The following is a 1,153,433-nucleotide window of genomic DNA, read 5'->3' as shown; positions in this document are numbered from 1 at the left end:
CTCTGGTTCCTCTGCCTTTTCTAAAACCAGCTTGAACATCTGGAAGTTCACGGTTCACATATTGCTGAAGCCTGGCTTGGAGAATTTTGAGCATTACTTTACTAGCATGTGAGATTAGTGCAATTGTGTGATAGTTTGAGCATTCTTTGGCATTGCCTTTCTTTGGGATCGGAATGAAAACTGACCTTTTCCAGTCCTGCGGCCACTGCTGAGTTTTCCAAATTTGCTGGCATGTTGAGTGCAGCACTTTCACAGCATCATCTTTCAGGATTTTGAAATAGCTCAACTGGAATCCCATCACCTCCACTAGCTTTGTTCGTAGTGATGCTCCCCAAGACCCACTTGACTTTGCATTCATCCCTATATCCTTACTACCTAAGGGAATACCTGGCATGAGCTATGCATGTATGACATTTTTAAAATAATTGCCTTGATCTTATGAACTTAAAAAAAAAAAAACAAGCTAGCAAAGTATGTCACATAGAACACCATAATATTCATTAATTAGAATAATTTAAATGCTTTGATTATAATTACTGACTGACAAACACAAAAGACAATACAGAAATACTCAGGTTATGAATTTAAAAAGAATACTGGACAAGAAATGCTGATAACTCTCTAAATACTACTGAGTTGGATTATAAGACCCCAAAATGTGTTTTATTACCAAAGAAACCAATTATAAAAATAGATTGTTACAGTATCTTTTAAATAGTTGTTTTCCTTGATAATAGAAGTCATTCACACTATTTGCCAAAATTTGGAAAATGCAATAATATATGTAGAAGAAAATAAAAGCAAAACATATAACCCCACATTTCCTACCTAATAACCACTATGATGTATTTTATTCCAGCCTTTTTTTATTAGCACAATATATGAAGAATTAGTGACAAAAATCAATGAAAGTGTTTACTATTCTACTTTTTTCATTTATTATATTTTGAGTCATTTTTCCACACCATTAAATGTTATTTGAAAACATGATTGCTGTGACAATGCTATCTGCTCACATTGGTTTAGCTGTTCTCCTCTTGTTATACATTTAGATTAATCCCTTGTTCTTTTGCTTCGATAAACAACATTGTGATGCACATGCTGTAGCAGAACGTTTTCTTCAATACTAGTTTGCATGACATAGCAGGATAATGGTTTAAGGTTCTAACTCTCATACCCAGAGACTGCGTGGGTGCAAATTAATGGACAGTATTTATTGTCCAGACTACTTTGGAAGAGCCAGGACCTAGAAACAAGGATGAGCCTGGTCCCCCTGACCATTCACAGACCTGTCTGACAAAGCTCTCAGGTGATGGGATTGTATAAGGGGTCTTTGGTCCTTAGAGGAGGGGCACTAGTCCCAGAAGGATATCACATGATGTCCCTAAAGAGAATATGCCATCTGGTCACATGGGAGCTTTTACCTTCTCCCAATCTGTGGGGCCTCAACTGTGGTCCTCCCTGACTGCTCCCACTCAGGAGAAAGGAGATGCTGGGGACAAACCCAAACATTCTTGGAAAAGAAATATGGAAATCACCTGTGAAGCAGCAAAAGCACCTCAAAACTCCATATCCAAAGGAATGCCAATTCAAGCCCAAGCAAAGATGAAGTACACATCCCAAAGGGAAGATTCGAGGGCAAGGTGGTCAATTCAATGCAATAAACAGAGTGCCTCTGGCTCTGAACTCTCCAATGCACTCAGGGTCTTATCCTGGCTTTGCCTCTTGGAGCATTTTGAGTTGGTAGGTCACCACTCAATGTCTTGGCTTCCTGATTATAAGACAATAAATAATATCTACCTTGCATTATAGCTGTAAGGATTAGAAGGGCTTTAAGATGATTAAGAACAGTGTTGCAGCATATAGAGCACAGTTAGCAAATAGCAAGAAGAGGAAGAAAAGGGGGGAAAGAGAAGTGTATTATGTCAGGTTTGTTGAAAACCAAACTCTGAGACAGATGTGTGAGCAGAAGCTTTCTTGGGGAATCATCTCGGGATCACCACCTCTGAGAGAGTGAGGGACGCAGATGGGGCGGGGTGGGGTGGGGTGGGGAAGATACGCTGCTGGGACATTGCAACAAAGACTGTGACCAATTCCAATGGAGCTGTGAATCTGGGATGGCCCTTAAGAGTTGTCCTGAATCATGCAAGGGAGCTAGGCCCAGCTGCCCAGGAATGATCAGTCATTGGATACAGGCTGGCCCCAGAGACATGTGACCTTGGGTAAGGTAGCTCTCCTCAGCCAGCAATCCCAGTATCTGGGGAATGAGTGTGTTAGTCCTAAAGAAGGGATCTTAGATGGCAAAACACTGCATCTCCTGGAAGGAGAAAACTTATTTTTAATTTAGGCTGCACTCAGCCTTTGCTGCTATGGGCACTTTTCTCTAGCTGCAGACAGTGGGGCTCCTCTCAGGTTGCGGTGCACTGGCTTCTCCTTTCGGCGGCTTCTCCTGTTGCGGAGCACAGGCTCCAGGGCCCGAGGGCTTAGTAGGCGCAGCCTGTGGGCTCTAGAGCACAGGTTCCGTAGTTGTGGCGAATGAGCTTAGTTGCTTCATGGCATGTGGGATCTTTCTGGATCAGGGATTGAACCTGTGTCTCCTGCATTGGCAGGCAGGTTCTTTACCACTGAACCACCAGGGAAGCCCTGAGAAAACCTATTATTCATCTAATCCTTCTACCATGTCCCAGACACATCTTCACAATAAAATCGAATACTTTTAGCATTTGCTTTCTTTCAGGCACAGTTCCAAGTTACCAATATTGACTCATGTACTCTTTAAGACAGCCCTTAGAAGGCAATGGCAACCCACTCCAGTATTCTTTTTTTTTTTTTCCCACTCCAATATTCTTGCCTGGAGAATTCCATGGACAGAGGAGTCTGGCGGGCTACAGTCCACGGGGTTGTAAAGAATCGGACATGACTGAGTGACTAACACATAGGAATTTTTACCACACTCAGAGTGATTAAAAAATTGACCCACTGTTACCCAGCAGTACATGTCAGTGGCAGAGTTTGAACCCCAGTGGTCTAACTCCAGAGTCTATGTTCTTAACCTCAAGGATAATGAAATATATCCTCTGCTCTGGAGTAGCTCACTATTTCAATAGCTGTGGAACAAATTCTTGTTAAAGGCAGTGATTAGTTATTTATTGCTTCCCTAACAGATTACATATTACCACAGATATAACAGCCTGTAACAAAACTCTTATCATCTCACATTTCTGTAGATCAAAGCCTGGTGCAACATGGCTCCACTGGGTCTTCTGCTGAATTGCCAGTGGGGCTGAAATCAACGTGTCAAGGAGGCTGGTTCCTTTTTGGAGGTTCAGGACATCCATCTACCTCCACACTCATTCAGTTCCTTAAGGTTGTAAGAACGAAGTCTCTATTTCCTGGCTGGTGTCACCTGGAAAAAATATTTGCTCTGAGAGGCTGCCGGCACTTTTCCTGTTTTCCAATTGTCCCTCCTCCAGTAACACTAGGTTGAGTCCTTCTGCTGCAAACATTACTGACTTCTCCATGTGTCTCACATTTCTTACTCCAGCCCTTTCCTTGCTTTTAAGGGCTCAAGTGTCCCCTTGATAATCTGAGATAACCTCCCTATCTTAATTATAACTGCAAAGTCCATTTTGTCATGTGACATAAGATATTTATTTGCAAGATCTAAGGATTAGGAAGAAGACATCTTGGGATGGGGGTGCATTCTGACTTCTACCAGCATTTAGGGCAACAGTCACACCAGGCTCATCATCACAGTGAATGTTCACTCTGATCTTTGTTTTTATATCAGGCAGTGCTGCCACTTATCCATGCAGCCAGCATCCAATAATGATGAGGGTGGGGCACTACCATTCAACTGATGATATTATTTTGGGTCTTTTCCTGATTAATAGTTTACTCCTCCTTTTGCTCTTTAATTTGTCTGCTTTTTGATTTTGTTTTTATCTCCATCTTCAAACCCTATTCATGTCCTTAGGCTTAATAAAGAAGGGGCTTCCCTGGTTTCCACTTGAGTCACCTACAAAAACAAGGCTCCTTGGGTTGGCAGGTCTAGGAAACCTCTCCACCTGACTGATCCTCCTTGCACTTCTTCAAGCCCTTCACTGCCCAGTCTCTGCCTACCTCTCAAACTCCACTTCCTTCTGCTAGGAATCTCCTCTCATAGAAGCACAAGGACAGTGTCTTATTCATATCTTTAGCCACAACTTCAAGAATAGTGTCTGGTGTAGGGTAAGCAATCAATACAAGCTTGTCCAATTTTGAATGGAGGAAAAGTGGATGGATGTGTGGGTGAATTAAATGAACAAAAGAGCTCAATTAGTTATGAGATAAGAAGCCTTGCCTTTCCTAAGTGTGATGATTCATGAGTTAGGCTAGCAGGGTGAAACCAAATGTATTTTCCTTTATAGTTTACTTATTAAACAAATATTTACTGAGTGCCCTTATAAATGAGATTCTATAATAAGTTCTGGTGGTGATGAATGAGACATGCTTCTTGGCCTGAGAGAGGTTTACTTTCCATCAGGGAGAGAAGCTATGTACACATTTGTTTCTTTTCTCTCCCTCATGCCTTCTGACCCATCCCTTCCCCATCTGTATTTCTTGACATTCTGCCGCTCCTTCCTAAATCAATCCCAAGACCCTGACCTGTGCCAGCAATTCCTCAAACAAAGAAATTGCTCATCTTAGGCTCAACTTCTAAAACTAAGTATTAGAAAGGGTTTGAGAGCTGGTTAAATGCCTTTGTTGGCAAGAAAGAGAATTAGAAAAGAACTTAAAAGAATTTTGTTATTTTTGACTGTTTCATGGTTACTTTTGAGGTTATTTATACTTAACTTCCATCCTTTCTGGCACAGATAAACCTGTCTTTCTACTGGTTCTATGATCAAACCAAATGAGAGAAACACCATGACTGCTGAAAGCAAGAAGATGGAAACTTTGGGGCCAGAGACACTGGGATATTTCATTATTTTTGTAGTTGTTGCTGAGGTGAAATTCACATAACATAAAACCACCAATTTAAAAGTGACAACAACAGTTTATTCAGTGATATTTAGTATAGTCACAGTGTTGTGCAACCATCATCTCTCTCTAATTCCACAACATTTTCATCACTCCAAAACGGAATCCCATATCCATTAAATCATTATTCCCTCTCCCCCCTCCCCAAAGCCCCTGGCATCCACCAATCTGCTTTCTGTCACTATGGATCTTCCTATTCTGGATATTTCATATAAATGGAACATATAATATGTCACCTTTTGGTTTTTGGCTGCTTTCCCTTAGCATAATGTTTCTGAGGATCATATATACACATTGCTGTGTATATCAGTAGTTCGTTCCTTTTTATGGATAAATAATGTTCTATTGTATGTATATACCATAATACTTCAGTTGTTTTCAACTTTTGGAATTATATTGCTATGAAAGTGCAGTTATGTGTATTTGTTTGCATACTCGTTATCATTTGGGGGCGTTTATACCTAAGAGAGGAATTCCTGGGTCACTCATATATATATTATATATATATATATATATATATATATATATATATATATATATATATGCCACTAGTGATAAAGAATCTGCCTGCTAATGGAGGAGATGCAGGAGATGCAAGTTGGATTCCTCAGTTGGGAATATCCCCTGGAGTAGGAAATGGCAACATGCTCCAGTATTCTTGCCTAGAAAATTCCAGGGACAGACTATCCTCATGGGCTATAGTCCATGGAGTCACAAAGAATCAAACATGACTAAACACACACACACACACACACACACACACACACCTCCCAGGTAGCTCAGCTGGTAAAGAATCCACCAGCAGTGCAGGAGATCCTGGTTTGATTCCTGGGTCAGGAAGTTCCCTTAGTGAATGAATAGGCTACCCACTCCAGTATTCTTGGGCTTCCCTGGTGACTCAGATGGTAAAGAACCCACCTGCAATGCGGGAGACCTGGGTTTGATCCCTGGGTTAGGAAGATCCCCTGGAGAAGGGCATGGCAACCCACTCCAGTATTCTGGCCTGGAGAAACCCCATGGATAGAGGAGCCTGGCGGGCTACAGTCCATGGGGTTACAAAGAGTCAGACACAACTGAGCACTCATGCACACACACACACACGCATATATATATATATATACACACACACATATATACATATATATATATTTCTATGTTTAACTTTTTGAAGACTCACCAAACTATTTTCCAAAGTGCCTACACCATTTTATTTTCATACCAGAAATATATGGGTGGGAGGTATTCCTTGCCAGCGCTAGTTATTTTCCTTTTTTTCCCCTTACATTATATCTATGCTGAAGTGAAAGAAAGAAAAGTGAAAGTGAAAGTCGCTCAGTCATGTCCGACTCTTTCGGACCCCACAGATTATATAGTTCATGGGATTCTCCAGGCCAGAACACTGGAGTGGGTAGCCTTTCCTTTCTCCAGGGGATCTTCCCTACCCAGGTATCAAACCCAGGTCTCCCACATTGCAGGTGGATTGTTTACCAGATGAGCCACAAGGGAAGCCCAATAGCTATGTTAGTGGGTATGAAAAAGCATCTCACTCCTGACCCACCAGTTTCCCTCTACTCCATTTCCCACTTTCCTTCCTGTTGGAAAGGGTTTATTCTTCAGAACTTTGGCCTCTTTCATGCCAATGTGGACGTTGCTATCTCTAGGAAACCCTGTAGTCCTCATCTACCCCAGACTAAGTCCTTTATTTTGCAGAGATAACCTTCTGGGTTCTTAAAAATTACCAGAAAATCCAAGTTCACAGCATACTAAATAGGTGGTTTGGAGGAGACAACTTGACCTGAGGGACACTTAGGCTCTTTATTTGTTAAATGCATGGGAATTAACATCCCTTACAGGGTTGATATAAGAATCAAAGATGTTATGAATTGCAAATGCTTTGCTGTGTTATTGCTATTACTTGCCAGAAGGACTGGATGTATTATGACTGCATTTCTCCAGCATCGATCTGGCCAACAATAAAAGATCTATGATGAATGAATGACTATTATATCATTATTATTTCACTGTGGAAATGGCAGAGAGATGGAAAAGATATTCCAGTTCTTCTTTCATCAAAGAAGTGTGTAACAGACTAAAGTATGTGCAAACTGGAGAGTGCATAAATCTAGTCCTACAAAAGGACTCCCTCTCTTCCTGTACTGGGCAGTCCTGGGTCCACTTGAACAACAAGGTAGCAGGCTCAGAAGGCAACCCACTGCCCACCAGCCACATTTTGCTGGCATAGTCTTGGCTACCATATGCTGTAGGAAGGCAGAGATAACATGGTCTCAGTTTATGGGCCTCTAGGCTTCACATCAGAGAAGGCAATGGCACCCCACTCCAGTCCTCTTGCCTGGAAAATCCCATGGATGGAGGAGCCTGGTGGGCTGCAGTCCATGGGGTCGCTAAGAGTTGGACTCAGCTGAGCGACTTCACTTTCACTTTTCACTTTCATGCATTGGAGAAGGAAATAGCAACCCACTCCAGTGTTCTTGCCTGGAGAATCCCAGGGACGGGGGAGCCTGGTGGGCTGCCATCTCTGGGGCTGCAAAGAGTCGGACATGACTGAAGCAACTTAGCAGCAGCAGCAGCAGGCTTCACATACAGAACAGAAGAATAGTCCTTTCCATGCATGAGATATACTTGGTCCTAATCCCCATTTGGGAAAGGGGACTCCAACCCCAACTACCTGTATCTGGTTCAAATCCCTACAATTCATAATCATTTAGCTTCAGGCTTGCAACTCTGGGCTCTCTGTTATCTTTGAATGTAGCTGTGTTCTTTTTATTATATAAAATATTTTACCTACAATATCTATGCAACTGGATCAGAGAGAGAGAAGTTTCAGAGTATGCTCACTTCTCCAAATTACCCTGGAGAGATCTTCATTGCTTTTTCTACCATTCCATTAACCAGGGTTATCTGGTTCATCCTACACTCTCTCCACTTACAATCAAATAAATAACTCTCAGAGAATAACTTATAGAAGGTGTGCTATGTTTGGTCTTCATAACAACTCTATGTGGTAGATGGTTTTATTATCTTCCTATTGCATCAGAAGCATTAATTTGCTATGTCCAGGATGCCCATGTGAAATTGGATTCTTGTTTTACTCTGACTCTCACTACTGTTAAAGTTGATGTCTGTACACACTATATGGGTGTGATAAAGAGAGGACACACACACACACACACATGTGTATGTGCACACACATGCCCAGATACCCATATACACACACAATAGATACATTTTTTGGTCCATGCTGCTAATCAAATGTTGAAAGGATCTTTGCTTAGGGCTTGTCAACAGACTCACTTGCTTTAGATGTCGAAATAGAGCATAGTACAGTTGCTCACTTGTCTTTCCCACTTGGATTGATTGGACAAATCAAGGCCTTTTCAGTGAGCCCAGCCCTATTAGCAGCCTACAGAAGTGGGTGCCCTTTGCCCTTTCCCACCCCCTTTCTCCAGAAGCCAGAGTGTATGGAGAGACAGGGAGCACCAAATCCGACAGTAATGGGCTGTAATTGAGTTCTCAGTTTGTTTTAACTGCCCGAGTGTGATTGCCTGTGAAAACGGTTTGATTTTATGCTCTTTGTGAAGCTGCGTCAAGCCCCATTTGAAATAACAAGGGCCTTTCTTTCCTTTGCTTCTGTTCAAAGTGGGGATGAGTGGAATCGGGGAAAGAAGGGAGGGTGAGTTTCCAAGACAGCTGGCAGGGCAGGACTGTGAGCGATCATGGGTAGGAGTGAGTGGGCAGAGGGGGGAAGCAGTGCCATACAGGCACTGCCCACAGGCAACCTGCAGCCTCGGCAGATGCAGGCAATGGCATCTGGCACCTTCCAAACATCCCCTCCATTCGGCAGCTGTTCCGTGAGGACTGACCAGGCAGGCATTTGGTAGGACCTTCTCTATGTCTGTGTATAATGATAAAGCATAAGGGAAAAGTAGGAGGGTCGGAGGTTAGACATAGTAACTTGAGCACCATAGAATCCATACTGTTCATACTAGCTAGTCCCGGCTATTTCTTACAGAAACAGACCCCATAGCTGTGATGTCCGGGTCAGTAGACACATGTAGCTACAGAGCACTTAAAAGGGAACTGAATTGAGGTGGGCTGTGACTGTAGCATACACAGCAGAGTTCAAGGGCTCAATGTGATAAAAATAACTTAAAAATATCTCATTAATAATATTTTATGCTTTGCAAATATTCAGAAATATAGACAAAGAGGTAGAGAACAAATATATGGATACCAAGGGGGAAAGAGGTGGGGTGAGAGGAATTGGAAGAGTGGGGCTGACACACACTTGGAACTATGTATAAAATAGGGCTTCCCAGGCGGGACAGTGATAAAGAATTCACCTGCCAATTCAGAAGATGTGGATTCCATCCCTGGGTCGGGAAGATCCCCTGGAGAAGGAAGTGGAAATCCACTCATATTCTTGCCTGGGAAATCCCAAGGACAGAGGAGCCTGGTGGGCTAAAGTTCATGGGGTCTTAAAGAGTTGGAGATGACTTAGCAACTAAACAGTAAACAGCAACCAAACAATAAGACAGAAAACTGATGAGAAAGTACTCTATAGCACAGAGAACTCTACTCAAAGCTGTGTGGTGTCCTAAATGGGAGGGAAATCCAAAAGGGAGGAGATATATGTATATGTCTGGCTGATTCATTTTGCTATGCAGTAGAAGCTAACACAGCATTGTAAAGCAACTATATTATAGTAAAAATTAATAAAAATCAACCAAACAAAAATATTTTATGCTGATTCAATGTTGAAATGATAATGCTTTGGATACATTGGTCTAACTAACATATATTATTAAAATTAATTTCTCCTTTTTGTGCTTTGTTAATGTGGTTACTGGAAAATGTGAAATTAAACGCATGGCTCCCATTACATTTCTACTGGACCGTGCTGATCCAAAAACCAAATCCAGCATGCTCCCATAGGTTCCTGTAGGCTGCAGTAGTTAACATCGAGTTCCCCACACAGAAACCTCACTTTGGCAACCCCAAATGTAGCTCAGTTTATTATACACTCATAAAAATGGCTTTATGAGCCCTTAATTGCTGCAGTAAAAGCTCAAAAATGCTTGATGTTCCAACTCCAAATGCAGTCAGTTGCAGAAAATCTTGTGGGCAGAATGGGGAAAAATACTTAAGACAGCACAGAGGTCACAATCCCCAGGAAGACACTTGCCACATTTTTCATCCACTTTGACCCCTGTTCTTCTTCTCTCCTTTTGTATCACCACCTTCCCTTACTTGCTTTTCCTTCTCCCTCCTAATGTTGGAGAAGCAAAGCTAGCATTTACCGCATAGCTACCAAGAGCTAGGTTTATGCCTGAAATAATCACACAACATTCATATGAACTAGGTATCATTGTCCCCATTTGAAAGATGAGAAAACTAAGGCTCAGGGAACTGAGGGCATTTGTCTGAGGTCACATCAGTCAGTTCAGTTGAGTCGCTCAGTCGTGTCCAACTCTTTGCGACCCCATGAATTGCAGCATGCCAGGCCTCCCTGTCCATCACCAACTCCTGGAGTTCACTCAAACTCACGTCCGTCGAGTCAGTGATGCCATCCAGCCATTTCATCCTCTGTCGTCCCCTTCACCTCCTGCCCCCAATCCTTCCCAGCATCAGAGTCTTTTCCAATGAGTCAACTCTTCACATGAGGTGGCCAAGGTATTGGAGTTTAAGCTTCATCATCAGTCCTTTCAAAGAACACCCAGGACTGATGTCCTTTAGAATGGACTGGTTAGATCTCCTTGCAGTCCAAGGGACTCTCAAGAGTCTTCTCCAACACCACAGTTCAAAAGCACCAATTCTTCGGTGCTCAGCTTTCTTCACAGTCCAACTCTCACATCCATACATAACCACTGGATAGTAAGCAGCAAAACTGGGATTCTAAATACAAGAAGTCTGAATCCAGTGCTAATGCTAATTCTATTCCTTAACTCCACCACTCTCTTTCCCATTTTGCTAAAGCCATCTCTGGCTGTTAATTGTAATACCCTTGCCTTCACATAGTCCAAGAAGCCCAGGGCTTCAAGCTTCATAGAAAGGAAAGGATAGAACCAACAGGGAAGCATCCTTGTTTTGCCCTTTGTAATAGATACATTGTCTTGCCTTTTTTTCTGTTTGAGTGGTTGACCTCCTGTTTCCATGTTCAGGACTTTTGTCTGTGGTGCAGAATGATGGGATGTGTATAAGCAGAAGCAAGAGGGCTGCTGCATCCTGGATATCTGCTTCCAACCTAACCGGCTTGCTCACCCTCCTTGTCCTGTATGTTTCACTCTTGCTGGTGTGATACTTCATCTTATGTCCCAAAGTCTGGTAGGCTCAGTGCCACCTCCTCTCATATATCCTAGTCTATTTCATCTCCAAGTCTCAACTTAATTGCCTCCTCCTGTTGGAAGTATTTCCTAATCCTGTTTAGCGAGACATGATCTCTTCCTGTGTCTGTCTTATGTTGCTCAGTTAGTCCTTTTCAGCCGTGTATTACAATGATGACTCATGCTTCTCATCTCCCCTACAATGTTTTGAAGGAAAAACAGGCATTGTGATGACTACATTGACCTGGAGGCAAAGGAACTTGGGTTCATATTCTGGTTCTGCCACTTAGTAGCTCTGTAACCTCAGGTAAGTGATGTAAACTCTCCAACTCTCATTTTCTTCATGTCTAACAAGGAGGGGCAAATGAATTTCAATTTATGATGATTTAACCTACGTTTTTTTCGACTTTGTGATGGTGTGAAAGATATACACATTCAAACTTTGAATTTTGATCTTCTCCCAGGCTAGTGATACACAGTATGATAATTCTTCCTGATGCTGGGCAGCAGTGAGCCACAGCTCTTAGTCAGCCACAGGACCACTAGGGTAAACAACCTTCATACTCACAACCATTCTGTACCACACAATCATTCTGTGTTTCATTTTCAGTACAGTATTCAAAAAATATTTTAAAATTCATATGATTTTCAGCACTTTATTATAAAATAGGTTTTAAGTTAGGTGACTTTGCCCAATTGTAAGCCACTGTAAGTGTTCTGAGTGTATTTATGTAGGCTAGGCTAAACTGTGATGTTTAGTAGCTTAAGTGCTAAGATGCAGTTTTGACTAATAATATTTTCAATTTACCATGGATTTATTTGGATGTAATCACATTGATAGATGGGGAAACAGTGGAAGCAGTGTCAGACTTTATTTTTTTGGCTCCAAAATCACTGCAGATGGTGATTTCAGCCATGAAATTAAAAGATGCTTACTCCTTGGAAGGAAAGTTATGACCAACCTAGATAGCATATTGAAAAGCAGATACATTACTTTGCCAACAAAGGTCCATCTAGTCAAGGCTATGGTTTTTCCAGTGGTCATGTATGGATGTGAGAGTTGGACTGTGAAGAAAGCTGAGCACTGAAGAATTGATGCTTTTGAACTGTGGTGCTGGAGAAGACTCTTGAGAGTCCCTTGGACTGCAAGGAGATCCAACCAGTCCATTCTAAGGGAGATCAGTCCTGGGTATTCACTGGAAGGACTGATGATGAAACTGAAACTCCAATACTTTGGCTACCTCATGCTAAGAGTTGACTCATTGGAAAAGACCCCTTTGCTGGGAGGGATTGGAGGCAGGAGGAGAAGGGGACGACAGAGGATGAGATGGCTAGATGGCATCACCGACTTAAGGGACATGAGTTTGAGTGAACTCCGGGAGTTAGTAATGGACAGGGAGGCCTGGAGTGCTGCAGTTCATGGGGTCGCAAAGAGTCGGACACGACTAAGTGACTGAACTGAACTGAACAACATTGAAATTCGAGGTGGATCTGTACTAATATCTACATCATATATGTTAAAACCTAGCTCTGGAGTGAGGTGAAAGTGTTAGTCACTCAGTTGTGTCTGACACTTTGCCCCAGGGACTAGGGAAGGCTTCTCTGTCCATGGACTTCTCCAGGCAATAATATTGGAATAGGCAGCCATTTCCTTCTCCAGGAGATCTTCCCAACCCAGGGACTGAACCTGGGTCTCCTGCACTGCAGGTGGATTCTTTACTGTTTGAGCCACCAATGAAGCCTAGAACACCACTCTACCTCTTACTAATCATTTGACTTTAGATATCTCCTTGAGTTTCAATTTCTTTACCCTTAGAATAGGAATAATACTTTTCTGATAGATTTTGAGATTAAAAGATACTGTATGTAAAAGGCACAGCACAGAAAACTATGACAAAGTTGGTATTCATAAAATGCTTACTTAATGAATTAATAAATTAACAAATGGGGATGACAGGACCAGGGATATACAACAGATGGAGTTGGAGTCTATTCTGGTTTATTTAAAGACTACATGACCACTTACTGAAGATCTTACATAAAAATTAAACAGTAATAATCAAAACCATTTAGTGAGCACCTCCAATATGCAAATATTTAAAAACAGCATCTGATAACCTTATCAGACAGTAACCATTAGCCCTGACAAAGCTCTGCCCCATTTAGACTCCAAGCTTCTCACCACTCCATGATGCTGACATTCATCAAATGGGGGAATCCAAGTTTTTTGAGAGTCAAGACACTGTTAGTCTAAATGATAGAAAGGCAGCTTCAAATAGCACAAGCCAAAGAGAAACTTGTGATTCAAATAGTTGGGAAGACTATAAGCCTCTGAGATTTGAAAGAACTCCTGGAATCTTATGTTCTCCAGGACCCCTAACTATACTCACGCCATATCCAGATATTATAATAAAAATTGCATACTATTTAGGTGCATTTCTCTTCATTACTTTTCTCCTTCTCTTCACCTTGAAACACTAATTGCTCTATTCTCAGATTTCCCTGAATACTTTGTATGAAAGTACTTGCCATGTTTTACCTTATATTGTGGTGGTAGTCTTCTTTGCATTCATACATAGACCAGTTAGCAGATTGGCTGCTTAAATATATTTGACTAGATTGATGGGTAGATCAAGAGGTGGCTGGAGAGCTACATAGATAAACGGGTAGAGGTAAGATGAACATGTAGATGAACAGATGGATGGATAAATAAATGAGAGATGGAAATATATTGATGGATAGAATTGTGGTCGGATGAATGGACTGAAGGATGGATGGGTGCAAATGGATGGAGGGGGATATTTTGTGGGTGTTAGATTGATGTATGAATAGTTTATTGTATTAGTAGACATATTGGAGTATGTCAAGGCTGTATATTATCACCCTGTTTATTTAACTTATATGCAGAGTACATCATGAGAAATGCTGGACTGGAAGAAACACAAGCTGGAATCAAGATTGCTGGGAGAAATATCAATAACCTCAGATATGCAGATGACACCACCCTTATGGCAGAAAGTGAAGAGGAACCAAAAAGCCTCTTGATGAAAGTGAAAGTGCAGAGTGAAAAAGTTGGCTTAAAGCTCAACATTCAGAAAACGAAGATCATGGTATCCAGTCCCACCACTTCATGGGAAATAGATGGGGAAACAGTGGAAACAGTGTCAGACTTTATTTTTTGGGGCTCCAAAATCACTGCAGATGGTGACTGCAGCCATGAAATTAAAAGATGCTTACTCTTTGGAAGGAAAGTTATGACCAACCTAGATAGCATATTCAAAAGCAGAGACATTACTTTGCCAACAAAGGTTCGTCTAGTCAAGGCTATGGTTTTTCCAGTGGTCATGTATGGATGTGAGAGTTGGACTGTGAAGAAGGCTGAGCACCGAAGAACTGATGCTTTTGAGCTGTGGTGTTGGAGAAGACTCTTGAGAGTCCCTTGGACGGCAAGGAGATCCAACCAGTCCATTCTGAAGGAGATCAGCCCTGGGATTTCTTTGGAAGGAATGATGCTAAAGCTGAAACTCCGGTACTTTGGCCACCTCACGCAAAGAGTTGACTCATTGGAAAAGACTCTGATGCTGGGAAGGATTGGGGGCAGGAGGAGAAGGGGACGACAGAGGATGAGATGGCTGGATGGCATCACTGACTTGATGGACGTGAGTCTGAGTGAACTCCAGGAGTTGGTGATGGACAGGGAGGCCTGGCATGCTGCAATTCATGGGGTTGCAAAGAGTCGGACACTACTGAGCCACTGAACTGAACTGAACTGAGACATATTGGAGAATGGATAAATGGACAATGAGAGAGGTAGCTGAAATGACAACATAAGCATCTGAAGGACACCTGTTCCTTTCAAGTATGCATAGAATTTTAGTTCTGTCTTGTATAAAATAATAAAATATGCAGCTGGCACAATTTTCATTTTTCCATGGTTAATATCTTAGAAGTCATCAGGGAAAGTTGATGCCTTCTTTCGATGGAGTCTGCAGAAATGTAAGTAAAATGTTTACCTGTGTTGTGGTTTACATATTACACATCATAAGGTGTCTGAGTATCTTAGGGAAGAAGAAATGGAGAAAGATACTTTCTGTAAACATATGACAGTCCATTAATCTTGAACTCTGAGAGTAATACTGTCCACTTTTACAGGGAGAGAGAAAGGGGTTGGAGGCACATGGAGCAGGAAGAGGAACAAGTTAATCACTTAGTATCACTCATGGGGTAAAACAGCACTCAGACAAGCAAGTCCTACTTTCTTCCTTTAGCCTGCTCTTTGCTGTGCTCCTGCCACCAGGGTTAGCTGCTTTCTCTGCTTTGGAATGAGCAGAAACAAGTTGTATTCTGGAGCTCAGTCATAAGGAAAAGACATATAAGTTCTTAGCAATAAAGCTAGCATCCTTATTCTGATCTGACTCAACTGGAATAGAGAGGAACCATCACTATTCTGGTATTAGATGTAATATGTTTCAGGAGCTCTACCAAAGATGGGTTCTTAGAGGGAGGCAAATTTGGGTTTGTGTCCAAATTCTTTCTCTTACTGAGTGAGAGACTTCTGTTTCTAGCGTCATGGTCTACCAGGTGTCTCCTATCAGCTCCCCGCTACCAGTTCTCCTGCTGAAAACAACCATCAATGCTAGATAAAACATTTTTATGCCTTTTTGAATGTTTCTCTGAGCTGGCAAGAAGTTAAATGGTGCTCATTATAAGGACCTAGAGATGTAAACATAACACTGAAGCTGCCTTGTGCCTAGAGGGCATTTTCTGATCTCTGTGAAACAAGTTTGTGCAGCCTTATGGAGCTTAGAGACAGAATACAAAACTCAGTCCACCCAACACAAGAGGATGGGACCCGACAGAGCTTTAGTACACTTTAGTGTACAGGAGAATTAGGAACACACACCCTGGACGATTTCAGAGAAATTTACAATGAAAGAAGTTTGCTCAAGAAATTTTAGCAATGAATGGAGAGAAAACACATCCCATGAGAAGTCATAAACGCAAACCAGCCATCATACAAAGTTGTAGTCGGAAGTCACTCTGTTGAATATCTAGCTATGAAAAATTTAAAATGGTTTTATCCTTATTGTCCCTGAGAGACAGCAGAAACCTAGGCCAATCTTCTTTGGAATAACCATCTCAAATTATGTCTATAGGTAAAGTTTCAGGGAAATATGTCTATCTCAATAAATTCTTGACTGTATACATCATTTTATAGGCTAGACATAGCTTTCTCCCTCAACCTTATAGTTACCATCTTTCAAAATGGAAGGCTTTCATTTGGGTCCTGGATGATACTGCTTTATTTAAAAGAAGAAAATAGAACAGAAGATAAGAATAAAAATTAGAATGAGAGGGAGGAGGAGGAGAAGAAAGGTGCAAATATACAGAAAGAAATGAGTGTTACCATATTGCTAGACATACAGACTTTGACCAGTTTCAACTAATATAATTAATGCTCAAAAGAGTATATTTATACTCAGAAGTTTGACTGTATTCTTTTTATGTACTTGATAATTCCCTAAAAGTACAATTACTGGATTGAAGTGACTGAACATTTTTATATCTTCTAATTCCTGATGGAATAATTTACACAAAAGATCCTTATAAACCTCAATGCAATAAAATATAAGGGACTTAATGTTATTTTTATGAAAAGGTAGAGAAATATGAAGAGTAAGAAAAGCACTGAATTTCAGTTTGATTAATTCACTTAATGTGTCTTTGAGCTCATGCTTTTTCATCGAGGGAATTCTAGGTGCTGAGGATATCATCATAATAAGTAGTCACAACAGCCTAGAGGGGTAGAATGGGGTGGGAGGTGGGAGGGAGGTTTAAGAGAGAGGGGAGATATGTACACCTATGGTTAATTTATGTTGATGTATGGCAGCAGCTGCTGCTGCTGCTAAGTCGCTTCAGTCATGTCCAACTCTGTGCGACCCCATAGATGGCAGCCCACCAGGCTCCCCCATCCCTGGGATTCTCCAGGCAAGAACACTGGAGTGGGTTGCCATTGCCTTCTCCGATGTATGGCAGAAACCAATACAGTATTGTAAAGCAATTATCCTCCAATTAAAAATAAATATGAAACAGAGAAGTAGTCACAAGCTTTGCCCTCAAGGAACCAACTACAAGTAAAAGGAGATGGATAAACAGTTGTATATCCATGCTTGGAACTGTGCCAGCACATAGCAGATGGTCAGTAAATAGTTGTTGAATCAAATAAATGAATAATTTGAATACAATGATGCCATGATAAGGATGTAGAAGGGATTTTTCAGCTGAGCCTAAGCAGAGGCAGATGTAGGTTTGAAGGAGAATTTACAGAATCAGTTTCATGGTAAAAAGGCAGTGCCCTGGAAGGAGATGTGAAGGGTGAAATTACAATTGGCTTGGCCAAAAAGTTCATTCTGGTTTTTCCATACCAGGAAAAACCAAACGAACTTTTTGGCCAACCCAGTACCTTCTGCTGGGAGACTTGGGAAGTGAGTGCTAACAAACTTGGGGCAGTGGTGGAGAGTGGAAGCACAGGATACCTTGTGGAACCTTGAGTTTGAGCCTTACTGAAAATACCCAAGATAGAAGCCAGAATTTTGAGTTGCTAAATTCCAAGATAACCTATGCTTCAAGGTGGCACTAGTGGTGAAGACCTCACGTGCCAGTGCAGGAGACCTAAAAGACTCAGGTTCGATCCCTGGGTCAGGAAGATTTCCTGGAGGAGGGCACGGCAGCCCACTCCAGTATTCTTGCCTGGAGAATGCCAGGGACAGAGAAGCATGGAGGGCTACAGTCCATAGGGTCACAAAGAGTCAGACACTGACTGAAGTGACTCAGCATGCATGCAAGATAGCCTACGGGAAAGAGTGGTCCAGACATGGAAAATATTTCATGTGGATCAAATATCACTTCATTGGAGAGAATTTGCATGTCTCTCTTGAACTCCTTACACCCCTTATCCTATTTATCTCCATTTTACTACTAGCTGACTACTATTCTTATTTGTTGTCAACCTCCTACATGAAAAGAAAGAAGAAAAGGATATATGTCTTTTTCATTCACAATTATAACCCTAGTGTTCAGAACAAGCATGTAGTATGTAGCAGAAGTTCTGTATAGTCTACAGTTAATAATATTCATTGTTGTGTTTATTTCACAAAAGGGTGGAGAAACTCAAGAAAATTTTGAGGTGATGGCTGTCTATTACCTTATTGTGATGGTTTCACAGGTCTATACATATGTCCATACTCATCAAATGGTACATATTAAACATGTGCAGTTTTTGCAAATCAGTTATACCTCAATGAAGCTATTCAGAAAGGAAACTCAAAAAATATTTGCTGAATGAGTAAGTAAATAAAGGCAATTTTGCCTAAAGACCCCTCTTATTTAGCTACTTATTCTTGTAGTAACTGCCATTCAGTCAGTGACCACTATTTTCAGGCACCATGTTGATTTTTGTTTGTACATTACTTCATTTAATCACCCAAAAAACATATGCAATGAGCCCTGTTTATTTTTCATTTTATAGAGACAAATTTTACAAGACAGAGAGGTTTTAAAATGTTCTTGGCCTAGTAGCTTTTATTTATTGTTGTTGTTTTGCTTTATTTAACATAAAGAGGGCTTTGTATGTCATCTTATTTATACCATGTAACAGCTAACAGAGTGAGGTCGTGGGGCGGAGGGGGGGGGAACATGGGATTTGAAATTAGGTCACCTGAATTCTAGCTCAAACTCTGGGACTATGTGGGGCTTCACTTTCCCCTTCCTAAAATTGAAAGCTTCTCCCTATCTTTCCTACTTCATAGGAATATTGTGAGCATAAGGCAAATTAATAAATGTGAAGGTTCTTAGCAAGCTATAATTTGCTGTACAAATCTGACTATACTTTTATAGCTATCCCCTCAGGGGAACTAAGTCTGAAAGACCTAAAGCTTCTGAGCTTCCAAGTATATCTTCCTTTGCATATTTCATTTGCCTAACTTTGGTGGACAGGATCATTAATATTAATGTTCAGGCTTCATGAATTATACACCTGAACCAAGAAAATTTTCTTCTACCTTTCCCATCTTATACTTCATCTCACAAGCCCAATGAGCTCCAGCCACTAACAAAGACCTCGTAGAGGATGAAGGCAAGATGTGTCCTTGGGATGGCAGGGCATGGGCCATTCCCACACTAGGCATCACTCACTGCCAGCAGGAAGTCTAGACTTATCAGTATGCCAGGATGCATCTACATTTCCAAGTATTGATCTCCATTTTCACAGAGGTCCAATTGGGCCATTTGCCACCTATTGACTCAGATGGAGACAAGGTTGGAAGTGCCTCTAGTGGAACCTGTTTACATACTCGGTCAATGGCCTGTCCACAAAATAACGGACCCTGAGGAGGCACATTAAAGATGTAACTTTAAAGGAAAAGACGGAAGAACATACATATGTGGTAAATAATGGTGTTCCTACCACATTCCACAACCAATAGGTGCCAAGGGAAGTAGGAAGAAAATGCCCCCATCCCAAATGTCCACATCCAAGGACCCAGAACGCATGAAGTTGTTACCTACAGGACCTTTTTTTTTTTTTTATGTTATTTTTTAACTTTACAATATTGTATTGGTTTTGCCATATATCAAAATGAATCCGCCACAGGTATACATGTGTTCCCCATCCTGAACCCTCCTCCCTCCTCCCTCCTCCTTCCCCATACCATCCCTCTGGGTCCGGCTGCAGAACATACAGGACCTTTTTAAAGTTTGCAAATAGAATTAAGGTTGCCGGTCATCTGACTTAGAGATGGGTTGATTGTCCTAGACTGTCCAGGTGGACCCAGTGTAATCACAAGAGTTTTTAAATGGAGAAGATACAGGCAGGTGAAAATGCATGTTGGAGTTAAAAAGACTCAATTTGCCATTGTTGGCTTTGGAGATGAAAGGATATGGGCAGCCTTTAGAAACTGGCAAAGACAAGTAAATACATTTCTCCTAGAGCTTCCAGAAATGAATTCAGGCCTACCACATCTTGATTTTAGCCCAGTGACTCTCATTTCAGACATCTGACCTACAGAACTGTAATATAATAAATCTGTGCTGTTTTAAACTACTAAATTTGTGGTTAGTTGTTATAGAAGCAATAGGAGAATAGAACAGTGCCAACAGTTTGTGTATCGTCTACAAGTTTCTGATCAGAGATTCTGGCTCATTGCCATGAAGGCTAGAACTACAGAGATGCTATATCAATCTGGAAATTATAAGATCATGGGCATTATTCCTGAACAATATAGTGAGTTGAAAGATCTGCCTCCTCTTTGTTCATCTGGCTCCTCTTTATTCATCTCTGAGAGGACTGGACATTGGTCTCTAGGGTTCCTCTAGGTCTGTGACCAAAGTCTCCAGGAAGGTTTTTCCTTGTGCTGATCACTACTGTCCTAATGGGAATGGACCCACTAATGTGGCTCTAGATGATAGGGTTACAAATACCAAGGTTATTTTAAAGACAATTCATAAGTACATGAGACATTTTATAATGCATTAAGTACTCATTGCTGTATAAAAGGACTCCCCAGGTGGTGCTAGTGGTAGAGGACCAGCCTACCAAGGCAGGAGACATAAGAGATGTGGGTTTGTTCCCTGGGATGGGAAGGTCCCCTGGAGGAAGGCATGGCAATCCACTACAATATTCTTGCCTGGAGAATCCCATGGACAGGGGAGCCTGGCAGGCTACAGTCCATAGCGTTGCAAAGAGTCGAACACAACTGAAGTGACATAGCATGACACAGCATGGCTGTATAAAAAACTTGCAATTTAGGATAAGGAATATTTTCTATCTCACAGTTCCCATGGGTGAGGACTCTGAGCTCACCTTAGCTGGGTACCAATGGCTCAGAGTCTCTCTTTCACCAGGTTGTAATTAAGGTGTTAGAGCCACAGTCAACACTTGACTGGGGGAGAATCTGTTTACAAGCTCATTGTTATGGTTTCTGGCCAACTTCATGTCCTCACAGGCTGCTGGGTAGACAGATTATTTCCTTGCCGTGTGGTCTTTTCATAGAGCAACTCACGACAGGGCAGCTGGCTTCCTAAGAAGGAGTGAGTCATAGTCTTAATGGGATCTAACATCTACAGTGACATCTGATCCTTCTGTATTCTATTCATTAGAAGACAATTAATAAGTCCAGTTCATAGTCATTCGATAGGGGCAGAGGATGACACAGGGCATGAACACCAAGAGACATTGCTCATTATAGGGGCCAACTTAGAGGCAGAACACCTTGGATGCATTCTATAATATGTGGAATGATAAATCAGTGAATATCCCCCAACATTACAAAGGATAATGAGTTTGATTCTCAGATAAGGGGGAAACAGTCGTATTTTAATAAGGCTGACCTATATGCAGGTCAGGAAGCAACAGTTAGAACTGGACACGGAACAACAGATTGGTTCCAAATAGGAAAAGGAGTATGTCAAGGCTATATATTGTCACCCTGCTTATTTAACTTCTATGCAGAGTACATCATGAGAAACACTGGGCTGGAAGAAGCACAAGCTGGAATCAAGATTGTCAGGAGAAATATCAATAATCTCAGATATGCAGATGACACCACCCTTATGGCAGAAAGTGAAGAGGAACTAAAAAGCCTCTTGATGAAAGTGAAAGAGGAGAGTGAAAAAGTTGGCTTAAAACTCAACATTCAGAAAACGAAGATCTTGGCATCTGGTCCCATCACTTCATGGGAAATAGATGGGGAAACAGTGTCAGACTTTATTTTTTGGGCTCCAAAATCACTACAGATGGTGACTGCAGCCATGAAATTAAAAGACACTTACTGCTTGGAAGAAAAGTTATGACCAACCTAGATAGCATATTGAAAAACAGAGACATTACTTTGCCAGCAAAGGTCCATCTTGTCAAGGCTATGGTTTTTCCAGTGGTCATGTATGGATGTGAGAGTTGGACTGTGAAGAAGGCTGAGCACCGAAGAACTGATGCTTTTGAGCTGTGGTGTTGGAGAAGACTCTTGAGAGTCCCTTGGACTGCCAGAAGGTCCAACCAGTCCATTCTGAAGGAGATCAGCCCTGGGTGTTCTTTGGAAGGAATGATGCTAAGGCTGAAACTCCAGTACTTTGGCCACCTCATGCGAAGAGTTGACTCATTGGAAAAAACCCTGATGCTGGGAGGGATTGGGGGCAGGAGGAGAAGGGGACGACAGATGATGAGATGGCTGGATGGCATCACTGACTCGATGGACGTGAATCTGAGCGAACTCTGGGAGTTGGTGATGGACAGGGAGGCCTGGCGTGCTGCGATTCATGGGGTCACAAAGAGTCAGACACAACTGAATGACTGAACTGAACTGAACTGATGTTGAAGTTATGTCTTTAAAGTCCTCATGGGCTTACCACCTGAGCCCTGCCTGGGTCTGCTAAGGTTGAACGATGGGAGTCTTTCTGCTGCACTCTTGGTATAAGCTCCCATCATTTAACACCTAGATAACTGCAATAGCTCCTTAATGGCCTATTGCCTTTTAATCTTGCTCCTTTTCAACTCATTTTCTACAAAATAGCTAGAATTATGCTACTCTTTAAAATAAATTATGCTACTCTTCTGCTTAAGGTCTTTCAGTGGTTCTTACATAAAATTAGGATAAAGCCTGAAATTTTTACCAGCTTAAAAGACCAGCGTGAGCCAGCAGATGCCTGTCTCTCTAGTTCTGTTTCAGGCTTTTATTCCCCCTCATCCTCTGTCCTCAAGTCACCATATCCTTATTTTAGCTCCTTGAATCTATCAAATTATTTCTGGCCCAGGGCCCTTGTACAATGCAGTTGCTTCTTGCCTGAATCAAGTTTCTTTGAAGTCTACCTGGTTAATTTCTGGTTAAGTAAGTGCCATATATTCATGTGATGTTCTTTTTAATTTTACTAGTGGTTTCCCTGTTGAAGGTCTATATATTTCATTTGACTCCAAGTTTCAGAGGAGAAAAATCATATTTCATATGCTCACTGCTATATACCAGCATCCTTAAAAAGTGCCTAGCATGTAGGATAAACAATTACTGAGTGAGTGAAGAAAACACAAAAATATCCAAACTTTAGCTTGGTCAAGCCACATCTCCTTCCTGTAGGTCTTAGAAGAACTATATACACAAAGAAATAAGAACAAGACAGGGAATTTACATTAGAGTTGAACTCTAATAATCATGTAAGTGCTTTTCCCCCTATACTTATTATCTCTAAATACAGCTTAAATCAATCCAGCCAAAGATATATGTCTATTTCCTCCCATTGTTAAAATATGTATCCTAATTACTTTAATGAACATAGAGGCACTGCAGAAAAAGGATATATAGAGAAAAAGAATGTTTGCTCCATGGTATAGAGCCAACCTCGCTTAGGCTGCCCACTGACCTCTCAGCCTGGGTCAGAATCTATAGGAAGAAAAGAGGAAAAATAAAGGAAGAGAAAGAGAAAAGTAAGGCTGTACAATCATTGACTTCAAAAGAATGAAAGAGAAGGGCATGTGTACCCTACTCATTTCCTTGAAAGTTCTACCCATCAGGATCATGGTCCTAATAAAATAGCCTGGAATAAAGTGATCCAAGAGAGCCTCCCCCTTCCAACTCTTCCTCCCTGATGGGGGAATGCTGTGACCTTGATCCTGCTGCTTCTTTAGGGACGATTAAAGATAAGAGTGGAAGAAAGATGGATTGGGGCCCTGGACTCTTTTCCCTAGAGAACAGTAACAACAGTTACTGGGGGAAATGGTTCCTGTGTATATGGAAAATTGAGATACTAGCTTGAGGCTTTTATTCTTTCCCCTTAGATAACACTAACGTTTAAAGAGCAACTTCACATTTATTATCTTATTTGATCTTTACAGCACCTCTGCAACATTGGTTGGGATAAGATTTTGATCCTATTTGAAAGATGAAGTATTAGACTTGGGTCAATTTTAGGTCAGTTTTACGTATTTGAAAATATCAATATTTCTGCATTAAAATATGTGTATATACACACATATGTTCCCTGGCTCTGTCTGTCAAGAAAATTTGGGAGCAGCAACATCCTGATAGCAATGAACACACCTAGAGTGAATATCTTGGTTTCTTAATACCACTATCCACTAAAAGAAATCTGAACTCCTAGGGAAACAGCTAATTTCATGAGTGGGCAAAGAAAGTACAAGATCAGACTGAAATATCTTGTAACAGAGAGAGATAATAAGAAAATTTTAAAGGGGTATAAAACTCAGCTTTAATGGAATCCCACTGGCCAAATTGGGAACAATTGAGTAACCAAATAAGTAATGATAGTCATAGATTATAATAACTGAATAAAATAGAAAATCATGAATTTATACTGATAAAAATAACTTAAAAGTATAATGATGGTGGCATATTTACATAATGTGAAAATACTTTTCCATAAAACACTTGTTAGTTACAAAATGAAGAGTAGTGACTTTACAGCTAGGAAGACTGGCAGATGCACCTTAATCAAGAGATCAAGGAAACACATGGAATCACTCACCACCTGATGAGAATAAATGAGAAGAATGCAACATCACTTTGGCAGTATTTCTGCCAAGAATTCAGAACCTGAATTTAATCATAAAGAAATATAAAATAAAATTGAGAGACATCCTACAAAGTGAGTGACCTGTTCCCTTCAAAAGTGTCAAGGTCAGGAAAGACAAAGATTGACAACAGACTGAAAAAGACCCAAGTCGCACAAAACCAGACACAAACCAAGAATTATAACTCAGTTTTTTAGCAATAAGGGAAATTATTTGGGACAATTGGAAAAACTTGAATGGACCTGTGGGGCAGATGACATATTTAAGCTACCTTCCTGATTTGAGTGATATGCTGTGGTTATTTAGGAGAATACCATTGTTTATAGGAGAAATACACCAACGTATTCTGGGGTAATCGGACATCATGTTGCCAACTCACTCTCAACTGATTTAGGGAAGTGTTTATAATCTTTTGCATAATTTTAGTGCTGTTTCAAAAAATTTTAAAGGCAGTTGGAGGGATAACTCTGCATTGGTTAAGAAAAATGCCCAAAGTCTTTGATTGGAATTAGTTTCTGATTAACACTGGTGGGATTTCTGTTCCTCTCAATCAGAAATCCTGATTTGTAGTCATGAATATCTTCTTTTTAATTAATGATTTTATTCTTGGCTGCACCGGATCTTCTCTGCTGCGAGCAGGGGCTACTCGTAATTGTGGGGCATAGGCTTCTCATTGCAGTGCTTTGTCTTGTCGCGGAGCGTGAGGCTCTAGAGCACAGTCTCAGTACTTGTGGTGCACAGGCTTAGTTGCTCTGTGGCATGTGGGGTCCTTCCAGACAAGGGATTGGACCAGTGGCCCCTGCATTGACAGGCAGATTCTTAACCACTGGACTACCAGAGAAGTCATTCATGAATATTTTTGATCCATTTTTAATGAAAAAATTAAGCAATCCTTACATGACGGAACAGACTATATTTTCCAATTTTTGCAATTCCTAGAATAAAAGACTACAAAAAGGATCTCAGTAACAATTTGTTGTTGTTTTTAGTCTCAAAGTAATGTTCAACTCTTTTTTACGACCCCATAGACTGTAGCCCTCCATGTTCTCCTGTCCATGGGATTTCCCCGGCAATACTGTAGTGGGTTGCCGTTTCCTTCTCCAGGGGATCTTCCTGACAAGGGATAGAACTCATGTCTCCTGCAGTGACAGATAGATTCTTTACCACTGAGCCACTGGGAAACCCCATAATTAAGGATAGATTTCATTAATACCACATTTTATGGACAAGCCCACAAATCTGGTAAGTAACACAGCTGAGATTCAAGCCTGTGTATGTTGACTCTTGGGGCCAAAATTGCTATGTTGGTAATAACAACTATTAACATTTTGGCGGTAAGTATTTAACATGTCTAAGGCACAACACTAGTAACTTGCGTTGTTCAATAGTCACATGAACCCTACAAATCAGAGTTTTCAGATAAGGAAAATGTGACCAATGATACCCAGTTAGTAAGTTTGGGTAGTAAAAATTCAAACCTGGCTCTATTTGACCCCAGAATCTGGACTCTAAGCAACTATACTACATCATCTATCTGCTGCTAAAAAGTCAGGAATCCTAGAATTTTACTTTGCTTTTCACTGTTCCCCAGAAGGTTTAGATTCTTTGTACAATGTCATTTTTTAAAAAGATAGAAATGAGGTTTGATATCTGTCAAACCCTGTTAGCAGCTGCCATGTTTAACTGATCTGGTCCTGTGAATGGTTGATCAGTTAGTCAATATACTTTCAAATAACCTTGTCTAGCAGAAAACTGACTTTGAAAGTCTCCCTCACAGTAGTGATCATGCACACATTGCTCTTATCATCCATCTTTTTCAAAGGCCAAGCTGATCAAAATCTTCTAACAGTCAGCCAAGTTGTTTCCTGAAACTTCACCTAATGGGTTCAGAAGCAGCTGTACTTTGCAAAATTGCCTCTTCTCTACTGTCATGTCTGAAATGGGATGAGTGGGAAAGCTGGATTGTATATAAGTGAAACCAACTGTCAAAGGTAGCTCTTTCTGTTGTCTCAGTGTTTTAACAGAGATCTCAAAAGTTTAGAATGTATAACAGATGATATGCACCCCTATACCCTAAAACGAGATACCATATCCCTCATATGGGACTTGGAAAGGATGTGATAAAAGCTGGCTCTTTCAGCAAAATCCCAGCCTGTAAAAATGTTAAGTTGCAAGTATTTGGAGAGTGGAGCCTTTTGGAAAATGCTGTTGGAATGCTGTAGGGTCTTTTTTCCTTTTTCCCCTCAAGATGGAGGGAAGGAGCTATACCTCTTGACTTTAAACTAGATAATAAAAGATTACTGGGGTCACAGAGACAACTTGGCCTGTGTCCCTGGGGATTAAAAGAGTATTAGAATGGCATGAGCAGCTGAGTTGAACATGAGTAGAGTTCCACTGAGTAAAAGCTATTCTCTCAAAGGTGTGTATTTTCTTGGACCAGACAGATATCAGCCACAAATGAGAGACTGCCCGGAATGTCTCTGAAGAATCTTGTCCATGAGGATGCCTAGAAGCACTCAGTCAGAGGATGAACTACCAGAAGACCAAGGGCTGATGGGGAAACAAAAGATTGTCCCCCAGAGAACACATTAGTTTCAGTAGAGGAATTGCCCTGATGGAAAATCCCAAGGAAAACACACAAAAATGATCCAAGAAAGAAAAGTCAGTTTTAACTGTTCACCAAGCCTAGATGTCAACATTAGCTTCCAACAATGTCAGCCACGTGCAATTACTCCCCTCTTCATTTGGGCTAGCCCTAAAGGTGACAGAAGCAGCACATTCCTAGTGGAGTAGAAGGTGATCAAAAGAAAGACCAGAGTCAACCATATTCTTTGTCCCCACTGAGGGCCAATTTCCAAGCTGAGGGAGGTCAGAAGTTTAAATTTGAATTTTGTATGGCTTTACATGCATTATGGGCTTCACTGGTGGCTCAGATAGTAAACAATGCCTGTAATGCAGGAGGCCCAGGTTTGATCCCTGGGTTGGGAAGATCCTCTGGAGAAGGGAATGGATACCTACTCCAGTATTCTTGCCTGGAGAATTCCATGGAGAGGAGCCTGGCAGGCTACAGTCCATGGGGTTGCAAAGAGTCAGACACAACTGAGTGACTAATGCTTACATGCATTATAAATCTGAACCACATGAAATTTCTTTTACATAGATCAAAAATTATCAAACATTGGCAATTTCTCATGGCTCAGCCTAAGACCCTAGATTGTATTAAATGGTTTTATTGCCTAGATGAAATTACTCTTGAGAATGAAAGGAACTCAAAAAGTTGTGGTACCTACATGAGATTTCTTCCAAGGTCAGGTTAAGAACTGACCCTAGTACAGCTCCATGTGCTCAATATTTGACTTGGAACAGCCCAGGGAGACTTCTCTTAGCATAAAAATGCTTCCATGAAATCTGAAGGTGTCACCCTTGGGGGCTATCAGCCACCTCCATCCCTCACAGCAGGTTCCCTCTTGAAGGGAGGTTTTAGTGGGACACTCCCACATCTGCACAGATGCCTACTTAACAAATGGGGCATCTGAGGTCCAGGGAAGTTGGGTGCCCTGCCCAAAGTCATTCAGGAACTGACAGTTGTTATTCTAACCCAAGTCTACCCAAAATCAAAATGCTTTCCACCACAACAAAAGACAGGAGAGAAAGGTCAATGAAAAGGTATGGTACCTCTGACGTCTTCTCACTGTTATCCACCCCTCCACTGTGTTTTAATTTCATCCTGATTTTTATCTTTACTGCTCCTCCCATCTTATCTTTAATAAGTCAAGACCCAAGTTGTTGAGGCAGGAACAGCGATTTTATTTGGAAAGCCAGGTGACTGAGAAGATGGTGGACAAGTATCCCAAAGAACAATTTACCTAAGCTGGAATTCAGGCTTACTTTATACTAAAAGGGGGGAGAGTATGGTTGATTATTTCAAACTTCTTGGTGTAAGAATCATTTGTTCTTGAGCTGTCCATGTAGGTTAGGTCACGATGTTCCTATAAACCTCCAACAAGACAAATGTTGTTCTGTTATGAAACTTTTTATCTATATATGAATGGAAAATGTGAGAATTCTTGAGAATGTGCTCTTCTGTATATTTCAGGCTGTAGGTAACATTCTTAACTTGCAGCACAAACAATAGAATGCAAGGGTTAAAGTAAAAGAAACAGCTAACATGGAGTCAGATTCACTCTTCCTTACTACACCCTGAATCTAGGTTCCACTGAGATCCACTATACAGTCTTGGACAAGTCACTCCACCTCTCTGAGCCTGCTTCTTTGAATATAAAATGGACAATAATGCCTTCCCTCCTGGGTTGTTAGATGAATTAGATTGGACCTGAATTGAATTCTTTAAAGACATTCGATAAACAGTTCTTACTATCAGGAAGAGACTTCCTATCAGGAAGTGCAGAGGACCATGTGAACTTGACCGAGATCACACAGCAAGTTTGTGAATAAGGAACAGGACACGGGATTGCTTCTGCCTCAGTAACTGCACATCTGTGTAACTGAACCAGGAGGAGGACCTTCAGGTAAGAAAAGGACCTGGGCAGGGTTAAGGAGAGCAGCAAGCCAGCTCTGCTCTGTGGGGCACTGGGGCATGGCTGGCTGCCTGCCTGGCACATCAGATCCCAGATACCTGGTACTATGTGAAAGCCTGCAGCCAGGCAGCAGGAGTGCAATCTCTCTGCAATTAAGAAACTAATAGCATTTAAATGGAGCTGCTTCTTAAGCCAGCAAAAGCCAACTTGCCTCCAGGTTGTAATAGAAGATGGAGAGAGAGGAAGATGGAGCTTTTAAATCCAATCCAAGAGCATTAATTTTAAACTACCCGTCTCTTCCTTTCATCCAGGCCACAGGCAATGTCTTCTCTGAAGGGTGGGCTAGGTGTTCTAGGTTTGGGCAGAGAGCTCAGACCCCTGGGATTTGGATGACTCCAGTACTCTAGCCTGGAAAATCCCATGGACAGAGAAGTCTGGTGGGCTGCAGTCCATGGGGTCGCTAAGAGTTGGATACAACTGAGCAACTTCACTTTCACTTTTCACTTTCATGCATTGGAGAAGGAAATGGCAACCCACTCCAGTGTTCTTGCCTGGAGAATCCCATGGACAAGGTAGCCTGGTAGCTTCCATCTGTGGGGTCACACAGAGTCAGACACGACTGAAGTGACTTAGAGGCAACAGCAGCAGCAGCAGCAGCAGCAATTCTCTTCATACCCAGCCACTTCTGGGGCCTTTTGGGTTCTGGGTTTGTGGTCTGTCACTCACTTGACAAACCCAAGGAACTGGAGCTGTTGGTTAAGGGTTGAGCTAGGACCATGGGAAGACCAGGAAGTGGCGTGATGTTGCCAAAAGAACCCTGGCTGGGAGTTATGACACTTACGTTCTGTTTCCAGCTCTGATACTCACTAATTGTATGACCTTATAAAGATCACTTCTCTTCTTGTCCCTCCTCATCTAGGAAATAGCAGAGAGGCTGGTTAAATCAGATGATGGTGACAGTGATGATGCTGATGGTGATCATGATGATAGGCAGCATTTAATTTAGTGTTTACCACTTCCTAAGCACTGTTCTTTTCACAGCTATTTGTAAGGCCTCCTCAGACAGCCATTTTGCTTTTTTGCATTTCTTTTCCATGGGGATGGTCTTGATCCCTGTCTCTTGTACAATGTCATGAACCTCCTTCCATAATTCATCAGGCACTCTATCTATCAGACCTAGGCCCTTAAATCTATTTCTCATTTCCACTGTATAATCATAAAGGATTTGATTTAGGTCATACCTGAATGGTCTAGTGGTTTTCCCTACTTTCTTCAATTTCAGTCTGAATTTGGCAATAAGGAGTTCACGATCTGAGCCACAGTCAGCTCCTGGTGTTATTTTTGCTGACTGTATAGAGCTTCTCCATCTTTGGCTGCAAAGAATATAATCAATCTGATTTCAGTGTTGACCATCTGGTGATGTCCATGTGTAGAGTCTTCTCTTGTGTTGTTGGAAGAGGGTGTTTGCTATGACCAGTGCATTTTCTTGGCAAAACTCTATTAGTCTTTGCCCTGCTTCATTCCATATTCCAAGGCCAAATTTTCCTGTTACTCCAGGTGTTTCTTGACTTCCTACTTTTGCATTCCAGTCCCCTATGAAAAGGACATCTTTTTGGGGTGTTAGTTCTAAAAGATCTTGTAGGTCTTCATAGAACCGTTCAACTTCAGCTTCTTCAGCATTACTGGTTGGGGCATAGACTTGGATTACTTGGATATTGAATGGTCTGCCTTGGAAAAGAACAGAGATCACTCTGTCGTTTTTGAGATTGTATCCAAGTACTGCATTTCAGACTCTTTTGTTGACCATGATGGCTACTCCATTTCTTCTAAGGGATTCCTGCCTGCAGTAGTAGATATAAGGGTCATCGGAGTTAAATTCACCCATTCTAGTCCATTTTAGTTCGCTGATTCCTAGAATGTCGACATTCACTCTTGCCATCTCCTGTTTGACCACTTCCAATTTGCCTTGATTCATGGACCTGACATTCCAGATTCCTATGTAATATTGCTCTTTACAGCATCGGATCTTGCTTCTATCACCAGTCACATCCACAGCTGGGTATTGTTTTTGCTTTGGCTCCATCCCTTCATTCTTTCTGGAGTTATTTCTCCACTGATCTTCAGTAGCATATTGGGTACCTACTACCTGGGGAGTTCCTCTTATAGTATCCTATCATTTTGCCTTTTCATACTGTTCATGGGGTTCTCAAGGCAAGAATACTGAAGTGATTTGCCATTCCCTTCTCGAGAGTTCCAGAAGAACATTTATTTCTGCTTTATTGACTATGCCAAAACCTTTGACTGTGTGGATCACAATAAACTGTGGAAAATTCTGAAAGAGATGGGAATACCAGACCACCTGACCTGCCTCTTGAGAAACCTATATGCAGGTCAGGAAGCAACAGTTAGAACTGGACACGGAACAACAGACTGGTTCCAAATAGGAAAAGGAGTATGTCAAGGCTGTATATTGTCACCCTGCTTATTTAACTTCTATGCAGAGTACATCATGAGAAACGCTGGGCTAGAAGAAGCACAAGCTGGAATCAAGACTGCCGGGAGAAATATCAATAACCTCAGATATGCAGATGACACCACTCTTATGGCAGAAAGTGAAGAGGAACTCAAAAGCCTCTTGATGAAAGTGAAAGAGGAGAGTGCAAAAGTTGGCTTAAAGCTCAACATTCAGAAAATGAAGATCATGGCATCTGGTCCCATCACTTCATGGGAAATAGATGGGGAAACAGTGAAAACAGTGTCAGACTTTGTTTTTTGGGGGCTCCAAAATCATTGCAGATGGTGACTGCAGCCATGAAATTAAAAAACACTTACTCCTTGGAAGAAAAGTTATGACCAACCTAGATAGCATATCGAAAAGCAGAGACATTACTTTGCCAACAAAGGTCCATCTAGTCAAGGCTATGTTTTTTCCAGTGGTCATTTGGCAAAACTAACACAATATTGTAAAGTTTAAAAATAAAATAAAATTTAAAAAATTAAAAATAAAAACAAAACAAACAAACAAAAAACTTTCTGCAAGTAACACTTTTGGTAAGCATCAGTTCAGTTCAGTTCAGTCGCTCAGTTGTGTCCGACTCTTGTTGACCCCATGAATTGCAGCACGCCAGGCCTCCCTGTCCATCACCAACTCCCAGAGTTCACTCAAACTCATGTCCATCGAGTCGGTGATGCCATCCAGCCATCTCATCCTCTGTCGTCCCCTTCTCCTCCTGCCCCCAATCCCTCCCAGCATCAGCATCTTTTCCAATGAGTCAACTCTTCTCATGAGGTGGCCAAAATATTGGAGTTTCAGCCTCACCCCAGAACCCTCCTTCAGGGCTCAGCTCCAGCATCATCACTTTTTCCAGCTTCTTCATGACCACTCTTCACCCAAGATAAATTTGGGTGACTACTTCATCTCTGCTACACCTTGCCTCTTCTGCTACACTGTGAGCTCTTTGATGTCATAGATGGGGCTTTATACTCTTTCCCATCTCTGTACCCTCAGTTTACATAGCCTGGTGGATACATATGCAGAGGATTTACCCCAAATTAGGTGAGGTCATGGTGAGCTCTGACTAGCTATCAGGAAGGTTTAGATTTGATCTGAATTTGGGCTGGGGAATCAAATGACCCTGGGCAGATGAGTGATCCCATAAAATTTGTGTTCTATGAAACCCAAGCCAAAACGTGGGGTGGGTAGGACAATAATCTTTTTCCCTTTTCATATGGACTTAAGACAGATGAAGAGGAGATATTTATCATTCACCCTCTATAAACTTTATGAGGCTATTGGTAAGGATGAGTATAATGGTCATGGTGCTTTTGATGGTGGTGATGGTCAAGTTTGTCTTTTGGGTTTTGTTCTTCCAAGAATTCTTTTCCTAAGCGAGAAATATTTTTTACTTATTTTCCCTTAGAATTTCTCTCTGACAGCTCCCATGTCGCTTTTAGGTTCTAAGACAATGACTTCACATAGTAGGTTTAAAAAGTGAGGCAGGAGAAGGAGTTTTTCACAGCTTTTAGCACTTAGTAGATTTTAGGTCAAACAATCTAACTGAAGAGTTCCAGGGAAAATATTTCTTTGTTACCCAGATAGGCTATTTTCCCATTATACTACACTTGAAACTCGGTAGTTCTTTGTAGCTGATCAACTACTCTCCAGTTACAGGAGACACAGGAGAAGGGGTTAGGGTGGGCAGAGGAATCCTAAAGCTAGAAGCTCAGATGTACCCAGAGGAATTTTTTTTTTCCAAAAAGTGAAAGTAGATGGAATTCAAGATAAATTGGGATGAATGGCTTTGAGGTAATTCAGATAAGAGGAAGGTGCCCCAAACTGCTTTAATCCCAGAGCACGGCAAGAGAATTAGCCAGCACTTAGAGCTCTTGTCAGCAAAACTAGAGATGACAAGCAAAAGAATAATTCTTTAGAAATAACTAGAAAAGAAATGAGCCTCCCTAGTTGAAGAAAGAGGGAGCTGAAATGGCAGGGGTATTTAAACTTTCAGAGTATATTCATTCAAATCTTAGAGAGTGTCTCTAGAACCTGAGAGGTAAAGGCTTGACTCTTGGAAAGAACACACACACACACACACACACACACACACACACACACAGCCACAATAAATGTCTGCTACAAACTAAAGAAGCTACCTGGACTTTAGATCCTCATGTTTTATAGGCATATCTTACAGGTATCCAGGAGGACCTGCTGCTCATTTGAGAGACCACTTAAGAAGAAAGAATTCTAGCTTCCCTTTAACCCCATCTGTACTTTATTAGGTAATTATGGCTCCTGAGACCCAGCTGTCGAGACAGGACTCCTCATTAGGAAGACACAATACAGCTTCAGGTCCCTGGAACCTGGGGGAAGTCAACACCTGACAAGACATACCCCAGTGAGATTGCAAATGACATTCACTCAAACATGAACACACCCCACCTTCTCCCTCTACCATCAACACCAACCACATATCCTTCAAGCACACATTCAAACTTTCATTACCTATTTATGTGCACACAGTACGCAACCACACACAAAGCCTGTCACCTCTACACAACCTCACTCTACTTCTTCACTAACTCACAGATAATGAGCTACCCAATCTCATTTCTACTCTCACAGTAAATTCTCTACCACCATTTTACATATACTCATATGCACATACACCCCACTGTCACATCACCTCCTAGATCCTTTTATTTTTTTATATGTCATGCACTGTTCTAAAAATAATTGATGCTATATCAGTAAACAAGATACAGGTGAATCCTACTCATACAGTTTACATTCCAGTGGATAAACAAATATGCAATTATGTAAATAAGATAGACAGTTATGAGTGGAAAGAAGACATTTAAACAAGATGATGTCATAGAGACAGAATAATTGAGCAGGATCCACAAACTCACACCCCTATCACTCACATGCATTACACCTCAGACTCTACTGCAAATGGCCCCATGTGTATACCCTACACACGAGTTCATTTTACTCTGCCATCCCAAGTCATCACCCACATCATCACATGTCCTATAGACAACTATACACATGACTCCTTCCCTACCATGTAGTATCACAACCTGTTTACATACAAATATTTTACAGTTTTACAAGCACATTCTCCCCATCACAACTACCTTACTTTACCACCCATGACAAACTCTTACAGATGGATAGACCCACACATAATTCTCCCCAACCACACTTCAGCTTCACCAACATGCCACAGGACTCCACAGGGACTCCACATCACAGCACTCTGGTATCTGTAGATTGCACCTTCTGTTTACACAAAGTTCACACCCACTTGATTCCCACACAAACACACACAGCTGATCTGGCATTTTGCTTCAGAAGGGAGTGCATCTGGTCTTGTTCACCAATTTACTTCAAGAAATACAGTGCCTATTATTCCTGCCACAGCCCCAAGGATCATTCAGTCTGTAGTTCTGTTAAGAAAAGACAGAGCTTACTCTGACCTCAAGCTAAATGATATCTGTAAACAGTGATAGGAAGAAAAAAGAAACGAATTTATTTGGTTGAGATCCACATCAAGAACATTTTGTCATTCCCCTTGAAGGCAAAGCCATAGGGAACTTGCCTCTTCCTTTCCCTCACCTCAGTTTCTCCACTGGCCATTCATTTTTAGAAACAAAGATTGTTCCAGAGGTCTGATGGAGACAACAGCATGGTGACTTGGCCAACTCTACAGAGAGTGAAGCAGCCGCATGTCTGCCCACGAAGCTAGAGGAGTGGGGGTGCTTTAGAGGAGTCAATGGCCCAGAGATCATTATGGAATATCAGTTTTATAGCTTAGTGACTTGAAACAACACCCATTTACCGTCCCAAAGATTTGTAGGTAAGGGACCTGAACATGGGTCTCTGCTTAGAATCTCAAAGGCTGAAATCAATGTACCAGCCAAATTCTCATGTGAAGGCTCTGTAGAGGGGATTTATTCCCAGCTCATTCATGCTTGTAATCTGGTTCCTTGCAGTTATAGGACTTAAGCCCTGTTTCTTTGTTGACTATCGGCCAGGAGTTGCTCTCTGCTCCTGGAAGGCATACACCATCTAGGTTCTGACGTCAAAGCTCTTTCATGCTTTGTAACTCTGACCTTGATTTCTGACATCTAGACCCAGATCTAAAGGGCTGTGTGATTAGGTCAGTCTCACCAGGATTATCTATCTGAAGGTCAGCTGATTTAGGACCTTAATTACATTTGCAAAATATCTTCCCAGAGGTGCTTAGTGGGTAATATATAAACATATATATATATATATAATAAAATGTATATTTATTAATTTGTTAATAAAATGTGTGTATATACATATATATACATATCATTATAGCACTCAGGCTCTTCCTTGCGGTAAAGGGGCTATTCTAGTTGCCATGCACAGGCTCTCTAGTTCTGGTGTGCAGGCTTAGTTGCCCCTTGGCATGTGGGATCTTAGTTCCTTGACCAGGGATTGAACTCACAACCCCTGCATTGAAAGGTGGATTCTTTTTTTTTTTTTTTAATTTTATTTTATTTTTTAACTTTACAATATTGTATTGGTTTTGCCATATATCGAAATGAATCCGCCACAGGTATACGTGTGTTCCCCATCCTGAACCCTCCTCCCTTCCCATACCATCCCTCTGGGTCGTCCCAGTGCACCAGCCCCAAGCATCCTGTATCGTGCATCGAACCTGGACTGGCGACTCGTTCCATATATGATATTATACATATTTCAATGCCATTCTCCCAAATCATCCCACCCTCTCCCTCTCCCACAGAGTCCAAAATACTGTTCTATACATCAGTGTCTCTTTTGCTGTCTCATATACAGGGTTATTGTTACCATCTTTCTAAATTCCATATATATGCATTAGTATACTGTATTTGAAAGGTGGATTCCACCAATACTAGACTAGTATTTTAATAACTGGGAAAAGGTGTGTGTAACCATGGACTGGGCACCTTAGGCTCATCATAGAATTCTGCCAACCACACCCAAGCAGTTGGTATCTGACTCACTTCTGTTAAGATTTCCTTTGGCCCTTACTTAGCCAGGTATCTCTATTTCCACTTTCATTTAATCTCCTGGCTTTAATCCATTCTTAACTAATCACTGTGCTGAGACCTAAGAGTATACTTTCTTTTTGACATCTAGCCTTCAAATATTTGGCATTGATTAGCAAACCCCCCTCCAACATCATTTTGCTTTATCTCACAAAGCCAGGACTTTGCATTTTTCCTCATAAAGTACTCTTGACAGCCTTCCTTCTTCCAATCCTGGCCTGTATCCTCTAAGGACCAGGAAGTGTCATCCCAGAAAGGGCATTTAAGTCACCAAGTCCAAGTCTTTCATTTTTCTGTTGAGGAAGCTCAGGTTACCCGAGAGATTGCTCAAGGTCATAACATCAAAGGGTTGTTAGAACTACATTGTCCCTGGATATTTCTGATCCATGAGCCCCAGTGGGGAAGACAAGAATCTTCCCACCCAATGAACCAGAGCAGAAGAAGGAACCAGAGACCAGAGACAGGAAGAAAGAACCCAATACTTGCTGAGTCCACTCCATGTTCCAGACACTGGATTGGGCATTGAACACACCACATTCTAAATTCTCATGATAATCTTTTGAATCGGTGGTTTTCAATGGGGCAGTTTTGCCCCCAGAGGACACCTGGCAGTGTCTGGACATATTTTTGGTGGTCACAACTAGGGGCAGGGGTGGGTGCTACTGGCATCTAGTGGGCAGAGGCCAGGGATGCTTCAAATATCCTACATTGTGTATGATAGCCCCTAAAGTAAAGAATTCCCTAGCCTAAGATGCCAATAGTGCCAAGGTGGAGAAACTGTGCTTTGAGTTAAAGCCTACAGCTCATATGCTCCCAAGATTCTCATAGTGCACCAGACTTTTAGGCAAATTGGATATAACAATAGTAATTATCTTGGTTGTGTAGGCTGTTACCTTCCCCCTCTTCCAACCTGAAAAGACTCAGCTTCCCTCTGTTATCTCACACATCTCATGAACAGTTTTCTCTGCATCAAAAGGCACTCACCAGGCTCCTATTCAACTTCAGATATTTCTGATGTCTCCTGGCCTGGGTGGTGAACACCTGTGCTGCTGTGGGAAGGCACTTGTCCCTGCTTCTGAGGCTCACTTCCCTGAGTCCTTCTTCTGGGTGCTGTTGTAGCCTCTATTTTCCATGATGCATTGCAACCCTTGGAGTTCCAAGATGGCACTCCTTTCCCAGGAGCTTACAAAGGGCCCCATATAGAAAACTTTCCCACTCCCTAGATTGGACATCTCACTTGGTCCTCTCAGCCCCCAAACAGGGCTGCCTGAGCCCCAAAATATCAAGGATTTTTTAAAATTTTATTTTATTTTTAAACTTTACAATATTGTATTGGTTCTGCCATATATCGAAATGAATCCGCCACAGACATACATGTGTTCCCCATCCTGAACCCTCCTCCCTCCCCATACCATCCCTCTGGGTCTTCCCAGTGCACCAGCCCCAAGCATTTAAATGACAGCAGTAGAAAGCTTTTCTTCAGTTTCTGCCTTGATTGTCTCTTTTTCTAGGATCTGGATACAAGTTAGAAATCGAGGCTGAAAGGACAATTTGTGAGAGAAATAATGTTTGCTTCTCCCCATCCTTCTCCACTCTGCTCAAGCATTCATTGCATTCCTTCTACCAAACCCCATTGAGCAAGTAAATTTATGAAAAATGCGTCCTCAGGTATCTCCCCTACAGTCCTTTATAGCTGCCTCTAGACATTTGTCAGGCCAAGTCTGGGATGCTTGCTACTTACCAACGGGGAAAGTAAGACTCAGAAAGGTTAAGAAATGTGCCTACAAGTACACGATGTTGGAGCCAAGATTCTTTCAGGCTCCAAAGCCTGTTCTGATATATCCACAGATAGAATCAACTACCTACCTGCTGCCCAACTATGAGACAAAAGCATATCCGTAACCCCCTGAATCTATTGTTAGCCAAAATGTTCATTCATTTTGGTCAACTCAATATTGTCAACCATAAAACTCAGTCAACCTAAGGCCATATTATATAAAATACATAGCTAAGCCAATTCTAGCTTCTCCCTCTATCTCTTATTTAATTTAAATTAGCAACTCATTTCTTTGTATTATTTATCCTAAAATGTGAGTTACATTAAAAAGTCATTTGGTACAGCAGAAATTAATGCAACATTGCAAATCAACTATACTTCAATAAAATTTTTTTAAAAAGTCATTTGGCTTAAACTTGCTCAGCAACAAGGCAAGCCTCTTTCTGTACACGTATTAGGCCAAGGTGTCCCAACTGACTTTTCCAAAGTGCATTCATTTCAGTCTTTTCTCCAAAATTTGGGGTCATTCTCCTCCCTCAGGAAAGCAATATTTTCATGTAGTTGGAGTCAATTCACCCTTTCCCTCCTTCACTAGAGGTTTAAACTGCTGCTTCATTGTTTTCCTGGCTTCCTGGTTGAACAAAGCCTGAGTCTTTCTCCTCCCAAGCTTCTCTGCCTACTCCTCTCAGTTCAAAGAGACCTTTCTGACCCAGTTCCCATGGGAACAGAGGTTCACATTGCTGAGGCCTTGTGCGACCAGAGCCTCAAGATTTCTTTGTGAAAACTCATTGTGATGCACAATAGGCTCAGTTGCAGCCCTCTGGCCTCCTCCACCTGTTCTAACCGGATGCCTGCCAAACCGCCGGTGGCTGAGATTCACTTGAAGGATGTCAGATTCAGTGGGTCTGGAGTAGGACCTAGGAATTGTCATTCGTATCGATTTAAATTATCCAGGTGAGCCAAGTTCAGGAACCACTTTTCTAACCAATTAGCAATCCTGCCAAGACATCCCAGGGCCCAAGGCCTCCTACTAATGGAGATTAGGGCCAGGGGGAATGGTCCCAGGGCCAAATCCAATTTCTTGCTTCTTTGAGTCATTCATTCACTCACAGATGATTATTAAAGACCTATTGAGAGTCATGCACTGCTTTCAGGTAACACAATCCATGGAGGGACAGTAGTCTTCATCAAGAAAGCATTGCCAGAGCTCTTTGTCCCTGGTCCTGCTTACCCTGAGCAATGTCATCCTGGCTCAAGTTCAGATTTACCCATCAGGCATTGAAAAGTAAACATACCCAGAGAATATGTTTATACCATGACGAGGCCAGTTTGCATGGAGTAGACCCTGAGGGAGCTGCTCACTTCACCATAAGAATTTAGCTGCAAAAACTGTCCCTGGGCAACCTCACCAGGTTTTACACTTTGACTGTTTCCATAAAACATTTGAGGCCAATGCACGATGTTAAGAAAAATAGATAAGGCATGTGAATTGAGGTCTAGGGGAGGAAGAGAGGGCAATAGTTACCACCCCTCCTTCTTTGGTGAAATTTCCTTCTTCTCCAATTCTTTCTCCATTCTGTGTCACTTAAAAAGAGAGCTAGGAGTTTTATGAGGCTGCAGAAGCCCTTACAGTCCAATAAATCACAAATCTCAAGTCATCTGAGCTGCCAAAGAGCTCTGTTTGGGGTCTACTACAGGGTATATTTGTGCTCACACATCAGCCACTGTCTGAGATATATTTTCAGTCCTGTTCCCCAGAAAGTCTTCCTCTTGTGATCCTAGGACCAACAGCTCACTGAATGCTCTGGCAGAAAGAGATGCTGTGGGTCTGAAGGGTCTCACATAGAAGAATTCTTGCAGTCAAATGATTGGAAGAGATCTCTGAGGACAGCTATTCCAAGCCCTCCATTTACAGATGTGAAACTAAGGCTCAGTGAGATTTTCCTATGACCTTTCAGCCTATGGAGGGAGTGATTTGCTCAAGTGAAAGTGAAAGTGGCTCAACTGTGTCCAACTCTTTGCAACCCAATGGACTATACAGTCCAGGCCAGAATACTGGAGTGGGTAGCCTTTCCCTTCTCCAAGGCATCTTCCCAACTCAGGGATCGAACCCAGGTCTCCCACATTGCAGGTGGATTCTTTACCAACTGAGCCACAAGTGGAGCCCAAGAATACTGGAGTGGTCACCTAGTTAAGGCCAGCCAGTGTGAAAGCCAAAGTCTACATCCCAACCAGATTCCTTTCACTTCTACCAGAGAGTATCTATATGTAAAGTTGTGGTGCTTAATCTATATTGCAGAATTACAAATTATATAATTATCTCCCTGTTAGGATGAGAATTTCTGGTGGCCACATATTTCATTTTAATTTACCAATATTTTAATATTTGGCACATAATAGGAAAAGAGTGAAGGATAAATGAGAGGATGCATGAATGGCTGACTGGACAAATGGATGAATTTAGGCAGAAGCTTTCTCCATCCTATCTCTTTCTCAAAATGTGGCTTGCCTTTGGCACTACTCTGGCATTTTCAAAGGTGCTAAACAGTGCCATCATGAGAAACGCTGGGCTGGAAGAAGCACAAGCTAGAATCAAGATTGCCGGGAGAAATATCAATAACCTCAGATACGCAGATGACACCACCCTTACGGCAGAAAGTGAAGAGGAACTAAAAAGCCTCTTGATGAAAGTGAAAGAAGAGAGTGAAAAAGTTGGCTTAAAGCTCAACATTCAGAAAACTGAAGATCATGGCATCTGGTCCCATCACTTCATGGGAAATAGATAGGGAAACAGTGGAAACAGTGTCAGACTATTTTGGGGGGCTCCAAAATCACTGCAGATGGTGATTGCAGCCATGAAATTAAAAGACGCTTACTCCTTGGAAGAAAAGTTATGACCAACCTAGACAGCATACTGAAAAGCAGAGACATTACTTTGCCAACAAAGGTCCGTCTAGTCAAGGCTACGGTTTTTCCTGTGGTCATGTATGGATGTGAGAGTTGGACTGTGAAGAAAGCTGAGTGCCGAAGAATTGATGCTTTTGAACTGTGGTGTTGGAGAAGACTCTTGCGAGTCCCTTGGACCGCAAGGAGAACCAACCAGTCCATTCTAAAGGACATCAACCCTGGGTGTTCTTTGGAAGGAATGATGCTAAAGCTGAAACTCCAGTACTTTGGCCACCTCATGTGAAGAGTTGACTCATTGGAAAAGACTCTGATGCTGGGAGGGGTTAGGGGCAGGAGGAGAAGGGGACGACAGAGGATGAGATGGCTGGATGGCATCACTGACTCGATGGACGTGAGTTTGAGTGAACTCTGGGAGATGGTGATGGACAGGGAGGCCTGGCGTGCTGCAATTCATGGGGTCTCAAAGAGTCGGACACGACTGAGTAACTGAACTGAATTGAACTGAAATAGTGCCTAGGGTTGAACTAGAGAAAATTGTAAAGTTGAATGAATTTCTTTCTGACACCTTCCTTTATCCTGGTCAGTTGGTGTCTCTCAAAGGACTAATATTCTCCTATGTCTACAGATGTTAGGAAACTTCCTACTATACCACACTGCCTGGGCCTGTTTCCTTCACCTGTTGCCCATATGCTGGAGCTTTGATGAGAAACTGTTTTTCATCAGAACTGATCTGTCATGTTTCCCATTCACTCATCTATTTATTAATTCTTCCTCTACAAAGAGAAACCTGGTAATTGACAGTGCTTTTCTCCTTGCCATTGTCTACATGTGAAATCCTAGTGTCACCTTTGAATCTTATATCTTAAGTTCCACAGCCAAGTTGTCATTCAATCCACTTGCTTCTCCCTCCACGGCATCTTTATATTCATTTGCTCTTTCCTGCCTCTGATACTATTAACTTACTTCATGTCCTCACTCACTTTCTCCTTGTCCATTACAATGACAACCTAATTAGTATCATTCTCTTGCATCCATTCTCTGATTTGATTAGTCTAGCACTAAAGTGGTTCTTTTTCTGGTCATATCACTTACTCTCTGCTATATTCACACATACATATTCACAAACACATAAATACATATTCACACACGCTCACACATATGTTCACATATATTCACATTTTCTCGTCTTGACTTCACAATTTGTAAAACAGGGCCAGGGACTATTCCTCAGGTGCCATGTAAATGCAAAAATATTAACAAGCCCTGTCATCTATTATGGAGAAGGCAATGGCACCCCACTCCAGTACTCTTGCCTGGAAAATCCCATGGATGGAGGAGCCTGGTAGGCTGCAGTCCATGGGGGTCGCGAAGAGTCAGACACAACTGAGTGACTTCACTTTCACTTTTCACTTTCATGCATTGGAGAAGGAAATGGCAACCCACTCCAGTGTACTTGCCTGGAGAATACCAGGGACGGGGGAGCCTGGCGGGCTGCCGTCTATGGGGTCACACAGAGTCGGACACGACTGAAGTGACTTAGCAGCAGTCATCTATTAGGTATTTAGCAGAAGTGAAGCACAGCACCATGATAGTAATAGTTACGGCATGATGCCATGTATCTCCCCTGATAGTCCCAGAAGACAGGTATCTTTCACCTTCACTTTATAAATGAGGACCCTGAGGCAAAGGGCTGTTAAAGTAATAGATTCTGAATTTAAACCCAGGCAGCCTCCCTTGAGAACCACTGTACTCAATTGCTGAAGAATACCACTTACATTTTATATGAAGCACCCAGTAAAATGCCCGGCAACACTAGGTGCTCATTTAATATTTTCACTTATGTCCCCTACAGAAATGTTTCTGGCACTCAAGTGGACATTTAAAATGTTGTTGGATTGACTGCAATTGACATTGCAACTCCAGGTTTTATCCAAGTTGGAGTAGCTTGTATCAGACCCACCCTCTTGCCAAGAACAACTATAAAAGCTGAGTCAACAATAACAATGATAATATCTACAAAAGCAGCTGTTTGAGGGCTTTGGAGAGAAATCAAGTCAGCTACAATGTGAGAGAAGACATGGGTTGATTTGTTTACCATGGGGGGCGGGGTGAGGTAAATCTGCAAGGCTGAGGGGACTGGGGAGACAAATGTTGAACTTCATGGTTTCTAAATCAGCCAGGAATTAGGGACTGATACTCTCTAGCTATTCTTTTTCAAAGACTTCTTTTATCAAGGAGTTAGTTGAATTTGAAACCAGAGGTCTCAGCACTGTACTCTGATACTTCCAGTTCAGAGCTGATTTATCTTCCAGTTTATTTGCTGGGAGCAACTTGGGGGAGAGTTTCCTCCCCTCAGCTCTCAAGTATTAGTCACGCAGTTGTGTCCACCTCTTTGCAACCCCCAGGACTGTAGCCCACCAGGCTTCTCTGTCCATGGGATTCTCCAGGAAAGAATACTGGAGTGGGTTGCCATTTCCTTCTCTAGAGGATCTTCCCAACTCAGGGATCAAACCTGGGTGTCCTGCATTGCAGGCAGATTTTTTACCATCTGAGCAACCAGGGAAGCCCTCACCTCCCATATCCCATACCACATCCTATTAATCTCCAATTCCTGTTGCTTCTGCCTCCTTAATATCTCTCTAAGCTGCCCTGCTTTTCCATCCCCAATGACTAACATGCGGTGCTGTGCTAAGTCACTTCAGTCATGTCCAACTCTTTGTGACCCTGCGTACTGTAGCCCGCCAGGCTCCTTTGTCCATGGGGTTCTCCAGGCAAGCATGCCCTCCTCCAGGGGATCTTCCAGACTCAGAGATTGAACCCATGTCTCTTATGTCTCCTGCACTGGTAGGTTCTTTACCATTAGTGCCACCTGGGAACCCCAGAGCCTAAAGTGTGCTAAGTTGCTTTCAGTCTTTTCTGACTCTTTGCAACTTCATGGACTGTAGCCCACTAGGCTCCTCTGTCCGTGGGATTCTCCAGGCAAGCATACTGGAGTGGGTTGCCATTTCCTTCTCCAGGGGATCTTCCCAACCCAAGGATCAATACATATCTTACAACACATCAATCAATACATCAATACAATCTCTTACATCTCCTGCATTGGAAGGTGGGTTCTTTACCTCTAGCATCACCTGGGAAGTTAAGGTAACTGCCTTGAATTGCTCAGATTTTCCTCCTGGATTCCTAACCCATCTCCTTGTCCCAGGCTCTTGCTGTGGTAATCTGTTCTTTGCACAGATGCTAAACCTATCTCCCAAAAACTAGAATCAGATCAAAAGATTTCTTGATTAAAAACTTTCCATGACTTCCCACTGCTTTCAGAAAAAGAAAAAGAAAGGTCCAATCTTTTTAGCATAATTCAAAAGTCTATTTATGCCCTGCCCCCTGCAAATATTTCATTTCTTTTTTAATCCTCTTACCCTCTGATCTGTCATCGCTGCCCACTTCAGTTCTCCAAACTCCCTTCATGTGCTTCTATATAATATACCCTGTTCAGAGAGAGTATCACCTTGTTCCCTCTGCCTTTACCCTGTTAGTTACTATTAATTGTCATACCCAGCACACACAATTCTGCCAGAACCTTCTCTAAGTGTTCCCTCTCTCCCACTCTTATGGCTGAACCACATGACCTTTCCTGTGTTATCACAGCACTTTGTATATTCATCTCTCTCAGCATTTACTATGATATAGGAAGCAGGTAGGGCACAAACCTATGAAGGAATGACATGGCCCAAAGACACAGCATAGACTGGTTGGAACAACTGGGTCCAAGATAGTGGACAAATCAACCTCCACTGGTTGTTGAGCCTTAGTATATGCTTATTGTAATACATCAGCAAGCTAAGCGACACATCCACAGGTGACATCAGAGCTCTGAGGCCAGCCATGAAAGGCCAAAATGTTGACCCAACACCCCTTCCCTCAAATAGTTGGAATGATCCTCCCACTCATTAGCCTATAAAATCACCCAGCCCTATAAAAATTGACAACTCCATACCCTTGCTCTCTCTCTCACCTCTCCTGCCTTTTGAATTGGCTCACTCTCTGTCTATGTTGTGTGTTGTTGTTTAGTCACTAAATTGTGTCCAATTATTTTGTGACCCCAAAGACTACAGCCCTTCAGGCTCCTCTGTCCATTCAATTTCCTAGGCAAGAATACTGAAGTGGATTGCCATTTCTGAATAAGCTTTCTTTGACTTTATTATGACTAGCTCTTGAATTCTTCCCTGCATGAAACCAAGAACCCACACTTGGCCATGGTCCTAGGGATTCTAATGTGACCTAGGACATGACCATCCTCCAATGACCCACTTTCTTTCCTGCAACAACTGTGTCAGAGAGAACTGACTGGCTTCTTGCCCTACTCAGCCATGACCTTGCCAAGGGTAGAGCCCCGTGACTTGTCTGCACATCTCTAATGTATAGTGTGGTTCTTGCCCAGCACAACCAGTATGTTTTGAATAAATACAAAAGGGTCATGGAAAGAAATGTATATGATGATAAGAGCTTCATTCAAACTAAGGTACACTCGGCTAAGCACAGAAGCAACTCAGCAGGCAAGACATTTTTTTTTTTCCTCCCTCAGGTTTTATAAAGGAAGATTGTTTACCATAGAGTAAGGCTTCACTTAGAACTCTTTGGTCGCAACTCACAGAGGCCAAGTCAAACTAGCTTGAGAAAATAGGGGATATGATTGATTCACACACTGAGTCCAGAACAAGGTCAGGGAAGGTTGACACCAGGGAGTCTTAAGGTCACCTGCTGAGTTACCTATTCATAATTCAACTTCTATCTTCCAGCTCCCTGCTCCTAGATCAGATTCTCCATTTGACAGGGATTTGAGCAATGGTAGCTTCAGGTTCATATCTTTACTGTCCCCTTTCTAGTTTGGATGAAACGTTTTTCTTACCTTGCATCAATTTTCCAGTTGAGAAGTTCCAGGAATGACTCTGATGGCCCTGGCATGGTCATGTGCCCTCCTCCCATTGGACTAATCACTGCTGTTGGGAGTAAAGCACTCAAATTTTGTCCATATAGGACCATGTGCTCATCTGTAGGCAGGAAAGAAGGTGGAGTCAATGTAAGAATGGAGGCTCTCCCTTTGGACCCTGTGGCTAAAGAAGGAATAAGAGGAAAAGTTCTCCTGGCTGACACATCATTGATGGCTGGGACATCACGGAGCTAGAAAGCCATTCCAATTTGTGTCAGTGAAAAATAGTTCTAGAGGAGCATTTGGAAAAGTGTGAAAGGGAGGTGTATCAGTTTGGTTGTATTAAAAAAATTAGTAGCTTAAATAACACTCTTTGGTTAGCTCACAATTCTGTAGGTTGACAATTGGTATTGGCTCAATTGATTGGGTACATTCCTGAATTTATAGTCAGCTTCTAGTCAATGAGTGGCTCTGATTTAGGGTGCTGACTGGCTTTGTTATGATGGCAGAGGTGATGGGCCTGTGTATCCCTCATTGTACAGCTGGATAGCCTGGTTGTTAACATGGTGGCTCAGCATGATTCCAAGAGAATGAATAGAAATACCAGGCATGTTTTCAGTCTGAGGCTCAGAATTGGCACAAGGTCAATTTTTTTTTTTTTTGGCCATATTTTATTCATCAAAGAATCCTCCTGCCAAGCAGGAAATATGAGCTTGATCCCTGGGTTGGGAATATCCCCTAGAAAAGGAAATGGCAATCTCCCTCCAGTATTCTTACCTGGGAAATCCCATGGACACAGGAGCCTGGTGGGTTAAGTCCATGGGGTCACAAAGAGTCAGACACAACTTAGCAACTAAGTAGCAGCAGAGCAGTATTCATCAAAGAAACTCACAGAACAGCCAGATTCAAGGGGAGTGAGAAATGGATCCTACCTCTCAATGGGAAACCTGGAAAGTGCAAGGAAGAGTGAGGAATTGTGGCCACTTTTGCAAATAACTTGCCATTGGAGGAGAGAAGTGAGAAATAAGAAGAAATAGAAGAAAGAGAAGGGTTGATAAGGGGAGGATAAAGGAAACAGAGGGACTAAGAGAATGAACAGTGTCCTGGGATATCAAGGGAGTGTAGCCTGGTGGGATTTGAGGACCACAGAGTCAAGTTCAGGAGTGTTCACCTGTCTGGGGAGCTTGATGGTAGACTCTGGAGGACAAACATACCATAGTCTTAACTTCATGGCACCTAGTTCCAACACTGCCTCTTCGATTTTTCATCAAGAGTGTCTTTTCATTGGCTATCTCTAGGAAGACATTGAGACTCTGTCTTGGCCCAGAATTGCCAGGGACAAGAACAAGCCAAAGAAGAGAGGCATTTCTGAAGCAGATCTAAGTTTGGTTCTCTTCTTTGGCTTATGCATTTTGTTTTATAAAAATTAAAAAGATAAAAGGAAGGCAGCTCCTGAGTTCCACTAAACGGGCTGTTAGGAGACTCCAGAGGCAAATTAGCAATTGTGTGTTATGATGATAGCATCTAGTTAAGCTAGCAAAATGGCTCCTCTGACTCCATCAGCAGAAAGAGTGGGTGGGAATTCGCACAGCATCTGAGAAAGCCAAGCATTTGCTCCTAACAGGCATTGTAGAAGCTGCAGCAGAGAGAAACTTCCTACTCAGGAATTTCTGTCTGGGCTGAACACATGAGGATGTGCCAAAAGAATTGGGCAGATAGGTGGAAAACTGAGGAGCAAGCCCTAGGAAGAGCTCATGGTTTGGCATCAGAAAGCCTATTATTTGTGAAAAGTCCTTTCTGCCACTTTCAAACTGGGTAACCTGGGGCAAGTCAGTCTCTGAACCGCAGGCCCCACATCTGCAAAATAAAGATACCTGCTTCGATGGAAGATGTTAAGTATTCAATGAGATACACTGGTAGAGATGTGAAAAGGTTAAACACAAGACATAGTTCTTGCTATCTTGAGGAAGGTGAGTTCCACAAGTCAAAAGCAAGATACAGAAGAAATGATAAAATTTCTTCCCTGAGCCATAAAACTCCCTGCTCCCATTCCATAGTTCCAAATAAATGAAACTTCTCTAACCAGAATCTAAAGGAAAAGAACTCACTTATAAATGCCACTCTGCCTCAAAAATTCCAGAGAACCTGCCCCCACCCCACCCCCCCACCTCCACACACATAATTATTCAACGTGGTTGGCAACATGAGGCCTGGGCTGAATCAGGACCACTGGACCCACTCTCCCAGGCTTGGGTCTCCAGGCTTTCCTTTGCGTTTCACTGAAATCCTGGGAAAGACATCTTGATTGGAGGGATCACATGCTAAGGATGAGCAAACATATCTACAAGTAAGCGAATATAATAAAAATAAAAATCCTTGGTGTGTATGCCCAGGAGTGGGATTGCTGGGTCATAAGGCAGTTCTATTTCCAGTTTTTTAAGGAATCTCCACACTGGTCTCCATAGTGGCTGTACTAGTTTGCATTCCCACCAACAGTGTAAGAGGGTTCCCTTTTCTCCACACCCTCTCCAGCATTTATTGCTTGTAGACTTTTGGATTGCAGCCATTCTGACTGGCATGAAATGATACCTCATTGTGGTTTTGATTTGCATTTCTCTGATAATGAGTAATGTTGAGCATCTTTTCATGTGTTTGTTAGCCATCCGTATGTCTTCTTTGGAGAAATGTCTATCAGCAGATGAATGGATAAGAAAGCTGTGGTACATATACACAATGGAATATTACACAGCCATTAAAAAGAATACATTTGAATCAGTTCTAATGAGGTGGATAAAACTGGAGCCCATTATACAGAATGAAGTAAGCCAAAAAGAAAAACACCAATACAGTATACTAACACATATATATGGAATTTAGAAAGATGGTAACGATAACCCTGTATGTGAGACAGCAAAAGAGACACAGAGGTATAGAACAGTCTTTTGGACTCTGTGGGAGAGGGAGAGGGTGGGATGATTTGGGAGAATGGCATTGAAACATGTATAATATCATATATGAAATGAATTGCCAGTCCAGGTTTGATGCATGATATAGGATGCTTGGGGCTGGTGCACTGGGATGACCGAGAGGGATGGTACGGGGAGGGAGGGGGGAGGGGGGTTCGGGATGGGGAACACATGTATACCTGTGGCAGATTCATGTTGATGTATGGCAAAACCAATACAAGACTGTAAAGTAATTAACCTCCAATCAAAATAAATAAATTTATATTTTAAAAAAATAAGAAAAAAAATAAAAAAATAAAAATCCACATTTAAAAAATGATATCTCTTTCTAAACTACAAAATCAGGAAATAGAACAGGTAAAATTGCACTAAAAGATTATTCACTCTCTCTTTGTCAGTGAAGCCAGGGAGTTTGTGTGTGACTAAGACACATCAATAATTATGCCATTAGCGACACTGCAGCGTCTGGCGGTACTGTACATGCACTCAGGAGCAAATTCTGTATGGAGTGAATCTTGTAGGTGCAAGGTAGGGAGGCGTCACACATTGGGGATGGGGAAGCAATAAGATGGTACCAAACAGTTTGGACACAGAGGTGGGTGAGAGGGCGAAAAGGAGTGAGAAAGACAAGAGAATGTGACGTGGACTGAAGGAGTGTAAGTTCCAAGGAGCACTGGGTATTTTCTTTTTTTTCTTTTTCCTTTTCCTTTTTTTCTTTCTTCTCATCATTTCCTGAATGTAAAATGCTGGCACATAATATGTTCTTGATAAATTTTTGCTGAACAAATGAATAAAAAGTAAATGAAGAGCAGGCCACAAATCAGGTGGGATCTCAGCCAGGGTGGAATATACGTTTAACACCATCCACTCTGAGAAAGAAGGAATTCCCAACAGATGATAGCAGTTCATTGAAGTGGAATGTCCAGATTAAGCAAATCTGTAGAGACCAAGCAAAAGTATGTTAGTGGTTGCCTAAGGCTGCGGTCTTGAGGAGAAATGGGAAGTGAATGCTGTTGGGTTAGGGTTTCTTTGAAATTCATTATGGTGATAGTTGCACAACTTTGCAAATATACTAAAAACCACTGAATTTTTTCCTTTAAATGGGTAAATTGTATGGTCTGTGCATTACATCTCAATAAAGCCATTGTACTTAAAAAAAAAAAATGCACTTTGAATACTATTTCCCTTTGGTCCTAATTTGTAAACCCCCCAAGAAGCAAATACTCTGGCAGCAACACTTCCTGGAAGGAAGGAGAAACAAGCCCCTCTACTCTTCTTCCTGGGGCCATCTCTCTCTCTCTCTCTCTCACTCATCAGGGCCTCTGTCTTTTGCCCTGTTTACACAGTTCTGAATGCCACCTCCTACCAGTGTCCCTGCCAGTGTGTGTGTGTGACTGTGGCGGCAGCTTCTTCCTTGGCTTAGTTCAGAAGCATCAGACTGCTCAACCTGGGGAAGACTGCAGCTTGGAGTAGCAGAGAACACTGATGCACCGGACTGGGTATCTACCTCCTTTCAGTAAGAAGAGAAAGAGAAAGAAAGGATTAAGTTACTCCTGAACAGGTCCTCCTTCCCAATTCACCAAGGGAAAAAATGCAACTTTCGTAGAGGCAAAAAATGGAGGTGGAAGACGAGGGTCCAGGAGTGTTAACCTCATTTATGTTCCAACACATGGAAGGGAACAGCAGGAGCGAGAAGGAGATGTTCTGTCTTCACAAATAATTAAGCAAAAGGGCCTCTATAAAACACACAGCAGAGTATTTGACCCATAGCCTGCATTCAGTGATAATAATACCAACAAAGATGAAAATAACAACAATCATAAACATTGCTGAGTGTGCTACAGGGGCCAGAGACAATGCTAGGACTTCCAATATGTATTTTCATTTACTCTTTACAACAATTCTTGGAGGCAGGCATGAGTAGTAAGTTGAGGCAAGTGAATTTACCAATATTTTACTGTTGAATCTACAGTAGTAACGTATTTTCCTACTTTAGAGGGAAGAGGAAAAGTTAAAATTTTACATAATCTCCTGCTCCTTCTGCGTCTGTAACTCAGCTTGCTCCTTGCAAAGTCTGGATCACGTAGGTCACTTAGTCTCAGAAAGTGGGGACTTACAATACTAGGAACTGGAGCTTATCTCACTCACCCTTGTCCTGCTCTTTGCAACTGCCCAGCCCTTGCAAACTAGCTTAATCATGCCTGTCCATGTAAAGGTCAGGCATCCCCCTCCCCATCTTGACTGCTATTTTGCTGCATGCAAAACCCCTTAGTTTAAACCAGCCTATTAGCAGCTAGTGTCCATAAAAACTCTGTAACTCCTTTGTTTGGGGCTCAGAGCTTGGAGTGTTAACTCCTCTGGGCCCACCGGTGTAATAAACCTGAGTTCTTCAGCTCTCTGAGTGTGGTGCTTGGTTTCTCTAGTACTGGTTTCCGCAACAATAGGTTGGAAAACAATTTTGATTAATATTATTGTTGTTGCTGCTGTCAATGTACACTGTCAGTTTTTGAACTCACAGAAGCCCCTCCAGTGAAATGCAATGTAAGACAGATATGGTGATTTCTACTTCCCTTAATAGGGCTGAATTTGCATGGGGCCATCCTCTTTACCATACAGCAGTCCTTGTGCTCTGGAGCATAGTCCAAAATGCCAGGGGGAGGGGTCTTTCGAGGCTTGGTCTGTGCTCAACCTGAAACTACCCTCATCAATAGTTTTATCAGTTGGAGGGAGATTTAGCACATTGAGAAAATGTGCAAATGACATAGTGCCAAGAGAGCTAAATGAGCAAGTATAATTTAAAAAATCTAATTAAGAGCTTTCATCAAAGGGATTAAATTCAATTAGATTACATACAACAGAAATAAACTCATCCATGCATTCTTTCACTCAAAAGATATTCATTGCTTGGGGGGGTGGGTGCGGGGGGCGGGGGGTGGCGGTCCCTATATACACCAGGCACTGTGCTAGATGCACGAACTTCCTTAATGATCGAATTCAGAGACCAACAAGGAAGACAAGGTATCTACAGGTGCTCTGTTGAGCTTATATTCCAGTTTCAGAGATCAACGGTAAACCAGTAAACCAATAAGATCATTACCAACTGTGACAAGAGCTATAAAATAGGGTGAAATGGAGTGTAGTCAGTGGAAAGGGGCTCTTTAGAGGTTTGTGGTTTGGAATTTGGGAAGGACCTGCGTCATAAGAAGGAGGCAATCATGAGAAATTATGGAGCGGGACGAGCTTTCCTGTCCTCAGCAATGCTTTGTACCAGGTTCCTGAGCTAGGAATGGCCTTGGTGAGTTCCAAGAATTAGACCAGAGGGACTGGAGTGGAAGAAGTGAGGAGGAGGAGGAGAGTAGCAGGAAATGAGATGTGAGCAGGGGCCAGATTGCACAGGGCCTTGGTAAGGAAAATGAGCTGTACTTCTTGTGACTAAATATGTGCTAATTCCCACAGGCTCAAAAATTACCTGCTCAAATACTGGATGAGGGAGAACTGGGAGAGACCATGAACTCCCTTAATGATCGAATTGTGCCGTGAGTCAGCATAGCAACAGCAGGCTATGTCTATGGAAAGCTATTCATAGAGCTATGTTGTTCCTTATCAAGGAGGCGAGCATCTGGTCTCTCCGGAATGCTCAGTGCACAGCTGTGGTCCTCTGTTCAGACCTGAGCACCACACATTCAAAACAGTGTCAACAAACCGAAGCACATCTAGAAGATGGAAAACAAAGTCCAGAGTGTCTGTAAACAATGTGAACAGCCAGCATTGAGGAAAGTGTGGCTTCATGGGCTGAAGGAAAGGAGATTCATTATGATCAAAGAAACCTTAAAAGTCATTATCTCAGGACTCCCCTAGTGGGCCAGTTAAGACTTCATGATCCCAATGCAGACAGCATGGGTTCAATCCTTGCTTGGGGAACTAAGATGCTATATGGTACAAATGAATAATAATAATGAAGTGCTTATGTCACTGAATCTGTCCAACAAGCTTTATGAAGTATGGAGCATCACTCCCACTTTTTTCTATGTGAGGAAACTAGCACTTAAGAATCCTAGATTCCTTGTCTCAAATTTCGTAACTGGTCAGTGACAAAGCGGGATTTGAACTCAGGACCAAGCTGGTGTTCTTTTCATTATGTCTCACTACCCTCAAAAGAAAGACAGTCACTTACTCATCATAAGTCCAAAGGACAAAGAGAGGCAGCCGTTATATCAAGGCAGATGTGGTTTCCAGAGGAGGAGGAACGTCTTAGGAACATCCGTGCTGTATGTACAACAGTGGGTTATACAGCATCATCACAGAAGGCGTTTGGCCCTAAGACTGGGGGGAACTTTTATATAGGAAGCTGTGGAGGGATTCCACCTGTAGTGGAGAGTGGACTGGGGCTTCAGCACCCACAAGATTCTCTGGTCGTGTCTCGGGAGCAGTTTCCATCCAGCAGAACTAGCATGCTCAAAGCACTATAGGAGGCACATTAAACAATGGAACAGAGTTGACTGTCCAGAAAGAAACCTATGCATTTATGGCCTCTTGATTTTTGACCAGAAAGCTAAAGAAAGAGAATGTCTGGTAAATCCCCTCCTCCCTGGGCAGTTCTAGGGGATGCGCCTCCTATTCATCTCATCTCCTTAACTCCATCCAAGGTCATCCAAGGCAAAGTGAAACAAGTCCAAGAGCTCTGATTTGACTTCTGGCTCTCTTCCCCTCTTGGATAGAGTTCTATCTCAAGATGCTGACATGGGGATACTGCACAAACTCTTTTTCAGAACATACTTAAATTCATTTCACAGATCCATCTGACCCAGAGGCTGATGTCCCTCTAGACCCAAGTTCCACAGACAAAGAGAGATCAAGAGAGTGGAATTTTCCTCTTTTCTTCACTTTTTGAAGAATTAATCGCTTAAAATTGACTAGTGCTCATGTGCTATGCTTAGTCAGTCAGTCGTGTCCAACTCTTTGTGACTATAGCCTGCCAGGCTCCTCTGTCCATGGGGATTCTCCAGGTAAGAGTGCTGGAGTGGGATGCCATGCCCTCCTCCAGGGGATCTTTCCATCCCAGGGATCGAAGCCAGGTCTGCCACATTGCAGGAAGATTCTTTATCATCTGAGCCACCAGGGAATATACTACTCATGTTCACTGTACATGTTAAATTAGCAAATACATCCTGGCAACTTACATTCCACAAAATGAGCAAACACACAAAGTCTCCATACAGGACACAGTCATTCTAGGCATCATACACACCTTTCTACACACACCAAAGCCTCTGTCTCCTGCACAACACAAATATTCAGTGCAGATGCATTTTCAAGTTCCCTCCAATACAAGGGCATGCACATGTGTGGTACAGGCATATTCATAAGTGTGTGCATACACCTACTACTAACTAGAACCATCAGTAAACTAATCCCAGTGTGCCTGATTTTCCTGCAGATTCATGGTCAGAAAGGGACTCATCCTTTCTCCCTGCATCCCCTACACACAGAAGCCGATGGAAAATCTGCCTGTGTCTGTCAGCAGAAATATGTGCTCCCTTTCTGCACGCAGTCCCATCTATAAATAAATGTAACATCACATTCTCTGGTCCCCTGGGGCTGGGGATTAGTTAGGAGCATAGGTTGGTAATCTCTAGATAAACAATTACTCACATCTCCCAAATTGGAAACCAGGTGTTCTGAGCCAGCTGGAAAAGTATGAAAATGCTCCCTTCTTTGTCTTGAACAAATGAACTCTCTCTTCAAATACCCTTTAGCAGAAAAGTAGGAGATAAGAAGCAAATGGAAGGCTACTAATCTCTCTTTTATTTCATAAGAACAATATCTTTTTTTTCCCCCTTTTTCTATTCCGCAGAAAATGCTAGTGAAAATCTAAATCAGTCTAGAAATTCATGGAAGGGGAGAAAAAGTAGTCACAGACATTCTAGCTTTAGACATGGTTTTCCTCTTCCCTCAAGGCTAAGTTTCCCCATCAGTGTAATGAAATTAACTCACACAAGAAATTTCTTGGCTCCATCCCATGTTAAATGTGCTACTCAAGCTAGTATTTATTGTAAAATAAATGTCAGACTGACTTGGGTTCAAACTGTAGCTTTGCTGCTTACTGGGCATATTCAAGTAAAATAATTCATGTCACTAAACTCCCCAGTTCTCTTCTGCAAAATGGGGAACTAGTACCCATCTCACACGATTATTGGAAGTGGTCAATTAATAATATAATAATTGTAAAACACTCTGTAAAACATAATGAGTCTAAAATCATTAGTTGTTTGTTGACCTGGGGGAATAGCAACTAATTTCCCACATTTGTAAAAGTTCAAAATTGTAGAGAATAAATGTAGGTAAACTGTTGTGTGTGGCACAGAAAATAAAAAGTGCTTCTATTCAGTCTTAGTCGCTCAGTCATGTCTGACTCTTTATAACCTCACGGACAGCAGCATGGCAGGCTTCCCTGTCCTTCACTATCTCCCGGAGTTTGCTCAAACTTATGTCCACTTTCAGATAGTACACCTGGAAAGAAAATAGTTGAACTAAAGAAGTGGTGTCAAGGTACCTGTTAGAATCCTAATCCTGTTACTCATCTTTAAGTCTCAGTATAAATATTATCTTCCTTTTATAAGACCCAGGAATGAGGTGTGATGCCTTCAGTTATTTCTCCAATAGTACCATGTTTTTTTTTTTTCCTACTGAAGCAATTAATCACATTTTCTCCTACACTTGATGATTTGTCTGTGCTTCCTGCAGTCTATGAGCTTGATGAGATATGAATCTGAGTTTTTGTTGCTTATTGCTTTAAGCCTAGCACCTGGCTTAGAGTAGATGCTCGGTAAATAATGGCTTCGTGAATGAAAGGATGATCTCTGTCTAGTGATCTGTCGCTTGCTGTTGTTCAGTCACCCAGTCACGTCTGACTCTTTGCATCCCCATGGACTGCAGCATACCAGGCCTCCCTGTCTCTCACCCTCTCCTGGAGTTTGCCCAAGTTCATGTCCATTGCATCAATGATGCCATGCAGCCATCACATCCTCTGATGCCCTCTTCTCTTTCTGCCCTCAATTTTTTCCAGCATCTGGGATTTTTTCCAGTGAATCAGCTGCTTGCATCAGATGACCAAAATGCTGGAGATTCAGCTTCAGCATCAGTCCTTCCAGCAAGTATTTAGGGTTGATTTCCCTTAAGATTGACTTGTTTTATCTCCTTGTGTCCAAGGGACTTTCAGGAGTCTTCTCCAGCACCACAGTTCAAAGGCATCAATTCTTTGGCACTCTGCCTTCTTTATGGTCCAGCTCTCACAAATTTAACGTGACCAATGAGGAGACCATAGCCCTGACTGTATGGACTTCTGTCAGCAGAGTAATGTCTTTGCTTTTCAACAAACTGTCTATGTTTGTCATAGCTTTCCTGCCAAGAAGCAATCATCTTTTGATTTCAAGGCTGCAGTTACCATCTACAGTGACTTTAGAGCCCAAGAGAAGGAAATTTGTCACTACTTCCACCACTTCCCCTTCTATTTGCTGTGAAGTAATAGGGCCAGATGCCATGATCTTAGTTTTCTTAATATTTACTTTTAAGCTGGCTCTTTTACTCTCCTCCTTCATCTTCATCAAGAGGCTCTTTAGTTCCTCTTCGCTTTCTGCCATTAGAGTGGTATCATCTACATATCTGAGGTCGTGATGTTTCTCCCGCCTGTCTTTATTCCAGTGTGTAACTCATCCAACCTGGCATTTCTCATGATGTGCTCCACGTATAGGTTAAACAAACAGGATAACAGCAGACAGCCCTGTCACACTCCTTTCTCTATCTCAAAGGAATTGATTGTTCCATAGTGTTTTAACTGTTGCTTCTTGACCAGCATACAGATTTCTCAGGAGACAGGTAGGGTGTTCTGATATTCCCATCTTTTTAAGAGCTTTCCACAGTGTGTTAAGATCCATACAGTCAAAGGCTTTAGTGTAGTCAGTGAAACAGAGGTAGATGTTTTACTGGAATTCCCTTGTTTTCTCTATGATCCAGTGAATGTTGGCAATTTCACCTCTGGTTGCTCTGCCTTTTCTAAACTGAGCTTGGACATCTGGAAGTTCTTGGTTCACATAATGCTGAAGCCTAGCATGCAAGATTTTAAGCATGACCATGATGATCTCTGTCTAGAGATCTGTCTCTTAGTACATAAATAATCTCTCTTCTCTGCTTCTTATGCTGGATATACAGCTTTACCATCTTAACATAATTTCTCAGTAATGGGATATGCTACTTCCAAACCAAATGGTTGGACCGTATGTACTTCCCTAACTTGGGAATGTCTTTGCTGCCCCAGGGGTGAAGAGGTGACAAACATGACCAATCTGCTTTGGCAGAACTTGGATGAGACATCACTGTACTTGCTGAGCCTACAATACACACAATTCCAATGGGCTTTAGGACTTGTTTACATTAATTATAGAACATGCTTCTGTATAGGGAACAGGAGAGTTTGCACTGAGTGCAACGGATCCCAAGAGTTGAAGCAGCTTTGAAAGATGTGATGTTATCATCGGTGCTATGCAAATTGAGTTTGGGTTGAAATACGAGTTCTGCTTGCCTGACTTAAAAGCACCTGGTGAAAACATCAGTGCTACTGTAAAATATGGCGACATGCTGGAGTTCATACATTATGCCGAGAGGCCTCCAATAAGACAGTGCAGCACAAACAGTTCTCCTTTATTCTTTTATTCAGTGTTTGAAGGAGTTGCTGATCTAATAATAAATTCTTCTTCTTGGGAAAAGGGCACCAGATGAGCACAAAACAACATTTTTGATGAAGAAAAATGTATATATGTTGGAGGAGAAAATTACTTGGCATTTTTTCAGCTCTTCCACAGAAGGAATGAGTGTGGAAAAACACACACTCGTTTATTGTCACAGCAGCAGAACAGCAGGGACTCCACACTGTCTGTTTTTCTAAGAAAGGAGAATGGAGCCACAGGAGAGTTTCTGAGAACTAATAGCGACATGGAATCAGGGGCCAGAATGTTGAGCTGGGTCATCACTCTTAAGACTAGTAAGGTTCTAGGGGACTGCACCATCTGCAAGGACATAAGTGTGTCCAGTGTGATTGCCAAGACTTATGCTGGGTTTGTATAGAGTGGAATGAACTTGATTGTGATACTTAGAAAGCTTAGATAAACAGTTTCTAAATTTTGCAAAATTAATTACTTCATAAATTTAAAAAAAATTTGAGTATGCATCACTAATACAGTAACTCCCCTGCATATGAATGAGTTCCGTTCTGAGAGTGCATTTGTAAGTCCAACAAAGTTAGCCTGGTTACCCAACTAATATAAACCACTGCTTTTACGCATACTTCTGGACATTCCAGGTTTGACATAAAGATACCGTGCTATTGTACTGTGTTCAGTACTGTACAGTAAGATGCACAGCAACACAACCGCTTTCGAGGATGCATGCATGTGACAATGTACGCCAGACACATGAACTAAATTATGTGGTTGGACATGCTAACATACGTGTGCATCTTTGAAAATTCACAACTTGAAGTTTCTCTGTCTCTCCCTCACCTTCCATGAGGAAAATATAAACTCCATAAGGACAAAGACTCTGCCTTATTCTATACTGTATCTGAAGAGCCTAGAATAGTGCCTGGAGCATAGTGTGTGCCCAATAAATAATTGAAGAGTGAAATAATAAACATGAATAAATACATGTATATTTATTTATGAATTATATTCATGTTCTTAAACAAACCAATGTATATTCATGTAGTGAAATATTATGCAAATTTTGATACATATTGGAAAAGGGGGAGACTTTAAAGAAAGAGATATGAATATGAATAGTAGTTCCAGTGACAACTTCCACTCCCCAAATATTTCTATCTATGCCACTTTTCATTGGATATAAAAATATTTTTATACCTCAAAGTGAATATGAATCACCAGGGAAACATTGTTTAAATGAATATTTTTATCCAGATCTCCCTTCTCTTTTCTGTCCAATCTTTGCCTTCAGTTCAGTTCAGTCACTCAGTCGTGTCCAACTCTTTGCAACCCCATGGACTACCGCATGCCAGGCCTCCCTGTCCATTGCCAATACCAAGAGTTTACTTAAACTCATGTCCACTGAGTCGGTGATGCCATCCAGCCATGTCATCCTCTGTCATCCCCTTCTCATCTTGCCTTCAATCTTTCACAGCATCAGGGTCTTTTCAAGTGAGTCAGCTCTTTGCATCAGGTGGCTAAAGTATTGGAGTTTCAGCTTCAGCATCAGTCCTTCCAGTGAATATACAAGACTGATTTCCTTTACGATTGACTGATTTGATCTCCTTGCAACCCAAGGGACTCTCAAGAGTCTTCTCCAACACCACAGTTCAAAAGCATCAATTCTTCGGCACTCAGCTTTCTTCATAGTCCAAGTCTCACATCCATGCATGACTACTGGAAAAACCACAGCTTTGACTAGATGGACGTTTGTTGGCAAAGTAATGTCCCTGCTTTTTAATATGCTGTCTAGGTTGGTCATAGCTTTTCTTCCAAGGAGCAAGCATCTTTTAATTTCATGGCTGCAGTCACCATCTGTAGTGATTTTGGAGCCCCCCAAAATAGTCTGGCACTATTTCCACTGTTTCCCCATCTATTTGCCATGAAGTGATGGGACCAGATGCCATGATCTCAGTTTTCTGAACGTTGAGCTTTAAGCCAACTTTTTCACTCTCCACTTTCACTTTCATCAAGAGGCTTTTGAGTTCCTCTTCACTTTCTGCCATAAGGGTGGTGTCATCTGCATATCTGAGGTTATTGATATTTTTCCCAGCAATCTTGATTCTAGCTTATATTTCTTCCAGCCCAGTATTTCTCATGATGTACTCTGCATATAAGTTAAATAAGCAGGGTGACAATATACAGCCTTGACGTACTCCTTTTCCTATTTGGAACCAGTCTGTTGTTCCATGTCCAGTTCTAGCTTTTGCTTCCTGACATGTATATAGGTTTCTCAAGAGGCAGGTCAGGTGGTCTGGTGTTCCCATCTCTTGAAGAATTTTCCACAGTTGATTGTGATCCACACAGTCAAAGGCTTTGGCATGGTCAATAAAGCAGAAATAGATGTTTTTCTGGAACTCTCTTGCTTTTCCCATGATCCAGCAGATGTTGGCAATTTGATTTCTGGTTCCTCTGCCTTTTCTAAAAACAGCTTGAACATCTGGAAGTTCATGGTTCACGTACTGCTGATGCCTGGCTTGGAGGATTTTGAGCATTACTTTACTAGCGTATGAGATGAGTGCAATTGTGTGGTAGTTTGAGCATTCTTTGGCATTGCCTTTCTTTGGGATTGGAATGAAAACTGCCCTTTTCTAGTCCTGTGGCCACTGCTGAGTTTTCCAAATTTGCTGGCTTATTGAGTGCAGCAGTATCACAGCATCGTCTTTTAGGATTTAAAAAAGCTCAACTGCAATTTCATCACCTCCACTAGCTTTGTTCATAGTGATGCTTCCTAAGGCCCACTTGAGTTCATATTCCTGGATGTCTGGCTCTAGGTGAGTGATCACACCATCATGTTTATCTGGGTAATGAAGATCATTTTTGTATAGTTCTTCTGTATATTTTTCCATCTCTTCTTAATATATGCTTCTGTTAGATCCACACCATTTCTGTCCTTTATTATGCCCATCTTTGCATGAAATGTTCCCTTGGTATCTCTAATTTTCTTGCAGAGATCTCTAGTGTTTCCCATTCTATTGTTTTCCTCTATTTCTTTGCATTGATCACTGAGGAAGGCTTTCTTATTTCTTCTTGCTATTCTTTGGAACTCTGCCTTAAACTCTAACTCTAACTTTGCCTTTGATTCTGACTTAATAAGCAAGTCTTGGAAATTGCATTTTTACAAGTCCAGGGAAATTATGTTCTAGGTGTAATACTTGGAATTGCACTTTATGAAGCATGTTATAGGGAAAGCATTGACTACAGGGGGCTCAATTCCCTCCAGGTCCAAGCATCTGGAATGAGCCAGCTCAAGCTTCCACAGTGATGAAGTTCTTTGGAGCCTAGCTTAACAAATAGGAAAATACACACACACACACACACACACACCCCATAATTCCCACAGTGCTTGGAACTCTAAAGTTCATATTTAATTACAGTTGCCACATGCAAAATCTAAGATCCCCGCCGGTCCAGGTTTGATGCATGAGACAGGGTGCCCAGGGCTGTTGCACTGGGATGACCCTGGGGATGGGATGGGGAGCGAGGTGGGAGGGGGCTTTTGGATGGGGAACATATGTACGCCCATGGCTGATTCATGTCGATGTATGGCAAAACCACTACAATATTGTAAAGTAATTAGCCTCCAATTAAAATAAATTAGTTAATTTTTTCAAAAATTAAAAAAAGAAAAAAATCTAAAATCCCATGCCTGGGCCAGGTTAGGTCCTGGACATCTATCTCAGGACCATGGACAGCTCCCGGGAGCTTCTCAGCTGGCCAACTGCAGAGCCTCCTAAGCATCATTCTCAGTTGTCTGCTGCCCCCTATGTGGGAGTGCAGAGCAGTACAGATGACTATAAGATGCTGGAGCTGGGCTTCTGCTCTCCAAGGCCTCAACAGCACTGTGCACTGCGGTGCCTCTCAGTTTCCATGCCTATCTTTGTTTCTTCTCTAGTTCTCTCTTCTCCAGAATGTTTGTGAAACTGATCAGCAGCTCACATCAACATCAAATAATTCATGGCCACATATAATGTCATAAAGTGAAAGTTGCTCAGTTGTGTCCAGCTCTTTGCAACTCATGGACTATACAATCCATGGAATTCTCCAGGCTGGAATACTGGAGTGGGTAGCTGTTCCCTTCTCCAGGGGAATCTTCCAACCCAGGGATTGAACCCAGGTCTCCCACATTACAGGTGGATTCTTTACCAGCTGAGCCACCAGTGAAGCTCAATAATACTGGAGTGGGTAACCTATCACTTCTCCAGCAGATATTCCCGACCCAGGAATTGAGCTGGGGACCCCTTATTCCAGGTGGATTCTTTACCAGGTGAGCTACTAGGGAAGCCTATTGTCATAAAATGAATCAAGAAATGTGGGATTGAGAGAATAACACCTCAGATGGGGGAAACTGGCAGATCAAGTATATGGTGCAAAAAAATTGCATGTGCATTCTCAGTTGTGTCCAGTTCTTTGCAACCCCATGGACTATAGACCACCAGGCTCCTCTGTCCATAAGATTATCCTGGCAAGAACACTGGAGTGGGTTGCCATTTCCTTGTGCAAGGGATCTTCCCAACCCAGGGATCAAACCTGTGTCTCCTGTGGCTCTTGCATTGACAGGCAGATTTTTTACCACTTAAGCCACCCGGGGAACCCAAAACTATTCTACTAGCATATATTAAATTTCTACTGTATGCCTGACACTGTGAAGGATCAACCAAATTAAGTATCTTTTTCATCTTTAAAATTTTTTATATCATTTTAGATTTACAGAAAAGTTACAAAAGTAGCATTAAGTGCTTACATTACTAATGCTAACAACTTAACCATAGATCAATTATCAAGGTCAAGAAATGAACATTAAACACTATTCAAATCTGACTAGCTTTCCCTGAATGTCCCTTATCTGTTCTAGAGTCTAATCTAGAGTCCCACATTCCATGTATTAGTTATCAGTCATATTTCATTACCTTTGAATTGGTCACAGTTCCTCATTCTCTCCTTGTTTTTCATGACTTTGATACTTTTGATGGGTTTTGATTAGTTATCTTATAGATTGTCTCTCAGTTTAGGCTTGTCTGGAATTTTCTCATGATTAGTCTGAGGTCATTCACACTCAACATTCAAAAAAACTAAGATCATGGCACCTGGTCCCATCCTTTCATGGCAAATAGTTAAGGAAACAATAGAAATAGTGAGAGACTTTATTTTCTTGGGCTCCAAAATCACTGCAGATTCTGACTGCAGCCATGAAATTAGAAGACACTTTCTCCTTGGAAGAAAAGCTATGACCAACCTAGACAGCATATTAAAAATCAAAGACATTACTTTGCCAAGAAAGGTCCATATAGACAAAGCTGTTTTTTCCACTAATCATCTGTGGATGTGAGAGTTGGACTATAAAGAAAGCTAGGTGCCAAAGAATTGATGCTTTTGAACTGTGGTGTTGGAGATGACTCTTGAGAGTCCCGTGGACTGCAAGGAGGTCCAACCAGTCATTTGTAAAGGAAATCAGTCCTGTATATTCATTGGAAGGACGGATGCTGAAGCTGAAGCTGAAGCTCCAATATTTTGGCCACCTGATGTGAAGAACTGACTCCTTTAAAAAGACCCTGATGCTGGGAAAGACTGAAGGCAGGAGGACAAAGGGATGACAGGGGACGATGTTGTTAGATAGCATCAGCAACTCTATGGACATGAGTTTGAAAAAGCTCTGGGAGACGGTGAAGGAAAGGGAAGCCTGGCATTCTGTACTCTGTGGGGTTGCAAAGAGTCTGACATGACTGAACTGAACTGAATTTGAGGTCAGTGGCTTTGCTTAAATTCTGTAAGTGGCCAGATTTGGGAAATACAATCATGCACGTGTATCGATACACATCTCATTCATTTGTCTTTATATATTCTAGAACCATAAATTCATACAGATATCTCTGATTTTAATCAATGGCACTAAGCTCATTCTAGCTTTTCTCCATCCCTTATTCTTAACTTCTTTCTCTGCAAAGATAACTAGCTCTCATTATCTACAATTTATTCACATGTTTGTGCAACAAGAATATATATACAGTAAGAAAATACAATGCATATCCTATAAGAATACAGTATTTATGCACAGTTCTCTTTGTCGTTAACCTTAAAGCCTTCTGATTAAAAAAAAAAAAAAACAACTGCTTTCCAAATGTAAAGTATCTTTGTTGCCAATTTATGGGGAAGGTGTGTATGTTTGTGAGTGTATTTTACTCAGTTCAGTTCAGTTCAGCTCAATCATTCAGTCGTGTCTGACTCTCTGCAACCGCATGGACTGCAGCACACCAGGCCTCCCCATCCATCACCAACTCCCGGAGTTTACCCAAACTCATGTCCATTGAGTCGGTGATGCCATCCAACCATCTCATCTTCTGTCATCCCCTACTTCTCCCACATTCAATCTTTCTCAGCATCAGGGTCTTTTCTAACGAGTCAGCTCTTCACATCAGGTGGCCAAAGTATTGGAGTTTCAGCTTCAACACCAGTCCTTCCAATGAACACTCAAGATTTATCTCCTTTAGGATGGACTGGTTGGATCTCCTTGCAGTCCAAGGGACTCTCAAGAGTTTTCTCCAACACCACAGTTCAAAAGCATCAATTCTTTGACACTCAGCTTTCTTTATAATCCAACTCTCATATCCATACATGACTACTAGAAAAACCATAGCCTTGACTAGACAGACCTTTGTTGGCAAAGTAATGTCTCTGCTTTTTAATATGCTATCTAGATTGGTCATAACTTTTCTTCCAAGGAGTAAGTGTCTTTAATTTCATGGCTGCAGTCACCATCTGTAGTGATTTTGGAGACCAAAAAGATAAAGTCTGACACTGTTTCCACTGTTTCCCCATCTATTTCCCAATAAAGTGATGGGACTGGATGCCATGATCTTAGTTTCCTGAATGTTGAGTTTTAAATCAACTTTTTCACTCTCTTCTTTCACTTTCATCAAGAGGCACTTTAGTTCTTCTTTGATTCCTGCCTTAAGGGTAGTGTAATCTGCATATCTGAGGTTATTGATATTTCTCCTGGCAATCTTGATTCCAGCTTGTGTTTCATCCAACTCAGTGTTTCTCATGATGTACTCTGCATATAAGCTAAATAAGCCGGGTGACAATTTACAGCCTTGATGTACTCTTTTCCTGATTTGGAACCAGTCTGTTGTTCTATGTCCAGTTCTAACTGTTGCTTCCTGACCTGTATACAGATTTTTCAAGAAGCAGGTCAGGTGGTCTGGAATTCCCATCTCTTGAAGAATTTTCCACAGTTTGTTGGGATCCACACAGTCAAAGGCTTTGGCAGGTCAATAAAGCAGAAATAGATGTTTTTCTGGAACTCTCTTGCTTTTTCAGTGATCCAGCAGATGTTGGCAATTTGATCTCTGGTTCCTCTGCCTTTTCTAAAACCAGCTTGAACATCTGGAAGTTCATGGTTCACGTATTGCTGAAGCCTGGCTTGGAGAATTTTGAGCATTACTTTACTAGCATGTTGCAATTGTGTTGTAGTTTGAGCATTTTTTGGCATTGCCTTTCATGGGATTGAAATGAAAACTGGCCTTTTCTAGTCCTGTGGCCACTGCTGAGTTTTCCAAATTTGCTGGCATATTGAGTGCAGCACTTTCACAGCATCATCTTTTAGGATTTGAAATAGCTTAACTGGAACTTAATCACCTCCACTAGTTTTGTTCATAGTGATGCTTCCTAAGGCCCACTTGACTTAGAATTCCAGGATGTCTGGCTTTAGGTGAGTGATCACACCATCATGATTTTCTGGGTCGTGAAGATCTTTTTTGTACAGTTCTTCTGTGTATTCTTGCCACCTCTTCTTAATATCTTCTGCTTATTAGGTCCATACCATTTCTGTCCTTTTTTGAGCCCAACTTTGCATGAAATATTCCCTTGGTATCTCTAATTTTCTTGAAGAGATCTCTTGTCTTTCCCATTCTATTGTTTTCCTCTATTTCTTTGCACTGATCACTGAGGAAGGCTTTCTTATCTCTCCTTGCTATTCTTTGGAACTCTGCATTCAAATGGGTATATCTTTCCTTTTCTCCTTTGCTTTTTGCTTCTCTTCTTTTCACAGCTATTTGTAAGGCCTCCTCAGACAGCCATTTTGCTTTTTTGCATTTCTTTTTCTTGGGGATGGTCTTGATCCCTGTATCCTGTACAATGTCATGAACCTTCATCTATAGTTCAGCAGATCTAGTTCATCATATGGTATCTAGTCCCTTATATCTATTTCTCACTTCCACTGTATAATCATAAGGGATTTGATTTAGGTCATACCTGAATGGCCCAGTGCTTTTTGCTACTTTCTTCAATTTAAGTATGAATTTGGCAATAAGAAGTTCATGATCTGAACCACAGTCAGCTCCCAGTCTTGTTTTTGCTGACTGTATAGAGCTTCTCCATCTTTGGCTGCAAAGAATATAAACAGTCTGATTTAGGTATTGACCACCTGGTGATGTCCATGTGTAGAGTCTTCTCTTGTGTTGTTGGAAGAGGGTGTTTACTATGACCAGTGCGTTCTCTTGCAAAACTCTATTAGCATTTACCCTGCTTCATTCTGTACTCAAAGGCCAAATTTGCCTGTTACTCCAGGTGTTTCTTGACTTCTTACTTTTGCATTCCAGTCCCCTATAATAAAAAGGACATCTATTTTGGGTGTTAGTTCTAAAAGGTCTTGTAGGTCTTTATAGAACCATTCAACTTCAGCTTCTTCAGCATTACTGGTTGGGGCATAGACTTGGATTACTGTGATATTGAATGGTTTGCCTTGGAAACGAACAGAGATCATTCTGTCATTTTTGAGATTGCATCCAAGTACTGCATTTAGGACTCTTTTGTTGACTATGATGGCTACTCCATTTCTTCTAAGGGATTCTTGCCCACAATAGTAGATATAATGGTCATCTGAGTTAAATTCACCCATTTTAGTCCATTTTAGTTCGCTGATTCCTAAAATGTCAACGTTCACTCCTGCCATCTCCCGTTTGACCACTTCCAATTTGCCTTGATTGATGGACCTAATATTCCAGGTTCCTATACAATATTGCTCTTTACAGTGTCAGACCTTGCTTCTATCACCAGTTTTACTCAGTACCTTCCATGATTTAAATGTTCCTGCTAGTGCCATTTCCCTAATGTAAACTGAAAATAAGCCAGTATAAATAGTTATTAATATGCAAGATGACTATAGTAGGTGTAGGAAAAGTATGAATGTCACAGAAGGCATTCTGTCTCAGATATCAGTTCCTTTCGGCTCTAACCCTTTTCATCTGTACTCAGACCTGCTCTACAAAGCTCAGGATTAATTGCTTGTCACTTTTGCATAAGCAAGAGCCAAACCTTCTCTGACCACTGTTTTCCAAAGTGTGTGCTTCCACAGACATCTGTGATTGCCTCTGTCATAACATTTACTAGAAACTATCTTTTTACTATTCTGTCTCTATCTCTCTCCTCCCAAGACCCTAAGTCTTTGAAAACAAGAGATTTTACCTTACTTGTATCTCTCTCTCTACTGAGACTGAACAACGACAACAAGAAGAAGTCCAGGTGCAGAATCCATAGCTTTGACCATCACAGGAGAAGGCAATGGCACCCCACTCCAGTACTCTTGCCTGGAAAATCCCATGGATGGAGGAGCCTGGTAGACTGTGGTCCATGAGGTCGCTAAGAGTCAGGCACGACTGAGCGACTTCCCTTTCACTTTCATGCATTGGAGAAGGAAATGGCAACCCACTCCAGTGTTCTTGCCTGGAGAATCCCAGGGACAGAGGAGCCTAGTGGGCTGCCGCCTATGGGGTCGCACAGAGTCGGAAACGACTGAAGTGACTTAGCAGTAGCAGCAGTGTGGTGTGAAAATCCTGTGTTTTACATAGCTACAGTTATTAATAATAGATATGGACTTCCTGATGGCTCAGCAGGAAAGAATCCTCCTGCAATGCAGGAGACACAGGTTCAGTCCCTGAGTCAGGAAGATCCCCTGGAGAAGGAAATGGCAACCCACTCCAGTATCCTTACCTGGAAAATCCCATAGAGAGAGAACCTTGATGGGCTACAGTCTATGGGGTTGCAAAAGAGGCGGACATGACTCAGCAACTAAACAACCAAAGTTAACAGATATAAGTATATGAGTAAGTGTGTGTGTGTGTGTGTGTGTGTGTGTGTGTGTGTGTGTGTGTTTCTTTTTGGCAGTGATGTGGCGGGGTCCCTAAAACTTAATCAGAAGCACTGTGAATTTATAATCTTTGTTCACTCTGAGGAAGATGAATGGGGAAGAGGCGACTGTGCTAGAGCACTGCATCTTGAAGCCAGCTTGATGAAGCTGAAGCCATAAATCTTCCTTCTGGTAGCAAAGCCTTCTTCCTAGGGAGACTGAAAGTGATGAGCAGAGGAGAGGGGTGCTGTCATCCAGATTATGGACATAACGGGACCTTCTCTGGGAGCCTGGGCAGATGAGAGGCATAGTAATGTATGATAGGAATAGTCCTCTGTTCTCTTCTCAGGCATAACAGGAGGGGACAACCAGGGACTAACCCCAAAAGCTCCAAAGAATATGCTTTGGAAACAGGGAAACTGAGGTCTCAATCAGGGCTCTTCCTCTTATCAACTTTGTGACCATGGGGGAGTCATTTAATGTCTCCAGCCTAACCCACTAATGTGGGTGATCCCCCATGTGAAAACTGGATGATAATAATATCTCCCTCAGAAAGTTGTCAGGGTGATTTAGTACAATAGTATTTCATAAAATACTAGCTTGGAGGCTGGCATCTGGTAATGTCCAGTGTTTGTTGGAGACAAACTCTTTTTCTCCTTAACTAATGGTAATGAGACTAATGTTAGTCAGTGTTTTTCCTATAATCAGACCCCAAGCACATTCTGCAAGAAACAAAGTCAAAAGTAAATCCCTCCCCAGGTTTCAGATGTGGTAGAGCCAATGGGCTATGTACATGGACTTTGGCCAAAGCTACCTGTCTTCTAAGTCCAGCCCCACTGCTCACCCGTTTTCTGGCTTGCAACAAGCTTATTAAGGTCCTGAAGCCTTAGTTGCTTCATCTGTGAAGTGGGTGATAATATCAGTGTGCCACTGTGGGGTAGTTATGAGAGCTTGCCAGGCTAGTGTGGTTTATGGACTTGACAGAGTCCATGGCACATAGTAAACTCTTGATGCTCATTACCTCTGGTCATCATGGTACATGATATGAGATACATTGATTGAGAATGTGGGCTCTAGAACCAAACTTAGTAAACTCAAAACCTTCTGTGAGTTCCCAGAGCACAGTAGGCAACCTTGAGCAGCAGCTCAGTCTTCCTGGTCTCAGCCTGCCTACCTGTAATATGGTGATAACAGTGTAATCCTCACGGATGTTGCTGTTAAGATGAACTGAGTTGGTACATGAAAAACACTCAGAATAATGTCTGGCTAAAATAAGGACTCAGGAACCATTACATTGTCTTAATTTCTTTTAAAAAAAGTATCTACTTTGGGGCACAAAGGGACCCAAAATGTCTGCTATTTTGTGTCCCCATGGACTGTAGCCTGCCAGGCTCCTCTGTCCTTGGGGTTTCTCAGGTCACAAGATGACAGTATATATACACAAAATTCATTCTATCAGGAACATGAGCAGAAACAACCAAATAAAACTCCAGTAAAATATCTAGGAGAAAGGAATTAAAAAACAAGCAGAGGTTACTGATTGGGCAGGAAATGAAGTCAGACCATGGTTTCTAAGCTCTATTAAATGAAGAAAAATACAAACAGTTGTGTCTGTAATAGAAGAGGTTCTCAAAAATTTAAATAGATATGATTTATGTATTTAAAATTATATATTTTATAGAAGTGAGCACATTTATATTTTGACTATATAAAATATGGAAATGTAGCAAAATGTTAAAGAATTCTCAATGCATGATATCCAGGAAACTGAACCTGGTCTATAGTTAAGGGAAGCAATGTGGTATATAACAGATGTTCACTAATGATTTATTGAATGAATGAATGCATATTGGGGATATAACTCAAAATTATGAATTAATTTAATACCTGACCAAAAAAGCATGGAAACCACTGGTTTACAGAATTATTCTCTAGTTCCTAGTTTAAGAATCCAAACTCTCCCCATTTCAATCCCATCACCCTTCCCTTTCTTTGTTCCTCCATCCATCCTCCATCTACTTGTGATTTCATCTCATTTTCCAAACATAAATTGCCCTGCTTCTCTCTTTGTTTGAGATATTCTTCCTTCTGTCCTCATTCATCCCCAATTCTTCCTTTCAAGCCCTATTTAAATGACTCATCCTCTATGAAGTCTTTCCTAACTCCCCCAATGGCCTCTTTCTTCCTTGCCTCTATATCGTCTTGTACAAAGTTTTATTACAGCTTTGATCACAGTGTATTGTAATAATCCATTTTGAGTCTGTCTTCCCATTCTCTGTTCAACTGTGATACGACAGTGCTAGGCAAAAAGTGAACCCTTAATTTCTTTTTGTGAAAAAATGAACAAAATAATGAATGGAGGGATCTATGAGTGAATATTTTCAACTACTGGATGGACTCCTGTCCTCCTCTTCACTTCCCTTCTAGCAGAGACCTCTTTTTCCTCTGACTGTCCCTGAGGGACTTACTGAGTTATTTTTTCACCCTTATTTTTAAAGTTTTTGTCAATGTGGACCACTTTTTAAAAATCTTTATTGCATTTGTTACAATATTGCTTCTGTTTTATGGTTTGGCTTTGGGGCCACAAGGTATGTGGGATCTTAGCTCCCAACCACGGATCAAACTCACATCCCCTGCATTAGAAGGCAAAGTCTTAATTATTGGATCACCAAGGAAGTCCCTCTCTCACCTTTCTTAATCTTCCATCTTTGCATACCTTGCTTTTTTCTTTTCTTTTTACACTTTCTTCTATCTTTCTCAGCAATTCTAACATCTTCCATTCTCTATCCATACCTGGTCTTCTGACCTACCAGCTATTTCCCAAATGCCTTTTTTTTTTTTTTTTGGATCCAGGTCTCTGATAGACACTGATCTCAAAAGTCTTCTAAATCACCCATTTGGCTCTTTCCTACTCAGCGTTCAAAATTCTTGGTGGTGAATTCATCACCACCTCCAGCAAGTTTTGTACAACCAACTCAGAGCCTTTCAAAGAGCCTTCCAGGATTCAAGTCAAGCTGCACCAGGGCACCCTCATCCTCCACATCCTTGCTGTACATTAATTTCCACTTTATGCACTTGCATTGTGCCTGGAAATCTTCCTCCTTCTCTGGCTCCACTTCCAGTCTGCCTGCTGTAACACAGGGAGTTTTGTGTCAAACGCACAATTAACAAACTACTGTATTTAAGCTAAAGTATGAAGTAAAAGTGTTGGTTGTTCAGTCAAGTCCGACTCTTTATGACCCCATGGACTGTAGCCCCCCAGGCAACTCTGCTCATGGGATTCTCCAGGCAAAAATGTTGGAGTGGGTAGCCATTCTCTTCTCCAAGGGATCATCTGGACCCAGGGATTGAACTTGGGTCTTTCGTATTGCAGACAGATTCTTTACTGGCTGAGCCACCAGGGAAGCCCTGTACTGAAGCTAATCTCAGCCTAATTAATGGCTGCTTGAGCCATCAGTGCTGATAAAGCAGGGACTCAGGCAGCTCTGCTGCTTCTAGACTCAATTGTGTCAGAACAAGGAGGTGGCATGCATCCTGCCTCCATCAGAGCCCAGGGATTTCTTAGTTCAGTTGCAGGGGATTGAACACAGAGATGAATTTGCATTTTCCAGCCTTCTAGAACTCTTGGGAAGGCTGTCCTGTGGACTCAGTTCCAACATCCCCCTCCCCAGCTCACTCAGAGATGCTTTCAGGAGCCTCCAGTATGCAGTGAATATTTGCCAGGCAAATCTGCTTGTTGATGTTCAGTCACCAAGTCATGTCCGACTCTTCAGGATTCCATGGACTGCAACACTCCAGTTTTCCCTGTCCCTCACCATCTCCTGGAGTTTGCCCAAGTTCATGTCCATTGAATCGGTGATGCCATCCAACCATCTCATCCTCTGTCACCCTCTTCTCCTTCTGCCTTCAATCTTTCCCAGCATCAGGTCTTTTTCCAATGAGTCAGCTTTTTGCATTAGATGGCCTTCAGCTTCAGCATCAGTCCTTCCAAAGAGTATTCAGGGTTGATTTCCTTTAGGATTGATTGGTTGATCTCCTTGCTTTCCAAAGAACTCTCAAGAGTCTTATTCATCACCACAGTTTAAAAACATCAATTCTTTGGTGCTCAGCCTTCTTTATGGTCCAACTGTCACATCAGTACATGACTGCTGGAAAGACTAGCCTTGACTGCTTGCACTTAGTCAAACTCACATTTTTCTGGTGAAAACATTTCAAAACTTTTCTGCTCATTTCCTTTGATGATTAAGGTAACATTAGCATAAAATATTTAAAATTATATAGAATTAAATTTCCCTTTAATAAAATGCAGCATATTCTGATCACAGAAGTTTAAAAATATGGAAGTTTAATAAAAGGAAATACTGCCCATGCTTCTAAAGGCAACCTCTTGAATACTTTTGATACATTTCTCTGCAGTCTTTTTCTATTTTCATTCTCAATGTTTGCATAGTTTCAATGGTTTTATGAGTGCAATTTTGAATCTCAATTTAAAAATTAATATATTTAATACTTCCTAAGACTTTCTTTCCCCTGGAGTGGAGCATGGCAACCCACTCCAGTATTTTTGCCTGGAGAACCCCATGGACAGAGGATCCTGGAGGGCTACAGTCCATGGGGTAGCAAAGAGTCAGATATGACTAAAGAGACAGCACAGCACACATGCAAGTTTCTCTTGCTTGCATGGGTATAAGTAAGTGTCTGGAATACAACAAAATAATAATAGCTCATTTTGAATATTTACCTTTGTCCATAGTACAAGGCAATGGCACCCCACTCCAGTACTCTTGCCTGGAAAATCCCATGGACAGAGGAGCCTGGTAGGCTGCAGTCCATGGGGTCGCTGCCAGTCGGACACGACTGAGTGACTTCACTTTCACTTTTCACTTTCATGCATTGGAGAAGGAAATGGCAACCCACTCCAGTATTCTTGCCTGGAGAATCCCAGGGATGGGGGAGCCTGGTGGGCCTCCATCTATGGGGTCGCAGAGAGTCGGACACAACTGAAGCGACTTAGCAGTAGCAGCAGCAGCAGCATAGTACATATTTCTATGTTATATGTATTTTCCAAACTAGAATCTGTGCACTAATCTTACAAGGTTGATGCGATTATAAACACTTACCCACTCAGGACAATGGGCCTCAGAGAAATGAAAGAACCCATCCAAATTCACAGGGTTAGGAAGTAGCAGAGATATTGTTTGAATTCTGGTCTCCTACATCCCAAAACCTGCTCTCTTAACCATTAAGCACACTGCAGCTCCAAAACACATTGACCAGTTTTCTCTACACTAGCGGTCTTTGTACATATTCATGGGAGGGAGAAATCTATTTAGATTTTAATAGATAAAAATCTAGTTAGAGTTCACGCATTTTGGGGATTCATTTTTCTTCTTAGCAGGTTGTTGTTCAGTCGATAAGATATGTCTGACTCTTTGCGACTTCATGGATTGCAGCATGCCAGGCTTCCCTGTCCTTCACTATCTCCCGGCACTTGCTCAAACTCATAGCCATTGAGTCAATGATACCCTCCAACCATCTCATCCAGTGTCGTCCCCTTCTCCTGCTCTCATCCTTTCCAGCATCAGGGTCTTAGTAGGTGGTTTATAGTAAACCATGTGATAGATAAGGCAGAAACAAAACAGAATAGGAGCTGTAGAGATTTCTCTTTGTCATCAACTTAAACCTCACCCGCAAGTTCACATTATCCTTTCCCTGATTTTCTTATCATGATAACATGATCCTATGGCTATTGATATAACAAGGGCTTGGAGCATGCCAATTTAATTTGAATGCTAACTGTGCCACTTGCTGCATCTGTAGCTTTGAATCAGTTCCATACACTTTTAGTTTTCTCATCCACAAAACAGAAATAATAATGCCTATCCTACAAAGATAATTGCTTTGAGTCTTAAATGAGGATTAAAAAGTCAACAAATATAAAGCCTCTCAGAGTGTCCCTGATAATTAGTAGAGTACTGTTAATGGTAGATACTTCTTTACGTAGGATTCAACACATTTAGGGTTTTTTAGCTTTTCTGATAGTATGTATTATCATCCATTTTGTTGTAAATTTTGTTTTTACTAAGAACGAGCCCTTGAGCTAAATTAGAAAGATGCCAAGATTAAAATTTTACTTATCTTTGGATTTTTCTCTATCTCTTCTGAGCAGTCCAGATACTCCTGCCTAAAAGGAGGAGGATGAGAGAGAAAATAAGACACAGGCTACTGCCAAATGCTCCAGCTCCAAGCAGCTTAACGGACCAGGAGAAGCAGGAGCTTGGCCAGGCCAATGTCCCTCCACACAGTAGTGATTCTGGGTTGTGGCATGAGGATTCCCATTTATTTCATTATTTGTATTAACCACAAATATACTCAGTGGCTTACTGAAACAGAGTCTGAAAAGGTTGGCCCCTTATAAATCCCCTTTGTGTGTGTGTGCGTGTGCACACTCAGTGCACACTCATGTCCAACTCTTGGGACCCCATGGACAGTAGCACGCCAGACTCCTTTGTCCTTGAAATTTTCCAGGCAAGAATACTGGAGTGGGTTGCCATTTCCTTTTCCAGGGGATCTTCCTGATCCAAGGATCAAACCTGTGTCTTTAGAATCTCCTGCATTGGCAGGCAGATCCTTTACCACTGAGCACACAGGAAGCCTATAACTCCCTTTACACAAGGTTCAAATTCTTCTCCTCCCAAGTTCCTTCTTTGCTGAGCAAATTTTCAAATTTGTTCAAATACTTGCCAAATACTTCAAAAATTTGCCAAATACTTCTCTCGGCCTGCTTCCAAAATGGAGCTGTGTAGAACTTTGGTTGCTTGTCTGTAGTTATGATTTATTTCATTAGCATATGGGATTGGTTCCTTATTTCAAGATCATCACCACAGGGTGGCTTTATCACCAGGATACAACTTTATTATACTTGCACCTTCAGCTCTAGTCAGACAAATTTTTTATGTGCATACAGCAGATCTCATTTTTATGATCACAAGGGTGTAAAGATATAGCAGTTTATTTATTTTCTGAGGTTCCATTTGCCTATATACTCTTTTTTGCATTTTATCCCTGTATCTTATTCTACTTCCATTAACTAATATTGGTAATTTTTCTTCATCTGATATAAAATATTCCCTTGTGATCAATGCTGCTTAATTAGCAGAGTTCACCATGTAATCCAGTAGACACACATAAAATCAAATATGGAAAACATCGGGGAAAACAATCTTACATCTGAACAGTGTGCACACTGTGGAGTGGTGACTGGAAGGAGAGTAGTGAATTCTGCTTCGAGCAATCAGGAAAACCTTTCAGGGAGGTAAAAGTTAAATTGTGTCTTTAAGACTCAGTACAAGACTTCCAGACATCTCCCTGAACAAATCAACAAAAAAGAACTGAGAGGTTAGTATGAGGCCAGACATGTGCAAAGACATTGGAGGCCTGAACCACGATAGACCAAGTAAATATTAGGTTCTTCAGCATGGCTAGAGTGTAGGGAGTATAGGGTTAAAAGTGGAAGACAATGATGGAAAATAGGTTTGAAGCCTGAGCACAGAAGGCTGTAGGTCTCTATAGGGTTTCAAACTGTAGGTGACTGGGAGCCATTAAATAATAAGCAAGCAAATTAAAAAATCTGTAATTAAAATAGCAATCATTTAGTGAGCCCAAAATAAAGTGACAGACTCTGTGCTAATTTCATGTAATTTCACTGTTAGAGATGAAAGGGAATTAAATGAGATTAAATAACAATATCATATGGTATTACAGTTAGTGACCCAGGAGGGCCTGGATGCTGCCTAGGAAGTCATACTGACCCTACCAAGAAGCTCTAATGTAGATAGTAAAATATGCAAACTTTAAATCCAGCCCTGTCACACTAAGCCTGCACTTCTAGTCACATTTTAGAGTGATTGGTAGTGACTGGGTGGGGAAAACCTTGGAGGAAGTAAAAAAGCAAGCAGAGTTTTATTTCATGAGTCAAGGTAAGGAGAAACTAAATTAAAGAAGTGCCCCTGGGGATGAAGAGAGAGAAACAGATTGGAGCGGTATTTAGGAGATAGAATAAACAAGACTTATTCACTGAAAGCAAAAAGTGAGCAAGAGAGAAAACATGACTGGGCTGCAGACTCTGAGATTTCAGGGATAAAGTACAGTTTGGAGAGCACTGCAGCCCTCTTCCAGCTGTCCTCCCATCCAGAACCTCAGCATACCACATCTTGAAACCGTCTGAAACTGCCCCCGAATGCCAGTACTCCCACTGCCTCCTCAGTTTTCCTTCTGTAACTACTGCAAACACAGAGGTGATTTAACTGTACCCTCTCAAGCTTTTCATCACCTTTGTTTGCAGTTAGCTCTTCATTGTTCTGCACTAATTGTTCTTCTGGACACAGCTCATGCTCAGCCAGCTCCAGCTCTACACAGAGCCAATTTCTCCTGAACTCTTGTGTCCCTGGTTGTAGAGTGATGGTGAATTGATCTTTACTTTTGAATCTCCAGTGCCTGGCACAGTATCTGGCACATAGAAGGCAAATGAATAAATAAATACTTGACTTTTCTAAGCTTAAGTTTCCTTGTACAAGAAAAGAGGATAGGAAGTCCTATCTTAGTGCATGGTTCTTTTTTCTTTTTTTTTTTTTTTAAGGTTTTTAAAATGTGGACCATTTTTAAAGTCTCTATTGAATTTGTTACAATATTGCTTCTGCTGTTTATGTTTTGGTGTTTTTTGACCATGAGACATGTAAGATCTTAGCTCCCCGACCAGGGATTGAACCTGCACCCCTGGATTCAAAGGTTAAGAGTTAACCACTGGACCACCAGGGAAGTCCCTCAATGCATGGTTTTGATGATAAAATGTGATTTTATTTATTTTATTTTTAGAGTCACTTTCTTCTTCTTCTTATTTTTTTACTTTACAATATTGTATTGGTTTTGCCATACATCAACATGCTTTTAAAAAGGTAAAAATGTCTTGCAGGTTGCATTGTACAATGTCCGTGAGAGGAAATATTACTGTCTTCATTACCATGAACACTGGTTAACTTTGTGGGTCAACTTGACTGAGTCAATAAGTATCCAGATATTTGATCAAACATTATTCTGGGTGTGTCTGTGATGGTGTTTCTGGATGAGATTAACATTTGAATTGGTAGACTGAGGAAAGTATATTGCCCTTCCCAATGTAGGTGGATCCTGAAAAATCAATGGAAGGCTTGAATAGAATGAAAAGGCTGACCCTTGCCTGAATCAGAGGGAACCTCTCCTGCTTGGCTATCTGTGAACCGGGACATCAGTTCTTTTCTTGGATTCATGACTGAACTGAAAACTCAACCCTTCTTGGGTCTTGAGGCTTCAGCTTTCAAATTAGAACTTCAGTCTCAGATTGGAACTGCACTGTCAGCTCTCCTGGGTCTCCAGCTTGCCAACTTCAGATCTTGGGATTTGTTAGTCTCCCTAGTCACATGAGTCAATTCCTTATAATACATCTCTTTCTCCTATGGACTGATCGATCAATAGATAGATTGATTGATAGATAAAACATAGATATAAGTAAACAGAGAGATGAATGGCATGTAGATAGCTAGCTAGATGGATAGATAGATGACTTTGCTGTTACTGTTCAGTTGTCTGTTGTGTCTGACTCTCTGGGACCCCATGGACTGCAGCACACCAGGCTTCCCTGTCCTTCACCATCTACCAGAGTTTGCTCAAGCTCATGTCCATTGAGTCAGTGATGCCATCCAACCATCTCATCCTCTGTCACCCCCTTCTCCTCCTGCTTTCAATCTTTCCCAGCATCAGGGTCTTTTCCAATGAGTCAGCTCTTGGCATCAGGTGACCAAAGTATTAGAGCTTCAGCATCAGTCCTTCCTGTGAATATTCAGGGTTGATTTCCTTTAAGACTGATTCATTTGATCTCCTTACTGTCGAAGGGAGTCTCAAAAGTCTTCTCCAGGACCACAGTTCAAAGGCAGCAATTCTTTGGCACTCAGCCTTTTTTATTATCCAGCTCTCATATCTGTACATGACTACTGGAAACACCATAGCTTTGGCTAGACAGACCTTTGTAGGCAAAGTAATGTCTCTGCTTTTTAATATACTGTCTAGGTTTGTCATTGCTTCTCTCCCAAGGAGCAAGCGTCTTTTAATTTCATGGCTGCAGTCACAGTCCACAGTGATGTTGGAGCCCAAGAAAATAAAGTATGTCACTATTTCCATTGTTCCCCATCTATTCACCATGAAGTGACAGGACTAGAAGCCATGATCTTCATTTTTTTGAATGTTGAGTTTTAAGCCAGCCTTTTCACCTTCATCAAGAGGCTCTTTAATTCCTCTTCATTTTCTGCCACAAGGATTGTATCATTTGTGTATCTGAGGTTATAGATGATAGATAGATATAGATAGAGATTCTATTGGCTCTATTTCTCTGGAGAACACTCACTAATAAGACATGGTTATTGCCAAGGCCAACATTCCAGAATTCTTCCCTTCTAAGAAGCTCCCACTGAAATCCAACCCATGATGAACAGAGTAAGAAATTTTACTGTGGAGAACTTGGGCAAACTCAAGGGACTGGAGTGGACTGTATATGTGGGAGCTGGGCAGGAGAGACCCACAAGGTCAGCAGCATAATCCACACCTTCTATTAAGCAAAAAAACCTCAGAAGTGTCCTCAAAACCACAGCAGGAGCAACGGCTGGACAGTCAACTACTGGAAGGAGACATAACCAATCGTATCAAGATAAACCCCAGGGCTACACTCTGAGACTTCCAGCTTGTTACTTTTTGTTGTGATGTATCCGGATACACTCAGGATTATTTCAGGAAACAGAATGAGAAGTGAACAGACAAAATATGTGGCAAATGGCCAGGGTATGGGCATCTTTAATATGTGAAAAAAAATCATTGAAAGATTCAAAGATGCAGGGTGAGTTCTAACAAGTGGTTCAACACATACACACACACACACAAAGTCATGGAGTCAGAGGCCTGTGTGTAAGTCGTAGCTCCAACTTGGTGTGATAACAGGAGGGAGGTGGGAGGAGGGTTCAGGATTGGGAACATGTGTACACCTGTGGTGGATTCATATTGCTGTATGGCAAAACCAGTACAATATTGTGAAGTAATTAGCCTCTAATTAAAATAAATAAATTTAAATTAAAAAAAAAGAAATTAGGTAAATTAAAGGCTCTGGAGGAAATTCTTTTCATTTCTTTCTTCATTTTTTAAAATATTTGAACCTAAGCATTCATTTTCCAAAAGAAATTCTCTTTAGAAACATGTGCAGCCTGAATAGCTCTGGACTTGAGTTGGAAATGAGTTCTTCCAACAGACCTTTAAACTCATCTGTCAGGCCAGAAACAAATTAACTCTAATATTGTGAAATCACCATCCCCAGCTCTACAAGGTCCCCAGGAAACATGTCCTTGGACAGCAGAGATGCATAAGAAATATGAGTGGACTGCCCTACCTGAAGGGAGACTCTGATCAATGTGTTCTTGAATGTCCAGGAAGGATCCGATATAAACTACATCAGCCTTGCTATAAAAGAGTGTGCAAAGACCTTGATGGAAGAGCTGCCCAGTTTTGAACCAATCATAAAAGGCACAGACATGATAAAGGACAAACTGGAGGATCAATGCTGGGTCTGGGCCAAGTCAGGTGGTGGACCAGATGAGCTCTACTCAGTTTCAAGGTCACCTGCTTGAATCAAGAAAGCTTACGAATAATTCAGTAGGCCAAGTGTGTGGCTCAGGGGCCTGGGTTGATCTCTGTGAATGCATATATACTTATAGAGGTACCAGTGCATTAGTAGAAAGATATTTTCCTCTGAAAGAATTCTTTTTCAGTATCATTTATAGCACTATAAGTTATGAGATATTTAAAGATTTACATACCTCTCTGATCTACCTTTCACTTTCATGCATTGGAGAAGGAAATGGCAACCCACTCCAGTGTTCTTTCCTGGAGAATCCCAGGGACAGAGGAGCCTGGTGGGCTGCCATCTATGGGGTCCCACAGAGTTGGACATGACTAACACAACTTAGCAGTAGCAGCTGATCTATCTGGGCTTTTCTGGTGACTCAGTGGTAAAGAATCTGTCTGCCAATACAGGAGACATGAGTTTGATCCCTGATCTGGGATGATCCCTTGGAGAAAGAAATGGCAGCACACTCTAGTATTCTTGCCTGGAGAATTCCACGGACAGAGGAGCCTGGCAGGCTACAGTCCATGGCGTCACAAAAAGTCGGACACGACTGAGGAACTGAACATTGCAATGCATTGCTGATTTATCTATCTGCTAAAAAGAAATTAAGATTCTTTGGGGAGACTTCCTTGGTTAAAACTTTGTGCTGTCATTGCAGGGGGCATGGGTTCGATCCCTGGTTGGGGAACTAAGATCCCACATACTGCATGTCACAGCCAAAAATAAATGAATAAAAATAAAACAAAATCTCTTGGGTACAAATGAGAGGAAACCAATTTAATCAAGCTTAAGGAAAAAGGAATTTGCTGATTCATTGACTTACATGGTTTAAAATTTACTTTTTGATGTGGACCATTTTTTTTTTTAAGTCTTCACTGAATTTGTTACAATATTGCTTCTGTTTTATATTTTGGCTTTTTAGCTCTTTGATCAGGGATTGAACCCATGCCCCCTGAATTGGAAGGAGAAGTCTTAACCACCAGGCCAATTTTTTTTTTCTTTAATGTGGACCATTTTTTAAAAGTCATTATAGAATTTACTGACTTGTATCAAGGAAAAGTTCAGAAAAATGCAAAAGTCAGGCAAGGCAAGGATTCAGTCAAAATAGTCAAGATTCTGTTACTCTCCCCAGTTCTCAGATACAGTCTATCCGTATGAAGGAAAATATGGGAGCTGGCAACTCCAGACCCAGAGTTTATTTCCAATGGAAACAAATCCTTCCAAAAATTCCAGCAGAAGGCATCATGGAAGATTCTAATTGGTCCAACTTGGATCATATTTCCATATCCCTAAGCAAATCACTTTGGCAAGGAGAATAGGATATTCTTATGAAAACAGAGATGCAAGAAACGGTAGTGCAGTGGTGAAATGGGTGGTATATAGATAAAAGGAACAGATGTCTATACTTGTTTCCTTTTCTATGTTTTTAGGACCAGATGAGATAACTACTTGAAAATTATGTTTTAAAGTGAAAATTCTTATAAAAATTCAGATATGTCTAGCACTTCACAGAGGGATTGTCAATGTTAATGCTTTATTCATCCACAAATAGCTGAGAGATAAATGTGGGATCTTTTCTGGCATGGCAACCCACTCCAGTATTCTTGCCTGGAGAATACCATGGACAGAGGAGCCTGGCGGGCTACAATCCATGGGGTCGCAAAGATTCGTACACAACTGAGCAACTTCACTTCTCTTTTCCACATTGAGTAATACAAAGATAGAGTTTCTGGAACAATGAGACCTGAATTCAAGTTTAGACACCCCTGTGTTACCAGATGCATGATCCAAGGCATGATCTGCTAGTTCACAGGACTGCTAGGGGGAGTAAATGAAACTTACTATGTGGAATTACTTTGTTACCCAGAGAGCTGTATGCAAACATAAGAGGAAACAGTGAGAGTTATGAAGCCATGTTCCAGAACAAAGAGAGATGGGAAAAATGCAAACAGCCAGGAGCTTAAATGCCCCCCAAAAGCCTGCAAGGCAGCTTCAAGGTCTGAGGTGGAAAGGTCAGTTAGATTCAACTCTCTGGAGTGGTCAGTTACAAAAGCAGGGTCAGCCTGGGGCAGTCACTGATGTCAGGGTCTTTTCGTAAATACTTTTAGTGGAGAGAAGACCAGGTTCAAGACTTCTCAGCCATGCCAGCTTCTCTCCATCATCCCACATCACTCTGGTCCTACAGCCTACACTTCAGCCTCCTTGGGAAAGGTCCAAAGAAAGGATTCTTAACAAAAGAAAGGCTATGCAGAAAGCAGAGCTTAGTGTTAATATCTCATCATCCAAGATTCAAGAATAACATCTACATTTGCATTTACATGAGCTGGGAAAGGCAGGGAGAGGGAGACTGGTGGATGGGGGTTGAATAATTTGGCTAGAGTACATAGATGTTTTCTACACCAGACTCTTGGACTTAACCTTGCCTGATGAGCCCTGTAAGACAGAGCAAAAAAAAAAAAAAAAAAAATAGCCCTTTTTGGGGGGTCATCCTCTGCCTAATTCATTGATTTAACTAAACTATTTCATTCTTATTCTCTAAACATCCCATCGAGTTGCTCAGTGCTTTTCTATTAAAATTCATTGAGTCCTTACTGTGTGCCAGGTCTCATGCTGGAATCTGAAATGTGAGAATGAACCCATGTTCCCTGTCATATCAAGAAGCCCAAGAGGTAAGGATAGTGCAGCATGATAGGGATCACAGGGGAATTAGAAAACAGAAAAGTGGTATTAAATACAGTCCAAGGAGGCATTCCAAGAATGCTTCCCGAAGGAGGAGAGTTGACATTATCCAGGCAAAGGAATGTGGGAAGACCATTTTGAGTTAAAGAAATATGAGAAGCCTTATAATATGTACAGAGATTATGAAAAAGTGTATTTTACAAAGGACAAAGTGTGTGATAGAAATGACGTTGTTGAGGGGGTAATTTGGGTGTATAAGGAGCATGGACCTTATCCTGAGGTTGTTACAGAGCCAGTGAAGGGCCTAACATGGACTGCCTGGTCTTATTTTTGTTTCAGAAATATCTTTATGGTGTCTGCATGGATGATCTATTAGTGGTAAAGCTGGGTGTAGGAAATAGAGAGCTAGAGCAATAACTCAGTTGGAAGATAATGAGGTTTTGAATGAAAACAGAGCTCTAGTAGGGATGAGAGAAGAGAATTAATTTTAAAATATATATGGAAGGTAAACTTGGCCAGATAGGCTACAAACTGATTGAATATAGAGCTGAGGGAGAGGGCAAAATCCAGTCTAACTCCAGGCTTCTGACTATGGGAACTGGTGTGTGTGTGGGTGTGGGTGTGTGTCTGTAATGTTTGACTCTTTGTGAATCCATGGACTATAGCCCACCAGGCTCCTCTGTCCATGGGGTTTCCCAGGCAAGAATACTGGAGTGGGTTGCCATTTCCTTCTACAGGGGATCTTCTTAACACAGGAATTGAACCCACGTCTCTTCCATCTCCTACACTGGCAAGAGGAATCTTTACCACTAGCGCCACCTGGGAACAAGTAGTACCATTAAATGAGTTACTGAAAGCAAGAGGGATAGGCTTAGTGGAGCCATGATAAATTTGCTTTGCTGCTGCTGCTAAGCCGCTTCAGTCATGTCTGACTCTGTGCCATCCCATAGACGGCAACCCGGTCCCTGGGATTCTCCAGCCAAGAACATTGGAGTGGGTTGCCATTTCCTTCTCCAATGCATGAAAATGAAAAGTGAAAGTGAAGTCGCTCAGTCATGTCCGAATCCTAGCGACCCCGTGAACTGCAGCCTACCAGGCTCCTCCATCCATGGGATTTTCCAGGTAAGAGTGCTGGAGTGGGGTGCCATTGCCTTCTCCAAAATTTGTTTTAGGATGTATTTAAAACTGTGATGTTCATGGAACATCTAAATGAAGAGGTCTGTTAAGTAACTGCATCCACAATTCTCTGTGTCAGGGTGAGTCACACCAGACTAGGGGCTTCCCAGGTGACTCAGTGTTAAACAATCCTCTTGCCAATGCAAAAGATGTTGGTTCAATCCCTGGGATGAGAAGATCTCCTGGAGGAAGAAATGTCAACACACTCTAGTGTTCTTGCCTGGAGAATCCCATGGACAGAAGAGCCTGGTGGGCTACAGTCCATGGGGTCACAAAAGGAGCTGGACACAACTTAGCAACTAAATAACAGCAATCACCAGACTAGAGACAGTAGTTAAATCCACAGAACCATGTGCTATTGCTCAAGGATAACAAAGACTGATGAAAGGTGTCAGCTGTGTATGCCAAGAATCCAAGGTGTAAGGGAAGAAAGGAGGAAGTAGAACAGATAAACAAAGCCAAGAAAAGAATGGCCAGAAAAGGAAAGACAAAGAAGAGGGAAGTCTCAAGACAGAACGCAAGTGGTCATTGTTATCAAAGGCTACTTAGCTGTCAGGTGAGTGACAGGCTGAAGAGTCCTTTGGAGGTGGCAATTAGTAAGTCATAGGTGAGAAGAGTAATTGTGATTGAGAGAGATCAGTTCTGGGGGAGCCAATTAATAGCATCCCTACCTCCTCAGTCTGTGGGCAGAACCAACTGAGAAATTAAGACAGAAAAATCAGATGGAAAGCAAAATGTGGCTTAGAAGTGTAATGAGAGAGGCTTGCTTCTTCTCCCTCTTCCCTGAATTGACCTCCTCCCTTGCTAGTTGAGTTCCATTGGTTGCAGTGTAGAATGTGTCAGAGTGAGCTCACTGCATGGATGAACAGATAAACCTGAAAGAAGGCAGGAAAGGGTTGAGGAAGCAGGCTTCATCTTGTTTCCAGTATCATCCATCAGATGAGTCTATCCATCCACAGAAAATCAGAGGAAATAGTGAAGCTGCCTTTTTGGCAAAGTTTCATTCTGGGAGGGAAGGAAAAGTTGCCTTCCCTGCTTGAAACAAAAGTGAGAGGAGAAGCTAATGTTCTCTTCTAACAGTGGTGGGGATAAAATCCAAATTTTAAGACACTGAGGATGTGAAGAACTGACTCATTGGAAGAGACCCTGATGCTGGGAAATATTGAAGGCAAGAGGAGAAGGGATGACAGGGGAAAAGATGGTTGGATAGCATCACTGACTCAATGGACATGAGTTTGAGCAAGCTCCAGGAGTTGGTGATAGGACACCATGACAGGGAAGCCTGGCATGCTGCAGTCCATGGGGTCACAAAGAGTCAGACACTACTGAGAGACTGAACTGACTGACTGACTGAGGAATGAATGGGAATGAGGAAGTAGAGACTGTCCATGTAGATAACTCATTCTGGGGGCCCAGCCAGGAAGGGCAGGAGAGAGAGACTGGGAGAGGAGTGTTGAATGTTTGGGTTGGAGCACATGGATGTCTTCGACACCAGACTCAGATTTTGTCTTACTTGCCACAAGGCCATGACTCCTCAATTTCAATTAGCATTACACCCAGAGGCAAGAGAGAAACTTCCTTATCTTAACCAAGCTGAATCAGCTGGTCTTTCCCTCAGTTTGCTCTTTGATGATAGAAAGAGCACTGGGTTTGGAATCAGAACATCTGGACTCCAATGCCAGCTCTTTGATTCACTTCTCTCATCTGGAGTAAATCTTTTTCTATTCTGAGCCTCAGATTTCCCATCTCTGAAATGGAAGTAATTGGCCATATCTCATTGGGTTGCTGTTAAAATTGACTCAAGTGGGATCACGTCAGTTTAGGCGATATCAGTAGGAGAATGCACATGATCTGGCCTCAGTAACATTGCTCAGGTACTTGATACACCTTCATTGATTCTAAATCCGTTTACTGGCAACAGCACTTTCTATAAAAGCATCTAAGAACTATAATTTAGGACTATTACACGTGACAGTTAGTACACAGTTGTCCCTCTGGGAAGACTCTCTTTTTGTTTACATAGAAGAAACATTGGGCCAAGAGTTTGGCTGACTGCTCAGAGCACAGCACTGTCTTGTCAAAATCACACATTTCTAGAGTTTAGTCACCCCCTTTGCCAATTTGGATTCTCAACTTTGTCTGAATACCTAGAGGCAGTATAATTCAAGGGAATAGATTAACAGTGGCCAAATTTACAAGAGACCTGGTATGTGATATAAGAGGTGCCAGTATATTTTTAACAAATCTGTCTATTGGTGTTATATTTAATGTGTTACTTTTCTATACTCAATCATTCATTCAAAGCTTAGTTTGTTCTGTGCCAGATATTGTGAATACAAAGATGACAATAATGATCCCTTTAGGAGCTAACAGTCTGTTAGCAGAGAGATTTGGGCAAACAGATGCCTGTGAAGCAAGAGATGAGTGCAAAATATCAAGTCTAGGGACTTCAGTATCACTGAAGAAAGGTGATCTCTTCTTGTAGGAAATCAGGGGAGATTCGAGAGTAGCAACTGCTTGAGCCCAGTCTTGAAGAGTAAGTAGGAGATGGAGATGGTAAGAAAGAATCCTGCAGACAGAGGGAACTGTGATCTGGAGGCGTGAAAGAAACTGCTCATTCTAGAAAATGTTCATCTTGGGAACAAGTTCCATGGGAATGGAGTATTGGATGTAAGTGATGTAAGCTGCAGTGGAAAGTGGAAAAGCAGATGTTATATCAGGGAAGACCATGAATATGAGGATTTAGGGCTCATCCCATGGGCAGAGGTAGTAAGGGAGAGAGACTAGGATGAGGCAGTCTCTGCATGCGTGAAACCAGACTCCCAGGAAATGACTTGCTGATCCTGATGTCAGAACAAACATATATTGATGACATTCTTCATTAAGATCATACAACCCACCTCATTAGTTCATTACTCAGTTGGCTTGCCATCATTAGTTTGGCAGAGCATCTGCCTTCCTCTTCTATGAACGAGGAGACTATTCTATGTCCCATATGGATAACTTGTTTCCATTTTAAAATATCTTGTTTCTAACCTATTACAATGTAGCTCAGCCATCAAGAACGTGGAGCCAGACTGCTTGGGTATGAATCCTGGCTTCTTCATAGTCGTGGGACCTAAAATGTGAGCTAAAGGCTGTTGTATCTCAGTTTCCTTATCTATAAAATGGGGGGTAATATAACTGTCTACCTTTAAATGTTGTTGGATTAAATGGGTCAGTATACACATGAAGTGCTTAGAAATGTTAGTTGTTGTTATTATATCTTAGCAATTAGATTATAGCTTTAAAAGTTCTATTCTAGACTTTTAACAACACCAGGCCCCAAATGGAGTCATTTATGTTAAGCCCCATGTCACCAAACTGAGACTTAATTAACAGTTTCAGCTCTCCCAGAAATGGAATCTTAAAACAGTCAGTAAGGAATTGCTTGATCAGCCCTACTTAGGTAATCTGCCTGATATACTCTTATTATCCCCTAAAGAAAAGTCAGCTTTCAATAACAATCCTTTCTTTTTTTCTCTTTGCCTAGTATAACTTCATTATTCTTGCTTCCTTCTGCCTATAAGTCTTTCATTTTGTTCAACTCCTCAGATTTCCTTTCTATCTGTTAGATTGTATTCTACATGAATGTGCTCAGTCACTTCAGTCATGACCGACTCTATTCAACCCCATGGACTGTAGCCAGCCAGGCTTCTCTGTCCATGGGATTCTCCAGGCAAGAACCCTAGAGTGGGTTTCCATTCCCTCCTCCAGGGGATCTTCCTGACCCAGGGATGCATCATCTGCATTTCCTGTATTGCAGGCTGAATCTTTACTACTGAGCCACCAAGAAAGCCCAGATTGGATGCTACCTGATTCAGATTGATTTTTGTTCAAATAAACTCTTAAAATTCTTAATATTTCTCAGTTTGTCTTTCAACAAGACCCATGAGATTTCCCTAGACTCCGGAGGATTCTGTCTGGTGTTAATCAAAGAAGTTCAAACTGTCTAGGTTCAAATCCCAGTTTTGACCCTCAGAGTCCAGATAATCTTTGGCAAGTTATAAAATTCTGTTAACCCCAATTTCCTCATTTATAATATAAAAGTGATAATGTGCACCTCAAAGGATTAGCGTGAGGGTTTAACACAATAATGGCTGTAAATATTTTCATCACACAGAAGAGATACAATAATTTCCTATTTTTTCCGTTAGGAATCAGTGAACACTGATTCTTCCCTGTAACCCAAATAAGAAAATCAACCCAACAAGAAAGAGCACATAGGGAATTTTGTCAACTAGGTTTCAGAGATGAAAAACTGAATAAGAATGGACTTTGGATTTGTCTTTAAAGCCCAGTGAATAGATTAATCATGTTTTATCCAGACACTAATTAACCTAAGTAGATTTGAAAATTGTGGAAAATGTCTTTTTTCTCTTTGACCATAAACTTGAGTCTTGGGCACATCCATCACAGATTTCTTTCATGTAGATAAATGGTGCTGAAATTGCACTATGAATAGTCACCTTGGTTATAGCCTCTGGATTCCTATACAAGTTGTTTCTGAAGTCCCAAAGCATACATCTATCTGACCTGAAGAGGTGCCAGTTGGAAGATGATTTTGAGTTAATCTAGCTGCCTTTCAGAGACACTCAAATGTATCCCTGGTTTAGGCACACCTAAGTGAATAAACTGGAAAATTCTGAAAGAGATGGGAATACCAGTCCACCTGACCTACCTCTTGAGAAATCTGTATGCAGGTCAGGAAGCAACAGTTAGAACTGGACATGGAACAACAGACTGGTTCCAAATAGGAAAAAGAGTACATCAAGGCTGTATATTGTCACCCTGCTTATTTAACTTATATGCAGAGTACATCATGAGAAACTCTGGGCTGGAAGAAACACAAGCTGGAATCAAGGTTGCTGGAAGAAATATCAATAACCTCAGATATGCAGATGACACCACCCTTATGGCAGAAAGTGAAGAGGAACTCAAAAGCCTCTTGATGAAGGTGAAAGTGGAGAGTGAAAAAGTTGGCTTAAAGCTCAACATTCAGAAAACGAAGGTCATGGCACCTGGTCCCATCACTTCATGAGAAATAGATGGGGGAACAGTGGAAACAGTGTCAGACTTTATTTTTGGGGGCTCCAAAATCACTGAAGATGGTGATTGCAGCCATGAAATTAAAAGACGCTTACTCCTTGGAAGGAAAGTTATGACCAACCTAGATAGAATATTCAAAAGCAGAGATATTACTTTGCCAACAAAGGTCCACCTAGTCAAGGCTATGTTTTTTCCTGTGGTCGTGTATGGATATGAGAGTTGGACTGTGAAGAAGGCTGAGCACCGAAGAACTGATGCTTTTGAACTGTGATGTTGGAGAAGACTCTTGAGAGTCCCTTGGACTGCAAGGAGATCCAACCAGTCCATTCTGAAGGAGATCAGCCCTGGGATTTCTTTGGAAGGAATGATGCTGAAGCTGAAATTCCAGTACTTTGGCCACCTCATGCGAAGAGTTGACTTATTCGAAAAGACTCTGATGCTGGGAGGGATTGGGGGCCAGAGGAGAAGGGGACGACAGAGGATGAGATGGCTGGATGGCATCACTGACTCGATGGACGTGAGTCTGAGTGAACTCTGGGTGTTTGTGATGGACAGGGAGGCCTGGGGTGCTGCGATTCATGGGGTTGCAAAGAGTCGGACACGACTGAGCGACTGAACTGAACTGAACTGAAAGTGAATATACATTTACAAACATTTCTTCTGAAATATACTCATCTTGGCAGCCAGTTTCTCATTAGTAAAATGGGGAGTTTTGATTACCTGGGATCTTTTTTCAATTTTTTATTTTTTGTTAAGATATAACATTGTGTTAGTTTCAGGTTGTACAGCATAATAATTTGATATGTATATATACTGTGAAATGAATACTACAACAAGTCTAGTTAACATCTAGTTTGTAACTAGTTAGTTACAAAATATTTTTCTTGTGTTGAGAACTTTTAGGATTTATTCTGTTTAACAACTTTCAAATATGCAACGCACTATTATTAACTATAGTTACTATGCTTTAAATTATATCCCCAAGATTTATTTGTTTTATAACTGGCAGTCTGTACCTTTTGACCACCTTCACACGTTTCACCCACAGCCAGTCTGCATCTCTTACAATTACCAGTCTGTTCTCTGTAACTATGAGCTCACCTGTGGTCATTGTTGTGTTTTATTTTTAGATTCCACACATATATGGTATAGAAGAGAAATTTGGGAGTTGTCAATATTTTCAGGGTAGATATGCTTTCTTTAAATGGTGCAGGCCTCCTGGGTATTCTGACAGTTGCTTTCCTGGAAAAAGGAAAGAGGAAAATGCTTCCCTGCTCCCATAATGGAGAAGTCCAAAATCATGTAATAAAAGCTCTTTATTTATTTTTTGGGTAGGAATATGAAGAAGAAATGTTAAGAACTATTGGATTATAGTATTTCTGAGAGCTTAGTAAACTCTCAGAAGTGAGGTAGTTGAAAGGGAACAAGTTTAGATGCTGGAGAGGTGATATTCAAATTCCAAATGCATCTTTTATTAGTGAGAGTGAAAAGTTGTTCAAGTCCTAGCCTTGATTTCTCCATCTTCAAAATGGGGATGATCATAACTATCTCACAGAAGAGTGAGAGATTGTAAAATCATACTAAATGCTCAAAAACATTAGCTACTTTATCCCATGCAGGACACTATGGGACCTCCCCAGAACAGACACCACTCCCTCCCAACCACCATCCCTTGTCCTCAGCCTGCCTCTTGCCTGTAAAAAATTTTATCCAAAGAATAAATTTAATCAGAGAAGACAGAAAATGATGAAACAAAAGAAAACAAGACTAAATAATAATAGTTTAGCCCCATCAAGCAAAGTCAATGACCTTTAGTTCCTTCTCAAGGGCTATAGATAATATTCTGAGCCATATAGCCTTTGATTTGTTTTTCAGGTACTGAAACTCCCATCAGGTGGGAGAAGTTAACTACATGGTAACCAGATTATAGCCATGACATAAGATGCTCCATTTGGCCAAATTCCAAGGAAATGGGAACAAACCTACCCTGGAGTTGAAGGTAAATTGTACTTAAAGCAATCAAGATGATACTGATCAGACCATCACATGACCAATTTCAAGATGATTGCAGGAGCCACCTGTGCTGTTATACATGTAACCCCCCTACCTGTGAACTCCTGAATCCCCCCTTTAAAAACTGTTGCCCCTTGATTGCAGTGAGGACTTGAGTCTTTGGGACATGAGTCTACCTTCTCCCTAGGATTGCCAGCTTTCTCAATAAAGCTATCTTTCCTTTTACCCAGTATCTGTCTCTCTGTATTGGATTCTTGAGCGATGAGCAGCCCAACCTAAGTTAGGTAACAATACCATTTTTTTCCCTAACATCCTGAATCTATGATTCAGAGTAGAGGTCATAGTCATCCATCGTTTTACTCTGTATTTGAAATAAATTACTAATATTGGGTGTCTCCCAGTAATTAAATATACTGATTCATACAATTCAACTCCTGTTGCCATTGCTGGAAATACTTAAATATAGTAACAATAATCTGCTTTTTTAATTACTTTAAAAGATGATGGGATGGGAAGTTGTATTAAATGCAATTTAAACTCAAAGTCTTTAAGATTCTTTGTAAGTCACTTCTAACTTTTAAAATGTCCTAATAGATAAACTAGATGTTCTAAAGACTATTCACAAGAGTTCAAAGTGACAATACCTCAGTGACCCAGAGAAAGAAAATCTTTAAACATGAGCTTGATCATGGGAAGAAAGTTCTATTAACATTATTTAACTTCAAAGGCATCAATATCCTCGAGATACCATAGAATTAATTGATTACTTTGTAAAAATATAGATTACACAGAGTCACACCTGTCAACTGCAAAAAAAAAAAAAAAGGACAGGAAAAACTATGCAAAAAAAAGGTTGCTCATTTATGTGTCCCCCAAAACAAACAGTTTTACCTCTTGTCCTTTGTGAATTGACTTGAATTAACTTCAGCATTTATCAGAGGGAAGGAGAATAATACAGCCTTACAGATTGCTATGGCCTCTTTTATTTAGAAAGAAAGCAAGGTTTCATGATGCAATCCTAAGCTTCAGCCCCATCTCCGCCCCTTACAGCAATATGTCTTTGAGCTAGTCATAAAATGCCCTGGAATTTCAATTTCCTCATCTGTAAATAGGAATAAGTTTTAAACACCTTGAAGAGTGGTTGTAAGAATAGTTGAGATTTGCTTTCCAAAATGTGTATTTTCTTTTTTTTTGCAAAATAGTACAGCCACTTTGGAAGACAGTTTGGTGATTTCCTACAAAATTAAATGTGCTCTTAAAATTATTGACTCAAAAGGCACAGAAAATTTATGTCCACACAAAAATCTGGACAAGGATGTTTATAGAAGTTTTATTCATAGTTCCCCAAACCTGGGAGTAGCCAAGCTGTCCTTCAGTAGATGAATGAATTGTGGTATATCCAGGCAATGGAATATTACTTAGTGCTAAAAATAAATAAGCTATAAAGACATGAACAGATATAGAGGAAACTTAAAACTTAAATGCATATTACTAAGTAAAAGAAGCCAATCTGAAAAGGCTACATACTATATGATTCCAATTATATAGCATTCTGGAAAAGAAAAATCTATGAAGACAATCTGATAGAGTGCCTGATGAACTATGGATGGAGGTTCGTGACATTGTACAGGAGACAGGGAGCAAGACCATCCCCAAGAAAAAGATGTGCAAAAAGCAAAATGGCTGTCTGAGGAGGTCTTACAAATTGCTGTGAAAGAAGAGAAGTGAAAAAGCAAAGGAGAAAGGGAAAGATATACCCACTTGAATGCAGAGTTCCAAAGAATAGCAAGGAGAGATAAGAAAGCCGTCCTCAGTGATCAGTGCAAAGAAATAGAGGAAAACAAGAGAATGGGAAAGACTAGAGATCTCTTCAAGAAAATTAGAGATACCAAGGGAACATTTCATACAAAGATGGGCTCAATAAAGGACAGAAATGGTTTGGACCTAACAGAAGCAGAAGACATTAAGAAGAGGTGGCAAGAATACACAGAAGAACTGTACAAAAAAGATCTTCACTACCCAGATAATCATGAAGGTGTGATCACTCCCACTTACCTAGAGCCGGACATCCTGGAATGTGAAATCAAGTGGACCTTAGGAAACATCACTACGAACAAAGCTAGTGGAGGTGATGGAATTCCAGTTGAGCTATTTCAAATTCTAAAAGATGATGCTGTGAAAGTGCTGCACTCAATATGCCAGCAAATCTGGAAAACTCAGCAGCGGCCACGGGACAGGAAAGGGTCAGTTTTCATTCCAATCCCAAAGAAAGGTATGCCAAAGAATGCTCAAACTACTGCACAATTGCACTCATCTCACACGCTAGTAAAGTAATGCTCAAAATTCTCCAAGCCAGGCTTCAGCAATACATGAACCGCGAACTTCCAGATGTTGAAGCTGGTTTTAGAGAAGGTGGAGGAACCAGAGATCAAATTGCCAACATCCAATGGATCATCAAAAAAGCAAGAGAGTTCCAGAAAACATCTATTTCTGCTTTAGTGACTATGCCAAAGCCTTTGACTGTGTGGATCACAATAAACTGTGGAAAATTCTGAAAGAGATAGGAATACCAGACCACCTGACCTGCCTCTTGAGAAACCTATGTGTAGGTCAGGAAGCAACAGTTAGAACTGAAATGGAACAACAGACTCGTTCCAAATAGGGAAAGGAGTACGTCAAGGCTGTATATTGTCACCCTGCTTATTCAACTAATATGCAGAGTACATCATGAGAAACGCTGGGCTGGAAGAAGCACAAGCTGGAATCAAGATTGCCGGGAGAAATATTAATAACCTCAGATATGCAGATGACACCACTCATATGGCAGAAAGTGAAAAAGAACTAAAGAGCCTCTTGATGAAAGTGATAGAAGAGAGTGAAAAAGTTGGCTTAAAGCTCAACATTCAGAAAACTAAGATCATGGCCTCTAGTCCCATCACTTCATGGCAAATAGATGGAGAAACAGTGGAAACAGTGTCAGACTTTATTTTTCTGGGCTCCAAAATCACTGCAGATGGTGACTGCAGCCATGAAATTAAAAGACGCTTACTACTTGGAAGGAAAGTTATGACCAACCTAGACAAACCTAGACAGCATATTTGGAGAAGGCAATGGCACCCCACTCCAGTACTCTTGTCTGGAAAATCCCATGGACGGAGGAGCCTGGTAGGCTGCAGTCCATGGGGCCACTAAAAGTCGGACACGACTGAGCGACTTCACTTTCAATGTTCACTTTCATGGATTGGAGAAGGAAATGGCAACCCACTTCAGTGTTCTTGCCTGGAGAATCCCAGGGACAGGGCAGTCTGGTGGGCTGCTGTCTATGGGGTCACACAGAGTCAGACACGACTGAGGTGACTTAGCAGTAGCAGCAGACAGCATATTAAAAAGCAGAGACACTACTTTGCCAACAAAGGTCCATCTAGTCAAGGCTATGGTTTTTCCAGTAGTCATGTATGGATGTGAGAGTTGGACTATAAAGGAAGCTGAGCACCGAAGAATTGATGCTTTTGAACTGTGGTGTTCGAGAAGACTCTTGAGAGTCCTTTGGACTGCAAGGAGATCCAACCAGTCCATCCTAAAGGAGATCAGTCCTGGGTGTTCATTGGAAGGACTGATGTTGAAGCTGAAACTCCAATACTTTGGCCACCTGATGAGGAGAGTTGACTCATTTGAAAAGACCCTGATGCTGGGAGATTGAGGGCAGGAGGAGAAGGGGATGACAGAGGATGAAATGGTTGGATGGAATCACTGACACAATGGACATGGGTTTGGGTGGACTCTGGGAGTTGGTGATAGACAGGGAGGCCTGGTGTGCTGCAGTTCATGGGATTGCAAAGAATTGGACATGACTGAGAGACTGAACTGAACTGAACTTATGAAGACAATAAAAGATGGGTGTTTGCCAGGAATTGGTTGGGGCAGGTGGAGGAATGAAGAGGTAAAACATAGAAGATTGTTAAAGCAGTGAAAATACTCTGTCATTAATGATGGATCCATGTCATTATACATTGGTCTAAATCCATAGAATTCACAACAGGAGTGAACCCCAAGGTAGACGATGGACTTTGGTAGGTTAATCAACTATAACAAGTGTACCACTCAGGTGGGGGATGTTAATAACCTGAGTGGGGGGTGGTGGGGGATGCTATGTGTGGGAGCAGGGAGTATGTGAAAAATGTCTTTACATGCTGTGAACCTAAAACTGCTCTTATTTGCTGTATGTCTCAGGAAACCCAAACAGAGGCTTTGTATCAACCTAGAGGGGTGGGATGGGGAGGGAGATGGGAGGGAGGTTTAAAAGGAGGGGATATACATATACCTATGGTTGATTCATGTTGAGGTTTGACAGAAAACAACACAATTCTGTAAAGCAATTATCCTTTGATTAAAAAATAAATAATTTAATTGTTTAAAAGTCTTTTAAAAATGTGATTCTTGTGTCACTACTGTTCTGCCTATACAGAAGGTATAAAGAAACCAAACAGATAAAGTCTGGGTCTTCTCACTCCACAAAGTCAAGAGTAGCTCTATATTGGCTCCAAGATTTTAAGTATTTGAAAACTCTTAAACATTTTCATTTAGTTATTCAGGTATTCACACATGTATACTTTATTTTGCTATGATCCAGACACTGTTGTAACTCCTGGGGATACAAGAGTGATCAAGATAGACAAAGTCCTGGACTTCATATTCTAATAGGGTAATGTCCATAGGACTGAGGGGAAAGTGATTATTATTTTATTAGAGGATTGGCTTTAAGAAAACCAACAAGTCTGGCTGTCACTTGGAGAATATGTGAAATCTGAGTTTGGAAGCCAAATCTCTATGTCATATTTTTCAAGAAGTTGTGCCAGTCTGGCCAAAATGCTTCTACTTTGGGGAAACGGAGTTGCCAAATGGCAAGACAGGTTCCAGTGAGATGGTACAGGCATCCTTCCCCAAGGTGGGGCAAGTAACCTACTGCTCAGAGTAACTTGCCAAGTATCCTCTTTATGACATAAAAAATTCACCACTCTCCACTCTTTAATCATACTGCTGCTTAACCAGCAATCAAATGCTGTCTATGGATTGCCTTGAACTAGTCTTTACTAAGCATGGGTCATTTTCATATCACTTTCAAGGTATTTCTCCTCTTTTTTGCCATACACATGTACTTTCATTATCATGTATAGATGTGAGAGTTGGACCATAAAAAAGGCTGAGCACTGAAGAATTGATGCTTTTAAATTGTGGTGCTGGAGAAGACTCTTGAGAGTACCTTGGACTGAACAGAGATCAAATTATTCATTCATAAAGGAAATCAACCCTGAATATTCACTGAAAGAACTGATACTGAAGCTCCAATAATTTGACCACCAAAGAGCTGACTCATTAGAAAAGGCCCTGGTGCTGGAAAAGATTGAAGGCAAAAGGAGAAGGAGGCAACAGAGGATGAGATGGTTAGACAACATCACCGACTCAGTGGACATGAATTTGAGCAAACTCCAGGAAATAGTGGAGGACAGAGGAGCCTGGTGTGCTACAGTCCACGGGGTTGCAAAGAGTTGGACACAACTTAGTGACTGAAAAACAACAACAACTCACTACATAGGTTTAAATCTACTCACATTTTACCAAAATTTACTTATAAAAATTTCTAGTACATAAAAACCTGGGATCACTTTCCAGAAACCAGAAGGTGTGCATAGGGAATAAATGCTACACACACACACACACACACAATAATGTTACTAAACTCTAACGTGCTGTCTGCTAAAGATTTTTAGCCTGAGACCTGCTTTCTCTTTTTAAAATATACTAAAGAAAGGGTTCAGTCAGTCAGTCAGTAGCTCAGTTCAGTTCAGTTCAGTTACTCAGTCGTGTCTAACTCTTTGCGACCCCATGAATCGCAGCACGCCAGGCCTCCCTGTCCATCACAAACACCCGGAGTTCACTCAGACTCACGTCCATCGAGTCAGTGATACCATCCAGCCATCTCATCCTCTGTCTTCCCCTTCTCCTCCTGTCCCCAATCCCTCCCAGCATCAGAGTCTTTTCCAATGAGTCAGCTCTTAGCATGAGGTGGCCAAAGTGCTGGAGTTTCCGCTTTAGCATTGTTCGCTCCAAGAAATCCCAGGGCTGATCTCCTTCAGAATGGACTGGTTGGATCTCCTGGCAGTCCAAGGGACTCAAGAGTCTTCTCCAACACCGCAGTTCAAAAGCATCAATTCTTCGGTGCTCAGCCTTCTTCACAGTTCAACTCTCACATCCATACACGACCACAGGAAAAACCATAGCCTTGACTAGGTGGACCTTTGTTGGCAAAGTAATGTCTCTGCTTTTCAAAATGTTATCTAGGTTGGTCTTAACTTTCCTTCCAAGGAGTAAGCGTTTTTTAATTTCATGGCTGCAGTCACCATCTGCAGTGATTTTGGAGCCCGCAAAAATAAAGTCTGACACTGTTTCCACTGTTTCCCCATCTATTTCCCATGAAGTGGTGGGACTGGATGCCATGATCTCAGTTTTCTGAATGTTGAGCTTTAAGCCAACTTTTTCACTCTCCACTTTCACTTTCATCAAGAGGCTTTTGAGTTCCTCTTCACTTTCTGCCATAAGGGTGGTGTCATCTGCATATCTGAGGTTATTGATATTTCTCCCGGCAATCTTGATTCCAGCTTGTGCTTCTTCCAGTCCAGCGTTTCTCATGAAGTACTCTGCATGTAAGTTAAATAAGCAGGGTGACAATATACAGCCTTGACGTACTCCTTTTCCTATTTGGAACCAGTCTGTAGCCCGCCAGGCTCCTGTCCATGGGATTTTCCAGGCAAGAATGCTGGGTTGCCATTTCCTGCTGCCAGGGATCACCCCAACCCAGGAATAGAACCTGTGTCTCTTGCATCTCTGGCCCTGGCAGGTGGATTCTTTACCCCTAGCATCACCTGGGAAGCCCGTAACAAGTGTTAGAGTGCTGCTAAAGATATGCTGACAGTAAACTGGACTTCCTGCTTGCCTTAATCAGAAACATGGAAATTGAAAAAGGGCTGTCTCAGTATGTGACTCAATGATATTTAATTCCGTGGCTGCATACCACCTAAATTCTTCTCACAGCACACACTGATCTAAAATAAAAAGACTGCCATATATTTCTCCAGCAAAAATGGGTTATTTAGAATCAGCAGACAATTGCAATTTGGGGTCTACAACCATGGTGAGCCACATGCAAGACCCCACATGGCAAGGGAAGGAGAATCTTTTTATAGAGGGAGAAGAAAAAGAAGAAGGGAGGGCTGTAGTAAATGAGGAATCTGTGGCTTTTCACTGGCTGAATCCTTGTCAGGAAAAAAGAGGAGTCTCTCTTCCTCCTGTTGGGCTCAGCTACCATCGCAGGGTATGAGAGCTCCCCCTGCAGGTCTCCTGACTATTCAACTGTGGTTTCTGTTCATTTGGGCTTGCCTGGTGGTTCAGGCAGTAAAGAATCAGCCCTCAATGCAGGATACGCGGGTTCGATCCCTGGGTCGGAAAGATCCCCTTGATTTGGGAATGGCTACCCCACCCCAGTACTCTTGCCTGGAGAATCCCATGAACAGAGTTGTCTGGTGAGCTACAGTCCATGAGGTCGCAAGAGTCGGACACGACTGAGCAACTAACACTCTGTTTATTAAATGTTTATCATTTCTGGCCTTACATTTAGGTCTTTAATCCATTTTGAGCTTATTATTGTGTATGGTGTTAGGAAGTGTTCTAATTACATTCTTTTACATGTAGCTGTGCAGTTTTCCCAGCTGCACTTACTGAAGAGGCTGTCTTTTCTTCATTGTATACTCTTGCCTCATTTGTACCCAGAGGTGCCCAGAGGTGCATCGGTTTATCTTTGGGCTTTCTGTTTTATTCCATTGATCTATATTTCTGTGTTTGTACTAGTACCATACTTTCTTGCTTACGGTAGCTTTGTAGTATAAGTCTCAAGTCAGAGAGCCTGGTTCCCCCAGCTCCATTTTTCTTTCTCAAGATTTCTTTGACTATTCAGGGTCTTTTGTGTTTCCATACAAATTGTAAAAGTTTTTATTTGAATTCTGTGAAAAATATCCTAACCTTAAGATTTTGATTCAAAGGAAAAGGGAAATCTCACTTGGACCTCCAGGGTTAAACTCAATGATAGCTCAAAACAAATTTTTATCATACTTAGTCAGCCATCTGTATCTATGGGCTCAGAATCTGCAGATTCAACCAACCACAAATTAAAAGTATTTGGGAAAAAAAGTCCAGAAATTTCCAAAAAGCAAAACTTGAATTTGTTGTATGTCAGAAACTATAACATTTTCACTGTATTAGGTATTATAAATCATTTAGACGTGATTTTAAGTCAGTGGGAGGACGTATGTATATCACAAACAAATATTACACCATTTTATATGAGGAACTTGATCACCTGTGGATTTTGGTATCTGCAGGGGGTCCTGGAGCAAATTCCCCATAGATACCAAGGAATGGCTGTACATTGAGCTTTTGGGGAACTGGATCTGCTAATGATAAAGTGGGACTTTGATGTATCCTCCTATTGGTTTTCCTGTGTTTTGCTTCCTTAGGAACTTGGTGGAAATGAGAGTTGTATTATTTTCTATTACTGCTCATCAAACCACCCCAAAACCAAATGGATTAAAACAATGACCATTGATTTGTTCATCATTCTCCGGGTTGGCAATTTGGACAGGGTTCATCTGGGATGGCTCATTTCCGCTGCACCTGTGTCAGCTGGGCTCATTCATGTGTTTCCAGTTGGTGGATCAGCCAAGTGCTGGCTGTCCCTGGATGCCTGACGATTGCCGAGGGTGATGGGGGAGCTGGGCCACATGTCTCTCACCACCCCCCTTGTTAGTCTGAATGACTTCCTGTGGTGACTAAGTCCCAAAGGCAGCAAGAGCAACTTTCATTCCTTTGTTACCATTCTACTGGCCCAAACAGACCCAGTCACATGACAAAGTCCAGAGACATTGTGGGAAAAGATAGGTATAAAGCCTTGTATGAACTGGGGCCACATTCACCTCTCTGGCTTTGTCTTTAGCTAGATTCCCCTCATCCTCAGCCTCACCAGTCTCCTTCCTTCTCTATCTGCCTCACTCCCACCGTATCTTATGATCTAGACTCATGGAAACTAATTGCATTCCCTACCTTCTCCATGTTTATTTTTCATCTCTGGCCCTTTGCTCATGCTATTTACCCAGTTTTGGACTTTTTTTAACCTACCACCATCCCTCTTCTGCTTCTTGTGACCAGTGCTGGCCATTCTTCAGCGTTAAATGCAACTTCCTACTTGAAGCTTTCTGCCAATCCTCTGAGACTGTAAACTTTTCTTAAAACACGTTTTCATGGCACCCATCTCCTGTGCTATTACATAACATATGGAACTTGTCTGTTTGTTCATCTGTACCCCCACCAAACTATGGGCTTTATAAGGCTGGAAACCATGCACATTTCTGTGAATATAGCCCATCAAACTTGTTTCCTCTAACTTTCCCAAGGAAAGAGTTCTCTAGAATATAAGAAACTCACTTTCGCATTACAATGGTGTGAGAACAGGGCAAACTCAGGACATGGAGATGTGGCATTTTTCCATTCTTTTCTGGATTTATGTTTGGCTAATGTGCTCTGTAATCGGCCTTCTGAATCTGAAATGTTCTCCTCTGAAAGAAGTTTACCTATTATATATAGTTACTCTAACGTGCTCCCTGGGGGTGTTATTGGAAAGGAGAAGATTTAACTGCTACAATGTTAGGATTTTTTTTTCCTTTTTTTTTTTCTTATAAAGAGCTTGTATTTGTAGACATAAATGGGGGGAAATGGACCCACATGGTACAACAATAGAGAGATGAATCAGACAGCTAGACTAGAATTTAAGGGCTAATAACCAGATCTCAACACAATCATCAGTGTTTCTGCTTACAGGACACATGTTGTGGGGCAAATGCCAGGAACACCTTAGTGAATAACCCTTGTCTGACCTTCAGGATTGGGAGGCATCTTGCTTTGGGGAAGGAACCCTTCACATACATACCATCCCACCACCCTAGACGTCAGTGTGGAAACCAGAGAAACTTTCACAAAGTAATTAGTCATCTAAAAGGAGACATCTAGAAACCCATCCCCCGCACCCCCCCCGCCCTCCCCCCGCCCCCGCCACATCCAATGGTCATGAGGGTTGGATGCATGTCTTGTTCACAAAGCACAAACACAGCTTTATGCATCAGAGATACTTAATAATATGATGATGAATAAATTGATGATCTTGACGAACAGGAATATAAAGTCCACATTCAAGCCTATGTTCCAAGTGTGTAAAATTATGAACGAAGCACACCTTCTAGAAGGTGCTGAAAAAGTCTTTGTTGAATGAAGGAAGGAAGCTGATGCCCTGGAGAATGTCATCATTGCTATTCAATCTCAGGAGTTAGCCTCCTCTCTTTGACGTTTCTTCCAAAGTGAAAGTCCATTATCCTTGAAATCTGCTCCAACACTTTGCCTCTGATTATTCTTGAATATGTAAACAAAAGGAAAAACAAAAACAACAACAAAAAAACCAAGGCAATCACCTGGGGAAGTAAAACTTATGATGGTAGGCTTTGAGAGGGAGATTTGATTCATTCTGGAACATCCAAGATGGAAACTTAATATGTAGCAATGGTAGAATAGTGGCAATGTCTCTGGGAGTGACGAGTCCGGCCTACTGCTTCTCATTCCAAACTCCTACCTTGGGAAGCTGCAAGGTCATTAGAATATCAATCAGATCAGATCAGTCACTCAGTCGTGTCCGACTCTTTGCGACCCCGTGAATCGCAGCACGCCAGGCCTCCCTGTCCATCACCATCTCCCAGAGTTAACTCAGACTCACATCTATCGAGTCAGTGATGCCATCCAGCCATCTCATCCTCTGCCGTCCCCTTCTCCTCCTGCCCCCAATCCCTCCCAGCATCAGAGTCTTTTCCAATGAGTCAACTCTTCACATGAGGTGGCCAAAGTCCTGCAGTTTCAGCTTTAGCATCATTCCTTCCAAAGAAATCCCAGGGCTGATCTCCTTCAGAATGGACTGGTTGGATCTCCTTGCAGTCCAAGGGACTCTCAAGAGTCTTCTCCAACACCACAGTTCAAAAGCATCAATTCTTTGGCGCTCAGCCTTCTTCACAGAATATCAATGCTGGGTCTGAAATAGAAGCTACCTTGTCTCTGCAGCTTCTTTGACTATATAAAGCTACAAATTCATCTCAAGACAAACAGGAGGGCAGCACATGGCATAAAGACAGAGTTCCATGTTGCAAGTTGATAAACCTGGGTTCAAATTCAGGCTCACCAAAGTGAGCTCAGGCTCAACAAAGTCTAGATACTGCATAAATTATTTCTGCCTTTCAGGCTTTAATTTTCTCATCAGTAAATAACTACAATGATGTTTCAGGTTGTGGTAGGCAGTAAAAGAGAAAATTATTTTATAATGAGCCGCAAGCTGTCATTACTATAAAGACAGAGCTCTCAACTAGAGGAACTTAAAATCTAATCAGAGATAGAATCTGTGTTTGAAGCTGGAATTCATGGAAATCCATAATCCTAATCCATCTGTTCCTTGAGTGATTTTCAATCATTATGTGTTCATTTAACAAATATTTATTGGTCAGATAATGCCTAGGCACTGCGAGGATATCATGGCAGAAAGAAGAGAGACCATCACTCTTCTCATGGACCTTCTAACTAGGAGGGTGATCTGCAGACACATTCAAACTGGATGTTGAGAGCTTTAAAGGCAAATCTCATTTGATTGCCTCCTATCTTTTTTTTCCATGGACTATACAGTCCATGGTCAACAAAAAGTCGGATACGACTAAGCAACTTTCACTTATTCACTATCTTTTTTTAAAGGCTTTTTACAATGATACAACAATTTATTTACTTGTTTGTTTGTTCATAATTTTAGGCCACATGCCACAGCATGTAGGACTTTAGTTCCCTGGCCAGAGATTGACCCTTGCCCCCTGCATTGGAAGGTGGAGTCTTAACCACTGAATCGCTGTGCCAGTCCCTCTCATCTCTCTTCTTTGACTACTGTGATCACTCTAGTTATTTCAACTGCCTAATCTTTGAAGGCAAATGAGTTGGCAACAACTGGGCCTACTATCTGGCTTTTTGATGAAGGGACTTTATGAGCCAAGTTGTTGTTGTTTAGTCTCTAAGTTGTGCTCAACTATTCTTGCAAACTGCTTGGACTGTAGCCTGCCAGGCTCCTCTGTCATTGGGATTTCCCAGCAAGAATGCTGGAGTGGGTTGCCATTTCCTTCTCCAGGGGATCTTCCTGACCCAGGGAGTAAACCCACATCTCCTGTATTGCAAGTGGATCCTTTACCACTGAGCCACCTGGGAAGCCCTTATGAGCCAAAAGGAATGTTAAGATACACCTGACCATGGAAGGGATATGAAAAAAGTCTGGGAATGGAAAGATAAAAATTCTTAGGGATTAAAAAGATTCCCAGTCTGAACATTTTCACTGACATAAAGAATTCAGTTTAGGTACTTCTCTAGTGGGCCAGTGGCTAAGACTCTGTGCTTTCAGTGCAGAGGACCTGGGTTCAATCTCTGGTCAGGGAACTAGATCCCACATGCTGCAACTAAGACCTGGTACAGTCAACTAAGTAAATAATTAACTTTTCAAAGAATCCAGTTTAGATGAAGAAGTTCTTATGGTTTCCCTGGACTGGTTCTTCAAAGTTTTAGGAAAGTGGCCTTTGTAGAGGTAGGTCCAGGTCCACGTGGCCCTTGTTTCTAAAGTCAAGGAAAGAAAATTGGTGACTCCTTCAGGGATGTAGACAAAGCTGAAGTCACCATCTTAGTAAAAGGGACTCTGAGGAGTAGAAACATGGAAAATTTGTGAAATTCCCATTCTTGTTTATTTGCTTTTTCATACAGATCAACAGTGAAAACCCTTATAAAAGACAAGAAGGGACCATTTCTTCAGTAGAAGCTGAGAAAAGAATGTGGATAATTTCTATCTCCTTTTGCAGCTAGAGTGGATCCTGAGCAAAAGCCTGGATGGGGTGTGCTGCAAAGACAACATGCTTCAAGGGCTCTGCTGGTTGGTAAGAGAGGGAGGGGGAATTAGCTGTTTGGATGCTGATCTGGACCAAAGAGGGCATCTGGGGCTGAGCCAGGAAGACCAGGGAGGATTCCCTGAAGAAGGGATTTAGCTATGAAGCCAGAGAAAGTCACCTAGGCAACTATGTCATTACCCAGATGGAAAGGCTGAAATCCAAGAAAGGGCTCATTTTTCACTGACAAGGACTCCTCTCCTCAACTGAACTCTAGTCAGGCCCCTCTGAGCCATCTTTTTGAGTAAGTATCAACCTTTGCCCCCATTCTGTCCTAAGACAGCCCTACAATAGCCCAGTTTTAGCAAGAATCCTGCTAAGTCAGTTCCTCAACAATCCTCTAACCTTGATGACCTCATCACCATAGATAATCTGATCAAGTTCATCATCCCTCACCTTTGATGTGTAAATCATGTCTGCCTTCAGCAAGAATCCTGTTAAGTCAGTTTAGCAAAAATCTCCCTCCCCTTAGTGTCTCCTCTTAGCAATTTTCCATCCACTGATCCCTCACTCTGTTGATTGGCTATAAATCCTGCTGCCTCTGCTCTGTTTACTATTGAGCTGAATTCTTCTCCCCAGTTGCAATAGCCTTGACTCCTAATGTGATAGTCCTGAATAAAAGTCTTCTCAACCCACTCCAGTATTCTGGCCTGGAGAATTCCATGGACAGAGGAGCCTGGCAGGCTACAGTCCATAGGGTCACAAAGAGCCAGACACGACTGAAGCAACACAGCAGCAGCAGCTACCAATTTAAGTGCCAGAATAACTTTATTTTCAACATGAACTCTAGTGACTCTGCAGAATAAGAACCAGATCCCGTGGTTCCAACTCCTGGGCTCTTTCTCCCAGTCATTCAGACTTACAGGTTCATACTACTCTACCCGCAGCTTGACACAGGTCCTCTGTCTTGAAGATCACAGGGAAGCCTCATGGCAGGTCTTACTACTTATCATGATCTCTGCTGCCATCCTCTCCACAATGTGGCCCATGCAGTATTTCTGGAGAATGCATGACAGAATACATTTACACCTAGAGCAGGCTCTGTGAAGAAGAGAGAGGATGAGTTGTCTCTCAGTTTGCATATGGAGGACTGGAAGTTAGATGCAGTCCTCATATATGTTTATTTTACCCACAGTCTTTTAAATTTTTTCCCCCATTTGTAATTAACAAAATATATTGTGTGTGTGTGTGTGTGTGTGTTCTCAGTCGCTTCAGTCGTGTCTGACTCTTTGCGACCCTATGGACTGTAGCCCACCAGGCTCCTCTGTCCATAGGATTCTCCAGGCAAGAATACTGGAATGGGTTGCCACGCACCCCTCCAGGGATCTTTCTGACCCAGGGATTGAACCCATGTCTCCTGCATCTCCTGCACTGCAGGCAGATTCTTTACCCACTGGACCACCTGGGAAGCCCAAAATATATTTTAAATGGGCTAAATATATTTACATATTCACAGTAGTCTACTGGACTCTTTTTAACTCTAACTCCTTATAGTCAATTGATCAAGAAGCACTGTGAAGGCTTTCATAACACTGTGGATGGTGTTATTTCCACTGACACTTTAAATATGGTCTGACTTGATTAGCAAGAAGTCTGCTTTGTGTCTAGTTGAGATGGAGTTGGTGGTTGGTGACCTCAGAGTTTTTTTTTTTTTTAAGAATCAGTTAACAACTAGAATTAAGAATGAAAATCAACCTGAAGAATCAGCTAAGAGCCTAAATTTCTTCCCTTGAAAAAAATGGAGCATCTAGCCCTACTGGGCCAGCATTTCTAAAAGGCAACAATCTATTCATCAGTTGATGGACTTTTAGGATGCTTCTTGTCCTATTGTAAATAGTGCAGCAATGAACATTGGGGTGCGTGTATCTTTTTTGAATTATGGTTTTCTCAGTGTAGGGTGCTCAACTCAATGTTCTGTGGTGACCTAGATGGGTGGGATGGCGGTGGGGTGGGAGGAAGGACCAAAAGAGAGGGGATATAAGTATATATATAGCTAATTCACTTTGTTATACAATACTATAAAACAACTACGCCCTTATTTTGTAAATGTAATTAAAAGGCAACACTCCAGTGGGGGAGTAGTTGATGTTGTTCTCCTAGGTGAAGTGTGTGCCCCCAGTTTGCTCCCGTCCTCACCGTTCCCTGTTGCTCTACCCCCATCCCCCTCCATTGAGTGATTTAACTGCCTGATCTTTGATAACATGTATGTTTATAACAACTGGGGGACCTACTTGGGCTTTTCTGTGCTGTGTGATATTTGCAAGTTAAAGGGAAGAGTGGACATGTACCTAACAAAGGAAGAGAGATAAAAAGATTGGGTGGGCGGGGGGAAGAAGTTGGAGAGACGTATCAGAAATGGCTAATGGAAAAGTCTGATGAAGCAACCCACACCTTCCATGAAATCTCTACTTTTGAATGCTTTTTGTCATTGGCTTTGAGAGTTACAGAAAAGCATTCAGAATCAGCCACAGGTAGACACAGTCCCAGAGCAGAGACTGCCTAGGGGGTCGCCCAGCAAACATGGCTTGTGGCTCTTCCTGGTCACATTGCTCTCCTGTGATGAATCTGTGTCCCTCTTTCCTGCTCAGCTGTGGGCTTCTCATGAGTAGGGACCATGCTTTTTATCTGTGTCTCCCATATCTTTCTATCACTTTCCTGATTAAATCCAAGTTGCTGAGACTAAAACATAAGGCCTTCAAGATCTGATTTACTTCCCAATTCTTTTTTTCTCACTTCTTCCTCCAAAGCACTGTAAACTCCTTCATTACCAAAATGTTTACAGTTCTCCAAATGCACCTTATTCTTCTACTTCCTCCTGCCTCCACATTTGATGCTTCCACTGTCTGCAATATCAAACGTCACTAAGTAAACAGAAAATTTTCTTCAAGCCTCAGCTTAAGTTTCTCCTTGTTTTTGAATTAATCCCAAAGTCTCATTTTTCCAAGGGCCAAATGAATCATTCAGCTGTTTTTGTGCATACCTGCATTACAGGCATTTCATTCATCATATTGTCATGTGAGCCCCTCTTTACAGGATTATCATCCCAAAAGTTTTCAGAGCAAAAGGTAATAGTAAAAGCATCATTCCACAGCTCAACCCCCACCTGTTAATATTCTGCAAATGGAATGCTGGCCCATCTATGAGCATTTCTCTGCCCTCTAACCAGTATGCGCTCTGCTGAGTAGATGAGTATGTGGATGGATAAACATATACATGGCTTAAGAAATGGAAAAATGATTCCTGATGTATCCTAAGAAAGACTGCTCGCCCCCTCCATGCCCATGTTGTCTTGGCTCACACCCAAACTATCTTACCTCCTGGCCATTGCCGGATGCAGCCCTACACTTGAGTCCTCTTAGACTAGAAAATGCCACTGAAGATGCTCCTGCTTGGCATCCATAGCACCTAGGGCTCTGTCTCTGGGTCACAGAATCTTTCATGTAAGGGGCCAAATAAAGCCTCTGGCATGATTCTTCAGAGTATGCTCTGTAATTGGATCAGCAGATGTTCTTTCTGTCTTACTTGTCATTTTTCTTATCATGCAGTGAAAGCCTTCCAAAAGGGATACATCTCACACTGGGAATGTTCTCATTTCTCAGACACTTGCACCATTATCTGGGTGTTTTTTTTTTTTCCCAAGTTCCATGGAGCGATTCAGTTCCCTCCATAGGGGAAGGTGCCCTTTCAGAGAGCTTGCCCCACCTTCCAAGCAGCTCTTTCAGCTTTCTGCTTCCTCTTCCCATTTCATAATATCTCAGTCAGCAGGCTTGACTTAATTCTTGTGATTTTCTTGAATGCTTTTGCTATACATAGAGGTCTATCTCTCTCACTAGACAAGGCTTCTGAAGAGTAGGAACCATCTTTTCTCATCTTTATGGGCCCTAGCCCAGCACTGACCAAAAGCTGTTGCTTAATATTAATAACTACTTGTTTAATTAATAATGATCTTAAATCCTGGCCTATAGTTGTAATAATAGCTATAATATTAATGACACAGTTTATTGAGCATGGGCATACATAAATTATGTCATTTAATTTTGCCCTGAATCCTGAATGGTCATATAATTTTTCCATTTACCAAACCAAGGTTCAGAAAAAGTATAGGAGTTGCCCAAAGTTACACAGTTTAAATAGTACCTGCGTTTTAGATTCGAACAAAGATTGGACTTCAAAACACATCCACAGAATGAATGCAAGAGCAACTATGTGTACGTTTGCATTTGACAGTGAATGAACAATTAAGTGGAGCCTAAATATTTCAGTGTAGGCATGATCCTATCACCTCCGCACGTGCTGTAATGCTGCACAGCTCTTATGATCTGCAGGTGCCTGGGGTCTTAGAAGCAAGAAGCTTGGGTACCCTTCAGTCTCCCAAATGTTGCTTGGTGATGAAGAAGACTCAGGGGTTAGGGCAGAGTAGGAGGCAGAAGGAAATAGGGGAGGAAGTTAACAGAATTTTGCTCTGATCTATTCATCCATTCTCTGGCTTGAAACATATTTTTATCCAATTCAAAAAGAAAAGAAAAACCAGAGATCTCTTTTGCCTGCCCCTGCTTTTCCTAAAGTCTCAAGCTCTTTCCCACAGGTCCACAGAACTATCAAATATCCACTGAAGTGGAAAAAAGGAGATTTTCTATACTTCAAGTTCTGATCTTAGGAACACCTCTGGAATGGATCTTTCAAGGAAAAGGCTGTTACCTCAGTAACTACATCACCCGCCACAAATTTCCTTGATGCCTCCAGCACACCTTGCTCTCCCTGGAATAGGTGACCTGAGACTGGAAGAGCTTCATTTTGTTGACATAGGTGAGGGGGACTCAGAGCCCTTTTCTGTAAGTGGGTTTTCCTCGTATTCTCAGGACTAGGACTGAGAGGAGTGTTGAGCCTTCTTGCTAAGGACACTGTGTCATTCCTCCAAAGAGTTGGCACCAGGGACATGGAGGTAGCTAGGCATCGTGAGGTAGGTAGCAGGCCTTCAGGACTTCTGGGCTTCCCTCAGAAGCCCAAACATGAAACACTCTCTGATCTTAGCAGCTTTTCCACTTGCTATTTTCTCTCATCCTCAAAATATGTGTCTTTGGTCTCTTCATCAAAGCTATTGGAATCCAGACTTGTGATCTCAGCCAAAAGATCACCTCCTCCAAGAAGTATCTCTTGACCATCAGATTATGTCACAGTGGTAGAGTGGTTAAGAGTGTAGGAGCTGGAATCCCTTGGCTTGGAGTTGTACCCAAGCTACCACTTGGAGTTGTACCCATAGCTGTGATCTTTGGGCAAATTGAGCATATTGCCCTGAGCTTCAATGTTCCCATTTCATATTAAATTGGGAGAATAATGCTGTAAGCATGAACTAAGTTACAGCATATAAATCACATAGAACAGCCCCTGCCATGTAGTAAAAATTCTATAACTGTCAGTTATTGTCATTATTATTATGATTTTCCTTGATTACACTTTGGCACTTGGAGTTATTTGTTCAATATCAGCATTTGCCCCTAGACTTCAAGATCCAAGGGCTGCAGCAAGTGTGTTTGTCTTGTTTACTGCTGAATTATGACTGCTGCTCATGACACATCAATGAATAGTTTTGAATAATGAGTGACTCAATCAATGAATTGAAAATCTTTAACAAACGTTGAAAGTAACACCAGATACCTCTAAGAACATCTATCATGTTTTCTTTTAAATCCCGAAGACCCACCACAGTTTCAGGCTTCTAATAGACATGAAAGAAGTATTTTGGGGGTGAGCAAATGACACTTCTATGGGGAGGAGGAAGAGTAGTAGAAATAAGAAATGCAGTTGCCATGCATGTGGCAAAATGCCAGAAAGTGTTTGTTTTTGCAACTGTTTAACATCCAACAAAAGTCATCTAGGATAAAGGGGCTTGCCCTATAGCAACCTATGAGAACACAGGAAGGAAGCACAGTGTGGCTGCCAAGTGAATATGTTTCAGGCAGGTGAGGCCAGGTTGTGTGGTGAAGGGTGAAAGCGAAAATAAATTCCTCACCACTGAAATCAATGAAGTTTGATTTCTGGTCCTGCTATTGGCGCAGGGCTGATCTACAGGGAGCCTGCTCCTTGGACTCCCCCAGGCACCAGGCTAATAGTGGCTCTGTGTGTGTGCTAAGTCCTGTCTGACTTTTTGAGACCCCATGGACTGTAGCCTGCCAGGATCCTCGGTCCATGGGATTCTGCGAGCAAGAATATTGGAGTGGGTTGCCATGCCCTCCTCCATGGGACCTTCCTGACCCAGGAATTAAACTGGGGTCTCCTGCATTTCAGGAGAGCTACCAGCTGAGCTACCAGGGAAGCCTCAACAGAGGCTCTGAGTTCAGTTCAGTTCAGTCACTCAGTCATGTCTGACTCTTTGCGACCCCATGGATTGCAGCACACCAGGCCTTCCTGTCCATCACTAACTCCCAGAGTTTACTCAAACTCAAGTGCATTGAGTCAGTGATGCCATCCAACTATCTCATTGTCTGTGGTCCCCTTCTCCTCCCACCTTCAATCTTTCCCAGCAACAGGGTCTTTTCAAAGAGTCAGTTCTTTGCATTAGGTGGCCACAGTATTGGAGTTTCAGCTTCAGTCCTTCCAATGAATATTCAGGACTGATTTCCTTTAGGATGGATTGGTTGGATCTCCTTGCAGTCCAAGGAACTCTCAAGAGTCTTCCCCAACACCACAGTTCAAAAATTCTTCGGTGCTCAGCTTTCTTTATACTCCAAATCTCACATCCATACAGGACTACTTGAAAAATCATAACCTGGACTAGATGGACCTTTGTTGGCAAAGTAATGTCTTTTAATGTTTTTGAATACGCTATCTAGGTTGGTCATAACTTTTCTTCCAAGGAGTAAGCGTCTTTTAATTTCATGGCTGCAGTCACCATCTGCAGTGATTTTGGAGCCCGCAAAAATAGTCTGTCACTGTTTCGACTGTTTCCCCATCTATTTGCCAAGAAGTGATGGGACCGGATGCCATGATCTTAGTTTTCTGAATGTTGAGCTTTAAGCCAACTTTTTTCACTCTCCACTTTCACTTTCATCAAGAGGCTTTTGAGTTCCTCTTCACTTTCTGCCATAAGGGTGGTGTCATCTGCATATCTGAGGTTATTGATATTTCTCCCAGCAATCTTGATTCCAGCTTGTGCTTCATCCAGTCCAGCATTTCTTAAGATGTACTCTGCGTAGTAGTTATATAAGCAAGGTGAAAAATATAGCCTTGACGTACTCCTTTTCCTATTTGGAACCAGTCTGTTGTTTCATGTCCAGTTCTAACTGTTGTTTCCTGACCTGCATACAGATGTCTCAAGAGGCAGATCGGGTGGTCTGGTATTCCCATCTCTTTAAGAATTTTCCAGTTTGTTGTGATCCACACAATTAAAGGCTTTGGCATAGTCAATAAAGTAGAAGCAGATGTTTTTCTGGAACTCTCTCACTTTTTCGATGATCCATCAGATGTTGGCAATTTGATCTCTGGTTCCTCTGCCTTTTCTAAATCCAGCTTGAACATCTGGAAGTTCACCATTCATGTACTGTTGAAGCCTGGCTTGGAGAACTTTGAGCATTACTTTACTAGCGTGTGAGATGAATGCAATTGTCTGGTAGTTTGAACATTCTTTGGCATCGCCTTTCTTTGGGATTGGAATGAAAACTGACCTTTTCCAGTCCTGTGGCCACTGCTGAGTTTTCCAAATTTGCTGGTATATTGACTGCAGCACTTTCACAGCATCATCTTTTAGGATGTGAAATAGCTCAACTGGAATTCCATCCCCTCCAGCTTTCCATCAATACCAGCTTTGTTCATAGTGATGTTTCCTAAGGCCCACTTAACTTCGCATTCCAGGATGTCTGGCTCTAGGTGAATGATCCACCATCGTGATTATCTGGGTCGTGAAGATCTTTTTTGTATAGTTCTTCTGTGTATTCTTGCCACCTCTTCTTAATATCTTCTGCTTCTGTTAGGTCTCTACAATTTCTGTCCTTTATTGAGCTCATCTTTGCATGAAATGTTCCCTTGGTATCTCTAATTTTCTTGAAGAGATCTCTAGTCTTTCCCATTCTATTTTTTCCCTCTATTTCTTTGCATTGATCTTTGAGGAAGGCTTTCTTATCTCTCCTTGCTATTCTTTGGAACTCTACATTCAAATGGGTATATCTTTCCTTTTCTCCTCTGTCTTTCACTTCTCTTTTTTCAGAGCTATTTGTAAGGTCTCCTCAGACAACCATTTTGCCTTTTTGCACATCTTTTTCTTGGGGATGGTCTTGCTCCCTGCCTCCTGTACAATGTCATGAACCTCCATCCATAGTTCATTAGGCACTCCGTCTATCAGATCTAATCCCTTGAATCTATTTCTCACTCCCACTGTATAATAGTAAAGGATTTGATTTAGGTCATACCTGAATGGTCTAGTGGTTTTTCCCTACTTTCTTCAATTTAAGTCTGAATTTGGCTATGAGGAGTTCATGATCTGAGCCACGGTCAGTTCCTGGTTGTGTTTTTGCTGACCTGTATAGAGTTTCTCCATCTTTGCCTGTAAAGAGTATAATCAATCTGATTTTGGTATTGATCATCTCATGATGGCCACATGTAGTGTCTTCTCTTGTGTTGGAAGAGGGTGTTTGCTATGACCAGTGCATTCTCTTGGCAGAACTCTATTAGACTTTGCCCTGTTTCATTCTGTACTCCAAGGCCAAATTTGCCTGTTACCCCAGGTATTTCTTGACTTCCTATTTTTGCATTTCAGTCCCCTATAGTGAAAAGGACATCTTCATTACCTCCACCATAGTTTGGGAACACTGCTCCACCCATCAACAGAAAATTGGATTAAAGATTTACTGAGCATGGCCCCGTCCATCAGAAGAAGACCCAGTTTCCCCCTCAGTCAGTCTCTCCCATCAGGAAATTTCCATAAGCCTCTTATCCTTCTCCATCAGAGGGCAGATAGACTGAAAACCACAATCACAGAAAACTAAATAATCTGATCACAGGGACCACAGCCTTGTCTAACTCAACGAAACTATGAGCTATGCTGTGTAGGACCACCCAAGACGGAAGGGTTATGGTGGAGAGTTCTGACAAAATGTGGTCCACTGGAGAAGGGAAGGGCAAACCACTTCAGTATTCTTGCCTTGAGAACCCCATGAACAGTATGAACAGGCAAAAATATAGGACAGTGAAAGATGAACTCCCCAGGTCAGCAGGTGCCCATGCTACTGAAGATTAGTGGAGAAATAACTCCAGAAAGAAGAGACAGAGCCAAACTAAAAAAAAAAAACCCAGTTGTGGGTGTAACTGGTGATATAAGCAAAGTCCGATGCTGTAAAGAGCAATATTGCATAGGAACCTGGAATGAAAGGTCCATGAATCAAGCCAAATTGGAAGTGGTCAAACAGGAGATGGCAAGAGTGAATGTCAACATTTTAGGAATCAGCGAACTAAAATGGACTGGAATGGGTGAATTTAACTCAGATAACCATTATATCTACTACTGTGGGCAAGAATCCCTTAGAAGAAATGGAGTAGAGCTCATAGTCAACAGAGGCTCTACCATCTTATAATTCACCATCTGAACACAAAACTTCAGGGTTTGCATCAGCATTGTGAAGAGCACACAGAAACATATGTCCCACAGTTCAGGGAAAGAAATTGAGCCTTGGATCATTTGGCAGTTCAGTTCAGTTCAGTCACTCAGTCACATCCGACTCTTTGCAACCTCATGGACTGCAGCATGCCAGGTTTCCCTGTTCATCACCATCTCCTGGAGCTTGTTCAAACTTGTGTCCGTTGAGTCGGTGATTCCATCCAACCGTCTCATCCTCTGTTGTCCCCTTCTCCTCCTGCCTTCAATCTTTCCCAGCATCAGAGTCTCTTCCAGTGAGTCAGTTCTTCACATCAAGTGGCCAAAGTATTGGAGTTTCAGCTTAGCATCAGTCCTTCCAATGAATATTCAGGACTGATTTCCTTTAGAATTGACTGGTTTGATCTCTTTGCAGTCCAAGAGACTCTCAGTAGCCTTTTCGAACACCGCAGTTCAAAGGGATCAGTTCTTCGGTGCTCAGGTTTCTTTATGGTCCAACACTCACATCCATACATGACTACTGGAAAAACCGTAGTTTTGACTAGACAGACTTTTGTCAGCAAAGTAATGTCTCTTCTTTTTAATATGCTGTCTACTTGCATCTAAGTTGGCACCACTCCAGTATTCTTGCCTGGAGAATCCCCATGGACAGAGGAGTCTGGCAGGCTACAGTTCATCGTGTCACAAAGAGTCGGACAGCACTGAGCGACTAGGCAAACATGCACGCACTGAGTTGGTGCCACTGGATCTGAGTCTGTTGTACAACTCCTAGAAAGCAAAAGTCTTTGAAAGTAGAGTGGGAGTGAAAATGCATTATCTTAGGAGCCGGTAGCAGCATTTTTCTTGAGGATGAAACTGTCTTTTTTAAGGGAAATGCTTTAGGAAGTTTCTTGGGGTAGGAGGTGGGACTCTGAAAGCAGTGATGCTGGCAGGAACTCTAAGCGGAAATAAGCCATTCTGCAGGAGATAAAAGAAACAAATGTAAAGGAGAGGAAATCTCATTTGTTCCTAAGAAGGGAAAGATGGTTAAGTGAATGAAATGATGCTCTTGAGATCTAAATCATGCCTCAGCTTTCCTCTTCACACACATCTTCAGTAATATCAACCAACACAAAGACAGCTTAATATAAGCGTATGGTGCATGAGTGTGTGGGTGGCTGAGTTCCTATATAGGCCGACCATGTATGGAGCCAAGACTGTACACTGGTGGGTGAGATATCCTGCACAACAAGGAAGCCAAAAATTCTGCCAAAGGCAGCTATGAGGAATGTACAGGCCCTGGGAATTGTCAAAAATATGGGACAGTACTTTGAATTTCCGGAGACTAGGATGGAAGCCAAAGAGATAGGAAGAGTCTGGCTAGAATCTGGGACATCTATAAATTAAGCGATCATGAAAGCATTTCTTCTCTAGTGCCCTGCAGTTGTAAAAATTGCACACTAAAAATAAAAGAGTTCATGGGAAGAATGAATTGGGGAAGATCATTCAAAGCTATTGGTTGGCCAAAAAGTTTGTTTGGTATTTTTCTGTAGGATCTTACAGAAAAACCTAAATGAACTTTTTGGCCAACCCAGTATTTGTAACCAGAGCACTCATAGAAAATCGCAACCCTAGTACAAAGGTCCATGTAGTCAAAGCTATGGTTTTTCCAGTAGTCATGCATGGATCTGAGAGTTGGGTCATAAAGAAGACTGAGCACTGAAGACCTGATGCGTTCGAACTGTGGTGCTGAAGAAGACTCTTACGAGAGTCCCTTTGACAGCAAGGAGATCAAACCTAAAGGAAATCCTAAAGGAAATCAACCCTGACTATTCATTGGAAAGACTGATGCTGAAGCTGAAGCTCCAATACTTTGGCCACCTGATGTGAAGAGAAGACTCATTGGAAAAGACCCTGATGCTGGGAAAGATTGAGGAAAGGTGGAGAAGGGGGCAACAGAGGGTGAGATGGTTGGATGGCATCATCGACTCAATTGACATGGGTTTGAGTGAACTCCAGGGTATAGTGAAGGACAGGGAAGTCAGGTGTGCTGCAGTCCATGGGGTCACAAATAGTTGGACACCACTGAGTGACTGAACAACAACAACAAAGTACAAATAATAACAGGATAAAGTTTGCAGCAGCAAATACATGCAGAGCAGAGTGAGATCTCAGGACCTTTACGCCTAGGCCTTATGTCTCCTTTAACTAATAATTTCATCAAAATTAAAAATATGACCTAGGGTACAACTTTCTTCCTGAACCCATCTGTTTAATATAGGAGGAATGTCTTCCCAGATCCTCTAGAAGCTTAATATGTGGAAAGCACAGTAGTTCTTGTGGAGAAAGAAATGACACCCACTCCAGTATTCTTGCCTGGAGAATCCCATAGACAGAGAAGCTTGGCAGGCTACAGTCCACGGGGTCGCAAGAGTCAGACATGACTTAGCAACTAAACCACCACCACAATAGTTCTTGAGATGATCAAACTAGGCATGACATGTACAAACATTGCTGGGTCACTATCTTCTGTTATAAGCTCTTCTTTAATTACAGGAAAACTTGCTCCTAATCATGTCAAAGCATTAAAATGCTGGTGAAAAACTGTGAATGAGCTAATGTGACTTCTGCCTTACACAGACATCATGTCTTTCTTAACTGATCACATAGGAGATAATTCATGTCAATGAAATATGTTGGTAGAACAGACACTACTGGCTACTTGCTTCTCTCTATCCCTTCTTTGTTATTTTTTCTTTAAGATGATAGAGACTTTAGGGCATCTTGGATCCCTCTGAATCACCCATTCGAAGCCCTGCTTGCCCCAGACAGCATCCCTGGCAATAGAGTAGCAGTGATCATTGAGACCTGGACAGGACCAAATGTTAGTCTCTCAGTCGTGTCTGACAGTTTGTGACCCCATGGACTGTAGCCCATCAGGCGCCTCTGTCCACAGAATTCTCCAGGCAAGAATGCTGGAGTGGGGTGCCATTTCCTTCTCCAGGGGATCTTCCCAACCCAGGGATCAAACCTGGGTCTCTTGTACTGCAAGAGCAAGAGCTCTTTGGAGCTCTATTGGGACCTGGACAGGACTAAATATCTGCTAATTAATTTTCAAACATTTTCATCTCCTCCAAAAGAAACCTGCACCTCTCAGCCATCACTCCTAATCCCCTCAATAACTCGTCTCAAAACTCTATTGAAAAATGTGTCATAGATGCAAAGGAATAATTTAATATATATGTAAAGTTTAAAAAAAAAAATAAGCTTTCATTGAATGAAGAACTAATAAGTAAAACAATGTTAAAAAGTGAAAATGAAACAAATCTCAAATATTCATTTCCTAGATAAAAATACAAAACATTGCAAATACTATTAATGCTCCCCATGCTTTTCTCTGATTCCATGCACTTACTTTCCACCTAGAGGTACCCAGAGTCCTGAATATTTAAACACTAGTTTGATTGCTTTTGCTAATAATTTTAGAAGAAATGCATATGTTCTTTTGTTGTTGTTGCTGCTGTTGTTCAGTCGCTCAGTTGTGTCTGATTGCAGCATGCCAGGCTTCCCTATCCTTCATCATTTCCCAGAGCTTGTTCAAACTCATTTTCATTGAGTTGGTGATGCCATCCAATCATCTCATCCTCTGTCTTCCCCTTCTCCTCCTGCCTTCAAGCTTTCCCAATGTCTGGGTCTTTTCTGGTGAATCGGCTCTTAGTATCAGGTGGCCAAAGTATTGGAGTTGCAGCTTCAGTATCAGTCCTTCCAATGAATATTCAGGACTGATTTCCTTTAGGATTGACTGGTTTGATCTCCTTGCAGTCTAAGGAGCTCTCAAGAGTCTTCTCCAACACCACAGCTCAAAAGTGTCAATTCTTCAGCGTTCAGCCTTCTTTATGGTTCAATTTTCACATCCATACATGATACTTGGAAAAACCATAGCTTTGACTGTATGGACTTTGTAGGCAAAGTAATGTCTCTGCTTTTTAATACGTTGTCTAGGTTTGTCATTGCTTTTCTTCCAAGAAGCAAGCATCTTTTAATTTCATGGCTGCAGTCACCATCTGCAGTGATTTTGGAGCCCCCAAAATAAAGTCTGTCACTGTGTCCATTGTTTGCCCATCTATTTGCCATGAAGTGTTGGGACTGGATGCCATAATATTCATTTTTTGAATGTTGAGTTTTAAGCCAGCTTTTTCACTCTCCTCTTTCACTTTCATCAAGAAGCTCTTTTGTTCCTCTTCACTTTCTGCCATAAGGGTGGTGTCATCTGCATATCTGAAGTTATTGATATTTCTCCCAGTAATCTTGATTTCAACCTGTGCTTCATCCAGTCCAGAATTTGGCATGATGTACTCTTAATATAAGTTAAATAAGCAAGGTGACAATATACAGCCTTGATGTACTCCTTTTCTTGTTTGGAACCAGTCTGTTGTTCCATGTCTAGTTCTAACTGTTGCTTCTTGACCTGCACACAGGTTTCTCAGGAGGCAGGTCAGGCGGTCTGGTATTCCCATCTCTTTAAGAATTTCCCACAGTTCTTTAACTATGTATTATTTAGTTTTATCTGTTATCGACTAGGTTTCCCTGGTGGCTCAGTGGCAAAGAATCTGCCTAACAATGCAGGAGCCATGCTTCGTTCCCTGGGTTGGGACCATCCCCTGGAGGAGGGCATGGCAAACTACTCCAGTATTCTTGTCTGGAAAAGTCCCATGGACGGAGGAGCCTGGTGGGCTACAGTCCATAAGGTTTCAGAGTTGGACATGACTCAACGTGCAGGCATGCATCTGTTCTTGAAAGTTGAATAAATGATATCAAACTTAATATACTTTTCTGCAACTTGTTCTTTTCCCCTTCAATGTTATGGTTCTTGAGCTGTATCCATGTTGATGCTTGTAGCTATAGTTAATTTCACTGCTTATTCATTTCTGTTGTATGAGTGGAACACAATTTATTTATACATTTCATTTATAGACAATTTAGTCAGACATTTTAGTCATTATTTTTGCAATTCTGAAAAAAATGCTGCAATAAACATTCTTTACATGCCTTTTAATATTCATAAGTATGCATGTATAAGGAGTATAGTTTCAGTTGTAGAAAGCTGGATAATAAGGCAAGTCCCTCTTCAACTTTATGAGCTAGTGCCAAGATGTTTATCAAGGTAGTTGTTCTATTTTCCACTCCTTTTGTAAATAAATGATATTCCTAGTGTTTCACATCTTTGGTATTTTTAGACTTAAATTTTTTTTCAATTTAATATATTTATTTGGCTTTATCCCAATTAATACTGAGGTAACAAACTTTTTGTCACATACATATTAGCCAATCATGTTTCCTATTCTGAGAAATGCCTAATTTTGTCTTTTGCTTATTTTTCGTTTTGATTTGTCTTTTCATATTGTTTCACAGGCACTCACTATACATTCTGGATAATAACTCTTCCTTGGTTATGCATATTGCAAATACCTACTTCAAATTTATGGCATATGTTTGTGGTGTCTTTTGATGAGAAGGAATTCTTAGTCAAAATTACCAAACTTTTCTTTACGGGTTGCATATTTTTGAATCTTGTTTAAAAAATTCTATCCTTTTTGCTGTCAGAAAGACTTTCTTTTACACTGTTTCATTCTTTATTTTTTAAGGTTTTTTTGATGTAGACCATTTTTTAAAAGTTTTTATTACATTTGTTACAATATTGCTTCTGTTTTATGTGTTAGTTTTTTGCCTCCAAGGCACAGAGGGATCTTAGCTCCCTGACCAGGGATTGACCTTGCATCCCCTGTATTGTAGAGCAAAGTCTTAACCACTGTTCTGCCAGGAAAGTCCCTTCACTGTTGTCTAGTAATTTTAAAAGTTTTCTTTCATATTTAAATCTTAGATCCATCTGGGTGTGATTTTTATGTATACTGTGCAGAAAAGATCCATCCTACTTTTCCTTATGAATAAGCACTTAATATATAATGAAAAGGACTTCCCTGTAGCTCAAATGGTAAAGAATCTGCCTGTGATGCAGGAGACCAGCCTTTGATCCCTGGGTCAGGAAGATCCTGTGAAGGGAATGCAATCCACTCCAGTATTCTTGCCTGGAGAATTCCATGGACAGAGGAGCCTGGTGGGCTATGGTTCATGGGGTCACAAAGAGTCAGACATGACTGAACTACTAACACACACACATAAATAATGAAAAATAAGTAATAATACTGTTCATCTGAAACATCAGCTCCATCATGTATCATGACTCCAAGTAGACAAGGGTATGTTTATGGTACAAAATTGTGATCATATGGATTAATTACAACAATACCATCAATTACTAACTATTATAGCTTAATTGGACTTCCTCAGTGGCTCAGTGGTAAAGAGCCTGCCCACCAATGTAGGAGACACAGGAAACTCAGGTTTGATCCCCAGGTCAAGAAGATCCCCTGGAGAAGGAAATGGCAACTCATTTCAGTATTCTTGCCTGGGAAATCCCATGGACTGAGGAGCCTGGCAGGCTACAGTCCATGGTGTCGCAAAGAGTTGGACACAACTGAGTGACTAAACCACAACAGCAACAACTCTTCATTCTTTCTTCTTCATAATTATTAGTCTATCAAGTTCCATGAATACTCTTCTTGGGATGTTGATTGGGATTTTGGTGAATTTTCAAATGAATTTGGAACGAATCGACATATTCATGACATTGAGTTTTCCTGTTCATTAGCACAGTTATCTCTTCCTGGTATTTGAATTTTCTCTAGTGACTTTCATATAATATTTTGTACCTTTTGCAGTAAAAGTCCTAGACAACTTCTCATATATTTGGTAATTTAAATATTGTTGGTTCATTCATTTTCAAGAAGGCGATAGCACCCCACTCCAGTACTCTTGCCTAGAAAATCCCATGGAGGGAGGAAACTGGTAAGCTGCAGTCCATGGGGTCGCGAAGAGTCGGACACGACTGAGCGACTTCACTTTCAATGTCCACTTTCATGCGTTGGAGAAGGAAATGGCAACCCACTCCAGTGTTCTTGCCTGGAGAATCCCAGGGACGGGGAGCCTGGTGGGCTGCCGGCTATGGGGTTGCACAGAGTCGGACACGACTGAAGTGACTTAGCAGCAGCAGCAGCAGCAGCAATGTATAGAAATGCAATTGACTTTTGCATGTAGATCTTTTATCTAGAAATTTTGCTAAATTCTTTTACACATTACAAAAATCTTCAATAGATTCTTTGAAATTTTTGATATAGAAGATCTCATCCTCAAAAATGACAGTTTTATTCTTGGTTTTCAGTGCATTTATCTTTTACTTCCTTTCCTTGTTTTATTTTGTTGACTAGAAATTTCCAATAAAATACTGGAAATAATTTATGATACCTATCATTTTCATCTTTTTTCTGATTGTACAGAAAATACATTATCTATTCTACCAGAGGTATAATATTTGCTGCAGGGTTTGTGTATATATGTTAAAAGCAATTTTTATTTTATTTTGTTTTTTTGGGGGGGTTGTTGTGTTTTCATTTTCATTTGTTTCTATGCAAATTTTGATTTCTTTTTTGATTTCTTCTGTGATTTGTTGGTTATTCAGCAGGGTGTTGTTCAGCCTCCATATGTTGGAATTTTTAATAGTTTTTCTCCTGTAATTGAGATCTAATCTTACTGCATTGTGGTCAGAAAAGATGCTTGGAATGATTTCTATTTTTTTGAATTTACCAAGGCTAGCTTTATGGCCCAGGATGTGATCTATCCTGGAGAAGGTTCCATGTGCGCTTGAGAAAAAGGTGAAATTCATTGTTTTGGGATGAAATGTCCTATAGATATCAATTAGGTCTAACTGGTCTATTGTATCGTTTAAAGTTTGTGTTTCCTTGTTAATTTTCTGTTTAGTTGATCTATCCATAGGTGTGAGTGGGGTATTAAAGTCTCCCACTATTATTGTGTTATTGTTAATTTCTCCTTTCATACTTGTTAGCATTTGTCTTACATACCGCGGTGCTCCCGTGTTGGGTGCATATGTATTTATAATTGTTATATCTTCTTCTTGGATTGATCCTTTGATCATTATGTAGTGACCTTCTTTGTCTCTTTTCACAGCCTTTGTTTTAAAGTCTATTTTATCTGATATGAGTATTGCTACTCCTGCTTTCTTTTGGTCCCTATTTGCATGGAAAATCTTTTTCCAGCCCTTCACTTTCAGTCTGTATGTGTCCCCTGTTTTGAGGTGGGTCTCCTGTAGACAACATATGTAGGGGTCTTGTTTTTGTATCCATTCAGCCAGTCTTTGTCTTTTGGTTGGGGCATTCAACCCATTTACGTTTAAGGTAATTACTGATAAGTATGATCCCGTTGCCATTTACTTTATTGTTTGGGGTTCGAATTTATACACCATTTTTGTGTTTCCTGTCTAGAGAATATCCTTTAGTATTTGTTGGAGAGCTGGTTTGGTGGTGCAGAATTCTCTCAGCTTTTGCTTGTCTGAGAAGCTTTTGATTTCTCCTTCATACTTGAATGAAATCCTTGCTGGGTACAATAATCTGGGCTGTAGGTTATTTTCTTTCATCATTTTAAGTATGTCTTGCCATTCCCTCCTGGCTTGAAGAGTTTCTATTGAAAGATCAGCTGTTATTCTTATGGGAATTCCCTTGTGTGTTATTTGTTGTTTTTCCCTTGCTGCTTTTAATATTTGTTCTTTGTGTTTGATCTTTGTTAATTTGATTAATATGTGTCTTGGGGTGTTTCGCCTTGGGTTTATCCTGTTTGGGATTCTCTGGGTTTCTTGGACTTGGGTGATTATTTCCTTCCCCAGTTTAGGGAAGTTTTCAACTATTATCTCCTCAAGTATTTTCTCATGGTCTTTCTTTTTGTCTTCTTCTTCTGGAACCCCTATGATTCGAATGTTGTAGCATTTAATATTGTCCTGGAGGTCTCTGAGATTGTCCTCATTTCTTTTAATTCGTTTTTCTTTTATTCTCTCTGATTCATTTATTTCTACCATTCTATCTTCTAATTCACTAATCCTATCTTCTGCCTCTGTTATTCTACTATTTGTTGCCTCCAGAGTGTTTTTAATTTCATTTATTGCATTATTCATTATATATTGACTCTTTTTTATTTCTTCTAGGTCCTTGTTAAACCTTTCTTGCATCTTCTCAATCCTTGTGTCCAAGCTATTTATCTGTGATTCCATTTTAATTTCAAGATTTTGGATCAATTTCACTATCATTATTCGGAATTCTTTATCAGGTAGATTCCCTATCTTTTCCTCTTTTGTTTGGTTTGGTGGGCATTTATCCTGTTCCTTTATCTGCTGGCTATTCCTCTGTCTCTTCATCTTGTTAACGAGATGCCAGTCCAGGTCCAATGCATGACGCTGGATGCCCGGGGCTGGTGCACCGGGACGACCCAGAGGGATGGCATGAGGAGGGAGGAGGGAGGAGGGCCCAGGACGGGAAAAAAAAAAAAACAAGATGTGGCCTATTTCAAGGAATCATTGAAAACAAAAATGAGTGTCATTTGAAGACTTTATGTAATAAATTTGAAATTACCAAATTAAAAAAAAAAAAAAGAAAGAAAATTGACTTCCAGAAAATACAACTAATAAGGAAGCAAATGTTCAGAAATTACTAAAGGATTTTCTCCTCCCTCCTATTCCAGATAATCTTTTCTCCTACCTCTCAATCCAGGTAATATTTTCTCTGACATTCCATGCAACTGTCATACAGGGTAGATGGTTCCATTTCAAATTTTATTTGTCCAACATCTTTGAAAGTTTATTTTCCACTAATTTCACAATGCTTATTCGGTTGTTCAGACATCTTTGAAGATTCTCAGTTTCTAGCGGCTCAGTGGTCCAGGGAAAAGTAGAACTATGCCAACTGCTCAGGGCCTCATAAGGCTGAAATTAAGTTTGCTAGTCAGGCCATGTTCTTTTCTGGAATTTAAGATCCTTCTCTAAGCTCACACGATGGTAGACAAAACTGAGTTTTTTGCAGTTACAAGAATAAAGTCCCAGCTTTCTTGCCTGTGGTTCTTAATTTCTAGAGGCCAAGGAGCCCTCAAAACATGGCTGCTTTGAACTTCAAGGCCTGTAGAAGAAACTAAAAGCAATTTTTAAACTCCAAATCTGAGAATTATAATGTTATTAATTGGCATGGAATTTTGATAAATTCATTTTTGTATCCATTGAGGTGATCATTTATTAATAATTTCCCTCTAACTTGAAACACAATGGTTATAATAACAAAATTTTCTAATTTGAAATAACCAGGCATCCTTGGAAGAAACTTGGTCATGCTATATTATATATTTTTATACCTATGGATTATTAGATTTAGAGTACAAGTATATTCAGGAGTGAGATTGATCTATAATTTTTTGTCATTATGATTGCATGGTATAGTTTTGATGTCTAAGTTATGGAAGGCAAAGAGTTGGGAAATTTTTCATCATTTATTTTTAAAATTTATTTTAAATTTATATATAGTAAAATTCATTATTTTTTATGCATATTTGGCAAGGTTTATTTTTTTCTATTTCAGCCTCCAAATGCACTGATAGATGTGCACTGATATCTCAAGCAGTGACTAATGGTGTTGAATATCTTTCCACTGAGCCACCCATATATCTTCCTTGTTAAAGTATCTGTTCAGATTACCTGCTCATTTTTTAAACTGGATTATCTGTTTTATTATTGTGGCACTTTAAAAATTCTTTATTACTCATATGTATATACATATACATATATATATATATATATATGTGCTTCCCTAGTGGCTCAGATGGTAAAGAATCTGCCTGCAAAGCAGGAGACCCAGGTTCAGTCCCTGGGTTGGGAAGATCCCCTGAAGAAGGAAATGGCTACCTACTCCAGTATTTTTACCTGGAGAATTCCATGGATAGAGGAGCCTGGTGGGCTACAGTCCATGGAGTCATAAAGGGTCAGAAATGACTGAACAACTAATACTACACATATATATGCATATATATATGATTTAAAATATTTTCTCACCCTTACAGTTATGGTCATTCTTCAAGTTTTGATTTCCTGCTCCAGTTGGCCTGTTATTATTTTTTAGAATTCTCGGGTAGTTACTTTTGGGGGGAGTGAAGCAGGAGTCTAGAGCTTTGTTATAATCAATGGGAAAGACATGCTATAAAAAACTAATTTCATCTCGACCTGCATGAAAATTCAGTCATTCTTTTATCCTCAAAAACTTTTTTATGAAAGATTGGAATGATTAGTTCTTTATGTTCCACAGATTTCACATATAAGACCATTTGAGCCTCTTTGGGTAGATTTTAATTATCTCCAGGTTTTGAAATGATCATAACATCATTCAGTTTTTCTATTTCTCCTTTAGCAGGTTCAGTAATATACATTTTGGAGGGAATTTGTGATATTACTTAAGTTTTAAAATTTATAAGCATAAAGTTATTCATAATATTCTCTTTTCAATTATTGTTTATTTCTAGTTATGGCTTTCTTTTGTTACAGTATTGTTTATCTTTGGCTTCTCTTTTGTGGAAGAGGGATGTGTCAACTGTGACAGAGGTTGACAAATACATTACCTTTTATAGAAAAGGACTTTCTATTTTTTTATACATTTGCATTCTATTTAATCTCTTCCTATTATCTTCTTTATAATTTCCTTCCATCTCTCTTCTTTGAATTCTATTTTATCCATAACTTTTCTAGTTGGCTGTGTATTTCATTTATCTCCATCTCTTCAGGATTGTGAGCATTAAAAGTTATACTTCTCCTCTATGTAGTTTTAGTCCACATGAGTATAGGTTTGTGGTTAAGAATTCTTACAATAGAGTCTTGCATTTCTTGGTTATGCATTTCTAATAGTCTATCCCACGGGGAAAATACAGGCTTTTGTTTGAGGTTTCTGCAGTTTCCAGTCAATTTTACTAGCCTCGCATGAATAGCCCATGCCCTGTTGGTCTCCCCCCAAGAAGAGTCCATCTGGGTATGACATGTCTGATTCTCATGCCTGATTTTCAGTATCTATTGTGGCAGAACCAACGGGGAATAAGTGACTGGCAATCAGCAGCTCACCCAGAAAAGTCTGATCTCTCTCTGGGGTTTTCATTCTTCTATTTTTCTTTGCTCTCATAGCCCTCAGTTATCTTTCAAAATATGAACTTGCAGTTTACTAATTTTTTCCGGTTAATACAAAGGGAAAGTGAGTCTGCCTCAACCTACAACATATCACTTAGAAATAAAAGTCCTCTTTGTACATTTTAAAACCATTTCTCATTTTCTTATGATGCATAAATTTATATCTCTAGTCCTGACCTCTTTCCTGATTCTTGAATTCACATGTTCACCTGCCCTCAGACCCATCAACAAGAACGCTCTGCTTAGAGTTTCAACAGGGTATCCTGAGTGGAACTCCTTAGGCACAGCTTCCCACACAGCTCAGTCCTCTCATGTTCCCTGCCTCAGTTGATGGTTCCCCCATCTCTCCAGTCATCCCAGGTGTTTCCATACCACGCAGCCCTAATGTGAATTGCTATCTACTTATATCTGTAAGCATAATGATTGGTTAATGAATGAAACCTTGACTCACGATGGGTCAATGAGAATGCTTCCCTGGAAATTTCATGCCTAAGCCTGAAATAAGAGGCCTTTTTTTCCCATCTAGAAAGACATGTGCCTGAAGCTATTTGAGACCATGGTCCCAGTCTCACGGATAAAGCAGGGTGAGAGGGTGAGACAGTAATGATAGCTCCCGTTACTTGAGCACTTACCATATGCCTGGCACTGTTCTTAACGCCTTGCATGTATTAACTGTTCAAATCCTTCTAATAACCCTATGAAGAGGAACTAAAAAGCCTCTTGATGAAAGTGAAAGTGGACAGTGAAAAAGTTGGCTTAAAGCTCAACATTCAGAAGATGAAGATCATGGCATCTGGTCCCATCACTTCATGGGAAATAGATGGGGAAACAGTGGAAACAGTGTCAGACTTTAATTTTTGGGCTCCAAAATCACTGCAGATGGTGACTGCAGCCATGAAATTAAAAGATGCTTACTCCTTGGAAGAAAAGTTATGACCAACCTAGATAGCATATTCAAAAGCAGAGACATTACTTTGCCAACAAAGGCCGTCTAGTCAAGGCTATGGTTTTTCCTGTGGTCATGTATGGATGTGAGAGTTGGACTGTGAAGAAAGCTGAGCGCCAAAGAGTTGATGCTTTTGAACTGTGGTGTTGGAGAAGACTCTTGAGAGTCCCTTGGACTGCAAGGAGATCCAACCAGTCCATTCTGAAGGAGATCAGCCCTGGGATTTCTTTGGAAGGAATGATGCTAAGGCTGAAACTCCAGTACTTTGGCCACCTCATGCGAAGAGTTGACTCATTGGAAAAGACTCTGATGCTGGGAGGGATTGGGGGCAGGAGGAGAAGGGGACGATAGAGGATGAGATGGCTGGATGGCATCACTGACTCGATGGATGTGAGTCTGAGTGAACGCCGGGAGTTGGTGATGGACAGGGAGGCCTGGCATGCTGTGATTCATGGGGTCGCAAAGAGTCGGACACGACTGAGTGACTGAACTGAACTGAACTGAATAACCCTATGAGGTAAGTCGTATTATTCTCCCCATTATACAGATGAGAAACTGAAGCACAAAAGCATAAACTAATGGCCCAGACAGTCCGGTGCGGAGGCCAGACTAGGAACACAGGCAGCGTGACTCTGCTTTTAGTCGCTATGCTATACTGCCCCCTAATGGTTAGTCAGGCATTGCAGCTGAAGCACATCACATGCAAAAGCATGATCACGTGCAAGTTCCTGGGAACAAGTATTCCCATTTGTATGGAGTAAATGTTCCTACAGAAAAGAAGTAGGAGAAAAGACTGAGTTCTGTCACTTGCTCAAGGTAGCAGATCCAGCACTCAAATTCAGATCTCACTGCTAGCAGCAGTGATATTTTAGTCCATTCGGCCTGCCTCTTTATCATCAAGGTTACACAAGATTTCCGCCATGGACACCGCGCTATTGATGAGCCAGTGCCAGGGGAAAGCTGACCAGCTGGTTCCTGATCAATCACACCTGGGATCAACTGTTGTCATTCAGTTGCTAAGTCCTGTCTGACTCTTTGTGACCACATGGAATGCAACACAACAGGCTTCCCTGTCCTTCACTATCTCCCTGAGTTTGCTCAGACTCATACCCATTGAGTCAGTGATGCCATCCAACCATCTCATCCTCTGATCAAAGACCCTGCTGAACTTCCCATCAGCCCAAGAAGGCTTAAAGAAAATTAGCTTCCGGGTTGGAAAGGTAATAGTCCACGGAGTGGACTGCTGTTTGCTCTGAATACCACCAGGAAATAAAGCACAGAAGACAGGTGAGCAGTGTTCCTGGCAGCCGACGAAAGTGAAAATGAAATCTATTCTAAGCTGCCAACTCGCACCTCTCCTTCAGTTTAACAAGTATATTATTGTCGACTTTGCAGCTACGGACATGCCAGTTATGGTTCAAAACCATTTCTGTTTTAGCCCCAACTCAGTCAGATTTGGCAGGGAAGGATTTAAAAAAAAAAAGAATACTTTTCAGTCATTGTTCTCCAATGTGAATCTTAAGTTACTGTGACTGTGTGTGAGTAGCAGTTGGAGAAGTCCCCGGAGGTTCTTCTCAGGTCATTGAAGAGGGCATTTGGCCCCGATTCCATTCCCTTATCTTTAACTGGTAACTTCTTCAAACAGATTTTTTTTTTTTCCCCTGGAATTGTTTAAAATTTCAAACATCAAACACAGCCTCCAGGGAATCCTGGTTGAGGGCATAGAATCCTTGCTGAGCCAAAGGAAAAAAGAGATGATTTTGAATTAAGGAACTTACTCCCTTGAAGAGATGCTACATTAAGACCTGAAGATGGATGAGGAGTCAAAGAACCAAGAGATCCGTTGTAAGAAACAAGAAAAGGAAGAGAATCCTGCCACTCCTGCTAGGTGTCGGGGTGCTGTTCTAAAAATTTACACTTATTAATTCATTTAAACATCACAACACCTTGACTGGTCAAATGCCATATTAGTCATCTGCTTTTACAGATAAGGAAACCGAGTCACTGAGAAGTTAGATAAATCACTCAAAGTCAAAAACATTGGTAGAGGTCTGGTTGAATGCAAGCTGTTGGATGCTTGTTTGGATATTGACCATCATGCCACATGCCTCTGAGTGCTTGCTTTGTTTCAAGGGACTTTCATGAAGACAATTCTCATGCAGCTGAACAGAGGAAGAGCTTAATCAGGGTACAAGCAATGTGCAATGGGTGCATACAAGAAGAAGCTAGAGGGGATGGAAAATAAGCACCCACCTTAGAGTATGGGTAGATTTGGGCAGGATCATGGGAAGTAGGTAGGATTTTAAAGGATTATAAACAAGAGGTTTGTGGATGGTTCCTTGCTCTTGAGTTCAGGCATGCAACTTCTTTTTGGACCTTCTAAACTTGGCCATTCACTGTGATTTCAACTCAGCATATCTGAAACTGAACTCAAAAGTTTTCCTTTCCCTCCAAACCTGTTTCTCTTGCACTCTGCTTCAAATAATGGTCCCTTCATTCCTTCAACCACCCAACTCAATAATCAACCTTTATTCACTTCCTCAATATCTCATCAACAATTATCCTGACTCTCAAAATTTCTTATTTTGACAGGAAACCCAATTTATCAGGAAGGCTTGGCCTAAGGGACACACAGGGGAGTCTTTGGGAAACTCCAAATGGGAAATACCCTCAAGAAGCTTGATTTGTTAAACTTAAACTGCTGCAAAATGAACACATATCCTTGGGGCTCAAATTCCTCTTCTGTAAAATGGCAGAAGAAACAATAAAGAATAAAAGTTGATGGACTAAATTATTTCTAAATTTCTTTTTAGTTTTAGCATTCTCTTGTTCTTTGCTTTCTGTCTTTGCTTGCAGTTACTTAAGAATTTATGATAGATTTTGTTTGGTCTTCATCAAGTTATAATTAATCCTTTTCCCATCCTTCATAAGTTCTGAAGGCAGAAAGAGCTTGATGGACCTGTAAATTCTGATTCCTACAAAATCAGAGGCCCTAGGGATCCTCAGGAGGCTCAGTGGTAAATAACCTGCCTAACAATGTGGATGATGGAGGAGATATGGTTTTGATCCCTGGGTGAGGAAGATACCCTGGAGAAGGAAATGGCAACCTGCTCCAGTATTCTTGCCTGGGAAATCCCATGGACGGAGAAGCCTGGCTGGCTACAGTCTATGGGGTCTCAAAAGAATCAGACACGACTGAGTGACTAACCACACACACACACGGAAGCCCCAGTGAATCACCTTGCTGTCTTCTTGTTCTCATCTTAGTTATCAAGGTTAGTCCGTTGGTTTCTCTATCCTAGATCAGAGAGCAGATCTATGGCCTCAACAAAGCTTCTTTCTCTATAAACCACACTCTGATTCCTGCCAGGTCCCTCAGGATGAAGTTTTCTCTTGAGAAGAGGCATTCCTTGATCTGCCTTATCGAGCCAGTTCCATGGGATGGAAAAAAGAAAAAAAGAATCAGATGAGAGAGAGAGGAGTCTAAGAAAGAACAAAGGAAAGGGTATCATAAATTCCCCAAATTTGAAACAAGAAATCTCAAAATACAAAGGTACCCAAATGCAATAAGAAGTTGATTTTTCCGTCCCAAAATTCCACTCCTTCCCCCTTCCCCCAAGGTCACGGCTCAAAACTGAGTCTTTGACAAAGAAACTCTCCTTTGGAGTAAAATGAGGCAGAAGAGACCTTGAGCTCCTCTTAGAACTCAAATCCTGCCACTGCTGTACAACCTGCCAAATAAAGGGTAGATGTTCAATCAATATCTGTCAAGTGAAGGATGAATACATTAACATTGTTATGTTCTTCTCAACACTATATTTAATAAAAAATCTGATTCAAGCCACCATAAGTATTTGACCAGATAAAGCTGAGTTTCCTTTTCTCTGTTTTCCAATCATTTGGGCTTTGGATCTCTACTAATGTTGCTTTTATTTTTGTTTTATATATTTGTCAATTGAAAACATACTTATTATTCCATTCTTTTCATCGACGAGGAAACTGAATTTCAGAGAGTCTAGGTGCTGACTGACAAGTAATAGAGCTGTGAGGGTAGCCAAGATTCAAATCCATTTCTACCAATTTTCAACTGGATAGCTTTTCCATCTCACTGTGTACTGATAGGAACAGATGTGAGCAAAATTCAGGACAGATAGACTCAAGTTTTATCATCCTCATACCCTCTAGCTTGCTGAGAAAGTAGAAATTTAATTTCCACTTTGCCTGTTCAAATATGTCTCTTAGGAGCTACATCAAGAGGAAGATAGTGTTTCTTGAAGGAGTATCCCATTTCCATGTCTACATATGATGGCAATACTGCAAGGCTGACAATACATTGCTATAGACTTTTTTTTTACTTAATTGAAATTAATGAGCATTTCAGCTGGGACTCTCCTCCTAAGAATCCATCCTAAGATGCTGAAAGTACAGTCAGGTATATCTTTGTTACTCTCTTCCATTTCAAAAAAGAATAGGGACAAAATAGCCTTCTTACCAGGTGTGCAGGATGAGTGTGAGAGGCTGACAATTTTTTTTCCTTTTGCCCTTTCCCATCTCTGTCACAGCAATCCAGTCTATTCCACTTGCAGTTTAAAGAAATTATTAGACCCTTGTTGATAATAGTTCAGTTGGTAAAGAGTCTGCCTGCAATGAAGGAGACCCCAGTTCTATTCCTGGGTCAGGAAGATCTGCTGGAGAAGGGATAGGCTACCCACTCCAGTATTCTTGGGCTTCCCTGGTGGCTCAGCTGGTAAAGAATCCACCTGCAATGTGGGCGACCTGAGTTTGAAATCTGGGTTGGGAAGATCCCCTGCAGAAGGGAAAGGCTACCCACTCCACTATTCTGGCCTGGAGAATTCCATGGACTGTATAGTCCTGCTGCTGCTGCTAAGTCGCCTCCGTCGTGTCCAACTCTGTGCGACCCCACAGACGGAAGCCCACCAGGCTCCCCTGTCCCTGGGATTCTCCAGGCAAGAACACTGAAGTGGGTTGCCATTTCCTTCTCCAATGCATGAAAGTGAAAAGTGAAAGTGAAGTCACTCAGTCGTGTCCAACTCTTTGCAACCCCATGGACTGCAGCCTACCAGGCTCCTCCATCCATGGGATTTTCCAGGCAAGAGTACTGGAGTGGGGTGCCATTGCCTTCTCCAACTGTATAGTCCATAGGGTAGCAAAGAGTCAGACACGACTGAGCAACTTTCACTTTCACTTATACTCTTGTTGGTTCTTATGGAGCCCACTGTTCTTTTCAAAAGACCTGTGCCCAAAATACAAAGACCTAAGTCAAACTCTTAGAGGTATCAGCATGAGCTGCAGGGCTTATCTAGATATTAGCTCAGCTGAATGTAGATGCTAAATCTTAAGGAAAAAAGAGACAATGTATATACATTGCAAAGGTTTTGGTCTTCCAAATGAATCATACACTTATAACTTTAAAGAGTTTCTGTTCTTTAAAGATAATTTTTTGTGATGATATTTCAATTTCTGTATCTTGTCAAGGTAAAATACTAGTAAAATGACTGGTTGGATAGTGCCAGTATTCATCAATTCATATTGATCCATATTCACCTGTGCCCATGTATAAGTACCCACACACAGCAGCTCCCTTTTCACCCCTTTCCACTTTAGAATTGGTAGACAGGAAGTCTTATTCCTGTAATTTGATGTTTACTTGCAAATGAATTAATATCCACTAGAAAGATTCCCCTGTGTCTTGCTGACACCTCATCCCCTCCTCCTCTGAGTGTGAGGGGCTTGCTCTGGTAACATTTATATGTTATATGACTTTGAGAAGATGAACCAGGTACGAATAGAGATCTACCTCTTCCATTCTTATTATCTCTTTAAGAGCACCCTTCTGTCAACCACAAGGTAAGTTTACCTGTAAAGTCCTGCCTCTTGTTAGTGAGACTTTTCCCAACCCTGCTTGTGTCTCATTCTGAAGCTTGGTATCAGGAAGCCCACAGTGGCAACTCATCCAAGCCATGAATCTAGCTTTAATAATGCTAATACCTTCTCTCTCAGTGCTGAACACAGGCAGGAGGAAGGGAAATTATGTATTACAACAACAACCCTCAACAATGGCAACTACAATTGCCCCTTACTATGAGAGAGTCAATTCCTAGGCAGGTTGATAAGAAGTTCAGGGGTCCCCAAGGAGAGAGGGGTCTGGAATTCTCAAGGAGGAGGAAAGGGCAAACTTTTTTTGGCTACATTCCTTATCCTTAGTCAATTACACAACTCAGTTTAAACTCTGTACTAGGGATTATGCAACAACAATGTATCCTGCTTGAGGACAGTTTCACCTTCCTGAAAACCTTCTGGCTAATCCTGTTATCTTAAAATGTAAATTATGGGAGTGGGTCTAGTGAGGTCTTTATAACCTCCAGACATTCTTTTGATTCACTGTAATAAGTAATTAAAAAGTATATAACTCCCTTGCTAACACTAGAGGGGGGGGGGTGGTACTCTTTCTGTCCCCTTCTGATGTCTATGTCAGAAACTTTCTCTATCTCCTTTATACTTTAATGAAACTTTATTACACAAAAGCTCTGAGCGATCAAGCCTCATCTCTGGCCCCGAATTGAATTCTTCTGGAGGCCAAGAATCCTGGCGTCTTTCATGGTTCAGCAACAGCCTTTCATCTATCTGTGGAGAGCTGGTTCTAGGACCCATGGCGTACCCCAAACATTATAGATGCTCTAGAAACATAGTTGACCCTCTGTATATACAGTTCTCAGGGAAGGCAATGGCACCCCACTCCAGTACTCTTGCCTGGAAAATCCCATGGACGGAGGAGCCTGGTCGCTAGGAGTCAGACACGACTGTATAACTTTCAAGTAGACAACCTGAGCGACTTCACTTTCACTTTTCACTTTCATGCATTGGAGAAGGAAATGGCAAGCCACTCCAGTGTTCTTGCCTGGAGAATCCCAGGGATGGGGGAGCCTGGTGGGCTTCCATCTGTGGGGTCGCACAGAGTTGGACACGACTGAAGCGACTTAGCAGCAGCAGCAGCATACACAGTTCCACATCTGAGGACCAATAGACAAGTCTGAATGGTGCAATGCTGTATATATTTACTGAAAAAACTTGCATGTAAGTGGACCTGGGCAGTTCAAACCCATGTTACTCAAGGGTCAACCTTATTTCCATTTTCTAACCTGTAAGTGGACACTGGCTAAAGGAAGGGAACAAACACATGCTATATTGATGGAACACAAAAGTCCTCCCCAGACAACAGCTCTCAAATATCCCTTCCATTAAATGGTGGGGGTGGGAAGGGAATTCTGGCTTCCTTTTTGGGCTCAGCCATGAAACCAGCACCATCACAGTACCACCAAACAAGTTACACACACTCTTATGTTCATAGCAGCACTATTCATAATAGCCAAGACATGGAAACAGCCTAAATGTCCATCAAGAAATGAATGGATAAAGCAAATGTGGTGCATATATACAATGGAATGCTACTCAGCCATAAAAAACAACAAAATAACATTACTTTGTCAACAAAGGTCTGTCTAGTCAAGGCTATGGTTTTTCCAGCGGTCATGTATGGATGTGAGAGTTGGACATAAAGAAAGCTGAGCACCGAAGAATTCATGCTTTTGAACTAGGGTGTTGGAGAAGACTCTTGAGAGTCCCTTGGACTGCAAAGAGATCCAACCAGTCCATCCTAAAGGAGATCAGTCCCGGGTGTTCATTGGAAGGACTGATGCTGAAGCTGAAACTCCAATATTTGGCCACCTGATGTGAAGAGCTGACTCATTTAAAAAGACCTTGATGCTGGGAATGATTGAGGGCAGGAGGAGAAGGGGACGACAGAGGATGAGATGGTTGGATGGCATCACTGACTCAATGGACATGAGTTTGGGTAAATTCTGGGAGTTGGTGATGGACAGAGAGGCCTGGTGTGCTGCAGTTCATGGGGTCACAAAGAGTCAGACATGACTGAGTGACTGAACTGAACTGAACTGAATGCCATTTGCAACAACATAGATGCAAATAGAGATTATCATACTAAGTGAAGTAAAGATATCTTCACACTGTGAAGTGAAGATAGACAAATACCGTATGATATCACTTATATGTGGAGTCTAAAATATGATACAAATGAACTTATCTATGAAACAGAGACAGAATCACAGACGTAGAGAACAGACTTGTGGTTGCCAAGGGGGAGGAGAGTCAGAAAGGGTGGGAGTGGGAGTTTTGGGATTAGCAGATGCAAACTGGCATATATAGAATGGATGAACAGAAAGGTCCTACTGTACAGCACAGGGAACGATATTCAATATCCTGTGATAAACCATTGTGGAAAAGAATATGAAAAAGAATATATATAACTGAGTCACTTTGCTGTACTGCAGTAATGAACACAACATTGGAATTCAACTACACTTCAATAAAATGTAAATTAAAAAAAAAAAAAAAGATACTTCCCCCACACCCCTTGTGAGCATAGAGATCCTCTACTGACCCATTTTATAGATGAGGCACCTCTCTGGGCTGTACCTCTTTCACCTTCTGGGGATAATATGTAAATAATAGTGTTATCCACCTTATAGGGTTACTGGCGAATAAAATGAAGACACCAGACAGAAAATAGTTTTGGACACTCTAGAGGTCTCAGTAATAGAGACTTTATCCAGATTTGTTATTTCTTTGCTTTGTTTTTACTTCGCGTTGTTAGTTTTGACAATGAGGCCCAGGGAGGTTATGCATCTTCATGCAAACATTCATTTCACAATTTGGCATCTGTTTGCTTTGACATCTCACCCGTCTCTCATCTCAGCTCGTTGTTAGCATAATGCCAAATTAGCCTAAGTGGGCAGGTCTCCTTTTCATGAAGATTGAGTTAGAATCCTAATCATTTTTTCTAAGTGATCACCTTTAGTCAAGAGAGACAGGACCTCTGTGTACACAAGAGTCCTCACTCAGTCCTGCATTGATTGGTAAAGGTGTTCATGGCACCAAGTCTATAATTAATTACACAACCCTCATAGGTCAGCTTTTCCACTATCTCCAATTTTATTACAGATGCATCCAAAGTGAGGGAGGAAGGCACAGGGGAAGAGTCTAGTAGGCTCTTCAAGACAGTTACAACCCTGTGAGGACTCTGGGAGCCATAGCTGCAGAAGAAGCAGATCAGGTCAAGAGGAAGTGATGATTTCAGATGCGTGCATGCATGCTAAGTCGCTTCAGTTGTGTTCAACTCTTTGCAACCCTATGGACTGTAGCCTACCAGGCTCCTCTGCCCTTGGAATTTTCCAAGTAAGGATTCTAGAGTGGGTTGCCATGCCCTCCTCCAGGGGATCTTTCTCCATCCAGGGATTGACCCTGTGTCTCTTATGTCTACTGCACTGACAGGCAGGTTCTTTACCACTGGTGCCATCTGGGAAGTCTGATAGTTCAGAAAGCTGGGCCCCTGAGCAGAAAGGGTATGGCTTTGAAGTTTGGAGTTCTGGGTTCAGGTCACCTGTCTGCCTCTAAGTGGCTGCCTGAACGCTGACAATAGAAGGAAACTGGCATCACTGAATGCTTACTCTGCCAGACTGCTCATGAATTTTATTTCACTTCTTTAAAATCGCCATGAGAGAGACATTATTTCCCCTTCCCCCAATCTACAAAGAGTAAAAATTAAGCTCAGACCAACAAAAACTGACTCAAGAGCACACAGTGAGTAGATTGCAAATATGGGATCCAAACCCTAGAGACAGGCTTGTTGCCTGGCATCCTTCTGTCTCCAAGATACCAAGCTTCTAAACTGCAAGATGAAGGATGCCTCTACATCACAAACTGTTCACATGTTGCCCACCAGCCAGCGGAAGCTCTGTGCTATTTCATCCATCACATTGCCTCTGACTCCATCCAGGTACTATTATCTTTTTGTCCTTTAGATGCCAAGGTTATGGTCATTTAGAGGAATCTTCTCCATTACCTCTGCCTTAAATATACTAGTCCTTTAAAAAGCATTTTGCTTGTGCCTATAATGGACATAAATTATTAAGACTTCCCAGAATTTCTCCCTTCCAACGGGAATAGAAATTTCTTTTCCTGGAGCTTCTCTTCCTGCAATTTCAGCCGTGGTGTTCAAGTGGCTACCACTCTCTTCTTACAAGCCCTATCTTCCTGACTACATTGAGTTCAAACCAGTCTATCATAATAGCACATCTCCCAGTCTTTCTCCACTCTTGCTATGAAACAAGCAAAGGAAAGACTCTGAAAGTGGAAGCAGCAGGATTAAGAATGGGTGGCCCATGGAACTCATGGGTGGCTATATCCCATGCCAAGCAGAGAAAGCAGTGTGTGTTGGAACTGATTGAAACAGATGATTAAGACCAAGGCAAAGGGGGCCCTGTTATTGTTATGGCTCAGTTGCTAAGTCGTGTCCAACTCTTTTCGACCGCATGGACTGTAGCCTGCCAGGATCCTCTGCCCATGGGATTTCCCGGGCAAGAATACTAGAGTGGGTTGCCATTTCCTTCTCCAGGGGATCTTCCTGACCCAGGGAACCTTCACCTCCTGCACTGGCAGGATTCTTTACAACTGAGCCACCTGGGAAGCCCAAAGGGCATCAGCTCAGTTCAGTAGCTCAGTCGTGTCCAACTCTTTGTGACCTCATGGACTGCAGCACACCAGGCTTCCCTGTCCATCACCAACTCCTGGATCCTACTCAAACTCATGTCCATCAAGTCGGTGATGCCATCCAACCATCTCATCCTCTGTTGTCTCCTTCTCCTCCTGCCTTCAATCTTTCCCAGCATCAGGGTCTTTTTCAATGAGTCAGTTCTTCACATCAAGTGGCCAAAGTATTGGAGCTTCAGCTACAGCATCAAGGGCATCCAGCGATGTTCAAATCCTCCAGGTTTAGCTGCATCTGTACACTGCCTGCCACATTGTAGTTCAGCTAATACCAGGATACCTTCACAACAACTTCTAGTTTTTGCCTTCTTAAATTGAGTATACTGATAACAAAAATATCCTAATTTAATATCTATTCACTCCTCTTTTAGAGAAAGAGAAGGAAAATCAATCCTCATTATTCAGATTCCTAGTCACAAATTTTTATACTTGCTGAAATTATTTATAAAAATTGCTCATGGCACTTTTGCAGTCACTTGTAGATATGTAGGGATACAAAAATACTTGTTGCTGACATGCATGTTTTCAGATGAGGTTGAACGAGGCATTGGTCTGCTTTCTTGTTTCATGTCATACTGTAAACAAATGTCCTTTTCACAGTTATTTAGTTCTACTTTTTTTTGGTGATGCTATCCAACCATCTCATCCCCTGTGCCCTCTTCTCCTCCTGCCCTCAGTCTTTCCCAGAATCAGGGTCTTTTCCAATGAGTCAGCTGTTCACATCAAATGGCCAAAGTGTTGGAGCTTCAGCTTCAGCATGAGTCCTTCCAATGAATATTCAGGATTGATTTCCTTTAGGATTGACTGGTTTGATCTCCTTGCTCTTAGAGGGACTCTCAAAGAGTTTTCTCCAGCACTGCAGTTCAAAAGCATCAGTTTTTTGGCTCTCAGCCTTCTTTATGGTCCAACTCTCACATCCATACATAACTACTCAAAAAACAATAGCTTTGACTATACAAACCTTTGTTAGTGAATTCATGTTTCTTCTTTTTTATACATTATCTAGGTTTGTCATAGCTTTTCTTCCAAGGAACAAGTGTCTTTTAATTTCATGGCTGCAGTCACCATCCACAATGATTTTGTAGCCCAAGAAACTAAAATTGGCCACTGTCTGCATTTTTTCATGATCAATTTGTCTTGACTGCATGCCATGATCTTAGTTTTTTGAATGTTGAATTTTAAGTCAGCTTTTTCATTTTCTTCTTTCACCTTCAAGAGGCTCTTTAGTTCCTCTTCACTTTCTGCCATTAGGGAGGTATCATATGCATATCTTAGGTTGTTGATATTTATCACAGCAATCTTGATTCCAGTTTGTGATTTATCCAGCTCAGCATTTTGCATGGTGTACTCTGCATTTAAGTTAAATAAGCAGGGGGACAATATGCAGCCAATTTTTATTATTCACACACACACATATATATGCCTGTAAAGAGAATATTACATATATATGTATGTATATAAAGAGAACATAACTGCCATATATATTTATGTGTGTGTGTGTGTGTATCTTCCCTGGTGACTCAGTGATAAGGAATCCAGCTGCCAAGCAGGTGGGTTTTATCCCTGGGTGGGGAAGAGCCCCTGGAGAAGGACATGGCAACCCACTCCAGTATTCTTGCCTGGGAAATCCCATGGACAGAGGAGCCTGGTGGGCTACAGTCCATGGGGTTACAAAGAGTTGGACATGAAGGGGCAACTAACACTTTTACATACACACACACACACACGTATCCATATATGTGTGTGTGTGAGAGAGATAGAGAGAGGAAAAGAGAGTGAGAGAGATTTACTAGAAGTATTTTCCAAAATCTTCCGATGGATAGGGACAATTTTACACATATTCTTAAACCCTTTCTTCACCACTACCCTACTTTCCTCTTATTATTGAGTAAATAAATGCCTACTCAATGAAATGATGGTTTTCTCACCTATCTAATCAGAGGCTGATTATCAAGCACCTACTATATCACCATAGACTGTATATTATGACTCATCTGCACAGAAATCCTGCAGAAGCAATCATAGCCACTCCCAATGAAAGGAGAGCAGCTTATCCTGGGTTTGCCCATTGTCAGGGGCATTGGAGAGTAACTTCAAGGGGAAACAGAAACATGAACTTGGGTAGTCTAATACCTGAGTTCGATTTTTAGCACTCATTAGCCCTGAGACTTTGGGCAGTCACTTAATATTTGTCCCATAAAATATTCCTCTCGCCATGAGAAGGTGCTCTAGAGAAACCCTTGACCAGCAACCCTCTGAGATGTGTGATGGGCAAATGTCCCTGCAATCAAGCAGAGGAAGGGGTTCTAGAGAATAATACACTCTCAACACCTCCCCTGATAGTGACTCATATGACAGGTAAGACGAGAGAGAGAGTTCGCATAAGACAACACAGAGAAAGCTTGAGCCCACAGCTTCATTCTGAAACCACCAGAAATAACCTGCCAGAGTCAAAGCTGAAGATGTCAGCAGGGATAAAAGGAGGTTGAGTAATTAAAAGCCCCAGCGAGGGTTCTGTAATAAGGGGAAAGGTGAATTGTGGCATGGTGGGCAGAAGCTATCCTGGAGCTATTTGCAAGTTAGGAGAACAAAAAGACAAATCTCTGAGGAACCTTTAGTGATCTGGGGAGCCAGGTCTCTATGGCCGAGCCTCCTGTGCATGCTTGGAAGCTGCTGACTAGCTAAATTTGTTGCATAAAAGAAAATAACTGCTTACACATGGCCTAAGCACTTTTTAGTCAGCAAAGCACTTTCCCTATGTTGTCTCACATTTGATTCTTGCAAATACTCTAGAAAGTAGGCACATTTACAATAAGGAAATAGAGACACAAAAGTTAGGTGAAATGCATGAGGTTACACTGGCAGCGAGGGCAGAGCTGGGGCCAGAACTCAGGTCATCTGATTCCAAACCCAGAGCTCTTTCTGCCCACCATCACTGTGTCCACTAGACATAGGGACCCTAGGGACATTAGGAGTACATTCTGGACTTCTTCATAGAAGACAGCAGTGATAAACCTAATTTCCTATACAGAAATCAAGGAAATGTGATATCAACAAAGGAACAAACACCAGGGTGGACCCAAACATCTTCGCATGGAAAAGGAGAAAGTGTTTAAAAATATTCCTCAGGTGATTCCAATGTGCAAACAGGAATGAGAACCACTGGACTAAGATAGTGTTTTTCAAACTTTGATATGCATCAAAATCACCTGTATGATTTATTAAAACACCTGTTACTGGGCCTTTATGTGCCAAGTTTCTGATTCATTCGGGGGGTCATTCATTTTCACTTTTAATAAGTTGTCAGGTGGTTCTAATTGATAGAGCTGGTCCAGGGACCACACTCTGAGAACCACTGGGTTACAGCATGACAGGCTCAGGTGTGCCTCTCTCCCCTCTTCAGCCCTACCGGTTTGCAGAGGGATTTCTTTCTAGGCAGCTTCCCTGCCTAGGTGGTAAACTGCATGGGAGAGACTCTTACTCCATCAGAGTGAGACGTGCAATTTTTTTAAGGGAAACCAAATAAATCTCAGACTGAAGCTGTATTTCCCAATCCAGCTGTGCTTGAAGTGAAGTTAATGTTTCTGATTCCTTGTACAATTTTCAATTGATTCCATACCCAGAAGATGAAGACAAAGTTATAGTTCATTGGTACTCTTCAAGCTCCAATAATAGAGAACATAATTTTCAGAACTTTGAGCTTGATGCTGCTGCTGCTGCTAAGTCACTTCAGTCGTGTCCAACTCTGTGTGACCCCATAGACAGCAGCCCACCAGGCTTCCCCATCCCTGGGATTCTCCAGGCAAGAACACTGGAGCGGGTTGCCATTTCCTTCTCCATGAGCTTGATGCTAGATGGGATGAAACTTTGGGGGCCTTGGGTGAAGGTGAATATATTTTGCATATGTGACCAAGAAGGTTGCTGTGATAGATGGAATCATTAGCCCAGATGCCTCATTCCCCCACTGTGATGTTATGTATCCACAAGCATGCCATGTCATTGATGATGTTTCCCTATCTATGCTTTGACTTGACTTCACTCAATGGGATTTTAGCAAATGTAACATTGACAAGACTTAAAATATGCCTTCCTATTTGGATTTTCCCTCTTGTGCTTCTGAACATGTCACTGTAGGAAGAATGTGTCTAAAGAAGCCATGTTCCTCTGACCTCTGCTCCCCTAAAGATATATGGAACAGTGTTAATCTGACCAACACTCAAAACTGAAGCTCCAAACAGAGTCATCTGTGAAAACCTGAGTGAGAAGTATCTGCTTATTACTAAATGTCATTGCATTTTATAGCGAACTTATGTAGCACTATTATAATGATGACTGACTAATACAGGAAGAATGATAGAAATTTCAGAATGAGATTAAATAAGAAATAGAGGAATGAAAATATCTGGAGAAATTATACGTGTATCAGTCAGAGTTGTCTATTAAAAAGAGACAGTGGCATACATATATATTAAGAAATTGGTTCATATGATGTTGGAGGCTGACAGGTCCTAAGATCTGCAAGCTGGGGACCCAGGAGATTTGGTGGTATAGTTCTAGCCTGACCTGTAGTCAGCAGACCTAAGACTCAAAAGAGTCAATGTTTCTGCTAAAGACTGAAGGCAAATAAAGAAAAAAAAAATCCCAGCTCAAAGGCAGTCAGGCAGGAGGAGATTCCCCTTATTCAAGAAAGACTCCACATTTCTGTTCCATTCAGGCCTCCAACTGATTGGATGAGGCCCACCTACATTAGGGAGGGCAATCTGTTTTATTCACTTTATTACATGGCTCAGTAAAGTTGACACATAACATTAACTATTATTATCTGCAAGAATGTTCCCAAAGTAAAGAAACAATAAGACCGCATATTGAAAAACCTCATGCAATACCAAGCAAGATAGAAAAAAGAAGCCCTCAACTCAACATACATAGTGATACTGAGCACAAAATGACAAAGAGAAAAATATAAGTGCTTATGAGAAAAACGTCTTTTTGTAGTGATCACACCAGTCAATCTTAAAGGAAATCAACCCTGAATATTCATTGGAAGGACTGGTGCTGAAGCTGAAGCTCCAATACTTTGGCTACCTGATGGGAAGAGCTGACTCATTGGAAAAGACCCTGATGCTGGGAAAGATTAAGGGCAGAAGGAGAAGAGGGTGTCAGAGGATGAGATGGCTGGATGGCACCATTGATGCAATGGATATGAACTTGGACAAACTTTGGGAGATGGTGAGCAACAGGGGGGCCCAGTGTGCTGCAGTCCACAGGGTCACAAAGAGCTGTACACGACTGGGTGACTGAACAGCAACGAGAGAAATGGAAGGCCAAGTAAAGAGAGAGAATATTTGGTTTGGGGAGTTTGGGGTTGACATAAATGCATTACTAAATTTAAAACAGATAATGGAATTTAGAAAGATGATAACAATAACCCTGTATTCGAGACAGCAAAAGAGACACTGATGTATAGAACAGTCTATTGGACTCTGTGGGATTGGGAGAGGGTGGGATGATTTGGGAGAATGGCATTGAAACATGTATAATATCATATATGAAACGAGTCGCCAGTCTAGGTTTGATGCACGATACTGGATGCTTGGGGCTGGTGCACTGGGACGACCCAGACGGATGGTACGGGGAGGGAGGAGGGAGGGGGTTCAGGATGGGGAACATATGTATACCTGTGGGGGATTCATTTTGATATATGGCAAAACCAATACAATATTGTAAAGTTAAAAAAAAAAAAAAAACAAACAGATAACCAACAGGAACCTGCTATATAGCATAGGGAGCTCTGTTCAATGTTGTATAATAACCTAAGAAAAAATTTAGGTTTTTAGGGAATATTATTTTTAGGGAAAAATATTTAAAATAATAGATACGTGTATACGTACAACTAGATCACTTGGCTGTACACCTGAAACTAACACAACATTGTTAATCAACTCTACTTCAATATAAAACAAAAGTTAAAAAACAAAGATCTTATTTAAGAGAAAAAAGCAATATTGCATAGTCAAATTCAGCTGGACCGATGGCTAGCAACATATCATTAGTCAAGTGATGTAACTTCACTGTGCCTCATTTCCTTATCTGTAAAAAGGGTTAATAATGGTCATACCCACATTTATGAAGTCTTTATGAATAGTAAATGGACTACTACACATCAAGTGCCTAAAATAAGACATGGCACATCAGGACTGATGTTTAAGTGTTTATTTCTGTTATCTGGCTAAAACTTGTAAAAAGCACCAGATGCTAGAATATGATGTAATATTTTAAAGTGTTGTATGATGGGGATTTTGGATTTATATTTTATGCTTCACTAAACTAAAAGTTAAAATTAATATAAAATATATTCTTGGATGTTTAAGCCCTCTAATGTTTATGTTTAAAAAGACCTTTATGAAAATGTTCATGAAGAAGAAATATGGCAGGGAGGAACCAGAGAAATATGGTGCCAAGAGGGGGGATTAATGGGACTCAATAAGAGTTGATGTTGATTAAATAAACAGTAACCAAACACACAAGGAAAGGAAAAGCATACTTGTGACAGCACAGACCAAAACTTTTTGATTAAATCAAATTGCTGGGGTACACACCATGACAAATGAAATCAAATGTTCATGCAAAAATTTGTGCACAAATGAAAGAACTTGCCAGCCAATGCAAGAGATGTAGTTTTAATCCTTGGATTGGAAAGATCCCCTGGAGAAGGAAATGGCAACCCACTCCAGAAATCTTGCCTGGCAAGTTTCATGGACAGAAGAGCCTGGTGGCCTATAGTCCGTGGGGATGCAAAGAGTCAGAGACAATTAAGCAACTGAGCACGCACATTCATAGCAGCGCTGTTCGTAATGGCCAGAAAGCAGAAACAACTCAAATTTCCATCAACCAATGAATGGGTAACTAATATGTGGTATCCACAGCAGATTATTATTTAATAATAAAAAGTAATGAAGTGCTGGTACATTTCACAATGTGGATGAACCTTGAAAACACTGTGCTAAGAGAAAGGAGCCAGTCACAGAAGACCACATATTTTACAATTCAGTTTATATGAAATGTTCAAAATAGGCAAATCTACAGAGTCAGAGAGTAGATAAGTGGAGTCTAGGGCTCAGAATTGGAGGCAGGGGAGGAACACAGAGGGTAACTTAGTGGGTAAAAGTCTTCTTTTTTAGGTTACTAAACATAACCTGATAGATCATGACAATGGTTGCACAACTGTGAATATACTGAAACTATTGTACTGTGCACTTTAAATAGGTAAATTGTATAATACATAAATTACATCTCAACAAAGAAAAATGAAAGTTTAAGCAAATTTAAACAAAAATTCTTCAAGAATTCATAAAAATAATTCTAGGCAATAATCATTTCAAAAAGGTCATTAAAATGAATAAAATATTAATTTCATAGTGATTATAAAAGAATCACTCATCTTAAAGGTCAAGAATAAGATCAAAATTTTTATATATTAGATGAGATATTCATAAAAACAATCTTTGAGAATGACTTTAATACCCCTTTCTTGCTTTGGACAGAACAGAATGTGAAAAGAGAATGACAAAGAAGGTTTAATCATTTAAACAGTATGAAAAAATTAATAAACTATATATACAAATATACTGACATTAAACAGAAGACGCACCTTTGTAAGTATTCCTGTGATGTTTCCAGAATTAAATTATATTGTAGAAATCATACAGGCCATATTATATTCTCTGGCAACATTGTATGAAAGCTAGAAATTAATCACAAAGTGTAATCTAAACAATGTGAAAAAACCACTTGGAAATTAAACAACATTCTATTAAATAAGGATTGGTTCAAAGAAGAAATAAAAAGTATAATTACATGCTATTTAGAAAACAGAAAAAATGAGAACAATATTTATCAAAACTGATGGGAAAAGTTACCCTTTACGTAAAGTCACAGTCAACAAAAAAGTCTGAAATGCAGTACTTGGATGCAATCTCAAAAATGACAGAAGGATCTCTGTTCGTTTCCAAGGCAAACCATTCAATACCATAGTAATCCAAGTCTTTGCCCCGACCAGTAATGCTGAAGAAGCTGAAGTTGAACTGTTCTATGAAGACCTACAAGACCTTCTATAACTAACACCCCCAAAAGATGTCTTTCATTATAGGGGACTGGAATGCAAAAGTGGAAGTCAAGAAATACCTTGAATAACAAGCAAATTTGGCCTTGGAGTACAGAATGAAGCAGGGCAAGGCTAATAGAGTTTTGCCAAGAGAACACACTGGTCATAGCAAACACCTTCTTTCAACAACACAAGAGAAGACGCTACATGTGAACATCACCAGGTGACCAACACCGAAATCAGATTGATTATATCCTTTGCAGCCAGAGAGGGAGAAGCTCTATACAGTCAGCAAAAACAGAACCAGGAGCTGACTGTATCTCAGATCATGAACTCCTTATTGCCAAATTCAGACTTAAATTGAAGAAAGTAGGGAAAACCACTAGACCATTCTGTTATGACCTAAATCAAATCCCTTACAATGATATAGTAGAAGTGAGAAATAGATACAAGGGATTAGATCTAATAGACAGAGTACCTGAAAAACTATGGACGGAGGTTCGTGACATTGTACAGGAGGCAGGGATAAAGACCGTCCCCAAGAAAAAGATGTGCAAAAAGGAAAAATGGTTGCCTGAGGAGGCCTTACAAATAGCTATGAAAAAAGAGAAGTGAAAGGCAAAGGAGAAAAGGAAAGATATACCCATTTGAATACACAGTTTCAAAGGATAGCAAAGAGAGATAAGAAACCTTCCTCAGTGATCAGTGCAAAGAAATAGAGGGAATGGGAAAGACTAGAGATCTCTTCAAAAAAATTAGAAATATCAAGGGAACATTTCATGCAAAGATGGGCTCAATAAAGGAAAGAAATGGTATGGACCTAACAGAAGCAGAAGATATTAAGAAGAGGTGGCAAGAATACACAGAAGAACTATACAAAAAAGATCTTCATGACTCAGATAATCACCGTGGTGTGATCATTCACCTAGAGCCAGACATCCTGAAATTCGAAGTCAAGTGGGCCTTAGGAAGCATCACTATGAACAAAGCTAATGGAGGTGATGGATTTCCAGTTGAGCTATTTCAAAACCTAAAAGATGATGCTGTGAAAGTGCTGCACTCAATATGTCAACAAATTTGGAAAACTCAGCAGTGGCCACTGGACTGGAAAAGGTCAGTTTTCATTCCAATCCTTAAGAAAGGCAATGCCAAAGAATGCCCAAACTACCACACAATTGCACTTATCTCACACGCTAGCAAAGTAATACTCAAAATTCTTCAAGCCAAGCTTTAATGGTATGTGAAAAGTGAACTTCCAGATGTTCAAGCTGGATTTAGAAAAGGCAGGGGAGCCAGAGATCATATTGCCAATATCTGTTTGATCATTGAAAAAGGAAGATTTCCAGAAAAACATCTTTGACTATGCCAAAGCCTTTGACTGTGTGGATCACAACAAACTGAAAAATTCTTCAAGAGATGGGACTAGCAGACCACCTGACCTGCCACCTGAGAAATCTGTATGCAGGTCAAGAAGCAACAGTGAGAACTGGACACAGAACAACAGACTGGTTCCAAATAGGGAAAGGAGTATGTCAATACTGTATATTGTCACCCTATTTATCTAACTTATATGCAGAGTACATCATACGAAATGCTGGGCTGGATGAAGCATAAGCTGGAATCAAGATTGCCAAGAGAAATATCAATAACTTCAGATATGCAGATGACACCACCCTTATGGCAGAAAGTGAAGAAGAACTAAAGAGCCTCTTGATGAAAGTGAAAGAGGAGAGTGAAAAAGTTGGCTTAAAGCTCAACATTCAGAAAACTGAGATCATGGCATCTGGTCTCATCACTTCATGGCAAATAGATGAGGAAATAGTGTCAGACTTTATTTTGGGGGCTCCAAAATCACTGCAGATAGTGATTGCAGCCATGAAATTAAAAGACGCTTACTCCTTGGAAGGAAAGTTGTGACCAACCTAGATAACATATTAAAAAGCAGAGATATTACTTTGCCAACAAAGGTCCATCTAGTCAAGGCTATGGTTTTTCCTGTGGTCATGTATGGGTGTAAGAGTTGGACTGTGAAGAAAGCTGAGCGCTGAGGAATTGATGCTTTTGAACTGTGGTGTTGGAGAAGACTCTTGAGAGTCCCTTGGCCTGCAAGGAGATCCAACCAGTTCATCCTAAAGGAGACCAGTCCTGGGTGTTCATTGGAAGGTCTGATGCTGAGGCTGAAACTCCAATACTTTGGCCACCTCATGCGAAGAGTTGACCCATTGGAAAAGACCTTGATGCTGGGAGGGATTGGGGACGGGAGGAGAAGGGGATGACAGAGGATGAGATGGCTGGATGGCATCACTGACTCAATGCACATGAGTTTGGGTGAACTCCGGGAGTTGGTGATGGACAGGGAGACCTGGCATGCTGTGATTCATGGGGTCACAAAGAGTCAGACATGACTGAGTGACTGAACTGAACTGAATGGGAGGCAGCAGAAAGAAGTAATCATGCTCACGATGACTATAGATGTGGGAATTATCAGATAGATGGCATAAAACTGAATATACAATTTACTTAAAAACAAAAGAGGTCAAGGAATTTAGAGTTCAATATGCAGTTATTGTTTAGTTGCTAAGTCATGTCCAACTCTTTTGCAACCCCATGGACTGTAGCCCACCAGGCTCCTCTGTCCATGGAGTTTCCCAGGCAAGAATATTGGAGTGGGTTGCCATTTCCCTCTCCAGAGGATCTTCCCTACTCAGGGACCAAACCCTCATCTCCTACATTGCAGGTGGATTCTTTACCTCTGAGCCACCAGGACAGCCATAGCTCAATAGAATGTCTATCAAAATCCCAATGACTTTTTTTTTTTTTTTTGCAAAAGTAGAAAAATCCACCCTAAAATTCATATGTAATCTTGAGGGACCCTGAATAGCCAAACAAAATGTTGAAAAGGAAGAATAAATTTGGAGGACTTATACCTTCTGTTTCACTTACTGCAAAGCTACCACATACAGCAGCAAAATTAAAAGAATTATTCACAATGACCAAATAAGAGTTACCTAAGAAATGCAAAATCACTTATTATAAGGAGATCTATCAGTGTAACATTTCATATGAATATACTTAAGGAGAAAACAGGAGTAACAATTTTAATAGAGGAAGAAAAAAAAAGTCAGTAACATGCAAAGTACAGGATACAATCCCCAAATTTGCTTTTTTGGGGGAAATATAAATAGAAGATTTTTTTAAAACATATTAAGGCTTTGAGTCTGAAACTAACTACTAACATTATCTTTAAGAGTGAAAACTAAAAAAGAATTCCTATTAAAACCATAGGCAAAAGCAAGCAAACAAGATATCATTGTCATCATTATCATTTGCCATTGTTCTGAAAATTCCCAGCAATGCAATCAGCATGAAACAAGAAGAAGAGATATGATTATGAAAAAGATGGCAAAACTATCTCTTTGTACAATAATGCAATTATATTCTTTAAAACTTCAGAGAATCAATCTTTAAAATTTATCTTTTTAGTTTTGTAAAATAGCTTCATAGAAGGTATTGTTAAAATCTGTATTTTTATATCAGTTCAGTTCAGTTCAGTCACTCATCGTGTCAAGACTCTTTGCGACCCCATGAATCGCAGCATGCCAGGCCTCCCTGTCCATCACCAACTCCCGAAGTTTACCCAAACTCATGTACATCGAGTCAGTGATGCCATCCAGCCATGTCATCCTCTGTCATCCCCTTCTCTTCCTGCCCCCAATCCCTCCCAGTATCAGAGTCTTTTCCAATGAGTCAACTTTTCGTAAGAGGTGGCCAAAGTATTGGAGTTTCAGCCTCAGCATCAGTCTTTCCAGAGAACACCCAGGACTGGTCTCCTTTAGGATGGACTGGTTGGATCTTCTTGCAAGTCAAGGTACTCTCAAGAGTCTTCTCCAGCACCACAGTTCAAAAGCATCAATTCTTCACCACTCAGCTTTCTTCATAGTCCAGCTCTCACATCCATACATGACCACTGGAAAAACCATAGCCTTGACTAGACTGACCTTTTTTGGCAAAATAATACCTCTGCTTTTTAATATGCTATCTAGGTTGGTCATAACTTTCCTCCAAGGAGTAAGTGTCTTTTAATTTCATGGCTGCAATCACTATCTGCAGTGATTTTGGAGCCCCCAAAATAAAGTCTGACACTCTTTCCACTCTTTCCCCATCTATTTCCCATGAAGTGATGGGACCGGATGCCATGATCTCAGTTTTCTGAATGTTGAGCTTTAAGCCAACTTTTTCACTCTCCTCTTTCACTTTCATCAAGAGGCTCTTTAGTTCTTCTTCACTTTCTGCCATAAGGGTGGTGTCATCTGCATGTCTGAGGTTATTGATATTTCTCCTGGAAATCTTGATTCCAGCTTGTGCTTCTTCCAGCCCAGCATTTCTCATGATGTACTCTGCATAGAAGTTAAATAAGCAGGGTGACAATACACAGCCTTGACGTACTCCTTTTCCTATTTGGAACCAGTCTGTTGTTCCATGTCCAGTTCTAACTGTTGCTTCCTGACCTGCATATAGGTTTCTCAAGAGGCAGGTCAGGTGGTCTGGTATTCCCATCTCTTTCAGAATTTTCCACAGTTTATTGTGATCCACACAGACAAAGGCTTTGGCAGAGTCAATAAAGCAGAAGTAGATGTTTTTCTGGAACTCTCTTGCTTTTTCGATGATCCAGCAGATGTTGACAATTTGATCTCTGGTTCCTCTGCCTTTTCTAAAACCAGCTTGAACATCTGGAATTTCACGGTTCATGTATTGCTGAAGCCTGGCTTGGAGAATTTTGAGCATTACTTTACTAGTGTGTGAGATGAGTGAAATTGTGTGGTAGTTTGAGCACTCTTTGGCATTGCCTTTCTTTGGGAATGGAATGAAAACTGGCCTTTTGCAGTCCTGTGGCCACTGCTGAGTTTTCCAAAGATGCTGGCATATTAAGTGCAGCACTTTCACAGCATCATCTTTCAGAATTTGAAGTAGCTCAACTGGAATTCTTTCACCTCCACTAGCTTTGCTCGTAGTGATGCTTTCTAAGGCCCGCTTGACTTCACATTCCAGGATGTCTGGCTCTAGGTGAGTAATCACACCGTCGTGATTATCTTGGTCATGAAGATCTTTTTTTGCACAGTTCTTCTGTGTATTCTTGCGACTTCTTCTTAATATCTTCTGCTTCTGTTAGGTCCATACCATTTCTGTCCTTTATCAAGCCCATTTTGCATGAAATGTTCCCTTGCTCTCTCTAATTTTCTCGAAAAGATCTCTAGTCTTTCCCATTCTGTTGTTTTCCTCTATTTCTTTGCATTTATCATTGAAGAAGGCTTTCTTATCTCTTCTTGCTATTCTTTGGAACTGTGCATTCAGATGCTTATATCTTTCCTTTTCTCCTTTGCTTTTCACTTCTCTTCTTTTCACAGCTATATGTAAGGCCTCCTCAGACAGCCATTTTGCTTTTATGCATTTCTTTTCCATGGGTATGGTCTTGATCCCTGTCTCCTGTACAATGTCACGAACCTCCATACATAGTTCATCAGGCACTCTATCTATCAGATCTAGTCCCTTAAATCTCTTTCTCACTTCCACTGTATAATCATAAGGGATTTTATTTAGGTCAAAGCTGAATGGTTTAGTGGATTTCCCTTTCTTCAATTTAAGTCTGAATTTGGCAATAAGGAGTTCATGATCTGAGCCACAGTCAGCTCCTGATGTTATTTTTGCTGACTGTATAGAGCTTCTCCATCTTTGTCTGTAAAGAATATAATCAATCTCATTTCAGTGTTGACCGTCTAGTGATGTCCATGTGTAGAGTCTTCTCTTGTGTTGTTTGAAGGGGGTGTTTGCTATGACCAGTGCATTCTCTTGGCAAAACCCTATTAGCCTTTCCCTGCTTCAAGGCCAAATTTGCTTGTTACTCCAGGTGTTTCTTGACTTCCTGCTTTTGCATTCCAGTCCCCTATAATGAAAAGGACATCTTTTTTGGGGTGTTAGTTCTAAAAGGTCTTGTAAGTCTTCATAGAACAGTTAAACTTCAGCTTCTTCAGCGTTACTGGTTGGGGCATAGGCTTGGATGATCATGATATTGAATGGTTTGCCTTGGAAACGAACAGAGATCATTCTGTCGTTTTTGAGATTGCATCCAAGTACTGCATTCCAGACTCTTCTGTTGACCATGATGGCGACTCCATTTCTTCTAAAATATTCCTGCCTACAGTAGTAAATATAATGGTCATCTGAGTTAAATTCACCCATTCCAGTGCATTTTAGATCGCTGATTCCTAGAATGTCAATGTTCACTCTTGCTGTCTCCTGTTTGACCACTTCCAATTTGCCTTGATTCATGGACCTAACTTTCCAGGTTCCTATGCAATATTTCCCTTTACAGCATCGGACCTTGCTTCTATCACCAGTCACATCCACAACTGGGTATTGTTTTTGCTTTGGCTCCATCCCTTCATTCTTTCTGGAGTTATTTCTCCACTGATCTCCAGTAGCATATTGGGCACCTACCGACCTGGGGAGTTCTTCTTTCAGTATCCTATCATTTTGCCTTTTCATACTCTTCATGGGGTTCTCAAGGCAAGAATACTGAAGTGGTTTGCCATTCCCTTCTCCAGTGGACCACATTCTGTCAGACCTCTCCACCATGACCCGTCCGTCTTGGGTGGCCCCAAATGGCATGGCTTAGTTTCATTGAGTTAGGCAAGGCTGTGGGCCGTGTGATCAGATTGACTAGTTTTCTGTGATTATGGTTTCAGTGTGTCTGCCCTCTGATGTCCTCTTGCAACACTTACCTTGTGTCTCACTTGGGTTTCTCTTACCTTGGACGTGGGGTATCTCTTCACAGCTACTCCAGCAAAGTGTAGCCGCTGCTCCTTACCTTGGACGAGGTCGCCCCTCCTGACCTTGGACGTGGGGTAGCTCCTCTCACCTGCTCCTGCGCCATTGCTGCCTGGCGCTCTCAGTTGCCACCCCTGACCTTGGGCGTGGGGTAGTGCCTCTCATTTTTTTTTTTTTTAATAATCCATGAGACTGCCAAAAAAGACATTTTACCATGGTAATCAGAATATAAAACTCTGAGAAAAAAAAGACTTTTGGAAGAATAGGTAGAATTTATGGGGTACCCTAAAAAATTTACTGAAAATAACAAGAACAATTTTTAACTTACAGGCAAAAATATTCATGCGTGAGAGATTTGTATAATAATTCTTCTGGAATTAATTTATGGGCTTAATGAAATCCCCATTACAATTCTAATGGAATTTGTTTGGAACTTAATTATTGGATTCTTAAGTTCTCCTGGGGGAAAAAGCAATAATAAGACAAACAAAGCAGATTAATAAAAAGAAAAACTACAGAGAATTTTTTTTTAAGAGTGATTAGGAGAGAATTTTCTTACAAAAAATAAAAAAATCAAAGCATACAACCATCAAAATCATGTGATAAAAGCAAAAGGAGAAAGCTCATTTGAGGAGGGTGGTTGAGAAATAGGACTGTTTCCTAACTGAGTAGGAAACCTCTACTCAGGAAGTGAGAGAATATTCACAATATTTTAATGGAAAAATTCACTCTAGGTTTAGGGGAATAAACTGTAACTTCAACCAAACCACTACACACAAACTTTGTTAAGAAAAAAGTTGAAACAAACAAACAAATATACAAACTCAGAAATCAGAAATAAGGGGAAAATATGGGTAAGTGTTTTAACTTCTGTAGCTCATCAGAGTTTCTTCATCAAGCCCTGCCTTCCTCCTCACACCCCACCACTACCCCGATCTCACCCCTCATCAAGTCCTTTGGAGCTAAGTTCTACAGCCTGTCTCGAATGCTTGCCCATTTCTCCATCTTCTCTGCTACCTCACCTGCCCAGGTCACTCTCCCCTGGACCACTGCTGCTATCTCCAGAGGTCTTCTGGTCTTTCATCCTTCCAATCCATTCCCCACCTAGCAACCAAAGTGACCTTCATCACACACGAATTTATTTGCATTATTGGTATCCTTACTTCCCTTCCAGGATTCCCAGGTGGCATTGGTGGTAAAGAATCTGCCTACCAATGCAGGAGACACAAGACACACCGATTTGATTCCTGGGTCGGGAAGATCCCCTAGAGGAGAAAATGGCAACCCACTCCAGTATTCTTGCCTGGAAAGTTCCATGAACAGAGGAATCTGTGTGAGTCACAAAGAGTCAGACACGACTGAGCATGCACGCCAGTGCACTTCCCTTCCTGGCAATCTGTTGCACTTAAATACATCCCACAATCTAAAGAATTTTCTTAGCTGTCTCCTCTTTGCCTCTCCAATCCCAAATTTGCACATCTCCCTCTCTCTCATCTTCTGCTCCAGCTACATTGCATTGATCAGTTTTCAAAAATAAGAAGCTTGGGAAGAAAATAGAAACAGGCAATGAAAGAATAGCTAAGAGTAAAGATTGATAGACCTGATAACATAAAATTTTAAACCTTCTTTCCATAAAAATCATCACTGAAGAAAATCATCATTAATAAGAGGATGAGAGATGATGAACTGGAGAAGGATTTGCCACAGATAACTAGACCTGGATTCAGATGCACTGCTACTTAACAAGGCTTTTCAAATTAGTGCGATAAGACCCCAAAATTCTGATTGGAATCTGGGTCTGGAATACACCCGGGAAATTCACCAACTAAATGCTTAAGACAGATTAACATGTGAAAGATTTTCTTTCTTACTGAGTCAAAGAAATGAAAGTTTGAACTACAAGATAGCATTTTTCACCTATTGCTTTGGTAAATACATTTTTTCTTTAAAAATATGTTTCTATTGAGTTTTAATGTATACACTAAAATATTCATATATGAAACATACATAGTTTTTGTATCCATGTAACCACACCCATTGGAGAAGGCAATGCAACCCCCTCTAGTACTCTTGCCTGGAAAATCCCATGGACAGAGGAACCTGGTAGGCTGCAGTCCATGGGGTCGCTAAGGGTTGGACACGACTGAGCGACTTCACTTTCACTTTTCACTTTCATGCATTGGAGAAGGAAATGGCAACCCAGTCCAGTGTTCTTGCCTGGAGAATCCCAGGGACGGGGGAGCCTGGAGGGCTGCCGTCTATGGGGTCGCACAGAGTCGGACACGACTGAAGTGACTTAGCAGCAGCAGAAAACACTTCAATGTATCTCTTCATTCTCTTTTTGATGGACATTAAGGTTGTTGTTTGGAGAAGGCAATGGAACCCCACTCCAGTACTCTTGTTTGGAAAATCCCATGGATGGAGGAGCCTGTTAGGCTGCAATCCATGGGGTCGCTAAGAGTCGGACACGACTGAGTGACTTCACTTTCACTTTTCATTTTCATGCATTGGAGGAAGAAATGGCAACCCACTCCAGTGTTCTTGCCTGGAGAATCCCAGGGACGGGGTTGCCATCTATGGGATCGCACAGAGTCGGACACTACTGAAGTGACTTGGCAAGGTTGTTGTTTAGAACAAATTTGAAGAGATTTGCTCTGATACAGGCATGTGTGCTAAATCACTCTGTTGTGCCCAACTCTTTGTGACCCTATAGACTGTAGCCCGCCAAGCTCCTCTGTCCATGAGAATTTCCAGGAATGAATACTGGAGTGGGTTTTCATGCCCTCCTCCAGGGGATCTTTGTGACCCAGGGATTGAACCCGTGTCTCTTAAGTCTCCTGCATTGGCAGGTGGGTTCTTTACCACTAGCACCACCTGGGAAGTCCTTGCTCTGATATTCTTGTATATATATTTTGGGGGACATATATATTCATTTCTCCTAGATATAAATCTTGGAGCTGGACCAGATTGCCTGGGTCATACATATTTCATACGTTCGGCTTTGGTTCAGCTCAGTTCAGTTCAGTCGTGTCCGACTCTTTGCAACCCCATGAATCACAGCATGGCAGGCCTCCCTGTCCATCACCAACTCTTGGAGTTCACTCAAACTTATGTCCATCAAGTCGGTGATGCCATCCAGTAAATAATACCAAAAGTTGTTCAAAGTTATTACATCAGTGATTGGTGCTCAAGCCTTCTACAATGGAGTTTGGTTCTCTTTCCTAGAATGTGAAGATAGAATATTGTTTCCTTCTTTTCTTCCTCCACCACTCCTTCCTCCCATCCTTCCTTCCTTTTCCAATCTCTCTCTCCCTCCTTTAATCTCACACTCTTTTTTCTTTAATCTCTTTCCCTCTCTTTCCTTCCTTTACTCTCCCTACTCAACTTGTCCTCTCCCCATTCTCTCTCTTGCCCTCCTACAGGCACCATTTCAGACCACTTACAGCTGGAGATGCTTCTGGCCTGAGCAAGACTGTAAACTAGATTTTGTGCTCCTTGGATCAGCAACTGCCTAATTAGAGACACAATTTGCGGTCCAGTGAAGTCTCCACCAGCCTAATGTGCCTCACAGAGCTGCATCCTGCCTGTAATTACCTCCAACTTCCAGTTAACAGAAGGGCAAGAGCAAATGTATCAAGAGTGATGAGAAAGCCCTTGCCCAGGGTCTTCTGCAACAAGAATGTAAAGCAGGGAGCCAGCATGAATGGTCCTTCTGTGGGCCATCCTTTACTCCTTCTGACAGCTCCTCGGCACTTCCTGTCCTCTGTCTCTCTTGCTCAAAGGAGAGGACTCAGTTTCTGCTTTTGGAGCCAGTATTTATCATTTAAATGGGAGAAGAAGGACAGAATGAGGCTTGTGTGCAGCATATATTCTTATTTTTAAAAATTAATTTTTTAATTTTATTTTTGGCTGTGCTGGGCCGTCGTTGCTGTGCAGGCTCTTCTCTAGTCACAGTGAGCACGGCTACTCTCTAGCTGTTGTGCACGGCTTCTCTTGCTGCAGTGGCTTCTCTTGTTGCAGAGCATCGTCTCTAGGGTACGTGGGCTTCGGTAGTTGCAGCTTTTGGATTCTAGAGAACAGGCTCAGTAGATGTGGTGCATGGGCTTAGTTCCCCTGCTGTGTGTGGGATCTTCCCAGATCAGGGATCAAACCTGTGTTTCCTGCATTGGCAGGTGGATTCTTTACTACTAAGCCACCAGGGAAGTCCTGGAGCCTGGATTTTTAAACATAAGAACACTGAGGCATGTTGCAAAGTTAGTCTGTTCCTAATAATTAAAGCACCAAAATCTCCAAGTGATTCTCTTTTCCTATAGATAGAAGATGTACATCTTTCCTTGCAATAGCAATTCAATACCATGCGTTTGACTCTCTTCAGTACCTACCATGTGCCAGGCAGTGGAGATTCAGTATAAGAAAAATAGAAGCTGTTCCTATTGTGGTACTTTTACAGTCTAGTTGTATATTAACCAAATCATCTCTCAGTTATTTACTTAGTAACTGTTTCATGTTAGGAAGTAAAGGAGAGGTTACGGAGATCTAAGGGCAAATTTCAAGGGTCTTAAAGAAGGGTGAGGAGGTCAGGAAAGGCATCACTGAGGAAATGACAGTTGTGGGCTACAGGATGGATGGTTGTTAGGAGGTTGGAGGGCCATGGATCAAATAGTCCAGAGTGAAAGGGTGCTGTGTTGGTGGGAAAGAAGGGGCCAGAATGACAATTAGATACTGGAATTACCAACTTCCCTGGTCATTCCCATTAGAACATCACAGGCATGCAAAATTTACTGTAGCTTAATTGGCTGGAACAGATAAAAGCAGAAACTTGGTCTGGCAGATATCATTTCTTGAGCACTTACTATGTCCCATGCATCAAACCAGTCAATCCAAAAGGAAATCAGTCCTGAATATTCACTAGAAGGACTGATGCTGAAGCTGAAACTCCAATTCTTTGGCCACTTGATGCAAAGAACTGACTCATTGGAAAAGACCCTGATGCTGGGAAAGATTGAAGACAGGAGGAGAAGGGGACGACAGAGGATGAGATGATTGGATGGATGGCATAACTGTCTCGGTGGACATGAGTTTGAGCAAACTCTGGGAGACAGTGAAGGTCAAGGAAGCCTGGCGTGCTGCAGTTCATTGGGTCACAAAGAGTCGGACACAACTTAGAAACTGAACAACATCAACAATGATTTAAAAGTATTTTCTCATTTAATCTTTACACTCATTTTTTGAGCTTGGCCCTCTTGTCATCCCCAATGTACAGAAGTGGAAACGGAGGCACAGAGTAGTTAAGCAAACTTCACAAAGTTGCCTTACTAGTAATTTCAGAGCCAAGTACACAAAAATTCCTATGTTCGGTGGAAGCAGCAGCAGGCCACCATCCGTCCTGGGCCTTCTCTTTAGTTGCAAACCTATTGTCAGCCCAGGGAGTTCCCAGACTCAGTGAAGCCAAAGGCTTCTCAGGGGCCTCTTCTTTCATGCAGACACAGCTGCTGGTCCTGACCTTGCCCAACTGAACTTCTGAGATATATCCACCCAAGGAATCTGGAGAAGCCTAGGAATGGCATGAGGCAGCTGGTAGAACAAACCCTGTACTTTCAACATGATATTACCCAGTGTCGCAAGCATGACTTTACTCCACAAATTTCAGGTTGAAAAATATTTCAGAATGTGTTCTCTGAACCAAAAGAAATCTGGCTTCTAGGGTCATTAACAGGCAGACCATTCCACTTTCTAAGTTCACTCAAGGGCTCAGAGGGACAGAATCGGTACAAAAAATGTTGTGAGTACCACTGTTTTCTTCTTCCCTCCAGGCTTAGTCTTCTCAGCTCCCTCTGATGAAATTTGGACTTCTCCCCATCATGGGAGTTCCAGCCCTAAAGCCCAGCTTTGGGGGTGGGGGGGCGGGAATGTTCATTCATACCCTGTTGGGGCAAGTGGAATCCAGCCCTCCATTTGCTACATGGCAGAGCAAAATAATATATCACTTAGTACTTTCTAATGAGCTTAGGGGAGAATCAAGTTATCTTGGGGAGTCTGTGTGAGAGAGAGGAGACAGGAGAAAAAGACAAAAATCTAACTAGAAGAAAATACTCCAAATATAAATACTAATTATCTCAGCATATCAGGATTTGGGATGATTTTTGCTTCTTAACATGTTTTGCTATTTTCTAAATTTTCTAAGACTGACTCTTGTTACCATCATAATCAGAAAGGAAACAGTAGAAGTCCTCCCTCTCTCCTGCTTTTTTCCTTCCTTCCTCTGTTTCTTTCTCTCTCTCCATCCCTCTCTCTCTCTCTCTTTCTTTTTCTCATTGGCTCTTGTGTTTATTCAACTCTGTATAATTGCAGGGTGCCTTCACAGAATGTGAGCTCCTAGAATTCCACGGCACTTTCAGCTGCATTTTTGTTTCCTTCTGTCTAACTGGCATCAGCAAGCACTGTTATTATCACCAGCCTTCCCCCTGCCTCACGGTCCAGGGAAATGGGAGCTCAGACACCCAGCCTCCGCGTCTCACAGCTGCAAATTAGGTCTAAGTTTGCGGTGACCGTGGCCCGCGCCAGGAGTCCAGAACTGAGAGGGAATTTGTTGAGGCCACTTGGGCCTCCATTAGGCTAGGAGGAGAGAGGGGGAGGCACTCGGGACAAAGGGACCTGAGATGCTGTCGTGCTGGCTCTGCAATTTTGTGTGTTTTGACAAGAGTGATTTAGCTCTAATTACCGACAATAATTATTTTCCAGCCACAGTGGGAAGCTGTCAGGCTTGTAGCTATGTGGATTCCAAGGACCTCTACTTGGGCAATGCCTCTGCTGAGAAGCAGTTTGGACCCTAAGGGCTCTCTGGTATGAAGGACTGAGCCTAGAGATGAAGGGGAGTGGGGAGGAGGAATTCCAGGAGGGTGAGAGCTGCTGGAGACCAGGCTGATGGCCAGAGCGCCTGCATCAGAGCATCTGCCTGTGGCAAGAACACTAGCCTCAGCACCAGGAGCCCAACTCTGATGCTAACTTGCTGTGTGAATGCAGACCTCTTTAAGCCTCAGATTTCTCATCTGTAAAATGGTGATATAATGCCAACCTCACAGGCTTGTTGTGAAGATTGAATGGAAAGCTCTGGAAGAGAGAGCCTTTGTTGGGTTTTGGCCTCCCAGCCCTCATCCTACCTTCCCTGAGTTAATGACACTTCAACTTCTATCTGAGGAATTTCCCCCCCCCCCCAATCTTGGTTCACATGTTTCAGAGGCTTCCCTCTCTTGGCTCAAGTGGCCCTAAGTCAATCAGTGCACACAGATCCAAGACCCTAGGGGCTCACACGAAGAATGTGTGTGCGCATGTTGAGTTACAAAAGCCGAATGGAAATTGTACATGTACTCAAAGCGAGGTCACTCAAGCAAACTAAAACGTCAAATTTTCTTCCCTTTTTTTTTTTTTTCCAAACTTAGGACTCAAACTATATTCATTCAATATTAAAAAAAAACAAACAAAAAAAACTGATTAATTCGTGCCCATCAGTAGGTCTCTTTGTGGAATATCTTTGGTTTTCAAAAAAGCATAAGTACAAATTAATTATTACTTAACAGATGCACTCTTTTAGATATAGCCTTCTGAAACATTCGGTCCCAGGGGAAAATAGCTACAAGGCTGCTTGGGTGTTAAAAATGATGAGATCCTAACGAATTCCCTTCTGGCTCTAACCATCTAGGAGCATCCTGTGGAAATTGTAAGCCTCCTGACAGACAGAAGGGAGTGTTTGAGGACTCGGAATGTAGGTCAACAAACCTGAGACCGCGCTGGACTGCCAGGTGAAGGAATGGCCGAACGAATGGCTCTGCTGGGCTCCTCCCATGAGTGTTCTCACTGAAGTCTCACAAAACCCTGAGACGTAGGAAGATTATCCACATTTTATAGGTGGGAAAATTGAGGCTTGGTGAAGTGAAGTAACTTTCACAAGGTCCCTGTAAGAGAGCAGTGCAGTGAAGGCTAGAAGGCAGAATTCAGAACTTTAAAGGGATGTTATGTCCAGCCTCAGGCCCAGCTCCCCCAAGCCGGCTCAGAGGCAAGAGCTGCAGCCAGTTTCCTGACTCCTGAATCATAGCTCAGCTGTTTTGCACCTGAAGCCAAAATTTCTAGTGTTGGAACTTCTTAATCCCCCAAATTCTTGAGAGTGACCAAGGAAGCAGCTCCATGGGTGGGCTAGTTCTGTAGTGTCATTCTGGGATGTTCTATGAGCCCAGACTTCTGGCCACTCCTCTATCCTTTCCAAAGATTCTGAGATATCCTAATCTTCTGTTTGGGCTTCCTAGGTGGCTCAGTGGTAAAGAATCTGCCTGCCAAGGCAGGAGATGCAGGAGTGTGGGTTCGGTCCTTGGGTCAGGAAGATCCCTTGCAATTGTTGTTTTTCAGTTACTAAGTCATGTTTGACTCTTTGTGACTCCATGGACTGAAACACACCAGGCTTCCCTGCCCTTCACTATATCCTGGAGCTCGCTCAAATTCACATCCATTGAGTTGGTGATGCCATCCAACCATCTCATTCTCTGTGGCCCCCCTACTCCTCCTGCCTTCAATCTTTCCCAGCATCAGGGTCTTTTCCAATGAGTTGGCTCTTTGCATCAGGTGGCCAAAGTATTGGAGCTTCAGCTTCACTGTCGGTGCTTCCAGGTAATATTCAGGGTTGATTTCCTTTAGGATTGACTGGTTTGATCTCCTTGCTGTTTAAGAGACTCTTAGGAGTTTTCTCCAGCACCACACTTCAAAAGCATTGATTCTTCCATGCTCAGTAACCCACTTCAGTATTCTTGCCTGGAAAATTCCATAGACAGAGGAGCCTAGCGGGCTACAATCTATGGAGTCGCACAGAGTCACACATGACTGAGCAACTAAGCACAGCAGACAGCAATCCTCTGTTTAAAATACTACCTGATGAAAATACCTACCATAGTCTCTATGCCTGCAACTGATTCCTGATTGAGTCAACTCTCAACCTCTCGCACCATAAACATGCTTCTCTTATCTGGGAACAGGAGGAAAGGAAACAGCCAGCATGTCTGAACACAAAGCAGAATGCCTCCATGGGGCTTATTTTCATTTCTTTACCCAGTGGGTTCTGTCCTCTTACCTTGGGATATCTGTGACTATACTGGTTTTGGGGCTATTAAATCCACTCCTTTTTTTTCTACTCTGCAGCAGAATGTCTCCCAGAACACATTTGCTTATGGAGCAGTGTGAGCCTTCTTTCTGAGATGTCCTCCAAGGGTAAACTGGCATTTAGGAAGTCCTTGCACATTGATAAAGGGTTTAGCAAAACTATTTATCTAGATATTCCTTCCGCTGATATACCAAACTAGGCTCTGGAATAGGGCCTCAGAACGCATGTCAGCAGGAAGCTAAAAATTCCTGCGAGCAGAGTACAAATAAGCACATTCTAGGAACCCAAAGGTACCTCTAGGATCTCCCCCATCTCCCAATCCTTGCTGGAAGGCAGCATGGTTCTCTGGAGCCTCCCAGGTCTAGAGTAAGTATTTTGTATTTATACCAGTTTTCCATAATACTATATAACCATGGAAAAATTTTTAACCACTTGTGTTATTGTTGCATTGACTGGAAAACTATGATTAAATGGTACCTATGTACTCCGTAAAGTGGTTGTCAGAATTAAATGAAACGATGTGTATATTTCACTTAGGACAAACAGGTCCAAGTAAAATTAAGTTCTGTACAAACACTCACTATTATTATTGTTCACTTAGTGTACAAGGCAGACAATATTTCTCCATGTTACATTTGAGGAATCTGAAGCTCAGAGAAGTAACTCACCTAAAATCTCTGCTGCCACTTCCTGTCTGTCAAACAAAATGTCACCCCACTTCCTGGCCCAGTACGAATGCTCTTCTCTGTGAAGCTCTTTCTAGTACATGTACACTTATGGATGGGCAAACACACACACACACAAAGAAACAGCCTCCATGTTAGGTGTAATGTTTCCTTTTACTATATCCTTCCCATAAGATTTAACACATTTTGACATATACAATTGGCAAGGGCACTAACGTTATCCACTTTCACAAATTGCAAGTGAAATTTCTAAGATACAAAGACACTGTATTTCAATGTTTGAATTTGCCCCAGTGCCTAGCATTTTTCCTTTCACATAATAATTATAATGATCACAACACGGGTATGTGGCCTTTCAGTTTATATCAAGCTTTCATTTGGTCCCTTAGTTCTCACCGTCCCCCTAAGGATTGGGTATTGATCTCCACATTTTACAATAAAGAAACAGAGCTGGGAGGCGTGGTGGTAGAGTGAGGGTTTGAACTTCAGTCCGACATCAGAACTCGTGGCTTTTGTAATACACTACTATTACTTCAGTAAGAATCTTTGAGACAGAATGGAGTGAAGGGGGATGGACTGGGGAGATGAGACAGATGAGAGGCAAGGCGAGGACCATGTGTACAGGAAAAACAGGATGCCTTATCAGAGTCAGACGGAAGAGGTGAGCAGCACAGCTTGATCACTGGATCACACTTTCACAATAAAACCACTGGTACCTTCCTTTTCTTCAAGGCTGTTGTGAGAGTGAAATGAGGGAAAAAGCTGAAACTGTTGAGGAGAAAACAGTGCTTTCTGAAAACATAAAGGATGGTTAATGTCATCCCACGTCATCTCAGTGACGACCAGAAGATGACAAAATTCCTGGGCACTCTCTGGGCACTCTCTCAGTCAGAAAGCCCTGGTCAGACAATACTGACACTGAAACTATTGAGGGCAAATCATGCTTTCCTCTCCTCTCACAAATGCAGTGCCCATTTCTCCTCTCCATGGAGCTGGGATGCCAGAACAGAAGGTAAAGGCTAGACCTACTAGGCTCAGGGCAGCTCAGAGGAACTGAGGCCCTGGGTCATGTTTCTAGCTGGTCAGTCAAAGGCAGGAATTCCTGTGGGGATAGTACTGTAAATCTGAGGGGGAACCATGCAGAAGCTCAAGACCTTAGTTTTAGGTCAGCATCTGGACACCCTGATCTAAGGCAGCAAGGACTCACTTCACCAGAACAGACTTCATGCTCAAAACTCCATTTTTTAAATGAATTTTGTACAGAAGCAATATCTTTCTGTCTCACTTATTTCACTTAGCATAATGCTTTCCCAGTACATCCACCTTGCTGCAAATGGCAAAATTTCATTTTTTATGGCTGAGTAGCATTCCATTGTGTTTGCGTGTGTATCTCACATCCTCTTTGTCCATTCATCTTCTGATGGACACGATTCCATATCTTGGCAATTGTCAATAATGCTGCTATGAACGTTTAGGTAAATGAAATAAGTCGGACTGAGAAAGACAAATATGGCGTCTTTGACAAATGTGGAATCTAAAAAATACAAAAAAAACCACTAGTAAATATAACAAAAAAGAAGTAGACTCACAGACATGGAGAATAAACTAGTAGTTACCAGTGAGAAGCAAGATAGGAATGGGGGAATGGGAGATACAAACAAACTACTGGGTATAATATAGGCTCAAGAATGTATATTGTACAACACAGGGAATATAGCCAACATTTTGTAATAACTGTTAATGGAAAGTAACCTTTCAAAATTATTAAAAACATAAATTTAAAATTGTAAATATTTGACACTCTTTCCACAGGCAACGCACCTTGCAATGGATAGGAACTGGACTACAAGGACGTTCAAAGCCACGTTGACTCAAATGGAGGCACAGTGGCCAGAGCAAGTCTAGGAACAAAAGTTCTGTGATTCTGAGTCCCAGGAACTCCCCAGCAGCCATAGTCTAAGCATCAGAATTGACCAGGCTGCTCTTCTAAGCAGAGGTCAAGAGTTTCCATCTTCAGGAGTTTCCATTTTCCAGGTCATGGGTCTGCTCCTATTCATGCAAAATAAAGATATCTACTGCCGATTGTATTCAAAGCAAGTCATGCCCTTGCTTTAATATTATGGGATGTATATAAGATATGGGATGAAATCTTGGAATCACAACCTGAGCTATGGACACTCTCCCTCCTACATTTTTAGATATTTCCAGATTTCAAGAGTCCATTTATATGAGAATTCAAGAAGCACATAGCAGGGCCAATAAGATTAAACACGTGTGATCAGGGACCAAGGTCACACATTCATTCATTCTTTTTATTTTTTACTTATCAAACATGACAAATGGAAGATTGTCCCTGACTTTAAGGATCTTGCATGAGATAAACATGTAAATAAATGATTGTGTTCTTTGAGCAAAACGCCATGCCACTGGCAAGCATGTTAGCATTGAGAAAAACATCTTAATCACACTTGGGATGGAGAGAAGGCTTCTAGGAAGAGATGAGGCTTAGCTTGAATCAGTTCAGATCAGTTCAGTTGCTCAGTCGTGTCTGACTCTTTGTGACCCCATGAACTGCAGCACACCAGGCCTCCCTGCTGCTGCCCCTAAGTTGCTTCAGTCGTGTCTGACTCTGTGCGACCCCAGAGACGGCAGCCCACCAGGCTCCCCCATCCCTGGGATTCTCCAGGCAAGAACACTGGAGTGGGTTGTCGTTTCCTTCTCCAATGCATGAAAGTGAAAACTGAAAGTGAAATCGCTCAGTCGTGTCCAACTCCTAGCGATCCCATGGACTGCAGCCTATCAGGCTCCTCCATCCATGGGATTTTCCAGGCAAGAGTACTGGAGTGGGGTGCCATTGCCTTCTCTGCCAGGCCTCCCTATCCATCACCAACACCAGGAGTGTACTCAAACTTATGTCCATTGAGTCGGTGATGCCATCCAGCCATCTCATCCTCTGTCTTCTCCTTTTCATCTTGCCTTCAATCTTTCACAACATCAGGGTCTTTTCAAGTAAGTCAGCTCTTTGCATCAGGTGGCCAAAGTATTGGAGTTTCAACTTCAACATCAGTCCCTCCAATGAACATCCAGGACTGATCTCCTTTAGGATGGACTGGTTGGATCTCCTTGCAGTCCAAGGGATTCTCAAGAGTCGTCTCCAACACCACAGTTCAAAAACATCAATTCTTCTGCACTCAGCTTTCTTTATGTCCAACTCTCACATCCAAACATGACCACTGGAAAAACCATAGCCTTGACTAGACAGACCTTTGTTGACAAAGTAATGTCTCTGATTTTTAGTATGCTGTCTAGGTTGGTCATAACTTTCCTTCCAAGGAGTAAGCGTCTTTTAATTTCATGGCTGAAATCACCATCTGCAGTGATTTTGGAGCCCAGAAAAATAAAGTCTGACACTGTTTCCATGTTTTCTGATCTATTTCCCATGAAGTGATGGGACCAGATGTCATGATCTTAGTTTTCTGAATGTTGAACTTTAAGACAACTTTTTCACTCTCTTCTTTCATGTACATCAAGAGGCTCTTTAGTTCTTCTTCACTTTCTGCCATAAGGGTGGTGTCATCTGCATATCTGAGGTTATTGATATTTCTCCCAGCAATCTTGATTCCAGCTTGTGCTTCTTCCAGCCCAGCATTTCTCATGATGTACTCTGCACATAAGTTAAATAAGCAGGGTGACAATACACGGCCTTGACATACTCCTTTTCCTATTTGGAACCAGTCTGTTCCATGTCCAGTTCTAACTGTTGCTACCTGACCTGCATACAGATTTATCAAGAAGCAGGTCAGGTGGTCTGGTATTCCCATCTCTTTCAGAATTTTCCACAGTTTATTGTGATCCACACAGTCAAAGGTTTTGGCATAGTCAATAAAGCAGAAATAGATGTTTTTCTGGAACTCTCTTGCTTTTTCGATGATCCAGCGGATGTTGGCCATTTGATCTCTGGTTCCTCTGCCTTTTCTAAAACCAGCTTGAACATCTGGAAGTTCATGTATTACTGACACCTGGCTTGGAGAATTTTAAGCATTACTTTATTAGTGTGTGAGATGAGTGCAATTGAATACTGGGGGATAAGAAGGTGTCCAGTGGATGATTAAGAAGGAGAAGAACATCTGGGGAAATATTTAGTTTACTGAACATGTATTTGCTGAGACTATATTATGTGCCACATCCTCTACTAGTAACTAGGCATATACAGTGAATGAAACAAGCATGGTCCCTGGCTTCATGGAAATTGCCTCTAAGTACTTAACTGTAGATACCAAATAAATTTACTTTCAGCTGGCATCCCTAATAGAAAAATAAATTGCAGAGAGACTTATTTTATATAAAGTTGTGGGAAAGAATGGTAACAGTTAATGAAAAGCTGGATCAAGTTTCCCATGGACATAAGCAATGGCTTTTATCTAGGAACTTGAACCAATGTCCTAGGAAGCAGAATCCACTCATGCTGAAGCTGAAGATCCAATACTTTGGCCACCTGATACCAAGAGCTGACTCACTGGAAAAGATCCTGATGCTGGGAAAGATTGAAGGCAAAAGGAGAAGGGGGCGGCAGAGGATGAGATAGTGAGACAGTATTACCAACTAAATGGACATGAATTTGAGCAAACTCTGGGAGAGATGGTGAAGGACAGGGGAGCTTGGCATGCTGCAGTTCATGGGGTCAAAGAAAGTCGGACACAACTTAGAGCCTCTGAACAACAAAAATAAAAAGGGAACAGAATCGCGATATAGGGTGGCAACTTGATGCTAAAATAAGACTGCATTCAAGGAAATGGCTATATCTCTGCATCTTTTGGTGGAAACCAAAGCTTTATAACCCAGTGAGAGAAGGCAGTGTGGGTAAAATAGAAAATGAATTCACAGGGATTCACTTAACAATTTTTGGAACAGAAGAAATCTGTTAAGTTGTTAGGGAGAAGTGTTATCTCACCTCAGTAGCTTTTAAGTAGAGAAAGGACTACCCTTCAGCTAAAGGGTCATTTAGTGGTCTGTATCAAGGGAGGAGGAGCTAGAAGTTGCCACGGATGGAAGGAAATGGTGGGTGCAGCCAGTGGTGATCCCTACAAGGCACCCTCATGGACCCCTGCAGGGAAGGGCAGAAGGATTTGCATTGGCGGGGTCCTAAGGACTCATTGTAGGGACTGAACTAGGGTATTAATTTTGGTGTCATCCAGAGAAGTCATGGTACCCCAACTCAAAGACCACCACCTCTCGCTCATCAAGTCCCCCCTCTTTGAGATCAGAACGGCAGACCACACTGCTGGGGACTGGGTAAATTGGTACACACTTTCTTTAAAATACTTGTAAAATTTCTATCATGAATGTTTTTTGAAAAAAAAAATCAGGCAACATGATATTTTGATATCTATACACATTGTGAAACTATTAGCATAGCCAAGCTAATTAACATATCCATCATTTCAACAGTGGGAGAATGCCACTGAAAGAACTTCTAATTGACACCAACTCAGTACCCCCAGATCTGCCAGGATAGCCAGTAAGGAAAGGTCACATCCTTCCCCACCACTGGCTGCCAAGCCATCCGCATCCCCTTGTGCTGCTGCCAAATTCCACAGCTCTCAGTGGGGACACTTCAGACGAGCAGGAGCAAGTGGCCCACGGGAAAGACAGACACTGGGGACTGGCAGAACACTTGAGACATAAAGTCAAAACCCAAGATTCTGGGAACAATGCAGCCCGCAAAGCGTACACTGTCAGCAAGTTCCAGGACTCTTCTTCCTAGAAAGTTTTTGAAAAGAGAGAAATAGGGAGTGAGAGAAAGCATTATTTTACTGACTTTAAAAGCCCTGACCTTTCAATCCAGCCAAAGAGAGAACAGTTTGTGTTTCACAATGTCTTTGGAGTCAATGAGCCTGAATACGTTCCTTGAAATAGGCGCTCATAAATCTATATATATACAAGTTAAAAAGTAACGAAGTGCTCTGATTCTGAGAAGCAGCAGTCCTTAACAATTAAAAAACTGAAAATGCATTCATCTCAAACTCTTCTCTTCTTAGACCCAAAGACCTTCCTTCCTATTCTCACTCATTCTCATAATAATTCAATCAAAGCAACACCCGGCGCATATTTTCTTGTCCAGCTTGAAGAAAGCCTTGCAGAGAATACAAAATAAATAAGAGAATGTGGACCCTAGACTCAAAGAACTTAGACCTGGGGCAAGGAAAATACAATTATTTACCCCACACGTATTGTCAGGTGCTAGAGCTATAATAGGGACCTATAGAGACACAGTCTTTCACCATATGGAGGTTAAAATCTATTGAAAATAGGTAATGGGCAACCCAAAGTGAAACCCCAAGGCTCAGATAAGTGGCAAGGACAGGAAGAAGCTGAAAGTGTAACTGGGTGAGGCTGGTACTGAACCCAAGTTCGGCTGCTCGCCACTCAAAAGGCCAATGCTTTTGAGACAAGTGTTAATGGAAAAGGAAGAGTTGCTTTATTCACTAGGTCAGCAACCTGGAAAGATGGTAGACTAATGTCCTAAGACCATGTCTAAGTTGAAAATTAGGAGACAAAGGTTTTAAAGACAGTGTGAGGGAGGGGTCTGTAGGGTGTGTGGTCAGCTTGTGCTCAGTTCTTGGATTGATTGGCATCAAGGTGAAGTTTTGAGCATCAGTCTTCTGGTTTCAGTGGTTCTGAGATCTACATGCTCACAGTCAGCAGTTCTTACCTGGTGGGGTCTGTTTCCTGTTAAAACAACTTAGTAGTGTGTGTCAGACCTTTATATCTTTCAAGGAACTGGGAGTTCGTTTGGTAACTCTGCTAAGTGGTTGGTTTATAGTCTAAATTGTTACCAGTTTCCAGGCCAAACAAGTAATTCTTTGTTTCTACATCTTCACATTTCCTAAGAGAAACCTGGTGGGCTACACTCCATGGTGCTGCAAGAGTCAGACATGACTTAGCAACTGAACAACAACTCTTGAGCCATCCTTTTGACACTCAAGGGAGACCCTGGGAGTGTCAGGGCCAAAAATCCTTTTACTTTAAAGGACAGAGACACAGGAGCTTGTATGCAGTTTCAATTCCTCCTTTTCTGTGATGTCCCTCAACCTTGAGGGGAGCACATGTTGGATAAGAAAGGGAATAAGGTTTTGGATAGAGAGGTTAATCATACACTCCTCAGAGGAGTGCTTGTTTTGTGCCAACACCATGAAGGATGCTTGGCATGCACTGTATCATTTAATTCTAGAAGGAAGGAGTAGGGATTGTACTCCTTGGTGGGAAATCGATTGCCTCCAGATTTCATGAAGAGTATGATGACATAAGCCAGGTCTCACTCCAAGTGTGTGTTCTTCCAGCAATAATAGAAGTGCTACAGGGACTTCCCTGGTGGTCCAGTGGCTAAGACTCTGTGGTCCCAATTCAGGGAGCACAGGTTCAATCCCTGGTCAGGGAACTAGATCCCACAGGCTACAATGAAAAGATCCTTCATGCTGCAACTAAGACCCAGCACAGCCAATATGTATTTTTTTTACAAATACAAATTGTAAAAAAAAAAAAAAAAAAGAAGAAGAAGAAGAAGAAGTGTCACAGCTTAAGATGCTGGATCCAGGGACCAAAGGATTGATTGGCTCCCCAATAAGTGATACTAGTAAAGCAAATTCCTCATTGGATACTGAGGGTCACTGAAATAGACAAGATTCCTCACAGAAGGAACAGGCATACTGTCATTTCCCTGCCTCAGATAAAATCCTGCTTTGGAAAGTCTCTGTTTCCAGCTCCCCTTGGAGTGAAATTGAAAATTCCCCTGTTTGTTCCTGGGAAGCATCAGTATTGATTTTCTAGGGCTGCCATAGCAAGTTTCCATATACTTGGGGTGATAAGTTTAAATAAAAGAGATGTATTGCCTCCCAGGTCTGAAAGCTAGAAGTCCCAAATCAAGTTACTGGAAAGGCCACACTCCCTCTGAACTTGCTAGGGCAAGATCTTTCCTTGCCTTCAACTTATGGTGGTTCTGGGTGTTCCTTGGGCTTCTCTGATGGCTCAGATGGTAAAGAATCCACCAATGCGAGAGATCTGGGTTTGATCCCTGAGTAGGGAAGATCCCATGGAGAAGGGAATGGCAATCCACTCCAGTATTCCTGACTGGAGAATTCCACGGACAGAGGAGCCTAGTGGGCTGCAGTACATGGGGTCGCAAAGAGTCAGACATAACTGAGCAACTGATACTTTGGATGTTCTTCGACTACAACAGTGTAACTCCAGTCTCTGCCTTATCTTCACATGGCTTTCTTCCCTGGGTGTCTGTGGCCTCTCTTCTTTTTATAAGGATACAAGTCATTGGATGTGGGAACTACCTTACATCAAGGAGGATATCTTGATATCCTACTATATTTCAGAGACTCTATTTCCAAATAAGATTATATTCTGAGGTTCTGAATGGATATTTTTGGGTGGTACTATACAACCTATTGCTGGACCCCATCACCCATTTCTTTGTTCTATAAAAACACCTAAATGTTGATCAGTTTAAAATAATTCTTTCCTAAGCTTCAAATAGGGTATAAGGAAAAAGTGGAAGGGAAATGGTCTTCACTGACCTGAAACATTTTTATGATTTTGAGAGATGTTGTAGTGACAGTATAGAATATGAACTGGGAGATATTGCTTTCAGTATTAACCCCATTGTTTGCCAATAATGAGACTTCAGATAATTTATTTGACATCTCTTGGAACTCCATTTTTCAGGTCAAGAACTGGAGGCTTAGAGAGGTTTAGTAGGTTGCCATTTCCTTCTCCAGGAATAGCTCACCAACCACCAAAGAGTGTTGTTATCTCTTCAATAGTATAGGTTATTGCTTTGAAGTAGTTGACCAACCAAAGATTACATTTCAAGTTCACCTTTCATCTTACTGAGTCTTTTGAAAAGATCTTGCCAATGGGATTGTGTCACCTTCAGGCTGAGTTGGCCAAGAATTGGTAACGAGATGCCAGTCCAGGTTCGATGCACGATACTGGATGCATGGGGCTAGTGCACTGGGACGACCCAGAGGGATGGTATGGGGAGGGAGGAGGGAGGAGGGTTCAGGATGGGGAACACATGTATACCTGTGGTGGATTCATTTTGATATTTGGCAAAACTAATACAATTATGTAAAGTTTAAAAAAAAAAAAAAGAATTGGTTACACCTCTTCTATCCCCTACTTCCCTGTATGGAGATTGGATGAAGAGGATTCTGAGGGCCTCTGAGAGGGTGGAGAATGGGCAGAGCCTAAGTTCCTGAATCACCATATGGAAGGCTGCCCAATAACAAGGAGCACAAAGGTCAAGTTCTTAAGTGAACAAGAAATATGGAGGACAGTGTGGAGATTCCTTAAAAAACTGGACATATAACTGCCTTATGACCCAGAAATCCCACTGCTGAGCATACACACTGAGGAAACCAGAATTGAAAGAGACACGTGTACCCCAATGCTCATCGCAGCACTGTTTATAATAGCCAGGACATGGAAGCAACCTAGATGTCCATCAGCAGATGAATGGATAAGAAAGCTGTGGTACATATACACAATGGAGTATTACTCAGCCATTAAAAAGAATACATTTGAATCAGTTCTAATGAGGTGGATGAAACTGGAGCCTATTATGCAGAGTGAAGTAAGCCAAAAAGAAAAACACCAATACAGTATACTAACGCATATATATGGAATTTAGAAAGATGGTAACAATAACCCTGTATACGAGACAGCAAAAGAGACACTGATATATAGAACAGTCTCTTGGATTCTGTGGGAGAGGGAGAGGGTGGGATGATTTGGTAGAATGGCATTGAAATATGTATAATATCATATATGAAACAAGTTGCCAGTCCAGGTTCGATGCACGATACTGGATGCTTGGGGCTGGTACACTGGGACGACCCAGAGGGAGGAGGGATCAGGATGGGAAACACATGTATACCTGTGGCAGATTCATTTTGATATATGGCAAAACCAAAACAATATTGTAAAGTTACATAAAATTAAATTTAAAAAAAAAAGAGAGAGAAAAAAAACATCAATTACATATCTCTTACATCTGGGGCTTTGTCATTCATCATAGCACATAGTATCACCCTAGATAATAATCCTAGGGTGAGCTGACATGTGATTAAAGCCCTTTCCCTTAAGACCCATATTCTTCACCATACTTTCCTGTTGCAAGATGTGAAAGGAGTGGACCTGGACTCAGGCCAGTATCTCCATCCCACAATCTAGATGAGCATTTGGCTGGAATACAGCTCATCCTAAAGCCTTAGGGAACTGAGCTTGTTGGAAGCAAGTACTAAAAGGGGTCACAGAGCGAACTGGAAAGGTGAGTGAGTGAGTGAAAGTTGCTCAGTCATGTCTGACTCTTTGCGACCCCATGGACTATACAGTCCACGGAATTCTCCAGGCCAGTAGATTGACTGAATCAGCATGAAGGTTGTTGAGGATGAGTTCAGGACCAATACTGGAGGGAATATTGTACAAGCTTCCCTTGTCGTTCAGTTGGTAAAGAATCTACCTTCAATGTAGGAGACCCAGGGTTTGATTCCTGGGTTGGGAAGATCCCCTGGAGAAGGAAATGGCAACCCATTACAGTATTCTTGCCTGGAAAATCCCATGGACAAAGAAGCCTGGCAGGCTACAGTCCATGGGTTGCAAGAGTCAGACACAACTCAGCGACTAAGCCACCATTGGAGGGAAATCTCCACACCAATGAGCAAGTCCTCAGTTTCGCAAAGGGTGCTATCTTTGAGATGCAGGGTAACCTCTTTCAGACCTGCCTCTTCCTCATCTTCCAGACGACCAACCCAACAACTTCTCAAAGATGTATAATTGTTCTTTTAATAAACCCAAGTTTCTCTTCTCTTTCCTGTCACAGAAATGTATGGGCCTATGGTAAAAAAAAAAAAAAAAAAAAAAACCCTAACGACAAAGTCAAACATCAGATATTAAAAGTCAACTGTTGGAGTTTAAAAAAAAATAATAAAATAAAAAGAACACTTCTTGTACAGCACATTCCTTTGAAAAGCCTTTGTATTTCCCATTATTGAAGTGATGGTATTTTATTCAGCCCAGCATAAGAAATTTGAAGCCATTGTAGAATATCCAGAGGAAGTTTGCAGATGGAATTTTCTGTCTGAGATTAAAGGCGTGTTAGAGCAAATGCTTAGCATTTTATTATACAGAGGAGATCCCATCAGAGCTCATGCTTTGTTAGGTGGTGGAAAGGCCTTTATTGCTACATTTAATGCCTTGTGTTATACCAAGTTTTGTACATTCAGAGCACTGGATTTGAAGCCTGACAGGCGTGATTTCAGGAATTCATTGTAAGAAGGTTTTGGTCTTTGGAACCCAAAAGAGTACTCAGATCCAGCCACCCTGGCTTCATCCCAAGGGAGAGACACTCACAAAGGACAATGACAAGTGGGAAAACTCGGTAAAATGTTATTATTAGTTGGGCTTGTGCCTAAAGCCACATGCAGAGCTTTCTGGTGAATATAACTGGAGAATGAAGAGGTTCACGTGAAGCTTGGGGCAGAGGGATCTACTCCAACCCCAAGGGACCAAACCCTATGTTTACCTGATGACAACATTCAAGTCCAAGGAACAAAGACAGAAGAACAGAGAGAGAGAAGACAGATAGATAGAGAAGCTATTATCATCCCAGTGCTGCCTTCGTATGGATAATCAACCCCACCCTCTAGGACAGAGGTCCCCAGCCTCCAGGATCTAATGGCTGATGGTCTGAGGTGGAACTTATGATGTAAGAAAAACAGAAATAAAGTGCACAATAAATGTAATGCACTTGAATCATCTGAAAACCATCCCCCTCCCTGGTCCATGGAAAATTGTTTTTCATTAAACTGATCCTCAGTGCCAAAAAGGTTGGGGACCACTGTTCTGGGATACTGAGCCAAATCAGACTTTTCAAATGTACCTATCGGATGAACAACTCCTGAGTGAAGGGTTAAAGGACAGTAAAATTGCAGGGGGAAGGAAGACACATGATTTGGGTGCATCTCACATCCTAAAATCCTACCCTCCCTCAAAACCCATCCCTCCCGCTCACTATTTGTGTGCCCTTGGGACAGTCATTGGTCCTTCTGCCTCGACCTTCTTCAGATGATTGACAGAGGCAGTAAAAGGAGTAAAATACATAAAGTTTCTACAGCAATACCTGGATTCTATAGAGGTGGTGCTATTCCCAGGTCAGATCAAAATAGACCCTACAGATTAGGTGGAAGGATGAGCTGAAGGTAGAGGTTAGGTTTGTCAGATGGCAACTAAGAAGGATGCAAGCCTGATGAGGTTTCAAAAGTAGGGTGACAAGCCAAGAATGAAGACAAAAACTGAAATTCCTTGCTTGGAAGCAACAAGAGCCAGGGTCACCCTGGGTTTGGAGCACAGGTCACCATGAGATCCTCAGATAGGCTAGGTAGCCAAAGATTTCTGCCCCCCACCCCTACCTCTGATTAAGAGGCTGATTAGTTTCAGAGCCTGAGGCAAGTCAGACCTGCTTTGAGGACTAAATCGCTAGTGCTGCAGAGGATTGGAGAAATATGGGGGCAGGGAGCCAGGCAGGTTTATTACGAATTCCAGGTGCCAAGCTACAAAGGAAGTAGGGTCTGGCAGTCACAGGCCAAAGAACTGCCAAGACTTTTGACAATTGTCATTTAAGATTTAATTGTTCTGAGGCAGCATTGCTCAGAAGTAAATACACTTAGGAGGCTTGCAGAGAACTGGGATATTCTCGTGGCCGTTGTGGCATGATAAACAACTGAATAACTCTGTCAAAGAGGAGGCAGGCCAGGGGAGGAAAGGAGACCCCTGTGAAGGGAACTGTGCTGCCCCATTGTTTTGGCAGAAAAATGTCCAGGACTCAGAGCTCAACAGTCCCTCTTCTGGGCCCTGATCCCTGGTCTAGAAGTTTATTTAAGGTAATTTTTGTTCAGAACTCTCTGCCCTACCAGGGAAGCCAGGGATAGTTGGGCTTTTCTAGGTCTCCCAAAGCTGGGCGTGTGCAAAGGATTTTCCTTAACCAAAGCCGTTAAGTGAAGATTATAGAAAGTAAATTGTATTTCCTTATATTTGTTAAACATTTCTAATTTTCAAAGCACTACAGAAGTGCTTTCTAAGGATTATTTCATTTAACCCTCTAAATAGCCCTATGGATTCAGAACAATTATATACCCCTTGTTTAGATGAAGAAACTGAGGCCTATGTATGTTAAATAACTTACCCAAGAATGCCCAACTGGTCAGCGGTCAGTCAGAAACTCATACCAATGCCCACATCCCTAGCTATTATACATCGCCATTTGCTAGGAACCCAAGAGCCTGAAGAAAATATGTATTTGGCACCATTTCCACTAGAATACATTTGAATGCAAGTAATAGATTGTTTCAGAGCAGCTTAGAGCCTAAAAACAGTTGCTAGTAAAGTCAGCACTTCATCAACGTAAACACTGGTCAAAGCTTTTGAAGTCTTCTTGGACTTTCCCTGGTGGTCGAAAGGTCTTGCCTCAGCTGTAAGGGTTACTTCCCACCTAAGTGTCACCACCTCATTTCTCTGACCCCCTTTACAGGGCAGCTCTTCAAAATCATTTTCCATGCCCTCTCTTTCTCCTTCATCTCCAGCCATTCTCTCTAGAAACAAATCCAATCTGGCAATTTTTTCACCCCAAGCCCACCGAAACTGCCTCTTTGCAGGTCACCAATGACCTCATGTTGTCCAATCCAAGAGTCAGTTCCCAGTCCTGATCTTACGTAGCCCACTTACAGCATTTGATACACAGGACAACTCTCTCCTTTGTGAAACACTGCCTTGTTTTGCTTCTGGACATCACTCGCTCTTTGTCCCCCTTTCTGGTCACTATATTTCAGTCCCTCTGCTGGTTTCTCCCCATCTTTTCCAACTTCCAAATGCTGGTGTGCCTCCAGGCTCAGGAGTTAGACCTCATTGTCCTATATTCCATACACAATCCCTAGGTAACATAACCCAGCAAGGTTTTAAACACCATATGTAAACTCATCATTCAAAATGTATCTTTCCAGCACTAACTTCCAGATCTAAATATAAAACTGACTTTTTAATAGCTCCACTTAGGTACATCCAAAGTTAACATACCCCAAACAGAATTTCTGATCTCCCTTTCTCTCCCAAACTTAATTCTTGTTCAGTTTGACCCTTCTCAGTAAATGACAACTCTATTTCTCCAGTCACTCAAGTCTTAGGATTGTCTTTATCTTTCACCTTTATTTATCACCCCATGTCCAACTTATCAGAAAATGTGCTGGGTCTTTCTCTGAAATAAATCTATAATCAGACCACTTCTCACCACTTCTAGTTTTCGGTTCCAACCACCACCACCTCTTATGTAGACTGTCACAGTAGCCTCTGTCTGTTCTCTGTGCCTCCACCCTTGGCCAATTACATTGCATTCTCCAAAGAGCGACCAGAGTTATGTTTTTATTGTATTTATGTATTTTTGGCTGGGCTGGGTCTTCTTTGCTTCATTTGCTTTTCTCTAGATGCAGCAAGTGGGGGCCACTCTCTAGTTGTGGTGAGTGGGTTTCTCATTGTGGTGGCTTCTCTTGTTGAGGAGCACAGGCTCTAGGGTTTGCTGGCTTCAGGAGTTGCAGCTCCTGGGCTCTAGAGCGCAGGCTCCGTAGCTGTGGTGCAGGGGCTTAATTGCTCTTCGGCATGTGGGATCTTCCCAGATCAGGGTTTGAACCCATGTCCCCTGCATTGGCAGATGGATTCTTTACCACTGAACCACCAGGGAAACCCCAGAGTCAAGTTTCAAACATATAAATCACTCTTTAACTCCAAATGTTTTAATAGCTTTCTTACCCAGTCCCCTTTCAGAACCTGAAAAGCACATTCTCTGCCCCTCATTACCTCTCTGATCTGAATTCCTACCACTCTCAACCTATCTCAGTGTAACTGTGGGATCTGATCTACTAATAGGTAATATAATCTATACAGATAATCATGACCAGACTTTTTTTTTTTTTTAATTGGGATATAGTTGATTCACAGTGTGTGTTAGTTTCAGGTGTACAGTAAAGTGAATCTGTTACACATATTCATATAGCCATTCTTTTTTAGATTCTTTTCCCGTATAGGCCATGACAGAGTATTGAGTAGAGTTCCCAATGCTATACAGTAGGTCCTTATTAGGTAACAAAATAGAATAAAATAGAATAGACAACATCAGGGTGCACTGCACAGGATAAAGGCAAGCATTCCTTTGTGAAATTTTGAGTTCAGTGTGTGTATGTGTGTGCAAGTGAGTGAGTGTGTGTGTATCTTGGTTCCAGCAGAAAATTTATGTCTCACTGTGGGTCATGGTCCAAAAGTTTGAGCCCCAGCTCACTCTGCTCCAATCATTCAGATTCCTGTTTAATTTCTCCAACATGCCAATCAAACCATTGCCTGAAGGACTGTGCCCTCTGCCTGAAATTCTCTTGCACCAGATATCTGCTTTCTCACTTCTTTTCAATCATTTCTCAAGGTTCCCCTGATGAGAGAGGTCTTCTCTGGTCACATTATATAAAATAGCACCTCATCTCTTTCTGCTCTACCCTGCTTAATTTTTTTTTTTCATATGACTTCTCACCACTTGACATGCTGTGGATTAATTTTTAAACTAATTCCTATCTTCCTTCTTCCAGTATAAGTTCCATTAGAGTAAAGATTTTTCTGTCCTGTTCCTTACTGTTTCCTGGCAAATATTGGCAACTCGACAAATATTTTTCAAATGAATGGATTACATAACTCAAATAATATCCTTCCTAGAGATGGGAATAAGGTATTCTCCCAGTATATTTGATTTCTCTCACTAAGAAGAGGTAGAAGAAGCCTCCTTCCAAATGCTGCTAAGTCACTTCAGTTGTGTCCGACTCTGTGAGACCCCAGAGACGGCAGCCCACCAGGCTCCCCCGTCCCCGGGACTCTCCAGGCAAGAACACTGGAGTGGGTTGCCATTTCATTCTCCAATGCATGAAAGTGAAAAGTGAAAGTGAAGTTGCTCAGTCGTGTCTGACTCTTAGCGACCCCATGGACTGCAGCCCACCAGGCTCCTCGGTCCATGGAATTTTCCAGGCAAGAGTACTGGAGTAGGGTGCCATTGCCTTCTCCATTCCAAATGCTGGGTATACTCAAAATTGGGAAGGAAGAACCTAGACTCCAGGGTAGAATTATAAACTGAAGGCTTACGGCTTCTCTAAATGAGTTCCTCACCCAGCAGACCCAAATCCATATTGGGCTCTGTGTCTGGACATCAGATTGGAGGGCTTCTTATCTGCCATCCCCAGCTCCTGGCTCACACTCAGGAGTGGCCCCAGCCCCATTTTGAAACAGCAGTGAGAATTTAGCTAGCCCATCTCAGGGGATAGTAACTCATTCATATCCCAAAATGTTGAATGAACATTTTTATATGAGGCTCTGCTCTAAATTCTTGGGATAGAGCTGTGAATAATACAGACAGAGTCCCTGTTCTGATGAAGCTCGTGTTGTAGTCAATTTTAGAATAATTAAACTAATGAATAGCTTCAGCTTGATGTAAATGCTATGAAAAAATTAAATAGGATAATGTGACAGAGTGACAGAGTGACAGAGGGAGGAGGAACAGGACCATCTGAAATAAGGCAAGTTAGGGAAACCTTCTCTGAGAAGGTACATTTGAGTAGAGACAGGAAAAGGCACATGGTAGGATACATCACTGCTCTTCCAAATACATGCAGACATTGTTGTGCACAGGAGTGTGGGATCAGAAAAATGGCCATGCAAGTAGAACAAAGCAATCTTAGCAACAGGAACAATTATGATCATTCCACGGCCTTGAAAATGTTTGTCAAAGCATCACACTGCCTACCATTTGTAAATCCATACAGAAATGAGAAAATTTAAAAATAGATACAATAGTTCTGCTTCTCTTCCAAGGTATCCCCTCTCTGTGACAGGATTATGTTTCTGCCTCATTCCTGGGAGATTTGATGAGGACAATGGAATGTAAATTCAGAGCAAAATTGTTTTTCTTTTTAATATATATATATATATTTTTAATTTAGCTGCATCAGGTCTTAGTTGCAATGTACGGAGCCCTGCAGCGTGTGGGATCCAACTTCTCCCACAAGGAGTCAAACCTGTGGCCTCTGCATTGGAAGGTAGATTCTCAACCACTGAACCACCAGGGAAATTCCCTGAAGTGAAGTTTTAAGAGCTAACTCTTGGTTTGTGTCTCTCTTTTCGGTCTCAGTAGGGTGTGCTCCATATGCTAGCAAAGTAAGATGTAGAACAAAGCTACAGACAATCCCCAGTGCTTTGGTAAGTTTAATCAAAAGCAAACCTTTCTTATTTAAGTTTTTAAAATTTTAGTGTACACCAAAAGCAACCAGAGGTCTCGGTAAAACAAGAGAAATGGGCCCCATCCCAAGTTTTTCGTTCAGGAGGTCTGGATCTGCATTTTTACCAAGTCCCCACATGAATTGATGCTGCCTGTCTAGGGATCACACCTTGAGAATCATTGTTCTAAATCACTCTAATTTGGGGGTTCAGTTGTTACGTGGGATAAGTTAGCCTACACTGACTAGTACGAGAAGAATAAACAAGTTCTGTACAGATAGAGGTAAAGAAGGATGCAAGTAGAAGTTACTTTAGGGCTTTGAAATTAGACAGATTGGAATTAAAATCTTTGTTGTTGTTCAGTCTCTAAGTCGCATCTGACTCTTCAATCTCATGGACTGCAGCACACCAGATTTCTCTGTTCTTCACTATCTCCCAGAGTTTGCTCCGATTATGTCCATTGAGTTGGTGATGCTATCTAACCATCTCATTCTCTGCCACTCTCCTCTCATTGTGCCTTCAATCTTTCCCAGCATCAGGGTCTTTTCTAATGGGTCATCTCTTCACATCAGGTGGCCAAAGTACTGGAGCTTCAGCTTCAACATCAGTCTTTCCAATTAATATTTAGGGTTGATTTCCTTTAGGATTGAAAATCCTTACAACTGCTTATCATATATCAGGCATTGTGTCAAGATTCATGAAGAGGAGAGTTGCTACTTTCAAAAGTTTATACCCTTGGAATGTTTGTCTGGATTTTTTTTTTAATGGTTCTCTAATTACTTCTATTACTCAACAAAATAACACTTATTATTCCTCTAGGTAATTTTACACTGAATCAAAAATGGGCCAATCTGAATATTTCTCCAAGAAAGTTAAAATTTGATTATAGATATTCTAGTTAAGGCTGACCTATACTTGCAAAAAGATGGTAACTCAAGATTCTACTGTGTGGCCAAGGATAGCTTGGCATGTGTAATGTGGAATATAAAAGAAAGCTTTAGAAGAATATGACGTAATTGTTCAAAGAAAAGTGAACATGTGAGTTAAAAAGATTGTCCTGATGTGTTTCCAGATCCTGGTTCCAATTTTTTTTCCTGAGACTCAGCTACTTTCTTCCCCTTGGGTGATGTAAGACACTTAAGTATTTTTATAATGAAGTCCTCTAATCCCTCATGATTTTTTTTTTTGGTTTAGCAATCTCCAGTGGATATCTACAATTTATACTTTAATAAAGTTTATAAGAATGGAGTTTTTAAATAAAGAAATACACTATACTGTGAGAAGTATAATGGCATTAATCCATTGGATATATTCTGAATGGTTTTGATGAGTTTAATCATCCTAACAACTCTGGCAAACACATTATCCTTATGCTCTAAAACTGCAAGACAGATGTAATGAAATGTTTCTTTGGCAGCATTTAAATATATAATGACTCGCTAAATTCTCATCTGACTAGACACTGCTTTTAGACAGGATGCCATATAGGCGATGGTAGGAGGTGGAATGTTTGTTTTCAGAGTCAAGGACGGAGTAGTCTTAGAAGAATGAGACTTTATGTCAAGGATTTATCAGTTCCACCCTAATCTCAACCCCACGTTTTAGAAAGGCTCACTGCTTGGTTTTAGTAACCAACTTCAGGCATGCTCCCTACACAGAAGACCTTGAAGTCTTACCTTGGTCATCAATGTATGTCATTGTCTGCTGCTGGAAAAGTTTGTTGTCATTTTCAAACTGAGGTCTGTTCAGGGCACAGTCTATCAGTGGGTTGGTGAGGCATTGTTGCATCTCCAGATATATTCATTTCTTCATCCAGCCAGCCAGCCAATCATCCATTCATTATTCATTATGGTGGAAGGGAGGCTCTGTATGGGGGTAAAACATATCAGTTCAGTTCAGTTCAGTCACTCAGTCATGTCCGATTCTTTACGGCCCCATGAACTGCAGCATGCCAGGCCTCCCTGTCCATCACCAACTCCCAGAGTTCACCCAAACTCACGTTCATTGAGTCGGTGATGCCATCTAACCCTCTCATCCTCTGTTGTCTACTTCTCCTCCTGCCTTCAATCTTTCCCAAACCAGGGTCTTTTCAAATGAGTTAGCTCTTCACATCAGGTAGCCAAAATACTGGAGTTTCAGCTTTAACATCAGTCCTTCCGATGAACACCCAGGACCGATTTCCCTTAGGATGGACTGGTTGTATCTCTCTCTCCTTGAGAGTCCAAGAGTCTTCTCCAACACAACAGTTCAAAAGCATCAATTCTGCACTCAGCTTTCTTTATAGTCCAACTCTCACATCCATACATGACTATTGGAAAAACCATAGCCTTGACTAGACAGACCTTTGTTGGCAAAGTAATGTCTCTGCTTTATAATATGCTGTCTAGGTTGGTCATAACTTTCCTTCCAAGGAGTAAGCGTCTTTTAATTTCATGGCTGCAATCACCATCTGCAGTGATTTTGGAGTCCCCCCAAAAAAGTCAGCGACTGTTTCTGCTGTTTCCCCATCTATTTCCCATGAAGTGATGGGATCAGATGCCATGATCTTAGTTATCTGAACGTTGAGCTTTAAGACAACTTTTTCTCTCCTCTTTCACTTTCATCAAGAGGCTCTTTAGTTCTTCTTCACTTTCTGCCATAAGGGTGGTATCATATGCATATCTGAGGTTATTGACATTTCTCCTGGAAATCTTGATTCCAGCTTGTGTTTCTTCCAGCCCAGTGTTTCTCATGATGTACTCTGCATATAAGTTAAATAAGCAGGGTGACAATATACAGCCTTGACGGACTCCTTTTCCTATTTGGAACCAGTCTGTTGTTCCATGACCAGTTCTAACTGTTGCTTCCTGACCTGCATACAGGTTTCTCAAGAGGTAGGTCAGGTGGTCTGGTATTCCCATCTCTTTCAGAATTTTCCACAGTTTATTGTGATCCACTCAGTCAAAGGCTTTGGCATAGTCAATAAAGCAGAAATAGATGTTTTTCTGGAACTCTCTTGCATTTTCAATGATCCAGAGGATGTTGGCAATTTGATCTCTGGTTCCTCTGCCTTTTCTAAAATCAGCTTGAACATCTGGAAGTTTATGGTTCACATTTTGCTGAAGCCATGTATACCTATGGCTGATTCATGTTGATGTATAGCAAAAGCCATCACAATATTGTAAAGTATTTATCCTCCAATTAAAATAAATAAACATCAAAACAAAGCAAAAAGTCTAATTACCAATCATCTTTCATGAGTCAGATCTCATGTTGTAGATATACAGACACTATAGATATAAACATTGTTGTTCAGTTGCTAAGTTGTGTTCAACTCTTTGTGACCCCATGGACAGCAGCATGCAGTCTTCTCTGTCCTCACTATCTCTAGGAGTTTGCTCAAACTGATGTCCACTGATCTGGTGATGCTATCTAACCATCTTATCCTCCATTGGCCCCCAGTCTTTCCCAGCATTAGGGTCTTTTCCAATGAGTTGGCTCTTTGCATCAGGTGACCAAAGTATTGGAGCTTCACCTTTAGCATCAGCCCTTCCAGTGAATATTCCAGGTTGATTTCCTTTAAGATTGACTGATTTGACCCCATGGACTATAGCCTGCCAGGCTCCTTTGTCCATGAATTACCCTGGCAAGAATACTGGAGTGGGTTGACATTTTTTCCTCCAGGGGATCTTCCTGACCCAGGGATTTAAGCTGCATCTCCTGTGTCTCCTGCATTGCAGGTGGATTATGCACTACTGAGCCATCAGGGAAGCCCAGATAAAAACATAAATACAGTTTTACTCCTACCTTCCAGAAGTCTAAAATCTTTTGGTAGTCAAGAGCAATAGACTTTGTGGTTTCTTTATCTTCAAAATGATGACTTATTCATCATAAATTGTTTTAAATATTCTTTGAGGTTGGGACTTTCCTGGTGGTCCAGTGGTTAAGACTTCATTTTCCAATGCAGGGGGTGTGGGTTCTCAATGCCTGTACAGGGAACTAAGGCCTACATGCCTCGAGGCCAAAAAACATAAGGACTTTTTAAAATGGTCCACGTAAAAAATTTTTTTTTAATTTATTGAGGTAATGCATGTAAATAAAACACTAAAACAGCCTAGAATTTTGATAAGTCTTTGCATGATGTGTGTGTGTCTGTGTGTACACTCTCCCTTTTACTTATGACCTATGTTTTTATATTTAAAGTGGTTTATTGTAAGTAACATATAGCTTGGTGTTTATTTTTTATCCAATATGAGCATCTCTGGAGCATCATACCATTTTGATTTAATGCAATCATCAGTGTGATTGTGTTTTAAACTACCATATTGCACATTTGTTTTCTTTTTATTCCATCTGTTCTTTGTTCCCTTTTCCCTATTTTCCTGCCTTCTTTTGAATTAATTCAGTATATTTTAGCATTTCATTTTGTGTCTATGATTGGCTTCTTGACTATGCCTCTTCATTTATTTTCTTAGTGGTTGCTCTTGAGTTTACATTATATAACTTTAATTAATCATAGTCTACCTTCAAACAATATTATAATACTTCATGGATAGCATAAGAATATTATAGTCTTGCGCTTCCTTGTCTCCTCCTTATTTCTTGTGTTATTCTTATATTTTTTCCTATAGGTTATAAACCTCAAAACATATTGCTAAAATTTTTGCTTTAAACAGTCAATTAACTTTTAAAGTGATTAAAAATGAGAAAAAGGAAATTCCCTAGCTGTCCAATGGTTAAGATTCAGTGCTTTCACAGCTGTGGCCCTGGGTTCAATCTCTGGTTGGGGAGCTAAGATCCCGCAAGCTGTGTAGCCAAAAGACAAAATGAGAAAAAGCACTTTATATTTATTTCAACACTAGTCACTTCTGGTTGTGTTTATTTCTTTACATATACTGAAATTTGTGTCTGATATCATTCTCCTTCTGCTTACATAGCTTAACAATTTTCATAATGTGGTTTGTTCATAAACTGACCCAGCTTTTAGTTTTCAATTACTTTTGAATAATATTTTCACTGAATGAACAATTTTTCTGATCCTGTCAAATTCGTCACTCTGATGTCTTCTTGCTTGTATAAATTTTGATGACAGGTCTGCTGTGTTTACTAAATTTGCTCCTCTACATGCTATGTGATTTTCTTTTGCTCTGACTTTTCTAATTTTCTAATTACTACTAGCTTTTGGCAATTTAATTATGATATATATTTGTGCAATTTTCTTAATTTTTTGTCAATTTTTATTGGAGTATAATTGATTTACAATGTTGTGTTTCTTACTGCTCTACAGCAAAGTCAATCAGTTATACACATACCAATATCCACCCTTTTTAAGGTTTTTCCCATATAGATCATGGCAAAGTATTGAATAGAGTCCCCTGTGCTATACAGTAGGTCTTATTAGATGTCTATTTTTATATGGTTATGTGTATATGTCAATCCCAATCTCCCAATTTATCCCTTCCTTGTTACCCCCAGTGAAACTATAAGACTGTTTTCTACATCTGTGACTCTGTTTCTGTTTTATTGACTTTCTTACTAGTTTACTTAGGGTTCACTGAGCTTTTTGTTTCTGTGAGTATATACTTTTCATCAAATATGGGCTTTCTTTAGCTATTATTTCTTTAAATACTTTTTCTGTTTCCCACCTGCTTCTGAAATTTTAAACACATGTGCTACATTGTTTGACATTCATGCACAGAACGTAACAGATTTCTCTGCAGCCTATTATGAAATATTTGAGTTCTCTAAGCTTGGGTTTCCTGAGTGGTGATGCAAACTCTCTTGGGCCCTTCTGTGTTGCTCCTGTGGGATTTGGGAGGCAAAGAAAACCAAGGAAAATCTGAAGCTTAGGCTTCTTGCTGTGCTGTGAGTGATCTGTGTCCTTTGACTCTAACTCAGGAATTTCATGTCTCCTACCAGCACCCAGGAAGCTGAAGCAGTCGTCACAGTTCTTGACAGTTGACTCCACATCAGGCCCTATACCACACAGTCTAGGCTAACTGTGATAATTCTATCCCCTTTTACAGACCTACTAAGGTGTGGACATGAGCTCTGATTTTAACCAATGAGATACAAGAGGAAGCTAGCTTCATAGTGCCTCTGGGCAAATTTTCTTGTTTTCCAAGAGAATGAAAAACAGGAGGAGGAGGAGGGCAGGGGAGAGGAGAGAAGGAGGAGAAAGAGAAGGAGGAGATTTCTTCTGTTTCTCTCTTTGTATAGGATGATAATTTCTGAAATTAATAGAATCATATTTAAACTAGTATAAAAATAAAGAAGTTTATCTCAAGAAAGCAAGGTCTATTTAATGGCTGAGTAATACTCCATTGTGTATATGTATAATATCATATATGAAACGAGTCGCCAGTCCAGGTTCGATGCACGATACTGGATGCTTGGGGCTGGTGCACTGGGACGACCCAGAGGGATGGTATGGGGAGGGAGGAGGGAGGAGGGTTCAGGATGGGGAACACATGTATACCTGTGGTGGATTCATTTTGATATTTGGCAAAACCAATACAATATTGTAAAGTTTAAAAATAAAATTTAAAAAAAAGAAAGCAAGGTCTAAATGTAGGAAGCTTCCAGGGTTAGGAATCAAGAACTCAGATTTTTTTTCCTGTTTCTTCACTCCTATTTTTAGTGTTTTTTTTAAACTGATCTTTGGAATGATAACCAATGGCTACTCATTCAAATATATTTCGGGGAAAAGCAGGGTCAGAGGCTGTGCTGTCACCACTTTCTTCTCCACTCTGCTCCATTACCCTGCCTTTTTTCCTTCTCTGCTTCTTCCCCCTTCCCTTCATCTTCCAACCAGAGATGTCTAAGTGTGCACTAAAACCACAATGGAGGGCTGCCATAGTAAGCACTAACAGGGACCATCCTGATGATACTATGATCACCAAGAAGGAGGCTGCTGTGGCTAAAGCTAGGATCATCCCAAAAGGGTAAAACTTTTTCTGGAGACAGTGCCAAGAGCAGAAAAAGAGAAAGCAAATATAAGGCTTTTCCCCCTCCGACAGTATCTTTTTATTGGCAAAACTGAACAAAAAGCCAGATGGTAAGTGAGTTCAGGAAATGTAATTTACACAGGCTCCTGGCCTCAGCATTACAGACAGAGGTACAGGTGTATCACTTCTACTGGAGAAAGGAAAACGGACTGGAAGGGAAGAGATGATGATGACGATGATGGCATTGATGATGATGGTGGTGGTGATGATGCTGGTGATGAAGAAGATGGTGGTGATGATGACGAAGATGATGACTGTAATGATGAAGATGGTGGTGGTGGTAACAGTGATGATGAAGATGATGATGATGGTGGTGATGATGATGATGGTGGTGATGAAGATGGTGGTGATGATGATGAAGATGGTGATAAGATGATGATGACAGTGATGATGAAGATGGCGGTGGTAATGATGATGAAGAAGAAGATGATAGTGGTGGCCGTGGTAACAGTGACGATGAAGATGATGACAGTTACAACAGAAAGACTAACAACAACAGAAAAATTAGGATTTGTGGCCAGGCCCTGTTCTAAGCACTTTGAATGTATTTGCTCAGGAGAGAGAAGGAAAGAAAAGAGGAGAAATCAGGGGGAAAGGATGGACAAGAAGAAAACTCACTGCTCTGATATATAGCTTATCATCCCTGAGAAACTTCAGTTTGCCCTTGTTCTTGCTCACTGCCGTGCTCTAAAACACAGAGGAGAAAAAATTAGTATATGTTGAATGAGAAGCCAGGGACTAGATATGGTGCTGAGGACTCCTTACCATTTATCTCGTCCAATGTTTGCAATAATTGTATGTTAAAAAGGGCACAAGGGGACTTCTCTGGCAGTCCAGTGGTTAAGACTCTGAGCTTCCAATGCAGGGGATGTAGGTTCTATCCCTGATCAGGGAACTATGATCCCACAGGCCCATGGTATGGCAAAAATAAAAAAATAAATAATAAATAAATAAATAACCAGATAAATAGTTCCACATCATTTTTAAAAAGGAAAAGAAAGAAAGAAAAAGGAGTACCAGGACAAGTTAAATAACTTGCTAACCATCAGTAAATAGCTTACAGAAATAATCAGAATTATTTCTGATTTTAGAGCTCCTGCTCATTCAATCTAAGTGAAAAAAATAAAAGCTATTCTCACCTGGATATCCAAACCCCGTGCTCATACCTGCACCCTCTCAGAAGGCTGCTTCCACCCACGAGAGGCACAGGGGATATGGTGCTGTCTTTTAACTGGGAATCTGAGTGAGTCTAGAGCCTCTGGCCTGGGGCAACCCACTCGGGCCTAAAGAGGATTTGCTTTGAGAAAGGGGTTTTGAAATTGACAATGAAAGTAATTTTCTCCCCAATAGAGCAAAAATAGCAGATCATGAAAATCTGTCAAGCAAAGAATAGTTTAAAAGAGAGAAAAATTCAAAGTGCTACCACTATCCACCTTCCTTCCCCCAAAGTGGGGACATAATTCAAGACATAGTGAATTATCTAAATTAAATAGTCACAAACAACCAATAAACCTTTTTTTCCCCAGCTTTATTAGAACATTATTAACATATAATATGTGTCAGTTTAAGGTGTTCATTGCAGTAATTTGATATGTATGTATATTTGTGAAATGATTATCACAAGAAGATTATTTAGCACTTCCATCCTCTCACATAATTACCATTTTTTGTGTGTGTAGGTGATGATAACAGTTAAAAATCTATGTTCTTAACAATTCTCAAGTATGTTGTATGATGTTGTCAATTATAGTCACCATGCTGTATATTAGATCCCCAGAACTTATTCATCTTATACCTGGAAGTTTGCCCCCTTTGACCAAAATTCCCCCTTTCCCCCATCCCCCACCCCTTCATAGCCACTATTTTACTGTTTATTTCTATGATTTAGACTTTTTTAGACACCACATATAAATTAGATCATATTTGTCTTTCTCTGAATTTTTCATTTAGCATAATGCCCTCAAGTTTCATCCATGTCACAACGGCAAGATTTTCTTTCCTTTTTATGGATGAATAAAACATATAAGGGAGAAGGCAATGGCACACCACTCCAGTACTCTTGCCTGGAAAATCCCATGGACAGAGGAGCCTGGAAGGCTGCAGTCCATGGGGTCGCTGAGGGTTGGACACAACTGAGCAACTTCACTTTCACTTTTCACTTTCATGCATTGGAGAAGGAAATGGCAATCCATTCCAGTGTTCTTGCCTGGAGAATCCCAGGGATGGGGGGACAGATGGGCTGCCATCTATGGGGTCGCACAGAGTCAGACACAACTGAAGTGATTTAGCAGCAGCAAAACATATAAGACCATATATTTGGCTTCCCAGCTGGTACTAGTGGTAAAGAACCCTCCTGTCAATGCAGGAGATGTAAGAGACAGACGTTTGATGGATTTGATTCCTGGGTTGGGAAGATCCCCTGGAGGAGGGCATGGCAACCCACTCCTGTATTCTTGCCTGGAGAATCCCATGGACAAAGGAGCCTGGCAGGCTACAGGCTATATGGTCACAGAGTCAGACAATCTGAGGTGACTTAGCACACATGTGTGCGCGCACACACACGCACATAGATAGATATACATCACAACTTCTTTATCCATTCATCCATAAGTGGACACAGGTTGTTTCCATGTCTTAGTTATTATAAACAAAGCAGCAGTGAACACAGGAATGCAGGTATCTCTGCAAGATAGTCATTTCATTTTGAATATATACCCCAAGTGAGACTGTTGGATCATATGGTGGTTCTATTTTTAATTTCTGGAGGAATATTCATGATGTTTTTTATCCTGGCTGCATCAGTTTACATTCCCACCAACAATGCATAAAGGTTTCCTTTCCTCTCCATCTTTATCAGCATTTGTGGTCTCATGTCTTTTTGATAATAGCCATCATAAAAGGTATGAGGTGATATCTTATTGTGGTTCTGATTTGCATTTCCCAAACAATTAGTGATAGTAAGCATCTTTTAATGTACCTGTTGGACATCTGTATGTCTTCTTTGGGAAAATGTCTATTCACATTCTTTCAGTTCAGTTAAATTCAGTTCAGTCGCTCAGTCGTGTCCAACTCTTTGCGACCCCATGAATCGCAGCACGCCAAGCCTCCCTGTCCATCACCAACTCCCGGAGTTCACTCAGACTCACGTCCATCGAGTCAGTGATGCCATCCAGCCATCTCATCCTCTGTTGTCCCCTTCTCCTCTTGCTCCCAATCCCTCCCAGCATCAGAGTCTTTTCCAATGAGTCAACTCTTCACATGAGGTGGCCAAAGTACTGGAGTTTCAGCTGTAGCATCATTCCTTCCAAAGAAATCCCAGGGCTGATCTCCTTCAGAATGGACTGGTTGGATTTCCTTGCAGTCCAAGGGAGTCTCAAGAGTCTTCTCCAACACCACAGTTCAAAAGCATCAATTCTTCAGTGCTCAGCCTCCTTCACAGTCCAACTCTCACATCCATCCATGACCACAGGAAAAACCATAGCCTTGACTAGACGGACCTTTGTTGGCAAAGTAATGTCTCTGTTTTTGAATATGCTATCTAGGTTGGTCATAACTTTTCTTCCAAGGAGTAAGTGTCTTTTAATTTCATGGCTGCAGTCACCATCTGCCATGATTTTGGAGCCCAAATAAATAAAGTCTGTCAAGTTCTTTAATCATTTTTAAATCAGATTTTTTTTTCTTGCTACTGAGTTGTATGAATTCCTAATATATTTGATAAAGGGTTAATATGCAACAGTTTCATTTACAAGTAACCACAGCTTTTAAGGCTCCCTGTGTATGACAGCTTCTGTTGGCAGAGTAGCTAGTTAAGTTCATGTAAGTGTGAATGGATTTACTGTCCTTTTCCAAGAGGCATTTGTGATGATGGAAGAAATAACATCCAGGCCCTAGTGCTCAAGGCAGGAAGGAAAAGGGGCCACTCCATTCATTTTTTATCACTGTTGGTTTCTGCCACTGCAGACATTACATGTTTATTATAGATATTACACATTTATTATCTCACAGTCTCTGTACGTCAGGAGTTCCAGCATGGCTTATAGTTCTCTGTTCATGGGTTACAAGCTTGCAGGCAAGGTGTCGACCAGACCTGGACTTCATCTGAGACTGGAGGTCCTTTTCCAAGCTCATTTAGTTTGCTTGCAGCAGTCAGTTTCAATCTTAGTTGTAAGATTCCTAGTGGCTCACTTCTTCAAGTCAGACACACAGAGAGAAAGATTGTCTAGAGTGAAGTGAAAGTTACTCAGTCATGTTTGACTCTTTGTGACCCTGTGGACTATACAGTGCATGGAATTCTCCAGGCCAGAATACTGGAATGGGTAGCCTTTCCCTTCTCCAGGGGATCTTCCCAACCCAGAGATCACACTCAGGTCTCCCACATTGCAGGTGGATTCTTTACCAGCTGAGCCACAAGGAAAGCCCAAGTGAACTGGTCAGCAAAATGAGCCTTACATATCCCGCTCACAGGATGTCTTATCACCCTTGACATGTCCATTGGTTAGAAGTGAGTGGCAGGGTCCATCCACACTGTGGGGAAAGAACTTACACAGGGGTGTGAACACCTGGAGTCGAGGATCATTGGAACCACCCTAGAGTCTGTCTGCCACAACCACTGGGGCTGCAGAGCAGAGTAGTGACAAGATGCTGATGGGGGCCTTCTCAGCTTCCTCACTTTCTCTCTATCTTGTGCCCTTCACCCACTCTTTTCCTACTTTGCCCTGCCACCATCCTCTAGACCACGCAGCAGCCTCTGATCACACCTCACATCTGCCTAGAAGCAACACTGGAAGTCTTTGCCACTCAGGGCTCTCCTAACAGGTCCAGGAGCAGGAAAGGAGGCCTTCAAGGGCTCTGTGTGCCTCGGCAGATCCACGCCTAAGGCCCCTGCACCAGGGCCTATGGTGGGAATGAAGAGCAGGGGATTAGCAGGTGATGAGAACAGGCAGGACTGTGCTTAAACCTTCTCCCCTATCTAAGCTCTTATTGACCGAGAAACATCACAAGGAGGTGTCTGGGAGGAATTAACACTAATCCCTTTCCAACTCCGCAGTGCCTTCATTCACCAACCTTCTCCTCTGCCTGGATGCTCCACTGGGGATCTGTCAGTCACAGAGGATCCTGGGTAATCAGTTAAGATGCTCACACACCACCTTCAGAAATGCATTAGCTATGGTCCCACCAATACATTTTTAAGTAAATCACAATAGAAGTGAGATCTGGAGCATCACAAATGAATTAAAAGGGGAAAATGAAAGTGGGAGAGACAGGCATGGCACAGGTTTTCACTTAAATAGGAAAAGAGAGATAAGAAAAGGAAAGGAAGACAAAGGGAAAGGAGAGAAGAAAAAAGAGAAAGGAGCTAATTTTTCTTTTAAAGCTTAATTCTGCTGCTATAAACTGGGTCTGACAAAGTCCCCAAGAACCTACTTGAAATACATAGTTAGGCCTGCCAAAAGGTGAAATTCACAGTCGTGAAAGTGTAACAAGAGTTGAATGGTCCAAAATGAGGGACTTGTGCATTAGAAAGAAGTCTGATCCTTATGTCTTGGGTCATTTTGTCCAGCACATGGCCTGATACAGAGGAGACATTTTGGAAATGTTTTGTTAAATGAATGTTTCCTATACCAATGTTTAATCACGTTATCTTCCTCCAAGTTTCTGCTTACCCTATTTTCATTCACTCATCTATCAGTTCATCTATTTATCAGGCATTTATTGAGTTTAACCCCATCTGTGCCTGTCCCTATGATAATAAGTGGTGACATAACAGTGACTGAGATGACATTACTTTTCCAGCATACCCCTTTAATTGGGCAGATATTCATAAGAGCTAGAAGATGTTAATAAGTGATTAAGTATTAAGTTAGGACCCATAGGAAAGGCACTTAACCTCTGTTTTATGGGATATAGAGAACATTCAGGAGCTAGTTACATCTAAGTTAAGACCTAACAAGCGAAAGCAGGCAAGGGAGCTTGGGACAAGAGTCTTCCATTCAGAGAGAAGAGCATACTTGAAGACTTGATGTCAAAGCAGCACATCAGAGGAGATCAGCATGGTTCAGAATGACAAGAGCAGGGGCCAGGTACAAGTTACCAAGTATAATAAGTACAGGGGTGTCTGAGACATAAGCCTGGAGAAATAAGCAGCATCAGATTATGTTTCATGTTTTGTTCTCAGGGCAACAGAAGCCTCCTGGAGAGTTTCAGGGAAGAAAAATGGCATAAATCGATTTGTGTTTAAAAAGTGTTACCCCAAGTCTAGAGAAGTCTCAAGGAAGTAAAACTAGAGGTAGTCAAACTAGTCAGGAGGCAGACTGAGACAGCACTCTTGGTAATAGATAAAGGTGACTTGAATGTGGGTAGCAGTGGAGGTGATGGGGAAACGAAGAGATTTGGGTGGGGGGAGGGTGGGAAATTGGCAGAACTTAATGGCCGATTGTGCCTGGGTGGAAAGTCAGGAATGGCTTTTCTCCTGGTATCTCTCTTGCTCAACTGGGTGATTGGTGGTTCTGTTTACTGGTAGAGTGGTAGGATTGGGGAGGGAGAGAGGTGCTGAGTTTAAGTATAGGGACTCTCGTTTATCCACAGCACATCCAAGCAGAGATTTCTAGTAGGCTTTAAGGGAGAAATCCTGGCTAGAGGCATCATCATATGGATGGTGATCAAGATCATGGAACTAGATGAGATTACTCAGGGAGATGTGGGTCCCACAGGCATGTCTTGCTTTACTCATTCTTCCTTCCCCCATCAGATCTTGACTCCCAGCCCATGTCAGAAGTATAGGTGTGGCTGAGCTCCACTAAAATGGACTTTATAGCAGCTTTTGGTGGGGAGTGAGAGTTGGGGAGGGACCACTTCCTTAGCATTAGGTTTGGACCACAGAAAAGCTTTCTGCTGTTCTCACTGTGATTCTTAGAGCCAGAAATATGTATTTGGAACGCTAGCTATTTTTATACTGCCTGTATTCACTGCAATTATTTCCTTTCAGTTTCTCTTAGTGTTTAGTAAAACTCTTTCTTAAAATACCAGCCTGTCTCAGTTGTGTTAAAGAAATAGAAGAAAAAGGAGTTTTGTCAAGCTTGGGTTGCACTGTTGAAAGGGTAACTGTGGCCCTTGGGGCCCTGGCATGGTGTCACAGCAGGGACCAGCCAGGAAGAGACCCGAATGGAGGGTAAAACCCTGGGGAATGGAGTTGGGGGCCATGTACACATCTGTCCCCTCTTACATGAAGGGGGACATATCTGTCCCCATGTACACATCTGTCCCCATGTACACATCTGTCCCCTCTACATGAAGATGGTCTTCCAACCTGATTCTCTGCTCTCACTTGTTCTGTGAGATGTGGAATATTGTGAAAAGCAGAAGGAGATTGGAGGTAGACAGAAAGGACTTTGATCCTCAAGACTGACATTTAGTAAACTGAGAGATTTGGGGCGAGTGATTTAACCATTCTGAGCATCTGTTGTCTCACAGGTAAAATGGAAATAATGATAAACAACCTTGCAATATTGTTAGAAAATGTCTATAAAACTCAAGGCACAGAGTAGGAACTCAATAGATGGTGATTATTGTCATGATTATCCCTGTGAGTAGCTGTAAGGAATGAAAACGGCTGAAGTCTAAAATTAAAAAATTAAAGATGAGCCTAAAGGAGTTGAATCTAGGGAACTAAAGGAAAAAAAAAAAAAAGGTCAACATTAGGGTCAAAAATCAAGATTCAGACCTGCTGGTGAGAAACAGGAGACCTGTCAGAAACAGAAGCACAGAACAGAGAGAAGATAAGAGGCCCCACCTTCAGAAGATACCAACTTGAGATCAAGTCATGCCTCAGCCCTTGCATTCTTGTACTTTTCCTTCTGGGGCAGAAGTCTACCCATCAGCTCAGTTCCCCTGTGATCTGAGGCTGGCCCAATGGCCAGAGGGAGCAGGTGTCTGGAACATAGATGGAAGATTCTGGTGTTCTTTCTGGGATGTTGAAGTTATTGACCTATTCACACTGAGCCCCTACTACCTACCAGTGACTCTGGGTGTAGCCTGTATGCTCTATTTACCTTCTCTACTTCTTCTCTCATCCCTAAGAAATGGATTGGGATGAGACTTCAGTTACCTTTCAAAGACTGGGTGGGTGACTACAGAGAACAACTGGTGGCCTCCAGCTCATTTCCTCCCCCTTGCCAGTTGTCTGCATTCCTCTTCCCATCTCCAGTGGTGGGAGGTGGTTGGATTATAGTTATTTCCTAGGAATTACAGCTGTGGAGATGACAAGATGGCTAAGAAGTAGGTCTACCTGGCACAATTCACCCTTTTTGGGTAGATATTTATGATGCCAGGGATGAAAGAAAGAGCTCATGAACTCACAAAATACAGAAGTTGCAAACTAAACTGCCTCACCTCAATCCTATGTGCCCTTGTCCCTGGGAGACAAGGTACCCAAGCCAGAGGGATGCACTCTCCCAGGTGTCCACCAACCAGTACATGCATTCTTCTGTGGGTACAGGACTGATGTTGTCACAAGGGAATGAGCTTCAAGACATTCATTCAGTGGTTGGCAGGTAAAAAGTCATCTCTCTGCTTCTAGATGTGAGTGAGGGACCAGGTAGCCCCAGGAGCTGTCAGCATCTATAGTGTTGACCTGAGAACTGAGCCTGAGATCAAAGCCAAACTACAAAGAAGTAGAACCAAGACACCTGGGGGGAAATGGAATGGCAGCCCCATATCCCTGGTATGTCCCTAAATGCAACAAACTCTGAAACCTGCTCTCCTGGTTTCGTGGATCACTGCCTGTAAGCCACCTTGAGTCAACTTCTCATAATTTGAAATATCAGAGCTTTCTCTTGACTTACTACATGGAGAGTCTTACTGTTCTGCTCCCCTTTGGATCAACATGGGCCCCAGAAAGTACATGCACATTCCCACACTCTTCTGTACTCCATATGGAGTGCTGACTACCCTTTTGACCTTTGGAAAATTATGTAACCTCAGAACCTCAGGTTTTATTATCAGCAAAATGGGATAATAATAGATGAACTGCAAAGAATGTGCTCAGACCAGCACATGAGTGCTCACTGTACACTGACAGCTGTTGTTGCAAACTGTAGTAATAGCACTGATGGTCATTTTACCATGTTGGTATTATTACCCACAACTCTAATTCTGGGACAATTCTTCATTTTTTTTCCCCTTGCTCTGTGGTCTGGAGTTAAGTCACTGGGGATAAGTATTAACTTTGTATTTAATAATCCCCAAGTCTGGGAAAGAGCCTGGGTCTAAGAGGGAGCTAGGTGGGGAGATCTGGCCAGGTATCAGTCATGTGGAGTGTGCTGTGATCTTAGTGACAAGGGGTGACAGCCAGACAGCCAGACTGAGAGGTGCTTATCAGAGGAGAGAGGAAACACATGAACAGGCAAATTCAAAGCAAACCCAAACAAACTGAAGTTAACCAAGTCTAAAAGTGATTAACCAGGTCAAAATTCAGGCACAAATAAGAACAGAACTAGGGTAGGGGAGGAAGGAAGAAAGCTTCTAGGGAGATTGCTCTCAGGCCATGTGGTCTTTGGTGAACTGGACTGCCTCCTCTAGACACTGTTGTCACTGAGGGAGTTAGCATGTTCTCAGCTCCACCTTACTGGTCATTGCTTGTGTGGGTCATGGGGATGGGGGCAGGGAGAGCTGCATTAAAGAATCAGGGTCAGGGTGGACAAGAGCTACTGAGGATTCAATGTCAGTTACTGCAAAGCCCCTATGGGTCCTGTGATTCTGTGAACCCTAAAAAACAGGAGCAATCTTTCCTGTTGTTTTTTGTGGAATTGTCAACTTCCAATGGCATCCTGAATTTTTCTTACTGCAAAGTAGTCATCAACCTGCCTGATGCCTTCTGATCAGTGCTTCTTCCTGATACCAAGTCATTCCAGGTGGACAGAACAATTTTCCAGGGGAACCAAGAGGTATCATTTTGCTTTCTTCATAATACAATTTGTCTCTGATAATCAGCTCGTCATTTCTAACTTTCCCCCTTCCTATCGGCAGCAACAAGGGCCCTTCTCATTACATGGCTGCCAGGCTGTCTCCAGCCCAGCCTGCTGCAGAATTAACTTGTCATGTCCACCTCACTATGGGGACCGGCAGGGTGTCAGAGACACCAGCAGATGAAATGCCTGAGGGAAAGAGGACCGGCTTCCTGTGTCAGTTCCCATCTTCAGCACCACGGCCAGCTCATTAAGGAGTGCGTTGGAAAGTGCTGTGGATGGATAGTGTACAAGGAGTATGGGGACTTGTTTTCGAACTTAAAGCCAGGAGGACACGTGTTTGTAGGACATTTTACACCTTCCAAAACACTTTCTCACATTCTCACGTGTGAGGCAGGCCGTTGGGAGGTGATTATTTCTCTTTTCACAGAGTTAGCTGCCATGCTGCAGGAAAAGAATCCCTGAACTCTGAGTCAGGAGCACTCGTCTAAGTAATGTCTCTGCTACCAACCAATTTGTGAATTTGTGCAAAGTCACTTAACTTTTTCAATCTTTGGTCTTCTCAGCTTCAAAATCGAGGCCATAAAACCAATGTTAAGAGGATTTGATTAGGTGAACATGATTTTAAAATGTTTTATAAATTCTAAAGTGTTGCAAACATTAATCCATTATAATGATTCAATTATGAAGCTGCAGTTCATGCTGAAGTTATGAAGTGTCAGCAAAGGCAGGAGGGCAGCATGTGCCCTGGGGCCAAACTCCCCAGGTTCCAATTTTTTTTCCTCCTCTTCCTCACTCTGTGGCCTGGGGTAAGATACTTAACTTCTTTGTGGACTGATTGTTGCATCTGTAAAATGAAAAATAATAAAAGCTACTTTGAGGTTTATTTCTTATCCCTCTGTGCTATCCTTTGGAACTCTGCACTCAAATGGGTATATCTTTCCTTTTCTCCTTTTCCTCTCACTTCTCTTCTTTTCTCAGCTTTCTAAGGCCTCCTCAGGCAGCCATTTTGCCTTTTTGCATTTCTTTTTCTTGGAGATGATCTTGATCACTGCCTCCTATACAATGTCACAAACCTCCATTCATAGTTCTTCAGGTACTCTGTCTATCAGATTTAATCCTGTGAATCTATTTGTCACTTCCACTGTATAATCATAAGGGATTTGATTTAGGTCATACCTGAATGGTCTAGGGGTTTTCCCTACTTTCTTCAATTTAAATCTAAATTTTGCACTAAGGATCTCATGATCTGAGTGACAGCCAGCTCCCAGTCTTGTTTCTGCTGACTGTATAGAGCTTCTCCATCTTTGGCTGCAAAGAATATAATCAATCTGATTTCAGTATTGACCATCTGGTGATGCCCATGTGTAGAGTCTTCTCTTGTGTTGTTGGAAGAGGGTGTTTGCTATGACCAGTGAGTTCTCTAACAGGGTAAAACTCTGTTAGACTTTGCCCTCCTTCATTTTGCACTCCAAAGCCAAATTTGCCTGTTACTCCAGGTATTTCTTGACTTCCTACTTTTGCATTCCTGTCTCCTATAATGAAAATGACATCTTTTTTGGGTGTTAGTTCTAGAAGGTCTTGTAGTTCTTCATACATCTGGGCCCATAACCTCATGGCAAATAGATGGGGAAACAATGGAAACAGTGAGAGACTTTATTTTGGGGGGCTCCAAAATCACTGCAGATGGTGACTGCAGCCATGAAATTAAAAGACGCTTGCTCCTTGGAAGAAAAGTTATGGTCAACATAGACAGAATATTAAAAAGCAGAGACATTATTTTGCCAACAAAGTTCCATCTTGTCAAAGCTATGGTTTTTACCGTAGTCACGTGTGGATGTGAGAGTTGGACTATAAAGAAAGCTGAGCACCGAAGAATTGATGCTTTTGAACTGTGGTGTTGGAGAAGACTCTTGAGAGTCCCTTGGACTGCAAGGAGATCCAACCAGTCAATCCTAAAGGAAGTCAGTCCTGAATATTCATTGGAAGGACTGATGCTGAAGCTGAAACTCCAACTCCAATACTTTGGCCACCTGATGTGAAGAACTGACTCACTGGAAAAGACCCTGATGCTGGGAAAGATTGAAGGTGGGAGGAGAAGGGGATGACAGAGGATGAGATTGCATCACCAACTCAATGAACATGAGTTTGAGCAAGCTTCCAGAGTTGATGATGGACAGCGAAGCCTGGTGTGCTGCAGTCCATGGGGTCTCAAAGAGTCAGACATGACTGAATGACTGAACTCAACTGTGATTTATTTTGAGGATTAAGTAAGATAGTGCAGGCAAAGTACACAACACAGAGACTAGAACATCATTACATGTTCAGTGAATACTTAGTATTGTCATCATCATCATTATTCACTTCTAGTTACTAAACTATAGAATTAGAAGCCAGAATCCATGATTCCTTGTCCAGTGCCGTAGAAGTCTCCCATCAATTTGATGACTCTAAAGGGGTACTGGCAACCACAGGCCGCCTTTCTACTATTATAGACAAGACAACTGGTGTTCAGAGAGGGAACTGAGCTACTCAAAGTGATAGGAGGTAAGGAAAGGGCTCAGACTTCAACTCAAGTTCCTGGGCTCTCAGTCCAGTTCTGGCACCATCCTGCTGAGCCAGAGACACATAGATCTTGGAACTGTGAAGAGTGTGAAGGGCCATCTATGCCTCATCCCATTACTCATGATGGGAAATGGGAGGCAGGTCCTATTAGTCATGATGGGAGATGGGAGGCAGTCATGACACAGCAGACAAGGAAACAACGTTGCTACTCCAGGGTCCTCCTGATTCACCTCAAGTCTCCTAAGAAACTTTGCTCTGAGCACCAATGTCAAAATGAAAATCTAAAAATTCCAAACCAAAAGGAGAAACTGCCTTCAGAGAAACAAAAGAAACAAAGATAACACACTTATCAACAGATACCAGCAATGCCAGAAAACAAAAGGAATGGCCTCATAAAGCTCTGAAAAAAGCAATTGCCAGTATACAATTCTACTCAGAAAAACCATCCCTAAGAAATGAAGGCAAAACAAAGACATTTTCAGAAAAACACAAAAGGAGAGAATTTGTGGTCCACAGATTCACATTGCAAGAAATGAAACCTTTTGGAATGAAGAAAATTTACTCCAGATGATTGTACAACAGTTCAGGAAGGAATGACCAGCACTGAAGGGCCTAGATCTGATAGACAGAGTGCCTGATGAGCTATGGAATGAGGTTCATGACACTGTACAGGAGACAGGGATCAAGACCATCCCTGTGGAAAAGAAATGCAAAAAGCAAAATGGCTGTCTGAGGAGGCCTTACAAATAGCCGTGAAAAGAAGAGAAGCAAAAAGCAAAGGAGAAGAGGAAAGATATAAGCATCTGAATGCAGAGTTCCAAAGAATAGCAAGAAGAGATAGGAAAGCCTTCTTCAGCAATCAATGCAAAGAAATAGAGGAAAACAACAGAATGGGAAAGACTAGAGATCTCTTCAAGAAAATTAGAGATACCAAAGGAACATTTCATGCAAAGATGGGCTTGATAAAGGACAGAAATGGTATGGACCTAACAGAAGCAGAAGATATCAAGAAGAGATGGCAAGAATACACAGAAGAACTGTACAAGAAAGATCTTCACGACCCAGATAATCACGATGGTGTGATCACTGACCTAGAGCCAGACATCCTGGAATGTGAAGTCAAGTGGGCCTTATTAGAAAGCATCACTATGAACAAAGCTAGTGGAGGTGATAGAATTCCAGTTGAGCTATTCCAAATCCTGAAAGATGATGTTGTGAAAGTGCTGTACTCAATATGCCAACAAATTTGGAAAACTCAGCAGTGGCCACAGGACTGGAAAAGGTCAGTTTTCATTCCAATCTCAAAGAAAGGCAATGCCAAAGAATGCTCAAACTACCGCACAATTGCACTCATCTCAAAATTCTCCAAGCCAGGCTTCAGCAATATGTGAACCATGAACTTCCAGATGTTCAAGCTGGTTTTAGAAAAGACGGAGGAACTAGAGATCAAATTGCCAACATCTGCTGGATCATGGAAAAAGCAAGAGAGTTCCAGAAAAACATCTATTTCTGCTTTATTGACTATGCCAAAGCCTTTGACTGTGTGGATCACAATAAACTGTGGAAAATTCTGAAAGAGATGGGAATACCAGACCACCTGATCTGCCTCTTGAGAAATCTATATGCAGGTCAGGAAGCAACAGTTAAAACTGGACATGGAACAACAGACTGGTTCCAAATAGGAAAAGGAGTACATCAAGGCTGTATATTGTCACCCTGTTTATTTAACTTATATGCAGAGTACATCATGAGAAACGCTGGACTGGAAGAAACACAAGCTGGAATCAAGATTGCCGGGAGAAATATCAATAACCTCAGATATGCAGATGACACCACCCTTATGGCAGAAAGTGAAGAGGAACTAAAAAGCCTCTTGATGAAAGTGAAAGTGGAGAGGGGAAAAGTTGGCTTAAAGCTCAACATTCAGAAAACGAAGATCGTGGCATCCGGTCCCATCACTTCATGGGAAATAGATGGGGAAACAATGGAAACAGTGTCAGACTTTATTTTTCTGGGCTCCAAAATCACTGCAGATGGTGACTGCAGCCATGAAATTAAAAGACGCTTACTCCTTGGAAGGAAAGTTATGACCAACCTAGATAGAATATTCAAAAGCAGAGACATTACTTTGCCAACAAAGGTTCGTCTAGTCAAGGCTATGGTTTTTCCAGTGGTCATATATGGATGTGAGAGTTGGACTGTGAAGAAGGCTGAGTGCCGAAGAATTGATGCTTTTGAATTGTGGTATTGGAGAAGACTCTTGAGAGTCCCTTGGACTTCAAGGAGATCCAACCAGTCCATTCTGAAGGAGATCAGCCCTGGGATTTCTTTGGAAGGAATGATGCTACAGCTGAAACTCCAGTACTTTGGCCACCTCATGCGAAGAGTTGACTCATTGGAAAAGACTCTGATGCTGGGAGGGATTGGGGGCAAGAGGAGAAGGGGACGACAGAGGATAAGATGGCTGGATGGCATCACTGACTCGATGGACGTGAGTCTGAGTGAACTCCGGGAGTTGGTGATGGACAGGGAGGCCTGGCGTGCTGCAATTCATGGGGTCGCAAAGAGTCGGACACGACTGAGCGACTGATCTGATCTGATCTGAAGAGGGTAAATATATGGGTTCACTTTAAGAAATATATGGATAGTTTAAAGCAACATTAAAAGCAATGCCTTGTGAAAAGTACAACATATTTTGAGAGAAATATATAATAAAAAAAAGAAAAAACTGAAAAGAGATAAGTGGAGTTAAACTACAGTAAAGATGAAGCAGTGTTCTGAGTGTGATAAAATATTAACTGTAGGTAGATTATAATAAGTTCAGAATGCATTTCATAATTTCTGGGATAATCACAAAAATATGATATTGAAAGGAAAAAAATGGAGGAGATAAAATGGACTAGTGAAAATACATAATAAATACCTCATACATAGTAAACAGGGAGTAATAGAGCAAAGAACAGGATGGGCATACAAAAAATACCAACATGGTAAATTTGATAATCTTAACCTCAATTTTATAAGTAGCTGCCTTGAATTACAATAAATACTTCAATTAAAAGATTTCCAATGAAGCAAGAAAAAACAAGACCAGCATGTGTGTTAATTATAAGAAATACATTTCAAATATAAGGGATAGGTTGAAAGTAAAAGGATGAAAAATATATATCAGTTCAGTTCAGTTCAGTCGCTCAGTCGTGTCCGACTCTTTGCGACCCCATGAATCGCCACATGCCAGGCCTCCCTATAACATTTATCAAAACAGACTGCAGTGCAGGCTACAAATCAAGTCTTAAAAGAATTCCAGGGCTTCCCTGGTGGCTCAGTGGTAAAGAATCTGCCTGCCAATCGATGCAGGAGACACGAGTTTGATCCCTGATCCAGGAGGATCCCACATGCCAAGGAGCAACTAAGCCCATGTGCCACAATTACTGAGCCTGTGCTCTAGAGCCTGGGAGCGGCAGCTACTGAGCCCATGAGGCAACTGCTGAAGCTCATGCTCCCTAGAGCCCGTGCTCCACAAGAGAAGCCACCCCAATGAGAAGCCTGTGCACCACAGCTAGAGAGTAGCCCCTGCTATCTGCAACTAGAGAAAAGCCCAAGCACCAATGAAGACCCAGCACAGCCAAAAATAAATAAAATTATTAAAAAGGAAGAAATAGAAACAATTATTTTAAAAGAACTGCAAAGAAGAAAATAATTCAATGCGTACTCTGATGAATGTGAAATTAAATTAAAATTCAATAACAGAAAGATAACTAGAAAATTTCCAAGTGATTGAAACTTAGTTAACATAGCTCTAAATAACCCACATGTAAAATGGAAATCTAAATGGAATTTAGAAGATATTTTTATCTGAATACTGAATATCTCAAATACTAATATCTAAATTTGTGAAATGAAGCTAAAGTAGGACCTGGGAGGAAAGTATATATTTATATGCATATATTAGGAAAAAAGAAAAGTTGAAAATCAATTATCTAAGCTTCTAACTCAATAAACTTGAAAAATATCACCAAATTAAGCCCCTCAAATGTTAACAAAAACAAAAAGAGAAGCAGAAAAAATTATGAGAATATAGACTGTGGACAGGATAAATTTATACAGCTAAAAGTTGATTCTTGAAAAGATCAATAAAATAAAACAATAGTGAGACAAAGAAATAAAACAAAAAGCAAACACAAATTATGAGTATCAGGAATTAAAAGTTACATTATTATAGAGTTTGTTGACATTTATGTTGACATGTTGACATTTCATGATAAGAGATCATGAAAAATTTTATTCCAGTAAATTTACTAAATACACGCAATGAACAAATTTCTTGAAACACACAATTACCAAAACTTTTACTGGGAGAAATTGAAAGTGAGGACAATCCTGTAACTACAAGGCTTCACTGTCAGATAGCAGAGGATCAAATAATACAAATCTTTTTGAAAGTCTTCCAGAAAACAGAAGAATAATGAACACTTGCTAACTTCTATCATAGTTCAGTGTACTCTTGTTCTAAAACCTGACAAGAACATTGTAAGAAACAAAACTTGAGATTAATATCCTTCCTGAATAGAGAAGAAATCAGTCACATCAAAATATTAGCAAATCTAACTCAGTGGCTGTTTTTATTTGTTCCACTAATGCACTGAAGAATAAACATTACAGGAGACATTTTAAAAAGTTGCATGTCAACCTCTCTTGTGAACATAGTAGTAAAAATTGCAAAGAGCACTCCTATGTATGTGTACAGGAGAAATGAGTGCATATGTACAGAGGCATGTACAGAAATTTATATTCATTTATTCATCACAGTCAAATCCTAGAAATGGTCAAAATGTCCAACAACAGAAAAAGGGATAAAATTTTCTACATTAGGTATGAAATACCGCACAGCAACAAATAAGAACAAAGCACTCAAACACAGAGCAACATGAATAAATTTCACAGGTATTAGCACGAGTGAAGCCAGCTTCCATCTTCTGATTGGACTCTGATTATTGCAAACACATACTGTATGATCCTGTTAGACATGCCTGAACAGACCCAATTTATCTATGGTGCTAGAAATCAGAACAGAAGTTACCTCTGGGGTGGTAATATTGACCAGGAGAGGACAGGAAGAAATCTTTTGAAGTGTTGGTGGTATTCTATATTTTGACTAGTATGGCAGCTACACAGTTGTATACACATTGCAAACACTTATTGAGTTTTCACTGTATGTAAAAAAGAAAAATACTGAACTGCCCTTTCAAATCATTTTACTGTTACAGTATCTTTTTCTTGTCAAGCTGTAAGCACATTTTTAGTTTACAGATACCATGTCTTGATCTTTCAGCAATATTAAATTTTTTCAGATCTATTATTTATTGATTCTGTCCATTGCTTTTGTTTATGGCATCTTTCATCACACAGAGTTTAAGTTTTTTTTTTTTTTATATAGACAAATATTCTGCTTTTAAATCTTCTGGGTCTCTAATTATGGTTAGCCAGTTCTCAAGGTCCCAGATTGTATATGTTATTCCCTGGATACATTGTAAGATATTTATTCATTTTCCTTACATACATATTTCAATCTATATAGAATTTTTTGTACATCGTGTGTTCTATGGGTTGAGTTCTGTCCACTCAAAATTTATACACTGAAGCCCTAACCCCTAATGACTATATTTGAATATACGGCTTAAAAGGAGGTTAGATGAGGTCATTAGGGTGGGACTCTTGACACTATAGAATTAATACCTTTGTAAGAAGAGACATGAGAGACAGATCACTCTCTCTTCATTATGTGAAGACACAGTGAGAAAATGACTGTCTTCAAGTCAGAAAGAGAATCCCCACCAGAAACCAAACACTACCAAGAACTTGATATTGGACTTTGTAGCCTCCAGAACTGTGAGAAAATATATTTCTGTTGTTTAAGCCACCAGTCAATGATATTTTGTGATGACAGCCACAGGAGACTAAAACCATCTGTTATGTTAATCTATTTTTTATTTTCTTCGAGGTATATAATCAAACTCAAAAGATTTTAAATAATATTTCTTTATCACAAATATTTTGGGATCAATATCTGGATTCTCCATTCTATTACATTAATAAGTTTGCCATTTCTATATACATTTCAATACCATATGAAAGAATAAATGCCCAGGAATAGTCACAAAAAAAGAACACTATACTACAAAGCTCCTAAAATCAAATTAACATAGTGTTGCCAAGGGGGATACACTTAGAAGTGCTTTCACATATTGCTGGTGGAAATGTGCAGGCCACAGCACTCGTAGAAAGCGAATTTTCCAACATCTATTAAAATTAATAATACATAGTCCCTTCAATGAACCATTTCAATTCAGAGTATATACCTATGGAAATGAAAGAATAAGTACACAAAGGCATGAATTCTGGGGTGTTTATTTCAGTATTTTTCTAAGTAGAATGCACTGGAAATCAAGTGAATACCCATTAATAGATAAAAGACTGAGTAAACTATGGAATATTTACATGCAATAGTATGTAGTCCATTTACAGAAAATTAATTAAAACTATCTGAGGACTTGGAAACATTTCTAAAAGGAACTGTTGAGTGAGAAAAGTAAGATGCCTGAAAGATCATAAACTATGACTCCATCTGTGTAGGTTGAACAATACTATCAAACGTTTGATATGTATGTGTATTATGTGTGCTCAGTCACTCGGCCATATCTGACTCTTTGCTATCCTGTGGACTGTAGCCTGCCAGACTCCTCTATCCATGGGATTTTCCCAGCATGCATATGGGAATGGGTTGCCAAAATATCTATATAGAATCTTATGGGCTTTCCAGGTAGCTCAGTGGTAAAGAATCTGCCTGCCAATGCAGGAGATGTAGGTTCCATCTTGGGTCAGGAAGATCTCCTGGGGAAGAAAACAGCAACCCACTCCAGTATTCTTGCCTGGGAAATCCCATGGACAAAGGGGCCTGGTGAGTTACAGTCCTTGGGGTCCCAAAAGACTCAGACATGATTGAGAGACAAAACAACAACTCAGAACTATATGGATACCAATAGAAACATGGAAGAATTCATCATAGTCTATTAATACAAGTACACAGGGAGAGCAAGAAGATAAAAAGATTAAGGATGTGCATGTATACCTGTGGCGGATTCATTTTGATATTTGGCAAAACTAATACAATTATGTAAAGTTTAAAAATAAAATAAAATTAGGAAAAAAAAAAGATTAAGGATGTGGGGGGAAAAGTCACACTAAGGAAAAGCAGGTTTATGACTACATTTATGTATTACTGTAAAACTCTGTGTGTGTGTGTGTGTGTGTGTGTGTGTGTGTAGGGGACAATGCACAAAATCTTTTAAAGAATTTTTACATAAAAGGAAAAACATTGAAAATTTAAAAACTGAGGTTAAGCTCAAGAAATTACAGTAAAAAACTGAGAAATAGAGGATGAAACAACATAGAAAATATCAGAAAGTAAATAAATAGAAAAAAACAACTATAAAGGTGAGTAATAAAAAAAACTTGCTATTTTAAAAGGCTAATAAATACATCAAACGTCTGACAAAATAAATCAAGGGAAAAGGAAGAGGGAGTGCTACTGCATACAGCAGCACACAGAAACCAGAAGAAATCTGCTAAATGATGTAACAGATTGTCCTAAGAATCTAGGTTTGGAAGAGGAGTTAAACATCACTCCAACAATTTAAACAGTGATGGAATTCTCATTCACCTTAAGAGTATCTATAATCATTTGTGCAGCTACATAGCTATTTCAGCACTACAATGGGCTTACAATGGGAAGATCTGGATCAAATTAAATGTCTACAACAACAGGACAATGAGAAACCAAATCAATTTTCTAAATATTCTTTGAAGCTTAATTCAGTGGCAAGCCTTGTGTTAAAAGCTTTAGTTGCTTTCTAATTTACTCTTCACAGCAATCTTGTAAGATAAGAACTATTATTATTTTGCCCATTTTTTGTTTTCAGGTGAGCAAGTTTCAACATGAGGAATTAAATTGTCCAGAGTCAACTCACTTGTAAATGATAGAGCTAGAACCCACTCCAGTGTTCTTGCCTGGAGAATTCCAGGGATGGGGGAGCCTGGTGGGCTGCCGTCTATGGGGTTGCACAGAGTCGGACACGACTGAAGCGACTTAGCAGCAGAATCATCCCACGTACTCAGAACCTCAGTTTCTCATTTATAGAAGGTGGCTAGTGACCTCTATCTCAGAGGGTGGATCTCAGAACAAAGAGATCAGGAGATGGAATGCTGGACATCTACTAAATCTGGATGAATGATTACCGGGTTTCCAGAGACAAACAGATCTAGGTTCAAGTCAATCTCCGTTAACTGAGAAGTGGTCTTGAGAATGCTGACTCTCTAAACCTCCACTGAGAGCTGCTAGATTTAACAGGTAAAATGCAGAAGTGGAATTAAATTTGATTTCAGATACACAGTGAATAATTAGAGCATAAGTATGTCCTAGGCAACATCAGAGACATAATTGTACTAAGAAAATGTTGTTCATTTGAAATTCAAATTTACCTGGGCAGCCTCTATTTTATCTAGCAACTCTACCTCAGTTTTCTTGTCTGAAAAGATGAAAATAAGGTGGAAGTAACTACCAAGAACATTAGTGTCACTGAGTGTGTTAGTTGTGGCCAAGTACCCATCCTCTTCTTTTCCCTAATAGAACCCTGATTTGTAGCTTAGCATTTAGGTACCCACCTAAATAACTGCATTTTCTAACCTTCCTCATAGGAAGTTGTGGTCATGTGACTTCGTTCTGTCCGATGAAGAGATAGAGGAGTATAGAATGGATTTCCAGGAACTTGCCTTGAAAGTAAAAAGATATGCCCATCCTTAATCTCATTTTCCTCCATCTTACTTTTCAAAACATGGATGTGATGGCTGAAATTCAAATAGCCATCTAGACCATGAGGTTAGCCATAAAGCTCATGTCTGTCCTAAGGTTTGCAGTGCCAAGAGTTGGAAAAATTGGGGAGTAATGACCATTATCAGTGGTCTGTAACTTGCCTGCCTATTAGAATTACCTGAGCAGCATTTAAAACTCTTAATATCTCAAATGTTTAAATTAGAACCTCTGTGGGCATCTGTATTTCTTAAATACCCCTTAGGTTACATTATTTGGCCAAAGTTGAGAAGTTCTCTTCTTTTTATTTTATTTATTATTGAAGTATAGTTGATTTACAATGTTGTTAGTTTCAGGTGTACAGCAAAGTGATTCATATATACATATATATGTATATATATATATTCTTTACCAGATTCTTTTCTCTTATATGTTATTAAAAATAGTGAGTATAGTTCCCTGTGCTGTACAGTAGGTCCTTCTTGTTTATCTGTTTTATACATTGGTGTTGTTTAGTTGTTAAGTCAATGTCTGACTCTTGTGAACCCGTGCACTGTAGCCTTGCATGGGATTTCCCAGGCAAGAATACTGGAGTGGGTTGCCATTTCCTTCTCCAGGGGATCATCCTGACCCAGGGACGGAACCTGTGTCTACTGCTTGGCAGACAGAGTCTTTACCCCACTGACCTACCTTATATATATATATATATATTTATTTATTTATTTATTTATACTGTGTATATGTTAATCCCAAACTCCTAATCTATCCCTCTTTCCTCTTTCTACTTTGGTAGCCATAAATTTGATTTCTATGCTCGTGGGTCTATTTCTGCTTTATATATAAGTTCATTTGTATCATTTTTAAAAGCTTCCACACATAAGTGATATCATATGATATTTCTCTCTTTCTGACTTATTTCACTTAGTATAATGATCCTAGGTCCATCCAGGTTGCTGCACATGGCATTGTTTCATTCTTCTTCCTGGCTGAATAATATTCCTTTTTATATATATATATATATATATATATATATATATATATGTATGTATACACCCCATCTTATTTATCCATTCATCTGTCAATGGACATTTAGGTTGCTTCCATGTCTTGGCTATTGTAAACAGTGCTGCAGTGAACACTGGGGTGATCCCATATACCTTTTCAAATTACAGTTTTCTCTGGACAGAAGTCCAGGAGTGGGATTGCTATATCATATGGTAAGTCTATGTTTCACTTTTTAAGGAACCTCCATACTGCTCTCTATAGTGTCTGTACCAATTTACATTCCCACAACAGTATAGGAGGGTTCCTTTTTCTCTATACCCTCTCTATCTTTTATTACTTGTAGAATTTTTGATTATGGCCATTCTGACTCTTGTGAGGTGATACCTCATTGCAGTTTTGATGTACATTTCTCTAAATTCACGATTTCTCTAATAATTAAGTTCTCTTCTGTGTTTCCCAAACAATATCCAATGAACAGCAAGAGTTACTGTGCCCTTCCATACCCACCCAGTGGAGACTATAATTCAGTAAATTTACATGGGGGCCCAGGAATCTGTTTTGTTTCTGTTTTCACTCGGCACTCTGAGAGATGCTTATCTTTAGTCAGGTTTGGGAAATACTAGGTCAGTGTGTCTGAGTCTGCACATCTAAAATTATAATGAGCATCAAAATCACCTGGAAAGCTTGCTTTTTTAGAACAACTTTATTGAGATATATTTTACATATCATAAAATTCACCTATTTCACATGTACAATTCAGTGATTTTTAGTAACTTTACTGAATGGCACCATAAATCAGTTTTAGAACATTTTCATTCTCCCAGTAAGATCTCTCAAGCCTGCCAACAATTAATTCCCGTTACCACCCCCAAGCCCGGACAACCACTAATCTACTTTCTGTCTTTATAAATTTTGCCTTTTCTGGACATTGCCTATAAATGGAATCATAAAATGAGTGGTCCTCGGTGTCCGGCTTTTTTCACCAAGCATCATGTTTTTGAAGTTTATCCATGATACAGCATTTATCAGAGTGCAGTCATTTATTTTTGCTGAGTGGTGTTTGGACAGTTTGTTAAAACTCAGAACTATCAGTGGGATCCACCCCTCAGAGATTCTCATTCAGTATAATTTGCATTTCTAACATGCTCTCAGGTGGTACACCACACTTGAGCAGTGGTCCAGAAAATGCCAAACCACAACTGCCTATACTAACACACCTGTCTACTAAATAGCACTCCCACTTTCCTTTAAGTGCCAGGATGTCATTATGAAGGTGTCCCCAGCATAAGGGCTCATCCTGAGGAGGCTTGTCGCTGGAAGTTACCTTTTATTTTTACTTTATCATTTACTGACACAGATGTCACTGCATGCATGTCCCTGCAAAAATCTCAGAAGTCATTTAGAAAAATAGGGAAATCAGGTCATTGACATGTGGGAGCATTGCATTTGTCCAATAACTGGGAAGAAAATGTTAAATTTCACTAATAATTTAAAAGATAAAAATTAAAATCATCTTATCAAATTGCCAATGATGCATTTAAATATCAAATGCTCAGAGTTGTGGGGGTCATCATTAACTAAGTGTCCCCAGCTGATGGAAGATTAATTGGTAAAACCATTTTTGAGGATAATGTAGCAATATTGTCTGTATCAAGATCCTTAAAAAGGTTTGTGCTTCTTTCTCTTCTGAATTCTATTTTTAACTTAATCCTAACAAAATAAAGATGTACACACATAAACAATGTTATTTGAAGCAGTGATGTTTTTCATGTTGAAAGCTAACTGCAACTTAAGTCCTCAGCATGATAAGGAGAGGGGTTACACATATTTTAAGGCATTATATGGTAGAGGCCAAGAGCAGGAATTTTTGCTCTAATTTAGAAGAGTTCAAATCCCAGCTGTGTCAATTGTTGGCTCCATAACTGTGGGAAAATAACTTAATACCTCTCTGCCTTAGTTTCCCCATCTGTAAAATAGATACAGTAATATTACCTATAGGCTTCCCCAGTGGCTCAGTGGTAAAGAATCCACCTGCAATGCAGGAGATGTAGGTTAGATCCTTGGTTGGGAAGATCCCCAGAGAAGGAAATGGCAAACCACTCCAGTTTTCTTGCCTGGGAAATCCCATGGATAGAGAAGCCTGGTGGGCTACAGTCCATGAGGCCACAGAAGAGCTGGAAATGACTTAGTGACTAGACAACAACAGTCTACCTCCAAATGTATGATGGTTAATTCTATGTGTTAATTTGACTGGGCCACAAAGTACACAGCTATCTGGTCAAACATTATTCTAGGTGTTTGTATGAGGGTGTTTTGGGGAGGAATTTAGACTGACTTAAGTAAATTGTCACTGGAAAAGACTCTGATACTGGGAGGGATTGGGGGCAAGAGGAGAAGGGGATGACAGAGGATGAGATGGCTAGATGGCATCACCGACTCGATGGACGTGAGTCTGAGTGAACTCCGGGAGCTGGTGATGGACAGGGAGGCCTGGCGTGCTGTGATTCATGGGGTTGCAAAGAGTCGGACACAACTGAGCAACTGAACTGACCTGAACTGAAGTAAATTGTCCTCAGTAAGTAAGTAAATGGGCCTCATCCAATCAATTGAAGACATGAATAAACAAAAAAGGCTGACACTTCTCCAGATAAAACCTCCCGAGATAAAACCTCCTACCTGACTGCCTGTGATGTGAGACAATGGGTTTTCCCTGCCTTGAGAGTCAACTGAAACATTAGTTCTCATGGTTCTCCAGCTTGTTGACTGCCGATCTTGGGACCTGTCAATCTCCATCCTCATGGGGGCTGACTTTACATAGATCTATTGCCATAGATGACAGATAGAAAAATAGAGAAAATATATGTAATGTACATATATCCTCTCGGTTGCATTTCTCTGGAGAACTCTGGATAACATAAAATGGCACTATGGTGATTTCTCAAAACCTTAAAAATAGAATTACTGTTTGACCCAGGAATCTCACTTCCAGGTTTATTCCAAAATAATTGAAGGCAGAGACTGAAAAAGATATTTGTGCCTCCATGCTCATAGCAATGTTACAATAGCCAAAGGGTTGAAGCACCTCAAGTGCCCATTTGGCCTATGACTTGATAAACAAAATGTGGTCTATATACATTAAAAATAATCCTATTCAGGCTCAATTAGGAAGAAAGTTTTTGACATATGCTACATGGTGGATTAACCTTGAAGATATTGTGCTAAGTGAAATAAACCAATCAAAAAAGGACAAATGTTGTATAATTCCACTTGAATGAGGCACCTAGAATAGTTGAATTCATAAAAACAGAAAGCAAAATGTTGGTAAGCAAGGGCAGCAAGTAAAGGAAATGGAGAGTTAGTATTTACCAGGTCCAGATTCACTTTGGGAAGATGAAAAAGTCTAGAGATGGATGGTGGGGATGGCTCCACAGCCCTGTGAATATACTTTACGCTACAAAATGATACACTTAAATGGTTAAAGTGGTAAATGTTATGTGTCAGTTCAGTTCAGCCACTGAGTCATGTCCGACTCTTTGCGACCCCATGAATCACAGCATGCCAGGCCACCCTGTCCATTACCAACTCCCGAGGTTCACTCAGACTCACGTCCATCGAGTCAGTGATGCCATCCAGCCATCTCATCCTCTGTCAGCCCCTTCTCCTCCTGCCCCCAATCCCTCCCAGCATCAGAGTCTTTTCCAATGAGTCAACTCTTCACATGAGGTGGCCAAAGTACTCGAGTTTCAGCTTTAGCATCATTCCTTCCAAAGAAATCCCAGGGCTGATCTCCTTCAGAATGGACTGGTTGGAACTCCTTGCAGTCCACGGGACTCTCAAGAGTCTTCTCCAACACCACAGTTCAAAAGCATCAATTCTTCAGCACTCAGCCTTCTTCACAGTCCAACTTTCACATCCATACATGACCACTGGAAAAACCATAGCCTTGACTAGATGGACCTTTGTTGGCAAAGTAATGTCTCTGCTTTTGAATATGCTATCTAGGTTGGTCATAACTTTCCTTCCAAGGAGTAAGCGTCTTTTAATTTCATGGCTGCAATCACTATCTGCAGTGATTTTGGAGCCCACAAAAATAAAGTCTGACACTGTTTCCACTGGTTCCCCATCTATTTACCATGAAGTGATGGAACCAGATGCCATGATCTTCGTTTTCTGAATGTTGAGCTTTAAGACAACTTTTTCACTCTCCACTTTCACTTGCATCAAGAGGCTTTTCAGTTCCTCTTCACTTTCTGCCATACGGGTGGTGTCATCTGCATATCTGAGGTTATTGATATTTCTCCCAGCAATCTTGACCCAGCTTGTGCTTCTTCCAGTCCAGTGTTTCTCATGACGTACTCTGCATAGAAGTTAAATAAGCAGGATGACAATATACAGCCTTGACGGACTCCTTTCCTATTTGGAACCTGTCTGTTGTTCCAGGTCCAGTTCTAACTGTTGCTTCCTAACCTGCATATGGGTTTCTCAAGAGGCACATCAGGTGGTCTGGTATTCCCATCTCTTTCAGAACTTTCCACAGTTTATTGTGATCCACACAGTCAAAGGCTTTGGCATAGTCAATAAAGCAGAAATAGATGTTTTTCTGGAACTCTCTTCCTTTTTCGATGATCCAGCGGATGTTGGCAATTTGATCTCTGGTTCCTCTGTCTTTTCTAAAACCAGCTTGAACGTCTGGAAGTTCACAGTTCACATATTGCTAAAGCCTGGCTTGGAGAATTTTGAGCATTACTTTACTAGCATATGAGATGAGTGCAATTGTGCAGTAGTTTGAATATTCTTTGGCATTGCCTTTCTTTGAGATTGGAATGAAAACTGATCTTTTCCAGTCCTGTGGCCACTGCTGAGTTTTCCAAATTTGCTGGCATATTGAGTGCAGCACTTCACAGCATCATCTTTCAGGATTTGATATAGCTTAACTGGAATTCCATCACCTCCACTAGTTTTGTTCATAGTGATGCTTTCTAAGGCCCACTTGACTTCACATTCCAGGATATCTGGCTCTAGGTCAGTGATCACACTATTGTAATTATCTTGGTCATGAAGATCTTTTTGTATAGTTCTGTGTATTCCCACCACCTCTTCTTAATATCTTCTGCTTATTAGGTCCATACCATTTCTGTCCTTTATCGAGCCCATCTTTGCATGAAATGTTCCCTTGGTGTTTCTAATTTTCTTGAAGAGATCTCTAGTTTTTCCCACTCTGTTGTTTTCCTCTATTTCTTTGCATTGATCGCTGAAGAAGGCTTTCTTATCTCTCCTTGCTATTCTTTGGAACTTTGCATTCAGATGCTTATATCTTTCCTTTTCGCCTTTGCTTTTCGCTTCTCTTCTTTTCACAGCTATTTGTAAGGCCTCCTCAGACAGCAAAATGTTATGAACCTCCGTCCATAGTTCATCAGGTACTCTATCTATCAGATCTAGTCCCTTAAATCTATTTCTCACTTCCACTATATAATCATAAGGGATTTGATTTAGGTCATACCTGAATGGTCTAGTGGTTTTCCCTACTTTCTTCAATTTAAGTCTGAATTTGGAAATAAGGAGTTCATGATCTGAGCCACAGTCCGCTCCCGGTCTTGTTTTTGTTGACTGTATAGAGCTTCTCCATCTTTGGCTGCAAAGATTATAATCAATCTGATTTCAGTGTTGACCATCTGGTGATGTCCATGTGTAGAGTCTTCTCTTGTGTTGTTGGAAGAGGGTGTTTGCTATGACCAGTGCGTTCTCCTGGAAAAACTCTATTAGCTTTTGCCCTGCTTCATTCCGTATTCCAAGGCCAAATTTGCCTGTTACTCCAGGTGTTTCTTGACTTCCTACTTTTGCATTCCATCCCCTATAATAAAAAGGACATATTTTGGGGGGTGTTAGTTCTAAAAGGTCTTGTAGGTCTTCATAGAACAGTTCAATTTCAGCTTCTTCAGCATTACTGGTTGGGGCATAGACTTGGATTACTGTGATATTGAATGGTTTGCCTTGGAAACGAACAGAGATCATTCTGTCGTTTTTGAGATTGCATCCAAGTACTGCATTTCAGACTCTTTTGTTGACCATGATGGCTACTCCATTTCTTCTAAGGGATTCCTGCCCACAGTAGTAGATATAATGGTCATCTGAGTTAAATTCAACCATTCCAGTTCATTTTAGTTTGCTGATTCCTAGAATGTCGATGTTCACTCTTGCCATCTCCTGTTTGACCACTTCCAATTTGCCTTGATTCATGGACCTGACATTCCAGGTTCCTATGCAATATTGCTCTTTACAGCATCAGACCTTGCTTCTATCACCAGTCACATCCACAACTGGGTGTTGTTTTTGCTTTGGCCCCATCCCTTCATTCTTTCTGGAGTTATTTCTCCACTGATCTCCAGTAGCATATTGGGCACCTACTGACCTGGCAAGTTCCTCTTTCAGTATCCTATCATTTTGCCTTTTCATACTGTTCATGGGGTTCTCAAGGCAAGAATACTGAAGTTATTATGTTATGTGTACTTTACCATAATAAAAAAAATGAAGGAAAGTTACTTACCTCATAGAGTCTCTGTGAGAAATAAAAGCATTAATATATATAAAATGACAGACACACTGAGCATGATATAAATATATTTGTTTCACAAATACAGATCTCACATATTTTCCAAGTACATTAACACATAAAAATACTCATGAGAGAAGGTAAAATTAAAATGCAGAATACAAAACTATGCATTACCAGTATAATTCCAGCTTTACTTGAAATATTTTTTAAGATCTACATATATCTCTGCTTGGCCATCTGATGCAAAAAGTTGACTCATTGGAAAAGACCCTGATGCTGGGGAAGATTGAAGGCAAAAGGAGAAGGGTATGGAAGAGGATGAGCTAGTTAGATAGCATCACCAACTCAATGGACACGAATTTGAGCAAACTCCAGGAGATAGTGGACAGAGAAGCCTGGCACGCTGAAGTCCATGGGGTCACAAAGAGTCAGATATGACTTAGCAACTGAACAGAAACAACAACAAATATCTATGCATGGAAATGTGATCAAGAGTCTTGACATGTTTCTTATTTTCCCAGTTTTGACAAAGGATGTGTATTATTTTATTAGCTTCCCCCCTAAATGATGATTGTACGTGTTTAAGGGGAGCTTATCTGTATCCTCTGTTCTAACACTTCCTCATTTACAGGGGAAGACTGTCTGTGCACTGTTTATATCCCCCAGACACTTCACCTGTATGTCCAAGACAAAGCAAGGGTCTAAGTACTAAGGACATTTCTTGGCCCATTTGTTTCACATCTTGTCTTCAGAAGAATTTTGAGAATCCACAGAGACATGGAGACTATAAATTAGAAACAGGAGTCAGATAAGAAAGTTGGCTCCTGTCAGATATGGGCAAAGTTGGCATTTCTGTGTATGTTCCACTTTTTTTCAGTTAAAGAGACATCAGGGAACTCGCCCCACATCCCATGTAATCAGGGCTTAGTTGGACATCTCTGAGACTGTTCTTATCTCTGGGCTCTCTGTTGTCAACCACATCTTCTCTTGCCTTCTGTGTAGTTGGAGGGTTTCAGAAGCAAAACTTCATAGAATGTCACTTACGTCCTTCCAAATTTGGCCTCAAGTCTCATCACCTTACTCCAGGAGTTCTAAATCTAAAACATACCAGCTACAGCTTTCCACCATCCTCTGCCGGGCACATGCACAATATGCTTGTGCTCTTCTCCCTGCCTAGATGTATTCTTCCTGTCTTCTGCCTTTCTACTTCCCATTCTTCAAGGCCCACATGAATTGTCACCTCTGGACAGCCATTCCCAACTCTCTAGGCAGAGTGGAGTTCCCCATCCTCTGAGTTGCCAGGGCAGTTGGCAACCACCCAGATGATTCTCTCTTGATGTATGTCTAGGGAGACAAATCAAGAAAGAATCTGAGAATGTGAGCTTCCTGAGGGCAAGGATGGTAGTCACTCAGCTTTGTAGCCAGAACTCATTGACCATACATCAGATATTAAAGTATTCCGTTCAGCTTCCTCTCAGCTGTGACATATCCAGGTGGCGCTAGTGATAAAGAGCCTCCTGCCAATGCAGGAGACATAAGAGATGCAGGTTTAATCCCTGGGTCAGGAAGATCCCCTGGAGGAAAGCATGGCAACCCACTCCAGTATTCTTGCCTGGAGAATCCCAAAGAAGAGGAGCCTGGTGGGTTACAGTCCATAGGGTCCCAAAGAGTTGGACACAACTGAAGGAACTTAGCATGCATGCACGAACTTGATCAATAACGGTATCCACAATGGGAAGACCATTCTTGTCTACTTTGCTTGGTTGGCAGAAGGTGAAAATCCAAAAAGTTATTGAAAATCTCTTATTCAGAAAGTTTCAAAATTATCCCAAAGGATCATGATAACAACCATGAACTTGCCTGACTCCAACAAAGCAAGCCTGAGCCAAACCATTGCTCTGGTCACAGCATTGCTTAATACTGCTAGAAGTGGAAGCTTTTCAACTGCATTCACCTGAATAATTGAATGGTTCCATGCTTGGGAGAGGAACAATTGAGTATTCAACTGTTGGGAGAGGAACAATTGAGGATGCTCCATTGTTTGGGAGAGGACTGATTGAATGTTCCATTGCTTGAGAGAGGAACAATTGAGCATGGAACTATTTGGAAGAGAAATAATTAGGCATTCCATTGTTTAGGAGAGGAACAATTTAATATCCCATTCCTTGGGAGAACATTTAAGGACACACATACACCAAATTAGGCTGCTGTTCCACCTAAAAAGTTAGTTTCCAAGTCATTTATTTGTTTGGAACAGAGAACATTTTTATCCAGAAAAACAATGTTTATAATGATTTATAGATTTGTAGATTTCCAGAGTAGCAGTTTCACCCCCTGCAACATCTATTAACTTTCCATTATATTTGAAGGAGAGTGCTGGCTTCGATTTTCCCTTTCAACGTATCACCACTTCTGATTGTGCATCAGTAAGAAAGTGTGTCTTGGCAATACAGTCCATGGAATTCTCCAGGCCAGAATACTGGAGTGGGTAGCCTTTCCCTTCTCCAGGGGATCTTCTCAACCCAGGGATCAAACCCAGGTCTCCCGCATTGCAGGCAGATTCTTTACCAGCTGAGCCACAAGGGAAGCCCAAGAATACTGGAGTGGGTAGCCTATCCCTTCACCAGAGGATCTCCCCAATCCAGGAATTGAACCGGGTTCTCCTGCATTGCAGGCAGATTCTTCACCAACTGAGCTATCAGGGAAGCCTGCTCAGTCACTCAGTCATGTCCAACTCTTTGGGACCCTATGGACTGTAGCCTACCAGGCTCCTCTGTCCATGGGGTTTTCCAGGCAAGAATACTGGAGTGGGTTGCCATGTCTCCTCCCAGGAGACCTTCCCAACCCAGGAATCGAACCTGTGTATCCTGTGTCTCCTGCATTGGCAGGCAGATTATTTACTACTGAGCCACCTGTAAGCCCTTCAGTAAGGAAATGCAACCCTAAATTCAGCCCTGGATGGCAAGAGTTTGCATTCCCTGCCTTCTCTGCAAACATGTGAACTCTTTTTTGTTTTTTACTGTCCCTGTTGTTTTGGTCCTTCACAAGTAGAACGTGCTGGATAGCCCAGACTGGTCACTCTCTCAATCACTCTATGTACATTGAAATCAGTTCTGTGTATATGCAATTAAAGAAAGTAACTCTCTAGGCCATTCACTCCTCAGTGTGTCCCAAATGTCCAAAGGTCAGTGTTATACATCAGGTTACCATAGTTTCATTGCTTTATATTTCTTATCTTCTAAGAGCAAGTTACAGTGAATTGTACCAACTGCTAAGCCACTGGTACAAGATTTCTTTTTTTCTCTATTTTTTAAATTAAAGTATAGTTGACTTAAAATGTTGTACTAATTTCTTCTGTACAGCAAAGTGTGTACAGCTATAAACATATGCACATTCTTTTTTAATATTCTTTTCCACTATGGATTATCTCAGGAAATTGTATATAGTTCCCTGTGCTGTACAGCAGGACTTTGCTGTTTATGCATTCTAAATGTAACAGTTTACATCAACTAACCCCAAACTCCCAGTCCATTCCTCTCCCCACACTTCCCTCTTAGCCACCACAACTCTGTTCTGTAGTCGGCTTCTGTTATGTAGATAGGTTTCAGTTCAGTTCAGTCATTCAGTCATGTCCGACTCTTTGCGACCCCATGAATCACAGCATGCCAGGCCTCCCTGTCCATCACCAACTCCCGGAGTTCACTCAGACTCAAGTTCATCGAGCCAGTGATGCTATCCAGCCATCTCATCTTCTGTCTTCCCCTTCTCCTCCTGCCCCCAATCCCTCCCAGCATCAGAGTCTTTTCCAATGAGTCAACTCTTCGCATGAGGTGGCCAAAGTACTGGAGTTTCAGCTTCAGCATCATTCCCTCCAAAGAAATCCCAGGGCTGATCTCCTTCAGAATGGACTGGTTGGATCTCCTTGCAGTCCAACGGAGTCTCAAGAGTCTTCTCCAACACCACAGTTCAGAAGCATCAATTCTTCGGCACTCAGCCTTCTTCACAGTCCAACTCTTACATCCATACATGACCACAGGAAAAACCATAGCCTTGACTAGACGGACTTTTGTTGGCAAAGTAATGTCTCTGCTTTTTAATAGGCTATCTAGGTTGGTCATAACTTTCCTTCCAAGAAGTAAGCGTCTTTTAATTTCATGGCTGCAATCACCATCTGCAGTGATTTTGGGGCCCACAAAAATAAAGTCTGACACTGTTTCCACTGTTTCCCCATCTATTTGCCATGAAGTGATGGGACCAGATGCCATGATCTTCGTTTTCTGAATGTTGAGCTTTAAGACAACTTTTTCACTCTCCACTTTCACTTGCATCAAGAGGCTTTTGAGTTCCTCTTCACTTTCTGCCATACGGGTGGTGTCATCTGCATATCTGAGGTTATTGATATTTCTCCTGGTAATCTTGATTTCAGCTTGTGCTGTTTCCAGCCCAGCGTTTCTCATGACATACTCTGCATATAAGTTAAATAAGCAGGTTGACAATATACAGCCTTGACGGACTCCTTTTCCTATTTGGAACCAGTCTGTTGTTCCATGTCCAGTTCTAACTGTTGCTTCCTGACCTGCATATAGGTTTCTCAAGAGGCAGGTCAGGTGGTCTGGTATTCCCATCTCTTTCAGAACTTTCCACAGTTTATTGTGATCCACACAGTCAAAGGCTTTGGCATAGTCAATAAAACAGAAATAGATGTTTTTCTGGAACTCTCTTGCTTCTTTGATGATCCAGTGGATGTTGGCAATTTGATCTCTGGTTCCTCTGTCTTTTCTAAAACCAGCTTGAACATTAGGAAGTTCACGGTTCATGTATTGCTGAAGCCTGGCTTGGAGAATTTTGAGCATTACTTTACTAGCGTGTGAGATGAGTGCAATTGTGAGGTAGTTTGAGCATTCTTTGGCATTGCCTTTCTTTGAGATTGGAATGAAAACTGACCTTTTCCAGTCCTGTGGCCACTACTGAGTTTTCTAAAGTTGCTGGCAAATTGAGTGCAGCACTTTCACAGCATCATCTTTCAGGATTTGAAATGGTTCAACTGGAATTCCATTATCTCCACTAGCTTTGTTAGTAGTGATGCTTTCTAAGGCCCACTTGACTTCCTATTCCAGAATGTTTGGCTCTAGGTTAGTGATCACACCATTGTGATTACCTTGGTTGTGAAGATCTTTTTGTACAGTTCTTCTGTGTATTCTTGCCACCTCTTCTTAATATCTTCTGCTTCTGTTAGGTCCATACCATTTCTGTCCTTTATTGAGCCTATCTTTGCATGAAATGTTCTCTTGGTATCTCTAATTTTCTTGAAGAGATCTCTAGTCTTTCCCATTCTGTTGTTTTCCTCTATTTCTTTGCATTGATAGCTGAGGAAGGCTTTCCTATCTCTTCTTGCTATTCTTTGGAACTTTGCATTCAGATGCTTATATCTTTCCTCTTATCCTTTGCTTTTTGTTTCTCTTCTTTTCTCAGCTGTTTGTAAGGCCTCCTCAGGCAGCCATTTTGCTTTTTTGCATTTATTTTTCATGGGGATGGTCTTGATCCCTGTCTCCTGGACTACATCACGAACCTCCGTTCGTAGTTCATCAGGCACTCTATCTATCAGATCTAGTCCCTTAAATCTATTTCTCACTTCCACTGTATAATCATAAGGGATTTGATTTAGGTCATACCTGAATGGTCTAGTGGTTTTCCCTACTTTCTTCAATTTAAGTCTGAATTTGGAAATAAGGAGTTCATGATCTGAGCCACAGTCCGCTCCCAGTCTTGTTTTTGTTGACTGTATAGAGCGTCTCCATCTTTGGCTGCAAAGATTATAATCAATCTGATTTCGGTGTTTACCATCTGGTGATGTCCATGTGTAGAGTCTTCTCTTGTGTTGTTGGAAGACAGTGTTTGCTATGATCAGTGTGTTCTCTTGGCAAAATTCTATTAGCCTTTGCCCTGCTTCATTCTGTATTCCAAGGCCAAATTTGCCTGTTACTCCAGGTGTTTCTTGACTTCCTACTTTTGCATTCCAGTCCCCTATAATGAAAATGACATCTTTTTTCGGTGTTAGTTCTAAAAGGTCTTGTAGGTCTTCATAGAACAGTTCAGCTTCTTCAGCATTACTGGTCGGGGCATAGACTTAGATTACTGTGATATTGAATGGTTTGCCTTGGAAACGAACAGAGATCATTCTGTCGTTTTTGAGATTGCATCCAAGTACTGCATTTCAGACTCTTTTGTTGACCATGATGGCTACTCCATTTCTTCTAAGGGATTCCTGCCCACAGTAGTAGATATAATGGTCATCTGAGTTAAATTCACCCATTCCAGTCCATTTTAGTTCGCTGATTCCTAGAATGTCGATGTTCACTCTTGCCATCTCCTGTTTGACCACTTCCAATTTGCCTTGATTCATGGACCTGACATTCCAGGTTCCTATGCAATATTGCTCTTTACAGCATCGGACCTTGCTTCTTTCACCAGTCACATCCACAACTGGGTATTGTTTTTGCTTTGGTTCCATCCCTTCATTCTGGAGTTATTTCTCTTCTGATCTCCAGTAGCATATTGGGCACCTACTGACCTGGGGAGTTCCTCTTTCAGTATCCTATCATTTTGCCTTTTCATACTGTTCATGGGGTTCTCAAGGCAAGCATACTGAAGTGGTTTGCCATTCCCTTCTCCAGTGGACCACATCCTGTCAGACCTCTCCACCATGCCTGCCCATCTTGGGTTGCCCCAAACAGCATGGTTTAGTTTCATTGATTTAGACAAGGTTGTCGTCCTAGTGTGATTAGATTGACTAGTTTTCTGTGATTATGGTTTCAGTGTGTCTGCCCTCTGATACCCTCTTGCAACACCTACCATCTTACTTGGGTTTCTCTTACCTTGGGCATGGGTTATCTATTCACAGCTGCTCCAGCAAGGCGCAGCCGCTGCTCCTTACCTTGGATGAGGGGTATCTCTTCACTGCTGTCCCTCCCCACCGTGAACGTGGAATAGCTCCTCTAGGCCCTCCGGTGCCCGCGCAGCCACCGCTCCTTGAACGTGGGGTTGCTCTTCCCAGCAGCCGCCCCTGGCCTTGGGCATGGGGTAGCTCCTCCCGGCCGCTGCTGCGACCTAGATAGGTTTATTTGTGCCAAATTTTATATTCCACATGCAAGTGGTGTCATACAGTATTTCTCTTTCTCTTTCTGTTCTATTTCACTTAGTATGGGACGAGACGTCAAAGCATTCACTCTTTTGGAGCTGGTTGCTTCTTCTAAGAGAGAAATCTCTGACAGTGACAGTTTTCTTCAGATAGGATTTTGAACACGTCCTTCCCTCTTTCCTTCTCTTCATTTTATACCTGTGATAACTGTTTGCCAAACTGGCTGCCATAGTTACCATCCTTGTGACCATACCCCTGGGTAACCTCTTCCCATGCTGACTCTGGGCTTGACCGTATAACTTGATTGAGCAACGGAACAACAGAGAATGCAAAGCAGGCAGAGACTTGAAAAGTGTTTATGTGTTGGGGCTTTATCTGTTCTTAAAGCTCAGCTATCATGTGGGCAGGCCTGACCTAGCTTGTTTGATGATGAGAAACACATAGCCAGTTACCCCTGCTGCCTCAACTTTCAATTGGTTTTCAACTTCCAGGTGTATGAGTGTGGTTACAGATGACTCACTCAGTCACTGGTCATTCTGCCAGGTGACAAGAGGCTCATGAGCGAACCCAGCAAACATCAGCCAAGTTTGGCTGGCCCAAACCAAAAGTAAGAGTCGGTCCATGGAATCAGAAGCTGAAAAAAAAGTGGTTAGTGTATTACTCCAGTGAGTTCTAGAGTAGTTCTGTATACAAAGGCTTCCCAGGTAGCGCAGTGGTAAAGACTCTGTATGCCAATGCAGGAGATGCAAGAGATTTGGGTTCAATTCTGGGTCAGGAATATCCCCAGGAGTAGGAAACAGCAAACCATTCCAATATTCTTGCCTGGGAAATCCCATGCATAGAGGAGCCTGGCAGGCTACAGTCCATGGGGTCGCAAAAAGTCGGACCAAACTTAGCAACTGAACTCACGTGAGCACACACACACACACACACACACACACACACACACAAATTATATAACAAAAGCTAACTGCTACAGGAATTGACACCTAAAAGTTGGAAGCTGCTGTAACTAAAATCTAAGGTCTCTAGATCAAAGAGACCCACATTCAAAGAACCACAGCCACAGAGCCTCATCATATCTGGGCTTGAAGAAGTTTAGGAGATCCCAGACTTTCATTCTACTGTTGTAACTGGATGATATTTCAGAGGATTCAGAGATGGAACAAGTATGTTTTGCATGTGGGTGGAACGTAATTGATTTTTCAGAGGGAAGACTGTGGTAGATTGTATAGGGAGCCAAAGACTCTTCTTAGAAAGGCTTGTACACTACGTTTTCACTTTCTTGCTTCTCTTGAAATGTGTGCCTAGTTACTCAGTTATGACCAAATTTTTGCAACCCTAAGTACTGGAGTCTGCCAGGCTTCTCTGTCCATGGGATTTCTCAGGCAAGAATACTAGAGTGATTAGCCATTTCCTTCTTCAGGGGATCTTCTTGACCCAGGGATCAAACTTGGGTCTCCTGCATTGCTGGCGGATTCTTTACCATCTGAGCCACCAATAAGCCTCGGTAATTCTGACATGTGGAAAAGTCTTAGCTAGCCGTGAGTCTGAGTGAACTCCCAGAGTTGGGGATGGACAGGGAGGCCTGGTGTGCTGCGATTCATGAGGTCGCAAAGAGTCAGACATGACTGAGTGACTGAACTGAACTGACTGAACTGAGCCTGTTGGATGATGAGAGACCTGTGGCAGACATGCTCCTTGCCAGTAACCCACCAGAAGTTTGAGTGATGCCATCTATGACCAGCCAACCTGCTGAGGCCAAACGATACAAAGTGAATGCAAACCTATGAGCAAGCTCTGCTGAGATTCACAGAGTTCCACCTGTTAGAAGAGTCATACATCAGAAATGTGAGCAAAAACTGACACACCTTTAAACACCTATGATTTACTATTAACTGGAGCTTCCCAGGTGGAGCTAGAGGTAAAGAACACACTTGCCAATGCAGGCAATGTAAAAGACACCGGTCCAATCCCCTGAGTAGAGAAGATACCCTGGAGAAGGGTGTGGCAACCCACTCCAGTATTCTTGCCTGGAGAATTCCATGGACAGAGGAGCCTGCAGGGGTACAGTCCATGGGTGCACCATGATCCAGACATGACTGAAGTGACTTAGCATGCACAATTAACCACTTTATCAAAATGATACCATAAAACCACTGGAATAAATTATACATATTCTAATTTTTTGTTTAAGATTTCTTTTTTTTTGACATGGAGCATTTTTTAAAGTCTTTATTGAAGTTGTTAAAATATTGCTTCTGTGTTTTGTTTCAGTTATATGGCCATGAGGCACGTGGAATCTTAGCTCCAGAACCAGGGATTGAACCCACAACCCCTGCACTGGAACTTGCAATCTTAACCACTGGACCACCAGGGAAGTCCCTACATATTCTAATTTGGAAACTTTAAAGATGCTCCAACTATACCATGTACTTACCGCTCCCTTTTATCCATTCAAAACAAGGCTTCCTCCTTTATTTATTAAGGAGAAAAGTCTCACCTCTTCCCTATCTATACTGTAAACTCTACCCACCTCTCCCCCCAAAAAATGTGGCATAATGGTTAACTTCACAGACTTTGGAGTCACACTATGTGAGTTCAGGTCTCAACTTCATGACTACAAGTTCTGTGACTTTGAGTAAGCCATGTGACCTCACTGTATTCAATTTTCTTAGCCCTAAAATAAGTATAGTAACAGTATTCACCTCTAGGGCTGTGGGAGAATTACATGAATCAATATGTGTTACCTGCTGACAATAATGCCTGGCATTCACCAATAGTGAGTTTTATGTGTTTCCATTATTTGAGGTTCAAGATGAGTCTTAGACAATGCCAGATCCCCCTCAATTCCTCATGCTTTGATTGGTAGTACATATCTATAAATTGTTTGCTGTTTCATCACTAAGTCAAAGTCCAACTCTTTTGAGATGCCATGGACTGGAACCCACCAGGCTCCTCTATCCATGAGATTTTCCCAGACAAGAACACTGGAGTGGGCTGCTCTTCTCCAGTGGATCTTCCAGACCCAGGGATCGAACCCATATCTCCTTCACTGGCAGGTGGATTCTTTACCACTAAGCCACTAGGGAAGCCCGCATCTATAAATAAAGTAATGGTTAATCAAAGATGTGGGAAATTCCAGGGATTAATTAGACTAGGAAGGAGTGAAATAGATGTAATATATTCATAAAGTTGTCAGTATATGGTATTTGCGCAGCACTTTGCTTTTAAGAATCTGGGAGTATTCCTCAACCATTATCACAACCAGCTCTGCCACATGCCCTGCTATGTTCTAAGCCTAAAAATGGGTAGATGACTTTTTACACATTAAAGCTGTGTTTTATTATTAGAATCTCCCTTCCTGTGCAGTGAAAACAAGAAAACACCTGTGGTACTTCCTCCAAGTCTGGCCGAGGCTGACAAGGGCAGATGTTCACATCTCACCTTCTTGATGGGATCTACTGTGTGTTCTGTGAGTTCTGCTTTTCACAAGGCCTTTGTCAGGTCTCTGGACAATCAAGCAGCACAATGTCTTTGAAGGCAAAGTCACACTTTGTTGCACGAGACAAAATCTGGAAAGGAGTCCTCTGTGAGTCAGCACAGGTGAATTCTCCATAGACGGAGGAAGGGTGAATAGGTAATTCCATGAAAAGAGGAAGCTGCCTCAACGCAAGGAATCTTCATCTCAGGCGTGAGGCTTGTCATCCCTCAGTCCACTGTGGTCTTGGTAAGAATGTCCACTGGACAAGTCAGGCATAGCTGGTTGCTATCAATCAACACCTGCATTGATTTAATCTGTCCTTGCATTATGGATATTTGTAAAATATGATCCTTGACTCTACATCTGAATCTCCATGAGCCAACTCAAAATTCTGATGCTGAGCTCAACCCAGGCATATCAGGTACATGCCTCTAGGGTGGGTGGGGCCTGGGAAACTCCTCCTAATGATCTCCCAGATGCCCCTTGCGCCCACTCACGTGTAGGTCAGGTGCTGACTTGTGTTATAATGACGAGAAGCACGATGAAGAGATTGCAATAGAGAGGAAACAGAGTGCATCAAATATCCATCCTTAACACATTTCTCCTTTCATTAAAGACAGAATGAATGCCTGTGCAGAACATTTTTTACGTCAAGAGCTGACAGACATACCCAGAAACACACACACTTAACCAAAACAAAAGTTTCTGAAAATAATACTTACAAAAACTTCCAGACACAACTTGGATTTCTTCTATCTTTTCAGTATACTTTTTTAAGAAACCAGTCACATTCAAGTAAATTGGTTTTTTCCACCCACTAATGGTTTGTAAAAAGCATTGGTGTGGATGAATTGGTTGGTGGTAACAGTGGAAATTGAGACTCTCTCCAAGTGAGAGTTCCTTGGACTGCAAGGAGATCAAACCAGTCAATCCTAAAGGAAACCAACTCTGAACATTCTGTGGAAGGACTGATGATGAAGCTGAAGTTCCAATACTCTGGCCACCTGATAGGAAGAGCTGACTCATTGGAAAATACCCTGATGCTGGGAAAGATTGAAGGCAAAAGGGAAAGAGGGTAGCTGAGGCTGAGATGGTAGATAACATCACTGACTCAATGGACATGAGTTTAAGCAAACTTCAGGAGACAGTGGAGGACAGAGAAGCCTGGTATGCTATAGTCCACGGAGTCTGCAAAGACTTAGTGATTGAACAAAACAACAATGGAAATCAAGGTAGATGAGAATCAGAGATTGGGCTTTTTCTTCTTGCAGGGAGAGGTGATAACTAATATTGCTCAGAAAGAAAAAGAAATCCCTTTCTTCCCCTTGCCTCAGTCACTTTCATGACATGGATCTTATGGATTCCCTATGATAAATAAAAATCTTGGGAAAGATGAATTCAGAATAAAAATGGTAGCTAGCCAGGAAGCAAACACACTGAGTTGGAGGAAGAGAATAGAATAAGATGACTTTCTGGGGACAATGAGGTTTATACCAAAGCTGTTTCTCATGGAGGAACAGTTGTCCTTAGGTCAACATGAATCTCCAGAAGTCTGGAGACATTCAGCTCTGGTTTGTGCCAAAATACCTAACTTCCCACAACATTCTTTTGCTCGTCCAACAGAGATTTATTGAATGCCTAGTGAAATGAGGGATAGAGCACTGAACTAAAAGAGAGGAAATCCCCTGCCTTCATGGAGCTCATATTCCAGTGGAAGAAGGCAGAATTTTTTTAAACTTTTTTATTTTGTATTGAATTATAACTGGTTAACAATGTTGCAATAATTTCAGGTGAACAGCAAAGGGACTCAGCCATACATCTACATGTATCACATTCTCCCTCAGAAGTCTTCTTTAAAGTGAGCAACATATGTGATATGTTTAATAACAGTGGGTGTTAAGGAAACAAGGAAGACAAGAGTAACAGAGGATGTTGGGGAAAGGGTTGCAGTTTTAGATAGAGATAGCCAGAGAAGGTTTCACTTCAAAGTGCCTGTAGTGGTAGAATTGTGCCACATCCCCACTTTTCCCACTTTGGGGGTAGGGATATGGTTGCTTTACGATATTGTGTTAGTTTCTGCCATACAATGAAGTGAATCAACTATATATGATTACCTCTTGGACCTCTACAGATACCTGCAACCTTCCTTCAAAGAGTGTTAAACTTTGCTTTAGCAAGTACTTAAGTTACTGGATGATCACCTATTCATTTTGAGATTTCTTTTGAAACTTTGCTAGACTGTGTTTACAGCAGACTTTAATCCAGGCTAGTTTCTCCTTGGGCTTCCCTGTGGCTCAGATGGAAAGAATCCACCTGCATTCCGGGACACCTGGGTTTGATCCTTGGGTTGGGAATATCTCCTGGAGCAGGGCATGGCAACCAGTTAATCCTTAGTACTAAAGTGTGACTCCACTGGGGTCTCTACTGAATGCCTATTGTTCATCAAAGACTCTCTACTGAAGCTGATTGGAGCTCTAATGCCTTCAGCCCTGTATGGGGTCTGGAAACGATTTAACTTACAGCTTCCTGGCTATCCTTTGCCCAACCTTGCAGTTACACCCTATACATCTATGTAATGTATTAGTGATTTAGAGTCCTCCCAGGTGGCGCTAGTGGTAAAGAATCTGCCTGCCAACATAGGAGAAGGTAAGAGACGCAGGTTTGATCCCTGGGTCAGGAAGATCCCCTGGCGTAGGGACTGGCAATCCACTTCAGTATTCTTGCCTGGAAAATTTCATGGACAGAGGAACCTCACGGGCTACAGTCCAGGGAGTCACAAAGAGCTGGACACAACGGAGTGACTGAGCACATGCATTAGTGACTTAGTAGTCATCAGCAGACTCAAGAAAACTCGTGTTCAGATGTCTGAAGCTTTCTTTTTATTGCATTGATTCTCTGCTGCTAAGTCACTTCAGTCGTGTCTGACTCTGTGTGACTCCATAGACAGCAGCCCACCAGGCTCCCCTGTCCCTGGGATTCTCCAGGAAAGAACACTGGAGTGGGTTGCCATTTTGATTGTCTAGGTTAGACTAATCTCAGTTATTCTATCATAGCCAGAAATAAAAATCTTGTACTTAAGTACTTAAGTACTTAAGTACTATTATAAAACACTGAAGAACTGTACAAAAAAAGATCTTCACAACCAAGATAATCACGATGGTGTGATCACTCACCTAGAGCTAGACATCCTGGAATGGGAAGTCAAGTGGGCCTTAGAAAGCATCACTACGAACAAAGCTAGTGGAGAGATGAAATTCCAGTTGAGCTATTTCAAATCCTGAAAGATGATGCTGTGAAAGTGCTGCACTCAATTTGCCAGCAAATTTGGAAAACTCAGCAGTGGCCACAGGACTGGGAAAGCTCAGTTTTCATTCCAATTCCAAAGAAAGGCAATGCCAAAGAATGCTCAAACTACCGCACAATTGCACTCATCTTACATGCTAGTAAAGTAATGCTCAAAATTCTCCAAGCCAGGCTTCAGCAATATGTGAACCGTGAACTTCCTGATGTTCAAGCTGGTTTTAGAAAAGGCAGAGCAACCAGAGATCAAACTGCCAGCATCCGCTGGATCATGAAAAAAGCAAGACAGTTCCAGAAAAACATCTACTTCTGTTTTATTGACTATGCCAAACCTTTGACTGTGTGGATCACAATAAACTGTGGAAAATTCTGAAAGAGATGGGAATACCAGACCACCTGACCTGCCTCTTGAGAAACCTATATGCAGATCAGGAAGCAACAGTTAGAACTGGACATGGAACAACAGACTGGTTCCAAATAGGAAAAGCAGTATGTCAAGGCTGTATATTGTCACTCTGGTTATTTAACTTATATGCAGAGTACCTCATGAGAAACTCTGGGCTGGAAGAAGCACAAGCTGGAATCAAGATTGCCAGGAGAAATATCAGTAACCTCAGATATGCAGATGATATCACCCTTATAGCAGAAAGTGAAGAGGAACTAAAAAGCCTCTTGATGAAAGTGAAAGAGGAGACTGAAAAAGTTGTCTTAAAGCTCAACATTCAGAAAACTAAGATCATGGCATCTGGTCTCATCACTTCATGGGAAGTAGATGGGGAAACAGTGGAAACAGTGTCAGACTTTATTTTTGGGGGCTCCAAAATCACTGCAGATAGTGATTGCAGCCATGAAATTAAAGGACACTTACTCCTTGGAAGGAAAGTTAAGACCAACCTGGATAGCATATTCAAAAGCAGAGACATTACTTTGCCAACAAAGGTCCGTCTAGTCAAGGCTACAGTTTTTCCAGTGGTCATGTATGGATGTGAGATTTGGACTGTGAAGAAAGCTGAGTGCCGAAGAATTGATGCTTTTGAACTGTGGTGTTGGAGAAGACTCTTGAGAGTCCCTTGGACTACAGGGAGATCCAACCAGTCCATTCTAAAGGAGATCAGTCCTGGGTGTTCTTTGGAAGGACTGATGCTAAAGCTGAAACTCCAATATTTTGGCCACCTCATGTGAAGATTTGACTCATTGGAAAAGATTCTGATGCTGGGAGGGATTGGGAGCAGGAGGGAAAGGGGACGACAGAGAATGAGATGGCTGGATGGCATCACCGACTCGATGGACATGAGTTTGAGTGAACTCCGGGAGTTGGTGATAGACAGGGAGGCCTGGCGTGCTGCAATTCATGGGGTCACAAAGAGTTGGACACGACTGAACAACTGAACCAAACTGAACTATTATAAACACAGATTTAAGTATGTTTTGTAGTTATTATTCTCTTTTCACCAATAGATGTCTCATAAAGGTAAGTTTCAGGTCTTCTGTACACATTCTCATTAATTACAATAGCTTTCTGGGTTCTACGAAGATGGTTCAGGCTTGTCTTATTATTTTGTCTGTCCAAGATCTGGAGTCAAACATTTCTACAGATGCCCTGGTTTCTTCCATTTGGAAGTGGGGTTGGGGACCACTCTGCTTCCTTTGCAGCTCAGTCTGTAAAGAATCTGCCTGCAGTGCAGGAGACCCACGTTCGATCCCTGGGTTGGGAAGATCCCCTGGAGAAGGAAATGGCAACTCACTCCAGAATCCTTGCCTGGAAAATCTCACGGGCAGAGAAGCCTGGTGGGCTGCAGTCCATGAGGTCACAGTCGGGTACGAATGAGCGACTAACACTAACTTACTTACTGTGATACTAGGGACACTCATTGCTACAGGACTGGTCATCGAATCCCGTACTTCTCAGTATGCTAAGCTAGGAAATAAGATTTTTATTTTCTTTTTCATTTGAGGGGATTCATTATGAGTCATATGCAAACTTCCAAATCAAATTCAAGACTAAGGAGTTTTTATTCTCTTCAATCTGACACCTTTATATCTACTACCCCCCACCACACACACACGCTAATAATTTTAGTTCTCAAGATACCAATATAAGCACTCATTTAATTTATCCCACAATGTACACACAGAAGTCTCAGAATAACCATAGCAACACTACACCAACATTATTACTGCAGATGTTTAAGTGTATTTTATAGCTATTTTTATCCATGGAATGTATGCCACTAGAGATGTAGTCAAATTATTGTGTTTGGAAGTCACTCAAAATAATTCTTCTCTATTTGATTATTGAACACACGGCTAAATTCATTTCTTTCACTTTGCTTTCAATCTTTAGAGATTGCTATCTTCTAAATTTGATTTTGCTTTGTAATTATGTAAAATGCCTTTCTGGTTCCAGAGTTGAGTCTATAAAGCCAGGTATATTCAGAGATATTTCACTTCACCCTCTATGTCCTTCATCTTGTTTCCTCACTGTCCTTAGAGGTATGCGTAACCTTTTTATTTGTGTTATCCTTCCAGCATTATTCTAAATATCCATATATATATGTGTGTGTGTGTATATGCGTGGGCTTCCTTGGTGGCTCATATAACTTATAAACTTACTCCTGTTTTCTCAAATTACACATGTTTCTTTCCACTTTTTTTGATTTACTTGCTTTATCCCAGAATATACTCTGAGATCACTCCATTGCCGTTTATAAACATACTCCTTGTTATAGCCCTGTGGACATTCCAAAGTTTATCCAGTTAGTGCCCTGTTGATGAACTGCATTTAGGTTTTCCCACTCTGTCATATGCCTTTCTTTTTGCCCAAGAGTATTTTTAGGCTCTCCTGTGGATTTTTATGGAATCTTTGACTCTATAGACAATAGGGTCTTTAATCAATGGCGAGAAATATACTCTTTATGCCTTATTTCAACTTCAAGGATATTATTGATCCTGTGCTATGTCCAAAGCACTGTGCTAAATAAGTGTACAGGCAACACTAAGATAATGAGAATCATCTTGCCCTAAAGAGCCCCAAAAGAGTCACAAAAGCATGAGACAATTAGTCATTAATAAAAGGCACAATAAGATCAGTGTTAAAGAGAATTACAGATGAGAAGATGAAGAAAAAATATGGGATGACATAGCTGGGAAGAATCAGATATAATATCATGATGGAAGAATATTGGATCTTTTAAACAATTATAAATTTTTGACCAACAAAGGTAAAGGAGGATGGGCATGCCAGGAAGAATTACGGGCATAAGCACAGCTGTGCTCAAGGGACATGTGGCTTGAAGCTTGGGGGATTCAAAGGGAAGCATTCAGAGATAACATAAGGATAGCATAAAATTACAACTCGGGAGTCAGACACCAGAGTTCAAGTCTTGGATGTTCACTTAGGCTCTGATCTTCAGCAAGTTCACGCAACATGTATGTTTGTTTATACTGGACCTGTTGTGACATATAATTTGCTTATATTGGACTTATTAGTTTTCCCTTGTCCAGCCGAGTCCTAAAATAGAGTTCCACAGTGCCTGACATTGTTGATGACCTCCTTAAAACTCTTCATCATGGACTTCTGAGATGACCTCCTCATTTTCTGAGACTAACTCCCCATTCTTCTCTCCTCTGACTGGCTGCCTTTCTCCTAAGCTCACAGGGAGGAGCTCTAGCTGCAGAGGAAGCTGGACCTTTGTTCTTAGCACAGATTTCATCTTCCCCAGGTTCCTGCCTTCATGGTGTGGTGATGTGATGGCTTCTATGGCAACCATCTCCTTCATGTGCACATCTCTACTTGCATGGCCCTTTCTTCAGACATCTCAAGACATCTTCAGACATCTATTCCATGCCTGAGATGCTGGTTTGCACCAGCAATATCTCAGCCATCCTACGACTATATAAGTCAGAGAAGTTTCTCCAAACCATCTTTCCCAGCACACCTTACTCTTTGTTTCCATACAAAACTCCTTCAGGCATGTGATGTAAAATTACCCTTCATCTCTCCTCAATTACAATAATAATGATCAATTGATAGCTGACATTTTAATATATATTCAACAAATATTGATTGATTGCCTCTTTTGTACCTGGCAAAGTTCTAGACATTGAGGATAAAGTCATGAACAAAATACCCTGATGAAGCTGTTAAGGAGCATGCAATATATCAACTGTTTAGTCACTAAATTATGTAGGACTCTTGCAACCCCATGGAATTTAACCCAACAGGCTCCCCTATCCATGGGATTTCCCAGGCAAGAATACTGGAGTGGGTTGCTATTTCCTTCTCCAGGGGATCTTTCGGACCCAAGGATTGAACCTGTGTCTTCTGCACTGGCAGGCGGATTCATTACCACCAAGCCACCAGGGAAGCCCTAAAGAGAGCTGGGACACTCAGCTGAGGCACCACTGGGGTATATGCCAGTCAGTCTGCTAAATATTTTATGTCTATCAAATGACTGAATCCTTGCAAAAAGTCTGTGGGATCAGTATTTTTCTTGAGTTTGTTATAGGTAAATAAAATGAGTGTTGGTTAGAGGAACTAATGTGACACCTGAGCTTGTTTGTATTTTGCTCTTCCTCTGACGAGTTGTCTAATTTTGACACAAGTTTCTTTTGACAGCTCTGTGCCTCACTTTCCCTACCTGAGAAATGGGGATTATAGTCACTCCCTCGTAAGCCTTGTGAGAAATAAATGAGCTCTTTCCTGGAAAGAAGTAGTAGCAGTAGTGACAGGGTATTTCATAAATGTTAAAATTATTGTTGTATGTTTCCAGACTTATCATGCTTCCCTGGTGCCGTAGAGGCAAAGAATCCGTTTACAATGCAGGAGACGTGGGTTCGATCCCTGGGTGGGATCTCCAGGGGAAATCCCCTGGAGAAGGCAATGGCAACCCATTCCAGTATTCTTGCTTGGGAAATCCCATGGACCGAGGAGCCTGGCGGGCTGCAGTTCACATTGTCAGAAAAGAGTCGGACACGACTTAGCAACGAAACAAGAACAACAAAGAGTGTCCTACTCATGGGACAGGACAGTGTTGGCAATTTATACTCTTGCTACTTTCTAAGTCTTATATGATATGACATTCATTTGTTTAAGCATTTGTTCCCTTAGATTGTGAGAGTCAAAGGATCTCAATTTTGCTTTATTTCAGTTTCAAAATCCTCATGTATAAATGAGGTTGCTAATACTTTGCAGCTGAGTTGCAGGATTAGTGTGAGTATTTTGTTCTTGTTAAAAGCACAGTTCCTAATCTATAGTAGATGCTTAATAAATTTCTATTTTTATAATTATTATTGTTATTACTATCATCACTATCAATTCTTTAAAGATTAGCACAGTTCTAGTAATGAGAGAGTGTTCAAAAAACATTTTGTGACTCAAATGGAAATAAGTGGGAAAGAATTGATTTGGAAGCACCCCTGCCGTCCATGAGACCTGACGGCATACCATTGCCCTCTTCTGCTTCCTAAATGGCAACTCATCACTTGCTTTGGTTGACACTGAGCAGGAAGGGCTTACCCTTGCTAACTACTTAAAAACTAATATTGAGTTTGCAAAAACTGCTTTTTAATGATCTTCAACAGCCCTCCAGAAAACCTCATTAGCAGGCATCAAATCACTTGGGGCTGTGCAGAGTGGGGTTTGCATGCATGGCCAGAGGTCATTAGCACCCATTTGTCTCTGATTAAAGGCAGAGCATGTGCTCTGTACGAGCTCCACAGACACTTCCCCCAGGTTCCTGAGAATCACTTCTTCTTGTCCATCTTATCTGGGGCCTCAGGGCTCAGCCACCAGCCACCTGACCCACTAGATTCCAGATTTTTCCTGCATGGATCCTCCCTGGTCCTAACAGATAGGCACCATTCCTCTGCTCAAATGTCCAGCATGGATCCCTATTTCCTCTGCCACCAACTCTGAGCTCTTTACAGGGGCCCCTTCCCACCTCCATCACTTGCTTCTCATGACTCCCCCACCCTGAGACTGTCTGAATCAAGTAAATCAGGATGCTGTGTCCCAGACCCACAACTTCCCTGCTTCTAAGCTTTTGCCCATGAAGTTACCACCATGTGGATTGCCACTACTCACTCCCCAGTTGCCCCTGTGGCAACGTGGGGGAAGAAAAAGAACTCAGGAAGTGGACTCCATAGATAGGGGTTCTGATTCTATCTTTGTCCCTAAACAATTCTTTGTGAGAGAAAATTCCATGGTCCACCTGTTCTTTATGATTCAAAATATTTCTACAGTACTAACATGTAGGGCCAGGTAATTCTTTGTTGTTGGGGTGGGTTGGAGGCTGTCCTGTACATTGTAGAATGTTTAGGAGCATTCTGGACCTCTATCCACTAGATGCTGGTACTTGTTCCCTTTCCCCAAGCATGACAATTCAAAATGGATCCAGACATTTTCCAATGTCCCCTGGGGAGCAAAACTGCTGGCAGTTAAGTAGTATTGCATCATACTGATCATAAGAACCTTTCTCATATTCTACCTAGGATACTGTAATTTTCCTCTTCATATATCTAGTATCCCTTTTAACAAAAACAGCAACAGCAAATACTTCTGTAACCCTCATTAAATGCCTAGCATTGTCCTTAAGAGAGCTACTTACATTAGTTTATCATCACCTCCCCAATGAAGTAAGTACTTTTATTGTCTGTTTTACAGAGATGAACATAAGAGTCACAGGGAAGTTAGATAACTTGCCCACAGTCACACAGGCAGAATTTACTCCCAGGCACTGTGTCTCCAGGATTTCCCCTCTGAATCCATAACAGCTCTTGAATTAAGCAAATATTTTGAAATAAGAAAGATCTAGGTTTACATTCCAGCTCTGGCAACTGTGAGCTCCAGAGTTTTGGGCAAGTTGGATCTCTGATTTCCTTAGTCATCAAAATGGAGATGAAAATATTGATGTTGCAGGACTGTTTGAAGTTTAAAACTAATATGTGTGTGTGCATGCACTCAGTCATGTCCAGCTCTTTGCAACCCCATGGACTGTAGCCCACCATGCTCCTCTGTCCACTGGATTTCCCAGGCCAGAATACTGGAGTGGGTTACCACTTCCTTCTCCAGGGGATCTTCCTGACCAGGGGTCGAATCCATGTCTCCTGCTGCATAGCAGGTGGATTCTTTACCACTGAGCCACATATATGTATGTGTGTGTGTGTGTGTGTGTGTGTGTGTGTATATATCTATATATCTATATCTATAGGAAAGGTCCCGGTGGGAGAGAGAGGGAAAAAGAGCTCCTAGAATAGGTCTGGCCCAGAGAAGATGCACCATTAAGAGGGCCAATGGTGGTGGTGGTGACTGAGATAAAAGAGAAGTCAAAAAAAGAGAGAAGAAACTGTAAAATCCTAGGGAAAAAAAAAAAGGTCAGTGCCCTTTTTCTTCTATATATTCCCACAGTGCAGACGGTTCCTGACATAGAGGAGATGTCGTAACTCTGTCTTCCTGGGCCCCCAGAGCATGGGCTGGCAAACCACAGTCCACAAGCCAACACGGCCCACCACCTATTGTTGTTAATGAAGTTTTACTGGAATCCAGTTCCACCTGTTCACTATTCATTGTCTATGACCACTTTGATACCGCAGTGGCAGAGTTCAGTAGTTTCAACAGAGACTGATGGCCCACAAAGTCAAAAATATTTGTTATTAGGTTTTTTTTTACAGAAGAGGTTTGCTTACCTCTTGTATATAATGCGAATTATAAAACTCTGAATGTTAAGATCTCCAATGTTCTTTCCTGATTCAAATGCATCCTGTGATTTTCTGAATTCCCAGCTCCAGACACTTCTTCCACATTACCTTCTGTAATCGACTTCACCCAGTTCAGGCTTTGCTTATTGTTTTTTTCTCGTTGTCCCTCTTGCACCCTCAGATGAAGGCACTGTGCTGTTAATTTTCACCATCTCTCATGTTGTCAATCTGCAGGTGTCTCACGATTGCTTCCAGCATAAGCTTCTGCAGACAAACTCCCTGGGGCTAGCTCAATGTTGTTGCCAAGGGCTGCCCTCTGAAGCTTTCTGACAGCACAGCTGCTGGCTTCCAGACTGGAGAAACAACACTAGTCTTGCATTCAAAGGGAGCAGACTGAGACAGGCCCACAGCTGACCCAACCCTTTGCATCCTGGTTTCCCCTCCATCCCTCCTAGGGTCTCCAGATCTGGTTGATTTCCTGTAGATATTGCCATGACACTCAACAGCTATCAAAACTCCTCTCTATCTTTATCAGTTACAATAGAACAAAGTTCTCTCTTAAGAAGAATTCAGAAACTTGAAGGGAAGAATAAAACAAGCACAAAAGTATAAAGAAAAAGAAGTTCTGGGTCCATTTCGCTTTCTAGAGACAGGTGCTTAATTTTTAAGGTAGCTTCCAACTCTGTAACTCCATTTTCCACAGGTTGATGCTGTGATATTAACAGACAGGGTGTTCAGCAAATGTAGATCAGGGCCACTTAACAGCTGTGACACTGAGGTATCTCTCTTTATTGGGGAAGAAAACTCTTAAAATAGGTTCATATGCTCTTGCCATAGCTGCATGAGAGTTTGAGGTAGTGAGCACCTGTCATTCTCAACATCTGTTGTGAGAAGTGGTCTCTTCCCAAAGGAGGAAGAGAGAGGGAAATGGCTGTTGAGCAGAAGTAATCTGTGTTTGTCATCCCGAGTTACTACTATCCACGAACATATAATAAAATGCCCTATGTCTATACACAACAATGTATATTATTGTTTACAAATGTCAGCTACCCAGAGGGCCCACACTGTGAGTCTCTTTTCATTTTTGCTCACAGAAAGACAAGGCTCTATTCATTCTAGCAAGATGCTTTTCTCCCTTTCAAAAGGCTTGAAATTTTTAACAAATTCCTTGAGTCACCTTTTCACAGCCTGTTGAGATTGGCACATTGGAGACGGGAGCTCAGTATGTGAATATTCACTGTCCCCATGTACCCAACATCCCTCTAATTACTTTCCGTGCATCACTTTATTTAGACTCAGGCAGGCCTATATCTCTATCTCATATCAATCCTATGAGAAAGAGATATGATCATCATCAGGGCCAGGGGACTAGGGTGAAGGATTGGGTACCTAAGGCTAAAATTTTAAGGAGATTATTCTCAGGGCTGAGCCGGTGGCTTCCCTGTACTGACAAGACCTAGAGAGTGGGTGCCTCCTTAAATTTTGCACTCTAAGCTCCTCACTCAACTTAGCCTCAATCTGGCCTGATCATCACCCCTGTATAGAGGAGACCATCCTAGAGGCTGTAACTTCTCCAAAAAGTTCTCCTGGAATTCTCCTGGAATTTGACTGTCTGCCTGACTCCAGAGAACTCACCCTTAAACACTGGATTCTGCTGCTTTAAGTGATGCAGGCAGGTTCCATGGAAATAGGGTGGAGGTCTGTTAGAAGAGCTGGGACCTACTGGTAAGCCAGACATCTTAAAGAAACAAGGCTCCACTTTGCTGAGTAGCTCAGCCATTAAGGGTATGTGTTGACCACAGGTGGTAGAAGGCAGCTGCTTCCCTCCCCTCCTTGACTTGCTGTTAAGTCCCACCCACAGCTCCAGCCCCTTTTGTTCTGTTCCTCTCTGTGGCATTTGCCTTCCCTCCTGGTAGAATACACCTGCAAGTCCCTAGAGCACTCCCCAATCCCTCTTCTGAGTAATTAATTAAAAATCTGAAATACAGCATTACCCCATGCCTCCCTGGTGCCATTCAACAAGAGATAGCTTGTTGTTTACCACTTCTTAGCTTAGATTTCCTGTGTGCTAAGTATTGAGGCAACTTAGTAACAGCGTTCTTTTCCACCTCCAGGTGAATGTCACAAGACAATTTGTCTAACTGTCTATGCCCTTCCAGTTAATCACAAGAATCTGAGTATAGAAAAAAAAAAAAAAATCCATCTGGTGTCCAGAAAAGAGGACAATGTTCAAATGGTGTTTAATTTGATTGGCAAGTACTTGGTGAGTTGTTATGATGTGTGAGACACTGTATAAGTCTTTGCCAAGGACACAAGGACACATGTGCTGAGCTGCTGAGGTTCTGCGCTCCCTGTAGCCTAAATTTATGGGCCAATTAACACCTACCCATAGATCCATCCTGCCACAAATGTGGTGACAGATTTTTATTACTCAAGTAAGGGGTACATTACAAAACGACATCCAAATCTACCCAGCCCCATGCTTTAGCTTTTATTTCCTTAACTAGATGAAGTGTCATTTTACTTTATAATTTAACAGCTAAGCTTCTACTGTATATCCCACATTTAGGAAGCAGGTTTCTCTTACCTCACCAGGCTTATGCAGCACCTTTTCTATCCCTGGGTAGACTTCATGGTGTAATGGAAAGAACATGGACTTTGGAAGGAGTTAGATCTGCTTAGGAAAACCTGAGCTGAAGCAGGAAGGTTCCCTCCCAGTCTAAATATTACCTATGGATACTAGCTAACACTTAACAGAGATCATTTGCCAGGGACTGTTCTGGGTAGTTTTATATAGGTGGACTCATTGACTCCCCATAGAAACTCTTAAGCGCAGTTGTTATGTCTGTGAGGAGGTCGAAGGCACAGAGGGTTTAAATATCTTGTCCAAGTTTGCATAGCAGAGTGGTGGGGCCTCATCAGCCCCAGCAGTCACATGTGAGAGACTGTGATCATAAATACTATGCTTTACTGCTTCTCTTATGAAATTATTGGACAAAAGTAAGGACAACAAAAATTAAAATTATTTTTCACTTTTAGAGATGATTCTCAGATGCCACAAAGAGAGAATTTAAAGCAAAGAAGTAAGCAGGGGTAGAAGTAAATATCCAAATTGGTACTGGAATAAAATGTGGAATTTAGGAGCTATGACTAGGGTTCTAATATCCATTGAGGAACAGGGACTGATATCTCATAACATATTTAAAGAAATAAAATAGGGTAGTTAAAGTATGACAAAAGATCATCTCTTCTCCTCCTATCAAAATTGATGGGGAAATTTTGAAAAAGAATTTCAAAATGGGAACTTTAATAACTGAATAAATAATACTAATTAAACACTATGAATAGATTACATAGTAGATTAGGTAGAGATGAAGAATCTTGGTGAACTGGAATATAGGTTTAATTAATTACCAATATTGCAATCAAGAAAGACAAAAAGACAGGAAATATGAAAAGGAATCATAGAAGATACAGCAAAAGATCTAACCCAACAGTTGGTGTCCACAGGAGACAAGAGAAAGACTAGAGAGACAAAGGTCATATTTAGATTGTTACTGAAAAATTTTCAGAATCACTGAAAGGCATAATTCTATAGTTTTAGGAAATCTAATAAGTCCCAGAAGACAAAAATGAATGTTACTGTCAAAAGGGTTACAGACTAAAATATGATTTCTCATTCACAAAACTGAAAGCCAGAAGATGATTGAATAATATCAAAAATAGTGAAAGAAAATCATTGTCAATCTAGAATATATATAGTCAGAGAAACCATCTTTTCATAGAAATAAAGACATTTTCAGACACACAAAAACATAGTATTTACTACCAAGAAACTTTCATTAAGTATGTATTTAAAAAGGAAAAAAAGTGAGCCTCAAAAAAGGAGTTACATACAAGGAGGAATGGTAAGGGAAGAAAGTAAATGTGGGAAAAGTAAATGTGGGTGAACCTAAATAATTTAGAAATGTACACAGCAATAAAATGAAGTCTTAAAAAAAATGAAGTCTTGTTTGTCAGGCTAAAAAGGAACTAAAAAAATGCATCAATTTTTATTACTGGAGGGTAAGAAGTGAACAGCAACTAAAGAGCCTCTTGATGAGGTGAAAGATGAGAGTGAAAAGCTGACTTGAAACACAACATTCAAAAGCTAAGATCATGGTATCTAGTCCCATCACTTCATGGCAAATAGAAAACATTGACAGATTTTATTTTCTTGTGTTCCAAAATCAGCGTGGACGGTGACTGCAGCTAGGAAATTAAAAGACTCTTGCTCCTTAGAAGGAAAGCTGTAACAAACCTTGACAGTATTAAAAAGCAAAGACATCACTTTGCTGACCAAGATCTGTATGGTTAAAGCTATGGTTTTTCTGGTAGTCATGTATAGATGTGAGAGTTGGTCCATAAAGAAGGCTGAGCACCAAAAAATTGATACTTTTGAATTGTGGTGCTAGAGAAGACTCTTGAGAGTCCCTTGGACTGCAAGATCAAACCAGTCAGTTTTAAAGGAAATCAACCCTGAATATTCATTGGAAGGACTGATGCTGAAGCTGAAACTCCAATATTTTGGCCACCTGATGTGAAGAGCTGACACATTGGAAAAGACCCTGATGCTGGGAAAGATTGAGGGCAGGAGAAGAAGAGGGAGGCAGAGGAAGAGATGGACAGATAGCAACCAACTCAATGGACATGAATTTGAGCAAACCTCAGGCGAGAGTGGAGGACAGAAGAGCCTGGTGTGCTACAGTCCACAGGGTCACAGAGTTGGACACGATTTAGCAACTAAATAACAACAAGACGTATAAAAGCATTCTCTGATCCTTTTATTGGTCTATGCTATGCTTAGTTGCTCAGTCGTGTCTGACTCTTTGCAATCCCATCCCATGGACTGCAGTCTGCCAGGCTCCTCTGTTCATAGGGATTCTCAAGGCAAGAATATTGGAATGGGTTTCCATGCCCTCCTCCAGGGGATCTTCCCAACCCAGGGATTAAACACAGGTCTCCTGCATTGCAGGCAGATTCTTTACTGTCTGAGCCACCAGGGAAGTCTTATATTTATTCATCAGGAAAATAATAATTGGTCCTTTTATTTGTCAGGAAGACAATTGGGCTTCCCTGGTGGCTCAAATGGTCTAGAATCTGCCTGCAATGCAGGAGAACCAGGTTCAATCCCTGAGTCAGAAAGATCCCCGGAGAAGGGAATGGCAACCCACTCTAGCTTTCTTGCTTGGACAGAGGAGCCCTGCAGGCTACAGTCTGGGGTTGAAAAGAGTAGGACATAACTGAGCAACTAACACTTTCACTTAGATTATTTTAAGTTAAATATACATTTTAAAGGGCTTCCTTGGTGGCTCAGTGGTAAAGAACCCGCCTGGCAATGCAGGAGATATGGCTTTGATCCCTGGGCCAGGAAGATCCTCTGGAGGAGGGCATGGCAACCCACTCCAGTATTCTTGCCTGGGAAATCCCCATGGATGGAGGAGAGTGGAGGGCTACAGTCCACAGGGTCACAAAGAGTCGTACACAACTGAGTAACTAAATGACAACAACAACATACATATTAAAACATCTAACTACTAAAAGAACAGAAATAGCTAACTTTAAGACTAACAGTAAGAAAACTATAAAATGAAAGATCTCAATTCACAAGATGAAGCAAAAGGAGATGAAATCAAAACATAGAAATTAAAAACAAACAAAAGTAAACCATATTATCTTTATTCCCTTCCTTCCTTTATTCCATATTATCTTTATTTCCTTCTTTGGAGGAGCAATGAACTTTCCTGACCACCTGAGCTGGAGGAAGTTGTCTTCACTGGATATCTCCATAAGTCGGGACATATGGGCTCCACAAAAGTTGCAACTAAAAATGAGCTTGTAGTAAAAAAAAAAAAAAAATTAGTAACTACATGAGGAATAAATGTCAGTGAGAGTCAGTACAAGTGTTAGAGTCACATGTTAAGAACCGTGTATGATAATAACAACAACAAAGACAATAATAATATAACAGCACTATTTTATAAACATAGAACTCAGTTTTAGAGAAGTTAACCTGTTTTTCTAGTATTCAGTATGTTACTTTCTACTCAACATTCTGACATTTTGGAGCCAAGGCCAGGTAGAGGATGAGGCTTCCAACTTAAGTATGTTTAAAAATATTCAAAGAGATAAAAGAAGGAAGAGATTCACTAATACAATAACTACAAAAAATTACCACCAGATTTGAAAAAGAACAAAAAGAAACTCAAGAAGTGAAAAATATAGCAATAGAAAACAAATAAAACTTCAGTAAATAGATTGAATGGAAAATCTTTCATTGAATTTCAATTCTATAACCTACTGATTAATCACAGTTAGGCAAATTATTTTATTTCTCTAAACCTTTGTTTCTATATTTATAAAATGGTCTATTAATAGCTATCGCATAAGACTATTATGGTATTTAAATGAATAATATACGTAGACTGGCATGTGGTTATGCTCAACCTTGTTCATTTTCCACATGCTTGCCTGTTGTTATTATTTTTTTTTTTTTGGTCCTGTATTATAGTTATTTTTATACTTGAATTTTCCACTATCTAAGTTCTTCACAAGAAAGATCTACCACAAAGTTTGCTCAGAGAGGATTTTGAATAAATAAAATTATGTATGTATAATTAATATGAGAAAACTAAAATATATTGAAAATGAAGTAGAAAATGAAGGATCTCTGTCCAAACACACTCAAAAAAAGAACCTGAACAGTGCCCCAAATTTGAACTGATGGTTCCTGGCATTCAGCCACACTCATTAAAATAGCTTAGAAATCAACAACCTTTTTCTGTTAAAGACTGGGAAGTAAATATTTTAGGTTTTGTAGATCATATGGTTTCTGCTGTAACTACTGAACTTGGCCACTGCTGTGCAAAAGTAAGCTCTATTTAAATAATTGAGTGTGGCTGTGTTCCAATAAGATTTTACTTATACAAACAGGTAGCAGGCTGGATTTGGCACATAGGGCATAGTTTGCTAACCTCTGAAGCAAGCTGCTTTTCTCTATGCTCTTTCTTCTTTTCGTTCCTTCCTTTTCTAGTCACTATCATAATATATGCACATTAGGGGTATGCACATCTGCCTCTATTACTGGACCATAAGCTTCTCCAGGTTAGGTATATGAATAATTCTCTTTCATAACCCCCAGTAGTACTTAGCCATGCCTTGACACAGGAGAGGAGCTCTGTAAATACTGACTGTGGAAATGAAAGCTTGAGAGGTGGGGTTTAATACCCCTCTGCTTGAATCTGCACTGGTCCTAGGACTTACTTAACTAATAGAATGTGACAGAAATGATGAGGTGGGGGGGGGGTTGTTTCTGAAACTTTGACATAAGAAATCTTACTGCTTCTGCTTGGGTTTCATGAAACACTGTCTTGTAGCCCTGAGTACCTATGTGAGAAGTCAGACTATTCTGCAGGAGAGAATGTTTGGAGTGGCAGATGCTGAGACTACATGCAGTGACCTGAGACTGGTCTTCTAGTCACTCCTGACAAGGAAACAGTGTAAACAAGTTATTTTGGACCCTACAGCCCAGCCCAGCCCAGCCATCTCTTGAATACCATGGTTCTAGGTGCAACATGGAACAGAAGAATCATCCAACTGAGCCCTGTCTGAATTCCTGACCAACCAAGTTATAAAATTAAAAAGTGGTTGTTTTGGGCTGCTACAATTTGGGGTGGTTTGCTATACAGCATCAGATTATTGGAACCCTTGAAGATGTATTTACATCAAGGAGGTAAGCTCCTTCCATGTCTCTGGGTAGCACTTGTTTGAGAAGCTGTCTTCTCCAGCAGTCTTAGAATTTTTCTGTTCCATTCATCATTTTTCCAGAGGGCTCTCCTGGCTTATGCTGACCTTTGAAAATCTTGCCTTCAGGATCTAGACCAAGCCTTGTAGACCCCAAAGAAAGGCCTTTCTGGGTTCCTGCAGCCCATGGTCAACACTTCCTTCTCTACAGATCAATACTACTTATTTTCTGGTCCACCCTCTGGAAATTCTTACACTGCTATTATCTAAAATTGTTGTTTAAGTCTTACTTAGGTTTTTATTAACATATTTTATGTTCCAACATTTGTGGGAGATTGGGCTGTATGACTTCTGAATTCTCTTCCAGCTCAGCAATTCCTAGGTCACATCTAGGATAGCTGAGCACTTATTCTAGCTGGGCCTAAACTTCTCTTTAACAATATAAATAGCAAGGATAAAGCCTGGAGCAAACCCTCAGGATCACTGAATGCACAGGAAGAAGGGCAACACGTTTGTGGGTCCCCTGTAATCTCTTCACCTGCAGTGATGGATACTTGGGTCTGGGCACAGCTGGACAACCTGTCAGTCTGAACTCAAGAGAAGGGACCCCACCTGTTGCTCTCGCTTTGTAACAGGTGATCATGAATATGACCTTGCAAAGGGAAATACACATTCTGGACTTGTACACAGGCAGACTGAGGCTGGGTGCCAGATACTGAGAGGCACCTTGGGGATGACCAGATGCCCAACACCTGGAGACCTGGGGAAGCAGGTGTCAAGCATAGCCCCTCCCACTAGGGGCAGGGCTAAGACCCCTCTCACTGGTTGCCAGGCAACGTGAAGAGAGCTGGAGAGGTTATTCAGCCGTTCTAGGCTGCCCTGGAAGCCTTGTCCCCCGCCCCTTTTATGCTGTCCTATGGGCTAAAACAATCCTAAACTTTTGCATTGCTGGGCCCCTTCCCCCACCAGCTCTGCCTGATGGGGAACAAACAAACATGCCCTGTGCTCTTTAGGGCTGTCAAGAATTTCTTTTTCTCACACTCTGTATCCTTGAGCAGTCCTTCATGAATCCACAGCAGATGTTTCTTAGTCCTTTCATTTTCCTTTTTCAGAGGAATTGTAATCGGCTGTGCTTTAATTAGGATCTCCCTCAGGATACTCCTGCTTTCTTCCACACCCGCGAGTTTGCAGCTTCCTTCTTAGTGCACCAGGCTGATTAGATTTCTTAATTCTCTAAAATTTCCTGTCTCAAAGCCTAATACCCTTGTAGTGATGAGGTCTGCTCCTCTCCCTCTCTTCTCCCTGTGCTCACTCCAGGCACCTGTCCCTGGTTAAGAGGCTGATTCTCTGACTTGGGATCCCTTTCTCCAGCAGGTAAGCTGGCCTTGCAGATGGAGCCTCTCCTGGGCGAACAGCTTTGCTGTGCCCTCTGCATTGGGATTCCCAGGTGGAGCCAGAATTAAAGAAACCACCTGCCAATGCAGGAGATATGAGATGATGGTTCAATCCCTGGGTGGGGAAGATCCCCTGGGGGAGGGCATGGCAACCCACTCCAGTATTCTTACCTGGAGAATCCCATGGACAGAGGAGCCTGGCAGGCTACAGCCCATAGGGTCGCAAAGAGTTGGACACCACTAAAGCGACTTAGCATGCACACACTGCACTGATTTGGACAGTCCTCCTCCTCAGCAGATTGCTCTGGCCCCAACGGGTTGAGGGCTTCCCAGGTGGCTCAGTGGTAAAGAATCGTCCTGCCAACCTGGAGACTCTGGTTCCATCTCTGGGTTGGGAAGATCCCCTGGAGAAGGGAATGGCTACCCACTCTAGTATTCTTGCCTGGAAAATTCCAGGGACAGAGGGAGCCTGGCAGGTTACAGTCCATGGAGTCACAAGAGTCTGACACGACTGAGCATGCATGCACACCACCGGGTTGAGTCTAATTTGGAGGCACCAGAATCAGCCTAGCATGGGCTATAGCTTCTTATTCATTCACCATCACGCCTTCCATGAATTTTTATGGGGTACCTACAATTTGCAGTGGAGATATCATGATAAACATGGCCATTAATTTCTTAGAAATTATTAAGAGGGAGAGACCAGTAAGTGGAAAGACAATTAAATACTCGGTGGTGAAAATGCCTTTGAGCAAAGCAGGACACCTAGGTGGGCATCTCATCAGTCTTTGTGGAATAGAGAGGAATTTCTGGAAAGAGAGAGGAGTTTCTGGGAAGAGAAATATTTAAATTGAGACTTGACGTGTAAATAGATGTTTCAGGCCAGGAAAGCATGACAGAAAAGAAGGTCTTCTAAGCAAAAGGAAGACACAGTGAGGCTTGTGGTAGGACTTGCAAGCAATTCATTGTTTCTGGAGGGTAATCCAGTGGACAAGGAAGAGAGGTGGGATGTATTTGTGTAAGGAGTGTTGAGAGCGAAAGCTGGCAGAGCAGGCAGAGGCCACAGCAAGAGTCAGTGAAGCAATGGGAACCATTGATCACGTGCAATGCATCTGATAGAAGTGCTGCTCTCATTGCTTTCAATCCCTTATAATGTGGGGTTTACGACCTGGCACATCTGTGTTCAGTTTACACGTGGCACACCTGTGCCAGTTTACACCTGGCACCTAGTGTTCATGGGAATTGGGAGAGTCCATCACTACTCACATCCTAGTTCAGGCTGGTCCTGGCTGCAGTGTTGCCATCAAAATCTAAAATACACACCATCTCTGCTCTTTGAAACCTGTAAACCACTCTAATGGCAGAAACTGAGGGGCAACTAAAGAGCCTCTTGATGAGCGTGAAAGAGGAAAGTGAAAAAGCTGGCTTGAAACTCAACATTCAAAAAACTAAGATTATGATATTCGGTCCCATTACTTCATGGCAAATAGAAGGAGAAAAAGTAGAAGCAGTGACAGATTTTATTATCTTGGGCTCCAAAATTACTGCAGATGGTGACTGCAGCCAGAAAATTAAAAGACACTTGCTCCTTGGAAGGAAAGCTCTGACAAACCTAGACAGTGTATTCAAAAGCAGAGACAGCACTTTGTCGATGAAAGTCCATATAGTCAAAGCTACAGTTTTTCCAGTAGTCATGCATGGATGTAAGAGTTGGACCATAAAGAAGGCTAAGAGTTGAAGAACTGATGCTTTTGAATTGTGCTACTGAAAAGACTCTTGAGAGTCCCTTGGACTGCAAGGAAATCAACCAGTCAATCCTAAAAGAAATCAACCCTGAATATTCATTGGAAGGCTGATGCAGAAGCTGAAGCTGCAATGCTCTGGTCACCTGATGCAAAGAGTCAACTCATCGGAAAAGACCGTGATGCTGGGAAAGATTGAAGGCAAAAGGAGAAAAGGGTGGCAGAACATATGGTTAAATAGCATCACTGACTCAGTGGACATGAATTAGAGCAAACTCAGAGAGATGGTAGAGGACAGAGGAGCCCGGCATGCTGTAGTCCATGGGGTCTCAAAGAGTCGGACACAACTTAGCAACTGCACCACCGCAACAAACCTTCTGACCAAGGAAGCAGTTTGGAAAAGGCAAAATGGGTCCAGCAAAGAAGCAGACAGAAAATGCTCACAGCCTCTGTGAACCAGAAGCTGGGAGTCCTGGGCTCTTAAAGAAGAAGCCAGAGTGATGGGGCAAAGCTGCCTTCAATTTTCTACTGTCAGAAATACCCTCACTACATCCAAACATGGCCAATAGCCTCTCCAGGTGGACCCTGTCATTGATACTTGACACAGATGTATGGGTTGTCTTTTTTTTTTTTTATCTTTTTGAAGTTTTGAAACTTTAGTTTGTCTCAAAAGCTTCTTACTAAAGGGTAGAACAATGGAGGAATGGGGCAGACACGGCAGTTGTGTTTGTTATTTTTTTAATCCAGATTCAGGGAAAAACAGAGAAATAGAGCTTTCTCAGAGGATCCAAGATCAGGATAAATAGGAATTCACGGAGACCGGAGAATGACTGGAGTTAGAGACTAGGATAGGAAAAGAGTAAAAGGCAAGAAGACATCAGAAACTGAAGCCAGCCAGAAAACAAAACCCACAAAATCCCAGTAGCAGATTGGGCAAAAGTATCAGGTATGAGGGCTTTTCTGATGGCTCAAATGGTAAAGAATCTGCCTACAATGCAGGAGACCTGGGTTTGACCCCAGGTTAGGAAGATCCTATAGAGAAGGAAATGGCAAACTAATCCAGTATTCTTGCCTCAGAAATCTCATGGACAGAGGAGCCTGGCAAAGAGTCAGATATAACTGAGCAACTGAGCACACACACACAAACATCACTCTTTCCTCAAGCCATGGGGTCACAAAGAACTGGACAAGACTGAGTGACTCACACACACACACACACATCAGGTGTGAACGTTAATAAATATCAACCAGTTGATAACACTGTTATCAACATTAGTTACAATGATTGTTATTGTTAACATGATAATCTGTTATCAATCAATTAACACTATCAATGATCATTAACAATCAGTGTGCCATTATCAGGCATTTACTTTGTGCCAGGCACAATGTTTTCTAGAAGATTGGTAGACAAATACACACACATACATACATTTAGATATCTAGGTAAGTAGGTAGACACATAGCAGGACTGTCTGTCTCCTGTTCCCCCTTATTAGTAGCTAAAATCCAATTACTTCAAAGCCATAATTGGGCAAAATAGTGGTCATGTATAGATGTGAAAGTTGGACTGTGAAGAAAGCTGAATGTCGAAGAATTGATGCTTATGAACTGTGGTGTTGGAGAAGACTCTTGAGAGTCCCTTGGACTGCAAGGAGATCCAACCAGTCCATTCTAAAGGAGATCAGTCCTGGGTGTTTTTGGAAGGACTGATGCTACAGCTAAAACTCCAATACTTTGGCTACCTCATGCAAAGAGTTGACTCATTGGAAAAGACTCTGATGCTGGGAGGGATTGGGGGCAGGAGGAGAAGGGGATGACAGAGAATGAGATGGCTGGATGGCATCACCGACTCGATGGACATGAGTCTAAGTGAACTCTGGGAGTTGGTGATGGACAGGGAAGCCTGGCGTGCTGCAGTTCATGGGGTCACAAAGAGTTGGACACGACTGAGTGACTGAACTGAACTGACATCCGAAATTAATTCAGTTCAGTTCAATTGCTCAGTAGTGTCCGACTCTTTGCAACCCTATGAACTGCAGCATGTCAGTCCTCCCTGTCCATCACCAACTCCCGGAGTCTACCCAAACCCATTCCACTGAGTCGGTGATGCCATCCAACCATCTAATCCTCTGTTGTCCCCTTCTCCTCCCACCTTCAATCTTTCCCAGCATCAGGGTCTTTTCAAATGAGTCAGCTCTTCACATGAGGTGGCCAAAGTATTGGAGTTTCAGCTTCAACATCAGTCCTTCCAATGAACACCCAGGACTGATCTCCTTTAGGATGGACTGGTTGGATCTCCTTGCAGTCCAAGGGACTCTCAAGAGTCTTCTCCAACACCACAGTTCAAAAGCATCAATTCTTTGGAGCTCAGCTTTCTTTATAATCCAACTCTCACATCCATACATGACCACTGGAAAAACCATAGCCTTGACTAGATGGACCTTTGTTGGCAAAGTAATGTCTCTGCTTTTTAATATGCTATCTAGGTTGGTCATAACTTTCCTTCCAAGGAGTAAGCGTCTTTTAATTTCATGGCTGCAATCACCATCTGCAGTGATTTTGGACCCAGAAAAATAAAGTCAGCCACTGTTTCCCCATCTATTTGCCATGAAGTGATGGGACTGGATGCCATGATCTTAATTTTCTGAATGTTGAGCTTTAAGCCAACTTTTTCACTCTCCTCTTTCACTTTCATCAAGAGGCTCTTTAGTTCTTCTTCACTTTCTGCCATAAGGGTGGTGTCATCTGCATATCTGAGGTTATTGATATTTCTCCTGGCAATCTTGATTCCAGTTTGTGCTTCCTCTAGCCCAGCGTTTCTCATGATGTACTCTGCATATAAGTTAAATTAGCAGGGTGACAATATACAGCCTTGACATACAAAGTTAATAAAAAAGGTTTATATTGGGCAAGAAAGACATACAAGCACTGTGAAAAACTGAATCTTATATATAGCCCTCAGGGAGGACTTTTGGCAGAATATTAACCCTTGAGGGACAAGGTATCTGATTAAAAAAAAAAAAAAAGAAAAGAAAACTACTCCAGACTACTGAAGGGAAAGAGGGGGATAAAAGAATCAAGAAGGGACCCACGGCAAATGGTTCTCAAGTCTTTCCCTAACCCCACTTCACCTCCATGGTTTTCTGTCTGCCCTCACCCAGCAATAGAAATACACACAAGAATCCTGAGATGCAGAATGAGGCTGGAAACTTGATCATTGCTAGAGAAGGATGATGGTCTGGGAAAGGAGTGGAGGGGCCTTTCTGAGAAAGGTAGGAAGCTGCTTGACATTCTTCACAGACTAGAAGATTGTCTGCAAGGGCTCCTGGAGACAGGCAGCTGGGGAACTGCTGCAAAAGCCCTAATCCAGAGCAATTAAAACCAGCTAGTTGAAAAGATGGTTAAGGAAGAGAAATCTTTAAAAATGAAAGATGCATATCTTAAAAATTTTGTTTCCACCTAAAACATATTCATGAACATGTGTTTGCCTTTTTCCAGAGGGCCCATATCTTTTTTCCACATCATCCTGCAGATTGGATACCCCCAGTCTTCTTCACTGGGAAAGACCCTGATGCTGGGAAAGATTGAAGGTAGAAGGAGAAGGGAGCGACAGAGGATAAAACGGTTGGATGGCATCACCGATTCAATTCACATGAACTTGGGCAAACTCCGGGAGATGGTGAGGGACAGGGAGGCCTGGCATGCTGCAGCACATAGGGTCTCAAAGAGCAGGATGACTTGGCGACTGAAAAACAACAACACAACAATCTTCTTGTGGCTTCCCCAATGGCTCATTGGGGAAAGAATCCACCTGCAATGCAAGAGTCACAGGAGATGTGGGTTTGATCCCTGGGTCAGGAAGATCCCCTGGAGAGGGAAGTGGCAACCCACTCTAGCATTCTTGCCTGAAAAAGTCCCATGGACAGAGAAGACTGGTGGGCTACAATCCATGGACTCACAAAGGGTAGGATACAACTGAATAACCAAGCACACACACAGTCTTCTTTTAGAAACCACCTTTATGTTTCAATTTTTAGTTTCAAATCCTTTAAAATGGAATGAGAGTACAGAGACCCACGTGAAGCAATCAGACTGAAGAGTCATTTTCCGTTTTTACTACTATTTTCCAACCACTTACTATTGCCTCACGTACACCTGATGGAACAGCATTTTTTAAATGACTTGCCTTTTCCAATTTTTCCAATTAATTTAACTTTATTTTTATGGGCACGCTGCTCTATTTCCTTTTACATGCACATTTTATCAACTTATATAATTTCTAATTAGGTTAAAGTAACAAGAGTAGCAGGATCTCAAATGCAATTTTTACTGTTGACCCAGAATTAGCAAATGACAAGGTGGTGTTGAGTAGCCCATATGCTAAAGAGAACTGAGAAGACCCTCCCTCAGGGTGTCTAGGGGAGGCTGAACCTGCAAACCTCTCCTGTGTATGAGCAGATTGCTAGGGGAAGGATGAGATTTCAGATACCAGCAGAGTCCTCATAGGCGTCAGTATGGTTTTGTCCCTCTCTTCTCGCAGGGGAAAGAGAAGATGGCCCCTTCTTCCAAGACACGAAAGGAAGATGATGAGGGCACCCCCAGTAAAGGCTGGGGACACTTCAACCTTTAGTGAGTTGTTGGGTATACAGCATATTTCTGATTTCCCTTTGCTCCATGCCTGTTTGAGCAGAAGGAGAAGACAGCGGGGAAGAAATGCCAGGGCTAAGAGGAAGAAGCAGCAGAGAAGACTGTACTTTCACAGCTGTGGCAAGGAGGGAGGGCCTCCTGTGGGTTAGTGGATACTGCAGAATGTAGCCATGAGCTGGGAGCAGAGAGTTGGTCACTAGTGAGAAGACTTTCTTAGCCAAAGTATGAGAGTTGTAATATAGGAAATGAGCAGAAGACAGGCGTTACATCCTAGTACACACAGTAGAGAGTCCCCCGCCCCCCCACCACAAAGGCCCACACGTGTGTCTGAAGAGTCAATCTATCACCACACAAAGGGCATTGCTGGCAATCAATGATGGACACAGCTGGCTTGCTGCTGCTACTGCTGCTAAGTCGCTTCAGTTGTGTCCGACTCTGTGTGACCGCATAGACGGCAGCCCACCAGGTTTCCCCGTCCCTGGGATTCTCCAGGTAAGAACACTGGAGTGGGTTGCCATTTCCTTCTCCAATGCATGAAAGTGAAAAGTGAAAGTGAAGTCGCTCAGTCATGTCCGACTCTTAGCGACCCCATGGACTGCAGCCCACCAGGCTCCTCCATCCATGGGATTTTCTAGGCAAGAGTACTGGAGTGGGGTGCCCTCGCCTTCTCCGACAGCTGGCTTATAGCATGGTTTATTTCTCCCTGTTGCCCATTTGTATCCCAGAAGTTAAAGAGATGCTGGTAATTACTGAAGGCAGTAGAGAGTACTTCTAGAAACTGTCTGAATATACATATAAACCTATAGATACCTAAATGACAAAAAAGATACCAAATCTTTATATGGTACCTATTAGTAGGCACTACTTTAAATGCTTCACCTCTGTGCTAATTAATTTCTAAATATTTATTTGCATATTTATATATAAGAAGATAAAAGAATACATATAACATATGCATTTTATCCAATAAAAGTGGAACTTATTTATTCAGGAATAGAGACCTGTGGCAGATACTGCTAGTTGCTTACCCACCAGCCATCCTTCTTTCTTCTTCCTTTCTAACAGAACCTGACTTTATTTCAGGCAAAATCATGCCCATCTCCAACTGATGAATTGTGATTGCTCTTAGCCTTTTTTTCCTTGCTACCCGTCTGTTTCTTCCCAAGGGGTAAAAAGGAAAGTGTACCAGGAACTTTTCAGAAAGGTTTTGCTTTTCTGATTAAAGAGGCCACTGAAGCTGCTCCTTCTCTCCTTCTTTCTCCTTGGATATGGATGTGGTATCTGGCACAGCAGCAATCATCTTGCATTTATTAGGTAATAACAATTATTATCATTGTATTATAATTATATATTGTTATAATTATATTATATAATTATGATTAGGAAAAGCCAATGTACTAAGGATAGTGAAGCAGAAGGACAGAAAAATGCATAGTCGTTGACAACATTTTTCAGCAGCTGAATCAGTAACAACAACAAACTCCTTAATGGGGTAAAGGTGGGTGTTATTTAACCATCACTTAGGTTTTATGCTATTAATTATAGCCACCCTCAAATAGTCTTATTCCTAAACTACTACATATCTAGATTTAAAATCCTTTTTGATAAAATTGTATCGGTTATATATTAAGATACAAAATAAAGTTTGGAAGATGATATGAGTTCATAAGAATAACATATAAATAGTACTGTAACTGAAAAGTAACTTCTACATAACTAGTCAACCTCATATAAGGGACTGAATGACTCTGAAACATGGTTCTGATTAGAAATATACATATCATCACAGGGTTTTATCAGAACAAGCAAAGTTACATTCTCATTATTTTTCTGAGCATGTCTGCTCTAATTATAAAAGGATAAGTTTTTAAAATGAAACAGAAGAGATGTGCACCAGTCACTGGATTTCTTGAGCAAGACAGAATAAAAACAAGGGGGGGTGCTATTCAATAAATAAAAGGATTGCTTCTGTATTAATTAGGAATAACTAAGAATAAGATGTCACACTCCACAGTGATCTTCATTAACTTCTGCTACCCCTAGCCGTCAGAAGTTAACTCGCACTGTGGTTTATCAAGCATTCTGTATGTTTGTTCCCCATTTGCTGAAGTTGTGCGTTCAGACCCAGGCTGAAAGGTGCCCCGTGAGAATAGTAACCATCTGACCTTAGGAGTCTTCTGAATGGACCACTCCTGATACACAAGTAAACTTGATCTAAGGAAAGCAGTAGCAGGACCTTCACTTTTTGAAAAGCAGAGGCTAGAAGCATATCTTGGTCAAATCTCTTTCGACTGCAAATGACGGAACTCAACTCTGCTTTGAAAGAATGGAGGGGTAGCTGTTGGTGGCTCATTCAAAGGCAGAGTTGGGTATTCTAGCTTTAAGCAAGACTGGATCCAGTTAGTCAGACAATATCAACAGAAATCAATCTCTCTGTCTTTTAACTGTTCTTTCCATTGTATTGGCTTCATTTTCAGCCAATGCTTCTCCATACTGGTTGGAGGAGTGGGGATAAATGGCAGAAGCTCTTGCAAGCTTCATGTTTGCATGATCCCAGCCTCAAGGCAAGAGGAAAGAAAGGTTCTTCTTTCCAGGAGTCCCAACAAAACTCTGTAATTGCATCTTATTGATGCCTGGACTGGGTCACATGCCCCCTGATTTGGTCTACTCAGACTGCTCTAACAAAGTACCATAGATTGGGAAGCTTTAAACAACAGTCACTTACTTCTCATGATTCTGGAGGCTGGGAGTTCAAGGTCAAGATGCTGGTATGGCCATGTTCTGGTAAGAGCCCTCTTCGTGGCTTGCAGATGGCCATTGTCTCATTGTGTCCTCATATGGCAAAGAGAGAGGGCTTCACTTTCTGTTTCTCTTCTTATAAGGACACTAATCTTATTATGGGGATCCCATTAGCATGACCTCATCTAACCCTAATGATCTCTCAAAGTCCCCACCTACAAATTCCAATACATTGGAGGTTAGAGCTCCAGCATATGAATTTGAGATGGGGCTGGGGGACACATACCTTCAATTCTTAATACCCATTGTGAACCAACTGCTGTGCTGAAAGGGAAGAAGCTATGCTGTGAATAGCCCAGCTCACAAGGGCTAGGTACCCTTCCCTGGGGTGAGGGGTGAAGTCAGCTCTACCTGAACCACATAGACTAAGCTAGGAGAGCTTTCCCAGAGGAGTATCAGGACACTGTCAAAAGGAGAAGGGGGATGGATCCCTGGTAGGAAAAAAATCAGATTTCTTCAACAGATAAGGAAGGTTATTGCACTGCCACTAACAGAGAGCATACTATGTGCTAAAAGAGCTACATGCCTTGTGTCTGTTCATCCCCACAACCACTTTGAGAGACAGACAGCATTATCCCTATTTCACAATAAAATAAACTGAGACTCAGTACCTTGAGAAAACTTTCCCCCAGCATCACAGAACTAGTAAATAAAGTTGCAGGGACTCTTATCTAGAATACATCTCATCTCTAAGTGCCTAATCCCTGGAATTCTGCCTTCTGTTGTGTCATTTACAAATCAACCAACATAGCAAGCAAGTCCCTGCTCCATTTGATGTGGGGGTAAGGTTGGTGTTTATCTTCCATAGTCTTGGGATCAGCAGGTAATTTCAATGGTGGGCAGAGAACTGAACGGGATTTTGAAGGCGAGGCATAATTAGCTAATTGTGGGGGGGAAAAAACATTCAAAATTATAAATACTGAATAGTTTATTAGAAATGTAGAAAAAGAAAAAAAGAAAAACACACAAACTGGAATCATATAACCCAAAGGTTGAGAATAAATGCTTCAGGGAATTAAAATGTAAGGAATTCTTTTTTCCTCTTTATATTTTTCTGATCTTTCCAAATTTTCTGCCATGAGAATGATTTCTTCTTAATCAAGGGAAATTTTCTTTTTTTTAACAATCCTGGAAATACAGGATGAGAAAAGCTAAAATAACCACTAAAATATTTGAATCAGGTTGATAAGCTGGAAAAGCTAAAAATCTCATCAGGTTTCTGTGAATGAATTTTTTAAAAAATGAACCATTGGAGTTAATAGGAAATTCTCTGCATGAACAGAAGCTGATATTTTCATGCCCTCCGGCTCTCGGAGGCCAGAAGCACAGAGGGCAGGTATATATATTAACAACCCAGACATGAGTGCAAGTAGCAAGGTTGAAAATTTTGCTGATTCAGCCAAGCTCCCAGGGTTGGAGGAGATGAAGCAAAGGCAAAATTCTGAGAACTCTTCCTGGAAGAACTAGAGCTTCCAGGATCACAGACAAGGGAAAGGTGAGCGATGAACCTGGAAAAGGAAAATGAAATGGAATTTTCCCCTGGGATGCAAAGCTCCAGGCAATACTTGGTGGTGGCTCCCTCCTGGTCACCCCCTAAAATGCCTCTCAGATCTTTCTATTCATTACAGTTTACAAACCACTTTCTCATTTACAACCTCATTGTATTCTGGTTGTATCAAAGAATGATTTTGTTTTTAACGAAACACACACTGAAGTATTTGGGGGTAAAAAGGCATCAAGCTCTCAAATGAAATTATTCAGAGAGAGCGAGAGAGCAAAGAAGCAATGGAGAGGGAAAGAGAGAGGTCTACACATACACACACACACACACACACACACATATGCACATACAGAAAGATAAAACCAATGGTATATAAAAGTAGACATAGAGATATAGGCATAGGTATAAAATAATAAAGCCTGCTGACAGTTGGGCAATCTGAGTAGAGGTTATAAAACATTTTTTTTTACTCTTCCTGCAGCTTTTATGTCAGTGTGAAACTCTTTCAAAATAAGAAGTTTAAAATAAAGAAAATAAATAAATGAAGTACCTCTGAGTGTATAGATTTGGGGTAGATGGGCACCTGAGAAGCAAGTTCCCACTGCATTCAACAGAGGCAGGAAGAGGACAGGTGGTTGAATATGGTCACGGATGGGACTCATGAGGTATACATTACTTGTTTCCAAAATGAGGTGTACCTGGCTTGACTCTTATTTTTTCTACACAAGTCACTGTCTGGAGAAAACTCACTACAGTCACATGAGAGCTGCAATCATACCTGGACAGACATCCTAATGCATGTGAATATCATGCCTTGGATCCAAGAATTGGAGATGAGGGGAAATTAGCTATTTGTGACTCCTCTAATAAATACACTTCAGTCTTGAGTATGAGTGTTAAAAGCATTTATTTCAACTGGTCCATTTGGACAAGAAGTTGAGGAGCGTAATAAGTTGTTCTTATTACGCTGAAATAATGGAGCTTATCCATGAGCTGGACAACTCTCTCATGTTAGCTATAATAAGATGGTCCAGCAGAGCCAAAAGCATCTATCTTCAGCGCAAATGAAATGGATCGACCACAGAAACCCTGCCCACAGCAAGATGCCAGTGACGTACATGAGATTAAGTGCCCAGACTAGGACAGCATCTGAGGAAACAGCAGAGAGATGTCTTAAATAACCTGTGTGACTAAAGACTGTCAATATCACTCAGTCATGGATTAAATTTCAAATCCTCCACATCGGTCTGGGGGCCCTCTGCTTATCATCCTAGCTAACCCAACGTCTCCTGGGAAAGACAAGTCCCTTTTCCATTTTGAAGGTGAGAAAAGCCCAGAGATTAAATGACTGGCTCAAAGACACACAGAACAAGACTATAGACCCGAAAATTGCACATCTTACATCCTCTTAATTGCACATCTTAGAAGAATCACTTTTAGAACTTGTGATTTTCCACACAGTATTTCCATCTTTGTCCACTAGACAAAAAAAATTTGTGAACAAGATCTTTGTAGATTTCGTTTTGAATTTACCCCAATTCTAGGATAATACCAGTTATGAGGTTAGTGTATAAAAAGTGTTTGTTGAGTAGATAGTAATGAAACCTTAGTGGTCATCTCAACCAGTGGTTCTCAATCATGGCTATAGATTAGATTTATCTTGGAAGGCTTATTTAAAAATCTCAGTCCCCCCAAAAATGTGGATACACGTGTTATATGTATAACTGATTCATTTTGCTATATAGCCGAAACCAATACAACATTGTAAATCAATTGTACTCCAATAAAATTTTAAAAAGAAAAAGAAAACTTGCAACTTCACGCTAATCATGAAAAATCCTCAGTCATACACGAAATGAAGGACACTCTACAGACTACCTGACAAGTACTCCCCAGAGTGTTGCTGCTGCTGCTGCTAAGTCGCTTCAGTCGTGTCTGACTCTGTGCGACCCCGTAGACAGCAGCCCACCAGGCTCCTGCGTCCATGGGATTCTCCAGGCAAGAGTACTGGAGTGGGTTGCCATTGCCTTCTCCAACGCATTAAAGTGAAAAGTGAAAGTGAAATCGCTCAGTCGTGCTGACTCTTAGCGACCCCACGGACTGCACCCTACCAGGCTCCTCCGCCCATGGGATTCTCCAGGCAAGAGTACTGGAGTGGGTTGCCATTGCCTTCTCCCCCAGAGTGTTAAGGTCATAAAATGTGAGCAACTGTCACAACCAAGAGGAATCTGAGGGGACATGACAACTAAATGTCACACGGAATCCTGGCTGGGATCTTGGAATAGAAAAAGGACATTAGGGAAAAACCAAGGATGTCTGGATTAAAAAAAAAAAAAAAAAAAAAGACTTGAATTAATAAGAAAAAAAATTTAAGTTAAAAATTAAAAACTGAAAACAATCACTGACCTACCTTGGATTATTGTTTTTATTCAGTCTGTCTTTGATTTATTTGTTTATTTGTTTTATTTATTGTTTTTATTTAGTCATGTCTGACTCTTTGTGACCCAAGGGACTGCAGCACACCAGGCTCCGCTGTCCTCCACCAATTCCTGGAGCTTGCTCAAACTCATATTCATCGAGTCAGTGATGCCATCCAACCATCTCATCCTTTGTCATCCATTTTCCTCCTGCCTTCAGTCTTTCCCAGTGTTGGGGTTTTTTCCAATGAGTCGGCTCTTCGCATCAGGTGGCCAAAGTATTGGAGCTTCAGCTTCAGCATCAGTCCTTCCAATGAATATCAGGGTTGATTTCCTTTAGGATAGACTGGTTTGATCTCCTTGCAGTTCAAGGGACTGACTAAATTCAAATACATGGGATTAGGGGGAAAGTTGAGGAAGGCAGAGGTTCTATAGTTCTTTAAAGTTCTTCAAGTGATTCTAAAATGCTGCCAGGATTGAAACCACAGATTAAACCAAAATCTCTCACATTTCAGAGGCAGAATTGAGAAATGTGGAGAAGAGAAGTGAACTTGTTAAGGTCTTACATAATTAAATGGGATGACAGAGACTGGAAGGCTCTTTCCTGGCTATCAGCCCTATAATCTTTCCATTCATCATGATGCTTCCTAATTCAGTCGCATTGTCTGGAATGGAATGAGGTGAGAATAAATGGGGAGGTACAGGGTGGAAATGGATGCAAGAAAGAGGAATAAGATGGGATGGGAAGGAATGGGATTGGATGAGAGGATAGGATGAGATGGGTTATAATGGTCTGGAATGGAACGAAACTGAATGCAATGGGATGGGCAGAGATGATATGTTATAGAAAGGAATGAAATAGAAAGAGCTGTGATGCAGTGTGGTACCCTGCAATGTGTGCGATAGGATTATAAAATGGGAAAGACACCATCAGGCAGAAAACAGAATGTGGATGACAGATCCTAACATTCATGGCAGGAAACAACATTGCACCTGGATAACACACTCCATACTCAAAATTCTGCATGATTTAGTTCCATGTTCTTATATATTTAGATCCATGTTCCTCTCAGACAGAAGTTCGTAATATGAGCATCTGACTTGCCAACCAGGAAGATCAAGATATTTGTATCCACTGGCCAGCCAGGCAACTTTGGAAAAGTCCTTAATCTCTAAATCCCCCAAGCCTTACCTCTGTAAAGTTTCCAGAAACATCTGATACAATCCACTGCCAAATGCACAGAGCACAGAACAGCTCCCTGGAATAAATGCATTATGTTCCACTGCCTAAATTCAGGGTTGACTCCATTCACCCCATTACAGGCTCCTGAAAAGACCAACTTGAAACTCATATCAACATATAAATTGTCAGGGTGTGATTAAGCCTTAGAGAAGATTAATTACTGACTTATGTATTAACCCTCCTCCTCTGCTCACATTCCCTACCCCCGACTAAGCCTCTGAAAGAATCTAACATTATAAACAAGGATCTAATTAGCAACTTGAATTCAGACTTAAGATCTTTTGTGAAGGTTTGGTCACAGGTGCTGCTTTAATCTCTGAGGATTATTCCTCAGCATCCAGAGATACATCAGTTATTTTCCAGGGCCTTTGAGGAATTTTATCCCATTTGAATACTGCTGCCAGCTTCTGAAGACCTGCTGAGAAGTGGACCCAAGATTAGCCCTGAGAGTGCTTAAAAGAGCTCTCTCTCTAGCATTAGACTTCCTTCCCATTCTGTTTTCATCTTCAGAGGAAGCTAACTCCCCTAACTCAAGTTATTGGTTGGGATGACAAGGAGAATGTAAGTCTTCAAACGCTGGCTTCATGTTGGGGAAGATACAAGAGAGCACTGGTTTGCTTGCCAACTCTAAAGAGCTTTGATGGTCAAGACCCCCAGTGTGGTCTCTGGAGCTGACATTCCTTCCCTCCCCTCATTCCCACTGTTCCATCCTCACAGGAGTTATGAAATGAAATGTTTTCTGCTCTATGTTTACAAGTAAACAAGCCTTTTCCAAATGCAGGCTTCCAGTCCCAGGTGAAACAAAGTCAGCTATTTGGAAGCCATCAGCTATTTCTTCCCCGGCTACTTTCTTCCCAGCTACACACTCTCCACTGGAGAAGAGAATGGCAACCACTTCAGTATTCTTGCCTTGAGAACCCCAAGAACAGTATGAAAAGGCAAATTCCTCAGGTCGGTAGGTACCCAATATACTACTGGAGATCACTGGAGAAATAACTCCAGAAAGAATGAAGAGACGGAGCCAAAGCAAGAACAACACCCAGTTGTGGATGTGACTGGTGATGGAAGTAAAGCCCGATGCTGTAAAGAGCAATAATTTATAGGAACCTGGAATGTCAGGTCCATGAATCAAGGCAAATTGGGAGTGGTCAAACAGGAGATGACAAGACTGAACATCAACACTTTAGGAATCAGCAAACTAAAATGGACTGGAATCAGTGAATTTAACTCAGATGACCATTATATCTACTACTGTGGGCAAGAATCCCTTAGAAGAAATGGAGTAACCATCAAAGTCAACAAAAGAGTCCAAAATGCAGTACTCGGATACAATCTCAAAAATGACAGAATGATCTCTGTTCGTTTCCAGGGCAAACCATTCAATATCACAATAATCCAAGTCTATGCCCCGACCAGTAATTCTGAAGAAGTTGAAGTTGAACACTTCTATGAAGACCTACAAGACTTTCTAGAACTAACACACAAAAAAGATGTCATTTTCATTATAGGGGGCTAGAATGCAAAAGTAGGAAGTCAAGAAATACCTGGAGTAACAGGCAAATTTGGCCTTGGATAAAAGAATGAAGCAGGGCAAAGGCTAATATAGTTTTGCCAAGAGAAGGCACTGGTCATAGCAAACACCCTCTTCCAACAACACAAGAGAAGACTCTACACGCAGACATCACCAGATGGTCAACACCGAAATCAGACTGATTATATTCTTTGCAGCCAAAGGTGGAGAAGCTCCATACAGTCAGCAAAAACAAGACCAGGAGCTGACTGTGGCTCAGATCATGAACTCCTCATTGCCAGATTCAGACTTAAATCAAAGAAAGTAGGGAAAACCACTAGACCATTCAGGTATGAACTAAGTCAAATCCCTTATGATTATACAGTGGAAGTGACAAATAGATTCAAGGGATTAGATCTGATAGACTGTCTGAAGAACTATGGACAGAGGTTCATGACATTGTACAGGAGGCAGGGATCAAGACTATCCCCAAGAAAAAGAAATGCAAAATGGTTGTCTGAGGAGGCCTTACAAACAGCTGTGAAAAGTAGAGAAGTGAAAGGCAAAGGAGAAAAGGAAGGATATGCCCATTTGAATGCAGAGTTCCAAAGAATAGCAAGGAGAGATAAGAAAGTCTTCCTCAGTGATCAGTTCAAAGAAACAGAGGAAAACAATAGAATGGGAAAGACTAGAGATTTCTTCAAGAAAACTAGAGATACCAAGGGAACATTTCATGCAAAGATGGGGTCAATAAAGGAGAGAAATGGTATGGACATAACAGAAGCAGAAGATATCAAGAAGAGGTGGCAAGAATACACAGAAGCACTATACAAAAAAGATCTTCATGACCCAGATAATCACAATGGTGTCACGATTACTCACCTAGAGCCAGACATCAACATCCTGGAATGTGAAGTCAAGTGGGCCTTAGGAAGCATCGCTATGAACAAAGCTAGTGGAGGTGATGCAATTACGCTTGAGCTATTTTGGATCCTAAAAGATGATGCCTTGAAAGTGCTGTGCTCAATATACCAGCAAATTTGGAAAACTCAGCAGTGGCCACAGGACTGGAAAAGGTCAGTTTTCATTCCAATCCCAAAGAAAGGCAATGCCAAAGAATGCTCAAACTACCACACAATTGCACTCATCTTACATGCTAGCAAAGTAATGCTCAAAATTCTTCAAGCCAGGCTTCAACAGTATGTGAACCATGAACCTCCAGATGTTCAAGGTGGATTTAGAAAAGGCAGAGGAACCAGAGATCAATTTGCCAACATGTTGGATCATCGAAAAAATGAGAGAGTTCCAGATAAACATCTATTTCTATTTTATTGACTATGTCAGAGCCTTTGACTGTGTGGATCACAATAAACTGTGGAAAATTCTTCAAGAGATGGGACTACCAGACCACCTGACCTGCTTCCTGCTTCTCCATACAGAGAAATCTGTATACAGGTCATTAAGCAGCAGTTACAACTGGACATAGAACAACAGACTGGTTCCAAATTGGGAAAGGAGTATGTCGAGGCTGCTTATTTAACTTATATGCAGAGTGTATCATGAGAAATGCCAGACTGGATGAAGCACAAGCTGGAATCAAGATTTTGCAGTGAAATATCAATGACCTCAGATATGCAGATGACATCACATGTATGGCAGAAGGCAAAGAAGAACTAAAGAGCCTCTTGATGAAAGTGAAAAAGGAGAGTGAAAAAGTTGGCTTAAAACTCAACATTCAGAAAACTAAGGTCATGGCATCTGGTCCTCTCACTTCATGGCAAATAGATGAGGAAACAATAGAAACAGTGACAAACTTTATTTTCAGGGGCTCCAAAATCACTGCAGATGGTGACTGCAGCAATGAAATTAAAAGATGATTGCTCCTTGGAAGAAAAGTTATGACCAACTTACAAAGCATATTATAAAGCAAAGACATTACTTTCCTAACAAAGGTCTGTCTAGTCAAAGCTATGGTTTTCCAGTTGTCATGTATGGATGTGAGAGTTGGACTATAGAAAGCTGAGTGCAGAAGAACTGATGCTTTTGAACTGTGGTGTTGGAGAAGATTCTTGAGAGTCCCTTTGACTGCAAGGAGATCCAACCAGTCCATTCTAAAGGAAATCAGTCCTGAATATTCATTAGAAGGACTGATGCCAAAGCTGAAACTCCAAGACTTTGGCTACCTGAGGCGAAGAATGGACTCGTTGGAAAAGACCTAAAAGACCCTGATGCTGGGAAAGATTGAAGGCAGGAGGAAAAGGGGACGATAGAAGATAAGATGGTTGGATGGCATCACTGACTCAATGGACATGAGTTTGAGCAAGGTCTGGAGTTGGTGATGGACAGGGAAGCCTGGCGTGCTGCAATCCATGGAGCCACAAAGAGTTGGACACGACTGAGTGACTGAACTGTACTGAACTTCCTCCCCAGTAAGGGCTGAGGAGCTGGGCGAATGTGATAGGTGGTGACCTGCCACATTCACCATCTCTTACAGTAAACAAGGAATTAGTATGTGAAAAAATAAAGAAAGCAAGATTGGCCCCAGATAGCTAGATGCATATGAAAGAAATTATTTCAGCAAGCCCAGACACTTGCATCTTCCTACACATAGAAGATCACTAAATCTCTTCATGTGAGAGATTTAGTTTTCTCTTAACGAACAGTAATCTTTTAGTATTCGGATTACCTGCCCCTTGTTGCAAACTTCTATATAGCCTGGTTCTTTCACTGGCTCCTTCTCCACCTTCTCAGAGTCTGCTTTCTCAGGGTCACCTGAGATGGTATATCCCAGGCTTGAGTCCTAATATTCACACTGAATAAAACCTAACTCTCAACTTGTAGGTTGTGTGTATTTTTTTTAATCAACAGGTTCCATATGCCTCATGCCTGGACCACATCTATCTTCATTCCACTCCCATCTGTCTTCACTCCTACATAACTTTTCTGCTACAGCCAGCTTCATGGTCTTCGAAACAGCTTTCATCATATTACTGCGTTCAAACAAACCTTTAGTGGCTCCTGGTTGTTCAGTGACCAAAATCCAGAGTCCCTGCTATGGATCCAAACCACCATGTCTACCCTTCTGCCTTACCCTCACTGACACACTTTTATACCAGGTTCTTCAAGCTGCTGGCAATGGCTTATTAAGAAGGCTCTACAGGATGTCCCTGGTGGTCCAGTGGCTAACCCTTTGAACTCCCAATGCAGGGGGCCTGGGTTCAATCCTTGGTCAGGGAACTAGATCCCACATGTCACAATTAAGGCTCAGCATAGCCAAGAAAATAAATATTTTAAGAAGGGGGGGTATCAACATTTAAAAAAAGGAGGTCCTGAAAATCAATTAAGTGTATTGTGATCAGTATTTTTAATGAGGTGTACAGCAAAATGGCAAATATGCATTAATATTTGGCTTCATCCCCTGGAAAAGGGAATGGCTACCCACTCCAGTATTCTTGCCTGAGACATCCCACGGACAGAGCAACCTGGCAGGCTACAGTCCATGGGGTCATAGAGTCAGACACAACAGAGCGACTAACACTTTCACTTTTTCCTTAAAGCAGGCTCTGTGCTAAATCCTTTACATTAGACTCACAGATGAGGACACTAGGACCCCATGCGTTTAAATAAGTTGCCTAAGGTGGTTAAGCCAGCCGCCTGAGGGCAGAGGCCATATCCCTAACCACCATGCAGTATGGCCTCCTATGCTATAGAACTATATGGAATAGAAGAGAAAATCCAGGTGCACTGCTTCCATAAGGGTAACCGTTTTATGAAGGTGTGTTGCAGATGAATGTAAATATATATACACAAGAATGACAGAAAATGTGTGTCACCTTCAGTGCACAGTGTAAGAATGTCTTATTGGCACTTGAGGTCAAAATGTGTGAAACCCTCTCTTCCAGCCAAACTGAAGGACCCTCCAGTGGTTCCCTCACACTTCTCTGCCTCCATGCCTTTACACACTCTGAGCCCAGCACTTGAAATGTCTTTCCTTATCTTCTTCTACCTATGCATCTTCAATCCAAATACTATCTCCTCCACAAAGCCCTTCTTAGTTCTTCTCTCCATTCTGTCTTCTAAAGTAGAACATTCTCAAGGACTTGTGTATATTAATTTCATGCTTTCTGATTGAGCCTCATCCTCCCAGAAGTTTTCACACTTACTCTTTTACTTACACTTTTACTCTTACCCATCAATTTGATAGTTTTCTTGGTCTTCAACTTCTTTCTGTGTCAGTTCAGGGCAGTGGGAAGTGTGGTCCCCAGACCTACAGCTTCAGCACCACCTGGGAACTTGTTAGAGATGCACATTCTCAGGTACCGACCATCACCTACTGAATCACAGATTCTGAGGGTGAACAACAGGAATGTGTGCTACAACAAGCCCTCCAGACAACTCTGCTCTTTGCTCAAATGTGAGAATCATTGGCTTAAGAAAAGACCATTCTTATTCAATATCAGAGAAGAGTTTCCTCCATGAATCTGGGCCAGTTGATGCAATGTGATGTTGATAAGGACAAGGTCACGGGATCAACCTCATGGATGCAGGTCGGAGATATTTCTCACTTATATGCTTATCTCTAGTTTTAGCCTTTGTGCAATTGTAGGCTATTTAGTCCTAAGACAAACAATGGATGCTTCAGTGCTCATCTGTCCCCTATTCAAGGCTAACTTGCAGCTCTAAATGATTACTGCATAGCCCTGGCTCATTTGAGGAGCCAGGCCTGGGCCATGTGCTATCAGCACTCAGAAGCAGGCAGTAAAAGCAAATCTAGGAATGGACAAGGATATGGTCAGAGGCCAAGAGAACCTGGGCAGAATAGCAGTCTATAAGGCAAAAGCATTTCCAGAAGTATAGCCAAGACAGATTGAAAATGATTCCAAAAGACAACACAAGTCCATGTGGGTTTAGAATGGGAATAAAATTTCACAGGACATCCAGTGAAAGTCACTCAGTCATGTCCGATTCTTTGTGACCCCATGGACTGTAGCCCGCCAGGCTCCTCTGTCCATGGGATTCTCCAGTCAAGAATACTGGTGTGGATTGCCATGCCCTTCTCAGAACATCCAAGGTCATAAGAATAACAAAGAAGGCTTGGGAACTAGCTCTTGGATACCAAAGCATTTCTGTGGACATTTTATATTTGGAAACTCAAATGCATATTCTAAGAAGTAAAGAAACAAGATCACACAATGAGGAAGTGGTAGAGCTAGAATGCAAAACCAGCTTTTGCTGCCTCCAGCCTCCCTGCCCTCAGGGAGCTGTCTGGTCTTCTGAGTGCACCCCTCCAATTCTCAATTCCTTTTCCTCTGTGCTCCAGCCATTGTTGTTGTTTAATTGTTAAGTCTTGTCCAACTCTAGCCACTAGCCCACCAGGCTCCTTTGTCCATGGGATTCTCCAGGCAAGAATACTGGAATGGCTTGCCATTTCTTCTCCAGGGGATCTTCCTGACCCAGGGATCAAACCTGAGTTTCCTGAATTGGCAGGCATATTCTTTATCACTGAGTCACCAGGGAAGCACACAACCCCAAATGCCACCATGTCTGATCCCAGGGCTCTTCCCCTTCTGTTTGTTCTCCTTTAAGTATTCTGCCCCAGAGGTTCCCACAGCTGCCTCCTCCTCATCCTCTCAGTCTCAAATGCTGCTTCCTCATAAAGGTCTTCTCTGACCACTCAGCCTACCCTATATCCCTGAATTTGTTTCCTGAGGCTGCCAAAATCAATGGCCACAACTGGATAGCTGAACACAACAGGAATCTATTCTCTCATGGCTCTGGAGGCCAAAGGTCTGAAATCAAAGTGTCAGCAGGACCCTGTCTCTCTAGGGGAGAACCTGCTCCATACCTCTCTCTTGGTTTCTGGTGGTTACCAGCAACCGTTGGCATTCCTTGGCTTGTCAATGCTTCACTCCAGGCTCTGCCTCCATCATCCCATGGCATTGTCCTCTCTGTGTCTGCGTCCATGTTTTCAGAAGGACACCACTCACTGGATTAGGGACCACCTTGACACACATGAGCTCACCTCAATTTGAGTACATCTACAAATATCCTATTTCCAAATAACGTCACATTCATAAGTACTGGGGATTAGGACTTCAATATATCTGTTTGTGGGAGACACATATCAACCCACAACAGCCCCAGACACTTCCACCACAGTATCTTGTTTTATTACCTTCATAGCACTTATCAGTACATGGTACTATCCTATTGACTGATAAGCATATTCATTGTTGCCTACTCCTACAGTCAACTAGAAAATTGAGAATCCTTCCAGCCAAGGTGTCTCTCTATCTTCTTCACAGCTAAATCTCCAGCACCTAGAATGGGGCCTGGCACAAAGTGATGTTTATCACATATTGATGACTGAAATCCCTCTCTCCACTGGGATCTTTAATCACCTGGACCCACCTCTGCAACCACAGGGATGAGTGTATGACCTGGGCTGGCCAATCAGAACCATTTTAAGGAGATAAGATTGTGTAAAAGGGGGAAACCATGATCTTTCTTTGAAGTTACTGGCTGTGCAGATGATGAATGATACTGTGGGGTTGCCAGATAAAGATCAGAATAACTAATACATGTTTTAGTATAAGTGTCAACCAACTGGGCTTCCCAGGTGGCACTAGTGGTAAGTACCTGCCTGCCAATGCAGAAGACATAAGAGATGCAGGTTCAGTCCCTGGGTTGGGAAGATCCCCTGGAGAAGGGTATGGCAACCCAGTCCAATATTCTTCTTTGGAGAGTCCCATGGACAGAGGAGCCTGGTGGGCTACAGTCCACAGAGTCACAAAGAGTTAGATACCACTGAAGTGACTGAGTATGCATGGAAGCATATCTCAAATATTGCATGGGAAATACTTATACTAAAATATGTACTAGCTGTCTGAGATTCAAGTCTAACTGAGCCTTCTATATTTTTATTGGTAAATCTGGCAATTCTATGATGTCAGCCTCAAACCACCAGCAGCCAGGTTGTCCACCCCATGGAGAAAGCATGCCTCAGAATGAAACTTTCGAAAAGAAGACAGAGCCAAGATAAAATGACTGATTCCTGGTGATATTTTCCAAATGTCTGCATCCTGTCATGTCTAAATTCTTTCTTTGCCACAGGGACTTTCTGGTAATCTGGCTCAATAAAATCATCTTTTTTTCTTTCCTTAATTTTTTTGAATTAGGTTTTGCCACCTGCCAATGAAGGCATTCTGGTGAATACAAGCTGTCTTCCAATCAGCACCAATTCATAGCTCCATGAACAGCAGAAAGTCCATGATCTCTCCATTTCCCTCCTTGCTTTTCTACCACTTTCTTCATGTATCCCTATTTCATTCTGATGTGGTCCTTTGTATTCAGGCCAGACATCTCATCTGCACACCCTGGATCTGTATTATCAAGTCCCACCAAGATGCAGAGCAAGAATCAACAAGATACAAAGCCTTGCATGTTGATGTTGATCACCTTTCAGAGCATAAATTCAATGTGTCATTTGATGCAATTTAGTAGTGATGAATGAGAGGGACAAAAAAGGTGAAGAAGACAGAAAACCCCATCCTGTTGCAGCAAAAACGTCAACAGAACCTCAGGAGAGACAGGCCCTAGTGCTTGAGCTGGATGCTGTAGATTTCCTGAGCAACAGGACCCCAGCCTTTCATTCCCTTCTCCAGCTTCACAGCAGAAGCCCTAGAGAAGACCTAGTTGACCATACAAGAGAGACAGCAAAGGGAAAGGCCCCCAGAGGGAAGAGAACACCCCAGAAGGCATTACCTGGAGAAGATTTGTGCATTATTTTCACTGTAAAATGTTCTCCTTTGCTTCTGCATAATAGATCTTCTCTTGTTGAAGTGGCAGATAGCTGGGATTGCTACATTTAGTGTTGACAGATCTTGATTTAATAAAGCTTGACTCTTTCATTTCAGGAGAAGAGAAAAAAGAGGCCAAATACCAATGTGCCAGTCTCTGACCATCTGAGCAGGAGAGAAGAAAGAAAACTCATGGCCTTATCAAGAGATCATTCAAATGGCCATAGGCAAGGTCATTGACCTCCATTCAAATGAAACAGTCAGGCTTCTGAGTCCCGTATTTGCCAAGCATATACTTCATAAAGACACTGCTTATTTATCCACCAAATATTTATTAAGCATAAAGAACATACAGATATTGTGCTCTGCATTTGGGAAACAATAGTGAGCAAATGTGAATGTGATCTCTTCACCCTGGCTTCTCTAGTTGGGAAGATGAACATTGATCGAATGAACACTCAAGTAAATGAAAACATTATTGTGCTAAATGCTTCCAAAAAGAGAAATATGTAATATGAGAACAAATAAGAGAGATTCAACAGACTTTATTCAATATTCAACAAATATTTGTTGAACCCCTGCTGTGTGCCAGGCACTTGTGGGTAAGTGACAACCACACTCTATTCATCCAGGGACTGGATGTGTTTATTAACTGGAGTTATTTACCACCCCACCCCACCACCAAACACCCAGTGTAGAATCTCCTCTTGGTCCCAACTTATATAATGAATATTCCTTCCATCCTGTTGCCCATTTCCTGGTTATCTTTAGCCCAGAATAGACACTTGTCATACCTGTTAGTTTAAACCTGCAGAAGTCCAGGGTCTGCAATCAGTCAGACTCTGGGCTCTCAGGGAAGCAGGGCACAGGCAAATGAGGTCCTGAATCTGAACAGAGCAGGCTGTTATTTTGTTTTTGGCCTCCACCTGAGAAGGAGTAGAATTGAGAGAATTACAGAGTGGTGTTAATGCAGTACCCAACTGGTTAGCATTCAGAGCGCTACACTTTGTTGATGACTCATGAGGTGGGAAGTCTGGAATTTTAACTGTTACATATGGACCTTTGCAGTGTTTTTTTTTGTTTAATATTCCTGACTGCCCATGGCCTCTCTCCAAGTGATGGGCCCTGTGATAGCCTGACTTCAGACCCACCCACCACAGCCAGCTGAGGAAAATCCAGTGGTGGTTTCCTTGCCATGAAATTGCCCTTGCTCTTCCTATAGTTTGGCTATTTGCCCAGATTCAAAATTCTCAAAAATTTTGCAAACTTAGAAAGCATCTTCCAGCAGTTCTGGATCACAGCAGTTCATGTGTTCATCAAGTCTTTTGAGGGTAAAAGCAATCCACTCCAAATGAACTTAAGCAGCAAAAACAAAAAGTGGAGAGGGACATGCCTGGTGGTCCAGGGGTGAAGACTCTGCTCCCAATGCAGCTGGCTCAGGTTCGATCCCTGGCTGGGGAACCAGATTCAACAGGCCACAGCTAAGATCTGGGACAGCTAATAAATAAATAAAAATAAATATTAAAAAAAAAAGAAAAGGGGGAGAGGTAGGAGGATGTATTTGGAGGACACACATGTGACTTACAGAACCCAAGGGAGCAGAATGTCACCGGCCCCTACAAGGGTCTGGAACCAGGAATTGGGAAGCCCACAGGGAACAAGACAATCACAAGTTAATTTCCTCAGTGTCCCCAAGGTCTCTCCTCTTCACTGGCCTCTATGTTACCAGAGTCATTCATCTTGTGCAGAATAGCTGTCTCTTCACTCTGTACCCAGATGGAAGGATGACTACAGTTTCGGCATTTCTACGTCCTTACTTTCTGCCACACCAGAGGTTAACTAGCTGTTGTTTTCCTCTGAAGTTGTAAAATTCAGCCACATACTCACTTAACTGCACCTATGACAGGTGACTCAGTGGTAAAGAGTCCACCTGCTAATGCAGGAGAGGCAGGAGATGCAGGTTCAATTCCTGGGTTGGGAAGATCCCCTGGAGGAAGAACTGGCAACTCACTCCAGTATCCTTGCTTGGAAAAGCCTATTGGCAGAGGAGCCTAGTGGGCTACGGTCCATGGAGTCGCAAAGAGTCAGACACAACTAGCAAGCATGCACGTATTATGAAGCACCTGCCAGAACCCTGTTCTAAGCACTCTACAAATATTCACAGGTTGAGGTGAGCCCTTCAGAGTTATTATTGTGAGGGTTTTTTGTGAGGGTCTGATAAATGCCATCCCCTCCCATATGGTGTATGGAATAATTTGAGAGACAAGAATATCAAGCCAAGTGCAACTGAAAGTCACTCAGTTGGGTCCGACTCTTCGCAACCCCATGGACTATACAGTCCATGGAATTCCCCAGGCCAGAATACTGGAGTGGGTAGCCTTTCCCTTCTCCAGGCTATCTTCCCAACCTAAGGATCAAACCCAGGTGTCCCACATTACAAGTGGATTCTTTACCAGCTCACGTAGGAGGGAAGCCCAAGAATACTGGAGTGGGTAGCCTATCCCTTCTTCAGCAGATCTTTCTGACCCAGGAATCAAACTAGGGTCTCCTGCATTGCAGGCGGATTCTTTACCAACTGAGCTATGACAGAAGCCCCATAGCAGTAGTATGTTTTTATTATTTTCAAACCAAGTAGTATTGTTTTTATTATTAAGACTAGGTTGGATTACGTGAGTTCTATTTGTACATTTTCAAAAACTGAACCCCAGAGTTTAAGACATACCCTCAATGGCAACCCACTCCAGTACTCTTGCCTAGAGAATCCTATGGACAGAGAAGGCTAGTGGGCTACAGTTCATGGGGTAGCAAGGAGTTGGACATGACTGAGTGACTAACACTCTCAGACATAGGCGAACCTGCCAGGCTAAGCCTAAAGCCCTAAGCAGAGATGAGAGCCACTGCCTGCAGGAACAGCTTAGAACTCATATACCCTAAGGGCAGCTTATCCCACAGAAGAACCAGGAAGAGTTTAGATGAATGTGACCCGTTTACTTTTTCTAAATATACCAAATAGATAAATCATTTTTCCTCCCCTCCGGCAGAGCATCTGAAGAGGCAGAGAGAGCTCAGTAGTAGCAGAACTATCTTGCTACATGGGAAAAAAACAATAAGAATAGAAAAAGCACCGTTCATCCTGAAATAATCATGTATACTACTATTCTTTGTCATTATCATTTTTTTAAATCTTTCATTAAAAAGCCTGATTTTCTTTATTTTTAAACTGTGTGGGCATGTTTTGCTGCTGCTATTTTGGAAATTTGGGGGCTTGGTTTGTTCCAAGTGGCTGTCTTTATAACTATGTGTGATACTTAATTCTCTATTCTTCAGCTGATGTCTGTCAACTCTCTAATATGAACTATGACAACAATATATTTTCTCTTCCTCACATATCTTCTTTCTTTTTGTTAGTACTCAATTTTCATTGAAGTATGTTGACTTAACAATGTTTTGTTAGCTTCAGGTACATAGCAAAGTGATTTAGTTATACACATTTTTAGATTTTTTTTGATTATTTTTCATTATAGGTTAAAAGCTATGATAAACCTAGACAGCATGTTAAAAAGCAGAGACATCACTTTACTGACAAAGATCTGTATAGTCAAAGCTATGGTTTTTCCAGCAGTCATTTACAGATGTGAGAGCTGGACCATAAAGAAGGCTAAGTGGTGAAGAACAGATGCTTTCAAACTATGGTGGTAGAGAAGACTCTTGAGAGTAGCTTGGAGCTCAAATCAGTCAATCCTGAAGGAAATCAACCCTGAATATTCTTTGGAAGGACTGATGCTGAAACTGAAGTTTCAACATTTTGGCCACCTAATGCGAAGAGCTGACTCACTGGAAAAGACTGGGAAAGGTTGAGGGCAGGAGGAGAAGGGGGCACCAGAGGATGAGATACTTGGATGGTATTACTGACTCAATGGACATGAGTTTGAGCAAACTCTGGGAGATAGTTAAGGACAGGGAAGCCTGGCACACTGCAGTCTGTAGGTCTGCAAAGAGTCAGACACGATTTAGCAACTGCACAACAACAACACAGTATTGACTATAGTTCCCTGTGCTATACAGTAGGGTCTTTTATCTATTTTATATATATTTGTATGTGCGTCTCAGTCACTTCAGCCGTGTCCCACCAGGCTCCTCTGTCCATGGGATTCTCTAGGCCAGAACACCGAAGTGGGTTGCCATTTCCTTCTCCAGTGATAAAGTATGAAATGAGTGAAGTGAGTGAAGTCAAGTCGCTCAGTTGTGTCTGACTCCTTGCAACCCCATGGACGGTAGCCTACCAGGCTCCTCCATCCATGGGATTTTCCAGGCAAGAGTACTGGAGTGGGTTACCACTTCCTTCTCCTATATTTGTATGTATCTGGTATCTACTAATCCCAAACTCCCAATTTATCCCTCACCCTGCTTACCCTTTAGTCACTGTAAATTTGTTTTCTATGTCTGTGAGTCTGTTTCTATTTCATAAACAAGTTTATTTGTATCATTTTTTTGAACTCACATATAAATGATATCATATGGTGTTTGTCTTTCTCTGTCTTACTTCACTTAGTGTGATAATCTCTAGGTCCATCCATGTTGCTACAAATGGCATTATTTACTTCTTTTTTATGGCTGAATAATACTCCATTGTATACATGTACTACATTTTCTTTATCCATTAATCTGTTGATGGACATTTAGGTTGCTCTAGTTGATTCTTATATTTTTAAATATACTTCTACTACTTGATTTATCAGCTTTGTGTTGTTGTGTTGTTAGTCACTCAGCCATGACCAACTCTTGCAACCCCATGGACTGTAGCCCACCAGACTCCTCTGTCCATGGAATTCTCCAGGCAAGAATACTGAAGTGGGTTGCCATTCCCTTCTCTAGAGGGTCTTCCTGACCCAGGGATTGAATCCAGGTCTCCTGCATTACAGGCAGATTCTTTACCAACTGAGCTATCAGAGTAGCCCCTTCGCCCTTACACATCCTGATAAACGTCTCTCTATCCTTCAAAACACAGTGGACTATTTTGCCTACCCTGCCCCACCTGCAGACTGCTTCTTGGGTTTGTGGTTTGTCTGTGTGAATTTCCCATTCAGTCCTCCCTTCTCTGCTTCTCCATCAGGTCAAACTGGGTCCAGGGAAACTACTGCCATGAATTTATATACCAGTCCCTGGTGTTCTAATAAGGGCTCACTGGGTTTGCCTTCTGGGTGTACCATGGACTTTGGAGAATGTGTTTGACCATTTTCTCCTGAGGATCTGTAGTGTGAACATACTCTCTCTGTACTTTCCCTCCCTTCATTTGATCGTCACTCTATCAGCAGCTCCTCTCTATAAACTGTGGTTCAGGGTTGCCGATGTCTCCTGGCATCGCTAGAGATGGAGATTTCATTTCTTTCCACACAATCTTTGTTGCTTTGAGGGTGAACTCCAAGAAGAGAAAGAAGGAATAATCTCTCTCTCTACCGTATGAAGTGGAAATCACAAGATATGCGATTAGTAATTTGCTTTTAAGAAGATAAATCTTGACTATAGTAGTTAGGTTGGACTGGGAGTAGAAAACAAAAGGCAGGTTTATACCACTTGGTAATAGCAGATGGTCCAAAGAGAGGTGTCCAGGAGGCTGTTGGAAGTTAGAGTCCAAAGAGGTTACCAAAGGATTCAGCAAAACAAAACCTTAAACAATGTATTCACTCCAGTGAGCCAGTCAGGGCTCAGTTGTAAATAACAAAACTATGCTTTTTAAATTTTTTAAAAGATATTTAAGGGAATCAAATCAATACAAGACCTATAGAAGCAAGATCTAAGTAGGGAACTGACCAGGCATGACTCTGAAAGAGCACCCCAGAACTGACTCATCAAGGGAACTCTGCAACAAAAAGGCTATTAAGGAATCAGAAAGCCAGTGTTCTAGCTACTGCTTCCACAATCCAGGCCCAGTGCCACAAATGTTGGATCCAGGAACAATGCACCTTAAGAGTCATGTAAGTATACATTACCATATGTAAAATAGATAGCCAGTGGGAATTTGCTGTACGACACAAGGAACCCAAACCCAGTGCTCTGTGACAACCTAGAGGGGTGGGATGGGGAGGGAGGTTCAAGAGTGAGGAGACATATGTATACCTATGGCTGATTCATGTTGATACATGGCAGAAACCATCACAATACTGTAAAGCAATTATCCTCCAATTAATAAAACAAAATTAAAAAAAGAATCATGTGGGGTCTGGGAAGCCACCATCAGCATGATAACCCCTCTTGAGCCAGAGTGGTCCAGACACTGGCAACATAACACTTCATGTGTTGTCCCCTTCCACTCACCTCAGTTCTGAATCCGAGTCTCACATGTGTCTGATTGGCAGGATTTTTACATCAAAAACTACACTTTCAATGGAGCATGTTATTTTTAGATTCCCAACCTGTCTAGTTTAGAAAAGCATATAAGAAGAACACTGGAGCAGATGATGAGCAAAAATACCCAACTTTGGTCCAACTTTCTCTTGCCTCCTCTTGAGCTCAGTTTATTGATGCATTGGCTGTTATTAATGTGGATTCGCTCAAACTCCAGTCCTCTCCCACAAATACCTCTCTTACTGAATATCACATGCTATCATATTTTCTTTTTTTAATTTTTTATGTTTTAAATTTTTATTTATTTTTTAAATTTTATTTTATTTTTAAACTTTACAATATTGTATTAGTTTTGCCAAATATCGAAATGAATCCACCACAGGTATACCTGTGTTCCCTATCCTGAACCCTCCTCTCTCCTCCCTCCCCATACCCTCCCTCTTATCAAAACAGCCCTAGATATTATTAAACTTCATTTTATAGAGAAAGACACTGAGACCCATAAACGGTGAAGTGATGTGCCTAAAGTCACCCAGACGACAAATGATGGATTTGGGACTTAGCCTCACAATCTAACTGCAGCAGGAAATGGCTACCCACTCCAGTATTCCTGCCTGGAAAATTCTACAGGATCACAAAGAGTCAAACATGACTGAGCGACTGAGCACATACATACCTCACGATCTAAGGGCTTCCCAGATGTCACAATGGTAAAGAATATACCTGCAATGCAGGAGACACTTGTTTGATCCCTGGGTAGGGAAGATTCCCTGGAGGAGGAAACAGCAACCTGCTCCAGGATTCTTGCCTGGAGAATCACCATGGACAGAGGAGCCTGGAGGGCTACACTCCATGGGGTTGCAAAGAGTCAGACACGACAGCATGCGCACTCACGGCCTAACTCTGAATCCCATTGTGTTTCTTCTGCCTTTTAAATTTATTGTTCTTCAACTACATTTCCTTTTAAACTGAGAAGGGCTTTGGCCTCTTCTGAGCAAGTAAAGTTGGTTTCTTAATCCCTATTTTTTTTTTTTTTTTCAGAAGCCTGGTTACTCTGTACCCCTCACCACTGCATGTCCAGACGGTTAATGTTGTTGCCAGCCTGGCTGAGGATACACATAACATTCCCCTATTCTTAAGGGGCTGCCACCTTATTGGCTGCTTCATTTTGCCTGTGCAAATCATGAATCAAGTTTCCCCACACTGGCCAAAGTTACTGATGGTCACTTGCTCCTGAATATCTAAAAGGAAAACTCTGGGCTCTCTGATCCACAGTACTGTTCAGTCTATAAACTGACTGGAGCCCTCATTGTCCCAATTTCCCCTGATAACCATCACTTGCCTCCACAAATCTGGCTGAGTTATTCTTGGGCATGCCCCTGCTTTCATGCCTTTGTTGATAACTATCCTCTTTGCCTGAATTTTCCTTCTTTTTCCCAATGCCTGGGAAGCCATAACTTCACTCATCTTACATGATTTATCTCCATCAACCCCTTGTCCACAATTCTAGACTCCTGCATAGATTTCCCCAAAATCTCCACTCCCAAATTTGAGTTCTTGCCACTGCAGACAGTTCTCTGCACCGGACATAGAAATGTGGTAACCTATAAGCACAGTTATCTTCAAAGTAGATCTAGAGGTTCAGTCGAAAGGATGACCTACTTCTCTTTTCTTCAGCACCTCAGGCCCCCTCTTAGTTCAGGGACTGTTGGCTCTGGCAGTAGCCTCACCCCTCAGCAGCTGGGAACAGTGGGAGTTCATGTTTGCGGAGAGCCAGCCTGACTTTGAACACAGCAGGGGAAAGTCAGAGTCACCCTCTCCTACTGGTTGTGATTTCAACAGCATGCAGGCTGTCTGTGCTGTCACAGAAAGCTTGGGGCCATAGAAAGGGGCCTATGATCTGGAGGCGCTGGTTCTAATACCTGATCGCTGGTTAGTGGTCAATGACCTTGGATAGGGCACACAGTCTCTAAGACAACTCAATATTCTAATCTGTAAAACAGGAGCAACAAGAGCTAAATTCCAGGGGTGAAGTAGGCGTTTAAATGAGATAATGCACATGTTCACCTATAGTGGTTGCTCTGCATTCGTTGGTCTCCTCGGCACTGACCCCTTCATTCTTCCTCTTCATGCATCAGTCAGGATAGATACATGGAGGACACAACACTAAGACAGAAGGACAGACTGCAGTAATGCATCCGCAAGCCAAGGAATGTCAAAGAGTGTTGGCAAAGGGCAGAAGCTAGAAAGAGACAAGGAAGGAGCCTCCCTTAGAGCCTACATAAAAAAAGAGGATGGCCCTACCAATACCTGGATTTTGGAAACACGAGACAATACATTTTGTTTTCTAAGCCACTCCATCTGTGGTACCTTGTTACGGCAACTAGAAGAAAATACAGTTGGTTATCGTTATTATGTGGCTATAAGGCTTCTTGAAGACAAGAAGGATTTCATGCCTTTCAGACATCCTCTTTGGGTTTCTGGAGCCCTTTGGGAGCCTAGAGAGAGGGCAGTCTGGTTTGCAGAATCACAGGAGATTTTATGAATTCATCCTTTTTATGACATCATGGAAACAAAACCACGAATTATCTCCAGCCTCGTTTACTAGGTGAATTTTAACTGAGGCTTATATAAGGCACACACACAACCAAGCACTCTGCTCCTTTTTGAATGCCTCCTAGCTCTCTTACAGTTTCAACCTAACTTCCATCACCATAATAAGACATATCCCAGGACAAGCAGCAGGAATGTCATCTAGAGAGACAAGGAGAACCAGCCAGGCAGTGTAGCCTCTGTCTTCATCTCAGAAGACTTGTCATTACCAGTTAGGTCACAGCCTAACTGGTTCACTTTCTGCATTTGATGTTCTTCCCTATGAGCTCTGAAAGGGCTCCATATGGAATCAGACTTCAGACAAAATCTTGACTCCAGGTATATGACTTAAAAACTTCCTCCATGTATTTTTCCACCCAACTTCTATTTGCTGATCACGTCAACTGGAAGGCATGTATCTTAGTGGATGGATGCGTATCCATAGTAGCCATAGTTGGTTGCCCACTCAGCATCCATTTATCCATTTCTCCCTCTTCCTCTTCCACAAGCCATGGGTCTCAGGAAACCCATCCCTACTCCCTGAGTTCAGGAATAGATCCTGATTGGTCTAAACATAGTTTTATTTCCCTGGCCAGGGGTTGGTGCAAGACTGAATGGTACCCAATTCAGAACCATAATATGAGCGGGATTCTGCAGGTGGGCTAGTGAGAAAAACGTCCTCACCCAACCAAAGAATGGCAGAAGGAGGCAGGAAAGGGCAAAGAAGACAAAGAGGAGAGAGAAATGCAATCTTTTTTCTTTTATGGACATTACTGGGTCTGGATATAACACTTCGACCCTAAGGATGAAGACATCATGCAGAATAGCAGAGGAGAGATTTAGAAACTGGATTGTTGATAAAAAAAAAAATGCTGAGCTGCTAAACCAACCAATTTGGAAGCCTCACATGTTCTGGGTTTTTTTTTTTTTTCCTATTATATGAACTTACTATATTTACTTTATTATTTAAGCCAGTTTGAGTCTGTGTCTGATACCAGCAAAATAAACGCATTTCAACAAATAAAAAATATATTTTAAAGCAAAATTACCATATTGAAAATAAAATTTACCTTGCTTTTTCACTTACCAAGAGAATTTTCTTATGTTGGTAGATAAACTTTATAAATTTAATTCTATAGAAAGATTATTTTTACATCATAATTTACTTAACTATTTTGGGCTAATTAGGTTTAATTTCATTTTCACTATTATAAACAACATTGAAAGCAACATCTACAAACAACTCTTTTTAGTTTCCTCAACTAGATCAGAGAGGTAACATTTCTGGTTCAAAAAAAACTTTTTGAAGGTTTTTGATATTGCCAAATTGCTTTCTAGAAAGACTAAATCTATTTAAACTTCCATTAGCATGATATAAGAGAACCTCTCTCACCACAATGTAAATCAAAGGTATTTTATTAAGATAAAAGAATAGCATTCTCATCTTAATTGAAATGTTTGATTACTAGTGATGCAATATTTTCCTCTGTTTACTGGCCACATATATTTTTCTTCAATAAATTGCTTGTTCATGTTCTTACTAATTTTTAAATTTAGGTTTAATATTTCCCTGCATAATTATAAAAGCTCTAGGACTAATATGTGCAATAAACTTTCAATTCATAATTTACTTTAATCCTCAAAATAATTTTGTTAGGTTGTTGTTGTTTAGTCGCTCAGTCGTATCTGACTCTTCCATGACCCCATGGACTATATAGCCTGCCGGGCTCCTCTGTCCATGGGATTTTCCAAGCAAGAATACTGGAGTGGGTTGCCATTTCCTACTCCAGGGGAATCGTCCCAACCCAGGGAATGAACCCATGTCTCCTGCATTGCAAGCAGATTCTTAATGGCTGAGTCACCAGGGAAGACCAATTTTGTTAGGCAGGTTTGATTAAACCCATCTTGGGATAGGATGTAGGATCAGAGAAGTTAAGTAAATTTGTAGCAGTCGTCAGGGTGTGATTCAAGGCTGAGTACAGGTGCACACACAATACCAGCTTGACATCTGCCATCTGAAGTGACTCAGCTGTCACCCAGGCTCTGTTCTTTTTCTAGCAGGTGAGCTTTATATCTGGGTAATAATCTAGTTCTCCATGAAAAAGAGATATTGGTAAATATATGGATGTATTTTTTCCACTTGGTATGTTTCCTGTTCTTTTGATATAACCTCAGCTCCCTGAGAGTGACATATTTCCTACCATTGGAATGCCCCCCAATGCAGCAACTGTAGCGATAAACACAAACGTTTCTAATGCATGAAATATGACCAGTAATTGCCTTCACCACCTGCTTCTTGCTTGTTAGCAATTGCAGGGACAATTGCATCCCATGCTCACACTGACAGATGACACAGTGGTCGTGGGACACTTTGAGCTCCCACTTTGGCAGAAATCATAAAAAGTAATCCAAAGAAACTGGTGGGAAGGGGGTGGGTAACATATCTGGGTTAGGAACCATAGAGCACCAGTTTTGAAACCACATATAAGAATCACCAGAGAGATTTTTAAAACCATCTTGCTTCAGGTCACACTCAATACCAAGTAAATCAAAAGCTCAGGTGGGTGGGATCGAGACATCGGTGTTTTTTATACAACCTCTCAGGTGACTCTAACATGCAGTCAAGTTTGAGCACTAGTGCTGTAGAATCACACCTCTGATTTTCTGTCTTGCAAAGGAAACCTTGCACTCAGAGATGCAGGAAGGCTCCAGGAGACAGAGAAGAAAGGTAGGGCTCAGGAAGAGCTTGGAGACCTGGCAGGAGCAGTCAGACCATGCTGAGATGGCTTCTACACTGCCTGCCTCAACTCCAGGACGTTCTTTGATTTAAAAGTAAGGTACCTCCACTGGCTTAGGTGACTGATGTTGAGATAGTTCTATCTTTGAGTAAACTCATACACTGAAAAAGTCAGCTCATTGGAGAAAAGGGCACGGGTAAAATACTGAGGCGGGTCCTAGGCTTAGAAACCAAGTCGCTGTTAGGAGATGGAGCTTATGTTCTTTTAAAAAGGAAATTTCTCTTGAGCTCAAGAAAGATACAAGCATGAGGTGAAAGGATCCAGGGACCTTCTTAATGAGCATGATGATGCTATAAGCACTTCCCAAACTCTGAACTCTTGTTACATCCTTCTGATTTTCTAAAGACTGGGGACTCATAAAACAATATCCCCCACTACTGCCAGGAAACAAACCAGAATAAAAAGAGCAGATATGCTGAAGGATCTCTTCCTGCCTCTAAGCACAGAAAACTCCCATTTCATCCTTTTCTCCTTTGGTTTTTCTTTCCACCACCTTCACAATGGTAGAACTAAATTAGGTTTCTCCTGAACCTAATTAAATGGTGATTATTTATGCACAAGCATTCTTCAACATTTCTACTGTCCTGAAATGTCTTTCTCCCCCATGATCACACTTTGAACTACAGCTTTATCTCCCCTTATGATATGTGTTTTCTACTCTCCCTCACCATTTTTAGTAAAAATCCTCAGATGTGGAACAAGAGCTACAATTCCTAATTTACAGATGAAGAGATCAAGAGAATTCCTAGGGTCCAAATCTACTCAGTGGAGAAGCTGAGAGACAGTAAGACACAGGTGTGGCCAGTGAGAAAGACTAGCCCAAAGACAACCAGAAAGGAGGCAGATGTTCACAGATTCAAAGGAAAAGAAAGACACAGATTCTGGTGGATGCAAAGACGTAGAAACATGAGAGAGATCCAAAGTCAGGAACAGACGAGCTTTTCTTCCACTGCAGACAGGTCTTAGCAGAAAAACCTATTCGTAGGTTCTGCTGCAGGTGTTGGGTCATTTCCCCCGCTCAGGTTCCCCCCTGTGCGACTGGGAGTAGAACAGTGGTGACAAATGAGTATCATTTAGTGTGCCAACTCCAGTCAATCAGCAGTCACTTACACACTGTACTGACAAGGCTTTGAGGCTACACCTGGGTTCATAGAAAAAGACCGCAGTGATGGATTAGCAATGTCTGCCATGGATGCGGGTGACGAGAACTGCAGCACACATGCCAAGTGTTCTCCAGCTCTGAAGTGGATTGTTTTTAAATTCTAACTTTGGCGCTAACATTCTATGATTCGATGCAACCATGGCAAAAATGCAGAGTCTTTTCACTAGATCACTGTTTTCTTCTAAAATTGTAACTATTAACTGCCATCATTGAGTCTAAGGAAAAAAAATAGGATTGAAGGAATATTTAAAGAGGGAACATTTGTGGGTTTTCGTTTCTCCCAGAGCTTCTAGAAATACGAACATTTTAGAGTGCTAGAGGCTGCTTTTTTGCATCCCTTGGAGAGATGGAAAAAGGGAGACAGCTGGAAAAATTTAGGACACTTCTAAATTATTTAAGACCCTTTGCTTTACTTGTACTTTCCAAAAGAACACAGGCGCCAAGGCTTCAACCCATGCACCCTGCTCACTCAATAAGAAATATGGAAGCTTAAGCTGTGAAAATAAAATAACCACAGCATGTGCTCAGAAACATCTGAAAGCTGGAGTTTAGTGATTTGTGTTTTACAGTACAGGTGATCGGTCCTCCAGGAACTGAAATCTGTGAAGGGATGGGGTGGTTGGCAAGGAGTTCAGACCCATGGTGTTCAGAGGGTGGTGATCTTGGGAAACAGAACTGTCTAGCTTAGGGTCTAAATACAAGAATGCCAATGGGTGGTCTTGCCCTCCTAATGACCTTACAGCACAGGCAGTCTGTTATGAGATGCTCTGGACTTGGGAGTCTAGAGATCGATTTTAGATTCTGAATATTTCAGAAATCTGTTTCTTTCTTTCTGACTCTCCCACTAATTCTCTAGGTATGTCCTTATCCAGTTTCACCCAGATTCCTCCTAAGGTCTTTTATCTCTTCTCTTGACCTGTTGGTCCATCCTCAACATTGTAGCCAGACTGATCTCTTCAAAATTTATACTTGACCACACTACTCCTACTTAAAACCCCTTAATGACTCATGTGTGTATAAGTTTATTTTTATTTTAAATGAATTTTTATTGGAGTATAGTTGCTTTACAACATTGTATTACTTTCTGCTGTACAGCAAAGTGAATCACTCATACATATACACATATCCCATATTTTTTGGATTTCCTTCCCATTTAGGTCACCATAGAGCACTGAGTAGGGTTTCCTGAGCTGTACAATAGGTTCTCATTAGTTATCTATTTTATACATAGTAAATTCAAATTCCTGAAAGTGTTCTAAGAGACTTTGATCCCTACTTCATATGTACTAACACCAACACAGCTGAGTTTCCCCTGCATGGTGTGCTCTGTTCTACCTTTAATCCTTCATTGGGAGTGGCTGATCCATAGCTGTCTGCCTGGCTAATTCTTTAGCCTCCCCACCCCTGCCCCTGCCCCAACTCTGCATATCATGACATTTATCATATTTTGCTATAATAAATATACTGTTTCTCTACTCTTCCAGACAAGAGCACCTTGAGGATAAGAACAACATCCTGCTCATCTCTAAACTTTTGCCATCTGAAAATGTACCAGGACCATATAAATTTGTGTTGAAAACAATGAATGGAAAATATAAAGTATCTACCTTTTACAAGAATCACTCCTGTTCTTTAGCAAATTTACCCAAAGAAAGTTACAGTGTATCTTTAAAAGGATGAAATAAAAATCAGCTTGAAGTTCAAAATGGGTTTGTATGAATAGTCTACTATCCCTTTTCTTCCCATTTGACCATCTTCTCAGTGAAACCATACTCGGCTACCTACCTCTTCCTGATCATGTGGAATTATTGTTTCTTTTCATGGTTTCCTTAACATCTAATTTCAGATCTTCAATACAAAGTAAATTTTATATATCAATAGAAATATCAGTCTCCCTAGAAAGAATATGAGCTCCTTGAAGGCAGGAATTGTGGTTGATTTGTGTTTGGAGTAAAAATTCACAGTACAGATAGTAATGATTTAATAATTTTTAAAGCAAAAAAGTAAATAATTTATTATTATAATACCTTGTATTTATTGAGTACTTATCTAACTTAACTCTCATAGCAACTCAATGAGCTAGATACTATTATTATATCTATTTTGCAGATGAATCAACTGAGTCTTCTAAATGGTAGGTGATTTGTCCAAGGTTACATTACCCCCAAGTAGCTGAGCCAAAACTTGAAGTTCGATCTGGCACACAATGAAGTGCTTCAGTGAATGGATAGGTTGATGGATGGATGAATGGATGGGTGGGTGGGTGGATGGATGGATAGGTGGATGTGTGGATGGATGACGAGCAAACTACTTGGATTCTAAAATCAAAGGGAAACATTAGACATTCTTCACCACCACTACTATCACCACCACCCCCTGCTCCAATGTCTTGAGAAGACTAATAGCTCCAGCACTCACTGAAAATGATGATTTTGTAACTAGCAGAACCCACTGGGCCCTTCCCAGCACAGATTCCCCTCCCCACATCCTCTGCATGCCTCTTGTCTTGAGAAAAACTTTAGCTTCCTAAGTGAAAGAAAGAAAGTGAAGTTGCTCAGTCGTGTCCAACTCTTTGCGACCCCATGGACTGTAGCGTATCAGGCTCCTCCATCCATGGGATTTTCCAGGCAAGAGTGCTGGAGTGGATTGCCATTTCCTCCTCCAGGGGATCTTCCCGACCCAGGAATCGAACCTGGGTCTCCCGCATTGCAGGCAGATGTCTTACCATCTGAGCCACCAGGGAAGCCCCCAGGCCTCCCCCAAGTCCTGAAGAATAAATTTAACCAGATAAGTAAGAAAATGCAGAAAGGAAAAGTCAAGCAAGATAAAATAATAATGACAATAAGATACTAAATAATAAATTAAATAATAATAGTTTAGCCATTATACAAAGTCAAGGACCTGTAGTTCCTCAAGTGCTTATGCTCAGTTGCTAAGTTGTGTCTCTTTGAGACCCCATGGGCTGAAGCCCACCAGGTTCCTCTGTTCATGGGGTTCTCCAGGCAAGAATACTGGAGTGGGTTGCCATTTCTTTCTCCAGGGAATCTTCCCAAACCCAGGGATCAAATCTGCATCTCCTGCACTGGCAGGCAGATTCTTTATCACTGAGCCACCAGGGAAGCCCCTCCTCCTCCAGGGCTGTAGATAATATTCTTAGCCATATCCTCTGAACTGTTTTGCAGATACTTAAATCCCTACGAAGTGGAAGAAGTTAACTGTATGCTGTCCACAAGCACATAGACCTCAAATCAGCTAGAATCAGAAGGTTGATGGTGTTGACTCCTGATTACCTCACCACCAACCAATCAGAAGACTGTACACAAACTGATCACACACCCCAAACATCCCTCCGTCACCCTATCTTTAAAAGATGGTAACAATAACCCTGTGTACGAGACTGCAAAAGAGACACCGATGTATAGATCAGTCTTATGGACTCTGTGGGAGAGGGAGAGGGTGGGGAGATTTGGGAGAATAGCATTGAAACATGTATAATAACATGTATGAAACGAGTCGCCAGTCCAGGTTCGATGCATGGTACTGGATGCTTGGGGCTGGTGCACCCGGATGACCCAGAGGGAGGGTAGGGGAGGGAGGAGGGAGGAGGGTTCAGGATGGGGAACGCGGGTATACCTGTGGCGGATTCATTTCGATATTTGGCAAAACTAATACAATATTGTAAAGTTTAAAAATAAAATTAAAAAAATAATAATAATAAATAAAAGCCTTTCCCTGAAAGCCATTCCTGAGTTTGGGTCTTATAAACACTAGCTGCCTAGACTTGCTAGGTGCTCTGAAGTAAACACTTTCCTTCACCACAACCCAATGATAAAAGCTTGACTTTACTGCATGCAGGCAAGTGGGCCCAAGTTTGGTTTAGTAGAATTCTTTGTGGGGAGCAGGGAGAAAATCTTGGAAGAGAAGCCTAGTTCGATTCATCAAGAAATGATAATTTCTTAGTACCTGCATTGTATCTGAAAGCTTGTTTTAAGTTATAGGATCTCAGCCTTTGTCTGTATTCGTTCTTCTTACTCCTTGAATATTGCTAAACTATTATATGTGTCTCTGTGTTAGAGATGAGTCTCTTCCCTTTTTACAAAAGAAATACTGACTTTTTTTTTAAGTGATTCTTGACATTTTCCCATGCCAGAAGGAATTCCCACTTAGTCTAATTAGGCTCTCTCCTTCCTTAGGTCCCCATCACTCATTTGTTTCCAGCTGAGTGATGCATTACAGGGAGCTTTCTAATTACTTTTGTTTTGTAGGCAGCCTCACCTGCAGGTAGCCAGTGAATGCTTACCTAAGCCAGACTACTGATCTCTACTGACTACTGACCTAATAATACCTACAATCTGCTCCCCCCATCTCCTCTCACCCTATTAAGAAATCAAGAACAAAGACCCACACCATACAGTAAAAGAATATCACCAAATAAAAATTTCTTAGAGGAGCATCATACTCCAGATGAAGAAGCAGAGTTTCACTTTTGAACCTACCTTTCTTAAAGCCTCAAGTTTATCTACCGCATGATTTCTCAATCAGAGCACACTGGTCCTGCAGTGGCTCTCCATGCTCTACCAGATAAAACCTTTAGCTGCTTCCTACCAACTGCCATTCTCTTGAATGCAGCAGCAGCTCACAGAAATTTTCAATAACTTGAGTGACTTTATAATTTATTATCCCAAATTAGTGCATTTTTGGGAGTCAAAGTGGGCATTATCCTGATGACACCAAGGAAATAAGTGCAAACTAGGATCATCCCAGTCAACAGCCCTATCAATAACTACTTAAGCATCTTTGTATTCCACCCCTTAACCTCTGTTCATGTTTTCCAAGCCTCGTGAGGCTTTAGGATGAAGCTGCCTGAGCTACGACTCAGTTCTTACTATGGCTCTCGCCACATGCTTCCACCAAACTTCTCACAGAACACAGGTTTACTCTGTCACGGTTGCTTGTGTCATTGTGTTCCCTTCTAGACGATAAGCTAGATGATGGCAGGAATCGGGCCTGTGTCCCTAGCACTTGGCACAGTTCCTAGTATAGAATCAGTGCCTAATAAATACTTGTTTTGCACATGGACAGTAACTACCATGTAACCTGCTTCACTGATGACCCAATAAAGACCTTTCGTAGGTGCTCAATTGTGTCCAACTCTTTGTGACCCCATCGACTGTAGCCCACCAGGCTCCTCTGTCCATGGAATTTTCCAGGCAAGAATACTGGCGTGGGCTGTCATTTCCCACTCCAGGGGATCTTCCCGACCCAGGGATTGAGTCTGCGTCTCTTACTTCTCCTGCATTGGCAGGCAGATTCTTTACCAACCGCACCACCTGGAAAGCCCAATAAAGACCTTAGGCTCATGGTAATAAAGATGACGCAATTCACCCATTCATTCCTTTTCCCATCTACTGAGCACATATTAACATGAGCCGCCAGATCTTCATTTGAGAGCAAACTAACTCAGGACTATGGGTCATCTCTGTAAATCGATTTCACATTTTCTCCTAAAGTGAATCAGCTGATACCATGTGGGTCCTGTGCCTTATAACTCTTAAATTTTCCTTTTCCTTTTGCTGTCCAAAACACTACGCCTATTTTCTAACAACCGGGTCAGAAGATTTTGATCCTGACAGACCGCAATGGCATAATATGATAGATTAAGCCTAGACAGTCACAATTAATTCCTAAACAGACTTAATTTAATTTCCCTTCTCCAATAAACCCAATTTACCTCAGCGGAGGTGTGACACGTCTGATTAGACACAGCGATGCTGAGAGCAACCGGCCTTACAGAGGAAGGGTTGTGTGCACAGGGCGATAAGAAATCAAAGCGAAGTGGGATTCCTCCGCTGCGTGATTAGCAGTAATTCACCAGAACCTCCAGTTCTGCCGTCCCTCTGCTGCTCTTTAATTGGAGGGATAATTAAGCTGGAAGAGGGTGGGGAAGGGTAGGCGGGGTCAGCCCTCGCTTAGCGTTGGAATTACAGGGCGAGGAGAGACTTGTTCAAGGAAACAATTTTATAATTTTTGAATGCTAACTCAGAGTTCTGCTCCCATGCAGTCCTACTGAGGAAGAAATGGGGTCAAGCCCAGTGCTTCAGAGATACTCAGTTTTCTCAAGAGCAGCTAGAGAAACTGATTTTTAAGTCAATGTGCAAAGTATGTTTTTAAATTGAACAAGCATGATAACTGTCGATGCTTAGGGCACAGAACTTTTAGACCTCTCTGTTCGATGTACTCTGGGTGTTGAGGGTAGTGAAATTAATAAGACACACCAGTTTTTTTTCATTGGTTCCGCAAAACTCAAGAGGTTGAGTATCACAGATTTGGGGTTTCCCCCATCCAGTTGTTATTGTTAATTCCCCTGATGAACTGATAATCAAAAGCATTTACTGAAGCATTAATAATTGCTTCAGACATTTGAGGTCTCCTCCTTTATAAGGGCAATTTCATCATCCTACCTCTCACTCCTTTAGTATCCTTCTCAAGACATGGCAAAGACAACCTACTGGGGACTCCCCTGGTGGTCCAGTGGTTAAGATTCTGCCTTGTAGTGCAGAGGACACAGGTTTGATCCCTGGTTGGGGAACTAAGATTTCCTAAGCTCTGGGGCTACAGCTACTGAGCCAGCAGCCTCTGGAGCCCACCCTACCCCATATAATGCAATGAAGACCCCACATGCTGCAACTAAGACACAATGCAGCCAAATAAAAATAAATGTGTTTTTAAAAGACAGCTGAGGGTTTTCCTGGTGGGTCAGTGGTAAAGAGTCTCCCAGCCAATACAGGAGACACAGTTTCGATACCTGATCCGGGAGCATCCCACATGCCTTAGAGCAACTAACCCTGTGTGCCACAATTATTGAGTCTGTGCTCTAGAGCCTGGGAGCCACAGTTACTGAAGCCCATGCGCCCTAGAGCCTGTGCTCCACAAGAGAAGCTGCTGCAAGGAGAAGCCTGCACACTGCAACTAGAGAGCAGCTCCCACTCACTGCAACTAGAGAGAAGCCTGCACAGCAATGAACACCCAGCACAGCAAAAAATAAATAAATAAAATTATAGGTATATAAAACAGACAACTGATTCTGTTTTTAATTCTTGTTCATGCCCTGACAAGCTGTGCAATCTTAGGCAAGCTACCTAACCTCTCTGAGCCTCAGTTTCTTCTCAGCATTAATGGGGATAATATGACCCGCCAAATGGAAATCAAACCAAGTAACTAACAGAAAGCAGCACTTAGTATGTTCTCCATAGAACATGGTACCTTTCTTCCCTAGGAATCACTACAATGACACACTGCCCATGGGAATAGTTCAATTTCCAGATGAAGCAAGGAAGCCTCACAATCAGGGGTCTTCAAATGATAGTAGGAAAAAGAAAGACAAAAGCACCTCTGAACTGTGACTCTGTAGAACAGAACTGACACGACTGAGCGACTTCACTTTCACTTTTCATTTTCATGCACTGGAGAAGGAAATGGCAACCCACTCCAGTGTTCTTGCCTGGAGAATCCCAGGGACGGGGGAGCCTGGTGGGCTGCCGTCTATGGGGTCGCACAGAGTCGGACACGACTGACTTAGCAGCAGCAGCAGCAGAACAGAACTGAATTTTAATTAAGCAACAAGATAGGAGACACCATGCATTTCCAGGCAATTATGGAGCACCACAGGGGGTGTTGTAAAGTAAAAGGCTGCAGGCTGAGCGACTTCAGAAGCTCACCAATTCCACTGAAACATGGACCCCAGGATATCTTGTTGCGAATGGGGAGCAGTATCCGTCAATGAGAAGAGGAGGGAACTCTGGTGGCGAGTCATCGGACAGAAAAGCTGGATTCTCATGTCTGAACAGAATGATCCTGAGCTCTTTCTGTGTAGTGGTGCTGAGCACATACCAGGCTTTCCCGGTGGCTCAGTGGTAAAGAATCTGCTTGTTAATGCAGGGGACACGGGTTCGATCCCTGGGCCAGGAAGATCCCACATGCCACAGAGCAACCAAGTTCATGTGCTACAACAAGAGAAGCCACCGCAATGAGAAGCCCACGCACCACAACTAGAGTAGCCCTGCTTGCTGCAACTAGGAAAAGCCCACGCAGCAACAAAGACCCAGCGCAGACAAAAGTAAGTAATACATTAATAGTTTTTTTAATTAAAATAAAGATTAGACATTTTGTTAAAAAAAAAAGTTCTTGATGGACAGATGTTAATATCTTACCATGGTTGGCTCTACTCATGTCAGTTTGAGGCAGGACTCAAATTTAAGTTTTCAGAATAGAATTGTTGATACTCTACCCCAAGCCTACCTTTCTCCTAATCTTCTGCATTTCATTAAAGGTTACCACCATCCACAACATCCTTGCTGCTGCTACTGCTGCTAAGTCGCTTCAGTCGTGTCCGACTCTGTGTGACTCCATAGACGGCAGCCCACCAGGCTCCCCCATCCCTGGGATTCTCCAGGCAAGAATACTGGAGTGGGTTGCCATTTCCTTCTCCAATGCATGAAAGTGATAAGTCAAAGTGAAGTCACTCAGTCGTGTCTGACTCTTAGCGACATCATGGACTGCAGCCTACCAGGCTCCTCCGTCCATGGGATTTTCCAGGCAAGAGTACTGGAGTGGGGTGCCATTGCCTTCTCTTCATGATCATCCTTAATTTCTGGCTATTTACACACTCTGTGTCCACCAGCAAGTCTTTTAGCTCTTATTTCAAAAAATACATCCCACATCTAACTACTTCTCATATTTGTAGTGTCCTTCCAACCATACTCTCCACTTCCTCTTTTGCTTTGTATATTTTATTCTCTACATAGCAGCTTGAATCACCTTTAAAAGACATAAATCTCTCCCCTATACAAAACCCTCCAGTGGCCCATATTCACTCAGAATAAGATCCAAATTCTTTCCTGTGACCCACAAGGTCCTACTTGATACAAGCCATACCTTCACCTCTCACTCTTGTCTCATTCCACTCTCCTTTCTCACTCTATTTCAGCCACATTGATCTTGCTATTTCTGTAAAATGCCAAGCTAGTCACCACCACAGGGACTTTTAATCTGCTTTTCTCTCTGCCTGAACGATTTGCCTCAGAGAACTATCATATAACAATCAATAACATGAGGCTTGTTTCCTCATGTTACTCAGTTTCTACCACAGTGAACTTCCTTCAAGAATATTTCCCTGTCACTCATATATCCAGACAAAACTATAATTCAAAAAGATACCTGCACCCAATGTTCACAGCAGCACTATTTACAACAGCACAAACATGGAAACAACCCACATGCCCATCAACAGATGAATGAAGGTGTGCTGCATGTATGCAATGGAATATTACTTGGCCATAAAAAGAATTGTGTTGCCATTTGAAGCAACACGGGAGAACCTAGAGCTTATCATACTAAGTGAAGTAAATCAAAAACAGAAAGGAAAATACCATATGGTATCATTTATGTGTGGAACCTAAAATATTACATAAATGAACTCATCTACAGAACAGACTCACAGCCATAGAGAACAGACTCACCATGGTGGGGTGGGGAAGGGATGGATTGAAGTTTGGGATCAGCAGATGCAAATTAGTGTATACAGAATGATAAACAACAAGATCTTACTATATATAGCACAGGGAACTATATCCAATATCCTGTGATAAACTGTAACAGAAAAGAATACAAAAAAGAATGTATCTGTGTGTGTGAGTGTGTATAATTGAAACAAAAAGAAAAAAATATTTCCCCATCACATATTCTTCTTTTCCAATTTCCCCCAAAGTTTACATTCTACCTACTTTATTTTTCCTGATAATATTTCTCTCTGCCATAAATTATACATTTATTTGTTTATTTCCCATTTTCCCTGCTAGCATACAGATTCTACCAGGGCAGGAAACTCATCCATCGGACTCACCTCTATGCCCCTCATACCTATTACAGAATCTGGCATGTGGTAGGAGCCAGAAATATTTGTTGAAGAAAAGAATAAACTGATAGTGGAAGATGAGTAACCATTTAAGATTTAACTGAAATAAGGGGAAAAGAATGGTGGGCAAGTACTGGCCACAATGTATCCCTATATAGAAGTATCTGGTTAGCAGATCAACCCATTTTCTGAATTTCCAGTAACTAAGAGGAACCACATGTAGTTGTAATAATAACAACACACATAAGAGACCAGCCTTTTCCTGGCTCATCCAAAATACTGGGTTTATTAAATATGTTCAAGAAAGACCCTGATGCTGGGAAAGATTGAAGGCAAAAGGAGAAGAGGGTGGCAGAGGATGAGATGCTTAGTTGGCATCACTGACTCAATGGACATGAGTTTGAGCAAATTCCAGGAGATAGTGAAGGACAGGGAAGCGTGGCATGCTGCAGTCCATGGGGTCCAGGGAAGCGTGGCATGCTGCAGTCCATGGGGTCCAGGGAAGCCTGGCATGCTGCAGTCCATGGGGTCCAGGGAAGCCTGGCATGCTGCAGTCCGCAAAGAGTCAGACATGACTTAGCGACTGAACAACAAAAAGAAGAAAAACTACTGAGATGTGGGACTCGCGTTCTGGGCTATTTAGACTTTTGGTTCAGAAGTTCAAAAGTAAACAAGAAGTTTGTGAAGGAGCTGCTTGCTGTAAGTGAGGTTGCAAGGTACCAGTGAAATACACCATTTCATATTTCAATTTAGCATCAGAACACGTTGACTGAATATTTCCACCTTCCTTTTTTACACAAGAAGAACTATAAGGATGGGTATTTAAGAAAGTAAAGGTAAAGATTTCATCATCCTAAACTGGTCTGATTTGATTTCAGACATAAAAGCTGAACTACTTTGAATGCATGAACTAGATCATTCTCTTCCTATAAATACAGCAGAGCAGCCTAACCTATTTTCAGGTGATGTGGCGCCTTTTTTTTTTTTTTCCTTCATAAAGCTTGTATTAAGAGTCTGATTTTAAGAGCAGATGATCAACACTATGGCCTCATTTGCAATGATGAAAGGCTGAAAATTTTTTCCACTTGTATTCTTCACTCTCTTTCAATCAATTGCCTTAAGATTTTAGAGATAGCTTCATTGATTCCCCAAATCTCCCCATCCACCCTTCTATCAATACTGAGTTCAAGGTTACAGGAGGTACCATTTGTCTTATTGATGTAATTCTTCCTTCTAGTTCCACTGGCCTAGCTTGAATCAATTTTATTAATAATACAATTGGTATCTTTCCACCCTTTCCCCCTTCCTCAATCCCCAAATACACTTCAACTTCAACCTTTCCATTAAAAGTATTCCCTCTTTCTCAGAACATTCTGAAAAACTGTGCTGTCAAGAAATAACCCTCCCTCGGCTGTCTCTGAACTGAGGATGTTTGACCTCCAATGAATGTTTGAAAAACTCCAAGCTTAGGGAGTCTTTGTCTCCAATGTTTGCATGTTCTTTTCATCGCAAAAGGTTCAAAAGTCCAATCTCATTTTATTTATCTTTCTACTATGAATGATCTTTCTTTTTGTATGTTTCAAATTTACTTTTTTTTTATCATAAGCTTCTTGGAGGTAGATATTGTATTTTAGTCACCTTTAAGCCTCCCCTATGGCTTAGCAAGGAGCTTGACACATAGGAGGCATTCAATAAGTATTTGGAGAATGCATAAGTAAATGGATTGTTAAGGTTTCCATAGGGACATTTATGTTATCCTCCTACAGATTTTCTAGAAGGTAGATTCAAACTGAGTGAACTGACTCCACCGGACTGAGCTTCCAGGAGCCTGGGTGTCCCTTATCTCTGTATCCCCAGGAGTGAACAAACAGCTGGTGACACAGAGGAGTAAAAGGAAATGAAATATTGTTGAAAGAAAGAATAACAGCAATACTTTCAATTTTTTGTTTACTAGGGTGAAAAGTTGCATACAAAGCTCCTGGAATTCCACAGGATGCTAGACTTTTTCTGCTGGAAAGAGAAACTTGATGAAAGGTACTGCATGGGTTGAATGGTAACCCTGACTTACCTAAAAGATGAGTCCAAGTGCAAACCCATAGAACCTGTGCATGTGTCTCTATTTGGAAGAAAGAGTCTCTGAAGATATAATTAAGGATCTTGAGATGAGATAGATCATCCTGGATTTCCTGCTGCTGCTAAGTTGCTTCAGTCTTGTCCGACTCTGTGTTACCCCACAGACGGCAGCCCATCAGGCTCCCCCGTCCCTGGGATTCTCCAGGCAAGAACACTGGAGTGGGTTGCCATTTCCTTCTCCAATGCATGAAAGTGAAAAGTCAAAGTGAAGTCATGTCTGACTCTTTGCGACCCCATGGACTGCAGCCTACCAGGCTCCTCCATCCATGGGATTTTCCAGGCAAGAGTACTGGAGTGGGGTGCCATTGCCTTCTCTGCCTGGATTTCCTAGTAGGCTTGAAATCCAATGACAGATGTCCTTAAAAGAGACAAAAGAGGAAAATACACAAAAAAGACGAGAATGTGGTGTGAAGATGGAAGCAGAGACTGGAGTGATGTGGTCACAAAGAAAAGGATGCCAGCAGACACCAGAAGCTATAAGAGGCAAAGAAAGAGTCTCCCTTAGAACCTCCGAAGGAAATGCAGCACTTCTGGTCTCCAGAACTGTGAGAGAGTATGTTTCTGTTGTTTTAAGCCACAAAGTGTGTGACAATTTTTACAGCAGCCTCAGGACTCTGATACAGATGCTTACATTGAATCCTTATCCTGTTGAATCCTTTCAGCTTTCACTATTTTCATTTTGTCACGAGGGGAAAGTTGAAGCACATAGAAGTGAAGTGATGGTAGTCTCATAGCTGGTCAGTAAGAGAGCTGAGATTTCAAACAATGTGCATCTTGAATAACAGCTCAACAGATTTTCAATGAGACCAGGCTTTTGCTCCCAGCCCAGGTGAGACTCCCGGGGTTATAGACCCAAATAAGGTGTGAGATCTACCTTTGAGGAGCTTTCAGGAAACCTATTGCCTTATACCAAAGCCCATGTTCTTTCTTCTGTATGTGTTGCAAAAAGAGAATGAGAGGTTCGACTTACACACGTGCCAATTTTTCCTTCTATACTTGGCTTTCCAATCTAGATATCCTGTGTACCAGAAGACCGTGTAAACTGTCTATCACAGATGCAGGGAGGAAAGGAAGAAGAAGAAAGAGAAAGCCAGTCTCCAAGAAAGTGGTAACAAGGAAGTATTTCTGTGATGAAGGACACTGGCTATCTGATACACAACTGGAGGCTAGTTTTGCCCTCTGGAGTGACAAGAAGTTTAAAAAAAAAAAAATCTTTCTCGGGAATTCTTTCCGATATTGAAAGCCAGCTATTATATTCTACCTATGTGTACTCTTTTTCAAGTACATCTTGTATTGCTTTAAGGTTTGAAAAACTCTTTCATCACATATTAAGATGTTTAACCCTTCTCATGATTGAATGAGGTAGGAATAAATTTTTAACTTAGTAGGAAAGGAAATAGTTTCATGGATAGTACATGATTTTCCAGATTAGAGATAGAATTCACATCCAAGAACTCTGAATACACATTTCCTTACATCTGCACATGAAAAATTAGGGACAGGGAGACTTTGTATCAGGGGAAGCTAGTCCTCTAAAATTCACTCTGCCTGTCAAATTTTAGCTAGGCGTGTGGGTCACTCAAATAAAAGCAACATTTCTTAGGCACCTCAGCCACTAATTGTGGCATGTGACTAAGTTCCAGCAAAAAAAGAAACATACAGAAAGTTATTTCCAATTCTTAGAATAAAGTCATACACAGAAAAACTATGTTCTTCTTTTCTCCCTGTCTTCCTGATTCCTAACTGGAATGTTGATGTGTTGGCAAGACATGGGCAGTTATGGACTATGAGGTGAAGCTGTTTTGAAATGGTGGATTAGATGCTAGAAAAGAACTAAGTTCCAGTGATCATGGTAATGTCTTGTCCACCATGGATTATTTATATTTACCCACATGTACTGGGGGGGCTTCCCTGATAGCTCAGTTGGTAAAGAATCCACCTGCAGTGCAGGAGACCCCTGGGTTACCCAGATGACACCATCCTTATGGAAGAAAGCAAAGAAGAACTAAAGAGCCTCTTGATGAAAATAAAAGGGGAGAGTGAAAAAGTTGGCCTAAAATTCAACATTCAGAAAACTAAGATCATGGCATTCAGTCCCATCATTTCATGACAAATAGATGGGGAAACAATAGATACAGTGACAGACTTCATTTTGGGGGGCTCCAATATCACTGCAGATGGTAACTATAGCCATGAAATTAAAAAAACACTTGCTCCTTGGAAGAAAAGCTATGACTAACCTAGACAGCATATTAAAAAGCAGAGACATTACTCTGCCAACAAAGGTCCATCTAGTCAAAGCTATGGTTTTTCCAGTAGTCATGTATGGATGTGAAAGTCCGACTATAAAGAAAGCTGAGTACCAAAGAATTAATGCTTTTGAACTGTGGTGTTGGAGAAAACTCTTGAGAGTCCCTTGGACTGCAAGGAGATCAAACTAGTCAGTCCTAAAGGAAAACAGTCCTGAATATTCATTGGAAGGACTGATGCTAAAGCTGAAACTCCAATCCTTTGGCCACCTGATGCAAAGAACTGACTCATCAGAAAAGACTCTGATGCTGGGAAAGATTGAAGGTAGGAGAAGAAGGGGATGACAGAAGATGAGATGTTTGTATAGCATCACAGACTGGATGGACATGAGTTTGAACAAGCTCTGGGGGTTGGTGGTGGACAGGGAAGCCTGGCATGCGGCAGTCCACGGGGTCGCAAAGAGTAGGACACAACTGAGTGACTGAACTGAACATTTACTGGGAAAGAATTAATTTCAATAAAGTTTGTTTAATTTCAGTTCAGTTCAGTTGCTCAGTCATGTCCGACTCTTTGCAACCCCATGAATGTTTAATTTATTATTACCTTAATGTTTCTGTTATTTTCTCTGAAATCTAATTTTAACTGATACCGTTTCTAAATCTTCAAGGAGACCTACTGGTTCAAAATCTCTTGGGTTTAAGGTTCAGATGACTTGCCAATGTTAAATTTCTTAAAATTGCTTTTGTTGTCTGTAAAAACTGTAAAAATGGAAGGACATTAAAAAATCAGAATTGCACTAAACTGTGGCCTACTCATGAGCAGCTGGGATTTTGTTAAGAAAGAATTATTGACATGGATATCGAGTCACTCTATTTCTCTTGGGCCTTGCTACAGGTTGAACTATTGCCTGTTAGAGAGATTGGTTAAATAATTAGGTTTGGTGTAGTCAGCTTATTTCATCCTATTTTGGCATCAGCTTTACTGTGACATAATTTATTACCATTCAATTCATCCATTTGAAGTATACAATCCAGTGGTTTTTATATTTGCAGAGCTGCTGGCAACCACTGCTGTAGTCACTTATGGCACCTTTTCATTATCTCCCCAAAAGAAACCCCATGCCCTTGAGTAGTCACTTCCCATTGCACCCTATCCCTCCAGTCCTAAGCAATCAGTAATCTACTTTCTATCTCTATGGGTTTGCCTATTCTAGACATTTTTATATAAATGGCATCATGTCATGTGAGCTTTTTGCCTGGTTTCTTTCATTTAGCACAAAGTTTCAAAGGTTCAACTGTGTTGCAGCATGCATCAGTACTTTCTTTTATTGCCATAATAGTATTCCGCTGGGGGGATATACCACATTTTATTATCCAATCATCAACTGGTAGACATTTAGGTTGACCCCAATTTGGGGCTTTGATGAACATGGCTGCTGTGAACACTCCTGTCTTATCTCAACTTTGAAGAGTTCTGACCATTACAAAGTTTTTATTCACAGTAAACCACATTCTAGGACTAAGTTACTATGGGTCTTGATTTACTTTCTTGATAATTATTTTAGAAGACAAAATATGTTCCCATTGGTCAACTGGAGTCCTGTCATAGCATCAAGGGAAAAAACAACTTGTTTCTAGGGTCAGAGTTTAACAACAGCAAAGATATTAATAACAATAACAGTACTATTAATTGTTGAGATTCTCTTATGTGTTTATCACTTCCCATTAATGCTGTTGATGCATCTTAATTTGGTGAATAATTCCCCTATCACTCCCATTTTGTAACATGAAGGTTAATACTTCAAAAACCATTTTCATGCAGAAAAGTTTTTCTTCTTTCCCGTAAGAGTATCTTCTCAGGATAAATTCCCAGGTGGCGCTCATGGTAAAGAATCAGTCTGCCAGTTCAGCACACGCAAGAGACCTGGGTTTGATCCCTGGGTGGGGAAGATCCCCTGGAGAAGGGAATGGCAACCCACTTCAGTATTCTTGCCTGGAGAATCCCATGGACAGAGGAGCCTGGCAGGCTACAGTCCCCTGGGGTCACAAAGAGACAGACATGACTGAGCACTTGTCAGCAGCAGCAATAGAAGACTCTTCTGAGGATAAATTCACAGTGCTGTTGGTGAAAAGGATAAACCCTCCTAATGCCTAAATGCCATATTGATTTATAAAAGCATTTAGAAATACTAATTTCAGCACACTTCACCGTCCCTGGGTTCTAACCTTTAAAACTTTTACAAATTTAATCAGTGAAAAACACAAACTTCTCAATAATGACTTAATTTGCATATCTTTGATTACTTCTTTATTGTTTTGTTGAGAACTGGGGCTGGGTTACCCCATGGAGTCTTTGTGAAAAATTGGATTTAAATGAACACAAACTTTAACCCATATCCTTATGAGCAACTGACCAAAGGAGTGATGACATATTCGAATTAAAGGTGATTTCCTGGAACAAGAAGGAGCCTCAGGGGAATTTCCCAGAAATGCCTGCAAAATTCAATTTCATTGAATGTGTTATCTTCATTAATGATTTGGGAGAAAAGAGTAAACAGCACTGAAATTAACTTCACAGATGGCTCTAAATAGAGAGGATTGTAAATAGCAATGAATAATGAGAAATTACACAGGGATCAGAAAGGTGAGAGCCAGCAATACATAAACACCAATCCATCCTGGGAAACAAGACTGCCATGGCAGGAAAGCAGAGGCTTATGACCACTACAAAAGTGGGAAAAAAAAGAGAAGTCCAACACACCCACACCCATGGACACCCACCCTGCATCAAGCAAGTGCCAGGGCCTCTCAGATTGCCACATGCAACCTATTATTTCATCCATGACCACTCACACACAATGTTCCCTTTACCTGAATGTCTTATTCTCCAGTATTTACCCAATGGAACACATTCCTCTGGGACTTTGTTCAGACAGCAGTTCCCTCCTCAAACTGACCCCCAACTCTTGCCCCAGTCTTCCTCCATACTTCAGGAGTATCCCCTGTCTACAGCTAATTTAGCACTTAAAAAAAAAAAAAAAATTGGGCCACACCACGCAGCATGTGGGATTGAACTTGTGCCTCCTGCATTGTTAAGGCAGAGTTTTAATCACTGGATCGCCAGGGAAGTCCCTATTTTAGCACTTTTAGAGCTACATTTTGGAATCGTGGAAAGATGGCTACAATGGTCCGGTAGTTTTTGGATCCCTTCCCATGAGACCATACAGAGCAATTAGGATAGCAAACTAAAATCCCACAGACAATGAATATTTCCAACACAACCGGGTGATAAGATATTCTCAAGAGCAGCATAACAAGTCCCAGTGAAGACAACCCATGGCTGTCTGTGCTGCACAGTATCAGCATGTGTGTGTCAGGTAGGAGAGGGAAATAGTTAGGAATCTGGCAGCCTGAGGCCAGAAGAGCTTCTAAAAGAAGCTCATATGTTCATTAGGAAGTGCAGTGAGTCAACCTAAGAGAGACCTGACACACGGTGAAGCTTCCTCTGTTGTTCGTGAGTGAATGCCAAGGGTTCTCACAAAACTGAAGCAGTCCATGCCCTATAAACAGTCAAAACTAACTGGTCGACCTACCACACCTTTTCAAGACCAAGATTCACACTGAGGAAAACCTCTGGAAAGAGAGCTGATATTGATCAGGATAGAGACAATAGAAGCAAAGGTCAGAGAAATTTAGATAAATGTGGAAGGAGGAAAAGCAATCATGAGCTCTCAGAATTCATAGGGCCTTGACTTCTTAAAACTGCAAAAACAGCAGAAAAGAGAACTCCAGAGTTCTAAAGCTAGAAAATCTATCCTGACTCATCCCTCCCTCCACAGACTACAGGAAAAGAAATTTCATGTAAAACTGAGCATGAGAAAAAGACTATACTTAAATACCACACAAAATGATTATGAAAACAGCAAGGCAAGAGCAGGAGGAGAAGGGGACGACAGAGGATGAGATGGTTGGATGGCATCACCAACTCAATGGACACGAGTTTGAGTAAACTCTGGGAGTTGGTGATGGACAGGGAAGCCTGGTGTGCTACAGTCCATGGGGTCGCAAAGAGTCGGACACAAATGAGCAGCTGAACTGAACTGAAGAGGAGAATAACGTTTTTACATATGATAAAATAATGACCCTTCCAAACTGTACAGACAAGAGGCTGTCATATAGAGGGAAGTAAGTCAAAAGAGAAACAAAAATATCATATATTAATGCATATATGTAGAATCTAGAAGAACAGTACAGATGAACCTATTTGCAAAGCAGAAATATAGACACAGACACAGAGAACAAATGTCTGGACACCGGGGTGGGGGGTGGGGGGAGTGGGATGGACTGGAGGATTGGGATTCACATATATACACTACTGTGTATAAAGCACCAGCTTCCCTGGTGGCACTAGAGGTAAAGAACTCGCATGCCAGCACAGGAGAAAAAAGAGACATGGGTTCGATCCCTGGGTCAGAAAGATCCCCTGGTGAAGGAAATGGTAACCCACTCCAGTATCAGTATTTTTGCCTGGAGAAGCCCATGGATAGACGAACCTGGTGGGCTATAGCCCATGGGGTCGCAAAGAGTTCAACACAACTGAAGCAACTTAGCACATGTATAAAATAGAGAACTAATAAGAACCTATTGTATAGCACAGAGAACTCTACTCAGTGCTCTGTGGTGACAAAGAGAAGATATATGTTTATAGCTGATTCACTTTTCTGTACAGTGGAAACTAGCACAAATTGTAAAGCAACTAAACTCCAATAACAAAATAAGAAATAAATTCAAAAATAAATAAAATTTTAAAAAGCGGTGACTCTTGAAGTTTTCTTGTTTTCTAGGGGCAGAAAAATGTATTGCATTATGAATGATAAGTCCTGAGCCTGTTCTGTTAATTAAAGTCATGAGAAAAAAAAATATTACTTCTTAGTGGGGAATGAGAGGAGGAAGAATCTGTTTATTAATTGCAATTGCTTATAGCAGAAAATCAACAGACCATAACTAAAAACAAGGAGATTGAAGGTGTTAGTATACAGATGAAAAAAAAAAGAAAGAAATATCTATACACTGCTATGCAGTTAAGTCCCAAATTACATGTTTAAGGGAAAATAAGAAAATATATCAATACAATATTGTAAAGTTAAAAAATGAAAAAATATATATATAAACATGCATTTGATATGCTCCTATTTATTGAGAAAGATTATGTATATACTTCAGTTCTTAAAAAACAATAAAAGATAAACCATGAGTATTTTTAATGGTTATCTATAAGTGAAGGATTAGGTTAGAGTTAGCTTCCCTGGTGGCTTAGTGGTAAATACCCTGCCTGCCAATGAAGGAGAGGTGAGCGCGATCCCTGGGTTGGGAAGATCCATTGGAGGAGGAAATGGTAACCAACTCCAGTATTCTTACCTGGGAAATCCCACAGATAGAGAATCCTGGTGGGCTATAGTCCAAGGGGTCACGAAAGAGTCAGACATGACTTAGAGACTAAACAGCAACAACACAGGGGAAAGAAAAAGTAGGGTGAAAGGCACAGAGATCGAAGGTGGTCTTATTTGAATACAATTTGTCTTACAAGTTTGATTTAGAATTATAAACTATTTTATGTAATTGTAAACTAAACTAAAAGTACTGAAAATGAAAAATAAATCAAGTTAATAACAACAAAAATCCCTAAAAATGCATCTGATTTGTGGTACAGCCACACAGACAGGAATTATTCCAAATTATTTATTTATTTTTGGTTTTATGATTTCTTTTTTTTAATTTTATTTTATATATATATATAACTTTACAATATTGTTGGTTTTGCCATACATCAACATGCATCTGCAACGGGTGTACACATGTTCCCCATCCTGAACCCCCCTCCCTCCTCCCTCCCCATACCATCCCTCTGGGTCATCCCAGTGCACCAGCCCCAAGCTTCCTGTATCCTGCATCGAACCTGGACTGGCAATTCGTTTCTTATATGATATTATACATGTTTCAATGCCATTCTCCCAAATCACCCCCCCTCCCTCTCCCACAGAGTCCAAAAGACTGTTCTATACATCTATATATGGAATTTAGAAAGATGGTAATGACAACCCTGTATGCGAGACAGCAAAAGAGACACAGATGTATTTCAAATAACTTTAAAGGACAGTAATTTTACCTGTACATCCCTAGTGGACTACAGACCAAGGATTTTTTTTAAGATACAATATCAAAATACTGTTTTCCATAATTATAGTGCAAGAGATGGTGTTGGTATTCTTCTCCCACTGTGTGTTCAATAATTAGGCAACTTTCTATAATACTCTAATTCTATTATTCCCAATTTTCATGAGATCAAGCATCTCCCAAGAAAGGAGATAAATATGTAACACAGAAAAGATTAAGGAAAACCCCTATAATCCTGGCATTAAATTGGAAATATCAGTATAAATTCACGATATAGATTCTCTTAGAAAATATTTCGTGTACCCCAATGTTCATTGCAGCACTGTTTATAATAGCCAGGACATGGAAGCAACCTAGATGCCCATCAGCAGATGAATGGATAAGAAAGCTGTGGTACATATACACAATGGAGTATTACTCAGCCATTAAAAAGAATACATTTGAATCAGTTCTAATGAGATGGATGAAACTGGAACCTATTATACAGAGTGAAGTAAGCCAGAAAGAAAAACACCAATACAGTATACTAACGCATATATATGGAATTTAGAAGGATGGTAACAATAACCCTGTGTATGAGACTTCAAAAGAGACACCGATGTATAGATCAGTCTTATGGACTCGGTGGGAGAGGGAGAGGGTGGGGAGATTTGGGAGAATAGCATTGAAACATGTATATTATCATGTATGAAACGAGTTGCCAGTCCAGGTTCGATACACGGTACTGGATGCTTGGGCCTGGTACACTGGGACGACCCAGAGGGAGGGGAGGGGAGGGAGGAGGGAGGAGGGTTCAGGATGGGGAACGCGGGTATACCTGTGGCGGATTCATTTCGATATTTGGCAAAACTAATACAATATTGTAAAGTTTAAAAATAAAATAAAATTTAAAAAAAAAAAAGAAAGAAAACATTTCTTAGCTTTGTTGACTGAAAAGACTTAAAACATTGAAAACCTGATAGCAATGAACATTCCCAAAGCACAGACTGCAATCTTGAAATTTCATTTCCTAGTAGAAGAAATCAGGTTCCTAGCAGAAAAGACTGATTCTCTACCTGAAGCAGGAAATGCACAAGGTGAGCCTAGAACATTATTAATATAAATTAATAAATTAATATTAATATTGCCACACTGGATTCCTACAAAACTTTCCAAGATGACCGCTAGCATAGTGTCAGAATCAGGAACCAAATCAAAGAGACTTTCACTGGCCAAAACAGGACATTTTGAGCATCAGGCGGAAATAACTTCAATTGGTTAAAACACAACAAATTTCTTTGCACTCATGAGAACATAATGATGATTTCAAAATGTAAAGTAATTGGTCACTATTGAAAGATAATAGAGAACTCAGTTTACTATTTTTGAAACCTTGACTTCCTTACTCTAGGTAACGAGAGTAGAGGGGAAAAGTTTTTTTATTCCTAAATCAATAATTCTATACTGAATCAATAATTCAATGAGTCAAAAAGAAGCAATAAAATTAGAATGTTGCCATTTTGTAACCCCTGCTTAATAAACAAATGCAAGTATTGACAATTGTCACCAACATCACAAAAAGAGACTTCATGTGCCTCCTGGTGGAAAGTCTTGTCAAAGAAAAAATAATCAACCTGAATACTTTAGATCCAATTGCCAGTTTATAAGAAATAGAGGACAGAGAAAATGTCTTAAATGTAACATGTGGATGCAATCACTCAAATCCAGAATTAGGGAAGCTATGGGGTCGCTAAGAGTCAGACACGACCGCGCGACTTCACTTTCACTTTTCACTTTCACGCATTGGAGAAGGAAATGGCAACCCACTCCAGTGTTCTTGCCTGGAGAATCCCGGGGACGGGGGAGCCTAGTGGGCTGCCATCTGTGGGGTCGCACAGAGTTGGACACGACTGAAGTGACTTAGCAGCAGCAGCAAAGACAAAAGACATAGTTGCAAAGGGGAAAAAAGAGATGGAGTGAATGTTAGATTTAGGATCTTAAAATACATGTCAAACAAGGTATGGACTTATTCAAACAAAGTTATTAAAAAGTGACGCATGAAAAATGGAAATTTGACTACCACCTTAATATAGTGTTGAAGAACTCAAGTATTATGGTTACTGAAGAATTATTGTTAACTTTTGAAGGTATAATAATGATATTCTGTGTTGTTTATAGATTCCTTGATTTGTAAAAATATATAACTAGTAATTCTGGGAGCAATTATATAATGTCTGAGATTTGCTTCAATGTATAATATTATGGACAAAACACACATATGAGTACAAATACACAGGTGAAACAGGGAGAAATCTGAATAAGATCGGCAGATTGTAGCACTGTTAATATCCTAGTTGTGATATTGTATGGCAGTTTTTGTTTCGTTTGTTTGTTTTTATTTTCTGTACAGCATGTGGGATCTTAGTTCCCTGACCAGGGATCAAACTTGCACCCCTTGCATTAGAAATAAGAGTCTTAACCACTGGACTGCCAGGGAATTTCCTGTATTACAGTTTTTGCAGGATGTTACTTTTAGGGGGAAAACTGGGTGAAAGGTATACAGATCTGTTTCATTTCTTACAGCTTCATGTGATCTACAATGATCTCAACAAAAATTCAAATTAAAAAATAATAATAATTTTGAGGATATTGGTGGAAGCATAGACAAAATAAGAATGGCAATGTTGGTGATTAATTTATAATTGTTGAAGCTGAATTTTAAGTTCAAGGGAGTTTATTATACTATCTTAAAGCTCAACATTCAGAAAACGAAGATCATGGCATCCGGTCCCATCACTTCATGGGAAATAGATGGGGAAACAGTGGAAACAATGTCAGACTTTATTTTGGGGGGCTCCAAAATCACTGCAGATGGTGACTGCAGCCATGAAATTAAAAGACACTCCTTGGAAGGAAAGTTATGACCAACCTAGATAGCATATTCAAAAGCAGAGACATTACTTTGCCAACAAAGGTTTGTCTAGTCAAGGCTATGGTTTTTCCAGTGGTCGTGTATGGATGTGAGAGTTGGACTCTGAAGAAGGCTGAGTACCGAAGAATTGATGCTTTTGAACTGTGGTGTTGGAGAAGACTTGAGAGTCCCTTGGACTGCAAGGACATCCAACCAGTCCATTCTGAAGATCAGCCCTGGAATTTCTTTGGAAGGAATGATGCTAAAGCTGAAACTCCAGTACTTTGGCCACCTCATGCGAAGAGTTGACTCATTGGAAAAGACTCTGATGCTGGGAGGGATTGGGGGCAGGAGGAGAAGGGGACGACAGAGGATGAGATGGCTGGATGGCATCATTGACTCAATGGACGTGAGTCTTGGTGAACTCCGGGAGTTAGTAATGGACAGGGAGGCCTGGCATGCTGTGATTCATGGGGTCACAAAGAGTTGGACATGACTGAGCGACTGAACTGAACTGAATTCAAATTTGTATATGTTTGTAATTTTCTATGACACAGTTTTTAGTAAATTTATTTTTCATATCTCTCCATCTGTGAAACTTTTGAAGACAGTATTTGTATCTCATATATCCCTAGTTGTTTGCATAGGACTTGGTTGAAAATATGTCAACCAGTCAAGCTCCTGGTTCAATGAACTAATAGAAAAATGGAATAATGAATGAAAGCATATATAAATAGAAAAATACATCATACTGGTGAAGGTTTTAATCTGGGAACAGATGCCAATGTCCAATTGTTATCAACTGTGCCAAAATAAAGACTTGGGATAACAGAGCTACAGTAGACGATGAAAGTGTGTGTACCCAGTAGTGTCTGACTCTTTGCAACCCCACGGACTGTAGCCCTTTGGGCTCCTCTGTCCATGGAATTTTCCGGGCAAGAATACTGGAGCGGGTTGCCATTTTCTGCTCCAGGGGATCTTCCTGACCTAGGGATCAAGCCCACATCTCTTGTGTCTCCTGAATTAACAGGTAGATTTTTTAATACTGTGCTACCTGGGAGGCCCAGTAGACTATGAAACTACTTGCCAACATTTGATTACCCACCTTGGTGGTGGATAATTTTATTGAAACTTTGTTTGTCATATGACTTGCTTCAGTTCAGTTCAGTTCAGTCCCTCAGTCGTGCCCGACCGTTTGCGACCCCACGAATCACAGCACGCCAGGCCTCCCTGTCCATCACTAACTCCCGGAGTTCACCAAGACTCACGTCCATTGAGTCAGTGATGCCATCCAGCCATCTCATCCTCTGTCTTCCCCTTTTCCTCCTGCCCCCAATCCCTCCCAGCATCAGAGTCTTTTCCAGTGAGTCAACTCTTCGCATGAGGTGGCCAAAGTACTGGAGTTTCAGCTGTAGCATCATTCCTTCCAAAGAAATCCCAGGGCTGATCTCCTTCAGAATGGACTGGTTGGATCTCCTTGCAGTTCAAGGGACTCTCAAGAGTCTTCTCCAACACCACAGTTCAAAAGCATCAATTCTTCGGTGCTCAGCCTTCTTCACAGTCCAACTCTCACATCCATACATGACCACAGGAAAAACCATAGCCTTGACTAGACGGACCTTTGTTGGCAAAGTAATGTCTCTGCTTTTGAATATGCTATCTAGGTTGGTCATAACTTTCCTTCCAAGGAGTAAGCGTCTTTTAATTTCATGGCTGAAGTCACCATCAGCAGTGATTTTGGAGCCCCCAAAAATAAAGTCTGACACTGTTTCCACTGTTTCCCCATTTATTTGCCATGAAGTGATGGGACCAGATGCCATGATCTTCATTTCTGAATGTTGAGCTTTAAGACAACTTTTTCACTCTCCACTTTCACTTTCATCAAGAGGCTTTTGAGTTCCTCTTCACTTTCTGCCATAAGGGTGGTGTCATCTGCATATCTGAGGTTATTGATATTTCTCCCAGCAATCTTGATTCCAGCTTGTGCTTCTTCCAGCCCAGCATTTCTCATGATGTACTCTGCATAGAAGTTAAATAAACAGGGTGACAATATACAGCCTTGCCGTACTCCTTTTCCTATTTGGAACCAGTCTGTTGTTCCATGTCCAGTTGTAACTGCTGCTTCCTGACCTGCATATAGATTTCTTAAGAGGCAAGTCAGGTGGTCTGGTATTCCCATCTCTTGAAGAATTTTCCACAGTTTACTGTGATCCACACAGTCAAAGGCTTTGGCATAGTCAATAAAGCAGAAATAGATGTTTTTCTGGAACTCTCTTGCTTTTTCGATGATCCAGTGGATGTTGGCAATTTGATCTCTGGTTCCTCTGCCTTTTCTAAAACCAGCTTGAACATTAGGAAGTTCACGGTTCACATATTGCTGAAGCCTGGCTTGGAGAATTTTGAGCATGACTTTACTAGCGTGTGAGATGAGTGCAATTGTGCAGGAGTTTGAGCATTCTTTGGCATTGCCTTTCTTTGAGATTGGAATGAAAACTGACCTTTTCCAGTTCTGTGGCCACTGCTGAGTTTTCCAAATTTGCTGGCATATTGAGTGCAGCACTTTCACAGCATCATCTTTCAGGATTTGAAATAGCTCAACTGAAATTCCATCACCTCCACTAGCTTTGTTTGTAGTGATGCTTTCTAAGGCCCACTTGACTTCACATTCCAGGATGTCTGGCTCTAGGTCAGTGATCACACCATCGTGATTATCTGGGTCGTGAAGATCTTTTTTGTACAGTTCTTCTGTGTATTCTTGCCATCTCTTCTTAATATGTTCTGCTTCTGTTAGGCCCATACCATTTCTGTCCTTTATCGAGCCCATCTTTGCATGAAATGTTCCCTTGGTATCTCTAATTTTCTTGAAGAGATCTCTAGTCTTTCCCATTCTGTTGTTTTCCTCTATTTCTTTGCATTGATCACTGAAGAAGGCTTTCTTATCTCTTCTTGCTATTCTTTGGGACTCTGCATTCAGATGCTTATATCTTTCCTTTTCTCCTTTGCTTTTTGCTTCTCTTCTTTTCACAGCTATTTGTAAGGCCTCCCCAGATAGCCATTTTGCTTTTTTGCATTTCTTTTCCACAGGGATGGTCTTGATCCCTGTCTCCTGTACAGTGTCACGAACCTCATTCCATAGTTCATCAGGCACTCTATCTATCAGATCTAGGCCCTTAAATCTATTTTATTTTTAATAATTTTATTGAAACTTGGTTTGTCATATGACTTGCTTAGCCAATTACATATGATGAGAAGTCATTAGTGTCACTTGTAGGAAAATCGTTAGGCAATAAATCACCAGGGGTAAAAAAAACAAGAAAGAGAGAAAGAGAATTCACCATGTTCTCTCTCTTTCTCTGGGACAGGAAGACAAACATTAATTATTTCAGAAAGTGTTTGCTGCATTTCAATGTATGGATCCCGAGTAATGTAAAACAGAGATGCAGACAGCCAGTGATGAGTATGTAAAGTATGCAAGAAAGAAACCTCTGTGTTGAACACCACCAAGATTTTAGAGTTGTTTTTTACTATATGATAAGAATAGCATCACCTGATAGAGAGTTACTGGGGTTTTGCTTTATTTTAGCAGGAGCAAGAATAGTAAAAGCCAAGCTCACAACACCCCAGAGAGGGGTTGATGAAAACATAAACTAATGGCAGTAGAAAGTGATGGAGCTGAGAGACATCATAAAAGTAACATCCACAGGACCAGAAAAATGAATAGAAGGCATCAGGGAGAGAAAGATTCGAGAAGTTGTCCAGGAATGTCTGGGTACATGGTGCTACTATTACTGAGAAAGCACTGGGAGACAAAGAGAAGGCTGTTATGGAAGGGGAAGATAATGACTTTGGTCAAGCAAGACTAAAACTATACTCTATTTGTGTTAAAAGTTCTGCTTGCCACCCAACAGACCAATAAAAGATGCTGGGATAGGGAATAATGACTTGGAAAGCTGAAAGTCCAAGAAGATGGCAGACTAATGTCCTAGGAAATCATCTTACCCAAGTCAGAATTCAGGCTTCTTTTATACTAAAAGAGGAGGGAGTATGACTGGCTTTTGCAAACTTCTTGAGATTGGAATCCTTTGTTCTTGCAGCTGTCCACAGAGGCCAGGTCATGATGTTCCTGTAAGCCTCCATCAGGACAAATGTTACTCTGTTCTGCAACTTCCTATCTCCTTATGAATGCTGCTAAGTCGCTTCAGTCGTGTGCGACTCTGTGTGACCCCATAGATGGCAGCCCACCAAACTCCCCACCCCTGGGATTCTCCAGGCAAGATCACTGGAGTGGGTTGCCATTTCCTTCTCCTTATGAATAGGAACGTGTTAAACTCTTAAACGGAGAAGGCAATGGCACCCCACTCCAGAACTCTTGCCTGGAAAATCCCATGGATGGAGGAGCCTGGTAGGCTGCAGTCCATGGGGTCTCAAAGAGTCGGACACAACTGAAAGACTTCGCTTTCACTTCTCACTTTCATGCTTTGGAGAAGGAAATGGCAACCCACTCCAGTGTTCTTGCCTGGAGAATCCCAAGGACGGGGGAGCTGGTGGGCTGCCGTCTCTGGGGTCGCACAGAGTCGGACACGACTGAAGCGACTTAGCAGCAGCAGCAGCAGCAGCAGCAAACTCTTAAAAGTCACAACCTTGACAATGGATGATCTTGTATATTTCCGGCTACAGGTAAAATTCTTAACTGGAAGAAAAAACAGTAGAATACAAAGATTAAAGAAATAAATCTAATATGGAGTCAGATTTGTTTTTTCCCTGTTAATTTGTACAGTCTATCTGTTCAGTAAGCAAAGCAGAATCTCAACACAGACTGCAGGTATCAAAAGGGTAGTGATATGAGAGGGGGCTCCTCCCAGGGTTGTGTACGTGTCCAGCCAGGCTAAGCCTGCAAAATCCCTGACAGATGGGGGTGTTCCTGCTTCTCCACCTTTGCCAAGGAAGGCAAATTCCCTGACTTCTCCAGGACCCCAGCAGTGTCTGACAAGGCCAGTCGTCAGCAGGTTTTCCTCTTAGTAGGCAGGCAGCATCCACCCCTGGGGTGGGCAGACCGCAGAGCATCAATCAATAATCACTTTTATCAGAGCTTTCAAGATTTGGCATTGGAGGTAGTGTTCCTGGATTCCTGGAGTCTGTCTGAGCTTCAACCTTGAAAAGGCCTCTTTCCAGAAGTCTCTTTCCTTGCCAAAAATAAAACAAGCTATGAGAGATCTAAACCATATATCTTTATTTGGGAGCTTTCTGTGGGCAGTCTCTTACTAGCAGTGGTAATAATAAAATAAAAATTATAAAAATTATAATTTATTTAGCACTTCATTATATTCCAGATATTGTGCAAATGGCTATTGTGCAAATGGCTATTGAGCCTGGCAGGAATGGGGGAACCTGGGTCTTTCCAGTCTCAGCTGGCCTTTTCCAAACAGTGAATCCAGCCTCAGTGAAGCAAGATGCTACCCACTCAACCCCATAACAGATCAGGAGCTTCCTTCTGCCTATCCCCACTACTGACCCCAATCACCCTACCAGAGAAGCAGGTGGATCTAGCCTGAAATGCCAAGGACTGGATCCCTTGAGTGACGTAATTTATCAGATTCCCCAGTTCCCCGACAAAATGAGGACAATGGGCAAGACCTACCTAACAATGAGCTAGTCAGGCTCAAATGGACTTACGTATATGAAAGAACTAACGACCAGGCTTGGTAGCCATTCAGCCAAAACACAGACATAGCATCTTCCATCTCCACTACTGGGAGACTCAGGACTTTTCTCTTTGAGGCATGACTTAGAGACAGGAGCTGGAAACCAGATATACCAGGGCACACATCTCTAGCTCATCGCAAGTTCTCCAAACTCTGCTCATTTGTAAAATGGGAACAATGACAGGGGCTCCTTCCCAAGACTCTTCTCAGGTCCCATTGAGATCTTACACGTAAAGCTCTCAGGATGGAGGCTGGCTTGTCATCGTGTTCACCAACCAGGCTGTTAGAACGCTTGGTTTGGTTTCGTTTTCAAACGCCTCTTCTCCCATTTCCCTGTCATGTGCTACCACGTGCAGTGCCCACCTGCACTCATTTGAGAGGACCGCGTTTTAATCACCACTCAGGCTGGTCTGCAAACGGGCAAACTCAGAGCCTCAGTCACGTCCTAACGCTTCACAGGGTACATGAAGCAGCCCCGGACTGTACTTTGAAAACATCCTGTTACTGGCTTCTGGGGAATGAATAACTCCTTCCAGATCTTTATTTTAGAGATGTCTCTGCCTAAGAGGGCAAAAGTGTTCAAGGGAAGAGGATTATATTCTTGTTCTCAGACGTTGTTCTGGAAAAGGAACACAAAGTGCTCCCAGTAGGTCGGCATCGATACAATTCTATATTTAATGGTGTGGTTTTGCTTTTGTGAATTCATTATTAGCTGGTCATTAAGAGTATAATCACTGATTGGAATTGGTGCAGAGGGAGGAATTTTCTTGCTGTCTGCTTCTGAATCTTAATTGTAAGGCAGATGGAATGAGTTTGTGAACTGACCTGGGAACGTGTCTGAAGACATCTTTCTGGTGAAGATGAAAACAAACAAATCAGCCCACAGGCAGCCTGGTTCCCAACTCAGTCTGAACGGTGGGAGGGAGGGAAAAGCAGGCAGACCTTTCTTGGGCTGAACTCTGGCACCAGTGGCAAAGGAATTTGAAATCCACCAAAGGAATTTGAATTGACCACCAGGGAGACAAAAGCTAAAGGGATACTCAAATAGATTCATCAAACTTGTTCATTACCCCTAGGAATAAGCATACCCACCTAGATGCTTATTACGTACCAACCACATGCCCCTGGGAAAGTGCCTTTTTCTCCCTGAGCCTATTTACCTGCCTGTAAAATGGGAATAACAATGTTTTCTCAAGATAATTTCTGTAAGATTTAGTGAACCTATGCTTGGTATATGGTAACTGTTCAGTATGAATTACAATATTATATTATATTATTATTGTATATATTATGCTATAATATAATAATTGCAGGTTTTACTTGTTAAGTAGTTTATACAGGTTTACACACGTTACACAGACTAGTTCATGTAATACACACAATCCTATAAATAATCATTCTTATTCTTTAAAAAGAAAAAAGAGGAAAACAGAGGCAGAACACTCGACACAAATCAAAGCAAGATCCTCTATGACCCACCTCCTAGAGTAATGGAAATAAAAACAAAAGTAAACAAGTGGGACCTGATTAAACTTAAAGGCTTTTGCACAGCAAAGGAAATGATAAGCAAGGTGAAAAGACAACCCTCAGAATGGGAGAAAATAATACCAAATGAAACAACTGACAAAGGATTAATTTCCAAAATATACAAGCAGTTCATCCAACTCAATACCAGTAAAACAAACAACCCAATCCAAAAGTGGGAAAAAGACCTAAACAGACAATTCCCCAAAGAAGACGTACAGATGGCTAACAAATACATGAAAAGATGTCAACATTGCTCATTATTAGAGAAAGGCAAATCAAAACTAGAATGAGATACCACCTCACACTCATCAGAATGGCCATCGTAAAAAGTCTATAGACAATAAATGCTGGAGAAGGTGTGAAGAAAAGGGAACCCTCTTGCACTGTTGGTGGGAATGTAAACTGGTACAGCCACTATGGAAGACAGTACGGAAAGTCCTTAAAAAAAAACTAGGAATAAAACCACCACATGACCCAGCAATCCCACTCCTAGGCATATACCTTGAGGAAACCAAAATTGAAAGAGACACATGTAACCCATTATTCACTGCAGCACTATTACAACAGCTAGAAGATGAAAGCAACCTAGATGTCCACTGACAGATGAATGGATAAGGAAGTTGTGGTACATATACACAATGGAATATTACTCAGCCATAAAAAGGAACACATTTGAGTCATTTCTAATGAGGTGGATGAACCCAGAGCCTATTATACAGAGCGAAGTAAGTCAGAAAGAGAAAGATAAATATTGTACACTAACATATATATATGGAATCTAGAAAGATGGTACCAAAGAATTTATTTGCAGGGCAGCAATGGAGAAGCAGACACAGAGGACAGACCTATGGATATGGGTAGAGGGGAGGAGAGGGTGAGGTGTATGGAGAGAGTAGCCTGGAAACTTCCATTACCATATGTAGAACAGATAGCCAATGGGAAATTGCTGTATGTCTCAGGGGACTCAAACAGGGGCTCTGTATCAACCTAGAGGGGTGGGGTGGGGAGGGAGATGGGAGTGAGGCTGAGAGGGAGGGGACATATGTATACCTATGATTGATTCATGTTTAGGTTTGACAGAAAACAACAAAATTCTGCAAAGCAATTATCTTTCAATTAAAAAAATAAATAAATTTTTTAAAAAGCATTTACAACTCAAAACAAACAACCAAAAACCCCAGAAAATTTAGACTTAAAGAAGGTAACTTACTTTCCTGGTCTCAAAGCCAGCAAGTACAGGGTAGAACAGGTTTTAAATTCAGATGATAATCTGATTTCAAATCTTAAGTCTTAATTCCTACAATATCATGGTCAGCAGCAGAAGCAGGAACATCTGGATTCATCAATAAATAACCCACCATCCTAGCCCCCAAACAGCTTGCAGACTGATGGGGGAGTCAGACATGGAAACACATAAATGACTCAACGATGTGTTAAGCACTGGAATAGAGTCACAGACAAATGCTGTGAATATATCAAGGAGAGACAAACTTGTCTGTCTGGTCAAGTGAGAACAGAATCACAGAGGAGACAATATCAAAGCTCAGGAGCCCACCAGGCTGAGAAAAGGGAGCTGAGGTCAAACCAAGGAAATGGGAAAACAGGCACAAGGTCATAAAATCACATGGGCATGCTTTGCCCAGGCTGATGGAAAGTCCAGTGTGCCTTTAGTGGATAGAGCATGGATTGAGAGGGCAGAAAAAGCTCAGCATGGAGAGGTTTACTGGGCCAGATTATGAAAACTCTTATGTATGACAAGTTTCAGCATTTGTCCTGTAAAAACCATGGAGTGAATGGCAGGGAAGTAGACCCATAAGGTTATCAAACTGCATTTTTTTAAAGAAAACTCTCCCATGGCAGTTTAGGGTAGTGGAGGCAGAACTTGAAACGGTGGAAGAGACTTTGAGAATCAAAGAACTGGTGAAGGACAGACAAATAGAACACAGTGTCAGCAAACTGTAGCCTGCAAATAAGGCAGAGTAAATTCTCTGGTCCAAGAACGAAATTCATGTTCTAAGATGGGGAATCATGTCTGCATAGAGGTCAGACACAGAGATGGGGAGGCTTTAAAATGAGAAATGAAGGAGGCAGAAAATGCCCAGAAAAGGCCTTTTGCTTGAAGAAGACAAGCGTTTACTCAGACATTCAATAAATTCATATTAAGTGCTTATTTGTAGGCACTGGGAACACAAAGATGAACACATCGCTGTAGTTATGTCATTCTCTCCCCTGAGCAGAGTCAGTACATGAGAAGAACACAGAGGACAGGAGGGCTCAAGGGTCACGTGGGAAAGGCCTTACAAAACATGCTCAAGTATCTCTTCACCTTCCAGCAGAGCAAGCGTGGATGATGAACAACTTGACCTGGGGGTCATCACCCAGGGAGGCAGTGCGCTCCCAGAGCACCACAGGGATCTGGTGAAACAGGATTTGAAATAGGATGACCAGGATGGAGAAAGGTATTTTTTTTCTCCTCAAGAAGGATGTAGAGTCCACAGACCCAACACTGGTAATCTGAGTGACAATGGAGAATAACTTTCTGTGACAACATTAGGACAAGATAGAGCAGCCTGGCGCCACTTTAGGAACATGACATCTGGAGTTTGGCCAACCGAGATTCTCTCCTATTGAGTCTCTGAGTGATCTTGATTGGCAACTTCATCTTTCTCCTGTTTCTCCAGCCTCTTCATCTGAAGAATGTGAACAATAATATCTTCCACCTAGGTTTGTGGAGAGGAATACATGGGACATTATGAAATGCCTGTTGAAGGGACTGCAATATAGCAGTCGAATGCTGGGAGTCTCTGAGGAAGACTAAAATGTTTATCTCTTCTCCTTGCCCACATTTCTAAGCAAGGGGAGAAATAAAATATAAGAATGTTCTGTAATAACCTAAATGGGGAAAGAATCTGAAAAAGAATGGATCCATGTATATGCATAACTGAATCATTTTCCTGTATATCTGAAACTAATATAATATTGTAAATCAACTATACTCCAATATAAAATAAAAATTAAGATTAAAAAACACAAGAGTAAAGATGGAGGTCCAATATTAACTTTATTACTCATGTGCAACTCTTTGCAACCCTTTGGACTGTAGCCCACCAGGCTCCTCGGTCCGTGGGATTTTTCAGGCAAGAATACTGGAGTAGGTTGCCATTTCCTCCTCCAGGGATCTTCCTGACCCAGGAATTAAGCCCATGTCTCCTGTATCTCCTGCACTGCAGGCAAATTCTTTACTTGCTGAGCCATCTGGGAAAACCATTACTAATTATCTGCATAACAAAGCACCTTAAAATTTAGTGACTGAAAAACAATCTTCATTTTGCCTCTAAAGCTGCCATTTGGACACAACTAAATGGGGACGCCTTGTCTCTGCTCTACTGAGAATCAGGTGGGGCAACTCGAAGGTCAAGGGCTAGAATCATGTGATGATTCAGTCACACAACTGGCAATTGAGGCTGCCATCAGCTGGGCCCCACGGCTGGGACACTGATAAGAGTCCCCTCAATATACCAGTTGGATTCTGTGAGCAAGCCTCCCCAGAGGACCAGGCGGAAGTTGTATTGCCTTTTATGACTTAGCCGTGGCATTCACCTGGCATCGCTTCTGCCATTTCCATGGTCCCACCCAGAAGTAGGGGTGGGGACACAGATTCCCGACTCTTGATGGAGGAGCATCAACATCACATTTTAATAAGAACACATGTGAAACAGGATATGTATTGACACAATCATCTTTGGAAAATACAATCTGTCCCATCGATAGGTGTAACCAGTCAGGCTAAGCTGTGGAGGAGGGTTTAGTATACACACAGATGTGGGAAAAGTTTAGGAAAGGACCTGGACCTAATTATGGTGGAAGTTGTTACCACATCTTAGCTTGAGGGATAAGGGAGAGGAGTGGTTGCCTGGCAGACTGCAGTAAAGAAAGTGGCCAACCAAAAACAGTCAGTGCAGAGAGAGCCAAGGAAATAAATACCCCACCCTCACTCTCCTTTTGATCTCCCTCCAGACCCCTCATTCCAAGTCTTCAACCAGAGGGCAAGATAGTGTGTCGATGCAGGAGGCAGTTCAAGATGCAGCAGAGAAGAGAGAAAGCAGAATATGGATCTGGAGGGGCAAATAAAAGTCACACAATACAAAATCCACATTGGGATATCTGGGTTTAGGTAGGATGGCTAAATGGTTTAACTGTCTTAAAGCCTCTCAATCTCCAAGTAGGGCCAGCCCATCCATAGGAAGCTGGCATCCTCAGAGTAGAAACTTTTACCCTGGCCATTGCCCGCCACATGTTGTGTAGAAAAAGAAGGAGGAAGGGACCATATCAGTCCCCTTTGCTTCATTAACCCAAACAGAAATGCAGATGGGTCACCAACTGGAAAATTCACTCCACCACTCCAGAGGTGGGAGGTGTAAAGAGGATGGGGGAAGGGAAGTCCCAACTAAGGAACTGGGCAGGGGTCAGAGGGGGGTTCCCTCCAACAGGGTTCAGTCCTCCTCTCCCTCTTGTCTACCAGCCCCTTGCCTCCTGCTAAAAAGGAAACCGTGACACTAAGTTATGTGAGTGGAGTGTAGAGAAGGAGATTCTGTCTACATTAAGCCAGCAGCACAATCCATCAATTTCAGGCACATCAAACAGACCAACTGAAAACAAAAGACTTTGCACTGGATTTCTGCATTTCCCATGTACGCAAATAATACGAGAGGAGACAAGCAATGCCCGAGCATCTCAATCTTCCTCCTTCCAGATCCTAACAGAAGCTGACACTCTGCAGGGCAACTTCTCAAATAAACAGCCAGGGATGGACAAGAAGCAAATGCTTTGTGCAAACACCAATAATTCTCATTCTATCCTCTTATGTATTGACATGTTCTAGCTGTAATCTTTTTTTTTTTTAAAAAAAAGCTTTCTCCTTTGGGAGAAGGTAAAGTGGCTCAGAAGGCAACTCCAGTGACAGAGCAGAGGAGAAAGAAGGGTGACATGGGAGGTGGTAGCCTGGTGGTGGCCTCATCTGGGAACCCATCCCAGATCTCCCATGCATGACCAATAACCTCTCCTTTTTACTCCTTCCACACGCTGAATTATACATGGTGTCTCTCTGTTCACATGGTCCACCCTCCTTAAGGGTAGAGGCAGCTTCCTACAGGTAGAGGCTGCATTTTTCTCACCTGTACCTGGCTCATTAAACATGAGGCATTTAATAGCATGAAGTAGGATTGGATGGGGCTTCCCAGGTGGCACTAGTGGTAAAGAACCCTGCCAATGCAGGAGACGTAAAGAGATGCGAATTCGATCCCTGGGTCAAGAAGATCCCTTGAGGAGGGCATGGCAATCCACTCCAGTATTCTTGCCCAGAGAATCCCATGAACAGAGAAGCCTGGGAGTCTACAGTACCTAGGGTCACAAAGAGTCAGACATGACTGAAGCAACTTAGCACACATGCAGGGTAGGCCGGAGTGCACACACCTGCTATGGAGAAAACTGTAACATTCTTCCTCTTCCCCACTTGTAATGTTCTGTATATGATACATGGGAAATTGCAGTACAAGCCATAATGACTACAGTGTACTACACTCTCTGAGTGCTGAGAGGCGCAGCAGTCAAGACCCAGGGGCTCCATGGTCAGAATAGTACAGACTATTTCAAATCAGAAATACAGTACAGTTGTTAAAAGCAAGATGGCCTTGGTTCAAATCCCAGTTCAACGTATTACTAACTGTGTGATTTTTCTCAAGTCACTTACCCTCTCTGTGCCTTGGTTTAAACATTTGTAAATTTGGGACTATCATGCCATTACCTCATGGAGTGGCTTGAGAGTCAAATGAGCCAATATAGAAAAACTCTTGGGGGACATCCCTGGCAGTCCAGTGGTTAGGACTTCATCTTCCAATACAGGGGGCTATGGGTCCTATCCCTGGGCAGGGAGCTAAGAACCCACATGCTTTGAGGCCAAAAAAAATAAAACAGAAACAATATTGTAATAAACTCAATAAAGATTTTTTAAATGGTCTACATCAAAAAAAAAGAAAAGAAAGAAAAACTCTTGAAACAGAACCTGGCATAGAACATGCACTATATTATTAGCTGCCATTGATAAACATTTTTATTTTCATTATAAATATTAATAACCTATATATAGCTAGTGCCTCAATCTCCTGCAAATCTTAGAGGTATAATATTCCATCCTCTTGCCACCGCACTTCTGGTGGACAGGTGCACATTGTCACACTTTTGTCTCCATAAAATTCACTGAGGTAGATATCATTATTCCCCCATTTAGTAGATGAGGAAATTGACGTTCAACAGGAAAGCTACTCCTGGTCACACAGCCAGGAAAGGGTAGAATCGGAATCCCAACAGAGCTCGCCATACTGTCAAGCCCTAATCAGCCCTTTCTTAGCCGGAGGATCACTTTGGGCTCCAGTCACTATGTGTGAGCTAACCTTCCCTCTCCCACCTGCTATCTCCTCCTGCTCCATCCCTTCCACCCACTTTCATTTAGTAAGTGTAAAAATACTTCTACTGATTTATTTATTCATAATTTTCTGAACACCCACATGTGCCAGTCACTAGCATGTGTGCTGTGGGTTAAAAGAAAAAAAGAGTACTCCACAGTCCCTGACCACAGAGTCTAGGGAACTCTGAGTTTTTAGTGCCAGGCAAATATTCATTAGGTCATTTCATGATGGAGCTGGAGGGAGAGATGGATGAACACAGTAAATGGCTTAGGCTGAGGTCCTCCTGGAAAGCAGAGCCTGAGTCAAGGCCTTATATGCAGGTATTTTGTTTTGGACAATGAGCCAGGGAACAGGAGTGGGAGACTGGATAGTGAATCATAGAAGTGGAACCCATGTAAGGCACGATGCATGATATTGTGCAAGTATTAAGTTGGCCCACACAGTGAACACTTGGGACATGGCCCCCTGAGACCTTCAGAGGAACCCTCTAGAATGCATCTCAGAACTGTCTACCAATATTTGTCTACTATCTCAGTAAAATATATAAATGGAAAATAAAATCATATAAAACCTAGAAGAAAATCTCAGCAAAAAAAAAAAACAAACAAATTGTGACCTTTGGCAAAAACTTCTTAGACATGAAAGCAAAGGCATGATCCACAAAATAACAAATTTATAAACTATACTTCATTAAAAAAAAAAAACAACAAACTTCTACTTTGCAGAAAGAAATGTTAAGAGAATGAAAGGGAGAGCCAGATACTGAAAGAAAATATTTGCAAATCCCCCAAATTTTGTATTCAGTATATATAAAGAAAGTAAAAACTAAGCAATAAGAAAACAATCTGATTTTTAAAATAGGTAAAAGATTTGAACAGATACTTCAAAGAAGATATCTGTATGGCAGATAAGAAAATGAAAAGATATTCAACATCATAAGTCGTTAGGAAAATGAAATTAAAATCATGGATATCCCGAATGTAGAATGGCTACAATCAGATCAGATCAGATCAGTCGCTCAGTCATGTCCAACTCTTTGTGACCCCATGAATCGCAGCACACCAGGCCTCCCTGTCCATCACCAACTCCCGGAGTTCACTCAGACTCACATCCATCGAGTCAGTGATGCCATCCAGCCATCTCATCCTCTGTCGTCCCCTTCTCCTCCTGCCCCCAATCCCTCCCAGCATCAGAGTCTTTTCCAATGAGTCAACTCTTCGCATGAGGTGGCCAAAGTACTGGAGTTTCAGCTTTAGCGTCATTCCTTCCAAAGAAATCCCAGGGCTGATCTTCAGAATGGACTGGTTGGATCTCCTTGCAGTCCAAGGGACTCTCAAGAGTCTTCTCTAACAACAGTTCAAAAGCATCAATTCTTAGGCGCTCAGCCTTCTTCACAGTCCAACTCTCACATCCATACATGACCACAGGAAAAACCATAGCCTTGACTAGACGGACCTTTGTTGGCAAAGTAATGTCTCTGCTTTTGAATATGCTGTCTAGGTTGGTCATAACTTTCCTTCCAAGGAGTAAGAGTCTTTTAATTTCATGGCTACAATCACCATCTGCAGTGATTTTGGAGCCCCAAAAATAAAGTCTGACACTGTTTCCACTGTTTCCCCATCTATTTCCCATGAAGTGGTGGGACTGGATGCCATGATCTTCATTTTGAAAAGCCAACTTTTTCACTCTCCACTTTCACTTTCATCAAGAGGCTTTAAGGGTGGTGTCATCTGCATATCCGAGGTTATTGATATTTCTCCTGGCAATCTTGATTCCAGCTTGTGTTTCTTCCAGTCCAGCATTTCTCATGATGTACTCTGCATATAAGTTAAATAAACAGGGTGACAATATACAGCCTTGACGAACTCCTTTTCCTATTTGGAACCAGTCTGTTGTTCCATGTCCAGTTCTAACTGTTGCTTCCTGACCTACATACAAATTTCTCAAGAGGCAGATCAGTAAAAAATTGTTAAAAATCCAACATTACCAAGTCCTGGTAAGTTCAGAGAGCACTGGATCTTTTGTGCTTTGCTGTTGAGAATGTAAAATGATACAGGAAAATATTTTGGCAATTTCTTATAAAATTGTAAACATACACTTATTACATAGCTAAGAAATCACAATCCTTACATGTACACTAAAGGAATGAAGTGAAAGTGAAAGTCACTCAGTCGTGTCCGACTCTTTGCAGACCCCATGGGCTGTAGCCTCCCAGGCTCCTCCATCCATGGGATTTTCCAGGCAAGAATACTGGAGCGGGTTGCCATTTCCTTCTCCCAAAGGAATGAAGAGATATATTTACTCAAAAATCTATATGTAAATGTTTATAGCAGCTCTATTCAAAATCATTCCAAAAAAATTGTAAATAACCGATATGTCCTTTAGAAGGTGAGTAGATAAACAAACGATGGTACATCCACACAATGGAATACTACTCATCAATTCAAGAAACAAATTACGGATACTCACAGCAGCTTGGCTGAATCTCAAAGGCACTGTGCTAAGTGAAGGAAGTCAAATTTAAAAGATTATACAGCGTGTGTGTGTGTGTGTGTGCGCGTGTGTGGGTGTGTGTATCTTCCCAACCCTGGGATCAAACCCACATCTCCTTCGTCCCCTGAATTGGCAGGTGGATTCTTTACCGCTGTACCACCTGGGAAGCCTATGCACAGTATACGGCATGAGATTTTAGAAAAGACCAAACAGTTGCAAAGGCTAGAGATGGGGAATGGTGAGACTACAGAGGAACAGCACAAGGGAGGTTTTCTAAATCTTGGGGCTGTCGTGACTGTGAAGGTGGTCACAGAAACATATATGTAATAAAACTCCCAGAACTGTAACAACAAAATCAAATGAGTTTTACTGTATATAAATTAAGAGCAAACAACCCAAAATAAAACCCAGAAGGTAGGCTCTAGGATCATTTTATCTATTTGGTTCTCAGCTGCAACTCTGGCTGTGTGACCTTCAGTGAGTCACTTAACCTCTCTTTGCCTCAGTGTTGTAAAATGAAGACATTTTCTGCCTCATAAAATTTTGGGGAGGACTGAGAAAATCATACATATTCAGAATGTGGTGTATAAAATAAATGTCATTATAAAAAAATGCTTACTCTCATCATTAAGTTTAGTCCAGTTGTACACTGATTTTACTTTGTTATTCAAAGACTGATCTCTTCAGGGGGTTTGTACAGGAATTCTCACTTAATTCAGAATATCCTTATTTCTCAATGAAATTTTTTCATCTGTACCAGATTCAGAAGGAGTTTAAGAATTTTGTAATTTACCCTTATAAGACCCTGAGATCATCCTTCTGTATTAAGCTGTCTGCCAGGTTTTGAAGATTTTTCAAGTTTGCCAGTTTAAACTAGTTTTGGGGAGGAAGTCGGGACCAAAAATTGGAGTCCAGAAATGGAGGGGTGTCATCTGCTTAACACTGCATGGCTCAAATTCTTCCTAGCCTGTCTTGAATACCATCACTTTGATAGAGTGAATTGTGATTCTTGACACAGAACAACAAATGACTCACACACTCTTCCTCAACCGTGGAATTTCCTGTTATTCTTTTCTTTCGTGTCCTGTGGTTCTTGAAATAATCTCTCTTTTATATTCCTTCCATCTCCCAGTCCCCAGCTTCCCACCGACTCTAACACGCTCAAATAAGGAGATGATGGCCTTTGATATGCCATTTTCGTCTTCAAAGGACTAAGTGTCTCCGCTCTCCTTCTTGAGTCATCATTAGCCTCCTTTAGCACATTTTCCACTGGAGATAATTGTTGTGACATGTCCTCAATTCCTTTCTAATGAAAGTGGAGCATAACCCAAGGCTTTTCAAAATTTGAACAAAAGGATTTCATCTCAGGCACACAAAACGCAGTCATAGCCAGTTGCCAGTTCCACACCTTAACAAATGTATATTGAACACTGTTTGTGCAACGCACGAAAGGAACAAACACGACTATGAACGGCCCCATGAAGCCACAGGGATTCTCATATATTGCTGCGGAGAGTGTAAGTGGGACTAACACTGGAGAAAACAGTTTGCCATTATTATTAATGCTGAAGATATACCCTGTGACCCAGCCATTTCACTCATGGGTCTCTATCTTAAAGAACCCACGCACGTGTGCACCAAGAGAAGTGTCTAAAAATGTTACACAGCATTGTTCCTGACAACACCCAAACCTGAATAGCCCAAAGGCTCATCAACATCTGAATGGATAACATACTGCTGTCTGTTTATACAACGGTACACAGAAATGAAAATTAATTAACAACAGCTATGCACAACGACATGGATGAGTCTCACAAACACTGTCAAGCAAAAGAAAGTCAGACATAAAAGAGTGCATTTGATTTAAATAAAGTTCGAAAAACGTATAATTAAGTCATACTGTGGTACAGATGGTAAATAAAAGATAAGTATGGAAATAGTTCCTATAAAGTCAGTAGTTAACAGTCACTTCTAGCAAGGAGGGGAATGAGTCATCAGTGATATCAATAATGTTTTATTTCTTAACCTGAGTGGTTGTGTCAATTCATACTCATTTAACTATATATATGTGTATATATATGCATATATTGTTATATATGTATTTATGCTCTTTTCTTATGTCAATTTATACTCATTCAGCTATATGGATATAACTATATATGTGCATATAGTTATATATATATATATATCTCTTATGCTCTTTTCTTATGCAAATTTGTTATGTAAATTGATACTCATTTAACTATATATATATGTGTATATAGAGTTATATATATATATCCCTTATGCTCTTTTCTTATGCATATTATGTTTCATAATAAAAACTTTTTTAAAAAGGTAAAGTTAAAAGAGAAAAGTAAAGAAACAGGCTTACCATCTTTCTCCCACTGGATGCAGACTGCTAAAAAATAAACAGCAGGGGACGTCATTGGTGGTCCAGGGCTGGGGATGTGGGTTCCAACCCTAATCAGAGAACTAAGGTCCCTATGGCGCTGAGTGCTGCTAAAAATTTTCAAAAATAAATAGCATCAGGTAAACTAGCGAAGATGAGAATTTGAACCACCAAATGGGAGGGGGGTTTGGGGATTGTTTTGTGGTTTTTTTTACTAATTTTATTTTCTTTTTTATTGGAATGTAATTGTTTTACAATGTTGTATTCGTTTCCGCTATACAACAAAGTGAATCAGCAATCTGTATGTATGGACCCCTTCCCTCTTGAACCTCCCTCCCACCTCACACCCATCCCGCCCCTCTAGGTCATTACAGAGCAAGGCGCTGTGCTCCAAGCTTCTAGCTGGGGCTCCAGACTCAGAAAGAGTATGAAAACACTCACCTTTTCCTTCTCTCTGTTCACACGTATCCATGATCTCAAGGGGCAGAGGGTTCTATGGGAAGCCACAAGGGCCAAATTGTGAGCTAGGCGATCTGGCTCTGATCCGTGCAACTGTGATCCCAAGAAGGTGGGAGAAGGTGGGACTTTTAAAAACATGCATTTTTATTTTAAAATAGTTTTAGATTTATAGAGAAGTTGGGAAGGGAGCACAGAGAATTTCCATTTATCCCACAGGCAATTTCTCCTATAGTTAACATCTTACAGTCTGAGCTGGGCCCTGAATACACGCACAGTTTAAGTGGTTGGTGCAGAAATGTACTTAACACCCTACCTTTCTACCCAAAGGAGAGGAAAGGGGACCCCAAACAAATGTAAGGTGCCAGAGGCATGAGGGAGACATGAGAGCTCAGGAAAGTGATTGCATAAAGTGGTTGATGAATTCCTATGCTCACATCCAAGCTGTGCTCGAACAGGTCTGATCTGAATCTCTCTTAACCCTGAGACCTGGATCAGCAGCTACACCACTACTCACATACTTAGAATAACCACTGGAGGGTGCAGACATGGGCAGACATATAGCATTATGAAGTCTTGGAAACAATTGATATTAAAATCAGAGGCCACACAAGGAAAGTTGGAACTTTCCACCGGAGTCTAAGCAGATTGATTTCCTACCTGAACAAAAATGTTCCACCAGGTCCCAGAGTTACATAGCAGGCAATTCAAAATGTCCACAGTCTAATCCAAAATTATTTAACATACCAATAATCAGAAAACTTTTAACTCCTATCGGGAAAAACAGTTAAAAGATAACATAGATGTTGGAATTATCTAACAAAGGCAGTCAACATACAAAAATTTTATTAAAAAAAAGAATAAAAGTATAGTCTAACTATAATAATACTTATGTTAGATACCAAAAAAATAAAAATAAAAAATAAAACTCAATATACAAATGCTCCAATAAGCAATCATCAACAATCTTGAAACAGGCAGAAACATAAAAAGTCTTATTAAAGAAATAAAAGATCCATCAAAGAATCAAATAGAAACTTTTAAAAAAAACTGAAATTAAAAAAAAAAATCTCCCTGGATGAATTCAGTTGCAGATTGGATATGACAGAGAAAATATTTAGTGAACTTGAAGGTTTATTAGTAAAAATTATCCAATTTTAAGAACAGAGAAAAAAGATTGAAAAAAAACAAGCAATCCATTACAGGCCTGTGGCATTATAACAAAAGGTCTAATATTATTGTCATCTGAGTCTAAAGGGGGCAGTTAAAGAGTGTGACAGTGAAAAACTATTTGAAGAAATAAAGGCTGAAAACTTCCCCAATCTGGCACTTTGGGATTATTAAAAGGAATATAGTCAAAGTCTAAATAGAAACATTAAAACAAAATAATAAAAAACATTCAAAATAATCCATAAGAAAGCAGGATAGAGAAAATAGAGAAACAAAACCAAAGGGAACAGAGAACAAAAAACAAAAGAATAAATCTAAATCAAAACATATGCCACCTAACAAGTTTCAAAACACCCCAAGCCAAAAAAAAAAAAAAAATCTACATAAATCCACAATTATGGTATGAAATGTTTAACCCTCGTCTTTCAGTAATAGATAGAACTAATAGTCAAGAAATTAGCAAAGATATGGAAGAAATAACAAAAACATCAACTGACCAGACCTCATTAGTTTTATAGAACATTCTACCCAACAACATCAAAATACATATTCTATCCGTGTGCATATGGAATACTTACCAGGTAGACCATATTCTTAGCCATAAGACACACCTTAACAAGCTTAAAAGAATCAAAATTCTCCAGAATATGTTCTTTGACTACAACTGAATTATATATTAACAAAGTCTGGAAAATCCCAACACAGCTGTTTATTAAAAACATCCTTCTAATTAATCAATGAGCCGAAGAGAAAATCTCAAGAGAATCATGTTGAACTGAATAAAAATATAACACCAAATTTGTCAGGTGCAGGTAAAGCCGTGCATAAGGGAAATTTCATAACATTAAATGCTCATGTTAGAAAAGAAGAAAGGTCTCAAGTCAACAATCTAACTTTACACCTTAAGAAACTAGAAAAAAATGAGCAAAATAACCCAAAATTAAGCAGAAGGAAGAAAATAAAAAAGAGCAGAAAGAAAAATGGAGTATTACTCAGCCATTAAAAAGAATACATTTGAATCAGTTCTAATGAGATGGATGAAACTGGAACCTATTATACAGAGTGAAGTAAGCCAGAAAGAAAAACACCAATACAGTATACTAACGCATATATATGGAATTTAGAAGGATGGTAACAATAACCCTGTGTATGAGACAGCAAAAGAGACACCGATGTATGGGTCAGTCTTATGGACTCTGTGGGAGAGGGAGAGGGTGGGGACATTCGGGAGAATAGCATTGAAACATGTATAATATCATGTATGAAACAAGTCGCCAGTCCAGGTTCGATGCACGGTACTGGATGCTTGGGGCTGGTGCACTGGGACGACCCAGAGGGAGGGTAGGGGAGGAGGAGGGAGGAGGGTTCAGGATGGGGAATGCGGGTATACCTGTGGTGGATTCATTTCAATATTTGGCAAAACTAATACAATATTGTAAAGTTTAAAAATAAAATAAAATTAAAAAAATAAATAAATAAAAATGTAGAGTGAGATATATATTTTGAAAAGAGATAAATATCACCTAAATAGCCATAAACAAAGAATATTAACTTTTAATTATAATTGTTTTCTAAGTTGTCTGCTCTAAAGATCAAAATGTATTCTGTATTATTCCTATTATTACTTGTTACAAAGTTTAAGTTATTTAGTATAACAAATCTGGAAACATTTTTATTGAAAATATTTTTAGCATAATATTATTTAAATATGTACAAATGTAAATTAAGGAAAAAATAAAATCCTCATTTGTATGGCCCTTATTCACCAATGCAACCAAAATAAGCACATTAATTAATAATGAACATAATAAAAGTTAGCAAAATTTAAATTAAAAAAAATGAAAAGAGAAAATCAATGAACTGCTATTTTAAAAGACAAAAAAAAAAGATAAATCTCTGAGACTGACTGTAAAAGACACCAATTACCAACATCAGAAATAAAAGAGGAGAGAGAAAAAAAAGAAAGAAAGAAAAAAAGAAAGAAAGAAAGAAAAGAGGAACTAGTAATAGAACCTACAGACATTAAAAGGATTGAAAAAATGTTATGAACAAATTGACAAGGTAAGGTAAGGTAATTGACAAGGTAAGGTAAACTTCACTAATTGGAAGAAATGGACCAATTCCTGAAAAATACACAAACTTCTCGATTTCATCCAAGTGAAACAGATACACTGAATGGACTTATACCTATTAAACAAGTTGAATCCAGAGTTTTAAAGTCTTCCAAAAGAGAAATTTCCTTACCCAAACTGTATCAGTGCAAATTCTCCCAAACATTTAAGGAATGAATAACGTCAATTCTAAACAATCTCTTAAAGAAAATATAAGTAGAGGAAACACTTCCCAACTCATTTTGAGACCAGCATTACCGTGATACCAAGGACAGTTCAGAGCTGGCAGTACAGAAGTGCGAGTCATAGTGTAACAAGGCTTTCCGGGTAGCTCACCTGGTAAAGAGTCCACCTGCACTGCAAGAGACCCCAGTTCGATTTCTGGGCCGGAAAGTTCCCCTGGAGAAGGGATAGGCTACCCACTCCAGTATTCTTGGGCCTCTCTGGTGGCTCAGATAGTAAAGAATCTGCCTGCAATGCAGGAGACCTGGGCTCTATCCCTGGGTTGGGAAGATCCCCTGGAGAAGGCACGGCAACCCACTCCAGGATTCTTGCCTGGAGAATCCCCTCCAAAGGAGCCTGGCAGGTACAATCCATGGGGTCACAGAGTCATGGGGTCACATGACTGAGAGACTAAGCACAGCACAACAGCACAGTGTAGTAGGAAATAGCAGTGCACATGCAAAATCCGTGCAATTAGCTGAGATTATCCAAGAAGAACACATCTAATAGGAAGAACCCGGAACCCATGGGAGAACACTGGGAAACCACAAAGGACTGGCAGCTGAGAAGTGATCAGAACTGAGAGCAAGGGAAGCAACAGCTTCACACACACACACACACACACACACACAAAACGAGAGGTCAATAGCATCAAGAGAAGCAGTGTGATGCTAAATGAGAAGAAAGGTGCCTATAATTATTGTCCACTTACGAGTACAGGCTCCCTAAAAGGGAACCATTGTGCACTCACTGTTGGGATTGTAAAGTGGTTCGACCACCATCAAGAAGAGTATGAAAGTTCCTCAAAAAATTGAAAATAGAACTATAAGTACAACCCATCAATCCCACTTCTGGGTATATAGCCAAAGGAAATGAAAACAGGTCATTGAAGAGCCATCTGCCCTCCCATGTTTATTATAGCATGATTCCCTGGTGGATCAGACAATAACAAATCTGCCTGCAATGCAGAGGACCCAGGTTCAATTCCTGGGATGGGATGATCCCCTGGAGAAGGGGATGACTACCCCCTCCAGTATCCTTGCCTGGAGAATCTCATGGACACAGGAGCCTGGCAAGCTACAGTCTATGGGGTTACAAAGAGTCGGGCACAACTGAGCGACTAAGCACACACACACATTCACAATAGCAGCTATGGAAACAACCTATGTGACCGCCAGTGGACAAACGGATAAAGCCGTAGAATGCATACATAATAGAATACTGTTCAGCCATGAGAAAAGAAAGAAAATCCGGTCATTTGTGACAACACGGATGGACTTTGAGGACATGATGCTAAGTGGGATAAATGAGAGAAAGACAAATACTGTATAATAGCCCTTTTACCTGGAGTCTAAAAAGAACTGAACTCACAGAAACAAAGGGTGGAACTCTGAGTTGGGGAAATAGGAGAGATACTGTTTAAGGTGCTTGTGTGTGTGCTAGGTCACTTCAGTTGTGTCTGACTCTTTGTGATACTCTAGACTGTAGCCTGCCAGGCTCTTCTGTCCATGGGATTCTCCTGGCAAGAATACTGGAGTGTTTGCTAACACCTCCATCACATAACTGCAATATAAATGCATCATCTTATACAATAAATAAATGCAAAACTTATGCAATGAAAAGTGAAAGTGTTAGTGGCTCAGTCATGTCTGACTCTTTACAACTTCATGGACAGCCCACTAGGCTCCTATGTCCATGGGATTTCCCAGGCAAGAATACTGGGACAAGTTGTCCTTCCTTTCTCCAGGGGATCTTCCTGAGCCAGGAATGAAACCCAGGTCTCTTGGATTGCAGGCAGATTCTTTACCATCTGAGCCTCCAGGAAAGCCCCATATTGCAATATAAATGCATCAAATCAATATGATGCACCCCTTATACAATATTATATGTCAGTTATTCTTTAATTTTTTTTAAGGGAATATAGGCTGTCAAGTTCATCTCACTGGGCTCAAATCCTGGCTTCAGTAACTTGGTGCTGAAGTTACTTGGTGCCTTATCTATAAAATGGGCTGATAATGGTTCCTGTTTCAAAGATTGCTGTCAAAGAAAAGAATGAGCTAACAGGAGTAAACACTTGGAATAGTTGCTGGGCACAAAGAAAATACTTGATAAATATTGTGTATGTATGTGTGTGCTCAGTCGTGTCTGACTGCTTGTGACCCCATGGACTGTAGCCCTCCAGGCTCCTCTGTCCATGGATAAATATTAGCTACTAATATTTGAGTGTTCTTCCTGCTGACTTTCCTGGCAGGAACTATACATAACATGCTGCTGCTGCTGTTAAGTCGCTTTAGTCGTGTCCAACTCTGTGTAACCCCATAGACAGCAGCCCACCAGGCTCCCCTGTCCCTGAGATTCTCCAGGCAAGAACACTGGAGTGGGTTGCCATTTCCTTCTCCAATGCATGAAAGGGAAAAGTGAAAGTGAAGTCGCTCAGTTGTGTCCGACTCTTAGCGACCCCATGGACTGCAGCTTTCCAGGCTCCTCTGTCCGTGGGATTTTCCAGGCAAGAGTACTGGAGTGGGGTGCCATTGCCTTCTCCCATGTGGAGGCAAAATGAAGTGAACAACCAACCCCCACCCCCCACCTTAGCTGGTCTTAATGTAAACACATGATGGCCCTTGCAGCAAACTCTGACATCAATAGAGCTTCAGTCCTTCTCTGAAAATGCTCAGAGAGCACAGTGAAAACCCAGGTATGGGTGTGACCTTGTTTTCTGACTGTGCCATGTAAATGAGCCTATCTTCCACATACATTTAAAAGACAACATGATATTTATATAGGATCTGTAGGCCAGTTCGCCAAAAATAATGGTTATAGCCCTGGATTCTGCCTCCAACTGGCTGTGTGCCTGAATGCTCAGTTGCCTCTGAGTCTGACTCTTTTCAACCCTACGGACTGTAGCTCACCAGGCTCCTCTGTTCACGGGATTTTCCAGGCCAGAATACTTGAGTAGGTTGTAGTTTCCTCCTCTTTCGGACTGCGAGATCAAACCTGCATCTCCTGCATTGGCGAGTGAATTATTTACCACTGAACCACCTGGAAAACTCTGAAGTGGCCACAGGACTAGAAAAGGTCAGTTTACATTCCAATCCCAAAGAAGGGCAATGCCAAAGAATGTTCCAACTACTGCACAATGTACTCATCTCACACACTAGCAAAGTAATGCACAAAATTCTCCAAGCCGGGCTTCAACAGTACATGAACCATGAACTTCCAGATGTTCAAGCTGTATTGAAAAAAGACAGAGGAACTGAAGATCAAATTGCCAACATCCACTGGATCATAGAAAAAGCAAGAGAGTTCCAGTAAAACATCTACTTTTGCTTTATTGACTATGCCAAAGCCTTTGACTGTGTGGATCACACAAACTGTGGAAAATTCTTCAAGAGATCGGAATACCAGACCACCTTACCTGCCTCCTGAGAAATCTGTATGCAGGTCAAGAAGCAACAGTTAAACTGGACATGGTACAACAGACTGGTTTCAAATTGGGAAAGGAGTACATCAAGGCTGTATATTGTCACCCTGCTTATTTAGCTTATATGCAGAGTATATCATGTGAAATGCTGGGCTGGATGAAGCACAAGCTGGAATCAAGATTTCCGGGAGAAATATCAATAACCTCAGATATGCAGATGACACCACCCTTATGGCAGAAAGTGAAGAAGAACTAAAGAGCCTCTTGATATAAATGAAAGAGGAAAGTGAAAAAGTTGGCTTAAAGCTCAACATTCAGAAAACTAAGATCGTGGCACCCGGTCCCATCACTTTATGGCAAATAGATGGGGAAACAATGGAAACAGTGATAGACTTTATTTTCTTGGGCTCCAAAATCACAGGAGATGGTGACTGCAGCCATGAAATTAAAGATGCTTGCTCCTTGGAAGAAAAGCTATGACCAACCTAGACAGCATAATAAAAAGCAGAGACATTACTTTGCCAACAAAGGTCCATCTAGTCAAAGCTATGGCTTTTCCAGTAGTCATGGATGGATGTGATTTGGACCATAAAGAAAGCTGAGTGTCAAAGAATTGATGCTTTTGAACTGTGGGGTTGGAGGAGACTCTTGAGAGTCCCTTGGACTGCAAGGAGATCCAACCAGTCCATCCTAAAGGAAATCAGTCCTGAATATTCACTGGAAGGACTGATGCTGAAGCTGAAACTCCAATCCTTTGGCCACCTGATGCGAAGAACTGACTCATTTGAAAAGGCCCTGATTCTGGGAAAGATTGAAGGTAGGAGAAGAAGGGGATGACAGAGGATGAGATGGCTGGATGTCATCCCGACTCAATGGACATGAATTGAGTAAACTCTGGGAGTTTGTGATGGACAGTGAGGCCTGGTATGCTACAGTCCATGGGGTCTCAAAGAGTCAGACACAACTCAGCGACTGAACTGAACACCAGGAGTTCCCAATGGGCTGTGTGAACCTGGGCAGTTCCATTGACTTCTCTGAGCCTCAGTCCCTCCTCAGTTTTGACTCTTATCTTCCCGTCTCATATCACAGCTGTAGGGCTTGAGCAATCACTGAAAGCAGACTCCTCTCTCACCTCAGTATTCCTGAAGATCTTCAAGGTGCAGCTGTGTCTGAAGTTGCCAGCCTGAGACTTAGATGGGAGGGTTTGAGGATCAACAGGCCAGTGTGGATGGTTTAGAAATGACACAATCACTCCTTTTAATCCTGGGGTTAGAAAGAGTCCTTGGAGAAGGGAATGGCTACATATTCCAGTATATTTGCCTGGAGAATTCCATGGACAGAGGAGCCTGGCTATGGTCCATGGGGTCACAAAGAGTTGGACATGACTAAGCTACTAACACTTTCACTTTCCCATCACTCCCTAGAATTTCAAATCCCCTTCTAAGAGGTCAAGAGGTTACCCAAACTTTCTGCCATAATGTTGGTGATGGAGATCTCACTATATACCAAAGCCAGACCCCAAAAGCCTATTCTGCATTTGAACAGTTCTCACCATTCAAGAGTCCCTGAGGATGTGGGTATAGCAGAATCACTCATACAACAGTCATGGGAGCTGGGTGCCAGGCCAACTCCTGACCCCAGTTAACTGTGAGATCTTGAACAAAATACTTCTCCTCTGTGGACCAGTTTCCTCTGTGGAACTACCCAAGGAGATAAACAAAAACAAGTAAATTTCCAACCAGAATACTTTACTGCTATTCAATAAGAAGGTTTTCTTCCCTCCTCCTTCTCTTTGTCTTTGGGTGGCATTTAACGTCCATGGAAAGTGTAGGTTTTAAAGCCACCATGGCAAAAATGCTAGCTGACAGTGATGCCAAATGGGATGAGGGCAACGTCACCTCAAAACTGCTTATCATTTGGGGACACAGGAGGAAATCAACTCCCTGTTATTTCCCAATTATTTCTCCTTCTGAAGCTCATTAAGGCATTCTTAATTCATAATCAATACATTAAAGTCCCTCTGTTTTATAAAATAGTTCATCAATATTTTATGGTTTTAAAAATTTATGTTTTATTACAGAAGCAGATGGAACCCTACAGCACACATGTTCTCGAGAGAGTCAACAGAGGAGAAAGAAAACCTGAGTTGCAGATTCTGGGCTTCAGTAATCAGCCTTTCTGGGCCCCTGACTCCAATTTGGAGCTTTGGGAGGCAGAATGGAGGCTGGAAGATGAACCACCTGACCAGACACTTCAAGAGGGAGGATCTGGATCCGATTATTTCCTGACCATCTCCCCCATGTCAGTCATTACACTGAGTACTCTGTCATGGCAGTCCAAATGCAGGTTAGAAAAGAATTTCCAGACACAGAGTATAGCAGAAAGGAGTGAGTTTATTAAGAACAAAGAGCAGAGACAGTGCAGACAATGGGAGCATGGCAGGCCGACGCCTTCTGATATGCCAGGGAGAGTCGACCCTCTTCATGGGTTAGTGGCCAATTTTTCTAGCCTCAAGACAAATAAAATTCCTGCTGGAAGGGTGGCATTATGTGGTTATTTGGGGGCATTTTTGCCTAATGCCCCAAATTTAGGGGTCAGGAGGCTGGCTGGGAAGGATCATGGGGACTTCCGGCAATGGTTCCAATGGGGCTCAGTCAGTTTCGGAGATGACCTTATTTCTCCATGTCCGCGGCCTTGGTGCAAAGCCTTATGTGTGTGGGCTAGGACTCCACTCCACAAACTTAATGGGTGTTATATCATCAGCTCTCCCTAGTAACCTGACGAAAAATCTTAGTTCAGGCATATAAACCAGAGTCAGGCAGTCACTGAGAATCTGATCCCAGACACATGCCTGTAGCACTTGAGAACCTGAACTTTCTGGACTGTACCAGAGCTAAAGACACCACCAGTCATTTTTTAGAATATCTGCTAGCTGCCACCTTGTAGTTTCAAGGATCTCTCCTTGCAACTAGGCAACCAATTCAGACTCCAGCCAATCCTTGCTTAACAAGTACCCTTCTTACCAGTTCCAATCATAATACTTGAAAAACAATGTAAGTGTCTAACTGTGGCCTTGTGAGTTTTGCCTTTATAAGCCTCCTTCATTTTATGGTCCAGCAGAAAAAACAGAGGGGCTTCCCAGGTGGCTCAGTGGTTAAGAATCCTCCTGCAATGCAAGAGAAGAGGGTTCCATCCCTGGGTGGGGAAGATCCCCTGGAGAAGGAAATTCTAGTATTCTTGCCTGGAGAATTCCATGGACAGAGGAGCCTGGCGAGCTACAGTCCATGGGGTTGCAAGGAGTCAGACACGACTTAGTGACATACAGCAGCAGCCACAGAACAAACACAATTCAAGTGCTTCTTGAATCTGTGCTTCCCAGCCTGCAGTCCTAAAATAACCCCAAATAAATGCCTCTTGACTTCAATCAGGTCTTCATTTCTAAAGTTTTGGTTAACAAACCATAGGACATATGTATCCTTGTCCCCACTGCCCACATGGAAATTGGGGCTCGCAGTTAGCGTGTAACTTAGCCAAGACAGCACAGTCAGGAAACAGCAAAGCTGGGATTGAAATAAAGTCATCTGACTCCAGCATCTATGCAGTTAACAGCTTGCCATACAAGCTGTTACATTACAGTCAACAATTTCTTCCTTTGGAAATATTTGTTTACTGATCACAGGCTTTTCTAAGCATCCAGGATGCTAAGATGAGCCACACAGGCAGGAACCTGAACTCATGGAGCTAACATATTGGTGGAGTTAGACCACATACAAGTAAAGGTTTTTAAAAATCAAGAGAACACAGAACTCCCACCAGCATCCATTCAATTTTGTCTTTGCAACAAAGCTCCTGAAGCAGCCCATTTTGCATCACTAGCCAGGTCATGGCATGACATGATCATCTCAGCCAGGCTCATGTGGTTGAGAGCAAAGACCTGGACTGGACAAAGGAGAGGTCAGACTAGGTTCCAAACAAGTACCCCCAGAAGTACATGATTTGATTGACTTTCCCGCTGGGAGTGTGTTTTCCCTATGTACCTATGAGTATTCTCCTGGGTGTTAATGTTTTCCCCGCAGCTGTTATTCTCAAGGGAGCTGTGGTTTACTGCAAGGCCAGGAGAGTACCTTCTTTCATAAGCTCACAAAGGAACTTCAGGCTTGGAGAAATACATACTTTGATTTCCAAGACGAATACAAATGTATAAAGGCTTGTTCCACTATAATTTCACTGTCTGCTTATGAATCTATCTCCCATATTAACTTCTTAAAATGGAGGTCTGTTTCATTACGTGCTAGACTCCATTGCCTAACACAATGCTGCTGCTGCTGCTGCTGCTAAGTCACTTCAGTCGCGTCCGACTCTGTGTGACCCCGTAGACAGCAGCCCACGAGGCTCCCCCGTCCCTGGGATTCTCCAGGCAAGAACACTGGAGTGGGTTGCCATTTCCTTCTCCAATACATAGGGGTGAAAAGTGAAAGTGAAGTCGCTCAGTCGTGTCCGACTCTTGACAACCCCATGGACTGCAGCCCACCAGGCTTCTCCGTCCATGGGATTTTCCAGGCAAGAGTACAGGAGAGGGATGCCATTGCCTAGGTGCTCAATAAATGAATCAAGGGATCACTCCTATGCGACTTTGTGCTAGGCACTTCACGCTCTGTGCCTCCATGTCCTCATAGATAAAATAAGGCATAGAATAGTACCCACCTCAAAGAGCTTTCAGGCTTTCCTGGTGACTCAGTGGTAAAGAACCCATCTGCCAATGCAGGAAGCTCGGATTCAATCCCTGGGTCGGGAAGATCCCCTGGAGAAGGAAATGGCAACCCGCTCCAAAATTCTTGCCTGGAAAATCCCATGGACAGAGGACCCTGGTAGGCTACAGCCCATGAGGTTGCAAAAGAGTTGGAAGTGACTTAGCAACTAAACAACAACAAGGTAGAACTTTCATGAGAATTAAGTGAGCAAACAGACATGAAGCTGTTAGAGGAATGCATGGTCCATAACGTACACAAAATAAACAGTAGTTTCCTGTTTGTCACAGTGGGTATGTTTAGTCATGACCATTTTCCTGATGAATATAATTTTCTCATGCATATTTTGTGCATAAGTATTTGTTCCATCCAGGATACGTTTTTGTAGGTATTTTAAATATTAAGTGTGGTTTTTTTTTCCAGAATATATTTTTATCTGTGCCTATTTCTGGAGCACTTTTTTCTCCTAGTGAAAATTTTTCTTGTAGGCATTTTTTCCAGAAAGACTATTTCTCCAGAGGTTATCCCCACCTCACCCCTATTTTTTGCAATGATTTTTTTCCAGTGTATATTTTTCCTAATGAATATGTTCCTGGTGACCATTTTCATAATTACCATTTTTCTTAGGGAGCATTTTTAGTTAGAATTCTTCTTGATGTGTATTTTTCACAGTAGGTACTTTGATTAGACAGTATATGTTTCCATGGAAAAGGAAGTTTGTATCCAGTGGTTGTTTTTCCAAATAGGCATGTTTTCCCAGAAGTTATGTGTTTCTCCTTGAGTATTTCCACCAAGAAGCATGATCTTCATTATGGACTGAATTTTGCACCCCCCTCCCCCCCAACTCAAATGTTGAGAGTACAAATGTGAGAGTTGGACCATAAAGAAGGCTGAATGCCAAAGAACTGATGTTTTCAAATTGTGCTGGAGGACTCTTGAGAGTCCCTTGGACAGCAAGGAAATGAAATCGGTTAATCATAAAGGAAATCAACCCTGAACATTCTTTGGAAAGACTGATGCTGAAGCTCCAATATTTTGGCCACCTGATGCAAAGAGCCAACTCATTCAAAAAGACCCTGATGCTGGGAAAGATTGAAGGCAGAAGAAGGGGACAACACAGGATGAGATGGTTGGATGGCATCATCAACTCAATTGACGTGAGTCTGAGCAAACTCAAGGAGATGGTAAAGGATGGGGAAGCCTAGTATGCTGCAGTCCCTCGGGTGACAAAGAGTCAGGCGTGACTGAGAAACTGAACAACAACAACTCATATATTGAATAAGAATCCCTATGTATTTGGAGGTGGGGGGGCCTTTAAGGAGGTAATAATTAAGGTTAAATGAATTCATAAGGATGGGGCTCTGATCCAATAGGATGAGTGTCCTTATAAGAAGAGAGAGAAACACCAGGAGTGTGTGCACTGAGAAAAGGCCATGTGAGGACATGGCAAGAAGGTAGCCATCTACACACTGTGAAGAGAGGTCTCAGGAGAAACTCATCCTGCTGACACCTTGATCTTGGACTTCTCACCTCCACAACTGTGGGAAAATATGTTTCTGATTTTTTAAACCACCCAGGCTGGTGTTCTGTTATAGCAGCCCAAGAAAACTAACATAGCCCCCAGTATTTCATATTTTTCTCAATGAAGCCAAAATAGCTGTAACCTTTGGCCACTTTCTGCTGATCACTCAAGAGCATCTCTTGCTCACTCCACATTGAACATTAAGGCCTAACACAGTAGAAGCAGAAAACCTACACTGGTCTATGGCTCCCTTGTGTGCTGATAAAAGGAGATACTGTCTTTAATCCAATTTATTTCCCAGCCAGCAGCCCTCCATAACTCTAGCCCTGCAAAATCAGCTCAATAATGAGTGCCTCCTTCCCATCCGTGCAGCCTGGAGGTCATATCACAAAGTGCTGCAGACACATAAAAGATTGTGAGGAGTGCAGAGAAATGGCTTAGGTCCCTTTGCCTGGGTAATCACATCAGGGGGGCACCCCAAGAGTCCTCTCCTCAAAGGTCCATCCCTTCCATTCTCAGTATGGTTCCAGAGACCTGGATTTGGATTTGGAGACTTCAGACTCTCTCCACTAGAGGTCTTTCAATGGAGACTGGTTTAGCATTTGGGAAGATGCACCTTATATTGCATCTTCCCAAATGATATATATCTGATATAATGATATATATCTCCTTTTATCTCCTGAGACCTCTCTCCACAGCATGAGGGCTTCCCTCACAGCTCAGGTGGTAAAGAATCCACCTGCAATGCAGGAGATCTGGGTTCGATCCCTGGGTTGGGAAGAGTCACTGCAGAAGGGAAAGGCTACCCACTCCAGTATTCTGGCCTGGAGAATTCCAAGGACTTTGCTGTCCATGGGGTCACAAAGAGTCAGACACAACTGAGCTACTTTCACCTTCTATTGAGGGCTTCCCTGGTGGCTCAGACATTAAAAAATCAACCTGCAATACAGGAGACTGGGGTTCAATCCCTGAGTCAGGAAGATCCCCTGAAAAGGGGAATGGCTATCCACTCCAGTATTCTTGTCTGGAAAATTCCATGGACAGAGGAGCTTGGCAGGCTACAGACCATGGTGTTGCAAAGAGTCAGACACTTTTCACCTTATATTAATACATTTACATGTTAGACTTTGAATAATCATATATTAACTCTGTGAGCATAAGGAGAAGTGCTGGGCAAAATAGACCAGAAAACGATGTCCTTGGCAGTCCAATGGTTAAGACTCCACATTTCCAATGAAGAGGGTGTGGGTTTGATCCCTGGTCAGGGAACTAAGGTCCCACATGCCTTGTGGCCAAAATAAAATATGTATTTCTTAAAAAAAAAAAAAGAAGAAGAAGAAGAACTGAGTTCTGGCCAATGAAATCTGAACAAAAATGATGTGTGTCACTTCTATGTCCAACTGATAAAAGCCTCTTGGCTTGATCCTCACATTCTTTCTCCAGCTAAACAGAGATGTCTCTGATGACTTGTAGCAGAGCCACAAGGTAAAAAGAATATGGGTTCCTGAGGGACTGTGTGGAAGAGAGCCCTGCCCGCCCACGCTGGATGTGATGTGAGTGAGAATTACAACTTGAATGCATTAAGCCACTAAAATCTTTGGAGTCTTCACTACAGCAGTTAGCCTACCTTTGGCCATTTACTGCCCCTAGTTGAGCCTCAGTTTCTGGATTAACTAAAATAAGGCAACCATGCAATTTCTAAGATCACTTGCCTTAAAAAAAAATCTACAAAACTCTTACCTTACTTTAACCCTCATGTAACAGAAAACATTTGGAAGCAAAAAATAAGGCAGATTTTCAATTTTCATTAAACACTTCTTAATTACCTACAAAAAAAAAAAAAAAATCTGCATGTCTCTGACTTTCTCCAGAATTTGGTTCCAAGTCTTCAGGGATAAAAAAAAAGTCAAGCGTGTCCATCCACCAAGTGAGCTCTTAATGTTATGTATGTTATGCTCTGAACAGATCCATTTGTTTTAATAATAGAACACCAGTTCCATCCATAACTGGCTCATTCTGAAACCAGGTTTCAATTGACTGAGCCTCAGAGCGTTTGAATTCCATAACAGAAAATCAGTCAGCGATTGACTGAATTTAACTAATTTCAATTTGTGGGATGGCTCCTGATTTAAACACCATTTCTTTTTCTTTTTTCCTATCACTCAGCTCTTTGCCAGCTGTACACTTCCAGATGGATGATTCTTCTAGATTTTCCAGCTAAGAGAGCTCTCTGGGGGTACCGTCCGTCTTAATGGAGCAAACACGTATCTTGATCGCCTCTGTTTGGGAAATTTGGGGCACAGCTAGAGGGAAGGACCTCTCTCTCCCCAGGCAAACTGTATTCACTGACAATAGTGAAGTCTTTCCCAGTTCCCATGATACTATCTGCTGGTGAAATCCACCAGGGCAAGTGAGAGAAAGAAAAGGTGTGTTTTGTTTGTTATATGATGATGACTGATCTTCCTAATGGTCCCACTCTTTCCCTGCTTGACCCTAGAGTTTACGCTCAACCCAGCAGCCAGTATGATCCTATTAAAACACAAGTTGGACCAGGTCACACCTCTGCCTACAGAATTTAAAAGAGTTCTATCTTGTTCAAAGTCAAAGCCATAGTCCTTCCAAAGGTTCATGGGGCCCTACATTTTCTGGTCTGATGACATTTCCTTCTCATCTATTGTTCTTCCAACCCTGTGACTCGAACACTCTAACCAAACTCCTGCCTCAGGGCCTTGGCACTTCCTGTTTTTGCTTTCTGGAACAGACTTCCCGAGATCTCTTTGTATCCACCCCCACTTCCTTCAACTCTGTTCTGATAGAGAGCTCTTCCCTGCAAATCCTATTTATAACTCCTGTCACCAGTGTACTGCCTGTGCTTCTTCCCTGATATTATTTCCTCTGATATTATTTCCTTTTCACCTTCTATATAGTCTTACTAGCACACCTAGGTTTTATTTTATTGTCTACCTAGCCCTTCTGTGAGAGCTTTTGGTGTTCTTTTGCTGCCATTCCCCTAGCACCTGGACTACTGACTGGGACATAGTGAATACTCACTAAATATGTTTAACCAAACTGAAATTTCTCTCTGCCCTCGTATTTATCAAATGATATTTGAGGCACATTGTATTCAACATATTCCATTCCGTGCTCTGGGCGGGTGTCAATTGTTTTTACCATAACTTTCCAGTAATTGCAAGTTTCTCACCCAAAGGTAGAAAATGCAGTGGCATTGCCCCACTCTGAAAAGCCAAACTTGAGAAAGATGGTGGTGGGCACTGCTGGATCATGGAGATCCCTTTCACTGATTTTTGACTGCATGGAAGGTTGGCTCCCGTAACTCCAGCATTGTTCAGGGTCAACTGTATATGTATATATAAAGTCATATAGGCCATGATATGATATTTTATATAATTGTTTCTTTTTTTAATTTTATTTTATTTTTAAACTTTACATAATTGTATTAGTTTTGCCAAATATCAAAATGAATCCACCACCGGTATACATGTGTTCCCCATCCTGAACCCTCCTCCCTCCTGCCTCCCTATACCATCCCTCTGAGTCGTCCCAGTGCACTAGCCCCAAGCATCCAGTATCGTACATCGAACCTGGACTGGTATCTCGTTTCATACATGATATTTTACATGTTTCATTGCCATTCTCCCAAATCTTCCCACCCACCTTTATATAAATATAAAATTATATATTTTATATAATTGATTGCATATTGTGTTATGCTATGTTGTGCTATAGTCAGAGCTTCTGTTATCAACCAAATAACCTTAGCTGTAATCAGATCTCAAAAGGATCTAGGATCTCCAAAGTTTAAGAATAGTGTTCTGGAATCTCAGCCATAGAGAATGGACTAGTGATTGCCCAGAGGGAGGGGGTTGGGAGACGGATGGAGTGAGGGGCTGGATTAGCAGATGTAAGCTTTTTTACAGAGAATGGATAAACAATAAGGTCCTACTGTATAGCACAGAGAACTATATTCAATATGTATAGGATATTCAATGTCCTATGATAAATAATATTGGAAAAGAAAATTTAAAAAATAATACATATATATGTATAACTGAATCACTTTACAGTAAAGCAGTAATTAACACAGCATTGTAATTCAGTTATACTTCAATACAAAATAAAATAGTGTTTTGGAGTTTTATTAATCAAATTATGGCCTGACCAGCATCAGCTTCACCCAGGCAATGGTTACAAATGCAGTCTTTTGGATCCCACCCCAGACCTATTCGATAAGCACCTGCACTTTCACACAATCCCCAGGGGACTGTTATGGAAACTTGAGGAGCCCTGTGTGAGCATCAGCATGATGTGGGAGGAAGCTGTCAGAATGGAATTCAGGAAACCCGGGTCCTAGATTTGATCAGTCCAGATCTATACTAGTGTTCAGGAAATGTTTTTGAACAAATGATTTAATTAAAAGAGTCCTTTAGAAACGCACACTGAATGCAGAGAGCAAGGTAGTTTTTAATTATTACCATTATTATGAGGATTATCTCTTTAGAGATCCCTCCCCAGTTCCAACAGCCTATGAATTACGGAATGAGTCACTTATCACTTGAAGGGCTAGCAAGGATGGGTGTTTTGGAAATCGCAGACCCTCAGCTGATGCTTTTCTTAAGAAGATGTCATCAGCAGGTTATGTCGACCCACTCATAGAAACCTTCTTAGAAAACAAGGATTAACAAATAATTCACCTGCCTAGAAAAAAAAAAAAACAGGTGCTAACTTCAACTTTATGGCTAAGCCTTGGGGAGGGGGAGTTGATAAAAGGGACTGTTTCCATAGCAACAGAAATGCACACATTAAAGAACATAGTGTCTTGCTTAAATCTATTTATAAAAGAATGTGTAGGAAATACAATTAAGGAAACTAACAGCAGATGAAGTGCTTGGGCTCTGGCTTAATTGTCTGTCTTCCATCCTTTAGCACTCGAGAAAAATGGGCTGCAAGAGGGTTGAGGGGTCAGCGCCTGAGTGGGGGTGGGGGCACCAAGAGGAGCAGTGACTTTCCTGCATGGCTGCAGAGAGCTGAGCGGCCCCCTCCCCCCAGCACCCTGGTATTCCCCCGCCCCCAAAGCAGTAGCTCCTTCTGCCAGAACCAGAACTGACCCTGTTCAGTTTTTCAGAGCTGACCAGAGTTGTAGGTTAGTAAGCCATCACCTCAGGGGCTTGATTTAACTGTCCTCTGAAGCTGCAAAAGTCTTTATTGTTGACCTGAAATTCCCACCATGATATCCCCAAAGCTTCATCTATATTCCTTGACTCTTTCCCCAAACTCATAATGCTACCTGGTGCTTCAATAGTGCTGATAACTCAGCCTTTTTAAAAGCAGTTGCCCTTCCTGACTGGTTTCCTTCTGTCCCATCACCCTCTCTAGCTTCTAGAACTGATACCTCCCACATCCCTAAATCTTGCTCACTTTTTATCCTCAACTGTCTCTTGCAAACCTTTCCATTGTTGTATGCCAAGATTGCACAAAACACAGCTGAGCCCGGCTGAACGCAGGTCTTCTGAGGACAGTTCTGGGCTGTTTCCTGAGCCACGTCATCACTCCCATCACACACCCTGGTCCCAGGTTCCCAACCCAGGGTGTACTCAGCTGTCTAAATCCAGTATGCTAAGCAAAAACTCGACCACACAGTTCCTGAACTTCCTAGCCCAACGCTCGAGGATTTGATGCTGGAGCAAACACAGGATGGCTTTATTCCCTGTACAGTATTGCCAGGTGTTTTCGGCCTTCCCCTGGTTTTGTGGAAGCTGGGGTTCTGAGCCTTCCCCCACCACTTCCACCTTCATGCTGCGTGAGGCACTCAGGACATGGCCAACTGTCAGTGGTGACTGCTAACCTCCCTCCCCCATCCTCTCAAGCTCCACAGCATTCACAGGCTCTTATTCAACCTGGAAAAAGGAAAACACCAAGAATATACCTATGTCTCTCTTACTAATGAGACGAAGCCAATTGGGCCACCTGAGACCAGCGCAAGCGTGCCTGTCCTCATCTCCTCATCACGTGGGTTGATAATGACCCAACACTGCAGCTGATAGAGAAAAATCCTAAACACAAGAACACACAGCCCCTTGCTGGTTCAACGAGCTCTCCTGATTCGTTTTTTCAGCACCCTCCTCCCTTCCACCAAACTGTAAATCTTCCATCTTTTCTCTGTAGTAACTAAAGGTCAGGATGCTGCTGGAGGAACTTCACCCTTAGGTCATCGTCCTCGAGCAAAGTTCAGGTTCTCTTCAAACAATCCAGGTGCATTCCCTTGGGACAGGCTGCTCCCTCTCCCTGAATCTCTTTCCTCCAAATCCTTCTCTGTTTGGCTCCTTCTTCCCATTCTGTTCTCAGCTCAGAGTAGCCTTCCTGGACCATCCTGTCTAAAGAACCTCCCCTTCCCAAAAATGCCATCTTCTGTTTGCTGTTTCCTTCATGGGATTTGTCCCTGCTTGCGATTATTTTGTTCATTAATAGTTTCACTTACTTTCTATTTCCTCAGCTTGGATATCCATTTGTTGAAACAAATACCTTGTCTATGTTGTTCACCATGATATCCCCAGAATAATGCCTGAAATGAAGTAAGAGTTCATCAAGTATGCACTGCATGGATGAATGGTTTGTTCATACAGCCTAACGCTTAGAACCATAGGCTTCAAAGTCTGTCATCCTCCATGTAAATCCTGGATTGAACCATCAGTAGTTACCTGACTGCAAACTGTCCAAGGTCTTTCTCTCTCTCTCTCTTTTTTTTTTTTTTTCATCTGTAAAGTAGAGTAAAAGAAAGCCATTTATCTCATAAGGTGATTGTGAGAACTGAGAGAGAAATCAGGTCAAACACTAAATACAGTGTCTGGCACATAACCTCAACAAATGGAAATGATCATTATCTTCCTATTTACCTTTATTCTACTTTAAAATGCTCTTCCTATTATTGCCAATTAATAAAAATTAAAATTCATATTCTATCTCACCTATAGTCTTAAGGAGGCTCTGGTCTAATCCAATTCTTCCCTATAGCCATATGGAATTCCTATCTCTTCACAAGTTACTGTAAAACAAGAACAGACTGCTTATTTATCAAGCATCTACTGTACTAAGGCATTTGACATATATTCTCTCTCACCCTTGGGGAACCCTGCCAGGAAGAGGGCAGACACTGACAACTGTCACACAATATCCTTTCTACCTTCCTTCTTCAGTGACATGGCCCTGATTATTGGGGAAGAGGGAGCAAAGAGAAGATTTCTCAGCCTCTTTTCCTTAATTGTATTCAAGTCAGTGGTACCTGGGTTTTTTCTCCCTAAGTAGGAAAACTTAATCCCAATCTTTACCATAGGCATTAAAGGTCCATGTTCTTGAAAAGCAACCAGAACTCAGAAAGAATGAATAATGTGCTTAAGATCGCACAGCTAAAAAGTCACCACCTCGTATTTGAAAGCAGATGAACTTCATTCCAATATACTAGTCTTCACAAGACATTAATCTGCAAGCTGTTTTTCAACGCAGAACAGAAACATCAGAGCAGCAGCCTAGTGATGGAGCAAAGCTACCACAGAAGCAAATAACCAATAACATATCAACACAAAAACAGAAGGCACCAAAAACATGACAACAACAGCAACAACAACAAAGCCCACTATAATGAATAAGTCAAATAAAAACAGGAGCCGCTGAAAGAGCTCCCAATTGCAAAAGCTGGAAGAACGTGAGCAACAAAATAAATTACTATTGGGTTATAACCCAAACCAGAAAATATTCATGAGTTTGTGCAAATCACTGAGTCAGTAAATAAATGGGAGGAAAGAGAAAAATCTCCCACGCAGAAAAATTTCAAACAATATTTGGAAAAACTCCACCCTCAAGCAGGTGGAGCTTCATTTCATACTCCTTAAGTGCCAGCTGTGCAGAGGGACTTCCTTCCGAAGAAAACAATGTGGCAAGTGGGCAGGATAACTTTGCAGTGGAGAAGCCGGGCATACGTGACTTTGAAAAGTGACCAAGATCAACACCAACAGTGACAAATCATGCTGATGGTGTGTACCCTTTACCTCTGTGATCTTCCTCCCCGAAACCCTTAGGTCTCCTTAAGACTATAGGTGAGATAGTCGATAAGGTGTGTCCAACTCTTTTGGCCTCATGGACTACAGCCTGCACAGGCTCCTCTGTCTATGGGATTTCCCAGGCAAGAATACTGGAGTGGGTTGCCCTTTCCTTCTCCAGGGGAGCTTCCTGACCCAGGGATCAAACCTCACTGCAGGTGGATGCTTTACCTCTGAACCACCAGGGAATCCCTCCAAAACCCATAGCCCCTGTCTAATCACAAAAAAACACTGGACAAATTTCTACTGAGGGACAGCCTTCAAAATACCTACCCAATACTTCTCCAAATTGTCAAGGCCATCAAAAGCAAGGCAAGTCTGAGAAAATGTCACAACCTAGAGATGCCTAAGGAGCCACGATGCCTAAATGCAACATGGTGTCCTGGTTGGGGTCTCGGAATAGAAAGAGGATGCTAGGGGAAACTGAGGAAATCTGAATAAAGTACAGACTTTAGTTAATAATAATGTATCAATATTGACTTCTTAACTGTGACAAATATGCCATACTAATGTAAGATGTTAAACACAGAGGAAACTGGATGCGCAGTCTATGGGAACTTCCTGTACTATCTTTGCAATGATTCTGTAAATCAAAAACTATTTAATACACTAACATTAAAAGTGTATTAAAAACACAAAACAGATGGCATCAGACAATGTGTGTTTCAGGGCTCTGAACGTCTGTGGAGAGAACCCTGACCAGCCTCTCTAGAGCAATGACCAGTAAGGGTCTCAAAGATTTGATCTGAATTCAAAGGCCCTATTTCTCTCCTCTTTAAGATCATCTAAGATATGCTCTCCCTTTTTACTCAGATTCTAACTTACAGAGACACAGGGGAGGAAAGGCACTCTAAAAATCAATGAATTATCACAGATAAAAAGGGAGCTTAAAACACTGGACTTTGATTACTGCTTGGACCCATCCAGTGGGGCAGAGATACTTGAATGATAAGAATGATCTTGGGGAAAAAAAGAAGCTCCATTTATGCTGCACAATTAAAAAAAATTTTTATTGAAATATAGTTGATTTACAATGTTGTGTTAATTTCTGCTTTATAACAAAGTGACTCAGTTATATATATCATTTTTCATATTCTTTTTTTTTTCACTTTCTTTTCATATGGTTTATCACAGAATAGTGAATATAGTTCCCTGTGTTATACTGTAGGACATTTTTGTTTACCCATTCTATATATGATAGTCTGCATCTGTTAATCCCAAACTCCCAGTCCTTTCCTCCCCCACTCCCCACTTCCTCCCTGGCAACCACAAATCTGTTCTCTGTGTCTGTGAGTCTGTTTCTGGTTTGTAGATAAGTTCATTTGTGTCGTTATGCTGCATAATTAAATGTTATGTGCCTGAAGAGCTAAGATTGCCAGAGAAAGAATGAAAAGAACAAAAAGTTGTGAGCTGTAGATTTGTGAATAAAAGTTTCTCCCATTCTGCTGGATATACTTTTTTTGAGGCTCTTGCCCCCAGGATCTGCCTTCCCAAGTTCAAAAATAAACTTTGACTTAAATTGGTGAGTTGTAAAGAACAAGTGATTAAACAAGGACTCCATGGGCTGAAAAGTCAAGGCCCTATTAAACAGAGGAGAGTTAGTTTCCTATCCTGCCCTTGATAAAAGGTTGGTTAGCAAGCCTGTTTTAATAAAGGCTGCTCTCAGGGTGTCTGGAGTTAAACTGACATTCATAACACCCATCCAAGGAATGGACAATAATCTCATCTATTGTGCATTTATTTTAAAAGTAATTGCTTGTATTGTACTCTTGCTAAATCATTCATTGAACACTTACTACATATTATGGTCCCTGGGAATAGAAATGAAGGACCAGACCCTACTCTTCAAATGGTTCACAATCTAAAGAGGAAGAAGGACAAATAAAGGGTCTGTGATAATGCAATTTAATGGGTACTGTGATGAGATGTATTTGCAGAGAGGGAAGAGGAATTGACATCTGAACCAAGAGTTGAAGGATGAAAAAAAACTTGGCCTACGTCATGAACTTAACTGTATGTTGTTTGCTGTTGTGGGATTACCCTGGGGGCTTGACAATAAGGAACCCACCTGCCAATGCAGGAGACAAGGTTTCGATCCCTGGGCTGGGAAGATGCCCTGGAGAAGGAAATAGCAACCCACTCCAGTACTCTTGCCTGGGAAATCCTATGGACAGAGGAGCCTGACAGTCTACAGTCATGGGGTAACAAAAGAGTTGGACATGACTTAGCGACTAAACAACGTCATGATTGTTGTTTAGTTGTATCCCTCCCCCAGTTTTGAAGTCTTAACCCCTAACATGATGTAATTTGTAAGTGGGCCTTTAGGAGGTAATTAGGGTTAGATGGGGTCATGAAGAAGGGTCCCATCACGATGGTGGGATGAGTGGCTTTTTAAAAGGAGGGAGAAAGAGCACTCTCTCACCCAGAGAGGACACAGAGAGAAGGTGCTGTGGATGAAAAATGTTGCCTGTCATTATCAGCAAACAAAGGACGCTTCAGACATCATGCCATCAAGCCGCTATAGCTGCTCTCAACAGTGAGCCTGAGGGAACTGGGAGACAGATGGGCTGCATGCCAAGCCCTCAACCACTGCAGCTGCCTGCAAGGGTATATCCTGAGGGGCTCAGGGTAGGAAAGCATAGGACCCCGAAAGAAAGAAAGTGAAAGTCACTCAGTCATGTCCAGTCTTTAAGACTCATGGACTGTAGCCTGCCAGGCTCCTCTGTCCATGGAATTCTCCAGGCCAGAATACTGGAGCGGGTAGCCATTCCTTTCTTCAGGGGATCTTCCCAACTCAGGGATCTAACCCAGGTCTCCCACATTGCAGGCAAATTCTTTACAGACTGGGCCACCCCTAGATATCAAAGGGATGATTTCAAGATGTCTGGATTCTTGCATCTTCCATACACAGAAAAGCACTAAATTCATTAACTGAAAATGTCTGGTTTTCTTTAACAGTAACATTTGATGTTCTGACTACCTGGTCTTTGTCGCAAAACCTCCTATACACCCTGGCTCCTCCCTTTCCTCTTCAGAGCTGTCCCTCAGAGCTATCTGAGAGTCTGCCTTCCGGGCTTCCAAATAAAATGTAATTCTCAACTTTTCGGTTGTGCTTTTTTTTTTTTTTTTTTCAGTCAACAGTTTCCATCTGAAAACCAGGAAGATGGTTTTCACCTGGTACCTTAATCTTAGATTTTCAGCCTCCAGAATTGTGAGAAGTAAATGCCTTTTGTTTGAGCCTCCCAGTCTGTGGTAATTTTTTTTTTTTTTTAATGCCAGTCCAGGCAGACTCAAACAGACTTAAAGGGAGAGACGGTATTCTAAGCAGCAGGAGCAGCACAAGTAGACTCCAAAAAGATGTGCTGAGTTTAGTCACTCAGTTGCGTCCGACTCTTTTGTGACTCCATGGGCTGTAGCCCACCAGGCTCCTCTGTCCATGGGGATTCTCAAGGCAAGAATACAGAGTGGGTTGCCATGCCCTCCTCCAGGGGATCTTCCCAACTCAGGGATCAAACCCGGGTCTCCAGCATTGCAGGAGGATTCTTTATTGTCTGAGCCACCAGGGAAGCCCCCCAAAGAGAGGAACTCCTGCCATTTTGGGGGAGCTATAAACAATTCCAGAGTCCACAGTTCCTGTATTACTGGTGCTACAAGAGAGGTAACAATGACAATGAGAATTAGAAATGAAAGGCAACAGATACCCAAGTCAACCTAATTTGTATATGCCCTTCCAAGGAAGGGCAAGTTCAGTAAATGGTGAGCAGGGGCCACGGGGCAGGAAAGATGCTTGGAGGGGATGTGGCCACAGAGGGGGCAGGCGCGGGCCCCAAGCCCAAAATAGAATCCAGTACATCCCTATTCTACATCCAATTGTAATATGAGCAAGGCCTCCTTTCTCCTCTCAGCCCCTTTGCAGATTTTTTTTTTTTTTCCCCACCCGGAAGTTGTTGAGGGGCTTGTTTTTTTATTTGATTAAGGCAGATTAGAGAGGCGAGGCTTTGGTAAATGTACATGGAGTTCTTTCAAATTGGATAAATTAAAGTACCTTTTGGCCAAAGGATTCCCAAAAGTCTTTGCCAGGCAGGTTACACAGAGACAGTGCTATGTATCGTATCCTCTGATACAATTTCATGGGCTGGGTTGTACATCCACTGTGGACCCCTATACCAAGGTCACAGGTAGGGAGCCCTGTACCAGGGTCACAGGATAAAAACCTCAGGAACTGACCAAGTCTCATAGCAACTGTTGCCTTGAGCCTTCGGATCTAAACAGGCCGGTTTCCTGACCCCATATTAGGTACCCCCCCCCATCACCCACCCTATAGTTTCCTAATCAATCACTTAATTCCACTATTCCAGTAGGAATTTTCTCTGTCTTGAGGCTATAAAAATTGGCTACTAGCCTAAGAAAGGTTCAGCTCCCCCTTGAGCCAGCCCACTGTTCTAACAGCATCTCCCACTCTAATAAACTTTATTCTTCTTTCATTCCGTCTCGTGTCTCGAAGAGACACGCACAGCTCTATTAAACCATTTAGCACTACCATCCTCAGGCACTTGGGGCCAGAAAAGATGGTGTGTTTGAAGGGTGGTATTTAAAAAGACTCATTCCAAGCATGTACAGAAATCATTTTTTCTAACAATTAAGAAACATTCTCAGATACTTTACTTTTATGGGGTATTTCAGAAACATTTGTGTCTTTAAATGCCAGTTTCTTCAGACTGGTTATTGTAGAAGTATGGAAAAAATTCTATTTGAAGACATTTGTTTCAGAATGCACTCAGTGGTTCAGCATGGGGAACTTTTTAATTCTTTCTCAAACTTTGAAGCCTATCCAGGAGTGGTTGGGACCTTTGAGGACCTTAAGACCAGCTCCCTACCTCTATAGTTCAGTTCAGTTCAGCTCAGTCATCGCTAAAGTCGTGTCCAGCTCTTTGTGACTCCATGGACTGCAGCACACCAGGCCTCCCTGTCCATCATCAATTCCCGAGGTTTACTCAAACTCATGTCCATTGAGTCGGGATTCCATCCAACCATCTCATCCTCTGTCGTCCCCTTCTCCTCCTGCCTTCAATCTTTCCCAGCATCAGGACTTTTTCAAATGAGTCAGTTCTTCACATCAGGTGGCCAAAGGATTGGAGTTTCAGCTTCAACATCAGTCCTTCTGATGAATATTCAGGATTCATTTCCTTTAGGATGGACTGGTTGGATCTTCTCGAAGTCCAAAGGACTTTCAAGAGTCTTCTCCAATACCACAGTTCAAAGTATCAATTCTTTGGCACTCAGCTTTCTTTTTTTTTTTTTTTTTTAATTTTCAATTGAAGCAATACTGCTTTACAATATTGTGTTGGTTTCTACCATACACTAACACACATCAATAGTAAATGTACATATGTCCCCTTCCCTCTTGAACCTCCCTCCCACCTCACACCCCATCCCACCCCTCTTGTCTTGGCTAACTAGTAATTCTAAGAGTCAAGTACTTTTAGCTGGGAAAGGAACCTTATGAGGTACATTGCCCAAATGTTCATGTCATTTAGGAATTACTTATACCCAACGAATGGTTATTATTAGGTCAGTGTTAATGAGTGCTTGACTATGCATGATTTTTCTTCTTAGCTCTTATAGTGGCTGGGTTTTGGTAATTAAATATAGGGACGTTTGAGGGTGTAAAAATTAAAATATTAGCAAGTAAGGGAAGAGAGGGGACTGAAAAATATAGAGAACACACACACACACAAGATTACACATAGAAAGTGCAATAGATTAGCATTTGTCATTTTTCCTAATTCTCAAGAACTGCATTTGAAACTTCACAAAATATTTTTTTAACATTTATCCTGTTGCATAGGCAATTTCCCCAATTTACTTTCTTAGCAAATAGGATGTAGAGAGATCCCCTGAAGGAGCGTATGGCAGAGTCCCATGGACAGAGGAGCCTGGTGGTGTCCATAGGGTCACAAAGAGTCAGACATGACTGAAGTGACTTGGCACCCAGGAAAGCATAGCATAAAGCTATTAATTCCTTCATGAAAGATTTGAACCCAGGTCTGATTGGCTCCATAATCCATGCCCTTTCTATCATTCCAAGCTGAGTCCTAAAGGAAAGGCACCACAGTGTTAGTCTCTGACACCACAGAGAAGTTTTCTTCACTGGCGCATATTCTTTTCTTTATCCTCTTTATTTTTGGTTAATTTTAGTTTCAATTCCTTTTATTTATTTATTTATTTTTTTTTTGTTAATTTCTCCTTTCATACTTGTTAGGATTTATCTTACATACTGCGGTGCTCCCATGTTGGGTGGATATATATTTATAATTGTTATATCTTCTTCTTGGATTGATCCTTTGATCATTATGTAGTGACCTTCTTTGTCTCTTTTCACAGCCTTTGTTTTAAAGTCTAATTTATCTGATATGAGTATTGTGACTCCTGTTTTCTTTTGGTCCCAATTTGCATGGAAAATCTTTTTCCAGCCCTTCACTTTCAGTCTGTATGTGTCCCCTGTTTTGAGGTGGGTCTCTTGTAGACAACATATGTAGGGGTCTTGTTTTTGTATCCATTCAGCCAGTCTTTGTCTTTTGGTTGGGGCATTCAACCCATTTACGTTTAAGGTAATTACTAATAAGTATGATCCCGTTGCCATTTACTTTATTGTTTTGGGTTTGAGTTTATACACCATTTTTGTGTTTCCTGTCTAGAGAATATCCTTTAGTATTTGTTGGAGAGCTGGTTTGGTGGTGCAGAATTCTCTCAGCTTTTGCTTGTCTAAAAAGCTTTTGATTTCTCCTTCATACTTGAATGAGATCCTTGCTGGGTACAATAATCTGGGCTGTAGGTTATTTTCTTTCATCATTTTAAGTATGTCTTGCCATTCCCTCCTGGCTTGAAGAGTTTCTATTGAAAGATCAGCTGTTATCCTTATGGGAATTCCCTTGTGTGTTATTTGTTGTTTTTCCCTTGCTGCTTTTAATATTTGTTCTTTGTGTTTGATCTTTGTTAATTTGATTAATATGTGTCTTGGGGTGTTTCTCCTTGGGTTTATCCTGTTTGGGACTCTCTGGGTTTCTTGGACTTGGGTGATTATTTCCTTCCCCATTTTAGGGAAGTTTTCAACTATTATCTCCTCAAGTATTTTCTCATGGTCTTTCTTTTTGTCTTCTTCTTCTGGAACCCCTATGATTCGAATGTTGTAGCGTTTAATATTATCCTGGAGGTCTCTGAGATTGTCCTCATTTCTTTTAATTCGTTTTTCTTTTATCCTCTCTGATTCATTTATTTCTACCATTCTATCTTCTAATTCACTAATCCTATCTTCTGCCTCTGTTATTCTACTATTTGTTGGCTCCAGAGTGTTTTTAATTTCATTTATTGCATTATTCATTATATATTGACTCTTTTTTATTTCTTCTAGGTCCTTGTTAAACCTTTCTTGCATCTTCTCAATCCTTGTCTCCAGGCTATTTATCTGTGATTCCATTTTAATTTCAAGATTTTGGATCAATTTCACTATCATTATTTGGAATTCTTTATCAGGTAGATTCCCTATCTCTTCCTCTTTTGTTTGGTTTGGTGGGCATTTATCCTGTTCCTTTATCTGCTGGGTATTCCTCTGTCTCTTCATCTTGTTTAAATTGCTGAGTTTGGGAGTCCTTTCTGTATTCTGGCAGTTTGTGGAGTTCTCTTTATTGTGGCGTTTCCTCACTGTGTGTGGGTATGTAGAGGTGGCTTGTCAAGGTTTCCTGGTTAGGGAAGCTTGTGTCGGTGTTCTGGTGGGTGGAGCTGTATTTCTTCTCTTTGTTCAGTCACGCTATGGGGAGGGAGGGAGGGATGCTGCAAACAAACGACACTGGCGTGCGCTCGCAGTGCCTCAGCCACACTGGGTCTGCCCCCGCTCACGGCGCGTGTAGCCTCCCTGCCCACACTGCTCAGGCTCTAGGTTGTTCCGCCGGGAACAATCCGAGGCTGGCCCTGGGTTGCATGCACCTCCCAGGTCCAAGCCGCTCAGGTTCAGGCACTCAGGTAGTCCTCAGAGGCGCAGACTCAGTTGGGGCTGCGTTTTGTGCTCTTCCCAGGTCCAAGCAGCTCAGGTGATGAGGTGTTTGGCGAGCGCCAATGCTGCGACTTATCGCCTCCCCACCACTTGGTTATCTGGGTGTAAAACCGGCGCACCTTCTCAGGCAGATGTTGACCGTCCAGACCCCCAATAAGTTTTAGTTAGCAAAGAAGCCAGTTTTATAGATAATGTCTCTCTGGGGCTGCAATTGCCCCCTTCCGGCTCTGGCTGCCTGTCACCAGAGGGGGAAGGTTTGCAGCCGGCTACCTCTGTTTAGTCCTTTGTTCCGTGCGCGGGCTGGCGGTGTCTTAGGTTAGGGCTGGCTTTTCGCATGGTAGATATCCCACAGTCTGGTTTGCTAGCCCAAATTATTTCGCTCAGATAGCGCTCAGGGTATTCAGGCCAGATTCTTACTCTCAGCGATGCAGCCCGCGCCGAGCCTCCCTGCCCAGCCCCCGCTTGCTAATGGCGGATGCAGGCGTCTGCACTGCTTCTCCGCTGGAGGAGTTACCGTAGGGCTCGCAATCTGCGAGTTTTAATTGTTTATTTATTTTTTCTCCCTGTTATGTTGTCCTCTGTGCTTCCAAAGCTCGGCACGGATTCGGCAGTGAGAAGGTTTCCTGGTGTTTGGAAACTTCTCTCTTTTTAAGACTCCCTTCCCGGGACGGAACTCCGTCCCTCCCTCTTTTGTCTCTTTTATTGTCTTTAATATTTTTTCCTACCTCCTTTCGAGGAGTTGGGTTGCTTTTCTGGGTGCCTGATGTCCTCTGCCGGCATTCAGAAGTTGTTTTGTGGAATTTACTCGACGTTTAAATGCTCTTTTGATGAATTTGTGGGGGAGAAAGTGTTTTCCCCGTCTTACTCCTCCGCCATCTTGGCGCCTTCCCCGGCACTCAGCTTTCTTTATGGTCCAACTCCCACATCTATCCATGACCACTAGAAACATCATAGCTTTGACTAGTTGAAACTTTGTTAGCAAAGTAATGTCTCTGCTTTTTAATATGCTGTCTAGGTTGGTCATAGCCTTTCTTCCAAGGAACAAGTGTCTTTTAATTTCATGGCTGCAGTCACCATCTGCAGTGATTTTGGAGCCTAAGAAAATAAAGTCTGTCATTGTTTCCCCATCTATTTGCCATGAAGTGATGGGACTGAATGCCATGATCGTAGTTTTCTGAATATTGAGTTTTAGGCCAACTTTTTCACTCTCCTCTTTTACTTTCATCAAGAGGCTCTTCAGTTCTTCGATTTCTGCCATAAGGGTGGTGTCATCTGTATGTCTGAGGTTATTGGTTTCTCCCGGCAATCTTGATTCCAGATTGCGTTTCATCCAACCCAGCATTTCACATGATGTACTCTGTGTATAAGTTAAATAAGCAGGGTGACAAGATACAGCCTTGACGTACTCCTTTCCCAATTTGAAACCAGTCTGTTGTACCATGTCCAGTTCTAACTCTTGCTTCCTGACCTGCATACAGATTTCTCAGGAGGCAGGTCAGGTGGTCTGGTATTCCCATCTCTTGAAGAATTTTCCAGAGTTTGTGTGATCCACACAGTCAAAGGCTTTGACATAGTCAATAAAGCAGAAATAGATGTTTTTCTGGAACTCTCTTGCTTTTTCGATGATCCAACAGATGTTGGCAATTTGATCTCTGGTTTCTCTGCCTTTTTTAAATCCAGCTTGAACATCTGGAAGTTCACAGTTCACATATTGTTGAAGCCTGTCTTGGAGAATTTTGAGCATTACTTTACTAGCGTGTGAGATATGTGCAATTGTGTGGTAGTTTGAGCATTCTTTGGCATTACCTTTCTTAGGGATTGGAATGAAAACTGACCTTTTCCAGTCCTGTGGCCACTGATGAGTTTTCCAAATTTTGTGGCATAGTGAGTGCAGCACTTTTAGGATTTGAAATAGCTCCACTGGAATTTTATCACCTCCACTAGCTTTGTTCATAGTGATGCTTCCTAAGGCCCACTTGAATTCGCATTCTAGGATATCTGACTCTAGGTGAGTGATCACACCATTGTGATTGTCTGGGTCATGAAGATCTTTTTTGTACAGTTCTTCTGTGTACTCTTGCCATCTCTTCTTAATATCTTCTGCTTCTGTTAGGTCCATACCATTTCTGTCCTTTATTGAGCCCATCTTTGCATGAAATGTTTCCTTGGTATCTCTAATTTTCTTGAAGGGATCTCTAGTCTTTCTCCTTCTATTGTTTTCCTCTATTTCTTTGAATTGATCACGGAGGAAGGCTTTCTAATCTTTCCTTGCTACTTAGAACTCTGTGTTCAAATGGATATATCTTTCCTTTTCTCCTTTGCCTTTCGCTTCTTTTTATTCACAGCTATTTGTAAAGCCTCCTCAGACAATCATTTTGCCTTTTTGCACATCTTTTTCTTGGGGATGGTCTCGATACCTGCCTTTGGTACAATGTAACAAACTCCATCCTTAGTTCTTCAAGCACTCTGTCTATCAGATCTAATCCCTTGAATCTATTTCTCACTTCCACTGTATAATTGTAAGGGATTTGATTTAGGTCATACCTGAATGGTCTAGTGCTTTTTCCCTACTTTCTTCAATTTAAGTCTGAATTTGGCAATAAGGAGTTCATGATCTGAGCCACAGTCAGCTCCTGGTTCTGTTTTTGCTGACTGTATAGAGCTTCCCCATCTTTGGCTGCAAAGAATACAATCAATCTGATTTTGGTGTTGGCCATCAGGTGATGTTCACGTGTAGAGTCTTCTCTTGTGTTGTTGGAAGAGGGTGTTTGCTATGACCAGCGCATTCCTTGGCAAAACTCTATTAGCCTTGCCCTGCTTGATTCTGTACTCCAAGACCAAATTTGCTTGTTACTCCAGGCATTTCTTGACTTCTTACTTTTGCATTCTAGTCTCCTATAATGAAAAGGACATCTTTTAGGGGGTGTTAGCTCTAGAAGGTCTTTTAGGTCTTCATAGAACCATTCAACTTCAGCTTCTTAAGCATTACTTGTTGGGGCATAGACTTGGATTACTGTGATATTGAATGGTTTGCCTTGGAAATAAACAGAGATCATTCTGTTGTTTTGAGATTGCATCCAAGTACTGCATTTCAACCTCTTTCATTGACTATGGTGGCTAGTCCATTTCTTCCAAGGAATTCTTGCCCACAGTAGTAGATATAACCTCTATTGGTTCATTTCTTTTTTGGAAAGTCTTCCATTTATCTACTATACTCAAATACTGCCAAAATGTCAGTAATCAACCAAACATTTCATGCTATTGGGTGTCTTTGTTTTTGTGCTGTTTCCTTGGCCTAGAGAGAACTTTCACATCCATCTGCCTGGTGAACACTTTCTTTTATTTTTTTAATTTTTTAAATATAAATTTATTTATTTTCATTGGAGGTTAATTTCTTTACAATATTGTATTGGTTTTGCCACACATCAACATGAATCCGCCACGGGCATACACGTGTTCCCCATCCTGAACCCCCTTCCACCTCCCTCCCCATACCATCCCTCTGAGTCATCCCAGTGCACCAGCCCCAAGCATTCCGTATCAAACCTGGATTGGCAATTTGTTTCTTATATGATATTATACATGTTTCAGTGCCATTCCCCCAGATTGTCCACCCTCTCCCTCTCCCATAGAGTCCAAAAGACTGTTCTATACATCTGTATCTCTTTTGCTGTCTCGCATACAGGGTTATCATTACCATCTTAAAAGCCTCTTGATGAAGGTGAAAGAGGAGAGTGAAAAAGTTGGCTTAAAACTCAACATTCAGAAAACAAAGATCATGGCATCTGGTCCCATCACTTCTTGGGAAATAGATGGGGAAACAGTGGAAACAGTGTCAGACTTTATTTTGCGGGGCTCCAAAATCACTGCAGATGGTGACTGCAGCCATGAAATTAAAAGACTCTTACTCCTTAGAAGGAAAGTTATGACCAACCTAGGTAGCATATTCAAGAGCAGAGACATTACTCTGCCAACAAAGGTCCATCTAGTCAAGGCTATGGTTTTTCCAGTGGTCATGTATGGATGTGAGAGTTGGACTGTGAAGAAGGCTGAGTGCCGAAGAATTGATGCTTTTGAACTGTGGTGTTGGAGAAGACTCTTGAGAGTCCCTTGGACTGCAAGGAGATCCAACCAGTCCATTCTGAAGGAGATCAGCCCTGGGATTTCTTTGGAAGGAATGATGCTGATGCTGAAACTCCAGTACTTTGGCCACCTCATGTGAAGAGTTGACTCATTGGAAAAGATTCTGATGCTGGGAGGGATTGGGGGCAGGAGGAGAAGGGGACGACAGAGGATGAGATGGCTGGATGGCATCACTGACTCAATGGACGTGAGTCTGAGTGAACTCTGGGAGTTGGTGATGGACAGGGAGACCTGGTATGCTGTGATTCATGGGGCCGCAAAGAGTCAGACATGACTGAGCAACTGAACTGAACTGAACTGAACTGATACTGTATTGGTGTTTTTCTTTCTGGCTTACTTCACTCTGTATAATAGGCTCCAGTTTCATCCACCTCATTAGAACTGTATCAAATGTATTCTTTTTAATGGCTGAGTAGTACTCCGTTGTGTATATGTACCACAGCTTTCTTATCCATTCATCTGCTGATGGACATCTAGGCTGCTTCCATGTCCTGGCTATTATTAACAGTGCTGCGATGAACATTGGGGTACACATGTCTCTTTCAATTCTGGTTTCCTCAGTATGTATGCCCAGCAGTGGGATTGCTGGGTCATAAGGCAGTTCTAGTTCCAGTTTTTTAAGGAATCTCCACACTGTTCTCCATAGTGGCTGTAGCAGTTCACATCCCCACCAACAGTATAAGAGGGTTCCCTTTTCTCCACACCCTCTCTGGCATTTATTGCTTGTAGACTTTTGGATCGCAGCCATTCTGACTGGCATGAAATGGTACCTCATAGTGGTTTTGATTTGCATTTCTCTGATAATGAGTGATGTTGAGCATCTTTTCATGTGTTTGTTAGCCATCTGTATGTCTTCTTTGGAGAAATGTCTATTTAGTTCTTTGGCCCATTTTTTGATTTGGTTGTATATTTTTCTGGAATTGAGCTGCAGGAGTTGCTTGTATATTTTTGAGATTAGTTGTTTGTCAGTATACATCCTTTGAAATAGTAGAGACATGACTTCCTCCAGAATCCACAGGATAAATTTACTCACTTCTTCTCTGCTGCAGCAACACCTACAAGTTCAGTTCCTACTCTTGGCTACTCGGAGAGTAGAAGTGAGCTTCTGACCCTCTCCTCCCTGCCTTATAAAAATAGAGAATCATGGCAGTTAAAAAAAAAAAAAAGAATGAAATAATGCCACTTGCAGTACCATGGATGGACCAGAGATTATCATGCTAAGTGAAGTAACTCAGACAGAGACAAATACCATATATCACTTATATGTGGGATCTAAAAAAACTGATATGAATTAATTTATTTACAACACAGAAATAGACTCACAGACATAGAAAACAAACATGATTACTGGAAGGGATGGGAGGATAAATTAGGAGATTGGGATTAATATATATACACTGCTGGGGACTTCCCTAGTGGTCCAGTGGTTAAGAATTCACCTGCCAATGCAGGGGATACAGGTTCGATCCCTGATTCAGGAAGATCACATATGCTGAGGAGCAACTAAGCCCAGGCTTTAGAGCCCAGAAACCACAACTACTGAAACCTGTGTGCCTAGAGCTTGTGCTCTGCAACAAGAGAAGCCACCACAGTGGGAAGCTCAAGCACTGCAACTAGAAAGTAACTCCCACTTGTCACGACTAGAGAAAGCCCACACGCAGCAACAAAGATGCAGCACAGCCAAAATCAAATAAATAAATACACGCTGCTGCTGCTGCTAAGTCGCTTCCATTGTGTATAAAATACATATACAACAGGGCCAACTGTATAGTACAAGGAACTATATTTAATGATTGAATGTCTTATAACTTGTAATGGAGAAAGAATCTGAAAATTTTAGTATATAAATGTATGACCAATGTCTTATAATAACTTACAATGGAAAAGACCCGGCAAAGTTTATATATATATATGAATCACTGCTGTGTATCTGTAGCTAACACAACATTGTAAATTATACTTCAATTATTAAAAATTAAAAAAAAATGGAGAGTCAGAACCAGCTTCAGAACATGACCCTTTGCTCCTTGTCCATCCCAGACACTCATCTTCCCTGGCTCTGGCCCAGGCTTATTCCAAAGCTCTCTCAAAGCTCAAGTGGGCACATTCCTTTCCTGGTGAGTGTTAGAACTGTGTCCATCCTCTTGATGAACTTATAGGTACCTGGATGCACACATAATGATATCTGACAGTCTGTGCTGTGAGCTTTCCTAAGTATGTCTGGCGTCTTAACAAGTAGATTATGTTTTACTCTCAGTCTTTGTAGGCCTGGGCTTTTGAGGCAGTGCAAACCAAAGCTCAGCCTCATATTGGCCAGCCAGCCAGGAATGAGGATTGAATTTTAGGCATTCTGATGAGCACTTAATAGAATTTTTGGCACAGAGTGCTGTGGGAGCACAGAGGATGGACCTGCTGATTTTGCCCAGGGAACAAAGATAGTTTCACAAAGGAGATGATCTGTACAATCATTACATCTATGCCAGCGCATCCCAGACAACAATGTGGGCTTATTTGGGCTATTCGGTAGTTCATGGATGAACATTTAAGTTTAAAATATGTGTCAGTTTAAAGATAAAAAATAGTAGAGGTAGAATACGGGTTTGGCAAATATTCAAACAACCCAAGTTTATCATCTGCAATTCTATTTGCTTAATTGATGAATGCCATTTTGTCCTTACTATGAGAGGGTCACTCATTTATTGTTTTCAAATATTAATTCATTTGATAAAAAATTCATTTGAGAACAATTCTTTTTTTTTTTTCATTTGAGAGCAATTCTATGAAGTAGATACTCTACTATGTTTAAATCCAAAGGATAGAGGAACTAAGGCACAGAAATGCTACAGAATTTCCCAAGGTCATGAACTAGCAAGTGGAAGCATTTGATCCCAGGCAGTATGGGGCTAGAACTCGTGCACTTAGATACTGTAGTATGTTGCCTGCTATGCAAATACATTTGGAAAAACCATAAGCTCTAGGAAGCTAAGATTCATATCTCTTTTTTTCCCCTCAACTGTATATCCATCCCTGAGCTTACAACATGGCTCATAATAGGAGCTAAATACTAAATACTTTTGAATAAACGGACAACAGAAACAATCCAAAAAAATCTTTTGGTTGCATTGCTCACACTAGTGTTTATGTCTGTTTACATATTTGTCTTCTCTTTAGACCTTGAAATTCTTAAACATAAGAACTAGATTTTTTTATTCATCTCAGAATCTTCCCAGGCCCAGCCCACTCCTGTCACATAGTATTTACTCGGTGAATTCATTAATTTAAAAGCCATGTATTTAGTCCTTTAAAACTAAGTATCACATAATAGAAGATCTGTAAATGCCGCTATAATGGTGCTCTAAGAACTTGGTGGGGGAATTTTTTCAATCAAAAATTATTAACACATCAATCATAGGCCTATATTTGTGTACAGTCATCACCACAGCAAGGGTAACCCCTTTAAGAAAGTCTGATTTCACAAAAGAGAAGTTGACAGAACACCATGCTACTTGTGTTACAAAGAACACAGTAGGGTTCCTCCTTATATTGTGTTCTAAGCCACTTCAGTCATGTCTGATTCTTTGTGACAGGATGGACTGTAGTCCGCTAGGCTCTTCTGTCCATGGGATTCTCCAGGCAAGAATACTGGAGTAGGTTGCCATTTCCTTCTCCATCCCTTGTATTGGTTCCCCTGAAACAGATTTCAAAGTTATCATTTTCAAAACTTTAACTTACACTTGTTCGAGGGCAGTTCTGTGATGTAAAATGAGTGTACCCATAAATCAGTCAACTTACATTACACACATATATTTCACAGTGATGCCCACAGGAAAGGGCACAGAGCTTTCTCATCAGATAGTTCATAATTCTTCCAGCAAAATGATGTGATGGTTCCCCTTTCAGTTGTAATTAGTGATGTTATCTGGTAGAACATGTTGCAGAATAGTGAGTAACAATCAGCTTTAAAGTTGGACTTACATGGGTCAGATTTCAGTCCAACACCTCTAGTTGTATGCCCTGGAACAAGTGAATCCTGGAAAAAAAAAAAGGAAATAATAATTGTTCGTCTACATGGACATTGTGAAACACCATATGTCAAGTACCAGATGTATAAGAGTTCCCAAATAAAAATTGCTTCCTTTTCTTTTTTCTCATGATCCTCTATATTCATAAAAAGTTATCAATTGAATATTATTAATAAGAAGCACCTAAGCTAGAAAATATATGCCTTGCCAATGTCTTGACCCCTCCAGTGTTACTCAAGGAGTCTGGTTATCCAGGATGACTAATAAGGGCTAGAAATTGAAATAGGGTAATAGAATTGACTTCCCCCAATACTTTCAGGGTCATTTTAGTGAGTTCTTTGAAAACTCAATAAAGGGAATTCCCATTGTATTGTTTCCTGATGTGAGTGATACAAGCTCCAGCAAGCTATTTATAAAATATGTATGCATGCACATGGGCTTCCCCATTGGCTCAGCAGTAAAGAATCTGCCTGCAATGCAGGAGCCACAGGAGACCCTGGTTCAATCCCTGGGTCAGAAAGATCCCCTGGAACAGGTCATAGCAACCCACTCCAGTATTCTTGCCTGGAGAATCCCATGGACAGAGGAGCCTGGCAGGCTGTAGTCCATGGGGAGTCAAAGAGTCAGACACGACTGAAGCAACTTAGTACTTACATACTTAATAGTATGATATAGTTTTCAAGAATGTGGATCCCAGAGAGGGACTACCTAAATTAAAATTTGAGATTTCACATGTACTAGTTGTGTGTTCTTAGGAGACGTATGCAGCTTCTATATGCCTCAAGTATGTCCTTTGTAAAAGGGAGTTGAGAATAGTATCTATCTTTTAGGGTTGTTTGGAGGATTGAATGAAATAAGGCATGTAGAACACTTAGATCAGTGCCCACCATGTTGGAAGTGCCCAAACAACCATGAACATCCAAATATTTAACAGGATTATGTGGGTGGTGGGATGATAGTTGACTCTCAGTACTTTATATTACTTATTTCTTGAATCCTTTACAATGTGAGCATATTCATTCATCCTCTTACACACACACTGAAAACCTTAATTTTGTTTTGACATGAGAGACTTTTTAAAAGTGAGCAACCTTTAATTCAAAGAGGTGAGAGTTGGAGACTTGCATAGAGTCAATGCGTAGAATCCAGGAAGAACCAACAGCTAAAGATGGGGTGATACAGTCCAGAGCAATTTCTAGGGGGAAAGTAGCTGCAAAAGCTTTTCACACAGGCCTCAGGGATGAAAAATCTTTAAAAAAAACTTTATGGAGTATAGTTGTTTTACAATGGTGTGTTATTTTCTGCTGTACAGCAAAGGGAATCAGCTATATGTAAACACATATCTCCTCTTTTTTGAATTTCCTTCACCACAGAGGATTGAGTAGAGTTTCCTGTGCTAAACACCTAGATTCTCATTAGTTATCTATCTTATACCTAGTAAGGTATATACGTCGATCCCAATCTCTCAATTCATCCTATCCCTCCTTTCCCTGTTGGTGTCTGTCCATAATTTTGTTCTCTACATCTGTGTCTCCATTTCTCTTTTGCAAATAATTCATCTGTACCATTTTTTTTTCTAGATTATGCATATACAGAGGTGAAAAATTGTGAAGTAAGATCCAAAATCAAATACCAGCAGATGATACAAATGAGTGAGGGTGAGAGGTTGCAATGAGTAGGGAGTGGCGGGAACGCTGGAGAAACGACAATACACACAGGTTATCTAGAGAGGGCACTTCTTGCTTGCTGTGGCCATGCAAAGTTTCTAGAGCTTGTCTTTTTTAAAGACAACTAAAAAATCTGGAACTTTATGTAAAATATACTAAAATTTAAATGTTGGAAACTAAATTTAAAAATATATATATATTGAAAGCTAAATAAACTTGTCATGAAGCCATCAATTTACAACCAACCAATGCATTAAAAGCTCATCTCTATCCCCAAAAGAAGTCTGTAGAAGAACTCCATCTACTGTGCACTTTATTTCTGTTATTATAACATCACCTCCGTTTCAGATCATCAGGCATTAGATCCTGGAGGTTGGGGACCCCTGATCTAGAGAACAATTTCATGTCAGGCAAGATGAAGAAATAAAACTGTAGACTTGCCTTTGGCTGGCTGCCAAGAACATGGAGCCTGAGTACAAAAATCAAGGACAGAGTGTTTAGTTGGAGGCCTCAATGCCTTATTCATAACTATGCTCATCTGGCTGGTATCTGGGAAGGTCCTGGCTCTCATCCACTTGTCACTTTCTTGTACTGTCCAATTTGACAGCATATTTTCCAGTTTTCCCTTCGCAGATACTCCCAAGGCCTGGAAATGAGTAGATAAGTAGAGGAGAAAACTCTGGGAGAAGTTAGGGAGACTGGGTGTCTGGGAGGAAGAAACTGGCTGGAAATCATTGCCTTAGGAAGATGAGCAGGAAGTTGTTATTCTCAGGGTCTCTGTTTGTAGCTCCTCCCTCTTATCTGCCCACCATACTCTTCCTAACCCTGGTATAGACACTAATGCCAGCTCTGGAGAAAAGCTGAAGCTGGTTCAACTGTCTCAGAAATTTGAGTAAATCAAAAGATGAGAGCCAGGTGTGTCCAACAGGAAAGAACCTCTTTTGTTTCCACATCCTTGTGCTCAAAAGTGGAACCTGAGTGCGTGCCACAAAGGGCAGGAAAGAGAATTTCTTCCCCAAAGAGCCCTATTTCCTTCTCCAAAGCCCACTTCAACTAGGAGACATGTTTTTCACCTTTCTTCCTCAAACCAGAATTAGCCCTTTGTGACTAAGGCCAGGCACATTTAAGTACTTAAAGCAGCAGCCCCCAGCCTTTTTGTTGAGTGACTAACTGAAAGAAAAATAGCATCGCAGAACATGTCACTTGGAGGAAGAGAATGAAGGTGAGGGATGGCTGTTCAATCTGCTCCTCCTCCTTCCATCCCTGTGGCTTCTCTTTCTCTTTCCCTCCCGTCTTTTCATTACCAGGAAGATCACAGAACTTGAAAACCATCTCTCATCCTCAACTTTCCTATGCTAGTTCTACTTCTGGAAGATTGACTTTTGACTAAGTGTCTTAAATCTTTCATGCTCCCTCTACAGCTAACAAGCTTCTAGTCGTCACTCAGAACCCAACTGAAGTGGTACCTCCTCAGCAGAGTCGTCTCACCTCCATCAGGGAATATAAGCACCCACTCCCCAGATTCTAAAGAACTTTGGTTGTTGTTTACAGTCCTGCTCTTACAACAGCCAGGCTGAAATCTTTGCCGTGTATGTCCTCCTCCTCATAAGAAGAGTTACCTGGGGGCAAAGACTGAGTCTTCCTGTCTCTACCTCTGGCATCCAGCAGAGAGGCTGGCAGCTAGCTCAGGAAATGTATTGAATAAATGAATGAGCGAATGAATGACCAGCATGTGTCCAGTTTTTTTAATAGAAGATTTCTCAGAAGGCAATAGCATTCAGACATTCCATAGCTATTTCTTAAGTGCCTATTCTGTGCTGGGGACAGTTCAAGGCCCTGGAGCTAAAGTGTTGTACAAGGTAAGAGAGATAAGAAGCAAGTAGAGAATTAAACAAGATTAAGTTGTATAACCATGATGTTATGAGGGAAATCATGTGGGAGGATGTAAGAGAGAGTCACTGGGATTTCTTATAAACAAGAGGTCGGGATGGCCTCTCTGAGGAGCTGAGGCCTGAATAACCAGCAGGAGCTGGTGGGAAAGATGAGTGAGCAAAGCTGTAACAGACAAAGTGAGCATTGAGGGAACAGCCCTCAGGAAAAATAGGTTTATCATGTTGGAGGCAGAGTGAGGGGATCTGGGTATCTGGTGAGGTGGGAATGAAAAGGGTGGAGGAGATGAGCTTGGAGACCAGATGTAAGGATCGGATCATCCAGGCTAGTGGATCATGGTAAGGACGTCAAAGGGTATGCAAAAGGACGGTGACTTGATCTCCCTTTTGTCGTTGGGAAATTCCTCTGGTTCAGGAGAATGGGTTTGATGCTATAGCAGGAGGAAACACAGGAAAACAAGTTAGGAGACCACTGCATGAGTCCATTGTCAGCTGATGGCAGCTGGTCCAGGATGTATAGTAGGGATGTAGAGGAGAGGTGCGATTCGGGAGATGTTTCAGAGGTGGGACCTACAGACCTTGCTGGTGTAGTCAGTGCAAAGAGTGAGAAAAAGACGAGAGTGGAAGGGAGTGGTTGTTTGCACAAATGCATTTATAAACTAATACATTTCCATTATTCCTTGCTTCCAGAGAGGATCGCTCTCAGTTTCGCCCCTCCACGGATCTGGCAGAAGGTGCTGGAGCATGAAATCTACCAGCACACCGGGCTGCCTTCTTCCTATTTTCCAACCCTTCTCTGCTTGCCTCCTGCATCTTTTCCTCTCAAAAGCACGGCCTAAGCCTGCAAGTCATTGCTATTGATTTCTCCAGCAAAATGTAATTTGGGAGGCTGGTTTACTTTTTTTAAAACATCATTTGTACACAGGAAAGCGTTATGTGGGGGCTGATGGCTTCTATGGAAAGCCATGCCATCTCCGGCATGGTAAGGCACTAGATGAGTCAACGGTGTGGGGATGGGATGGGGGGGCTGTAACATTTCATGAAGTGCTGATTCCTTGTGGGGTTTCCTGTCATGGAGGGAAGTGACCTGAGCCGATCTCAGGCTTCTTTGGCTCATGGTTGCCAGAGCTCTTTAAGGAGGTTTAGAGGTTCATTGAGAAAAGAGCCTGTCATAGATCAGACCCCATTGAATCCTAGGCCAGGCTATTAAATTGATTTCTTGTACTTTATTTTCATGGTTTAAATAGCAAATGGGGGTGTCGGTGGTTGGTCTACAAAAATCCAGAAATTGAAAAGGCACCCTACTTCCAGATGGCCCATTCTCTCCTCCCCTCATTGATGTACATTGGTCAGGCTGAGCTCTTCCCCAGGTTTTCAGAGCATTTAGTCAGTCAGACAATATACAAGCATTGAATGCCTCTGAATACTCTGGAGTTAAAGCCAAAATCAAGGCAGAGGTCCCCACTCTCATGGAATTCACATCCCAGTGGGGAAGGGGAGACTGAAATAACAAAGGAGATGATTTCATAGAACAGTATAACAAGGAAAATAGAACTTATTGCTATAGAGTGACTCCAGAGCTGGGCCTGGCAACTGTTTTCTGTCAAGAGCCAGAGAGTAGATATTTTTGGCTTAGTGGGCTGTAAGGTCTCTGTCACAACTACTCAGCTCACCTGTTGCAGGATGCAAGCAGTCATGGGCCATATATAAAGAAATGAGGAATGAAACTTTATTCTGAGAAACAGGTGGCAGGCCCAGGGACTATATTTTACCCACCCCTTCTTTAAGGGAAGGTGGGAGGAGTATTGAATAGAGTGGACTGAAATAGTGTGACATTTAAGCTGAGGTCTGAATAAAGAGACAGAACCAGCCCATAAAGATGAAAAGGGAAGACATTCCAGACAAGGAGACAGAAGTGCAAAGCCCTGAGTCATGTCTATTTCAGGAGCAGAAACACCCACCCATGTGTTAGGGCAACAGGAAGTTGGAGGGAGAGAGATGATAGGTTGACAGTGATCAGGCTGTGATTGGCCTCATAGTCCACGTTGAGACCTGGCACATAGTAGGTCTTCAATAAATTAATTATGGCTCTAGCAAAGGAAATTTAAGGAGCTATAGGTTATTACTCAAGTCTTCCCCAGTAGCTCAGATGGTAAAGAATCCACCTACAATACAGGAGACCCAGGTTCAATCCCTAGGTCAAGAAGATCCCCTGGAGAAGGGAATGGCAACCCACTCCACTATTCTTGCCTGGAAAGTCCCATGGACAGATGAGCCTGGTGGGTGAGAGTCCATAGGGTCTCAAAGAGTCAGACGTGACCTGAACACGAGTCCAAGGTTACTACTCAAATAATTAGATGACATTCCATAATCTTTGAAATACTGAGGGTAGGAGGAGAAGGGAGTGACAGGATGAGATAGTTGGATGGCATCACCAACTCAGTAGACATGAGTTTGAGCAAACTCTGGGAGATTTGAAGGACAGGGAAGCCTGACCTGCTGCAGTTGATGCAGTCATAAAGATTTGGACATGACTTAGCAACTGAACAACAGCAATCTTTGTTAGCTTTATGTGCATCATTTGTGCCAATTCTAGAATCTTACTTTGCTCCTGTGATCAAACTCCCACCTAGAACCTAGAACCTCAGTTCCCTGAATTATGTTTAGCCTTGACTCCTATAAGGGGCCCACCTGTGCCTAAACCCTGCCTCCATAACCTAACTTGAGATCCCAGATCTTTCCAAACCAAGCCCTCATTAACTTGAACCTAAGAAATTCTTGCCTCTGACCCCTTAGAAGGAAGGGTATTCCTATGTGCCAACTGCTTACAGGTGAAGACTTGTTAAGACAGTTATTGGGAATATTCACGAGTATTCTAGTCATAATTTTTCCAGGTTCTTCCTCATTCCCTGAAAGTTTTATGCAATCAGTGACTTGCTTTAGCCAATGAACTGTAAACAGACAGGGCATGTGTCACTTCCAAGTACAAGCTTTAAGAGTCCAGGTACAAATTGCCACCTCTCTCTCTGTCACCACAACTATGGGAGCATCTGCCAAGAGGGAAATATGGTATCAGCAGAAATAAACTTGTGTCAAAGCACAAAGACTTTGTGGTTATGATTCCAGCATGGTGAGCTCCTCCATCCTGACTAACACGGAAATGAATACTTAGAAGTAAGAGACTGTCATAGCAAAAATCTAAAATGTGTTGCATTGACCTAGAAGTTGGACAGTGGGTGAGTCAGGATATCCAAAATTAAGTCAAGAGAGAATAAGCCATGGGACGGTAGGAACACAGTAAATCTAAGAAATATGGCTCCTCAAGAGTTGTGGGCATAACCATGGGCTCACAGGAACCACTAGAGATGAATTCTGGCTCTAGATGCTCACACTCTATGAAGAGCACATCCGAGTAAGCAAGGAAACACAATGCACTGTGTAACAAATTCCATGGTAGGGTCATGAACAGAGTCACTGGGGATCAGAGAAAGTGATGTGTCATGAATACTATCTTTAACTGTACAGTGATAGTAAGATTAATGGGCCAGGCTAACTTTCATAGATTATGTAGGCTGGATGAAAGTTGGGATTTGTCTGGCTAATCCTCTGTTATATTCCTGGAACCCTCCTATGGGACTGGTGAGTAGGTGTTTAATAGATTTTTGTTGAATAAATGAGTTTTGAATTTCAGAAATTTAGTGGTGAAAGAGTATTTCAGACAGAGGCAAGAGCATACGCTGAGGCATGGGGCTTATCTCTGTAGTCTAAAGATTTCCACTTACCTGATAATGTGATGTGCCAAGGATGAGGCTGAGGAGACTTAAGAGAAGGGGTTGGAATGGTCCTGGAGAAGTAATGTGGGAATCTGTTTTGCAGGCACCCTTGCATGCTTCACTGTGGCTGACTATTAACTACTATGAATGTGTGAGGTCATAAGTTGTCAAGACAATATGTGCCGGTGAAAACCAGGACAACTTGATGAACTATTGGTGCATGTTCTCCTGAAAGCTGTAAGTAAGTGATGTTTAAAAATATGATGGGGCTTCCCAGGTGGCACAGTGGGAAAGAATCTGCCTGTCAAGGCTGAAGACACAAGAGAGTCCCGTTAGATCCCTGGGCTGGGAAGATACTCTGGAGTAGGAAATGGCAACCCACACCCAATATTATTGTCTGGGAAATTCCATGGACAGAGAAGCCTTGTGGGCTACAGTCCAAGGGGTCACAAAGAGTCAGACATGACTGAGCATGAATGCATGCCCCAAAATATGATGATGGCCAAATACAACATGTCTGTAGGTCATAAACCAGTTGCAAGGCACCAGTTTTCAAATGCTGCTAAAAGAGACAGTCAGAAGCTGACAGAAGTTTCTAGAAAAAGATTTCAACTCCACAATCCATTAACCCTTATCTTAAAATTCTAAAAGCCAACAATCGAAGACTTTTTCATGAGTTTGGCACAAACTCACTTGTCAGTGAACACTAAACTTACATGAACGCTATTTGTAATCTTTATTTGTCCCTCTTCATGTAAGTGCTCTTTTGCATTTCAGGATAGAGTGATGGCTCAGAGTACACTACAAGGCCTACACAGTGTCCTGCATCTTGATTTTCTTTCATCCGAAAGATTCTGAACTTTTGCAACACTCCAAGTTTTAGATAAAGGATTATGGATCTCTAGCACCATCAGATTCATAGTCTTTTGGTGGAAAACTTTGGCAGCAGCATTAATGATAAACCGGAGGAAGGAGAGAAGGAAGCTGGTGAAAGAGCTGTGGGCAAACCAGTGGTGATAAACACTGACGGCTGCAGCAAGATGGAAATTCTGGAAATGGAAAGCTCTGGGGGCTATTTCCCAGTCATATCAACACAGCTTGGAGCCTGATTGGAGGTGGGAGGTAAGAGAGGAAGGAATCTAAGATGAGCCTCATGCTTCTAGCTTGTAAGACTGGACAGATGGTGAGCCTTCCACCACAAGAGAAAATTGAGAATGATTAGAAGTAAGAAAAAATGATAAATGTCAGTTTGGACCTGTGTCTATGAGATTCTTCTGCACCCTGTGGTTGGAGACGTGTGGTAGGGAGTTGGCAATGTGGATCTGGACCCCAGAGAGCAGCTGGTGATGGAGGTACCAATTTGGATGGGTGAGGGGGGGTAGTGCTTTGAATAGAGTCCCTCCCTGAAAAGGTATGTCCAAGTCTTAATCCCTGGTAAAGTGAATGTGAACTTATCTGTAGGTAGGGTCTTGGTGGATGTAATTAATTTAAGGATCTTGAAATGAGATAATCCTGGAGTTATAGTGGGCCTAAATACAAAGAACTGGACAGGACTTCATGACTGAACAACAACAACAATGAAACACAGTAACTGTTGTCCAAATAAGAGAAAGGAAAAGGAGATTTGAGACATGGAGGGAAAGACATATGATGATGGGGGTAGAGATTACATGGATACATCTGCAAGCCAAAGATTGCTAGCGCCTCCAAAACCTAGGAGAAAGGCATGAAACAGAGGCTCCCTCAGTCCTTCCTGGAAAAACCAAACCTATGACACCTTGATTTTGGACTTTTGGCCTTCAGAACTCTGAGAGGATAAATTTCTATTACTTTGCATGCATGCTAAGTTGCTTCAGTTGTGTCCAACTCTTTGAGACCAAATGGACCATAGCCTGCCACGCTTCTCTGTCCATGGGATTCTCCAGGCAAGAATACTGCAGTGAGGTGCTGTGCCCTCTTCCAGGGGCTTTTTCCTGACCCAGGGATAGAACCTGGGTGATAGATAAGAACTGGGAGAGTGGAGGATCAGAAAGGCATGAGCTCCAGGCAGGAAGCTATGTTCCATGGTGTCAAATTTTGCAAAGAAGACATCTAGGATTAAGGTTTAGAAGAGAATATCAGATTTAGAAATAAGGTCATTGATGACATCAAGATGGAGCAGTTTCAGTAACTAAGAAAGAAATGTCAAATCAGTAGAGAATTCTTCCAAGATGTTTAGCAGTAGTGAAGGGGACAAAGAGGCCATGTCAGTAGCTTGAGAGAGTTTAGAGTAAAGAGAAATCATAGGTAGGATGGGAAGCAAGAATATATCTAAGACTTCTGTGGAAACTGTGCCAAGCAAGGCTGTCAGTGAAGGAAACAACAAAGAAAATGAAAAAACCAGGATCATATGACAGCAATAGTTAAATGTCCACCAACATTTGGTGTATAGAGTACAGAGGATTTCTTAATACAGAGTTGTTTTTGGAAAGCAGGTACCATTGAGAGGCAACCTTTCCCAGCCTCCTTTGCATCCAGATGAGGACATCAATCAGTTCTAGCCAACAGAGTAGAGTGGAAATGGTAAGTCGCCTTCAAGCCATGGTGGGTGTGCTTTCCCTACTCTTTCCCCCATCTTCAACTGGAAGTAGAGGATTTCATAGTCCTCAGAGATTGCAGAACCACAAAAGTGAAGTGTCTCAAGTTCCTGAATCACCATTTCCCATTAATAGGAAAACCCACAATGGATTGTTATACAAGCAAGAATAAAGATTGTCTTAAGTCACTGAAATATGGAAGTTCATTTGCTACAGCAGCTAGTGTGACTCTAATACAGACTGCATTTTATATGTGTCCAGATCTTACAATGTTAGGTTCCCACCACCTGTCAAAGAGTCAACTCCCACCAGCCTAGCCCACTAAAGACCATCTACCTGGCAGAACCTGGGACCTGTCCCATTCTGACTGAAGGTCTTTCATTCATTCAACACAGAGTTATTAATCTCCTACTATGTGTAGTATACTGGACTGGAGTCAGGGATGTGGTCATAGATGTGATCAAGACCTGCCTTCAGGTAGATTATATTCTAATGGAGCAGATAGAAACTAAACAGATAGACACATAAAGAAACATAATAACATCAGGTAGGAAAATATGATGTGCTATTTAAAGAATAAATAAGATAGCTTTGGCTATTCGAGGTTTTTTGTATTTCCATACAAATTGTGAAATTATTTGTTCTAGCTCTGTGAAGAATACCGTTGGTAGCTTGATAGGGATTGCATTGAATCTATAAATTGCTTTGGGTAGTATACTCATTTTCACTATATTGATTCTTCCAATCCATGACAATGGAGTATTACTCAGCCATTAAAAAGAATACATTTGAATCAGTTCTAATGAGGTGGATGAAACTGGAACCTATTATACAGAGTGAAGTAAGCCAGAAAGAAAAACACCAATAAGTATACTAATGCATATATATGGAATTGAGAAAGATGGTAACAATAACCCTGTGTACGAGACAGCAAAAGAGACACTGATGTATAGATCAGTCTTACCGACTCTGTGGGAGAGGGAGAGGGTGGGGAGATTTGGGAGAATGGCATTGAAACATGTATAATATCATATATGAAATGAGTCACCAGTCCAGGTTCGATGCACGATACTGGATGCTTAGGGCTGGTGCACTGGGACGACCCAGAGGGAGGGTATGGGGAGGGAGGAGGGGGAGGGTTCAGGATGGGGAGCACGGGTATACCTGTGGTGGATTCATTTTGATATTTGGCAAAACTAATACAATATTGTAAAGTTTAAAAATAAAATTAATTGAAAAGGCTAAAAAAAAAAAGAATAAATAAGGCAGAATAAAGGGATAGAAAGTGATGAGCAGGATATGGTGCAATTTTATTTTTATTTATTTTTTTAATTGAAGGATTGCTTCAGAATTGCTTTACAGAATTTTATTGTTTTCTATCAGTGCAATTTTAAATAGATTGGTCTGAAAGGCTGCTTTGAGGATGTGGTATGGATGCAGAGACCTATGTGAAGGGATCAAGTCAACAAAGAAAGAGCTGGAGGAAGGATAGCCTGGACAGAGGGAGCAGCTCATGCAAAAGTCCAGAGCAGAGCACAAGCTGGGTGTTTTGGAGATGATCAAGAAGGCCAGTGTGGCCAGAGCAAAGCAAACAAGGTGAGGAGAAATGACCAAAGTGAGGCAGAAAGATAGCAAGGGGTCAAATTACAACGGGTCCTGGTGAGGACATCAAGTTCTATTCTAAGAAATAGAGTGACACTGACCCTGCCTAGCCTCCCAGGCAGGCAGAATTTCTCCCACCACTCCCCATGAGTCAGCTTCTTCCTCGCAGACCTGTCCAGCTGCCAGGACCCAGATCCAGTCCATCTGTTAACTTGCTCTGAGCTCCCCTGGGCACTGAGTCGGCAGACTGCAAGGTGCATTTGCCAAGGGTGAGCAAAGCAGAGGAAGTCTTTTTTTTTCACGGAGAGGTAACTCCTCTGCAAAGAAAATAAAGTTCATAGGTTTCCTAGGGGAGAAGCAGCACCCACGAGGCACTGAGCACTAAGTCTATATTTGAGCTGAAAACATGCAGACGGGCGGGCGGGAGCCCAAACACAACTGCTTCTGCCTTCTGCGATGGCAAATGAGTAATTTTGCCTCCTGGAGTTTCAGGAAGCTCCTCTAAGCTCTGAAATGGAGCCATTCCTCATACTAGAAGGCTGCAAAGATACGTGTGAGGGCTTTGGGGCCGCCACAGATGGAAACAATCCTAAGAGCCACAGCAACTCTCATTTGCAATCTACACTTCCCTCCTCCCATCCAAGCTGTTCCATCTTCACAGCAGTATAGGATGGAGCCTGGACAACTTCATCCTACAAAGGACATTCTGGCCATGAGAGGTGAAGTGTTAGGACTATATGATCACAAAGCCAGTGACTTGGCTATTCTCATGAACCACATTTAAAAGTAATCATGATTCCCCTGCTTGAAATTGTCCATGTGTACTTAAAATTCAAACCTCTCCCAAGGTCCTACAACATCTTGTACCAGGGACCAGTTAACTGCAGCCCATGACCCGACTCTGTAAATATAGTTTTACTGGGACGCAGCCATGCCCTCTCATTTGCATATTGTCTATGACTGCTTTTGTACTATGACGCGAGAATTGAGTAGTTGTTTCAGAAAGTATTAGAGCCACAAAGCTGAAATATTAGCTGTTGAACCCTTTACAGAAAAACATGTCTCCCTGGCTCTTTGAGATTAGTCCAGCGCCCATTCTCTCACGTGTTCTGTCTTCCATCTGCTCAGTCTTTTCCAGGCACCTTATTCTTTCTTCTCTCCCCAAACAAGCCTGGATTTCCTGCCCAGGATCTGTGCACTTGCCACTGTCTCTGTCTGAAACTCCTTCCTTCATGATTTGACTCTCTGACTTTCTTTCACTTTTCAGGCCTCAGATCCAATGCTGATTCCACAATCTCCATATCTAACAGCCTCCCCACCCCCACAGTACTGTCTCAAATTCATTCCTTTATTTATGGCATATATAACCTTCTAAATTATCTTATTTGTTTATGTACTAACAGCTCCACGGGAACAAGTACCCAGACAGTCTCAATCATAATGAAATCCTTGATGTATAGAATAATGTCTGACACATTCTGGGTGCTTCACTGTCAACAGCTAAATGAATAAATCAAATGACTATTGAATAAATCCTAACTGTTCTTACTCTACATCAGAGTTTCTCATCACTCAATGATCTCATCAATCTCAAATGTCCAGCATCATTGACAGTTGGGGCTGGATAATCCTTTGTTGTATGGGGCTGTCTTGTGTATTGTAGAATGCTGAGTAGCATCCCTGGTCTCTACACACCAGATACCTGTAGCAACAACCCACTACCAAACTTTGACAATTAAAAATGTCTCTGTGTGTATGTGCTCTGCTGCTGCTGCTGCTAAGTCACTTCAGTCATGTCCGACTCTGTGCGACCCCATAGACGGCAGCCCAGCAGGGTCCCCCATCCCTGGGATTCTCCAGGCAAGAACACTAGAGTGGGTTGCCATTTCCTTCTCCAATGCATGAAAGTGAAAAGTGAAAGTGAAGTTGCTCAGTCGTGTCCGACTCTTAGCGACCCCATGGACTGAAGCCTACCAGGCTCCTCCATCCATGGGATTTGTATGTGCTCAATCGTGTCTAATACTTTGTGACCCATGAACTCCCGTGTCCACCAAGCTCCTCTGTCCATGGAAATTTCCAAGCAAGAATACTGGAGTGGGTTGATATTTTCTCCTCCAGGGGATCTTTCTCATACAGGGATCGAACCCGCATTTCTTGTGTCTCCTGCACTGGCAGGTGGATTCTTCACCACTATGCCACCTGGGAAGCCAAAAATGTGTCTCCAGATATTGCCAAATGTCCTCCTGGGGGAGAACCACTGGGCCACATGGTTTGAATTTACCCTTGAAGCTTAAAATATAACAGTAAGTTTGTGCACAAGACCACAATCACTCTGGACTTCTGATTAATTGTAGTTGTACCTAAGGATGACCTTGGCATTGGGGCCAGCTCGATAATAAGTTGATGAGATGGCTCCTGAAAGGAAGTATCAGCATGTTTTGGAAACAGAAGTCCCAAGTTAGAAATCATTTTCGAGTTTTCAGTAGGGAACAATTAATAACAAGAAAGCCAGAAGGTATAGCGCTACAAGTTATTACCACAGTCCAGACTGACATCACCGCAAAAAGATGCTGTTGTGTGACAATGAGAGTGGCAGGAGGAGGAGGCAATGAGCATGGTGAGGCCAAGGGGCTCTCTTGGGGATTTGGCCATTTACGGGGCAATAGAATTATTGATGTGAGTGTTTTGTTAACTCTCCCTCCATGACAACAAGAAAAATGAATGAGAACAGAGATGGAGCAAATGCACCTACTGGCAAGGCCTGCCGGTGATCTCTGGGGTCCGTGGATGAAGGAAGGATATGGAAAGTCATTTAGTGATCTTGTTTTCTACAAGGAAAATGCTGAGTGCAGGAAGGCTGTTACTGCTGCAATCTGGCCACTGCTGCTGCCTTTGATGTAAAGGTTGGTCAATGTATTTTGCTCAGTTCCCGGGGATGGAGTCTATTTTAATAGCTCTGGCCCCCATGGGGCACAGCTTAATGTGCTATCCAATGGCTATAGTTCTGCTCACCAGAAGGAGGCTTGCCCTCCAGCAGATGACCCATGGGGCACCGTGGTATTAGCCAAGAGGAAGGACTCAGGTCACACAGGCTTCCATGACCTTTAAGCTGCATTTTCTGATGAAAGTGGGGTTTGGAGTGGAGATATGGGGCATCACAGCCAGCACCCAGGCACCATGCCTATTGAAGTAAGTAAGTTTCTCCCAGACCAACTCCCCATGGGTCCCTCTTCCCTCCTGAAAGCCTCCAGGGATGAATTCTGCTTCCTATCCCTCCTCCCTACCATCTCTATTTCTCAGATTTGTCTCCCACCAAAGACTAGTTTCAAATCAGGATGTAGTCCTGGCTCCCATATTTCACTGTGGAAAACAAGCCTCCAGTCTTTTCTTCCTTGGATGTCAAGACTAGGAAATAGAGGGATGCATATAAATAGAAAAAGGAGAGAAACAAATATAGCATAATCTGTTGTTTTAAAATTTTTCTAGCATCTATTTCCCCTTCCTATTTTAACACTTACATATTGGGGAAGATCCATTGTACCCTAACTCTCAGTCCTTGGAATTTGTGTTATGGCTAGACTTAGCCATACCAGACTCAGGGGCAGGCACATGGCCCAGTCCTGGGGCCAATCAGGATGTTCCATCTTCTATTCATGAAAATGGGTGTCCAGATGGACAAATGACCCAGGTCAATTCAATCATCATTAATTCAAATTTATATGCTCAAGAGTTTAGAGAAAAGGAATGTTTCTTCTGCCTGGATTGAGGAGAGAACAGGAGAAAGGCTAGGAACTGCTAGAAATCATTTTGTCATCACTGGTAGGGAGTCTGCCAACAGTGAAAGATAGCAGATAGAAACAGGAGATGGGACAGTGTGACTGCATCCTGGTGGCCACTTGATACAGCCATGCCTGAAGATGGTCCTACTATGAATTTAGCAATTACACAGATGTTCACTATATAGAATACTCTTTGTTGATTTTTTTTTTTTTCTCAAGCATGTTTCAGTTCAGTTTGGTATCACTTGCAACAAAAGAATCTTGTGTTTTAACTGACAAAGTTCCAAAACTCTCTGAATTTCACAGGGACATGCTATTTGGTCAGTATTAGTTTTCCTTAGTCCCTTAAACAGTGGGTGGGTACTTTCTTAAGTTTAAGAGTATTCACTCTTTAATCCCAGCTATTAAGTATTTGTTGAGCACCAAATATATTCAAGGCATCATGTTTGGTTTTTAGCTAGGCTTTTTCATTTACCTTAGGTTATAAGAACATGTGATACACAGTCTTACTCTCGATTTAAAGGTAAACAAACTGGAATTCAGAAAATAGAGAAAGTGCTAAGTCATACAGCTAATAAAGGGTAAAGTGAACCTTTAAATCCAAGACACATTTCCTGGGTCACAGAAACTCTCCCATTGAAGCCTGAAGTCATAATTATGTACTGCTTGACAGTTCAATGTAAGTAATACAATTCACCATTTGAGTACCCACTAGAAGCCCGTGCTCTAGGCTAAATACATTGCCTATGTTTCTAATAATGATACAGTAGGATAAGGATTCTTTTCTTTTCGTCATCATCTCTTTTTTTTTTTTTTTTTTTTTTTTTTCATCATCTCTTTTTTAATAAAGGAAGATACTAAGGCTTAGAAAATGTGAAACAACTTGCCTAAGATTATATATACAGTTAGTTCAGGAAAAGATTGGGTACAAAATCAAACAGACTCTAAGCCCGTTGCTCTCTCCAGTAGTTAAATTTTCTCCCAAGTCTCAAGTGAGAAATTAGCATCTTAAGAGTTTTGTCTTCTCCACCCCCAGGTATCCCTAATATGTAAGAGAAAGCTGTCTTAGAAAATTTCATCATATACCATCCACTTAAATACTTCACACAGGAAAAGCATGAATCCCCAGTTAAAATAAGGTACTTGGAGGCTGGGTTCATGAATTACACATCCACCCAGAGGCATAGCAAGTGTGCGGTAAATACTTACTGAAGCCTACACTCTTTCCATACCTTTAAAGCCTCCATTTACACCTTTTCCCCAAGTGTGGTCTATGGAGATTTCCCCAGGAATTCTGCTAAAATTAAAAGTGGCCAGATCTCAGCCCAGGCCTATGAAATCAGACTATATGGGATGAATGGATAAAGAAAATGCAGTATATTGAAATAGTGTATACATATAACATATATAAATGATATAATTTATGTAAGCTATAAATTAAATATGCAGCATATATAATATGATTTATATATTACAAATTATGCCACATAAAATTGTATATTATATACAAGGTTCCAATAATGAGTATATTATTTATTTATGTATCAATATAAATAAATGTATTATAAAAGTATTTTTATATTTATGAATACATCTACATATAAATAAATTTACATGTAAACTATATAATTGTATATAAATAATATATAAGTTATATGACATTTAATTATATTGTATATAATTATATATAATATTATTTATCATTACACATATAATAATTACTATATATCAATGACATGATTTATATAAATCACTATTATATAACAACCCAGTGAACCACATAGTCCTTATATATTTATATGTAACACTCATACTGAGCTCTGAAGGTTGGGTAGGAAATTATCAAGTATACCGGCAAACTGTTGCAAGCATGAAGGTCAATATGTGCAAAGGTCCTGAGATGGAAAGGTGAAAAGAGGATTCTAGAAACTGAAGGAAAGGGAAAGAGTCTATGTCCTGGAGACAGAGAGTGAGAGAGAGCTCTGCATCCTCAGGCTGGAGAATCACAGCACACAGGAGTCCCTACCCCACAGTCAGGGTCACATTTTTGAGCTCTCAGTCCAGCTGCTTTGTTGAGACGAGAAGGGAAGAGGACCAGGGTGAAAGCAGAAAAAGCAACAGGACTGCGATCGTTCTCCAAACTGGAAAGGAAGGTGACATGGACTGTATGACTGTAGACAACGGACACAACAGTGTTTTGGGGAAATAGAAACAAGTCTCAGTGATTGAGCTGATACCATGGTTAGGAGAAGAAAGAGTTGCATGACTAGGTGGAAACTCCGGAAGAGAACCAGCATGTGTCAAAGGATGGGATGAACTTGGTCTTAAAAACGTTGAATTTATGTATATATCAGTCAAGGCTCAGTTGCAGACAACAAAACCCCCTCTAGCTATTTTAAGCAATAGTGGATTTATTTCCCAGATAGGTATTCTCTCTGCTATCTCTGGCTGTGTAACAAACCACTCCAAACTTTGTGGCTTCTAACAAAAGCCATGTACTTAGCTCATGATCCTGTGGGTTCTTTGGGTTGAGCTTAACTGGGTTATTCTTCTGGTCTTGGCTGGGTCACTCTTTCCTGTGTTCAGTTGCAAATTAGCTAAGCCTCACTGCATCTGTTGCTTGAGCATGATGAAGACAATGGGGCCACGTATTTATGATCATTCAGCAGGCTAGCTTGAGCTTTTCACAGAGCTGCCGAGAGAGTTGCAAAAGGGAAACTGCCTCATAAGGCACAGGCTGAGAATGGGCACAATGTTACTTTGCCTCATTCTGTTGGTTAAAGCAAGTTACAAGCAGCCCAAATTCTAGGAGTGGGGAAACAGACTCTCTCCAAGGGATGGGTTGCAAAGTTTCATTGCAGAGTCATGAATTTTAGAAGGAAGAGGGGAAATTGTGGCCATTTTTTGTGACCGATCTACTATACGTACTTAACAAATAGTTCAAATGATAGCAGAACATGCTCAGCCTCTAAGAATGAGTCTGCTCACCAGGGGAGCTTATGCCTCTGCCACCATCAGGAAGTCTATCCCAGGACCATTGATTCCAAGAATATACCACTGTCTTATGATCTTACAATCAAGAAGCCTCTTGAGCTATCCCTTCAGCAGAACTGCCTTTCCACATTCAGGAAAGCAGTGAGTGGAGCCTGGAACTCTGCTGCAGAAAAATCCAACATCCCAGCTACTGCAACAAAACAATGACCTCACCTTCCAAATCTCACACAAGTACATATAACTGATGGAGTTGATGGTTTTGATCCAAAACTTCAAGAGAGTCTAAGAAGTGTAACTGCTAGCTTTCCAACTTCAATAATATAGGAAGTCACTCTGGAAGGAGTTTGGAATGAATTCTGCATGACAAATCACTATATACATTCCATATATTATGAAAAAGCCAAAGAGAAATCATAATGAAGCAGTAGAATGGATGCAACTGCAACTCAGAGGATTCTGGGCTGATCTGGGATTTGAACAAAGACCTGAGCAGGGTCCAGAAATTCATCACTGTGTGCCTAAGACTCATGCCAAGATCAAACATCCTAACCATTTCTGGAATGTAGTTAATGTCCAATCCTATTCCCACTGACTTGGTGATTCATGCTTCAAGAGCGGAAGAGTAAAAACATTTTTCAATTACACCAAGGAGACCAGAGTCTAAGCTTGTTATTCAACAGCTCTGTGAGCTTGACCACCCTCTTTCCTCCCATAGCCTGGTGTTTTCCCTATCCAACAAGTTGAGTGGGATTTGTCTACATGGGTGAATGGCAAAAGCCTCTTTCAGCAACAGAATCTATGAAAGTTCCTTGCTCCCATGCCCAGGTAGGACTCACCTACATGACAGAGTCTCTTTGTCAAATGTATACTTCCCAACTGGTGCGTGTATGCTCAGTCGCTTCAGTCGGATCCAACTCTTTGCAACCCCATGGACCATAGCCTGCCAGGCTCCTCTGTCCATGGAATTCTCCAGGCAAGAACACTGGAGTGGGTTGCCATGTCCTCCAGGGGATCTTCCCAACCCAGGGATCAAACCTGTGTCTCTTCCACTGCAGGCAGATTCTTTACTGCTGAGCCAGTGGGGAAGCCCAGCTGGTAGAAGGGCTTATTCACTCGACACTTGGGCAATTAAAGCGAGGGAGGTGCCCTGGATGCTTGCCAGGCTGTCCTGTTCCCCACTCCTGATGGAAGCAGCTGTGCCCCCTGCACTGGGATCCCTTCTTTTTCTTTCCCACTTCACCCTTCCTTCTGATAACATTCCTACCCCATCCTGCCCTGGACCTGGTCTCTGCTGGGGGCCAATTATAGGACATAATCCATCTGTCCTACAAGAGCAGCTTAATGGCTGGGATCTCAGTAAACTCCTAATCCATCCATTACAAATCCAATAGTTACTCAGGGACCAGCCAGATGGTTGGTAAATTTGCATTCAACTCACAAATGGTATAAATAACACTCCTGTGCATCCTGGCCAGAGAAGATGCCACACCAACCCTGATCCTCAGTTACTAGGAGTATCCAGAGAATGGTACCAATGCAGTAACCCATCCATTTCTCCAGACTGGTCGAGAAAAATTTATTGGACAATTACTTGGAGCCAGGCGTGGTTCTCAGTGGTAGAGTTTCAAAGGTTAACATATTTGACAAAAGCTGTGCTGTTGTTGAGTTTGCCTTCTAGAGAGGACACAGTGAATAGAGAACTGAGCCCATAAATGAACAACAAACACTAGTGAGTGTTAAGTGCTATGAAGAAATCAAAACAGGACAAGGGAAGGTTGAGGGACTAAAACAATATGCTTGATTCCAGTGACTAAGAAGGCTGCTCGCAGGCCACAGAGGGCATCACCAAGCAAGTGGCCCATGAACTTGAACTGTGCCCGATGGTGAGAAGCATCAGGAGACAAAATTATGAGAGTATCAGGTTCCAGAAAGATGGGGGAACAAGTGCAAAAACTCTGAGAGGGGATCAAACTTGAGACATTCAGGTACAGAGAGGCAGTCTGTGTGGCTGGAACTCAATGAGTGAACTGTGGGATGTGTCAGGGCCCAAGATGTCTGCAGGAATTGATGAAGTAGAATTGAACAGGTCACTCAAGGAGGGGATTTTATTCTAAGAGCAATAGGGAGGAGTCAGAGGGTTTTAAGCATGGGCATGTGTAATCCAGCTTGAAAGATCACTCTGAGTGCTACAGAAAGAGGAGATAAAGGGGTGAGAGAAGGAGGCGAATTGATCAGGAAGCTATTGCTGAGACCTAGGTAGGAGGAGACGTGAAAGATGATGGAGCCTCTGCAGAGGTAATGGCAGGAGAGATGGTTGAGCTGTGGTCAGATTGGGGAGGGGGAGAGTTAGCCAACAGGACTTGCCATTGCAAGGGGTTAAGGGAAACAAAGAAACAGAATGACTTCTAGTTGGTTTCCTTGAGCTTGCGGGTGGGTCATGCCAACATCACTGAGATGGAAAGTTCTAGAAGAAAAAGTTGAAGAATAAAAGTGTCAAACTTGGCCCAAGTCACAGTTGAGATGTGCATACAGTGCTGAATTAGATGTGTGAAATAATAGATAATGGATATGGGGATGTGGAGACAAGGAAAGTCACGTCCAGAGATGACAATTTTAGCATTATCACAAAATACATGGTTTATAAAGGTTTGCACTGTTTATATGTGGAATCTAAAAAGAAATAATACAAATGAACTTAGTCACAAAACAGAAACAGACTCACAGACTTAGAAAATGAATTTATGGGTTGCCAGGAGGAAGGACAAGAGTAAGGGATAGTTAGGGAGTTTGGAATGTACAGGACACATTGCTATATTTAGAATGGATAACCCGCAAGGACCTATTGTATAGTACAGGGAACTCTGCTCAATGTTACGGGGCAGCCTGGATGGGAGGGAAGTTTAGAGGAGAATGGATACCTATATATGTATTGCTGACTCCCTTTGCTGTCCACCTGAAACTATTACAACATTGTTAATCGGCTATACTCCAGTATAAAATAAAAAGTTAAAAAATAAACAAAACAAAACCAAGTGGAAAAATATTTTTAAAGATCATAAAGGCTTAGGCTGGATGCACACACAAGTAAAGGATCCTGGACTGAGCCCAGGGGCACTTATTTTTTTGCAATTCAGTTCAGTCGCTGAATTGCAAGTCGTGTCTGACTCTTTGCAACCCCATGAATCACAGCACATCAGGCCTTAGAGGATAACAAATCATCAGGGCAGAATGACCAAGCTAGTGAGGTAGAAGTGAAAGCAGGAGATGGTGGTATCCTGAAGCCAAGAGAAGCCCAGCACCTGAGTAGAGGAGGTTTGCTCTTGCTCAGTCACTTCAGTTGTGTCTGACTCTCTGTGACCCCATGGACTATGGCCCGCCAGGCTCCCCTGTCCATGGGATTCTCCAGGCAAGAACACTGGAGTGGGTTGCCATTTCCTACTTCAGTGATAAAGTATGAAGTGAGTGAAATGAAGTCGCTCAGTCCTGTCCAACTCTTTGCGACCCCATGGACTGTAGCCTACCAGGCTCCTCCATCCATGGAATTTTCCAGGCAAGAGTACTGGAGTGGGTTGCCATTTCCTTCTCCAGTAGATGAGGTTAGGAAAGTCCAAATCAATCACCCCTTCTGGAAGTACATTCAATCAGGGCTATTATCTCCATAGAGAAAGGGGAGGCACTTACTGAGGAAATGATGTTGGGTAAATAACTACATGATAATCAATAACCATCACCAGGGAGAAGAACTATTTGGTTCAAACAGTAATTACAAGCCCAAATCACAGATCATGGTTTGAATTAATTTTGAGAGCTTAATCTGATAAACCCCAGTCCCAAGAATATGTTGAGACCAACTAGACAGGAAATATCATGAGAAACTCTACTCCATCCTTTAGATGATGTCTCCACAGCGGCCATTAATTTTTTAGAAAGGTCTTAATATTTAACTTGCTTAACTTACAATTGCTTTGCAGTGTTTTTAATTGTAGATAATCACTTGCAGCTTCAAAGTGAAATGAGATGCATCAGTTGCAGGAGACAGAAGAGCACCAGGGAAAAAAAAGAGGATTGATTTCAAATTATTCTAGAAGCAGGGATCCCTTGAGGAGCTGTGGACAGAACTCATGGGTCTGTAAAACTGGGGGGCAAAATTTTTCATCTTTATTTTTACTAACTGCTGATACTTGGCACTTCTTTCAGTGCCTTTGTCACCCAAATCAGTCCCTTATGACTATACTGTGGAAGTGAGAAATAGATTTAAGGGACTAGATCTGATAGAGTGCCTGATGAACCATGGACGGAGGTTCATGCCATTGTACAGGAGACAAGAATCAAGACCATCCCCAAGAAAAAGAAATGCAAAAAAGCAAAATGGCCGTCTGAGGAGGCCTTACAAATAGCTGTGAAAAGAAGGGAAGTGAACAGCAAAGGAGAAAAGGAAAGATATACCCATTTGAATGCTGAGTTCCAAAGAATAGCAAAGAGAGATAAGAAAGCCTTCCTCAGTGACCAATGCAAAGAAATAGAGGAAAACAATAGAATGGGAAGGACTAGAGATCTCTTCAAGAAAATTAGAGATACCAAGAGAACATTTCATGCAAAGATGGGCTCAATAAAGGACAGAAATGGTAGGAATCTAACAGAAGCAGAAGATATTAAAAAGAGGTGACAAGAATACACAGAAGAACTGTACAAAAAAGATATTCATGACCCAGATAATCGTGATGGTGTGATCACTCACCTAGAGCCAGATATCCTGGAATGTGAAGTCAAGTGGGCTTAAGAAAGCATCACTACAAACAAAGCTAGTGGAGGTGATAGAATTCCAGTTGAGCTATTTCAAATCCTGAAAGATGATGCTGTGAAAGTGCTGCACTCAATATGCCAGCACATTTGGAAAACTCAGCAGTGGCCACAGGACTGGAAAAGATCAGCTTTCATTCCAATCCCAAAGAAAGGCAATACCAAAGAATGCTCAAACTACTGCACAATTGCACTCATCTCACACGCTAGTAAAGTGGTGCTCAAAATTCTCCAAGCCAGGCTTCAGCAATACGTGAACCGTGAACTTTCTGATGTTCAAGCTGGTTTTAGAAAAGGCAGAGGAACCAGAGATCAAATGGCCAACATCCACTGGATCATGGAAAAAGCAAGAGAGTTCCAGAAAAACATCTATTTCTGCTTTATTGACTATGCCAAAGCCTTTGACTGTGTGGATCACAATAAACTGTGGAAAATTCTTCAAGAGATGGGAATACCAGACCACCTGACCTGCCTCTTGAGAAATCTATATGCAGGTCAGGAAGCAGCAGTTACAACTGGACATGGAACAACAGACTGGTTCCAAATAGGAAAATAAGTACATCAAGGCTGCATGTTGTCACCCTGCTTATTTAACTTATATGCAGAGTACATCGTGCGAAATGCTGGGCTGGAAGTAGCACAAACTGGAATCAAGATTGCTGGGAGAAATATCAATAACTGCAGATACGCAGATGACACCACCCTTATGGCAGAAAGTGAAGAGGAACTAAAGAACCTCTTGATAAAAGTAAAAGAGGAGAGTGAAAAAGTTGGCTTAAAGCTCAACATTCAGAAAACTAAGATCATGGCACCTGGTCCCATCACTTCATGGGAATTATATGGGGAAACAGTAGCTGACTTTGTTTTTCTGGGCCCCAGAATCACTGCAAATGGTGATTGCAGCCATGAAATTAAAAGACACTTACTCCTTGGAGGGAAAGTTATGATCAACATAGCATATTCAAAAGCAGAGACATTACTTTGTCAACAAAGGTCTGTCTAGTCAAGGTTATGATTTTTCCAGTGGTCATGTGTGGATGTGAGAGTTGGACAATAAAGACAGCTGAGCACCAAAGAATTGATGCTTTTGAAATGTGGTGTTGGAGAAGACTCTTGAGAGTCCCTTGGACTGCAAGGAGATCCAACCAGTCCATCCTAAAGGAGATCAGTCCTGGATGTTCATTGGAAAGAGTAATGTTGAAGGTGAAACTCCAATACTTTGGCCACCTCATGCGAAGAGCTGACTCATTTGAAAAGACCCTGATGCTGGGAAAGATTGAGGGCAGGAGGAGAAGGGGACAACAGAGGATAAGATGGTTGGATGGCATCACCGACACAATGGACATGGGTTTGGGTGGACTCCAGGAATTGATGGACAGGGAGGCCTGGCATGCTGCAGTTCATGGGGTTGCAAAGAGTCAGACATGACTGAGCAACTGGACTGACCTGTCACCCAAAGAATCAAGGAATTTCTCTATCATATTAGAGTTGTTACAGGTATCTTGAAATATTATTGATGCTCACCTACTACATTGGAGGAAACTGACATCTAGGTCTTAAAATTTAATGTGTTAATAAAGAAGTGCATAACATCATTAAATTATGATGCTTATTTGTTTCATCAATATTTTGATAGCTGAATTTCAATGTAACTCCTTAGTACTCCCTTGTGTTTTACTTTCTGCATTTAAAAGCATTACTCTGAGGGGGGCCCATCAGCCTCACCAGACTACCAAGGAATCCACAATGCAAAAAAGATGAAGAGCCTGTGTCTAGAAGGAAGCCTGGGCCCAGCAGGGGAAAATTGTTTCAGGAAAAATGGAGAAGATGGGTGACTCCAGAAACAAACCTGATCCAGAAGAGAAGGTATTCAACAGGGAAGATTCCACACATGAGAAGAACAGAGCTAAGTGGAAACGGCTCCTCAGAAAATCCAAAAAACATCAAGCAGCTCTGACTACCTGGGAACAGCAAAGAAATAAACCCCCACTTTTGGAAGTATCTGAGGCAGAAAAACCCAAAGCAGCAATTTTATCGTAAAAGTTAAAAAAGACCATCAGATTAGATCAGTCGCTCAGTCGTGTCCAACTGTTTGTGACTCCATGAATCGCAGCACGCCAGGCCTCCCTGTCCATCACCAACTCCCAGAGTTCACTCAGACTCACGTCCATCGAGTCAGTGATGCCATCCAGCCATCTCATCCTCTGTCGTCCCCTTCTCCTCCTGCCCCCAATCCCTCCCAGCATGAGTCTTTTCCAATGAGTCAACTCTTCGCATGAGGTGGCCAAAGTACTGGAGTTTCAGCTTTAGCATCATTCCTTCCAAAGAAATCCCAGGGCTGATCTCCTTCAGAATGGACTGGGTGGATCTCCTTGCAGTCCAAGGGACTCTCAAGAGTCTTCTCCAACACCACAGTTCAAAAGCATCAATTCTTCAGCACTCAGCCTTCTTCACAGTCCAACTCTCACATCCATACATGACCACAGGAAAAACCATAGCCTTGACTAGACGAACCTTTGTTGGCAAAGTAATGTCTCTGCTCTTGAATATGCTGTCTAGGTTGGTCATAACTTTCCTTCCAAGGAGTAAGCGTCTTTTAATTTCATGGCTGCAGTCACCATCTGTAGTGATTTTGGAGCTCATAAAAATAAAGTCTGACACTGATTCCACTGTTTCCCCATCTATTTGCCATGAAGTGATGGGACCAGATGCCATGATCTTCGTTTTCTGAATGTTGAGCTTTAAGCCATAGCCCAGGTGATATATTCTTACATTAATGGTTTTCAATATAGAGATGCCAGATTTGGCCAATAAAAATATTGGGTGACTGGTTACACTTTAATTTTAGGTAAACAAAAAATAACATTTAATATAAGTATGTCCCAAATAGTGTATAGGACATGTGCTCAGTCACTCAATCATGTCCGACTCTCTGATCCCATGGACTATATAGCCCATCAGGCTCCTCTGTCCGTGGAATTTTCCAGTCAAGAATACTGGAGTAGGTTGCCATCTCAAAGAAAAAATTTTAGTGTGTTCCCCAAATATTGCATGTAATCCACTTATACTATGTATATATGTAATATATATATGTATACTATATATATATATATATATATATATATATAATTTCTTTATCTAACTGAAATCCAAATACAACTGATTGTCCTGTATTTCATTTGGCAACCCTACCAATAAACTGTAGCTCCCAGCAGCCGTAGCTTTGCATGCCCTTCCCACATTGACTCTGGTCATGTGACTTGCTTTGGCCAATAATATGTCAGCAAATGTAACACAGACAGAGACTTGATAAATGCTTCTGCAGTGAGGCTGATTCTTTTGAAATGCTGCTGCCACCATGTGAGGAAGCTTGGTTTAGCCTCTTTGAGGATGGAAAGCACCATGGAGAAAGAGGCCCAGCTGGCCAGTTGGCTTAATCCCAGCTGATGCTCCAGCTGAACGCAGCCTCATGAGGGACCCAGGTGGGCCCAGCAGCACAATCCAGAGTGCCAACCCACAGGATTTAAAAAATAACAAATCATTGCTGTTTAGTGGTGGTTTGTTATGTAGCAACAGATAATTAATATGGTGCATCTTCATCAAATTCACTTAATGATTCTGGAGCACCTACTACCTGGCAAACACTATAATAGGTTGATGAGCTGTAATTCCCAGAGCACTGTGATCCACCTGCATTAGAATGACATGGGTTATTTGTTAAAACTCCGTATTCATGGACCAGTCGGATTGAAACCAAACCTTTGGAGGCTGGACTGCATAATTTGCATTTTTGACAAGCCTCCCTGGTGATGTGTGATCCTCCCTCTTTAGAATTTGAAGATCACTGAACTAAAGAGACAAAAATACGTTAGACACCGCTCTGCCCTTATGCTATGCAACCTAGGAGAGGAGATAGAGAGGTACACAGATACCTATAACACAAGACTGAAGGAAAGGACTGCCCCAAATAGGTCTAAAGGAAAACTCCATGAGCCACAAAGAAAGGTTAGATTAACTCCAAAAGGGAGGTACAAGAAGGATGGGTCAGCCCTGGATAATAGAAAAGGGCTGGACTAAGAACTGGGGTTCCTGGGTTTGGGTCTCAGCTAATAATAGCCATCATTCATTGAGTGACTACTATTTGTAAATGAATGAGCTAGACTCTTCATACGTACTGTTTTGAATCTTCACAAAAACTCTTCAAGGTAAGTACTGTAATGCCATTTCTAAATAAGAAAAGAGGCTCAGAGAGAAGACATCACTTGCCCAAGGACACACAGTTAGGAATTGGCAGAATGAAGATTTAACGCTACTGCTAAGTCACATCAGTCGTGTCCGACTCTGTGCGACCCCATAGACGGCAGCCTACCAGGGTCCCCCGTCCCTGGGATTCTCCAGGCAAGAACACTGGAGTGGGTTGCCATTTCCTTCTCCAATGCATGAAAGTGAAAAGTGAAAGTGAAGTCACTCAGTCATGTCCGACTCAGGGACCCCATGGACTGATGCCTACCAGGCTCCTCCATCCATGGGATTTTCCAGGCAAGAGTACTGGAGTGGGTTGCCATTGCCTTCTCTGGAAGATTTAATACCTGTATACCTGACCCCATGAATTAGGTACCTTTCACTGGCTCACACTGCCAGCTCACCCTTCTGGGCTGCCCTCCACCTTCTCATCTATGAGATGAGACAGGGTGTACAAGATGATTTCTGAGGCCCTATTATTGGGGCCTAATCAACTCTACTCCACATAATGATTGTACTTGTTGGGTGGGGGGAGGAGGGAGTGAAGTCACTGAAGGAGTGAACCTCAGCCCTTGGGGATTTGTTGCTATGTCAGCTTGTGCTGCTACAGCAAAGATCATCAACTGGGTGGTAAGTAAAATGTTTACTTCTCACAGCTCTGAAAGTTGAAAGTCCAAGATCAGGGTGGCAGGATGAGTGACTTCTGGTGAAAACCCTCTTACAGGTTGCAGACTGCCAACTTATTGCTGTAGCCTGTACAGCTGAGAGCAGAAACAAACTCTCTTGTGATTCTTATAAGGGCACCAATTGTATTCATGAGGACTCCACCCTCATGACCTCAACCTCATGTAATCCTATTTACCTTTCAAAGTCTCTACCTCCTAATACTATCCCACTGTGGAGACAGAGTTTTAACATACAATTTTTGAGGGGACACAAACATTCAGTCCATGACAGAACTCAACCCAGAATGCCAGTTACAAACAGTAACTCTAAAGACTCTGCTGGTCTCCTTCTCAAGGAAGAGAATGAGCAGGAAAAAAGGATGAAGGGAGTGATGCAAGTTAATGAATACCTGGATGATTATTTGAGAATAAGTGAATGACCAGATGAATGATTGAATGGATAATAAGTCAATAAATAAATAATGGGGAAACAGGTGGTTGAGGAAACTCTCATAGATTGGCTTCCAGTTACTCAAATTAAGAGGAAAATTGGGGCTTCCTTGGTGGCCCAGTGGTTAAGAATCTGCCTTCCAATGCAAGGGACACGGGTTTCATCCCTGGTCAGGGAACTAAGATCCCACACGCCATAGAGCAAATAAGCCCATGCTCCACAAATAGAGAGAAGCCCCCACACATCATAACTAAGACCCAGCACAGCCAAATAAATAAATAATTTTTTAAGAAGTAAAAATCGAGTGACTGAGAAGGAGACAAAGAGGGTAATCTGTTTTTGGAGCAAGAAGAGTTTAGCAAGCATGGACTAAGGAGTAAGACAAGGTGTGAATGAATGGATGATGAGACCAACAACTTTAGCCATGATGGTTCAGGAGGAAGGGCAGAGAGGATCCAGCAGAGGGTGAAATAGAGCCAGAGTCTTGGGGTGGTGACAGCAGCCAGCTTGCCATGAAATGCAGGCTGAGTGAGGAGCATGTTGACACCCTCTGCACAAGTTCTACCCACAGTGGGATCAGTCACTAATTAATGATGATGTAAACAGGGAGATTTCACTGCAAAAGGTCAGAAAGGCCATTCAGATGCCTGGGTGGTGAAGTATTGGAATCATCAGATTCTGAGACAGTGAAGGCTAATGTGATGGTCAAGAATATCAGCCCATGCTGAGAGACCTTAATTCTGTACTAAATGAAATCAATTCAGATCATTTAATTAACTGTGTTTCTCAAGTCTTCTTACTTTGAAGAGAAAAAAATGCTTTCATTTTATTCTGATTTCTGAGAAAATTAGACTAGGCTCTAAGACTGTGCATGTAAGCACTTTGAAAATATGAAGTGCTTTTAAGTACAAGAGATTGCTTTGTTAAACAAAGCAATCTGCCCAGAATGGGGAAAAGGAACCAGCATTTATATGCCAAGCTGTGTACTTGATGAACATCAAATCCTGTAATCCATATCACAACCCTCAATGGTGTCTTGTCTCAACTATACAGGTAAGGAAACCCAACCCAGCAGTATCCAGCCAACAAGAAACCAAGCCCCCAGTTTGGAGCTTGGCCAAGGGCTTTCCTGTAGGACTGTGATGTGTGTGTCATTGTTTTATTTCCTTTCTCAGAGCACAACCCAGAGAGTACATCTCTTCCAATATTTGCCATACTAAAGTACCTTTTCCATTCCAAAACCCATTCTATTAATTGAATTTGGGAATCCTGACTAGGGTCTAATAATTTGATATTATTTAATACAATCGCTTTCTCCTAGTTAAAAGGGTAAATGTAAGAGATGGAAAGAAATTTTCAATCCAGTGTGCCTCTAATCAAGACTCTGTTCCTGGGAGAATAATGATAAATTATATTTACATGCAATGTCATAAAACTGCAGGCATTTCATGCCTGACACATTCAGAACTGAAGCCTGGATTTTCCCTGAAGTTCTCCATCCTTTCACTATCTTTCCTCATCTCAGTCAGTGTCCCTGGCACCCATCATATTGCTCAGGCTGTGTTTTGCAGGGATTGTAGGATTTCCATTCCCCAACTAGGGATAGAACCTGTGCTCCCTGCAGTGGAAGTGTGGAGCCCTAACTACTGGACCCTCGGGGAGGTCCCAGGAGACATTTAATTTTTTTCCCTTTACCCCCAATTTGTTCCTCATAAAAACCTTGAGTCCCAAACCCTTTGATTTTCTCCATCCTCATTGTCAGCCTCATATCCCACCATCTCTCACTCAGTTCCCCACTGTGGCTTTCTAACTAATCCTCCACTTCCAGCCTTATCCCACTCTGATTCATTCCCAGCCAGGCCATTTTCTACAAAGACTGTCCCTCTATTATGTTTATCTTAAAGATTAGGAGACTATGTTAATTGGTTATACCCCAATACAAAATAAAAAGTTTAAAAAAGATTACTTGAACTAAAATTCAAACTCCTTCCTACAGCCCACCTGCCTCCCATAAAGAGTTATTGTTACCCTCCCACGCTCCTTCTTCTCCATTCACTGCAGCTTCTTCTCGTAGAAAATGCCAGTCATGAAAAGCCCCTCCTCACCCGTGGATCTTGCACCTATCATCTTCTCTTCTGGTAACTCCTTCCTCTGCTTTTCATATTGCTTTTTTTGGGTCCTTAGGTATCAGATGAAAACTGCTCAGTGTCTTTCCTGATTCCCCAGCCAGCATGGTTTCCTCTCTGAGGTACTAATTCTCCCAGTTGCATACATATAGTAAGTAGCAGAGTCAGACTTTAAACCCAGGTAGTCTGGTTTTTGGAGAAAGCAATGGCACCCCACTCCAGTACTCTTGCCTGGAAAATCCCATGGATGGAGGAGCCTGGTGGGCTGCCGTCTATGGGGTTGCAGAGTCAAACACAACTGAAGCGACTTAGCAGCAGCAGCAGCAGCCTGGTTTTTTATTCTGTGCACTTAAATCTAAAAGTATTACCTATCTTTAATGAGCAAAGAGAAATTTGCTCACTAAAAAAAAAAAAAAGTATTCTTATTTGAGGGAAATGAGAATGTACAGAATGTTAAACTTTTGGTCTACTTCCTTTTAGGCTTTCTTGTTTTTTTTTCTAACTTTGTTTAAGCAGACTATAACCACAGTTTACATATCAATTTAAAGCCTGCTTTTGAAGGAAATGGCTACATAATTAACTTTGTTACAAATATCTTTGTCAAAAAGTTTTGCAAAGTGAAAATAATAAACATGCTTATTGCTTGCAAGTAATGGTACCCAGCCCACAAGTTGGAATTCCTCTCCACCAAGGGTTGTAGGGACTCTGACAGAGCCTCCATCTCAGAATTTCAATCTGAAATGTAGAAGCTGACGATATTTAGTTGGTGCCTTGACTTTATATACTCAAGAACATTCCATTGCTTTCCATCTAGTGTTACTGTTTCCTCCACACACTACTCATACCTTCTTTCCTTTGCTCCCCTTCACATCTCCCAGCTAGGGTTCTATTTGGACCACTGCTATTGAACAAAGCAGGGGACAGTAAGTCCTTGTTTTTCATTTGAGTCCTTGTTTATCTTCTGGGGCCTGTGAGTTACACTTTGCAGAAAACAGAGTCTATGCCTTTCAAAAGCAGTTAATAAAGTGTTACAGCTAAACCTTGTACACCCTTCGCCCATTGTTTATATCCAAACACAGCATTTATTAAGCCTTCCTATGTGTTGAAAAGAATATATCAAGTGAGAGATTTGGAAGTCTTTATTTTCCCCTGATATTGACCTGAAATATCTAAGTAGTCTCCTTATTTCTCAACATTACTTCTCCCAAGAATACATAAACCAATATTTATGTATTTTATATGATTTAAATTTGGCTGATTAGTAGTATCTCATGCATAGTTTGATTTAAATACAAATTCTAAAAATTTCCTTATCCCTCCTCGATTAGAATTTCCAAAGATAAGACGCAAAATGTTCTGATTTTGAAATATACCCCAGTGTATCTGATGGTCAGTCATACTAGGAACCACAAAACTAATTCAAGGTATACTGAAAGATACTGGGTAATTGAATTTCAACTGAAATTTTATCTTTTCACTTGGAAAACATTAATTAAGATGTAACTTGATAGTAAAAAGACCAACACAAGTGAAAGTGGGCAAAGGATCTGAATAGACATCTCTCCAGAGTACGTATTCAAACAGATACAATAAACACACGGAAAGGTCTCAACACCATTAGCAATTAGGGAATTGCAAATTAAAACCACAATAAGATATCACTTCATACCCGTTAGGATGGCTATAATAAGAAGGTAGATAATAACAAGTATTGACAACATGCGGAGAAATTTGAGCCCTCATACACTACTGTTGGGAGAAGGCAGTGGCACCCCACTCCAGTACTTTTGCCTGGAAAATCCCATGGATGGAGGAGCCTGGTAGGCTACAGTCCATGGGGTCGCTAAGAGTCAGACACAACTGAGCGACTTCACTTTCACTTTTCACTTTCATGCATTGGAGAAGGAAATGGCAACCCACTCCAGTGTTCTTGCCTGGAGAATCTCAGGGACAGGGGAGCCTAGTGGGCTGCTGTCTACGGGGTCGCACAGAGTTGGACACGACTGAAGCGACTTAGCAGCAGCAGCAGCACACTACTGGTGGGGATGGAAAATGGCACGGCTACTGTGGAAAACAGTCAGGCAGTTCTTCAAAAGATTAAACATCAGGTCACAAGGTGACCAAACAACTCCACTCCTAGTTACATACATAAAAGAAATGAAAGCATATATCCAGGGAATTCTCTGGTGGTCCAGTGGCTAAGATTCCAAACTCCCAATGCAGGGGGCTGGGTTCAATCCCTGGTTAGGAAACTAGATCCCACATACCACAACTAAAAATTCGCATGCCACAGCTAAAGATCCCACATGCTACAGTGAAGATTGAAGACCCCATGCACTGCAACTAGGACCCAGAGCAGCTAAATAAATAAATACTAAAGAAAGAAAGAAAGAAAGAAAGCATATGTCCATACAGAATTCATATGCAAATGGTTATAGCAGCACTAATTATGATAGCAGAAACAATCCAAATATCCATCAACTGATGAATGGATAAATAAAATGTAGTATATTCATATAATGAAATATTATTTGATAATAAAAAGAAATGAAGTCCTGACAGATGCTACAGCACAGAAAGGTCTTTCCATGTTTTCCTTGAAAACACACTAAGTGAAAGAATCCAAAGGTCACATAATGCATGTTTCATTTGTATGATATTTCCATTATAGGCAAATTTATGCAAATAGAAGTAGATTAATGGTTGCTTAGGGATCAAGGGAAGGAATGATGGGAATTTGAGAATGACTGCTAGTAGGTACAAGATTTCTTTAAGGGGCTATACAAATATCCTAAAATTGATTTGGTGATGATTACACAACTTTGAGGGCTTCCCTGGTAGCTCAGGTGGTAAAGAATCCTCCTGCAATATAGGAGACTCCAGTTCAATTCCTGGGTCAGGAAGATCCCCTGGAGAGGGGATAGGCTACCCGCTCCAGTATTCTTGGGCTTCCCTGGTGGCTCATACAGTAAAGAATCTGCCTGCAATGTGGGAGACCTGAGATCGATCCCTAGGTTGGGAAGATCCCCTGGAGGAGGGCATAGCAACCTGCTCCAATATTCTTAACTGGGGAATCCCCATGGACAAAGGAGCCTGGTGGGCCACAGTCCATGGGGTGGCAAAGAGTCGCTCAGACACAACTGAGTGACTAAGCACAGCACAGAACACAACTCTGAATATGCTAAAAAAAATTAAATTATACATTTACATGAGTTAGATGGAATATAAATTACATCTCAATAAAGCTATTTTTAAAAAATCGATTAAGATAAACAATTAGCTTAGTCAGATAGCAGTCATTGCATCATTAAGATAGTCGGACACACCAGTCAGATGGGAGGGAGGAGGAAGGAGGGTTCAGGATGGGGAACACGTGTATACCTGTGGCGGATTCATGTTGATATATTGCAAAACCAATACAATATTGTAAAGTTAAAAAATTAAAAAAATAAAAAATAAATCAGACATTTTGACTCAGTCTTTTCCTTTGTCTGGACATGCAAACCATCCCAAAATACAGTATCTTACAATGGCAATCACTTATTCAGCTCATAGACCTGTGGATCCCTTGTGGTGATGCTGGACTGGGTTGAGCCTAACTTGGCTGATCTTGGCTAGGCTGACTCATGTCTGTAGTCAGCTGGCCAGTCATTGGGGAGTGGTGAGTTAAAGTGATGTCCACTGCAGTGATTCATGTCTGTCTTGCATGCTCTCTCCTTCAACGGAGTATCCCAGTTTTGTTCACGTGGAGATAGTAGAGTTCTAAGAGGAGAACTGGAAACCTGCCAGACCTCTTGAGCCCTAGCCTGAAATTGGAAATTGCAGTATAGTCACTGCCACCACATTGAATTGGATAAAGATGGTCATAAATCCAGTCCAGATTTAAGGGGGTGAGGGGGTGTCCCTGAAAAATCATACTGCAAAGGGCAAGCATATAGGAGGAAATAAAGAATTGAGGCAGTTTTTATAATCAATCAATTTCATAGTCTTGGAGCCATAAGTCTAGCTTTTAATTTCATATTAACCACTCATCTTACAGGTAGTGTTGGCCACATTTATTGCTTCTTCTTGCAAAGAGATCAGGCACATTTGACCTTCCATTAGATTTCTTGGTTGAAATTAGATTTAAAACTTCTTTATGCTACCTATTAAAAAAAATTTTAAAGGTTAAATACAAAGAGAGTATTCCATACTTATTAACAGTAAATGTCTTATGATCCATGGATATAAATAAGGCAGAGTTTAAGCTATCACATACTGGAGAGATCTGAGATTTCTGAGAATTAAAAACCTATTTAGGTAATGCCTTCCTTGGAATAAAAACAGAGTACAGAAAATCCTTACATACATAGTATGATTCACCCACTCTAGCCTGTTCAGTTCACTATGACACTGTGTAAGACACTGGGATACAAGAATGAACAACACCTGACCATTCCTTCCAGGAGCAGGTTTAGGTGAGACTAGGAAAAGAAAAGATGCATTCTAGAATCCAAGGTATGAGAGCATTTCAAGAAGGATGACCAGTCAGCAACATCAAAGGCATCCGAGAAGACTCTTAGAGTGACAGTGGAAACGGTCCATTGGGTTGAGCTGAGCTCATTCACTCTAGACAAGTTAGTTGACCACTTCTCTGTCTTTTGGCTAAGACCAAGTGTAGTCTTTCTTCTTATCAGTTTACTATAAATGTTAGCTAAGAAGTTACAATGTACTAGGCCTTCTGTTGGATGCTGCTGCTGCTAAGTCCAGTAAACTTTAGAAATAGCTGGAAATGGCAATATATTTGAATCCAAAGTAAATCTCCCTCGACCGTCTCTCTTTGATCTCAAGTGACCCAAATTGCTCTGTGTTCAGATATTTGGTTAAAAAATATGAGCCCTTCTCTTTAATGGAAGAGTTTGAGTAGGATAGGTGTTGCTAATTCACTTTAGTTGTGTCCGACTCTGTGTGATCACACAGATGGCAGTCCACCAGGCTCTGCCGTCCCTGGGAATCTCCAGGCAAGAACACTGGAGTGGGTTGCCATTTCCTTCTCCACTGTTGGATGCTAGAGTACAGTATTTTTTTAATCTTTTTTTATTTTTTGGCCTTGACACACGACTTATGGGATCTTAGTTTTCTAACCAGAGATCCAACCTGGGCACCCTACCGTGGAAGTGGGGAGTCCTAACCACTGGACAGCCAGGGAATTCTTTAGAGCACAGTATTGATAAGGCTCTTAGATTTCAAAGAACAGGCCAGTGGGAGAAGAGAGACATAGAAAAATAACAGTAAGTGTTTTGATGGAGTTTTTTACAAAGTGTGCTTTCAACGGAAAGAGAGTCAGAGCAAGAACAAGACCGCTGCAGGATGGATAATGAGGGAAAGATAAAGATAATACTAGTAATTGAAGAGAAAAATAAATCAGGGAACACCTTGAGGAGAAGGCTGAATTCTGGGAAATGTTTAGTGTGTTTTGTCTTGGCTTTTATTTTGGTTTGAATTTTGTATGTATTTTGCACAAACCTCAAAGTACATTTGAAGGTTACCAGAAGAAGCCAGTGGAAAAGAAGAGCTTGGAAGTCAAGAGCCGGGGAAAGCAATAGCATTGCCTCCTAGAAGGGAACTGGATCCAAGACACATGACAAAGATTTATTTGGAAAGGAAAAAGGAGCACTTTTTTCTGTATGTAGGAAGGATAGGAGTAAACTTGGGCAAGGGCTCATATTTTGTGTGTGTGTGTGTATGTGTGGCAAGCTACTGTCTTTTTTTATTTTTTTTAATTTATTTTATTTTTTAACTTTACAATATTGTGTTGGTTTTGCCATATATCAACATGAATCTGCCACCGGTATGCACGTGTTCCCCATCCTGAACCCTCCTCCCTCCTCCGTCCTTGTACCATCCCTCTGGGTCATCCCAGTGTACCAAGCCCAGGTCCAGATGGCTTCACAGCTGAATTCTAACAAAAATTTAGAGAAGAGCTAACACCTATCTTCGGAGAAGGCAATGGCACCCCACTCCAGTACTTTTGCCTAGAAAATCCCATGGACAGAGGAGCCTGGTAGGCTGCAGTCCATGGGGTCTCTAGAGTTGGACGCAACTAAGCGACTTCACTTTCATTTTTCACTTTCATGCATTGGAGAAGGAAATGGCATCCCACTCCAGTGTTCTTGCCTGGAGAATCCCAGGGATGGGCTGCCATCTATGGGGTCGCACAGAGTCGGACACGACTGAAGTGACTTAGCAACACCTATCCTACTCAAACTCTTCCATTAAAGAGAAGGGCTCATATTTTTTAACCAAATATCTGAACACAGAGCAATTTGGGTCACTTGAGATCAAAGAGAGACGGTCGAGGGAAATTTACTTTGGATTCAAATATATTGCCATTTCCAGGTATTTCTAAAGTTTCCTAGAAACAAACAAAACAGAATAATTGAAATGGGGAGCTTCCAGGAAAACTCTGACATGAGTTTGCTCAGTTATTCTTTTTTAGAGATGAGTGTGAGAGAAGCTGAGAAACATCAGGGCAACACATCTCCATTTTTCTTGGTGGGGTTGAAATAAGGTCATCTGCTGAGAGTAGCACTGAAGCAGGGGGCTTTCAGGAGGCAATGAATTGGACCAACTGACATGAAGGTGGGAAAGGGTGCCAACCAGCAGTCATCTCCCCAATTTATTGGATATAACTGAAAATGAGTTTATATAGTCTGGGATAGATGCTAAAGATCATAGGTGCTAAAGACCAGCTAAACCGTGCTGGTTTGTGGAAAGACTAATTAGGAAAGTTAATCAGATGCAAAATTATCCCAGTGAATTCCATGCATTCCCAAGCTCAAGCATTATTATTTGAGAATTGCCTGCTGTTTTGGACCTTGCACACTGCCAACTCTCCTCTACTATTGGAGATAACTGTATTCATGGTATAGGGTGTCTCTATATACAAATGTGCAGAGCAAGCCACACTTTTCCTGGGAGCCGCTTGTCTCTATGCCAGCTTGTTGCCTTGAAAACAGAAGTACCTGTGGCTGTGCTTGGACAAACAATACAGCCAGATACCGCTACCGCTTGATAAAGCTACAAAGCCTTTGATGGTGTGTGAGTGTTAAGTGTACCGTCCTGATTCCTAAAACTACATATTCTCTATCCCCAAAATGTCAGCTCCAATACCTCTTATTGAAATCTGCTTTCTTATTTGCTAGGAGCACAGATTGTGGAGGGAGATAGTTGACACTTTTGTATTTTTCCTTTCTTCACAGGAAAATTTTAAATGACTGTACTGAAAAAGACTTGCTGGCTACTTTATTCATAATCTTAATTAGTTTTTAAAAAAACAGCACAAGTTTTGGAGTCAGGTAGTTTATATTAGAAAGTCAGCTCTGTCATCTGGGGTCTGCTAAGTTTTCTGAGCCTTTTGTTTTCTTCTCTGTATTACTGGGCTAACTATATGTACACAAATATGTGTATAGAGTATGTAAACAGTAGAAAGATGATTGATAGAGAATGGTAGACAGATAAATAATGGATATGATGATGGTGGTGATGAAGATAGATAAATAGATGATAGATAGATAGCTAGATAATAGACAGTGAAGGAGAGAGAGAAGAATAAAAATGCACATGTAATTTGAAGTATACTAGTTAAAAGCACAGGCTATAGAGTTAAACTGCCTAAATTAAGTCCAAAATGTTTTAGTTACTAGCTATGGTAACTTGGGAAAGTTCTGACTCATCGGATGGTTATGGGGATTTAAACTCAATAATCCTCTAAAATCCCTGGCACATAGCCATATTAATAACCAATTGTTATTGCATGCCTATTTTGTGTCAGCTTCCAAGCTAAGCAATTTATGCACAGTAACCTACTTAACTCTCCCAAGATCCCCAGGAGGAAAGTATTGTCCCCGTTTTCAGATGAGAGGATGAAAAGTCCAGGCAACGTGTACAGCCAGGAGGTCTATGCTTTGCCTGCCCCATGGCTGCCGTCCACGAGGACTAGATGGGGTTGAGCCGTCATGGAAATTAAGTAACTTGCCTGAGGTTATACGGAAAGCAAATAGTGAATCAATTACTTAAATCCAGGTACATATAATATTTAAATAAATTTGTATTTTTAACCCCTAAATCCCTTCTACCATAAACACTGTTTATTTTGTTACCCAAATCAGGCTGGTTGAAAACTCAGTTTAGTGTTCAGAAAGGTAAAGAAGGTAGGGGGATTAAAAAAAAAAAACAAAAACTGTTGAAAAAATTATCTTGACATGTCTCCTTTTCTTCACTGACCCTCTGTCTCGGGCATTGCACAAGTTCTATTAGCAAGCTTACAAAGCCAGCTTACATAGGATTTAAAATTTTTTGCACTTAAGCTCTGGTTGCTCCCTACTCTCAACTAATTGGGTGTGGCCTATCCCTTGCAAATCCGTTCCTTATTTCCGAACCAGTAACTATTGGCCACTCTTGCCTCTCTGTCCTTCAGAGTTTGCTGAGGGAACAAAAGCCAATTTAAATCATAGCCCTAGGAAATCTCCATTAGGACGTCTGTATGCTGTTCCCTTTCTCTTTCCTCTGACAAATTCCATGCCCGAAGGTCCAAGTCTTGGCAGGATCAGAGTGGAGACACTTATCAATGTTTAGATAATCTGGCCAGGAATAGATGCTGAAGGTGCTAGCATGCAGGTTCCAGCTCACTCAGGAGTTGTCAGCATCTCACCCCAATCTGCTCTTCCAACAGTGACTTCAGCCCATTTTCTTCCTCCTTCTTAGAGTCCTCTCTAGATGACATATATATGTCCACCAAAAGATTTAAAGTAGGGGAATAATATAGCCAGATTTGCATTTCAGGGAAAATCATCTGACGGAAGAATGGATTGAAGTGGGGGCAAGACTAGAAAAAAGAAAATAAATCAGAAACCTATTGCAACTTGTTCAGAATTCAGATGGAAGGACAGATATGACTGAAGAGATACTGGAGGAATTTCTCTATGTGACTTCCCCCAATTCTCCCATTCTGCTCCAACCTCAGACTAGAATTTGCCTCTTTCTTCTCAGAATGCCATTTTTATTGATAATTTTCTTATAGTCTTGGCAATTTTCACCATTCATTATAGGCTTACCTACTCAACTGGATTGTTGCCTTTGGTGACTAAACTTTGATTTATTTCTCCTCATTGACTGGAGTCAGAGTTAGCCGTTAATAAATAAATTCACAAAATGGATTAATCCTTACAAGTTAGAAAAGAAACACCTGGGCAAAATCAACAAAGGGTAAACCTGAAAAGGGAGCTGTAGCAGTTACCTGTTGCTATATAACACACCATTCTGAAAACATACTAACTTAACCACAATGATGATTTCCTGCTCACAAATTTACAGGTGAGATGGGTGGTTCTGCTGACCCGAGCCAGGCATCACCTCATTCATGTGTCTGTGGTCATCTGGCAAGCTGCTGAGGACTGATCAAGAGAGGACAATTGTCAGCTGGGTAATGAGGACTCCTGGACCATGTGTCCTCATCTAGCATGCTAGGTTTGGTTCTCATGGTAACAAGGCAAATTTCCAAAAGAGTAAACAGAAGCATGGGAGGCCACTTGAGGTCTGAGTTCAAAAGTGGAACAATATCATTTCTTCTGTATCCAGTTAGCCAAAGCAAGTTGTACAACCAGTCCAAATTCATGAGGTAAGGAAAGAGAGATGGGAGGAGCTGACAAGTCACACTGTTAGGGACACAGAATAGGGAAGGGTAGAAAACTGGGGGCATTTCTGCAATGAATCTACCATGGGAAATTTCCACACACAGCTTTGGCTGAGGCAAAATCCCCTCTTACCAGCAGTGACCAAGAGAGAGATTTGTTTAATGATTACAGATGATGATAATGATGATGCTGATGATAATGAAGATGTTGATAATGATGATGTTTATAAAGATCACACATCACAAGGGTTCTCCTCCATAAATATCTTAGGTAAATGCTGCTGTGATCCCCATTTTACAGATAAGGAAAGGTAGTTTTCAAGCAAGGAAGTGCCTTACTCAAAATTTTCTATCTACTAAGATGATAAATAACAGAACTAGTAAAATACATCTTGTTTGTGCTTTACATGAAGTATTTTCTTAAAAAGCTTTGTGTACAATTAAAATGTGTATATTTTCCTGCAGATCTCCATTGTGACTTTCAGAGATATAGCCTTAAAAAAAAAATTGGTCCTGAGAAATTTCTTCAGTGTTTTTCCAGGCGACTTCTATACATTGAGGTTATTAGGTCTCCACTAGACCCAATGGCACCCCATTCCAGTACTCTTGCCTGGAAAATCCCATGGACGGATGAACCTGGTAGGCTGCAGTCCATGGGGTTGCTAAGAGTTGGACACGACCAAGCGACTTCACTTTCCCTTTTCACTTTCATGCATTGGAGAAGGAAATGGCAACCCACTCCAGTGTTCTTGCCTGGAGAATCCCAGGGACTGGGGAGCCTGGTGGTCTGCCGTCTCTGGGGTCTCACAGAGTCGGACACCACTGAAGTGACTTAGCAGCAGCAGTAGCAGTAGAAGCAACAAACATAATCACCTTATGGAATGCTGGACAGTTGACTTGGGATCCAGCTGCAGGGGAAATTTGACACAGGCTGCCCTGCTTGGTTTGGAACTACAGAAGATTTTTCATTGAGGTCTTTTCTTCCTATTGCATCTTCTTTGTTTTCTCATCCCTCTTGACTATTCCTATTCCTGTACGTATATTTTTAAGATCTAGTTCATAATGTTTTATAATAAAAAAACTTTTTTCATTGCTTTATAGAGACATGGAGAGGATTAACACTTCATTTAATATTTGCAAATGCCTTAAGCACCTTGGAATTAAACATGTCATGTGCAAATAAATAAATAAAGGCTTTAGAGTAGAGCCATAGGTCTTCCTGAATTATATACTCAAAGCATCTAAATGCATGCATGCACACAGTTGAAAAATCCCTAGACAGGGACCAAGTGACCCTAAAATTTGCTCTTTTTCATGAGGTATTAGAAGGAAGAGATGTAAGACAAGATTCCATCATCCACCACATTTTCTATCTGTACATGGAGGAGATAAAAATAAATTAAAAATTCTAGGTTGCTTCCATGTCCTGGCTATTATAAACAGTGCTATGATGAACATTGGGGTACACGTGTCTCTTTCAATTCTGGTTTCTCCAGTGTGTATGCCCAGCAGTGGGTTTGCTAGATCATAAGGCAGTTCTATTTCCAGTTTTTTAAGGAATCTCCACACTGTTCTCCATAGTGACTGTACTAGTTTGCATTCCCACCAACAGTGTAAGAGGGTTCCCTTTTCTCCACACCCTCTCCAGCATTTATTGCTTGTAGACTTTTGGATCGTAGCCATTCTGACTGGCGTGAAATGGTACCTCATAGTGGTTTTGATTTGCATTTCTCTGATAATGAGTGATATTGAGCATCTTTTCATGTGTTTGTTAGACATCTGTATGTCTTCTCTGGAGAAATGTCTATTTAGTTCTTTGGCCCATTTTTTGATTGGGTCATTTATTTTTCTGAAATTGAGCTGCAGGTGTTGCTTGTATATTTTTGAGATTAGTTGTTTGTCAGTTGCTTCATTTGCTATTATTTTCTCCCATTCTGAAGGCTTTTTTTTCACCTTGCTTATAGTTTCCTTTGTTGTGCAGAAGCTTTTAAGTCAGCAGATGAATGGATAAGAAAGCTGTGGTACATATACACAATGGAATATTACTTAGCCATTAAAAAGAATACATTTGAATCAGTTCTAATGAGGTGGATGAAACTGGAGCCTATTATACAGAATGAAGTAATCCAGAAAGAAAAACACCAGTACAGTATACTAATGCATATATATGGAATTTAGAAAGATGGTAAACAATAACCCTGTATACGAGACAGCAAAAGAGACACTGATGTATAGAACAGTCTTTTGGACTCTGTGGAAGAGGGAGAGGGTGGGATGATTTGGGAGAATGGCATTGAAACATGTATAATATCATATATGAAACGAGTCACCAGTCCAAGTTTGATGCACAATACTGGATTCTTGGGGCTGGTGCACTGGGATGACCCAGAGGATTGATACGGGGAGAGAGGAGGGAGGAGGGTTCAGGATGGGGAACACATGTATACCTATGGCGGATTCATTTTGATATATGGGAAATCCAATACAATATTGTAAAGTAATAAAATAAATACAAAAAAAAACCACACACAAAAATTAAAAATTCTTTCCTTAATGTTTGACAATCCAAGTACACACACACATACACACATCTTTCATATGTTTTTATATTCCCTCCTTTCTCTATTCCATCTCTCCAAAACTCCTTTACTTCTCCAGGATCCAATCACCTGGTGGGTGACTGAACAAAGAGGGGGAATTGGAGGGTCTGCTTTAAAGTAGACCCAGAAAGAAGTTTGATGCTTACATGAAGGCAATGCCTAGTTTATTAGCATGCTTTTATAGCAATAACCAGTTTATTGATAACCTCTCTGGCTACTGCAGTTAGGGTTTTCACCCATGTTATCCAATCCTAGCTTCATGACTCAGCTAAGTACTACCCTGAGAACTCAGCATGCACAGAAACCTGTGATTGGAGAGAACCTCTGGAACTTGTAATTTAGCTGAAATTACACATAAACTTAATATGTCTTTGTGGGTTTCCCTAAAACCACTTAAAACATCTTCTAAACAACCAATGTATGGATGGAGTTTTAGAATAAAAATCTATGGTTGTCGAGTATGTGGCATGCATGCTAAGTCACTTCAGTCGTGTACGACACTTTGCAACCCTATAGACAGTAACTCACCAGCCTCCTCTGTGCATGGGGCTTCTCCAGGCAAGAATACTGGAGTAGGTTACTGTGCCCTCCTCTAGGGGGTCTTCCCAACCCAGGGATCGAACCTGCATCTCTTTGTATCCACTTGCATTGGCAGGCGTGTTCTTTACCATGAGCACCACCTGGGAAGCCCTAAACCATCGCACCGCTTCCTAACTCCCTAAACCCTATACATTCTCAGAGAAATGTGGGAAACAGATGGAAAAGCAATCTTTACTTCCTCATCCAGAGCAGAAGTGGCCTAAGACACATGTGGGAGGCTTCCAGCCCAGGACCCTAGTCTGGTTTCTGAGGTATCCAGATGTAAGGGAAGAAGAGCCCCCCAAAAGGAAGCAATTGGGTTACAGGAGAGACGAAGAAAACAGCAGCTTGCCATGAGAAAGCAGGTCTTGCATGAAACTCTTTGTTTCTTCCATGGAAAACTCCACTCCATCCTCATAGACAATTGGCAACTTTATAAGAGCTCCTCCTTCCAAGTAGGGAGGTGAGGTTAGAGCTGGGGAGAGACCTGGAGAAACTCCGAAGGGCAGAGTTTGTCCAAGTGCGGTTGTTCTACCACCTGCATCGGAGCCTCCCGAGATGCCTGTTAACATTTCCATCTCCGTTGCATCACCCTCCACACATGTGCTAATCAAACTCAGAAACTGGGGTTTTTCCAATGGGCAAAAGTGATTCTTAGTCTTGATTAAATGAATCAGACTCACTTAGGAAGGTCACTTAAAATGTACATGTTGAGAACTTCCCTTTCTATCCAATGGTTAAGACAGTGCTCTTCCAATGCGGGGGCATGGGTTCAATCTCTGGTCGGGGAACTAAGATCCCACATGCTGCACTGCACAGCCAAAAAATAAATATAAAATGTACATGTCTGGGCCTCATAAGAGGAGATACTGACTCAGTAGATCCAGGAGAGGGCCCTAAAATCTACAGGTTGATGAAGATTTACAGGTGATTTTGATGCTAGTTCAAGTTAGACTTTGCAAAAAGCACAGATTTTCTTTTTCTTTTTTATTCTCACAGGATAAGCTTTTTTGAATTTCTTTGCCAGAAAAATCTAGGAATTGTCATCAAACACTGCTAACCACATAGTGGAGACTTAATATGAGCAGGCACTGTGCTGAGCTTTTTAGCATGGATTACTTCATTTAATCCTCAAAGCAAACCTGTGAGGTAGAAATGTCTATTGCAGGTACAGAATATATTATTATTCCCATTTTATAGATGAGGAAATTGAGGCTTGGAGAAGTAAAGTCATTTCTGTGAGGCCAAAAATCTAATGAGGCAAAGCCAGAATTTACACCCAGGCAGTTTAATGCTGGGACCTTTACCCTTAATTATTAAGCCTATTGCCTTCCAAAGATGTTCAGACTAAAACGATCAAAAAATTTAATTTAAAAACCTGGCCAACTGAGCAAAAGTTGTTGGTTTTCTTTTTTTTAATCTTAAACATTTCTCCAAAATGTCAAATTCCATTTTTCTGGATTTTCCTCATATAGAAGTTTGAACTAGTTAAAATGGATGTATATGGGTGGAAAGCAATCAGAATAATTGGTTTGAGTCGAGCAAAGTAAGCAATAAATTAACTTGAACAAGACCTTTCTGAGGTGGCCTTCTATTTTGTTCCTATTCTCTGGCCTGGCTTTGTCCCTCATTAATTGGTAATTTGTTCTCTAGTCGGGCTGCCTTTTTCTGACACTGCGTAATGTATTATGAGATAATCTACTTTCTGTGACTTCACACAGTTCCCATGGCAACTGTCAATGCCATTTCCCCGCAGAACGGCTGCTTCATTTGTTCCCAATGTGTTGCAGGAATGTAAACATCTTCGATAAAAATGTCCACTAAAATGACAGTCCAAGAAAAGGATGAGATCTATATAATTACAAAAGGGAAACAATCTATAAATATACCAACTTCTTTCCCCAAATTAAAAAAGCAAGGGGAGGATCTTGTTACTGTTGTGTTTTATTTTAACTTGTTTCAGGGGGGCGGGGGGAATCCAGAAAAGGTTTGCTTAACAAAACTAAATTGAAGAGACACAACACTTCTGTGAAAAGATCTTGTTCATTAAAGCTTTAGTTCATTGAAGTTGAGGTGGCAGAATTTCTAGAAGGAACATATCTATCAGCCCAACCACCCCAAATGCAAGGCAAGTGCTCACCGGGAGCATTGCCTCAGGTGATCTAGACATCTGGACATTCGAAACCAATAATTCAAGATTTTCCTGGTCACTAGAAAGAGTTCTTTATTTTTTGTTCTTGCTAGCTAGCCACTTGTGTCCTCAGAGTGAGTTCCTGAGAAAATCTCTCCAATCAAAACTCTAAGATGCTATCCCAAAGTGAAGGAAATCAGAGTCTAGGTTTTTATAAGCTTTGTGTGTGTTAGTTGCTCATTTATGTCCGACCCTTTGGAAAATCCCATAGACTGTAGCCCTCCAGGCTCCTCTGTCCATGGAATTCTCCAGGCAAGAACACTGGAATGGGTAGCCATTCCCTTCTCCAGAGGAACTTGTGACCCAGGGATTGAACCCAGGGCTCCTGCATTACAAGCAGACTGTTTACCATCTGAGCTCCCAGAGAAGCCCATTTTTAAAGCTTTATTAAGGTATAATTCATACACAAAAATATGCACATATTTAATGTATACAACTTAATCAGTTTGGACTAGCATTTGGATCTTGAGATCCAAGAGCATCTGCTCCTTTTCTCTACCTTCTTTGCTCTCTCCTCTTTGTACATGATGTTCCTCCTGCCTTGCCTGCTCATCCCACCTTTTAGGTCAGTTCACTTCACTGTCTTTTGGAACTAAATTCAAGTGTCACCCACTCTGGCAAGCTAGAGCAGGCAGGATTTTAAGATTATCCCCAAGACGCCCATCCCCTGGTATACACATACTGTGTAATCTCCCCTTGGACGTGGGTGGCATGTATGAATATGATGGAATTTATCTCCTGGCATTACAGTAATCAAGAAATTTATCCACAGTGGGCCTGACTTAATCAGGTATCAAAAGAAGTTACTATGGGGCTATCTATTTCAACTTGGATATATGAAGAGCTTAAAAATTATCACTCGTATCCTCACACCAACAAAAAATTAAACAATCTGAAAAATCAATAAATTTTTTGGACCCTTGAGATAATTGAAGATGAAGAAGAAGTCTTGTCCAGAGAGAAATAGCTAAGATCACCTTACCTGGAGCAGAAACATCTGGGGTCATAAACTGATAGGAAAAATCAAAGGGCAATTTTGATGAATTTCTAGGGGCTCAGCATGTTCTAGCATGTGAGTGAGAAACCCCTGGGGACAGCAGGCTTAGGAAGACTCCCACACTTATGAACTTTACCTCCAGGAATTCTACTAGGTTTATGTGGTGAAGGTTCAAGAAATATGCTTTTCTGGCTCAGAAGCATGAGGGGAAGAGTTCAGTTCAGTTCAGTCGCTCAGTCGTGTCTGACTCTTTGTGATCCCATGAATTGCAGCACACCAGGCCTCCCTGTCCATCACCAACTCCCGGAGTTTACCCAAACTCATGTCCATCGAGTCGGTGATGCCATCCAGCCGTCTCTTCCTCTGTTGTCCCCTTCTCCTCCTGCCCCCAATCCCTCCCAGCATCAGGATCTTTTCCAATGAGTCAGCTCTTCCCATGAGGTGGCCAGAGTATTGGAGTTTCAGCTTCAACATCAGTCCTTCCAATGAATACCCAGGACTGATCTCCTTTAGGATGGACTGGTTGGATCTCCTTGCAGTCCAAGGGACTCTCAAGAGTCTTCTCCAACACCACGGTTCAAAAGCATCAATTCTTTGGTGCTCAGCTTTCTTCACAGTCCAACTCTTGCATCCATACATGACCACTGGAAAAACCATAGCCTTGACTAGACGGAACTTTGTTGGCAAAGTAATGTCTCTGCTTTTCAATATGCTATCTAGGTTGGTCAGAACTTTCCTTCCAAGGAGTAAGGGGAAGAGTAATCACTTGGAAATATACCAGTGCTTTCTCCAATACAAAGGGCTAGTCTACAGAACAACTTTGCCAGAGCCATCCAGCTTGAGGGAAGCAATTCTTCCACTCTAACCCCCTTCAATATTTCTATCTCACCAAAGGGGAGGAAACAGATAGTCAAGAAGGGAGTCAAGGAAATAGATAGGAAACACCATAGCCAGAGAAAAGAGGATACAACAAACAAAAAACTCTATTCCTGGAGAAATATTTGCGAGGATCACAGCCTCAAAACACAAGCACAACAAAAGACTGAGATTTAATGGGAAGCTTATAGAATGCTCCCCCTCCTTCATACCTTACCACTGCATCAACAGGATTGTTGATATATGGCAAAATCAATACAATACTGTAAAGTAATTAGCCTCCAATTAAAATAAATAATTTTTTTAAATTAAAAATAAATAAAAATAAAAAAGCAAAAACTAAAAATAAAATAAAAGGTAAAAAAAAAAAAAATAACTTAGCAGGTCACAGTTGAAAGAGCTGCAAGACACAGACTCTGAGAAGGAGCATTAAGGATGATCCAAGTCAAGAAGAGAGGCACAAATAAGGACAGTAATGAATTTGAAGCCACTGGCACCCATAGCTAAGTAACCATTAAACAGAATCCAACTTCTTCCCAGATTAACATAAACCCTTACACTAAAGGCCTACTTACCCTGGGGAGCTGGCTCCTATTGCCTAATACAACACATCTGGCTTTCAATAATAATTATAAAGTAGGTCAAAAGGCAAGGAAAAAAAAATGTCTAAGGAGACAAAGCAATCATCAGAACTAGACTCAGATATGACACAAATGTCAGAATTATCTGTCAGAGAATTTCAAATAGCTATGGTTAATATATTAAGAGATCTAATGGGAAAAGTAGACAACATTAAAAAAATAGAAGGCTGACATAAACAGGTAGAAACTCTAAGAAACAATCAAATCATGCTAAAAATCAAACACAGAAATAGGAATTAAAAATTTCTTCCAAGGGTTCATCAGTAGACTCAGCACAACCAAGGAAAGAATCAGTGAGCTTGAAAACAATTAAAAGAAACATCTCAAAATAAAATGCATACAAAGGTAAAAAAAGAAAGAAAAATAATAGAACATTCAAGAATTGTGGAACAACATCAAAAGGTGTAATATACACATGACAGAAATACTGTAAGAAGAAAGAGAGAGTGAAACAAAGAAACATGTGAAGCAATAATGTTTGATAACTTTTCAAAATTAATAACAACACCAAACCACATGTCCAGAGAAAACCAGTGAGGATAAATGAAAAGAAAAACATTAAGGCATTCATATTCAAACCTCAAAAAGACAAAGAAAAAAATCTTAAAAGAAGCCAAAAGAAAAGTATACCTTACCTATAGGAGAACAATAATGAATCACAAGGGACATTGCATCAGAAACCACACAAGATAGAAGATAGTGTAGTGAAATCTTTGAATGTTGAAATAAAAAAATACCATCAGCCTAGAAATTTATATCCAGCAAAATTATTCTCCAAAAGTGAAGAAGAAATAAAGACTTCTTGCACAAAATTGGAGGGATTTCATTGCCCAAAAGACCTGCCCTACAATAAATATTAAAAGAAGTTGTTTAGGCAGAAGGAAAATTATATGGATCAAAAACTTGGATGTGCATTTTAAAAATGAAGAATATTGGAGGAGGAACAAATGAAAGTAAAATAAAATCTTTTACTTTTCTAATTTTTAATCAATTTAAAATATAACATTGTAAGGCAGCAATGGTAACAAAATATTGCATAATTATATCATATGGATAGTTGAAATAAATAACAGTAATATCACAATGGATGAGAATGAGAAATTGGGAATACTCTATTATGAGATACCTGCAGGACCTGTGAAGTGGTGTAGCATTATTTGAAACCAGACTTAGATTATATGTTAAGGTGTGTTGCAGATAATAAATGGAATGTGGTATCCTGAATGGGAACCCAGAACAAAAGAGGATATTAGAAGAAAACATGAGGAAATTTGAATAAAATATGGATTTCAGTTCATGATAATGTATCAATATTAGTTCATCAATGATGCTAAAAGTAAGATGTTAATGACAGGAGAAAAGAGGCATGGGATAGATGGGGAATTATCTGTGTTATCTTCTGACTTTTTCATAAATCTGAATCTGTTCTAAATGGAAAGGGAAAAGAAAATGAAGCTCAGAGAGATGATCCTGCTAGTGCCAAGGAAGAAAGCAAACACAGCTGCCTCTGGAGAAGGGCTGCTGCTGCTGCTGCTGCTGCTGCATCGCTTCAGTCGTGTCCGACTCTGTGCGACCCCATAGACGGCAGCCCATCAGGCTCCCCCGTCCCTGGGATTCTCCAGGCACTGGAGAAGGGCAGTATTTAGTAACTGAGGGACTCAGTCCCACAACCACAAGTAACTGAATTCTGCCAAAATCCAAAAGGAGCTTGGAAGAAGATCCCAGGCTGCAACTGAGAACCACAGTATGGTCAACATTTGATTGCAGCTTGATGGAGCCTGAGCAGAGGTTTCATCTGAGCTGTGCCTGAATTCCTGACCCACAAAACTGTGAGATAATAGGTTTATGTTTTTTTAAGGTGCTATATGTGTATCCATTTGTTATACATCAAAAAAAAAAAAAAAAAGCACAAGTCTTCCCTGACTATTCTAACCCAGATATATGTGTTTCCCCTGGGGGTGCCCATCCCCTTTATCCATTCATCCAACCTACACATATTAAGACTTACTACCTGCTACACATTGTGATAGACAATGAATGCATTCATGCATGCTCAGTTGTGTATGACTCTTTGTGACCCCATGGACTATAGCCCACCAGGCTTCTCTGTCCATAAAATTTTTCAGGCAAGAATACTGTATTGGGTTGCCATTTCCTTTGATAAACAATGAGTAGATAGTGGTAAATGAAATATACTCCTTACCTTCTTGAAGCCTTGAGTGTGGTGAAAGGCACAAACAAACACCATGTAGATGCTTAATTTATAAACTATGGTATCTTCAAAACAAGGAAAAAACAGGATTTCACAAAAAGAAGAAATTTTTAAATACTGGAGAATCTGAAGAATCTTCTTTGAGGAAATTGAAATTAAAGCTAAGACCCAAAAGATACATGTGAATAGGCCAGATAGCAAATGAGAGCAGAGAAAATAGTATTTGCTAAGGCCCCAAGAAAAGAAGGAGCTGGAAGGTTTTGAGGACCTGGAAACCACCACATGATAGGAAACCGAAGATCAAGAGAAAATCTTGAAAAGAGCCAGAGAAAATAGCCAGTGTGGCTGCTGTGAGTGATCAAGGGGAGAGACACAGGAGGTACATGTAGAAGGGTAGAGAGAGGTTGACTGTGTAAGGTCTCATAGGCCAGAGTACGACTCTAGGAAGCCCTTGAAGGGTTTAAGCAGGATGGTGCTCAGATTTGCTGTTTTAGAAAGTTCAATCTGGCTGATGGAAAACAGATCCTCTGAGGGCAAGAATGGGCTTGAACACAACAGTGAGGAGAGGATTCCAAAAGCCCAGGTAGGAGACCAGTCAGGGAAGAATGGTTGCCATAGATATGAAAAGAAGAAGACCTGAGAGCAACTCGGATGCTGGAGTAACTGGACTTGAAGTGAGTTGATGAGAGCATGAAAGAAACATCCGTGCCAAGAAGGACCTTGAGGTCTTCCACATCCTGGATGAAAGCATTAAATGATGCTAAGGTGAGGAAGGATAAGCAAGAAGCCCACCTGTTCTCTTTCAGGACTACACCTTTCTATTACTATTTCTTCTGCCTCAAATACTCTTCCCAGCCATCCTTACCGAGCCAGTTCCTATTCTACCTTCAGAACCCAGCTCAATGCCACCTCTTCTGAGAAGCAACCCTTGACTACTCATTCTTATTCTTGAACTTCCTCTTGTCCCTGAGCATTTGGGCACCACTCTTACAGCACAGTGTTCTATGACATGTATGTATACTCCCTTGCCCCACAAAAAAAAAAGAAGAAAAAAAAATGTACTTCAAAACTCTCTATTTCCAACTGGAATATATTTGGCATACAATAAAGGTTTACTGCATGAGCAAATAGAGTAAAAATGTAAGAATGATTCAACATAGGGAGCTACTGTTCCTCAGCGCACAGCCCAAATGTGAGGAATAAAGAAAAGTCCTTTGAAACATGGAAGGAAATACCTTTAAAGGCAAGCAGTAAAGTTCATGCACTCTACTCCAATGCGAGACACCTTGACAGAATAGAGAAGCAGTTCACAACTTTAAGAAATACGACTTCTCAGGTCTCCTCATCCAGAACAGATTAGTTGGAATTTATGGAAGTTGCCACCCTGACAATGAGCACAGAGCAGGAAAATAAAGTGCACTTGACTGTTGAAACCGGGGCATCTTGTAGCCAAAAAGCAGCCAGTGGGTGTCTGATCTCCAGTCCGTAGCCACATACTGATTGCAGATTTTAAAACAAGGTAATTGTAATAATGAGTATTTACATCGCACCGTCCACAAACAAGATTAATTCAATCTTCTTAACAAATGTATGAGAAATTTAAAAATCTGTTTCAAGAAATGATCCATCGAAAATTCTGGAGGGGGCTTTTCCTGGCCATCCAGTGGTTAAGACTCAGTGCTTCCACTGTGAGCAGCTCAGACTCTATCCCTGGTCAAGGAATTAAGATCCCACAAGCTGCGGAGCATGGCCAAAAACTAAAATAAAAAGCAAAATAAAAAATATAAATCACCAAAAAATAAATAAAATAAAATTCTGGAGGTAAGGGGATGGCGTGGCACAGAATACAGAGAAAGAGGACTATGAGATGAAAGATGAACTCCCCAGGGCCTCCATGGGTGTTGGTGATGATCTGGGTGATAGTATTAAGATGTTTATTTATAAGCTTTTACTTGAGAATTACATTCAATGTTTTTATTTGCATGTAGGAATTATAAGACATAGCTTGCTTGCTCAGGGTTACGCGGCAGAGCTGGTTGAAACTTCAACTCAGACTTTGCAATTCTAAGTCTAGTGCCACTGCCAGCACTCTTTAATGACATTGTTGCATAGCAAGTGTCACCATGTGCTACATCATGGCAAAACACAACTAGTATCTGTATGTGACAGGGGTATCCAGGGAGATGTGCGCATCTTCTTTGGTTAATATCATAAAGTTTGATAATAATCATGCCCATGTTATGGTTACTCTTATGGTTTTTTCACTGCATGGGTGTACATTGCTTCACTCTATAACTGAGTTTATATATAGAAAAATCACTCAATCACATCACAATTGCCCCTCAGGACAAGTCATATGACTCCCATTAAACAGAAAAGGAGATTAGGGCTAAGTAACTCAAAGACTAGGTGGAGTTTAACTCCTTTCTTCCTGATTCCAAAATGTCATTCTAGCTCTAGTCTCTTCTGGTAGTGTAGGTCTCTACTCAACCTGTTCATCATACTTCTCAGCAGTAAAACATGGTGCACACAAGATTGCTCAGGTCCTCACTTGGCCACCATGGCACCTGCTTACACAAGGGACAATTACAGAATGGTTGTCAAGACTTCGCTTCAGCCAGTTTCCCATTAGCTGAACTCATCATTGTGGAGTTCAGGTACAATGCTGAGCTTGTGGCTCAGATCTCGGGTCTAAGCATCCCTCCACCTTCTGACACTGAGGGTGAACATGCTCAAACAGACATGCAGCAAGACAGACAGAAAGACAGAGAGAACTCTTGACTCCAAGGCCCTCTGATTCCTCAAGAGGGCCCTGAGCCCAGCTACCCAGAAAGCCATGTGGATAAGAGGGAGGAGGTGTTGAGATTCATGTCTTGGTAGTCACAGTGACCTGGAACCCAGGTAATTTGAAGAGTAATTTGATATCATTTTCCTTCCTTATAGCGGTTCAGTGCCTGAAATGTGCATTGGGAGTAGACAGAGTACTTTCTCCAGACCCAGATGATGCTTTCCATATTGCTTCCAATACCAGCCTTAATGAGCCTAGGCACTGCACAGGCGCTCCTGTCTTCTGAAGCACATCAACCTTATCTCTACATGCAAGAGTTCAAGGTCCAGCTCTAAGTCATAAGTAAAAGTGAGGAACCCATTCTCCCTTTTGTTGCATGCTGCATGGGTTGGTTTCCTCCTAGAATCAAACAAGACAGTCTCATGTGAGCATCACACTTAATGCTCTCTCAGCTGGATGCCCATGACTGCCCTGCAGATACCCTTTGTCCTGACACATTATTAACTTGAAAAGCTTGAGGTTATTTGCATCCTTGAAGATGCTATTGTGAAGAGCAATTGTGAAAGTACTTAAAGTCTAAGACCTCACAAATCCTGCTCTTTGAGTGTCTCCCTCAAGAGAAAGGTAATAGTCATTAGATTCTAAACATTAAGCTGGTCTATTCTGTAGTCCTCTTCCATGAGTAATTTTTTCCCAATAGGTACACTTCCACATAGAATAAATGTCTATTTTGTTTTCATATTTGAATGATAGTTTCACCAAGTTCGGAATTCTATATTGACAGATTTGAGTTTTGGTCAGTATGTTAATCTACTTGGGATCCCATTTAAACAAATCATAGACTGAGAAGCCTAAACAAAAGAAATTTCTTTTCCCACTGTCCTGGAGGCCAGAAGTTCCAGATCAAGGTCTAGCAAGGTCAGTCTCTGATGAGGGCTCTCTTCTTGGTTTGCACCAAGGCTCTCTTCTTGTTGCACCAACACACTCGTTGCTGTGTTCTCACAAAGGGGAGAGAGAGAGAGAGTCTAGTGTCTTTTCTTATAAGGACACTAATTCTGTTGGATCAGAACCCCACCCTTATGACACATTTAATCTTAACTACTTCCTTACTCAAAATACTGCCGTACTAAGGGTTAGGGCTTCAACATACAGATTTGGGGGTTGAAGGGGGACGCATTCATTCAGTGCATAACAGTGGTGATTTTAATTTTAGTTTATTGTCTTCTAGTTTGCTCTATTTCTGTCATGAAGACTATAGTCATTCTTGTCTTGACTCCCCAGTACATCCTATGTCCTTTTTCCTGGCTGGTTCAGGTTTGTTGAGTTTTTTAGACCTGTGAATTTATAGTGTTCAGCAAATTGGAAAGTTTTCAATTATTTCTTCAAATATCTTCTCTGTCCCTGCTCCTGTCTACCTAGAACTCCAATTACACCCATATTATATCACTTGATATTATCTTACAACGTCAAAAGTGACACGTTACCAAAACTTTGTTCATTTCTTCTTTTATTTTAAAATTTCTTTTGATTCAGCTTAGATGATTAGATTTCTATTGCTACATCTTCAACTTCATTTGATTTTTGAAGTCCCTAGTCATCCAGCGAATTTTTCATTTCAGATGTTACATTTTTGATTTCCAAAAGTTTTATTTGGTTCATTTTTAATATCTTACTCTCCTTAATATGTTCATATTTTCTTTTAAATCCTGGTATCTTCCCAAGTGATACGAGTGGTAAAGAATCTGCCTGCCTGTCTGCAGGAGACTCAGCAGACAAGGGTTTGGTTCCTGGGTCAAGAAGATCCCCTGGAGGAGGAAATAACAACCTGATCCAATATTCTTGCTTGGGAGAATCCCACGGACAAAGGAGCCTGGAGGGCTACAAACCATAGGATCACAAAGAGTCAGAGACTACTGAATAACTGAACATGCACACATATACACATATTTAAAATAGCTTTTTTCATGTCCTTGGCTGATTATACCATTGTTCCTGCTATTCCTGTATCTGTTTAGATTGCCTGGTCACATTTGTTTCTTTGTATGTGAAATTTTTTATTAGATTAAATTTTTGTCTTCCCTTCAAAAAATGTTGGGTATTTTCAGGCAAGCAATGTGTTACTCGGAGTTCATTCTTTTTAGTGTTACTTTTAGACCCAGGCCTTCCCTCTGGGTCTAGTCTAGCCTCACTACTAAGGCATGATCCTTCTGGGTCTCCACAAATTGCCCTCGGTATTCAAAGAGCCCTTCCACCCTGGATAGTCACAACTCAGATGTCTTCAGCCCTGTGTGAACTCTGGGAATTCCTCAGCTTATAGCTTACCAGTCACTTTGCCCAGCCTCATGGAGTTTCACCCTACACACACGGCTTAGCACTCAGCAAGACTTGGATGAATTCCTATGGAGATTTCTGGAGTTTTCTCTTTCAACTTCCCTCTCTCTCTCTGTATCCTCTCTTACTCTCTGTGTGTGTATGCTCAGTTGCTTCAGTCGTGTCTGAGTCTTTGGGACCCTATGGGCTGTAGCCCACCAGGCACCTCTTTCCATGGGATTCTCCAGGCAAGAATACCGGAGCAGGCTGGCATGACCTCCTCCAGGGGATCTTCCTGACCCAGGGAATGAACCTGTGCCCTTTGCATCTTCTGCGTTGCGGTAGATTCTTTATCCACCGAGCCACCTGGGAAACCCATCCTCCCTTACTCTATGCCCCATAAGTGCCAGCCACCACAGCCTCCCTGACCTCCAAGCCCTATGTCTTCATCTCAGCCAGACCACCATGCAACATGGTTAGGACAGTGCCTCGAAGCCAAAAGCCAGGACACTGGCAGGAATTACACTCTCGTTCCACTTCTCCCAGCAGTCATTGTCCTACACCGCCTGCTATCCAATGACTGAAGACAGTTCCATATACTTTATCCTGTTTTTAGCAGTTTATAGTGGAGAGTGCAATTCTGGTCCCAGTTATTCCATCCTGACTAGGAACAGGAATCTTGTCCCTTTTCAAGCTATTTTTAGTCACAAAATTCTCTTTTTGAATGAAACCTGTCATAGGATCACAATAGAGCAGAGGGGTAAGTGTGAAAAATTTGGAATGCCTCTGAATTTAAATCATATTCTTAGACATAATTCTTTCATTATTTATGGAACCCCTTATTGCTCCTCTGTATGCATGAAGTTTGAAAGTCATCCTCTAGATCAGTCTTCAAATCTCTAGAACAAAGAAGGCTCAAAATGAGCCTTTGGGGTTTTGGAAATAATACCTGAATTGATCTTTATTTTCAACTCATTTTTAAATGTCCATTTTGCATAAATGCTTTATGGTTAAAAAACATATTAATGGCATGGTAGGACATTTAAATACTACTTCATAAGTAAACAAATATACATATGTAGGTCAAAAGATGTGGGTTTTTTAAGAGGAGTCCATGATCAAAATAGCTTGAAGGCCTCTGGACTTGATGTGGTCAGTAAACTTTTCCTGTAGAAAACCAAATAGTTAAGTATTTTTGGGCTTTGGAGACCATATGGTCTTTGTCAAAACTACTCAGCTCTGCTCTTATAGCATGAAAGCTGTATGCACATAAATGAGCATGGCTGTGTTCCAACAAAATTTTATTTGCAAAAACAGGTGGTAGGCTAGATTTGGCCTGCAAGCTATAGTTTGTCAACCCTTGGTGTAGGTGATTTCTGAAGACCCTTTCAGCAGATTGATCCTTTCAGCTCAATCTCAATCTACAAACTAGACCGGGACAGAGTGGAATCTCTTTGATATGTCCAGCTCCTATACTTTCTTAAAGGGCCAACATGATTTATATCACTTAATCCTAACATTCCCACAAACAAAACCCTCTTCTTTCACAGCATTGAAATATATCATTAAAAACTCTTCCAAAATCACTGAGTAGTTAAAACTCAAGCACTGGAATAAAAGAGAAGTCAAAATCCTTATGCCATTGTGTAGAACTAAGCTCAGCTTTATCATTACTTCTGTGGACTTCCATCCCCATCATGTGTAACACAGGGACTCCAAGCTAGCTAGCAGGTCTGCTCCACTGCTTGAAAGAGATAATGTATTTGAATTTGGCAGCACGGGTTTACAATAAATGCTTCTCCAATCTTCACTCAAGGACCTTTTCGCCCTCCAAAGAAAAAAATGGAAAGAGAAAAACAGGGAGAGAGCAAATGGAAAGATGGAGAGAGAGAGAAAAAGAGAGAAAGAGTTTTGTTACGCCTTTGTCCTTCTCCCAAAGGTTTTGCTTCCTGTATAGGGAAAGATGAAGCTCTTTAATGCTTTAGTAACCACACCAAAGGTACCTCCCTAAGGCAAGAAAAGTAGGTGATGGCTAGCAAACCTGGTAAGATATCCCTTAAGATGTGTGCATTTGAACTGCTCAGTTTGTCTGAATCTTTGCAGCTACATGGACTGCAGCACACCCGGCTTCTCTGTCCTTCAGTATTTCCTAGTTTGCCCAAATTAATGTCCACTGAGTCAGTGATGCTATCCAGCCACCTCATCTTCTACTGCCTCCTTCTCCTTTTGCCTTCGATCTTTCCCAGCATCAGGGTCTTTTCCAATGAGTCGGCTCTTTGCATCAGGAGGCCAAAGTGTTGGAGCTTCAGCTTCAGCATCAGTCCTTCCAATGAATATTCAGGACTGACTTCCTTTAGGATTGACTGGTTTGATCTTCTTGCTTTCCAAGGGACTCTCAAGAGTCTTCTCCAACACAATTCAGAAGAATCAACTCTTTGGCACTCAGCCTTCTTTATGGTTCAACTTTCATATCAATACATGACTACTGGAAAAACCATAACTTTGACTATACAGACCTTTGTTGGCAAAGTGATGTCTCTGCTTTTTAATATGCTCTGTAGGTTGGTCATACCAAGCATCTTTTAATTTCATGGCTGCAGTTACCATCTGCAGTGATTTTGGAGCCCAAGAAAATAAAGTCTGTCACTGTTTCCACATTTTCCCCTTCAATTTGCCTTGAAATAATGAGACTAAATGCCATGATCTTTGTTTTTTTAATGTTGAGTTTTAAGCCAGCTTTTCATTCTTCCTGTTTCACCCTCATCAAGAGGTTTTTTAGTCCCTCTTCACTTTCTGCCATTAGAGTGGTATCATCTGCATATCTAAGGTTGTTGATATTTCCCCAGGCAATCTTGATTCCAGCTCATGCCTCATCCAGCCCAGTATTTCGCATGATTTACTCTGCATATAAGTTAAATAAGCAAGGTGACAAAATACATTTAATTACTGCTTAATAATAATAAAATGTATTCTCTCTCTTCTCCAGGTAAATGACTAGGGGGAAAGCATCTGTGATTTGGCTGTTGGTGCAAATGCTCAGTGCCGGGCATGCACCAGGATGCCCAACTCGTCTGCTTTGCAGAAAAACCTCATAAAGAGGCACAGTGCCCTTCCTAAGACATTATCAGCTCTTTCCCATTTAAGTTGACAGAGAAATATTTATCCAGGGTTGCAAAAATCCTCCAGGAGGGCATTACATGGAAAAAAAATAGAGAAAAGAAAAAAGAAAGAAAGAAATTTCTTGCCGTCTTGGAAAAGCAGCGCTTCCCTTTTGACATTTCATAAGGCATAAATTTGATAGCAATAGACGCCCCAGAGACATGCTGTTAGCTGAACTGCAGGTGAAGGCATATTGCTGGGCAGCCTGGGAAGCACTGTGTCCTTGCCTCTGTTATCCTGAGCAGAGCCTTGTCTACAGCATCTCTGCCACACATCTTCCTTCCCAATATTAACTCATAGGGGACTCCAGCTTCCAGTTTACCCTCTTAGAGATGCATGCTTTAATCCCCATCCCTGGCTCCCTCCCAGAAGCCGTCCTGATGGCAAATAACTCCGGGGTCTGAGTTTAAAAAATTTGGCAGAGCTCTCTGGGCCCTGGCAAGAGCTGATTATTATTATTTCTGCTGCCTTTTAAAAGTCACCCCCCTGCTCTTGAGTAAGAGGGAGAAGAAAGCCGGACTGCCATCCAGATGGTGACATTTGGACCAAGGGGAGGCTTTAGACAAGAGTGCATTTCCTGAGCTACCAGCAACTCCTGGTGGGTTTCAATGAGGCATGTGCTGCCACCAGCTTTAAAAAGAAAAAAAAAAATTTATGGTTGCCAGGTCCATGGATGTCATGTACACATTGCTATATTTAAAATGGATAACCGGCAAGTTCTATGACACATGGAACTCTGCTCAATGTTAGGTAACAACCTGGATGGGAGAGGTGTTTGGGGGAGATTGGATATATGTATATGTATGGCTGAGCTCCTTCGTTGTTCTCCTGAAACTATCACAACACTGTTAATCAGCTATACCCCAATAGAAAATTAAAAGTTAAAAAAAAAAAAGGAAAACAATTTTAAATAACAAATGGGTGGGGTTCAGAATCTGACCCTTACTGAGATGAACTTCAGTTCAGTTCAGTTCAGTTCAGTCGCTCAGTCGTGTCCGACTCTTTGTGACCCCATGAATCGCAGCACGCCAGGTCTCCCTGTCCATCACCATCTCCCAGAGTTCACTCAGACTCACGTCCATCGAGTCAGTGATGCCATCCAGCCATCTCATCCTCTGTTGTCCCCTTTTCCTCCTGCCCCCAGTCCCTCCCAGCATAGGGATCCTCTAAGTTAATTAGAGAAGGTTGACTTGCTGTGGCTCTTGACCTTTCATGTATTTGATTTGCCTGCTTGCTTTACTGAAAATACAGAATCCTAGCCCCCATTCCAGGAAAGTCTGATTCAATAGGGTGGTATCTTTGACTCTGCATTTTGCAAGTCATAGGTATAATTTTGATGCAGATGGCTAGGAAGTCAACTTCAGGAAATTCTGATTAAATGAAAAGAAAAATAACTGCAGAATCAGAAAGCAATATCTACTCTGATTCAAACCCTCACTAGGTCATTGATTTGCTGAGTGACTTTGGGCATGGAGCTTAACCTCTCTGGGCCTTGGTTTCCTCATCTGTCAAGAAACCTCTGTCTCAGGGAGACCGCCACCACTTGGATTCCTGATCTACTGAATCTTTGAGTGGAAGAGAAAAAAAACAGGAACCAGCATTTGATCGAGCCCCTGTGGTGTAAGCACTGAGCTCTTCCCCTCCTGTGCCCTCTCAGCTGAGTATGCCTCCTTGCCAAGTCAAAAAGCCTATACTAATGTCTTTGGGCTTCTGGAAAATATAGGGCAGTGGTTTCTGACCCATATTCTAACACAAAATATGGGTGGTGGGTTAATTTTGTTCAACACACTTTAGTTGTTTTATGAAAAGAAAGTCGTTTCGCATGGGTTATTTAATGCAGTTCAATTTCTTTTATTCAGCAATCATTTAATGAGTTTCCACTGTGTTCCCAGCCATGTGTGAGATGCTAGGGATCCCACCTGGAAAAAGCGCTAGGCTGACCTCTCTGAGCTGGGCGCACTGGCCTTCCTGGCTGGCCCACAGGGCAAGTTTATTAGAAGCAGCAGGAGCAGACATTTCCCTGCTCATTCTGGGCAAGGAGAGGCTGAAGAGGAGCTGGGAGGGATTGGCTCCAGCGGCCAGGCTGAGCTGTCAGAGTTTGGCTGCTCTACACTGCAAGAGGCTCAGGCCAGGTTCAGAACACCTGCATAAGACAAATAGCAAGATAAGAATAATGTGACATTTAAACCCTGGGATCTAGACCTTTGGGGCTTCCCTGCGGCTCAGATAGTAAAGAATCTGCCTGAAATGCAAGAGACCCCAGGTTTGATCTTTGGTTCAGGAAGGTCCCCTTGGAGAAGGGAATGCCAACCCACTCCAGGATTCTTGCCTGGAGAATCCCATGGATAGAGGAGCCTGGAGGGCTACAGACCATGCGGTCGCAAAGAGTCAGACACGACTAAGTGACTAACACACATCGAGACCTCTTATCAGCTGTGCAGGTGTGTAGGGAGAAGGTTAAAACAATGGAAAGGCCACACATATCCCCTTAGATGGAAACACTGTGACTCAAACAAGCAGGATTTCTTTAAATGTGGTTCCCAGGCCACTGGCCACAAAACTACATGGGGAGCTTATTTAAAATGCAGATTCTTCCCTCTTACTCTGTTGGCGGGAATGTAAATCGATGCAGCCACTGTGGAAAGCACTATGGAGGCTTGTTAGAAAAACTAAAAATAGATGCACCATATGACCCAGTAATTCCATTCCTGGGTATTTTGGTATCAGTCGCTCAGTTGTGTCCAACTCTTTGAGACCCCAAGGACTGCAGCATGCCAGGCTTCCCTGTCCTTCACCATCTCCCAGAACTTGCTCAAACTCATGTCCATTGAGTCAATGTTGCCATTCTACCATATCATTTTCTGTCATCCCCTTCTCCTCCTGCCTTCAATGTTTTCCAGCATCAGGGTCTTTTCAGATGAGTCAGCTCTTTGCATCAGATGGCCAAAATATTGGAGCTTCAGCTTCAGCGTCCATCCTTCCAATGGATATTCAGTGTTGATTTCCTTTAGGTTTGACTGATTTGATCTAAAAACAAAAACACTAATTTGAAAAGACACATGCACCCCAGTGTTCATCAGTTCAGTTCAGTCACTCAGTCATGTCCGACTTTTTGCAACCCCATGGACTGCAGCACGCCAGGCTTCCCTGTCCATCACCATCTCCCCGAGCTAGCTCAAAATCATGTCCATCGAGTCAGTGATGCCATCCAACCATTTCATCCTCTGTCATCCCCTTCTCCTCCTCCCTTCAGTCTTTCCCAGCATCAGAGTCTTTCCCAATGAGTCAGTTCTTCGCATCAGGTGGCCAAAGTATTGGAGTTTCAGCTTCCAATGTTCATAGCAGCACTATTTACAACAGCCAAGGCATGGAAACAACATAAGGGTCCTTTGACAGATGAACGGATAAAGAAGAGGTGGAATGCATATACACTGGAATACCGCTCAACCATAAAAAAGAACAAACTTCTGCCATCTGCAGCAACTTGGATGGACTTGGAGGGTATCGTGCTAAAAGTGAAATAAGCCAGACAGAGAATGACAAATACCATCACTTATATGTGGAATCTAAAACATACTACAAACTAGTGAATTAAATGAAAAAGAAGGAGACTCACAGATACAGAGACCAAAATAATGGTTACCAGTGGAGTGAGAGCGAGAGAACGGGTTAGGGCAACATAGGGGTAGGGGAAAAAGGGGTTATTATGGGATTATATGAAATCATGTGTGTGGAACTTCTGAAAATTGTAAAACACTACAGAATTAAGACTTTCACTCAATAAAAAAATGGAAAAATGAAAATAAAATAATGTAAAAATGAAGATTCCTGACATCCCTCCACCACCACCACTCCCACCTCCACCAAAATTTGCTGCGAAGAACTCAGATTGGGGGGGTGGTGGGGGGTGGTGGTAGGGAAGCTTGAAAGCTGCATATATAACAAGCTCCACCCCCTCCCCTCTCCCACAGTGAATTGCTACAGCTAATCTGAGAATTGCTGGAATCTTTCTGTATCTAACCTGTATGGGTTTTGCAGTAGATGTGTCTTCCTCCTTTGTGTTATTAGTGCCAAAAAAAATAATAATTGATAATGTTTCCTGAGCACTTTCTATCTGCCAGGGAGTGATCTAGGCACCTCACCTGAACTTGTTTTATTGCTACCAAAAAACTCTATCTGGGTCCTAGTGTTGTTCTCCATTTTATAGGTGGGGAAACTGAGGCACCAACCTTTCCAGAAAGATTGGTGATCTTCAGGGATGCAGCCAAGATTCATTCTCAGACCTATAGGCCACCCAAGAAAAAAAATCCAACATTTTGTAAAAACGAAATAAAATAAAAGCAAGATATTGGTGGCCGATCTTAGGGTAGTGGGAATACAAAGAAGTTTAATTGTTGCCTATATACCTTTCTAAATTTTCTACAATGTTTGTGTGCCTGTGTGTGTGCTCCATCATGTCTGATTCCTTGGAACACTATGGACTGTAGCCTCCCAGGCTCCTCTGTTCATGGAATTTTCCAGGCAAGAATAGTGGAGTGGGTTGCCATTTCCTTCTCCAGAGGATCTTTCAGACCCAGGGATCAAACCCACATCTCTTGCATTTCCTACATCGGCAGGCAGATTCTTTACCACTGCAGCACCTGGGAAGCCTTTTTCTACAGTAAACATGCGTTTTTTTGTGTTTTGTTTGTTTGTTTGTTTGTTTGTTTTTAGTGTGAAAACAGACCTTGGTTCATATTTGTTATTTTGCATTTATCTGCCATATTAATTCAGGTAAATGCCTTAAACTCATTGAAGTTCAAGGTTTACATCTGTAAAATGGGTATAATAATTATTATCATCAGATTGAACTAAGATATTTTATGTTAAACAGATGGGTCAGGGCAGTTATATAGCTATTGGTGCCAAAACAGGGTCCTTTTCCCTGCTTCTTTTTCATTGCTAGTCTCTGCCCTCAAAAAGGCATCCTTGTTTCACCTATCACAAGTGATGAACTGGAGTCTTTCTGCCCTAAGGATGGTCCTGGACCATAAGCACTCGTATCCCTGGGAAGCTTGTTGGATGCTTGTGTTCCTACCTCCAAGATCTACTGAATCAGAATTATGCATTTGGGGACTTCCCTGGTAGTCCAGGGGCTTCCTTGGTGACTCAGTGGTAAAGAATCCGCCTGCCAATGTAGATGATTTGGGTTTTGAGCCCTGGGTCAAGAAGATCCTCTGGAGGAGAAAACAGCAACCCACTCCAGTATTCTTGCCTGGAAAATCCCACAGAGGAGTCTAGAAGGCTCCTCAATGGGGTCACAAAGAGTCAGACATGACTGAGCAATTGAGCAGGCATACATGCTGGTGGTCCAGTGGTTAAGGATCTGCCTTCCAGTGTAGAGGATACCCATTCGATCCCTGGTGCAGGATCTAAGATCCCACATGCTGTGACCCAGCTAAGGCCACATGCCACAACTACTGAGCCTGCACACCACAACTAGAGAGAAGCCCGTGAGCCACGACAAAGATCCCATGTGCAGCAACTAAGACCCAACGCACACACACACACACACACACACACAATATGCAATTTAAGATCCACAAGTGATTCTCATGGAAACTTGGGCTGGAAGATTAGTTTCCACATGAAGTGGTATTACACAGGAATTAGAACAATGATCTCCTGGGGTACAAGAAGAAATTATTAGAGCTTCTATTTATATTTAAGCTCCCATTTTAATGCCTGATATTTGTGTATATTCTGTGATGCCTTTGGTTGATGAGTACCAGGTACAGACATATATACAGTTTATAAGCAAACATGGTTATGGTCCTGAATGAAGGGTGCACTCAGATTTTCACAAACGCAGATGACATCATCCCCTTGGCCCTGGATCACTGCCTTCCAGGGGCTCTGTTGATTTTAATGGGGATACCCCTTCCCCACAACCTTACTTTGAGTAAAGGACTCTCTATTTTGGTAATATGTCCAACCTCTATCCTTCCTGGGAAAGGGAGAGTGAATTAATCACTTCATAAGTTGGTGACCTAGCCCCTTTCTCTTCCACCTCCTTGGGGAAAAGACATTTCACTCTGTTTTCCTATGACGTGTGCTATAAAGGGGCTAGTCTTTCCCTATAGGGTACCCCATGGTCACCCCCATGCCTAGCCTGTCAAGTCTCTTGCCTGTCCTTTCTCCATTGAACTTGCCTGGCAAAACTCAAATCCTGGTCTACTCCAACACTCAGCCTGTCGGCTCCTCTCCCAGAAAGTTGGATGTAATCTGCAAAAACACACATCCAGCTGACAGCACTCTCCTGGAATTTATGTCCATGAAGGTCGAATGGACCTTTAATTTTGCGTGACCTTCCTACTGTGTTTTCCCTGTCAGTTACTCTCACTTTCTCCTTTCCCTCCTTCCTCAAACCTCCAAAATCTTCTTTCCCTCCCCACCCTGAGCTTGGGACCTCTGTCCCGTGCTTCAAGTTTTGGGAAGATGCCTGTTCCTCGCCAGGGCTGTTCCCACCTGGATTCTATATTCAGACATTTCAGCCCTCTGGGATCAAATCAGATCATCTCTAGTTCTGTGTTCTTTCCAGCACACACAGCACTGCAGGCTCCCTATCAGTGCTGAATCCAAACACCACAGCTTCAGAAACTGCCCCTTTTCTGAGCACCTTGTGTTGTGTTAGTAACTCAGTCGTATCCAACTCTTTGCGACCCATGGTCTGTCCATGGGACTCTCTAGAGTGGGTTGCCATTCCCTTCTCCAGGGGATCTTACTGACCCAGAGATCGAACTGAGGTCTCCTGGATTGCAGACAGATTCTTTACCATCTGAGCCACCAGGGAAGCCCCTACTAACCTGGTAAGAGGGTCTAATTATGTTTTAACTCTGTGTGCTCAGTAGCTCAATCGTGTCTGACACTTTACAGCTCCATGGACTGTAGCCTGCCAGGCTTCTCTGTCCATGGAAGTTTCCAGGCAAGAATACTGAAGTGGGTTGCCATTTTCTACTCCAGGGGCTCTTCCCCACCCAGAGATTGAACCCATGTCTCTTGTATCTCTTATACTGGCAGGCAGACTCTTTACTACCTGGAAGGACCCATGTTCTAACTCTAAGGGAATCAGAAAATACAAAATGCAAGGATTTCTCCCTGGCTCCCCAAATGAGTTTATATAACTAGTCTGGAAGATTTCTACAGATGTGGGCTAGTTTCAAGACCCAAAATCCAAGAGGGGTGTGAGGGGTGCCAGGGAGAGATCAACGCTCTCCAATGAGAACTTTTTAAAAAAACAAGAATGACCCGATCCAAGCTGGCTGCAAAGGGCCCTCAAGATCTTTAAGTAGTTCTCAAGCACTAGGCAGGCTGATGATGGGCTTTGCAGAATCCCCTAAGTCTATTGCAAATACATATTTCTAGGCCCTAACTTATACCAACAGTATCAGAATCTCCAGAGTAGGATCAGAAAATCTGTATTTGTAACAAACTCCTCAGCTGGTCATGATACACAGCCAGGTTCGGGAAACCTTGAGTGCCCCTCATTATGAATCTATTTCAGTCCTAAAATGACAAAGCTGGCAGGGGCATAGAGATCCTTTAGACCAACTCTTCATTTTATAGATAAGAAAATGAACTCTCAGAGAGCTGTTGCCTGTCCAAGTTCCTAGACCCAGGGTGAGTTAGCTGTGGCCTGTTTGACTTTGAGTTACAGTCTCAGATCTAATTTCAGGATCAAATCAGTACCACTGAAATACACTTGAATGTTCATCCATGATGTTGCAAATGGCAGGATTTCCTTCTTTGTTAAGACTAAATAATATCCAACTGTGGTGTGTGTGTGTGTGTGTGTGTGTGTGTGTGTGCATGTGCGCCATGTGCTACATCTTTTTTTATCCATTCAGCTGTCCAAGGAAACTTGGGAAGTTTTCATGTCTTGGTTATCATGAGTGATACTGCAACAAACATTTGAGTGCATACAACCCCAACCCACTCCAGGGTGTTTACTGTCTGTGGATCCCTCTTCAGACAGTAAACACCTCAAGGGTAGGGATCTTTGTTTCTGTTTGCTAATCTTGCCAAACATCTGAAACAGTGGCTGGAACATGGTAGGTGATTCACAAATATTTCTGAATGACTTTGATTCCGATGGAGTCTGGATTCCAGTCTCCTTTCTGCTTATTGTTATCTCTGGATCCTAGGACAATGCTGTTTTTTCGTTAGCTTCATTTTCCTTACTGGTGAATCAGGAACAGAGACTCATTCCCTAGTTTAGGGTTAGAGGCATTTAGGATCATTGGTACCAAAATCCTGGGCTTTGGAAAAGCCAGATAGACTTTCTGCCTCAATTACATACTTGTTATGACCTTGAGCAAGCCACTTATCTTCTCTGGTCTCAGAAGTCCCTGCCCTGATGGAGCTTTCAATCTAGTTCATGTTATTTCATTTATATTCAACAGCCCCATCGGATGGATAGCTACTGTAATTATACCTATTTTATAGGTGGAGAAACAGAGGCCCTTAAAAAGCAGCTGGACAGCACAGTACACAATGTTGAGGAATCTATCAGTCTCATAGGGTGATTAAAGCAACTTCAGTAGCTGAGAAGGCCCAGTCCAGTGAGTGAGGGATGGCAGTTCAAAATCAATGCTGTGATTATGTGATCATATGAGTACATGATTATGTGATCATATCATATGATCATAGAAAGTCCTTTATCAGCAGAGGACAGGCAAGACTCACCTCCGACCCCAGGGGATGGATGAACAAGAAATAAATGGCAAGAACCCATGTGTACCAGGGGCACAGCTTCTGGGTAGTCATGAACATCTGTGCTTGTAATCCCTCAGTTTGTGAGCTCACCTCTGGTCGGCATACATCCTAGGCAAGTCTGTGGGAGATTTCCTAAGTTGTTTTCTGTGACTCTTATACCCTCCTCACAAAAAAATTTACCACATCTGCAAAAATCACGATACAGCTGAATCCAATATAGGAATCGGTGAAGGGTCCACTTTATGGGAAGACTGACTCAAAGCCAGAGCAAAGCCAACCTATACAGTCAAAGGGACCACTGATGGTTGGCCAAACTGTACAAGGTAATGTTCCAGTTGAGCAAATACTTAACTGTGTGCATGAGAGAGTTGCACAGATGATCTCATTCAACATTTACAGTATTATGAGAAGCAAGCACTCTTACTCTCTGCATTTTGAAATTTAAAATATAAAATAAGGGCCAGAGAGTTTCAGTAAGTTGCTCAAGGTCGTTAAGGAGTAGAACTTGGGTTTGAACTCCATTCCATTTGACTCCATGTTCTTGTTCTTAATTACTATACTCTCCAGCTCCTCAAATTAAAGGACTGGGTGTAGCCTGCAGAGAGGAGAGTCTGGGGAAGAGACTGACAAGGAAGCTGTTACTCTTTTTTGACTCCCCATTACCCTTTCTGCCTACCTACCAGGCACTTTGCTTTTACATTTCGGTGGTGTTTTAAAAAATTGGAACAAGAGCAAAGATCAACTACACGGCCCTGCATCCAGCTCTCATCCCCAAATCCTGTAACTAGTAGAACATATTTGAAAGACTACATCTACAGCAAGGATGAAAATCAATAAAGGACAAGTGGATCAGAGGAATATCTGAGAGACTGAAGGCAAATTGGATCAGACCACTGATGGAGGGAAAACATGACCTAAAACACCTGCAGGGGCTTCCCAGGTTCTGGGGATGCTCGAAGATGAGAGACAATGCCTGCCTTGCATCGCAGGAGAGGGCTCTGAAGCAGACATCAAGGTGATTGGTCAGGGAGCCTATACTTTAAGCATCAAGGCACTGAGCCCCTTCTGTGTCTTACATCTTCTTATGCCAAGCAATGGGCAGGGAGGTTCCTGTCCCACTCCCCCGTCCAGAACAGAGTTATGAGTGTAGGTGTTTGGGCTAAAGAACCTAAGTGGTGCCCAAATAGTACCACCGAGAAAGAATGTTCAGTCGCTAAGTCATGCTCAACTCTTTGCGACCCCATGGACTGCAGCACGCCAGGCTCCTCTGTCCTTCACTATCTCTCAAAGTTTGCTCAAATTCATGTCCATTGAGGCAGTGATGCAGTGCCTCAAGATCAAGGCAGTGATCTTGAGGAGTCCCCATATATTAAGGGAAAAATTACTGAGACACCATCCTTGGATTATGTCCTATTGTATCTTCATAGCTATTAGAGATAGAAGGTAATAAAAAGAGAAGCCACAGAAGGAAGGTGGGGCATCTCCAAAACAAGTGAGTGAAAGTCACTCAGTCGTGTCCAACTCTTTGCGACCCCACAGACTATACAGTCTACGGAATTCTCCAGGCCAGAATACTGGAGTGGATAGCCTTTCCCTTCTCCAGGAGATCTTCACAACCCAGGTATTGAACCCAGGTCTCCCACATTGCGGGCAGATTCTTTACCAGCTGAGCCACATGGGAAGCCCAATAATACTGGATTGGGTATCTTATCCCTTCTCTAGCGGATCTTTCCCACCCAGGAATCGAACCAGGGTCTCCTGCATTGCAGGTGGATTCTTTACCAACTGAACTATGAGGGAAGCCTCTCTCCAAAACAAAGAGGGGCATAAAACCTAAAATCACTGATAACCTGAGGAAAAGCAACATCCAGAGAGATGTATGTACCACCAGCCTTAGAAGAGAAGGAAATGTTGTCATATGCTACAACACGGATGAAACTGGAGGATGTTATTATCATAAGTAAAATAAGCCAATCACATATAGGAGGTATCTAAAACAGTCAAACCTGTAGAAGCAGAAAGTAGAATGATGGTTTACAGGAGCTGGGGGAAAGGAAAATGGTTCAATGCATATAGTTTCCATCATGCAAGGTGAAAAAGTTCTCAAGATCTGCTGTAGCTTAATGCACATATAGTTAATGATACTGTGCTGTACACCTAAAATTTTGTTTAGAGGGTAGATTTCAAGTTATGTTTGTATTTTTTGTTTGTTTGTTTGTTTGTTTCACCACAATGGAAAGAGAGGGAGAGAGGAGCAGAGAGGGAGAGAGAGACAAAGAAGAAAGGAGGGAGGGAGAGAGGGAAGGGAGGGAGACAGAAAAAAAAGGATTTATTCTTCTCTAGAGCCTTCAGAGGGAGAATGGTCCTGCCAAAGCCTTGATTACAGCTACCCAACTTGAAAAAGACCCTGATGCTGGAAGAGATTGAGGGCAGGAGGAGAAGGAAGTGACAGAATGAGATGGTTGAATGACATTATTGACTCAATGGACATGAGTTTGAGCAAACTCCAGGAGATAGTGAAGGACAGGGAAACCTGGCGTGCTGCAGTTCATGGGGTCACAAAGAGCTGGACACGACTGAATAACAATAACAATCTCCAGAAATGTGGAAGAGCACATCACTGTTGTTTTGTGGCCATTTGTTACAGGAGCCCTAGGAAACCAATGCAAGACAGAAACAGCAAGCTCAAAAAATGAAAGAACTGATGCCCAAGGAAATATGAGGACAAAAAAAAAAAGGAAAAATATTTTCAAAGAATAAGAAGTAAACATTTTCAATGACAAGGGAAGATATCCATAAAATAGAAATAGGCTCTTAAGAGATAAGACCAATTAGCTACCATGGATAACATCCTAAAACAAAACAGATTTGATAGTGTAAGGCACAGGGTATACACACATGGCAGAGGGCAGGGGGGGCCGACCATGTGGTAGATGGAGCATGGGAATTCTCCCAAAATGCTGTGCAAAAGAATAAAAAGGTAGAAAATAAGAAAGAAGGTTCAGATATAGAAAATAATTTTAAAAGACTCAACATCTTCAAACAGGTATTCTAGAAAAAGAGGACAGAGGAAACATAGGGAGTTGAAAAATGAATGAAGGACTTTTCTCATGGTCCAGTGGTTCATGTTTCCAAGGCAGCGTGAGGATGAGGAGTGGGGCATGTGTTGGATCCTTGGTTGGGGAACTAAGATCCCACATGCCTGGTGGCAAATAAATAAATAAAAGTAAAAATGAATGAGAAGACATTTCCAGAGTTCATGAACGACACAAGACTTCAGACTCCATGGGCATTAAAATGCTGAGTGTTTGATGGGAAAGACAATATTTTGATGTTATAAATTTGGCTCCTTTGCTCATGAGATTGCTCAGAGGCAATCGGTTCCTCACCCTCAGCCCTGACATTTATATTAGGCACATGCCTATCTGGAGGTGTTCTCCTTTCTCTCTCATCTTCAATGCAACTTCTCCTCTATTATCTGAAATGCAATAAAAACATCGGCTCAGACTTCATCCTTGATTCGGGGCCAATATTTGTGGTGTATGGAATTGGAAGTGTCCATTTCAGAAGAGGCCTGTGGTGTAATTAAGTTTATTAGTCTCAGTAGTGTATATTCATTAGAAGTTCACCGCATTTGACACAGTCTTGGCCTGTGACAGGCTAAAGCTTTCATCCTTGCCAAATTAGAAGGGAAATCAAAATAAGGAATCATCTCTGGGATCCTTTATTGCATATAAAGCGTGCAAAATGCTAAAAACAACAACAACCTCATGTAACAATCTGTTTGGATAATATTGGAATGTATTTATTGGAGATGTTAACATGTTTAAGTGAGACAACTATTGTTCATAAAGTGAAATGGACTGGGGATTATAAGAATCTCTGACCAGATAACAAAAATAAAGAGCTCCATAAACCAATCAATTCTTTAAATTAAAAGAGCATTAATCTGGGCTGTGAGATATCAATTTTGTAAACATGGTTCAGGAATTGTCCTGGGTGACCTCCAGTGTCTCTTGAGAAGTCAACAATTCACAGGATTATTTTGTTAATCAGCTCTTAAGAGACAGAATCAGACAAAAAAAAAAAAAAAACATTTTACTTAGTAAATGAAACATATTTAATTTGCTATCTCCTTCTGTGTTAGGCCGTCTTTAGAGGAACCCATATCAAGACATATAACAACAGCTTCCCATCAATAATTATTTGACAGTTACTATGCTACTGGGTGTACCTTTCAAATTTATAATTAGGAAGACTTAGGCAGATGGGACACATTGATCAATAACATAGTCAATTTTCCATCATGGAAATAAATTGATATTTCCATTGTAAAAACATTTCTTTCAGTACCTGAGAATACCACCATTTATTTCTAGCAAGAAAGTAACTAAGGGGAAGTATAAATGTTAGACAAATAAGTGGTGCAGTGGTAAAGAATCTGCCTGCCAATGAAGGAGATACAAGAGAAACAGGTTTGATCCCTGAGCTGGAAAGATCCCCTGAAGGAGGGCATGGCAACCCCCTCCAGTATTCTTGCCTGTAAAATCCCACAGACAGAGGAGCCTAGCTGGCTACTGTCCGTGGGGTCACATAGAGTCGGACAGGACTGAGCAGCAAGCATGGACCAGTCCTTTCAAATACACTGCATTTTCAGCATCCCTAGGAGATGTCAGTTGGAGAAGGAAATGGCAACCCACTCCAGTGTTCTTGCCTGGAGAATCCCAGGGATGGGGGAGCCTGGTGGGCTGCTGCCTATGGGGTCGCACAGAGTCGGACACGACTGAAGTGACTTGGTAGGAGGAGGAGGAGGAGGAGAAGATGTCAGATTTGCTCAGCAACTTCCTTGCAAGAGTTTTATTCCTAGATGGCTGCCTCAGGTCAGGACAGCTGGACCCAAAACTTATCTTACTGTTCATCCAAAGTGAGTGTTATTGGAAATGGAGTTGGCATCAGTGGCAGGTGGGAGGCAGAGGAATACAGAGCACAAATGTAGAAATCAAACAGATCTGGACATAGATCTTGGCCTTGAACTTGAACACATTACTGACTCTCTCTGAACCCTAGATTCCTTGTCTATAAAATGGACCTGAAGGAATCGAAAGAGGGAGTGAGTGGCCTTGGGAATGGAAAGAAAGGTATTTTAAAGGTTTGGTGGAGGAGCTGCAAATTGCTGCTCTCCTCCCCAGGGTGAGACTGTGCTTGCCAAAAATGGCTGCAACGACCTCTCCCATCTCACACACCCATCTGCAGTGTGACCTTGACTCTCCTCCATTGACACATGGTATCTAATTTCCTTCCCTTGAAATTTGAACTCATCTCCTGACTTGCTTGTAACCAGTAAAATGTATCAAAAAAGGCATAGATACATGTATGTGTATAACTGAATCACTCCACTGTACACATGAAACTAACACAACATTGTTAATCAACTATAAGTAATTTGTGTGCCAAGTCGCTTCAGTCATGTCCGATGCTCGCAACCCTATGAACTGTAGCCCACCAGGCTCCTCTGTCCATGGGATTTTCCAGGCAAGAATACTGGAGTGGGTTGGCATTGCCTCTTCCAGGGGATTTTCCTGACCCAGGGACTGAACATGCATCTCTTACGTTTCATGCATTGGCAGATGGGTTCTTTACCACTAGCACCACCTGGGAAGCTCCAATATAATTTTTCTTTAAATTTTTTAATTAATTAATTAAAAAAAAAGAAGTGACTCTGACATTTCTAGGACTAGGTCAGGGAGTCCAGGCAGCTCCCACCTGGTTTTTGTGAAACCAGGCACTACGCAGTGAGAGGGCTGTGCACACCTGTGTGCTCCGGATGAGTCACCCCAGCCCGGGTACCAGACCAGCCCAGACCTCCAGATGATTGTAGCTCCCGGGTGTCTAAGTCCCCACCAGTCATTTGAGTCTCCCCAAGGGAAGCTCCACGAATTGTGGAGCAGAGACAAGCCGTCCTCTTTGCTCCCTGCATTCCTGATCCGCACAATCTGTGAGCTGGACAACACGCCACCATCTCACCCTGCTGAGTTCGGACTGTTTTGTCATGTGGCATCAATGACTGGGACACTTCCCAACGCAGATAACAAGTAAGCACAAGCACACACACACTTGTGCATGCTCGCCCATAGTGGGAAGTAGAGCAAATGTTACAAAAGAGAGACCGACTCACTAACTCTCCATGGCCCAGTTTCCCCACCTGCAGGTGATGGGGAGGTGAGATGGGGCTCCCAAAGGCTCTCTCAGTTCTGAAGTTCTGCTCCTGTGATCTTCTCTCCCTCCTCTTCCATTAAAGCCCAGTCTGAAATCCTTCAGGTTCTCTGAGGTACACATGACTGACAACTCCCCAGCAGTGGTTGTATTTTAGGCAGCATCAAAGCCTAAAGGAAAAGGAATAAAGCTTTGATGGTGGAATTTTAGAGCCCGTGGTTATTTATTTATTTATTTATTTTTAGAAGATGACAGAGATGGGTTATCCTAAGTCTTGAAGATGTAACTGCATCTGCATATCCTTATGATATAAATGAGTTCTATGATACAAATTAGACACAGTGATTATTTCACATGGAGTGTTACCACCTGTTGATTTGAATTTTGTGCTGAACGTAATTCCAGGCACTGTGCATGCATTATGCTCCCACCTCATCATGAGTGGTACCTTCCCTGACACCATATTTGAGAACATAAAGGAATCTGTCCCCTGGGGAGATGAGTCTGCCTGAGAATGCTACACTAAATGAGAGCCCATCTAGCCCAGGGGTTTTCAAATCTCATTACACTGAAACACTTATATTCTGTATTCTGAATCAAGGTGTTCTGCTGGTAAAAATTGAATAATGGTCATTTCTTCATTTGCAAGAGGAATATGTTAATGAAGAAGGTTTTCAATTTTCCTCCCATAATTTTTTAAACCTCGACATTCGGCACCACTTGCTGGTTAGGAAAACCAATTCTAGCTCGAAGGAGAGGAAAATATTAAAGCAGTTATTCAAATGGGCTCTAGAGTTAGACCAAAGTTTGAAAAATGAACAAAAATTAGCTATTTACTGCTGTGTAACCTTGGGTGAGTCACTGTTCTAATGCTTAATTGTATTATTTGTAAAGTAGAATGGCTATAGTTTCTTCCACATAGGATTGAGTTGGGACTGAAGGAGACAAGGCATTAGGTATAGTGCCTAGCACACATAAATAGTTAATCCAAGTTTGCTACTTTTATCAATAAACCATTCCTGTATCACTGTAGCCAGACACAAGGCAGAAGGCAGTTTTGTTTTCAAAGTGATTTGGACCTGCCAGAGAAAGTCTTAGGAAAAAGGGAACTTGCCTGTGAGCATGCATTCACATCTGAGTTTTGCAAAGTAGATAACGTCTTACAATATAACTTCCAGATGGGTTGCTTAATTTTCACTCGTTTCTGATATATAAATACCCTAGAGAAAAAGAATACAGTGAAGCAGGAATAGCATGGGCTTTGGAGTAGGACAAAAATGGATTCTAATCCCAGATTAGTTACTTGTCTTCTCTGAACCTTGGTGCAAACATGTATTAAGTGTTCAATAAATATTTGCAAAGCAGAATTCTAAACTTTTAATACTATTTACCTGTTTCTTTTTTAGGATTAAATGAGATATAGAGTGAAAGTATCTAGCTCACAGATGCTAGCTGGCAAATGATCGTTTTCTTTATCCACACATGATTTTTTTAAATGCCTGGCATTTTTTATTAAGAAACTCCAAATTTGATCAGTTCTTTTCATCCTGATACATGTCAGTTCCTCTGTTTATCATGCAGGTAACTGTTTTAGCCACAAACCTGGTTTTGTGTACTCACTCTATTCTATCCCAGAGATTCTCTAAAACTATACCCTGTGTGGATAAAGCAATGGTGCTTCTTGAAGGAACTCAGAAACTGCACAGATATTAATCCTCATCTTGATGAAAATAGAAAACACATCATTTTTCATTAAGAGCTAGCTGAGTTTCCTTTTATCATGGAGACACACACACACACACACTCTTACCCCTTGAGTATGCTGTCTCCTTATAACCATGAAGTTCTATACAGTCATGGAGTCATTAGACTTTTCTTCCTCTGGGGATAAATTTAGATCTCTATGATTTCCTGAAAGAAGATAATTTGTTTCATCTTTAAAATGAAGGAGTAGAAGGGGAAAGTTCCAGTGATTCTTTTTTTAATGTTCAGCAACTTTTTCACTTAGAAGCAACTAAATTCACATCATGTGACTTACCTTCCTGTCATAAATCTGGTGATCAATCTATAAGCCCCAGCCAGCCAGGCATTTCCTACATAACCAACCCCAAGTGGCTTTAATGGACAGCCCAAAGCAGTCAAAAACCAGCAAGAGAAAGAAAACACTTGCCCTTCTGTACTTTTCTCAATATGTTTAAATAATTTAAAACACCATCAAGAAGCTAATCCATAGATAAAATGACATGTAAAATATGATTGCAGAGTTCTCCTCTCCCTTCATTGATTCACTCAGGAGGGGAAAGAGCCACTTACTCAAGGCTTTACTCGTCCCCAAAGAAACTTCTTCCAACCTTTGAAATGAAGTTAGAGTTATCAGGCTCAGTCTTGTCCATTGGATGAGTTACAAATGGGCATGAGCTTTAAAAGTAACAAAACTGGGTCATTTGCAGAGACGAGGATGGACTAGAGACTGTCACAAACAGTAAAGTAAGTCAGAAAGAGAAAGACAAATACCATATATTAACACACATATGTGGAATCTAGAAAAATGGTATGGATGATCCTATTTGCAAAGCAGAACTAGAGACACAAACATAGAGAACGTATGGACACCAAGGGGGAAAGAGGGTTGGGGGGTGGTTGGGATGAATTACAAGATTGGGATTGACATATGTACAGTACTATGTATAAAATGAATAGCTAATGAGAACCTACTGTACAGCACAGGGAACTCTGCTCAATGTTCTGTGGTGACTTAATGGGAAGGAAATCCAAAAAGGGAGGAGGAAGAATATATGTAAGCATACAGCTGATTCATTTTGCTGTACAGTAGAAACTAACATCGGAGAAGGCAGTGGCACCCCACTCCAGTACTCTTGCCTAGAGAATCGCATGGACGGAGGAGCCTGGTAGGCTGCAGTCCATTGGGTTGCTAAGAGTTGGACATGACTGAGCGACTTCACCTTCCCTTTTCACTTTCATGCATTGGAGAAGGAAATGGCAACCCACTCCAGTGTTCTTGCCTGGAGAATCCCAGGGACAGGGGAGCCTGGTGGGCTGCTGTCTCTGGGGTGTCACAGAGTCGGACACGACTGAAGCGACTTAGCAGTAGCAGCTTAGAAACTAACATATAGCAACTGTACTCCAATAAAAATTAAAAAAACAAATGAGCATGAGCTAAATGTTTGCAACAGTCATGACTTCTAAGTTTCCTTTTAATTTGGAAATATCATAAACTGACTCTTTTTGGAATGTTCACTGGATTAAATTTAGTAATTCAAGAAAGTATAAAGGTTAAAGCATCCATCAGGGAGTTAGTCCACAGCTGAATCCTGACTCCAACGTGTAACAGTGCATGACCTTTGGAAAGGATACATAATCTTTTGAGACTCTATGCATTGCTTCGTTAGGTGGGAGGAATGAAAATAGATTGTATTTCATCGGATTGTTGGGGATGCCTAAATCAGGTAATACAGGTCAAACGCCTAGCACAATGCGGGTCACAGGATAAGCATTTAACAAAGGTTAGAAATAAATGAAAAAAAGAAGGAGGGGGGAATCACTTTCTTATATGTAAGTACCTCTGAGTGTCAGGGACCAGATTAAAGCATTTATACACTTGAAAATACAAGAGCCATAAAGAGTTAAATGGCTCTAATTGGAAGAAAAAAACCCTTTAACTCTGGAATATCATGGTTGACATCATAGACAGCAAACATATACTGAGCATCCTTTTTGTGCAAAACAGAGGAGCAGATGGAGAGACCATGGGTTTAGAATCAGATAGATTTAGGTTCATATTCTGTTTTTCCATATTAGTTGTATGACCAGGGATAAACAACAGATCTCATCTTCAAAACAGGTACAGTTGTCAGGGCTTATGGTTGCAATCTACATAAACGGACTCAGCAAATTTAACCAAACATGCAATTCATGAAAAGTACTTGGAACACTTACAGAGTCAACGAGAGACTGGAAGACCAATTTGGAAAACTGGTTAAGGTTTGGGAAGTTCTCAGACAACTAGGTGGAGAGAACCACAGAAAGGCTACACAGTAGTCTGTTAGAGGCCATCAATATTACCAGCATAAACGCGACCTCCAATTGACTCCCTGCCCTTAGGTCACTGGCTTAAGATTCAAAGTCCTTGCTTGTGACTGCCACATGACTCACATGCTGCTGCTGGCTCTGCAGGATCCAAGAGACCTCTTTAACCTCCATCACAGGACTGTGATGGTCCCTCCGCCAGCCCATGCATGATGAGCTATTCCAGAAAAGGACAACTGGGCACCAGACCAGCAAACACCCTCATGAGAATAATGGTGTTTATAACAGAATATCAGAAACTTGTGAGGATGAAAGTGCATATCACAATGCCTGGCATGTAGTTGACACTCAAGCTATTATTACTAAATGTTCTGAGCATAGGCTCTGGAAGAGAGAAAACTTTAAATTTTTATTTTATTTATTTTTAATTAATTAAATTTTTTTTTTTTTTTTTTTTTTGGCTGTGCCACATGGCATGTGGGATCTCAGTTCCTCGACCAGGGATTGAGCCCATATCTGCTACATCAGAAACTTAGAGCCTTAATCCCTGGACCAGCAAGAAGTCCCAGAAAAGTTTAACTGACCACCTATTCTGCGCCTGGTCCCACGCTAGACTGAAGATGGACTGGTGAAAATATAGCTTAATATAGTATGACATCTGCTCATAATGAGATTACAGTGGATTGAAGAAGACTGAGAAGTCAAAAATAATAATAGCAATTTTAAATAGCCATGATGAGGACCATATGCTCTGGGTAGAAGTGAAGTGCTCTAAATTCTAAAAGGAAAAAAACTTTTTATTCTGTCTTGGATGGCTAGAGAAAGTGAGGGGGAAAAAGGAATTTCCCACTGGAATAGTGGCAGTTAAGCCTGGAAAGTATTCTTCTGTCTTCTCTGCTGATTTCGTACATTTTTCAAGGTGCTGCCTTGAATGAAACAGTCTTGCTACTTAATCCAAAATGCTCATTGAGGACTTGAATAGATAAAAGTTCTGGGACAAAACCTTCCAAGTGAGCAAGAGGTTGCCAGTCAAAGACATTCTTACATTCTGGGTTTTGTTTTGTTTTTTTCATTATTAGTCATTGTCATCTTGACATTATTCCCAGAGAAATATTTTTCATCCTTAATTAATGGTCTGGTGCAAATAAAAGGTTTTTCTCTTATTTACTCATTTATGATTCCAATAGATGGCCAACATTCACTGAAGTGACACAGACAGTAATTTTTAGTGGTTAAGCCCTGGGATGATGGAATCAAGCAGATCAGGATCTAGACCCTACCTTTACCCTTACTCACCAAAAAATATTGGGCAACTCACTGAAACTGTTTGTTGTTTATTCACTGAGTTGTGTCCAAATCTTTTTCAACCCCAGGCTGTAGCCCACAAGGCTCTTCTGTCCATGAAATTTCCCAGGCAAGAACACTGGAGTGGGTTGCCATTTCCTTCTCCAGGGATCTTCCTGACCCAGGGATCAAACCCACATCTCCTGCATTGGCAGGCAGGTTCTTTACCACTGAGCCACCAGCAAAACCTTAAAAATGTTTCAGTTCAGTTCAGTTCAGTTCAGTCGCTCAGTCATGTCCAACTCTTTGCGACCCCATGAATCGCAGCATGCCAGGCCTCCCTGTCCATCGCCAGCTCCCGGAGTTCACTCAAATTCACTTCCATCAAGTCGGTGATGCCATCCAGCCATCTCATCCTCTGTCGTCCCCTTCTCCTCCTGCCCCCAATCCCTCCCAGCATCAGAGTCTTTTCCAATGAGTCAGCTCTTCGCATGAGGTGGCCAAAGTTAACTACGTGCAAACCAGGAATACACACAATATACATGATTCTCAGAGTTGTGACCCCACACACATATATCCTTACAGGATGACAGGTGTTCAAGAAATGTTAGCTGTAATAATGAAATATGAGAGAAGTGCTTTCCATTAGCAAAAGACAGCCTAGAATTTTCAACATGTATATAAATACAAGCAGAGGCAGGAAAGAAATAAAGAAAGTTCAAGAAGTACAAAAGTTTGACCTAATCAAGAAGAGATTTCTGATTCTTTCATCACCATTGCTGAGAGAGGAAAATGGGCAGGTCTGCCTATGGTAATAATATATGGTGGTAAAAGAGTAGAGAAATGAGGTCAGGTTCCCACGTGGCTCAGTGGGTAAAGAATCCACCTGCAAAGCAGGAGATGCAGGAGACATGTGTTCAATCCCTGGGTCAGGAAGATCTCCTGGAAGAGGGCAAACCACTCCAGTTCATGCCTGGAGAATCCAATGGACAGAGGAGCCTGGCGGGCTACCATTCATGGACTCACAAAGAGTCAGACACGACTGAATCTACCGAGCACACAGCACACACAGACCTGGATTTAAGCTTTTTACTAAATTGTGTGATGTTGGGCAATTTACATTGGGAATCTCAAAATTCAATGAACTGCGATTCATAGAGTGCCAGGCGGAAGGGTCAACCCTGAATAAAAAGTAGTTATAACTAAAGCTTCCCTGATTGTTCCACAGTGATCGATTCTTCTGCAACCCTCTCTCACATTCAGTCTAAACAGAGTTAGCAAAGCACAACCAGTGGATCAAAAACAGCAGGCTATCTGTGCTTGTAAATAAAGTTTTATTGAAATGCAGCCAAGCTCATTCACTTACTTTATCATCTATGGCTGCTTTCACACTACAATGACCAAGTTGAGTTGCTACAACAGAGACCAGATGTCCCACAAAGCCTAAAATATTTTCTATCTCACACTTTGCAGAAAAAAGTTGGCCCATCCCTGTTCTAATCACCAACTGAATACATTTTCTGTGCTGTTTATGATGATGAAGATCTATTGTTACATGCAAACATCCTCTTCCACATTAAGATTTTAAGTTCTTTGAAGTTGGACCACTGCATGTAGTTTTCCTCTAATAATACTACTTCACATTCACTTCTTGCTTGCCAAAGAACTTTGATGTGTGAGCTGTCATGTCCCACAGAGTCGAGTATAGTGTTGAGCAAACAGAAGACACTTGAAAAATATTTGACTGATTGATTGCCTTTCTCTGATATATTTCAAGTTCTAAGCAATTGGGCCAATGGTTATTTTTATCACTGACATGATAGGTCATGAAGACCATACAAATCCCTGTATCAAATGGAGACAGAATATTTCAAACCACTGTATGAAATGGCTTTTTTTTTTTTTTTTTTGGTAACATTTCTGGTTGTCACTCCTTTCCATCTGAATCCTTTATAAGCATTATGTGATTTTTTTCCCCCATAAGAGACAGTACTGTTTCTGTAGAAAAGAACAATGTTTAGAGTCAGACTTGAGCTAAAAATCCCAGTTTGACCACTTCCTGTCTTTGAGGCCTCAGCCATATGGCTCATGTTTCAGGATCATTTAGAATCTAGACAAGTCAGAAATATGTTCCTCTTTCAGTCATCTGTCTTAGTCTCACTTTTCTACCTAGCAGCTCCCCAGAAACAATGGTTTAGAATTTACCAGTTCCTGGGAAATCATATTGGTAAACTGTCTTTTTTAATTCTAGGCAAAGGCACAGACTGACCTAAAGTCAGAAAAGTTCACTAAGAAAAAATAATGATAACAGGCAATGTTCAAGGCAGGAGCTAAAGAGATGCTGAGAAATACACATGCCTGTTTGAGAAGCTCTGAACTGATGTGACGTTTCTTGTCATTGGCTTGACCTACTTATTGCTCCTCCATGTAACAAATGGCAAAGCACTCAACACTACTAAATATTCTAATTCTGCACAATGTGCAGTTAATTTTAATAATGGCCTCCAGTTATTTTGTGCTTTTTTCTTTTGTTTGTTTTAACTTTTTATTTTATATTGATGTAGAGCCGATTAACAGTGCTATGATAGTTTCAGGTGGACAGCAAAGGGACTCAGTCATACGTATACATGTATCCATTCTCCCATGGACAGAGGAGCCTGGCAGACTACAGTCCATGGGGCTGCAAAGGGTCAGACATGGCTGAGCAGCTAACACTTTGACTTTCACACTTGTCTCCCCCATGGGCAGGAAACAGGTGGTGCTAGTGCTTAAGAAACTGCCTGACAATGCGGGAGATATAAGAGACATGGGTTCGATTGCAAGGTCAGGAAGATCCACTGGTGGAAGGCAAGTCAACTCCAGTATTCTTGCCTGGAGAAGCCCATAGACAGAGGAGCCTGGTAGGCTACAGTCTATGGGACTGCAAAGAGTTGGACTCCACTGGAGCAACTTTGCATGCACGCATTCTCCCCCAAACTCCCCTCCCATCCAGGTGGCCACATAACACTAAGCAGAGTTCCCTGTGCTATACACCAAGTCCTTGTTGGTTATCCATTTTGAATATATTTGTGCTTTGTATCATGTGAACAAGGAGGACCTCTTAGAAAAAATTGAATTTACCAAGGAGATTTCACTACAAAAACAAGTTGAACATGGTCCAACTACTTAATATTGTGGCTAAATGTAAACCTGATGCTGAAGATTTTAAATGGGAGATTTATGCAATTATTCTGAATTAATTCTGTCTTTATTCCAGGTATTAGATTCTTCTTTGTTGGAATCTTGTATTTACTAGATGCATTTTTTTGCTGGGTAATTTATTTTTAAAAGCCTCTGAAAGGGATTATGTAGCCAAAAAACAAGGCCGAGTGTGGAAGAGATGTTTTTCAACTAAAGGAGAATATGACATAGTCACTAGCAATTCTGCACACCATTGAAGGTAACCAAAGGCATGAATTGCCTTCCATATCATCATATATTTGACAGCAAAATGGATTTCATATTTATATTTGAATATGGAGAGAGCTTATATTATGGGAATTCACTTCAAATTAAATAATGAACCATGAAGACTTAAACATGGTTGAACGAGCTTGAACTCATCCTTCAGAACTTTAATAGTGATAAGTCTTGACTAATAAGTAATAATATTCTCCCCATGTCACTTATCTTATCTCATTTGATCACCATAGTGATCCCATAAGGTAGGCATCAGTTCAGTTCAGTTCAGTTGCTCAGTCATGTCCGACTCTTTACGACCCCATGAACCGCAACACGCCAGGCCTCCCTGTCTATCACCAACTCCCGGAGTCCACCCAAACCCATGTCCATTGAGTTGGTGATGCCATCCAACCATCTCATCCTCTGTCCTCCCCTTCTCCTCCTGCCCTCAACCTTTCCCAGCATCAGGGTCTTTTCAAATGAGTCAGCTCCTTGCATCAAGGGCCAAAATATTGGAGTTTCAGCTTCAACATCAGTCCTTCCAATGAACACCCAGGACTGATCTCTTTCAGGATGGACTGGTTGGATCTCCTTGCAGTCCAAGGGACTCTCAAGAGTCTTCTCCAACACCACAGCTCAAAAGCATCAATTCTTCTGCACTCAGCTTTCTTTATGGTCCAACTCTCACATCCATACATGACAACTGGAAAAATAATAGCCTTGACTAGACAGACCTTTGTTGGCAAAGTAATGTCTCTGCTTTTTAATATGCTGTCTAGGTTGGTCATAACTTTCCTTCCAAGGAGTAAGCGTCTTTAATTTCATGGCTGCAATCACCATCTGCGGTGATTTTGGAGCCCAGAAAAATAAAGTCAGCCACTGTTTCCACTATTTCCCATGAAGTGATGGGACCAGATGCCATCTTAGTTTTCTGAATGTTGAGCTTTAAGCCAACTTTTTCACTCTCCTCTTTCACTTTCATCAAGAGGCTCTTTAGTTCTTTTTCTTCACTTTCTGCCATAAGGGTGGTGTCATCTGCATATCTGAGGTTATTGATATTTCTCCTGGCAATCTTGATTCCAGCTTGTGCTTCTTCCAGCCCAGCGTTTCTCATGATGTACTCTGCATGTAAGTTAAATAAGCAGGGTGACAATAGGCAGCCTTGACGTACACCTTTTCCTATTTGGAACCAGTCTGTTGTTCCATGACCAGTTCTAACTGTTGCTTCCTGACCTGCATACAGGTTTCTCAAGAGGCAGGTCAGGTGGTCTGGTATTTCCATCTCTTTCAGAATTTTCCAGTTTATTGTGATCCACGCAGTCAAAGGCTTTGGCACAGTCAATAAAGCAGAAGTAGATATTTTTCTGGAACTCTCTTGCTTTTTCGATGATCCATCAGATGTTGGCAATTTGATCTCTGGTTCCTCTGCCTTTTCTAAAACCAGCTTGAACATCTGGAAGTTCATGGTTCACGTATTGCTGAAGCCTGGCTTGGAGAATTTTGAGCATTACTTTACTAGCATGGCAGGTATTAAAATTTCTATTTTATAGGGAAAGAAAGTAAGCCTCAGGGAAAGCAAGAGATTTCTCCATGCATACTAGTGGGTTTTAAACCTGTGTGTGTGTCTTAGTCGCTCTGTTGTGTTCGACTCTTTGCAACCTCATGGACTATAGCCCACCAGGCTTATCTGTCCATGGAATTCTATGGGCAGAATACTGGAGCGGGTTTCCATTTCCTTCTCCAGGGTATCTTCCCAACCCAGGGATTGAACCCAGTCTCCTGCATTGCAGGCAGATGCTTTACCATCTGAGATACCTGACTTTAAATTGGTTAAGATGTCTAATCTTTTATCAATGTGCCATCCTCTGCTCTTCAGAAAAGGAGCAAGCATGATCTTAACAATTGTCCTATGTTCTCCTTCCCTACAGAGTCTGTCTGGCTTCTGACTTTTTCTTTGGTCTTGTCTCTCAACTCTAATCTACACCATCCCCTTGGGAGCCAATAAAGAATTCACCTTCTCTTTGGGGGCCATATTTCTGGCTCCATGTTGTTTCAAGGTAAATAGTTCTACCCAATGCACCTGCAAGGCCTGGATCTATTCCTCTCCACTTTTGGAAGACAGTTCCTGCTCTAGTAAGTTATTGTGGCCGCCAAAGAATCTCTGTACTCCATTTACTCTGGGAGCATATGTTCAGATCTAATAGCAGAGACTAGAGTTCTGGTTGAGGGCTGAGGATTGAAGAGAAGACAAAGACTATGAGGAAAATATTCCCCATCTGGCAGGCTGCTAGAATCAGTTTTAGTCCCTATTGCTAAAAGAGAAAGACAGGATTGTTTTATTGAGAAACTTTATGAGACTCTGAGCCAAGTCCAAACTTCTTTGGTGCCTGGCGCCTTATATAGGCATTCATTCAGCAAATATTTAATGAGAAACTACTGTGTGCCATATGCTGTTAATAGACATGAAAGAAACATCAGGGAATGAAACAGGGGAAGATTCCTGCTCTCAAAGAGCTTACATTCTGGTGGAAGATGCAGACAATAAACATAAACAAAAATAAAAACATTTTAGCTTTCCAATCCTTGAACATATGTTCCAATTTACTTATTTATTTCACTTCTCTCAACAATGTTTAATAATTTTTAGTGTACAGATCTTGGCCTTTGGTATATTTAGTTATAAGTATTTCATGTTTTCAATTTGACTGTAAATAGGATTTTTAAAAATTTCACTTTCCAATTTTTTCCTAGCAACATGTACAACACAGTTCATAGGTTTATAACAACCAAGAATTGTGTGACCTTGCTAAATTCACTTACTATTTCTTGTAGTTGTTTTATAGATTCCTTAGACTTTTCTATGTAAATAATCATGACATCTGCAAATAGAGACAGTTTTACCTCTTTCTTTCTGATTTATAAATTTTTTAGTAAATATCTTTTGACAGATTAAGGAAGTTCCCGTCTATTCCTAGTGTGCAGAGGTGTTTTATTATGACTCAGTATTGACTTTTGTCAATGTGTCTTTACATCTACTGAAATATTTATATGGTTTTTCTTAATTATTCTGTTAATATTATCAACTATATCAAATTTTTAAACACAGATATATAAGAAAGTTGTAGAATAAATGCTATAAAGAAAAATGGACAAGTTAAAAGGAATAATACTAATAGGAAGTACTGTTTCAAACAGAGTGGACAAGGAAGTCTTTTTTAAAGATAAAATATTTGAATAAAGGTATAGATGAAGGGAAGGAGCAAACTATGCAAAAGCATGAGGAAATATTCCAGGCACCAGATCGTAGAAGAAGGGTTTAAAGAGATATCCAGGGGCTGACTATAAAGCCCTGGAGGATATTTTAAAAAGTTTGAAATTTTGTTCTGAGACCATGGGGAATCATTAGTAGGTTTTCAGCAAAAGAGCACCATGAAGTGATCTATTATCTTAAAAGATAATTCCAGCTGTTAAGTGGAGAAGTGAATGTAAGTGGCAAGAGTGGAATGGGGAAATTAATCAGGAAACAGTTTTATTATGCCACCAGGGATTCTAGCATCCTGGATTAGAATGGTAACAGGAGGTGGTAAAACATGATCTCTTTTGGAATTCCTGTTGGGATGGATCTGGACCCAAGGGAAAATGAGAATTCAAGGAGAAATCCTAGAGTTTGGAGCCTGAGAAACTGGATGCATGATGTGCCATTAACTGATGGAGGAGAAGAGGATTGGGAGATTGAATCAAGAGAGCAGTTTTTGCAATTTGGATATTCACCTCTTTAGGTGAATTCAACGTACATGGCTGGATATAGAGTGCTGAAGCTCAGGGAAGAAGGGAGAGAAAAAAGGTCTCAAGAATACAGGTGGTATTTAACTCCACGGCACCAGGTGAGTTCACAAAGGATATGAGAATAAATAGAACCATGTACTGAGAATTTCTAAAACAGGTAGAATCAAAAAGAAGAGGGAAGGCCAGCAAAGGAGGTTGAGAAGGAGCAGCCAGCAGGGTAAGAGGAAAACAGGAGGAGTAGGGTGACTCAAAAGCCAAGAGAAAAAAGGTTTTGAGAAAGAGGGAATGATCTACTGTGTCCAATGCTTCCAGGAGGCCAAGTGAAACAAAAATAAAAAGTTGAGAGGTTTGGGAATATGGTGGTGACTGAGGTAACAAGGGATGGGAGGCATAATGGGAGCAGGGTCTTGTAAGGGGAGTTAAGTTCCCAATTTTCATTACGGACTCTTCTTAGGGATTGACCAAGTGGATAGTCAGTTGTGGGGACCAACTGTAATGGTCTATCAAGTGTGTATAGATTTCCAGGGGCCTATGATGGTTACACCATGAGATGTCTCTCCTCACATCTGCACAGAAGCCCATACTCCAAGTCCTGGCAGTTTGGGAAGGACTGGGTCACTCTGCCCTTCGTAGACCAAGGAAGCATTGTGATGAGCATGCAGAACAGTGACTGCCCCAGACATGCTTTAAGCAGATTTCAGAGTGGTCAAGATGAATGATGGGAGCTGGAGCAGGAGAAGAAGGTCATCCTTTTAAGAATTCCCCCCAATTATCCTACATCCTTGCATGGGAGAATAGGGGTGGAGAGCTTCCTAGTCACTGTGACTTGAACGTAAGTGTGAAGTGACTCCATTCTGTAATCATGGGTGGATGAGGCCAGAGGCCATAGAAGTTACAGGCAACTGTTCTAAAATCAAGTCTCCTTGCAAAACTTTTCCCAAATAACTCACTTCTTGCTCCCTCTCTTTCAAAAAAAAAAAAAATTGAAATTTGTGTTTTTTGAAAGCATTCCCTGGAGCCTGCTCCTTGGAAGGCAAATCTAGACAGTGTATTAAAAAGCAAAGACATCACTTTGCCGACAAAGGTCCATATAGTCAAAACTACAGTTTTTCCAGTAGTCATGTATGAATGTAAGAGTTGGACTATAAAGAAGGCTGAGTGTCGAAGAACTGATGCTTCTGAACTATGGTGTTGGAGAAGACTCTTGAGAGTCCTTTGGACAGCAAGGAGATCAAACCAGTCAATCCTAAAGGAAATCAACCCTGAATATTCATTGGAAGGACTGAAGCTCCAATACTTCGGCCACCTGATGTGAAGAGCCAACTCATTGGAAAAAACCCTCATGCTGGGCAAGACTGAGGGCAAATGGAGAAGAGGGTGACAGAGGATGAGATGGTTGGATGGCATCACTGACTCAATGGCCATGAGTTTGAGCAAACTCTGGTAGATGGTGAAGGACAGGGAAGCTGGGTGTGCTGAAGTCCATGGGGTCACAAAGAGTTGGACACAACTTAGCAACTGAACAGCAGGAGCAGCCATGGCTCTTCACCAGATAGACTTCAAAGAATGTCTTCATTGGCAGAGCTATCCAGAGTTGAGGTGTCAACAAACTAACTGAGAAAGTAGAGCAGTCTAGCGTCTCACATACAGCCGTGCAAGTTCTACACGGGGCACCCAGAACAAGGAGCGCTATTTTCTAATCTGAATGAAGGCAACATATGGGCTAATGGCAGTCCTGAGTGGATAAACCTGAAAACAAAGCCAGAGCATGTGTCCAAGAGGCAGCAGAGTACTCTTCATCTGTATAAAGTGGGAGGACATGGACTTCATTTATGGAAAGATTCTGGTGAAAGATGGAGAAAAAGACCTGGCTATTTAAATACTTCTCAGTGTTCAATATTTTTTTAGCAAATCTTTTCAAAACAAGCAATTCATGATATTTTGTCTTCCATTCTACATGGCGTGAAGGATCTCTCAACATCTGTTCTAGCTCTATTAAGATATTCACTTCTATGTTTCCCTTCCCTTTCTGAGGGTTAGGATCATAGTCTAATTCCTCTTATATTCCCAGGATTTGACCAAACATGGATACTCAGAATATGCTTGTTGAATGGAACTGAGCATCACATTGTCTGTAACGTGAAGCTTCAGTTCTAAGACAATTCTGAATTCAGAATTTTAATCTTACAAAATCAGAATGGAACTAAGAATAACTAATTTTTATTGAGTTCTATATGAATTATATTATTTAGTCCTCACAGTATAGTCTGTAAGGTAGATATTGTTATTACTTCTTTTATAAATAATAATAACAATAATAAATAACATATAGTACCTAATATGTTCCATTCAGTGTTCTAAGCACTCTTGCTTATGTTAGCTAATTTAATCATCTGAACAAACCTTTCAGGTAAGTACTATTATTCTCCCCCTGTTAATAGCATGATAGGAAAACTGAGTTGTAATTAATGCACTTAGTAAATAGTAGAGCTTGGAATATCTCTGGCTTCAAGGTCCAAGTGATTTCATTGCCTCTCTCCAAATTCCCCAGCCCAAATAACAAACATTCCAAGATTTTCCTAAACATCTATATTGACCTCCATCTAAAAAACAATGTCATTCTTAACACTAAATCCAAAAGATTCTGTGTTCTTAGGAGAGGAGGGAGTAACTAGAAATGGGAGAGTGTGTCTTTGAATGTATTTCATCCCAACGTAATCTTCATGGGAGAAAAAAAAATATAAAGAGTTTAGAAATGTTATTGCAAAGCTTGACTGCACCCTTTCAATGACCTGTGTGCCCCCCTCACGGTAAGTGGCTCAAGTACAGATTTCCCATTTGGTCATTAACACCCATTATCTCACTTCCCCCCCACCCCCACACACACAGACTTGCCAAATTTACTTTTAACTGCTCTCAGCACTGAGACAGAAGGGGGGCCAAGATAATGAGCCTCCACAATGTATAATTATTATAAATGAGCAGAGATAAACTACACCTGTCAAAATAAATGATCAGCATCCTAAATCGCTGGTTTCTCCACGTACTGTTTTGTAAACTCGAGTTATTCATTCCTGCTAATTTCTCCCACAGCCATTCCCACGGCTTTTTTCCCCCTGATTTGAGCTCCTAGAGTTCGCTCAGAAAGTGCTTGTCACCCCTAGATTCTTCAGAGGATAAGAGACAAGCTCGAAGTAAATTGTTCCTGCAGGAAATGAATTACTACATCGCGAGAGTTCCCTTGAAAGGATGTCAGACATAGGCTGGTTCATTGTGGCTCTGTCTATCAATGTTCAGCCCTTCAATAATATCCCCTTTTTGTTCTTTTCCTAAGATTCTGCCAAAGTGACAAAAAGACAATGGTGGCACGGCATAGAAGTCAGGCTAATTCTAAGTGTAACTGTATTTAAGGAATGTTCAGCTGACAGTATTTTGGATGCAGAAAAAACACTTTATAGTCTACAAAGTTCAAATCCAACTAAGAAAACTATTGCTGGTTTCAGGTCTATGAATCTACACTCATGTAAAATAACTATCTATGTGGTTTTTAATGAGAGTACACACACCTCTTTTTGCTGTGATTTTCTTTTACCTTACTACCTGGGTCTATTGGTCAGGATCCCCAGGACGCAAGCAACCAAAAAAAAGAAAGGAAGAAAGGGAGCTTTGTTTAGAAAGACAATGAGTTCATTCAGCAATTCAGAAATAGAACAGGACAAACAGACAGCGTGTTGGCAATAAGGACACAGTTCCTCCTAGGGGGACTGAATGGGATTGATTTGAACACCCCCATTCTTTTGAGAAAAGATCTGATTGACCTTGAGAGACCCATGTGGCCAACCACAGGGTTGAGTGAGTCTATAACCAAAGGAAGGGAAAATAAGAACAAAAGCAAAAAATACATAGCTTACACCCTCTGATTGATTTGTTACTCCACACAAGGAACTCTCAGGCTTCCAGAGTTTAGTTCCTGTTCCAACACATGCTCTGGCCCAAGACACAGATCTGTTTTCCTTTGAGTTCTTGGGCGACAAGCAGATCTGTGGAAAGAAAGGCAGGTGGGAGTCAGCACACGAAGTTGTTCAGATCGTGCTGTGTCCACTGCCTGCTCCTTGCTGCACTGGTCTGGATATTCAGAGTTTAGGAAGAAAAACGATTGTGTAGCTTCATCTCTATATATTAAATGCCCTCAAAAGTCGCTCTCACACTCTCAATCGACCGGTGATCCTGTGGTTAACTTCACCTTGAGGGTAAATACATCCAAGGATGCTATTCAAAGCCTGCAGTAAACTGCATTGCTCAGACTACTGGCTCCCCTGCCCCCCACGCGCCCAGCTCAGTTCAGTTCTGTTGCTCAGTCGTGTCTCACTCTTTGCGACCCAATGAACCGCAGCACGCCAGGTCTCCCTGTCCATCACCAACTTCCAGAGTTTACTCAAACTTATGTCCATTGTGTTGGTGATGCCATCTAACCATCTCATCCATTGTCATTCCCTTCTCCTCCTGCCTTCAATCTTTCCCAATATCAGGGTCTTTTCAAAAGAGTCAGCTCTTCGCATCAGGTGGCCAAAGTATTGGAGTTTAAGCTTCAACATCAGTCCTTCCAATGAACACCCAGGACTGATTTCCTTTAGGATGGACTGGCTGGATCTCCTTGCAGTCCAAGGGACTCTCAAGAACCTTCTCCAACACCACAGTTCAAAAGCATCAATTCTTCGGCACTCAGCTTTCTTTGTAGTCCAACTCTCACAACCATACATGACTACTGGAAAAACCATAGCTTTAATTAACTAGACGGACCTTTGTTGGCAAAGTAATGTCTCTTCTTTTTAATGTGCTGTCTAGTTTGGTCATAACTTTTCTTCCAAGGAGTAAGCGTCTTTTAATTTCATGGCTGCAATCACCATCTGCAGTGATTTTGGAGCCCTCAAAAATAAAGTCTGACACTGTTTCCACTGTTTCCCCATCTATCTCCCATGAAGTGATGGGACTGGATGCCATGATCTTAGTTTTCTGAATGTTGAGCTTTAAGCCAACTTTCTCACTCTCCTCTCCAGCTCAGGACAGATCCAATTCCTGCTATGCCAAGAATTATCCCTTTAGTTGCTGGATCATGGGAGGTCCAAAAGCTAGTGGGGTGCAGAATATTTGCAGGAACACTCATGGGTCTCAGCACAACAGCTGTTTACCAACCAGCAGAGAACATTTCAGTAGGTGAACAATCTGCATGGCTGTGCTGATGTGTTTCTGATACCAACCCTACATATAGACTCTGAAAGACTTAAGCCCATGGGCCTTTGGGGTTTTTTAAACCCAAATAAAACCCAGATGAAATCTAAGGGCAGTCTTAATGATGAGAAATTTTGATTGAGTAGAGAGAAATAGAGGGGACTAAAAAAAAAAAAAAAAAGTAAAAAAGGCAGATACATCCCAGCACAGACCAAATGCTTACTCCTCAGCCCAGGTGATGCTTCCTCCAGCCGGCCAGTCTCCGAGACCCTTCCCTCTTGCTGCTGCCTCTGGAGGCCCCCCTGCCAGTCATTAGGAGCGTGCTGGGAGCTCTAGTCTGGGTCTTGGCATCAAGTCCTTTGTGACACAACTGAATCAGGTGTGATGAACCTGTTGTATATCTGGATTCCAGTTCTATTTTTGAGCAAGAGTCCCCATGGAGTGACCCATTATTTAGATACTACAGACACTCTTCGTCCCCTGGAACCAGCTTCCATTCCAGTACTACGCCTAGGACCTCATTCCCAACCGAGGACATGGACATGGACTGCTGGGCACCATTTCCCCTGCCATTCATCCACTGGTCCATTCACAAATATTCCCTGGGGACTCTGAGATTAATTGAAACATAATACTTGGGACTTACCTGGTGGTCCAGTGGTTAAGAATCCAGCTGTCAATGCAGGAGACATCTCTGGTCCTGGAAGATCCCATGTGCTTCAAGGCAACTACGCCCATGTGCTACAACTATTGAACCCGAGCTCTAGAGACTCATGAACTGCAGTTACTGAAGCCCTCAAGCCAAGAGCCCATGCTCTGCAACAATAGAAGCTACCCATAACCCTGTGTGCGAGACAGCAAAAGAGACACAGATGTATAGAACAGTCTTTTGGACTCTATGGGAGAGGGAGAGGGTGGGATGATTTGGGGGAATGGCACCAAGACATGTATATTATCATATAAGAAATGAATCGCCAGTCCAGGTTCGATACAGGATGCTTGGGGCTGGTGCACTGGAGTGACTTGGAGGGATGGTACGGGGAGGGAGGTGGGAGGGGGGTTCATGATGGGGAACACGCATATGCCTGTGGCGGATTCATGTTGATGTGTGGCAGAACCAATACAATATTGTAAAGTAAAAAAAAATTTAAAATTTAAAATAAATAAAACCACCAGGAACTTCAAAATAAAAATAAAAATGTTTAAAAAGCAAAAAAAAAAAAGAAGCTACCCCAGTGAGAAGCCCAAGCATTCCAACTAGAGAAGAGCCTCTGCTTGCCTTGACTAGAGAAAGCCCACATGCAGCAAGACCCACAACAGCCAAAATAAAACAAGACCCACAATCCTTGTCGAGAGCAAAAAATCCTATTCTTTGAGCAAAGGGCTGGCTACCTGCTTGTGGAACTCTTAGAAAGCAATAACCTACTTGACTTTTTGGTTTATTGCCAAGTCTAAAATTGAAGAAACTGTCCTCTACTCATTTCTTGGGAAGGCTGAATACTGAGATGGACACTACCGACTGGAGAGCTTGGATATTAGGATTCCCTGGTAGCTCAGATGGTAAAGAATTTGCCTTCAATGCAGGAGACTTAGGTTCATCCCTGGATGGAAAGACGCCCTGGAAAAAGTAATGGCTACCCACTCCAGTATTCTTGCCTGGAGAATCCCGTGGACAGAGGAGCCTGGAGGGCTACAGTCCATGGGGTCGCAAAGAGTTGGACGGGACTGAGCAACTAACATTTTCACTTTCACTTTTCCTTCAACACTAGGAGCTGCTCCATTCCCTGCCCCTCCCCACCCCCCGCCCACAAATGGTATTAATTTAGCTCTCTTTACCCTCCTCTTGGTTTCACAGATGGCACTAGTGGTAAAGAACCTGCCTGCCAATGCAGGAGACATAAAGATACATGGGTTCGATCCCTGAGTCAGGAAGATCCCCTGGAGGAGGGCATGGCAATGCACTCCAGCTTTCCTGCCTGGAGGATCCCATGGACAGAGGAGCCTGGCGGGCTACAGTCCATAGGATTGCGAAGAGTCGGACGTGACTGAAGTGACTTAGCACACAGGTACCCTCCTCTCACATTTCCGGTCTTACTAAGTTACAAGACACACCTAGCTACATCCCCACATAGTACCCTTAAACTCACCATAAATTTCTGATTCATTGTTATCATGGGGTCTCTTGTGTTTACCCTAGGACAAGAGTAACTCTAAGGCAAAGGCTGTCCTAGTCTGTATAAAATGTGAATGTTCAGCTTTCCCCAAAGCCTCTGCTTTAATATAAAAAGTATATTAGCTTAGAGAGGTCACCCTAAAAAAAAAATCACCAAAAATAGGTTATTAATTCAGAAGATGCCTGATTTTGAGATGTCCTACTTTATTACCCTAAATTTCAGACTGCTATATCCATATCCATGACTAGATATTATATAGCTATTGTAGTGTTCACAAAATATAGGAAATTGGAAGCATTGGCTGAAATGTGTTTGAGGATATATTTGTCCTTCAGAACAGAAAATAAACTCCCAAAGACAAAATGTCACTGTGGCTATCAGACAAAATTTTTTATTCAAAGGCAAGCAGGACACATAGCTGGTGAAAACTGAGAAAGTACCAGATTGTCTTCCTCTACTGGTTCTGTAGTTAAGTGAAACCTGCAAAGGTTCATGGGTAATAATGGGTTGGCTTTATCTTGTCATTGCATCTTGTCAGTGTTGTAAGATGTAAAGAGGGAACATTTTTAGTAGTAAACAGCCACTGGCCTTCAGCCCTGCAAGAGCCTGTCTCCCTGATTCATCAACCTGGATCTGGAATGCCCAGAGTTACCTGGCTCTGACCCTCTTCCAAGGCCCACTCAGTGCATGCACTGCATTGCAACCTGGCTCCAATCCCCGTTTCCATCATTCTTTCCTGTTGATGGTCATGGTCCATTTTTAAGGTCTGGTGTTCAGTCCCTCTTTCTCTCCTTTCTTAGTATGACCTTCAATGATATTTAAAAGCCATTTCCAGCTACTTTGCCTCTGGATGCTCTGGGTAAATACCTATCCCAATTCTTTTGGATCACTGGGCACTAGAAAGGGGCTCTAGAAAAAGGAATGTTAGACAAACAATCCTTCTCTACAATAAGCTAACATTTATCTTTCCCATAAAGACTGGCCATGGCAGGAGGCCATTCCCTTCTAAAGAAGCTGTGAAGTCTATTGCCCTTGTTTCTATCTGAGCATCCTGAGGATGCAGGATTGCAAGCATCTGAAGATGGCTTCAGAACTGATTAAATCAAGGTTCAGAGAGTGACATATATTAAAGATCCATCTCTCTTCTCTTTTTTGACAGTGCCATTTAAAAAAAAATTATTTATTTGGCTTCACCAGGTCTTAGTTTTGGCACACGTGATCCTTAGTTGCTGCATATGGGATCTAGTTCCCTGAAAGTGAAAAAGTGAAAGTCACTCAGTTGTGTCTGACTCTTTGCAATCCCATGGACTATACAGTCCACAGAATTCTCCAGGCCAGAATACTGGAGTGGGTAGCCATTCCCTTCTCCAGGGGATCTTCCCAACCCAGGGATCAAACCCAGTTCTCCCTGTCCAGGGATCAAATCTGGGCCCCCTGAATCTCAGCCACTGTACTATCAGGGAAGTTCCCCATGGTATTAGCTTCATGCTTGGTGAAATCATGGTCATAGGACAGCTGCTGTCATTTCAAGCATGATATGAACACACTAAAGTGTCCAAAGGAAGGAGGGGCTATCTCTTCTATCGTGTCCCTTTACATCGGTAATGACACCTGTGCCGAAAGCTGCAGAATATTTATCACATCTCTTTGGCCAGAACTCCCTTAAGTCACAACTCTAAACCAATTTCAGGCAAGGAGTACCTCAATGGTGGATTCAGACTAACAAGCATTTCTTCCTGGAGCTGGTGGTGGTTTAGTCGCTAAGTCATATCCGACTCTTTTGATCCCATGGACTATAGCCCACCATGCTCCTCTGTCCATGGGATTTTCCAGGCAGGTATACTGGAATGGTTTGCCATATTCTTCTCCAGGGGATCTTCCCAACCCAGGGTTTGAACCTGAGTAGGTCAGCTGGTAAAGAATTTGCCTACAGTGCAGACCTGGGTTCAATTCCCAGGTCGGGAAGATTCTCCTGGAGAGGGAAATGGCAACCCACTTCAGTATTCTTGCCTGGAGAATCCCATGGACAGAGGAACCTGGCAGGCTACAGTCCACGGGGTCGCAAGAGTTGGAGACGACTTAGCAACCAAACCACTCAGGCCTGGAGCTGGGGACTTTGCCAATAAGGATGAAGGAAGAATGGCCTTGGCAGTGGGCGGGGCACTCCATCTGGATGGCAGAATTACTGTGGACAGTTTGCATACTGGTTGCTTTTCAGAAAATAATCAGGCCTCCCAGGATTGCTTTCAGTGGAAGGGTACACAGTGAGTGGCCTAGGAGTGTTTTATAAACAAATATTTAACAATGAGCTGCTCTTCTGAGCTCTGGGTGATAAGGGAACAGACTTGGAAATATCGCCTCAGGCTATTTCCTGCTAGATGTGCATTTCTGGCAATGGACCAAAATTTTTCTGTGCACAATGGATACTCCAAACTTCCCTTAAGATTCCCTAGCAGAAAGAGTCAGTTACACTACAAAGTTAGTGTGAGATTGTGATTTATAAAAAGCAATCTGTATTTAGTCTTTGTCCTTTAGAGCACAAAGTTCCAAAAACCCTCAGAATTTCCTGAAAGATTTGAAGTATCTTTTGTTATGTTAATGAGATGCCTTTGGACTGCACCTAAGGTTGGAGGCTGATTACCAGGAAACCAACTGGGTTATTAGAGGGTTGGAACTCTCAGTAGCCCCCTGACGTCCAGGAAGGGGAGATGGGTTAGAGGTTGAATCTGTAGCCAAAGACTAGTGCCTTATTCAACTGTGCTTGTGTAAAAAAAAGCCTCCATAAAACCCCAAAGTGTGGGGTTCAGAGAGCTTCCAGGTTGGTGGGCACCTGGAGGTGCTGGGAGAGCCTGGATGCTCTGTTACCTGCCTCCCAACCTGTCCTATGTATCTATTCCATCTGGCTGTTCTGGAGTTGTATCCTTTTACAAGAAACCATTGATTTAGTTTTCTTTAAAGCTATGACAAACCTAGATAAATGTATTACAAAGCAGAGACATCACTTTGCCAGCAAAAGTCTGTATAGTGAAAGCTATGGTTTTTCCAGTAGTCATGTATGGATGTGAGAGTTGGATAGTAAAGAAGGCAGAGTGCTAAAGAATTGATGCTTTTGAGTCGTGGTGCTGGAGAAGACTCTTGAGAGCCCCTTGGAGAGCAAGGAGATCAAACCAGTCCATCCTAAGGGAAATTAACTCTGGATATTCATTGGAAGGACTGATACTGAAGCTGAAGCTCCAACACTTTGGCCACCTGACATGAAGAGCCAACTCATTGGAAAAGACCCTGATGCTGGAAAGATTGAGGGCAGGAGGAGAAGTAGGCAACAGAAGATGAGATGGTTGGCTGTCATCATTGACTCAATGGACATGAGTTTGAGCAAGCTTCAGGAGTTGGTGATGGACAGGAAAGCCTGGTGTGCAGCAGTCCATGGGGTCCCAAAGAGTCAGACACGACTTACCAACTGAACAACAACAAAATGGTACAACCATTATCAAGGCCATGCCTCAGAAAGAGTGTGATTAGGAGACCACTCTGGGTCCTGTCATTCTAACGTGTTAGGTTTCTTTAATTTCTGAGCCTACACTGCTGCCATACCAGCTTTTCAGTGGTCACTGGAACCATCTCCAACTGACCTGGGTGTCTGCTTTACTCTCTCAGATGTCAAAGTCTTTGATGGGGACATTTGATCGGCTCAGCCTAATTCACCTGCTCATGCCTTAGTTCCCAGAGAGTGCCGGGAGGGAATATCTGCCCTGTGATATGTATTTGGATATTTGTCCTGGTTTTGGCTGCCCAGTTCCTTTTGATCACTTTGTAATCTCTGAGTAATCCACGCCTTTCCCAACAGGTCTCATCTTCTCAAGGTAGAAATCTGAAAAATAATTTTTCTGGATTCCTTCCAAGTCTTGGCCTAGATCTGTGACCTCAGCTCCACCCACTGACAGAGGACAACACAAGGAAATGGGTTCTATGTGAAGCTTCCATTTTATGGAAGGTTAAGAACCATGCAGAAGTGGCATCTGAACTGTAGCAACAAGTCTAGTTCCTAACAGGGGCATAAGCTCTAGAATCTAAGACTCAACGGCAGCTCCAAAGTTTCCTTACTGGACCAGCTCTCCAGAAGTTTGGTGCATGGTCATCTGCCTATTTCTTTCACCCTCCCAATGATCTATAAATGATCCCACTTTGTGTTGATCATGATCAAGATCCCTGCCTGATGATGTATCCCTCTCCAGTTTCTTCAGCTGAAGTCTGGAACTTGCCTCCTACCAAGACCAAAATAACAGGGATTTCCCCCAAAGAGGAGTGGGATTCTGATCCTGAGAAGCCAAAGATAAAAAAATACGTATTATTTCTAGGACTGCACTCTCACATACATTATCTCAAACTCTCTCAGTGGTCTCTAAATTTTCTATTTCTTGTTGCTGTTGTTGTTTAGCTGCTTAATCATGTCCTACTCTTTTGCAACCACATGGACTGTAGCCCGCCAGGCGCCTCTGACCACGGGATTTCCCCGTCAAGAGTACTGGACTGGGTTCCTATTTCCTTCTCCAGGGTATCTTCCCAACCCAGGGATCAACCTGTGTCTCCTGCATTGGCAGGAGGATTCCTTACCACTGAACCACCTGGGAAGCCAAAGTTTGCTATTAGTATAATCATTTCAGAAATTAAACCAAGGCTCAAAGAGATAAAGCAACTCCAGAGAAGTCACATAAGTCAGCAGAGCTGTACCTAAGCCCGTCAAGTTCTGATTCCCAGAGAGCATTCAAAGCCAGTTCTTTCTAATTCTTGTGTGGTGTAGTGCATGCGTGCTCAGTCGTGTCTGACCCTGCCACCCCATGGACAGGGCCCACCAAGCTCCTCTGTCCATGGAATTTTCCAGGCAAGGATACTTCCCTGGAAATAGGAATGGGTTGCCATTTCCTATTCCAGGGGATCTTCCCAACCCAGGGATTGAACCCACGTCTCTTGTGTCTCCTGCATTGGTAAGTGGATTCTTTACCACTGGCACCACCTGGGAAACCCATTACTATTTTTTCATGATAACACATAAAACACATTTCTTTTTGTTAACAGAAAGCAAAAACACAAAATGGCACCAAACACAAAAGTCAACATCCATAAAAACCCCTTCCCTTCAGGGAAATTTTACTACTAGAGTTTTCCAGAGTCCTTAGCTAGGAAGATTTCATAGGGTGACAATGTCCTTGGAGAAGGAAACGGCAACCCACTCCAGTATTCTTGCCTGGAGAATCCTGTGGACAGAGGAGCCTGGTGGGCTGCTGTCCACAGGGTCGCACAGAGTTGGACACGACTGAAATGACTTAGCAGCAGCAGCATTGTCCTTACCAAGACGTTCACAGCAAACACGAGGGGTTCTGTGGGTTCCTGAGGCAGCACTGCATCATATCTAGCATTAAAAAAAAAAAAAAAAAAAAAACACAGTAATTAACCTTCAATTAAAATAAATAAATTTATGTTTAAAAAATTATTTATTAGTTTATTTTGGCTGTGCTGAGCCTTTGTTGCTGTGTGCATGCTTTTCTCAGCTGCAGTGAGGAGGGGCACTCTCTAACTCCAGTGCTTGGGCTTCTCATTGCGGTGTCTTCTTCTGTGGAGCATGGGCTCAGGGCACACGGGCTTCAGTAGTGGTGGCACAAGGGCTTTGTTTCCCCAAGCCAGGTGGAATCTTCCCAGACCAGGAATCAAATCTGTGTCCACTGCTTTGGCAGGCAGATTCTTAACCACTGGACCACAGGGAAGTCCCAGCATACCGTTCCTAAGAGTGCAGGGTGGGGAGCCACACACACCGGACTTTGAACCCTGCCTGTGTCACTGAAGCTGCGGCATCCCGGTTGCATTCCTTAACCTCTCTGAGCTTCATATTAGTCTTCTGAGCAACAGGGATAATAATAGAACCATCCCCTTTGTCATGAGAGTTGAAAGATAATGCTTTTAAAGCACTTAGGGAGCACAATATCTGACATAATATTAAAGTCTCAACAAAGGTTGGCTATTCTTATCCTTGGGTGACCTTTGCTAAAAGGCGAAGGCATTGCACAAGGAGCAAGTCAGGCTCAGAGGGAGACTGTAGTGATATGGCTGAAGCCTCACGTTGGTCCAGCTTGATCCTGAATCTCTCTCTACAGGAGCAAATTAAGGCTGAGTTTTGTTTTATTTTTTCCCCAGGGAGATAATAACATCCACCCTCCCTGATTCACAGAGTCATTAAGCAGACAAAATAAGATAATGTATGTGCAAAAAAAGCACTAGGCGAAGAGTTAAGCGCCATCAAGTTGCAAGGTATTGCTGTCCTTGCGGCTGTTATCACTTTTGGAAAGCTTTTACCATGGTAAGAAGACTTGCCCTTGAAAGCCCTTAAATACATAAGGTCCAAGTGTGTGACCAAAGAAGGGAAAAAAAAAAGTTTAAGGGATTTAAATTAGTCTAGCCAAAGGAAGGTTGAACGGGGTGATTTAATTATTTTTTTGTAACACGAATATTGACTCCACAGGGAAGGTTGTGACCAAATCATCTGGTTTCTACCAAGGTCTGAACAATAGGAAATTAGTTGCAAGTGCAAGTGGAAGAGATTAGGTTAACTCTAACAGATTTTATTGGAAGGATTAAAACTGTCATACGAGAATGCTCTCTGTATAACCGTAGGGGCCTTCTAGTACCAGGAGCCCAGGTGAATGATTGGACAAAATTTAAAGGTTTGTAAAAATAAGATCGTGGTTTTTATTTTAAAGGTAAGCAGAGATGGGACATGAGTTTCTCAAAATGGAAACTCAGAGTTGAGCAATATATTGGAGGTGGTCCCGGTAAAGCCAGATTACTGAAAGGTCATCCCATTCCCACAGGGAAGGAGATGACTGAGGATGGGATGAGGGACACTTTTAGAAATTATAATAGGGAAGAATAAATCTGACTCCATACCAGATCTGTTACTTTAACCTGGGTATTCTATTGCTTTTGCTACAAGTTAATCACTAAAGATGGACTTCCCAGGTGGCACTAGTGGTAAAGAACTCACCTGACAATGCTGGAGACATAAGAGATGCATGTTCAATCCCTGGGTCAGGAAGGCCCTCTGGAGTAGAGCATGGCAACCCACTCCAGTATAATCCCATGGACAGAGGAGCCTGGTGGGTTGCAGTCTGTAGGGTCGCAAAGAGTCAGACACAGCTGAAGCAATTTAGCATGCATGCATGCATACAATCACTAAAGATAGGTTGCCTATAAGTATAAATTACATATCATATGGCCCATCTCTGGGAACCCTGCCTCCCAGGTAATGAGCATTAAGCTGAAATACCTGTGTTTAGCTCACAGGAAACATCCTGACCAGGTCCACCTGTGAATGACTGAAGATAAGAAGAAATGAATACATCCCCTCCAGATGCAGACTAGAACCAAGAAATGTTTGACTTTACTCCTTCCTCTTTCAATATAAAAGAAGCCTGGATTCTAATCAGGCAAGAGGGTTCTTTGGGACATTAGTCCACCATCTTCTCAGCCTGCTGGCTTTCCGAATAAAGTTGCTGTTCCCTGCCCCCACAATGCTTCTCTTGATTTTTTGGTCTGTTGTATGGTGAGTGGTACAAGCTGGGATTCAGTATCAAAGCCAGCTCAGTTCAGAGTCAAAGACATATTGACAGCTTTCCAATAATCTCTCTGCTTAGGATAGTGTGTTCCCAGCATATGATTTAAGGGGGTTAAGTAGGTCTTCCAGCACAAATGAGAGAAATGCAGAGGGAAGGGAGCAGGGAGACCATCACCAAGAGTAAAGCTGGGTTTCCCCACGTCTCCTTAATAGGCAAAACTGAAAGACAGACAGAGTGATAGGATTTTGCTGGAGAAAATTCCAAAACTGTGCTGACTTGGATCAGCATTAATTTGTGTGAAGTTCAAGGGACCACACTGCTCCTTGGCAATGCACTTATTCATCTTTTGTTGATTCCCCCAAATGCTCTCAACAGCTGTTTATATCCTATTCCTTTCTGTAAGACTCTGCCTTCTACTCACTAACCTCCAACTGCCCTGGCCTTCTTTCAGTCCCTCAAACCTGCCATGTTCTCCTGCCTCATTGCTTTGTACATGCTCTTCCTTCAACGTGGAATAGCTTGTCTTCATTCATTGCCTGAATTACTTCTACTGCAACCTAAATCACCCTTCCTTGGAGAGATCATCCTGAACTCTAACTTTGGTCCTTTTCCCATTGTACCGATTTGGTTTCCTTTTTAGTATTTCCCTAATTAACAATTATGTATGTTTTTTGTTTTGTTTTGTTTTTTTTACTTAATGTTTGTCTCTCCAACCTGATCATACTCTTCATGAGGCCCACGGGAAGTCCTGGTTGAACACATGTTAAATATCTTCAGCAGAGATAACTTCCACCAGCAATCAGCACATAATAGGTTGGGCAGGAAAGAGTTAATTCATTGCCACATTTGTCTCAATGGAAGGGCGAATCCAAAGCAACAACCAGGCTAATTGTTAGACTAATCTAACTGGCTTTGCTGTGATAATTGAGCACTAAATAGGCCTTTTTGTATTCTTCTTATGTTCCCTTGAAGTGGATGATTGTTCTGAGAGAAGATGCAATATTTGAATTCTCACAACCTGTTTCCATTGGGAAGCTGGAATATATACTTTTCACTAAATCGTAGCATCAAACAAATCCTTCAGCAGGTGATGTTCATAAACAAAGTGCCTCATAACCCAGTACCAGAAAATAATAAGCTGTGGTCCTCTCCCTTGTGAGCGTGGAATAGCTTTGATTGGTCACACATTGCCTTTTGTGACTTCTTACCACAAAATAACATGGAAAAGTGGGCCTCACAGTTGAGTTTTTATTTCTACCAACTACACAGCTGTTGGTGAGATGGAGAGGCAAACAGTCATGGGTCAGCTTTATTGAGGCAATTGAAGCATCAGGAGCTTGAATTCATAGGTAGACCCTTCCTCTGTTTGAGAAAGTCTAAGTCTCAACTCATGAGAATCTGAAAGATATAGTCCCTGCAGGTACATCAGTATAGGGATGAGCAGTGAAGGGAACAGCTAAGAACCTTTGCCTGCTTCTCTTGTTCAGAATGTGGCTTCCCTGGTGGCTCAGTGGTAAAGAATCCACCTGCAATGCAATGCAATGCAATGCAGGAGATGGGTTTCATCCCTGGATCAGGAAGATCCCCTGGAGGAGGAAATGGCAACCCACTTCAATATTCTTGCTTGGGAAATCCCATGGACAGAGAAGCCTGGTGGGCTACAGTCCAAGGGGTCACAAAAGAGTCAAACATGACTTAGCAACTAAACAACAAAAGGAACTAGTTCAGAGTTTTGGAGAGCCAGGTGGCAGGGAAAGAGAAGATTCATTCTCAATCCTCGGCAAGCCACATGTGACCCAGGTTGGCCAAGGAGGGGACATTGGGCGAGGAGCTAAGTATGCCTACCAATCTCTGCCCAGCTGTAGATCTGGAAAACAATTCCAAGCTACCACTCTTGAGGCTTGAGCTAAGGGAAATCCATCATCAGTGTACTGGTGAACACTGCGTGTAGGTGGATGTGTTCTTATTTGAGGATAAATAAGCAGAAAACCACAACTACTCGAAGCCCTCAAAAAGCACCACAGAATAAGGGAAAGGGAAGAACACCTTAAAGATTCAAGGAAAGAGGAGTTCTCTCAAAACGATTTACTGTTGGAAATAAAGTAATACTTTAGAACCTGACTGACATCCATAAAACTGGAGCAGAAAGGCCAAGATGTCAAGGCAAAGAAAATGAAGTTAAAGGAGAGACAGATGACATAAATAAGAATTGTAAGGAGAACAACAACAGCAAAAAGAAAATACAAACAAAAAAATTAAAATTTACAATGAAACAGTAAAAAACAGAAGTGAACATATGGAAATGTGGATCAGTGCAAGGGAGGACAAACCAGGGTAGCCCTCTCTGAAGGTATATGTCAATGATAGGGTGCTAAAGATAATGAGATGGTGAATGGCATCTATATGAGATGACACACGTGGACAAAAACATAGGGAACTAGCCTGCATCTTTATCCACCTCTTCCCCAGCCATTATTCAAGTTGTGAATAACCTTTCAAAAGCTCCTGCAGCTCTGTTTTGGTGGCTCAGAGATGTGCCTCCAAATTCATACCTTAGTCTTGTTATGATCTTAATTTGTTTTTGATTGCATTTTACAGAAGCAATATGGCAGAGTGGTTAAGAGCAGATGTGTTTGTGCTCACTCAGTCATGTCCAACTCTTTTCCACCCTGTGGACTGGGGCCTACCAGGCTCTTCTGTCCATGGGATTTTCCAGGCAAGAATACTAGAGCAGGTTGCCATTTCCTACTCCAGGGGATCTTCCCAACCCTGGGATCGAACCTGTGTCTCTTGTGTCTCCTGCATTGCAAATGGATTCTTTACCACTAGTGCCACCTGGGAAGCCCAGACTAGAAATAAATCATGTGTGTTTGAATTCCAGTTCATTATTACTAATTGTGTAAACTTTGGTAAGTTATATGACTTCTTTATGTCCTATTTATCTAATCTGTAAACTGGTCATGATGATGATAGTAGAGATGTGCCCTGCTGTATGAAAGAAGAGCATTCCTATGTCACCTTTCGTAAACTGACCTTAAGACACATCCTGCTAACAGATGCACATATAGATGGAGACGAAGCCTAGATGCTCACAGACATGGTTCAAAGCTATGGGGGCTTGAAGCAGAGATGTTTAATATATCTCCCTGGGAAGGAGCTCACAGGGCTGCTCTCACAGCTTGGGGTCCAGTCTCCCTGCAAAATAAATGCGGAACACTGTTTTCATTTTTTGCCCTTTTTCATAGAAACAAAAATCCTCTTTAGATTTCTTTATGTTAGCAAAAACAGGTACTAATGTAGGGCTTCCATAAAAGAGAGGTGGTGTAAAGTGAACTTTGAAAATGTGTTATAATATACTATTCTCATAAGATGTAGTAGGATTAAATGATCCAATGTATGAAAGTGTTTTGAACATTGCCTAGTGGATTGCAAAATCCATACCAAGTCACTGTTCGTACCTTTTGGTTTGTCCCTGGTTTCTTGTTTTTACATTAATTTTTAATTTTATATTGGAGTATAGTTGATTTACAATGTTGTGTTAGTTTCAGGTGTACAGCAAAATGATTCAGTTATACATACACATATATCCATTCTCTTTCAGATTATTTTCCCATATAGCTTATTATAGAATACTGAGTAGTGTTCCCTGTGCTATGCAATACGTTCTTGTTGATTATCTATTGATAGTTTATATATAGTAGTCTGGGCTTCCCTTGTGGCTCACTGGTAAAGAATTTGCCTTAATGTGGGAGAACTGGTTTTGATCCCTAGGTTGGGAAGATCCCCTGGAGAAGGGAAAGGGTACCCACTCCAGTATTCTGGCCTGAAGAATTTCATGGACTGTATAGTCCATGGGGTCACAAAGAGTTGGACACGATTGAGCAACTTTCACTATATACGAGTTTGTATATGTTCTGGAGAAGAAAACAGCAATGCACCCCAGTATTCTGCGTAGAGAATCCTATGGACAGAGGAGCCTGGTGGGCTGCTGTCTATGGGGGCACACAGAGTCGGACGTGACTGAAGCTATTTAGCAGCAACAACAGCAATTTGTATATGTTAGTCTCAAACCCTTAATTTATCCCTACTCACCACCATGGTCTGTTCAGTTCAGTTCAGTCACTCAGTCATGTCCGACTCTTTGTGCCCCCATGAGTCACAGCATGCCAGGCCTCTCTGTCCATCACCAACTCCCGGAGTTCACTCAAACTCACATTGATCAAGTCAGTGATGCCATCCAGCCATCTCATCCTCTGTCGTCCCCTTCTCCTCCTGCCCCCAATCCCTCCTAGCATCAGAGTCTTTTCCAATGAGTCAACTTTCTGCATGAGGTGGCCAAAGTACTGGAGTTTCAGCACAACATTCCTTCCAAAGAAATCCGAGGGCTGATCTCCTTCAGAATGGACTGGTTGGATCTCCTTGCAGTCCAAGGGACTCTCAGAGTCTTCTCCAACACCACAGTTCAAAAGCATCAATTCTTCGGCACTCAGCCTTCTTCACAGTCCAACTCTCACATCCATACATGATCACAGGAAAAACCATAGCCTTGACTAGACGAACCTTTGTTGGCAAAGTAATGTCTCTGCATTTGAATATGCTATCTAGGTTGATCATAGCTTTCCTTCCAAGGAGTAAGCGTCTTTAATTTCATGGCTGCAATCACCATCTGCAGTGATTTTGGAGCCTAAAAAAGTAAAGTCTGACACTGTTTCCACTGTTTCCCCATCTATTTCCCATGAAGTGATGGGACCAGATGCCATGATCTTCGTTTTCTCAATGTTGAGTTTTAAGCCAACTTTTTCACTCTCCTCTTTCACTTTCAGCAAGAGGCTTTTTAGCTCCTCTTCACTTTCTGCCATAAGGGTGGTGTCATCTGCATATCTGAGGTTATTGAGATTTCTCCAGGCAATCTTGATTCCAGCTTGTGTTTCTTCCAATCCAGCGTTTCTCGTGATGTACTCTGCATAGAAGTTAAATAAACAGGGTGACAATATACAGCCTTGACGTACTCCTTTTCCTATTTGGAACCAGTCTGTTGTTCCATGTCCAGTTCTAACTGTTGCTTCCTGACCTGCATATAGGTTTCTCAAGAGGCAGGTCAGGTGGTCTGGTATTCCCATCTCTTTCAGAGTTTTCCACAGTTTATTGTGATCCACACAGTCAAAGCTTTGGCATAGTCAATAAAGCAGAAATAGATGTTTTTCTGGAGTTCTCTTGCTTTTTCGATGATCCAGCGGATGTTGGCCATTTGATCTCTGGTTCCTCTGCTTTTTCTAAAATGAGCTTGAACATCAGGAAGTTCATGGTTCACATATTGCTGAAGCCTGGCTTGGAGAATTTTGAGCATTACTTTACTAGTGTGTGAGATGAGTGCAATTGTGTGGTAGTTTGAGATTCTAGATCTGATAGACAGAGTGCCTGATGAATTATGGACTGAGGTTCGTGACATTGTACAGGAGACAGGGATCAAGACCATCCCCATGGATAAGAAATGCAAAAAGCAAAATGGCCATCTGGGGAGGCCTTACAAATAGCTGTGAAAAGAAGAGAAGCAAAAAGCAAAGGAGAAAAGGAAAGATATAAGCATTTGAATGCAGAGTTCCAAAGAATAGCAAGAAGAGATAAGAAAGCCTTCTTCAGCGATCAGTGCAAAGAAATAGAGGAAAACAAGAGAATGGGAACGACTAGAGATCTCTTCAAGAAAATTAGAGATACCAAGGGAACATTTCATGCAAAGATGGGGTCAATAAAGGACAGAAATGGTATGGACCTAACAGAAGCAGAAGATATTAAGAAGAGGTGACAAGAACACCCAGAAGAGCTGTACAAAAAAGATCTTCATGACCCAGATAATCATGATGGTGTGATCACTGACCTAGAGCCAGACATCCTGGAATGTGAAGTCAAGTGGGCCTTAGAAAGCATCACTACAAACAAAGCTAGTGGAGGTGATGGAATTCCAGTTGAGCTATTCCAAATCCTGAAAGATGATGCTGTGAAACTGCTGCACTCAATATGCCAGCAAATTCGGAAAACTCAGCAGTGGCCACAGGACTGGAAAAGGTCAGTTTTCATTCCAATCCCAAAGAAAGGCAATGCCAAAGAGTGCTCAAACTACCGCACAATTGCACTCATCTCACACACTAGTAAAGTAATGCTCAAAATTCTCCAAGCCAGGCTTCAGCAATACGTGAACCATGAACTTCCTGATGTTCAAGCTCATTTTAGAAAAAGCAGAGGAACCAGAGATCAATGGCCAACATCCGCTGGATCATCGAAAAAGCAAGAGAACTCCAGAAAAACATCTATTTCTGCTTTATTGACTATGCCAAAGCTTTGACTGTGTGGATCACAATAAACTGTGGAAAACTCTGAAAGAGATGGGAATACCAGACCACCTGACCTGCCTCTTGAGAAACCTATATGCAGGTCAGGAAGCAACAGTTAGAACTGGACATGGAACAACAGACTGGTTCCAAATAGGAAAAGGAGTACGTCAAGGCTGTATATTGTCACCCTGTTTATTTAACTTCTATGCAGAGTACATCACGAGAAACGCTGGATTGGAAGAAACACAAGCTGGAATCAAGATTGCCTGGAGAAATCTCAATAACCTCAGATACGCAGATGACACCACCCTTATGGCAGAAAGTGAAGAGGAGCTAAAAAGCCTCTTGCTGAAAGTGAAAGAGGAGAGTGAAAAAGTTGGCTTAAAACTCAACATTGAGAAAACGAAGATCATGGCATCTGGTCCCATCACTTCATGGGAAATAGATGGGGAAACAGTGGAAACAGTGTCAGACTTTACTTTTTTAGGCTCCAAAATCACTGCAGATGGTGACTGCAGCCATGAAATTAAAAGACACTTACTCCTTGGAAGGAAAGTTATGATCAACCTAGATAGCATATTCAAATGCAGAGACATTACTTTGCCAACAAAGGTTCGTCTAGTCAAGGCTATGGTTTTTCCTGTGATCATGTATGGATGTGAGAGTTGGACTGTGAAGAAGGCTGAGTGCCGAAGAATTGATGCTTTTGAACTGTGGTGTTGGAGAAGACTCTTGAGAGTCCCTTGGACTGCAAGGAGATCCAACCAGTCCATTCTGAAGGAGATCAGCCCTGGGATTTCTTTGGAACAATGATGCTAAAGCTGAAACTCCAGTACTTTGGCCACCTCATGCGGAGAGTTGACTCATTGGAAAATACTCTGATGCTGGGAGGGATTGGGGGCAGGATGAAAAGGGGACGACAGAGGATGAGATGGCTGGATGGCATCACTGACTTGATGGATGTGAGTCTGAGTGAACTCCGGGTGTTTGTGATGGACAGAGAGGCCTGTCGTGCTGCGATTCATGGGGTCGCAAAGAGTCGGATACGACTGAGCGACTGAACTGAATTGAGCATTTTTTGGCATTGCCTTTCTTTAGGATTGGAATGAAAACTGACCTTTTCCAGTCCTGTGGCCACTGCTGAGTTTTCCAGATTTGCTGGCATATTGAATGCAGCACTTTCACAATATCATCTTTCAGGATTTGAAAGAGCTCAACTGGAATTCCATCACCTCCACTAGCTTTGTTTGTAGTGATGCTTTCTAAGGCCTACTGGATTTCACATTCTAGGATATCTGGCTCTAGGTGAGTGATCATACCATCGTGATTACCTTGGTCATGAAGATCTTTTTTGTACAGTTCTGTGTATTCTTGCCACCTCTTCTTCATATCTTCTGCTTCTTTTAGGTCCATACCATTTCTGTCCTTTATTGACCCCATCTTTGCATGAAATGTTCCCTTGGTATCTCTAATTTTCTTGAAGAGATCTCTAGTCGTTCCCATTCTCTTGTTTTCCTCTATTTCTTTGCACTGATCGCTGAAGAAGGCTTTCTTATCTCTTCTTGCTATTCTTTGGAACTCTGCATTCAAATGCTTATATCTTTCCTTTTCTCCTTTGCTTTTCACTTCTCTTCTTTTCACAGTTATTTGTAAGGCCTCCCCAGACAGCCATTTTGCTTTTTTGCATTTCTTATCCATGGGGATGGTCTTGATCCCTGTCTCCTGTACAATGCCACGAACCTCAGCCAGGCACTCTATCTATCAGATCTAGTCATCAGGCACTCTATCTATCAGGTCTAGTCCCTTAAATCTATTTCTCACTTCCACTGTATAATCATAAGGGATTTGATTTAGGTCATACCTGAATGGTCTAGTGGTTTTCCCTACTTTCTTCAATTTAAGTCTGAATTTGGCAATAAGGAGCTCATGATCTGAGCCACAGTCAGCTCCCGGTCTTGTTTCTGCTGACTGTATAGAACTTCTCCACCTTTGGCTACAAAGAATATAATCAATCTGATTTTGGTGTTGACCATCTGGTGATGTCCATGTGTAGAGTCTTCTCTTGTGTTGTTGGAAGAGGGTGTTTGCTATGACCAGTGCATTCTCTTGGCAAAATTCTATTAGCCTTTGCCCTGCTTCATTCTGTATTCCAAGGCCAAATTTGCCTGTTACTCCAGGTGTTTCTTGACTTCCTACTTTTGCATTCCAGTCCCCTATAATGAAAAGGACATGTTTTTTGGGTGTTAGTTCTAAAAGGTCTTGTAGGTCTTCATAGAACCGTTCAACTTCAGTTTCTTCAGCATTACTGAAGGTTGGGGCATAGACTTGGATTACTGTGATATTGAATGGTCTGCCTTGGAAATGAACAGAGATCATTCTGTCATTTTTGAGATTGCATCCAAGTACTGCATTTCAGACTCTTTTGTTGACCATGATGGCTACTCCATTTCTTCTAAGAAATTCCTGCCCACAGTAGTAGATATAATGGTCATCTGAGTTAAATTCACTCATTCCAGTCCATTTCAGTTCACTGATTCCTAGAATGTTGACATTCAGTCTTGCCATCTCCTGTTTGACCACTTCCAATTTGCCTTGATTTATGGACCTGACATTCCAGATTCCTATGCAATATTGCTCTTTACAGCATTGGACCTTGCTTCTATCACCCATCACATCCACAACTGGGCATTGTTTTTGCTTTGTCTCCATCCCTTCATTCTTTCTGGAGTTATTTCTCCACTGATCTCCAGTAGCATATTGGGCACCTACTGACCTGGGGAGCTCCTCTTTCTGTATCCTATCATTTTGTCTTTTCGTACTGTTCATGGGGTTCTCAAGGCAAGAATACTGAAGTGATTTGCCATTCCCTTCTCCAGTGGACCACATTCTGTCAGACCTCTCCACCATGACCCGCCTGTCTTTGGTGGCCCCACAGGGCATGGCTTAGTTTCATTGAGTTAGACAAGGCTGTGGTCCTAGTGTGATTAAATTGACTAGTTTTCTGTGAGTATGGTTTCAGTGTGTCTGCCCTATGATGCCCACTTCCAGTCATGTTGCTGCAAATGGCATTATTTCATTCTTTTTTTCCCCCCACAATTGGGTAATATTCCAGTTTGCTTCCCAGGTAGCTCAATGGTAAAGAATCCACTTGCAAGACAGAAGACACAGTTTTCATCCCTGCATCAGGAAGATTCCCTGGAGAAGGAAAAGGCAACCCAGTCCATTGTTCTTGCCTGGGAAATCCCATGGATAGAGGAGTCTGGTGAGCTACAATCCATGGGGTCACAAAAGAGTTGGACATGACTAGATGACTAAACAACAGCAACAACAATTGCAGTTTAAGTAAATGAATGACTGCATGAAAGTGTTTTGAACAGTGCCTGTGGGCATGTTAAGTCATTTTAGTCATGTCTAGCTCTGCATCCCTATGGACTATAGCCCGTAAGGCCCCTCGGTCCATGGGATTCTCCAGGCAAGAATACTGGAGTGGATTGCTATGCCCTCCTCCAGGGGACCTTCTCTACCCAGGGATAGAACCTGCATCTCTTATGTCTCTTGCATTGGCAGACAGATTCTTTATCACTAGAAAAGCTTTATGACTGGAAATCCCCTCTGAATAGTGCCTATTGGTTTGGAAATCCATGGTAAATCATTATTCACATCTTTTGCATTGTCCCTGATTTCTTCTGTTGTACTCAAACCTGACTGGTATTTCAGGGTTGACACTTCACTTGAGGGTTTCAAATTAAGTTCTGAACTTTAGGCTTTCCCTTGGCTCTACACTCTGCAGCCCTTGGAGCTCTGGGATCACCCCAAACCTGTCTGGGGTTGGTACCCAGACCCCCACACAGGGAAGTCAGACTAAAATTATAAACATTTTTTTTTTTTTGCAAAGTAAATGGAATAAATAAGACATAGGAACCATGAGTTTCGAGAAGGCAATGGCAACCCACTCCAGTACTCTTGCCTGGAAAATCCCATGGAAGGAGGAGCCTGGTAGGCTACAGTCCATGGGGTCCCAAAGAGTCAGACACGACTGAGCGATTTCACTTTCACTCTTCACTTTCATGCATTGGAGAAGGAAATGGCAACCCACTCCAGTACTCTTGCCTGGAGAATCCCAGCGATGGGGAAGCCTGATGGGCTGTCATCTATGGGGTCACACAGAGTCGGACACTACTGAAGCGACTTAGCAGCAGCAGCAGGAACCATGAGTTAATAAAAAATACACTTAGATATACTCGGTGGAAGTAAATTGGTTAATATGTAGGTATGGGGAAAGGCCAGTGTTAGGAAGCTGAAACTAGTAAGTGGGTTTTGCAGTATTTCAGGTGACAGATAAAAATCTGAGATAAGACAGTAACAGTTTGGATGAAGAAGTGGGAATGGATTTGAAGGATATTTTGAGGGTAGGATGGACAAGAATTGGGGACTGAGGAAAAACAGTGGATGAGTCGAAGAAAAGTTAAAAATTTAACCCTTCGTCTTTTATTAGTAATATTTCCTCTCTGTAACTTGGCATATGCTATAAAAGAAGAAGAATTGTTTATTTTTATTAAAATCCTCAATGGTCAACATAATAACTGACACACAGTAGGGATTCAGATACTCTTTGTCAAATAATTCTAGACCCAACTTACATTTCCGGTTTCTGATCCCTTAAATAAATGTGTCACGTTAGCCAATCACACCTTCTGCTTAACATCTTTGCTGCTTCTCAAAGATTGAAACTTCTTCCTTTTACATATGGTCCACTCTTGCCAGATCTTCAGCCCAACAAGAACCTCCTGCTTTTAGACGGTTTCCAAAGACTAGATGAACCGTGTTTCTCTCTCTTCCAGATTCACAACACTGCTTATCTTCACTGCATCTTTTGATAACACTCAATGACACCCCTTTATATTGACTTAATGTTTGCAAAGTCATTTAACTCTTCAAAGTAAATGCTTGACTCCTGAATTGAGAATTGGAGGTTCTCAGTTGCAGGACTCACATCCACCTTCCCCACCACTCCCAATCCCATAGAATGCATAGAATGGTAGTAATATATGAATAGTAACTACTTATAAGCCATAGGCTACACCATTCTAAACACTCAAGTTACATGTTTTGATTTCTTAAGTTAGCAATTGAAAAAATCATTTAAGATGAGAAATCTTTGACTTTCTAGAAATCTTTGTCAGTGGGTAAAACACTGTCAGAAATGGCCCTTCCGTAGCTTCTGTGCATACCCTAATCTCCCATGAGAGAGGAGACTAATTTGAGGCTTGGGTTTGGAGTTTAACTGGGACAGCAATGACTTGACCCATCTATACATAGGTCATCAATCTAAATTCCTTAGTTCTGTGACCGTAGCATCCTCAAGTCCAAACATACAGAAATAAAAGCCAAAGGTCAATTGACATGGTAGAGAAAAGAGTTGTTACGGGCACTTTGAGTCATCAGCAGTTCTCAAGTCAGATTCTTGCCAGAATGTAGATCTGCAAAGGTCAAAGCAAAGGTTCTGGAGGCAGCATCCAGCCCCCATGACAGAAATACTGGAAGGAACTATGGGGCAGGGGTGAGATGGCTAAAGGATCAACCAAGCAGGCTGGGTCTCAGGATTAGCTTCAGACTCAGTGGGGGGTTGGTGTGTTAAATAGATCCTCAGGCAAAGCGGAGTTGTGGTTCAGGAGACCAAGCATGGATGACCGGCATTAGGTTGAGAATTGCAGGTTAATGCTCATGAGGCATGTAGGTCTCTGTTCATGCCAAGCATAAAATAGCAAATGATTTCCAAACCAAATTTCACTCTTGGGAAGAGGGGGAGCACCTTGAACCCTTTGAGGATCAGCCGTCATTGCATCCAGGAATAAGAAGGATGAGATCTGCTGTATCTGAGTCTTTGGACAGGAAATCTTTTTATCTATATTGGTTAGGATGTTCTTGGATCCAAGTGAGAGAAACAATTAAAATTTACACAGTAGGTGGATTTATTGACTCATGTAAATGAGGAATTCAGAGTGAGGGTGAGTTTCAGGGTTGGTCCTATTCAGTGGCTCAGTGGTGTCAACAAGTGTGAGACACTATTAGTATGTACCCAAGAGCCACGTCCTCTCTTTCTTTGCTAATGAAACTCCACAGTGTTCTATTTCTAGAAGGTGGGTCATGATTAGCATAAGTCAATCCTAAGACGGAAATATAGCAAAAGAGGAAATACTTTCTGCCTGTCTTTTTCTTTCTGCTTTGGATGTTGGTTTGAGAAGATGATGTTTGGAGCTACTGCAGCCATCTAGTGACCATGAGGCAACCCGTAAAGCCAATGTGGCTGATAGCAGAGCAGCAGACTGGATATAAAAATCTTGGGTCCATGGGGCTTCCCTGTTGGTCCAGTGGTTGGGAGTCTGCCTGCCAATGCAGAGGACATGGCTCAATCCCTGGTGTGGGGAAAATCCCACATGCCTCAGTGCCACACCTACTGAGCCTAAGAGCCCATACTCCACAACAAGAGAAGCACTGTGATGAGAAGTCTGTGCACGATAACGAAGAGTAGCCCCTGCCTGCTACAACTAGAGGAAACCTGCACATCGCAACAAAAACCCAGTACCGATAAATGAATCAATCTTAAAAAAAATTCTTATGTCCTTGAGCTGTCACGCCAAATCTGGACTTGCCTACCTTGAGACTTCTCATTATGTGATATCATTACTTAAGGTCCTGCTGCTGCTGCTAAGTCACGTCAATCGTGTCCAACTCTGTGCGACCCCATAGACGGCAGCCCACAAGGCTCCCCTGTCCCTGGGATTCTCCAGGCAAGAACACTGGAGTGGGTTGCCATTTCCTTCTCCAATGGATGAAAGTGAAAAGTGAAAGCGAAGTCAGTCAGTCGTGTCCAACTCTTCACGACCCCATGGACTGTAGCCTACCAGGCTCCTCCTTCCATGGGATTTTCCAGGCAAGCGTACTGGAGTGGGTTGCCGTTGCCTTCTCTGACTTAAGGTCCTGCGAGCTGGGTATTCTGTCACTGGCAGCTCAAAGCAATCCTAACCGATACAAACTGGGTTTTCTGTCTCTGAGTGCTCTGCTGTTCTCCATGTCAGTCACATCCTTTGTGGCAGCAAAATCACTGCAATTTTGTATCTGTGGATCACGTGGTCCAGAGGTGACAGAATCTTTTCAGTAGTCCAGCATCCCAAAGTCCCAAGAGTCACCTTGATTGAGCCAGCCTAGATAATCTACTAGGCTTTGCACCAAGATGGTCATCAGGAGTATGGAATGCATGGAAGAGCTTATGCTATTCAGGGTCTACTCCTGGAATGAAGGAGAGGTCAGGTCAGGTGCAGACAAAAATCTGGATTCTTTTAGCAAAGGCTGTTAGTACCTTGCTCATCTCTCCTAGACCCATCTCCTTGGGGATCACCTCCATCTGTGATGGACAATTTCCATATACACTAAAGGTTTCCTACTTAGGCACCTGTGACTCTCTGCTGTGGGTATGCTCTGACCAGGGGAGCATGGTAGAACTACTAGGAACTGACCAATTTCCAGGAATAACCCTCAAGAAGGAAGAGATTTGGAGGGTAAATACCCCTCTAGATTTCTTGGTCCTTAATGGGACAATTCCAAGTTATTTTCTATACCTATTCTGTCCAACACAGTAGGCAGTAACCTCATGTGGCTATTTAAATGCAAACTGATGAATATTAAAATAAAAGATTTAGTGTCTAAGTCACACTAGTCTCAATTCAAGTGCATAGTACTCACAGATGGCTAGTGGCTGCCATATTGGACAGGGCAAACATATAACATTTTCATCACAGGTAAGTTTTTTTTCTTTTTTTCTTTTATTTATTTAATTTTTTTTTTAATTTTTAAAATTAAAAAAAAAAATGTCAGGTATACAATGGCGTTGTATACAGGGGCTTCTCAGGTGCCTCAGGGGTAAAGAATCTTCCAGCCAAGCAGGAGACATGGGTTCCATCCCTGCGTAGGGAAGATCCCCTGGAGAAGGAAACAGTAACCCACCCCAGTATTCTTGCCTGGGAAATCCCTCTGTCCATGGGGTGCTGGTGTGCTACACGAGGTCAAAAAGAGTCAGACACAACTTAGCGACTAAACAACAACAGCAACATTCTACACAATCTCTTAGGGGGTCCTTACCAGAAGAGCACCATTGACAGTTTATTGATTCACCCCTTATTGGTCTTCCTCCCTTTCCTATTTCATTTCCTCATTCTCATTGAAGCTTCCAAATAAGTTTCTTGCCCCTAAACCCTTGTCTCAGTGTTTACTTTGTGGGGAGCACTGCTAACATAATACCCTTGGGATAAGAAAGGGGACATAGGATGTGGTTGACTACAAACAAAAGTCCTCTACAGTCTTTCTACTTAAAGTTTGGTCCGTGGACAGGAACTAGATGCCAAAGCAGAATGCTGGGCCCTACTCTAGGCCTGCTGAATCAGTGTTAACCTTTTAACAAAATTCCCTAGTGATCTGTACACACGTCGAGGTTTGAGATGTCCTGATCTATGAGTCCTTTAGACAGAGAGAGGGAAAAAAAGCAAGACCTGATAAAATATACCCACACAACTATGACAGCTTTTTAAACAGAGGTTTTTCTGCTTAAAAGTCCCCAAAGGCATGTGCCATCATCTTTTATTTCAGAACTTCAATTTCTTTACCAACGTTTGATTTTTTGCTTCTTTTGAGGGTCTTGTGATCCATTAGCTTGAGGTCCCCTTATCTTTATGGGGGCCATGATCTCAGGAGAAAAACACACTCTGTGCCTTATTTTTTTTTTTTAAACCCAAGTGCATTTTATTAAGATGCAAATTGTACAAAAATATCTGGTATTTTATTTCACTTTGTCATCATCTGTATTACAAGCAATAATAAAATTTCCTATACTTCTCCCTTCCAAAAATTAAAAAAAATTCCTTCTTTTAAAAAGTTAGTTATTTATCTCAAAAAACCTATCATTAAGGCCAGAAAGGAGATTCAGTCAGAACCTCCCTAGAGTCTAAAACTCAGGAAACACTTTAATACTGAGGAAGGTCTTGTTTATAACTGCCTCTAGATTTAATCTAAACTCAGTGGATAAAGGAGCATATTAAGATTTTCCACGAAATTTATTCTTTTATTCTCTTATTTCAAGTGCACATTTGTAATGACCCACAGTAATAGTGTGGGGTGTTTTCCGTTCCATCTTAAAACAATTCAAGGATAATGAATTAGTACCTAAGTAAAGGACCATCTGTTACTCTTGTACTTTAAATTCATCTCTTTAGCACTGATGTTTCCTTCCTGTCTTCAGAGGGGCTTTGAGTTCCCAGTTGAGCATTTTGTCATAAGGTGATCAGGGTGCTATATACCTGGCAAGGTTTTCCTCTAATGGATTTTCACAGTCAGTAAATGAATAAACTTTCTCTCCTAAAGACAATAGGATTCTCCATCTAGAACCAAATTTGTTCTCATTAGCTGGCTCTGAGGCTTTCAGTGGCAAGTTTTCTGGATGTTAATAATGCTATTTTGAGAATACCTGTACCTTACCTGCTTAATGAACATGATGATGGAAAAGCAAACTATTTTTCATTCCACTAAGAAAGACTTCATGCCCATTCCCTGTCTCATGTTTCAGTTCTAGACTTGCTTTGCTTTTTGTGAAATTATGTTCAAATCACACTTCCATTAGTGTTAATTTGGTGGCTTTTGCAATGGTCTTTAATTCTTCAGCTAGCAAGTAGCTTGTTCCCTGCTTATCCCTGATGGAGGCATTTTGTTTGGCTCAGGAATGTCTTTTGAATACTGGCTTCAGTGACAGAAGAGTGTCACAAACGGTGCTTAAATTTACACCTTAAACGTATCTGGAAAGGACATCTGTTGTATCAGCAGATTATTTATACAGTACTGGTTAATTAAAGAATAATCAGGCTTCTCCATATATGTGCAATCTGAGTGCTGTTTGATTCTTGATCCTCATAAAAGACATCTTAATCTTATTTACTGGGAAGATGTGGGAAATACATTATGTGACAGCTAAGGATTTGGAAGCCCTGAAAATGTGATTGCTAGATATTAAAGTCTAGGAAAAATTTGGGGCAACTTTATGTATGGTCAGGCTGATATTCAGTTGTTTTGAAAAATAAAACATTATTTGTTAAAATATTAAAATATTTCCACATTGGCTGTTAAGTGTTTCCAGAGGTAAGCTCCCCCGCCACACACACACGATTCCTGCTATACCCTGCCTCACCACCCCAGCAGCCACTGTTTTCCCCCCAAGGAATCTCCACCTTCCTCCTACCTCTAAAATTTTACCATTAAATCCACTAAAGATTTAACACCTGGCCTTCTGGGTTCTTCTGATCTCAAGGAGATAGCAGTGAGCAATGGCTTGGACGGAGAAGGCAATGGCATCCCACTCCAGTACTCTTGCCTGGAGAATCCCATGGACGGAGGAGCCTGGAAGGCTGCAGTCCATGGGGTTGCTAAGAGTCGGGCACGACAGAGCGACTTCACTTTCACTTTTCACTTTCATGCATTGGAGAAAGAAATAGCAACCCACTCCAGTGTTCTTGCCTGGAGAATCCCAGGGACGGGGGAGCCTGGTGGGCTGCCGTCTATGGGGTCGCACAGAGTCGGACACGACTGAAGCGACTTAGCAGCAGCAATGGCTTGGAGTGAGATCTTAGTTCCCTGCCCAGGCAATGAACTTGGGTAGCCTGGTGAAAAAATCAGAAATCCTAGCCACTAGACCAGGAAGGGTTAGAGGCTAGAGGCAAAGTTTCCCTGGCTTTTGTTCCATTTGAAAGTAAAAATGTTTCAAGGAGGCAAAAACTGTAAAAACAAGTAAAAAGTTTATTATTAGAGATATAGCCTAACAAGTTGGAGAGGGCACAAAGAAACAGTTTATTGAAGACAGAAGCAAGGCAGAGATGCACACCTGGAGAGAAAAGGGTGTGGGTTTCGTCCCTAATGGGGAGGAGTGCCCCAGAGAGGTGACCATTACTTACATAGAGCACTTCTTCTGGGCCTGTGTTTCCCTTTGGCCAATCATCTCATTGCTTTCACATCTGACTTGTCCTAGGTGCCTCCTTGGCATGCATGCACATCTTTTAATCAAGAAGGATTCCAACACAGAGGCCTATGGGAAGGTTGACAATCCCTTATGGGGTGGCACCTCTCCCTTTTGACCCCTAAGGAGACTTTCTGCGCATGAATAGTCAAGGAAGTCTCCTTGACCTGGAGAATGAGAAATACATGGTTTCTTTATCTTTTATTCAAGCAGGACGCAGCTCTTCCTCACTCCTGTCATCACCTTTATCTTGGAGTGTCTGCCCACAGGGGGCAGTTTTCAGCTGCTCAGCCTGGGGACCTTCTATCTCAAGCCTCACTTCTAGGACTTTGGTTATTGCTAGTGCCCCTGTGGCTAGCTGGCTTTCCATAAGTTGGCTGGTGGATGTTCTGCTGTACAGGTTGCTTAAAGTTTTTTCATGTCACCCCTGTGATTTATTACTGTGAGGATTCATTCATCTTGCTACCTATCACTTGAACATTCAAAGCATTCAGAAAACAGCCCTACAATCTTAGAAGGAAGGTTCTATTTGGAATAGTAAAAATAACTGAGTCGACTTAAAGTGGGTAAGACTGGCCACTTTCATCTCAATGAATCCAATATTCCTTTTACTGTTGTATTTTTTGGAGGCAAGCCGAGTGGGGCAAATATTCTTCACTCGTCAGTCAAAATGAGACTCTGGTCTTTTAAGACGTAACGCTCAACTTTCCTCCAAACTTTGCACCATGCTCCTAACTTGTTTTTAGATTCCAGTTTCATTAGTACCCAGAAAATAAGACCTGGAAAAACAGAGGTGAGAGCAGGTTTTTCTCCTTCCTCTTTGAGATGCTTTTAGGGCCCCCTAGTGGCTGTTTTGAAATAGGTTTCTTATGATTAGATCTCCTTGACCCTGATTTTTTTTTTTTTTTTTTGAAGAGACCTTTTTGAATCTCTCCTATGACAGGTGCAATAACAGTATGGAGATAAATAGATAACAGTCGGTTTAGAGGGCTCAATATTTTTTTCAGTTCTCAGCTCTTAACAAAAGCAGTGTAGATTCCTTAGAAATAACAGATATATCACCTTACCTATTCTGTTCTGCATTCCTCATACTATATCATAGCTGAAATCCTTTGAAGACATTTATATCTGGTTTGTGTCAAAGGGCTATAATTCATAGGCAAGTACATCCTACTTTTGGAGATAAAGATATAGATACAGGTATAGATAAAATCTCCCACTGGTGGGGGAAGAAATTCTTCAAATGTGGGGTTTGACGTGATATTAACTAACAGAAGGGTTCAGTTTGTGGAATAATTCAGTCTGGCAACATTCCTATCATTTACAGTATTAGATATTCCACTGACTTTAAAACACTGCAAAACTGAACTGACAGAGGAAAGCTTTTACATGTTTAAGGTGCTTACTGACTGATGCAAGTAATTTTTGTGAAACCCCTGAATAATGAATGTACCTTACTGATCAAGGTGACTATTATTCCCTTCCCTACCATGGTCATATTTTTCTTTCTAAAATCAAATCTCAAGAATACACTACATTGGGGTAATCATAATGGAGATGTTTATTTCCCACATGCTTATCTTTTAGTTTCTGATGTTATTCTATTGTTTTCCCCTTTGCTTGTAAATTTCAGGTCTCTCCTTTGTCAGTCACATTACTCTTATTCATATGCTAATATAATAATGTATTTTACACCACTAATGAATTGAAGCAAAGCCATGAATAAAAAGAAAGCCCAAATTCTTGCCATAACTTTACCCGGATCTGAGGCGAGGGTTGGACTAGCGGGGAGTAGGAGGAAGCAAGGACAGTCGGCCGCAAAAAATAAAAATGATCCCCTTGTTTTCAGCGAGTTCTAGAACAGAGCTGCACGTCACAGGAAGAGAGGAGCAGCTTTCGAGCTAAAAGGGTTGGCATTCAACTTTGACACCTAAATGGCCTCTAAGGATATTAGATAGTATTTAATCATTTAATATTCTCCGACACAGTAATGGCATCAAAACCAGAGATCTCCTATCCCTGCAAATGTGCAGGGTCAGACTCGTCCCCGCCGAGATAAGACAGCAGGACCCCAGCTTCATAGTTAACTTATCCCAAAGCTCCAATGCAAACGTTTTTTACTCCTTCGCCGGGGCCGCTGCTGTGGAACCACTACCTTCTTTTCGCTTTCTCCTCGGCTCGGTGTGCCACAGAGATTAGGTAAACTGCGCTCCGAAGCTGGACAAGAGCGGGTGGTGGTGTTGCTCGCGGTGTAAGTTGGGGTGGGTGGGTTGGGGAGTCGTTGCTAAAAGAGGCTGGAAAGAAGGGAGCGGGTGGGGGGAAGGGTCCTGGCGATGACTCGGTTATTGAGGCAGGAGTCAGCTCCCGAGCGGAGCGAGGGACAAACGTCCGGAGCCCTTGGGTCCCCAGCCTGACCTCTGGGGAATGTGGTTAGCGCAGCACCCCGAGCTCGGCGTCCTTTCCTTACGTACCCACTCCCTTCCCCACCCTTGTACTTTCTCTTTTTGCCTCCTTTCCTTGCCTCTTCCAAGAACTAGGGTGGGCTTTCCGCTGCCTCCTCTGAAACCCAGGCTGAGAGCCCCGCGCGGAGGCGAGGCGGAGACCCGGCTGCCCACCCGGCTGGGGAGAGGTGGGGACCCTGGGGGGAAGGGGACCCCAGAAGCTCTGGGACCGAGCTGAGGAAAAACCCAGGAGCTGGATCGCGCGCCGGAGCTCCGGGCTCCCAGAGTTGTCCATCCTTCTCCCTGTCTCTCTGCTTTCTCCGTCTCTGGGTTTTCTCTTCGGGCCTCCACGTTCCAGCCACCCTCACCGCCCCCCTCCCCCCAACCCCCGGCCCAACCGATTTCACCCTTTCCTTCCTATAGAGAAGTCTCGGCGACCCACGCTGGTCTTTAGGATTGGGAGGCTGGAAGTCCATTCAATGGGATCCTGCGCTTGGGATTCTTATGCCGAGAGGGAAAGAGCAAGAATGAAATCAGAACAGGGAGGGGGCGTGTTGTGCTTGCATGGGGGTGTGTGTGTAGCGTGGGGGGTGGGGGGGGGGCGCAAAGAAATGCAGTTTCCCCGAAAGAATACGGAGCCTTGGACCGGATTCTTGAATACGTAGCTCCAAATGATGCTGTCAAAGCCCTTCAACGTGGCTTCTCGCAGCCTCAGCCTGTCCCATATCCTGCCCACCTTCGAGAGGAGCGGCGACCCGAGTAAAAGTGGAGGCGGGGAAACTTCCTACTTTCCACGACGGCTGCTTTGTACAAGCAGGCGTGGACAGGCTGCACGGCCTTGCGAGCTTGCAACAAGAGTGTCTACGGCAGCAGCTGCGGACCCGTCCCGCTTCCCTTCCCCCTCTTTCCGCGAGGCTCGCCAAGCCCGAGGCGGCCGGGAGCGGCCCGGCTGGGGAGGGAGAAGGGCGGGGAGCTCCCAGCTTGCACCCTTTCATCTCGGCCCGGGCCAGAATCCCGGCTCCGGGTGTTGCTTCCGCCTGCGTGCGAGAGAGCAGAAGAAGTAGAAAGGAGGAGCCTCGCCCGGGGGCGGAGCCTAGGCGGGGGGCGGCCGCTAGGTCCGTGAGGCTGAGGCGCCTGCAATTGGCCGGTCCCGCCGTCACGGGGTGGAGGCGGGCGCCGAGGCGGGCACTGGCCCCGCCCCCGCTCGGAGCCCGGCCGGGGCTCGCGGTCCCCCCCAGCTGCACAGACATGACACAGACACACAGTCACTGCAGCTGCTGAGCGAGCCCGGCGCCCTGGGCACGCGGCGGCGGGGCCAGCCCGGACCCCGGACCCCAACGCTCGCCCGTCCGCACCCCCGCAGGGCCCCGCGCGGCGGCCCCCGCCTGGTCCGGCGCGCGAGGCGGGGATCGCGCGCCGGCTCCGGCCAGCGGCGCCCGGCTGCCTGCGGCGGCTGCAGCGACCGCCCAGCTCCGAGTGCCGGGCGCTCGGGGAAGCCGGCGCGTTTCGGAGGCGGCGGCGGCGGCCGAGGCCGGCGAGCGCTCCCGGAGGCAGCGGGGCCGCCCGCCTTGGCTCCCCGCACCCACTGCTCTGCGCCCCGCCTCCGCTCCGGTGACCTTCCCGGGGCGCCTCCCCCGGCCCCGCGCCCCCGGCCCCGCGCCCCAGGCCGGGGCGAGGCCCTCTCCAGCGTCTCCTTACCGCGGAGCCGCGGGCGGGCGGCGCAGGCCCGGGGGGAGGGGGCGCCGCGGCCGGTTGCAGCCCCCTAGCCGCTGCGCTCTCGGTGCCCGGCCCGGCCGGACTGCCGCCGCTCCGCCGCCGCGCGGGAGCCCGGGCGCCCGAAGCTGGGGGCGCGGTTGCCGGGCTGGGAGCGGGCAGGCCCTGCCCTGAAGGGGCGAAGCGGCTCCGGGGAGCGCGGGAGGTGGAGCCGGCCCCGGCGGCCGCCCCGCGTCTCTCCCCAGCGCCACCTCCCCGGACCCCAGTCCGAGGCAGACCCAGGCCCCATCCCATGCGGGGCGCCCCCGGCTCGGAAGAGTCCGGGGGGCAGGGAGCAGCTCCAGGCAGCAGTGCCCAAGGGAGAGGAAGAAGAAACGGTGCTCAGCTCGAGCGGCCCGGACCCTCCCCGCCGCCTTCCGAGGCGGGGGCTGCCCCGAAGTCTGCGCTTGGCACCGACGCTCGGACTCGGGCAGCGCCTGCTGGGACCCCGACCCGGAACCCCTGCGCCTTGTAGGCGGCGGCGCCGCCGCGCCACCCGGCTCTTCCGCGGTCTCCCTCTGCCCAGCGGCAGTCACGGCCAAGGTAGGAACCCCGGGAGTGCGAGAGAGCCAGCGCGGGGCTCCCTGGTGAGCGGCGCCGGACAAGTTCTCCCGACCTGTGGCTGGTACTCCCTGTACTCAGGATGCCGGGGAAGAGGGAGGGAGTGAGGGAACACCCTCTGCCGCCTGGGCCCAGAGCCCTGGAGAGGCTGGAGTGAGAAGTCGCCGAGTTTCTGGAGTCCTGCTGGACTCGTCCCCGGGCCTGCCCTCCTCCTAGGCTCTCGGGCTGCTAACTGGAAGCAAGGAGGAATTTCCCGTTAACACCAGGAGGTGTTATCCACTCACCCTTTCCCATGCTGCTTGTTAGCTGTGAGCATCTGTGCTTTAGGGGAACCTGCTGTATTTGAAGCTGTCCCTTTGGGCGATCCCCACCAGCCTTTCCAGGCGTGATGCTGTGAAGAACTTTCTTTGCTCCATGTTGCAGAGTCGAGGCCAATTTGGGGTGAGAGCCACAGATTGCGAGTCCCTCGATTGGACAGTGCGATTTCGGTGACAGTGGTAGCTGGAGGCAGGAAACCCCATTAGTATCACCCCTATTAGACAAACCTGCTTGTGAGGGGTAGTCTCTAGGTAGCGATCCAGTCTTGTGAAAGTCATTGTTTCTGAAGGGTGGAATGACTCCAAAGTTTGTGCATTCTTGTTTTGCTTACTGCCTTAGCACCTTCTTTGAAATTTTCCTCTTAAGGAACCTCAGTCCCCGCAAGCCTACCCTTGCCTGTTTGAAATTTACTGAACCCTTGAGCTTTCCTTGGAACGATCTGATTTTAAATGGGTCACCTACGAGGGAGCAGATTGTCTCTCCTGCCCTGAATATGTCCCCCCGGGTGACCCTGTTAATGGGGATGGATTTTTTTTTTTTTTTTTTTTTTTTGTCCCTGAGCTGATGTACCTCAGTTGAGCAGGTTTTTGCCCATTTCTGAATCTGTGAATTTTGTCACTCAGTCATTAAAATGAACCCCCGAGGGAGCAGGATAGCAGCTTACACTCTGCTTGAATGTCACAGGAAGTTTTCCAGGGTCTTATGTAAGTGCCCCCAGAGTGGGCTCTGGTGCCAGCTTCCTTCCTGGGTGGGAGTGGGACTGGGGAAGGGGCACCAGGTGGGCATTCGTCTTCCCTAAAAGCAAGTGCCAGCCCTCTTCTACACAGGTGAAAACCCAAAGTGCTTATTCACTCCCTGCCGGCAGTCACTTCAGGTTAATTTTCCTCCTCACCTCTCTTGCCTCCTTCCTACCTCAGGAGTCAGCTTTGATAGACTTAAGATAAAGGAAGATTCTAAATTGGGAAAGGAACACGTGGAGGTTTCTTCTCTCATCCCTCACAAATGGGTGACATGAATGAATTACTCACGGGCATGGAGAGTCCTTGCTGAGGACTAAAAAAAAAACAAAACTGGCTTGAAGGTTTCACACGTCTTTTAGTGTACCTTTATTTTTCAAGAGTACTTTACACTTTAGTGAAAATTGCTTGCGGAGAACACACATTTATCGAGCCTGGCCCTATTAATTCCATCCCGGGAAGAAGACTAAATGGAACAGAGAGGCAAAATCGTCAAGGTTTAGCTCTTAGTGGGTTTTTGAGAATGGTAGGGAAAGGAAATAAATCTCCCTAGTGGGATAGAGAGGTTTTAAAAGAAAACACGGTATCGCTCTGGGATAAGTGGATGTTGCTAGCAAGTATGGCTAACACTGAATGAAGTGTGCTGGGTTGGGGGTTAACTTTTTGGCGTGGGATAATGCAGATTCCTTTGCCTTTTTAAAACATAACTTAAAAGGGCCTCCATAATGAAATGCAAGGTTTTTCCATATCATTGCAGGTCCCAGGAGTGCTTCCACCTCTTGGGAAGGAAGCGAAGGTTTCCTGTGGTTCTGGGATCCTGAGTCCTGCTTGAAAGTTGATGCAGGAGTGCCTCCATCCTTCCGCTTTGTACAGTGGCAGGACACTAGGGGGGACTAGTTTTCTATTCCATCACCGATGAAGAAAACACCAGGACCTGTGTTACAAAAGGCTGTGGTTTATCTTGAAAGCTCAGGAATCCAAGTTTTTGGTACCCAGTACATGCTTGCACTAATGAGTGGATTCTGAATGCTTAAGCAGTAGGCCTGCTTACATCTAAAGTGTCATTTGGGCAATGACAGGTGATCTACAAAGTACTGTGTGAGACTCTGAAAAGACTCGGTGATAATCTAAGTACATGAGGGCTATAAGTTTTGGGGAGACAGAACCTCCTGCAAACTCTCTCCTTGGGCATTAGATGATGGTCTCATTTCCCTGGGGGTTTGTAATCTTAACACCCCCTTTTGGTTTTTTGAGCTGTACATCTCCTGCTGTCTTCATAAAAACATGCCACCTCCATTCTAGTTGGTGCCTAAATTGACTCCATTAAGCTTAAAGTTTCTCACTGCCATTCCCTTAAAAGTACATGCCTGTATTTATACAGATGTAACAACTATTGGCAGTGTGGCTGTGCGCTCATCTCAGGTGCTCTCTGTGCACTTTTAACAGTATTAAATCATTAGTGTCTAGGTGTTATGCAGCAAAAATGGAAGATAATTCTATTTCAGCTGAAGAACAAAGCTGCCTGGCCCAGGCTTACCCACCGTGGCCAAGTCTTATCAAAACTGACTCCAGAGATGGGCAGACAGGAAAGGTTGGAGAAAGAGTCCAAGAAGAGACTGCCCAGCTTGGAATACTGGCACAAAGAGAGGCAGATGTTGCCAAGATTTAGGAGTTACTGGAGTCTTAAAGACCCAGCACAGCATCAAGAATCAGACTCAGCCTTTGGGTCTGTGAAGCTGCTGGAGTCATTACATTTCCCAGAATTTTGGAGTCTAGTAGGCTGTATTTGTGATCCTTTACCCATATGTATAGTGCATATTTAAGTAGTTTGAGGAGAGCTACTGATGGGACCTAGGGGAAATGGTCAGCATAAAACTATTTCTGCTATCAAAGGCTTTGTAGATTGATTCTCCTAAGCACAGTATAGCCAGAGGGTAAGAGATTAGAACAGGAAAATAGAAAACTGGTCTTGGGGAAGGTGTGTCCTGTAATCTTAAAATATGAATTAAGTCTTGTGACTTTCAAGGAAGCCACGTGGCAGAGGTTGAGTAAGAAATTGACGCATGATTTGGGCCTCCTTTAGGGTCCAAGAATAAGGTGAAGGTGTGTTTGCAGCCAGGGATTCTCAGAGTGGGTGCACACAGGGTCATGGATGTAAGACTTAGGGGACTAAGAACTCCAGGTCACCCCCTCACCCCCAGCCCTTGACACCCTTGGTGATTCAGCCACCTCACAAGATCTGCTAGTGTTGATGAGGCTTTGAACCTCTGCTCCAGAGCATTTGACAGTGAGAGGCACTCAGGTCCTCTGTTCCTTCCTGACCCTACTGACATTTGGCGAGCAGGAGGCAGCAGCCAGTAAAGCTAAGGCTCGGAAGTGAAAGTCACTAAGTTGTGTCCAACTCCTTGCAACCCCATGGGCTGTAGCCTGCCAGGCTCCTCTATCCATGGAATTCTCCAGGCAAGAATACTGGAGTGGGTAGCCATTCCTTTCCCCAGGGGATCTTCTTGAGTGTATTCCAGGAGGCTTTTCTTCTTTTAACTTAGCAGATGATAACGGAACATCTGTCATGTGACAGATGCCATGCTCTGTGTGGAGGCTCCTGAGGGCCCATGATTAGTTTATAGTCTTCTGGGGGCAGGCAGACATTGAACCACTACAATGAGGTATTCTAGAGTACAGGTTTGTTTGAAGAATGAGCTTGAGTTTGCCAAGATAGTAGAATGGGAGGGAATGCCAGGCAGAAAGAACAGCATGGAAACCTTAAAATATGTAGTGTGAATGGAGAACAGTCAGTAGTGTGGCTGGAAGATAGGATGTTCTGGAAGAGGAAAGCTTGGTGTTACTTAGCAGGGAAATAATTTAACAGGATTCCTAGTTTCATGCTCTGTGTATTCAAGCTGTGGCAAGAATGATTGCTGGATAAGGTCCAAGAGTACCAGTTGATTATCCCACATTGTTATTAAAAGCAGAAAAGGACATTTTCTTTTTTTGTTCTTTATCCTACATGTAGCATTTTGCCTGTTTGTTGTTTTTTTTTTTAAATAAACTATTAGCAATACAAATAAAGAAAAGGTCCCTTATCAACCATAAGTCTGTCCTCCTGTGTACATGAATTACATCTGCGCCTTTCATTAGGTGATTATGCAGCAGTGGGAGAAATGACAGTGTTACTTGACAAATGATACAGTGAGGGGGAAAATTCTTCCCTATGAGAGCAAATTCCATTTTGTCAGATTTGCTTCTGGGTAGAGTTATGGCTGCATTTAACCCTCAAAAAGGGTCTTGTGTTTGGATTGTCTCAGTTGTGGCCTCAACTTTCTTTGCTGTTGGAAAAGGAAGAGTTTTGTAGTATTGAGGATGGGCGTGTGTGTGCCCATGACTGTTTTGTGGGATGAAAACTTGAAGTGAGGAACAGAGGCATCCGTCTTCCTTGATGGCACTAGTGGTCAAGAACCCTCCTGCCAATGCAGGAGATGTAAGAAATGTGGGTTTGATCCCTGGGTTGGGAAGATCCCCTGGAGAAGGACATGGCAACCCACTCCTGGATTCTTGCCTGGAGAATCCCATGGACAAAGGAGCCTGGTCAGCTACAGTCCATGGGGTTGCAAAGAGTTGGACGTGACTGAAGCGACTTGGCACACACATACACACTGGCCAGAGGATATTAGAGAGAATGGAAAACCACAGTTGCAGTAGTGATCCCCAGGGTCAAATATATTTAGTTTTCCCAAAACAGTAGTCAGGATGAAAGTGAAAGTAGATGTCTCTCTCTCTCTCTCTGTGTATATGTTGTCTCTGTCATCCTTCCCTGAGTTCAATTGAGTTGACTGGGAGGCAGCAGAGTTTAGGTAAAATCTGGAGATCTGGGTTCACATCTTGCTTCAACTTATGCTGATTTGCACTTCCTGGCAAATAGATGGGAAAACAATGGAAACAGTGAGAGACTTTATTTTCATGGGCTCTAAAATCACTGCAGATGGTGACAGCAGTCTGAAATTAAAGGATGCTTGCTCCTTGGAAGAAAGGCTGTGCCCAACCTAGACAGCGTATCAAAAAGCAGAGACATTGCTTTGCTGACAAAGGTCTGTCTAGTCAAAGCTATGGTTTTTCCAGTGGTCATGTATAGATGTGAGAGTTAGACTATAAACAAAGCTGAGCGCTGAAGAATTGATGCTTCTAAACTGTGGTGTTGGAGAGGACTCTTGAGAGTCCCTTGGACTGCAAGGAGATCCAACCAGTCCATCCTAAAGGAGATCAGTCCTGAATATTCATTGGAAGGACTGATGCTGAAGTTGAAACTTCAGTACTTTGGTCACGTGATGTGAAGAACTGACTCATTGGAAAAGATCCTGATGCTGGGAAAGATTGACGGCAGGAGGAGAGGGGGTCGACAAAGGATAAGATGGTTGGATGGTATCACTGACTCGATGGACTTGAATTTGAGCAAGCTCTGGGAGCTGGTTGTGGACCAGGGAAGCCTGGTGTGCTGCAGTCCATGGGGTTGCAAAGAGTCAGACACGACTGAGTGACTGAACTGAACTGATGCTGACTTACTGTGTGACCTTAGACTGTGTATTGACATCTCCGGGTGGCTTCGGGTGCTGTCTCCATACTTCATTGAGTTTTTTGTCTTGTAACTAGGAATGCAGAGGCCAGAGGAAGGGTTTGTCTAAGTTAGTGGCAAAGCCCAGAGTACTTAGGTTTTCTAGTTTTCTAGCTCTAAAATGGGAAGAGACCTGACCAGTTCAAAGGTGTACTCTACCTTGAATTATCAAACCACTGCAAGCATCCGGTGATGAAGAAAAGAACCACAAAACCTTTGCTGTGTTGATTTTAGATTCCATAGAATTGTAGATTGCAATAGAATTTCTCTGATATGTTAGGCCATTGATATGCATCTGGGCTTGCTTGCTATGTTCTGTATTATGGAAACCAGTGGGTTTGGAAGTATTATCTATTCTTTGAGAACTACATGATGATGATGCACTTTGTGATAAAAGCGATGCTGAAAATTGTAATTGTTTCCAAATTAAGTAGATAAAAGCTGAGTTGACCCTGTGGCATTTTGCAAAGCCTGGACTCTAACAGGGAAAGGGGAACCTTCTCATTTCGCCTGGGAGATTACCTTGTAGGGGAGATGTGGGGTGAGTGTGAAGGGAGGAATTTTGGGAAGAAAAACAGATGCAGAAAAGCAATTGTGTCGAAGTAGAAGTCAGGAAAATTGCAAACCAACTTAACTTTAAGCCTTCAAATTTGTGTTGCTAGAAAGAAGTTTCCTCACCACTCTGGCTCTGATGCTCTCCTGGGTAGAAAGGGCTGTGCTTATTGGAAAGAGGAGATTAGAAATAAGTGCAATTGTAAATATAAGGTTTGTGGCATTATTATTTCAATATTGAAGCTAAGTGGCCTATTTTAGGAGAATTGGGAGAATTTTTTTTCAATCTTTAACTGTTTATTTTGTAATTGTAGCTAAGCATAGGAATGCCCTGTTTTAGGAGAATTTGGCTTATAAATCTGATTTTTAGAAGCAAATAATTCAAAGGAAGTAATTAGGGTACAAAAGTATTTTTATTTTACAAAAATGATTCATAGCAAAGCTTTTTGTAATAGTTCCTTTATTGTATTTCAAGTTATTTGAGTAACACAATCATGATGGACAATTTTGAGAGCCTTGCCTATTATAGGAAAACCAAGGATTTTTCAAATATAAACTTTTCAAGGAATAGAACTATCATAACCCCCAGCAATCCCACTACTGGGCATATACCTTGAGAAAACCATAGTTGAAAGAGATACATGTATCTCAGTGTTCATTGTAGCACTTTTTACAATAGCTAGGACATGGAAGCAACCTAGATGTCCATCAGCAGATGAATGGGTACAGAAATTGTGGTACACATTTACAATGAAATATTACTCAGCTATAAAAAACATATTCAAGTCAGTCCTAATGAGATACATGAACCTAGAGCCTATTATACAAGTAAAGTAAAACAGAAAGACAAATATTGTATATTAATGCATGCATATGGAATCTAGAAAGATGGCGCTGATGAACCCACTTGCAGGGCAGTAATGGAGATGCAGACATAGAGAACAGACTTGTGGGCACAGTGGGGGAAGAAGAGAATGGGACGAATTGAGAGAATAGCATGGTAACATATACATTACCATATGTAAAATAGATAGCAAATGGGAATTTGCTGTATAACACAGGGAGCTCAGGGCTTCCCTGGTGGCTCAGATGGTAAAGAAGCCACCTGCAGTGTGGGAGGCCTGGGTTCAATTCCTGGGTTGGGAAGATACCCTGGAGGAGGGCATGTCATCCCACTCCACTATTCTTGCCTGAAAAATCCCCATGTTCAGAGAAGCCTGACCCGTGACAGTCCATGGGGTTGCAAAGAGTTTGACATTACTGAGTGCCTAAGCACAGCGCAGGGAGCTCAACTCATATCTATAACAACCTAGAGGGGTGGAATGGGGTGGGGGATGGGGAGGGGGGTTCAGGAGGGAGGGGATATACGTATACCTGTGGCTGATTCGTGTTGATGTGTGGCAGAGGCCAACACAATATTGTAGAGCAAGTGTCCTCCAATAATTGTATTTTGTTCCCTACTTCTCAGTATTGTACAGGTATAACCTTTGGTGATTATAGTTAACTCAAAACAAAACACCTACTTCAGTATTCTAACAAATAATACCAGCTTCTCCTGCCAAGGAGCCTAATATTGAACTGTGTTACGGAAAAGAAGTAGTTGCATAAACTTTGTAACCACTGACTGCATAGTGTTACTTTGCTTGCTTACCTACTGGGGCCAGTTTGTCAGTTTAACCACCATTCCTCCTGGCGATTTCAGTCATAACTTCCTAACTATCCATCTGCATGAGTTCCTCAACCACCCTCATGTTCTATGTCTTAGGACATACCAGGAACAGAAGTGGTTTAAAAAGTAAATTGAGTTCGAGTTTCCAGGCTTCTGAGTTTTCCTAGTTGGAGAGACATGGAATTAATTTTGTTCCACCAAAGTATACAGTTGAGGCGATATGCATGAGACATTTACAAAAAAATCGAAATCGTGCTCACTTGCTGGCTCCTTTTTCCCTGCCCTGAAATATCTAGGGCTTTTGGGTTTTGGTTTTTTTTTTTTTCCTTTATCTCTTGTGAAAGTTTCCAAAAAAGAATTGGTTCTAGGAATGAAAGAAAATGGAAGGCGTTTAAGGCTCCAGAGGTAATTTTGGGCAACCTGGAGTGGTAGATAATCACAGGCTGGGGTGAGAATGGGATGTGCAGTCTCACCCATAATTTTAGCTTCTCGTGTCACATTATGGGGCCATGCTTTGGATGGGCAGCAAATGCAGATGGAGATGGAACCTGGGCTACTGGATGGAGCCTGCCCTTAACAGAGCCCTTTATTTTGACATCCCCAGGCCAGTTGGAAAGAAAGGACTTTCGCTGATCTTTCTCATGCTAAATGGTAGCCTGAGAATTTAGGGGGATTTCATTCTTACTCTTCTTTTTTTTTTTTTTTTAATTCAGTAGCCAATCATGGACTCTTTAGTGTTACTCTGTGGTTAGGGACTGCCTTGATGCATTAGACACATGTTTGTTATTATTGAGGTTAACATTTTTGTGGCTAACTGGGAACCATCCCCTCCTGCTTTTGTTTCCAGAACAGTTGCATAGATCTTTAATCTGCCAACACTATTTGTGTACCAGCCTCCTTGACTGATGCCAGCTCTCCTCCGGGAAGGGAATGGTATTTCGTGGCTGCTTGAGGAGCCAAAACAGGCGCAGGCTGAGTGATTCACAGGGTGGGGCTTCTCTCGCCTACAAGCATAGCGCCTGTCACTTAGTGGGTCTGCAGTGAATAAACAGTTGTGTCCACACAGCGTGATTTGCTGGCTGAGTTGTGTTTCCAGCTTCAGAGTCGGGTGATGGGGAGAGACAGCTGAGTGGATACTGGTGGATTCACAGACATGGGCTTCTTGAGGTCTCTGCCGAATGCTGTTATCTTAAAAATGTGAGGGACATTTCAGATCAGCGAAATGAATTCTCTTAGGGGTTCATTGTTGTGGTTCAGACATTGATGACTTTGTAAAAAGGCAGGAGAAATAGGATCCTGGAATGCAGCGTGTGTCTCCTTTCCTCTGGGTTTCTAAGGACTGTGACTTCTCTGGCCTGGGAGGAGTGGACAGGCTCTGATGCTGATTCACATGTGCATGTCAGGTTGCCTTGAAAAGCGTCTTAAATACAGCACACCTTTGGATGGATGGTGGATGATGACCTTTCTGTTGATGAATGTGGAGGGACTTAGATGTGGATGTGGCCAGGGCTCCCGTATTTGGAGGATGAAATGGACCTGAGTAAACAGAGGGGGGACTCAGGTGCTCGACATCCAGTAGGAAGGACTTTCTTTGCCATCTTGGCATCTTCTCCCCCTTCTCTGTTGGCATAATTCCTTCCTGCCCAGGCTTGGCAGTACCTTATAAGTACTCACGGATTCCTTCTTGGTGGACATCTGAGCTGCGATGTTGAGACACCGCTGGGGCTGCAGCTGACCCTTGAGCCCACTTGACCTTCATTTCACGGTCGGGAAACTAAGGCTGGGGAGGTCAAGAGAATGGTCCAGAGGGGAGGCAGGAGAGGACCCTGGCTTCCTGACCATCTCGTGCAACCTGAGGCTCTCCCTCTTCATATCCCCTACCTTCTGGGTGTCTGCCCTCTGCCCTTTCCTCCAGCACACTCAGCTCCAGTTTTTTCCACGCCCACGTTTCTTGTGTGCTGCTTTTGTGCCAGCCACTCTTCCATTTGTTCATTTTATGTCACTTCATCCTTAACGATCACCCTATGAGGTAAGTGGTCTTACTGTCCCATTTTCCGGTTGTGGAAGCTGAGGTTTGCCCAGATCACACAGTCACAGAGCATGGAGCCAGGATCCAACTCACAGCTGTCCCAACTCCTCTGTCTGCTGTCTCTGTACTGACCTGGCTTCTAATCAGAATTTCTCCTTCCTGCCCACAGGCCCTCTACACTTTCTGTCTCCTTGAGGTCATCAGTCAACATCTACTTAGCCCGTGTTCATTCATCAGCCACCATTCAGGAAACTCCTGCTTTGTGAGGTCTCTGTTTGACGTTAGGAAATGAGATCAGGCCTTGCATCCTCTAGTAGCCTTGTCTTGGTGAGGGAGGTCGATGGGATGAAGGCATGGATGGAGGGCAGTGGGCGTGGGGTCTTGGGTAGCATTTTGCTGGAGGGAGTCAGAGAAGGAGAGAGTTTCGATCTGGGTCTTAGTGACTAGGAGCTGGAAGGACAGAGTGAGAGGGGGCGTCCCCTAAAACACCCCAAAATGTGCTTGTCCTCTTCTCCTTGGCATTGTCAATATCTGTCTGCTTTTCTTATTTTCTTCCTTCTGCGTCATGCCTTGAAGCACTGAGACTGGCTTATACTCCTCCCGCTCCTCTCCTAGCACTTAGGAATCCTTCAAGAAACATTTATTAAATTACATTGAAAGCCTTCTGTCCTTGCCCTCAGGCAACATAGTTGGAGTGATTGGGGGAAAAAAATGTGTGAGAAGTTAACAACAGAAGATTCAAATGAATGGTTCAGAGCAGCAGCAGCAACAGTGTGGCAGTGCAGTGAAACGCAGTGGATTATTGGAGCCGAAAGTTGATGGGAAATCAGAAGTGGGAGTTTACTTTAGCTGTTTCAACTCAACTGAGGTAGGATTTGACTTGGGTCCTTGGACACAGGATAATTAAAATTTGAATGGAAGGATTAAACGGAGGTAGAGGGGCCGGCTTAGGCTGATGAGTGCACACATAGACATTTTGGGGTTGTGAAGTCAGTCAGCTTGGGTTTCCATTAGTGAGGAACTGGAGATGAAATTGGCAAGCTAGACGGAGGCTATGGGCTTTTGGAAGGCTTTTGATCGGGAAAATGGTGTATGTACGCAAAGCTCTGTTTTAGGAAGCTGAACCTAGTGGCAATATTGAGGCCAGACTGGAGTGGGGAGAGATGGCAGCTGGGAGGTCACCGAGTAGGCTTTTGTACTATCGGATATGAAGTTCTAAAGGCCACTGGTTAGAACCAGTCCAGGTGGATGGAAACAGAGGGATGCGTCAGAATTTTCCCCAGGTCCCACTCACTGAAGTCCGAGATGATTTTCACTGCCCAATGGAAAGTAGTCTCATTGGAATGAAGTCTGTTTGTGGCAGTAGCAGCAGTTCTTAGTGGTATTTTCTCCCTTGTCTAGGCTGGGCATGAGGATGGGTTTGGGGTAAAAATGAACCCTTGGACCCTGTCTTATTGGGGGCTTGTTCAAATGAGCTCTTGATGATAGAATAACCCTTTTCCTAGTCTTGGAAAATTTTCTTTTCCTTGTGAGCGGTTCCTAAAGCAGCTCTGGAGGGATGAGTGTGAAATAATTGGAACTCTGACATCTGGGCTCCACATCCACCTTGAAAGTGAAGCTGGGTCGTGCTCCGTGTGACTGGTGGTGTGTCTGCCTGAGGAGGGCCCTGCTGTGAGAGATCACAGTACACACTTTTCAGAATTGTGCAATTGGCCATTATGGTTAACAGAATTTTTCAAATAGGATAGTCCAGTTCCTTATAGAGAGTCTTTATTTTGAATCTTTAAAAAGAATGAGGGCTTTTCTAGAATGTCCTATGTATTTATCCTCACTGACTCACTCTCAGCCACTGGAAAACATCCAACTTTCTTATCAGGAAGCACAAAGCTTGCTGTGAACTGGCCCCTGCCTTTCTCTGCAGTCTCATCTACCCCCACCACCACCCCCCCCCAGTCCCTAGCTTATTATTTTTCTTCCTTACTGTTTGGTGTGTGTGTGTGTGTGTTAGTTGCTTCAGTCTTGTCCGACTCTGTGACCCTATGGGCTGTAGCCCGCCAGGCTCCACTGTCCATGGGATTCTCTAGGCATGAATACTAGAGTGGCTTGCCATGTCCTTCTCCAGGGGATCTTCCTGACTCAGGAATCAAACCTGCATCTCTTTATGTCTCCTGCATTGGCAGATGGGTTCTTAACCCTTAGTGCCACCTGCGAAGCCCTCAATGTCTTATTTGCCCTCAAACCTACCCAACTGGGCATCTCCCTCTCCTTCTGCCTGATAAGCTCTTTCCCTCTTTATCTGCTTGGGGTACTTCTATTTTTCCTTCAAACCCAGCTCAGGCAGTCTTTCCTTCAAGCTTTTCTTGATACTGGGCACTGAATTGCATCTGTCTTTGCACGGCTTCTCCTGCTGTGCTTTCTGCACTATGTTCCCTGTGCCTCCAGCTGGCTGGCCCGCCCGAGTGTAGGAGCCCTTCAGTATAGACAGCTTCTCACAGCTCTGGTTGTACCATGTGCCTGGACCATGTTTTATACCCAATGAGTGGTGGATGGTGGTGGTGGTGATTTTGGATTTCATTGAATTTGCTGTCCAGGCATAATGGAATACTTTCTAGCTGAACCTGGAGTATTCTGCTATCCTGCAAGGGGATTCTCAAACCTAAAGAAGGTATACTCCCTTGCCAGTGACCAGATGGTGGTGGGTCATCCCTGGGGTCCCTTGATGCCTTGAAGGAATGTGGTGGAGGTGGAGGGGAAGGGGGTGGTGGTGCCTTACCATTTCTCCAGGTTAGACATGTCTTCACACCAGCCTTTATACCAGTAACCAAGGGGACGGGCGGGCTGGAAGGCCTTTGGTCTCTGTAATCTCCACGACTGTGTTGCCACCACTCTCATCCCCATCCCTCTTCTACTTACTGCTTTTCCTGCTATTTCCCTGCTACATTTTTCTGCTTTTTCCATTTTCTCAGATCTTCAGCCTCCTCATTCCTCTCCTCTTAGGCTTTTTAAGCCCTGATGGAGTTATCGTCAGGCAATCCAAAACACACCTTTTCTTCAAGTGTTTGATTGAAGGCCTTACCCTCAAGTGTTTCCTTTTTTCTGGCCACAGTGTCAGTCCCTCGATGCTCACGGAGGCTTGGATCGCATTTTCCGTTTACTAGGCTTAATACCATTCCACATTCCTAGAGAACCAGTTGCAGAATTGCAATTGTAATTGACTGAGAAATTATCAGACAGTGAAGGGGAGTGGCTGGGGAGGGTTGGCTGAATTTGTGCAGAAGCCCAGCGCCCAAAGACTCTTCACTCTTTAAGCACGTGTTTATGTTGGAATATTTATTATTGCCTCTAGTATTTGTGAGGTCCATTTGGGTTTTTATTACACTGCCCTTGTAAGCCAGGCATTGGTGCTGCCTGAATAGGTTTGCTCAGCAAATTACGGAGGAGTGATGGATGAACCCTGGGCTTATCAGACGGGTCGTGTGATCCAGGCACCACAGTTTACGAACCTGCATGCGGCGTGGGCTCTGGTTACGTGGTTCGGGAAGTCCTGCTGCTTTTCCGGCAGCGGTCTGATTTAACGCATACCCGGGGGTGCTCTCTCTGTCTTGTTCTTTGTGCCAATTTCCTTTTCCTTCTGCTCGGATTTATCCATAACGCCTGTTGAAATGGCATTTTTGAGCTCAGTAAATCTGTTAATGCGTGTGTAATGCTCAGGACAGGAACTGGTACACAGAAAGCACTCTATACACATTAGCTGTTGTAATTGTTGTTTTTATTTAGAGTCTCTCCGTTGTGTCTCCCCCATCTCTCCCCCTTCTGGTAGCTGTGCTTAGTGAAATAGGAAAACACAGTACCCAGGGATGAGGAGAGGGGCCACTGACTTTCTCTGTTCAGCCCTGTCCGGAGGTCTCAGAAAATCTGCAGAAATTGGAAGGTGAAGGCACACACTTACCCAGGAATCACTCGAGGCCATTTTTTTCAGGAGCTTTTGGTCCATCTTGCTGCTGACTCTCACTGGGGATTTGGGCTCCAACAGGTAAAGTGGCTGAGAGCCAATAAAGAGTATAGGAAGGCACTCTTAAGTAAGTTGTCATGAGCGGTATTTAAAATAACAGTAACATGGTAACAGGTGATCACCATGATAGCTCCCATTTATCAGATGCTTCTTATGCACTTCTGAGACGTGCTTGACATGCATGGGAACTTATAACCCTCCGAGCCATACAGGTTCATGTTACAGATAGGAAACTGAGGTGCCCAGAGGCTATTTGTCCATGTGATAAAGCCAGAGATGGGAACTCAGTTCTGGCTCTAGAATTGTTTCCTTGTAATCACTGGTCCATGATCCACTAGCCCAGGTATCTTGACACTGGATTATACAGACCCCTGGGGATACATGAAGCCTTTCATGGAGTATGACAGGTGCGGGTAGTTTTAAAGGGGAGTCAACATCCAGAATTTTGACCTCGTATGTGGACGCTTTCTTGAAATTGATTGGACTGACACCACCACTTCCACCTCCCCTTTCATAGTCCTTTGTCTCCATTTTATAAAGCCACATCTCTTGTCCAGCACTAATCTTACTGACGTACATTGCTCTGAGTACAAAATCCTTAAGGGGCACTGAACAAAGGAACTGTTTGAATTGGTGTGTGGGAAACTTCTAAATAAGCAAGGCACTTCTGCAAGGCTGCCTCTTCCTCCTTTTTTTACCTGTTTAAACTTGGTGCTAAAAACAAGGCATTTGGGTCCCTTTCGTATACTAAGGAATGCTATAAAAATTTCAGATCTTAAAAAATAACTTGCTTTTAAATCTTTAAAAATGAATGATAGGTATCAGATTTAGATTCCATTTAAAAATATGATGTGAAAGTTTTATTTTAAAATGTTTGTGTTTACCATATGCTCAAAATTCTGTTCTTAGAAGGTACTCAGTTTATAATGAAAACATTAGACAGTAGCCTAAAAATAGGCGAGGTTTTCAAATCTCAGAATTCAAAAAAAGCTTGAAGATCACTGTAGTATACTTCTTCCTAAGATACTGCAGTTCAGAGGGGACAGTTCTAAAGTTGTTTTCTGCCACAGACCCTTATACACTACTGTATGTGTTTTGGTTTTTTTTTCCCCATAGAATTTTAGCAACATCAATGTCTTCCCAGGTAGCTCAGCTGGTAAAGAATATTGCCTAGAATGCAAGACCCTGGGGTTTGATTGCTGGGTCAGGAAGATCCCCTGGAGAAGGGATAAGCTACCCACTCCAGTATTCTTGGGTTTCCCTGGTGGCTCAGATGGTAGAGAATCTGCCTGCAATGCGAGAGACCTGAGTTCGATACCTGGATTGGAAAGATTCCCTGGAGGTGGGCATGGCAACCCACTCCAGTATTCTTGCCTGGAGAATCCCCATGGATAGAGGAGCCTGGCGGGCTGTAGTCCATGAGGTTGCAAATAGTCAGACAAGACTGAGTGACTAAGCACAGTGCACAGTGTCTTCAAGGCTCCTTCACTGTACTCCTGATTATGTTGTTGTTGTTGTTCAGTGACTCAGTCGTGTCTGACTCTTTGTGACCCCATGGACTGCAGCACTCCAGACTCCCCTGTCCTTTACTATCTCCTGAAGTTTGTTCAGATTTGTGCCCATTGAGTCAGTGATGCTAACCATCTCATCCTGATTAAGCATCCTTCAAATTGTACAGAATTTCAGTAAAATGCAATCATACTTTAAATTTTGATGAAACTTTTTAAGTATGTAACTAGATATGTGATCTTGTATACCAGAGTGCCTAGTGACTCAGCAAGGACTGTTTCAGGCACAAGTGATAGAAACCCTATTCACACTGATGTTAAAGAAAGAGAAATGGACTTTATCTGCTTCAGTAACTAGATTCTAAAAGGCACCTTCAGGTAGTGCTGGATCCAGGTCCTCAACCTTCATCATGAAGTCCTTGCTCTGTCTCTTAACTCTGCTCTCTTCTCAGGCAGAATGTCCCCATGGGATGGCAGGGATGGTCCTCAGGAACCCCAGGCTTACATCCTATCCATCTCAGCATCACAAAGGAGAGCATCTTTTCCCAACAGATGTGATGGAAGTCCTGGCTGTGAGCCGATTGGAAGGGCCAAGATCACATCCTTGAACCTGATCGGGAGAGACGGGATCCATCCTATTTGAATTGCTTGGAGAGAGGAGACAAGGTGGTTCTGAAGGAGAAGCTGAGCAAACAGAAAACCCCAACATGTTCAGTAGGAATATTAACCCGAAGACCTTGAAGATCAAATGAACTACAGGTGTCTTCTCTAAAACTCTTTCACTCTCCTGGGCATGCGTCTTCCCTTCCATGCATTACCAGCCAATACTTGTACTTGTTGTGACACCCATCTGCCCATCGACAAAATGACATTAGTGATACCGTCTGTTCCCTGCGTTGGTAATCTCAAGACTTTTAAGGCAGTGCCAAAAATCCCTGACTTAATGTATTTTGTGATTTTTTTTAAAGCCATTAGTTATGCAATTAAAAAAGAGAAATTAAAAATCATGGAACTCCATCTGTGTTAGTTTGCTAGGGCTGCCATAGCAAAGTACCAGGGACTGGGTGGCTTAAACAAAAGAATTTTGCTTTCTCACAGCTTAAGAGGCTATAAGTCCCCAGATCAAGTTGTCAGCCACGTTGTTTGTCCCGAGGCCCCTCGCCTTGGTTATGAGACAGCCATCTTCTCCCTGTGTCTTCACGTGGCATTCCGTATGTGTATATCTGACAGATAGTCATACTGGATTAGGGCCCATGACCTCATTTAACCATCGTCCTCTCTTTAACCTTTTCTCAAAATACAGTCACTTTCTGAGGTCCTGGGTGTTAAGATTTCAGCATGTGAATTTGTGGGGGATTCCTTTCAGTCCATACCATACCTGTTATTTTAACTCTGTGCGTGGGTTATATTTTGAAAAATAATATGAATGCACACACCTTTTTAAAAATCCAAATTAGTAACAGGTTCACCTGTGCAAACACAAACTAACAATTTTAAATTGGACACAGTTTGTTATTTGAGTATAGTTTCCTTTGAATAGGATCAGAGAGAAGACAGAGTAGAGATGACACCTGGTTGTGAGTTTGTCAGAGTTGCTTGGGATCAGAGAGTAGGCATCTGGACCTTGCTCATCCTTATGCTCAGTGCTGCCGCTGTTATTGTAGTAACAACTTCCCTGATCTGGCTGGGAGCTCTCCTTGTACCAGAACTGGTGTGTGTTAGAGAGAATCTTGTCAGTCTACTTTTTATGTCTTAGGGAGCAAAGTTTGTACACAAGGGGCTAAATGAGTCACTTTGACCCAGGTCCCTGAAGGACCGTTATTGCATCAGAAATCGCTTTCCATTCACATCCAGGGCTCAGCCTCTTTAAACGCCGCAGATGACAAACCAGCCCATTATTCTCTTCTGCTAAGCAGTTGTCACTGTTCTCTTCCCAGCATTAATTATTGTTTTAATATGGCTTGTGTGTTCATTGTCTGGTCTGTCGATGTTTGTAATGGAACATCACAGCCAAAAGGATGTGGAGAGTAGGTAGGAGCTTGTCAAAATGGTAATCTTTTCATGTCAGAAACCAAAAAATCCCCCACCTGAATTTAGCTTGCCTACAATCCAGAAATTCCAAAGCTTCAATGCTTTTGCAAAGCAGTTTGCTACAGGATGTGTTTGAAGTGCACATGTTACCTGGGAGGAGGATGAGGTTTCGAAAAACCCATCCACATAGCATCACCCCTTCATATGCCAGTGTGGATGGTGGTAACTGATTTGGAGACTGACTTATTAAGAGTAAATCCCAGTGAGAGAACAGGACCCGGGAGCAAGAAGTTTTGACTGAGCACAGTGTTATTAGACGGCTCATCTTGGATGAGGCACCTTCCTACACTGTATGGACTACATACGGCTGCTGTAACAAAGCACCGCAAACTCAGGGGCTTAGAACGACACAAGTGGAGGGTTTCACAGTTCCGAAGGCTAGAATCCAAAATCAAGCTGTCCCCAGGTGTCAGCAGGGCCACAGTCTCTGTGTTGGCTCTGGGGGACAATCCTTTCTTGCCTCTCCTAACTTCTGGTGTTTGCCGACAGTCCTTGACAATCCTTGGCTTTGAGATGCATCACTCAGGTCACATGACCATGTTCTCACGGTGTGTTTTCACATCGTTTTCCCTCTGTGTGAGTCCCTGTGTTCAGATCTCCCCCTTTAAAAGGACACAGATTATACTTGGTGGCTCAGTAATAAAGATCTGCCTGCAATGCAGGAGACACAGGAGATGCAGGTTCTATCCCTGGATCCGGAAGGTCCCCTGGAGGAAGAAATGGCCATCCACTCCAGTATTCTTACCTGGAAAAATCCCATGGACAGAGAAGCTTGGCGGACTATAGTCCACAGGGTCGCAAGGACTCAGACATGACTGAGCGACTGAGCACCCATGCAGTCATTCTGGATTAGGGCTCAGCTCAGTGACTTCATTTTAACTTGAATCCTCTGTAAAGACCTTCTTTCCAAATACGGTCACTCTCTGAGGCCCTGGAGGTTAGACCTTCATCATATCTTTCTTGGGGAAATGCAGTTCAACTCATAACTCCACAAGCTTTATTTTTCCTCCTCTAGGAAACGAGGTACACCTTCAGCCTAAGGTTCAAACACAGTCACAAGAGAAAGCACCCTAGGAAATACAACCCCTGGATGATGGCAGAACACCCCGTGGGACGTTAGATGTCTCTTATTACTGCTGTATGGTATCTAGTGAGTGTTTGGATCTGATACTCGTGACTTCTGTTCTATGCAGGTTTTCTATGGTAAGTTCTCCAGGGGTGCTGTGAATGTTTGACCCGGGCTGTGTGCTCAGTGGAAACTTGGAGCAACTTGTAAGCTGGCAAGACTTGCAGGGGAAGTGCCACCCTGAGGGTTGAGCTGTGGCCCCATGAAGACTTTCTGACAGTTGTGTCGGCTGCTTCATCCTGACTTGTCCATTCGCTGTTGCCTCGTAGGACTGTTTGTTTGTAAATCCTGAGATATCTGTCCCGACTCTTGAATCCTTCACGGAGAGCATGGGAATGTGTAGTAGTTTTATTGGTTTCTTTTCAAGAGTTGTGTTTTGGTATTCATAAGAGGTTCACTGGGGCAGAGGCTAAGCGTGTTTTCAGAATACGTTTCTCTTTTGCCTGCTGCTAGTAACTTGCAGTGATAAGGAAAAAGCGACCCAAGAAACAGGCCAAAAGCAACCCTTAAAGCCCTCACACTGACACTTAAAGGATTTGGTGTCTCTAATTGCCTTTTACATAAGGCACAGGCATGTATTGCTGTCTGATATATGTACATATAGGTGTTTTCTTTGAAATGCTCAAAGTTGCACAGAAATCTCACTTTATTGGTTAGTTTTAGCTCTCTTCCCATTAGCTGGATCCAGGTTTTTTTTAGAAGGGGCTACAGGTCCTGGGGGCCACTTGGCTTCACTTCATTTCTTCACTCACTCATTCAGTGAACATACTGCCTTTGGTCATCCGTATGTGCCAGGCACTGAGCTGAGCTCTGCAGCGGAAAGGAGAGCAAGGGCCCTGGCTGAATGGAGCTTTCACCCTGGGTGGCCTGGTTCATTGTGACCAGGTTTGCTTATCTCCCAAATCTCCATCCTCTTTGCAGGCAAACCTGCCTCCTCTGCCACCTGCCCCCTGCATTCTCGGCTAAAAGCTACCATATATCTAACTCCACTTGGTATTTATTGGGTTATTACACCAAATTTTGCAAAGCCAGAGGCATCACCTGGTTCGAAGGAATCCTCTTTATTCTGCTCCCCAGAGGCCACTCAGTAGGCTTTGATGATCCGTAAAACCCAGCTCCAAATCTAACATGGGAGCTTATAACTTATTTTTTGCCTTTGAGCTCTTTATAGAGTATTTTGAGAGTTGGGCACCATCAGGCGGGTTTTATGTTGCTGCCTCTCGGATGGGTGATGAAGTTCTGAGATCAATTTTGTTATATGACAGCCTCCCACAGCACGGCTGTTGGAAGCATGACAACATGAGAAGTGGTCTTTTCATGGCATGATTTCCACGTGGTAATTGACATGGGGCTTCCCTGGTAGCTCAGATGGTAGAGAATCCAGCTGCAATGCAGGAGACCCAGGTTTGATCCCTGGATGGGGAATATCTCCTGGAGAAGGGAATGACAACCCAGTCCAGTATTCTTGCCTGGAGAATCCCATGGACAGAGGATCCTGGCAGGCTACAGTCCATGGAGTCGCAAAGAGTCGGATACGACTGAGCGACTAAACACAATTGAGACAGAGACACCAGAAAGGGCTATTAGTGTCTCTATGCTGCACACGGGAGTCTACAGCCATCCTCCAGAAGACCCCAAGGGATTTGCTGTCCTGCTTGCTTCTGATGGGGAAGAGTGCATGCTGGTCTCCCTCTTTGGGCATCTGGCTCAGCACATTCTGTCTTTGGGTATCCAGCCTTCCATCCACTTCCTGACGGATAACTCTGCGACAGGACTTGTTTACAGTATTTAGGTTGTGCTGCCTTGAAAGGCAACTCAAGGGGTGAGGGAACAGGAGGGAAGAAGGTTTCTACATGAGGGAGGATGTCTAGGACAGTTGCGTATGTGTTGGTTTTATCTTAAGATGAATCTTGTAATGATTTTATTGAGGAAAAGGTGGAAATAGAAACTATTATTATCTGGCTTAAAGCTCTTTGCACTCTTTCTGCATCTTAGAGCAATGCAACCTTCCAGCTCCAAAGAGGCTTGTGGACAAACTGTATTGTTTGGACAGATGGAACACTTCCATCCAGGAGGTCAAAGGACTTGCCCAAGGTCACACCAACTTAATGGTAAAACCCAGGCCCCCTGGGTTCCAAACTCTTACAGTATCCTTCCAGCCCAGGCTGCCTGCCACATGATTTGGTGGCTCTTTAAACATGACTCAGGCTGTGTGAGGGGCAGGTGGGTGCTCACAGAAACAGCACAGCCCTCCTGGAAATAGTTGGGTATCTTTGGAGTTGCCACAGCCATGGCCACATTGATGTTAGAAGGAATGTCAGGGCTGGGTCTTGTTTTTTTTCTTTTTTAAAGCAGGGGTCTCATTGCTATAATTATCGAATGTATCTTTTAAAGATGAATATAAAACAGCTACCCTCCCAAGCAAATCATAAAACAAATTATGCCCTTGCCACCCAGAACTACAGAGAAACAGCAGGCTCTTCGTGGCACAGAGAGTAATGGCTGCAATATTAAAACAATGATGGGGAAACCAGGATCCAAGAGCTGAAAGGCAGGGAGGGAAACAGTCCCGTAATCCCCCAGGGATAATGGTTCTCAGTGACAGGTTCCTGTGATTTATTGTGCTTAATGTACTTATTTTTATTTGTCCCCTTCAACACAGAGCTTTGTCACTGAAGAGATTTGATAATGGCCTGTTTGTAGTCACTTAGACTCCATAATAAAGCGCCACATTTTGGCTGTCTGGGGATCCGGCGGCCTCATTGGCATTCCCTCTCCAATTTCACCTTCACTGGCTGAGATGGGATAGAGGGAGATAAGGGCTTCTCTGCTGCCCTTGGCGTTGTCCCGTCAGGCCACCCATCCCAACTCCTACCCCAGAGCCAGACTGGCTTGGCGGCTGTCCAGACCCCCCTGCCTCCCTCTCTCATCTGGTGCTACTTGGGGACAGCAGGAAGGAACCCCTTATTCTGCTGTGATCATAGATCTCCGAGACTTTGCTTTCCTGAACCACCAGTGAGAGTTTACTGCTTACAGCTTTGGGGCTAAGCAAAAATAAGAATGGAGGAATAGACGTGGGAGGTTTTTCAAAAGAATGAGCTTGATTTGAAGGCTGTAGCTAGTCGGGTCGTGGTGGCCAGCTGTTTTGCAGAAATGGGGGTGTCCCCTTCAGCAGCAGTGACTGAGTCAGCCAAAGATTTCATTTCGGCTTCTTCCTGGGTTTTAGGGGACAGGAGCTGGAAGACAGGGAGCATGTCAAAGGACTGGAGAACTGCCCACAACCTGCGAAGGTGTGGGCAGAGAACTCCAAGATGCAGCAGTCTAGGGAGATGGCAGGAAAAGAAACTCCAAGTCTTTTCTGATCCCTGTTTGCTCCCTTGAGAACCCCTGCTGGAATTCAGCTGTCGGGTCTGGTGGGCAGGGAAGGGGCTCTGATGTGTTGTATCCACACTCGGGCCCTGCTGCTGCTAAGACTACTGCTTTCGCTGTGGCTTGTCTGAGGACCAGGAGAGAGCAGATAAGTTTCTAATTACAGAAAACTCAGAGAGCAGAACCCAGAAAGACTCGTTTCAAGTGCAGAATAATAGCAGAAGTCAGGAGCAAGGGTGGGTGCTGGGGGTGGGCAGTGTCCCTGGGCCTCTGTAGGTGGGTCCCTGCAAACACTGTTATGTTTGTACAACATCGCAAGGCAGCGGCACCAGGAGGTCAAAGGGGGACAGGTGATGTGGCTGTGTTACACTGCTCTTGGCTACTTGGGCACTTTTTTTTAACTCACTCTCTGCTCCTATAAATCTTAACAGGTTCCCAAGCCACTCTGTTCCAGTAGAGGTACATGGAGCTTCAGCAGTGTTCATAGTACCATGTGATCCAGCAATTCCCCTTCTGGATATATATCCCAGAGAATCAGAAGTAGGGACTTGAATGAATGTTTGAACACCCAGGCTTACACTAGTGTTACTCACAGTAGCCAGAAGCAACCCAGATGTCCACTGATAGATGAATGGAAAAATACAGTGCAGTTATAGCCATACATTGAATGTTGGTGATTGTGGTTCATGGTTACGTGCCTAAGTCATGCCTGACGCTCTCGCGACCCTGTGGACTGTAGCTCACCAGGCTTCTCTGTCCATGGGATTTCCCAGGCAAGAAAACTGAAGTGGAATGCTGTGCCCTTCTCCAGAGGATCTTCCCAACCTGGGGTGGAACCTGGTCTCCTGCACTGCAGGCAGATTCTTTACCGACTGAGCCACCAATTATTCAGCCTTAAAAAGAAGGATTTTCTGATACATGAACCATCCTGGATGAACCTTGAAGGTATCATGCTATGTGAAATAAGCCAGTCACAAAGGACAGATAATTATAATTCCACTTAGATACCTCAAGTAGTCAGATTCGTAGAGATAGGAAGGTAGAGTAGAGGTTTCCAGGGCCTGGGCCATTAGTGTTTCTGGGTACAGAGTTTCCCCTTGAGAAGATGAAAACTCTGGAGATGGATGGTGGTGATGGTTACATGATAGTGTGAATGTACTTAATGCCACTGAACTATGCACTTAAAAATGGTGAATATGGTTTTATATATATATATATATATTTTACCATAATGAAAAAAAGAAACTGATTCCCTGTATCCCCATGTCCTGATGTTCAGCCCTTGTGTGATAACTGTATCCCCACTGTATCCCACGTATCCCCAAGGGCATGACTTTCATGCCCTTGGGTAATCACATCCACTTGGGTGTGAGTGGACGGGACCAATGACTCGCCTCACCAACGGGATACAGTAAAGGTGATGGGATGTGATCCCTATGACTGCATTTATTGGCTGACTTTGCTGTAGTGTCTCTCCTTGCTGGCTTGATGCTGTTGGAGAAACCCACATGGCCAGGAACTGTAGGTGGCTTCTAGGAGCTGAGGGTGACTCCTAGTCAGCTGCCAGCAGGAAGGTAAGACGCCCTCAGTCCTATGGATACATGGAAGTGAATTCTGCCAACACCCGCGCTTACAGGTGGATTCTCCCCACCCACCCAGAGCCTCCACCTGGGGACACCTAGATTGTAGCCTTGTGAGTCTCTCTTCTGCTGCAGACCCAGCTAAGCCATGGCCAGACTGGTGAGCCACAAAAACTGTGAGATAAAGTGCTATTTCAAGCCACCAACTTTGTGATAATTTGTTACACACCAATAGCTAACTAAAACACAGCCTCGCCAGAGGCTTTTCTGAATCTGTTCCATCCTCACTTTCTGCCCCAGACAGCCTCAGACCTCTCGCATCCCTTATTGTCCACTGGAAGTCTGTGGATAGCCTGTTTTTCTCTTTTCTACATATGTTCAAATACATTCATTGTTGGGGCCACTTCATCCTTCTGGTTCCTACCTCCTCCCTTCTGGTTTCTGCCTTAAGGGATGTGTCCCGTCCCTTAAGGAAGAACAGTAGGTTTTGTTGTTTGCTGTTTTTATTGAAGTATATTTGATTCGCAGCACTGTGTTAGTTTCAGGTTTGTAGCACAATTTCAGGTTTAGATCATTGTGCTATACACAGCTTATCTATGTCTATATATGTATTTTTTTTCAGATTCTTTTTCCAATATTACAAGATTTTGAGAACAGTGGGTTTTAATGCAGTGACTGAGTCCTGAGACCCAGGATACCACCTCCACCCACCTCTGTGCAGGCGAGCTCTTCTCTCCATCCACTCAGGCATAAACCCATGTCTTCTTGGTCACAATGCTCATTACACAAAATGCAGGTAATCAGATTTTTCTAAGGTGGCTCTAATTTCAAATATTCTGCCTCATTCATTGTCCCCATAAACTTGGCAGCTGTCCCACATATTCTGTGTTGGTATATAAATGCTTATTAGACTGGCTGTCTTATGATAAATTAGTAAAAGCCCCTGCCATGTGAGGGAGGGAGGCATGTGCTATATGTCAGACACTTGATTAATGATTCTCATTGTGTCTTCCTATGAGCCCCAGTGAGGCTGGTATCACAGTGCCTGATTTACAGAGGAGCACACTGAGACGCCGTGGGCTTCATTTTCTTGGCCAAGGTCACATGGAGCTTGTGTATGTCCAGACCAGGATTTGAATGCCAAACTGGGCTCTAACTTACTTGCCTTGCAAAAAGAGTACGGGGGTATTTTTGCCAGATCCTGTGTCCCAGCTTTGCTTGATAATAGAGTTGCTACACACAGGCCACCTGGAAGGTTCTGATGCGTCCTTCCTACTGGACCACAGTGGGATAACGTGGAGCTGAGGAGCATAGCTGAAACCTTAAGTTGAAATAGTGAAGGAGCCCAGATGGTCAGGGGTGGAGGTGCAAGCCTGGTGAGGGGAGAGAGTGTTCTAGGTTTCCCGTGTGTCTTAGGACATCTGGGAAGCTTTAATGTCTACTGATGCCTGGGCTCATCCCTGGAAATATTGATTCAGCTGGTTTAGGATGCAGCTTGAGTCCTGGGATCCAAAACTCCCCAGGAGATTAGCATAATGCCCCGATTCAGAGCTGTGGAAGGAGGGCCTTCGTATGACGGGCAGTTGGGCAGGAGAAAGAGAAGACAGAGGCTAAGGATGGGGCATGGTTCTGACACCACCACAGTTCCCAGCCCCATTGAGAGGCAGACCCTGTGTTCTTCTAGCCTTGGACTTGTAGAGTCACGTCTCACAAGACTGGCCTCTAGGAACCCAGTTTGGGGACCCAGGGAGGCAGGCTTGTGGTTTCCTAGGGATTTGATAGACCCTCCATTGTTAGTGCCATGAACTCACTCCTTACTCAACACACAGTGAAAGGGATTGAGGACTTGGGGCACGCACCTAAAAGGCCTTAATCAGTCAGCTCTCGGTATCTACATGGGCTGCCTTTTGCCATTGCTCAGAGTGAGTGGTTAAATCTGGGCCTTGTGGTTCTTCTGTGTTACTTGAGTTCCTCTGGATTGCAAACACCTCATAGCTAGGGCACCCCACCTTTGTGTTTGCCAGAGCAAATGACACAATAATTCACCTGTCCTGGGCGTTTTTTGCAATTTCATTTGGTGGTTGATTTTAAAAGCTTTTCAAAGTGAAAGCACAAAGAACCTAAGGTTACTGAGGGAAATGAAACACCTGGTGCTTGTGCTTGTCTTTAAGTGTGCAGCTTTCTGTTAACTCGACCCGCTGGTTTCCTCCGTCTGCTCCGTTTTTCCCAATAGCATCACTGTTAATACGATGTGCCGTTTTCTTGAGTATACGCTGATGACTGCAGAAATTTCTGCCCTGTTCTGTCTTGCACAGAAGCCTTTCAATAAATATTTGTGGAGTGAATGAGCAAATGGTGGCTTGTAGCTGGTGTCAGTGGGATCCAGAGGGAGAAATAGACTCATCTAAGACTCATTCCTTGGCTTGAGCTCCAGGAGGGAGCTGTGGGCATTTCTGGGGCAGGGGGACTGGGGAGTTGAAGGTTAATTTTATTTTGCTTCTTCTTTTGGAACAGGTGTCTCCTTTCTCAATTAAAATGTATACATATATATATATATATATTTTTAGCAATTACCTTGTAACAAAAAACGATACTTCTGCAGGTTTTCAATCTTTAATGTCTTCTAAACAGTGCATCTTCCCCTGCTGTGGCTTCAATGATGCATCATTTCATAAGTTCACGGACTTTAATGTGTTTCTGTGGAACCTCTAGTCTCAGCTAAGTAGTTAAATGGAAATTAACCACCATGGGTTTGATTTAAAGTCAACTTTTCACCTTCTCTGTCTTCATCCCCCTCCACCCACCCTATATAGGCAAAACAGTGTCGCATTTTCCTTCTTTTACTGAGCAGGTTGATGTGTGTGTTCTCATGGACTCCCAAGTGTGAATGGATATATTGATTCATTTTATAATCAGAGAGCCATGAAAAAATAACCATGTGTACATACAAGTTTTTGAAATTCCACCTCTCCAGCTAAAGTACAGTGGTGTCTAGGGACCCATCATAAACTAATATTAATGAGAGTGGTACTGATGAACCAGATTTCGGATTCATAATGACTGCTGGTAAATTGTCTTGTGTCTTGAAGACGCTGAAATTTACTCAGTATTCATTCATTCATTCAGTGTCTGAAGATTATTTTATATGAGGCACCTGGGTGGTAGATGTGGTTTGCTGTTTGTATGAATGACCCAATTCTTTTACACCTTTCTGAATTCCTACCCGAAGATCCTATTGTTTTCTGCAACTTTTGACTTTGGGCTTAACGCTGTGGCTTATTTTGAAGGACAAGGCAGAGGTGATGGGGTGTGCTGGATCTGAGCCTAGTCCTTAGTAGACCCTGAGTGTTTCTCCTTTCTCCACACCCCTCCGCCCTCCCTGGCTTCTCTGCCTTTGCTTTGAGAACAGCATGCCCTAGTAGGCTGGTTGGTCCAGGGAGCAGCAGGATGAGCGACACTTGGGACGGAGCTGCCCAGCCACGCCTAGAGTCTTCAGTGAGAACCCAAGCCCACCTGAGGTCACCGGAGTTCCAGCCGACCTGCAGATGCATGAGTGAAGATGAATGCTTGTGGCCTCAAGACGCTGCTTCCTGGGGTGGCGTGTTAGGTGGTGTGCTTATACAGCAGATGACTGATAACAGTAAGATATGATATGACCCCTGTGTGATGTGGATCCCGTTTGCAGAAAGAAGTTTAGTGACGGTGGTAGGAGGGCCAGGACAAGATCAGTAACTCTTCCAGGGTAGAGAAAGTGCTAAGTGCCCTCTATGATATGACCCTTGTGTGATGTGGGTCCTGTTTGCAGGAAGAAGTTTAGTGACGGTGGTGGGAGGGCCAGGACAAGATCAATAACTTTTCCAGGGTAGAGAAAGTGCTAAGTGCCCTCAGAAAGGACTCGATATGAGGGGAATTTAAGGAGGGAGAGTCTTCCGTTAATTTGAAAAGATGCATGTACCTCAGTGTTCATAACAGCACTGTTTACAATAGGCAAGACATGGAAGCAACCCAAATGTTCATCAACAGATGTTGATAAAGAAGATGTGATAAACACACACTGCGTGGCCTATTAGTCATAAAAAAAGAATGAAATAATACTATTCATAGCACTATGGATGAACCTATAGATGACCATACTAAGTGAAGTCAGAGAAAGACAAATATCATATATCATTTATATGTGGAGTCTAAAAAAATGGTACAAAGCAAATTTACTTACAGAGCAAACAGACTCATAGACACAGAAAACAAACTTGTAGTTCCTAAAAGGGAAAGGGAGAGGGGAGGGATAAATTAGGAGTTTAGAATTAGCAGATGCAAACTATTGTTTATAAAATACCAATAGATAAGCAACAAGGTCCTACTTATAACACAGAGAACTAACCACATTCAATATCTTGGAATAGTCTGTAGTGAAAAAGAATATGCGTATTATGTATAACTGGATCACTTTGTATACACCAGAAACTAACACAATATTGTCAGTCAACTACATTTCAATTAAAAAAAGAAAAAGGAGGGGGAGTCTTCTGGGTGAAGGATCAAAGAAAGCCTCATGAGGGTGTGGGCTTTGAAAAGGTGTTTTTAGGTGGTGTATCAAAGTTTAGAGTAGAAAGGCATTGACTAGGCTTCTGAATTTAAAATATGTGATGTTTCAAAATTGATTTCTCATCTGAGCCGATAGACTATGACAATTTCCCATTAAATAGCCAATAACTTTGCTTTCACTGTTACCAAAACAAAAAAAGACTCAAGACTTAAAGCTTCATTGGTATCAGAAAGCAACACCCCACCCGCCTTGATAATAGCCAACATTGACAATGCTCATCACAAAGAATTATCCCGAATGGGTTTGGCTTACATACTGAGTGCCATGGATCTGCTTGCTCAGCATTTTATAAGCATGATATCATGTAACCCTCTTCATCTTCTTAAAAGACAGTAATAGATACTAATATTAATTCCACTTTCCAGATAAACCAAGCCAGAGAGGAGGTTACTTGCTAAAGCCACACCGTGACGTCAAAGTGTCATTCCTGACTCCCTGTACCTAACTCTCCTGTTTGATTGACTTCCTTTCCATTAATTTCTCTATCACCAGCACAAAGCATGAGGCTTGGCACAGAGTAGGTGCTCCAGAGATGTTTGTTCAAGGAAAATATGAATAAATCTCTTAAAAAGGAATCATGGCTTCATCTACATCCAAATGGAAGTCATCGTCTGGTAGAGAGACAGATTCCTGGGCTGATTCTTATAAAACAGGCAAGGTCAGTGGCGGAGAGGTAGGGAATATTGATCAGTATTTGGAAGAGCACAGAGGAGATGCCTTTGGTATAACCTAGAAAGGTAACACCTTCTGGAAATGGTAAACTCTGGAATGAGTCTCAGATAAGGAGCCTGAATTAGACAAGGGAGGTGTAGGTGGCTTGCGTTCAGAGGAGACGTGAGGTTGCAGTTTATAGCTTCTGGAACACAGTAGTTGCTCTGTTATAAATGTTTATTGTTCTGACCTGGTATCTGAAGGAGACAGTGGCCATGAACCTTCTGAACTGCTCTGACCAATAAAGCTACAAAGATTGAGTCTTGGCCGTCTCATTACCTCTTTCTTTCCAAATTTCCCAATACTTGTCACATTAGGGAAACTGAGGCAGCACAAAGGGATTATGACCTACTTTGACCTAAAGATCTTGAGGAATTGTTGCCTAATAAGACCAGCTTATAATTGAGATAATGATCTTGATGAATAGTCCTCAGAATTGTGCAGGTATAAGATACACCTGAAGTAGCCTACTACAAGGTAACCTCACCTTGAAGGTTTTAAAACTATTTACTGAAGACTCAAATTGACCCAAATCTGAATCATGGCTTCAGCATTTTCCTGTGAGATTTTGGTGTAGTTCCTTAATAGCTTTCTGAGCCTCAGTGTTTTCATCTGTGAAATAGGGATAAAATCTACATCCTAGAAATATTACTCAGCCATAAAAATAAGAATGAAATAATGCCATCCACAGCAATGTGGATGGACCTAGAGACTGTCATACTAAGGAAGACAGATACATGATACCTGTGAGTCTAAAAGGGATACAATGAATTTATATACAAAACAGAAACAGACTCACAGACATAGAAAACATAGTTAGGGTTATCAAATGGGAAAGAGGGGAAGGGATAAATTAGGAATTTGGGATTAACAGATTCACGCTACTATATATAAAATAAATAACAAGGACATACTGTATAGCACAGGGAACTATATTCAAATTCTTACGATAAATAACCGATGATGGAAAAGAATCTGAAAAAGATATATGTATGTATAAATGAATCACTTTGTTCTGTACCTGAAACCAGCACAGCATTGTAAACCAATTATTTTGTTGTTTAGTTGCTAGGCTGTGTCAGTCTCTTTGCAATCCCATGGACTATAACCTGCCGGGCGCCTCTCTCCGTGGGATTTCCCAGGCAAGAATACTGGAGTGGGTTGCCATTTCCTTCTCCAGGGGTTCTTCCCCACCCAGGGATCCAACCCATAGCTCCTGCATTGGCAGGTGGTTTCTTTACCACTGAGCCACCAGGGAACCAACTATACTTTATTAAAAAAAAAAAAAATCCTAGAGTTGTATCAGTTCAGTTCAGTTGCTCAGTTGTGTCTGACTCTTTGCGACCCCATGAATCACAGAGTTGTATAGGTTAATGTAAAAAATAGCTACAATTTTATTTTTTTAAGCACCAACTATGTGCCAGGCCCTCTTTTAAACCTCTGTATGAATGGATCTATTTGACATTTTAAGTTCTTACCCAAAAACCTTATGATGACCTTCACTTTACAACATGGAGTTTATAACTTGCCCAGATTACAGGGCTAGTTAGGGGAGCAACTAAGATTTGAACCCCCAGATTCATGCTCTTCACACCTAAACTGTACTAACTCTGTACCTGGCACACAACAAGCACCCATTGTCCCTTGTCCCCGTTGCCTTATCTCTGCAGGACTGACCACCATTGTTCTCCCCCTGCCCTGAGGACCCAGTGGGTCTGCTGGGCTAGGGAGGTCTCTCAGCACAAGCATGGCGGGTACAGTAAGTCCCTTACATACGAATGTGTTCCCTTCCAAGAGCGTGTTTGAAAGTCAGTCCAGTTGGTTCCTAAGTCCAGCAGCATTAGCCTAGGTACCATCTAACACAGTCAGCTATATAGTACTGTACTTTAATTGGTTTATAATACTTTTCACATAAATAGTACATAAAAAGCACAAAAAAATCATTTTTATCTTACAGTACAGTAATTATTACCAGCTACATCCCCATTGCTTTTACTTTTATTTCTGGACATTCTGGGCTTAAAGATTCTGTACTCTGTATTGTGCTATAAAGTACCCAAAAGCACAACCACTTGTAGAGAATGCATACATGTGACAGTGTGCACCAGACACATAACTAACTTACGTGGTTGGATGTGTGAACACACTTGCATCTTTGAAAGTTGAAACATGAAGGCTCATATGTAGGGATTGTTGTTCAGTTGCTAAGTCATGTCTGACTCTTCGCAACCCATGAACTGCGGCACACCACCCTTCCCTGTCCTTCACTATCTCCTGGAGTTTATGTAAACTCCTGTCCATTGAGTCACTGATGCTATCTAACCATCTCATCCTCTGTCACCCTTTTCTCCTCCTGTCCTGAATCTTTCCCAGCATCAGGGTCTTATCCAATGAGTCAGCTCTTCTCATCAGGTGGCCAAAGTATTGGAGCTTCAGCTTTAGCATCAGTCCTTCTGATGAATATTCAGGGTTGATTTCCTTTCAGGTTGACTGTTTTGATCTTACTGTTTGCCTATGTGTTTATCCTGTGAGATTGCACAGTTCACTGGGGCCGGGGCTGTGTCTTGTTTCCTGGACCACATTGTATTTCTGGTCCTAAGCTTTGTCCCTTTTCTACATTGAGCACTCAGTAAATACTCAAGGAATAAATATACTTTTGTTCACTTCTCTCCACACCACCCACCTGATCTTCTGGTTACTGCAGACCATTCTCCACTCAAGGTCTGGCTCAAATGATCCCATCCCTTCTCTTGGAGAAGCTAGCAGCTAGAACCTGTCTGTGATGCTGGCATTTTATGTCGGTGTGTCTGTGGGTCTTGGGGTCTCCTTTCCTCCCCACTGGTGAGCCCCTGGGGACCCTCAGAGCCCACCTCCCCACATTGAATATTCTCCATCAATGGTGTTGACGTAAGTTGATTGAACAGAGGCCCCTTTTGAAGAGTCTGACCTCTGCCTCTGCTAGAATTTCAGAAGGGACCAAGAAAACAAAGTTTATTTATGGAAGCCCTTCTGCAGAATTTCCAAAGATGTATTATTCCAGTTTCAAAATCTCAAACTTAGGAGTGGATGGATTCCAAAGCTTGCATTTTCTTTTCTCCAATTGAGAAGGCTGTCACAGATGCTGGGGAGTGGTGGTCAATGTACAAGAGGCTGCCTAGCCCGGGAGAGAGCAGTCTTCCTGGACCTTTGCCATGAGAATCATCAGAGAGCTGCACTTGCAAACCTGACAATTAAAACCGGAAGATGAGAAGATTGAATAAGAATCATTTTCATTTATATTGAATGAAGGGGCTTGAGGAAAGGCTTCTGTAATTAAAAGGAGAACCATGGTACTTCATAAAGGAGCTTGAGGAGAGTTTTAGAAGCTCCACAAATTTCACTGCAGCCAGTTCTGCTTCAGAAGATAGGATTCTCTTTGGAGGAATGAATTGATGTCCTGTGCAAAACTTAAGTTTTAGGGTCAGGTCAGACCTCAATTTAAATAAGGTCCTTGCATATATCCAGAGAAAAAAATTATAGTTTGAAAAGATATGTGTACCACAATGTCCATAGCAGCATTGTTTACAATAGCCAAGATGTGGAAGTCACTCAAGTGTCCAGAGACAAATGAATGGATAAATATGTATATATACAATAGAATATCATTCAGTCAGAAAAAAGTAATGCCATTTGCAGCAACAAGGTTGCATGTAGAGACTGTCATATTAAGTAAAGTAAGCCAGACAAGGACAAATCCCATATGATATCCTTTATATGTGAAATCTGTTAATAAAAATGACACAAATGAACTTATTTACAAAGCAAAGAGACGCACAGAGAAAACAGATTTACAGTTACCAGAGGGCAAAGGGGGGGAGGGATACATTAGGGATTTGGGATTAGCTGATGTATACTATTATATATAAAAATAAACAAACAAGGACCTACTGTATAGCACAGGGAATAATACTCAATATCTTGTAATAATTTATAAGGGAAAAGATTCTGAAAAAAGAATATACACACACATACAAAAACTAACAACATTGTAAACCAACCTTAGTTTCTGAAAATTAAGGAAAAATAGGAAAAATAAATTGTACCCTTGACTACATGTGCATCTGACTTAAATCTGCTGAGCACCACTGATTTTTGCACCTCTAAAAAGGATGAAGTATTTGTCAAAACTGTTCTGAGGATTGTGTGAGCATATATTTGAAGGTGCTCTGTAGGTGGGAGGGGCTCCAATGTTGGCCGCTTTCCTACCCCCATCCGTGATACAGAAACATCCTTCTTACATTGATCCACCAAATGCACAGCGTTTCCTGGATTGGAAGGACCATGGAGAGGCAATTGAAAATGAAGCAGGGAGGGGCTTTTTAGAGGCTGTCAAAGATTTTGACAAAATTGAAGAGAAGACTTACTAGGAATTTGTTTCTCCAACAGTGTGGGCTTGCAGGTGTTCTCGGAGTCACTTTTTAAAACTGTGCCAAGTCGTGTCTGACTCTTTGTCGCCCCATGGATTGTAGCCCACCAGGCTCCTCTGTCCGTTGAATTTTCCAGGTAAGAATACTGGAGTGGGTTGCCATTTCCTACTCCAGGAGATCTTCCAGACCCAGGGATCAAACCCATGTCTCCTGCATTGGCAGGTGGATTCTTTACTACTATTCCCACCTTTTTGTTTTTCATTGACATGATTTAAATTGACATGTTGATGTCATCTCGATAAAAGTACTCTCTGGGTTATTCACATGACCACAAATGGCCAAATACTGCTGGATGGGTACACATCCTGTGCCATAAATATTGGGTTTGAAGCAAGCTCTGCTACTTCCTGGCAGAGACTCAGCTTCCATGTGGGTGAAATAGGGGTAGTAGTGTTTCATCAGGGCACTGGGATGAAAGGAGTTGTCATCTGAAAACGTCCCCATTCATCCCTCAAGCACAGTATTCCTGCCTGTTAAGTCGCTTCAGTTGTGTCTGACTCTTTGCAACCCTATAGTCTGTATCCCTCCAGGCTTCTGTGTCCATCGGATCCTCCAGGCAAGAATACTGGAGTGGGTTGCCATGCCCTCCTCCAGGGGATCTTCCCAACCCAGGGGTTGAACCCATGTCTCTTATGTCTGCTGCATTGGCAGACAGGTTCTTTACCATTGATGCCACCTGGGAAGCCCTTTTAATATTCCTAGTCCCCCCAGATTCTTACCTGTTATTTAATTTTTTTAAGTTTTATTTATTTATTGGTTTATTTTTGGCCATGCTGGGTGCGTTGTGGGTCTTACTTGCTGTGCACAGGCTTTTCTCTGATTGTGGTGAGTGGAGGCTGCTCTCTAGTTGCAGTGAGTGGGCTTCTCATTTTGGTGGCTTCTCTTGTGGAGCACTGGCTCTAGGGTGCGTGGGTTTTGTTGTTGTGGCGCACAGGCGCAGTTGTTAGCTGCCCCTCTGTATGTGGGATCTCCCCAGATCAGGGATCCAAACCATGCCCTGTGTATTGGCAAGTAGATTCTTAACTGCTAGACTACCAGAGAAGTCTTGTTCTTTTATTTAAAAAAAAATTTTTTTCCAAATAAATAGTCTCCCCAAAGCATGTGCTGTTGGTATGATGACGGACTCAGGTGACCACCTCTATGCTGGGCAAGCACCTTAGAAGCACAGGGAGCTTGGGCTTCAGACCCAGGAAGGAGGTGGTTTTGAGCCACTGGAAAAGCTGGAGGTGCTCCTGTCACTGTCTCTCAGACATGAGGCTTGGCTTTTGATGTCAGTGCATGGGTGCCACCAAGATGGTGACTTGTGGGAAGTGGGGGGCCTCTCTTCCCTGGGCAGGCAGATCAGAGGCTGTGGTGTGGCCCCCAGTGGTGTGAGTAGCAACCTAGAGCATCTGGTAGCTCTGCAGGGTGGTGGCATCTGTGCTTTGAGGTCCTGCCCCATCTGGTCCTGGGCTTCCCAGGTGGTGCTAGTGGTGAAGAACCCACCTGCTGATGCAGGAGACATAAGAGATGTGGGTTCGATCCCTGGGTGGGGAAGGTCCCCTGGAAGAGGGCATGGCAACCTACCCACTCCAGTATTCATGCCTGGAGAATACCATGAACAGAGGATCCTGGCAGGCTACAGTCCCTATGGGGGTCACAAAGAGTCAGACACGACTGAAGCAACTTAGCATACAGGCACGCATGCATCTGGCCCTGCCCAGCTGGTTGATCCCTCGCATTGCTGTAACACTCCAGCCAAACTCACAGTCACTCAAATGTGACATGGACCTTCCCATGTCAGGCGCCTTGTAGGGCTGGCACGGTGCTGGGGCCTCAGAAGAGACGTAGAGGGTGATACGTGGGCAGCTTCTCCTGGATGGACTCACCTGAATGTAGTATGTAACGAGCACGCTCTTTAATGCCAGCAGACGAAAGGGGTCCCAGGTACGTGTATGGAGACCCAGGCCTGTGTCTTTTGCAAATATACAAGTGCTTTCTTTAAAGTGATGTGTTGCCCAGGCTGGAGGGACAGCAGGTCAGTGATGACTAGTTGATGGGAGGAAACCCATGTGGATTAAGGCCCATTCTGTGGGCTCAGTTCCTGCCCTCATGGGTCTTAAGCTCTGGTTGTGATAGAGAGAGGTGGTGCAATGAGCAGAGACCACCCTGTGGCAGTTGTTCAGTCGCTGAGTCACGTCCGACTCTGCAGCAAGCTGGTTTTCCCTGTCCTTCACTGTCTCCTGGAGTTTGCTCAAACTCATGACCATTGAGTCAGTGATGCCATCCAACCATCTCATCCTCTGTCGTCCCCTTCTCCTCCTGCCCTCAATCTTTCCCAGCATCAGGGTCCTTTCCAGTGAGTCAGCTCTTCACATCAGGTGGCCAAAGTACTGAAGTTTCAGCTTCAGCATCAGTCCTTCCAATGAATATCCAGAGTTGATTTCCTTTAGGATGGACTGGTCTTTCATTCAAATCTTAATTTTTTTTTATTCGTTCGCACAGATATTTATTGAATCCTGTGTGTGAGTCACTGCTCTTGCACAATGGATCTATTAATAAACTGAGTGGTAGAGGGCCCTATCCTCAGGGAGCTCATCTTCTAGTTGAGGGAGGGATGTGTGTGTGTGTGTGTGCATGTGTGTGTTTATGGTGGTGGTGGCTAGAGTTTGCAGGTTTAAGTTGGTCACAAAGGGATTCTCAGAGAAGGTGATTTGAGCAGACACCTGAGAAGGTGAAGAGATGAGTCATCTGGAGACATCTGGGGGAAGAGCTAAAGCTGAGGTAAGTGCAAAGGCCCTGAGACCACTTCTCAGTTGCTGACTGAGAGACCACAAGGCTGTCACATGGCTGCAAGGGAGGGAGCAGGTCCTGGAGGATGAGGTCCCAGGGGAATGGGGCTCAGTTCAGGACTTGTCTGTGGCTCAGCCGGTTAAGAATCCACCTGCAGTGCAGGAGATTTGGGTTCGATCCTGGGTGGGAAGGATCCCCTGGAGGAGGGCATGACTCTCCACTCCAGTGTTCTTGCCTAGAGAATCCCATGGACAGGAGCCCAGCAGGCTACAGTCCATGGGATTGTAGAGTCAGACACAACTGCGTGACTAACAGGTGTAAGCCCTTGAGGGCCGGGGTCAGTGGATCAATGGCATGAGTTGCTCATCACAGGCACTGGTACCTCTCCTATGTTGAGAGTCGCCCATCAGGAGCAAAGATGAGGAGGGGTGCCATGTAGGAGGGGCTTCAATTGAGGCAGCACTGAGGATGACCCGGCTAGGGTGACACTGGTAGAAGGCGTTGAAAAATGTTGGTTCTGGGTTTCTCTGGCTTACGTCTCTGCTATCCTGGGCAGGCCACTCAGTGTCATTGACTTTCCATTTTCTCTATGCTGCAGCAGAGTTAATAAAACCTGCCTAGTCAGAAAGAAAAAAAAAAACAACAAATATTGTACATTAATGCATATATATGACATCTAGAAAGATGGTAGGAAGAACCTATTTGCAGGGCAGCAGTGGAGACAGCCACAGAGAATGGGCTTGTGTGCATAGTAGGGGAAAGAGAGGGTGGGATGAATTGAAAGAGAGCATGGAAACGTACATTACCATATGTAAAATAGATAGCCAGTAGGAATTTGCTGTTAAGAGGCAGGAAGCTCAAACCCACCAGGTGCTCTGTGACAGCCTAGAGGGGTGGGATGGGGTAGGAGGTGGGAGGGAGGGTCAAGAGGGAGGGCACATATGTATACCTATGGTTGATGCATGTTGATGTATGGCAGAAACCAACACAGTATTGTAAAGCAATTACCCTCCAATTAAAAATAAATTTAAAAAGAGAAACCCTGCTGCACAGGGTGGTTACAAGGTATCAGCCAAGCATTGGCCTGGCTCTGGAGGGGTCCTGCCCTTATGTCGCTGGTGCTGGAGGTTCATGTGTCACTGCTTCCATCACATCACAGGGAAAGGCTCTTATGTGGCTGAGGCTGCTGAAGCATGAAAACTTCATGCTGCGCAGGCTCCTCCAGCGTTGGCGGCTGGGGAGACCTTTAGAAAAGTTCTAACCTGACCTTCTCGTGTTATTGATTCGGAAACTGGGGCCCAAAGTGATGAGTTTTCCCATTTTCCACATAATTTGTCCAGCCGTATGTCGCATCTCACAGCCCCTGTGGATTTGTGAGGAGGCCGGTGACTTGTGGTCCAGTGTGAAGAAAATTGGATTATGGAGTGATAAATTAAAAAGAGTGCTCTATCTGTCTGTTGAACTCCCTGTAACTTTGGGTTCCTGGAGTTCAAGGTAATCCTAGAAAAGAAAGTAGAAGAAGGGTGGAAGAAAATAAAAGTTTGAGTTCCGGTTTGTAAGCAGGGAATACACTCCTGTTGGTGCAAGACTGAATCTCAGGAATTTCCTACAGATGCTGGAGTGGGGTAGTTAAGTGCATTTGATTGCTCTGAAGAATGTGTGGAACTTGGAATTTGAAAAGTGCTTTATTTACCCTTTGTTAATTACTTTATATGACTAGGTCAACACTGCTGTTCAACAGGAGACCCCATGCTTTCCTTGCAGAATTCATCCTGGGTGTTTTTCCTACACTCTAACCATGATTCCTGCTGGGAAGTCCCCTGACCCCTTTCAGGGGTGCTAGTGGCCTGGCCAGTCTGGAGAGAAGCTGGGCCAGCTTTAGACACAGGTTCACTTGCATGAGGTCATAGGCCTTTGTCATGATGCAGATGGACAAGGAGTACGGAGGAACAGAGGCAGTCTTTTTTTAAAAAAATATTTTTATTTTTGGTGGCTCTGGGTCTCTCTTGCTTTGTGCAGGCTTTCTTTAGTTGCATTGAGCAGGGGCTCCTCTTCTTACAGTACACAGGCTTATTGCAGTAGCTTCTCTTGTTGCGGAACACAGGCTCTAGGGTGCCTGGGCTTCAGCAGTTGCGGCACACAGGCTCAATAGCTGTGGAGCATGGGTTTAGTTGCCCTGAGGCATGTGGAATCTTCCTGGACCAGGGATTGAACCAATGTCCCCTTCATTGGTAGGCAAATTCTTAACCCACTAGACCACCAGGGAAGTCCCAGGGGCAGTCTTGCTGGTGCAGAAATAGCGTTTGCACCTGCTCTCCGAATGTGCTGGGGTTGACTTTGCTCCATGTCATGAGCCCATTCTGGTTGTTAAACCCTGAGGGCTTTTGCAGCATCAGTCCTGGAGAACAGGCCCCAGAGGTCAGCATCCTGTCCACCCACAGGAGAGCGATCCTCGACTTCAGCTCTCTGTTTCATCCACAGCCCTTTAACCCCTTGTAACAATGTGATGAAACTTGTTTCCCAAACCCTCCAGGTTCAACCAGGATGAGATCGACTTGGTAGATGGGTTCTTCTCCAAACGGGATCCATGGGGTCTGAAATCTGTATATTCTGGGAGAGGGAGATGGTATTTCAACAACACTTTTTAATTAGGGGCTTATATTTTGAGGATAAACAATGAAACAAAACCTCCCTGTGATTCTTGGCTGAACTCATTTGCAATGGAAATGTAGTCTCATAAAACTAGACCTGTGCTTTTTTACCAACTTCCTGCTCTTCTTTAAAAGGGTCAGTTTATTACCCACGTTTGGAAGATTTGATAATCCTAATTGTTTGACCTTCCATTTCTCAAATCCCTCTCTAGGTGGTGAGGCTTAGGTCAGCCTTCCCCCGCAGATGCTCATCTTGCCTTTCAATTCTCTACCTGCTCATTCGAGAGAGCGCCAGAGTGACTTCACCTGGCAACATAGCACGGGGGCTCCTGGGCCACTGCAGGCTCTGAGCGGCTCGCTCGTTACTCGGGACTGTAAGCCATGTGGCGCGTCTGCTGTGCAGCACTGCTTTTCCGGTCCCAGGGGGCTGGTAACTATGCTTCTGGAAACCTGGTACACGGAGGCATCTGGAATGTCAGCGTCTCCATATGGGAGCCTGTCAGGGCTGTCATCAGGAGTCGGCCCAGCGGCCTCTGTGGCATCTTTATTGAATGTTTAAAAAAAAAAAAAAAAGCACTACTTATAAAATGAAAGGGGACAATTTGGAAGGGTAACATTCATCCTTTGCAAGCAGAAGCCTGAAAAGTGCATTCTCGTGTATAGGAAATCCCTCCCTCTTCCTTTGGTCCTTGTGCTTCTGTGTTTCCTGCCCACCAAACGAGACACAGCAGGCAGGAGTGAAGGACAGGGAAAATACCTGCCTCCAACACCTGTGTTCTAAGACGGGCCAAAAATGTTCCGATGAAAAATGTTCTAGAGTTGGAAAGCAAGATCTCGAGGGAGGTTCAGATGAAAACATCTTAAGGTGTGACAACTAGAAGGGTGGATAAACCTTTTCGGCACAGGAAAGAAAACGTCGATTGCATGAGGCTGCCTGCTTCACTGAAGTGACTGGCAGGTGGCTGGCAGGTCTGGGGGAGTGAACCAGGCCACATGTAAGAGGCAGGAGTGTGACCATCAAGTCTTGGGTGGCAGGGACTCTGCAGGACTCCTGCAGTGATGATGAGTGAGTCTGGGTCTTAGCTCTGTCTCATCCAGCTGGGTGACCCTGGGCAAGTCTGTAGCATATTTCTCCATTGAGCCTCAGTTTCCTTATCTGAATGCTGGCATAATAACAGGAATCTCAAAGGATGGTGAAAGGACTCAGACAAACAAGTACATCAGAGTTCACTGAGGTACCTACCTGCTGGATGGAAGCTATGCATGGCTGAGATTTTGATCAAGACTGTTCTTCCATCTAATCTGACTCAGACCCAAAGGTTCTGAAAAACATGGCAGTCGCACAAGATCCAAAAGACTGTGATATCATTCCTTTTGCTTCAGCTTACACCTTGTTTTCTTGGCCATCCAGAAATGCTTTCATGTTAGCGTGGGTGGGCAAAATTTGGAGTGCTTGATTAACCCTGCAATTAATAAAAGTGGAGAGGTGACAATTGGTGTTACCGAGCTACAGTCGAAAGCATTGCACTTGGCCTTTCTCCATGCAAACAGATTGGTGGAGAAGCCGCCCGTGGGGAAGAACATCAGAATGCAGAAAAGGGAAGCTGGTTGGCAAGAGGGATGCAGAACAAAAACCAGGGTGTCAAGACAGGTTGGTTGATTATTTCATTCAATCAACAGATTATTTATTGAGTACTTCCTATGTGCCTGATACTGTGCCAGGAACTGAAACTGTACATATGGACAAGGTAAGGCTTCTCTGAAGAGGCTCAGGCTGTTGTGGAGGTAATAGACATGTAAGCAATGAACTCTAACACTTAGTGGTAAGTGCAAGATTTGTTGTTGTCGTTTAGTCACTAAGCTGTGTCCGACTCTTTTGTGACCCTGTGGACTGTGGTCCACCAGGCTTCTCTGTCCATGGAATTTTCCAGGCAAGAATACTGGAGCAGGTTTCCATTTCCTTCTCCAGGGGAATCTTCCTGACTCAGATGGAACCCAGGTCCCTTCATTGGCAGGCAGTTTCTTTACCACTGAGACACCTGGGATAGATGAAGTTTAAAGCTCATGGGTGATCAAAGAAAGGAGTGATTGGGTTTATGAAAGAGGAGAGAGATTTTTGACTTTACAGAAAATGTGGTTTGAGCCAGACCTTGCTGAGGATGAGGGGGCATTCTAAGCCAGGGGACCATAGGAGCAAAGACTCGGAGGTGTGAAGCAGGGATTCATCGTTGTTAACGAGCACTGGGATGGAATTCCAGCTCTGCCACTTCCTAGCTGGGTGACTGGGCAGATCACTGAGCCTTCCTGGGAGTTTGTTTGCTCATCTGTAAAATGGGCATAAAGAATCCAGGTCTCAGGGGGTACAGAGAGGATTCATTCTTAGTTCGTGTAAGGCACAGCTGATCCAACGTGACCCCTCTGGTAGCAGTTAGAGCCCTGCAGTGGCTCGAGTTCCTTGAGTGATTCCGAGTAAGAAGTAGCCAAGACTGGACTTGTCATTTGACACCTGATCTGGAATGCAAAAGTAGGAAGTCAAGAAACACCTGGAGTTACAGGCAAATTTGGCCTTGGAATACGGAATGAAGCAGGGCAAAGACTAATAGAGTTTTGCCAAGAAAATGCACTGGTCATAGCAAACACCCTCTTCCAACAACACAAGAGAAGACTCTACACATGGACATCACCAGATGGTCAACACCGAAATCAGATTGATTATATTCTTTGCAGCCAAAGATGGAGAAGCTCTATACAGTCAGCAAAAACAAGACCAGGAGCTGACTGTGGCTCAGACCATGAACTCCTTATTGCCAAATTCAGACTTAAATTGAAGAAAGTAGGGAAAACCACTAGACCATTCCAGTATGACCTAAATCAAATCCCTTATGATTATACAGGGGAAGTGAGAAATAGATTTAAGGGACTAGATCTGATAGATAGAGTGCCTGATGAACTATGGAATGAGGTTCGTGACATTGTACAGGAGACAGGGATCAAGACCATTCCCATGGAAAAGAAATGCAAAAAAAGCAAAATGGCTGTCTGGGGAGGCCTTACAAATAGCTCTGAAAAGAAGAGAAGTGAAAAGCAAAAGAGAAAAGGAAAGATATAAACATCTGAATGCAGAGTTCCAAAGAATAGCAAGAAGAGATAAGAAAGCCTTCTTCAGTGATCAATGCAAAGAAATAGAGGAAAACAACAGAATGGGAAAGACTAAGGATCTCTTCAAGAAAATCAGAGATACCAAAGGAACATTTCATGCAAAGATGAGCTCAATAAAGGACAGAAATGGTATGGACCTAACAGAAGCAGAAGATATTAAGAAGAGATGGCAAGAATACACATAAGAATTGTACAAAAAGATCTTCACAACCCAGATAATCACGATGGTGAGATCACTGACCTAGAGCCAGACATCCTGGAATGTGAAGTCAAGTGGGCCTTAGAAAGCATCACTACGAACAAAGCTAGTGGAGGTGATGGAATTCCAGTTGAGCTATTCCAAATCCTGAAAGATGATGCTGTGAAAGCGCTGCACTCAATATGCCAGCAAATTTGGAAAACTCAGCAATGGCTACAGGACTGGAAAAGGTCAGTTTTCATTCCAATCCCAAAGAAAGGCAATGCCAAAGAATGCTCAAACTCCTGCGCGATTGCACTCATCTCACACGCTAGTAAAGTAATGCTCAAAATTCTCCAAGCCAGGCTTCAGCAATATGTGAACCATGAACTTCCTGATGTTCAAGCTGGTTTTAGAAAAGGCAGAGGAACCAGAGATCAAATTGCCAACATCCGCTGGATCATAGAAAAAGCAAGAGAGCTCCAGAAAAACATCTATTTCTGCTTTATTGACTATGCCAAAGCCTTTGACTGTGTGGATCACAATAAACTGTGGAAAATTCTGAAAGAGACGGGAATACCAGACCACCTGATCTGCCTCTTGAGAAATTTGTATGCAGGTCAGGAAGCAACAGTTAGAACTGGACATGGAACAACAGACTGGTTCCAAATAGGAAAAGGAGTACGTCAAGGCTGTATATTGTCACCCTGCTTATTTAACTTCTATGCAGAGTACATCATGAGAAACGCTGGATTGGAAGAAACACAAGCTGGAATCAAGATTGCCGGGAGAAATATCAATAACCTCAGATATGCAGATGACACCACCCTTATGGCAGAAAGTGAAGAGGAACTCAAAAGCCTCTTGATGAAAGTGAAAGTGGAGAGTGAAAAAGTTGGCTTAAAGCTCAACATTCAGAAAACAAAGATCATGGCATCCGGTCCCACCACTTCATGGGAAATAGATGGGGAAACAGTGGAAACAGTGTCAGACTTTATTTTTGTGGGCTCCAAAATCACTACAGATGGTGACTGCAGCCATGAAATTAAAAGACGCTTACTCCTTGGAAGGAAAGTTACAACCAACCTAGGTAGCATATTCAAAAGCAGAGACATTACTTTGCCAACAAAGGTCCGTCTAGTCAAGGCTATGGTTTTTCCTGTGGTCATGTATGGATGTGAGAGTTGGACTCTGAAGAAGGCTGAGCACTGAAGAATTGATGCTTTTGAACTGTGGTGTTGGAGAAGACTCTTGAGAGTCCTTTGGACTGCAAGGAGATTCAACCAGTCCATTCTGAAGGAGATCAGCCCTGGGATTTCTTTGGAAGGAATGATGCTAAAGCTGAAACTCCAGTACTTTGGCCGCCTCGTGCGAAGAGTTGACTCATTGGAAAAGACTCTGATGCTGGGAGGGATTGGGGGCAGGAGGAGAAGGGGATGATAGAGGATGAGATGGCTGGATGGCATCACTGACTCGATGGACGTGAGTTTCAGTGAACTCCGGGAGTTGGTGATGGACAGGGAGGCCTGGCGTGCTGCGATTCATGGGGTCGCAAAGAGTCGGACACGACTGAGCAACTGATCTGATCTGATCTGATCTGACGGCCTGGTATCAAAAGTGTGAGAACATCTCACATTCTAATCTTACCTCTGCAAATGCTCACTCACACCCTGGTTAAGCCATGTTCCTCCTTGCCCCCCTCGAGGTACCAGTCTTACCCTTTAAAACACAGCTACCCACTGGGGGTCCTGGTGAAAAGTAACAGACAGTTTATTCTTTCCTGGGGTGACTGTGTGGAGAGACCAGCATCTCGAAGAGATCAGTGTCTCGAGATTTGGAGACAGGACTGAAATAGAGTCAAGAGCTCAGTTCAGCACCTGTCTGGACCCGGAGTCGAATTCTGGCTCTTCCATTGGTCAGCCTCATGCCCTTAGGCGACTCACTTCATCTCTCTCAGGCTCAGTTTCTACATCCATGGAACTTGGTCTAAAATATATTTCTGTATCGAGAGGAGACATCTATCTTAAGAACTGGGATGAAAATTCCTTTGAAAGAGAAAACTGCCTTTGTGTATGAAGACATGTTGATAAGCTAAAACAGTGCTGCACAATAGAAATATGTATCAGGTCACATATGAGATTTTAAATTTTCCAGTAGTCATATTTAAAAAAAGAGTAAAAAGAAATAGGTGAAGTTAATTTTAGTAATATGTCAATATAGCCAAAGTATATTAAAAAAATTCTTGAGATATTTTAACTCTTCATTTCATACAAAGTCTTTGAAATCCGGTGTATGTTTTACATGTATAGCGCAATTCAGTTGATCAGTAGCCACATGTAGTTACGGCTACTGTACTGGACAGTGTCCACGTTGGTAAAAACCAAAGCCAAAGGTAAAGTGGTTCCACAGAGAAAGTGAATTTCCATCCTCCCTCTATCCCCATCCCCATCCCTTCTCTCTGTCTCTCTATCCCTTATTTGGGTCCCCTTTCTGAGAAGGTAAATGACTTGTGAATGCTCTGGGTTGGTAGGGTTTCATGGGAAAAGAAGACAGGTAAATTTCATGGACAGATGTAGCAAAAGACACAGCTCACTGGGAATTCACAGAAATTAACGAAAACAGCCAGAGTGCATTAAGTGCCTACTATATGCCAAGCACTGCTCTAAACATTTTACTGCCTCGTCTTATATAATTCTCTCAGAACCCTAAGGGGGAGTCATTACTCCCATTTTCAAAAAGAGAACACTGAGGGTTAGAGAGGTTAAAGAGCTTCACCTAGAGATGATACATGTGCATCAGAGCTCTGCTGTGCTAGATGCCTCAGAAAACCTTGGAGGGAAAAAAAATCATAACGAGACTCTTGGCTTCCAATAGGCATGGACTGGGAGGGAGGGCTGCAGCTGAGAAAGCCCCAGGAATCATATGGAGGCACCTGAAAGGAAGCCTTTTTGAAAGAAGGAGCATTCTTAGTTTTCTTCTTCTCCAGGCCCATGCCTGGCCCACAGTAGCTGCTCAGTGAACATTTGTGCAAGCCAGTGAGGATGGTTTGGCATCACTGGCTGGGACGGCCCTAAATCCACTGGGGGTGGGGGGTCTACAGATGCCACTGGGTCATTATGGGATGGCTTTATGAATAATTTGCCATGGAATTAAAAGATGCTTGCTTCTTGGAAGAAAAGCTATGACAAACCTAGGCAACATATTAAAAAGCAGAGACATTACTTTGCCAACAAAGGTCCATTTAGTCAAAGCTATGGTTTTTCCAGTAGTCATGTGTGGCTGTGAGAATTGGACTCTAAAGAAAGCTGAGCACCAAAGAATTGATGCTTTTGAACTGTGGTGTTGGAGAAGACTCTTGAGAGTCCCTTGGATTGCCAGGAGATCCAACCAGTCAATCCTAAAGGAGATCAAAGCAGTCAATTGTAAAGGAAATCAGTCCTGAATATTCATTGGAAGGACTGATGCTGAAGCTGAAACTCCAATACTTTGTCCACCTGATGCAAAGAACTGACTCTTTGGAAAAGACCCTGATGCTGGGAAAGATTGAAGGCAGAAGAAGGGGACAACAGAGGATGAGATGTTTGGATGGCATCACCAACTCGACAGACATGAGTTTGAGGAAGGTCCGGGAGTTGGTGATGGACAGGGAAGCCTGGCGTGCTGCAGTCCATGGGTTTGCAAAGAGGTGGACACAACTGAGAGACTGAACTGAACTGAGCTTGTGATAAGCCCTGGGGGAAGGGGCCCACGTGGCAAGGTAACTGGCATGTTCAGATCCAGGTTCATTCTTCGAGCTTAGGTCAAAGGCTGGTTTATACATCCCTCCCAAAGCTTTGTTTGTTTGTTTGTTCTCATAAATTCTAAAAATTGAACATATTCTACAATATTGTTTATTCTACAAGCAGCAAAGTACAAGAAGCATGCAGTGTGAAGCTTGGCATATTTTTACAAAGGGAGTCCACCTTTATAACCAGCTCCCAGATCAAGAAGTAGGACTTTACCAGTACCCCTGGGCACCTGCCCCTCCTACCCCCTGCCCTGGCCCTCCTCTCTGCCTCCTTGCCCCTCGCAAAGGTGCTTGCCCTCCTGGTTTCTGATTTAATGGACTATCTTTTTGTGCCCACGCCTTTCAGTGAATTCTGAATATTGTAGTTATGGGGTTCATGGTCTCCAGGGTTGGGGTTCTAGGCTGGTTGTCCTGTCCATTGCATAGATGAGAATGACTCAGAGGCTGTGCAGCTTGTCTGGGTCTCATGGCTTAAGAATATGTCAGTGATTCAGACTCAGAGCTGTGGTGTGCCAAAGTCCATGCTCTTGACCACCCCCTGGGTTTTCTTCTCTGACGTTTTGCCTACAGTCCGGAGGTTAGGATGCTCAGGTTGAGATTGCTGGATTTCACAATATCTGGGTGTGGCTACCATGGTGCTGTACTGTATTTGTCCTGAAGGCATGCTTCCAGGCCCATGGGGACAAAAGGCCCCACCTCCCCTGCCAGAATGACTTGGCTGGTGGAGCCCATCCTGGGTGGGACTGTAGGAGGCATCAGCATTTGTAGCAGGGAGGGTTGTTCCTTGTGGCCCCATGCTTCCCATCTCCCCTTGCTGCTGACAAATGTGCTCAGGCTCTGGTGGGAGAAGCTTTCAATTAAACAAACAGCTCCCTCCCACTGCAGTGGAAGGACTGTATGCTGCCAAGTTCAGGCTGAAGGCGCTGGTCGGCTCTGGGGGCACAGCTGGGGCTGCTGCCCAGAGCATGATGGATTTCAACACCAGTCAACGCTTGCTCAGGATGGAGCCAGGGGAGGGCAGTCCCCGTCCAGCTTGCAGGCCCCTGGGAATGGTCGGAGGTAGGCCTATCTGTGTCAGGCTGGGGAGCTTTCCTCTCTGTATGGAGTGGCCTTCTGCCCCCACCGCTTCCCATTCGAGAGTGACAGGTGGTGGCTGTCATTCTGCAGTTGGCCCTGGCCACGGAGAGATTTGCCAACAATTCTAGAGTGCAGATACCCCCAGCCTCTCCAGCTCAGAGAGTGCAGCCTGACCCATGAAGCTGTGCGTAGGCAGGCAGTTTCCTGAGCCCAGCTTTCTTTCCAACAGGATGGGAATGGATAGCCGGCAGAAACATAAGCGATTACACTAGGTTTTGTGCCCCTAGGATGGAAATTTAATTCAAAAAGGCAAAATAAAAAATCACCCCCCTGGAGGCAGTGGTGTTTATAGAAATAAAGACAGTGTATTATGATAATCCTAGCGACTGAGCTGTTGAACAACTTACTCTCTGCTGTCCACTGAGCCTAACGTCAGAGACTGGACAGTGTAGGTCTGGAGCCAGACTGTCTAGAAGTGGAGTCTACATCCTCAGCTCAGCTGTGTGACCTTGGGCAAGTTACTCGACTTCTCTGTCCGTCTGTGAAATGGGACCATAACAGTCCCCAGTGAGGGTTATTGTGTTAATGAATTAATCCATGTTAGACACTTACTGTCTGACATGTTGACATCTCAGTAAATGTTCACATAACAATGATGAAGCACCAATACTTTGGCTACCTGATGTGAGGAGCTGACTCATTGGAAAAGACCCTGATGCTGGGAAAGATTGAAGGTAGGAGGGAAAAGGCTGGATGGCATCACTGACTCAATGGATATGAGTTTGAGCAAACTCTGGGAGGTGGTGAAGGACAGGGAAGCCTGGCTCATGCTCCAGTCCATGGGTCGGTCACAAAGAGTCAGACACTTAGCAACTGAACAACAGCAAATAATGATGAGGATGTGTATAGGGTCAATATCAGGTATTCTGGGTGGGTTAGTGGGCTTCCCAGGTGGTAAAGAACCCACCTGATGGTTCAGGAGGTATAGGACACACTGGTTCAGCCCCTGGGTCAGGAAGATCCCCTAGAGGAGGAAATGGCAACCCACTCCAGTATTCTTGCCTAGAGAATCCCATGGACAGAGGAGCCTGGCAGGCTACAGTCCTTGGGATCTCAGAGAGTCAAAAACAACTGAGATGGCTTAGTATTCTTAGTTTACCCACTAAGAAACTGAGGCACAGACAGGGTGGGTTCCTGGCCCTGTAGCGGAGGTGGGATTTGAACCCAGAGCTGCCTGATGGCATGCTTTCCAATGAATGGTGATCAAAGTCTTGATTGGCTTATTTAGGATTTATTGCCTAAAGAGTGAATGTATTTCAGAACAGCCTCCCTCACCAAAATTGTTCCAGTAGAAACAGGATGAGTTCTATTTTATGACTCTTTTAAAATAATAAACATAACTATGTCTGTTAAGGGCTTCCCTGGTGGCTCAGATGGTAAAAAATCTGCCTGTAATGTGGGAGACCCAGGTTCAATCAGGAAGATCCCTTGGAAAAGGGAATGGCTATCCACTCTGGTATTCTTACCTGGAGAATTCCATGGACAGAGGAGACTTGCAGGACGCAGTCCATGGGATCGCAAAGAATCGGGCACGGACACGACTGAGCTACTAACACAATGTCCGTTAAGCGCATTGGCCCATTCCAGCCTCTACATCTCTGTTGCCTTATTGTTTGGGCCATGTCCTCTGTGCAAAAGTTTTGAGATCAGATCCAGTTAGAGGTGCTGCTTTTCTCAGCAAGGCTGTCGGCCGTGCTCCTGAAAGACAAGCTGCCTTGGTGTGTGGGGGCCCTCGTGGTGGCATCTTTGGAGCCGGGGATCCTGCTCTTTCATCTGTGTCAATGCTGTGTGTCCTTCATGGGAAATATGCCCGTCACCCCAGCTGGCTGTCCCTCTTGTGGCCTGCCCGTGGTGTCTGTATCAGCTCTCACAAAGGCCCAAATCATCGAGGAAAGATGAGGTTTGGGGTTTAACAAAGGTAGGACGGCACAGTGCAGTCTGCGGAAATAATGTACAAAAATTTTCTCATTTAAGTTCTCTGAGCAGAGGTGGGAACACAGAGGACCGGAGGAGAGGCATAAGAGGGGTGGGAGAGAGAGAAAAAATACAGGATGGAATAGGGGGTGGGGACGAACTCTCGGGGTGGGAGAGTGAGAGGGGAGGGCAGGGGCAGGAGTGGAGTTGGAGGAGGAGGCGGGTACAGTGGATGATTTGAACTTGGATTTTTGTGACATGAGCAGGACGGGGCGAGACCTTGCAGGAGGCAGATGCTCAGCCTGGTGGGAGCCGGGAGAGGAATGTGAGATGCAGCCGTGGGAGGGTGAAGAATGCGAGTCGATAGGAGAAAGGCTCTACAAGTTTGTTTTTTTAATTAATTTTTAAAAAATTGAACCATAGTTGATTTACAAGGTTGTTGTTAACAACAAAGTGATTTGATTATACACATAGATACGTTTGTTTAATGTTCTTTTCTATTGTGGTTGATCACAGTAATTTTTTTTTTTGGTTAGAGATTTTCTTGGTTTATTAAATTTTTATTTATTTATTATTTTTGGCTGTGCTGGATCTTCAGCGTGATGCTTGGGTTTCTCATTGTGGTGGCTTCTCGTTGCAGAGCAGGGGCTCCAGGCGCGTGGGTTTCAGTGGTTGCAGCACTTGGGCTCGGTAGTGGGGGCACACGGGCCCAGTTTCTTTGTGGCATGTGGTATCTTCCCAGAACAGGGATCGAACCCGTGTCCCCTGCATTGGCAGGAGGATTCTTATCCACTGCGCCACCAGGGAAGTCCCATATCATAGGATATTGAATATGGTACTCTGTGCTGTACAGTAGGACCTGTTGGTTTATCCATTCTCTCTATGAAAGCTCACATCTGCTGACCCCAATTTCCTACTCCATTCTTCCCCCAGCCCCCTCCCCTTGGTAACCACCAGTATATTCTTTATGTCCATGATTACTATTTTTATTTTGAAAGATGCTTACTCAAATTTATTTTTATTTGTTTATTTTTTGGCCATGCTGTGCTGTATGTGGGATCTTAGTTCCCCCACCAGGGATTGAACCCATGCTCCTAGCAGTGGAAGCAAGGACTGTTAACCACTGGACTGCCAGGGAAGTCCCTCTATGTCTGTGATTCTGTTTCTGTTTCATAGATAGTTTCATTTGTAACTGGCTGGCGGAGGCCCACTGTTGGCCACAAAACTAATGGGTGGCAGTTTCCTAATCCTGACCTACTGCTCCTCAGCCTTGTTGCCTCTCTGGCCAGAGGGCAACAAGCTCACTGAGCTGGGTCTGCTGGGTGGTTCGGTCGGGATGTGTGCAGCATTGCCCTCCCACATCAGAGCTTCCTGGGGATGCCAGGCCCCGGGGCCGGAGCAGGCACTGTTTGACCTCTTTCAGCAGAGACCACACCAGTGAACCTCACGGTGCTTTGTTAGTCGGGGGACAGCTCAAGCTGATGGAGGCGTGCCTCTGTTGTGCAATGCTCATGCCAGGGGTTAAAAAAAGAAATACTCATGTAGATCCAAGGGCTTTTTGTAAGCAGTGCAGAAATAATAAACCCAAGCACAGAGTCCAGCCACTTCAGGCTCGAGGTTTCACGTCCTTTAGGGCCAGGAGATCAACGAGGCTGCCAGAGGCGGTTGACTCTGAACCCTTCTGGGGGGCAGCTTCCCCAGTGCAGGGCAGAGGTGAGTGGGCATGTTTTCTGTTCATAGGATCCGATTTTAGTGGAAGGGGCTTGTTTGTTTACTTGGTGAGACCAATGCCACGGCTCTGTACTGTGGCCCCAGAACCACTCCAGTTGGGCAGCTTCTGGTGTGAGCGGGGCCTGGCCTCACTGTGCCCAAGTGTCACGTATTGTCCTCACAGTCCATGAGAACTCGCTTAACCAATGTAGAAATTCAGGCCCAGGCTGTAAATGACTTGCCCAAAGCTTATGTGCAGCTTTGGTGGCAGTGATGGTGATGATGATGGTGAGGATAAAGGAATAGGATCGTCAGGTTCGCTGATGGTGAAGACTGTGTTCATTCAACACTGTTGTGGCTAACGTGGATTGCGTGTCTGTGCTCTGTAACATCCCACTGGTGCTGGGAACGCCTATCAGGCAGATTCTCTGTGTCCTGTTTACAGTGCAGATAGCAGAGGTCTGGGTCAAGTCAGAGCCTGCAGTCTTTCTGCTAATCCACCTGCAAAGTGATGGCTGTGCCAGCTTGCTGAGTGTGGTGTGACCCTGTGGGTGGGTGAGTGGCCGGCTGAAAATTGGTGGCAGGGCACACCTTTATTGTAGATCTTTCTTCTTTGGCTCCCAGGAACCCATGTCCCCAGCTTCCTGGCATACCTTCCACCGCCTGTGTCCCCATCCCTTTTTCCAGGGCTGTGTCCTCCTCCATTGTTGGTAGAAATAGACTATCTCTACATCTGTTAATCGAGGGGGAGAGAGTTTAGCCGAGGACTTCCCTGGTGGCTCAGTTGTAAAGAACCCACCTGCCAATGTGGGAAACTTGGGTTCGATCCCTGGGTCACAAAGATCCCCTGGAGTAGGAAATGGCAACTCACTCCAGTATTCTTGCCTGGGAAATCCCATGGACTGAGAAGCCTGGAGGGCTTTAGTCCATGGGTTTGCAAAAGAGTCTTACATGACTGAGCAGCTAAACAACAGTTTAGCTGAATTAACACTAACCATCACTGGCTATCTATTAACTTCAGTTATTCAAGGCTCTGGCCCTAAAAGTATTTTTTCTGAAGATGACCAATTACTTCTGTTCCTTTCGTTATGGATGAGAAGTCACAAACAATGATTATTGCTGAATATCTTGTTGGTCACCTGTGGGCTTCCCAGAGATGCTAGTGGTAAAGAATCTGCCTGGCAATGCAGGTGACCTAAGAGATGTGGGTTTGATCCCTGGGTCAGGAAGATTCCTCTGGAGGAGGGTATGGCAATCCACTCCAGTATTGTTGCATGGAGAATCCCCATGAACAGAAGAACCTGGCGGGCTACAGTCTGTAGAGTCATAAAGAATCAGACATGCCTGAAGCAACTTGGCATACATGCTCGTGGTTCATGCAGTGAAAAAAATCTAGTATTTAAGGGGAAAGTTGCGTAAAGAAGGCTAGAAAGGAGGAAGGAGGGGGGAAAGAAAGATGGGTGTGTTTGTATGTGTTGGAAAGAGGTAGGGTTAGATTAGCCTTAAAATAAGAATAAAATGCATCTTGAAATTAAAGATGCATTTCAGATGTCACCTGCTCTGAAACCATGAACTAGGTCTTCCAACAGCACCTCTGTTCTGACTTCAGAGTTAAGACTTCTCAGGATATATGGCAATCTGATCATGGGCATGTCCCTCCTGGGCTGGGGTCATGTCATTTATGCTGCCATTACCTGACACTGTACTGGCACATAGTAGGAGCTCATTAAATGTTTACTGAAAAGGCTTAGTACCTGAAAGCTTTGTAAGGGAGAAGCTTCATGTCACTTGGCCTGTTTAGGGCTCCAATAACCTAGTTACTCGTTTCCTGATTTCTGTTGTCCATATGGACCTGGGTCAGCCTCAATTGCTAAAATGAGCTAATTTAAATTTAATTTGAACTCATGGGATGTATGCAAGCCACCGCTCATTTGATTAATTTGTTTGTGTCAGCGGATAAGCATTTTAAGGGGCAGCTCAGTACAGAACATTCTGTTTGGCAGGTGGACGACAAAGTAGAAAGAGGATACATGCGTTGAAACCAGACCACCTGAGTTCAGGTCCAGATTCAATACTCTTCTGGTTTTCAGTGGTTACAGTGGTTAAGAGGACAGATCCTGGGTTTGAGTTTGAATCCTGACTTCACCACTTAAACGCTGTGTGACCTCAGGCAAATTACCTAACCTCTCTCTGCCTTACTTTTTTTATTCTTCATTAAAGTGGGATAGCTTCATGGGGTTGGTGTAGGACTAGGATTTTTGTGGGGATTAAATGAGTTACTACTCTATGTAAAGCACTTTGCACCGTGTTGGTATTTGTTATTGGTAAAATTTGCTTTTGATTAAGCTTCAATGCCCTCATGTGTAAAACCTGACTTTTTAGTACCTAAGTCTTCATCAAAGTGTGATGAGGATTGTATTAGTTTCCTGTGGCTGTTGTAACAAAATATACTAAGTCCTCGACATACAAATGTTCACAGAGAACATTCGTAAGTCCAATTTGTTTGTAAATCCAACAACGTTGGGCTTCCCAGGTGGTAAAGAACTCACCTGCCAGTGCAAGAGACATAAGAGATGCAGGTTCAATCCCTGGATCAGGAAGATCCCCTGGAGGAGTGCGTGGTAACCCATTCCAGTACTCTTGCCTGGAGAATCCCTTGGACAGAGATGCCTGATGGGCTGCAGTCCATAGGGTCACACAGAGTCAGACATGACTGAAGCAACTTAGCACACACACAACAAAGTTAGCCTAGGTACCCAAGTAGCACAGTATGCTATACTGTAATAGGTTTATAATACTTTTCATGCAAATAATATGTAAAAACAAAAAAAAGAAACACTTTTAATCTTACTAATCTTACAGTACAGTATCTTGAAAAGCACAGTAATAAAGTACAATAGCTGGCATACAGGGGCTGGCATTGCCTGAATAGGCAAGAATAGTTACTGACTGGAGGAGCGAGAGGAGGCGGGAGATGGTGGAGCTAAAGGATCATCAGTAGTAGGAAGTGGAGGGCACGCTGCAGTGTCACTCATGCCTGATGTTGATGGAATGTACATTTGCATCTTTGAAAGTTTGAAACTTGAAGGTTTGTATGTAGGGGACGAACTAGGTAGCCCCAAAGAAGAGAAATGTATTGTCTGACATTTTGGGAGGCTAAAAATTAAAAATTAAGGTGTGTCACCAGGCCCCAACTCCCTCTAAAACCTGTAGGGTAATCATTCTCGCTTCTTCCTAATGTCCGGTCACTTGCTAACAATCGGATGTTCCTTGGCTTGTAGATATATCACTCTAATCCTCTGTCATCACATGCCTTTCTCTCTGTGTCTGTCTTCACATGGCTGTCTTTTTATAAGGACATCAGTCGTAGTGGTTTGAGGGCCCATTCTCCTTCAGTATGATCTCATCTTCATTACATCTGCAGTGTCACTGTTTCCAAATTAGGTTGAGAGATTGACGGCAAAAGGAGAAGGGGCAGCAGAGGATGAGATGGCAAGATAGCACCACTGACTCAATGGACGTGAGTCTGAGCAAACTCCGGGAGACAGTGAAGGACAGAGGAGCCTCGCATGCTGCAGTCCATGGGGTTGCAAAGAGTTGGACATGACTTAGTGACTGAAAAACAGCACCACCACCAGGAGTTAGGACTCCATCCTACCTTTTTTGAGCAGACAATTTAGCCCATAATAAGGATGAAATGGGAGAACCAGTAGGGCACTGAGCACAGAACGTTGAACGAAACGGTGTCAGTAAACATTAACTACGGTTGTTCTTAACTGTTACCCTGTCCTCATTGTCATGAGGACCGCCTTTGGCTGGATGGCTTTGGGTGGTTCTCTGGCCATCTTTGAACCCCAGTTTCCTATGTACTAAGTGTGAATAGTGTGGCCCATTGCAGGGTGGCTGAGGTACTCATCTTCCCAGATCTGCATTGTCTCATCTCCGAAATGAGAAGGAGGTAGACCCACGTTCAGGAAGGTCCCCCTGGGCAGCCTGGAGTGAGAGCAAGTGTGTACTGGTGGCTCAGACATACGGGGTCTCCTGTGTTTGCCCCTGCTTATTTCCTGCTGGTGCCTTGTAGCTCAGTGAGGTCAGGCCCCTATGGGTGCCACTGTGCTGTCCAAGAAGCCTCTCCTCTCCCTTTTCATGGGGTCAGGAAGGCTCAGAGATGTCTAGACCTGAGAAGCCTGGGATTCCTCCAGATCCCCAGTTGCTTTGCATTCAGAACAGAAAAAAAAAATTTTTTTTCTTCACTTGGGAGCTGAACAGATTTGCTACAGAGAAGTCTATATCTATGGAAACAGCCCTAATTTTAGCCTTGCTGCACTTAATGCCAACTCTGAGAGTGCAGTGTTGGGTCAGGGCCCAGGGAATGGGGAGGATGAGCAGGCGGAAAGGGTCAGAACGGGTGCAGAGTAGCCAACTGACAAGCAAGATGCTGTGGCAATCTAAGTGGTCCACCGAGGGGCTGGGGTTTTCTTCAAGGAGAAAATGGATCTGAAGAGAAGGGAAGGATGGGCATGTATAAAAATTAGCACTTTGAACTGAGGGATCTCCTCGCCCTCCCCATCCCTATCTGAATTCAGCTTGTCTTCAGCTTGGTTTGAGACCCCTGTTTCCACTCTTGCCCTGAATTTGTACATCTTTTAGAATTCTCTTGAAGCACTTATGGCAGTCCACTTAGTTTTCAGGTAACTCTATGTCGTTGCTGTCCCGCATTTGTTTTTGAGGCCCTCAAGGTCAGCCATGGCCATTGTCCTGTGTGTGTGCTGAGCTTGCCATATAGAAGACATGCAGAAAATACTTAACGGGTGGAAATAGACATGGCTGGTGATTTCTGGGTGACCAGCCAGGCAGCTACTGGAAAGGGGCATTAAGCATGTGACTGTTACAAAGTGTACAGAAGCACTTTCAGTGGAAAGAATCCACTTGGATGGAGATAGAAGTTGCTGGGTAATTCTGCTCAGGACATGTTGGGGAAGGCCACAGCAAAACAAGGCCATATCTGGTGGGCACTGAGTGGGATGACATACATGGAGGCCATTTCAGCAATGCAGACAGAGCGCGTCACTTTCCTTGGGTCAGCCCCATCTTTCCATCCAGGTCAACCCCTAGCAGAAATCACCATAGAATATAAAACAAGGGAAGGTTTCCCAGGTGGCTCAGTGGTAAAGAATCCTCCTGCCAATGCAGAAGATACAGAAGCCATGGGTTCAATTCCTGTGTCAAGAAAATCCCCTGGAGGAGGAAATGACAACCCACGTCAGTATTCTTGCCTGAAGAATCCCTCAGACAGAAGAGCCTGGCAGGCTACAGTCCATGGAATCGCAAAGAGTTGGACACGCCTTAGTTGACTATGCACGCACCCACATATCAAACATAGGAAGAACCCTAGATTTCATCTACATCTGTGTGTTTTGAAGTGTGATAATCAAGACAAGCGTTTTTATGTTAATTCTTGGTGATTTATTTTTATGTGTGAGACCTGTAATCATACATCCTGGTCCTGATGTGAGCATATGGATGGAGAGGTTGTTGGGGTGAATTCTGGTACTGAATTTCCATATGCCTTGTATTCTTTTCAGCAGGATGAAAAGCAGTGTGGTTATAAACTTAGGAAGGTCATGTGCAAGAGATTGCAGGGTGGGCAGCACGGCCAGATCCCACTCCCCCCTCCTTTGAGTGACAAGGTGGTGGGTGAGACACAGGTAGACCAGATGGCCGTGATAAAGTAGTGACAGGATTGGGGCCTTGATCCATATCTCCTCCTGTCTGACCATCTTGACACATGAGGTAGAATATAAACTAGTTCCTACTGAGTATAAGTTATCTCATTTAATGCCACAAACAATGTTGTGAAGCAAACAGTGTTTCTTCTTACTACACCACAAGGTTGAGGCTGAAAGATTTGAAAGGCCATGCTATGGCCTGCCTTGCTGGTAAGACAAAGATTCAATGATTCCACATAGCCCCTCCTGCGACTTTTAGCTGTGTCAGGGAGCTGCAAACCTACCAACATGAGCTTCAGGGTTTGGAAATAGAAGCACATTCAGAGCTGTGGTGCCATCTTCCTCTTCCTGGGAGAATTCTGCCCACTGAGTCCTAGAAGCCAGGCCAGCAGGCCAGTCTGAGGGAGGGTAGGAGTTTTCAGGGCACCCTCTTCCTCTCGGGTGACTCTGTGTGTCCAGAACCAGTGCAGGGCTATTTGCCCAGTGGGAGAGGTGGGTGCCAGCTTCCTGGCTGGTTCTGTTCCCCCCTGGGTACTGTAGAGGGGAGGGAGCCGGCCGTGTTGACAGCTTGAGTCAGAGCACAGCCCAGAATAGAAGCCGGAGGGCACGCATGTGAAGGCTTCTCTATCCCAGTTACTAGGGTTTCAAGATTCTCTTGTTAAAGATGATTAAGCTTTATACAGAACCCAGCTTGTGGACTGCTTGGGAATCATTTATTAGTGTTGCTTGGCAACAACTCTCTGAGCTAGCCACACCCATCAAAGGGTAGTTAGCTGAATCACCCAGGGCCCAGCTCCCTGCTTATGCATCTATTGGGTCTGCTCTCGGCTCCTTTCCTCCATTTGTTCATTCACTTTCATTAGGCACCCTCTTTGTAGCTACCTTTGTATTTGACAGCACTCCTTTTTGATTGGTGGGGATCTTTAATAGGTGGTTAAAAATGGAAATGTTGGTATTTCTGTTGCATTGACATCATCACCCCATTTATTGAGACTGTAAGCTTCATGAGGGCAGGGCCTTTATTTGCTTCTGTGTCTCTAGAGCCTAGAAGAATGTTGAGTACATAGTAAGTGCTTCATGAACATTTGTTGAAAAAAATGAGTGTGTGAACTGAGTATCTCTTTGGCCCCATGGGATGGGCTTTACATAAAAGTCTTTCTAATTCTCCCAACAATCCATTCTGTGTGTACCTGTCTGTCACTCACTGTAGGGTATCAGCTGGTGGCATTTATAAGCACTTGCCAGGCAGGTGATCCTCACCATGACTGAATAATACAGTGACTATTATCCCCGTTCAACAGATGAGGGAATGAGGCACGGAGAGGTTAAATAACTTGCCTAAGGTCACACAGACCCTCTAGAGTCAAGCCATTTTTCTTTACCTCTATACCATTGCAGTCCAAGAGAACTTAGTGCAGGATGGAACTCCCCTGTGTCTACCCTGTCCACTAGCCACAGGTGATTACCGAGCACCTGAAAGGTGTTAGTGAGATTCAGCATCTGGCTTTTAAATTTAATTTTAATTAACTCAAATGCCACCTGCAGCTAGTGACTGCTATATTGGACATTAAAGCTCCCTATGATGCTATCTCTAAATAATAGTAACAATAATAGTAACATTTATTGAGTGCTTTCTATATGCTGAAATTTTTTACATGCTTTCCCTGTAGTAAGTGATTTAAATCAGTCCTCACAACCACAGATGACTGGAGGTTAAGCACCTCTTCCCATCTCCAAGATTTTACAGCAAGAAACTGATGTAGCTGAATTCTACCCCAGGGAGAACTCTGCCTGAGTTTATAAGTTCTCACTGCCTTTTTTCCTATTTTTCCATGAGTATCACCATAAAAAACAGGATTTCATTGTCCGAAGTGTTTTTCAGCCCCAAACACAATGTTGCCCACTGTACTTCTTGATAAAGGGGTCATTCCATTTGCAGACTTGCAAACTCACTGTTCCCACCCAATGACTCATGTAGGCTGAAAACATATACTTGAAATAGCGTTGGGTCAGTGTCACTCTGAAAACACATATAAACACACACACACACACACAACAAGGGGCCAGTATTCCTTACCAGAATGTTCATTAATGTAAACAAACCAACCAAATGAAACCCACTTCTTGGTGTAATGGTGATAATAGTTTGAGGTGGGACTGGAAAGGAGAGAAAGGGGAGCTGAAATTTTCCATGTCTTGCTGGGTGAAACAGGTAACTGCAGCCTGTGGGCATAGTAATCAGACTTGACTACTCCCTTCTCAAGGATGGGTGGGTGAGAGTGGGCTCTGTGTAAGGGCTGGGGATCAGAGGAGGAACCAGAGGTCACTGGATTTTGTTCCATGGTAGAGATCAGCCGTACTTGGGATAAAAATTCATCTGAATGTGTTCTGTGTGCTGGACTGGATCTGTCATGCATGCCTGTGGTTCATCCCGAGGCTGATCTTGAGGCAGGGCCAGGAATTGAGGTTAGGAGCAGAATTGGGGTAAAGGTGATTGGGAGAGGCACATGCAAAGAGTGACAGAGAGAGAGGCTTGAGGGATGAGACCACATCAGGAGCACAGTCCACATGTAGGCAGTAGTTTTAAACCTGGGAACGCAGGTCAGGAGTGCTTTGGGTTTTGATCAAAAGGAAAAGGAGAAATGTGACGATAGACCTCTGTGGAAAACATTGTTTTGAGGACTTTGATTAACCAGTTAAATTCATGTTGTTTTTCCTGTTGCTGTCTCGACAGTCATGCAACTTCCCAAACCATCCCCATCTCTTTCATCTCTTTGTTCATCTGTCCATTCATCCACCCATCTGTCCGTTCATTCATCCACCATCTATTCATTCATCCATCCATCCATCTACCCACCAATCCAGCCATCTATCCATCCACCTATTCATCCATCCACCAGTCCATTCATCTATTCATTTAACATTATGTCTTATCTCTTTCCGCAGTACTGGGGATAGTGTGGTGAACAGGTACCATCCCTACCCTCAAGGAGCTCACAGTCTTGTCTAGAGATCTATGTTTCTGAAGCAAGTAAAGGAAGTCTTTGATGCTCTATATCCCAAAGCTAACTGCATCTTGCTGGTGTAGCTTTCCCTAATAACATGAAGCCAGCCTTGGTTTCTCTACTTACCCTCTCGTCTTTATCATACATGTACTTATTATGTGTATTGTGCTTTGGGATAGGTATTTAATTTATACTCAGTATAGCACTTTATTGAATCTTTATGGTGGTCTTTTAAAATATGGGCCTCCTTGTCCTCCCTGGCCCAGTTCAATTGTAGTAGGCACAGCTGGGAATTATTGAGATAAATCAGATCCCTTAAACCTAGAAGGGACCTAAACAGTCATCAGTGATCTGAGGGGTTACTCTCGGTCTTGTCCTCTCTGCCCCTCTTAGATAAGGTCCATCTGGATAGATAAAATCATAAGCCATTGCAGTCAGTGGAAGAAGAAAGGGAAGCTCACCCCTCTCTGAAAATTACACCTCCTCCCACTTCACAGTCCCCTGGAGGTATGGGAGGGATTTGTTTGCCAGATTAACAAATGTGGGATTTTGCACATTTACTTTGCATTTAGGTAAACCTGATGTGAACATACAAGTTTGTTTGGCTACCAAAAAGAAAAAAAAGAAAATCCAAGTTATATTGCTGTCCTCGAAGTAGGGGACCACAATTTGTGATCTTTTGCAAATAAAGGCATGCCTGTGTGCATGCATGCCAAGTCACTTCAGGCATAGACTGTAGCTCGCCAGGTTCCTATGGAATTTTCCAGGCAACAATAATGGAGTAGGTTGCCATGCCCTCCTCCAGAGGATCTTCCTGATTCAGTGATTGAACTCACGTCTCCTGAGGTTCCTGCCTTGCAGGTGGATTCTTCACTGCTGAGCCACCAGGGAAGCCCCAAAGGCATGCCTGCTGCTGCTGCTGCTGCTGCGTCGCTTCAGTCGTGTCCGACTCTGTGCGACGCCATAGATGGAAGCCCACCAGGCTCTGCCGTCCCTGGGCTTCTCCAGGCAAGAACACTGGAGTGGGTTGCCATTTCCTTCTCCAATGCATGAAAATGAAAAGTGAAAGTGAAGTCACTCAGTTGTGTCTGTCTCCTAGCGACCCCATGGACTGTAGCCCACCAGGCTCCTCCGACCATGGGATTTTCCAGGCAAGAGTACTGGAGTGGGGTGCCATTGCCTTCTCCAAAGGCATGCCTACTCCCCTTCTAGTTCTAATAAAAACCTGAGCCTAGAACAAGTCCAAGGCCTGGCCCAAATGCATATTGGAATGGCATTGTCCAGGCCTTGTGAGGTGTCCAGGAGGCTGGGAGCAAGCCCAGAGGGCAGAGATCTTCAAACTGCTAAAAGAAAAGACAGTGACATTATAGGAGTTTCCTTGGTGTCAAGTATTTGAGTCATGTTGCTTCATTTTAATTGTCTCAGTTACCCAGGGAGGCTGGGTTATTTCTTCACTTTAGAAATGAGGAAACTCTGTAAGCCCAATGAAACCCATTTGGGACTTATAACCTTCAGAAGTAAGATAATAAATTTGTCTTAAGCCAAAAAGAAAAGAAAAAGAAAGAAAATCCCAGGGAAAAAAACCAAAGACTTAAAGAGATGACATGCCCAAGGTCAAACAGCTGTTGAGTAGCAGATCTGAGACTTGAACTCTACCTAATCTGTTGGCTCCGGTGTTTCCATCTGCCACCCTGCTGAGGCCCCTTGTGGAGGGAATGCCCTTTCTGGATGTATTCACACCATCTCGGGTTACTCAGCTGACTTCAGTGCCTGTGTTCTCATCTATAAAATAGGTTAAAAATAATAGTCTTATCTTGTAGATGAGTAAGGAGTAAGTGAGATTGTGCACATCATAAGCACTCAGCACAGTTTAGCTCTAAAATAAAAAGCTGTAATAGTGGCACTTCCCTGATGGTCCAGTGGCTAAGACTCCATGCTCCCATTGCAAGAGGCCTGGGTTCGATCCCTGGTCAGGGAGCTAGACTCCACATGCCCTTAACAAAAGATCCTGCATGCTGCAACGAAGCTCGAACATCCCTCGTGCCACAACTAAGACCTGGCACAGTCAAATAAATAAATAAATATTTAAGAAACTATAATCGTAACATGAATGATCATTATGGTTTGGATAGTTTTTACTCTTCCTAACAATGTTGACAATTGTGTTGCTGGACTGCCCCTTCTGTGTTAATAGAATTGCTGTAATGATGAAGATACAGCTCTTAGAATAAGAATTTGTATTTTGGGTTATTAGGCCCCCATTGGAGAAGGCAGTGGCACCCCACTCCGGTACTCTTGCCTGGAAAATCCCACGGATGGAGGGGCCTGGTAGGCTGCAGTCTATGGGGTCGCTAAGAGTCGGACACGACTGAGTGACTTGACTTTCATTTTGCACTTTCATGCATTGGAGAAGGAAATGGCAACCCACTCCAGTGTTCTTGCCTGGAGAATCCCAGGGACGGGGGAGCCTGGTGGGCTGCGTCTATTCGGTCACACAGAGTTGGACACGACTGAAGCGACTTAGCAGCAGCAGCAGTAGCAGAGTGTGTTCTGGGCACTTTCCTAGGCACCGTCCACACATTCATTCTCAGAATGGTCTCCTCTGAGCTCTGGGCTCTTCAGCTGCCTGCATGGAGGCTGGGTGACTGTCCTCAGGCCAAACTGGAGGCTAAGTGGAGAAACCAGGTTTGTCTCAGGGCATTATGACTGCAGAGTTTCTGACTGCTGTGGTTTCTCTTCTAGGCACTTATCTTGTCTGGGTCACAGCTTTCTTTTCTTTTTCCTTTCTTTTCTTTTAATTGAAGTATAGTTGATGTACAGTATTGTGTTAGTTTCAGGTGTCCAGCAAGGTGATTCAGTTGTATATATGTATTCTTTTCAGATTATCTTCCATTATAAGTTATTACAAGGTATTGAATATTGTTCTCTTTGTTGTACAGTAAATCCTTGTCATTTATCTATTTTGTATGTAATAGTGTGCACCTGTTAATCCCGTGCTAGCCTTGCTACATGTGACCCCAGGCACTGTAGCCCGCCAGGCTCCTCTGTCCATGGGATTCTCCAGGCAAGGACACAGGAGTGTGTGCCCAGGCCCTCCTCAGGGCATCTTCCTGACCCTGCAGGTGGGTTCTTTTACCCAGGTTCTGCTACCTGGGAAGCCTGTTAATCCCATACTCCTAATTTATCCCTCCCCTGCCCCCTTTTCCCTTTGATAGCCATAAATTTGTTTCCTAGGTCAGTGAATCTGTTTCTGTGTTGTAAATACAGCTTGATTTCTTATTTTGAAAATAAAGGCAATGGCAGTCACAAATATTTATTTAAACACCTCTTGTGTGCCAGGTCCTATATTTAGATTATGGACATTATATTGTCTAAATCTTGTTTCAAGCCCTGGGCTTATGTATCACTCTGTTGATTTTTTAAAAAGACATATTTAAAAGTTTTTAATTGTGGTATAATGCACATACAATGAACCATCTTAACCACTTTTAAAGGTACAGTTTAGACACATTAAATATATCCACATTGTTGTGTAACCAGTCTCCGGAATTCTTCAAGACCAAGTTCCCATAGATAACTAACGAGAACCTACTGTATAGCACAGGGAACTCTACTCAGTGCTCTGTGGTGACCTAAATGGGAAGGAAATCTAAAAAAGTGGGGATATATGTATTGGAAGGACTGATGTTGAAGCTGAAACTCCAATACTTTGGCCACCTGATGTGAAGAGCTGACTCATTGGAAAAGACCCTGAGGCTGGGAAAGATTGAAAGCAGGAGGAGAAGGGGACGACAGAAGATGAGATGGTTGGATGGCATCACTGACTCGATGGACATGGGTTTGGGTGGACTCCAGGAGTTGGTGATGGACAGGGAGGCCTGGCGTGCTGCGGTTCATGGGGTCACAAAGAGTCGGACACGACTGAGCAACTGAACTGAACTGATACATATACATAAGACTGATTCCTTTTGCTGTGTTGCAGAAACTAACACAATGCGGTAAAACAACTAAGCTCCAAGAAAAACTGAAAAAAAAAAAAAAAAAGACTGAGTCTCCACACCCATTAGACAAGTCCACTTCCTCCCTCCTTCCAGCCCTGGTGACCAGCATTCTACTCTCTGTCTCTATGAATTTGACTACTCTTTAGGTACCTCATGTAAGTGGAATCTTACTGTGTTTATCCTTTTGTGACTTGCTTATTTCACATTATTTCACAATCTCCTCAAGATGCATTCACGCTGTTGCATGTGTGAGAATTGCCTTCCTATGTAAGGCTGAGTGATACTCCCTTGCATGAATAAACTACACTGCATTTCTCCATTCATCTGTCAATGGACACCTGGGTTTGTTTCTGCCTTTTGCCCGTTTTCTTGATTTAAGTAATCAGTTGAGATCAAGGTCACATACGGCTGCATTTAAACCCAGGCCTCTGTTTGATGTTCGACTTTTGACTTCTTTTTACAGCTAAGGAGTTGAGACTTTTGCTATATGAGAGAATGATGTTTTCCATAAGGGAGCCAATGGGGAAAGTTCTAGAAATGGTGTCTGTGGGTCTTCTAGCCCCTCCTGCAACCTGGCTGCTGTGTGCTGCTGCTTTTCCACCCAGGCTTCTGCAGTGCCTGCACAAGGGGTTCTGGGGAGTCCAGGGAGGTAGAACAGCAAGAGCAGAAGGCGCCTGGTTTCTGGCCCTGGCGCTGTCTCCCGGCATGAGCCTGCACCCACCTCCTCTGCTCTGTGCTCAGTAAGTCGTCTGAAGAGGGCAGTTCTCCATGGTGTCCAGTACCTGGAGCTTTCATGTGCCCTTGAAGTCTGGCCCTGCTTGGCCAGCGAAGTACGTTGACCAGGCTCTCATTAAACCTAGAATGACTTTGGACCCTTTTTGAATCACTTCTCAGAGTATTTCTCCCAGAAGCTTTATAGAGACCCACTTTCTATCACTGGAAACCAGTGAAAAAGTGAAAGTGTTAGTCGCTCAGTCCTGTCTGACTCTTTGTGACCCCAGGGACTATAGCCCACCGAGCTCCTCTGTCCATGGAATTCTCCAGGCAAGAATACTGGAGTGGGTAGCCATTCCATTCTCCAGGGGATCTTCCTGACCCAGGCAGATTCTTTACCATCTGAGCCACCAGGGAAGACCCCATAATCTAGAAGTAAAGGCTTTTGTTTGTATTCTGTTGGTGCCCATAATTTTCCCAAGGTGTACTTTCTCCAAGTATTTGACTGTATCCCAGTTTGCTGGATTCATGTAAAGCTCTTGCCTTTCTTTTTGTATCTAAAAACTGAGTATCTTGAGTAGTTCTTCTGAAATTAGCAAGTATAGTAATATAACACTATTGTCATTATATTGGTTTGAGTTTTCATGGGTGGCTCCCTTGAGTCTTAAGAGTTTTTTTTCTGCAGACCTGATCAATGGATGGCACAGTCATGGGGCTTATGGTGGTATAAGCCAGGCCTCCTATAGGATGTGCCAAGAGTTTAGCATTTTGTTTAGATTTTGTTGTTGTTGTCCCTCTGCTTATGAGATTTTCCAGGCAAGAATACTGGAGTGGGTTGCCTTTCCCTTCTCCAGGGTATCTTCCCGACTCAGGAATCAAACCTGGGTCTCCTGCGTTGGCAGGTGGCTTCTTTACCACTGTGCCACCTGGGAAGCCCCTTTGTTTAAATAGGAGAGCGTTAATTACCAATTGCTAACATTCAGGTTGTTCCCGAAGAAACTAACTACCCTTGAATGCTTAGTTTAGCTGTACCTTCCTCTGACCCCTTTTCTTACAATTGTGTGTCCACTGGGGATGTTTCTTGCTCCCATCTCTTGAACTCCAGTATTTGGGGCTTTCCTTGTTATTTGAGTGTCAAAAGCTCATCATGGATGTTCTCCTGATCTTGAGAAGAGCCTGTTTTTTAGCTTCCAGCTTAGAGCAAAAGAGATGTGTGAGCAATAAGGTAAACTCCCAGAGGTCACCAAGCTCCGTCTGCCCCACCAACCTTAAGATGCTATTTCTGCCTTTTCCGCTTGCTCTTGGCAAAACAAAAATGGGAAGAAAAAGAAAAAGATAATGACAGGTTCATCAGACAGCTAACTTACAGGATTCTAGACTCTTTTAGAAACTGCATTTAGAAACAAATTCAGAGGTATCAGCCCATTGGGGAGCATCTATTGTGGGCCAGGTAAGATGAGAAGCATTTTCAGGGTTTTATTAAATCTCCATGGAAATGCCTCTGAGTTCAGGACTCTGTTATAGTTCTCCCATCACAGAAGATGTAATGGCTTCTTCATGTTGACCCAGAAGTGATTCTAAGTCCTAGCTCCAGAGGGACTCTCTCTCTGCATTTTTTTATTTTTTAAAATTGAAGTATAATTGATTTACAGTATTTCTGGTGTACAGTAAAGTGATTCAGTTATATATATATATATACACACACACACATATATATACTTTTTCAGATTCTTTTCCATTACAGGTTATTATATGATAGTCTATCCTAAAGGAGATCAGTCCTGGGTGTTCACTGGAAGGACTGATATTGAAGCTGAAACTCCAATACTTTGGCCACCTGATGTGAAGAGCTGACTCATTTGAAAAGACCCTGATGCTGGGAAAGATTGAAGGCAGGAGGAGAAGGGGAGGACAGAGGATGAGATGGTTGGATGGCATCACTGACTCAATGAACATGGGTTTGGGTGGACTCTGGGAGTTGGTGATGGACAGGGAGGCCTGGCATGCTGCGGTTCATGGGGTCGCAAAGAGTTGGACATGACTGAGTGACTGAACTGAACTGAACTGAAATATAATTTCCTGTGCTAGACAGTAGGACCCTATTGGTTATCTACTTTATTTATGGTGGTGTGTATCTGCTAATCCCAAACTCTTTATTATCTCTTCCCCTCTTTCAGTTCAGTTCAGTCACTCAGTCATGTCCGACTCTTCGTGACCCCATGAATCTCAGCACACCAGGCCTCCCTGTCCATCGCCAACTCCCGGAGTTCACCCAAACACGTGTGCATTGAGTCGGTGATACCATCCAGCCATCTCATCCTCTGTCGTCCCCTTCTCCTCCTGCCCCCAATCCCTCCCAGCCTCAGGGTCTTTTCCAATGAGTCAATTCTTCCCATCAGGTGGCCAAAGTATTGGAGTTTCAGCTTCAGCATCAGTCCTTCAAATGAATACCCAGGACTGGTCTCCTTTAGGATGGACTGATTGGATCTCCTTGCAGTCCAAGAGACTCTCAAGAGTCTTCTCCAGCACCACAGTTCAAAAGCATCAGTTCTTTGGCACTCAGCCTTCTTCACAGTCCAACTCTCACATCCATACATGACCGCTGGAAAAACCATAGCCTTGACTAGACGGACCTTTGTTGGCAAAGTAATGTCTCTGCTTTTGAATATGCTGTCTAGGTTGGTCATAACTTTCCTTCCAAGGAGTAACTACAAGTTTATTTTCTATGCCTGTGATTCTATTTCTCTTTTGTAAATAAGTTCATTTGTATCCTTTTAAAAATTACACATATAGTCAACATTGATATTTGTCTCTCTCTGTCTGACTTACACGTAGTATGATGATCTCTAGGTCCATCCATGTTGCTGCAAATGGCCTAATTTCATCTGTTCTTACGGCCAAGTAATATTCCATTATATGGCTGTGTGTGTGTATACTTATACCATATATACATAACACCACATCTTCTTTATCCATTTCCCCTTGTGTCTGTTCTCTCTGCCGATGGTTGGTACATTCTTTCTTCATCACTCCTAGGAGCTGCAGAGACCTCAGAGGCATTGTTTTAGCCTCTTAGTTTGGTCTTCACTGAGGCCCTGAGAGGAGAATAACTACTTAGACCCTTCACACAGCTGTTTCATCAGGAATGATTTCTGTCCTTCTGTGGAGGGTGCATGACTTTCTGAATGGAGAACATTTCCAGAGGAGCATGGCGCCCAAGAGTGGATTCAGCCATGATTGTGGAGCATTCTAGAATCTCTTCGGCCTGGCATAGAACTCTCTTCCTTGGCTTCCCCCACCTTGCTCTGATCCCGCTTCTGAAAATAGAGGCCATTCCTTATGCTTATCACCCAGGGGCTATCTGCAGGAGGCCCCGTCAGTTAGCAGCCCTGGGGTAAAAGATGCTTCTCAGAAAGCTCAGGCTGAACCCTGACTCTATGATATATTCTTTGTGTTCACTTAGCCTTCTATTTCTCAGTTTCTTTATCTCAAAAAAAAAAAAAGAAAAAAAGGACAGGTGAGAATAATACCCCCATGGTTTTGCTGCAAGGACTTAGTGAGCAACAATGTTTAATGAAGGCAGGTATTTTTGTTTTATTCTGTGATGTAATTGCAGGGAGGTATTCAATACATATTCGTTGAATGATTGAAGAAATACGGAAACCTTTCATTCTGCCTCATTTGCCCCACTTTGGAAAATAAGGTAATAGTGTTGATTAGTGGTTCTTAAGGGGTTTGCTCATCAGAAATTCTTTGGGGGCCTTTTTTGGCTTTTTAAAATTTTTACAAATTTTATAATTTGTTTGAAAATTGGTGGATAACTGCTTTACAATGCTATGTTAGTTTCTGCTGTACAACAACATGAATCAGCTGTAGGTATACATGTCCCCTTCCTCTTGAGCCTCCTTTCCACCCCCGCACCTCCCAGTCCCACCCTTTAGGGCATCACAGAAAGCCTAGCTGAGCTTCCTGTGCTGTACAACAGCTTCTAAGCACATGACCAAGCCCTGCTTCTGAAGTTTTGGCTCATTATGTTTGGGGCTTGGCATGTGCATTCTGAAAACAAGATTGCCAGGTGATTCTCCTGTGCAGCCCTGGTTAAGGATGAGGGGCCTCCTGGCCTTCAAGGTCTCTTTCCTGATTCTGTGTTTGAGATGCTGGGGACAAATGGAATGGCCAGCACATCGTCAGAGTCTTCTCAATGCTCATGCCACTCCTCCACTTCCCACCCATTCTTCAAACCCAGCTTAAACGTCACCTCCAGAAGACTCTCCTATTTCCAGATTTAAATCACTCCTCTCTGCTGGATGCCCCAGGGTCATCCTCCTTGGCTTCTGTGGTGCCCCCATCATGTGAGGGCATCTTCTTTATCAGGTGTGTCTTTATGAGATGTGTCTTCTTTATCAGCCAATAGATGAGTTGAGGACAAAGTCTCCCTGATTCAACATGGTGCTCCTTGCAGCATTTTCAAAGCCTAGCCTCTTGGATCTAATTGGGACATCGTATATATTTAAATATGTCACCAGTAAATTTTATGAAAGGCGATTTCAAAAGCTAACTTCTTTGGTTTTATGTGTGTGAATCACAGCTGTCTCCCCGGAGATTCCTTCTGTACTTATTCAGACCAGTAACAAAGGGCATCTTTGTTAGATGGGTCTTTTTTTTTTTTTTTAATAAACCAGAGACAGTTGTGGGGGTGGGGGGGTGGGAAGCGATTTACTCTTCCTTTGCAATTAGCCTTGATGATTAGACTATCTTTTCTATTATGTTTTAGTTTTACTTTCCTGGAATTTATCAAGTGGCCTCTTTTCTGTGAAGGTTATCCTTCAGATGAGTAAGGGAGCTTGATTAGAGCGCTGTGGGATTTATGTTGTGTTTTATGTTGTGTTTTTTAAAAAATAAAGAATATGATGGAGAGGGCTGATGTGAGCAGATGGGTGAAAGGTCAGCCCTTGGGATATGAAGAGACCTTCGTGAGAAACTGAAACTGATGCTCCAAGGACAAGACTTTTTTTTTTTGGCTGACTGACGACTGCTAAAGCAATTCATAGTCACTTTTGTGTTTTGAATTTGCTTTATATTTGACAAAGCTCCCTGACCAATTCTTCATGGCTTGACCTTTATGTTCAGGGCAATTTCCTTTTCTTTTTTTTTTAAAAAGCACATTAATAATTGCATTCATCAACTATAACATTATGTTAGCTATTTGAGTGTGATTTTTATTTTTTTGGATACAGATAGATTTCAGAGTCAATTCTAGAGTGCCTTGGTAGGCTACTTAACCCTTACAAAGCGACTTAATCTTCTTGTTCAGGATCTAAAAGAAGTGTCCAGTGAGGCCAGACTGGGTACCAGATGCCTTTCTCCCTTCCTGATTAGGATTTAGCTGGGGATTTGCTGAGAACACTTTCACTTTAATACTTGCTTTCTCTTGTCCATGGCTGAATCATGAGGCTTTCTTGGTGGAGGAATGGGTGCCCTGGAGTGTTGAGAGCAAAGAGCAGAAGGAAATGCTTTCATCCATCCATCCATCTACCCATCCATCCATCCATCATCCATCCTCCATCGATCCATCCACCCATTCATCATTCCGTCCATCTACCATCCATCCATCCATCCATCCATCATCCATCCTCCATCCATGCACTCACCTATTCATCCATCCATCCACCTGTCATCCATCCTCCATCTATCCATCCGCCCATTCATATATCCATCTATCCACAATCCATGCATCCATTCACCATCCATCCATCCAATGGCTATGTAGTTCCTACCCCAAAACAGGTTCTGAGGAAACAGAATACGACCCCAAATCCTGTCCCTGTGAACATTCTTCAGCACCAAGCTCTTTCCAACTCAGCTTATGTGGGAAGGGAGGCGTCCTTGCTGCCTTAGACCTACTTATTTAGTATCACAACTCTGTGCAGTAAACCATCGTTAGTGCATACACACACATCTGTAAACATTATACTGGTGTGTGGTGTTTTGCAAATCATTTCTAGCTATGGAATTATGAAGTCTGATTTGAAGATAGACTCTGCCTCTTAGCAGCTATGTGGTATTGAACTTCAGTTTTATAAACACAACTTTATAGACCTTTGTCCTTTGCTGAATGAGGTTAATGGTTGGACCTACATGTTGGGGTCACTGAGATAACACATGAAGGGCTTAGCAGATAGCCTGACTACACAGGGTAAGCTCTTAGTAGGTTGGAACCCTAACAAGGAAATAAAGATTTTCCTCTGCCCTGTTAGACTCAGTGGCCAGGCCTATGAAATAAACCGACAAAGGTAGATTAACAGGAGAAAAGTGTACGAATTTTATTGGATGTTAAGAGTTTTACCTGGCCAGGGCTTAGGGCAAGGGTGGGTGGAGGAGTGGAGGAGGTTTTATAGAAAGAAGAAAAAACAAAAACAAAAACCCAAAGAAGCAGCTAGGGGACTTCCCTGGTGGTCCAGTGGCTAAGACTCTGCTCTCAATGCAGGGGGCCTGGATTCCGTCTCTGATCAGGGAACTAGATCTCACATGCCCCTACTAAGAGTTCACGCTGGCATGCCATAACTAAAGATCCTGCATGCTGCAATGAAGATCAGAGATCCTGTGTGCCGCAACTAAGACCTGGCACGGCTAAATAAATATTAATAATAAAAAACAGAAAGCAGCTAGGCTGGAAGGCTTGTCTACTATTCTGACAAAGGACGATAGGTTTGTAGAGAAGAGACAAGACAAATGAAAGGGTTTCTGGATTTTTTAGGGGCAGTAAATTGTGGGAATATACATATATGGAAAGTGTTTTCCAGTAGTCATGTATGGATGTGAGAGTTGGACTCTAAAGAAGGCTGAGTGCTGAAGAATTGATACTTTTAAACTGGGGTGCTTGAGAAGATTCTTGAGAGTCCCTTGGACTGCAAGGAGATCCAACTAGTTAATCTGAAAGGAAATCAACTCTGAATATTCATTGGCTGGACCGATGCTGAAGCTGAAGTTCTAATACTCTGGCTACCTGAGGTGAAGAACCGGCTCATTGGAAAAGACCCTGATGCTGGGAAAGATTGAGGACAAGAGAAGAAGGGGACGACAGAGGGTGAGATGGTTGGATGGCATCACTGACTCAATGGACATGAGTTTGAGCAAACTCAGGGAGATGGTGAAGGACAGAGGAAACTGGCATGCTGCCGTTCATGGGGTCTCAGAGTCGGACACAACTGAGCGGCTGAACAACAACAACAAATATATGGAGGACAGTAATGGCAGACAAAGGTTATTGAACAGAATTTGTTTATGTTGCTGCTCCTTGGTGTCATCTTCATCTCTGATAATAAGGATGCTCTCTCTTTGTTCCTGGTTTTGGAAGATGGGGGCATCTTCACAGGGGAATTGATGCCCTGTTTTCCAGTAGATATGGAGAGGGCAGAAGACTCATTCCGTGTCTGCTTTTCCTCGGTGCGTCTGTTCTGTCCTATGCCAGAGAGGCATCGTTTGGTGGGGGCTGTATTCTGATTCTCTTCAGTGTGGATCTGCAGTTCTAGCCACAGCCCATGGGAGAGTGAGAAAGCAGAGGCTCTTCCTGGTTTCAGGCCTCATGCTTCACCTGGCAGTCTGGAGTCACTCTGGCTTGCAGTCCTGAGTCTGAGATCTGGTTTGTTGTTGGAAAGAACTTGCCTGCCAATGCAGGAGATGCAGGTTTGATCCCTGGGTCGGGAAGATCCCCTGGAGAAGGAAATGGCAACCCACTCCAATATTCTTGCCTAGAGAGTCCTATGGACAGAGGAGCCTGGCAGGCTTCAGTCCTTGGGTTTGCAAGAAGTCAGACACTGCTGAACGACTGAGCACTAGGCAGATTGCGGCAGAGTGTTCGGAGCCCCGAGTGCTCCCTGGCTTCCCCATATAATTGCTGGGCAGTCTCAGACCCACTCCCCGGCCCCTCTAAGTCTCACTTTTCTCATTTCTGAACTGGAACAAGGGTGATGCTCATTTTCACATTTATCTCCTCCACTTCCTTCATCTGTTTAAATTTCCTGTGGAGGAGGACTTCTTTGGTTACTCTGCTTATGTTGCTACTCTAGCCTACCGCTCCTAGTCCCTCTGACTCTGCTCTGCTTTTTCTTTCCTTCCCCCCGCCCCCCCCCCATAACACTTATAACCTTTTAACAAACTGTAAGTTTTTCTTTTAATGTTTATTTTTAATTATCTCATTCCCCCCTTGGAATGTCATCTCATTTAGGGTTGGGATCTTTACTTATTTTGTACCAAGACCCCCTTATAATTGCCTGACACAAGCAGGTGCTCTAAACAGTTGAACAAATTACTGGGAAAAGGAAAAAGAAAAAACAAAACCAGCAACTTCTGACTGCTGTCAGCTCGGAGCTGGGCGGGCTGTGATACTGGGCCCTGGTATTCTCCTCTGGACATGAAGAATTTCACAGCACACTGACATGTGACAAGGTTGCTCCACGATGGTGATAGAATAAGACAAAAACAAGACCACTCCATAGTCAAGACAGAGCACAGATGAAAACAAGAACACTGCAGTCCACAAAACTGACCAAACATCTGCCTGTCTCAGAGCAGATGAGTGACTGCTGCGTCTTTACCAATTACAGCCAGAGCCCTGTGTCCCTGCCGTGTTCTAGGTGAATGTTTACAAGGAAACCTGGGCATCGCAGTTCTGCTTTATGACTGCACCCAGCAGAGCAAAACTGTTTCCTAGAACCTTCCCCCAAATCCCCCAAGCCACATCTGTACAGTGAGCACCCCCTAACATCCTCTACTGAGATACCAAGGTTCTCTGTGGTATGGTGGCAAACCCAACTGTGTCTGACTTCACGTATGTTCTGGGTGGTCTTCTGCTGGAGGCTTCAGCATCATGTCTCATGGCAAATAAAACTTCGTAACTAGGCATCACTCTACAACTGTGTAGGTTATTACAGCTGGCTTCCCTGTCCGTGGGTTCCATGTCCAAGTGTTCTGCATCCATGATACAACTAAGTGTGGACCGATTTTCATTCTTCTGTCCATGGTTGGTTGAATCTGAGAACATGGAACCTGCGAATATGAAGGCTTACTGTGTCATTCAAAAAAGGGACTGAAATATCCATGGATTTCGGTATCTGGGTAAGGGGCAGAGCAAGGATGCTGGAACCAATCCCCAGTGGATTTCGAGGGATAAGTATATTCGTTGGTGAGCAAATTGAACAGGTGTGCTGTCTGCTGAGCCTGAGTATTCTAATCTACAGCATGAGAGGGTTGACCAGATGACTCTCCTTACAGGTATCACATTCTGTAATTTCTGAGTATTACTAAGCACTTACTGTATGTTGTATATTGTAAGAACTATAAAAAGAAGAGAAGCAGGAGGTGGCATCTTGGCATTCTCTGCTTGGCTGCAGTGCTTACCTGCTGTGTGACCCTGGGCTAGATACAGAACCCTGAAATTTTTTAAATTGTAACATTGTGATGATGTTGGTTAATAATAATATTAATGATAATAATAGCATAAAATTTCCAAAAGCTAACTCTGTTACCTGAATCAAGCTCTCATTGATTCTCACAATAACCTTAAGAGGTCAGCACTAATACTCATTAAACCCATGAGGGAATGAAGTCATATAGCAGTTAAATAACTTTCCTAAGATCACATGGCTCAGTAGTGTCAGATCTGTGATTCACACTGAGGTTTTTGTCATATGAAGTTCCATATCATGTTGTGATTTCTAGGCTCAAACTCTTAACCACAACCCTAGTGAACTAAGGTGGTTGCTCCTTAAGAGATGTCAAACCATATTTAACATGAATCCTGCTTTAAAGGGTGAACAGTTTAATTGCAGAACGAAGTCATACATACACTTGCTGGTAGTTGAAACAAAGCAGTCTGTGATAACAAAAATTCAGGGGTTGGGGTGTACAGGCCAATAGCCATGAAGATGAGTGAAAGGGAGTGGAGTGGACTGATAGAGGACGAGGTACACTCTAAGAGCAGTGCCCCAACTCAAGTAAGCACCAATTTGGATGCTGAAAGACCCAAGGTCTTATCTTGACCCTACTACACAGGAGCTCTTAACAACTCTAATTGTTATGTTCTTAATTTGTAAAAATAGAGTCAGTCATCTCTCCACGTCCTCTCACATAGTAGGTAACACCTGTGAGAGCACTTTATAAATGCCCTGGCTCCAATTGTGGAGAAAAAAAAATTCTTATGCAGTTTTAAGGCATTTCACACAACCTAAGCCAGGTGCTAAGTGATCCATGTGCCTTCCTCTGCCCCAACTTTAGAAACAAGGGTTGCCATAGGAACCTTGTCATTATCATTCAGCAGATATGGACTTGTTAGGGTGGAGTACTTCCTAAAAGACCCTTTAGGTTATAGGTAGGGTCTTGAGAGCTGGAGTGTGATGGCAGGGGCATGCTGGAGATGGGGAGGGATTAGAAGAAGGAGGGGAGCAAAAGAAGCCCTGCCCTCCCACCAGTTGAGGGAGGGGCCCAGGATCCATCAGTCACCTTTAGAGCATTCATCCTATCTCCTCCATTCTGAATCAGTCTTAATGGTTCAAGGATTTAAACTGGAAAGTGTGTTAGCCAGATTATCCTTCTGAATCAGGTTCTTGGAAGGTCTTACCTGTATTAAAGAAAGGAGGAGCTCCTTCTGTGGACTTTCAGATCCTAATGATGGTGATGATGACAATAATACTGCCATCTCCCACATTTTGGGTGGTGGATACCGGACACTGTATTCAGCATGTCCCCACATAACCTTACTGAGCACTGCCCTTTTGCAGTTGAGGAAACTGAAAGAAGTGGAAGTGAAGTCACTCAGTCGTGTCCGACTCTTTGTGACCCCATGGAGCCCTACCAAGCCCCTCCGTCCATGGGATTCTCCAGGCAAGAATACTGGAGTGGGTTGCCTTTTCCTTTTCCAGGATATCTTCCTGACCGAGGGATTGAACCCGGGTCTCCCACATTGTAGGCAGATGCTTTACCATCTGAGCCACCAGGGAAGTCGAGGAAACTGAGGCATAGGCTAAATTACCACCCACAGTCACGAGGTTTTATAGCCTAGATTTGAACTAAGTTCTTCAGGCCTCATGTCCCAAAGCCTTAAGACTGCTCACTCTGTCCTTACAGATAATCCTATAATATAAGACCTATTGTTTAGGACCATCATCTTTTAGAGGGGAGAAAGGTTAGAAGACATGAGGTCTCTATTGAAAGGCTGTGTCATTACTGGTGTCAGGGACTGTGATTGAGCCTGGATCTCCTTATTGATCCAGGGAGTTTACATGTCTTTTCTCCAGATGGATTTAATGTGTGTTTGTGGCTGCTCTGGTTTCTCAGGCAGAAGTATGCGCCTTTTGTTTTTCAATTCGGAAAGACCTAAGGCTATGAAGTGGAGCAGGACCCTTTGGCCCTTGCTCTCCCACCCCACCCCCAGCCCCTGCCATGTCCTGGCCTACCTTTTGTCTGTGGAACAGCTTTAGCCAAAGAATAAGTTTAATCAGATGGAGAAGGCAGTGGCACCCCGCTCCAGTCCTCTTGCCTGGAAAATCCCATGGGCGGAGGAGCCTGGTAGGCTGCAGTCCATGGGGTCACAAAGAGTCGATACGACTGAGCGACTTCACTTTCACTTTTCACTTTCATGCATTGGAGAAGGAAATGGCAACCCACTCCAGTGTTCTTGCCTGGAGAATCCCAGGGATGGGGGAGCCTGGTGGGCTGCCGTCTATGGGGTCACAAAGAGTTGGACATGACTGAAGCGAATTAGCAGCAGCAGCAAGTTTAATCAGAGAAGTGAGAGAACACAGAAACAAAGGAAAACAGTCCAACAAGACTAAATAATAATAGTTTAGACATTAAGCATAGTTAGGGACCTGTAGTTCCTTCTCAAGGGCTAGAGATAATATTCTGAGCCATATCCTGTAAGCTGTCTTGTAGAGACTGAAACCTCCACCAGGTGGAAGAAGTTAACTACATGATGACCAGACTGTAGCCATGTCATAGCCTGCCACAATTCCAATAACTGACCTCAAGGAAACTGGAACAAACCAGCCCTGGAGCTGAAAATTAACTGTACCTAAAACAGTCAAGATGATTCTAGTCAGACCACAATTTCAAGATGAGTGTCAGAGCAGACTGTGCTGTTTCTGCGTGTAGCCCCATCCTTGGCTACTGGTTGTCAGTGGTGGAGGGTGAGGGAGTCAGTCTTTAGACAGGCATCCACACCCCTGCGCCCTTACCAGCATCCAAAATAAAGCAAACGCAAACTTTCTTTTTCACCAACTTGGCCTCTTTATTGTCTTTTGAGCGACAAACAGCCAGACCCCACTTTGAGTTACAGTTACAGAGCCAGGGCCCCCAATCCTGTTTGTACTAGCCCTGACCAGCCATATGACCTGGGCCTTGTCACTGAATCTCTTTATACCTGTACGTTCCTGCATGTGGAAAATTGAGATGCCAGGGTTGTGATAGGAACTAGTGGAACTGATATAGTTACAACTTTTAGCCCAGTGCCTGGTCGGTAGGGAGTTGTCTGTGCGTACTTTGTTGTTCAGCCACCCAGTCATGTCTGATTCTTTTTGACCATATGGACTGTAGCCCACCAGGCTCCTCTGTCCATGGGATTTCCTAGGTAAGAATACTGGAGTATGTTGCCGTTTCTGTCTGTGAGTGCTGTCTGGTGATGAAGTGCTTGTTTGAAGTTGTAGTCCTAAGTGGAGTCTGTTCCAGTTGGCTGAGGTTCCTGTTCTTTCCCTGCCCGAACCCATACCTTCCTGAAATATGGATATTGTTGAAGATATAGTGAAAGTGGTGAAGTGCTGGATGGTGGGGCAGAGAGTTTCTGGTTCATGAAAAAATATTTGTCGGCCATGGTCACCCTGGTGGTTGGGGTGTCTAAGGAGTGGACTTCATATGTGTCCGCTGTACCTGGTGTTTAGGAGACAGGTTTATTTTGATGCAGCATCCCAGCTTTGGTGACTCAGGGAGGCTGAGGTATTGCCTGGTGATTGAGGCTGATGACACACCGTCACCCCTAGACCAGGAATGGCACAGGGCTTCCGGGTTATATTCTGCTTATCTTTCTCTGCACGGCCCCTGTGGCAGAACCGGTGCTTGCTGAGTGAATGGTCCGGAAACTGTCCTCAGTGGTCAGGTGCAGATAAAGTAGATGGGGTATGCAAATGAAGAACATGGAAGGGAAGCAGAGAGAATGAAAAGGGATAGGATGGAAAAGAAAGGAATTAGCCTTTCTCATGGAATTCGCCTTTTTAATCCTTTACAGAAACCTTAGGATCTTCCGACTTGACTTGGAGAGAAGAGAGGTTTCTTAGATGAGGTATTTGTACAGGCTAGTTAGAGATGGATCAGTGGCTCAGTGGTGAAGAATCTGCCTGCAATGCAGGAGACGCAGGAGATGCAGGTTCGATTCCTGGGCTGGGAAGATCTCTTGGAGGAGGAGATGGCAACACACTCCAGTATTCTTGCTGGTATAATCCCATGACAGAGGTGCCTGGTGGGCTACAGTCTATGGGGTCGCAAAGAATTAATTGGCTATACTCCAGTACAAAATAAAAAGTTTAAAAAAAAAATAAGGTGTCTGTAGTTGGTAGGTATGCCTTTGGTGAGACCACTGAGATCAAGGTCCAGTGTCTGGTAGCCTGTAAAGAGGGCTGGGCATTCCTGAGCATTAGGAATAGCCCCTCTCTCGTCTGGCAGAAGCGGAACCTGGGTCATGGTGGGGGTGGGCTCCGGCTGTGGGGACAGGTTATAATCTGCCTCTTTCTTTCTCTTCATTAACCCAGGAGGGAATGGTTCACACTTCAAGGGATTCAGTGGCTCTTGAGGAGTAGGAAGAAGAAGAGAGCTGCTGGCTGAAAACTCTTAATGCCTGCCCTTTTTTATCGCTCGGCCTCCTTGGGCCTATGAACTGGGTTTAAAACCCACTTAACCACCATCTTGTTTCCCTCCATATACACTCCATACTTTAGATGTAAATAGGTTTGTAATGAAAAATATTGTCGCAGCTGAGATAGACTAGGTGGAAGATTGTTTTTAATAATTTTGTTTATTTATTTATTTACTTCTGATGGTGTGGGTCTCCCCTGTTGTCCGGAGGCCTCTTATTGTGGTGGCTTCTTCTGTTGTGGAGCACAGGCTCAGTATTTGTGGTGTACAGGCTTAGTTGCTTTGTGGCGCGTGGGATCTTCCTGGCCCAGGGATTGAACGCATGTCCCCTGCATTGGCAGGCGGGTTACTGTTCACTGTACCACCAGGGAAGTCCTAGGTGGTTGATTAGACTTTTCCTAATAAGCACTCACTTGTTTATGCTCTGAGCTTTCATGGTAGATACAAGTATTAGTAGCCTTCTAGTGTAAGACAAAACAAAAAACGAACGCCTACAGAGGACTTAAAAATCTATTTTGCCTGATTTAATTTTGATTGCTCATGTCTCTGGCTGCTTTTGTGGGACTATTAATTGACTGTTGGGAGTGGCTGCTTCTTGCCACAGTAAGTTCCCAGTCATGAAGTGGAACGGTGACATTGATCGTTTTGGGTCCTTGAGACTCGGCTACACAGAAACAGGCTGCTAATTTTGTAACCACCAGTTAGCTTTAGTGCGGGCGGCAGGAATTACTGGTTTGATTATCGATCAGGGGCTATGATTTATGCTTCGGCTATTTGGGGGAGGAGAAAACTGATGAATGGGTGAGTTAAGGCAGTAAAAGATGGAGTCATATGGGTTTTAGGCAGTTGTTTTAAAAAAAGGACAAAATGTAATATGGTGAAGAACACGACTTGCTTGGCTTTGCTTAATTTATAATCTGAGAAGACAGTGGGAATTTTTAGAAGACTTGGTATAACATACAGTACAGCTGGTGGAGCCCTTGTGTGAATTAAGTGATAGTGTAGCAGTACTTCTAGGAAATCCACTGGATTTACTGGTATTGCTTATTTATTCAGGAACTATTCATCAGTCACTTTTTTTTTGGGCCACTCCATTTAGCATGTGGAATCTTAGTTCCTTGACCAGGGATCTAACTGGTGCCCCCTGCCTTGGGAACGCAGAGTCTTAACCATTGGACCACCAGGGACGTCCTTGTCAGTCACTTACTATGTATAAAGCACTGTTCCATACACATGCCAGAATTTAAACTATAATTGTTAATGTGTATCTTACTGAATTTTAATTTCTTTAAATTAATAAACTTACATTGTAAAATAAAAAGTTTCAGAACAGGAGTGGAGTTTAATACAATGTGGGTAAAAATTTTAAAATACAACTTTGTGTTTATGTATGAAACATTTTAGAAGAGACAGAAGCTGAAAAATAAGCTAATATAGAAAATGGTCATCTATGGCTGTCAGCAACACAAAAAAAGAGAAACAACCGGATGTTATGTGCCTCCCGATGCAACTTGAATGTAGTTAAGACCCTGGATTTGACACTGGGATCACTAGAAAGTTCGTGTTAAATGATGAACAGAGATGCAGTCAGGGAAATTCAGGCAATGGGAAGCTGTAGAAAAATGACTCAGTTCTTCTTCAAATTAATTATGAGAAAGAGCACAGTGTAGCAGTGATCTTGGATGCCAGATGATGGTAAATAATTCATATTCTTATTTTTCTTGGTGTAGAAACCGAGGTCTAGTTTTTCAAAATCTCTATCTTTTAGATTACTATACTGAAATGTTTTTAAGTAGTTGGATAATATATTGGAGATTTGCTTCAAAATAATCTCAAGTATATGGAAATGGGCTGAGTCGAGATAAAACAATATGATAATTGTTGACGCTGGGCCATGAGTATGTGTGTGCATGTATGCTCAGTTGCTTCAGTTGTGTCCGACTCTTTGTGACCCCATGGACTGTGGCCCACCAGGCTCCTCTGTCCATGGAATTCTCCAGGCAAGAATACTGGAGTGGGTTGCCATGCCCTCCTCCAGGGGATCTTCCCAATCCAGGGATCGTACCCTAGTCTCCTCCATCTCCTGCATTGCAGGCAGATTCTTTAGTGCTGAGCCACCAGGGAAACCAGGGCCAAGAGTATATGCTTTGAATATTTTTCAAATATTTTTGACATTTTTTTCATGATAAAATTAAGTAAGATCATCAGTCTAGCCCTATTTTTTATCCATTCTACATTGAGAGGTGTCGTAAAGTCCGTTGTTGGGAACATCCTGAAATATTCCAATTTGATGTGATCTTAGAAAAATGATCTGGTTTGCTGACACATTCCCTGAGTTTCCAGGATTCTGGGTGTTCTAGGGGAAGGGAGAGAGGCTTAAGTAGATGGGGCTTCATAAATCCCCTTCATAAATGCACTGTGATCATAGCTGCTCTGCTGTATGTTTTATATTTTGGAGTTTCCCCATGAGATTTCATTTTAGACAAAAGGCACTTTTTTCCCTTAAAACAAAAAAAAAGGTTGGGAACCTCTCCCCTCCCTCAATTTTATAGACAAGGAAACTGAAGCCCAGACAGGGAGGGTGGTATGTCCAAGTTCATAGAGCAGGCAAATCGCGGAGCCCAGACTTCCTGTTAGATGTTGGTTACACTACTCAGTCGTGCTACAGGGTACCCTTTACACCTCCTGCACAGGGTCGCCGGGGAAGATCGGTCACCTGCATTCTGAATTCTGGTGCTGCTTTGCCGTGAAGTAGATGCCGGGCTGACCTCATTCCCTGCGTGCAAATAGCCAAAGAGAAAGCCCGGTTGGAGATGCACTTGCCTTGCATTCTGCACACCCTGATGTTGTCTCTTACTAAACTCCTGGCTGAGTGCCGGTGCTGGGGAGTCTTGTAGCAGGAGGAAGACATTGAATCTGGGAATAAGCACTCCAGTATTCTTGCCTGGAAAATTCCATGGACACAGGAGCCTGGCAGGTCACAAAGAATCAGGACACCTCTAAGTGACTGAGCACACACACACACAGTACCCCTGACACTCTACATGGGCTAGAAAGCCTGTATATTGAACACTTAACCATTTTTTTTTTAATGCTTGTTTCACCTGCCACTCATCTTCATTTACCTTCAGTGACACCTCAGAACCTCAGAGGGCTTCAGGAGATGTCCCCATCATTCAGGGTTAGATGCATAGGTGGAGTGCAGTTAGAGTCTAGGTGTGTAGGATGTTTTGGTAAATTGAAGGTTTTTCTCCCCCCTCCCCAATCCAGATATCCACCTAGGAAAATAGGGGGACAGGCAAACTAGAAGCTTCGTGTTTCTTACATGTATCTGTTATGTTAATGTTAGACTACTGGCCTGTAAGCTTTGATTACTGCCCCCCAAAATCTGCAGGATACATCTTACCTCCATCAGAAACATTTTGACCATGTCTTGGGGATTTGGAGAGGGTCCGGTAGGACATCAGGGGAGGTGGTGGGGGAGTCAGTTTGGATGCACTTTGACTAAGAATGCATAAAAATCTTTAATCTCCCTGGGATCTCACCCTTCTGCCCTTGCCCACGTCTGATTGAGATCTCTTTTTTAGTCTCTTTCACATTTAGAACAAGGTTTTTTAGTCTTATGGAGGGTATTCAGAACCTAGTTTAAGATTAATCATCTTTAATGAGTGTATACTGTGTACTCTGACTCCATATTGGGATGGCTAAGGCCTAGTACCTTCTTAAAGGTGTGTAGTCTAATAATTTGATGACAAATAATGATCTGCCTCTTGAGAAATTTGTATGCAGGTCAGGAAGCAACAGTTAGAACTGGACATGGAACAACAGACTGGTTCCAAATAGGAAAAGGAGTACGTCAAGGCTGTATATTGTCACCCTGTTTATTTAACTTCTATGCAGAGTACATCATGAGAAACACTGGACTGGAAGAGCACAAGCTGGAATCAAGATTGCCGGGAGAAATATCAATAAACTCAGATATGCAGATGACACCACCCTTAGGGCAGAAAGTGAAGAGGAACTAAAAAGCCTCTTGAGGAAAGTGAAAGTGGAGAGTGAAAAAGTTGGCTTAAAGCTCAACATTCAGAAAACAAAGATCATGGCATCCAGTCCCATTACTTCATGGGAAATGAATGGGGAAACAGTGGAAACAATGTCAGACTTTAATTTTTGGGCTCCAAAATCACTACAGATGGTGACTGCAGCCATGAAATTAAAAGACGCTTACTCCTTGGAAGGAAAGTTATGACCAACCTAGATAGCATATTCAAAAGCAGAGACATTACTTTTCCAACAAAGGTCCGTCTAGTCAAGGCTATGGTTTTTCCTGTGGTCATGTATGGATGTGAGAGTTGGACTGTGAAGAAGGCTGAGTGCTGAAGAATTGATGCTTTTGAACTGTGGTGTTGGAGAAGACTCTTGAGAGTCCCTTGGACTGCAAGGAGATCCAACCGATCCATTCTAAAGGAGATCAGCCCTGGGATTTCTTTGGAAGGAATGATGCTAAAGCTGAAACTCCAGTACTTTGGCCACCTCATGTGAAGAGTTGACTCATTGGAAAAGACTCTGATGCTGGAAGGGATTGGGGGCAGGAGGAGAAGGGGATGACAGAGGATGAGAGGGCTGGATGGCATTACTGACTCAATGGACTTGAGTCTGAGTGAACTCCAGGAGTTGGTGATGGACAGGGAGGCCTGGCGTGCTGTGATTCATGGGGTCGCAAAGAGTCGGACATGACTGAGCGACTGAACTGAACTGAACTGAATGTATATGAGGGCTTCCCAGGTGGCACTGGTGGTAAAAAAATCTGCCTGCCAATGCAGAAGATGCAAGAGAAGCGAGTTAGGTCCCTGGGTCAGGAAGATCCCCTGAAGAAGGGAATGGCTACTCACTCCAGTATTCTTGCTTGGAAAATTCCATGGACAGAGGAGTCTGATGGACTATGGTCCATAGTGTCGCAAAAAGTTGGACATGACTGAGCAATGAGCAAAATGCATATGAGCTCAATCTTTGCTCCTTGCCAGGCAACCTGGTAATGTTTTATCTGCATTTGGTCATTTAACCATAAGGAGTTATCATTAATGACTTGATTTTACAGATGGGGCATTGAGCTCAGAGAGGTGGTATAACTTGCCTGATGTTATAGAGCTACTAATAAGTGCTAGAGCTGGGGATTTGACACTTGGCAGCTGTCTGTGGAGCACTCATTCGTAGTACTGTGTCCTACCCCTTCCATTGTGGAAGGGATGGGCTTGAGACTCATCAGAGTATGGTAAGTCCAGTCACAGAAATACGCAAGCACAGAGGCAGTGGAGAAGGAGAGGTGACCCAGTCTCATGAGTGGGGAAGAGAGAAGAAGCAGCAGGGAAGGCTTCAGAGAAGCTGTGACACTTGGACTAGGTCTAGGGGATGAAGAGGAGCCTACCAAGCAGGCTAGGAGTGGAAATTCCAGACGAAAGGTACAGCATGTATAGGAGTTCAGAGCTACCAACAGATACCCTGTTTGGGGAACAGCAGGTGACTTTCTGTTGGGATAGAAAATGCAAGTGGGAGAGAGCAATCGATGACATGCCAGAGAAATTTTCAAGGGTGCCATCTGTATTGCCCTCCAATTCAGTTACCACTAGCCACATGTGGCTACTTTAAAATAATTAGAATAAAGTTTTTAAAAAAAAACCCTCCAATTTGTCAGTCTCAGTAGCTCATGTTTAACTAGTGACTACCGTACTGGACAGCACAGATATAGAAGTTTTGCATCATCACAGGAAGTTCTGTTGGACAGTGCTGGGCTAAATCATTTTCTCATTTGGCTCATACCCAGCAGGCTCCACCTGGTGTTCTGTGCCATGAGCGTGTGTCGGGTTTTAGAGGATGTGGTGGCTCTGGGGGAAGAGCATGTGTTGGCTGCCTCAGCCTGCTGTGGAGGAGTGGAGTGATGGTTTGTGCAGTTAGAGGAGAAGCATTGAGCAATTTCTCAAGATATGAATATTGGTAACTTTTTTTGAATGTGCTGCTCAGATCAATATGTAAAAATCCCAAGAAATATGTCATTTCCTCTCTAAGCTGGCAGAGCTAGCAGTTTCATTAGAAAGGCAATGGCAAATCTATTTTTAATTTTATTTTTTATTAAAAAAGGCCCTCTTTCTTGAGATTCTAATCTCCAGCTGAATAATAGGTGTCATTTTAGAGTTGCAAATAGCCAGTGCAATAGCATGCATTGATGCCACTTAATAAATAGGAGTCGGGGCTGTACATTAGCGTAGGGACAAAACTAGGTCAAAAAGCTTTCCCTTTTTCCTTTTGAGTACAATGTCCTGACTTTGCAGATGGTGAGGAACCATTTAGAGCTGTAAAGGGATTTTGATTTAGATAATGCTCACCATGTTTAATTTTACAAAATTCATATTTTGTAAAATGAACTTGGCTTTCTTTGAAGTTCTGTAGGCAGTCGATCAATATTTTAGAATGTTATTTGTGACTAAGAGATTCCATTTGGGAGACTGCTTGTGATTTACTCTCTGTGTTTTAAACCAATTTGCCACTATTTTTGGAGCACTTGGTTTCAGAGATTGGTACTTGAGTCCTTCCTGATTTTTGTCTGCTTGTATCTGAGACTTCGGGCAAGTCATATAGTCTATGGCTGGCTCCTCTTGGTTGTCCAACCTTATTCACCCTGCTCCGTTTTTTTTGGGAATCCACCGTTCAGCCCATGAGCATTGGTATAGATGATATTGCAAGACTTTAGGGTGAGAGAGATGATTCAAATTACCCTGACCACAGTAATTTGAGTGGGCATATAACCTTGTCAGAGCCAATAAAACATGCTGGGGATTTTTTGTAGAGACTGTTGAGAGAGGTACATGTGTTCTTTTCCATTGGGCTTGAGCCTGAGAGGATGAGGCTGTGCACATCCTTGTTACATCCTACTTACAACTGTCTGTCTACATTTGGGAATGAAGTTGGTATGATACTGACCAGGGTTCTTGGCCTTCCCCAATCAATAGAAATTGACTAGAGGCCAAACAAGACATCCAAGCAAGGTCATGGAACCCCTGCTGCAGCAAGAACAAGCAACAGGTTCCTTGCTTGATCCTTCCTGAGCAGGGACAAGCTTGTTCCTTATATGGGGTGACATAAGGTGTGTCCAAGGGTCAGGCTGGAGTGGAGCTTGGGTGGCTTGCCCCTAGGTGGAATCCAGGGTGCACGTGCAGTACACTGCTTTTGCTCCTGGCTCTTCAGAAGTGGTTGTTGTGTTTTTGGTCTTTTTGTATCTTTTGTCCAGAATTTGCCCCAGTTGCATGCATGCAGTTATTTTTAGTCCCTTATAGTTTCTTAGTATTTTGTTGTTCCAGGAGAGGTTTGTCCAGGTGCAAGCATTGCAGCTCTGCAGCAAAAGATCCCAGGTCCTAGCCTGTTTCAAACATGAATAAAAGCAGAGGTGAGAAGTGGAGAGAGATCAGGTCCTCCCATCTACCCAGATGGAACCTTACCTGAAGGCAGGTCTACCCTTGGGCTTCGTAGATAATAAACCACTAAATTCTGTGTTTTGTTTAGTTTTTTTTACCACTTGCTACTGGGAAAGCCTTTTTTTTTTTTTTTAAACACATTTCTAAGAGGAAATAAACAATGAGTATTTATCTATGACCTAGGGTTGTTGTAATGACAAAGGAAAGAAATATATTTTCAAAAGCATTTTCAAAGTGGTAAAACCATAATTGGATATTAGATATCTGCAAGGGAAAATGAGCTAGAACCTTTCAAAATGGATTTTGACTTTGTCTTCGTTAGATAGCAGTAACTTTTCACAGATGAAAGCTAACGGAAGAGATTAGACTATATCATAACACTCTATATTTTCCCAAAGTGAGTTGACTTCCAAAAATAATCTTAAATGAATATACGTAAAAGCAGTTCTAAAGGACTGGGAGTAAAACTGCAAAAGGATTCTGTATTTATTTTTAGGACCACTTTCACTTTTCTGAATTAGATCCTTTTCTTAGTATATGTGCATGCTGAGTTGCTTCAGTTGTGTCCGACTCTTTGCAACTCTATGGACTGTAGCCTATGACACTCTTCTGTCCATGGGGATTCTCCAGGCAGGAATACTGAAGTGGGTTGCCATTTCCTTTTCCAGGGGAGCTTCCCAATCCAGGATCAAACCCGCATCTCTGCTGTCTCCTGCATGGGCAGGCAGGTTCTCTACTGATGAGCCACTAGGAAAGCCCCTAGTGTGTGTGGCCTCGACTCATTTTCCTTGATTTTTTTTTTTCTTTGAACTTTTTACTTTGTGTTCTTGCCTGGAGAATCCCAGAGATGGGGGAGCCTGGTGCACTGCCGTCCATGGGGTCGCACAGAGTTGGACACGACTGAAGCGACTTAGCAGCAGGAGCAGCAGCATAGCTGATTTACAATGTTGTGATAGTTTTAGCTGGACAGGGAATGGACTCAGCCATACCTATACATGCATCCATTCTCCCCCAAACTAATTTTCCTAGATTTGTAAGTAGGGGCTGTTCATTGTGAGGGGTGCCTATTTGGTGCAGTACTAGCTGGTTTGCTTATGATGTCATTAAATTGAGTACTTTGTGTTAAGTATGAAGTAGGAAAGAATCCCTAACCTGGTCAGTATGGATATGTGTTCTTCATATTACACATTTTCCTCTGTAGGTTTGCATAAGCTTTTACTTTTTGCAATTCAGAGGCATTTTAGAGGCTTGTTCTCAAATGATTTGGCCAGTGCGTCATTTCATGATTTTATAATCCACAAGTGACTGGAATGAACAGTTTTAAGTCACATGCAGCAGAAAGGGCCTAGATTTTAAGGCTGTGTGGATCTGGGCTTGAAACCCTGGTGCCCGCAACACCCTGAGTTTGGGTGACCTCATCTGAAAAACCAAAGGACCATAGTTCTGTATAGTATGTTTGTTATAAAGATCGAAAGAGGCAATGCATGTGAAAGTGCCTCATACCAGGTAGATAGTCAGTAATCACATTTCTTATCCTTTTATTTATTCATATAAATGAGATATTTTAAGGCAGTCATCCTGGCTCTAGGGAAATTAAGAATTTTATTAAGAATCGATTGGTCTCTATAGCTTTCATCTTGCAACTCTTTAGGCTACTAAATCTTATTCTCATGAGTTGTTCTGTTTTTGTGATCTGGACTAGTTTTGAGAGAATGTTTTTTGATTAGGCATACTAAAAGATGTTTATTTGTTCATTTATTCATCCAATCAACAAATACATAATTCATTATGTGCCAGGTCACCTCGAGGGAATATCTTTTTCTTTTCCTAAGTCATTTCTTGACTTCCTGGTTTGTCTGTGAACTAAACTATTTCTGAAGCTGATGTTGAGATAAAAATGGAGTTTTCTACCAAAAATTCCATGTAGGCACCCTCTCTTGGGATAGATTTTTCTGTCATGGAAGTAGTCCATTCCTTTCATTTCTTCCTCTCCTGCAGCAGATAAAAATGTGGAGAACTCTCGTGGGGAAAATGGACTGGCTAGATTCTGCAGATGTCACTGGGGAGACCCAGGAGCTCCGGGGAGATGGGGAGGGCACCCCCAGTGGAACTGTCAGCCCTGGAGCTGTCTGCCTGCAGGATGGGACCTTGCAGGATGCAACTGAGACCTGCTGCAGCTCATCAGGACCAAAGGATAATTTCTAACAAAGATGATCTGAGGTCCTAGTAGTTCTATGAGTCACTGAACACTGAATAGAGGAGATTCCAGCAGCCTCCGTTCCAGTAAAGACTGTCAGAAAGACCTTGACATTCTGACCACGTGATCACAGACAGCAATGGGGAATGTTTATAGCAGGAGTTGGCAAAAAAGTGTGCCCTGCCCCTGCCCTGCAAAGAAGGACGTTTCCATTTACATTTTTCAGTGGTCCAAAAGAAACAAAAATAGAGAATACCATTCCGTGGCGTGTGAAAATTACATGAAATTTAAATGGCAATGTCCATAAATAAGGTTTGCTGGCACGCAACCACACCTATTCATTTACCTTTGTCTCTGGCTGCTTTCTGCTACTGTGGCAGAGTTAAGTAGTTGTAGCAGAGACCATATGACCTCCAAAGCCTAAAATATAGACTGTCTGACGATTTACATAAGATGTTCGAAGATCCCTGTACTAAAGTACAACTTCCTGACTCCTGGCAACCTGAAGCTTAGTGGAAAGTGCTAATGTTTGCACAGCACACTGGGATAAATGGTGACAGATGAGGCATTCAAGGAACATGAGGAAACAGACAGTCCTTGCCTTCTTGGATGTTATGTTCCAGGGTAAGGAAATATGAAAAAAGAATTAATGATTAGTGCTATGGAGAAGTAATCCAGATTATGGCTAGAGAGTGGCTGGTGAAATGGAAAAGTTAGATGGTTAGAGAGGGCACTTGGGGAGGGGACAACTGAAGGCTGTGATAAAGCTGCCATGCAAAGACAGGACAGTAGAGAATTTCAGGCAGAGGGAATAGCAGGTTTAAAGGTCCTGAGATACAAATAGACTTTGCTTGCTTAAAGGACAGAGAAAAGCCATTGTGGCTGAGAGGTAGCAGTGGATGTGTGTTTGGAAAAGACATGACCAAGGAGCAGCTGAATCAGCCTATGGCCGAACTCATACTTGCCCAGCTAGGTCCCTTGTGTCGCCTGGGCTCTAGCTTCCAGCTCTACATTGCTTACTTGCACTATAGCTGCTGTTGTGAAGTTCACGGGAGGGCCTGCCTTCCATGTGCTTTCTAAGTGTTACCAGGAATAACGACCATTATCTGAGCTGGTGTCATCGAGTCTCTGTGTTTTGCAATCGGTTACTAATCACGGCTAGGACTTATAATACGCTGGGCCTTGTCCTTACACTTTGTGTGTGTGTGTCAGTTGCTCAGTTGTGTCCAACTCTTTGCAACCCCATGGACTATAGCCCGCCAAGCTACTCTGTCCCTGGGATTCTGCAGGCAAGAATACTGGAGTGGGTAGCCATACCCTTTTCCAAGAATCTTCCCAACAGAGGGATTGAACCTGGGTCTCCTGCATTGTAGGCAGACCCTTTACCACCTGAGCTGGAAGCCCCTCGCACTTTGCATGGGTTACCTAATTTTTTTCCCAGTGAAGTAGATAATAGGATCATCCCCATTTTATAGGTGAGGAACCTGAGTCACAGAGAGATTGAGTTACTGGTCTTCAGCCATCAGCTAGGAACTGGGAAGGCTGATGTTTGAACCTCAGTGGCTCATTTCTGAAGCTGTGTTGCTTCTTGAAACCAAAGAACACAGCTGGGACTAGGCAAGGGGTGGAGTTTGGTAGCAGTAGAAAGAATGTTGAGCTGTAGGGAGGCGTAGACAGGTGAGGTTGAGCCTGGCCAGATACGGGCATAGTGAAGGTGGGGGTGTTCATGGGGTGCAGAGAAGCAGTCAATGGACAGAAAGGTAGGACAGTTGCTCCTATTGGCCAGAAAGAACCTTCTTTTTTCCCAGCAGACACTGAATGGAGAGACGGACACTCAGTTGGCACTGCTGCATGCCAAATATTTGCTATTGTATTTAACCCTCCCAGCAGCCCTGTGGGGAGATAGCCTTGACCCTGTGTTACTGAGGTGGCCACAGTGCTCAGAGGGGTGGAGAGCCCAGCCAAGGTCACCTAGTGAGGAGGGCACAGAGCCAGGATTTGAACTGCTGAACCATCTGACTCCTTTGTTTTCCTTCTATCACACTACCTCTCTCCTGCCTGCAGGAAGCAGGCTGAACCAGAAGAGAGCTGGGCTCCACACAGCTCGCTGTCAGCTCTTTCTGGTGGTGATTCCTTTTGAGAGGCTGTTGTAATTTGGCCTCTTTCCCCAAAGTGCTTGCTTGTGCACATGTACACAAACACACATACACACACACACACACTCACACACACACACACACAGAATTCTGCATGCAGATTGAAGGGCTTTGTTGAATCCCTCTGGAGGCCCAGAACCCCAGAGGTGTAAGGTGTTCTGACCTTACAAAGTCAGGCTGGACACAGAGCTATAAAAGTCGGAAGGAAGAGTGATTCCTAACCTTGGTCCTTGTCCAGATCTTTCTGGCTAATAATCACTGAACTTGTTCATCTAAATAGCATCACTGGAGCACCTAGCATGTGTCAGACCTAGGCTCAAGAGCTCACATGCCTGATCTCATTTCCACGTCAGTTTAATCCTGTGACGTGGGTATTGTGACTTTTTATTTTAAAGATGACAGAGCAAAGGTTAGAACTGGAGGGATTTATCCATACCAGGTGGGCTCCGAATTGCGGACTCTAACGTAGCTTGCATTCTGGCTCCCCACATAGCTGGGTGCTGCTGTCGGCGCTGCTGTGTGCTTAGTGTAAGTGAGCGCATGCCGGGAGATGCCGCCAGGTCCTCAGGTGTCATTTCTCACCTGCCTTTGTCAGGCAGCTCAGATCCACCAGCCTGCGGGATGCTATTGAGTTTCTGGTTCTGGTCTTGAATGCCATCTGATGCAAGACTTAATGTGACTCTGGAGGCATCTCCCACTCAAGTAGGGGTATAGAAATGAGAAATCCTCGTAGCCCATCCATTGCCATTGGTGCCATTAATCCCCACTGACACTGCTCTGAGCCATTGCAGGGGCTGACAATTATAGGGGGCTACACAGACTCACCTGTCATTACAGACCCCAAAGTGCAGACTTGTAAATGGAAAAAAAAAAAAAACAACACTTAAAGATGCCACATATTGTGTAAATGCTTTTCTACAGGTAAAATATTATGCCAACATAAAACCCTTATAAACATGTAATAATAATTTATGCCTAAGCACCAGCCATAAAGTGAAATTCACCTCCATCCAGTTTTGCAAGAATTTTCCCTTGCAGAAAGTGCTAGCTAGCCATTGTGTGAATTCTCATCTGGGTGAAGAAAAACAAAATCCATTTCCCTGAGCATGGTTATTCTTTGAAATAGCTTTGGCCTCAAACTTTAGAGGGAAACGTTTTTCCTGCATAGGAAATGCTTAACTGTATCACTTCTAAAACCGCAGCTTTGTGGCTGAGTCCTATTAACATGATAGAAACTTTTACCCAGAGCTGATAACTTGATCCTGTCTGCTGTTTTTCATTGACTTAAAGAAGAATGAAATAAATAAGCAATACTCTCTGACCCCCTCCCATCCCAATTTCCCTTTGAATATTCACTTTTATGGTTTAGCTTTCCTTTTTAGAAAGGAAACTGTGTTTGTCTTAAATGTTTGGAATTAAAATTCAGACTAGAATGAGAAAAAAAAAGTTGCTTATATTCTCAAAATGCTTCACTTATTTCTGAAGGTTGCTGTTGTTTCATTGCTAAGTCATGTTTGACTCTTTGTGACCCCATGGACTATAGCCAACAGGCTCCTCTGTCCATGGAATTCTTCAGGCAAGGATACTGGTGTGGGTTGCCATTTCCTTCTCCATTTCTAAAGGTAGTATTTTATATTTATATGATGATAGTTATTTACCTCCTTCTCTAGTTATAAGCTCCATGAGAGAAGGGACTTCTTGGTCATTACAGTATCCTTAGCACCTTAAATAGATCTTGTTGTCATTCAGTCACTGAGTCGTGTTCGACTCTATGACCCCATTGACTGCAGCACGCCAGGCTTCCCTGTCCTTCACCATCTCCCTGAGTTTGCTCAAATTCCTGTCCATTGAGTCAGTGATGCTATCTATCTCATCCCCTGCTGCCCTCTTCTTCTTTCGCCTTCAGTCTTTTCCAGCATCACGGTCTTTTCTAATGAGTTGGCTCTTTGCATCAGGTGGCCAGAGTATTGGAGCTTCAGCTTCAGCATCAGTCCTTCCAATGAATATTCAGGATTGATTTCCTTTAGGAATAATCTTAGCACATGGAAAATATTCAGTAAATGTTGAATAACTTTCAGATCCTCAGAAAGTAGTGGAAATGGCTAATTCTCTTGATTCTCAACTTTATCATTTGGTGTGTGACTGGCTCGGGCAAGTCTGAGATTCCAGTGTTCTCACGGTAAAATGACAGTCATCACATCAAGACTGGTGCATTACGGGGTATATTGGTTAGTTAGGGCCGCTGTTACAGACCACCATAGACTGAGTGGCTTCAGAAATAGAGGCTCATCTGCTCACAGTTCTGGAAATAGATCAGAGCGTCTGCAGGGTAGTTTCTCCTGAGGCCGCTCTCCTTGGCTTGTAGATGGCATCTCCTTCCTGTCTTTATGTGGTCATCCCTCTGTGTGTGTCTGTGTCCTTATCTCCTTTCCTTATAAGGACACCAGTCAGATTGGACCACCCAGTGATGTCACCCAAACACCATTACTTTTCTTTTTTAATAATTTTATTTACTTACTTATTTTTGACTGTGCTGGGTCTTCATTGCCGGGCAGGCTTTTCTCTAGCTGCAGCGAGACGGGGCCACTCTCTAGTTGTGGTGTACAGGCTTCGCATTGTGGAGGCCGCTCTTGCTGTACAGCATGGGCTCTAGGCGTGTGGGCTTCGATGGTTGTGGCTCCTGGGCTCTAGAGCACAGGCTCAACAGTTGTGGTGCACAGTCTTAGTCACTCCATAGCATGTGGGATCTTCCGAGACCCAGGACGGAACCCATGTCTTCTGCATTGGCAGGCAGATTCTTTATCACTGAGCCACTAGGGAAGCCCTGCCATTACTTCTTTAAAGACCCCATGTCCAAGTGCAGTCACATTCTGAGGCCCTGGGAGTTAGGAATTCAATATATGATTTTGCATGCAGAGAGGAGGGAGGATGGGAAAGACACAGTTCTGCCCATATCACAGATTGTCGATTTGATTATACTTTGTCATCGGTAAGGTGCTCTTCAGGGGTTTAGGTGTTATTGGGGAGTTTAAAATCTAATTGAGATAATATCATTAACAACATAAAAGTCAACTTGCTGCCCAGGCTTATAAATTCTTAGCTCCTTGGTGAGTGTGGTGCTTTTGGGCTTCTGGAGAAGACTTCATTGTACCTCCTTAGTGTGACAGAGGGGCATTCTCCAGACTGGACCTTCCAGTCGACGATACCTGTATGCCCTGGGGCTTATGGAATCCCCGTTGCCTGCCTTTACCCACCTGCGGGCAGGGCTACACCTCAGTCAGTACAGGGTGCCTGCCAGGCCCTGCCTGGTCCAACAGCAGTGGACTAACAGCAGCACTTACCATATGCTGGGCCCAGTTCCAAGTGTAGTTTCTGAAAGCTCCCCCACAATCACACCGCATGTGCTGGAGTCTGCATTTGAACCCAGGGCATCTGCTTCTGGCTCTGTGTTCCTCTCAGCTGCTGAACTGTACTGGTTCCGTCCTCAGGGACGCTCAGCCTTGCTGGCCTGGGCTGCAGATGGGTGGCTGCTGAGCCTAGAGGCAGCTGGAAACCCCCAGGGGCAAGTCTGTGGCCGCAGCTTCCAACAGCTAGTTTTGAGGTGCCCTGAGAGTGCTCCTGTGGACCAGGGCCATCCAAGGCCATTCTGGGGTGGGCATGGGGTCCTGGTGCAACCAGGGGAAGGTGGCAGATCCTGAGGAGCTGCCTGCCTACCCTCCTGCAACTTTCTTCCAATTCTTGGCATCTTGTGAGCTCTCCAGACCTGTCCCCTTGTCTTCAGGGTTGTTACTGGAAGACTAGGAAAGCAGATGCAGAGAGATGGAGCTCATATGCACCCACACACCAGCTAAAATACAGCATTTTTACAAAACTCTTCATGAAATTTTTGGTCACCCCTTTTCCCTGCGTACCCCAGAATCTCTGCCGACATGTGAATGAAGACATCACCACCATCACTATGACTCTTCCACCAGCACTCTCTCCAGCGTCACCATTTTCATCTTCTTTCCTTTCTCTTCCTCCTTCCTCCTCCTCCTTCTCCATCAGTACCATCGTCATCATCACTATCACCACCAGCATTCTCATCATACCATCATCATCATCATCTCATCACCTCTAGCCTCTTGAATGCTTTCATGACCCTCTTGATATACGTGAACTCATGTAAGTCACGTAACAACCCTGAGTGGCCATTACTTGTTGGGATCCTCATGTAACCTTTGAGGAAACGGAGGCACAGAGGTGTTAAGTGAGCTGTCCCTGATCGCATCATTGATAAGCAATAGAGGTAGAATTCAAAACCGAGCCACCTGGCATAGTGTGCACGTTCCTACCTCTTATAGAGGATGGGAAATGTGTCCTTGATGGTTCCTTATTCCTGAGCTGGGAAGAGGGAAGGACAGCAGCTGCCAGCTCCTCCTACCTGGGCATCTGCATGGCATTGGTTTCCTCTTCTGTCTGGAGCTCCCTGAAGTTTTATGTTCTCATCGAATGGGCTCGGTACTTGCCCATAGCAATTGATGAAACTGGACAACCTCTTTCTGTACTTCAAAGATAGAGGGTCCCTTGAAGACAAAGTGGCCATGGGTCTCAGGCATAAGGACTGGGAGTGTACACACTGCTTTAATAAATGAGCTGAAGGCACCGTTGGCTCCCAGCCGGAAGACCTCCATTGACTGATGGGCAAATGGTGTGCTACATGTCATGGTGGCGTCATTCCTCATGGCCCACGGCCATTAACTTGCCTAAGCACTTTTGCTCAGAGTTTCTCCATCTCATCTTTTCCTGGAACAAGTCATCTGTAATCTCCCAAGTAGCGACCCTGCCTGTCTCCTGCCTTCATTCTCAGGGAAGGATGGGTTTTTTCTCAGGATGCCTGGAAGCTCGGTGACTCCTGGCTCGGAAGGAGTTAAGTCCAGCCCGGCTGCCTCCTGGGAACATGTCCCCCTGGATCACTGTTGGTTTTCATCTTCATTATCTTGAATGACAATGCTGTCAGCACCCAGGAGGGGTCCTTGAACAGCCAGATGGTGGCTGGATTTTTCTGCTACTCATCAGTTTTCATCTGATTGCAGTGCAGGTGTGGGGGTGGGGGGAGTTATTTCTCAGCACGCCCCCTGACTTCCACTGTTCAAGTACATTCCTCCAGGAGTCCTTAAAGTGGCTACCAAGACTGAGAGAACTCCAGAGAGGTAAGACAGTGGATTCAATTCATTTAATAGATATTGACTGAGCACCTACTATGTGCTGGCAACTACATCAGGCATTGAGGGTACAAGAATGAACAAAGCCAAGCTCTTGCTCCAGTGGATCTTATATTCTAGTAAACAAAGAAACAAGTGTGGAGTCAGTCAAGTGCAGGGGCGGGGCTGGGGAGGAAAGATACAGCTGGTTACAGTACAAGGGGTCAAATGGTGATCAGCCCATGAGTGATGGCTAGGATTTGTTTTAGAAAAAGAGATTCTTAGCAGCCTCTCAGAGAAGATAACAAGTGATTGCAACACTGAATGAAGTCACCTAGGTGAGCGGGGAAGAGCATTCCAGGGAGAGGGCAAGGACGGGGCTCTGAGTGTGGCGTGTTACTAGCACTGAGTGCAGGGTGGGGAGGGTTACACACCCATTACCTGATCAAAGAATGCTTCAATTTCTCTCATTCTAGCATTCTTACCTCATTCAGTGACCCTTTACTAAGGCTGCCATCGGTACCAAGTACTGCTTCAGCACCTGGGGATTTAGAAACACATATAATCCTTTGGGGAACCCCCTGGGATGCTGGATGCTGGCATTTCGGCACTTCCGGAGTTTCCATTCACTTGTTTCACTGATTCCTGGCACTCAGGCCATCCATATCACTTCTCTTGCTTACCTCTTCCAGCTCTCTTTGTATGACTTTTGTCTCTGCGGAGAATGGCTCCTCATTGTAAAGATATAAAACCCTGTCTCTCAACCCTGCTTCCTTCTGCATCCACCTTCATCACCAAAGAAGAGCCTGCAGAGAAGGCATTGACTTTCTCATCTTGGCCACCAGCGTCTGGCTTCTATCCTACATGCTGCTCTGTGTACCGCTGGCGGCCTGGTTGTCACATCTAAATGACATCTCTGCCGTCCTTACCTTTCCTGAGCTTGCCTGCTGATCTCATCACATTGACACCTCCTTCAGCAGAGACCTCTTTGTGATTTTGGAAGAGGGCTCGCTGGAGATCCAGCTTACTCTTGAGAGCTCCCATCCGGTCCCCTCTTGCATTTCAAAGGCAGGCTGTCTCTGGGTTCTGTGGCTTTTTCTCATCTACAAACTCACCCCGCCCCCCCCCCCCGGGGTACAGATGTATTTTCCCACCTGTCCCACTGGTGGCTTTATATCAACATGTCAGTTACAGAGTCCTTCATCTTCCCTCCTCTGCTCTATCGGTGAGCCTTACCTTTGTCCCTTTCTGCCATCCTGTGTCTTCTCATCCCTCAGAATGTTAGGGATTCTCCCAGGACGGTCTCTGACATACATCTCTTGGGTTCCATTTCTACTGCTTTTCTCCTCCCTCACTGCCCCTAGCAGCTTCACCAGTACCTGGGAACTTGTTAGAAATGCACGTTCTTGGGACTCCCCTGCTGGTGGTCCCATGGTTAGGACACCGTACTTCTACTGCTCGGGTTCAGTCCTTGGTTGGGGAACTAAGTTCCCACATTCTTCAACTAAGAAAAAAATGCAGATTCCTGGGCCTTACCCGAGATCTACAGAAGTGCAAACTCTGGAGACGGGGCCCAGTAATCTGTTTCAACACAGCTGTCCAAGTGGCTGATGCTCCCTGACATCTGAGAGTCGGGGAAGGAGACGCTGCTTCCTTCATGGTGGCCATGGCTCAGTGCTTGCTGCTCCAGGCAATGGTGCACCATGATGCCAGCTTGCCTTCTCCAAGAGCAGCCCCCATCTCAGCCGTCCTCTCATCAGCCATCTCTTGTGGTCCCCTTATCAGCCGCCGTGTCTGAGTTCACATGGTCCAGATGTGAACCCAGGCCAGAACACTTGAACTTTTTATCTCCAGTCTGCTGAGCTAACTCAGAGATTGCTTTTTTTTGGTAAATGATATCCCAGGTGGCGCTAGTGGTAAAGAACCTGCCCGCCAATGCAGGAGACGTAAGAGATTCGAGGTTTCATCCCTGGGTCGGGAAGATTCCCTGCAGAAGAGCATGACAACCCACTCCAGTGTTCTTGCCTGGAGAACCCCATGGACAGAGGAGTGGTCCACAGGATCACATAGAGTTGGACACAACTGAAGCGACTTAAGCATGCGTGTGTTCCTTTGTAGGGGCTTCCCTGATGGCTTAGTGTTAGAGAACCCGCCTGCCAGTGCAGGAGACTCAGGTTCTATCCCTAGGTCAGGAAGATCCCCTGGAGAAGGAAATGGCAACCTACTCCAGGATTCTTGCCTGGGAAATCCCAGGGACAGAGGAGCCTGGCAGGCTACAGTCCCTGGGGTCACAGAAAGAGTCGACGCGACTGAGTGACTAACCAGCAACAACAATCTCTTTGTAGAGATGTGGCTCTTTTTATACAGTAGATGGGTTCCAAATTTTATGCACAGTGTGTTTTTCTGGGTGGGGAGGGAGAGAGGGTGATAGATTACTATTTTCAAGGAACTCCTTTAAATGCCCTGGGAGAAGCTGTGAATAGAAATAGCTCTTGTGTGCTAGTAGGGTGAATCTTCTGAAAGTGAAAGCAAATCACTTGCACTTCCGGCTTCCTCTTTTTCGTTGGAGGAAACAGGAGTTTGCTGATTTCCAAGGCTATTCTCAGCTTGGATGTTTTAGCTTTATGCTTCTTCCTCATTTGTTTTGAAAGGTTACCTATATGATTTTCTTAAGATTAGGTAAGATGAGAATTGTAGCAGGATGAAAAAAAGTCCCCCAAATACATCAGGTCCTAGTCCCTGGAACCTGTAAATGGTACCTTATTTGAAAAATAGGGAAAAGCCCATGGGAGATAATTCTGGCTGATAGGCGTAGAGTGGACCCTAAGTGCAACCCCATGTGTCCTTATCAGAGGGTGGCAGAGGGAAATACTCACACACCAAAGAGGAGAAGGCGAGGTGACCAGAGGCAGAGATTGGAGCCGTGCAGGCGCTAAGACGTGGGCTGCTGGCAGTCTCTAGGAGCTGGGAGAGGCGAGGAGCAGGTTCTCCCCTGGAGCTAGCACAGCCCTGTGACACCTTGAGTTTGCATTTCTGGCCTCTCAAGCTGTGAGAGAGTAAGTTTCTGTTCTTTTAAGCCACCGAGTTTGTATTACAGCAGATAGGGGATTTTCGTAGTTACAGTGTTTAATCACTAAGTCACGTCAGACCCTTTTATGACCCTTTGGACTACGGCCCGCCAGGCTTCCCTGTCCATGGGATTTCCCAGGCAAGGGTACTGGAGTGAACTACCATTTCCTCCTCCAGGGAATCTTCCCGACCCTGGGACTGAACCCAAGTCTCCTGCATTGGCAGATGAGCCACCAGGGAAGCCCAAGGGGATTTTTTTTTTTTTTTAAACCAGGATTTGCTGCTGCTGCTAAGTCACTTCAGTCGTGTCCAACTCTGTGCGACCCCATAGTTGGCAGCCCACCAGGCTCTCCCATCCCTGGGATTCTCCAGGCAAGAATACTGGAGTGGGTTGCCATTTCCTTCTCCAATGCATGAAAGTGAAAAGTGAAAGTGAAGCCGCTCAGTTGTGTCCGACTCTTAGCGACCCCATGGACTGCAGCCTACCAGGCTCCTCCATCCATGGGATTTTCCAGGCAAGAGTACTGGAGTAGAAATTAAATAGAAGCTGTAAAAAAAAAAAAAAAAAGAGAGAGAAATGGCTATGTCTGTGTATAAAGGATGTCCCGGATGGCAGGTCTGTCTGTCCTTGGAATCAAGGTGTGGGACAGGCGGGGTTTGTGTCCTCAGCCCTGGCCTTCCCCAGCTCTGTTCTGACAATTTCCTAACCCTCCTACTCTGTCTTCTCCCTCAAGAGTGGCAGTCCTGTCTTGCATTCCCAGCCGCTCCCTCCACATCATGGTGCTCCCCCACATCCACACCTGCTCTTTTGTGCTCACTGATTGCCACGGGGGAGTTTAGCAACATCCAGTCCCTTTTGGAATTGGGATGGACCGGTGGCGGGAAGAACCAGGTGGGCTTTCTCCTGTCTCTGTCCCTACCCAGTGTCTGGAGACCAGACAAATATCCCAATTCTGAAATGAGCAAACTGGCCTCTGGAATGTTCCTTTAGGATGCTTTTCCTTTAGGGCCCCTCCATAGTTTTTTGTAGCAAAGGCCAGTGTTCTCTGCAAGGTGCACTTGCAGAGCTGTCTGGGATGCTTAGTCATTAAGTTACCCGTTTACTGGTCAACCACCAGAAGCACAAAAATGGGGACAGGAGTGCCTCGGGCTCTCAATTCATGTTTATAGGTGAAAGAATAGAGATGAACAGGTAAGTCATGGACTCAGAGAAATAGACGGAACTAAGAAACATCAGTCAATAAAATGCTAGCAAGATTCAGGGGACTGTGTGTCTCATGGGGACAAGTGACATGAACTTTTGGTTCTGTTGTTTTCTAGTCTTTGAAGTGAGGGTAATAATATCTACCTTATAAGACTGTTCTAAGGATTAGATGGGGTAATTGTATAAGTGAAGTACCTAGCCCAGTACACACTATAATGGCATTTTTGAAATTAGTGAACACTCAGTAATTGGCTACAGTTTTTGCTCACTCTTAGGTAATGTACTTAATGCAGATAAAGAATTCATTGTCATGGGTCGTGGGGTGCCCTGGGGTAACTGTAAAGTCTTGTACCAAGATCTGCCCTTTAATCAGGACAGGGAGCATGAAGTACTGATGACTCAGTTTGAACAAGGATATCTTGACCCAAAGGGCTGCAGAAAAAGCTCTGCCCACCAATGGACCTGGCCAGAAAATTCCTCCCCGTCTAAGGGGAAGGCCAAAGAAGACAGAGGGTGCTGTTGGCTTTGGGCAGATGCATCTGTCCATGGTCACAGTGTCTCTAGGCATGAGTCATTGGCTCTGTCCTCAGATAGAGGGCAAGGACAGGGGACACGCCATGTCATCAGACCTCACCCATCAGTGAGTGGGTGGGTGGAGCTCTGTCCTTGTAGAAGGATGGCTGGGCCTAATTCCTTCTTTAGTGACAAGCTTCATGTAAACTTGGGCAAGTTGTCATAAAGATTTTCTCCTCCTTGATATCCAGCAAGAGGGTTAACTTCGATAAATATGTAATATGTATTGACCTCTACTCTGTACCAGGCCGTGTTATTAGGTTCTGGGAAGACAGGAGGAAAAGACATGGTCTCTATCCTTGGGTCTTTAGGCAGCTTAGAGCTCCTGGTAGACTTGCACTGCAGGGAAGCAGCAGTGACAGGTGCCCTCTGGTTCTGTGGATGTATTTACACACACACACCCCTTGGGCAGCCAAGGTGTGTGTCATGGTCTGAATATAAGCTTATGCAGTTTTCTCATTGGAGGGCCTCTTGGCTGATGACTCATGATCTTGTTATTTTATTTTTAATATACCATTTATATTTATCAGGATGGATAGGGTTATGCTGTTTATATTAACAACCCCGAAATCTCTGTGGTTTAAATAACAGAGATGCATTTCTTACTCATATTAACACTTTCATCTGAGGTGGGTATGTGTGTATGTGGAGGATGAGGTCCTGCCCTATGTTGTATTCTGGGACCCAGGCGGGTCCCAGCACTGGTATGTCAGAGCTCACAGTGACCAGAGGAAGTTGGAACCTGGGGAGTCATGTTCTGGCTCTTGAAGCCTTTTCTCCTAGTTCACTGGCCCGAGCTAGTCACCCAGGCACTGTTCACTTCAAGGAGCTAGGGAAGATTGAGTCTACCTGTGACGGTGAGAAGAGGAACCAGTGGATTCCTGACAGCCTGAAGGACCCCTACGCTACACTGACTGGCTTCAGGTTTGAATTCTTAAGCTAGAGAATATAACATAATGGTGTCCTTGGAAGAGGAGCTCGAGAAGCTGGTCAGAAACGTGAGAGACGAGTGGGTCTGACCTCTCGGAAAAGTACCAGGAAAGCTGTGTCCACAAGCTATAAGGTCATGTAGATCTACTGTATAGGACTCTTTGTAACTCCCAAGGGCACACCTAATGTCATTGAAGCTTAAGTAAAATTTAGTGCTACACAGTTCCTTTGCCAGGCACCATGCCAAGGTAGGGGATACATGATTAACTGGGATCATTAAGAAAAATTTAGAATATATTTATTATACCGATTATAAGATCAGGGAAGCATCTTTTCGCTTAGTTAAAACTAAATGTTTTAGCAATATAAACAGTAAGACTTTTGTTACCTAAAAAAAGTCTCTTAAATGGTACCTGGGGAATTGGGGCATTGCTGTTTGTAGTTTTGCATTTCCTTCCTGTACTGTTTGTAAGTGCTGAATCATGTGGGCAGTCTTCTGTTTCACTCCCTTTTTCTTATTTTCTTTCTTGTTCATCATGCTTATGACTGTTGAGCATTTCTAGTAATGTACTGAAATTGAGCCACTTTGATATAAGCATATATGTGTACATACACATGTACACACACACACACACACACACACACACACACACACCTGCCTGCTAGGAGATATGTGGGCTTTACCAAACAGAAGCTCACTGGTTGGGGTGAGAGAAGGTACATGGCATCATTTTGGAGTAATCTTGCCTGTTAATCTCTACTCTATTTTCCTCACATGCTCTTACTCTTCCTTTGTGCAGGTGGTTGGAAAGAAAGCTTCTTAAATACCTTTGGCTCAGTTTCCTGGAGATCTTTACTACCCAATCAGTCAAACAGACATTTATCAAACATGGTTTTTATACCCAAGGCATGGTGTGGGAAAAAAAAGAGAAGTGTCAGGTATGACCCACCCCCACTCTCTGGTAGTTTACAATTTAGGGATGGGGACATAAACTAGTAGGCACCTGCTGTGTGCCAGGCACTGTTCCAAGCCTATTCTGGATACATCATCTCATGTAAACCTATAATAGTCCCCAATAGCTTCTGGTTTTTCTACTTTGTGATGAAGAGATTGAAACTCAGAGAAGACCACTGACATTGCCATGCCTATGTAGTAAGTGACAGCATTTATAAACAAAACTAGAATACTCTTTTAAATCCAGTCAGTGCTCTTACCGCAATGCCTGCCAGCCAACACAAAGCAGTTAGAGAACCCTAAAGCAGAGTAGGCTCTCAGGATAGCAGAGATTTTTGTTTGATCTCTTCACCATTGTGTTTCCAGGGACTAGGTAAGAGCCTGACACAGATACAGTGATGATCGAGGTCTCCTGCCTTCAAGGAGTGTATAGTCCAGAGCAGTGACACTGACAAGTACATTTATCATGTCAGCGTGGGGTGTCGTGGACCTCAGGGCAGAGGAGGGTGCATCCTGTGAAGGTTTTCAGTAGATGTATGGGTTTTAGACATTGTGCCTCTTGAGCAGCAGCCTGGAGAAGGACTGGAGGGGGCAAATATAGAGGTAATAGGCCAGTCAAAACCTTGAATGAGTATGAATGAGAAGGGACTGGATCCAGACAGTAGCAGTGGGATGATGTTACAAGGGGTGGCACTGGAGATGTTAAGCATCGGCAATAAAGGAGCGAGAAGAATCTGGGAAGACCTGCACATTCCTGGCTTGTGCAAATAGGTGGATGATAGTGGACAAGGAGGAAGCCCAGGTTTGACCAAAAAGATCCTCCTATGGGATGAGAACCTCCAAAGCCCAGGTTCTGTATTAAGGACTTGTCTGGTGGCTCAGTGGTAAAGAATCCTCCTGCCAGTGTAGGAGATGCAGGAAATGTGGGGTTGATCCCTGGATAGGGGAGATCCCCTGGAGGAAAAAATGGCAACCCACTCCAATATTCTTGCCCAGAGAATCCTGTGGACAGAGGAACCTGGTGGGCTACAGTCCATGGGATCACAAAGAGTTGGCTATGACTGAGTGCGCACACAGCATGCACACGCCTGGTTCTATATTAGCTTTTTGACCTTGGGCAGAATTCTTAACCCCTGAGCCTTATATTCTTATACTGTGGAAATACTAATTATACCTGCCTCGTAAGGTTATTGTAAGGATGGTATGAAATCATACACATAAAGCACTTAAAGTTTGACATGTAAATGCTGGCTTTTGGTAATTATTAATAATTAATAATTAATAACTAATGATGAATATGGATAAACTTAACTGTAGTGGAGAAGTTAATATCTGGTAACCTGTATTCTCCTTTTAACGAGTTGTGGCAAAAAGCTATAGGAAAAAATAAAGAGAGGAGGAAAATTATTAATCAAGTATCTGTTATATTGCCAGGGTCTGTGTCTGGTCCTATACACTGTGTTTTGCAAATTTTCACTGTTTAATTATCTTAACCATCTGTCAAGCTAGGAAAATGGTGCCTTAGGTAGAAGCCAGCCGAGTAGACCCAAGAATGTCTAATGACTTAAGATGTTTATTTCTCATTCTCAGAATGAGTATGTTGGGAGAATAAAGGAGGAGATGTCTCTGCTCCACACAGTGACTCAGGCCACAGGAAACCTATCGTCCACAAGTGATGTCTAAGCTCTGGACAGCAGAGAGCAAGATCGCGAGCTGTGAGTGTGGGACCACATCTTTGCTGCTCACATCCCTCTGGTTAGAACCTTGTCAGATAGGTGAACTCCAGGAGAGACTGGAGGACAGAGGAGGTGTGTGTGCCACAGTCCATGGGGTCGCAAAGGTTCAGACACGACTTAGTGACTGAACAACAGCACCTCTCACAGCATGGAGGCTGGGGAATTGTCTCACCCTGACCAATTGCTGGACAGTTGCCCTTCTTCAAGAGAGGCCCAATTTATAGATGAAGAAACTGAATTTTTGAAAAACTAACAGTCTTATTTAAGGGCACATTGATTATTTACAGGGATGGTAAGATTCACTTTCAAGTTTGTCTCCCCCCATCAACACCCCACGGAATATGTAGAGGATGGTTAGGGAGGCTGTGTGGGTTAAATGAAGTGGATTTGGTTGGATTAAGTACTTGATAAAGTATGTATGTAAGTAAGTAATAAAGGAAGGATATTGGAAGTCAGGGTTGTTGAGTCAAATCCTAGAGGATGTGGAGGGCCGGGAGCTGGTACCAAGGAGGTGCAGGTGCAGGTTGTTGGCATCAAGGAAATGAGTGACTTGGTAAACCAGTGGTGTGGGTGAGTAGCCACAGTCCTGCTGGGGTTGCCCTGGATGGCAGTATACTTTGAAAATGGAGGAGCCGAGATTTCCTAAAGGACAGCAGAGGGATACAGAGCTTGTGGCCAGAAAGCCTAAACTTCAAAAAAGTCATCTTGAGCATTTTTATATGTGCACTGTTTTTTAGCTCTGCCATGAATATTATAGAATATTAAACTGATGGTGAGCTTTGAGCTCACGTACCACAGGGAGGAGATAAAATGTGATGTGATGATGGGCCTGACAGAAATTGGCTGTTGTGATCAATATCTTTGGATTACAGAGACCACAGGGGCCTGTGTGAACTTTCAAGTTGCTTGCCATTTGGGATCAGGCTGCTGGTGAAATCGATGAGTCTAGTTCTCTTCAAACTGGTGGTCTTTGAAGTTGCTTTTGAACGTGGGGATAAATCAGTACATCAACATGTATTTATTGAACATGTACCACATGCCCAAATATTTTCAGCACCAGTTCTTAGGATGACAATGGGGAACAGGAATGAGGAATAGTCTGCAGCCTTGGCTGAAATCCAGTTGTAGAGAGGATGCCCTCCTGGGGAGTGGTTGAGGGATCACAGAAAACAGAGCCCTAGATGTTGGGATGACCTGAATTCTCATCCACTGAATTTGTGAGCCTTTGACAAGTTACTGGGTTGGCTGGTCCTTGGGTGTCTCATCCATTTAACAGCGGACTTCCCTGGTGGCTCAGATGGTAAAGAATCTGCCTGCAATGCGGAAGATCCAGGTTTAGTCAGTGGGTCAAGAAGATCCCCTGAAGAAGGGAATGGCTACCCCCTCCAGTATTCTTGCCTCCAGAATTCCATGGACACAGGAACCTGGCGGCTACCGTTCATAGGGTCACAAAAGAGTCAGACACAACTTACCAACTAAACAACAACAATAGCAAATATTGTGAATGAGTGTGTGCACTCAAATATACCACCTGTATTTTTTTTTATGAAAGATTTTCTCCTACTTTTTGCATTAAAAATGCTCTGACTGTTGAAGGACTGTTAAACATACACATGAACAAATTTTATAAACTGCACTCTCACCCTGCACTGTTCATTGACTGAACCCGGGAGCCCCACATTGGTATCTTCAGCCCCCCGTTCCCTTGTGCCCCACATTGAGTAGGAGGGGAAATGCCACGTATTCAGCAATTATGAACTGGCCCTTGTGTCATAGGGAGATCTGAATATTTGTGCCATTTGAGTAGGTATAGTAATACCCCCATTTTTATAGTTGTAAACTGTCCAAGGTCAAGTTAGTTAGGGAGCTGGGGTCTATACCTGCGAAGGCCCTTTGACCACCCACCTTGTTCTTGCTTCCTCCCTCCATCCTTCAGCTTCCCGGTCTGTCAGCTGTGGATAATGATTTTGTCCTGTCTTACTGCTGACCCCCTCAATAATATTGACCTAGCAGGAAGTTGTAAGGCATAACTAATAAAAATGACAGGGAAGCCTTCTGCCAATAGAAGGTGTGCTGCTGCTTGCTAATTCACGGAGGAGCCCAGCAGTGATGGGAGGGCAGATTTATTAGGCAGCTATTTATCTAGTGGATTTTTCCTGCCCTCAGTTCAATTAGGAAGCTGCATCTGGCTCCAGCAGCTCCATCCTCTATATTTTTGCTCTGTTACCTTCCGTGATCTCTCCATATGTGGATTTGGGGACTTTGCGACCACTCGACAGCACTGTTACTTTGGGAGTTGGGTTTGGGGATGCTGTGTTGGGTGTCCAGCCATGAAAGCTGTGGGGTCTGCCCCAGGGGTCTCCTGGTCTAGAGGGAGGGCACAGATGAGTAAGTGACCAGGAGCAGCGAGGGATGGTGAAGCTGGAGAAAGGCCCTGAACACAGCGCTGTGGAACACCTTACCTCTGAGTGAAGGAGAGGGAAGAGGCAGTCAGGGCGGCCTTCCACAAGGAGTGGCACTGGCAGAGTCTGAGCCAAGGGCCCTTGCAGGGGTCAGGAGCTTAAACTCTGGAGCCCACCGGCCCCTTTCTGGCTGGGAGACCTTGAAAGTGTTGTGAAAATGTTAGTTGCTCAGTTGTGTCCTACCCATAGACAGCTAGATGGATGGATGGATAGCTAGATAAGACATGCTGTGCTGGATTAGTTGCTCAGTCATATTCAACTCTTTGCAACCCCGTGGATGGCAGCCTGCCAGGCTCCTCTGTCCATGGAATTCTGGAGGCAAGAATACTGGAGTGGGTAGCCATTTCCTTCTCCAGAGGATCTTCCCAACCCAGGGATCAAACCCAGGTCTTTTGCATTGCAGGCCGATTCTTTACTGTCTGAGCCACCAGGGAATTGACTCTCTCTCTATGGCTCTAATACGGAAGTGGCGAGACTGTCATCATAGCATGACAGTAGGGCTGTCTTGAGCACTAAATGAATTTTTACATGCAGAAGGCTTACAATAGTAGGTGATACCTGAGTAGTTTAAGCATGAGTGTGTGTGGACCTGCGTGTTCCCAGCAGAGGCATCAGCACCTGCACGGGCTGGTGGTGAGAATGTGTTTACTCAGGGCTGGGTGGGAGTTGGGGCTGGAGGCAGGTGTCAGGACACCCGTGTGACAGGCAAAGAGGGACCTACTGAGGCTTGGGTGTATATATTTGACATTGTGTGCATATGTGTGTGTGTGTTTGTGGGTACATACACACCTGTGGCACTCACTCAGTGTCTTATCTCTAGGGACAGGTTGTGGTGAGTGAGGTCAAGTGGAGGAGGATGACCTGAGAAAAGGATGACAATCCATCACCATCGCCTTTCCAGGAGAGTATTCTGGAATTGGAGATGAGTGAGTGAGAGTCATGGAGGGGATATTAATTTGGGGGGCTAGAGAGGCCTGAGCTAGAATCTTGGTCCCCAACATATCTATCTATCTGTTGCTCCATCTATCTAGCTACCACTCAATTAATCATCCATCACTCCATATGTTTATATCTATGCATGTTTTATCTATCTCTCTCCCCACCTCTATCCATCTATCTAGCTATCTAGCAGTCATCTATCTCTCTGTTTACTTATATCTCTCTGTGTTTTATAGCTGTCTATCTACCTACTTATCAATCATCCATCTCTCTATTTGTATCTATATATATCTTATCTAGGGGGCTTCCTAGATAAGAGAGCTTCCTAGATAAGAAAGCTTACTCAGTTCAGTTCAGTCGCTCAGTCATGTCTGACTCTTTGCGACCCCATGAATCATAGCACACCAGGCTTCCCTGTCCATCACCAACTCCCAGAGTTCACTCAGACTCACATCCATCGAGTCAGTGATGCCATCCAGCCATCTCATCCTCTATCGTCCCCTTCTCCTCCTGCCCCCAATCCCTCCCAGCATCAGAGTTTTTTCCAATGAGTCAACTCTTTGCATGAGGTAGCCAAAGTACTGGAGTTTCAGCTTTAGCATCATTCCTTCCAAAGAAATCCCAGGGCTGATCTCCTTCAGAATGGACTGATTGTATCTCCTTGCAGTCCAAGGGACTCTCAAGAGTCTTCTCCAACACCACAGTTCCAAAGCATCAATTCTTCGGTGCTCAGCCTTCTTCACAGTCCAACTCTCACATCCATACATGACCACTGGAAAAACCATAAACTTGACTAGACGGACATTTGTTGGCAAAGTAATGTCTCTGCTTTTGAATATGCTATCTAGGTTGGTCATAACTTTTCTTCCAAGGAGTAAGCGTCTTTTAATTTCATGGCTGCAGTCACCATCTGCAGTGATTTTGGCCCCCCCCCCAAATAAAGTCTGACACTGTTTCCACTGTTTCCCCATCTATTTGCCATGAAGTGATGGGACCAGATGTCATGATCTTCGTTTTCTGAATGTTGAGTTTTAAGCCAGCTTTTTCACTCTCCTCTTTCACCTTCATCAAGAGGCTTTTTAGTTCCTCTTCACTTTCTGCCATAAGGGTGGTGTCATCTGCATATCTGAGGTTACTGATATTTCTCCCGGCAATCTTGATTCCAGCTTGTGCTTCTTCCAGCCCAGCATTTCTCATGATGTAATCTGCATATAAGTTAAAGAAGCAGGGTGACAATATACAGCTTTGACGTACTCCTTTTCCTATTTGGAGCCAGTCTGTTGTTCCATGTCGAGTTCTAACTATTGCTTCCTGAACTGCATACAAATTTCTCAAGAGGCAGGTCAGGTGATCTGGTATTCCCATCTCTTTCAGAATTTTCCACAGTTTATTGTGATCCACACAGTCAAAGGCTTTGGCATAGTCAATAAAGCAGAAATAGATGTTTTCCTGGAACTCTCTTGCTTTTTCAATGATCCAGCGGATGTTGGCAATTTGGTCTCTAAAGCTTCCTAGATAAGCTCAAATCTTCAGCTGGTAAAGAATCTACCTGCAATGCAGGAGACTCCAGTTTGATCCCTACGTCAGGAATCCCTGGAGAAGGGATAGGCAACCCACTCCAGTATTCTTGGGCTTCCTTGGTAGCTCAGATAGTAAAGAATCCTCCTGCAATACAGGAGACCTGGGTTCACTTCCTGCATTGGGAAGATCCCCTGGAGGAGGGCATGGCAACCCTGTCCAGTATTCTTGCCTAGAGAACCCCCAGGGACAGAGGAGCCTGGTGGGCTACAGTCCATGGGGTTGCAAAGAGTTGAATATGACTGAGCAACTAAGCCAGCACAGCATGTCTTATCTAGCTATCCATCCATCCATCTAGCTATCAGTCATCCATCTCTGTATTATGTATGGTTTATCTATCTATATATCATCTATCTATCTGCCTATCAATTAGTCATCCATCTCTCTATTTATATTTATATATGTACTCTCTCTCTCTTTCTCTCCTTCTCTCTCAAAACCAGAATACCTCTTGAGGATTAAGTCAGGAAGGAGAACCCAGATGCTGCCCTGCTCTGCTCTGAGATAGTTTTTCACTCTTCATTTCTTTACCACGCAGACCACAGTGGGGCGTTGTCTGAGTCAAGCCTTGAGTTTCTATGTCTTAGACACTTTCTATTTGTGAAAACTGTGCAAGCATCCAAAAGCCAGGCCATGCCTTTGTGTGCTCATTTAATGAGCAAATTGAATGCAAAAGAGGAAAAGTTTGGAGATAATTGGACTCAGGAGGGTTGCCTGCTTTTTGGGAGGTGATGAGCAGTTGATAGTCTCATAAGAAGTGCTTATGATGATCTGTACATGGTTCAGCAGCTGTATGCCTTCCTTTTGAAGCACCTCCGGGAGGTTTTCCCTTCATGATGAACCCTCCCCATTCTCTGCAGATGCTGAACTCGCAGGGCGGTGGTATAGACGGAAGCACACACATCTTCCAGCACCATCCCCTGTGGGAAGGATGGAAAAGGAGCTCAAATCTTCGCTGTAATCCTGTGTCGAGGCTTCATTTTTCACGGCCAGCCAGTCTCTTCCCTGAAGTCACAGCCCCAAGTGTGTGGGCCCCTGAGCTGGGTTGATGGACAGGTGCCTGCACTTTGCACTCTGCTCTGTTTCCAAGATCGTAGCTCGGATGCAAAGAGTTCTGTTTGGTGGTTGTCGAAGCCACTGTCCAAAGCTGATCACTTACCCACATGTCTTAGAACAAATGAGGGCCACACAGTGCTTTTTCTCCAATGGCAGATTTGCCCGGCATGAAGAAAGAACATAATTGGAAAATGGGCAATATTCACATAGCAATTACTGTGCCTGTTAATGAAGTTTACATGAAGGCTTCCAGTGAATGGATGAAGAACAGTGAGTTTGGCATTCATGTTGAGCAGCTGGACAGCCTGATAAGGGAGCAGACGAGGGGGGCCTGGGCTTAGCCAAGGGGAGCAGGACCAAGAGAAACCCTCGCCTTGGCTCTCCCCTTGCTCAGTGCTGCCCTGGTCTCCTTACTGTCCTGGGAGAAACTGAGCCTGTTAGACTCCAACCTCCAGACTGCACCGCCCCAGCCAAGAGGGAGAGGAGCCAGTTTGGCTAGGTTGTGGGACCCCTCGGGCTATGCTCAAAGTGTAGCCAGTGGCAAACTATTAAATCTCCTTTTCTTGGTATTAGGACCTGTGGTAATTTTGGGGGACCACATGTCAGGGAAAGCATTATTACCATATTGAGTGTGAAGGTCTGAGCCTAAATCAAGGCTCTGTTAGTAACATCTGTGTAATTTGGCTGCAGGGAGCTGCGGTTTCCTCATCCATAGGAAAGTCAGTCTAATGGAAGTGAATGGTTTACATGACATGACGTTATGCATATGGTGGTTGCTGTTTCATTCAGTGTTCAGAGCAATAGAACCGATGGGAGCTGTGAATATAAGCAGATACAGATATACATATTCCCAGAGGCTTAGGTGTAAGCTCACATGACTATTGAGCCTGGCAAGTCTGAAGTTTATGGGGCAGCCAGCAGGCTGGGACCTCAGGCAGGAGAGAATGCTGCAGTCTGAAGGCAGAATTTCTTCTTCTCTGGGAAACCTCCACCTCAAGTTTTGCCCCAGAGGCCTTTGACTGATTGAATGAGGCCCACTCCCATCATTGAGGGTCCTCTCTTTTACTTAAAGTTATCTGACTGTAGATGTTGCCCATGTCTATCTACAAAATACCTTCACAGGATTGCTGAGACTAGTGTTTGGTGAATACCTGGGGACTCTAGGCCAAGTTGACATCAAAGGAACCGTCACAGCCACTGTCGTTGTCATGGGCGAGCCAGAAACCAGGTGCTGTGTTTGGCCCCGTTGGAGGTGATTGGTAAACTGTCACTTCTGGCCTGACACACACCTGGTGTCTTAGCTCCAGGGACGGATTGTGGTGGATGAGGTTGGGTTGAGGAGGATGACTTGAGTGATTGAGGCGCTTAGAGGAGGGTGACAGTCCATCATACTAGCCTTTCGAGGAGAGCATCCTGAAATTGGAGATGATTGAATGAGAGTTAAACGTATGTCATCAAGAGGATATTAATTTTGGAGGTCAGACAGAGCTGACGTGGAATCTTGGCCTCAAGACATCTTCTTTCCCACCCCACATTATGATCAGTAACTTAATCCTAATGATAGTTTTTTTTTTGTTGTTGTTCTGTAAAATGGAAAAAAAACGTTATCTTTTAAGCTCATGGCAAGAGTTTTGAGTATATCTGATGTGATTTGAATACTCAGTAAATTTTTGTTTCCCTCTCTGTATCTGTTCAGTGTTCATGGGATATTTGTTTCAATCTTAAGATTTTCCTGTACGGGCTTTTAAATTGGGAGCATTACAGAATGCAGGGGAGTTAAACTGGAAATACCCATCAAAATGGGGAAGAGTATGTTGCTCAGCAGTGCCTGGGCTTACTGTGTTCTTAGTGAACATGCATTTCCCCATGAGCTTTTTGTTTGTTGGACAGGCTGGGCTGGGTCTTGGTTGCTGCATAGGCATTCTCTATGCAACGAGCATACGAGCGATGAGCGGGGGCTACTTTTCGCTGTGGTACATGGGCTTCTTACTGCGGTGGCTTCACTTGTGGCAGAGCACAGGTTCTAGAGCAGGCAGGCTTCCATAGTTGTGGCACACGGGACCAGTAGTTGAGGCTCCTGGGCTCTGGAACTCTGGCTCAGTAGTTACGGTGCATGGGCTTAGTTGCTCTGTAGCATGTGGGATCTGCCTGGACTGGGGATTGAACCAGTGTCCCCTTCATTGACAGCTGAGTTCTTAACCACTAGGCCACCAGGGAAGCCGCCCTCCCCCCATACACACACACACACACAACATCTTTGAGCAGAAGATATAGAGTATCCTGAGCAGTGTTTTGTCATCTGAGTGGAGAGCTGAGATAGGTAGAGGTGGAGGACTGTTTCCTGATGATTGTGTTTACATGGGACCAGCAGCACATCACTGCCTCTGAAGATGAGTGCTCACTCTTCTCCATCCTTTTTCATGTGTCCCCTGGTCTCTTAGGCAAAAGGGGTCCTACATGCGAGATGTACCTTTTCTACCAAGATGTGTGTGGGTGGGGGACAGCACGGGCACCCTGTTCTGTTTCTGATCCTGGGATACTTGACTGTCAGGGGCTGAACAAAACAATCTATGTGATACTGGTTATATTTCTACAAGCTTGACATCCTTATCTGGGACAGCTCCTTAGAATGCCACTTCTTAACGCACTAGATGTTTCTGATAGCACCCCTGCAATAGACTGGATGTCTGTGTCATCTCCCCTCCCCAGTCATTCATATGTTGAAATGTAGTCCCTAAAGTGGTGGTATTAGGAGGTGGGACCTTTGGAGTTAGTTATGATTAAATGAGAGCATAAAGATGGAACCCCCATGAATGGAATTAGTGCCCTTATAAGAGTCACCACCACCTGCTCTACCACTACTGACTCCAAAGAGTCGGACATGAGTGAAGCAGTCTACCTAGCACATGTACATGTCGAGGGGGTGACACAGACATTCAGTGGTGCTGTTACAAACATCTCCTGCATTCAGAAGTGCCATTCTAAGAGGCAATAAGCTATCCCAAATAAGGATGTTAAGCTTTTGGAAATATACCCATATCACACCCAGATTTCAGACTCTCCAACCTCCAGAATTATGAGAAATAACTTCTTTTTTTTATTAGCCAGTCAGTGTATGGTACTTTGTCATAGCTGCCTGAATTGACTTAGGACAACCACTGAAACCAAATCTAAACTAATAGCCTGAATTTATATGCTAACTTGGTACCACCTAGTGGGAAGAAAAACCAGAAAGCCACCAGAACCAATCACAATAAATACACCTGTACTTTGTCTTCTTCTTTCTTTGTCTCCTTGAGGAAGCCATGAATTCCTTGAAGGACAGCTAGTTTTCTTTTCATCTCCATGCTTCACTGTCTGGGGTCTGGTGTGCTGTCACAGCCGAGTTCATGTTTGTGGATGAGTGAACAAACTGTGAAGGAACATCCTGATCAGTGTTGTGTTCTTGGCCTGGACAGCTGTTGAGGTCTAACTGTGTTTATGGAATGAATTACTCTACACAAAGGGAAACTCAGCAATGGACCAGCATCCTAAGGGGATATCTCAGAGGATCTGTTAGATGGATGGACCATCTGTGCCCTGGCCATGTGGATCAAAGATGAACATGTGATTGAGTGAGGTCTTAGCAATGACAACCAACCCTGGCTGGAATGTGTGCAATGGAAGGCCCTGGTTTGAGTCCTGGTTTCCCTTGGGGACTTGAGTGGATGGAAATGACATTGTGTTACAGAGAGCCATCACTTGGGCAAACATCTGGAGGATGTAATGACAAGGGAAAGACAATACATGCCCAAAAGAGCCTTGTCCAAAATGAAACTGTCTGTCACAAGCTATGGGCAGGTGAGTTACTCTTTTGGAATCCGAAGGCAGAGTAGGGCAAGCATGATTCCCAGTACCTTCAGAGCTTGCTGGAGCTTATTAGCATGGCTGTGATCTCATGAACAGGTTCTCTGGGGCCTCTGTTCCTGGAGCATCAGATATTAAATCCTCTTGAGGAAGAAAAGAAATGAGTTTTTAAGGTCTATATTTACATGTGTTAATTGTCTTCTGCACTGGTCCACTAGATTAAACCTATCAAAACAAATTTTTCAAATCTCTTTTAGTGGCATCATTATGTCCCCAAGGTTGACATCTCGGAGTCATCCTTAGAAACATATTCTCTCTACAGTTTTCCCTCTCCTTGCCCCTGTCTTGCTTAGGTCATCAGGTTGAGCTTTAGACCAGGTAGTCCATTCCCTCCTGGTGTTGCTGGCAAGTCTTTTCACCTCCATCTGTCACGGCCTTGGGCAGGGTTCCCATCCTCTCTGACCTGGAGTGTTGTACTAGCCTGGTCTCCTCCTCCCTTTGTCTTCTAATCCATCATTCTCCTGCTGCCACAGTGGTTTTTCTAAAGCTCAGAGCAGCTCATGCAGCCCCTGCTTAAGCCTCCTTGGTCACTCCTCATTGCCTCTAGAAAAAGTCCAAACAGCTTAATAGGATGTATAAATCTGTTCCCAGGCGGGGTCCTTCCTGGCCTTGGGCCCTACCTCTATACATCAGATCTCAACTTCCCCACTCTCTAGATCTGACATATTCTCCCATGTTTCCAAGATTTGGAGATTCTTTTTCCCTCTTGGAAAGCATATTAACTTTTTCTGCCTGTCAGACACCTCCTTATCCTTCAAGACTTCAGGTTTTGTTGGTAGAACTGAATTGCAGGCAAATGATGACTCAGAAGGTGCTGAGACTGGCAGGCTTCTGTGAAATGCATGGCTTTCTTTTCGTGGAAATTCTCTCCAGCTCAAGCCAGCAGTGCTGCACAAGGGAGCCTGGTTTGTTCATGCCTTTACTCGCTCTGCTAAATTGTGTTTTATTAATGTGTGTGATTGTACTGATGTTCGGGCTACTGTGCTAATGGCTGATAATTGCCTTAATGAGATATTTGTGAGAAATACAGTAATACCAGGAGGAATGAAAGCAGTCCCACCACAGCTGGTGATGGAACAGCCCTTTGGCTGACTTCAGGGAGGAACAGCTCGTAGGATTCTGGCAGTTAGAAGAAGGAAGAGCTCCAAGTTCCCCACTTATTTTGAATGCCCAAGTTACCCAACTTCCACTCAAAAGTTAACCACGCACATGTCAGGAGAGCACATGATGCTGGGCAGCACATCTCAGAGGCAGATGATAATCAGAGTTTTCCCCATACTGTGTGTCCATCCAAGTTCAGTCTCCTGGGGCTCCGTTCCGTGCTGTTTTCACCATGGGATCCAGGATGGTGAGGCCACCCCATCAAGACTATTGTTGGTCATCTTAGCAGAGAGAGGAAGGCACACAACTGGTTCTTAAAGCTTCCTCTTCATCACTTGTGTTCTTATTTCATTGGCCAGAGTAAGTCAGGTAGCTGTGCCTGGGCAGAGCAGTTCTCTCCTGATGTACTCAGAGCCTGACGATGGTACTGTGAACAGCCTGAGGATCCCTGAAGCACAGTATAGTGGATTGTGAAATTCCTGTTGTCACATCCTTGGAGAAATACAATCCCCGTGCACACATCACCATTTGGACTGCATCTGTCTCTAGTATCAGATCTTAAGCATCCTTGGGATGGGGAGATTTCTGGGTCTTATTTACATTTGATCCCAGAGTTGTGCAAAGTGCCTCCTTCAAGATTTGTAAACACTCAGCAAATAATAGTTGATTAAATTTATATGTGACTGAAGAAGGCGCGTCATCTGGATTCCCACCCCCCTCTCACACACACTTATTTGTGTCAAGCACCGTTGTGACAGGTGGGGAGGGGTTGTGTGTGTTCTCTTGCTCACTTCTCCCAGCTCTCTGGCAAGTCTTCACCCTTCTTATTTTGGATAAGGAGATGGAGAAACTTAAAGAGCAGGAACTTAAAAATTTAATACGTGGTTGTAAACACAAAAGCTTACTAAGTAAGCACTTACTATGCACTGGTCCCTATTGTAAGCACTTCTTATGGATTAACTTATTCACTTCCCAACAGTTCTGTGAAGCAGATGGCTATCATCCTGGTTTTGCAGATGATGAAACTGAGCACAGAGAAGTTGAGAAGGTTAGCCAAGGTCACACGCTTGGAAGTGGCAGAGCTGGGATTTTTATCCAGGCAAGCTCTCTCCAAGGCTTTGCTCTTTATAACTCTCTGTGGTCTCACCTGCTGTGCCAAACTACTGATCACACTGGGTTTTTGGGAGCTGCACAGTTTGAAAATGCAAGGGAGAAGATTTGAGGTCAGCTCTGAGTCTCATTGACTCCCTTTGAGCAGGGCAGTCGGTATCCCTGACAAGTTTCAGGGGCCTGAATACTGCTCTGGGGACCAGAATGTAAAGATAAATAAGCTCACTTCCCATTTTCAAGGAGTTTATAGTTGGGGAGATGTCATATTACAGATAATTTCAATGTAATGACATAGCCACGTTCTTGGAAAGTGTTCAAGAAGCTATTTGTTTTCGTCCAATATGTGATTACGTAAAGAGGTGTTTTTGCTGAAGGTCCAGTAAGCGCTGCATCTAGAAAACACCAGGTTCATTTGTACAGCTCCAGACTGTCCTGAAGGCCAGACTCAGACTCTGGGCCATTTGAACGTGTGTGTATAGCCAGGTTTGCTGCCGCCATCTCTGGATTTGGTTTCACAGTTACGTCTGATCCTCTCAACTCCTTCAGGGAGCCTTGCTTCGATCTGCTTTTGCTTATTTCTTCTTCTTCTGGATGATGTGACCCTTTATTCACTCATTCATTCATTCATTCATTCATTCTACTTGTCCATCTGTTCATTCACTTAACAGACACTTAAAAATTTACCTACTTGTTTTGTTTTTGTATTTTTGTGTGTTTTTTTTGACCAGGCACAACTTCTTGGCACAGGAAATACAAGTGGTGAATAACACAAAGACTTGTCATAAGCTTAAATTCTACTGAGAGACAGTGAAAGAAGTCAGACACTAGAAAGGTCCCATATTGTATCATCCCATTTATGTGAACCATCCAGAATAGTTCATCTCTAGAGACAAAAATCCAAGTTGATCATGATCAATGTTTGCTGGGGAAGGGGGCAGAGAGGGGATGGGGAGAAACTGCCTAGTGTATAGGGGTTTATTTGGAGTGATGGAACTGCTTTGAAAATAGATAGAGATGCTGGGTGCACAGCACTGTGAGTGCACTAAATGGTGGTGGATGGATAGTTCGCTTTAAAATAGTTAATTTTGTGGTATGTTGCATTTCACTTTGATAAATTTATTTAAATGGTAAAAAAAAATTCTAGGGAGGAAAGATGGACATTAAACAATGCTCACAGTGATAGTGAATGTTTCAGCATATAAGAAAGGAAAGGTAAGGGAAATAGGACATGATGTGGTGGGGGGTGATGGGCTGTCATTTTACATAGGCATGTATTAGGGGACAGCTGAGGGATCCTGAGGGAGGTGGGGGAAAGAACATCCCAGGCAGAGGGCATAGCAAGGCAAAGGGCTAAAGAGAGTGTGGCCATGTGACGGAGTCCAAACTCATACTGCTTGCTGTACAATACACCAGTGAATCAAGAGATGAAGGGCTGAACAAGAAATAGCAACTTTATTCAGAAAGTCTGTTGATCAAGAATGTGGTGGACTAGTGTCCCAAAGAACTGTCATCTGAATTAGAATTCAGGCTTCTTTTATACAAAAAGGGGAAGGGGTGCGAGAAGTCTTTGTTCTTGAAGCTGTCCACCTAGGTCTGGTCACAATGTTCACATAAACCTCCAGCAAGACAAATGTTATTCTCTGTTCTGCAAGTGTTTGTCTCTGTATGAATGAAAAGTGTTACACCTCTAAAGGTCAGAGCCCAGAGAATAGGCTGTCTTGTATATTTTGGGGTATAGACAGCATTCTTAACTTCATAGCAAATGCAATAGTATACCAAAGTTAAAGAAACAGCTCCAGTATGGAGTCATATTTGTTCTTCCCTATTATAGCCATTGTAGTCTAGAAACAGGCTGAGTGAGGAGGAGGGTGAGACAGCACTTCCTCTGTCCCCCAGGTGCCTTTGTACAAATGAGAAAGACAGCTCCTTGGAGGTACAGCCTGAGGGCAGGGCCCATGAGAAGGGTGGGTTGGATTTTCACCTGTCCTGTCCGCTCCCCTTGTTCAGGGCACGTTGAGCTTGTGTCACATGGTGGCCCTGCTAAGAGCTGAGGTCAGACAGGGAAAATCACATGTAGGGTGTTTACTCGAAGTGAAATGGAGTAAGAGAACCACTGGAGGGCTCCCAGCAGGGTAGAAATGACCCGGTTGCTTTTCAAAAGAACTCCTCTGATTCCAAGGGTCAAGGAAGCAATATAGTTAGGAAACAGGGACAGTAATTCAGGCAAGAGATGCTGCTGGCTTGGACCAGAATTGCAGTAGCAATAGTGGTGGGAAGTAATCAGAATCTGGATGTGCTTTCAAGACTGGTTCAATACTTTGGCTGTGCCAACTAACAGAAAGCAAGGAGTCAGTGGTGAATCTAGTTTCTCACTGAGCAGCAATTAATAGAAGGAATGGGGGAGACTTCCATTTTCTGTAGTGGGAAAGATCATAGGGATAACCAATTTGGAAGAGGATATTAGTAGTTTGGTTTTAGTCTTATGGAATTAGCAATGCTTTTCAGGTGGATAGCTGCGTGAAGACACTGGGCTGGCAGGTGGCTGGCTACGAGCCTGGGGTTCTAGAGCAAACTTGGGCTGTGAGATAGAGTTTGGGAGTTGCCGGCATTTGGGTGGCATTTCAGGCCATAAGCCTGGCTGAGATTGGTAAGAGAATGAGTGAGAGCAGAGAAGGGGAGCCTGAACTTGGCTGCTGTCTCTTCGTGCCCTGGAAAAATAAAATCTGGGCTGCACTGGGAACACTGGGGGCCAGTTCAGTTATTTTTAAAAACAGATTTCCTTTTTTTTTTTTTTTTTAAAGCAAAGAGTTACAGCCTTACTCCCAGGGGAAAATAAAAGTAGGTTGTTCATGGTATCAAAACCACACAAATACAGCTGGCTCTCTGCAGAGCTTTCCCTGGGAAGCAGCGCCCAGGTATGTGCATGGTAAGTGTTTATTGTACTGAACAGCAGTGAGTGGGGCTGTGGGTTCTTACAGCCATCTTTCTCATACGCGTGTCCCTAGCAACTAACAAATCATCTGAAGTCAGAGGTGCCAAATACATGTTTAGGGCTCCCGAGGTGGCACTAGTGGTAAAGAATCTGCCTGGCAGTAAAGGAGATCCAAAAGACGTGGGTTTGATCCCTGGGTTGGGAAGATCCCTAGAGTAGGAAATGGCAACCTACTCCAGTATTATTGCCTGGAAATTTCCATGGACAGAGGAACCTGGACGGCAGAGGCTGCAAAGAGTTGGACACGACTGAACACACACACACAAATATGTGTTTGAAGAATGAATGGAGAGATGGCCTTTGCCCTCTGTGTTTGGAGACCAAGATAGAAGGATCCAGTTTTATTATTTTATTGTTAATTTGTGGTTTGAACCAAAGAGGCTTGTCTATACCTTGGTTGTTGGAGATAAGGTCCATCTGCATGGGTTGAAGTTTCAGAAATATTGCACACAGGGCTCTGAGGCAATTGCCAAAGAGAAATCCCAAACTGTTATGAACAAAGGCAGCATTGTTGGAATCAGTGAATGACTTCCCAAGAAGACTACTCTGGCCAAAATTCATTTGTGTGTACTCCCTCTGGAGAAGTTGACTTAATGAGCCTGACCACTATCTGTAGAAAGCCATTGGCTTGAGGCTAGGGATCAAGGGATCCCACCTTTCCTAAAGCTCAGGAGAATGACTTCCTGTGCCTACACCATTTGTATAGACAGTATTGTTCATGCTGAACACTTCTTTCCTTCTGCATGTCCAGGCTTTTAGTACATGTTAGGCAAAGGATGCTTACCTGCGAGTCCCCAGTGGAAACACTGGATGCTGAGTCTCCAAGGAGTTTCCCCTGTGGACCATGTCATATGTGTGGTCACAGCTCATTGCTGGGTGAATTAGGTGCATCCTGGGTGACTCCACTGGGAGGGGACCCTCAAAGCTTATGCCTGGTTTCCTCAGATTTAACCCCACTTTCCTTTACCCTTTGCTGATTCTACTTTGTGTCCTTTGGCTGTAAGAAGTCATAGTCATGAGTATGCATGGGTTTGTGCTAGGTGTGTGAGTCCGGCTGGAGAGTCATGGAACCTGAGGGCTCTGACACCCCTGTCCCCTTTTCTTTTTGTTTGCTTTATTAAACCATCAGTCATATTACATTATAGACCACTTAATGCCGTTAGCATCTCCTGGGTTCTCACTCTATGCATAACACATCATAAAATGGGCAGCTCTCCAGGTGAGTTTAACTTTAGAAACTGACTCACATCCTAACATGCTTCCATGGGTGACTTGTTCTCGAGCCATTTCTGCATATGGTGCGCCGTGTAAACTATAGACGTGATAGATGTAGACAAATACAATCTCAATTTGAGGGAGAAAATGTACGTTCTGTAAAAGCAGAATTCCCTGAACTTTGGGGAAATGAAGTTCTCTGCTACTTCTCTGATATAACAGTAGCTTTTATTGAAGAGAGGCATTATGATTCTTGTCTGGAGGGAGATACAGAAGTGGCTGTAAGGCATTAGTAGAGTTGGATGATTTGGAGAAAGAATACTTTGCTTTTCCCTGGCATCCCTTACTCTTCTTTCAATTTTTATCCGTCTGTCCATCCATCTACCCATCTTCCTATCCATCCACTTACCTGTTCACCCAGCCATCCAGTGTTGCCAGGCAACTTGTTCCATTACTGAACATTGATTATGTCCCAGGCACTGAGGTACAAGAGAGCTGACTTGGGTCCCTGCTCTCCTGTGTATGGCCTGGGGTAGGGAGATGTGGAAACAAATACTTCCAGGTGGAAAGTAACAGGCATCCTACCATGTGTCCTGGGAGATTATCCAAACAAGGGCACCAGCGCTGGGCTGTTCTCTGTCCCCACCTTCATGGTCATTTAAGAAAAGTAAAGGGAAGACAGCCTCCTCTTGTGGGAGTTCCCCAAAGGTTAATTTAAAATACTCTTTTCATTTGGCATTAAGCTGGCACAGAGCCACCCATTAGGACACAGCTAAGGACACAGCTGTGTCCTAAGGCAAATGGAGATTACCCTTCCTCACCTGCCAGTGGGAATCAAAGGACACACTCAAACTGAGTGGTTCAGAACATTCAGCAGGGCCTAAGAACTTTTCTCTATATGCTCAGGGGTCCAAAGCCCCCCTTTCTTATGCCTCCTTTGCAACGCTGAGCTCTTTGAAGTGGGAACAGTGGTAATGGAGTCTGCAGTTGTGAGTGGAAGAAGCCAAATTATAGATTTTATTTTGGCTTTGCCTTGGGTCACAATTCCTTTTGTTTCTGACTTACCTTTTGTTTGAGAAACTTGGCCCAATTTCTGTATTCAGAGCATTCTTTAGTCATCTCTGCCTCCACCAGGTCTTTCCTTTGCACAGATGTTTGTTCACCTGCATTTTTTCCATAATTATCCGGCATTTGCTGTCAGGATTTTCCCAAGGTTGTCTGAGCAAACGAAGGTATTACACATTTTCTAATAATAGTACTAATAATAACAGCAAGCACTGTGTGTTGGGTACTGTGTAAGTGCTTTATATAGTTCAACTCTGCATTCTTAAAATAACTCATTAAGTAGGTGCTATAATTACTCTCCCCATTTTACATGTGAGGAAACTGAGTCATAGGAGGGTTAAGGATTGACTCAAGTGTCTTTACTAATTTGGGGTTAAAAAAGAGGGGGAGGGGGACACACAAGTCACAACTCATAAACAAAAAGGATACATTGGGCTTAATCAAAATTTAAAATGCTGTTTTGGCAGAGGAGTCTGTTAAGAGGAAAAAAAGATATTGAGAGACTTCCTTGGTGGTTCAGTGGTTAAGACTCTATGCTCCCAATGCAGGGGACCCAGGTTTGATCCCTGCTCAGGGAACTAAGATCCCACATGCTGCAACTAGAGAAGCCCATGGGCTGCAATGAAGACCCAGCATTGCCAAAATAAAAAACAGTAACAGTAAAACAAGATAAGCTACTGACTGACCGGCTGATCTTCAGGCCAAGATTGACCAGGGCACAGACTGTCTCAGGCGTGTTTCCAGGCTGTGTTCTCTTCCCTCAACCACTGTGGGTTCTACAATCATCAGAGCAACTCAGACCCCATGCAGACCCTGAGTCAGTCACTGGCATGGGGGCTTTAATTACACTGAATGCAACCAACCAGAAGACCTGAGGTGATGAACCCCCCTCCAAACCCAAAGGGCTAGGTCATGGGGACCTTTTGGGAGGTGGGGAGAGGAGCAAATGCCTGGGAGGTAAAGTGGGTGGATGACAAGTTTCAGAGGCCTCAGGTCACCTGCACAAGGCAAGGTGGGGCTATGAGGGCTCCTTCCGAGAAGGCGATGGTAGCTGAGGGACTGAAGGCACAGCTGGGAAGGTAGATGGCCGGGATGCGAGGGGTGTCCTTCCCTCCCATTCATCCACCTACTTCCACATTTACTTGAAATCCAGTCACCCACTTATGCACCCACCCACTCCATCTGTTTCTTTTTCTAAAAAATGTATTCTTTAAATTTATTTTTTATTTTGTCTGCAATTTTTAAAGGTTACTTCCATTTATGATTGTTATGCAGTGTTGGCTGTATTCCCCCAGTTGTACAGTACATCCTTGAGCCTGTTGTACACCCAGGAGTTTGTACCTCTCACTCCCCACCCCTAGATTGCCCCCTCCCTGCCACTGGCAACTGCTAGTCTGTTCTCCATATTTGTGAGTCTGCTGCTGCTTTGTTATCATTGCTAGTCTGTTGTATTTAGATGCCACATATCAGCAGTATCATATAGGATTTATCCTTCTCTGTCTGACTTGTCTCACTTAGCATAGTGTCGTCCAAGTCCATCCTCCTGTGCTTAACCCCGTGCTCAGTCACTAAGTCGTGTCTGACTCTTTGTGACTCCATGGACTGTAGCTTACCTACCAGGCTCCTCTGTCCATGGAATTTTCCAGGCAAGAATACTGCATTGGGTTGCCATTTTCTTCTCCAGGGGATCTTCTCAACCTGGGGGTCGAACCCATGTCTCCTGCATTGGCAGGTAGATTCTTTTATCACTGTGCCACCTGGGAAGCCCCAAGTCTGTCCATGTTGCTGCATGTGGCAAAATTTCATTCTTTTCTGTGGCTGAGTAGTATTCCATTGAATATAACCCATCTGTTTCTCATGTTTTTTGTAGGGTTTCACTTTAATGAGCACCTTTTGAAATGCTCTTAGAAGAACCCAAGTCTTATCATGTCACTTTTAAGGTAGAAACATCCTCTCCTCTTCCTTCGAGGATTTTGCTATTTTCATATATAATGTATACTTAAACGTCACAAAATCCCTATGAGATAGGTATAATTTTTTATCACATTTTACAGATGAGGAAACAGGTCCAGAGATGCCAGTTGAATTGCATAAAATCACACACCCTGTGGGTGGCAGAGGCAGGATTTGAACCTAGGCAGTGTGCCTCCAGAGTCTACACTCAATCATTATGTCTACTGTGTTTACAACACACACACACACACACACACACACATGAATACACACATACATATTTGTATACCTCCATATACATATGTCCATTAATCTGCCAGAATCAAATTGGTAACATCTATGTAAACAGAAATATAAGTAAGTAGCAGTGATTGTTATCACTAAGAGTTCACCAAATATATACTGTACGCCAGGCATTCTGCTCATTGCTTTACTTACATTATTCCACGCTGAGCTTTCAGTAGTCTTACAGGTTGCTACTATTGTGTCATCCCACTTTTAGATGAAGATATGTGAGGCTGAGAGATTCATTCATTTCTGCTGGGTGACACAGTTGATAAAAATGGAACCAGAATCTCTTTGGGGATCAGTTCTCTTCAAACAGGACCCGCAGCAATGATGACCACTCGCTGAGCCCTAGTCCATGCTAGAGATGGGGAAGCCACTCCTAACATCATCATATGTCCACCACCTTCTGGTATTTGGTTTCTGTGAATGGAGCTCCTTTTCACTCTAGAGATGGTCTCACTTTGGGTGATTGAGTCTGTCTGCTGCACAGATGAGGACACTTGAGTTTAGAGAACTTGTGTGAGTTGCCCATGGCTACATAGCAGTGAAAGGGCAAGTTGGCTTTGAAATATCTGCCCGAAAAGCCAAGAGGATCAGCTGTCATAGCCACTGGTTCCTGTGAGATCTGCTGCCTCCGTGCTTCTCCTGAGAGCAGTATTGGCTGGAAAAGTTAGGTCTGTGGACAGACACCCCATGCTCTAGCCCGAGTCTCCAAGGCCTCCTGGAACTACTGGTGCCTGAGATGCCACGGCTTCGGCCCCCCTCCCCTCTTTCACCCTCCTTTCCCTCCCTCCTTCCTTCCTTCCCACCAGACACCATCTTTTGTGGTCCACTATCTGGTAAAAAACACAGTGTCCTTCAGCATTTGCAAATTATCCACAAATTATATGCACAGATGCATGGGGTCCTGCCAACTACTTCACGGACTTGAATGCAGGTCTTGGGAAGATTGTGGATTTGGGAGTTTAGGAGAGTGAGCATCTCGTCAAGCATAGACTTATCTTCATGCCTTTGGCCTTACAGTATCCACACCCAGGTTATTCTTTATTTTGCTTGCAGTTGGAGGAGAGAAAGCCCCTACAGAAAACTTGGAAATTAAACACATTCTTTTGCAAAAAAAAAAAAAAAAAGAACAAACCCAAAATGCAGAAGAAAACAAAAGAAAAGCTACCTCTATCTGTTCTGTTTTTGTTAGTTTTTCTTTATTTTCAGATCTGTTTGCATGAAAGCAAGAAATTCCTTCACGTTTTTTTATGATTATAACAGAGAGGCAAGAAAAAGACAGATTTTTGAGGAAAAGAGGGGGCTGGCCTTATTTAAATAAGCAGAAGCCTGCCTGGAGGAGGAAGGAAGGCAAACCTCCCAGGTGGGTTAGGAGAAGAGCTAGGGAACGTTCTCTGTAGGAGGAAGTTTCCCTGAGTTCTTGAGGGGTGGCAGGGGGCACTCGGAAATTGACAGCTGCTGTCCATATCTTTGTAGCTCAGATGGTAGAGAATCTGCCTGCAACGTAGGAGATCTAGGTTTGATCCCTGGGTTGGGAAGATCCCCTGGAGAAGGAAACGCCAACCTACTCCAGTATTCTTACCTGAAGAATCCCATGGACAGAGGATCCTGGCAGACTACAGTCCATGGGGTCGCAAAGAGTCGGACACAACTGAGTGACTAACACTACTACTACTACATTCATATTCTGGAAGGAAAGTCTTGCTCCTGAGAGAAGGGGAATTCTTCTCTCCTCACTCACAACCAGTGCTGGGTTTCAGGTTTGCAGGTGGGGACTGGGCAGTGGAGGCTTTCATTTCCTATAGTGAAATTGTAATAAAATGAAACCAAAGTCCTAATTCAAATAAAGATGGGGGAGCTGTTGGGAGCAGCTGTTCCCTGGTTGGGAGGGTCCTTTCTGCTCAGTTGTGGGGATGCCAGGCAGGAGCTGAGATCTCTGGTGTTCTTCCTCCTCTAAAATTGGAGAAGGCCAGTGTCCCCTACCAGATACAGGGCAGTTGGCTGTTTACTCTCTTCCCCAGCTGTTGCAGTTTTGGAAATTGGCAGTCCTGGAGCAATCCAGAATGGTGAGAGAGTGAAATTTCAAACTTCTGGGACATGTTTCCAAGTCTTTTTCAGATCACTAATGTGAGTGATGATGTCCCATGGAAAACCTGTCTTGGAGACGCCTTGGGAGTGCAGTGGGCATCTCCGAAATCAGGAAGGCATGGTGTGTGATGGCCCAGCCAGTCACGGACCTCCCTTCTCTGAATGCACATGGGGGTCTTTGTTGTTTTTGTGAAAAATCATTTGTGGATGTTGAATAAAATAGTACTAGATGGTCAGTAATATGGTTCCTTCTGCCTCTCACCCTATGTGGCCCCTGCCCTCCTTTTCCTTTCTTTGTTTTTTTCAGGGGTGGTGTTTGGGGAAAACTCTTGGGCCCCTCAGAAAGGGAAGTCTGTGTTCCCCTGGGAGTCAGGTGTGTTGGGTAGCAAAGGGAGTGAGGGAGACTGGTGTGAACAGTGGGGCACGGGCTCTTCCTAAGGAGGGACAGTCTGGAAGCCTGTATTTTTGGTGTGTGTACTTTTTATAATTTTTATTGGAAGATAGTTGATTTGCAGTGTTGTGCTATTTGTATACAGTACAGTTGATTCAGTTATACATAAACTCATACCCACTGTTTTTTCGATTCTGTTCCCATGTAAGTCATCACAGACTGAGCAGAGTTCCCTGTGCAGTACAGTAGGTCCTTATTTTTGTTGTTGTTCAGTTGCTCCGGAGAAGGCAATGGCACCCCACTCCAGTACTCTTGCCTGGAAAATCCCATGGATGGAGGAACCTGGTAGGCTGCAGTCCATAGGGTCGCTAAGAGTCAGACATGACTGAGCGACTTCACTTTCACTTTCATGCATTGGAGAAGGAAATGGCAACCCACTCCAGTGTTCTTGCCTGGAGAATCCCAGGGATGAGGGAGCCTGGTGGGCTGCCGTCTATGGGGTCGCAGAGAGTCGGGCACGACTGAAGCAACTTAGCAGCAGTTGCTCAGTTGTGTCTGACTCTTTGCAACCCCATGGACTGCAGCATACTAAGCTTCTCTGCCCTCCACTATCTCCCAGAGTTTGCTCAGACTCGTGTCCATTGAGTTAATGGATATCATCCAGCCATCTCGTCCTCTGTTGCCCCCTTCTCTTCCTGCCCTCATTCTTTCCCAGCATCAGGGTCTTTTGCACTGAGTTGGCTCTTCACATCAGTTTTATTTATATATATATATATATATTTATATATATATATATATACACACACACACACACATATACATACATACATACACACACACTACTATACGTGTTGATCCCAGTCTACCAATTTATCTTCCCCCACGTATCTCCTGGTAACTGTAAGTTTATTTTCTACATCTGTTACTCTGTTTCTTGGTGTGTGTGTGCTCTGCTTTTCATTTTCGAAGACGGGATGATGAGTCTAGTTTGTAATGCCACCTTAGGGTGTAAAAGATGCTTCTCATTCCTTGCTGGTCCCCTACATTCTGCCCTCTTTGTGAGGATCCCTAATGTCAGGTTTTCCTGGTCATGTTCTTCTCCTCCTGATCTGTTTCATCCCACCAAGTCTGCAGTCCTAGTGTGTCCTGTCGCACAGAGTGACAGTAACACTTGCCTTGAACTTGGTGTGTCTGAGCATGGACATTGGCCCTGTGCTGGTGGCAGGTGCCTCGATGTCCACTCGGTCTCTCTGACATTCTGTTCCTCAGATAGAAGAGGGGACAGACGATAAGAGTGTCCTTTACTCCTTAGGGCTATTGTGGAGCATTGAGTGAGATGATATGATCCAGGGGCTCTCCATGCTCGGAGCAGACGCCTAACAAATAAGATGTATGAAGGCTTCCTTTTCCCTTAGACAGAATAAGAGTTACAGTATTTTACTAGAAAGACAGCAGTAGTCATTATTAGTGATGGTAGTGCTATAGTAGCGATACTAGTGCTAGTATTAATATTTGGTTGGCCAAAAGGTTTGTTTGGGTTTGTCCATAACTTGAAGCACTGTACTGTACACCTGAACTAACACAACATTCCAAATCAACTCCACTCTAATCACAACTATTAAAAAAGTACACACACCAGAAGCACAAGCTTCTATAAACTGTCCCTCTATAGGAAACACAGACATTTTCCATAACACGGGATGGAAAAACCCAAACAAACTTTTTGGCCAACCCAATGGTAGCAGCAAACCTTTGGCTTAGCTTCCATAGGGAAGTCCATGAGGATTTCTATATAATGATCCACTGTATTATTATACTGAATGTAACATGCTGCTGATAGTATTATTCATATATTAATAAATAATAATGTAACATAATATTAATCATCAATAATATTATTAACAGTTCAACTGAGCAGTAATATTCCTATGGAAATTTATCCATGAAATGCCCCCAAAGCCTAATGATAAGGCATTATTAGTAATTAAGTATTCCATACACTTGAATTTCCAGATGAAGGAACAGTTTGCCTTTTTTTGGCAGCAAAATTTCCCAAAACAAACCCCAAAATGCATAATGCTTTCCTGGAAGATGTTCTAAACTTGTATTTTTTTCCCTTCTCAAAAAGGCAAGTCTGAATCTTTTAAAACTCTTCCTTCTTGTGGCTCATTTCGCCTTTGTACTGTACTGTAATCCAGGGGAATTACCCAGGTGTGAAGAACCATTTGCCCCAACAGTCAATGGCCCCAAACTAGCCTGCTTTTGTAGTTCTTGTGACCACTTTTTATTGTTCGTCTTTCTTTAGCGCTGCTGTCAGACCATCCTCACCATGTCTCAATTACTTGGTAAAAATTTGAAAGTGGCTACAGCTTTTTCAGTATGGAGCTCATAGACATTTTAATTTGAATGATTTATCTCATCACTCATGGGCTTTTCTCATTTACTTCTAGGAAAGTGGATTCTTTCTTCATTTCAAGCCTCGTCTTTATAAGTAATACAAGTTATGAAGCAGAGCTCTTTATGTTCTTTTAAGAAAATTTTGTTTATGGTGCATGGAAAGAAAAGTTACCACAGCTGTTTTTGGTAGAATTTTTACCTGAAGTTCACTTTGAAAGGACGTGTGCCTGTGGGCATTTAAAGCAAAAAAAAAAAAAAAAAAAAAGGATTGAAACTCCAGAAGTCTAAATAAATATTCTGGATATTTATTATGGAAAAAAATTCAAGTCAGCTTTTGGAAACACCTGTCAATTCTTATATCTTGCTGAATTTAGGAAGGTGGCATGTGAGACTTGTAGATCCTCTGGGTGTGGAGTTTTTCAGGGTAAACCTAAACTTGGATCAACTTCCATGGATGGACAGTTGGCCTTTCATCATATCTTTGAAGGCAAAAGAATAGATGGAGATTACTGGGTGGTATGAACTCCAAGTATTTCTTTGCGGTTACAAATACCTCAAGGAAAAGAACTATTTTAGTTTAATAAATAACAAATATTTATTGGCTTTTGAAGCAGTTTGGTATAGAGTTCCAAAGTTGAAAACGTTTGGGTCTTAGAGTAAGAAGAGTCTTAGAGTAAGAAGATGTGCTTGAAATTCCAGCTGTGTCCTTGCATGATTCAGCTGCATTCCTGAGTTTCAGGTTCCCTCCACAAATAGTTATTGAGTGGCTAGTTCATTCCAGGTACTATGCCAAGTGCACAGACAGAGCTGAGAACCAGCTGGACACTCTGTCCCTGGCCCCATGGAGTTTACAGTGGGGCAGGGCTTTGTCCCAGGTGGCTCAGAAGTATAGAATCTGCCTGCAGTGCAGGAGGACACAGGTGATGTGGGTTCGATCCCTGGGTGGGGAAGATCCCCTGGAGGAGGGCCTAGCAACCCATTCTAGTATTCTTGCTGGGGTAATCCCACGGACAGAGGAACCTGGTGGGCTACCGTCCGTGAGGTCACAAGGAGTTGGTCAGACACAACGGAAGCAACTAAGCACGAGCAGGCACAGGGGTTTGTCAACTCCGTCATTACCGTTTTCCTGTGCAGTGTTTGGTCACATCTTCTAAGACATTATTATTTATATGAATGCTTCTATGGTAATAAGAATAAATCTCTCCATAAGCAGCAGATAACCAAAGGAACCATCCTGTGTTCAAGTCTGGCCAGGTGCGATTGTCAGCCAGAAGCTGTGCAGTGAGAATTCCCAATTCCCCTTGTCAAGTGTTGGAGGCTGTAAGGATATACTAGTGCCATATTGAGGGTTGAAAAGGGAGGAAGAAACTTTCTCACTGAGTCCTTTTAAACTGAAATAGGAAGATTTTTAAAATGGAGTTGAGTGAGTGATTTTCTCACTCAGATGGAGCTGAGCTCTGTCTGATGGGAAGACTTCATGGAGGAGGAGATGGTTGGGTGGGGTCTGGAAAGACAATTAGGAGTTGACCTGGCAGATAACTGGGAATAAGCATATTTCAAAAGAATGGTCATCAAAATTGATTTTATTGGTTTTGAAATATATTTTATTTGTTGTGGTTGTTCAGTTGATAAGTTGTGCAACCCCATGAACTGTAACACACCAAGCTTCCTTTTCCTTCACTATCTCCCAGAGTTTGCTCAAACTCATGTCCATTGAGTCAGTGACGCCATCCAGCCAGCTCATCTTCTTTTGCCCCCTTATATTTGGTATAAAATATAGAAGTCTGAAATTGTGGAAATTAAAAGACATTTCTCCTGTAATGAAGAATGTTAAGACTTTACCATGAAGACTTATTTTTAATAAGATCATAGGGGGAAATGTCCTGGTCAGTCCCCACCTGCTTTTACTTCCTACTAAGGATGAAAACATCACCTCTTGGATTAAAGCCACTAGCCTGCCTCCTAGTCCTCAGGCCATGAAACTTTACTCCCCAGCAATTTTTCAGAAGTTTGGATTAACCTGTAAGTCAGGGTGTTTCAAAGATCTTCAGAAATTTTCTATCGTCCCTGTTTAAAATTGGGTGAAAAATAATATGAGCAATTTTACTTGTATTTATTTTACTTAGAAAGAAGCCCTGAGGGAACTTACACTCTAGAGGGGAAGAAAGTAAAGAAATAAAATAACCTTGCAAATAAGTGTATTTTGTAAAGATGGTACATGCTTAGAAGGAGTGGTATTCCCTGAGCAAGTGAGAACTGAGACTTGTGTGGGATGTTAAGGGGATAAAGGAGAAAAGGATCTGGAAGGTGAAGATGCTCAGAGACCCTCTGGAGAGAGTGGGCAGAGAACTGTCTGGGGAGTAGGGAGAGAACTGTGCCTCTGACCTCCCTCCATGGTGGCTTTATATAAGGTCAGGATGTTTCATACGATTTCCCAACTTCTGGGGAAAAAAGAATCCGTCTTCTCCTACACAACCTCTGCCAGCTCTGGAGAGTCTGAAATGGAATTCCAAGGGATGTAACTGTGACATGTGCACTGCAGCATGCCAGCTTCCCTGTCTTCCACCATCTCCGAGAGTTTGCTCAAGTTTGTGTGACTTGAGTCAGTGATACCATACAACCATCTCATCCTCTGTCACCCCCTTCTCCTTTTGCCTTCAGTCTTTCCCATCATTAGGGTCTTTTCCAGTGAGTCAACTCGTCCCATCAGGTGGCCAAAGTATTGGAGCTTCAGCTTCAGCATCAGTCCTTCCAATGAATATTCAGGGTTAATTTCCTTTAGGATTGACTGGTTTGATATCCTTGCTGTCTGAGGGACTCTCAAGAGTCTTCTCCTGCACCACAATTCCAAAGCGTCAATTCTTCAGCACTCAGCACTAGAAAAACCATGGCTTTGACTATATGAACCTTTGAACATAACTAATTCCTCAAAGGAGAAGTGCCCCTAGGCTATGGAATAGCAACATTGAATCTTACCTTCCAGCTTATGATGGCACAATTGGGAAACAGATATTGGGGATGCTTTATTATTCTGATTCAGTCAGTTCACTTCACTCAGTCGTGTCCGACTCTTTGTGACCTCATGGACTGTAGCACACCAGGCCTCCCTGTCCATCACCAACTCTCAGAATTTACTCAAACTCATGTCTATTGAGTTGGTGATGCCATCCAACCATCTCATCCTCTGTTGTCCCCTTCTCCTCCCACCTTTGATCTTTCCCAGCATCAGGGTCTTTTCAAATGAATCATTTCTTCACATCAAATGGCCAAAGTATTTGAGTTTCAGCTTATTCTGATTAATACACTTGTATAAGAACCTTCATGTTCCTTTGCATTACAACATGCATGTCATATTAAAACATCAGTTTTCCTCTATCAAGGGCCTTATTAGAATTTGGAAAGCCATTTTTCCATCTTCCCAGCGTCTAAGCAGTGTGCCCTACTTACTTATGCCCTAGACTACAAGTTTCTTAAGGAATTCTTCATTTTCTCATGATCCCGAGTTTTATAATTTGAAACCATGTTTTTGCTACTTACAGGATTTAAAAAAAAAAAAAGGCAGGCAGAGTTGGCTTCCAGGCGATTTAGAGCTGCCTATGGCTTGAGTGCCAAAGAATTGATGCTTTTGAACTGTGGTGTTGGAGAAGACTCTTGAGAGTCCCTTGGACAGCTAGGAGATCCAACTGATCCATCCTAAAGGAAATCAGTCCTGAATATTCATTGGAAGGACTGATTCTGAAGCTGAAACTCCAATACTTTGGCCACCTGATGTGCAGAACTGATTCATTTGAAAAGACCCTGATGCTGGGAAAGACTGAAGGAAAGAGGAGATGGGGGTGACTGCCGGGAGCCAGTGTGAGGAACTCCGCCCGTGGCAAAGGTCATGAGGAAGGAGGCTCAGCATATGCAAAGGCAGGATCGAGCCTCAGGAGTCCCCCTGGAAATTCTCGAGCATCTACCCCTAAAACCAGAATCTGCCTACTTTACTGCTTTGTGCTCTCACCTACACCTCTGACTTTACAGGGGGCTGTCCCCCACCACCATCTCTCTCTCTGAAAAAGCGTTAACTTACAGCTCCAGTTAATAAAGTTCCTGGGCATGACAAGAGTGTTTCAACCTACAAACTCCTTTGGAAGTCCTCTAGCATGCCTGAATAGGTTCTTCCGGCCACATGTGATTGTTCAGAGCCTCCCAACTGTGAGAAGCATGAGATGTTCTAAACTGTCTAAATACAGATTCTTTGAGCAGTTAAAAAATTGATTAGAAATTGTATTGGTGAAGGGTTTTTCACTTGTTGGGCCAATGTTTGCTGCTAAGTTTCCATATCCCTTACCTACTGTGTCCCTGGGAGTGTACTGATTAATATAATTGGTATATAGAAATGTAAGTAGTAGCTTTAATGTTTGTAACCTTGGGCCCTTGAGTTAATTCTTTTCTTGTTATAGCCCACCACACCTTTGCCCTATAGGAATGCAACTTTATCTAATGCTTTTGGAGGGTGGCACCTGACTTTAGAATAATCACCTTTAGAGAAAAATAAGTTTTCTGAAAAAAGGATCTTAAAATGTTGACAGGCCTCCAGGCCAGAAGATGATGTAAATCACCTAAACTTTTGCATATGATAAGTTTTCAGGAAGAAAGCCTGGCTTACTGCTGACTCTACCCCTTCCCCCATTATCCCCTATGCACAACTTAAGGTATAAAAACTACTTTGGAAAATAAAGTGCGGGCCTTGTTCACCGAAACTTGGTCTCCCCATGTCGTTCTTTCTCTCACCTGGCTGAATTCCCATCTGGAGCATGGAGGCTCGTCAAGCCTACTAATTTTGCCTGGGCTTCTAAGATCTGACCAGGGAGGCCTTAGTGTCTCCTCTCTTTGGGGAGAACTGGAGGACGCCTGCGGCCTACATGGGTGACGCAAATTCCTTGTCTGGAATTTTATTGGCTTTCCACATAAACCAAGTTATTCAGCCTCTTTTCTCTGCTGAATTTTCCTACTGAGCTATCCTTATTCTATTACTCTTTATGTCTCTGATTAATATTTAATTAAAGCTATTGTATCCAGTTCACCGATGCCATCCCCGCTTCGAATTCCCTGGATCCACTGGGGCTGGACCCCGGCAGGTGACAGAGGATGAGACGGTTGGATGGCATCACCAACTCAATGGACATGAGTTTGAGTAGATTCCAGGTGTTGGTGATGGACAGGGAGGCCTGGTGTGCTGCAGTCCATAGGGTCAAAAAGAGTCAGACACAACTGAGTGACTGAACTGAACTGAACTGACTATGGCTTCCAACTCGGGGCATTTTAAACATTCTCTGTCTTTCTCCTTTCTTGTGTTTCTTCATCGTCCTGCCCTGGTTGTGGAGACTTAATATCTCATGCCTGTAAATATCTACTCTTTGTTTGCACAAAAATAGTGCACAAAATGGATTAAATAGCATTTCCTTTGGAGAAGGAAATGGCAACCCACTCCAGTATTCTTGCCTGGAGAATCCCAGGGACAGAGGACCCTGGTGAGCTGTCTATGGGGTTGCACAGAGTCGGACACGACTGAAGCGACCTAGCAGCAGCATTTCCTTTCTCTCCTGACAGCTTGGACTTTTTTTTTTAAGTGTCTTTGACAAGAGTCAGCGCCAAATGGCACCCCACTCCAGTACTCTGGCCTGGAAAATCCCATGGACGGAGGAGCCTGGTAGGCTGCAGTCCATGGGGTCGCTAAGAGTCAGACACGACTGAGCGACTTCATTTTCACTTTTCACTTTCATGCATTGGAGAAGGAAATGACAACCCACTCCAGTGTTCTTGCCTGGAGAATCCTAGGGACGGGGGAGCCTGGTGGGCTGCTGTCTATGGGTCGCACAGGGTCAGACACAACTGAAGTGACTTAGCAGCAGGGCCAAATTACTAAATCATCAGGGTGACCCTTTCTGTTCATCAGCTGGTAATGAGCTTAGGAAATTGGGATCTCATCTGGCAGACAGAATCATTTTGTTTGACAAACAACTTAAAAGTATTTGTAAACAAGAACAAATTGGGATATGTCATTTCCAACCCCCCCCCCTACTGCCCCCTGCCAACAAACTGGGCCTATGATCAGGATTGCCTGGGTTTTAGAGGTTTCTTTTGTCTTTAAACTTTACTGAGAAACAAAGCACTGAATTTCTTCATATTTTAGTTACTACCATTGTGTTGTCAGCCTGGTGAATCCCGAATACAGCAGCCCTTCCAGAATTAATGAGTAGGGTGCATTAGACAGTGGTCCCCACACTTTCTGGCCCCAGAGACTGGTTTTTTGGAAGATAATTTTTCTAGGAGGGATGGGGAAAATGGTTTCAGGATGATTCAAGCACATTACATTTATTGTGCACTGTATTTCTGTTATTATGTTAGCTCCACGTCAGAACATCAGGCATTAGATCCCAGAGGCTGGAGACCCCTGCGATTAGAAAGGATGCTAGAAGCCGTGCGAGTGAGATGTGGTTTGACCAGTTATGTGTTGATTTGATGATGATGATAAAACTGAAACAGCAGCTCAAGAAAACTAAAATTCAGAATCTAGACTTAATTCTGATCTTATGCTCTCTAGATAACTTTGGACACGTCATTCCCTTGTCTGAGTCCCCGTTTCCTTATTCACATAATTTGTATTGGATTCAAGAAATGCTCCCTTTGCAACTTTTCTTTTAGATTTAAACGTATTGATTTTTAAATCTGTACCTATATATATCAATTTGCCTTAAATATGCTTGTTAAAGTTTCTTTCTGCTTTTTCTTATCCACAAAGCTGAAATTACCTTCTTTCTTTCAGTTTCAGTGTTCTAATAAATACAAAATAAGTAAATGTACTATATATTCCCATTTGTGTATGGGTGTACATAAAACAGTGGCTTTTTTTCTTTCAGGCCCCTCTCCTCTGAGAACTAATGAGACAAGTCATGTAAATTACTTAGCACAGGGCTTGGCACATGGTAAGTACTAGGTAAAAATTCTTTGCTAGGTAAATAATGGGTCACCCTGGGTAGACCAGTTGACCTTTACCCATGTGCCCTTGTTAAATTAATTGTCCCAGATGATCCCAATTGGAAGCTGCTTTGGTCTCAGGATGGGGCCTCTGCTATCTGCTGTCTTTCCCTCTCTTTGCCTTCACTGGTTTGTGGAATGTGTCAGTGTGAAATTATAGATTTGAAAAAAAAAAAAAAAAACAAATGTCATGAGAGGAAAAATTTACCTTATTCCTCTCTCTTCAAGTGGCATGGGAAATGAAAAACGTCCAAATGAAGACAAATTTATTGGATACCAAAACCACCAGGCTATTGATTCTTAAAGCCAGACAGCAAGGTTATGAATTGGGTGATAAAAATGGAAAGCATTTAGCTTGACTTCTAAGATGGGAACTGCGTTGTGTTATCACAGCTCTTGGGTGCTCCTGACAGCCCCACAACTAATGAACTCGCACTTCTTAACTAGACTGTTTACTTTATGTGCTGCATCTGTCTAATGTGCTGTGGGAGTGAGATATATCGGAACAATTTGATTTTTTTATAGAAGGCTGGATGCCTGCGATTTAATCTGATTTAATTTGAAAGTGGCAGGAATGTTAGCTGAAAGTTCTTACCTACAGCTAGAAAAGGAAAAGATTGTTAGAAACCATGAATAGTTCTGGAGTCCTGCAGAGAAGGGATTTAAATCTCCCCATGGATTTTGGAACTGATAAGCAGATGTTGTGTTTTGGGTGTCAGAGATCAGTTATGGAACCTGTAATTATTTTAATCGGATGCTGAGGCCTCAAGAAAGTGAGGGTCCAGTTGGGTCATGAAGTCAGTTGCTAGAACTCAGTGTTCTAGAACTTGCCTTTATGCTGTTCCTTTGACACCATTTAAAGTATTGACCACCTGATGCGAAGGGCCAACTCACTGGAAAAGACCCTAATGCTGAGAAAGATTGAGGGCCAGAGGAGAAGGGGGTGACAGGAAGTGAGATGATTAGATAGCATCACTGATTCAAAGGACATGAACTCCAGGAGATAGTGGAGGACAGGGAAGCCTGTCGTGCTGCAGTCCATGGGGCTGCAAAGAGTCAGATACAACTTAGTGACTGAGCAACAACAGAGTGTTGAAACCCGTGGTAGTTTTCAGGCCATCTCATCCATCCTCCACTTGTCTTGAGTCAGCCCCACTCCTCTTTGACCTGTGACCCCTGGGGACTGGGTATCCCTGACCCTTTAGAACCAAACTACCTCTTCCTGACTCTTCCTCATGTTGCTTTCTTTTCTTGACCTTTGTGTGATGGTGAAGGTAACTGTTATGGAATAAATCGTGTCCCCGCAAAATTTATATGCTGGAGTCTCAGCCCCCAGGACCTCCATATATGTTAAGATGTCATTGATGTCAGTAGCTGGAATGAGATCATACTCGATGAGGGTGGGCCCCCATCCATGTAAAGGCCAGAGCTGTGCTACCCTAGCTGAGGAACCACCAGAAGCTCAGAGAGAGATCTGGAATGGGTCTTCCCCTAAGTGTCTTCAGAGAGAGCATGCCCTACTCACACCAAGAGCTTGGATTTCTAGGCAAGTAATGTGAGCAGTGGGGAGCAGTAGATGAAACTTCACTTGCTTGCCTGGCACTCACCTCTTACTGTGCAGCCCAATTCTTAGCAGGCCGTGTGGACCAGTACTGATTAGAATTTCAATATATTAAACCTCAGGAGATACATTCAGTTCATTGTATCCACATGTGGAGCATGTCCCCAAATCAAGGACATGGCTCTTGGCTTGGTCCCCAGCCATCAGGTTAGCCTCTGGGTTGCACTTTCTTTGGCACAAACCCTGTCCTGACACTACTTGCAGAGTTGTTGGCTTCCTCAAGCACAGATACTTAGGAATCTCTCCAGGAGACATGGAATGAAGTTGATGTCTTCTTCACTTGCAAGTCAAGGCCATCTCAATCTTACTCCCTCCACCCATCAACCTTGTCATGTGATGGCTCTGTGTTCTGCTCACCCAAAGGAGTGATTGGCTGCCGTCCACTGCCCCAGGCATGCCCTTTCACTTTTCCCATGGTTCCCTCATCTTCTAGGATGACTGCTGTCTCTTCACCAGCATTTTGACATTGTGGCATCCTCTTTGGCTCCAGTCAAATGTTTTTCTCCTGAGAATCCTTCCTTCCCTGGCCCTGTCTGTGTTCATGTTCATGGCATCTATGTCTGTCTGTTTGCTGCATTCTCACAGGGGATCCTCAAGGCAGGGATGGGGTAAAGGACAGCTGTCAGAGTCACTTCTGTATCCCTAGCCCCAAGCCCTGGGCCCAGAGTAGAGCATGGGCCCAGTAAACATGGCCTGTGTGCAGTGGATGAATGGCAGAGAGTAGAGGAAAAGTAAAGAAATCACTGCCTTCATTTTCATTTGCCACAAGAGTTATTTGCATAAAATCTCCATCGGTCTCTGCACGAGGAGGAAAAAATAGACTCGGCAAGTTAGACACGTAATCCTCCAACAGTCGGGAGGACTAGAGTGCATTTTGCAGTATCGGCCCTTGTTAAATGCTTGTGAGTGTTTGCTTAAGCAGAATGAAAATGTGAGGCAGGCCTGCCTAAGTCATCCCTTTCCAGAATGGAAATCAAAAGAATGAAGACCAAAACACTCCGATGGGTGGCTTCACGGGTAGCCTTGTGGATGTGATTAAGAGCTGATTTAACATTCAGAAGAAAAACATGAAAATCAGCCTTTGTGGAGCTAGAGTCTGACCCCAGGAAAAGTGTATATCCTCAGGAAAGATCAATTTGCATTCAAGATCTCTTTGGCAATGCATTGTTCAAAGAGGTTAATATTGTAAGTGGAAATTTTTGATTGCTTCACAATTCTTTTCCCCCTTTCTGCTTCTCCACCTGTGTCACCCCAGAGAGAGCTCTACGTTAGAAGTGATATTCACAATGCCTGCCTGTGGATGTCTCTATTAAACTTGAGTTCCTGTCCTTAAAAAGCAGAATCCAGGTTGGATGGTGTAATAGAAGGGGAGGAAATTAGGAAAAGTACCTGGAATGGAGATCAATGTATTTTGCTTTCCCAGGCCACAGGAGGTGACTGGAGGAGAAGATGACCACTGTGAATTTGTAGTTCTTCCTGGCAACTGCCCCTTGGAAACATGCACTGAGCCCTTTAATATGGGATGGACAGGTCCCCCCTGAAGAGGTGGTGCCTTCGACCTGGGTTCCCCAAAGGCAACAAAGGGTTTCAGCCCTTTGTTATTTTGGGCTTTATAACTGTTTGGGGGCTGTCCTGTGCTTTGTAAGATGCTTACTAGCATCCCTGACCTCTACCCACTAAATGTTAGTAAAACAGGAGAGAAGGGGGCAGGACACAACCTTTAAAAGAATGGCATAGCCATAGGACATGACAAAGACTGGTTAGAATCAATGGGTCCAAGATGGTGGAAGATTTCACTTCCAGTAGACCTTAAGCCTCATTATATGCTCATGTTATACATTAGCAACATCTAAATGACACACCCACCAGTGCCAAGATAGTTCTGGGACTGACCATAAAATGTAAAAATGTGGGTGGTGGCCCAAATCCTGGAAATCCCTGTCTCTTCCCCCAAATAATTGGAATAATCCTCCCACTCAGTAGCCTATGAAACTACCCAGCCAGTAAAAACTAACCAGGCCATATTTCAAGGCTCTCTCTATCCTTCTGAGATGGCCCACACTCTGTCTATGGAGTATGTTTCTCTCTAACAGATCCACTTCTTACCTATCACTTCATCTCCAAATTCAAATTCTTTCCTAATGAAACAAGAACCTCAAATTCACTGGGAAGATTGGTACCCCATTCTCTCCTGTCTTGATCAAAAGTGTCCCTTCAGTTCAGTTCAGTTCAGTTCAGTTGCTCAGTCGTGTCCTACTCTTTGTGACCCCATGAATTGCAGCATGCCAGGCCTCCCTGTACATCACCAACTCCCAGAGTTCACTCAAACTCACGTCCATCGAGTCAGTGATGCCATCCAGCCATCTCATCCTCTGTCGTCCCCTTCTCCTCCTGCCCCCAATCCCTTCCAGCATCAGAGTCTTTTTCCAATGAGTCAACTCTTTGCATGAGGTGGCCAAAGTACTGGAGTTTCAGCTTTGGCATCATTCCTTCCAAACAACACCCAGGGCTGATCTCCTTCAGAATGGACTGGTTGGCTCTCCTTGCAGTCCAAGGGACTCTCAAGAGTCTTCTCCATCACCACAGTTCAAAAGCATCAATTCTTCAGCACTCAGCTTTCTTCACAGTCCAGCTCTCACATCCATGCATGACTACTGGAAAAAAACATAGCCTTGACTAGATGTACCTTTGTTGGCAAAGTGAGTAGGGCACTAGACCATTCAGGTATGATGTAAATCAAATCCCTTATGATTATACAGTGGAAGTGAGAAATAGATTTAAGGGACTAGATCTGATAGAGTGCCTGATGAACTATGGAAGGAGGTTTGTGACTTTGTACAGGAGACAAGGATCAAGACCATCCCCATGGAAAAGAAATGCAAAAACCAAAATGGCTGTCTGGGGAGGCCTTACAAATAGCTGTGATAAGAAGAGAAGTGAAAAGCAAAGGAGAAAAGGAAAGATATAAGCATCTGAATGCAGAGTTCCAAAGAATAGCAAGAAGAGATAAGAAAGCCTTCCTCAGTGATCAATGCAAAGAAATAGAGGAAAACAACAGAATGGGAAAGACTAGAGATCTCTTCAAGAAAATTAGAGATACCGAGGGAACATTTCATGCAAAGATGGGCTTGATAAAGGACAGAAATGGTATGGACCTAACAGAAGCAGAAGATATTAAGACGAGGTGGCAAGAATACACTGAAGAACTGTACAAAAAAGATCTTCACGACCAAGATAATCACGATGGTGTGACCACTGACCTAGAGCCAGACATCCTGGAATGTGAAGTCAAGTGGGCCTTAGAAAGCATCACTACGAACAAAGTGTCCCTTAGACATTGCTAAATGTCCCTATGTATAGAGCAAAATCACCCCCAGTAGGGAACTACTCGTTTTAGAGGCTTACCATGTTGATAAGCAGGAGGTAGTCTAATAGGAACAGGAAGCAGCTGGTGGAAAGGCAGGGAAATTTGAAGGACATGGTGCCCCTCATTTACCTGGTGGGACTGTACTGGAAGGTGTGATTATGGTGGACCTGCAGTGACTTAGTTAGCAGGATTCAGACCTCAGAGGCCTTTAAAGTCATCCTGAGGAAAACACATTGAATCTGAAGTCAAAAGTCTTGGGGCGAATCCAATGCCCCTCTTCCCAGCTGTGTGACCTGCGTTACTGAACCTTCTGAGCCCTGATACCCTTATCTGTAATGGGGACTCTCACAGATTGATTGTGAAGCCTGAGTGAACCAAGGCTGTCGGGGAGTGTCAATGGGATACCTGGCATCCTATTTGTGCAATGAACATTGTCTTCTTTCCCAAGCACTCCCACCTCAGTTAAATCCAGTTCTCTCTAGTTCTGCCACCACCAGCTCAGACTACTGTTAATCAAACTGTATTACTACAGACTCACCTGGGCTGTCTGCCTCAAGTCCATTCTTAAGCCCACAGCCAAACTTACTTCCCTAAACAGGATGGTGTGAAGGCCTGGAAGATATTTAAACTTTGTACTGTCTAACATCATGGCTCTCTAGCACCTGAAGTGTGGATAGTTCAGATGGAGATAGGCTGTTAATATAAGGAGCCCTTGAAGGAGAGAGTGAAAAAGTTGGCTTAAAGCTCAACATTCAGAAAACGAAGATCATGGCATCTGGTCCCATCACTTCATGGCAAATAGATGGGGAAACAGTGGAAACAGTGTCAGACTTTATTTTGGGGGGCTCCAAAATCACTGCAGATGGTGATTGCAGCAATGAAATTAAAAGATGCTTATTCCTTGGAAGGAAAGTTATGACCCACCTAGATAGCATATTCAAAAGCAGAGACATTACTTTGCCAACAAAGGTCCATCTAGTCAAGGCTATGGTTTTTCCAGTAGTTATGTATGGATGTGAGAGTTGGACTGTGAAGAAAGCTGAGCGCCGAAGAAGTGATACTTTTGAACTGTGGTGTCGGAGAAGACTCTTGAGAGCCCCTTGGACTGCAAGGAGATCCAACCGATCCATCTAAAAGGAGATCAGCCCTGGGCTTTCTTTGGAAGGAATGATGCTAAAGCTGAAACTCCAGTACTTTGGCCACCTCTTGCAAAGAGTTGACTCATTGGAAAAGACCCTGATGCTGGGACGGATTGGGGGCAGGAGGAGAAGGGGACGACAGAGGATGAGATGGCTGGATGGCATCACTGACTCGATGGACCTGAGTTTGAGTGAACTCTGGGAGTTGGTGATGGACAGGGAGGCCTGGCATGCTGCGATTCATGGGGTCACAAAGAGTCAGACACAACTGAGTGACTGAACTGAACTGAATGGAGAATAGAATAGCAATCCACTCTAGTATTCTTGCCCGGAAAATCCCATGGACAGAGAAGCCTGGCGGACTACAGTCCATGGGGTTGCAAAGAGTTGGACACAACTGAGCGACTAACACTTCACTTCACTTAGACATGTTAATTGAACAAAATATATTATTAAAACTAACTTCCCTTTTTAAAAATATTTTTTTAATGTAGACTATTTTTAAGGTATTTATTGAATTTGTTAAAATATTGCTTCCATTTTATGTTTTAGTCTTTGGCCCCTTTGGGTTCCCAGGTAGCACTAGTGGTAAAGAATTTTCCTGCCAATGCCGGAGATGTAAGAGTTGTGGGTTCGATCCCTTTGTTGGGAATATCCCCTGTAGGAGGACATGCAACCCACTCCAGTATTCTTGGTTCGAAAATCCCATGGACAGAGGAGTCTTGTGGGCTACAGTCCATGCGTTTTCAAAAAGTTGGACATAGCTGAGCCTCTGAGTCCAAACAAATGTGGAGTCTTAACTCCCCAAGCAGGACTTGAACCCACACCTCCTGTACCAGAAGGCAACGTGTTAACAACTGACCTACCAGGGAAGTGCCTTAACTTACCTTATTTACTTCTGCCTTTCAAAAAGTAGCTATGGAAAATAGGATGAGTTTTATAAGAGCTGCTATTGTCTTGTCCAAGGAAGCATATTGGTTCCTCATAGGAGAATCATTTCCAGGTACTAAGTACTGAAATAGAATTTGTTTCATGAGGTAGTCCCTTTTTAAAGTACAGAAGTAGTCCCTGTATAAACAGCAGTGATGTATTGAATAATGTGGTTATTTAGCACAGTTTATTTTCTTCCCTCCTAGTGGATGTTAGGATGGGCTTCTCAGGTGGTGCTAGTGATAAAGAACTCACCTGCCAACACAGGAGATGTAAGAGATGCTGATTCGATCCCTAGGTCGGGAAGATCCCCTGGAGGAGGGCTTAACAACCCACTCCAGGATTCTTGCCTGGAGAATCCCATGGACAGAGGAGCCTGGTGGGCTACAGTCCATGGGGTCACAAAGAGTCAGACATGACTGAAGCGACTTGGCACACACACACATTAGGATGTTCTTTCCCTTGTATGGTACTCCCTCTTCTGATATGTGCCACCTTGAGGCAGAGCATGGCACAGTCTTGTTTATTCATCCTCTCTCCTTTGTATGGATTGAGTGTTTGTGTCCCCCTAAAACCTGTAGGTGGTACAGTGGTAAAGAATCTGCCTGCCAATGCAGGAGATGCAAGAGATGAGGTTTTGACCCCTGGGTCAGGAAGATTCCCTGGAGAAGGAAATGGCAACCCACTCCAGTATTCTTGCTGGGAAATCCCACGGACAGAGGACCCTGGCAGGCTACAGTGCATGGAATTGCAGAGTCTGACACGACTGAGTGACTGAGCACGTGCACACGTGCACACACACACACACACACACACACACATATACAATCTGTGTGTTGAATCCTAATGCCTCAGTGTGATGGCTTTGGGAGGTGATTAGGTCATGAGTGTAGAACTCCCATGAATGGGGTCAGTGTTCTTATAAAAGAGATCCCAGGGAACTCCCTCACCTTTTCCATTTGAGGGCACAAGGAGAAGGTGGCCACCTACAAACCAGGATGCACCAGACACCATCCTCACCGGACACTGAACCTACTCGTACCTTGATCTTGGGCTTCTTAGTCTCCAGAACTGTGAGAAATAAGTGCTTGATGTGTATGTCACCAATGTATGATATTTTTGCTGTGGCAGCCCAGATGAACTCAGACGCCCTTCTGCACACTTTGTGGATGTCACAGCAAGGAGGCGGTACTCTCTACTATCTTTAGAATTTGATCAAGCAGCTAAAAGTCAACTACTTCATTTTAATGTTATTACTACTATTAATACATAGCATCTTATGTTGTGTAAATGTATTTGGAATTCATTTGCTGTCCTTTGATCCTTGCATCAGCCCTTAATACTTGATATTTGCCATGGGTTTTCAGACAAAGAGATGGATGGTCTCAAGGTATTGAATGACTTTCTGAGATCCTGAAGCCAATGGGAAGAGCCCAGGTCCTGACTCCCATTCCTCTGTAAATGCCATGAGGTCTGTATGAAATCATGCTGTGCCTTGGGGTTGTATTTTAACATAATTAGAAGCAAAATGGTCAAAACTCTCAGGCTGTAGGTAGCATGTCCTAACTGCAGAGTTTTAGAAAGATGGGTGGTTAACTACTGAGGTCATGACCCTAGGAAGGGCTCCGCCCTTGATGTGGGCCATAGCAGTTGTTCCAAGGGCAGAAGAACCTATTTTCCCACAGTAGGAGAATTGACTCCGCAGTGGGATAAAGACAAAGTAAGCTGGTGGGGATGGACCCTTTGAGACCTTAAATCACAGTGAACTCCACGTTGTCAGCGTTTGTTTCAAAGCATATTGCATGTGGCTATTACTCTTGCAGTTCACATGACCAATCTTTACACAGTGCCTCCAAGGCCAAGTGTCATTTTCTAAATGAAAAAAGAGATCAAGAGTGCCAGTTTGATAGGCCAAAGGGTCATCTACAGGAGACTGAGGCTTTGGGGCCTGATACACAGAAAGGAGATGGAGGAGGAAAGTGACTGCTGATAACCTTCAGGAGGGGGATGCTCTAGGCCCAGTGCCTCTTGTGTGCTCTTCCTCCAGGGGCAGAGAAAGGAGAGGAAGTTGCCAAGGTGAAATTTGCAAGCAGCCACAGACATCACAAAGGATTTCTGAAGGGCACACCATTACCGCAAGGCCCTAATTGAGATACTGTGAGAATTTTGTTTCTCATATTACAGATGGCATATGGTCAGACCACTGACTGGCAGGCTTTTGTTTAAAAGGGATTTGGGGACAATACTAGAGTGACAGCAAGGTGCGTGCTCGCCTAGGCTCTCCTGGCACCTTTGACCATTCATTCAAGGAATACCTCCTGGAATTTACCATTCAGAAAAGAAGACATCTGGGGAGAAAAGGAATGTATAAATTAATTATCTCAAAGGATAGGATAGTTAAGGAATCTGGGATGGACATGTACATACTACTATTTTTTAAATGGATAACCAATAGGAACCTATTGTATAGCACCTGGAACTCTGGATATAGCCTGGATGGGAGGGAAGTTTGGGGGAGAATGTATACATAGTATGTATGGATGAGTCCCTTTGCTGTTTACCTGAAACTATCACAGTATTGTTAATTGGCTATCAGTCAGTTCAGTCACTCAGTCTTGTCCAGCTCTTCACTACCCCATGGACTTCAGCATGCCAGGCTTCCCTGTCCATCACCAACTCCTGGAGCTTGCTTAAATGCATGTCCATCGAGTCGGTGATGCCATCCAACTATCTCATCCTCTGTCGTCCCCTTCTCCTCCTGCCTTCAATTTTTCCCAGCATCACAGTCTTTTCCAATGAGTCAGTTCTTCGCATCAGGTGGCCAAAGTATTGGAGCTTCAGCTTCAGCATCAGTCCTTCCAATTAATATTCAGAACTGATTTCCTTTAGGATTGACTGGCTTGATCTCCTTGCAGTCCAAGGGACTCTCAAGAGTCTTCTCCAATGCCACAGTTCAAAAGCATCAATTCTTTGGCGCTCAGCTTTCTTTATGGTCCAGCTCTCACATCCATACATAACTACTGGAAAAACCGTAGCTTTGACTAGACAGACCTTTGTTGGCAAAGTAATGTCTCTTCTTTTTAATGTGCTGTCTAGGTTGGTCATAGCTTTTCTTCCAAGGAGAAGTGTGAGTGCTGCTGCTGCTGCTGCTGCTAAGTTGCTTCAGTCGTGTCCGACTCTGTGCGACCCCACAGACAGCAGCCCACCAGGCTCTGCGGTCCCTGGGATTCTCCAGGCAAGAACACTGGAGTGGGTTGCCATTTCCTTCTCCAATGCATGAAAGTGAAAAGTGAAAGTGAAGTCGCTCAATCGTGTCTGACTCTAGCGACCCCATGGACTGCAGCCTATCGGGCTCCTCCATCCATGGGATTTTCTAGGCAAGAGTACCGGAGAGAAGTGTGACTAGGACTTGCCAAATGACTGACAAGGACAGAGAGAACCATGGGGGTCACCAAGGAACAGTGATCTTCCTTCGAGGGAGGGGCAATACGATTCTGTAGTGACAGCTGGAAACCAGGAGGGTGGAGACTGTGCACTAAAAATTAGTCACAACCTGAAATTAGAGTTATTTTATTTGGTGGGAATGTTAAGGACTTCAGGACCGGGAGACATTATCTCAGTAGCTCTGAGAAAACTGCTCCAAGGAGTCAGGAGAGGGAGTCAAGCTACATACTAGTTTCCATAAAGGGGGCAGGCAGTCTGAACATCAAAGATTTTTGTTAAGTAGTGAGGAAAACCAGATTCAAGCCACGGAATTTAGTGTTCTATGTATGGGAAAATGCAAGCCTCTGGGCTCACTGAATTCATTCCTTTCATATGCACCTCAGCTGTCTGGGGCCAAATCCTGTTTCCCGTCACTGTAAGGGGTGACAGGTGTGGTGGATGGCTGCTTCTTGCTTCTCACCCCCACCCACCCCCACATCCTCAGCAACCTCCATGGGGAAAGGGGTGGGGGCATCTGCTGGATTTCAGGCGTTGTGTTCTCTTTTGGGAGCCCTCATTCACATTAGGAGACCAGAAATTGCTGATAGCTGTGACTTTTTTTTTTTTTTTTTGCCCACCTATATGGCAGGAAATATTTCATTTCACAAGACCAAATTCCTAGCCCTTAGGTATGTGGACTCGGAATGCCACCTGCCATATCAGTAAACTTAGAATGTTGGGGCCATCAAACCCTCAGCTACTGCAGCCACCCCCAGCTGTGCACCCTGAGGGGACTCGAATGGGCAGGAACAGGATCCTGGCCTCAGATAGCTAAGATGCTTATCAAAGGAATGATTTCAGGGAGCCCAGACCCTTGTATCTTCCCATACATAGAAAAGCACTATATTCATTAACTTGAGATGTCTGGTTTTCTTTAATTAACAGCAATCTTTTGATGTTTCAATTACCTGTTTTTTTTTTGTTGTTGTTGTTGTTGTTGCAAAACTTCTATACATCCTGGCTCCTCCCTTACCTCTTCAAGAGCAGTCCCTCAGAGCCATCTGAGAGACTGCCTCCAGGGCCTGAAATATTCAGAAAGTCCACCAAATAAAACATAATTCTTAACTTTTATGTTGTGCTTTTGTTTTTTCTCCCTAGTTGATGTGTATTTGCCTTGAAAGAGTAGGGGAAAGGCTTTTCTCCTGGGAAAGCAGTGGTCTAGGGGACAGCTGTTGCCTTCACTCAAGAGCTGGAGGTAGAATGAAGCAAGGGGAAGTTGAGGATAAAGCAGAATTTGTTGCTCACATAATAGGAGTTCCGCAGGATTCCATGTTGGATTGGGGAGGAAGGAGTGGGTTGGAGGTTGTGTGACAAGAGTCGTTTGTATGATAATGAACATCCAGGGAGGCTGCTGGCTGTGCCTGAGATATTCATACCTTGACCTACTCAATACATATTTATTGACCACCTTTTTATATGCCAGATACAGTGCTGACAACAAAGAAAACAGGAGTGACCAAATGGACAAGGTGCTTGCCCCTTTGAGGTATCCGCTCTGACTGGGGAGGGACAGATTGGTCATCACTGGTGTGTCCTGTAGCAAAGAACTGATTTTCTGTTTTTCCAGAAAATACTAGAATTTGAGTTCCAGGGTTTCCAGTAACTAATTCAGCATCCTTAGCCTCTCTTAGTCTTCCCCTTCTGTGAGATGGCTGAAGTGATGCCTCTGTAGGTGATGTCGGCGCTGTTCAGTCATTATTCAAATGTGTAAGAAGAGTTTTGATGGAAGGTCAGGATGGGTCCTGATGGCATTAGTGGTAAAGAATCTACCTGCCAATGCTGGCAACTCAAGAGATGCAGGTTCAATCCTTGGGTCAGGTAGATGCCCTGGAGAAAGAAATGGCAACCCACTCCAATTTTCTTGCCTGGAAAATACCAGGGAAAGTGGAGCCTGGTGGGCTACAGTCCATAAGATTGCAAGGAGTTGGACACAATTAAAGTGACTTCACACACACACACAGAGGATGGGTCATCAGAGCTACCGTTAGTCCTTAAGATGCTTCTTTTTAATTAGACACTTTTCCTTCTAGAAACCTGCTTCCAACTGCCAGAGAACTGTTGTAGTAAATATGCAGTCAAAGAAGTCCAGGAAGTAAATGGTGCTGTCTTCTGCACTGGCTGGTCCCTGTAGGGTAAGGTGAGGGGTAAGAGAGAGATATGTACATGCTCAGTTGCATCAGACTCTTTGCAACTCCATGGACTATAACCTGCTAGGGTCCTCTGTCCATGACATTTTCCTAGGCGAGAATACTGGAGTGGGTTGCCATTTTTCCTTCTCTAGGTTAGGCGAGGTGGTGATGCTGAAAACCTGGCCTCAGTGCACTGGTGCTGAATCGAATCTCAGAGACAGAGTTTGGTGTGCCATGGAAAAGAATAGCTTTATTGCTTTGCCAGCCAAAGGATGACACACAGTGGGCTCATGCATATCAAAACATTGTGTCCCAACCCAGAGGGATTTGGTGAGGAGTTCTACAGCAGTGGTTCAAAGGCAGAGTTGCTAATAGGAGCAGAGTGTGTATAGGGCCTGCACTCCTTTAATCTGGCCTCACGTGGTCTCCTGATGAGTGTCTCTGGTTCATGGATGAAGAATGCTAATACCTACCATTGGCACAGTGGTAAAGAATCCGCCTGCCCATGCAAGAGACCTGGGTTTATTCTCTGGGTTGGGAAGATCCCCTGGAGAAGGAAAGGCCAATCCACTTCAGTATTCTTGCCTGGAAAATTCTATGGACAGAGGAGCCTGGTGGGCTGCAGTCCATGGGGTCACAAAGAGTTGGCACTATTGAGCACATGTGTATAATGAACTTTTGTTGGGAGTTTTGGTTCTGTAAAGAACTCAGATATAGTTATGTGTATCCCTTGGGGTGGAACAAGGACCCTGCCCCAAGGCTGCAGTCTTATTTCTTGACTGCTTCTTTCTTGTCTCCCTTCCGTGATTAGCAGTTGTTCAGATTTGCTCTTTGAAACTCAGGGAAGCTCAGGGAGACTGGAATCTGTTCCCTACAAGCTAGAAATGGGAGAAACGGAAAGGCTTCTGTGCCCAGGAGCCCCACAGAGTCCTGCTTGGTTTCAGTAGGAGGCCAGCTTTGGGTATTAACTAGTTATTTACTAAGTGCTTGGGTACAGGCATCTTAAACAGTAAGGTGCGCTTGAATCACCTTGGATCTTGTTAAAATGCAGATTCTGACTTAGTAGGGCTGGGATAGGGCCTGAGATTCTGCATTTCTACTGTTACTGCTGGTTCAGGAACCACACTTTGAGTTGAGATGGCTAAGTATAAACTTCTGTCTTAGTTACTGGTAGAAGACTGGGATTCTTTGCCCTTAGGGGTTTTGATCTGATGCAGAGAGATTAATGCACAGGAAGTGACTAGAAAACAATTATGTGATCAGGAAATGTGCTTTTGACACCTATTGGGATTTAGGAAAAAAAGGAAGGAATGCCATCAAGCCTGGACTTGCTGGAGAGGTTCCAGAGAACAGCAATGACTTGAAATTCCTCCTGAGGTTCAGCAGAGGAGGAAGGACATTGCAGGTTCTGGGGCTGTGTATGAGAGGATGGCTTGGGTATAGACATGAGATGAAGGTGTCATACCAGCAATAGTATGAATAATGGTAATAGCCAAGCTAACATCAGTCGGCTATCTATCTGCTGTGTGTGGCGGGGGAGGGGTTGGGGTGGGGTGGGTGTATGTGTGCTCAGTCATATCCAACTCTTTGCAAATCCATGGATTGTAGCCCTCTGTCTGTGGGATTTCCCAGGCGAGAATACTGGAGTGGGTTGCCATTTCCTATTCCAGGGAGTCTTCCCGACCCAGAGATGGAACCTGCACCTCCTGCATTGGCAGACAGATTCTATACCACTGAGCCACCTGGCTTCCTCTCTGCTATAGGACCTATATTATAAGCTCAGTGAAGACAATTCTTTGCCTACTTGCTATAGGGGTGACAATGCTTGACTCTCAGGATTTGGTCAATCTTTTAGTGAGGCAAATTAGTGGCCCTTATCTGCTACATGTCTGTAGGATCAGTTTTTGGATCCTAAGTGATTCCTTTGGATTTTGACCATTGAATTCCTTAGATTTTTTTTTTTTTTTTTTGAAGGTTACTTAGATTTTTATTCCCTCTTCATGTGCAGTGTTTCTGGAAAATCTGCACATCTTGAACACCCATGAAGAATCATTTCTAATATCTGATGCTAATGAAAGGACAGCCCCTGTGCTGATGAGAGATGGCTGAACACAGCAGTGTTTGGAATGTAAACCTCTGGCTGGTCTTTTGAGTGGTAACCAGCCAACCATGGAGGGTATATTCCCAACTGGCATCCTACAGATGTTAACTGACTGCCCCTAGCATGCAAAGAAGGAGTAACACATACATATTACACTGTCAGCACAGAGGTATTTCGAATCACAAGCAATACAACAAGAAGTCATGATGATTTAAGTTTTTAAATATTTTTAAATGATAAAAGCAATGCATGCTCCTTATATACTATTTAGGAAAAATATGTGTTCGTATTTGTTGAAATTACCCATATGCTATACCCAGCGATAACTTCCAAAACATACCTTTTTCATATCTATAGCTATGATAGTATTTATACATTTATAAACAGTTTATCACATTGGATGAAGGATACTTGCAATCACATTTAATGTTCAACTTTGAATCCTACTTTTGTGGCTAAACAGATCATGATCATTTTTCTGGCACATACAGTGTATTTTGTAGATTTGAATTTAATTGGTTAAGATAGATGGGAGAAGACAAATGGAGTAGATACTTAGGAGGAGTGTTGGCCAAGAGATTGGATTTGGATTTGAGAGAGGGGTATTTAAAGATGACTCTTAGACACCTGGGTTAGTAAGTGAGGCCTTCTCCCTTCCCCCAGGCAAGAACAGTTTAGAGACTGGTTTTCTAGTTAATACATGAATATTTGCATATGCTTGGGATGTAATTTGCAGCCCACCTCTGTTTTTTCCCTTCCTTTCTTCTTGTGTTGATTCCAGTATTAACTTCCTGGAGGAACCTCTGATATAAATTGAGATTTTTCTTTAAAATGTGTTTTTAGTGCACAGAGGTGTCATTTAAAAGTCAAATTCATGAAGGAATATTTTTTACCTGCTGGGTTTAATTTCAGATGCCAGTGTTATCATAAAATGCAAACCACCCTAGACTTGGTTCTAAAACTTTGTACAAATTGTGCCAGTTGAAATTAACTTCTGCAGATGGAGAGAGGAGAGGACGAAAATAAGTGTTATAAAGAGTCTTAAAAAATGTTATTTAAATATTAATGCCACTTGAGTTCCCCTCCATATATGTTCCATCTTTTCCCTAAGTATCAACTTTTCTATAGCTTTCCAATTATATTTTTGTCTATTTAACCTTTTTGTGTGTGTGTGTGTGTGCAATGGGAGCAAACAATGGTGATAGGTTTGACCCTGGGAAAGAAAATAATCATAAGATTCAAGATGAAGGATTTAGGTTTGATCAGAAAGAAAATGCCCCCCGGCAGAGTTGATAGAATGAATTATTTAAGGAGAGCAAAGCTTGAGGTGTCTCTGCCCCAGATGTGTGTAACCTTTGGCGAGTTAATTCATCTTTCTGGATTTTAGTATTCTCATCCATAAAATGGGGAGGAAAAATAGTATTAATACCTACCTCAGGTTATTTTAAGAGTTAAACAGGTAAAAAACATAGGAAAGTGTTTGACAGATAAGAAGTGCTATTTACTGTTGGTTTTCTTTACCTTAAGTGAACTGTAAAAAAAGAAAAAAGTGATTTGAATATAATGGTATCACCTGAAGGGGACTTCCCTGGTGGCTCAGTGGTAAAGAATCCGCCTGCTGATGCAGGAGACGTGGGTTCGATCCCTGGGTCAGGAAGATCCCCTGGAGAAGGAAATGGCAACCCACTCCAGTATTCTTGCCAGAGAAATCCCATGGACAGAGGAGCCTGGCAGGCTGCAGTCCAGGGGGTCGCAAAAGAGTCGGACATGACTGAGCAACTAAACAAGACACCCACCTGAAGGAGAATTGAGTAGGCAGGTCTTTCAGGTTTAAAACACCCCTGTGGAATGTCAGGCAAGACCTATTGATTGAGATCTATTTTTTTAAACTAAGCTCTTTGGGGGTGGGGGAGAGTGGCCGGTGAAGGGATAATAATAGAAGTAAGGCTGCTTTTTGGCATTTTGGAAGGGGGTTAGGGTCACCTCTGCCAGGTGCTTGATCACTTTGCTAGTCACTTATTCTAGAGCATTCTCATTTAAGACTCATAACCACCCTCCTTGACAGAAGACGTTGCTTATCATAGAGAGGAAAAAAATGAAGCATCCCCAGAGAAGAGGGGGCTTCCCCCGTGGCTCTAATGGTGAAGAATCTGCCTGCTAATTCAGGAGACGTTAGAGACACAGATTTGATCCCTGGGTCAGGTAGATCCCCTGGAGGAGGGCATGGCAACCCACCCCAGTATTCTTGCCTGGAGAATCAATCCCATGGCCAGAGGAGCCTGATGGCTATAGTTCATAGGGTCAGAAAGAGTCGAACATGACTGAAGTGACTTAGCACACGATGCACAGAGAAGTGGGACTTGCTAAGGTCACAGCTCTTCAGGTGTGGCACCCAGATTTGCATCCAGATGTTTCTAACTGCATAGCCTCTGCCAACACTCCCTCTCCCTGAGAGATCCTCAGCATATCTGCCATCCTCCTTCTTAATGACTAGCAGTCTGTATGTAGGGTTTGTTTCCTGTGCTTCAGAATGTAAAACTTCCCTAAGAGGGACTTCTCAAGTCAACATTCTCCTTGTTTAAAGAGATTTTGCTTTTTCAGGTTTTACTTCCTCATCCACACCCTCTAGCCCTGTGGTCTTTGATCTGTTTTTAGAAAGAGCCATTCAGGAAATCCCATCAGAGTGGTTGCAGAAGAAAGCTTGGCCTTAACAGCTGAGATTGACTCCATTAGGTGTTCATTGCCAACAACTTGGCTAACAAAGACTCCTGAAGCTTGAGAGGGTCGCCTTTGGTTAGGATCCAATTTTGTTTATTTGTTCAACAGACAATCAGCAAGCCCTGCAGGTGACAGGCAGTAGGCTAAGTCTTAGTGAATATGAGGTGAGTCGGAGGGGGCACCTGCCTTCTGAAAGCACCAAGGGTGGTGGGGAAGGAGACACTTCAACCGGACCTTTGTCCCGTAGGGTTTAAGGGATACATCTAAGGGAACATTCAAATCAGCTCTTCCATGGCCATACCTTCCTTAGGAATCTGCAGGCTTTTGTGCCTGTCCGCCCTGTGTCCATGTGGACTTTTCACTTTCAGCCAGTATGTGATGTCCGTGTTAGGACTTGGGAGGAGATGAGACTGTATGACCTGCTGGTTTTTACATTTTTTTTAAATAAGTCATGTCCCTTCCTGGTCAAGTACTTGGGTGAAAGATCCTGGGCCCTCTAGTCCATCTGAATTGACCTTCTGCCTCTTCTTTGGTCCTCTCTCTACCAGCCTTCTGTGTGGTCTACAATTGTCCCTCTGCAGGCTGGTTGTAGGTTGTCTGTCTTCTCCTCTCCAATCTGTTCCTGTTTGAATTGTTTCATGCTTTTCTGGACATCTTCCCTGTGAAAGGGGTAAAACTGTAAAGACAGCCTCTGTGGAATGTTTCTAGGTTTTCCACAGTGACTGAGGTGCAGCCTCCCGACCATGATCTTGGGGCCTCTCCAGTCTCCTTTCCCTTGAGTGTGTTGTTCATCAGCCTGATGGGCCTTCTGCATCTCTCTCTGCTGGAACATGGGGACTGTTCTGCCTTCTTGACCAAACACAGATGGATCAGCTTCACTGGTTTGTGAAAGAATGGCATTGAAACATGTATAATATCATATAAGAAACAAATCGCCAGTCCAGGTTTGATGCAGGATACAGGATGCTTGGGGCTGGTGCACTGGGATGACCCAGAGGGATGGTATGGGGAGGGAGGTGGGAGGGGGTTCAAGATGGGGAACGTGTACACCTGTGGTGGATTCATGTTGATGTATGGCAAAACCAATACAATATTGTAAAGTAATTAACCTCTAATTAAAATAAATAAATTTAAATTAAAAAAAAATCCCAGTCATCACATTCTTGGGGTTCCTGATGTTGGTCTTTCTTGTTAGACTGTGCTTTTAGAGCCAGCCCTTGTTTTGGTCAATTTTGAAAATGCAGCCCTTGTTTAGTGCTTGGTACTTACAAGATGTTTACTAGGTACTCTTTTTAATAAGTGTTAGTCCAGGCTTCAAAACTCACCTGTGTACTTGTCTGTGTATATATGCATGAGAGAGAGAGAGAAACAAAGTGGGGGGTGTCTGTTACAGTTCATTTCATCCTGCATTTGTTTATTTTGTAAAGAACTCTTTTTGAGATTTGACAGAAAACAAAAAAATTCTGTAAAGCAATTATCCTTCAATTAAAAAATAAATTAATTAAAAACAACAAGGGAAAGAAAAAAAAAGAACTCTTGCAGTTTGGGTAGACTGCAAGACTACAGCATCATCTCTTGGGATGAAGTTGTAGATGAGCTGAACCACTCTCAGGATCTGCAGGATGTTTCTCTTTTGCAATTTGCATCCAGTGACAATGCTAAGAACTCAGCCCTTCCTCTTTGCTCTTCCTTCCAGAAAGTATTATGAGGGAGGCTGAGGACGCCACGCTCGGGGCAGAGACACGGCGCTGGGATTAGGGACTGCCACTTCTGAGAGGATGCTGGGGGTCTGCAGAGGGAGACGGAAATTCCTGGCTGCTTCGTTGACTCTGCTCTGCATCCCAGCCATCACCTGGCTTTACCTGTTTGCCGGAAGCTTTGAAGGTAAGAAGGAAACTTTTCCACAGGGAGAGGGGTGGAGGGAAGAAGGAACACTGGCTGCCCTGGAGTCCTCGGAACAAGCTCCAAGTCTTCTAATCCCAACTTCTCATTCTTTTGAACAGTGGAATATTGGTGCCCCATCACAGGGAAAGATTTGTATAGGTTTGGGTCTTCCCAGGTGGTGCTAGTGGTAAAGAACCCATCTGCCAATGCAGGAGACATAAGAGACATGGCTTCGTTTTCCTGGGTTAGGAAGATCCCCTGGAGGAGGGCATGGCAACCTCCTCCATGCCTGGAAAATCCCATGGACAGAGGAGCCTGGTGGGCTACAGTCCATAGGGTTGCAAAGAGTCAGACATGACTAAAGCTGCTTAGCATGCACATACACAGGAAACTGGAGGGAGTCAGTGATGGGAGGAGAAAAAGGTAAATACAAAGATAAAAATAAGGTGCCTCTGGATGCAGCAGTATAGTGGAGGTTACACAAATGTCAGATACCAGCCTTGTAGGCTGATCGCTGTGTTGATAATGGGGAAAAGGTTGGGTCCTGCAGGGATTACTTCATGCAGTTTATGGAGTCAAATGTTTCATGCATTCTTCCATCTATTCATTCACTTATCTGTTCAGCCAACATTTTGCAACTGTTTAACATCTGTGCTAAACTAGGTGCTGGGAATCTGGTGAAAACAGATTTGAACCTTCAGAGTGTCATGGAGGAGATAGGTTAACACGTGATTGCTATACATTGCTGTACCTGGTAACTCCTTAAGATGAGGCAAGCTCACAGGGCTGGGAGATAGGGTGGTCAGAGCCATCAGGTGGGCTGATTGTAGAAGATGAGTGGTGATGCTGATGGGCTGAGTACAGAGGTTCAGCAAAGGAGATGCCCTTCCTGAGCAAACAACAAACACTCCTCCCTGCCACTTTCCTGAAATCCATAGAAGAGATGCACGCACCATCCTTCTAGCCAGGAGTTTCTAATGTAATGCGACGCTCTGCGTATCAGAGATGCTTTTCTAAGCTTCAGGAAGGGAAGGAATGGAAGTATTGAAGAGCCTACTTTCTTTATATTTACCCCCAAACTTGACTTAAAAAAAAAAAAAATATATATATATATATACACACACACACACACACGCACACACACACATCTCCAGTGAAAATCTGTCTCCAGAAAGTCACTACAGTGTTTTTAAACATTTCCTTTATGCATAATTGTATTGACAGCTCAAGGCTACCTTTTAATTAGGAGTTCCACTTCACTTTCTGAGACTTGCCCTGAATTTGCTTGGCTGAATATCAATGAGCTTAAACTCTTCCCTTCAGGTCAGGGAAGGGCCTAATACCACACCCCTGTCCCTTTCCTGTCCCCAGACCTCCTTGGAGTGGCAGATAGAGCTTTCACCTAAGCATCTAGATAGAGTGGATTATGCCCTGGCTGTGGGTAACAGATTATGCCATGGCCGTGGATGGTTAAGTTTTGGTAAAGAGATCAGAGGGAGGATGGTGAGTTGGTATTGGCAGTAGAAAAAAGAAGAAGGAAGCATTCTCCAGGGATGATGGCAGAAACCCTGTGAAAGAAAGCCAAGAACATTAGTGCTGGTACAGGTTTAACACGTTGAAACGTTGACTTTGACAGGATGGCTAGACTGGTATAAGAGTATAGCGCTGGTATAGCAGCAATAATGATAATGACAACAACATACACTGTAATATTCTAAGCATTTCTACATGCCTGGCATTGTTGTGAGGATTTAATGCATATTAACTCCTCCTTCACAATAATCCTGTGTGGTGGGTTCCAATGAGGAGGTCTAGGAAGATCAGCTGTGGTGATATGCCCAGGGACCCAAAGCCAGTCAAGATGGGGCCTGGGCTGATTGGACTTGAGAGCAGGAGGTTTTAACTGCAATTCCATGTTGTGGACTGGGCTTCAGTGAGGGGAGACTTTGGGTGGGAAAACAGGAACCTGCAAGGTGTCACATGACCTTTCTGGATGTGTGAGGGAAGCTGTACAATTTTGATTTCTGCTCATTGGTAGAAACCCAACTCCAGATGATTTTGGCAAAGAGGAAATTTGGTGACTACTGAAACTAATAAGTTCAAAGGAAAAATTCGGCTTCAGGTAGGGTTGGATCCAGGGGCTCCAATGATATTTTTGTAGCTCTGTCTCCCTACTTTGTTTTGCTCTACTTTTCTCTGCTGTAGTTCTTTTCAGGATAGCTTTTCCTCTCCGGTGAAAACTTTGGCCAACAATTTATTCTCACCAGTCCCTTGTAGAAAGAGGGGGATTCCTCCCCCATAATTCTCCAGCATCACCTCTGGTTAGATTACCGCTGGTCCCTCTTGGTCTGGAGAGCAATTACTGTGGTTGGGGGAGGCGGATGAGGGCATCTCTGAGCTCTGTGGCTATTTCTAGACCAGAGTTCCCTGAAGCATGTGAAGTGAGACTGGGGAAGGGTGGTCCCTAAGGGTACATGGTGCAATTCCCCAAAGAGAGGAAACTAGAAGTTGGTCTGGGTTGTGGAGAACTCAGATCTGGCTGTGCTTAGTGATGGGTTGATATCAACTTGAAGGTCTCTTTCCAGCATCATGCTCTCTAGTCCAGCTCTGGCTGATGGAGTGACTGTGCCCATGGACTTTTATTAGACTGGCAGATAGATTGCATTAAATAGGGGTTGGATGATCCAGATACAGAAAAGATCTTCATGACCCAGATAATCATGATGGTGTGATCACTCACCTAGAGCCAGACCTCCTGAAATGTGAAGTCAAGTGGGCCTTAGAAAGCATCACTACAAACAAAGCTAGTGGAAATGATGGACTTCCAGTTGAACTATTTCAAATCCTAAAAGATGATGCTGTGAAAGTTGCATTCAAAATGCCAGCAAATTTGGAAAACTCAGCAGTGGCCACAGGACTGGAAAAGGGCAGTTTTCATTCCAATCCCAAAGAATGCTCAAAGTATCACACAGTTGCACTCATCTCACACGCTAGTAAAGTAATGCTCAAAATTCTCCAAGCCAGGCTTCAACAATACATGAACCGTGAACTTCCAGATGTTCAAGCTGGTTTTAGAAAAGGCAGAGGAACCAGAGATCAAATTGCCAACATCTGCTGGATCATCAAAAAAGCAAGAGAGTTCCAGAAAAACATCTACTTCTTCTTTCTTGACTATGCCAAAGCCTTTGACTGTGTGGGTCATAACAAACTGTGGAAAATTCTGAAAGAGATGGGAATACCAGACCACCTGACCTGCCTCTTGAGAAACCTGTATACAGGTCAGGAAGCAACAGTTAGAACTGGACATGGAACAACAGACTGGTTTCAAATAGAAAAAGGAGTACATCAAGGCTGTATATTGTCACCGTGCTTATTTAACTTATATGCAGAGTACATCATGAGAAACACTGGGCTGGATGAAGCACAAGCTGGAATCAAGATTGCCTGGAGAAATATCAATAACCTCAGATAAGCAGATGACACCACCCTTATGGCAGAAAGTGAAGAAGGACTAAAGAGCCTCTTGATGAAAGTGAAAGAAGAGAGTGAAAAAGCTGGCTTAAAACTCAACATTCAGAAAACTAAGATCATGACATCTGGTCCCATCACTTGATGGCAAATAGATGGGGAATCAATGGAAACAGTGGCAGACTTTATTTGGGGGGGGGGGAGGCCAAAATCACTGCAGATGGTGACTGCAGCCATGAAATTAAAAGATGCTTACTCCTTGGAAGGAAAGTTATGACCAACCTAGACAGCATATTAAAAAGCAGAGACATTACTTTGCCAACAAAGGTCCATCTAGTCAAGGCTATGATTTTTCCAGTCATCATGTATGGATGTGAGATTTGGACCATAAAGAAAGCGGAGCACCAAAGAATTGATGCTTTTGAACTGTGGCGTTGGAGAAGACTCTTGAGAGTCCCTTGCACTGCAAGGAGATCCAACCAATCCATCCTGAAGGAAATCAGGCCTGAACATTCATTGGAAGGACTGATGCTGAAGCTGAAACTCCAATACTTTGGCCACCTGATGCGAAGAGCTGACTCATTTGAAAAGACCCTGATGCTGGGAAGGGGAAAACAGAGGATGAGATGGTTGGATGGCATCACTGACTCAATGGACATGTGTTTGAGTAAGTTCTGGGAGTTGGTGATGGACAGGGAGGCCTGGCATGCTGCAGTCCATGGGGTCACAAAGAGTCGGACATGACTGAGCAACTGAACTGACTGATCCAGATACATTAACAGAAGCAAGACCTAGGTTTGATCCCTGAGTCGGGAATATCCCCTGGAGAAGGGAATGGCAATCCACTCCAGTACTCTTGCCTAGAGAATTCAATGGACAGAGGAGCCTGGCGGGTTATAGTCCATGGGGTCGCAAAGAGTCAGACATGATTGAACGACTGACACTTCAACTTTCTAGCTAGGAGGATGAAGGTGACACATTTGTTTTACCAGGTATCAGTTAGTCCATAGCCGGGCCACTGCATTTATTTCTGGATGCTACACTTTGAGAGCAATCTAGATAAGTCAGCACATTTAGAAGAATCTAGGTGAATGACAGTGCCATTTCAAACTTTATTTTGTACGAAATAGTGGAAAGAATGGGGCTATTTACCCTGGAGAAAGAGAGGCTCCAGGTGTATATGACCAGCTTCAGCAAACAATCAAATGGCCACCATCTGAAATAGAGATTGGGCTTACTCTGACAGTCCCTGAATCTATGGAGGGATGTGGCAGGGAGCCAGATATCAAGATCATCATAATAAGGGTCATTCTGTCCAGTGCTGGGATGAGAGGGAAGGAGCCCTGGGAGGGAGAGATGAGAGGTGTGCAGACAGAAGGGTGATCATCAAGGCAGTTGCACAGGGGGAACTGCCTGCCTGGTCCTAACCCAGAGATCCTGAGACTCTAGAAAAGCCTGAATGTTTATTCAGAAACAAAAATTTCCTCCTTGGAGTTCCTGCCAGTTGCTGCAGGCATCAGTACACTTCCAAAAGGGCCTGCAGAGACATTCTTTTCTCTGTAGTTAAACATAACAACTTTGAAATCCATTTATTGACACCCTTGAGTTTTCTGTCTCGAGGCAAGTGGAACCATAAATAAGGGACAGAGTTGCTGCCTGAATTCGGAGTTTATGTGGGTTTATTTATTTCTCAACCCTGTCTAATTTCGATGGATGATCTCCTGAGAGCAGAGCCTAGAACTCTTCCAGAGATGTGGATGCTTTTAGATAGAATATGATTTTGGAGTCAGATTACACACAACATCATGATATATTGAGAGAGCAAGGGAGGGAGTCAGGGTCTCAGACTATAAAGTCAACTCAGAGTAGCTGGTAATTTGGGGCATAATCATGCTTCTCTTCTCCTTCTGCTTGAAATGATGTTATAAAAGTGAAGCTCCCCTATTGGGGCACAACATTTTACATGTCTATGATTCTAAGCATCAGATGTGAGTGAATGAGTTGGAAATGACCAGAATCTTCTCCAGTTAATGGGAAATAGGACAGGAGGAGGAAAAAGTCTTACTGTGATTTGCTCTGGAGTGTGGTGGCGCTAGTGGTAAAGAACCTGCCTGCCAGTGGAAGAGATCTAGAGACATGGTTTGATTCCTGAGTTGGGATGATCCCCTGGAGGAGGGCAAGGCAACCCACTCCAATATTCTTGCCTGGAGAATCCCATGGACAGAGGAGCCCGGCAAACAACTGTGCATAGGGTGGCAAAGAGTCGGACACAACCAAAGCAACTTAGCACACGCACACATGTGGATCCAGGATCAGTGCATAAAAGTTATGGGGAAGCAGGCATTTTCTTAATGTAAGAAAGAATACCTCTTCTAACTCCTTTGCCAGGTGTTAGAATTCACCATTTGGGAAAGCATTGAAATCTTCCTTCCTGGAGCTATTTGTCAAAAGCCAGGTGACCATTGGTTAAGAATGCCCATCAGGGATGTTTCTGCTGATGCTTCAATCCCCAAATTCCTAAACACTACTGACTCCATGTCTTCCCACACCTTGTGTTCCTCTACCATCTCGGTTAACATCCCCAGCTACCCATGCTGCAGGCTCTAAGCTTTGGAGCCTTTGTTCTCTTCCTTTGTCATTCCCTTGGTTGCCGTATCCTGTCGCATCTGATCTTGGCCTCATGCAGCTGTGTCTTTTGTTTTCCCCGCTTTCACCACCTCTGATGCACTGGCTCTGCTGTCCACGTTCATCCTTTGGGGTCAGGTCTGATGCAGCAGCTGGCTCTCCTACCCATCTCCTCCACCCTCAGTCACAGCACCTCTCTGCTCCTCATCTGCCCTGCAGCCCCATGTCCTCACACCCTCCTCGCATTCCTGTCCAGCCAAGCTAGACTTCCCTCCATGCTCTGTGTCCTCTGGGTTTTGGATATGCTGTTCCTTCCCCTCCCGTCTTTGCTTGGCCAACTTAGAATCTCCTGTCTCAGCGTAAACATGAGAGCTCCTCACCCTTAACTAGGGTGCTCAACCTTAACTCTGGCTTCCTCTGCTCCAGCCCCCATCCCTAACTCCTTGTCCTTTTCCCTCCCTCATACTCAGGACACTTCGTTTTTCTTGTGTTTGGAATTGCTGTCTTCTCTACTGACTGTATTTCTCTATTGACTATTTTGTCATCTGATGACATTTTTGATTTATTTTGGTCATCTGATGTGAACAGACTACTCATTGGAAAAGTCCCTGATGCTGGGAAAGATTGAAGGCAGAAAGAGAAGAGGGCGTCAGAGAAGGAGATAGTTGATGGCATCACCGATGCAATGAACATGAACTTGGCCAGACTCCGGGAGATGGTGTGGGACTGGGAGGTCTGGCGTGCTGCAGTCCATGAGGTTGCAAAGAGTCAGACACGACTGGGCAACTGAACAGCAGCTACTGACTGTAAGCATCAGGAGGCAAGTGGTTTACCCTGTTCATTCTTCCATCTCCAGCACCTACTGTGTGCCAGGATAACTGCTGAATGCATGAATGAGCAAAGGAACGTGCGCTCTTCAGGCTTTGAGTGTTGCCAGCTCTCTTCGTTGCCTCCTGATTAATGGCAGACTCCTTGTCATGGTGCTGGGGTCTTTCACAGGCTTTCTCTCTCAGTCTATAATTTCTGTCTTCACTCAGGTGAGGACACCTCATCAAACATCCTGAGAAAACCCGTCTTCATTTTCACTCTTTGTTCTTTCTGCCCAGGATACAGTTCTCTTTTCCACAACCCTTCCTTCCAGCCTGCTCCTTTAGTGCCCGTATTCAGCGTCACTTTCTCCTAATGTCTGATCCTGTCTTAAAACTTCTGTGACAAAACTCACCAAGGGATATTTTGCTTGCTTGGTGTCTTTCTAGGCACTTGTGTATGAAATTCTTGAGACAACAGACTGTTTACTGATTATCACATCCCCAAAGCCTGGGCATCACTCTGCTCGATTCTTTGTAAATGTTGCCTAGAAACGATTCTGCTATTAAGGGCAGCAGGAGCCCATGTAGCTTCCCAGTTGGCGCTAGTTGTGAAGAACTTGCCTCCAGTGCGGGAAACATAATGAGGCATGGGTTTGATCCCTGGGTCGGGAAGATCCCCTCAAGAAGGAAATGGCAACCCACTCCAGTTTTCTTGCCTGCAGAAATTCCCTGGACAGATGAGCTTGGGAGGCTACAGTCCATAGGGTCATAAAGAGTTGGACGTGACTGAATCAACTTAGCATGTATGCACGCACATAGGAGCCTGTGTAGACAAGGGCTTCTCCTGGTGCTCTGAGCATCTCTGATTTTGAGACCTCAGGATATGGCACTGGACGCCTCACCTGCCTTCTGGTAGGGATGTTAATTCTGGGATTTGACTGGTTCTGCTTAAACAGATCTCTCTTTGAATTTAGATCCTGCCTATTATTTTCTGCCAGAATCGCCTTTTCTCGTGGGCATGGGAGTGGTTCTTTCTTCTCTGACCATCAAGGAGATGGCGTTCAGCTGCTATTGAGTTATCAGCAGGTGGAGAAGGGTGCTTTTCAGCCACTCAGAAAATGGTTCACACATGGTGCCCTCCGAGCATTTATTACTAGCTCCGCACAGGCACTGCCTGTGGTCACAGGAGGCGGGCCAGTGAGGGTTGCGGGGGTTATTTAAAAGCAGATGCTTTCAGCGGTGTAGCACCTAGAATGTTTAAAAGCAGTACCATGAATGGGCACAGGATATTAATTCCTGGCTGATTTCAGCCGGCACCCACGTTTGTCATTTCTGAAGCCTCCCCTCATTGTTCATGCACTCTTTATCAACACAAGCTCCTCTTGAAATGAATGGTTTGCAAGTCGTTACTGTAAATTTCAACAGGAGAAAATGAGGTCCTGGCATTTGGCCGTTTTGAAGAGTTGCAGTGAGAACCAAGGAGTTGTAAGTTAAAGCGTTTTCCTTGTTTGTTCGTTATGGGGGACCATGGAGCACGTGAACAGTGGGGTAGGGGAGGTGGGGGCTTGTCCAAACATAACCACTTGCCCAGCCCCACATTCCTTTGCCCCATCCTTCAGCCTGGACCTGATGCAGGAGGTTTGTGAATTTCAGACAAGGTGCTAGTGGATACTTTGCTGAAGGTTTCATTAGCCCCCGAGGCTGGGCTGTGTGGCAGCTTTGATGGCAGCCAAACCATTTTGCCTTCCTGCCGATGGCCCCAATGTATCACTTAATAAGGATATTATGAGGTATAAGAACATAGGATGCTGAATGCAAAATGAAATAGGAAGTGTAATATAAAAGTTTTATTGATCTTAAAAAAAAGATCAGAAATGAAGGGCTTTTCTAGCCAGGGCTTAATAGCATTAGTGCTGAGCTTAAGCAAAAGTCTGCAAAGGATGAGAATGTACAAGAGGCTGCAAGTGGCGCCCTGGGCACAGGGCACAGTGGGGCTGTGTGTGTCAGCGGTTCTTACCTTAGACCAAAAAGCATCTCTTCAGGGTCTTGGAATCTGAAAGTGCAGCCCAAGTCTATCGAGGTCCACGGTTTTATCTGGTTGTGAGATGGTTGCTAAGGCGACCTCTACTTTCCTTATACCCAGCTTTTAACCTTAAAATACTATCAGTGGTCCTGCTGGGGTGGAGAAAATGACCCTGAAGAGTCAGTTGGCTGCATCTCCTGGAAGAGCTCATAGCAAGAGCCTTGGGTGAGGCGTCAGGAAACCTGGTTTCCACGAGCCCCAGCAGCCCCCTGTATTAATTTTTTGTGGCTTCTGTAGTGTGTTACCACAAATGTAGTGGCTTCAAACACAGATTTGCTGTCTTACAGTTTCAGAGGTCAGAAATCCAAAATGAGTTTCGTTGGGCTGAAGCCAGGATGTTGCCAGGGCTGGCTCTTTCTGGAGGCCCCTGGAGAGAAACCGTTTCCTGGCCTCATTCGTCTTCTGGAGGCTGCCATTTCCCTTGGCTTGTGGCGTCTTCCTCCGTCTCCAAGGCCAGAGGGGTAGCATCTTCAGATTATTCTTTCTGACTGCGACCTCTGCTTCTGTGGTCACATCTCTTTCTCCAATTGTGACCCCCCCTGCCTCCCTCTTAGAAGGACCCTTGTGATTATGTTGAGCCCATCTGGATAATCCAGGATAATTGTCCCATCTTAGAATCCTTAATCTAATCACATCCACCAAGTCATTGTTGCCATGTACAATAGCATAGTCACAGGTTGTGGGGATTAGGATGTGCACATAACTGGGGAACCATTATGTGGTCCTCCATACCCCTCCCGTGCAGTCCTCTACTTCTGCATCCCCTCCATCATCATCTTCTTTAGAGACAAAGCAAAGGGGGGTTGTACCATCTACTTTCTCATAAAGACATCTTATCCTGCTCCAGGAGTTTTGACTTCAATCATTTGGATACATGAATGTCTAGCAGGACTTAGCACTCATGAAAAAGGGCATTGTATTTAGACGTGTTTGCCTGTTCGATTTTGACCCTAATACTTTGTAATAGGTGCTTCATCAGTAACCAGTGATAGGTTAAGGTTTTCTGAAATGAAAGGTTCAGGACTTCTGCTCTTTGACGATTCTTGTCTGAAAATGGTTTATTTTCTAGTTTCAGATACCAATTTAACGAAAGGAGGGGGATTTCATCAACCTATTGATGGTTGAGTACATCAATTTTAAGTAAATAAAAGCCACTGTGTAACTATTTGGGCTGCTCTTCGTATTATCACCTAAACCTATCACCTACCTAAATCAGCCATCTACCAAAGAGAAATGTGTCTATATCGGCACAAAAGATGAGTAAGAAGAGGTTTACATGGGTGTGTGTAAATGCTTGTCCACAGTAAAAATAAACACATCAATAGTGGCATATTGTGAAATATAGCAGAACAATTAAAATCTATTCATGGTGTTAAGCAAAAGAAGCCAGACACAAAAGAATAAATGCTGTATGATTTCAATTATACGGGCAAACAGTCAACTTAGGGATAGAGATGAGACTGGGGCAGGACTAAAAGACTTTGTGTGCTGGCAATAATTGAATTTACTTTTTAACCTCTGATTATATGATAATACAGATGTGTTCACTTTGACAGTTCATCCAGTTTTTCATTGATCTATTTTCCTGTGTGTGTGTGTGTGTTTTTAATAAAAAACCTATGCAGGCTTTGTTAAATAAGTACCTGAATTTGAAAAGATGGTGTAGATCTTGCATTCTTTTCAGATGAGAGGGATTTTATTAACTTTTGCAATTTACAAATCTATGTCACTGTTTAATTTTGAAATTCAAATGCTTTTCAAGCATGGGACTTTTCTTTGGGGATAGATGTTTAACATTTCTGTGCAACCGCATTTCCATTTTTCCTTCATGCTACACCTCATCATTTGGACACATATTCTCCCTGTGAGAGTCTGATCACAGCTCTGACTTCGAGTTCTGAAATTTGCTCATAAAACCCTAATTCTGAAAGTGTTTTTATCCATTTGCAACACGACCAGTATTCCTACCCGAATTCTGGCAATAACATAGCTCCAATTAATATTAAAATGGTATTATTTCATATCAAGGACACCAAACCACGTTGGATAAATGGTCCTATCTGCTTTAGTCAACAAAAATGCATCTTTATAAAGCCCTGGTGCCTGGAAAGAAGACTTTTATTGTGTTATAGGGAATAGAAAACATGAAAAGGCTATGTACTATTTAAACTATAACTATAATGGAAGCAATAGCAATAGTTTCTGTTTGTGTGTTAGTTGCTCAGTCGTGTCCAACTCTGTGTGACCCCCATGGACTGTAGCCCGCCAAGCTCCTCTATCCATGGAATTCTCCATGCAGGAACACTGTTTCTGTTTATCGCTTGTTAAAACAAATTGGCTGCCTCTGGTCTGCAGGTGTATTGGGTTTGGCTTGCTGAGAGCTTTTACCATTTTGGAATTATTACTAATAGTTAAATTTGGAGATGGCACTTAAAAATCATGATTTCTGGCTTAAGTAATAAAGTGGAAAGATCTTAGCAAATTGGACCCACATTGCACAGCGTCCATTGACTGGAGCTTAGTGCTGCTCCTTTGCACAGTGCACGATGCTTCAGTTTGCCATGGTCCCCACCCTCCCTGGTTGTCCCTGTGTCATTCTATGCACAGAGCCAAAGGGAGAAGAACAAGCCCCTGGTCTTTGCTAATGTCACTTACTGACTCCCAGCTGGCTTAGGTTAACTTTGGACTTTGGGCTTACTGTCTGCCATGTGCTGTGTTGGGTATTTTACATACATAATCTCATTTATTTCTCCAAACACTTTCCCATTTTATAGACGAGGAAACAGGCTTTGGGATGTTTCGTTCTTTGGCCAGGTTCACCTAGCCAGTGGGTAATGGAGGCAGCATTGGAACCCAGGCCGTGCCTGTAAAGGCCCTGCACACTGCTCTCCCGGTAACTTGTAGATACAGAAATAACTGGTAGATGACATTTTAAAGTCAACATGCCCAAGTTCTAGACAAGGACAAGACAAACCCTGTGACGAGGGAACAGGGCCATCTTAGACTAGAAGGCAGACCGTGTTCTGTGGCTGGCAAGATTATTATAAGCCAATAATAAGCAGAAAATTCAATCAGACCTTCAGTGCAATTTGCATTTTGTCTCTGCCATAGGCTCATACAATTAAGAGCACAAAAGGACAGTAGGAATCTAGTCAGGCTTACAACCCAAACAGATCAAGCCTTTGAAAACTGCCCAAGGACTTTAGAGCAAGGGCTGATGGTGGAGGGGAGGTGTCCATAAATGACAGGTGACACTTAAATCAGTGATGACAAGTTGCTTAATATCACTGCTGGTCAGTTTCTCCTCCATGAGAAGGGGAATGTACTATGTAGCTCATACAGGTGTTAACAGGGTAAAGTTGAGTACATACTATGGCATGGCAGTGAGTATTTTTTCCCCTTCTCGAATTTTCCTAGAATGTTGGAAAGTCATTGTGTGTGCATGCTCAGGTGCTTAGTCTTGTCCAACTCTTTGCAGCCTCATGGATTGTAGCCCTCCAGGCTCCCCTGTCTGTGCGATTTCCCAGGAAAGAATACAAGAGTGGGTTGCCATTTCCTTCTCCAGGGGATCTTCCTGACCCAGGGATAAACCTGTGTCTCATGCATTGGCAGGCGGATTCTTCACCACTGAACCACCTGGGAAGCCCTAAGGTCATTCTGGGAAAGACGCAGAAGATCACCCACCTGATATGAATAAGGCTCATTGAGGGACCTGAGGTCTAGAGCATGTGATCTAATGAACTAAACTCACAGCCTCGGTCGGTGGTATAATTGGAACCACCGCTCAGGTGTGTTGCATTTGGCCTGCTGACTGCTTTTATATCATTTTGGAATTTGTTATTAGCAGTTAAAAAATTTGAAGATGGCTCATAAAAAATCATGATTTCTGGCTTTCCTTAATAAAATGAAAAGACCTGATCTCACTGCTTGATATCCATGTCTTCATTTTTAGTGAAGGCAAGAGTGAATGTCCATTTATTTATGTCCTATCCATCTATATTTCCAGGCATTTTGCAGTTAGAAAGCAGCAGGTTAGGTGGGAGGGGACAGGGAGACTCTTGAGACATAGTATATGTGTGTGCTCAGTTGCTTCAGTTGTGTCTGACTCTTTTCGACCCAGTGGACTGTAGCCTGCCAGGCTCAGCCATGGTCATAAACACACCAGCATCTCACTGTGGACCCAGCAGCCATGTTTGGAGAAAATTATTTCACACACATTTAAAGAGTCACAAAAAGGAAAGGACCATCCTCTGATGCAAAGTGAAATCACTTTTCTATCTGAAGATTTTTCTGAGGGGGCTGTAGCTGAATCAGCACACTTTGAATTCCAAACCTCCCCTTAAATGCTGTGTGTCATTAATAGAGTGACTTAACCTCTCTGAACTCAAATGGTTTCCTCCAAAGTGGGAAGTACTGCTTCCTATTGAATAGGGGTTTTCTATCCTGATCTTCCCTGTAGCTCAGATGGCAAAGAATCTGCAATGCAGGAGACCTGGGTTTGATTCCTGGGTCAGGAAGATCCTCTGGAGAAGGGAACGGCAAATCTACTCCAGTATTCTTGCCTAGAAAATCTCATGGATACAAGCCTGATGGGCTACAGTTTGTGGGGTTGCAAAGAGTCGGACACGGCTGAGCAACTAACACTGCTACTGCAGATGAAAAGGAATCCGTTGTGCCTAGCATAGATTTTCAGAGTCACTTTGTGTTCAGCCAGGTTCTATGTGCTGACTATGTGTCTGAAGCAAATTGTTTAAGGAATAGAGAGTTAAGTGTTAAGATTACACTATTTGGAAGAACCCTGACAATGCCAGATTCCTTTTCTTTCTAGAGTGGGATGTTCAGACAGTGGGTATTTGTCATTTTTGCCCCAGCAGAGGGCACCCCATGCCCCGTCTCCTGTCCATCATGAATTCTCCTGTTGATACAGAGCCAGTGCTGGGATTGAAGCTTGCACTGATGCCTCAGAAGGAAGTTGCTGCATTGAACCAATAGTAGCTATTTGGGGTAGGGATCAGGGTGGTGTTGAACCAGGGAGTGGGGATCTTCCATTTCTGAGACGAGGTGATCGAACTTCAGAACCCTTAGGTGACTCCTCCAAGGTGGTTCATTCCTTCAACTAACACCATCAGACACTATTTTAGGATGTTAGGTACAGAGCTGTGAATTACACAAGCATGCCCCCTTTTCTTGTGCAGCTCACTATCTAGGGCAGAAAGAGAGATGATTCATAAATTCATAGTCTGCTGAGTGGTGATCCGCACCACAGACAGAAAGCAGGGGAGCTTTGGTGAAGAAGGTGTTTTTGATAAGATGGTCTGGACAGGGGCTCTCAAGTGATGTTTAAGCAGAGTCAAGCATAAACTGAGGGCTTCCCAGGAGGTGCTAGTGGTAAAGAACCCGCCTACCAGTGCAGGAGATATAAGAAATGCAGGTTCGTTCCCTGGGTCGGGAACCCTGGAGGAGGGCATGGCAACCCACTCCAGTATTCTTTCCTGGAAGAATCTCATGGACAGAGGAACCTGGGGGACTGCAGTTCCATAGGAGTCAGAGATGACTCAATCGACTTAGCACTCATGCATGCAGGCAGAGAAAAAGAGGCACAGCATTTCAGGCAGAAGGGGATAGCTGGATGTGTAGAGGGCTTGGTGCCTTTGCAGAAAAGCAGGGAGCAACCAGGGTTGCTGGAGGGAAGGGAGAGGACGGGGCAGGGTGGACAAAGCCAGGAAAGGTGGGAGGACCCACTTCACAGGCTTTGTGATCGGGTCTTAGGACCTGTGTTCTGACTTCTCTTTCCTCATCCTGTCTCCTCCTTGGGAAGCTTATCCCTTACGATCTGGACTTGCCTTTGGCTGCTTGCCTCGAAGGAACCTGAGAGTGTTTCCTCCTCCAGCCTGGAAGGAGGTCACCTGGCTCTCTGGTTCCAGAATTGCCAGATAAGAATCACCTGGACAGGACTTTCCTGGTGGTGCAGTGGCTAAGAATCTGCCTGCCAGTGCAGAGGACACAGGTTCAAACCCTGGTCTGGGAAGATCCCACATGCCGTGGGGAAACTAAGCCCGTGTGCCACAACTACTGAGCCCATGCTGCACGAGAAAAGCCACCGCGATGAGAAGCCCAAGCACCACAACTGGAGAGTTGCCCTGGCTCGCTGCAACTATTTATAGAGAAAGCCCACGCAGCAGCCAAGACCCGGCGTAGCCAAAAAGAAAGAAATTTAAAGAATCACCTAGGCATCTGTCAAACATGCAGTCAACTCAGCCCACCCTGGGGCAGTGCTTAGGAGAAACACAGCGTCAGGGCCCTGTGCTAGGTCTGCTAAACCAGAGTCTGCAGGGGAGATGCCCCCGTATCTGCATTTTTAGCAACGACCCCAGGTGATCCTTACCTTCTGGCCCATTTGGGAAGTTTAACCTGGATCAGCTGAAACCCCTGGGTGGGTGATCTTTCTCCTCTCCTCAGGCTCCGGCCTCCAGGGCTTGGGTTTAAGAAGGTGGAATCAGGCTGGTGATGACAGCGCTGATGGAGGGCCTGCTGTTGTCTCACAAAGCAGCTTTGTCGCCTTCGACATTTAAGTCTTAGTCTTCACACCAGGTTCCTGAGGACGATATTATTATCCTCAGCCAATCTATCATTTGTGCCTCTGTTAATCCCTTGTGTTGAATTGCACCTCACTTACATAACTTACCTCCTAGGTTGTATAGACCTAATAGTGTACATTACTTAGAAAAGTGCTTGGCGCGTAATGAACTCTGGATAAATTGTCATTAGTACTTCCTCTGATTTCTACACCTTCAGATGGCAAGGCCTCGCCTTTCTGTAGTCATCTCTGAATCCTTAGTCTTTGGCACAATACCTGGAATAAAGTAGATGTTTAATAGGCATTGAAGTGCCAGAGACGAGGATAATATTAGCTGCTCTTTATGGAGCATTTAATCTTTGACTTGTATTAACTTGTATGTCCTTCAGAAGTGCCCTACATAAGGTAGATACTGATAGTCCCATTTTGCAGATGAGGAAAATGAGGCGCAGGAAAGTTCAATAATCAGCTCAAGTTTCCAGAGCTAGTAGGTGATAAGGTTTAACCCGAGCATACCTAGAACAATCAAATTCATAGAGTCAGAAAGTACACTGGTACGTGCCAGGGTCCCCAGGGATGGGATGAGGAGAGGGACGGGGAGTTAGTGTTTAATGTGGACAGTTTCCGTTTAGGAAGGAGAAAAATCCAATGATGGTGAGAGTTGCAAACAAACAATGTGAATGTCCTTAGTGCTGCTGAACTGTACAGTAAAATATGGTTGAAAAGTATGTTTTATATTATGTGACTTTTACCACAATAGGAAAAAAAAAAGAAAGCATTAAAAAAGAAAAAGATTTAACCCCGCAGCCGTGTTCACTGAGATCTCTCCAAGGTTTTGTTTACCTCTTAAATTGACATAACTTTTAAAAAAAACAGGGTTTTGTTTTGTTTTGTTTTGTTTTTTTGGCTGCACTGGCCTTCATTGCTGTGCGTGGGCATTCTCTGGTTGAGGCAAGTAGGGCCCACTGTCTAGTTGAGGTGGGGGCTCCTCATTGTGGAGGCTTCTCGTTGCAGAGCACAGGCTCCAGGTGCATGGGCTTCAGGAGTTGCAGCCTGCAGGCTCCATACTTGCAGCACTTGGTCTCTAGTAGCTGTGGCTCACAGGCTCAGTTGCCCCTTAGCATGTGGAATCTTCCAGGACCAGGGATCAAACCCGTGTGTCCTGAAATGGCAGGCAGATTCTTATCCACTGGTCCACCAGTGAAGTCCTTAAATTGACATTATTGATCTTCCTCTTTGCTAAGTAAAATTCTTTCCTCTTGCTGCACTCTCCATGGCGATTGGGAAAAGTTGGTCTTTCCAAGTATAACCTTCACATATACTTGAAAAAGATACTAGATTCAAACTTCTGCAAGCTCAGTGAACTCAGTTGTGTTCACCTTTCTGACTTCTCAAAGCATGCCTTTTCCTTGCTTGCCTCTGACCCGGTGGCTGGTTAGACGCAATCCTCAGGGACAGGTGAGGGTCAGCCTGTCCTGAGCAGTAAGGTAACTGGGCCCTCGCCTTCCCTTCCTAGGAGCTGTACCTGTGGTTTGTGGTCCCCAGGATGCTTGCCTGGCTTGCTCCAGAGAGACTTGGAGACAGTCAGGGTTCCAGGACTCCTGAAGTCAGAAGTCCAGAAATGAACGCAGACACCTTCATGCCTGGAGAGGCAGGGCACCCCCAGGGCTGGTTCCAGGGTGACTGTGAGGGAGACAGGTCAGGAGAGAGAGGAGCATCTCACACACGACTTCCTCTCATGTTTTAGGTAAACACTGAGTGAGTGGCATGAAGGAGCGGGTAAGTAAGCATCTCTGGGAGCGAGTATTCATGAAATTTTTCTGTTTCTCTCTCACCAGTCTCTCTTCATAGAGAGTCCTGCTCTGATGCCTGTCTGAGCAGAAAAGAGTCTGCTTTTCCCTTTGATCCACTTCTCTGCCCCAAATAATCTCTGCCTTGCTTTCCAGATCCTTCAGGGACATGTAGTAATCAGAAAGAGACCCTGGACTTGTGTATTTTCTCCATTTCCTCACTAGTTCCATTCCCAGGTGACATCGCTGGTCTCCTCTTGGCTGTGAGGCAGTTCTTCCCTTCTTGTCCTTACTGTTCAGTTCAGATGCTCAGTTGTGTCCAACTCTTTGTGACCCCATGGACTGCAGCACACTAGGCTTCCCTGTCTATCACCAACTCCTGGAGCTTGCCCAAACTCATGTCTATCAAGTTGGTGATGCCATCCAACTATCTCATCCTCTGTTATCCCCTTCTTGTCCTGCCTTCAATCGTTCCCAGCATCAGGGTCTTTTTCAGTAAGTCAGTTCTTCACATCAGGTGGCCAAAGTATTGGAACTTTAGCATCAGTCCTTCCAATGAATATTCAGGACTGATCTCCTTTAGGATTGGTTGGATCTCCTTGCAGTCCAAGGGACTCTCAAGAGTCTTCTCCAGCACCACAGTTCAAAAGCATCAATTCTTTAGTGCTCATCTTTCTTTATAGTCCAACTCTCATGTCCATACATGACTACTGGAAAAACCAAAGCTTTGACTGGATGGACCTTTGTTGGCAAAGTAATGTCTCTGCTTTTTAATATGGTGTCTGGGTTGGTCATAGCTTTTCTTCCAAGGAGTGAGCATCTTTTAATTTCATGGCTGCAGTCACCATCTGCAGTGATTTTGGAGGATTTTGGCCAGCGTCTGCTCTCAGCACTGTTCTCAGCCCCCGTCTCCATCATCCCCTTCTTGTAGATCACGTGCAGGAGCCTCCCCTGGTCACAGAGCCAGTTCATGCAGACCCAGCTTGTCAGACTCGGAGCCCTGCTCTTAACTGCTGATGCTCAGCCTCCTGCTTCCCTCCCTGCCACCTTTTCCCCCTTCCTTTCTGTTCTGAACAGTAGCCTGCATGAAGTTCTTCTCTCTTCTGAGCACCATACCAGTCATTAGGTACCAGAAGTTAGAGATTTAGACACAGGAGTGAAACAGCCTGGGTGAAAGGGAAATTCAAAGGTGTCCCAAGTGTTCTGAGCTTCTCCAGTGCCTGTCGGAGAGGAAGATCACCTCTCAGGAGTGAGGACAGCAGGTCAGAGTTGGGAAGGACTTGGCTTTGCAGCCAGAAAGCTTTGGGTTTCTGTGCCACACATGTAGCAGCTGTGTGACCCCAGGCATGTCTCTTCCCTTTTCTAAACCTCCATCTTATCATATGTAAATGGAAACCACCCTATCTCCCATCCAGATTTATGTGAAGGTCTCATCACTGATTTAGGCAGGCAGCTGATGTATATTGGTAAATTCCTACTCCTTTTTTTATTGCCTTTATTTTTGATGAGGTCGTTTATCGATGAACTTCAGATCTGTAATTGCAAATAAAATATAGCATAAGAAAATCTCTTGGCACATGGTTGTTGGCCAATAAATATTAAGCAGAGGGTTCATCTGCATGCAGTCGGACTGGTTTCATGGCCGCATAATGGAAAAAGCAAAATGAGAGCAGAGAGTGGGTAAGTGGATGGCTCGGGGTCACTCGGCTCGTAAGTGTCAGGGCTTTCTCATTAGTTCTGTAGCAGCTCTGGGTCAAGCGAGGATAGCATTGTCTTCCTCTTAGAGAAAATGTGGATCTGGGAAAGCTGAATACATCTCATCCAAGCTTTCAAGTCATTACTGCCTAGAATGGACTTCATCACCAAACAGCAATGTGGCACGACAAGGACTCGGTTTCCTCATCTGTAGGATGGGAGTGATACTGTCTGCCCTGACCTCCTATAAGAGTGGTTCTGGAGATCAGATGGAATATATCATGAAGGAAACTATGACATACAAAGGTGAGCTGGCCTGACACAGGACAGAATTCTTTTCTTCTTTTATTTTTTATTTAAACTTTTTATTTTGTACTGGATTATAGCCAATTGACAGTGTTGTGATAGTTTCAGGTGGACAGCCGAGTGACCCAGCCATACGTATACATGGATCCATTCTCCCCCAAACTCCCCTCTCATCCAGGCTGCCCCATGACATTGAGCAGAGTTCCCAGGACAGGTGGAATTTCATTGCCAGATTGTAATTTCCCAGGGCTCCCCTATTGCATCCATTTTCATTTTCTAGAAATGGGGAAAGCATCTGGAAATAAACTGTTTTTGGTCCACACGAGGAGCTAGGATAGAAGTCGAAAGATAAATGTCTCCTCCCTCTGAATACAGCTGAGGTCTGCGGGATAGATGGTGAAGGTATTTAGCGCCATAGGAGAATTTCTGAATTTATTACATGCCTCATTGCATCATTCGGAGAGTAGCTTTGGAACCTGAGCTCACACCTTCACTTTCCCAGCTCCAGCCCACCTTTCAAAGCCCAGCTTCAAGCCACACTGCCCTCCCAGGGCTCTTCCCAAGCCTTATTCTTCCCAACCCCCAGTGATCACTCTTCCCTCTGCTATCCATCCACCTCCAGGCACTGAGAAGCAGGGTCTTCAGTCTTGTGTTGATTTCATAAGCTTCATGTACTTATTCACTCAAGAAAAATCACTGAGGACCTGCTTAATGTAACTCAGGCACACTTGAGTACTTTGGAAATACTCCAGTTCCCATGGAGCTTATAAGTTAACTTATAGACAAGAAAATGATGCCTGCATGCACCATTTTGGATGTTGTAATGAGGAAGGACTTTGATGAAGTGATATTTGCACTGATACCTGGAGTATAATTGCGAGCCATCTGTGTGGGGACAACACCCCAGCAAAGGGAGCAAGCATAGTTGCTCAGAGGCTAGATGGGACTGGATGTGTATGGGAAAAGCTGCTGGAGCTAAACACTTCTGGGGGATGAGCAGAAAAATACAGGTCAGAGATGAGGTTGGGGACTTTGGCAGACACCTTGTGGACAGGCCACTGAGAGGAGTTCGGACACTTTTAAAGTCCACAGGTTGTCTGCCTGAGTCTAGGCTGAAGGCATGGCTATGTGTATTAGTTTTCTGTGGCTGCTGTAACATATGGTCACAACCAGACTCTCCTTCTGTTGAAACAACAAATATATTCTTAGAGCTTGGAGATCAGTTGTCTCGAGTCAGTCTCACTGGGCTTACATCAATATGTCTGCGGCATTGATTTCCTCCAGGGCCTCTGTTTCCTTTCCTGCCTTTTCCAGTTTATAGAGGTGATCTGCATCCCTTGGCTCTTGGTCCCTTCTTCCACTTTCAGAGCCAGCCGTCACATCACCCCAACCTGTTTCCATCATGACATCTCTCTGACGTGGATCCTCCTGCCTCCTCCTTATAAGGACTTTTATGATTACGTTATACCCACCTGGATAATTAGGGTAATCTTTGCATCTCAGGCTGTGCATTAATTTAATCACACCTGCAAAATCCTGTAAGTCAACCTAGTCATAGCTTCAGAGCTTAGGATGTGGACAACTCTAGTGGTTATATCCAGCCAAACATGCCTGGTGTGTGTTTCCAAACAGTCTTGTGTCTGTGGAGAATGACTGAAGGGGCATAAGAATTTAGGCCAGGCCTCCAGCTAGGTGACTGCTGTACTCATTCAGGTGAGCAGTGAGGTGACCTGAACTTGGATGGTGTCAGTGGAGATGAGGAGACAGGTTTTGGAGGCCGAGCCTCTGCATCTTGGGGGGATGTTTGGGCTGTGAAGGTGAGAAATGGAATGAATCAAAGATGACTCCAGGTTTTGATGGGAGCAAGTGGGTTTCGGGTGGAGAGGCCTGGAAGCAAAACAGGGGTGGCGCAGGCGATTGTTCGCTGGTTTGGGACAGACAGCAGAATAAATATCTGTCAGCCAGCACCCCTACCCTGCTCCCACCTGGATGTTGGGACACTTAAACTGGTGATGCCCAGCATGGAGGTGAGCTAGGACTCCAGGGTCAACCATCTTTCCTAGGGGGAAAAAAAAAAGGTAATATAGAAAAAAAAAAGTTTGGGATGCCTTTTTCAATTTCAAGATGAAGTATATACTGTACTACAGTTTTTATCATAAAAGTGTGGTTGAAGTAGCACTGGAGTGCCAGCCGTGACTTTGTCAGGGGGTGCGGTAGAGGTGTGTTAGGGTGGGTAGTGCATGGGATAGCACGTAGGGTGGATAGTCTGATTCTGCCACTCGCTAGCTGCGTGGTAGGAGCCACCTTTGCCCTTTCTGACCCTCCGCTCCTCATCACTGTTTGGGGAGTGGTTGTGATATTTAAATGAGCTAATACGTGAGCCTTGCATGCGTGGTGCTAGGTGTATAGGGGTTGTTCTGCAAGTGTTTGCTTCCTTTAAGGGAGCAGTGATGGGAAAGAATGTAATTATCATCTGTAATAATAACCACTAATTCAGTGAACATTTACTATAATGCATCATGACACACTTGCTGGATGCAGGTGTGTAAATTACGTAGATTTCACTCATTCAATCCTTACAACCATCTTGAAGTTGGTCCTATTAATATCCCCAGTTGCAGGTAAGGACCCCGAAGCCCAGAGAGGTTAAATTACTCTGTCCAAGGTCACTCAGCTTGGGTTCAGACTGGGGAGCCTGCCATCTGGCCCCCAGGGACCATTCTTGTAAATTACTGAACTGTACAATCTCTGTATGTTGGGAGGAACTGTGGTCACTCCCATCTTACAGAGGAGGAGACCCAGCCACTGAGACATTAAACACAGAAACTCAGCGGGTCCGTGGCAGTTGGCACATTTCTCACTGGTGGATGGATGTTCAGAGCTGAAGCTGATTCTGCTGGGACTCTGAGTCCAGGAGTTCTAGATCCTAGATCCAGCAGAAGTTCCGTCTGGAGGTTCTGCACGGATCCAGGCTCAGATGCTCTTACTTGGCTCTCTCCTTCCAGCCCTGGGTCTTGGGAAGGCTGGATTTTTTTGCAAGGTTTTGCCAGTGCTGCTGCCCTTTTCTCCTTTCAGGGGCACTTGACTCAGCTGCCTCACTCAGCATCCTGGTGCCCTGTAGCCCCTCCCGCTGGGTCTCCCCTGCCCCTGCCCCTTCCTGTGGCTTGGTGAGAAATTAGTCTTGAGCGCGGGGGCCTGTTGGTGCTTCAGCCGTAATCCTGCCTCTCTGAGGACTCACAGCCCAGCCGGGCCAGGTGTAATTGCTGGCTCAGCATTTCTGCACTTGGCTCGGGCATACTTGGACATTTAGGAAAGTCTCCATTCCCCTAGAAATGCTTATAGCCAGCCTCGGGTGAATCACATTTGATCTTCAGCTGCTGACTTTTCTGTGGATACATACATTCCTATCAGCCTGGAAATGCCTTGAAGGTTCAGGCTGGCTCTGCTGCTGCTGCTGCTGCTAAGTCACTTCAGTCGTGTCCCACTGTGCGACCCCATAGACGGCAGCCCACCAGGCTCCCCTGTCCCTGGGATTCTCCAGGCAAGAACACTGGAGTGGGTTGCCATTTCCTTCTCCAATGCATGAAAATGAAAAGTGAAAGTGAAGTCACTGAGTCGTGCCCAACTCTTAACGACCCCATGGACTGCAGCCCACCAGGCTCCTCTGTCCATGGGATTTTCCAGGCAAGAGTACTGGAGTGGGGTGCCATTGCCTTCTCCTCAGACTGGCTCTGGGGCTCTTCAAATCCCTGTGGATTTGACAACTGTATGTTGTCCACAGTGGAACTGGTTCAGTTGTGGAGGAGGTCCTGTATCATCACTTTTTAAATTTCTTTTTAAACTTACTTGAGAGAGCCATGTCATTGCATGATGTATCAACTTTGGTTTTGTTTGTGTTTTGGGTATTGGTGAGCTACAGTGTTGTCAGGACTAATCTACAGGCAGACCTCATTTTATTGCACTTAGCTTTAACTGTGCTTTGCAGAGTACATTTTTTAAAAAAACAAATTGCAGGTTTGTGACAACCCTACGTCAAATCTATTGGCGCTGTTTTCTCACATCAGTTTCTCACTTTGTCTCTGTCACATTTTGGTACTTCTTACAATATTTTGAACTTTTTCATTATTCTTCTTAGGTTGACCTGCGATCAGTGATCTCTTGTTTTAAATTGAAGTATAGTTGACTTATAATGTTAATTTGTGCAGTTCAGCAAAGTGATTCAGTTATACATACATATATATATATATATACACGCATTCTTTTTTATATTCTCTCCCATTATGGTTTATCACAGGATACTATGAATATGCTTCCTTGTGCTATATAGTAGGACCTTGTTGTTTATCCAGTCTCTGTGTTTGCATCTGCTAATCCAAAACTCCTGCTCTGTCCCTCCCCAACTGCCTTGGCAACCACAAGTCTTCTGTCTGTGAGTCTGTTTCCATCTTGTAGATAAGTTTATTTGTGTCATATTTTAGATTTCATGTGTAAGTGATATCGTATATGTCTTTCTCTGACTTATTTCACTTAGTATGATAATCTCTAGTTGCATCCATTTTGCTACGAATGGCATTATTTTGTTCTTTATGGCTGAATAGTATTCCTGTGTGTGTGAGTGTGTGTACCACATCATCTTTATTCCTCTGTTGATGGGCATTTAGGTTTCCATGTCTTGGCTATTGTGAGTAGTGCTGCTATGAACAAAAGGGTGCATATGTCTTTTATAATTATAGTTTTGTCTGGATATTTGCCCAGGAATGGGATTGCTGTGTGATCATTGATCTTTGATGTTATTACTGTAATTGTTTTGGGATACCATTAACCACACCCATTGAAGATGGAGAAATTAATCAGTTGTTGATAGGACAACAATGGATTCAGAATATTAAATAAATTTATTTGATAAAGCTAAGATTTTGAGAGGACTGACTTTAAAAGAGGCCCTACCATGGGTGAAATGTTATAAAACAGCATTGCATGCTGCAGAGAAATCCTCCCTGAAAGGAAGAGTCAATCAGTGTGGCAGACTTCACTGTGGTCCTATTTTAAGAAATTGCCAAAGTCATCCCAGCCTGATCAGTCACTCAACAGCCATCCACACTGAGGCAAGACCCTCAATCAGCAAAAAGATTACAACTCCATGAAGGCTCAGATAGTGGTTAGTATTTTTTAAGCATTATTTTTAAATCAATGAAGCATTATTTTAAATCAATGTTTTTAAATTATAGTATGACATGATTTTCTTAGACATAATGTTATTGTACACCTAAGTATACATAAACATAACATTCGTAAACACTGGGGAGCCAAAAAATTCATATGACTCACTTTATTGTGATATTTGCTTTGTTGTGTCTGGAACCCCACCTCCGGTATCTCCAGGACATGCCTGTGATGAAAAGCTGGGGCAGAGAAGCCTCCATACTTCTCAGGCTGCCCCATTTATTCTGTGTCGCATGTACTTTGTGTTCCCACGAGCTGATGATTCTATACCTAACACAGATGCTATGTTCGTCAGGCACATTTTGGTGATGGCTTGTCCTTTTGAGTGAATCCCAGACTAGTCCCCCTTCACATTTGAAGTTTCATGCACTTAATGCAATGATTCCAGTTCACTCTGAAATAAGAGGTTAATTTCTTCTGCAGGTGATCTGCCCTTCAGGGATTCTTCCCTTCTGAGCCCACATGTCCCAAGTCCTTAAGACCAATTGTCCGCTGGGGTGGGATTTGGGGAACTGGGAATCCTGAGCTTATTTGAGATGAAAATTCACCCAGCATTTGAGTGAGGATTAGTAAAGTGTGTGGAGGAGATTAAAGGCAGGAGACGAGGGTGACAGAGGATGAGATGGTTGGATAACATCACTGATGATGACATGAACTTGGGCAAACTCTGGGAGATGGTGAGGGACAGGAAGGCCAAGCATGCTACAGGCCATGGGGTTGCAAAGAGTCAGACTTGATCCAGCAACTGAAGAACAAGTGGAGGAGATACTCCTTTTTGCTGCTGTTTTTTTTTTTTTTTTTAATGACCACGTTTTGAAGAGTATCTTAATACTTTTGAGCAGGTAAGAGCTGTGTTACCCCTGATATATTTGTACATTTCGTCGTGATCCTGAGGTTTCCTCACCTGCATCCTTCTCAGTTTTGATGCCTCTATTTTCTACTCCTCTGTTCTGTTATTTAGATGATGGGACAAATATTAATATTAAGCCAATGTGTGGTTAGTACTGGACTAGAGTCTGAGAAAGACACAAAGAACTTTGAGACATGGTCCTTGACCTTAAAAATAAATTGTTCTCTGGGTGGTCGTGGGTGATAATGGCCTTTCTCTGTGTGCTTATTCCTCAAAGATAGTGGATCCTTGGAGGAAAGCAGGAGATGAGGTGATAGAGATATTATTTAATGGATAAGAAAGTTACAGGATGATAGGAAGCAAACATTCAACTCTAAGAGTAGCAATCTCTTTTGGAGGATGGCTCCCAATTGCAATCCACAGGAATTACTGTAATAGAAGTATGTATACCTGTATATGGGAGTCCAGAAGGAAGACTCATGACTCTCTGGGGATGGATGTCCAGGAAAGCTTCATGAAGATGGTGCCTCTTGAGCTTTGTTTTGGAACATGGCTTGGAGTCATCCATGGAGAGTGGAGTTGGAAGGCGTACCCAAGCTAATAACCTTGGCTGGGGCCTTAAGATTGCAAGGGGGTGATGGTCTCTGCTGAGACCATCCAGTCTTTGAAATCAGCATGTTTAACCAAATTGATCCAGTCATCTTAGTAGGAAAAGCGCCAAGTACACCTAGTACTGCATAGTGTCATGTGCTGCCTCAGCCAGCAGGTTTCTGTTATAACTTTTGAGCCTTGAGGAAATCCTGTCTTTGTGCATTCAGGGTGTCCCTTTCTGCTTTTGTATAGTATTGGCAAAGCATTCTCATCCCTTCCCCCACTTCCCTCCACGCCCCCATCTTTGGCCCTCAGTGATTCTGTATTAATAGAAGCGATTAAGCCCGCCTCATCTCATCAGGGAGGAGATATTAATCTTCATCAGGCCCAGGAAGGGGCTGCCTTTTTTTCCCCCTGCTCTCGCCTCCTCTCCCTGGACTCCCTCCATGAGCTCAGAGACTACTCCAGTGTCTGTGGGGAGCTTTCTAATCTGCTTCTGCAGATGCCTTTCAGGGGGTCACTTCCCTGCCCACCTCCCTTAGCCTCCCGGTATCCAGGCATCACACACTGTAATTGAAGACCACTGTTGGAGGATGGAGGGAAGGGAAAAAATGTTCCCTCAAATGGAAACTCCCAGCTTCATTGTCCTCGCTGCTGCTAGGGAAATTAGAGCAGGGCAATACCACAGCTGGAAGCTGTAGGCTCTTTTTGGTTTATGAAATCCTATTCAGCCCTTGGAGAAGTATGCTGGCACCTGGGTGCCTTTTTTTTTATGCTCTGTTTCTGTGATTAGCAGTAAGCCAAGGACACTGGATGCCAGGGGGCAGGGCAGGAGGAAGGGAGGCTTGAGGATCACTCAGAGAATCAGGATGGAAAGGATTTTTTCCCCAAAGCTCAGTGTCCCAGCACTTCTGATCTGAGCTTAACTGCCAATAACAACTTCACATGCCTTGAGGTTCTATTATGTGCTGGTATAAGGAAATAACATACATTGTCTTGTGGAATCCTCACAAACTTGTCAGATGTGTATTGTTGTTCCATTTTTCAGATGAAGAAACTGAGACTGGGAGTTTCAGAACCTCTGTTGGGGTGGCATGAGGAGCAGCGTCTATGTTAAGTCCCTTCATTAATGTCCGACTGTATGTGACCCCATGGACTGCAGCCTGCCAGTCTCCTCTATCCATGGGATTCTCCAGGCAAGAATATTGGAGTGGGTTGCCATGCCCTCCTCCAGGGGATCTTCCTGACCCAGGGATCGAACTTGTGTCTCTCACCTCTAACCTGACCTGAATTGGCAGGCAGGTTCTTTACCACTAGCACCACCTGGTTGGCTTCCCTGGTGGCTTAGATGGGGAGCAGAGAGGGAACCACATTCTCTCCTTGGTTTCTTGACTCTTCCTTGGGAGAAAGCTCCTTTGCATCCTGATTCTCTGAGTGATCCTCAAGCCTCCCTTCCTCCTGCCCTTCCTTCTGGCATCCAGCATCCCTCAGCTCATCACTAATGTTGTGCCCACTGGACCTAGGAATGTGGTTACAATTTATTGTCCAAGCTGGGGTGCTTTAAAGGATGCTATAATTAGGCTGGAACAGCAGGCATAAATGGGGATGGTGCTTAGTCACTCAGTTGTGTCTGACCCTTTGGACTGTAGCCCACCAGGCTCCTCTGTTCATGGGATTTTTCAGGCAAGAATACTGCAGTAGGTTGCCATGCCCTCCTCCAGGGGATCTTCCAGACCCAGGGATTGAACCTGCGTCTCCTGTGTCTCCTGCTTCCCAGGTGGATTCTCTACCCACTGAGCCATCGGGGAAGTCCATTAAATGGGATTGGTTCAGGGTAAACTAAGACGCTTCTGCTGTACCTGGGGGCAAGGGGATGCTTTCATGCTCCTTTGGAAGCAGAGGTGGCACAATGCACATTGCCCTACCCTGGCTTCTGCAGTCCCCTCCTTTCACCAGGAGTCATCTGAGGTCCCTGAGAGCCCCGCTGGCCTGCCACATGCCTGGTGCCAGAGGGCATGATGAGTTTGATTCCACAACATCTCAAATAACCACTGCCCCTTCTGCTCAGCATGCAGCCTCCATGCCCAGATCACCTTGAAGGATCTGTTTAACTCCCTCTACCCGGAGGGACTGGCCTTCTCTGCAGCCTTTGAGCACACCTGGGTTGAGGAAATGATTCTTTTTCCCAGAATGGGCTCTATTTGCATTCCACCAGCAATCTTCTTACTCAGAGGGATTCCAAACACATTAAATTAACAGAAAATGACATTAGCGCTAAGAACCAAACTCGATTATCTGAAATACAAGTATTTATTGTAAGGACTCAAACAACCTCATCTCTGCCTCCCCACACCTCGATCTTATCCTTGCACAGTATTTCATTAACACCATTTTCCTTTTCGTTGGCAGTGAGTGTTTTGGGGGAGCGAGGCAGATTGTTTCAAAGGCAGAGTCTGCTGCAGTGATACTATGTACCAGCACAAGGGGGGTCTGTCTGTGGCTTTTCCCCATGTGACTCGCTGGTTCTCCAGGCAGTGGTCCATGAATATGAATTCTGATAGAAGCCACACCCTTCCCCTTCGCTTGCTTCATCTCCTTCCTCTGCTCACTTTTGCCATCAGATCAGATCAGTCGCTCAGTCGTGTCCGACTCTTTGTGACCCCATGAACCGCAGCACGCCAGGCCTCCCTGTCCATCACCAACTCCCAGAGTTCACTCAGACTCACGTCCATCGAGTCAGTGATGCCATCCAGCCATCTCATCCTCTGTTGTCCCCTTCTGCTCCTGCCCCAAATCCCTCCCAGCATCAGAGTCTTTTCCAATGAGTCAACTCTTTGCAAGAGGTGGCCAAAGTACTGGAGTTTCAGCTTTAGCATCATTCCCTCCAAAGAAATCCCAGGGCTGATCTCCTTCAGAATGGACTGGTTGGATCTCCTTGCAGTCCAAGGGACTCTCAAGAGTCTTCTCCAACACCACAGTTCAAAAGCATCAATTCTTTGGCGCTCAGCCTTCTTCACAGTCCAACTCTCACATCCATACATGACCACAGGAAAAACCATAGCCTTGACTAGATGAACCTTTGTCGGCAAAGTAATGTCTCTGCTTTTGAATATGCTATCTAGGTTGGTCATAACTTTCCTTCCAAGGAGTAAGCGTCTTTTAATTTCATGGCTGCAGTCACCATCTGTAGTGATTTTGGAGCCCAGAAAAATAAAGTCTGACACTGTTTCCACTGTTTCCCCATCTACTTCCCATGAAGTGATGGGACCGGATGCCATGATCTTCGTTTTCTGAATGTTGAGCTTTAAGCCAACTTTTTCACTCTCCACTTTCACTTTCATCAAGAGGCTTTTGAGTTCCTCTTCACTTTCTGCCATAACGGTGGTATCATCTGCATATCTGAGGTTATTGATATTTCTCCTGGCAATCTTGATTCCAGCTTGTGTTTCTTCCAGTCCAGCGTTTCTCGTGATGTACTCTGCATAGAAGTTAAATAAACAGGGTGACAATATACAGCCTTGACGTACTCCTTTTCCTATTTGGAACCAGTCTGTTGTTCCATGTCCAGTTCTAACTGCTTCCTGACCTGCATACAAATTTCTCAAGAGGCAGGTTAGGTGGTCTGGTATTCCCATCTCTTTCAGAATTTTCCACAGTTTATTGTGATCCACACAGTCAAAGGCTTTGGCATAGTCAATAAAGCAGAAATAGATGTTTTTCTGGAACTCTCTTGCTTTTTCTATGATCCAATGGATGTTGGCAATTTGATCTCTGGTTCCTCTGCCTTTTCTAAAACCAGCTCGAACATCTGGAAGTTCATGGTTCACATATTGCTGAAGCCTGGCTTGGAGAATTTTGAGCATTATTTTATTAGCGTGTGAGATGAGTGCAACTGTGCGGTAGTTTGAGCATTCTTTGGCATTGCCTTTCTTTGGGATTGGAATGAAAACTGACCTTTTCCAGTCCTGTGGCCACTGCTGAGTTTTCCAAATTTGCTGGCATATTGAGTGCAGCACTTTCACAGCATCATCTTTCAGGATTTGGAATAGCTCAACTGGAATTCCATCACCTCCACTAGCTTTGTTCATAGTGATGCTTTCTAAGGCCCACTTGACTTCACATTCCAGGATGTCTGGCTCTAGGTCAGTGATCACACCATTGTGATTATCTGGGTTGTGAAGATCTTTTTTGTACAGTTCTTCTGTGTATTCTTGCCATCTCTTCTTAATATCTTCTGCTTCTGTTAGGTCCATACCATTTCTGTCCTTTATCGAGCCCATCTTTGCATGAAATGTTCCTTTGGTATCTCTGATTTTCTTGAAGCGATCCCTAGTCTTTCCCATTCTGTTGTTTTCCTCTATTTCTTTGCATTGATCGCTGAAGAAGGCTTTCTTATCTCTTCTTGCTCTTCTTTGGAACTCTGCATTCAGATGCTTGTATCTTTCCTTTTCTCCTTTGCTTTTCACTTTTCTTTTCACAGCTATCTGTAAGGCCTCCCCAGGCAGCCATTTTGCTTTTTTGCATTTCTTTTCCATGGGGATGGTCTTGATCCCTGTCTCCTGTACAATGTCATGAACTTCATTCCATAGTTCATCAGGCACTCTATCTATCAGATCTAGGCCCTTAAATCTATTTCTCACTTCCACTGTATAATCATAAGGGATTTGATTTAGGTCATACCTGAATGGCCTAGTGGTTTTCCCTACTTTCTTCAATTTAAGTCTGAATTTGGCAATAAGGAGTTCATGGTCTGAGGCACAGTCAGCTCCTGGTCTTGTTTTTGCTGACTGTATAGAGCTTCTCCATCTTTGGCTACAAAGAATGTAATCAGTCTGATTTCGGTGTTGACCATCTGGTGATGTCCATGTATAGAGCCTTCTCTTGTGTTGTTGGAAGTGTGTGTTTGTTATGATCAGTGCATTTTCTTACTTGTGTGCCTTTATTTGTGCCCCTTCTGTTTTCTCCCCAGAGAAAAATTCCTGTGTCAGAGTTCAACCCCAGGTCCCCTTGTATGTGGGGCTGTGTCCCCATCCACACTGTGCTCCTGGCCCTTACTCGCCCTTCTATTAGAGTGCCTTGTGTAGGATTGGTGCCTCATATGCACTGTAAACAGAGGACCAACAGCCCTACGTCATAAAGTTAGAGTTATGAATGCATGTAGAGCACAAAGTACAGAACCGGGCATTTAGTAATTAATATTATAACTGCAGTTGTTGTTATTCAACATTGGGAAGGTGATAAAGTGCCAGCTCTTGGTGTAGGTCCCCCTCACTGAAGTGACAGCTCCTCTAGGGCAGGAGCCGTATCATCTTGCTCAGTTTTGTATCCCCAGGGCTGAATACAGGTGCTGCTCAGTGTTCAATAAATTTAATTCTTATTGCAAGGTAACAGTCCACTTGGGAAAGATCCTTTTGATAAAGATCCTTTAGCCCCCTACATTCCTGGGGGTCAGTGTGTGGCAGAGAGCAGGACACAGGGTCTGAGATTAATTAGGGTTCTGTGATAAGAAGCAGATGACAGACATGGCAAGTCTTGCAGGCACGCAGGGTCATTTCAGGTCACTGCAGGGCTGAACCTTAGTGTTTACATGGGGTGCCACCGCCTCTGTGGAGAGGGAGAGAGGACCCTTCTGACCCGTACACCGTTGGAGACGTGGGTGCGTTGCAGGAGGTTTGGTCTTTATTGTCAAGATGCTCCTCCTTTCTAGAAGCTTTACCATAAGGTGGCTTGGTTTTGGGAAAGTTAAATTTCATGTGGCATACCATCCCCTCAAAGGGTAAAAATGAGTATCAACTCAAAATGGATCATAGATCTCAAATAAACATAATGAAAGCTGTAAGGAAGGAAGGAAACACAGGAGTAAATCTTTGGGACCTTGAATTAGGCACTTGTACTTAAATATGACACCAAAAGCATGAGCCAAAAAAAAAAAAAAAAATTGGATTTCATCAGAATTTAAATCTATGGTGTGAATACCATTAAGAAAGTGAAAAGAGAGCCAAAAACATAGAAGAAAATATTTGCAATCATATATCTGATAAGGGACTCATATCCAGAATAGATGAGGAACGTTTGTAATTCAACAAAGACAAATAACCCACTTTAAACAGGGCAAAGGACTTGAACAGACATTTCTCCAAAGAAGATTTACAAATAGCCAATAGGCACTTGATAAAGATGCTCAGCATCATTAGTCATTGGGGAATGCAAATCAGACCCACAGTTGGGTACCACTTCATACCCACTAGGGTGGTGATTATCAAAAAGATAGAAAATAGCAAGTGTTGGATAGGATGTGGAAAAATCGGAACCCTTGGACCTTGCTGGAGGGAATGTGAAATGGCCCAGGCACTTTGGAAAACAGCTGGGCAGTTCCTCAAGGTTATACATAGTCTACAACCCAGCAATTCTACTCCTATGTAAATGCCTAAGAGGACTGAAAACAGATAGTCAAACTTATACACAAATGTTCATAGCAACTTATTCATAATATTAGAAAAGAAACTACCCAAATGTCTATATACTGATTTTTTAAAATGTGATATAGCCATACAGCAGAATGTTATTCAGAACCCACTCCAGTATTCTTGCCTAGAGAATCCCTTAGAGGCGCCTGACGGGCTACGGTCCACAGGGTCACAAAGAGTCAGATACAACTGAAGCAACTTAGCACGCAGCCCGCAAAAAGGAATGACGTATTGATACCTGCTACGGTATGGCTGAACCTTGAAAATATAAGTGAAAGAAGCCAGCCACAAAAGGATGTACTTATGATTCCATTCATATGAAATGTCAAAATAAGCCATTGCATAGAGACAGCAAGTGTTTCCCAGAGTCAGGGGAGGATAAAACAGGGTATGACAAGGAGTGGGTAGAGGGTTTGTTTTTTGGGTCATGAAGTCATTCTGGAATTAGATGGTGGTGATGGTTGCATAACTCTAGGGATATACTAAAAACCACTGAATTATGTACTTTAAAGGGGTAAATTTTATGATTTGTGAATTATAATGTCTCAATAAAGGTGTTATTTTAAAAAAGAAAACCAATAGATAAAAAGGGAGCTGTTTTGGGTAAGGCAGGACCAGGAGGCCTGGGTTGTCTCAGCTGTTCATTGTCTTGACCTCACCTTTCAAGGTGTTCCCAGAGATGCCATCACCTTTCCAAGGGGCAGAATCTGGAGGGCTTCTGTGTCCTCTGGCTTGGGTATCATCTGGTTCTAGGAAACTAATGTGAGGGATGTCAGGGCAGCAAGAGGAGGTGTGGAGATGGTTCCCTTTCTCTCTTAAAAAATATTTGTCTTTGTTCGGCTGCTTTGGGTCTTAGTCGCAGCGCTCAGGCTCTTGTTTGCGTCATGCGGGGTCTCTTACTGAGGTGCACACCCTCTGCCACTGTGGTGTGCAGGCCCTAGAGCACTCAGGCTTTGGCAGTTGCTGTGTGTGGACTTAGTTGCTCCATGGCATGTGGAATCTTAATTTCCCGACCAAGGATCCAACCCACGTCCACTGCATTGCAAGGCAGATTCTTAACCCCTGGGCCACCAGGGAAGTCCTAAGACGTTTCCCTTTCCATTTGGTTCTGACTCCCTGGCTGTAAAAGGGGTGTGCCCGCCAACCTCCCAGTCTAAATAGAAGGAGGAGGTCACTGTGATGACTTGGCACTTGAGGTACAGGTCAGTTCTGTGCCAGAGTGGAGGCAAGGTTGTTAGGAAAGAGAAACTTGAACCCCAACTTCCCTCCCCCATTGTAATCTGAAGGTTGAATGAGACTCCCCTGCCAGTTCTTGGGACAAAGGCAGACAAAGGGACAAAGTAAAATATGTTGCAAACGGCCACGAATATGTTGCAGAGCACTGTACTGTTGTCGCAGTTCCGTGCTTCAAGCCCTTCAGTGGTTTCTTGATTCTATTAGAATGGGAGCCATTGTCAAGGCCTTGAGTGACCTTATCTGATCTTCCATGCCCTGACCTGTGTCACCAGCCTGCTTGCTGGACAGCCCTACTCTCTCCTAGTCCTCCATTCCCTTGACCGTGCCTGTGATCTTCTGTCCTGTCGGTGAGCTTGTGTTTGTCTTTTAAAATCCAGCTTTTCACCATGTTGTGGGTTGACTTCTCTCCCTACCCTGCCACCTGCCACAAACAATATTGAAGTTACAATTCCCAGTGCCTATAGATGTGACCTTACTTGGAAATAGAGCCTTTGTGGTGGGTCAGGTTAAGATGAAGTCATTAGGGTGAGGTCTAATCCAACATGACCGGCATCCTTACAAGGGGAAACGTGGATGCAGACATGTACAAAGCAAGGACTCGAGGAGACCTAGACACAAGCCAAGGAGTGCCTGAGGCCACCAGCAGCCAGTAGAGAGGCCTGGGACCATTCTCCCTCAGGGCGGTCAAAAGGAACCAACCCTGCTGGCATCTTCATCTTGGACTTGCAGCCTGCAGAAATGAGAGGGAAGGCATTTCTGTTGTCTGTGCCATCTTGTTTGTGCTACTTTCTTATAGCGGCCCCAGGAAATGGATGTGTACCATCTTCATGAATAGTTTTCTCCAACAAACCATTCACTACTTGTAGCTCTTTATCATTTGACTATTATACTTAACACATTACATTATATTTAATTCTGTGTGTGCCTCTGAATAGACTGTGATGGTAGGGATGACCTGTTTGAATTCCTAAGGCTTAATGGTATATATGTCATACAGGAAGGACAGATGGATGGATCAAAAAGTCAGCTAATCTTTCTTGGTTCCAAAAGAGAAGAGCTAAGTTCTTTGTATCAAAGTTAAAAATGCAAATTAACATTTGAAAGATAGATGTGTCACCTCTATTTGAGTCTCTCTTTGGCAAGCAGTCTTCGGGCATGCATATCCCAACATAAATAACTTTGGATGTGTTAAAGAGGTCACCAGTGTTTAAGTTCATTAAATTAATGTTGTCATTTGAGTTGCTGAGTGTGTTGCAGGTTGTAAACTATTCACTGCATTTCTGTGATTCTGCCGTAGAGTCATCTTCAGGAATATGGGGTGTATTAAATATAGAGTTGCTTCATACTATAGAGTCCTAGACCAGGAATTAAACAGTGCAGGTCTACTGCTTAATGCTGTGTGGATTTTATTTGTTCATCCACTCAGGTGTTCAACAAAAATTTAAATGCAAACATTCTGCCAGGATCTCTGAATATCAGGGGTACAGAGAGAAAAGCAGTAAGCTGTTCCCCTTTAGGGGCTTGTAGTCTGGATGGCATGTGAGAGATGAATGAAGCGAAATTATTGTTGTTGTTCAGTCACTAAGTCATGTCAGACTCTTTGTGATCCCATGGACTGCAGCATGCCAGGCTTCTCTGTCCATCACTATCTCCCCGAGTTTGTTCAAACTGATGTCCATTGAGTCAGTGATGCCATCCAACCATCTCATCCTCTGTCACTCCCTTCTCCACTTGCCCTCAATTTTTCCCAGCATCAGGATCTTTTCCAATGAGTCAGCTCTTCACATCAGGTGGCCAAGGTATTGGAGCTTCAGCTTCAGCATCAATCCTTCCAATGAATATTCAGGGTTGATTTCGTTAAAAGTGATATGATGGTAGTGAGGGCAGGGGAGCTGTGGGCATGGAACAGGATACTCAGTCTCTAAAGGTGGTTGTCAGGAAAGGCTTGGTCACGGGTGATTTTCCTGGCCACAGGTAACAGGGAGGGTGGTGTTCTGGACTCAGAAAAGCATATGCAAAGGCACTGTGGCCAGTCCAAGGCCCCACAGGCAGATCCCTGAGCAAGGCCTGCAGTGACAGCCAGCAGTGGCTGCTGCATGAGAGTAAGTACAGTGGCCTCTGACTGTGAGTGCTTTGGAAGTGACTGCAGTTGTTTGGGTACAGAGGTTCCAGGGTACTTTTTGGAAATTCAGTCACATTATTGTTTTTCTCATATGCAAATGATTTGCATACTTTTCACTTACCCACCACTCACCTGTCCATCCACTGGCAGAATGCATACACTTGTGCACACACCTTGTGTCTGCAGGAACTGTACATTTCTGTCTCATTCCCAGGACCACTGCAGGCCTTGGGACAGCCTGGTCCCTCCTCTCACTAACCCTGGGCTGCTGACGTGCCTATCATGTCCCTGAATTCCACTCCTTTATTACTGTCTCCTCACATTATCCAATTGGAGTGTGCCATCTTCCTGCCAGGAATTTGACAGGCTATTCCCTTTCCTGAAATACAGGGTTTTTGTTTTTTTTTTTCCCCCCTCAGATACCCAGCTTTTGCTGAAAGACCACCTGCTCCATAATTTCCCTCTGATCACTCAGTTTATTTATTGGATTGGCCGAAAGTTAATTAGGATAAAACCCTAACAAGCTTTTGGGCCAAAGCAAATAAAAATGCAAACCTGTCTCCCATGACTTATCTCTAGTTTCTACTTGATTTTTCTCTTTAGTACTTGTCACTTTTTGTGTGCTTATTTGCTCAGTCATATCCATCTCTTTGTGACCCCATGGACTGTAGCCTGCCAGGCTCCTCTGGTCCATGGGATTCTCCAGACAAGAATACTGGAGTGGGTTGCCATGCTCTCCTCCAGAGGATCTTCCCAGCTCAGGGATCGAACCCAGGTCTTCCACATTGCAGGTGGATTCCTTACCAACTGAACTACCAGGGAAGCTCTCACTCTTTAGTATGTTGCAGAAGGTGTGTGTGTGTTGTTTTTTGTTTTGTTTTTTTTTAACTTGGGTCTTCCCAGGACACATACACACAAATAAAACCTTCATGGGATGCTCAGCATCACTCATTATCAGAGAAATGCAAATCAAAACCACAATGAGGTACCATTTCATGCCAATCAGAATGGCTGCTATCCAAAATTCTACAAGCAATAAATTCTGGAGAGGGTGTGGACAAAGGGGAACCCTCTTACACTGTTGGTGGGAATGCAAACTAGTACAGCCACTATGGAGAACAGTGTGGAGATTCCTTAAAAAACTGGAAATAGAACTGCCATATGACCCAGCAATCCCACTGCTGGGTATATATACCGAGGAAGCCAGAATTGAAAGAGACATGTGTACCCCAATGTTCATTGCAGCACTATTTATAATAGCCAGGACATGGAAGCAACCTAGATGTCCATCAGCAGATGAATGGATAAGAAAGCTGTGGTACATATACACAATGGAATATTACTCCACCATTAAAAAGAATACATTTGGATCAGTTCCAATGAGGTGGATGAAACTGGAGCCTATTATACAGAGTGAAGTAACCCAGAAAGAAAAACACCAATACAGTATACTAACCCATATATATGGAATTTAGAAAGATGGTAACGATAACCCTGTATGTGAGACAGCAAAAGAGACACAGATGTATAGAACAGTCTTTTGGATTCTGTGGGAGAGGACGAGGGTGGGATGATTTGGGAGAATGACATTTAAATATGTATCTTATCAAATGTGAAACGAATTGCCAGTCCAGGTTCGATGCATGATACAGGATCCTCGGGGCTGGTGCACTGGGATGACCCAGAGGGATGGTATGGGGAGGGAGGTGGGAGAGGGATTCACAATGGGGAACACATGTGCACCCATGGCGGATTCATGTTGGTGTATGGCAAAACCAATACAGTATTGTAAAGTAATTAGCCTCCAATTAAATAAATTAAAAAAAAAACCTTCATGGGACTAAGGATTTTTCTCTTTGTGGAATGGTGTTGTACCCCAACACTGAGAACTGTACCTGGCGTGTTATAGGTCTCTGTAATTATATGCCAAAGGGATGCGAGGGGTAGGCAGTGTGTGTGTGTGTGTGCGTGCATGCGTGCGTGCAGGTCCTCACACAGCTGTCTCTTCTACTTCTCCTGACAGCCTTCTGCAGGAAGCTGAGAAATTGACATCTGATGTGCAGGAGGAGCCAGGGCCCGGGTTGTGTCCATCCTGCATTCTGACTATTGGCCTTCATCATTGTTCTCAACATTGTCTGTTGCTTGAGAGTAAGCTCTGAAGGCACGTCTAAACAAGGGCAGTGCCACATTGGGGGCGATGGTGGCATTTTTAGCTGATTTTTAGTTGGAGTAAATGAAACGCCTCTTAAGATGCTGCTCTGAGGGAGACAGAAGTCAGTGGATGTGGGAGGCCTGGAGGGTTCCAGTCTGATTCATTATGTTCTTAGCACATTGCTCTTTCATGCGTCCAAATAAGGATATCTTTGGTTCCCTATCTCTTAATACAATGCATTGAAGCTTGTATATGTCCCCCAAAAGCTGGCTTTTAATGCTTTCCCCATGACATTGTTTATTGCCCCTGCCCTGGTCACATGAGAAAGACTTTCTTCAACTCATCTGCCTTTCCTGCCCTGACTGCCCCTTTCAATGGGAGGGTTGATTGTAGTCACTGTCTTTGCTGGGACTCAGTGTGTGATTATCTCCTTTCCAACACCCTACCCCATCACGTATCTCCTCTTGCCAAATCTACACTTGGAGTTCTTTGTATATTGTGTTTAATCACCCATGATAAAATCAACCATGGCCACTTAATGAAAGCAAAGGGTTTGGAGCACTTCCGGGTGGGTGAACACTTGGAGGTGCTGGGAGGGTGGTGCATCCGAATGGCATGGGTGTGCTGTGCCCTTCTCTCCTATTTCCTACCCAGTGCATCTCTTCCATTTGGCTGTTTCTCAGCTGTATTCATTAAAATAAACTAGTGGTTGTAGGTAAAGTGCTTTTCTGAGTCTTGAGTCAGTTCAGCAAATCGTAGAACCTGAGGAGGGGATCTTGGGAACTCCCAGACTGGTTGGTTCAGGAGGCCCAAACTTGTGTATGGTGTCCAAAATGGGACACATTCTTGGGAGCTGAGCCTTTCACTTGTGATGTTTGCATTGACTCCAGGTAATGTCAGAATTGAATTGGATTCTAGGGCACTCGGATGTGCGAGGGGAAAAAAAAACAAAAAACACAGATATTTGATGTCAGAAATGTTGAGTTCAACCTGTTTGTTGCTTTGCACTGTTGTCATTGTGTAGTTCAGCATGGTGTTCGCTGCACTCTCTTTGGGCAAGTTAATGGCCCAGTGGCTCAGCTTTTTCAAAGAGTTATTAGGAGGATTAAATAATTTCTCAGGTTCAGCACTTAGACATTTGGGACCTGAAAATTCTTTGTATTTGAATGAAGTTTGGCAGTTTACCCAGCTTCTACCTGCCAGATGCCAGTGGCTCCCTGCTCATGACACATGCATGTCCAGTTGTGATATCAAAAATGTCTCTGGTCATTGTCAAGTGTCCCAGGGTGGGAGGCAGGGGGCCAGTACCCTCAGCTAAGTACTGGCATAGAATAAGACTTCATTAAGTGTTTTTAAAAGCATCGCCATTCTTCTTCTGATGATGACGGTGATAGAGATGTAGTTCTTTAATTTATCTCCCAAGTATTTATATAGTGCTTACTGTGTATATTGCATGGCATGAGTTCAGAGAGATAAATTGTTGTTGTTTAGTCGCTAAATCGTGTCTGACTCTTTGCAGCCCTATAGACTGCAGCATGCCAGGCTTCCCTGTCCTTCACTATCTCCCAGAGTTTGCTCAGATTTGTATCCCTTGAGTTGATGATGCCATCAAACTATCTCATCCTCCATTGCTGTCTTTTCCTATCCTCAGACTTTCCCCAAATCAGGGTCTTTTCCAAGGAGTTGGCTCTTCCCATCAGGTGGCCAAAGTACTGAAGCTTCAGCTTCAGCATCAGCCCTTCCAATGAATATTCAGGGTTGATTTCCTTTAGAATTGACTGGTTTGATCTCCTTGTAGTCCGAGGGACTCTCAAGAGTTCTCCAGCACCACAGTTCAAAAGCGTCAATTCTTTGGCATTCAACCTTCTTTATGGCCCAGCTCTCACATCCGTACATGACTATATGAACCTTTGTTGCCAAAGTGATGTCTCTGCTTTTTAATACACTGTCTAGGCTTGTCATAGCTTTTCTTCCCAGGAGCAACCATCTTTTAATTTCATGGCTGCAGTCACTGACTGCAGTGACTTTGGAGCCCAAGAAAATAAAATCTGTCACTGTTTTCTTTTTTTCCCATCTATTTGCCAGGAAGTGAAGGGACCAGATGCCATGATCTTGGTTTTTTGAATGTTGAGTTTTAAGCCAGTTTTTTCACTGTCCACTTTCATGGAGACAAATAAATAATGTCAGCCTGTGGTTCTTGCCCTCAAGCAGGTTATGATGGGGTAGGAGAATCTTCCAATGTTGTCTGAAGTGTTTTGGCCTGACTTGATTACAGCAGAAGAATGATGATGAGGCAAGCTTACTGGCTCTCAGGCTTCTTCCTGGTGGACAGATCCCCTCTTTTGATTTCCAGTGAACATGGCGATGCAGAGAGGAAACACCCCTGTGGATTGATGCCCTGGTTCCTGATGAAACCTGGCCTAGGAAGGGCTGACCCTGACCCAGAGCAGTGGCTCTTTGAAAGGGCAGCCATTGTCCATTGGGGCTGCTCTTTGATGCTTTCAGAATTCCTGCCAGGATCTTGTGGGGAGAGCACTACCACCTCCTCAGTTTGTACCCCATAAAGCAGCAGAAGGGTCCTTTCCACCCATAGCACATTGCACAGCACCTCTGCTCCACAGTCTCCATCAAACCTGACCACTGGCCTTCTGGAATCTTCTGGAACTGCTGCACCCTGCTCCTCCCCCACCCCTGACTGACTTCCACCAACTCCTCTCCTGTCCCTGCTACTCCTTCTCCTGCCCAGTTCGCCTGTTCCCACCACAGTTGCTCTCCTGGCTGCCTCTCTGGGAATGTTCTCCCCACCAAGATCCATCAGAGCTCATTCCTTAACTCCCACTTCCCTTAGGGCCCTTTATGAAATAGCAAGCCGCCTCCTCCTCCCCCTGCCTGTATCTCCTTGCCTTGTGTTCTTTACAGCTCTGATCACCACCTGACACAGCCACTGTGTCCTGCCATCGTTGAGGCTGTTGCTTGTCTGTGTTCTTCCTCTAGAAGGTGAATGTCCTGAGGACTGGCCATTTGTCCATCTTATTCAGTGTCCAGAAGAGTGCCTGGCATGCCTGGCACTCAGTAATAGCCAGTGGATAATAAATGAATGCACAGATGGATGGACGGACAGATGGACGGGTTCTCGCTTGAGAAAGGAGATGTTAAGGTGATTCTGTGTTAAGAAAGACAAATATCAGATGATATCTCTTGTCTGTGGAATCTAAAAAGATGATACAAGCGAACTCACAAAGCAAATAGACTCACAGACATTATAAACAGCCTTAGGGTTACCAGAGGGGATAGTGGGGATGGGGGATAAATTAGGAGTTTGGAATTAACAGATACACACTACTATATATAAAATAAACAGCAGGGACCTACTGTATGGCCCAGAAAACTATGCTCAATATCTTGTGATAATCTATAATAGAAAAAAATCTGAAAAATAATATATATATGTGTGTATGTGTGTAACTGAATCATTTTGCTGTACACTTGAAACTAACACAATATTGTAAATTATACTTCACTCTAAAGAAAGACAGACTCTGTGTTAATACAAAGTTGCCAAGATTGTGCAGAACCTTTGCTCACCCTTTCCTGGGAGGGATGGGCTTCTCCTACCATGACCTGGGTGCTGGCGGAGTCAGTACCTATTTAAAACTCTCACTAAGGTCAAGTCCAGGGCTTCCCTTATAGCTCAGTTGGTAAAGAATCTGGCTGCAGTGCAGGAGACCCTGGCTGGATTCCTGGGTCAGGAAGACCCACTGGAGAAGGGATAGGCTACCCTCTCCAGTATTCTTGGGCTTCCCCTGTGGCTCAGCTGGTAAAGAGTCAGCCTGCAATGTGGGAGACCTGGGTTCGATCCCTGGGTTGGGAAGATTCCCCTGGAGAAGGGAAAGACTACCCACTCTAGTATTCTGGCCTGGAGAATTCCATGGACTGTATAGTACAAGGGGTCATGAAGAGTCAGACATGACTGAGTGAGTTTGACTTTCACAAGGTCAAGTCCATGTTATGACAATCCTTCCCTCTCTATCTCGAGATAATTTTCTCCTGGTTAATGAGCCCACCTGGGTGTATAGATGAGGGCATGAAGGGCGACCCTTGTAGAACTCTGTGTCTGACAGCCCCAGGGTCTCACCTTTGACCCACAGCATCATAAGTCTTGTCTTCATATTTTGGGTTCTTCGTCCCTGGACCTTTGCTGTGCTCTCTGCTTTGCTCATCCCTAACATGCAAGACGGAGAAGGCAATGGCACCCCACTCCAGTACTGTTGCCTGGAAAATCCCATGGACCGAGGAGCCTGGTGGGCTGCAGTCCATGGGTTCGCTAAGAGTCGGACATGACTGAGTGACTTGACTTTCACTTTTCACTTTCATGCATTGGAGAAGGAAATGGCAACCCACTCCAGTGTTCTTGCCTGGATAATCCCAGGGACAGGGGAGCTTGGTGGGCTGCCGTCTATGGGGTCGCACAGAGTTGGACATAACTGAAGTGACCTAGCGGCAGCAGCTGCAACATGCAAGAAGGATATTGCCATCCTTTTCATCTAATGCATGTGGAATTTTCAGGAGGAAGTAAAAACATGCATTTTGTCGTTGTCCCTCCTCCAGCTGGTTGTCTTGCACTCAGCATCCTGTGCAAATTTGCCCGTCACCCTGGTGGGCTCCATCACCTGCACACCTCTGCTTCCCCAGCCTGTTTCCTTGTACATGTCCCCTTCTCTGTCCTCTGTTGCTCTCGCTCACCATCTCTCCTGTTCCCCTCTGCCCCTACCCTGAGCCTGGTCCATGCTTTTCTCTCCAGTAAGCCTCCTTTGACTCTTCTTCTCTTGGTATGTACAGCCTTCTTCACCTGATGTACCAGAGTCACTCCATTTCTAAAACAGGAAACTGTCTTGTTTGAATAAGCCTTCGTGACCTTTTATCTGACCTTGCCTTCTGCCTCCTTTTATTCCTTTTATTTTTTTATTTAAAATTTTTATTTTTTTGGCTACATCATGTGGTTAGTTCCCCAACCAGGAATCAAACCTGTGCCCCCTGCAGTGGAAGCACAGTCTGAACTACTAGAATCACTAAAAAAAAGGGAAATGGAGTTGGGGTTGTACACAAAGCTTTTCTGTTCCAGGTAGCAACAAGGAAAATAACTGCTCAGACCAAGTCAGTGGTTTTTTGTGCAGAGGCGGTGTGAATTCTAGAGCTTCTGTGAGAAGAGAATTTTGTTCTTAAACCACTTGTAGTTTTACAACTGTACCTTTAGGCTGCACTGACCAATCAGTGTAGAAGGGGCACTGCTCATGTTTGTTCTCTGGCTGCCCTAGTCTCATCTGTTGAGTTTTCACAATGCCCTTCAACTGGGAGTCTAGATTTGACTTAAAAGACACCCCTTCAAGGCACTTCATGAAAATGCTGGAGTGCATTTCTTTGTGCTCATGCCTTTGTAGCCTTTCTTACTGTTTGTCTCAATTCACCCGGACCTTTAAGGGAGGAACTTCTAACTTGATGGTCAACCTCCCGTAATTGTCGAGTGTTGTATTAGGTTGGCCAAAAGGTTTGTTTGGGTGTTTGTAAGATGGTACAGGAAACCTGACCAACTTTTTGGCTAACTCAATGCTTAGAAGCGACTCACCTATTCAGATTCTCATGTAGTCTTCATAATACAGCTGAGAAGACAGGTATTTCTGTCCACATTCTCTGAATGAGACAACTGAAATTCAGAAGGAATACACATTTTGTTGTTGTTCAGTGACTTGCCCAAAGTCACAAACCTGGAGAACCAAGATTTCCATCTAGAGCCGGTGGCTCCAAGTTCAGCACTCTTTGCCCTACACCTGATTCCAAACTCACTTTGACTTAAAAATCTGAATCATGCAAGTGGTTGCAAATAATAAAGCCCAGTTATGTTGTTTAGTTGACACTGCACTGCTGAATCCTACTTCCTCCTGCCTCTGGCTTTGGTTTTGTTTTCCATAATTTTTTTTTCTTCTTTTTGCCCCCACTGTGTGTCATGTGAAATCTTGATTCCCTGACCAGGGACCAAACTCATGCCCCCTGAGTATTAACCACCAGACCTCCAGGAAAGTCCCTCCATCAAAATCTTCAAAATCTGACTTGCCTTTACTGCTTTGAATTTGTGGCTTCCTTCCAAGCTCTCAGGAATACCGTAGGCACTAGGAACCCAGGAATCGCCCTCCCAGAGCTGAGCCAGGGCTCTGCATGGGGATGGCAGTCCTAGAGGACCAAGCTCTGCTTCCGCCGGCCCTCTGGCTTCAGTCACTTCAGTTTTTATCAGCACCCATCTTCTACTCTGCAGCCAGACTTAACCTCCCACCACCCCGCCCCACAGTGGCATAAGACAGTGTAAATTTCTGGATCTGTTCAGAGTAGCCCCTGCCCACCTTGCATCTCTGGCCATTTCCTTCTGTGACATCTTACATGTCAACCTTGTATAACCATAGACTGTCCTCTCCAGCCTTGGGCCTCACATGTGCACTAGTATACCAATTCTCAGAAAAGAGGGATTTTTAAAAGGCTCTGATAGGTGGCATTTGCCCATTTCTGTAGTGTAAATTCTCCCACCAGTCAGGAGCCAGCTCTAGCACCCAGCTGGAGCCAGGCTGCCTGGAATGCCCTTCTCTATTCTCCTTGTTGATTCTTAGACATTGCTTCTTTCAGGGTGACTTTCTCAACCAACGCCCACCTGTCCCCTGCCTGGCAGAAGCTCTGTGTTTCTACATGCCCCCTTGCTAACACCGGTTATAAATAGCACTCACCAGACTGGCTCATAATTGTGTGTGCTTGGCCATCTCCCTTCTGTTTTCTGCACTCTGTGGGTGGGTACCAGCTGTGTGTTGATTCATTTCTCTAACCCAATGCTACATACAAGGTCACAGACATACAAAGATGCTCAAACAAATGTTTGTTCGATGGAAGCGCGTTTTGACTTTAAAAGGACAGTAACCTTTGTACTTAGTTCAGGAAGAGGATTTCGTGTGGATGCAAGTTCTAATCTTCCATATTTTAGTTGCAAGACATACTGATCTGCTCGAAGAGAGGGATGGCTGTCATGACACTTGGGTATGTGTCCAAACACCCAGGAGCAGGAAGTACAGCTCAGTTTTTACCTGAAAATTTTGGAATCGAGGTTCGTTCTTCTAGGAGGTAGGAGGGACTGTCTAGTTCTGTCTCTTGTCTCTGTCTCTCCATCTTTTCCCTCTGATTCTCTCGTTCTCTTTCTCAGTCCTCCACCCCATGTGCTCTCCTTGGTTTCCTTGTTCACCAGCTGCGTTCTTTTCCCCTTCACCTGTCCAGCTCCCTCTGTTCTTTCATCTTTTGCGTGACTCAGGATGGTCTCCCAGCCCCAGCTGTAAATGACTGTCAGCTTAGACACTTACCATCCATGAGAACTTGATTTTGTGCCTTCTGTAAAATTTCCATGATAATAAATATGTTTGGCTCAGCACTGCTGGTTGAACCACCCTCCCCTCTGCCCAGTCCCCATCTCAGATCGGGCATCCCTGGCTGGTGTGATGAGCAGAGGGGAGAGTGGGGTTGGGGTGGGACACACAGGCATGACAGACCTGTCCAGGCCTCTCGAAAGCAAAGATGTTTCCCTCTAGATGTGCAATCCCAGTCTGTTTGAAGCTAAAAATGATGGCAACTTGGAGTTGGTAGGGTGACCACTTCATTTCTCAGTAGAATAATCATGGATCAGAAAGGAGAGAACTCAGCCCATTGACCATGTGGCCAGGCAGCTCTTGTATTGACTTACATTGCATCCACCCAATAGGAACCTAAGTCTATTAAAATAATCATGGCTGCAGCTTCTGTGATTGCCTTGGGGAGTCCCATGAACACATTAATTAATTATCCTCAGTGTGAGCAGATTTCCTCTCGAGAGCTTCTTGTCTGTTTTCTTAGCCTCGTTCTGTGCCTTCCAATTTTTCCACCTTGCTCCCTTCATAAATTATCCACTGTCTTCAATTTACCCCCAGAATCTGGTTTGGCTCTGCACAGCATGGTCTTGGTGAGCCAGCTGTGGTTCTGATGGACTACACTTAGCCTAGAATCCTTGAAGCAGAAAGGTGGGGATTTGTTATGGTCTGCCTCTTGATCAATACCTCAGGGTATTGACATCCTTGGACATTTTCTCTGTAGACACAGTCAAAGTGCTAATAAGGGACTGTGAACTGATAAAGAATAGTAGCCCATTGGCTTGATTGAACTGTGAACTGATAAAGAATAGTAGCCCATTTGGCTTGATGAAAGAGAGGTAAAGACAGTACCTCAAGTTGTCAGCAGTGCAACAGAAATAGTTGTCTACACTGCAATATTGTGATGGAGCTTTTATTTTATTTTTTTATTTTATTTGTGGCTTTTATTTAAAAGTATTACAGGAACCTAGAGGCTAGAAAGAGAGAAGCTTTAGAGCTGAGATGGAAGGAATAAAAGCAGAGTGATGACAAATAGAAGGATGTCTCAGAGATGGAAAGTAATGGTGAAACGAGTGGGAAGGCCCAGCCCAGGAGGGCTGAAACAAGGATAGACAGCCTGACCCTTTGGGACAAAGTGACTTCAGAAGAGTATATTTGAAATGAAATTTTAGGATGTGGTTGGCTAAGTGGTTTCATGTATGGTTGTGGTAACCTTTAATCCTTCATGCATGAAGTTTCCTTTGCCATTTGTTGCACCAGAGAGAGAAATAAGTGCCAGTTGGTTTCTTAAGCACAATCATTAGTGCTTGGGATTGTTTAAAGAGGAAGAATCTGTTGGGTCAGCAGCCTTCTCAGGTAACCTGTGGCTGGGAGCCCTCCTGCCCCACTGTGGGTATGGGAATGTCCTGGAGTGGATTTATTAGTGTTCTGGAATGGATCTACAGAGTTGTGATCTGAACTTAAGGAAGTATACTGAGTAGGTGAGGAGAGAGTCCAGTTCAGTTCAGTTAAGTCACTCAGTCGTGTCCGACTCTTTGCGACCCCATGAATCACAGCACGCCAGGCCTCCCTGTCCATCACCAACTCCCGGAGTTCACTCAAACTCATGTCCATCAAGTCAGTGATGCCATCCAGCCATCTCATCCTCTGTCATCCCCTTCTGCTCCTGCCCCCAATCCCTCCCAGAATCAGAGTCTTTTGCAATGAGTCAACTCTTCTCATGAAGTGGCCAAAATACTGGAGTTTCAGCCTTAGCATCATTCCTTCCAAAGAAATCCCAGGGCTGATCTCCTTCAGAATGGACTGGTTGGATCTCCTCGCAGTCCAAGGGACTCTCAAGAGTCTTCTCCAACACCACAGTTCAAAAGCATCAATTCTTCGGCACTCAGCTTTCTTCACAGTCCAACTCTCGCATCCATACATGACCACAGGAAAAACCATAGCCTTGACTAGACGGACCTTTGTTGGCAAAGTAATGTCTCTGCTTTTGAATATGCTACCTAGGTTGGTCATAACTTTTCTTCCAAGGAGTAAGCATCTTTTAATTTCATGGCTGCAGTCACCATCTACAATGATTTTGGAGCCCAAAAAATAAAGTCTGACACTGTTTCCACTGTTTCCCCATCTACTTCCCATGAAATGATAGGACCAGATGCCATGATCTTAGTTTTCTGAGTGTTGAGCTTTAAGCCAACTTTTTCACTCTCCTCTTTCACCTTCATCAAGAGGCTTTTGAGTTCTTCTTCACTTTCTGCCATAAGGGTGGTGTCATCAGCATATCTGACGTTATTGATATTTCTCCCGGTAATCTTGATTCCAGCTTGTGCTTCTTCCAGTCCAGCGTTCCTCATGATGTACTCTGCATATAAGTTAAATAAGCAGGGTGACAATATATAGCCTTGACGTACTCCTTTTCCTGTTTGGAACCAGTCTGTTGTTCCATGTCCAGTTCTAACTGTTGCTTCCTGACCTGCATACAAATTTCTCAAGAGGCAGGTTAGGTGGTCTGGTGTTCCCATCTCTTTCAGAATTTTCCAGTTTATTGTGAACCACACAGTCAAAGGCTTTGGCATAGTCAATAAAGCAGAAATAGATGTTTTTCTGGAACTCTCTTGCTTTTTCCATGATCCAGTGGATGTTGGCAATTTGATCTCTGGTTCCTCTGCCTTTTCTAAAACCAGCTTGAACATCTGGAAGTTTATGGTTCACGTATTGCTGAAGCCTGGCTTGGAGAATTTTGAGCATTACTTTACTACCATGTGAGATGAGTGCAATTGTGCGGTAGTTTGAGCATTCTTTAGCATTGCTTTTCTTTGGGATTGGAATGAAAACTGACCTTTTCCAGTCCTGTGGCCACTGTTGAGTTTTCCAAATTTGCTGGCATATTGAGTGCAGCACTTTCACAGCATCATCTTTCAGGATTTGAAATAGCTCAACTGGAATTCCATCACCTCCACTAGCTTTGTTCGTAGTCATGCTTTCTAAGGCCCACTTGACTTCACATTCCAGGATATCTGGCTCTAGGTGAGTGATCACACCATCATGATTATCTGGGTCATGAAGATCTTTTTTGTACAGTTCTTCTGTGTATTCTTGCCATCTCTTCTTAATATCTTCTGCTTCTGTTAGGTCCATACCATTTCTGTCCTTTATCGAGCCCATCTTTGCATGAAATGTTCCCTTGGTATCTCTAATTTTGTTGAAGAGATATATTAGAAGGAAAAAAGTCTGGGCTCTATGGCAGCCCCTGGGGGCAGATTTACAAAGTACTCTTTTAGGGAGGCTTTTGATGGTAAACATTGGCGACTGACTCTCAGAGTCCATTAGAGGCACTAGTTGGGCTGTCTCCCCACAGCCCTAGAGCATTGCTCTGTTGGATGTTACAACTGAATAAAAAGACAAGGTGATACACATTGTGTATCCCTGGTGGCTCAGACGATAAAGAATCCACCTACAATGCGGGAGACCTGGGTTCGATCCCAGGGTTGGGAAGATCCCCTGGAGGAGGGCATGGCAACCCACTCCAGTATTCTTGCCTGGAGAATCTCCATGGACGGAGGAGCCTGATGGGCTATATAGTCCATGGGGTCACAGAGAGTCAGACACGACTACACCACTGAGGGACTAACACAGCACAGCACACTGTGTGTAATGGGCGGGCAGGTAGGAGGACGAGTAGTGAAAGGGAAGGAAAGAAGAGATCCAGCAATCTGACTCTTCAGCAGAAACAATTTTTGGTCCACTTGGAGAGGTAGAAGATAACATACATAGCAAAGACGAGTATCTTTTGTGTATCAGTTGGGAATCATTTTGGTACTAGTAGCAGAAAACCCAACTAACAGTGTCTTAAGTAAGGGTATATTTGTCTCTTTCTTTAACTGGAGTGTAATTGCTTTACAACATGGTTGGTTTCTGCTGTACAACTGAAGTGAATCAGCCATCTGTATACATATATCCCTCCCTCTTATATCTCCCTCCCACTCCACTCCCATCCCACCCTTCTGGGTCATCACGGAGCACCAAGCTGAGTTCCCTGTGCTGCACTGCAGGTTCCCACTAGCTACTTCTTTTACACATGGCAGTGCATCTACATCAAACCTAATCTCCCAGTTCATCACACTCTCCTCTTTAAAAAATGAAGGAAAAAATGTACATTATCCAGAAGAAGTGTATTTGTCTTGCTCTATAAGATCATGAGAAAGGTGGTTGTTGCCATCAGTGGCATGGCTAAATGATCTTGTTGCTCTGGGTGGGCTTTTCCGCTGACCTGTCGTCTCCTCATATTTTTGCAAGCTGATTGCAGGAAATACAGTCTCAGAAAATACTGAAAATTATCCCCACCCTAACAAATACTTTTTAAACATTTACCTTACACCCCTGCCTATTTGTCTTGTAGCAAGCAACACATCAGTTCAGTTCATTCACTCAGTCATGTCCGACTCTTCAACCCCATCAGTCACAGCACACCAGGCCTCCCTGTCCATGACCAACTCCCAGAGTTCACTCAAACTCATGTCCATCGAGTTGGTGATACCATCCAGCCATCTCATCCTCTGTCATCCCCTTCTCCTCCTGCCCCAAATCTCTCCCAGCATCAGGGTCTTTTCCAATGAGTCAACTCTTTGCATGAGGTGGCCAAAGTACTGGAGTTTCAGCTTTAGCATCATTCCTTCCAAAGAAATCCCAGGGCTGATCTCCTTCAGAATGGACTGGTTGGATCTCCTTGCAGTCCAAGGGACTCTCAAGAGTCTTCTCCAACACCACAGTTCAAAAGCATCAATTTTTCGGTGCTCAGCTTTCTTCACAGTCCAACTCACATCCATACATGACCACTGGAAAAACCATAGCCTTGACTAGATGAACCTTTGTTGGCAAAGTAATGTTAATGTCTCTGCTTTTGAATATGCTATCTAGGTTGGTCATAACTTTTCTTCCAAGGAGTAAGTGTCTTTTAATTTCATGGCTACAGTCACCATCTGCAGTGATTTTGGAGCCCAAAAAAATAAAGTCTGACACTGTTTCCACTGTTTCCCCATCTATTTCCCATGAAGTGATGGGACCAGATGCCATGATCTTCGTTTTCTGAATGTTGAGCTTTAAGCCAACTTTTTCACTCTCCTCTTTCACCTTCATCAAGAGGCTTTTTAGTTCCTCTTCACTTTCTGCCATAAGGGTGGTGTCATCTGCATATCTGAGGTTATTGATATTTCTCCCGGCAACCTTGATTCCAGCTTGTGCTTCACATAGTAGAGGTTTAATGTATATCTTTTGAATGAGTGCACAGGTATAGTAGCAGTGTCAGTTAAAACACAAGGGTCTTTATTTTTTTTAATTGGGGTATAATTGCTTTACAATGTTGTGTTAGTTCCTGCTGTACAACAATGTGAATCAGCTCTGTGTATACATCTGTCCCCTCCTTCTTGAGATTCCCTCCTCTGCCCCCAGTCACACCCTTCTGTGTTATCACAGAGCACAAGCTGCTGCTGCTGTTCAGTCACCAAGCTGTATCTGACTCTCTGCAACCTCGTAGCCCAGGCTCCTCTGTCCATGGGATTTCCCAGGCAAGAATACTGGAGTAGGTTGACATTTTTTTCTCCAGGGAATCTTCCTGACCCAGGAATCAAACCTGTGTCTCCTGCATTGGCAGGTGGATTCTTTACCATGGAGCCAACTGGGAAGCCCACAGAGCACAAGAATCTTTATTAAATCTGAATTTCAGATAAATGTTTAACAATTTTTACTATAAGTACATCCCAGATGTTTCATGGGACATGCTTATATTTTTTTAAAAATCTTATATAGTTCATCTGAAATTCAAATATAACTGGGTATCCTGTATTTTTCTTCTCAGTCTGGCAACCTAAGGGCATAGGAGTGACTTTATGGAAATAGATTTGAAGATTTACCTCTATTTTGCAAAGTGAGGGCTACCTGTCTGAATCATTCTTCAGCATATGGGATGAGGTAGAAATTTGGTCACAGATTGTGCAAAGGGTTGGAACAATTTATCTAGAGGGAAACATGAAATTGGAAATAGTAGTTAGTGATAGAGAATTAACTCAACATTAAATAAATTGTGGATGGTTTGTAACTCCTTAGAGAGTTTTTTTTTTTTTTTTTTTTTTTTTAGTGCTGGTTTCAGAACAGTGAAAAGAAAGTTTCCTGCCAGCTGGGACCCATAGGATGTCAGTACGGGGTCCCTTGCTCAGTGACATTTGTCTGTGATCTCAGGAGAGGTCTGAGCTGTGTCTGAATCAGAATGACTTTAGTCAGGTATGTCTGATGCCATTGGCATCGCAGATGGGGGCTCTGATTTGCGATTCTTGGCCACATGTCACCGGATGGGGGAATTTGGCAGAGGGAATTTCTGAACCTACAACTTGTTTGAAATGCAAATTCTTGGACTCCACTCCAGACCTACTGCAACAGGTGCCTTGGTGGCATGGGGCCCTGCATTCTTATATTTTAGCCAGACCTCAAGGTGACTGTGATGTCCACTGAAGTTTGGGAGCTACTGTTCTAGTTGGTAGAGGAGCCATGGAAGAGTGGTAGGTTTGCATTCCACCAAAGGGCCACTTGCAGTGTGGGGTCAGAACACAGCTGGCTTGGAGAGACCACTTGTGGACTAGGTAATCGCCTAGCTGTTACTGTGATATTGATATATGCTTTAAGTGATTACCCTGATATCGATTACCCTTTATGTGATTATTGATATACCCCTTAAGTGAACATTCACTTAAACAGATGGCAAAGGATCTGTGGCACTTCTGAAGGAGGAGTGGGGAGGGCTCTGTGGTTGGTGGAATGGCTCGTGTTGATGGAAAGATGTGGGTGATAGGTAGGTACCCTGGGTTCTAGTCCTCACCTGGCCAGGAACTTGCTGCCCAGTTCTTGCTTTTTCCTGGACTCCAGTTTCTGACTGTGTAAAATGAGGAACTCAGAGGAACAGCCCATTTCCAATTCTTTCTAGCCCAGAGTGAAAGTGTTAAACACTCAGTCGTGTCTGACTCTTTGAGACCCCATGGACTGTATCCTGCCAGGCTCCTCTGTCCATGGCACTCTCCAGGCAATAATACTAGAGTGGGTTGCCATTTCCTCCTCCAGGGGATCTTCCTGACCCAGGGATCAAATCCAGGTCTCCTTCACTGTAGGCAGATTCTTTACTGTCTGAGCCACCAGGGAAGCTCCAAGCTTATGGGAAACACGTAGAGAGTGGAAGGCAAGGGTTCCCCCCAGTTGAGCATGACTTTCAAGTCCCCCTGCTTCCGTCCAGGCTCCCTTCTCTCTGTGCTGTGGACATCATTTCTCCCACCACTGCTTGTACACAAGCACTTCTGGCAGTGTGTCTCATGAGGATGTAAGTTGGGGACGGCTTGTATTTGAATTCCAGAGGATGGCCTGGGGTGAGCCAGGGGGATCTTGGAGGACTTCAGAGCTAAGTTGACCTTACTAAACTGGGCAACAGACAAGAGGATGTCGGATGAATAATCTATCGAGCCTCACTTTTTCCATCTGAGTAATGGGCTAAGGAGCCCAGACTCAGCAGGGCATGGTGATGGGATGAGTGAGGCATTGAGAGGCTAATTCCCTCCCTCCCTCCCTCCCCTTCCACCCTCCCTCCCCTTCTCCCCTCTGCTTGTTCTGATAGGATCATCTCAGGATGTCTCCCTGGGGCCGCCTCTGCATATTCAGAGCCCAATGTTCAGGACACATGAGATGGCCACCCTGAATCCTTCCAGAACCTGAGGTGGCTCACATAGGAATTCAGGGTGCCCCATTGGCAGCGTGAGGTTTAAATGGGTCAGAGAGCTGTGCTTGGTTGGCTGGTCTTAGAGGGGCCGGTGATGGGTGCATGTGAGGCAGTATGGGTGGCAAGATTTTACCTGGACACTGCAGATTTTTTTTAATTCCTTTTGTTTTTCTTGTGATTGGTTTGTTACTCAGGTGCATTTGTATTACAGTGCTCAATTGAGCACTTATATGATCAAAGCAGTGCTTACTGTCTGTATCTCCAATGTGGTGTCTTTAAAAAAAAATTAATTGGAGGATAATTGCTTTACAGTATTGTGTTGGTTTCTGCCATACGTCAGCATGAATCAGCCATAGGTATACATATATGCCCTCCCACTTGAACCTCCCTGCCACCTCACCCCCCACCCCGCCCAACCCCAGGTTGTCGCAGAGCATGGGGTTGAGCTCCCTGCTTCATACAGCAGGTTCCCACTGGCTATCTGTTTTACATATGGCAATGTATATGTTTCCATGCTGCTCTCTCAGTTCGTCCCACCCTCTCCTTCCCCCACTGTGTCCGCAGTCTGTTCTTTATGTCTGCGTCTTCAGTGTGGTGTCTTTCATCTCAATTTTGACTTTGCCCATCTGATCCTGTGAAGCAGGTGTAATTCCTTCCCCTGGTTTACAGGTGAGGCCACAGGCTTAATGAGGGAAGTGCTGTGCTCAAGAGTGCACAAAGAAGTCAAGATTTAAAGTGGTTTATCTGACCCCAGAGCAGACAGTTGAATCTTTCCAGGCAAAGATCAACTTTTTCATTCCTCTGGAGTTACGTGGTCAAGTGGCAGAGTAGAAAGTCCACCTCTGGCCTGTCAATCACCATAGTGACATCATGACACCACTGTAGTTACCACTATCCTTCCAGCTGTCTTAGCCAACTTAGTAGAAAGGCAGGAAGCAGTCCCCAGTCACCTGGACCAGTCTGCTAGATGGCCTGGTTTATCCTTACTGACTGGTGGGGGCTGATTTTTAACCCAGACTATTGAAGAAGACTAAATACAGGGATTCATCGTTTATAACTTAAGAAATTTATACCTGGGGTTGAGGGAGCCTAAAACAAAACCACCAACTAGATAATTAAGGAACTGTCAGATTAAATAGAGTGTCAAAACCTGGTTTTCTGTGTCCAGCCATGTGTGTGCCAGCTGTTGTGTTTAAAAATAAACCACCAGTAACTACAGTAAGGAGTGAACCCCAAACTGTAATTGATGTGCTTCCGAAAGCCAGAGATGATGCCCTGAATTTATATCCTTAAGGAGTAGCCAAGGTGGGAGGTTCTTAGCGAAAGGCTGTCTGGGGATACATTTTAATGTGGTTCCAGAAGGAAGTAGAGATAACCCTCTCTTTTTTCTTTATCCAATTCAGGGGAGGCAGGGGGAGCTGGAATTTTTTTTAAAACCAACTCCATCCATTTCTTTAATGATCATCTGAACAGCAGAACCTCCTGGGACTCTTATGCATAATTGTTCTCTAAATTGTATCCATTTTCCTTGGTCTGTAGATATATATATATCGCCTTCCTTCTCTTTAAATAAAACTGATTAATTATAAGAGATTGAAGCTCCAAGATTCACTGATCCCTTAAGTATATGTGATTTTGCTCTCAAGATGGAGAGGTTCATAAAGGGGAGATTTTTGAGGACAAACACAAAACAAAGCCATGGAGATAGGCAGCTTAGCTGGCTGTAAATTAGTAGCTGTCCTTGTCACCATTGCCAAATATTTATAACACACCTCTGTGAGGACTGCCACGCATGGCAAATTCCTGAAGGCGCTAGAGTCTGTGCCATGGGAATATAATTTAAACTTGATTCTGGTTGAGGCTGTTGAAGGAAGTTGGGGGCCAAGGTCACTGGTCCTTCTTCCCCCTGTTGTTGCCTCTACTTCCTTTTAAAAAATAAAACTAGTATATTACTAGGTTTTGTTGCTGCCCTCATTAGGATGCATGATACCCACATGTGTATGCACACACACGCAACACACAAACTCATTGTCTCTCCCTTCATCCTTCATCCCTGTGTCCATCCTCCTCCCCTTTCTCCATCTCTTCATTCGCCTCTCCATTCTCCTCTCCCTCCATCCTTCCAGCTCTCAGTCCTCTTTCTCAGTTGCTGTGACTCTAACTCTTCTTCATTTCCTCCAGTTCTCTACCTGTTCCCTTCTGTGTCTTGACTACCCTGGAGCCGTTGAGATTTCCTGATGTTTTTCCATCAGTGATGGAATGGAGTGCGTGGCTTACCTAGTTGCTCAGTGGTTGGGCTTTCATTCTGCTGTGTCTCATAGCCAGTGAGTCCCTGGCCTTAGTGAACACTCCCCTTGAAGACCTCAGGTCCCATGAACCAACTGATCCTGCCTGCCTTGAGACAGCTTAGATGCTCAGGAAAGGACCATTTCTCCAACTGAAACTGACATCCTTCCTGGTACAAGGCCTGGCATCCAAGTTCCTGGCTTCCCTCCCAAGTAGTTCCAACTACCAAGGTGGCATCCACCGTCTTGTTCTTCACCCCACAGGGTGGTTACATTGGGTAGCAGGAGTGATTGAAGCTCTCTAGAGGCAAACTCGGAGAAGGCAATGGCACTCCACTCAAGTACTCTTGCCTCAAAAATCCCATGGACGGAGGAGCCTGGAAGGCTGCAGTCCATGGGGTTGCTGAGGGTCAGACATGACTGAGCGACTTCACTTTCACTTTTCACTTTCATGCATTGGAGAAGGAAATGGCAACCCACTCCAGTGTTCTTGCCTGGAGAATCCCAGGGACGGGGGAGCCTGGTGGGCTGCCGTCTATGAGGTCGCACAGAGTCGGACACGACTGAAGTGACTTAGCAGCAGCAGCAGCAGCAGAGGCAAACTATATGGTTTGAGCCTTGGCATTAGCTTCTAATGGCTGGGTGATTGTGACAGGTTACTCTACTTCCCTGAGTCTCAATTTCCTCATCTATAAAATGGCACAGCACTAAATATGCAGCTAGCAGGAACTCTTACCTTCATTTTGTGAAATCTGGAAGAAGCAACTTTTATTTAAACCCCACATTTCTCCTCGCTTTCCCCGCCTCTGTGCTCTTTTCTGTCTGTCTGGGCTCGGGTATTTCTGCTCATATTGTTTGGCTGGAGGCAACGCATATTTTTTCTGAATGGCACGTGCCATATGGATCAGTCTACTGTGGGCAACTTACCTTCCTTCTCTACAGTGAGATCATCAACCCTTTTCCTGGTTTCCAGAGCACTCCTCAGACTTCTATTCCGTGTAGTATTTTAGGACACATTTAAATGCACGTATGAAGAATTTGAATTGAGGCTGAGTATAGCAGAGTCTTACGTCACAGTTAGAAGGCTTGACAGGGCTCAGTGCAGTCTGCTTTTGGAGTCTCAGTTTCCTCCTCTCTTGCAAAAGCTATGTTCTTCCGTCCCTCCTCCTCTCTGTCCTTTGTTTCTCCGTCCTCTGTCTCTCTGTCCCTTGGCCCCAGCGGTTGACAAATTTGCTGGCCCTGAGGCCACACTTTGTCCTTCTGCCTTAGCACAGACCCTTTTCTCTCTCCTGCCTTGGTTCCACTATTCACTGTGTGAAACTGCCACATCTCTGAGGAATAAAGCTGGAGTCGGGTGTTTCTCGGGCTTCCCTGGCGGTTCGGACAATAAAGAATCTGCCTGCAATGCAGGAGACCTGGGTTTGATCCCTAGGTCAGAAAGATCCCTTGGAGAAGGGAATGGCTACCTACTCCAGTATTCTTGCCTGAAAAATTGCATGGACAGAGGGGCCTGGTGGGCTACAGTCCATGGGGTTGCAAAGAGTCGGACAGGACTGAGCGACTAACACTTTGACTTTTTTGCTTCAGGTGTTTCTCATCCCCTTGCTGCTGCTGCTAAGTCGCTTCAGTCGTGTCTGACTCTGTGCGACCCCATAGACGGAAGCCCACCAGGCTCCCCCGTCCCTGGGATTTTCCAGGCAAGAACACTGGAATGGGTTGCCATTTCCTTCTCCAATGCATGAAAGTGAAAAGTGAAAGTGAAGTCGCTCGTCGTGTCCGACTCCTAGCGACCCCATGGACTGCAGCCTACCAGGCTCCTCCGTCCATGGGATTTTCCAGGCAAGAGTACTGGAGTGGGGTGCCATTGCCTTCTCCTCTCATCCCCTTACTGCTTTTGTAATACCTGGCACACTCATGCCTGCTCCGTGCCTAGCATGGTGCCTCATACACAGTGTGGGCTCAATAAGTGATGAATGAATGACTCCCTAAAATAAGGGTTTGGAACAGTTTGCTCTTAGAGCTCTTTTTCCAGTCTGTGATTTGTTGCTTTGGAAATCTCTAAAATTTATAACTGGTCTTTTGAGAAAAATGTCATATAACACTTATATTCCACTCTAGTGCCCTATCATTGAAGGAATATCTTCCTGTTGAAACGTGTCCCTGGTTTTCAGGAACTTTGCTCTTTCTTTCTCTAATGCATGGGTCCTCCTCACTGCCCTCGAATCATCGTGTCTGCCATTGAGGGTCACCTCTTTGATTCAATCGACTCCAATCAAAGCAGTGCAGTTGGAATGCTGTCAATTCCTCAGAAACCTCCTACATAATTTTGTTCCTCTGCTCAGGATAATGGAATGGCTTTCTGATGCCCATTATGTCCAGTCTAAATGTCTCAGTTGAAAGGATCACTTATGGCCCCCCAGGAACCTCCTACACCCTGTGGTTGTCAGCTCCATCTTCCTTCTCCAGACCACCCCACCTCCTTTTTGTCCCTTTTCACATGACATGTGTTATAGCTTCTGGGCCTTTAATTTAAGGCGCTGTTCTTTCTGACTTGTTTACCAGCCTGGTCAATCTATGCCCATGGTCATCCGTCAGACCCAGACCTAGCTATTTCCTGTGGTCAAGGCCAAAGTTTCCAGTTTGAGTTTCCCATTTAATTCTTTGATCTACTGATTCACGGTCTCTTCTCTTCAAAAAGACTCTAAAATCCTAGCTATCCACTGGTCACTGAGTATTCTTCAAAAAATAAACATGTGTTAATATAATTTGCATTATATCATTCTGCATTCTTGTATTTTTTATTTCCTTTAATTACTTGTAAATGCCTTGAGTTATATCATCTTTTGCTTCTTTGGTAAATGCTTTCTTTGGAAAATGCTCATGGTAACTCTTTGCTTATAGAATTACTCAAACACATTCCTTGAATGACAGTGGCATTTTCCATAAAGGAGCATAGATCACAGGGACAGTGGAGTCAGATAATGACTGAAATTTTCCTTCTTTCTTTCTACTCAGTAAGGGTCTGGCAAGAGAAGAAAGAATATCAAGTTAGTGTTGGGATTAATTCTAAGGGAAAGTTTCATTGGTCCCTGGACTCTCCATGCTGTACCTGGGTAAGGGCTGTTATCCTCAAGGGCACTTCCATTTCCATTGGTGATGCTGCCCTGATTTGCTGACTGGGTGGAGGAAGATACACAGTAGGAAGGAAAGGCACTGGTTTGGGTCTGATACAGTCCTCACCCATGAAGCAGCAATCAAGTGTCACGTCCTGTATCAGATCGTGGAATTTAAAACTGGTTGCCTTGACTACTCCTTCCATTCCTATGTACATTCATCCATTCAGCAAATATTTATCAGCTGTCTACTACATGTAAGGTTTTCTGCTGGGTACCATCATGAGGCTCTTAGGAAGCATGAAATCCAATTTAGAGAACAAGCATCAATCAAATGGGGACTTTCTGAGGGTTGTCATGATTCTACAGTTGAATGGCCTGCAATGAAGTTTTTTTTTTTTTTAAACATTTTTGCTGTGCTATGGAGAGTGTGTAGCTCTGCACATCATGGTGTCTCGACAACCCTGAATAGAGGAGAGTGAGTCAGGATGATGGGCAGTTACTGGCTCAACAAAGAGCAGTTTTCATCTGAGTAGTCTTGGCATGTTCTGTGCAATTAACTACTGGGGATAAAATTAGCTAGACCCTGGATGCAAGTCCCAGTGGCACGCTTTTAAGATTCATAGCTGTCTGGTAAGCTACTTCACCTTCTTGAGCACTGGTTGGAGGCAGCTCTTCTGTTTGTTTGTTTGTTTTTTTTTAATAGTTTATTTATTTTTGGCTGCACTGGGTCTTCGTTGCTGTGCATGGGCTTTCTCCAGTTGCTGTGTACAGGCTTCTCGTCGTGGTGGCTTTTCTTGTTGCAGAGTCTGAGCTCTAGAGTGCAGGCTCAGTAGTTGTGGTGCATGGGCTTAGTTGCCCCCTGGCATGTGGGATCCTAGTTCCAGCCCAGGGATAGAACTTGTGTCCCCTGCATTGGCAGGCAGATTCTTAACCACTGTACTACCAGGGAAGTCCATGGAGGCAACTCTTTTGGAGCAAAAGGATTGTGTTTTTAGGGAATAGGAAAGATGGGTTTGAATCTTAGGTGGGCGTGGTGTGTCTTTTGAGAAGTCAGTTGCCTCCTGTGTGCCTCATGTCCCTCAGTGGTGTATAGATGGTAATGACTTTGACGGGTTGACTTGTCCCCCTTAGCATTCTTACGTTCAAATCCTAACCCTCAGTATCTCAGAACGTGACTGTGTTTGCAGTCGGGACCTTGAAAGAGGTAATTAATATCAAATGAGGTCATGTCTAGTATGACTGTTGTCCAGTATTGACACTGTGGCTGTCCTAATCCAGTGTGACTGTTGTCTTTATAAGAAGAGGAGATTGGAACACAGAGAAGGACCGTGTGAAGGAACAGTGAGAACACGGCCATCTGCAGGCCAAGGAGAGAGGCCACAGAGGAAACCAGCATTACCGACACCTTGATCTAGGACTTCCAACTCCCAGAACTATGAGAAAGTGAATTTCTGCCATTTAAGCCACTTTTTCTGCCATTTAAGCCACCTGACCTGCCTCTTGAGAAATATGTATGCAGGTCAGGAAGCAACAGTTAGAACTGGACATGGAACAACAGACTGCTTCCAAATAGGAAAAGGAGGACGTCAAGGCTGTATACTGTCACCCTGCTTATTTAACTTCTATGCAGAGTACATCATGAGAAACGCTGGGCTGGAAGAAGCACAAGCTGGAATCAAGATTGCCAGGAGAAATATCAATAACCTCAGATATGCAGATGACACCACCCTTATGGCAGAAAGTGAAGAGGAACTCAAAAGCCTCTTGATGAAGGTGAAAGTGGAGAGTGAAAAAGTTGGCTTAAAGCTCAACATTCAGAAAACAAAGATCATGGCATCTGGTCCCATCACTTCATTGGGAAATAGATGGGGAAACAGTGGAAACAGTGTCAGACTTTATTTTTTTAGGCTTCAAAATCACTACAGATGGTGACTGCAGCCATGAAATTAAAAGACGCTTACTCCTTGGAAGAAAAGTTATGACCAACCTAGATAGCATATTCAAAAGCAGAGACATTACTTTGCCAACAAAGGTTCATCTAGTCAAGGCTATGGTTTTTCCAGTGGTCATGTATGGATGTGAAAGTTGGACTGTGAAGAAGGCTGAGCACCGAAGAATTGATGCTTTTGAACTGTGGTGTTGGAGAAGACTCTTGAGAGTCCCTTGGACTGCAAGGAGATCCAACCAGTCCATTCTGAAGGAGATCAGCCCTGGGATTTCTTTGGAAGAAATGATGCTAAAGCTAAACTCCAGTACTTTGGTCACCTCATGCAAAGAGTTGACTCATTGGAAAAGACTCTGATGCTGGGAGAGATTGGAGGCAGGAGCAGAAGGGGATGACAGAGGATGAGATGGCTGGATGGCATCACTCACTCGATGGACATGAGTCTGAGTGAACTCTGGGAGTTGGTGATGGACAGAGAGGCCTGGCGTGCTGGGATTCATGGGGTCGCAAAGAGTCGGACACGACTGAGCAACTGAACTGAACTGAAGCCACTTTTTGGCCTTGGTTACAGCAGCCCTACTACTGTGACAGTCACCTGAAGAGATACAGTGACTCAGAAGGCATGCCATTGGATGTCTAAGCGAAGGTACATGGCACATGGCAGGCATCCTGGCAAAGCCATGTGAAACAGGGTCAGGCTGGCCTCTCTGTGGACACGTTCACTACTGCTGCCACCTTCTGTGGTGCTCCTTCTGGTGGACAGACTCAGGGCCTGGCAGTACCAGCCTTTAACTAGATTCCTGTATTATTGGCAGCTCCTCTGCATGTCAACAGCTTCCCTTCAATCTGGGGAGGCTGGTCGCATGGCAGTGCCAGGCTCCGTTGAAGGCACGTTTTCTCCTCTAGGCCATGTGGCTGATGAGTTGAGCTCTCCATCCTGGGAAATGGTCAAAGACCTTTTTCCTAAGGGTCCTGTCAGGTGTCATTTGGGGCCACACCATTCTCAGCCCCTCAGACTTTGTCGGCCTGGTGGAGTGTTTCTACCTCTGAAAGACCTTGGCTCAGTCTGGCTGACACGTGTGCACAATGTCCTTCTGATGGGTCTCTGCTTGGCAATGCTGCAGACATTTTCAGAGCCAAGGACACATTGGTTCTCTCGTTTTTATCTCTTTGGCTTGCTCACATGTGCTTGCTGTTGTTGATTTTTATGGGGGTACTTGCCCAAGGCCTGCACAGTACTACTAAAATCACACCAGTGCCTTCATTCTCTTGGGTGTGTGGGTAGCCAGTGGGAGGCAGCTCCATCTGGAAACTAAAAAGAGAAACAAAATCCTCTTCTTTTACTTCCCCCGGACTTTTCTGTGTTTTTACAGGTAGACAGGGCCAAGTAGGGAATTTACAAATTGACATCTTTTTTCCCCCAAGCAGCTTGATTTGTTTTTTAAGTTCCTTTGATTCCAAAGAACTGGGAGCAGGGAGTCAGTTTGGCTGGGAAGCCAGAGCAATCGGAGAGAGATTGGGCTTGGGGATGCTGATGCATATATGCCTGGAGTCTTGTGTGCTCAGAAAATCTCCGTTGAACACTGTGAATATGGCTGTAAACCCCAGCAAGAGTAACCCACTAACCATTTCCAGCTGTTAACACCTGGAGACTTCCGAAGTTATGATGAAAACAGCATCTCTGGCAAGCCAAACTTGACTTTATGAATTTTGTTATGTTGGCGTGAATACTTTTCCTTCTCACCTGGGCATTCTGTGTACTTTACTGATAGACACACAAGAAAAGCATTATGGTGCTGGTGACAGACAGCAGGGCTTTAGCCGTTGCGGGAGGATGACAAGGATAAAGACACATTCTGCTCATACTGGGGCAGTAGGCAGGGAAGTAGAGTGACCTTTCCCCCTTCTCCCTCCTATTTCTTCACTAGTCATAGCATTGTTCAGCTGGCATTGGCGTCCCTTCTGCCGATTCTGGATCTCTTGGAGATGATCAAAGTCTTATTTGATGGAGGTAATGATTTATTTCTTAGACTGTTTTCAGTCTGCAGTATTACTAAGCTGTGAATTGGTGTAAGATCATGAAGATGCTGTGATGGTAGCTGCCTTAGGGCAGAAAGGGTCCAATGCATGGGTTTTTGCCTGTGCATTTTGAGGACGAGAACTTCTAAGATGAACGGTTACTTGTGCAAATGATCTAGGACCCAGGTATCTTGTCTTGATTTGCTGAATCCTTTCTTTAAGAATTTAAGTCATTCTTTACTAAGAATCGCCCCCAGTTCTTCCAGAGGGAAGTTCAGAATTACATCATGTTGTTTAATAACTGTGCTAGTGTTCATGAAGCCAAGACTGACTTGCTCCAGGTCACACTTTGGGTTGTGGGCAGGGCTGGAACTTGAACTTGTGACTTCTTTCCTAGCCTGATGCTGTTCCCCTTACACAAACCTGTTAGCTGCTTTCTACTCCTGCCTCTGCACTGCAGAGGGCGCCCCTGAGAGGGAGCCTTCCTGTATTCTTCCAGGCTCTGGTGACAAGGTCCCTCTTAGCCCTTGGAGGCTTGTGTCAGGATATGTACCAATCCTTGTGGCTTTCCTTTGCTATAATGGGAAGCAGCTCTCAGAAGAGCGAGAATGCGTTTATATGCAGCCAGCCTGATGGTGTTGAAATAAACGCTGCATGGATGAAACTACACACAGCGAGTGCATCGTGGGGAAGAGGAACCAAAATGGAATGCTGATTTTTCTCACCGTCTTCTTTAGAAACCCTCTTCCTCGCCACCCACCAGATGATGTTGGCTGTTGGGGCAGTCTAGCATTGCAACAAAATGATTAGGTTTGGGAGACAGCCCTGTGTTCAAATTCGTTTATCAATGGATGTGGTTTCCATTTATAATCTGTGGGTGCTCTTGAGGGAAGTTGCTTTTCTGAGCTTTACTCTTTCATCTATAAACCAGTCCTGTTAGAGACTCGCTCATAGGTGTTGAGAGTTAAAATAATCGATGAATGTAAAGGGCTTTGCACAATGCCTCACACATGTTAGCATTCAGAGCCGGTTGGTGCCAGCCTTATCAGAGGCAACATCATCGTTATGACTGCCTCATTGACTTGGATGGATGTGGGAGCGTATATAATAAAGTACCCATTCTAGAACCTGGACTATGGTTATCATTAATAAATGAAAGCTGTTGTCGTCATCATGTGGAAAAGCTCAGAGATCCGAATCATTCAGCAGATACAACACAACTGGAGGATTCTGGGACTTAGATTCTTCTCCCAGTCCTGTCTCAAAAGAACTGTATTGCTCTGGGCCAATCACTTTATTACCTCGCTTTCCACATCAACTGAATGGGGCTTAACTGAGGTTTGTGGTTGCCAGGTGGCTCAGTGGTAAAGAATCTACCTGCCAAACAGGAGACTAGCATTCGATCCCTGGATTGGGAAGATCCCCTGGAGGAGGGCATGGCAACCCTCTCCAGTATTCTTGCCTGGAGAGTCCTATGGACAGAGGAGCCTGGTGGGCTATAGTCCACAGGGTCACTAAAGAATGAGAACACGACTTAGTGACTAAACAACAATTACTGACCTTTGTGGGCCACTGAAAAGAAGACAGAAGAGAGGTGCTTAGCTCAGTTTTGTGACAAAGCCAGGGCTCCATCAACGGCTGTCCAATCTGGATTGCTGGTCACATCTGCATCGTTCTTTCTAGAGAGTAAACTGCTGGTTCATCCCAAGAACTATAAATTGGCCTTACCCTTTAACTCAGTGATTCTCTTTTTAGAGTGTACTGTCTCCACATATGGATTCTTAAAGGAAAGTTGGAGCTGGGTAGTGTAGAGCCTGTCAGAGGGCTTTGTAGCAGTGCTCTTTGCATGTGTGCATGCTAAGTCCTTTCAGTCGTGTCCAACTCTTTGCGACCCCATGACTATAGCCTGCCAGACTCCTCTGTCCATGGGATTCTCCAGGCCAGAGTGGGTTGGAGTGGGCAACTGGAGTGGGTTGCCATATCCTCCTCCAGGGGATCTTCCCAACCCAGGGATCCAACCCACATCTCTTATGTCTCCTGCATCGGCAGGTGAGTTTTGTTTACAGCAGGTCAAATAGACTCCACATGTGCTCAAAGGTGTCAGGCACCTTGGGTGTTTTAATACCACAGAGCCCTCTGGGGCCGTGGGGAGTGTCAGAGCCTGGGAAGCGTACGTGGCCTTCACGTTGTGGGGTATCCCGTTTGGGAAGGAGCCAAGCGCTGCTCTGAAGGCAGTGACTTACTATTTTAACTGAGGTCCGAGAGGGCTAGTGATGTTTGAAATTTGTTCTTCAGTTAGTTGAAAGCCGCTCCCCTGGGTCCCCTGCTTTGGCCATAGCCAGGGCACTGCCTTGGAACTGGGCCTGTGCCATGGCCTCAGGGGTTGGGTAGTGGTGCCAGAGCAAAGCCAACTTGTTCAGATCTAGGGCTGCTTTGATGCCACCTTGGGAATGCCTTTGGAAGCAAGTGACATTCGGCCAAGGGCGTGGCTGGAAGAGGAGGGTGTTGGGGGGGGATGTGATGCACAGAGAGGGTCTGGGGGGCAGGGAGCCTGGTGGTGGCTGCACTTATGTGTGTCAGGCTGTTCTGTGTGTAGACCCTGGGCAGAGGCTTGGGGGGCACAGGACGGAGGGATAGTCTCCTGTGCCTGGTTTCTCTGGTGGGCTTTATGCTCGGGGAATGGAGCTCAGTCACACGAGACTCACAGAGCCCCTGGCACCTAGTGTGTGCTGAGAAGGGTGACCATCGCCCATCCTCAGAATCCACCAAGGTGGTGTTCACATGCTAGTGGCCCTGAGTCAGCGCTCAGTATGTAGGTTCCTTCCCCGTTCCTAGAGGTGGAGAAGGGGGCTGTTGATTATTTGAGTGTGTGGCCTTTTTATTTTTTAATTTTTTAAATTTATTAACTCATTTATCTTTGGCTGCACTGAGTCTTTGTTGCTTTGCATGGACTTTCTCTTGTTGCAGCAAGTGACAGCTACTCTTCATTGTGATACGTGGCTTCTCATTCTCGAGTTCTTCTCTTGTTGCAGAGCATGGGCTCTAGGGTGCTTGGGCTCAGTAGTTGTGATGCACGGGCTTAGTTGCTCTGCAGCATGTGAGATCTTCTGAGACCAGGGGTCAAATCTGTGTCCCCAGCATTGGTAGGCGGATTCTTAACCACTGGACCACCAGGGAAGTCCTCATGGCCTTTTAAGACATACAGTAATCATCTGGCTAGAATCTGGGGGGAAGCTCCCAATTCTGGTGCAGTCCAGCTGCCTGCTCATGCACGCTCATCCTTGATTGCAGCTCTACAAATATAGCCATGCATGCATCTTCAGAAACATTTGAATGGAATCAGGGGATTGGAAATAGTTACACCCACCAGTTATTCCTTCTTTTCCTAAATTCATTACAGCCCATGAGAAAAATGTGAGTCAATAAAGTGGGGAATTAGACATGTGGTAATTCCTAAGATGTAAGGTCTCCAAGTTTGAGGATTCAGAGATTTAGCAATCTTATTCTCTCATCCCCCTACTTAATATCTGTTAGCAGCAGCTTCACGTGGAAGATAATTCAGCCCGGTACACAAAGCCTTTCATGCTTTGGCTCGTGGCTTGTGTCCTCAGCTGGTTTCATCTTTCTGACATGTTTCTTTAACATTAGTGAAGATGCACCTTAAACAATGTATGTATATTAATTTCTTGCTGCTCTAACAAATGACCACACACTTAACAACTTAAAATAATACAAATTTATTCTTTTATACTTCTAGAGATTTGAAGTCCAGCATCAGTCTTTCCTGGATAATGTCAGGGTGTCCATAGGGCTGGTTTCTTACGGAAGCTCTGGGGGGAGAATCCATTGCCTCACTCTTTCTTAGCTTCATGTGATGGCCTGCATTTCTTGGCTTGTGGCCTCATCCTTCATCTGTGAAGTGCATTTCTTCAATCCCTGCTTCCATTAGTACAGTGACTTTTTCTCTGATGCTGACTCTTTCTGCCTCTCAGTACAAGGATTTTGTGACTATATCAGATCCAGCCAGATACTCCAGGATAATTGCATGTCACAATCTTAATCATACCTACAAAGTCTCTTTTGCCATGTAATTGACATCTACAGATTCCAGGCATTAGCACTTGGGCATCTTTGGGGACTGTTACTCAGCCTACCGTAATGTGTCCCCAGTCTTTGTGCCTCATCTTTTTGCTGCCTCGAATGCCTTTTCCTGCCTTCTTTGCCAGGCCAACTCCTGTTCACCCTTCAGAACCCAGCCTCAGGGTCTTCCTGGTAAGAAGACTTTCTTGAACATCTTTCCTCTCCTGTCTCACTGGTCAGGTAGTGTGCCTCTTCTTGCTTACCTAGTATCTTGTGCCTGTACTCTTAGTATCATTATCTCACACTGTACTATAGTTGTCAGTTTGTCTGTCTCAGTCACCCTTGCAGGGGGACTGCACTGTAATTGCTTTCTCATTCCTACCGTGTAGACTCAGGGCTGCACTTCTTAGGCACTGGTTGATGCATGTTCAGGGGACCAGGGTAGGAGTACGACTCCCATCTTGAAGACATTCCCAAGGAGAAGCCCCTTGTCCTGATTTCTATTCCTCGTTGGCCTGGAATTGCATTTCCTCCCAGGACCTGAAGTCCTTTGGGCTTCAGTATGTCCAAGTCCCATGTTTTCCTGTCCCTTCTGCCATTTGATTCCCTCTTTGTTGGGCTGCGGGAGAGCAGCCTAAGTTAGAGCAGAGAGACAATTTCTATTAACATTTATATTGCTTTGCTTTTCTATTTCTTGGCGAGGCTCTGAGGACTGGATGGCTGCAGAAAATGTTCTTTCATCTAAATAATGTCCCTGTGGGGGGTGGATTTGGGCTTTTTTCTCAGCTGTGGAGAAGAGCTGGTGTGATAGACGTATGAGCCCAGGAAAAATTGAGGCACAGACATCAATGCAGAAATTGCAAGTTCAATTCAGTCAGTGTTTATTGAGAACCCACTGTGTGTCTGCTTCCATGCTAGGGCTTGGTGTCCAGGATTAATGTCTAGCATTTATTAAGTGGTTATTATGGTAAAGAATCTGCCTGCAATGCAGGAGATCCAGGTTCGATTCCTGGGTCAGGAAGATCCTTTGGAAAAGGGAATGGCAACCCACTCCAGTATTGCCTGGAGAATTCTGTGGACAGAGGAGCCTGGTGGGCTGCAGTCCACAGGGTCGCAAAGGGTCAGACATGACTGAGCAACTAACACTGACATTGGCTAGGTATCAAACATTGTTCCAAATGCTTTGATTCTCTCACCTCTTTGAATTCGTAGAACTACCCCGTGATACATAGAGTCCCATTGTTTTCTGAGTCTTACAGGTAAAGAAACTGAGGCAGAGAGAAAATGCCTCAAATGTTTTAAGTTACACTCTAGTAGGTAGCGTGGGCTCCAGAGCCCACTGCTGTACCGCCTTGCTGACGTGGGAGACTTGGTCTCTCTCCCCAAAACCCTCATGGAGGCGGCGTCTGAACTGAGAGCACATTGAAAGGTGAATGAGGGGATCCACAGATTTTCAGAGGTTTCAGAGGGAATTAGGGGGAAAAAAAGAAGGGCGTGTAAGTATTTTGTCCATGAAAGAGCGAGTAGCAATTCAGGGTGGTCTAGGTGGCGTTTAGGGTTGTGGCAAAGATTGAGAAAGAGTGAGAGACCCAGGGGAGGGGAGAGGGTGTAGCCAGAGCCTGTGTCTCCCAGCCTGTGGTCTGAGGTGAGCAACTGCAAGTGAAGATGATGGTGGCAGTAATGTCTCTCAAGCTGTGATGGACATAGACACATTTCCTGGGATTTGGTCAAAATGCAGGCTTTGATTCATAAGCCTGGGGTAAGCCTGAGAGTCTGTTTTTCCGATAAACTCCCAGGTGACACTGTGGAAGTTGCTCCCTGGGTCATACTTTGAACAGTGAAGTGTAAGGGGGAATGCTACAGGGTGTGTGGGTGAAAACACTTGGAAAAGATGCCCTTATTTTGTTGTCAGCCTAAAGGGTTGGGTGGGTCTATGAGAATGTTCTCAAGAAGAACAACTGTGGATGGAGGGGAAGATGGGAAGTGGGAGCTGAGGTATTCAGCAAGAAGAACCTGGAGTTTTGCAGACCTGAAGGAGGCCGATGGAAAGAGAGCAGCACGCCAGTGACAATTCGGCTCCATAGCATATGACAGCAGGTCCCCTGTAACTGTGGTTTCACCAGAGGGAGGCTGGTTTCTCTCTCCCATCCAAGAAGTCAGGGTGTTGGCAGTGTCAGGTGGCATGGTAGCCTCACAGTGTCATCAGATCCCAGCATGCTGTCTTGCAGTTTTGCCATCCTCAGCTCTGAGCCAAGGCATCTCAGTGTCCAGTGTGGCTCATGGGCATCAGTGTCCTTGCGGACCAGCAGCCAAGAAGAAGCAGGGAGAAGGCAAGGATGGGCACACGTCTCAGCAGGCAAACTGCCTCTGAGTGGTCTTCCTGACCACTTGGTCTTCTGAGTTGCACGCCCTCACATGGTGCCTGGCATAGGATGCATTCTCAGAATGTTCTAATTAAATGTCAATGAGTAGTTGAACTTGAGTGATCAAGCTGCTGGTATATGGTGCTTGGTGATTTTCCTGAAATAGGGCCTCTTAAACACTACAGTGCATCAAAATCAACTGGAAAGCTATTTATAATAACTCCCCTCCACACAATTTCTGATTTAGGAGGACTTTGGAGGGCCTGGGGCTTCCTGGGTGGCACTAGTGGTGAGGAAACCACCCGCCAAGGCAGGAGACACAAGAGACGTGGGTTTGATCCGTGGGTTGGGAAAATCCCCTGGAGGAGAGCGTGGCAACCCAGTCCAGTATTCTTGCCTGGAGAAACCCCATGGACAGAGGAGCCTGATGGACTATGGTCCGTGGGGTCGTAGAGTCATACACGACTGAAGCAACTTAGCATGCGTGCATGGGAGGACCTAAGGGTGTGCATCTCTAAAAAGTTGCCACATGACACTGATCCTGCTAGCCCTAGGACAATCCTTCAAGAGGTCATTATCCTTGAGAAACACTCAGATTTGCTTCTTCCCTCCGGGGAAATGCATGATATAAATCAGGCCTGAAAATAGACACAGGGATTAAATACAGGAAAATTAAGTCAATGGATAAACCAGGAGAGAAATACTTGGGGTCAAGAGTGCATTAGAATTTTGTTGCCAATTTTTTCCTCAAACAAATTTCCTATATCGCCTAATCTTAGATACTGCCAATTGTAAGATGCACCATCATTTTATCTTAAGCCAAGAAATTTTAAAAGGCTTTTAATTAAGCTGTGACACAATGCTTTCTCATCTGTTTGAATCTTTTATATTTATTGAAAGAGCCCTTTTAGACCTAATCAGATGGGTTTTTATCATATTTTACTGCTCTGCCTACGTATGAAGGAAAATATGGGCAAACATGTTGGTTCACGTATTCTTAAAGCTTCCTCATATTGAGCCTCACTCTTTGGAATTCCTCCTCTACTTAGTGTCATTGCCATCTGTATTTTCTGCATCATACTGTCCTCCGCATTATTGTGAGTGTCAGGTTTCTTATAAGAATCCCACGAAGAAGGCCCTTATCCCCACTTTGTAGTTGAGCAAGCCTACTCTTGGCTCCTCTTTTGGGAATGTTGCAAACACATCTGACCCTCCACCTGCCCCTTCCCACAAGCATTTGGTGCACAGAGTTACAAGAGAGAACCCCTTCGCTATCAACTGCCAGATGTTCCTGGGGCCCCTGACACCTGTTGTCCACCTATTTCTGAATGTGCAAGCTGTGCGGCTATGTTACCACTGCTGTGTGGTCTCCGGTTATTGCTGTTGGCTGCTTGATTTCAGAGGTGTTTTCAAATGTTAAAACCAGTTTGTCCTAGAATCAGTAAATTTTCAAAAACATCCGCCGCATGTGTTTCACTGTTATGGCTTTTCATATAACCCATCTCAGTATTTATGATGGTTGTTAAAAGTCAGCATTGTGACCTTGGGTTTAGAGGTGAGACCCTTGGGTCCCCTTTAAACATGCAGACAGGTAGCTTGAGTTCATTCCTCACATTCATTGAGCTCCTACTATGTGCCAGTCCAGAGAAGGCAATGGCACCCCACTCCAGTACTCTTGCCTGGCAAATCCCATGGACAGAGGAGCCTGGAAGGCTGCAGTCCATGTGGTCGCTGAGGGTTGGACATGACTGAGTGACTTCACTTTCACTTTTCACTTTCATGCATTGGAGAAGGAAATGGTAACCCACTCCAGTGTTCTTGCCTGGAGAATCCCAGGGACGGGGGAGCCTGGTGGGCTGCTGTCTATGGGGTCACATAGAGTTGGACACGACTGAAGTGACTTAGTAGTAGTAGTATGTGCCAGTCATCATTCTAAGCACTGGGAATACTGACATGGAAAATAGCTACATCTGGCCATCTGTAACTGTGCATTCCACATCTCTGGATTCAACCAACCTTGGATCAAAGATATTCTGGGAAGAAAATTCCAGAAAATTCTAAAAAGCTAGAACTTGGATTTTCCATAGGCCTGTAACTAATTAGCAATTCCATTGTATTAGATATAATAATAAGTGATATATTCTAAGATATATAATCTAGAAGTGATTTTAAGCATAGAAAAGGATGTGTATAGGTTATATGCAAACACTACACCATTTTATATGTGGGACTTGAGCATTTTGATATTCCTGGTATGGTGTGGGGGTGTCCTGGAACCAATCCCCCATATATACCGAAGGAAGACTGGTCATAAGACTGAATCACGTATGTGCTATAAGAAGAACAGCAAGTCAAGATATGCCGGTATTCATTTTTTCATTCATGTTATGCTCAGTCGTGTCCAACTCTTTGTGACCCTTTGTACTGTAGCCCACCAGTCTCCTCCATCCATGCGATTTCCCAGGCAAGAATACTGGAGTGGGTTTTCATTTACTCCTCCAGGGTATCTTCCTGACCCAGAGATGGAAGCCACATCTCTTATCGCCTGCATTGCAGGTAGATTCTCTATCTGCTGAGCCATTGGGGAAGTCATTCCAGTTTTTGCTGCTGCTGCTGCTGCTAAGTCACTTCAGTCGTGTCCGACTCTGTGCGACCCCATAGACAGCAGCCCACCAGGCTCCACTGTCCCTGGGATTCTGCAGGCAAGAACGTTGGAGTGGATTGCCATTTCCTTCTCCAATGCATGAAAGTGAAAAGTGAAAGTGAAGTCACTCAGTCATGTCCGACTCTCCGCGACCCCATGGACTGCAGCCCACCAGGCTCCTCCATCCATGGGATTTTCCAGAAAAGAGTACTGGAGTGGGTTGCCATTTACTCCTCCAGGGAATCTTCCTGACCCAGAGATGGAAGCCACATCTCCTATCGCCTGCATTTTAGGCAGATTCTCTATCTGCTGACCCATTGGGGAAGTCATGCCAGTTATTAGGGAAGGCTTTTTGAGTAAACACTAGAATGAAATGAAGCGCATGCCATACAGATCACAAGGATGCAGGCTCCAACCAGAGGAAATTACAGGTGCAAAGGTCCCATGGCAGGAGTCTGCTTGTCTTATTGGAGGAACAGCAAGTCAACACAATTTTTATCTACACTTCTGACATCACATACATGGGGGTTACTTCCCACACCAGTTTTCCAACTCCCTGCACTCCAGCTGTGTTCTGGCACTACTGATGCAGGGCCTCATTCCACAAGACTGTTCCCACTTCAGAACATGTCTCAGGTTGGCACCTGTCCTTCTGACCAACTGGGTATAAATTCAGGGGGTTTCTACACCTCCCTCCCCTGGAACTCAGGAAAGTGCTCTACTTACTATCCTAGTTTACTCTTCAAGGATGCAACTTAGGAACATGGTATGGTGGGGCAGGGGGTGCATACTCTTACATGCTCCCTAGGCATCCTTTTCTTAGGACCTTCTCTGTCAACCCAGAAGCTGTGTTGAACCCTGTCCTTTAGGGGGGTTATAGACAACTGAGCGACTGAACAGTACAATACAATACAATAATAGAGGTTCATTTTACAGCAATGATTGATTAAATCATTGGCCCCTGGTGCTTAACTCAGCCTCTAGCCCCTCAACTCTTCCTGGACTTTGGGGGCCTGGTAGGGCTGAAAGTTGCAACTCTCTAATCTTACCTTAGTCTTTTTGGCAACCACACCCAATCCTCAAGCTACCTAGGAGTATCCAGCCACCAGTCAACTCATTAGCATATGTAAGACCCTCATCATTCCAGAACTCCAAAGGTTTAAGATGCAGTGTGTCAGGAACTGGGCACAGAAACCAAGTATGTTTATCACAGCCAGGAAGCCAAAGGGGCTGGAGCAGTAGAAGCTCAGAAAAAAAAAGGCTTGATCAGTAACCCAAGTTGGGACATAGCTGGACTGCACTTTTCAGATCTTTGAGTTCCAAGTTCAGGGTTTGTCCACATGCAGGTGAGCATGGGAAACCACTTTAGATTACATCCTTCTCTGTTTACTAGAGTGAGTTTAATCTTCAAAGAAACAAATGTCTTGATTAATTCAGATCCAGTAGTGAGGCACAGCAGAAAAATGTCCCCATGGATGTCACCATTGTGCTATCTGGAAAGTACCCACAGTGTCTGGGTCCAACCCAGGTAATGATGACGGCGGGTGTGGGAAAGTAGGCAAAGGAAATGACATAGTAATACAAACATTTTATTCCCAGCGCATGTTCTCAAAATAGAGTATGGGACTTCCAACTCTTTCTCCTTTGAAGAACGTTGTCAGGAGAGAGACTCCAGCAGCGCATAGTAGAAGAAAGAACAGAGATCAGGTTTTGATCCCTGCTCTGCCAGTAATTAGTCATGGGACTCTGTCTATCAGAGTTCAGTTACAGACTAGAGAATGCATGAGTTTAAGCAGAAAAGGATTTACTGCCGTTGTTAGGTGCCTTGCAGAATTCTAGGAGAGGCTGGAGGCACTGACTCTCAGCTGAGCTGCGAGCAGCAGTTCTGGGAACCACCCAGAACCAGACCACCAGGGAAATTGTGGTTAAGAAGCCCCAGGACCATCTTCCCATAAGGAGCACCTTGTCTGCAGACATGTGTGAGGGCAGTTCAGGCAGTGTGTTTTGGCTCTCGTGAAGCTCAGGACTGGACTTGGGGATCTAACTACAGATGGCTCTGAAAAAACCAAACATCTCTTCCTTGCCAGGAAAGACTCAAGGCAACGGAAGAGCTGCCCTACCTCCTGTTGTTCATTTTTGCATCTAATCTCACACAGGTGTGTCTGCTTGTTGGAAACTAAGTTTCACAGTAGGTGTCCAAGATATAAAGGCATTTTGAAAATGTCTGATGTGGCTTTCGATGTATGTCAGGGAAATATTAAAACAGTTTGATTGTAAATGGGAGAGAATAAAGGGATGCAAAGAGAGGTAAGGTTTCTGCACTTTGCTCAAACTGGTAAAATGTCTGCCCCAGTAGGTGTTACTAAGTTTTGTGGGTATAATGCAATATTCAGAGCAACCACTTGAAAAGCCATATGAAGAGATACATTGAGAAACACCATAAGCAAATTAATGGAATTCTATTCAAAGAAAAAGTTTGAGGACCCCACAAAAAGGCAGGAAAAACTGTGACGAGATGCTTCCACAAACCCACCGGAATGGCTAAAATTAAAAAGATTGACATCAAATATTGGTGAGGATGTGGCACAACTGTAACTCTTGTACTTTATTGGTAGGAGTATAAAATGGATGATCTATTTTGAAAACTGGCAGTTTCTTATAAAACTAAACAGACACCTGCCTTCTGACTCTTCAGTTTGAATTGTAATCATTGCCAGAACTGCAAACAGACCAGGTGCTCATCAATAAGAGAGTGATAGTGATTTATTAATACAATGGTGTATCATTCATTGAGCAGTACAAAGAAACAGCCGATAAATGCAACAACATGGTTATATCGCATAAATGTTACACTCTGAAAAAGGCATACCCAAAAGATTATATACTTTGAATCCTAATGAATGAAGTTCTGGAATGGGAAAAACCAATTTATAATGGAAATAAATTTAAAAATGGTTGCATATGGGGAGTGTAGGCAGAGATTAAGTGGAAAGTGGGTTGAGTGAATTACATCATTACCCCGATATGGTCTGTATCTTAAAAGTGATTTGGGTTATATACGTATAGACATTTGTCAAAACTCACCCAGTGGTTGGCCTGTGCATTTCGTTGTATATAATTTTATCAAACCCTAGTTGATGCAATACATACCAAAGTGGCTAGAGAGCGATACTGAGCTGATGACTAACGTACTATTTTGAAATGCATTTTAAAAATAGGTTGATGGATGGTGAGAAGAATGGATAGTATGATATAGCAAATATGATTAGATGTTAATAATGGTAGAATATACATGTGGGGATTTTCATATCCACTGTAAAATTCTTTTATCTTTATGTTTGAAAACTTTCATAAAATGTTAGGAGAAAAAAATCTGAAAAAAAAAAAAATCACAGAATTACTGGTTCCTTCCTCTCCTGCCTCAGGTAACAGTTGGTTAAGGTCACTCCAGTTCTCTGACACTACTTTATTGGACGAAGTGATTTTTGCTGAACTGGAAAGCTGTTGTTCAGTCGCTCAGTCATGTCCAACTCTTTGTGATCCCATGGACAGCAGCACGCCAGGCTTCCCTGTCCTTCATCATCTCCCAGAGCTTGTTCAAACTCATGTCCATTAAGTTGGCGATGCCATCTGACCATCTTGTCCTCTGTCATCTCCTTCTCCTCCTGCCTTCAATCTTTCCCAAAATCAGAGTCCTTTCTAATGATTCGGCTGTTTGCCTCAAGTGGCCAAAGTATTGGAGTTTCAGCTTCAGCATCAGTCCTTCCAATGAATATTCAGAATTAATTTCTTTTAGAATCGACTGGTTTGATCTCCTTGTAGTCCAAAGAACCCTCAAGAGTCTTCTCCAATACCACAGTTCAAAAGCATCAATTCTACTGTGCTCAGCTTTCTTTATAATCCAACTCTCACATCCCTACATGACTACTGGAAAAATCATAGCTTTGACTAGACGGACCTTTGTCGGCAAAGTAATGTCTCTAATTTTTAATATGCTATCTAGGTTTGTCATAGCTTTTCTTCCAAGAAGCAAGCATCTTTTAATTTCATGGCTGCAGTCACCATCTGCAGGGATTTTGGAGCCCAAGAAAATAAAGTCTGTCACTGTTTCCATTGTTTCCGCATCTATTTGCCATAAAGTGATGGGACTGGATTCTATAATCTTAGTTTTTTGAATGTTTAGTTTCAAACAAGCTTTTTCACTCTTCTTTCACCTTCATTAAGAGGCTCTTTAGTTCTTCTTCACTTTCTGCCATAAGGGTGGTGTCTTTATGGGACAAAGTGATTTTTACTGAACTGGATGGAGACCACCAGGGTGGGGGAAAAAACTCTCAAAAATGTAGGTAACTAAAATAGTTGAAACTGAAGATCAAGTGTGGATAGAAAATCCATCCACAGATGATGGACAGTAGGAAGCTAACTACTACTCTTACTCTTGAATGATAATCCCAAACTCTGATTTCTTTTTTTTCCCCCCATCCCAGTCTCTGTGCCCTAGAGTCAGGGCCAGCCATGCAAAGACTACAACCAGCTATTTCAGAGATGAGGTTAATAGCTCAGATGGTAAAGAATCTGCCTGCAAGGCCGGGACCCTGCATTGCAAGCCCAGGGACTGAACCTGAGTTGGAAAGGTCTCCTGGAGAAAGGAATGGCTACCAACTCCAGTATTCTTGGCTGGAGAACCCCATGGATAGAGGAGCCTGGTGGGCTACCCTCCATGTGGTCACAAAGAGTTGGACATGACTGAGTGACTAATTTTATAGTTGGAAGAGACCGAAGGACTACCTAATCCTATTTCTGTTCTTTTTTTTTTTATATATTTGTGTATATAACTATTAAAAAGGTATTTATTCAGTGCTAACAATTGAGTATTTTATTCACAAATTCATCATAAAATCTACTTCTTTATACAGTTTTTTACATTATACTTTAAAATAAATGTCTGGAGAACTCTACAGGTTTTAAATAGCTGTCATTTTGGTAGGTCAAGTGTACTAAAAGCTGACGAATGAAGAAGTGTTTTCGTAGTGTGTACACAGGCCTGACAGAGTCTCAGATTATTCCCAAGTCACAGCTGGCCCAGTTCCTTAAGGAAGTGAATGTCAGCACCTGTGTGTCGGAAGGAGACGCCTTCCCAGTCCTGATGAATTTTTCTGAGTGAAATCCTGAAGTCAAACTTTTACTTCAAATTAAATTTGACTTACAAACCAAATTTTCCAAATCAATTTATTAATTATTACCCTGACAGCTGACATCATTAATACTTTAACAGAAACCACTTAAAATTAGCCAAATATCTAAGATAGTTACATTTACAAAAGATATACAAATTAAAACCATTTAAAAAGTAATAGATACCATAATTTGTACTGGACCATAAGCTTCTGTATTCAGAAATGATTGTAAAATTAAAACCTAAGATAAAATCTGTACACCATATACTTTGAGTGATTTATATCTTAGAAAACAAAGGCAGTCTTTTCACTGTTACACATATAGTGTCTCTGGTGGGTTGAGGAGAGAAACACCATGATACTTTGAATTTTTGTACTTCTTTCTTATATACATATATATACATATCCATGCCCCCTGTATGTATATATATATATATCTGGCTGCTCTGGGTCTTAGTTACAGCTCACAATATCTTCTATCTTTGTTGTAGCATGTGGGATCTAGTTCCCTTACCAGGGATCCAGCCCAGGGCCCCTGCTTTGGGAGCGTGGAGTCTTAGCCACTGGACCACCAGGGAAGTCCCCCTATTTCTTTTTGTGTGTGTGTGTGTGTGTGAATTTACCTAAATCAATTCAGTCATGCAAAAGTCTTGAATGATTTTGTTTGGTAACACCAGTGGCCAAAAGGTTTGAGGTGAAAGAGGGTTAGCATCCCACTACACCCTCACTATATTCATTAGTCAAGAGTCCTCAGATGATTCTAGCAACCTCTGTGCCTTAGATCATTTCAGATGCTCTAGCCAGCACCTCGCAGACAGGCTAACGAGAGGCAGGCATGGTGTTATAGGGTCCATAACTCTCACATTATTATTAATAGCTTGTGTTAGGCAAACAGAAAGAAGTCTTTCCAAATAGAGTCTGAAAACAAGACTGCTTAGCGATCACCCCTGGGATGACCTCACTAAGGCTGCTCACTCTAGTCTCTCTAGATGTTCAGTCTGCTTATGAAAAGGAGGAGAGAACCTCTAAAATATTTTATCCAGTCCACATTTCTTGAAAACCTTGTCTCACCAATGAGCCCTCTTTTCCAACAGTCCAAATGCCATTTAACAAGCTGCTCTGTCACCAAGAAAACTTCATTCCAAATTCACTAGATCCAGATATTGATAACATACAACCTATAGCATGCTTCTGGGTTGAGGTTTTCCAAGTAGAGTACCTGTCATTCAATTGTCATAAAATAAAACATAGGGACTTCCCTGGCAGTCCAAAGGTTAAAACTCCATGCTTCCACTACAGGGGGCATGAGTTACATCCCTGGTTGGGGAACTAAGCTCCTACATGCCTCTTGGGGTTGCAAAACCAAAACATATATATATATACATACATAACATAAAATTTACCAGTTCAGTCATTAAGTGTGCACCTCCCTGGCATTAAGTACATTCACAGTGTTGTGTAACCATCGCCAGGTTTCATATCCAAAACTTTCATTACGGCAGTTTCTCATTCCCCTCCCCCGGCCCCTGGTAACCTCAGTTCTATTTTGGTTCCATCAGTTTGCCTATTCTAAGTTCCTCACATATGTGAAATCATGCATTGTTTGTCCTTTCAAGTCTGGCTTATTTTACTTGGAAGAGTATCATTAAGGTTCCTCCACATTGTAGCACGTATCAGAATTTCCTGTCTTTTCAAGGCTGAGTGATACTCCCTTGTATGTATGTACTGCATTTAGTTTATCCATTCATCTTTTGATAAATATTTGGATTCTTCTATCTTTTGTGGACTGCAGGTAATATTATTGCTCCCCTTCTTTTTTTTTTTTTAATACTTTGTATAAAGTACGTATCATTTTTGTGTGTGGAAAATTTTTTTATGAATGTTTTTCTCACCCTTTAATTTGGGTGATTAAACTGCAGGAAATTTTATAAAAAAACTGACATGAGAAATGAGCCTGGTGGCTAGATATGAAAATATGTGTCTATTCTTCCTTTTTTTTTAATTAATTTTTATTGCATTAAATAGTTGCTTTACAATGGAAAGTACATATCTCAGTGTATTTGGGGGATGATATTTATATAGAGATAATTTTTATTTGCAAAATCAATATATTTTAAATAAAATAATACAATAAATAAGTCCTAGACCAGATACAGTTAGTAGAAAATTGGAATTGTCTACAGACACTCTGGAGCCTCCCTGGTGGCTCTGTGGTAAAGAATCTGCCTGCCAACGCAGGAGATGTGAATTTGATCCCTGGGTTGGGAAGATCCCCTGGAGAAGGAAATGGCAACACTCTCCAGTATTCTTGCCTGGAAATTCCCTGGTCAGAGGAGCCTGGTGGGCTAGAGTGCGTGGGGTCACCAAGAGTCAGACCACAACTGAGCATGCACGCATACACGCACATCCTAATAGACACTCTGAGACACCTCCAAGCCTGAACAAGCCAGGGATGTGTGTGCTGCCGGCACTGAAAATGGCCAGGCGGCCTCACGCGCAAGTGCAGGTTGACAGCAGCACGGAGCCTGTTCTGATCAGGAAGCAGTGTTGTAAACATTTTACATCCTCACAGGAGAATTTGTCGCTTCTGCACAGGTGTCTGATGTTTACGATGTCTTTATTTCATTTTAGGAAATTGGGAGGGGAGAGTTGGTGTCACATCGAACGCATTGTTAAGTTTCAATTACCATCTAAATTTATAATTTTAATTAGAACTTTTCCCATTGAAAATTATGGGAAATTGGTTCCCTGTTAGCTTTGTGACTCAGGACATTTTATTTAAAGGAATGAATTACTGGGATAAGGGAGATGCTTGCCTTTAAAGGTGTGTGACAGAAACTAAGACACAGAAGAAGGGATGTGGGTGCAGAGGAAGGAAGAAGCCTGCTCCCTCAGATTCTTGGTGCTACCTGAAGATGAACAGTGTGGGTCCCTCCTAGACCCTCTCTCTCCCTGGTTCCTTAAAGGCCTCCCATTGTGTCCATATAAGAACCATCAAGAGGCTGGCCCAGAGAGTTGGGCCAGGTTCACTGTTAAGAGGAGTCGTGGCCTTTGCCCATGCTTGTTAGGAGTGGGCCAGGACACACTGGGAAGCTTAGGAGAGGTGACTGGGGGGCTTGGTCAGTTTTTGTGTCTGAGTGTGTATGGGCGATGGGTGGATGTGAGCTGAGAGGCATGGATTTTGCTTGCTGACTCGCCCACTCATGGCCTATGAAGGTCCATGATCCAGTCTTGGACTCGCAGGCTTTCTTACTGCACAGTCAATATTTGTGGGTGAGAAATGAGTCCACTGGTACCTCCATGTCCAATACTCAGCCACGTGGATTCTCTCTGATCAATGTCGTGTGTGTGGCTTGCAGTGTTACGGCGACAACAAATCTATTTTTAATTCCCCCTTCCTCCCATCTTTTAGAAAGGTATGAAACCGTTCTTCCTGACCAGCAACCTAATCTCCTCCTCCCCTCCTCCCTGAATATGTCAATTGAATTCAGATTTTGCAGTCGGGGCCGACTCCACATCTGCTTACAGCACGTGGCTGGACTTTGGAAAGCCTTTGCATGGAGTCCTTGTGGAGTTTCAGTATTTATTTTCTCTTGGTAACGTCCACAGCAAATTTACTCTGCTCTCGAGCCAAAGGGTGATGCGTGCAACTGCCAGGGCTGCACAGTCGAGCTGGGTGCTCCCCAGGCAAGGGCTGTGGGGACTGATGCTTCATCAGCTCTAATGCAACTTCTGAAGCTAGGAAGGGATCCTCATGCTTTGAAGAGGTTCCGAGGCAGGGTCTGTGGGAGCCCCTGTTCTGTGCAGCAGCAGTGGCTTTGTGGTGCTGGATGAGTCCAGGAGAGTGTTGGATGCTCTATGGGAGGACCAGCCCAGTGGACCCCTTCCTAGAGCTGGCCTCATTGGCTAGAGGGACCCAGTTGGCCGGATGGGGATGGTCCCTCAACTTGGTTACCTTTGTCAAGGTCGGGCTCTTTCTGCCCACTCCACCCCTTTGTTCTCTTCCCTCTTCTCTGATTTCTTTGCCTTCTCAATGTCTTCCATTTCACCTAAAGAGAAAATGATGCTTCTTCCTCCGTTTTTGGTTTTTTCTCTTTTACATGCTCTCCTTCCCTCCTTCCTCTCTCCTGTGGTCTGTAGTCTAAGGAGCTTGAAGTGTGTTTGAGTTCCATCTCCTGCTGCTTATTGGGTGTATTAACTGGGGTACCAGCATCTTCAAGGGTTAACTGGGGATGCAGGTATCTCCATCTGGGGTTGTTGGGAGGATGAAGTGATCAGAGCAGTCGTGTAAACTTGGGTAGCTCTGATGATTATATGACACTTACTGGTTCTACATGTGTGCATTCAATCCTTAGGACCACCCATGGGGCAAAACTGTTATCCTCAATGTAGATGAGGAAACTGAGAGCTGGAGAGGTCCGCCAACTTGCTGAGAGTCATAGAGCTATTACAGGATGAAGGCTGTGTTTGGCCCCAGCCTGCCCGGCTTCACCCCTCACACCATGACAGGATTACCCTGGAAGCATCTAGTGCTTGGGGCAGTGACATTTAGTGAACATCTATGGGCAAAAGTTCTTTAAGATGCATTGTGAAAGATGTATATTATATGCGTTTAAAATATTTTCTCTCCATTTTAATTATCCTTTTTTTTCTCTCTCTCTCTTTATGTTTCTACTTATCCCTTCTCTTGGGGACTTGGTCCAGCCCTCCATCCTCTTTCCTTTGTCTCTCTTACTTTTTGGACTCCCCCAAATATGTTTCTCCTTCCCTCTTTGTTTATTTTTTCCCCAAAGATTCCCCCTTCCCTTTTTGTCTCCCTAAATCTCTCCTCCTAGCCCTCTGCGCCATGCCTGTTTTTTTGGGGGGTTTTTTTTCTCCTTTCTTTCCCTCATCTCTGTCTCATCTCAGTGGTTTTTTCCTGTCTTGATATTTGCCAAACTAAATCCTGAAATTCCAGCAGGGTTTGAAGTCAGCCCCCAGATGCACAGCATGACATGAGCCCCAGGATCTGTGGGGCCTCCCACGGCATGATGGACAGGAGCAGAGGATGGAGCATGGCTGCTTGAGCGTCATCCGGGTTCACTCTGTATTTGCTCCTGTTAGAGGAAATGGACCACATGCTGACAGCGGTCACTGCCACATGACTGTGGCTGAGGATTTCATCTCCCCAAATCAGAAAAGTTCCAGAATGAATTTTTGCGTTCCTCATAACTTAACCAGGCACATGCGCATGCACACACATATATAAAGGAGGTATGTTTGTCAGCCCATACAGTAATACACGGTTCTAAGTAGGAACACAGTAGGAAGAGAAATGGTTACTATGGGATCTGTAATTTTTAATTTACTGACTTGGAGGCTCTAAACCAGGGCCTGGTGCTTAATGTAGTGTTCTTACATTTGGATAGGAAAGGCATAAAATCTTGCAAAACGCAGACCAGTGTTGTGGGGGAAATCACTGGAGGGGGTTCAGGCTGTGGAGTGAGTGGTGGTTGAAGAATTTGGAAGATGAAATGGGGCCAAGTACTGTGCCTATATCAATCAGAGGGAAGAAGCAGACAGATCCCAGAGAGCCCAGCTCATCAGCTTGGGCACTTAATGACCAGCCACGGCCACTTCTGTCAACTTTTAGATGAGACCCAGGTCCAGAGAAAAGGGGTGATGTGTCTGGAGAAGGAGGAGGGTACCCAGAGGATATGTTCAAAACAATGCAAAATACGAGGAATTTGGACTCCAAACATCTGAGCTTAAAGAGATGCTGACCACTTAGGTTCTACTTGCTCTGTGCTGGGTGCTGTTCTCAGCAGTTAAGACCCACACATTTAACTTTTGTTGCGTCTCTGAGAGGCAAGTACTGCTCTTCTTGTAGTTGCTTTATAGATGGACGTTATGGTAGAGAGGGTGTTAGGCCTCGGTTTCATCTTACGCATCCCAGCTATCAAGTTCTTACGTTGAACATGTTATGTTTCACTGCATTTAAATCCTGACTTGGTTACTTCCTCTCTTTGCGGTCTTGTGTATGTTACCTAACCTTGCTGAGCCTGGGTGACAGAGGATGAGATGGTTGGATGGCATCACTAACTCAGTGGATGTGAGTTTGAGCAAACTCCAGGAGATGGTGAAGGACAGGAAAGCCTGGAGTGCTGCAGTCCAGGGATCACAGAGTCAGACACAACTTGGCTACTGAACAACAACAACAATAAAATGAGAACAGTCATAACTACCACGTGTGGTTGCGTGGAATCTCGGGGGAAAGTGAACATATGGAAGGTCTCTGCAGCCATGGTGTTTTATTGTTTACCATGCATAGGTAGAGAAGCTGATTGAGGGCCCTTTTTTTTTTTTTTTTTTTTTTGTAAAAATTGGGGTATAGTTAGTTTATAATGTTGTGTTTCAAGTGTAGGGCAAAGTGATTCAGTTTTACATACATATGTATATATTTTCTTCAAATTCTTCTCTATTGTTGATTATTACAAGATACTGAATATAGTTCCCTGTGCTGTATTGTAGGTATTTGTTGATTATCTTTTTCATATATAGTAGTGTGTATCTGTTAATCGCAAACTCCTCATTTACCCCTCCCCACGCCTTTCCACTTTGGTAACCCTAAGTTTGTTTTCTATGTGAGAGCCCCTCTTTTTGAGGAAGAATAGGCCAAGGATTGGCATTGAGGTATCTTTGCTATTTAGGTAGACATCCCGGTTGGCATCAGCCCTTCCTGACAAACAGGTCCCCTGCTGCCTCCCAGCCCCCTCCTGCCCTGCCACACTTTCCCAGCATGATCTGTACCTGAGTTCATGTCCACTCCTGAACGGCCACCTGCCCATCCCCCACCTGCCAGGTGTTTCTGGCTCGCACAGCTTCTGTGGGGCTCTCATGAGTGGAGTGGAATGCAATGCCTTCTCCAACATTCCTTCACTCCACGATTATTTATTTTGTACCCACTATGCACCACCCATGTTCCTCAGCTCTGGGAGTACATTCATAACTAAGAGAGGCTTTGTCTTCATAAAACTTGCTTCCCAGTAAGGGCAATGATAAGAAATTCTGTCCACTAGCAATGAATATTGGAGAAGGCAATGGCACCCCACTCCAGTACTCTTGCCTGGAAAATTGCATGGACGGAGGAGCCTGGTAGGCTGCAATCCATGGGGTCGCGAAGAGTTGGACACGACTGAGCGACTTCACTTTCACTTTTCACTTTCCTGCATTGGAGAAGGAAATGGCAACCCACTCCAGTGTTCTTGCCTGGAGAATCCCAGGGACAGCAGAGCCTGGTGGGCTGCCATCTATGGGGTCACACAGAGTCGAACACAACTGAAGCGACTTAGCAGCAGCAGCAGCAATGAATATTATAAAATAATAAGATAAACAGCTAGACCCTGAGGGAGAATGTCTTTGAAGAGGCTGTCTTAGATTATAGTAAATTCCCTGCATAGGAACGTTCAAGTTATGGTTTCAAAGATGCAAACATGCATCTGGTGCCTGCAAGGAACCTGTGCCATCAATGTTGGGTGTGATGAAATTGCAGCTTTCCTTCCATCTCCTATTGCTGAGGATCCTTCAGCTCTGCCATCTCCCATGTCCTATCCCTCCTCCAGTCAGTAACTCTTCTTGACTGTTCACTTGATGCCAGCCCCTGTATGCCGGCTGTTGTCCTGTACTGCTGTACTTTTCATGTTACTGTGTGGTGGTGGTTCAGTCACTATGTCGTGTCCAACTCTTTGCAACCCCATGGATTGCAGCACACCACACTTCCCTCTCCTTCATTCTCTCCTGGAGTTGGCTGAAACTCATGTCCATTCGGAGAAGGCAATGGCACCCCATTCCAGTACTCTTGCTTGGAAAATCCCATGGACGGAGGAGCCTGGTAGGCTGCAGTCCATGGGGTCGCTAAGAGTCAGACAAGACTGAGCGACTTCACTTTCACTTTTCACTTTCATGCATTGGAGAAGGAAATGGCAACCCACTCCAGTGGTCTTGCCTGGAGAATCCCAGGGATGGGGGAGCCTGGTGGGCTGCCATCTATGGGGTCGCACAGAGTCGGACATGACTGACGTGACTTAGCATAACATAGCATAACATCCATTGAGTGGGTGATGTCATCCAACCATCTCATTTTCTGTCACCCCCTTATCCTCCTGCCCTCAGTCTTTCCCAGCATTAGAGTCTTTTCCAATGAGCTGGCTCTTTGCATCAGATATTGGAGTATACATCAGGTATACTCTTTGCCAAAGTATTGGAGCTTCAGCATCAGTTCTTTCAAGGAATATTCAGAGTTGATTTCCTTTAGGATTGACTGGTTTGATCTCCTTGCTGTTCAAGGGACGCTTAAGAGTCTTCTCCAGCCCCACAGTTCAAAAGTGTCAGTTCTTTGGTGTTCAGCCTTCTTTCTGGTCCAACTCTCACATGCCTACATGACTACTGGAGAAACCATAGCTTTGACTATGTGGAACTTTGTTGGCAAAATGATGTCTCCGATTTTTTATTACACTGTCTAGGATTGTCGTAGCTTTTCTTCCAAGGAGCAAGCATCTTAATTCCGTGGCTGCATGGTACTGTACTGTAAGATTAAAAATGTTTTCATAGCAGATCCTCAAAAAAAATTGTTGAGTGAATAGTGTGTGTTTGAATACAAAATTGTTATGCATATACAAATTTATTTTATGAGTATATATCAACAAAAATTATTGAAAACAAAATAAGTGTATAAATAGAAAATTTTTATTTTTGTGTTTGTTCTTTGTGTGAAAAGTATTATAAACCCTATTATAGTGCAGTATTTTACAGCTGATTGTATTAGTTGGGTATCTAGGCTAATTTTGTTGGACTGACTTATGAACAAATCGGACTTACCAACACACTCTTGGAGCAGAGCTCGTTCACGTGTAGAATACTTACTGTTAAGGGCTGAATGGAGCCAAGGCTAGAACCAAGCAAAGATCTGAGAGAAGAACGTCATAGATGGAGGGAATGACAAGTGTAGCCATCCTAAGGCTGCAAGATAGATGTGCTCAGGGAACAATGAGAGCAGGAGGTGAGAGCAGAGGGTGAGGCCGATGCCAGTGGTGTGAGGCTTGCAGATGCTAGTCCAGAGATTGGTTTTGATTCCAAGTGCAGCAGAAAGCCATTGATAAAAGTTGCCAGATAAAATACAGGACGGCCAGTTAAATTTGAATTGCAGATAAACCATGGTTAATTGTATAGTTTGGACATAACTGGGCATTCTGTATTTTTATTTGCTGAATGCTGGCAACCCTGCATTGATGGGCTCGGAGCAGGGGCCTGCTGTTTGGAGAGAGTGTTGGCTGGGAGCAATTTTGCAGTCAGGGGACCCAGAAGGAGGCATTGTCTTCCACAAGCTGGGGCTGGTCCAATCCCTGGTGGTCCCGTGTGGAGGGGCTAAGAAGTATTTGGGTTGGACATGCTTTCGAACTTTGGTGCTGGAGAAGACTCTTGAGAGTTCCTTGGACAGCAAGGAGATCAAACCAGTCCATCCTAAAGGAAATCAATCCTGAATATTCATTAGAAGGACTGATGCTGAAGCTGAAGCTCCAATACTTTGGCCACCTGACTTGAAGTGCCAGCTCATTGGAAAAGACCTTGATGCTGGGAAAGATTGAGGACAAGAGGAGAAGGGGATGACAGAGGATGAGATGGTTGGATGGCATCACTGACTCAATAGGTTTGAGCCAGCTCTAGGAGATGGTGAAGGACAGGGAAGCCTGGCATGCTACAGTCATGGGGTTGCAGAGTTGGACACAACTGAGGAACTGAACAATAAGAACAAATATTGTGATACCTATGGGACTTGGTGATGGATTGGATATGCCAGGGAAAGAGGGAGTCAGGCGGTCTTAAGCTGGTTCCTAAGCTCTGGTTCACAAAAGAAAGCATTGTTTGTCAGCCTGGTAAGCTGTAGACTAGGTTGCCTGCTGTATCCCTGAGCTCTGATGGGTTAAAGGTTCAGATGCTCAAAAAGGAGGGCAATTTGCCATGTTTTGCTGCATCTGTTTGTATACTTGGTAAATTTATATGCAACCATATAGATGGATCGATAGATACTGTCATAGAAGAATATATCATCTTGTGAGCACTTAGGCTGTGCCAGACCCTCTGCTAATTGCTCTCCATGTCTGCCTCCACTTGTCTGAGTCTTGCACAACCAGCTGGGATCATCCACCTTTTACATCTGAGAAAGTCGAGGTGCCATGAGAACGTGACATGCATGTTCTTTGCTTTACTTATGTCAGGATTATTTCTCTGTTCTCTACAGGGTTGTGGGCATGTGAATACCAGTCCCACATTCAGCCCTCAGCAAGGACATCGCTTAGATGAGGGACATCTTCCAAAGATGTCCTCATCCTCAGGACCAGACTTAGAACCTAGTTCTGAGTCTCCAAATTTATATCGCTGTGTCCTCTGTCTTTAGTGGGAATAAAAACCAGTGAGGGGGGTTGTTAAAAAAAAAAAAAAAGCAGATTCCTGAAATCCTTGCCTGGGATTCTGATTTGATCAGAACGGGGTTATGGCCCAAGAACATGCATTTGGATAAACCTTACAGTTGATTCTGATGCCATTGTTTTTATAGCATGCCAAACATAGAAAACCTCTGCTCCCCGAGATGTCCCAGTGGGTATGCTTCGATTCCATAGTCTGGCTATTAGGAGTGCAATTTTGGATGCAGTTTAATAGCACGTGTTCCTCATATTCATATTTTCAGGAATTTTCACACATCTTCATAGATGCTTCCAGGAGGATCTGTTTTCAGCATTTCAGGCAGAGTCACTCTGGGTTTCTTTTGTGTATCAATGCCCTTGTGTTTTCTCAGCACTCACCTAGTACCAAGGGTTTCCCAGCCTTCATCATGCTGCCTTTGTCCTTCTTCCATCTCCAGGACCTGTGACAGCTGTCCCCACACCCCTTCCTGAGCCAGATGCTGTCTCCTCCCCTCCCTGGGTGCCGAGTTGAAAGACAGAGTTCAGTGGACTCTGTCTTGGTTACATACTCACTGCCAGGGAGATCTCTGCTGTTAGGAGTCTGGAGAAGCATGGTGGTTCCACTCTAGGAAGTTGTCAAAATGAAGACGCAAGATGATGTGGACCCTCAGCAGAAGTCGCAGGGCACCTTAAGGAAGGGAAGTAAAAAGCTCAGACCTTGGCTGGGACAGTAGGAGGCCTGGAGGGAAGAAAGGGGAGGTGGCTGTGAGAAGCCAAATGGGACTGGAGAACCACCATGGCCAAATGTGCAGGGGATTGCAGGGAGGAGAGGGTAGCATTCTGTAGCCGGTTCTCTGCTTCTTGGCTACACTTTAGCAGGCTTGGCAACATTTTTCTCCATCCCTGGGTGCATGACTCATGACTAATGAGAAACGTGTTGTGATATACACAGTGACCTCCAGTGCATTAGGTCCTGAAATTCCACAGTTCCACACGGGGTTCTCTGTAACAGTGACTGTCCCTAAGTGAGCCACTCCCTTGCCAATAGGCAGTACTACTTAGGAAGCCAAAGAAACACAAGATTAATCCTCAAGGAAAACGTCATCAAGGGGTCTCTTGCATCAATTCTGTTCCTTGAGGGTAGATTACACCCTAGTTGCACCAGCGATGTGAAGTTATAAAACACATGGACAGCCTGTGGCCAGTCTTTGCACTCTTACTGGTCTCTCTCACTGTGTCATGGTTCTCTCATATGTTTCCTGTAAGTTGTGGTCTAGGTGCCATTGGTTGGGTGTTTGAGTAGAGAAAGGGAACAGATGCCAAAGAGAAGGGATTCCAGAGAGAAGGGTCTTATGACGCTCCTTCCCCAGCCACATTCTGTGCTCACCGTGGGTACCACCCGAGATAATTTCTGGTGCTGCTGACTTAAGGGCAAACACATTTGATACCAAATCTTGCTTCATGTCTTATTAAAGAGCTTCTCACTGTAAAACTCTTATGTTAGTATCTCAGGATGATTTAGTGTCAACACCACCCTCACCTCCTGGCTTCCATGTCGGAGGGCAGCTTTCAGGCTTGAGCCGTCTTGTTACTATTACAACCAATGCTAGTAATGTGAAGATGCTGCGTGTCCTAGACTCTGGGTCAGGGTGGGGCTGGGGGGCGGTATTTGTCTCCAGTAAGACATCTGTTCTAGTCTGGTAGTTCTGGACCCACACTTGAGCTTTCCACCAAGGGCTGCCGAAAGGGTTCCCTGGTATCCTGGTGGGGTACAGTCAGCCTGCTGGGAAGAGGCAGGTATGGTGGGTGGTTCACATGCCGTTTCCGCCATTTAGTTGCTGTGGGCTTTGTGGTACCTTGCCTAATCATTCTTTTCCTCAGTTTCCTCTCCTCTAAAAATGGAAATAATAACAGCATACATCTTACAGTGTTGTAAGGCTAAAATTAAAATGCAAAGTGCCTAGCACAGTACTTGTTACATGGGAGGGTTGTAACGTGTTACCTACTGCTATTTCCATCATCGTTACTGTTTCCTCTTATGTGGTAGGTTGAAGCCAGGAAACCTGGGATGAACTTCTCGCTCTGCTTCCTGCTCTTGGTGTCACTTTGGGCTAAGGATTGGCCTCCCAAGTCCCAGTGAAATCAAACCACATGTCTCCGGTGTTCCCTTGGGTTCAGATAACACAGTGGCAAGCACCCAGAAGAGTGCCTGGCCCACAGTGGGTTGTGCACTCAGAAGTGGATTTTCACCGAGCTTCTGCTCTATGGCACATTGTGCGTTAGTTGGGGTAAATCCGGTGATTCAGAGGCACGTGCTCTATGGTTTGCAGCAGCCTTCTGTTTTCTGAGAACACAGATGTGACCAGAGAGGGTTTCATACAAAGAGATAGTTACTGAAGTGGAAGACTGCATGCACAGTGGCAGAACCAATCGAAGAAGAACTAAATTCTGCCTGTGGGAGTTCTATGGATGGGTGTTAGGAAACGAGAGTTGTTTAAGAATTTTCCATTTGGAGGAAATAGTAGAGGCCTGAGTGATAGGGAATAGCATGGGGTGCTCTGGTGAAGGATAAGGGGTGGGAGTGGGTGCACACCAGGGCCAGGTCACAGGCCCTTTCATCTATCTCTCTTCAGGCTAAATTCTTCAGCTTGAGTATCTTGCAGTCCCCTTCCCAAGCAACACAATTTTCACAGACATAAGTAACTTTCATGGTGTTACTTTCATGTGCAACTTTGTTGCAACTGCTGTGAAAAGACAGTTTGAATTAATTGGAATAGCACAATACACAGATTTATATAATATTTCTAACAAAACTGCAGAGTCAACAAGAAGTTCACATTATCAACGTGATGTTAATACATCAGGTGATGCTGTGTTGGTCTCCCAGCATGAGTGTGGGAGGGAGCTTGGTAACAGAATTTGGAATATCCCTGTGTCATGTGATTGCTTGCTTTTCTTTGCTTTCCTCTCTTCTGCCCAAGAGTCTGGCCCTAGATCCCTTGCGCCTAAAAATTACAGACATGAATTGACCTTTCAACTCGTCTTTTGGTAGCTACCTACCCAAATAACTAATGACCCTTTTTCATCATTCTCTGAATGTGTTTAGTGGTTGACGACTTGTTAAAACTTAATATTCAGAGCCATGCTGCCCACCGCTATTTGACAATTTCAGATATAAATCTACCTTAAAGATGTACAAGTACAAATTATGCAATTTGATTTTTAAGTGCTTTTCCAGCAATATAAATAATGAAGGGTGTTGGAACTGGCAGGTATATACATTAAATTGAGTGCAATTAAAACACTGTGCTATTTTTAAATTAACAAGAAAAAATAAGTGGCAAAATTATAAAATCCGAATCTGTCTTTGCAGCCTCCTCCAGCTGATAGCAGGCTGGGTGACTGCAGAGGGTATTAGTAACATTTATGCTCTGGATTTCAAGTGAGATGATAGTCACATTTAACACAAAGAGCACTTTGATTTTGCTTCTGCGTAACAGGCAGATGACATTTCCAACAACATCATCTTTTCAGTTTTTTTGAAAGCAGATGACAAGGGGGTATTCTGGGAAGACATCTGAGTTGAAATAATGACTTGCCTTCTGGGTAGCGTCTCAATGAGACATCTGAAAGTCAGGATTCTCTTTGCTAAATGCGAGAAGAATCTGCATCTTCCACCCTCATGGGTGGGCTTCACCCTTTCCAAAAGGCAAGAGTCTGTTCTTTGGGACCCAGGAGGATGGCACAGCTGTTCAGATTGTTTTTCATGTGCCTCCCAAAAGCTTGTCAGGTGGGGCAAGAGCTGCTCCCAGCTAATCGTTACTGTAAAACCTGGTGGATACATGTTTGTTTATCAAAGATCTCCTTTGGACTTCCTCTCAGTTCTGAAGCTGGGAAGGTTCAGACAAGAAACTACTGACTGATGTTGATGTAAACATGCCTGTACCTCTGAATTCATGTGAGGGTATTTGCCCCGGAAATGGTTATCTCATTTACCTGTCCACTTACTCCCAATGCTTATTTCCCTTTATCATTGCTCAGAGGCTCTGTGAAAGTTTTAGTTGCACAGTTGTGTCTGACTTTTTGTGACCCCATGGACTGTAGTCTGCAAGCTCCTCTGTCCATGGAATTCTCCAGGCAAGAATACTGGAGTGGGTACCCCTTCCATTCTCCAGGGGATCTTCCCAACCCAGGGACTGAACCTGAGCCTTCTGCATTGCAGACAGATTATTTACCTTCTGAGCCACTAGAGAAACTCGGTGTTCAGAGGCTCCATGGAAATCCCATTTTTTGACAGTGGCCTGGAGAATGTGGTTTCGGGTGGCCCAGCTGGGAACCGTGAATAGCTCCAGACTGGAATGGAATATCCTTGGTTTGGAGTCCCTGTGTATTAGTCTGCTAGGGCTGCCATGATACAGTGCCACAAACTGAGTGGCTCAAACAAACGAAATGTATTGTCTTAACATTTCTGGAGGCCAGAAGTCCAAAATCCAGATATGAGTAAGTCCGTGCTCCATCACAGGTGCTAGTGAAGGTCTGTCTAGGGTCTCCCTCTGGTCATCCCTCAGCTTGTGGCTGCATCACTCTGGTCTTTTACAGCCTTCTCTTGCCTGCATGCTTCTTTGCAGATTTCCCATTTTCTAAGAACACCAGTCATACTGGAATAGGGGCCCACTCTGCTGCAGGGTGACCTCATCTTAGCTAGTTACCTACAACTACCCTGTTTCCAAGGTTAGTGTGTCAAAGTACAAACTTGGGGGATACGTGGGCCAACCCATTACAGCCTGTAACCAGCCAGTGGCTGTACATGGATCGGTTCCTACATTCATTGTTCAGTCGGTGAAGACCTGAGAAATTTGTGCCAGGTGCTGTTCTAGACATTGGAGGTAACCAGTCAGCGAAACAGACTTCTTGATCTCAGGAAGTTTACTTCATGATGGGAAAGACCGACTTCTAAAACAATATATTTATTTTTAGGGTCTTTAGTTGTGGCATGTGGGGTCTAGTTCCCTGACCAGGGCTAGAATCATGGACCCTTGCATTGGGAGCACAGTCTCAGCCACTAGACCACTGGGGAAGTCCTGGGAAAGACGAATACTAAATTTTAAAAATATAATGGCAAATCGTGGTATGTTCTAAGGAAAAATAGGAAGGCAGATAACCAGTGGCACTTGGCATGGGAGGCTGTTTGAGACAGAGTGCTCAAGGCAAGTGTCTTGGACCTGCAGACATGTGGACCAAGTTTCACTGAAGTCAGGAGTAAGCCATGGAGAAATCTCGAGAACGAGTGTCTTTGAGACAAGTGCTTATTGTACGTTCATTAATAGTATGTGTAGAGTCATTTCAAGGAGGTATTTTGGGGTGAGGAGGTTATTTTTAAAGCACCTTCTGAGTATTTGGGAGTGAATTTTGATAAATAAGAAATGGATAAGCATGTTAGGGGAAAAGGGAAAAGCAACTTAGGTTTAATACATGGTAGAACTCTCAGAATCTTCTGTCACATTGAATCTGAACATTGGCCTGGAAAACCATTCCAGAGGCCACAGGGCATCCTACCTTGTGTGAATCTTGGATTCATGGAGTTTCAGAGAAACTCCACATCCACTCAGCCCCTCCTCCCACCTGATGCAGAGATGAGCCTCCTCTTCTGACATCTCCAGTGCGGCTCTGCCTTCAGCCCTCTCCTGAGCCACCTCTTAGGTGTGAACTCAGCTGCAGTACACAGCCCCTGCACAAGCAGCTCCAGACCTCACTTGCTGGCCCGTAGAGATCTTTATGTTATGCTAAGTCGCTTCAGTCGTGTCCGACTGTGCAACCCCGTAGACGGCAGCCCATCAGGCTCCGCCATCCCTGGGATCCTCCAGGCAAGAATACTAGAGTGGGTTGCCATTTCCTTTTCCAATGCATGAAAGTGAAAGTGAAGTCACTCAGTCGTGTCTGACTCCTAGCGACCCCATGGACTGCAGCCCACCAGGCTCCTCAGTCCATGGGATTTGCCAAGCAAGAGTACTGGAGTGGGTTGCCATTGCCTTCTCCAATAGAGATCTTTATTCATCTGCTTTCCCTCCTTGGCTAAGGTGTCTGCATCCTTGTTTAAATGTTTCTTGCCCTAAACCAGCAGTCTTCAAGGCTGACTAAATGACAAGAGCCATCTGAAGGACTCTGTGCTTGTGCTCAGTCAGTTCAGTTCAGTTGCTCAGTCGTGTCCGACTCTTTGTGACCCCATGAACAGCAGTACGCCAGGCCTCTCTGTCCATCATCAACTCCCAGAGTTTTACTCAGACTCATGTACATTGAGTTGGTGATGCCATCCAACCATCTCATCCTCTCTCATCCCCTTCTCCTCTCGCCTTCAATCTTTCCCAGCATCAGTCTTTTCAAATGAGTCAGCTCTTCGCATCAGGTGGCCAAAGTATTGGAGTTTCAGCTTCACCATCAGTCTTTCTAATGAACACCCAGGACTGATTTCCTTTAGGATGGACTGACTGGATCTCCTTGCAGTCCAAGGGACTCTCAAGAGTCTTCTCCAATACCACAGTTCAAAAGCATCAATTCTTCGGTGTTCAGCTTTCTTCACAGTCCAACTCTCACATCCATACATGACCACTGGAAAAACCATAGCCTTGACTAGACAGACCTTTGTTGGCAAAGTAACACCTCTGTTTTTTAATATGCTGTCTAAGTCACTTCCTCATGTCCAACTCCTTGGGACCCTATGGACTATAGCCCACCAGGCTCCTCTGTCCTTGTGATTCTCCAGGCAGGAATACTGGAGTGGGTTGCCATGCCCTGCTTCAGGGGATCTTCCCAACCCAGAAATCGAACCTAAGTCTCTTAAGTCTCTCATATTGGCAGGTGATGGATAATTAATTCCTAGATCCATATTAAACTAAAAAACATAATGTGATACATGCTGAATTGGAGTTTTGTGTGTGGGTACCTGGCAAATTTTTTTTTTTAATTTTTTTTCCTTTTTTAAACTTTATTTTATTTTTTAACTTTACAATATTGTATTGGTTTTGCCATATATCAACATATTTTTATTACAAAACTCTAAAGATAATTCTGCCATTAAGACTCACTGCCTAAAGCCCTGAGACTATGTCCTCAGTGTGCAACTCTTTTACTAGCAGAACATCAAGAAAAAGAATTGGGGGGGGGGGTCACTTGTGCCACGATGTCTTGGCCATCGAGATGCAAAACTGTCTCAGATGCTCTTCTTCCTCGTGGTGGTCATGAAGGGTTCCGTCCTGTAGCAGAACTCCGCTCAGAATTGTGGAGGATCAGCCACCTCGTAACCACACACTGTCCTCAGATCTCAGCATGTGTTTAAAGAACGCTGAGAGATCTGGGTCAGCTTGGAGAAGCAGAGGGAGAGAGCTGGTTCCAGTGCTTATGCTAAAAACAGAACTTGAGCAGAGATTTATTTTCTCATTGCCTAAGGTCCATTTGGACAGAGAAATCAAAGAAATTAATGAGGTTTCCTGGTCTAGCATCTCCATGTTGAATTCTGGTACAAAGTGAAGAATTGTTTGCAATGCTAGTTAACCTCCCCCTTCCCACGTTCTGTGTACACATTCAGGTTAACTTATACCTAGTTACTTAAGTCGATTCAGACACTGTGTTGTACCCATTCACAGCCTCTGTTGGAATTTACTATCAACTTCTTCGTGTCAGACAGGTGCCCCTGCCTGGGTTCTTGTTCTCTGGTATTCTCCCCTTCATGGGGTTAAAAAGCAGCTTTCTGCAACTGTTCAATAGTACCCCTTTTTACATAAGATAAGAGCAGCCTTCGCCACAATTGTATTTTTATAGTTTTGCATACTGGAGTTTTTCATCCATATGATTATTTTTATCACTTTCATTTGGTCTCTCTCCAAGAATCTTCAGATTCTTCCCGAACTGAGTAAACACATCCCACTTCTTTTAAGTACTTTTTTGATTCCAGCTCGGCTTTGTGCTCCTCCAGCCTGTCTGCTGTTGCTCTTGGATTGTAGATCCCAGTCACCCTTCCTCTCTTTCTGATGTTAGGCATGTTTGAGGTGAACGCCAGCCCCTCTCAAAGAACTAGCTGTTGCCCATGGCTCCGGCAGGCATCCCTAAATACGTCTGGCATCACAGGTCTGCTCCATCCTTGACCATGGCAGTTTGGGCTAAGAAAGCGCCTGTGACCCAGGCCTGGTTAATCCCTGAGCTTGTGACCAGTTGGATGCTCCATCCCAAGAATTTGGACAGAGAGACACTGGGCGGAAGCTGTGGGTCCAGAGCAGAAGGAGAGGGTGGCATCAGGGCACTGGTGCCACTCTGGCAGATGTACCCATTCTCACATCAGCTGGGGATGTGGAGGCAGATACCCGAGAGTTAGCAGAGAACATTGGATGGTAGAGCAGGGAGAATGTTGTGGACACCTAAGGAGAGCATCGCTGGGAGACTCTGGGACTTTGGACAGAGAGGTAGGGAGGTTGGGAGGGAAGGAGAAGAGAGAGAAAGGGAAGGTGAAGGAGGGGAGGGATCGAGGGGGAGGTAGGGAGGGAGAACAAGGGAAGGATAGAGAGAGGGAGAGATAGGGAGGGTGGCGGGGCGGGGGGTGGAAGGCAGGAGGATCGGTAAATTATGGACTGCAGGTAAAATCAGGCTCACCGTAGGTTTCTGTAAAGAACATTTTCTTGGAGCACAGCTTTTTTAAATATACTGTTTGTGGCTACTTTGAGCTACAGGTGACCCAGCTGAGTCAAAAATATTTAGTATCTGGACCCTTATAGGAAAAGTTTTCCAACACCTTTTCAAGGATCTCAGAGTCTCCGTGGGAATTAATAAAATAGCATCTACTATTCCTGTTGTATATTATCTTAGACTCTAACTTTCACATTTTATTGTTTAGCCCTATTGGTCTTTATGTATTTTGGCTTTTCACTTAAATTTGTCTAGTATACTTGATGCCATTCTTGGTTCTGTTTAACTGTCTTTAGAAAGCATTCTGAGATAGGTGGTAAAGAATCCACCTGCATGCAGGAGACGCATGTTCCATCCCTACTGTGGGAAGATCCCCTAGAGAAGGAAGTGGCAACCCACTCCAGTATTCTTGCCTGGGAAAGCCCATTGACTGAGGAGCCTGGTGGGCTATAGTCCATGGGGTTGCAAAGAGTCAGACACAACTGGGCAACAACAAATGTTTTTTCTTCCCTTTGAGTCTGTAACCATGTGATGTTCCGGATGAACCCACCAGACACACTGTCACATGCAAAGAACCGCTCGTGGCCACTGACATGGCTCGGAGGATTCTCCCTCCTGTAACTGACTGGCTCTTGCTCCTCTGGTTTCATTTCCAGAACCTGGCTTCTTTGGGGAAACTTAGAGCTGTGACAAGAGTCTCCCAGCAAGTACAGTGAGCACTGAATCTGTATTAGCTACTTTTTTATATTTTCTGCAAAAAAAAAAAAAATCCCTAATATCCTTTGTTACTAAAATATCACCTACAACTTGCATAGACTGCTGTATTGTCTATGATGCCTCAAAACATAGAACTGTCCTTTGGAAGAATTTAAATAAGTATTAAAAAAGAAAAAAACAAAAAAACTCCAGGCTTCAAAAGGACATGATTTGGTGAAAACTTCATGGATGTTGAAGACAAATCTTGTCCAGATCTCAGACTCTCACTTACCAGCAGAATGACCTTGGGCTAGTTACTTGTCTTTGCTTCAATTTACTATCCTATAGATTGGAGAGGATTATTTACTTCAAAAAGGTGTTGGGAGGATTAATTGAGACAATGCATATAAGAAATTAGAGTTATTGCCCTGCCTACAATCCTTATGTGTGGGGTAAGGGTAGTCTTGGAGAGTTACTTAGAGACGGTTTTTTTGAAAAGCCCCTCAACAGTATAGTACTTTTTACACTAGAACTTGCTGGGATTGGAAGTCTTCAGAGATTATCAATTTGAAAGTGAAAAACTGAAAGCGTCAGTTTCTCAGTTGTGTCTAACTCTTAGCAGCCCTGTGGACTGTAGCCCGCCAGGCTCCTCTGTCCTTGGAATTCTGCAGGCAAGAAAACTGGAGTGGGTAGCCATTCCCTTTTCCAGGGGATCTTCCTGACCTCAGGATTGAGCTTGCATCTCCTGCATTGCAGGCAGACTCTACCACCTGAGCCACCAGGGAAGTCTAATTACCTCTTTGCTCAGGCCTTTAGGTCCTATTGCTTGGGGCAGTCCGTCTCCTGGAACCCCCTCCCTGTTCATGCTCCTCCCCTCACTCTGGTTTTTGCTTTGTGTTATGTAGTTTGTTTTCCGGTTTCCTGAGTCTACCAACCTCCTTCTCCCATGAGGACTTTGACTTCCTGCCCTTCTATTTTGGATCTACTATCTCTCCTGTGTTTGCTAATTAATCTTTTTATCATTTTTTAGTTCTTGGATCAAATCTCCCTTTCTCAGGCATATGCCTTTCCTGAACCCATGCAAGGCAGGTTTTACTCTTGTGCTCATTTGTTCCCCAATGCTGGGTGCTGCAGAGAATGGAAATCAGGCACTTGTGAGCCAAGAACATTCTGCTAGGCGAGGGAAGCCAGCTGTCCAAAGACAGATCTTGTGTGATTCCTCTTATGGGGGCTACCTAGAGTAGTTAGATTCAGAGAGACAGAAAGTAGAATGGTTTTTCCAGGAGCTGAGGGGAAGCAGTATGGAGAATTTTTGTTTGATGGGTATAGAGTTTCAGTTTTGCCAGATGAAAAGAGTTTTGGAAATGGATGGTGGTGACGGTCAGAACAATAAGGATGTACTTAGTGCCTCTTCCTTGTACATTTAAAGATGGTAAATTTCATGCTATGTTTATTTTACCACAATTAAAAACACTTTTAAAAAACAATGGATCCAAGCAGATCAATTGGGAGACGATTTGCAGCAGTCAGGTGAAGAGACCAACTGGGAAATTGATGTGTGGACTTTCTGGTAGGGATAGAGAGAGTCTGATTTGCCTGCAAGGTGATGGGAAGGTAAGTAGCTAGGACTGAATGATGGATTAGCTCTGGTCCAGGATGGGGGCCGGTGCAGAGAAGGCAATGGCAATTCACTCTAGTGTTCTTGCCTGGAGAATCCCAGGGATGGTGGAGCCTGGTGGGCTGCCATCTGTGGGGTCGCAAAGAGTCGGACTGAGGTGACTTAGAAGCAGCAGCAGGAAGGGGGGTGGAATGTTGGTGTTGAGAGTGGTTCCTGAGTCTTAGCTTGCCCATGTGGTGGAGACATTGACCACAGTAGAGAATTTCTTTCTGTTTTGTTTTTTTTAACTTCTTATTTTGTATTGGGGTATAGCCAGTTAACGATGCTGTGATAGTTTCAGGTGACCAGCGAAGGGATTCAGCCATATGTACACATGTATCCATTTTCCCCCAAACTCCCCTGACATCTAGGCTGCCACATAACACTCAGCTGAGTTCCCTGTGCTATACAGTAGGTCTTTGTTGGTTATCCATTTTAAATATAGCAGTGTGTACATGTCCATCCGAAACTCCCTAATTTCCCCTCTCCTTCCCTCCTGCAACCATAAGTTCGTTCTCTAAGTCTGTGAGTCTCTTTCTGTTTTGTAAGTAAGTTCTTGTGTATCATTTCTTTTTACATTCCTCATATAAGGAATGTCATATGACATTTCTTCTCTAAGACAGAGATTCTTGATGAGGTCTCTCTCACAGCACTTTGCACTTATCACAAATATGACTAAAAAGTAACTGTGGGGGCGTTGATTATACTCCTGTTGAACTATAAATAGCTCCCAAGGAAAAACCATATCTGCCTTCTTCCCCAAGTGTCCCCATCAGCTAAATAATGTCTTGAATACAATGGAGACTCCGTATTATATTTGTGCTCAGTCGTGTCTGACTCTTTGTGACCTCATGAACTGTAGCCCACAAGGTTCCTCTGCCCATGGAATTCTCCAGACAAGAATACTGGAGTGGGTAGCCATTCCCTTCTCCAGGGGATCTTCCCGACACAGGCATTGAACCTGTGTCTCCTGCATTGCAGGCAGATTCTTTACTGCTGAGCCATTGAGATGCAGATGATTTGTGGTTTGTCAGATCTACCTTTCAACCAGCTGACTTGGTTTTTTGCCTTCTTTATAGAGTTAAGGTTTTAGGGGTCAGTACATAGTACCCCACCCCTTCCATGTCTGAGATGAGAACACATTGAGAGAGACACAGGACCAGGCAGAAAGAGCTCAAGATACTACTTTTTTTTATGAAATCATTTGGGGAATGAATGTGTCTCCACGAGGTAGACTTATTTGCTCATCTGAATCAGACCATCTTAGCAGCAGAGTAAAGCACATCAGGTCCTTTTCCTGGGGACTCGTGACACATGCTCCCTATAGGCAGATGGAGCTTGAAAGAGCAGGGAAGCAGGGTCAAGCTGAGAGCTAACACATCCTTCACACAGACTCCTGACCAGCTGTGTCGCTCCTCTTCCCTTGGGAGGGGTGAGTGATGGCTGGGAGGACAGCCTGAGCTTGTTTGTGGCTCTGTAGGGCTCACTCTTCCTGGAACCCTGAGCAGTGAGGTGGAAGGGTTAGTAAACATAGGATAGCTTTTCTAGATGCAGTTTTCAGAGCTAGTAGGTTTTTCTGCTGGAGATCTTGGGAATAGCCAACGTCTCTGTCCCCTGACCATTCTCTGTCCTGTACAAGAGAAGGAGCTTGTGATACACACGTGCTCCTGGCTCCTCTGCTAGGCGCTCACTCTCAGTCAGCCTTTAAGACATCCCCTCCTTCCATCTTTCAAAGACCCAGGGTGGCCAGGAAGACTTTTGTCTTCCTGTTACTGTAATTTTTTTTTTTTTTCTAACTTATGGACATGCCAGGGACTTGGGAGTGACAAAGTCAGTTTAGCTTTAGGCTGATAAAGCTTTTCTGTGACTGGTAAGAAGCTTTTCTTCAATATGACACTTTAAAGGATAAAAGAAACCTTCATGTAAATGTTTTAGGAGATGGGTTTTCCATATTTATTGTAAATCGTATCACACAGGCAGACAAGAAGAGTCAGCATTCTTAAAACTCTTAGATTACACTTCAGAGAAATGACAACATGCATTGTTTCAAATGCTTCTTCACAATGGGCTATTATTGAGCCATGAAACAGAATGAAATAATGCCATTTGCGGCTACATGGTTGGACCTAGAGATTATCATACTAAGCAAAGTAAGTCAGAAAGAGAAAGACAAATACCATAGTTCAGTTCAGTCTCTCTGTCATGTCCGACTCTTTGTGACCCCATGGACTGCAGCATGTCCTTCACCAACTCCCGGAGCTTACCCAAACTCATGTCCTTCGAGTTGGTGATGCCATCCAACCATCTCATCCTTTGTTGTCCCCTTCTCCTCCTGCCTTCAATCTTTCCCAGCATCAGGGTCTTTTCCAATGAGTCAGTTCTTCGCATTGGAGAAGGAAATGGCAACCCACTCCAGTACTCTTGCTTGGAAAATTCCATGGACTGAGGAGCCTGGTGGGCTACAGTCCATGGGCTCGCAAAGAGTTGGACACGACTGAGTGACTTCACTTTCACTTTCACTTTCTCCTCCTGCCTTCAATCTTTCCCAGCATCAGGGTCTTTTCCAATGAGTCAGCTCTTTGCATCAGGTAGCCAAAGTATTGGAGTTTCAGCTTCAGCATCAGTCCTTCTAATGAATATTCAGGACTGATTTCCTTTAGGATGGACTGGTTGGATCTCCATAGGATATCACTTACATGTGGGATCTAAAATATGACACAAATGCACTTATCTACCAAACAGAAACAGATTCACGGACATAGAGAACAAACTTATGGTGCCTAGGAGGAGGAGTTTAGGGAAGGGATGAAGTGGGAGTCTGGGACTAGCAGATGCAAATGCTTAGATACAGAATGGATAAAGAATAAAGTCCTACTGCACAGCACAGGGAACTATAGTCAGTATCCTGTGATAAACCATAATGGAAAAGAGAAAGAATATATATATATATATATATATTGAATCACTTTGCTATACAGCAGAAACTAACACAATGCTGTGAATCAACTATACTTCAATAAAAATAAACGACTCTTGAAGTTAAGCAGTCTGGAGAAGGGAATGACTACCCACTCCAGTATTCTTGCCTGGAGAAGTCCATAGATAGAGGAGCCTGTTGAAACACAACTGACTAACACTTTCAATAAAAACAAATGCCTCCTGAAGCTAAGCAGTCCAGAGTTCACCATATAGCTCTTTCTTGGTTTTTCCAAAAGTTGTTTTAAGGATTAGAGGAATAACCATGCATGAGCTTTGGAGGTGATACAGAATAAGGAAAGGAGATGATAGCAACCCACCAAAGAAGGGGTCAAGGCAGGACTGATATTCACTGTTGGTTGGCTACTTTTAGAATATGCAGCTCACATATCGGAATGCTAGCTAGTGATAAAGCATTCTACACTTTACACTGTTTTTCCTTAGGTTCAGTGAATTAGGTGATGGTGCAAGCCATTCTGCAGAAGCCTCACAAGAGCTTCTGCCAGAACTGGTCTGGTTCTCACCTGTTCTCACCCATCATTCCTCAAGTGGACTCCACAGTTTGGTATCCACATGGCTGAAATGCAGCCCTTCCAAGAACTGAGTAAAATCCAGTAAAAGTCGGGTAGTATTTTGTGCAACAATGAAGTTTAAAACTCCTGTGGCTTCCCCTGGCCTCAGAGTGAAGGCCAAGTTCATACAAGTGCTTGCAAGGCTTTCTGGGATCTGTCCTATCTACCTTTCCAGCAGCATCTTTCACCAGTCCAGTCCTCACCTTGTCCTCGGTGTCTTAGTCAGATGAAAGGATTTTCTGTCTGCTCTAAGGATTGTCTCTCTGGGCTCTAATCCAAAGGTTTCCCACATTTTCTTATTTCTTGGGACCCTTGGTGTAAAAATTTCAGTAATTTTCTCACCCTACTCATAGGCCAAATCAAAGACTTAGCTATTCCATTTACTAAGTGGTTATGTCCTAACAGTTTAGTAGTTGTTTGAAAAGAGAACACGCATAAACTGAAGGAAAAAGTATTTTTATTTCCCTCTTAAATAACCACAACCATTTATTTGTGGGATGTTTCAGTCAGTCAGTTCAGTCACTCAGTCGTGTCCGACTCTTTACGACCCCATGGACTGCAGCACGCCCGGCTTCCCTGTCCATCACCAGCTCCTGGAGTTTACTCAAACTCATGTCCATTAAGTCAGTGATCCCATCCAACCATCTCATCCTCTGTGGTCCCATTCTTTGTTTACCTGTTGGGCAAACATCCACAGACCTTCTTGTCAGACTTTAGCATCAGACTGGACACCCATTGCACATTAATTTTCATGCAGCTACTGCTTTTTATCACAGCGAATTCTGAAAACCCAGCTTTGCAAAAAATTCAGGGTGCGGTATAATCTACTGTGGAAACCCTGAGCTACCTAGTCACGCAGGAAGTGCCCAGAGATACTGAGAATTGCTATACTTCTCGGGAGCTTTTCAAATGTCCACGGTGCCCCTGGGAGTTTACTGTGGTATGCTGGGGCACCTGGGCAGACAGTATGGGAACTATGGTTCTGAGCCTTTGTGTTTGCTCTTAACTCTGCTTGAACGTGTCTCCTCGCATGCTTTAGCTCTCAGCATGGATGCGATGACTCATAGAAGGTTCCCTGAACCTCTCAGACTAAGCTCGGAGGGGCTCCTACGTGTTCCCTAGCACACACTGTCCTTAGTCCTATAAGTAATCTCTTCACACCGTCATTTTGACTCCTCTTTCCTTGCACTGGGCTTTCAGTTCCTTGAGGAGCTGCCCTCATGTTATCATATTGCAGATGCTTTATAAAGGTGTAGATTGATTGATTGAATGAATGAGTGAGTGAAAAGCTATTGGTTTGTAATAAGCTTGTATATTGCAGGAAATAAAGTAATAGTTGACATGTACGCATACAGGTTGACATGTACACGGCTCTTTTCATTTGTATGAGGATGTCTTTTGAAATGGCCTGACCTTAAGGACATGCCATATCTATTTCTCCCCATGGCCTCATTTTCTCTCTGGCCACTTTCTATTGACCTCTCTGGGAACAAGCACACCATCCTCCTAAATCATAATACCAACCATAGTGGAGGGCAGTTTGATTCTTATGCATTTATTCGTGTTGTGAGGCATTGACCCATACATACATCTCTGGGCTCAGAAACTGTAGATACAACCTGTTTCAGATGTGTTTGTTGTTTCCTTGAGAAGGAAATATATTAAGTTGCCTGATGGCTCGGATTCCCAGGCCCCTGTAATATTCTAGAAAATACAGCTGTGCTTGCAGCTACTTAACTGAAAGGTGATGGCTACTTGGGGACTGGGGCACGGCTCCTCTCAGAGGGAGTAGGGCTTGGGTTTTACAGTAAAACAGGTGGGCAAGGTCACTCCAGGCCTCGACTAGCAGATGGTGGCCAGTTAGGGGCCTGCTCACTGTCTTGTTTATTGTTCATGTCTGTTCCTGGAACTAATGTAACATCAGGAGCCTTCTGACATGATGAGTACCCTCCACCAGGTTGGAAGGACTCACATGGCTTTTCAGAGCTCTATGAACATTGTTTGTCTTCAGTTTTGCCTTATCTTTATAATATGAGGATGGCAATGCTTTCATGAGCACAGAGGGCTGTTTTTACTAGTAAATTAAACAACAGGCTCACCTGAATAGTAATACAGACTTAGTCCTGTGTATCTTCACTTAGGAAGAACATTGTGTCCTGTTCCCATAAGATTGCCTGTCCAATCTAGGCCTTTTCCATAGGCTGTTTTTTAAAAAAAACATTTCCCAATGGCCCTGGAAAGTGACAGAAAAGTTTGTTCCTTGTTCATTGAGGCTTAGCAGTGTTCAGCGACTCACCCAAGGGCAGCGCAGCTGGGAAATCCTCTGCTTTCTCCTCTGCATTGACTCCCTCACTGCAGACAAAGATTTTGTTCCCTTCTACTGCAACTGTGCAGTCCTTGAAGACTTTAGTTACACAGACTGAGGCTTCAGGACTGAAGGTCTGGCCAGTGTTTCATGTGGGAGCCCATGGAGGGCTGAGGGGTCTGCAGAGATGTTTCCATCTACTCACTCCTGATGTTTTTGCAAAGGAATATCTGTTTCTATTCCCCTTTTCATGTCATTAAATAATAGCATCTTTATAACTTTAGAAGAAGTATAAGAAGCAGCATCATATGCATTAGAACAACTTCAGGAAATGTGAAATAGCATGAAGAGAATTCCTTTCACCTTCTGGTCCTGCTCCTAACATTCTCAGAGACGTTAGGCAACTGCCTGTTGTCCCTGGATCTCACTTGCCTCATGGAGAAGTTATCGCTTCTCCACCTGCATCACTTCACGTGAAGGAACAATGGACTAGCACATCCACGGGTGCTCCAAATTGGGCTCTGGGTGTTCCACCAATGGGAAGGAGTAGTATTTTTATCAGAAGCACATGGGAAGTGATTTCAACGCTAGCATCCATCGTTGACAGGAAAAGTGGCTTGACTGATGTAATGAGATAAATTACTACTAAGAAATTTTTACCAAGTCTTGATTTCATACCTATTATGGGAATCTAAATGCCTCTTGTGCACTGTCTTATGTATTCATCCCAGCAGTGCCGCCAGGTAGATACTCAGTGGAAGATTTCTTACTCCACATAAGAACACACCCAGTAACCTAGCATTCCTCCAGGCCCTCTCTCAAGCACTGTCCACTGTCTGGGCCATGTGGAGTCTCTTGCTCTTGGCTGTTTTCTAAGGCTGTTTGGCACTGCTGATTCCCCCCACTTGAACTGTGTTCTTAGCTAAAGTCATTTTAATATATCATCAAGACTTTTGGGTGTACCTTTACCATATAATTAAATAATATAATTAATATAACTAAATTATAATTAATAACAATTTAATTGTTACATAACAATGACATAGTATAGGAAGAAGCATGCCAATAAACAACTAAGTTGTATATTTTGGAACAATCTTGATTGCTGTAAAAATTAAATATAAACAAGACAACTAAAAAAAAGGGAAAGATAAAAATGAGAAAGGAATGCTGTACTCTGATTAGTTCACAAATGTCTTTTTACATTTTCCCTACATCTTAAAGATACCTAGGCCAAAAGCATTTGGCAATTTCTTTGTGGTTTTAGCACATGAAACAGGAAGGCAATGTTTTAATAGAATTTCCTACCTGAGCATGTTCTTACAGGAGAAGTCTTAGTTTCATATTAAAACATTGTCTAATGAAGGCATGTTTATAGATGTTTGCTACTGCTGCTGCTAAGTCGCTTTAGTCGTGTCCAACTCTGTGCGACCCCATAGACGGCGGCCCACCAGGCTCCCCCGTCCCTGGGATTCTCCAGGCAAGAACACTGGAGTGGGTTGCCATTTCCTTCCCCAATGCATGAAAGGGAAAACTGAAAGTGAAGTCACTCAGTCGTGTCCGACTCTTCGCGACCCCATGGTCTGCAGCCTACCAGGCTCCTCCGTCCATGGGATTTTCCAGGCAAGAGTACTGGAGTGGGGTGCCATTGCCTTCTCCATAGATGTTTATAGATCTTATATTAAAATGTAGTTGGCCTCATGTAAGAATTCCTGCAGAATCTTTACTCCCATTTTCCAGATGGGGCAACTGAGGTGCCAAGAGGATCATGGACTTTAGCTCAGAATGGAAAGACCCAGAGTTAATCATTTATATTGTTTCTTCATCCTGTTGTCTGTTTCTGTCTTTAGAATGTCATGGGTATCATCTTAGACATCCTACACAATTTAGACAATCCTGGCAGTTTCCTTATTACAGTCATGTCCCAGCAAATGACATTGGTCTTTTGAAGTCCCTGATTTTTCAAGCCATGCTAAGGACAGTGTCCTCGCTATACTCCTGGGAATGAAGGCTTTTTTCTGTGTGCCATCTTTTCCCGTGGGAGGAGAGACAAGCTCAGTAACTTCTTTCCTCCTCGCAAGCCAAGATAAATGTCATAACAGAGATGAGCCATCAGATACTTGGAATTTGATGCTGTTTGCGTTTCCTTCTTGCTTCTTTGGGGCTGAAGCTTCTTAATCGACAGGTGCCAAGATTGAAAAGTGTCAAATATGTGAGGAGGATAAAAGCCTTCTTTTTGGAGAAACTAATAACCGCTCCATCATCCTGTACAATAACCCAGGTGTGTGTGTGTGCCCGCCCACATGTACCAGATTGGGTAATCTCAGGCCTTACAGACACCTACCACAGTAGACTGCCTCTTCACCAGAGCTGAGAGGGAGGTCTCTTATCCGAGCTGGGGATTTTGACAAAGGCGCATTTTGAGATGTGGGGTTTATTTCTGCTGAGTATCTGGCTTGATGAGTATGGAGAAGCACGTACAAAGCAGGCTGGAGCCCCGCCCGGCCCCAGCCTCCCCAGGGCTGCACAATCAGGAAGTGCTTCTCCCTCCCATTGTGGCTTCAGAGGGAAGTATGCTTTACATATGCAAATACAAGCCCCCAGTTTCACTTAATAATTATCAGCTGGAGATTCTATTGATGAGCAGCTGAAGCTACTCATCAGGAGAGAAACTGTGAGTTAACCATTTCTAGGTCCCCCTGGAGACTGCTGCTTCCAACCAGCCTCTGAATATTCTGTTGATGGCAGACAAAGGTTCTGATTCCCCCCATTCTTCCCTTCTCCTGTCTGGTGGGAGTCTGGCAGCTGAGCCTTCCTGACCCCTTTTATCATCGTGTGTGTATCTTTCCTCTGCCCCCACCTCCTCTCTGTTGCATAGACTACGGAAGGCAAAATAGGTCCATCTCTATTTACAGCCTTGGGATTGCTTACAGCTTCACAAATAATGGCCTCGTGTTAACTCCTACAGTAGCTCTCCAGCTTAGGTGACCAAAAGGCTGGCATTCTTTCAAAAGGACCCAAGATGGGGAAGGGGACTGGGAAGAATGAACTGGGAGTTTGAGGTTAGTAGATGCAAACTATTATGTATAGAACCAATGGACAGCAAGGTCCTACTCAGTAACACAGGGAACTATATTCAATGTCCTGGGATAAACTATAATGGAAAAGAACATTAAAAAGAGGAATTTCCCTGGTGATCCAATGGCTAAGACTCCAGGCTCCCAATGCAGGGGGCCTGGATTTGATCCCTGATCAGGGAACTAGATCCCACATGCTGCAACTAAGATCCAGTGTGGTCAAATAAATGTTTATTTTTTTTAATAAAAGAATGCAAATACATGTATAAGTGAGTCACTTTGCTGTACAGTAGAAACTAACACAGCATTGTAAGTCAGCTGTGTTAGTCACTCAGTCGTGTCTGACTCTTTGCGACCTCATGGACTGTAGCCCGCCTGGCTCCTCTTATCTTTCCAGGCAAGAAAACTGGAATGGGTAACCATTCCCTTCTCCGTGGGATCTTCCCCACCCAGGGATCAAACCTGGGTCTCCTGCATTGCAGGCAGATTGTTTATTGTCTGAGCCACCAGGGAAGCCCCCAAGGTCAAATGTACTTAAATTTAAAATACAAAATTTGATGGTGAAATAACACAAGAGGACTTCACAGCAGGGCACCCAGGATGCTGAGATCAAGATCAGTCAGTCAGTTCAGCTGCTCAGTCATGTCTGACTCTGAGACCCCATGGACTACAGTACACCAGGCCTCCCTGTACATCACCAACTCCCGAGTTTACCCAAACTCATGTCCATCAAGTCAGTGATGCCATCCAACCATCTCATCCTCTGTCGTCCCCTTCTCCTCCTGCTTTCAGTCTTTCCCAGCATCCATTTTCCAATGAGTCAGTTCTTTGCAACAGGTGGCCAAAGTATTAGAGTTTCAGCTTCAGCATCAGTCCTTCCAATGAATTCAGGACTGATTTCCTTTAGGATGGAATGGTTGTGTCAGGCGAGTGTATTCTCCTTGGTTCTGTCTTGTCACAACAAAGATTTGGAGCGACAGACATTAAAGCCCTCAGCGCGTCATAGCTCTCGGGTCTTGGACAAACCATGTTATAGCTCTTAGACAAATCAGTGTTACAGCTCTATTTTATTTAGAAGATAGCAGGAGAATCCATCCTCGAAGTGTGAGGGCATGCCAACCCAAAGACGCGAAGAGAAGAGAGTGGAGGAGCACGCTGCTGGGGGGCGGAGAGAGAGAAGGCGGGGGGCGGGGGGCGGGGGTGGGGGTGGGGGCTTTGGCTCCTCCTCTTGTATGTTTTTTTCCTCCCCTGGGCCTGCCCTATGTAAATTGGGCTTAGCCAGGAGTGCTGTTTGTTCTTCCTGAGGTCTTCACTCCAGTCCTCGGACCTTCCTTTGACCTTCCTTTGTTCTATTTTCTTGGGCTTTTCCCTTCCTTGTCTTTTAGCCACCGCCATTTTAGACTCCTGTTTTCTATTCTAACTACCTAACAGTTGGATCTCCTTGCAGGCCAAGGGACCCTCAAGAGTCTTCTTCAACACCGCAGTTCAAAAGCATCAATTCTTCAACGCTCAGCTTTCTTTATGGTCCAACTCTCACATCCATACATGACTACTGGAAAAACCATAGATTTGACTAGGTGGACCTTTGTCGGCAAAGTAATGTCTCTGCTTTTTAATATGCTGCCTAGGTTGTCATAGCATTTCTTCCAAGGAGCAAGTGTCTTTTAATTTCATGGCTACAGTCACCATCTGCAGTGATTTTGGAGCCCAAGAAAATAAAGTCTGTCACTGTTTCCATTGTTTCCCCATCTATTTGCCATGAAGTGATGGGACCAGATGCCATGATCTTAGTTTTCTGAATGTTTTAAGCCAGCTTTTTCACTCTCCTCTTTCAGTTTCATCAAGAGGCTCTTTAGTTCTTCTTCACTTTCTGCCATAAGGGTGGTGTCATCTGCATATCTGAGATCAAGATACCAGGAATTTTCCTCTCTGCTTCCCCTTTTCTTTCTTCTGCATGTGCTTGTCCTCCAGGACATCTGATAGTGTAGTTGGGTTGCTTTGTCAGCCTCATGTGTTCTGGCTGTGTTTGAACAGAGTTCAGAGGGCTGTTAGAAATGGTTTTATGAGGATTTTCTTCCTATCTGTCTTTTTGCAGGAAGTTCTTTACTTTCTTGATTGCTACTGAAACTGTTCTGCTACTTGTCTCTCATAAGTATACGCCATGCAGGGTGTCCCCACTTGTCACATGGGAATGCAACCTTGATTTCCTGGAAAGAGCTATTTAGAGGCAGAAGGTGAAATGAAAACAGGGGTTTGGTGGGTGGTGGGGGAGGTGGTGTGGTGTCAATTCAGCCTCATCCCTTTGTTTGCAGAAAGTCTTGGCAAGTTACTACAGCTCAGCAAGCCCTTGCTTTTTCCTTTTTAAAATGGAAACAATAAAACCCTCTTCAGAGATTCAGGACCTAAATAAGATAATGTCTGAGACTCACTCAGCCAACATGCGTGGTCAGTAAGGGTGCTCAGAATTGTCATCCTCATTCGGAACCCAATCACTGTCATTGACCTATTCTAGTAATTGCTTGTATTCCTTGCCTTGGTCATTGAAGATCTTGATTGCAAGCCTATTACATGCTTGGTTCTATAGACTCTGGAGGTATAATAGTGGCTGAGACAGATCCACAAAAGACCCTTCTACCACTGAACTTGTATTCTAGGGGTAGAGACAGGCCAACAAGAAGGAAACAAAGAAATGTCTACATGGGGAGAATGCTGTGATATGTAGAGAAGAAGAGCTAGAGATGGAGTGAGAGAGACTGGGGCTGACAGATGGGCAGGGGTGGGGCTTCAGGAGCTGGTGCACAGATTCTTCTCTAAGGACTGGTAATGAAGCAGGCTCCCTAGTTCAGAGTGTGAAAGCCAACAGCGGGTGCAGAAGCCCCAAGGTGAGACAGTGCTTGGTACATTCGAGAACGCCTAGAAGGCCAGTGAGGTGGCTGCAGAGGGAGTGGAGGAACTTTCTAAGGTCAGATAGATAACTGTGGTCAAGGTTTCGTGGGACCGTGTAACCCATGGTGAAGTGTTTGGCTTTTGTCTCTGGTTTAATGGGAAGCCATATGAGGGGTGGTTTGAACAGGGTGCTAAGAGGGTCTGAGAACCATTTTTAAGTGTCCTCCGGCTGCTAAGTGGGGAGTGGACTGAAGCAGGGTGGCTGGGTAGGAGGCTGTTGCATGAATCCAGGTGGGAAATGGTGGGGCCTGGGACTTGCGTGGTGATGGTGGTCAGATTGTGGATTCAGGATGTACTTTGAAGGCAGAGTCAACATTCCGACACATTGCTCACACAGCGTGTGTGGGAAGTGAGGGAAGAAATTCAGGGATGAGCCCTGGGTTTTTGGCCTGTTGCACTGGGAATAGCAGTAATGCTGTTGACTGAAGTGGGGGGCAGAAGGTTTAGGAAGGCCTCTAATCTGTTTGGCTGTTTCGTTTGGCTGCACCAGGTCTTAGTATGGCACGCGAGACCTTCAGTTGTGGCATGTAGGATCTAATTCCTTGACCAGGGATCCAACCTGGGCCCCCTGCATTGGGAACACAGAGTCTTAACCACTGGACCACCAGGGACGTCCCAGGAAAGGCTCTCTTTGGATGAGGGGCATCACTTCACTCCTCAGTCGTCGTCATCTTTCCGCAGTTGGGAGCATGTAAGAATGCCTATCACTTACAGACATGCTGCTGGACATTCAGGAAACTAAAGTGGCGCGATGTCATCCCTGCCTTCCCTGGCACAGTATCTGCCTTGAACAGGTGCTGAGGGGATGGGAGTCCCAGTGCCAAGCAGTTTGCACAGACAGCTGCTACAAATATAGTAAGACCCCTCACCTTAGATCCATGGTAGGGGGTTCCAGGAAATCTAGTTACTGGGAGAGGAACAGAGCAGCCAGCCCACTCTGGGCAGATTGGATAAGGCTGCCTCGAAGGGACTTTTGAACCAGGTACTGGAGAGGCAATGGTAATTCACCAGGTGACAAGACCTGCAAATGAAACAGCACAAACAATGCTCATTCCAGTTGCCAGTGGTGCCAGCCAGCATCTTAGCACAGGGCTTCCATGTGTAAGGGCTTTGGAGATAACTGGGTAGTGAAGATCCCTGGTTCTTGGAGGTACACTTCAGGCAGAAAATGGAGTCAGAAAGTGCAGGAGATTTCAAGAGCAGTTCCAGAAAGCCCGATGAATAAGGATTTCCTCTTGATAGATCCTCTCCGATTATCCCATCTTGACGTGGCTTCTGAGGTCAGTCCCATTAGTACAGCCTCAGGTGGGCCTCTGGCCTGCCAGGGGATCTTCTATCTGTGGCCAGGAATTGCAGTCTGGCCCTGGACCACCACCACCCAGGTATCCCTTGGGTCCTCTCTAGGTGCTCCCTGCACCCAAGCCCATGCTTCTTTGAACTTGCCAAGGAAACTCCTAGCTTTGTCCCCTAGTGGAGCTGAGTTGAGAGTCCTTCATTTTCTTTTTGCCTCTGTGATAAGGTTGGAAGCACCTTCTAGAAAAATCTCTATTACCTCTGGAGTAGGACTTGGGAGAAAATAACAATCTGCCAAAAGTAGAGATGGAAGCTTTTTCTTAATAGGTATTAGCACGATATTTTACCCAAGCATCTATCTTGCTCTTGGTAATGTCTTATCTTTGCCAAGTGCCCATCCTGATAAAATACTATTTCTGTCAAACTGAACTCCTGATAAAAATCTTCTATCTATCCCTGCCCCCAATCTATGCTGATAAAACCTCATGCTTCATTTCTTATTTCCTCCCAAGGGATAGTTTGGATTTGTCAGAAAAGGGTGAAAAAAGGATGATAAGGGTTTTTCTTCTTCTTTTTAAAAATTTTGTCTCCATATATTAATAGATGCTCATGGCAATTGGAGTATAACTTTAAGTCAAACTGATAAGGAGGGCATTGGAGACTGTGAAGAAAGGAAAAGGAGAGAAGGAAAAGCAGAGCAGTCATTTATAGGCAAAGGGATGCTCAGGCAGGCTTTTGCTTGCTTTCTCTTGTTTTTAATTTACAATTGAGCCGAGGCTGGTAACATTGATTTAGGTGACGTGGCAGTTTACAGGAAGGGGATGCTGTTGAAAGAATCAACCGCATTCACAAAAATACTCGCTTCCTCTGGTCTTTGAAATGTGTAGAAATAGTCTCTTTTATTATTGAAGTATAATTGCTTTACAGTTTCTGCTGTACAATGAAGTGAATCAGCTGTGTGTTTTATATCTATCCCCTCCCTCTTGAGCCTCCCTCTGCCTCCCTTATCCCAACCACCTAGGTCATCAGAGTACCAAGCTGAACTCCCTGTGCTAGACAGCAGGTTCCCACCAGCTGTTTACACATGGTTATGTGTATATGTCAACCCCAACCTCCCAATTCATCCCACCCTACCCTTTCCCCATGTCCACATGTCCACCTTCTGTGTCTTCATCTCTATTCCTGCCCTGGAAATAGGTTCATCTGTAGCATTTTTATAAATTCCACATACATGTATTAATATACAATATTTGTTTTTTTCTTTTTTTTCTCTTTCTGACTTCACTCTGCATGACAGATTCTAGGTCCATCCACAACTCTGCAAATGAGCCAGTTTTGTGCCTTTTTATGATTGAGTAATATCCCATTGTGTATATGTACCACATCTTCTTTATCCATTCATCTGTTGATGGACATTTGGGTTGCTTCCTTGTCCTGGCTATTGTAAATAGTGCTGCAGTGAACATTGGGGTACAATGTGTCATTATGAATTCTGTTTTTCTCAGGGTATATACCCAGAAGTAGGATTCCTGGGTCCTATGATAGTTCTAATTTTAGTTATTTAAGGAACTTCTGTTTTGTTCTCCATAGTAGCTATATCAACTTACATTCCCACTAACAGTGCAAGAGGCTTCCCTTTTCTCCACACCGTCTCCAGCATTTATTGTTTATAGATTTTTTGATGATGGCCATTCTGACCAGTGTGGGGATGATACTTCAATTGTAGTAACAGTTTTGATTTGCATTTCTCTAATAATTAGTGATGTTGAGCATCTTCTCATGTGCCTCTTGGTCATCTGTATGTCTTCTTTGGAGAGATGTAGGCATATTCTTTATGGCATTACTGGTGCTGGTGGTGGGCTCCATAACCATTTCAGACTTTAACCATGGACGTCAAGAGTCCTGCTTGTCTTGGATAATTCTTTCTGCTGGTCTGCTTCCCAACTCCTTTTTTTCGGCATCTCATCAGGTCTAACTATATCATGAACACTGCAGGCCAAGTTGGGTTCTCCTGAGGCAGGGCTTTCTGTATGAGGTTTGCATGAAGAGCAGTGGCTATGTCTCAAAGCCAGTTCAATGTAGAGCAGATGAGGTGTGTCAGAGGGCCCAGAAAACGTGATGCAGATCAAGCCAGTCCTCACTGACACAATACCTCCTGAAATACCAGAGGTGGGAGATGGGGTTTTTCCCCTTACTTACATGCAGCCCAGAGAAAGAGCCTTTGCTCAGATTGGCATCTGCCTCATTTCAGATGCCGTGGCGGATAAGCACAGTGATCCCTGTCACTGACATAGAGCTTGGAGAACACTGTCTCAACTTGTAGTCATGTTTTGCACTCAGTTTTCCTTTTTCACTCCCAGAACATTCATGAGAATGTGCCAGCCTCCAAACCCAGGAGAATATCAAGTCCAGCTGTGCTGTTTGTTTGTCCCCTTCTTCCCTAGATGAGTGGAGCCCCGTCCTTCAAGCCTGACACGGTCCAGTGAAGGATGCATGCGTGCCAGAAGGCGATCGTTCTTTTTAGTCCTTTTTACAAGAGTCCTTGACTCTTTTCCCTAGATCTGAATTCCGCTCTGACACTTCACTTCTAAAATGAGATAACCTAGGAGCCCTGGGGGTAGGGGGGTTTCGCTGGTGGCTCAGTGGTAAAGAACCCACCGGCTAATGCAAGAAATATGGGTTTGATCCCTGGGTGGGGAAGAAGCCCTGAAGAAGGAAATGACAACCCACTCCAGTATTCTTGCCTGGAAAACCCCATGGACAGAAGAGTCTGGCAGGCTATAGTCCATGGGGTCGCAAAAGAGTCAGACACGACTTAGCAAGTAAACAACAACAGCAACAAAGAGCCCTGAGGAAGAGAAGGGAGCAGCATGGATGAGTGAGGGCTTTGCAGATTTGTCTTGAGTCCTGACGCAGCTGCTGTCTGCCACTGAAATCTTCTATCCCTCCATAATCCAAACCAGACATTCATGTCAATACTCCTCATTAAAATTATTTTTCAATGTTTTCTGATGAATAAAAATGGCCACCAAGAATGACAATGTGAGGCTTATGCCAAGTATGAGTTCACATTTTTAGAAAAGAATAGTTTTCAGTATCCTTAGTGTGATGGATATAAAATTTAAAACCTTGATGAAGAGTTCATCCCATGTAGCTTCCTTGATGTGAACAAGATTTTAGTTACCAAAAAAAAAAAAAAAAAAAGTAAGCCTCATTAAGAATGGTTTACTATAAAATATGATTCTCTCCAATGTATATGATTTGCTACTCTTGGAACATATTAGTGGGATTTTATAAGGGCTATGAATATTTCATATAAAATAGCACATTTATTGCTAAGGTTAAAAAAAATAGATCAGTGGAAAAATATGAAGTCATTTATCTTGAGTGTTTCCAAGAAGGAAATTACAAGGAAGAATTCTAGAATATTTCTGAGTCTGATTATTTCATCAAAGGCCATGTTGGTTGGTAACTTGGGGTGGCATGTCCATTTCACACTTTGCAAAGGATAAAATCATTGTCCTCGTTTTGCTTCTGGTTTTGAAGTCTCTCCTAATTAAGGGAACTTTTTCCAACTATTGCAAGTATATGAACTATGTCTCAAGGGACTATAGAACAGGAAACAGCCATTGAAGATCACCAGTAAAGCTGGGCATCTTTGAGGCTGGGCAAGAAACACATGATTGAAGTTAATGAACTAAATGGGGGCAGAGAGTGATCAAAGGTGATGGGAATGTGAATTTATTTTGCTCTCACACACTGGTTGATTCTTGAGATTGGAATAAAGACCACATTTTCTGGGATCCACCGTATTGTTAACCTCCAATAGTTGTTTTCTAAACTACCTAAGTGGTCTAAGAACTCAACTCTGCTCCCCATGTCATGCAATTATATAAAAAATAGAGCTCTAAATACATTATACTTTGTCTTGTTTGGTGACGATTTCAATGCTAACAACAAAGTCTTTCTGTTAATACTTAGATTCTTTGGACATCAAAGAGAAATAAGATTGGCCAGATTTAGAAGCGGAAAGATTCAGTTACACTTCTATAAGAACAGTGGTTCAAAGACCAACTGTCTCCGACTTTCAGAACTTAGGATGTTTGGGGTGTGGGGGGGGAATTGAAGCTTTGAAATCATTGATCCTGAAGTTTCAAGGGGCAAACCACTGACACTGTTGCTTATTAGGATCCCTTTAAGCACTTCGAGCCAAAACCCAGCTAGGGAGACAGCAAATTGGTGCTAAAAATGTCTTCATTTTCTTGACTTAATGAAGCTGTTTAAGACAAGGTTCTGGAAAACAATTTCATGAAGGAAAAATCTATTACGATGAGATGAATCTAGGCCACTTTTCCTGGCCTCCTGGTTGCAGTTCTTTTCTGCCTTTTTTTTGTCTTTATAGTGTATATATATATATATTTTTTTTTTTAATTAGAGGATAATTACTTTACAATATTGTGATGGTTTTTGCCATACATCAACATGATTTGGCATTAGTTATATGTATTGTCCCCTCCCTCTTGAACCCCTATCCCACGTCCGTCCCCATTCCACCCCTCTAGGTTGTCAAAGAGCACTGGCTTTGGGTTCCTTGTATCATACAACAAACTCTGGCTGTCTGTTTTACATACAATAATGTATATGTTTCAATGCTGTTCTCTTATATCATCCCACCCTCTCCTTCCCCAATGTGTCCAAAATGTCTGTGTTTCCTTGGCTGCCCTTCAAGTAGAATCATCAGTGCTATCTTTCTAAATTCCATATATATATACATTAATATGATATTTGTCTTGCTCTTTTTGACTTACTTCACAATAACAGGCTCTAGGTTCGTCCAGCTCATTAAAACTGATTCAAATGTGTTCCTTTTTGTAGCTAAGTAATGTTCTATTGTATATATGTACCACAACTTCCTTATCAATTCATCCAGTGATAAACATCTAGGTTGCTTCCATGTCCTAGCTACTGTAAATAGTGCTGCAGTGAACATTGGGGTATATGTGTCTTTGTCAGTTCTGGTTTCTTGGGGTATATGCCTAGTAACGGAATGACTAGGTCATATAGTAGCTTTATTCCTAGTTTTTAAGAAATCTCCATACTGTTCTCCATAGGGACTGTATCAATTTACATTCCACTAACAATCTAAGAGTGTTCCCTTTTCTCCATACCCTTTCTAGCATTTATTGTCTGTATACTTTTTGATGATAGCCATTCTGACTGGTGTGAGATGATAACTCATTGTAGTTTTTATTTGCGTTTCTCTAATAATGAGCAGTGTTGAGCATCTTTTCATGTGTTTATTAGCCATCTTCTTTGGAGAATGGCTTCTTTGTCTTCTTTGGAGAAATGTCTGTTTAGATCTTCTGCCCACTTTTTGATTGGGTTGTTTGTTTTGCTGGTATTGAGCCACATGAGCTGCTTGTATATTTTGGAGATGGGAAAACTGGCCAACTATGTGTAAAAGAATGGAATTAGAATACCTCCTAACACCATACACAAAAATAAACTCAAAGTGGATTAAAGACCTAAATATAAGACCAGAAACTATAAAACTCTTAGAGGAAAACATAGGCAGAACACTCTCTGACATACACCATGGCAAGATCCTCTATGACCCACTTCCTAGAATAATGGCAATAAAAATAAACAAATGGGACCTAATCAAACTTAAAAGCTTTTGCACACGGAGGAAACTATAAGCAAGGTGAAAACTCAGCCCTCAGAATAGGATAAATTATTAGCAAATGAAACAATTGATAAAGAATTAATTAATCTCCAAAATATACAAGCAGATTCTTTTTAGAAGCGTGTGGGGCGCTCTTTCCTTACTGTTGTGTTTGATCTTTGCCAGATGATCTTCAGGGTCTTTGCTGGAACTCAAGTTTGCTTTGGTTGCTGAACATGACTTCCAGAAAATGACTTTGGAGAATCTTGGGGTAAAACATACCCTATTTATCCCATGACAAGTAAGCAGCCTTTTCATGTCATCACTCCCATTTTTCTTCTCTGGGTGAGTCAGATTCCACAGGTTCAGAACTTGGGAAAATGGCTCCACCCAGACCTGCGTCTTTCTCTGAAACTATCAACTACCAAGAATTAGTGATACCTGGACTTGTGACATATCAGTAGAATCAACTGTCACGTGGGGCTCCAGTGATTAAAATTTAACAACAGTTTTATCTGCCTGCACTGCGGGAGACTTGGGTTCTATCCCTGGGTTAGGAAGATCCCCTGGAGAAGGAAACAACTACCCACTCCCGCATTCTGGCCCGGAGAATTCCATGGACTGTATATTCCATGGGGTCACAAAGAGTCAGACACAACAGAGTGACTTTCACTAAAACGTGCAACTTTCAAGGTTGGACTGAGATTTCTAAATTTTTCTAAAATGACTTTGGCCACAATGTTTAATTTATTTTTCAATTTCAAAATGCACTGAAGGAGGGTGTGAAGTTTTTGAGCTTCCCAAGTGGCCCTAGTGGTAAAGAACCCACCTGCCTATGCAGGAAGATGTAGGAGATGCAGATTCCATCCCTGAGTTGGGAAGTACCCCTGGAGGATGCATGGCATCCCACTCCAGTATTCTTGCTTAGAGAATCTCATGGACAGAGGAGCCTGGAGGGCTATGGTCCTTGGGGTTGCAAAGAGTCAAACAACTGAAGCGACTTAGCACGCACGCACGTAAAGTTTTTATGTTGATTGAAAGAAGGGCATTGTGTTTTGTAAAATTACAAAATGCATCCCTAATGAGCAGAACCTTAGGTGGAAGGTGAAGAGTTGGACAGGTCATTGGAATGAAGTGACCTATTGGTCTTAGAGATGGGTGTCTGGGTGAACCAGGGAAGCTGCAATTTCTGGCTGCTGCAGTCATAGGGCCCTGCTTTGGGAAGAGCTCTCATCCTGGAAGGAAGGGGGATTGATAGCAGCAACAGCCCCAAGCTTGGAGGAGCTAGAACACCGGGTAGCCTAGGGTATAAAGGAAATTAAGTTTCCCTGGGTTACGTGATGGGAGCTTCTAAGAATATAGTAGAGACTCAAACAAAGAATCTGGGCCCTGAGTTAGAGCAGCACCAGAATTAAGTGCAGCAGTGCTGCTAAAGACCTCTTTGTATCTAAGCCAGTTTCTTAAATTTGCTTTAAGGAGCAAACAGTGGTGGCTGGGGCTTGTGGTATCTCAGCCTGAGAACTGGGGGAAATTCCTAAACCAGCATTTCTCAATCTCAGCTACACAGGAGAACCAGGAGAGTGGTGCTTCTTAAAATTCTGATATCTAGACCTTAATCTCCAGAGATTCTGAGCTAATTAATATGGGAGTTTTTGTTGTTGTTGTTTCTCAAGGGATTGTAATGGTAGCCAAGACTGAGAACCACTTGCCTAAGGGACCAAGAGATGAAGCAGAAGAAACAACAAACTAGACTGTACTTGTTTGGAGAGGGGCAAATAGGAAACATTATGGTTGGGGCAAATAGAGAAGTTGATCTGGAGCCAATGAACCTGGGTTCAAATTGCTCCGTTTGCTGTTTGTTGCTGGGATGCCATTGAACAAGTTAAATCATGAGCCTGTTTCTTCTTCTTTTTCCCATTTGTCTAACACAGTGAGAACACCCACTTCATTTAAAGTGTTATATGAATTAAAATGAAATGACACAGCCTCTAAGCACAGGACATGTGCTCAATAGGAACTGACAAAGTGTTTGATTGATGACGTTGAAGCAGACGGAGTGGCTTCTGTACATTTTTCAAATTGCAAAATGTGACGGAAATAGAGTTCTCATTAAGAACATGATCCTTGGCACCTGTGAGTAAGGCTGGCTGGAACAGAGAGAGATTGGAAGTGGGGAGACAAACCGAGGAGACCAATGTGCTAGAACAATGGCCCAGGCTAGGGCTTGCAGGCCAAATCTGGCCCAGCACTTGTTGTTTTAAATAAAGTTTTGTTGGAACACAGCCATACTCATTAGGAATTTCTGTGTCTGCTTTTGTGCTGCCATGCCAGTTGAGTCCTTGCATTCGAGACTGCATGGCCTGCAAAGTAAAACATATTTAGTCTCTGGGCTTTTATAGAAAAAGTTTGACCCCTGTTTTAGGATACCATTGAAAGGCTGGGTTTGAGATGGAATGTTTGAAATAGAATGAGAAACAAGTGCTTCAAACATCAGGAAGGGAAAATTGGCAGGCCCTGGCAACAGATTGTATGTAGGGGGATTTTGCTGTATAAAGGTTAGGGATGCGGTGTCTTCATCATGGGTAGGATGATGTAGTTGGGGTGGGGTGGGGTGGGCAGGGACAGCCTTCATGAAATCTGAGGATGAGTGCAGGGACTCTGGTGTCCTTGCCTAGAAAGATCTAGGGGTGTCACCTCTGGAAGGGGCTGGTGTGAGCCCCCAACATGGATGGCCTCAGGGCTGAGGGGCCCTGCCTCCATTAATGAGCACCCAGTTCTATCTATCCATTTTCAATGATGGATATCACGGTGTGAAATGCCAACACTCCAGAGAGATTTCAGCACACACAAATTGATTCAGATCATCACTTAGGAGGTTCTGGATGCCAAGTCCCTAATCTCTGTCACCGCACTGCACGGAGGTTGATTTTCAATTTACCTTTTTTGTTCTGAATCTTAGATGTTTTGATTCTTAATTCAGAACATTCATCTCAAGTGGATTCAGAGATTCAAATCCAGTGATAAATTCATGTTTTTTAAGAAGTTTGGGAGGGAGAAGGAAGATGTTGTCAAGTGAGATTTCAAATGATGTCTTGTTTGACATTTTAAAAGTGGGCTGCACTGTAGAGCAAAACGTATAGGCATTATGTGATAAAGATGCTCTCTGTGTGCAAATTGAGTGTAGATCAAAAAAGAGAAAGAAAACTGGAAGGAAAGGTAACAGAAAAGCAAAGGTCAGGGGGGCTCAGAAATGAAGGGTCCTCTTCACCATGTCCTTGTGTCCTGCCTCCAGATTTGGTGGGGTGGGTAGAAAGGGGAAACTTGAGTGTCTACTCTGAATAGGCCTGATGCTGGGTAATATGCTTCACACACACACACACACACACACACACACACCACACACACCCACACACAAACACACCACACACCACACACACACACACCACACACACCACACACACCACACACACACACACACACCACACACACACACCACACACACACACACACACACACACCATTTTACATATGGGGACAAGGAGTCACAGAAGGTAAGTACTTTGCCTGAAGGGGAACCCACTCCAGTACTCTTGCCTGGCAAAATCCCGTGACAGAGGTGCTGGGTGGACTGCAGTCCATGGCATCACACAGAGTTAAACATGACTGAGTGACTAACACACAATTATAAACAGGTGACAGTACCATAATACAGACTCAGCCTTTTCTTATTCCAAATGCTATGCTCTTAGGAATAGATGTGATTTGTTTGCTTTTCTTGGCTATCTCTCCCACTTCCCCCAGCAATTCAGATTATAATGAGGTCACTTTGTAAATACAGTTGATCCTTGAATGACACAGGTTTGAACTGCACTGAGCCTCAACGTGCAGATTTTTTTCAACAAATATGTATCTTGCTTGGTTGAATCTGCAGGTGTGGAACCACAGGCACCAGTGGACCTATCTTGGTGACTAGTGTATAGACTACTTGGTTGAATTCAGGTGATGAGTTGCACGTGGGGTGGGCTATGTGCTCGGCATGTGTATTGGGCCGGAATTTTATCCAAGCTGGATTGGAGGGGAAAGCTTCACCACTGCCAGCATGACAAATAATTGCTGTGGGTACAGTAGTTTCCATAGGCCAAAAAGTCCTATGTGATGGGAGAGACCAGGGCCCAGAAAGCATCACAGAGATGTTCAAACCACTTCTAAGAGAGCAGAGCTTGCACTGTCCTAACTCTCTCCTCACCCCACCTCCAGAGGGCTAGGAGCAGCAGGAGCAAAAGGGGCAGGAGCCAGAGAGGAGAGTAGTCCAGGAACAAAAGCCAGAGTCAGGCTGAATAAAACTGGAATGAGCAGTGGCAGGGCAATGGGCCCCACTGTCTTGATTTCTGCCCACGAAGTACTGGATGGGTCGCCCGGGTTAGAGACGGAGGGTCCATCTGTACTTGAGCTCCTGGGAAGTTAGAGCTGAGAAGGGCATTGGAGCACATCTCCGGGACACTCACTCCCTGTCAGAATGAAAAACCAGCTGAGGAAGATGAAGGGTCCTGCTCAAGGTGGTGCACTGTTCAGACAAACACACAAACCAGCAATTCTTTTTTTTTAATTTATTTTTTAATTGAAGGATAATTGCTTTCCAGAATTTTGTTTTCTGTCAAACCTCAACATGAATCAGCCATAGGTATACATATACCCCCTCCCTTTTGAATCTCCCTCCCATCTCCCTCCCTGCTGTTTACTGAGCCCTTCTTAGGTGCCAGGCACTGGGCACAGTCAAGCATGTTGCTTTAACATCAGCTCCTCCCTCCTTGAGGCCTGGCTTTTATTACTTTATTATTTTTATGTGACTTCATCAATGACAAATTTATGGAGTTTTATGGTAGAGAAAACACCTGCAAGTCTTTGAGAGCTATGTTTGGTCAAAACCAGCTGGGATTTAAAGCAGGAAATGGACACAGGTTACTGAGAGCATTCTCACTACCCTGGATTTAGAATTGCTTCGGGATTACATAATTGTGTCTTTACAAGCACATAATCAAAGAATTAGAAATAACGCAAAATGCGGAGCTTTGGGGAGAGGAGCTAGAGGAAGTGACCGCGTCCCCATGGGAACCCTGTTTGCCTTTCTCTTTTGCCTCTGGATGAAATTTGACCTGCCTAAGGCTGAAGGGAAGAAGGTGCAGGGATGCCACATATCAAAGTAAGTGAAAGTTTGCTGGCCACTTGCTCCCAAGGACCACTCAGAGAACAGCCTGTATTCAGTAGATGGAGAGCCCTCAGCACCCTAATTTACAGCATCAGCTCATTTTGGCCATAACATCACGTGCACCCCTTGGACAGGGGTTGCGGGAACTAATTGACACCAAATGCCTTCCAATGAGAGGCCAAATGGTTGGTATTTCAGTGTCTTACACTTCCTGTCACCCTTGCAGGGTGAGGGTTTCCACTCTCAGAGAATGGAAAACCAAAGTTGAGAGTATTTAATCCCTCTAAAGAACAAATTTATTAGAGTTTCCATTTGTTATATTTTTTTTTTTCCGGAGCTTCTGGGATCCTGGTGGGCTTTCAGAGCGTCCTGGGTTCCTCCCCAAATATGCTAAGGTCCTTTCAGAAAAAAGAAGACCCCTGAGACACCAGAACAACTATACCTCCAATTCAGGGCCTAAATGCAGGAGCTCGGCCACGTGCAGTCACAGAGACCTTGTTTCCTGTCACCACGAGGGGAACACGGCTTAAACTTTTAGAGGCTCAGTTCCCTCATCTGTAATGGGAACGCCAATGGCCACCTGCTTGTGCTGTGATAACCCAAGACATTACCAGTGTCAACTACCCAGCCCTACACAGAGCCATAGCAGGTATAAAGCCTAACTGTCCTGCCCACTGATGGAGCTAGGTGGTCATCTTCCTCACCCCTGCTGGAAGGGTCGATGTTGGCTGAGAAAACACAATTGCTGTTGCTACCTTTTCTTCTTCGTTTTCAGTGAAACTAATTTGGTTTTACCAAGCAAGGAGACAGGTTTCAAAAGCCTGGGTCGAGCTTGTAATCAGAGAGCTTGGTAACAATGCAGTCCTAATCAACCTGTGATTTCATGTCCCCACACACTCTGCCTCGGCCTTTGATCTGCGGTCCCGAGCAGTGGAATTCAGCAAGTCATATTTGCTGTGTGGATAGCAGAGGACCCAGAGCTCAGGTGTTTTACCCTGAGGTGATTAAGAGGGAAAAAAGGAGTTGTGTTTGTGCAAACCCACAGACACATCAAAAGGCCCTGGGCAGAGGCCATCATGGCAAGGCAACACAGGTGAAACTCATAAGGTGTAATTCATCACAGTCTTTGATCCTCAAGTTTTGTGAGTCACACAGTCTCCCTGGGACAGTCTGCAAGCTCAGTGGGGTCTGGGCAGGAAGGAGAAAAACTCCAAGTGGGAGGAAAAAAAAGAGCATTTTTTTTTTTTTTTTAGCAGGCGGCTGAGAGAGGATAATTTTCTAGAGACGTGGTTTTTGCTTGGTTGTCTCTGAGGCAGCTGTGTTGTAGCTGGATCCCGGGATTTCTGCAGCATGGGACAGTTTGGGGTGTGTCTTGTGTCCCTGCGGCTCCTCAACAGTAAGATTGCATTGAGCACCTACTGTATACAAGGAGTTATGCTAAGTATCCTTAGAGAAGGGGCTTTTGTATTCATTTTTAAATCCATGGCTCTTTATGTGGCCTTTTATGAAATTGCATTTAAGTGGAGATTGCACAGGCTCTGAGACAAGAGTAACCTGGTATAAATTCTGATCCCCCTGTGTTCCGTTTCTGTGACTTTGAGAGATGTAGTTGCCCTCTCTGTGTATGGTTTCTGACAGTGTATAGACTGTTTCTGGCATTCAGTTACATGATTATGCTCCTACTTCCTTCTTCGTTTTTGCACTTAACTATTTTACTCTTGGCATGGACAGATGCATCCACCATGCCAGCATTTATCAGATATAATGTTACCACAAAGATAAGTAAGACCCAGTTTTTATCCTTATTAAGCTCTCAATCTTCAAAGGAAACATTTAGTAAAACAATTTACCAAATCCAGTATGATAGATACATATTTGTCTTAGTGCTGTGTTGAAATATGCTGATAGATATTTTATCTGAAAATTGAAGAAGGCTTCCCTTGAGAGGTGATGCTTCTGAAACTGGGTTTTGAAGGATGAATAGGAGTTTACATAGGAAGAACTAAATAAACTTAGTAGTTAATATTTCTCCTTTTTATTTCTTCTCTTCCTTTTGCTCTTCTCCACTTCCTCCTACCCACCCCCATTCTTCTCCTTCCCTCCCACCGCCGCCTCCTTCATATTCATATTTTATTGCTAACGAGAATATCTACCTGGAAATGTGCCCAGTAGGGAAAAGAAGACAGTGGATTTAATTAGGAAAATTACAATTGTCTTCTCTAAACAGCCTGTTAGTTATTCTTTTTTTAACTGAAGTATAGTTGATTTATAGTATTGTGTTTCTGCTGTACAACAAAGTGAATCAATTATACATATATACATATTCTTTTTCATATTCTTTTCCATTATGGTTTATTACAGGATTTTGTATATAGCTCCCCATGCCATACAATAAGACCTTGTTTATTTTATATATTGTAGTTTGAATGTTCCAATCCCAAACTCCTAATTTACTCTCCATATCCCTTTTCATAACCAAAGTTTGTTTTCTAAGCCTCTTGAATCTCTTTGTGTTTCATAAATAAGTTCGTTTGTATCATATTTTAGATTCCACATATAGTAGATATCATATGATATTTGCTTTTGACTTAGTATGATAATATCCAGGTCCGTCCATGTTGCTGCAAATGGCATTCTCTCTTTCTTTCCATGGCTGAGTAATGTTCCCAAGGGTATATACCACAGCTTTATCCTGTCAATGGACTCTGGTCTTGGCGATTGTAAATAGTTAAGCAGCATGTTAGTTTTTTACCCTCATGGCAACTCATTCTGTTTTCAACTCTGTTCCCAGTTCACTCTGGATGCATACATGTGTAACTCACTTTCCACCTGCTTTCCCTTCTCAGTGGGACTGTGCAAGGAATCTGGATGTCTCGGGCACGTGTTTTCCTCGACCTTAACTGTTCCCATCTTGCCCACAGATGGGAAGCCGGTGTCTCTGTCCCCACTGGAGGCCCAGCCGCACAGCCCCCGGTACACTGCGTCCAGCCAGCGGGAGCGCGAGAGCCTGGAGGTGCGCGTGCGCGAGGTGGAGGAGGAGAACCGTGCCCTCCGCCGGCAGCTCAGCTTGGCCCAGGGCCGCAGCCCATCCCACCGGCGTGGCAACCACTCTAAGACCTACTCCATGGAGGAGGGCACCGGCGACAGTGAGAATCTTCGCGCCGGCATCGTGGCAGGCAACAGCTCCGAGTGCGGGCAGCAGCCAGTCGTGGAGAAGTGCGAGGTAAAGAGCTCTGGGAACCTTCCAAGGACCCAGCCCCGCATTGCCCATCCTGGCCCCAGGCCAATGCCTCCTGGAAGCATGGCCAGGGGCCTGGAAAGAGCTGGCATCCTTGACCCAGGCCTGGGCGTGAATCTGGCCTGGTTACTCACTTTGCCTGGCAGATTGTTTAAGCCTCAGCCTCAGTTTTCCTTATCTGAAAAATGGGGATAAGAAAGCCTGCACCACAGAGGTATTAAGAGCAGCCAGTTGATGGAAACTGCTAGTTGTTTCTTTGCGGCTCATTTTGGCATGCTGAGAATTTCTAGCTGCCATCCTGGGGGCCCTGTTTCTTAGCCTCCAGTGACAGTGCTATCCCTGGCCTGTGGCTCAGCTGGGCAGTTCCCCTGGACCTCATTCTCACTTTACACCCAGCTTCTGTAATTCAGAACCAGAGACTTGCTCATCTAAAGCAGTTTTTTGAACTTCGATAGCTTTCCTTCATTTTCCCCCTTTTAGGGTATGCTGGCTTTCTTAGCAACTCTTTGGTCATTTGAAAAACTTACCCACTGCCTCTCCTTGCTGCCCCTCAGCCCTCTCCTTCATACATCTATGCTCTTCTGTGCTCTGAATGTGCATGAGGACAGACACACACACTCATTTTATACTTCTTCTAGTCCTAGTGGAGGGAAATTAGAGCATCTCTGTTAAGTGTTAGTCACCCAGTCGTGGCTGACTCTTTGAGACCCCATGGACTGTAGCCCTCCAGGCTTCTCTGTCCGTGGGATTCTCTAGCCAAGAATAGTGGAGTGGGTTGCCATGCCCTTCTCCAGGGGATCTTCCCGACCCAGGGATCGAACCCGAGTCTTCTGCATTGCAGGCAGATTCTTTACCATCTGAGCCACCAGAGAAGCCCCTCCTTGTTAAAAGCAAGACCTTTTGAGATAAAGAAGCCTGAGTTCACTGCCCAACCCTGTTGGCTTTAGCTGTGAGTGCTTGAACAAATTACCTAACCTCTCTGAACTTCAGATGTGCCTCCTCAATAAACTTTAGAAAATAACACCTGCTTCATGCAGTATTGTGAAAAGGAGGTGGGATGGCCAGAGAAAGCCACAAATACTGTCTGGTACAGACTGTGTTTTCAATTGTGGGTCATTTTTGTTATTTTTAGTTAGATACAGACATATATTACTTGGTGTTTGTTTATTCTGTTTCCCGACCACATTCTCATAATGTTTAAACTTCGAACTCCCTGAAGAGAGAAGAATTTGCGAACTATAAGATGCTATTCACGTGAAGAAGGTTTTTAGTGATATCAGTGAGACACTGTAGTATGTCATAAGCAGATACAGGGCTTAGTTATGAAGTGATGTAGACTCAGGTCTGTGCAAGGTCAGGGAGGGGATTGTAGACTGTAGTGGTCAGGGAGAGCCCCTGAGGACTGGAACATTTCTTGTGGACTCTCCACACTGGTTGAAGTGTGGGCTGGTGGAGAGGTGGAGAAAGGTAGATGGGGGATGTCCTATGAGGACTGTGTGTGTGGGTAGGGAAAACGTGAAGCAAGACTCTGTCAAGCAAGAAAGGATTTAGGGCATGGTGAGATAGTTGGTCAGGTGAGCCCAGAGAACCCAGGCAGGGAAGTGGCTGCGGTTTCGTCATCATTCATCCAACGAGTATTTATTGAGTCTCTGTTGTGGATCTCACACTGTTTTCTGTGCTAGGAAATAGCAGTGATGGGAAAAGAGACAAAATTCCCTTTCTTCTGGTTCTTACCTTCTGAGGTGGGAAGTCAGGAAGAGATGATGGACGAAAAGAGAAATTCTGTTTGTTCCCAAACTCAGGTTTGTCTGCTCACCATTCAAAAGTCAGTAATTTGAGAGGCAAGTATTAATAGAAAGGAAAGATGTTTTAATCCTAAATCTGGCAGTCTGGGGAGAAGATGGACTTGGGATCCGAAACCAACTCTGAAGATTGTGCTCTGCCATGATCATTTTTTTCCTTCATAAATTTCATTTTTGTTTCACTTTGTAAAGAAAATTTGTTTATTTATGTATGTATTTTCAGCTGTGCTGGGTCTTCACTGCTGTGTGCAGGTTTTCTCTAGTTGTGGCCAGAGGGACTACTTCTCCAGTTTATATGGGCTTCTCGTGGTGGTGGCTTCTCTTGTGGAGCATGGGCTCTAAGTGAGCGGGCTCAGGAGCAGTGGCACACGGGCTCAGTTGCCCCACAGCATGTGGAATCTTCCTGGACCAGAGATAGAGCCCGTGTCCCCTGTATTGCCAAGTGGATTCTTCACTACTCGACCACCAGGGAAGTCCTACAGGTTTGAAAGGGGAAAGGGGAGAAGGGGAGAATCTCATTGAGTCATCGAGGTAGGAAGTTGGGTTCTGCATCCTTCTCCATCGTGTGACTGACTCCTCCAAGTGTTATCTTGCCTGCATGGTCCACCTGCCAGGTTGCTTGGGGGCGCTGTTGGGGAGTAGAGAGCCAGCTAGTCATTTGTTAACTGCATAATTCTTCATTCTTCCTTCTATCTAGGAAAAGAATCAGTGGGTTAGCCAAGGCATGGTATGCATTCAGGAGAGCATAAGACAGGAATTATGTTAAATTGCCTGGTGATCTGCTTCCTATAAGTAGGTACTGACTATATGCCAGGCCCAGTCTCATTTAATTGTCTACAACCATTGCTAGTGGCCTCTGTTATGGAAGATCTCTGTTTTACATCTTTGAAAATGAGCACTTAGCAACTTTAACAGTTAAATGTTCATGATCTAGGCTGGTCTGGTCTGGGCCCTAACTTGGGAATGGTCTTTCCCTGCCTGAGGGAAGGCTGGTTTGATTTCTTTCGGCTTCTCTACTCTCTGGTTATGATCATGACATCAGTTTAGAATGTGGGCTGGCCCGGGGGAGGAAATGCTTTTCCTCGAGTGTGTTTACATTATTATGACTCAGACTGACTTAAACCACTGGGTAAGATTAAGGAGGTGAAAAATAGAAAAGGAAAAGGAAAAAAAAATGGGAGGGTGCAAATGTAACAGAGGGCGAAAACGGAGGATTCCTCTTCCTGCTGTTGCCTGTGTGGCCAGTGGCTTCCTTCTCCTGCTCAGCTTTCTGAGATACACACATCCTATTTCTAAAGAGGGCTTCTGCCCCAAGTGTCCCACAAAATAGTGTGGGCAAAAGACCACTGGCTTTTTATTCCTGCCCTGTATCATTTTTCTAGATTCTACATACATGTGTTGATATATAATAATTGTTTTTCTCTTTCTGACTTCACTCTGTGTGACAGACTCTAGGTCCATCCACATCTCTACAGATGACCCAATTTCACTCCTTTATATGGCTGAATAATATTTCAGTAATGTATATATGTACCACATCTTCTTTATCCATTCGTCTGTCAGTGGACATTCAGGTTGCTTTCATATCCTGACTGTTATAAACAGTGCTGTGATGAACATTGGGGTGCACAAGTTTTTGATGGATGGGAGGGAGATCCAAGAGGGAGGGGGTATATGTATACATGTAACTGGTTCACTTTGTCATACAGCAGAAACCAACACAACATTGTAAAACAGTTATACTCCCATTTTTTTTTAAAAAAGGCTTTCAACGTGGGAGACAGGAGCCCAAATCTGGCTCCCTTCCTACGTTGATGGTGGTGAGGCTCTGAGCACTTTAGATCACTCTTCTGAGTGTTGGTTTCTTTATTTGTGTGTTATGGATTAAAATCAAGTTCTTGCCTCAAACTGTTTCAGTGGTAACAATGTAACAATACTAGAACTTTAGGCAAACCGTAGCATTATTATTGTGTTAGTAGTTGATTTCACTGTGATTTATCAAACAGTTCTAAGTAACAGCTGCTTTGCACCTTCTTTCTGTTTACATGTAAGAAGTCTGGAGGCTGTCGGTGTACGGACATACCTGGAATGCAGGCTTCCTGTATCTTGTCACCCAGCTGGCTTGACTGGCATTCTCAAGGTCATTGCATGGTCTTTAATGACTGTCAGAGCTTCAGCTCTGTCAGTCACATTCCAACTAGCAGGAAGGGTGAGTGTATCAGCTTGCTTTAAGAACATGTCTTAGAAACTTCACAGTCAGTCCCTTTTAGATCACATTGGCAGAACTTCATTTAGCTGGTACCTTTAGCTGCCACCTGGCTGCAAGGGAGCCTAGAAAACAGATTTTTCTTCAAGGAAGCCACATTCTCTGTTAACATTTAGGAGTTTGGCTCCTAGAAAGTGAAAGTATTAGTCACTCAGTTATGTCCAACTCTGTGTGATCCCATGGACTGTAGTCTGCAGGCTCCTCTGTCCATGGAATTCTCCAGACAAGAATACTGGAGTGGGTAGCCATTTCCTTCCCCACGGGATCTTCCAGACCCAGGCAACAAATCCAGGTTGCCTGCATTGCAGGCAGATTCTTTACTGTCTGAGCCATTGGGGAAGCCCTTGGCTACTAGAGAACCGATGTTATGGTTACAGTGAACATTCTCTGTCAAATGAGTAGTTACCGGATTGGGTTGTACATTAGAATTACATAACCAAACATCCATATTCATGGAACCCATCCATCCTACTGATTGAGAATCCCTGAGAATAGGGCCCAAAATTTAGGTATTAAAATTTTGTATCCAAATGATTCTGAGATAGTAGAAACTGTTTGGAAACTACTGCTTTAAAGAACAACTAAAATAAATTGTGGGGTTCACTTTATCTCTATGCTCTTTGAAAGATAAAGATCTTGGGCTTGTTGCTACCATAACTTATTTTTTAGTCTTTTGCACCTGAGAATTAAGGTTTTGTACATTTATTTATTGAGTACACCCCATGGCATGTGGGACCTTAGTTCCTCGACCTGAACCCATCCCTGCTCAGAGTCTTAACCATTGGAGTGCTAGAGAAGTCCTTGTTCGTTTATTATACTCTGTGTGTGTCTTGATAATGTTACTTCTTTTTATTTTATTTATTTATTTATTTTTTTGGTGGAATTCACCTGTGAACCCTGGATTCTGTTCAGAGGTTCCATAGATGAATTAGCAAGTTCTGGCCCGCTGGCATCTTATTTCAATGTTGTCTCCTCCAGGGGCATATGTGCCCTGCGATGCTGGCTTCAGACCTATTAGCAATATGCTTCCTCTGTTTCCATCACTTGGCATCTTTAAAGATTTTAGGGAAAATTCCATAGAGGCAAACAAGAAATGTCAGTCAGCAGAGTCAAAATAGAATCCTCCTCCTTCGGCAGCGCTTATGGTTATGGGTGCTCAAGCTGGTCCTGACACCCTGTCAGCATGCAGGGCCTCATAACTAGGGACGTTGTCATCATCTCTGGTGGCACTGGAACTTCTCTGGGCTATGACAAGTATTTCTGAAAACGCTTCTGTAATGACACCTGGGCTGTCAGCTGAGATTCCTGGTGATAGAAATTGGAGCCTTGTGCCCTCTTATCATTCCCTAATGATGTCCCCTTCAAGTCACTGCTGCCCATTTTCTTCCTGCATATTTCTGTTGTCAGGGCAATTCTCCTTCCATGAGGGACTGGTTTCTCTGTGCTTCTGGACTTGGAACAGAATGATCCTCTTTGATCTCCAGTTCTGCCTCTGTTTGTACAGATATGTGCATTTTTCTTGCATTTCTGGTTCTGGTCCATCCTGGGAGTCAGCCATGGTTCAGCACAAAAACTGTAAACTGGAGTCAGAATGTCTAACCAGAAATCTTTACTTTGCCACTCACTAGCCATGTGAGAAGGCAATGGCACCCCACTCCAGTACTCTTGCCTGGAAAATCCCATGGATGGAGGAGCCTGGTGGGCTATAGTCCATGGGGTTGCTAAGAGTCGGACACGACTGAGCAACTTCACTTTCAGTTTTCACTTTCATGCATTGGAGAAGGAAATGGCAACCCACTCCAGTGTTCTTGCCTGGAAAATCCCAGGGACGGAGGAGCCTGGTGGGCTGCCGTCTATGGGATCACACAGAATCAGACATGACTGAAGCGACTTAGCAGCAGCAGCAGCAGCCATGTGACCCGGGGCAGTTCAGTTACTCTCTTGGAGTCTATTTTATTAATACAAGATGAGAATAATAATGTGTTCTTCCCTGTGCGGATGAAATGAGATAGCAGGTGGGAAAGTAACCCTGGATAGGTGTCACATATGCTTATTATGAATCTTCCAGTTGCCAATTGCTGCCTAAGAGATCACCTAAAACAATGGCTTAAAACAACACCAATCATTTTGTTAGCCCTCATGGTGTCTGTGGGTGAGGGATTTGAGAAGGGCTTAGCTGAGTGATCCTGGCGGGTAGAAGGGCTCGTGCAGTTAGTTAGTGGCTGGAGCTGGAACAGCGAGGGTTGGAGCTGTGGGCATTGGCCTGGTGTCTTTCTTTACTGTTATAGATTTGGGGCCTTCCTTGTGGTCTCTCTCTGTGGCTGGTTTGAGCTTCCTCACAACATGGCAGCTCCAGGATGGCCAGCTACTTCCATGGCAGCTGATGGCTTTAAGTACAAGTATTCCAGTGAGCAAGGCAGAACAGAAACACTTTAATGACCTGATCTCAAAAGTCACATGGTGTCACTTTTGTCCATAGTATAGTCTGTTGGTTGAAACAGTTACAAAATCCCACCCACTTTGAAGGGAGAAGGGCATACACCCCATCTCTGAATGGAGGGAATGTCAAAGAGCTGAAACAGCAACAATTGATATTATTATTACGGAAAGTCAGGTGAATGGTAATGGCTGATGTCACACCACCCCTTGAGGAAGTATCCCTTTCCTTCTATCCCATGCTTTGAACGGTATTCAAAATTGTAATAGCAATGTAATAATAACAAAAGTGAACATGTATTGAGACCTGCAAATGTAGGAAACAGCATGCTAAAATTACATGAAGTATCTCATTTAATCTGCATAACATACGTTCTTCTTTTTATGGAGTAGAAAGCTACCACTGAGAAAAGTTAAATAATTATGGCAATGTCATACTGCCAGGAAGAGGTGGAGCTCACATTTAAACCTAGGCAGTTTGCTTCCTAGAGCCTGTGCTTGGAACCACTGTGCTGAACCCTGTGAATTAGAGCTGCTGGGACCAGTGCTCCATCAGCTCAGAGCTGCAGTCCTTATTCTCTGCCTGGCAGGTGCCTCATCTCAGAAGGCTTCTGGGTGACAGGCATGAATGATGTGGGGGTCATCTTTCAGTTTGGGGGCTGTCGCAGCCCTATGGGGGTACTCATCCCTCTGTGGTCTAAGCAAAGACCTGACTGTTCTTTAAAAAGAAGTTGGGTTGTTTTACGGTGCCTGCCAGATTGTGATTGCATTTGTCAGCTCAGTAGGAGTTGAGCATTTTGCTTTAGGTTTTATGTTTATAAACCTTGACACCTCTTACCTGCATTTTCTGGGTCCCTAACAAACCCAACAGAATTTTGATCTGTCTTTTTGTTTTTACTTCGTCTTCAGGGTCTTTCTATAATTACCCCACAGTGAAGGGGTTTGTCTGACATCTTTTCATACACTGTGTCACTATTGGAAGATACTTGTACAGCCTTTGGATTCACATTTCATCAGCTTCATATGTTGTCTCTGAGGCTCCTAAATCTGCTAAAATATTTTCCCCTGAATGTCGCATCCTTGAACTAGGGAACTTGTACTAGAAGGTACCTCCATACGAAGCCACTTCAGTCATGTCCCAATCTCTGCCACTCCATGGACTATACCCCACCAGGCTCCTCTATCCATAGGATTTACCAGGCAAGAATACTGGAATGGGTTGCCATTTCCTCCTCTAGGGGATCTTCCTGACTCAGGAATTGAACCGAGTCTGGTGGATCTCCTGCATTGGCAGGCAGGTTCTTTATCACTAGCACCACCTGGGAAGCCCACTGGAATGTACCTAGTAGGACTTTTTTCTGGAGTGATTTTCAGGGACCCAAACTCTAAGTGACCCACTCCAGTGTTCTTGCCTGGAGAATCCCAGGGACGGGGGAGCCTGGTAGGCTGCCGTCTATGGGGTCGCACAGAGTCGGACACGACTGAAGTGACTTAGCAGCAAGCTCTAAGTGTGGCCTTTCAGATGCCTCCCTTGAGTATCTTATTTATTGCTTCAGGGCAATTTATTCCCAAAACTTAACAGTTTCATGCCACATGCATTTTATTATCTCATAGTTTCTGAAAAGTGGGAATCTGGGAGCAGCTTAGCTGGGGGTTGTGGCTCAGGTCTCTCCTGAGGTTGCAGTTCAAGCATCTGCTGGGGCTGCCTCAGCCGAAGGCTTGATCAGGGCTGGGGCATCTGTTTCCGAGCTGGCACACTGGCCTGGCTGGGGGCCTCTGAATCCCTCTTTTTATAAAGGAGTCACTGAGGACCAGAGAGGTTAAGTCACTTGTCCAAGATCACCCAGCTGGCCAGAGGAAGAGCTAGGCCCACCATCTGGCTCTTCTGACTTCCAGGGCTTTACTTTTGTGCAGGAGAAGCCTGTGTTCCCTGTTCTTCTCCCTCTGCCTTTTCCTCACCCTGAAGGAGGAAAGGGAGACTGAGGTAGCTATGGGCGGAGCTCTGCCTCTCCTTGTTCTGTAGAAGTGAGGGGGCTGGTCCTCCTCAGAGAAAGTCGGAAACAGATTCTGTGGACACCCCTCCTCTCCCAACAGAATCACAGCTAACGTCTGTGGAGTGTTTAACCAGAGATTCTCAGAGAGCTTTAGCTAGAGTGGTTCTTGAGGTGGGGTCCCTAGACCGCCAGCATCAGCATCACCTGGTTGCAGGAAATCCTCGGGCTCCTACAGAACCTCCTGAATGAGGAACTTTGGGGGAGGGACCCCACACTCTGTGTTAACACACCCTCCAGGGCTTCTGATGGATGTTAGAGTTTGAGGACCACTTATCCTCAACGACCCCTAGAGGGTAAGTAGAATCATGTCCCCATTTTACAGATGAGGACGTTAAAGCCAGGGGACGATGCCCAGCTTCTCTTTGTGCTGTGTGCAGTCAGTGACATGAACAAGCATCAGTTCAGTCATGCACGTATGTGTCTGATCCCCTCAGTTATCCAGTGGGGTATTTATTTTTATCTCCATTTTACAGGTGAGTCAATGAGGTCCAGGGATATAAAGCAGCTGTTCCAAGACCACACAGTGACTTGTGTTGACACTGCGGCTCAAACCAAGGTCTCTTCTACCTTTCTTGGGTTTTCCCTACTAACTGGGGAAATAGCCTCTGTGGCCAGCTGTGTGCCTCTCCCCAGCTGCCGCGACAGCATCTATCCTCTGGGAGGTCCTGCCTCCCCACCCCTGTCCCCGGCAGCTGCAGTCCAGGATCTAGACCTAGCCTTGACTTTTCCCCTCGCATCACATGCCAGCATTTAAATAGGTTTCCCTCTCACTCCCACTCCCAAAGGCTCCCAGTGAGCAGAGGCTTTCACTGCATTGTGCCCCTGGGGCAGAATGCCCTGAGGGGAGCACCTGAGCTTTTAGGTCTCTGCTAATGGTGTCAGTGGTGGAAGCAGGGTGAGCAGAGTGGTGTTTACTTCTGCCTGGGCCACAGCTTGCCTGCCATCCCTTATTAGTTTGGCCCAAATTTCATTTGGGACAGCGGTTCTTCTCCTACATGCACATATCAGCAAACAGCCCTATGGGACTCTCTCCTGTTGGAGGGCAGTTCTCTCTTAGGTTATGAGGAGGCTGACATAGCTATGAATCTGTGCTGACTCTGGAGACTGGAGTGAGTGTTGCCCTGGTCTAGTAACTGTCGTGTCTTCTGCTGGAAGTTCATGCTGCAACCACTTGGTCTCAGTGCTGCTGGCCGCTCTGGGGGGCAGGGACACTGAGCCTGTGGACATAGAAGCATCCGCAGTCTCTGATGGGATTGTCTGGTTGACTGTATTTCTCCCTCTCCCTTGACCTGGGGGACAAAGGCCGATTGACCTTTTTGTCCTTTGAGCCCAGGACAGCGCCTGGCACATCAGTCTCTCTAAAAGCACTCATGTCATGCCTGAATTCTTCCTCCAGGCCCCAGCAGTGAAGGCCACTTACTTGACCCCAGTGGTGTCAGGAATAAAGCCCAGTTCACAGCTCTGGCACTCTTACCTGTGTCTCCAGCTACAGCTTGCAGCATCATATTGATGACTAAAGGGAGAAAGCAGGACGCTTTCCTTATTATAAATTGTGTGGTCCCTGTGTCTGAGAATTTTGTATAGTGCTTTAATTTTTTTTAATTAAAAAAAAAATTTATTTTGGCCGCACTGCATGGTTTGTGGAATGTTAGTTCCCTAACCAAGGATTGAACCCAGCCCTCAGCAGTAAAAAGACTGAGTCCTAATCACTGGATCTCCAGGGAATGTCCCTTCCACTTTATACCTACAATTTATCCATTCTCAGGTTTATTTGGATGCCCTTCTGCCTTGCTTTGCCTTAGGGATCAGTGATACATCTATGGATGCTCCAAAGTCATCAGAGGTCCCCTTCTAGCCCCCAGGATAAATGGGGTGCTGAGGAATAGTTACCAGAATTAGGTCCTGGCAAGAAACAGGGGGCACACTCACAAAAGGTGGGGAGAAGATTTAACACAGGGCCAGAGGCATGGGCGGGGTTCAGGGGAACCAGTGGGGGTTGTAAAGCTCGCAGGAGGGAGTCACCACAACCCCTGGGCCTGCGGGGGCAGGAGGAGTACTTGTGGAACCAGAACTAGAGGTAAAGAGGGAGAGGGGCTTTGTTCTCCCACTGAAGTCCCCCATTGACCAAACTCAGCCAGAAACCAGAGGCAGGAGGAACACAGTTTGTTATTGTTGTTGTTCAGTCGCTGAGTCATGTCTGACTCTTTTCCACCCCATGGGCCACAGCAAGCCAGGCTTCCCTTTCCTTCACTATCTCCCAGACTTTGCTCAAACTCATGTCCATTGAGTCTGATGCCATCCAACTGTCTCATCCTCTGTTGTCCCCTTCTCTTTTTGCCTTCAGTCTTTCCCAGCATCAGGGTCTTTTCCAGTGAGTCAGCTCTTCCCATCAGGTGGCCAAAGTATTCTAACATCAGCATCAGTCCTTCCAATGAATATTCAGGACTGATTTCCTGTAGGATCGACTGATTAGATCTCCTTGCAGTCCAAGGAACTCTCAAGAGTCTTCTGCAACACCACAGTTCAAAAACATCAATTCTTCTTTATGATCCAACTCTCACATCAGTATGTGACTACTGGAAAAACCATAGTTTTGACTAGATGGACCTTTGTCAGCAAAGTGATTTCTTTGCTTTTTGATACACTTTCTAGGTTCATCATAGCTTACCTTCCAAGGAGCAAGTATCTTTATTTCATGGCTGCCCTTACCATCTGCAGTGATTTTGGAGCTCAAAAAAATAAAATCTGTCACTGCTTCTACTTTTCCCCCTTCTGTTCACCATGAAGTGATGGGACCAGATTCCATAATCGTAGTTTTTTGAATGTTGTGTTTTAAGCCAGGTTTTTCACTCTCCTCTTTCACCCTCATCAAGAGTTCCTCTTAGCTTTCTGCCATAAGGGTGACGTCACCTGCACATCTGAGGTTGTTGATATTTCTCCTGGCAATCTTGATTCCAGCTTGTGCTTCATCTAGCCCAGCATTTTGCATGGTGTACTCTGCAGATAAGTTAAATAAACAGGGTGACAACCCAATTAATTCAGTCTAAAAAAGGTTCTCGGGGCACAAATCCAGTTGGAAAATGGCAGTGAGTCCATGATCACACTATTCAGACTTTCTGACCAATAGAGACAAGTATGATGTCTGCCAAGTATAGGGGAGGAATGGACAAGTGGTCACAGAATCTGATGCTAGACCCTTTCTTTTGAGGGGAGGAATATCCAGGTGTCTGGGACCACCTTTAAGCCACCACATTGAGAAACTTGAAACCTGGACTTCATAGCTTCAGAATGGAAAATTCTCTTAGTGAGGCCATGTATGCACCCCTGGTCCTTCAAGGAACCTTCATCCCTGAACCCAGACTGTCCCCACTCCTGCCTTGAGCCTCGCCTCACTCCTGCCATTCTCTTCTGCACCCATAAAATTTGGGACCATCCCAAGCTCTTTCAGGTACGTGTTCGTGACACTCCAATTTTCTGCCTTCCTGGGTAGCAGGGCTCTGCGGTGGCGGCTGCAGATGATGAATTTATTCATGGTGGCAGGTGTACGGGATGAAGCTAAAGAGATTGGGAAATTATGTAAAATGTTTGAGAACGTGCGCGCTTGTGCTTACATTTAATGGGCCCATTTTAAAAAGTCCCTGAACCCTGAAGCCAAGACAAAGTTTGATATCTCGGAGGCCGGGTATTTAAATATTTGCGATTCCAAAGAGCCTGATTCAGCGTGCATTTACCCATTCTTGTTCCCACCCTGGTTATACCTCCCATGGGCAGGCATTTTCCTATTCATCTCCTCCACTATTCAAACAGTGACAGTTGCATCTGCCTTACAGACTTTGATTCTGAGTCTTTGGGAGATGTTTTCTAGAGATAAACAGGGCTGTCGTCATTTTACAGGTGGGGAAGTTGAGATGTGCAGAAATGAGATTGAAAAGGTGGCTTTGGTGTTCTGTGGGATCTGAGCCTTTCTCACTGCCTCTCTCCTTCCTTAAAACAGGGTTTCCTAGAGACAGTGCTCTTGACCTTTTGCACATAGGGTGATTCTTTTGGGACCACCCTGTGCGTTGTAGAATGCAGAGCAGCATCTCTGCCTCCCTCCGTAGAATGCCACTCCTCACATCCCCAGGAGTGACAACCCAAAACGACTTCAGACATTGCCACATGTCATAGGGGAGGCAAAGGGGAGTGGATTACCCCCTATTGAGAGCCACTGCCTTCTAGTAGAGTAGTTAAGGTCTTGGACATATGAGAGTGTGAGTTAATTGGTGTGAGACAGGGCTGGGGCACAGGGTACATTTTTGAGATCTTTTGGATGTTTCTGATGCACCACCAGCAGGGTGAAGAATCTCTTATGCAGAATTAAAATGCCATCTCTCTCAGCCTGTTTCCTGATCTCTAATACTGAAACAGTAACCCTGTACTTGTCTCGTACAGCTTAAACCTGGCAATCTGTATAAAGTGCTAAATACTGTACCCAGTATGTACTAATTTGCTCAATAAATATTAGCTCTTAGCATAGTGATTCTTCTCTTCTGTCTTCCCTCGTCTTCCTTCTTGGTCCCCCGTGTAAGTGTGGAGCAGGGATCCTGCTGCCCTGACTGTGGGGTGCTGGCTTGTGTATTGCATGTGGGGCTGAACATTTCAGGGAGCCAAGGGCAGGGTAGATGGGTCAGGTAACCAGGTAGGGCCTGATACACAGGGCGAAGTGAGGGGTCTCCGTGAGGGGTCTCCATGAGGGGAAGGGGCAGCTGCAAGGGTGAGAGGCTCTGAGAATCCTAGAGCTGTGGGTGAACTGATCATTTCTCAAAAGTGATGATCTGGAGGAAGCTGAGGTTCAGTACCTGGCGCTGAGAGTGAGTGGCCAGGGTGGAGTAAAGGTCATTGGAATTGAAAAGGTCTTGCAAGTGCATCCTAGACTCTCGGTTGGTTTATCCTGGATATGGTTACCCTTTCCTTGGTGATGTCAGGAGGCATAGGCTGATGTAGGTCTGGGGAAGCCTGTATGGAAGTGAGCAGGACATCAGAACTGCCCTGTAGCTGGAAGTGGCTGGTGAGCAGAACAGGCAGTCTGGGAGCCATGTGCTAGGAGGAAGGGCCATGCATGGTTCTGAAAATGAAGCAGTGCCTATCAAGACCCCTTCTTTGAATTTCAGTATTGGGTGCCCAGAGGAACATAAAAATTTCAGGCAGCAGAGGGCAGCCAAGCCTGAGGGGTAGCCCTGCCTGGTAGCCTAGAACTCTCACTTGAAGACATGTGTTATCTTCATCACCTGTAATTCATTCATGGCACACCAAGATGGCAAATCACCCCCGTTTCGGAAGCTCAGTTCTCAAGGGCCTTTCTTCTGTGATCAGACTGCAGTGTGCCGCATCTCTGTACTTGACATAGTTGCCTTCCGTGACATCCTGCATGATGTGCGTCCTGACTGTCATGTTACAGTGAGCCACCTGATGCTGAAGCGTTCCTGGGTCACCAGGGGTTAATGGGCATGCTGGGGCCCATGCCCTCAAGTGCTTTGGTGAGATGATCCATCCATGTCCTATTGATTCTGCCAGCCTTCAGCTCCCTGAATGGTATCCCAGCTGGGCCCTTCAGTGTTTCTTGGTTCCCTTTGTCCTATTATCAGATTGCCCCTGACCTGAGATGTCCTGTGAGAACATTTCCTGAACTCTGAGCCACCACATCTCCAACTGAGATCCCCGGTTGTCAGTTCATACATTCAGGCGTATTTCTTTCTCCTCTCTTGTTACCGATTGTCATTGTCTCCAGGCTTGGGGGCACGGGACGCACTGTTTGCCTATTCAAACCAATTGCCATTTCTCTCGTCCCCAAAATGTAATTGAAAAGAGCCTTAATGGTTTCTAAATGATGATAGCTCCATAAACCGATTAAAAAGGCCTTAATAAAACTGTCTGGAGTTATTCTTCACAGCTGCTGCCAATGTTCCTTGTATCCCGACCATCCCAACAAGAATTAGGGCACTTTCTCATGCCGTCAGAAGCACCAGGAAAATCCTTCTCCTCCATCTAATTGCTCCTCTGTTCTCTTCCCAGACAATCCACGTTGCTATTGTCTGTGCCGGATACAACGCCAGCCGGGACGTAGTCACCTTGGTGAAGTCTGTCCTGTTTCACAGGTAAGCGCGCGGTTGTCCTCTGCAGGTTCCCGTGTGTAGCTGCCGGCCCGCGCCTTTCCTCCAAGAAGGGTTAAAGTAAAGCAACATTTCTCATCCATCATTTAAGCTGCCATGAAAATGTAATTATTGTCTGAAGCCCCGGGGAGATTATTGTGTTAATAATGTTTAACAGCAGGGTTGAGGTGCCCTCTCGCAATGTTGAGAATCGTAGCTCTGAGACCTCAAGGGACCTTCAAGGATGCTCTGAATTTGTTACTTCAGTTTCTTTATTGGTTTCCTCTGGTTGACAGCCATCAGACCTCTGTTTACACATCCCTGTTGACAGGTTGTGTTGTGGACTGAATTGTGATCCCTTAAAATGGATCCTTGGGAATCCTAAACCCCAGTAACTCAAACTGAATTTGGAGTTAAGGTCTTTGAAGAGGTAATTCAATTAAAATGAGGTCCTATGGGTAGACCCTCATCCAGTGGGACTGAGGTCCTTATAAGAAGAGGAGACAGGATGGAGGCACAGCCATTTGCAAGCCAAGGAGAGAAACCTTAGAAGAAACCAACCCTGCTGACACTTTGACTTTGAATTTCTAGCCTTCAGAACTAGAGAAAATGAATTCCTGTTATTTAAGACACCCAGCTTGTGGCATTTTGTTGGGGCAGCTCTAGCAAATTTATACAGATGCTTACTCTGTGCCAATGTGGCCCACCCCACCTCCAGGTGTCTCTGACCCTTAGACAGTCCTGCTTCATGTCAAACTGAACTTTTCCAATCTGTGGATGGTGTGATGATGTTCTCTGACACTAGTGTATCGCCATGGAGACAGTCCTATGAAAGATGGATTCCTCTTCCACCTGGAAGTGACCATCCTCTCCTGAGTCACCTCTTCTCCAAGTTAAACACCTGCCGTTTACTTTTCCTTTTTCATGGGACTTTTCTTCTGTCCCTTCACTGTTTTGATGTATATCTAATTATATTCAGAGTATATCCAGAATTGGGTCTACAACTCCAGCTAAGGTCCTTGGTTCTGCCTCTACCTTCTTACCAAGGGTTTGGATGAAGCTTATCCATAACTACAGCCACCAGTGTGGGAATGTATCAGATATCCATGGCAGGATCCAGAAGGATCTTACCAGAAGGAACAGGCATGAAAAGCTCCCAGAGTTTAACTGAACAGAGATCAAAGTTTTGCACCCACATCTAACTGTCAAGAGCATAAACAGAGTTGGGAAAGATGGTGGACACCCAAGACCTACCCACCCTGCAGGAAACTGGGGTTCATCTTGTGTCTACCCTCTCTTGCATTCCCCCAGCCAGCCTGTCCATTACCGATGCCTCCAGCTTCTCCCTCTTGAATAATTTTCAGTTCCACCTCTTCCTGTTCATCCCCACTGTGACTGGCATAGTTCATGTCTCCATGGACTCTCACCTGTCCTTTCTGTCTCCCTGACCCATCCTCTGTGATGCCAGAATGATGTTTCAGAGATGCTGATCTGATTTCCTAAAACCTTTCAGTAGCTTCTCCTTGTCCAGGATAGAGCATTGAAGCTTTTTGCCATGGCACGTGGAGCATCCAGGGCCTGATGTCATTCTCAGCAGTGTTCCCATGCTGCTCCTCAGTCTCCAGCAGCACTCGCCTGCTGGCAGCTCCACACCCTGTCTGAGGCGGACCCTGCCTCTTATTTCTTCTTACTGCTCTACTGTGCCTTTCTCCCATCCTCCTCCACTCCAAGCTGGCAGACTCCCTGTCTTCTTTAAGCCTTGCCTAGGCATCATTTTTTTTTCCTGACTTTTTTCTTTTTTTTTGGAGTATAATTGCTTCACAATATTATGTTGGTTTCTGCTATACAATGAAGTGGATCAACTGCATGTATACATATATCCCCTCCTTCTTGGACCTCCCTCCCAACTCCCCACCCCACCCCCAGGCCATCACAGAGCACCGAGCTGAGCTTCCTGTGCTTTATAGCAGTTTCCCACTGTCTGTCTCGTTTACTCATGGTAGTGTATATATGTCCCTCCCATTCATCTCATGCTCCCCATCCCCGACCATACCCCGTGTCCACATGTTCATGCTCTGCATCTGCATCTCTGTTCCTGCCCTGGAACTAGGTTCGTCTGTACGATTCTTCTAGATTCCACATACATGCATTAATATATGATATTTGTTTTTCTCTTTCTGACTTATTTCACTCTATATGACAGACCCTAGGTCCATTCCCATGTCTACAAATGACACAATTTCATTCCTTTTTCTGGCTGAGTAATACTCCATTGCATATATGTATCACATCTTCTTTATCCGTTCACCTGTCCGTGGACACTTAGGTTGTTTCCATGTCCTGGCTATTGTAGATAGTGCTGCAGTGAACAAAGGGGCATGTGTATGTTTTGAACTATGGTTTTCTCAGGGTATGTGCCTAGTAACTGGAAGCCCACCTGTACCTCTCAGCCTGAGTCAGGCCTCCCCTTCTACCCGCCCATAAAGTCCTATGCATTTATTATCTTTATTACATTATGTTTTGTTTATCTATACATGTTATATTTTCTAGTAGAATCTGGGCCTTCTGGAGATAGGACACCATGCTTTGATTTTCCTGTTTTCCCAGTATCTCAGCCAAGTACTATTTATATGCTCCATAAATGTTTCCTTGTTTAGTAACTAAACCTGGGAGACTCTTGAGAGTACCGTGGACAGCAAAGAGATCCAACCAGCCCATCCTAAAGGAGATCAGTCCTGGGTGTTCATTGGAAGGACTGATGTTGACGCTGAAACTCCAATACTTTGGCCACCTGATGTGAAGAGCTGACTCATTGGAAAAGACCCTGATGCTGGGGGAGATTGAGGGCAGGAGGAGAAGGGGACGGCAGAAGTTGAGATGGTTGGACGGCATCACTGACATGGGTTTGAGTAGACTCTGGCAGTTGGTGATGGACAGGGAGGCCTGGTGTGCTGTGGTTCATGGGGTCGCAAAGAGTCAGACACAACTGATCGACAGAACTGAACTGAGGAGCCTGCGTTAATAAATAACCTAAAGACATGTTTATTCAACCAGTTACCTATTAGCCCAGACTTAATTTTATTTCACTTCACATTCAGGCCACTATATAGCTCAGTGATTTTCAGCAGGCCATTTCACTCTTTAGACTGGAGTTTTTTTTTATCAGTTAGCTTATATCAGTTAGTTAGGAATCAGTTCACCCCAAAACTTACTTGGTAAAAGACAGCATTTATTTCCTAGCTCAGCTATTTGTACTGATCTCACCCGGCTGGTTCTTGATGGACTGCCCTGTTCCTGCAGTCAGCCGTCAGGTTAACAAAACATCGCATTGGCTGCCTTCCTGGAGCAGGGAAGGGAGGTGGGAGCTACTAATGACAAATACATTACAGGGTCAGTTACTGCTGGGGACATGGGCCCTTCTGGTAGCTCTGTCCATTTGCCACTGTGCTTTCAGTTGTACATCCGAGGAGAAAATGGGAATGTGGAATAAAAAGGAGCCTTTTCCCACAACCCTGGTTTCTGTGCAGTTTTGGGAACTTGTGGTTCTGCAGCCTTGATCTGCTGCTTGAAACCAGCCATCATGTAGGCTAAGCATTGAATTAGACAAGTGATTTTCAGCCTTTATGTATTGGGGTGGCCAAAAAGTTCATTTGGGTTTTTAAACTTTTTGGCCAACTCAATATTTATTCCTTGTCTGCACTAAAGAACTCATGGTTGGGAGGAAAAAAGGAAAAAAACACTCTTTAAAGAAGAGTATTTGCACGATTGGGCTTCCCAGTGGTGCAGTGTAAAGAGTTCACCTGCCAGTACAGGAGACACAAGAGATGTGGGTTCAGTCCCTCGGTCAGGAAGATCCCCTGGAGTAGGAAATGGCTACTTGCTCCAGTATTCTTGCTTGGAGAATTCCATAAATAGAGGAGCCTGGCAGGCTTCAGTCCATGGGGTCGCAAAGAGTTGGACACTACTGAACATGGCAGACATACGTCGTATGATTACAGATAGTTATGCTCTTTCTCAATTATGGCACATTTTAAGATCATAAAAAGTTCTTATGATAGTATTGGGTGTAAGTACTATTCCAGCTACAATAATGTATATGTACAAACCTAAATAATTCCAGTAGTTGTTGAAATTGTAAAAATCCTATTGAGTATAAACTCTTCCTCCTACAGTAGCTGCAGCACAAAGATGTTCAATTTAGAAATAGCAGTAGTTTTATTATCAGCTGCCTATGGCAGGCCATACTTTCATGGAGGCATGGAGATCTGAGAAGAAAGCAAATTCTCAACATGTGATGTGAAAATTCTGCACCCCACATCAGGGCCTGCTTGATCTCCCTGAACTGAACAGCCAATTAAGTCCCTCCCATCCTTGGGATTCTACAGATAAGAATGAGTCTGTGAATTGATATGCTGGTCATAATGATTTGAGATATCAAGACAAAAGGACTTTTGAAAGACATTCCATTCAGGAAGTCCAGCTATAAATAGCTTCATTGCTTCCAAAGCATGTTATGAGGATTAACTAATACATGATTATAAAATACTTTGACAAATGGAGTACCTTCCTAATGTTAATAATATAATAATAGTGGTGCCGGATGCTTCTTTTGGCTTTCACTGTTAATTACAGTAATTAGATTTATTTTCCGGACAAGATTTTTAGCAAAATTCCATTTAAGGTTTGCTTTGTTACATCAAATCCGTTTTTCTGCAGCATGCCTGATGATAGTGGACACACTATATTTTAAAAGATAGGAAAGGAGTGCTATGCGCACAGTTTTTTTTTTTTTTTTTAAATTCTTTTTAGTATTTATTTGGATGCATCAGGTCTTTGTTGTGGCGTATGGGATCCTTAGTGGCGCACAGGCTTAGCAGTTGCAGCCTGCCGTCTTAGTTGCCCTGCAGCATGTGGGATCTAGTTCCCTGAGCAGGGATTGAACCCGTATCCCCTGCATTACTGCTAAGTTACTGCTAAGTTGCTTCAGTCGTGTCTGACTCTGTGCGACCCCATAGACAGCAGCCCACCAGGCTCCCCTGTCCCTGGGATTCTCCAGGCAAGAACACTGGAGCAGGTTGCCATTTCCTTCTCCAATGCATGAAAGTGAAAAGTTAAAGTGAGGTTGCTCAGTAGTGTCCAACTCTAGTGAACCCACGGACTGCAGCCTACCAGGCCCCTCCGTCCATGGGATTTTCCAGGCAAGAGTACTGGAGTGGGGTGCCATTGCCTTCTCCGTCCCCTGCATTGGAAGGCATATTTTTAACCACTGGACAGACCACCAGGGAAGTTCCTGTGAGCACTCTTATATACTGATGCTGGCATTAAAAATTGCTATAACCTTTTAGAAAGTTCATAGTATTGTTGCCTAAGATGTTTACCCTATATGACTACATTAAGGGATTCTGCCTTAAAGGGATAATCCTAACTACAGAGGAAAATTTTTTGTGAAATACTGCTCATAATCCTAAAAATTCTATTAATACTTAAACAGTAAGTCTAAATTTAATACTTAATAAGTCTAAATAATGGAATATCCCTCTTATAGTAAACCATATTCTTAATTGGTTATAAAAAGTATATTATAACATGGCTAAGTGATAGTTTATGATATAAAGTAAGTGACAAGACAGCTCAAAAACTCACACTTATCATCGTTCCACTATGTAAATACATACACATCTACATGGTTGACATACAGGGGGTGAAAGAGTTGCAAAAAATACATGAAAAATGGAATTTTTGCATGTTGTGTTCAGAATGGAAAAAGTACAAATGATCTTGGTTTTGTTTTCTCTTTACATACATTTTTGGTCATCTCATTTTGCACCCTTTGTAATGAAGAAAAAAAGTGGATGAGAAAAAATAAATACAAGGTATATGTGAGCAAAGGTTTACCTCGTTGAAAATAAGACAGTATCGTGTCTTCGTCACCTGGATGGGATACTATTTAAACAAAAATTGGGGAAATGCCTGTAACTCCAATCCTAATTGCAAATAAACTGGGAGATATAGCTATTCTGTAAGGAAACTGAGCTTTTAATGAGCAGAGAAAAAATTCTTACTTAGTCACTAAGTGGTTACCTTAGTGGTCAGAAAGGTGGACCAGCTTGTAAAAAGTTAATATTTGTTTGCTAGGAGGATCTATTTACTCGCTCTCTCCATCACCCTGTTGGCAGGAGGAGACTGGGTGGTTTGCCTTGCTTTTCATATCAAGCAACTTTTTTGTGTGTTTGTTTTTAAATCTGTGCCCCTCAAGAGCAGAAAGGATAAAACAGCATAGCGTCTTCATGAACAGTATTTGCCTCTAATTGTCTTATTGCTTATTCAGGCTTAAACTTGGTATAGAAGCAGTTTCTAGATTCTGCAGGGAGGAACCTAGGATTGAATAAAACAAAGAACTAGAAGTAGGTTCTGATTCTGGTCTTTCTGTCTGTGAGCTGCTGACCCAGGGAGGTCACTCGCCTCCTTGGAGCTTTGCTTTGTTCCCCAGTCTCTCATAGAGCCCTGTTGTGAATATCAAAAGAGGTAGTCAATGTGAAATGCTTCTGTATTTTATTTATTTAACAAATAGAAGGGTAGTTCTCACTCTGTTAGGCTGTGCTCTGAGTGTTTTTCAGATACCAACTCACTGAATGTTCTTCTAATTCCATGAGGGGGTCTACTGGGTATCCCCGTTTTACAGATGATGAAACTGAGGATCCATATGTGAAGTCATGAATCAGGGTCACAGAGAGGAAAGGCAGGGCTGGGTTTGGACCCAGACAGTCTAGCTTCAGAGTCCAAACTCTCGAAAAGTTACTGTTTTGAGTATGATTTTCTTATTTTCACTCATCATTTTGGGTGACCATGTAGACATTGTTACTATTCCTGTGATCCATTTCCATCTTTATCCCCCACCCAGGTTATGTATTTTTGAGGTATTAAATATAAATAGTGGGGTTTCTTTTTTGGCTGCCCCATGAAGCATTTAGGATCTTAGTTCCCCAACCAGGGGTCAAACTTGTGTACCCTGCATTGGAAAGTGGAGTCAATTGCTAGACCACTGGGGAAGTCCCTGGACTGAACATTACTGTTCTGGTAAGGCTTAAGAAAATGCATGGGGAAATGAAAATCTTCATGAGGCAATATATACATTAATTAGCTTGATTGCAATGATGATTTCACAATGTAGACATATATAAAAGTATCACCTTAAGTGTTTCATAGTATTAAATGTACTTTGGAAACACAAAGTATATAATACACTTTGCTGCTGCTGCTGCTAAGTCACTTCAGTCGTGTCTGACTCTGTGCGACCCTGGCAGCCCACCAGGCTCCACCGTCCTTGGGATTCTCTAGGCAAGAACACTGGAGTGGGTTGCCATTTCCTTCTCCAATGCATGAAAGTGAAAAGTGAAAGCTAAGTCGCTCAGTTGTGTCCGACCCTCAGCGACCCCATGGACTGCAGCCTTCCAGGCTCCTCTGTCCATGGGATTTTCCAGGCAAGAATACTGGAGTGGGGTGCCATTGCCTTCTCCGTAATACACTTTAGATATACAGATTTTTATTTGTCAATTATACCTCAGTAAAGTTCGGGGGAAGAAAATAGCAAGGACATGTAATATCTTTGAACAGGTAAAAGATGTATGCTATGTAGTCGTGCATGTAAAAGCAAAAAGAATTAGTTAATATAGTTTATAGGTCCCAAGGATAGGTCATTTGACTTTCATCCCAGCCATGTACAAGTGCGTACCCACAAATGGATGAGGAAACTGAGGCCCAGAGGTTAAATCCTGTGTTCAAGGTCACAGGTAAATAAGTGATGCTCCTGAGGTTCTACCCTTGGCTCTGGCCAACCTTGGAGTCCATGCTACTTCTACTACACTATGAGGTCTTTGATTTGTTCTGTTCTCCGCTGGAGAGCTCTTCTGACATGATACTGAGGTGTCCTCGATTCTCTCCACATTATCAAGGCCACTTGTCCTCCCCCACACCAAGAGCTCACACCAAAAAACCCTCATTTGGGCTTCTATGCTTTTCTGCAGTGAGTTCCATTAAATCTCTCAGTGTAACAGATTCACTGAGCATTCGAGTTGCTGTCACAGGCTCTTTCTTTTTCTAAAATTGCAATTCCATTGTAAACTTAATAATTAAGGATTATTCAACTCAGCTGTCCTTGTATATTTTAATAAAAAACAGACCTTGGGTTGCCTTATAGGGACTGTGACACATTCCTGACAGAAATAAGAAAGGAAAGGCAGGGAGAAAACTGGGGTTTAATCATCTTTGCCTCTTTGTATTACCATATTTATTGCATCCCAGCCTGAACAGGGGAGCAGTTAAGGAAACCAGAGGCAGCGGGAGCGTTGCTCATTATGAGCAAAATCTGCAGGCTCTGCTGAAGATGAAGCATGCACTTGCTTCCTTCTTTGTTAGGAAAGCATGATCTGGTCTGAATTAGAAGAGACCTAATGTCTGGGTTGCTCGACCCCAATCAAGCTATGTGGGACCCATTGTATTTGAAGACGTGTACTCAAGCTGGCCCATTCAAGTAGCAGCCTTTTCCCATGGGTTTAAAGCATTGCTCCCAGAAAGCATATGTAACTGGTGGACTGATATTAAAGGCTATTTTAGTTGTTTTATAGACACTGAATCATATAATAAGAAAATCATTCCTTTTGTGATTCTTCTGAATGAGTTCTTATTATCTTCAGTTGATGAAACTCATTTTGGTACAAATATGTTCTTAACATCTGTCTGACTCTTGCTAATCTCCCTCCAAACAACAGAGAATAGGATGGAGGCTCACGGCCTTTGGCTGGTTTGGGGATTTGCAGGCCTCTAGCATTAAAACGATTTTACCAGCCTGAGTTAGGAACCAAATGCAAAATCAGCCTTGGGGATTACACATTGGGAATGAAATTATCACCAGTGTTGCTGTTTGTCCTGAATTGTGGAATGTTCTTTGAATTGAGGGCACTTTTTTGTCCTCATGAGTTGGGGTTACTTATAGTCTGAGCCAACCTGGACAATTGCTGGCTTTTCCTACCTAGGCAGATCTTTTCTTGTACAACACAGCTTCTAAGACAGCTGAGTAGACCAGACCTCATTCCCGCTCCCAGACCCATAGGTTAGACTGTCACTCTCCATCTCAGGCCAGTGGAGAAGCATTGGGATGTAATTCACATACTATGAAATTCACTCTTTAAAAGTGGACAGTTCAGTGGTTTTTGGAACATTCAGAATTGTGCAACTATCCCCACCATCTAATATTATCAATGGCCCATTTTCAGCATCTCATAAAGAAACACCCGTCCGCATGAACAATCACTCCCCACTCCCTCTCCCTCCATCCCCTGGCAACCACTAATCTTTCTGTTTATGTGGACTGTTCATTCTGAACATTTGCTATCAATGGGACCATATGCTGTTTTGTCTTCTTGTAACTGGTGTCTCCTATGTAGTATAATCTTTTCAAGGTTCATCCACGTTGTAGCATCTGCCAGTCCTTCGTTCCTCTTCTTTGCCTAATAATGTTCCATTGTATGGATTTACTTCATTTTGTTTATTCATCACTTGGTGACCATTTGGGTTGTTTCCACTTCTTGACTGTTATAAATAATGCCAGGGTGGATGTTTGTGTTAAAGTTCTTGAGGGAACATATTTTCATATATTATTTGTTGATATCGGATTGGCCACAGATAGTTCAGGTGTTTCCAAAACATGTTACAGAAAAATCCCAGTAAACTTTTTGGCCAACCCAATAGCTAGGAGTGGGATTTCCGGGGAAGTCAGCAATGGTAACTTTATGCTTCATGTTTTGAAAAGCCGCCAAACTGTGTTGCAGAGCAGCTACAGTCATTGATTGTATAATCCCACAAGTAGCAGCTGAGGGTTCCAGTATCTCTACATCCTTAATGACACTTGTTATTGGCTGTTATTTTTACCTTAGTCGTTTTAGTGGGTTTCAGAGTGGTATCCCAGTTCTGATTTGCATTTCCCTACTGACTAGTGATGTTGAGCATCTTTTCCTCTGCTTATTGGCCTTTTGTATGTCTTCTCTGAGAAATGACTGTTCAGATCCTTCGCTCCATTTCTAATCTGCTTACTTGTGTTTGTATTGAGCTGTAAAATATTTTTATACTATGGTTACAAGTCCCTTACCAGGCATATCTATGCCTTGCAGATATTTTCTCTCATTTGGTGGCCCTCTTTTTCACTTTCTTGATGGTGCTTTTTGAAGTACAAAAGGTTTTAATCTTTTGTATTTTTCTTTTTCTTTTGAGCTTTAGATGTCTTATGTCAGAAACCATCACCTAACCCCAAATTAAAAGATAACGCTCTCACGTTGTCTTCTAAGGGCCTCTACACCAGACTTGCAAGTAATTGTGTCCACTCTGAGGGAATTTGGATCTCCTTGGTAATTATTCATTTGTCCTTTTATTCTTTTTTTTTTTTTTCTGATAGACTATTACTGGATGAGTATATCTATAAGGAATTGTTTTAAAAATCTGAGGAAAAGATTATTTTTAATAAAATTTATTTCATAGAACAGTTTTCGATTTACAAAGAAATTACGAAAGGAATAGCACAGGTTTTCCAAAACCCTACAGCCCATTTCCCCTCTCATGACATCTCATGGTATATTTGTTGTAATTAATGAACCAGTCCCTAGTGGCTCAGCAGGTAAATAATCTGCCTGCAAGGCAGGAGACACAAGTTCGATCATTGGGTTGGGAAGATCCCCTGGAGAAGGAAGTGGCAACTCACTCCAGTATTCTTGTCTGGAAAATTCCTTGGACAGGGAAACCTGGTGGGCTACAGTCCATGGGTCCTAAAAAGAGTTAGACATGACTTAGCAACTGAACAACAGCAACAATTGTATCTTTCTTATACAATAATAAATGGTAGGCATCCAGACCACCGATGCTGGTTGGGTAGTTGTATTAGTGCTAACTTACAGACTTAGTTTCCTTTCCCTGGTGGCTCAAATGGTAAAGAATCTGTCTGCAATGCAGGAGACCCAGGCCCGATCTCTGGGTGGGGAAGATGTCCTGGAGAAGGAAACGGCAACCCACTCCAGTATTCTTGCCTGGGAAAATCCCATAGACGAAGGAGCCTGGAAGGCTATAGACCATGGGGTCACAAAGAGTCGGACATGACTGAGCACATAAAACTCATTACTCGTTGATATATTATTATAAAGTCCTGTCCTTTGTTTCAGATTTCCTTAATTTTTGCCTAAGTTCTTTTTTCTGTTCCAGAATCCCATCCAGGATATGATACTGCATTTAATCATGTCTCCTTCGGCTCCTCTTTCTTGAGATAGCTGGGTGAAAGATTATTTACAAAATGTAGTTCCCAGTGCCAAGACTCCATCTAACAGGGAACAATTGCAAAAGTGTAAGTTTTGAGCCCTGAATTCAGTGGGAGGCTCTGAGAAAGGGCATCTTGACGCCATGGAATGTCTTCCTCGGAGCTGTGGTGTCTGAACTGAGAGCCAGAGGCTGGAAGCAGGAGGTGTGGTACCATGCAGGCAGCTGTGGACACCACTCCAGTGTCAACACAGCCTATGGGAAGGTGTGGCTAAGCCCTGACCTGACTCACGGACAGACACTTTCTAGGCACCAGGGTTGTGGAGAGAGTAGACAAGAGAGTAGGTGCTTTGTGAAATAAGACAGTCTCTACCTTAGACAGCTTGTGTTCTACTGGAGGGTGGGCATAGATCTGTAGATGTATAGGAAGATTTCCAGCCCTGCTAGTCACTGCTGGAAAGAAACCAATCGTGGCAGTGGGGTGAGGCATGATGGGTAGGGAGAGGGGCTTTGGATGGAGTGGTCATGGCGGGCCTCTTTGTGGAGGTGAGATTTCAGTGTATTCCTGAAGGAGACTTTGGTTTATTCCTGAGGAAGAATGCAGAAGAGGGAGAAAGCCCCATAGAAATGCTGGCACCATCATCCTCTGAGAGCCTGTTCTTCTTACCCACACTGTCCATCTTCTGCTTGGTAACCAGATTAACCTTCTGAATTACAGCTTCGGTCTGCTGCCTGCCAAGCCCTATAAACCTTATCTGGCTGTCTTTCACTTGGAGAATTGAATTCTGTTTTTAGGAATTCACACACCCTGGCCCATCCTGTTAATACTCTCTCTCTTCTTTTCTTTCCTCCCCATTCCTGACATACAGTGGACGTTCAATAAACATTGTATGATCTGCTCTAATAAGACTGTGGTTTTTTCACAGACATACTATGAACTTCTCCACCTGTGTTCTTTTCCTAATTCTGTTACATACTGCAGGATACATTTCCCTCTCCTTCATCTTTTCTCATCCAAAGGTCTGGTTTACTTGCCACATTATCCGTGGAAACTTCCTAGATTCGCCACTGCTGAGGAGCCATCTCTCGTTCTTATTCTCCATGAATGTGTGCGTTTGTCCTTGTGTAGCTGTTCTGTACGGTCGTGCAGGCTGTTCACTGTCCAACTCCAGGAATCCCTTTACTCACCATTCAGGTCAGTGTCTTCACATGGCTGCAGGGCAGCAGGGAGGGCCTGCTGTTCCCAAACTTGCAGCTGTGTGTGCAGCCCAGTGTTACAGAGCCCTTATGTACTAACATTTATGTGGTTATTTATATTCTTTCTCTGTCTCTGCTACATTGATTGCTGCCTGAAAAGAGGACTCTGAGCACATTCATCACCTAAATCCCTATTCTGTCTTACTTGATGCTTGATAGCTCTTTGTTGGATGTTTATCCATTCAGTGCATTTTTTGGTCTATGAGTGGAAGAACTAATTGAAAATACTTTATTTGAAAAGTGATGTAAAAGCAGTAGAGAAAATAATGGTTTCATAAGTTCATGTTGATAACAGTTCTGGTCCATTCAGGCAGCTGTAACAAAATAGCAGGCCAGGTGGCTCATAAACAACAGGAATTTATTTTTTCCTCTCAGTTCTGGAGGCTAGGAAGTCCAAGATCATGACACCAGCATGGCCTGGCTCTGGCGGGGGCCAGCTTCCTGATCACAGACTGCAGACTTCCTTCTGTGTTGTCTTGTGTTAAAAAAAGCCAAGGAGCCTCTTTTGTAAGGGCACTAACCCCTTTCAGGAGGACTCTGCCCAGGGACCTATTCACCTCCCAAAGGCCCCACCTCCTGGTACTCTCACCTGAGGGGTTAGGGTTCAACATAATGAATTTGGGGTGGGAGTCAATGAACATTCAGACCATACCAATTATTAACATATATCGAAATATTACCCACGTGCCAGGCAATTTGCTAAGCACTTTATATATATCACATGTCACAATTAGCTAATATATTGATACTACTGCTTACTTACCATTATTGTTCCTGATTTGAAATGAAATTGAGGCCTAGAGAGATGAAATCACATGCTTGCATTCACTTAGTCATTAATGCAGCCAGGGTTCCAACCCAAATGTTCTGGAGCAAAACGCCAGCCCTGAACCACTGATGTAAGCATGTCTTCAGCTGCTTCTGCTGCTTATGGGGAATGTGAACAGTGATGGGGAAGGAGAGAGCACTGGCTTGCTTTTCCTGTTGTATGAGTGTTTCTTGAGCACACGTTACTTGCCAGCCTCTCTGCCCAGCACTGGGGGTGGAAATGAAAAGATGGCTGCTGTCCTTGGAGGCCTCATGGTGGAGGGAAGGAGCCAGGTGTTTGAATTTTTTGTTTGTTTTATTGAAGGATAATTGCTTTTCAGAATTTGTTATTTTTTGTCAAACCTCTGCATGAATCAGCCATAAGTATATATATATCCCCTCCCTTTTGAAACCTCCTCCCATCTCTCTCCCCACCCCACCCCTCTAGGTTGATACAGAGCCCCTGTTTGAGTTTCCTGAGCCATACAGCAAATTCCCATTGGCTATCTATTTTACATATGGTAATGTAAGTTTCCATGTTACTCTTTCCATACATCTCACACTCTCCTCCCTTCTCCCCATGTCCATAAGTCCTCATGTCTCTATGTCTGTTTCTCCACTGCTGCCCTGTAAATAAATTCTTTAGTACCATTTTTCTAGATTCTGTATATATACATTAGAATACAATATTTATCTTTCTCTTTCTGACTTACTTCACTCTGTATAATAGGTTCTAGGTTCATCCACTTCATTAGAACTGACTCAAATGCACTCCTTTTTAAGGATGAGTAATATTCCATTGTGTATATGTACCACAACTTTATCCATTTGTCTGTTGATGGACATCTGGGTTGCTTCCATGTTCTAGCTATCATAAATAGTGCTGCAATGAACTCTTTTTCAATTTTTATTTCCTCAGGGTATATGCCTAGGAGTGGGATTTCTGGGTCATATGGTGGTTTTATTCCTAGTTTTTTAAGGAATCTCCATGCCGTCTTCCATAGTGGCTGTATCAATTTACATTCCCACTAACAGTGCAAGAGCATTCCCTTTTCTCCACACCCTCTCCAGCATTTATTGTTTACAGACTTTTTGATGATGGCCATTCTGATCAGTGTGAGGTGATATCTCATTGCAGTTTTTTGATTTGCATTTCTCTAATAATGAGCGATGTTGAGCATCTTTTCATATGTTTGTTAGTCATCAGTATGTCTTCTTTGGAGAAATGTCTGTTTAGGGCTTTTTCCCATTTTTTGATTAGGTTGTTTTTCAGGTATTGAGTTGTATGAGCTGCTTGTATATTTTGGAAATTAATCCTCTGTCGTTTCATCTGCTATTATTTTCTCCCATTCTGAGGGTTGTCTTTTCACCTTGCTTATAGTTTCCTTTGATGTGCAAAAGCTTTTAAGTTTAATCAGGTCCCACTTGTTTATTTTTGTTTTTATTTTCATTACTCTAGGAGGTGGGTCATAGAGGATCTTGCTTTGATTTATGTCATTGTTTGTTCTGTCCATGTTTTCCTCTAAGAGTTTTATAGTTTCTGGTCTTAACATTTAGGTCTTTAATCCATTTTGAGTTTATCTTTGTGTATGGTGTTAGGAAGTGTTCTAATTTCATTCTTTTACATGTAGCTGTCCAGTTTTCCCAGCACCATTTATTGAAGAGGCGTCTTTGCCCCATTGTATATTCTTGCCTCCTTTGTCAAAAATAAGGTACCCGTAGGTGCATGGGTTTATTTCTGGGCTTTCTATCTTGTTCCATTGGTCTATATTTCTGTTTTTGTGTCAGTACCATAGTGCCTTGAATACAGGTGTTTGAATTTGATCTCACAGTGCTTTGCTGTGAGTGCTCAATTAGCTTTTCATTGGAGGCACCCAGTTAGGAGGAAAAGGGAAGGATGAGGATCCACTCACAGAGGAGGAGATGACTGACAGACAGTTGGAGGGGATGAACAGGAAATCACAGGCATTGGGAAGAATTCTGTGGGGAAGGAACAGCACAGGTAAAGATATAGATGGGTAGAAAATGTAATGTGTGGGAGCAAATATGTGTACCTTGGTTTGTTTGGTATTGTTATCCCCATGTCTAAAATTATGCCATCCCTCCACCGTGGATAAAAATGCAAGTTGACAATTATACAGTTTACATTTATCCGTTCTTCATACGTAAGATTCCTTTGTGGTTCCCGTGGGAGAGGGAGGTGGTTGTGCCAATACTGAGGGCTAAAGGGACCCTCTGTCTTCCCAGGAGTGACAAGTTACCACTGGCTTAGCATCCAGGTTAAGTCACTGGCCAGTGAACAAACACACCATCACTCCCCCACGCCTCTGGTCATCACTTAGGACCTCAGGAAGCAATGGCCGCTGGCAGTTTTTATAGGGAAGCTTCTTATAGAGCTTCCAGGAAGGCTGTAGGGCAGGCACGCCACTTGCTTCTGAGCATACGTGGCTTAATCAGAGAGTTTGCAGTGTCCAGGCAGTGGGTACCGTGAAGAAGTTCAGTGGTGCTGATGGCTTCTTTGTCATTGATTCAGCTCAGCACCCTTGAGCACCTATTACCTGTTTGACAGATTGACCTTGGATAATAACTTTCTTCAGGTCTAGGCTCATCCTCCCAGCTCCACTTGGCTTTGCTTCCCTCACCTTCAACTTGCTATATCCAATACCAAACCCATCATCTTCCTCCAGTGTGCCTTTCTTCCCGTATCCCGTGTCCTAGAGGCATCACCACCAACCCAGGAAACCCCGTTGTATTCCTCTTCCCTGCTACTTTCCTCATATCCGTGATCTCTTCTGAAATCCCTCAAGATTTGACTTCTTCGTTCTTTGTTGCTCTTCTCCAGACGCGAAGTCAGGTTTTCATTTCACATTCATTTTTTTTTAATCGAACTCTTACTGCATCCGAGGCATGGAGCTCCATCCTGGGACTCTCCATTTCAGCATCATTGGCATTATCCTTCATCTTTTTAAGCTCACAGTCAAGGAGGGATGCAGACAAGTAAGCAGACAGTTACAGCCTAAGGATGGTACAGATGCTGAGAGGACTGTGTGTTAGGAAGGGCCCCTGACCTCGTCACAGGTCATCAGGGAGGGATTCCAGGAGCACCTGATGGCCGACCTCAGAAGTGAAGGCTGGGTGAGAGAGAACCAGACGCTGAATGGCGACTGTGAAAGGGAGGGAGGAGGAGGAAGGAGAGGACAGGACTGTAATACGTGAGAGCAAGGACGGTGGGTTACCACCATGTCCCCAGCATCCTGCTCATCGCTTGGTGAGTAGCAGGTGTTCAGAAAGTGTAGAATAAGCAAATGCATGAGGATTTCCTACCCAGTAAACCACATATGCAAAGGCCTAGGTGGAAAGGGTGCATGGGGGAAGGGAGAATTGAAAGACGTGTATGTGTCTGGAACTTAGAACAGTGCTGGGGAGCCACTGTACAGGGGTTGAGAGCTATGGGGCAGGTCGTGTGACCCCCCCTGCTGAGCTGATGAAGTACAGACTGTTTATTGCACTGCTTACTATGTACCTGCATCTCTCCCCTTCTCTGTTCCAACCCCCGAGTCCCTGCTAACCTTCCTGTCCCAACACACTCTCAGCGCCTGCTGGGCTCCATTCAGTCTCTTATTATTCTCCCTGGATCATGTCCCCTCTTCCTTTGCTTCCTGTGCCAAGGATAAAGCATCCCCAATGCTTACAATCCTTCTGACCCAGTCCAGATTCACCTTTTGTTTTCTTTAGTCTTCTGGAGCCTTGTATTCTGTTGTAGCTGTTACCACATTCCACCTCCTGTTTATATTTAATTATGTCTATATTTAACTATCTCTTCAAATAGTAAGAGCTCCTTGAGATTGGGGCAAGGGGTGAGGTCCTTCCCATCTTTAGATTTCTCAGCGGTGCCCCTTCATTACAATGCATGCTCTTATTATTACTAGTGCTGTGGTATCTATGGTAGTAGTTCTGCTGGGTTCAACTGCGGCTTTGTTCCTGGCAGTCCCTCAAGAAGGCATCTCCACTGTCTATTATTATCCCACCTCTGTTTGCTGTTGAGATGCAGCGAGTGTTGTACTACCTATCTCATCCAATTGACCCAGTAGCCCCAAGGGGACTCTTCATTGTGCACAGTGAAGAAGCAGTATGGAGGTGTAAGTGACATGTTCAAAGCCCCCTCCATAGATGCTAGGTCTGGGCTTTGGACCTATTTACATTTGAATCAGAAGCTTTGCCCTTGTGTGCTGCTGGTTTGTATTTTGGGTGCTGGCTCGGTATGACAGCCGGCCAACTGAGATGGAATGCTAAAGACTTTAGAAATATTACATATGAGGGTGAGCTGATACTCAGTAATGGGAGCCCCAGGTGATGCCATTGTGGCTCCCTGGGGGATGGGAATGGACATGGTGGGGGGAACAAGCAGGAGACAGGATTTAGTGCTGTGCTATGAGAGAAGTACTTTCCAGCTCCATACAGCCAGTCTAAAGACCTCACCCTCTGTCCACGTGCTTCACTGAGGCCAGTACATCCAGCTGGTAAAGATAAAGCATTGACCAAATTGTACACATGCTATGATTTTTGGAGATATAGATGCCGTAATAGCAGGTATGGTGGTTGGCTTGCATTGAGTGTCACCACGGAGAAGGCAATGGCACCCCACTCCAGTACTCCTCCCTGGAAAATCCCATGGACAGAGGAGCCTGGTAGGCTGCAGTCCATGGGGTCGCTAAGAGTTGGACACGACTGAGCGACTTCACTTCGACTTTTCACTTTCATGCATTGGAGAAGGAAATGGCAACCCACTCCAGTGTTCTTGCCAGGAGAATCCCAGGGACGGGGAGCCTGGTGGGCTGCCATCTATGGGGTCACACAGAGTCGGACATGACTGAAGTGATTTAGCAGCAGCAGCAGAGTGTCATCAATGATTTTACCCTCTCCAGTCCTTGGAGTTGCCACATCTCTGAAATCTTGAGGTTGGATTAGGTATCCTCTCTCCTTGTCACCTCTGACATCCTCCCCAGCAGGCACTGGTTAGGCAAAATGCCTGGTTGACCTTCCCCATTGCTGTTACAAATTGGTTGTGTGTGTGTGCTCAGTCGCTTTGGTCGTGTCCAACTCTTTATAACCCTGTGGGCTGTAGCCCTCTGGCTCCTCTGTCCACGGGATTTCCCAGGCAACAATACTGGAGTGGGTAGCCATTCCCTTCTCTAGCGGATCTTCCCAACCCAGGGATCGAACCCACATCTGCTTTGCAGGAGGATTCTTTACCACTGAGCACTGAGGAACCCAAATATTACCAGTTGGTAAGAATGGGGTTTTGTGGCTAGAATTCAAAGGTCTTGGTTCTCCCTCCTGACTCCTCCTCTCACTGCCCACAGGCGGAATCCCCTCCATTTCCACCTCATCGCCGACTCCATCGCCGAGCAGATCCTGGCAACACTCTTCCAGACCTGGATGGTACCTGCGGTGCGTGTAGACTTCTACAACGCTGATGAGCTCAAGGTACTGGCGGGAAGGGGGTCATGCTTTTCTTGTTTATGGTTTAGTAGACAGAAGCAAAGGCAGAAATCTCAACTCCCAACTGGAAATGTCCAGGTGTATCTGAGGGTTTTTGCCACTTGAAATTGATTTGATTATCTGAAGTGTTAACCACCTCTTTAGCACAGGATACATGTTGGTCTATGCAATTCTGACCACCAAGCGTTTCTGTGGAGACTGGAGGCCTCTGGCCCGGTCCGTATCTAAAGGAGGCCCATGATGGCTGATATCTGGAGAATTCGATTACCTGGTCAGGTCACCACTGAACTCAGAGTGTGATGGGACTGGGTTTGAACTTGTGTATTGTCATTTACTGGTCATAAGACACAAAGTTATACCTTTGTTGGGTCTGATTTTTCATGAGTAGAAATGTGATTATAACAACAACCTCATGGAGTAATGGCTCAAATGAGAGAATATATCTGAGTGCACTTTAAAAGACTATGCTGAATAGAGACTTCCCTAGCAGTCCATTGGTTCAGACTCTGCACTTCCACTGCAGGGGCCACAGGTTCGATTCCTTGTTGAGGAACTAAGATCCTTCATGCCATGTGGCATGGCCAAATAACCCCCACAACATTAGGCTGAATAAATATTAAGGATTATGTTGGGCCAGAAGGTTTCAACCAAATGAAGATCATTTGGCCATATAATTACCTTGCTTGAAATCCTGCCGTGGTACCACGTGGTCTGTGTCAAGCTTGAGTTTCACAGTCTGATTAAAACGCCCTTCATATACTGGCTCTAGACTCTTCTTCCAGTCTCGTCTCTGGCCGTTCCTGCAAATTCACTTATTACTTAGCTTTAAGAAACCACCTCTGGGCTCTCTTCCCTCCTTCCTGTGTTTGAGCCTTTCCTTCTATCCGACATGCCCTTCCAGCTACTTTGTCACCACTCCACTCGTCCTTCAAGACTCAGCTCCATGGCCGCCTCTTCTGAGATCTTTCTGTGACTCCCTCAGGGGAGAGGAAGATCTTTTCTGTTCACTTGTCCAACTACTGCTTTAGTTTAGAACCTTCTTAATGGGGGATGGGGCTGGGAACACATCTTGTTCTTTTCTGTGTTTCTGATGCATTGCTTGTTACCCTGTGCTGCTAGTGGATTTTACAAATTGCTGTTATTAGTGGAACACGTAACTTTGCAGAAATTGTGGCTGCTCCATCTCCAGTCACCTTGGGAAGGACTAAACACGTAGGCATGAGGCTGATTTTAGCAAATTGCTTGCTCTAAACCTCATAAAGCCATTATCTTTTCATTTCAGAGCCATAACATTTTAAATAGATCACTCAGATGCCGGCCAGAGTTTCTGATTTTCCCATATTTCAGGCTCTGGGGTTGATCGAGATGTTGAGAATTTAGCATTTGGGGATTGTCGTGGCAATTTGTGTGCCATTCCAATCTATTCTGAGCTAAAATTGATTAACACTCTTAAAAAGGGAAAAACAAAATTTAGCAAATTGCTGCACTAATTAAGGTGAAAGCAAGCCACTCTGTCTCCCAGGGTCTGAGCACCAATTCCATGGGGAAGAGCTATGGGAGAGGAGGAGCTGTGTCTGGCACAGAAGGCTGCTGCTTCTGTCTTAGTGTGGTTCCAAGTCTGTGCTCTGCGTAAGCCTGGACCCCCCTGCTTTTTAAGAGAACACGGAGTGGTTGAAAAAACCCCAACTTCATATCCCATCTTGCCACTAAAGAGCTGTCTGACTTGGGTTTGAGCCATGAAAGTGAAAAGTAAAGTGTTAGTCAATCAGTTGTGTCTGACTCTTTGCAACCCCGTGAACTAATATAACCCTGCCAGGCTCCTCTGTTCATGGAATTCTCCAGGCAAGAATACTGGAGTGGGTAGCCATTCACTTCCTGATCCAAGGAATCTTCCTGACCCAAGAATCAAACCCTGGTCTCCAACATCACGGGCAGATTCTTTACCTCTGAGTCAAATGGGTAGGACACTGCCAGACACAGAGGAAGATACTGGATTAAATAAGACAACTCACGTGAAGGCCCAGCTGTGCCTGAGATGCAGCAGGTTCTTGATAGTCCCTTATTCCCCTTTGTAGCCATGGCAATGTAGGATTAAAATGCTCTTAATTGTATGGCCTACAGGGAAATCTCCGGGCCTTTGGGAGGTTGAAAGGTAAGGCACTGTGGCCTGTAACCTACCCTTGGGAACCCCAAGAATTTCTTAGGGTCCTGGAAGAAAGGAGGCAGGTGAGATTGGGAAAGACTGGAGTTCTGACTCCATCATGCCCACATGAATCCAAGTATCCATTATTTTTACACACTTTTTTTTCTTTTGGCCACACTGGGTCTTCATTGTTTCGTTGCTTTCTCCAGTTGCAGCGAGCAGGAGCGACTCTTTGTCGCGGTGCGTGGGCTTCTCATTGCGGTGGCTTCTCTTGTTATGGAGCATGGGCTCTAAAGTGTGGGCTCCATAGTTGTGGCACAAGGGCTTAGCTGCTTCTTGGCATGTGGAATCTTCCCGGCCTGGAGATCAAACCCCTGTCCCCTACATTGGGAGGCAGATTCTTAACAACTAGACCACTAGGGAAGCCTGCACACTGAATTTTTATCCATTTGAAGACTGCATGGCTTAAAAAATAAGAAAAAGAAAATTGCCATGTGATGTATTCTGAAGGATATGGTCTCCGGAGTCCTGCCCTTGACCCTGCCTTCTACTGATGATTGCAACACAAAGTCCCTCCCACCTGCATTTCATTTCCCTACCACTTAAACATCTATCACCCACAGTCCTGTATCCCATGAGGCAAGTTGTCAGAATCCAATAAGGACAATGAGTATGAGGCATTCTGTAAAATGTAATTTTTCCATAATTCATGAGAATGGTCATAATAATTTATGCATAATTCTGCTTGACAAACCTAAATCATGATCTGCCCACTCTCCCGACCTGAGCCTTCCTCACATCTAGCACCACCATCTACTTAGCTGCTCATCCGGAACTAAGAGTCTGCCTTCAACGTGTCCCTTTCCCTCTCTCTATATCTGGCCATTTGAGGTCCAAGCTTGTCTCCGTCTCCCCTGATACTATCATAGTCTAAGCACGTGAGATTTTCCCCCAGACAAGTATCTTCCCTTCTTATCTGCCTACATCTCCTTTACTGAATCTATTCTTCATCAGTAACAAATCAACTTTCCCACAGGAAAGCCCAACACACCATCCCTGTCCTCTGTGTAAAACCTTTGATGGTTTCCTAGTCCTTTTAGGATGGAGAGTGCACTCCTTAACTGAGTTGTGTTTCTGGCTCCTGCCTCCTTCCAACTTCTAGTATTGTTAGCACCGCTGCTCACCTGCTAAATTTTCCAGGCTACTGTGCTCCTTCCCTTCTGCTGGGGGCCTTTGCACAAGTATTTCTTCTGTCTGTCGTATTAGGAGTCTGTTCTTTCCCCATTGCTAATTAATTCCCTATTATTTTGCTGAACCTCTATGTACTTGAGGAAACCTTCTCTGCTTTCATCATCTCATAGGGGTTTCTTTGTTATATCTTCTTGGAGGATCACATACGTTTCTTCTGTAAACTCACCACTGAGTGTAAACTTTCATGCCTTTGTGTGATGAGCAGGTAAATGTCTACCTTCCCTCAAGTGTAGGGTCCAAAAGAGCTAGGCTTCTGTTTTTTATCACTCTTGTTATCCCTACCACCTGGCATGATGCCTGGCCTGTGAAAATATTTACTAAATGGATACACAGTAAACTCAATGCTGGGTGCCTAAGAGACAGACGCAAAGTCATTAGGAAAGGATTTCAGTTTGTTTGTTTTTTTTTTTAATTGGAGTATAGTTGATTTGGAATGTTGTGTTAATTTCTGCTGTACAGCAAAGTAATTCAATTATGTGTGTGTGTGTGTATATGAGTGTGTGTACTGAAGTAGGAAATGGCAACTCATTCCAGTATTTGCCTGGAAAATTACAGGACAGAGGAGCCTGGCAGGCTACAGACCTTGGATTTGCAAAGAGTCAGATGCAACTGAGCATATATTAATATATATGCATTCTTTTTTATATTCTTTTCCGTTATGGTTTATCATAGGATATTGAATATAGTTCCCTGTGGTTTACAGTAGGATCCTGTGATTTATCCATTCTCCATACATAAAATAGTTTGTATCTGATCCCAAACTCCCAATCCATCCCTCCCTCAACCCATTCCCCCTTAGCAACCAGTCTGTTCTCTATGTCCGTAATTCTATTTCTGTTTCGTACATATGTTCATTTGTGTCATATTTTAAATTCAACATATAAGTGATATTTGATGTCTATTTGTCTGACTAACTTTACTTAGTGTGGTAATCTCTAGTTGCCTTGATGTTGCTGCAAATGGAATCATCGCCCTCTTTATGGCTGGGTAGTATTCCATTGTGTATATGTACCACATTTTTATCCATCTTTATCCATTCATCTGTCAATAGACATTAGATTGAGGAAAGAGTTCTGGATCACCGTCAGGACTTTACCACATTCCTGAGGCCCATTGCACCTCAGGGCACTGGCAGCCAGCCAGGTATTTGTTTGACCCTGCAATAGTGTAGAGAAAACAGCTCCATCTGTACCAACCCACCTTAATCCCAAGAGCAGCCATGGGGCAGACATCTTTCCATGACAAGTAAACCAGGAAGGGGATGTATTGAAACACCATCCATCAGATGGTGTTAGAGGAGGGACAAATGATGTCGTGGAATTGTGCTGATTCTGCACTTGCATCCAGGAAACATATTGGATGGTACCCACAGCGGACGCATAAGACAGCCTCCCCCGATATGGCTGAGAAATCATTTTATATAGCTGTTGGAAATGACATTTTTCAGAAATACTCCTCTGGGGCCCTTATTCTGTCTGTTAGTGCTGGAGAATGGACAAATAGGGGAAAGGAAATTATGAAGGATCAGTGTGTGATTAAAAACAAGCTGTGAGAAATTTGCGCTGGACTGGTATGCTTCTCTCCGTAATGACCAGTTAGTGCGGATTTGCAAACAGTGATCGCTCAGCATGCTCGTCCCCGTGGCCTGTGAAACACTCATTGGTCTTTCTGATGTTTTTGTGGTTCATTCATTTCTGGCTTTCTAGTTCCCAGATCCACAGGCTCCCAGGACTGAGTGCCTCCACATCCACTCAGGACACGAAGCCCCTGTCACCAGGGGAAGGAGCAGCAGGATGAGGACCATGACTTCTTTTTGCATGGAGCTTTGCAGGTGGTGGCATGCATCACTCATGCCTTGGGACAGCCCTGTGGAGTAGAAAGAGGAGCTTCATTACCTCCATCTCACAGGCAGTTTGTAAACTGAAGCCCAGAGGTGAAGGATATTTCCCTGAGATTAGGCAGTGAATAAACGCCGAGACCACTATTTGATTTTTCCTTTCCAAATGAAATGGTGTGAGATCCGGGGTCATGTAACTCAGCAGACACGGAGGTGGGATGGATCTGAAGAAAAGAAGGGGAATGTGGGCTGCCACCTGACTGGGGGATGATGTTGCCACTGTTGACTTGCACTTGAACTCAGAATTCCATTTTCATTGACTTTGAACCCCATATGCTATGGTGTGTGTTAGTCACTCATTGATGTTCAACGCTTTGCAACCCCATAGACTGTAGCTTGCCAGGTTCCTCTGTCCATGGAATTCTCCAGGAAAGAATATTGAAGTGGGTAAGTAGCCATTCTCTTCTCCAGGAAATCTTCTCAACCCAGGGATTAAACCCATGTCTCCTTCATTGCAGGCAGATTCTTTACTGTCTGAGCCACCAGGGAAGCCCAGGCTACAGTATAAACCTCTGCTATATATGGAACAATTTCTTTCTTATGTTCTATGGTTTTCACATGGAATGCTCACCATAACTCTGTGGACTGATTCTATTATGATCCCCATTTTACAGATAAGGAAACTGAGGGTTAAGGAGATAAAATAACTAACCCCCAATCACATGCGTAGCTAGCGTTTGGCAATTGTCATTTAGTTGCTGAGTCATATCCAACTCTTTTGTGACCCCATGGACTGTAGCCCACCAGGCTGCTCGGTCCAGGGGATTTCGGAGGCAAGAATACTGGAGTGGGTTGCCATTTTCTCCTCTAGCTGATATTCCCAACCCAGGGATAGAACCCACATCTCCTGCACTGGCAGATGGATTCTTTACCACTGAGCCACCTGGGAAGCCCAGTACGTGGCAGAGCCAGGAATAAAACCCAGAACTGACTCCACAATCCATGTTCTCTCTCCTCTGTTCTGGTTCCTTCACTGTGGGCTATTTTTAAGCTAAGATACCACAACTGTGTCTAGACAAAGGTCCTCTGAGCTCTCGGTGCTGTTCTTTTTCTGGTTGTTCCTGAAGAACAAATGTATTAAACCTAACTCCTCCATTTAAAGGCCTGTGGGGAGCGGCCTTCCTGCTGTGGACGAAAGTGTGTCTTACTAATGATGCTGTTGAGAGCTGGGATGGCCCCATCCCTGCCATCCAAGGATCACTAAACTAAGCAGTCCTCACTCTGGACAGTTTGCCTTAAATCAGCAAGATATTTGCCAGTGTTCAGATGAGGCCCTGAATACCCTGCCTTTGATCTTGCCCCTGGTTGGCCCAGGAAGTCACCCCTGGCCCCCACTGGGGGATAATCCAGAGCTCAGGAAGGGAAGTGGCTGGGGCAGGAGCTGTTTCATGAGGCCCCTGTCTCACTGGGAGCCCTCATTTATCTCCTTTTCTCTTAGACCTGATGCCTGCTCATTACCAGCATCAGAAAGATGATGAAGTAGGATTCAGGACCATGGTTACAGAAAGTGTTGATGGTTGACTCTAAAAATTAGCTTCCTACTCACATTCAATTGCCTTGTGCTGGTCCCTGTGGAGTACTGTAGAGGTTCTCTTTAGATAACCGCCGTCTTTCATCACCTGCTGTCCTCTGGGAGACAGACTTCTATTGTTCCTCTTCCTGGGGCAGGTGGAGAACGACTGCCTGCCTCATCTGTTTCCTAGGAAGCTATGCCTCCTAAGTGATGGGCATGTTCACTCGGCAGGGATTGATAATGGCGTGAACTCATAGAGTCTCGGGGTTAAAAAGAAGCTCAATACTCATAGCTATATTTTTGACAAATGAGGCCTCGTGGTGGAGGGTTAAGCAGATTGACCAGAATCTCACATAGGATTCTTTCCGATCAGTCCTCTTCCTCAAATTGGATTCAGGTTGTATGATCTCGGGGCCTGGATTATAGTTCAGGGGGACCACACACTTGGCAGTGGCCAAGCTTCCAGTGCAGTGACAAAATACCCCCATGGGCAGGAGCAGTTCTGATTAGACTTGACCTGCAGAGGAAGGACCAACTCCCCCAGACGTGTCTTTCTCATGGAGGGTAAGATATGTTCAGAGATGCCCTGCACAAGAATGAGAGATGAAGCAAGCGATATTTGGTCTTCAGAATTACCTTGTCCAGCATCACTAATTATATGGTGACAAGGAGAATGATCATCTTTCAAAGTTGGTGGCTCTAGGTCCCCTTTATTGGTGAAGAAATGCAGTCAAATGAGGTCTTATAACGGAAAGCATGGTGCTTGACACATAATAGGCCCTCAACCGTCTCATCTCATCCTCTGCCACCCTCTTCTCCTTGTGGACCATGGAGTTGCAAAGATTCAGACACGACTTAGGGACTGAACAGCAACAACAAAGGCCTTCAGCAGATTCTGTTTCCTTCCCTTTCTCTTTTGTGTATTTGAAGATGGCTGTGATTAACCTCTTAAGTCTTCTCTTTTCCAAACCTACCACATCAGCACACCTCTTCCCCTACATCGAAGAAACAGGTGACTGCTGACCGCTCCTTAGAGGGTGTATGTTTTTGATTGCTTTCCTAGAATAGTTTATGAATGTAGGCTCTTGTTCTTACGCAGGAGGACTGGCTGAGGTTTCCAGGTCTGGAAAAGGTGGCATTTTCCCACTTGCTTTATTGTTTTATGGTTCCTAGATTATACACATGATTTGTGAGTGGGAAAGCTGGTTCTTTAAGGCCTGCGATGGACCTCGGGTTTTTGTCTCAGGCTTTTCTAATAGTGAGGATGAGGTCACAGAACAAGTGTGGATAAATGACATGTGTAACATGCTATTCTATATTCAGAAGACTGATCTGTGGCTTTTAAATATGAAACATGGAACCTTGTAGACAACCAACAGAAACTCATCTGTGTTAGAAAAGAAACTGTGTCAGTTGTACAATTCACTTTATGCTCAGGCAAATGTTTCTTTATGTAACATGGTGTCTTAATGAATGGGCCCTGTCCCCTTTTGAGAATCACAGAATCTTAATTAGGCAGGAACTTGGCATTCATCTGACACAACCTCCCATTTTCTTCTATAATATTCTATATAAATGGTCATTAATCTTCTCTTTTTGAGTCCTTCCAGAGATAAGAGATCATTACCTCCCAGAGGAACTTGTTCCATATTTAGAAACACAATTAGAAATGTTCACCTTGTGCTTTGCTAAAATCCTCATCTTTTTTATCTCCCCCCTCCCCCCTCCCCCATATTGGTCCTGAGTATTAAGAAAGGCCAAATGTCAGTGTATCTGTCATTGTCTGGTCACTCATCTGCCTTCCCCACCAGACTGGGAGAGGCTGGACTACAAGGCCTATACCGTTTATCTTTAGGCCCAGGGTTTAGGATAAAACCTGGCTCATGGTGGTTTCCAGAAATTGCATGAGTTCTGTCTTGGAGTAAGTCAGACAGGGGGTTGAGGACCTACTGTATTTACTGAGTCCACTGTTCATCATCCCTGTTCCCTCACCCATGATCAGAATGGCAGTGCAGGGAGCCTAGTTAACACTTAAATGTGTCCTCTGACCTGTTAACGTGATAAGTGGTTTCTGAGTTCTTATCTTCCATGAATGGGCTCACTTTTTTCTCTCTCTTTCATGTGTGCCATTCTCTGTGGTTCTTCAGCATACAACAGTTGTTCCAGATGTGTGTATGTGACATACCCCAGCTGGAGCTATAATTGGTCTGAGTGCAGACTTAAACTCATTTTTAAAGCAATTAAGTGTCCCCTGACTCACCCTTTCCCCATATGGAACACTGAGCCCTTTGCATTTTCATTGCTGTGGTTTTCTTGTCCATTCCTCTTGATAAAGAAGGAAATGCTTTCCTGTACCTGGTTTCATTGTGTGTTTTCAAGAATCCCATGCTATAGAAACATCATATGTTTTCTGTGGTTAATAAAAATTTATCAAAGGAATTAGCAGCATGCTGCTAATCAGAGATCAAGTGATGCTAGAATCTAGTTCTCTTGGCCTTCAGTAAAGTACCTTCTCTTGTACCACAGATCTTACCTGCTCAGGATTTGAGTTGAAAAACAACTTAAGTGATTCAAGAGAGTAGCTGTAATGAAGGATTTGGGGAATATGAGCTATACCCCCCAAAATAAAAAAGACCGAAAAAGAGACCAGAGGTATTTATTTCATGGATAGTAAAAAGTAACAGCCAGAGCAAACTGGAGATTATGGTGTGGTTAGAAAACTTTTATAGTGAGAACAGGAGTTTCTGTCCAAATGCTTTAAAAGAATAAAAGGCTGGATTTGGGGAGTGAAACATTAGAGCTTCAGTGTTTCAGAGGAGGTACATTTTTGGCATGTTACCCTGGGATGGAGTGACTGAGTGTGAAAAGCTAACGAAAATTAAGGGCTGTAGGCTCATCACTTCAAAGTCAAGGTGTTAGATGGTTCCTCCAGAGTTTGATGAAATCTAAGAAAAATTTTCAGGAGCAGAAAACAATTCTATGCAGGTAGATCAAAAGGGGCCCCTACAATCTAGGTTAAATCAGTGGTAAGTTGCCTACTTCAGGCTACACCCTGGAAACAAAATTTTTCAGTTTATTTTATTGAAGTATAGTTGATTTACAATGTTGCATCAATTTTCACTGTATAACAAAGAGATTCAGTATATATAATATTCTTTTTCATCTCATTTGCCATGTGGTTTATCACAGGATATTGAATATACAGTACGACCTTGCTGTTTATCCACTCTGTATATACTAGCTTGCATCTGCTAATCCCAAACTCCCAATTCATCCCTCCCCCATGCCCTCTCCCCATTAGCAACCGAAAATCTGTTCTCTGTGCCTGTGAGTCTCTTTCTGTTTTGTAGATAAGTTCAGCTGGGTCATATTTTAGATTCTACATATAAGGGATAGCATATGGTATTTGTCTTTCTCTTTCTGATTTACTTCCCTCAGTATGACAACCTCTAGATCTATCCATGTTGTTGCAAAGGGCATTATTTCCTTCTTTTTTGTGGCTGAGAGGTATTCTGTTGTGTGCATATACCACATCTTCTTTACCCATTATCTGGTAATGGACATTTAGATCGCATCCATGTCTTGGCTATTATTAGTAGTTCTGTGAACATTAGGGTTCGTCTATCTCTTTGAATTATAGTTTTGTCTGGATATGTGCCCAGGAATGGGATTGTTGGATCACATGGCAACTCTATTTTTAATGTTTTGAAGAACCTCCATGCTGTTCTCCATTGTGGTTATACCAACTTACTTTCTCACTAATAGTGTAGGAAGATTCTCTTTACACCCTCTCCAGCATATGTTATTTGTAGACTTTTTAATGATGGCTATTCTGACCAGTGTGAGGTAGCACCTCATTGTAGTTTTGGTTTGCATTTCTGTAATAATTAGCTATGTTGAACATCTTTTCATTTACCTGCTGACCCCCTATATGTCTTCTTTAGGAAAATGTCTATTTAGATTTCCTGCTCATTTTTCATTTGAGTTGTTTGTTGTTGTCTTCTTGAGTTGTATAAGCTATTTGTTTGGTTTGGAAATAAAGCCCTTGTTAGTTGCCTCATTTGCAAATATTTTCTCCCAGTCTGTTAGAAAAATAAATTATAAAGAAAAAAATTCTTCCTTTAAGAATAATTCTCATTAAAAAAAGAATAATTCTAATTAATAAGAATTGATTATGTGCCAACTTAATAGCTTCACATGCATAATCTTATTTTATTTCCATAATAATCCTTGAAGTGAGTGTAACTATTTTCACCCATTTCCAGGTGAGGGAATAGAAGCTTATAAAAGAGACTTGTGGAAATTACTCAATACTATGGAACCAAAATAGGAATCCGAGTAGTCTGTCTCTTGAACATTGCCTTTGACTTCACTTTCACTTTTCACTTTCATGCATTGGAGAAGGAAATGGCAACCCACTCCAGTGTTCTTGCCTGGAGAATCCCAGGGACAGGGGAGCCTTGGTGGGCTGCTGTCTATGGGGTCACACACAGTCGGACACTCTGAAGCGACTTAGCAGCAGCAGCAGAGCTGTAATGGTGAATCACATGGAATCAAAAGTTCCCTTGTTACCGTTGTTGTTCAGTTGCTAAGTCATGTCCAACTCTTTGCAACCTCGTGGACTGCAGCACACCAGGTTCCTGTGTCCTCCACTATCTCCTGGAGTTTGCTCAAATTCATGTCCATTGAGTTGGTGATGCTATCTAACCATCTCATCCTCTTTCACCCCCTTTCTCCTTTTGCCTTCAATGTGTCCCAGCATCAGGGTCTTTTCCAATGAGTTGGCTCTGCATCAGGTAGCCAAAGTATTGGAGCTTCAGCATCAGTCCCTCCAATGAACAGTCAGGGTTGATTTCCTTTAGGATGGACTGATTTGATCTCCTTGCAGTCCAAGGGACTCTCAAGAGTCTTTTCTAGCACCACAGTTCAAAGGCATCAATTCTTCGGTGATCAGCCTTCTTTATGGTCCAACAAACTGAAACAATTGAAGTGAATTTTAATACTACATTTTATTTAATCCTGTATATCTAAAATATCATCTGTCAACATGGGATCAGTATTTTTTAAATTACTAATGAGATATCTTGCATACCTTTTTCCTACATGAAGTCTTTGAAGTCCAGCATATATTTTATTTTTCTCAACTTCAACAGGCTACATTTCACAGGCTTAGTAGCCACATATGGTTGGGACCATGGGCAAAGGGTAGAGCTTGCTATCTAAGCCTACCTCATAAGGCAAAGGTAAGTGGAGAAAACCCTCCTGTGTTTGAAGAACCAAAATTTTCACTATAATAATAAACACCCTACTACAATGTCTATAGAGTTTTGAGCAAGACAGAGACCCAAGAATACCAGTCAAGTTCTCTTATGTAAAAGACAACAGAAAAAAAAAAAAAGAAATGCTCTGCAAGTGCTCACAAAATATGCACTAGTATATAGTTCTTGAAGAAAGTATCATAAGTTATTTGCCAGCCAACCAAAAAAGCAATCAAAATGAATATTCATGATTGAAGAGGTCTTGTTTTAAAGGGGCAGGCATTATATACTGGAAGAAGTTACACATGGAATTATCTGTAAATAATTATTTTGAGTCAGTTTCTAAGCTGAATGCAGATGTCAAAAGTTACTCTTGCAAACATACAAGGAACCAGCTGATCACAGGCATTTTAAAGCAGCTTTGGAATTATGGGTTTGAAACCTGCTTTGCTTCAGGCATTGTGTGGGATAGCTCAGATGGTATTTAACCCTTCATTCTGATTATCAGGAAAAAAAGAGATGTTTCTGAATAGCTTAAAAGAGACCACTGGTAAAGTTATGTTGTTGTTCAGTCGCTACGTCATGTCAGACTCTTTGCAACCCCATGGACTGCAGCACACTAGGCTTCCCTGTCCTTCACCATTTCCCGGAGTTTGCTCAAACTCATGTCCATTGAATCAGTGATGCCATCCAACAACCTCATCCTCTGTCGCCCCCTTCTCCTCTTGCCCTCAATCATTCCCAGCATAAGGGTTTTTTTCAGTGAGTCGACCCTTTGCATCAAGTAGCCGAAGTATTGGAGCTTAAGGATCAGTCCTTCCAAAGAGTATTCAGGGTTGATTTCCTTTAGGATTGATTGGTTTGATCTCCTTGCTCTCCAGGGGACTCTCAAGAGCCTTCTCCAGCACCACAGTTTAATAGATTTAAAACTAAGTTATTGGAGATGATTACTACAAAGGAAACAGATACTATATAAAATATGTAGGAAGCAAAGAAAATGAGAAAAAAGTAATGATGCTGCAGTATTAAATAGCCATATGTGGAAAAATGAATTTTGACCTTCAGTGTATAGTATATGCAAAAAATAACTTGAAATGAATCTTATACCTCAGTGTAAGAGCTCAGATGGTAAAGAATCTGCCTGCAATGAGGGAGATCTGGGTTCAGTCCCTGAGTTTGGAAGATCCCCTGGAGGAGGGCATGGCAACCCACTCCAGTATTCTTGCCTGGAGAATCCCTGTGAACAGAGGAGCCTGGTGGGCTACAGTTGCAAAGAGTCAGGCAAGACTGAGTGACTAAGCACTCCACAGCACATATAGCATATACAAAAATTAACTTGAACTGAATCTTACACCTCAATGTAAGAGCCACAAATGTAGAACTGGTAGAAGAAAACAGGGGTGAAAATCTTAGTTAGGTAAAGATTTTGTCAATAGGATATGAAAAACGCAAATTAAAATAGAACGATATTGATAAATTGGACTTCACCTAGACTACTGGATTTTGTTTTTCCAAAGACATTAAGAAAATAAAATGACAAGCCACAGTCTGGAAGACAATGCTTGCAAAGCATATATCTGATGAAAGATTTGTATCTAGAGTGTATATAGAGAACTCTTATAACAAGAGCATAAATGACTCAGTTTGAAAATGGGCAATCATATTGTGAGATGTATCACTGGACAGGCCATAAAGATAGCCTACAAATGAAATCCCTGAAAACTGTTCAACATTGTTAGTCATCAGGGAAATGCAAATTAAGATTATCATCTTCACACTCACTACAATGACTAAGGTCAAACAGTCTGACTATAATGAGTGTTGGTGGGAATGGGGAACAGCCAGAACTCTCGTACATTGTTGGTGGAAGTATAAAATGGTACAGCCACTTTGGAAAACAATTCCTCAGTTTCTCAAAAAAAAAATAAATAAGAAAACCTGTACTCACAATATGGCCCAATGATTCCACTCCTGGTTATTCATTCAAGAGTAATAAAAATGTACATGCACACAAAAATTTGTGTGTGAATATGCATAACTTTATTCATAGAACTCTAGAGTCTCTCCATTGGAGAAGACAATTGTGGTATATCCATTCAGTGGAATGTTACTCAGCAATGAAATATATGATGCCTGTAACAGTATGAATGACTCTCAAAGCGGTATGCTAAGTGAAAAAAGCCAGGCACAAAAGACTGGCTGTTACATCATTTCATTTATATGGAATTTCTGAAAGCAAGTCAGAAGTTACTAGGGATCAAATGGCAGTGTGATAGGGATTGCCTTCAAAGGAGCATGAAGAAACTTTGGGGCCTGATGGAATTGTTCTAGAAAGTGCTTGCAGTGGCAGTTTCAGACTATGCTTTCATTGAATTGTACATTTTAAAGGGCTCTTTGTAATGTACTTAAATTTTTTTTCTCAAAGCTCAAAAATAGTTTTTACTCAAAGCATAAAAGTACTATTCCAGAAACAAAACCAAAATCCTTTGTTTTAATAAATATAAATGTTTTAAACTCTTCTATTGTTGGACAAAACTCTGGTGCTTGATTAAATAGTCGTATCTTAGCTGTGTGCTTACTGTGCTTAGGAAGTACACCTAATATAAATTATAAAGTTTAAAAATAAAATATATATTATGTTTCAGACTTACAAATACAGCACAGATATGTTAATTGCAGATGAATACAAATATAATTAAATATATTTAATTGGATAAAATTAATAATTTCATCAGTTCAAAATTATTAATTTTATCCAATTAAATGAATTTGATTTAATTACATTTGAAGGAGTGTGGTTTTCACAAGGGGATATAATAGCCAACCTGTTTTCCAAGTAGAAATCTTCCAAATATATAAAGCAAATGCTGATAGAAATAGAAGGTGTATTGGGAGAATTTCAGCCACTGAGAAGGCAAATTGTATTCTTAAAAACATAGTTTTAAAACTATTCCAAGAAGGCAAATTGTATTCTTAAAAACATAGTTTTAAAACTATTCCATATCAATAGGTATCAAATTTCATATCCATAACATGGAATGAAAATGGATTTTCAAATGGAATAAAAATGGATTTTCAAGTGTTCATGAAAAAATTCATGAAGGCCAAAGAAAACCTTCTTAAAATTCAAATCATAAAAACTATATAGGCCCCACTTTTGGCCACAATGTAGTAAAACTGCATGTCAGAAACAAACTTTTAAGTCTAATCTCTGTGTCTGTGAGTCTGTTTCTGTTTGTAGATGGGTTCGTTTGTGCCAAAGGGAGGGGATTGAGGGGGGAGAACTGGGAATTGGGGATTAGCAGATGTAAACTGTCATCTATAGGATGGATAAACAAGGTCCTATCTGTAGCACAGGGAACCATATTCAATCTCCTGTGATAAACCATAGTAGAAAAGAATATTAAAAAAGTATTTCTCCATGTGTATAACTGAGTCACTTTGCTATACATCAGAGATTGGCACAACTTTATAAATCAACTATACTTCAGTTTCAAAAAAATTTTAAAGGAAAAACAAATTTTTAAATGGGTGGTTCAAAATACTTTGGAAATTAGGAGAGGGTGAAGAATTTTTCTAAATGCTTATTTAATCGAAAAGGAAATAAAAATTAAAATGATCGCCTATTCTGGAAACAGCAAAAGAAGAACATTTCACAATAAAGTTTATGGCATGTGCCCAAAGCTGTCACTGGAGATGTTTTAATATCCTTCAATGCTTTCATTACTCAAAGATGATGATCAATGAATCTCACATTCCAATTGGTAATTTAGACAAGAACAGTGGTATGGACCTGAGGAAAGCAGAAGGGAAATAAAGTTAGCAGCACAAGTCCATGAAGTAAGAAAAAAAAAAAAGAAAACTATTAAAATTTTAAAAGTTGCTTCTGTGTATAGAAAATGACAGACATCTGGCAATCTAATAATGAACAATGGAGAAATTATTAAGCTAAAGAATAAAGAAGATAGTATACAATGATACACATAAAAAATGATAACAAATACATTAATATCCAATAATTTATTTGGTATTTATCACATACCAGATATAGTCATAAGCATTTAATGTACATTATCTCATTTATTTCTCGCAACAACCCATTATAATCAGTGCTATTATGATCCCATTTTGCAGATGTGAAACCTGAGATGAGAGACTGAGACAAGAGACAATTTGGCCAGAACCTCCGGGTTAGAAAGGGGTGGAAACAGGAAGGAAGCCCCTCAGCCTCGCCCTAGGTCTGGGTTTTAACCAACACATAGCACTGTGTAAAACCCCTTGCTGATTGGTGAAATCGGTGGGGTGTAACCCTCTGTTGGCCTGAAAGAGTGTTTGCATTTATTGCTGCCAGTTGCCTCAGGCAACTGTCAGTCCTGATTACTTTGAATTAAATTCTCCATTTGATGTTTATTGGAGTAACAGGTAGCCTGAGTATGGTAGAGCTTACAGAATGGGTGCTCATTCTCAAGGCTCCCTGCCTGTGTCCAGCCACAGTCCCCCGCCAGGTTTAAGGACCAGGTGTTTCCTGTCTTTTCTCTCCCGGATGGTAGAGTTTATTTCTAGATCACCTTTATGCAGGGAGTAGTCTTTCAGGTCCTAGCTTTATACAGTGCCCTCTCTCCTTACTAGGGCAGACCATGATCCCTGCCTTCTCTCTTCTGCACCCCAGCCACGGCAATGAAAGCAGAGTTCAAGGACTGCTTCCCTCAGGGCAACAGTTGGTTTCAGGAATTACTTATAGTCTAATTGTCCAACTTTGCTTTGCTCTTAATGTTTGTAGTTTTTCCCAATTATGTTTTATATATATATATATATATAATATATATATAGTATAAATATATATAATTATATGTACATAATAATGACTTATGCATAACTATTATATAATATATATCTTAATATATATGATATGCATGTGTGCTCAGTCATGCCTGACTCTCTGCCCACCAAAGAATGGGCAAAAGACTGTAGCCCACCGGGCTCCTCTGTCCAGGGGATTTTCCAGGCAAGAATACTGGAGTGGGTTGCCATTTTCTCCTCCAGGGCATCTTCCTTACCCAGGGATCAAACTGATATCTCCTGCATCTCCTTCATTGGCAGGCAGATTCTTTACCACTGAGCCATCGGGGCAGTCCAATATATACTGTGTATATATAAGGTATATAATATGCACAGAATATGTATATATTAATCCTATATTGAATATATCATATGTAAATATATATGCATATAAAATTATATATGTATATATGGTGAGGGATAGGGAGGCCTGGCGTGCTGCAGTCCACGAGGTCGCAAAGAGTCAGACATGACTGGGCGACTGAACAACAATATATATATATATGTCCCAGAGAGAGTGGTTTGGGGTTATCTAGCTCATGATGTTACCTGAAGCAGGCATCTATCATTTAGACCTCTGGTTAATCTCAAGGCCACTGCTCTTGGCCCTTCATTCTATTGCTATTTGGGTCCTCCTCTTACGGATTCTCATGCCGCTCTGTGCTTTCTTTGTCATACACTTGTCATTGTATAATTATTTGTTCAGTATCTTCCTTGTATAATTGTTAAGTATCTTCAAAGTCTGAAGTTCTTGGTTATAAGTCTGACTCATCTAGTACAAAGTAAAATCCACTGGATGGTCTTAACTACCCCATCCCTGTTGGCATATTGCTTTCCCATAATTGACTCTAACTAAACAATTAAATGAAGACTTGGTAAGGATGCTGAAGTTTTTTCCTCCATTCAGCAAGGAAAAGTCCCAGGAGCAGTTATTTCTCTCAGCTGTGAATATGAAAAAGGGCAAGAGAGATACCTTATGTTCTAGGTATTTGTCACCCCTTTCTTTTTTTAAATATAAATTTATTTATTTTAATTGGAGGCTAATTACTTTACAATATTGTAGTGTTTTTGCCATACATTGACATGAATCTGACACCCCTTTCTTAAGGAAGAGTTAGCAACCTATAGAGAAAGTGGATTATGTAGCAAAAAGCATTATTATAAGATTCAGGATTTGGGGGAAAAAGTCAAATAGAAAATCGTCAGATGCAAAAGATAAATTTTGGGTTGATTAAAGAGTTAAGTTTAAAACATAGCTGGAAGAAAATATGAACATTAAACATATTAAACAAAGTTGGAAGAAAAATACAAACGTTTTCATCCAAGGGTAAGTAAAATTTGCATATGGCCAAGGGAGACAGAAAAAATTGTCAAAGGAAAAGTCTAGTAGATGTGATTAATTAAAATGAAAAAAAAAAAGGAAATTTTTGAATGTCAGTCAGCAACTGAACCAAATTAAACGGCAAATGATAAATTGGAAAAATCATACTTTAAACAAACATAGCAGATAACATATAAAGGACTTTTACAAATCAATAGGAATAATAAATAGACCAGTGAAAAATGAGTAATGGATAAGAATAAAGGAATTCACACAATAAGATAAGCAAATGGTTTAAAATATACGTATATAGAGAGAAACATAACAATATTACTATTTAATGAAATAGGAAATAAGATTTTTATATCTAAATGGCAAATCAAATTGCTACCTTTTGTTGGATCCTAGAGAAAGCAAGGGAATTCCAGAAAAATATCTACTTCTGCTTCCTTGACTATACAAAAGACTTTGACTGTGTGGATCACAACAAACTGGAAAATTCTTAAAGAGATGGAATACCAGACCACCTTACCTGTCTCTTGGGGAACCTGTATGTGTATCAAGAAGTTAGAACCTTACATGGAACAATGGACCATTTCAAAATTGGGGAAGGAGTATATTGTCAACCTGCTTATTTATCTTACATGCAGAGTACATCATGCTAAATGCAAAGCTAGATGACTCACCAGCTGGAATCAAGATTGCAGGGAGAAATTTCAACAAGCTCAGATGTGCAGATGATACCACTCTAATGGCAGAAAGTGAATAGGAACTAAAGAGCCTCTTGATTGAGGGTGAAAGATGAGAGTGAAAAAGCTGGCTTAAACTCACCATTCAGAAAACTACGATTATGGCATCTGGTCCCACCACTTCATGGCAAATAGAAGGGGGAAAAGTAGAAGCAGTGACAGCTTTTATTTTCTTGGGCTCCAAAATCACTGCAGATGATGACTGCAGTCATGAAAATAAAAGATGCTTGCTCCTTGCCAGCAAAACTATGACAAAACTAGACAGTGTATTAAAAAGCAGAGACATCACTTTGCCATCAGAGGTCCACATAGTCAAAGCTATAGTTTTTCCAGTAGTCATGTACGGGTGGTGAGAGCTGGACCATAAAGAAGGCTAAGCACTGAAGAATTGATGCTTTTGAACTGTGGTGCTGGAGAAGACTCTTGAGAGTCCCTTGGACTGCAAGGAGACCAAATCAGTCAATCCTAAAGGAAATCAGCCCTGAATATTCACTGGAAAGACTATGCTGAAGTTGAAACTCCAATACTGTGGCCACGTGATGTGAAGAGTCAACTCACTGGAAAAGACCCTGATGCTGGGAAAGATCTAAAGCAAAAGGATAAGAGGGCATCAGAGGATGAGATGGTTAGATAGCATCATGACTCAATGGACATGAATCTGAGCAAACTGTGGGAGTGTAGGGGAAGCCTGGTGTGCTGCAGTCCATGGGGTCACAGTGTCAGGCATGACTTAGTGACTGAACAACAATAATATAAATGGCAAAACTTTAAGCGTGTATCACCTAATATTGGCGAGTATCTAGCAGGACTAACTCTCATGTTATAGATGAATATCAGAGTAACCTTTCATTTTATTGTTTGGCAGTACTTATCAAGATTCTTTAAAATGATATACAAGTTAGATGGTACAAAAATGTGTGGTCAAACAGAGTCTCATTGTGGTATTGTTTGCTTAGCAGCAGCAAATGTTAGACACAGCTTACAGCTCTACAGTGGTGAAAGGGTATCTACACTATAGTACATCCTTACAATGACACACCTGAAGCTTCTCAAAAATCGCTCTTTTTAACAAGATTTAATGGTAAAGAACCTGCCTATGCAGGAGACTTAGGAGACGTGAGTTCAATCCCTGGGTTAGGAAGATCTCCTGGAGGGAGGGCATGGCAACCCACTCCAGTATTCTTGCCTGGAGAATCCCATGGACAGAGGAGCCTAATGGCCTACAGTCCATGGGGTCACAGAGAGTCAGACACGGCTAAAGTGACTTAACACGCACACACATGTTGATTTAATAACATAAAGTTGAGCGTCACTTGAATAAATGAAAAATACTTGCAATGTAATACTAAGTTTAAAAAAAAGACAATGCTACTTCTCCTATACCTTGATGTCATCGATACAGTAATTATTGCAAAAGGAATAGTAGGTCCCCTCTGGGTACTAGAAATCTAGTTCTCTTTGTTGATTCATTTTACAAAATTTCTATAGTACCACAGTTTTTAAGAAGTGTGATTTTCTTTCTGAAAGAAGGGAGGAAAAGAGGGAGAAAAGGAAAGAGAAGATAGTGACATGAAACAGATAAGTAACCAAAAGAAGAGCCTTTTCTCCCAGTGTGGAGGGCAGCACAGCTTGTTCACAGGTATCAGAGTGCACATGCTGTGGGTCCAGCCTGCCTGAATACGCATCGTGGCTGTCAGGGGTGTGATCATTTATGTATGAGGGGCTTGCTGGCGAGAAGCTGGTTGGAGGGGCCTCTAAGAATTTCTCAGGGCTTTTTGTCCTTTGGAGAACCCATCCTTTTCACTTAGATCAGGGGTCCCGCAACCTCTGGGATCTAATGTCTGATTATCTGAGGTGGAGCTGATGTCATAATAATAGAAAATAAAGTGCACAGTAAATGTGTACTTGAATCATCTGGAAACCACCCCCCCTGCCCTGGTCAGTGGAAATAGTATTTTCCATGAAATCGATCCCTGGGGCCAAAGAAGTTGGGTAGTCCTGACTCAGATCATATCTGCAGTGTGTTTGTAGAATAGATAACGGGGCCTAATGTGGGCAGAGAGCATTAGGAATTTGCTTCACACCCTTTTGTCAGCCCCAGAGATGCCTGCTCTATCTGTGTGGTCAGAATATTGTTGGTTCATCTATTCCAGGCTTAACCATTTTGGACTACAACAGTTCTCAGGAGAATTTCTGAAAGTGTTTTGGTTAAAACAAAAGTGTTTGGCTTCCTAGTCTTTAACATGATGATCTTATATAAAATAGATTGCTTTTGGTGCAAGTGGAGGTGGGGGAAGACCCCAATAAAGACAACTTAAACAACTTGGTTATTTTTTCTCACATAGCAAGAAGCCCAAAGTTTGGCAGTTTTATATGAGACTGGTAGTCTTCCTGGGGATTCTCTTGGGTTCCTCATGGTCACTGTGGTCATTGCAAATCCAGCAGTCATCTCCTCGCAGGACAGGGGATGGAAAAAGAGAACCTTAATTCCTCTCTACCAAGGAAGGACTCTTTCTCCCCAGATCTCCCAGCTGACTTCTCCTCAGCTGCATTGGCCATGATTGTGTCCTCTGTCCACTCATATCTACAGAGGAGACTGGGCAAGTGTGTATGTTGAGGGAAGGAAAGGGAAAGATTACAGTCTTTACAGTTGAGAATGAGCAGAGTGGCTTAGGGTGGGCAAACAGTCTCTCACACTACCCTGAAAAGGTTTACTGTAAGAAAATGTGTGCTTAGGAAGCAAGAATGATCACTGTAAGTGTTGCCATCCCCATCTCTTTCTCTCTCTCATCTGAAACTTCTGAGTTAACTAGTTTGGAGCTTGGGTTGTCTGGCTTTGTTGGGATTTCCTGAGGCACTTAGTCTGTACAAGAGGAGGTGCTCACACGCCCGCAGTAAGACCAAGGTGAATGGACTGCCAGCAGTTGCCATTCTCTCAGCAATGCAGGGCAGCTGGCTGGCTTGGGAAAGCTGATACTGACTAATTAATAGGTAGCTGAATTCTCTCCTAATTAAGAGGAAACAACTCAGGTTGGTGCCTGGGTGCCAATCAATCAGGAGATAAGGATGGGCTGAATGCACACTGTGGAGAATGCAGATGCAGGAAAGCTAATGTCTTTTCCAAGGATTTATTTGGAAACCAGAGAAATAGGGAGGGACTTCCCAGGTGGTACAGCGGTAAAGAATACACCTGCCAGTGCAGGAGATGCAAGAGACGCAGGTTCGATCCCTGGTCAAGATCCCCTGGAGTAGGAAATGGAAAACCACTGCAGTATTCTTGCTTGGAAAATTCCATGGTCGGAAGAGCATGGTGGGCTACATACAGTCCATGGGGTCACAAAGAGTTGGACATGACTTGAGCGACTGAGCATAGCACAGAGAAATAGGAAACAGAGCCGTACCAATCTGTTAGCGGCTGGATAGTCAGGGAAGGCTTCCGGGAGAGATGGGACTTGGAGCTGGGCCTGGGGGCAGTGTGAGATCCGGAAGGGACAGAGCATTCCCCATGCTAGGTGCATCACTATCAGGAACAGGTGGAGAGCTTTTTATCTTGCTCTATGAATTAACGATAGGCTTTCATTGCCTGAAGAAGAGAGTAGCTTTCCCCAAGCAGAACTCCTCTGCCTGCTTATGATCTGCTGAGCTTAGCTATAAAACATAATACCCTTATCATTGCACTTTTTCTGTCAGAAAAGAAAGAAATGCATTTCTTTTATCTGCCTGGCACTTCTTTCTATTTTTCACTTATGAAGGCTACAACTTTTCATAGGGGAAGCACCTAATAAACTAGATTACGAAAAGTATCTCCCAGCACTGCTGAGGATGCCTGTAGATGGGGAAATTGGGATCATTTTACCTCTGGTCTTCACTGTCCAAGTAGTCATTGTATCCACATTCGAACGAAAAACAAATGGAATGTCTTTTATTTGCAAAATGTCTTGGAAAGCACTAAGGTAGTTTCCAAGGTAAAAATTGTGAGTCTTCCACAAAGGATAAAAAGGATGCTTGTATGGGGAGATAATTAATAGATACACGAATGCTGGAGTGTGTTACCTGTGTAGTAAATAAGGTGGAGAGGAGCATGCTTAGAAGCAGATGAGCGTGGACCTATTTGGCCTTACATTTGGAGAACTGAACTTTCATTTTATGTTCAGAGTTCTTTTTTGTTTGTTTGTTTAAATTTATTTATTTTATTTTATTTATTTTTTTAATTTTATTTTATTTTTAAAGTTTACAATATTGTATTAGGTTAAACCAGTTTTCCTGACCTGTTCAGTGGGTTTGAGGGCAAAAGAGACAGCTGGATGGGATAGGCATTGTTAAACTCCTGCCTGAAGTTCTTTATCTCTTATTTATTAGATAATGTGCAACAGAAAGCCAGCTCTTTGCCCTAGGGGCATTGCCAAAATGAACCAGTGAGTCCAAGATACCAAGCCTAAGGTTCTCAGGTCTAGAGACCTGGTGACAATATGGTCAGATGTCATGGGAAATGAGTAGAACATCAGGAAAGAATAGAGTTGGCTCCTCTGCTCCAGATCTACCATTGTATGCCATTGTATGTATGATATTTCCCAAAGAGAAAGCTCATAAGTGTTTTTGTTAAAAACTGCCTCTGGAGGCTGCCTTCATCCTCTCCAGGTGACTGCCTTGAAAGGCAGGTAGGTGTTAACAGCAGGTGTGACAGGATTTGGACCTGCTGGATGTAGGGAGAGAGGGATCAAGTTCAACTCCTAGAATTCTGGAACAAGCTGGTGGGTGCCTGGTGCTATTAGCAAAGGTTGGGAAAACTGAGGAAGAGACAGGCCTTAGTGGGAGAAGCAGGGGTTCTGTCTGCTAGGGTTAGGGTTATCAACATTGTTCAGTTGATAAGTCATGTCTTTTGCAACCCCATGGACTGCCACATGCCAGGCTTCCTCTGTCCTTCACCATCTCCCAGAGCTTGCTCAAACTCATGTCCATTGAGTCAGTGATGCCATCCAACCATCTCATTCTCCATCACCCACTTCTCCTCCTGTCCTCAATCTTCCCCAGCCTCAGGGTCTTTTCCCAGGGAGTCAGCTTTTTACATCAGGTGGTCAGAGTACTAGAGCTTCAGTCTCAGCATCCTTGGTTCAGTGTGACGTTGAGTTTAAGATGAGGCTTACCTGGTTGGCAGAGGAGACATTCAGCCATGTGGAAACATGGAATCCCTCTTGTGGAGGGTTCATTGCTCCAACTGTCTCTTGAATCTGCCCCTGGACAGTCTTCTTTGTCTCAAGTTTGTATTCTTTCATTTGTAAAGCCTCATTTAATTATCTTTCTTACTTGTGGAGGGTTGTGGACTTGTCACTTTTTCTTTAATTCAAGATGCTGAGGAGGTTAAAGCCTTAACCTCTTTCCTCAGAAGCAGTTCCTTAACTTTGGATAATGTAGAATTTTCTAGTAGGTCAAAATTGAGCAAAACGTGTACTCTTGTACAAGGATCAAATTAAGAACCTGCTGTTCACCCACACATTTTTGTGAGTCTTCACTAAAACTTCCCATCAAGGGGCCTCAACTCTTGATGTTCTGGGCCTGATATGTCTTTGTCATGGGGGCCATCCTGTCTGATGCTGTTTGACAGTCTCTCTAGCATCTGTCCTCTAGGTACCAACAGCATTCTTTACCTCATGTTGCAACAGCCAAAATGTCTCCAAGTATTGCCAAATGCCCTTTAGGGGGGAAATTTACCCCTGGTTGAGAAGCACTGCATTAGAATCTGAAAAAATTAAGGGTGACTCCACTGTTTAGGCAAGCCCTGACCAACCTGTGGTACTTCGGATGGCAATGGGATAGAAAATTAAGTCCCTATGTCAGAGACCAGCCAGATGGATTTATGTCTTTTTATTCCCAGTCACATCAAATGTAAGTAGATGTTCATTACAAGATGCTTGACCTGAGGACCCCATGGTCCATGGTGATATTCATTCATAATTCTGACCTCATTTGGGATGCCAAGGGGCCAGATCCTCTTTGGTCCCTAATTGATATATGTAAAAAACTCCAGGATTATTGCAAAACAAGGATAACATTGAATAGGAAACTTGGAAACATTTCAAGTTTTCACACCGTGTTGTACCATATCACCAACTGGATTTTGGCAAAAGGCGTCAAAATGTGAGTTTTTAAGAACAATAGACAGGACTTCACAGTCTGTAAATTCTGTCTGGTCCCCATGATCAAATCAAAGTATCACATAGAGGCATCAGAAGGCCGTAGACTTAATAAAAGTGATTTTCCTAAAGGTCAGAAGAAGCAGGTTTCAACCTTACCATTTACTAACTATGGGATTTTGAACAATGATGCTTTTGTTTGTTTTTAATTTTATATGGAGTCTAACTGATAAACAGTTTTGTGATAGTTTCAGGTGAATAGCAGGAGTGACTCAGCCATACATATACATGTATCAATCTGTGTGTGCTGAGTCGCTTCAGTCTTGTGCAACAGGGTTGCTCTTTGGGACCCTTTGGACTGTGGTCCACCAGACTTCTCTGTCCATGGGATTCTCCAGGCAAGAATACTGGAGTGGGTATGTTTCTGATCCAGGGATCGAACCCATGTCTTCTGCATTGGCAGGTGGGGTTTTTACCACTGGTCCCACCTGGGAAGCCCGTACATGAATCCATTCTCCCCTGAACTCCCTTCCTATCCTGGCTGCCACGCAACATTGAGCAGAGTTCTCTGTGCTATTTAGGAGGTCCTTGTGGATGGTGATGTTTTGAAATTTCAGTTTCCGGTATGTAAAATGGAGATACAAATTCCTTCCTTCCTTAATTCACAGAATGTTTCAAGAATCAAATGAAAGGGATATAAAACTGCATTGCAAACCTAGCCAATGCCCTGAATCCATGATTGTTATCATCAATACCATCATTATTCCTATTGTTTTTGAAAGATGGACATCTTTAGAAACTGACCTGTTAAATATCCTTTTATATACTCAACTCCCTTGGCTAAAAACTTATCTAACTAGGATGTTTTCATTGGATTTAACCACTCAGTCAGGCTAAATTCAAGAACCCCAGTGGGTTTTAAATATGCTCACTACTGGCTAAATAATATGTTTGAAGAGAAAATAGCAAGCAGTGATCAACATCTTATTCACAGGCATAATAGTGCTGCTGAAACTCCCCTTTCTCATCCCCTGTTATTACTAATATGGTGCTATTACTTAATGTACATTGTGTCCCCGAGTGTGCTTGTTGCCTTTACATTTATATACATAATACATAAGCCCTCCCCTCCACAACCAGCCATTATAAAGAAGCGAGGGGAATCACGGGCGCTGGCAGCTGTGGTGAGGCACTGGCATTCTGAACTCCCTCCCTGTGATCAGACCTTTATTCTACTTGTCAAGTAATGAAATATTCCTTATTCTGGATTCAGAATTAACTAGCAGCTCCTGAATGCAGACCCTGTCAGGCCCTCTGCTAGCTGCTTCTGTGTACATCATCCCATCCTCAGTCTCTCAGGACCAATGTCAATGGCTTTGTCTCTGTTTTTCAGATGTTGAATCTGAGACAGCTGAGAATGGACCAGACTCCAGCTTGTGCTTTCCAACTCTGAGTCCAGGCTCCTTTAATTATTCCAGGTTGCTTTCAAATCAAGAAGACTTGAGTATTCCCACACCAGAGAGTAAAAAACAAACAAACATCTATAGTTAGGGACTTGCTGATATCTTTGCAGGTAACAACAGCACACTGAATTTACAAAGCTGTGCCGTTAATCTGAGTGTTGATGGTCCCAGCCAGAAGTTAGCATGGATTGGTTGGTTCATTTCCCCAGTTGTTGGGTTCCTAAGGCTTGATTGCACAAAGGAATCACTTGATAGCTTTTTTAATGCCAAACAATACCCAAAAAACAATTCCAGGCCTTCCTCTTAACTGTATGTTAGCATCACTCCTGTGTGATCTTTATGAAACCAAAACAAGCAGTGATGCCAGGCCCCATCACTAGATACCCCAAGTTAGTTTTTCTGGAACAGGCCTGGGAGTGGGCCCAGGTGATTCTCATCTGGGTTGTGACTGCAGCTGATCTTCATCCACTTTCTGGAGAAGGGCACCCAGCCTCCAGAGGGCTTTTGCTCTGGCCCCTCTGAGCATTGCTATGAGCGTTGCTCATATAAAAGGCTGAGCATCCGAGGCCAAGATTTTCTCTGGCTCCCTCTTGAGGTGCTAAGGATTAACAGATAGACAGAGACATGCCGACAGAGGTCCATATAACCAAAGCTAAGGTTTTTCTAGTAGTCATAAATGGATGTGAGAGTTGGATCATAAAGAAGGCTGAGCACCAAAGAATTGATGCTTTCAAACTGTGGTGCTGGAGAAGACTCTTGAGAGTCCCTTGGAAAGCCAGGACATCAAACCAATCAAGCCTAAAGGAAATCAACCTTGAATATTCATTGGACTGATGTTGAAGCTCCAATATTTTGGCTACGTGATGCAAAGAGCCAACTCATTGGAAAAGACCCTGATGCTAGGAAGGATTGAGGGCAGGAGTAGAAGTGGGTGACAGAAGATGAGATGGTTTGATGGCATCACCAACTCAATGAACATGAACTTGAGCAAACTCTGGGAGATTGTGAAGTACAGGGAAGCCTGGCACGCCACTGTCCATAGGGTTACGAAGAGTTGGACACGACTGAGTGAGTGAACAACAACTACTATATATAAACAGATAACCAACAAGGACCTACTGTATAGCACAGGGACCGTTATGGGGGGTGGATGCCAATATATCTCCAGTCTAAGTCATCTTGAAACAAGGCTTTTGGAATCTAGACTTACTTTTCAAGCTTTTCTTTCTGCGTTTTTATTTGATGTTATTGACAAATTGCCTAGTAGAATGTTACTGACCACTTGGAAAGCTACAGAGGTTGTACATTTGTGCTGAGAAGGTTGGTGACTCTTTGTTAGTTGCGTTGACCGTCTCTGTGTTGCAGGGTTCGTTTGTGTTACAAGTATGAGTTCAGTATAGTGGTCACCTTCTCCTTTTCTGATTTCACTTCCTACTTCCAGGTGCAGTTGGTGCTCTATCTCAGGAATTCTAATAAGACTTTATATTTAGCTTTCACTGCCTAATGATCATTTGAATATCTTCTTTGAGTCAGTTTCCACAATGATTAAGACTTTTGGAACGAAGCAAATCAGATTTTCTGCCCCAGCTCCTATAGTTCTTCAGGATTATGCGACTTCCTTGAAGTCTACTTTATTAGGGTTATTGTGTAACGTAAAAGATAACATTTGTAAATTTCTTCTAGTGTCTGTTACAAAGTGAGTATTCAACAAATGTGTTATTGTAATTATCATAAATATAATACTCTTTTCCTAACTGTGATCTCCTAGGAAATCGAAATGTTCCACGTTTGTTTGTTGTTTTTTTTTTTTTCCCATAACATCTAGTACAGAATCTGGCACACACAAAGAATGTTTAGATAAATGAGTCATTTTCAGAATTAGGTGATTTTTTTTTTGAAGGGGGTTTTAAAGCATTAGGAATTCCTTTGATCAGTAACCAAATCCCCAAGTGGAAGCAAAGGCTTAAATGGTATTATCTTGTACTGTGCACCATCATCTGTAGTACTTTCTAAGGGTGACATTCTGTTCCATTCTGCATTCTCACGTATGATAAATTGTAAGTCTAGACAAGTGAGGCAGCTATCCTCAACACCTGGTTTCCTTGACAACCCTTCATATAAATAGTAAGGGCCTGTTATGGGGGGTGGATGCCAATATATCTCCGGTCTAAGTCATCTTGAAACAAGGCTTTCAAGGTCAAGGTTAAAATATTTGAAATGATAATAAAACCTTTGGTTAATGTTTCCTAGATGCATTATAAGAGTTGAGTAAAGGCATCATCTCTTCAGGGGTGACTAGTGAAGAGGGTCATCTCTGGCTGTGAGCCAGGAGACATTGTGACTGTCATTGATGAGATTCTCCTTTGGATCTTTTTACAACACCAGGAGAGTTTTGCCTTCCGTGTTTCATTAAAAGAAAACAGTTTTCAAACCAACCAGAAATTAATTAAGTGGCACCTCTGGTTCATCGTCCTTAACCCTCCTTCCCTGCTTGGCGTTGCCCTCCCCTGCGTTTAGAGTAAAGCTGACCTGCAGGGTGGATCTCTGAAGCCGGGAACAGAGAGTGTCACAGGCAAAGGCTTCACCTCCAAAGGATGACAGAGCCCTCTGAAAGGGGAAAAGCTGCTCATTAACGCAGAGCAGCATGGGGCCTCGTTAATTGCAGCCTCTGAGGCTGCCCTTTAGATGGTTCCCTGTGAGGGAGGTGGTGAGCCTGGAGGAGGAGGAATGGGGGTAAGAGGATGAGAATGGGTAAAGTATCCTCCACTCTCCAGGTGAACTTGAGAACAGATCGCTGGCATGTTTTGTGATTAAACTGCCTTCTGATTAAACTCAGGAAGGCAGCAAGAACCGCTCAGCTCAGCACATGCAAGTGTCTGGATTCAGGTTTGGGTTTACTTTTCTGTTCTCACACACTTTTCTGTTTTGTAGCTAGTTTGGTGTCATATCCTACAGAGTAAAGTTTTTCAACTCTTTTGAAAAATGTGTTATCACCCACCCCTCCCCAGGAGCCTTTTAATATATTTTTTTAATTGTCCCCCCCCCAGTAGATTTTAATAACATATCATAGTAATATCCAAGATTTTATCATCCCACAAGAAGCAATTTTTGCTTTCTTGCAAGAAGCAAAATGTTTGCATTTTTAAAGAATGAATGCTAAAGAGTAATTTATGGTAAGGAAAGAAGAGTTTTCTTTTTTCTTCACATTTACTAGCAAAGTGATTGTCTGCATTCTTAGCAGGAGCTGAGTGTGCATGTCAGTGTATGGGTATATTTGTACACATTTGTGACTTTTAGCTGGGTCCCCTTAATTGCTAGGTTCACTCCAGGTTACATTCTTCCCCCTTGGTCCTTTGTGATGTCTTTCTGTACACACAGGCATACACAAATGGTTGAAGACTGCAGATTAATAGATTATGACCTATACCAATAAAACACCACGCTATCTAACTTAGAACTATAACAGTATCACCAAATATACCTGGATGCCTTCCCATTCCATCACCCTACCTCCTCCAACCCCAATCAAGATAAACCTCTAATTTGAATGCTGTAATAATGCTTTTTGAAATTGTTTTTGTGTCTCCTCAACTGTTCTGTAATCTCCGAGCATTCATCTAATCTTTGAAGGAAGGAATGATGAACGAATGAATGAATGAAGCAGGGTTACCAATGTATCCCCATCAAAGGAATGGTTCTCAATAAGCATTGCTTGTTTACATGTGTTGTTCCAGTTTTTCAAAACTATTCATTGATTTGCCTCTGTGTGTCAGGCACTGTGCTAAGTAGACATACATAAATATGTACCATGGACTGTAATAAGAAGAATTGCAGCTTCTAAAAATATTAAGTCCAGGCTATGCAGGAGCTAATGCAATTTTCTCCTCAGTGCATTGAAAAATCTATTAGTTAAGAAGGCAGCAATATTTCAGGAAATTAAACCACTGTAACAGTCCAGTTCACAAATCAGAACTCCCAGTGCTTTGAAACGCTCCATTTCATAACATAAAGTACTCAGAGAGGTTCAGACGATCCATAAATGCTCCAGTGACCAATCCCCCCAAGCTTCACAGAGCTAAATAGAGGATGCTTCTTGCCAGGCATGAGCGAGGAAGGGGTCTTGTTGCTACTGATACTGGGAGGAATGTGTTTACAGATCTGTGATCACATTCCTCTTGATTCGCTGCCTTTGTCATCATCCTCCAATTAATTATGCTTGTGGAAGATGGCTGCTCAGTCGATTTCTGAATAATGAGCATTTCAGGTGAAAGCTAGATAACTCATTTTGGGCTGGGGTTATATTTTCTGAATAAATGTTCATTGATGCCTCATAGTGAGCTGGGGTTATATTTTCTGAATAAATATTCACTGACACCTCATAAGATCACTGTCACCCATAAAGACTAATTTGGGGGCTCTTACAAGGTTTCGTGCGAGACCCCATTGTGGGAAGATGGGAACTGTTTCACTTAGCTCTCCTGTTGCTACTGGTCACTTAGAATTTCACAGGAGGTGACCTAGAGATGCTTTTATTGAAATGGGATTTCTGAGTTTCGAAGTAGAATAGCCAGGAAGCCTCCATGCCATGTGACATAGGGTTATCTAAAGGAGCCCTGATCTTCCGTCAACACTTTCTTTTGTTAGTCCTTGAAAAGGGTCCTCTCTCCCTATACATCCAACCCTGTCAAGTTCAGGGCTATCTTTAAAGACTTTTTTTTTATGTGGGCCGTCTTTATTGAATGTGTTACTATATTGCTTCTGCTTTATGTTTTGTTTTATTGGGCAGGAGGGATATGGAATCTTAGTTTCCCAACCAGGGATTGAACCTGCACCTTTTGCATTGGAAAGTGACGTCTTAACCACTCTACTACCAAGGAAGTCCCAGGGCTATCTTATATCTTGTTTCTGAGCAGTAAGCTACCCGGTGATCCAGTGTAAATGACTCCACCAACAACACCTGAAGAAATAAATGCTTCCTATTTCTCCAAGTTAGTGTTTCTTAGGGTGTATTCTGGAACACCTGCTTTAGGGTTCATGGGTCTCTGGTTAACAATTCAGATTTCTGGGCTCTACTCTGGACCTGATAAATCATCACTTCTGGGTATGATCCTGGCAATCTGCATTTTCTGTAGACGTCCTCCAAGGTCTTGATGCCTATCAACTGCCTTCTGTTAATCTTTCTTTTCCATGGATTGCTAGAGTATATTTCAAAATTACAATTGAGATTTTGTGTCTTTGCTAGTGAAAACCTTTTGTTTCTTCCGCTGGTCCCGAGGATATGATCCAGAATTCTTTAGCGTGGTATCCAGAGCACTCCAACATTTGTCTCTCTCCTCCTCCCCAAGGCCTTTTCCATCACTACCGGCTTCAAGCTTTACCTAGATATATCAGATTATACTTATTTTACACACACAAACACACATGACTGTTTATTTATAACTCCATGCCTCACTGATGCAGACACCTCTCCCAACCTGCTTTTCTCGCAATATTTGAAAAACTCAACTTTCAGCTCATTTTGTCCAGATCAAATTGAAGGCTCATCTTTTCCAGACATCTGTGATTATTCTCCCTTCCTTCCAGCGACCCTCCTTTGACTGTCCTTCTTATAGGCTGCTGCTGTGCATACACCTGGAGTTTATCATACTCCATTTATTACCATCTTAGTATTGGAATTGTGGAAGCCAGTTTCTAAAATAGCCCTCAGTGACGGCATCTCCTGGTACACACACTTTTGTCTGATCCCTTCCCACGTTGCCCAAGGCTAACCTGTATAATCAATAAGATGTTGCAAAGATGACACCATGTAACTTCTGAGGCCAAGTCATAAAAGACATCCTAGCTTCTTTCTTGTTCTCTGTTGGATCTCTTACTCTGGGAGAAGCCAGCCACCACATTGTAAAGGCATCCAGACAGACCAAGGGGTGGTCCATCTGGTGAAGAACTGAAGTTTCCTACCAACAGCCCTGGTGGGCTTCACTGGTGGTGCAGACTGTAAAGAATCTGCCTGTAATGCAGGAGACCCGGGTCCGTCCCTGGATCGGGAAGATCCCCTGAAGAAGGAAGTGACGTCCCACTCCAGTATTCTTGCCTGGAGAATTCCATGGACAGAGGAGCCTGTGGGGCTATAATCCATAGGGTCACAAAGAGTCGGACACGACTGAACAACTAATACACAACCAACAGCAAGCGTCACTTCCCAGGCATGTAGTAGGAGTGAGCCATCTTGAAGCAGATCCATTGCATTCAGATGTCTATAAGGTCAACCAAGGTCTTGACTACAACCTGATGAGGAATCCTGAGCCAGAGCCACCCAGAAAGTGGGCTCCCAAATTCCTAACAGAAACTGTGTGAGATAATAAACAATTATTGCGGTTTTAAGCTTCTGTGTCTTGAGATAACTTGTTATGCAGCAAAGGATAATGAATATCCATTAGACCATAAAGTCTTCAAGCACCAGCCATGTTTTATTCATTGTGGACGCTAGTCCCTAGCCCCTTCTCAGTACCTGACCCATATTAAGTGTTCCGTCAATGCTGATTTAAATGATTCCAACTGAGCTAAACTGGAACATTTTTTTTTGCTGGCAAGGGTAAATACAAATGGAGATGACTTTATCTTGTAGGCAAGAATCTCATCTTTTCTTCTAAATATCACCGGTAATACTAACAATTAAAAATAATAGTCAATCCCTATATACAGCATCAGAATTCTCACAAGCCTGTTGAGTATGTTCTGTGTGGATGCCCATTTTGCAGATGAGAAAACAGAGGTACATGGAGCAGTGTTTAATTACTTGGCCAAAGTGACCCAGCCTGGTGAGTGATGGGGCCAGGATTCAAAGCCAGGCAGTCAGACTCCAGAGTGCGAGCTGCTAGCCAATTGAAAAGCTTATGTTGAGCGCTTGCAGTATAGCACACACTGTACCAGACCCTTTCATTCTCTTGCCTCATTTAGTGCTTTTGCAAACCTCATGGGATACATATTTATTTCCCCTCTTTTTTGGGTGAGCAGATTGAGGATGAGAGCAGTGAGCTTGCCAGTGGGAATCTGGCCGTTCAGACTCCTGAGCTTATGTTTAGTTCACAGTCCTCCACGGCACGGCCCAGGGTCCCCCACCCACCCACCCACCCGAGCTTCTTATCCTCCATTTCTCAGCAATTATGTTCTGAACACACAGGTTGGTTGCCACGACAACCACTCAGAAACAACATGAAAGGCAAATGACTTTTCAGACATTCTGCAGCCAGGATGGTTTCTTCTTTAACTTTTAAAAATGAGTCAAGGTGATTTGTAATCCACAAGAAAAAGTGGATAGGTAAAAGAAATGTATTCTTTTTTCCTTTTTGAAAAAAATGTATTGGAATATAGCTGCTTTACAGTGTTGTGTTTCTGCTGTACAGCAAAGTGAATCAGCTATATGTACACATATGTCCCCTTTTTTTTAGGTCCTTCCCATTTAGGTCACCACAGAGCCCTGAGTAGAGTTCCCTGTGCTATACAGTAGGTTCCCGTTAGTTATCAATTTTATACACAGTATCAATAGTGTATATATGTCAATCCCAATCTCCCAGTACATCCGATGCCCCTCCTTCCCCCCTTTGGTGTCCATACATCTGTTTTCTATATCTGTGCCTCTGTTTCTGCTTTGCAAATAGGTTCATCTGTACCATTTTTCTAAATTCCACATATATGCATTAATAGACGATATTTTTTTTTCTCTTTTTGACGTAGGTCACTCTGTATGACAGTCTCCAAGTCCACCCATGTCTCTATAACTCAGTTTCATTCCTTTTAATTATTGTTGTTGCTAAGTTGTGTCTGACTCCTTGTGACCCCATGAACTGCAGCATGCCAGGCTTCCCTGTCCTTCACTATCTCCCAGAATTTGCTCAAACTCATGTCCGTTGACTTGGTGATGCCATCTCATCCTCTGTCACCCTCTTCTCTTCCTGCCTTCAATTTTTCCCAGCATCAGGGTCATTTCTAGTGAGTCAGCTCTTCGCATCAGGTGGCCAAATTATTGGAGATTCAGCATCAGTCCTTCCAGTGAATATTCCAGGTCGATTTCCTTTAGGATTGTCTGAGTCTTCCATTGTATATATGTACTACATCTTCTTTATCCGTTTCTCTGTCGGACATTTAGTTTGTTTCCATGTCCTAGCTGAAGAAATTTATTTTGAGCAGAAAATATTTCTAGGATGATGAGGAAAGATTCCAAATTAGAAATAGAGCAATTCCCTAGGAAGGGAGCAAAATATACTACTCTTACTCCCGTTTTTTCACATGAAAAAATTAATCTCCACAGAGATTTTCAATTCAGGAATACCCAACTCCAAAGCCTTTGTATCTAATTGCCTTGAAAAAAGCTGCTTCTTGGTGAACATAGATTTTACTGATGAAGGCAGGGGCGTGGCTACGACCCTACAGTTACTAGCCCTGAGGAGTGGAGGACAGCTCTGAATAGACCAATAACTATGGGAAGGGTAAAGAAGAAAGAAACACTGCATCATTTCAGAGTAGAGCATCTAAGGCTGGGGGGCTGAAATTTGAGGAAGGGGAAAGGACTCGGTCCTCTCCCCGCACAGTTCATATACTGCGATATTAAGACCTGACCTTTAGTCTAGTTGGAAGTAATGTAAATAAGATAGCACATAGAAAGCTCTCCCCACAGTGCCTGCATGCTTGCGTGCTCAGTCACTAAGTCATGTCTGACTCTCTGCAACCCTATGGACTGTAGCCCACCAGGCTCCTCTGTCCATGGGATTCTCCAGGCAAGAATACTGGAATGGGTTGCCATTTCCTTCTCCAAGGGATCTTCCCAATCCATGGATCGAAGTTGCATCTATCTCTTGCATTTGCACGTGGGTTCTTTGCTACTAGCGCTATCTAGGAAGCCCCCCAGGGAGCTCCCTGATGGCCAGTAAACAGCTCAAGCCCCAGCAAAGGCTAGATAGTATTATCATTATGGGGGCATCCCAGTGCCCCCATAAGAATTGCTTATGCTCCTTTATGTAAGTGGATTCAGTGGTATTCTTAAGCTCAGTTGCATTTTTGCTAATTAAATCTTAGAGCATGTCTGCTTAGAATTATTAACAGCCATTGCAAGGATAATAATCTGTCCATTAACATAAACCTAGCTTTCATTCTTATTATTATTTTAATTACATGAACCCTTTGGCGTGTTCAGTGATGAAGAACATGCTAGGATATTGCTCAGCTAGGTGATGGTGTTTCTACAGGGTACTCTGGGGGTCGGTCTGCATGACACTTTCCAGGTCTCTGTAACTTGCCTCTGAAGATGGTCTTCTCCACATTGATTCCCTGGTGGCTCACATGGTCAGGAATCTGGCTGCAATGCAGGATACCTGGGTTCCTGCAGGTCAGGACAATCCCCTGGAGAAGGGAATGGCTACCCACTTCTAGTATTCTTGCCTGGAGAATTCCATGGACAGAGGAGCCTGGCAGGTTACAGTCCATGGGGTTGCAAAGAGTTGGACACTACCGGACGACTAACACTTTTACTTTCTTTCTGTTGATTCCAAGAATTTAATATCCTCAGTTGGACTGGAGTTTATTGTATGTAGGCTGGAAGTGAGATTAGTAGCAGTGTGGATTGTATGAGGAGACTCCCCCTAAAGGTTATATAGGCGAACACTCACACCCATTTCCGCGCCCCCCCCCCCAAAACCCAGGAGTGTGGTCCAATTTGGAGATTCACTAGAGAGGGCTTCACATTTCCCCATAGATCCCAGTTTGTGATTTATTAATCTTATATATAGAAATATAGGGAAAAGATATGGGTGATTTATTTTCCCTGTTAGAACTATCTCTGTTCCCTGCTTCCTTTTTATTGTCAAAGTTATTAATACCATGGGCTTCCCTGATAGCTCAGTTGGTAAAGAATCCGCCTGCAAAGCAGGAGACCCTGCTTCAGTTCCTAGGTCAGGAAGATCTGCTGAAGACGGGATAGGCTACCCACTCCAGTATTCTTGGGCTTCCCTTGTGGCTCAGCTGATGAAGAATCTACCTGCAATGCAGGAAACCTGAGTTCTATCCCTGGGTTTAATGTCTTATCTTCATCAAATTCCAAATCATGTATCATCTGAATCTGGGTAGCGCTGACACACACTCATTGGGAGAAGGGAAATGGACTTTACTTCCCTCCTCTTTTTTTAAAAAAATAATTTTATTTATTTATATGTATATTTTGCCTGTGGTGGGTTTTGGTTGCTGTGCAGGCTTTTCTCTAGTTTCGGTGAGTTGGGGCTACTCCCTAGTTGCAGTGCCTGGATCTCTCACTCTGGTTTCTCTTGTTGCTGAGCATAGACTCTAGGGCACATGTGCTTTAGTGGTTTCAGTGGAGCACAGGCTCAATAGTTGGGGCACACGGGCTTAGTTTATCCAAGGCATGAGGATCTTCCCAGACCAGGGATTAAACCCGTGTCCCCTGCTTTGGCAGGCAGCTTCTTTACCATAGACCCACCAGGGAAGCCCATTTACTTACCTTCTCTTAATGAATAGATGCTCTGTAATCCTCACAGCAATATTGTGAAGTGAGCGTTTGAAGTTCCCATTTTACAGATGAGAAAACTGAGGCTTATGGTGGTTAAGTGACTTGCCTTGAGTCACATAGCTTATAAGCTTATTAGAAGTGGTGCTAAAAACCAGGTTCTGGGGCTCAACAAGCTGTGCCTTTTTCAATGTACTGTACCGATCTGGACCCAAGCAATTACAGATGCCTCTTCTCCTAATTGGCAAAAATATCACAGGTGGCATTTGAACTGAGGCCTGGTTAAGTCTGCAGTCATACACATGGTCAAATGACTGTGTTGTTACCATAATATGAATGACATCATGCCTACCTCAAGGATTTCTAGTCCAGAGCTGGAAAGAGACATGGAAAATTAGACAGTGTGATGGCTTGTTGTGCCGAAGGAAAGGAAACAGCTCGATTTGGGAGCCCTCACCCAGCCTTGGGCAGCAGGGAGGGGGGCCGGAGGCTGGTGCCTTCTAAGTTGGGACTTGAAGGAAGAGCAAGATTTGGACAGAGGCAGACAGCACAGGTTCCATGCTGCTGCTGAGAGAAGGAGCCATTTGTAACATATACATCTGCTTCTCACCACACGTTCTTCCCCCCTCTAGATTCCTTAGTTTTCTTTCTGGGATTTTCGTTCTGAATACAAACCCATTCGAATGCTTCCTCTACCTCTAATTGAACACTCTAACTTAATTGATTATGTATTAAGTCGGGGACTTGGGGTGACGTTCAGGCCTGGGCTTATGTTGAGATTAATTTATTCCTGTAGTCCTACTGTTCTGTGATGCATCCGAGTGCCTCGCCTGTGTGTGAAAAATAAAGCCGGGAGTTGGAGCCGCCTAATTAGACGGCTTAACCCAACGTCTCCACCAAGCTCTCTTGCTTTGATGGTAACCAAAATAGATGAATAAGTTAATCAAAGGTCTGATTAAATAGCACGACTCTGCGGCATGGGCCGGTGACTGCCAAGCTTCAGTTCAGGCAAATTCTCAGGGGAGTGAGGAAACCAAGCTGAGTTCCAAAGGCCCAGGCTTACACGAAGAAGAGTTTTATAAAACCCACGGGAGGGAATTATTCAGAGTCCTCAGGCGTCAGATCTTAAGGTGATGGCTGGCCTGGAAGCTGACTTCAAAGGAAGACTATGGTTTGGGAAAGGAACACAAACATTTCGCCTGACAGATTCCAGCTATAGCTTTGCATCTTGCTTGGTGAGGATTTGCGACTAATCAGTCTCCTTCCTGTGCCATCCATCTGTCCGTCCGTCCATCCATCTGTCTTCCCATGCATCCTTCCGTCTCCCCAGCCATCCTGCAGATGTGTGTTGTGTCTGTGATGTGTGAGGCTTGGTGCTTTGATCTTGCCATCATTTGTTTAAATTAATGGCCATTCTATTCTGTTAGGTTTGTCCCTCTGGATTCTTTCTCATCTTTCTTCACTCTTCCCCTTGAGCTGATGCCTAAGGGCTGCATCCCCAAGCTTACTTTCTCACTGGATTATGTTTGGGTTTGCCCAGTGGGCTACCCTGGCAGGAGTCCTAGGGGCAGGAGGAGAGGGGGAGCTGAGATCTCTCTCCCTGATCCATCCTGAGGGATTGTTGCAGCAAGGTCATGTCTCTCTTCTGAAGGTCACTGCTCCTGCTAAGGGGCTTATTCATCTGACTCCCCTCTTTGGACACTAGCAGCAGCTGGCATTGGCCCTTCATGCGTTGAGTGGTAACGGCCCCCAACTCTTCCCCTCACCAAGTCTGCCCAGTGCCTTGTTTCTGCCCTTAAATTCTGCATTCATCCACACCCTGACTGATAATGATACACTGGAAGTGACTCCCTTTTATAAACGGCAGAGACTCCCCTCGCAGATTTGGCCAAGTTGACGTGGTGATTAATTGACAGTGTCAGAATATGAACTCAGGTGTATCTGACTCCAGGACCCAAGGTTCAGTTCTGTACTAGATCCCAGAGATGCCCCCAGACTTCAATATTAAGTATTGAAGAGGCATATGCGCACGCGTGTGTGTTAGTTGCTCAGTTCAGTTCAGTCGCTCAGTCATGTCCAATTCTTCGCTGACTCCATGGACTGCAGCACACCAAGCCTCCCTGTCCATAACTAACTCCCAGAGTTTACTCAAACTCATCTCCATTGAGTCGGTGATGCCATCCAACCATCTCATCCTCTGTCATCCCCTTCTTCTCCTGCCTTCAGTCTTTCCCAGTATCAGGGTCTTTTCAAATGAGTCAGTTCTTTGTATCAGGTGGCCAAAGTATTGGAGTTTCAGCTTCAGCATCAGTCCTTCCAATGAACACTCAGAACTGATCTCCTTTTAGGATGGACTTATTGGATCTCCTTGCAATCCAAGGGACTCTCAAGAGTCTTCTCCAACACCACAGTTCAAAAGCATCATTTCTTCATTGGTTGCTCAGTCACGTCCAAGTCTTTACAACCCCATGGACTCCTCTGTCCATAGAATTTTCCAGGTAAGAATAGTGGAGTGGGTTGCTGTTGCCTTCTCCAGGGGATCTTCCTCACCCAGAGATCAAACCCAAGCATAGCTATGTACATACTGGAAATGGGGAGAGAGAATCGGGATGAAGGGTGGGACCACATTTGCTGAGGATCTTTTGTGTACCAAGCAGTTGAGTCCTTTAAACTCCTTCAGTTTTTACATTAGCCATCTATTTGCTATGCTGGATGCCATGATCTTAGTTTTCTGAATGTTGAGCTTTAAGCTTTAATTTAAGCTTTTTCACTGTCCTCTTTCACGTTCATCAAAAGGTTCTTTAGTTCTTCCTCGCTTTCTGCCATAAGGGTGGTGTCATCTGCGTATCTGAGGTTATTGATATTTCTCCCAGAAATCTTGATTCCAGGTTGTGCTTCATCCAGCCCAGCATTTCTCATGATGTACTCTGCATATAAGTTATGTAAGTTAAATAGCATGGTGACTATATACAGCCTTGACATACTCCTTTTCCTATTTGGAACCAGTCTGTTGTTACATGTCCAGGCAGATAGATGGGTAAACACTGGAAACAGTGACTGACTTTATTTTCTGGGCTTCAAAATCACTGCAGATGGTGATTGCAGCCATGAAATTAAAAGACGCTTACTCCTTGGAAGGAAAGTTATGACCAACCTAGACAGCATATTGAAAAGCAGAGACATTACTTTGTCAACAAAGGTCCATCTAGTCAAGGCTATGGTTTTCCCAGTGGTCATGTATGGATGTGAGAGTTGGATTATAAAGAAAGCTGAGTGCTGAAGAATTGATGCTTTTGAACTGTGGTGTTGGAGAAGACTCTTGAGAGTCCTTTGTACTGCAAGGAGATCCAACCAGTCCATCCTAAAAGTGATCAGTCCTGGGTATTCATTAGTAGGACTGATGTTGAAGCTGAAACTCCAATACTTTGGCCACCTGATGCGAAGAGCTGACTCATTTGAAAAGACCCTGATGCTGGGAAAGATTGAAGGCAGGAGGAGAAGGGGACGACAGAGGATGAGATGATTGGATGGCATCACCGACTCAATGGACATGGGTTTAGGTGAACTCCGGGAGTTGGTGATGGACAGGGAGGCCTGGCATACTGCCGTTCATGGGATTGCAAAGAGTCGAACACAGCTGAGCAACTGAACTGAACTGTGATGTAGCAGCAGCTCCATTTTTACTGATAAAGAAACCAAGGCTTAGGGAGATCAACCCTTCCTGTGGGGCTAGAGTCCAGATTTGAACTTTTGTTTTTTTTTTCCCTCCTCCATGCTACCCAGGAACAAGGTGACAGGTTGTAGGCAGTCAATGGTTCTTTCTCTTGAAATTGACACATGGTGAAGAGTTCAGTTTATGTTTTCTTTTTTTCTGCTCAAAATTGTACTCACTTAATGCAAAGAGCCATTGCAAAACTGAGAATAAGGAATAGCTAAAATTGTATTTTCAAACAAATTGGAGATGAAAACAGCATGGAGTAGGTGTGAGAAATGGAATGGGTCATATGGGTTATCAGAGAAGGTCCTTTCTGATAGCTTTCTTAAACTGACTTCGTACACTCCGGTTTCCCATCACTGGATCCTTATATGTTTAAAATGAAGACTGTCACACTTAGTTTTTCTTTACAACATTAGTAGTTGATAATTTTTAAAGTTGGCAAGTATAGATTAAATGTGTGTATGTAACCTGAAAATATATATATATATATATATATATATATACACACACACACACACATATATATGTATGAATGTATGTATATCTGTATCTGGGGCTTCTCTGGTGGCTCAGATAGTAAAGAATCTGCCTACAATGCAGGAGACCCTGGTTCAATCCCTGGATTGGGAAGATCCCCTGGAGAAGAGAATGGCTACCCATTCCAATATTCTTGCCTGGTGAATTCTGTGGACAGAGGAGCCTGGCAGGCTACGATCCATGGGGTCTCAAAGAGTCAGACACGACTGAGCAATTTTTCATATCTATATCTATCTATAGAGAGAGACTGTACTCCTATCATCCCCCAAATGATTGATGTCAGTGGTTTGATGCTGTGCTTCCATTTCTTTTTTCTCTGCATTAATCTGAGTGGATATGTTTTCGTATTGTTTGATTATATCTAGTAGTTAATAAGCAAAAGCAATTTTTAAGCTTCCTTTTTTTTTTTTTTTTTTACTTTTAACATGTCAGTTTCTTTTCATTTCATCTTAGTCTATATTGCTTGTAACAACTGCACAGTGTGCTATCAATGTTTTTTGTCTGCATCAGTTTTTAGTTGTGACATGCAGGGGTTTTTTTTTTTTTTTTTTTTTTTCTTTAGCCACAGCATGAGGTCTCTTTGTTGAGAAGGAAATGAAATGGCAACCCACTCCAGTAATCTTGCCTGGAAAATCTCATGGACAGAGGGACCTTGTGGGCTACAGTCCATGGGGTCACAAAGAGTTGGACACGATTTAGCAATTAAACAACAAATATCGGCTCTTACCTATGGCATGTGGGATCTTAGGGTATATGGGTTCTAGTTCCCTGACCAAGGATCGAACCTGGGGTCCCCTGCATTGGGAGTGTGGAGTCTTAATCACTGTACCACCGGGAAAGTCCCTTATCAAATTTTTTAAATACTATGTTTATATTAACTGTTTAATTTTTCGGCATTTGGATTGTTGCTATTTATTTACTTTCATGACATGGTGATGAACTTCAGGAATAAAACTTTGATCTCGTTCTTAAGTGTGACTTTAAAAAAAAAAAAAAGTGTGTCCTCGAATGGAATTATAAGGACCAAAAGGGAGAATATTTTTTGGAATTTTTATGATGTGACCACATTTTCCATTAAAGGGTTCCATTCCAAATGTTCATTTCTTGAAAACAAGTGTACTTTGGCTTCCATGGAGATTCCTGTGGCAGCTGAGACAATACCCTGTCCATAGGGTCTTCATAAATGACCTGTGCTTCTGGAAGCTTTCATCACACTGGTGTTCAGTATTACTGTTAGCCTTCATTATCATTAGTATTAGTCATAGTACTAGTAGTATCATTAGTAGTATCATCAAATGGTACTAAGGTATGTGACTCGCTGATGTTCCCACCACCTGAGGGACATTGGTTGTTCCTTTGTTTGCTCTTGTATGTTCTCAGTTGCTCGGTCGTGTCTGACTCTTTGGGACCCCATGGACTGTAGCTTGCCAGGCTCCTCTGTGTATGGAATTTTCCAGGCAAGAAAAGTGTACGCCTTAATGATACTATTAAGTAGTCATTTTTAATGACACAGAAATGGAATAAGACTTTAAGAAATATATCTATCCAGGAACAATTAGACATCGGTTGCAAAAATATATACAGTATGATTCAATTTTTGAAACTTTTATTTATTTTGTGAATATTATTTTCTCCAATGAGCCTATATAATTTCTATAATAACAGAAATCTTATTTTAAAATATCTGAGTGTAGTATTTGCATAGGGTAGTTATTTCAAAAACATTACTCTCCTTCTCCCTTGATTCAGATACATTTTTCTTCCAAAAGAACTTCACAAGCCAAACTGTAAATTACATGAATAAATCTTTAAGAAAACATTCATTCATTTACTCAACAATTTTTATTGGAACCTTTTTATGTACCAGGCACTATTTATAATGCTTGTACAAAAAAATTAAATGTAGTGATTTTTTTTTTTTTTTTTGCTTTCTCCTACTCTTTCTCTTCACTTCCCTGTCTAGTCTGAAGTTTCCTGGATCCCCAACAAACACTACTCTGGGATTTATGGTCTGATGAAGCTCGTCCTCACCAAGACTCTTCCTGCCAACCTGGAGAGGGTCATCGTCCTTGACACAGACATCACCTTTGCAACAGACATTGCCGAGCTCTGGGCTGTGTTCCACAAGTTCAAAGGTAATTGTAGCTCTTTTTTTTTTTTTTCCTGATATCTGAAGGTGTCAAATGACATAACAAGAATAGCAATTGTATTTTTTTTTTTAATGTGAGGGCAACTCTTAATGAGGTCATGCTAATGAAATAGACAAGGAATTATAAATAGAGGTGAGCATCAGTTCTACTCTCACTTGGTACTTGTTAGAGGAAAACAGGGATTGGCTTGTATGTCTTTAATAATTGAAAAAGTAAGATCTGTGTTCATAGGAAGAACCCAATTGAGGGTTGTTGAATTGCTTTGTAAGAGACAGATATCAAATGTGTGTATTTTGTGTGCCCATAATTGAGTGTTGGCTTCTTTGTGTGGAGACGCACATTTATCGGTTTTCCCTTTTTATCAAATGATACTTTGATTGCTGAGAAAGCCTGTGAGATGGTGGTGATGGGTATTCATTATAGAGTGTTTGAAAATGTTCTTATGACTTTTTCTTTCATTAAAAAGTTGATGGTTTATCATTTTAAAGAAGTATGTAAGTTTGGCTTTCTAAGAGGTTCTTTCTAGTCAGTTTCTTTGTAGTTTTTATTGTTAACTCTTGTCACTGCCCCAAGGTATGTGTGAGTATCAGGTGGGAAATTGTGAGGACAATCAGTGTTTATAACTGGTGTGGATTCATGAGAGAAGTGGCAGGCACAAACCCTACTATTATTTTAATACCCCTCTACCAGGTGTCATCCTTTAAATTATGATATTAGTTTTATATTCTCAATATTAGACAAATACATTGAGAGATAAACCTAGTGGTGTGTTGTTTTTTTTTTTTCCTGACTTCTGCACTCTGGCTTCTGTGTTTAAAATCCCTTCTGCCTCTTCTCTATAGCTCCTTATCCTCTGAAGGTGAAATATTGCTTAGTGATTTTAAATCACAGCATTCTCAAGAATCACAGGCTATTCCAGTTGGTTTCTGTTTCCATTCACTGACAGAAGAGTAAATTCCTCACCCACTCCAGTCTCTGCCTGCTTCCTTCTGGGAGCCTCCCAGCTTTGGGATAATTGAAAAAAGTCCTCAGCACACCACGGGGGCAAAACACTCTGACCCTTGGCTCTTTTCCTTGTCAGGATCAAAACTTTCCTTATTCATGTCAATAATGACACTAATAGACTGTTGAAACAGAGCATGTCTCAGCTTTCCGATCTCTTCTTCATAGAATGTTTGGATCTGTTGTTTTAGTTCACAAATAAAGGAACAGAAGCTTGGTGGGATGCAAGGTTCCACTTGGAGCTGAGACCGCAGTGCATGTGTGTGTTGTCTTCCCTGAGCATCTCTTTTCAAGTCCCCCATCACATCTATTTGTTTTTGTTTTTTCCTGATTACACTGCACTCATTAGGGACTTTTTTTTCTATAGTTATGTGGCATTTTATTCCTATTTCAGTGCTGACCTTCAGTATTCAGTGATGTATTTATTCAGCAGGCATTTGTTGCATCCCCGCCAGGGATCACCGGCTATAAGAAGTCATCCACTGGGCCCTGGCTGATGAAAAGTGAAGGGGAGGGAGAGTCACCACCTCCCATGGAGGAAGGGAACTCCACCTCCAGCTGGGACCATGTGACTGTAGAGGTGATGATCATGTCTGTCTTGCAGGATGAGAGTAGTGATTGTGTGTGGTAGACACTCACATTCCCCTTTGGGAGGAAAGGCTCATTCCTCCAGCTGCTGGAAGACTGCCTGCAGGTGGGCTCTGCTCTCAGCCCTCTTTGGGGAGTGGTCTCAGGTGAAGAGAGTCACCTTGCCCGGGGCCACACCCCACCCCATGGACTGACTAATGCATGTGATATCTTGCAGGATCCACTGGCGTCTGCCAGGCAGCCCCATTTCTCCCTGTGCCCAGTCCTGCTGGCATGCCGCCCCTTTCATAGATGTTGTCCTGAGAATTCTCCCTAAGTTAACCCCCAGCGGGCTCACTCCCATTCCCGCGTCTACTTCCCGAGAAACTCAGCCTGCCATATGCATTCAGAGCTGCAAGTCTCTCCTGGATGAGTGTAACCCAGCAAGATCCCAGGGACAGGTGGTCCCTAAAGGTAACCTGTCACTGGGAAATCACATCTATTCTGTCCCAGCAAGGATCTGCCACAGCGCTGGTAGGGTTCTGTCACCAGTCACAAGCACAGTAATAATCTGGTGTTAAGCCCGCCCACCCCCATATCCCCGTGGATGGGAAGGCATCCAAGGCTCTTGCTGCTCCCGGAGATGACCCAAGGACGTGGATTTGGAGGGCTCAGAGACTCAAGGCAGCTCCTGCGGCAGAGCAGAGTATGTGGGCCAAGGTCAGGGCCAGGGAAGTTTGACTGCAAGGAGTTCAGTTAATGGGCTGCATTTTATTTGCTCATCCTCTCGTTGGTTCATTTCGAGCATTAGTCAGGCCCCCACAGTGCAGAGGAATCTATTAGATGCTGTTGTTAGAACAGGGCACCTGCCTTCAAGGAGCTCACAAACAAGGGGTACTGTGTCTGTGTTTACCTATCACCAGCAAAGGAGTGTAACAAGTGTCTGAGGTTTTCCCATGCCCGCCCTAACTTTTCTGGGGAAATAAGGAAATGAAAAGTAAGTAAGCTCTTCTCTTTTCCATATGGCACTCTTTAGTATAGGGGTGTGTGTGTGTGTGTGTGAGAGAGAGAGAGAGAGAGAGAGAGAGAGATTATTTTTTCTAAATGGAATGATTAGAAGCCAGTTCATGGAATAGGAAGGAAGTCCCTTAGGACAGACCCATAAATGTGAAACACTCTGATCCAGGAGGGAAGGTTCCCCTCTCATAAAGGTAATCGCAGTTGATATGTTTCACTGTAAACCTTTTGAGTGACATTGATGCCATTTGGCCTTGCTGGGTTTTCTCTGGTCTGGAACACCTAGTTTATCTGGGCTGCAGTGACTCTAGTGTTCAGTCTCATATAGACTTGACTCCTTAAGGATGCTGTGAAATCCCCCTTGCCTAAACTCATTACATGGAGAACCTAGTAAAGAGCTTTTTAGTAAGGACTTAGACCAGCCTCAGTCTCTGCTGTGGTCATCGCCTCCGTGGCATTTGCCTGTCTCTGCATCCTGATCAAGTCTACTCCAACTGGCATGGGGGCAGAATCAAAGGCATAAGGAAGTGTGATTTTCCCCAGATTTGAGAAATAAAACCTCCATCTGCAGAATACTGGCCCAGCTTGCGAAGTTCCAGGACACCCTCTTTAAAGTAGCTGTGAGCCCTAGGAAGTCTCCGCATGTATTCATCATGGTCCAGTAGAATAAGCCAGAACTAGAGCCCCTCTGGAGACTCTGTGACTACAGGCAGGTTACTTGACTCCTCTGGGCCTCAGTGAGCCAAGAACAATGCCAGCAGGGTCCTTGCAGGAAATGCACAGATAGTTTGCATTATTCTTCCCATGTTCCATTTTCTCTAAGGACTCCTGCCAGCAGGTGTGGGGTAACAGCAGATACCATTAATGGGTGTCTGCTCCATTACCTTGCAACTTTGCCCACAAAGCCATGGGGCAGCTGTAAAGTGTACAATAATGTAAAAAGGCCAAATATGAAGAACTTTGGAAGTATTGTTTTTGAAAAGACATTTAAGAACTTCTGTGGTTTTAATCACTTGCCTTGAAGGGGTTTTTGGACCCTCTTAGAACCTTTGTGTGGGACCTTCCCGCATCCCTTCTTCCCTGTTCCTCCAACCCCACCTTCCACATCTATTTGGTCACTCATTCATTAATTCATTATCTTTTGAGCCCTTGGACCTGTCCTTGGCCCTGGGGATAAAAATAGTAAGTCACACAGACCCAGACCTGCCCCCGTGTTGCTAATTCCTATCAGATGTTTTTTTCTGTGTCAGGAGCCAGACTATCTTGTTTCCCCCTCAAAAGTCTCTAAGTGTCTTGCCTGAGACCCTACAACCTGCACGAGGCCATGGTGGAGCCTGGATGGAAGCCAGGCCGACCCCAGGCTGACCTCAGAGCCTACTAGGTGTTTAACTACTAGATTCTAGATCCAACTGAACTCACAGTTACATTAAAATGTGGAAAGTACCTTGAAAGGCAGAATTGACGGTGAAGTAGAATCACATTTGAGGGTGCCTTGGCAATGGCACCCCACTCCAGTACTCTTGCCTGGAAAATCCCATGTATGGAGGAGCCTGGTGGGCTGCAATCCATGGGGTCACTAAGAGTCAGACACGACTTCACTTTCACTTTTCACTTTCATGCATTGGAGAAGGAAATGGCAACCCACTCCAGTGTTCTTGCTTGGAGAATCCCAGGGATGGGGGAGCCTGGTGGGCTGCCGTCTCTGGGGTCACACAGAGTCACACACGACTGAATCGACTTAGCGGCAGCAGCCTTGGCCAAGGGGCTTCCCTGATGGTTCAAACAGTAAAGAATCTGCCTGCAACGCAGGAGACCCAGGTTCAATCCCTGGGTCAGGAAGGGCCCCTGGAGAAGGGAATGGCAACCCACTCCAGTAACTCTTGCCTGGAGAATTCCATGGACAGAGGAGCCTGGTGGACTATAGTCCAAAGGGTCGCAAAGAGTCAGACACGACTGAAGCGACAAAGCAGCAGCAGCAGTCCAGGCCAGGGAGGCTTGTGAAGGGAAGAAGCAATGGCAACATTAGCCTGATGGCCCCGCATAGAAGGGATGCAGTATCCAGAGGCCAGAGGTCCAGAGAGAGAGCCGTGCAGACACTGAAACACACTGCAGTCTGTTCCTCAAACAGACCAGGCGGGCCCTGCCTTGGTCATTTGCTCTGATGTCCCCGTGCTGGGAATGCTAGTCCCATAGGTCCCTCCCTGTCTTGCTGCCAGAACTCCCTTTAAGGTTTTGCTCCAAGCTCAGCTTCTCTCAAGATTTCCACCAACTGGCCCCTTTAATCCTGCAACCTGGGATACCATCCTATCCCTCTCACACTGTTCTTTCCTATTTTTTACTGCACCCATCATCTTCTAATCTAGTCCATAATTGCTTATTAAGATTGTTCTGCTCCACCCAGGCAGCCACACAGACTCCCAGATACCAAGGACCTGGCTGGCTTTACCTGATTATTCTGTGTCTTTCCAGCTATTACATACGTACCTTGAGGGCAGGGGTCTTTGTCTTCTTCCTGACGATTTCCCAGCACCTAGAACAATACCTGGAAGGTGCTCCTTAAATAAATGAACAGATAAAACGTGATTCCAGGTTTGCAGAATAGGAAATAAGGCAAGAGAACCACAAAAGGTTTTGTCAAGTGCAGCTTTGGTTTTTATCTAAAGGTAACTGAAAACCAGTTGAGAGTTTTAGGTACAGAAAAGGATGCTAAGATTTTCAGATTTGAAAAGGCTCCTTTGGCTGCAGCGTGGGGTTGTTCTATAAGATGAACCAGGAAACCAGTGCCTTGAAAGAAAGTTTTGGCAGCAGGTGGGAGGTTGTCTACTGCTGTGGTCCAAGCAAGATATGACAGTGGACTTTCAGCAGGATGTTGCCCTTGGGGGCAGCAGGTGATGTCGAAGAGAGACGAAGGCGGGAGTGGAGTGGATGGCCCCAGGTGACGGATTCCATGTTGGGCGTGTGCAGATGGAATGAATAGGTCTGGATCTTACAAAAGAGTCTGGGCTGGAGGTATCTTTAGGTGATTGATTTTTGGAATGAAAACAAAGCTATTTTATTAAAGTGTTCCCTTTGGGCTATGATAGTTTCCTTTTCTGATTTCCAGGTATAGAATCCAGGGGTGCCGATGCTGTGGTTCCCAGCCCTGAAGGGAGGGTGGCTGGCTGGATCTGCTGTTTATCCAATGGGAGGTTCACTGGGTGATGGCAGGTAGGGGTCAGCACATCCAAAGGCTGGGCAAGGTGTGATTGGCAGGCTGGGATTAGCAAGGATGGGGAGCATACTTCTCGGGAGAAAGGGCCACGGAGTGCACCCTGATTGTGCCAGGAGACCCTGACGGTGCAGCTCACACCCAGTGAGCAATGTCAGTTCCTGCGTCTAGTTACCACTATGTCACCAAGCCAACCACGTCCTGATTGCCCTGTCTGCATGACTCATGGGATGGGACAGGACAGCCACGCCCATGCTCCCCAGGGTCCCCCGATGGGGCAAAGGGACCTCTGTCCACTGTGTGAATTTCCTTCATGCACAGGGATGCAGGCTCTCTATGAAGTGAGCTAGAGAGACACTATGAGTCACCTAGGGAAAAGAAAGAAAGAGAAGTTTCTGGAGTCCTGTGAGGTATGTCTTCCACCTCATCCTCGTTCAGCTCAAGGGTCCACTCCCGGAGCTGCTGACATAGACGTCCAGGGCCTTTCCTAAGGCTGCCTCCCATCCATTCCCTCACCGCCGTTCTAACCTTGGCACTACTCACGTCTCTGGACCTGTTTCTTACTGGCAGAGTGGGGATGATGACGTGGTAAGGGTGATGTGAAATGAGACGTAAAAAGTCTCAGAACGGCGCCTGATGCAGAGGAAGGACCAGCAGTGTGTCATTGCTGCTGTTTCGAATATATGAGAGTCATTTTACTGTCGTCACAGTAAGACAGCTGTCTGCCTACCTAAAAGAGTCAGGATGGGAAAATCTTCATCTTAGAGGAGACGGTGTTCGTCCTCTACGAGTAAGAAAATTTCCCCAGATATCCTCGATCAAGATGAGGATGGGGTGGTGGGGGCGGGGGGGGGGGGATACAATTATACAATGGAATATTGCTCAGCCATTAAAAAGAAGGAAATAATGCCATATGCAGCAACATGGTTAGACCTAGAGATGGTCATCCTGAGTGAAATAAGTCAGAGAAGGAGAAAGTAAGTCAGAAAAGGAATGTCAAAAATAAGTTTGACATCCCTTATATGTGAAATCTAAAATGAAATGATACACTTGAACTTAGAAAACAGAAAAGCACTTACAAACTTAGAGAACAAACTTCTGGTTGCCTGCACATACTGCTTGTGTTTAAAACAGATAACCAACAAGGATATACTGTAGAGCACAGGGAACTCTGCTCAATGTTACGTGACAGCCGGGGTCAGAGGGGAGTTTGGAGGAGAATGGGTACGTGAATATGAATGGCTGAGTCCCCTTGCTGTCCACATGAAACTATCACAACATTGTTAATCGGCTATACTCCAATACAAAATAAAAAGTTGTGTTTTTTTTAAAAAAGCTAAATGATAAAAAAAAAATTTTTAATGAGGATGGGGGCTTGGGAGGAAGGTCATGTAAGAAGAAGAATCAAGATTTTGTCCTGATGGGAGTCACCAACTGTGTGTCTCAGTGGGGAGAGCAGAGACCATGGAGTGTGAGGTTCTAGGACCTGAGTGGAGGCCCGGCTGTCCCCTGCAATTTACACTTCAGTTTTAATAGAAATAATATTTCAGAAACAAAAGATGTAACTCACCTAGTCCTTTGCAGAGATCTGGTAAATTATCTCACTTTTTGATGCAGATTTTTTCACATTTTACAGTTTCTGAAACTGAGATGTGACTTAACAAAGCCCCTTGACTGTTGATCTTTTTCTCCTAGAAAATGTTTTGCTATATCAGTGTCCCCTTAGAATCTAGAAAATATGCCACTGCTATTTTTATCAGTATTGTTTCTCTAGGTTTTCCTTTTATCTTAGAGTGCTGGAGGGAAAATGGAGGGTGGGTTGAGTTCTGGGCTAGACAAGGAAGAACTGAATTGGGAGGCTGATTAGAATCAGTGAGAGAGAAGGATCTTAGGGTCTCAGATCTTAGGGTCCCCTTGAGGACCTTTTATTGTGTGACCATAGGGCCCTGGAACTTGTTCTGTTGCCATCTTTGGTAAATACCCTGAGTCTCACAGTTAGAATGGTTACCACCTCCTGACGGGCCCACAGGATTTTTTTTTAAATTTCAGGGAGAAATAATGATAAGTTTAAGGATTAAGACTATAGGGAGTTCCTCTGCCCAAAGGTATTTTCTTTCTCATTCAGACACTCGATAAATGTTTACTGAACACCTACTTGGTACTGGTTGCACAAGTTATGCAATCTAAGGCCTAATGCAGTAGAAATTCATGTGACTAATTCATCCTTATTTGAAAAATATCAGACACTTCCGGGGAACATTTTGGGGTTACCTGCCATTAGTGTGAATTACTCACTTCAGTTGCTTTTCTAATATTTTTCTGATATCAACTACCTTGAGTGAAGGAAATTTTGATCGTGAATGTAGCCCCTGTGGGTGCCTGGATGCGTGGGCTGTCCTAGGTCATTCTGGGGGAATTAAGAGATGAGAAGGTGGGGCAGGATCAAATAAAGGTACTGAAGACTTAGTGGGGGTAACTGTGAGAGACAGATGCAGACCAAGTAGCAGATGCAGACCAAGTAGCAGGAAGAGGCAAGAAGCAAATACTTACTGAATCAGTTTATGAAGGGACTTCCCTGGCAGTCCAGTGGTTAGGCTTAACCTTCCAATGCAGGGAGTGCCAGTTTGATCCCTAGTCAGGGAGCTCAGGTCCCACATACCTCATAGCCAAATAATCAGAACAAAGAACAGAAGGAATACTGTAACAAATTCAATAAAGACTTTAAAAGTGGTCCACATCAAAAAAAAAAAAAACTTTAAAAAATAAATTTATGGAGTTAGAGACAAAGCCCATCTTGAGAATCACGTGCTCAGGAAAAAGGTTTTTTGTTCTTTTTGTTCTATAAGTATCTGGGCCAAAGGGGTCTTCCCTGAGGGTTAGCTCTGTTCCAAGTCTATATTAGTGAAATACCAAATCAGATTAACAGGCATATGCTAGTCAAGCAGCTAATGGTCATTTGCAATTGTGTTCTCTGAGCAGTAATTCTGAATTGCAGGGTGGAGGCTTTCAGTATCAGAATTAATTACCTGTGGTGTCTTTGCAAACTGTGCAACTCCAAGGCCCCTCCCATCTCCTACCAGCAGTCTGGACAGCACCAATGCTTTGGCTACCGTTGCTTTCATGCATTCAGAGAAGGCGATGGCACCCCACTCCAGTATTCTTGCCTGGAAAATCCCACGGATGGAGGAGCCTGGTAGGCTGCAGTCCATGGGGTCGAGAAGAGTCGGACACGACTGAGCAACTTCACTTTCACTTTTCACTTTCATGCATTGGAGAAGGAAATGGCAACCCGCTCCAGTGTTCTTGCCTGGAGAATCCCAGGGACAGGGAAGCCTGGTGGGCTGCCATCTATGGGGTCGAACAGAGTCGGACACGACTGAAGCACCTTAGCAGCAGCAGCAGCTTTCATGCAAGGTTTCTCCACCTCGGTGCTCTTGACATTTGAGGTTGGGTAAATCATCATTATGGGGGGCTGTCCTGTCATCCCTTGCCTCTACTCACTAGATGCCAGTTGCACCCCCTTCCCCAGTTGTGACAAGCAAACATATCTCCAGGCATCTGCAAGTGTCCCCTGAAGGACAGTCTTTCTCTGTTGTGAACCACTTCCTTAGTGGTTCCATTACTGATTTTTGAAAAAGGTATAGGATGTCCAGTGCTGATGGTGCTGCTTTACGTGGTTGATAATGGCCAGTGCCAAAGAAGAAATGAAATCTGAACTTTCTGCTGCTTGTTTATTGGTTCACATCTTGGAGACCCCCTTGCCATGTGCCCTTAATGAATGACTTTCAGAGTCAACCCTATGCTCAAGCTTCTACTGTGTGCACTTCAGACTTCCTGTCCCCCTTTTTTATGCTCAACACTAGCTTCCAAGATGCTTGATCTGTGAATTTTTTCCTCTCTTAGGGCTACAGATAGTTGAATAGCCACTAGTGAATTTCGTCCTTCAGAAGATGAATTTGTTGTTGTAAGTAGCTAAGTTGTATCTGACTCTTTGTGACCCCATGAACTGCAGTACACCAGGCTCCTCTGTCCTCCACTGCCTCCCAGAGTTTGCTCAAATTCATGTCCATTGAATCAGTGATGCTATCCAACAGTCTTGTCCTCTCCTGTTGCCTTCTCCTTCTGCCTTCAATCCTTCCCAGCATCAGGGTGTTTTCCAATGAGTTGGCGCTTTGCATCAGGTGGCCAAAGTACTGGAGTTTCAGCTTCAGTCCTTCCAATGAATATTCAGGATTGATTTTCTCTAGGATTGACTGGTTTGATCTCCTTGCTGTCCAGGAGACTCTCAAGAGTCTTCTCCAGCCCCATAGTTCAAAAGCATCAATTCTTTAGTGCTCAGCCTTCTTTATAATGCCTTCATTCCCTTGTACCTGGAAGGAAACTCGATACCAAGGGAAGGCATGATTGAATTGACCTGACGCAAATGCATTCTTAGCCATAAATTTGGGTAGGACCCTCTGGAATTTATTATTTTTCCCTCAAAAGAAGAGCCAACATGCTGCTCATCTCCATACTTGTGAAGAGAAGAAATCATGTCATTCTGTGACTATTGCAAGGACACATTTTTTTTTCTCCTAAACACGTACACATAGATTATTAGCAGCATCTAATATGTGACAAGGACGGACGTGGCCTGTCAGGGAAGACAAATGGCTGTTCTCTTCTCCATGCGGTGCACTGGGCTTGCGCATCTGGAGAATGTAGTGGGCAGGGTTGTGTGTGCTGAGTCCTTATTGAGATGGATGGAGGGGCTGTTGAAGGGAACACTGTCAGCCAGCACAGGACGGAGTGAAATCACCAGCTTCCCGAGAAGCAGAAGGACATTTTTTTTCATTATCCACCATCTCCATTTGACCAGGAAGCTTGGGTTTCTGTTTTCTTGTTTGCCTTTTGATGGGTCTCAGGACAGAGAAGGTGTGGCAATTTTGAGGCTTCTCTTCTTTATGGCTTAGATATCAAAAGATCATATCCCATGATGGCAAAAATGCTTAAAAGATTAAAAAAGGATTTCCCAAATCTACCCAATAATCCATTTTCTGGGGCAGGGAGGAGAATGATGTGATACTAGAATATTTTTTAAAAAGAGGCATCCTTTGAAGGATTTTTGGAAAGAAGGAAGGGAGGGAAGGGTTGGTTGGCAGAGATGGAACTTGCTTTTTTCTTATTTAAGTGAACTTTAAAAATCTTTGAAACAGTTTATTATTTACAGAAAAAATATGAAGTTAGTACAGAGTCCCCATATACCTTGCACCCAGTTTCCCTTATTATTATTAATATCTTGAAGAGTTTGGTACATTTGGGGGATACCTTGCTTTGATGAGATGCCTGATGCAGTCCAGATTCTGCGTGCACCTGGATGTTCCATATACATTAGCTCCTTTCATCCTCACAACAGTCCTGACAGATGGCTAGTCCAATCTGCGTCTTACAAGAGGGAGAGCTAATGCTTACAAAAGTTAAACAACACACCCACATCATCTGCCGGGTAAGTGGGAGAGCCACAGCCTCAGCCCTCAGCCTGTCTTTTTCATTTGTGGATTTAGTCCTTAGGTTTTTAAGCAGTGCTCCTTGTCCTTCTCAAAGTCAGTGCTGAGCTGTAAGGATGGGTAAGACGATACACCAGCCTTCATGAAGGTGAACTCTAGTTGAGAATTCAGAAGGGCAAATAAATAGTAAGAAAGGGTTGTAGTGAGAGATAGGGGCATGTACGAAGCACAATGCTGCCATCATGGGAGGAGAGATTAACTCTGGGAGCTGGGAAAGTCATCACTAACAACACAAGAAAAAATGGGTCTTGTGGATTGGCTGGAGATCTCCACATGGGAAAGTGGGACCAAGGAGAGCAAAATGGACCAAAATCATGATGTGAAACAGGACAGCATGTTGTCTGAACTTCAGGGCACTCCTACTGCTGGAATTTTTTTTTGTGCAAAGAATTGAGTATGGGCGGATGGATTGGGAACCTGAGGGAAGATTGCCAAGTACGCGGGAGCTAGATCATGGAAGGTGTGGCGTGGCGTGCCACACCAGGGAATTTGGGTTTTTCTAGGAGATGGTGAGAACCCATTGACAGTCTCTAAGGCAAAGAGTGACCTAATCAGGCCGGTATGTCCTCAGGACAGAAAGGTAACTGGGCTACAGTGGGTGTGTTGGGCTGGATGGCGCAAAACCAAAAGCAGAGTCCAGTCAGTTGGCCGTGTCCGTAATCCAAGAAACCAGTGATCATTGCCTGAGCTAAGGTGGAGGTAAGATGGAACAACATAATCATTTAAAGATGGGTGTCCCAGTAAGATGTGGTACACGAGAGAAGAGATTCATCCCTACTTTCCCCATTTAGACGATTAGGTGGGAAACGAGGAGAAAGCATATATTTAGGGCAAGAAAGTTCAGCTCTCTTGGCTCTGTGATTCTTTGCTGCTGCTGCTGCTGGTGAATGTTTATGTAACAAATGCTTCCTCATTATGCACCCCATTTGTGCTCCACTGTGGTAGAAGTTCTGTCTCAGCTGCTCAGCATCCGTACCCCGCTTCCACCAGCATCAGCAGGATGTCTCTCCTTGTCATGATTGGTTTTCGGTGTGTGTAACGGTTGGTGATCCTATCCCTGGTTGCAGGGATAAGGGCATGACCCTGTCCTGCCTAGCAGTGGGACTACAGTCATCTCTCAGGCTCTGCTGACTGGTCCACAGTGGTGGTATGCCTGAAGCTGAATCCATCGCAACTAATGAGGATAAGCCAAGAACTTTTATTGGAACTTTTGGGAAAGATTTTCTATTACAGTTGCTGTTACTATGAAAAGATAAGACCGGAACTTTTGTTGGTCATTTTGCCACTGTGTCAGGGGTCCCCAAGACCACCCCTAGATTCGGTGTTCTGTTAGGAGGACTCGTGGGAGTCAACGTGAGTGGATTTCATGGCTGTGACTTATTACAGCAAAGGACATAAAGTAAAATCAGCAAAGACAAAGGTGCATGGGGTGAAGTCTAGGGGAAACAAGGCTGAGGCTTCCAGAATCTTCTCCCAATGGAGTCACATGGGACACACTCGATTCCTCCGGCAGTGTGTGAAATGCTGTCCACCAGAGAAGCTCATTAGAAACTCAGCACCCAAGACCTTTATTCGGGGCTGGTCATGTAGGCACCTCTCTTGTTGTTGTTTAGTCATTAAGTCTCTCTGACTCTCTTGTAGCCCACCTGGTTCCTCTGTTCTTGGGATTTCCTAGGCAAGAATACTAGAGTGGGTTGCCATTTCCTCCTCTAGGGGATCTTCCTGACCTGGGGATCGAACCCATGTCTCCTGCATTGGCAAGCAGATTCTTTATTACCTAGCTACCTGGGAAGCCCCAGGCATCCTCTAGCACATAGCAAAATCCCAGACTCCCAAAAGGAAAGCAGGTGTTCATCATAAACTATAATATTTGCATAAGCAATTTTAAACACATTGGGCCATTCTTACCAGGGAATAATATTAATATCAACCTTCCTGGAACCCACGTTCACACATGCCAGCCAAGGGCCAGCTTTGCAAGCAGGTCTTTCTAAGGATGGCCACCTCAGGCTGGGTGTGTAACCTCTTTCCTGCACAGCCACTGAGTCTGAGAGTGAAAGCAACTCTGATATCCTGAGAAGAGAGACAAATTCCATATTATGCTGTGTTGCAGTCTCTAGTTCCAGCCATGCTGGGAGCAAAATATCTTTCTTTTTTTTAATTTCTTAAAGTCAGTTTAAATTTCTGTCACTTGCAGCCTTAAGGAGCACACTGGCTAATAGAACCCATTCTACATACAGTATTCTTTTTTTATTCCCTTCCCACACACCCCCATCACCACTTCCTGTCTCAGACAGACAGGGTCCTCCTCCGTGACCATAACAGGTAATAGACATTTGCACATTTGTGATACATGAAGAGATTTTTCTTTAGCATTTTAGAGTGCTGTTATGTCTAGATGGAGAAGGTAGATTTTGGAACCTACTGGCCCACAGATGTGGCCTAAATTGAAAGTTTAACATACCTGAATATCTCCTTGATCTTCCCTTTTGCAAATTGCTCTGCTCTGAGAAATTGTACGCTGCTCGTGGTAAGTAGTACCTGCAGCTTGGGCTCTGTTCTGGGCTTTCTTTCTTGTTTGGTCTAATTAATTGTGTCATCATTCAAGCAGATGAGGTGTGTGCCTTCCTGGGACATCAATTACAAAATAAATCAGTGTTTGTCAAAGTGAAAAGGTGACATGTTGAAAGATAAATTTTCTTTCCGGTCTTGTACAGAAACAACAGGAAACAAGGGAAGTTGTAGCGTGGCTTTGCTGGCATGTACACAAATAGAAAACAGGATTGAAAGGAATCTTAGGGATTGGGAACTAGTGCACCACTTTTTGTTGCAAAGTCAAGGAAGATCCAGAAGGTCTTTCATTTGTGTGATGCAGTTGCAAGAGTACTTAACTTGGATTCGGGTCTGTGTTCTACCGTCACTAGCCTCAGGCAAGTCACTCTCCCTTTCTGATCCAAGGATATCTGTTCAATAAGTATTTGTTGAATGACTGGTAAAGAGATGAATGAGTCTGTAAAATAGGTTTAACTGGGATCTCAGTGCTCCTTTCAGGTCTGCGAATCTTATACAAATTCACACTGGCAGAAGCAGAGCCAGAACCATATAAGGTGTGAGTACCTTTGATATCTTTCTTGCCTTCATGCTCTGCATTTATCTGTTGGCTCAGCCTTCAAGGTCTGTCCCAGTCTGAGCCTGGCTGATGCTAAAAAATTAGTTCCTATAGTCCCCCCTTATCTGCAAGTGGATGCCTAAAACTGGATAGGACCAAATGTTTTATAGGCTATGTCTTTTCCTACATTACTTTGGCAACAAAGGCCCATCTAGTTAAGGCTGTGGTTTTTCCAGTGGTCATGTATGGATGTGAGAGTTGGACTATAAAGAAAGCTGAGAGCCAAAGAATTGATGCTTTTAAACTGTGGTGTTGGAGAAGACTCTTGAGAGTCCCTTGGACTGCAAAGAGATCCAGCCAGTCCATCCTAAAGGAGATCAGTCCTGAGTGTTCATTGGAAGGACTGATGATGAAGTTGAAACTCCAATACTTTGACCACCTCATTGGATAAGACCTGATGCTGGGAAAGATTGAGGAGGATTGGGAAAGGAGGAGAAGAGGATGAGATGGTTGGATGGCATCACCAACTCAATGGACATGAGTTTGGGTAAACTCTGGGAGTTGGTGATGGACAGGAGGCCAACCTCCAAGGGGTTGCAGAGTCAGACATGACTGAGTGACTGAACTGAACTGATAAGTACCTTGGACTACAAAGAGATCAAACCAGTCAATCCTGAAGGAAATCAATCCTGAATATTCATTGGAAGGACTGATGAAGAGCCGAAGCTCCAATACTTCGGCCACCTAATGCAAAGAACTGACTCACTGGAAAAGACCCTGATGCTGGGAAAGGTTGAAGGCAGGAGGAGAAGGGCATGAGATGGTTGGATGGCATCACCAACTCAATGGACATGAGTTTGAGCAAGCTCCGGGAGTTGCTAATGGACAGGGAAGCCTGGTGTGCTGCAGTCCATGGGGTCACAAAGAGTCAAACACAACTGAGTGACTGAACTGAACTGATATGTACCTACCTATGATAAAGTTTAATTATAAATTAGGCATAGTAAGAGAGTATCCACATTGTCAACATCAGTACTCTTGGCTTTGGGCCATTGTTAAGTAAAACAAGGGTTCCTTGAACATGAGCATCACAATACCTAAACATCCCATCTAATAATCAAGGCAGCTATTAATACTAAATGACTCGTGTGTGGGCTTGTTTTCAGTCGCTAAGTTGTATCTGACTCTGAAGTCCCATGGACTGCAGCATGCCAGACTTCCCTGTCCTTCAGGATCTCCTGGAGTGTATTCAAACTCAGCTCCATTAAGTTGATGATGTCATCCAACCATCTCTTCTTCTTTATTCTCTTCTCCTCCTACCCTCAACCATTCCCAGCATCAGGGTCTTTTCCAATAAGTCTGTTCTTTGCATCAGGTAGCCAAAGTATTGGAGCTTCAGCGTCAGTCCTTCCAATGAAAGACATTAGAAATCAAATTCAGGATTGATTTCCTTTAGGATTGATTGCGTTGATCTCCTTGCTGACCAAGGGACTCTCAAGAGTCTTCTCTAGCACCACACACAGTTCGAAAGCATCAATTCTTTGGCACTCAGCCTTCTTTATGGTCCAACTCTCACATCCATATATGACTACTGGAAAAACCATAGCTTTGACTATCTGGACCTTTGTCAGCAAAGTAAAGTCTCTGATTTTTTAATACACTGTCTAGGTTTGTCAGAGCTTTCCTTCCAAGGAACAAGCATCTTTTAATTTAATGGCTGCAGTCACCATCCACAGTGATTTTGGAGCCCAAGAAAATAAAATCTGCCACTGTTTCCACTTTTTCCCCTTCTGTTTGCCATGAAGTGATGGGACCAGATGCCATGATCTCAGTTTTTTTTTGAATGTTGAGTTTTAGGCCAACTTTTTCACTCTCCTCTTTCACCCTTTTCAGGAGGCTCTTTAGCTCCTCTTTGCTTTCTGCCATTCGTGTAGTATCATCTGCATATCTGAGGTTGTTGGTATTTCTCCCAGCATCTTGATTCCAGTTTGTAATTCATCCAGCCCAGCATTCTGCATGATGTACTCTGCATATAAGTTAAATAAGCAGGATGACAATATACAGCCTTGTCTTGAATGAGAAAAATTAGCTTTTCAGTTTCTGTGGCTCTTTGGGTTCTACAACATTCTTTTTTTTCCCTTTCTGCTCCTGTGAAGTGGCAAACCACAGACGCCCTGGAGTCACCCTGGGAGCTTGTGCCACCAAGTTCCTACACCGGCAAAAAAAAAAAAAATAAAACACTATGTAAGGTAGAAACAGAGACACAGAGTACAGGGGAGTGATGATGTCAGGCCCCAAACAGAGTTCTTAGAGAAGTTAGATCTCCCAAGAGTGAGTGGTGACATGTTGGCTCAGCCTAGTGAGAATCTCAGAACAGATATCTGGCTTCCAAACCCATACTAGGTTCTAGTCTCTATCTCTGGAGACCGTCTTGGAAGCCACTATGGTGGGAGGTGGGGTTTTGAATACTCCTGGAAGCTGTTCATAGCAGCATACAGTAGGCGCTCTTCCCCAAATGCTTGTTTCCCTTAGGACTTTAGAGATGCATTGATGGCATATGACATCACCTCCCCCTCCCCTCCCCCCGACATATATATACATATATATATAGAGAGAGAGAGAGAGAGAGAGAGAGAGACAGAAAGAGTGTGTATTTATTATACAATATATATTATATATAGTTTTTGCTTATTTTTTGGTCATACCATGTGGCATATGGTATCCTAGTTCCCTGACCAGGGGTCAAACCCATGCCCCTGCTTTGGAAGCTTGAAGTCTTAACCACTTGATCTCCAGGGAGGTCCATATTATATATATCAAATATGTAAACACATGTGTGTGTGTATATATACATATTCATTTCAAGGAAAATATGTATTCTTTGTAGAACCATAAGATCAGAATTCCAGACAGGATAGGGTGACTGCAGCATAAAGTGTCCCCAGGCATTACAGTAATACTGAAAGGCCTTCACTTCAGAGGCAGAAACAAGTATTTACTGGACCCTTTCAAAAGTAGACTCTTCTGTCGCAGGCATCATTAAGGTTCAGTTTGTGGATCTCCTTTATATGTGTGTGTCATGAATAAAACAGTGCCTATCCATAACACACAATGAAGAAAATACAATTCCTCCTGTGTTTCTACTACCTAGAGTTTTATTTAGAGTACCATTAACGTTTTAGGGTAAAATGTTAGTTACTTGTTATTTAAGTGTTGTTGTTATAGTTATGTTGGCTTCCCTGATAGCTCAGTTGGTAAAGAATCCTCCTGCAATGCAGGAGACCCTGGTTCGATTCCTGGGTTGGGAAGGTCCACTGGAGAAGGGATAGGCTACCCACTCCAGTATTCTTAGGCTTCGCTTGTGGCTCATCTGGTAAAGAATCCACCTGCAATGCAGGAGACCTGGGTTCTATCCCTGAGTTGGTAAGATCCCCTGGAGAAAGGAAGAGCTACCCACTCCAGTATTCTGTCCTGGAGAATTCCATGGACTGTGTAGTCCATGGAGTCGCAGAGTCAACACAGCTGAGCAACTTCCACTTTCATAGTTGTTAGTTATTTTCTTTCAGGCACTTTTCTGTTTTTCTAATACATAAATTGGGATCATATTATAGTAATGTTTATATTCTAGTATTTTTTTCTTTACCTCCATATTATAACCATTTCCCCACCTTATGCATCGGGTCATTTGTTATGCTTCCTGGTATTCCATGGTTATTATTTATCTGTTCAAGCCTTGGATTCTCAATCTGTTTCCAGTTGCTTTGGGTCTTCTAAAAAGAGCAAAATGCTAGTCATCTCTTGAACTTTAGAAGACTATAGCCTGAGGCTGCTCACATACAGATGTCTATAGATGCTCTGAGCTCAACAGTGCAAAGTCATGGCTACAGAAAAAGTCAGACAGCCCTGCCTCCAAGTGCCAAGTGGCTATGTGATCTTGGGATAAGCCAGTTAACCTCTCTCTGCTGGTTTCATATTCCTGGTATGAAACTGAGCACTTTCTCCACCAGTTCACAGAGGCAGGCCCGAGTACTGGACCAGATCATCCACGTCTCTGTTCCCTTCACTTCTCCCAAACACAGTTATATTTCACACTGGCTGCAGGTTAGAATCATGGCTTGGAGTGGGGATTGCATCTTAAGAAGAATGATGCCCAAGTCTGCCCTTTGCCAACCAAGCCAGAATGTCTAGTCTGGCCCCTCGACAGCCATACTTTCCAGGCTCCTTATCTAAGGCTTAAGTGCAGATGGGTCCATGCTCACTGCACAGAAGTTACTGGCCCAGGATCTGCTGTCGCCTGCAACAAAAGAGACATTGTGTCTTGGCTGTTTTGTCACTGGGGCAGGGTGGCATTTGGGAGAAGTGTTTGGAGACCAGGATTAAAATCCTTGCACTTGTACCTCCCAGGGAAGTATGCCAACCTGTTTACTTTGTGTCGAGAGCTCAAACAGTGATCAAAATCCGATCCGACATCATAAATACCAGAAAAGGTCAGGGTTGGGCTGGTTATGGGATCAGGCGCACACAGCCGCACTGGGGCTGGCACTGGGTCAGCTCCAGACTTTCAGTTGGGGGCAGGGGGACTCAGCCAGACCCAGGCACACAGCACCCCCAGCCAAAGAACGGGGATTCACATGGCTCTGTTGCTTTTACTGGAGGAGGAGAAATGCCATTTTCTCAGCAGTGGTTCTTCTTGACTCATTAGTGAAGTTGGCATGTGGTTATTTTGTAACTTCTCTGCAAACATTCATAGAAAGAGAAGGGGAGCAGAAGGCGGGAGGTATGAATGTCTGCTGAGCTCCTATTCTATGCATGCCTTCCCAGGGGTTGACAGGACATCTCCCTTACCCCAGCCCCTGCCCACAGTGCAGCTGAGGGTCCCGCGTCAGTCACGTGGCCACCAAGTGACAGAGACGGGGATTTTGTTCCAGGTCAGCAGAACTTTAAAGCCTGCCTTTTACTTTTTCTCCTCAAGGCTACACATCATAATAGTTAGGGGGATTTAATTAGGCCATTTCTAGATAATCAGATCTTGATTGTGACAATGAGAAGGAAATCCCATTGAAGGCTGTTTAAAAGAACTTTCCATGTACATTTTTAAAGCCAGTGGAGATAGTGGAACAAAATGATCAGGTCCTTTCCCCCTTGGGGCTCAGATGGGAACCCCACTGGCTCCTTTAATAAAAGAGCATCCCAATCCTCAGGGATGGCAACAGAGGGGGTGTGAAATACAGATACCCGTGGGCTTGGGGAGCTTGCCTGCTTTTTATTAAAAGAGCTGGTGGGAAAGATGCCCAATAAAATGCATTACTGGTGGAAAAAAATTACGAGCTGGTGGAGTCCATTGCCAGGCTTTGCTTTTTCTTTGTAACCAGGTGGAAATATTGGCCCATCTGTACTTTTCATAGCTTATTGACTTATTGTATCCCATAGTAGGAAATACATTTCCCATCACAATCCAAAAAATACATATGTGTGTGTTATACACATCTATACATATATGTGTGTGTCAGTCACTCAGTCGTGTCTGACTTTTTGCAATCCCATGGACTGTAGTCCACCAGGCTCCTCTGTCCGTGGAATTCTCCAGGCAAGATGAATGCAGTGAGTATCCATTCCCTTTCCCAGAGGATCTTCCTGACCCAGGGATCAAATTCGGGTCTCCTGCATTAGCAGGCAGATTGTTTACCATCTGAGCCACCAGGGAAGCCCACATATGTATGTACAGACACATTATGTAGATGCACAACCTAAATTTTTCTTTCATAAAACAATACTTCATCTTACTGTGTTCAATGAAGTTTATATGTTCAGTTTATTTGGTGTTTTAATTGTTAAAATGCTTGTCAAATCCACTCAATTATTTTCACAACCCTGTAGTGTGTGGCAAACTCTAGTTGCAAAATATTGGACCAGAAGGTCTCTTAAGGTGCCTTTTAACTCCGTGTTAAGCATTCTGAAGTTCAGCAGAGCCGCCTATAATCATGGAAGAGATCATGAACTCATTTTCTAAAATCTATGTGCTGGCAGGGGGCATGGGGATCTCATTGAGGCTGCTTCCCTCTTCCCTGGCAGACCTCCGCTGAGGTCCTTTAAATGAGCTAATGTGTAGGGGTGTCATGCACAGTGGTGGGCACATAGCAGAGGACTCAGTGTATCTCATTATCCTTTCCTCCCAGGCAGGTGTCATGTTTTATTCATCTCTGTGTTGCCAACAGCTGGTATAATGCACAGCACTGGGCTCAGTAAATTGACGGAGGGGAAATGAAAAAAAAAAGTCTCAATTCTCTTTTACTTAGTCTTTGGGGAAGGCTACACAGTCTGCCTTTTATCATGCAGTTCCTTTCTTTTTTTTAAACTAGTTTCAATTTAATTCAGGAACATGTAATGAATGCTCTGCTATGTGCCGGGTAGTGTTGGGCATGGAAGACACTAAACAATCCATATAGAAAGGGATTCCTGTATAAACAGGAAAAAGAGAAAAAGCAGAAATAACTGCCAAGTTATGTGACTGTTGCTTGTACAGACAAGTTACCAAAGTTCTGCAGGGGCATTGAAGATGGAGAGCCAGTCCTGCTCAGGAGTGGTAGGAAAAAGATACTGAGGAGAAGCACTTGAGCTGGGCCTTGAAGTTTCAGTAGGAGTTTGTGAGGCACCAAGTAAAGGGAACTTTTAGGCAAAAGAAACCTAAAACCATGTCTTGGAAAAGACATGGAGGAATGGCCTTGTAAAGGTGTGGGGCACTGTGATCATGGGTGTGGCTAAAGCTCAAGGTTCAAGGGGGAAGTGGGTGTGCAGGGTAGTTGAATATTTGGTCTTTGGGCACAAGATTCTGGTCTGAACGCCAGGCTTTCCTCTTTCTGCGGGCATACGTGATAAGTCACTTCAGTTGTGTATGACTCTGTACGACCCCATGGACTGTAGCCTGCCAGGATCCTCTGTCCATGGGATTCTCCAGGCAAGAATACTGGAGTGGGTTGCTGTGCTGTCCTCCAGGGGATCTTCCCGACCCAGGGATCGAACCCGAGTCTCATATCTCCTGCAATGGCAGGCAGATTCTTTACCACTAGCACCACCAGGGAAGCCTTGTAGAAGAATATCTTCATCCTAATTGCTGGAACCTATGAAAGTTAACATATAAGGTAAAAGGGACCTTGCAGGTGTGATTGAGTTAAGGTTCTCGAGGTGGGAAGATCGTCCTGGACTGTAAGTGTCAGCCCTAAATGTGTCCGTGATATAATAAAAAATATGTAATTGGTCTTTGTCACAGATTCCTCACACGAGAGTTCCTAAACTCTTTGGAATTTTCCAAAGGAAAATAGGAACATCTTTTAGTCTATTAAGGCCACTCCTGGTCCCTCAATAACTTTAGGATGGGGCTGGTTGCTGGAAAGACCAGGGCATGATTAGAGGTTAGGAACTTTTAGCCACACCACCTCAAGGCAGAGGAGAGGGGCTGGAGATTGAAGTAGTCACCACTGGCCAGTGATTTGATCAATCCTTCTATGGCCTGAAACCTCTGATAGAAACCCTTAAATGATGGGATTAAGTGAGCTTCCAGGTTGGTGAATACAAGGAGGTGCTGGGAGGGTGGTCCACCCAGAGAGAACCTGGATGTTCTGTGCCCCTTACCTGTCCCATGCATATCTTCCATATGGATGTTCCCAAATTGAATCTTTTATAGTAAATGAGTCACAGTGTGTAAAGTGCTTTCCTGAGTTCTCTGAGTCTAGCAAGTTATCAAACCTGAAAGGCAAGGGTTGAGGGCACCCCTGACTTTCTAGCCAAGTTGGACAGAAGTGTGGGTACCCTGGAGACCCAACACTGGCAACTGGCATCTAAAGTGAGGGCATCGTTTAAGACTGAGCCCCTCAACTTCTAGGGTCTGTGCCAATTCTATAAGCATGAGAAATAAATTGGGTTGAAAGACACCCAGGTGGTGTCCAGACTGTTGGGAATTGACTGGTGTGAGGAAAACGCCTATACATTTGATGTCCCAGGTGTTATGAGTAAAAGCAGTTCCGAGTATCTTCAGAGGAGGGGGAGAGGGAGATTTGACTGCAGGGAGAAGCCGCATGATGACAAAAGCAGTGGCTGGAGCAATGCGCTCTGAGGAAGGACCATGAGCTGGAAGATGCAGGCAGCACCAGAACTGCAAAGGGCGCGGGAGTCAGAGTCTCGCTCAGAGCCTCCGGAGGGACGCGCCCTGCTGACACCTTGACTTTAGCCTCATAGGGTTTGTATTGATCTCCAGAACCATGAGATAATAAATGTGTGTGATTTTAAGCCACTGAGTTTGTGGTATCTTGTGACAGCAAGGAAGACACTAACACAATGCCAAAACAGCCTTTGAAAATGACCTCTTCTCTTAAGCACAGGGATAAATGGGAATAATCGTAGTGGAGGAGCAGCCTCATAGGGTTCTAGTGAGGATTGCATATGTAAACTTTACCTGAGGCTTGGCTGAGGATCTGGCACCAAGTAAGTCTAGGAAGCAGATAAAGATGAGCTAAGAGAAGCAATCACAGATGGGCTTTACATCTTATTGGGAGTGCATGTTGACATGTCTTTGTTTCTGGTGAAATACGATGGGAAGGGACCACACCTGTCTAGTCATCGCTGTCTCCTAGTATATAGTGGGGTCCCAGCCTGTTTCACCTTCTGCAGTTAACTGGTGAACGACTGAAGGCAGGAACTGTTGTATTTAAAGGTCCTGAATCAGAGCAGAGAAAGGAACAGCACAGACACTGTTTATAGAGGGAGGGGTCCCAGGTAAGTGTGGTCAGCACACTGATCCAGAGGAGAGATGCCTTTTCCCCATATCTGTTTAAAATTCCTTTATTGTTGCCCTTTCGTGCTCAGGACCTGTCATTCCGTTCTCAGAGCAAGAGAAGAGCTGCCAACTGTCCTCCAACCGTCTCTCCTATACCGTTAATTTGTTCTTCCACCTTCTCTTTCCAAGCAAAATGACCCAAATTATTTTGGCTTTCCCTTACGCAGGGTCTAGTATTACAGTGCCTGGCGATGTCCCAGAGGAGGAGTCTGACTTGCACATGTGTTTTAAGTGACCCACACATTCTTTTTTAAAAATGTGGTTTATACAAGATGGCAGATTGAACACAGGAGCTTATTGTTATACAAAGTCCACTAGAGTGGAGAGAAAGAATAAAGAAAAGACATAGTTCACAAGGGCAAAGATAATAGAAAAGGAGAAGAGCAGACAAGTCTGGGAGCCAGAATGTAGATGGAAGGGCAGGGCGTGGCATCTCAGAGCATCGATCTGATTGGGTCACAGGACAGCAGATGAGTACTTGGCTCCATTGATCTCAGACAAGGCTCAGCCAGGAGAGGCTGCAGGTATCCCAGATGCAGCATGGAATGAGTACAAAGACAGCTGGGACTCCAGCCTTCCTCAGTGCAGCCAGGCAGCCATTCACCCCTGTCCCCCAAGGTGCTGGAGCTTTTCTCTTGGGACACACCACACCCTCATGGCTCAGGACACAGCTCACCATGCACAGATAGAACTGGACAAGGTGCTAGAGTAAAAGTCTGCATCCAGAAAGAAAAGACCCCTCAGCCCCTTCGTCTACTCAGAACTTAAGAGGTCAGAGGCTGGTACTGTATTCTGCAGATAAGAAATTGTGTGATGTCTTCTGGGAAAAAACCCAGCCAAAGAATCTGGTACTGATGTTTGGGATACCCACACCTCACTGTGCTCACTTAAGGTAATTTTAAGTTATTAGTCTGAGTTTCAAACCCACCCTTCTGGACTGAGCTCTAGGCAGGGACCCTGCTAATATTTCGGTGTTGCCAGGGGCTCCTAGGAAGGTCGGCTTCGGGGAAAAAGGGAAACTGAGGCTGGAGAGAGTGAAGGGTTCTGCTTCTGCTTGTCCACTTATATCTTGGGGAGCACCATCCCAGCGGGGCTTCCTCATCTGGTTGTGCAGTTCCTTCTGGTCTGCAGCCCTGCATTTAGATTCCCCCTTCCGCGAGGCTGGGTCCTTGTGCTGTGGCCCCCTTTCCAAGCTCCAAAAGCCTAGGAATCCTGACTCCTTCCTGTCACTGACCCAGCCCTAGGAATGGCAGCTGCCACTTTGGGTGCTATTTATGGACTGTCTTTGTATTCCCCTCTTGCTTTTACGGTCCATTGTACCTGGTGAGCAGGTCTTTATTAACATTTCTCTGTGAGGGCTTCCTGTTTCTTGAATGAACCCTGATGGATGGACCCAGTAAAAGCCCATGGTTTGCTTTATTACCCTTTAGTGAAGGCCAACCACCAAGAAGCCCACCCCCATGAGATGTCAAAAGGTACAAACTTCCACTTGCAAGATTAGCAATTTGGGGACCCACTGTGCAGCAGGGTGATGATAGCTAATAATGCTGCATCTTATATACTTAACCAACATGGCAAGACTAGATTGTAAATTTTCTTACTACTGAAAAGAAATGCAACTGTGATGGGACTGAGGGGCTACCTAACACTACAGTGGTGATCATTTTGCAATTTGTAAATGTATTCAATCAGTATGTTGTACACCTTAACGTACAGAGTGGTACGTGTCATATCGCAACAAAGCTGAGGGTAGGAAAGAAGCTTACCCACAGACTCAAAGCTACCAAGCCATCTCTAGGGCCTTACCCATCTGTACTGTGAAGAGTCAGCAGATACTGGAGGGAAAAGAAATGGAAAAGTCAAGGGTCTGTTTTGACAAATTAAAAAAGGAGTAGGTAAGAAATAAAGATATGGCAGAGGGGAGCAGGAAACTTCAAAGAAAAACTAAGGTCGGTGCCCTCAGAGAGGAGAAAATGGCTATTTCAGTCATAAGATATGAGCAGATCCTATGCTTAAACAAACAAAAAAAAAGGATTATTCAGAACACAGTCACTGTAAAAAATGAAAGATCTGAGAGCTGATAAGTTATAGAATGTTTAAAAGTTAGAAGACAAGGTTGAACAGTTCTTGAAGCAACACAAAGAGACAGATGTAGAAAAGAGGAGATAGAAGATAATTAGAGGATCAATTTGGGTCGGGGGAGATTTCTACATCTAATCAGTAGGAGATGAAGATGAGGAAAACTTTTTTCTTGTTTTAAATTTTTATTGAAATATAGTTGATTTACAGTGCTATGTTAGTTTCAGGTGTTCAGTTATGTGTGTGTGTGTATGTATTTTACATTCTCTTACATTCTCCATTATAGATTATTGCAAGACACAGAGCATAGTTCCCTGTGCTATACAATAGGTCTTTGTTGCTTATTTTATATTTTTTAAAGCCTGCATTTCCAGATTGAATGGGCTCACCAAATGCTCTGCACAGTGAATAATTAAGAAACATCAAGGCATATCCTTGGGTAGGAATTTCTGACCCTGACACTTAATAACTTTTGGTCTTAAGAAAGATACTAAGTAGTTCTGGACTTCTATTTTCCTGTAAATAAAATGGGGATGACAGTACTTAGTCCCTCAAAGAACTCTTGTGAGTGTATATCATAAAATATAGACATCTAGCAAAGCTCTTGACACAATATTGCATAAACATTTTAATAATACTGATAAGTAATAATAAATAATAAGGATTGTTCAGCTTCATATCTGCTTAGCAAGGGAGCCTTACCATCTAGGTTCTTTCACATGTCTTTAAGCACACGAGAGAGAAACACAAACTAACATTTATTGAACACCAAGTGCCAGATCACTGGGCTCACTTTCCTTCCCTTTCATTATCCCATTGATTACTGGTGAGAAATCCACAAAGTTGAGAGTTTTACCTGTGCTGCATTGAGAAATTGATGCTCAGAGATCACTGCCTGATTCACAGCTCCTGTTAAAAATCCTCTGTGCCTCTGAGAAGGGGAGCTGCCTGAGAAGAGGCAGCATGCCACAAAGTTTCTGAGGGGCCATATGGACAGACAGCCTCTTCGTTGTCTAGTTAATTTAAAAACAGAAAGGTGTTCCAAATAGAACCCGGCTGATAGGAATAGTCCCAAGTGAAGTCTTGTTCTTTCAGGCATGGACGGGGCCACCCGGCAGCTGACAGCATTAATAAAATTGTCAGGCAGCTATTAGAATAGCTTAAAATTATCCACATTTGTATAGATACCTGAGGAGTTCGAATAGCTCTTGCCTTTGCTCATAAAATGAACATCTGTTAGCTCCTGAAAGACTGATATCTGCGCTTTGTGGCTGAGCCTTAGTGGCTCACTCCTTCTGGGATGCTCAGTGATACATCAGGTTTTTACCCCCTTCTCTAAAGTGGTCCTTACAATAAGTGCATCTGCTTGATGTTTCTTTGTTCTAAATATTTTTTACCTTTTTCTCTTTTAAATGACCCCCACTGAAAGATCGTGAAGTCAAGAATTCAGATTCAACAAGCATACCTCCTGTGTGTCTTGCTCTGTGCTGGCATTTGGTACTCTAGTTTACCATCTCTGTGGCCATTTCTCATGAATCAGTTCAGTTCCGTCGTCACTCAGTCGTGTCCGACTCTTTGCAACTCCATGGATTGCAACATGCTAGGCTTCCCTGTCCATCACCAACTCCCGGAGCTTGCTCAAACTCATGTCCATCTAGTCTGTGATGCCACCCTAACTGGAGATTATCTCGCAGCCATTGCCAACCCAGTTGTGCTTAAACACTGTGTTTGGCAATCAGGGAGGAATGAACACAAACTTGTATATATAAAGGAAAGGGGTCATAAGACTGAATACTTTCATCCTGGTATATCAGCACAATCTGAATGTTATGTCTTAGAAATTCCAGGAGGAAGTAGCCTATAACTTAAGCAACTATTAATAATGGTGATGATGCCGATCCTTTGCAGACAAGAGCTATGATCACCTGTTAGTTGTCTACTCTTGAATCAAGGACAGTCATACCCTCTTAGCTTCAGTTTTTATATCTGTAAATTAGAGTGGTAGTATCTTAATTATTTGAGATAATCCACATGAAAGGCACAAATTGGCACCTGCACAAGAGTAGGGCTCAATAAATAGGTGTTCGATGTTGTTGTCCAGCCACTAAGTCATGTCCTACTCTGCGATTCCATGGACTGCAGCATGCCAGGCTTCCCTGTCCTTCATCATCTCCCGGAGCTTGCGCAAACTCACGTCCTTTGAGTCAGTGATGCCATCCAATCACGTCATCCTCTGTCGCCCCCTTCTCCTCCTTCCCTCAATCTTTCCCAGTATCAGGGTCTTTTCCAATGAGTTGGCTCTTCGTATCAGGTGGCCAAAGTATTACAGCTTCAGCATCAGTCCTTCTAATGAATATTCAGGGTTGATTTCCCTTAGGATTGACTGGCTTGATCTCCTTGCTGTGTTCTATAATCTCCCTCTTTTTAGGACTTGCACATCTGTGCATTCACCTGTTACAGGCACAGACCCATCTTCCATCCTTGTGGGAACAGAAACAAACATAACTGGTGTTATAGGTGGGGGAAAAAATGGGACATTGAAAGATTAACAAGACCATGGCTCTCATTGTACAAGAAAAGAAGGATTTATAGAGTTTAATACCATTAGCACATGATGGAGATAAAATAAGGGAAATACCTGGTCCTCTTCATCCCTGTTCTATTCAGTTCGCTTGTTTGGCAAATATGTGTCACACATAGAGTTGTACCATTACTGCATCTAAGTTCATTTAAAAATTGTGCTTAAACAGGCTTCTGAATCTTCTTGGTGCTCCTGAGGCGTCAAGCCCTTGCTTATAAACCCTACCTTGCAAGTGTGCAGCTGGTGGCTCAGATCGTAAAGCATCTGTCTACAATGCAGGAGACCCAGGTTCGATCCCTGGGTTGGGAAGATCCCCTGGAGAAGGAAATGGCAATCCACTCCAGAACTATTGCCTGGAAGATCCCACGGACAGAGGAGCCTGGTAGGCTACAGTCCATGGGGTCGCAAAGAGTCAGACACGACTGAGCAACTTCACTCACTCACTCACTCACTCGTATATATACCTTGGAAGGAAGCTCATCTGGCAAGATAGTCTTCTCTGTTTCTGGGCATCTGGAATAAACTTGGTATGAGCCTGAACTAAGGCTCTGTTACTTCCTCTCTCTGGTGTGAGTTCTGTCCTTGAGACCATACGGCCAAGGTTGGTTAATCCTCTTCTGACTGTCCTTCTAGTCACTGAAGGCTGTTTCTGCACTGCCTGGGAGTTTCTCTACTCCAGCCAAATACTCTGAATTACCCTAGGAAAAGGCTCCCAAGTTCACAGGACCCCTGGCTGGGACAGCAGCGCAAAATCACAGGGTAGGAGCTGTTTCCTGTTACGCTCTGCTGTTTTCCAGCTGCATGACCTTGAGGTAGTAAATCAGTCAGTCTGCATTAGGGCCCCTCAAAGGAAGTGGAGGTCACAGTGGTGTCCAGCCCCTGGGTCATGGGAGGTTAATTGATGCAATTTTATATACGAGTGTTGTACTTGGGAGTGGGGGTCCCAGTTGTCCACAAGTGCAGAGCTACTGGTCTCAGGTCATCAGTGAGGAGGCTGCAATATAAGGACAGGCCAGTCTCCCAGAGTGGCTCATCTGATGAGGGTGAAAGAGGAGATTGGAAATGCTGACTTAAAACTCAACATTCAAAAAAAAACTAAGATCATGGCATCTGGTCCCATCTCTTCATGGCAAATAGAAGGGAAAACGTGGAAACAATGGCAGATTTCATTTTATTGGGCTCCAAAATTAGAGATGGGAAACAATGGAAACTGAGAGACTTAATTTTGGGGGGCTCCAAAATCACTGCAGATGGTGACTGCAGCCATGAAATTAAAAGATCCTTGCTCCTTGGAAGGAAAACTCTGACCAACCTAGACAGTGTGTTAAAAAGCAGAGACATTACTTTGCTGACAAAGGTTTGGATAGTCAAAGCTATGGTTTTTCCAGTAGTCATGTATGGATGTGAGAGTTGGACCATAAAGAAGGCTGAGTGCCAAAGAATTGATGCTTTCGAACTGTGGTGCTGGAGAAGACTCTTGAGAGTCCCTTGGACAGCAAGGAGATCAAAGCAATCAATCCTAAAGGAAATCAACCCTGAATTTGATTTCTAATGTCAGTGATGGTTAACATTGGCACTCACTTTTGAGGGATCCTCTGAACTGCCACTCAGGAACCACCAACCACGAGTCTTGTGAAGATTGACCTCCAGTGTGAGGATAAATCTCACCACCCTTGCTCTTGCACCCACTCCACACCCACCTGGCCCTTTGGAGCCCCTGCCACATGACAGTATCGTTGTCCCTGCGCCTGTGTTTCTCAGAGTTGTTCTCAGGACCACAGGCCAGAAGCGTGTGGGGCATCCTTGGGAAAGCAGATTTCCATGTCTGGCTCCCCAGACCCACTAGGATTCGTCCTTGGTGATAAGTATTTTTAACCCTCCCACAGTGGTGGGACCGCAGTCTTTGGGCCATGCTTTGCAAAACTGCTTGAGCTGCATGGGAGCAATTCTGTGCCCCTGTCTTTGCATTCCCAGCACCTTGCCTGATGTAATTGTTTTTAATTGAATGGTGAGTTAATTGAGTTACTTGATTAATTAGGATACAAAGAGAACAGGAGTTATTCCGGGAAATGGAAAGTTGTAGTTTCCTAAGAGTAAAGCAAAACAGAATTAATCAAAGTTTCCCTGAAAGACCAGAATGGCATTTATGATTTAAGGACTTGTGTTTGACTTCTCCGTGTGAGCTTTCCTCAGGGCTACACTCAATGCAGGTGCTGTCCTGAGTCATACACACTGAGACTGCAGGCTCTGGATCTTGTACTTGGCAGAATATAATCTCAAGCCAGACCCTCAGTTGGAGAACCTCACTGAAATATAAACAGATGCCTGTACTAGATGGATTCACCTGATCACTGCCTCCCAAGGCCCCCTTCCGGTGTGAGCATCACCTCCTCTCTCAAGTGTATTCTTCTCTCCCCAAGACGAGGATGAGATGAGACGAGGTCTCATCCCCAAGATGGACCCCAGACGAGGTCCATCTCTGCTTTATATAAACACTGCCTGTTTCTAGAACAGACCTCTTTAAGAGCTTTGCATTGTAGTTATTTAATATGTTCATGTGTGTATCTCCATCATTAGACTAGAAGCTCTTGAAGTCAGAACTGCCAGTGCTGTATACATAGTTGGCATTTAAATCTTTCTGGAATGCATAAATGGTTAATGGAGTGATCATAGTTAATGGTTAATGGTTGAGTGATGCTAGTTATGCTTCTTCTGAACTAGCTGACTTCATCCCCCTGCTTCTGATTTTCTAGAATCTTAGAAAATGAATGATTAAGTAGTGGAACAGGCTATGAATGGAGGAAGATGCTAAGAGGTGGGCTGAAGGCTCTTTATTATCCTTTTATAACATGTACCATAGAGACCAATTACTTTAACTCATCTTCCAAAGTTATAAGGATGCTGGTTAACTTGGCTTTGATTTTTTTTTTCCCCTAGTACTAATTTTTTAGCAGGCATTCATTTACTGGGTCTTTCTTCAAGTATTGTATTTGGTAAGCCCATTTCTTTCTTTTTTAAATAGCAGCTTTATTGAGATATAATTCTTACAATTCACCCTTTTAAAGTATGCGGTTCAGTAATTTTTTTAGTATATTTGAGTATTCGAAGAGCTGTGCAGTCATCATGGCTTTCTAATTCAGAACATTTGAATCACCCCGAAATAGATACCTCTTTCCCATCAGCAGTCACTCACCATCATTCTTTCCTCTACGGGTCCATGGTAACCACTAATCTGTCTCTAGAATTTGCCTGTTCTGGATGTTTCATATACATAGACTCAAACCGTTAGTGATCTTTTGTGACTTGCTTCTTTCGCCTAGTATCATGTTTTCAAGGCCCATCCGTGTTGCAGCATGTAACTGTGCTTCTTTATCTTTTAAGGTCAAATCATATTCCATTGTATGGATATACCACAGGTTTAACATGCATTCATTCACTGACAGACATTGTTTCCACTTTGGGCCCATATGAATAATGCCACTGTAAATATTCACATACATAGTTTTTGTGTGGATATACTTTCAGCTCTCTCGGGAATAGACTTAGAAGTGGAATCCCTTAAGTGTCATCCCTAAGCAAGGTGACTCCTGTTTAATATTTTGAGGAACTGCCAGATTGTTTGTGCCCAAGCAACTAGACCATTTGCAAACCTCTATCTTGGACTTAGCTGTTCGTGTGCTAAGAATACCAATGCTTTGTATCTTTGTTGCATGCCAGCTAATCAGACAGGTGGAGCAGGTGATGAATGTAGAGTGGAGAATTGCAGAATCTTCTCATCCCTGCAGCCACGCTGGGCACCAGTTCAAACCCAATGAGTTGGTCCAGTGCACTGGGTTCAAACACAGAGGATCCTGGGTATAGGGGTCACCAGAGAACAGATGAAGTTGTTTAACCATGAACTAAAGGCATGATGCTATTTAATAGATTCCCATGTCTGAGCCTATATCCTATTTACATATCATATATCACTTGCATTTGTTTGTCTTTAATTTCAGTGACATGTAACAAAATTATTTGAAAATCTATCTTTTGCAGCTTCTCCACTTGCTTAGATCTCTTTTTTCCTTTGCACAATAGTCACAATCAAGATTCTTAATCCCTCCAATCTCTAATTGGAGGTTACATGCTCTAAGCTGCAAATTGTGCTCATACTGTGGCCCTGGGATGTTGGTGGAAGTTGCACAGGACACGGTTTCATTGAAGACATCTTTTCTCTGGGCCAAGAGAAAGAATGGAGCTGAGCATATTCTTGCCAGAAGGCCTAGGGATCCCTCTGATCCTGATAGCAGAGCATGTAATGGGACTTTTCTGAACAGAGTCAGGGCAGACCCTTGTCCTCTATCCTCCCTGCCCTGATTATGTATCTCAACTGAGATGGAACTTCCATGTTTATGACAATATCTGCCTGACAGAAAGATCCGAAACCAAAATTAAACACGTAAATGCTTCCTAAACCACAAGAGCTTTGTACTAAATTAATAAATGCTTATCCATCTCAGCGGTAGCAACCCTGCTGTGTTTCAGGCAGATTCTCTAGAGTCCTTCTTGCTGTGCCAACCTGAGACAAAGTTAGTAGATATGCATGGGGAAGAAAAGGCTCCTGGGCTGTGCCTTCTCCCACTGCTGCTGCTGCTAAGTCCCTTCAGTCATGTCCGACTCTGTGCGACCCCATGGACTGTAGCCCACCAGGCTCCTCTGTCCATGGGATTCTCCAGGCAAGAATACTGGAGTGGATTGCCATTTTCTTCTCCAGGGGATCTCCCCAGCCCAGGGATCAAACCTGTCTCCTGCATTGGCAGGTGGATTCTTTACCTCTGTGCCACCAAGGGATCTTTTTTTTTTAAATCTCTACCTTATGAATTTTGGTAGACCTGTGACTTCAGCTAGCCAGAAAAAGAGAAGGAGCCTTTTCAGACCACCAGGTGCACATTTTTCCCTTTCTCCTCACACCCACATTGGAATGTGAAAAGAGATGGGCTGCTCCTAAGATCTCTGGACTGGGAGACAGTTGTCTGGTACCTGTGATAATTCTAGAAAAGGGGTAATTATAGAGAATGGGGGAGTTCAGGAAAGTGACAGTGAGTGAGATGGTATGTGACCCAGGACCAGTCAGAAGTCTGCTCTGCTCAAGTGAACAAGTTTTATATCTAATCCTATACCTGGAGCACTAGAGAAGATTTTATAAGTTGATGAGAGTATGAAGAAACAATCAATATATTAGAAAGGAAATAATATTAGCAGTGGCCAGGAGTTAGGGGTGATGGGGGAGGGGAGAGTGCAAGGGGATAGCTGTGATTTTTAAAGGGTTAAATTAGGGAGATCTTGGTGGTGATGAAACAGTTCTGTGTCTTGACTGCTGTGATGGTTTAATGAATCTACACCTATGATAAAGTGGTATATACACATGATACTAATGTCAGGTTCCCAGTTTGGTTGCTGTAGCCGTCTAAGGCGATGGTACTTGAGACCTCTTTGCACTGTGTTGTAACTTTCTGTGCATTTATAATTATCTCAGAAATTTTAAAAAAATGTTTAACCTGGGAGGTAAAAAAAGGAAAACAGTAATGCAAACAGAAAAAAGTAAATGATATGATAGACAGTGAAAATAATGGCATAGCCTCTAGGTAGGTATAACCTCTATTAGGCTTCTGACAAATGGTGACATTTAAAACAGAAAGATAGCCACACTGTGACTAATGTAGTGGCTGTCATTAAGATTTCCCAAAATGTCTGTGACTCATGTCACAGACAGTGGGCTAATCTCAAAATTATATACAAAGAACTTCTAGAAATTAATATGGAAAAGACCAGTAACCATGGTCAAAGAATATGAATATATAGTTCATAGAGGAGGAAATACAGATTTTTTTATATTTTTTATTTTTATCTGTTTGGTCATCCTGTGAGCCTTGTGGGATCTTAGTTCCCTGACCAAGGATTGAACCTCCGACCCCTGCAGTAGAGGCATGGAGTCCTAACGACTGGGCCACCAGGGAAGTCCTGGTGGTCTTCCAGGACTGGTTCTTAAACTCAACTTTACCACTATCAAAAAAAATTTTTAAACAGTAAAGCAAATTTAAAGATACCAAGATGCCACTTCTTAAACTCCTAGTTTACTGAAAAATCTAAAAATTTGGTAATACATTCTGCTGGTAATGCTGAGGCCCTCTCAGGCTTTACTGGTGGCAGCCCAGATGGATACAGCCCCCTACAGACACCTACTTGGCAGTCTTGACTCAGTTCCTGGAACAGAAATGGCTAAGTGTTCACCAAGATTCATTTTTCCCTTCCATAGTAATACAGATGCAACTGGAAAGTGGCTAGGCAGATACAGAAAGCACTCTTCAGCTCCCCTGCCAGACACATTGCACGTTCTTTCCAGTGGGATATGAGTAGAAAAGTAGCGTGTGCAAATGCTTGTGCATGTGTGTGTGCCTGTTTGCAAAGGTGGCCAAAAATTCTTCCCCCTCCCCGTGCCTGGGTCATGACTTGGCAGCCCCTCCCAGGAAGAGAAGTCCGTCTTAACTTCCTGAATCTGGCCTGCCCTTATTGCTTACTGCCAGTGCAACAGTAAGAGACGTGCTAGGAGCAGAGACCTGAAAGCGCTTGCATTGGAGCTCACTCTCCTGCTGCTGTTGGAAGACTGCTGCTGTGATAGGAACAAGCCTGGGCCAGCCCGTCAAAGGATGGAGGACCATGCAGAGAGAAGCCCCGGTCATCTGAGCTGTCAGGACTGGCATGTAGTAGCTTTGCCAGCTGGTCCACAGGTGCTGAACAGGAACAGCCAAGAGATCAGCCATACCGGGTCAGATCCAGACCAGCCCGACTGAGTCAGGCCAGATTGCCCACCTGCACCTATAAGCCACTATATTTGGAGTGATTTGTTACACAGCAGTGCTAACTGATACAACGTCCTACTTCCAGGACAAGGTTTCTCGGAACTGCGTATACAGATGTGGACCTGGGAAGCAGTGGTGGAACGGACCTTGATTCAGAACTGACCTAACTCCCAGAAGGGTAGTGGGGGCGTGTGCTAGAGATGAGTGTTAGAGATGACCTTGTTCTGTGTTTGGCAGAGAGAGGTCTGTTACCTGCGATGCTTGTTGGAAACAGAAGCCTGGAGGGTTCTTTCTGCCCAGCTGTGGGCTCCAAGAAAGGACATTTTATGAACTCCCGCACATGTATCTCAGACCCACAGCAGCTTAAGAACCGCAGGAACAGACCAACAGTCTCTTAGCCTACCAGAGGAGGCCAGATGGAGAAACTTTTTAACCCCAAAAAGAAGAAAATGCTCCTCAAATGAATAACTGATCCCCCTTTCCTTGAGAACATGACTTGGTCATCTTCTCTTTTATGCCTCAAAGTAAAAACAGACTGTAGGCTGGCGATGTAGTCCTCCAGATCAGATCTCTGAGCGATTGGCTTTCCTTTACTTTCTTTTTTTTTTTTTTTTCCCCTCTCCTTTTAAAATACTAAGTTGTTTCTTTTGTTAAGTAACAGACTTTCTTCAGTAGAGGATGTAGAAAGGGCAATGATTTAGATGAAATCTGAGAAGGGATCTCTCAATTTTTAAAAAATATTTAGGAGGTTAACTGCTTAGGGGCAGGAGATGGGGAGCCTAGTGTCTGATCTGGGACCTGAATGGCAGTTTCTGAAGGGTCTGCTTGATTCTTAGCAGCTCAGGTAAGTAGCCTCAAGACCTGTATCTTAAGGTGGGTTTTAGAGGTAACAGTGCCCCCTTCTGGTGCAAATGGGGTTTTAAAGTATAATGTGCAAATCTGAGCCCACTGGCAGCTTTCGTCTCCTGAGAGGTGGAATCCTTGCCTTAGCAGATCTTCTAAGGGATAAACCTCTCTCTGGGATATCTCTGTCTTCCCCGACGTGGGCAGCTCAGGGGCCTTTGAGTTTTGCCAGAGATCACTGCATTCCCTGGTGGCTGAGACAGTAAAGAATCTGCCTGCAATGCAGGAGACCCAGGTTTGATCCCTGGGTCGGGAAGATCCCCTGGAGAAGGGAGTAGCTACCCACTCTAGTATTCTTGCCTGGAGAGTCCCATGGACAAAGGAGCCTGGCAGGCTACAGTTCATGGAGTCGCAAAGAGTCAGACATGACTGAGCAACTAACATTTTCACTTTCTTTTTTTTTTTTTTCCCCACTGTGCCGAGTGAGGAGTTCTTCACTTGCTTTTCAAAGTCATCTAGGGTTCGCTTTCCCATGGCTCAGGTTGTAGGGCCTCCAGATGATCAGCCAGGACTTATTCACAGTTAAGGAGTGTATACAGAAAAGAAAGGCACAATTGCCTTCTGGAGCTGGCATTCTCATCAGCTCGTCTGAATTACTCACACTCCTCACTCTCTTTATTGTTGTAAATAAGAGTTTGCTGCAATTTGGAGTCCAAGGACCCAACACAAGAGTGTTTACATTATTGTTGATTTATTTTAAGGCTCTAGTAAACATTTAAATAAATGATGATGCTGTCCTTGTGGGCTTTGCTGTGGGAGTCTTGCCATCACTCTCTAGTAAATGAGAGACAGGTGCTTAAATAGGAGAAAATTGGGGTGCTCACCCTGGTTAATGCAGGCGTTGTTCTCTAAGGTGCTCTTGGTCAGTCCTCCACCAATGGTGTGGTAGGAAGCAGGACCAACTTTGTAATCTGTGGGGTCCAGTGCACAATTAAACTTGGGGCCCTTTTAGAGTGATAGTTACGAATTCCAAAATGGTGACACAGCAGAGCTTCAAACCAAGCAGGCTCCTTCTCAGCACAGGGCCCTGTGTGATGGTGCAGGTCACAGGACCCCAAAATCAGCCATGGCTGGGATGCTAGCATGTGGGGCTCCTTCTCCTAGCCCCACTGCCCTTCAGTCTTGCTCCCTGCTGTGCCTTCATCATGCCGATCACACGCCTGCCTCATAGCTTCATGCTTGCTGTTCTGTTCCTCTAGATTTCTGCGCAGATGTCATTTAGTGGTGACACCTGAGTCTGTCTTCATAGTCTCCCTGCATCCTTTGCAATAAAGATATGACTCATTATGTATTTCCTAGTTTATCATTTATCAGTGCTCTTACCCCAGCAAAGTGTGAGCTCCTGGAAGACTGGTGCTTGATTGGCACTGTTCCCCACCATCATCTTTAGGGCTAGTGCAGTGCTGGGCACACAGGTGTGTGTGGAGTGCACAAGTCAGGGTGCTTGGGCCAGCTGATGAAGGCAAGCCAAGAGTTAAGAGTTCAAGGAAATGGTGAAGGTTTGCTTCTGACTCTTGGCCCACTTATCATTGATCTTCTCTCAAGTAGAAACTCTTTCTTCCTCCTGGTCTCCATCCCTCTGGGTGCCATTTGTAAGATTCAGGACCCTGACCATGAAACAGAGAAACTGCCTTGATGTGACAGAGGCTGAATTTGTCACTGATTTTTGAGAATCTGCTAAAACATACTCCTTTCCAAGGCGTGTTAAGGGCTGTGGTACAGGAGGGCTCTGAAGGAGTATGAGTTAGACAAGGTCACCTGATGCTTGACTGCAGGATGCTCAGAGCCCTTTGTTCACTGATACACATTCCTTTTCACCAACTTACTAGGCCACAGGAAGCTATAATTCATCAAGCATCACAGGGCACCAGTGATCTCTGAAGTATGTTCATACCTGCTAAGTCTCTTCAGTCGTGTCCAACTCTTTGTGATCCTATGGACTGTAGCCCACCAGACTCCTCTGTCCATGGATTCTCCAGGAAGGACTACTGGAGTGGGTTGCCAAGCCCTCCACCAGGGGATATTCCTGACCCAGGGATCAAACCCGCATCTCCTGTGGCTCCTGCATTGCAGGTGGATTCTTTACCACTGAACCACTGGGGAAGCCCAGTCTATGAAGTATACATGGTTATATATTCACCCTGGCGTGGCGGCCTGCACGTCAGGAGACTAAATCCCGTCCACCCTCAGCTCTGCCTTCTAGTCAGATTAAGTCAAAGCACCACCACCCCTCTCCTGGGTTCTTGAGTCTGTAAAAAGAAGACTTTTCTGCATTTTACTATTGAATATGTTCTGGTTGATCCCAGAGTTCCTGTCCAGCTCCAACATTCTAGAAAAGACAATCTTGGCTTCTTCTTCTCTGATCCCTGTCAAAATTCATTTATTCAACAACTGTGTGTTCAGTGCTTAACATATGCCAGGGATTCTTCTAGCCCTTCAAAAAACAGCAGTGAAAATCAACACACCAAACCTCTGCCCTCTGGAGCTCGTTTTCACAGATGTCCAGGACGCACAGGCTGGTGGGGAAGGGTTTGCTGTCTGCCAAGGTCTGAGTGGATCAGTTAGCATTGACAAAACGCATCATCACACTGTAAAGAATACAGCATTGTGACCCAAGTCTAGAGACCCAGCTTAAAGTCTAGCCCTCGCCACCATCAGGAGTGACTTTGAGATCAAGAGCTTGTGCTCTCAAGTCTCTCCATACAGGTCCTGTCTTGGCTCTCCTGCTTGCTGAGACCATGAGCTCATAACTTCTGAGGATCAGTTTGGGTTTGTTTTTGTCTTCATCTGGAGGATGGGGTCGGAGCCCCTTCCATCACCTTGGAGACGCTGCCCACGAGGCACTGAGTCCAGGTCCTGGTTCCTGCTGTTCCTGCGATGATGCTGTTCACAGTTTCTTTCTGTTGTCACACCCTCAGCATACTTAGACATGTCAGCCTATTTTGACCTTGCTGTCTTCTCCTATAAGATGAAGTGCGTGTCTGAGCTCCATGTGAGTCTGCGTTTCAGACTCAGTTTGAGTAGTGTTGGAACTCGGATGACTGTCTCTCCTCCACACGTAGGCCAGTCAGCTGGAACGTGGCTGTGTGTGACGTCTTCATCTCTGTGTAGGTTCAGGCATACCTCGGAGATATGGCAGTTGAGTTCCAGACCACTGCAAGTAAGGCAAAGGTTGAAAAAGGCAAGCCACTTGGGTTTTTGGTCTCCCAGTGCATGTACAAGTTATGCTTTGCTGCCGTTGTTCAGTTGCTCAGTCACGTCTGACTATTTGTGACCCATGGACTGTAGCACACCGGGCTTCCCTATCCTTCACCATCTCCTGGAGCTTGCTCAAACTCATCTCCTTTGGGTCAGTGATGCCATCCAACCATCTCATCCTCTGTCGTCCCCTACTCCCGCCTTCAATCTTTCCCAATATCAGGGTCTTTTCCAGTGAGTCAGCTCCACTGTGGTCTACTAAGTGTGTAATAGAATTATGTCCAAAAAACCCAATGTACATGCCTTAATTAAAAATATTAGTAAAAAATGCTAACCATCATCAGAGTTTTCACTGAGTTGCAGTAGTAACATCAGAGATCACAGATCGCCGTAACAAATTTAGTAATAATGAGAAAGTTCAAAATATTGTGAGAATTACTAAAATGTGACACAGAGACATGAAGTGAGCAAATAGTCTTGGAAAAATAACACTAATAGACTTGCTAGACACACAGTTGTCACAAGCCTTCATTCTGTAAAAAAAAAAAGTTTAAAAAACACAGCATCTGTGAAGTCCAATAAAATTGAATGTGTCTGTATAAATATATATGTATACATAAGTCTCCGCATATATATACCTGTGCTATGTGTATGTATGCGTCATCACTGGTGTGTGTTTGCACGTGCATACACACACACACACACACACACACACACACCTCAGTTTCCAAGCCTCCAAAGCTTTCTGCACTGCACCACAACCTTTCAGCCAGCCTTCTGACCTCTGAGACCTGTTGCTTTTGCACTTGCAGGTAGGCTCCAGGGTCAGAAAAATGAATTCCTGACCCTTCCAACGCGAGAATTCTATCATTCCTGTTGTAATCCAGGGAGATCTCACTTCCTCTTTTGCATATGTCTTAGTTTGTTTTTTTTTTTTTTGCAAGTTAACTCTTCCTCCTTCCTGGGTCTCTACCCATCAACCTGCTTACCACTTTCAGATTTCCTGGGGCAGAAGCATGTTCTTGCTGCTGGTCCACATCCATCTGCCATTTGTAAGATTCAGGACCTCAGCCTTATAACAGTCTGGAATTGGAACCAAAAAGTGCTTGAATGGCTCCATGCTCAATAATATTCAGATTTCACAAGAGTTAGCCCATTTAGCACACAAAGGAGGCTCAGCCAAAATTTAGACATGGGTAGCTTTTCCTATTACCTTGAAATTAGTCTCGATTACCCTTAAATTATTGAAGATTGACCACCATGCAAAATGGTTTCTCTTTTCATTAATCTTACTAACCGGCTGCATTTGTTACAAATCTTTTTTTTCCTAGCCAGCACATGGTTCCTTTTCTGCAGAAAGCCTTCTGTCCTGCAGTGCCTTTATTTTACATGACTTACTTTTATTTGAGCATTTGATTAATGGTCACACCAGAGCACATCCTGACAGCCTGTTTCTACCTGTGTTTCGCCAACAATGGCATCTGGATGCAGTGTTTGCATCGTCTGGGATCCTTGGGTACTAAGGACTTCTTTTTGCAAAAACTTTGGTCTGAGTGGTGCAACACATCTGGCTCAGGGATTTAAAAAATGATATAAAAACTAAATAACAGTGAATATGCTTCTTTGTTATAGAATAAAGCATTTACCGCACAGAATATGTTGGAGACTAGAGAAAATCAGGAGGGAGGAGAGAGAAATCATGTATTGCCTACCTAGAGATTGCCGTTATTTGATTAGTTACTTCCAATTTCTTTTTCTGCATATTTTTAAATATAGTTGTCTTCCTTCTGTGCACAGTTCTGGCTCCTGCTTTGTATTTTCACGTAACATTGTTGATCTTCATAATCGCTTTCACTGGCTGGGTTATGTTCCATCTAGTGACTTGTCATCATTATTACTTTTAAGACAGTCTCTTATTTGGGACCAGTTAGGATGTTTCTGAATTTTTGTAGATTTAATGAAGACTTTGTTGAATTTCTTTAGCATATAGCATTCGTTCTTTTGGTTCATCACTGAGTATAAATGAGCAGAATGTGATTTCTGAGTCAAAGGACTTGAATTTTCCTAAGGTTCTTAATCTACAGTGTTGATTTTCTTCTTAAAAGGCATGTGCTGCTTTATAGTGAAAAAAAAAAAATGTCAGAGAGAACCCTAGCAGAGATAAAATTTAATGTTTAATGCAGTTATGCCCATGACTTTGATTTTTCTTTAAGAGGATGGTTTTTATTTAAAAAAAAAAAAAAAGGTGGAGGGGAATAGTGGCTTTCAGAAAAATCATTTTAATTGTATGCCCACCATCTGACAAAAAGATTGTTCCATTTTCTGGACTTCAGTTTTCCTCCCTGTAAAATGAAGAGATCGGATGAGATGTTACACCCTGGTCCCTTCTTGCGTGGGGGTGGCCATTACAGGTAGACCGTTAGACAGAAGCATCTCTTCTGGTGGAGTAGAAGGAAGAAAACCTGGCCACTAAGTAGAAACATGGCATTTGGTTTCATGGGGAAAAAGCAAGTTTGACATCACTCAGATTTGTCTCACCAAGATGGAATAGGCAGAAAGGGCCTCGAGATAGAAACAGGATGCCATGGAGGCAGTTAGATGTGAGAAGACATGCTCTGTGTAAACATATTTCTTCTCGTTCTCCTGAAGCATGCCATCCCTGCCATAGGGGCTTGCAAATGTCATTCTCTAGTCCAGAGTCATCCTGTCTTTATGGGATTAATCTCAGTGGTGAAACTGCTTAGTTCACCTAAATCCTTAGACTATTCGGGAACTTATGATAACAGAGCCGAAAAGGCTCTGCGGTTTAGGATGCAAAGCTGGTTCCTGCTTTGCTCTCTGTAGTAGCAACATGGATAACATGTAGAAAGCCTCCTTAAATGCCAGGAAAATACCACCCGTGCTGTCTGTGTCAAAGCCTTCAAGCCTCCTTAGCAGTGTAAAGGAGACGCAAATATCACCACGTAAAGTATTTAGCTTCCAGATCTCTCCATGTAAAGGCATAAGGAAGTGAAGACACAGGTACCACTCACGTGGGTGGTACCAGCGGCATGAGGAAGAGGCAGCAATAAAAGCTGTGTGTGAAGATACCCAAGTGCAGCTGCCACATGTGGAAACATCTGGCCAAATGGGAGCCAAATCTGGCTCCCCCAGATTGGTGTCATTAGTCATTTAATAGCCCATCAGTAGAAGAGGAAGAGAGTTGCTTTATGTGTGATGGATGGCTTGACACTATAGCACCACCATGGCACCCTCCACCTTAAAACCTGTGCATTTATGAGCCTGCCACTTTCAAGAACAGGAACTATGTATCTGTCGTCAGAAAGCCCTGGGAATATAGCACAGGCTTCAGAATCAAAAGCTAAGTCAGTTTCTAACTTTGCAGGTTTCAGTTTTCTTACCCACTGAAAGATGGGCGACATCAGTCACCAGCAGCTTAGTCCTTAGTCAGTAGGACCCTCTGGAGCCAGTTAATGTGGGCACACATTTTACCTCCACCTTTTATTAGTGGCATGGCTTTGGCCAAGTGACTTAACCTCTCTATGGCTCAGTTTCCTCATCTGTGAAGTTCCTACCATGCAGGGTTGTCTGGTGCTGAAATAAATAAGCAGATACGTGCACAGCGCTCAGAGGGAGTGTGGGACCCAGCAGGCACTGTGTGCACGTTCTCTGGCATCAGCAGTCCTGCCTCATTCTTTCAGGGGGGCTGCAGGGACAGAGACTCATACCCTGCTACCGCTTGGGACACACAGCAGGCTTCATAACTGGTTGTTACAATGACCACGCTTATACTCTGAGGCCAGTGATTCTCAACAGACCGCCTGGGACCTGCAGTATCAGCACCACTTGGGAACATCTGAGAGATGTTCTTGGCCTCCCATCCCAGACCTACTGAATTTCTGGGGGGTGGGGCCCAGTGGTCTGTGCTTTCATAACCCTCCTGGTGATTCTGCCACATGGGAAAGTTTGAGGGCCACTGGGTTAGGCTGAACATTTCAGGTAGGTGATCCCTTTGATAAGACCAGCCTAAGGCCTGGTATACTTGCTCTTTTTCCTCACTCCCCAAGCAAATATATACCTGTGACCACACAATCAGAGCGGTAAATTGAAGCCAATTAGCAGCTAAGTAACTGCCAGCACTTGTCACCAGGGTAGTTGTTAGTAATTAGCACTAATGACTCTAGAGAGGAAAGCAGTTGTGGTTCAAAGACATCCCCACCATTTGAATTTGCTCAGAGTTTTCTTCAATATCCGCCTGCCATGTTTGTCTTTTACATGCAAACACCATCTCAGTGGGATGGATGCTTCTCTTGAGGCAAGAGCACATGAAGCAGTAATACATGGTGGTGTTTTTTAATGAATGCCAGGATGAGCCGATTCAGTTGGGGTGTGCTCCAAAGTGGTGAATCAACCTTTGGGATGCACCCTGCATAGTAACTATAGAGATGTCAGGATATACCTTGTAAATTTCTCCAGGAAGCGCAAAGTGATTTATCGGCATGACAGAAATTGATGGATGAGCTCACCAAATGACAGTTCTTTCTGAATTTTGTGAGAATAGACCCAAGGGGAAGGAAGAGAAGCCAAGAAAGAATAATTTTCAAATAGGAAATCAAATATGTAAACTTTGGTGTGGAGTTACCAAATGCAGGTTTTTAATTAATGCATCATTGATTTATAATGTTGTGTTAGTTTCAGGTGTACAGAAAACTGATTCCTTTATGAATATACAAACATATATATATTCTTTCTGAGTTTCTTTTTCATTATAGGTTATTTTAGAATATTGAATATAGTTCCCTGTGCTATACAGTAGGTCCTTGCTCGTTATCTCCCCTGCTTTCCTCTTTGGACACCGTAAGTTTGTTTTCTATGTCTGTGGGTTTTTTTTTTAAAGTTCATTTGTATATTTTTTTATTCCACATATAAGTGATATATGATATTTGCCTTTCCCTTTCTAACTTGCTTCACTCAATATGATAATCTCTATTACATCTATGTTGCTTCAGACTGCATTATTTTCTAACTTTTTATGGCTGAGTAGTATTCTGTTGTGTATGTACACCACATCTTCTTTATCCATTCATCTATCAATGGATATTTAGATTGCTTCCATGTTGGCTATTATAAACAGTGCTGCAGTAAACATTGAGAAACCTATATGCAGGTCAGTAAGCAACAGTTAGAACTGGACATGGAACAACAGACTGGTTCCAAATAGGAAAAGGAGTACGTCAAGGCTGTATATTGTCACCCTGCTTATTTACTTATATGCAGAGTACATCATGAGAAACGCTGGGCTGGAAGAAGCACAAGCTGGAATCAAGATTGCTGGGAGAAATATCAATAATCTCAGATATGCAGATGACACCGCCCTTATGGCAGAAAGTGAAGAGGAACTAAAAAGTCTCTTGATGAAAGTGAAAGAGGAGAGTGAAAAAGTTGGCTTAAACCTCAACATTCAGAAAACGAAGATCATGGCATCTGGTCCCATCACCTCATGGGAAATAGATGGGGAAACAGTGGAAACAGTGTCAGACTTTATTTTGGGGGGGGCTCCAAAATCACTGCAGATGGTGATTGCAGCCATGAAATTAAAAGACGCTTACTCCTTGGAAGAAAAGTTATGACCAACCTAGACAGCATATTAAAAAGCAGAGACATTACTTTGCCAACAAAGGTCCATCTAGTCAAGGCTATGGTTTTTCCAGTGGTCATGTATGGATGTGAGAGTTGGACTGTGAAGAAAGCTGAGCAGCAAAGAATTGATGCTTTTGAACTGTGATGTTGGAGAAGACTTGAGAGTCCCTTGGACTGCAAGGAGATCCAACCAGTCCATTCTAAAGGAGATTAGTCCTGGGTGTTCATTGGAAGGAATGATGCTAAAGCTGAAACTCCAGTACTTTGGGCACCTCATGCAAAGAGTTGACTCACTGGAAAAGACTGATGCTGGGAGGGATTGGGGGCAGGAGGAGAAGGGGATGACAGAGGATGAGATGGCTGGATGGCATCACTGAGTCCATGGACGTGAGTTTGAGTAAACTCCAGGAGTTGCTGATGAACAGGGAGGCCTGGCGTGCTGCGATTCATGGGGTCGCAAAGAGTCGGACACGACTGAGCGACTGAACCGAACTGAAACATTGGGGTGCATGTGTCTTTTTGACTTATGGTTTTCTTCAGATATACCCCAGGAGGAGTGGGATTGCAGGATCATATGATGGCTCCATTTTTATAAGAAGCTAAAAATAGAGCTACCAAATGCAGGTTTTAGAAAATTCTTCCAAGAAATAGTGAGGGATAGGATTAATGTGATTCCCCAATCCACTTGTCCATGAACGTGGGGTGTGTTGGAACAGGGGACGGGCTACCTTGGAACCCATGGTGCTCCTTCCAGTTGGCAGTGACTGTATGTTCCTTACCCGGGGTTGACTTTCCCAACGGTCTTCAGGAGGTTGGATTAAGTCGAGTGGCGTTGGAGTGAATGGTCTGATTTGGGCTTTGTGAAACTCTCCTGTTCAGAGCAGATGCTGTGTGCTCTACTGTGATCAAAGCTCATCACTGTGAAAGTTTTTGAAATTGGCAGATGTTTAGTTGTGCAGGGTCTTGTTAATTAGAAGAAGGAGCAAGTTATCAAAGGGAAACCTGGCTGTCTCAGCTGTCTTCTTCCTTCCCTCAACCCAAAGGTATAAAATTAGGGGCATTTGTTAAAAAAAAAAAAAACTTGGGGAGGAGGGGAAAATTATGTGATTGGAAGTTTCACCTCTTTCAGGAGGTGACAGCTACTTAAAACTGCTCGATTATTTGTAAAGAGTGAGCCTGAGACAGTTCCCACGAGTATATGATTTCCATATCGCATCAGCGCAAAACAGCCTGAGATTTCTGAGTTTCTACAGATTAGAGAAGGGTGGTCCTAAACATGTGTTTACCAGCACACCATCCTTCCTGGGTGCATTCTTTTTTTAAAAAGAGAATTATGGTGGTAAAATATACATAAAAGAAATCAGCATTTTAACCATTTAAGTGTACAGTGGCATTAAGTACACTCACACTACAGGCAGCCATCACCCCATCCACTAATCTTCCCAAACTGAACTTCTGTATCCATTTAACACTGACTTCTCATCCCTCCCATCCCCCTGCCTGGCAGTTACCATTGTACTTTTCATCTGTATGAATTTGACTGCTCTAAGTACCTCCTATGAATGGAATCATTGGGTATTTGTTCTTTCTGTGACTGGCTCTTTTCATAAAGCCTTCGGGGTCCACCCATGCAGTAGCCTGTGTCAGTTTCATTTCTCTGGGCATGTACTTAAGGACCATCGGCATCCTTAGCTATATGTTCAGGGTTCCTCTCTAGGTTTCCCTTCCAGCCCCAGGCGTCCACACAGATCCTTTGTTTCAGCCATACTGAACTCTTTGTGGTTCATTAGACTCACAAGTTCTCAGGTCTTTGTGCCTTAGCAGAAGCTCATACCTGTGCTCCAAGGCTCATCTCATCAACCTGCTAAGTTCCAACTCATCCTTAAGGCTTCTCTCAGGTGTCACCACGGGCTGGGTACTCAGATCTCTCTATTTACATGGCTCACACCTGTGACATTCTCATAATTGGCAATTCTCTGCCCCTATTATAATTGTTCCCTATCTCTTCATGATGCTTCGCTCCTGGTCCCTTCAGCCTGTGAGGACCCTGAAAGCAGAGACTCTCGCTCTGAGGTCTCCCAAGTATCTGGCACAAAGCCCTGCAGTCTGTGCTCGTAACCTCCGTTGTTCAGATGATTCTGAGCAGCTTGCTAATCTTAGGCAAGAAAGCCCAAAAATTCACTAGAATTTTTACAAAAGAAGGGGATCCATTTGGGACCAAATGGATTCTTTATCTAGCTCTATTATACTATCTCAGCTCCTTCCTGGGTGGAATTATGCAACTGGTGTCCAGCCGAGGCAAAAAAGAAGTCTTCCCCATAGGATACGTCAGCAGTCATACACCCCTTATGTTGAATCCTTGCTCCAGGGGAGTCAATTTCTGGCCCCAGGAGCTGTGTGGTTTCTATGCCTAGTCCGCAATTGTCACTTACTGCTAGGTTTAAATGGAAAATTGTTCCAGAAGTAGCAGCTGCCTCCCTAGCCCTGAGTAAGAAGAATATCTCTTTCTCTGATTAAAACATTATATAGATTTTATGCAGCAATACTATGTTCAAGGGTTTTCCAGGTGGTACTAGTGGTAAAGAACCTGCCTGCCAGTGCAGGAGACATGAGAGATGTAGGTTCGATCCCTGGGTTGGAAAGACCCCTTGGAAGAGGGCATGGCCACCCACGCCAGTGTTCTTGCTTGGAGAATCCCATGGACAGAGGAGCCTGGCAGGCTGCAGCAGTCCATGGGGTTGCAGAGAGTCAGACACAACTGAAGCGACATAGCATGCAGCACGCACCGTGTTCAAGGCATCTTGTGAGGCCCAGAGGTTTACAAGGAGACTCATTCTCCCTTCAGGGAGAGTCAGGCAGGTGTTGGGAAGAATGCATTGCTGTGAGTCTTGAAACTGAGTGAGAACATTTTGTAATTGTAAAGCATAGTGGATGCTGCTGCCACTCTGACTTGGACTTTAAGCTCTGACTGTGCCTTAGGGCCCCAGAGTGTCTGGGACTAGTGGCGCCCCTGGCCAGGCTGGCAGCACAGCACCATCATTATATCCAGTATAAAATGGCCCAGGCTTTGTTGAGCAGAGGACAGGTTGCCCTGGAGAATAGTTGTCGTCAGATCCTTCTTTTTCTTAAGCATTGATAAGTGAGGGAAGACAAGGGAAATTGATTCCAAATGACAGGAAGTGAGAGATAACACCAAAAATGACCCACTCTCAGCATGACAAGGAATCCTGAAAGCCTGGGATGCCTGCGTGTCTTGCCTAAATCATCATCAGCCTGTGTGCACACACACAAACACACCCCAGTGACAGGGAACTCACTACCTCTCCCTGCAGCCCACCACACCTGCTCCAAAGAGCTCTTGACCTTTGAAAATTCTTCGTCTTGAGTCCTAGATCTCCTCCTGTAAGTTACGCATGGGCTCTTGAAGTCACGTGCCTGCTCGGTTTTGGCCAGACTGACAAGCAGAGACTCTTCAGGAAGACCCTATGTTCTGAGCGTTTTCAACTTTGAATATTGAGCTGTTAGAAATGGAACAGCTTTTTCTGTCAGTCTGGCAGTCAACCCTTCATTGCCTGCTCACCCCTGATGCCTTCAGCCACTGCCTCCCTTCGGACCTGGGCTGGCCACCTGAGTCCTGTCTCCACATGCAGACTAGGACAGTGAACACATGAGTAATGCAGCACTTGCCTGAAAATGTGATTCACTGTGCTCCTGAATTCCATTTGTTGTTTCAGTAATCACAGCATCTAACTATGGGATTTAATTTTGTTAACTGCTCTATTCCCTTTGAGATGCGGGTGTCTTATGGGAAATAGGGTACTTAGACTTCAGGTGAAATATTTCATTTCGGAGCGGCAGCAGCCCCATGAGTTGATTTATGCATCTTGCACAGATGTGGAAACAAAAGCTTGGCGAGAAAAAGAATTCACCTGCCCTATTTCACATGGCTTAGCGATTAGTAGAACTGGGACTCAAAATCCCGTTAGACTCTAGTATTTGAACTCTTACTTACTGTTCTTTTTTAAGACATAGTTCAGAGGTAAAAATCCACCCGTTTATAGAGTACAGTTCAGTGGTTGTAGTGTGCTTGCAGAGTTGTGTGACCATCACCACAATCTAATTTTAGAACTTTTTCAAAAGGAAACCTGTCCCCATGAGCAATCATTCCTCATTCCTTCTTCCTTTCAGCTCTAGGTAACTGCTAATCTACGTTCTCTCTCCATGGATTTGCCTGTTCTGAACATTTTATATCAATTGATTTATACAACATATGACCTTTTGTGACTGGCTTCCTTGGCTTAGCATAATGTTTTCAAGATTCATTCATATTACTGCAAGGAGCAGGGTTACATTTCAGTATGTAATATAGATGCATGAATATACTACATTTTTTTATCCATTCATCAATTGATGGACATTTAGGTTATTTCCACTGTTTAATTTTTATGACTAGTGCTACCATGAATATTTGTGTACAGATTTTTGCATGGATGTATGTCTTCATTTGGTGTATACTTAGAATTTCTGGGTCATGTAGTAGGTCCATATGTAACATTTTGAGCAACTGCCACCCCGTTTTCCATGGTGACTGCACCATCTCCTACTCACTGTTGTTGACTGCTTTTCTGAGAGCAGGAATTTTGTCTAAGGTATTCTGGGCAAACTTTCCCCACCTCATTATTCTAGTTCAGTAACTCACCTGGTGATTTTTTACTCCACTGCACAAAACGGGAAACTTCCTGAAGCATACTGGATTGGGGTCTCACCCTTGGGATACACCACTTCCATAACTCTGGGTTTATCAAGTCTCTGTCAGTAAGATGAGTTGATTTGATGAGAATCAGTGTGGGACAGGATATAGAAGCCTGGCACAGAGCCTAGCACATAGTAGGTACTCTTTCATTCACTTGGTATTTCTACTTGAACTCCTTCTATGCACTGTCAAAGTACACAGCAGGAGCTGGAGGGGTAAGCAGTGGACAACACAGACAAAAGTCCACACCAGGCTGCTTTCAGCTCTGCCTGTCCACACCTCCCTCTTCCCAGCTGACTCCGGAAAGACTGGTGTTCTGTGTTTCTGGAGTGAAACTCCTTCCCTTCTCAGGCCCTTTCCACATGTTCCTCCCTCATGGTGGAGCGGTCTTCCCTGTGTTCAGATCAGTTCCTCCTATTTTACCTCTACATAAACACCATGTGTTTCCCCCTGTAGCACTTATCTTGGCTGTCATTTTATGTTCATCTATGTTTGCATGATTCTCTGATTAATGTCCGTGTCCCCCATTAGACTGTAAGCCCCAGGAGTGCAGGACCTGGGCTGCCATTGTTCATCAATGTATCCCCAGCACCTGACACGCCGTAGTAAATGCTCAACTAACATCTAATGAGGGGACGAATACCCATTCCTCTCCCCGTCTTTACAAACTGTCCAACGTGACCTGGTTTAAGCTGGAAGGCAGCATCATCCACACCATGCCTGGGTGAGTGAACAAGCTGCCTTGCTGTGCAAGCTGCCTGCCACCCCATCTGGACCTCTGTGTTTATTTAGAACATGAGATGGTGGACAGCCAGGTGTTCAGCAAGGCTGAGACTAAGAAAGACTTGGACCACTTCCTACCGGATCCAGGAAAGGACAGAGCACATGAGACCAGAACTGAGGGCTGTCAGAAGGCAACTGCAGGGCAGCCAGCCCATCTCCCACCCCACAATAAAGTTCATTAATCGTCCCTCTGATCCACTGTGCTCCCCCACCCCTGTGACCACTGCTAGCTCCTGATCACCAAAGGTGCATGCATCCAGACCCATGCCCCCTGGAGCTGGGCTCTTTTTGCAGCAGGGACCCAGGGGCGACCTCCCACGCTCTCTCCAAAGCAGCATGTTCTGTTTCCTGCTCCTCTTCGGAGGAACAGTGCCTCTCCCCAGCCCCTCTGCTGCTCACTGCCTTTGAAGTGTAAGTAATAAACTTTTACAGATGCTGACAAGAAAAGCCTCATTAGCTCCATCCCTGACTTGGAGAGTGGCTCTAATCCACTCGCCTTCTCAGTCCAACTCTTTAATGTATCATTTCCAATCCCATACTTCTCACATTCAGCTCAGCAGCTCCTTTGAAGTGTCTCAACACCTCCCCCCACCCTCCTGCACCGCACGTCACTCTCTTGGTTCCTCTTTATGTTCTAAGCCTATCCATGGAGGGGCCTGGGCTGGGCCTCCCATGGGACCTCCAGAAGCTTGCATCCTTTCACTGGTCTGGAGATGGAGGTCTGCCCCTCTCCTCTGCACTCACATCTGAGCTGAAGGCACGTGATCCTCCTCCCGTCCTTCTGGGGATGGGGACTCTTCCTTTAACTGCTCAGTGAATCTCCATTAGGTCATTTGCTTGGACTGGCCTCTGTGTTACCAAGTACTAAAGTCATAACAATGGTAATAATAGTAATGCCAGCAGTAATAATAAGACATTCCATTTATTGATAAAGCTGATCATTAGACTAATGGCTTCATACATATTGCATTATTTAATCTCCCAACAATCATTGAAAGAAAAGTGCCTTTTTTTTGTTTTTTTTTTAGCACCATTTATGGACGAGGACACACAGATTTAGGGAGGTTAAGTAGTCAGCAGAGTGAGTCTCTGCACTTAGAATCGGACAGAATGGTGCAAGCACATACACTAAGCACCTTATAAACCAGAAGTGATGGGATGTGTTTTTCTTCCAATACAATATTGTAAAGTAAAAATAATAATAATAATAAAAAAAGAAAAGAAAAACGCACTAGAATTTGTATATCTGAGTAGTCTCCCTTGGGAGATTCGGCACTTTAAATAATACTTTCCCTTGTGTTAATTGTCAGCATCGTGGTTTTCAAATGGTATTTGTTCCTATAATTGGACAGGTGAGATTAGGGATTTGGAGGAGATTGAGATGAAGTAAGTATCTTGCTAATTCCTTCACTGCCTAAAGATGTTCCAAAGCTTAAATGTAATGGTCTTATTTTTTTTTAATTGGAATATAGTTGCTTTACAATGTTGTGTTACTTTCTGCTGTACAATGAAGGGAATCAACTATATGTATACATATATCCCCTCCCTCTTGGATGCCCCTCCTCCCCCCCACCCCCATCCCACTCATCTAGGTCATCACAGAGCAGTAAACTGAAAACTCTGTGCTATGTGGCAGGTTCCCACTAGCTATCTGTGTTACACATGGCAGTGTATATGTCAATTCTAATCTCCGCTTGTCCCACCCACCCCTTCCCCGACTCCCGTCCACACATCCATTCTCTACATCTGCGTCTGTATTCTTGCCCTGCAGATAGGTTCATCTGTACCATTTTTCTAGATTCGTATGCTTTAATGTATGATATTTGTTTTTCTCTTTCTGACTTACTTCACTTTGTATGACAGACTCTACGTCCATCCACATCTCTATAAATGACCCAGTAGCATTTCTTCTTATGGCTGAGTAATATTCCATTACAATAAGCCTGACATGCTGCAGTTCATGGAGTCTCAAAGAGTCGAGCATGACTTAGTGACTGAACAATATTCCACTGTGTGTGTGTGTGTGTGTGTGTATATATATATATATATACCACAGTTGAAACGTATAAGCAGAGCTACATATTATCTCATGGATACATATGTACATATGTGTTTTAATGTATATATATTTATGATATAAAATTTTGACTCTGCATTCACATATCTAATAATTATTGTAAGGCCTGATGACATAAGGTGCTATGGAAACAGGGTATTAGGAAAAAAGTCAGAAGTAACTAATAATATATTACATTGATGCTCATGCCTCACGCTAGAAGTGTTGCTCTTACTTATTCAATAGTTTCTGGACACTTTGTATGTTTTATCACATTGAGAAAGTGACATGAATATAGCCCTGTGCTTCTGGCAATAATCTTCCATGAATCATCTCCACTGAAGTACAGGACTCTTTTTAAAACTGTGCAGAATAATGACTGTAGCTGGCACTTACATAGCCCTCTTGGCCAGTCACCACAAGGCAGGCATTTTATTATGGTCCTTAGTGTCTAATGAGTATACTGAAGCATAGACTGTTTATTTCCCTTAATTAAAAAAAATAGCAAAAATAGGGTCTTAACATGACAGTCTGGATCTTGAGCCTAGGATCTGGGTCCTTCTCCAAGTATCTCAGAATGCTACAGAAAGAGCCCAGTTTTCGTTAATAGAAGCAAAAAACAAAAATCAACAGATATAAAAACATACAAACAATAAAAAGAAACAAAACAAAGTTGAATTTATTACTTCCTTGTCAGGTCAGGGAACACACACCAATGGGGAAAAATTACTGAATAGATGGCAGAGAGAAAAGTTAAGAGTTTTTAAGTGCAAAAAGGGGAAGGTCAGCTAGGAGATGAAGTCTGAAGACTGTGTTCTGCATAGGAAGGAATAAATTCATAGGTTTGCACAAAGTTGTTCATTGACTAGAAAAGAGGAGAAAACATCACATTGGACCAAGTCAGAGCTTGCCATGATGCCAGTCTATTGAAATACAAACTTCAGTTTTGATCTCCCCCAGGCAGGTACTGGTGAGGGCATGAATCTTTCTTTTCCTGCTAAATTCCAAGAGCTGCATGAAGTGAACAATATAGGCACCGGGCTTGTAGATTTCTAGTTGGGGGAAACAGACCGTAAAGAAGGGAGTTATCTCAGATGGGAGTCAATGCTATGAGAAGTGCAAGAAGGAGCAACATAACAGATTGAGGAGTGAGAGTTGAAGGCTGTAAGAGGCTACTGTTTAAAGTCACAAAACATGAGGGACTTCCCTGGCGGTTCAGTGGTTAAGACTCCAGTTTTCCAAGACAGGGGGCATGGGTCCCATCCCTGATTGGGGAACTAGGATCCCACATGCCATGCAACACTGCCAAGAATTTTAAAAAATTAAGTCACAGAAGATGAGAAGGTTCAGCCAGGAGAAGATACCATCACCTGCAGGAGGAGGAGTGTTCTAAGCAGACAGGAGCGTGTGCAGAAGCAGGAGCGAGTTTGTGATGTTTGATGAAGAGAAAGGAAACCAGGGTCACTGAAGGGAAGCAAATGGAGGAGCAGGAGTCAGAGACTAGTTCCTGAAGGACTTCCTGATGAACTGCAGGCAGGAGGCAGAGAGAAGAGAGGAAGTCCTTAACTCATCCTGGACTTGGGGCTTGGATGGCATCTGTGAATGGAGTTTGGCTCTCCCTCTGAACCCCAGGATGCAGCCATCTGCCTGAAGGCAGCACAGGGAGAGGACAGAGACTTCAGGACAGTTTCCTGCCATCTCATGGGCTTGCTATGTGGTCCTGGAGAAGTCGATGAGCTCTCTTGGCTGTGATTCTGCAGGACCTGCAGGTTTTTTCTAAAAGCATTGGCAGAGTAAAAAGGAGAATCCAGTTCCTGGTCTTAGCCACATGATATTCATTAACCTAGTACCTTGAAGCCAGTTCTTTAATCTCACATTTCTCATCTGCAAAATGAGTATATTAGTTGAGCTACCTACCTGCAAGGGGAGTTGTGATTCTCCACTGGAAAAACTAGTGGAAAAGCAGTTTGAGACAGTTGAAAAGATACAAATTCACAAGGCATTAATGTTATTGAGCTGACCAGTTCAAAGTATAAATGGCAACACAGTGTCTAATATTTTGACGCAGTTATTGTCATCATCAGCTACCACTTACTGAACGCTCACTACGTGGTAGGCACTGTAGTGAACACTTTCATGGGCAGTAATCTGTGTTGGATTTTAGCAGCAGCTCAGCCATTCCAGTCACTTATACAAGCCATCACGTAGCACTTACCTAGGGAAGCTCATCTCCATTGCTTTTTACAAGAGCCCCAAGAGACGAGCATTGCTATCTGCATTTTACAGGTGGGGGAAACAAAGATGTTGGTTAGATTCAGTGCTCAGAAGCTTGCAGCCCATAAGTGGAAAAATTCCAGATGTACACTCAGGGCTGTTTGTCTCCAAAGCTGATCATCTGACCACAATGTACTGCCTCCTCTCAGCAAAGTTCTCTATAGCTGTAAGCATTGCTGGTACCTACAAATTACCTAATACTCAGACTCAGCTCTTTGGCTGAAGAGATTCAAAAGCAAATGTCTCCTGGGCATTTACCCCTGTACCATGTTAAACTTAGGATGGGCATAGCCATGCTTGAAGTAACACCTTTGAGATGAGGACCTGTAGAAGGGATTGAACGACTGCTGTGTACTTTGCAAAAAGAAAGCGCCTCATGAGTGCTACTGTTAGAAGACAGAGGATCCAACAAATATGTTAGCAGGGCTTCATAGTTGTGTCAAGAGAATGGATGCTGATATATACTAGCTTTGTATGATGCATATGTGGACCAAGGAGATAAGCTGCCTGGGACCACTGGGTAACATGAAGGCTCTTGAGTCCAATTACACAGCTGTGAATCCCAGTCCCAGGATGTCCTAGCTTGGGTCCTCTCCTGGGACAGTGGCTCAACCACTGTGTCCTCAGTTCTCTCATCTGCAAAATGTGTATGACTGTGCTGCCCACCTCATAGGGTTGTTGAGGATGGGTAACTGGGCAGATCTCATGTAAAGCCCTTTGGCCAATGGACTGGACCAGCACTCAGAGTCAATCTGTCATTTCCATTAGACTGAACAATTGTATTACTTCCACAAAAGATGCTTATAGAGGTAAGCATGTAAAAACAAAAAAACAACAACAAAACCACACCATGCTGGTAGGGACATCCACTTGGACAGAGATGAATTTTACCAAGAAAGTAGCAGAGATAGGTTCTTTCTCAGTTCAAGAGAGTACACACATTTTACTTGCCTGAGCCCAACTACCCTCCTCACCAATCCAGCCATTAAACATAACTTTGATGGGGTATGCTGCTGTTTCCTATTTGGCCTTGGAAATGAAATGTTAGCAGGCAGAATGGTAGAATACATTGCCTTCAAGACAGAGTGCTCATCATCCCACATTGCCCTCCCAAGGGGACTCACTATCATGGCAGATACTGTTCTAAACTCCAGAACAAGGTCAATAGACCCTTCCATATAGTTGTCGTTGTTGTTCAGCCACTCAGTCACATCTGACTCTTTGCAACCCCATGGACTGCAGCATGCCAGGCTTCCCTCTCCTTCGCTGTCTCCTGGAGTTTGCTTAAACTCATGTCTGTTGAGTCGGTGATGCCCTCCAGCCATCTCATCCTCTGTGGCCCCCTTCTTCTCCTGACTCATTTGAGCATATATTCATTCCTAAGGACTCTTAGGGATTATGTTAGTGATAGGACACGCAGAGCTCTGGGAGCGCACGATCTGTGCCTTTGGACAGATCAGCCTGAGTCTGTACTTGCTTCCCACTTGCTGTGCAACCAGAGTGTTGCTCAGAGCTTCAGTTTCCTCTGCTGTAGAATTAAGATAATATTGCTTTCCACTTGGGTGGTTTTGGGGCAGCATCAAAAGAGATGACCCACATCCAGACAGAGCACAGTGCCCAGCAGATGGCTGACACCCAGTTCATCCCCCACCCTCCTTCAGCTTCGCTTTGGCCTTGGGGAATCAAGGTGGGCTCTGTTGCTGGCCTTACAGTCTGCAGCCCGAACTGCTAGCCCTCTGTTCCTCCCCGCTACAGAAGCTTCATCTGGAGCTCAGAGCATCTCAATGCCTTTCTCACATCTCCCTTGGTGACACATTGTCTCCTCTGTACCTGCTAGTGGACAACCAGTCTCCATCAGTCTTGCTGTTACCTATTCATCTGCTTGCTTTTCTTCTTTTCTCTCATCACCCCATTAGTACTTCAGCACTTTCCTGGCACCCACTCTGTGCAGATAGAACACAGCAACTTTTGCATCTTTCTGGTTCTCTAATATTTGGTGAAACTCTTGTCATCTGTCTAGTCCCACGGCCCCTTCAGTGGGTTGGTCCCCATCTCAGCAAAAACTTTGCTTTATGGCTGCCTCTGGAATGCTTTTTTTTTTTTTAAACCCCTGACCGTGTCTGCATTTTATAGTAGTTCAGCTGCATCTTGGATTCCTCCTCTTTTCTGTGTCAGTTGGACAGTTATGCTTAGTTTCAGCTACTCAGGCAGCAGTAGTCGAAAAGACAGATGGATCCATGCTATCCAAAAGCTTTTCAAACCTACCCAGTGCTGGGCACAGAATGGAGTTGTAAAGCCAGTGATAGAGTTCCAGCTTCAGAGTAAGTGGCTTATTGTCTAGGCAGAGACTTCTGTGACTTCTTCATCATAAACAAAGAGCTATAAGCTCGGGGGAAATGTAGCCAACCAACACTTTAATTAAAAGGAAGCTTTGAGAAGATTCTTTCATCTTCAGAATTTCCTCTCACCTTGAAATGAGTGCCTGGCATTGTCTTTTAAATTACTGAGTCCTGACTGGTTGTGATGCACAGTGGAGAATATGCATTCATCTTCTTAACTACTTTTATCAGCAGTTCTGTCTGACCTGCCTCTGATGCAGGTCTAGTGACCTCAGTCTCTTCCTAGCTCTATATAAAGACATAGTTCCTGCTTGAGCCTAATTAATAATTCTTGAGCTGTGTCTTACATAACCACATCAAGTAGATGGCCAGCTATTCAGCGAGAATGTTTTTGTGTCCTCAAGCTTTCAGAAGTCCCTGAGCTTGGAAGTAGACACAGAACAGCCATGGCGCTAATAACAATTCAACTATTTAAAAGCCAGTGTTGGGTCTTCCCTAGCAGTTTAGTGGCTAAGACTCTGCGCTCCCAATGCTGGGTGCCTGGGTTCAATCCCTGGTTGGGGAACTAGATCTCACATGCTACAACTAAGACCCAGTTCAGCCAAAATAAAAACAAACAAAAAGCCAGTGTTGTCCCCACTTTACAAGAACATTCTGAGACCAAGACATATCTTCCCAAGTTGGTCTCACACACTTAAGTGGGACAGGCGGGTGCCACACTCAGTTTTGTCTGGGTGAGCTGCTGAGGTTGTTTGTGGTTTCTAAAGGGCGATCTATGGGCAACATAAAAGAGGAGAAATAGGGGACGAAGAGGGAAGAATCCCCTGGGAGTTGGCAGCAGTGGTGGGAGGAGGCAAACAGTAGAGAAGGTTTATGAAGCGAGGGCTGCTCTGCAGCTCAGGCTTGGGAGCAAAGGGCCACCAAAGGTTCAGCACTGTAGGCTTTGAAGACAAAGAGTCTCTCCACCATGTCTGAGTATGGAGAGTATTGGAAGTGACATAGGTCACCTCTGACTCAGCTCATATTTGAAGACATTGCACCATCTCGTTAGTGAGCAGACAAGCTGTACAGAATTCCCAGGAGCTGTAGCACCCACTGCAGGGCTACTCTGGTCAGAGACTAAAATCAGAAATGTATCAATAGTATACTAGGTAACAGAACATGTTATTATAATGGATCTCCAAAAATTGATATAGATTAGTAATAATCTAAATTGCCCATAAGTCCTGAGCAGTTTACACATTCTGGTACTGTTGTATATGAGACACTTGCCATCTATTATTTCATTTAAATAGCACATGAGTCCTTTGTTACAGATGAGTGCAGTAAAAAGAAAGGCAGTCTTTCCAGCAAGGACAAAATGTCAGGGGTTCCTCTTTTATTCTCTACGATAGGGAAGCTGGGCAGGCTTTGCCCTGGGTGTTCCATGAAAGTTTCTAGAGTGAATAAGTGAGGATGAATAAGACACAGTCCTTGTCCTCCAGGAATTTGAGCCCAGCAGAACTAACAGAAACCTAAACACAAAAGCATAAAGCAATATCATGTGATACTATGTAAATCAGAGTATTTGCAATGTACAGGGAGGACCAAGTTGAGAGAGGATCCAAAAAAGCTCCAAGGAAGCACCATTGCGGTCAGGGCTTGAAGGAGCAGGCAGCCCCATGTGCACCGTGGGGAAAGCACATTCCAGCAACTGTAAGCCAAGTGCGTATGTCATCTGCATGTGCAGGTATAGTGACCTTCTCTATGGGTGGGAACGCCATCTACGCCAGCCCCATCTGTGTACTCCCATCTTCCTTCACCTGCTTTATCTGCCTTACCTTCATCTGAGCTTTTACAGTATCATCCTGTTTACGGTCTCTCCCTGCCGCTAGAATGTAAGCTCCCTCAGTTCAGTTCAATTCAGTCACTCAGTTGTATCTGACTCGTTGCCACCCCATGGACTGCAGCAAGCCAGTGTTCACTGTCCATCGCCAACTCCCAGAGTTCACTCAAACTCGTGTCCATGGAGTCAGTGATGCCATCCAACCATCTCATCCTCTGTTGCCCCCTTCTCCTCCTGCCTTCAATCTTTCCCAGCATCAGGGTCTGTTCTCATGAGTCAGTTCTTGGCATCAGGTGACCAACATATTGGAGCTTCAGCTTCAGCATCAGTCCTTCCTGTGAATATTCAGGACTGATTTCCTTTAGGATTGGTAGGCTCCCTCAGGGCAGAGCTTTTGTCTTTTCTGTTCATTGGTCTAATCCCAGCACACATAGCATCTCTCAGCACATACTAAGGGTTCAGCAAAACCTCATTGAGTGAATGAATAAACAAATACAGCTTCAAAGGCTTTAAGAGAATAATGTAATGTCTAAATATAAAAAACTGCCCCACCACCACCCATTTTTTGGCCTCTGTAGCACCATCACTATTTGGCATCCTATCAATATATATCTTAAACATGTTTATTTCTCTGTTGTCTGTCCTCTCATATTACAATGGAAGCTCCATGAGTGTAGGAATCTAATCTTGTTTTCTGTTGTCTCCACTACTACATTTCTAGTGCCTAGAGTAGTATCTGGCACATAGCAGTGCTGGATTAGTATTGTGGAAGGAATGAGTGGCTGAATGAGGCAGCCGCTGGAGGGTTGGGTGGAGAAGAGGCAGTGAGGGCAAGGGCGGAGTGATGGAGAGAGATGTGACAGATTGCATAGTCCCTTTGTGAAGGGGATCCTGCCACAGCCCAACGGCTTCTGATGGGTACTCTGGGAAGTGGAGTGCTTGAAGGGAATTTTGAAGCTGGGTGATGTGATCACATTCGCATTTTACATGGAGCATTGGGTGTGACCTGAGACAGGCTAGGAACACTAGTACATGGTAGGTTAAACTAGGCTTACCACCGCTCCTTGTATTTGGGAAGTGGCCCCTTAGGGACAGATCGTCAGAATTAACATTGTCAGGGTAAATGGTAGGAGTGGATTCTGTATGCCTTTTTAAAAAATGTCTTTATTTTTGCTAATTAGAAAAAGATCTGAAAATACAGTACTTTTGAATGATGCTGAACTGTTGGTAACCATAGCTATTAAAGCTGCCTTATAAAGCAGTTGTTCTACGTGCTCTGCTGCTGCTAAGTCGCTTCAGTCGTGTCCAACTCTGTGCGACCCCATAGACAGCAGCCCACCAGGCTCCTCCATCCCTGGGATTCTCCAGGCAAGAGCACTGGAGTGGGTTGCCATTGCCTTCTCCAATGTGCTCAGTCATGTCCAACTCTTTGCCACCCCATGGACTGTAGCCCACCAGGCTCCTCTATCCATGGCTTTTCCAGGCAAGAATACTGGGAGTGGGTTGCCATTTCCTCCTCCAGGGGATCTTCCTGACCCAGGAGAAAGTGAACCTGCATCTCCTGTGTCTCCTGCATTGGCAGGCGGATTCTTTACTGGGGGGGATCGGGGGGTGTGGGGTAGTGGTAAAGAAAAGCCCTATAAAGCCATTAAATATCCTGAAAGCACTTTTTCAGGACAGTCCACCAATGAGAACACTGTTGGTCCCCACAAATGTTTGAAACCATATAAAAATTGCATGAGCCTCTGTGGAATTGACCCTCAGGCCCTCCTGTTGACTTTTCTGTTTTTCCTGTCATAACTGATTTTCCATCTCCCAAGTCTATCCAACAGAACCTTCTGCAATGATGGAAATGATTTATATCTGCACTGTTCAATAAGATAGTTGCTAACCACATTGGTCATTAAGCATTTGAGATGTGGCAGTTGTAACTAGGAGAGTTAAATTTTAATTTGATCTAATTTCAATTAATGTAAAATTGAGTATCTACATGTGGCTGGTGCCTATCATATTAGTACAGCTGTAGACGTTTGGATCAACTCTGTCTGAGATTTCACCAAATTTTGTGTGCACCATTGATTTAAGCCTGGAACTATCTTGGTTGCTCCAGGAAAACATTCTTCCTGGCAAACAGAAATGGTAAATCCTTCACCAAGGCTAGCATGAGTTCAAACAACTGAGATTAAATAAGATTCTGTTTGTGAAAATGCTTCACGTGCTGCCTGACTCATTGTAAATGTTCAATAAAGGGAGTATTTACTTCATCCTCACAGTAACCCTGAGGCAAGATCTCTTTATCTCCATTTTACAAATAGGGAAACTGAAACACATTTTTTTTTATTAGGGTATAGTCATGTATGGATGTGAGAGTTGGACTATAAAGAAAGCTGAATACCAAAGAATTGATGCTTTTGAACTGTGGTGTTGGAGAAGACTCTTGAGAGTCCCTTGGACTGCAAGGAGATCCAACCAGTCCATCCTAAAGGATATCAGTCCTGAATATTCATTGGAAGGGCCGACGCTGAAGCTGAAATTCCAATACTTTGGCCACCTGATGTGAAGAACTGACTCATTTGAAAAGACCCTGGTGCTGGGAAAGATTGAAGGTGGGAGGAGAAGGGGATGTCAGAGGATAAGATGGTTGGATAGCATCACCAACTCAATGGACGTGAGTTTGAGTAAATTCCAGGAGTTGGTGATAGACAGGGAGGCCTGGCGTGCTGCAGTCCATGGGGTCGCAAAAAGTCGGACACAACTGAGCGACTGAACTGAACTGATAGTTGTTTTACAATGTTGTGTTAGCTTCTACTGTATAGTAAAGTGAATTAGCTACGTGTACATACAGCTCCTCTGTTTTGGATTTCCTTCCCATTTAGGTCACCACAGAGCACTGAGTAGAGTTCCCTGTGCTATACAGTAGTTTCTCATTTAGTTATCCACTTTATACACACTATCACTAGTGTGTTTATGTCAGTCCCAGTCTCCCAACTCATCTCATCCCTCTTCTTTCCCCCTTGGTGTCCGTACGTTTGTTCTCTACATCTGTCTCTGTTTCTGCTTTGCAAATAAGATCATCTGTACCATTTTTTTCAGATTCCACAAATATGTGTTAATAGATGATATTTGTTCTTCTCTTTCTAACATACTTCACTCTGTATGACAGGCTCCAGGTCCATCCACGTCTCTTCTTTAAATCAGCACCCGAGATGGTCCTGAAGCCAGTGAGTAGCAGAAGAGAAATTCCTTACCCAGGTCTGTTTGTGCTTTCCTGGATAGCAGGCCAAAAAGCAAACTTGTTTTCCAGATTTCAGTGCATGTTATCACCTTCTTCTGCTAAATGAGGTCAGTGACCTCTGCACACCACCAGTACATACACTGTCTTTTGCAGCTCGTTTGCCCGTCTCCTTTATTCAGTCCATATGCTGACTCTGAGAGATGGATGGATAAGTGCTTTCTCTGAGTACTCAGCTAGGAAAGGCCTTTAAAAACCAATTGCTTTCCAAAGGTCCAAAGGTCCTGACTCTGGTAACTCACGAGCCAGAAAAGCTGCCAGGGGGGTGTGTACTGGGGACAAGGACTTGGAAGGAAAAAGGAGGAACATACGCTGCCACAGAGAAACCCCCAGACTGATGTAAGTCAGAGCAGGAGGTCTCCATCTCCAGGTGGGAGCAGGGTCCAGGGATTCAGCAGACCTGCAATGAGGACAGGAGACTGCTTTCTAACTGCTGGCTCTGGTGACTGGTATCTTTTTCTCCAAGTTTGAATGACATTCTTTATCCCCCTTGCCTGGATCAGTGACTTGTTGATAGGAGATGTTCAGTAACTATTTGGTGAACGGATGAACAGGTGAACAAATAAATCACTTGATGAGTATAAATTTGCTGTTGTCCTGAAGCACTCTTCCTTTAAAAAAAAAAATGGTATTTGCTCTTGCAAGCTTACAGCAATCCAGAAAGACTGGAGAATAAACTTGGACTGCAATCACTCATCTGGAGAGAATGTGAAAAGGAATATTTGTGTTGGCAATTCAGATCTAGCCTTTTGATAAAAGTCACAGAATCACAATAAGATAGTTATATAACGCAGTAAACAAATTTGATAGGAATCTGGATATATTCTCCTAAATGAGTTATGGGAGATTTAGCAGCAGCTTTCAGAGGATGCCACAACCCTTCCTAGTTTTCTGCTCCCCCTCTCAGGGGTGGAGGAGGAGGCGCCAGGTTCAGATTGGCACCTGTTTGAGTAATCCCTGTGGAATTAGTGCAGTGTGACAATTGCATAAGGAGGACTTAAATAAGATTTGGATGTATTGTGTGAAAATTAACTCCCCTGCCTTTTTGGGGGCTCTTCTCCTTTTCTCTGAAGTTAGCATTTAATCTGATGGATGGAGTTTCTCCGTCTTTCTCACCTGCCTCTCCCTATCTCTTCTGTTTAGTCCTGCTCAGTCAAGGTGTCTTGGGTGCCCTCCATGCTTCTGTTTGAGAATCTTAAACTGGTTAGCCAGTAGGTGAATTCATGAGATGGGCTTCCCTGTTGGCTTAGCAGTAAAGAATCCACCTGCAGTGCAGGAGACACGGGTTTGATCCATGGGTCAGGAAGATCCCCTGGAGAAGGAAATGGCAACCCACTGCTGTAAACTTGCCTGGGAAATCCCATGGACAGAGGAGCCTGGTGGGCTATAGTCCATGGGGTTGCAAAAGAGTCAGATATGACTTAGCAACTAAACAACAACAAATTAATGAGATAATTGAAATGAAATCACTTAGAGAACTGTCCATTGCTGTGCCAGTGGAAGGAAGTGGACTGCATGGAGAGGTCGTGGTTAGACACACACCCTGCTTTCTCTGGGTTCATGTTGTTCTCCAAAGAGTCTGTGTAGTATTGAAGAGCAAGGCAGTGGAAGAGCCTGTAGGCATTAGGCCCTCTCATTTGCGTTAGCCAGGAGACTGGGTCTCAGGGTAGACAAGCCACATGCTCAAACTCAACCCAGAAATTAGCAATGGAGCCCACACTGGCCACAGGTCTCCTCTTCTCCTGTCTCTCTCTCCCTTCCCTCTGCTGGCAGAAGTGCCAAGGAGCAAGCCAACCTGCAAAAGCCATCATTTGTTCCTAACAGCTCTTGCTTCTCTTGGCAAAGAGAAGCATTCTTGGTTTTCTGGATAACCTGGGCTTATTCTTCAGCATCCTTTGCCCTTGAGCACTGGGGATATGGCCACAAACAAACAAAATCCATGTGCTCATGGAGCTCATGTTCTCCCTTGGGAAAATGTGTCAATATATACATACTAGATAGTATTATCTGCCTTGATGTAAAGCAAGCCAGAGTTAGGGGGACTGGAAACTCCAGGGTTCCCGGAAAGGGGGTCTCTGTGGTAAATGGCAGGTGTGGGTCAGCAAGGTCTTGCCGATAGCGTGATACTTAGACTAATTATTGAATTTGGACAGTGGTTGAATATAATTTATTGACCAGAGACGTATTAGTACATCTTCTGTTGCTGCTGCTAAGTCACTTCAGTCATGTCCGACTCTGTGCGACCCCATAGATGTCAGCCCACCAGGCTCCCCTTCCCTGGGTGTTTCAGTGTTCGTTTACATAAAAAGTTGTTGGCTGCAGACATTAGTTTCTTCAAACCACTGCCCCCTAGTCAGTAATGTGTTAAAATCCAAATTCAAAGTAAGAATTTGGTAGAAAGTAGTTCAAGATTTTTTTTAAAGCAAAATTGATAAGGTCACTGAATATCTACCAAAATGTTCACAATGCCAATCTCTAATTCATGGGACTACAATTATTTTGAATTTGTAGGGGTTTTTTTCTTGCCACATAGTATGTAGGATCTTAGTTCCCTGACCAGAGATCAAACCCATGCCCCTCACATTGGAAGCGTGGCATCTCAACCACTGGATGGCCAAGGAATTCCTTGTTTTGTATTTTTTTTTTTTTTTACTTTATGAATTTTCTACAAGGAATATGTAATCCTTAAGTAATTTTAAAAGCAAACAAAAAGCCCCCAAAGACTCATTGATTACGTTGGATGTGGGGATTTTGCTGTAGTGTGGTGGCAGCAAGCCACTGTGGGAGGGAGTGAGAGGTGTGGGGGAAGAGAGATTGAACTCAAGTACCAGATGAGGGCAGGGCTTTAGTTCTGGCTCAGCATCTGTTGGCAGGTTTAACTAGAAGAATTTGGGAGAAGGAAAGAAAGAGCAGCCATTATGATTGACCCTTAAAGTCAGCAGGAGAATACCTCCTCAGCCTCTCCAATATCTGTGTTTCTGCAGTTTGAAAACTCCTCCAGAGCCTTCCTGCATGCCTGTCCCTCCTCAATTTAAGACATGAGAGTCCTCAAGCTCGTTAGCATTGCTCCCACCTTCAGATGCAGAAACTCCAAGAAGATGGGAAAGAGGAATTTATCATCCTTTAACATTTGTTTTCCAGAAGCATTATTCCAAGTATGATTCATAATAAGATTTATTAAGTTCTGTACCTGCATTTAAATCGTGATGACATTGAGTTTCGGTTGCGGGGGGAGACTCTTAAATAGTCATTAAGTTGAATCTCTTCAAGGTTAGAGACTGTGGCTCATTTTTCTTTGTATCACCTGTAGCACCTAGCCCCATAAATATTTATTGATTTTATCTGAAAAGAGTGTTTGAGAAAGTGAAAGGAGCCGTGGAAATGTAGCTAACTAGTTTTTTAAATATAGAGACATCAGAATCTCCCCCAAGTTGTCCATTATCCCAGTGTATTTGTTTATTTAGTGAAGAGTGTCTTTGAGAATTTGGTCATCTTCAGGAGCGTCTTTGGAGAGAGAAATGTCTATGTAAGGAGGAGGCAGTGGTCATCAGCCTAGATCACTGCTTTCCGTTCCGTACAGTCAACTGTCTTCTCAGATGTGCTTGAGGATTAACAGAAAATCTAAAAACTTCGCAACTATCTTGGCATGGGTCTCACCTTGCCAAACCACCATGATGACTGCACCTATCACAAGGAGATGCCCAGCAGCAGGCTGAAATTCACAAGCAATGGGAAGTGCCTGCTAACAGGTACACCTCCCCTGCCCATCCAAGTGTGTTACCCCTTTGAGATCTCCAGCCCTCTGGTGTGTCATCCCTGTTTCTGAAGAGGGTTCTAAAAGCCAGGGGCCCACTGCCCTGCCTCCATCAGTTTAACTGACTGAAGATAATTTAATTGTTCCTTAACAAGGCAGGATCCGCAGTGCCTCTGGTTATAATTAAGAGCATCAGCGATCGTTATAAGCATCTATTATTCTGGTGTGGTCTCCTCCTCTTTTGTTCCCTGTAGTTACTCCTCTGCCCACCCTCACTTACCTCCCTCTGAGTTTAAGTGCCCTGAGCTTCCATCTCACAATTTCTAACCTGCTTCTTCACTGTCCTTACCTGCTTACCATCCATCCTTTCCTCCCCAAACTTTGCTGGACTACTGGTCATATGGGAGAGCATTTCCATTAATACATACTAAATAAATATATTAATATTGATAATAATTAATGCAAAGATTAAAAGTAAAAATGCCATCTTTTCTAAGAAGAGTTTGGTGCCCTCTAAATCTGTCATGGACTACAACTCAGTTGACACATGTGAAAATTTCTATGGCACAAGTAATCAAAAAAGGAAAAATATAACGGGGATTAAGCACTGGCAGTAATTTATATACACAGTTTCAGTGATAGTAAAGATTTAAAAAATGTAGACCCTTCTTGCTGGAGATACTATAAATTACAAAAGCATTTTTGTAGGACAGTTTGACAAAATGTATCTAATTTTTAAAACACTATATATATATATATATATATATATTTATATATATGTGTGTGTGTGTATGTAACATAGCACTTTTTAAAAATTTGTTTGGAGTATAATTGTTATAGTTTCTACTGTACAGCAAAGTGAATCAGGACATACCACATTCAATTTCTAGAAAATCATAGCAGAAGAAAACAGGGAGATCTTACCATTATTTATGACAAGAAAAAATTTCAGACGAACCCAACTTCTAAAAACAAAGGCTTGTTAAATTTTGGTGTGTTCATATAACAGAATAACATGAAACTAATAAATAAGATGTAGAATTGGCATATTGCTGCTGCTGTTGTTCAGCCACTCAGTCCTCTCTGACTCTTTGAGACCCTACGGACTGCAGCATGCCAAACCTCCCTGTCCTTCACTATCTCCCAGAGTTTACTCAAACTCATGTCCATTGAGTTGGTGATACCATAAAACCATCTCATCGTGCCGCCCCCTTCTCCCGCCTTCAGTCTTTCCAGTCTTTCATAGATAAGCTGTTAAAAGTGGGTTACATAATATTTCTACCATTACCCTATTTTTGTCAAGACATGTGTCTGTATATCCAAACATGTTATACAAGTCTGATTACGGTCTAATATTATCTCAAGGTGGTAAGATTGCAAGTAGTTTTTGTTTTTATGTCTATGCTTTTTCTGCTTTGCACGTTTCATGCAAGGAACACTTTTTGGTTTTGTCCTCGGAAATAAAGGTAATATACATGTAAAGTTATTGGAAACATGAGATTTGATTTACTGGGATTCCGTCTATGGAATCGCCTTTGGAGAACGTGTTTATTGTTGAAAGCAAAGCCCATGACTCTACAATTAGAATAAGGGTTTCTTTCTGGAAAATATGCCCAGGGATGACAGGACAGTCTGCTCTAGGGCACTGGAGGCTCACCTTTCCTCCCTGGGCGGGGGGAGGGACAGAGAACCAGAGAAACGAGCAAGAGATTTATACCCACTTGACTTCCTGTTCTTATCCCTTTTGATTAAAAAATACGTCAAGACATGAAACGGATGGAAAAACCCATAAAAATTGTTTTACTGCATCATAAAAGGCTTACATTTCTGACACTGGGATCACAGAGGGATTAATTGATGCTGTCAGTCTCTGCCTTGCTATCAGAGTACACTCCAGTTGGGATGGGTGTCCCTTCTCAGCAATCCTTGAAGCCGAGGGTGGTGTTCCTTCTCCCTGAGCTGCTGTCACCCTGGACTGCTATTCAGTCCAGGCAGGGTTCTGGATCTTCGTGCTCTTGGAGGGCAGTGACCTTGTCTTCTTGCATCCCCTGAATTTTGTTTGTGGCTTAGCGCACAGGAGACACTCATTTTTCTTACTGGCCCTCATTTTGGATTATATGAAGATTAAAATACCTGAATAATTTGGGAGAATAAACAGACCAGAAAGCAATCTGAGAGCAGTTTCATCTGTCAGTGAGTAAGTATCTTTAGGAGCCAGTTTTCCCAGTGGTGGCTTGGCTTATTTTTCAGTCATGCATCTCTTCATTCAATAGTTTCTACCAGTGCCGGGCAATGTCCTTGTCCCATTGGATACATGAGAGCTAACAAAGGACAAAGGTGTTGTTTTTAGGGAGATTATATTCCAGGAGCATTGCGGTTAGTTCCTTTCTTTACTCCTCCTTTTCTTTCCTATCCTCCTTCCTTCTTTTTGTCCATCTACCATTTATTGAGTGTTCTTCAGGTGCCAGGTGCTGTGCTGGGCATTGGCGGACACCAGTAAACGAGACCCCATCCTTATTCTGAAGGTCATAGAATTTAATGGGGGAAATGAGACGAGGTCCGGAGCATCCACAAGACCTATGCCAGACATAACTCCAGGGTGCCAAGGGGGGCATATGGGCCCACCCCCTACCAGCAGCAGCTCACCTCGGTTCCTACCACAGAGGTACCTGCCATGATCTAGTTCCTGCCACTGTGGTTCATCTGTTCTGGTAGAAAGGGGGGCCTCAGGAACTGGACATCAAGAAGTCAAGAGATATTGCCATTTTTCCAAAATCACACTGGTGGATAGTACAGCTTCTTGAGGAGGTAGCTGCTGACACATGCATTACAGAATGCAAATAATAAGACTCCTTGGGGAAACTGGTAAAATCCTCAATGTCAACCACACATTGAGCTGCCTCCTGCATTTTGGGATTCAGTGAAAGTGTAAGTCTTGGGAAACCCAAGGTCTAATCCCCAAGGAGCATTCTGAGAAGAGAGCTTGTAGTACTCACCTACACCTTTAAATGCCAAGTCAGTGACTCAGACTGTCCCTAGGAAAGGAATTCCATGAACTAAGAGGAACAAGTGCCAAAGAATTGATACTTTCAAATTGTGGTGCTAGAGGAGGCTCTTGAGAGTCCTTTTGACAGCAAGGAGATCAATCCAGTCAATCCTAAAGGAAATCAACCCTGAATATTCACTGGAAGGACTGATGCTGAAGCACCAATACTTTTGATCACTGATGTGAAGACCCAACTCAGGAAAAAACTCTGATACTGGGAAAGACTGAGAGCAGGAGGAGAAGGGGGCAACAGAGGATGAGGTAGTTGGATGATACCACTGACTCAATGGACATGAGTTTGAGCAAACTCCGGGAGATAGTGAAGGACAGGGAAGCCTAGCATGCTGCAATCCATGCGATTGCAAAGAATCAGACATGACTTGACTACTGAACAGCCAGAGGGACAAGAAACAAAGTCCTATCTATCACCTGTTAGATTTCTTCCAGGCATTTTATCAGATGCCTCCATGTGCTATCTCATTTAATTTTCACAGAAATCCTGTGACAAACAGTTCATTATGTTTTCATAGATGATGAAATAGTAGTTCAGAGAGGTTAATTGACTTGACCAAGGTCACAGGTATCTAACTGCTAAACTCAGTTCCCAAACAGAACTGTCTCACCGCTCCCTCCTTCTGCAATTAGGAAAGCCACATGGAGGACAGTGTACCCTCTGGCACTTTATTTGAAGTTCTCTCCCAGCAATTATTTCATCCTACTTTCTAATGCAGTGCTGTGTCCCAGACTGTTTTGTAGAAGACCAGATGCCAGTAGGTGTTTGTGGTTAAAAACATTGAGGAGATACTGAGTTAAATAGGTTTAGGAGGGAACTCTTTCATGCCTTCAGTATACCCCCAAATATTGTGAAACTCAAGGAGAAATTGCAGTAGGTGTAGACGAACACTGGAGAAGGCAATGGCACCCCACTCCAGGACTCTTGCCTGGAGAATCCCATGGACGGGGTAGCCTGGTGGTCTGCAGTCCATGGGGTCTCGAAGAGTCGAACACAACTGAGCGACTTCACTTTCACTTTTCACTTTCATGCATTGGAGAAGGAAATGGCAATCCACTCCAATGTTCTTGCCTGGAGAATCCCAGGGATGAGGGAGCCTGGTGGGCTGCCATCTATGGGGTCGCACAGAGTCAGACATGACTGAAGTGACTTAGCAGTAGCAGTAGACGAACAAACAGTGCCTCAGGGCACTGATGTCCTGTGGAAGCCAGTTTGGGAAGTATTGTTCATTTAACAAGCATCTGATGAGCTGCTGCTCTGAGAATGGCCTGTGGTCCATGCTCTTGCCTCCCTCTGGATATAAACAGAGACTGTGTTGTGTTCCTCTCACCAGTGCCCACTGACTTGTCGTGGTTAGAACTTAATTAGTGTCTGAGGAAAGGAGTGAAATGGGCTTTGATCTTGACCCTGAAGGAGGTCATAGAAATAGTTGTAGACTGAGAAGTGGGCTTCCAGGAAAAAGTCATAGGAACTGACAAGTAAATTCTTTCTTGGAAGAGACCCATTGGTCATGCCTCCCTTTTGCTTGTGTTGTAATGACAGTCTGCTGAGCTCCTCCCGATTCATATAAGAAGGGAGAATCTATACACTCAAGTGTCAGGATTTCTCCAGCCCCAGGTGGGACTTTTTCTAAGAGCATTGCTAACAGTCCCCTTGTCACCAGTGGCACTTTGAAAATTGTAAGTCACAGCGAAGCTCTTAGCACTTCTTCTTCATCTCTTTGAAAACTTTTTCCAAGGAAGTTATTTCTGCATGACCTGAGAAAGGAGAGCTTGTGACAGGCTCGTGAGGCAGCCTCCTACAAGAAGTTTCTTTGTGTCCTGGGCAACGCTGTGCCTCCCCACTGCCCTTCATTTCAAGCAGGCTAGACTGAGGAGTAGCCAGTGTATTAATCTGCTCAGGCTGCCGTCACACAACACCATAGACCAAGTGGCTTGGACATTTATTTTCTCACAGTTCTAGAGGCTGGGAATGCACGTGCATTCATACTCAGTCGCTCAGTCGTGTCTGACTCTTGGCGACCCCATGGACTGTAGCCCACAGGCTCCTCTGTCCATTGGATTCTCTAGGCAAGAATACTGGGGTGGGTTGCCATTACCTACTTTAGGGGATCTTCCTGACCCAGGGATCGAATCTATGTCTCTTGTATCCCCTGGGACTCTGCATTGGCAGGCAGATTCTTGCCAATCTGAGCTACCTGAGAAGCGCAGAGGCTAGGAAGTCCAAGATCAAAGTGCTAGCAAGGTAGGTTTCATTAGGAGGCCTCTTCCCTTGGTGTTATAGGTGGCTTCCATCTCACTCTGGGTTCACACAGCCTCTTCTCTGTGTCCATGGAGCAGTGGAGTGTGGGGCGGGGAGCACGTGCTCTCTGATGTCTCTTCTTAAAAAGTTATTATAAGGGCACTAACCCCATCAGACCCAGACCTGCCATCATGACCTTCTCTAACCTGAATTACCTCCCAAAGTCCCCCTCTATAAAATCCCATCTCTCTGAGTTACAGGCTTCACTAAAAGAATCTTGGAAGGAAGTAAACTTTCAGTTCCTAACAGCAAGATATCACCTTGCATTTCTGAGTCATGTCACTGAATTTTGTTGTGCATCAATAAAGAAAAATCCTATGTTATCCACACCCCAATGCAGCCATTCTGGTCTTTGATTCTTCTCCTTTTTGTTCATGACCTTGCCATGCATTTAGGGTCTGCATAATGAATACTCAGTTATTCCCTGAGGTGTAGGTATGGAACAGAATAGGAATGAAATGTTACTTTGTTTAAATGACAGCCTTCTCTAATTGTTCCTATTCAAGCTATGGTTTCTGAACAGTGTGTTGATGGTGGTAATATGATTTAAAAGAATGCCTACTTGTTCAGTGCATTAATTATATCTTAATAAAACTGTAAATAAAAGATAAATGATGGATAACTGATACTGAATATCCAGAATAAAGCAGGAACTGGACGAAACATTTTCTCTGCATGTTCTCCTTCAGTTTTCTTCAGAATAACCTCTGTGGTGTAAATTCTGTTATTAAAGAAATCAACCCTGAATATTCAATGGAAGGATTGATGCTGAAGCTCCAATACTTTGGCCACCTGATGCGAAGAGCTGACTCATTAGAAAAGACCCTAATGCTGGGAAAGATTGAGGGCACGAGGAAAAGGGGACAACCAAGGACAAGATGGTTGGTTGGCATCACAGACTCAATGGACATGAGTCTGAGCAAGCTCCGGGAGATAGTGAAGGGCAGGGAAGCTTGGCATGCTGCAGTCCATGGGGTCACAAAGAGCTGGACATGACTGAGTGACAGAACAACAACAAATCATCCTTACCAAACAAATAAGGCAGCCAATTCTTTATTAGTCAACTTGGCTTTGACTGATAGGGTTATGGAAGAAGGAAAGGATTAAATAGGAATTTGAACCCTAGTGGTCCAACCCCAGAACCCACATTCGATTTTGGATCAGGCAAGATTTTGGAGAAAAAAAAAAAAAAACTTATTCTAAATGCACTGTTTTACATCCCAAAGCTCTATGCCAGTGAGTTGACTCCCTATCCCCTTTCCAAAATTCAGGTCTTCTGTCTGTGCCTTGTTGCCAGGGTCCAGCCCCAGTGGATCCAAGTAATTCAAAGGGGAGACGGCTTCGGCGATCAGGATACGGTAGAATTAAAGATATAAAGAGTGGTTAAATAAGGATAGCTCAGAGAGAAAATTCAGTGGAGAAAAGAGGCTGAATAACTTGGTTTACGTGGAAAGCTAATAAAATTCCAAAATAAGGAATTTGCATCACTTACGTAGGCCGCAGGCGTCCTCCCATTCTCCCGAAGGAGAGGAGACACTAAGGCCTCCCCTGTCAGATCTTAGAAGCCCAGGCATAGTTAGTAGGCTTGATGAGCCTCCATGCTCCAGATGGGAATTCAGCCAGAAGGTGAGAGAAAGAACGACATGGGGAGACCAAGTTTTGGTGAACAAGGCCCGCACTTTATTTTCCAAAGTATTTTTTATACTTTAAGTTGTGCATAGAGGATAATGGGGGAAGGGGTAGAGTCAGCAGTAAGCCAGGCTTTCTTCCTGCAAACTTATCATATGCAAAAGTTTAAGTGAATTACATTATCTTCTGGCCAAGAGGCCTGTTAACATTTTAAGATCCTTTCTTCAGAAAACTTATTTTTCTCTAAAGGTGATTATTCTAAAGTCAGGCACCACCCTCCAAAAGCATTAGATAAAGTTGCATTCCTATAGGGCAAAGGTGTGGTGGGCTATAACAAGAAAAGAATTAACTCAAGGGCCCAAGGTTACAAACATTAAAGCTACTACTTACATTCCTATACACCAATTATATTAATGAATACACTCCCAAGGACACAGCAGGTAAGGGATACGGAAACTTAGCAGCAAACATTGGCCCAACAAGTGCAAAACCCTTCACCAATACAATTTCTAATCAATTTTTTAACTGCTCAAAGAATCTGTATTTAGACAGTTTAGAACATCTCATGCCTCTCACAGTTGGGAGGCTCTGAACAATCACATGTGGCCGGAAGAACCTATTCAGGCAGGCTAGAGGACTTCCAAAGGAGTTTGTAGGTTGAAACACTCTTGTCATGCCCAGGAACTTTATTAACTGGAGCTGTAAGTTAACACTTTTTCAGAGAGAGGTGGTGGGGGACAGCCCCCCGTAAAGTCAGAGGTGTAGGTGAGATCACAAAGCCGAAAGTAGGCAGACTCTGGTTTTGGGGGTAGATGCTCGAGAATTTCCAGGGGGACTCCTGAGGCTCGATCCTGCCTTTGCGTATGCTGAGCCTCCTTCCTCATGACGTTTGCCACAGTTCCTCACGCTGGCTCCCGGCACCTTGTCATACTGCTTATAGGGTTCCCAAAGATGGTTGCATATAGAGGTGTGGCTCAACCCAATAGGCCATGCTGCTAAGTCACTTCAGTCGTGTCTGACTCTGTGCGACCCCATAGATGGAAACCCACCAGGCTCCCCAGTCCCTGGGATTCTCCAGGCAATAACACTGGAGTGGGTTGCCATTTCCTTCTCCAATGCATGAAAGTGAAAAATGAAAGTGAAGTCTCTCAGTGGTGTCTGACTCTTAGCAACCCCATGGACTGCAGCCCACCAGGCTCCTCCATCCATGGGATTTTCCAGGCAAGAGTACTGGTGTGGGTTGCCATTAAGAGGCCATGCTGCTGCTGCTGCTAAGTCGCTTCAGTCGTGTCCGACTCTGTGTGACCCCAGAGATGGCAGCCCACCAGGCACCCCAGTCCCTGGGATTCTCCAGGCAAGAACACTGGAGTGGGTTGCCATTTCCTTCTCCAATGCATGAAAGTGAAAAGTGAAAGTGAAGTCGCTCAGTCATGTCCGACTCCTAGCGACCCCATGGACTACAGCCATGAGGTCTTGTTACATCCTGACATTTCAGAAGCAGATGCTCTTGGCTTCTCACTTCCATTCGTCTGTCTTCTTTTGCAAACAATTCTCCCTTAAACAAAATTGCTTCAAGATTGCAGATGAGCAGCTGTGCTTTGGGTATAGGCACTTTCACATTTTGCTGACAGCTGAGTTTCCTCTGGGGACATCAGCCCACCAACAGTACCCTGCTCCTGTTCTGCCTGCCTTTATTTTCCTGAGAGCTTTGGTCGGCTTCCTCTTGTGACCACAGCTTAATTTCACAGAGAACCGTTTTTTAGTTAATGCTCATTATCTCAAAGCAGATGTTCAAGGTGAGACTCAAGATCACATATCCAAAATATAGAAGGTATTTGTATCTCCAAGTCACAGAGCATGCACTCAGACTCATATGTATGCAGGAAGAAGGGAGGTCATGTCAGTGCACAGAGCTTTCCAAATGCAGGTTGGGAGGCATTCTGTCTCAGGAATCATAACTGAGTGTGTCACTTGTCAAGTTATATTGCCTCTTAAAGGGAAGGCTATACACAGGGGCCACAAATACATGTCTGAGACCCTTTGAGTGAAAAAGATTCTTCCATTTGAATGATTTTGAGGTTCCAGTGAAAATCCATGATCCTGTGATGATATGATTTCTTTGTGGAAGTTGAGTCAACCTATTTGCCAGTGAAAAAAATGTGTTGGGGAGCAACTTTGCATTCAACTGTAAGACTGTGTATGAGATGTCATCATGTTACAGGGTGGTCAGAAGGTGTGCCTTCATATAAGCCACACATTTCTAGAAAGGAGCATGAATAGGGGTAAAATTTGTGTAACTGAAAAAATGCCCTCCTCTCTCTTTTTTTTTTTTTTCTCATCTCTCATTCATTTAATAATATTTTTTCAGCACTTTCCATGTGCAGGTACTAGGAGAAACATGGAAACAGTGAGAGAGACTTAATTTTTTTGGGGGGGGGGGGTCTCCAAAATCACTGCTGATGGTGACTGCAGCCATGAAATTAAAACACGCTTGTGCCTTGGAATAAAAGCCATGACCAACCTAGACAGCAAATTAAAAAGCAGAGACATTACTTTGCCAACAAAGATCCATCTAGTTAAATCCTCTATGTATGGAGGGTATAAAGGAAAAGAGGTGATATGATTTTGAAAGTATATTTTGGGGGAAGGGGGATTTTGTTTTTCTTTGGTGGGTTCTTTTTCCCCTTTGGCCACATCACATGGCATGTGAGTTCTTAGTTCCATGAATCAAGGCAAATTGGAAGTGGTCAAACAAGAGATGGCAAGAGTGAACGTCGACATTCTAGGAATCAGCGAACTAAAATGGACTAGAATGGGTGAATTTAGCTCAGATAACCATTATATCGACTACTGCGAGCAGGAATCCCTCAAGAAATGGAGTAGCCATCATGATCAACAAAAGAGTCCGAAATGCAGTACTTGGATGCAATCTCAAAAATGACAGAACGATCTCTGTTCGTTTCCAAGGCAAACCATTCAATATCACAGTAATCCAAGTCTATGCCCCAACCAGTAATGCTGAAGAAGCTGAAGTTGAATGGTTCTATGAAGACCTACAAGACCTTTTAGAACTAACACCCAAAAAAGATGTCCTTTTCATTATAGGGTACTGGAATGCAAAAGTAGGAAGTCAAGAAACACCTGGAGTAACAAGCAAATTTGGCCTTGGAATATGGAATGAAGCAGGGCAAAGACTAATAGAGTTTTGCCAAGAGAATGCACTGGTCATAGCAAACACCCTCTTCCAACAACACAAGAGAAGACTCTACACATGGACATCACCAGATGGTCAACACCAAAACCAGATTGATTATATTCTTTGCAGCCAAAGATGGGAAAGCTCTATACAGTCAACAAAAACAAGACCAGGAGCTGACTGTGGCTCAGATCATGAGCTCCTTATTGCCAAATTCAGACTTAAATTGAAGAAAGTAGGGAAAACCACTAGACCATTCAGGTATGACCTAAATCAAATCCCTTATGATTATACAGTGGAAGTGAGAAATAGATTTAAGGGCCTAGATCTGATAGATAGAGTGCCTGATGAACTATGGAATGAGGTTCATGACATTGTACAGGAGACAGGTATCAAGACAATCCCCATGAAAAAGAAATTCAAGAAAGCAAAATGGCTGTCTGGGGAGGCCTTACAAATAGCTGTGAAAAGAAGAGAAGTGAAAAGCAAAGGAGAAAAGGAAAGATACAAGCATCTGAATGCAGAGTTCCAAAGAATAACAAGAAGAGATAAGAAAGCCTTCTTCAGCGATCAATGCAAAGAAATAGAGGAAAACAACAGAATGGGAAAGACTAGAGATCTCTTCAAGAAAATTAGAGATACCAAAGGAACATTTCATGCAAAGATGAGCTCGATAAAGGACAGAAATGGTATGGACCTAACAGAAGCAGAAGATATTAAGAAGAGTTGGCAAGAATACACAGAAAAACTGTACAAAAAAGATCTTCACAACCCAGATAATCACAATGGTGTGATCACTGACCTAGAGCCAGACATCCTGGAATGTGAAGTCAAGTGGGCCTTAGAAAGCATCACTATGAACAAAGCTAGTGGAGGTGATGGAATTCCAGTTGAGCTATTTCAAATCCTGAAAGATGATGCTTTGAAAGTGCTGTACTCAATATGCCAGCAAATTTGGAAAACTCAGCAGTGGCCACAGGACTGGAAAAGGTCAGTTTTCATTCCAATCCCAAAGAAAAGCAATGCCAAAGAATGCTCAAACTACCGCACAATTGCACTCATCTCACATGCTAGTAAAGTAATGCTCAAAATTCTCCAAGCCAGGCTTCAGCAATATGTGAACCATGAACTTCCTGATGCTCAAGCTGGTTTTAGAAAAGGCAGAAGAACCAGAGATCAAATTGCCAACAGCTGCTGGATCATGGAAAAAACAAGAGAGTTCCAGAAAAACATCTATTTCTGCTTCATTGACTATACCAAAGCCTTTGATTGTGTGGATCACAATAAACTGTGGGAAATTCTTCAAGAGATGGGAATACCAGATCACCTGACCTGCCTCTTGAGAAATCTGTATGCAGGTCAGGAAGCAAAAGTTACAAGAGGACATGGAACAACAGACTGGTTCCAAATAGGAAAAGGAGTACGTCAAGGCTGTATATTATCACCCTGCTTATTTAATTTCTATGCAGAGTACATCATGAGAAACACTGGACTGGAAGAAGCACAAGCTGGAATCAAGATTGCCAGGAGAAATATCAATAACCTCAGATATGCAGATAACACCACCGTTATGGCAGAACGTAAAGAGGAACTAAAAAGCCTCTTGATGAAAGTGAAAGTGGAGAGTGAAAAAGTTGGCTTAAAGCTCAACATTCAGAAAACGAAGATCATGGCATCCAGTCCCATCACTTCATGGGAAATAGATGGGGAAACAGTGGAAACAGTGTCAGACTTTATTTTTTGGGCTCCAAAATCACTGCAGATGGTGACTGCAGCCATGAACTTAAAAGACACTTACTCCTTGGAAGGAAAGTTATGACCAACCTAGATAGCATATTCAAAAGCAGAGACATTACTTTGCCAACAAAGGTCCGTCTAGTCAAGGCTATGGTTTTTCCAGTGGTCATGTATGGATGTGAGAGTTGGACTGTGAAGAAGGCTGAGCACCGAAGAATTGATGCTTTTGAACTGTGGTGTTGGAGAAGACTCTTGAGAGTCCCTTGGACTGCAAGGAGATCCACCCAGTCCATTCTAAAGGAGATCAGCCCTGGGATTTCTTTGGAAGGAATGCTGCTAAAGCTGAAACTCCAGTACTTTGGCCACCTCATGCGAAGAGTTGACTCATTGGGAAAGACTCTGATGCTGGGAGGGATTGGGGGCAGGAGGAGAAGGGGACGACAGAGGATGAGATGGCTGGATGGCATCACCAACTCAATGGACGTGAGTCTGAGTGAACTCTGGGAGTGGGTGATGGACAGGGAGGCCTGGCGTGCTGCGATTCATGGGGTCGCGAAGAGTCGGACACGACTGAGCGACCGAACTGAACCGAACTGAACTGAACCAGGGATTGAACCCACAACCCCTGCATTGGCAGTACAGAGTCTTAATCACCCAGTTAGTCTGGACCACCCAGCGTATTTTTAAATGTTCCTGTTAATAGGCTGTCCAGCTCATCCCAGTTTGCTGATTTAGCATGAGAAGTCCTACATCCAGGAACCCCATCAGGACAATTAGTCACCCTAACGCTCAGAGTGACCACTCAAGAAGAAATGCTGGGGGCATCACAGGCAAGCATCAACATGTAGCATTCCTGTGCGTGTGACAGCCATACATGCAGAAGGTGCGAGGGTGGCTGTGTTGGTGACTCGGGGACTCCAACCAGCACTGCTGTTGTTGCCATTATTTTACAAAAAGATGAACAACTCTTGGAAAAATTCCAAACAAAACAGAGTCAGTCTTCCCTCAATTTCCACAGCTGTACATTGCTAGAAAATCCAGCATATATCAACAGGTGCATAAACCCTGGGATAGCATCAACAACTCAATGGGCATGAATCTGAGCAAACTCCAGGAAATAGTGAAGGACAGGGAAGCCAGGCATGCTCTAACCATGGGGTCACAAAGAGTCAGACATGACTTAGTAACTGAACAATGACAAAACCCTCGAAGCTTGAGTGTAAAATGTGACTTAGATTTTATACACAGATGATTATTGACATCTTTTTCACTTAAATGAATATCTTTTGAAAGCCATGAGAAGCAAGGGACAATTCTTTGTTGTGTGGAATTGTCCCATATATTGCAGAATATTGATATCCCTTGACTTTGTTTCTCCATTTGGCCAATGGCATCCTTCAGTCAAAGCAACAACAAACCATATGCTTCGACTTCCGAAATATCCACTGAACAGCAGTCTTTTTTCCTTGGAAACCACTCTACTAGATATTTGAGAAGAAATAAGTATTTAAGAAAAGATAAAGTATTAGCTGAATCCTTTGACTGTCCTTTTCTCTTTATTCTTTTTCCCCCTCCTTCATCAACTATAAACTGTTCACATTTTCTTTATGTACAACATCCTGCAAAGTGCTTCCTGAAAAGTCTACATATAGGTACCATCTTTGTCCACAAATGGCTTAAAAGTATGCTTGGATATACGAGCAATCTGAATGTCCATCAGCAGATGAATAAATAAAGAAGACGTGGTATCTATAGACAAGAGACTATTCACTTCAGTTCAGTTGCTCAGTCATGTCTGACTCTGCAACCCCATGAATCGCAACACGCCAGGCCTCCCTGTCCATCACCAACTCCCGAAGTTCACTCAGACTCACATCCATCAAGTCGGTGATGCCATCCAGCCATCTCATCCTCTGTCGTCCCCTTCTCCTCCTGCCCCCAATCCCTCCCAGCATCAGAGTCTTTTCCAATGAGTCAGCTCTTCGCATGAGGTGGCCAAAGTACTGGAGTTTCAGCTTTAGCATCATTCCTTCCAAAGAAATCCCAGGGCTGATCTCCTTCAGAATGGACTGGTTTGATCTCCTTGCAGTCCAAGGGACTCTCAAGAGTCTTCTCCAACACCACAGTTTAAAAGCATCAATTCTTCGGCACTCAGCTTTCTTCACAGTCCAATTCTCACACCCATACATGACCACTGGAAAAACCATAGCCTTGACTAGATGGACCTTTGTTGGCAAAGTAATGTCTCTGCTTTTGAATATGCTATCTAGGTTGGTCATAACTTTCTTTCCAAGGAGTAAGCGTCTTTTAATTTCATGGCTGCAGTCACCATCTGCAGTGATTTTTGGAGCCCAAAAAATAAAGTCTGACACTGTTTCCACTGTTTCCCCATCTATTTCCCATGAAGTGATTACGCAATCATAAAAAGAATGAAATAATGCCATTTGCAGCACCATGGATTGACCTAGAGATTATCATACTAAGTATGTAAAACAGACAATTATCATGTATCACCTGTATGTGGGATCTAAAATATGATAGATGAACGTATTTACAAAACATAAACAGACTCATATAGAAAACAAATTTATCATTACCAAAGGGGAAAGAGGAGGCATAAATTAGGAGTTTGAGATTAGCAGACAGATACAAACTATGTAAAATAGATAAACAGCAAGGTCCTACTGTATAACATAGGGAACTATATTCAATACCTTATAATAAATTATGACAGAAAAGAATATGTTTATAACTGAATCACTTTGCTATGTAGCAGAAACTGACATTGTAAATTAACTGTGCTCTGCTGTGCTTGGTGCTGTGCTTGTGTCTGACTCTTTGCAACCCCATGGACTGTAGCCCACCAGGCTCCTCTGTCCATGGGGATTCTCCAGGCAAGAATACTGGAGTGGGTTGCCATGCCCTTCTCCAGGGCATCTTCCCAACCCAGGGATCGACCCAGGTCTCCTGCACTGCAGGCAGGTTCTTTACTGTCTGAGCCAGCAGGGAAGCCCAAAATTTCCATTTAAAAAAATAAGTAAATAAAAACAAACAAAAGTTGGATCATCTGTTAGATGACCCACAGCACTGACTCAGGGATATCTGCTCACCTCCAACTGTAGCTAGTAGACTGGAGGGTGGGCTTTCCATCCCTTCCCTGACTTTCATCCAAGTCTCCACTTCTCTTCTGTTCTTGTTTTCAGTCGCTAAGTTGTATCTGACTCTTTGCAACCCCATGGACTGCAGCACGCCAGACTTCTCTGTCCTTCACTATCTCCCAAAGTTTGCTCAAATTCATGTCCACTGAGCCGATGATGCCATCCAACCATTGTATCCTCTGTAGCCCTCTTCTCCTCTTGCCCTCAATCTTTCCCAGCATTAGGGTCTTTTCCAATGAGTTGGCTCTTCACATCAGGTGGCTGAAGTATTGGAGCTTCAACTTCAGATCCACTTCTCTTTTATGGGTCATAAAATCAGCCCAGTGTCTCCAGCCTCTTTTTGTCTCCTAGCTTGGCAGTGAGAGGGAAGGAAGGAGCTACGACCCATACCTGCTAGAGTAGAATATCCTGGATGGTCTTATATTTGCTGTCAACCAGTTATTCAACACATTACATATTGGCATTTTTTCAAGTGGGGTGAGGTTCAGTGGTGAGAAATAAGATGGATAAGACATACAAAATTAGAGATGAATGAGAAAAGAGACCTGAAAGAAATTAGAGAAGCACGTTGAGAATGTGAGCAGATGTTTCCTACTGCTCGAGAAGCAGCAGTAATAACAGCAATAATAATGTAGAACAATAAAAATATAATAATTGTTTTCATACTTCATGGGGTTCTTTTGGACTTTTCCAAAATCCACATTTCAGGGCTAGAAGAACAACTCGGATGTTGAATCTCACTGCATTTATAAGTCACTTTTAGAAACATTATCATATAAACAGTCATCCCTTGGTATCCATGGGGATTGGTTCCAAGACTCCCTGCAGATACCAAAATCTGCAGATGCTCGCCTCCCTTCTATAAAATGATGCAGTATTTGCATGTAACCTACGCATCCTCTGTATACTTTAAACCATCTCTAGATTACTTATAATACCTAAAACAATATAAATGCCATGTAAATAGTTGTAAATGCAATGTAAATGTTATGTAAATAGTTCCCTGGGCATGGAAGATTCCAATTTTGCTTTTCAGAACTTTCTGGAATTTTTTTCCAAATAGTTTCCATCCAACATTGGTTGAATCCACAGAGGCAAGCCAACTGGGCTCAGGAGAACCTACTTCCTGTCCCCAGTTTACAGAAGTGTAACCTGAGGCTCAGTGAGAATGGGTGATTTGGCGAAGGTCTCACAACCAGAAAGTAATTGGCTCCTATCACTGGTGTGGTTTCTGTAACACCACACTGGTCTTTACATAATGGGTGTTTGTGGAACAAATCTACATGAAGCATGAGATGTGTGGGCTATACAAGAGGGATGGCAGGGCCTGCTCTCCCTAATGGAAGAACTGAAATTCAAACTAGGTCTAGAAATGGGGGGAAGATTTCTGAAGGGAGTGAGGGGCTCTTCCTGGGAGATGAGGGAGAGGGGCGTGCCTGCAAGAGAGCCCAGAGGCTTCATAGTGAAACCAGGATTATTGGGCCAGTAGGTGCTTGTGTGTGTTTTGACAGGAAGGGGAATGTGGAACAAAAGGAACAGATTTTGAGGTCTTTAAGGCCAAAGTCTGCCTATTCATGTTTATCTCCCCAGGCTACGGAATATAGATGCCTGAAACAGAAGTAGGTGCCTAAAAAATGTGCACTTGAAGGTTATGTGGGCAGGTTGAAGTCAAGCTTTTTTTTTTTTTTTTTTTTTTTAGATTTCTTACATATTAGGACAGACTTTTTTATTTGATTTTTTTTATTGAAGGATAACTGCTTTACAATATTATATTGGTTTCTACCACACATCAACATGAATCAGTCACAGGTATACATATGTCCCTTCCCTCCTGAACCCCACTCCCAACTCCCTCCCCCTCCCAGGGCTCTGGGTTGTCACAGAGCACTGGGTGGAGCTCCCTGTGTCACACAGCAAATGCCCACTTTCTGTCTCTCTTTCATATGGCAGGGCTTATGTTCTCATGCTATTCTCTCAATTCGCCCCACTCTTGGCTTTACCCACCATGCCCACAAGTCCATTCTCTGTGTCTGCATCTCCGTTGCTACCTGCACATAGGTTCATCGATACCATTTTTTAATGTGGACTGTTTTTCAAAGTCTTTATTTAAAATGTTACAATTTTGCTTCTGTTTTGTTTTGTTTTTGACCATAAGGCACATGGGATCTTGGTTCCCTGCAAGGATCAAATCTTCACCCCCTACATAGAAAGGTGAAGTCTTCACCACTGGACCACCAGGGAAGTCCCCAACCAAGGAGTTTAGACTTAAAGATGTCAGCAAGAGAGAACCTGTCTCCAGCAAGGGAGAACCTATCAGTCCATTAATAATATTGTGGTTTCTAATTACTAATGAAACTCACAGCGCCCAGGTAATGATTAATGGTGGACATGGTGTTATAGGAAGAGTAATCTGGTGGTGTGAAATGGAGGAAGATTCGGATAGAGGTCTGGGCTCATGAGCAATCCAGATGGGAACAGCTGAGAGGCTATGAGACCCTCCAGGAGACAGGCCTGGGTAATTGAAAGAACAAAATTTTGTGGTCTCGCAACCGTGAGTTTGAATCCTGGCTCTACCAGTGTCTAACCATCTGCCCCAGACAGGAAGCCTCAGACATCAACCTCAGTTTCCTCATCTATAAAAAATGAGATACATACCTCAGAAAGCTACTGGGAAAAAATAAAGCAGAGAGTACTTGTGAAGTTCCTGTGCCTAGGAAATAATCAACAAATGTTGTGCCTTTTTGTCTTTGTTTTTTTTTTTTTTCCCCAAAGGAATGATTGATCAGAAGTTGATAACCAGTTGAGTTCAAGGCCCCAGATGTGTTGCCTAAAAAAATACTGACCATGTTAGAAAATGTAGGAGTTTGAGTTTTTGATGTGTTGAATTTGAGTGAGAGCCTAGGTGGACGTCTGGTGTGATGTTGGTGACATGAAACTCAGAAGAGATTTGATAAGAGTGAGTAGCTCTGGGAATGTTGATGTGGAATGAAAAGTGAAAATGTTAGTCATCAGTCATGTCTAATGCTTTGTGACCCCTGGCCTGTAGCCCACCAGGCTTCTCTCTCCACAGAATTCTCCAGGCAAGAATACTGGAGTGGGTAGTCCTTAGCAAATAGATCCTTCCTGCTGAGAGGGTGACAGGATCAGAGTAGAGACTGGGGTCTTTGTGTTCAGTAGCATCACCATGTTTTAGAAAACAGGCTGCTTAATTCCATTCAACAGGATACTTCTCAGATGTTACTGTCAGATTCCTCATGGGGCCACCCCTCAGAGCCCCATCACGATAGGAGAGAAACTCAAGCTGGAACTTCATAGCATTCTGGAGAGGCTGAGCTCTGCCCATCCCCACAGATGAGTGAACCAATGAGCAAGGCTTCAGGTGGCTTGGGACTCAACCAAAGCCACTCCAGATGTTAGAATCAGAGCACCCTGCTCTGTTGCTTTTCTCCCGTGTAGCATTGAAATTATCCAGAGCGCGAGTGCCAAGTAATGAAGTCTGGGTCATTCCCCGTCTGTCTCAGTAAATGCCACTTGGAGCCAGAGCCTTCTCATTTGACAATAAAATCAATGAATGAGATATTGCAGGGTTGCCTGCAACACTGTGCAGAATTCATTACGGGCGGTGCTGTGTTCAGGGAATGGAAAGGCTTGGCCCACTGTACTTTACTTTCCGGAAACATCAACACCTCTACTTAATGAAACTTGAACCTTCTGTTAATCCTTCACCTTATTTGCTTTTTAAACTTGACTCCTTTGAACAAAACTCAGAAGTCCTTCTCTTTGGATTCTGCCTCGTCTTGAATGAGCTATAATGAAAAAACTGGAATATTCATCAGTTAAGGCAAAAAGGGACTATTTAATTAGGAAAATAGTTGATGAGATTAGAGGGCTTTTTCTGGTAATCACCAGGCCCAGAAATAGTGCATGAACACTATTTCTTTTGGAATTGTTCTTTCCTTCCAGGGATCATCTCAATCCTGAGTACACTGAACTGAGTATTAGGATTTGTATAGGTTCAGAGATAGCCATGGGGTCAGTGGGCAAAGAAGGATGACCAAGGGAAGGGAGGGTTTCTCTAGGCTTTTCTTTGGAGTTGGCCCTGCCCCTTGGAGAGTATAAGAGACTATTGAAACAATAATATCATTCCTTCAGAAGTGATGAGAAGATAGGATTAGGGTGGGAAAACAACCTCTTAAGCTGTGTATGTGGCAGAGTGGGGAGAACAGGAAAATCAGGGAAAAGTGAAGCAAGGGCTGGTTGTTCTGCTGCCCTTTTGTTATAAGGAAGTGTTCTTTCCTTAAGAAAGCAGGTGTTAAGTGAGGGATCAGGAAAGAGGAAGAACATCTGGGATCACAGTTAATGGCTCATCTAAGGAATACCTTCAATTTTAATCCAGGCTACCACTTTTTTTTTTTTTTTCCACCTTCAACAGATAGTGGACTTTCCTGGTGAGTCAGTGGTTAGGAATCCACCTGCCAATGTGGGGGACATGGGTTCATCCCTGCTCTGGGAAGATTTCACATGCCGTGGGGCAATTAAGCCCATGCTCCACAACAAGAGAAGCCACCACAATGAGAAGCCCTTGCACAGCAACTAGAGAGTAGGCCCCACTTGCCAAACCTAGAGAAAGCCCACACACAGCAACGAAGACCCAGCACAGCCAAAAAATTAAAATTAAGAAAAAAATTATTGAGCACTTACTATATTCCAGACCCTACTGGGCTCTAGGTATTTATATATAATAGCAACAACTCATAGCCTTTACTAAGAGGCTCACATCCAAGTATGGAAGAGAGGCAAGACAAATGTATCAATGGGAGCTATGAGAATAAGGGCCTAGGAGCTACTTTGGAGAGAGGGTTGTGAAGGAAGGCCTCAGAGTTGCTGATACTGAAGAGGAGAGAAAGTGGAGGAAAGCATTCCAGCTTGTGTGGACCCTGGGGTAGGAAAGAGCTGATAGCCTTGGAGGAACAGGAAGTCCCCTGTAGCTGGACGAGTGAGTGGGAGGCACTGTTGGGAGGGACAGGAGATGAACAGGGGCTTGTTCCTAAAGGGACCCGGAGGTCATGAGAGTGAGTTTGCTTTTTATGTTTATAAATAGAGTTTTGTAGTGGGGGGCTAAGAGCTATAGTGATATGTGATTTGCATTCCAAAAGCCCTGCTGGTGTGCTGTGGATAATGAACTGGAGGAGACAAGCATGCAAGCAGGGTGACCGGTACACAGCAGCATTTGCAGAGAGGAGATTGGACCTCACATGCATTTGAGATGTGCTATTTTGGGATGCTAGGATGTGGTTGATGAGGGAGGGGGAGGAATCAGGGTTGACTTTTAGCTTTCTGGCTTAAGCAACAGAAGGAGGATGTGGTCACAAGTGCTGGTGGCCCGTTAACAATGTGCTCTGTACCTCCCCAGCCAGGGCTAAGGAAATGGACTCAAGTGGACTACAGGCCCTGCCCTCTCTGGGTTCACAGTTGAAACAGAAAGACACTTAATAGAATGTAATAGAACCTGTAAGTACAAACTTGCAGCTGGAGGTTTTATTAGAGTCCCCCTGTTCATTTGTTCTCCCCACTCCGGTTTATATTTATTTTGTAACAATTGTTGTCATTTTTGGTCTTGCTTAGATATTTAAAATATATATTGGGGGAGCATGGATACATGTATAGGTATGGCTGAGTCCCTTCACTGTTTACCTGAAACTATCACAACATTGTCAGTCAGCTATACCCCAATACAAAATAAAAAGGTAAAAAAAAAAAATTATAACAAATGCCTATGAATGTAATGAGTAATTAGAAACAACTCAAATTCCTCCAGATAGGAGCAACAGTAAAAATGAAATAAACGCTGTGTTTCAAAATTCCTCATGGGTGGTCAGCGTTTACATTGAATGTGCCAGGCAGCAGTAGAGCCATGTGGAATGCTTTACATGCATTAAAATGAAGCCAAGGAGAGGATGGAAATATAAGTAATTGTAGCTTTGGGCTTATTTTCAGTTTTTATGTGCATTTCCTAAATGTTTCCTAAAAACTATCATCTAAAAATAAGTACATCAACATCATTGTAATACGTGAGAAAGTGCTAATTACCTTAAAATGTTCAAGATTAAAGAATAAGGACATTGTAGTCTATATGGCTGGAAAAAATTTCCTTCTAACCTTTGATTTTGGAATAAAAACAATTAGTGTTCCAACAAAAAATAAAATGTATGATACATACTCTACATGGATAGGAATATATATTTACATTTTGTTTAAGTAATAAGAACTCCAACATCCATATGTCTACCACCAAGCCAAACAAGTCAACCTTCATCAAACCCTTTGAAGCCCTATGTACACTATGACTCAGAGTTAAATATTATTCTGTATTTTGGATTTATCAATTCCATGATCTTCTTGGTAGTCAAATTCCCATGTTCCCAAACAGTATTTGCCTGTTTTAACTTCATGTAAATGGGAGCATTCTATATACACACTTCTATGACTTCCTTTTTTGTCTCATTGTTGTAACATGTTAATTGAGCTCATTCATTTTTATGCCATGTATGAATAAGTCACAGTATATCAATTCTTTTGTCACAGATCACTTAGACTATTCACAATAATACTTCTGTGAATGTTATTTTAAAATCTGCTGGAGTTTTCCTGAGAACTTTGGGTTATAAAGTATATATGCTCAACTTTGTTTATAATTGACAATGGTTTTGCAAAGTGGTAATTACAGCTTACATTCCCATCCTAGTGATGAACAGTTCCCACAGCTACCCATCTTCAGCAGTATTTGCTCATTACTTTCCCTTTTTAATCTTTACCAACCTAGTAGATGAAGTATTATATGTTAATGGCATACTAGTTCACATTTTTATTACTAATGAGGTTGTACATTTTTAATATGTTTATTGGCTGGTTGAATTTTCTATTCTGGAAGTATTTGTCCATGTCTTTTGCACATTTTTAGTTGAGTTGCTCATCTTTCCCTTATTGATTTGTGGCCATTCCTTATACGTTCTGGATGCCAAGCCTTTGCCAATTTTATACGCTGCAATTATCATCCCTGGGTTTACTGTGTGTCTTTCCACTTTTTTATGGTGTCAATTTCAGTTGATATACTGAAGTTCTTAATTGTAGTGTAGTTGAATTTATCAGGTTTTCCTTTATGGATAGCATGTTTTTATATTTGGTTTTAAAAAATAACTGATACTCTGAGGTTGTGAAAATATTTTCCTTAGAGTTTTGCCTTCCATTTAATTCTTTCATTCATGTGGGAGTGATTCCTATCTGAAGTATGGATTAAGTTTTTTGTTTATTTTTTGTGTAGTAACCAGTTGTTCCAAGATAATTTTTCAGATAATCTTTCCCTCATTTATCTGCCATATATCAAGTTCCTACATATGTATTATTTTGTTGCATTGCATATCCCTGTCAATATCATATTATCTTTATATAATTATACCTTTATAATAAATCTTAACATCTGGTAGCTCTAGTCCCCTCACTTGTTCTCCTTCCTTTTTAAAAACTTTAAAAAATTGAACTGTAACAAAAATACTATGTTTACACATTAATAAGTATGTAACATAATGAATTATCACAGTCTTGGCTAATCTCAAATATACATGTTTTAGAATAGACTTGTCAAGTTCTGTGCATATGCATACATACACACACATATAGACACACAATGGAATTTTGATTGAAATTTTATTGACTCTCTATCCATAAATCACTTTGAGAATTGTTATCTTTATGGTAATGAGTCTTCCTGTCTATAAAATTGATTTGTTATTCTTTTGGTTTGTTCTTCTTTCATATCTTCCAATAACATTTTACAGTGTTCCCCATATGAGTTTCACACATCTCTTGGTAGTGGTATTTCTGGATATCTAATATAGTTTGTTGACATGGCCAGTGATATTTTAGTGTATTTTTTTACCTATTGCTAGTATATGAAAAGGCAATTAATGTGTGTTATTCAGAACCTACTAAACTCTCTTGCTGATTCCAATAATTTATCAATAGAGTTCAAGTTTTCTATAATGTAAACACGTCCTGTAATAATGTCTTCTTATTAATAGCCATATTTCATATTTGCCTTTTGGATATTTTTTCATCTTTTTATGTTCAGTTTCTTTGTTTTCAATGATATAAAGCTGCAGTTTTAAAATTTTTGTGTAAGTATCTTTCTCTCAGGAAGTTTAGTTTATTAAGCCAGGTAGCTGTTACCAATATGGTTGCTCTTGTTTCTGCCAGTTGATTTTTTGCTTCCTGTGTGTCTCATATTTCTTCAGTTCTCCTTTCTTATCTTCTGTGAACTGATTATGGATTTTTATTACTCATTCAAAATTTAACATCTACTAGTTGAAAGTTACACAGAAGGGATCTTAACATGAATACTTAATGTTTGAAATTAGTATCTTCCCTTTTCTAAACAATGCGAGACCTTTAGAATACTTTGTCTATAATTACCTCCTCCTGAATTATATGCCTGTTATTTAAAGTATGCTTATTTATTTTCTGGTTGTTCCAGTTTCTTTCATCACATGGTATTGTTGATTTTCACTTGCTGCCTAAGTGCATGCTCAGTCACTCAGTTTTGTCCAACTCTTTGCAACTCCACAAAATGTTGCCCACCAGGCTCCTCTGTCCATGGAATTCTCCAGACAAGAATACTGGAGTGGGTTGCCATTTCACTTTGTACATTTTAAGAATTTTATCTATAAATTGGCTGTTTTCTTTTTTCACCCTCCTTTCTCACATTTTAGACTTCCTTCTGGAATCATTTTTCTTCCTCCTGAAATATATCTTTTAAAATTTCCCGTAGTGAGTGTCTGCTACAAGTAAAATCTGTTTTTGATTCTCTGAGAAAAAAGTCTTTATTTTGCCATCCTGAAGGATGTTTTCACTGGATCTATAATTCTTGGTTGACAGTTATTCCTCTTGGCACACCAAAGATGTTATTCCACTCTCCTGGGCTTACATTGTTGCTGTTGATAAGTCAGCTGTCAGTTATTTTTCATTTCTATACCTTTTGCTTGGTTCATTTTCAAATATGCTGGGTCATTTTTTGACAGTTTTCATGTTCTTTGTTGTACTTTTTATAGTCTGTATAGTTGTCTATTCATGTATAACAAGTTACAATAAAACGTAGTAAGTTCAAACAAGTTGCTTTATTAGGTTGTATGGTTTCTGTTAGAAATTCAGCAATGTCTCAGCTAGGCACCTCTCTTTTGGCAGCTCTCATGCAGTTATAGTCATGTGTCAGCTTGGGCTGGATAATTGATTTTTTTTAATTAAAAAATGATATTGTGTTATGGTGTTTGTATTTTGGGTTTTGTTTGTTTTGTTTTCGGTTTTATTGAGATATGATTGGCTTATTGTATATATATTAAAGTCTACACTTTGTTGATTTGATACACTTAAACACTGCAAAATGATTACCACCGTAGTGATAGGTAATAATCTCCATTATGTCATATTACCACTTCTTTTCTTGGTGATAAGAACATTTAAGATCTAGTCTCTTAACAACTTTCAAGTATATAATATGCTATTATTAACTTTAATCACCGTGTTCTATATTATTTCCTCAGAACTTAACTCATAACTGGAAATGTATACCTTTAACCAACATCTCCCATATTCCCTCACCTTCCAGCTACTGGCAGCCACCATTTTCATCTCTGTTTTCTAGGAGTTTGACTTTCATATTTCATATATAAATGAGATCATACAGCATATATTTTTCTTTTTCTGATTTATTTCATTTAGCATAATGCCCTCATGGTCCATCTGTACTGACCCAAATGACAATATATCCCTGTTTTTATGGCTGAATAGTACACCCTTTGGCAGGGGACATTTTCCTTATCCATTTATCCATAGATATACACTGAGGCTTTTCATCTCTTGGCTATTGTGAATAATGCTACAATAAATGTGAGTGTGCAGAGATCTCTTTGAGATCTGTTTTCAGTTCTTCTGGATATTCACCAAGAAGTGGGATTACTGGATCATGTGATAGTCTGTTGTTGGTTTTTTAAGGAGCCTCCATGCTGTTTTCCATAGTGGCTGCACCAATTTACATTCCCACTAACAGTGCACAAGTATTCCCGTTTCTCTACATTGCTGCTAATGCTTATTATCGCTTATCTTTTTGATCATAGCCATTCTTTTTCTTAAATTGGAGTACTGCCACCCCGTTCTAACTAGACGGGAAGTGATGTCTCAGGGTGGTTTTCATTTGCATTTTCCCGATGATTCATGATGATAAGATACTTTTTGTGTGTCTTATATATCTTTGAAAAAATGTCTTTTCAGTCCTCTGCTCATTTTTTTTTTTTATCAGACTTGACTTTTTTGCTGTGGAACTGTTAAGAATTCTTTTGGACATTAACCCTTATCGTATATACTATTGGTAATATTTCTCCCATTTCATAGGTTTTGTTTTCATTTTGTTGATTATTTCCCTGTGCAGAAACTCTTTGACAATCCCACTGATTAATTTTTGCTTTTGATTCCTATGTTTCTTTTAATTTAATTGGAAAAGAATTGCTTCACAATGTTGCGTTGGTTTCTGCCGTATAATAGCATGAATCAGCCATAAGTACACATATGCTCCCTCCCTCTTGAATTTCCCCCTCCCACCTCTCTAGGTTGTCCTGTTTTTTGTGTCATATCTAAAGTATATTTGCCAAGATCAGTGTCAAAGAGCTTTTTCGCTGTTTTCTTCTAGATGTTTTATAGTTTCAGTTATCTTTAAGTTCGTAATCTATTTTGAATTAATTTTTGTGACTGGTATAAGATAGGGGTCTAATTTCATTCTCCTACATGTGGTTATCCAACTTTTCCAATATCATTTATTGAAGAGGCTAGATAATTGACTTAAGATACACTGACATAGCTGGCAGATTGATGACTGCTATAGGCCAGGGCCTTTCTTTTCCTTCCTTGGGAGCCTCTTCACAGTACATCCTGAGTATCCCATGACATGGAGACTGACCTCTCTCAGAGTGAGTAAACGGCGAGAGAGAGAAGGACAGAGAGAATAAGAATAAACAGGCAGATAGATAAGGAGGGTGAGGCAACAGAGGCGGTATCCTTTTCATCACCTGAATTCAAGGGTCATATATAGTATCATATATAGTCGTATATAGTATCACATCTGTCACCTTCTGTTCATCAGAAAAGAGTCACTGAAATGAAGCATTTAATGGGAAGGGGTTTTGTTGTTGTTCAGTCTCTCAGTTGTGTCCGACTCTGTGACCCCATGGCCAGGTTTCCCTGTCCTTCACCATGTCCCAGAGGTTGCTCAAACTCAAGTCCATCGAGTCAGTGACGCCATCCAACCAATCTAGTCTTCTGTCATCCCCTTCTCCTCCTACCGTCAATCTTTCCTAGCATCAGGGTCTTTTCCAATTAGTTCTTCACATCAGGTGGCCAAAGTATTGGCGCTTCAGCATCAGTGCTTCCAATGAATATTCAGGATTGATTTCCTTTAGGATTGACTGATTTGATCTCCTTGCAGTTCAAGGGACTCTCAAGAGTCTTTTCCAATACCACAGTTCAAAAGCATCCATTCTTCGGCACTCAGCCTTCTGTACGGTCCAACTCTCACATCCATACACGACTACTGGTGAAAACATAGCTTTGACTATTCAAAAATACTTTGTTGGCAAGGTAATGTCTCTCCTTTTTAATATGCTGTCTAGGTTTGTCATAGCTTTTCTGCCAAGGAGCAAACATCTTTTAATTCTATAAGACCAAGGAGGGGGTTTAGGCTCTGTCTTTTCATGCAAAAAGAATGAAAGAATCTGGCGATATATTGTAAAACCACCACCTATTTCTTGTTACTTCTTTAAATATACTAAACAGATCTGCCTTGTCTTCTACATATATTAATTTCAATCAGTCTTTTGGAGTTAAATTCACTATTACATCTGCAGCATTTGTTTCCTGATAGATTTTGTGTGTGTGTTTGTGTGTCAGTTCATTTTCCTCGAATATTTATCTGTGGAAATTGAGACCAGGTTTTAAAATACAGTCCTCTAGAGAGAATCTGTATTTTCTTCCCCCAAACAACAGTTTGCACCATGGCCGTGAGACCAAAAAGATAGCTATGAGTTCTGGCCCTCAAACTACCTAACTCTGGGCCTAGAGTGAAGCATTCTCAGTAGTGACCCCTTGATCATTGCCTTTCACCCAGATCCAAGACTAAGACGAGTTTTTTACCCTCTTCTGCTATGGTGCTGGCTTTCTACCACTTCACCCTCCGAGGGTCTGACTTTTAGGAGACTGGATTTATACCTTGTTCTCCAGGCTGCTTTCACACAGAGCTATGTTTGGCTCATTTAAAATAGTGCTTCATGATGCCAGGGATGGGCAGGTTCTCCAGCTTACATCCTGCCGTCAGCCCGCTTCCCTGTCTGAACTATGCTCTCTTACAATTTTCATTACTGAATCTGAAGAATTACCTTATTTTCTTGCCTATTCATTTTTTTCTTACATTCACATGTGCATTGATACATACATATATTACTTTTTATTGATTCAGCGTTTTTAGATTGTTCTCTACCATGGTTTTATTTTTCAGGATATATTGCCTTCCATGGTATTGGATACTCATGGACCTAGAAAGCACTTTAAAAATACAAATTCCCTGGCCCAACCCAGACTTAGCAAATTAGAATCTCCTGAGATGGAGCCAAGTGCATATATATATTTTTAAAAAGTCTCCCCAGAGGAACCTGATGCCCACTACTCTTAAGAGATAATTATTCTAGTGAAGACATGGTCCAGAAGCAACAGAAGTGCAGCAGGAGAGCTAAATTTGGCCCACAAAGTTGGGGAAGGTTTTATAGAGGAGGAAATTGCTTTTTTTCTAAACACTCTCTTTTATCCTTTAACTGCTGCAGTTAGCTTTATGGTGTGTGAGCACCCCCACATCAGCATCACTCCATGTATCCGAACACCCCTGGGGGATGTCCCCAGACAGCCATCTTCTCACTGCGTGTGTATCAGGATCACATGACCTGACCTACGTTGTGGTATAAGGCTCCCAGCACTTGCTAATGCCTATCCACATGTCTGCCCGTTGTGTGGGCTCAGAGCTACCAGGAGTCCAGCTTACAGAGCAGGAACCCACTGGCATTGGTCTCTGGTCCAATTGAGGGTATGCAGTGGACTTTCTGAATTGACAGGTAGAGCATGAAAGTCAAAGAATTTCAACTATATTGCCTGGGCAAGGAGGATTCTGCCAAGAAGACAACTCTCAGAAGGTCAGATCCCATTCTTACACAATCCTGAGCTGTACCAAACCCTATGATGTCAATAGAGCTTTGTTTAACCTTACTCTTCACTATTGTGTAAAGGCTTTCACATCTAGTCGATCTAGTGAACCATACCCCTAGATCCACTTTGAAAGGAGATGCTGAACAGTTCAAGAGGCTTCCATACCTAGGGTCAGGAAGACCTAGTTTTGAATCCTAGCTCTACAACTTACTAGCAGCATAACCAGAGGCAGAGGACTTCAATCTTTCTGAGCTTCAGAATTTTTCCATTTCTGTTACATGGAAGATAATGATATCTGTCTTAAAAGGTTGTCAGAAAACTTAAGTATCCAGTATAGTGGGTACTGGGTGCTTCTGTTTGTTACTTTTGCTGTTGCTCTTGATTCTTAAAAACCCTGAGAGATAAATAGGACAAGGATTATTTTCATGTTCTTCTCCTATTTAGAAAATTGAATATGCACTTTTCTCTCCAAAGAGGTTGAGACCAGCCTTCTGTCTTCACATGCTGACTGAAGTCTGCTAAAATTTCCCAACTTCAGTGTGCAAGTAAAAGAAATTCCCTCTGTCCGAGTCGCATATGATGTGGAAATGGTGGCTGGATTGAATCTCCTGTTCCCAGTCCACGTCTTTCTCTCCAGCCCCCTTTGGCATCTCAGTTCTCACCTGGCATGGTATTCCAAGTCTGCAGAAGGTGACTGGACAGAATGTCAAGTTCTCTCCGATCAGAGCTGCAGCTGCCACCATGTACAGGCTCTTTAAAGTGATTCACCATGACGAGCCTTACACACGAGTTCCTGGGTCAGCATCAGTCAAAAATTGCATAAGTGGAGTGGAATTAGAATCTCTCCAGGGCCAAGAGGTTGCATTTGTAACAGGTTCTTCCATTTCTCTGATGTCTTTCATTCAATGACATCTTAGTGGAAAGTTAATTGAAATGGAAAACATCAAGCACAAAGGCAAAAAGGACTTGATAAGATGTTCAGGATTAGTCTACACTTGGATTTAGGTACAGATGCAAAAGTCACAGGCAAACCGAAAACTGTATGTTTGAAAACTGTTAAGACAGTGGTATTTCCAAAACCTTCCTTTCTCTAAGATTCAAAACACCCAAAATGGGGAGCATTGAGTCAGCAAATAATGTAAGGTGGGGTTCTTAGATCATATGGGAGATTTTTTGGTACAGATGGACTAGTGATTGGGTCTAGATCTTAAACAGCCATGGAATGATTGACAGCCATAGAATCCTAGACTGAGAACCCAGCAGAGCCTTTGGGGTTATTTTTTGGAAATCTTTCGCAAAAGTGGAGGTCAAGGTCTCAGAACAGTTGGGCCTGGCCTAGAACTCAAGGCCTCTCGTTGCTTTTTTCTAATACTGACTGTAGCAATGACTCAGACTATCACAAAGCTGGCCACAACATAGGAAGAAAATGTATAAACAAATCATCACTGTGTGATAGGAGAATTGCTCCAAGTGAAGGTGATTTTACAGCCACAGATATTTCTTTGAGTTAGAGTCCATTTATTAGACTTTTGTGGCATTTTTCTTACATAGCCTATACCTGTAATGTTATTTCCAATTCCATTTATTTAAAGCAGAGTTAATATTTAAAGGCATGCTTCAAGCACTGAAATCCAGAATCCAGCTAGATTCTTACTACCTTTCTGAGTTGTCTAGTACAATAGTATTTTTTTAAGCACTCATCCTTATCAAATCTTTTTCAAGAATTCAATTTAGTTTTCAGAGAAACAACTCTCTTTTCACACTTGTAATTAATCCATTTACATAATATTTACTTAGCATACTTAATTGCAACAATAAAAACTGATATAAAAAGGTTTGAGAACAACCACAACTCACTGTTGGTAAACACACAACCCGATGGGTGTGGGGACAGGGACAGTCCACATGCTGAGAGCTGCTCCCACTGAGCTTTGTTCTGTGTGCCGTGTGCTCCCATCCATATAAAAATACTCCTGGGAAAGAAGGAAAGGGCTGGTAGCAGGCCCTCAGTGTATTGCAACCCAGTCCCTCCCTTTATTGGAGAAGACAATAGCAACCCATTCCAGTATTCTTTCCTGGGCAGTCTCATGGACAGAGGAGCCTGGTGGGCTACATACAGTCCATGGGGTCACAAGAATCGGACATGACTTGGCAATTAAACCACCACCCCTCCCTTTATGGACCTAGGAAAGAAAGAAAGAAAGAAAGGTGACTTGGTATGTATCAGCATGTCATGATGGAACTTCCATCACTCACTCGTAGTACTTATTGGGAGGGAATTCGTATCTATCATCTATTTATCTGTCTCTTTATCTCCATCTCTCTACCTCTCTGGCTGGCTGGCTGGCTAGTTAGCTAGCTGTGCCAGGTCTTATTTGTGGCACACAGAATCTCTAGCTGCAGCATATGAACTCTTAGTTGCAGCATGTCAGATCTAGTTCCCTGACCAGGGATCAAACCCGGGCCCCCTACATTGGGAGTGTGGAGTCTTAGCTGCTGGACCACCAGTGAAGTCACTGGGAGGGAGTTCTTATCTGTGGGTCTCTTCTAGCAGGCTGTACTAGGATTAATATGGTGTGTTAGTCTCTTTGGACTGTGGTAACAACCCCACTCCAGTACTCTTGCCTGGAAAATCCCATGGACGGAGGAGCCTAGTAGGCTGCAGTCCATGGGGTTGCGAAGAGTCGGACACGACTGAGCGATTTCACTTTCACTTTTCACTTTCATGCATTGGAGAAGGAAATGGCAACCCACTCCAGTGTTCTTGCCTGGAGAATCCCAGGGACGGGGGAGCCTGGTGGGCAGCCATCTATGGGGTCGCACAGAGTCGGACACGACTGAAGCGACTTAGCAGCAGCAGCAACAGCATACCATAGACTACGGGACTTAGAAACAACACGCATTCATCCTCAGGGTTCTGGAGGCTGGGAAGTTCAAGATCAAGTCACCAACAGATTCGCAGTCTGGTGAGAACCTCCATCCTGATTCACGAATGGCCATCTCGCTGTGTCCTCAAGTGGAGAAAGGGGCAGGGGATCTCTCTGGGGATCCTTTCTAAGAACACTTATCCCTTTTAGGAGAGCTTTACCTTTATGACATAATTATCTGCGAAATGCCCCACCTCCACATAGCACATTGGGGGTGAGATTTTTACATGTGAATTTTGGAATACATAAATACTCAGTCTGTATGTGTGCTCAGTAGCGTCTGACTCTTGTGACCCCATGGACTGTAGCCCTCCAAGCTCCTCTGTCCATGGAATTTTCCAGGCAAGAATACTGGAGTGGGTTGCCATGCCCTCCTCCAGGGGATCTTCCCGACCCAGGGACTGAACCCACGTCTCTTGTGTCTCCTGCTTTGGCAGGTGGATTCTTTACCACTGACACCACCTGGGAAGCCCATTCAGTCTGTAGCGTATGGTAAACAAAGCTAATCAGTGGATTTATGGGACAGGGCTCCATGGACAGTAGCACATAAACGGTGTAACTGTTGGAATATAAAATAGGGATGTTTCATGGCTGACATGTTCCCTTAGTGTAAGTGATGGCAGGATACATAACACAGCTCAGAGACCTCATATGTTTCATCTGGGCCAGAGCACTTGCCAGTGAGAAGAGGAATCAGGGCGTGACACTGGCCGTCCTGGCTTCTCTCTGCTCGGCTCATGCCTCGGGATTACTTGATTTTAGGAAGGAGCTCCGACCATTGTAGATCGGACCCTCGATGTCATTTCAGTTGCTTCATCCAGTACGTAGATTAAATGTGCTTCAGTGAAGAGCACCTCTGATGTATGTTCAAAATGTTCTGGGTAAAGTATAAAATGAGGAGTTTTCCCATTTTTCAGTTTTCTGAGAAAACTTTGAGAGAACCCAGGCAAGTAGTGGAAACCACAGGAAGTAAAACAATCATAGGAACTGGAGATCAGAGCAGAGTTACTACTGTGTGAATTTAGCCAGAACCAATTATTTAAAAAAAAAAGAAAAACAGAATCCAGGAGAAAGAGGGAGACAGAGTCAGATGGAGTCAGAATGAGGAGGAACTTGCCCCAGTCAGCTGTTGGCTGTGCGCCAGGTCAAGGTTCGTGTTCAGGGCCAGGTCCCTTGGTCATGGGTGAACCTCTCTCTCCTTGACTGTAACTGACTCTCTGGGCATAAGATGTAGCTTGTAAACCCCACCCACTGTGGGTGGGACGAGTGGCTTGCTCTGTGGGATACTAGACTGTGTGTATGGAGTTGTCCACATTTGGAAGCCAGCAAAAGGACAGCATCTCAAAGTCTTAGCTCTAAGACAGTCCTAAGTTTTTATATGGTGACAATGAAGTCACTTCGTCCCTGGACCACCATTAGAAACTGGGAAATGGGAAACAGGTTTTGAAAACTCACGTACAGCAAGTCACAGAGACCATGGAAGACGTTTAAACAAAGAGGAATCTAACAGGCACTGTGTGTGTGCAAATGTTCTGTTTTATTTATTACTCATTTATAGCCTGCTTTCTTTTACAAAAGGTTTTAGGCAACTTGGAAGAAGAGACACAGGGATTTATGGACAAGCATCATTGTGTGTGCTAAGTTGGTTCAGTCGTGTCTGACTCTTTGGTACCCTAGGGACTGTAGCCCACCAGGCTCCTCTGTCTGTGGGATTCTCCAAGAATAATAGAGTGGGTTGCCATGTCCTTCTCCAGGGGATCTTTCCAACTGAGGGACTAACCTCGAATCTCTAAATCTCCTGCACAGACAGGTGGGTTCTTTACCACTAGCGCCACCTGGTTATATCTGACTCTATTTTGAAAGTTGAACTCTGAGCCTCTTGGCAGTCTGCTTAGTCAGTTAGAGGATTCTTGCTCCAAAAGAATATATATCATTTATTTTCAGTGGATTTGAGTTAACCCCATTGTTTAGTTTTGAAAGGAATTTCTTACCTTGGATTTCCCAAAAGGAATACTGACCTAGAACCATGGTAGACAGTGTCCTCAACAGTATCCCTGCCATAAATGCAACAGAAAGTTTTATAAAGCCTTTCTGTTCCGTGTCCAGCATCCCATTTTCCCCTAAGGCACTAGCCTTCCGTGTAGACCCTGGCAGTGTGGGTCAGGCATGCAGGATTCTACGATTCCACTACTGGCCTTCAGAGAGTCAACCACTGTGTCTTCTCTCTGCTGGGCCTTTGGCAGACCTACATAGCAGATTATCCAGTATTAATTTCTGGCACAGGAAAAAAAAAAAAAAGGCCATTTTTTAAACTATAATGTAAATTAATTGAAGTAGTCCTCACTTTGGCTTAGGAAAGAGGATGGGAAGACTGCAACCATCTGCAAGGGAGTCACACTAGAACTTCTAAACCTGTGGGCTGAAGGGAGTGTGTCATTTTTCTGCAGTTTTCAGTCTTTACCCAAGTTGGGCATCTTCCCCTCCTTGGATGTCTCTGGAGTGTTATTCTGACATATCCACCATGCAGCCAGATCCCTTGCTGACCTATTCATTGTCAAACACTCCTGAGCCCTAAATAAGGAACAAATGTCATCCCAGGCCTATTTTCACCTGCCACTTGCTACAAAGTCGGTGACCTTTTCCAAATTGAGCCTGTGACAACAGCTTTTTACGCAGTCAACTCACCTGGGACAGACACGTGGGAGCTGCCCCCAGCGTGCCTTTTCTGGAGGCCTCAGCACTGGAGCCTTGCTGTTCACCTGCAGCTCTTTCTGCTTCCCCTGGCAATGCTCTGAGCAGGGAACATGTCCTTTCTCCTCAAATATCAGCTCAGCTCTGCTTTCAACCCTGCCCTCTGTCTTCTCTAGCAGATATCCCTCCCCGTCACTCTCCATGCCTTCATCTATGTTACTTTCATAGTATCTCTTAGCATCACTCGGAGTTTTATCATATATCTATTTGTCCAGCTTCCCTGCTGCAATGAACATACCCAAGAGACAGAGACCCTGGGATTCGGGCTTTGTTTTTGTTGTTGTTTATGACTCAGAGCCCAGAACAGTGCCTGGCACATAATTGGCACTTGGATGGAGGATGGATGGATGGATGGATGGATGGACGGACAGATGGATGGGTGGGTGGACAGACAGATGGATAGGTGGATGGATGAGTGGGTGAGCGGGCGAACTTGGATTGAAGTGCAGTCTCTGGCTCCATATTCAAAGTGACTGCTTAGTGCTCATCGCAGGCATCCTCCCCTTTTGCTCTCCCAGCCACTGCCCAACCATGGCTGTGACTTTACCAGACAAAAATGTTCTACCCTAAACTTGGAAGCCTGCACTTAGTTTCTATCAGAAAGGATTTCGGAACTATGAAGGGCAAGGTTCTGCTCCTTGTTACTGTTGGTGATTTGGTGCCATTCCAGGGGAAGGCCATTAGCTCACTCCTCTGAGCATGTTGCCCTTGACTTGCTAAGAGGACTCTCTCCCAGAAGGGCAGCAAGGTGCAGGCTTATAGAGGGGGCCTTCTCTAGCTGAATCCCCAGGGGCCATGTGGCATGCTTGCTGCTCAGCATTCAGGGATGTTGGGTGGGAATAGTCTGTGTCAGGGCCTGAAGGAAGCTATGCTTCATCTATGCACCCAGTTCTAGCTGTTCATTTCAGCAGCCTTCATTTCCAAGTTGATATGGAGTGGCTGAGAGGCTCAGTTTTGTTAAGAAACAAGGGTTCTGGTCCCTACTCAGCTGTGTGATCTTGAGAATATCATTTCCCCTGGCTACAACTCAATTTCATCTGGTATACTGTGGAAAAAGTTAGACTACATGATTACTAAGGTTTTTGCCAGGTGTAATGTTTTTAATTATGTTAAGATCTCCTATTTGTATGGTCTTCAAATTTCCTCTTAAAGTCTGCCTTTTGTTAGCATATCTCCATAACACGTATTAATAGTTCAGTCTATCTGGTCATGTGTGCTTTGTCCCACAGCCTTTTCAAGGGGGAGAACCCCATCTCATCTACAGACTTGGCACCCAGAGACTGACACAGTGCCCCAGTACTCGTGCATTCAGTGAGCAGTACAACCCACCTCTTCCTTCTGCATTTGCATACTCATTGGTTGAGTTATAAACGTACGTGAAGCATCCCCAAAGACAGGTAACTTGTGCAGAATTCATAAATCATCCGTGCATAGGTTCTCAGAATCTTATCACCCATGCATGCCCTCTCTGACACCTCTTGGAAACAGAAACTTCTTTCTAATCCTTCTACTTTAACTTCATCCCAGTGAAACAGCACCAAGGCTTTGGGATCACACTCAGATCCCAGCTCCATCATTTGCTACCTAGTTGTGTGAAACTGTGCTGGTTACTTTGCATCTTTTTTTTTTTTTTTAATTAATTTAATTTTATTTTTAAACTTTACATAATTGTATTAGTTTTGCCAAATATAAAAATGAATCCACCACAGGTATACATGTGTTCCCCATCCTGAACCCTCCTCCCTCCTCCCTCCCCATACCATCCCTCTGGGTCGTCCCAGTGCACTAGCCCCAAGCATCCAGTATCGTGCATTGAACCTGGACTGGCATCTCGTTTCATACATGATATTTTACATGTTTCAATGCCATTCTCCCAAATTTTCCCACCCTCTCCCTCTCCCACAAAGTCCATAAGACTGTTCTATACGTCAGTGTCTCTTTTGCTGTCTCGTATACAGGGTTATCATTACCATCTTTCTAAATTCCATATATATGCGTTAGTATACTGTATTGGTGTTTTTCCTTCTGGCTTACTTCACTCTGTATAATAGGCTCCAGTTTCATCCACCTCATTAGAACTGATTCAAATGTATTCTTTTTAATGGCTGAGTAATACTCCATTGTGTATATGTACCACAGCTTTCTTATCCATTCATCTGCTGATGGACATCTAGGTTGCTTCCATGTCCTGGCTATTATAAACAGTGCTGCGATGAACATTGGGGTACACGTGTCTCTTTCCCTTCTGGTTTCCTCAGTGTGTATGCCCAGCAGAGGGATTGCTGGATCATAAGGCAGTTCTATTTCCAGTTTTTTAAGGAATCTCCACACTGTTCTCCATAGTGGCTGTACTAGTTTGCATTCCCACCAACAGTGTAAGAGGGTTCCCTTTTCTCCACACCCTCTCCAGCATTTATTATTTGTAGACTTTTGGATTGCAGCCATTCTGACTGGTGTGAAATGGTACCTCATAGTGGTTTTGATTTGCATTTCTCTGATAATGAGTGATGTTGAGCATCTTTTCATGTGTTTGTTAGCCATCTGTATGTCTTCTTTGGAGAAATGTCTATTTAGATCTTTGGCCCATTTTTTGATTGGGTCATTTATTTTTCTGGAGTTGAGCTGTAGGAGTTGCTTGTATATTTTTGAGATTAGTTGTTTGTCAGTTGCTTCATTTGCTATTATTTTCTCCCATTCTGAAGGCTGTCTTTTCACCTTGCTAATAGTTTCCTTTGATGTGCAGAAGCTTTTAAGTTTAATTAGGTCCCATTTGTTTATTTTTGCTTTTATTTCCAATATTCTGGGAGGTGGGTCATAGAAGATCCTGCTGTGATGTATGTCAGAGAGTGTTTTGCCTATGTTCTCCTCTAGGAGTTTTATAGTTTCTGGTCTTACATTGAGATCTTTAATCCATTTTGAGTTTATTTTTGTATATGGTGTTAGAAAGTGTTCTAGTTTCATTCTTTTACAAGTGGTTGACCAGATTTCCCAGCACCACTTGTTAAAGAGATTGTCTTTAATCCATTGTATATTCTTGCCTCCTTTGTCAAAGATAAGGTGTCCATATGTGCGTGGATTTATCTCTGGGCTTTCTATTTTGTTCCATTGATCTATATTTCTGTCTTTGTGCCAGTACCATACTGTCTTGATAACTGTGGCTTTGTAGTAGAGCCTGAAGTCAGGTAGGTTGATTCCTCCAGTTCCATTTTTCTTTCTCAAGATCGCTTTGGCTATTTGAGGTTTTTTGTATTTCCATACAAATTGTGAAATTATTTGTTCTAGCTCTGTGAAGAATACTGTTGGTAGCTTGATAGGGATTGCATTGAATCTATAAATTGCTTTGGGTAGTATACTCATTTTCACTATATTGATTCTTCCAATCCATGAACATGGTATATTTCTCCATCTATTAGTGTCCTCTTTGATTTCTTTCACCAGTGTTTTATAGTTTTCTATATATAGGTCTTTAGTTTCTTTAGGTAGATATATTCCTAAGTATTTTATTCTTTTCGTTGCAATGGTGAATGGAATTGTTTCCTTAATTTCTCTTTCTGTTTTCTCATTATTAGTGTATAGGAATGCAAGGGATTTCTGTGTGTTGATTTTATATCCTGCAACTTTACTATAATCACTGATTAGTTCTAGTAATTTTCTGGTGGAGTCTTTAGGGTTGTCTATGTAGAGGATCATGTCATCTGCAAATAGTGAGAGTTTTACTTCTTCTTTTCCAATTTGGATTCCTTTTATTTCTTTTTCTGCTCTGATTGCTGTGGCCAAAACTTCCAAAACTATGTTGAATAGTAATGGTGAAAGTGGGCACCCTTGTCTTGTTCCTGACTTTAGAGGAAATGCTTTCAATTTTTCACCATTGAGGATAATGTTCGCTGTGGGTTTGTCATATATAGCTTTTATTATGTTGAGGTATGTTCCTTCTATTCCTGCTTTCTGGAGAGTTTTTATCATAAATGGGTGTTGAATTTTGTCAAAGGCTTTCTCTGCATCTATTGAGATAATCATATGGTTTTTATTTTTCAATTTGTTAATGTGGTGTATTACATTGATTGATTTGCAGATATTGAAGAATCCTTGCATCCCTGGGATGAAGCCCACTTGGTCATGGTGTATGATCTTTTTAATGTGTTGTTGGATTCTGATTGCTAGAATTTTGTTTAGGATTTTTGCATCTATGTTCATCAGTGATATTGGCCTGTAGTTTTCTTTTTTTGTGGGATCTTTGTCAGGTTTTGGTATTAGGGTGATGGTGGCCTCATAGAATGAGTTTGGAAGTTTACCTTCCTCTGCAATTTTCTGGAAGAGTTTGAGCAGGATAGGTGTTAGCTCTTCTCTAAATTTTTGGTAGAATTCAGCTGTGAAGCCGTCTGGACCTGGGCTTTTGTTTGCTGGAAGATTTTTGATTACAGTTTCAATTTCCGTGCTTGTGATGGGTCTGTTAAGGTTTTCTATTTCTTCCTGGTCGAGTTTTGGAAAGTTGTACTTTTCTAAGAATTTGTCCATTTCTTCCTCGTTGTCCATTTTATTGGCATATAATTGTTGATAATAGTCTCTTATGATCCTTTGTATTTCTGTGTTGTCTGTTGTGATCTCTCCATTTTCGTTTCTAATTTTATTGATTTGATTTTTCTCCCTTTGTTTCTTGATGAGTCTGGCTAATGGTTTGTCAATTTTATTTATCCTTTCAAAGAACCAGCTTTTGGCTTTGTTGATTTTTGCTATGGTCTCTTTTGTTTCTTTTGCATTTATTTCTGCTCTAATTTTTAAGATTTCTTTCCTTCTACTAACCCTGGGGTTCTTCATTTCTTCCTTTTCTAGTTGCTTTAGGTGTAGAGTTAGGTTATTTATTTGACTTTTTTCTTGTTTCTTGAGGTGTGCCTGTATTGCTATGAACTTTCCCCTTAGGACTGCTTTTACTGTGTCCCACAGGTTTTGGGTTGTTGTGTTTTCATTTTCATTCGTTTCTATGCAAATTTTGATTTCTTTTTTGATTTCTTCTGTGATTTGTTGGTTATTCAGCAGCGTGTTGTTCAGCCTCCATATGTTGGAATTTTTAATAGTTTTTCTCCTGTAATTGAGATCTAATCTTACTGCATTATGGTCAGAAAAGATGCTTGGAATGATTTCTATTTTTTTGAATTTACCAAGGCTAGCTTTATGGCCCAGGATGTGATCTATCCTGGAGAAGGTTCCATGTGCGCTTGAGAAGAAGGTGAAATTCATTGTTTTGGGATGAAATGTCCTATAGATATCAATTAGGTCTAACTGGTCTATTGTATCGTTTAAAGTTTGTGTTTCCTTGTTAATTTTCTGTTTAGTTGATCTATCCATAGGTGTGAGTGGGGTATTAAAGTCTCCCACTATTATTGTGTTATTATTAATTTCTCCTTTCATACTTGTTAGCATTTGTCTTACATACTGCGGTGCTCCTGTGTTGGGTGCATATATATTTATAATTGTTATATCTTCTTCTTGGATTGATCCTTTGATCATTATGTAGTGACCTTCTTTGTCTCTTTTCACAGCCTTTGTTTTAAAGTCTATTTTATCTGATATGAGTATTGCTACTCCTGCTTTCTTTTGGTCCCTATTTGCATGGAAAATCTTTTTCCAGCCCTTCACTTTCAGTCTGTATGTGTCCCCTGTTTTGAGGTGGGTCTCTTGTAGACAACATATGTAGGGGTCTTGTTTTTGTATCCATTCAGCCAGTCTTTGTCTTTTGGTTGGGGCATTCAACCCATTTACGTTTAAGGTAATTACTGATAAGTATGATCCTGTTGCCATTTACTTTATTGTTTGGGGTTCGAATTTATACACCATTTTTGTGTTTCCTGTCTAGAGAATATCCTTTAGTATTTGTTGGAGAGCTGGTTTGGTGGTGCAGGATTCTCTCAGCTTTTGCTTGTCTGAGAAGCTTTTGATTTCTCCTTCATACTTGAATGAAATCCTTGCTGGGTACAATAATCTGGGCTGTAGGTTATTTTCTTTCATCATTTTAAGTATGTCTTGCCATTCCCTCCTGGCTTGAAGAGTTTCTATTGAAAGATCAGCTGTTATCCTTATGGGAATTCCCTTGTGTGTTATTTGATGTTTTTCCCTTGCTGCTTTTAATATTTGTTCTTTGTGTTTGATCTTTGTTAATTTGATTAATATGTGTCTTGGGGTGTTTTGCCTGGGGTTTATCCTGTTTGGGATTCTCTAGGTTTCTTGGACTTGGGTGATTATTTCCTTCCCCAGTTTAGGGAAGTTTTCAACTATTATCTCCTCAAGTATTTTCTCATGGTCTTTCTTTTTGTCTTCTTCTTCTGGAACCCCTATGATTCGAATGTTGTAGCGTTTAATATTATCCTGGAGGTCTCTGAGATTGTCCTCATTTCTTTTAATTTGTTTTCCTTTTATTCTCTCTGATTCATTTATTTCTACCATTCTATCTTCTAATTCACTAATCCTATCTTCTGCTTCTGTTATTCTACTATTTGTTGCCTCCAGAGTGTTTTTAATTTCAATTATTGCATTATTCATTATATATTGACTCTTTTTTATTTCTTCTAGGTCCTTGTTAAACCTTTCTTGCATCTTCTCAATCCTTGTCTCCACACTATTTATCTGTGATTCCATTTTAATTTCAAGATTTTGGATCAATTTCACTATCATTATTTGGAATTCTTTATCAGGTAGATTCCCTATCTCTTCCTCTTTTGTTTGGTTTGGTGGGCATTTATCCTGTTCCTTTATCTGCTGGCTATTCCTCTGTCTCTTCATCTTGTTTAAATTGCTGAGTTTGGGGTGTCCTTTCTGTATTCTGGCAGTTTGTGGAGTTCCCTTTATTGTGGCTTTTCCTCACTGTGTGTGGGTTTGTACAGGTGGCTTGTCAAGGTTTCCTGGTTAGGGAAGCTTGTATCGGTGTTCTGATGGGTGGAGCTGTATTTCTTCTCTTTGTTCAGTCGCACTGTGGGGAGGGAGGGAGGGATGCTGCAAACAAATAACACTGGCGTGCGCTCACAGTGCCTCAGCCACACTGGGTCTGCCCCCGCTCACGGCGCGTGTAGCCTCCCTGCCCACACTGCTCGGGCTCTAGGTTGTTCCACTGGGAACAATCCGAGGCTGGCCCTGAGCTGCATGTACCTCCCAGGTCCAAGCCGCTCAGGTTCAGGCACTCGGGTAGTCCTCAGAGGCGCAGACTCAGTTGGGCCTGAGTTTTGTGCTCTTCCCAGGTCCGAGCAGCTCAAGTGATGAGGTGTTTAGCGAGCGCCAATGCTGCGACTTATCGCCTCCCCGCCACTCGGTTATCTGGGTGTAAAACCGGCGCACCTTCTCAGGCAGATGTTAACCGTCCAGACCCCCAAGAAGTTTTAGTTAGCAAAGAAGCCTGCTTACAGTTTTATAGATAATGTCTCTCTGGGGCTGCGATTGCCCCCTTCCTGCTCTGGCTGCCTGTCACCGGAGGGGGAAGGTCTGCAGCCAGCTATCTCTGTTCAGTTCTTTGTTCCATGCGCGGGTCTGGCGGTGTCTTAGGTTGGGGCGGGCTTTTCACGTGGTAGATATCCCACAGTCTGGTTTGCTAGCCCAAATTATTTCGCTCAGATAGTGCTCAGGGTATTCAGGCCAGATTCTTACTCTAAGCGATGCAGCCCGCGCTGCGCCTCCCTGCCCAGCCCCCGCTTGCTAATGGCGCGTGCAGGCGTCTGCGCTGCTTCTCCGCTGGGGGAGTTACCGTAGGACTCGCAATCTTCGAGTTTTAATTGTTTATTTATTTTTTCTCCCCGTTATGTTGCCCTCTGTGCTTCCAAAGCTCGGCACAGATTCGGCAGTGAGAAGGTTTCCTGGTGTTTGAAAACTTCTCTCTTTTTAAGACTCCCTTCCCGGGACGGAACTCCGTCCCTCCCTCTTTGTCTCTTTTTTTGTCTTTTGTATTTTTTCCTACCTCCTTTCGAAGAGTTGGATTGCTTTTCTGGGTGCCTGATGTCCTCTGCTGGCATTCAGAAGTTGTTTTGTGGAATTTACTCGACGTTTAAATGCTCTTTTGATGAATTTGTGGGGGAGAAAGTGTTCTCCCCATCCTACTCCTCCGCCATCTTGGCTCCTCCTACTTTGCATCTTTGAGCTTCAGGTTTCTTCATTGTAAATAAGGATAATAATACTAACCTTGCAGGGTTGGTTGCAGGATCAAAGTAGCCTCTAGTGCAGTACCTAAGATGTACTCAGTGATTTTAGTTGTTCCCTCCTGGGTTTAGTGCAAGACACCCTTTCCTCTCAGAGCTTTCCCAGCCAACCCTTGGCAGTTGTTCTCTAGGCGTCTTAGTCTATGACACCTTTATTGTTATCTGTCTTGAAACATCTGAACTGACTTCTGAAAAAGGACCATAGGGTGCTACGAGCCAGGGCACACCGTGGTACCTACAGAAGTGTTTCCTCCTTTCATAGCCCCGTGTCCTGAAAACAGCGGGTGCTCAGTTCATGTTGCTCGATGGCAAAGGCGACAGCACAGTGTGCAGGAGCGGAGCATCTTCACCATGTGGCCTTGCTCAGGTCGCGGGCCCTCTTTCTGCTTTAGTTCTCATCATTCAAATGAAAAGTCTGGATCAAAATATTCCCCAGGCCCTTGCAGTTTTGATATCCTGTGCTGTGATGCTGTATCAGGTTTTAACAAAAGTACAAAAACCTCCTCTTGGGTGCAGGAGTTTCCCTCGACACAGAGAGGCCTCCTGCATATGGGAGCGCAGACTTCTTGCGTGAGCAGCTGCCCTCAGGTCATTGACAAAGAGGAATGTGTTTGGGGCTCAGCTTTCCTTCTGAAGTAGGCTGGCTTGGCCATCCCATTGTTCTAGGAGGAAGGACCGGCACTGGTTTCTCTCCCGGAAGAATGTGCATCATGACACATGGGTACCAGGTGTTTCCAGCTGAAGCAGAAGCGAGGAAGAGACCTTGATTTTTCACTAAGAATGCTGAGGACGTCTATTACAGATCTCAGGATCTCACAGAGCATCTTGTGAAGGAAAGGTGGGGACAACTATAATTAAATGGTGGTAAATATGAGCTTTGGGATCAAGACTGCTTGTTGGCAGATTTCAGATCTAGAAAGATCTCACACAGGGACCGTCTAGAATCTCGACCCTTAGATCCCCATTGGCTCCTCTTGACACAACACCGCATGGAGGCCTTCTGCTGTTCGCTGGGGGAGGAGGGGGACATGCACAACCTCTTTCAGGAAGACTTCTTTTCTGGCTTCTCTTCCTTTTTGCTCAACAGCAGCTAAGCATTGCGGGGGAGGGGTAGCCCTCCACCTTGGTCTTCTTTTCCACTAACCTCTCCTATACATGAGCTTATGTTTTTAAATATCATTTAAGGTCAAAATCTACAGTTTGGATCTCAGGCATAACTTAGGAAAAACAGAACTCCTGATTCCACCCAAATGGTTCTGTCGCCATACTTTGGAAGACCACTCAGTAATGAAAAGGAATGTGATAATAATACAAGTGACAACTTGGGTGAATTTCAAAAACATTATGCTGAGTACAGGGAGTCAATCACACAAAACTGCACGCTCTGTGATTTTGTGATTCTTTTCATGTGCAATTCTAGGAAAGGTTAAACTGTGGTAACAGGAAGGAGATCAGGGGTTACCTGGAGCTGAGTTTCAGGGAAGTGGACTAATTGCAAAAGGGCCATAAAAAAACTTAGGCTGCTGGAATAGTTCTGTATCCTGATGGTGATGATGGTTATGTGACTGTACACAACTGCCACCGTTTGTCAAAGCTGCACTTACTTAACATGGATGAACTTTTTGAGTTTTATTGTACTTCAGTAAAGCTTAGGGGAAAAGAATGACTCCATAGTTTCTGGCCTAAGCAACTGGGCAGCTGGAGAGAGTGAGCAGCTCTTTCCTGACCTGGGTGACACTGGTTAGAGCAAGTGCAGAGGAGAAAAGTCAAGATTTCAATTTGGAGTTTTAAATCTGAGATGCCTCTTAGCTGTCCAGAGTAGAGGCGTCAGGTGGGCAGTTGAATTTATGATTCTTGAAGTCAGTATAGAGGTCAGACTAGAGACATAAATTTTGGAGTTATCGACATATAGGTGGTATTTGAAGCAGTGGCCTGGAGGAGATGACCGAGGGTGTAGGGCGGGAATGGAAAAGAGAAGAGCTTGGGGAGGTGGGGGTTGGGGTCAGGAGTGAGGGCGTCCCAGGCACACCAGCCTTTGTAGTGAAGATGCAACAGGACAAACTGTGTAAAAGTACTATTGGCCTACTGCAGTTGTTCCTGCCCTGCTAGCTGATCATCCTCATTTGTTTTATTAAGTTGAAATTCACATGATTTATAAATAGCCATTTTTTAAATGTGCCGTTCAGTGGTGCTTAGTTACTTACAGCATTATGAGGTGATCTCCTCTGTCTAGTTTCAGGACTTTTTCATCACCCCAGATAAGTACTGTGTACTCATCAAATAATCACTCCACATCCCCTCTCCCCTGTCCTCTGCTAACCACTGATCTGCTATCTTTATGGATCTGCCTCTTCTGGATACATCCTATAAGAGGAATCATAGACTATACGGCCTTTTGTGTCTCGCTGCTTTCATTGAGGGTGATGTGTCTGAGGTTCGTCCAAGTTGCAGCGTGTATCAGTACTTTGTTCCTTTTTATGGCTGAATACATTATTTTATTTTATTATTCTTCTACTTCTGTCCCCACACTGACTCCTGAGGATGCATGCGTGATTGAGTGTTCTTGCCCGAAAACTTATCTCCAGTTCTCTGAAAACTCAAGTGGGTGTCCTACAGTTCATTTCAATTCCGGTAGTGGTGTGAGCAACAGACCCCACGGGTTTAGGGCTCAGACCCACAAGACTGCCTATACTTCAGATACCAGTGAAATGAGGTCATTAGGGTGGGCCCTGATCTAATCTGATTAGTGTTCTTATAAGAGGGGATGAGGACATAGACCCACAGAGGAATGACCACATGAGGACCCAGGGAGAAGATGACCCTTTTGTGGGCCCAGGAGAGAGACCTCAGAAGAAACAACTTGTCAAGACCTCAATCTCAAACTTCTAGCCTCCAGAACTGTGAAGGTGTTAGTCACTCAGTAGTGTCCAACTCTTTGCGACCCCATGGACTGAAGCCAGCTGGGCTGTTCATTTCATGGTATTCTCCAGGCAAGAATACTAAAGTGGGTAGCCATTCCCTTCTCCATGGGATCTTCCTGACCCAGGGATCGAACCCAGGTCTTCCTCACTGCAGGCAGATTCTTTACCATCTGAGCCTTAATTATCCACTGTTTAAGCTACCCAGTCTCTGGTACTTTGTTACAGCAGCCTTATACACACTATAAGGATGTAAGCTCCACCAAGGGGAGGAACCATCTCAGGGTCCACCCATCTTTGCATCCACGCAACTCATCTTGGCTCTGATGTATATTCATTAGCTGTTTGGTGAATGTATGAATTACTTACCTCAAGGTGAAGATAGAGATCTTTGAAATATGGATATTCTGTTAACCCTGTACAGAGTGGTCCCTGGGCAATGCTCCTTTATCCTTTCAGTTTCTCTGTTTTGAATTTCCTGCCTGTCCTTCTTCACAGAAGGAGCATAACTACAGCTTGATAATCTGCCCAAGGACCAGCCTTAAGAATATAGAGAGATTTTTGTGCTCAAGCTTCCTGAGTGCTTCTCAGACACACAGGGGCCTCTCTGGATAACTCCCACCTGCTAGGCTGTGTGTCAAAGAATAAAGTTTGCTCAGTATCTGTATTTTGCAGAAATAGAATACCAGTGAATAATAATGTTATAATTTCAGAAACACTGCTATTGAGGGAAAAAAATCAGGTAATAGCTACATAAGATTCAGAAAGGCTTGGTCATAATGATAAGACTGAAAGTTAAGCAGTATTTTATAGTTTACAACCTTTCATTTCACCCTTAAAACAACCTTATGACGGCATAAAGGTGAATTTTATCATCATCCATTTTGTAAAATGAAAATAACAAAATGATAAAAACTAAAGCTCAAAAGTGGAGTCGTTTGGGCCCAGGTTGTGTACAGTAAGTAACTGGAAAAGCCAGAAGTTTAAATGTTGCCCTTTGAATCCTGCAAGCAAGTACTTCTTATGGAACCCCAGTGGGGAAAGTTAGAGGGTTTCTCCTAGGCCCTTTTATTAGTGATTCAAGGAGTGTCTGTGAGTGAAGGATCTGAAAGATGCCAACCCACTGTGTTTTTAAAGAGAGACTGACCCAAGGAGTTCACGGATAGAAGTGGTAGTAGCTGGACTCAGGCCAGCTCTGTGCCCCAGCTGAGGCCCCGTCTGAGAGGTGACAGCAGCCGAGTGTCCTGGGAGTCGGTGTGATAAAAGCAGCCTTGGAAGAGAGCCCAGCGGCTGGCTCCACGTCCCTTTTTCATTTTTCCCATTTCCAAAGACCAGAGATTACGGAAGGAAGAAGAGAGAGATCATTATTTGAGATCGAGCAGGAGTTTTCAAACCATAAATTAAGTTAAAGTGGGCTCACTTGGGACTGACTCGAGGGATGGGAACTTGTCCTTGTAACTTGGCAGACGAAATCGTCGTCTGGACCTTTATTGGATTGCAGGCTCTTCTCTGTGTCTCAGCCCTGCCTTTTTTATTCTCCCTAGATGCTCCTGGGTAGGATGTGCTCTTAGCTCAGCACCCTGGGATTACCGCTAAAAGAGATTAGACTCAGAGTGCCCTGATGGGGACCAAAGGACTCTTTAGAGCCCCCTAACCCTAACCTCTGCCTGTAGTCCCAGGAGGTACCATGGGCAGAAACAGTGGGCTTATCACATATTCCTTGACCAGCCTTTTCCCCCATCTTCTCTAGGTCCTTTGGAGCTTTTTGCCCACAGCTGTGCCAGCTGCAGCCCTTCCCCTGGGGAGAGGAATACCTTACAGCTGGTTCCCAACCACGAGTGTAGCTATAAAACATGGGTTTTTTGCAACAAGGAGACCTGAACACAAGCCCCAGCTCTCTGGTCCTTAGTCACACGTCTTTGACACATGACTTTCCCTCTCAATCTCAGTTTCCCTTCTCTGCTCACCTCACTGGCTTGTTGTAAGGCACTCTGAAATGATGCAAGACAAGCACATTGTCTGGTGCCTGGGCGAAGTGCTCATGGAGCAGGGACTGCCCTGGGAACACAGCCTTCAGCTGTGCACACACACACAGGAAGAACGTGTCTGAGGACAGTCCAGCATGAGGAGAAAGGCTTTGCTTGCCTAGAATAAAGAGATCTCACGACCAGGTTGGAAGGGAGCTTCGAGCTCCTCAAATCTAGTGTTCTGCTTGATGTAGGTGAGCCCTCTCCCACCTGCAGCCTGCTGGGTGACCTCCCACTCCCAAAGGTCCCCAGGCCTGCTTTGCATCAGAATTCATGCTGCTGTCCTTTGCAGAGAAACTCCTTGGCCTCACCCTGGGAGAATCTGCTTCAGTAAGATTTGGGAGGGCCTGGCAGACCACAGCCAAAAGGCTTGAGAAGCTTTTTGTAGAGATCACATAACCCAGAAGGTTATGTTCTGGGTCTGTTCCTTTACCACTGTGTCTCCAGCAGTTGGCAGGGTCCCCGGTGCACAGTAGGAATGTGATGAACACCTGCCAGGTAGGTGTTCAATCATGCAGCCTCATCTAGAACTGTCCCAGTGCCCAGAAGCTTCTCCCTGAAAATGCAGCTCACTTCTGTTTGGGCAAACTCCGGTGGTACTTACAGTCTGGCCCATAAGAAGCAAAATCTATCTTCCTTCAATCTTAACTCATGCAGCCTAATTCTACCTTCTAGAGTGACACTGATTCTAATTCCTCTTAGAAGGGATTATCCCTCAGCTATAGAGGTCAGTAAGGGTGAAGTATTTTTGTCCAAATGAAATCAGGGTTGGCTGAACCAAGGTATAAACTGGAGCCAGGGGTGCTTCAACAAGCAGCCCAAAGGAAACAAAAGGATGGACGATGGGACCTTTTTAATTAGAGCATGTGGACTCCATCTCAAGGACAAAAACGTGGGGTATAGAAACCTGGTTAAGGATCTCAGTGCACCCTCATGAAATAGAATCCTTTGCCATTTTAGAGAGGCAGAACCTGAGAAGCTAAGAATTTGCCCGGGATTACCATTCAGGCATAGAAGAGCTTGAAATTTGAACCAGATGAGAATTAAAATTCAAGGAAAGAAGAGGAGGCCAAGTTGGAGAAGCTTAAACATAGGGGAAAAACAAACCACGTGGTGTAGAGTTGGTGGTGGAGTCCCAGCTCTTGTGTTGATGGTGTAACATCTCCCTCCCTTTCTGTGGGCTTCATCTGTCAGAGTAGGCGATTCGAGGGGAATTACTAAGCCCTCCTCAGCCCCTGTGAACCTCTGTGATCCGAGAGTGCATTTAGCTGGAGCTGAACGGAAGAAGTTGGAGCTGTGAAACCTGCAAGTTCAGAAACAGTCCTTTCAAGCCTTTCAGGGTTGTTTAAATACCCTTTTGTGTCGCATCTTCTCAGATGTTTTATTGTTCGGCACCCACTCGTAGTGGGGGGGGTGGGGGGTGCACCTGTGGCTGTGAAGGATTCTGTCAGATGTTTAGTAAATGACAATGTGATACTCTTGTGTTTTCCTTATTACAGCCATCCTGCAGTCACACATGCATGCAATGGTGCTATTAAAGCCTTTCTCTTTTAAAATAGCTTAGTAGAATATGTAAGAGGTTGGAAGTGCATTGTTAACTTTCTCTGCTGATACTCAGGACAATTTTCATATTCACCTGCTGCCTTAAGCACAGCTGGTTTGGTGTGCAGCAGTGATTGGCAGACTCCCTCTGTGTACCCAGGAGCTTCCCAGGGGGTGAGGAAAGAGAGCTCTGGAAGCATCCATGATCAGGACGAGAGCTACTGCTCCTGGTGTTTACCTGGAGAGGTTAACTAGTGCCCACCTAATTCCATGCCATTCACATAGAGCCCACCAGTTCCAGGCTAGGTTTATGGGTAACAGATAGTATTTACTTTTCATTTATCCATTCATCTGTCCCTCCATCCACACTATACTAGGCCCCAGGAGCATTAACTTTTTCAGTCAAGAAAGCAAAATCATTAAATTTGACTTCTAAATATTTCTGTGGCCAAGTAAAGCAAAATATTGGGTTGGCCCAAAAGTTCATTTGAGTTTTTCCTTAACAGCATACTAAAACCCAAACAAACTTTTTGGCCAACCCAATAGAGTAGCAAGGGGCTTCCCTGAGGGAAAGGTGACCAAGTATGAATCTGCTAAGGTGTCAGGGAAACAGAGGTGATGAGGATGGAGCCAGGAAGGGGATGAGTTTGAAAAATAAAAGATAAAACCTGTAGGAGCTGGTTATAGCAGTGATGTGAGAGGTGAGGGGGGCAGGGTGTCTTGGTTGACTCAAAGGTCCTGGCTTTGGTGACAAGTTGGGTCTTGATGCTACCAACCAACAGAATAGGCAGGAGTCAGGCTGTTATTTATGAAGAGAAAATTATGGATCTGATTTTGATCAGTTTGAGTTGAAGGTCTCTGTGAAAGAGCCAAATGAACCCGTGAGCAGGTAGTTGGATTTAAGAGTAAGAAGCTCTGGAAAGCAGTCTGAGATGGAGATGAGTAACGATCTTCCTTTTGGTAGTATTTGAAGCCACTGGAGTAGATTCCATCACCCAGGGATAAAATGTAGAGCAAAGAGAGGGGCCGAGGATGGGCGTTGGGGAGCCCAGCTTTGAAGAGGAGGCAGAGGGAGGGGAGCCCCTGAAGGAGGCAGGGAAGGAGTGTTCAGAGGGAAGAAAACAGCCCAGAGACTAGTGCCACAGAAGTTAAAGGCTTCAGTGGGGCGGGGGAGAGGCCAGTAGGGCGGCAGGTAGGGGAGCCGTTGGCCAAATTTCCTAGAGTCCTGCCTATGTAGCTAGTGTCAGTGCTTCAAGCAGAAAACCTAGACTTCACGAACAATGACAATCACAAAAGAGAAGTCGAAAAATGCCTTTAGTTGAGCACCTACCAAGGCCCGGGTGCTTTATTTATGCATATTATTTATCTGCACATTTATTTTTGGAGGCAAGTGGGGAAATTCTATTCTTGTCCTTTTACTGATAAGGAACTTGAGGCCCAGAGAAATTATGCCTTGGTCAAGCCATAGATAACTGGGGCTAGAACTCTGTTTTGCCTCGTTCTAAAACCCTTTGTCTTTCTAATTTACACCTGGTGGATGAATGCCCCACCTGTCCTTGCCACATCCAGGGTGCCCCCTGGAAGCATCACCATGCCCTGCTCCCTTGGGCCCTCACCTCCTGAATGGCAGGAGCCTTGCCTGGAGCCAAAAGCTGCGGAAGGAGGGAGCCAGGGGAGCTCCCAGTCTGGAGTCATTCGTCTGCTGGCTGGTGACACCAACACCAGGGCCCCACCAGAAGAGCAAGCTTGTTCGCTCTTGTCTGGCTGTTCATGGTGATGTATGAATAAGCAAAGAAGACAGCTTCATTTTCATAAGTTAACTTGTGCCTGGAGTAAGGAAGACGGGAAACAGTGCACTTAATCATAACCACAGGGCCAGCACAGAAAACAATGACAAAGCCTTTTCTGTTTGCCATGGTGTTTTATGATAATAACTCCTAAGGAGAGGAGACAGACGGTGTGGGATGCTGAGGGAGGCGGCACACCAGCCACCTGAGTCATCTCCCTGAAAGGATTCCCTGGGATTTTTCCTCTTAATGGAATGGCAAGCCCAGGATGTGTTTGCATCATCAAGATTAAGGTTTTAGACTTTGACGTCCAGAGACCACACCCTGATTGCAGATGCCGCCTGGCTGGTGAGCTGGGATTGGCGAAGCTGTGAAGGATAATCTGTCTCACATGTGCTGTCACTGGGGACCTGGGGGGACCTGATGTCTAGGAGGGTGTGACAGAATAGCAGTGTCATCCGAGAAGCTTTGGGGGAAGCCCAGGAGCTTGGAGGTTGGGTGGAAGGGGCAAGTGTGGCTGCGGTTCGGCAGGGGCTGTGGTAGATGCTCCAGGGGAGATACGAAGTAGACTTCACCCACGCTGCCCATAGAATCCACTACTCCCTGCCCGCCACTCCTCTGACTTATCAGCATTTCTGTCATTGCAAGCATCTTGCTAAGTCATAATTGTTTATCTTTCTCCTTCTAACTGCCTCTAGGGTGCAGACTGTATTTTATTTGTCTTTGATTCCTTAGTACTTTGTGTGGTATCTGACACAAAGCAAACCCTCAGTCAGTATTAAACTTAACCAAAGCCTAGGCAGAGTAAGGGTGGTGTCAGCTAAGGAAGCAAGGAAATGGCTGAGACCACAGAGGCCTGAATCCAGGTAGAGGGGAAAGAATATAGGGCTGGGGGACTCTGGGTATAATGTTAAGTGTAGATACCTACTGAACATTTTACTGTTTTCTGGACATTGTTTACTGGCGATCTGTGAATAAGCAAAGAACACAGCTTCATTTTCACGAATTAACTTGTGCCTGTGTGTGTGTACTCAGTCGTGTCTGACTCTTTGCAACCCCAAGGACTGTAGCCCACCAGGCTCCTCTGTCCATGAGATTTCCCAGACGAGAAAGGTGGAGCGCGTTGCCATTCCCTACCCAGGGATCGAACCCACGTCTCTCGTCTCTCGAGTCTGCTGCATTGGCAGTCAGGTTCTTTACCACTAGCACCACCTGGAAAGCCTTAACTTGTACCTAGAGAAAAGAAAATGTTTAAAGTATGTACTTTTTGTCCACACCGTGTTATAAATGAACGGAAAAAAAAAAAAACAGGCACAGAGAGATTAAGTAACTAGTCAAAGGTCACACAGCTATCAGCTGGGCAGGGAGCCAGGATTGGGGCCCAGGGAGTCTGGCTCTGTCATTCGCTTTCGTCACCACTGTACTACACTCGGGAAGTGTAGCACTAGAGGAGGCTGCTGGACTCTGCTGGTCGATGAACTGGATTTATACACCACATGAGTTGATTGTGTGCTAGTGGCTCTTCAGGGGAACCTTGCCATTGACTAAAGCAGAGACAGAGCTCCCAGACCTTGATGAATAATTCTCAAATTTTAATATACATCCAAATTACCTGGGGAATTTTTGAATGCATATTACCAGACTCAATGGCCAGAATCCTTATTTAGATGAGTGTTAGGTGACAAGGTAATTAATATGTAATATTATACCCACACTCCCAGACCTTAGAGATAAAATAGAAAAATGAGAACAAAATGTCACCTGATTTTGCTGGTAACAGTAAGTTTGGAGGATTTAACTTAATGTGCATCTACAGTGGATATTCACTTTGCAGACAAAGGTCCGTATAGTCATAGTTATAGTTTTTCCAGTAGTCATGTAGGGACGTGAGATTTGGACCATAAAGAAGACTGAGAACCAAAGAATTGATGCTTTTGAACTGTGGTGCTGGAGAAGACTCTTGAGAGTCCCTTGGGCAGCAAAGAGATCAAATTAGTCATTCCTAAAGGAAATCAACCCTGAATATTCATTGGAAGGACTAATGCTGAAGTTGAAGCTCCAATACTTTGGCCACCTAATGCAAAGAGCCAACTCATTGGAAAAGACACTGATGCTGGGAAAGACTGAGGGCAGAAGGGCCATCAGAGGATGAGATGGGTTGGATGGCATCATCAACTCAGTGGACATGAATTTGAGCAAACAACGGGAGATAGTGAAGGATAGGGAAGCCTGGTGTGCTGCAGTCCATGCGGTCACAAAGAGTTGGATACATCTGAGTGAGTGAACGACAACAGCAGTGGATATTCAGAATACCAACCCCAGAGCTGGAATGGCCCAGCTTGTCACAGGAAGCATGCGGTGACTGCAGCCTGGTTCAGAGGGGGCCTGCCCTGTGAGACTCATCCAAGGCTACCCTCTGCTGGCAGGCTGGCTCCTGGGAGCGAGGAGGAAGGAGGGCGGGGCTGAGCTACCTGAACTCAGGTCTCTCTGAAACTCATGGGAGCAGGTAATTCCTTCCACATGCCCTTAATGAGAAATGGGAAGCAGCCTTCCAGTCACAATGAATTTCACAGCTGAGGCCCAGAAATCTGTCTTAACAAGAAGCTCTGGTGTTTCTTGATCTTCCCAACCCAGGGATTGAACCCAGGTCTCCTGCATTGCAGGCAGATTCTTTACCATCTGAGCCACCAGGGAAGCCCTAATTGGTCCTCAGACCACACTTAAAGAAACAAAGTTCTAGCAACTTTCCTGGCAGTCCAGTGGCTAAGATTTTGCCTTCCAATGCAGGGTGGGTGGGCTCAGTCCCTTTTTGGGGAGCTAAGATCCCACATGCCTCATGGCCAAAAAGTCAGAACATAAACAACAGAAGCAATACTGTAACAAAGTCAACAAAGACTTGAAAAATGGTCCATGTCAAAAAAAAATCTTAAAAAAATAATAGTCTAGAAAGTCTTTGTTCTAGAAACAAAGTGCTAGCTGACCTCCAAAAAGAAAACCATGTAGATGGGCTTGCTGTCTTTCAGAAGCTGACAGATGAGCTTGAATGATGGTATTTCAAAAGAGCTGTTACATTACTTACATGGTGTTTCACATGGCCCAGCCCCTGTGGTTAGCCCTTAACATATGTGAAGTCATTTAAACCCGTGAAGTCACAATAGTTAGATATTAGGGCAGAGAGAGGTTAAGTAATTTTCTCCAAGCTGCACAGCTGAAACGTGGCAGGGCTCGAAATTGGAACCAGGATGTCTGGCTCCAGTCTTGCCCTCTGGCTACACTGCTACAAGTGGTTCCGTATCCACTGACACAGATTTCTGCAGGGGTGAAGGCACCAAGCAGTCCGCCCAGGGTGTTCCCAAACCCACTGGCAAACCCAGCTATCAATTTACTCATTGACAGAGCAGCTAATGAACTCATCTAAAAAAGCAAAATGAAGTCTTAGTAGCTGTTTATTATTTTGCCTTCCCAACCAGTGGATATTAAAATTCTAACTATCATGTTGCTAATTAAGGATTTTGTTTTCTTCACCTTAAGAGGACTGGCATAACGTGAAAGGGCTGTATGCCACCATCATAAGAAATGCAGCCCGGGTGCAAAGCGAGAGAAGGAGCACTTGGATGTTATTCTTTGAGATCACATGTTTTAAGGTTAACAATGCAAATTACTCCTTCTCTGGAGATGAAGACCTTCAGTTGAAGACTCCAGTAGAGCAACCCATATAAAAAATGCTTCAGGAGCTGTCACCCCATGTTGGCAGTTTTCCACGCAGCTGAGGATAATGCCAGGGTTCCCAGAGCCGAGTGGGAGAATGTGTTGATTTTGGCAAATGGAGAAAGGATGAAATGCTTTGCAGTGTCAAAAATGTGGGGACGCTAATATACTAACATAAGTGGTCTCCAATCAGGAGAGATTTATGTACCAGACATCATTTATTTAGCAGACATTTATTAATGCGTTAGTGTGTTAGCTATTACACAGTCCTTGCCCTTGGTCAAATGGAGAGATGGACATTTACAGATGAGATGCGTATGTGAATATTATCCACTGTGTCCTTGGCAGGACGTAAGTCAGCAGACGGCAGAAATACCCAGAAGTGCTAGGTAGAAATGTCCCCCATCACAGGCATCTTCTTGCTAGAGATGAGCCTGAAAGGAATACTGTTGAGGGTTGGCAGGTGGGCAGGCCTAGCGAGAGCTGTATGAGCAAGACAGATGTGAGGACACAAGCAGCAGAACTGTGCACTTTCGTGTGGCTATTAGAGAATTCACCTGTAGAAGTAGATTGAGGCAGAATACAGTTCACAGAATTCCAGAAAGTGGAATTTGGACTTCCAGACAGCTGAAGATTGTCTTTTGTGAAATTCAGATGGCCATCCTAGATTCAATGAAACCTCATTCCCTTTTGTCATTTCTGAGCAGGTGACACTCTTCCTTCATCGTACCAAAAAGCCATGATGGTGCCAACTAGGGTCATTAGTAATGATGAACAAGCTCCCCCAAAGACCCCATATCCCCTTTGCATTCTAACCTCAGAGCGAGATTATTTAGTAGGCTCTCTAACAAGGTCACAGCATCGGGACTCGGCACGCAGCTTGCTTGACTGAGGGCACCGCGCCTTTCAGTTCTGTTTTACACAAACGTCCCAAGCTTGTTGCGTGTGAAATTGATTGGCTCTTGCACTTGCTGAATTGGTGATCTGTTTTTCTGAGGGATTCTACATGTATTGGATATGATCATATACAATGACAAAGTGGGTGGTAGTATTTTTCCTATGCCTCTAATTTATGTATTTGTGCTGGGGTGATGATTTAGATGGGAGCTCGATAAATTGATCAAGTAAATTACACCAAACCCACACACCATCATTTCAAGGAGCTGTCATCACACCAAGGAGGTTTTATTTCACCCAGCATGGTATTCTCGGAGAACCACTGTTTTCTTCACATGCTGCTGGGCTTTCATTTGGTCAGAAACGGCTTTATTTCTCAGACTGGCCAACAATATAAGAATTTTAGCTCCAGAAGGCATTGGTTAGCTGTGACAGACAGTGCCTGTTCATCTCCTGTGACCTTTAGCAAGTTATTTAAACTTTCTGCGTCTCAGTTTCTCATCCTATAAAATGTAGATTCATCATTTCTACCTCAAACATTTGTCCTAAAGGTAAGCAATAATGCACTGACAGTGGAAAGAATCCGGACGTTAGACGACTATGGATGCATATCTTAGCTCTGCTGCTACTTGTGCAAATCATGATCCCATGTGAGCCCACAGTTTCTTAGTCTATAAAAGCTGTTGATCATAGTTGCATGGAGGAATGGCTTCTGCACGTGGCAGGATAGGGTTGTCTAAGAGAAGACAGCTGATTCTGATGCCTACCTGCCCCACCTAGAAGACCTGAGTCCAGAAACATTAACACACAAGGAAGTTGGGGTGAGTGGCGGACTCACCTGAGGTGCTAAAGCTGCTAAGAAATTGCCTGAGAGACCTGACTCACCTTTGATCCTATGTGATTCTCATTATACTCACAAGCAACGCCAACGTCAGAGCCAAGCTCTGGGGACAGAGAAGCAGTTGTTCCTCTAGAAAACACTCCTGCCTTGCTGACACAAGACAGACTGGATGTGATAGTCAAAATGCTGTGAGAGGGAGGCTGTTCTCTGGGATATCCTTTCTCATTAGCCAAGGGTCCTTTCTTCCTTTCTGAGTGAGAAAATTAGCTCATGCCCTGAAAGCCAGTACATTAATATACCTTGAGAAAGAACTGGAACATTTAAAGAAGAGTATAGCAGTAAATAATACATGTTGCATGAGTTAAGGGATGGATGGATGGATAGATGAATGATTGGGGATTCTGGCTTTATCACAGACTAACTGAATGACCTTGCATACTGTCAGTTCAGTCCTGTCCGACTCTTTTCGACCCCATGGACTGCACCCTGCCAGGCTCCTCTGTCCATGGGATTCTCCAGGCAAGAATACTGGAGTGGGTTGCTGTGCACTCCTGCAGGGGATCTTCCTGACCCAGGGAGCAAACCCACATCTCCTGCATTGGCAGGCAAATTCTTTGCTACTAGTGGCACCTGGGAAACCATGAATGACCTTGGGCAAGTTAATTAGCTATTGTGGGTGACCTCCATTTCTTTTCTATAAAATAGGGATGATGAAAATGGCTAAGCTGCCTAAGTGTGAGAATTAAATACGTTAATAGAAGTTAAGCACTTACATCAGGTCTCGGTACCTCATAAACGAAAGCTGCATTACGATGATTTGCTGCTGTTCCCTGTTCTGTACTCATGTGGCTCGGCTTCTTTTATGACTTTTGCATTCTCTGTACTTTGCAGGTCAGCAGGTCCTGGGCCTGGTAGAGAACCAGAGTGATTGGTACCTTGGAAACCTGTGGAAAAATCACCGTCCTTGGCCTGCCCTTGGAAGAGGCTACAACACAGGTAAACTCAGGAGGGTGACATGCTGGGCACTGGAGGGTGGGGTGCAATGTGATGTGAGGACTTTCTCAGGAAGAGGAGGTAAGTCAAAGCATGGAGAAGCCACCTGGTTGCCTGAGCTCGGCAGCAGACTGTACTCGAGTTGGCCCTCTGGTGCTTGCTTAGGGCTGCAGCTACAGGCAGTGTCGTTCCTGGGCCGTGGCAGTCAGTGGCATTCTCTCCTGACCTCCAGTCCCTGATCCAGCTGGCATCTTTATGAGTGTCACCTGTAGGATTCATTGTCTTTGTATGGGGATCAAAGTAGCTGATTTTTTTTTTTTTTTTTTTTTTTTTTGGCTACAACCTGTCATAGTTGCAGCATGTGGGATCTAGTTCCCTGTGTGGGTACTAAGTCACTTCAGTCACGTCTGACTCTTTGCAACCCCATGGACTATAGCCCACCAGGCTCCTCTGTCCATGGAATTTTCCAGGCAAGAATACTGGAGTGGGGTGCCATTTCCTCCTCCAGGGGATCTTCCCAACCCAGGGATCGAACCCACATCTCTTACATCTCCTGAATTGGCAGGAGAGTTCTTTACCACTAGCGCCACCTTGGAAGGCCTTAATTCCCTGACTAGGAATCAAACCCAAGCACCCTGCATTGGGAGTGTAGAGTCTTAGTCACTGTACCCCTGGGGAAGTCCCCTGATGTCTTACTGACTCTTAAAGTTTCTGATTAAAAGTGACATAATTTTTGTTTGCAATTTTTTTTAACTCGAAGTATAGTTGATTTACAATGTGTTAGTTTCAGATGTATGGCAGTGATTCAGCTATACATACATATTTTTTTTCAGATTCTTTTCCCTTATAGGTTTTTACAAAATATTGAATATAGTTCCCTGTGCTATACAGTAGGTCCTTGCTGGCTATCTATTTTTTATATAGTAGTATGTATATGCTAATCTCAAACTCCTAATTTATCCCTCCCCCCTTCCACCTTGGTAACCATCAGTTTGTTTTCTATGTCTATGTGTCTATTTCTGCTTTGTATATAAGTTCATTTGTACCTTTTTCTTTCAGATTCCACATATAAGTGATGCATATGATGCTTGTCTTTCTCTGAATGGCTTCCTTCACTTAGTATGATCATCTCTAGTTGCATTCATGTTGCTGCAAGTGGTATTATTTCATCCTTTTGTGGCTGAGTAATATTCCATCATGTGTATATACCACATCTTCTTTATCCTTTCATCTAACAAGGAACTTTCACGTTGCTTTCATGTTTTGGCTGTTGTAAATAATGCTGCAGTGAACACTGAGGTGCATGTGTCTTTTCCAAGAAGTGACATTTCCAACAACATTAAATTGGCTAAAGGATACCATGTGGTTGTGCCCACCTTCAGTGGGTGTGGCCAAGTGTAACACAGCCATGTGCCTGGAAGAAGAAAAGGCAGATATATTTGGTAATTGGTAGTTAAAAGGAGCATAGCCCCTAAACACCCTGTGTCAGAAATCAAATCCATTTTCTGTCTTGCTGCTAACCCCACACATGGGTCTCTTCTCTTCTTTGTCTCTATTAGTAGTGTCATTCATTCATTCATTCTTCGTTCACCTCCTGTCTGTCTAACACTTACTGTGTGCTGGGCCCTGTGCTAGTGTACCAGACATAGCCCATGACCTTGTAGAGCTTATAAAGAAGGAAACTAGAGTAATCTCCCCTCTTTAGGCTCTGGTCCTGCCACTGTCTACCTTCAGAATGCCTCTGGAGATCCTCTTTGCTTTGACACCCAGTTCTGAAGGGTGAAGACCTGTGTTGTGGGTCAGGATGAGAACTTGGAGCTCAGGGAGAGCAGTAGGATAGGCCAGACCAAGAAGGGCTGGGACTCAGAACCTAGACCAGCTCTACTGAGTTAGGGCAGGGGTCTGGGGGTGGTGCCCCCGAAGGTGATATGTGGTAGACGATCCTGGAGACTCAGGTGAGTCTGTAGTGGGAGGAGTCAGTCAGCTTTGAGTGCTGAGGGTCAGATGCAAATATGAGACCCCAGCGGCCACAGGATGAAGGATGAGAGTTGAGCATCCAGATGTGCACATTCAGAGATCGGGTCAGAGTGGGGTCAAAGCTGGAATAAGACAAGGAAAGAAAGGTCCAGGCTGAATGTCCTGGGCAGCCAGAGGTCAGGGATGCCTGTATTGAAGGCCGTCCTGAGTGGGGAGACATTCCTTAGCTGACATTTGCCAGAAGGTCCAGGCGTCCCTCACAGGATGTCATTTTCCTCTGTAACACCTACCAGGCATCACAACCTGCGGGGGCTGCAGTTGACAAATTTTAACCTCCAGCACTTCCCTGCTGTACAGGGTATTAACCCTTGAGTCACAGAATGGTGGGGGATTCTGGCCATCCCTGAGAGAGGCCATGTTCAGGGTGGTTGTTGTTCGGTCGCTCAGTTGTGTCCAACTCTTTGCAATCCCATGGACTGCAGCACTCCAGGCTTCCCTGTCCTTCACCATCTCCCGGAGCTTGCTCAAACTCATGTCCATTGAGTCAGTGATACCATCCAGCCATCTTGTCCTCTGTCATCCTCTTCTCCTCCTGCCTTCAATCCTTCCTAGCATCAGAGTCTTTTTCCAGGGAGTTGGTGCTTCACATCAGTTGGCCAAAGTATTGAAGCTTCAGCTTCAGCATCAGTCCTTCCAATGAATATTCAAGGTTGATTTCTTTTAGAATTGACTGGTTTGATCTCCTTGCTGTCCAAAGGACTCTCAGGAGTCTTTTCCAACACCACAGTTCAAAAGCATCAATTCTTCAGGTTCAGGGAGGGGGCCCCAAAATGGGCTCAAATCAGCAGCTCTGATTAGCTGGTGTGGAGGTATTTCTGTTATGGTAATGGGCAAGGCGATGTCTCTGCATCCCAGCTAAGTACTGGCCAAGTGCTGTGCCCAGTGTGTTCTAGGTGTTACTCTCATCTGATCCTCACACTAACCTCATGGGGCAGGAACTATTCTCATCTCTATTTTATACCTAGGAAACTCAAGCTTAGAGAGTTAAGGTTGGAATCTGATAAGTAAGGAGCCTGCTGTTGACCACTAACCTTCCTAGCTTGAATTTTAGTGGCCTCAGAATCAAGAATCCTTTTTTAAAAGGTAACCCTGTCTCAGTAAATCACTTTCAGTTGGGACTGTCCGCTGGTCACCTGGCTCTGTGTCAAAGATCTGGGGACAGGTGAGATTTGACTACTTAAATCTATGAGCATATTAGATCATTTTAGCTGCTAGAAAGTTCTGAACGAAGTGACTTTGGTCTTTGTAAAGCCTTTTTATGTGAAATTCCTGGACCGTGCAGGTTATACAAAGTGAGGAAAGAGAACTGCAAAATTGTTTAAATCATTTCTCTACCTTAACTACAAAGTTAACAATGCATGGAGAGAAATTTGATCTGATCAAGAAGAGAAAGCATGAAAATAATTTCTTCTTTCTGTGACTTCGGAATCATTGCAATATTTTAGGCAAACAATAATGTAAGAACTCTTGATGCTTTTGTTATCTTATTCAACAAATCACAAAATACAACAGAATAATACTGTTTTTAAAAAATGTGGGATCTTGACTCTGCACCTTGAAAGGTCTGGAGGAGCCCAGGGTTCTACATTATACAAAGTCTCCAAGATGTTTCTGGAGCAGAAGGTGCAAGGATCTGCACTGATTAAACATGATACCTTGTTTCCCCTTCCCCTCCAAGGGACGGTTTTACCAGTGCGTTTGAGGCTGGACCCTTTAGAGACCCACAGTGGGCCAGTGAGAGGGCTTCCCCTGCTTCTTTTGCTCAGAGAATGATCACCTCATGTTGATCTCCTGTGCCTGGATTTCTACACCTTCACTCCAGGCTTTCTTAAAGCTGGAGACACCCATGCTTCTCTGAAGGGTGAAGGGGCATTGCAGGTAAACCCCGGTGTGTGTTTAGTCCCTGCCTTCCACAGCATGGAATAATAGAAAATGTCACATGGAGATAAACTATAGTGCCTCCAGGGCACAGGATCAGGGCCGTGATTATCCACATCAAACAAAAACCACCGGTTATCAATCTGGGTTTGCAAGGGGAAAGAAAAATGTAGCACACTGGGGAATTTATTATGACCAAAATGGCATGTCCCCTCCTGCTCCTCCTGGTCTATCTCTGCCTGTGAGGTTAGGAGACAGACAGGTACCTAAACCCTCTCAGCTCCTACTTGGTATGCCAAGACAGTGAGTTCCTTCCCTTCTTGCTGCTTTTGAAAGGGCAGAGCAGATGGGGGAAAACCCTGGTAGAAGTGATGTGTCCATTTAAATCAGCCAGTGACATCAAGTGATCATTAGAAAAGGATTTATGGGACATCAAAATGCATTGACTTTCATGACGGGATTTGTTATTTTAAGACTGAGGATTGTGCCACACATCAGTGGATGAGTCATCCAGGCCAGTCATTTAGATTCTCTTGGAAATTGTGAGGACTCCACTTGAGGGAACCTGTCTCCCTGAATCCAAGTGCATCTCAGGCATCCAGACAGGGTGTCTTCAGCCAAGCCCTGTGCTGAGCCTTCAGCTTGGTGCTGGGAAACTAAGGCAGTTTTGGGTTAGGCTGGAATTCAGCTGCTTAGTCTCTGGGAGCTTAGCCAAGTTGCCTCCTTAAACCTTAGTTCTCTCCCTGGTAAAATACGATAAATAACAACAGTACCTAGTGTGTGAATATTAATGAGGTTAGTTGTTTAATCAGCTTTTAGTCTATGGCCTGTTGTATTTTTCTACCACTTATTCCATTAGATGAATGAGATCCACCTGCTTTGTTGTTTTTTTAACATCTTTTTTTAAAAGATTTTATTCACTTATTTTTGGCTGCACTGGGTCTTTGTTGCTGCACGTGAGCTTTCTCTAGTTTTGGTAAACAGGAGCTGCTTTCTAGTTGCCGTGTGCAGGCTTCTCACTGTGGTGGCTTCTCTTGTTGCAAAGCACAGGCTGTAGGTGTGCAGGTTCAGTTGTTGTGGCACGAGGGCTTAGTTGCCTCGAGGCACATGGGAACCTCCCAGTTCACTTCAGTTCAGCCCCATGAACCGCAGCACGCAGGCCTCCCTGTCCATCACCAACTCCCGGAGTTCACTCAGACTCACGTCCATCAAGCCAGTGATGCCATCCAGCCATCTCATCCTCTGTCGTCCCCTTTTCCTCCTGCCCCCAATCCGTCCCAGCATCAGAGTCTTTTCCAATGAGTCAACTCTTCGCATGAGGTGGCCAAAGTATTGGAGTTTCAGCTTTAGCATCATTCCTTCCAAAGAAATCCCAGGGCTGATCTCCTTCAGAATGGACTGGTTGGATCTCCTTGCAGTCCAAGGGACTCTCAAGAGTCTCTTTTCCGATACCACAGTTCAAAAGCATCAATTCTTCGGCACTCAGCCTTCTTCACAGTCCAACTCTCACATCCATACATGACCACAGGAAAAACCATAGCCTTGACTAGATGGACCTTCGTTGGCAGAGTAAAGTCTCTGCTTTTGAATATGCTATCTAGGTTGGTCATAACTTTCTTTCCAAGGAGTAAGCGTCTTTTAATTTCATGGCTGCCGTCACCATCTGCAGTGATTTTGGAGCCCAGAAAAATAAAGTCTGACATTGTTTCCACTGTTTCTCCATCTGTTTCCCATGAAGTGATGGGACCGGATGCCATGATCAAACCCATGTCCCCTGCATTAACAGGTGAATTCTTAACCACTTTACCACCAGGGAAGCCACCACTTGCTTTAAAAATGGGGATTAACTGATTGCCTAGGGTTTGCTAAGGTTTCCTAAGCCCTTGGGTCAGAAAAAGTCCTTTTTTTGCCTTTCGCCAAGTATGACATAATCACCTTGCAGATTTTAATCTCTCCACTGCCTAGAAAAGGTTAACTTTTTCATATTATTTTAGAAAAAAATGACAACTTATATGTATCAGCTGTGTTCTGCTTGGAAGATCCCCAGAAAATGCATGAAATGTTAGAGTTGGAAGATGGGCCTTCAAGACTTGACCTTGTTGCTTTGTGCCTTTGGAAAGCTGCTCAGGTTTGATCCCTGGTTTGGGAAGATCCCCTGGAGAAGGGAATGGCTACCCACTCCAGTATTCCGGCCTAGAGTATTCCATGGGGTCGCAAAGAGTCAGACAGGAATAAGTGACTTCCACTTTCACTTTCAGGCTCTCCAAGCCTTGAGTTCCTTGTCGGTGATCTGAGAATGATAGTCCTACCCAGAGCCATCAGAGAGGCTCTGAGGTCGTGGTATAGCTTCAGGCAGGGCTGGTAAATCCAAGTGATTTTGGAATTTGGTTGTTTTTCTTTCTCTTCTTGACCGTAGCCTAGCCGAGTACCTGTTTTCAAGGAATTCAGGTTTCAGCCATGTTGATCAAATTCAGCTGTGTTCACCAGGCATCCTACAGAGCACCGTAACCACGTGTTGTCTTTGTTAGATCTTAGAATTATCTTCTCGGAGAAGGCAATGGCACCCCACTCCAGTACTCTTGCCTGGAAAATTCCATGCATGGAGGAGCCTGGTGGGCTGCAGTCCATGGGGTCGCTAAGAGTCGGACACGACTGAGCGACTTCACTTTCACTTTTCACTTTCATGCACTGGAGAAGGAAATGGCAACCCACTCCAGTGTTCTTGCCTGGAGAATCCCAGGGACAGGGGAGCCTGGTGGGCTGCCGTCTATGGGGTCGCACAGAGTCAGACACGACTGAAGCGACTTAGCAACAGCAGCAGCAGCAGAATTATCTTTGGAGAAGGCAATGGCACCCCACTCCAGTACTCTTGCCTGGAAAATCCCATGGACGGAGGAGCCTGGTAGGCTGCAGTCCATGGGGTCGCAAAGAGTTGGACATGACTGAGCAACTTCATTTTCACTTTTCACTTTCATGCATTGGAGAAGGAAATGGCAACCTACTCCAGTGTTCTTGCCTGGAGAATCCCAGGGACGGGGGAGCCTGGTGGGCTGCCGTCTATAGGGTCGCACAGAGTCAGACACGACTGAAGCAACTTAGCAGCAGCAGCAGCGGCAGAATTATCTTTTGTGATAGACATTCACCTTTGAAGAGCCAGCCAGATCCCCTTCCTCTTTGTTTCCCTTTCCAGTCAGCTGTACAGAACCCACAGGCCCCTAAAATAGGAGGGAAGATCTGCCTACCTCTCCCATTTAGCCCCCTCCCTCCTTATTAAAGCAATTTATGATTTAACTCACTACTGACCAGGGGATTTTTGTAGACACTAATGACTATGGCTTGGCGGTTTTTCTTTTGGCTGCCCCAAAACTAATTAATTCTGGTATTTCACTAGCAATGGGTTATAATAGTCAATAGTTACACTTGACATACCTATAAAGTCTTCTAACTTTCGTGAAATGTCTTCAACCCACTCTTTTATAGAAGCTAAGGAGTGTTTTCCAGCACCCTGAGTTTCATGTTCACTGAATGTATCAGAATCAATCACTAAAGTTGTTGGTCTTACTGTTGATCCAATATTCACGTCTTCTGAATCAGAACTATATTCTGAAGAGCTATCATCTTCTGAGACACTAGTATATGTGTTGCTCGGATAATAAGAGAAAATGTCTACATAAAATTCACCTAAAACTTCCTCTTCACTCAAAATTTCACGATGGGCCATTTTTTTTAATTTTGCATTTATAATATATGCAAGATTGGAACAAAAACATAATGGAGCAAAACGTGAATGATAACAATCCTAAGCTGTATAATGAACTCTTGATCAACTTTAAGTTCTAACAACTTCCCATGGTGATGTTTATTGCATCACTCTCTAAAAATGTATTGATATGTCTCCAGTCAATAACGTTCAGGTAACAAAGATGTATTAATATGTCTCTGGTGATGACAATATGCCATGACCAAATGTCTGTAGTCAATAATGTGTTAATTCTGTATTAAGGGAGCCCCTAAAGCATAGCAGCTGTGGATGACTAGATAGACACCAGCACAGGGTCCTTGCTGCAGCTGCCCAGGTGGAATAAAGGGGAACTCCCACATCCTTGCACAGAGATGTTTTCACTCCCAACTGTTCTATCTATTCATCATCTCTTCTGTGCAAGCAGCTGTCATTCACCCAGCACTCAGCTGTCTGTAGAACTTTAAAAACAAATAAAACTAAGATGATGATAGTCTCATAAAGATTCAACCCACTTCAGTTCATATGCTGTTAGTGAGTATCTTAAAAACAAACACCAGCAAAAAAGAGAAGGGGAAGACAACTCAAAGTAGCAGGTGATTGGAGAAGGAGTGGGGGAAGGCAGGCCAGCTGAGAGAAGATGGCAAGTTTATAGGAGGCTCATTTGCACAGGATCCCAGACATTGCTTACAGAGAGGACGTGTTCTTCTGTATTAAGGACATAACATTAACCAGAAGAAGTGCTTTAAGGAACAATTTAAAAGTAAACTGCATCCTGTTCCTTTCAGTCTCCAAATTAGGCCAGAGACAGGCAGATGGAGACCTGGCTCTCTAGGGAGGGAGGAAGAATTTCTCTAGGAATCCTTATCTGCAGAACAACAAAATTGGGATATTCAAGGACTGACTCACCTCTGAGTTTGGATCAAACTGGGTCATGAACAAGTAAGGGAAAGGTAATTGATGGCAAAGTTGGACACCGTGGTAAATTTCATGGTGGTGATTAAGGAAACCAACATTTGATAACTTGCTAAATAACCGTGAAAGAGATACTTTGAGTGGGATAACTGGCAGTATGAGATGTAGGTCAACCCTCTGCTCTGGCCTCTGATACAGGGCGTTCTACAACCCTAGGCAAGTCTTCATTTCCCTGAGCCTTCCTTGGGTCAGGAACCAAGATCTCTTCATGCTGGAAAGCAATATTGTGTTTGGATGATTTCTGTCTATAATAATTCCATCCAAAGAAACCAGATTTAAACGTAGCTTGTTCATTCAGCACATGCTGAATACCTGTTATTTGAGACAGAAAATTATTTTTTAAATGTGATACCAAGAGCCTTCCTTCAAGAAGATGATTGTCTAGTAGAGGAGAGTTTGCGTATCTACAAATAAATTCAGTGTGACTTGAGCCTGTAGCCTGGTTGAGATTCACATTTGAACATCAGCCCTGCAGTAACCCTGGACTGGCATTTTCTAGACTAATTCTGGGAGATATTGCAGGAGACGGTAATATGTGCTCAGAAACTGTGGACGGAGAGGTTGAGAAATCCGCATATTCTACCCCTCCCTTGAACGTCCGTTCAGATTACATGCTGGCATATTAGAAATGCTGGGAAGTCCAGAAGTAAAGCTGTTAAACCCACTAGCATTCCCCACTCCTACTTGATCCTAAAAACATGGAAACAGGTTTGGGAAAAACCACCTTTACATGAACTCAGGACAGAGATTATCACTATTTGAGCTCTGTAGTCCTTGGTCACCTCTCCATAGCCCGATTTCTCTGCTTGAGTCCTTGGCATACAAGTATTTAAATGGAGTGTGTAGAATAGTCCCTATGAAAGATGCTTGCTGTTCTAGGAACCATTCATCTGATACCACACTTAGTAGAAATGTTTATTATCTTTCATACTATAGGATCTCATTCATTTTCCTACTGTAAGGACATAGACACCATATTATTACACATTTTCTTATGAATTTTTATTGAAGAATAGTTGATTTGCAATGTTGTGTTGTTTTCTACTATATAGCAAAGTGAATCATATACATATATCCCCTCTTTTTTTAATTTCCTTCCCCTTTTAGATCACCACAGAACACTGAGTAGAGTTCCCTGAGCTATACAGTAGGTTCTCATTGGTTATCTATTTTATATGTAGTATCAATAGTGTATACATTGGACCTTCTTAACAACATGTGTGCAGTTGCATATCTGAAATAGTCATCAGACAACAGCCCTCTAGAACTTTCCATATGAAAGAATGGGGTGTGAGATGGCTTTAATCTTGATTGGTAGGTCACCTCTCCATAGCCTGATTTCTCTGCTTGAGGGTGACATTCTAATTCTGATGGCATCCTCTGGCTCTTATCAGACTATCGGAGGCTCACACCTCTGCCTGTACACTTTCGCACACTTTTCTGAATCATTTAACATGCCTGTTTAAGGTGTCACTTTTTAGGCCCTAACCTGGAGAAACTGATAAGAACTTAAATCCTTGTGTTTTTTATTTGGCTGCATTTTAGTTCTTAACTTAGGGTCCATCAAAAAAATAATGAAAATGGCTTCTTTTCATTCAGCCCATGGTCTTGCCCTGTTTTTTGTGACACATATTTTGAGCACCTCTTTTACAATCCTGGAGTAAAATTCAAAGATTGCCTATATTACACTGTCTACAAGTGTAATTTCAATAAAATCAATACAATGCCTTAGCTGTGATATAAAGACAAAAAGGAAATTAATTAACTATAAAATAATATTGACTGCAACATGTAATTGTTAAGGCTTAGCTACAAAGTACATAATGAAGTACTAAATGCTTCTTCATTTGGAGTAGAGTTGTCTTCAGCATGACTGCACAGCAAGATGATTCTGATGGGAGACTGGTGATCCAGGTTCCTTGAGTGGGGTTTGAGTGGGGTATCTGAGGGAGAGAAGATGAATAATACATTGTAGTCTCCTCTTCTGGGGACTCATCACCCCTGGTTCCCTGCAGGTACTGATTCTCTGAGCCCCAGTTTATTCAGAGTAAGATGCACATGGCTGGTCCTTCTACCTCACAGAGGATTGTTGTAGGCCAGTGAGATCACAGAGTACATTTAAGATGATAAGGCAAGATGGGCTTATCAGGGCTAATTAAGTCAAGGCTCAGTAAATGTATGTTGCATGTTGTCATCAGTTACAAGGTAGAAAAAGAGACTGCAGGATGTCTGACCTCTAACCGTGTTGATCACCCTATGCTTCTTGAGCTCCTATTTCATTTTTCCTATTAAAAGATAGTATTGCTTATGTCCTGGAGAAGAACTATCCTGAGGTAGTCTTGCCTCCATGATTTGGGGCAATGGCCAGTTTCTTTCTTTAGTTATCATATCAGGACAAGAAGAGTTCCCACCTAACAAGGCTGCTTTGAGGAAGAAATGAGATCATATTTGAAAAGTGCTTAGGACGATGTTTGGATCAATAAATTGTCAGATATTAGTATTACTTGCCCCTTCCTTTTCTATTTGAGATCCACAGGCAGGACAGACAAGTGTGACTCTTCAGCATCTTTTGATATTAGCTGTCTTTTGTCCAGTGAAGACAATTGGGGCTGAGCTCTCCCTCCCCAGAGCTGACCATCCATGTGTCCATTCATTAGGAACATTCATCAGGCACCTATCAAGGCCCTGGAGATGCCACTGACTGAGACAAACAGGAGCCCTATTCATAGGAGATCTCTTGTGATCATGGGAGAGATGCAGTCTTCCCCTGGTGTCCTTTGATGTTGTCATCTCCTGGGCTCCCACACCCACCCAACTCCAGCCCTTCTGCCTTTCCTGCTGTCCCTTGAACATCCCTATTTAACCCTGTGAGCCTCTCCATCCACCTCCAGACTGCAGCCTCACTCTAACCCTTGCCTGCCTCATTCTTCTCCATAGTGTTCATTGCCATCTGGTCTGTGATGATTTTGTCTATTTTCTTCATAATTATCTGTCTCTTTTCTTTTCCATGGGGATGGTCTTGATCCCTGTCTCCTGTACAATGTCACAAACCTCATTCCATAGTTCATCAGGCACTCTGTCTATCAGATCTAGGCCCTTAAATCCATTTCTCACTCCCACTATATAATCATAAGGGATTTTATGTAGGTCATACCTGAATGGTCTAGTGGTTTTCCCCACTTTCTTCAATTTAAGTCTGAATTTGGCAATAAGGAGTTCATGATCTGAGCCACAGTCAGCTCCTGGTCTTGTTTTTGCTGACTGTATAGAGCTTCTCCATCTTTGGCTACAAATAGGCCTTACAAATAGCTGTGAAAAGAAGAGAAGTGAAAAGCAAAGGAGAAAAGGAAAGATATAAGCATCTGAATGCAGAGTTCCAAAGAATAGCAAGAAGAAATAAGAAAGCCTTCTTCAGCGATCAATGCAAAGAAATAGAGGAAAACAACAGAATGGGAAAGACTAGAGATCTCTTCAAGAAAATTAGAGATACCAAGGGAACATTTCATGCAAAGATGGGCTCGATACAGGACAGAAATGGTATGGACCTAACAGAAGCAGAAGATATTAAGAAGAGGTGGCAAGAATACACAGAAGAACTGTACAAAAAGATCTTCACAACCCAGATAATCACGATGGTGTGATCACTGACCTAGAGCCAGACATCCTGGAATGTGAAGTCAAGTGGGCCTTAGAAAGCATCACTATGAACAAAGCTAGTGGAGGTGATGGAATTCCAGTTGAGCTGTTTCAAATCCTGAAAGATGATGCTGTGAAAGTGCTGCACTCAATATGCCAGCAAATTTGGAAAACTCAGCAGTGGCCACAGGACTGGAAAAGGTCAGTTTTCATTCCAATCCCAAAGAAAGGCAATGCCAAAGAATGCTCAAACTACCGCACAATTGCACTCATCTCACACACTAGTAAAGTAATGCTCAAAATTCTCCAAGCCAGGCTTCAGCAATACATGAACCGTGAACTTCCTGATGTTCAAGCTGGTTTTAGAAAAGGCAGAGGAACCAGAGATCAAATTGCCAACATCCACTGGATCATGGAAAAAGCAAGAGAGTTCCAGAAAAACATCTATTTCTGCTTTATTGACTATGCCAAAGCCTTTGACTGTGTGGATCACAATAAACTGTGGAAAATTCTTCAAGAGATGGGAATACCAGATCACCTGATCTGCCTCTTGAGAAATTTGTATGCAGGTCAGGAAGCAACAGTTAGAACTGGACATGGAACAACAGACTGGTTCCAAATAGGAAAAGGAGTACGTCAAGGCTATATATTGTCACCCTGCTCATTTAACTTATATGCAGAGTACATCATGAGAAACGCTGGGCTGGAAGAAACACAAGCTGGAATCAAGATTGCCGGGAGAAATATCAATAACCTCAGATATGCAGATGACACCACCCTTATGGCAGAAAGTGAAGAGGAACTAAAAAGCCTCTTGATGAAAGTGATAGAAGAGAGGGGAAAAGTTGGCTTAAAGCTCAACATTCAGAAAACTAAGATCATGGCATCCAGTCCCATCACTTCACGGGAAATAGATGGGGAAACAGTGGAAACAGTGTCAGACTTTATTTTTCTGGGCTCCAAAATCACTGCAGATGGTGACTGCAGCCATGAAATTAAAAGACGCTTACTCCTTGGAAGAAAAGTTATGACCAACCTAAATAGTATATTCAAAAGCAGAGACTACTTTGCCAACAAATATCCATCTAGTCAAGGCTATGGTTTTTCCCGTGGTCATGTATGGATGTGAGAGTTGGACTGTGAAGAAGGCTGAGCACCGAAGAATTGATGCTTTTGAACTGTGGTGTTGGAGAAGAGACTCTTGAGAGTCCCTTGGACTGCAAGGAGATCCAACCAGTCCATTCTGAAGGAGATCAGCCCTGGGATTTCTTTGGAAGGAATGATGCTAAAGCTGAAACTCCAATACTTTGGCCACCTCATGCGAAGAGTTGACTCATTGGAAAAGACTCTGATGCTGGGACGGATTGGGGGCAGGAGGAGAAGGGGACGACAGAGGATGAGATGGCTGGATGGCATCACTGACTCGATGGATGTGAGTCTGAGTGAACTCCGGGAGTTGGTGATGGACAGGGAGGCCTGGCGTGCTGCGATTCATGGAGTCGCGGAGAGTCGGACACGACTGAGCGACTGAACTGAACTGAACTGAACTGTCTGTCTCTCTATGAGGATGTAAGCTCCTCAAGGGTTGTAATTATGTCTGTTAACTTCACTACTTTATCTCCTGTCCCTAGAATTATACCTGGCATATAGTATACTACTTACATATTGAGTAAGTAAGTTTTTGTTGTTGAATGAAATAATTTTGGAAGATGGTGTTTTGAAGACTAATATAGAACAGTGGTCATCAAAGGATGTTGGTGGCACATTTGATGTCCTAGGGGACAACTGAAAGTGTCCAGAGACATTTCTAGTTATCACAACTGGGGAGATACTGATGGCATTTAGTGGATAAAGGCCAAGGAGGCTGCTACACATCTTGCACTAAACAGGAGGCTCTCTTACAACAAAGAGTTATCCAACTTAAAAAGTCATAGTTCTGAGTCTGGAAAACCCTGACATAGTGTGATGGCTGAGAAGCACGGGAGGGAATTGGATTCTTCTAGAAAGAACCTTCTTTTACAGAAGGGTTCTCTGAGAAAGTAATATTTGAGCTAAAGATCTGAGGAAGGGAAGTTGGCAGAGATCTAGAATAATAATATTCTAGGCAGAGGCCTCTCTTGACGGCAGAGACTTCTGAGTGGAAGTGGACCTGGATGTATCTGTTTCTTTCACATCATCATGCCTCACACCCCCTGGTCAGAGACATCAAGCAGGCAGGAGTTCACCAGGCTCCAGATGAGTAGCCCATGTCCAGGCCATTCCTGTCCCCCTCGCCTACACTCTAGTGATACTCTAGTGAATCAGATTCTGCAAGTTCTCAGACTGAGAATGCTGTCAATTCTTCCTTCCATGCTCTTTGAGCTCCCTGAATTGATTAACTTGCTTTAGAGCTGTGCATTTGATCCTGTTTTCCTGCCTTAGCTTTAGAGTTTGTAAAGAACACCAGCAGCCCAGAGTGAATTGTGTCAAAGCCCAGCATCTGGGCAAGGGTCTTCCTGGGCTGGTCTTGGCTAGCTCTCCAGACACATGGCCTCTTCTCTTCCCTGGGCACTCCTGTTGAGCCCTGCTGGCCTCTGATTGTTGCCCAAATGCATTCCCATCCCTGCCTCAGCCCTCTGCCTGGACTGTTGTTCCACCAGCCCCCCACACTCCCACTCACCCCATTACTTCCTTCAGGCCTCTTGGGTGTCATCTCCTCATGGTGGGCCTCCCTGTCTTATCCAAAGTATCAATAGCACCTCTAGTGCCCTCACTCAGATTCATTCTACATTGTACTTTCTAGCAACATTATAAAATATATAAATCAAATACAAATATCAACTACAAAAATCAAATAACATTTTGATTATTCCCCTGCTGCCGCTTTGGTAGGCAGAATGCCTACCCACCCAAAGATGCCCATGCCCTAATCCCTGGACCTGTGGTTGTTATGTTACATGGCAAAAGAGATTTTGCAGCTGTAATTATGGAGCTTAAAATAGGGAGATTATCCTGGATTATCTGAGAGGCCCAGTCTAATCATGGGAGTCCTTAAAAGCAGAAAACTTCCTCCACTGGGGAGCAGAACAGATGTTGCAGAAGGGAATTCAGATTTGAACCACAAGGAAGACTCATTGTGCCTTAACTAGTTTGAAGATAGAGGGGACAAAGTGACAAGGAATGTAAGTAACCTTTAGGAGCCAATAAAGTGTCCCAGCTCACAGTCAGCAAGTAATAGGGAAGCTCAGTCCTACAACCATAAGAAAGTGAATTCTGCCAACAACCTGATTAGCTTGGAATAGACTTTCTCCCAGAACCTCCAGGTAAGATTCAGCAGGCTAACACATTGATTGTGACTTTGTGGGAGTTCAAGGGAAGAACCCAGCCCAGGCCCTAGATTTCTGACCTATACAACTGTGAAATAACAAACTGATATGTTTGAAGTCACTAAGATTCTTTGTTATGGCAGCAAGAGGAAACTCATGTCCCTGACTTTGCCTGTAAAAATGAAAGTTCCTTGAGAGAAAGGATCTTGTTTTGTTTACTCCTGTGTCCTTATCTGGAACATGAAAAGCTCTCAATAAATATTTGTTGAATGAAGAAGCGAATTCTAGCTTTCTGTACTCACGCCTTTCTGGTCATGGGAGAGAGCATGGAAAACTGTTGATGGGAAACATTCTGTATTCCCAGGTCTTACCATGTTTCCCATTCAATAGGCAGAGCCCTCAGCAGGTACTGGCTAGCTGGCATTGGATCTTGCACCAGGAGTTGAAATTAGAAATAAGATAGTAGTCTCCACAAAGAGGACTGAGCACCAAAGAATTGACACTTTTGAATTGTAGTGCTAGAGAAGATTCTTGAGAGTCCTTTGGACTGCAAGGAGATCAAACCAGTCAATCCTAAAGAAAATCAACCCTGAATGTTCATCAGAAGGACTGACATTGAAGTTGAAGCTCTAATACTTTGGTCACCTAATGCAAAGAGCCTATTCATTGAGAAAGACCCTGATGCTGGGAGAGATTGAAGGCAAAAAGATAAGTGGGCAGCAGAGGATGAGATGGTTAAATAACATCACCTACTCAATGGACATGACATTGAGCAAACTCTGGGAGATAGTGGAGGACAGGGAAGGCTGGCACGCTGCAGTCCGCAGAGTCACAAAGTCAGACACGACTTAGCAACTGAACAATAACAGAGTCTCTGCTTACACCGTCATGACCCCCTGCCCCCTACAGTTGGTCCACCATATAATTAAAGGTCAGCAGGTTAAGGACAGCTAAATGCCACGTGGTTGGGTGCTGTGATGGAGGAGCACATCCATGGTATAAAGAGCTAGGTTGGAGGTGGGCTTGGCTACACTGAGAAGGGTGTCAGAGCCAGAAGGGCTGTAGGTGGGGAAGATGGAGTAGATGTTCCAGGCCAACAGAAGAGCAAGTGTGGAAATACTTGGCAGGGTTAGGGAACAACACATAGTTTGTCTATTTAATCACTTGTGTAATCTGCCCAGTACACAGGGTATGCTGAAGTGCCCAAACTCTGTCTCCATCCTTATTAGTAGAACAAGCTTGGGTATATTCCTTCATCTTTTTCTGTCTTGGGTTTTGTTTGTTGGTCAGACTTTTCTCATCTGTATAGTAAGGGTATCGGTACAGACTCACAGGATTGCTGGAAAGGTGTTTTTAAAATTTTATTTGTTTTATTTTATTTATTTAAATGCACCACTCTGCATTTGGGATCTTAGTTCCCCAACCAGGGATTGAACCTGTGCCCCCTGTAGTAGAAACACAGAGTCTTAACCACTGGACCACCAGGGAAGTGCCACGGGAAAGATGAAGTGAATGGAAATACTTAGCAAACAGGAAGCACTCTGAACAGGATTACTGGAACTCCTAGTCCCACCATGGAGCTAGATGGGAAGTACAGGCAGGGTAGGCAGGGAGGCTGGGAGCTGAGTGGGTCAAAGGTCTGAATGCTAAAGAGGCAGTTCAGCTTTATCCACTGGCTTCAGGAAGGGTGTCAGTTAACAACGCAGTTTCACTCCAGGCCCCAGGGAGAAACCACCCTCACCCACCATCTTCTTCTCTTTATATGGTCTCCATTTATGTCTTGTCCCTGAGCCGAGTTTTCATCTCCTAACCCAGGGGCTCAGCCTGTTCAAACACTATGCAAAAGTTCCCATCAGCAAGCCCCAGGCACTTAACCCACCGCATCGCCTTCAGTGGCGCTGGGTCCTCTGAAGTACCCTCTGGAGGCAGCCAAGTGGGAGCGCTGCTCCCCGCCTTATTGGGCTTGGTGGGGGGCCTCTTATTAAGCTGAACTGCTGAAGAGTTCTCCCAGCTGCATCCTGGAAAGATGGGAAGATTTCCCATCACCCGCCCTCCTGAGCCAAAGCCACTGTTATAGAAGAGTTACTCTGCCATTGCTTCCCCCTTCCAGTTGCACAGCCTCTTGGTGGGGATAGAATGTGTATTTAATTTGAGGCTTCCAGAATCTGACCTTAAGTGCAAGAAGACTGCCCCAACTTCTCCTCTCCCTCTATCAAACCTTTTCGCCTGAACTATTTTCCTCATAAATGATTCTATTTCCTGAGTGGTTCTGACGGTATGGTTTTCCTTCCTCTTTGCTAAGTAAATCGCAAGGCTTCTGCATGCTGGATAATGAGAACAAAACAAAAAGAAACCAAAACCTTTCCACTAAACTGGGCCTCACCTGCCATTGTCCACATGAGCTAGAAGGGCTGCATCTGTCAGGCTGTAGAACTGGACACAGGGCGCACCCTCCTGGGGTTGTAACTTACTGCTTATGCTTCTGAACTTAAGGCATCTCCAAGCCCCAGTGTCCTCTTCTGTGAATTGAGACTAATGATGCTCTCTTAGTCTTTTCAGGCTTCTGTAGCAGAATACCGTAAGCTGGGGGCTTATAAATGACAGATGTTTATTCCTCCCGGTTCTGGGGACCTGGAGGTCCAAAATCAAGGCAGCTGGTAGATTCTGTGACTGGCGAGAGCTCACTTCCTGGTTCATAGTCGGCTGCCTTCCTAGTGGAAGGGGTGAGGGAGTTTTGTGGGGTCTCTTCCATAAGGGCACTAATTCCATCCCTGAGGGCTCCAACCCAGTGACCTTTTGTTGTTGTTTACTCGCTAAGTTTTTTCGATTCTTTGCAACCCCATGGACAGCAGCACACCAGGCTTCCCTGTCCTTCACCATCTCCTGGAGTTCACTCAAACTCATGTCCATTGAGTAAATGATGCCTCATCCTCTGTTGGCCCCTTCTCCTCCTGCCTTCAATCTTTCCCACCATCAGGGTCTTTTCCAATGAGTCGGCTGTTTGCATCAGGTGGCCAAAGTATTGGAACTTCAGCATCAGTCCTCCCAATGAATATTCAGGGTTAATTTCCCTTAGGATTAACTGGTTTGATGTCCTTGCTGTCCAAGGGACACTCAAGAGTCTTCTCCAGCACCGTAATTCAAAAGCATCAATTATTCAGTACTCAGCCTTCTTTATGGTCCAAATGCTCAAAACTCTTTACTTTCTAATCATTTTACTGTTACCTAGGCTCTGGCACCCCACTCCAGTACTCTTGCCTGGCAAATCCCATGGATGGAGGAGCCTGGTAGGCTGCAGTCCATGGGGTCGCAAAGAGTCGGACACCACCATCGGACACGACTGAGCTACTTTGCTTTCACTTTTCACTTTCATGCATTGGAGAAGGAAATGGCAACCCACTCCAGTATTCTTGCCTGGAGAATCCTAGGGACGGGGAGCCTGGTGGACTGCTGTCTATGGGGTCACACAGAGTCGGACATGACTGAAGTGACTTAGCAGCAGGCTCTTAAAGTTATTTACATCTGCTCTGTCTATATGGTATTAATAGAAACACTGCATGTCCTACTGCACATAGCTTCCCAGTTCTGGTTAGTAGCCTGAAATCTGCCATGGCAGGACTATTTACACCATGGGAATGAGCAAGCAGTACAAATCAGGGCTTTTCTTTCTGTCTGTCTGTCTGTCTGTCTGTCTCTCTCTCCCCCCACTCCCTCCCTGTCCTCTTCCCCTCCTCTCTTCCTCCCTCCCCTCCTCTCTTCCTCCCTCCCCTCCTCCCTCCCTTCCCTCCCTTCCTTCCTCACTTCCTCCCTTCTTGTCACACCTTTACCAACTGCCAATGAAATAGATGAATATACAAAATCCCCTCTCCTCATCATGTTCTCTAGAATTAAACCCTGTTAGAAGTTTGCAGTATATTCTTCTCTTTCCACTTGTGTAATTATCTATTTCTCTCTGTATATGCATTTCCTTTTTAATTATTAAATGCTCAATTTACTTAAAAACAAAATGCTGGTTATCTTTCTATGTTGATACTTAAAGTATTTTTTTGAGAACAGCATAGTTTTTCCATTTGATGAAGGTACCATAATTTATCTCATTTCCTCTTAACTGGTATTTTAGTTCCTAGATTCTCCATGCCCCCAGTTATAAGCAGCAGCACGCACAAACATCCTTTATATTCATCTTTGTTTGCTGATACAGTGGATTCTCTGAAATGGTACTGCTGTAGTATAGATATTTTAAATTTTTATGCTTTGTAAAATGTCAAATGTGTCAGAGGTCAGATAGGTAAAAATAGAAGTAATATTTGTAAGTAAACCATTTTAAAATTAAACAAGTGTGTGTGTGTGTGTGTGTGTGTGTTTGTCTTTTGCTTGTTTGGTTTCTGTGCTGGGAATACAGTGTGTGTGTTGTAGAAGAATTGGTATTTTGCAGAGTAGCTGCTTTAGAAGAACCTGCTTTGGACTGAATTGTGTCCCCCACCCAAAATTTATGTGTTGAAGCCTTAAACCCCAATGTGAGTTATTTGAAAATAGAGTCTTTGGGAGGTAATTAGGTTCAGATAAAGTCAAGAGGGTGGGGCCGTCAGGGTGGAATTAGTGCCCTTTTAAGAGGAGACCAGAGAGCTTGCTTTCTCTGTCGTCTGATCACACAGTGAAACAGTTCTCTTCTGCAAGCCACGAGGAGAACCCTCATTGTACCAGCACGTGGATCTGAGACTTCCAGCCTCCAGAACTCTGAGAAAATCCTGTTGCATAAGCTACAGACTCCATGGTATTTTGCTGCAGCATCTCAAGTCACCCAACAGAGAACCTAATTTCAGCTTTTGTCAACGTGGGCAATGGTCTCTTAACTAAAAGGGTCAGCCAGGCTTTTGAAGCCATAAATGATGGATGTTTCCTTGCTGTAGATAACTTTACCTGGCTCTGATATTTCAGTAAATTGTTCTGGCCTGTGAGTGGACACAGAGGGTGGCCATTTCCTGAAAGTGTTTCTGCCCTGCTCTGCTGACCCATGCAAGGTCAGTGGTTCTGTGTCACTCACTCAGGTCTTGGCATAGTAAGCACTAACAGGAGCTGTGCCCTAGCCACCCTGACGCTGTGTTGTTCAGTTTGCAGTGCAAGGGAGAGAAGGGAAGATGTGATCCTGAATCCTCCTGCCATAAAAAAAGTAATTGTGTGTTTATTCAGTGCACAGTTTCCATGAAGGCATATTTATGATGAGAAAAGGCATCTGATTTCCTGGAGGTCTCTCGAGTTCACAGTCCCCAGCCCTTCGATTTGACTCATGCATTCATGTGCATTAGCTCACGTAATCCCCATTTCAGAGGAGCCAGTGGAGCTGCAGAGAGACTAATCGACTCCACAAGTTGGCAGCTAGTAGACCACAGAGCCCAGTGCCTCAGCCTACCTTCCAGTCTCTTCTTGGTGCTTCAGTACTTCAGGTTGGTGGAACATTTGCTCAGAAGAGACACTCCCTCAATACACAGGACTAGACAGCTGAGAACCATCTTGTAGACCTGGTGCCATCTTTTAATTGAGAACCCATACACACACACACACACACACACACACATATTCATGTCACCAACTAACATTCACTGAGCATTGACTTTGTGCCAAGTCTATGCTAAGTGCTTTTCATGCTTTATTTCATTCAGTTCTCAGTATATTCTTTGCAAGGTTTACATGCTTATTCAAAAGTCATTCTTTAGAACATCCTTCAGAATCATGGCTATACATGGAAATCACCTGAGGAAATTTTAAAAAGCTCTGAATCCAAGGCTCTCCTTAAATCATCAGGACTTCTGATATGGGACCCCTCCATTAGTAGTTTCTAAAACCATGCAGTTTTTTGTTGTTGTTGTTTAATCTCTAAGTCATATCTGACTCTTCATGAGTCCATGGGCTGAGCCCACCAGGCTCCTCTGTCCATGTGATTCTCCAGGCAAGAATACTGGAGTGGGTTGCCATTTCCTTCTCTAGAGGATCTTCCCAACCCAGGGATGAAACCCACATCTCCTGCATTGCAGGTGAATTCTTTACCCCTGAGCCTGTGGGAAACCCAAAACCATGCAGGTATACATCTATAATATAGTACTCTAAGTCAATTATACTTCAACAAAAAAAGTAAAACCATGCAGGTGATTCCTATCTACTAGACAGAAATGCTTGCTTATCTTTGCAAATGTTGCATTAGAAAAACACATTAGTACCATTTTTTTGTAACCTTCTTTCCCTCTTTATTCTGTTTGTCCTGTTTTCCTAACCATCACCAGACTCTGGGACTCCATAGCTGTTTGAATTTCTGTATATTCATTCAGGAGAGATATTTTGAGTATTAGCTATGAATAATACCATTCCCCCAACTAGGCTATGGGGATGCTTAAGTGACACCAGAATCCTGACCTTGAAAGGCTACTGTCAGGAAGGATGTAGGACAATGAAATGCCCTTCAGATTCATCCCTGGTATTACAAATGGCAGGATTGCTTTTTTTTTTTTTTTTTAAGGCTAAGTAATTTTCTGGTGTTTGTGTGTGTGTGTGTGCATGTGTACACATTGTTTATACCCACACTGAGGAAACATTTCATTTTTAATCTTCATATATACACACACACACACACACACACACACACACACATATATTTTTTTTTTCTTTATCCATTCATCCTCGAGGGACATGTAGGTTTTTCCATATCTTGGCTATAATGTTGCAGTGAAATGGTGTGTGGATGTCTTTTCAAGATACTGATTTCGGTTCCTTTGGAGAGTTACCTGTGTGAGGTGATGGATGTGCTAATTGTCTTGATGATCATTCTGCAGTATATACCATATCATCATGATGGACACTTTAAACATACACAGTTATGGGTCAGTTATTCCTCAATAATATTGAAAACCAAAGGAAGACTTATGAGAAATTACAAGAGATCATCATGCATAAATGCCCAGATGGAGAAAGCCCTTGGGCTACTTGTAGGGAAAAGGGGGTGCAGGAATGCCCCTTCCAGGGGTTGATCTGCACCTGGTTCTTGTCTGGATTACAATCCTGTGCTTTCTCTGGGACTAATGGAACCTGGCAAAAAATGTGAGTGACAGTAGAAAGGGAGAGAGCAGCCTGCTGGTCGTTTTCAGCAACCTTTACACTTGAGCATCCCCATTGCCCCACCCCTGCCCTGTCCCCCGAGCCCTCAGTTACTGAATCTCCGCTTAGATCACAGGTGACTTTTTGCCCCAGCAGGTCAGATGTATTTGAATCAGAATGACATGGTTGATCCTGAATTGGTTACTGGAGCCTTGTGGAACCTGCCACAAGTAAGGGAATCTCAGCTCAAACAATTATCCAAGAGAAATGGCCCATCTCTGGGCCCCTGACGCTGCTCTTTACAGGCAAGCTTTGCTGACTAGACCCATATGTGTTCATTCAGGCTAGACTGTGTGCCCAGCGTGGTGGAGAGGCTCCTTATCATCTCTGTTCAAAGTGAAAATGTTAGTCTCTCAGTCATGTCCACCTCTTTTCGACCCCATGGACTATAGCCTGCCAGGCTCCTCTGTCCTCTGGATTTCTCCAGGCAAAAATACTGGAATGGGTTGCCATTTCCTTCTCCAGGCAATCTTCCTGACTGAGAGATCAAGCCTGGGTCTCCTGCATTGCAGGCAGATTCTTTACTGTGTGAGCCATCAGGGAAGCTTGTTCAAGGGAGGCAAGAAAAAAAGTTGAAAACATGGTTCTTGGTTCAAAAAATTTAAAAAACCCTAACATCAAGTTGGAGTAGCAGGCAAATACACTGAGGAAACATGTAGCTCTTAATCTTATTGAGAGTCGATTTAATATTGTCCTGAGGAATGCTTAACTGTTTACAGCAGGGGTTGGTTCGTGCCAGATTTACCTGCTTTTGTCTGTCTCAAGTGAGGAATGGTTTTCACATTTTTAATAATTTAGGGAAAAATCAAAAGACAAGCTATGTTTTGTGGCACATAAAAAAAATACATAAAATTCAAATTTCTGTGTCCAGTAATTAAGATTGAGTGATAACACAGCCACACCATTCATTTTTGTGTTGTCTGTGGCTGCTTTGGGGTTGAAATGGCAGGAGTTGGGCTGTTGCTGCAGAGACTTTTTGGCTCACAATGCCAAATATATATATAGAGAGAGAGAGAGAAAGAGAGACTGGCCCTTTAAGAAAAAGATGACCAGGGAAAGCTTGTAGCTTAGCAGAAAGAGCATAATTTGGGGAATTCAGGCTTGGATCAAGATGTTACCTCTGCCACTCAGTTTTCCACATCAGGAAAATGGGAATAGGAAGATGTCCTTAGTAGGCTATTGTGATGATTAAATAAGCCATTGTAAACATAGCACAGAATCCAATGATCTAGAACGTGTGTGTGTGCACGCGCGCGTGCGTGCGCACGCATGTGCACACGCGCCTGCTTTGTAGCTTCAGTCATGTCCAACAAAGAGTTGTAGCCTACCAGGCATGTCCATGGGATTCTCCAGGCATGAATAGTGAAGTGGATTGCCATGCCCTTCTCCAGGAGATCTTCCTGACCCAGGGATCGAACCAAGTCTCTTGTATTAGCAGGCAGGTGATAACTAGTGTAGATGCTCCATCAATATTGGTTATCTTCTCCTACCTTAATTGTTGTTCAGGTATGATTTCATTTCTAGGCACCGAAAGAAGGACAGAATTGCTTGAGATTTAGTCCTACACTTAAGTGGAGAGTTCAGTTCAGTTCAGTCACTCAGTCGTTTCCAATTCTTTGCGACCCCATGGACTGCAGCACACCACAGGCTTCCCTGTCCATCACCAACTCTCGGAGCTTGCTCAAACTCATGTCTATTGAGTTGGTGATGCCATCCAACCATCTTATCCTCTGTCGCCCCCTTCTCCTCCTGCCTTCAATCTTTCCCAGCATCAGGGTTTTTCCAGTGAGTCCGTTCTTTGCATCAGGTGGCCAAAGTATTGGAGTTTCAGCTTCAGCATCAGTCCTGCCAGTGAATATTCAGGACTAGAGAGAGATGTCCCCAAAGGTAAAGAGGAAAGGAATGGGACTCATGTATGTATGTGATCTGTTGAAATCTTCACTCCCCACCTATAAGGAAGAGACAGAGGGAAGGAAGAAAGACAGGAGTTATAGGTTGTGATTACTCCCTGAAGTAATGAACCAGGACTCTGTGGGTGAGGATATCAGGACAGACTTCTCTTGAGGGGATGGTGTTTGAGCTGAGACCTGAAGGGTGCACTGGAGCCGACCATGGGCCGATCTGGAAACAAGAGCACAACAGCCCTGATGGAAAGTATGCCCTTGCCTCGTTCTGGAACTGACTGCAGGGTGAGGGGCAGGAGAAGCTGGAGGTGAGGCTGGGAGTCACACAAGAGCCTCCTAGGCTGTGATGAGATGCTTTGGAGTGTGGATTTTATTCTCTAACACGGTGACAAAGAAGCCTCTAGCTGAGAACATCAGTGATCTTTTGTCCATTAGTAATTAGTAATAATGACTATTATAAAATCAATTCCCATTTATCATTACTCATTCAATGCTGATTTTACAGGACATGCCCCCACTTGCATCTCAGTAAGATGTTTATCAGTGTGCTTTGCTTTGCCCGCCATATCTGGTACTCTCTCCAAGTGTTCATACGATTGTAGGACATTGAGGGAGACATTCCCAATTCTGGGTCCCAGCTGTGACTTAAATGACTGGGGTGAAAAGCACTCCCAGTAGCCTTCACTTGCCCTTCAGTGTTTCTTAGCCAGATATTTGCATCATCTCCCCACCTCTGGCCTCCTGTGGCTCCTTCCAGCACTCAGATGAGATACTCCAGATGGCTCTGGACTGTGGAGCATGGCCATTCCAGCACCTTCTACTGCTTTATCTTACCATCCTCTTCCCCCGTTGCCTCCCTTCTTTGGAATTATCACCAAAAGGTATGTTAAAATCTTTGTATAACTGAAGTATAAGTATTGTATTTGAAGGACAGAGCCACAGAAGTAACTGCTCACAGAGTAGAATATCCCCAGAGAGAATCTTGCCTCTGGAGAAAAGAGCTGTATTTGCTGTCCCCATTTCACAGGTGAGAACAGGGACGTTAAGTGACTGTCCCAGCATCACACAACCAGGGAGCATCAGAGACCAGGTTCAGACCCAGGTCTGTCTGACTTCCAACCCTAGCTCTTTCCAAAACCCTCTGCTTTGGCCCAGAGTTAGCAAGTGGGCTAAGGAGAGGGCCTGAGGAACTTTATGATGCAAAGTTGTGACACCTTTCACTATGATTGGGAGATACTGACTTCTTGGTCTGATTTGTCCTGGCCATCCTTCCAGGACACGCTTACTATGCTCCACAGGGCTTCTCAGATCTCTGTCTTTAACCAGTTTATTTGCGTGTATCGAAACCCTCTTTACCATTAGCCATTCAGTAGATATTAACTGAACTTCTGTTGGGTAACTCTGGGCAGGTTCTCTATCTTATTTCTGAGCTCATTCATTTGTTTATCAGCTCAGTCGTAAGTGTTCTCTGTGTCTGTCTGCCGGGTCTGCCATAGGGATCTGTTCTCCCTGCCTCAGAGAACTCATCGTCTATAGGGGACCCCAAGAAGTAAGGTGAGTAGTGTAAGGGACTAGCTTATGGGCAGAGAGGTGTGTAGCCAGCTGTGCTGCAGGGTCCAGGAAGGCATTCAAAGAGAAAGCTGGGAAGGGCAAGAAGCAGAGAGAGAAGCGGGTAAAGGAAGACAAGAGGGAGAAGAGCTCAGAATTTCATGATTTTTTTTTCTTCCAGTATTATTGACATATAATTAACATACAGCCCTGTATAAGTTTAAGGCGTACAGCATAATTATTTGGCTTACATATGTCATGAAATGATCACCACAGTAAGTTCAGTGAACATCCATTGTCTCATATGGATACAAAATAGGAAGGAAAAAACAACATTTTCCTTGTGATGAGAATTCCTAGAATTTGTTTTGTTAACATTTAGTTTAATTTTATTTATTTTGTTCACATGTAACATATAGCAGTGTTAGTAGTACTTGTGTACTATATCACTAGTACTTACTCTTCTTATAACAGGAAGTTTGTACCTTCTGATCACCTTCATCCAGTTCACCCCCCCACACCTGCCACCTCTGTTAACCACAAATATGATCTCGTTTTCCATGAGGTTAGTTGGTTGGTTTTTAAAGTATAGTTCCATGATTTTAAAGAGATTCATCATTGTCTTGAAGAGACCAATTATAAGAGACCTGGGAGGGTTGAGGGTAGAAAGTAAGCATAGCTTAGGATAACTGCATGCCCTTAAAAGCAAACATCAGGAGGCCAGCAAATTCCTTTATCTTCTGATCCCCAGCCTCCCAATACAGAGTCCATCCATCTGGTATCCCCTTTGGTTACATCATTCCTGAGAATCTCCCTGAACAATTGCTGACTGGTTCAGCTCTCACCACATGCTTCCCCTCCCCCATTTAAGAGAAGCAGAAATTAGTTTCCAGGGTAAAAATCTCACCCTGCATTAAACAGCTCCTTAAAAGGATGAAGGACTTGGCTCCACCATCTCCCACCTCGCCTTCCTCCTTTCTGTGTTATTGAATGCTAGAAAAATTATCAAGGGAAGGACATTGATCACTCTTACCCAAAAGCTTGAACCAGGGATCATTTTGCACATTCTTTAAAATCATTGACACCACATGACACCACAACAAAGATGGGTTTATTATTAGTTCTTCCTTCTTTTTCCCCAGCACTCAATGCATGCCCTGCTAATCCAGTTTACAGGAAATCCTCTCCCAGGAACTGGACAGCCCATGGGTTTGCCACATCAGGCTGGCAGAGCGCACATAGTCCATTCATTAGTGAAGGTCCAGACCCCAAAGAGTGACCATGGCCTCCTCACCTACCAGAGTCACTTTCCAGTAAATTGGGGCCTTTATGTGCCCACAGGAATAACATTAATAGTCCTAGCTAACATTTATTGAGCACTTGTTATGAACGTGATATTTAAAATGGATTATTATCTTGTTTAACTTTCACAGCAACCCGGGAGGCAGGCACCCCTCGTTGTTGCTACAGTCAGTCAGTTCGCTCAGGGCCTTTGCACTTGTCGCTGATTCTGCCTGAGTTCTTGCCTTGTATCAGCATGGCATGCTCCCTCGCCTCCTGCAGTTCTTTGCTTGAATCATATCCCTTCTCATAGAAGCCTTTGCCAACCACCCATTGAAAATCTCAGTAGTTCCCCCACCTGAGTCCCCTTGGCTTTCCCTACTCTGTCATTATCATATGTCATCCTGTATGTTTAACCTACTTACCTGTTTAATGTCTGTTCTCTATTTGCCTGAAGCCTCCATGAGGATAAGTATTTCTATCTGAAGAATGGGTTCTGATATATCTGAGTCTCTCAGCAGGTATCCATTGAGTGAAAAAAATAAATGCAGTATCACCATAACCATTTTACAGGTTAGGTAGGAGAAGTTTACCTAACATTCAAAAAACTAAAATCATGGCATCTGGTCCCATTAGTTCATGGCAAATAGATGGGGAAACAATGGAAACAGTAACAGACTTTATTTTCTTGGGCTCCAAAATCACTACAGATGGTGACTACAGTCATGAAATTAAAAGAGACTTGCTCCTTGAAAGAAAAACTATGACAAACCTACACAGCATATTGAAAAACAGAGATATCGCTTTACCAACGAAGGTCAGCATAGTGAAAGCTATGGTTTTCCCAGTAGTCATGTGTGGATGTGACAGCTGGACTATAAGGAAAGCTGAGCACTGAAGAATTGATGCTTTTGAACTGTGGTGTTGGAGAAGACTCTCAAGAGTCCCTTGGACTGCAAGGAGATCCAACCAGTCCATCTGAAAGGAAATCAGTCCTGAATATTCATTGGAAGGACTGATGCTGCAGCTGAAACTCCAGTATTTTGGCCACCTAATGAAAAGAGCTGACTCATTAAAAAAGACCCTGATGCTGGGAAAGATTGAAAGCAGGAGGAGAAGGGGACGACAGAGGATGAGATGGTTGGATGGCATCACCGACTCAATAGACAAGAGTTTGAGCAAGCTCCAGGAGATGGTGATGGACAGGGAAGCCTGGCCTGCTGCAGTCCATGAAGTCGCAAGAGTCAGACACGACTGAGCAACTGATCAGCAACAACAAAGAGAAGTTTACAGACATTCACCCACAGGCCCCAGGTTCTATGGAGAACAAGTAATGGATCCAGAATTAACCTGCATCTCTGGCTTCTAAGTCTTTTTGACATTACAGAGCCAGCACTCAGCCAAATCCAAAGCCTTCTCTTGAACTGTGGTTTTGCTGGGAAACAAGGGGACAGAACTACCTGTTCACCGATTGAAATGTCCCATTGAAGTCAGCTTTGGTACAATAGGGATTTACCTTAATAGAAGAACCATCTCAACCCCTCCTCTGCTCTGGGCACTTGCTTATTGAGATCCAACTCCCTGGAGAGTATTCAGTTCCATTCAACATCAGTGCAGGTCATTATGCTTGAATGAGCAGACTGACTGTGTGCTGTAGATAGTGTCGGAAGCTGTGGATACAAAGTCAGTGAGATGCATGACTGCCTGTATGTATCTACACTCACTGTGCATTTTAAGGTCACACGTAGACTGGTCACTTAGTGCTTTTCTGCCTCTAGTTTCCTATACTAGTCACATCCTACTTCATGTTATGGGCTTCCCTGGTGGCTCACATGACAAAGAATCTGCCTACAATGTGGGAGACCCAGGTTCAATCCCTGGGTCAGGAAGAACCCCTGGAAAAGGGAATAGTTACCCACTCTGGTATTCTTGCCTGAAGAATTGCATGGACTGATGAGCCTGGTGGGCCACAGTCCACAGGGTTGCAAAGAGTTGGGCACGATTGAGCGACTAACACTTTCATTTTCATTTTATCTTATCAACAGTGGTATTAGAAAATGCATGGGCTTGGGAGCCAGAGGAAATGATGTATGAATCTGGGTTCTTCCTTATTATCCCCTTACTTACTGAGTATTTCTGGGAGGTTATAAGGAGGAGGGGTGATGCCTGGGGCCTGGTGGGCACCAAGCAGTGGTGTGCTGCCAGCTTTGTTAGCTGTCACTGCCATCATTTATTTTTGGTCAGCTTATGAGTGGTGGCTTTGGTGCCTACAAGAGAATAGGAACTTATTTTGAGTTTTTTAAATATCTGCCTGAGGTAATAACAATAGCTCTTATTTAATTGAGACTAGCCTTTGCATTGGGCTTCCTTGATGGCTCAGTGATAAACAATCCACCTGCCAATGCAGAAGACTAGGGTTCAATACCTGGGTTGGAAAGATCCCCTGGAGAAGGAAATGGCAACCCACTCCAGTATTCTTGCCTTGGGAAATCCTGTGGACAGAGGAGCCTAATGGGCTACAGTCCATGGGATCAAAAAACACTCGGACATGATTTAGCAGCTGAACAGCAACAAAGCCTTTGTATTAGTCACTGTGCTGAGTGGTCTCTTTTATCTTCTTTAATCCTTACCACAGTCCTATGCTTTTGGAGTCTATAGGTGAATAAGAGCTTAGTTTGGGTTTTAAAAAAATCTTCCCCAGGCGGTACCTGTGGCTCTTATTTAATTGAGACTACCCTTTGTATTGGGCTTCCATGGTGGCTTAGATGGCAAAGAATCTGCCTGCAATGCAGGAGACCTGGGTTCAATCCCGGGGTCAGTAAGATCCCCTGGAGAAGGAAATGGCAACCCACTCCAGTATTCTTGCCTGGAAAATCCAATGGACACAGGAGCCTGGTGAGCTACAGTCCATGGGATTGCAAAGGAGACCAACATGATTTAGCAACTAAACAACCACAAAGCCTTTGTATTAGTCACTATGCTAAGTGGTCTGTTTTATTTAAACCTTGCCACAGTCCTATGAGTCATTATTTATACCTATTTTACAGAGGAGTACATAGAGCAGTAATTTGGGCACATAGCCAAGGTCATAGAGCTGGTAAACGGGGAGCTGACATGTGGATGGATGCTGGGACCTTACTCTGATCTTTGTGTCAATTCCCCCAGGTGATCCAAATGTGGGACTTGAGAGGGGACTCTCTTCTTACGATCTTTCTCAAACTAGTCAGGGAAGCAACAAAAAGTACTGAAACTGGAGTCAGAAGACTTACACTCAAATCCTGATTCTGCCACTTGCGTAAGCATCCTGGCTTTAGGACATTGAGCTCACTTCTCTGAGTTTTGATTTCTCTATTTATGGCAAATTAAGAGATTGCCCTGGATGATGTCTGTGAGTCCTTCCTACTCGATGGACTTCTTTATTCAAACTGAGACAGGCTGAAGAATCTTTAATAACTACCTTAACTACAGTAGGTTTGAACTCAACAGAAATGCATACCTATGACACCAAAAGACATGTTCAAGAATATTATGTCAGCTTTCAAAATTGGAAACCACCCACATATCCATTAGCAAAGTAATGTATAACTAGGGTGAGATATATTCATAGCGTGGGTAACAATACAGCATTATTGGCCTTTGATTCATGCCTGTTTGTTCAGCATGCTGCAGGCCTGCAGAGCCAGTCAGCCACACTGCCACTGGGGTCAGGAAGACCTCAGTGGAAATACCAGCTCTGCCACTCATGAGCTGTATGACCTCTCTGAGCCTCAATTTCCTTATCCATAAAATAAGCATTGTTGTTGTTCTTTAGTCAGTAAGTCATGGCAAACTCTTTGCATGAGTTGTAGCCTGCCGGGCTCCTCTGTCCATGGGCTTTCCCAGGCAAGAATATTTGAGTTTCCATTTCCTTCTCCAGGGGATCTTCATGACCCAGGGATCGAACTCATGTCTCCTGCTTTGGCAGGCAGATTCTTTACCACTGAACCACCAAGGAAGCCCAGAATATGCATGATCATTCCAGTTTCCATGGGGGCAGTCCAGGGAATTAAATAAAATAACATACGTGTAATAGGAGCCCATCATCTTATCAGATTAATTCCAGTTCTTTTAATGAAAGGACTGTTTATGGAGTGGACAGAGAGCATTGATGTATCAGCAAGCAGGCTGAGGCCCCAGAGACCAGCAGAAGTGGTCACTGTTACCAGCTCTGGGCCAAGAGATACGTGTTAGTTTCCTGAGGCCACTGTCACTAAGGACCACGGACTGGGCGGCTTAGCAGAATTTATTTTCTTACGGTTCTGGAGGCTGAAAGTCCAAGATCAAGGGTTGGTTCTTTCTGAGGCCTCCAGCCTTTACTCACAAGATGGCTGTCTTCTCCTGGTGTGTTCACATGGTCCCCTCTCTGCCTGTCTGTCCAGATGTCCTCCTCTCATAAGGATAACTGTTCCTTCTGAATTAGGGCCCGCATTCATGACTTTAACACTTCTTTGAAGACCCTCCCTCCGAATATAGTCACATCCTGAGGTCCTGGGTGGGGGTTAGGACTCCAGCATATGAATTAGGGGGAGGACATAGTTCAGCCCATAACAGGATGCGAAGGAGGTGATGCTGTCAGACACCAGTTGAGACTTTGAGCTGTGAAGGGTAGCTGCCTGGCAGAAGCTGCAGGGGATGGGAGACAGGCCCTGCTGGAAGCACTGCCCAGACCCAAGAGTGTGCCAAGAGGACCGCCCCCTCCTGCCTCCCTCCCTCTGGTCCATTGCAGTGTTTCCAGTGGGAAACCAGCCACCAGGGATCCCAAGCGATTCTGTCTGAAGGCCATGAGCTCTACGTTCTTCACCAGCTGTTCTTTCAGCGCCTACTTTTCCTTCAAGTGTGTGAGCAAGTTAGCAATGAAGATACGTAGGGTGCCCTTCCGTGTGGGTTGACTTTGTTTAAGTTGGAAGTTGCAGAAATTCTCCTTGCCCTTCTGCTGTCCATTAGCGCCGTGTTCAGTCAGGCTCTAGTGCACATTCGGCTGGTCCACACGTTTGGCCTCCCAAGCCGTATCGCCCTTGGTGAGCAAATGAGACATCATCTTGTGCAGCAAAGCATCTAGCCAGACTGGTAGGGAGATGCAGGCTCATTATTTGTTAAAAATTAAAATCTGCATGCCGACAAGCCAGGCAGCAGATCTGACTTCTCTTCACAGAGTAGTTATTTTTCTGTTCCTGATAGAAAGTCTGTGGGCCTTAGGACCCCTAGGCAGGCTCGGCACTGTCCTTGGCTTTTGCACCCACTCCTGACTTTTCTAAGCATCATAACATGTCCCGTTTTGCTCAGTGGTCATTTTAAGATCAAAATCTTGGACACTCTGTATTTTTCCCCTATACAAATCCAAAAAACACTTTCTTCAAACTGAAAGAGATGGGCTGAAGTCTTTAATAACTACCTTAAGTACAGTAGGTTTGCACTCAACAGAAATGCATACCTGTGACACCCAGAGACACATTCCAGAATGTTATATCAGCTTTCAGAACTGAAAACAAGCTACATGTCTGTCAGCAATGTAGTGGAGAAGCAGGGTGAGATATGTTCATAGTGTAGGTAACAATGCAGCGTTAAGTGAACAGACTACAATGACGTGCAGTAACATGAATGGGTTTCACAGATTTAATATTGAGCCAAAAGGCCAGGCATAAAAGGAGTCCATACTGTATGATTCAATTTATGTATAATTCAGAACCTGATGAGGTATCCCAGGTGGCACAGTTGGTAAAGAATCCACTTGTCAATGCAGGAGACACAAGAAACACAGGCTCAATCCCTGCGTCCAGAAGATCCCCTGGAACAGGAAATGGCAACCCCCTCCCCCCACCCCCCACCCCCCGCCCCAGTATTCCTGGCCTAAAAATTCCGAAGACAGAGGAGTCTGGAGGGAGCTCAGTCCATGGGGTTGCAGAGAGTTGGACATGACTGAGCATGCACTGCTAGCTGGCGGAACCTGATGAAACTGAACTATGGTGTGAGAATTCAGGATCACAGCAGGGCGGTGTGTATGTATGTGACTTTGAGCCCACAGTAAGAGAGATTCTGGTCTGTCTGTGATGTTCTGTTTCTTAGTCCAAGTTCCAGTTAAAACAGTAATTTCACTTTGTGAAAATTCATCACACTATGTACTTAAGATCTATATACTTTTATGAGTGTATATATTAATAATACTTCAATATAAGTTCACTATAAAAGGAGTGGTTAAAAGGTATTTGCCAACCACACCATCCCCATGGAAAAGAAATGCAAAAAAGCAAAATGGCTATCTGGGAAGCCTTACAAATAGCTGTGAAAAGAAGAGAAGCCAAAAGCAAAGGAGAAAAGGAAAGATATAAGCATCTGAATGCAGAGTTCCAAAGAATAGCAAGAAGAGACAAGAAAGCCTTCCTCAGCGACCAGTGCAAAGAAATAGAGGAAAACAACAGAATGGGAAAGACTAGAGATCTCTTCAAGAAAATTAGAGATACCAAGGGAACATTTCATGCAAAGATGGGCTCGATACAGGACAGAAATGGTATGGACCTAACAGAAGCAGAAGATATTAAGAAGAGGTGGCAAAAATGCACAGAAGAACTGTACAAAAAAGATCTTCACAACCCAGATAATTACGATGATGTGATCACTGACAGGACATCCTGGAATGTGAAGTCAAGTGGGCCTTAGAAAGCATCACTACGAACAAAGCTAGTGGAGGTGATGGAATTCCAGTTGAGCTGTTTCAAATCCTGAAAGATGATGCTGTGAAAGTGCTGCACTCAATATGCCAGCAAATTTGGAAAACTCAGCAGTGGCCACAGGACTGGAAAAGGTCAGTTTTCATTCCAATCCCAAAGAAAGGCAATGCCAAAGAATGCTCAAACTACCGCACAATTGCACTCATCTCACACGCTAGTAAAGTAATGCTCAAAATTCTCCAAGCCAGGCTTCAGCAATATGTGAACCGTGAACTTCCTGATGTTCAAGCTGGTTTTAGAAAAGGCAGAGGAACCAGAGACCAAATTGCCAACATCCACTGGATCATAGAAAAAGCAAAAGAGTTCCAGAAAAACATCTATTTCAGCTTTATTGACTATGCCAAAGCCTTTGACTGTGTGGATCACAATAAACTGTGGAAAATTCTGAAAGAGATGGGAATGACCAACCTAGATAGTATATTCAAAAGCGGAGACATTACTTTGCCAACAGAGGTCCATCTAGTCAAGGCTATGGTTTTTCCAGTAGTCATGTATGGATGTGAGAGTTGGACTGTGAAGAAGGCTGAGCACCGAAGAATTGATGCTTTTGAACTGTGGTGTTGGAGAAGACTCTTGAAAGTCCTTTGGACTGCAAGGAGATCCAACCAGTCCATTCTGAAGGAGATCAGCCCTGGGATTTCTTTGGAAGGAATGATGCTAAAACTGAAACTCCAGTACTTTGGCCACCTCATGCGAAGAGTTGACTCATTGGAAAAGACTCTGATGCTGGGAGAGATTGGGGGCAGGAGGAGAAGGGGACGACAGAGGATGAGATGGCTGGATGATATCACTGACTCAATGGACATGAGTCCGAGTGAACTCTGGGAGTTGGTGATGGACAGGGAGGCCTCTCGTGCTGCAATTCATGGAGTCACGAAGAGTCGGACACACTGAGCGACTGAACTGAACTGAACTGAAACCCTTTATGTTCTTCCTCCTATCACAGCTCTGTTCAGTGAGAAGAAGAGATTATGGTAACATTGTATGCTCTTAAAGGACCACTCCCTATGATGTGAGATCTGAACTCACCTCTTTTTGAACCAACCTTGCTTGCCCAAAACACACCTTTCTTATTTCAGTGCCCCAAACACCTCCAGGCTCTTGAGAGCCGGGACTGCTGTGTTGTTCATCTTTGTATACCTAGTGCCTAGCATGTAAAAGTCACTTGATAGACATTTATTGAATGAACGAATAAGTAAGTGAGTGAGTGAATTACCACCAGCCTTTTATAAGATTGAGCTGCTTTTTATACTTCATCCATTCACACTTTCAGAAACCCCAGCAAAGTCAGGGAACGCTTCAGGAGAAAGGATTTCTATATTCTCTCTCTCTGATAAAGAATTTTTGAAAAGGAAAACACTTAAAAGCAAAAAGCAGAACCTTTTAATTTATATGATCAAAAGTAAGTCCTAGGTAAAATCAGCAGGGGATTTTAAATTAAGCGAATTTTAATAAATTCACTTTCCATTGGGTCATCATGCATAAGAAGAGAACTCTAGTGCTTCAAAGCAGAAGAGAGGAAAGTCAGAATTATGTGGGACATTGTCATAAACATTTCTAGGATGAGAGCCGGCATCTTCCCCAGAGGCTCCTGCGTAGACAACCACTCCATCTCCACTTAAAGTTTTGTTTCTTTGATAAAGCCAGCAAAGCTACAGGAAGGGCTAAAGGAAGGACCAAGGGATAGACTTCCATTTTCATATATCAGCCCTTGAAGTGCAGGCAGAAAGTTGAGAAAATGCAGACAGAAGCCAGAGAGGACTCAGGCAAAGGGAAAAAGCAATATTCTACCAGTTTCCTGGGGGAGAGATCCTGGTAAATAAATCTAGAAAGTGTCAGATGCAGTAACCACCTTTGAGATTCACCAGGCACATTGATAAAACCACCACAGTTTAACTGTATTTAACCCCCTATCTCCTAAACTTATTTAACATAGCAGACCCTGCTTCCCATAACATCTGTTAGCATCCTGCAGCAAGCCATGGAACATACTGTGGGAAACACTGCCTCTGGGAATAAAAGGTTTAATCTGAAATTTGTTCTCCACTGGTCGAAGGCATCAAGTAGCCACTTTGTACCTCAGTTTCTTCTGATTTAAGTAAGCACGTGATTGGAATTGACCTTTAGTCTGTCCCAGCCATATTCTTTAGCTTGGCTGAAGCTTGAAAGCAGACTGCATGGATGGAAAGAAAGAAAACAGAGGCAAAACCTCATTTTTTACTTTTTTTTAAAAAAAGTATTTATTTAACTGTGCCAGGTCTTAGTTGTAGCACAAAGGATCTTTGATCTTCGTTGCAGCATGCATTCTCAGTTGTTAAGTCATGGCCAACCCTTTTCGGTCCTATGGACTATAGTCTGCCAGGCTCCTGTGTCCTTGAGATTTCCCAGATGAGAGTACTGGAGTCGGTTGCCATTTCGTCCTTCAGGGGGTCTTCCCAACCCAGGGATAGAACCTGTGTCTCTTGCATCTCCTACATTACAGGAAGATTCTTTAGCACTGAGTCACGGTGACCTTTTTAGCTGTGGTATGCAATCTTTAGCTGTGGCATGTGGGATCCAGTTCCCTGGCTAAGGATCAAACCCAGACTCCTTGGAGCATGGAGTCTTAACCAGTGAAAAACACCAGGAAAGTCCCAGAACCTCCTCTTAAACAGCAGATTTTCTTTAATACGAGCTTGAGGTCTTCCCTTTGCTGGAAGGGTTTTAAGGGATTCTCCTGGCCTGCAGGAGGTGGTACAGCACAGGCTAAGAGGTTAGTTGTGGACTCAGATACAGAAAGAAGAGAATTTCTGTGCCATGCGGGAGGGGAATTGACATGTTAGCTATAGAACAGCACACTGTTTTAAATTATTCTTGGCTGAAACCCCTGGTCCCTTACACAGGTTCAGACTCCACCTACATGAGCAGCCTCAGTCACACAGGGCTCCCTGTCTCTCCTGTCTTTGTATGCTTGGTTTCTTCCAGGTTCTGACACAAGCAATCTGATTTTGGCCTGTGGTCTTCACAGAATCCTCCAAACATTCCCTAACTGTTGCTCTAGGAGCTCCCTGGCTTGTTTTGGCTTCAGGTCACAGATTCAGCGAAGTCTCGCCATATTTACTATGGTCATGTACACAGACGCACACTACCACAGGTGATCTAGTGTAGCTCAAAAGGCCACAGGGCTAAGAGTGAGAAGAATTTGGTCACCTACCAGCTAGACAAGAGCCTTAGTTTCTTCGTCTCAAAAATGGAAATAATTCCATGAACCTAGCTGGCCCATCATAAGAGTTGGAGGTTATCTAGGTCATGCACCTTGTCTTTCGGATACAGCAGTTGCTTAATAAATGGCAGGTGACACTCATCAGCTTGTCACCATTTTTATTCTGCTTCCCTCTTGCAGTTGCAGTGGTTAAAAAAAAAAATCAGTATCTGGCTCATTTTTTTTTTTAAAGCGTTATATTCTGTCTCTGCATTCACATCCAGCCTCCTCTCCCTGCCATATTGGCTATCAAGCTGTTACTACATATTCAGTTTGGGAAAAAGAAACATTGTCCTCTGATCCAGAGATGAAACGCCCCACCACTGGACCAGATGTTCACAGGAGAAGCCTTTGATTTTTCATTTATTTATTCATTTATTTATTTAGTGTTAGTCTCTTAAGCTCCCAGCACAGCAGCAGAAGGTAAGGCTGTGCAAGCCCCACGCATACCAGCCAGCTCCATTGGGAGGGCTTTTCAAATTCCAGGCATGCTGCCTCCGTGCAGAGCTCTGGCCTCCGGGGCCAAGGGCTCGCTCTTCGCTCCCAGACCCCAACGGCAAGAATAGAAATGGCAGATCACGTAGCAGCAAATGCCAGGCAAAGGCCAGAGTCAAGCTTTTTGGCACCTCTGTCCCCCTGACAGCAGGAAGCAGTGTCAGTCTCTGTCCTGGGGCCCATATTCCAAAGCCAAAGCTGTGTTGTTTCAGCTTGAAAGGGTCCAATTGCAGAAGGAGCCATTTTCATCATTTTTAACTAGGGTTCACTGAAAAAGCTTCCTCCCACATTGTGTGTGTACCCATTAATTTGTGTTAATTCGAGTGGGAATCAAGCCAGTTCAATGAGTGATAATTAGGTACCTTAATGAAGAAATGTATAGTTTCTGTAACTGTTATTTACAAGCTTTTATGTACCACTTCATATTTCCAGAGGCCTTCACAATCATTCATCAGGGCAACTCTCAGTACCGTAGGAGTGATGTCAATAAGTACTGAGAGTTGTGGTTCCCTTGGAAATGTTGTTTTTCAGCTCTTGTATAATCTAGGTACAAATTCCCCACCTTTGACAAGACAGAAAGATTATCTTACAAGTACATACCCATGTGATTATATTTAACAGCTTAACAGGCTCCTTAGCTGCTTGAGGACACAATTATATACATGATTGTAAATACTTGGAGTGTATTTTCTTTTTCTTAAATCATTAATTTTTGTCTTTTTTTTTTTTTTTTTTACTGTGCTGGATCTTCACTGCTGAGCAGACTTTTCTCTAGTTGTGGCCAGTGGGATCTACTCTCTAGCTGCGATATGTGAGCTCATTGTTGATATGGCTTCTGTTGAGGCTCTAGGGTGCGCGGGCTTCTGTAGTTGTGGCTTCCGGGCTCCGGAGCACAGGCTGTAGTGGTGCACAGGCTTAGTTGCCCTGCGGCATGTGGGATCTTTCCTGATCAGGAATCCAACTCGTGTCTCCTGCATTGGCAGGTGGATTCTTTACCACTGAGCCATCACGAAGCTCTGGAGTGTATTTTCTTTCCTTCAATCTTCTTTTTTTTTCATTTTCTGTGGGTTGTATGCCTTGGCAGCTGCTTGCAATATCCCGAAGGGAGATCCTAGTCACAAAAGTGCTTAAGTGATGAGCCCCTAAGCTGTTGCTGTTCAGTAGCTCAGTCGAGTCCGACTCTTTGTGACCCTGTGGACTGCAGCACACCAGGCTTCCATGTCCTGCACCATCTTCTGGAGTTTGCTCAAACTCATGTCCATTGAGTCAGCGATGCCATCCAACCATCTCATCCTCTGTCATCCTATTCTCCTCCTGCCTTCAATCTTTCCCAGCATCAGAGTCTTTTCCAATGAGTCAGTCCTTCGCATTAGGTGGCCAAAGTATTGGAGCTTCAACTTCAGCATCAGTCCTTCCAATGAATATTCAGGACTGATTTCTTTTAGGATTGACTGGTTTGACCTCCTTGTAGTCCAAGGGACTCTCAAGAGTCTTAAGCTACCTATTGACAGAAGACTAAGAAGCAATATGGACCTGGCAATATCTCACAGTTTTTAAGTGTCCAGTTCATTGTACCTGCACAAGGGGATTTTTAGAAAGACCAAATAATTTAGGTTCATAAATGAGTGCGTATAGACATTTATTATCAATATTTCTCAAGTCAGCAGTATTGAGAACAGTTTCTACTGTACTCAGTAACTTTTTTAATGTCATGGAATCTTTATTTCAAGGTAGAAAATCATAAATCATGGCTTATACCAGACACTTTTAAAGTTTTAGAGCTTCAGTGTCAGTCCTTCCCATGAATATTCAGAGTAAATTTCCTGTAGGATTGACTGGTTTGATCTCCTTGTCCAGGAGACTCTCGAGAATCTTCTCCAGCACCACAGTTTAAAGCATCATTTGGTGCTCAGCCTTGCAGCCTTCTTTATGGCCCAACTCGCATATCTGTACATGACTACTGGAAAATCCATAGCTTTGACTATACGGACTTTTGTCACCAACGTGATACCTCTGCTTTTTTAATACTCTATCTAGGTTTGTCATAGCTTTTCTTCCAAAGAGCAATGTCTTTTAATTTCATTGCTGCAGGCACCATCCACAGTGATTTTGGAGCCCAAGAAAATAAAATATGTCACTGTTTCCACTTTTTCCGATCTATTTGCCATGAAGTAATGGGACTGGATGCCATGATCTTATTTTTTTGAATATTGAGTTTTAAGCCAGCTTTTTCACCCTCCTTTTTAACCCTCATCAAGAAGCACTTTAGTTCCTCTTTGCTTTCTGCCATTAGGGTGGTATCATTCACATATCTGAGGTTGTTTATATTTCTCCTGGCAATCTTGATTCCCACTTGTGATTCATCCAGCCCAACATTTCACATAATGTACTCTGCATATAAGTTAAGTAAGCAGGGTGACAATATACAGTCTTGATGTACTCCTTTCCCAATTTAGAACCAGTCAGTTGTTCCATGTCTGGGTTCTAACTGTTGCTTCTTGACCTTCATACAGATTTTCAGGAGGCAGGACAGGTGGTCTGGTATTCCCATCTCTTTAAGAATTTTCCACAGTTTGTTGTGATCCACACAGTCAAAGGCTTTAGCATAGTCAATGGAGCTGAAGTAGGTCGTTTTCTGAAATTCTCTTGCTTTATCTGTGATCCAGCGGATGTTGGCAATTTGATCTCTGGCTCCTCTGTCTTTTCTAACCCAACTTGTACATCTGGAAGTTCTCAGTTCACATACTGCTGAAGCCTAGCTTGAAGGATTTTGAGCATTACCTTGCTAGCATATGAAATGAACACAGTTGTATGGGAATTTGAACATTCTTTGGCATTTCCCTTATTTGGGATTGGAGTAAAAACTGACCTTTCACAGCCCTGTGGCCACTGCTGAGTTTTCCAAATTTGCTGGCATATTGAGTGCAGCACTTTCACAGCATCATCTTTTGAGGTTTGAAATAGCTCAGCTGGAATTCCATCACCTCCTCTAGCTTTTTTCATAGTAATGTTTCCTAAGGCCCATTTGACTTCACATTCTAGGATGTCTGGCTCTAGGTGAGTGACCACATCATCATGGTTATCCAGGTCATTAAGACTTTCTTGTATACTTTTCCTATGTATTCTTGCCACTTTTTCTAAATCTCTTCTGTTAGATCCATATGATTTCTGTCCTTTATTGTGCTGATCTTTGCATGAAATCTTCCCTTGGTTCTCCAATTTTCCTGAAGAGATCTCTAATCTTTCCCAATCTGTTGTTTTCCTCTGTTTCTTTGCATTGTTTACTTATGAAGGCTTTCTTCTCTCTCCTTGCTGTTTTCTGGAACTCTGCAGCATTCTGTTGGGTATATCTTTCCCTTTCTCCTTTGCCTTTCCCTTCTCTCCTTTTCTCAGCTATTTGTAAGACCTCCTCAGACAACCACTTAGCCTTCTTGGCATTTTTTGCAATGCTCATGGTTAAAAATTTACCAGCCTACCACTGGGGGCACGCGGCAGTTTTCTGAGTTTGCAAAGGCAAGTAGCCCTGGTGGCTCAATGGTAAAGAATCAGCCTACAATGCAGAAGACATGGGAGTTCAATCCCTGGGTCAGGAAGGTCCCCTGGTGAAGGAAATGGCAACCCACTCCAGCCTGGAAAATCCCATGGACGGAGGAGCCTGACAGGCTACAGTCCATGGGGTTGAAAAAGAGTTGGACACAACTTAGCAACTAAACTACAACAACCCAGGTAGAAACCAAAAGTCAGAAAATGAACAAGTCTTGGTCTGAGTCACAGAACTCCAGAGAGACATTGCTGGGCCTCTGGTCTATGTGGTGTCGCTGAAGAAGCTCTGGCTTTGGAGTCAGGCAGATCTGACTTTGGATCTCATAGAACTGCTCTTACACAGTAAACTGTTTAAGTGTCTGACCCAGCGTCTACCCCACTCAGCCTCCCCACCTGCAAAATAAGGATGACAATATCTAGCTTATCCATGTGCCAAAAAAACCTAACAAAGCACCAGGGAGATGTGCAATAGGTATGATTTGCCCTTTTGACTTACAAGTTCAGATCTGTGTGTATTACCCCATTCTTGCCATAACCATATATATGTTTTTTTTTTTTTATTTCAACTCTACCCAATGGACAAAACACCTTTCACAAAATAGTAAATATACTTTTTTCTCCAAATATGTTCCACTGGAATAAGTTTTTTAAAAAAGTCTCAGTGCTGACATTCATGTGTGATTTGGGGAATCAGTTTCTTTCCAACAGTCTTAGAAATGTATGTACTAGGTATCAAGTAAGATCATTTTTCAGCTGCCCGGAGTTTTCTCCACCGACTGTTCTGCTGAGCTAAGCTTCCTGAGGAGGATTGATTTGGGAGCCCATGGGTGCCACGGCTCCATCCACCAAATTAACTGCAGTAGCCTGCAGGGTGTCCTTCTCGCTGTTGTGTTCTGTGCCGTGTGCGTTCTCTGCATATGCTCACCAACCAGTTAGTAGACACTCGCTCCTAAGCTATTCAGCTAAGCCAAGAATGTACTTTTCTTTTTAGACTTTTACTAATTTATTTTTACCCGAATAATACATTTAATTGTTTTTAACATTTTTAAAAATACAAAGGTGTATAAAATGACAATTGCCGTTCCTGTGTGGTAGAGTGTGCTCTGTTCAACTCTTTGCAAACCCATGAACTGTAGCCCACCAGGCTCCTCTGTCCATGGGATTTCCCCTGGACAAGAATACTGAAGTGGGTTGCCATTTCCTTCTCCAGGGGATCTTTCTGACCCAGGGATCAAACCCGCATCTCCTGCACTGGCAGGTAGATTCTTTACCACTGAGCTACCAGGAAATCCCTTCCCTTCCTATACAATCACCCCATTCACTCACGACTCTCCCATAAACCGCCCCCAACACTAAAAAGAGGGTAGAGAGGAGGAGGAAGCAACCTCTGACAATTAGTTTCTTATGAACTTGAAGGCTCCTGGGGCCCCATCTTGAACACCCAGCGTCAGCACAGCCTTCACCTTAGTTTCTGCCTGTGTCTAATGCATTGGGCCAAAGAAAGCTATTAAAACCAGCAATACTGCAATGAGCTCATATGGCTTGTCAGGAGGTATAAAGCAAATTGGCAAAGACATACCCATAATAAAGTTGGAGAGGATCTGCTTTGTTTCTGTAAAGATAAATGACACAGGTTGTACAAACACCATCTATCAGCTAACCCTCGGTAGGTTGTCATTTATCTGGGGAAAAACAGGAGAGAATCTGTGTTTACAGGGTATGTACCATGTGTCAGGTGTACAGTGCTAGGCTCTTTTTTTCTTTTTTCTGGTGGTAAAATATACAAAACATAAAAATGCCATTTTAACCGTCTTTAAGTGTACAGTTCAATGGCATTAGGTACATTCACAATGTTATACGACCATCACCACCATCCATCTCCAGGGAGTGCTAGGCTCCTTTGCCCATCTCACTTGTTCCCTGCAGCAGCTTCTGAAATCTGTGTTAATATTCTCCATACAGTGAGGATATTTCAGAGAGACTATTTAACGTCTCATACCAAGTACCTGGCAGAGCCTGGGGTGAACCCAGGCGTGTTCGTCTCCAAAACACATGGTCAGGCGTGCCTGGCTCACTCTCTTATCTGTGGTTTTTTTCCTCTGTTTCATCCTATACTGTTGTCCAGGGGTGATCCTGCTGCTTCTAGATAAGCTGCGGAAGATGAAGTGGGAGCAGATGTGGAGGCTGACTGCAGAGAGGGAGCTGATGGGCATGCTCTCTACGTCCTTAGCCGATCAGGTGAGTCACCAGCCTAAAAGGTATGGTTATTCCCAAGCCCCCGGTGTGCTGCTTCTCAAACTTGCATGGGGCTGGGTCTACATTATTTTTCCAGCTCTTGCATGACTTCATACTTGGATAAATCTGCTTCATTCTTGCCAGCCGAAGACCACAGCCCTCTCCTTAGTTCATTCCCCCTGTTCATCCGTTTTCATCACACTTTTTCCTGCACACTGTGCGTGCCAGGAACTATGTTCAGAAACAGGATTACAGGGATAAACGAAGGACAGAATCCTTGGCCTCAGAAAGTCCATAGTTTATTGATGTAGACTCTCAAGTAAGTGATAGTTTGGTGTGTTAAGAGGAGGTCACGGTCTTCACCTCAATGCAGAATGCACAGTGCCTGCCCCCTGAGATTCTGAAATGCAAGGCATATTTCCCGGACAAGATTTCATTTGTCTTTTTGGCAAATAGAATCAAACTTTTAAAGCCACGCCTTTTGCTTAGCTCCTGTACTGTGACCCCCATCCTCAAGGGGAATGGATTTAAATAGAAGGGACAAACCTCCTTGGCTGGTGAAATCAGCTTTTAATCCAGGCAGTCTGAAAAAGTCCATGAACTCCAGCAAGCAACTAACATAAATTCCTAAAACCCCCATTTCTCATTTCTGCTGAGCCTTTGACTTTGAATCTACTAGGGTCACACATCTTGATTCTGAGATCCCCATGTTATATGTGGCCATCTCAAAATGTAAAGATATCTCTGAGTTCGTTGCGTGTTATTCTTTCCTGTTCAACCAAAAAGCAAGCCCACTCTCCTTGTTTTTGCTCATCATTCAGCTGCCTGATTCATTGAATTCTTACAGAGTTTTCTAGTATGAAGGAAAACAAGAAACTCTGTAGGGTTACTTTACTATTTTTTTTTTTTAGCATTGTTATTATTCAGTATTTCCCAAGCAGCCAGAAACTAATTTCCTTTTTCATACAGGAGATATGGTATAATGGATGAGTTAAAAATTACCCAGGTAGCTGTTTTAAACCTGAGGGGAAAATTGTCCTCCATCATCATATTTCAAGTCGGGTCACAGTGACTTGAGTGTGTCCCCAAAAGCTAGCAATTGCATGTCCATGTCCAGAGAAGATAGTTTATTCAGCCATCTCCTTCTGTGAAGGCCCATAATTCACCTTCCGGCTCCACTTGTCAGCAGCTAGTTAATAAGCATGGCCTGGTGGTGCAGGAGCTTGAAGAAGAGCTGGAAAGAGGGAAAGCCCCATAGAAAAGTCAGAGTTGAATTTGGAGATGGGGAGCACAGATACAGGCACCCTGGCCCATAGGAATCCCAGGCACATCCATCATCAAGTCTGCCCAGAGCCCCAGGAAATGCGGCTGAAGCAGGATGTATCATTTGTCTCAGCCCCTGAATCAGCAGAGCAACTTGTCATCACACAGTTTCCTCTCCAGGAGGCTCAGGATGGATGACATGGGGTTCCTCTGTGAGGTAAGAAGCGGGCCAGAAAAGCGGCTTCATTTATTATATACCAGCTCGAGTGGAAAAGATGCTCTGTGTCTGCCCCCATGTCCCTTTGCTGGAAGGGGATCACTGAGACCAGCAAGACCCGTGAACATCAAGTCAGCATGGGGCATTCCCCCTAGTGTAGGGGGATCTATCCAAACAGGATTGCTTGGTTTCTAGAGATAAAAGGCACGGGAAATGCCCAGCAGGGCAAGCCAGCCTGTGCTTCAAGCAGGAGGCTCATGAGAGATTGCACAGGAGATGTCATGCCTCGAGAGCCAGCATCACAAGCTGAGCCCATTTGACTGACAGTTGTCTCTGGCTTTTATCCCCCAGGACATTTTCAATGCTGTCATCAAACAAAACCCCTTCCTCGTGTATCAGCTGCCCTGCTTCTGGAATGTGCAGCTGTCAGACCACACCCGCTCCGAGCAGTGCTACAGAGACGTGTCTGACCTAAAGGTAGGATAAGGAAAGCCCCGGTGGGCATCAGCTCACCCCCCGGGTAAAGTGAGGTGCCCAGCAGTGGCAGAGGGAACCCAGATGGGGCATGAGTGGCTCGGAGCCTGTGTGCAGTGTGGGGAAAGAGAGAAGGGTGCAGGAGAGCAGAATGAATGTGCTTTTCTTCTTTGTTTGGTTCCCCACCCGTCTTGTTTGGGCTTTCTGGAAAGCATAAGGCCTCCCAGCACAAGAACCAGCTTGTGTGGTTATGTTTCCTGCCACCTGCTGCTGGCTGTTTGGGTTCATGTCAGCTCCCCAAATCCAATCATTTAATTCAAACAAAGCATTTAGGGAGGGTCTACTCTGTAGATGTTATACAGCCAGATGCTGTAGATATGGATATGAACAATTTATTTTCTACTTTCAAATCAGTCTTGGCAGAGAGGAACAGAGAAACAAGTAAAGAAATAAATGTTAAAAAAAAAAACTGACAGATGCTATGATAGCTATCCATGAGGTGAGCTGTTGAATAGTTATATGGATAGCTAGGGCTTCCCTGGTAGCTCAGATGGTAAAGAGTCTGCCGGCAATGCAGGAGACCCAGGTTCGATCCCAGAGTCAGGAAGATCCCCTGAAGAAGGGTCTTGGAGAAGGAAATGACAACCACTACAGTATTCTTGCCTGGGAAATCCCATGGGCAGAGGGACCTGGTGGGCTATACCCCATGGGGTTGCAAAGAGTCGGTCATGATTGAGCAACTAACACACATATATGGATAGCTATTTATGATAGCATAAATTTCTCATTCAACCCCAGGGAGAAGGGACAGTGACAGAAAAGCCTTCACTGTAGTGTCTCCAAACACACCCGGTAGGGCCTAGCATTAGATAAAGAAGAAGGGATGTATCAATTACCTACTGCCATAGATAATGCTGCATAACAAGCTGTTCTAATAACGGCTTAAATCGTTGATTTAATCATCAATTAAATCATTAATTGTAGACAATTTAGTTGATCAGTCTAAAAGTTGGCTGGATGATTGTCTGATAGTGGCTTAGCCAAATGTCTGTGGTCAGCTTCAGACCAGGAGTCTGGCGGCTAGCGCAACTTGCTTCTCCTCTAGTATCTACTGTGTCCCATCACCTGGCCAGTCTAGCTTGTTCCCACAGCAAAGCAGAGGTAGAAAAGGAAGCCCTTGGGTACATAAGGAAAACTGAATCCTTTTTGCTGGCATCCTATGTACCAAAGGAACTGTGGGACTGAGCCTGGAGTTAAGTGGTGTGTCAGAATTCCTTGCTGTGGAACATATACACAATGGAGTATTACTCGGCCATTAAGAATACATTTGAATCAGTTCTAATGAGGTGGATGAAACTGGAGCCTTTTATACAAAGTGAAGTAAGCCAGAAAGAAAAACACCAATACAGTATACTAACGCATATATATGGAATTTAGAAAGATGGTAACGATAACCCTGTATGCGAGACAGCAAAAGAGACCCAGATGTATAGAACAGTCTTTTGGACTCTGTGGGAGAGGGCAAGGGTGGGATGATTTGGAAGAATGGCATTGAAACATGTATAATATCATATGTGAAACAAATCACCAGTCCAGGTTTGATGCAGGATACAGGATGCTCGGGGCTGGTGCACTGGGATGACCCAGAAGGATGGTATGGGGATGGAGGTGGGAGGGGGCTTCAGGATGGGGAACACGTGTACACCCGTGGCGGATTCATGCTGATGTATGGCAAAACCAATACAATATTATAAAGTAATTAGCCTCTAATTAAAATAAATACATTTATATATTAAAAAAAAGAATTCCTTACCTATCGTTGTGAAAGAATGAAAGAGTGAAGAGCTGACTTCAGCTATTAAATGACTGCTTAACGATTTAACCTAGGCCTGTCTGACACCAAGCGTGTTTGCCCTCTGGCTATAACAAAAAGGAACAAGATACGTGTATCCATAGAGAGTTTATTTCATTAAAAATTATACCCATTGCCCAGGTAACAATGTGATAACAATAATTGCAAGTTATCAAAAGGAAAAGGGGACCAAACCTTACTTTTCTAATAAGTCAGCCTTTTCTTACTGACTTTTGGGCCGTGTCTACATTTTGTGTGTGGTCCATGTCTACATCGTGTGCATGTTATGTCTTATTTATGGTCACAATATACATGGAATTTTATACTTTTCCATTACATCGCCATAACTGATACTTTAGTTGTTTCCAAATTTTTGCAAATATAAATATGTTAAAATCAACAGCTCAAAGTTCACACCTTCTCAGGAGTAAGATCACAGAGTCAAAAAGAACGAACTGTTTTTTTAAACGCAGTTGAAGTTCATTGCAAAATATTTAAAACAGAAGTACTTACATTATTCATTCTTTCAATCGGCATTTATGTAATTCGTTCAATAGGCCATGTACTTCATAGACATAAGGAAAACAGATGAAATGCACATTTTCTAAGAAAATCATGAACAAAAAGTTCAAAGGGGAGGAAAGTAAAAACAGCCTTATAAAGAACACTTAAATATGCTGCATAAAATTTTTTTAATGTTTTGAAGGCATAGTTGATCAGTTCATATGGTAAATGAAGTAAGCAGAGTCCAGAAAACAATGATAACGTGTAACTCCAGACTGATAAAAAGCAGCTACATGTGCTACTTGCTGGGTATTTGCTGATTCTTGGTGGCTGGGAGCCTGGTGTCAAGGTAGATAACTGTATAATTATTTGTTCAAACAAGGGAATGCTATCGTGAGTTGCATGGAATAATAGTTGTCTTTCACCATCTCCCAGAGTTTGCTGAAACTTATGTCCATTGAGTCGATGATGTCATCCAACCATCTCATCCTCTGTTGCCCCTTCTTCCTTGCCCTCAATCTCTCCCAGCATCAGGGTCTTTTCTAATGAGTCGGCTCTTTGCATCACGTGGCCAAAGTATTGGAGCTTTAGCTTCAGCATCAGTCCTTCCAGTGAATATTCAGAACTGATTTCCTTTAGGATTGACTGGTTTGATCTCCTGGCTGGAGATCCCTTGGACTCTCAAAAGTCTTCTCCAGCACTGCAGTTTGAAAGCATCAATTCTTCAGCACTCAGCCTTCCTTATGGTCCAATTCTCACATCCATACATGACTATTGGAAAATCATAGCTTTGACTATACGGATCTTTGTGGGCAGTGATGTCTCTGCTTTTAAATATGTTACCTAGGTTTGTCAGAGCTTTTCTTCCAAGGAGCAAACGTCTTTTAATTTCATGGCTTTAATCACCATCTGCAGTGATTTTGAAGCTCAAGATAATAAAGTCTGTCACTGTTTCCATTGTTTCCCCATCTATTTGCCATGAAGTGATTGGACTGGATGCCATACTCTTAGTTTTCTGAATGTTGAGTTTTAAGCCAACTTTTTCACTCTCCTCTTTCACTTTCATCAAGAGGCTCTTTAGTTCCTCTTCACTTTCTGGTATCCTCTGCATATCTGAGGTTACTAATATTTTTCCTGACAGTTGACATTTGCATGATGTATTCTGCATATGAGTTAAATAAGCAGGGTGACTGTACACAGCCTTGCCATACTCCTTTCCCAATTTTGTTGTTCTGTGTCCAGTTCTAACTGTTGCTTCTTGAACTGCATACAGGTTTCTTAGGAGGCTGGTAAGGTGGTTTGGTATTCCCATCTCTTTAAGAATTTTTCACAGTTTGTTGTGATCCACACAGTCAAAGGCTTTAGTGTAGTCAGTGAAGCAGAAGTAGACGTTTTTTCCAGAATTCCCTTGCTTTCCCTTGTATGATATAAGAAATTTAAAAAAATAATAATACTGAAAGTAGGTTAGAAGAACAAGAGGTTACCAAAAATGAGTAGGCCTATTTGGATCAACTAGAACTTTTAGAAGTGAAAAATATAATTATTGAAATTATAAATTAAATGCATATGTTAAGCAATAGATTAGTGCAGCTGAAGAGAGATTTAGTGAACAGGAAGAAATATCTGAGGAAATTACCCAACCCAGAACACTGGGAAAAAAAGATGGAAAAACAGAGGGAAGATAAGATACTGGGATGTGTCTAATTAGATTATAGGAAAGAAATAAAGAGAAAAATTGGAAGTGAGGCATCACTGGATGGGATGGTGACTGGGAGTTTTTCAACTGTTAAAATGTGTCCATATGTTTTCTGAACAGTTTAAAGAGAAAGGATTGTGTTTGCAAAACACAATAAATAAATAAAGAGAAAGCCATGTTTAGACTTACAACAGTGAAATTTCACTGAGGTAAAGAAAAGTGGTTTTAACAATAGCCAGAGTGAAAAGACAGATTCTCTACACAGCAGTTCCATGTGTGATGAGACTTCCAAAGCAATGGATGTCTGAAAAGAGTAAAAAGAATACCTTCGACGTGCTGAGAGACAATAACAACACATTGTATACCCATGAAAACAATCTTTCAAGCATGAGAGAGGAATATCCAGATGAGTAAAAACAAAGAGGATTTACCATCAACATACATATGCAAAGCAACTTCCAAAGGGTATGTTTTGGAGTCTGTTGGAAAATGGTTCCACATTCAAGAAGGAATGTTGAACAAGCAAGTTAGAAATGTATCAGAACTCTAAATAGAGTTTCTAAATAATAGCAATAATAGTAATAATAATGCTATGGCATGTTGGTTTAAAAACATTATACCTAAATTATCAGAAAATGACAGTGTGTAATCAGGAAGGAAATGATGAGAATTGAAGTACTCTGACGACCCAGAGGGATGCTATGGGGAGGGAGGAGGGAGGAGGGTTCAGGATGGGGAACACATGTATACTGGTGGCGGATTCATTTTGATATTTGGCAAAACTAATACAATTATGTAAAGTTTAAAAATAAAATTTTTAAAAAAATTTTCAAAGTAAAAATAAATAAATAAATAAATAAAACAACTCTTGGTAGGAAAATAAAATTTTATAGAGGAATAGAAAACAAATTCCCCCTCACCAGTATACGATTCTCCTATTCATCTCATACATCTAAATACTATGATTAATTTCTATTATGTCCACACAAAATTTTCTGTAATACACATGCATATCTTTATATGGACTTTACTTGCTAGTTTAGTCAACATAATGCCTTGCTACTTTCTCTTTGTTATATATTTATGTGTGTATTTGTTTGCATATGAAACCTTTCTATATTAGCACTCTCTTACATTTCAAGTGATTATTAAATAAATATAGACCTTATGAAAATAAAAATAAATAAATAAGTACTCTGAAATTATTGCTTTATTGAAGAGGGTATGGGATAAGTTAGAACTGTATGTGTGAGCTTCCCTGGTGGCTCAGATGGTAAGGAATCTGCCTGCAGTGCAGGATACCTCGGTTTGATCCCTGGGTCAGGAAGACTACCTGGAAAAGGAAATGGCTACCCACCCCAGTATTCTTGACTGGAGAATCCCATGGACAGAGGAGCCTGGCAGACTGCAGTCCATGGGGTTGCAGAATTGGACAGGACTGAGCGACTAGCATTTTCACTTTGCACTTTGCACTTAGCACTAGCCTATGCATGCTAACATTTTGAGATTAAGCTCTCATAGAATTGAAAAAGGAGGTGGGATGGTAAGGAATAAGAAAAACCAAACAACCAAACAAAACACCTCAATTATTTAAAAGAAAAATTAGATTTCAAGGGAAAAAAAAATAAGTGAAAGTAAAACTAGGGAGAAGTAGAAAACAAAAAATCAAGATGATATAAATAAGTCCAGATATATTGATAATCAAATAAACTAATTTTGCCAGTAAGAAGATAGGTTGTCATATTGAATAGGAAACAATATCCAACATATGCCATTTACAAAAGATATGCCTAATACAAAACAACTCAATAAGTTTGACAGTAAAAATTTTGGAAAGACTATCAAGCAGAAATTATCCCAAAGGAAACTAGGTAACTATCTTGATATCAGACAAAACATTGGTAGGCACAGAGATTGTCACAACTTAAAAACATAAAGTACATCAAGAAGATATAAGAATTCTAAACTTGTGTGCCTGTCATGCTGTAGCATATCTGTATGCAAACCTGAATAGAACTCCAGAGAGAAACTGACAAGTCTGCTATCATAGTAGAATATTTTAACATACCCTTTTCAAATTGAAAGATCAGACATGAAAAAAATGACATATATTCTTCTCAAACTTACATAGGACATTTATTAAAGAGTAACCACGTATTAGACCATAAAACAAATCTCAGCACATTTCAAAGAATCATACTAAATCATACGTTCTAAACAGAAATCATAATTGAAACTGAAAAGTACTTAGAACTGAATGAAAATAAAAAGAGTACATGCCAAAATTAGTGAAATGAAATAAACATACAGGGAAACTTATAGCCTTAAATGCTTATAATAAAAGAAAAGCCTGAAAATTAACCCAAGTATACAACTTAAGATGATATATGAAAAACATTAGGATAAACTCAAAGTTAAAAAAGGACCAGAAATTGATCAACAAAATCTTCAACAAATTCAAAGTTGGTTCTTTGAAAGACACCAATAAAATAGACAAAGCCATGGCAGGATTCATTGAGGAAAAACTAGAGAACTCACCAATAAATCAATCAGTAGGCACGCATGCAATTTCATTCATTCATTCATTCTCCACATGTTTTTGAGCCCAGTGAATCGTCTGAGTTTTAGGAATACAACAAAGATTAAAGCATACAAAAGCCTCGCACTTATGGGGCTTTCAGTCTAGGAGATACAGCAGAGTTATAGGGGATAATATGAGAATACTGTGAACAAAATTATGTCAATAAATTTGAAAACTGTGAAAGGAACGTATTCCTAGAAATGTATAATTTACTGAAACTGACTTAAGGAAAAATAAAAAGTCTGGATTATTTTCTAGTCATTAAGCTTCCTTACAAAGAGAGTAGCAGCCCTAGATAGTGAAAAGTTGTTCTACCAATTTTTTTCACCAAAAGATATTTCCAGTTTTAAGTCAACTTTTCCAGGGAATAGGAAAAGAGGACACTTTTTAATTCATTCAGTGAGGCCAGGCTATCCTTGATACCAAAACCAGTCAAGGAGATTACAAAAAAAAAGAAAATTGCAGGCCTACCTCATTCATGAATATTGATGTAAAAATCTTAAGCAAAATATTAGCAGACTAAATCCACCCATGTATAAAACAGATCATACATCATGGCCAAGTTGGGCTTATTCCAGGAAATCCAAAAGTGATCTAACACTGAAAAAATCCATAGCAGTCATTTAGCATGTTAATAGGTTAAAGGAGAAACACTGTCTGGTTATCTAAATAGATGCAGGAGAATTATTTGATAAAATTAAATATTTGTTTGTGACGAAACCTCTTATGAGTAGTATCTACTGAAAACCTACAGCAAGCTTTTGCTAAAGAGCTGTGCTAAAAAATGAAAAGAAAACAATAGGAAGCCCAGAAACAACCACACATTTATGAAAATTTGATATATGACATTATATGAGACATATATATGAGATGGCATTGCTGGCCATTGGAGAGAAGATGTAATCTTCCATAAATGGTGTTGAGACACTTGATTATGTATGAGAATCAAGAAAAAATGAAAATAGGTCCCTGTCTCACACCATACACAGAACTTATTCTGATAGAGACTTAAAGGCCAGAGGGCTTCCCTGGCAGTCCAGTGGTTAAAATTCCACGCTTTCACTGCAGGGGGCACAGGTTCAATCCCTGGCCAGGAGACTAAGATCCCACATGCCAAATAGCACAAACAAAAAAATAAAAAGTGAAAGGCCAAATTAAACATTTATTTTTAAAAAACTGGGAAACTAGCCTATTACCTTAGAATAGGAAAGAATTTACTCAGGAAGACACCAAAAGTCATAGTTACTCAGTTGTGTCCAGCTCTCTGCGACCCCATAAACGGTAGCCTGCCAAGGCTCCTCTTGCCGTGGAATTCTCCAGGCAAGAGAATGTTTTAGCATTGTCCACTGGAGTGAGTAGCCTTTCCTTCTCCAGGGGATCTTCCCGATCCAGAGATCAAATCCAGATCTCCTGCATTGCAGGCAGATTCCTTACCGTCTGAGCCACCAAGAAAGCCCAAGACACCAAAAGCATATATATCAAAATGAAAATGTCAGTGAATTCAACCACATTGAAATTAATAACTCATCAAAGTGGTATCAAAAAGAGAAAACAAATAAATAGTTGCAACATGTAGCACTAACAGTTTAGTTCAGTCGCTCATTCGTGTCCGACTCTTTGCGAACCCATGAATCGCAGCACACCAGGCCTCCCTGTCCATCACCAACTCCCGGAGTTCACTCAAACTCAACGTCCATCGATTCAGTGATGCCATCCAGCCATCTCATCCTCTGTCATCCCCTTCTCCTCCTGCCCCCAATCCCTCCCAGCATCAGAGTCCTTTCCAATGAGTCAACTCTTCGCATGAGGTGGCCAGAGCACTGGAGCTTCAGCTTTAGCATCATTCCCTCCAAAGAAATCCCAGAGTTGATCTCCTTTAGAATGGACTGGGTGGATCTCTCTGCAGTCCAAGGGACTCTCAGGAGTCTTCTCCAACACCACAGTTCAAAAGCGTCAATTCTTCGGCGCTCAGCCTTCTTCACAGTCCAACTCTCACATCCATACATGACCACTGGAAAAACCATAGCCTTGACTAGATGGACCTTTGTTGGCAAAGTAATGTCTCTGCTTTTGAATATGCTATCTAGGTTGGTCATAACTTTTCTTCCAAGGAGTAAGCGTCTTTTAATTTCATGGCTGCAGTCACCATCTGCAGTGATTTTGGAACCCAAAAAAATAAAGTCTGACACTGTTTCCACTGTTTCCCCATCTTTTTCCCATGAAGTGGTGGGACCAGATGCCATGATCTTCATTTTCTGAATGTTGAGTTTTAAGACAACTTTTTCACTCTCCACTTTCACTTTCATCAAGAGGCTTTTTAGTTCCTCTTCACTTTCTGCCATAAGGGTGGTGTCATCTGCATATCTGAGGTTATTGATATTTCTCCCGGCAATCTTGATTCCAGCTTGTGCTTCTTCCAGCCCAGCGTTTCTCATGATGTACTCTGCATAGAAATTAAACAAAGGACTAGTAAACAAAGTATAGAAAAAGTTTTAATTTTTAAGAAAAACATGTGAAAGCTATAGAATCATTTCACAGAATTGCAAAGAAGATGGCCAATAAACACTTGAAAGGATGGACAACCTTTTTGTTAATCAGGGAAGTGAAAATTAAGACCACAGATAACTGGAAAAGTGATAGTAATACAGTCTCATTTATCAGTAGGAACACTTCTATACTGTATTTTTTGTTATTTGAGTTTCTTATTTCTAGTGTTTACCTTGACTGTTCCTAAGTTTCACTGGTGATGAAGAATGAAATAAGTACTCTTTTTTTTTTTTTTAACATTTATTTATTTATTTCACGTGGGACCTTAGTTCCCCAACCAGGGATCAAACCCAGGTGCCTATATTGGAAGGTGGAGTCTTAACCACTGGACCTCCAGGGAAGTCCCTCTCCTATAGTGTTAATGCAAGTTTCAGTTCAGTTAAGTTCAGTCACTCAGTCATGTCTGACTCTTTGCGAGCCCATGGACTGTGGCACCCCAGGCTTCCCTGTCCATCAGCAACTCCTGGAGTTTACTCAAACTCATGTCCATCAAGTCAGTGATGCCATCCAACCATCTCATCCTCTGTCGTCCCCTTCTCCTCCCGCCTTCAATCTTTCCCAGCAACAGGGTCTTTTCTAGTGAGTCAATTCTTCACATCAGGTGACCAAAGTATTGGAGTTTCAGCGTCAGCATCAGTCCTTCCAATGAATATTCAAGACTGATTTCCTTTAGGATGGACTGATTGGATCTCCTTGCAGTCCAAGGGACTCTCAACAGTCTTCTCCAACACCACAATTCAAAAGCATCAATTCTTCGGCACTCAGCTTTCTTTCTAGTCCAACTCTCATATCCGTACATGACTACTGGAAACACCATAGCTTTGACTAGATGAACCTTTGTTGACAAAGTAATGTCTCTGCTTTTTAAATATATTGTCTAGGTTCACATAGCTTTTCTTCCAAGGAGCAAGCGTTTTTTAATTTCATGGCTACAGTCACCATCTGCAGTGATTTTGGAGCCCCAAAAAATAGTCTGTCACTGTTTCCATTGTTTCTCCATCTATTTGCCATAAAGTGATTGGATCGGATGCCATGATCTTAGTTGTCTGAATGTTGAGTTTTAAGCCAACTTTTTCATTCTCCTCTTTCAGTTTCATCAAGAGGCTCTTTAGCTCTTCTTTGCTTTCTCCCATAAGGGTGGTGTCATCTGCATATCTGAGGTTATTGATATTTCTCCCGGCAATCTTGATTCCAGCTTGTGCTTCCTGCAGCCCGGCATTTCACATGATGTACTCTGCATATAAGTTAAATAAGCAGGGTGACAATATACAGCCTTGACATACTCCTTTTCCTATTTGGAACCAGTCTGTTGTTCCATGTCCAGTTCTAACTGTTGCTTCCTGACCTGCATACAAATTTCTCAAGAGGCAGATCAGGTGATCTGGTATTCCCATCTCTTGAAGAATTTTCCACAGTTTATTGTGATCCACACAGTCAAAGGCTTTGGCATAGTCAATAAAGCAGAAATAGATGTTTTTCTGGAACTCTCTTGCTTTTTCCATGATCCAGCAGCTGTTGGCAATTTGATCTCTGGTTCTTCTGCCTTTTCTAAAACCAGCTTGAACATCAGGAAGTTCATGGTTCACATATTGCTGAAGCCTGGCTTGGAGAATTTTGAGCATTACTTTGCTAGTGTATGATATGACTGCAATTGTGCAGTAGTTTGAACATTCTTTGGCATTGCCTTTCTTTGGGATTGGAATGAAAACTGACCTTTTCCAGTCCTGTGGCCCCTGCTGAGTTTTCCAAATTTGCTTGCATATTGAGGGCAGCACTTTCACAGCATCATCTTTTAGGATTTGAAATAACTCAGCTGGAATTGCATCACCTCCACTAGCTTTGTTTATGGTGATGCTTCCCTAAGACCCACTTGACTTCTCATTCCAGGATGTCTGGCTCTAGGCAAGTGGTCACACCATCATGTTTATCTAGGTCATGAAGATCTTTTTTGTATAGTTCTTCTGTGTATTCTTGCCACCTCTTCTTAATATCTTCTGCATCTGTTAGGTCCATACCATTTCTGTCCTTTAATTGTGCCCATCTTTGCATGAAATGTTCCCTTGGTATCTCTAATTTTCCTTGAAGAGATCTCTAGTCTTTCCCATTCTATTGTTTTCCTCTATATCTTTGAACTGATCACTGAGGAAGGCTTTCTCATCTCTCCTTGCTCTTCTTTGGAACTCTGCATTCAGATGGGTATATCTTTCCTTTTCCCCTTTGCCTTTGGCTTCTCTTCTTTTCTCAGCTATTTGTAAGGCCTCCTCAGACAACCATTTTGCCTTTTTGCATTTCTTTTTCTTGTGATGGTCTTGATCACTGCCTCCTGTACAATGTCATGAACCTCCATCTATAGTTCTTCAGGCACTCTGTCTATCAGATCTAGTCCCTTAAATCTATTTCTCACTTCCACTGTATAATCATAAGGGATTTGGCTTAGGTCATACCTGAATGTCTAGTGGTTTTCCCTACTTTCTTCAGTTTAAGTCTGATGGAAGTGTAAGTGGATGCAATCCAATTGAATAAAGACTTTGGCACCATCTTGTAAAATTGGAGTTGTGCTGTTTTACAACCTAAAGCTTGGCTGTAATTGGTCAAAAATTGAGATGTGGATGACTTCCTGCTAAAAGGAAACAGAGACGGATGGAAGTCAGGTCCCGCGTCCTCATAGTAAATGACGTTGTTTGAGTAGGAGAAGATGTGGTGGACTTAAACTCTCAAGTTGTATTTACATATCAAAAAGAAAAACATGAAACTTCCACTAAAATCGGTGCAACTAAAAACCTTGGCAGACCTTAAAAAAGAAGGAAATTATGACACAGGCTTTAGCATTGATGACCTTTGAAGACGTACTCAGTGACATACTCCAAACACAGGGCAAATATTGTATGAGTCCACTTATGTGAGATACCTAGAATAGTCAAATTCACAGATACAGAAAGTAGAATAAGGTTCCCAGGGGCTGGAATGAGGGGAGAATGTGGAGTTAATGGGTGCAGCGTTTGAGTCTGGGCTGCTGAGAAAGTCCTGGATCGGGCAGTGCTGGTGGTTGCACCACTGTGCAAATGCGCAAAGGCCCTGAACTGTCCTCTTAGAAACGCTTGAAGTGCTAGCTTTTATGTATATTTTACCACAGGGAAAAAAAAATTATAGGGGTGGAAGGAACTTGGCAAGTATCCTATGAAATTGGTTGTTCCTAGAAGGATTAGTATGAGCTTCATTAAAGAAACTCTATGGGAGAGGTAGAGGGTGGGAAGATTTGGGAGAATGGCATTGAAACATGTAAAATATCATGTATGAAACGAGATGCCAGTCCAGGTTCGATGCATGATACTGGATGCTTGGGGCTAGTGCACTGGGACGACCCAGAGGGATGGTATGGGGAGGGAGGAGGGAGGAGGGTTCAGGTTGGGGAACACATGTATACCTGTGGCGGATTCATTTTGATATTTGGCAAAACTAATACAATTATGTAAAGTTTAAAAATAAAATTTAAAAAAAAAAAGAAAAGAAACCAGTCCTAAGCCAGTATATTTGGCATGATTTCTGAATAGCTCTGTATTGGCAGCCAGTTGTGAACTTTCAGTTTTGACATTTTATAGATGCACTTGGTCTCCAAATGTGTGTCCCGTCTTCCCCCCACGCATGTACCAGTGTGCTCATGTTCCAGTCTTTACTGAGTGGTACTATACGCCAGGCACTGTTACAGGTCCTCATAATGCTGCAGACAAAGCCACTGGCAACATCCAGCTTAGGCATTGATGCAGCAAATTTGATTTTGCTTAGTGGTTGCTTCATTATTTCATTTGATGGGTTCAAAGTGACAAATGATTTGTGAACCCTCTTTGGCCGCCTCTTCTGTATGTAAGTAGAGGAATTTCCATGATATGACAAAACCACAAGAATGATTTAAACCAAGTTTATTCATCCATATCTTTTTAGATAAACCTAGAAAAGAAGTCATTTTATCCACTTATAGCTTATCTCACAAAGGCTGCTGCTGCTGCTGCTATTAAGTCACTTCAGTCGTGTCCAACTCTGTGCGACCCCATAGACGGCAGCCTACCAGGCTCCCCCGTCCCTGGGATTCTCCAGGCAAGAACACTGGAGTGGGTTGCCATTTCCTTCTCCAATGTATGAAAGGGAAAAGTGAAAGTGAAGTCGCTCAGTCGTGTCCGACTCTTAGCAACCCCATGGACTACAGCCCACTAGGCTCCTCCGTCCATGGGATTTTCCTGAACCCTGAAATACAGGCCATATATAAGAAGAGGAACTGCCCTGGAGTAGGGGAAGAGAATTAAGGGATGAGGGAGAGAGATTGGAAGGTCTGAGCCCCACCTTCGGGGTCTTATCAGAGTTTGAACATTGATGAGGAGCCTAAAGAGCTGGTCCAAGAACCCAGCATGTCTGTAGGTCCTTCCAGGCCAAGCTGGGCCTCAGATTCCAGTTAAAGGTGCAACTTTGATGTTTTCTTTCTTCTTCCTCCCACCCTCTTCATTCATTCATTCTTGTGTTCAACATCTATAAAGAAGCTCCTGTTTGCTGATTATTATGTCACTTCCTGGGGAGTATCTAGGGTACCCTGAGCTCTGCTCTCCATCAGCTTACACTCTGTTCCCCAAAAGGGTAGCCAACCTGAGAAGCCCACCGGTGGGACCCACAGGCTCCTGAGCTGGGTCAGCTGATGGCAAATGTCAGTTTAAGCAAGAATCATAAAAATATGTTAACCTGACTGTCCTTTAGGGCAAACCAGGGCCGGGTCTTTTTGTGGCGGATTGTGCAGTACGACACTCATGTGACTCTCCTCCTGGTCCTCTGTGGTTCTCACGGTTCCTTCAAGTTAAGCAAGAACTTAAGGACCTTCACAAATCAACTGAAGAAGAGTCCTGGATTTTTGCATTCCCTCCACTCTTTTACGCTCATCTCACCCACACCTCATCTGACTTTTTTTTTTTTTTTTTGTCATTTATTTTTATTGAGTTGTTCCAGTATGTTTAACTTGCCTTTCATGGAAATAGTGACTCTCACTTAATTCAAAGAATGTTAATTGCATTTCCAATCACATTTGAAGTAGAAGTAGCATAGAAACACATTTGGTAACAAATGCGGCTTCCTCCTGGTAGTATGGAGCTCAAGGGTAGGAGCTGACAGGCTCCCACCTCCTGCTAAAGCAGGGTTTACCAGCCTTGGCATCTAGCCTGCCCTGGATGTCAGCTGACAACTTTGTGCTAAGTATAGGTTGGTTAAGAGAAGGTCTAAGGGGAGTAATGGTTTCATTGAGGAGGCAGAAGTAGATAGGCTTTTGGAGCTAAGCAATCTTGTAAATTCTAATGACAGTTCTGCCTCTTACCAGTTCTGTCTCTGAAGGACTTGAATAAGTCACTTCACCTTTCAGGCTCAGTTACAAGATTCTCAATAAATTGGAGGCCATTATTCTCGGCCCCATTCTCAGCCAGGCCCCTTGAGTGCTCCATTGAAATGCACTTGACTTTACCTCAGCCTTTTGTGTTTCAAAGACCTTCATTTTTATCTCTTCCATCCTAAAGCTTGATGACTCAGCCTTCCCTGGCTGAGTCTTAAAAGAGAAGGACCCAGAGGAGCAACTTTTTATTCCTTCACCAGGAGTGCAGACTCAGGAGACCAGCAAAGAAGCTGTGGGCTGACTTAAAGGAGGGAGATAGGAAGATATTCTAGGGAACTGTCTGGTCTTTGAGTCTTGAATAGACTGTTTATTAGGTGAGGAAGCCCTAGTCAGAAATAGTGGGCAAAGCCAGGAAGTGGCAAGCAGAGGGTCTAGTCCTTAGGTCTAAAGAACCCAAGGTTGAGTAAGCCATGATTCCTGCCCTTGGGAAGGTCACAGACCAGGATTAACCAGTAAGGAAACAGAAAATCCCAGTGCAGCCTGCTTAGTGCTGTGAAAAGGGAAGAAGTGATAGCGTTAGTCACTCAGTCGTGTCTGACTCTTTGTGACCCCACATAGCCTGCCAGGCTCCTCTGTCCATGGGATTCTCCAGGTGAGAATACTGAAGCGGGTAGCCACTCCCTTCTCCAGGGGGATCTTCCCAACCCAGGGAACAAACCCACATCTCTTAACATCTCCTGCATCTGCAGGCAAGTTATTTACCACTAGTGTCACCTGAGAAGCCCAAATTCTTGTGAACCCTCTTTAAATTAAGTGGATTTTTGAGAGCTAACCCTAGAACAGAGACCCTTAGTATAACATTCTCTCCTTGAAAGAACATTTGAATTTGAAGCAGCAGGCACAGATGCTGAATTTTTGAATTGGGAACTGCATGTACTTAAAAAGAAAAACCCTAAAGGAGAGGAGAAAAACCAAGAGAAAACATGCCATCCGTATGGGGAAATGATCTATGTTCCTAGAGGCAATCTGTAGCATTTGCATAAGAGGAGTAGCACATAACTCAAGTTTTAAAACATTTTATAATACTTAGAGAGGTGTCAGATTTCGCATCTTTTGAGGAAGATAAGGGACCGCCATGGATTAGCATCCTGAGCTTGCCTTAGCTAAGCAGACTGCAGTGAAAAATGAAGCAGGGGAAGCCTGAGAGAGGGTAATAAGAATGATGAATGGTGAGGTTGATTTTGGAAGATTGGGATGGATCGAGGAAGAAAAAACAATTGCGTTGGGGGAGAAGATCTAAAATCTAGAATTACCACCTTCCATCCAGCCCGCTCTTTCCTTCAGGCCAGTGCCTGTTTGATTTCATTGCATGACCCACGTCCGAGGACTCGAGTGTTATTGTCTCCGTGCACTGCCGTGCTGGTAAACCCGAGGAGTTCTGGGATTAAATATGAGGCAGCTGGCCCCTATCCAAGGAGCCTGTCTTTTGGTACCATCACCCATGGCTCATACCTGGGAATCACCCATTCACCCAGCAAACTGGGGAGCACCCACTGTGGGCCAGACTCCAGGGCTGTTACTGGGCTATCTAACCTCTCTGCACCTTGTCCTCATCTGAGAAATTAGGGAAGTAATAATTCTACAGAGGAGATGGAAAGATTAAAAGAAGTGGTACGTTAATATGAGACGTAGTGAGCCTAGCATTCTTTCTTTTTTGCCTTTTGTATTTTTTTAAATTGAAGTATAGTTGATTTACAATGCTGTGTTAGTTTCAGGTGTATAGCAAAACGATTCACTTATATATGTATGTGTGCGTGTATGCATATATATGTTTATGTATATATGCACACATATGTATTTTTTCAGATTCTTTTCCATTATAGGTAATTACAAGACACTGAATATAGTTCCCTGTGCTATATAGTAGGTCTTGTTGTTTATCTGTTTTATATATAGTAGTATGTATCTCTTATACCTAGTATTCTTTTAAAAGAAAAAAAACTGCCAATTCTTAATCCCATTTGTTTTCAAAGAGAAGGATGGTTTTTCACGTGGCAGCGCTAAAGAGCCCCAGCCTATAAAAGATATTTTCCTATAGCACATCTTAGCTGTGGTCTTTTGTTTTCTTGTCTTTTTGTTTGTCTATTTCAGGACTGTTACTTGACATGAAAAGGTGCATGCCTGCTGTATTTCCATTGTGAATTGTACTCCAGTCCATTAAAGATAGGTCCTTTGTTTTAGTTTTCTTTTGATATCTGAATTTTTGTTTATTTTTAATTGGAGTATAGTTGCTTTACAATGCCATGTTAGTTTCTGTTGTACAACACTGTGAATCAGCTATATGTATACATATATTCCCTCCTCCTTGAGCCTCCTTCCCAACGCCTTCCCCATCCCACCCCTCTGGGTCATCACAGAACACTGAGCTGAACTAGGATTCTTATTACTAACAAGCTATGAGTATTGTTTGCACTCTCTCTTGGGGTAATATTCAGTCAGACTAGTAGGCAAAACCAGGTGTCTTCTTCCTCATCCATTCCAATGCTTACATTTCACAGACCGGAATCAGGGACCCACAGAGGGGAAGGGGCTCACCCCAGGTTAAGCACTGATGGGTGGCCCATCACCTGATGTCTTGACATTGTGCTAGAGAATGGCTCACTCAGTGGAAGGGACTTAAGGTGCTTTTAGCCTTAGTCTTTCTTCTTTCCTCAACACTCACCCATTCTTGGCTCATTGGGTAATTTTTAGAACTTAACTCCTTTGATTGTTATTAAGTTATCCATTGCTGGCTTGGTTACACAAAGCTGATAAAGTTCAGATGCATTTATTCCTGGAAACATCAACCCTAGAAGCCAGGTGATGACCCTTGGAGAGTTTACCTTGCTATATAGAACTTGGTGGAGCATGTGGCCAAACGGTTCTGAGTTAATGGGTTTTCTTTAAGACAGAGGAGACCTGGGGAGAGGGGATTTCTGTATACTATGTACTGTTCCGAATGCCATATTATAAAATCTTGCACCAGGGAAATCTGACCAATTTTATGGATCCCCCACCCTTTTCCCCCACATATTCTGTGTCAACACACAGAACTGTGACTGTGGAATGCCTTTCAGACAGTTTCCTGAGAAGCCCACCATAAGAAACCCTTCCCCAGATACACTGGGTTCTATTTAGAAGGAGAATGATTTTGAGAGAGTGGAGCACCAACTAAGCAGTATTTGTTAATTATGGACATGAGTCACTGAAGTTTTTAAGAATGGAGAAATGATGAGTTTGATAGGGAACAACATTTTTACCTAAAAATCCCTATATAAAGAGGGAAACAGTTTCAAATATTTATTTCTAAAAGCTCCATCTATGTTACAGATTCTTTATAAAAGGAGTTACTTTTACATTCATCACATTTACATTGAAGGTCAGATTCAGGGGTGTATTTTTTTTTTCCAAAAGCATGAGACAGCATAACACCAACAACCATTTTTTCATAAAAGCAGAAATGCGTGAATCATCTTTACATATGCCATGTATTATACTTCCTTTGCCATGAGTTAACTGGTGAAGCTCTATGTTGGCCAGAGGGTTTCATTCTCATTCGCATGTCATTAGAATGTATTGGAAAAAGTCTGCGATACCTTCAGTCATTATAGTTACCCAAATGGGCGCCATCTATTAATAATAGTACCAAAATACTGATGCGCAGGGGCTTCCAGTGTTTTGTTACAACCTTGCCCATCAGTGGTGCAGTACAGGAATTCAATAAGGGGCACTCCCTCTGTAACTTTTCTTAGAATCCTTTTGTTATTCCAGTTAAAGCAACTGTACCTTCAGTGATTCCACACATGCACTCTCCATAAAACATTGTCATTGAAGTAGGAATTCACTGCGCAGAATAGAATGTCCTCAGGACATCTTTCCTGTAGCACTCACTGGGGAGTTGCTTTTTGTGTATTTCATTTTCTAAACAGAAGCTTGCAAATAACATAAGATGATGCACGTTGGAATCCTCTGTACTTTGATTTAACTCTATAGCGAATCTCCCATGTAATTTGTTCTAATACTAGTTTCTTCACGCTTTCATCATCTGTTTTCTAGGACTCTTCCTACAATATTTGCTGACCAAGGAATTTACTTCGTTTGTTAACAGATTATCTTCTGTGTATTTTTCCAGCCATTTTTGCCAAGGCAGGAAAAACAAGTGTTTTCCTTATTGGATTTTATTATCTTTCATTTTGATGTATGAAATCTCCAAAGAGACTGCAGAACCCTTTTCATGGGGTTTTAGTGAACATTGCAAAGTTCAAGACTGGCTATCAGAAGACTTAAAACATCATCAAAAATTTATAGAGGCTCATCTTCATATTCTGGATGCTTTGTTTTTAAATGTCTTGCTAATCATGCATCTCTGTACTAATGTTAAGTAATATCTCAAGGCATAATACACACTTGGGGTGAAGTTCTTCCTTAACGATCATGGTTGTAAATTGTTTTTGAAGTAGTCTTGAGGATTTAATTTTTCTTTAACCAATTTCTTGTCAGATCTAATTAGATAGGCATTGCTGTACTTGAAGATGTAGCTAAGAAAGAGCTTGTGTTGGGAACAGAAGTATCAGCTCAGCTGTTTTCTTGCTGGTCACATGCTTGTGTTCTTAGTATGCTCAATCTGTCGTCCCTTTGTAGAGCTCTTTTTTTGTTTTTAATATACACTTTTATTTGGAAGAATTTTAGACTTGAAGAAAAAATGTGAAAGTAGCAGGCAGAGTCCAGTTTTCCCTAATGTTCATATCTTGTGTGTGTGTGTTCAGTTGTGTGTGACTCTGCTGTCCTCTAGGCTGTAGCCCTCCAGGCTCCTCTGTCCATGGAGTTTCCCAGGCAAGAATACTGGAGTGGGTTGCCATTTCCTTTTCCAGGGGATCTTCCTGACCCAGAGAAAGAACCCGCATCTGCTGTGTCTCTTGCATTGCAGGCAGATTCTTTACCTGCTGAGCCACTGGGGATGCCAACATCTTATGTAACAATGGCCAACTTGTCAAAACTGACATACCAACATGGGTGCATTGCTGTTACTAAACCCTCAGGCGTTAGCTTCATTTCACCAGTTCTACCGTTTATGTCCATAGTCTCCTTTAGTCCCTGACAGTTTCTCAGTCTTTTTTTGTTTTTCTTTGATGATTGACCTTGATACTTTGGAGGTGTGAACTGATAAGGTAGTTTATAAATATCCCTCAAATGTGTATTCTCTCGTGATCAGACTGATAAGTTGTATAAGTCTTTGGCAAGACTGTCTCAGAAGTGAAATGCCCTCCTCATGACATTCTGTCTGAAGGAATCTCATCTCTACCTGTGGCACCACTAAGGTTGATAACCACCTTTTCCTTTTTTTTTTTCTTTTTGAATATTTTATTTTATTCTTTGTGGGTTTTTTTGGTTGTGCTGGGTCTTTGTTGTGGCATATGAGATCTTTAATTGCAGCATATGGGATCTAGTTCCTTGACCAAGGATCGAACCCAAGCCCCCTGCAGTCTTAGCCACTGGACCACCTTGGCAGGCTTCTGTGCTGTAAATTACTGTTTCCCTTTCCTTCTTCCTGTTTCGGAAGTGAGTCATGATACCTACCCCACACTGGAAGTGAGAAAATTGATCTCCGCTTCCTGGGGAGGGGGTGGAATCTACGTATATCATTGGGGTTCTTCTCCAAGGAGTTTTGTCTCTTTCCCGCATTTATACTTATTTCTTAGATCATGAAGTCATATCCCCATGGGCTCATATAGATTTATTTTGTACTTTGGGTTATAATGCAGGACTCTTTTTAAGTCCTTTGTTCATTTTGTGACAGTTATTTTAGCTAAATATTATTGTTATTATCAAGTAATATTCATAAATGCACTGAAAGAGATATTAGTATGATTGGTAATACACTTAGCCAGGCATATTTGTTCCCAGTACATCTCAACATGAGAGTTCAGGACCCTGCCCTCTGCACTGACACAGTGAGACACGGACACTCCAGTGACAGAGCCCTCCCTGCCTCTCCTCCTCTCTCTGTTTCTTGCTCTCTCTGCCTCCTCTGTCCTGGCAGGGTGACTTCCGGCAGCCTCCGCAGCTAGTATGTAGAGCTTCGTCATTCAACAAATACGGATCGCACGTGTGCTGTGGACCAGACACTGTTCTGAGCACTGATCATACATGGTGAACCAGACAGTGGGGGCTCTGCTCTCCGAAGCTTATATTCCAGTGCACAATACAGATATCAACTAAGAAAACAAATGATCAAACTGGTCCTTTCAGGCAGGAAAACACTGTGAAGAAATCCAAGCAAGGGAATATAAAAATGACTAGTACTCAGGATCTCAAATTGAAGAGAGAGACCCCTCTCTCCCTCGGTGCCCCTGCAGGGCAACTCTGTTGACCCTTTCTGGGACTCATGCCCGCGAATGGTCTGGAATGTCTCATTGGTTATGCCCTTTGAGTTGCATGCCCTTGCTCTGGCAGGTCAAGCCTGACCAGTAGCCCTGTTATAATCATCGGAAGAAAGCAAGGTCTGGTTCTGTGAAGGAAAGCACAGAGCACACAGAAAATCGACAGCCAGGCCTGCTGGGATCCTGAAGCCAGCTCTGCCTTCTCGGAGTCTCCAAGCAATGACTCAGGGGGTGTTACTAACATTCTACCAAACTGGCTTCTCAACCAGCCTTAATAGCATCCCTCACCTAAAGACTTCATACCTCTCTCTGGAGGTGGAACCTACTTCCTTCTGTCTTCCTGTCCTCAAATCAACAGAGACACCCTGGAGGGCCCTGTGCAGATTCTTTGAAAGTGAGTACAGTAAGTCCTCTACAGACGAACCTTCAAGTTGTAAACTTTCAACAATGTGAACATGCATTTGCATGTCCAGTCTTGTAAGTTAGTTCATGTGTCTGATGTACATTGTTACATGTGTGCATCCTCTACAAGTGGCTGTGCTTTTGTGTCCTGAACAGCACTGTATGCAGTACACTGTATGCAGTATACAGTACTATACAGCAGAAGATATTAAGAAGAGGTGGCAACAATACACAGAAGAACTGTACAAAAAAGATCTCCACGACCCAGATAATCACGATAGTGTGATCACTCACCTAGAACCAGACATCCTGGAATACGAAGTCAAGTGGGCCTTAGGAAGCATCACTACGCACAAAGCTAGTGGAGGTGATAGCATTCCAGCTGAGCTATTTCAAATCCTAAAAGATGATGCTTTGAAAGTGCTGCACTCAATATGTCAGCAAACTTGAAAAACACAGAAGTGGCCACAGGACTGGAAAAGGTCAGTTTTCATTCCAATCCCAAAGAATGCTCAAACTACTGCACAATTGCACTCATCTCACATGTTAGTAATGTAATGCTCAAAATTCTCCAAGCCAGGCTTCAGCAATATGTGAACTGTGAACTTCCTGATGTTCAAGCTGGTTTTAGAAAAGGCAGAGGAACCAGAGATCAAATTGCCAACATCTGCTGAATCATTGAATATGCAACAAAGTTCCAGAAAAACATCTATTTCTGCTTTATTGACTATGCCAAAGCCTTTGACTGTGTAGATCACGATAAACTGTGGAAAATTCTGAAAGAGATGGGAATACCAAGGCACCTGACCTGCCTCTTGAGAAACCTGTATGCAGGTCAGGAAGCAACAGTTAGAACTGGACATGGAACAACAGACTGGTTCCAAATAGGAAAAGGAGTACGTCAAGGCTGTATATTATCACCCTGCTAATTTAACTTCTATGCAGAGTACATCATGAGAAATGCTGGACTGTAAGAAACATAAGCTGGAATCAAGATTGCCGGGAGAAATATCAATAACCTCAAATATGCAGATGACACCACCCTTATGGCAGAAAGTGAAGAGAAACTAAAAAGCCTCTTGATGAAAGTGAAAGTGGAGAGTGAAAAAGTTGGCTTAAAGCTCAACATTCAGAAAACTAAGATCATGGCATCCGGTCCCATCACTTCATGGCGAATAGATGGGGAAACAGTGGAAACAGTGGCTAACTTTATTTTGGGGGCCTCCAAAATCACTGCAGATGGTGATTGCAGCCATGAAATTAAAAGACACTTACTCCTTGGAAGGAAAGTTATGACCAACCTAGACAGCATATTGAAAAGCAGAGACATTACTTTGTCAACAAAGGTCCGTCTAGTCAAGGCCATGGTTTTTCCAATAGTCATGTATGGATGTGAGAGTTGGACTATAAGGAAAGCTGAGCACCGAAGAATTAATGCTTTTGAGCTGTGGTGTTGGAGAAGACTCTTGAGAGTCCCTTGGACAGCAAGGAGATCCAACCAGTCCATCCAAAAGGAGATCAGTCCCAGGTGTTCATTGGAAGGACTGACGTTGAAGCTGAAGCTCCAATACTTTGGCCACCTGATGTGAAGAACTGACTCATCTGAAAAGACCCTGATGCTGGGAAAGATTGAGGGCTGGAGGAGAAGGGGAGGACAGAGGATGAAATGGTTGGATGGCATCACCAACTCAATGGACATGAGTTTGGGTGAACTCCAGGAGTTGGTGATGGACAGGGAGGTCTGGCGTGCTATGGTTCATGGGGTCGCAAAGAGTCAGACATGACTGAGTGACTACTGACTGACTGACAGCACTGTATAGAGTACAATAGTTTAGTATCTTTATTTCAAGCCCAGGATGTCCAGAAGTAAGCATTAACAGCAGCAGTGATGTAGTTGGCACTGCTATACTTTTCAAGGTACTGTACTGTAAGATGAAAAATGTTTTATTTTTTGTGTTTGTTTGTTTTTTATGTATTATTTGTGTGGAAAGTATTATAATCCTATTACAGTACTATATAGCCAGTTGTGTTATTTGGGTGCCTATGCTAACTTGGTTGGACTTACGCACGTGCTCTTGTTCATATGTTTGGATATAGGGGACTTAGTGTAAAGTTTTAGTAATTAATTCCCTCTGCAGAGAACACATAGGGCAGGTCCCCATCCACAGGTCGAGTCATTGCAGAGAAGCCATGTTAGGCAACGTCATAGAAGATCCTTGTGCTGAGTGCATCACTTTCCCACTTCTGGCTCTCAGAGGTCCATCTGGAATTCTTCAGATAGACCAGACAGAATCCAGTTCAAGTTGATTGGTATTCCCATTTTTATAGCAAACAAAACAAAACATTGAACATGATGAATGTTAGAGAACATAACTGAATCTTCTTAGAGTTATGACCCTCCCAGCCCTGAGTATTTTCAAAGCTATCTGCTTTCCTGGTTTGGTTTTTTTTTTTTTTTTTTTTTTGCCTCTCCTCAACCTCTACCACCTCAGGCAGGGAAAAATGAGAAATGTTACAGATGACAGACTAGACATGATCAGCTGTAAGACAGGCCTCAGGTGCATGCCCTGGCCTAAGTGTCTACATTTTCCAGATGAGGGAGCTAAGTAATCACTAGTTTGGTCTTTCTTCCCCTTTCCTGGGTAATGATGCATTTTTGTCTGGGGAGAATTTTTTCTGGGACTTGTGAAAACCAAGAAGCAACAGGAACCTTTGTAAAAGGAGGAGGAGAGTCACAGAGGATCTGAGGCTTGTAGTCTTGAGTATCAAGGACACCGTTTTATTTAATAGCAGCTACCTGGCACTTGTCAGGAATGAGAAAAGAGAAGGGGGAGAACTGGAATAGAATCTTTAGCAGTTGATGGTTGGGGAGCAGGAAATGGAAGTGGATTCCGTGGCAGTCAGGAAACACTGACCAAACACTGCCACTGTGCGTGTGGAGACGGGCAAACGCAGGTCTCGCATTCACAGAACCAACGGTCTAGGTGTAAGTACAGCCTGAGGGTCAGCATCACTTTAAAGACAATCCCATGGGGACAGATCACATATATTCCTGAGACTCCTGCACACTGAGTGCCGGTCTGTTTCAGGCTCCACAGCGGACACCTTTCCATTTCTTGTCTCACTGGTCCTCTGAAGCATGTATTGTTATTGATAATTCCTTTTAACAGATTGGAAAATAGAGGTGCAGATATGTTAAGTTGTTTGGATGACAGAGTTGGGAAAAGCAAAGGTAACATTTGCCTCTCTCCCCTGCCTTTCAGCACTCTCCAGTCTCTGCCCAAGGAGTTAAATCTACCTGAGTGTCTGCCTTCCTGCATAGCCCCTTCTTGAGGTTCTACCAGGAGGACCTTCCTCTGGGCTGTGTTGTCTGCCTGCATCCTACCGTTCTGCCCCTGGCTCCCTCAACCTGCAGTTTATCCTCTTAAGTCTTATTGCTGATTCCTCTTTGCTTTCCTGTTTTCATCCAGCCTTCCTAGTTGATAAGGTGGCTGTTTCATGAGGTCTAAAACCAGGTTTATTTTGTAATTTAATAAACACAAGTGAAATGCCTTCATGCCCATCAATCCCTCAGCCCTGGTCTTGACCACACACTGAAAGGCAGTTGCTTTTAGTCCCTTTTATAGATGAGGGACTATCTTCATGATACTAGGCAGCCATGTCCAAGCCACCTTGCAGATAAGAGCTGGAGCTGAGACTCGGATAAGGTGTGTGTCTTGTTCTTTTCTAGCATGCATCATAATCCTAAAGATGACAAGGAAAGGAACTTGTGAGACCATTGTCCTTCTTGAAATACCAGACAAGGGAAGAACAGAGGAGTTTAAACTCCTTCAGGAGAAAATGGCAAGCTGTTTGGTCCTTAGACGAAGAAAAGAGAATTGTGTTTCTCCATTCTAAAGCCCACATGAATAGGGCTTTTATAACTGATTTGCTGTAGACAGACAGAAAATGAGGATTATTGAGAATGTCATCATCATGATTTCCATTCTTGAATGAGATTGCAACTACTGAATACTAACTACCTGGCAGGCTGTATGGCACTCAGAAAGAATAATAAGTCATGGTCCCTGCTGGTTCAGAAATTCCTATGCCAATGCTGCCAGGTGCAGGAATGTAAATAAATAATTACAAGAGCATGCAATGAGTTCTCTAATAGAATTAAATATAAGAGCATTAAGGAAGGACCCAACAACTGCCTTGGGTGTTATATTACGAATGCTCACAATGAAAATCAGAAAACCCAATTTGTAGTGGCTAAAAATAAAATAGGGGGTTTGAATTTCTTGCCTGAGAGTTCTGGTGTAAGCACCTATAGAATTGGTTTGTAGATTAGCAGTGTGTTGACCTCACAGTCACAGAATGGTGGTCATAGTGCCAATCTTCACATCTCTATTCACAACAGAAAGGTGAGCGGGTAGGAGAATGATATCTGAACCTTATGACTAAGAAATCAAATATATGCTTTGCCATCTCATTTTGAGCAATCCTGGGCCACATGGCCTCCCCTAGCAGCAAGGTAGTCTGGGAAATCAGAGTAGAATCATGATGATTAGCTGGATCTTGAATGAATCGTGAGCCACTCACGGGGGCTAGGGACATTGCAATTACAAACAAAATCAATGTTAGGAATGAAAAATAGGGAAGACAGAAAGACTGCTCAGAGGCAACCTTCTGACATGAGTCATCAAGGAGAGAATTACAGAAAGTCATCAAAGAGAGAATTACATGAGCTCATCCATGAAGGATAAGCAGGCTTGTGTATGGTAGAGAAGAAATAAGGATATTCTGGGGGCGGGGGGACATATGCAAAGGCACTGAGTCATGGAAGACATGTTCAAGAAATACCAGAAAGTTCTTTTCTCCTGGAGTTAGAGTTGTAATTTTTAAGTGGAACAGTTTTCACTGCCGATCTAAAGAGGATAGTTGTTATTCTGTAAACCAAGAAAGTCAGTGGAGGTTTTGAGACAGAGACCCATTTTCCAAATACTCTTTATCTCAGTAATTTGGAACACATTAGCCCTGTGTTCTTATTTACCTGGCATTTGGACACAGGTTCTGATTTCTTAGCAGTTTTGCACCATCTATTATTTTTATGAGCCCTGTGGGTTCCAGAGGGCTTCCCTGGTGCCTCAGATGGTAAAGGATCCACCTGAAATGCAGGAGACCCAGGTTTGATCCCTGGGTCAGGAAGATGAGGGCATGGCAACCCACTCCAGTATTCTTGCCTGAAGAATCCCATGGACAGAGGAGCCTGGCAGGCTGTAGTCCACGCGCACACACAGTCAGACACAGCTGAGTGACCAACGCTTTCACTTGTGGGTCCCAAGTACTTCAGAAGTCAAAGTATTGGCTACGCTCTTCCCATAGCCTTATCCTTGTACCAGGGTCTTGTTTCAATCTTTGAGATGCTTTTTCCTGCACCCTTGATGGGTGACAGTTTGTTTCTCCTTTAATCACATTGACTTCCGGGTCTTCTCAGATACTGTTTAAGTTTCCTGGACAGTAGTCAATTTCCATCAACTTCTCAGGCTTATCTCAGGCTGACTCTAAGGCGGCACATATTTTCAGCCTTTACAGACTTTTCAGATCCAATCAGATCACACCCCTGGGGCCCCTAGTGCCTGGCAGCTTCTGCAGCCCACCTGCCATGCAATGTGGATGCCACCCCTCAACTTCCCTCTCAGTTGGAGGTTCAGCTTGTGTATCTAAGAAGCGCTAAGTCACCCTGCAGCCTTTGTATTCCAGGTTTGGGTGCAGTCTCTACATTCAGGAGGGGAGAGCAGGTATCATTTCTCATCCTGTAATCTGAAGATCTCATATTCATTGCTGTAATCAGTCATTTGATGATCGCATGGGAGAAATAAGAGAGAGAGAGAGATTCTTAATGTCTCTACCTCTGTGGGTTCGAATCCTGCATCTCCCACTCTCTAGCTATGTGGCTCGGGGAGATTTGCTGAACTTCCCTTACCTGTAAGATGGGATCTTGAGAATATCACTTGTAGTATTAAGTAAAGGACCAATGAGCTATGAAAAGTGAAGTGTCCAGAGCAGTGCTTGGCACATAGCAAGCATCCAATATATGTTAGCTGCTAATATTAGTAATATTTTTATTACTGTGCTAATGTGTCCCAGCAAGCAGAATAAGTTAAGATCGGTTTTCAGAGACTCAGAAGTACTTGCAAAAATGTTTTTGGGGCACATTCCCAGCATCAGTTTCTCTCATAGGTGAAAGCTTGTCAGTGTATACCATCTACACCACCAACTTGCTTCCCCTGAGCTAGCGATGATGGGTGATTCTGCCCCTCAAGGGACCAGGAAATGACATTTCTCAGTAGTCAGACATGTGCTGATCAGAATTATCAGAAATCCTCATCCTGAGTCGGAGTTTCAGAAGCAGGCTGATGACTAGTGGCAGGAGCAGTGGCCTGGGAGGCAGAGCTGGGCCCTGCTTCTCCCTCTGCTGTGACTCTGGGCAAGTCCCCTTCTCCCTCTGTGTCTTAGTTTCTCTAAACTTGCAGTGACCCAGCCCAAAAATGACCACCAACAGCCTCTCTTTACCATCTCTTTAAAAAGCACACGTCATACTTAATGGATGGTTATGTAATATCCTCCTCTTCCCCTCAGTTGTAAATTCCAGAAATAGAACTTTGATCTTTTGAGTACATCACTGCAGCCAATTCAGGAGACCTAAGAAACATGAGTTCCATCCCTGGGTTGGGAAGATTCCCCTGGAGGAGGGCATGTCAGCCCACTCCAGTATTCTTGCCTGGAGAATCCCATGGAGTCTGGAGAGCCACAGTCCATGGGGTCACAAAGAGTCAGACACAACTGAAGTGACTTAGCACATGCACGAACTGCAGTCACAGACCCTGTCAGTACCTGACACAGAGTTATTGCTCATTCTAATATTTTTTTGAATGAATGAATGATGTGGTAGAAAGAAAAAGATTTGGGAGTAAGACCCAATTTAGAATTAGGATTTGCTGCTTACTGAGAGACACTCAGGATTATTGCCTGTAAAATACGAATGATAACAGGAAAAAATTGCCAGGTTGTTTTGAGGACTGAATGTGAAAGTTTACACACACACACACACACACCAGCAGCCCTGGCCTATGCCTAGCATATAATCAGTGTTAGGTAAACAATAGATATTTTACTTACTTCTATAGAGCCTAGCAAAGGGGAATGGAGTGTTATGTGTTCTGATGATTAAATCCTAGGTGGCAAAGGTAAATCTGAATATATATTAATAGACTTTGAGTGCACTTACCTATCACAGGGCAGCCTGGTTCATGCGTGCTTAGTCGTTCAGACACATCCAACTCTTTGGGACCCCATGGACTGCAACCCACTAGGCTCCATTGTCCATGGGATTCTCCAAGCAAGAATACTGGAGTGGGTAGCCATTCCTTTCTCCAGGAGATCTTCCTGACCCAGAGATTGAACCCAGATCTCCTGCACTGCAGGCAGATTCTTTACCGTCTGAGCCACTAGTGAAGCCAAGTTCCTAGGGTTTTCTAAAACCCCCTTGGCCTGCTAGTGATCCACCATCTTCTCCCCCTACCTTCCTTTAACTTTTGCTGCTTTTTATATAACCTCATATTTTGCCTTAGATGATACACAAATCTAGATCCCTGGGCAGACACAACAGAATGAGGCATAATGGGATGCGAGATGGCCGGGAGTAAGTGGAGGGTGGGAGGCAGTGGGGGAGCACCAGGAGGCCCGTATCCTCTTCGTAGCCCTGGCCTGGTCCAAGCTCACCACGTGATTGTGAGCAAACCGTCTCCTCTGCAGGTTTCCCTCTCCACACCTGTAGAACTCTCAGCCACTGACACAGACCACGACAGCACTCAGGAACCTGGGGTCTGGGGTTCAGAGCTGGGTTTGTGTCTCAGCTCTGCACCCTGACTGCTGTGAACTATGGGCAGGTCAAAGTACCATCTTTGTACAATGGACAGTGGGATTCAGATGGGCTCGTTTAGAGCAAGGACACAGTGTCTCCAGAGTTTCCGGCAGGCTTGTGAATGCGAAGTTACAATTTGTTTGTTGGGAGGCTCACAGGCTGGCCCTGACTTCCCCCTTAGTTAAAGTTTCTCCCTGATGAAGAAGCTCAGGTTTCCTGAGTCAGATGCACATCCATCAGCCTTCCTGCTGGCTCAGCACTTGGCAAGCACCGGCATCTTTCACAGCAAAGACATGATCCCCACTGGGTATGAGTGTCACCAGCTCGCATGCAATTATTTTAATGTCTGGCCCGGGACCTCCTTCTGCCCCGATTGGGCATATCTCAAGAGAGTCTCCCCTCTTTCACCCTTCAAGCCCCAGCTTGTGGCAAGGGCTAAGTCTCCTTCTAAGAGATGCTTCTCTGACCTTCCAGAGATGCCATTTCTTCTTGATCTTCCCTCCATGATTGCCTTCTACTAGCTGTCTGGGGACCCATCTCCCCAGCAGGTCACAGATGGGCACTGCCAACAGGGGCCTCTGCCATCTCCCAACTCTGTGTAATGTAGGCACCTAATAGTCAGAACCTGCATGTACCGAGCACTCATCCTACGCCAGGCAGTACTTCCATGCTTTACATGTATTAATGAGTTGATTTTTCCCAGCAGCTCTGGGAGACAGTGCATCCGTCAGTCCTGGCTGGAGGCAAAAACCATACCAATTATTTGAACAGAGAATTTAATCTTTAAAAATGATAACTAGATGTAAAGAGTTCACTTGGTAACTATAAAAGCAAAAATAGAAAATTGCAAGAAGCAGTTCCCACCCCTGGAGCTGAAGGAACAGAGGGAAGAGGTGGAAATTAGTCCAGCTCAGGCCTGGAAGCCACACTCTGAGGTGGGGTCTGCAGGCAACTCCTGAGCCAGCAGCACCCGGCGGGGACAAAGGACCATGAAGCGGGGGCTGAGTTTTGGAAAAACTGCAGAGTGGGTTTAGCTGCTGCTGAAGGAAGGAAGTGCCACAGCTGGTATGGAGAAAGGACATAGGGACAGGAAGCAAAAGGAACGGGCAAGTCTTTCTTTCTCCCCCTCCTGACTGTCTCCCTCTCATGAATAGGAAGTGGCTGGCAGAGCAGAAGTAGAGTTTGCAGAGCCCTGGCTTCAGCATCACAAAACAGGTTTGGAGCTGAGAGGCAAAAGCTTAAAAGACTGATCTCAGCTGGAGCTGTCACTATTCAGTTTCACAGATGAGGAAACTGAGGCACAGAGAGATTCAGCAATCTGCCCAAGATTAAACCACTACCTAGGGCAGAGCCAGGATTTGACTCCAGGCAGTCTGGCTTCAGCACCCTGGCTCTTAACCCCCGGACCATAAATGCTGAATGATGAATGGATGGATGAATGAATGGGCAGGTGGGTGGATGGATGGATGGATGGATGGGAAGGCCCCAAGATAGTGCTTAGACCAGTGCCCAGCCATGCTTCCCACAAGCACAGGTCCTCCTGGCCTGACTATCTTTGTTGCCCACCAGGTCATTCACTGGAACTCCCCCAAGAAGCTGCGGGTGAAGAACAAGCACGTGGAGTTTTTCCGCAACCTCTACCTGACCTTCCTGGAGTATGATGGGAACCTCCTGCGACGGGAGTTGTTTGGCTGCCCCAGTGAGGCTGACATCAACAGTGAAAACGTGAGTGGCCCCAGGGCTTGGCCATGCAGGCAGGGGGGCCTCTCTGCTGGTCTGCCAAGGACTGCCAGTGCTTGGCTCTGTGCCAGGCTCAGGGCAAGCCCAGGAGGAACCAGGCGCCATCCCCCCCTTGGAGTGGGGAACAGGGCGGTGGAGCGGGGGTGGGGACACATCAGTAGGTCACTTCCACGCTCATCTTTGTGGATGCAGAGGGGATACGCATGCCCAGACCAGGTGAAGTCAGAAGGGAGCTACCAAGCAGAGGGATCAGTGTGAGAAAAAACTCAGTGAAACAACAAGCAAAGGGTCTCTGCACACCTGGGGACTCTGAGGGCTTTGTGGACAAGACACCCACATAGGAGACCCAGGATTCAGGGTCAGTACATGGGGTGGCACAAAATATCTTCATAGCTAGATCACAGACATAGCTGGCATCTACTTTATTATCCTGTTTCTTCACTGTTTATAATTTCTTTGTATATCTTATTTGATGCTCATAGAAACCTTTTTTTTCCCCCCAATTAGAGTTGAAGACATTTTAGACACAGAGAGGTTTTGCAGTTTGCTCATTGTCCCACAGCACGTACAAGCAAAGTTGAGACTGATTTGAAGCTGTGAGGAGCAGGATGTGGGGAAGCAGCTTACTGTAGTGGAAAAGGCAGGGTGTGTGGAGTCAGCTTGGCCTGGTTGGGCTTTAATCCCTTCTGATTTCCACTTCTGTGATCTCAGGCAAGTTACTCAATCTCTCTGTGCTTCAGTTTCCTCATCTGTCACATAGAGATAAAAACTGTCACAGGGCTATTCTGAGACTGAGACTATGTGTGATCCATCTCCGTCAGCATCTGCACTGCGTTGCTGTTGTTGTTGAGTTGCTATGTCGTGTCCAACTCTTTGTGACCCCATGGACTGCAGCACGCCAGGCTTCCCTATCCTTCACCATCTCCAGGAATTTGCTCAAACTCATGTCCATTGAGTCCTTGATGCCATCCAACCATCTCATCCTCTGTCATCCCCTTCTCTTCCTGCCTTCAATCTTTGCCCTATGTTAGATGCTTGATAAATATTTGCTCCCTGTCCTTTCCTTGACCCTTAGTATTAAACACATGAGTAACTGGTTCATTCAGTCAGTCAACAAACATTTATTGAAGGCCTTATTCTGAGCACTGGGGATTCATTCACAGGACAATGATCCCTGCTCTCATGGTGCTGATATTAATATTTTAGTAGGGAAGACACAATGACTAGACGAGCTATCAGGAAAAATTATCAGCCAGTGGCACGTGTTACATAATGACATATGAAGTCAAGGAGGACTTCTGAGGAGGTGACATTTTATCTGAGACTCAAATTCAAGAAAGAGACAGCTGTGGAAGAGCACAGGATCAGGGGAATACAAGTCAGAGTCACACAAGGGGGCGGCACCTCCTCACACCTGTCAGGAAGGCTGGTAACAAAAGATAATAAGAGTTGGCAAAGACGCAGAGAGGTTGAAACCTTGTCCACTGTCGGTAGAATGTAAAATGGTATAGCTGCTATGGAAAACAGTATGGAGGGTCCTCAAATAATCATAATAATAGTAGAACTGTCATATAATCTGGCAGTCCTACTTCTGGGCATATGCCCTAAAGTGAATTGAAATCAGGTTCCTGGAGCAGTATCTTCATTTCCATGTTCAGTGTAGCAGTATTCTTAATAACCAAGCTATGGAAGTAACCTAAGTATCCATTGACAGGTGAATGGATAAGGAAAAGGCAGGATGTACATACACAATGAATATTGTTCCACTTTAAAAATAAGGCCAGTCTTATCATCTGTGACAACATGGATGAACCTGGAAGACATTGTGCTAATGAAATGACTCAGTCACAGAAGGACAAATACTGCACAAGTTCTCAATACGAGGCTTCTGAACTAGTTCCACGTATTGATGCTGACAACAGAATGGTGGCTACCAGGAGCTGGGGAGAGGGAGTCATGAGGAGTTGATGTTCAGGGGCTATAAAGGTGCAGTTAGTTCCAGAGATGCCCTCTACAAATATATTTAAGAGTGTAGATTTCACATTAAGTGATCTTACCACATATACACACACACACACAAAGGAAAAACCAAGAAAGTTTTGGAGGCGATGGTTATCTTTAATACCTTAAACGTGGTCATAGTAGCATGGGTACATAAATATAGCCAAACTCACTAGATTGTTTTAATTATGTGTCATTTTTTGTATACCAACTATACTGCAGTAAGCCTTCCCTGATGGCTCAGTGGGTAAAGAATCCACCTGCAATGCAGGAGACACAGGAGATGTGGGTTTGATCCCTGGGTCGGAAAGATACCCTGTGAGGAAAGAGCAGCCCACTTCAGTATTCTTGCCTGGAAGAGCCCATGGACAGGAGCCTGGCAGGCTATAGTTCAAAGGTCACAAAGAGTCAGATACGACTGAGTGACTAAACATACACATACTGCAGTAAAGGCTGGAAAGAGGAAAAGAACAGCAAAGGAAGCGTATTCCAGGTGGATGAAGGTGCTGGCACGGATGTCCTGAGGCCAGGCAGGTTTGCTGTGAGGACCGGAAGGATGGACCGTTTGCCCAGGGGCTGATAGGAAAGGTGGAGAGCAGGAGATGCCGAGCAGCGGGGAAGTAGGAGGCAGGCTGGAAGGATGCTGGAAGTGTTGTTTGTATTCTTGGATGTCAGGAGGATTCTTTTAGGCTCTAGTGCGGGTGGGGGCGGGGCGGAGTGGGAAGCTCTGCCAGCATACACCTACCTGGCCCTTTATCAAGATGACCAGTAGCACGGCCACTCTTGCTCTCTGTCACTTACCCCCAGGTCACAGCATCATCCCCTCAATCTCCAGCCTTTCTCTAGTCACCCTCCGTGCCTTCCTCAGCCTCTGCCCTTCTTTTCCACTCACCAGAGAGGAAACAAACCCATTAAGCTCTTGACCTCCATCTCAGACTCTGGGACGCCCTTAGAGGTCTCCACAGACACTGTGTTATTCTGAGTTTTCCTTCCGTTCTTTTCACTCAAGTCAGAATTTGTTATCATCATCAATATTTGAGTGCCCATTCAGCACTTTTCCCCCAAACATTAAATATAAACTGTTTTCCTGCTCCCTTTTTTTTTTTTCCTCCATGGAAGAGGCTCAAATACAAAGCCTTGCAGGGTGATGTCATCCGTTAATCTCTGTAGGGGTGAGTTCCCGTGGTGTGCTGCTCAATGCCTTACGAAGTGGAACTGCCTTTAACAGTGACTCACCAGCCCTTCCTACACCAGTCTCCCCTGGTGGATCATCAGAGGGGAGAAATCTTCCGTGGTCCTTCTTGGAATCTGTGGCTGCATTTACTTGGTGAATAAGCACTTATGAGAGCTGGCCACCTGCCAGGTGCCATGCAGGGCACCACGGTTGAAATTAGAGGCTGCTCCAGGCCCTGGAGATGGAGCTCACCATGTGACAGTGTCAGAGACGGTGAGAGGACAGTCTGCCCGGGTGCAGGGAGAGCGGCCTTCTCTAAGGCTCACCCCACATGTCCCCCCCAAAACTCTCCCCTTGACACTGAGCCCGCACCCACCACCTTTGTGTTCCTTCCACCATCCCAGGCTCCCCCACCCTCCTCAGGGCCTTTGCACTTGCTTTTCAATTCCTGGCACACCCGGCCTGTCCCAGCCTCAGGTAACCCTTTACCTCACTCTCTGTGAGGTGCCCTATTTTCTTTTCATTGGCACATACATGCTGTCCACAATTACTTTATTCATGTCATTTTTTCCGTCTTTTTCCCCCAAGTATAAGACTGTTAGACACTCTACCTGTACCATTCACCCCAGCAGAGCAGCAAGCACATAATGAACACTCAATAAATATTTACAAAAAGAGCAGAATGAAGGACCAGACCTGAAGAGCCAAGTAGAGAGTTCGCAAAGGACATGCTGGTGGTTTCTCTACTGGAGCAGAGGCGAATCGGGAGAAGGGCAGAGAATGAAGCTGACCCTTGCGGGGCCTTGGCTATGCTTGGGCATTTAAATTGAATACTGTTGGCCGTGAAGAGTCCCCAGAGGGCTTCAAACATGGTCAGGTTTACATTTGAGAAAAGTTTCTCTGGGTGGAGAATAGAATGGAAGTGTCTAGACTAGAAGCAGGGAGCCTAGGTAGAGGCCATCGCTGCATCCCAGGCAAAAAAGGTGGCGGTGGGGCTCTGAGCAGAGGCAGTGGCAGTGGGGACAAAGACAGCTGGAGTGTTTTCTGGGCACTGAGAACAGGGGAGCAAGTGCAGCCAGTACCCATAAACCGAGGTGGCAGGTCCCTGGGCCCTGTTGCAGTCAGCCGCCTCCGGCCCGGCCGGCCCAAAGTGAGAGGGGCTAGAGCAGGAGTCTGTAACATACAGCCTGGAAACACATCTCTGCACCCCTGGTCCCTTGCCGCCTGCCCAGTGTTATTTGCAAACACTGCCAGAGGGAAAGGGTAAGACCTTGGATCTGGCCCAAAGCCGACTGCTCTCAGTTCTGGGAAGAGGTCATTGGAGCCGTGAGAAGCGTACTGATAGTGGTCCTCCTAAAGAGAGGAAGTCAGGGACCTCTCCATTGGACTGTGGATCCCAGGTGGGAAAGGGCTCCAGTGGCAGGCGCCAAGTCTCAAGACACGTTCATCCACTCGGCAGATAGTCATTCAAATAGTCATCAGCCACAGGGCCAGTGATCTGGGGCAGCAGTGCAGATCGAAGCCCGACTCTCACAGTGCTTGTCTGTTGAGGGGTGTGGACAGGCAGGAGGTTGTCATCAGTGTGAGAAGTGCCGGGACAGGGTGGTACTTTGAGAGCGCACAAGAAGAGGAGAGAAGGTGCGTCAGGGAAGACTTCCTGGAAGAGGTGGGATTCAAGGGATGACTAAGGAGGAGTGAGAAGGTGTGGAGGGAGCAGCATGGTCAGTAGGGACCAGAGGGGAACAGGAGCATGGCACTGTGCCTCTAGCAAAGCCAGCGTGCACACAGGGCACTGCGCAAGTTCATTTTGTGTCATTATTGTTCCTTCATGGAGAAGGCGATGATGATAAGCTTCCTGGTCATTCCAGGCTGCTCATTCAGTAGACACAGGAACCTTGGAGAGGTCACATGGATGCTCTGAGCCTCGGGTTCATCCTCTGATAAGTAACTGCAGGCAATGATGCCTTTGTCATAGTGTCTCACAGATAATTTATGTTAAATCACCAAAAATAGGGCTTAGGACCCAGAACACAATATTCATTGAGATGGGGTTTTTTACAAACCACCTGCCTGATCATAATCTGTTGTTATACAAATGGGTTTGGGATCTTTAAGATTTTTTTTTCCTAGGAAGGCCTAGTAGAGAGATGGACCTATATCTCTGTGTATAAAGCATGAGTGGGGACTGTCACATTTGCTCTGGTTCAAACAATCCCAGGTAGATTTCCCTGCAATTAAGAGAATTTGGGTAGGAAGGAAGAGGCCATTTGGTTGGTCTCAGTGCCAGAAAGAAAGAGGGAAAGAGAAAGGAAAAAGGAGAAGTAGGAGGGAAGGAGCATAAATTCAGGAAGTTGGGGATTCAGCCCTTCAGTAAGCAGCAGACCCCATCTTCCAGCCTCTGAGGTACTTGATCCAAAGCAAGATGATTTTGTTTGGAAGAGTTCAGGCTCCTCGTGTGGTGTAGAATGACAGTAGCTAATGGGACACAGTCACTCCTGTGTAGTTTGTCTGGGCATCTCTTCCTGGAACCAGTAAATTAATCTGTGTAATACAATAAGCATTCACTTGGCCTTAGTTACTATAATTTGATTGAAGTCGCAATGAAGGCTAGAATTTTATATATTAGCATTTCTCTCCCCTTTCCTCAGCAACCCAGCCCCTCAAGCATAGCCAAGAAACCCTGGGACTCCTCAGAACACAGCTGGATAATCATGGATATTCTCCACCCCCTAATCCATGCAAAAATCCTTCTACAGCATCCCTAAGAGGCTCGCATCTGGCTTCTGCTGGGATCTTCCCAAAGACAGGGAGCCCACCATCTCCAACAGCTTACTGCACTGTTAGAAGGCTCCAGATGCTAACCCATTCTTCCTCGTGTTGAGTTGAAATCCCCGCTTCTGGAAATAATCCATTAATCTGAGTGCTGTCCTTTGGAGCAGTGAAAAATAAGGACACCCCCTGTGGTCCCCAACAACGGGGCAGATAGTGTCGCTTCCATACAATGTGTTATCCAGAAACATGTAACTCTCCCCCAGGCACTGTATTTATAGCAGGCTGCTTTTATCATCAAGAGTGCCCTGCTCCACCTCAGGGATTTTTTTTCAGATAAAAGAAACTCACCTTTTTAAATGCAAGGCCATTAAAATATACATTGTTATAGATGTTTTATATTTTCCAATTTGGATGGGAAGTACATGCCCTTCCTCAGTAACCAAAGTGTACCAAACTCAATTTACAATTTTCAGTGACTAAGGTTGCACTGAGTGGGCTGAAGGGGCAGGAATTGGCCAGAGGAGGGAAGATGCTGTTTATCCTGGCAGGAAATGGCCTCGGACTGTTTGCTGCTTATTCTGCAGATTTCATTCTGACAGCTGTCACTTTCAGTTCATCAGCTTCAGAATAGCCCTTTCTGGGCTCACCACCCTGTGCATCCTTCCTCTAGCAGCCAAAAAAAAAAAAAAAACGGGAATCCAATAGTCAAAGTCCAATGGTAAAATAATTATCTACTGTCATGTTAGAAGTTAAATTATGAAACATAACATCCAAGGCGTGGGAAAAAAAACAAGACTGGACATCACTGAGTTTTCACATTTATATGTAATTGTAAGTCAGTAGACAGTGTCAGCAAACAGAGTTTTCTTTCATTTCTTTCTTTCTTTTGGCTTTGCTGGGGCTTCACTGCTGCTTGGACTTTCCTCTGGTTGCCCTGAGCAGGGGCTACTCTCTAGTTGCGGTGTGCAGGCTTCTCATTGCAATGGCTTTTCTTGTTGTGGAGCTCAGGCTCTAGGCCATTCGGGCTTCAGTAGTTGTGGCACATGGGCTCTGTAATTTCGGCTCCCGGGCTCTAGAGTACGGGCTCAATAGTTGTACACAGGCTTAGTTGCTCCATGGCACATGGGATCTTCCCTGACTGGGAATCAAACCTGTGTCTCCTGCATTAGCAGACAGATTCTTTACTACTGAGCCACTAGGGAAGCCCCCAGCTTAGAACTTTCTTATCGCATGCCCACAGCAGACGTCACTAATTGATGACCTCACTCAGCCATCTGGGGTCAGCCCCAGACTCAGAATCCTCCCCAAGACAGCACGCCAGTGAACCAGTAACAGTTTCCCAGTGATGACACGAGATGCCGAAGCCTACTGGGGCATCCACGCCCTATGCCTTAGTCACTGTGTTCTCTCCTGCCTTGGAAGTGCTCTCTGTGCTGCTCAAAGAGCTTTCTCTGTTTCTTCTGGCCTTTGACAATTAGAGATTTCCTGCAGAGAAAGTAAAGAGGAAATGCAACTTTCTTCTTCACCACAATCAAGGGAGGGAGGCATTAACAAGTCACATTTCACAGAGAAGAAAGCTCAGAGATGAGTTACGTGCTCAAAGTCAAGCAGCTCCTACATGGTGGGGCCGTTATTGGAAACCAGGTTGCCTGACTTTGAAGCCATGCTTCTCAAGTGAATGTAGATCCCTATTTAAAATTAACAGAAGATGGACTGCCCTGGTGGTCCAGTGGTTAAGACTCCATGCTTCCACTGCAGAAGACATGGGTTCAATCCCTGTTTGGGGAAGTTCCGCATGCCATATGACATGGCCAAAAAAATATATTGTTGTTTAGTCACGAAGTCATGTCAGACTCTTGCAGCCCCGTGGACTGCCAGGCTCCTCTGCTCATAGAATTTCCCAGGCAAGAATACTGTAGTGGGCTGGTTGCCCTTTCCTTCTCCAGGGGATCTTTCTGACTCAGGGATCAAACCTGCAACTCCTGCTTGGCAGGCAGGTTTTTTACCACCTAGCCTCCAGGGAAGCCCCAGAAAGACATACATAATTAACATAAGAGGAACTACAAGTTATTCAGTGATTCTCCTAGCACCTTTTAGTGTGTATCATTTTTCTTACTCTTTTATGAGCCTGCAAGGTGGTTATTATTAGCATTATTTTTTAGAGGAGGAAAAGGAGGCTCAGAGAATGGAATTCAGAGGATAGGTTGGCAGCAACTCTGGAACTGGTGTCAAGCTGAGTGGTCATTTTTCAACGACTGAAAACACTCCCCAACCTAAAGTTGTCATACCTTCCCCAACCCCCGCTCCCCGTCTCCCAGAGCTCTTGCTTCTCATTTTCTCTGCAGCTCTTATCACCAATCAATGATTATATTCTGGACTTATTTATTTTTTTGGTTATATCTCTCCAACTAGAATGTAAGCTCGGGGATCGCGGGGCTGTTTATCTTTCATTCATCAGTATATCTTTATGCCTGTAAAAGACTGCCTGGTATGTGCTCGATAAATTTTGTCAAACAAATTAACTATTACAAGTCCTTGTCTTAAAGTATTTGTGGTGCTCTGGAAGGATCCCTGTACTTAAAAATCAGAAAACCTGGCCCTAGGACTAGATCTGCACCTTCAAATGTAACTCTTGCCTCCCATGAGCTTCAGTTTTCTCACTTATAAAATGGTCAATAAACAAACCGAGCCCAGGCTGGGATGAGGGCTCAGGGGGGTAAGGTGTGAGCAGGGCTGCAGGGTGCAGGAGGTCTCGTTACTAGTGTTGACCAGAAATCTCATTCTGGACACCTTCCTGTCCAGCTGCTCTGAGATCTCTGCCTCATTGCTAAAATGAGGGCTTCCAAGTTCAATGCCCTCGTGCTACAAGGGTGATGGGCTGCCTGCAGGGTCACATACCCAGATGCTGAGCTCACTAAGAAGGAAAGAAAACGGCAACACCATGGTTTAATGAGAAGTTAAAAATAAGACACATATAAACAGATCCTACAAACCCTTTACAGCATCACTGCACGGCAGTTCCAGGGAACAGATGGCTCTGTAGAAACAGCTGTATCCCCGAGAAACCCCAGAGAAACCCCGGAGTGCATCATTGCTCTCACATGCGAGCCGCGTGTCACCAGCTCCTTTCTCACGCAGTGGGCAGAGGAACCCAGAGTGGATGGCACTCAGAGTCCCATGACAGGTTGCTCAAGGCTGGCCTCCAGTGACCCTCCTTGGCATGTTAAATCTCAGAGCTGAAGCATCTCAGTGTTTGCCTGGGTGGCCAGGAGAGGGGATGAAGAAGGAGCCCAGGGTCCAGAGACTCACAGGGCCACGGGCACACACCCCTCCTTCACACCCCTAGTCTCTGATCTATCCAAACATCATCTGTCCAAACCTGCCAAGTGCTTGACTCTCCCACATCTTTGTCACAGACCTCTGCCTACTTTTACTTTGGCCCTAACTGGCTCCTTGCATGAAACATAAGAGGAAAGCTCTGAAGCAACATTGCCTCATGTAAAATGGTAGGAATACTCCCTATGGGATTTCAGGCCACTCAAACTCTGTGCCTCAGTTTTCTCATCTGTAAAATGGGAAGCAGGTAGCACTGTTCCTACCTGGTAGGCTTGATGAGGGCTAAATACAGAAAGATAAGTCAGGAGCTTAGGTCAGTGTAGCACATAGCACACCACCACCCTTCCCTCCCCAGCTCCCCGTCATTTTATTTGTATTATGAATACACAGTTTTTACAGTCGCTAACTCACTTCTTTATTCCCCCAACCAGACGGTATAAGCAATTTAAATGCAGACACTTGGGTTCATTCCGCATTCCTAGCATGGGGCTTGGCATAAAATAAGGGCCTATTAATTGTGTGGGATGTTCACGTTAATACTGATACCTGGGAGGTAGCAGACCATGCCATTTTCTTCTTTATTTTCTCAGAGCCTCGATCAGTGCTGGGCAGACGTCTCTGAACCTTCACTGAATGGTCCTGAGCCCATGCCTCTCCCTTCCCACGAAAGAATGAAAGTGGCCCATGGTTTGGTTTCCTTGGAAGACAGTGTTTTGGGTTCCTGGAACTTTGATCATTACTATACACAGCAGGCAACCAGTGAACTGGTAATCTTTTTCTGCCTGTCCATGTGGTTTAATAAAATTTAACTGCTTCATGGAAACCACAGGGAAGAACCATGAATGAGGTTCCAAGAGATGTGTTAGGGCCCCAGCTCTTCTGAGCACATCCCTGGCGCCTCAGTTTCCTCATCCGTCAACTGAGGGCAAGAGGGTAGCCCTCCTGGTCTCATACACTTACTGGGAGGGACAGATGAAGAAATGGATATCAAGGCTGCTGAAAGAGAAAGGTGCTGAAAGTATAAAGCAACACTCCTGAGTGTTATTTTATCCCGATGTTTCTACCCATTGTCCTAAGGCATCAGAAGGACACGTGTCACGAAAAGGGGTGGCCTTAGAGACTTCTGAATTGGTCTGCTGTACTGTCTTCATCACGTACTCAAAGAGTTCAAGTAAGCATGTTAGTTAAGGGAACACAACTACTTATAAAATGGGCTTGGCAGGCTGGAAGTTTATGACTCACACAAAGTCCAAGTGGGTGTTCCTAATTGGCAGGTGGCTCTTCTCCATGTTCAGGGTCCAGACTCCTTCCATCTTGTGGCTCTGCCCTCCACGGAGCATCCTCCACTAGGCGCTCTTGCTTTTGCATGAGACAGTCTTTAAAATGGAGCCTGTAGTAGCCAGAATCTACCCACGTTCTACTGACCTGAACTTGGCCACTTCTCTCAGCCTGAGCACCAAAGATCTCTGTCACCAAGGGGGACACATGATTCAGAACTCTACAGTCACTGAACCATCTAGCATTAGACCCAGAGGTTGATGAACAAGGCATTACAGTGACTTTATTACATACAAGAACTTGGAGGAAACACCGCTAGTTGTGAATCTCAGCTGCTCTGTTCATTTACTGTGACCTTGACTAAATGGCCAAACCTTTCAGATGATGATCATCTTCGTCTGTAAAACGGGACTGCTGGTGGTCCCTGACCCATGTGAGTATTAATGAGGAAGTGCCTGCAGTGCTCTCAGCACTCACCTGGCCTGGTGAGCACATGATCCTTGCAACCCAAAGTCTTTGTCCTGCTCTTGAGAGAAGTGACTTGCTCCAGGTCACATAGCAAATGAGGGTCAGAGAAGTCAGGCCTCATTGCCCACTGATCCCCATAATCTCTCCATGTAGTTTTTCCTGACTTTGAGCAGAAGTTCAGAGGCCAGAGCCCCAGGACACAGTTCCTATCCCTCTAGAGTCCGCAGGCATGACAGCCATCATCTCTGGCAGCTCAGGGGTCAGTCTAGGCCACTGTCCTTAAGGATGGGAAGAAATAAATGCAAATGGCTTAAAGGCCATTTTCCTTTGAGTCCAAATTTCCCTGTGCCTCAGCTGGCTGCCCAAAGAAGCAATTTAGCAAATGCATTTTATCTCAGGAGGGATCTGTCTTTTGTTTCTGCAACTTGCTGGTTGGGAAACCCCCTGCTCCCCGCATGACTGGAGTGTGGAGTGGGGGTAGCATTCAGACCTGTTAACAGAAGCCACACCACCCTTGCCCTCCAGCTCAGCATCTCCCTGGAGATATTACCTGGATGTGAAGGAGACAGGTTTCAAGCTGCTCGAGTCTTCTCCTTGGGATCCGCCTGAAATCCCATCAGCCATGCAGTCAGCAGTGAGCAGTTCTAGATTAGAATTTGAAAAGGAACATAATGCAATCATAATATTTCTGAGGTGTGTGTAGCACTCTACAGTTTACAAAGCACTTGTACATGCATTAGCTCATTTGAGAAAATTGCAGGGAATTACTTAAGTACAAAAAGTATAACAAGGCCAATAAAATTCATCTGTGAATCCTCCACTCAGAAAAGAGCTTGGTTAACATTGCAGTGGATTCCCTTTGGTCTGTTTCCTCCTGGTCTGTCTCTTTGCTGTGTTGTGATCATACTGCAAATGCATTTTTGTGGCCTGCTTTGTTCACACTGCATGGTATCTTCCACCAGCACATCTGACCTTCACATCTATCCCCCAGGAGAGAAGTAATTGTGTCGTGATATGTCCCTGGTGTGAAAGGTCCGAGGGCTGGATTCACAGTCCAGACTGCTGCTCTCTAGCTGTAATTGGCAGGTGACAGACACTTTCTGGGCTTCAGTTTCCTCCTTTGTAAAACAGAGATCTGTGCTGAAAACAAAGCAGTGAGTCTGATTTAGCACTGCACCTGGCACACCGGAGGTGCTCAGTCCACGTTAGGACAGAGGTGCGAAGCACCATGTTGATAATATTAAAACTCAAGGAAGGCATTGGTTGGTACAGAGTCCCAGACTCTAATGTATGTCTATGTCATATCCGCTGGGCTTTCCGCAGCCCGCTGTGTGGCTGGTAGACAACAATGTTATAGATCCTAGCCTTTAAGCATTGTGATGGTTAGGGGTGACCTTGGGAAGTGGCTGCCACTGAACCACATTGGTTCCATGCGGTTCCTAGATGGAGGCTACTTATCCCCCAGGACTGCTGGTAGACCCTCTTAGAAAGTGACTCTAGAAGCACTTTCATTGGCCACTGTTCCCTTTCTTAACATGCTATGAGTGGCTATGAGTATATCCACTAGAGGCTTGCTGGGCATGCAAGGATCGGGGAGGAGTCCTGTAGGCCAGGAGACACTGAACTTAATCCTGCAGTCAGAAGGGGTCGCCTGGCTCCTAGGGCCTTAAGCGGAGGGAGAATTCTAGTTTCCAGCCTTATATCAGTTAGCTACCCTGTTGGCATAGGGGGAACTTTCAAATAGGCAAGGACATCAAATTGGTCTTGAGAAGCTGAGGAATATCCCTGACTGCATCCTTTCTAAAGGTTAAAAATGTTCAAGATAGCTGAGCATATCTCAAAAATCACTGGATCACAACTGATTACCCAAGTGGCCTTTGGGAATGTATGGGAGCATTTGGAGTTATACTCAGTCATCTGGAGAATGCTACGATCATTTGTTGAGCTGGGGCCCAGGAGGCTAGCAACCCTGTGTTGTGTGGGACAGACTCGTGTGATGAAAGTGACACTATCTGTCGTCTAGTGCTCAAAACCCGTAAAACCTCAGTGGTGTACAGAGAGAAGCATGAACAGTGAGAAGTGCTCGTAGAGGCAGCTGACCTTCGCCAGGCTCACTCGCGTGATGGGCAGCCGGGGAGACTCCACTCTGTGCCATCTGTCTCACCTCCCAGCAGGCCAGTCCAGGCACTTTCCCAAGAAGCATGCACTTCCTCTTGAACCTGATCCCTCACGGTTGGGACATCACTGCTTCCCCTCCATTCTGTTTGCCAAAGCAAGTCACAGGTCCAGCCCAGGAGGTTCAAGGATTGGGGAAATAATCTTTGCCTCTCTAGTAGGCAGCACCAAGAGTCACATGACAAAGGGCAAGGATATGGGGCAGGGGAAGTGAAGAAATCGGACCATTTAACGCAGTCAGCTGTTAGAGTACACATCTTGAGAAATAATATCATAGTTTAACCCAGCGGTTCCCAACCTTTTTGGCACCAGGGACTGGTTTTGTGGAAGACGATTTTGGACTGAGCTGGAGTGGGGCGGCGGTTTCAGGATGGGTCACACATTACATTCACTGTGTACTTTATTTCTAGTAGTATTATATTGTGATAGATAATGAAACAATTACACAGCTCACCATACCATAGCATCAGGGGGAGCCTTGGGCTTGTTTTCCTGCAACTAGATAGTCCCATTTAGAGGTGATGGGAGAGTGATGGGTGCCGCTGTAAATATAAATGAAGCTTTGGTTGCTCGCCAACCACTCTACCCTCACTGTGCAGCCTGGTTCCTAACAGGCCACAGACCAGTACTGGTCCAGGGCTTGGGGACCCCTGGTTTAACCTATCAAGGCAATGGTCTTAACTGATAGAAATCATATGAAAGTCATATGAAGCCATAGAAGTCATATGAAGGTCATAGAGAAGTGAGTGAATGTATTTTTTTATTGATTACCACACTGTTGGTTTGGAGATTTTAAAAAAATATTTATATATATACACCTTCTTGGAAAAATGTTCTATTGTATTCAGCTATTAATCTTAATAACTCTAGCCATGTAAACTTTCATCCATATTCAACTATGTATCATCATATAATGGACAAGGCTCATGTAACAGAAAAAATATTGGAAGTAACCATGTGAACTTTGGCAAATTGTTTTCTTTCAATAAATTTTATTGAAATACGATTTGCATATATGCTAAATCCCCCCATTCTAAGTGTACATGTATTTTCACAAATGTGTGCTCCCATATTACCATCACCCTGATTGCGACATAAAACATCCCCATCACCCAAAGAGCTTCTCTCCTGTCTCTTCCCAGCCCTTTCATTCTGCTACCGCATATCCACTGGTCTGATTTCCAGTGGATATCGAAGTTTTCATATCCAGTGGATATGAACTTTTCTATTGAAGTTCATTAAAAAACTGGAGTCTCCCCAGCTCCCCAGCTTTTTCATTGCAATTCTTCACCTGTAGAACAGGTATAGTCACCTCTGCCTGGGAGGGATACTGTGTATCGAACATCTGTGTATCAGCAGATCTGGAAACCTGCAGATCTGCATGTGTTTATGTTGGATGCTAAGTTCCTCCTTTCCTGTTAGTGGGACAGCTCACTCTTTCACTAGTTGGTTAGGAAAGAGGATAGAAGAGCTAAGTGAAGGAGTCCTACTGGCAGATTAATGAAGTAAAGGATCTGAGTACCAGAATAGGAGAAAGAGAGAAGAGCAGGAACTGAGACTGATTGAACTTGGATGAAATTAAAGGAGGAGATTTTTTTATTTATGGGATTGCTTTTCCTTTCCAGTACATGGTATAGAGTTTTAAGTCTGTAGCTCTAGGGAGAGAAAAGCATCAGGTCACACAAAGGTACTGTTCAGTTTGGTTTTCATTACTCTGTTCTTTGACAGTTACCACCTGTTGTTTGAAATTGTTGTGCTGGGTCATCAAGGAAAATGTTTTTTGTTTTGCATAAGGAGTTGTGGTTGCTTATCCACTTGTCAGTGCTGCCAGCATCACTCTCAGCTCAGAGGGTCTCATTCCTCAGGTGATGAGGCAGCTGCCCTCTATCATCACCTCTTTGAAATCAGATTATATTGCAGAAGAACATGAAGACAGGATCCTGTCCTTCTCTGACTGGCCGATCAACAAGGTCCAGTGGATAAGAAACTCAGGGAAGGACAGGGCACAACAGGCCAACCCCCTTGGGGATTTCCTTCTTGTTCCCAAGCCTTCTTTCCTATCTTTCAGCTCCAGAAGCAGCTCTCAGAACTGGACGAGGATGACTTGTGTTATGAGTTCCGGAGAGAGCGGTTCACCGTCCATCGAACCCACCTGTACTTCCTGCACTATGAGTATGAGCCCGCTTCAGACAACACAGATGTCACCCTGGTGGCTCAGCTTTCCATGGACAGGTAGGCAGACGGACCCCACTGCCCACACAGTCTCCTCACAGCTGCCCTTCACCTGGAGAAGGCAGAAATGGCCCCACCAGCTTGGAACATGGAAGCCTGCTAACACAGGGCCTAGTCTTATCCCTTCTCCAGCACTGAAAACCAAGGGCTCCTGTATGTTGATGATGCTGGTTGTTTTTGAGGATGGAGGAAGAACTGATTCTAAAAAAACAGAGCTCTAGTCAAATTACCTCAAGGAAACGGGGAGGTGTGTTATAAGGAAACACCTGGACTGGACCCACAGTTGATGTTGGAAAGCAACTGCTACTTCTTTTCTTACACATGTATTGATGCAGGGATCATTCTTAGAGCCTTTATCAGGAAGTACTGCTGTGGTCCCTACCCTCATGTGGCTTACAGTCTATTGCACTGATTCTCAGCCTTAATTGGGGACAAATCAAATTACCAAAGGAGCTTTAGAAAAGAAAATTCATGGTCCGGCTCCATTGCAAACTAGTTCAGTAAGCATCTTTGTGAAGACCTTGCATCATTTTAGGTTTGCCGTGTGCATCCAGTATTGCTAATATAGGGCTAGTAAATAGTTAAGTCAAACAATTAACATTGTGATAAGTGCTTTGAAGGAACAGTGATCGATATTAACAGTGTCAAGTGAGGGACCTTCTTTAGGTGGTATGATCAGCGGGAGGTCTTTCAAAGGAGGGGACATTTCTGCAGAGACTTGAGGATAAGAAAAGAAGTCAAGCATAGTGGGGGAGTGTGAAAGTATTAGTTGCTCAGTCATGTCTGACTCTTTGTGACCCCATGGACTGTAGCCTGCCAGGCTCCTCTGTCCATGGAATTCTTCAGGCAAGGATACTGAAGTAGGTAGCCATTCCCTTCTCCAGGATATCATCCCAACTAGGGATAGAACCTGAGTTTCCTGCATGGCAGGCAGATTCTTTACTGTGTGAGCCACCAGGGAAGCATATGCGTTGCCAAAAAAAAAAGAAAAAGTTTTCCAGGCATTTAAAATAGCAAGTGCAAAGGCCCTGTGGTTGGAAGAGCCTTGTGTGTTCAGATACCCTGATAGAAGACCAGTGTGGCTGAAGCATCACTTGAGAGGGACTTGAGATGGAAGCTGCATGAGGTTAAGATTATAAACATTCGAAACTCATAAAATATTTGGGTTTTATTCTAAACGTGATGGGAATTTATTGTAGACATTTACAGAGTTTTTGCTTTGGTTTATGTTTTTGAAAACATCTCTGGCTGCCAGGAGGTGAGTGGATTTAAAGCCTTTCAGGGTTATGCAGTTTTTCTATTTCTGGCCACCCTGTGTGCTTCCTGCCCACCTCTGCTAGCCAGCTTCCTCTCCAGTTGACATATGGTGTGCAAATGGCTGCCCTGGCCCCAGCTTTCTCCATGTCATTCCCTCTCGACTCCCATAGTTAGGAAGGGAGTTTGATGGCCTTATTCTGTCTTTGAGCCACTTTGGAGATGCCTGTGGATATGATTTCATGGGGTGGTTTTAGGAGGAAATAAGTTCATGCCTTTAAAGTGCTGAGGACAGTACCTGGCACACTTAGTAAGTGTTCAATAAATGTCACTTATGATTAGTCACGAGTGATTGGAGAATGAGCAAAATGAAGAAACAAGCACTGGGGCACAAAATGGTTCACAGACAGTAAGCAGCCTGAGAGTCCCAGAGAATGAGGGGGGACCTGGCCTCCGGAGGTATCCGGGAATGATGCGTGTTGACAGTAGCTGTGGAGGCGGTGAGTCCCACTGCTTCTTAGCAAATGACAGCTCGTGTAATTAAATCGCTTCATGGCTAGTGTCCTGGAGATTCAGACTCCAGAACACCTGTGCAGAACTTGCTGGCCATCGTTCAGTTGCTAAGTCGTGTCCGATTCTTTGCAATCCCATGGATTGCAGCACACCAGGCTTCCCTGTCCTTCACTATCTCCCAGAGTTTGCTTAAACTCATGTCCATTGAGTTGGGGATATTCTCTAACCATTTCACCCTCTGCCACCCTTTTATCCTTTTGACTTCAGTCTTTCCAAGCATCAGGGTCTTTTCCAATGAATCGGCTCTTTGCATCAGGTGGCCAAAGTATTGGAGCTGCAGCATCACCCCTTCCAATGAATATTCAGGGTTGATTTCCTTTAAGATTGACTGGTTTGATCTCCTTACAGTCCAAGGGACTCGCAAGAGTCTTCTCCAGCACCACAATTTGAAGGCATCAGTTCTTCAGTGCTCAGCCTTCTTTATGGTCCAACTCTCACATCTGTACATGACTACTGGGAAAATCATAGCTTTGACTATACAGACCTTTGTCGACAAAGTGATGTCTCTGCTTTTTAGTATGCTGTCTGGGTTTGTCATGGCTTTCCAAGGAGCAGGGATCTTTTAATTTCATGGTTGCTGTCACTGTCCACAGTGATTTCACAACAGATAACAACAAAGACCAAAGGGACGAAAAGGACAAGTACAGAGGTTCTGGCACCCACGAGGTCCTTGTCCTGCTGTGTCCTCGCAGGAAAGGTCTTTCCCTTCTCTTAACCCCAGTTTTCTCATCCCCAAAATTCACGTGATCTCTCAGCAGACACTATGTAAGCATCTATTACTGTGTTGTAGCCAACTCTTGTGGGGCTGGGACTATATAAGACCCTATTCCGCCCTCACAGAATATGTAGTGAACTCAGGACTCAGATCATGTATTTGTTTTCTGTTGTGGTTTAATCAGTCACCACAGATCTTGCAGCTTTAGAAACACATTTTTTCCTTTCTGACTGTGTCATGGATCAGAAGTCTGGATACATGTTAGCAGGTTCTCTGCTTGGGGTCTCAGGCCTGAACTCCAGGTGTTGACTAGACTGTAGCCTTACCTGGGAGTCAGGGTGCACTTCTAAGCTCATTCAGGTTTTGGCAGAACTCAGCTCTAGGACCAAGGTCCCCATTTCCTTGCTGGCTGTTAGTTGGGATCCTTCTGGGCTCCTAGAGGTCACCCTTAGGTCTTAGCTGTGTGGAGCAGCTTACTTCTTCGAAGCCAGTAGGAGAATCTCCCCAGTCTGTTATGTGACATGATCACAGCTGTACTAGTCTATCATATAGAATAGTACCAGCTTCTGCTCACACTCGAGGGAGGGGTGATCCAGGGTACCGTACACCAGGAGCTGGGGCAAGAGTCTTGGGGCCAACTGAGAATTCAGGCTGCCACAGACAGGGAACAGGTTTGACAACAGACAGGTGCTATGAGAACCCATGGGAGGAGCCCCTGTCCTGGCTGGGGCAGAGAATGGAAGAAATGGCGAATACCCCCAAGAGGGGTTCTGCCTACATTGAGCTGGAGGCTGAGTGGACTGACAGTAGAAGGCTTATAGGGAGAGAAGGAGCCCCCTGCGAGGAAGGAGAGGACACCAGGCCCGCTGGGATGCACAGTTAGGGCTTAAGTGCTAGGGTGAGGAAGGAGAGAGCAAATGATGTCAGCCAGGTAGGCAGGGCTTGGGGAAACCAGGGTAGGTGGCCAGCCCTTCCAGCTCAAACCTGCCAGGCTGCCAGTGAGGCTGCATGAGGGACTGACCTAGACCCATGTCCCAAGTCACCCCTACTCTTCCTCACCAGCCTGGTTGCACACACCCTCTCCCACCAAGCACAACAGCAGGTCACCCACCAGAACAGTCCACTCTTTGTGTTTATTTTTCCTTCTTCTCTGTGCCATTTAAAATGAAGACAAAACCTAATCCTTGATCCTTGTGCTGAATGATGGTCAGGTTTGGTCTTCTATTCTCCAAGCAGCATAAGTATATCTCAGTCCCCCCAGAGGCGGCACATGAAGCTCAGAATCTATGATCTGCCCAGGTGAGTGAGTTCCAAGCAATTCCAGTTTCCCATCTTTCAGAGCATCCTGGTTTTCCTTGGTCACATTCACACCTTCTATTTGTATATTCAGTTTATCGCCAAGATATTCTCCATCAAGATCAGTAGCCAATGGCCACCTGTGAACTCAGGAGAAAAATGTGAGACTCTCTGGGGAAGCCCTGGGACATAATGATGTTCATTTAGTGCTTGCTGGATCCAGAGACTCTGACCACAGCTTCTGCACAGGGTAGGTATTTAGGAAAGGGAAAATGAAGTAGGGGGATAAAGGAGAGGAAGACTTGGGTTCAAAGTCAAGTTGCACTACAGACTAACCATATGAATTTAGACAGTTTATTTAGGCTGTTTGAGCCTCACTCTACTTACCTATACCCCACTCCAGTACTCTTGCCTGCAAAATCCCATGGACGGAGGAGCCTGGTAGGCTGCAGTCCATGGGGTCACTAAGAGTCAGACACGACTGAGCGATTTCACTTTCACTTTTCACTTTCATGCATTGGAGAAGGAAATGGCAACCCACTCCAGTGTTCTTGCTTGGAGAATCCCAGGGACAGGGAAGCCTGGTGGGCTGCCGTCTATGGGGTCGCACAGAGTCGGACACAACTGAAGCGACTTAGCAGCTTAGCAGCAGCAGCTATTTACCTATGAAGTGACAATAATACCGTCAAGCTCATAGGTTACCATCTATGCTTTATAAAGTAAGAGACTGGAAAGTGCCCAGTGATTAGCAAATGTGCCACAAACACTAGCACAGTTCTCTCAATGGTTTTTACCTTTATGCTGGCTATGGCATTTGCAACCTGGGATTCACAATTAGAAGGAAAAGACTTAAGAGGTGGTCTAGTGGTTAAGAATCTGCACTTCCACTGCAGGGGGTACCGGTTCAATCCCTGGTTGGGGAACTAAGATCCTCCATACATCTAAGTGTCCCCCCCCCAAAAAAAAAAAGGAAAAAAATTAAATTATTAACAACTTAAATCCATCCTTATGTATATACTTGTTATCAATGAAACACAGATAGAACAGAGCCCCTCCTTCTGTGGCTAGCCCTGAGCATCCTCCCAGCCTGGGCTGCAGGAGACCTGACACCTACCCTCACCACCCCCTTAAAGACAGGCCAGGCACCTCTCACATCAGCTGCAAATACCAACTGCAGATGCCTTCCCTTCAAAGCACACGCATCCCCCCAGCATGGCAGACGTGTGATCCCCCCTAACGCATTGTGACAAGTACTGCCATCCAGACAATACCTCAGAGAACTCAAGGAATTCTACACCCAAGCAAGAGACACTTAGCGGGACATAATCAGAAATTATAAAGCAGTAGCACAAAAGCTGATGAAGACGGCGGAAATGCCTCCTTCCACTCCATCCCACACATCCAATTACGATGCAGCGGGCTGACTGGTGCCTCTTGGATTGATTTTTAATTGAAGAAACATTTTGGGTATGTTTGTAAACCTTTGAGTCAGAAGTAGGCCCTACGTGAGTGCCACAACAAATTAGGGGAGCCGGCATGCGGGCTCCTGTGCCCAGCTCCCTCTGGAATTCCGTTCAGAAAGAATGAATGTCGCCTGCTGCAGTGATGGACCCAGCAGGGCTGCTCCTTGCCTGGCCACTCACTCTGGAGGATGATCGAAAGGACAGAGGGAGCTGGCCTGATTACAGCATCCCTGCCACCTGGCCAGGAGACGCTTGCTCTTCCCTGCTTCTTGAATGAAGCCTTTGAAGTGCCATCTGCAGTTCCAGGGACTCATGTGGCTGATGGGCCTGCTCTTTGTTTTCTGCAAGTGTGAGGGAAAGAGAACATGAACTGAGCTAACGGGGTCCCATTCTTAGGTCCCATCGCAGCACAGCATCTCTTGGGACCTTGTTAGAGCGCAGATACATGGATCTCACCCCAGATCTGCCCAACAGGGATCTCTGCAGTGGGGCCCAGGAATCTGTGTTGTAATAAGCCTCCCAGGTGACCCTGAGCCTGCTGAAGCTTGGAAAGCATCATTCTAGAGAGTGAAAAGTACTCCTTTCACCGTGTGACAGCCAGGGCGATCTTTAAATATACATACAGCAGGTCACATCATTAGAACTCTCTGATGCATTCTTATCGCCTTAAGAATAGTCTTAGAGCTGCCCACCAAGACCTTGATGTCCCTGTATGACCTGATCCCTGACCATCCCTGAACACCTCTCTCCTTCTGCCCCTTGCTTGTCCATCTGCCATCCATGCTGGTCGTGTTGCTTCTTACTTGAGAACACACTAAACTCTGTATCCTAAGGGCTCTTACTTGAGAACACACTAAACTCTGTATCCCAAGGGCTCCTCCCTCTTGGAAAACTTTTTTCCCAGGCTTTCTCAAGATCAAGACCAGTCTTTCTCCTTGTCCAGGGCTCACACTGACTTTTCCACTTGCCCCCACCATTACTCTTCATCCCGTTTCCTCTTCTGTGGCCCCTCTAGCCCTCAGTTCACTCTAATCTTATCTTGGTCTGCTTATTGTCTTCTCTCTCGGAACTGCATTTGAAAACCTTGTTTTTCTCATTCATTCTGGGGCCCAGCACAATACCTGCATGTTGTAGATGCTCAGTAGATATTTGCTGGAGGTGTGTGTATTTGAAAGGCAGGAATCACAGGTGTCAAGTACCAAGTGTGGACGTGTGCTGTCACTTCAGTCATGTCCAACTCTTTGCAACCCTGTGGACTGTAGCCCACCAGGCTCCTCTGTCCATGGAATTCTCAAGGCAAGAAGACTGGAGTGGGTTGCCATGCCCTCCTCCAGGGGATCTTCCCGACCCAAGGATCGAACCCACATCTCCTGCAGCTCCCCCGTTGCAGGCGAATTCTTTACCACTAAGCCACCAGGGAAGCCCCCATGTACTGAGTGCCTGCTGCATATCCAGCTCTGTGACAGACACTTGATGGTCATGACTAAGGCTGTTCACAGGGCAGTGGTCACAAGGTTCCTGGGGCTCTGGGCAAGCCCCACCAAACAACCACTTTTCAAGTCCCCTGTTTGTGTCATTTGTCAACGTCCCATTGACCAAAGCATGTCCCATGGCCAGCCCAGAATCAGTGAGGGGGAGGGTAATATCAAAGCATGTAGATAGAGGGGAAGAGTTTATAGCCAATTTGTCATTGACTAAGGTATTATTATCCCCTATATGCATGTGCGGAAAGGGAAGCACGAACAACTATGGTCACTTGCCCAGAGATACTGACACAGGTCAGAGTTCAGACCTAGTTCTGCCTGAGCCCAGAACCCTCAGTTACCCTCTGGACCCCTCAGCCTGCCTTGCTCAGGGTACCAGATGGGAGTCATCTGCCTTGTAGGGAGCGGGTTCCCCATTCCAGCAGAGGCTGAGTGGCCACCTGCCTGGCTGCTTGGAATGACTGACATTCTAGAATTCCTTCCAAGCCCAGTCTTCTAGATTTTGGACTCTGCCATCTCCCTGCCTGCTCCCTGACACCTCCACAGACTGTCTGGGGCTCCCTTCCTCAGTAGGACCCCCTTGGGGAAGCCCTGCCTCTTTCAGACATCTGAAAGCGGAAGGCCTCCCAGACATCTCTAGGCATTCCTGAGCCTTTGCCCTCCTCTTCCCAGCTCTGACAGGGCAGGGAGAGCAGGGGACAGAGCATCGGGACGGGTCCTGGTGTCAGCATTTCCTCTCCGACACTGTGTGCTCTTCAGCAAGTTAAGACCCTCCCTGAGGCTGAGCCCTTTCATCATCATGATGGTGTAATCAGACTGAAAATCTCAGAGATTCTTTCTAAATGGATGATACTGCACTTGCAGAATTAATCTTTGTCTCTTGAAACCCTCTCCATTGGTCCAGGTCCTTGATATGCCAGATCCTTATCTTCCTACCTAAGAAAGACTCAGCACAAAACTCGGTCTCAACAAGAACTACACAGGGATAGACCTTAGGGAACAAGTGTGTTTGAGGGGAAAACAACCAGGAGAAGAATGAAGAGGATGGGGGACCTCTGACCCCAAGAGAGACCAAGGAGGAAGAGGAGGAGGAGGGAATAAAGGGAAGCTGATGCCAAGCTTAGACCAGTTTCCTGTTTGGGGAGACAGGTGATGGGGACATCTTTCTCAGCCAAACCCAGTTCATGTTGAATAGTGGTCTGGATCCCGGGCGCTGGAGTCAGACCTGGCTGTGTGGATCCATCCTGTCTACCTTGTGACTTGAAAGAAGTCACTTCACCTCCTGGAGCATCCTCCCCTGTAACACAGTGATGAGAATCTGCACTGTGTTTAGAGCATTACTGTGAGTCTTAAAAGTGCTACCAGCCCAAATGTGGCTGGCATGCCGTAAACAACAGGTATGTGGTAGAGATTTATTGTATCATGATCACATTCTCTCCATTATCATTATGATGAACCTCGGTTTGTCTGTCTGCCTGTTGCTCAGATCCCGGCAGAGAGCTTTGTTTTAAGGGACAAGAGAGATCGGAGCTGGTGGCAGAGACAGGAAGTGGTCATGGCACCACTCGTTTTCACTCACTGAGGTTTTTTGGAACCTCTGGCGCTGTTTCCTGTAGAGTCCACGTGGATGTGACGTTTGTCACATTACCAGCACCTTTCTCCCAAAAACCCTAAGTATTTTGTGTCTCTGTCCTCACTCTAAAATCTCTGCTGAGGGGGGAAGACAAGCTGGATTAGGCAGGGCTTGCTCCCTGCTTAGAAAACTCCTCAGACACAGAGTCCAAAAGCAGGTCAGTGGGAGAGTCCACAGCCAAAGCTGTCCTCCCTTCACACTCAGTCATGCCTCCTGCATCCCTTCCCCTCCAGCAGTTCTGACATACACATGGATGAGAAATTATCCTTGCCCTTTACTCCCCAAATTTCAAAGGCTTTGTATAAACAGCTCTCTCATCCAATTGCAGAGTCCTTCCATTTTGCAGACAGAGACCGAGATGCAAGTGGGATCATTCAAAATCCCAGGTTCTTAGAGCCCAGCAGAAACCAGGGGCCTTGTAGCAGAGGCTGAACACAAATTTCAGTGAAATCAAGCATTGTGGAGAATATAGTGCCTCTTTCAAAACTGGCTGTGGTCAATTTGATTAACAAGTGCTATAAAGTATGAGAAATGGAGGGCATTTTACCCCAATGAATACCTTAATCCTCCTTAGTGAAAGAGGAAGCAAATCCAGGCAATACCAATTCACAGAATTACTGAGAGGAAACTGAAAGTCCATCAGGAAAACCATTGACACAAGATAGGTGTGCCCATTTTCTTTTGTTTAGAAGCATGGAATCTATTTCCTGGTAATTGTCCAAATAAAGTGAGCATTCTGATTCTGTACCTCTTGCTGGGTAGGGGAAAAAAAAATTGAAATAGGCTTTTGCTGTTTTTTTAACCATAGATTTTATGTAGTAGGCACTTCTAATACTTCTGGGGGAAAAAATATTTTTTTTTCTAGATCTCTCTCCAAACATTTTTGCAGAACCCTCTTGGTTGGGAGCACCTTTTGTTTTTTATCTGTGCTCCATTCCCCTCCCCTCCCCCCTCTTCCCACCCCACCACTCTCCATGGCCCAGTGTCTCCCAGGTAGCCTTCCAAAATTGCAAGGTACCCTGGAGCTGTAAGGGCTCTGAAAAATGAAGACAGCATCACCCCAGGCTCACTTTTGTTTCCAGCATTCACGTATTTGGGGTTTTTTCCTTCCCTTTGCCAGTGTTTTCTTTTCACTGTCTTCAAAGTCCTGTCCAGATACCTGTCCACACAGTCCAAGCTCAAGAACTAAAGCTGACTGGACGCCTGGAGCCTCAATTCCTTCATCAGGAGAATGGGGGAAATGACAGATGGGGGCACAGGGTTTGGGAAGTGTCTGGTGCATAGTAATGAGTCAATAATTGTGGTTATTGTTACTCTTATTTTTACAGCTTGTTTTCATGCTGCTTGTAACTCATGGCCTCCCTTTGGCTAAGCCTCCTATTCCGGTCCCTGCTTCAGGAGAGTAGTAGCACTGCTGTCTACCTTTGCTGACCGAGACGGGGAGGTGGGGGAGTTTTAAGCTGGAAAGCGATCTTTACATCATTTCATGTACATTTCCCCACCCACTGTTGAAAAGAGGAGCCTGAAAAGGCTTATAGTGAAATGTGACTCCATGTCAGCTGTCTGGTTGTAAACATTCAAAGGCTAGAAGCAAAAAGGTGAGTGTTTTGTGCCCATTTTATAGATAAAGGAACTGAGGCTTGGTGATTGGCCCCCATCACATAGTGTTTAACTAATGCTTAGCACAGGGGTTTGGATTTGGCGCCAGTCCCAGGCTTGCGGACGATGCGCAGATGCACAGATAATGGTTGGTTACGCGGGTGCGTCCCGCGCATGCGCAGGTGCGTCAGGTGGCCTTTCTCCTCGCAGGCTCCAGATGCTGGAGGCCATCTGCAAGCACTGGGAGGGGCCCGTCAGCCTGGCACTCTACCTGTCGGACGCCGAGGCCCAGCAGTTCCTCCGCTACGCACAGGGCTCCGAGGTGCTCATGGGCCGCCACAACGTGGCCTACCACATCGTGTACAAGGAGGGCCAGTTCTACCCTGTGAACCTGCTGCGCAACGTGGCCATGAAGCACGTGGGCACGCCCTACATGTTCCTGTCCGACATCGACTTCCTGCCCATGTACGGACTCTATGAGTACCTCAGGTGAGGACGCGCGGGGTGCGGACTCCAACGCCCCTCTGAATGGGGCAGCTGGAACACAGAAGGGGATGGGAACTACCTAAATCCACCCAGGGATACGGCCTCTGACTGCCTGACTATTGGCTTGAAATCCCAGGTTACCTCATGAAATGTTCGAGGCAGAGCTTGGTCTAGGAAGCATCTCTTGTCTCCCAGTCTAATGCTCTGTCTATAGCTTTCATGAAAACATCCCTCTTCTAATTTTGGATCAGACAGCCTTCATCTAAGCATTCTAGTAAGATCACTGCCTATTCTGTAAAACAAATCAAAGTGGTAGTGATGGCTAACATGTATTGAAGTGCTCGCTGAGTGCCTGGCACAGTTCTGAATGCCTGACAAGTGGGATTTCATTCCCTCCCCTTGCAATCCTTGCCACAGGTACCATTATTAATCTTTGTTTTCCCAGTGGGAGACTGAGGGACTGAGATGGTATGTGGGGCTGCATACCTACGAAAGTGGGAGCTGAGGGCAGCTGGCCTGACCCCGGGGTCATGTACTGACCATTGCTGCTGCCTTGGTAGCTGTGACTCCCTTCCAGCCCTCCCAAGGTGGAGTGCAGGTGTCCAGCAGCTGGAGAAAGCTCTTGGCTTGTGAGAGGCATAGATGGCTGTGTGGGGAGTGGCATTTGTTACGGAATAACAAACCATCTGAAGTGGAAGGGACTGTAGAATCCACCTAGCCTGAAAGTCCCTAAGCAAGCAAACTGAAGTCACAACATATAACTGGTCAAAGTTTGTTTTAACCCTTTATCCCTGTCATATGTCAGCATGAGTTACCTCTGTTCTTGAATGCCTTCCTGATCCAGGTACCATGAGGGGTGGTTTGCATATATTGTCCTGCTAGATCCATACATCAAGTTTAAAAGACAGATATGGTTACACTCTCCCTGTTATCGTGGTGAACAGGGAGGCTCAGGAAGTCAAGGTAACCTGCTCAGGTACACGTGGGCTGCTTCAGGATTTGAACCAACATCTTTCAGACCCCAGCTCTACAGCCTGCCCACTTCATACTTGTCTGGCTGCTCTGTGGCTTATGACTGTGCCTAACGGAGCAGGATCAGAATTCTTTCTCGCCTGGACTCTGGCCCTCCCCACTTCCCTCCGTCATGTGTACCTGTCTGTCTCTCAGTCTTACAGTCTTAAAAGAACTCTCACAAGAGTCTTTAAACCTTTGGTCCTGAAGCCAGAGTATGTGTTTGATGTGAGCACATCCGTTCCCCACCCCCCAACCCCCACCCTGCTCTCGAGAGCAGGGGAAGGCAGCCAGTGTTCTCTGTCCACTTTCTGAATTGAGTTTCCATCCAGGCTTATCTTGGGATGTTTCTCCCCTCTGAGCAGGTGGAGTCCCTTCCAGCCTGTCTTGGTTAAGAATCACAGATGAGTGACCTCAAGGCAACACCCCTCAGTCAGGCAGGGTGGGAGGTGTCTTCCCAGAACACGTGGGCAGTGGCACTGAGCACCATGACCCCACGACCCTGCAGGGGCTTCAGGAATGGAGCTGTCCTCTGGTTCCCGCTGGGCCTTGGGATCTCTGTGGGTGGAGTGAGGGCGCCCCCGCGTGGCAAGACCATGCTTTCAGCCCCTGATTCTTGTGAATCCTGAGACCTCAGCTGCTTGCAGGTTGGTGAGACTCTGGGTGCATTGGGTAGGGTTTCCAAGCGAACAGGTGGTGGTGGGGAAATCTGAGCTCCACCTGCCAGAGAGAGGCTTCGGGACTGGGCCACAGCCCACCCTGCACCCTCTGAGGCTCTTGTTCAGGAGCACCTGTGGAGACTGCCTTCCAGCTGGTTGAAAGGTAAACTGGCCCCATCTTAAAAGTCTGGTCTCTGCTCTCCCATCCAAAGACTGTTTTATTATTTTGCCTCATGGTCCTCGTCATTTGAAAAACATTACACGTGAACAGACTGTTCAGAATGTGTTTTATCTTCCTGTGTTTTATTGATCAAAGACGTCAATCATTGCTAATCATGACCTTACCCAATGTGATATAACTGGTATTGCCCATTAATTAGCACTTTCTTACTGCAGAGCGACCTGAAGTTTCTGCTGGCCTGTAGCCACATCAGAGGAACATGTGTGGCTTCCCGTGTGCATTTTGAAATATTGCAAATTGCCCCTAAAAGCCCATTCCTTTCTTCACAGGCCAAGACCCTGAGCCGAGAATAACTGCTCCTATCCAGTGCTTTTTAATTATTTTTAATTGGAGAATAATTGCTTTACAATGTTGTGTTGGTTTCTGCCATACAGTAACATGAAGCAGCCTTAAGTATTCATGTCTCCTCCCTCTTAAACCTTCTCCCCACCCCATCCCGCCACTCTAGGTTGTCACAGAACACAGCATTAATTTCCCTGTGTTATACAGCAGCTTCCCACTAGCTATCTGTTTTACATGATAATGTATATATTTCAATGCTACTTTCTCAATTCGTCCCACCCTCTCTTTCCCCCACTGTGTCTGCATGTCTGTTCTCTGTTTGTATCTGTATTCCTGCCCTGCAGATAGGTTTATCAGTACCATTTTCCTAGATTCCATATATATGTATTAATATACGATATTTGTTTTTCTCTTTCTGACTTAATTCACTCTAACAGGCTCTGGGTTTATCCACCTCACTGGAACTGACTCAAATGTGTCCCTTTTTATGGCTGAGTAATATTCTGTTGTATATAGGTACCACAACTTCTTTATCCGTTCATCTGTCAATTCGTCCAGCCTCTTTTAGTGCACATGTGAAGAGAGACCAGAGAAGCGAAGTGACTTCCCATCTAGGGTGAAAAGATAGTGGGACTTCCTTGACTTTTCTTCTCCTCCATCCAGAGTCTCCATTCATTGAATAACCATGACAAGGTACCTTAGGGCCCCCATATTTGTGACCCACACAGATAGGATCTGTGAATCCCATAGCTTTAGACCAACAGGAATGATGGTTGATTAAAGACAGACTCTTTAGGTACCCTGATGGGTGTGTCCTGTCCCAGGGTTGTCAGCTGACCTGGGGTGGAGGCAGTATAGGACGGATGTCCTACTGAGTTCGACCTAAATGGAGGCTTGAAGAATGAGCTGGAGTTCACCAGGGGAGGGGTGATGTTCCAGGTGGAGAGAGAGAGAGATCCATTCTGGAGAGGCAGGGTGGCCAGAGCCCTGATGGGGAGAACAGCAAGAGCTGATGTGGCCAGAAATGTAAGCCAGGATGGGTCCTGCAGGACTTCTCAAAATATGCTAAGGAGTTTATGAGCAGGGGTGGAGGGACAATGGAAAAACACTGAGAGCATGGCATGACTAGATGTCCATTTAAGGAAGATCATTTTCATTGCATCAGGAAAGGATCATAGTCAGGGCAAGAGAAGATAAGTTAAGGGACGACTGCATTCATTCTGGTGAGAGATGAAGGCCAGCAAAGGGATCGGAAGTAGCAGCAGAGACAGGTAGATGGACCAGAGAGCAGTTCTGCAGCTGAAATCAAGAACTGTCTGCAAAGGTGGCTGGGCTTTAGAAGGCAAGACAGGGAACCTCTTTCAAATGTTGCCACCCAAGACTTCCTCTGCAAAAGTCTGTACCTGGAAGTCCTGCCTGCTTTGGCCTGTTTCTCGTACTGGCCCCCTCTTGATCTGCTGTGCCTATGTCCTTGGGCTGAGCAGGATGTCATTGAATTTGAGTGTTACAGTGGATGAGGCCTGCACGGTGACCCTGGCTCCAGCTTGCGCCCTGTGCCATAAGTAACTGTGTGACTTGCAACAGTTCAGTTTTTTTCAGCCTGTTTCCTCATTGTGAAATGAAGGAACGGACATATCAGGAGTCGCAAATACAGATGCCCGCTGGGGCCAGGACCTTGGCCTAAAGGAACCAAGGGTGGTGAGCATGATTCATTGCTAGGGAGACAGGAGTCCCCATCTCAGGCAGCTGCCATCTGTGCACTCCGATGTGGAATTTACTGGTGAGGGTAGAGCTCAGGCATAAGGTCTTTATATTTTGCAAGAGGAATGAGAAATCTGGATTTTCATGTTTTGATTTCTAGCGTTGACAACTAATTAAAAAAAAAAAAAAACTGAAACACTGTTGAGTCAGACCAAACATGTCTTCAGGATGAATAGAACCTTCTTACCCCCAAAGACCACCAGTTTGTGACCTCTGACCTTTTAAAAAAATTTTATTGAAGCATAGTTGATTTACATTGTTGTGCTAGTTTCTGCTGTACAGCAAAATGATTCAGTTATATTTCTTTTTTAGGGTCTTTTCTCATTTAGTTTATTACAGTATATTGGGCAGAGTGCCGGTCATCTACCTTAGACATAGTAGTGTACATGTGTTCAACCCAGGCTCCTGATTTACACCTCCCCACCCATGTCTCCCCTTCAGTAACCATAAGTTTGTTTTCAATATAAGTCTGCTTCTGTTTTGTAAATAAGTTCATCTGTATCTTTTTTAAAAATTAGATTCCACATATGACTGATATATATTTGTCTTTCTCTTTCTGACTTGCTTCACTTACTATGTAATCTCTAGGTCAAGCCATGTTGCTGCAAATGGCATTATTTCATCCTTTTTATAGCTGAGTAATACTCCATTGTATATATGTGTGTACCATATCTTCTTTATCCATTCCTCTCTTGATGGACACTTAGGTTGTTCCCATGTCTTGGCTGCTGTTAATAGTGCCGCTGTGAGCATAGGGGTGTGTGTATCCTTTAGGATCATGTTTTTTCCAGATGTAGGCCCCAGAGTGGGATTCTGGATCCTATGGTAAGTCTACTCTAAGGGTTTTAAGGAGCCTCCATACTGTTCTCCATTAGTAGTTGTACCAATTTACATTCCCACCAGCAGTGTAGGAGGGCTCCCTTTTCTCCACACACTCTCCAGCATTTATTGTTTGTAGACTTTTTGATAATGGCTGTTCTGACCATTGTGAGGTGATACCTGATGGTAGCTTTGATTTGCACTTCTCTGGTAATTAATGATGTTGAACATCTTTTCCTGTTCTTTTTTGGCCATCTTTATGTCTTCTTTGGAGAATGTCTTTAGATCTACCCATTTTTTTTTTTATTCCATTGGGGTTTTGTTTTGTTTTTTACATAGAGTTGCATGAGCTATTTGTAAATTTTGGTGATTAATCCCTTGTCAGTGTGACCTCTGATCTTGATCATCCCTAGGAATTAAAATTTTGAGAAATGGTAAGGAATATGATTGTATCAGAATAAGTCCCAAATCAGCATGCAGTCCTTTTCATGTGAAGATAACCATATTGACTTGCCGTAGGCTTAAGGAAAATTTTTTCCAGTGAGTGGGATACACTTGTTCCTGATCCAAACACTAAAAGTGGATATGTTCGTGACCAGCATTATATAGCATTGGTTTGGGATGAGGTTCAGGGCACAGTTTGCCATGGCAGCTGTGAGCCCCAACAACACCCCCAAAGATTGACTTCTTCAACGTGGATATCCAACAAAATACTCTACCCAAGCCTTGTTAAAGCATTACTGCTAAAAATGATGATAGTTGCCACTTACTGAACCCTTACCAGCTACCAGCATCCCTGCCAGCTGCTTTGTATAAATTTCCTCTACTCTTCAACACTTCTTTATGAGGTAAGTGTTATAACAGGTGACCAAAATGATGCCCAGGGAGGTTAACTCTTACTGTCCAGGAGAAAGGTAGATAGCCCTACACTAGGCTGCTCGGTAAATGGAAGCAGCTATATCCCCCCTTGAAACTCAGTATACCAGAGCAGTCTGATTGGCAGTCTTTTGATCAGACCCCCAAATACTTACCCATATCACCTTTTTTGGGGGGAGGGGCGTTATTTGATTACCAAAAAAAGGTCAGCATCCTAGCTCTCCAGCAGTTGCTTAGTAACCAGCTAACATTACAGCAAAAACAAACAGATCAATTGGGAAATAATGAAATGGGCTCTATGCATAGACATAGCTGCAGAGTTTCACTGAAATCTCTCTCCCACCCCCTCCACCTGTTTCTTCTAAAAATCGAGCAGGAGATGTGTGGCTTTCACTCCTGATTTCAGAAATGTCAAGTGAAATTCCGCAGGCATGGTGGAAGTCACGCAGACCTGCCTTGGAACCCAGGTTCTGCTGTGCTCATCAAGGATGTGCCTTGGGGCTGCTTGTTTCATCTCCCCAATCCCGTTTCCTCAGTTAGTAAAGGGGCTAATAATAGCTTTGTGGGGGCTCTAGTAGGCGTTCAACAGGAGTTAATTGTCTGTGTTTTGGCCCATTGTCAGCACACGGAACTGAATGTCTCTGCCAGGCCCCCACCCAGAACCCCCACTCTTGCAAACTCTGCTGCCTTCAGTACAGCCTGGCAACTTAGTGTAACGATCTCGTTTTTTGAGAAATGAGAAACTATGTACTCATACCCATTCACTCTTAAAACTATTGAGTGAGCACCTGCTATACGCTCGGCGGCAGGCAGCACTGTGGCTGTGCTGTCCCTGGAGTCACTCAGACCTGCATTTCGACACTGAGCACATTCTACCCTACAGTCACTGAACCTTCCGAAAGGTACCTAACCTCTCAAGCTTTCTATGAGTGGGGACCATAAGATTTCTTCACACTTAAGGTTCTGGGAGGATTAAGTGGAGTAATAGTTGGGAAGCACATGGCTGAAATGTTCTACACTGCACAGGTGTGGTGGTGCATCTGCATGGCCAGGCCCTGTTCTAGGCACTCGGGCTGTCACAGTGCATGGGACAGGCCAGGTTCCTATCCATACAGGGGCTGTGCTCTAGAGGGCGCTCCAGCTGTGGGCACTGCCACTACTCTTAGCAACACAGGTACAGAGATACATATACAGGAGCTGAGACCCACAAGATGACGACCCAGTGTGGGTGGGTAGGGAGGCCTTGAAAGTAGTTCAGGCATGAAGGACTAGTTGGTAAACAGGCATGGAATGTCTTGGCATGTTTGAGGAATGTTGCAGAATAGCCGGAGCTCAGCTCCATCAGCTGGCACTTCCCACGTCCATAAGACTGGGGCAGGTTTCTCACCTCTTTCCCTCACCCAGCAGAATCCTCATCTTTGTTCAGTGCTTGTAGCTTTAAACCTCTCTGCTGTGCTTTTTTTTGCCAGTGTTGCCTTGCTCCCTAGGGAACAGACCTGCCCCATTGGTCGAGACTATATATCCTGGCTGTACAGGAGTGACAAATTCCACTTTTATTGTGTCCTCTGCAGGGTGGTGTCTCACCATCCTCCCCCATCACAAGTCCCCTGGCCCGTGATGGCTGCTCTGTCAGCACCGGTTGAATGAGGGTAGACAGGTGAACAAGGGGCCAGGAACAGGTGGTACCACACGAGGCCAACTGGCTACTTGATGAGGGACATGACCAGGTGGCGTTTCCTTGTGTTTGTCATTGTTTCTGCAACAGGGAACATTTGTTGAGCATGTAGTATAGGCCAAGCACCGTGGCAAGCACGTCTGCATGTGTTTTGTCATTTAACCTCATCACAGTTCATTTAACAGATGAAGACACCTGGGGGATATCACACACCCACAGGCACAGCACTACTAAGAAGAAAACTCACTTAGCCTGGGTTAATCCAAAGGCATTCTGTGCTTAACCTGCTTTTTTTTTTTTTTAATTGAAATATAGTTTATTTACAATGTTGTGTTAATTTCTGTTCTATGGCAGTGATTCAGCTATACATATATATACAGTATGTATCCTCTTCAGTTTTGGTTTATCGTAGGATATTGTATATAGCTCCCTGTGCTTACAGTAGGGCCGTGTTGTTTATCCATTCTATGTATTAATATAATAATTTGCATCTGCTAATGCCAAACTCCCACTCCATCCCTCCCCAGCCCCTTGACAACCACAACTCTGTTTTCTATGTCTGTGAGATTGTCTTGCAATAAATTCATCTGTGGCATATTTTAGATTCCACATATAAGTGATGAAAATGTTAGCTGCTCAGTCGTGTCTGACACTTTACAACCCCGTGGACTGTAGCCTGCCAGACTCCTCTAATCCATGGAATTCTCCGGGCAGTCTTCCCAACCCTCGGATCGAACCCAGGTCTCCTGCATTGCAGGCAGATTCCTTGCCGTGTGAGCCACTAGGGAAGCCCGATGTAAGTGATACCATATGGTATTTGTCTTTCTCTTGCTGGCTTACTTATATGATAATCTCTAGGTCCATCCGTGTTGCTGTAAACGGCATTATTTCATTTTTAATGGCTAATATTCCATTGTCTATATCACATCTTCTTCATCCACTCATCTGTCAGTGGACATTTAGGTTGTTTCCATGTCTTGGCTGCAGTTAACATAGGGTTGCCTGTACCCTTTTTGAGCTTTGTCTGGATATATGCCCAGGAGTAGGATTGTCAGATCATGTGGCAAGTCTATTTTTAGTATTTTTGAGGAGCCTCTATACCTTTTTCCATAATGGCTGCATCCACTTACATTCCCACCAACAGTGTAGGAGAGTTCCCTTTTCTCCACACCTTCTCCAGCATTTATGGTCTGTAGACTTTGATGATGGCCATTCTGACTGGTGTGAAGTGATACCCATTATAGTTTTGATTTGCATTTCTCTAATAATTAGAAATATTGAGCATCTTTCCATGGCCTGTTGGCCATCTGTATGTCTTCTTTGGAGAAATGTCTGATGAGTATTTCTGTCCACTTTTTGATTGGATTGTTTGCATATTTTGGAAATTAAGTTCTTGTAGGTTGTATTGTTTACAAATGCTTTCTCTCCATAGTTGTTTTTTCGTTTTGCTTTTGCTTTCCTTTACTGTTGTGCTTAACCTGTTTGTGGGTCCAAATGCCTGATGGGCCCATCTCTGCCATCATCGTGACAGCCGTGATCACCCTCAGCTTGTAGTTATCAAGTGCCTTCTATGCATTGAAGAAATGTCTCTGCTTCTACATAAGATGACCCATTTAATCTGTAGAGAACTCCCCTGCTCAGGTCCTAATACTAGCTCCAGCTCAGAGAGGATAAAACAGTGGCACAAAGATGTAAGTTGCTGGAGAGTAAGAGCAGGTGAGTGTCCATGTAGGGCCTGAATCTGCGCAGGCTGCCCTCCAAACTTTGAAGCTCTTGACAGCCCCCCCACTGACCTCTGGCTCACAGCTAACCCAGGACAGCACACAGAAAGCACCCTTGTTCCTTCAGCCATAATTGCTAACAGGTAGGAATGAATAAGGATGTTGAGCCGGACATGAGACGCTGACTAGAGTCCCTGGCAGAGATCTGGGTGCAAGCAACAGTAGCTTTTCTTTCTTTTCTGCCCCTCCCTCCCTGATATAACTTCACCTGGATATGTTAACACCGCCAATTCAGAAACCGCCCAGTCTTGCTGCCCCCCATCCCAGCCTTCAGAGGGCTCTGCCGTCTCTGTGTTCCTGATGTGCCTTACAGCTCCATTCCCTGTAGTCAGTCTTGCCTCCCTCATTTGCAAGGCCTTGCTGTTGTCCCCACATTCCTCCTGGAAGCCTGTCTGCTGGGAATTTATTTCCTAGGCAACTGGAATAGAATCTGAGGAAAACCATATTACCTGGCTGCCCGAGCAGGGGTGTGAAGCAAGGCCTGGGGCGGGCTGTGCCCGGGTCAGCCTCCATAGTTATCATGCCGATGAGCAGCACACCCAGCCCAGAGGTAGGCTGCTAAGTTCTACCTGAGAGGTGTTATTCAGATGATCTCTCGTTGCTCTAGTGGAGGCCAGGCTTCTTTCAGGTCCTCTTGAAGCTAGGCGGTGTGAGGGGTGTGGGGCAGCTGGAGACAGGGGGGCTTCTCAGAGCTACACACACGCTTTTCTGTGGCCATGTTAACCCTGCTGCTTCTCACCATCTGCCAGCTTGCTCACTGGTTCATTTGCACTGTACCCACACAGTTCCAGGAATAAGCAGAAATCAGAGAAGTACGGGGGCATTTCAGACACATGTCTCAGCCTCCTCTTCAAGTAGGGATCACCCCAGCTGTGCCCATCAACTCCTCGTGAGCCTCCCAGGAGGATATGAGGGTGCAAGCAATCCCTGCAGACTGAGGGATATACAGGCACCCTCCATGCACCAGGAGTTGTGCTAGGTGCTTGACAAATCTGATTGTTTTTATCACAAACATTACCATTTTTTAAATGCAGAAGATAAACTTGATCAAAAGCCCCATGTGGCAGAACTACAATTGCCATCCGGCCCTGTCCTGTCCAAGGGCCTTCTTCACAGTACTATCTATTCTGTCACGTAAGATAACCGCAGATTGATTCCTTCATCCCCTGCATATTTATTTAATGCCTGCTGTGTGCCTGGCATGGTGCTGGAGCAAGAAACATAACCATGAGCAAGGCTCATCCCTGACCTCAAGCGTAGCAGAGCTGATGGGTACATGAGCAGGCAGTCCTGTGTGTGACTAACGCTGCCGCCACCCACCGTCCCTGGTGAGCAAAAAAGTCCAGGGTGATGCTCAATATTGCTACTTATTAGAAAAATGCATATCAAAGCTACAGTGAGGTATCACCTCACACAAGTCAAAATGGACATCATCAAAAGTCTACAAACAATGCTGGAAATGATGGAGAGAAAATGGAACCCTCTTACATTGTTGGTAGGAATGTAAGTTGGTACAACCATTATGGAGAACAGTATGGGGGTTCCTTGAAAAACTAGAAATAGAATTCTCATATGATCCTTCAATCCCAGTCCTGGGCGTATATCCAGAGAAAACCGTAATTTGAGAAGGTACATGTACCCCAGTGTTCATGTTGGCACTATTTACAATATCCAAGGCATGGAAGCAACCTAAATGTCCATCAACAGAGGAATGGATAAAGATGTGGTACAAATATACAGTAGAATTCTACTCAGCCATTATAAGGAGTGAACTACCATTTGCAGCAACATATCTGAAAACTAAAAATGCTACAAATGAACTTATTTACAATATATAAATAGGCTGAGACTTCAAAAACAAACTTATGATTACCAAAGGTAGGGAGGGATACATTAGGAGTTTAGGATTAACATACACACACTTGTTGTTTAGTTCTAAATTGTGTCCAGCTCTTTTTGTGACCCCATGGACTATAGCCCACATTGCTCCTCTGTCCCTAGGATTTCCCAGGCAAGAATACTGGAGTGGGTTGCCATTTCCTTCTCCAGGGGATCTTCCCAACCCAGGGATCAAACCAGAGTCTTTTGCACTGGCAGGAAAATAAGAAAATCCATAAGGACCTACTGTATAGCACAGGGAACTCAGTATTCTATGAAAATCTATATAGGAAAAGAATCTGAAAAAGAACGGATATTTGTGTAATGGAACCACTCTGCCATACACCTGAAACTAACAACACTGTAAATCAGCTATACTGCAATATGAATTTAAGTCCAGAATGAACTAGTCCATAGAAGATGTAGCTCCCCATCAAGCAGGACACATCAAGACCAATAGAGGTGGTCAGGGGAGGTACAGGGAAGCAAGTTCCTCTAATTGGCTGCTCACAAAGCCTTGAGAGAGTGATGCTGTTCTGGTTTTGGAAGCGGAGGCACACTCCAGCACAAATTTCTTTCCCTCCTCCTGTTCCTTTTACTATATAACTTTCCTGTGAGTGAGTCCTGGGAACTTGTATAAGCATCGCTTAGATTCCTTACAACTCAGGTTTCATTAAAAAGCAGGCTCTCTGACATTTGATATCCAAATGTGGGTATCCAAGCTCTGAGAGCTGAGGTCTTGTTCTTTCCTGGCAGCCTGACAGCAGACCCTGTACCTTCAGCCCCATGGTTCCCAGCAGTTTGTCACTTGTCAGCATCAGCCTCAGCCATTCATTGCACCAACACAAGGAAATCACCACAGCCACTTCTGTTAATGGAGTAGAAGCTTTCATGACCAGAGAGTGAGGATTTTCACCCCTACCCAGGGAGTAGGGGCAGCAAGAGCTGTCCAGATGACAACGAGCATCAAGAGGGCTCATGCACAAAGCAGCGAGAGTGGGGGAGAGAGTGGGAGACGGTGTTCTCAAGCTAAGGGCAGAGGGATTGGTCTTCAGCACCAAGTGCAAAGGAAAGGCAAAAATGAGAATGGCAAAATCTGTTGGATTTGACAGTGAGGGGCCATTTCTGACCTTGGCCTGATCCAAGGAGTCAAAAGCAGACTGTAGTAGAGAAACTCGTGGATGGTACAGAAAAGAAAAATCACCAGTGTAGGAAGCTCAGTAAGCCAGGAGGTCTGTGCACGCCTCTGTATCTCCAAATGCTGCCTGCATCCTGGCCTCTGCCCAGTTAGCTGCTACAAGGTGGGATCCCCCCGTGGGGATGCCATGTAAGGAGCATCAGCATGCAGGCTCCAGCCTCCTGCCATCTCCCTCCATCCCTTTCCTAACCTCTCCCACCAGCTGCCTTGATCCATGAACTCCCACGAGGCTCATTGCTCTAGCTGCCAAGTCACCGCATTAACAGACCTGGTCCATACAGACCCTGTGATTGTTGATCTTTCCAGGTTATTTCTACACTGGTGTAGCCTTGATTCATACAGTACTGATTTCAGCATCTTCATCCTTTGTTAATGATGGTGGTGACCACTAGCTGTGCTTTAAGGCAAATTACTTAGCCTCTCTGAGACTGAATGTTCTCTTCAGTAAACTCGGAACACTAGTACATATGTCACAGGTTGCAGTGATTCAAGGAGTAATGTTGATATAAAGTGCCCGGCACGGGGATTGATACTGAATACATTGAAGAAATACAGGTAATTCTGATAACTGTGTATTCACCACCTACAATATATCAGGCACATTATAAGAAATTCAGTTCCCCTGGGTCCTTTATGCCTCCTTATTTCCAAACTTTGCAGATACCTTGAACCCCCTTCTCCTCCTGACTGGCTGACTCCTGCTTCTTAGAACACAGCTTAATCAATGGCATTTTTCACAGAATTAGAACAAAAAAAATCTTAAAATTTATATGGAAACACAAATGACCCCAAATAGCCAAATGAAGCTAGAGGAATCAGACTCCTAGATTCAGGCTATACCACGAAGCTACGGTATTCAAGACAGTATGGTAGTGACCTAAAAACAGAAATACAGATCAAGAAAAGGATAGTGAGCCCAGAAATAAATCCACACGCTTATGGTCAATAATGCACAATGAAGAAGAGAGAGTCTCTTCAATAAGTGATGCTGGGAAAACTGGACAGCCACCTATAAAAGAATGAAATTAGAACATTCTCTAACACCATACACAAAAATAAACTCAAAATGAATCAAAGACCTAAATGTAAGGTCAGACACTATGAAACATAGGCAGAACACACTTTGACATAAATTGCAGCAGTATCTTTTTTAATCCACTTTCTAGAGTAACAAAAATGAAAATGAAAATAAATGGGACCTAATTAAACTTAAAAGCTTCTTCACAGCAAAGGAAACCATAAACAAAACCAAAAGACAACCCACAGAATGGCAGAAAATATTTGCAAACAAAGTAAGCTACAAAGGATTAATCTCCAAAATACACAAACAGCTCATGCAGCTCTGTGTCAGAAAAAAGCCAATTGAAAAATGAGAAGAACTAAACAGACATTTCGCTAAAGAAGACATACAGATGGCCAACAGGTACATTAAAAGATACTCAACTTCACTAATTACTGGAGAAATAAATGTAGTTTATTATCTATAAACGCCAATCAGGTATCACCTCAAACCCAAAATGGCCATCAGCAGAAAGTCTATGAACAATAAATGCTGGAGAGGGTATGGAGAAAAGGGAACCCTCCTACACTGTTGGTGGGAAGGTAAATTGTTACAACCACTATAGAGAACAGTATAGAGACTCCTTTAAAATCTAAAATTAGAATGACCATATGATCCAGGAATCCCACTCTGGGACATATATCTTGAGAAAACAGTAACTCATAAAAGATACGTGCACCCCAGTGTTCACTGAAGCACTATTCACAATAGCAGGTGACTGGATTAAGATGTGGTGCATATACACATTGGAAGAATACTCAGCTCTAAAAAGGAATGCAGCAATGCCTTCTGCAGCAACGTGGATGGACCTAGAGATTATCGTACTAAGTGAAGTCAGTCAGAGACAAATATTACCAGTCATGTGTGGCGTCTAATGTTTTCAGAAAGAGATACAAATGAACTACTTACAGAACAGAAATAGACTTAAAATTATCGAAAACAAACCTGTGATTACCAAAGGGGAAAGGTGGTGGGGAGGGATAAATCAGGAGCTTGGAATGAACACACAGACACACTACTAGGTATTATTAATAATTGATAACCAACTCAATATTCCATGATACTCTGAGAAAAAATGAAAAAATAATGAACATATGTATAATTGAATCACTTTGCTATACACCTGAAACTGACATTAAAAAATGACTATACTCCAATAAAATTACAATTTTTAACAATGCATCATCCTAACCCATCTGTATATCTTTTAAGGGTAGAGTTTGGTGCGTTCATAGTTTTGCAACCATCACCATTATCCATGTCCAGAACTATTTGTACCTTCAGAACTGAAACTCTGTAACCAAACAGTAACTCCCCACTCCCTCTCCCTTCAGTTCAGTTCAGTTCAGTCGCTCAGTCCTGTCCGACTCTTTACAACCCCATGAATTGCAGCATGCCAGGCCTCCTTGTCCATCACCAACTCCCAGAGTTCACTCAGACTCACGTCCACCAAGTCAGTGATGCCATCCAACCATCTCATCCTCTGTCGTCCCCTTCTCCTCTTGCCTCCAATCCCTCCCAGCATCAGAGTCTTTGCCAATGAGTCAACTCTTCGTATGAGGTGGCCAAAGTACTGGAGTTTCAGCTTTAGCATCATTCCTTCCAAAGAAATCCCAGGGCTGATCTTCAGAATGGACTGGTTGGATCTCCTTGCAATCCAAGGGACTCTCAAGAATCTTCTCCAACACCACAGTTCAAAAGCATCAATTCTTCGGTGCTCAGCCTTCTTCACAGTCCAACTCTCACATCCATACATGACCACAGGAAAAACCATAGCCTTGACTAGACGAACCTTTGTTGGCAAAGTAATGTCTCTGCTTTTGAATATGCTATCTAGGTTGCTCATAACTTTCCTTCCAAGGAATAAGCATCTTTTAATTTCATGGCTGCAATCACCATCTGCAGTGATTTTGGATCCCAAAAAAATAAAGCCTGTCATTGTTTCCACTGTTTCCCCATCTGTTTCCCATGAAGTGATGGGACAAGATGCCATGATCTTTGTTTTCTGAATGTTGAGCTTTAAGCCAACTTTTTCACTCTCCACTTTCACTTTCATCAAGAGGCTTTTTAGTTCCTCTTCACTTTCTGCCATACGGGTGGTGTCATCTGCATATCTGAGGTTATTGATATTTCTCCTGGCAATCTTGATTCCAGCTTGTGCTTCTTCCAGCCCAGCGTTTCTCATGATGTACTCTGCATATAAGTTAAATAAGCAGGGTGACAATATACAGCCTTGACATACTCCTTTTCCTGTTTGGAACCAGTCTGTTGTTCCATGTCCAGTTCTAACTGTTGCTTCCTGACCTGCATACGAATTTCTCAAGAGGCAGGTTAGGTGGTCTGGTATTCCCATCTCTTTCAGAATTTTCCAGTTTATTGTGAACCACACAGTCAAAGGCTTTGGCATAGTCAATAAAGCAGAAATAGATGTTTTTCTGGAACTCTCTTGCTTTTTCCATGATCCAGTGGATGTTGGCAATTTGATCTCTGGTTCCTCTGCCTTTTCTAAAACCAGCTTGAACATCAGGAAGTTCATGGTTCACATATTGCTGATCTTTAATATAGTGATACTTTGTCTCTTTAGGAAAAAAAAAAAAAAAAGAACCCAGCTCAGTGATGAGAGACTCCACACCAGAGACCCTACATTTGTGTGTCCCTCACTCCCTGCTCTTTGGGTTGTCACGACAGAGATTATCATCAGTTTGCTCAGTTCTGGACTCTCTATCTTTTCCTGGCTTCATAAATATTCACTAATTAGTGAATATATTATCTTAGCTTTCTTAATAACCAAGCCTGTGAAGTAATTATTCTTACCAAGATAAGGAAACAAAAGCCCAGAGTTAAGAAAATTGCCTGTGATTACACAATTAGTGATATTGAGATAGAATCTGCATCATCCGATATAGAAGATGATGCTCTTTTTCTCACTGCTCAGTCTCTCTTCAAATCGGCATCCCCTGAGAGACCCCCAGCCTTCACATGTGTTGAAGATCACTTTAGTTGGCTCCTCTTGAAACATCAGAATATCTGGCCATCTTATGTGGCAGCACCTATATTATGTCAAGGGCTTTGTGATTGATCTCCTGGGAGACACTACAGTCAACTCTCAGCAGCAGAGTGATTTTTTTAATACAGAAAACTGATCCTCTCACCCCTCAGCTCAGAGTTCTCCAGTGGCTTATCTCACTGAGTAAAACCCAAGATCTTTGAGTTTCCTGTGGCTGCTGTAAGGATTCTGAGAAGGGTCAGGGTGTCTGCAGGGCTGAACAGTCTCTGGGGGGCCCTAGAGGAAAAGCTGTTTTCCTGCTCCCTGGAGGCAAGACCTTTGTCCGCATCACTTCAGTCTCTGCTTCCGTCATCCCGCCTCCTTTTCTGACTCTCACGTGTGTGTGTGTGTGTGTGTGTGTGTGCATTATTCGCTCAGTTGTGTCTGACTCTTTGTGACCCCAGGGACTGTAGCCTGCCAGGCTCATCTGTCTGTGGGATTCTCCAGGCAAGAATACTGGAGTGGGTTGCCATTTCCTTCTCTTACCTCCCTCTTACAAGGATCCTCACTGTTACAATGAACCCACCTGAATAATCCAGGATAACCTTCGTATCTCAGCATCCTTAATCACATTTGCAGCATCGCTTTTGCCCTGGAAGGTCACATATCTGCAGGTTCCTGGGATTAGGAGGTGGATGGCTTTGGGGGCAGGGGGTTCGTTTGCCCACCACACTTTTCAGTGACCTGTGAACCCTGTATAACCTGCAGGAGCCTCTCCAGTCCCCTTTCTGGGTCCTCTCTCTGCTCCTTACTGTGCTTTTGTCAGGTGGGCCTTTGCACTGGCTGTTTCCTTAACCCAGAAAGCTCTTACCCCAGATCACCATGCGGCGTGCTCCCTCACCTACTTCAGCCTTTTGTTTAAATATCCCCTTCTCTGTGAGGCCTGCCTGGACCACCTTATTTAAAATCACAACCCATTCCCCACCTCTGGCATTCCTAACATCCCTCACCCAGCGCCATTCTCTCTCAGCAGTTCTCACTTTCCAACATACCATGCTGTTCACTCTTTGTTCTTCTCATCTGTCCCCTGACCACAAAATGTCAACTCCAGGAGGGTAGGGATGTCTGCCTGTTCTGTTTACCAGTGTGGTCCAGGTGTTTCAGCAGCGCCTGGTACAGGGTGCAACGAGCCAGGAAATGAACCAGCGAAATGGGAAGATCCAGGGTGGGTGCCAGGCTGTGGACAGGCCAGCATAAAAAGAGGACAGGTGCCCATGCTGATGAGCAATGCACACCACAGCTTGTCATCTGCCAGGCACAGGCTGAGCACTCGATGTGCACCAGCTCAGTCCTCACCAGCACCCTCTGAGATCAACGTTGGGATCACCATCCCCATCTTACAGACAGAAACCACAGGACAAAGAGTTTAAGTAGTCAGCTGGGATGCATACCTAAGCCCCCAGCCTCAGAGCCCTCATCTTTACTGCATCAGAACCCACAATGTATCCCTGTTTCTTATTTCTCTGAGACTTTCCCATCATCTCCTCGTGTCAGAAACCTGGGCTGTTTCCTGATGACAGAGGCCTGCCTCTAGGATGGAGGATGGAGTTATAAAGAGAAGGGCTGTGGGTGTGTTGGGGGGTGGGGAGTGGGTATACACTCAGTCAACTACCAGGATCAGTCTTGCAGTTTGGTCATTTTAAGCACCAGGAAACCCATCTACCTACAGTAGAAAGTCTACCCTTTCGTGCTATTATTTGACTTAATGCTGAACCCCACGAAAGCCTACAGTTTCTACCCACCTCCACTCCCTCAACTGGAAACCTTGCTACTCTCACATTCCCTCCTCATCCCCACCAGCTTTAGCAAGTGGGAGCAAAACTGTCTGTGAACAGTTTGCATACTTGAGTAAGCTAACACGAGAGGCTGAGGGGAAAAGACGCACAGGTGAGGAGACGGGACTTGGAAGACAGTGCTGGCTCACAGTCTCCTAGCAGGTCAGCTGGGCTAGGCTGGATGGGATGAATGGACTCTGTCAGGAACACTTGAATTGTTTGTGACGTGAAAGAGGACTCAGGGAGCTGGCTAGAGACCGAAATCAAATCAACTGTTTCCATAGACAGGCAGGCTGGCAAGCCAGAAAATGACCCTGGTTTAAGCAGTTGGTGGCCTTTACTGAGCCCTCTGTTCTCACCCTTTCACTTGCTCTGACCCACCGGGAAGCTGAACCTGAAGAGAGAACGCTAGCTCATTTGTTACTCAGTTATTCTAGAGTGTCTCTAGAGCGATGGTTTCACTTCATCCTCATAGCAGTTCCGATTGATAAGATCATGTCCATTTTACAGATGGGAAGGCTGTTACTACAAGGTCCCCAAGGTCACAGGAGGGTGACAAGCAAGACCTGAACCTGGTGCTGGCTGCTTCCAAGTCACTGTGTTTACTGGGCGCTCTGTTACACCAAAGATTCTGAATACTGCTGTAGATAACTAAGCTGCCTTTTAAGAGTTCTGCATGCCCGAAATATTCTGGTAGGCTTGTGAATATTTTTGAAGGGGTCGTGGACAAAGGCAAGTGGGCCAGTCAGGATTTTTCAGAGAAACAGAACCACAGGATGATTAGATGGCTGGATAGTGACCTTAAGGACCTGTGATGGTGGCAAGTCTGAAATTCATAGAGCAGACCAGCAGGCTGGAAACACAGGCAGGATTCCTGTGATACAGTTTGGGGGTAGAATTCCTTCTTTCCCAGTAAAGCTCAATTTTTGCTCTTAAGGCCTTCAACTGATTGGACGAGGCCCATCCACATTATCAAGGGTAAGGGTTTTTACTTGATCCTAAATGTTAATCACATCCATGAGATACCTTCACAGCAACATTTGGCAGGTTATTTGATCAACCAGATGAGCACCACAGCCCAGCCTAACTGACACATAAACCATCAGGAGCGGCCACCATCAAGTGGTCAGTGCCTAGTACATACCAGGCACTGCACCAAGCGTTTCTACATGCAATGCGTACCTTTTCTCATCAGAATGTTTTACACGTGCGTGAACCCTGAGACTCAGAAGGGTCCAGGTGACTTGCCCAGAGGAGTGATGGAGTCAGGGCCAGAAACCAAGTTGCCTAGTTACTACCATACCAGACTGCCTTCCAAAATCTTCAGTTAAGGGCCTTCCCTCGGTGGTCCAGTGACTAGGACTCCATGCTCCCAGTGCAGGAGGTCCAGGTTTGATCCCTGGTCAGGGAACTAAATCCCACATGCTGCAACTAAAGATTCCACATGCCACAAGAAAACCAGAGAACCTGTGTGTGCCACAACTAAGACCCGGTGAAGCCAAATAAGTAAAAATATTGTTTTTAAAAAACCTTCAGTGTGACTACTCTAGATTAACTAGTCTCAGAGGAATGACAGGCTGCAGAGCCGTTGAGCCTGTCAGAGCTGGCTCCAGGCTGCATGTCTCTCAGCCCCTGGGCCAGCGTTCCCACTTCACTGTCCTCGCTCTGCTCCTGGATGAACCTGCACTGGAGACATTCTGTCCCCTCCTGGACTCACTTTCAGGTAAAAGTGGCCATAGACCATGCCACTCAAGGTGGTCAGCAGGCCAGCCAAGGTGGGAGGTGCTGGCTGGACACACTAGTGCAGGAAAGCCCAGCCTGCCGTTACCAGCTCAGGGAACAGATGTTCTCAGAGTCGGTGCCCTGAAACCACTTTGTTGCTGAAACAACTTCTTAATAGGAACCATTCAGGACATCGATATCAAAGCCCCCTTGAACTGAGGCTGAAACGAACCTATCTAGTGACAAATCTGTCTCCGTGGCATTTTGTGTCTCAGCGAGATTAAATGGAATTTACAGAAGGCACTCCAGAATCTCATGCTCTCTGTGCAGAGGGAAATAAGGTTTCTCAGAAATCAGTTTTGGGCGGCATGCTGCTGACTGGGTATGCTTACTCTGGACCTTGCGGTGTATTGGTTGTTTGGTCACAAGCAACAGAAACCAATGCTGGATGCTTAATTAAAATGAAAAGAAATCAAAGGGGAAGCATAATTGCTGAGTGGTTTATCTTATGGAATCAAAGTAGGATTCAGAAAACTAGTACTTGAGACCATAAGTAACCCGTGGCAGCTCTGGGCCCCTGTGCAGCAGAAATTCAGAAACCTCAGGAGTGCTGCCTGGTGTTAGCACAAGTGAGCTCTGTGGTCTCCAGCCTCTGCATCTGTTCAGATTTCCAAGAGTGAGAAACTGATTTACTCAGCCTTAGTGTCTGCCCCTGAACACCTGGTGAGGGCTTCACATAGGGCAGCACAGCTCAGGGCTGCCCCTGTGTACAGGCACCATGAGAAGGGGAATTAGCTTCTATTCCAAGAAGTGGCTTCTAGAGACTTCCCTGGTGGCCCAGTGGCTAAAGCTCCATGCTCCCAGTGCTGGGAGTCCAGGTTCGATCCCTGGTCAGGGAACTAGATCTCACATGCGGCAACAAAGATCAAAGATCCTGCATGCCTCCACTAAGACCCAACACAGTCAGATAAGTAAAATGTTTTTTTAGAAATTTTTTAAGAAGTGCTTTCTACAATAACCTTGATTGTAACAGCATTTGAGGTTCATGTAGAGATACCCACATTCATAGATCTCTGTAACTGTTGTGTACGTGTGTACACTTTGCCATTCCCTTTGTCGTTCAGCCCTCCCAGCCTCCCACTCCATTTCCACAGCAATCATATCTTCACATAACTAGCTGCAAATGCAAGCTTGAGTCCTAGTTTAGCTATCCTTGCCCTTGGGCTTTTAGCATCCTGAAACATTTTAGGTGAGAATGTCAGCATCAGGCAGGAAGAGACTTTGGAGGTGGTGGTCTGTATTTCCAAGCACAGTGCCTGGCACATAGTAAATGCATGGTGACTGTTGAAGGAATAATGACCACCCATCAATGCTGGGATGTCTTCCCTCCCTCCAGGGGCTTTGGCATTTTGATCCAAGGATATTCTTTAGACCCATATGTCCCATCCCTAACACCCATGTCAATAAATAATATGCATGCCTTTCCTGGGTCTCCTAGGTTGCTCAATGGTAAAGAATCCATCTGCCAAGCAGATGAGCATTCGATTCCTCGGTAGGGAAGATCCCCTGGAGAAAGTAATGGCAACCCACTGCAGTATTCTTGCTTGGGAAATCCCATGGACAGAGGAGCCTGGTGTGCTGCAGTCTATGGGGTCACAAAGAGTCAGACACAACTTAGCAATTCAACAACAACAACGTGCCTTTCCTGGAGGAAAGGTAACAAGCCCCTGGTCTGCCGGTGTCCAGCATAAGGTTGATATGAAAGAGAATGTCTGGCCACAGGCCAGGGAACCTTAGGTGTTTGTATAAAGGCATTGCTTAGAGGAAGAAGAGGAATGCAGGCCAGAACAGGCTGACTCAGACCTCTGATCCTCCAACCGGCCAAGGGTAGCTCACCCAGATTCTATCTTGGTGTCATCCTTTACAAATCTGTCTTGAAATAGTGATGTGAGGGTCATATCATTTGGTATATACTTAACTGAAGCATAGTTATAGAGTGAACTGCAAATGATACTTGAAGAATTCTGTCAACTTCCAGTCCATCTCAACCACCCTCTTGCACTGGGAGCTGGTGAGACCCCTTCACCAAGAATGGTTCCGAGAAACCCCTCCTTATCTCGAGCTGGTCCAGATTCCCCTCATCTGTGGCTATCAAACCCTGCTGCTCTTCTTTTTTGGATTGCTTCTCTGTTCGTGTCCCACTCTGGCCCGGGCTCACAAGTTACTTCCTTGCACAAGTTACTGCTCCTTGCAGACCAACCTGGCCTGCACACAGAGCTCAGAGTTCTATTGAGTAAAGTTACTTTAAGTAAGAAGCAGTTGTGTTGCACTGGATGACTGCTCCTTACAGCAGTTTTGCGAAATACCTCGTGTTACTCCAAGGGAGAATTCTTTCTCTGTCTCAGAGATAACGAGCATCTCAGGCTGGCCTGAGACCCCAGGGTCAGTAATCTGAGCAGGAAGCCAGCAGGAAGTATCACAGCCATGGCCAAAGAGGTGCCTGGGAATAGGACGGCACTGCAGTATGTTGGGGACTGTTTGCCGTGTGCCCGGTACGCCTGGCAGTACTAGTATTTCTGGTACCTTGTCCAGTTTCCACAACAGCTCAGCAGGGAGATACTATTGCCCCATTTTGAGGAGGAACCTGAGGTCATGAGAAACCGAATTACTTGTAAAATATAGCAAGACACCCAAAGTGAAGAGCCAGGCTTTTAAGTCCCATCTGTGGTTCATTACCAGCCTCATGCGCCGTGACCTTTCTCTCTTTCAAATGATGGCCTCAGAGCTGGCCCCAGGCAGACAAATCCAGAAGACAGGAGCTGGGTCTCGGAGATGCAGAAGGCAAGAGTGAGAGAGAGGATGGCGGGGTCCAGAGCTCTGGCATGTTGGGTGCTGACTCTGTGGGGTGTGTCAGGCGAGTTTGAAGGTTTAGCATCGGAAGGAGTCCAAGGAGTAAAGAGTCCCAGAGGTGGGACCACAGATGCCCAGGTTGACAATCATCTCATCAGCGTTATGTCCAGCTCTCCTTGTGGCCAGTGATGCATCAGGCGTGCGGCCAGCCCAGGGGACCCAGCAAGCAGGCTGGTCTGCACATCTTTGAATCCTGGTCTCTTGGCTTTTGCACTTGGCTCTGACAGGGGCACACACTGTGAATGTACAACCCCTCCACTTCCTCTCCAGAAAGACTCTGCCTTCTGGCCCAGAGACAGCCAGGCTCCTGAGTGCTGCTGGACAAGCTTCCAGGCCTCCCTCAGGTCTTGGATTCCCTTGTGTTTAAACTGAGAGGCTTCCCCTGGCTTTCTCTCTGACCCCTCCTTGTGCCAGCCACCTCCACGCCCTCACATGGGGCAGCCTCTACCTGGCATTACAGGGGCCCTGTGTCTCTGCCTACCCTCTCTCCAGGAAGTCTGTCATCCAGCTGGACCTCGCCAACACCAAGAAGGCCATGATCGTCCCCGCGTTTGAGACACTGCGCTACCGGCTCTCCTTCCCCAAGTCGAAGGCAGAGCTGCTCTCGATGCTAGACATGGGGACCCTCTTCACATTCAGGTGAGTGGCCCTCACTGCCACGCGCTGGGAGAGGGGGAGCCCAAAGTCCTTCTCGCTCCTGGGAAACCAGAAGCCAGGAGAGCTGCTGGCCCAGACGGTTGGCATTGGCATTAGACCATCTTAAGGCCACAGAAGCACTGCTGGCCCAAACTGTGTGCTTGGAACACTTCTTTGTCTTCCCACGTGCGTGTGCTTTTTGTGTGACTGACCTGTAGGGCTTCCCTGGTGGCTCAGTGGTAAAGAATCACCTGCCAATGCCTGAGACCTGGGTTCAATCCCTGGCTGGGAAGATGCCCTGGAGGAGGAAATGGTAACCCACACCAGTATTCTTGCCTGGGAAATCCCATGGAGAGAGGAGCCTGGCAGGCTACAGTCCATAGGGTCATGAAAGAGTCGGACACAACTTAGCAATGTTAGAGAGAGAGTTCGCCCTGTGTACCCAGATGGAAAGGAGGGAAGGCTGGGTAGGATGGTCAGCTTCTTTCTTTCCGACTTTAATCAGTTGATGTTCTGCCCCTGTCTGCTGACTCTGACTTCTCCTTTTGGTTTGCTCGTCCATTCACTCGTTTGATCAGTGGGTTTCGTCACATTAGGGCCATGGTGTCCATCTCTCATTTTCTTTTCTTGTGAGCGGTCTGTTCTCTGAGGTCCTCAGGCCTAGGATGGGCAGCAGTAGCTTCAACAGCTAAAGGCATCCAGGTGACTCCAAGATTGGATACAGCAGTGTGGCAGCTGTCTGTCCTGTTGCCCGAGTGACAATTTCAAACAAATCCCTCATTTCCCTGACTTCCCAGACCCCTCAGTCCTGCAGAAACATAGCAGAGGAGCTACCCATCCCCCTGTCCAAAGGGCCAGGGAGTCTGCACGATGGCACAGATGCAGATGGCTTCTGTCCCCAGGGACAGACTGCAGCATTAAGAGGAGCACCCCTGGGTGAGTAGGAATCCTGCTCGGTCTCCTGATTGTAAGAGAGAGCCGTGCTCGCCTTCTGCTCCCATTTTAAAGAAAGGCCTCCCTTTTAAACAGTATGAACACTTCCTTTGAACTAAAAAAAAAAAAAAAAAAACGACGTGCGTGCTCAGTCACTTCAGTCATGTCCGACTCTTTGCAACTATATGGACTGTAGCCTGCCAGGCTCCTCTGTCCATGGGACTTCTCCAGGAAAAAATACTGGAGTGGGAAAAAAAAAATACTGGAGTAGTTTGCCATGCTTTCCTCCAGGGGATCTTCCCAACCCAGGGATCGAACCCACGCCTCTTATGTCTCCCACATTGGCAGGTGGGTTCTTTACCACTGGCATTACCTGGGAAGCCCCCACAAAACATACATTTCTATGCAATCTGAATTTTGCTGAAAAGATCCTAATAATAACTTAGGTTTTTATACCACTGTTAAGTTACTAGAAGTTTCTAGAAGGTTCTCTCAAACATTATTTTGTGAAGATAACTTTATGAGATAGGTTATTCATGCAAAAATTCAGAGGTGCTCCCTTTTCACCTCTCATACAGATAAAGGAATTGAGGAGTGGAGTGAAGGACGGGGAAGCCTGGTGTGCTTCAGTCTATGGGGGTTACAAAGAGTCAGACACAACTTAGCAACTGAACAACAAAGCATGAGCTGGGCACTGGGATCAGCTCATTTAATCCTCACAACAAATCCATGAGGCAGATATGCTGTCCCCATTTTACAGATAAAGAAACTTGAGGCTCTGAGAGGCTACATAACTAGCCAAGCCACACAGCCAGTACATGACAGAGCCTGGATTCAGCCTAGGTCTAAAAACCACAGAGCCTAGGCTCTTAACCAAAATACCATGAGACCACTGGTCAAGTCCTGAATTTACTTACCAGCATCTGAAAATGCAGGCAAAAGTGGGGACTTTGGACTCCATAGCCTACTGGCTGTGTGTGCACTCAGTCACTCAGTGGTGCCTGACTCAGAGACCCCCATGGACTGTGGTCCTCCAGGTTCCTCTGTCCATGGGATTTTTCAGGCAAGAGTACAGAAGTAGGTTGCTATTTCCTACTCCAGGTGATCTTCCCAAAGGCTGATCACCTGGCAAGTCTCCAAAGCACCCTTCCTTCCAAATCCCCAGGTTATTTAAGAACTCATTTCAAGGCCAAGTCCAAGGGCCTGAGAGCTGGGAGAGCTGAGGGTTGACCTGCTGTGTCCGAGATTGCTGCTCTGGCCAAGAGCTTGCAAGCCATCATGCCAAGTGCTGAATTACAAACCTTCCTTCCAAGAAACTGCTTTGTCACCTTCCCTCCAAATGATGAGCTCTTAAACCTCCTAGCAGCTGAAGTCTACTCCCAACCACACCTGAACTAATAAATCATGCTCAGGTCTACCCATCCTCCAGGGCAGCGGTTCTGAGCATGGTCCCTGGACCAGTAGCATCAGCACCCGCTGGGAACTTGTTAGAAGGACCAAGTCTCAAGCCCCACCCTGGCCCTACTGGATCAGAAACTCTGGGGGTGGAATCCAGCAATCTGACTGTTAAGTAGTCCTCCAGGGGATTCTGATACACATGCCAACTGGAGAACCTCTGCTCAACACAGAGTGCCCCGAGTTTCTTCTAAGCAGCATCCCACAAGGTGGACCCAGGAAATGTCTCTCACCACTGGTTTGTTGTTTTTTTTTTTTTTTGAAGGCTAATGTTGATTTTCTCAAAAAGCAAGTTCTGGAGACCACTGTCTACTGGTGTGACAGTAGGTTTCTTGGGGCATTTTCTGAAGCTTTTCTTTCTAGAATTTTCTTTTTCTTGAACCCCATCTGCTGCTTCACTGGCTCTCAGCCCCCATCTCTTTTAGCATCCAGAGACATATTCCTGCCCCACTAACTGGCTTCTGTCTTAGGTGCCTCTCAGGTTTTTAGATTTCTTTCATTCATTCAACTTAGTGTATAGGCCCCATTGACTACTTGTTCTAGATACAGGTCAGAGAGTGTGGTGACAGTGACATATAAAAAGAGGTAATCAGCATAGTTAACTTAAACCTTAACCTGATTAAAGGTCCTATCCCTTGAACCAGGCTGCCTAGGTATGAATCCCTGATCTACCTATTGCTATTTGTACTTGATATTGGGTATATTATGAAAACTTAAAATTAAGGGTAGTACAATATAACCAGTTTAGAGTTAAGTGCTTACTAGAGCTTATTATCATCATTATTGTTGTTCAGTTGCTAAGCCATGTCCAATTCTTTGTGACCTTATGGACCATAGGCTTCCAGGCTCCTCTGTCCATGGGATTCTCTAGGCAAGAATACTGGAGTGTGGTGCCATTTCCTCCCCCAGGGGATCTTCCCGACCTAGGGACTGCACCTGCATCTCTTATGTCTCCTGCATTGGCAGATGGGTTCTTTACCACTAGTGCCACCCATAATTATATTCATTTCTGTTGCTGTATAACAAATTACCACACATTTAGAAGCCCAAAACAATACAAATTTATTATCTCACAGTCATTTTCTGAGGGTCAGAGGTCCAAGCATGCAATGACTGGATTCTCTGCTTATGGTTCTCATTTGGCTGAAATCAGTGTGGGCAAGGCTGCAGTTGTCCCTAGAGTGTGTGGTTCTCCTCCAGGCACATTGGTTGCTGACAGGATTCCTTTCCTTGTGATTGGAGGACTGAAGTCACCATTTACCCACAGGCTTTTTGCCACATGACCCCCACAGGCAGCTCACACATGGCTTTTTGCTTTCTTCCAAACCCAGATCTAAAGGTTCATATGATTAGGTCAGGCTTACCCCAGTAGTCTCAAGTCAACTGATTAGAACTGCATCTACAAAAATCCTTTTTGCCATATAATGTAACATAACTGTAGGGGTGATATCATGCTCATAGGTCCTGCCTCAAGAGGAAGGACATTATACTAGGGCAGGGTCACCAAAAGTCATCCCAGACTTCTGCCTTCCACTTCCTGTTACAGACTAACCTGCTGTTCCACATAAATGACAGACAGCAATCCAGCAAGTCATGTACCTTTTCATAGTGATAGCCTCTTCATTAGTGAAGGATGTACTGGATTGGTCAGAAAGTTCATTCAGGGTTTTCCTTAAGATGTCATGGAAAGCCCTGAACACACTTTTTGGCCAACCCAAGGGGCTTCCCCAGTGGCAGAGCAGTAAAGAACCTGTGTGCAATGCAGGAGACGCCGGAGACACAGGTTTGATCCTTGCGTCAGGAAGATTTGCTGGAGAAGGAAATAGCAACCCACTCCACCATTCCTGCCTGGAAAATCCCAAGGATGGGGAGCTGGGCGGACTACAGTCCATGGGATCTCAAAGAGTCAGACACGACTGAGCACATGAGCACAAGGGTAGGAAAAAACAAAAACAACAACTAGGAATTCAGGAAAAGTAAATTTCAACGTTAATTACTTGGTCTTGGTCAAGCTGCTCAACCACTCTAATGCTAAAAAAAAAAATGTAAGAGGCTGTCTCTGTTGCTATAGGGCTTCCCTGGTAGCTCAACTGGTAAAGAATCTGCCTGCAATGCAGGAGACCCTGATTCGATTCCTGGGTCGGGAAGATCCACTGGAGAATGGATAGGCTACCCACTCCAGTATTCTTGGGCTTCCCTGGTGGCTCAGTTGGTAAAGAATCTGCCTGCAGTGTAGGAGACCTGGGTTCAGTCCCTGGGTTGAGAAGATCCCTGGAGAAGGGAACAGCTGCCCACTCCAGTATTCTGGCCTGGATAATTCCATAGACTGTGTAGTCCATGGGGTCACAGAGAGTCGGACATGATGGAGCAACTTTCACTTGTGTTGGTAGAGCAAAGTACTACAAGCCGGGTGGCTTAAAATGACGGAAAGTCATCCTCACCACTCTGCAACCACAAGTCCAAGATCCAGGTGCTGGTGATAGTTGCTTGCTTCCTCCAAAGGCTCAAGGGCAGATTTCTCTCTTGCCTCTTTTAGCTTCTGGTGTTTGCCAGCAATCCTTGGCATTCCTTGGCTTGGAGGTGTCTCACTTCGTCTCTGCCCACGTCTTCACGTAGAGCTCCTCCTGCATATCTCTGTGTCCAAAATTTCCTCATTTTATAAGGACTTTGGATTAGAGACCACAACAAGCCACTGTGACCTCCTCTTAACTTGATTACATCTGCAAAGATCTTCTCTCCAAATAGGTTGCATTCATGGATACTAGGGGTCAAGACTTGAACATAGCTTTTGCCGGGGCCAGGGTGGAGGGGTAGGGGAGGAATGGGGACAAAAATTCAACCCACAACAAAGACTATATCAGCATATACCTCTTCATCCTCCAGACCAGCATTTGGAAACCTCTGCTTCCCTCCCCTCCACCAATGGCTTTTCTGCTTGTGTCCCAGGTACCATGTCTGGACGAAAGGCCACGCACCCACAAACTTTGCCAAGTGGCGGACTGCCACCACGCCTTACCGGGTTGAGTGGGAGGCTGATTTCGAGCCATATGTTGTTGTGAGACGGGACTGCCCTGAGTACGACCGGAGGTTTGTGGGCTTTGGCTGGAACAAGGTGGCTCACATCATGGAATTAGATGCCCAGGTGAGAACAGTAGAATGTTATGGCCCCAGTACTGTGGGGGTGGGGGGGGGGTGCAGTGGGGGTGGGGGAGGCCTGGACCTCAGAGCTGAAAGGGCCTTGGAGATAAGAAGGCAGGGACTCAAGAAGGAACAGTATGTGTTCACGGTCCTAGAGTAAGAATGTGACAGTACTTGTTCTCAGCTCTGTTGATTCCTAATCCATTTTTCTTTCTCCTCCCTTGGGTGAGAGTTGGGTTCCCAGCCAAGTCCCCAGCACATCTGAGTGTCCTAGAACAAACCATTTCACCCCCTCATCCTCATTCAACCAAGTGATGAAGATGAGTAAATGATGACCATTCATCACTCAGCCTGTCTGACACAAAGCATTCTAGGAATTCCACATAAATGACACAAAACATGCAGATAAGGTACAGCTATTCTATCCTGTAACTAAAGGAGTGATTTAGTTACATGTGTTTAATCATGAAACCCTTTCATTCATTCAGCTAATACTTATTGAGCACCTGCCTCAAAAGAAACTACAGAATTCTAATAGATTAAACCAGAGGTCTGCAAAGCTTTTCTCCAAAGGACCAGATAGTAAATTTAGGGGGATTTGTGGGGCTGGTAAGTTTCTTTTTGAGCTCCTCAATTCTGCCTTCGTAGTTCAGTTATAGACTGTATACTATAGGTGTGACTGTGGTAGTAGTCTCAAGGTAGTAGAATTACTTTCACTTTATAGATGAGAAAACTAAGGCTCAGAGAAGCCAGGTAATGTACCCATGGCCATGGAGACAACCTTGAACTAACTGCCCTCATCCACGTGGTGGTGCTGTCCATGGTGCTGCCCTGGTACAGGTGTCATACACGACTTCATTCCTTTGTTTGCTTGGGCGCTCATTATACATCACTGGGGGACTCTGCAGGTCTCAGACTGCTCTTGTCTGCTTCCAGGAGTATGAATTCATCGTGCTGCCCAATGCATACATGATCCATATGCCTCATGCCCCCAGCTTCGACATCACCAAGTTCCGGTCCAACAAGCAATACCGCATCTGTCTCAAAACCCTGAAGGAAGAGTTTCAGCAGGACATGTCCCGCCGCTACGGCTTTGCTGCCCTCAAATATCTCACGGCCGAGAACAACAGCTAGCACCAGGAAGCCCACCACAAGCGACGGACGTTCTACAGAGCGGGGAGAGCCACTTGCTGTTTGGGGCCCAGCCTTCAAACTCAAATTGAGCATCACTGTTTTGGTTTGTTTTTGTCTCTTTGGCCCAACTAAGCTGCCCTCATTATGGAGGTCTGGGGCAAGGATCCGGCCAACCCCACTCTGGCCAATGATCCATCATTCCCAAAGCAGGGGAATCACCTGTCTATGCAGTCTCTCCAAGAATGGGACACGGAGGGTGAGAGGGAGCAAAGGGGTTATCCTTCCACAAAGCCACACAGCCAGGTCTTTGGGATGTTTTTTTTTTTTTTTTTCTTTTTTTTTTTTAAGGGAAGGCAGGGTTCTGGGGGTTATCCATCCCAGGAAATAAAAGCAAAAATGTCTCTTTATCAGAGAAAACTTTCTTCTTCACCCTACAGTTTAACCATGTATCCAAAAGGAGGGCACGCCAATGATCAAACTATTGTACTTGACGTTGTACTTGACAGGTCCTGGAGGGAGGATTGATTGGCTCCTACCCTCAAGGTCACTCTTGTTTTGTTCCGGGGGATTTTGTTTGTTTGTTTTGAGTCTGGGAATCCCAAATAGAAAACCTGATCCTTTAAGGCTCCGAAGGAAAACCAGCTGCCTCAGCTAACATCCCTTGATCAGCAGTGGCTCAACCAAGAAGACAAGAGTCTTCAACCAGTATTTAAACATGGGTAGCCTTCTTCAGGATGGTCCTCAAGGCCCCATGACCTTAAATTTCCAACTGTTCAGAATCCAGGGGTTACAGAGGACTGTGGAAGTGCAAAGACCAGCTGTTGTGCAGCTGGTCACGTTTTCTTTGGGCAGTGACTGAGTCATGGGGACAGGGCTTTAAACGGATGGTTTCTGTGCACGTGAAAGGTCTGAACCTCTCAGGCCTTTAGAACTTTTTCAGTCCTGAAGATTCATGAGCCCGTTGGGAGAACTTTGGGAAGAATGTGTGGGGCTCCTCTGTGTTCATGTCTGCTCTGCTGCGGCTGGGCCAAGGTCATGACCTCAGGCTCCCTTGGGGACCCATCCAAGGGTAGGCCAGCACCTTCACCATCACACAGACTGAAGGGACACTGGACTTTTTACCCATTTTCTTGAATCTTCAATATTAATGTTGTGTTTACATTGATGAGAACAAGAGTCAGGGCCCCACTCTCTGCCGGGCTGTTTGTATCGAGTTGCAGTGTGACCAGCAGACGCTGCATCAGTAAATGCAAGTACAGACTGCTTCTTCCTCACTCCCCTCCCACTCTCTCAAGGACCTGCTGGAAACACTTCAGTGTAGAAAACAAAGTTGATAAACAGCAACTTTACACTTCTGTCCTCCCGGTGTGTTCGCTCGTCATTTGAACTTGAACTTCTTTTTCTCCCTACCTGAGGTTAGATCTCATTTCACACTCGCGACCTCAGAGCGGTTTCCCACTGTCCGTTTAGCTTCCATCACAACATAGAAGCCAGGGATTTTAGGTACCAGATGTGCGCTAGCAAGGCAAATCATGGCAGCTTATGAGAATTATGAAATTATGAAACCCTGCGACAGCCGGATTTATGAGAGCCCCTCAGGGTGTTACACACTCAAGTGCATTCGCTCAAATTTACTAAAAACTTTAGGAAGACTGTTAAGACTAACTCTCACACAGATATGTTGGGTTGACCAAAAAAATTGTTCAGGTTTTTGGTACGATCTTATAGAAAAACCCAAATTTTTTCAGCCAACCCAATATGTAAGTTCATGTGTATATTTATGTCTGAGTGTGTGTATGTATATGTGTATATATCATGTACATACACTACATATATGCAGGATTTGTTATTATGAAAGTTATACATGAATATTGTAAAAAGTGAACCATCACAGAAGTATTCAAAGTTCATGTTAAATCCCCATTTTCCATTACTGCGTGGGAGCCAGCTCATACCAGCTCACGAGAACTTACTGCGCACATCTCTTTCTTACTCCTGTGTTCAGTAACATCACATTTGTAGCATGGAATCACCTGTGATCATAGTATTTACACCATGGAAATCAGGAAACACCACAAATCAGGGCACCAACACCCTGAGAGCCAGTTGTTAAACATCCACTGGCACACCACCTTTTCCTTTCCCCTGTGTACACACACACACACACAGTCTCTTTCAAACTTTCATATGCTGGTAGCTGTAATTCCTTGCTTTCACTCGCATTTCTGTGAGTATGGTTGTGTCTACATAATTTGTTATCTGAAGTGGGTCACCTCTGAGAACAAAAGAAGGTGCTAATTACTTAGACACAGTAGGTATAAATTGGGGGATGGTATTGCTTCACATACACTGAATTTATTAAAGCCGGAATCTGACACTCTATACCAATAAGAGAAAAATCCTGTTTTCCCCCAAGACAGGTGCCTGAAACTCTGAAGCCAATCTCACTTAAGGCTAGAGCTCAGATGTTGGCTGATGCCCAAGTTCAACACAGAGACTGCCAACCCAGTGGAGACTGAAGTCTGTAGAGCCAACGGCGTGAATTCCCAGAACTTATGTTGAGAGCAACAGCTCATTGCCAGCCCCAGCTCCTGTGTGGGGAGCTGCAGCCGCTTGGGCAGAAGCAATTGCTGCAGATGTCAATTCCTTCGTATCAGTTTCCTAGGGTAAAACAAGCTTATGAATGGGGCACACTGATGTTTTCATGCTTAAATAAGCCAATACCGTCTTGGCTTTCAGCTGGGAGGAAGGAAAGGATTGTCTCATTCAGCCCCCATAATACTCAGTGTACAAGAGAGCTGCGATTTATTGAGTAACCACTGTGCAAGGACCTTTGGCATGTATGAGCTCACTGAAGCCTTGCAGCAAAACAGCAAAGTGGATATTACTGTTTATTGATTGGGACCCTGAGCTCTGGGAAATTAAGTAACTTCCCCAAATTCACATAGTCCGTATATCGCAGAATCAAAATTTAAAACCCAAGCCTACCTGTTTAAATCCAAAGCCATGTAACCTGCAATGATGCTCTCTTCCCCAATAAAAAAAAAAGAAACATACTAAATATTGCCAGAGGGCCTTCCCTGGTGGTCCAGGGGTTAAGAATCTACCTTCCAATGCAGGGGATGTGAATTCAATCCCTGGTTGGGGAACTGAGACCCCACATGCCGTGGGGCAACTAAGTCTAAGCGCCACAAACTAGAGAGTCCACACGCCACAACTAGAGAGAAGCCCCCGCACCACAGTGACGAGTCCCCGGGCCACAACTTACTGACAGCCATAAACAAATAAATACTTAAATACTGACAGAGGATTTGAACCAATGGAGTACTATGAGATTCCTGATCCTTCACCATCCCTCCAATAATGCACACACCCTAGAGAGCAACCCTTCTTTAGATGCTCCAAAACTTGCAATGCTCATGGGCTTTCTGAAAACTCATTTGAAACAGGTCTGGGAAATCTATAACCATATATAGACAGCTGAGATCAACTCTAGGAGGGCAGTAATTGATTCCCTGCACACTTCTCCTGGGTTATTTCCTAGATGGTGTGGCCCAGGTAGAAACACTTAAGTTTTCAGCTCCCCTTTGGACCTCATCTGTGTGCCGCTTCAAAGTCATCTCTCCGAATGCCTTGAGCTGATTTACAGAGGACATATTTGCTGAATTGACTAATAGCGTCTTTGTACCCCATCATGAAAGGACAGACCCTACTTTAATTCTATTCCTTTCAAAGACTCTACTGTCTTTGAGTTAAGGCTTCATTTGTGGTCACCAGGCCTTTAGGGAGCTCTGTGTTAGTGGAAGAAACGTGATTAAAATCCCCTCTCAGATGCAGCCCGTGCACCCTCTTGCTGAAGATAATAAGAGCTGCCATTTACAGAGCCAAGACTTCTATGTGAGTTGGCACTGATAGGTCTTCACATCAACATTATAATATAAGGAAGGTATTATTATCTCTATTATTTAGCTAATGGAAGTGGTCCTGAAAGAAATGATGTTACTTACCTTAATTCACACAGAGGTTGTTAAGGAGGTGCTAGAATTTGAATCAAAATCTAGCTGACATCTGAAACCCACGTTGTTCTGCTCTGTGCCGCTATCTCCTCCTAAGATATTGAAATCAGCTTGGCTGATGGGCTTATACAGTTCTATCTTCATGTAGTTCATGACTATATGCTTTTTTTCCCCTCTTGCTTTTTTAATCCCAAGGGTTTATTTTTCAGTCCAGTGTCAGTAAAGTTTAGGATAGTCAGTTATCTACCAAATGCATTCTAAGAAGTTTCAGATCCCGAGAATCTAGTATCAAAGATATACCTGTCTTTGTTTTCATTCATTTAACAAAAATGTTCTTAGTAAGTGTCCTCTAATTTCAAGGGATGATTGATGATATCTGAAAGGAGACAGTGGGGCACCACAAAGATGTAGGGGTTCTCTTGTGAATATTTGATGGATTTGATTATTGATTTATTACAACACATTCAATAGTCTTCAGAGATAGCATCTTCTGGAATGCAGGAGTGTCTGTCAGTCAGTAGGGAAGTGTTTCTCACTTGGTTCTCAGGTACCAAGACTATCTGGTCAATGAGGCTGGACACTGTCATGAAATGATTGACGGCTTGCTCAGAAGAGACTCATCAACAGATTCCTGGGTAAGTAATGCTGCTGTGGTTCCAAAGGAAAGAAGTCAAGGCTGTGGTAGCATCTTTATCACTTCTGTATTCCACACAGCTGAGTATCTGCTCCATGATGGGCATGTGAATACAATAGTAAGCCAGGCACAATCTATTTTTGTGTCATGTAGAATTATATAGTTAACTGAAAAGTAAACAGACGATGCCAAGATGTTTCACCATATTACATTCATGGAAACAGCTTATTTTCAAACTTACAGTGCAGAAGAGTAGCAAAAATAATACAAATGACTTTCGTATACCCTATTTAGTTTCACCCATTGTTAACATTTGGCCACATATGCTTCATATCTCTGTCTATAATATTTTTTCTGAAACATTTCAGAGTAAATTGCATATGTTATGCCCCTTACATCCCAATATTTTAGCATGTGTTTTTTAAATAAAGACATTCCCTTCTGTAACTGCCGTGCACTGATCAAATTTTAGCAATTTAACACTGATGTAATACTATCATCTAACTCACAGCCTACATTTAAAGTCTGCCAGTTGTTCTAGTAATGTTTCATATCGGTAACACTTTTAATGTCCATCCCTTACCTCCACCCCTGATCCCAAGACCCTGTCCAAGATATTGCATTTTAGTTGCCCATAGTCTTTAATGAGAAACAATTCCTGGTTCTTTTTTTTTGCACCTTATGACAAGGACATTTTTGAAGAGCACAGACAGTTGTCTTGCTAGCTTAGTGTTTTGAATGAGAAGTAGGTACACATATACAGGGAAATTCAGAAAATAGATATGTATATATATGTGATATTTTGAGTTCATTAATACTATATAGCACAAGATGTAACAAACATTTATGGCAGATGATGCTGAAGAAGCTGGAACTCAGAAGGCTCCCCACCAATGTGTACACATGTGTATTGCTGAGACGGTCACATGAGTGGTACCCTATAGCAGTGCACACTGTCACAGGACACTTCCTTCACCCCACTCTGCTGCCTTATCACCTGACAATGGAAGTGATCATGTTCTACCTGCTTAAAGTTCTGTAGCAACTTCTAAGATATAGCCACTAATTGAAATATTGTGTGTGTTCTGATGAGTGCATGTTATATGCAGATATAAATGTGAGCCTTTTGGATTTTTTTCAGCTTCCCAGATCTACAAGAAAAAGGTAAAACAACAATTCTAGGCCTTTCCCTGACTTCATTATATATAAGCCCACATTATCTTTCCCACTAGTATTTCCATTCTCCCCAAGGATTATTTAACATTTAGGTAGAACTTGAGAAATCTATATGCAGGTCAGGAAGCAACAGTTAGAACTGGACATGGAAAAAAAAAAGAACTGGACATGGAACAACAGACTGGTTCCAAATAGGAAAGGAGTACATCAAGGCTGTATATTGTCACCCTGCTTATTTAACTTATATGCAGAGTACATCATGAGAAACGCTGGGCTGGAAGAAGCACAAGCTGGAATCAAGATTGCCGGGAGAAATATCAATAACCTCAGATATGCAGATGACACCACTCTTATGGCAGAAAGTGAAGAGGAACTCAAAAGCCTCTTGATGAAAGTGAAAGTGGAGAGTGAAAAAGTTGGCTTAAAGCTCAACATTCAGAAAACGAAGGTCGTGGCATCTGGTTCCATCACTTCATGGGAAATAGATGGGGAAACAATGGAAACAGTGTCAGACTTTATTTTTTTGGGATCCAAAATCACTGCAGATGGTGACTGCAGCCATGAAATTAAAAGATGCTTACTCCTTGGAAGGAAAGTTATGACCAACCTAGATAGCATATTAAAAAGCAGAGAAATTACTTTGCCAACAAAGGTCCATCTAGTCAAGGCTATGGTTTTTCCAGTAGTCATGTATGGATGTGAGAGTTGGACCATAAAAAAGGCTGAGTGCTGAAGAACTGATGCTTTCAAACTGTGGTGTTGGAGAAGACTCCTGAGAGTCCCTTGGACAGCAAGGAGTACAAACCAGTCAATCTTAAAAGAAATATACCCTGAATATTCATTGGAAGGACTGATGCTGAAGCCAAAGCTCCAATACTTTGGCCACCTGATGTGAAGAGCCAAATCCTTAGAAAAGACCCTGATTTTGGAAAAGGTTGAGGGCAGGAAAGGAGGGGTGAGATGGTTTGATGTCACCATCGACTCAATGGACATGAGTTTGAGCAAACTCCAGTAGACAGTAAAGGACAGGGAAGCCTGGTGTACTGCGGTCCATGGGGTTGCAAAAAGTCAGACACAACACCACTGAACAACACACACCACAGATTATGTATTAATAGTTGGTCCTGCATATGTGGTAAGTAATGGGAATAAGCTCAGAGATGAGCTTTGTCTACATATTATTTTTGGAACTTTATGATTTCCACCAATCACTGAATATGAGGGGCCATGAGCTCAGGAAAAGAGCAGCTCCAGTAAACAGAGAGGAGATGGACACTGCTTTGTGGTCTTCCTCCTGGCAGCAGAAAGCAGCAGTCTGAAGGCCTGGGAATGGGCAAGACAGAGAGGACCGAGACACTTCCACTGGTCTACAGAGACCTGCCTGTCCTACCTGCCTGACATGACACAGCAAATCTACCATTAGAACTTAAAAACAATGTTAACAGGACTCAGCAACTGGGGCTTCCCTGGTGGCTCAGTGCTACAGAATTTACCTGCCAGTGCAGGAAGACATGGGTTAGATCCCTGGTCTCGGAAGATCCCACATGCCTCAAAGCAACTAAGCTCGTGTGTCACAACTACTCAACCTGTGCTCTAGAGTCCAGGAGTCACAGCTGCTGAGCCCAAGAGCCACAGCTACTGAAGCCTAAAGGCCCTAGAGCCCATGCTCTGTAACAAGAGAAGCCACTGCAATGAGAAGCCAGCACACTGCAACTAGAGGGTAGCCCCCACTGGCCGCCGCTGGACAATAGTCCGTGAAGCAATGAAAACTCAGCACAGCCAAAAAGAAATAACAGATCTCATTTTGAATCAAGGATTCACTGCTTCCCAGCTAGTTATTGCACCTCTCTGAGCCTCCATGTCCTCATTTGCAAAGTGACAATGCTAAGGATTCCTACTTTCCAGGACTAAGAAATTTATGTGAAATAGTACCTGGGACATAGTAGGTACACAGAGTTGATCCTTTCTTTTCCTTTTATCTTCCCTGTGGTTTCCCTGTCCCTTTCACAGGTGTTTCCTCTGCAAATCCTTGCAGGAAAGAAAGGTCTTTAAGTTTGGACTCTGAGAACCATCAAGAGCGTAGGGGTGAGAGGGAGAAGAGAAGGGTAGAGCAGTGAGACTGGGATGGGAGGGAGCAGGACTGGGGATATCAGAAAGTAGAGCGGGCAGTACAAGATACACAGAAGAGGAAAAACAGAGGGCCAACCCCAACGCCGCTTGTATTTTTAATTACAGTCCTTCCTAGTGTTCCATCACTCTACACGCCTTGTATACATTGTCCCATCTGCCTCACAAAACAGCCCCGAGATATAGGCAGTGTGTACATTTTTAACCTGAGTTTGCAAATGAGGAAGTTAAAGCTTAGAGTGGTTAACCAGGGTGCCCAGGTCATACATAAGAAACAGAGTCGGCACTGGAACTCAGGCCTGACTCCAAGCCCTCTGCTTTTAAGATAACTCTTTGATGAGCCATCATCAAGAGGGGAGCAGCTGGAGGAAACTTTAGGTCCAAGCAGTTCATCAAAAACCCACTCTCAGAACCTGTCAGGGTTGGCAGGGGGCTTATTAATGGGAAAATAAAAGGCTCTGGTTGGCTGGAGGTTAACAAATACAGGAAGCAAAGGTTGAAGAGCTTACAATAAGTCATCCACAGATTTTCTTCAAGATTCCTGGTTGACTGAACAAAAACAACAAAAATGAGCAGGCAGAAAGCAGACAGCAGAGGCAGCTCTGCGTTACAGACAGGAGGAGAGAACGCACGGGCAGTAAGCAGCCACCATGTCCTGGCCCTGTGCTAGCTGCAGGACCTTCATCACCTCATTGCATCCTCAACCAGCCCTGGGACACAGATGCTGTGATCCTCTTTTCTGTGCATGGGAAGTAAGGGTCATGGAGGGGAAGCAAGGGGACTTCCCTGGTGGTTCCCTGGTTGAGAATTCACCTTCCAGTGCAAGGGACATGGGTTCGATCCCTGGTCAAGGAACTAAGATCCCACATCTTGTGGGGCAGCTAAGCCAGTGCATCGCAACTACTGAACCCAGGAGCCCACATGCCACAATGAGACAGAAGCCCTTACACCACAATGAAGATGCCACGTGTGGCAACTGAGAGCCAATGCAGCCACATAAATAAATAATTAAAAAAAAAAAAAAAGGTGGTGAAGCAAAAGCCCACAGTCTTGCAGCTGGTAAGGGGTGCATCATGGAAATTAACTCAGGTGTGCCAGGCTCCAGAATCCTTGCCACTCCACCAGCATACTTCCCAAGACCAGAGGGATGTCACACGGGATTTCGCAGAAGGGAATGAAAGAAACCAGTCTGAGGAAGAGGTTTTAAAATATTGCTTTCAGTCACTAAATCATGTCCAACTCTTGCAACTCCATGGATCGTAGCCCACTAGGCTCCTCTGTCCATAGGATCTCCCAGGCAAGAATACTGGAGTGGATTGCCGTTTCCTTCTCCAGGGCATCTTCCCAACCCAGGGGTTGAACCCACATCTCCTGCACTGGCAGGTGGATTCTTTACCAATGAGCCACCTGGGAAGCCCTTTAAAATGTAGGTTTTGCTATTATTCAGGAATGATGAGGCCAACAGATTAGGAGATGGTTGTCACTGAAAATAGAGTTTGTTACAGTTCCCAAGGCGGCAGGGGGACTAGCACACCACACAGGGCCATGTAGGGAAGTAGCAGGACCAGTCTGGAGGCAGAAGGAATAGGAGAAAAATGTGGACAGGAGGCCCTGCTGAGGTTTCCAGGGAAGGAACAGGTGAGACAGACTAAGCAGGCTTAGGGTTGGCTAGTTAAAATTTCAGTAGGCTCTAGGTGAAGGGCTTTCTCTTCTTGTCTGGTACCTGACACTGCAGTGACTGGTGCAGAGAAGTGGCTCAGTGTCAGAGCTTGATAAAGGAGGCAAGAGAAGTGAGCTTTGCATTGGCTGACTTGCATATGGAAGATGAGCTCTGGGAGGGGCCAACTCTCCAGGGTCAACAAAGCCCGAGATGTTGGACACACATGGTCTTACAGAAGAGCAATATTTAACCAGGCAAACAGGTTACACCACAAAACTTCAAAGTAGCTAATAATGGTGCTCCTGGGTCTTCTCTTCATTCTGGAACCAGAGAGTGGAACAATACCAGGAAAGACCTCTCAGTTGCACTGCCATCATTTGGAGAAAGCAGGATGGGCATTATTTTCAGCACTCTGACAGCAAGTGATTGCAGATCAAATGACCCAAGGGGATAAACTAATTGTAATTAAATGAGATTAATCAAAATAAGCTCTGTTATCTCTATATCAGGAATGTCAAGACATTGTTTCCTAAAATGAAGAAGTGCATATGAAGCAAGTGTGTGTGTGTGTATGTGTCTGTGTACAGTGTTCACACAAATCCAGATTGGAAATAAAGAGAGGGCATTTGATTGCCTAGGCAGGCAGGGAAGTAGGATGAAGCAAGGGACTGAAGGAATGTTCTTTCAAGTTTATTTTTTGCCCTTTCGATGATTTCTGGATATAAATAGAAACTGAATCTGCCTCCTCTATTACTTATCCTTAACATTATTTGACAGTGCGATTAAAGGTAAGGAATAGAAATAGGAATCAGATAAACCTTGCAATATTTCTAGGATAGAGATAAAGTTTCTTATCATGGCTTATGGGGTGCTGCAGGCTCCAACCTCCACCTCCATTTCTAACCTCGTCTCGCACCACACTCTACCCCACTGCCTAAAATGCCCTTGCTCCTCCATCAGCTGCCTAGCACCCTTTCATTCTCAGCTTTAGCACTATTCCATCAAGAAAGGGTTCACTGAGAAGTCACAAAGAAAAAGACAAATAGCATATGATGTATGTGCAAACTAGAATAGGACACAAATGAACTTATCCACGAAACAGAAACAGGCTCACAGACACAGAACAGACCGCGCTCGCCAATGGGGAAGGCTGTGGGAGCGGTGAGTCGGGAGCGTGAAATTAACAGATGACTACTATATGCAAAATATAAACAACAGAGTCATGATGTACAGCTCAGGGAACTACATTCAATGCATAATGGGAAAGAATATGAAAAAGAATACACATATAATATATATATATAACTGGATCACTTTGTTTTATACCAGAAACACAACATTGTAAATCAACTATACTTCAATTTTAAAAAAGGATTTAAAAAAAAAAATCCTACTAACAGAGAAAAACAAAGTGTTTATTGAGCTCCCTGTTCAAGTCAAACCCCCAAACTATGTTCTCAAAGCACCAACAATGTCTCCCTTGCAACATCTGTCACAGCTGAGTTTCACACTTGTTTATGTAATGATTTGTTCAGTAAGGTTGACCTGAGGCTGTAGGCTCTTGAGGTAGGTAAGAACTGAAACTGTTTTCATTCAAGATTCTAACAGGCAGGAGGTCCTAGATACTTATTAGATGAGTAAACACATGAATGATCTTGCATTCTCTCCCCAGACCCATCCCTGTACAGCTGCTCATTCTTCAATAAGTAATTCCCCCAGCTACTGGCCTCCTTTATCTGTAATATGAAAGAATTGATTGCAATGGTTTCTAAAGTTGTTCCTGGTCTGATGCTGTGAAGGGCTGTTTAAAGGCTTTCTGTGTCCTGGAAGGAGCAGTTTTATTTCCTCCTCCTAGTAAGGAGAAAGGGACTTCTTTCAGATGTGGGAAGGCTGTAGGGAGAGACAGCACTCAAAATGTTGAAGGGTGGTCAGGGGAAGTCTCACTGAGACGTTCAGAGACTTGAAGGAAGTGTGTGAGTGAGACGTGTGGACATCTGGGCAATAGCAGATGCAAACGCCCAGAGGCAGGAGAATCCTTGGCAGCCTAGAGGATTGGCAAGATGGCAAGGAGCATGGGAACAGGGCAGACTAGGGAAGAGTAACAAGCAAGGAGGACCAGGAAGTAAGGGTGGGAGAGGACAAACACACAGGGCCCGTGGGGCCATTGTGAGCCTGGCTTTCACTCAGAGTGGGCTGAGAAACCACTGGAGAGCTTTGAGCAGAGGGGTGACACGAACATAAGACCTAACTGGGTTCCCGGATGACGGTGAAAAGATGAGTTATTGTAAATTGAGCTTATATTGTCTACAGGTGCAAATTCCCTGGAGTTCCATGTCCATAAATTCATGTCATGCCGTAAAAATATTGCAATTACTGAAGAAAACAAACACCAATATATGTCATTAAAAAAGGTGCCCTTGGAATTCCAGCTACTCATTCCTTCACCTCTCTTTCCAATAGTGTAAACAAGCACTGGATGGATCTAGAGTTTGTCATACAGAGTGAAGTCATAAAGAGAAAAGTAAATATCATATATTAATGCATATATGTGGAATCTAAAAAAATGGTATAAAGGAACCTATTTGCAGGGCAGAAACAGACACAGACATAAAGAACAGACTTGTGGACACAGGGTGGAAAGCGGGGATGGGATGAACTGGGAGGTCAGGATTGACATATATACACTGCTGCTGCTGCTGCTAAGTCACTTCAGTCATGTCCAACTCTGTGTGACCCCATAGACAGCAGCCCACCAGGCTCCCCCGTCCCTGGGATTCTCCAGGCAAGAACACTGGAGTGGGTTGCCATTTCCTTCTCCAATGCATCAAAGTGAAAAGTGAAAGTGAAGTCACTCAGTCATGCCCGACCCTCAGCGACCCCATGGACCGCAGCCTTCAGGCTGCTCCATCCATGGATTTTCCACGTGTTAAATAGCTAGCTAGTGGGAAGCTGCTATACAGCACAGGGAGCTCAGCTCAGTACTCTGTAATGACCTAGAGGGTGAGAGGGAGATACAAGAGGGAGGGGATATATGTATACATGTAGCTTATTCACTTCATTGTACAGAAGAAACTAACAAAACATTATTAAGCAATCATACTTCAATTTTAAAAAACAGCTTTGTAGTAAACCTAGGACTTTAATTTTGTCTCTGAAAGTTATCAACTATGAGACTTCGAACTTAAGTCATCACTTAAATTCCTGGAATCTGGTCTACAAAATGAACACAGAAATAGACCTTAATACATGCTTCACTGGGCTAATGGAAAAGTTAAATGAAAGTGCACATGTAGTATCCTTCCGATAGTACTTGGGTCATACTTGGTACTCAGAAGATGCTAGTTTCCTTTCCTCTCCTTTTTGCATGACTTGAACAATTCTCCATATGGGAACGGCAGACTGGGGCTTGGGGCATGTAAAGATCATGACAATAATATACATTTGACCAGAAATGAATTATGTTCCTAAACACTGGTACCAGACAATTTTGTGAGCTATCCAGAAGAGAGAAAAGTGTCTCCATTTTATAGTTGGAAAGAGTAAAATCCAGCAAGTTAGAGAGGCTTCTGTGGGATCACAGCATGAATAAATGGCAAAGCAGGCATTTTGAGCTTTACACTCCAGTGCCCATTTCTGTGTTCTCTCCAGCTACTTCACTCCAGCGTTTGGCTTCAGTTTGTTTGAACAGTCAACCAATTTCCAAAAATGCTAGAATCTGTGAAAGGTTTAAATAATAAAGGCAGTCCCCACAGGTGTTATCCACACCATGCCTAAGAATCTCTTCTCATATCCTCCAGATGTATAAAAACCACATTTGAAAGATTCAAGGAGCCACATGTCTCTCGGTAGATTAATTCTGCGGGAGAATTACAGCTGATAAATTCTTGGCTCGCCTTGCTGACAGTTCCCTGCTCAGCTGGTAGAGGAAGCAGCAAGAACTGCCATTCTGGACTTGATTTAGATCAATAAGGAAACACTGACTGCTTGTCTGGCAATGACACTGAAATGAAAGAAACTGATCAGCGTGGGGTAAAAGGAAGAAGCCCCAGCACTCACCTCCTGGGGATCTAAACTTTGATAACGCAGATGTCAAAAGTAAGGCAAAAAAATGAACATGATCCCAGAAACTGACTCTTCAAAAAAGCAAAACATTTAATATAGAAGACCCTAAAAATGAAATCTGACAATATAATTTACAATATTCCTAGTCAGAGATGAAAGAAAGAGACATCTTAAGAAATTAATACAGCTGCCTAGGTGGGGCCTATATCTTAGGCCTATATCCTTTTGGGCAGAAACAACAAATCACTTTGAACAAACTTTAGAAGAATCAAATAAAGCAGAATACATTAAAAGGATTCTGGGAAATATCACAATATCCACAGGTAGCTAAGTCCCTTTAGTGCTTCTGGATTTCAAACAGTAAACTCAGATATGCAAGAAATATTGCATCAATGTACATCTGGTTGTGGTTCTCCCATTTGCCAGGCTGAAGGGGTATAAAATCTTGGTTATCTGGGGGACATCCTTGCCCATCTTTGTCCATGGAGCACCGGAGAAGAGAGGTCTCTCTGGTCTTTGGTTAGCAGTTCTCAGTTTCCATCTGTTGTTCTATTTTTTTCCTATCGTCCCAGTCTGCACTTCAGGTCTTGAAACTCTGTTACTTCCTTGCTGAATCACATAAGATTCAATATGGCTATATACAAAACTTAAAAACAAAATAGCAATGGATTAAGATAGAAGTCTAAGGGGCTTCCCTGATGGCTCAGCAGGTAAAGAATCCACCTGTGATGCAGGAGACCCAGGTTTGATTCCTGGGTCAGGAAGATCCCCTGGAGAAGGAAACATAACCCACTCCCATACTCTTGCCCCAAAAGTCTATTTCCCTCTCATAAAAAAAAAAAAAAAAAAAAGGAAATCCAGCCACTTTTACAGGGATGACCAGCTAAAATTTGGCATTCTTTTCCTGAATAAGAAAAAAAGACTGGAGATTTGGAAGCTGCTAGCAGTCTGACATCCCTGCCGTCCTCTGGGCCTAGGGACGTCCAGTGAAGCTCAGGAGCACAGTCCTGCTTTTCCAGATTCATGAAGAAGGCAGTGCTCCCCTCGGAGGCTCGGCCCATCCTCAGACACCGCTTCAGAGTATTGCACGAACTGCTGCTCTGCCAGGCCACCCTAATCTCTACTGTCTACATGGTCTGCTCCTCCCAACACACACAGTATCCTACATGGTGCTCCTCTCCCTCATCTCATCCTCTGGGGTACTGTTCTTCAATTAGTTTGGGTCTTCGGGGGGAGGGGGGGGAACTATGATAATAAAAATAACTTGCACTTATTAGTTCCTTTATGACATGATGATGATTGTTCTAAGAATGTTATGTTTTTACTTAATTTAATTGTCACACTAACACCATGAGATAGGCAGCATTATCTCTACCTTACAGATAGGACAACAGGTAGATTAAGTTATTTGCCCAGGTTCACAGCCAGGAAGTGATACAATATCTTCTAAATCAGATGGCCCAGCTGGAGAACATTTGCTATTATTCACCACCCTATACTGCTTCTGTGTTATCTTTAGGCAGCTCTTGCTTTCTACCCTATAATATGAACAGCAGTAATCCAGCAACCACCTCATAGTGGGAGCAGGGACACACAGAAACACAAATTGAAGTTTCAAAAAATAATCCTGCCATAATTTGCTCTATAAAAGTGAAACTTGCTCAGTCATGTCCGACTCTTTGTGACTCCATGTACTGTAGTCCATCAGGCTCCTCTGTCCGTGGGATTTCCCAGGCAAAAATACTGGAGTGGGTTGCCATTCCCTTCTCCAGGAGATCTTCCCAACCCAGGGATTGAATCCAGGTCCCCTGCATTGCAGGCGGACTATGTACCATCTGAGCCACCAGGGAAGCCATGATTTGCTAGGACCTGGAAAGTCATCAGGAGCTCATCTCCTTGGTTCACCATCTGTATGTCATTCTGTACATCTGTCCATTTTCCTCTCTCACCAATTCATTGGGTACAGTTCAATTATGCTGCATTGCACAACCTCTGAGGTCCCAATCTTTCCATTCAAGCAGTCCACCCAGACTAAAAGACCAACTCATTCTCAGCTCCAAATTGCTGGGAGAAAGAATTTGATTCCCTAGGTGTCCATCCTTTGTCCAGTCTGCAATCAAGAGGGATGATGACCTAGCATCAACCCTACATCTGGTGGTAGGCTCAGAGAAAGAGAGTGACCTCAAAAAGAATCGTCTAGGTTCTGTTTTCTTAAATAGAAGCGTCTGTACAAAATCCAGAGAAAGGGAATCATAGCCAAACAACAATGACAAATTACTGAACCCAAAAGAATTTTGCCAGGAAAAGCAGAGGTTGACATAGTTGTAAATAATACAACAAAGCAAACAAAGAAAGGAATAGACTCACTTCTTTACGGCAGATATTAGAATGTTATCACATGAAACAGAGGAAAGTAAATGATTCAAGTCCTACTTTGCTTCACTGCCAAGGGGAATAATTCTAACAATAAATGGTAGAAAAACTGTCTTTAAAAGGACACTTCCCCAAAGATAAAAGATGATAATAAAAGAGCATTTAACATACTTTAAATTCCCAGGACAAGAGTAATTACATCTCAGGGCACAAAATGTATTAATAAAATGTATCTTTGTTGATGCAGTCAACATTTCTGCTCTTTAAGAAATGATGGAGAAGGACAGTTAGGCTGGAAGACTGGGGGAAGGTAAATGTCATTCTGTTTTACCAATAAGGTAAAAAAGAGGACTTTTAGAAATAACTATTAATGTTTTTGAAATTAGAACAAAAAAATGGAAGAAAATATCATTAAAAACATGGTTTATAAGCATTTAAAAACTTTAAAAGATTAATTTATTCATTTGTCAAACATCTATTGACTACATAATACATGTGTTGACTGAAAAAATATACAACCTAAAAGTTGAGGATTATGTTTTATTTGGTGAACTCGCTGAGGACTTAAGCCCAGAAGGTAGCCTCTCAGATAGCTCTGTGGGAGGGCTCTGAAGAGGTGAAGGAGGAGCCAGGATATATAGGAGTTTTTACAAAATAACAGGTAGTCAAAGAGTACTGGTAATTAAAGAAAACCAGACACCTCAAGTTAATGAATTTAATCCTTTTATACATATAGGAAGATGCAAGAATCTGGGCCTTACCTTTGATGTGCTCCTTAACTATATAGGGCCAGGATCCTGCTTTTCTCCATCCTGAAGCCCCTCAGGGGCACAGAAGAAGCAGCTGCAGTGGCTGATGGCTTGATGGCTGCAACACCATTTGTTTACTGATATGGCAGGGGTCAGTCTTCATCCACATGTGCCAGACAGAGAAGTTATAAAAATATATAACTTGGACTTCCCTGGAGGTCCAGTCCAGTCAATCTTAAAGGAAATCAGTCCTGAATATTCATTGGAAGGACTATGCTGAAGCTCCAATACTTTGGCCACCTGATGAGAAGAACTGATTCCTTAGAAAAGATTCTGATGCTGGGAAAGATTGAAGGCAGGACGAGAAGGGGACGACAGAGGATGAGATGGTTGGATGGTGTCACTGACTCGATAGACATGAGTTTGAGCAAGCTCTGGGAGTTGGTGATGGACAGGGAAGCCTGGCGTGCTGCAGTTCATGGGGTTGCATGAGTTCATGGGGTCAAAGAGTCAGACACGACTGAGTGACTGAACTGAACTGGTGGTCCAGTGGTTAAGGATCCACCTGCCAATGCAGGGGACACTGGTTTGATCTCTAATCCAGGAAGATTCCACATGCCATGGGGGAACTAACCCACATACCACAACTATTGAAGCCCAAGTGCTCTAGAGCCCATGTTCTGCAACAAGGGAAGCCATAGCAATGAGAAGCTCCAGCCTGCTGCAACTAGAGAAAGCCCGTCTATGGCAAAGAAGACCTAGCCAAATAAATAAATTAATTCTTTAATTATATATATGTATGTGTACACACACAAACAGATATGATGATTTCGAAATGTGGTGCTGGAGAAGACTCTTGAGAGTCCCTTGGACTGCAAGGATATCAAACCAGTCAATCATAAAGGAAATCAACCATGACTTGTCATTGGAAGGACTGATGCTCAAGCTCAAGCTCCAATACTTTGGCCACCTGATGCAAAGAGCTGACTCATTGGAAAAGACCCTGATGCTGGGAAAGATTGAAGGCACAAGGAGAAGGGGGCAACAGAGGATAAGATGGTTGGATGGCATCAATGATTAAATGGACATGAGTTTGAGCAAACTCGGGGATATAGCGAAGGACAGGGAGGCCTGGGGTGCTGTAGCTCATGGGGTTGTAAAGAGTTGGACACAGTTGAGCAATTAAACAACAATACATACATACATACATACATATATATATATATATAGCTTTACTATCAATTTAGTAGCATTTTCCTAGCAAAAATTCATAACTAGCCTCACTGTATTTTTTGATACTTTTACTAGCTTGGTAGGGATACATTTAAATTCCAATAAGCCCTTTGAAATGGACTCTGATAGCTTACAGACAAGATGAGGATATATGGACTGACTGGTATTTGTTAAATCACCATAAACAAAGGCTGTTGACAACTTGTCAGTCTGACCACAGTGAACTTCTCTGAGGCCCAGGCATATTGTTTCCCAGCTGATGGGGACAAGGAGTGAGCTGAAAGGCTGTGTAGATTCCCAGCACCAAGGTGGGAAATGAGTGGAGGAAACTGATCTGGCAACAGAGGCCAGGTTTGGAATTTGAACAAAGTTGAATAATAGCATCCCTCTTCTAAGCTTTTGAATTAGGTGAGAGAGGTGAAACTATAAGTAAAGGGAGAACAAAAGTTCTACTTCGTTTACCGAGAAAAGGTGATATTGGTAAATGTGCCACAAAGGCCAGCTGAATCCCTAATACCAAGCCCTGAAATAGACAGATTCGTCTACCTTGTCACAGCTCGTGGGGGACGTCGGCCAGACTGCCTGTGTGAGGGCAGCCCCTTTTCTGTGTTTCACATGGTTCTGAGAGGAAACGAGAGGAAAGCTCTGGGTTACTCGTGCCCAGTTTCTTCTTCAAAAATCACAAATCCCAGACTTCCCTAGTGGCCCAGGGTGGAGAGTCTGCCTGCCAATGCAGGAGATGTGGGTTGGATCCTTGGTCTGGGAGGATTCCACACGCCACGAGGCAAATAAGCCCATACACCACAACTACTTAGTCCATGCTCTGGAGCTCATGAGCCACAACTACTGAGCCCCTGTGCTGCAACTGCTGAAACCTAGGCACCCTAGAGCCCATGCCCTGCAACAAGAGAAGCCATCACAGTGAGAAGCCTGTGCACCACAAACAGAGGAAGCCCACGTGCAATAATGAAGATCCAGCACAGTCAAAAATAAATAATTTTTTTTTAAATTACAAATCCCACAAAAAAAGGATAATTAAGGCCTGGTGTGTTTGACTTGTGGCGCTACCTCCACATGGAAGAACCCATCAGGAGTAAAGAAGAAACCTGTCTTTCTCAACAACAAGCTCCAGAAGGACACAAGTGGTCCATATTGAAAGGAACACTGTAGTCCTTCTTACCCCCAAATTTAAGCACTTGGCTCCAGGTTATTCAACTGAGTGGGTGCAATATCAAGGGCCCAAGTGAGCGTACAAGCATGCTAAGTCACTTCAGTTGTTTCTGACTCTTTGCAACCCCATGGGCTGAAGCCCGCCAGGCTCCTCTGTCCGTTGGATTCTCCAGACAAGAATACTGCAGTGGATTGCCATTTCCTTCTCCAGGGGATCTTCCTGACCCAGGGATCGAACCCATGTCCCTTATGTCTCCTGCATTGGCAGGGGGGTTCTTTACCACTAGCGCCACCTGGAAATATCAAGTAGTGAGCAATCAGATTTAGTCATGGGTCAAAAAATCAAAGAATGGTTTCCAGTCTTGCAGGGGAAAGATGTGGCCAAAATGAGGATTGATGTTAACTAATTCAGTGGTCTGTGATTCAAACTGATTTTCTGCTCCAGAGGGAGGGGCTTTTAGAGGAGCTGCTACTGCTAAGTCACCTCAGTCATGTCCAACTCTGTGCGACCCCATAGACGGCAGCCCACCAGGCTCCCCCGTCCCTGGGATTCTCCAGGCAAGAACACTGGAGTGGGTTGCCATTTCCTTCTCCAATCAGAATTTCTAGCACCGTCTCAATTTCTCAGCATCTGCAGACACTTCGTGGGCATTTGTTGCACACCAGGCACCAGTCTTAGGTTGTCCATAGCCAGTTCCATCATGAACAGCTTGACACATGTCCAGCTTCCACAATCAGTAGATAATTCCTTAATCTTTACACCTTCTAAATTGGAAGATCCCAATTCATCATTGTAAGGATGTTTAGATAATTCTGACTATTCAATTAAAACACTGACTCGGGAAGAACAAATTTATCACTGAAGATTGCTTTCCATGTTCATTAGACAAAAACACATCATAGGCAAAGTTTTAACTTTAATCTTTCAACCTGAAAGAGGAATACCAATTCATTCTCGGGTTGAATGCATCTCTGGAAAATATTTCTACATGGTTTGTGACAGCATTTTGATGTGATTTTTCAAACACTATCAATAATATATCACTCGTTTCTTTATCTGACAGTGGGAGAAAATAATTATCATGATGACTGAAGAATTTCTTTACAGTTTGGTCTTCTTAAGAAATTCTGCTATCTTGTCCTAAATATTAAAAATTATAATCCTTTATCTCTGAAATGATAGATTCAGTTTATTCAAGATATTGACTCCCATTTTGAAATATATGCATTCATTCCAAGTAATTGAAGTAATCAAGTCACAAAGAAATGTTTCCTTTTTATCCCTAACCTTAAAAAAAAACAGAACATTTTGTTTTTATCAGCCCCTTTGCATCAGCATGAAAAGAACAATAGAGTTTTGTATACATCAACCATTTTTTCACCACATAGCACCAGAAAATTCACACATACAGGCTTTCATTCATCATGGTAAAAATTTCCATTTTTTTTCAACCTTGGATCAAGATTGGGAGGCATACTGTTGGCTACTGATGAGCCTCTGGGAATAAAATATTCTAAAAAATATATGTGCTCTATTGGTATGGGTCCTCTGCATCTCTACTTCTCATGGCTCACAAAATCACTTTAATTTAAATGAAAAAAGTTTTCTTACAACACAAGCTTTCAATGATCAGAGGTTACTGAATGCTTTTATGTCATATATGTGGAAAAGAGCAGGACTCTATGGGCCCTTCTCATCCTCATTCATGTCCTCTGTCTGCCTTTTGTATGTAGAAAAACCTTAGCTTCCTAGGCCTTCCCCAAGTTCCAAAGAATAAACTTAAACAAAAAAGTGAGAAAATTCAGAAAGAAAGAAAAACAAAGACAAATAATAATAGCTTAGCTATTAAATAATTTCAAGGACCTTTAGTTCCTCAACAGCTATAGATAATATTCTTAGCCATGTATTTTGAGCTGTTCTGCAGATACTGAAACCCCTAACAAGTGGGAGAAGTTTACTGTATACTGCCCACAAGCACATAGGCCCCAAACCCACTGGAATCAGGTTAATGATGTTGACTCCTGATTACCTCACCAGCAACCAATCAGAAGAATGTCCACGAACTGATGAGCCAAAATCTCCCTCTCTCACCAAGTCTTTATAAACCTTTCCCTGGAAGCCATTCAGGGAGTTTAGGTCTTTTAAGCACTATCTGCCTGGACTCCTCTCTTGGAGCCTTGCAATACACTGCATGTTCCTTCACCACAACCCGGTCTCAGTAGATTGGCTTTACCAGGAGCAGGCAGGTGGACCCAAGTTTGTTCATGTAACACATGCACTATACATGTTTAAGGAGTTGACTCATGTTCTGCAAACCAGTGTGGTGATGCTGCTGCTGCTGCTAAGTCACTTCAGTCGTGTCTGACTCTGTATGACCCCATAGATGGCAGCCCACCAGGCTCCCCCGTCCCTGGGATTCTCCAGGCCAGAACACTGGAGTGGGTTGCCATTTCCTTCTCCAATGAATGAAAGTGAAAAGTGAAAGTGAAGTCACTCAGTCGTGTCCAACCCTCAGCGACCCCATGGACTGCAGCCTTCCAGGCTCCTCTGTCCATGGGATTTTCCAGGAAAGAGTACTGGAGTGGGGTGCCATTGCCTTCTCCGAGTGTGATGAGCTACATGTAAAGCAAAGCATACACTAGAAATGTACACCTAGTAATTCTTCTTCACATTTTTTTTTTTTTTTACAGTTAATAAGATGTAAGGTCAAAAAAAAAAAAAAAAAAAACAGACATTTCTTTGCCAACAAAGACCCATCTAGTCAAAGCTATGGTTTTTCCAGTAGTCATGTATGATGTGAGAGTCAGACTGTAAAGAAAGCTGAGCACCGAAGAATTGATGCTTTTGAACTGTGGTGTTGGAGACGACTCTTGAGAGTCGCTTGGACTGCAAGATCCAACCAGTCCATCCTAATGGAAGTTGGTCCTGAATATTCATTGGAAGGACTGATGCTTAAGCTGAAACTCCAACAGTTCAGCCACCTGATGCGAAGAGCTGACTCATTAGAAAAGACCCTGATGCTGGGAAAGACTGAAGGTGGGAGGAGAAGGGGGCGACAGAGGATGAGATGGTTGGATGGCATCACCAACTCAATGGACATGAGTTTGAGTAAACTCCGGGAGTTGATGGTGATGGACAGGGAGGCCTGGCATGCTGCAGTCCATGGAGTCACAAAGAGTCAGACATGACTGAGCGACTGAACTGAACTGAAGGTCCAAAAATGTTATATGGTGAAAGAATTTTGCAATTTTTTTTTTATTTTGGCCCTTCCTTAATCCAAAATTCACTAACTTTTTGACTAATTTGATAACATTTTCAGTGGTATGATTGGTATAAAGTTTGAATAATGCCTCTGGAGTTTGGAACTCTTTTCTCCATTTGTATATACAATTCACTTATATATCATACTATTAAGCATTATTTGGTGCAAGGACTGAGGGGAGAAAACGTGACTGGATTACCAAAGAGGTCACTATTTTATTTCAAAATAGTACATTTCTATGGCTATCTGTCAGTATTTGCAAGGATTCAAAACTGACAGTTCCCTAGGCAGCAGAAGTAAATGGAATGCAAGCTCAATAAAATACACTTTCAGATACTCACTATTATATTTAATATTTTTTGGCTGAGGATTTATTCTTCACTCTGTGTTGTATGGAGACCTTTCCTTAATTTATATCTATAATGTTATTTTGAATTCCTCTTCACCATGTATTGTATGGAGATCTCTCCACAATTTACATTTGTAATACCATTACTATTTTCATTATTTTTATGTTTCAAAAAAGTACTTTTGAATCAGTAGTATTTTGCACTTTGCAGAATTTAGCCCAAAGCAGAATAGTTCTTGTCATCACTTTTTAAAATATGACAGCACTCTAAATGTTGTCTTCATGGTTGTCATTAAGAAATTAGAGAGAAATTAGAGAAGATGTAGGGAACTAGCATAGAGCCAGACACACAGTAAGCAGCTCCATAAATGACAGAAAAGGCCAAGAGAGGTGCCGTCACAGAAGTAAACGGGAGCATGAAGACAACATTCAGATGAATGGCTTTATCCAATTTAATCTTCCAGATAACCCCACAAGCTTGATTCTACATTCTCCTCACCTGGATGCTATAGCCTAAGGGCTTACTCTAAATGTCACTTCTCAGGGAAAGTTTTCACAACTCTCTACCCCAGTCCCCAAACAAGGCTAGATAATCTTGTTCTATGCTCCTATTCAATTCTGTCATTTCTACCTCATGGCACTTAATTTCTGGTTGATGCTTTGTTATCTTTACTCCCTCATTGGATTACATGTTTTATGAGGGTAGTGACTGTGACTGTTTTGTTCAGTGTTATACCCTTCGTAGCTTAGACAGTGATTAGTTTAAAAAAAAAAAATAGAGTAAAGATTGGGTAAATGAATGAATGAATAAAATTGGGGTCCAGTGTTTTTTGAGATGCTAAAAATCTCATAGTCTGCAAATCTCATAGTCTGGGAGGTGTCTAGAGCTACATACTTATACTGAAGTCCTAATGCCAGGTACCTCAGAATGTGATGTTAGGAAATAGGGTCATTGTAGGTGCAATTACATGTATCTAGATCAGGTCATACTGGAGTAGGATGGCCCTTAATCCAAAATGACTAGCGTCCTTATAAAAATGAGGAATTCTGACACAGAGATACACACAAGGGGTGCATCCCCTGAAGGAGGCAGGGACTTCCCTGGTGGTCCAGTGGCCAAGACTCCATGCTCTCAATGCATGGTGCCTGGGCTCAATCCCTGGTCAGGGAATTAAATCCCACATGCTGCAACTAAGAATTAGCATACTGCAACTAAAAAAAAAGATACTGGGGGTTTCCCTGGTGGTTCAGTGGTAAAGAACCCACCTGCCAATGTAGGAGATGCAGGTTTGATCTGCATCTGGTGGGGAAAGATTTCCCCATGCCACAGAGCAACTAAGCCCTTACACCACAACTATTGAGCCTGTGCTCCAGAGCCCCGCAAGCCGCAACTACTGAAGCCCACACACCCTAGAGCCTGTGCTTTGCAACGGGAGAAGCCACCACAACGAGAATTCCATGCAGCAATGAGGACCCAACACAACCATAAACAAATAAAAATATTAAAAAGGAAAGATCCTGCATGCCACAATGAAGACTGAAGATCCTGCATGCCACAAGACCTGGCGTAGTGAAGAAAAAAAAAAAAAACCACGAAGGCAGAAATCAGTATGATGCTTGTCTAAGACTGCCAGTATACTACCAGAAACTAGGAGACATGGGACAGACTCTCCCTTACAATCTACGGAAAGAACCAATCATGCCACCACCTCAGACTTCTAGCCTATAGACTTATGAGAAAGCGCATTTCTGTTTTTAAGACCAGCTTGCAGTTCTTTGTTACGACAGCCCTAGCAAACTAATTCATGTCCCTTGAGTTTACTGTTCAGCCTTGTTAACCATTAAATTCAATTTATGTTTATCGAGTGTCATCAAGATCTTCAACATTAACTTAGATCCTATTAGGGGGAAAAACAGGAGAAATAAGAGCTGCTCTCCTTGGGGAATGTATATATGAAAAAAAAAGGAAGAAAAACTTGGTTTTTTTTCATTCCCAGAAGAAGTTCTGAGATTGTATCCATGTCAACCAAAATTATGTAGAACTGCTTTAAAAAGTAGAGGCCAAAACACTCGTTTACAGCATGAATCTATCTACTATTATGTGTTACCCAGCCAACACATATCTGTTCCAGTTAAGAATCTGCTTGGGAAGGGCTTTGAGATTAGAAGCTTGGTTGGTGCAAATATACTGATTTCGGACAAGGGATATTTTTTAACAAGTGTTGGGGGAAAATAGGTCACCTGTCTCCACCACAGGTACACGACTGCCATAAGGTCTTTAGTGAGTCGGGGTTCCCATCTCCTAAGAGTATTCTATGAACATATTGACAGTATCTATTAATTTTTTTAATTGATTTCTTTTTTTTTTTTTTGGCCACACTGAGTGGCTTGTGAGATCTTAGTTCTCCAGCCAGGATCAAACTCATGCCCCCTGCAGTGGAAGTGCAGAGTCTTAACCACTGGACCACCAGGGAAGTCCATCTACTTATTATTCATTCTTTCCTCTAACAAATATTGGTGGAGAGCCTTGTCTGTGCTGGGCACTGTACTAAGAGCTGGAAATTTAACAGTGAGAAAAACTCAGCTCCTGCCTTTGAGGGACACGGCATTAAGTGCTGCTATGAGGAATTGCAAGACGCTGTCATGAGAGTTCATAGAGGAACATCTTAACTACCCTTGAGGAATCAGGAATAATCTCTAAGCTAATAGGATGGGGAGTGGGTGTATCTGGGGGAACATATTGTTTGAGGTGGAAGTAACAGGGTGTGCTAAAGTCCAGATTTGAGAGAAAGTGTATGCGTTCACCAAAAGAGATGGCAGGTGTTCATGTGTTCATCTTCTGTGAGAACATGGGTTCGTCATCTTTGTGAGAACACCAAAATTGCAACTAGCTGCTAAATAATCATCGACAGGAGAATGTTGGAATCCACCCAAAAAAGATACCCCATGTCCAAGCACAAAGGAGAAGCTGCAACAAGATGGTAGGAGGGGCTCAATCACATTTAAAATCAAACCTCATACCCGCCAGAGACACTTGAAGGGCATAAACAAAACCTTGTGCAGAGACTTCCCTGGTGGCACATTGGATAAGAATCCACCTGCCAAGGCAGGGGACACGGGTTTGATCCCTCATTGGGGAGGATCCCACATGCAGAGGAGAAACTAGGCCCATGCGCACAACTACTGAAGCCCATGCTCTCCAATGAAGAGTAGCCCGTTCCCCACAACTAGAGAAAGCCTATGTGTAGCAACAAAGGCCTGCTGCTGCTGCTGCTGCTGCTAGGGCGCTTCAGTCGTGTCCGACTCTGTGAGACCCCATAGACGGCAGCCCACCAGGCTCCTCTGTCCCTGGGATTCTCCAGGCAAGAACACTGGAGTGGGCTGCCATTTCCTTTCAGTGAAAACTGAAAGTCAAGTCGCTCAGTCATGTCTGACTCTTATCGACCTCATGGACTGCAGGCTACCAGGCTCCTCGGTCCATGGGATTTTCCAAGCAAGAGTACTGGAGTGGGGTGCCGTCACCTTCTCTGAACAAAGGCCTAGCATGCCCCAGAACAAATACATTTTAAAAACAAAAACCTGTGTGTACCGGGACCCAGGGAAAGGAGCAGTGACCTTCACAACAGACTGAACCAGACCTGCTTGTGAGTGTTTGAGGGTCTCCTGCAGAGGCATGGGTCAGCAGTGGCCTGCCATGGGGGACAGGGCCTCTGGCAGCAGCAGTACTGGGAGGTGCAGTGTGTGGGTAAGCCCTCTTGGAGGAGGTCGACATTAGCCCCACTTAAAGCCATCAGGTAGGTGATCCATAAACTACGAACAACTCTACCAAAGAAGTTCTCACACTGCTGCGAAAGTTCTAGGCCTACATCAGACTTCCCAGCTGATGGATCCAACAAAGGGACTGAGAATCCCCAGGGAATCTAACTTTGAAGGTCAGTGGGATTTGATTACAGAACTTCCAGAGGACTGGGTACACAGAGACTCTGGGAGGGCACAAACAAAGCCCGGGTGCGCACCAGGACCCAGGAGAAAGGAGCAGTGATCCCATAAGAGACTGAGTCAGACTTGCCTGTTTGTATTTGGGAGTCTCTGGCAGGGGCATGTGTCAACAGTGGCCTGCGTAGGGTCAGGGGCACTGACTACAGCAGTCCTGGGAGGCACGGTGTGTTGGCATAAGTCCTTTTAGAGGAAGTCGCCATTACCCTAGTGTAGTTTGGCCTCAATGAAATTATGAGCCATGCTGTGTAGGGCCACCCAAGATGGGCGGGTCATGGTGGAGAGCTCTGACAAAACCCCCTGGTGGTCCATGGAGAAGGCAAAGGCAAACCACTTCAGCATTCTTGCCTTGAGAACCCCATGAAAAGTATGAAAAGTCAAAAAGATATGACACTGAATGATGAACCCCCCAGGTTGATAGGTGTCCAATATGCTACTGGAGAAGAGTGGACAAATAGCCCCAGAAGGAATGAAGAAGCTGAGCCAAAGAGGAAACGATGCCCAGCTGTGGATTTGTCTGGTGATGAAAGTAAAGTCCAATATTGTAAAGAACAATATTGCATAGGAACCTAGAATGTTAGGTCCATCAGTTCAATTCAGTTCAGTTGCTCAGTCATGTCCAACTCTTTGTGACCCCATGGACTGCAGCATGCCAGACTTCCCTGTCCACCACCAACTCCCAGAGCTTGCTCAAGTTCATGTCCATTGAATCAGTGATGCTATCCAACCATCTCATTCTCCTCCCACCTTCAATCTTTCCCAGCATCAGGGTCTTTTCCAATGAGTCAGCTCTTCGCATCAGGTGGACGAAGCACTGGAGTTCCAGCTTCAGCATCAGTCCTTCCAATGAATATTCAAGAATGATTTCCTTTAGGACGGACTGATTGGATATCCTTGTTGTCCAAGGGACTCTCAAGCGTCTTCTCCAATGCCACAGTTCAAAAGCATCAATTCTTTTTTTTTTTTTTAAAGCATCAATTCTTCAGCGCTCAGCTTTCTTTACAGTCTGACTCTCACATCCATACATGACTACTGGAAAAACTATAGCTTTGACTAGATGGACCTTTGTTGGCAATGTCTCTGCTTTTTAATATGCTGTCTAGGTTGGTCATTGGAGAAGGCAATGGCAACCCACTCCAGTACTCTTGCCTGGAAAATCCCAGGGACAGAGGAGCCTGGTGGGCTACAGTCCATGGGGTCTCGAAGAGTCGGACACAACTGAGTGACTTCACTTTCACTTTTCACGTTCATGCACTGGAGAAGGAAATGGCAACCCACTCCGGTGTTCTTGCCTGGAGAATCCCAGGGATGGGGGAGCCCAGTGGGCTGCCGTCTATGGGGTTGCGCAGAGTCGGACACGACTGAAGCGACTTAGCAGCAGCAGCAGGTTGGTCATAAATTTTCTTCCAAGGACCAAGCATCTTTTAAGTTCATGGCTGCAGTCCCCATCTGCAGTAATTTTGGAGCCCCCAAAAATAAAGTCTGTCTCTGTTTCCACTGCTTCCTCATCTATTTGCTCTGAAGTGATGGGACCAGTGTCCTATCTTTTTTGCCTTTTCATACTCTTTATGGGGTTCTCAAGGCAAGAATACTGAAGTGGTTTGCCATTCCCTTCTCCAGTGGACCACATTTTGTCAGAACTTGCCACCATGACCCATCCATCTTGGGTGGTCCTACACAGCATGGCTCAGTTTCATTGAGTTAGACCAAGGTTGTGGTCCACGTGATCAGATTGGTTAGTTTTCTGTGACTGTGGTTTTCAGTCTGTTTGCCCTCTGATGGAGAAGGATAAGAGGCTTATGAAAGCTTCCTGATGGGAGAGACTGACTGAGGGGGAAACTGGGTCTTGTTCTGATGGGCCATGCTCAGCAAATCTTTAATCCAATTTTCTGTTGATGGGTGGGGCTGTGTTCCCTCCCTGTTATTTACCTGGGGCCAAACTATGGTGTTTCCCTTGTGGCTCAGATGGTAAAGAATCCACCTGCAATGTGGGAGGCCTGGGTTCGATCCCTGGGATGGGAAGATCCCCTGGAGAAGGGAAAGGCTACCTTTATACAGAATACTCCAGTATTCTGGCCTGGAGACTTGGACATGACTGAGTGACTTTCACTTTCACAAACTATAGTGGAGTTTGTGAAAGTGGAGGTAATGAAGATAATGGCGACCTCCTTCAAAAGGTCCCATGCATTCACTGCTACTGAGAGGGTAATAGGCAGGAAGGCCAGGGGTCTCCAAATGGAGGAAATAGCCTGCAAATGTCAGACATTTTTATCTCTCTTAAGCGGCAGGAGGAAACAAACTAGCAATATTTTTTCCTTCTCTATACAAATTTAAAGGGAGGTTTCTCTTAAAATACTGTGTTGCCATAATGACACCTGGTTTCGCCTGAAGTTAGCTATTCTTGAGCCTAGAGATAACCAATGCCTTTTCTTATGGAAATGTTCGTCTTAAGCTATGCTAATGTACTATGCCTTTACCCCAAACTCTGTCTCCAAGTCGGTTCCGCCTCTTGGCCCAGAACCTACTTGACAAACCAGTATGTTATACTCAGATATTGTTCCCCTAATCTATGTAAATGAAACTATTTGTATGGTGGTCTGACCTTCAAGATTCAAGTTAATCATTTTATGGCCCAGGATAAACCATTTGGTGCCAAGATTATCCCAAAATGCATCTTACGGGTGAGGGGCCTGGTGCCATTCTGAATTTTAAGACATTCCTTTCTTTCATTAACTGCTAGTGACTATATAACATCCAGCTGAAGACTAGCAGGGGGTACTCTTTCTGCCCCCTTCTGATGCCTATGTCAGAAGCTTTCTCTATCTCCTTTATACTTTAATAAAACTTTATTACACAAAAGCTCTGAGCGATCAAGCCTCGTCTCTGGCCCCGGATTGAATTCTTCTCCTCCGGGGGCCAAGAATCCCGGTGTATTCGCGTGATTCAACAACAACCTTTCACTACACTCAGTGCCCCCAAGCCTGCAGCAGGCTACCACCGACCCACGCCTCCACCAGAGACTCCTGGACACTCACGGGCAAGTCTGGGTCAGTCTCTTGTGGGGTCACTGCTCCTTTCTCCTTGGTCCTGGTGCACACAAGGTTCTGTTTGTGCCCTCCAAGAGTCTGTTTCCCCAGTCCTGTGTAAGTTCTGGTGGCTCTATGGTGGGGTTAACAATGACCTCCTCCAAGAGGACTTATTCCATACCCAAGTCTGCTGGTCCCCTGCCCCTGCGGCAGTCCACTGCTGACCTGTACCTCCACAGGAGACACTCAAACACAGTTCTGTCTCAATTCTCTGGGGGGGGTCTCTGGGTCCTGGTATGCACAAGGTTTGTTTGAGCCCTCTGAGTGTCTCTGGCGGGTATGGGGTTTGATTCTAAATGTTAGGTCCATGAGTCACGGTAAATTGGAAGTGGTCAGAAAGGAGACTGCAAGAGTGAACATTAACATTATAGAAATGAGTGAACTAAAATGGACTAGAATCAGCAAATTTAATTCAGATGATCCTTATATCTACTAATGTGGGCAAGAATCCCTTAGAAGAAATGGAGTAGCCCTCATAGTCAACAAAAGAGCCCAAAATGCGGTACTGGGATGCAGTCTCAAAAATGACAGAATGATCTGTTCATTTCCAAGGCAAACCATTCACTATCACAATAATCCAAGTCTGTGCCCCAACCACTAATGCCAAAGAAGTTGAATAGTTCAATGAAGACCTACAAGACCTTCTAGAAATAATGCTTTAAAAAGATGCCTTTTTCATCATACAGTCTGGAATGCAAAAGTAGGTCAAGAGACCCTGGAGTAACAGGCAAGTTTGGCCTTGGAGTACAAAATGAAGCAGGACAAAGGCTAACAGAGTGTTGCAAAGAGAATGCACTGGTCATAGCAAACACCCTCTTCCAACTTCACAAGAGATGACTCTACACATGGACATCACCAGATGGTCAATACCAAAGTCAGACTGATTATATTCTTTGTAGCTGAAGATGGAGCTCTATACAGTCAGCAAAAACAAGGCTGGGAGCTGACTGTGGCTGAGATCATGAACTCCCTACTGCCAAATTCAGACTTAAATTGAAGAAAGTAGGAAAAATCATTAGACCATTCAGGTATGATCTAAATCAAATCCCTTATGATTATACAGTGGAAGTGACAAATAGATTCAAGGGGTTAGGTCTGATAGAGTGCCTGAAAACTATGGGAAAATAGCTGAGAAAAGAGAAACCAAAGGCAAAGGAGAAAAGGAAAGATATACCCATCTGAACGCAGTGTTCCAAAACATAGCAAGGAGAGAGATGAAACCCTTAAGTGAACAATGCAAATAATAATAATAGTACAGGAAAACAATAGAATGGGTAAGATTAGAGAACTTTTCAATAAAATTAGAGATATTAAGGGAAGTTTCATGCAAAAATGGGTACAATAAAGGACAGAACTAGCAAGGAGCTAACAGAAGCAGAGGAGATTAAGAAGAGGTGGCAAGAATACACAGAAGAACTATACAAAAAAGATCTTGACCCAGATAACTACAGTGATGTGATCAGTCACCTAGAGCCATATATTCTGGAGTGTGAAGTCAAGTGGGCCTTAGGAAGCATTACTACAAACAAAGCTAGTGGGAGTGATGGAATTCCAGCTGATCTATTTCAAATCTTAAAAGATGATGCTGTTAAAATGCTGCACTAAATATGCCAGCAAGTTTGGAAAACTCAGCAGTGGCCACAGGACTGGAAAAGGTCGGTTTTCATTCCAATCCAAAAGAAGAGCAATGCCAAAGAATGTTCAAACTACTGCACAATTGTACTCATTTCACAGGCAAGCAAGGTAATGCTCAAAATCTTTTAAGCTAGGCTTCAACAGTATGTGAACTGAGAACTTCCAGATGTACAAATTGGACTTAGAAAAGGCAGAGGAACCAGAGATCAAATTACCAACATTTGTTGGATCATAGAAAAAGCAAGGGAATTCCAGAAAAAACATCTACTTCTGCTTCATTGACTATGCTAAAGCCTTTGACTGTGTGGATCACAATAAACTGTGGAAAATTCTTACAGACATGTGAATACCAGACCACCTTACCTGCCTCCTAAAAACTTGTATGTAGGTCAAGAAGCAACAATTAAAACCAGACAAGGAACAACAGACTGGTTCCAAATTGGGAAAGGAGTACATTAAGACTGTATATTGTCACCCTGCTTATTTAACTTATATGCAGAGTACAGCATGTGAAATGTTGAGCTGGATAAAGCTCAAGCTGGAATCAATATTGCTGGGGGAAATATCAATAACCTCAGATATGCAGATGACATCACCCTAATGACAGAAAGGGAAGAGTAACTAAAGAGCCTCTTGATGAAGGTGAAAGAGGAGAGTGAAAAAGCTGACTTAAAACTCAGCATTCAAAAAACTAAGATAATGGCATCCAGTCCCATCACTTCATGGCAAATAGATGGGGAAAAAATGGAAACAGTGACAAAGTTTGTTTTCTTGGGCTCTAAAACCACTGCAGATGGTGACTGAAGCCATGAAATTAAAAGACTCCTGCTCCTTGGAAGAAAAGCTATGACAAATAGACAGTGTATTAAAAAGCAGAGACATCACTTCGCCAACACAGGTCTGTATAGCCAAAGCTATGGTTTTTCCAGCAGTTGTGTACAGATGTGAAAACTTGACCGTAAAGAAGGCTGAGTGCCAAAGAGATGATGCTTTCAAACTGTGGTGCTGGAGAAGACTCTTGAGTGTCCCTTGGACAGCAGGGAGATCAAACCATTCAAACCTAAAGGAAATCAGTCCTGAACATTTATTGGGAGGACTGATGCTGAAGCTGAAGCTCCAATATTCTGGCCACCCTATGGGAAGAATGGATTCATTGTAAACGACCCTGATGCTGGGAAAGATTGAGAGCAAGAGAAGTGGGTGGCAGAAAATGTAATGATTGGATGGCCTCACCAACTCTATGGATGTGAGTTTGAGCAAACTCAGAGAGATAGTGAAGGACAGGGAAACCTGCCATGCTACAGTCCATGGGAGTCACAAAGAACTGGACAGGACTGAGCGACTGAACAGCAACAAACAAAATATACGTTCAGGGGACTACTAGTGGCTTATGATAGCTGAAGCAGTAATATAAAATAGTGAGGTTAAGTGAGGAAATCAGAGAGGTTCCCCCATTCAAAAGCTTGTCTACCACACTGAGCTGTTTGGAGATTGTTCTCCTGGCTTTTCCCAGGAGTACAAGGCATCCCATGGAATCTGTAAATGAGAGTGCCTGGTTCCCAAGACAGAGAGGTCACAATACTGAGTAGATAATCTGAGCAGAACTCACCCAGGAAGAAGACGACAAGCCATGAACTCGGAGATAAGCTATGGATTGGTAATTAGAGGAGAGGTAAGGCATCAAGAGAGAATATTGGTACCAAGCTAAATTTAATTGGATGACAAAGTGAAGAGTCTAGGAGTTCAGACACAGAACAAGCAGCAAATAGTGCCTAGACCTAGGGTAGATTAGTAGTGGACAAGAAAGGGTTCCTCCAAATCAATGGCTTTTCAATCAATATGTAAGAATGTCCACTCTCTCCAAGCTGATTTATTAATACAAGCTAAATACAATATCAATCAAAACGTCATTGATGGACTTTCCAGGTGATACAGTGGGTAACAATCTACCTGCCAAAGCAGGGGACATGGGTTCAATCCCTGGTCCAGGAAGATTTCACATCCCTCAGAGGAACCAAGCCTGTGTGTCACACCTACTGAGCTTGAGAGCCCATTAGCCATGGCTACTGAGCCTGCATGCTGCAACCACTGGAGCCCATGCATCTAGAGCCCATGTTCTGCAACAAAAGAAGCTGCCACATTGAGAATCCCCCGCTCGCAGCAACTACAGAAAAGCCACACAGCAACGAAAACCCAGCACAGCCAAAAAAACAAAAAAATTATATATATTCTTCATTGACAAGCTTATTCTAAAATTTATATGGAAACACAAGGAATTTTTTAAAGTTCATTTATATCATTTTTTTTATTCCAAATACAAGTGATAGCATATCTTTGTCTTTCTTTGACTTACTTCACTCAGAATGATAATATCTAGATCTTGTTCTTTTTTTATGACTGAGTAGTATACCACATCTTCTTTATCCATTCATCTGTTGATAGACATTTAGGTTGCTTCCATACCTTGGCTGTTGTCAACAGTGCTGCTGTAACGCTGGCGTGCATGCACATTTTTGAATTCGAGATTTCTCTGGATATATGCCCAGGAATGGGATCACTGGATCGTATGGTAACTCTATTTTTAATTTTTTGAAGAATCTCCATACTCTTCTCCATAGTGGCTGCACCTATTTACATTCCCACCAAGAAACACAAAGGATGTTAAAGAGCCAAAGCAATGCTGAAAACTGAGGAAAACCAGACACTATTACAGACACAAGGAGAGACAGACAGATCAATGGAACCTAACAGTTCAGAGGTATACTCACACATATATGGTCAACTGATTTTTTCGCCAAGGCACCAAGTCAATTCAGAGGAAGATAGAGGGTTTTTTTAAAAAAACAAATGGTACAAGAATAAATGAATATTATTTATGAAAAAAATTAAAAAGGGGGGACTTCCCTGGTGGTTCAGTGGTTAAAATTCCACACTTTCACTGCAGGGGTGATTCACTGATTCCTTTTCAGGGAGCTATGATAATGCATGCCATTCAGCCAAAAAAGAAAAGAAATAAGAAAAAAAATTCATACCCAAAATAAAAGAATATAAACAAGTCCTTGAAATCAATAGTACAAAGGCAAACATTCCCCCAAATGGTCAAAGACTTAAAGACACTTGAAAAACAGTTATGAATGGGCGGTATGCAAATGTTACTAGTCTTCAGAACATTGAAAACAAACCGCAAGAAAGAATATGTCACACCCATTATAATGACAAAAATTTAAAGGGCAGACAAAATCAAATGCTGGTGAGAATGCAAAGCAACATGAACTTGTATACATTGCTGGTGGGAGTGTAAAATGATTCAACTATATTGGAGAATGTTTTGTCAGTTTCTTACAAAATTTAATGCATTTCTGTATTATGATCCAGACTTTCCACTTTCAGGCATATAGTCTCTAAAAATTAAAATGTATGTTCACAAAATGACTTGCAAATATACTTTCTTCCACTACAGGAGAAATTTTTTCTGCATTTAAATGACATAATATTATTGTCTGGAATTTACAACAAGCTTCTACAAGTGGAATTTTAACCACTAAGAGAAAAATGCAAACAATACGATAGTAAAAATACAGAATTTGAAAGGGCTAGTCACAGAAGATAATATATAGAAATATCATTAAACTACTGACAACCAAGGACGTGTAAATTAAAATCACTATGATACACCATCTCACATGGTTGCAACAAAAAGCCCCAAAGAACAACCTGTTGGTACTAAGTGTTAGCAAGCCTGTGGCTAAGTGAGCACTATCACCCACTGCTGGTAGAAGTGTGAATTATTATAATTATTTTGGAAATACATTGACAATACACAATATCCTCTTTGACCCAGAAATTTTCCTAGGTATATACCCTTCCCCCAAATTCCAGCATAAATAGAATAATAAGAATTTTCAGTACAACACATTGATCTCTTTTTCTTTCCCGTCAATAACAATTTTATTCTATTCCCATACACCATCAATCACTGAATCAAAATAAAAGTTTCTAAAATCACCAAGAAAAATGACGTTGAGACTTTCAAAGTAGAAAATACAACTCACTCATGAAAGGCAGTCTACCAAATTGTTAACAGTGCTGGATTCTGCCTACTACTTAGATAGGTTTCTGGGATGTTCCTAAATAAAAGGAGATCAATTTCCACCAGCAACAAACATAATTATCTAATAAGTCATATTTGTTACTTACAGTTTAATATATAGCTCTGCCCACTTTTTCCATTCCTAATAAGGTCAATTTTTGCTCTCTTTTTTTCTTATTGATCTTTTATTCAGTTATTAGTCTTTTAAAGGGAACATTGATTCTTTTGTTTTCTCTCTCATTAATTTTGACTCCTACTCTTCCATTCTTTTCCCTTTGGAGATTATTCTGCTCTTTTTCTTTCATCTTCTTGATTGTGACAGCTTCCTAAATTATTTTCAGTATTGCTTATTTCTCGATATATGAATTTAAAGTTATAAATTTCCCACAAAGCATTGCTTTAGCAATGTCACAAAGTCTGAATGCACTAGTTTCATTGTTACACGATTCTTGTTTGATGTTTAGTTGCTAAGTGTGGTGTTCTGACTCTTTTTGACACCATGCACTGTAGCCTGCCAGGCTCCTCTGTCCATGGGATTCTCCAGGCAAGAAAATTGGAGTGGTTTACCATTTCCTTCTCCAATAATTCTCCATATGGTTCTTAATATTTTCTAATTATTACTGTTACAATTTCTTTTTCAAACCATGAATAATAAAGATGTATATTTTCAGTTCCAAGCATGGTTTTAGCAGATTGTATTTTTGTTACTGATTTCTAATTTTATGGCACTGCAAAATATTTATTCTTTGGTATTTGCTAAGTTTTATTTAAGGACTATTTTGTGGTCAATGTGGTGGGAAGATTTGTTAAGAAATGGACTAGAGACCATCACTGTCTAACCGTCCATGGTAATCTCTGCTGTCTTACACTTGTTACATTTTTTAAAACAAGTCCATATCCACTGTCTCACTTGACAATGAGATGTCAGTAGTTTGATGGTCTTTAAGGTTCAATCTGTAAGTCTTACATGACTGAAAGGCACTCAGTCGTGTCTGACTCTCTGTGACCCCATGGACTGCAGCCCGCCAGGCTTTCCTGTCCATCACCAACTCCTGGAGCCTACTCAAACTGTAAATCTCAGATTCTGGTAAACAGCTGGACTTCCTGAGGCACAGGTGTCTCATATAAGTCTCTCTCTTCTACAAGTATGGTTGGGACACGCTCTATTCTTTCTAGATCCATGGATACTGGTCACATATGCCCAGTTCCTGTGGTGGCCTCCTAGCTTTGAACTGGACTGGCCCTTGTGCCTTGTGGGGAGAAGTGCCAACAGCCTCCAACAACACCTGGGTGATTAATTATGGCTCCTTGATCTCAGCCAGATGGGAGCTCAGAAATTGTCAAAGCTTTAGCTCAATCTCTACATACTGCTGAGAAAAGTTTAAAATTCAGTCTGGCAGAAAAAACAGTGAAACTTACAGGTTGACATGTAAGCTACAGACCTACCCCAGGGGAAAATATTGTTGGTGTGTTCACACCCCAACACTTTCCAAAGAAGATATTGAGACTTACAGCAAGGAATACGCACACATATCACACATCATGGGTCACCCATAGAAACAGAACATAGGAATTACTAAAGGGAGAGGAAGCCAAGTTGACTGCTACTGCGGCTGTTACTGTTTGGAGATATGAACAGTAACAGCAAATTGTATTTTGCAAAGGTGGGCCTGACAATGTGTGTTTGTGTGCTCAGTCACTCAGTCGTGTCTGAATCTTTGCAACTGCATGGCCCTTAGTCCACCAGGCTCCTCTGTCTGTGGGATTCTCCAGGCAAGAATACTGGAGTGGGTTGTGATTTCCTCCTCCAGGGGATCTTCTCAACTCAGGGGTTGGACCCGCATATCCTGTGTCTCCTGCACTAGCCCGTGGATTCCTTACCACTGTGCCACCTGGAAAGCCTGGGCCTGACATTGTCTCCCATTGTTATTCTTCTCTTCTTCTATGTGACTTTAACACATTTTTATCAAGTGGTGGAGTTCATTTTTTCACTCATGCATTTGTTTTCTAGGGCTGCTGTAACAAATTACCACAATTTGGGAGGCTTAAAACAACAGAAGTTAATTTTCTCAGAGTTCTGAAGGCCAGACATCCTAAATTAAGGTGTCAGCCGGGTTGGTTCCTTGTGGGGTCTCTGAAGGAGGATGGTCCCTGCCTCTTTCCAGCTCCTGGAGTTGCTGACAATCCTTGTTCCTTGGATTAGAGTTGCATCACTCCAGTTTCTGCCTCTATCACCACATGGGTTTCTTCCCTGTATCTCTGTATCCCACCTCTTACAAGGATACCGGTCATGATGTAGGGCTCACCCTAATCCAGTGTGACTTCATTTTAGCTTAACTAATCACATCAGCAAAGACCCAATAAAATGAGGTCACATTCTGAGATGGTGAATGAAAATGAAGTTTTCTGTGTGTGTGCTTAGTCACTCAGTCATGTCCAACTCTGCGACCCCATGAACTATAGCCCACGAGGCTCCTCTGTCCATGGGATTCTCCAGGCAAGAATACTGGAGTGGGTTGCACAAAAGTATGAGAAACCCTTTCATTTCTTAAGTGTTCCAAGTTTGTCCTGACACTAAGGCCTTGCAATGAACTTTTCTCCCCAAATGACTTTTCTTTCAAGCATTCACATGGGTGACTCCTTCCTATCATTCGGGCTTGAGCTCAAATGTCACCTCTCAAAGTAACCACTCTATCATAAAAACCCCTAAATATTGTTGTTAGCTGACATTCACTTGCTTGCATAGTTGTTTACTTGGCTTTTATTCTGGATCTCCTCTTCTTCCTCTAAAATATATGTTCCACGCTGAAGAGACCTGTCTTGTTTACTGCTCTATTCCCAAGTCCTCAAGAGTGTCTGACATACAGGGGACTCTCGATAGGTGACTGTTGAATGAATGCAAAAATGACAGCTTGTGTTTTAAAGTTGGAAGTTTCTTGAATCAAGCTGTCTAGGGGTTCAAATATTAGCTGTAGCATTTATTAGTGTTCTTATGTGAGTTACCTAATTTTCCTGAGCTGTTTCTTCATCTATAAAACAGGAATAAAACTATTCATCTCAAAGTATTTCTGGTAGTTATTTGATGAAATCATTCATTGTAGCATGTACAGATCTCAGCTGGGAAACACTTTTTTTTCCTTTAAATACAATTACTTAATTTTATTGAAACTGGATTTTCTTGTAAGTCCCTTGTGTCTGAAGTATAATCTCACAACATTTGGGTTTCTCAGTTTCATTTATATTGTAAGTGCTGGGCATGTGTGGTATCACCAGGACATCTGGCCAAACAATTCTCCTTTCTTCCAGATATATGCGGTAGGGTTGGACCCTTTGAGGATAGGCATGACTTTATGATGCCCATTGCCCACTGAAATGTAAGCAGACAAGACATGTGTCACCTCCTGTAGAAGCATTAAGAGTGTCTCATATGTCACAGTCTTATTCTACCTTGGTAACTGTACAAGCAAAAATTAGGATAAAGGCTTCATGAACTGGATCCATGAGCAACTATGATGAGCAGAGACCCTTGCTGATACGTTAGACATGGAGCATGAGTGAGATTTTGCAGATGAGTCCATTGGATGTGGAGGCTGTTACTGCGGTCTATCCTTAATGATGCAACGTGTTCCCTAGTGCAGGCATTGGTGGTGACACTCTGGTCTATGGGAGGCAGTAAAATACCGGGGCATAGAGCAGGAATAATGTTCCAAATATTTAGCAAACACTGTGGCACAAGCATTTATCTATCTGTGATCTTATTTGGGAAAGAAGATCTAGCAAATCCTTTGCGTTTCCCCTTCTGCTCCTGATCCCTTAGGCTATCATTATGGACTGAACTGTGTGCCTATAAAGTTCCCATGTTGAAGTCTTAACCCCTGGAACCTCAGAGTGTGACTGTGTTTGAAGATAAGTTCTTTAAAGGGGTAACTGAGTTCAAATGAGTTTCCCCAGTGGTTCAGGCAGTGGTTCTGCCAATGCAAGAGACATGGGTTTATCCTTGGACCAGGAATATCCCCTGGAGGAGGGCATGGCAACCCACTCCAGTATTTCTGCCTGGAGAATCCCATGGACAGAAGAACCTGCCAGGCTACAGTCCATGGGGTCGCAAAGAGAGGGACATGACTGAAGTGACTTAGCACACATGCAGTGGTCATCTAATCCAGTATTACTAGGGTCCTTATATGAAGAGGAGATTAGGACACAGAGTCACTTAGAAGGTCATGTGAAGACAGCGGAGGGAAGACAACTATCCATAACTCAAAGAGAGGTGACTCAGAAGAAACCAACACTGTTACCATCTTGATCTTGAACTTTTCAACTTCAGAATCATGAGAAAATAAATTCCTGTTGTTGAAGCCACCCAGTCTGTGGTGTTTTGTTAAGGCAGCCCCTAGAGAACTAATACAGCCATCTCTGGAGGTGTCCAGCTATGAGACTTTTTTCTTAGAGACCAAAGCTTTGTGTCATCTCTCATACTGTCCCTTCACACTAGCCTGGGAAGTCTTTTCTCATCTGCAATCATACTTCTAACCAAGGAAAGCTGATCATGCATTCTCTATTGTCTGAGGTCCCCCATGACCTAGACCTTTCAATCCCGAGGTCAAATGAGTAAAGAGGGGAGGGGACTAAAAACACAGGATGTAGGATGGAGGCCAGAGGAAAGACAGGAGGTAGGAGGAGACATGACACCTTTTATATACGGAGGTTCTCAGCGTAGGTTCAGCATAGAGTAAGTGCTCTGCAAGTGGTCACTGCTACTATTGTACTGCCATCATCTCCACCACCACCATCACCTCCATCATCACCACCACTACACAGGCTGCTAACAACCTAACTTAGCCAACTCCCTCTACCTGGAAGTTCACTACTTCTCCACCTTCATTGTGTTCTCTCCCAAGAGCCTCCCAGAATTCCTCCTTGCTCCCGAGCATGCTCAGTGTCTGGACCTGCCTTAGAAAACCAGTTCCTGATAATGGTTAGCAACCCTTGGAAAAATGAAAACTTCAATAAGTTGTAATAACAGAATTCAAAGCACAGCCTACCTTGGAAACTCTGCAGAGGTCTCCAAGGCTTATGAATTCCCCCGCCCAGATGATAAATGGTGCACACAGATACTTCATGAGTCATGAGGGTAAAATCCTGCTTTCTGCTCCCAGAAAGCTAAGTTGTATTTGGTGTGCAATCACTTTCTCACTTTTCTCCATTGTTTTGAAGCACGATTGCCAAGTCCTGAAAGACTTATGAGTCCATAAGTTAAGTACCTTGTGAAATGGCTACCATCGCTCTCCCATTCTTCACCCTGCCTTACCCATCAGCCCCATTTATCTGCGGCTTCCACGCCACAGAGCTTCTTCTCCCCTTTACTGCTCTGTGTTTCTGTCAAACAGACCTCACTAAGGCCATCACCTCGGATGCGCTTTGTCAAGAGAATCATGGCAAGAGCTGGAAGGGAGGAGCCTAAGTGAGAAAGCAGAAGCTCAGGCTTTCCAAATACCAGAAGGAAGATGGAACTTAATCTTCAGGCCCTCCACTGCCAGACTCACAGCCCCATGGTGGTTTTCTCTGGCTTATTTTCTCTCTTTCTTCCTGCAGATGAGCCTGACAGAGTTCATCCTTGCCTTTGGTCCCCAGAGGATGTACACAGACTTGTCGTTTGCAGGAAACATTGCAAGTCAGTGGGTGTGCCACACTTTGGTGCTGTTACAGTTCTTAAAACACAGGCAGCTGCTGGGTGTAGAGAAAGCTGTTGGCCTGTGCTTTTTCTAAATAATTAATATGTCACTGGCATTTTGACAAATTGGCACCGATCGTCAGGCTCAGCAACCAGGAGCAATCTGTTTTGCAGGCTGAGAGAAACAGCTGTAAAACTCTGGTAAAAAATCTGTTCCATTGTGTTCAAATACATTTTAGGTTGAAAATTGTTGAAGTGGAAGAGGCATGGTTTGGGGATGCAGAGGTGTCTAGGTTTGAATCCTGATACTTCTGCTAACTGTGTCTGAGTGGTGAGCAATTTTTTTTAGACATTTTCCTTGTCCGTAAAAATGGAGAGGTAAATACAGTCCTTGCAGAAATGCTGCAATGATTCGAGATAATGCTTTTATTTTAAACATGTCTAGTGTAAGATCGGTACCTACATGGTTTCTGGTAGTAAGACAGAATTTCACAGCAGCACTATTAGTTATGGTTGTGGTAATAGGAGCTATAATAGCAGTAGTTGAAATTAAGTATTAGTAATAGCAGTTATAATAATAGTAGTAAAGTGATGAAGTTGCTGGTCATGAGCCAGGAGACTGAGGTTGTACAAGTGATAGAGATAATTGAATAAGTGGTAGGTTAAGAATCAAGAGACCTGATGTCTAAGTCTTGGTAGCTCCTCAATATTTTGTGAGTCGGTGTAGAATTTTAGAAAATTGGAAGATTTTATGGTCCTCTCCAAATCTTCATTTAAATGTCTTTCTCTAATTGCAATAACATGGAAGTTGAATAGCAAATGTTTCTTCCTTGTTCTGTGTGATTTAAGTGTTAATAAAAATAATAGCAATTTATGCTAACTTATATTGAGCATTGCCATGTATCCAGAATATTTCAATTTTATGCATATTTCTTCATTAAATTCTTAAAAGTACTCTATGAGTTACGTCTTCTTTTATTCTTATAGTTCCATGTTGAGGTATAAAGAAATTAAACATCTTACCTAAGGCCACAGAGCTAGTGCTAGAATCAGAATTAGATCCTAGGAAACATGGCTCCAAAGCTTGTGTCTAAACAGTTTACTATACTATCCTGCATTAATGAAAGTTGTTACAGTTTGAAGGGTAGGGCACATGGCTTGTATCATACGGAAGATTTCTTTTTCTATGTACAATCTGGTGTTACACTCTATCTAGTGGTTTAGTATAGCTGAGAAGCCAAGACTTAAAGATATATAAATTGCTTTTGTCTATTCAACCATTCAGCTAATCAATCAATAAACAATCAATATTTATTTAATAAACAGTTCATAAAATATGACTCATTTTCAAGGGTTGGTGAGCAGTCCAATCATTTTGAGGGGAGGGTTAGTCTGGGGAGTAGTAGATTATCTGAAAGGACTTGATGGTGAAAGGCCTAGGGTGTCAAGCTAAGTCTGAACTAGATAATGAGACCTCGTCTCTGGGTGGCCATCACATCCCATTTCTCTACTTAAGAGCACACCCATTCTTTATAATGAATATGAACTTATTGCATTCAGTGTCTTGTAAGTTCTTTGAGATCTGTGACAATTTCAATGTCCTCCTGGTCAGTCCAGACAACTGTGTGTGTCTTCCATTAGAACCTCCCAGGCCAGTAGGCAAGTTCAATCACCTACCCATATACAGACTTCCCTGGTGGCTCAGACAGCAAAGAATCCACCTGCAATGTGGGAGACCTGGGTTCAACCCCCGAGTTGGGAAGGTCCCCTGGAGGAGGGCATGGCAACCCACTCCATTATTCTTGCCTGGAGGATCCCCAAGAACAGAGGATCCTCGTAGGCTACTGTCCATGGGGTCACAAACAGCTGGACATGACTGAGCAACTAGCACACAGCACTTACCCATACTACCAGCCCAGCCCATCTCTGAGAAAGGATTTACTCCCAGAGGTTGGAGTAAGTTAAGAACCTAAAATCAGCACAAACTTATCTGCCATGAGTGTCTTTCCTTTTTCTAGAAAGGAAGAGATGCTTTATTTTTAGGAAATTCTAGGTCCATAAATACTGGCATCCACTCTGATTTCCAAGGGCCTTTTCATTGCTCTACAAGGACGAGGTTTGGAACTAATTGTTCCAGGATGCTCATCAATGCAGGGTTTCACCACGGCTCTGGAATAGGAAAGAGTTGGCGTTAATTCCAGAATAGGTATTTAAGAACTTCAAAGATACTATTCTACAGTTCTCTGGTCATTATTGTTCATAAGAACTCTACTGTTAATCTTTTTTTTTTCCTACTGTTAATCTAATCATAATTCTTTTACAGGGTAGTCTTTTTTCCTTTCTCGTTGCTTTCAAGGTTTTCTTTTTGTCTTCGATGTTAAGTTTCACCATGATGTGTCAACGTATGGGTTGGATTTTATTTATTATTCTCAAGATTCAGCGTGCCTTTTCAAGCCATCTTTGTTCTAGAAAACTTTGCCACTAATATCTCTTCAAACATTGCCTCTTTCCCTATTCTATTCTTTCCTTCTGAGGTATTGATATTCTACCTTTCTGAAATTTCTATTAGATGTCTCCTTGCATCTTATGTCCTCATTTAAAACGATCTCATAAATTTTATTCCTCTTTAATATAATTTATTTCCTTGGGTTTATCTTCCAGTTTATTTGATCCTTTTTCCAGCTATATCTAATCTTGTATTTAAATCCACCATACTGTTTACAATTTTAATGACTGTATTTCTTTATTCTTCAATATTTTGATAATTTTTAATATGTGGTTTTTCCTTGCTTTTCTTGTTTGTTATTACTTCTATTTAATAATTTTTCTCTTTATTTTACACATCATTTAATATTTTCTCAGGTTGTTTTCTTTTCTCAATCTGTGAGTACTAATTCTCTTTATTACTTGTTGAATTTTATCATGATCATTGTTATTTCATTTATAATTTTATATGGAAACTCATGTTCATATGATTTTTTCCCCCCAGTGGGAGGTCCATGTGTCTCATAGGTATCCTTACAGAGTGCTTTTGAATTTCCAGCTGCTAAGATCCTTGTGATCACACTAATTCCACAACAAATTAAGACTTTATTTCCTATTTGGGGTTTTCTGACATATGGTAGTAATGTTATTCAGCTTACCTACCAGGATGCTTCAGGCTCAATATTTCTATTTCTTATGGTGACTTTGTTTTTTCACCCATTTATATTAAAGCTTACCTGAGCAGGAAAACAAAGTTTTATTTCCTTCTAACAGATGGAACAGCACTTCAAGGCTCCTAGCTTTGTTAAAGCTCTCTCCTTCTCTCTCTTACCTTGCTACAAAAGCCAAGACTCTTTGCCTTCATATGGCTATAAATATCCCAGTCCATAGCTAACATGACCTATTTATAAGACCACTAACCCTGTGCAGCATCATTTCTTACTTAATATTTTCCTCAACTTCTTATTTTGTTTCTAGCAGCTACATATTTCTTTTTCTTCCTTTTGGGCTCAATGTAAGGTCAAGCACATGGGCTGCTACAACAGAAAAAGTGTATTTTCTTTTTTATTTTATTTATTTTTAATTGGAAAATAATTGGTGTACAATATCGTGTTGGTTTCTGTCATAATCAACATTAATCAGCCATAGGTATGTATATGTCCCCTTCCTCTTGAAACTCCCTTCCACCTCCCATCTCATCCCACCTCTCACAGAGCACTCATTGATCTCCCTGCATTATACAGTAACTTCCCACTAGCTGTCTATTTCATACATGGTAACGTATATGTTTCAATGCTACTCTCTCAATTCGGCTCACCCTCTTCTTCCCTCATTGTGCCCTCACATCTGTTCTCTACGTCTGCCTCTCTCTTCCTGCCCTGCAAATATGTTCATCAGTACCGTTTTTCTAGATTCCATATATATGTATTAATATTCAATATTTGGGACAAGGTGTATTTAAAAAAATCTTTAACTGAATTTATTTATTTGGCCACACCTCCCAGCACGTGGGAACCTAGTTCTCCGACCAGGGATTGCACCTGTGCCCCCTGCAGTGAAGCAAGTGATCTTAACCACTGGACCACCAGGGAAATTTCCAAAACAGTACATATTTTACAGGCTCTGTAATAAACTTTTTCTGATTTTAACTTAGTATTTGGAGAGCTAAGAATTCCTGCAACATCAGGTCTGACATACTGTCAGAAGTTGCCCTCAATCAGCATCACAGGTGTTTAGTTTTCAGGCAGAGCCAACATTCAAAACATACACAAGGTTTTCTTCCACACTGCTTCTGTAGCATCCCTCTGATTTTGAGGCAACTAGTTAAGGAACAGAACAACTGTGCTGGGTAAGTATGTACTCCCATATAATGCTTGCTTCACAATGAGGCTGTCAAGGTAAAGATGTACTACCATCTCATTTATAATGATTTAACTTGAGCTCCAGTCACACTACATTTATCTTTTATCTTATATCACGGGTATCTATCATTACAGTTGGCAAATGATAAAAATAACAACATTTATTGAGTTCCTACTTTTGTTCCAGGCCCTGTTTCACATACTCCACACATACAATTTCATTTTATCTTTACCACAAAGAACTGAGGTACAGAGAAGCTAAATAACTTGCTGATGGTCACACAGCTAGTACGTGGTGGATCCAGTACTCAAGGGCTTACACTATGGCTCTGCAGTAAAGGATCTGCCTGCAATGCAGGAGACATGAGTTTGATCCCTGGGTAGGCAAGATCCGCTGGAGGAGGGCATGGGAACCCACTCTAGTATACTTGCCTGGGAACTCCCATGGACAGAGCAGCCTGGCAGGCTACAGTCCATGGGGTCTCAAAGGCCGCAAAGTGTCAGACACAACTGAGCATGCGTGCAACTGCACTAGTATTCCAGTCTGGCCATTCTGATAGATGAGTACCTCTAGTGAGAACCTACATAGACACCCATTGGATGAATAGGAAAATGCTGACATTACTATTACTACTATCATCATCATTGTATTTGGAGAAGAATGTATTTGAGTGAGATCCTCCCTGAGTGTGAGCAAATGGAAGACTGATGGGCAAGAGAATCAGGAGGTAAGAAGCGTGTCAAGGAAGCTATGCAGGCATGCGTCCAGCCCAGAGGTTTACATTCCATTTAGAACCGTGGCAAATTGCTCTTTCCTTCTGCCATGGCCCCAAGCACATTACTTATGCAACTGATCATTACAGGCAGCTTTTCTTTGAAATCTAGCTTTTCTCCTTCTAAACTCTGCAAGCCTTATAACTGTAGATAAAAGGTTTAAATGGAGAAAATTTTAAAATTATCTTTGGTAGCACCATGTAGATACCGTGCTCTGTATTGTGCAATGAGCATGTTTTTTAAAGTCTAGACAGGTGTAGGGTCAAATCCAAGCTCTACCACTTACTCGCCTCCTTTTTTCCCAGAGGTGAAAGGGAGAGAACATAAACCAGCAGGGTTGTTATAAGAGAAACTTAGATAATACGACTGGGGGAGGGGCTCCAGGATCTAGTCAACAATATTTCTGAAACTGTGATGGCAGAAAGAGGGGACACAGTTGACAGCACTTCTTTTCTAAGGCCCCACCATGTAAGCTTGGTATTCTGTTTGGGACTAGGTCTCTCTCTGGGCAGAGGGGGACCACTGCAGGGAAGCCTAGTCCAGTAGTTAAGAGCACTGCTCCTCAGCCAAATGGCTTGGGTTAAATCCTGCTCTGTTACTTGCTGGCTGTGTGACATCAGGCAAATTACTCAGGCTTTCTGTGCCTCAGTGCTCTCATCTATCAAAATGGATGTTACTTCATACGATTATCATGAGCTAAGTATTTGGCACCCAGGCAGTATTCTGCAGGTCTTCTAAAAACATACCGACAGGGACTCCCCTGGTGGTCCCGTGGTTAAGCGTCTGTGCTCCCACTGCAGGAGGCACAGGTTCAAGTTGTGGTGCAGGGTGGGGATGGGGGGTGGGAGCACTAAGATCCCACATGCCACATAGCCAAAAAAAAACAAACCCTACTTACCTACATTCATTTATAACTTAGTCACTCAGAACTAAAGGCAAATGCTAAGTTTCACATGTATATACTTGAATGGCTACTTTTTTTGTTTAATAATTACAGTGCTATCTTCATTACAGGTGGTATAGCTCAAGTGAATTGTTCCTGCTTATTTCTTTTTAATTTTCCTCTTGTGAGGCTCTGAGAGGGGAAAGAGAAGGGGGCTGGAATGGCAATGTTAGGACTTAGAGAATTCCTGTCTGGAGAGATGAATGCGCCTGAGTGGGTCACAGTGACAAGACAAGCTTCACGAGAAGGGAAGGGCTGATGTGTCCTAGAAGCTGTGCCTATGGGTGTCCAGGTGCTGTGCAGTGTCCTTGTTTTATTCTTAAACTCTGGTCAGAAGCATCCAGCATGAATTAGCTGTGTGCTGGGACTTCAAAGAGGGTCCTGCCTACAGTGTGGTGGTGAGCAGGATGTGGCAATGTGCAAAGTGGCCCCAGCAAGGCTGGTGACAGCGTGGAAACATGATTTTGAGGCAGCCAATGCAAAAAGACATAAGTTCATAAAGCAGCCTAAAGGGAGTGGTGGGCAAGCAACAAACAGATTTTTGGAACATAAAGTAGTCTGGGAAGCCTCAGAAATTCCTGGGAGATGCCTTGTCCTTCCAGCAAGCTGCAGGATGAATGCTGATATTAGTTATTTAGAAATAAAAGACTTACTCTAAAATTTGGTAAAAGACATATAGCACCTATCTTTAGAGCAGCCCCATGGTCCCTAGCACATTATGGATGTTTAAACGTTGATCATTTTCTTCCCCTTAATTTTTTTTTAACCTTCGTGAACTAAGGTACTCCAAAGGCACCCCAGCATTCAGACCAAGAGGTTGGCAGCTCCTCCAGCCCTGCTCCTCAGCTCAGAGCATCCTCCAGGGCTTTGCTCAGCAAGTCACTCTCGGCTGCCTGACCTGGCTGGTCCCTGACACCACCCAGCAACACCTGTTCCCTACATCTACAGCCAAGCAGACGTAGGAAAGCGGTGTCTTCTGTCAGATGCTGAGCAGAAACTTTCTCAATGAGCCGTTGAGATCCCTGACAACCAGCGTGGAGGGGACTTCATCGGGGAGTGTGGAGGACAGGACTGTCTGGCTTTCCAACCAGACCTCTGACAGGAGCTTGTCTGTCCAGCAGGCTCCACAGTCACCTAAGCACTTCCTGCAAAAGACGACAGTCTCTTTCTGCTTCTCCTTCAGACAAATGACTCTGAATAATTATTCTGATTCATTACTTTGGGCTGTCAGGCCCTGCTCTGTCTCCTTTTGACAAGGGTTGACAGCCTGGGAGCCCGTGGCCTACCTCTCCTGGTTCTTCTAAACACTGGCTCTCCCTGTCCTGTTACTGACACATGTCATAATCTGAACCACCTTTGATGAGGCCTGCAGTTAGGGATCAGATTCATTATTCACCTGGCACCAGGGAGCTTGTTGAGTCCCGATTCAAGACATGGTGGACTCCAAAACCCAGATCAGTGTTCTCTGAAGTGTGATACCTTTGAAGTGTTCATACCCTACACAGTTTTTGGTCATGTGAGGTTGGAACAGTTTACTGTGATACGATGCTGTTTATCATTTAGAATATGAAAGTGAAAGTCGCTCCATCGTGTTCAAGTCTTTGTGAACCCATGGACTATACAGTCCTTGAAATTCTCCAGGCTAGAATACTGGAGTGGTAGTCCTTCCCTTCTCCAGGGGATCTTCCCAACCCAGGGATCAAACGCAGGTCTCCCACATTGCAGGAGGATTCTTTACCAGCTGAGCTACAAAGGAAGCCCAAGAATACTGGATTGGGTAGCCTATCCCTTCTCCAGCAGATCTTCCCAACCCAGGAATCGAACCAGGGTCTCCGGCACTGTAGGAGGATTCTTTACCAACTGAGCTATCAGAGAAGCCCCTATTTAGAATTTAAGGTACCCTTTAAAGTAGGATTTCTACTCCTCAAACATCTAAGAAAAAAAGGTGATTCAATTTAAAGAATATCAAAAATATACTAGTATGGGCAGAATGTGGGTATAGAAAAAGTCACAAAGGTTAAAATAAGAATGAATACATTTGGAAAGGGGGTGGGAGGGAGATCCAAGAAGCAGGGGATATATGTATACATATAGCTGAGTCACTTCATTGTACAGCAGAAACACAATACTGCAAAGCAATTATATCCCGATTATTTTTTTAAAGTAATGATATGTTATACTATGCCTTGCAACATCCGCTGAAAAAGTTGGCAGAATCAACCAGTGACTGATTTGGTGTCTATTATTAATCCTAGCTTATAGTACTCTCCTCCTCATAACAACAACAAATCTGTTGAAACAGTTCATCCATTATCTGACTTGTGGAATTATATACACAGTCTAAGATGAATCTTTTATTGGTGATTAGACTTCTAAATTATGCAACTTTCATCTTTTTCATAAGAAATAAAATGTTTTCCATTTAAAAAAAATTAATACACTTTAGGCAAATTTGACACCAGGAGGAAGCTGTACTGTGTACACAGAAGGGGAATGTGTTAATTTATTCATTCATTAAATAGCTTTTTGAGCACCCACTATGCTAGGCTTTTGCAGAGACGGTGAGAATTGGAGTGGCAATTGTACAAAGACACTGGGCCGCGTGAGCATCAGTGAGTTGTTTTGGGCTTGGGTGACTGGCATTTAGAACAGCAAGCTGCAGGCTCAGGAGCTTAGTAGATCTGAAAAAGGTCTGGCACCAGAGACCTAAAATTAGGTAATGCTAGAGGCTGGTCCATGAAGAACTTGGATATCTTCATTTATGTATAACAAGTATGGTTCCAAGAGTCCAAAATGAGTCACACATGGCCAATTTGAGAGTTGGCCTTTGAGGGACTGAGTTACATGAAGGATGTTTCTACTGAATGAGGGAAGAAGGAATTTGGTGTATGGGTGTCTGTCCACTTTCCCCCTAATATGGTGTTGGACACAGCATTGACTCATTGACTATAGGACAGATTGGGTACTACGCAACCCTGGAGGGCATTGTTCCCACCTGAAGCACAGACCATTTGAATTGTGGCAGTTTCTGGGCAGATGATAGTAAGCTGTTTTCTTCCATCCAAATTAGCATATTATAACCACTTTCCCATAGATGGAAGCAAAATGTTTTGGGGAAGGTGCACTGTAGGCAAATTCCCAAGTGATTCACAAGGAGCATCTTGTTCCTTAAATTTTGATTTTGCCTACCATCAACATTCTTGGCTCACAGAAATAAACCCACATGCCTACAATCGATCCTAAACAAGAGAAGCAAAAATGCACAATGGAGAAGACAGTCCCTTCAGCAAGTGGTACTAGGAAAGCTGGACAGCCACACATACATCAGTGAAGTTAGAACACTCCCTCATAAACTCAAAATGGCTTAAAGACTTAAATCTAAGACACTTACATTAAAATTTCCAGAAGAGAACATAGGTAAAATATTCTCTGACATAAATCATAGCAATGTTTTCTTAGGTCAGCCTCATAAGGCAACAGAAATAAAACAAAAATAAATAATTAGGACCTAATCAAACTTATAAGCTTTTGCACTGCAAAGGAAGCCATAAAGAAAACAAAACAAAATGTATGGACTAGGAGGACATATTTGCAAATGAGACAACCAACAAGGGCTTAATTTCCAAAATATACAAACAGCTCATTCAACTCAATAACAGAAAAACAAATAACCCAGTCAAAAAATGAGCAGAAGATGTAGTCATTTCTCCAAAGAAGACATACAGATGGTCAATAACACATTAAAAGCTGCTCAACACTGCTAATTATTAGAGAAATGCAAATCAAATCTACAACAAAATATCACCCCACACCATTCAGAATGGCCATCCTCAAGAAGTCTACAAATAATAAATGCTGGAGAGGGTGTAAGAAAAGAAAATCCCACTACACTGTTGGTGGGAATGTAATTCCCATTCTTTGGCATTGCCTTTCTTAGGGACTGGAATGAAAACTGACCTTTTATCCAGAGAAAATTCTACTTTGAAAAAGATGCATGTACCCCAGCATTCATAGCAGCACTATTTACAACAGCCAAGGCATGAAAGCCACCTAAATGTCCATCAATAGATTAATGTATAAAGAAGACATGGTATGTGTATACATATATACATACACACACACACACACACCACACACACACAATGCAGTATTACTCAGCCATAAAAATGAAATAATGCTATTTGCAGCCACATGGATAGAGCTAGAGTTATCATACTACGTGAAGTCAGAGAAAGACAAATATCATTTGATATCACTTATGCATGGAGTCTAAACTATGATACAAATGAACTTATTTACAAAACAGAAACAGACACACAGATATAGAAAACTTATGGTTACCAAAGGGGAAATGCATGGAGGAGGAATAAATGTGGAGTCTGGGAGTAGCAGATACAAATTACTAGATAAAAAATAGGTAAACAACAAGGCCCTACAGCACAGGGAACTGTGTCGATATCTTATAATAAACTATGATGGAGAAAACCAGTTCAATTGCTCCTCATGGGAATGCCTCATTAGCATTGATTATTTTGAGATTTTAGGGAGTAAGTAACAGCCTATCTTCTCCACCTGAGAGATGGTCAAAAAAGTCAGGCAGATGGATATCAAAATGTTACCCTTATGACAGACAAGACTGGAGTGAAATGAATCAGATTTTTTGTAAAATGGTCTTGCTAATTTTAATACTGAGTAAGACATGCTCATTCATCCTGATACTGATCCAACTTCTCACACTCACAGAGCTCCCCATGCAGGGGCAGGCAGGCCCTTTACAACAAGGCAGAGAACAGGTGCAAAAAGACATGCAGGTAAGCAGATCCCATATGAGAGGAGATAGAAAGGTCTGGAAACTATGTAATAGGTCATTTTGCTTCCTATGGAGAAAAAGGCCAGGAAGATTACTCAAATGTCCCTCCTATCCAAAATGATCTACAGATTCAATGCAATCCGTATCAAAATTCCAATGGCATTCTTTTCACAAAAATAGAAAATACAATCCTAAAATGTGTGTGAAATCACAACAGACCCTGAATAGCCAAAGGAATCTTGAGAGAAATAAGCAAAGCTGGAGTCTTTACATGTTCTGATTTCAAACTACATGACAAAGCTGTAATCATCAAAACAGTATGGTGTCAAAACAGACACAATGATCAATGGAACAGAATAGAGAGCTCAGAAATATACCCAGGCATACATATGTGGTCAATTAATTTCTGACAGATGCACTAAGAACACTCAATGGGGAAAGATAGTCTCTTCAATAAACAGTATTGGGGAAACTGGAAAGTCACATACAAAAGAATGAAACTAGAACCTTGTCTTATACTACACACAAGAATCAACTCAAAATGGATTATAGAATGTAAAACTGGAAACTGTAAAACTTCTGGAAGAAACACAGGGATAAGCTTCTTGATACTGGTGTGGCAGTGACACATCGGATTTGACACCAAAAGCCAGCGGAACAAAAGCAACAATAAACAAGTGGGACTACATCAAGTTATACTCAGTTTCAACAACTAGTATTTTTAATACAAAGCAGAAGCAACATTCAGACTTCAAAACTATGGCCTGGCCTTCATTTGGCAGGTAGCCACTTGTAGAAGAATATCAAGGTGAGCAGAGGGGAAGGAAGAGAGGGAGAGGGGGTGAGGGGGAGAAGGGGAGAGAGAGGGGTGGGTATAGGAAAAGACAGCACAGCCACTTTCCCTGGATGTTTATAGTTGACTTTGCTAGAGATGTAAACAACATAATATTTGTTACCAGAATTGTATGTCAAATTAATTCTTTTGTTCTTTGTGTATGCATGTTCAGTCATCTCTGACTCTTTGCGACCCCATGGACTGTAACCCACCAGGCTCCTCAGTCCATGGGATTTTCCAGGCAAGAATACTGGTGTGGGTTGCCATTTCCTTCTCCAGGGAATCTTTCTGACCCAGGGATCTAAGTGCCTTCTGTATTGGCAGGTGGATTCTTTACCACTAAGCTCCCCTTCTGTTCTTCCCTCTCCCTTTTTTCACAAGTGCAAAACATTGAGCAGAAAAGTGATATACCTTATAATTTAATAAGTTCCTTCATGGTAGGAGGATATCCTATACTTTTGCTTCTGGTGTGTGTAGTGGGGAAGATGTGGTGGGGACTGGAAACCTAGGGCCCCATGGAAACCTTCCCTTTCAATTTTTCATGGTCTCTCTCTTGTTGGAGTAGGAGAGATAATAAGGCAGACTGGAGCCCAGAAGTCTTGCTCTACCCATGCAAGGCAGAATCTCTGTACCCTAAATAGCAAGGGATTACACTCAGCTGTCTTCCTAAGAGAACGAGCTTGCAGGATTCAGCTGAAGGGTTTCCAGGAGATGAAGGGAGAGGAAGGAGGGCAGCCAGTGTGGGCTGTTAAAATGTACAAGATGCAAAAATTGATTCCTTTCTGCAGCTGTATCCTCTGTTAAACAGCATCTGACTCAGAGGAGTCTATGCACAGCTTCAGTGCCACGCTCAAGCAATTGAAAACTTTCTAAGATTACCCTTCAAAACCTAAGAGAAATTGAAGAGGAAAAAAAGAACAGGGTCATGGACAGTCTGGGTGGGTAGGGGCGTCAAGAAAGTGAAAAATTTATGCCACACTCCCTTCAAATGAAAGAGAGGAAGGCAGGACCTAAATTTTCTTCCCCTTTTCAGAATAGCAAGTTCTTTTATCTATTTGCTCTCTTTTTCTATGCTTACTCTCCACTTCCCCTCTGTTCTTTCTTTAGTCTTTTTACTTGGTGTGGGGCTTTTTTCCCCTCGATTTTTCCACATTTTAAACAACTGTTAAAACAAAACATAAAGCTGACAAAACAGGCAAATGTCATTTTATAACCTAACCTCTGAGCTCATAACAATATTAGCATAATATCACTCCCCAGAGAAAGCCATTTTGAGAAAATGGCTTGAGCTGGCAGCAAACTCAATAAATTCCATGCTCCCTGAGCTGTGTGTGACCTCACAAGTCCAGAGATGGCCTTTCTTTGTCCTCTTCCATTAAGAGAGGTTAGCAGTTTTCCCCAGAGTCCACAGTAGTGGAATTCAAGATGGAATCAAATTCACCATCAGTTGGATGAGGCTAGCATTATCAGTCTTATAGAATAGTACAACAAACACCAAGGTTATAGTGGACTTTTATCAGAAAGTAATCTCAAAGTTTCTTTTTCCTCCTCAGGACTAAGGCTTTTTGAGGGGGAGGATCCTTTATGAAAGATTCTATTGGGAATAAATTATCCCTGGTGACAGTGGGGGGAAATCTGAGTTTAACCACTGCTCTAAGCTTCAGACAAGTTACCTGCTTCATGGGCAGGCTGGACAGTAAGTCCGGCAGACATGAGGTCTGAGTTGTGACAGCTTGAAAGACAGCCTTCAGAATCAACAGCAGAGGGCCCATTGTAGCACTATTGACAATAGCCAAAACACGGAAGCCAGCTAAATGTCACTGACAGAGGAATGGATAAAGAAGATGGACGTATTTACAATGGAATACTACTCAGCCATAAAAAGGAGGAAACAATGCCTTTGCAGGACATAGGTGGGCCTAGAGATTATCATATTAAGTGAAGTAAGAGAGACAAATAAACGGTATCACTTATACCCACTTATATGTGGAATCTTTAAAAATGATACAAATGAACTCTTTTATAAAACAGAAATAGACTCACAGACTTCAAAAACAAACTCATGGTTATCAAAGGAGAAAGGTGTGGGAAAGAATGAATTAGGAATTAACATACACACTGCTGTTGCTGCTAAGTCACTTCAGTCGTGTCCGGCTCTGCGCGACC

General features: G+C 43.2%; 1 protein-coding gene across 2 annotated transcripts; it reads left to right on the top strand.

The window, feature by feature from the left end:
- Positions 1-485,679: 485,679 nt before the first annotated feature.
- LARGE1 (LARGE xylosyl- and glucuronyltransferase 1) lies at positions 485,680-1,099,628 on the top strand. 2 transcript variants are annotated; one of them, XM_061417244.1, is made up of 15 exons: positions 485,680-486,088; positions 640,363-640,550; positions 765,774-766,075; positions 780,700-780,782; positions 799,499-799,622; positions 842,934-843,105; positions 965,549-965,653; positions 1,009,268-1,009,380; positions 1,011,209-1,011,334; positions 1,042,170-1,042,325; positions 1,057,613-1,057,776; positions 1,068,004-1,068,282; positions 1,091,466-1,091,612; positions 1,096,944-1,097,139; positions 1,098,072-1,099,628. In XM_061417244.1, the coding sequence occupies exons 2-15, from the start codon at positions 640,445-640,447 to the stop codon at positions 1,098,267-1,098,269; spliced, it is 2,271 nt and encodes a 756-aa protein (XP_061273228.1). In that variant the 5' UTR covers positions 485,680-486,088; positions 640,363-640,444; the 3' UTR covers positions 1,098,270-1,099,628. The 2 variants fall into 2 exon arrangements, with proteins under 2 accessions (XP_061273228.1, XP_061273229.1); XM_061417245.1 differs by lacking the exon at positions 485,680-486,088 and adding an exon at positions 536,453-536,797.
- Positions 1,099,629-1,153,433: the final 53,805 nt, after the last annotated feature.

Source organism: Bos javanicus, chromosome 5 (assembly GCF_032452875.1).
Source record: "Bos javanicus breed banteng chromosome 5, ARS-OSU_banteng_1.0, whole genome shotgun sequence".
NCBI classification, from domain to species: Eukaryota; Metazoa; Chordata; class Mammalia; order Artiodactyla; family Bovidae; genus Bos; species Bos javanicus.
This window is presented reverse-complemented; position numbering and strand designations above follow the sequence as displayed.

Coding starts and splice junctions, on each gene's coding strand:
- LARGE1 (XM_061417244.1), top strand. CDS start 640,445: ATGCTGGGGGTCTGCAGAGGGAGACGGAAATTCCTGGCTGCTTCGTTG. Junction 843,106..965,548: donor TGTGTTCCACAAGTTCAAAG/GTAATTGTAGCT, acceptor TGTACTTTGCAG/GTCAGCAGGTCCTGGGCCTG. Junction 965,654..1,009,267: donor TGGAAGAGGCTACAACACAG/GTAAACTCAGGA, acceptor ACTGTTGTCCAG/GGGTGATCCTGCTGCTTCTA.